At 39.4% G+C, this 1,130,315-nt stretch overlaps 2 protein-coding genes, 1 long non-coding RNA gene and 3 pseudogenes across 16 annotated transcripts in view; 3 read left to right on the forward strand and 3 right to left on the reverse strand.

The window, feature by feature from the left end:
- Positions 1–5,433: 5,433 nt before the first annotated feature.
- On the reverse strand, positions 5,434–488,931 carry CADPS (calcium dependent secretion activator). Of its 13 annotated transcripts, XM_077993267.1 has the most exons (31): positions 488,140–488,931; positions 380,501–380,614; positions 367,964–368,296; positions 276,775–276,855; positions 265,308–265,541; positions 253,293–253,414; positions 200,519–200,630; positions 192,999–193,138; positions 179,692–179,758; positions 167,952–168,060; positions 160,492–160,704; positions 147,039–147,175; positions 143,472–143,659; positions 141,261–141,419; positions 128,305–128,406; positions 126,743–126,806; positions 126,221–126,344; positions 122,918–122,935; positions 109,320–109,426; positions 103,807–103,827; positions 102,452–102,608; positions 101,534–101,675; positions 91,578–91,724; positions 88,134–88,289; positions 84,095–84,242; positions 75,498–75,572; positions 74,526–74,609; positions 53,106–53,138; positions 45,448–45,555; positions 10,180–10,284; positions 5,434–6,676 (listed from the first exon to the last, which is right to left on the reverse strand). In XM_077993267.1, the coding sequence occupies exons 1-31, from the start codon at positions 488,578–488,580 to the stop codon at positions 6,497–6,499; spliced, it is 4,221 nt and encodes a 1,406-aa protein (XP_077849393.1). In that variant the 5' UTR covers positions 488,581–488,931; the 3' UTR covers positions 5,434–6,496. The 13 variants fall into 13 exon arrangements, with proteins under 13 accessions (XP_077849393.1, XP_014985987.1, XP_077849392.1 ...); XM_015130501.3 differs by lacking the exon at positions 141,261–141,419; XM_077993266.1 differs by lacking the exons at positions 103,807–103,827; positions 122,918–122,935 and adding an exon at positions 123,806–123,874.
- On the reverse strand, positions 392,394–419,932 carry LOC106996883 (uncharacterized; annotated as a pseudogene).
- On the forward strand, positions 431,094–431,206 carry LOC114676543 (U6 spliceosomal RNA; annotated as a pseudogene).
- A 50,878-nt stretch (positions 488,932–539,809) lies between the features above and the next one.
- LOC699595 (small ribosomal subunit protein eS10 pseudogene) lies at positions 539,810–540,332 on the forward strand (annotated as a pseudogene).
- Positions 540,333–884,562: 344,230 nt separating this feature from the next.
- SYNPR (synaptoporin) overlaps positions 884,563–1,130,315 on the forward strand; it is a 331,134-nt gene continuing 85,381 nt past the window's right edge. Inside the window, exons 1-3 of one of the 2 annotated variants that reach the window (XM_028843151.2) lie at positions 884,563–884,836; positions 884,967–885,032; positions 1,085,593–1,085,717. In XM_028843151.2, the coding sequence (XP_028698984.1) occupies positions 884,819–884,836; positions 884,967–885,032; positions 1,085,593–1,085,717 (209 nt within the window). In that variant the 5' untranslated portion in view covers positions 884,563–884,818. 2 annotated transcript variants of the gene reach the window in all.
- Positions 1,024,180–1,130,315, reverse strand: part of LOC144339530 (uncharacterized) — a 133,247-nt gene continuing 27,111 nt past the window's right edge. Inside the window, exons 2-5 of the long non-coding RNA XR_013414555.1 lie at positions 1,044,614–1,044,683; positions 1,027,973–1,028,123; positions 1,027,261–1,027,354; positions 1,024,180–1,024,337 (exon numbers count right to left, since the gene is read on the reverse strand). This is a non-coding gene — a long non-coding RNA (uncharacterized LOC144339530). The remainder of the gene's footprint in view (positions 1,024,338–1,027,260; positions 1,027,355–1,027,972; positions 1,028,124–1,044,613; positions 1,044,684–1,130,315) is intronic.

The following is a 1,130,315-nucleotide window of genomic DNA, read 5'->3' on the forward strand; positions in this document are numbered from 1 at the left end:
AAATTTTATTTGTGTACTTTTTGCTTGTTGTTGCCTTTGCATTCCTCTTAATTTGTACTTGTGTGTATGTATTAATTGTAATCGTTTTATCCCGCTGTTAGCTAGTGGCTGTGATTAATTTGTTGTTCAGTGTTTTTCTTTGACCTTCAATGTACTGTCAGGGTAGAGAACTCTGCTGGCAGATTGCACCATCGTCAGCCCTTTTCTCATGTTTTGCTTAGTTACAACAAATGCGGATTTACAACTTTAGATGAAATGCATGGTTTCATAAGAAGGAAAACAGATGATAATTTTAGTATTTAGATGAAGAAGCAAAACAACCTTGAATAAAAGATGAATATTGATTTTTAAAAATTTGTTTACCAAGAATTACAGAATTGTGCCTAATTTGACTTAATTTCAGATTTGTTAATTATGTGTCTGATATAAATTAGCCACAAAGAGAACACACTTAAATTTTAAAATTTAAAGGACATGAACTTATTCAATTTCGTGCTTAAACACTAGTCATACAACTCTTGTTGTTTTGTTGATTTCCTAAAATTTTTATAGAAATTCAAATTTATGACAGTGTGGCTGTTCATATCTGCACTGAAAATTGAGGTGAGGTGGATAGATTTTCTAAAGCCATCATGATTCCCCACCTTCTTTTGTAATTCCTTCTTTAGTAATTCCTTCCTTATAGACAGAATATATTGCAATAAATTTAGTTTATGTTTTCTTGGTCATGATCATACTCAGGTGTACATTGCTGATGTGCACGCGTTCAATTCAACCAACATTTATTGAGTGCCTACTACATCCCAGGCACCAGACTGGCATACAGAAATGGATACACAGTCCCTGACCTCAACTAGTTGGCAGTAGTCTAGCAGGGAGACAGACACATAAACAGATAACTGTGATATAGTGCAGTTAGACTGGGATTGGATTTGGGGTGTTTCAGAAATTCTTTAGTCACACATTTTCAAACAGTCTTTTGGGTCACTTCCACAGATGGCTCATTTCCTCCATTATGTTTTGATCCATCCTAATTTCATCCTAGATTTTCAGTTTATCTTATTTTGCTCCTGTTTCTTCTTTGACCAGAAAATCTCCTTAAATACATTACATCCATTACCAAAGTACTGGTCTATATGTGGTCTATATGGTCTATATGGAAAGTCTATATGTGCAGAGGTACAAATGATCCTATCTATACTGATAAATGGAAAATGTGATTTGCCAAATAGTAGGCTCAGGATGATTCTCATTTATATATTGGGATCATTTATATATATATATAAAATCTCCAATATACTTGTATATGATTTGAACATATTTGGAAGAATATATGCCCATCTGTTAGCAATGGCTACTTTGGGGAAATGGGTGTTGGGGGGGGGGAGGCTTGAACGTTTTGTTTCATATAATTCTGTTCTATTTGATTTTTTTTAACTTAAAAAATTTCTTTAAATGTTTTGAAAAAATTAAAAATAGTAGTTAGTTCTTGGCTATGCAGACCAACAAACCCAAACTAAGTGGAACTAAATGTCCTCCTTTGACACTTCAATCTACTCTTCCCATGATAATCTCTCCCAACCTCTTGCCTAAGCTTTCCCATGAAGCAGGCTCTCTTAACACACTGGGCATATTCAATAATGTCTTAAGTTAACATGTATATGTTGAGTGTTTACTGTGTGCACTGGGAATCCACCAGAGAAGAGAATAGTTTCCCATTTCTATGGTGTTCCAGTCAAGTGGCACGTCCCCTGGCCTCCATCTGGTCTTGTTCTTGTCCTTCCCAGTCTTCTCTATGGGCTCTTTAAGGCCTACCTCCTCAAGGAAGGCTTCCTTTCCTTCTCCCTCCTCTGAATCTTATAATATTTAGTCTGTGTCTTTGGAAGATTCACACTACCTATACTATAAGTTCTACAAGAAGAGCAACAGATCATCTCCATCCTTGTACTTTCAGCCTTCGTTATTTGTCGTCTATTTATTGAGTACCTTGGGGACAGGGTGGAGAAGCTGGTATAGACTGTACCCTCCTGAAGTAGAGAAAAGAGATATGAAACATGTAACAATGTACATAACCCATTCATGAGTAGTGTGAATACTAAGAGAAGTAGATACTGTCATGAGGATATATACTAAGGAAATAGATGCTGAACTGAGGGTGGTGTTTGGAAAGGCTTCCTTGGGGAGATCCAGTTTAGTGGGGATTTGATGGATGAGATGAGGTCGTTTGGAGGCGGGCCCCGGGTGGGAAGAACTATGGTGCACAGTAGGAAGTTGAAGGTGGTGGGTGCGGATGAACCCTGGGAGTAAGAGGAGTAGGGTTAACAGGAGAGGCTGGAGAAGTAGGCAAGGGTTGGATTGTTCATGGCCTTGAATGCCCCCTTAAGGAGTTTGGGTTTCATTCTAAGGGGAGGGAAAGAATTGGAGGCTTTTAATTAGGGGAGGAATGGGATCATACTTGCCTTTAGAAAGGTCTCTCTGACTGATGAAGGGAATGGAATAGAAAGAGTCCAGGTGTTCCTAGCACAGTGCCTGCCTGACCAGTATGTACTCAAGTATTTGTGGACCAATTGTTCATAAAGTGAACGCCTTTCTATCAGGTTCACAATTTCCTTGATATCTCCTACATCTAACCGGCACTTTTTCCTGTGGTCTCTTCCTTATCAGCCTTCAAATAGCTCTAAATTTTTCCTCTTATTAAAAAAAAAAAAAGGAATAAAAGGGTTAAACATGCACTTCACAAAAGAGGCTATCCAAATAAAAAATGTACTTAGCTCTCCTCCAGGGCTCCTGAACATTTTCCTACTTTTGCTAACTTTTATACACTGGACAGATGCTCACTCTTTTACTTTGCATGTTTTAAAAAGACTTAAACTGGCACTTCACAAAAGAGGCTATCGAAGTTCCCAATACACAAGTTCAAAGGCAATCAACTTCATTTGGTAGAGATAAATAAACCACCACAGCACTTACCAGAATGGCAAAAATTAGAGTGACAACACTTAATGTTGTCAAAAATGTGGAACAACGGAGACTTTAATTTGCTGCTGGTGAGACAATAACTTTGTTCATCCTCTGTGGAAAACTGGCCACATCCTCTGAAAAGGAAAATACCTTTACTCCAGGACCCAGCAATTGCACCAAAACATACGTACAAGGAAATTCATGGCAGCATTATTCATAATAGCCCAAAATGTAAAACAATATTTTTATATGGCTAAATCAATTATGGTCTATTTATACCTTGGACTACTATACACCAATGAAAATAAATGAACCACAACTACACCAACTATGTAATGTAGAGCAAAAGAATCCAGACACAAAAGAATATGTACTGTGATTGCAATGACAAAAAGGTTAAACTAAGCAAGTTGATCTATTCTATGCCATTAGAAATCAGATAGTTGTTACCTTTGGGGTGTAAGGAGTGGGTAGAGTTTGGGAAAGAGCATGGACATGGGGTCCTCGGGGGTCTTCGGTATGTTCTATTTCTCTGCTAGGTAGTTGTTCCGCGAGTGTGTTCACTTTATGATAAATCATTGAGCTGTAGGCTTAGGATTCATGCACTTTTTGTATGTATAATAAAAAACTAAAAAAGAAAAAAGAAGATCACTCAAGATACCATCCCAAAGAAACCAAAAGTAATATCAAAGCTGTCTTCTTGGCTTTGCATCTGTGGTCAGAATAAACTGAGGCCAGCAGTGGTCAAGGATAACGTGGTCAGTGCTTTCTGAGGTGTTCTGATGTCATTTCCTTCCCCATACCCCCTTTCCCAGGGTTGCTGGGGGTGCTATTTAACAGGATCCTCAGTGCAAGGCAGTGGAATCTTTTTTTGAAGGAAGTTTTTAATTTAACCTTGGTTTTGGAGACCAAGTCTTTTCTGGCTTAGTTCTCCTAATGACTTTTACATCGTGCCCTTTGGTTAGTTATCTAACCCATTCACTTAGCCTTCCTGCAGGGCTCCTGAACATTTTCCTCCTTTAGCTTTCATACACTGGACAGACATTCCCTCTTTACTTTGCATGTTTTAACATTGTAGGCTGGGTGCAGTGGCTCACACCTGTAATCTCAGCACTTTGGGAGGCTGATGTGGGCTGGTCACAAGGTCAGGAGTTCGAGACCAGTCTGGCTAATATAGTGAAACCCCGTCTCTACTAAAAATACACAAATTAGCTGGGCATGGTGGCACATGCCTGTAGTTTCAGCTACTTGGGAGGCTAAAGCAAGATAATCGCTTGAACCTGGGAGGCAGAGGTTGCAGTGAGCGGAGATCGCGCCACTGTACTCTAGCCTGGCCGACAGAAAGAGACTCCATCTAAAAAAAAATGATAAAAAAATTTTAATTGTCACAAGATATATGATCTCATTTTGCAACTCAAAATATAATGAAAATATGTTTTCAAAAATCTTGGCTGTGCCATTCTGACTTAACTATGTGCCCCTGGGCAATGACAGTTTTGTCATACCTGAAAGACATATCCCCACCATTTGTATTAATAGTTTTACGCTCTTATCTCTGGATTAGTGCTTCTGCATAGAGTTAACTATTGGGCAAGTTAGCATAACCCTTTTGAACTTAATTTCCTAATCTATAATGAGGATAACAATAGTTCTCTCCTCTTATGGTTGTTGTGAGATTTAAACGAGGTAATATATGCAGAATGCCTGGCATAGCATAGTTGTTCAATAAATAGGACCTCTTTTTGTAAGCCCACAACGGCAGGAAGTACTGTTGCCTTGTACCTGCAGACCTCAAGTAAACAGAGCAAGACATGTTGTCTAAAGTGGTTATTTTGTAGAGAACACCTGGTGACCATTCTACCTGGTTCTGTTGGAAAAGTAGCTGTTTCCCTAAAGCCTCAGTCAGCTTCCAGGAAGGATCAGCCTGGTTTAGGGACAGACGCAAATAAAGCAAACAAGGCTACAAAATGTTTAATTTCTTACAAACTTAGGTGATTATATTGCTGACAGGGCCTGAGGAGTGAGTAGAGTACTCCATGTCTTAGAGAATCTTGTAAAATGCTTTAACAAATATATAAGAATCATATATAATTGGCACACACTTTGTTTGAATGCAAACACTGCTGTTAAAGTGGTGCTTAAAAACAGTTTGTTGGCCTTCTCTTCGTACAGGAGAAACATTTCTCTCGTTTACACTACTTACTTGCTTAGCAAACCCTTATTTATCCTATAATGCAAGCGTAATCTGTCCAACATGTCCAAATGCCCACGGATTCTGAATTAGTGGAGTCTGAATTAGCGGAATTTTAGGCAGTCTCTCATGGAGAACTACGAGCATTTGAAAACGACCCACTCCAACAGTTTCAAGAACACTCTATGAAAATTACCTCTTCCCTCCCTTTCCTATTTCTTCTTGTTGTGTTTCAGTTCTGGCATTCAAAGAAGACAGAGAAAAACAGACCCAAACGTATATTCTTAGGACATTTGAATATTTATTGAGAAGCCACAGTTTTCCACACTTCCATAACTGTAGGCTTTATATAAGGCAAAAGCAAGATGGATCCACTACTTTACATGGAAAGAAATAGCTCTGCAGCAAACCCCAGGGTTGTGCAGTTACAGATCAAAATGCAATGTACATGACAGATATAAAAAACAGTGTGGAACAAAATAATTTAAATTATGGTTACAATCTACTGAAGGAAATATCCACATCTTATTATAAACACATTTTTTAGTCTAGGGTTGTAATTTAAATATTCTTTTTTTTTTTTTTTTTTACATACACAGTTGAGACATAAAAGCAAAATAACATTTAAGAGGAGAAAACTTTGACAGAAGACAGTAGTTTTGAACTGTGTGCTTGATGTTAAGTCATGATAGGATTGCCCACTTGCCATGGCAATTAAGAGAATTAATCCATTGGTATGTAGCCATCCTTTTTGGGCTAATTATTTGAGTAAATGAAAGGGTGGGTTAACAAGGACACAAGGGGTTCATTTTTTAGTTTTAGGGGAACAGAAAGAATCAAAAGTTGATCGTTGGAGACTTGCCTTTTGTTTTTCAAAAAATAAAAATAAAAACACAAAGCAGATCTATGTGTTTTAATTAATTTATTTATGTACTCATTTAATTAACTGGCATCCACATACGTGAAACACAGTGAATGTACTTGGTATACTTGCCCTCACATCCATTTACCACCAATGCATACACAGTACATGAATGAAGCATCATTGATCTTTGCTGATAACAGGGACACGCCTAGTGGTAAGACTATGTATTCTCCATGAACAGTATTTAAAGAATGGTGCTCCATATTGCTTGTAAACATATAGACATGGACATCAGGAAATCAGTGGATATGAAGGTCATTTGCTAATCTTGGTACCACATAGCTAAAATGGCAGTTGTATTGATAAACATCTCATGGGCATGGTAGTTGACAGAAAATTCCCTAATGGGTTTAACTAACAGACTAAGGACATGCACTGATTACAGGACTCTGTCCCAGCGGACTCTAGGACCAAACGGTCTAATCGTCTTCTTCGTCTTCCTCATCGCTGTCCTTCATGCTAATCCCCTGCAGTCCCCCACCTTCGCTCACTGATGCTGTGGCTTCCTCCACAGTGAGACGGTTTCGGATTGTTTCATAGGTCTTGCTGTTTAAGGTGGAGTCCAGGACCCCTTGCAATCGGAAATCTCTGTAGGTTTTCTAAGGAGGGAAAAGATACAGTGATAAGAGAGATCTCATCTCCATGATGGGGATGGAGAAGGTAAAAGCAGGTGTGGGTGTGAGAACACTGACCTTCAGCTAAACATCACACTTTATGCATTGTCAAATAAAAAGCCACTGTGCTTAGATTTCACTTGTATTGAAAATTGAGATCCATTGAATGACAGAAAATGAGAAATAGTGACAGGATAAACTATATTAGATGAGACAAAGCAAAGAACATAAGCTTGTGTTTATTCAGTTCCATAAAGGGAAATGTTCCATAATTGTTTTGGTTCCTTTTGTGGACTGGTTCTTTCTCTTAGGTTAGTGTAATGTAATATGATAGACACAGGAAAGGGCTATAACATATAAATAATGGATTGAGCGATTATGGTATTTTGTGATTTCTGTTGCAGTCTGGTTTTAGTATTTTTGAGTCTTGTAACTGCATGAGCTGTACTGATATCCCTCTGTCTCATTCACAAGACAGACATATGTATGTTGGTATATGAAACCTATCACAGGCAGCAGCAATTATGAGAAAGATGGAGCGCTAATGCCTCATCAATATGTTGCAGGCATGTGACTCATTTCTTATCTCCTTGGGAAAGAACTGTATCTATTCCGTTCACAACTTTATGGTCTCAGGGAAGAAATTTGGCTCTTTTTCAAGAACAATGGCTTGGTATTACCGCATCACAAGTTCTTTCTTTGTTCCTTCAGGCGGTTTCTCTCAGATTTCCTTAGGTATCTCAAGGACTGTTTTTCTAGAAATCCTTCAGTGTTAATTGAATATGACCAGAATCATCTGGCTGTTGTCTACTTCATAATTTTTTTTTTTAAAAGGTCTCTCTCTAACTACAACTCTCCTCATCACACTGCATATCATTTCAGCTACTGATTCTGCTGTTTGTTTCTCCTATTGATATAGGAAACTTGCTAAAGGGGCAAGACAAGGAATGCTAACATACACCAACACCACTCCCATCATTATTTCTTTTTTCTTTTTCTTTTCCTTTTTTCTTTCTTTCTTTTTTTTTTTTTTGAGATGGAATCTTGCTCTGTAGCCCAGACTGGAGTGCAATGGCACCATCTTGGCTCACTGCAACCTCCGCCTCCCGGGTTCAAACAATTCTCCTGCCTCAGCCTCCTGAGTAGCTGGGATTATAGGCACCCGCCACCATGCCCAGCTAATTTTTGTGTTTTTAGTAGAGACGGGGTTTCACCATGTTGGCCAGAATGGTCTCGATCTCCTGACCTTGTGATCTGTCCACCTCAGCCTCCCAAAGTGCTGGGATTACAGGCGTGAGCCATCGCGCCCGGCCCATTATTTCTATTTTTAATAGTCCATCTAATGCAGTCATGATAGTAACAATCATAATGTCAACCCCTCTTGAAGGTCACATGTTGTAATGACTATAGAGTTAACGAGTGAACCCAGTTCAGCTTAGTGAAGTCCAATAACATAAAAGTAATCTGGTTTAGACATTAAATTACAAGGTTATCCTCAATCATGCATCAACCTGCAAGGCTTGCCGAGAAGAGGAAGCTAGACAGCTACCTGAACTGTGTTTTCACTTTGATGGGGACAGGTAAGAGACTGAGTAAATGTTAGGCATGGTGTGGACCAGATATCCAGACAATTAACTTAAATTTTTATACTTTTCAATCATTTGTTCTGTTGCCACTCAGAATAACATAATTGTTGCCAGAATATGATGGGGAAAATAAAGGTAAAAGCATTTGAGTATTCTCTTTTTTATTCAAACTCCATAGCAATGTGTATACCAACTAGACTCTCAATGCCTAAGTGCAGAGACCACATCTAGTCATTTTTGAATCCTCCATCTGGTAATATACAAGTAGAGGCTCACCTAATATTTATCCAATGTTGAATGAATAAATAAATGCTTGCTGAATAATGAATGAATGGATGAAGAAATGAAGTGGCTGTTGATGCAAGAAAGAAAACCAATTATCCTTGGAAATTTGCCCTGGAGGAGGAGGCCTCTGGGTGATGTTCTTGGTTTAAAGGTTGTGAATTCTGCTTCATAGCTCTGAGTTGTGGCATTAGTTAAGCGGAACCCACTTTTTGCTAAAGTGAAGGGGTTCCCTTGGCAGTGACATTTCTGTATCCCTTCTCTGTGGTTCATATCAAATTTTTTTTTTTTTTTTTGGCATAAGGCTAAGATTAAACCTCTCCTCTGACTTATATTTTTCCTTCGTAAAATATTGTTAATTTCCAATACCAATCTGGAAATAGAAATAATGGGAAGACAATTTTTAAGTATTAAAATTATATCTTCTTTTCACGTCTACCCAATAAGGGTCAAACAGAAAAATTTCCCAAAGTGTATTTATGCACAGAAAATGGAATTCAAGTGGTCAGGCGACCACTTGACTATTGAGCTGGTCCTAAGGAACTGAAATAAAAAAATGTGAAAAGGAGGCTGGGTCCATAGTCTGAGTGTATACATTCCTTTTTTAAGAGCTGTAATATACTGCTGTCTATAACTTTTCCCAGGCGGATGCTTTGTGAGATCAAATGCAGATAATAATAATTCTCCTTAATTACACACAACGGAACAGCAATTGGTTGTCCGTAAGCTCTGGGGTAAAGTGAAATGGTACTGATCCAAAAGAGACTAAGAAATGGGGTGGGGGTGGGGTGCCCAGGAGTGGGTGTTGCAGGGACTTTTGGTAAACTGTTAAGAAATAAGACATTCAGCTACGTTTATTGTTAAAATATTTTAAAGGACTTTGTGCTTTGAATGAGATTTTTGCATACGAATGTTTTAAAACCCTCTATGGTGAAGCATCAAATGGAAACTGAAATGATCAAAAATGTATTTACCCCCTTCTGTGATCTTATTATTTCATGTAAACCACTGAGATTTCACGCTGAAATAATTATCATTAGTCCAAGGCGCACACACAAGAACAAGGGAAAAAGCTACTTTCAGGGTATGTTATCTCACCTTTGCGATCCTTTACATTTGATTGTATACACACATTGTAAGAGGAACTACTTCAATTAACTATGAGAACAATATTGATTTGCATTCTGATAATGATCACAGGACATATTTAGAAATAGCTGGGGGTAAATATTTCTATTAAATTAATAGTGGCAAAATTTTATTTAATTAAACTATAAACGAAACTGGTAATGGATGTGATTAACATAATGGCACCAAAAGCCAGTTTTTGAAAGTCTAATGCAAAGACACGATGGCCTCCGCAGTACTTTTGCACGGCAAAAACAAAGTATTTTTCCTCTCTGGAAAATGATATCAAATTCATTTGTATTAAATTTCCCTCTGCTGTCTGAGTAACACGTTTATCATGCTTCACAAAACAATTGCATAGGTTTTTCTTGTATGAGATACTATTTTATATGTAAACTAATATTCTTTGTGTTAAGCAAGCTCTGCAGCTTGCCAATGAAATGTATTTCAGTAAGCTATTTGCAAAGAAGAAGAATTATTTTTTTCTTTTACCTTTACCATCCTAATTAGTGTTTTCAACTGATAAATGTGAAGCTGTAAGTCCATCCGGTCCGTCAACCAGGTGCAGATCACGTTCATGGAGCTGTTGTACCATTGCTGAAAAAAGAGACAATAAGTTCTCCAGCCAACACATCATGGAGCATTTATAGGGCAGAGAGAGAGCAGGCAATGTCTGAGTACCCCACTCTGTTCCAGGAGGAAACAAAATGGTTAAAGAGAATTTGAGAGCATAGAGATTAATGAACGTTAGTTTATACAAAATTACAAGGTACTGGATACTGGACCAATCTAAGAGAGACCAGTTTGGACTCTGAATCTAATTGAACTCTTCCACGACAGACATTTCTTATGTTTCAATTCGTAAAGACCATCTTTCACTCTTCTGATTTTCTTTTTTTTATTGGTCAATTTTACACCATTTAGGTTCAAGACACTAATTATTTCCTAATGTCACTGTCTTTGGTGCCAGAGAGATGAGGCTTCTCCACTGGATTAATTGATGTTGCTTGCCACTTACCATTTGAAAATTCCACATCCTGTCTGCTAAGTACAATACTGGAAATTGGGCTGACAGCCTTAGGAATTTAGGGGCAAGTTTATCTTCATTTACCTGATTGAGGAGTGCTGATAAAGACAATGAATGAAGATTTCTCTTTAAGGGCCAAACTGTACTCTGGGCAGCTTATGTGCCCTTACATTGGCTGTGCAATCTGTTTTAATCTTAACACCAAAAAATTATGGAAGATGAGAGAAAAAAAACCATCTACAAATGAGCTCATTTCAAGCTGTTGAAATCATACTTCCCCTTAAGGGGGTTAAATTTTGCTTCTTGTCTGTGAAAAATGCTTGAAGCTGTGTCACTTTAGACTGCCACCCCTGTGGTGCAGGAAGTCTCTGGTGCAGTATAATTTTGCAGTACTGCTCATATATTCATAAATCTCACTCGGAGACATATGAACAGTGTTATGAAGTGTCAGTATGAAAAAAAATCTAATCTTTTAAACTTCACCAGGTTTCATTACGCTCTGCCGCTTATACCAAACAATTTACAAATAAAATGAAAAGGTGTGGATGGACCTATATATTTATTTATAGGGGATCTATATGAACTGTGCACAGAAAAGATGCAAAAAAGAAAGATTGGTTAGAGAATTGAGATGATGCATACTCTCATGCTAACCAATACACACGCACATGCACGCGCGCACACACACACATCGCACACCAGTGGGGATTCGTAAAGCATAAATAAAAACATGTTTCTGATGGTAACTCCACCCTTTCTCACCTAAAGATCATCCAAAATCAGTTTATGCCTAACACTCACAGTTTTTCCGAAGCCTTGTTTCTGACTTAATTTCTTTTAAAAAAAATTAATTTAGGTTTTTACTTGCAAGGTAGAACTGCCAAGTTTCACCTTGCAAGAAACGACACAGTCTCAGCCATGGTGTACAGAAGCCCTCTTTGCAATCTTTCATTTCTAGGCTCCTTCCTCATCAGAGCCAATTGTGGCTCTCCTTGGAGCCCAGCCGCAGCAGAGACCACACTACCCCAATCGAGGCAGCACTGCAGCCTCACAGCCAACTTCTGCTCTTTTAAAGATCATGGAGGCGAAACTGTCAGTTTTAGGAACCTTCTGTCCCTCCCCAGGGAGCAGGAGGGGTAGGAAGTACTTTTTTTTTTTTTTTTTTTTTTTTGAGATTTGCAGTTCACTCCAGGGAGGCAGGGTGTTTGCTGGGGTCAAGCTGCTTCAGGCATGGACAGGTTTTCCCCTCTAGGGGTGAGAACATTTTACTGAAAAAAATTTTTTGGTAGTGGTTGTTGGGGGGTGTTTTTGGCACCTCCTGCCTTGGGATTCTGGAGCTTTTGCTGTTACTGCATCTGGGTTTGTTAAGAAGGGGCCCAGGGACAGGGTGATCACTGGGTCACTGGTATTCCTGCAGCCCTACCTCACTCCTGGCACCTGGGGGGCTCTCTTGTGCTAACCCAAGGCCTCAAATTCCACATTTACTAGCTGTAGCTGACATGTAATCTGGGGGGCTCAAAAGATCTATTTTGAGAACTATGATCAACCTCCCCTTACCCCCAGCCTCCTGGGACTGGAAGATGACCTTCGAGCAATCCTGGCACCCTCCTGGCCAAACCTACAATTCCAGGGCCTCATCGTGGGTACATCTCAGGGACACAAAAGAGGAGTGTGGCACTCTGGCTTCTAGGCAGAGGTGGCATTTTGCTTTGGCTGTGACAACAGGCAAACCGGCGCTGGCTTATATCACTGCCAGCAAGCCTTGTGCAACATGCCTTTTTCTCTTTGCTGAGAGACGTGCCACCTTTCAGGGAAAAAAAAAAAAAATAACACAACCCCCCGCCGCCCCTCCATTTTATGTAAGCAGTTCCCACTCTTGTAAATGGCTTCCGGATAGTAAAAAATAAAAATAAAAATAAAAAGGTAGGAGACTATCAACAATCTTGCTCGGCTGCCGAAAGGGTAGAGAGGTAGAAATTGCATACAGCAATGGCTCAGTGCATCACACGCAGCCTGCCACCCCAGGAGAACAAGAAAGCCCTGGAACATCCATGCTTTCCTTCCTGGATCTCACATCTAGCAAAAGAAGTGTAAAAAATGTATGATGCCCCATTGGCTACACATTTAAAGAGGCAAAAGGGAGTAAGTCACTCCTTTCCAAACCTTATGCTCAGGAGATGAAATTGGAGGCACTTTTGGATGCAGCACAGTGCTAACTTGGTTTTCCAGAAAGGCGCTTCAAGGCATTTGGATGTCGGAAAAAGCAGGAGGCATTGCCTTCTAGAACTTTAAAATGTTAGAGGTACAGGGGATCTTCCACATTATCTGTTGTAGAGGAGGAAACAAAGGCCCAGAGAGGTGAAGTGACTTGCCCGGTGTCACACAGTGAGTGCCTCCAGAAGCAGGAGCTCTCCACGATAGCCACTGCATTGAAAGAGCGGACTGTCTTCCATTCCTCCTCCGTAAGGGATGGAGTAGTGTGTTTGCTGGTCATGACAGCCGATCTTGCACATCTCTTCCCAACTCCGCATTTAGGGATATCACATTGATAGCTAGAAATAGGCCTTCGTGGGGATTTTATCATCATGGGAATTGGCAAATGCCACAAACCAGGGCTTTTTCCCTCCCAGAAAGCCAGTCATTAAACATTTATCAGCACAATCTTTGGTGTCTGGGTTGTTCTGCTCTTCCTCAAGGGGCTTACAGTGCTTATTAACTGGATTTGCTTTATTTGAGATGGATGGGAATGCAGCAGATTTGTTATGATTCTTCAAAAGAGGAAATTAATAAAATATTGTAAGTCCTCCCCATTTTGTTTAGTCCTTGGTTCAGATATGCCTTTTCCAGAGCTACCCTAACACCTGGGCACTAACTTTTCGGTAAAATATACTCTAAGTCTGTAGAGATAAGAACTGTGGGCTGACGACATGTACTAAGTATTTAAGTATAATTTCTACTCCTTTACTGCCTTCTCTTAATTCAAGTATATTAATTTGAAACTTGCTAAATAAAGCTACTTTAATCCTAAAAAACACCACTAAAGAAATAAAGCCCCCAACAGTGTGGGCTCCTTTAAAATATGCCCTCTGGGGAAAATTCTGTGAAGGTTTTGAACTTGTCACTCAAAAGGATGCCATCATAGACAACAAGGCTCTTGGAAAGGTGGGAACTTCTTCAATAGCTGAACTGGATCTGAAGGCTCTATTTAAAAGAAGCTGGAAGGCTGATCTAAAAATTTGCCACTTAATTCTTCTTTCTTTCTACAGTGTAGAGGTTAGGAGCACAGGCCCTAACATCCACCTGGGTTTGTGATCTTGGGCAAGTTACTTACATTCTTAAAGTCTCAGTTTCCTGATGAAAATGGGGACTAACTAGCCTTTTATAGGCTTTTTCTGATGGGTAAATGAAATCATGCTCACAAAGCACTCACAACAGCATTTGGCACATAAGGCCTCAATAAATGTTAGCTACCACTACTTCCACCACTGCAATCAACATCATCATCATCATCGTCAGCATCATCATCATCATCATTGTCTTTCTTCTCTTTTTTCTCTCCCTCTCTCAACCTAAAAGATCCCCCAAAACAAGGGAGAAAGCGGAACACATTACCAGGGAAAGTCATGTGGTGGTGAAGAAAATTATTCCCACTGGAATATTTCTGGAATTGTATGCATGCCTTATAGGACACACAAGTAGCTCCTTAACCGTGCAATTTTGTTGTAAAGTTGTTTTCTGGTAGATCATAACCCAAACTTTGGGTTCATAAAGCACATTTTAAACTATATTGACCTATATGTAAGTCTTGAATTAAAAAGATTCAGACACAGAATGAGTGATTTCTCAAACCCTGTAGAGTGAGTTACAGCTTCAGCCTACATTGGCCACTTATTAGCTGGGTAACCTCAAGGAAATTACTTAATTTTCTGACCCTCAGTCTCCTCTGGGAGTTAATACCAGTACTCTCTTCACGGGATTACTGTGAGCATTAAAAGAAATCATTTATGTGGGGTGCCTAGCAGAGTGAGTGTCACATAGCAAGGACTCAATAAAATTTACCCAGTTTGTTATTCCTCTCAGAAACATCATGGACATACTTTCTTTTTGTCTGTTTTTCTTTTTTTGAGACAGAGTCTCACTCTGTGTTCAGGCTGGAGTGCAGTGGCATGATCTTGGCTCACTGCAACCTCCGTCTCCCAGGTTCAAGTGATTCTCCTGCCTCAGCCTCCTGAGTAGCTGGGACTACAGGCACAAGCCACCAAGTCCAGCTAAGTTTTTGTATTTTTAGTAGAGATGGGGTTTTGCCACATTCACCAGGCTGGTCTCGAACCCCTGACCTCAGGTGATCTGCCCATTTTGGCCTCCCAGAGTGCTGGGATTACAGGTGTGAGCCACTGCACCCGGCCCATGGAAATACTCTCTTTTTTTTTTTTTTTTTTTGAGACAGAGTCTTGCTTAGTCGCCTAGGCTGGAGTGTAGTGGCGGGATCTTGGCTCATTGCAAGCTCCGCCTCCTGGGTTCACGCCATTCTCCTGCCTCAGCCTCCTCAGTAGCTGGGACTATAGGCACCCACCACCACACCCGGCTATTTTTGTTTTGTATTTTTAGTAGAGATGGGGTTTCACCATGTTAGCCAGGATGGTCTCGATCTCCTGACCTCATGATTCACCCAACTTGGCCTCCCAAAGTGCTGGGATTGCAGGCATAAACCACTGCGCCTAGCTGGACATATTTTCCATATGTGACAGAAAGACATTTGTTTTGATCCTCCCTTTCTAGTAGAAGCGTAGATCATTAATATACAGATACACTTGGGTCACCCATTCTGCCCTGCAAACATACTGACTTCGTGTAGAGAAATCCTTAAACATAAAATGTTTCTTCTTTAACATTCGGGTTCACTATGGCCAGCGTTAGGGTGAGGGAATAGGGCAGGGTTGTACAAGCGCAGGATCAGCTCCTGTCTTTAATTAAAATTTTGATATTTCAGTCATCATGGACTTTTTGCACTAATTTTGATTTTATAAAAATGTTGTATTAAAATGTTATTTATCTTCATTACTACATTTTTTTGGTTCTCCCTTAAATTTTGTGATCGAAAAGTTGCTCATTTACCTCTTCCTAGCCCTGCTCTTGGGTTCACTGTTCCCCTGGAAACTTTACCCCCTGGAAGGGATGTGGGCTTGAGAGACAAGATGAGTAATTAACACCTTATTGGACATTATAGGATTCACAGAAAATGGGCTTTCATTTAGCTCTGGATAATATATAGAGTGTTGCCACAATGACTGCTACTGCAGTTATGTCTTCTGTCATGATAGCCACCCTCATTTACATGAGTCTTAATTCCTGACCCCCAACATCTTGATGTTAATTTGATATCCTAAAAAGACATTACTGTTAATGGTACATTTGTTTTCAGAGCAAGCTACATATCACAGATGAGTAGCAGTGGAAACAAGGAGTAGTGGCTGCGAGGAGATGGAACCACTGACTGTATTTTCATACTCACTTGTCACAAGGGTAATTTATCCCTTTAACTTACACAAACCACTGTCAGACCAGACCATTCCATAGGACTTTAGAGTCTACTGTTTTTAGCAAAGTACTATTTTGTAAGGATTCCTAATACACACCCACATGCACTCACGTGCATGTACAATTCATAAAAATAGTTGCCTACTCATTGAACATGGAGTTCTTATAATGTTCAGGCACTGTACAAAATATACTACAAGCATTATATAGTTCAATCATTGAATTGAACTCAAGATGTTGACACTATTAACAGCCTTGCTCTGTAGATGAGAGGAAAGGGCATAGATAGGTTACATAAGCAGCCTATGGTCACACAACTAGTAAGTGGTGGGACAAGTTTTAAGTTTGTTATTTGCCACTAAATCTGTATAAGTTGTTTGCATTCAACTTGGTACTTTATAGAAGTAATGGATTGGTTACACAGAAACAGCTCTAGTCCTAGGTGTCCCTAGAGCAAATTCATTCAGCTCTGAAGTTCTCAAAGAAGTGTGTGGGTAGGACAATGCTGTTGAAAGTGTTTCTCTCAGAGCCTGAGCTTGGCATGGTGTTGAAAAGATTCTACATTTTATGAGCATAGGAAGTTGCTAAGCAGAGTGTGGGGACTCAGGGGCATCCCCATGGAAAACCACTCAACAGCCTTAAGAATTGATGGATGAGAGACAATCATTGCTGACTCTTAAGGGAAATGATTAGAAAAAGGTGAACGAGGCTGAAGGCTACTATTTCTTAACTAACATCAACACAATTTTTCTTCTCCCCTATCATTCTACCTCGTCTTCTTATTTTATTTTAGGTTGGTAACTCATCAATTGCTAGTGGGAGAAACTAGAAAAGTTGCCTTCATCACAATGATTGAATATTCCTAACAGTTTCAGAGATAGAAAAGCTATAACATTGATCAAAATTTCTGAAAAATTATATATCGTAGGCTTTAAAATTTTTAGCGAATAAGGGGAGCAAAATGGTAGAGCCTTTTCAGGTCAAGGGAAAAAATTGTCTCATGTGAAATTAAAAATGTCATCAGGAAGTACTAGAAGAGAAGAGTTTTAGGCAAAGTCACAAATCCAGTCAAAATAGTCTAATCCAAACTCAGTTCTTCCTGTGTTGCTTTTTTCTTCACAGGAAAATTTTACTGAAGTATAAAACACATACATACTGTAGTAAATCACTTTTAGCAACACACACACACATACATATACACACACACATACTCCCAACAAGATATGTTGCCCCATGCCTGTAAGCGAGGGAAATATTTAGCCCAATATCATAAAAATGAGCTCTTTAAAAAATAATAGTGTTTGGCCTAAGAACAAATAAACATACCATGCAGAAATGGTATGGTTCACACCTTCACACACCTTCTTTGATTGAAAACTTGTGACTCAGTCCAATATATCTCCATCCTGAGTGATAGTTGAAATTCACTAGGAACTGAGTTCTCTTCTTAGCTCATTTCTAAACATGTATTTCCTTTGAAAGTGGCATGTTCAAGCCATCTATATTAGGAAAGCAAAGCATTAAATGCCTGGGCAGTTCATGTCTAAATTCTAAACAGTGCTGTAGCTGAATCTTTACCATCATCCATAGTTTCACTTCACAGATGAGGAAACCGAGACCCAAAAGTAAAGTGGTCTAGCAGCTAGCAAGAGATGGAGCATCGATTTAAAATTCTGAAAGGCAGTGTAACCTGTGGCTAAGAAAATGCACTTGACTCAGACCACTTGTGTTTGGATCCTGACAAATTCCTAACACCACTGTGCTTCAGTTTTCTCATCTGGTAAGTGGAGATAATAATAAAACATACTTAGGATTAAATGAGTTATTTAGGTGCTGAGTGCTTATTACAGTGCCAGGCACATACTAAGTATTGGGTATTATTATCTGAGCCATGCTGTCCTACCCCACTTCCCAAATAAGAAATCACATCTCCTTAAGTGTGAGCTACTCAGGGTTGTACAAAACTTTCTGAGCAGCAGGCCAAACACAGTGGCTCATGCCTGTAATCCCAGCACTTTAAGAGGCTAAAAAGGGAGGATCACCTGAGGCCAGGAGTTTGAGACCAGCCTGAGCAACACAGTGAGACACCGTCTCTACAAAAAATTAAAAATTAGCCAAGTATGGTGGTGCGTGCCTGTAGTCCTAGCTACTCAGGAGGCCGAGGTGGGAGGATTGCTTGAGCCCAGGGGTTTGGGGTTCCAGTGCTATGATTGTGCCACTGTACTCCAGCCTGGGGAAAAGAGCAAAGCCCTGTCTCTGAGAAAACACACAAACAAGCAAACAAACCCCACCTTTCTGAGCAGCTTCTGTTTTTCTAAAAATGCCTGAACAAGCAGGTAATTTGGTAACTGTTTGGTAACCAACCGGTGTTTTTGAACTGAATGCTGGAGGATTTTTATATTTTCTCTGGAAAGTTTCCTTTCTCTAACCCAACACAGCCGCACCTCAGAGAGACTGGCACGGCATCTTGCCTAGAGGGGCTAATGAAATAACATTTTGTTTGTTGGCAAGGAGTCAAAAAGGAAGATAATACTTTGACCACACCCATGTGACTCAGTTCTTCATTTTGTTTTTGGTGACAAAGTGAACTATTATTTGTTAAGGGAAAAAACCCCTACAACCTATTTCAATTGCTATATTGAAATACTGTAATGAAATATTTTACGTTTGAAGCTTTCAATGTGTATTTCTTCCTTACAATTTGGGCAATTTAAGAACATGTGAAAAGCATCATTCAGGGTTTCTTTACACGTCCACCAAAGTCCCTGTAGCTTCGTTAGCCTAAGACAAAATTCCACAGCCCCCTGGGTCTCTCAGGTCTAATGATCACCAGGGATCTGGTTGTATTTGGTGTTCTAATCAAAGATTCACAGAGGGTCTGACAAAGAAACCCTGGCACGTTCAAGCCATCTATGCCAAGTGGGCAAAGCACTAAAGGACGGCACGCAGTTCATAGCAAGTTTCCAGATTTGTCAAAGCTCCCCACGGGCTGAAGAAATACTTTCTAAAAGGGCATTTCATCCACGTGCGTTCAAAAACCAGTATGCCGTTGAAAGATACAATCTTCTGCCTTACTTGCGTGTTGCTGGAATTCAGGATTTCATCCTTCAAAACAACTGCTCTTAGAAATGGGTATTTCCCAGTCACAGCTTCAGGACGCGCAGCTAACAGCACAAAGCTATAATCAGACACCAAAGCTATAATCAGACACCGAAACTCTAAACAGACACCAAAATCAGAGGGTACAGATAATCAGAATGACCTTCTCAGCTGCCCTAAGTGTCATTTTTAGTTGAGGGTAGGAATTTTTTTTTTTTTTTTTTTTTTTTTTTTTACATACGTAATTCTTTGGATACCTAAAAACGCATGCCACTGAAGTCTTTACAAAGCTATCAGTGCTGTGGCTCTTCAGGATGGCCAGGTCCTAAAGTTTGGATGGCAGCTCCCTGAGGACTCACTGATGGAGGAACCTGAGACAACGTGCTACAACCACAGCTTCAGATACTATGGCTTTCCATAACCTGCTGCCGAGAGAATTCAGCTCCTCCTTTGCCTTTAGCTTTTTCTCATTAGGAAGAGATAATGCAAAAGACATAATAATTTAAAAGATATATTTAAATTGTTAGTGCTTAAAATATTTGCTGCTTCTGTAGGAAGGTATAAGGGATTTAGCATTTGGGATCATTATTTTAACCTCCTTAGGAAGGTCCTAAGTATCTTGATTTTTTATTAAGATAAGCAGTTATCTATTCATGACCAAGTTTCAACTCTGTAAAATGTGTAATAAGTAATTCTTTAGCATCAAAATTTCAAACGAATGATTAAAGGGATGAATCTACATGTAGACTCCTGACTTAATGCATTTCAGCCTTCTAACCCAAGTCAGTCCTGTTGCATGGGGGAAATTTCAAGGGGGAGGTAAGAGTCCAGAAAGATCCTTTCTAAAAGCAAATCAAGCAGGGGAGTTTAATCCAAAGCTTAGCTTCTCTGAACTGTCTAGGGGTCTCTCTCTGGAAGACACATCTTGTGGGGAATTTTTAGCTAGCCAAAGCCAGAATACAAATACTATGTTGCTTCTGCATCACTCTGATTGTCTAAAACCCAACAAGTCACAAAATCCCCCTTTATTCTACCCAATCCCACTTTTCAATATGGCAAGTGGTCATCAGTGAGGAGGTGTGATGGTCTCAGAAAGGCTATCTTTCCTAATAATCATAAGATATTGCTGGAAATGGTGTACCACCTTCAAATGAGAAAACTAAGCCAAAGTTCAACTCACTGATACCGACTTAAAGACACAAAGGCATAAGATGGGAAAGCAGAGGCACAGATGTGAATTTTCAATTAGGAATACTGCCTCCAACCCAAAAGCAAGTAACACTCTTCCAGTTCCCACAACCTGAGTAAGTACCTTTATTCTTACTCAAAAGTGGAACTTTTGAGTATAGATGCAAAAACATTGAAAGTAGGATCTAGAAGAGATATTCCTGCATTCATGTTCGTAGCAGCTTTACTCACAATAGGCGGAAGGTAGAAGCAACCCAGGTGTCCATCAGAGGATGAGTGGGTAAACAAAATGTGGTATACGCATGCAATGGAATATTACTCCTCCTTAAAAAGGAAAGAAATCCTGTCACATGCTACGATATAGATAACCCTTGAAGACATTATGCTAAATGAAATAAGCCAGTCAAGAAAAGATAAAAACTGTATGATTTATATGAGATATCTAGAACAGTCAAGTTCATGGAAACAGAAAGTAGAACAGTGTTGTCAGGGGCTAAGGCGAGGGGGAAAGGGAGTTGTTTAATGGGTAGAGAGTTTCAGTTTTGCAAGATGAAACGACGTCTACAGATCGGTTGCGCAACACTGTGAATCTATCTAATATTATTGAACTGTACACTTAGAGATGGTTAAGACAGTATATTTTTTGTTATGTGCTTTTATGACAATTAAAAGAAAGATGGTAAATAAAAATCACTTCCCATACTTAAAATGAAACTTTGCCTAAGAAAGAACAGATATGTAGCAATGTACATAGTCTCATCTGGCACACCCAACTATACTTTAAAAAAGCAAACAAAAAAACGTCTTTGTAAGATGAGTTTGGTCATTTCATTTAATCCCAGGACCAAGGCAATTTCTCAAACTCTCAAGGCTCCACGGAATTTTGAGATTATGAAGAACAAAGAACAAATCTGGTAGCATTTGCTCAGTCATTTATTTGGTTTATTTAAAACATGCCACAGGGCCAACATTTCTAAATCTGTGAAATAGAATTAAATGAAGCCCAGAGATGAGAACTGAGAATCTTCATAGAGGATTGGGTCCAAACAACAAGAAAAGGATGCTTTTTTTTACACTGTGTACCACGTCACCTCGTATGTTTTCACAGAGACTCCCCTGCCCCTTATCGACCAGCCCCCGCTCCAATTTTTCAAGCACAGATCTGCTCAAGCAATAAGCCCTGAGACCCCAGTTGCCCAAAAGGGCAACAGCTCTCCATCCAGAATCACTCCCACCACAACAGACTTATTAAGGTTTGGAATGTGTGTTCAGGAAGCCCTTATTTTAGGAAACAATTAAGTAGAATTAGGCTAATAATGCAAGGCAGGCAAAGCTTTTGCCCTTTGCTGAAAAATAACTCCTACGTGGAACAGTTATACTAATAAAAATCATGTATTTCTTAAATGCCTCAAAATGATCTTTGCACCAAGCTCAGCAATTAACACTGTCCCACTGAGGGCATTTATTCCCCAGGCTTGGGAGGATTAATCTCCCTGTTCGCCCAACCAATGTCTTCTGTTGGTGAAAATACAGTGTGAGGCTTTGGGGTCTGGGAATAGAAATTTCTGCAAGCGGGAATTTTGCAGGAGGCTTAATTCCCTTCTCATCTCAGAGGGTGGCAAGGTGGGAAGGAAGGGCTGGGAGCCCCCCACTAGGCCCAAATAGAGGCCACACCAAAACTCTTCTCGGGCCTACCTGTTCTTGACCTCCAGGGAGGACAGGAAGGCCTTTCTTCAAGTGGTCTGGGCCTTGTCTACTGGGAGATTGTTCCCAACCCCACCATACCCACTCTCCTCTCAAAGTAGCCATTCATGGGCCTTCCTCTGGGCCAGAAGCAATAGATATCCCAGCTCCAAGTCTGGGCAGGAAGTGACCGCTGGGCAAAAGCGGGACACAGACCCTCCCGTCTGATGCTTTGTCTCCTTGACAACACCCCAGCTGGTGGCCTGAGGCACAGGCTTAATTTCTTTTCTTTCTCTACCCACCCTCCCCGCCCCATACTTCTTTCCCTCTTTCTCTACACGCAAACGTACGACATCCAACATAAAGTTGCCGAAATAGCAATCTTGTCTCTGAATATATAAATTGCAAAAATTGATATGAATAAATCTGCAAGTAGCACACTGATTGTGGCACATTTTATCAAAAAACGGCGCTCGGTTGCTCGGTGGCTGGGGAGGGGGGTGGTGTCATTACACATACAGAAAAACATCTGCAAACTCCCAGTTTCTTTACTTAGAACTGAATGGAGGCATGACCTCCTGTTCCTTGCCATGAACCCTGAGTTCACACTCATATTTTACATGTTACAGGAAGCCACAGCTCGCCCCAGGGGTGCTGCAAACAGACACGCAGAAGCCAGATGTAGCCCCCCCACTCCTTAATGCACCTGAAGAAGCCGGCAACTCCACATTCAAAAGCTGACATGCTCGTAGCTTAAGGTCACTTCAGATTTTGTAAAGAAGAGGACAAAACCAGGAATGCTTCTAGGGCTGGGCTGTCAGCGGGGAGGCAGAGGGATTACAAGAAACCTGTGACTCTGCCTCTTTCTGCCTTTGCTGGTAGTTTTTTTGTGTGTGAACAAGTGCCATACAACAGATTGAGCCTCGTATAAAGGCCTGAGACTGTGCAAGGGTTCCCCGCTGGGCCTCAGCTGTGCTTGCAATTAGCAATAGGCACGGAGTGATTATTGTTGGGGTAGCGGATGGCAATGCGAAGTGACAAGTTTTATGGGGGAAGTTGGGAGTGGGGATGCTCTGCAAGTTTCTCTTTCTTTCTTTCTTCTTTCCTTTTTTCTTGTTCTGCAAAATACCCTTCCTTGGGAGGTTGCAACCTCCTGTTTCGGTGAAAGCTATTTTTCTTTTTCCCTCATCATTCAAAAGAGTCTTAACAAAATTGTTGAAAGAATATTTTTCTCAGTGCTTCAGAATGCGGGTTTTCTAGGTCAGAGCTTCCTTGCTGCCCTATTTAATGTCAGAAATACCCATTTGCCTCAAATTAGCAGAGAGCTTGGAGTTGAGGGCAGGAGATTAAGCATACAAAATTACTCAGCAGGTGACGGTGGGGTGGATTTGGGGGTTGAGAAGTCTTTAAAACTGACTACAAGACATTATATACTTCTGACAAAAGAACATAGTAATCCTACCTGCTTGCTTTAACCACTGTTGTTTGCCTATTATTATGTGCTTTAATGCTCATGAGAGCAAAACTATTGCTGATACTACTCAATTACCATAGTAACTCACACCAGTGACCTCTTATCACAGGGCTCCCAGCCCAGCTGAACCAATCCAGAGAGTTTGTGTCTTTTTATTTATTTAAACGGTGACATATACTTGGACTGGAAAGCTCCAAGTATATGAAAATAGAGACGACTCCTTTCTTTGTCTAGGATAAGAACTTGTTTTGAAATTTTGAGTAAGGGCCTTTCGCCTTTTGAATCTGAGGTGGTTCTGAAGTTTATGGATTTGAGGCTGTGGAACGTCTTCAAAAACATGAAGACACCGAACAATACCCAATAAAAAGAAAAGAACATGTGTGCATCAGAGACCAGCAGCCTCCCAGCTGCAGGAAAAGTCATATTTCCCACCCAGATCTCCAGCTATAGTCTCTCAAAGTTTGGTAGGAGGAAAACTGGAGGTTCTTCCTGGGGGACCATTGCTATTTTATCGTATCAGTGGGCTAAACACAGACAGGACAAAATGACTACTCAGAGGGATTTAACTCTAAGTTTTAAAAAGGAATTAAAAGTGACATTAGTATACATTTTTCTTCTTTTTTTGAGACAGGGTCTTACTCTGTCATCACCCAGGCTGCTATTACCCAGGCTGGAGTAGAGTGGCACGATCACAGCTCACTGCAGCCTCAACCTCCCTGGGCTCAGGTGATCCTCCCACTTCAGCCTCCCAAGCAGCTGGGACCACAGGCGTGCACCACCATGCCCAGCTAAACATACATTTTTCTAGCTTCGAATTTTTCACTGGCCTGTGAATGTATGTGTGAATACATGTGTGCATACTGTATGCTATAGTCTGTCTGAACACTATTGGTGATTCTGATTTGTTGTGCCACATTAGCATATTAAATGCTCTGAGAAGTCCTGTAGTAGCGAAGTCCACTTAACTTTGTGTTTTTCCAAATGTATTTAACGAAATAACTATTTTTCTTTTATTCTTTTCTTTTTTTCTTTTTTTTTTTTTGAGACTGTTCTGCTCTGACGCCCAGGCTGGAGTGCAGTGGTGCGATCTTGGCTCACTGCAACCTCCGCCTCCCAGGTTCAAGCGATTCTCATGCTTCAGCCTCCTGAGTTGCTGGGATTATAGGTGTGTGCCACCCTACCCGGCTAATTTTTGTTATTTTTAGTAGAGATGGGGTTTCACTATGTTGGCCGGGCTGGTCTTGTACTCCTGGCCTCAAGTGATTCACCTGCCTTGGCCTCGCAAAGTATTGGGATTACAGGCATGAGCCACTGCACTTGGCCAGAACAGAAGAACTATTCTTCATGAGCCACCCATTAAATTCTCTCAGGATGTTTATGTCTCATTGAATTTGATTTGGAAAAAAGTTCTATAGTGACATTAAATAATATTGCAATGACTCACACCTGTGATCCCAGCACTTTGGGAGACTGAGGCAGGAGGTTCACTATAGGTCAGGAGTTCCAAGGCTGCGGTGAGCTATGATTGCACCACTGCACTCCAGCCTGGGTGACAAAGTGAAACTCTGTCTCTAAAAAAAAATAACAAACAACAATAAAAATAACTAGCAATAATAATAATAAAAGTATGCAGAGAACAATGACATGTGCCCATAGTCTCAGCTACTTGGGAGTTTGAGGTGAGAGGATCACTAAAACCCAGGAAAATTTAAGGCCAACCTGGGCAACAAGTGAGATCCTAGTATCTTAAAAAAAAAAAAAGGAAAGTATTTAGTGAGCACTTATTATGTATCAGGCACAATTCTAAGCAGTTTAAATGACTTAAACTCATTTACTTCTCCTAACAACCTTAAGGAGTAATGACTTGTTAAATCCTATTTTACATTTCTATAGTATATACTATGTATATGAATTTGTTCTCTATGAAAAAGGAAGAAAAGGAAATGTGATCTCATGTCATCAATTGGCTTTTAATTTTTATTGTATTTTTCCTACTTCTGAGCCTTCAGAGATTGTGAAGCCTGTGAGTTCCATGCTTTCTTTTTCTTTTTTTTCCTTTCCTTTTCTTTCCTTTTTTACCTTTTTTTTTTTTTTTTTTTTTGATACAGGGTCTTACTTTGTCACCCAGGCTGGAGTGCAGTGGCAATCTCAGCCCACTGCAGCCTTGACCTCCCAGGCTCAAGTGATCCTCCTGCCTCAGCACCCTAAGTAGCTGGGACTACAGGTGTGCAACACCATGCCCTAATTTTTTTTTTTTTTTTTGTGGTAGTTTTTGGTATTTTTTGTAGAGATGGGATTTCTCCATGTTGCCTGGGCTGGTCTCAAACTTCTGAGCTCAAGTGATCCACTAGCCTCAGCCTCCCAAAGTGCTGGCATTATAGGTGTGAGCACCAAGCCCGGCTGATAAATAATGTTTTCTATAACTACATGAATGCCCTATTAATATCAAGTTAAATGAAGAGCAAGGCAAAAACCTTCAAAACCCTCCCACCTTCAACTCAATGTACCCAAATCTCAAAATATACCTTCCCTCCTCTATCTCTTTTGATTATCCTCCAAGGCCCTGCTACCTTGAAAGAAAGAATCTAACTTAGATGTCACAATTATATCTGTGTTTGCCTGTACACAACATAACTTCTGAAACTGCGCAGTGTCTAAGAAATTAAATAAAAATGTAACCAATGGTCAAACCCTGAATGAGAAACGGAACATGGGCCAGATACCAGCTGCTCTAATACCCCTGACTCAACAGCAGGACCTATCACAGCAAAATCGGGAAAACTGGATTTTGTGACACGTTACATAGAAAAGTTTTGTGGCAAACATCAGAAGCTGACACCTTACTTTCTGCAAGCAAACCAGGAAACTGTGATATGTAAGAGAAAAGGAATGGCTCTCTTATGTACCTGAATTTCTCAATTCAGACCATTTCTTTCTTCAAGAGACATAAATAATGAGTCCAATGTGATTAAGCCCCAATCAGCTTCTAATCAGGCCTTGTCTGCCACCTGGGTCTCCCAGGGCAGGTGTGCAGTTTGGACATGAACAAACTGACCACTGTTAACAATATCTTTTTCTGGGGCCTATTTTTCTCTGGATATGTTGGGGGATTTATTCATAGGCCTCCCTGTGCATTGAGAAAATGGACCCCCATGCCCTTAGCCTCCATCTTCTCAAAGGAACTTACTGTTTTGAGAAAATGTATGGTTATAATCTGAATTTGCATTTTCAAGTCATCTCAATCTATTAAAGCTCAATTATGTCAAAAACAAAATTCCAGTTTTGGTGGCACATCCTACCACCCGTTATCCATGTGAGCAGTGGGAATAATTTATCTGAAAACTATTCTCTGATATGCATACAAGAACTTAAGATGTAGGAGAAGGATTCAGCGTATGAACTGAATTCAGATTGTTCACGAACAGCATCTGCCCACTCCCCTGATCGCTTCTTAGGTATGGGAACTGCATTTAGAGTGAACTGCATTAATTCGCAAGCAGATTGACGTAAGCAACTGAATAAGGAATTTGCATACCATATAGAAATGATTATAGAAATCATACTCTAAAATAAGGATCGTATCTCATGTACAGAACGGAAAGATAAAGTGGAGTGCCAACTTTGCCGTCTTAAAACAGGGTTGGTTAATCATATTAGGGCTAATTTCATAATTTGCACACATTAAACTTTCTAGAGTCATGAATCATTAGAGTTTTGTGAGCCAAAGTTGAAGTTCTTACTTAGGAAAATTCAAATTGACTTTAGGGTGTTGGTTTCCTGGGCTGAGGTGGTTTTCATCATTACTCTCAATATACGAACACATGGTGTACGTATGTACATAATTTCCAGGCTATTACATGGAAAAAATTCAGGTGACTAGCTAAATGGAATGCTTTACATCAAACCACACAGCTGGTTTCCAAGCAGATAACGAAAGGACACAAATATACCATCTAGAAGGTATTGTCTGGAATCCCAGAATTTGAGGACAATAAGGCCCAACAACTCTAACTGGGTTAAGAACACTTTCCAAAGTCCTCTAAGCAGTTTTGAAATTAGATCTATTTCAATTCAGTGAACATGAGCTCTTTGGGGAATGATTTCTCATAAGGGAAGAGCATGATCTTTTTAGGAGCTGGATATGGCATTGAGTGGTTTCCAAAAAGCAGTCAACATACAAGGACTGGGTGCAGGGACAGTATTCAGATGGTGGCACAGGAGCTGGGCGGGGTGTTTGGTTTCGGAGGAGAAGGCAGAGTGGCATGAAGGCTGGAGGAGGGAAGATGGCAGCAGATTGGGGAGAGCATGGCAGGCAGCACAGGCGGATGGAGAGGGCATCTTGATCTCTTAGGAGGAAACATTTGGGCGTCCATAGTGACTGCCCAATTAAGGGAGTCTAGAAAACAGGTTCTGATGCCTGGGGCCCAGGAATGAGGAAAATAAAGACAAAGTGCTGCTTTTTAAAAGTTAACATGTGTTTTCACGATGTACAGCTGGGTTCTGCCTCCAATGGCGCCCTTTCCTCTTGCTTTATTTTTACTCTCAGGAAACCGTATTCCCCTCTTTCTACTTCTCACTGCATATGACTCTATTTTTTTTCTCTTTATGGGAGGGAGAATGAACACACACACACACACACACACACACACACACACACTTGCCAGATCACTTACCCAAACCTTACCCTGGGGAGCCAGCCATCTCACTTCTGTAAAAGGCACAAACCTCAGACCATTGTCCTTATACAAGATACACATTCAACATGCTGGGTGCCCTCGATAGCTACAGATGGTTTGGGATCCACCAGCCAGGAGGTAAGAAGTCTGCGTCAGGTCCCCCATTGAAGTGTTCAGATGGGTCTAGGGCCTGAGCACAGAGAGTTAAACCATAAATTAGCCATGAGTTAATATGTGAGGCCTGGATCACTCTGCCTTGCCGTCAATGCTTCCCGTCCACAAGGCTCCCTCCCCCTTCCTCCCCACAACCCCCACCCTTTTGAGGTGACAGAATAAGAAATTAAACACTTGTGGGTTCATTCGAAAGAGTGAATGAAATTGAATAAGCTCTCAGTACTTGAGGCGCACAGCGAGCGCCTGAATGGGGCAAACCTCCTAAGTTGAATGGAGTGTCTTTTGGGACCAATTTGTCTCTTTTCACTCTTTATTCTTCCCTTTTTGCTGACAGATGTACAAAGGCGGAACTGCGCCGTGCAGCTTATCCGCATGCACCCACAGCAGCTGTCACTTTTGTCGAGCAAGTTAATCAAGCAAATGCCACCATATCCCACTTTCTATAAGGAACAACATGTTATAGACAGTAGTCTTGCTAGAAAGAGACTTTATTTTAACTTTGATTGGCTTGGTTCCCCCACCCCTCCCGACGCTTCCCCCTTTTCCCCCCAAAGGAGGGGGAAGGGGAGACTTTGCCCAAGCCAAGGATTTGGCTATGACAATGTCAGATTTCATAATAATATTGTGTGTGAGGCTGGAGACGCATTTGGAGTTCTTTCCTAGGGACGGAGGGATGCCCCGGGTCTGGATTTTTTTGGAGTGTGCTATTGTTTGTGCTGGACTGTTAGGCTGCTTGTCTCAAGTTATAAAAAGAAAAGCCGAGGGCAGAAAATAGTATTACGCCACGAATGTCTTGGATTAATTTTATTCTTTTTTCCTTTGTAAAGCAGGTTGTGTTATTTACATATTTCTTTTGATAAGCCTCCTTGCCCGGCCAAGCTTACAAAGACTGTGCTAAATACATAATAGCATTTCTTTGTGCATCTTGTCGTTAGTGAGTTCTTTAAGTTGAATGCCCAAATTTATTTCTAATGTGCACCAACAAATGCAAGCAGGCCTCCATTTCTCTAATTCTGTGTAAGCCAAGTGGGGAGCCTTTACAAGAATTCCCTCACGTCCACATCCACTTACCCTTCTGCCTCAGTTACCACTATTTGATGGTGTTCAGAAACCACAGGCAAGAGTGAGCTTCATTAAACGGTACGCAGTGCTGACCTCAGCCACTGCCCCTGAGCCCCCAGCCTGAATGCCAAAACCAGACGTATTTTGAATAAACAAACTCTTTAGAAACAATGCATATAGACCACTTTCCAGTGGCCAAGGGATTTGCCACTTTCGAGAGTTGGCTAACAGCTGACGATCTATCTGGTAAGCTCTTTAAAGTTTCAAGAGAAAAAAACAACTCCCTTTTTTTCTTTTCTCCTTCCTTCCTTCCTTTCTCTTTCTTCTCTTTCTTTCCTCTTTTCTCTTCCTTCCTTACTCTTTTTCTCTTTCATCACCTTGTCACATTGTTTAGTGTAAGCTTTGGTTAGAAATAAATCAAGAAAGGACTTTGGTGATACCTGATCACAAATTTTCACATTGCTGACATCTTTAGGCATTATTGGATAATGACCATGTAATGATTTAGTTGCAACTCCATTTGTATTATGCACAGATTGTATAACCATGTTATTCTACAAGTGTCGATTACTCACCTCCCCTCTCCATAAAGTACTACTAATCTGTGAAACCTCAGAGTGCCATTGAAAACTTAGCTATGTAGGTAGGTTAACAGAGTCAACAGTACCTCATTGGAAAATCTTGAGCACTGTTGTTTAATAATACCACTGTGTCAAGTTTTGCTTAAGGAACTTAAGTTGCTACCCTAAACCATTTATCAACTGTCTGGGATGTAATGGTATTATGTTACCATCATTTTACTCCCCAAAATAAACCACAAAACTTTATTCTTATGGGATAAAAGATCTTAGATAGAACACAGAGGGAGAGATAGACTGAAAGCTGAGACCCACCCCTTAGTTAGGCCTAGGTAGAACTAGATTTTGCAGCATATATGGTATGCAAGATTCCCTACTACGCTCTAGTCTCTTTCAGCTGAGGATGGGGTTTCACCCTGAAGTGGGTTACAGAAGTGCTTTCTGGGATCATTTTAGGACCAGGGTCTGATGGTATTCATAGAGCTTGAGTACAGTGACAATGTCCTCACATTCATGAAAAGACCTGCCTTAGTGGGGTTGAATTTTCATTAAGGGGTCTCTGTGATTAGCTATGCAACGCCCATCATTGTTAGTGGACAAGCTGTCACTAACAAGGCATGTTCTAGATAGAGGGTCATAGAAGCACAATTTCTGTCTTATATCCTGCAGTGGTGCCATGAGGGAAATAGTGATTATGGCAAGAACCCCAGTGGATGAATTTGGGACACATAGCACTTGGTATAGTGAGGGCTTTTAGGGGTAGGGAGAACATATTTGAATAGTGTAAAGTTTTTGCCTAGGACATTATAGTTACGTGGCTACTCTTGTGGTCAGAAAGAAAGAGGTTGGATCTAGGACTGACTACTTTCCAGGCTTCTGAATTTGGCGAAGTCTATCTGCCAGTTAGTAACCCAACTTCTTCATCTATAAAAACCTACCTCACAAGGAGATCATGAAAATTACATGCATTATTACACTTAAGTGTCTAGAACAGTACCTGGTACAGAGTGCCCAGTGAATATTGGCTCTCAATGGCCTCAATACATGTAACACGGAGATCACAAAGGTTCCTATATCCTAGGGCTGCTAAGAGGATTTAAAAGAAATAACATGTTTAACAAGATGGTGCTATTATCTCTAATGTACAGTTAGGAAAATATATATTTAAAAAACTCTAAATAAATGTTATAATTGTTATTATTAAACAGTCATTCATTAGAAACTTCAATTAATTGGAATCTTTCCTCCTGTTTTCCTCTTAGGAGAATGCTGTCTTTTTTTCTCCCCCTAAAAGCCCTCTGTGGGATTTGTATCAAAAGAGCAGCTTTCAGAATGTGACTTGGGCTGACAAACACTGTAGCCCCATCTTCTAGAGGCACAGAGTATGGCAGAAAGAGTACTGTGTTCAGAGTTGGGGAAATTATTCCTGGTGCAATTCTGGATAATTCACTTTTTTTTTTTTTTTTTTTTTTTTTTTTTTGAGGCAGAGTCTCGCTCTGTCGCCCAGGTTGGAGTGCAGTGGTGTGATCTCGGTTCAGGTGATTCTCCTGCCTCAGTCTCCCGAGTAGCTGGGACTACAGGTGCCCACCACCACACCCAGCTAATTTTTTGTATTTTTAGTAGAGATGGGGTTTTACCATGTTAGCCAGGATGGTCTCGATCTCCTGACCTCGTGACTCGCCTGCCTCGGCCTCCCAAAGTGCTGGTATTAACAGGCATGAGCCACCGCGCCTGGCCCAACAGTCCACTCTTTTAACATCTTCAAGACTGGATAGCGACACTTGGGGTTAAGTAGTGTGAAACCAGAGTCCTAAAAGGTCTTGACCCAGAGAATTAGACTCAGCTTCACATGCTCAATAAGGTGGAAAGCAGAACTAAAACATTTACAAAATTGTTTCAAAAGTTGTCGAAACAGAAAAGGTTTTCTGATGAATCTTCAGATTCACCAAAAAATCAAGTAGGCCAAAGCGATTCATTCCCCATTACATGAACCAGAATACTGTATTTTCAAGGCTTACAAAAAATCAACTGACAATTGCAAAAATCTACAGTGAGATTCTTTAAAAACTTAATTCACGTTTTTGAGTTAGAACTGGAAACCAAAAATATACTTGACAAAGTACACAAGATACTATGAGGGCTAGGAAGTCACCAATACCTATTTAACAAATGGTTATTGAAGCTTACATATGCCGGACACTAGTGGTAAATTAAGTAGACAATAACAGTGCTCTCAGAGGCGGGGATGAAAATACCATAGTTTCAGAAGAAAGGGCCCTGAGGATCTGGGCAAGTTCATTTTGGACCTCAAGTTTCCTGTCTTAAAATGAAAATAATACTATCTCTTCCCATCTCTTCGCAGTGTTGCTACAGAATAAATAAAGTTATGAAGTCTTGTAGGATACAAAGTAGGAGGGTATTAACAGAAATAAACATGTATTTCAGTATCTTTTATCCTTAAAATCAGGGTTCAGTCACCTCAGCACTATTGACATTTTTGCAGATAATTATTTGTTATGGGGGGGGCTGTCTTGTTCATGGTAGGATGTTCACCATCTACCTATTTGATGCCAGTAGCACCCTCCCGCCACCAGTCTAAGCTGTCTCCAGACATTTCCAGATGTGCTGTAGTGGACAAAATCACCCACAATGGAGAACCACTGCTCTAAATTAGAGGTTCTTGACCAGATTAAACTCTTGGAACTTATTTTAAAAATAGACATCTAATCCCTACCTTAGATCTACTGAATCTGAATATTTAATGTACAACTGGGATTAGTACATTTTTAAAATAAAAAAGTGTGTATGTAGTTCTGATGCACACCTCAGGTTAAGAAGCAAACATTAAAAGACAAAATGACACATATAATATAAAAAGAATTTAGCCCTCAAGGTTCTCGAGCAGCAAATGCCTACAAAGCAGATACCTACATGCCTAGATCGGAGTCATCATAACCGGGTTGAAGCCATCCTTTGTTTAAAAGTGAATAGTGTAATTTCTGAAGGAATATTTCCAAGGAGAAGCCCTGTTAAGGCTAATGAAGATATGGTGTTGGTAAGTCAAGGATACTCCCAAAGGAAGCGATAATGTCTCCTTGCTTAATGCCTAAGCATAGACTCCTACCTCTTTCGCCTCCCCAAGTCCTAGACATCTTTAGATCAAGCCCAGTCCTGTCTCCTGGGGCACCTTCTCTGAGGCTTCCATCTCACTGGAATCTTACTGTACTCTTCAGCAATACTGCGGTACAACTGAGCGCTCTGCTATCTGGTATCATGTTTTCTGATCATTTCATCACCAGTAAAGATCCCTGTTGGTGTGGAATGTATGTCTACTTTTCTCTCTGCTGTAAAGCCTACCTTAGTATTAGGAAAGGGTGTGGGGTGTGTGTTGTTGTTGTTTTAATTTTAATTTTTTAGATAGAGTCTAGCTTTGTCACCAGGCTGGAGTGCAGTGGAATGATCTCAGCTCACTGCAACCTCCGCCTCCCAGGTTCAAGCGATTCTCCTGCCTCAGCTTCTGGAGTAGCTGGGATTACAGGCACACGCCGCCACGCCGGCTAATTTTTGTATTTTTAGTAGAGATCCACCCACCTTGGCCTCCCAAAGTGCTGGAATTACAGGCTTAAGCCACCGCGCCTGGCCGTGTGTTGGTTTTTCACACCGCTACCACTACTGATGACAAGAAGAAGAAGAGATATTCATGGGGTCATTTCTATGTGCCATGCACTGTGGTTTGTGCTTTACAGGCATCACCTCGTTTAGTCCTCCTAATTAAAAAAGCTACCTACTGTTTTTATTCACGTTTTTTTACAGAAAAGAAAAATTGAGTTTTAGAGAGGGTAAACTAGCTTACCTGATGTCACACAGCTAGTAAGTGGCAGACCCAGGAATTAAACTTAGGAATATCTGACTGCAAAGCCTATACTCCTAACATCGGCTTGATATAAAGAAACGAGTCCCTTGAAAAGTTGACAGGGTGACCGGGCACGGTGGCTCACGCCTGTAATCCCAGCACTTTGGGAGGCCGAGGCAGGCAGATCACGAGGTCAGGAGATCGAGACCATCCTGGCTAACACGATGAAACCCCGTCTCTACTAAAAATAAAAAAAATTAAAAAATAAATTAGCCGGGCGTGGTGGTAGGCGCCTGTAGTCCCAGCTACTCCAGAGGCTGAGGCAGGAGAATGGCATGAACCCGGGAGGCGGAGCTTGCGGTGAGCAGAGATCAGGTCACTGCACTCCAGCCTGGGTGACAGAGCAAGACTCTGTCTGGGAAAAAAAAAAAAAAAAGAAAAGAAAAAGAAAAGTTGACAGGGCACCTTTCAGTAGAAGGAGGCTGTAGTGACTCATTGAACTGACAAGATCTGAGTTTTTGTTGAAGCATTAATGCTCCATGGGAACTATACATGGGTAAGCGTTAAGTTCAAGCTGACGAAATTAGGTGTTAATGATTCTTTTTACTTTTTAGCTCCTAAAAAGATGTTTTTGGAAGACGCTTGTCAAAAGGATTTCTGAGACGAGTTTCTGAGATATCTACCAGGTAGAATATCCTTTAGAGACAGTCACTGGAGTCCCACAGATCATGCTCATGATTTAAACTCAAATAATCCATTCACTAAAGACAAATGATTTGTGTAGGTGGAAGTATCATCTAGAGCGTGGTTTTTCAATCTCTCTACACTATTGATATTTTGAGCTGGATCATCCTTTACTGTAGGGCTGACCTGTGCACTACAGGAGGTTCAGCACTGGCCTCTGCTTGCTAGAAGCCAGTAACATGTCCCCAACCCCCAAGCTGTAGCAAACAAGAATGTCTCCAGACATGGTCGAAAGTCCTCTGTGGGACAAAAATTACCCCCCAGTAGAAGCACTAACTCAGAGTTCCCCAAACTAATGAAGCGCCTAATAACTGAGTCTTTTCTCTTTAACATGATGATTTCCTAGGCCAAAGACTGAATTTTCTGAACAAAAGGGAGTGATATTTCTCTTCCTTACAAGATGATTTTAAAGAATTTCACTAGAAAGCAACTCATGCATTTAACTTTGCTTACTTTACATATTATTTGTTCTTTTCTTAAAAAAAAAATCTTTTTTTTCTACACAAATAATGAGAGGGGCTTTATACCTTGGTTGGCATACAGATCTGGTAATTAATAATACTCCCATCCTGGGCAAGACCTGGAGCTTTGTTGGTATAACTGGCTTTAGTCCAGGGATGGTCAGAATGGAAAATTCTGCCAAAGGCAGTCAAGGCAACCCAATATGGCAAGTGACACTATCATTGTAAGCCTTTTGATACAGGAATATTCACACTGGAGGCAAATCACTAGACTCTATTAACTGGATTTTTAGTCAACTCAGCAGGAGTTTAACAGAAGAACAGGAGGCTGTTAACTGTTCTCTTCTGAATTGGGAATTTGGAATGAATGAAGTATTTAAGTTGAGCCTTCTTTTCAGGTTTCTGGACACACAAAAATAATTTGCAGCCACCTGGTGGAAGCAAGCTTTTTTTTTTTTTTTTTTTTTAAATCAAGGTCCGGGTGGAATTATAAAAAGGAAAGGAAAGAGAAGTAATCAAGGGAGGCCAAAGCGGGAAGCTGTATTGCTGATCTAACGTGCTGTTCCAGTTCCTGTGGCTCCAAGTGGGACTATTCTGGATACAGTGAGGGGAGAAGAGGGTCCTGGATGTCTCACAAGCTTTTCCCATCATGGCATGAAGTCCTCCAAACATAATCTCCTTCAGAGACTGGCACAGGCTCCCAAGCTAACTCCCAGATGGACACATGGACTTCTTGAGTAATCATTTTAACAATTCCTAAGCTCGACTTTGTTGTTGCTACCTCATACTCATCATGTTTTTGTGTGATAATGGGGGTAGCAGAGGGCTGTATTACATCCAGAGAGGAAGGGCTACCTGTACACATTTAGTGGTAACCCCATTTCTAGCTTGTGCAGATCAGTGGTTCTCAAATGGCGATGATTTTGCTCCCCGGGGGAAATTTGGCCATATCTGGAGACATTTTCTTCATTTTGAAAAGGACAGTGGCTGCTACTGGTATCTAGAGTAGAAAACAGGGATGCTGCTCAACATCCTTTAACACACAGACTAGCACTCTACAACAAAGAATTATCTGACTTAAACTGTCAGTGGTACCAAGGACGAAAAATTTTGCTTTAGAAGTATTTTTGAAACTGAGTATCGTAATCTTATTTGTGTGTAGTAGAATCATTTTATCTGCTACCACTGAAATTTCTGAAAGAAAAAACAGGAAATATCAGACTGCATCACATAAATATTGTTTTATAAACTTTTGTTTCGTGTGTGTGTACATACAATCTGGGTTTCGATGTAAAATTTGTTTCTTATTGTGAGTTGGGGCAAATAAGTTTGAAGTAATTGATCTTGCCCACTATTTGTCAAACTTTTACATGCATTTGAATCAAAGAGACTCTTGTTAAAATGCAGATTCTGATTCATTTGGTCTGGGGTTAGGGCAAACTTCCAGATGATGCTGATGCTGAGGGCCTGTGGATCACACTTTGAATAACAAGAACCTATGCAAAATTTAAATTCATTCATTAAAATAATTAGAGCAGTAACTATGTATCTCGGTATTGATTGTGAAATCTTTTGATACCCTATCTGGAGCCCAGCAGGGAGAGAAATAGTTACTTGTTTAATAAATGAGAAGTATTTGAGGATTTAGCACAGCTCGTCTCCTGCAATGCAATGTGATAATATTTGTTCCACAAAATGTGCTTTGGCTACTCTGTGTGTTTGTGTGTGTGTGTGTGTGTGTGTGCGCGTGCGTGTGTATGTGTGCACACGCATACTTGCACATGTGTACTGTGTTTGAGTCTGTCGCTTACTGCTTCCATGCCATAAGTCTGCCATAAGAAAAAAAAAAAAACCCTGTTCTAAGACACAGAAGTGTTGTGTGGGTCATGTTAACAAGAATACTGTGACCTTAACGTAACAGAGCAATCAGCTTGGCTTCTTAGAATGATTAATGGAACATTCTCCTCTGGAAAGGAAAACAAATTAACTGTCTTCACCAAATGTCTTCTGGAACACAGAAAGCTGTTCTGATAAAGACACTTAGCAAAACTCTTCATTGCCTACAAGCTCCAGAGAAAATTCAAGACTGGCTTTTTATAAGGTTTGCCCAAAAGTAAAAGAGATCTATTTCTATGAATGGCTTTGGAAGGAAATAGCTAGATTTGAAAACCACTTGAAGATATGCTACAGAAATGTAAATCTGTGAGGATACCAACAAAAACTCCTCAGTTTCTTTTGGATAGTAATAACCCATTTAACATGATTAATCCAAATCTGTTAATGCCCCTTATCTTTTTTGTATGCAGGATTGCTGAAAGCTCAAATTACCCAGGCATGCAGTGAAGCATTCCCAAGTCCATGTGGAATGGAAATGTGTTTCTATACCTAAGACTCCAAAAGCAAAGGAATTAATTGTTATCATTTACTTGTTATTGTGAAGCCCATGGAGAAGAGGGGATTGACATTTGAATAGTATTCACTGCAATAGCGCATCAGAAAAGCACCAAAACACTCTGTTCATCTCCTCTCATCTAATAGAAGAGGAATTATCAAATCTGTTAAAAGCAGATTTGGATGGTGGGAGGTAGAGAAAGCATGAAGACACTGGGAATTTGAGTGGCACTGGAGGGCATAAGTCATGAAAATGAACTTGGATTGTTTTATAATTTTAGCTTGGAAGTATCCTGAGGTTCACTTCCAAGAATCCAAACAGAGCTTAGATTGGGACTGAATACACGGTTTTCCTCTGCCAAGGAAACTTAACTCCCTAATAAGATATATATCTTACACAAATACATATACATACATACACACCCTATTTTAAAATATGTATCATATATACGGATACCCGTTAGGTAACAATATTTAGTAGGTAATGTTACCAATCCAGGTGAGTGATGGGCTTCTTATTTCCGCCCCACCTTGCCTCCAGTTTCCGTGTTCTTTTTGGGAAATGACACTCTGCAGCTGTAATGCATGGCCTAGGGCATGACTTAACTGCCAGAGTTCACTTCGGGGCTCAAAAATAGGTGAAAGAATCAACTGTCTCTTCTTCCTCGAACTGCCTTTCCCAGTTCATTTGGATTAGCTTTCCGGTTTCAACATACATAATCTCACAGATTCTAAGGGATGTCCTAGCAGCCTGGCAGACATGCGCTTTAGCTTCATAATTGAGGATAGAGATGAGGTCACAGTTCAATTAAAATTTGATCTAAAGAGTATGGAAAAGCTCAGCTTCAGACTGATTTGGAGGGCTTAATTTCAGATTGATAACCTGAGGGAAAATCCCAGGAGAATTAACAAAGAAACCTTCCCAATAGTATGGGTATGTGTGTGTCAAAGTCACCAGTCTAATACTTCAAAGCAGTTACAGTGACACAAGAAATGCTGGACTGTGACCCTCTGATTTACCCACCCAGCTCAGATAGCTGTGCCTTACTCCAGTAAATAAAATCTCTGTATATCTTCACATGGCCACCTTGTACTCTGGCCTCTGTGAGTTTCTTACAGTTTAGCTCCCCCCTCAATCTTTTTTTTTTTTTTAAACTAGCTTCAGAACTTTTCCTTACATACAGTGAACAGCTTAAAAAAAAAAAAAAAAACCCTGGTTGAATTCTGCTAAGTTACTAATTATGTTTAAAAGAACTACTTGGTTGAATTCAGCTTGATTTTTTTTTTTTTTTCTCAGCAAATCAGTTCTATGTTTAGATAGTAATAAACTCCTCCAGTCTGCAGAACAATTGGCACGGCAGTCCCTATAACAAGTCAAGATCATGAAAAAAGGGCCAGTGCTAGTTCAAAATAAATTTAAGGGGCATCACAACCTTACCCTGCATCAAATCCTGGTTTGCACAAACGAGCTGTAAAGAATATTTTGGGGACAAGTGGGGAATTTTGAATACAGTGTATTAGAGGAACATTTACTGGCATGGGAAATAGTGATCATCAACTTTAAAAAGCAATTTTTTTGCTTACTCATTTTAGAAAAAAAGTACACAATATATACATAATTACATAGAAAAAGATTAAAAAAAAACCCCACAGATAATAATCTGCGGGTGTTGGGAACACAACATTTTAATCTTCTTATTTTTTGGTTAGCTATATTTTCTAAATGTCTACAATATACATATACAGCATCTTAATAGTAAAAGGTATTAATTACTCCCTCCCTCCCTCTGCCCCCACCTCCCAAAACCCTGAAGTTCTGAAGGTTAATTCTGATTTATCTGGCAATGCCGTGTAGTTTTGTTGAGGGGGTAGAGCTAGGTTATTTCAAAATCACTTGAAAGAACAAGTAGTTCTATGAGATGGTAACGATGATGATGATAAAAGACTCATTGAATTTTTAACTATGCCTATGTACACTCATTATATCATTTTGTCCTCACGAAAACTCTAAGAAGCCAGTTTCTTGACAGATGGGGAAATTGAGGCTCAGGGAGGTGAAATAACTGACCCCAGGTTAGAAAGCTCGAAAGTGGCAAAACCAAGTTTCCTCCTTCTGTCTGTCTTACTTCAAAGCCCCACTCCTGACCATCACTATTTAGCCTGTTTCAGAAAGATGTTTTACCAAAAGTGAAAAAGGTACCAGGCTGCTCTACATCAAGCAATTCTAAGCAAGCTTGGGGTTAATGTCTTAAAGTGATGGGGAGACTCTTATAGCACTTTAACATGAATATGAAGCTTTGCTTAACAAGAAAAAAAAGAGGGCTGGGAAAAGCATTTCCATTTTGATGATGATGATGATAGTGATGATGATGATGGTGGTGGTGGCTAACACTTACCAATGCTTCCTCAGAGCTCGATGCTGCAGATGCATATGGCATTTCACCCGCATAATAACTCCACGATTATCATCCCTGTTATATAGATGAATCAGCTGAGGCTCTTAGAGATTAAATGCCTTGTTCAAGGTCACCCAGCTAGTAAGGATCAGGTCTGAAGGTTCCAGAGGCAGGGCCCATGATCACTGCACAGTAAGTCCCATTCAGGGCACTCAAGTCTGCTTATTGCTTAGAGAGGAGATAACTCACTGTCTCAGTGTCTAGAATGCCATATGCCTTGATTTTCTTTAATCAGCCCCTTAGAAGTGCAACTTATTATATTAGTGAATCCTATGTACCTCTCCCCACTTCATATTTTTGGAAGTGGTTTCCCTTACCTGGACAGTTGGTGATATACCTTGCAGATATAGTGTCATGCTCTTCTTGTAGCCTACTATTCGGTACTTTCATCCTCCAGCAGTATGATTCCTACTTTGATCGATATATGCTCACAGGTATAGTGCTTGAGTAATTTAACAAAGTTGTTAAAATAAGGTTATCTGTGGTTTCATATATAAATATAGCAAATATATTTTAATAGGCAAAGGTTTCATGTTTCAAATTACCCTTTTCAAGGGAAACAGTCATACTCAATTATTGTTCTGCCACATAAACTGGACAAATACACGATTTGAAAATGGAAGAGCAAATTAAAATCCGTGTGAGGCAAAGAATACCAAGCAGCAGCCCCTTCCGAAGCTGACCACACCGCCTGATTAAGTTCTTATGAGGCGGTTTGGTAAGAGGCCCTTTCCTGATCTGATAACTGCCACGGAGAAGCCAAATGCAGAGTCAATCTGCAAATACTTAATCCTCCAGAAGGCAGATTAAGTGTATAATTGACCTATATAATCCATGTATCATCTCCAGTCAAATGTTCCCTGGGCCTGGTTCACAACGACACGGGGCCTGAAGAAAGCCAGCGCGGATGCGGCATTACCACCAATGTGGATTCCATCCAAGTTCGAGATGGCTTTTTAATCACTCATCTCTGAGCCTGTGAGGTTTAAGCAGATGAATTCACCCTAAGCACATCTCTTTTAATCCCGATTTTCTTCTCAGTCTGTGTCTTCAAGAAGTACAAGGAGGAAAGAAAATTAATTTTTTTTAGACCTTGAAATCTTAGGTGCTTCTCTTGATGATCTGATCTCTAATTTCAAAAAGCATGCTTTTATTTTGGGGAAGATGTTGAATTAATCACTAGAGAAGGAGGGAAAAGCCATCTGCATGATTTATGGACACTCCAACTTTAAATCACTGTCTTCAAGTTATTTCTTGAGCTTGTGCTTTCCTCTGTAGCTGCTGCTTTAGGAATATGGATATTATTTCATATCCATGTTTTATATTTTATTTGAATGTCAGCAATAATTTTCAAGAAGGCTAAGCTTCCACTTGAGTCTCATAGCAGTCTGATCTTCTTTTAAAAATTCAGCATCTTTAATATATTTGAATTCATTGTTTTTATGTATATTGGAATATTCTCTTGCTTTAAATCTCAGAATGTTTTGTTTCAAAATGTTATAAACTGTTATTTTGTAGCAACTGAAAACCATATACAATTATACTTCTTTTTTTTATGAAAAAATTATAAAAACACAGATAAAAGATGTACAGCTGCACATCTGAAATATTATGGGAAACAGTTTGCCGATTCTTTTCTGATCAGCACTTTGTCTTGGATTGGTTAGTTTTTTTCTTAGGTGTGTTATCAAGAAAGTCATTAGTATTTTATAGAAAGACTAGGTAAACCAATCATATTAATAGACAAAGAAATCTTAACTGCAAAAGCAACCCAGTTAGGTAACATTAGGTCCAAATGTATTTCTCCAACAAACCTAAAGAATGCTTGGTTAAAAAAAAAATCGGTGAAGATGAATTTGGAAAGCCTGTTCTTAAGTTACGTAATAAAATAGATAAAAATGCAGAACATCAAATATAGAGTCCCAAATGCTATGCCGATAATCTCCCACAAGCACCCACTTCCAGCCAAAAGTACAATGACGTGGCAAAGAGAAAACTAGCTCAGAGAGCACTGGGTAGGGGCCTAGTTAAAGCAGAAAATGCACCGTTAAATGACCAGCTATTAATCCAAATATTCTCAAATACAAACACACACTAAAACCATCCAGCCTTTTCTACAACGGCACACTCAGAAGGGCAAAAACAGGAACAATACCAAATAGCAACAACTTAAAGGACTTATCAGGTAAATAAAACTGAGACTTGAAACACAGTTAAAAACACAACAGGAACTCTCAGAACATGCCTCTGAATGACAGATGCCAGCAGGAACTAAAAACCAGAGAATGACACAACAATCAGAATCAACAACCCCCAAACAGCAAACAATCTCGGAGATATATATTTTTTTCTTCATTCAAAATGTTAATTTGCTATTATTCATTTTTGCCATTTATCAAAATGCAACGATTTGGAAGAAAAATCTCACAGATCAACAAGTCTTTCTCAATAGGTTTCTGCCAATTGTTTAGAAACTTGCCCCAGGACCACTATCATTAAGGAATGGGATTTAAATAATAAGTTCATTTGCAGCAAGAAATTTAGAGTGGCAGCTTTCACAGACCCTTCTGCCTTGATATTCCTATTCCCTTGTTTAGCTTGGTGGACACACGAGTTTTGCAGAGCATATATACAAAGAAATAAACACCATGCTTGAGGAAACAGAAGCCGAAAATAATCAAACATGTTGGTAATCTGATGTTTTGCTGCTAGATTATAGAAAAACAGTAAGTACTGAATTAAATTACTGAGGCTGCATGGTAATGAAGCTTTTTGAGAAGCTCTGGGTTGTTAAAATGACAAATGTTTTAAATCCATGACAGATTCAATAACTTTTTTTGCACTACATCAGTTAGGTTGCCTAGCACCAATATTCTGTAAATTAGGAGATCAGGTTATTTAGAAAGTAAGAAAGTAAATGGCAAAGAAACTTGTTATATCTAAATAAGCTCCTGAAATTTTTTTTTTCCCCATGGGGCCAGGAGTGATATGCAGTGAATGACTGTAACAGTTAAACCTTTACAATCAAATATACTCAGGACGGTATAACTAAGACTGTGTTGGGAAAACCAAATTGGGACAACATCAGACTAAATTGTGGGGGTTTCCACAATGTTACTGATGCTATTTTATGCTGGTCAGTGGAATTCAACAAGGGAATGGAGGTACTTGTGAATTTTTGAATGTCGCTAACTATAACTTGCTTTTGGAAAAAAAAATATTCTCAGTAATATTTCTTTTCACTATTAATTTACATTAAAGGCTGGAAGGCTTGAATTTTGCCTGTGGTCTTCAACAGTCAGGCAAGTCCAGTTTTATCATCTGTACTAGCCAAGGCTGTACCTTTACTTTTTAAATGAAGATTTGGTTGCACTTTCCTTTAAGAAGAGCCACAAAAGAGATAATTTGCCTTGCTGCCTTCAGCAAGGCTACCTTGCTTGTACTTCTAATTTTTTTTAAAATGAAGTGACAAGCTAAACTGCAGATTAAACATCAAATTCAGTACTAGATTTAAGTGTTAGAGAACACAAGGTTATTGGTTATTCACACACACTCACACAGTAACACACACACACACACACGCACACACGGGCCACATAAAACTGAGAATCGGAAGATACTGATCAAAGGGAAAAAAAAGGCAACCTAGGCATTGAAAAGAACAACCCACAGGCTTCTTGAAAATTTGTGGTTTGAAATTTAATTCAATGGAGATGGGCAGAGTGTCCACACTCCTAACTGCAGACCCGAGGGTCCTGCCTGTCTCTGTTTTCAATGCCTATTGGATGGTGATTGTGCCCCAGACATTCTAGGCTCAGTACTTTCATATAAGGCATGCATGCAGAGAAGGGGGAGGACCCGCTGGTGAGCTTTATGCATGTATGAGGCATTCTCAGTGGATGTGGGTCATGCTAGAAGATGTACACAGGAAGATTATTTGATTCTAATTCATGCCACTTGATATAATGTGATAAAACATTTGACATGAGAGATAAGTTCCATTTTTATCTGAGAGAGGACGGGTGGGAATTAAAAAGTAAGAAGGGTTTTATTGAGGAAAGGTGATGCAGGGGAAAGAGAGGTATCAAGCACAGAAAGGGGATGATTGGAAAAGAAAAAAAAAAAAAAAAAAGAAAGGAGCCTTTCAACACACGAGGAAAGCAAATGAGCTGGAAGACAAAGCATATAAAAGTCAGAAGCCGCAGAATCAGAAAGCAGTGCCAACAATGAGCTCACTTAGCTGTGGAACAAAAACACACACACATACACACACACACACAAACTCAATATAAATTGCTGAACACAATCACAGAAAAAAAAAATAGAAACACGGATTCCATAGTAGACCAAAACATTAATGTTCGCATTGGCACTAAAAATATGGAAACCTGGACAGGAGGAGCTCACGTTTCACAAGACAGAAGTAGGCTGCACACTCAGAGCCACAGGGAGACAAGAACATCAGCTTCCATGCACTCTGGCCGGGTCTATACTGACAAATTCAGTGGAAACCCGAGACGAAATATCGGGCTAAATTAGGTAGCCCCATCTGCTGTGGCCTGAAAGAGACAGGCAATTTGAGACCAAAGCAGATTTCTTTTTTTTTTTTTTTTCTTTTTGCCTCAGTGGCTTGCTTTGCATGCAGATGCAGTCCCAGTGGAAATAAGATTGCTCAAAAATTATTAACCCTTGGTAATCTGCATTTTCTGAAGTTTGATCTGGGTCCACAGCCCAATGTACTCATTCTTTGTACACCTGCTTCTCGTAAATTTTCAGTTGGGTGGGTGGGCAGCGGGCACCATGGTTTAAAGCTGCAACTGACTGAGCAACTGTAATGTAAGTGTTTGCCGAAACCCAGGGTAAGGATTTCGAGTCTTCCAGGAACGAAATTATCTTTGAAGTGATAACGATGTGACATTTACTGCACATCTGCACGCCACAGCTGGTGTCAGGGAGGCGCCACCCCCAGGAGAGGGAATTGGTCTCAGCCTCCCTGATGAGAACATCTCCCTAAGGTGAGGCCAGATTGCAAGGAGGAAAACCATGACCAAGAAAGGTCTTTGGCAGTTAGAGAAAGCTGCCTCGCAAGCTTCGTGCAGGAATGAGCCTGCTTGCCGAGAGGCTGTGTGCCGTCCTACGTATCACACAGATTGGGACTGAGACACTGCCACACCAGAGTGGGTTCAGAACAGACACAAGACAGATAAGAGCCTAAGGCAGAGGGAGAGGAGAAGATTTAGTCTGAATCAGAACCAATCCATTTTCTCAAAATGTGACTTATCCTCCTGTCGCTTATTTTGTCACATTTTGGAGGGTCTCCTCCTTGGTTTTCAAGGAGGAGAAGGCATTTACTTACATCAAATAACCTTTCTATGTACATCTCCTCATTGACCTTATCACGCAGGACATCCTGAGAATGGCGGACGAAAGTCACGTAGGCGTCGGCCACGTCCATCCCAGGTTTCTGTAAAGAAACAGGAAAACATGAAAATGAATTTTCAGACAGCCACTCTTCCCTGTTTACCATTCACTTTTACCCTCTACTTGCCCTCACACACTCTGAGATGCTTCTGCTGGATCACCTTTGTAGGCATGGGATTGCTGTCCACAGCCTGGGCTGGTAGGAATTGATATTAGAACTGCTTCCTCTTTCCAGAAATCAAGCCTGGCTAAGAAGGGCATTGAGCTTGTAGGATTTTGTAAATATTTTTCTATGATTAATTCTTTCCTGGCAAATTTATCTAATGGATAAATCTTTACTGCATAACTCAGAGATGTTCTCTGACTTTGCCTTGGATTGAAACCCCCATTAAAGAATACCCAAACATACTGTTTTCCACTGTCCTTAATATATTATCAGAAGGGTGATGGAACTTCCCATTCCTTTTTCCTCTTTTAAAAACTTGAGAAAGTACTAAGTAAAAAAAAAATTGTATTTCAATCTATACCCCTTCCTACTCAAGTCTCATTTTGTGTGTGTGTGTGTGTGTATGTGTGTGTGTGTGTATAGTTTAACCTGAGTGGATATAGTATTTGCTAATTAATTAGTTCACTCAGAGGAGACACTAAACAATTTGTCTTTGCTTCCAGTGCAGCCTTAAAGTCTAAGGATTAAAAAGAAGAAGAAGAAAAGAAAAGAAAAGGCAGGGTAAGGAGGAGAGGATTTGATTTTTAAATAAATCAGATTTTCCGGAAAGGTAAGCAGGTGGTTCGTCCTGCAGTTAGGAAGTGATTTATTGTAGGGAAGTAAAAAAAAAAAAAAAAAAAAAAAAAAAAAAAAAAAAAAAGATAGAAAGAAACTCAGAAAGCACACTGCTTGAGATGTCACAATCAAAGTTATCTCCAAAGAAACCTATTAAAACACTGTAATATAGGTCATTAGGAGAGTGGCCACAAACCCCTCAAATTTCCACAGTAGATATATACGTTTGCTAATAACTAAAAAGATTAGTTTTCATTACTGTGATTTACCTTAGATCACAAAGTATCATTTCTCTACTAGACGTGACTGTCAGGCACTGTAAATTGAAGTTAGTTAACACTTCTGTGTAATTTCCAGGGTGAAAATGAGGAAGGTTTAGAAACAGTAGGACTGTATTTTTGTTTCCTGATACAAAGCAAACAATTATCAAGCAAAGGGCCAATCCTTGGCCCCTGGGATGCTAGTAACATTTCTTAACACCTGCTGAAACAATGACAAGGTATTAATTTGAAAAACAATGAGGACAACCCAAAGCCACAGTAGTCAAGTGTTACACTTTCAAGCAATTTTCAGCGAATGGATTGAGCAGGTTCCATGATGGTCCTATAATTGTTGCAGTTTTGTTATACAAAACAATAGAGGTTCTCCAATGAGAAGTAAGTGATAGCTATCAGTTCTAAGCAGGCACCTCTCTCCTTCTCTCCTTTTGGCAACTGCGCATCAAAGGCCATTCTCAGTAGGGATGGGGATCTCTACCTGGGGGACTTGAGAAATTCATTATTATTGTTTCCATTTCTCCCCTGGTGATACTTGTGGCGATATGGCCTTCTCCTGGGCACATGCAGCCGTCTTAGAGCTAAGGTGCAAAGTCAAATGCCACAGATCTATCAGTAACCCAAAATGTTAGAAGAAACAGTTATCTACAGTGATGTGTATTTGCACCATTCCTTCTCTTTTCACAAAGTTTCACTGTCTTCCAAGGGGCATTTCATTCAAGTTTTAAAAATTCTGATATTTTAAAAAATCAGTGTGGTCCATCTTACCCAGGTAGTTAAGAAATTCCATGATTTGCTCTCTTATGACTCTTTTTTTTTCTTAACAGCACTTACCAATAGCTGATATTGCATTATATACTATTTGTTTGTCTGTTGCCTGTCTTATCCCACTAAAACATAAGCTCTATGAACACAGGAACTTTGTTTGGCCTGTTTTCTATTGTATCCCCAGCACACAACATGGTACCTAACACATAGTTGGTGCCCAGTAAATATTTGCTGAATGGGCAAATTCAAGAATGAATGAGAAAATCCTTTCTCCACCTCCTTTTTCAAGCTCTTCAGTCACACTGCATGGAATTTTACTGGATCTCCCACAAACTGGAATTTGTGCATATCATTTAAACTTTTCTGTAAAATAAGAGTTAAAAAAAACTTCTCTGGGCCTTAATTATGCGATCTATAAAAATGGGATTACTAACAGCTCCCCTACTTACCTCTAAGGACTGTTATGGTCATCAGTTAGAATCGTATATGTAAAAATGTTTTGAAAGCCATATATTGTAATACAAACATGAATTACTATGATTTTTCCCCCATAGTATTATACCATTCCACAGCCTTACCTACCTTTAGAATCTACTCTAGAACCAAGAAGAAAAGGGGGCCTCAGAGGAGCTAACGTCAAAATAAAAATGATAAAAATCTCAGCACAAAATATGTGTAGTTTTCTCATAATAGAGTCCTCAAGCTCCCACTCCCATCCAATTCCAACAAGTTTGGTTTCCATTCCTTGATGGAGCAGAAATAGTGAAGAGGAGGGATTGTTTGAAAAAACTGCAGATAAGAGAGAGCTATCATTTTTCCTTATGCCTGACCGTGAAGGAGGAGGCTGCCCAACTGCAACACCAGACATGTAGACTCACCAACCGCTGGGGTTTGGGACTATCGAGGGCAGGGGCAAGCCTCCCCTATATCTCGGGAGGCCCTACAGGGAAGCAGGTCACTATGCAGCCACTGGGGAAAGACATGGTCACAATGGTGATCCTGGGTCATTGAGGAAAGATTATAGTCAGTACCCTGTTTAAAAAGGCAGGAAGGATGTATAACGCATTTTAAGTAGATTTCCAATCAAAACAATTAAAATAAAAACTGTTCACAAACAAGCTAACCCCTTCATTATAGCTGAAAAATATACTTGACCAGACAGCTGATACTATTAAATTATGCTTTTATATCATAGTGCTACCTGCACACAGTGGGACAAACTTGTAGGTGTTTTTAAATATCTCATAATGACATTGTATATTTTAAATGTGGCTTGGATAGACTGATAGAATATGACATAGATTTTAGAAAACATTTAAACAAATATCTGTATAGTTAACTGCATCCATGTGCGGAAGACATAATTTGCGAATAAGCTACTCTGTGGCTCAGGAAAAGAAGACCATTTTAATCTGAACTTGCCCCTACCAGAATACTTCTGAGCTTGAGAAAAATGAGCTCAAATTTTCAGCATCCTAAGTCAGCCCTAATTATGAATGCAAATCTCCTACATATACCAATGGGTCAAAAACTATATCTAAGACAAAGACATATGCTTTGGGGATTATGCAATGTTTTAAGTGACTGGTACTAGCACTTCCCTGCAGTAGTGTGGATAGTTAAGAGACAAATCTCAAAGGTGACTAACTGCTAGTGTCCACGTGGAACTAAACCACTAAGTGTTCTAACAAAAACCTCACAGGGAAACATAGGTGAACTCAGAGACTTCAGAGGTAGAAATGAGTTGAGAAATGATTTTATCTGAAGGTTCTTAAGCCTGACTGCAAATTTGAAGGACCTGGGGAGCTTTAAAAATACTGATGTCTGGTCCCTGACCCCCAAAGATGCCGTTTCCATTTTGTCTGGCAAGCAACCTGGGCATTAGTGCTTGCAAAAGCTCCCTAGGTGTTTCCAATATGTAGCCAAGGTCAAGAATCACTGATTTAGTCCATTAGTTTCCAAACTTGTACTACGTATCAGAATCATGTGAAGAACTTAATGGAAAGCAATATCCAGGCTCCACCCCAGAATGACCGCATCAGAATCTCTGGAGGTGAGGGCCTGGGACTCTCTATTAATAAAACAAAAACAATTATGTGCCTATTAAAAAATAATAAAATAATAATAAAAGCTAAATAAGTTAATAAAAACCAAACCAAAAAAACTTTTTTTTGCTAAGTATTACTGCTGCACATTCTGGTTCGGGGACTGCTGACTTAATAGGTAATAGTTGTATGCTGGTAAACTGGCTCTTCTTTTTTCTTTTTATTTTGAGATGGAGTTTCACTCTTGTCGCCCAGGCTGGAGTGCAATGGCACCATCTTGGCTCACTGCAACCTCCGCCTCCCAGGTTCAAGCGATTCTCCTGCCTCAGCCTCTCCAGAGGAGGTAGCTGGGATTACAGGCGCATGCCATCACATCTGGCTAATATTTTGTATTTTTAGTAGAGGCGGAGTTTCACCATGTTGACCAGGCTGGTCTCGAACTCCTGACATCAGGTGATCCACCCACCTCGGCCTCCCAAAGTGCTGGTATTTTAGGCGTGAGCCACTTTGCCCAGCAAAACCAACAACAAAACAAAACACCCTGATTTGTAGTGCTTGCCAGTTCGCATGGTGTAAATACTCCCATCAAGGCTAATTGTGAGCTACCAATGTGCTCTCATTGAAGGCAAAGTTGGAGAGAGATGCACATAATTGACTCTTGGGAGCCAGTGCTAGCTACTCTACCACACCCCTGGAAGTGCAGGCTTTATGGTCCAACTGACAGCACCTGATCTTCACACTCCGCTTACTCACCAGGTGACCTTGGATATGCTAATTAACCTCTTTGTGCCTCAGATTCCTCAGCTATAAAACAGAATGATAATATTAACCCCCTCCTAGGATTGATTTCAGAAGCAAATGATTACTATTATCTACCATATATAAACAATGTACATATAGAATATATGTGTATTATGTACTATTGTTTTCTATAAAATTATTTACTAAAAGGTTTATTGTAATATTATTAGCTATTAAAGTATATGTTAACCAACTTAAAGTTTAGCTTTGTCCTAAGTCATTAATAGCTGGTAAAAAAATACTTTTTCTAATATGCACTAAAATAATTACCACTATCCAAATCAAGGTGTTTGTTTATACACTAACTGAAATTATCTTGCAGTATGGCAGAATTTTTAAGGGCATTGGCTTAAATCTCAGCTCTTCCACTAACCCGATGTGGGGTCCTGAGCAAATTAACTTCTCTGTGCCTTAGTTTCCTCGTATTCCTCATATTTAAAGTGAGGTTATTGTGAAGATAAAATGTAAACTGTTCTAGTGAGTGCTTTATCAAGCTTGGTTGTAGGAGCAGTAATAGTAGTAATTATATTTTGTATCACCAGTGGTAAATGTACCACATTTTGGAACATGCTGCATCAACTACTTCTGCCCTCCAGAGTGTGAAAACTCTATTAATTCAATTTGCTTCTTCATAGCCTAATGGTATGGTTGGGCTGTGTCCCCACCCAAATCTCATCTTGAATTGTGGTTCCCATAATCCCCAAGTGTCGTGGGAGGGACCCAGTGGGAGGTAATTGAATCATAGGGGTGGTTACCTCCAGGCTGTTCTTGTGATAGTGAGTTCTCAGGAGATCTCTTGGTTTTATAAGTGACTTTTTCCCTTTCACTCATTCTTCTTACCTCTGCTGTCATGTGAAGAAAGACGTGTCTGCTTCCCCTTCTGCCATGATTGTAAGTTTCCTGAGGCCTCCCCAGCCATGCTGAACTGTGGGTGAATTAAACCTCTTTCCCTTATAAATTATCCAGTCTCTGGTATGTCTTCATAGTAGCATGAAAATGGACTAATACACCTAATAAGTCTTCTAATTTAGCATAATTAATCCATAAACACTTAATGAGTACAGATCAGGGCACCCTGCATTTTGATATGGAGTCCATTTACTGCCCTCCCATCTTTATAATAAATCTGAACCTAGCTTATAGGAATTATTAGATTGAACCATATGAAATGGCTGATATTTGACTTCTTTGACCTCACCAATATGCCAATTTCATGTGATTCAATCTAACATAACCTGATGTTAGTACCAATGACTGGATCAAGTTTCTTTAGGTGTTTGGGCCTTATCTATAGGACACCTGTTCAAACCTGCCTGAGGATACCCCCTCTGCTCTGGATCCTACAGAGAACAGACCACAACTACCAAATCTTTGGGTCGAAAGCCTAGAATTTCAATTTCTATCACTGTTGAAGATCAGTGGAGCCCAAGGCTGATGTCTGCAAATTCATCCCCCATCCACCTATATGCAATAGAGTGTGGACATCACACTACCACCACCACATGTGTCCTTCTCCTGGACTGAAGTTCCTAATAAGTGCCAGGTATGGTGCTGGATGTTCTGTGTATGTTGTGTCATTTAATTTGCACAGCAAACCCATGACTTAGGTATTATTGTCATCTCCATTTTAAACATGGAGAAACAGGGCCAGAAAATTTGAGTAGTTAGTTCCCTGTGAAGGGAAAGTTTATACTTTGGGGGCTTGAGAAAGTAAATTACTTAACTTCTCTCCCTGCTGCAGTTATGTGAGCTTTTGCCATTCTCCATTATAAGAACTGTCTACCTGAAGGAGTCTGAGGTTTGTTGATTGGAATATTATATAAATTCAAAGCATAATTATTGATTGTACATTCTTTCATTAAACAAACAAAATATATACTAACACTAAATTCACTCCAATTTTCTATTTTGTCTTCCTTTGAGAAATAAGCCAATAAACCATTACACACTTAGCTTCCTGGGGAAATGAATTTAAATGTTAATATAAATCCTTTTAGAAAAAAACAAATTTTAACAAATAAGTATTTGAACAAGGAGGGTACTTAACCACGTTCAGAATGAGAAATGCTTAGTACAAGACCCTTGGTGGCTGTTGAGATAAGCTCTCTAAATTTAATATTTTATAATAGACTCACACCTCTTTTGTTAGAAATGGAGAAACAAAATCATTTTCTTTTTCGCTTTATTGGAATATATTAAAATCTCTCCAATTTTATTTTGCTAATAGGCAGGACAAAGTCTGTCTATGAATGTATCCTGATTTACCACAGGTAATCCCACACTTTAGCATTCATGTGTTGTACTTAACCTCAATTTAAATGTAAATTTTGGGCAACTTCGAGTGCTTTATCTGTGAACTTTGAGAGCTCTCTTCATTAATGAGGCCTGTACTAATTATAAGCAGTTTTGTGAGGTTTCCTTAAAACAATTGCAAAATTGACCCCAAAATGAACAAATTTAGAATTTATTTGTTTTTTATTAGGTTGGTGCAAAAGAAATTGCGTTTTCCACATTTTTAAATTGCAAAACCACAATTACTTTTGCACCAACCTAACAAAAAATACTATCACCCTTGTGCAAGTTTCTAGCTTCATGGCTCTCCTCCGAAGGTGTGCACACAGGAGGGTTGGTGAACATGAGGAAAACAGAATGAAACACCAGAGAAACGGATGAAAATGAAAGTGAAAGTGAAGTGGGACCTTTCTTCCTGAGGAAAGAAACCATACCCTCTTCTTATCTGAAAAAAAAAAAAATTCTACTACAAAATAGTCTTGGCTTCTTTCTGATGATCCAAGTCAGGAACACACAGTTTAGCTAGCAGCAATTCATATGAGTAGCACTATCAAAATTCTCATGAAAACAAAAAGTAAACATGAAAAATAAACAAAAAAAACCCCGCAAGAAACAATTTTCAAATACTCACAGGTACATCCACATATTTGGAAGCTGCCTTCACCTAAAGAGGAAAGAAGAGGATGGAAGTGAGGCTGGTGTTTATGTTTAATTGTTCACTGCTCAATGCTGTATCCCCATCAGAATCAAAACAACAGGCTGGCACGTGGAGCTGACCAGGAAAAACAGAAAGGTACTAGAAAATAAAATCTGTTTGCTATTTTTTCAAGCCATAGCCACTGCTTTGCAGAAACAGAGACTGCACACTCAAATGTACTGATTCAGATTCTGTTGCTGGAGCGGGAGCTTTACATTTTCCTCCCTCCCATTGAAAAAGAGAAAAGTGACTAGCTAAACCCAAATGGATCAGTGGGGGGCTTACCAGTCTAGAGAAGCAACTAAGATTGCTGTTACTTCTCGTACCTTGGGTCTTTGTATAATTCGGCTGCAGGTTGTCCTAACTAAATAACGAAATACCTCAGTTCTCAGCTTTCGTTAACTCAGATTTTTAAGAGGAGGATGGACATCCTCAACCCAGAGGGAGATGTTGTCTGTGGGTAGGGGAATGAGAACCTTTCAAAACTGTCCAAAGCCTGCTTTTATGTCTCCTGATTTTAGGTGCTAAAAATTACAGATGGGAAGTGCAGCAAGTGGTTATAAAATTTTTAGTTTTGTGGGGAGGGAGTATGGTAGTGTGCTAGAGTGTTATGTTTGAGAGCATGGAGTTTGGAGTCAGACCTCGGTTCGAATCCCAATTCTACCACTTAGAAGCTGTGTGACCTTGGGCAAGTTACTTCATCTCTCTGAGCCTCAGTTGCCTCATCTGCAAAATGGAGTTATTATTAGTAATAGTGCCTATTTCCACAGGTTGATAAGGATGAATTCACACTTAGCCACAGGATGTAAGCACAGAACAAATGGCAGCTAAGATGATGAATTCATAAGCAAATGTGAGTGAGCTCTGAGTACTGTGAGAAGCCAATGAACAGCTGGGTTTGAGAAATAAAGCCTATAGGAGTATGTTTAATATTCTGTGTGTTTCATTTTGACTCAGGTCACACATGTTATCTAGGCACAATTAAGACCAAGGGGTCACATCTGGAGTCAGAGAGGGTTTCCTGTGTTTACTGGGAACTGCAAAGACTGCAATGCACAAAAAGCAGTTAGGATGTCTTTTCACATCTCAGCCAGGCTTCCTCCTGCAATTTGGCTGAGATCAATATTAGGAATCACAGCTTCACCCAAATGTCTCCCAGAAAAGTACCCAGGGGAGTGATTTCCTCTATTGCTCTTTTCTCAATGTTAGTTTTCAAAATGTCAGCTCTCAAGAGAAAACAGCCAATGAACCAATAGGGTGGGGTGGAAAGAGCCCAGAATTTAGAGTCAAAAGTTCTTTCAGTGCCAGAACTCATTGACCCTGGGGAAATCACGCCAAGTTCCTTAGCCTTGGTTTCCAGATTTCTAGACCAAGGTGACAATACTCTGCATTTTGCAGGGCTGAAAGCTTGATGAAATGAGAAAACACATGAGAAAGTGCTTTGTAAACTTTAAAGCAGGGAACACACATCAGTTAGGTAATTATCGAGAGGGCAATGCATTCTACCTTCTTGAATCATTGCCAGCCCCCAAGATGATTCCTGGAGTCTCCGGTTATAGATTCTCTTAGAACCTTACATTTGTTCTTTGCAGCATTGATTGCAATTCTGCCAAAAAAAATTTTTTTTTTGGCGCAGTGTCTACCTCCCATATAATGTCATGAGAGCAAAGGCTATCTTGGTCTTGCTCATGGCTCTCCTCAATGATTCACCTGGTACCGGCTTAGAAAGGGAACTCACGGAAAAATTATAGAGGGAAGGAATGAGAGAAAGCTAATGACCAGTTCTGGCTTCATGATGATTGGGAAGTAAGCAGAGGCAAGACTGGATCAAGGAGCCACTTCACTGATCAGTCCGAAAACCAACATAGTTGTATGGAAAGCTGACTGCCTGCAGAGGCTGGTGGGTAAAGGAAAATACTCTTAGTCCTTGCAGGGATTTGAGGCAGGCTCTCCAGATTTTGCACAATTATCATTTCTACTAAAAGATTCTAAAACCCAAATCTTTCCTCTTCATTCCTATGCTAGAATTTAGTTCAGGAAAGAAGGTGGCTTGCCTTTTTTTTCATGTCTCCCCCATGTATACTATTATCTAACGTTTCTGTGATATTTTTCATTTGCAAAACACTTTCACAAACAGTTTCTTCTTTAAGCTGCCCTGCAAAAAGGGGGTGATTCAATCAGATGCATTTACAATCAAGAACCTAAAATCCATAGAATTTAAGGAATTTATTTGCTCATGATCACAGACAGGAGGCAGAGAATCCAAGACTCCCACATGGTCATCTGAGCCCAACTTTCTCCCTTCGAACTCTTGATCTCCTCAATACTGGTAGAAAAGTACGAGGAATTCGAGCATCAGTAGTCAGAGCAGGTGCTAGCAAAACAATTCTTCTCAGCTAGAAATTCCTCCTGTACTCTGTGACGTTGATGCTTAGCAGTTGGTAGGGGTTTTGTTACAGCTGAAATGATCAACCTTTAAACACACCATTTACCATTTACCACTAACATGCAGTTACAATCCGGAGAATGACACCAGTATAATTCTATTCCTTTAAAGGCATTTTGGGAAGATGAGGCAAGTTTCTGTCACGAATGAAAATCATCCACTCTCCTTCATGCACCAGCCCTTGGTTTGTTAGGATTGTTCTTTTATTTAATAAATGATGACTTGCACTTAGTCTTAGTGATCCTCCTCCCATCCCATAATAACAGGAAAAAAAACCCAGGGTAAATTGTGGTCTATTATTTGTTAGAGACATGTGTGTATCATTTTTGATTCTGGATATTGAACATTTTTTTTGCGGGGGGCGGGATGGAGTCTCACTCTTTTGTCCAGGCTGAAGTGCAGTGGTGTGATCTTGGCCCACTGTAACCTCTGCCTCCCGAGTCGAAGTGATTCTACTGCCTCAGCCTCCCGAGTAGCTGGGATTACAGGCACCCACCACCACGTCCAGCTAATTTTTGTATTTTTAGTAGAGATGGGATTTCACCATGTTGACCAAGCTGGTCTCAAACTCGTGACCTCAGGTGATCTGCCTGCCTCGGCCTCCCAAAGTGCTGGGATTACAGGCAGGAGCTACATACCCAGTTGCTGGATATTGAACTTGAAGAAAGACGTTGATGATGAGGAAAAGGGGGAGTCTGGCAGTATATTCTATAAGGAAAGCGAAAGAAAAGGCATCTTGCCTAGAAAAAGATGGGCTAATTGCAAAGAAAATCATAATATTCATGTAGTTAATTAAGGAGCTTTAGTGCAGAAGAACTGAATTTGTTCACAATGGTTCCAGAGCATAGAATCAGAATGAATGTGTAAAATTACAGGGCCCTAGAAAAAGGTCTAAATAGCTATCACAGTCCAGTTAGGAACTGGCCATGTCTGGTGATAGAGACCTCCACTTCACTGGAGAAGCTCACGCAGAGGCTAGTTAGAAGGCTCTGGACCTGTTTTTCTTTTCTTTTCTTTGTATTTGTTTCTTTACCTACATGAGAGGTTATCTCAAAGACTGCTTTTCATTCTCTGATTCAAGTCCCCTTAAGAGGTAGGAAGTTGTCACCAGTTACATTCTTTACAGTAGATAAATGTAGCAGAGTGGAGAAATTGACAGAACCAGGATCAGAATCTTTTCCTGTATAATGTCAGCAGTGCTCCCTTTTTAAGGATCACCTTTTCTTAAGTTATCCATATCCATAGGAATATGTCTTTTTGCCAGCTATACTCTAGGTAGTAGGGAATGACCAGATTCTCCCGACCCACTAGAGCTTTGGAATTATTGCCAGAAAATCCAAGCATGCACCAGGCACTATCTAGATCAAATAACCAACAGCTCTCACCATCTATACAAGACTATTTTACATTATAATTGATATTGTTTTGATGAATAAAACACAAATTTCTTTAAAAGCACTATATAATATAGTAGCTTTTTGTCTTTATGTATTTTTTTCCATCAATGGTTGTTAAAAGAGTGTGTGTGTGTGTGTGTGTGTGTGTGTAATTTTCTTTTCTTTTTTAACTTAAAATCTAGCGAAGTGGCTTAGAGAATGGGTTCAGGATTAGCTAGGTTAAAACTCTAGCTTTGCCATTTTTTAGCTTGGTGAGTAGCCATTACTTAATTTCTCTGAGCCTCCTCTGTAAATGGGACAATAATAACGCTACTCAAAGGGTTCAACTAAACGTAGCTATGCTTATCTTGATTACTGGTAATATTGGTTTACCAGTGTAGACAAAGCACATGCTCCTCAGCCAGGTGGTGATAGTCAGTTTCACTCTCCACCTCTGGCCTGTGGGCAATTTCTTGCTATAAAAAGGATGCTGGAATCTCCCCAGGTTACCAACAGGTATCTGAGCTGATTCTCCGTCTGGCATACTTTCTGCCAGTTCTGTGACACCCTATGCACTGAGAACTTACCCTCCAAATGTTGAGGCTGACAGCGAAGAACTGTTCTCCTCCCTAAGTATGATTGAGTGTGGGCATAAGTGAGAGGGCAGTTCCCCAGGCCAGTGCCCTGGGTTATAATCAGCAACACAATCCGTTACTCTCTGGGATCAAGTCATAGCCATGTACCCTAGGGCACAGGAAACAAAGGGGAGGGGGTAGGGCTTGCCCCAGATACCTGGTCTGGCATCGCTCCTGAGCAGGGTCTCAACTGCCTTCAAAGGAGAAGCAAGAACTGTGACTTCAGCAGAACTTCATCTCCTGGGACTCCCTGCTTTCTGACCATCCCTTCTGGTAGGACAACCCATATCCTTTCTCTAGCAGCATTCATGAACCCTCTTGTCCCCAACTCTCCAGATAGAGCCAGTTCTGGAAAAAGCTTAGAAAAAGAGACACAAATCCAGAAAGGCTGATGGAGGCTAAAGATAAAATTAGGAGGAGATGCTGTCAGTGAGCAATTATTCATGTTTTCATGTGCCTGAAACAAAGAACACTTACTATGTACAGGTGCGACATTAGGAGCTGTAAGATGAACGTGCTCCATGATTTCTGCCTCAAAAACCTTTTGAGGGGGATCCCGTTAATATTCCCATTTTACAGTTGAAGAAACTGAGGCTTAAAGAGATAAGCAACTTGGCTTGAAGGCACACAACTAATAAGTTACAGCTTTGGACCTCCCATTCCCTAAGCTGCCTATTATCCTATTATTCAGTTTTTTAAAAAAAACTATCAAACCACTTTTATTAACCAGTTATGTTTAAGTCTTATTTTTTTCTTGTTTATGTAGATGTAACCTTAAATAGCTTCCTCCCCCAAAAAAATGTATGAGGGACTTGAATACATTTGAGTCAATGCAGAAGGTCCAAAATAGTTACTCTGGCCTGAATGTCCCAGCTAATTACCTCGACCCTCCACCTCACTTAGCCAGTGTAGACAGGCTTAATGGTTTCTCTATTGAGCTCTTCCATTATTTTTCAGGTGCCCAAGGTAATCTTTTCATTGAACACTCACCATTCTGGGATTTTCACAATGCTGATGACTAAGGGATTTTCTTCTGCCTGGCCCTAAAAAGGGGACCTGAGTTAATCATTGTGCAGCTTTGATAGGGAGCGCGGCAGGGGCTTAAACCACTTCTCTTGCTTCATTAGGGGAAAAAGCAACCCAGGTGCAGACCACGAGGACCTCGGGGTTTGATACTATTAAATCAATGCACAGACAAAAAAAAAAGTGGATTAGGCCCTTTTTGCAAACAGAAATCTGGTGGGTAAGACTCAAAGATGGAAGAAGAAAGAAGTCTGAACAGATACCACCGCATTAGTGACTGCCCGAGCGCCCCATGGTCTCTCCAAAAAAAAAAAAAAAAAAGGAAAAAAACAAGGAAATGATTTATTCTCTGCATGAGCTGACTCCACCCCTGCCTGTTTGACTTCACAAGAGCTCTGCGTTAATTTTTTTGTCCTTTGCCTAGAAACTGCAGACCACACCACCATTTCAAAGGGCTAGCAAAATTTACTTCAATGTTTGGCCTTTGACATTTCTGCTGCAAGGTTAATGATGCTACTTTGCTCCCTTTTCCATTTCCCTAACTCAAGCAATTTGGAAATGTAGATTTTTTTGCATCAAGGCAATTCAGCATGTAAAAATGTTACTCAGTACCATCCCTAAAATCATTTCATCTGTTGGTTTGATTTTTCATCTCTCACCAGCCTCATATCTAGACTGTAGGTGCTCTCTCTCCTTAGTGTCTATACTGCCTGGCATATAGTAGTGGCTCAATAAAAATATGTTGAATGAATGAACTTTAGAGAATGGCAGTCTTTACTCGTACCCAGGGTAGAGGTTAGAGGTTTCTAGCACTTTCTTACGGTGGGTATTTGAGCTGTAGCACTCTTACAGGATGACTAAGAAAGTACCACTAGGCACGATCAGTTCAAAAGGAACTGGTATTTGGTGCCTGTATAAGAAGAGCTTAAAGGGTCTCTGGTTTTGGTACACCCTAATTAGTGCAGCATACAAGGTAAGGGCTTGGGATCAGCAGACAGATGCTTGATCTGACATCTGGTTTCATCACCCACTAGCTGTGGGCCAGGTAATTAACCTTTCTAAGCATCAGCTTACTTTTTGGAAAATAGAGATAATGATAATAACAACAGTAGTTCTTCCTTATAGGGTGGTTGTGTGGATTATTAATTTTTAAAAAGATGAGTTTCTCAAGTGCTTACCACAGGTGGAATATTATTCTAAGCATTTTCCCTGTATTAATTCATTCACTTCATGTAAAAGGTTAAAGGAGCTAATACATGAAACATCTTTGCATAGAGCCTGGCACACAGTATGTGTTTAATTAGTGTTGGCTATTATTTTTATACTCCTTTTCCCTCCACCTCCCAAGGGTGGTGATTGGTCAGGTTTCAGTGCACTGACTGGGCTCTGTTCCCCTAGTGGTTGGGGTCATTAAACTTTACATATCTGAAACTTGGGTGTGCTGCTTCTGTTTCAAGGTTAGAATGCTTCAGGTAAGAGGGTGGGACTTATCCTGCAGTAAGAGGCCTGACTATTCTACTTCCTCTCCTCTTTACTGGCCATGTTCCAGGTGTGCTGTAGACCTTCTCTCTGATTCTATTTCTCACTGGCTTATCAGGCCTAACCTCATAAAAAGAGATCCCTGGAGACCACTACGGGTCTGTGGAGTTCTCTGCATGGGAATATAGACCTGTAGTCCAGTTCACATTGTCATAGTTTGTTTCCAAAAATGCTTGCCATCAATTCTTTCGCTTCCCGTAGGCGCATGCTCTTCCCTCACTGAGAAATGGAGTCTATTCCTCCATCTGCCTGGAGTCTGGGCTGGTCTGCAACTGCTTTGACCAAGAGGATATAATGGAGGTGGTGCCATGCCAACTCTGAGCCTAGTCTTGAAGAGGTCTGGCAGCTTCTGCTTCCTCAGTCTTGAAAGCCAGCTGCCATGTAAATGTAACTACCCTGAGACTACCATGCTGCAAGAAACCCAAGCCACATGGAGAAGCCCAGGAGGATGAGATCCCATTTGGAGAGAAAAAAGCCACATGGAGAGACACCAAGTTATCAGACATTCAGCCCCAGCCCAGCCTATTCATAGGGAAGTGGTTAAGAGCATAGACTCAAGCTGGACTGCACGGGGCCACATTCCATTAGGTTGCTGCAAAAGTAATCGGGGTTTTTGCCATTACTTTCAATAGCTCTGCCGCTTACTTGACAAGTTACCTAACCTTTCTATGCCTCATTTTCCTCATCTGTAAAATGAGGATAATTGTATTGTTCATAAGGTTATTGAGTTATTGACTGAGTTCTTAGAACAGTCCCCGGGCATAGTAAGAACTATGTGCCAGCAATCGTTGTCATTTCTGCTGGAAAATCAGGTTGTTCTAGTGAATTGTACGTATATATTAAGGTTGGTCTGACCCTACACGTGTGGCTCCCTAAATTTAAATAAATTAAAAGAAAATACAACTAAAATTCAACTTTTTAGTTGCACTAGTCACAGTTGAGAGTACTTGAGAGCTACATGTGGCTAGTGACAACTATTTTGGACAGCTCAGATACAGAATATTGCCACCATTTTAGACAGTTCTATTGGACAGTGCTGGTCTAGACTCAAGGAACACTCATAAATATAGGTTATTGCATTTTTAAGTGATATGAGTTAAGAATGCCTATGTTAGAAAATGAAATTGGAGGAGGAAGCAGGAGAAGAAAAAAGATATGGGTGTCATAGTCTCATTTCGTGGGTGAAACAGGAAATAAAGGTGGATGGGTACAGCTTAAAGTTATAATGGTACCAAGACAGGAAGAACAATACTGGTATAACTGTAACATGAGGAGAGTGGAGGAGAAGTGGGTGATGTAAAGTGAGCTGAAGCTCTATTACAGTAGGGAGTCAAATAATCATTAAGATTGACCAATCAGGAAATGACTACAAAGGCTGGGTGCAGTGGTTCATGCTTATAATCCTAGCACTCGGGGAGGCTGAGGCAGGAGGATTGCTTGAAACCAGGAGTTCAAGACCAGCCTGGGCAATATAGGGAGACCTCTACAAAACAAACAAACAAACAAAATTAGCCAGGCGTGGTGGTGTGCACCTTTATTCCCAGTTACTCAGGAGGCTGAGGCAGGAGGATCACTTGAGCCCAGGAGTTCGATGCTGCGGTGAGCTGTGATCATGCCACTGCACTCCAGCCTGGGAAACAGAGTGAGACCCTATCTCCAAATAATAACAATAAACAAAAATAATAACAGTACTTAGCACTCCAGGGGTTAAAAAATTGTTTAAAAGTTTCCTTTTGAAGGAAGGGATTGAGAGCAGAAAGGAGTAGGACAGAGAACCGTGTCTTTTTTTAAAAAAATTATGAATGTTTCTGTATCTTTTTTTTTAACCATGTGCCGATATGACTTTCAATAAAAATTATTGAAAAAAGGAACAAAAGTGATAGAATTTTCAATTTTCAATTCTGGTGGAGAAAGGGATTTTGCAGGAAGAATGTATCTTTCACAGGATAACTTTCTCAAGGTGTTTGGTTGATGAAATCATGGTTTAGGGATATGTCCTCTATAAAGGCAAAACCAAAACCTAACAGAAACAACCCTCAATACATAATCTGGATGCTCTAAGTGCATCTTGGGAAGATGAATAAATTTTAAGTGCCAACTGAGGGACCGACTGCTTGGGTGAGACAGAATGTGTGAGTGGGTGGATGTACTGGGACTGCGTGTGCGGGTGAGCAGTTGAGCAAACCTCAGTGGCTTCTGCCTGGGGCCAAGTGACAATTACAGTGAAAGCCCCTTCCAATACTTTCTGAGGACTGGAGAAAAACACAACCCTTGAGGTGTATCTGGAATCATAGACAGCACAATGGATTCCCAGGGCTCTGTCACCAGAGGGCCTAAAATGTCTTCTTTGCTTACCGAACGTCAATACTGTGCTGGGCCAATTGGGAGCCACTATTTCCATATGAGCACTGGGTCAAATGCTACACGGACGCACATACATCACGAGGCCATTGTCCCTTGCTTCCTTTTTTAAGAAGGCCAGAGTTTATAAATGCCATTTTTACAGAGGTGGGAACGCTGACACCAAAAATTTCTCATGGGTAGCTCACCAGACGTCCACCGCTTGAAAAATGATCACTGGCTTTCAAAATTTGATTCCCATTTGAAAGAAAAGAGTTAAAGTTTGAGGCCGGGCGCGGTGGCTCAAGCCTGTAATCCCAGCACTTTGGGAGGCCGAGGCGGGCGGATCACAAGGTCAGGAGATCGAGACCACAGTGAAACCCCGTCTCTACTAAAAATACAAAAAATTAGCCGGGCGCGGTGGCGGGCGCCTGTAGTCCTAGCTACTCAGGAGGCTGAGGCAGGAGAATGGCGTGAACCCAGGAGGCGGAGCTTGCAGTGAGCCGAGATCGTGCCACTGCACTCCAGCCTGGGCAACAGCGTGAGACTCCATCTCAAAAAAAAAAAAAAAAAAGTTAAAGTTTGAGATGTTTAAAAAATAAGGTTTCTCTAAGTTGCCTATAAATGGATCCAGTGTTAAAAACATTTCAGATAATGGAAAAGAGAATACTGACCAAGTCTTGACTCTTACTCCTACTTTCTCAGTTAGTGTCTATGTGACCTTGGGAAAAGCAATGAACTACTCAGATTTCTCATGAACAATACAGAAATATTTAATAACTGATAGTCCTATGTAAAATCATGAATGCATTTACCAATGATTGAACACCTCATTTACAGTGTCCTATTCACATCTTCTAAGAACTTGTCTCCTCCCTTTACAAATGAGGAAACTGGGCTCAGAGAGGATAAGTTGCTGTCCTCAGGGCACACAGTCAAGAAGTAGCAGAGGTAGGATTTGAACCCTAGTGGGTGGGCCTGACTTCAAAGGATTCCCTACTGTATCAGGTTGTTCCTACACTGCCTTTTCACAAGACAGTTTAACAAAGTGTGAAGGGAAAAGTCCTACCATGACTGTGGAAGTATTTTGAACAACAAAATGTATTATAATATTCACTGACCACAAAAAAGACCTCATATATATAACTGTAACCATCAAGGATAATATTCTGAAATGACCTCTGTGAACCGCTGTAGAGCTTCACAGGGGGCCATGGGAAGGTGAGAGAGAGTCCAGGCTTTCCTACAAAGCATCCTTAGGCAAGAACATGAAAACTGAGTTGCAGGGCTACTGGTGGATTGCACGGCTTCTGTGCATGTGCATAAATATTGTGATTAAACTATTATCATAGTAATGAGGGTAGTAATGCCTCCTACAGCCCATCCCACCACACTCCTCAAAGTCCCTACCTTTTATGAAACAAAGGGCTGCTGGCACTGCTGGGGAGTTGGGCAAGAGGCAAGGAAATGATCTCTATTAAGCAAACGCATTCTATTCCATGCTCCGATTAGGAGCCGCAGCCTCATTAACGATGAGAATTGTTCTCATCTCCTGTTGTTCAGGGTACTGTGCTCTGAGACTAGATCCAGGAAGTGTCTGTTCTCATCTCCCCCCACCCCCCACCCCCTGGGGCTTCCGAACAGATGCCTGATTGAAGTAGACCTATTTTTCCTTCCAGTTTTCCTTTTCCTCATTTCTGTCCCAATCCCTCATTCCCAGAGATGATTTTTCCAAGGCCCAAGGGCTCCTTCAGATCTACCCTCTTAACACTGCTGTACTTAACAATGGTTGCATGCTTACTCTTTGCCTAGCACAAGGCTAAGCAATTTATCAGGAATTCACCCTCACAATGGTGGGCATGAAATTCTCATCGCTTACAAATGAGGAAACTGAGGCTTGGAGAGGTTAACCGACCTCTTAAAAGATCCACAACTAGTGACATTATGGAGCTGGTATTTGAAACATGGTTCCCTTGGACTCCAGGGTTTGCCCTCCTAATGGCCACATTGTATGCTTTTCCATTTCGTTGATTTTTGTGACATGATCTTGTTTTAAGAGAAACTTGGAAGTGCAAATTGGAAAGTTCTAATTTTGTAAGATCTCCAAGCAGACATGTAAGCTTATTTGACTTTTCCTGCAGGCTGCTTTAGCCTGAATTTGAAGGTATAAATTATGTCACTGCTGCCAATGACAACTTATCTATCATAGCCTAGGTTTGTAACACAGTGGTTTGGTTTCTCTCTCTTTCTTTTTTTTTTTTTTTGTTTTTTTGTTTTCATTTTCTCAGGTAGAGTGAGGAAAACAAGCAATCCCAGAGAGGATTTTTGCAAGGCTCAAGGGATGAGTTAAGAGGTCTGAGTTCTACTAAACTAGCTGTGCAAGTCATTCTCCTTCTCTGGTCTCAGTTTTCACAACTGCAAAATGGAGTGGCTAGAAAGTACCAGCACTTCCCAGACTTGCAGCATCAATACACCTTCCTGATTTTGGCTACAACCCATGAACCATCTGTATTATAGTTACTTATTATTTCTCTTTAAACTAGCTCACTTTAAAAATACTTAATTATAAAGGGAAACATATTACTACTATAAATGAAAAAGCAATATCACTCTCAATACAAAAAAAGCCAGGGTGAAAATAAATACAATATAACTAAAATAATGGTAGCAAATTCTGGGTAGACATGGTTGCCTGCTAAAGGTCCTGATCCTGAAGCCTCCCCCTCCTCTGTTACAAATGAAAAATTGAGATTTTTAGAAAGGTGTGAAAGACAAACAAGCACCAGATAGAAACTTTCTTCTTGATATAAGGATAAAGATGAAAAGGGAATTAGAAAAATAATAACCCTCTCACAATGTGATTGGTCTTATTTAATGATGAATTTTTGGAGCATCTAACACCGGCAGCATCTAAGGTCCCACGTGGTACATATCCTACACTTGGGATACACTCAGTGGTATGCTAGTTTCTGAAAGGCTCACTCTCTCTCTCTTTCCTTTCTCTTTCTCTATCTCTCTCTCTCAAAAAAAAAAAACCCAATATAATAATATACTGAAATATAAGTAATAGAGTGTTTGCCAATTTCAGTAAAACACTCCTGCTGTGGTCAGTTTTAGGCTACCAATGTGACATCCCTAACTTTGAACATAGGAAGAGAAAAGGAGAAGTGGCTCTCACCAGCAGGTAGGAGCCAAGCAGACTCTAGCATATCACTGGAAACACTGAACCAGAAAGTCTAGAAAGTTCCTTCTATTGAATGCACTCTAAACAGTAACTTCCAGACAGTAGAGTAAGATTTTTGTTTTAAATCTCTCTCTACCACTCTTAGTTCAGTAATTTACATACAGTAGCAGCTGATTGAGTAACTGATGCTAACATTTGTGCTCAGTGATAGAACCACACTAATAATTACAATAATCACAATATCTAACAAGTATCAAATACTTACTCCAATCCACCATTTTCTCATTTAATTCTACCCACACCACATAATGCAGGTCTTATGGTTCCCATTTTACAGATTAGGCAACTAAGGTCAGAGATTAATCAATCTAAGATTATACTTTAGGAAGTGGCAGAACTGGAAAAACAAGAAACCTCAGTGCACACTGAAATAAACCTGATTCAAACCAAAATATGCTTGGAGAATGAGATATTCAATTCTAGTTAAGCAAACATTTTGATTAATAAAGAGGTATTTTAGAGACTATGTAAAAATGAAAATTTCTTTTTTTTTTTTTTTTTTGAGATGGAGTCTCGCTCTGTTGCCCAGGCTGGAGTGCAGTGGCACGATCTCGGCTTACTGTAAGCTCTGCCTCCTGGGTTCATGCCATTCTCCTGCCTCAGCCTCCCTAGTAGCTGGGACTACAAGCGCCCGCCACCAGGCCTGGCTAATTCTTGTGTGTGTGTGTGTGTGTGTTTTTTTTTTTTAGTAGAGAGGCGGTTTCATCATGTTAGCCAGGATGGTCTCGATCTCCTGACCTCATAAACTGCCTGCCTTGGCCTCCCAAAGTGCTGGGATTACAGGTGTGAGCCACTGCATCTGGCCAAAAAATTCTTTTAGTGTTAAAATAAAACACAAAATGCTTAAAAAAAAAAAAAAACCACTAAACATAATGGAAAAATGTCTTTGATGAATCAAATTTTTGCATGCAAGAATGTGCTAAAATATAAGTCACAAGAGTTTTGGTTGACCTTGTCATGGATAATAGTTTGGACTGCTTACAGGAGAAATGATTGGTATGCTAAGACTGAACTGGTAAGAAAATGGAACCAACCCAAATGTCCATCAGTAATAGACTGGATAAAGCAAATGTGACACATACACACAATCGAATACTACACAGCCATAAAAAAGGATGAGTCCATGTCCTTTGCAGGGACATAGATGAAGCTGGAAACCATCATTCTCAGCAAACTAACACAAGAACAGAAAACCAAACACTGCACGTTCTTACTCATAAGTGGGAGCTGAACAATGAGAACACATGGACACAGGGAGGGGAACATCACACACCAGGGCCTGTTGCAGGGTGGGGGGCTAGGGGAGGCATAGCATTAGAAGAATTACCTAATGTAGATGACGGGTCGATGGGTGCAGCAAACCACCATGGCACATGTATACCTATGCAACAAGCCTGCACGTTCTGCACATGTATCCCAGAACTTAAAGTATAATTTTAAAAACTAAAAATAAAAAAAGCACCAGGGTCATGTAAACTTTCTTACAGTTTTGAATAATTTGACAGTAAGGCTAAGAATGGCTATTTATGGAGCACCTACTTACTATATACCAGGTGTTATGAAAGGCCTACTGTTTATCTCTTATTAGCCCAGTGGCTCTCTGAAGCAGCTATCAGCATTCCCACTCTACGGATGAAGAAACCAAGGCTGAGAAACGGTCAATAGCCTGCCTATGTTTCTGTTAGTCTGGGCTTCACAGTCACACCTTTATCTTAATCACTCTCTAACTTTCTGGTGATAAGCTTCCCACTGCATGTGATTTGGAGGTCAGCATAGAATCTATAGTTAATTGCATGACATCTATTTCCTGTTTGAAGCCATGTACCTATTCATTAGGTATTTCTTCTTTCTATTTCTTTTTTGAGACGGAGTCTGGCTCTGCCGCCCAGGCTGGAGTGAAGTGGCGTGATTTTGGCTGACTACAACCTCCGCCTCCTGAGTTCAAGTGATTCTCCGGGCTCAGCCTCTCAAGCAATTGGGATTACAGGCACCTGCCACCATGCCTGGCTAATTTCTGTATTTTTAGTAGAGATGGGGTTTCACCATGTTGGTCAGGCTGGTCTCAAGTTCCTGACCTCAGGTGATCCGCCCATCTCTCCCTCCCAAAGTGCTGAGAAATACCCACATTCATTAGGTATTTCTTTTGTAGCTAGCATTTCTGTGACCTGGTCACTCAGACCACACAGCCTGGAGAAAATACTGTGTCTGTCTTACGTTTGTTTTGAATGATATCCAGCTGTTCACTACACAGTATTAAGTGAAATGGTTAACTTTGGATACTTATCTTTTCTCTTCTGTAAAGCTTCTGAAGGGTTGCTTCAGACAGCAAGTGTGTTAATTGTTAACTCCATTTTCATGGCATCAACTGGAAATAAGGATGTCCTACTAGGCAATAAAATGATCTGTCACAGACCCCAAAGGGGATGTCAAATTCTGAAACACTAGGGAGTGGCTGATGAAAGAAATTGATAGAAGATATGGCAGATCAGTGTTTTAGAGTTCTCTAAGTTTTTAAACTGCAGCGTTTTTTCGTTGGCCCATATGAACAAAATACTTTAGAAGAAATAAATGGTGACTTCCATTGGAAGGCGGCCCTTAGCTCCAACTTCAGAAGACCAATAAGCCCAGCTGGCTTATAACAGGGAGCTGGTCTCTCTGTGACCTGTCTTAATTTCTCCAGCTGAATTGATTTTGGTAAATTTCCTGCTCAAAACCCTTAAAGTCTGTACCACAGGCAAGCTCCTTCATGATCAGGCTCCTGCACTGATTGCTCTTTAACTCCATCTCTGCCATTTCTCTCCTTCTGGCCTGGCCTTTCCCTGAGTCACAAGGAACTTATAGTTCCTAAAGTGTACTAGACCTTCCCTTTTACCTCCAGGTCTTTGTATCTTGGAATACTCTTTGCTCTCTCCTTTGCCAAGCAAAACTCTACTTATTCTTTAGGTCTTGGCTCAAATGTCATTTCCTTCAATGGTCTCCCAGATGAGGTTGGGTCCCTTTGGTCCATAATTGCACTGCACTAGTTACTCTCTCTTTCTGAGTAATCACCATGCTTGTAAATTACTTATTGAGAATATGTATCTCCCTCATGCAAATGTCCAATAAACAGTATTTTATGTCTTATTCATCGCTGACCCCCCAGTGTCTAGCACATAGTAGGCACTCCATAAACAGGCATAGAATGAAGGACTAATGTCAAATGAATGATTATCTGGACAGCAGAAAGGAAGTGGGGAATTTTGAAAGTCTGTTACTTCAGTGTTACGGTAAAATAGCTGGCTGTTGACTAAAATCTTTATAAATTATTTTTGCTGGTAATATATGAAAAACAGAAGACTCTTTTTCTTAGAAGTGGTATCAGCTAGTGGATAGTTTCTGGAAAAGCCACTAACTGACTTCACCTACAGATTTCTGTGTATCTATGGGGAATAACATTTTTCTAATAATAAACGAGCAATTTAGGGTAGAGTCTTAATAGCTATGTGACTTTGACAAATCACTCAACATCACTTATCTATAAAATGGGGATGATAATTAAATCAGTTGCATAGAGTAATTGTGAGGATCAAATGAGAAAATGCATGCAAACACTTAGCACAGTGTCTGGCACATAGTATGTGTTCAATAAACGCCAGCTACTACTACCACAGTTGGTGCTTCTGTCCAAGGCAGACACCTCCACTCTGAAATGTAGAAGCCAATTGACTTAAAAATTACATGTATTTGGCAGTGAATAATCTGGTGATGTTACCCTCTGGAGGATGAACCAAAACCTCTGTCTGCATCACTCATCATCAACTCACACTGTAAAAAGCCGTCTCTCCTACCCTGGACATTCCCTGAAGCCAAAGCATAAGTGAAATGCCATCAGAGAAAATACTAACAAACTCTGAGGGATATTCACCCCATTCTAGAATTCAGATTGCCTCTTAACCAAAATGTTCTGTGAACAGAAGTGAATTTCATTGATCCAGTTCCGGCTTTAGACGCAGGTGGGATTCTCGTTCTAAGGCATGGCATCAAGAGCTCTGCACAAAAGCAGTCGATGCTACTGATTTACACAAACTCCAACTCTTCTCACAAATGCTAGTGGGGAGAAACGTATCTGTTTTGTTTCATTTCCAGGTGGCAAGACAATCAAAATGCTGGTAAAAGGAAAACAGAGCGAGTGAGGGCAACTTAAGACAAAGAAGACTGGACATACGGTAGGTTTCAGGCTCCTGACAGCCCTAAGATAGGTTTTATTCTTCCTGTTGCGAGTGGCTTCCATGTTGTGTTGTGACCACCTCAAATGGATTTGTTTGATTGGAGGAGGATGTCTGAATTCTAAGGGACTTCAGAGGACTTGATATAAAGTTCAGACAGAACTTGATAAAGGTTCTGTCTGCTTTGAGGTGGGGCCTGGGCTACTCCTACATCTTTATTCCTCTGCAGGGGCCCCAGGGTTTAGTGAAGGAAGAATTCACCTGAGCTGGGGTGGGGGGGGCTTAACCCTTCTGAGCCTTAGTTTCAACATCTGCAGAAGAGTGTTGGAATGGGATTGTTCTGAGGATTCAGCAGGAAAAATACATTTAAAGCAGGTAGCTTTGTGCCAGGCACTTAGCGAATGTTTAAGGAATAGGAGCTGTAGCTCTTATAGTTATTTTAGACTTCTGAATTCATCTAATATAACCATCACCATATTATACTGAAGGAAATTAAAAGCCAACATGTGGTCCCTTGTTCCAGGTCACACAGCTCCTTGGTAAGGGGCCGAGCTGGGTTACCATCCCAGTTCTCCCTACCCTGTGCTGTCTTTTTTACTGTACCCCATGGACTCTCAGGACCCATTAGCTCAGCTGAGCTCTTCAGTATATCATAGTTCTCAAGCTTTCCACCTTTGCCCTCTGCAGTCAAGTCTCCACCCTCAACAGTCACTTAATCCCTAAACCATGTTTATGTGACCTCTAGAATATCCTGCAAAAATGCCTCCTGCTTTCCTGCCTCCTGGCTAATGCAGCTGCTATTCTGTCCAGAAGATTCTCCCCTCTTCTGTATCCATCGCTGACTCCTTCAAGCTTGAGAGCTCAAGTCTCTCATGTCATCTGCAGAGAGAACTTGCCTGAGCATCCTAGCTGAAGTCATATCACCTCCCCACTTTCTCTTGCTCTTCAGTTTATGTCCTGTGGAAACGCTTCTCCCACTGGATAATTTTCTTTCATTTTTAATTGCCTGTCTCCTTTACTAAATGTAAGCTCCCAAAAGGGCCGAGAACACACCTTTCTGGCCTATTGCTGTGTCGCTAGCACCTAGCACAGCACATGACACATAGGTGCTCAGTAAACAGAAGTTGAGTAAATGAATGAATGAATTCCAGAACCAGCATATTTGTTAACACTTGCAGAGGACAGAGGAAAGCATTGTCATTTTCTGTGGGAGGAACATGGGTACCTTCTTGCCCCTCTTCTTGGCCTCCTAAAAGAACAGCAAGTGGCTACCCACAAGACAGGGACCCTTCCAAACAGGCATCCCACGCAAAAGCACATCTTGCAGTCAAGGGAAATGGGCAGATAGTTGCTAATTGCGTCTTCCAACTGGGCTGATCTTTCAAAAGTTCGAAAGGCGCCTGCCTCCATAAATCCCAGGCTGCTACTGCTGCTGAAGCTGGTGAGGGAGGAGAGGAGGGTGCGCTTGGGCGCCTCTCGGGCTGGCACGAAGAAGCCACATCTCATCCTCCCTCCTCCCCCCAGCTCCTCTCCAAGAGAGGAAGCAATGCAGATGGAGACGAGAAATAAATATTCCTGCCTGCTCCGTGCCACTGCAGACGTTTTCCAAAATGTCTGGCTTGGACCATGAAACAAGCCCACCCAGGAAAGGAGGCGCTCAGCGGGAGAAAGAGGGGGAAAGGGTGGCATATTTGTCGATACTCGTCAGCTTTCTGGGGGGCAGAGCACATGGCTCATCCTTGGCAGCCCTGCTGAGGTGGGGACGTGGTAAGTGCACAGTAATACTTGAAGAATTGAATCAGAAACGGGAGCGGAGTTAAGGAACTCATGCCAGAGCGTCGGCACTATCTCTGTGCCTCTGCACAGGGTCCTAGGACTCACAGCTGGTTCTTTCACAGGTTTCAAGCTCTTTGCACAATATACCTGCTGCCTCTGCTCAACCCTTTTACTTCCACTCGACTCCTGGGGAATTAGCACAATTGGGCTGATGGAAGCCTTCAAAGGCCATTTGGAATTTGGGCAGGAACTCAGAATCCATGTGTGGAGATATTCCTGCCACCTATAAATACGGTTCACTTTCTCTAATACTGGAATACTGGCAGGAGATGAGAACACGGGCTGCAAATGATAAGTGGGTGCTTTTGGTCTGGGGTGGCCAAGTGTGTGGGAGAAGTGTCACTAAGGAGGGAAGTTACAGGCCCAGCAACAGGCACCGAAGCGTTCTGCATTCCACTGCCTTTGCTAGGCATGCTGTGAGGCTGCAAAATGTCTCTGAAAAGGGAGATGAGGGGATGGGAATTTCAGTTTGAACACTTCTGCATAGGATGCTCTGGGTGTCCTGTCTCTAACCCTCCTGTGAGACTCCCTGATGCCCTGTTCTTGATATCACTGCCCCTGGACCACCTTCCCATAGTCCTCTTGGTAGGCCAGTAATTAGGGTGGGGCCCTTGGTGGATTGAATTCTGCTCAGTAAAGAGCAGAGGAGCTTTCCTGGGTTTTACAGGTTCAAGTCCAATGCAACAAAAACAGTTGCTCAAAATGAAGATGCAAAGAAAGCAATGTCTTCTGTGGGTGTCAGGGAAACATTTTTCAGAAATGTTGCATTGAATTCTGTTTCTTTTCACCATTTCCAGGACTTCACTGAGGAATGAAACGTTGTCTAATATTTCCCACTCATGTGCCCTGAATCCTTCTTTATGAATCTTCCCCTCTCATTTGCCCATCTGCCTTCCAGTGCCAGGCAATTGCCAGCTGAATCCCACTCTCTCCAGGAAGCCACTCAGTGGTGGGGGAAAGCTGGCAGGACACAATGGTTCCTGTCCCCACTCCGCCCATTGCTGTGTGACCTTAGACAAATCACTCCCCTCTCTGGGCCTTGGCTGCTTTGTTTGTCAAAAGATTGGGTTGGATAGGTTTCCTTTCAGCTGTGACATTATAGGAGGTTCTATAGAGTGAAATTGGATGGAATTCCTACTGTCGTTATCCCCTTTCCACCTCACCTTCTCCACTAAAGCTCCAGGGATGGGGGCCATCACACCTCTGGGATTGAATTCAATCCTTATACCTGGGAAGGTCAGAACTGCATAGCAGAAGAAACTGTTTTAAATGTTTTCTGTCTGTATTTCCCTGAGTTCCCAAAAATATTAATGTATGGGTTGGGGAAAGATCAAAGTAGGGTCTGTTTGGAAAGAAGTTGTGTGCATGTATGTTTGCATTTTATAATACTCATATTAGTTACTTTTAAAAAATAATAGTTGCCATTTATTGAAATCTATTATGAGCTAGGCCTATGCTAAGCTCTTTCACCTACATTACTATCTTCATGATAGCTCATTAGGGAAGATATTATCTGTCCCGCACTCCCTTACAAATGAGAAAACTGAGGTTCCGAGGGGATGAGACACTTGCTAAAGATCACACAGCTGTTAACATTGGCAATGGGATTCGAGCCTGGCTCTGTTGGATTCCAAGGACGATAATGTGCTATCCACTACCCTGTGCTGGGCCTTGTCTTGGCATTCAATCACTATCTGGGAGATTCTTCATACAGTGAGGCTGTTTTAAAGACCCATAGGCAGTGGGTCCTAAATTGATTCCCTTTCCTATGGTGGTGTCAGAGGAAAACAGCTAGTCTCAGAGCCAGCAGGAACCTGCTGTCAGAAATGGCAGGGAGCATGCAGCTGTGGTGCCAGCCTAGCATCGGGAAGAGTGGGAGAACTGGGCCCCTGAAGCAGCCCATTTATAGCAACCATCTCCACTGATCATTTATCCGTAGAAAATAAGGCTGGTTTCCGCCCAGCCTTAGCTACCTCATTTCCATGCCCTTGCCCAATTCTGGCACAGAATCAGAGCCTCTTGGAATTTGCAAATAATGAGATCATATGTCCCAGAAATTGTAAACTTAAATGGCTCCCAAGCCCAGGTAGGTATGTGAATGAGTGAAATAGCCAGGAGGGAGTTATAGCAAACTGTAAACACATGTCCAGTCAAAGACCCCCAAGACACAGCTCCAGCAGACTTGCTGTGCACCTAGCGTGCTAAGCAGGTACCCCCAGAAATACAGAATTTTCTGTGAATTCTCCTGATTTTTAAACGTAGGCAATTCAGTTAAGAAGAACGTACTTGACACAGTCAGGACCGTATAGAACATATCTGCAGGCCTGTGTGCAGGTCTTCATTTACAAACTCTAAAATTAATTTTTCTCATTTACAGATGAGGAAACGGTGGCCCACATTAAGTCATTTGCCAGAGCTAGCTAAGGTAGGCTTAGGTAGGCAACTCTTCGGATGCATACATATTGAAAAGTGTGTGTGTGTTCATAAAAATACACACCTATTGTACATTTACAAATGATATAGAAATGATGTTGGATTACCTGCTGTTATGAAATGTTTGGCTTTTCACATAGTGTTAATATTATACCATAGTTGACGGTAATTAACACACACACCCGTCCCAAAACAAAATGACACAACATAACTCCTCTCCCAAACCAAAACCAAAAATTAAAACAAAAGCCAGGAAAGAAAGAAGCTCTTTACTTACGGTAAATGACAGAAACGAAGAAAACAAAGTCCCTTCATCATATCTGGATAATTTTGCCAGCACTCCTTCCAAGATAGTAACGAACTAGAAAAACAGCAAAAAAGAAAAAAATGTTATTTCAAACTATAATTGTTCACCATAAAGTACATCATTTCCCAACCACATAAAGGCTGGGATCGAGCCCTCCGTTCATTTCTGCAGTCTATTATTTGATTCCCGCCTTCGGAGAAAGGAATAGACTGCCTTTACATAGAAATATTTGACTTATCCGGCTTTCTCTTCATTATTATGTGATTGCAAATATAGAGTGTTACAGAAGTGCAAAGTGACAAAATATTATTGAGTTGCATATAGCATGCGATAATATTAAATGCACTTTTTAAAATCCAAAACTGCGCAAAGCAGTTTCTACGTTACATATTAGCACTACATTTAATCCAATCTATTTTTATTTGTATTTTATCAGTAATTTGGGGGAAACAGAAGTTTAGCACTGGCAAATATAAATGTCTTCCCATTCAGCATTACTTAGTTAAAATTCTATAATTCATGAGGGTGACTGAAATAGCTTTATCTGACTTTTATGTTTTATTATGACTCTCACTGCATGTGAAACTAGAGGAAAAGGGGTTTTCATGATGGCAGAATTCCTTATTACCGTTTAACTTTCTGTATTTAAAAATCTAACTTTGTCAGTGCTGAAAAACAAAACAAACATTTCCTGTATAACCTAGCGCGACGTTTGGGGACAAATTCTTATTAAGTTAACATATGCCACTTCATCAATTTATCTTCACACGGCTCGAGATCATCGGAAAATCATTTAGAGCTGAGGCTGGGTGACGTACAATCTTGTTTCCTGAGAGACGCAAGTATCCAGCTCAACTTTTTAACGTGTTACATTTTAATGGAAATGGAGACATAACAAAGCAGTGTTCACAATGAAACATTTCACCTGAAGCTGGAGGTTACCTTTGCAACCAAGAGTGTTATCATTTCTTTAACAGTTTCTTCAATTAGTTCGTCTATTTTTGAATGGTATTGATGCTAAGAACACAGAAAGACAAATATTAGCATGTTTGGGAGGTGATGGCATTGCATCCGTCAGTAATTTTTAGACAACATAATTTATAAATACAGCCTGGCCTGCAGACCCAGTTTATTTCCTTAGTCCCAGAAATATCTGTAAGATCCTGACTCCAGTTCTTTGATGGAGAGAAATCCGAAGCTTTAAAAAATATTACCAAGTTCATTGTTCCTCACTTAAGGCTTTCGATGCCTCTAATGTGTGTAGACACATAAACACTTTTACAAATAGCACACATGAATAACTTAATGACCCAGCAGTGTGTTGATTTGGATCTTACAAAGCAAGATACTGTAATAATTTAACACAGGAGATTAAAAATTATCTTTGGAAAACTGCTGGGGGTTGTGGCTTAGGTAGTAGATTTCCTTTCCAAAGGGAATTTGATGAAGACACTGTGACTAATTTTGTAAAAACTATTCTGAAACCCTCAGGTTCTTTGGCTTAATACCTCAGAACTCCTCGTTTTATCTCCAAGTCTTGACTCAGTGTAAAGGCAAAGTGTCTCTTTCTGAACCCTTGTGGCAAGCCACTCGTTTTCTCCATTCATGGATAAGCAGACCCAGTATTCGAGCCTACCCTGAGACCACTGCTAAGTTTTAAAATTTCTCTAACTGTGCCTGTCAATTACATTTAAACAGTAATGTGAAAACAAACCCCCACACAAATAAAAATCCGCTGTAAATGCCAGGGAAAAAGGAAAAGTGATTTCAACACAAAATATTATATGCCAGCTCCTTGACATTTATTAGATCATTTTAGTATCCATTTGAATTATCCCATATTTCCTTGACAAAAAATAACAATGCAAAACATTGTTATTTGAAAAGGAAAATGCACTTACCCACGTTTTAGCAAACTTTCAGAAGGATGATTAATTAGGAACAGAAAAAAAAGGATCAGTGCAAATAAAAATTAGGACAAAAGGACACATGAGAAAGTAAAAATTAAATAAAATATTCAAAAGTCTATGTAAACATACGGATACAAGCCATAGTAATGTGGTTTAATATTCTGATAACTGGCAATCGGAATTATTGAGAGTGAGCAAAGGGATGCGAATTAGGTAAATCCATTTAGAATCATAGGTAAGGTTTGTTTGTAATTGGAAGACCTGGATAAAGTGTCAGTGCAAAGTTGGGAAGTCATGTTACCTATGAAAATTTAACTCAGTTTCCTTATCTGTAAAAAAACAAACAAAAGAGATAATAATACTATCATCCTGGGCCAATGAGAAGGGAGAAACCAGTATGAAACTCTGATTTTGAAACGGGAACAAAGCCAACCCTGTATAAAGATTTTTAGTGGGTCTATGCTAATATTATTATTTTAAAAACCAGTGCCCGAGCCCTTTCCTGGCAGTCATGCTTTCAGACTCATAAGTCTCTGTTTTGGAGATCAAGTGAGAGTCTAGATGTGAAAATATTTTGTCAACTGTCATTGTGATTCAAATATTATTAGTTATTCAAGTTCATCAAGTAGAAGATAAGGGTAGAGAGAGAGAGTCTTATCACTTAGTCATCTCCTCCAGTTTCATTTTAATTGATTAGAGGAAAAACAATACAGCAAATGGCTTGTATGTTGTAGTCCCATTGAATCAGAACCCATGTTGGCTATACTGCTAGATTCAAAAAGGAATTTACTCCTAAGTGGCATAAACCTGAAGCTAAATGCAAAAAAATTATCTGCAGAATTCTTTGCTAGAAACACAAAGAAAGATGTCAGAGCAAAAGAATTCAGGAAAATTGACAGGGCTCCAAATTCATTTTTAGGTCTTGAGATAAGATCCAGAATCACATGCTTACTTTTTCCTCCTCTTGTGACTGCCTCACTCGTCTAGGTTTTCTTTGCATTGCTATAAATGATTCACATTTATTAATTATGGGAATAAACTAAATCAGAAAAGCTAGCCGTGTGCAAAATAATATGAAATACAAAATGAGGGCCTTCTACCCCAAGCAAAGAAGAACATCATTGAGAAACAAAACACTCTCTTGAAAAACTGGGCTGAAGTGGCAAATAGAGACAAGAGTAATTGTTCTCCACACATCAACAAAGATTTAGGGTCTTACTCTGAGGAGTTAATGATGTCATTCTTTCTCCCAAGAGAAATAAGGTTTCTCTTCAGGAGCTAGGAACCTCAAACTCTTTCATAAGGAGACATGGTTGAGACACTGTGGCTTATGGAAATATGATGGTTTATGGAAACCTCTTCCCAGTTCAATTCTTCCATGCCAAACTTGGCCTTAATGTTTTCTCCAGGCAGTCCCACTATCTCTCCCTTTCACTCCATACAAATATTATCATCTCCATTCCTCTTCTGTTATAATGAACATTTCTTTTTTTCTGCTTATAAAACAAAGTATTTTGATATGATTATTCTGTCTCTCCCTTCCAGGGGAAACTTTAGCATGTCAATCTCTGTTGGTCTATTTCCTCATTTTTGCAGTGGGGCTAGAACTATAACTTGTGAATACAGACATCAGATTCACCTAACCAAATAATGAAACAATGCATGGAAACGTGGTATAGAAACTGAGAACTGCTATGTGGCAGTATTACTACTACTACTATTATTAATAGATTAACATGGTGGTTGCATGTGTATATACATTTCTCTAAACTCACCTAAAATCTCTATATTTTATTGTATGTAAATTATGCCTCAATTTAAATAAAATCTTCTTTGGGGAAGATAGCAGAGCAGGGTAATAATTACTCTGTTTATCATGTAGCAAAGAGGTAAATATCAAAGCAGCCCCTATTCCTATTCAAGTTATTACAGAATACGTGAATCCCTTTTGCCAGTTTTCCATGATACACGAGACTTACTGGATTAACTTGCTTTTCTGGAGCAATAGTGAGAACTCTGCTTTCACTCCTTGATCTTTCTTGGGAGATATATTATTCTGTGCAGATGTGAAGCTCCGTGAAGTGGTATATATACCACTGGGGCATCTTTCAATTACCAAACATTCCTACTAGACAATGTTGTTATAAAATCTCTTGCAGTCTGATTGAATATCCAGATATGGTACAAAGAGGGAGCTTTACCATTTTCCAGTCCTCTCTGCTGCCCACACCCCCAATTTTTTTTTTTTTTTTTTTTTTTTTTTTGAGATGGAGTCTCGCTCTGTCACCAGGCTGGAGTGCAGTGGCACTTGGCTCACTGCAACCTCCACCTCCCAGGTTCAAGCAATTCTCCTGCCTCAGCCTCCCAAGTAGCTAGGACTACAGTTGTGCACCATCACACCCAGCTAATTTTTTTGTATTTTGAGTAGAGACGGGGTTTCACCATGTTGGCCAAGATGGTCTCGATCTCTTGACCTCATGATCTGCCCACCTGGGCCTCCCAAAGTGTTAGGATTACAGGTGTGAGCCACCATGCCTGGCCTCTGCTGGCCTTCTTGGATTAACTTGCCCTATATGCCTAAATTATATCCTGAGGGAACTACTAATATTCAATGGCCTGGAAAGTTTGGTCAGTTCACTTTTGCTTCTGATGGGCTGAGTTGCAAATTCACAATTACTGTGTGAAAATCATTCCACTTGACTTCCTGTGCTACACATTTTGCCTTGTCATAAAACAGATTGTGTGTATGTTGTCTTTCTGTTAAGACCATCTGACCTTGGAAATGAGATGAAAACACACTAGACCAAGTGAGAAACTATTTAATACACATTTTCCCTTCTATTGGTACTTCACAAATTTTAATGAAAAAAATAAATATTTAAGATGGAAAACTATGCTTAACAAATGTTTCAGCAGCTGCCTTTAGATGTGATATTACCCAATGATGAAATCCAGGATGTGATCTTAAAATTGGAGATTTCATCACCTGGCCAGTATCTAATCTAAAGCAGGTTGAGGGAGTTGGGACCCAGGTGGAGGCTGGTATTAGTAGCTAGGTCTACAATATGGGCTTCATATCCCATACTCAGAAATGCAGACTACATAAAACATTGGACTTTTGTCTATTCTTATCCCAGTTCCAGGATGTTTCCAGATATTCTTGTTAAATCTCATTTTAGCAACTCAGCTTTACTTTGGAGATGAATATTCCCATTCTACAAAGTGAGAAAAATCAAGGAGGAAACATTTCCATATGACTTTCCATTGAAGTTCTGATTAAGGTTACAGCCACTGTGCTAGGCCACTTAGAAGAAGTACATATTTACAGACAATTAAGTCAAGCTAGCTTTATTCTCACCTGTTCTCAACCACTTGGCATTCAAAGAAGCAGCTCCATTTCCCACAGCTGGTCATTTAAGTGTCTCTGATTCAATTATACTAAGGAAAAATGTCACAATAGCTCTCTCGGCCGGGCGCGGTGGCTCAAGCCTGTAATCCCAGCACTTTGGGAGGCCGAGACGGGCGGATCACAAGGTCAGGAGATTGAGACCAGCCTGGTTAATACGGTGAAACCCCGTCTCTACTAAAAAATACAAAAAAAACTAGCCGGGTGAGGTGGCGGGTGCCTGTAGTCCCAGCTACTCGGGAGGCTGAGGCAGGAGAATGGCGTAGACCCGGGAGGCGGAGCTTGCAGTGAGCTGAGATGCGGCCACTGCACTCCAGCCTGGGCGACAGAGCGACACTCCGTCTCAAAAAAAAAAAAAAAAAAAAATAGCTCTCTCTAGGATGGCTTGGGAAAAAACCAACAGCCTTACAATAAGAATCACAGACTAGGATGCATTATTTAGATGGGCCCTTAATAAAGATATTTAGTCTAGATGTGTGTGTGGTGTGTGTGTGTGTGTGTGTGTGTGTACGTGCACGCGCTATTTTGGGAGAAACAAGAAATGTTTACAAGCCTCAGTTATTTGTTTTCATTAAAAAAATTATGTTGAGTCATATGGGGAGAATATGGGTAGTCTTTTCTACTTTATCAAATAGAACAATGTCTAGAAAGAAATAGACACTGCTGTTTCATGTCAAAAATGTTACTGCAAGTCCAAGACAACTTTCTGATTTTATATCCAGAATTAGGGGACTTTAATACCCAATTTTAACAAACTACATACTTCCCACAGGTTGTGTGTTGCATGCTATATTCTTCATTCAGCAAATGATGACACATTGTTTGGCAGCTAAGGTATGGAGTCCATAGGATGCCATGATTAAACCAAAAAACAACTTATTCTTCTATAAAACCAGACTCCCAGGTCAAGCTAAGGTCATTCTACCTTAGCCCAGAAGTGATTAGTGGTAAAGACAAAAGAAGGGTCCACCATTGTGATAAAGGTCAACTTGTTCCTTCTCATCCTCTGTCTCCAACTGGGGTCTATGGTTTGGTCAAGGAGGTCCCCAGGTCCTCTGAAATTGGAGAGTAATAATATGTGAAAGTATTTTTTTCCCCTGAGAAATTGCTCCATACCTTTTTTTGTATTCTCAGTGAAGTTTGTGACAGCAACTCCCCCACTCCCACTACTCTCCCTATACCCCCACCTCAAAAAGAAAAAAGCCCAGATCAAAGTGACTTGGTTTGTTTGGCAGAATTGTTTTGCCATCTGACCAGGCATGTGGGAACTTTTGAAACATGGCTATTATTGAATCAAGCTGGAGAGGGACTGCAGAAGCTGCTGAGGAGAAGGCAAGACCAGTCTTGTATCAACCTGCACCCTGGCCTATCGCCATCCTTAGAAAACTCAGTGAAAATGTTCATCTCAAGAAGACTTAAGGGGAAATAGATCAATTGGATTTCATTTAATTTAAAAGAAACCTGTTGTGTTTTAAAGGATCCCATCGAGAAGATGAAAAAGAAAACCCACAGGATGGGAGAAAATAGTTGCAAATCATATGTATGATAATGGTCTAGTATCCAGAACATATAAAGAACTCTTACAACTCAACAATAAAAAGACAAATAACCCAATTTTTCAAATTGGCAAAAGATTTTGAATAGGCATTTCTTTAAAGGAAATATGCAATGGTCAATAAATACATACAAAGATGCTAAACATCACTATGAATAAAAAACTACAAGAGATACTTCATACACATATAGCTAGGATAGCTGCAATAAAAAAAGACAGATAATGAATATTGGCTAAAATGCAGAGAAATCAGGTTTCTCATATAGTGCTGGTGGAAATGTAAAACGGTGCAGCCATTTTGAAAAACAGTTGGAAGTTCCTCAAAAAGCTAAACACGGAGTTACCATGTGACCCCACAACTCTGCTCCCAGGTATGTACCCAAGAGAGTTGAAAACACAGGTCCACATGAAAACTTGTACATGAATGTTCATAGCAGCATTAATCATAATAGAAACAACTCAAATGTCTATCAACTGACGAACGGATAAACAAAGTGTGGTATATCCATACAATGGAGTATATGACTCAGCCTTAACAAGGAGCGACCAATACAGGCTACAGCATGGATGAATCTTGAAAACATTATGCTGAATGAAAGAAGCCAGACACAAAAGGCCACATATTATATGATTTTGTTTATAAGAAATGTTCAGAACAGGTAAATCCTTAGAGACAGAAAGTATTTTGGTGATTACCTAGGGCTGTGGAGAAGCGGAGGTGAGTGAGAATTAATGGGTACTCAGTTTTTCAGGTGATAAAAATGTCCTAAAATTGACTGTGGTGATGACTGCATAACTTTGTGAATAAACTAAAACTACTAAATGGCACATGTTGAACGGATGAATTTCATGGGTATGTGAATTATATCTCAATTTTAAAAATAGTAGCTCCAAGGGGAGAAAAATTAAGGAAGAACAGGATTCTGGAAAATATGAACTCAAAGGGATCTCAATGAACTTTTGAGATCACCAAAAACAGGGCCTTTAAAGTGGGCTCTATGAAGCCTAAGAGATTGTTTAAATATTCCAGAGCAGCTCAGGTGGGTGGTGGGCAGTGAAGAAGTGCAGAGCAGAGGGCAACCTGGCAGCTTGGACTCTAGGCCCCCTCCTCCCCTCTCCATCCAGAGCAGCTGTACTTGTGTGTTACATGCTGGCCTTCTTGGTTTGGTTTGAAAAACAGATTGTGCCACTAAAAACAGCCTGAATAAAACTAGAATAGTGCTATCATTTTACAGATAAGGAAACTGAGGCCCAAAGAGGTTGAGTAATTTGTCAAACTGCAGCTTTCAGCTCAGCCAGGGGAAGAATCTAGGTTTCTGAACACCGAACCCAGGTCTTCCCCAAGGGGGCCATCTTTCCTACCTGAGTTCTTCCCCTGACGTCAGGTTTACATACTGAGTATCCAGATCAGTGGTTCTCATAGTGTGGTCTCTGGAGCAGCCAGCAGCATCAGCATCGCCAGGGAACTTGTCAGAAATGCCAATCCTTAGACCACACCCCAGACCTATCTGAAACTCCTGGGTGAGACTCACTGATCTGGGTGTTCAGATGCTCTCTGGATGAGTTTAATGTACACTGAAATATGAGGACCACTGCCCCAGATCATTCACACGAGCACATGATGCTGGGATAGAGAACCAAGTGCACCCTGAATTTGACTCCAGCGCCTAGAACATAACCCCCAGGGAAAGGTCCTCGACAAGAAAATCAGTCGGGAACAGAGTTAACCAGGGTGCGGGTGGGGGCTGAGGAAACTGACTTGTAGGGGAAACAAGGTTGAAGATGATCTTGCCAGGAAGAGAATACCACCAACCCACATTTAAAAATGGAAGGTGCCGAAAGAGAAAATAAATAACGAATAAGGAGCAAATATAATTTAGTAAAAATTCTGAACATGTAAGGCTGGTATCGAAAGATCTGATTTAGGAGCAATTTATGCCAATTGGCAACAACATAGAGTTGCCAGAAATGCTTCTGAATTAATTCTAAATTGGTATATGAATATCTAGCTGGCTTAAGGCCATCAGAGAAAAATGATCATGATAGTCTTTAATCAAGCCCAAGTTGCTGTTTCCTTCTCCTTTACATTTTAAATACTGCTTTGGAATTGCAAACTTAGCAAAGGACTAAACTTTTGGTCAGGAAAGATTCACGATCAATTCAGTCTAAGGAAAATTGAAAGTCTGCAAATTTTTTTTTGGAAATTCAAAACCTGCTGGCTGGGGATTGGGTAGCAGGGTGATCTAACATTATACATCCTGGAAGTTGTTTGATGCAAGAAAAGGCTCTCTTGCTGTCCAGATGTTTAAAGTGATAAAATGCACTTCAAATGTGAAAATGACTTTCATTCTGGCAAACACAGATCTGCTGGAGACACCAGCCTAATAAATAAGGTCGTCAAACTTCATTTAGCTTAGAGGGAACTTTATGGCCACCCCAACTCCAGCCAAGAATCACTTCCAAGTGACTGACATTCTCATCAGCACATGCCTTAGAAATCTACTTGACAAACAGATACTGAACACTCATCCATGGCTTAATCCACAAATGTTAGAGTGTATTTCTGAAACTAGCAGACTAGGGTAGATGGAAGGAATTTGTGAAGTTTTCTTCTACATGATCAATGAAGAGGGAAAAAAAAATCTGTATTTTTTTTTTTTTTTTTTACCTCTTGGCCCATTTCCATGCTGCAAAGTTTTGTTGATTGAGCTTTGGCATCAACCATAACATTAAACATGGTGCATATTGACTGTGGGACTCGAAAATCTGTTGATCGACTGGTTTTTTGCAGCTTAACTTCAAATGCAATCCTGGTTCTATTAAAACAAAGTAGGAAAAGACCAATTCAGCGTTCAGATGGCAGCAGGTGGAGGAGATATTTTCTGAGAGGTCAGTGAAAAAGAAAATTGAAGGCTGTAATCAGTTTCAGTCAACAATGACTTCACATGTGTTCCCTTTTAAATGACTTTCCCAACTAAGGAAGGCCTATTCATGGAGACAGCCATGCACACCCTTCTTTTCTCGGCAGTACACGGAACACCTGTAGCTTGGCGTATTTCTGTCTATAGTTTACATGCTATGGAGAACCTTAATTGCAGGAGAATGAATGAATTCACAAAAACTCGATTATAGCAGTATAGCATATGTAAGTTCTCTCACGTTGGCAACTGCCTACCTTGAATTACTTCATTAATAAAACAAAACAAACAAAAAACCAAAGCAGTTTTTAATTTTCAAAACCTCGTGGTGGAGAAAAAAATCTTAAATGACGTTTATTGCTGTGGGTTTTTATTTTCCCGTTTCTGGTTTTGAAAGAGACAAAAATTTAAAATCCAGCCAGTTTATTACATTGCTTTAAAGACTAAAAAATTTTTCTTCCTTGTTAAAGGACATGAAAAGGAAATACACCAAGCTGTTAAAGACGGCTACCTTTGAGGAGGGGTGTGAAATTAGGAGACGTGGTATTGGAGAACTTCCATCATGTTTTGTTTTCAATGTCAATGCATTATTTTGCAATAAAATACATTATTTTATGATTTAAAATTATGCTTAATACACATATACAAATTCAAGAATTGTGTGATGATGGAATCTGAATGTAACATAATTCTGACATTGGTCAAATTATGATCTCAGCAATGTGCTAACAACTCATAGAAAAAGCCTAGCCCTACATGGCCAGCTGGTAATACAGGTGTGAGATCTTATCCTTGACATCAGCATTGTAAAAGGGGCCTAGTTATATTTTGAAAGGTTTCAGGGAAGTGAGTGATATCATCAAATGTCTTTAAAGAAAAGCACCTGGTTAGTAAATGGCTTTATTAAAGCCCCATTTGTCTGATGCATCTTTTTAGCATTGTTCGCTGTCAAGTTCTGGAGATCATACAGCCACCAGGAAAGCATTGCTTTAAGAGGAATTTGTAGCAGTTTTCTAACAGTGCATAGGAGGACCACACAGCTAGTTAGCTCAGGAAAGTATGCCAGCTTGCTAACACACCCTGAGTGCATGCAGGGAAGCCAAGTATAATTTCTAAGGTTGGGAGCCCAGTTCTTAAGAAAAAAAAAAAAAAAAAACCTAAAAAACCCAAACCCTTAAAACACCCCTATATATTATATGATCATGTTAAAGATAAATGTATCTTGGCTTCTGAAGACTCAGTGCACTGAAGTAGCTTTCTAATCATGATGATCATTTTAAGCTACGCTGAAAATACATCATTTGCCGGTTTTGTGAAAAGGAGGCCTGATGAGGACTGAGTTGGACAGGTCCCTGTGCTGATCTTCTGAGGCTTGTGTGCCAGTTCCGGCCCAATTTGAGAAATGGAAATGCTAAATTGCTCCCTTCCAATGAAGTAACCGTCTTCAGTTTTCACAGGAGAACTGTTCATAGCCCTTGGAGTGCAGGGCTGTGAAAAGAGGAAGCTGAATGCAAAATTAATATGACTGAGAGGGCTCTATAGGACCAAAAAGCCAGAAAAGGAGAAGTCATTTAACTCAACTGACTGCTTGAGGGCAAAAGACAGCATGCCTTGTTTTGTGTTCAGCACAAGTAACCTGATATAGACCAGACTGGAGACTGCAAATGTCTGTCAAATTGATGAATTAAATTTCTGGAGCACTGAAACATGAGGAGTGCCTTATTGACTTTTTGGCATTGCATATTCATACCTACAAAATAATGTCCTTACTATGTTGGCCTAGAACAAGGGTTATAGAATCTGTTCTACTGAGGAAAACAATGGTTCTAGGCTCTTCTAATGTACATTCTATGTATTAAAACATCCAAGAATCCTCCATGCTCTGTCCTCCGAATCTGTAGTTCTGGGGATATTTCCATCCATTTTTGCCCTTGTCTGCTTTTGAGCTGATTTAAAAAGGACATTAGGAAATTTAAGTGTCCAGGCCAGCCATCCATGTGCAGTGGAGCAACTTCTGTCAGTAAAAGGTTGCTTAACAGCTACTGTGTGCCAAGCATGGTGCTGAGACCTGGGGAAGGTGAGGAATGCCAAATGAACAAGATCCACTCGCTGGCTCTGTGCAGCTCACCCTCTTTATGTGTCTGAACCATGAAGATATGATTACAGCATGGTAAGGGATAAGAGTCCCTATCCACCTGTGACATCCTCATATCTTTCCATTTTCTGTGAGCATCTTCCCATTTCTTGCTCCCTACCCAGGAGACTGGCTTCTCAGTGAAGGACACACATCTTTTTCTGTACAATTAAGTGCACAGTTTAGGAACTGATAAACCTTTACTGTAAAGCATTTCACCCCAGGACAGATCACTCAAAAAGTTTTTTATGGAATGGTTTGGCCATCGGAAAAACATTGCTTTTCCTAAAATTGATATAGACTATCTAGGAAATCATGGAATTCAAGACCCTAAGGAAATATTTTGACCTTGAGTTTGAGAAGTAAGCCTGCCTTCAGTTCTAAGAGTGAGAATAAAAGAACAATTCTAAAAAATCTGGATCACTACAACTTTAAGCTTCTGGAAGTGGCCTCAAACACCTGCCCAGATTCTCCATTAGTGCATAGTTCCTTTCTCAATTCCTGCTGAGACGCTGTTCACCTACCTGGGATTGTATTGTTCTTTTGCTTTTTTGGTTTCCAGTTCTGATGATATTACTTCACCTTTCCTCTTCCAAGATAGGACATAATAAATTCAAAGAACTTCCAGGCAAACCCAGCCCCCAACACCCACAACTGATCCATCAACGAAGCTACACAACATCTGGAGATTTGGAGTAGCCTGTGCTGCTTGCGATCTATTTTTTTTTGAATGAGGAAAAATAATGGAACAGTTATGAACTAGAAAAGGAACTTGGATGTGTATCTGGGGGTAGACAGGGTGATGATAATGATGTCACATCAGTGAAATTTTATTTCTATATTTAATATAGAGACACTCCATGAGGAAAGGGATGCAGTCTCTCATTATTCATTGTATGCCAAGAACTTAGTCCTGTGCCTGGCATATGGGAGGAGCTCAAATGATGTTTGCTGAATGGACGAATACTGTCCTCATTTTTTTTCCCTCACCTTCTCAGAACAGTCTGCCTGGGAACTTCAAGTGCAGCATTCCTACCCTAGTCCTAAAAGCCACAGTGACAGAACAGGGAATCTGTGTGCAGGCAAAATGTCATGTTCAACGTCTCATGACTCCCTGTTGAAATCCAGCTAGATTTTCAACAAGACAGCTACAAGGTGGCCCACATATATGCTCATCTTTTATATATAGAGTGAATGACGATGCTGAGGCCCTATCCACATGGTTAGAAAACCATTAGATTTCTGCTACCTATCCTGGCTATGCCAGTTCCATGGCATATTCTTCTTTCTTTCCCTTCTAATTGTCCACTCAGGCACACATTCATACATTTAACAAATACTTACTAAGTAAGTATTTTGTGCCAGACACTGCTAGATATCAGGGATACAAACAAGAATGGACAGGATCTCTTCCTCTTAAAGCCAACAACAATGAAAAAATCGGCAGCCAGATTATTTTTGGGTTTGGGACAGACGGAGGGCAGGTGAATGGAAGTTAGACGTTGACAGCCACTACTCCAGCTGACTTTGACAAGCAATCACCTTCTCCAATTAGTTTCAAATTACAGCCAATCCAAAGAGCAGCCATCTACCCTTCCCTGAGTCTGTGTATGGTGGGGAAGGCGTGCAGAACCTGTCCAGCCACCTATGCTTACCTTTTGACACAAGATTCGATCATGTCACTTGCCATCAACTTCAGCCGTTGTTCCAGGTGCTTTCCAAACTCTTCTTCAGGCCAGTGCAAGTCCCGAATGAAGGTCTGAAGGGCGTCAAGTTTCCAAAACAGATCTTCTGAGGTGCCTGACCCATTACTGGCAGGATAAAAATTAGAAAATGAGAGTCACCCAATGGCCTCAGGCTCTACACAAACGAACACAGAGACAACTGGGGGCTAGAAGGCAAACAGCAGCTTCAACATACAAAACAACGTGTGTTGGCGGTGAAGGAGGGGGCGAGTCTCCACCGGCAGATTTTGAGTTTTACCATACATGACTTAGTGCGCTTTGCTCAGCCAATTACCCCAGACCAGTGAGAAGTCTGGGGAAGGTGTTGCCCCGTAACAACCAGGAGAATGGTGTATGGTAAAAATCAGCCTTCTTTTAATAACCACATTAACACATGTGATGATTCAGATGAAGGCCACGAACCAGGGGGAGAAATAAGTCTCAACAGATAATAACTACATGGCAACATGCAGTTATTAAAATTCAGGGTTTCATGCATTTCCCCAGCTCCCCTCCAGAGTGGAGGCCTCTTGGAAATTGCACAAGACTTTTCGTTTTCAAAGGACAGTGCTAACAAAGTGGTGAGCGAGGACCTGCTTTCTCTCTTGAAGAGCTGGAAAGAAATTAGGGTGACTCAGATCAAGAGGGGTACACCTGGATACCTTGATTCCAAAATTCTAGATCAGTTTGGTTCCTGTTCCAATTTTCATAGACCAGCCCATTGCATAGGCAGGGTCCTCACCAGGATGAGGTGAGTTGGGGCAGGGGAAGTTAGTGGACAAGTGATATTGTCAATGCTTTAGGGCTCAAAACCTGAGCTCTTTTACCATTGCACCATCTTACCCAGTCCTGTGTGCAGTTGGGGATATTGGTCTTGATGCCTTTCTGTACGATGACGTCTAAGAAACTTTTACCTTGGGCATCTACAAAAAGCCTGTGTATGAGAAATGCTCCATCTCTCACCCTCCTGCCCTTCTCTGGCTGGCTGTCTCTTTTGTAACAATCCCATTTGGAGCTCTGAGGGGTGTCCTTCCCCCCACCCACTTCCTCGCATACCACTAATGCTAACACAGTAATTTATAAAATGTCCAACACACCATGCATTACCACTTGTTCTGACATCGTCTATAGAAACAGATGAGAGTGGGTGTTTCTATTGTGACAGATGCCAGCTGCATTGAATTAATGCTTCAGAGAGAAATATAGCTAGTGCATAAATGCATACACAGCTACTGCAGGGCGGGGAAGGGGCACACACCCAAACATGCTGAGAGGGAGCCTACGGCCTGGACCAACAGGGTAGTTTTCAAGGACAGACCAGTCTGAGGTCAGTACATAGATGTATCTGACACGAAGGAGCAGGTAACATATCAACACGCCCTTAAAATGAAAGGTGGCAAAGGAAGAAACTGGAATTATGAAAAGATATAGAATCAGGCATTTCCTGGTGGGTGATTGAGAATCCATGCCTTCTTTTCAGATACTGCTGTGAGCATTGTTCAAAAGTGGGGGAATGTGTTGTTTCTCTGTGAAAGTTCAGCCTTCCCCCTACCCCAACCTATGCTTGGGAAAAAGAAACCCCAACTTTGTCTAGTCTAAGCCCCGTTTTGGAACTGCATGGTTGTATGTTTTAAATCATTAAGTACATATGAATGCAATAATTGGTATTTATTACAACAACATTTTGACACCCATCTGGTTTCAGAGTTTCAAAAAATTCTTGTAGGGTTTTTTTTCTTTGAAGAGCTTATTATTAAGTTTTGACATGAGGAGAAGAATATTTTCTTTTTATTTTTAAGATAAACTGTTAATGTTAAGGCAATAGCACCAAGATTATTTTGATTGCTGAGCAGTTACCAAAATGTGTTCCCACTCATGCCTTAATTAATTGAACGGAGACCATTATCTGCTTTATTACAATGTCTTGATTCATATCTTTTCAAAAACAGTGTCACAGAGCATGCACAGAGGAAGATAAGAGAAGCTTTCTGATATTTTTAAATTTTTCACAGATACTACCTAATCTAATTTTTTCATATAGTCATCTTAGCATGAATATGATTTGTGTTCTTTTATGGATTTTTTTTTCAGATATAAATTTTTGGAGGCTTTAATTTGCCTTTAAAAGAGAATCAGACACATTGACCATAGATTTCATTGTGAACTTGTGAGCAATTGTAGGTTGTAAAAATATTAGGCAGTTTTGGAGGAGCCAGATAGAGCAGTCATTTTAATGGTCTGTCCTCCACCTGGATTACTGCAAAAATAAAAATGCTGAGGGCCGTCTTGATGAATGTGATTCTGAGATTTCAAAACATCACTGCCAGTTTCAGACCATTTTTTATTCCTTTGATAATAACACTTCCCTTTGAAAATGTGCCAATTTATTCTTTCAAGAAAAAGCTTATCTGGCCTATAATTAGCTGTGGTCTAAGAAAAGGATCAAAGAAGGGTACAGAATCGCTAACCCTTGTTTCACTTATTAAATCATGCACGTGGTTCTAATTTCCCTGAGGTAGAATTTAGGGGTGCTCGATCTTCTTGCTAACCAAAAAAGCACAGAAGATTCATTTCCGAAGCTAGAAGAAATGGCTTCTCAACCCTCACTCGCCCAAACTGCTGGCTTTCAAGAAGTTGCCCATGCAACTCTGACATTCATGTGGATAAGTATATCAGATGATATGGCTACCAAAAATTTAATTATTTGTTGTTTGAATCTTGTGTTTAGAGAATTATTGAACTTCTCATTACCTAGATCTCAAAGCACCATATTGTATTGTGACCTTGGAAAGTACATAATATATTTTTTACATAACATTTACATGACTAAGGCTTGATCCATTCAGAAATTTTCATTTAGCCCTGAACATACTGTTACTATATCCTGCCATTTGCTGACACCAGAAATATGCTTTATGGTTTAAACATTCTCTAGGAATTTTTTATTTTTATTTAAAAAAAAAAAACACCCCAGATTCTAGGTAGGTGTGCTTCCTTCTTAGATTTGGATCAGGCCACAGATGACTGGCCAGCCCATCAAAGAGGTTTCCTCTGCTATTTTTGGATGTCTAGCTCCTAAAGTCATGTCACCTGCCAAAAAGGGTAGAATCCTTTTGCAAAAGAATTCAGGAAGTGAAACATAGTCCTCCAGCATTCAGTGGGCGTAAGACAAATTGTTAGTGCTGTATATATAGCAAACATCTTACAAACATGATGTATGCCAGAAATAAACAATATTGTCTCTATATGATCAGCAAAATATGTCTAATTATCCATCTCCATCTCTGTTATATAGGATGTATAGAAATAAACAATACATATCCATGCCAAGATCACTTAAATTTAAATGAGATCTAATGTGAACTGAATACACACTCCGCATCATATATAGCAGCCATCCATGACGGTGCCGAAAAAGTAGGCATTTGTGGGATGCCTAGAGGGATGTTAACTGGTAGATTTGGTACTTTGGGAAGGTTCACATTGGGTAGGTTCACATTGGGTAGGTTACTGGTTAAACTCCTGTGGAAGAAACAGACAGAAAGAAAAAATACCATCACAGTGACAATGCAGATGTGGCAGCAGCACACGACAATTGTAAATAAATTGACCAAGTCCAGAGCAAGACAACAGCAAAAACTCAAGCGACACACTTCAGAAAGCAGCTTACAGATGGGAAGCTGTGGTGTGACTCTGTATCCAGAGAAATGACAAAAGTTAATGGAAAAAAAAATTAACCACACAGTGACTTAAAAGTGCGGACAGTTGCGGAGCACCCATACACAATGATCACATGCCTTTGGGAGGGGCCTTTGGTTTCCATATCCATTGCCATAAGAGTCTAGAACTTTTCTCATGCTAAGAACTTGAAGTTCCTGGAATTCTTGGTGTGGCTGGGGCTGGGGTTGCTGTGAAGTCACTGGGATTGATAGAAATGGTGGAGCGCTTCAATTTTCTTATTTTTAAAACAAATTATTGTTGATGGAGGCATATTTCTCAATCAGACATTAGATATCAAATAGAGTAGGAAGTTCACCCACATGGAGACACATATAATGGTGATGTACAGAAACCAAACTCTTTCCAACTGCTACTTCTAAAGACAGGTATATGGGCAATGAGGTGTCAGTTGATGGTGAAATTACAAAATTGTATCAAGAAGAAGGATCAGATTTGAATAATTTTATAGAACGTTTAAAGAAAATAGAAACTGTCTCTCCCAAACTAAGTTCAATAAAAATGCAGAAATGTTTATACACAGAAACAGAAACCAAGGAAATGAAAACAATCCCCAATTCAGCTCTTGTATTAGACTCTTTGACCAAAAGTGGATGTAAAATGTGGCTTTATATCATAACAGTTACCCTTGGAAGTGGGACAGGGACTGGGAGAAGGCATGACAGGGACTTCTGGAGAGGGTCGGCTTTTTGATCTGTGTGATAGCTTACATGGGTGTGTGTTCAATTTGTGAAAATTAATCAAGTTGTGTATTTTTCTGTAAAAAGTTAAAATAAGTTAAAAGTGACTAAAAAGTTAAAAATATTACCTCGTATCAGCCTTTTGTTTTTGGACAAAGATGGATCAACTGATGTGATGGAAGAGAGATGGATGGTTTTGTAAGTAGAGGGAGAAAATAAAACAAAACAAAACCCCCAATTTGAATCAACTGTATTTCTTTGGAAGGACTGTGTCATACACGGCTCCACAGGCTGGCACCGTGTGTCTCAGTAGTGGCATTTTAAGGGTGTTCCATCCAGCCAAAGTCACTGGCACGGTAGAGCCCAGCCTAACTCTGCATCTGAGAGGAGCCTTCCTGTTTAAGTGAAGTTGACAGCACTTTGGCAAAGGACTTGAGGTTCTCTTTTTGGATCTTGCAGGAGAAGAGCAAGTTTTGCCAAAGCAGCTCTGCCCTGGGCAAGCTGTGTTTGACTAACAGGACTCCTGCAAGAGCTGGAGCTGCCTCTGGGCTTGCTTGGGTGGGGAAGTGGGGGAGTAGGGGAGTAGGGGAGTGTGGGAGTTGGGGAATGGGGAAGTTGGGGGGTGGGGGAGTGGGGGTGGGTACATGCCTTCTGCTAAGTCAGAAATTCTGGACCTTGAAGATCACCTGAACGCCTGTCTCCCTCTAGAAACAAATTGTTCTTTCACAATGGCAATATAGCTCTGGCTCATAGACTGAAAAACCTAGAATGCGAAATTGTCTACCTGGAATTCTCTTCCGTAATCAAAACAGGTGTCTCATAGATTCGTCCTTTACACCTCACGTTTTGGGAAAGCCAATTATACATCTCTACTTGAAACTAAAGGGTGCTCTTGTGGGAATGGTCAAGAAAAGATTAACTATATGACTATTAAATAGAAGGGAAAATGGAACTTTTCCTTTTATGTGTCTCTGTTTAACTGGGGAATTTGCCTTTGGATTCAGTCCCTGGTGGCTCTCAGTCTTAAACACTGCCATGTAACAAAACCGTTGGCGATTTCCACTGAGACATGTGTAAGCCTATATAAGCAAATGTGATCATTAAATGATACACACACTGAATAATGATCAAGGAATTAGAAGATCTTAGAGATGGCAGCCTGGAAAGTTAAAATGTCAATTCTGAGCAAATTAAAAGTAGCTAGGAGTGAATAACATACAAACGTATGCAAAAGCAATTTAATTTAAACATATTAGCGGGTGGCGGGTACACAAATTAGAAGCGAGCTTCATTTTGCACATGAAAATAAAAAAAAAAACTTCTATTAATCAAAACATATTGTATTTGTAAAATATGACATTTCAGCTGGACTACTGCACTGGACTCATAGAAACATTTCCTTCATGTGACATTTTATAATGCTCTACTTTCAAAAGGATGAAACATGCTTGATATTTCTGCTCTTAGAAAAATAATGTAGTGTATTACTAGTGTTACTAATACTTCATTTGGATATTAACATAAATAATCAAGGAGGTAATTCTAAGCATAATATTTTACTAATATACATGTGAAAAGGGGGAATTTTCAAGTAGCACTTAGTTCCAATGAGGCTCCTGGAACTGCTGATGACTATAATGAATTACTACTTTAAAATTATTTTAAAGAGGGCTCTTTTAGTAGCTACCTTAAAACAAGTTAGTCATGCATCTCTGAGAGAATCATAATTGGATATCTCTGGATAGTACAAGGAGTATGAATTGCAATCCTAACAACTTATATGCATTAAAATTTACACTCTTTCATTCGTTTTGGGGACTCTTGAAAAAGAATAGCTTCCATTTAGGCCAAAGTGCCCATCCGTGGATGGTTTAGAAACATTCTCATCTACTCATTCTTACATGGATGAATGTCACAGATGTGTGCACGTCTCATCACTTCTATGGATGGAAATGAGTGGAGGTGAAGTCATTCCTGCTTCTAGAATTGATTCTAATCAAGACACTGACTCCATGCAGAAGGGATGTTGTTGTGTCTTTCTCAAAGATTTCGACTTTAGATTTATGGATTGGGTTGGGTTTAAGACACGAAATGCCTTCTACTTTTATGAATCAGTTGTTGCATGCATATATGCAGTACATCTTGTCTTTTCTTAGTGCTCTGAGGACTGAAGCCTCTGTCAGTATTTGTTCTTAGGTCCAATGCCTGCTTTGGGGCAGGAGCACTCTCTAATATCTTCCTAGAATCTAGAGCAGTATTTTACAATCTTTTACTCATTATCATCCTGCCTCACAACTTCCTTCTCCATGAAAATTTAATACCACAGATATATAGAATATCTGTTTATGTACTATATGTAGATCTGTGCTTTATGTGTAAAAAGAGTAAGATGTTTTTAAGCCCCGCCCTCTCGCCCGAGTCAATTTTCACCAATTTATGGGCTGTAAGCCCCCATTGAGAATGTATCACCTACAGAAAAAAATTTCAGACTTCATGGGACTTTAGAATCTCCCAAACATCTCTCCAACTTTATGGCTTGCCTTTGTTATAATCCATGCTGGCAAAAACTCAGCGTTTGCATGCTCTGCCTCCCTCGTATTTCTACCTTTGGACATCCTCTTTCCCAGCATTCCTACCCCTTTTGAAATCTTGCCCTCAAGCTATGTTTTCCATGACCCCTTAGTGGAAATTGATTCCCCTCTACTCTTGTGTCCTCATAACTTTTCCTTATGGTATTTGTAAATTTGTACATTGGCAAATAAAGTCATTTTTCTTTTTTCATAATTTTGACATTTCATAAAGTCATTTTTCTTGTGTGTAAGTTGTTCAGACCCAGCTAGATTGAGACCCTCATCTGGGGAAACATCCCCATAGTTTTCCCATTACATCTTTATAATTTTCAGCCTGTGTGGGTTCTTTAACAAATATGGCAATTAATCAACAAACATTTATTGAGTACCTGTTATGTTCCAGGCCTTGTTGTAGGTATTAGGGAGGCAATGATGATCAAATGTGTATATGTGTCTGAATATGGAGAGTGATATTTTCAGGAATGTTAGCTTTGGAAAAGCTTTGGTTATTCAAAGTCCTTGTTTGACAAAATAGGACACTGAACCTCAGGGAGGTGAACTGAGGGAGGATCTCAACCCAGAAAACTTGGTGGCCCAAGATCACCCAGCAAATTATTGGCAGAATCATGAGATCTGACACCAAGTACATTACTTGTCTATTTGACACCAGGCCACCTGCATATTGCTCAGGTGTCTTTGGTCTGATTGTTTATTATCAGTAAGATGATTGATATGCTAATATGTTTCACCATAGTAACAATTTTACTACATATGTCTCTTATGGCATTATGTTTTATATCTTAAATATATACAATAAAACTTATTTTCAAAAAAGATATTGATGGCCGGGTGTGGTGGCTCACGCCTGCAATCCCAGCACTTTGGTAGGTCAAGGCTGGTGGATCATGAGGTCAGGAGATCAAGACCATCCTAGCTAACATGGTGAAACCCCGTCTCCACTAAAAATACAAAAAATTAGCCAGGCATGGTGGCGGGCACCTGTAGTCCCAGCTACTCGGGAGGCTGAGGCAGGAGAATCGCTTGAACCTGGGAGGTGGAGCTTTCAGTGAGCCGAGATAGCGCCACTGCACTCCAGCCTGGGCAACAGAGTGAGACTCCGTCTCAAAAAAAAAAAAAAAAAAAAAAAAAGATATTGACATCTATGACTATTTGGAAAGTGACATTTAAAAATACTTTTTGTATGCATATCTGAGGCAGAGTGAGAAAGTGCATTTTGAGAAATGAGAATCTTGGATTTTACAGTGTGCATTTATTAAGAAGCAGTGTTTAATTCTACCATTCAGAGCTGATGCAGGGCAAGTAAGCCCCAAAGTAGTGCTTAGCCCATGAGGGTTCTTGGCTTCACCCAGGAGAGAATTCAAGGGTGAGCTGATATTATTGAAGTGGTAGTGTAAAAACTCCAGTGGTATTACAGTGCTGTGACTGCTCCTGCAGAGTAGGGCTTTCCCACAGGCAGTGCGCTTAGAGTAGCAGCTCAGGGCAGTTGTGTAGTCATATTTACACATGCTGTTAATTACATGTAGATTAAGGAGAGGTTTATGTAAGATATTTCTAGGCAAAGGGTAGTAACATCTGGGTCATCAGGTCATTGACATGGAAATGAGCGGTAACTCCATGGCAATGGTAAACTGACATGGCACACTGGTGGGCATGTCTTATGGAAAGCCACTTTTGCCCCATCCTTGTTTTACTAGTTCTCAATTTGGTCTGGTTTCTGAACCCCACGTCCAGAGTTAAGTCCTTGCTCTTACCTCAGGGCAGTCCTAACCTGAAGTGGACAACCATGTAGCCAAGGATTCCCCATGCTTGGAGGTGTTTAAGTAAAGATTGAGTGACCATCTGTCAGGGAAAAGGTAGTAGGCAAGGGTGGCGGAGGTACTAGACTCGGTAAGACTTTGAATGAGTTGCTTTCTAGGTTTTCTTTCATACTGAAGGCCACCATGGCTTATTACCAATGAGCTAACACTGAAGAGTTGATGGAAATGTCCATTTCTCGTTAGGACCAAAACCTCTTATTCACAGCTGCCAGAAGGATTGTGAGCAACCTGCCCAACTGTGAGTGGTGACCCTACTACATGTCCAGGTGGAAACCAATGAGAGGGCCATGGGCTCCAGATTTTATTGACAACTTGGGACTGTCTTTGAGAAGCTGACTATCTTCAGCTGTGGTTAGAAGCAATGAGATGACATTTTCCACCAATTCATAGAGATTCTAACCATGACTGTGTCTGGCTCAATGGAAACAGAGATGTAGCCTCCCTTTTCTCTTTTTGAAAGGTGGAAGACTGTCTTTTTAGGGAAAGGCTGCCATAGGACTCAGCCATTTTACTCTTTCCATCAAATAACTTCAATTATTTTTGTTGTTGTTGTTTTTGTTATTCATCTTAAATAACCTCAATTGTAACAAGCTTAAATGATGATATCTCTATTTTCTTTTACAGGGCCATATTTTGAAATAAGCAAATCTGAAGGATAAAGAATATTTTTAAGTCCCTTTTTAGCAAACTCAGTACATCAGTAGTATTTTCTTGTCAGATTGCTATTTTTCTTCAGTATTTTGAATGCTAGTTATTTTGAAGTAAACATCATAATGCATTTCTCATTTTACTTATAACCAGGTGCTTATAAATTTTGAAAAGTAGAAGAACAGAACTATTTGAGGATAACAATTGTTTGAAAGAAAGGCTCTGTGTGTGTATGTATGTGTGTATTGGAAGATTATGTGGCAAAAATGGAAAACACTGAGCAAACTAAATCTATTTACCTAAGTTAGTTTCTTGTTTTGGGGTGAGCTTGATGAGAAGTATGCCAAAAAGATCATTCTTCACTTGGAAAAAAAATCCAAGAAGAGAAACGAATCTGCTTCTTCATCAACCCACCAATAAGTAGTCAGATGGAAGTTCACATTTTATTTCTATTCACATCGTAGGAAGCATAGAGAGACTCACTCCTCTTAGCACACAGCATGTCTCCAAGCTCTTTTTTATGCTCCATTTTATTCCATTCTGCAAAGCTGTCCCATGGCATCCATACTCTGTTTAAAAATCGGCTGATACAATGTGTGTGGTAGCCTATATTTTAGTTAGCACTGTTTTTGTTTGTTTGTTTTTGTTTTTTTTTTTTTGTTTTTTTGTTTTTTGTTTTTGTAAAAATACAAATTGGGTCTCACTCTATCACCCCAGGCTGGAGTACAGTGGCAGGATCATGGCTCACTGCAACCTTGAACTCCTGGGCTCGAGCAATCCTCCCACCTCAACCTCCTGAGTAGCTTGGACTACATGCTGCGCCACCATGCCTGGCTACTTTTTTTTATTTTGTAGAGATGAAGTCTGGTTACGTTGCCCAGGCTGGTCTTGAACTCCTGGCCTCAAGTGATCCTCTCGCCTTGGCCCCACAAAGTGTTGGGATTACAAGTGTGAACCACCACACCCAGCCCTTAGTTGGCACTTTAAAAGATCTCCACGTACTCTGAAAGGCATATACTATTTAGCATGAATTGAACAAACCACAATCATATTCACTAACAGCACAATTTTGGATAGCAAAAAGCTACTAAAAAACACACACATATCTGCATAATTCTCAGGTTATTATTCACAACTATTATTTCTTTATTCACAATTTGCAGACCTGTAAATTGCCCATGCAAGGGTTCAAATTTTATTTTTTTAATTGGTAAAAAAATTCCCAAGAAAGCATTCCTAGACTAAGACTTGCAGGTATGAAGATGATTTTGAATCTATCTTTATTTCTGATAGTATTAAGAATATTTAATGCCCCCAAAGAAGTAGCATTCCTGTGTTTAACTTTTTTTTCTTTCTTTTTTTTTTTTTTCCTGAGATGGAGTCTCGCTCTGTCACCCAGGCTGGAGTGCAGTGGAGTGATCTTGGCTCACCGCAACCTCCGACTCCTGGGTTCACTCCATTCTCCTGCCTCAGCCTCCCGAGTAGCTGGGACTACAGGTGCCTGCCACCACACCTGGCTAATTTTTTGTATTTTTAGTAGAGACGGGGTTTCACCGTATTAGCCAGGATGATCTCCATCTCCTGGCCTTGTGATCCGCCCACCTTGGCCTCCCAAAGTGCTAGGATTACAGGCATGAGTCACTGCACCCGGCCGTGTTTGACTTTTAAGAAATTAAACAGATTATAAAATGACTTAGTGACATTATCACAAGGTTTTACGACAATTCTCAGACACCGGATAGGTACATTTTGAAAACTTCAGTTTTGCAGGGGAGCAAACAAGTTCATAGCGATTTGAACCCTTGACTTCTGGCTAGCAAATGGAAGACGGGGCACTAAACCTAGGGCTCTTGAAGGAATAGTGAAGGATACCAATCGTTCTCTTCCATGTGTTACTAGTAGTAGTCTCTGTATTTAAATGCAAGTAAGTAAATGTTATTTCAAGACCACTGTTATTTTAAAATGTAAATTTTACTCATTTTAACCTTTTCCTCTTAATAGCTATTCTCCAGCACAACTGTCTTGATTGTATTGAACATTAAAAAAAAAATAGAGTCTCTCATTAATAACTTTCCATCAAGGGACCCAGTTCTATCCTCATGAGTTGAAAGTCAGTAGGGCCATATTCAGAGACTGTTATAAACTGAAGAATAACAAACTAAAATTTAAATTTCTTGGTATTCACAAAGGAAGAGCTACTGGTTATTAACCTCCTCTCAATAGGGAAACTTCTCTTGTGGCTCAGATGTGGAAGGGGGGCAGAAAAGCCTATTTTGCATCAATTTATCAGTGAGAGCCTTATACAGTGTAACATTAGAGGAGGGTCTCAGTTCAGAAAACTGCCTTAAAATAGGCTGCAAGTCAACGCTTCCAAACTGAGGAAAGGCCTCATGAATATTTGTTCTGGAGTTCCTAAAATGTGCTTGTAACATCCCTCTACTTTACTCCATACTGTTTGCTGCATCCCAAAGATGTAAAAGACTAGCGTGAACAAAATGATTTCCTTAAAAAAAAAAAAAAAAGGAAGGAAACTAATAGGGCAAATCCAACACTAGGCTTTACTGGAGCTTTTCAAACCATCAAACCATAACCACCAAACTCTCCATATAGGAGTCTCTAGTTTTTCAGAAAGGGGAGTCTGAGACTGACCCTCTGGAGCCTCAAGTCAAGCCCTCTTCCCATCTGGGGAATGGAGATGGCACCAAGCCTGCCAAACATTTTCAAATAAGACCTAAAATTTGCCAAGCATTTGTGGAAATTGACAAACTTGCAACCCACAAGATTTCCCATAATTTATCCTGCAGGGTATATGTCCCATTTAAAAAAAAGCACACTGTGGTCAAATACTTTTAGGAAAATCTGGGTTAAACAGAGTTACACAAAATTCTAGGTCAGTGGAGTAGGTATTGTTTCCTAAACATACTTGGCCATAAAGGTTTTTTTAAAAGGTGCATCTAAAAGGCCTAGACCAGGGAATGGCAAACTACGAACCTGTTTTGTTAACAAAGTTTCATTGAAACACAGCTACCCTCATTCTTTTTTTTTTTTTTTTTTTTTTTGAGGCGGAGTCTGGCTCTGTCGCCCAGGCTGGAGTGCAGTGGCCGGATCTCAGCTCACTGCAAGCTCCGCCTCCCAGGTTTACGCCGTTCTCCTGCCTCAGCCTCCGGAGTAGCTGGGACTACAGGCACCCGCCACCTCACCCGGCTAGTTTTTTGTATTTCTTAGTAGAGATGGGGTTTCACAGTGTTAGCCAGGATGGTCTCGATCTCCTGACCTCATGATCCGCCCGTCTCGGCCTCCCAAAGTGCTGAGATTATAGGCTTGAGCCACCGCGCCCGGCCCCCTCATTCTTTTACATACTGTCTATGACTGTTTTCATGCTTTCGCACTACAATGACAGAGTTGAGTTGTGACAGAGATTATGCGGCTCCAAAAGCCTAAGTATATATTATACGGCCTTTTGTAGAAAAAGTTTGCTGACCTCCCTGCCTAGACCCCTACCGAACACACTTTGGGAAACACTGATTCCTAGAGATAACACGATTAGAGTAAGACATATCACACAAATATCACAGCCAAGTTTATATTCCTTCTTCCTTATTTATCTTGTGCAATAAGAGATTTCATTTCATAAAACATTTTTTTCAACCTCTTCCTGCACCCTGCCCACCTCCTCCATCCCCCACCCTCTTGCCATTTGGGCAAGGAAGTTATGAGCATCATAGTAGAAGAAATGTATGGTGTTTCTCTCTGTCTGTACTGACAATGAAACCCATATGACATCATTAATCCATTTCTGTATTGCTCTCTAGCCATTTGTACCCAAACTCCGATGGTATCAAAAAAGGTTTCCTTACTTGACTGGTTCCCATGACTCCCGCTCAAAGCCCCTGTGAATGGATTGTGCAATTGAGGACTCCATCAGATCCACATATCTAACAACAAGTGGGGCAAACAGGTCTTGCAGGTGTTTGTGAAATTTTCCATTGCGCAAATTATCTAGGACAGAGAAGCAAAAGCTTGTTAAGAACCCACAGCTACTTTATCAATGTACAACACACACATACAGAAGATTGATTGTCTTCTACATTAAATATACTGCTTCTAAGGAAGCCAAAAAGAGAAGAGAAGGAAAAAAGTACATAAAAACATTGAAATGGAATTCAAAAACACTTTACCCCTTGGTATTGATCTTCTAAAAGCAAAAACGATCACGCTACTTTAAGAAACAACAAAAACAACAATTCGCACCATTTTTTTTTTCTGTTTTCCTTGCACCCACTTCCCTTCCTCCCATTAAGTTACTAGGAAGAAAGAACATTCTTTATACTCTGCCCTCCTTCATCACCCTCTCTGGGGAGGAAGGTCTATTTTATGGCTGTTGTTGCTATAACATAGTTCTGAAATGCTTGACATGTTATTCAGCTGGATTTTTTTTTTTTCATCTAGAAAGCATCTTTTGATAAAAATTGCAAAATATGAAGAGGTTAATTAATTTGAGAGCCAATAAAATATACAAAAAATGGATGCCTCTTCTCACGTTACTCTCAGGTTATTCTGTCTAGTTAAGAGAGAGCTTCCGTAGAACAGGACACTTTTTGGAAGAAAGGGAATATCCTTCAGATGTATGTTTCTTTTTTGGGGTGGGGGGTTAACAATAATAAAACCATGAAGAGCTATGTCAAGCCTGTAGTCTGCTTGGGATAAAGACATCTTAGCAATTGGTTTATCTGCACACTACTTAGGAAAGTCAAACAGTCAAAGATAATACATACAGTCAGTACGGAGAAAATCATTCAGCAGCTGAAACAGTGGAAAACTGTCCCATGTATCTGGAGGTTGCACCTCTAAGGCTGCATCCATGTCTACTGCAAAGAGTGACAGGAACGTCTCTGCATGCTCCACCATTAAATCTGACCACCACGCAAAGGCCTTTGAAATTTGGCAGAAAAACAACAGACAAAGAGGTGATGAGCTTCTTTCTCGGACATAAGATGTGAACTCTAGCCCTCACTGTTCAAAATTAATGGTGCATCCAGCAGGGTTTGGTAATTTTATTGTAAAGAGAACAGAATTTTTGATACAATTTGGGCGCTAAGTGTCTAAGGCAGTGCTTTGTGTGATTCCAGGCCTGCCATAGAGAGCCTTTATTCTGACCTGTGGGTCAGAGGATGCTGCAGTAGAAATGACAGACGTGGAATATCTGTTCAATTTACAATAACTCAGTACGTTTTGAGTCATGCTCTTTGTCATTGCTGTTGGCTAGTTCTTGCTCTAAGGTATTAAAATCTGGGAGTTTCTTCACTGTGTTTATGGGTTTTCTGCTGGTCTAACTTGAAAATTTGCAATTATTGTTCACTTATATCTACATATCTGGGGCTTGTCTATGGTCTCATACAAAAACTCAAGAACTCACGTTTCCTATACATTGGAAATGTTACTCCTATTTCATACTAAGTCAAAGAAAACCATTGTTGCAATTGTCACAAAACTTTTGAGTTGAAATCTTTTTAAGCAAGGAGCCTTTGGTTTTGTATCCAGTCTGGAGGAAAGATCAGGCTTAGGCTAGAAAACACTGAGTAAGATCAGGACTTATTTTTCTGGGGGTTGGAGACATATGTACATTGAAAACCAAAAAATATCAGTGAAGTAACTCATTTTCATGCACATGGGCCCTTGGAAATCATTGTGCGGGGTCTCAGGGGGTGACATTCACATCAGACTGAGCCAGATGTGAATTCAATTCAAAGGCATGCATGCATGTTGACTAATCATTTCTGGCAGGGAGCATGCAGAATGAGTGGCAGTGTCAACAGGCCCTGTTTTGCCGATTTCAAAGAGAGCAGAAAAACAAAAACAAATTGCCAGCCCCTTCTGGTCCCCCACATCCCCATTCAATGCCGCAAAGTATTTACATTGGAAACACTTTCCGGAGCATTCACCAAAAAAAGATGGGAAGGCATTTGAAAATATGAAAGATGATTATGGAAATAATTCCATAAATGATAGGGTTTGTTCAATGACCAAGCTCTTTTGTGATCTATTAGTTATTAGAGGGATATTCTAACAGCCACTAGGAGGCAGAATAGGGGTCCACCTCTCTTCTTTCACCAGATTTCACTTTACTTACTTCTCCTTTATCAACATGTGGCTGGTTTGCAAATTAAATGAAAAAAATCAAGTCATGGACCATTCTGCAAGGTTGGTTTGGCTGGAAATAGACACCTGCTGTTTCCATTTTAATTTACAGTAAAACCTCACTGATTCAGAGTAATGTGAGAGGGGAGATGCTGGCCTGTCAGCAGAAAAAGCCTAACTTATTGGACTTTCTAAAAAGAGATATCCTTTTACTGTTTTTGAATGTAGCCTATAATTGGACACTAAAGTAAAAAGTATTCATTAAGTCTACATTAGTTATTAATGCATCATAAGTGTAAAAGTTTTTTATAGGTAAGTTGACTTATAAATTGAAGTCAAAGAAACAGTAGATTTAATTTCATAGATCCTAAGATGGAAAAAGGGTATTGGATTCCTCTAACTTGTAAGAAGAGTCATTAGAATTTCCTGAGAAAGTTGAGATCAAGTCAAATATATTACATAAGAAAAATTAAAAGAGTCACATCTGCAATTGAATTGTCACAGATTCCAGTATTTGAGTCTGAACCGATGAGGTTTTATTGTAGTTTTACCACCTGCAGATGAGAGCCCTGGGGTTTAGGGCTTACTCCACTGACTACCTAGCTAAGTCCAGTAGATAAAGTAGCCCTCCATGCCACCCCCAGAACTTTCCCAGCCACCAGTCTTTTAGGCAGAGACCATCTAAATCCTGGAACTTGCTGGATGAAGTTCCATCTCCACCCCTATGTGGAAGGCTGATTCTCATCAATCCTGATTCCAGATATTTGAAAAATTCACATAGTTACACAAAATGTTGGCTAGTACTTATTCTTTAGTTATTCAATTAACTTTACATCTTCAGGATGAGTCCAAGAAAAGTTATTGGGAAGATTGAGTTGCCTCCCCAGACATGATTTGCCCTAGAATGACAGGAAAAAACAAAACAAAACAAAAAAACGAAGCTCGAATGTTTGAAATTAAAAGTTTCTTAAGTTTCTTAACCCAATCTCGTATCTGGCTCTCATCAGCAATTTTTTTTTTTTTTTTTTTTTGAGACGGAGTTTTGCTCTTATTACCCAGGATGGAGTGCAATGGTGTGATCTTGGCTCACTGCAACCCCCGCCTCAGCCTCCTGACTAGCTGGAATTACAGGCGCCTGCCACTATACTTGGCTTTTTTTTTTTTTTTTTTTTTGTATTTTTAGTAGAGATGGGGTTTCAACATGTTGGTTAGGTTGGTCTCAAACTCCTGGCCTCAGGTGGTTTGCCTGCCTCGGCCTCCCAAAGTGCTGGGATTACAGGCATGAGCCACCGTGCAGGACCTCTTACCAAATTTTTTACTTAACAGTTGCAAACCAGAGGTCATAAGAAGTGCCACTTCTACGATCTATAGAGAACTTACTCCCTCATTGTAATTTAATATATTATTGAGCAACTATCTACCATCCTTGCATTAATAATCATTTAGATATTAATAGCCCTGCAAAGAACGATGACTACTGTTGTATGAATCATTGCTATTGGAGTCTGGTAGAACAGTTTAGGTATCTAGTGAACCAAGAGAATTTAAATTTGGGGACTGTAGAATAAGTGAGGACCAGAACTATTTTTGTACATTCAAGGAATTCTTTTCAAAACCTTGTAATCAAACCTGACTCTCCAAGAAGAATAAAATCATTCTAGCAAGGGCAGTAACAGCCAGAAAGCCAAAGTGTAATTCCAATTAAATGAACAGAATCTGTGTGACTGGGTTGGGAAAGGCCAGGCTTAAAAAATATTTATTTTATGCTTGCTTATACAGGTGAATGCTATTTTTGTACTTGAGCTAACTCACAATGTTCATGGGCATCTAAAGTCTTATAAACCTTTTCCAAAGACAATAAGGAGAATAAGGAGTTATACTTTGGCTACTAAATACTTACCCAGAGTTTTTCATTATTCAAAGACAAAGATGTGTGCTTTAGGGGTACAGTCTACATCAAACGCACTGTATATTTTGCACACAAACTAACATGTATATATGTACTCATCTAGATACCACAATACATATATACATATACATACGTATACATAGAGAGAGATTGGGAAGGTGTAGCAACCATACATGAAGGCATAATTTGTGTGTGTATGTTTGTGAATAGATTAGACTCTGGAAACAGAGTTAAGCTGCAATTAAGAGATAAATGTGACCACTGCTACCATATACTGCATATGTGTACATACAATGTATTCTTAGCTAGAGAGATTTCTTTGCTTGGGACATTTAATTACTTTATCTTGGAATTTAAAATGTCTTTAAGGATTATTTTTTATTTATTTTTTTTTAGTTGGAGGAGGCAAGCCTACTAGTTACTTTGATTTGAGTGGTACCACCAAACAGCATGGCCACACAGCCAAGATCCAAGCTTAGGATTTAGTCTTTTTTTTCTTTTTCTTTTTCTTTTTTAGTTTACTGAGCACCCAGAGAACATGGTAGTGAGTATTGATCGGTAGAAAACAATTGTCGTACTTTTTCTTCTGGGGAAGAAAAACCCCATGTTTAGTGTGCCAGAGGTAATGCTACATCTTCTACTGTACTCCAGCCAGTCTTGACCCTGGTTGTACACTGGAATCACCTGGGCAGCTTTTAAAAATTACCCATGCTCAGCACCTCCCTGGAAGATTCCAGTAAATTGAGCTGGGGCAAGACCTGGGGATCTGAATTTTCAAGAGCTGTCCATGTGATTTCAATCTGTAAGTGAAAGTTGAGAACAGGTGGTAGTGCCTTTCTGGTCCACTGCACCTTGAAATGAATCTGCTCTCAACACATTCTGTTTATTCTGTTCATTTGGTACTTTCCACACAGGTTTTGTCACTTTGATAATTAGATATTCTTATATTTTGTTTCCTTAGCAATTTGTTCCTAGCAACACAAGAGCCAGCCTTTGTGGGGTGCTCACTTTGTGCCGGGCATAACACCAGTTGCTTTACTGAACGTGGCCTTCCACTCTAACAATGACCATCTATTGTTGTCTACACTTTACAGGATGAGAGAAGTTATCCTGGAAGAGAAGAGGCAAAGCTGGGATTCAAAGTCAAACTTCTCTGGCACAGAGCCTAAGCTCCTGGACACCCTGTGTTCTGTTGTTTGAAGGACAGGCTGTCCTATGCCTAGTTGTCTTTCAAAAAGCACCAAGGTAGTTGCCTCGCTGCTCAGCAGATGGAAGATGCTCAATAGGTAGCTTTTGATTGATGGAGAAGATTTTGTGATTGGGTAAAATTATTAATTTTGGAAAGAATTCTGTACGTTTATCTAAAAGAAAATTTGGTCTCAGGCACTCCAAAGTATGCTGAAGTTTTCATTACTAAGTTTTAAAGTTGGTAATGGGAATTGAGTTGATGTCTACCCTATTTATTTGCTTGGAATGGCTTTTGAATATATAAGATTAAAACATTTTGTGATGATGGTTATTAGGGCAGTTTAGGATAAGGATTAACACAGTGAAAAAGGGCTTTTTGGAAAAGTGAAACGTGCCTTGTTTAGCATATAAGCCCTCCTTTGGTGTTTCTTTTGAGTAATTTAGAAAAATATACATCCTTTCTTAGCCCTTAGCAGCCTCCAAAAATAACGTGATTATAGATCAAGTATATCTGTCATTTTTCTTCTCCTCTGATTCACTTAAAAGCACAATTGTGACTGAGAAAACTGTCCTCTTTGTATTTATGTCTTCAAGAATGTGTGGGTTTTGTCCAGCATCATGGGAAGAGCCTCAACCACTCAGATCAGAGGAGGGCAGGCCGGAGCCCCTCCATGCCTCTGGAGATGACTTTGAAGACACCTGAGAAGAACACACTTACCATCACTGGAACCCTAGATGCCTGCAGTCTGAAAAGAACATCCTATAGGATAGCATAGGAAAAATATTCTAACCCACTTAATTGTTTACATGTTTGGAGGTTATCGATTTGCTTTTCCTTATCACTCATGGCTGTGCGTTGCGGATAGATGCTGTATGAATTAGTTCTACCTGCCTCAAGAGGTCTTACCCCCATTCTCTGAGGGTTTTCAGGGAAAAAATTCTTCAGCACTCTCTCTATATATAAATACTGTATATATGATTCACATAGAGACGGTTGTTGAGGAAGATTAGTATCACTCCAGCGAGCTACTGGTTACTTGGTTTGGTACTCATCTGCTGTAATAAAGGTAAGTACAGACAGACATAGGAAACTACACCAGGCTAAGGACAGAATCAAGGCAGGAAGGAGGCGTTGTGTTGGGATGTAACTGCAGTCGTTGTTAAGTATATCAATTGCTTCATGCACGCACAGGAGAATCACCCACATTGACCCTGATGTGGAGGGTCACCCATTTCACAAGCAGTCCACTGGAAGTTGCTGTTACATTCCTTGGGTCAGTGTTAGAAAGCAGGAGCACCAGGAAAAGTCCCATTAGAAGACATGGTACTGGAAGGGCATGCACAAAGTATGACAGCAGGTGGCTGGTTCATTCGGTTTAGTCACATACCTCTTTCCCCTGCCACGATCAGCCAAGATTGAATAAAATAGTAGAAAAACAGGGAGGAAATTTAAATATGCAATCAGGCATTAGTCGGGATGGTTGGATTTATGGTGTATTATGTATTATTTAACTATACTGGCAATTTCCATTTAGTCATGGAATGGTCATTTTAGGTACTTGAGAAATTACTTTTAGGAAATGTCATTTTTCCCCTTTGTTGTAAATCTGAGTGTAGAGATAGGGGGAGAATTATGCCATTTTCAAAAAGATTATTTTAAGAGAGATGATTTTAAATCTCAATTTTGAGATGAGCATTGATATAACCATTTAACCATCATGAAATTTTGGAATCTTTTCTTGAAAGTGTTAGATTAAGTCCTTATAGGTTTGGGATTTAGTTAGCCTTGAAATCCCTTGGTTTATAATTATTATCAAAAGGATCATTTTGATAGTGGTTTGTTAAAAAAAAGTAAGCTATATTTATTTAGATGTATGTTGGAGAATCGACAAGTTGCACAACACAGAATAATTTGCTTCTATCACTGTGTTTAACAACCCAGGCAATCGAAGATTAAAAAAAAAAAAAAAAGAAGAAGACTCTAGTACAAGCAGAGTAAGTTACAGAAATAAATTGAGAAAGAAGGTCTCTTGTTCACACACCAAATAACTACTAATAAAAACAACAGTGGTGGCAACAAAAACAATCACAAAAAACCAAAAAATATTTTGTGTTCTGGACAATGATAACCAGATGCTGCTTGAATGATTAAAAAGCACTCACCTCATTTGTTTGTTGCTAGAAACATCTGAAAACTTAGGCTGAAACATACAACATGCAACCACTTTTTGGTTGTTCAAAATAACCTTCCAAAGACTTCTTGCAAAACTTCCACTTTCATTCCCTTTGCAATCCCAGTTAAAAGAAAATGGGTGTTAAGGCATCTTATTCACAATCTAGATGGGAAAATCAGCTCTGCAAGCTCAGCTAAGGTACAGTAAGATACACTTCCCACCAAGCCTGCTCACCTCTGCATGGTGCTCCTCATTTTGCTGAAGAACTTCAATGACTAGTTCAGCAAGACGTATTGTATCTTCAAGCTTTTTGGCAGGAGTGATTAATCGGCCTACATTTTCTGTAGTACAAGAGTTTGTGTTAAAATTCAGCGAAAGTGGCAGGCTAATTTTATGGCCATTAGAACTAGTGGATAAGAAATTGAGAGTAGTTATCAGTTTTTTAAAAAACAAAATTCATGCAAATGTTAAGTGCCATGTAATTAGTGAGCAAACCATAAAGCCATTTTATTATTATCACCATCATTATAATACATATTAGGAAAAAGCAGTGCTCCAGCTTCAAATTTGCATATGAAGCTATAGTAGGTCTATGACAGCACATTTCAAATTTAGTGACATTTTGTACACATGTTCTTTAAAGACAGCATAAAGGTACTATATCACTGTCTAGATTGTATTTACGCTACCTGAAGTGGGAAGGTTAACAGGAGTTTAATATTGATTGTTGTTACATTTGTTTTTTAGATTAGTTATTAAATGCTACAGTGTAATTTTTCATTGCAGGCCCGCGTATGTTGAACGTTCATTTTGAAAATGCAGATTCAAATGTCTGCTTCAAGTTGTCCAGGGAGGAGACAGAAAAGAAAAATTGGATATGCCTGGGCCATTAGTCAGGAATAATAATTGTTAAAAGGGTGTTAGGAGTAGATTATTGAATGGGTTGTGGTAGTTTGTGCTACTGGTTGTTACAATTGAAATTTTATCAGTTAAATTGCAACAGTGTACTTAATTGTTTTCTTTGTTTTTAGTTTCTCTTAAACTGAAAGTGTTGTATTTTTACCCAGCTCAAGAAGAACCTGAACCCTGGCTTATTTTGCCCTCTTTTTAGAGCTGAGTTCATGAGTTTGACAATGTCATTATGTTCCAAAAAATTACAAACTGTTTTCCTTTGGGAAAAGAGTAATATTTAAAACATAAAAGAGGTTTTCTTTTTCTTTCTTGTGATGGAGTCTCATTCATTCTGCCTCCCAGGCTGGAGGGCAGTGGTGTGATCTCAGCTCACTGCAAATTCCGCCTCCCGGGTTCAAGTGATCCTCCTGCCTCAGCCTCCCAAGTAGCTGGGATTACAGGCACCTGCCACCATGCCTGGCTAATTTTTGTATTTTCAGTAGAGACAGAGTTTCACCTTGTTGACCGGGCTGGTATCAAACTCCTTACCTCAGGAGATTCGCCCATCTCAGCCTTCTAAAGTGCTGGGATTATAGGCATGAACCACCGTGCCTGGCCAAAACATAAAGGTTTTCTTGGCCAATGAAACTGTTTGGATTCAACCAGTTTGAATTCCAGGGGAACTTGTATTTCATGTTTAGCCCGCTTCAAACCTTAAAGCCTCAGAGTCAGAGCACATGGGATATAGTGAAATAAACATCATTTAGTAGAATTCCCCAAGTAGGCACATATATTTGCAAAAGAACTGGCAAAACTTATTTTCATCTTTTCATCTGAAGCAGGTATATTTTGGCTTCAGGATGTTTCTTGCTAGAAACAATTACCTATTACTAAATAGGAAGGTTTCTGGCAGGCAGCAGGGGTTGGGAGGAAGTAGGCAGACTTAAACAAAATCATAAGAGATTGCTAATTTACAAAAACAAAAGTTTCTTAATATTCTTTTATGCATTTCTTAGGTAGGTAATGAACATATCAGGTCATTAGTAATTTAGGATTTAATAATGAAAAATAAATTCAGTGAGACACTAAGCAAAAAGGGTGTTCTAGCAAATGGGATGTAAGAGTGATTAGTGGGACAGGGTAAGATTAGCCAGGTGCTGAAAGTCTCAGTCTAACAAGGCCTGATGGCTAGTGTGATAAATGGGCTTCCTGGATTCAAGTCAATGGAAAGCTCCATTATCTCTGCCACACCCAGATGGAATTGTGGCTGGATATGGTTAGAGCCTGAAGGTGGGGCTATGGGAAACATACACATGTGGATTAGGCAGAGAATAACCAACACTCAGAATAAGGAGATGTGGGAGCTTAGGTGCTGACATCCCATTGCCTGGTCTAGAGCAATACGTGTTTAGAGAAAGAGTGTATGACAAGATTGACTTCTGTGCTTTTGGGGGCATCTGACCTGTTAGTAATTTGATAAATAGACTATCATAATTTCATTCGTAGACTTTCAGGCATTTCTAGAAACATACTGTGTATATATTTTTGGGTAATATGTGTAGAGTGAGGTATTTGCATTTTGATAGTAAATATGCACAGGCTACTATTTTTTATTAGTTGATATTCACATTTACACATCAATTTGCAAATTCCTCATCCTATGCTTATTACCCATTCGACACATACACCCACATACACACATCACACACTTACATACATTTTCTAGTAACAGACAAGTCTGCACATTAATACAAATCTGCAGGAAATCCCACCTGGGGCACATCTTTGAAATCTCTTTCTTTAAAAATAGAGAGCTTTGTCCTTTTGGGTGAAACACTCACCAAATCTAGGGGAATTCTGGCTGTTTATGACATACGATACATAAATAATTCCTACCAATATTTTTATGCACTTAAAAAAAAGTCAATAATTTTTATGTTTGGAGAAATCCAAGATGTTGCAGTTAGGACCACCTGAAGATTTGTTTTAATAGGCAGTACTCTTAGATTGACTACAATAGATATCAATAGATACACATAAATTGTGCATGTGCATGCAGCCATTCTATGAGTGTTTGCACATGTACACAGATATGTGTATGCCTGATGTATATATACAGACAGTATGTTTAATAAAACCCTTTGCAATTTTACTTGAACATAAAACCATTAAAGTGAGCAGGTTAAGGATTCTTTAATCTACAACACTTGATCTGCCAATTAACCCATGTAGCCAGTCTTTCATTTACTATTAATTAGCCTTGATTCCATCATCTGTAGATCGAGCCACATTAGTGAGACACTGCACTATTTTCCTGTTTGTTTGCATAGCTGCTGTACTACTAGCTAAATGGCAAAATGGAACTACTAAGATGTTGTCTTTAAAGAAAACATTGTGCAAAATCCTTTAGCACTTCTTCCCTCTCCCCAACAGAAGTCAAGGAGAAATTTGTGCTTAGAAATGACTTTTTTTTTTTTTTTTTTTTTTTTTTTTTTGGCCACTTCTGCTGTCTTCAAATGAATTACAATATTCCTATCCCCCAACCTTGCACTAGCTGGAGCACTGATAAAATGGAACTAAAAATATAGTATACTTAAGAACCATTTCATACAATAGAATTAAGCTCATAACACATAAAAAATTGTCATGCAAAATGTTATGCAACAACAATGTTATTTTGTGCTGACATTGAGATTTGAAAATGTTGCATATGTCAGACATAGCTAGACAAAAAAAAATGTGGACATTTGGAAATAAATGCTCTCTTTTGAGTATCTCAAAACCTATAAAATTATACTTGAGAGCCCGAGTCTCAGCTTAGTGTTCCAAACTGAAACAAAATTTCAAGAAGAAAGGTGAACAGAAAAGCAAACTAAACTAGAAAGCTGCCAAGTAGAGGAATGATGAAAGTTTACAGTACTTGATTTTGGCCTAGGCATGCCTTTGAGCCTCTGATATAACATGCTGGTCTGCGTTTGGGTGGGTGGAGGAGGAGGCCCAGGAGGTGGCAGGGGAGCTGCTTGGGTAGGTGAAGAGAGACAGTAAAAAAGTAAAGACAAAGTGACTTTAACACAGGGTGACAAGTAAGATGACAAACTCTGAAAAGAACAACCAAATAAGCAAAAATGATAAAACACAAATGGAGAGCTGCTGCTTTCTTGGCGATACTTCAACACTACAGAGGTGTGACATTGTTCGACAAGGACTCTTACCAGTGTCACCAGCAACCCCCACCCACCACCACCACCACCGAGACACTCAGAGGCTGAATGCAAATACCAGATGCTTTATCCAGATGGATACACATGAATGATGGCAGCAGCAGCACTGACCAAAAAAAGATACACTTCGTACAATGAAGAACACCTATACGTTAATAGCTGCTTCTTCCTTACAGATGACCAGAAATAGGACTTGATATATTAATAGTTGGAAGATCTGGCTTGTCATCCCCCATATGTTACTTACTTTCTACATAACCTTGCATCTGCTACTTGAACCTCTCTGTGCTTTAGTTTCCTCATCTATAAATTGAGAGTATCTTTTCTGTATATCTTACAGGGTTGCTGATAAGAGCAAATAAAGCAATCTATGGGACAGATCTCTGTAAAGCTCGAGATGCCTACACATGTTTATTGTTACCTCCACATTGTGAGAAGGCTGCAATTAATTGCTTTGCAAAAGCAGATGAAGGGCCGTTATTAGTTCAAGTGAGCTAGGAAATATTCTTGCTCCCTTTGTGGAATTTCAACATGTCAAAATCTGTCATTTTGGGGGAAAATGTGTGGTATCTGATTGTTTCCAGCTCATTTAATTATTTTCAATTTGGAATTCTCGTGGCTTTTATATTGTGGGTTGAATCATATATAAAAACTTGCCAGCTTATCAAATATGTTACTTGCTATTCCAAATGTTAGAATACTGTAATCAGTACTTGACCCATCTGTCATGTGGTTTACAATATCAGCACAGCAAACATCTTATAACAATAGCCTCTCCTTCAATACAGGCACAGAGCACTATCAGCTTCTGCAATTCTCTCTCTTTAATGAGTGTCTCATTAACCTTGGACCTGCTCCTTTCTAATAGTTCTGGTTTATAAAGCAATCTGTATGGTGAGAGGGACATACTCCATTGCCAAGTTTGCTTTTTGGTTTGCTTGAATTTTCAACTGGGAAAATGAATTTTACTGCAGGCATATAGGAAATGGAATTCTAGTGACATTAATAAAAAAAGATGGAGAAATATGGATAAAATATAATATTCTAGTAAAAATCATCATTAAAAACAAAAGTTGGTGAGATCCTTTTCTTGCTGGACCATTTTAATGTTTAGAATACAGGACAAAAAAATTACCAGTTTCCTCTTATTCAAATTGTTTGGGAAAAAATGTGTGCAAATAGAATTTGGAAGACTCAGTTTTAAATGACAATCATTTAAAAGGAAGCAACTACTAATCCTTTTATCATAAAAAATAGTACTCCATATTTTATATTTTGTTAAAATCTGGTTTTCCACTGACAGCACAGCCTAAAGTTAAGAGCATTTCTGGTAATTCATCCTCATGGCTCTTTCAATGAATGCATGTTACCTGCATGTGCAATTCTCATGGAAATTCCTGACTCATTCTCACCCAGTTAAGTGAACCTGGGTAGAGAAAGACTTGATCTGGTGGTGAATAAAACAATAAAGCGCCCCTGGGTTGATCCATCACCCATGAGGCAGCAGATACATATTTCAGCTAAATGGGTCTTGATGAGAAATTCATAAAGGGATTTCCTCCTGCCAACTGTCTGTCCAGAATTCTGACAGTGAGGTTTGCCACCATAGAAAAACAAGCTCCCTATTTTTTTTTCCTCACAGAGCAAAACAAAAACATCATACCTTGGTTTCCAACTTCATTTACCCAATTACCATTGCTCATGTTTACACAATTAAATCTGCTTGGCTTCCAGAGAGAGAGTTAAATGTGACTGCAGAAAAACAAAAAGAGAATTCCGCTGCATGCTCATCTAAGCCAAGGAAGAGATGCATCCGGGAGCGAGAGACACTCCAATTAGCCCTTAAATAACCTGACCATCTCTGGCTCCAGCTAGTGAATTGCCAGTCTCTGAAATATCATATGAGAGATGAATATGATTGATGGAAACTCACTTGTTACCAAGTTCCAGCCTATTGATGTGTTGCTGAAGATGTTGGTGTTTGTATTATGCAATTACAGAAAATAACTAGCCTGTAGCAATTTGCTATGATTTGGGGGTGGGGGTAGATAAAAGCTCAAGTAGGAACAGAAAGCTAAGCAGATAGCCACATTATACTATCCTGAATACCCAGCTTCCCTAAAATGATGGCTACATAGGCTTAAAACATGCAAGGTTGAAATCTAATACAATTTCTTTAGTGGGATGGTCTATTATGTATACTTGATCCCCTTGATTCTCCAATATCCACTCCCTTTCAAAAGATTCCAGCTCTAGGTCAGTCTAAAGTATGTGTTAATAAAGGCTATTGGATGGATCATGGATTTTTCCTATGTTTTCATTGGAGGCATCATTGTCTCTTCCCTGTAAGGACTTAGGTGGTATAGCTTGTCTAGTCTACCTTCAAAATGTGTCTTGATTTTATCTCACACCATACTAGATCACGTGCTCATCCACACTCTTGCCGAGGGGGTGAGCATGTGACTCAGGTCTCATCATTTCCACCTCAACTGTTGCTAAAGCCTCCAAGGCAGCCTTCAGTCCCTTTTCTCTTCTGCAGTTCATTCTCTGCCATGCAGCAGTCAGAGTGATCTCTGTTAAGCACACATCTGAACTTGTCATGCTCCTGCTTAAAAACCTTTGAGAGCTTCCCTTCATGATAAGGGTTATGCCTTCATATGCCATAAAAAGAGAGTGCCATCATAGCAAAGGTTCAGCTCCTCTGTTGACTCTTCTACCTGAGCACTTCTGGCCCCTGATAACAGGAAATTATATACATTTGTCTATCTCCCCCTCTGCCAGGGAATTCTGTATTTCTAGGGCCTACAGCAGTGCTGGGGCCAGGGTAGGTCATCAAGTATCAGTGGAAGGGAATCCTCAGTGGATCCTGTCCAATGCAATGCTTTCATGAAAAATAAAATACTCTGTGTTTTCAGTATACATACAAACTACACAGGAGCTCGTATCTCTTATCCAAAGTTCCTGGTTACTTAACAAATGTACTAAGCTGAATTCTGAATAGTAAACATCATATCTTAAGCTTCCAAGCCAGAGAATAACGTCAGGTGTCTAAATTCAATTAAATACTATTTAAGACAGCTGGGCACGGTGGCTTATGCCTGCAATCCCAGCACTTTGGGATGCTGAGGCGGGAGGATCATGAGGTCAGGAGTTTGAGACCAGCCTGGCCAACATGGTGAAATCCTGTCTCTACTAAAAATACAAAAATTAGCTGGTTGTGGTGGTGTTCACCTGTATTCCCAGCTAGCTACTCAGGAGGCTGAGGAAGGAGGATTACTTGAACCCAGGAGGTGGAGGTTGCAGTGAGCCGAGATTACACCACTGCACTCCAGCCTAGGTGACAGAGCACGACTCCGTCTCAAAAAACAAAAACAAAAACTATTTAAGATAATTAAAAATAATTTTATTTAAGTTAATACAAATTAATTTAAATTAAAGAAAGAAATAACACTCTTGTGATGGTTTTTCTTCTCTAATTTGGTATCATATGCCAACTCAGGCTTCGTTCCTAGGGCTCAGCTGTTGCATATAAGAAAAGTGAGCTTAATTCTGCATGGACATTGTGTTGGAAATCTGTCCTTTTATGTGCAAGAACCTTGCTCAGGGGAGTTACCTTCTCTACTCCATGTTATTTTGGTGGGAATTCCAAGGAAAGTATCCTTCAGGGACAGTCACATGAGCTACATCTGGCCAACCATAGTACCTCATACCATCATGAGTACTATTATTGGCTCTGGGGTTAGCATGTGACCCAACCTGGGCCATTGTGGCCCTTCTCTGGAATTGTATACAGTTGCTTGGAGAGGAATGCTCTTTTTCTTCTGGAGTCATTAGCTAGGATAAAACGCTGGTGCTATCTGTGGGCATGTTGCTTCGCAAACTTCAACCATTAGCTCCAGTCACATTAAAGAAGGCTGTTAGTAGTTGGAGATATGAAAACACATGAACATTTTTCATTTCTGAGGCCAACTCCTCCATGGATTTCCTAGCTACATGAGCCAAAAAATTCTCTTTTTTTGCTTAGGCTATTTGAGTTCTTTTTTTCCCTGATTCAGTAGTACTACTAAGTACTCACTTAGTCCCCAAATAAACTTTTATGTACATTGCCACAAGCAGTCTTGGGCAGGAGCTTGGAGCATCTGGAGGGATGATGAATAGAGGCAAACACTGAAACAAGGCTAGGGAACACCCCAGTCAGTACTTCTTGGGGGTCCAGCCTTTGACCTACATCATGCCCTTCTCTGGCACTATCCCCTGCTCTGTAATCAAAGACTCTGGCCTGGGTAAAATCACCTTGTACTGCATTCCTGTGACACCTTGCTTCTTCCCTTTACTATCATCATCAGATTGTGATTGCTTGTTTCATGCCTGTGTTTTCTACCCTTTTTTTTTGGTAAGCTCAACAAGGGTAGGGAGCATGACTGCTTTTGCTCATTACACACTTCCCTGGTATCTGGTATAGCTCCTGGAACCTAGTGGGTATTTAACAAATATATATGGAGACTGCAATGTTGTGTTTGAAATTCATAATAGAAAGACAATTTAAATACCTCTTATATTCCCCTTGACCCTCAAAGTGCCATCCCTGGATCAGCAGCTTCAACATCACCTGGAAGCTTGTTAGGAATGCATATTCCCAGGCTCCACCCCAGACCTGCTGAATCAGAACCTACATTTCAACAAGATCCCCAGGGATTCAGATGGACATTAAAATTTAAGAAGCACTGTTTTATGATTCATTTCTGAAATGAAATGATATCTTTATACTATACATTTTAACTTGGAAGAACATCCTTTTAAATACTTTCAAACAAATTACATATATATAAAATGAGCACTTACTATGTGCCAGGCATTTGTGTTAAGAGATTTATTTGGAATATGTATTTTAATCTTTGCAATAATCCTCTGGGGAGGAACCATTATTAGCACCTTTTACAGAAAATAAAAGTGAGGTTACAGAGGTTAGAAAACCCAGTGGAGGCAGGAGAAAGATTTGAATTTGGGGTATAACAAATCATTGAGTGCTTAGGCTGGTTTTGAGGTAGTGTTTTCTTGGAGTTGCACATATATGATTCTAACATGTGGATGCTGGATGTCATCGAGTGTCCTACTGGACGCTCAGACCAGTTAATGGATTGTGGATGGGGCCGTTATGTCTTGACTGAAAGGTAAGGAGGCCTTGTGGGGTGGTGACGGCTCTTGAATAGCATACAGGACAAGAGACTAGAGAGTCACTGACTACTCATTTTATTTTGAACCTGGCTTCTTTTCTCCGGGCCTTGATTTTTCCACCTGTCAATGATCAAGAAACCTCTTTGTGTCATACAATTTCGTTGCTAACAAGTCACAAGCATTTTATAGTGTAGAAGTTGAAAATGTGGACTTTGGAATTAAACAGGGTCGTGTTCAAATTCTGACTCTACAACTAACCAGCTCTTTAACCTTGGGGAAGTGACTTAACATCTTTCTACTTCAGGATTTCTATGCATGAATGCGTAAGTTCTTATTTCATTGAAGTAAGAGGCACATTTTAACATTTCTGAAATCCGGATGCATCTTACGTTTGATAGCATGTCATAATATAGTATATGAATGGCGCATCTTATAATTGATGGACCTTTAGATTCAATGAAATATGGTAATAAAACACTTATCTCACAGGGTCATGGTGAGAATTAAATGAGATATGCATAACTACTTAGCACATATTCAGTTCTCAACAAACAACGTTTATCATCATCTGCAACATCACATCTTTTTTTCTGATAGAAGAGAGAGACACTGATTTCATATTTGTGGGTTCACAACACATCCTTTTTTTTTTTTTTTTTCCAAAATCTTTCTTGGTGACAGTGTTTAAAACACGTTTCTCTTTGTCCCCATCGCTTATTGTAAAGTATAGATGAGGTGCTAGTCCACAGAATAATCTGGTCTTGGAAACCCTGATTCATGCACCACTGAAACAAAAAGGGTGGAAAGGCTGGGTGTGGTGGCTCATGCCTGTAATCCCAGCACTTTAGGAGGCCGAGGTGGGTGGATCACTTGAGGCCAGGAGTTCAAGACCAACCTGGCCAACATGGTAAAACCCCGTCTCTACTAAAAATATACAAAATTAGCTGGGCGTGGTGGTGTGTGCCTGTAGTCCCAGCTACTTTGGATGCCAAGACAAAAGTATTATTTGAACCCAGGAGGCAGATGTTGCAGTGAGCCAGGATCCTATCACTGCACTCCACAGCAAGACTCTGCCTCAAAAAATTAAAAAATAAAATAAAATAAAAGAGAAACACTTAGTCCCTCATGTATAAGACATGAAGCATGAGATGGTCCTCATCTCAGAATGGCCATCTTGTGGGGATGAGATTCACTATTATTGAATTCACTATTATTATTGGTCCCTTTTGGAAGACTGTGGGGTGGTGGCTTGGCTCTATGTTTTAGTGGGTTTTACCAGCTTGGTTCTCTTTCTCTCTTTCAACAAGCCTTAGATCTGTAGGAAATTTGCCTGGAGACAGAGAAAGATGCAAAACCTCAACATCACAGAATCTTTCTGGAAGTCCTTTCGATAGATTTGACCTGATCTAGAAGGTTTCTGTCAATTGGAGAGAAAAAAAAGTCCACAGTTCTTTGACAGCCTTGGGGAAGTCTCAACTGCGCTTGGGAAGACTTTCCAATGTAAAGATTTTGTCAATGATTCAGTTCCAGAAAGGACTGCTCTGTTAATTTGTAGTCTTCCTATGTGAAAAGTGGTAGGTATTATACTTTTGACCTTATCCATTGAATGAATGGATATTGTCTAAGTGCTCACCACATCAGCTAAAAAGTCTACATGGTAGAAAGAGACAAAAATGCATGGTATTTAAATTCAGACAGACCTGAGTTCAAATCCTGCTTCAGAAAGTTACTTATCCTGTCTGAATCACAGCTCCTTCATCTGCAAAGGGTGCAAAAATAAAGCCTTCCTTATGAGTCTAAGGTTAAGATTGAATCAGAAGCCCTTAGCACAGGGCCTAGGCCCATAGATTCATAGGAGGCTGCTCTCTTCTCTCTCTCTCTCCCCACCTACCCATCATTCATCCATCCACCCACCCACCCATCTACCCGCTCTCCTCTCCTTTCCTCTCCTTTCCTCCTACCTATTTCTGTACCTATCTATCTATCTATCTATCTATCTATCTATCTATCTATCTACTATCTATCTACCTACCTATTTATTCTGTCTATATCTATCTGCTGTCTATCTACAAATCATCATCTGTCTGATTTTGCAAATCCTTGGCATATTTGAAGGAAAAAGTTGTTTTATTTCAAATTCCAGTGGAATCGTTATGATGCTCAGAAAATTATGCAAGTATTTAGCCAAGAACTGAAGCAAAACAGCAATAGTAGTGTAGACTTTCTCAGAGCTTTCTGGTTCAGAATGTGTGACGGTTTAAATGGAAATGTATTTAAAATAATAGAATTCATTTGCAGGAGTCACAGCTTTTCTTTCATAGACTAGCAGGCTTTTGCATCTTTTTTTGGAGGTACTGTAATTAAATTGAACATTTAATTTCTAATAATGCCACCAGACATAAAGCATAAGTCCACCAAAATGCCATCTGCATAGCCCTGTAGATTCTTAAAGCATAGTCTGACTAAAGGACTCAGCAGCTGTCCATATTTCAGTCCCCAGTATTCTATCCACCTCCCCACAATTTGCACGTGTAACTCCGGTGGTGCCCTACCACCTCCATACAGTTGGTTATGCAGACCTATCCATGAATTTGTGCTCTATTCTCATTAAGAAAATTGAAAGGGGAGGGAAGGGGTATGAAAGAAAAAATTTAAAGGCCAGGGAAGAAGTAATTATGATTATGATTGCAATTGAGACCTGATATACTTAGAAAAAACTTCACTATACCAAGCTTCAACCCCATCTCTGCTTTGACCTTAACTTTTAAGTCCAATTCTACCCTATTCCCTCTCTTCAGTCCTTTCTCTTAATTCCTGCTAGTGTGATTTTTCTGCAGTGTAAACCACCAACCTATCCCTTTGCATAAACAGCCTTCAGTGACTCTTCATCACCTTTGCAGTTGAGACCTGTGGAATCTTTCCTCTGAAAAAATCCATATGCATGCAAAAGTTGGCATGATTTTCAAGTTAAGAAATTTTGAACCACGAGATACAGTCTGAACTCAGCATTATTATGGCATAGAAAGACCTTTGAAGTCCTGTCCCTGCCTACCTTGCCATCATCAGCACCCACCCACTACTATCATCATTTCACTCTGTTTTGCAGCTATGTTGAATTAATTACAGAGTAGTTAAAAGGGTGGCTTCTGCCTGGGCTCAGATTCCATCTACTCCACTTACACTTCTGGATGTGTGTTTTTTAAGTTCTGTGCCTCTGTTTGCTCATCTGTACAATGGGAGTAATAATAGTTCCCTCTTATAAGGGCTTTTGAGGAGAAATAGGTTAATAATATGCTTAGAATCATACCTGGAACACGATATGCATTAAATAAGCATTCATTATTTTTTATTAGCTATCTGGTTTTACATATTTGCACATATTACTGTCTTGATGTAGGATGACTTTCCATTCCCAATCCTAGCTCCCCTTCGTTTATTCTAATTCATCTCTCAAGATGCAGTTCAATCCTTACCATCTCTTGAAGACTTCCATGGTTTTCTGACAATGCCCCATCCCTCTTACACATAACTCTACCAATAGGCTTTGCAATATACTTATTTGCATATATACACCCATTTGCACACATACTCCATGAGGCTAACAGCTATTTCCCTCTTGTTTACATAGTCTCTGGCTTTTAACACTGTACCTGCTACAGGGTAGGCTCCCACTAACCATTTGTCTAATAAATGAATGAATGAGTGAATAAATGATTGAATAAATATCTTCCTACCAGAGAGAAAGGTTCATGTGTCTTGAACATAGGTTTATGAGTCTTCAAATACTTATCGGTATCCCTATGCTTGGAATGTACTCAGGAATGCTTTCTGAATTGTTTTGAAATGTGCTCAACTGTTAATTTGGATTAACTGATAGTTATTTTTGACAACCCTTTAGACTATAAAAACGATGATCTGCATTCTAAGTTATTAAAGTTTTAAGTCAGACCTAGTCTCAAAATAGGATCAGAAGTTTTGGGACCAAACAAGAAGAAAATTTCCAAAGCCAGAACTTTCCAAGAGCTTTCCTCTAATAAAACTTCCAGCAACAGCCCCTGTTTGGTCATCCTGTCCATGCTTCCTGCTTTATCACGTGATACATACAAGAACAACATGGACACAACTTCTCTCTGTCTTGGCTGATAAACATTCATCAAAGAACACGAACTTCTCAATAGGGCAGAAAACAGAAAAAAGAAATGAAAAACAAAGAGGAAGATTCATTTGGTTAAATAACTTTTTAAAAAATGCACATGAGGCCAAATCACTGGAATCCTATAACCAAGGATGAAATGAAGCTCTGCAGCAAACCAGAATTCTATTCCTTTAAAGCTTATGCCTTTTCAGAAATTCTGCTCTATAAAGGTCAACATCAAATGGGCATGAGATGTATTTAGACAGCACAAATTAACTCCTTAAGTATTATTGCAACTCCACATGGCTCTCTGGGAGTACATACCTTAAGGAGCTATTGAAAAACAAAAACAAAAACTGAATATAACTCAACAGTCCTGATAATTTATAATGCATATACAATTGGTTCACCTGCATCCTTTTGATTCTCTATTTGAAAGAGAGAGCACAACAAGGAGAGAAGAGAGAGAAACAAGAACACATATGCAGAATTAATGAGCAAGTGGACCAAAATGCCCCCCACTTATGTGTGATACATGATATTGGAAAGAAAAAGTTGCCCTTGGGTTCCCACTGCCCCGAAGTTTGGGGGCCAGCAAAAAAAGTCTCCTTCACAGAGGTGGAAAATGCTGCACAAATAGAAAATTAGTAAAATTAAGTTTAATGTGAAATCAAGCTATGAAACATACATGAACTCTCCAAGTGACAATTAAGTCATATGTTCTAGGCAAAGTTTAGAGGACAAGGACAAGTCAAAATCTCCAGAGGGAACAAGGAAAAGCTTCCCAGCTTGATAGAGAACAGACAGGAGGCGTATAAGATCTAATTTTTACAAAGAATGGACCACCTGGTGTGATCTCATACCCATAATAATTTGGCATCTTAAACATGGAAAAGAAGGCATGATTTTGCCCCAAATGTCCTTTATCTGACACCTAACGCATTGCTCCCCAGCCTAGCTGCTACCTTTTGATTGTGTACCAGTGACAAGCACTTTACAAATTAGGGTTACACACAAGCAAAGTAAAAATGCATTCAGGTCACAGACAGAGAATAACTGAAAAACTTACAGACAAATCTGAGTTTATCACAAACAAATGGCTTAATTGTCTAACCTGTTTTAGGCTGCTAAAAAGTGACTGGACTTCTCACACTGGGTTTCACAGACAGAACCAACAGACAAGCCAATGCTAAAAAACTTGAAGCAAGGAGAGTGAGTTGGTTTGGATCTGGATTTTCTTGAAATAATGAAAACAGAAAGAGTGAAGACAGCATGGTGAGGAGGTGGTAGGTACTCACGAATGGTTAAATCCATCACTTGGGAGGCCAAGCAGAAGACAGGATGCTCATACATTTCTCTCTTTTTCCCTATAAAAGAGGATTTGGGCATGCAAGAGGCTTAGGTCAGAGGTAAAGAGGTTAAAGGTCATAGGTTAGAGGAAAACGTTACATTAGCTCAAAGGAAAATAGCCACAGAGTATTTTGGGATAAACACAGGATAAAAGAAAAAGGAGCTTCAAAATTGGAGATCTACTGGATTAACCATTCAGCATGCCGTGAGTCACGAGAGAGATTGTGACCATGATTTTACACGTCTCTTTAGAGCTGTTTGCAAGAATACAATGACCAAAACATCATGAGTAAAGGGAAACAAAATTTCATTGATTTAAGGCTCCAAGATACTAAGGATTTCAGACTTTAGTATCTAAGGCTCTTGAGGTATTTCTTCATAAACATAGTCTCCAGCAATATTACTACAACTTCTTTCCAGAATTCTCAGATAACTAAGCTGTTAATTCTCACAGAGGGGCTCAAATGTAAAAAGTGAAAGATTTCTTCTCTGCGGGTAGGATCAGAGCCTTGTAAAAGAAAGTTGTCTGTTAGTAATATCTTTCAGGCTGCAATGTCTCAGCCTATGGTGGACTATGTTCATGAAAGAAAACCTGATACATGCAGCCAGAGGATGTTGGGTTGTCTGAATTAACAATCCCAGCATGCTTTGAAATTGGTGTCTCAGACACTTTTGCAGAGGTCACATTAAAGTGGCTGAGCCAATCACGGACAAGGAAGGAGAGAAGCGGAAGAGAGCAGGTAGTGTGCAATGAGGTACTTCTCTGAAAAGAGAGTTGAAAAAAAAAGAACTGGTTTCTTCAAAGAATCCCCAGACCTAAAAGTCACAGTGCAAAAGATAATTAACACAACCAAGAAGAATTGAGGCACAAAAGGAAATTACAGACCAGCTGATCTACTTTGGAAATGAATGCATTTTTACTTACAGATCTTAAAGTTTGTTTTTGGATAGATTTATCTGAAAGAAGAGAGCAGATCTTACCAAAAGACTAGTAATAGCTAGACCAAGACCTGTGAGGCAGCAGCCATGGCAACAGAACGTTTCTTGATCCCATCCCATCTCTGGCCTTGCCTAGAATTGTTAGGTACCTGGCTGACTTTACCAAATACAACCAATCATTACATCCTGGGACAGTAAATGCTGGAACAATTGTTTGCTAATATAGCCCTTTAACAACCTCTTGTTCCTCTATTTTTGTCACTCATTACCAAGTCAAGAGTTGATAAACATCCTTTTGGTGCCCAATTCTTAAGTGTTTCTCCCTGGATGCATAACAATGAATTCATTACCACTGGTACACAATTTGCATTGTCAGACAGACAAAATTGAGAGAGGGAGGACGTGTAATGTACAGAACACTGTGAATTTGACATACTCTTAACCTAATTGTCTAAGGAAACAAGGATTTTGGCAGAGTAAGTGATGGGGTCCGGGTGGTTGGTTAGTTTCTTTTTCCCCCAGTTGTCTTGAGGCAGACAATGTGCATTTGCTAGTTTTAGTCAGGTGTCATGTTTCACGTGTGAGAGAACATCAGATTCCAGAATGCGGACACATTGAGTTTTGCACACAGAACTTCCACATTTATACACTTACACCACTGGTCAAGTTGGGTGTGGCTTTCAAATCACCCTATAGCAGCCAACAGGGTAACAATGAAAAGTGATTAATACCTTCGTGAATGAATAGGTCCCAAAGAACCATATCTTCTCAAATAGAGTTTACTCAAAGCGCCTTTGGTGATTACTGGGTCATCAGTGACCACTTCCCTAAAACTTGAGAGGGCAGTGGTAACAAGCATCTAAGGTCTGGTGTAACAACAATGAATGAGATCTAAAGCCAACCTGGAGCCATCATAGATGGCTCAGCACTAACCTGCCATTGAGTTTGAAACACTACCAAAGGACAAGGTACTTTCAGGGGCAAGAAAGAGGCAAAACCTTGATCTTGCTCTTTGCAATTCTTGTATTGCTTCCAATGGTGTCAGCAGCGGACAACAGACTGCTTTATTTTCTTCTGTTTAAAGAAGGTGGCAATTCTAGAGAATTCCTTTATAGGAAAACATCAGCCACAAAGCCGATACTTAGGGCCAACACAGACTCTCAGAAGGACCTTAGTTATGTGATAACATCCTGTTTTCAATATTGTTCCCTTACAAAGGCTGTTTTCTGAGCCCCTGTGATGTCTTTTAATTCATTTCCTTGGCCACAGCCAAGGAAACTTCCACATTTCAAGTGCTTCCAGGTTACAGCTTAATATACTCAGATGGACCACTGCTTTCGGGTGCCCTTCAGAAAAGAGAAAGACTTCCCCAGGGAGGCATAGCAAAATTTAAATTCAAAACTGGGGGCAGAAGGGAGCCTTACCTTCGATTTTGGCATACTCTGAGAGCCGAGAATAGTTGACTAACGCAGCCTGTTCCAGACATTTACGGATGACTGTTTTCACCTCCTCTTGTGGCACTGGGGTAACAATATCTTTCATCAAAACCTTCAAGTAGGAAAAAGAGGGATAACTAAGAAGGTTCAAGCAAATGTGTCACTCATCCATACTTCTTGGAAGCGTGAAAGTTTAAAATCAGTTCTTTGTGACTTAATACGGATTGAGAGCCATGCTTAAAGAGAAAGCACCAGAATTGCAAAGCATTGGCAAAGGCCGCCCATTAATCAGGGAAGGGCTAGGAACATATCTTCCGTACATCCCATTTGGGAGTTTGAAGATAAAATATCAAGAGTTTTGGCAGTTTCCTCGCTTCTATTCTGATATTTGATGAATGGTAAACAAATCCTATAAAAATTACAACTAGGTCATTCAACCAAAACATTTCGTTACAATTATGCTTATGTCTTTTTATATATATGTGATCTATCTTTTACTTTCATTCTTACCCTTTCCAAGAGTGAGAGAGTAGCTTTCAAAGCACCTTCAGGTCGACCAAATGGAAAGCAATACCTAAAAAAGACAAAATTCTTCAGGTTGCCTAAATTATTACATTTTAGCATGAAATATGCTGCAATTTGATTCCTATAGCAACTCTCTCTGAGGAATGGAAAATGCTTTTTATTTTGTCACGTTGTGTTATGTTAATCTGAATTCACACCATATATGTGTGTATATAATGTATATATGTGTATGTGTGAATAATGACTAAAGAGGGACTCTGCAAATGTCTGCAGCAGAAAAGAATATTCAGAGTGGTGACATAAGGCTCTGTTTAGATTTCTATTGTGAAGGAGAACTATTCGTTAGCTCAAATGTGACCTTATATGTTATTATCGAGACCGGCATTAAAAAAGTATTAGTTGGAACAGGCTGAAATTCAAATATACTTACTTAAGACCCTAAAAGATCCATATATGGAATAGAAAAGTAGATTTAGAGCAAATTCATGATTCTGCTAGCTGTCCTTCCCTGCTTGTGGTTTCCTATTGTTATGGACCTTCTGCTACTGGTAATGCATTTTACACATAGTGTATGGTCAATAAGGATTTATCCAGGAGGATTTTGATGCCACAGAAAAAAACTATGTCAGGTACCACTACGAGTTCCAGTGACTGGTTTCAGGTTGTCACCGGCCCTTCAGAACACTGTGCCTGGGACAGAGAGACTAGTATGGCTACTGAAACCCGGACTATCTTATATAAGCATCCCACTTCTTCCACTTGCCAGCTGGATTGCCCTGGGCAAGTTCCTTAACCTCTCTCAGCCTCATTTTATTCCTGGTTTAAATGGGGATTATGATAACTAACAAAGTTGTTATGACATGAGTTAATACTTCTCCAGCCTCCAGTTCTGTATCGGTATATAGGAAGTATTTAATAAACAGGAACCATTAGAAATGCTATTATTATTTTTCAGTTGCTATTTCAGGATCTCTGGTCCAGAACCACCAGGACAGCACTAAAAACACCTAATTTGCTCCAAGGGAGAAGTGGGCTATGTGGCGTAAGGTTCAAGCGCAGAACCTGCTGGCTCTCTTGAGTATGCAGGGGAGATTCAACCCACTCAGGCTGATCCAAGGTTCATTCTTTCCCTGTGTAGCCAGCTAGTCCTGTTTCTGAGGTAGTGGAGAAAGTGGAGACTCTCCTAGGAGTACCACTGCCTTCCTTCCTTGTTCACTATGTTCTGATTCACAAGATTTTTTATTTATTTATTTTTACTTAGGACCCTTGAAGAAGCTTCAAATTCAACTTTTTATAACAGACTGATGACCAGGGTGAGCTCAAACATGGAAGAATTTGTTCTTTAAGTGGAAATAACATGAACTTAAGAATACGAAGTTTCCTGGTTATTGCGGAACCATGTCTGATTGATTTGCTTGTTCTACTCAGTTATTTCGAAATATCCAATGCATCCTCTGGTAGATTTACAGTTTTGGAAAAACTAAGCCCTTTAGTTTTCCTTCCCACTCTCATCTCCTAATTAAAACCCTCCAGCCCCAGATCCTTACCTAAAATGTGTAATCTGATTTTCTAGCAGAACTCGGAGCCTCTCTTTGATTTCTTCAAAACGTTCCTTTTCTTCAACAGTCACAGTTCCGATTCCATCAGGCCTGAAAGAAGACATGTCATGAAATGACGGGAACCTCATATGCTGACACCATCAAATCAAATCTCTAGCAGGAGGAAACTGTCCATTTTAGAAGAAACAACTACAATGATCGATGTGACCTAAGGAGAAGCCCAGCTATTCAGGGCTGGCTTCCAAAGGGGATGGGTTGTGTTTGGGTTATCATTTTGGAAACATGTGCAGAGCTGTAGCTCATTTCGTGTGAAATGGTAAAATGTACAAACTGGTGGCTTGAAGGTTAAGTCCAGCCCCCGAACTTGTTCGGTTTGGCTTACAGCTTTTTAAGAAATTTGAACCAGTTGCCAACATTTTTTTAAATTGGGGAAGTTTGAGAATGCAATTCTGATTTCTGTTTTCTTGAAAATTTGGAACAGCTGGCATTATCAATTGGTGGCTAACAGCTTCTTCTGTACCAGGGACAGACACTCACCTGGTCCATATTGCTAAATTGTAGGTGTAAATTGTAGGTGTAGGTAATTGTATTACCATATTGCTAAAATGTAGGTGCTTGGGTTTGGGGTCCCTAAATTACGCACAAAAATTCCTACAAAAATCAGGTGACCTGTGTTTGTCTTTCCCAGTGTTAAACGTCTTAAATGGCTCTATTTCCTGCTTATAACTACAGATGTTCAGATTTATTTAAGTGCTCATGTATTCATTGAAGAACAAACCACATATTTTCCAATTGTAGCAAATTGTTACTCATTGTAATAAAAAGAACTCCAGCTTAAATAAATGATTTCAGTTTGATCATTGTATTCTCATGGTTCTGTGCCACCTTTAGGTATGTACATATATCCTCTATTTGTTATGGACCATTCAAGTTGAAAATATAAAGGGAGGATACATATTTATAGCCCAAATTTATCTGTTCCAAACTAAATGCAGGATAATCTGACCCATTCAGAGCCTTCAGCTTCCCAGATCTCATAGTGACTTGTTTTGACTACTGGCTGAGCCAGTTTGCAGATTGGTGTGTCACCATAAAACTTCTATTGGAACATTCTTCAGTTTGCAAATGCAAGTCATCTTGAGACCAAACAAATGGTCTTATTTATAGGCCTTCTCAAGGATCCAGCATAAGTTGGGAAAATCCTTTATACCAGACCAGTCTGACTGCACAAAAGACTTGGCAAATGACAGCAATGTACCTCCTGTTACGGGTTAATCGTCAGCTTTCCTTCTTTTTTGATAATAAAAACACCCTATTTGAAATATGAGAAAATTTCCTCTCCCCCACTTTATAAAAAATACCCCCAAACAGTAAAATCTTGTTCAGTCCATTTCTTCATACTCTTCCAAGGAAAGGAAGAATGATAAACAACAGGTAGGTTGTCTTCAAATTCTCTGGTAAATCTCAAATGTTAATTTACAAAGTTTATTTAAACATTTTTTTAAGAGACAGGGTCTTGTTCTGTTGTCCAGGCTGGGGTGCAGCAGTGTGATCATAGCTCACTGCAGCCTTGAACTCCTGGCCTCAAGTGATTCTCCTGCCTCAGCCTCTTGAGTAGCTGGGATTATGGGTGCAAGCTACCATGCTTAACAACAACAACAAAATTTTTTCACATGAAATGTCCATGAATCTACAGTTAGATATCAGGACGAATTTATTGGCCTCCACAAAACACATCATGCTTTTGTTTGTAACTTTTCACGTATATGCTACAATCTACAACTTCCTTAAGCTGTGGTTTTTAAATTTCTTTAACCAAAATTCAGCTTGTTAATGAACTGAACACATATTTGTTTATATAATTAGCATGTGCATGCACACACTCAACTGGGGGAAAAATGGAGCAATTTAAAGCATTTTGTTTCTTAGTGGCAAATTAACCTAGAGAAAAATGCTGTTAAATATAATTTTACAGTTCAGAAAGGGTTTACGTATCACAGCAAAAAGCATGGAGACTGTTTAACATGAAGAGCCAGGATATGTGTGGTCATTGTTAGGAGATAAATCTCTCTGTGAATAAAACCATTCATTCATTACCCTACAAGCCTTCTAAGGCAATTAGGCAATTAGAAGGCAGCTTTCTGCTTTGTGTCTGAGATGATAAAAACTGAACATTTAGTGTATGCTTGGCCTTCTCCGTCAATTCTCACTATAAAGGATATTACTACAAACCTAACATTGGATTATGTTTTTTCCTTTTGTCCTCATGATTCCCATTTGTAATTATTAAAAGTATCAGATAGCAGCTTCTGCTTCCCTGATAACCTCTCCTCGGACTACTTTCTGAACACCATTAATCTTGCTATTCCAATAAAAGTAAACAACTAAAAATTAGTGTTGTTGTCTCTTAAATTTGCTTCTTGATCACCCATGTCACAAACTCACTTGACTAAGTCTGTAAGATACAAGTACAGAGTTCACCCATAAAAGCAGGTGATAAAACAATTTGATGTCGAATGATTTTGATATAAAATGTAAATTTGTTTGTAACTGCCAGAATTGCTCTGAAATGGTATTGGTAACAGGTGATGCTGCTTTACCAAGTGAGGAAAAGACATGCAGGAATAGCAATTTGTCAAAGATCACAGGTTGTAACCAGGTCAGTTAAAAAGCAAAAAGATCCTCTTTTTTTGTTTGATTTTGCTTCATTGTTTTAGAAAATTCTGTCAAACATCAATTTCTTGTTCATTGACCCCTATAATTCAGCAGTGTTAACTATACAGGTTTGGATAGATCTCTATAGAGTTATTAATCGAAAAACTCAGGTTTCGTGCTTTGGAGAGCACTGTTTTTCCACAGAAGCAACAAGATACTTTTTCTAGAGCAGTGGTTCTCAAACTTGAGTGAGCCACAGCATCACCTGGTGACAACCTGGATTGGTGGGTCCCCTGAAGTTGTTGATTCAGTAGAGCTGGGGTGGGGTTTGAGAACCTGTATTTCTAACAAGTTTTCTGGTGCTGCTAGTGTTGCTGGTTCGAGGACCACACTCTAAGAACCACTGTTCTAGAGAAAAAAAAAATATTAGGTGGGTGGTTCTTCCAGTGGCAGAGAGGGTTTTGATTCAAGGTTCCTGATTTCTCTTAGGTTGGAGTGGATTTGGAACCCAAGATATTCTGCAAGAGATACATGATATTATTTAACTATGAATCCTTTCCAAAAGTGGCATTTGTATTGTTTACAAGGTGCCATTCCAAGTAGTGCTGGTTGCAAAATAAATAGTAGAACTATATTGGTATCTTTCAGACGCCATGCTTTTGTTTTGTCTTTCTGAAAATATTTGGGGGTGATTCTACAACTGTCATAAAACTAGCTCTGCATCTTTTTCCTTTCTCAATACTAACTCACTTAAGGAGACACAAAGAGTGAAAGAAGAGGAGGGGTGAAGCTGGATTTTAAACTGCGAACTAGAAAATTCCAGGCTGATATGTGTCTCTACATAGAACACCTATCTAGAAGCCTGACTGTCTCACCCTCTTGTGTCCTGACCGTGAATATTCTGGTCTTCTTGCTTGCAGGCTCCTTAGCATCCATTGCCACTTTCTAAGCCCTGGATTTGGAGGAGTGGCCTCAGCCACATTCTGACCACTCTCGTGTGAGGGTAAATCGAGCTGCCCTTCCCCTACTATTAATGCTGAAGGGCTTCCTAGAGGCCAGCCCCTCCCTTTCACAGCCACTCCATATCTAAGGTGGACTATGGCCTCAGTTCAGCTACCAGGACATTCTCCTCTGGAATCTTTACATTGAATAAATGATACAAGGCTTGAAGAAACAGATGGAATTTGCGTGTTCCAGCAGCTGTGCCTTGACCAGACTGTCCTTACAGGTCAGTAGTTTTTGATCTCGTCTGTTAATTAGAATTGTGAATGGTCCCATCCTCAAAGCTCTATCTATCTATCTATCTATCTATCTATCTATCTATCTATCAATCAATCAATCAATCATCTATCAAGACAGGGTCTCATTCAGTCCAAGGTGGAGTGCAGTGGCGCAGTCTCGGTTCACTGCAGCATTGACATCTCAAGCTCAAGCGATCCTCCTACTGCAGCCTCCTGAGAGGTTGGGACTGCAGGAGCATGCCACCACACCCGGCTAATTTTGTTTTTATTTTCTTCAGACACAAGGTCTCATTATGTTGCCCAGGCTGGTCTCTAACTCCTGGGCTCAAGCGATCTTCCCACCTCAGCCTTGCAAAATGCTGGCATTACAGGCATGAGCCACTGTGCCCAGCTTGACATTGGCATTTTTAAGGTTTCCCATGTTACTCTAACATACAGTAAGAACCATTGCATCAGTCCTGCTTTCTACTCTTCCATAGCTGACTTGATTCCAGCATTCCCTTCCCTGTCTTTGAGGCCCCCAGCATCATCCTAATAAATTCTCCTTTGCTTAGATTATCCAGAGTTAGTTTTTGTTACTTATATTGAACTTGATGTAAGTTCATAAAGCCCATATCCCTTCCTTCACAATGTTCCAAATTTTAATAGACGATGCCTTTGAACTTAGCTTTAGAAACCCATACACACGTGTGCACACACACGCGAACATAGCCCCTGGTCTCTGGTTCCACCTAACTGCACACTGGCTAACACCCCACTTCTTGTATATCATGGTCCCGCAAACTTGAGACAATATGCAAGTCAAGTGCAGTCATTTTTGGAGCTGTGCTGAAGACTGGAAGCTCTCCCACCTGCAGGCCATCACTGGAGCCAGAAATGGGTCTCTCCAGCCACAGTAGACTATATTGCATCTGACACGGCGGGCATCTCCGCAATCCACCTTTCAAGTTTTCGGCAAACCATTTTCTCACTGTCCTTCACAAAGTTGACATTTTCGGCAGCATGATAGGAAAGATGTCATGTCGGCTGCTCTTCAAGTTCTTGTCACAGTGGTTAGCACCAGTTCTGTCATCTTCACTCTCCTCACAGTCTCCCATCTTGAGCCATGTCACAAATAATAATACATCTAGAGTTGTATTTTTCTGTTTTTTTTTTGTTGTTGTTAAATTGAAACTACCATAACCCAGCTGCCCATCCTTTGAGTGACTGCTTATGCAAATTGTTTTCTTCTTCCCAAATGCTTCTGACCTGGAGCTTATTAATTAATATCGATTATAGGATTAATATAATTAAGTACTGAGCTTTTAATGTGAAACATTTTAATATTTGAAATTAAGTGTGAACAGTGTAGTCAAAGAATTCAAGATTCAGTGTGTTTTGTGAAATGAATTTACCTCTTTAGTGTCATTAAATTGTCACTACACACCCAGGTGAGCACACAGATTCTTTTTTTTTTTTTTTTTTTGAGACGGAGTCTCGCTCTGTCACCCGGGCTGGAGTGCAGTGGCCGGATCTCAGCTCACTGCAAGCTCCGCCTCCCGGGTTCACGCCATTCTCCTGCCTCAGCCTCCCGAGTAGCTGGGAGATTCTTAGCAGTTCATTATCTTGCTAGAATGGTTCTCCATATTATGTTAAAAGCTGGGCCACAAAACCTTCTTTTGAAAGGCAAGATGTCTCTTCAAGAGGGTCAGGATGCTAAATTAATTCAAAGCTTACAATGATCTATATGTTCTGATATTGCATCTATTTGGTGATTAAGGGCAGAATCCAGGTGTAAAAAAAAAAATGTATGAATTCAACAGAAGAGGAAAGAGTGTCTGGTCCACTGCTCTGCATACAACCAGCTTTCAGGCTCCAGTCACTACCAACAAGGGGTAAAACTCCAGCTGAAGAGGGAATATACTTTCATCTCCAAATGCAAATGTCCACATATGCTGGTGCAGGCACCGTAAACATGATATATTCTCTCTCTCCAAATGGATGCATGCCTGCAGACCGCATTATGGATCCATGAAAATGTCCTTAAACAAGCATGATAACTGAATCCTACTTGCTACGAAATTGTTCCAGCCCAGAAACACGAGAGCTTAAAGGGACAGAATATCTTAGTAGACGTTCTTTGCAGTGCTCCCTGAATAGGACACTTAGACTAAACATCCTCTTTTAATCTCTGACTTAAAAAGAAAAAGACTTCTCCTAGAAACTAACTCTTTATTACTTCTGGTTTTAGAATGATACCTTTGAATTTAATCCTTGCATGGAACGTTTTCCTTTGTCTCTTTCAAGTGATTAATAACCACAATTTCAAGATAGCACCAAAGCATTATCTTCTCAAAAGGAGATATCCCTGCTTGCTCATCTATATGGTTTGTACAATCCTATGTTAATTATAAATTATAATTAGGGCTCTCACATCCCATAGTTACTGCTTCATTATGAAAGCCAGCCTCACCCCTTCCTCTCCTTTCCTTCCAGCACATGCCCTTTTCTAATTATGCCCTGATGCCCTGGGGCTCAGACATGCTGCTAAAACAAATATATCAAAGTGTTTGTATCACAAAGAATAAGATAGGAAGCAACAATAAGCAATTTCTACAATATTACAAGTGTGCATTGTAGCTTCTTGGGGCTATTAGTTAATTTCAAAACCAGGCTTGGAAGGGGCAAAAATATACCAGTGAGGACTGTCTTGACTTATTTACAGTTCTTCTAAATATGTGGTTATAACCCAACAGTATCAGAAGGTGTCATTAACTCTATTAAAGGGTGAAAGTAGTTGAGAAGTCTCTCTCTACTGAACAATCACAAAGAATGTGGATGCTATGGGCACAAGGACATTAGTCAAAGTGGCTCAGGCTCAGTCCAGGTATTGAATGAAGCAAGAACACAACAGATGATTAGAGAAATTGTATAAAATGCAGGAAAGCATGCATTTTACCCCCAAGAGGACCAATTTAAAAAATTGGCACTACATAGATTTTTCCCGTTGAGGAATAAGAGATGTGTTTCTTTATTTCTAGACAAATATAGACAATTAATCTTTAGATTCCATTCTGAAGACATTATATACACAATTCTGAGTGGTCAGACCAGTAGTATGTGTGACTTTTTGATATCACATCCACTCTAAAAGGGGTGTGACATCTGAAAATATGTTTTTGTACCAGTTAATTCAATGACCATGGGATAAAGACACATTGTTGGAATTTTAAAAGGAAAAAACACATTATTTGATGGTTTGTTATGGGCCAGAAAGATTGTACCAATGGAAGAGGTAATTTAGCATATTTCACAAGATTTCTTGTCTCAATAGGAAAATCTGCTGTTCTCATGGGGAAAGTCAGGAAGAGAGTCACGTGGGTTAAAAGGAGACAAGTTCCAAAGAGAATTTCTCCTTGGACATCTGGGATGCCTACTTATACTTGAAATTTGTTTGAAATTTTTTCCCACTTTCTCTTCCAAGTACTTCCTATTAAGTAAAGCTGGCTCCTTAGAATTTAGAGAGCATGACTCAGCCATGTGCAAGGCCTTGCTCAGAATTGGAAGGCCAGCTAGCGACATGCGCATGTTCACAAGTGCAATAATCCTTGTGGTCAGTGTGTAACATGAGACCAAGAATGTGGGGGTGTTTGTTATACTGCATCCATGCCTGCCTGCTATATAAAGTGCTATATGCAGAGGTCAGTAAAACAGAGCTATCCCCACTACACAGTTTTTGCCCTTTATCTTTGTGGGAAGAAGAGCTGAGAAGCACCAGACATAATGTCGTTGTGTGTGTGTGTGTGTGGGTGCGCATGGGTATGAGAAAGAGAGAGGAGGGAGTTAGAGTGAAAGAAAAAAATGTGTTACTCATTTGCTACTAGGAAGGCATTCACCAAAAAGAAATAAAAGGAACCATTATGTGATATGAATTGAAAGGGCCGCCCAACATTGGAGGCAAGGGCACAGTCAATAAGGCAATCATTGTGGTCCAGGGGAGAGAATATAGAGACCTAAACCATGGTAGTGACATTGAAGACAGGAAGAAATGGATGTACTTGAGAGATACTTAAGGGCATTGTCAGGATATAGAAATTGAATTGTTGTGACATACTAGGGAGAAAGAAAAGTCAAGGATGGCTCTTGAGGTTCTATCTTGGGCAACTGGGAGGATGAAACCACTTACTTAGGAATCCTAGCAGAGTAACAGGAGAAAAGTGAGTTCCATTCGATTGTTTATTTACTCAAATCTTAACCTACAAGGGATCACGTGGTCTCGGAACATGGGCAGCACCTTGGCTCCAAATACATCTCCCAAAAGAAATCTTTAGAGCACACTTTCAGAGATTTTTAAGATTCATGCCATCTTACATCTGCTTTACTCATTAATCTATGCAGCTTACTTTGGATTGGGGCGGTTGGCATTATAGATTTGTTAATTGCTGATACAATGTACTTTCTACACAGGCCATATGTGAAGAGCAGCACTGGCATTCAAGAAATGTTAAATAATAATGTAAATGAGAAAAATTTCCAATCCCAATAATAAAGGGATCCAAGGAACATTGACGCAACTTGCAATCATCAGAGCTGTTTGATTGCCTTGTCACTGTGGGATAGTGACCAAAAGTGATGCTAATCTAAATGTCATCTAGAAAGAATACTAAAAATATTATGGTGAGAATTAAGTACTGCAACCTTAGAAGCTGATTTAAAAATTAGAAGATGTAGCAATTTACATCTGTGGATTTCATGATCGCCAAATGCAACCAGCTGAACATACTCACATTTTTCTTTTTCTTCCGTCTCTCTTTTCAGAAAATGGGTTCAGTTTTAAAGAGTTAGTTCAAACTAATGTTCTCTCAATCAGTGGGTCTTAAACTTTGCTACATATTTGAATTACTTGAGATTTTTAACTCACAATGTTTGGGCCACTTTCCAGATTAATTAATGTCTGCAGGTGGAGCCCAGACATTAGCATTTTTAGCCTCTCCAAGTGATTCTAGTGGGCAGCCTAGTTTGACAACCAAAATTCTAAATATGCGTGATCTAAAGACCAAATGCTTTAGAATCAAGGCAGAGAGGGGTTATTAAAAGTGCAGATTCCCAGGTCCATTTAAGACTTGCCAAAATAAATTATTTGAGGATGGGACCTAGTACTCTGCATTTTATCAAATCTCCTCATGATTTATGTGCACACTAAAGTGTGAGAACCACTGTACAAATTGAAAATCAGTGGTGGTACCTGTTATGCTTTTAGACATAGGGTAAGCCTTGTGTAAAAGAAACAACAAATCCATGTAACAGAAAAATTCAGCTCATCACCAGGGAGTTTGGTTTAAAACAGGGTTTCTTGACCTTGGCACTATTAACATTTTTGGCTTTGTTTTCAGGAGTCTCTCCTGCACGTTACAGGATGTTTAATAATATCCCTAGCCTCTACTTACTAGATGAAAATGGTACCACTCCTCCCCAGATGTGGCAATCAAAAATATCTCCAGATATTGCCAAATGTCCTGTGTGTGTGTGTGTGTGGGGGGGTTACCCCCAGTAATTCTAAAAAATGCCAAACATGTGGATGGTTCCATACATCCGAGAGTTTGAAATTATGAACAGCAAACATCTTCCTGATTGACCAGATGTGTCTACTCTTGACTGCAGTAACTGTGATTCATAGAACACAGTTTTTCATAGAGATGGTGCACAAGCTTCCAGAACAGATGGGAGAAACTTGGTCACTGCCACCTCAGTGGTCATTAATGATTTCCAGCTGCAGCAGGGCGAGGTTCTGCCTCTGTCTGTGGAAATGCTGAGTTAATAATAAGGAAAAAACATCTTTTTACCTAATCTGAATCTGGTTGTGAAATCTCAGTGAGAATGGGCTCTATTCCATTAAAGGCAGTTAAAGGGCCATTGCTTTCATGAGTCATGAATTCCCTTTTTTTTTTTTTTTTTTGAGATGGAGTCTTGCTCAGTCGCCCAGGCTGGAGTGCAGTGGTGCGATCTCGGCTCACTGCAAGCTCCGCCTCCCGGGTTCATGCCATTCTCCTGCCTCTGCCTCCAAAGTAGATGGGACTACAGGCACCCGCCACCATGTCTGGCTATTTTTTTTTTTTTTTGTATTTTTAGTAGAGATGGGGTTTCACCATGTTAGCCAGGATGGTCTCGATCTCCTGATCTCGTGATCCACCCGCCTTGGTCTCCCAAAGTGCTGGGATTACAGGCATGAGCCACTGCGCCCGGCCATTAATTCCTTTTAAATCTGGAACAAAGAATAGATAACATCTCCACATCCAAATGCTGGTCATGCTGGTGAAAGGTTTGGAATGTGGTTTCCCCAATCCCAAAGGCGATTAATTAGTGTTCAAAGGAGACTCTCCCCTTAGGTGGTATAAAACTCCAGATAAACTCTGGTTTTCTCCACAGAGCTAAAATCTCCAGGTAGGCCATGTTAATTCTGGCCATCTTCAGGCTTCTCTTTAATTCAGATGACTGCTGTAGCATCTCACCTGGAAATGTTGAAACAAATATCGAATGGCTGGGTTTGGCATCTCACACCATATACAAGAGCTAATCTTGGACAGGTGGGAAGGTAGAGTGGTTACAAATGCAAGCGCCAAAGTCAGAATCCATGTTTGAATCAGGCTCAGACAGCTATTTGTTATGAGCTTCAGGCAAGTGGCTGAATTTATGTGAGCCTCAAGCCCTCATCTATTGGGTGAGGGTAATAACGATACTTATCTCATATGAATGTAATAAGGATAAAATGAGATAACATATATCAACAGCACTTCACTTAGTGCCTGGAATATAGCAAGTAATTATTAAATGGTAGTGATTATCCTTATTTTAATTAAACTTTATTTATGATTGTTTAAATTGCACCTTTGAAAACACTTTTATTTATGAAACCTGACGATGGACTATTTCATTTGCTATTGTAATCCATAGAAGATAATTTTAGGCCGGGCGCGGTGGCTCAAGCCTGTAATCCCAGCACTTTGGGAGGCCGAGACGGGCGGATCACGAGGTCAGGAGATCGAGACCATCCTGGCTAATACGGTGAAACCCCGTCTCTACTAAAAATACAAAAAACTAGCCGGGCGAGGTGGCGGGCGCCTGTGGTCCCAGCTACTCGGGAGGCTGAGGCAGGAGAATGGCGGGAACCCGGGAGGCGGAGCTTGCAGTGAGCTGAGGTCCGGCCACTGCACTCCAGCCCGGCGACAGAGCGAGACTCCGTCTCAAAAAAAAAAAAAAAAAAAAAAAAAAAAAAAAAAAAAAAAAAAAAAAGAAGATAATTTTAGAGGTTAAAGGGATATTTCAGATACTATGATTCAGTCTGCTCATTTTACAGAAATGAGAAAACTGAGGCACAGAAACAGGATCTGATACTCCCAGATTTATGCAGAATAGGCTCTAACATTCAGGTCTTCAGCATATAAGTACAGTCCTGATATAGTGTGAAAGGAAAGAGCTTTGGACTTAGAACATCTAGGTTTGCCACTTATTTACAGATGTTTGACTTTATCATCATCTGCAAAATGGATATAAAAATAGCTAATCTGAACATTTTACAGCAAATGTCTGAAAGCACTTTGTAAATTGTAGAATATCACACAACTGCTACTTAATATTATGATATCTTCTTTATTAAAAAATGCAATGCAAACACAGATTCTGAAACACACACATAAGCCTCAATAGGACCGGTCAAGATCATTTTGGTTATCTTTTCGTGGCCTGAGAAATAGATCAGGTTCAAGCAAATGTGCCTTTTAACAGTGGCCATTTGTTCTCTGCTCCCCTAGGATGTTGAGCCTTCCAAAAGCAGCACCTTGGACAGCAGCCAGGAAGGCTTCCTCTCTGAAGCCTTGTCATTGTGTTAGACCTGACCTTCAGGCACCTACAACATTCTGCAAGCACTTTCTTCCTAACTGCAAGTTACTGTTGCCTTGCGATCTAACTTTTACAGTGAAACACAATCAGAAACTGCATTTCACCTCTATCCTTAAATATTGTGGTGAAGGAGATGGATGGCCCCATGGAATCAGGGTTTTCTTTGACCTTCCCTGTTGGACCCGCATATAGTGACTGACAGCCTGCCACATTCTCTAGAAAGCAAAAGTTTGCATTTTCATTTGGCCTGTCAACAAATGAACTGTATACATTTCAGGACTTAGAAATATTCAGTGAATAAATTTATAATGATGAAGCATACAGCATACACGCTTGAGAATTTTGGGTAGCTTGGCAATGCCAGGATCAGAGTCATCAGTTCTAAAACTACAACAAAAAACTTTAAATTGTCAGTGTTAATTTTGGGTGAGGGTATAAAAGGTGAAGAAGGACACAGAATAAAATTGGAAATAATTAGCAAATCTAGTTTAAAAGGGAAAAATTTTCACCAATTTGCCAATTTATAAACCCACAAAGAAAGGACATAGGAAACAGGACAGGATAAACAAAATTTTTGAACTTAAAAGTGCCTTAAAGATGATCTCAGTATTTAAGTGATTCTACTGAGAAGCATTAATTTGGTAATAGAATTTATCTTGTGCCATTATTATAAATCATTATTTGAGATGAATTTCTTTTTATGAGATGAATGTAGAACTAATGGGTATTTGCTGAAAATGATGGCACTACTATAAATGCATAGGCCTATCTTATGCCAATCCATTTTTTTTTTGCGCCTTAAACATAATTTCAAAATGATAAAGCATGGGTTGCTTATTATGAATGACTTGGTAAGGTACCAGGCCCCTAACTGGATGCCACTAAAAAAGCAATCTGACTTAGAATTCTGTTTACATATTGCTCAATTAGTCTTTTCAATATAAACATATTTTAAAAGTTGCTGAACACCTGACTCAAATTTAGTCCCAATACATGGTATTTTTGCCCATTGCTAGAATTTTTTTTTTTAATTGCACCTTTGAAAATGCTTAAAGAAAGAGAGACTTTAGGAATACTCAAAGCTTGCAAAAGTGGAAGTGATGGCATGGATGGAGGCTTGGGGAAAGGCTAAAGATATCACAAACACAAGCCAATACACACGTAACTTCTTACCTTTTCGGCTCTTGATTTGCCTGGGTTTTGGAATCTTTTCTTTTTTTGGATTCCTTTTTGGTATCTTTTTTAGCCTCTGGTTCAGGTGGGGAGGGAGTTTTGCTCCCTTCAGGGTCTGCATTTGGTGGCAGCCCACTAAGGTACACATGCATTTGTTGACTTTGGAGAGGGGGTGGTCGCATGAGGCATGCACAGAGTGTGGCCAGCCATAGGAGAATCAAGAGCACGCGCACATGCACAAACAAAAGAAAGAAAAAGAAGGGTGCATGAAAAAGCAGGCGCAAATGCATTCAAACTAAAATAATAAGAAAAAAAGATGCAAACTTGCATAAGGAAAATCAGAACCGAAAAGAAAATAAGATATCCAAAACTGTTTCCATGACAAGATGTATAAACCTAACTGTGAATCAAGTGGCAGTCTTACAATATGAAATCCAGACAATGTGTATCATAATTCATGATGATGTTTACCAGGGAGTTTACAAAAACACTTCATTATTTTATAACACTTTCTTATTCAGTAACATATGTAGAATACAGTGTGACAACCCAGAGAATATAATGCAACTTCTCTCTCTCTCTCTCTTTAAAAAATTCAGTCCAAGAGGCTGTAACAGATAGTCATCAAAGTGTACATATTTATAAAAAGCAGAATTATGCACAGATACCCCCCAGGTATCAGAGTTTTCATGAGTATCTTTTATGCAAATAAAAGGTCACGTGCTGGGCTAGCAAACCTTATAACAATGGGAGGTGATGATAACCTTGTTGCCTGTTAAATATTCAAACCTACAATGCTATTGTTATCTAGCTCTAAATGTTGAAGTTGCATTTCATAAAAATATACTAGTGCTAGAAGGAGGAAAAGCACAGAAAAAATCCTACAGAGATTTTAGTTGCATAGCTTGGAAAGATGAAGATGACTGACACAGTTCTGATTTAAAATAAATGTAGTCAATTTTGGATTCTCCCACATGTGGATTTCTCCAGAGCAGCGACTTTTGCATCTGAGACTGGGTTTCTGAAGCCACCTAGTGTTTCCTGGGTGTGGCTTCACTGGCTGTTGGTTGGGGAGCTTTGGGATAATATAGGCTTGTCTTTATACTAATGCAAGGCTACATACATTGAGATAGTAAACTGGCTGTGGCAGTGTGGAAATTTATTCCATGTCTCCAGAGCCAAATGGCAATGTTCTTAAATTATTTGCTGCTTTGCATTATTCAGAACATGGATCTTTTCCTCCAGCAGCTGGGCAAGGTCTAAAGGAAGAGAGTACTTAGTACAGAGTCAGGAGACTTGAGGTTCTGGGCTTGTATATAAAACCTACAAAATGAGGGGGTTGATTAGACTGTGATCTCAAAAGTTCTTCCAGGCTCTATGGCTAAATTAAAAGTGCTGTCATCATCTTTGCCTTCCAGCTTCACCTAGCTTGCTTCAGCTCTGGAAATGTACTTGGCTTCCTCCTTCTGCAGGACATTTGTACATGCTGTTCCTTTTGCCTGGAACCACTCAACTCCTACACATGCTTTAGTTCTCAGCTCCAGCATCACTTCCTCAGGGAGGTCCTCCTTGCCATCTTGCCATTCCATCTGAGTCATGTTTCTTTATTAAATTTTGTCATGGAATTTTATTCCCTTTCCTCAGAGTCAGAGCACCAATCTGAATGTAACTCTGCCCTTGTTTGATGTCTGGCTTTTACTCACCACACATACTAAATGTGTATCAGAGTGACTGACACTAAGGACATAATCATTAAGCAATTATGAAATAAATAACAAAAACAAAGGCAAATATTTATTGTTTTTGCCATGTTTCAGGCACTATACTGAGCCCTTTATATGTACTTGCTTTCTCTCAACAACCCCAGGGGTATACAATCATCCCATTTTACAGATGAGACAACTGTGGCACAAAGGGTTTAATTACCAACCAGGTTATTGCTAGTAAATGGAAGAACTATGATTTGAACCTAGATTGGTCTAACTTCCGAGCTTGCCCTAGAAAGCCCTGCTTGCAATTTATTTTAAGTTTCTTGAAAGGAGAAGAAAGTTAGTGCCCTTTGTGTGTGTGTGTGTGTGTGTGTGTGTGTGTACGTGTGCACATACTACTGAAGGAATGAGGACAGGCAGATCCTAAAAGCAAGACTAGCCATAAACCATTGCCAGTACCATTTCTTAAGGATCACCTCTAGACACACGAACACACACTTACCTGTTCCCATGGACATGGGATGCACAGAAGGCAAAGCTGTAGTGAAGAAGGGTGGGGTCGATCATGGCGCCATTTTCTGCCCGTTCAAGCAAGTCTCTGAGGTAGCAGAGATGTCGGTGACACCCTCGGACTCCATTTCGGGCGCAATACTCGTCTAGTACAAACACCTGGCCAGGACTGAACCAGCCCTATATAAAGAATAAAGGAGAGACTTTCTTTTAAATACAGGTTGTTTTCTGGAGAGCTGCTAGAGTTGGGAGTGGCTAGAGAAGGGGACTGAAAAATAGCCAGAGCTAACACTCCTTGATTGCCTATTATGTGCCAGCCACTATGCACAGCACATTGTGGTTTAGTCCTCATAATGGACCTATGAGGTACATTCTGTTATCCCTGTTGTAAAGATGGAAAGATCGAGTTCAGGAGGGCATAACATTTCCTAGTGAGTGATGGAGCTGGATTAGCAGACAGCTTGGTTCCAGAAACAGAGTCTCACCTACTGCTCAAACACTGAACCATACACGTTAAAGGAGTATTGGGGTGGGGATGTGGCAAAGTCGTGGTTACTGGTAAGAGGAAATCATAACATTAATGTTCTACATTGATATAGAGCTTTACACTTAACAGAGAACTTTCAGTTGAGCCCTATAGCAACTCTGTAAGGTAGACAGAGAAGGTTTATTTTACAGACAAGAAAATGGAAACCCTGGTGGTTAAGTGACTCACAAAGATAATACAAAACAGAGGCAGGACTCAAATCCAGCTCTGTCTTATTCCAAGTCTTCTTGTTTTCTCTACTCTAGAGCATGAAGAAATTTTAGGGTTGGTCTACATACATGCCAGGACTTCATAAATCCTTTCGATTTGGAAGGAGTGTTTTTAAAATTTTTAAATGAAGGTAATAACACAACTCTCCAAAGAGAACAGCATGACTTAGTTTTCAAGTTGTGAATCAGATGTAATTCCACTAAACTGAGAGGAACTTCTTGTGTCTGGTTTACAGTTTTATTTTCTCTTCTGATAATTGTTTGTATTCTTATTATTTACTGCTTGCTATGGGACCAGTCCAAACTCTGCTACACAAGAGAATGGGAATTCAGATCTCCAATTTAGAGCAGGTTTGGCGGCATGATGGTATGCAAATTGCTAGCCCCATTATGCACTTAAGAAAACAGGTGCTCAGAAAGGCCAAGTGAGTTGCCACTCAAGGTCACCCTTGAGCAGAGCCTGAAATAAAATTGTGTTTTCTGGTTTCAGTGTCTGTTCAAAGAAAGAAATAAACCAATTTAGGTGGTACTTTGTAAGCTGGAAATTTGGGGCTATTTTAAATATAAACTTAATTTTACTTGGAGGGTCTTCTCTGAGTCATCCATTGAATACTGCTCCATCTTGGGAGAGAAAAGGCAAAAACAGAAAGTGACTAGGGAGCAGGTAGAGGCCACAGAAGTACAGCGAGAGAGGCCTTTGCAACACTCTAATCTTGTATTAGGGATCTGGGAATCTTCAATTGACAACATGCAGCTCAGTGATGCATCCAACGAAAGACGGCATCTTTCCTATTTCAAATTATAAGTTACTGCAGAGGGCGGAGAGTAGTCGAGGCAGTGGGCTGCCCCTATAGGCAACTTCTTTGCCACTCCATCTGCTACCCCAAATGCTAAATCTTAGAAACAACACTGCTGTGAAAGATTAAAATATATTTTCTACGACTCAGATGACACCAAGTCTTTTGTAGATGCCAAAATAGCTGCTTTGAAAAGAGTTGAAGAAATATCAATTAGGAACTCAGTCGAAGACACAGAAAAATTTATGTATCCCTGCTGGTCGGTCTCCAAAACTAACTGAAAAAAAGATTGTAATAATGAGAAAATGGAATATATAGAGGCAGGAGATAAGGTCCTTTTTAATTTCTGTTATTTTCTGAAATTTTGGAATAATGACTAATATATACAGGTATACAAACAGGGAAGGAAGCTATTTTATGCTATTCATAATTAATTTTAGATTCTGGACCATAATTTTAAGCCTATAAGTAACTAATGGAAAGCAAGTTTTAATATTTCATTTCTGGTTTAATTTTTTAAGAAAGCATTTATAAACTCTCCTTCACAGTGAATCTCAAAGAAAATTGTTTTAAAAAATGATAATGTGAAAAAGTCTTGAAAATAATATACCTCAAAAAATTCCTTAAGGGAATAGTAATTACATATAAAAGGGAATGATTTAAGTTCAAAGGCATATTCTTACAAGTTTCATGAATGCCATTTATAATTATGTGAACAATCACGTAATTGTACAAAACACATTTGAGAAAAATTGCCTTGCAATGCAAGGTAAGCTTTTTACTTTTTTTTTTTTTTTTTTTTAAAGTCAAAATGATGTGTTCCCTTCCAATTTGGCAAAGTTCAGATTCTTTTGATGAAGGAATTCTAAACCTGAGATAATCAATGAATCTTTCATGAGATACAGATTAATAAATTATTCCACATAATTCTGTTTCTGTTTTTAAGACTATTTTATCTACATTTTTTTATATCTTGGCTTTTGGTACAAAAAATAGAGAAATTTAAAAATTAGAAAAAAGAAAGAGATTGTCATTTTACGTATTAGTATCAGTAATATGTTAACCTTAGTTATTATGTAGTATAAATATTATATAGACATATATTTCTCAACTTCAGTGTTTAGAATCAGGGATGAGAATTTTCCTCTATATAAAGACATTTCATCATTTTCCCTCATCTTTCTCATCTATAAAGTGGGATTAATAGCATTTACTTTTAAGAAATGAAATAACAATTTATGGCTTGAGAAGGAAGTAAATTGGGTCTTTTTTTAGGCTTTTGAATTTGATAGTTTAAAGCCAAAAATGTATCTTCAGAAATCCAATAAAGATATAATAGCACTCCCTTGAATTTAAATCATTTAAATCATTTAAATCTAGCTTTAAAATAGGATTTCAGGAAATATTGATACTCCTGCTGGATAGATAGCTGAATTTCCAAATAACTAAAGCACCATAAAAAATTCCCTCAAAGGGTGAAAAAATGCTGTGAATATTGTGAAGAAAAAAAAAAAAAGCCATCCAAACAAACAAACCCAAATCAATTTAGCTTATGAAAAATAAAGTTTATTTACAAATCATTTTAACCTTTAAGAAAATACACAAAGAGAATACATTCATTTAATGAGATAGAATTACCAGATCTGGGATGGGGAGGGAAGGGCATCTTAAACTCTAAGCTACTGAGGCAATTTTTACAAGTTCTCCACAAGCAGGTGCCAAACTCGATTACCCTCTTGGGAATATTTCTCATGTAGCAGCTGAAAAGGGGGAAGCTAAGATAGGGAGGCTGGGGAATTGGATCTGTTTCTACTGATAACTTCCTCCCGCTCAGTCTTGTTTCTTTGGTAAGTAAAACTATCTCAACCCAGGAAATCGGGAACACATTTATAATTGTTAAAGGGATTCTGTAATGGAGAAAAGAGCTTCTGACATAAAGGTAGATAAATATTTAAATGAAAAAAAATGTTATGTTTAAATTGCTGTAGACCAAAGAATATACTTGCCAGGCAAGAATAGGAATCATTAAGTCTGTGATCCAAAGTAAGGCGTTGTACCATCTCAAAGAGGGAAGCGTGGTCAAAGTTACAGGGGTTGGAAGAGATAAATTCATCCATGCCATGTTTTTGAGCTCTATCTGCGTCTGTTCATTTATACATGTAGAGAGAGACACAATTTAGAGAAACACATCACATTTTCTTTGACATTTCAAATACACAGGAATTCACTAGACATTATGAACGTTAGCTGTTTCCCCGTTGCCTCCCACCAACATCCCCAAGATATTCTTTTTACCTCCCATTGTCAACTTGCATCACTTACTGGTGAGTTTATTGCATTTAGGCAAAAATATATTGGCATCAACATGTTTATCAAATGATCACATTTCCAGTGCATTTATGTTGTTCTTTAAAAACTAAGCACAAGACGGTAACTTCGCCTGCATTTCACCAAACACTGAAAGCAGATCGGATCTTTGCTTAAGATAGCCTATTTAGCTTTGTTGGTTTTCAATAGATTCTGCCATTCCAGTGGTTATGTCTACAGCAATTTCTCTGCAATTATTGGGATTATCTGAAAAAAGGGTTATGCTGATTTTCAGCAAAGTGACAATATTTATATCCTCTTCTTCCAAATCCGCGTTGCCAATTTGGTTTCATAAAAGGTTTGAGTCCCCACCCTCCAAAATTAAAAATAAAAAAAAAGATTTTCATTGAAACCTGGAGATTAAGTTAAATGGGAATTTAGTTTGTGATAATCAAGGACATTGCCTTATAGTGTGCTTACTCAGTTAGCAAAGCTTAGGAAAGAGACAAACAAATTTACTCAGCAAGGGCTATGATCTGCCATTTATTGTGAATTAATAGTCTCAATGTATTCACACTTTTCCTTACGGGGTGAAGGCTGTAGGCAAAACCTCCTAAGGGCTAACTAATTAATCTCAACACGTGTAACTAAAATACACTATACTCAACTGGCAAAATAACTCAGAGAATTCAACTCGTGTGTGACCAGGCAAATCCTAAAGAGGTAGAAATGAAGGTGCTCTCCATTAAAGAAATTGGCTCACTCCACCTCATCTTTACTGACTCTTCTGATATGCAGACTATGGAGAAAAAGAATCTTGTATGAAATCGAGCGAAAGATTTTATTCATCCTTTTGCAGAAAACATTCTACTGGAATACGGGGACCTGCCAGGAACTAGTGATGCTGTCAGGACACGGGAAAAACCGATTTCTGACTTGGGAGTAGTTTGGATAATATTTTCATATGTGGCCTCGGTCCCAAGCAGCTTATTTTTTTTTTTCCTCTCCCATGCTTGGGGTATGGCTGTAAGCTTGGGTTATGGTTAGCAGTGTGACTTTCAGATGATGATTTCTCCTATTATTACTGGTATTGTATTAATAAATCACTCAAACCTAAATGCATGGTATTGTCAGATTTATACCTCCTTATTGTTTGAATTTTTTTAAAAAAAGTTGCCATTTTTCATAGAAGCAGCAAGTGGTCCGTGTTTGAACGAGCTGTGTCGTTTATGCCCAAGACTCACAGAAGCAACGGGTTCCAGAAGGCAAGTTGAAGAATGTGTATTTTAACAGCCAAATCGCTCCATTAGAATAATAAAACACAGCTTTTGGAAAGGATATCAAATGCGCAGGAATTATATTAGAGAATCTGAGAGAATCCTCCTTGCTGCATTAACTGCCTTAGATTTATCCTCAGGAAAGTGCTTTCAACTTGAGGTTGGCTGCTTCATCTAGGAGGCTTCTTTCAGTTCGGTTGTTTGGTCTCCAAACTACATTTCTTCTTTGACTTAGGATGACCAGGAAGTTGTTGCTCCCGGGAAAGCTAGCTGCTTCTAGGGCATGTGTGTGACTCCTCTGGCCCAAGGCAAGTGTCTTAAACCTGCTCCAACTGTAGTCTCCCCTGGCATAATGACACTGCTGCAATCCAGGTGACATTTCCCTATCCCCTTTGATAGACTCTGCCCTCTCACCTCCAACCTGTCAGTCCCAAATCAATTTAACTCAGGAAAAACTAAGCGTGGGGTACGCACGAATTGCTCATGCTGTTTCATCCTCATAAAAAGCCTCATCCATGCCTCGCCTCCCAATTTTAACAGATAGATCAGGCATTTTGGCTAGCAGCAGCTTCTTGCTCTCCGATTTCTCAGAAAAGGCTGCAAGCTGACAAACCGGCCGGGGCCTTACTCTGCCAGTTTGGCTTGGCTATTTTATTGCCTTCAATTATGATGGTACAACTGGTCATTTAGCTTAGAGAGAAGGGGGCTCTTTTGTAGCTGTTAAAAAAATATGGCACATGTTTCAAGTCTCTTACTCTTTGTTTGTTTGTTGAAACTCTTGAAAACTTTGCTGATGACCTATTTCGCTTTGCTGGCCACTCAGGAAATGGATCTGAAAAGGCGACTTGGCTCCTCTATGGAGACCTGGATTCAGACCCACTCCCCACCCCCCAGTCCATCACAATGGCTCAATGAATGCGGCTTTGTGGTGCTAATTCTAGGCTAAGAGTAAGTCTAACTAACAATTTCGTTTTTTACTAACATTTTAAAGCAAGCTTACAGAAAAGCCTAAAATCAGTCTGCTTTCGTTTTCAAAAAAGTAACCATGTCAAAACAAAACTTCCTTTTCCCTTCTTCCTTTCTCTCCTCTTTCTCCCCATCCACTTGTAGCATGAGCCTAGGACTGGATTTAGGAGGTCTGGATTTTAATTTGAGCTCTGTTTTTAAATAACTGTAGGATGCTGGCTGAATTGTTTATCTCTCTGAGCATCAGTTTCCTTGTGTGTAAAAGGAGCTGAATTTTCAGTTCCCTTCCTGCTGTCATAGGCTGTAACTTAATGATCCTTAGATCCCTTGCGCACTATGTGTGGAATGGAGCTTAATGCAGTGGGAATTTCCAGCAAGTAAAGCGAGCAGCCTCTGGATTTTACTTTCCCCAAATTATCGTTTACTCAAAATTGGGCTCATTATTCTAATGGTTCCAACAACTCAAGAGCGCTTACAAGGGTGGCTGGCTCCCACAAAATCTTTGAGTTTCATTGAGTTTATTATATTTACTGAGCTTATTATGTTATTAAAAAAAGGAGGAGGAGTAAGCCGGGAGTGCTGTTTCAAGGTGCTAATGAAAATAATCTGATGTTTAAGCTCATCCAAGCATGGGTTTTCATATTTTTTGTTTTTGCCACATTCCCAGCCCTAGAACAGTACCTGGCACATAGTAGGCACTAAGTACAAATTTGTTAAAATCAGAATTTATCTTATCAGAATAAATACAGAAATTCACTCTATTAACAAATATTTTTCTTTCTTGATTTTATGGAATATTTATATACTACATTGATTGGAAACAGCTTATTTAGTGGGAGCTAGCAAAGCAAGTGGTTAAGTGGCTGGGCATAGGCAGGTCACAAAGATTAGATTTGAGACTAGCTCTGCCACCACTATGTATGTGATACGAGGCAGGTTGCTTAATGCCTCCGGGCCTCCTTGGCCTCATTTGTAAATTGAAGGTAAAATTCAAGTCTACCCTCAGAGGACTGTTGAGAGGATCTGAAGAGAAGCACCTGGAAAGTACCTAGGGCCCTGGCATATATTAAGGGCTCGATAAACATTAGCGAGGAGTAAACAAGCAGGATCTTTAGTGTTTGAAAAGCCAGTTTGTTTCAAGTTGTTAGTGAGCCAAGGATATCTCTGCATTTATAGCTAACGTTCTATTCCTTCTTTGCTTCTTAAACCTTATCATTTCTAGGAAGCTGGGAGTCCTTCCCTATCTCTCTGCTTTAATTCTTTTCTGCCCCTGTATAACCAATTCCTACATACTGTCTCTGTGTTTTCACTGGGTTATTTTCCAATTTCTCTGTGGTCAAGACACATACATAAAATTGAACCCCTTGGTAGATAACATGTTCCATGAGGGCAAGTTTCTAATCTGTTATTTCCCCTGCCAGCTCTTAGAGGAGCCAGGTCCTCAGGAGGGGTTATTAACTGACTTACTCTGACACCTTCATCCCAGGAAACTTCTCATTGACTTTATTAAGGAGTCACACACATGGGGATTCAGATGGTATCTTGCAAATCCAAAAGTAGGAACATGTGCTCTTAGGGGAAAAAAATCTTATAGAAGGAAACAGAATTCTAGGTGCAGGTGTCTTTGGATACCATTCAGATTGTCTGCCTGTGTCTCCATACATGTCTAGGACCATATGCATTACATATGTTGTCTATTTTAAAATAAAACACTGCAGTGGTCCAGCTGTTCCAAATTCTGTTTCAAAGAACTTGTGGGCGCTTCCCAAGCAACACCATACAGTCATTCTTGCACTGTCCCGGTCTGTTCTTCCACAGTGTCAAACATAAAAAAAAAATGCTCTTGCAACTCCATTTTTCCCTGTACAAACAGTTGGAATTGGTTGATTAAAGCAAAAGAAAACTCCAATGTTGACATTAGCAGAGGGAAAACAGCCCAGAGCAAGAAGTATGAAAGAGTCAATTCCTGAATTCAGGACATGCTGGGATCACTTCCTTTGCCAATATTTGGCATGTGTCAAGAGAATAAAAATGAATGTGAACATCAGGTTAAGCAAAAAGGAATTAGGAGGGTAAAGTGGCTGCTTAAAACCCCAGTGATGTTTGGATGATCTCTTGCTTCGGGAGATGCATCCTAATGCTCTTTTTCGTTAGCTGTATTTTTCTAGAAATCAAAGATTGACATTTTAAGAACCAATTTCAATCATCTTTACCTTTGTCAGACCTAGCCTTAGGAAGTAGTTCCTACGTCCTGCTTGGTCTTCAAGGGCTCCAGATGTACTGATGTACTGAGAGTGAGCTATGTGATTTTATAGGCTCTGCAGCTAGGGCATAATTCAACACACCTTGCAAACATTGCTACCTGTTTCACTTCGGGGGTTTACTTGCATAAGGATTTTTTAGTCCTTTATGACATGGGCATAGGAGACTGACTTCAAACTAAGCTTGGTTGGATAACGCTGATATTGGTACCTACATTAAGAAACTTCAAGAACTGTCAATGGTATCCATGACACAGATGCAGGTGATGAACATACAGACTTATGGAGAGCAGGTGCACTTTCAAGCAGAAACTAGTCTAAACCTTGCCCCAAGTTTGCTTGGAAACAATTTTGACTTGACATTTAAGGAATGTTGGGAAAACACTGGTTCCTAAAGTGATACTATTATGTGGGTTTTATAGTCTCATCTCATTTAATCTACTTTATTAAAATTCAAGTGATATGGTCCCTAATTGACTACTCTGTCATTTATGTTGTTCTTTGATCTTGATATTTGGGTTCATTTCATGTTTGATAGACTTTTCCTTTTTTCCTCCCTTACAAATGAAAACCCATATACTATTTTTCATGATCTATTATCTCAATATCAAGCATACTTGATGTGATCTTGCTTCTAACATATATATTCTTAGATAGGCTTGCAATAATGTCTAGCAAATAACTGTAATTTTCCAGGAAGAATAATATAGTTTTCAAATTTTCATTTTATTGAAATTTTCCTATTATTCCAACAGCTTAGGGATTGAAGGTAGAAGGTCAAATCTACCTTTTTATTTTGTAATATTACATTTTGGAAATTTTTCAGGGCTAGTGAAAAATTCACTGTTGAAAATAATTATGATTATATTATTAACAAATTGTCTGAAAGAGGCTCTTCTCTCTCATGAATCCCTTTTGTAATAAGCTAGAGGTAGCTCTTTTAACATTGAAATTTAGAGCACAGTTATGGCTGTTGCTACTCCTGATGGATGCTAGAGGCAAGAGAATAGCTAATGCAACTCTAAAGTCATCTGTGAACCCAAACTGCAAATTAAAAGGTGACTTTGTATCTCTCTTATATGGAAAATGTGTGCTTGTCATATCTGCTTGACAGTACAAGAGGGAATGTATGGTTTGGACAATAACGAACAATGACAGTAGTCAGCCTCATCAGAAGACATGAAATAAAGAAATGACAATGATTGATGGCAGCTGGTTGTTTATGGATTTTTCTAGAAGAGCTTTTCTTGGAATACTCAAGTAACCAGGGGATGTTGTGCCCTGCCTGAGCTCTGCACAGCAAGCAAAAGACTGGTCCTCACGTGCCTGCTGCCCAGAGGCACAAATGGACCACTTAATTGAGAAACAACTTAATTGCTTCGTGGTCCCTTCAGCTAAACTGGGGTAATATGAATGGCCAAGAGAGGATGGTTTCTTTGGAAGCTCTCAAGGCTCACATTGCATCATGCAGAAATCTTGAATTTAAAACTACTATGGCAATACCCCCAAAAGGATAAGTGTGTGATGTTTATTTCAATGTTAATTTCTATAATTGTCAGACAATTGCTTTGAGTAAAAATCATAACAGAGATTTTGTCAGTGATCTCAAGCAAAATAAATAAATGATTTTAGTTTTTCCCTGCTGTAGTTATATTAACTTACAGAGTACTCGATGTTTTTACATTCACTCTAACAGGAGCAAAAATAAATTGTCTATACCTGATTAATAATCTTACTAGAAATCACTGTATGGCATGAAAATACTCAATTAATTAACTAGTGAATAATATGTTAAATATGTCTGAAGTAGTTAACAGTGAGGTAAACCTTCATTTAATATGGTCTGTTTAGATCAAATCATGGTGTTTGGAAAATTTTAGACCTGATTGTGGGAATCTATTCTTTTAAAAAGTGATTTACTCTTACAATGAAAAGGGACATGATTTACAGTATGGTTTTGGGTCATCCAAATTACATTAATATTGAATTAATTATTTGATATTGCATTACTGCAACATAGCAACTGCAAGTTGACAATATAAGAAGATACAGCAAATTTTATGAGATAAAACTATAGAAAGGAATTAAAGCAAACAACTGTTTAAAAATCCACTAGGATAGCAATGCGTTGTTGTGCAAAATACATGTATATTTGTTTAGAACAGAATCCATTCAGTCATCTATTCATCCATCCTTTCTTTCATTCTTTAAAAAAACTATAGCAAAATCCTAAATTCCCGCTAAGTTTACATTCTATGAGAAACCTTTTAAAATGCCTCATCAGACATTCAGGGAAAGTAAAGTTAAATTAAGTATCTGCTTGAAGTGGTGAAAAAAGTCTGTCTGCTAGCCAGGGGTACATTTATGCAAAATAAAAGAAAAAAGAAAGGGAGGAAAAAGCAAATTAAAGAAGGAAACAAAAAGAATTTGAAGAAAAGGCTATTATTAAATGGTCAGGAGAAATGATATGACCTAGTTCTTCTAAATTGGCATTCAGAATACTCAAATACATAGTTGCCTGCTCTCTTGACCAATTTTTCTAACTCCCTCTCATGCCAAGTCTTTCTTCAACACATTTTTGGTTGATAGCTTTTTCCTACGTAAATTAAGGAAGTGTGTGTTCTTTTTTATTAATAACTCAAATAGTGAAGAGAAAGATTTTTCTAAAGTTTTTAAGTTTCCTTTTTCTCTTACATGGGCATTTTTAGAAAAATTAATACAAATACAAATGATGTCAGAAAAGTTATTGTTGTCATTGTTCTTGGGGGAGTAGCAGAATGACATTTGAGACCAGAGGTTCAAACCCTCCTTGGCATTGTAAGACTGTGAATCCAAAGCATTTGTAAATGAGCGACATGGATTCAGTCATGTCCTTAATTTCCTGTTTTTGTGTGTGGTAGTTCCATGTATTGTAGCTCTCCTTTCCAAATTAATCCTCTATTGGATCTTACATTAGAGCACACCCTTAAGCCAGGTAGAATGAATTCTTTAGTGTTCAAATAATGCATTTGCTTTCTTAATTGTATTTTGCAATTTCTTCCAGTCTTGCTCAGTTAACATCTCTGGGTTTCCTACCCCACTTATTTTTTAAAGTATCCATGGTTACCACACCATTGGTACTCTGACCATTCGAATCTTTGGAATGGGAAAGGAAAAACAACAACAACAACAACAGCACATTATCAGAGTGCAAAATGATCTGTTTTCAGGCATTAAGCAGTCAGGTAGCTGTGAATTCCATGAAACAAAGGTATTATTTGCCATTTTGTTGTGATGTTAATTAATATTCTTGGAATGAACAAAAAATTAGATGTTAATGGTTGGCTTTACTCAGAGGATCATTTGATGCCAATATGAAAGCCAAGGAGAGGAGGCAATTATGCACACATCACATGCATCCTAGTTTCAGTATGGAAGCTTACATTTCAAACCTAAGGTCAGGAAAATAACATGAAAAGTTGTACTACAAAGTCTAGACATGAGGAAGATTTAAGGGGGAGGGAAGCACATTGCAGGTGTCAGATAATCTAGTCTGATTATCTGAGCTGTGCTAGCTATAGGGGAGCACTTACCCTTCAGTCCAGCTAGAAGTTAGCAGGGTAAGAAGGAACAAACCAGAATAACATAAAGACTAGCAACAAGGCTCAGGAAAGCAGACAGGAGTTCTAACCTAGCAGCCTAAGTTCTTGGGTTCGAGCAAAGATTGAACAAGAAAACTTAAACAAAACAAAACAAAAAACAAAATCAACCTCCCCCAAACCAACAGTAACCCAAATCCCCCTAACTGTTGAAGACGTTCAGGTGGTAGCAAAAAATAGAACAATTCTCAAAAATACCCAACTTTGGGGTTCTATGATGGGATTAACAGTTATTAGTTGAGAAACAGACATTAAAATGACTCATTGCAAGTGATATATTAAATAACCATTGACCAAATGTCAAAGCTTAAAATACCCTCTTCCCCCCAACCCACCCTAATCCAAATGAGAACTGAGGTACTAATTTTTACTGTTCCACTAACACATAATGGACAGGGGATAAGGTATCTCAATGAGAGGCCACGCGGCATAGTAAATCGTGGAACACTCAACTACAGATTTGGACATCATTTCCAACGTAAGAAGCATTGGCCTTAAAAATTGGAGAATTGCAAGTATTTGTTTAAAAGCATTGTATAGCTAGGTACTGACTTAATTTTGTTAAATTTTAACAAAAAAGAAAAAAATAAATCAACAATGACACACACAAAAAAACTACAAAAGAACAAAAAAGTGTTAAAGGTTGGTGAAACCCTCCCAAAAATCTCTGTAGAGTCACACACAAACTAATGAATAGCAGGATCTATTTTTTCAGTTTTTACAATTCCACATAAATACCCCACTCCACTCTTCTCGACGTGTCTTTTCATTTTAAAATTGAGCTTTTGAAATTGCAAAAAATAAAAACTGTTAAACTTAATTTAGAAAGACCCAAATAAACTCACAATTACTCCCAAGTTTTCCAAACTATAAAAATGGTCCATTCTTAAGTTTCCCTTAAACAGACAGCGACATGACAAGACTGGAGTGTTTATTTTTCTCTACCCCAAAAATATTTCTATATTGCTTCCCTTCTCTATGTAGTTTTCCATTTCTATGTAGCTTCCTTTTGTCTTGTAAATACTAATAAAGTGATTATAGAGTTAAGTCACTGAAAGACTGTTGTTCTTACAAATTATTCACTAGCAAGAATGGCAAGTACTTTGAACAAATATTCAAAAATAAGATTTAATGAGATGTGTGCAGAGTTCAGTACTTAACAATGACCCTTACCTTTTTGGCAGTCAAGGAAACCTTTTTAAAATGCAATACTTGATTTTTCTTTTTTACATTTTTTGTTAGCTAGAGAATCTGTGATTGACTTAATTTTTGTGATGTGACTCGATTAAAATAAATCAATGTATAGATTGGCAACCAAATGTAAGTGAAGAATGAAAATTTGCTCTTTACAACTATGTTATGACTGTTTTTCATCTTTCTTGCTTGGTAGTACCTGGTGACCAATCCGTCCTGCTTTGCTCAGGATTGAGGGGTTTCCTGGGACACAGGATTTTCAGTGCTAAAAGGAGAGACATCCTGAGCAAACTAGGATGAGTTGGTTACCGTAAGTATGAATCAACACTGTGGGTTTGACTGAGTTACCCATGCGTAAGGCTTGATCTATTTAGTAGTGACGGTTCGAATTTTACAAATTACAGAAGCTGTGAAGTAATTATGACCTTCTATGGCAGACTCCACTAATAATTATGATATACAGTCAGCTCTCCAGTATCCATGGGTTCTGCATCCATGGATTCAACCAGCGGTGGATTGAAAATATTCAGAAAAAAATTACATCCGTACTGAACATGTACAGACTTTTTTTTGGTCATTATTCCCTGAACAACACAGTGTAATAACTACTTATAGAGCATTTGCATTGTATCCAGTATTATAAGTAATCTAGAGATGTTTCAAATTATATGGGAGGACGTTTATAAGTTATATGAAAATACCATGCCATTTTTAAAAACGGACTTGAAAATTCATGGATTTTGGTTTCTACAGGGGATCCTGGAACCAATTTCCCATGGTTATTGAGGGAAGACTGTATTCCCTCATATTTAGCCACTTTTTTCCCTTTTGGTTGCTGTGCATAACTACCCAATGATACCATGGAATGTAAAATTCCTGGTTCCTTTCTTGATCTTTTTGCAGATGCTCAGGCATAAAGGTTGGGTTGATTAAATCCTAACTGGTTGTCTCTGCTGGCTTGTAAATTATAGGAACAGAAGCCACACTGGCTGGTACTCTGGCTGCAGTTTTTATTAAGTGCTTAAACTAGCAATAGATAGAATTTGGAGCAGTATTGAGGCTCTGTTGCAGGGATAATAAAGTAACCATGGGATGACTGGGATCCACACTATCGGACTGAAGTTCTGGGTGAGGGCTGCCATTTATTACATGGCCACTGTGTACAGTTGTGCAGATTGGGCACTGCAGAACTCAATGGGTGCATTCACATTTTTGTGTATGTGCAAGGTGTTTCCTGTATTACACAGTCTCCACAGCTGACTGTAGTGGCTTGTTCTTTTAGAACCTGGTAGATGTAGCAGGGCCTCATGCTCTCTGGAGAACTCCCATTCCTAGGCAGTAATAAAGGAGACAGTACAGAAGAAGGTAGATCTACCACCAGGTACTGATAAATCCCAGAGGCATGCATGATCTGGCTTTCTCACTCATCTCTCAGCCTACTTTACATATTCCCTAGGGATGATATCATTTACCCCCCCAAATTCTAACTCTTAGGAGTTTGCTTCGGATGCTCCATTTAGTAAAAGTTCCTTATTTCAACTAGAGTAGTGATACACATCAAGCTGTGTGTATTCCATTGAATCTTTCTGCTGATGCCTAACAACTGGCATTCTAATTTCACAACTAAATGAATCCTATCCACAGAGAGAAATCTACATCAAGAGCCCCCATGCATTTCCATGAAGAGACATCTCTTCTTCAGAACCTTCCATCACAGGTTTTCTTTTTTAATCAGTGTCTTGTCTCTAATTTTACTCCTGAATGTCCTTCGTCTTATACTGGTGAGGAAAAAGTGGGGTCAATAGCAAACTATGGAGCAGTTTCTTAATCTGGGCAGATGATAGAACAGAGACACTGAATGTAGGGTGAAATGACTTTAGAAGAAATGAAGATTATTTGGAAATAAGACCAGTATTTTCCAAATATCACCTGAGATACATGCTTTATGAGGTTGATTTGAATGGTGATTATAGTTAGAATTTTTTTCTGATACACAGGTAATTCCTTTTCAAGAGGTTATGATAGGATGTGCTGTTTCCAAATGTGTTACAAAGGAGCATGTTGGGCAAGGTGAAAGGAGGGATTTTTGTCTTACTTTTTTTTTAAAAAACACAACAATTAAACAAATACTGGGTATGATTTATCTCAACTAATAACTATTACTCTCTTTACTGCTCTCAAGTAAACCTAAATGCAGGAAGATGTTAGAGAATACAACAGTGGAGAACTTGGTGGTAGGTGTGGGCAGAAGGCTACTCCTTTTCCCTCAAGTCTTACCCCAATCTTTGTTATTCTTTCATGATTTTCTGTGTGGAAACTCACAGCAATTATATGATTATTTACACTGTTCCACAAGGGCATGCATCACCATCAGTACTGGACAGGAATTCCTGGGAGCATCCGATAAATAGAATTTGCGATCCAAAAGAAGTTGTATTTCCTGATCAACAAGGGTGTTGCAAGATGTAAGAATATAGTCTTGTTGGACAGAAATGGACATGGCAGTAGAATTCACCGAAATGCAAGTTTACCTCTATTTAGTAGTTATAGTTGCAAAATTATTCCACCCACTTTCATATTCTGTTTAAGAGCAACAGAGGAGAGATCGTGCAAGCACTGTGTTAGAGGTTAAGTCTCTGTATTTGCATTTGCTTTTCCTTCAGCTTCAATTCTCTTTCCTCAAATATTTGTGGGGCTGACTACCTATCATCTGAACTGAAACTCAGGGAAAACTTCTTTGATTGTCTAATGTCTCTCCTTCTCACTCAGTCACCACTAAATGACATTCTTCATGGTATTTACCAGTGTCTGAAGCTCTCTTATTTATCTGTTCACTTGTTTACTATCTAGGCCTCCCCATTGGGATGCAGATATTATAAGAGCTGGTACCTTGTCTGTCCCTCTCATTAACATGTCTGATTTCTAGACAGTTGCTCAATGACCTAGAATGAATGAGTGAGTTCCATACTAAAGTAATAAATCATCATGATTATTGCTAAAAATTACTTGTGCCCGTGTTATCTCTAATTGACTTGATATTCAGGGTAAAGCAAAAGACTCTATTTAGAATGAATGTTTGGAACAAAAATGAATTACTTTATATCTCCATTTTCTTTGTTTTAATAAATATTTCCAAACATGTACTGGCTTTCACCTCACCCTGTGTATCAGAAGTATTGATAGATAAAAGCCATTTTAGGTAGCAAGAAGACATGGAAAAGGGACAAGAAATTAAATGTACGCAGAGGTAAGAGGAGAAAAAACTTGAATATGAACTGGGGCTGTTTAAGGAGACAGTCTCATTTTTGGGTCTCTGGTATTTTAGCTCGGAATGGGATTTTAGGTACCATGTTTTGTGGTTTTTTTTTTTTTTTTTTTTTTCCACTGCATGTGATAATGTCATCATTTATTTTTAAATGGTTCTAAATTGCAGATTTAAGTTGATTTCAAATCAACCCTATTTTTAAATTACTTTTAATAGGAAGAAATGAAGCAAGGACATACATAATCTACTATATTTGAAGGACTCAAACAAATACATGTTTGGCTGTGAATTCTGTACTCTCACCAAAACAGAGATAAAAATTCACCTAAAATACACTTTCCTTCATTTAGTCCTTGTGGGAGAAGGTCAAGTATTGCACTTTAAAATTACTTTCATCTAACATTTGTCCCAACTTTTCCCCTGAATTCACTATATGTTTTCAGGAAACATGATTTTAGAAATTTTAAATACAAAAGCAACTAGGTTTTCTAATTCAACTTTGGAAGGTTTACTTTACTGAGCTATTTTTGTAAAATGGCATATTTACTTACAAAATTGAGAGATAGGGGCATCCAGCTGAGGCACATTTCCTCCCTTGGCGTTGAGTTTCTGGACTTGGGTCGGGGGCACAGGCTTGTGTGACTGCCCCGTGGCCCGGTACATGGCCTGGACCCACAGGATGCGGTCTTGTTCATCGTCACTGGCAAATATCACGGTGTCTCCCTCCTTGACGGCATTGAAGAAGGCTCGGCCACCCTCCAAACCTGGAAGAAAAGGGAGTAACAACTTCTACTAAGCTGAGCTGTGATGTTCTCAACTGGACTCAGTCCTTGAAAGAGCAGTTTCTGCTGCTTTTCCTTGGGACAGAAGAACGGGGGTAGCAATTAACCTAGGATGGGAAATCTGAGACTCACTTGGCCACAGAGTGGGACCGTGATGTTGAAGAAGTATTTCTGAGCCTGGATCTTACCTTTTTGTGTCCTGATGGGGATAGAACTGTCAAGCAGGCTGCCTGCTTGGGGGACACTTATAAACATACTACTTTCTCCCTTATCTTTAAACACAAACAGAACAACAACAAAAACCTCTCTTTACCCCATCTCTTCCTTCAGCTACTGCCCTATTGCTCTTCTCTTTACAATGAAGGGAAATCTCTACCAAGGCTTTTCCAATTTTAGTACCCATATGAATCCCCTGGGCATCTTGTTAAAATGCTGCTTCTGATTCAGTAGGTCTGGAACTGAGCTTGAGGTGCAGCATTTCTAAGAAGCTCCCAGATGATGCAGATGGTGCTGGTATGAGGACCCCATGTTGAGTAGCAAGGGTCTCTCCCCTCCTTTTCTGCCTTACAACGCCTCCAATCAGGCTGCTGCCTCACTGAAACTTGTCCAGGTTTCAGTGGACACATTGTTGAATGACCAGTGACCTCCACATTGCTGAATCCAATGACTCATTCAAAGTCCTCATTTTATTGGGCCCATCCACCTATCAGCAGCATTTGCACTCCCCTCTCTTCAAGATGCTTTCTTTACTTAGCTTTCTGGAACCCTTACTTTCCTTCTACCTTCCTGGCCGCTGTTCCTCAGTCTTTTCTGGTGGCTCCTCCTCTTCCTGATTTTTAAATGCTGGCATGCCCCGGCCTTCCGTCCTTGCCCTTCTTCTCTTCTTTAGCTACACCCTCTCTCATGGTGATGCCATCCAGCCTTTAAGTACCATGAGTACGCTGATGGCCGTCACATTTCTCCCTCCAACCTGAACCTCTCCCTTGGACTCCAGGCTTGAATATCTTTCTTGACTTCTCCCCATGGATATCTGATAGACATCCCAAGCTTGTGAAACCCAACACTGGTCTTTCTCCCTGACCTCCTCAGCAAAGCTGAGCCCATCTCTCTTGCTGCTCAAGCCCCCAATCTTGGGGTCAATTTTGACTCTTTACTTTCTTTCACTGCCCACTTCCAATGAATCATGAAATTCTGATGGTTCTACTGTTAGGACATTACCAGAATTTGACCATTTCTTCCATCTCCAGTTGCGGCCATCACAAATGTACCCACGATCATCCCTGGATTATTTTAATAGCCTCCTATCTGACCTGTCTGCCTCTGTCCTCACAAGGCAGCCAGAGTCCTGGATTTAGCACTAGAGTCAGGTCATGTTACTCTTCTGCTCAAAACCTGCCAGCAGTTCTGTGTTCCACTCAGAGGAAAAGCGTTGGTTCTGACAAGGCTTGAAAGGCCCCCATGAACTGTTCCTCTGCCACCTCTAACCTCCTCTCTTAATACTCTCTCTCTCCCTCCATGCACACATGTACTCACTTCATTGTAGGCACACTGGCCTCTTGCTGTTCCTTGAACACTCAGGCATGTGCTCACCTCAGGACTTTTGCAATTGCTTTTCTCTGTGCCTGGAGCACTCTTCTTTCAGGTATCTGCATGATTCACACCTTATCTCCTTTGTGTCTTTTCCTAAACATCACATTCCTGTTGAAACCTTCCTTGACCTCCACTTCTTGTGACCTATCTCTTATCTTGCTTAATTTTTCTTTATTGCTCTTATTACTTTTTAGCAAACTACATAATTTGCTTTGCTTCATAAGTGCAGGTAGTTTTTGTCTGTTTTGCTTACTGCTGTATCCCTGGTGCCTAGAATAGTGCATGGCACATAGTGGGTATACAAATAATTGTTTAATAAATGAATATGCTCTAGATCCATCTGTTTCCATGGGCAGTTCTCAAGGTTAAAATTTAGAGAGAAGTAGGTGGAAACTTCTCTTTGGGTTCGGGCCAAAGCTACGTTGTGTCCATCAACATATTCCAGAAGCCTGTGTTTTAGATCACTGGGTACTCTCTAGCTGGAAATAATACTTCATATCTTCATCAGGTTCCTCATCACCTCCTCAATTATTAAAAACTAAGAGGGGAATGAATGAGTGATAAGCATCCTCAAATTTCCAATGAGGTCCAGCCAGTAATCTGTTTGATATTTGTCATTGGAAAAGATTTCTGGTAACATTAAGACTTCTTCATTGTGCTATTTATTGAGGTGTCTATGCTGCAAGCACGGGTGTCTGTTGGTAGTTTTGCACTTGGAATGGCCAGGGATTTAGGATAATAAATAGCTACCTCTTTATATGGAGGGTCTGATAATATCACACTAATAAAGCTTTACTAAAAGATTTTTGGTGGCTTTTATTATAAGGGACTATTTTGCTTAATTTTGTATGGAAAGTTTTAAAATACGTAATTTGGTACGATGATGTGTAGCTAGCAAGCTGGGAAAACCTGATAAACCTAATGAACAGCACAATAAAAAGGAAAATTCTGGAAGGGGAAGGAGGAGGAAGAAGAGCTCTGAGAGTTGCTTTAAGCCTGAAAAGTGAGCAATAAAGAGTTAAAAGGAAGAGAGGATCAATAGACCTGTAGCCTAGTCTCGTGGTATCCTTAGGAATAAGCTATTTTGCTACAGTCAGGGAATGCCAGGACAGACATGACCAGGCATCACTTTTACTAGCCCCAAGCCTTCCCCCTCCCCCAGGGTCTGCTGCTGGGGTGGGGATACTGTATTTCTGGAGCTACTGTCAGAAAGTCAGTTCATGGAGTTATTTTGGGGAAGTGGACAGCCCTCTCCACTGTGCAGTTATTTAGATGTAGAGATGGAAAGACATGAGGAAGTTTTTATATTTTTATTCAATCCTCCCAACAGCCTTATGATGTAAGTACTGTTATTCCATTTTTATAGATGAGGAAACTAAGTCATGGGGAAGGTGGTAACTAGCCCATGGACACAAAACTGGCTTGTATGTGTCAGAGCTGGCTTTTGACCTCTGCTGTTTGACTCCAGAGCTGATGACTATAACCATTGTGCTACACTGCACCAAAGCATGAATCCAGGGCCTGGCCCTCACTAACAGCTCTCTTAAGAGTCATTATGAACAATAAAATGAAGCCTAATTTTGGAGTGAGTAAGGGCAAAGAGAAACATCTAAAGCAACAGCAGCAATGACAAGCACAGCAGCAGAAAGCAACAGGGCTTTTTCAGAAAGCACCAGAGGCTGAGGACACACCAAAGAAAGCAAGAAGGAGATAGAACAGCGACAGATGAAAGAGAGCCAAGAGAGGAGAAAGCAAAGTGAACATCCACAAAGTGAAGACCCACATGTGCTGCAAGGCCATCAGTCTTAGAAAAAGCAACAACTCCTGGGGACTGAATCTGAAGAATGTGATGTGTGACCTTGCATGGGCTCTCCTTGGAGAACGAGGGCACAGTCCCACAGGTCAAAGACAAAGACACGTCTGGGAATAGATGGAGGCAGACCAGGCAAAGGAATGCTGGCCAGCTCTCTAGGAGAAACGGATTTCACTTCCAACAACTTGCATGGCCGAGGTCCATTTATGAGGGTAAAAAAGGTCTTTATGAATCATGTAAGAATAATTTAGTTGTTTGATAAACTGTGGCATTGAATTATTCTGGATTAATATTCTTTTATTTGAAGACTTCATTATCTAATCGGATAGAAATTGAGAGATTGTCTCAAACTTTCCAAACCATACACAGGGAAAGGTAAAGTGAAGCATTTTTAGTTTTAGCTTAAAAGGAGTAGCTTGTAAGTGAAACTTACATTGCCAATTCACCAAATTAAACATCAAGGACCCAAACAGGTAGAGTTTATTTAGTGAAAATGCTTGTGTCAGGGGGAACCACCTAGACTGTAGGCTGGTACTAAGGCAACAATATTTGGTTGCGTCCCTCCCTTCCACGGCAGAGAGCAATAGGCCACAGGGGTTCTTAGCCCATAAAATCACCACCAGTGGGGTCCACTGACAACCGGGATAAAATCAAGAGAAAGAGGGAGAGAGATAGAGTCTGAAGTCCTCCCCATTTGCACACTCACCTTTCAGGGAGCAGTTGAGGAGAATCCTCAAATCTGAGGACATTGGTTAAAATGCTTGGCTCTCCAGCTGGCAAATGTTCAGGAATCCCCTGCAGTGCTTATTTAAATACAAAGATTCTGACCTCTTCCTCTTTCTGGTTCACAGGTTAGAAGTGGGGCTCAGGAACATTTATTTTTAATAATTACTTTTTTGTTGTTTGTTTAAGACAGAGCCTCTCTCTGTCGCCCAGGCTGGAGTGCAGTGGTGCAATCTTGGCTCACTGCAACCTCTGCCTCCCAGGTCCAAGCGATTCTCCTGCTTCAGCCTCCCGAGTAGCTCGGATGACAGGCATGTGCCACAACATGTGGCTAATTTTTGTATTTTTAGTAGAGATGGGGTTTCACCATGTTGGCCAGGCTGGTCTTGAACCTCTGACCTCAAGTGATCTGCCCACCTCAGCCTCCCAAAGTGCTGGGATTACAGGCGTGAGGCACCGCACCTGGCCAATAATCACTTTTTTTTTTTTTTTGAGATGGAGTCTTGCTCTGTCGCCCAGGCTGGAGTACAGTGGCGCATGGTCTCTGCTTATTGCAAGTTCCACCTCCCAGGTTCATGCCATTCTCCTGCTTCAGCCTCCCGAGTAGCTGGGACTACAGGCACCCGCCACCACACCCAGCTAATTTTTTGTATTTTTTTAGTAGAGACGGGGTTTCACCGTGTTAGCCAGGATGGTCTCCATCTCCCGATCTCATGATCTGCCCGCCTCGGCCTCCCAAAGTGTTGGGATTACAGGCGTGAGCCACCGTTCCAAGTTAGACTTTCCCATGACAACTGGGAGAATTTAAGTCTCCGTTTTCAATCAAACATTACTTGGGGAATAAATAGGACTTAGCACATGGAAAGATAGAGGAAGCTGCTTATTATTCTCAAGTACATAATTGATTTACATTTTACATCTTTCCACTTACATCTTTCGTAAGGAAATTTATAAATTATATCCTATGGGATCGATTTAAAAAGAAATAAGCTTTAAAAATATATGTGCACAGTTACTCCTTACACATGTAGATAGAATAGCTCTCTCCACTCCTGCCCTCCCCACTGAGGGAAGATAATTTTGCTTTCATCTGATAAAGTAACAACCATAGCTTTGCTATAGCTGTTCATGCAGCTATGCTTTATTGCAAATGCCAAAGCATGACATGGGTTAGACCCGGAGTTCCAGCTCAGCCACCAGGCAGTCTCAAACAATAGCCTTTGATATCTCAGAATCTCAGCTTCTTCATTTACAAAATGGGGTAATGATCCCGGTCTTATCCACTTTGTGGGATTACCATGAGGGCTAAATACAATCACGTGGGGGGAAAGGAAAATGAACTGGCTTAAAAGGAATTATTGTCATAAGATGGTATTGATTTCCCTTCTCATACTGGCCCTTTAGCTTCCCATTTTATGTTTTAAAATTTATTAATTTTTACAATTCTTTCTATTTTTTGAGTTGGAGTCTCTCTCTGTCACCCAGGATGGAGTGCAGCAGTGCAATCATAGCTCATTGCTGCCTCCAACTCCTAGGCTCAAGCAATCCTCCCACCTTAGCCTCCCTAGTAGCTTAGACTACAGGTGTGTGCCTCCATGCCCTGGTTATTTTTAAATTTTTTTGTATAGATGATGTCCGGCTCTGTTGCCCAGGCTTGTCATGAACTCTGGTCTCAAGCAATCCCCTCGCCTTGGGATTACGGATGTGAGCCACCACGCCTCACCCGAGCCTTCTACTTAAAAATAAAAGTCCTAAGGAGGACTGAATCTGTTTTTCTGAAGGAAACCCAATGACTTAAGAAGAACACAGACCATCACAGAATGCCCTAAGGAGTGGTTTCCTAAGGCAGGAGCCCCATCCTTTCCATGAGAAGTTGCATGAAATTGTTTGTTTCCAACTCATTGGTTCTACTCATTATGAAGGATTTCCAGGCAGAGCATTTAATTCATGCCTTATGTGGTCAGCTCTGTATTCTGCTCCGGCAGGATGCAAATAACATATGAAAGTCCGAAGGGGTGGGGCTGGGCCCAGTCGCTCGGTTGAGATTCTGAGGGTGCTAATTTTACTAAGTGGGCTGGGCTCAAGGTCTTCCCTGCCATACCTTTTCAGGTTAGCACCCCATCTTCTCTCAAACTCTGTTTTTCTTTTTTGTGTATTTTGTTGCATGTGGAAGAGCAATATGGGAGTAGAAAAAAAGGTTTTGGGCCAAATAATGCAGTATGGTTGGAAATGCTTTCCTTGTGCAGATTTGGCATAAAAATAAACTTCTCCGGGAGAGGGCTGTTGGTGCTTGTTGTTCATTAATATGCTGAAATGATTTCGCACCCCCCTCCCATTTTGAAGGTTCTTTGAGGCTGATTTCTATTCATTTTTTTTTTTCTGGGAAAAAGATAAAATGGGTAGGGGGAGAGGTGCGAGGGGGCAGGATGTAGAACTTATGCAGTGTAGAACTTTTAAGAAATACTACCGTTTGTGTAGTTTTCTTAGTTACATAAGGCTTAAGGGCTTCATTGTCTCTGCTTGTGGATTGGTGTCTTCACAGGAAAAAAGACATTTAGGGAGGGTTTTCAAGTGCTGCCAGCTAACCTTATGAGCTCTTGAATTGTAGTTAGGGAATATGGGTATATTGGGCAGGCTCACTTGGTCACTGAAACCTGCCAAGCTCACACATCACTGGTGAAACAACACACACACACACACACACACACACACACACACACACACACACACACACACTCTCTCTCTCTCTCTCTCTCTCTGGTGTACATGTAGGACTACTTCTTTTTCAGAATTTTTGTTTTAAGCATTGTATGGTGGAGTCCATATTTCATGTGGATACAGGTAGGTAAAAGAAAAATGCTCTTCCTTTTTGGTTTTAAATTAGAGAATCCCTTGAGTAAAACCAAAACCCTAGGTTAGGATGGCATTTAACCAACTGGGATGGAAACGGCGTAATATCAGGGATTGTGCCGTTGACAGCTGAAACCCTTAGTAAATTGACTTAGTGCCTAGCATGGAATAAGTGCCCAGCAATTATTAGGTGACCATTGATTTGGGAAGGCTGAGGGTTTGTGGGCTCGTGGCCTTGAGGGTCGGTGGGTACCTGGCTGGGGGTCGGTGTAATCCACAGTGTAGCCATCCAATTGTAGAAGTTCCTGAGGCTCCGCTTTCTTCTCCCGATAACTGCACATGGCAAATGTGTACTGACTGACCTGTTAAGGAAAAGCAGACTGTGAGATTGACCCCTAGAGCCTGTCTTCTCCAAAAAACCCTCCCCCATGTTCTCTCATCTGAGGATCTGGACTGAGTGGTTGGGTTCAAATTGAGTTTTGCTACCTCCTGGCTGTGTGACGTTGAGCATGTTACTTAACCTCTCTGGTCCTTTATAACCTCGTTTGTAGACTGGATACAACCTTAGAACCTACCTCTTTGGCTTATTGTGAAGACTGAATGAGTTCACATGTGGAATGCACTTAGAGTCTGTTCCTGGCACTTAGTAAGTGCTTGATGAAGATTAGCTATTATCATTATTGCTTTTAATATAATTGGGTTAAGCTACATGCGATTGCCATTTTTGTAGGTCAAAAGTGGTTAAATGACAGCAATTTTGTATGTTCTACCTAATGTGACTGTGGCCTTGGCTGAGACTGCTATGCTTGCAGATACAACATGGGCCTTTTGGTCAGAAGTTAGAGGCTAGACATTCATTTATTCATGCCTTTTTATTTTAGTATTTCATTTTTTGCACCATTTTGATCAGCGTCAATCTACGTGTTTCATCCTTTTCTTCTTCCTGCTGAAGGAGTACTTTGGTTGCTTTGAAGTCTTCTTTTCATCTCAGACAAGTGCAGGAGTGACACTCTGTCACAAGCAATGAGTGCTTGATCGCTAGGTGCCAGTCACAGTAGAGCAATCCTCAGCCCCCCCAGTGGCGTGGCTGTTGTCACTGGTGCCCTAATGGCAGCCCTCACTCCATCGACACAAACCATGCCAGTGCAGGGCGGGTGCTCACAGCTGCAGGCCCGCCTTCAGGACCCTGTCGCTCTAGTGCATCCAGACCCAGCACATATACTTAGCATTTCTACATCTGGCTTGTCTGCAAGGAGCCCGTGGGAAAGCAAGCATCCTCCCAGCTTTGGGCTAAAAGCTCTCAGGCATATTTACTATCCATGGATGTCAAATGTCTTGGAGAAGGAGTGCCACATCCCTCATCCCTTAGTTTCCTTTATTAAAAGAGACACTTTCTAAGTGAACTTTGATCCCAGCGGGGGACATTTTTAGCCTCTTCTACAGTGAGATTTGTTTTTGCTGTTTTAATGGTGATACGAAGTTGACGTTCTTGAGCGCTACATGCATCTCCCCCACTGTCTGAGGCGTGAGGGTCCCAGTGGAGAGATGCAGAGTGTCCGCAGGAGGATGTTTTTGGTAGTTGGTTTGTCTGTTGCTGCCCTCTGTTGGCTCCTGATGGAAACTTTACTGCCCCACTTGGGTTTCTTCATAATGTAAAGGGTTTGCAGAACTTCTTCCTTATATCGCAACGCCAGGGGAAACCTAAGGCTGGGTCACTGAGAGTATTTTCATAAAGAAACACATATAAATTATTGTAATAAAGAAAATAACCAATAACATACTCTTCTCCTAAAATGGAAGGATAAGAGTGTAGGCTGGGGGTTCCATGGGCCTGGGGTCCCATCCCAGTTCTGTTAAAGCTGTCTGTTCTCTAAGCCTCAGAGTCTTCATCTGTATTTACCGGCATCTTATTGTTGCTAGAGAATTGAGTTTTACATACCATGTGTGATACCCATAGAGCAAACACTTCATATACATATGCATTTTTACAGGCAGCTTCCTTGCATTCGACACACATTTTAATATAGCGTAGCTCAATAGGTGGATTTACCTACTGGATTATAAATTCATTGAAGGCAGGTCTAGGTAGTCATATGTCTTGATTGTATTTTCACTCCCATGAGCAAAATCTGCCATATAATGGACATTCACTAGTTGACTCTGATTGGTTCTAGAAAGTTGAGTACATACAATCCAATCAAGAGGTTTTACCCCCCAAATTTACAGGGTATTCCAAGTATAGCACCAGGCCTTTCCAACTTGTTATTATTGATTCTAGGGATAACAGATTTCCTGTGACCCTTTGCATGACAATGATCATAGATATTGCTGGAATGGTTATATGGAGATTTTTTTTTTTTTTTCTTTTTAGATGGAGTTTTGTTCTTGTTGCCCAGGCTGGGGTGTAATGGCATAATCTTGGTTCACCGCAACCTCCGCCTCCTGGGTTCAAGTGATTCTCCTGCCTCAGCCTCCTGAGTAGCTGGATTATAGGCATGCACCACCATGTCTGGCTAATTTTGTGTTTTTAGTAGAGATGGGGTTTCTCTATGTTGGTCAGGCTGGTCTCGAACTTCCGACCGAAGGTGATCCGCCCGCCTCGGCCTCCCAAAGTGCTGGGATTACAGGCGTGAGCCATCGTGCCCAGCCAGATTTTTTTTTTTTTTTTTTTAACCTGGCATTTCTCATCTGGCAACACGAGAGATGACATAGTTTGTTAATGTGATTGGCCAAACAGAGTTGCCGACACTCACTTGAGATTAAAAAAAAAATCACAACAGAAGGGTGTTATTTCAAGATTTATGCATTTACTATTACTACATGGTTTGGGCTTTTTGATTTTTTTTTTTTCCTTTTCTATTTCAGTGGCGTCCTTCTTGGAGAGCTGTATGCTGATGCCCTCTTCTGGTTATATTGCTAAAGTCACTCTTGACAAACTGAACTGGTTTGAGTTGGTAAACCAAATTGAGTTGGTTTATTGGGAGCGTCTTGATTTAGGATTTTGCAATGTACTTTAGGAAATAAAGGAGGGGAGAAAGAATGATTTCTCTTTGAATGATTCTGATTATTGGAAATTTTTTGGGGAACCTCAGTTTTTCTAGAGCGCTTGAATGGTGGGAGAATTGCAAAGATTTGGAAAGCTTTACATTTATTTTTTACACTTCCACAAGACCACACTCAGTAAAAGCCATTCCCAATGAAATGCATGTTCCTCTGTCATAGAATTCTTTTAAAACTGTATTTTGTTGACGAAAAACTAAGGAGGCAGCGAGCACTGTTGTAATAAAGGCACGGCAGAGCCTGGAATGCATGTTAGAAGTGAGAAAGTCAGCCATCCTTGTCAGAGAGCCTGGCCTACAACAGAAAGCATAAAAATCTAGTGATCTTAAACAACCAGCAGATATCTGAAAGTGCACTTTGGAGAGAAGGGCATAAAGGACTATGTTTTTCCCATCCTTGGGATTTTCAGAGGGTAGGTACCTTCTCATGGAATCATGGGACAGACAGTTGGGACTTCTGAGGGAACAGTCAGCAAGGTTTTATTTTAAAGGTGGCTGCACCTCAGATACACCTTTAAAAACCCTTAGCTCATTTCCAGTCACTTGTTTAAACTAGAGAATGCTTTGAAATAATGTTCCTTAAAGAGCGGGTGGCGGGCTGGGCGCAGTGGCTCACGCCTGTAATCCCAGCACTTTGGGAGGATGAGGCAGGCGGATCATGAGGTCAGGAGTTTGAGACCAGCCTGGCCAACATGGTGAAACCCCCTCTTTACTAAAAATACAAAAATTAGGTGGGCATGGTGGCAGGCTCCTGTAATTCCAGCTACTCTGGAGGCTGAAGCAGGAGAATCGCTGGAAATGGGAAGGCAGAGGTTGCAGTGAGCTGAGATCGCACCACTGCACTCCAGCCTGCCAGAAAGAGTGAAACTGCATCTCAAAAAAAAAAAAAAAAAAAAAAAAAAAGAGTGGATGACAGCAGCTGCCTTTATTATTAGACAGTGTGTGTGTGGGGTGAGGGGGTGGATTAGGTTGTTAATATGTAGCTACATTCTTTAAGTCAGACCAGAATCAGAAACTCAGTTCAGAGTAGGTCTTAGGATTATACATTTTTCATAATTGTCTCAGATTCTCTCTCTCTCTCTTTTTTTCTCTCTCTCTCTCAAAATAGGGTCTTGCTGTTGCTCAGGCTGAAGCGCAGTGACACAAACATGGCTCACTACATCCTTGACCTCCTGGGCTCAAGTGATCTTCTTGCTTCAGCCTCCCCAGTAGCTGGGACTAGAGGCATGTGCCACCATGCCTGGCTTTTTTTTTTTTTTTTTTTAATTTTTTTTTTTTGGTAGAGATGGCGGTGTGTAGGGGGGGGTGATATCTCACTATGTTACCTAGGCTGGTTTGAACTCCTGGGCTCAAGTGATCGTCCCATTTTGGTCTCCCAAAGTGCTGGGATTACAGGCATGAGCCACCACACCTGACCAGATATCTCTTAATACATGCTAAAGTGTGAGAACCACTGTTTTAATATATAGGAACTGTCCATAACCTCTAAGATTGACCCTGAGTTTCAATTATAGTTAGCAAGTAGATTCTAGTCATGAGATGAAAAGGTTAGACTTTTCTTGTCCCCAACTCTCCCCTCCCCTTCTTCTTATCACCTATAGGAGACTAAAATACTTGGACATAGAACAGTAGAATGTATTTTGTCTAAATCCCCTTTCCTTGCTTTTACCATCATTCTTTGAAAATTAATCAGCTGTTATTTTTACTGAACGCTGGTCACTAGCCCTTGTCCAAAATTCACATACATATTTTAGAAAAGCGTTGTTTATAATAGATGCATTCATTCATTCAACAAATACGTAGGTAGTGTGTTCGGTTTGGGGACTATAAACATGCAGAAAACCAGACATGATTCCTGTTCTCATGTCTAGTGTGAAGGTAGACATTAATCACGTTATTTCAGAAACGTGTTATCTTAATAATGGCAAATATTAAAAAGAGAGGTATATCATACTGTAAGAGCTTGGAGATTTGGTCTAGATGGGTGGTTGGGCAAGGAATTCCTGAGGAAGCATTGACGGATTGAGCCAAAATCTGAGGATGGAGAAAATTTTTATGGTGTGAATCACACAGTTCCTGGAGACTAAGGACTATTTTTAATGTGATGTAGTTGCGAATGAAGGATCACAGTGTCTAAATCCTAGATTTCTGATTGGCACTGAAGTGAAGGCCATTTGGTGGAGGAGAAGGAGAATAGATTTTAGAGTCATGCAGAACTGGATTTGGTTTTCAGATCCATTATTTTCTATGTGAACCAACACAGTTCAATTAACTTTTCTAGGACATGGTTTTGTGATCTATAAATGGGGATGATGACAACATCTGTGAGACATTTCCTTTTTTGATAATTAAAAGAGAATTTATTTCTTGTAGACATGGGGTCTCACTATGTTGCCCAGACTGGTCTCAGACTCCTGGCCTCAGGTGATCATCCCAGCTCAGTCTCCCTAAGTGCTGGGATTATAGATACAAGCCACTGCACCTGGCCTTCTGTGGGGGCATTTCTTATGTGTGCATGCAGGGCATTCATTGCCCTCCCATAACTGAATCCTGGTCTTCCTCTGGGAACCACTCTTTTTTCAATTTTCAATGCAAGTGGTTTGTGTGGGCCTAACTGTATGTCTAGCTGGAAGTACGGTGAGTAAAACACTTGTACTGGAACAATTGGAAACGAAAAGTTTTCTCTGGGGCTGGTAAACTTTTGTAAGGCTTGAGCTGCCAGAGATCATGCCTGAGAGTGAAGTCAATTCAGAGGAAATCAGAGCCAAGGGATTACATATATTGAGAGACAGAGGCTTGATAATATTGTTTGAGTCCTTGATCTAGCCATGACAGAAGACTCTCCAGTTAATTACTAGTTTAATTAGCTAACCAATACAATTCTTCCCCTTTTAAAACTTAAGGTTGTTTGGGTTGATATCTGCCATTTGCAACCAGAATATAAATATAAATGTCTTCTAGAGCAATTATGGAGTTGAGTGGCAAAAACAAACATTCAGAGCTACAAATTCTTCAACTACTCATATGTCTTACAATTCATTTTTGTGGTTAATTTATTTCAATATTGTATTCCCAGGTGACTACTACTGTATTCCAAGGCATTATGTATTATCTAACAATATTTTGTCTTGTTCTGATTTAGCTATTTTTCTGAAATCTAGAACATAATTTTTGGTAACATTCTTAGTTGGGAATCAGAAACAGAGGAGCCATGTTGGTTCTAGCTGAGTAATTCAGTTCTAGAACATTCTTTTAAAAATGTTTTATTTTAAAATGTTTTATTTCCATCGGTTTTTGGGGAACAGGTGGTATTCGGTTACACGAGTAAGTTCTTTAGTGGTGATTTGTGAGATTTTGGTGCATCCATCTCCCAATCAGTATACACTGAACCCAGTTTGTAGTCTTTTATCCCTCACCCTTTTCCCACCCTTTCCTCCTGAGTCCCCAAAGCCCATCGTATTATTCTTATACCTTTGCATCATCATAGTTTAGCCCCCACTTATGACTGAGAACATTTGATGTTTGGTTTTCCATTCCTGAGTTACTTCACTTAGAATAATAGTCTCCAATTCCATCCAAATTGCTGCGAATGCCATTAATTCATTTCTTTTTATGGATGAGTAGTATTCCAACATATATATAACATTCTGTATGCATTGATCTCTTTGGGTGCCAGTCCTGTCTAAGTGCTTGGAGTTACTGAAGGCACTTGCAATCAAAAGACCTGTGTTAGGTTTCTTTCTTTCTTTTTTTTTTTGAGAAAAATTCTCGCTTTGTTTCCCAGGCTGGAGTGCAGTGGCGCAATCTCGGCTCACTGCAAGCTCCGCCTCCTGGGTTCACATCATTCTCCTCCCTCAGCCTCCCAAGTAGCTGGGCATACAGGTGCCTGCCACCACGCCCGGCTAATTTTTTGTATTTTTGGTGGAGATGGGGTTTCACCGTGTTAGCCAGGATGGTCTCGATCTCCTGAACTCGTGACCTTGTGATCTGCCCGCCTTGGCCTCCCAAAGTGCTGGGATTACAAGCATGAACCACTGTGCCTGGCCTGTGTTAGGTTTCATATTTGGCTGCTTATAAGCCATTGACCTTGGGCAGGCCACTTAGCCACTCTGAGCCTTAGTTTCCTCTAATGTGAAGTTGAGAAAAGCCTTGTCCTCACTGTAGTACAGAAAGGTTATGAAGACCAGCTTGACGAACACTGTGTAAACTCTAAGAAACCGTATAAATACAAGTGATTATCCACATTATTAGAGGAACCACATAATATTACTGTTTGTATAGTGCTAAAATGGGGGGAAATATCTCAGAAATTATTTGAACACCCATCAAAACAGTAGATTTTAACCAGAAATCTTTTTTTTTTGAGAAAGAATCTTCCTCTGTCACCCAGGCTGGAGTGCAGTGGAGTGATCTCAGCTCACTGCAGCCTCCGCCTCCCGGGTTTAAGTGATTCTCCTGTTTCAGCCAACTGAGTAGCTGGGACTACAGGTGTGCGCCATCATGCCCAGCTAATTTTTGTATTTTTAGCAGAGATGGGGTTTCACCATGTTGCCTAGGCTGGTCTCGAACTCTTGACCTCGTGATCCACCTGACTCAGCCTCCCAAAGTGCTAGGATTACAGGCATGAGCCACCATGTTCAGCCACTGGAAATCTTTTGATCATAGAATAAAAATATTTTTAAAATAAAAAGATGATAGCGTTAAGACTTTCTAACCTGATATGGGTGATAAGTTGGTCTGTTTTCACTGCTCTCCTTACACACACAGAGTGGGCGTTCTGGCTATCCAGTGGTGCTCTATGGAATTGGCACCTTTATCATTAGTGTTGATTTGGTCACATTAGAGTTACTAACAGTAGTAATCAATGTGCTTGGTTCTCACCGTGGACCCGAGGGTTTAGAACAAGGCCCCAGTAATTTCTTGACTCAGGGTACTGAAGGCCCGTTTCCCCTTAATCTCTGGATCAGGGTTTGCAGCCAACCAAGTTTATAGGACATATATTGGAATTTCAAGGAACATGGCAAGAGGAGGCTTTATCATGCCATTTGAATATAGTCATCTATTTAGCTACTCTGATGCTTGGTTCCATAGAGAACATAAACTCAAAGAGGGTGTCCTCTGAAGGGAATAAGACCTTTCATTTAAGCAGGATAATGACCTCCAAGGCAGTGTTTCTCCAAGGGTGGCCTTTGGACCACCTGCATCAGTATCTCCTGGGGTGCTTGTTATAAGTATGGATTACTGGGCCCCACCCCAGACTTAATGTATCAGAGTCTTCTGGATGGCACCTTGGGGATCTGCATTTTAAACAACACCTGATGCAGATGGTCCAGGCCCACATTTACAGACATCATCTCATCGCACAGGAATGCTTGAATCTCTGGCACAGAAGCTCCTTGCGACTGCTTCATTCCCTTCACAGGTGGTAGGGTAGACTCTAGCCACCTCTATAATAATTTTAGCTCTGATCCTTAAGAAATGGGAATTGCTACTTTGGTCCAGCACTCCTCTGAGTATGTCCTTTATCCCTGACTAGTAGAAAGTCCCTTTATAGCTAACATTTTGTTCCCCAAGACAGTAGCACTAATAGGAAATCTCAGTCAGGGAGAGTTTTAATTGTTACGTGTTATAAGCAAAAATGTAGACTCTATGTGTACATGTAGGAGATGAATTTTGAGGAGACTAATGTTGGATGTCCTCTGTTCGTCTTTGTTTTTTTCAGACAATTTTCCTTGTTTTAAATCTAATGTATGAAATCATAATTGCATTGGAAATTGTGTGCTCCTAGCTCTCTATATAAATACGTTCCATAAGATCTAACATCTGAATTGAAAGACACAAAGATTCAGTAAGTCACTTGGGTAGATATACTTTCTGTTTGGTGGTTTCCACACTGTTTTCCAGGGAGTTCCCTCTAAGGCTGCCCAGGAGCAGGGGTGGGGTTCGGGGAATCTTCTCCCTCTCCCAGAACCCTCACCATTCTGCAAATTGAACCAGGGTGGTTCTCTGGGTTTCATGTTTGCATTTTGAGTTTCAAAGTAAGGGTTGGTGGCTAAAGAGAAACTGAAAATTGCTTGTACATATGACTGAATTCAACATTGCATGCAGCTGTTGGGGGCCAATTGTCACCACTTGGACTGACATCCTTTTCTTCAAACAACCTGGGACATTTTAGCTTCCTCTGCATTGGACCAGCACTGGCGCCTTGAACTTTCCTCCTGCAGCTCTGATGGCATTGGGGTTGTTTCAAAGGGAGTGTATTTTTTTCATTATGATATTGATAAAGTGCTTCTAAATGTGATCACTTAAATAGGGGAGAAGAAAAAAATGGAAATAATTTAAAAATAATGCAGTATTTTCTGGGTGTGCTAGCAAATTGCTTTTAGACATTGTTGTGGTGAATGGGACAAGAATTGAAAGAGAAGACCTGAGTTGTCACCCGGGCTCCCCCATTATCTTTGTGATGATGGGACTCTCATGTCACCTCTGTGTGTCACAGAGGTTGTTAAGGGAGAAATCTGATTCAGGCTGAAACAGATTTTTTTGGCGGGATGGATGTACCCAACATACCTTGACAGCTCTTTAAAGTTAATGAGAATCATATGTACATGAAAAATTTCTCAGAATTCTGAACTTATTTTCTCCTGCCTTTCTAGGAAAGATACTGAACTTTAGATGAGAAGTACCCTTTTATGATTCTCAGAAGTGAGCACAGAGCTTGCTTTTTAGCTGCTGTGTGACTTTCATCTTCTCTTGGTAGAAGGCTCAGTGTGAAGGCTTTAACACCTGTGTTCCAGTTGCCTGAAAAAATCATTCTCTCCCTTTTGGTTCTCCCTATACTTACTGTACAGACATGGCTTTACTGATGTTTTCCACACATTTCCTCTTGTTTTTCCTGAAGAGTTTCCTCTCCCGAAATAAGAGGTCATCTACTTCTCCTAAGTACTTAATCATATCAGAAGTTCTCAGAAATCTGAGAATGGTTGTCACCAGCCACTTCTCAGAGCACATGATCTCTTCTTTTTCAGCACCACCCAAGGTATTGCCTGAGCTTTTCTCCTCTCTCTTCCTTTTTCTTTTCTCTTCCATGAACATTTCCTGACTGCCTGTGCCAGACACTGGGCTAGGGACTGTGTATGAGTGTGGTGGAGGAAAGAGGGAAGGGCACAAAAAAGAATCAGAAACAAAACTGGCCCTGAAACAGTGCACAGTCTATCGGGGAGGCCAGGCATGCTCCCAAGTGATTCCAAGAGAGACTGCTGTGCCAAGTGCAATGAGAAGCACTGAGGGGCGAGAACCATGCATGACTCAGCACTGCTTTTTTTTTTTTTTTTTTTAGACAGAGTCTTACTCTGTCTCCCAGACTGGAGTGCAGTGGCGCAATCTCCACCTCCCGGGTTCAAGCAATTCTCCTGCTTCCGCGTTCCCCGCAGCTGGGATTACAGGCGCAAGCCAGCATGCCTGGCTAGTTTTTGTATTTTTAGTAGAGATGGATTTTCACCATGTTGCCCAGGCTGGTCTCAAACTCCTGAACTCAAGTGATCCACCCACCTCCGCCTCTCAAAGTGCTGGGATTACAGGCGTGAGCCAGTGCTCCTGGCCAGCACCGTCTCTTTTGATGTGTCTTGTCTTCCCATTTACATTGTATGCTCTTTAAAGTGGATACCAGTTATTTTTACCTTCCCAATATCCATTTCTCCTTTTGGTAATGGCATCCTGATTTTGCATGAAAGACAATCCAGTGGGACTATCAATCCAAGTGCCACCCCTTCTTCCTGCTAAAAGTTGGGAGTGAACAAGTTTGGACTAAACCAATTCTCCCTCTATGAAATTTGACCCTCAAGGAGAGATGCAAGGATGGAAAGTGGTCAGAGCCAGTCTGTCTCATGACCACACCAGAAGTACTGGCCATGGTTCCAGGACTTGTGATGGTTAATATAAGGTGTCCACTTGGTTGGATTGAAGGATGCCTAGATGGCTGGTGGAGTACTATGTCTGGGTGTGTCTGTGAGGGTGTTGCCAGAGAAGATTGACAGTTGAGTTGGTGGCCTAGGAGAGGAAGACCCACATCCAGTGTAGATGGACACCATCCAATCAGCTGCCAGTGCAGCTAGAACAAAACAAATCCTAACACAACTTGGATTTCTGGAACTATGCTGGCCCTGTTCTTAACATGGATGGGTAATTCAGACTTTTTCACAATTCTATGAGTTAACTCCAAAGCCTTCCATATATTCATTTTTTAAACCTTAATTAGCTTGAGTCTATTTCTGCTGTTTGCATATGTAGAACTCTAACAGATTCCTTTCTGGGAGCTAAATACCAGACCTTAGTTCTTCTCTATGTCCTCTCAATGTGCTCCACACAAAGTAGGTGCTGAATAAATATTGGCCAGTTAATAGTCTGAGGAAATGTACTGCAAGCTAAAATAGCTTCAATTGCTTAGCCATGCATTATTTTAATTATTATTATTTTTTTTGGAGACGGAGTTTTGCTCTTGTTGCCCAGGCTGGAGTGCAATGGCACAGTCTCAGCTCACTGCAACCTCCACCTCCCCGGTTCAAGTGATTCTCCTGCCTCAGCCTCCCTAGTAGCTGGGATTACAAGCATGCACCACCACGCCCGGCTAACTTTTTGTACTATTACTAGAGACAGGGTTTCACCATGTTGGTAAGGCTAGTCTTGAACTCCTTTTAAAATGATATAAAAATAGAGAATAGAGCACAAGGGAGACCTTTGGGTACTGGAAATGTTCCGTATCCTCCTCTGAATGGTGGTTACATGGATATATGTAAAAATTCATTGTGCTAAATGCATGAGCTCTGTGTATTTTATTAAAGTTATACTCAGTTAAAAAGCATTCATTCATTCTAGCAAATCTTTAATACTGATGTCTCTTAAGACTGATATTATTAGAGTTGAAGAGTTAGTTACCTGCACCAATACAAAAAACCTTTTCTTCCATCTCTTCCAGACATTCTTACCGATGGCCCATAAATACCTAAGGGAAATGAGAAAGACCAGAGCTGCATTAATGCATGAGTGAGTGAATTGTTGAACACACTTTGCCATGAGGCTTGGTACATATAAACAAGGAAATGCACATGGCTCAGGAACAGGGCACAGATTTTGGAGCCTGTGGTTGAGCATAAGCAACAGCAAGCACTGTTCACTTCCACTTACAGGAGGAATTGAGGCCTATCGTGAGACTTAGACTCCTTGACTGATTCCAGAAAGCATCTTGGAAAATGTTATGCTGCAACTTAATTTGTGTACGCGCTAAAAGTCTTTTAGGTAGGGGAACTCCTGAAAGACACTGCACACAAAAGAAAAAAGAGGGTGCTAAATCTCACAACTCTTTTGCCTCTTGTCAAGTTTCATTCAGGAAAACCTTCCCTTGTTTTCTTTTGCTGTATTGCAGGTGTATTACAAGGAGAAATGCGGGTACATTACAGGGAGGAAGTTCCAAGTCAACACAGGAAGTGCTCCCCACTTCCTTCCTCCTTCTCCAAAAGCTCTTCGGTTGAAAGAAATTAATTTTTTATACAGGAAAATAAAATAAAAAGGAGGGTTGAGAACTACAGAGGCAGAGCTCAAAGCTATCTGGATATGTTAAGATAAGTATTACTGCTTTTTTTTTTTTTTTGAGACGGAGTTTCACTCTTGTTGCCCAGGCTGTAGTGCAATCGTGTGATCTCAGCTCACCACAACCTCCTCCTCCTGGGTTCAAGTGATTTTCCTGCCTCAGCCTCCCAAGTAGCTGGGATTACAGGGATGCGCCACCATGCCTGGATAATTTTGTATTTTTAGTAGAGATGGGGTTTTACCATTTTGGTCAGGCTGGTCTCAAACTCCTGACCTCAGTTGATCCATCCGCCTCAGTCTCCCAAAGTGCTGGGATTACAGGCGTGAGCCACCGCGCCTGGCCTAAGATCAATATTACTAATCAATTCATGTATTATCCTATCTGCTTTGTGGATTGTTACACATTGAACTGGCACCAATCTAGGAATCGAGGCTGGCATTTTTCAGGCTCTATCCAACTAAGAAAGGAGAGATCTGGTCATACTGAAATACATTCAAATACTAACTGAGTTCTAAAACTGGCTTTACCTGTTTACTGTCATCAATACCCACTGGAAAACTTCCAAATCCTCACCTCACCTCAAATCAGACAGAATTTCTGCTTTGGAACATAATGAAGAATTCACCTAATTAAAACTTTTCCTGCCTGACAAATTTTGGGGGCCCTTAAGAGTGGCTGGCAGCCAAAATCTACTCAGACCTTCAAGCCAGAAACCCAGGAGTCATCCTGGGTCCTTCTGTTTCCTCATCCTTTTTCCTCAATAGCCAAGTGCAGTTGAGTTTTTACCTCCTGGGGAGTTCCTCACGGCTCCGTCTTCCCTCTTCCCACTTCCACTATTTCAGTCCCCACCCACATTTTTTGCTTCCATGGACAATTATAGAGGAACCTCTTAATTGGTTTCAGGGACACGAGAATGATTTTTATCCTATTCCTGGAAATGAGACAGAGCTTACCACCTGCAAATCTTATCATGCCTTTTCCATGCTAAAATTCCTTCAGTGCCTACCCTCTTCCCCTGCCATTTATATGAAAAGTGCCTCAAATTTTGGCCTCTTACATTTCATTTTCATGATTGGTCCCACATCTGTTCACCTATTCTATTGATTTACTTGATATTTTTCTTTAAATTAACTTACTTAACATGAATACATTTATTTTGAAAAGGAAACTATATTATAGGCTTGATATACTAATTATACATTATGTAGCACACATTAAAATACATAAATGATTACACTTGTCCCTCAGCACCTACAGGGAATTGGTTCCAGGACCCCTGCAGACACCAAAATCCACAGACGCTCAAGTCCCTTACATAAAATGGTATAGTATTTGCATATAAACTAAGCACATCCTTTTTAAAAAAATTTTTGGCCGGGCGCGGTGGCTCACGCTTGTAATCCCAGCACTTTGGGAGGCCGAGGCGGGGGGATCACGAGGTCAGGAGATCGAGACCATCCTGGCTAACACAGTGAAACCCCATCTCTACTAAAAAAAAAATACAAAAAATTAGCCGGGCGTGGTGGCAGGCGCCTGTAGTCCCAGTTACTCGGGAGGCTGAGGCAGAAGAATGGCGTGAGCCCGGGAGGCGAAGCTTGCAGTGAGCCGAGATCGCGCCATTGCACTCCAGCCTGGGCGACAGAGCCAGACTCTGTCGCAAAGAAAAAAAAAATTTTTTTTCTTTTTTTGAGATGGAGTCGCACTCTGTCACCCAGGCTGGAGTGCAATGGCATGATTTCCTCACTGCAACCTCCACCTCCTGGGTTCAAGTAATTATCCTGCCTCAGCCTCCTGAGTAGCTGGGATTACAGATGTGTACCACCATGCCTGGCTAATTTTTGTATTTTTAGTAGAGACGAGGTTTCACCATGTTGACCAGGCTGGTCTCGAACTCTTGACCTCAGTTGATCTGCCTGCCTTGGCCTCCCAAAGTGCTGGGATTACAGGTGTGAGACACCTCGCCTGGCCCCTCCCATATATATTAAATCATCTCTAGAGTACCTATAATACGTTGTACAATGTAAATACTATGTAAATGGTTGTTATACTGTATTATTTTTAATTCACATTATTTTTTATTATGGTATTTTTATTTTTCATTGTTTTTCCCCCCCAAATATTTCCCATCCATGGTTGGTTGATTTCTCAGATGTAGAACCTGTGGATAAGGAAGGCCAATTATATCTGATCCATGCTCGTCTGTATATCATTAAAACAATCTAGTGTACTATCAGTGGCATGAATGCACTTGGGAAAACCTTAGCCTATAGGGACAAAGTCCAGCATCTTGACCTAGCCTAAAAAACTTTTCATTTTCCATCTCTGCTTACACCTTTGACTTGGTTCCCGCACATTGTATTATCTACATTGTGTATCTGTAATTCCTGACCACACCATAAAAATTCACACCTCTGTAACTTGGTACAACCTATGCTGCCTGGGATGCCTTCTCCCTGTTCCTCATGGGAAAACTCATATTCTCCCTCACTTTAAACCTTTACTTTGATGTCATCATCTCCTAGGCCTTGTAGATAATTCTGCTGTTACAATTATCACACAGCTTTAATTTATTTGTGGTTATATTTATTGTTACTATTGAACTGTGAGTTTCTGGAGGGAAGGAACTCTGATCCTGCTTTCTAAATACCTAGCACAGAACCATGTTCTTCTTTCTGAATTCTTATCAGTTCCTGATATATGGTAACTGGTCAATAGACGTTTGTTATAGTTCAGTTGGTTTTAAGCGCCATGCTCTTGAGAGATCAGAGCGATCTTTCTAAAGATTTCTGATGAGATTTTAAAACACTGCATACAAAACATGTAATCCATTGCCAAGTTCTTCAAGCTTGCCTTCCCAAATGTACCCCATATCATTCCATCCCTATTGCAACTACCCAGTCAAGTCACCATCAACACCACCTAGACCATGACAGGAGTCTGATAACGGACTTTCCTACTTTCCTTCTTGTGTCTATTCTCCATTCATCCTGCAGTAGCTAGACTGACCTCTTAAATGGGTAAATCAGATCGCCAGTATGCTTATTCTAAATATGAATGGGAAACTATGGAAGGGTTTTAAAAGGTGGGGTGGGGGGGATACAATCATATTTCTATTTAAGAAGATCTCACTGGCTGCTAGATAGAGAATACACTGTAGGAGGAAGGGGGTGGCAAGAGAGAAAGCAAAGAGATCAGTGAAGAGCTGGTCACAGGGGCTCAGGCAAGAGAGGTGATGGCTGGACCAAAGCTGAGGCAGGGAGCATTGACCAGATGACTGATAAGTTTATCAGCCCTGTGCTGCGGCTGAGGCCGGCGCAAACAGCTCTGGGGTTACATAGATCATCCAGCTGTCCTGGTCAGTGCTTAAAATAATATATTAATGTATTCATGGAATAAATGGACATAAGAGGGAGGTTCAGCCAGGGCTAAGGAGAGAGATTATTGGCTTGTAACAGTTAAGAGTATAATCTTCCAGTTCTAGTTCTACCAGTTACTGTGAGATGTTGGTCAAGATGCTTAACCTCTTGGTGCTCCGTAAGACAGGTCAGTAATGGTTCCTCACTAATAGGGCTGTTGTGAGGATTAAATGAGACAGTGCTTGTGAAGTATAAGCATGAGGCACGTCAGGAAGTAGATGCACAATAAATGTCAGCTTTATTACAAAATCTCTCTATGGGCAGAGGAAAATGTATCATTTTAGCAGCAAACAATAAGTTAAATATGTGAAAGGAAATCTTGGACTTAGGTACATAGGGAAGTAGATGATGTAAAAAATCAAATTCAGGAAGTGGGCAAGAAATTTTGTAGTTTTTTTAGTAATGACTAGCAAGATTGTAACAGCCTCACACTTTTCTGGAATTGTATCTGGCAGCTACTAACGCTTTGCCTTTACTTTGCATCCATAGAAAGAGATTTGCAACAGTGAATACAGCTACAACATCTATTGTGTATATAATCATAATACATGAGAATAAAAGTAGAAGAAGAAGTTCATAGAACCTATACAGTGTAATTCATATTGAATCGTTAACTACTTCATAATAAAAACAATAACTACTACTTAGTGAAGTGTTACAAGTTTTCTGTGCTGTGCCAGGCACTTTATGGGAATTTATTACACTCATCTGGAGGAGTTAAGAGCTTAAATGTGGAGATACGTTACCCAGATTCATGTGCAATCTTGGGCAAATAAATTACTAGAGTTATCTCTACTTTGGTTTTCTCATCTATACAATGGGGATAATAATAATGGTACCTACCTCAAGGGTGTGAGGATTAAAGTAGAAACATAAAGTGCTTAGAACAATAGCTAGGTTAAAGTAAATACTTACTATTAGCTATATCATTATATACTATTATTCCTGTTTTACGGTTGAGGGAGCTGAGGCTAAGAAAGTTTAAGTAACTTTCCCAGGTTCCACAGCGGATGAAGGACACAGTCAGAAATTAAACTCAGAACAGTCTGACTCTAAAGCACCCTCTTCTTCACACTCTTCCTCCTCCTTTCTAGATGACAAACTTTGGTTTCTTTTTTTGAAGTAAGAACATGAGTCACGATTCTAATTGAACAGAGGGGATTTCTGGTTAAAGGCTTCTGAATGGGAAAGCTGGTGGGATCAGAGAAAAGGCAACAATTTTCCTTCGGAAAGTCTGCTTGAGGGAGGGGCTTTCCCTCTGAGGTTTTCCTCAGAATTTATTGCTAATTTGGCACATACCAGAAGGTGTCAAAACCAAGAAAAACTGAGGGCTGAGATGTACTGTTTCTGTCTAGTCAGCTCCGGCTCTGCATTTTCTTGGGTGGAAACATGCTCATTAAATGGGATGCACAGTACCTGGAGCAGATGGAAGTTCTGTTATTGCAGACATACAGGTGGCTTCCCTCCTAGCTCCTCACACTACAGGCAGATCTATTTGTGTGGGCATTAGTGGCCCTGAATCTCTGTCTTCAGGCTGTCCGGATATGTGGAAATCTGGATTTACCAATAGATAAAGCAGCATTCTAATGTACTGAGAGGCAGTTTAGACCAGTGGTTAGATCTCAGACTAAAGGAGAAACACCTAAGTGGCAATTTTGGCTCTGTCGTTAACTTTCCTTTGGCTTAGCTGCCCTGTGCCTCAGTTTCCTTAGCTGTAAAATGGGGATAACATAATAGTTACTTTATAGAGTTCTTGTGAGAACTCATGGGGGTGATATGTGTCAAGCACTGAGCATGCTCACTGGCACGTGGTAAGGACTGGATAAGTATTATCGTTGTTGTTATGTGTGCTACTATTTGTAGTAGTAAAAACAGCAGTCCTCACAGTGGCTCACACCTGTACTCCTAGCACTTTGGGAGGCTGAGGTGGACAGATCAGTTGAGGTTAGGAGATTGAGACCAGCCTGGTCAACATGGTGAAACCCCATCTCTACTGAAAAAAAAAAAATTAGCTGGGCATGGTGGTATGCATCTGTAGTCCTGGCTACTCAGGAGGCTGAGGTATGAGTATCAGTTGAACCTGGAAGCAGAGGTTGCAGTGAGCTGAGATCATGCCACTGCACTTCAGCCTGGGTGACAGAGCAAGACTGTCTCAAAAAAAAAAAAAAAAAAAAAAAAGAAAAAAAGAAAAAAAAAAGCAGTCCTAGTAGAAAGAGTAAATAATTACCAACTTTGTAAAGGGTTTCTCTTTGGATTCTTTACTTGAACTCACATTCAACTTTTGGGTGCACATCTGTTGAGAAGGAAAGTGAGGTACACATGTCTGGGTTTGGAGCTTCAGGCCATATTTTGCATCATGATTTGAATGTATCCTCTCTTATGACATTTTTGTAAAATTCTTGCTACTGGGTCACTGACATTCATGTTATTCACTGGGGACATTTTAGTTATATGAGAGGCCAGAGAGAGCAACCTACAAAGGATTAAAAATATAAGAGGAAGATTCATCTGTGTTCAACTTAAGTTCCAGGAATCCCCCAAAATTGCTGAATCATGGAAGACCACCGTGGCCTGAGTGTCCCTCTGCTCTGGGACTACTTGGCAGGGTAGCACCCATGGCAATGCTTGCAACTTTTCATTTGAATAAAAAAAGGGACAGTCTTCTCTCATATGATATTTGTGAATTTAATGTGAATTAGTAACATAGCTCTCTTTATTAAATATCTACTCTTGCGGCCGGGCGCGGTGGCTCACGCCTGTAATCCCAGCACTTTGGCAGGCCGAGGCGTGTGGATCACGAGGCCAGGAGATCGAGACCATCCTGGCTAACACGGTGAAACCCCGTCTCTACTACAAAATACAAAACATTTGCCGGGCGCGGTGGCGGGCGCCTGTAGTCCCAGCTACTCGGGAGGCTGAGGCAGGAGAATGGCGTGAACCCGGGAGGCGGAGCTTGCAGTGAGCCGAGATCGCGCCACTGCACTCCAGAATGGGTGACAGAGCCAGACTCCGTCTCAAAAAAAAAAAAAAAAAAAAAAAAAAAAATCTACTCTCGCAACTGTCAAGTATACAATATATTGTTATGAATCATAGTCATCATATTATACAATAGGTCTCTTGAACTTATTCCTCCTTGTCAGAAATTCTTCATCAGAATTTCTTATAAGAATAGAAGTCACAGTGAGACAAGAACCATGATTCCTACAGGGATGCTTTTGTCCTCTTCTTGGGTGTGAAGGAGTGTATGCAGAGCAGGGAGACTCCAGGTACCTCAGCTATCTTACAGCAGCCCAGCAAGAAGAAGCATGGGCTGGGGAAAAGTACAAAGAATAGATAAAAGCAAATAACAATGATGATTACAACCAACACCACTAACAACAATAACTCTTCTATAGCTGTAGCTGTTACCATGTATCAGACCTTGTTCTAAATCCTGTATATGTATTAGCTCATTTAGTCCTCACAACAACCCTACAAGACAAACACTGTTGTTATTTCTGTTTTATGTTGAGCAAAATGTAGTCCAGAGGGGTTAAGAAACTTGCCTACAGCTAGTAAGTGGTTGTGGCAAGAATTTCATTCCAGGCAATTTGACCTAATTGGCATTTAGGGATAATAAAGAAGACAAAGTAGAATCACAAAGATATTCAGCTAATTCCAAAGAAGGCAGAAAAATAGGAAAAAGGGAACAAAGATCAGATAGGACAAACAGAAAATAAAAAGCGAGGATGACAAATAACAAAATAAGTTTAAATCTATCAATAATAACATTAAATGTAATTAGGCTAAATATCTCAACTAAAAGGCAGAGATCTTCAAATCTGAGTTAAAAACTTAGACCGCATTCTATGCTGCCTATAAAAAATGCACTTTATAAAAGACACAAATAGGTTAAAAATAAAAAGATAGAAAAAAAAGATTTACCATGCTAACACTTTTTTTATTAAAAAAACTGGAGTGGCTATATCACTGTCATACAAAGTAAATTGCAGGAAAAGAATATTGCTGGGGATCAAGAAGATTATTTCATAATGATAAAGGAGTAAGTCAATCAAGAAGACATAGCAATCTTAAATGTTTATGCAGCTAACAACAAAGCTGCAAAATATATGAAGCAAAACCAGACATAACTACAAGGAGAAACAAATTTAAAATTGTAGTAAGAGATTGAGAGCTTCCTCTAAATGAATGACAGAAAATCAGTAAGGATATAGATTATTTGAACAACACTATAAACTGACTTGATCTAATTGACATTTATAGATAAGAAGTCAACAAGGGAGATAAAATGAAACACTGAAGATATTTAATTAGTCTAGTCCAGTACCCTGGTTTTAGAGTCTGTGCCAGAAAGAGTGGTGTCTTGGAGACCTATGAGGAGGAGAGAAGTGTGATGATTTTGAAGAACAAGAGGTCTAGAACAGTAGCACAGCTACAGAAATGGAAGGGGAAAAGAGATTTTAAGAGGATAGCCGAGTGTTACAAACTGTATTCCTTTTGAAGTTTTTAAAAAAATACAAGGATAATCAGAACTGCTGCAAATTACTCCTGGTTGGTGGACTGTGATTCATTGAATGAATTAAATGTGGAGCCATAAGGAGCTCTCTATTTTAGTCAAGCTTCAGGTCCTCAGTTAAGGTTGGATTGAAAGCAATAACTGTGGACCCAGCTCTAATGCTTGCTCTGACTTGGGCAAGAATTTTAACGACTTTAAGCTCCAATTTCTCTAAGTGTAAATGGGGGTTCATTTATTCACTTATTCATCTAAACAATAAATAATTCACTGGACTTTTGCTACATGTCAGTCTCTGTATGAAGGTCCTGTGAAAAAAGGGGACAAATTTCCCTTCTGACAAGGAACTCACAGTCTAGTGGGAAAGACAGACAACGAACTAACAAATAAAGAAGTATATGATATAAATGATAACAGCTCTGGTGAAAACAAAACAGAGTAAGAGAGAGAGGGAGGACACAGGTGGGCCAGGTAAGGCTTTCTGATAAGGTATAGAAATGTTGGAGATCTGGGTGAAAGAGAAGGGAAACAGCCGGGGCAAGGGCCTTCAGATGGGGGTGTACTTTGTGCCTGGGAGGAAGAGCAAGGAGGCCAATGTGGCTGGAACAGTGATCAAGACCAGGTAGGCAGGGTCTCGTAGTCATGGTAACAACATTGGCTTTTACTCTGAATGAGATGGGGAATCACTGGAGGTTTTCCTGCATTCGAGTGGCAGGATCCGACTTGCGTTTTTTAAATAAAATTCCCTTGCTTCATGGTAGGAAATAGAATACTGGGAGGCAGGGGCAGAAGCAGGGAACTGCTTATGAGGCAGGAGCAGCAAGTGAAGGGAAGCAGCAATGGAGGCTTGGAGGCCAATGGTGATATGGAGGCAGGGGTGAAGGGTTGAATTCTAGATTTATCTTGAAGACAGAGGGAAAAGAATTTGATGATGGCCAGGTTTGGTGGCTCATGCCTGTAATCCCAGCCCTTTGAGAGGCTGAGGGGGGAGGATTGCTTAAGGCTAAGAGTTTGAGAACCGCCAAGGCAATATAGTGAGATCCCATCTCTCTCTCTCTCTATATATATATATTTTTTGTAAATCTTAGCTGGGCGTGGTAGTACATGGCTATAGTCCCAGCTACTTGGCAGGCTGAGGTGGGAGGACTGCTTGAGCCCAGGAGGTCAAGGCTGCAGTAAGCTAGGATTGCACCTTTGCAGTCCAGTCTGGGTGACAGAGCAAGACCCTGTCTCAAAAAGAAATACAAAAATTGATGGTGGATGAGGAAGAAAAATGTCAATGATCACTTCAAGGTTTTTGGTCTGGGTATCTGGGTGAAGGGGGGTTCATTTACTAAGATGGGAGAATGATAATACCTACTCCTTGTGAGGCAGTTTCAGTGATAAAATAAGAGAATGGATGTGAACGTACTTCCTGAACTTGAAAACACCATACAGATAAAAAAGATGAAAATTAGAAAGGCACCTAGGAGTTGCTGATTCTCAAATATGCCCAGATACTAACATTTTGAGATCCAGAAACAGTGTTGATTTTTCCCATTGACACATTTCTATTCAATAAAGTTATTCTGAATGGCCCAGTGGCTCATTCAAAGAACCACAGTGCACACCAATATTCATAATTCCCAGTGATGCTTATGTTCCTTTTATGTTTACAAAAACCTTAATGTGGAAACAATTTATAACCTCAGCTATGCTTCTTAAAAATTCCTTTTTCGGCTGGTCATGGTGGCTCATGCCTGAAATCCCAGAACTTTGGGAAGCCAAGGCAGCAGATTGTTTGAGTCCAGGAGTTTGAGATCAGCCTGGCAAAACCTCATCTCTACCAAAAAATACAAAAATTAGCTGGGTGTGGTGGTGCACACCTGTGGTCCCAGCTACTTGGGAGGCAGAGGTGGGAGGATGGCTTGAGCCTGGGAGGCAAAGGCTGCAGTGAGCAGAGATCAGGCTGCTGCACTCCCGCCTGGGTGACAGAGCCACATCCTGTCTCAAATTTTTTTTTTTTCCTTTTTCTCTTCCATTTTCTAAGCTGTGACATTGCTCTCATATTTCTATCCTCCTTTACACAACTGGGCTCAGTAAAACTATTTTAAGTTTAAATGGAAAAAATATTGTAGTCCATAAACATTTTTATTTTCCCTGAATAGTACCTTAGGCAACTACAGTTGCTCACCCCTGATTTAGGCCACATTGGGTCTGATGGTGTTATTAAGGCATCCACCGTTCACTTTTCAGAGCTATTTTAAGCTCTCTTGGTGTATTTCCTGGCAGGGGTAATTTTAAAATGGAAGTCTAGCAATATGAAATAGCTATGAAACCTGTCAGAAGTGAGCTACGTATTTCTTCTGTCATCTGTAGGGTCAAAGTAGCCTGAAATATGTCAATAATTTTACAAACAAATCAACACAAAAATTCCCCAATCCAAATCAGTTAGTTCAGTTTCCAGCAGAGTGAATGAAGAAAATGTGGGAAATGGAAATTCATCCAATGGAGAAAATAATACCTGTGTCAAGTGGTTGTTGTGGAGAATAAGTGACAGAATAAACTTCCTAGTACAGTGTTTCAAAGGGGACTTGAATGTGGGTTGAGGCACTGATCATCTTTTTAAAGGAAGTTGAAAAAAAAGCAGTTTAGAGGACAGATACGTTCATTCATATTCTGTTCTCTATTTTCTCTCTTTGATCTGCCCTATCCCCTTTGTCTCTCTCTCTCTCTCTTTCTATGTCTGTTCTGCTCACTCATGTGCTGGTTCCTTTAGCAAATATTTACGGAGTATTTATGAGGCAGGATTTTGCTAAAGATGCAGATCTTTTCTTGTGTACTACAGAAACCTAACTGAATTATCAACCCCTTTGTCTTGAAAGTAGGATGTTCATCACAGGGGGAAGACATATTAGGAAGAAATTCCATGAATATTGTCAGAATATATACCAGGAGCATGATAAGAAGGAAGAACGGTAGACCTCAGCAATGTTTCACGGCATTCTAATTTAATTGAAGAAAATCTGGTTGTACTTTATCCTGGACACTTGACAAAGGACTGAGTGTATACTTAGGGCCCTGCATACGCTCCTATGGCGTTTTCACACCCCAGGCAGAAGAGCTTTGCCCTAATCCCATCTCAGGCTTGGAATAATTTGGCCTCAAGACAATGCAAAGCAAATTCTCTAAATCCAAACCAAACCTGGCGTTGAGTCACTGGTCTCCAGATCACAGGTGACCTTTGCTTCCTCTGGAACCCTTCATACCTGAACCTCTCTGGTGCCCTGACTGGTAGGTCTTTGTTTTTCTCTGGAACCTTGGGCTTTTTTCGCTTCCTAGAACTCCGAGGCACCGTGGCTAGGCTCCTGTTTTTACTCTCTGACTGCATGCTGCTGTGGTCTGCTCATCTACTGGGAAGTTCAATTCCTGTCCTGGACTTCATGTGAGCTTCTGTTTAATCTTGTCTTAATCACGGCTAGGCCCTGAAATTGGGTTTCCGAATTCCCCAAACCTCTAGTACATCTAACCAACCCTCTTTTTTTTTTTTTTTTTTTTTTTTGAGATGCAGTCTCACTCTGTTGCCCAGGCTGGAGTGCAATGGAGCAATCTTGGCTCACAGCAACCTCCGCCTCCCGAGTTCAAGCGATTCTCCCGCCTCAGCCTCTTGAATAGCTAGGATTACAGGCGCCCGCCACCATGCTTAGCTAATTTTTTTTTGTATTTTTAGTAGAGATGGAGTTTTATCGTGTTGGTCAGGCTGGTCTCAAATCCTGACCTCAGGTGATCCTCCTGCCTTGGCCTCCCAAAGTGCTGGGATTACAGGCATAAGACACCGTGCCCAGCTGTAACCCTCATTTTTAACGGCACTTTTAACACTTTGAGCCTTATCATCAATATATATACACCCAAAAAAGAATTAATGAGACTTCTGTAGGGCCCAGAGGGGCTGAGCAGAATGATAGCCAGTTGGCAGTGTACCTGCAGAATACCCGCCAAACACTCCATTCCCTTCTACCAGTTAAACTCTCCCTTTTCAGAGTTACACAGTTATCATGTTTTCTGAGATAATGAGATCCATGTGATTTAGTTTAATAGGTCATGGCTCACCATATACTCAGTCATCAACAAACATTTTCTAGAAATATCACTGGTTTTATTTGTAAAAAAAAAAAAAAATATGGCATCTTACCTATTCTTTTTACTTCACTTGAAATTAATTGGTCATTTTTCTCAAACCTTAAGAAAATGAAGATGATCACAGATTTTCTATTTTTCCTCATTCATTTAAATGCTGCACTAAATACTAAAATATATTAAATGCGAATTGGTTGAAGGTGGCCTGTCCCTGCTGCTCACACCTTGAAGATGTGGTTGCTGATTGAGGTGTGAGTGAGCCATATGTAGAGTCTGAATGATCTGGATGCCTCTGACAAGGTACACAGAGCCTACAGGACCTCCCCAAACTAGAATCACCTAGCATGCTGCTTAGACAGTTTTGAATTGTCCTAGAAACGCTATTAGAGAAAGAGAAGGACATTTTTCTATCTTGACAGCAAAAATGCAAATACAGTCCTCCTAAGAATTGAGGGAGATTACAGTAAATATCAAAGTAAAATATTTTAATATGGATCCTTTATATTTCCTTCTACATAGTTCTCTGAAGATCTTGTGTTTGCTTCTGTTTTTGTTTTGAGAAATGAACAGACGTGTGTCCAAAACTGCTAGTTGGGGAAGAAACACTTACCCAGAATGCTTCATGTTTTGAGGCTTATCCATTCGGACAGCAAGTTTGATTTTCAGATCTTGGTCAGGGCAGTTTTTGGAGACTGCCATTTTGTGCCACTCTGACTGTTTGGGGCTGTTCGGGGTGGGATGGAGAATAACCTGTAGGGGAAAAAGGACAAGCAGCTAGGAAAGAGAAGCACCATTATGTTTTTATAGATGAGAAACTTTGATTCTGAGTAGTGGAGTGACTTGAACAGTTCTCACTGTGGAGCAGCCATGCCTGGGGACAGAAACACATTCTTTTGCTCCTTCCTTCTCTTCCTGGCAAATTTTATAAAAAGTAAAGTTTTCTGTAATTCTGTAATGATCATTCTGTCATGAAAATCATGATTTCTGTGATTCTGCTTTGACTTTTCTAATGTTCAGACATACTAAACAAACCCAGAATGGAGAACATTGTCCACACATTATTCTCTACATCTTTGTATAAGAAGATGGATGCATAAAAAGAAGAAATATGCTTATATATGAGAGAGTCCTTTTTCTCCATTCTTTAGGATTTCTTTCACTTTTCAAGAGGAGAAATTCTTCAAGGCCCCCAGGGGAAAATGGAAGGAACCTTGTTTGATGGATGAGAAATGTGGGATTCAGGGAAGGAAAGGGACTTGCTTGGAGTCACACATTTCAACCTGATTTCACCTGGTCTGGAAATCTTATCACACAACACCCAACTTTGCCCAGGCATGGATGAAAGCACACATGACTGGAGGAAGGATGAGCTCTTAGGAAATGCCTTTCACCAGTGTGCTTCAGAGATGGCAGTTTAATTTGGGTCTTCTGCATCCATTCTTATTGTCTGGAATTCTGAGAGTGAAACAGGAAGTGAGTAACTCACTAAATCCACTTTTTCGCTTTGTGATCACAGAGTTCTCAGGAGCCACAAGGGATCTGGGGAACATGCATTTAGGGAGGAATGGAATATTTGGAAAATCCCTGAAACTAAGGGAACAAGAACTAAATATAGGCACGACAAAAGCTGGGCTTGCTAAGATTTGCTTCTGTGATGGCAGCATGCCCTGGTTTGTGGCACGTTGCTTTGGCTGTTTTCAAAGTATTTATTTTCTCCAGGTGCAGGGACAGCGGGCCCCTTTCCTGGGCTTCTTTCACCTCTGGAGGTGGCCGTGAGGGGCTCACGGTCTCATGGGGGGACACTCTGGCCTTCTAGATGCTGTATCAGCTTCACTAGTCATGCAAGCTTGGCCCATGCTTGAAGGGTAGACACGTATGGCTTCCTGTGTGATTGTGGAATAAGACTGCTGAGAGGAGGAGGAGGAGGCCATGGCAGAGAAAAAAAAAAAAAAATCAGCCCACTTAGCTGTGCTTCATTTATGCTGATTTCTTAGCCCTTCTCTTTCTGGGCCTGACCCTTTTTCTTCATTAAATTCCCTATCTCCGATGAAATATATATTCTTGCTAACCACAAATTTCAAGTCTTCCCAATGTCTTATGACATGATTGAAATACAGAAAAGCCTGATTTTTCAGAACAGAGGCTGTCAATGTTTTATGATCATGCACTATTTTAGTATAATGTTTTTGAGCAATTAGCCCAGTATCTATATGCTAACATTTTATGTTACATAAGTTTACTTTGTATTAATATATTACCTTATTGCATATGTCATAAAATATACACAAATCAAAGATGGGCTAAAGATTTAAAAACCCATATTTTGGAATAACTTGCGAATTGTGGTGGTTGTGGTATTATTAGCTATATTTAAGGTACCACATAACATTTAGGGCAAGGTACATTGTTGATGACATTGGTTATAAATCCATAGTTCGAATAGTCTTCTAAATAATTTCATCATGTCTTGACTGACATCTTGTCCCATCTGATTACATTGGCATTGTTTTTATCTCATGATATGAGTGACAGAATGTTTGCTAGTAGGTCAGGTGTTGGCCCCACCATTTTCTTGTTTGCCAGGCTTGCATTGCTAGTACTACCTGCAAATCAGAGCTTTTGTGCAGTTATCTTCTGAGGCCGCTTGTTTATTTTGTAAGGGTTCATTCAGTTCCAGTTCCAGCATAAAATGTATAAATTCACTTAACTGGCACCAGAGAACTGCAACATGTCATAGGACAGATGCTGGGAGGAAATGAGTGAGGTAGGGCACTGCTGGGTCGTGGAGACCTCTCGTTTTTCTCCAGGAACTGCCTGTTCTTACATGTCACCCTGTATCACGTGCCACATCCCGAGGCCCGACACTTTGAGGCAGCTGCTGATCTCAGTGAAGCTGACCCTCCATCCTGAGGTGGTCTGGCCTAAGAGAGGTAGTGGTGAGATGTGCTGGGAAGTCAGGAAGGGAGGTGCTGGTAAGAGACACCCCATCCAGGGCCAGAACAGCAGTAAGTAAGAAAGGCCCTGGGCTTCTGTTTGCTCCTGCCTGTTTGGCAAAATCACAGAGGGAGCAGTGCTCTGGGCACCCGGAGCTCATTAACAGGCCTTTCGCCATATGGATTCTGGGCGTGCTTCCCACTGGCAATATGGTGTCCATTCGTGATGCAATGGCCGCAGCTCATTACCGGCTGTGCCACAAAGACTTCTTTCCATGTGCAATTGCTTGCTGGGGAGACCTCTTTTCCAGGGTGGATGGAGAGATGAAGTGACCACAGCTCTCTTCTGTCTTTGCCCCCACCCTGGATGCCCCTGACAGGCTGATGACTCATTTGTATGTGTCAGTGATGCTGAATTATGAGGGTCCTTCTGGGTGCACCTGAGTCCCAAGCAGACCAGACACCTCATCTGGACATTCCAGGCTGCTAATCAAGTACTTTGTCAGTTCAGCCGCGGACCATGTGTGCTGTGCTTTGATGTGGGGATGCTGATGTGGCCGCCACGACCCACCCCCTGCAGTAGCTGCACTCCAGCCAGCCGTGGCTTCTTCTAGTTGCCTGGGCACACAGGCAGGGCCTGCTGGGGGACTGCTTTACCTTCAGCCTTTACCTGACGGATCCCCTCCTCGACTTAGCTTATATCTCTCTCGGTACCTCTTGCATACCCCAGGAAGGAATCCCTGCCCCTCAGTCTGGATGACTGGATTCTGCCTTCTTGCTAAGTGCTTCATTTCCAGTTGTTTATTTTTTTTTTTCTTTTTGGCCTAACAGAACACTTCCCATGTTGCACTATAATTTCTGGTTTTATGTCTGTGTCCCTTAAGCTTCGTGAGGTTAAGGGTTTTTACCTATCATTATTCCTATTTGCTCTGTGCATAGCACAAATGATTGGACACAGCAGGCCTACAGTCCTATAATATTGCAGGGTTGGGAAGGATGCAAGAAAACAGGCACTCTCTTCCGCCTTTTGTGGAAGGATCAATTGGTGCATGCACTTTAGGGGACAATTTGGCGGCAAATTTCAGTCAGCAAAATATATTTTGAAAACTTATTCTATAGATATCCACACATATACAAAGAAATAAATTCAAGGCTAGTCACTGAAGCATTGTTTATATAGCCAAAGATGAAATAATCTAAAAAATCATCAACAGAGGATTTGTTAAATAAAATGTATCTACATAGTGGAATATAATGCAGTTATGTAAAAAGGAGACAGGTCAGTCTAGGGTCATATGAAAACTACTCACCAAATATAATGATTTCAGGGACCATGTAGAGAAGCGTGGATATAGAAACTTGCAATTGTGCTTTTTTAAAAAGAGGGGGAATATATGCTTACATATGCTATGTTTGTACATGCAGAGACTATTTGGGGAAGGATAACCATAAGTTGAAAAGAATTTTTTTTTTTTTTTTTTTCTGGGAAGGGATACTAGGGTGAGATAGAAGAGATAATCACTTTTCACTATATATCAATTTTAACTTGTTTTCACAATGTACCTGAATTTTTTTAAATTAAAAAGGTTATTAAAAACAAAACACAACACTAAAGAAACAAACCCAAAAGTGGTTGAATGAATACATGTAACACCAGGATTCTAAACATGGATCTGCTAAATGTGGGAAGAATTAGAGCATAGAAACACTCTCTCGTGAGGTCCAAGTGTGACTTCACTGTACTCTTGGGTCACCCAGCTGCTGCCCATGAAGATGCTGCCAGCAGAGGGTATCCAGCCAGCACAAGGGCCAGGCAGGCCAGCTCCACTGCAACTGGCAGAAAGTTTCTTTGGCACAAAGGAGGAGTAAATTAGCATCTGGGGGAATGTATAAGGGGCCTGAAGAAGAGAACGAATCATTATGAAATTAGTGTGTGTGTGGCTGTGGCAAGCCCATGACCTTCACCACAGCAGAGCCCAGGGTTTTCTTTTTGTGTAGGGACAACATAGTGTAGTGCAAATAGCCCTGGAGGTGAGGCAACATTTCTGAAGGAACTGGACCCTCTGGGCCTCAGCGTGCTCTTCTGTACAAAAGAAGTGATGACTGTGGCTGCCTCAGCAGGGTTGTCTGGAGACAGCACTGAGGGGCTGTGCACAAAGTCTTTGGGATAGTGGCCTGGCCCATGCATGGGCCCCTGACTGGCTGGATGGCCCTGGAGAAGTCTCCTGCCTTCCATGGGAGCAAGTTTTCTCATCTATAAAACAAAGGATTTCAGTATGCCACTGGCATTAACTTTTCTGAGTAGAAATGGCTTTGAGAAGTCGGTGAATGCTTCGGTAGCCAGTCCAGAAAAATGCATATAGGCCCAGGCACAAACACATTTGTAAACTATTTCCAGGCTGGGTGTGGTAGCTCATGCCTGTAATCCTAGCATTTTGGGAGGCCGAGGTGGGCGGATCACTTGAGGTCAGCAGTTCCAGACCAGCCTGGCCAACATGATGAAACCCTATCTCTACTAAAAATTCAAAAATTAGCCAGGTGTGGTGGTACACGCCTGTAATCCCAGTTACTTGGGAGGCTGAGGCATAAGAATCACTTGAACCTGGGAGGTAGAGGTTGCAGCGAGCCAAGATCATGCCACTGTACTCCAGCTTGGGCAACAGAGAGAGACTCCAGCAAAAACAAAAACAGAAACAAAAATAAAAACAAAAAAACAAAAAACAAACAAACAAAAAACCAAAAAAACCCCCAAAACATCCAGGGCATTCTGGATCCTGGGTCTTCGGAGGCTCATTGTGGACCCAGGTTGAACTTCCTGGGCTGGTCAGTTACACTTGTTCCTTCTAACACTAATATTCAGGGTCTTTGAGACTCATGATTCTTAACATCTGCCTTCTTGGAAAAGGAGAAATTTGAAGAAAAATGAAAGGCAGGATAATTCCTCCACTCTCTGTGTGTCTGTCTTTCCCTATGGACAGAAATGAGTATCTATCGTTTCTCAAAGAAAACAACCAAACCTTTTCTTTCATCATCTCCTCCTCCCACTTTTCTGGGTAGGGACACTGTTTTTTGCTTTTGCTGTTAGCTTTATTTACTTTTCATTTTACCTCTATCTGTGGTCTATGCTGTAGTAATATGACTCCAGGTTGATTCCATAGATGAAAGCCAGATTGGAAAAATGGGTGAAAGAAAGGAAGAAAAAAAGGAAGCACAGGAAATGAATTATTGCTGGCATTGTTAGGCGTGTGTGCCTGTGTGCTTGTCAGGGGTGGTCTCTCATTATGCTCTAGATGTTATATCAGAGGCTCAGAGAGATTGTCTGGGCTGAGATCACTTAGCTTTCAGGAGTGATTATGCATTAAACCAGAATGAAATAAAATTTATATTTATTTATTTATTTATTTAATTATTATTATTATTTTTTGAGATGGAGTTTCACTCCTGTTGCCCAGGCTGGAGTGCAATGGTGCGATCGCGGCTCACTGCAACCTCCGCCTCCCGAGTTCAAGTGATTCTCCTGCCTCAGCCTCCTGAGTAGCTAGGATTACAGGTACCTGCCACTATGCCTGGCTAATTTTTTTGGTATTTTTAGTAGAGATGGGGTTTCGCCATGTTGGCCAGGCTGGTCTCGAACTCCTGACCTCAGGTGATCCGCCCACCTCGGCCTCCCAAAATGCTGGGATTACAGGTGTGAGCCACTGCGCCCGGCCGAAATAAAATTTATTGAAAGTCTATGTGCTGGGCTCTGGGTATAAGGTAGTAAACAAAATAGTTTAGGTTTCTATCTCCATGGAGGTTTTACAGTCCAGTGGGGCAGACAGAAGCCTGAATGTCTGTCAGTTCTGTTCCTTTCTGTCATTGGTGGTCACTTCAGTAGTGCATGTGAACAAGGAGCTGAGATAGCAAATGAAGGGGACTGAGCTGTCAGGAAAGGACTCTCCAAGGAGGTGGCATTTATGCAGAGAAGGCATTTATGCTTTTTGAAGGTTGGAAGATGGGGAGATGACAAGAGATAGAGAGAAAGTCCCCCGAGGAGGGAGAGAATTTGGTTTATATGAGGGATTGAAATTTGGCCAATGATGCTGGGGTATAGTAGGCAGGGAGGAATGTGGCAGCAGATGGGGGTGAAGAGGTGAGCAGAAGCCAAATTAAATGAGTTCGGATTTTACCATAAGCAGGTGGGGCAGGTTATTGGCAAAATCAACTTGTGAAAATATTACTGGCTTCTTGGGGCAGAGTCAATGGTTCAGATGCAAACAGAAATTTCACTATTATCTCAGTGGTTCTCAAAGCGGTTGGTACCACCTCTCAGGGGTGTCTCAGAAATTTTAATGATGTTTTGATTGACAAAACAATGGGTGCCAGTCCCTGTTGGCAGTGAGTGGGTGGGTCCAGGGATGCTAAACATCCTGCAAGGAATGAGATGACGCTCCCTAGGGAGGCATCTTCCTGCATCCCATCTGACTTTTGAATATTCCCATGGGATATTAGTGGAGGTGAAAAAATCTGTTTATAATGAACTACATGGAGATCCTAACTCTTGTCTTACATTTCACATCAAAGTCTTTTTGGCACACTTCTAAGGAAATCAAGGACACTTTACTAAGTATTGCTTAACATTTCAGTAAATCAGTTTACTGATGCTCAGGCTTAGGAGTCACCAGTACAGCACATCTCCACACCTCACAGTCGGTTTTGTAGCTGTCACCCTCACAGTGACTCTTCACACGGGAACAAGCAGAGCATTCCTCTATTAGATCTTTGAGTATTTACATTTTGAAGGTTTTTACTATTAATTTACTTCCTTTTGCTTCTCTCTTATGTCATTGTGTTGACTTTAACATTGTCAGGTGGGTAGGCAGTTACATCATCTAAGAATTCCACTTTAAGACAGTAAAAGACATTACAAATCTTAACTCTAAAGGATGTTTGGGTCTGATAGTATTGAGAACTCCTGCTCTATCTCCTGTAGGGCACACTCTTGTTATCCCAGCTTTGTAGAAGAGAATCTGAGGCTCAGAGTGGTTGAGGAACTTGTTCAAGGTCACCCAGCTAATGTAGAGTGGAGTCCAGGATTTAAAGTTCAAAACTGAGCCTCTCAGCACTTGGCAATGCTGCCTCTTGGTGACCTGTGCACTGGAGACCTAGCTGGGGAAATCCTCTCTCTGGAGTCCCCCTCGTGATGGGAAGCACTTACCCGCCCGAGCTCCTTGTCCTCCAAGGCCAGGACGCCTGTGCTCTCTGTGAACAGCTTCACCTTCACAGCTGGCAGTGCATGGGTTGTGGAGAAGTCACCCTGGGTGCCCCAGCTGCAGACAGAATCAAAGAGGTCATTGTAGACATATCTGCCTTGATGAGTCTAAACTATTCCACTGTTTCCAGGTCAGGTGAATGCAGGGTTAACCCAAGGCAGCATTAGCTGTCACATCCTTCTCTCCTCCCCTTCAAAGCTGCCAGAGTAACAAAAGTGTTAATTAACTTGTTAGGCAAATGCAAGACAGATGCTCAGAAAGTTGCCATGGTCTTCACAGAGCACTATAAGGAATGACTTGAAATTAGCATAAACTCAAGTTGGTGAGAACTTGTTCCCATGCATTTGCTGTATCTACAAACTATTCCAGGGAAATCACTAACATTTCATTGCATCCTTTGACTTCCTCATTCGTGAAAACTGCAGTTGTAGATTTTGGGATGGGGCTTCAGTTGGTTCAAGCCAACACCTGACTTTCAAATGAGACTTCAGCAGTAGTGGTGGGGAGGTGGGGAGCCCCATTTTCACTGGCATTCAAAGATGAATTGAATAAGGAGATTATGGAGCGCCACCCTGTTACGGTCAAAGAGGGATTGAAGGGAGAAGGATGACGATGTGGGAATGCCATTCCCTGCTCATAGTTTGTGGATATCTGAGTCTCAGTTTTCCCCAGATGGGAGGCTGGCTTACCCAGAATCTGGGTAGAGCACCAGGTGTGGCTCACATGAGCCACAAATGCAGCCTCTTCATTCACTCATTATTATTTTTACAGAGAATTAATCTCTCTCCATTCTGTGCCTGCAAGCAGTGTGATCTTCCAGAAGTGTTAACTGGATTGCATTGAGCCCCAGGTCCATGGCACCTGTTCCATTACTGTTCCTACCTATGGACTGTCACTCATCTGCTCCAATTTCACAAGCCTCCTGACTCTGCCATCTCAGGCCTGTTACATGTATGGTTCCTCTGTTGGCAACGTTTCTCCCCACCCCACCCATTCACTGGGCTACCTCTTTGGGGCTCAGCTTAAAACCACTGTCCCTTGATCTCCCAATTTAAACTGGGTTCTGGTATTAACCTCTCTTTAGCATACTACTTAATTTTGCATCCTAGAAATCACTGGATTTATAATTATTGATTTGTGTCGCTATTTTATAGCAGAATCCCCTAATATTCTGTAAACTCCATGAGCACAGCGACTGTGTTTTTATGTTTCATACCCAGAACTTAGCACAGTGCTGGACATATAGAAGGAACTTAACAAATATTTGCTGAATAAATGAAAGATGCCAAATATAATGTCTTTTACAGAACTAGAAAACAGCATAGGTACTTATCATTTACAGAAGTTTTTCATTTTACTTTATACAATGACTAACGTCTATACTTTAAAATGCTCATTAGAATTTTTAATGATTCTATATTACATTTTCTCTATGTACCATAATTTATTTAGCCATTCTTCTATTATTGAAATAGAATCGAACATTAATTTTGTTTTGTTTTGTTTTTTGAGATGGGGGTCTGGCTCTGTTGTCCAAGCTAGTCTTGAACTCCCGGGCTCAAGCGAGCCATCCACCTCAGTCTCCTGAGTAGCTAGGAGTTAGATATTAATTTTTTATTTCATCTCTGTTTCCTCAGGATAGAGACCTAGCTGGGAGATCATTTCTTCTTTCATCAACAAAAATTCAGAGATCTTACACTGTTGCAGGAGCTGTGCTCATCAATGCACACTTTCAAGGCTTGAGATGCCTATTCCCAGAATGCTTTTCACAAAGGCAGTGACTCTCCTGCCACCATATGGGAATGAAAGTGCAAATCACAGGGCTTCTTGCCTGAGTGTCATTATTCACTTTTTCTTCCGGCCTATTTTATCATTGTTGTTTTCATGGATATTTTGTTGACTAGTGGGCTTGAACATTTTACCCTGTTTGTATTCTTGTTTTGTAAATTATGGAAACCTGCATCCTAGTCTCAGTGTTGCCTTCAATCAAATAAATGCTATTAACTCAAAGACACAGGGAATCTAGTGAGAGTTGACAAAAGAAGACCAGAAAAATTGAGACGAGGGGAAACCAGATCCATGGGGATCTCAGTGCATGAAACCACTGAGAAAGCACAACAGTCATAGTAGAGAAAGAGAGGACATGGAGGAGGCCATGAGATACGACAAAAAGTGACAGGTTTCAAACACATCAGCAAAATGTTTGAGGTACAGATAGAAACTCCTAAGTGGTTGTCAGCAACTGCAGCAAGACCCCAAGATAGGGAAATCTTTGTCTTAGCAACAGCAAGGGTTTTGAACCAGATACCTTTAGTTCAAATCCTGGCTTAGTCACTTGCAAACTATGAAATTTGGGGTGAGGAATTAATGTCCCTGTCAATTTCCTCAGCTATAAAATAAGCTAATTTCACAGACTAGTTGTAAAGAAGAAACAGCTGCAAGTTTGGAACAGGTTGGGAACCCAACACATTTTGGCTACTTCCCCTTCCCAAGGTAAGGAGATGTATTCTAGTAATAGTGATTATTGCTTATCACTTTATATTTATTTATTTAATGATTAGGCGACATGTAATAATTGTACATATTTATAGGTATGATGGTTAATGCTGAGTGTCAACTTGATTGGATTGAAGGATACAAAGTATAAATCCTAGGTGTGTCTGTGTGGGTGTTGCCAAAAGAGATTAACATTTGAGTCAGTGGGCTGGGAAAGGTAGATCCACCCTAATCTGGTGGGCACAATCTAACCACCTTCCAGAGAATATAAAGCAGGTAGAAAAATGTGAAAAGGAGACACTGGCCTAGCCTCCCAGCCTACATCTTTCTCCTGTGCTGGATGCTTCCTGCCCTCGAACATACTCCAAGTTCTTCAGTTTTGGGACTCAGACCGTCTCTCCTTGCTCCTCAGCTTGCAGACAGCCTATTGTGGGACCTTGTGATTGTGTAAGTTAATACTTAATAAACTCCCCTTTTTACATATGTGTATACACACACACACACACACACACACACACACACACACACACACATCTCCTATTAGTTTTGTCCCTCTGCAGAACCCTAATACAATGGGGTACAGAGTGCTAATTTTTTTTTTTTTTTTTTTTTTTTTTTAGACAGAGTCTTGCTCTGTTGCCCAGGCTGTAGTGCAGTGGCATGATCTTGGCTCACTGCAACCTCTGCCTCCTGGGTACAAGTGATTCTCCTGCCTCAGCCTCCCAAGTAGCTCAAATTACCCGCCTCCATGCCCAGCTAATTTTTTTGTATTTTTAGTAGAGACGGGGTTTCACCATGTTAGCCAGGCTGGTTGCGAACTCCTGACCCCAAGTGATCCACCCACCTTGGCCTCCCAAAGTGCTAGGATTACAGGCATGAGCCACCACACCTGGCCCAGAGTGCTATTTTGCTACGTGTATACAGTGTATAATAATCAAGTCAGAGTAATCAGCATATCCATCACCTCAAATATTTATCATTTTTTTTTGTGTGTTGGGAACATTCAAAATCCTCTCTAGCTATTTGAAAGTATGCTATAAATTATTGTTAACTATAGTCACCCTGTAGTACTATAGAACACTAGAAATCAGTCTCCTTATCTTGCTATACTTTTGTATCCTTTGTGGCTTCTATACAACACATGTTTATCAAGCACTTACTAAGTAACTGACCCTGTGTAAAGGAAGCAAGATTGACACTGCCCTTTCTACTATACAGATGAATGGTAAAATAGCTATTATCATTGCCATTTCATAGATGAGAAAACTGAGGAGACACTCAAAGATCTTGCCTATTTTATTCCAGGGAATTATGACCAAGTTGGGCCAAAATCCAAAATTTCATTTTAAAGCTATTGCTGCTATTATTGTAAAAATTATCAGTAATAAGCATTATTAGTGATTAGCAACACTGGCAAAAAATGTGACCATGAATTTACTTATGATTAATTGTACTATTAATCTCTTTGCCTGGCTGGGTGTGGTGCCTTACTCCTGTAATCCTAGTGCTTTTGGAGGCCAGGAATTTGAGAGTAGCCTGGGCAACATAGAAAGACCCAGGCTTTTTATATTTTCTACAAAAAACAAAGTAAAATAATTAGCTGCATCTGGTGGGAACTTGGGAGGCTGAGGCCTAAAGATCACTTTGAGCCCAGGACTTTGAGGTTACAGTGAGCTATGATCACACCACTGTACTCCAGCTTGGGTGACAGAGCGAGACCCTGTCTCTAAAAGAAAATAAATAAAAATAACATAAAAGACACCTCTGTGGGCATTCATTATACTTGGTCATGGGTATGAGAAAGGTTTCTGCTGGAAACCAAAAGAGTTCTGAAATAAGAAGCTTTAACACTAAGCCACAAAGAGAACTTGAGCCCAGTGTCCTGGTGATACCCCACTGTGTGTTTCCATGCTACTGTCCTCAGTGTGGATGTATTTCCTGGCATGTTCAGTGGGTACCAATCCAGGATGCCTGAACCCCTGCTGCTACCAAAAGATGCGCAGCTCATAAGGCGTGTAACAAGAGTCCGACTGTGGGGCAGTCAATGCTTCCGAGAACCCATCAGCTAGACAGAATTCAGGCCGCTGGAGGCTGCCCTGACAACCCCCATTCTATTGGACACTGAGTTACTTTTCCCTTCCACCAGGCCTGCAGCTGTGCTTCCCACCATGATCCTTGGCTCACCTCAAGCTGTCAGGTCACTAATGAATCCCACTTTAACTATTTAACTATCAGATTTCAAAATGGTAACCTGGTCCAGAGAAGCAGGCCAAAAGAGAAGTTCTCTCATCTAATCAGGACTGGTTGTGTAATTTTCAGGGCCCAATGCAAATAAAAAATGCAGGTCTCCTTGTTAAAAAAAACAACAAACTCCAAAACTCCAAAACAAAACACACAGAAAAAGTGCCATTAAAGGTACTAAAATGTAAAGCATTTTCATTTTCTTGATTATTTCCTCTGCTCAAATCCACACCCCATTGTTCTATGGGATGTCACAAACACAAGCTCAAAGATAAAATTATTAAGAATTTCCATGGCAACAAAACAGCATTAAATCAAAAGGGGGCCCCTTCTGAGTGTAGGAGCTGTGCAGCTGTACAGGTCACATGCCCATCAAGCTGGCTGTGATCCAATGCCACCCCAGTCTGGCTAGCCTGGACTAAGGAGTGGGTGTTGGCTAACACTGGCTGTTGACATGAAACTTTTGGTCTTAGCCACAGTCATTGGATTCTGTGAAAATTCTGGCCTCTTTCTGTCAATGCTTCCTACTCTTAGGAGAATCAAGAAGGTTTAAATATTTGCACCATTCTTTATATTCCTTTCCCCTGTAGGAAAAAATGTCATGAAAAATATTCATTCTTTGTCCTTTTCTAGCCACGGAGAGATCTGGCTATATTTGTAATAGAAATAGCTAATATTTATTCAGATTACTATGTGCGAGACACAAATTCCTATCTCAAAAGTGTGACACAGCCATACATGCATTTGATCATTTGAAAGCCTCTTGGCCATCCTGTGAAATGCCTACAATTATCACCTCCAGAGTTATAAATGAGTCACAGAGAGGCTGGGTAATATGTTCAGGGTCACACACCAGGAGTAAATGGCAGTCAGACCTCAGAATTCAAACTCCTAATCAGGCCACCATGTTGCCTCCCTTGCTCATCCGTCATTCACTGCTTTATGTCTTGATTAAATCAACAAGAGTTACCTCTGTAACTGAAAGGGAAAGTTCTGTTTCAAGACTGGTGGGACTTTGGGCCACGCCGGCTTTTTACTTTGAATTTATTTCACGTGTTCAATATACTTCACAGAGCATTATATCCCAGATAGACAAATTAGCCAGTGGAGGAAGCATCAAAAACCTTGGCCTTTGGTGGGGCCACACACCCCAAAATGAATCTATTTCTCATTGTTACATTGTTCTCTGCCCATTTATTTGCCCTTGTTGTACAATTGATTATGGCTATTAAGATGAATACCTCTTTAAAGTGTCCCAGAACTGAAATACAATTGCATTTTGATTTGAAAAGACCAGAGGTGGATAATATTTATTGCAAGCTGAAGTTGGAAAGGTTAACTGACTAACTTCTCTCTGAAGACAAAGTAGATAATGTAAAACAGGTTAGGTGTCCCTATTCTGTGATCCCATCCTTTCTACCACTGTACTCACACTGTATGACTAGCTTACATAAACGTTAAAAACAGCCACCAATTATTGAGTACTTACGATTTGCCAGGCCCTGGGCTTACTGCTTCTAATGAATTATCTCAGTTAATCTTTCTGACAGTTCTGTGAAGTATATTCTGTTATTACCCATACTTTATAAACAGAGAAACCAGGGTTTAGGGAAGTTGAGTAACTGGACCAGCATCTCAGGTGATCACAGAATTGGGCTTCAAACTCAGAGTTTCTGACCTCAAAGCCCATGCATTAAACAAGAGTGCTTTACTGTGGTTTTTTGTATGTGTATATACGTATATATACGCACATATATACACACACACATATATACACATATATACATATGCATGTGTGTATATGTATATATATGTGTATGTATATATATACATATACATATACGTATATACACACGTATATATGTATATATACACACATATGTGTGTGTATATATGTATATATATATAGCACCCAACACAGGGCCTGGAACACAATAAATATTTCCTCAGTAACTAGGAAAGTGACAAATTCAGAATAACCATGTCACTAAATTCAGGGGATTGTAGAGGGATGAGACATGTGAAATAACCAAAGGTGTGACTGCCCCTTTCAACTGAGGAACTGAGGGCTTTATCTCTTTGAGGAGTTGATTTTTTAAAATTTTTATTTATTTTCTATTTTTTTTTTAGCAAACAAACTCTCTGAAGTGCACACAGCAGCTGGCAGCATGCAGAGGATACTCAGCATACGACAGCTCTCTAGGGAGCAATGCGTCAATCCATGAAGGCTGAGGAATGGCTCTCCAAGGGCTGGCAGCAATGTGGCTGCCAACGGTATAGTGATGGAAAGTGCCACCAAGTTATATAATAAGCTGCTATTATTACTTTTGGTCTTTTCAGCCACAAGCACATAAGCAGAGACTGTAGAAATGCCATCACCCATAGTGGCACCTCCAAATATGAAGGAATGTGTATTGGTACATGTGTGTCTATTCCAAACCAAATACTTCCTATAAGAGGGTGGCAAATAAATAGATGAACAGCGTAAGTGACTAACCTAAAAGCACCATATTGGCATCAGATGAGGCTCTAACTTTCACTGCTTAGGGATTATATCTCCAAATAGTGCTTCATTTAGGAAACACTTCCTGAATGTTCACTGTGTGGAAATCACTGTGATAGGCCCTGCTATGGATCCAAAGGTGAGTGAGATGTAAGTTCTGCCCTCATGGATATCACATTCCTTTGGGGGAGATGCCATGTGCAGAAATAACACTTATAAGGTGTGAGAATGTCTCTGCTTTCACATCTATAAATTGGGGATGATATTTAGTTTTATTATAAATATAGCCAGATGGGAATGGTGGTCTGCACCTCTAGTCCCAGCTACGCAGGAGGTTGAGGTGGGAGGATTGCTTGAGCCCAGGAGTATGAGGCCGGCCTGGGCAACATAGTGGTACCCTGTCTCTTAAAAAAATAGAACTGACCCAGAAGATGGAGTCCTTAATGGAAGGATATGTAGGACATACGCTATTGCGTATGCAGTGTTTACCTCACTACGTGGCACATAGAAAGGACTAAAAAATGTAAGTCTTCATTTTAGGATTATAGACCAGGGATTGTTAAACTATGGCCATGGGTATGGGCCTGCTTATGTATGGCTCATAAGCTAATAATGGCTTTATATTTTCAAATGGCTGAAAATAATCAAAGGAATATTTGAATATTATATGACATTCAAAATTTGATGCCCATCAATAAAGTTTTATTAGAACATAGCTAGCTTACTCATTTATGTTTTGTCTATGGCTTCTTTTGTGCAGCAATGACAGAATTGAGTAGTTATGACAGAGACCATATGGCCAACAAACTGAAAAGTTTTACTTTCTGGTCGTTTATAGAAAAAGTTTGCTGATCTCTGTTACAAACAGGTAAATTGCTGACTTGGCCTAATGGAAATACTTATATTTTCATTAGCAGATTAGCAGTATGCTCATCTGGGCATATCCACAAAGACAAACTATAAACATGCATTTACAAGGACAGCTCACTCCATGGGGATCCAATTTGCTGCTCTAAATTCTTCATGGAGCTCTTTCTAGCACTGTTAGTTTATTAGAAAATTGGGGCTTGTGTATTATAGCATTTCAGACATGTGGTGCCCAAATACTGCTTCCTGAACGACTTGAGCTGGCTGACTCATTTCGTCACACTACATCATTATTAATATCAAATAATAAACATGAGTAGCAGATAATTCATATTTGGGGGGATGGGGATGACTTTTAAAGTCACAGCACATTATTTCTCCAAACCTGTTCCACAGTGCCACCACTTTGAAAGTGAACACTTTGATCTGGGGGAGAAAATGAGGGAGAGGAATATGGTTTTGGGAGAATGGAGCTCAGAAAAATCTATGGGTAAAACAACCTTGTTCTGTGTGTTTGGGGAGCATCTGCTTGATCACAGTCACATCTCTGTTTACTATTTAAAGCCTCCTATTTGCGGAAGCCTCCTCAGACCATATGTTATCAACAAATGTTGCTAATCAAATACACACAGTAATTTTCATTAGAATTTTTCCCCCCACGAACAAAAAACAACATTTGCCACATAGGGAATAAACCTCCCAAAATGACAGTAAACATCCACTGCAAACCTTTGACAACAGAGTGATATTTACGAATGCATATGTGAGTAAGCCAAGAACACATCCACGTTAGGCAAATAAGGACCCTTGGAGAATTGGATTTTGTGCAGGTTGGTGCTGGGGTCGGGGGTGGGGGGACGTCATTAGTTGCCATGGTGATGCCCAGCATAAGGCCATAATTCATGTCTCAGAGTCTGGATTTGCATTTATTCAAGGTATATGGCTCATGTGAACTGGGTGTTAAATTGGTGCGGTTCATAAAATTAACTGCAGGCTTTAACGAGAGAGAAGTGTCATTTCAAGGAATGAAAGTGCCGTGGTCCTGTTGCTAAGAAGGAAAGTTAATAATTGCCTGGAGACAGCTGCATTAAAATCTTCTGGCCTGCCTTTGAGGCAGACTGCATGATATTCCACTCCAAGGGAATCAATTGTGCCATCACAGTGTGTCCCATGCAAACTAATTGATAGGCTGGGCTTTGGGTTCTTTAGTGTACTAGAAAAGCTAAGCTACTTCTTATCTACATAAGTGAGGCATTTGCTTTGTAGAAATTGGGCTGTCTGAGAGGCAGAGATGAAGGCTTTGGTTTGCCTCCTTGACATTTCCACTGGAATGTCTCCTCTCCAGGAGTCTGAGATCAAGTGTGTCCAAACCTCAGCTTGAACTGTTCTCCCTCACATCTGTTCCTCTAAGGCTCCCCCGGCTTAGTCAAAGGAACTGCCAGCCAGACATCATTCTTGTTTACCTCTCTTTGCCACATGTCCATCTTGTCACCAGATCTTTCATATCCCCTACATATATCACAAATCTGATTATTGCAATGAAGGAAAAGAAAGCAGAAAATGGAATTTGGAGGTACCAGGAAGCAGACAGGGGGAATATTTAAATAGGGTGGAACATTAAAACTTCTCCACAAAGCAATTGTCACCTGTATGATAGACTCCTTTATTTGTTTTGTTGGTTGGTTTGTCTCTGGCCAGAATGTAAACTCACAAAACTCACAGGGCAGGGATCTATGCCTGTTTCCCCCATCACTGTGCCCTTGGCTTCTAGCACATTGCGCAGCACATGAGCACATTCAACGGGCATTTGCTGAAAACATGATTTCACGAAATTCTGATTTCCTCCACACACACGCAAATGTGTGGAGATGAGATTCAAGCTGAAAATGAAATTTAACAATGCTTGATTATTCATGGACATTATTTGGTATGGTTAAAGAGGAAGTGAGTAAAATTCTATGCTATAAACTTCATAGGGACAGAGAGCAAGTCCATCTTACCTATTGTTATATTCTAGTTGTTTAGCTCAGTGCTCAGTACAGAGGAAACTTTCAATGAATGCCTATGGAATCAAGGCTGGAGGGAATAATGTATACCACACTTTATGCACATATAGAAGACCTGCATCTCAGTCCTTATTTTCTCACTAACTGTGTAACCTTGGCCAAGTCATTGGCAGAGTCTGTTTGCACACCTGTATAATAGAGGAGGCGGCTGATTTTTTTTCTGTCCTAAAACCAATAGCCTGGTATTTGATTTTTAGCATTTCCTTTTGGTTCTTTCTTAGAGCTTCCATCTCTTTGCTTATATTACCCACCTCTTCTTGCACTCTTTCCATTTGAACTCTAAGCATATTGATCATAGTTTTTATACATTCTTGGTCAGATAATTCCAACATCTCTGCCATGTCTGAATCTGGTTCTGATGCTTGCTGTCTGTGTGCTGTGGGTTTTTTTAAAGTATGATTTCTAATTTTTATTGAAAGCAAATTTTTGTTGATGCACTGAGCAAAAGAAACCCAGCACCAGCTTCAGTGGCAATTTCTGCTCTTGGGCTTCTGCTCCAGTAAGTGTGATTCTCTGAACCTGCCTGCCTGTCTCTCCAATTTGGGGGGCAGTGGTTTGCCCTGTAACCTCGATTCTCTGATGGATCTAAGAAGAGATGCTGATTTTCAGTTTGTTCAGCATTTTCCTTGTGGTGAGGTCAGGAACAAGGACTTCCAAGCTCTTCACATACAGGACTGGGAACTGGAAGTCCGGCTGAGCCTGTATTATTTTGAGCTCCTATTCAGCTGTGAAAGCTTCGATTGCATTATTCATTGAATGTTGACTCATAAGAAAATACAGAGCTGGGCAACAGGAAAATCTACATTTTCCAAGGTTGGAGCTAAGTAACAGGATGGCATAGGGAGGAACTGTCAAAGGCTAAATTAGAGAGATGACAGCATATCACCTGATTTAAATGTCAGTGTTGCCTTCTCTGAAATGGAGCTCATGGTGTAGCCCAAAGATCTCCCCTTTTGTTGTAAAAGGAGGTGAGATTTTTGTCCTTGGAAATATTGGCTCTGTCTTCCCAGTCTAGGGCTCTTCTGCCCCATCTCCATCATCTAGCTGCCTTCTTCTAGACATCTGTTTATTCTTAGTTCCTGAGTATCTTAAGAGAAAATGAACTGCTCACTGCATGCCAGACATAAAAAGGAGCTCCCATGAAGTTACAGGGAAAGCATTCATTTATTCCCTCCTCTCAGCGATTCTGCCAACCAACTCCTATTTAATTTCTAACACTGGGTGTTTTCCTATAATTACTTTTGTAACCTGAGCTGGTTGTTATGGTTGCAACTATGGTTCCCATAAATAACTGGGAGACTGGCTAATTGTGTCTTTTGAACTTGAATCTGCCTTAAGACACCTTACAGGCTCCAGAAGACTCAAAAGTTTACAAAACCTACACTACTGCCAGGTAGGCAAAAGCCACTGACAGGCTTGGGCTAGGGGAATTACAAAATGCATTGCAAACCCCTTTGCATTCCAACCAGCTTCTCTGAAAGTATGAGCCAAATGAGGGGGGCGTGGGTGGGGGGAAACTGGGAGAGACAAAACAACAGCCTCTGAGCTGAAAGAATTCCTGAAGACAGCTTTAGCTATGCCCCTCATTTATAAATGAGGAAGCTGGTGCAGTGGGGAGGAATTTTGGAGTAAGACTGTTCTATATGTATCATCTAACAGCTTTATGATCTCAGACATATTTATTAGCCTCTCAGGTCTCAGTCTTCATGTCTGTAAAGTGGTCACATGAATAGCATCTACCTTATAGGGTTTCTAATCTGCCTTGCCCCCAATTAAGTGGGAGAATGTAAGTTCTTAATACAAAGCAGTCAGCATTATCTGGGCAGCACAGGATTAAGAGTGCAGGCTCTGGAATCTGGCAGCCTAGCTTCTACATCCAGCTGTGCCACTTTCTACCTGAGTGATGCTCAACAGCTGACTCTCCTGCAAACTCTATTTTCTTACTTGTAAAATGGAGATGTCTATAGTGCTTCTCTCCTAGCTTTCTTTTGTAAGATGAGGAAATATGTCCTAGCCTGATTCTCAGTAAATCCTAAAAGTGTGGTGATAATTATTCAGTGACATCTCAAAGATGCACAAGTAGTCCAAGTGCCAGTACTGGAATCAAACATCATGAAATGAGCTGACCTTGCAAATGTTTTCCAAACCATCTGAGCAATGGCTTTTGTGTTTTCTCAGTCTGGGAAAAATAAAATTGGGGCTTGAATTTGGGTCTGATTTTTTTGGCAGCTATGGCAAAAGGACTTGTTCTCATTTTTCTGACTTCCAACTCTGAGTGCCTGAAACACTTCCTCTCACTTCCAATCCTCTTATCTTCCTTCACTGGCCCTTCCTGACCCCAGGGGATAGATGAGATTATTGTTCAATGGGATTCACACTCTCCTGCCTTCTCTAAGAGAGGAGTTTTCTTCCTGCCAAATTGATGTTGGATTTGTTCATGGGATTACTTCTTCTGGCCTCTGCTATGGTTTGAATATCGTCCCTTCAAAAACTCATTTTAAAACGTAATCTCCAATGTGACAGTATTGAGGAGTGGGGCCTTTAAGAAGTGACTGGGTCCTGAGGACTCTGCCCTTATGAATAGATTAATCTATTTATGGATTAATGGGTTATCAAAGGACTGAGACTTGTGGTTTTATAAAAAGAGGAAAAGAGACCTGACCTAGCATGCTCGGCCCTTTTGCCATGCGATGACTTGTGCCACCTTAGGACTCTGCAGAGAGTCTCCACGAGCAAGAGTCCCTCACCAGATTCAGCCCCTTGACCTTGGACTTCTCAGCCTCCATGACTCTAAGAAATAAATTCCTTTCCTTTATAAATTACCCAGTTTCAGGTATTCTGTTATAAACACCAGAAAATAGACCAAGACAGTCTCCTAGGCAGAGTATACATCCCTGCAGCTTGACTTTAAAATTACTCCTCTGACTTTCTTTGGCCAATGGGGCATTAGCAGACGTGATGCAAGCACAAGCTTAAAATGGTGCTTGAGTAGTTGAGCTTTTTCTCCTTGTCTTTGTCACCACTGTGAGCAAAGCCTCCTCCAGGTAGCTGCTGTCCTTTCAGCCTGGATCCCAGAATGAACCATGTGGAGTAGGTCTGGGCCCAACCCACAGTGAGAATCCAAGGCCAGCCAGACCCAGAACTTAAAGCAGAGTCATTCAGCTGAGCCTGGCATGGATCAGCCAACCTCCAACTGATTTTCAGATGACAAATGAGAGTAAATGACTGTGGCTTTCAGCCACTGAGTTTTGGGGTGGTTTGTTACACAGCAACAGTGAACCGATACAACCTCTTTATCTATCACACCATCCTGTTTCTACTCTATGTTCTGTTGGTCTGTCTGCAGTCCTTAGTTAGAATATCACATTATGCAGTGCCCAGACATATTTTATAGCCCTTGCATATCATATAAAGTCCATGGCAGTCACTCAATAAACACCTGCCTAATGACTTTAGTGGCTTGAAAATGATAGCTCTGTTTTGCCAGTGTCAAATGAAGCAGGATCTACCCACAGTGTGAGAGCTGCACTGAGGCCTGGCTATGCTGGCCAAGCCTGCCACAGGCACTGTCTAGGTTCCCGAATAAGCAAGTGTGTCAACATCTCCCAGGGCTAAGGCAGGCAGCCAATGTCTCTCAAATCACGAACGGTCAAGTGCTCCCAGGAAAAGCCCTAACCACATCAAAGGCACTCCCGATCAAGCTTCCCACATGGAAGCAATGACAACAAAGCCAACCTCAGTAGCACTTGAGTGTCCCCAACATTTGTGTCTCTGAATGGGGACCCAAATTGTGGTGGGCACACAGAAGCAGTGCTTAGGGGTACTCAGGGATAGCCATTCAGGGCTTTGGCTGCCCTCCAAGCAGCCAGCCCCATCCCGTGAGACCTCCCAGTTGCCTTTGATAGAGGGGATTATGGAAGCTGTTGTTGGTTTGCATTGGGGCGGGGGTTGGCTGCTTTCATGGGCTGGGTTCCCATCGTCCTACTGAAGGGGACCCCTGAGGACACTGTGAGCCATGCTTGTCTCTTTCCCCAGGGACTGGCTTGTGGGTTTGGTCTTTATTTTCTCTTTTCAACACTTATGAGAAACCACTGGGAGTGGCCATGAATGCCAGGAATCTCAAAAGGAAATGATGAATGAGGCCAGCTGGCTAAATGCCCTTCAGTAAGGACTGAGGTGTTGTCTTAAAGAATTGGGGAAATGGCTCTGGAGGCCAAGTGCATGACATAGGCTCAACCTGGAGCCAGAGAGTTGTTCTTGAAAAGTGATGAATCTCAGTTGTAGAGAAATAACTGGACCCTGGTATACTGACACCATCACAGCACAGTGAAAATATTACCTGAGTTCCCAGTTGCATCTGGGGCTCCTTACACTGACGACTGGGGCTATGTTAAGTTCATCACAAGGCCTAGTCACTCTTACCGTGGGACCCCACATCCACAAAATAACAAACATACTAAAAACTATCTTTAAAAACAACAACAGCAACAAAAAAACTGCATGAAAGTTGTTTGTTGCTGCTTTTTTTTTTTTTTTTTCTTGAGACAGGATCTTGCTGCGTCACCCATACTGGAGCATATTGACACGATCTTGGCTCACCTCAACCTCCACCTCCGGGGCTCAAATGATCCTCTCACCTCAATCTCCTGAGTAGCTGGGACAGTAGGCATGTGCCGCCATGCCAGGCAAATTTTTGTATTTATAGTAGAGATGGGATTTTGCCATGTTGCCCAGGCTGCAAACTCCTGGGCTCAAATGATTCACCAGCCTCGGTCTCCCAAAGTGCTGGGATTAGAGGCATGAGCCACTGCACCCAGCTGAAAATTGAATTGAGTTGTAATTGACTAGTTGATATAGGTAAAATTTAAAAGACGTATAATTAAATATTTTTTATTTTATAGTTATCTTTATATATTTTGGAGTTTATACAGTTCCTTTTAAAATTTAGCTTCCTAAGCTCTTGAAAAACATTTGGGCCCCACTGGCCAAATGTCTTAAGCGCACACATAACTAAAATTTGATGACCGATACTCAATTTTTCCTCTGAAATAATAAATTTGAAGGCTTACCAACTGATAAGAGCCAGAATTAACTTCAATTTCCTTGAATGCCAACTTGTACGCCTCCTTCCAACAAAAATTATCTTCATGTCCTTTGCCCAGGTAAAGTTAGTGAGCAGATATTTTTGCCATGCATTTTCTCCTAAAAGGTATTCATACTCTCCTTTATCTCAGTCCCAAGGAGACATAAACATAAGGGAGGGTAGGTTCAACCAAGAGTGTCTGAAATGCCCAACACAAGAACCAATCACTCACCCCTGGAACTTTTCTTTCAGTGAATTTGACAATAACGAAACTTGTTTTCTTTAACCCTTGGGATAGATAATGATTGTAAAAAACCTTTTAATGCTTCTAAGGGTTAGTTGATATTTTTTCAGTGGATGCTCTTTTTTTTTTTTGTGTGACACTTCCAGCCTGCCTGGTTTCTTCTTTCCTGCATCCTCCTCTCTCCTTTCTCGTGTTAGAGATGGATTCACAGTGTACAGTTAAATCACCTCTGCATTCCCACTGCTCTGTTTGTCAGGTACTTGGTTTTACCTTTTAAGGTTTCCACCACATTGAGTGAGGCTCAGGGCTTTGGAAAATTAAGTGGCAGAGAGTAAAGTCAGGCACAGCCAGTGGGGAAATCTAGAGAGGCTGTGGTTAGAAATGTGGACTTCGTAGGAACTGGGTGATTGTGGCCAGGAAATGTAACCTCTGTGAGCGTCAGTTTCCTCATCTGTACAATAGGAATAAGCAAAGCACCTGCCTCATGGGGTTGTTAGTAAAGATCGAATTAGATGATTCAGGGAAAGCATTAACACATGAACACATGGTATGGCTTGAGTGAAGAAATGTAGCTACTTTAATTAACAAGGTTCTAGAAGTGACAGAAGTTTAAAAGGCCCTTTAAAAACCCAAGTAGAGGGGCTGGGTCCAGTGGCTCACACCTGTAATCCTAGAACTTTGGGAGGCTGAGGCAGGTGGATCCCTTGAGCTTAGGAGTTAAGAGAACAGCTTGGGCATGGTGAAATCCCATCTCAACAAAAAATACTAAAAATTAGCCGGGAGTGGTGGTGCGTGCCCATAGTCCCAACTACTTGGGGAGCTGAGGCGGGAGAATCGCTTGAGCCAGGTGGTCAAGGCTGTAGAGAGTCAAGACTGAGCAACTGCACTTCAGCCTGGGTGACAGAGTGAGACCCTGTCTCGACAAACAAACAAAAACACTCCCAAAAAACAACCAAACAAAAACAAAAAAACCCAAGTGATTGAATTTGGAGGTTTTCTTTTCTCTTCTCTCTTCTCCTTCTCCTTTTTTTTTCTTTTTTTCTCTTTCTCTTTCTCTTTCTTGTTCTCTCTCTCTCTTTCTCTTGCTCGTTCTCTCTTTCTCTCTCTATTTCTTTCTTTCTTTTTGGAGTCTTACTCTGTCACCCTGGCTGGAGTGCTGTGGCACAATCTCGCTCACTGCAACCTTCGCTTTCCAGGTTCAAGTAATTCTCCTGCCTCAACCTTCCCAGTAACTGGGATTACAGGCACCCACCACCATGTGTGGCTAATTTTTGTATTTTTGGTAGAGATGGAGTTTCACCAGGTTGGTCAGGCTCGTGTTGAACTCCTGACCTCAAGTGATCCATCCACCTCAGCCTCCCGAAGTGTTAGGATTACAGGCGTGAGCCACCATGCCTGGCCAGAGGTTTTCTTGAGGAAGGCCATAACTAAACTTAAAAACACCTTTCTTTGGTACAGCTGGATTGTTCAGTACCAGCCATAATCAGCTTGCCATCTATGCTCCATGATGGACTTGCTTGTAGAGGTCTTTATCAAGATAACTACTTAGAATCATTTGAACAGCAAGGGGAGTGAGACTTCCTCTTCTGGCTCTCCCCTGTCTCACCAGCCAGGCCTCCTCAGTCCCCTCTGCTGATTTTCCTCATCTCCTCTCTAAACCTTAGCACACTTAGCCGACTTTAGACCTCTTCTTTTCTATCTATACCAATGGTTCTCAATTGGCAGGAAGGTGTGTGTGTGTGTGTGGGGGTGATTTTGCTCTCCAGAATACATTTGCAGTGTCTGGAGACTCATTTTTCGGCTGTGACATGGGGGTGTGGGGGAGAGAGTACGACTACTACTGGAATCTAGCGAGTGGAGGCCAGGGATACTGCTAAACATCCTACAGTGTACAGGGCAGTCCCCACAGCAAAGAATTACCCAGCCCAAAATGTCAGTAGCACTGAAGCTGAGAAATCCTGGTCAGTACTGACCACCCCACTGTCTCATAGGCACCCCACATAACACTTGGCTTCTGATCTTCCCCATCCCAAACTCACACTGGCTCTTCTGACGGCTTCCTCAGGTCAGCAGTTGGCAGCTCCATCCTTCTAGTTGCTTAGGCCCAAAGTGTAGAGTCATCCAGTACTCCGTTTTGCTGCCTACATCCCACACCCAATACCTCAGCAAACCTGTTGGTCTGATCTTCAAATTGTAGGCAGAATCTGACCACTTTCCACCACTTACACTCATTCCACCCTGGACCAAGTTTCCATCATTTCCTCCCTGAATTATTGCAATGGCCTTCTAACTTGTTTTTCTACCTTTGCCCTGTTTTCCCCAGCCCCCAGAAGCCAGAGTAATCCTTTAAAATGTAAGTCAGCTCTCACCACTCTTCTGTTCAAACCCCTCAGTGCATTCTTTTCACTCAGAAGGAATGACAGTGTTTTCACCATGGCCTACAAGGCCTTACATGAGTTGGACCTTCATTGTCTCTGACCTCATCTCCTACCCCTCTCATTCTGGTTCATTTAGCTTCACCTACATCAATCTCTTATAGCTGTTCTTTAAAAATGCCAAGCATGCTTTCCATTCAGGGTCTTCATACTTGCTGTTCCCTATGCATAATCTGGTCTTCCCTCAGCTCCCTGCATGAATCACTCAGCTTGTTCCAGGAGTGCTGGGGATATTACTGTATGCGAGGATGGTCAGGAAAGCAAAGTCTTCCCTAGCAGTCCTTATTCTCTTTCCCTGCTCTTTTTTCTCCTTATCACTTATTGCTACCGGACATATGTTTTATTTCTGTTTTTGTTTGCTTATTGCCTGTTTCCCCCAACTAGAAGCCAAACTCTGTGGAGGATAAGGACTCTTGCTTGCTTTGTTCTCTGTTCTATCTGTGTCTAGGTCAATGTCTGACACATTTCAGACACTTAACAAATTTTTTTGAGTGAATCATCAATTTTGAAATAGTTCTGCTGAAGAGTGACAATGTCAAAATGATTTTCGTTCATTACATACAGAATGCTCCAAGTGGGAATCACTTCTTTGCCACTTAAATGCTATATAACTATGAGAAGCTACTTAAATTCTTTGGGCTTCAGTTTCCTCACCTGAAAAGTTATCAGAGTTCTTACGAAGTTCAATAAAATCACATATTAAGGTGTCATAAGGTTAAATGAAATAAAACACATAAAGCATTGGGCACATACAAAGCACTGAAAAACTAGTAACTGCCACAGTGATATTAAATGGTGCTACACATAGGGATTTTCTCTAGTCTGTACAGGAGCACACTAAGAATTTCCTCTCCAGCTGCCCAACCTCAATGGACTCCACCAGAGTGTTGCCACTTGCCCCTTCCCCATTCATCCCTTGTGGGACTTTCCAGGCTAGTTCCAGTGTCCCCTAGGCTCCTGAACCCTCTAATTCCACTTATTTTAATCTAAATAAATTAATTGAGTAAGGGGCTCATTGCTGAAGGCAATAGTTAAGTCTATAATAGAGATGAGTCACCAGTTACCAACCAAATGACTTCTACTGTGGACTTGTGAGGAGCACAAGATGAGAGCTGGAGCAGTGATAGAGAATGGGAGACAACAGGGATTGATTGGACAACTGTCCTTGTATCCTCTGAGTTTTCCAGTGAATGGGGGCAACTTTACTGATTTAGCCTCATTAGTCCACATTTGTTGATGTTTATCCATTCATCCATTCACCCACCTGTCTAATCCATAGTGAGCACCCAAGGCACTGTTCTGGGTTCTGGCGAGACTCAGAATAAGACAGAAAATCCTTGCACTCAGAAAGGAGTTCACAGTGTTTGGGCAAGACAGACAATAATCAAATAAATGAACAACAATGACAGGAGCTGTGAAGATAGTAGAACAGGGTCAGGACACAGGGAATGACTGAGGCAGGGCCACATTAGGTGGGGTAGTCGGGGAACATCCTGCCTGAAGACATGGTGCTCGAGCTGAGACCAGATAGAGGAGGGGTCCCCATCAAGCTGCTCCTCCTTCTCTGTTCCCTCCTTTAGTGAAATAAGGGATAACAGGGTGTGGAAATACAGCTTCAAACTCAACAGAAGGAAGGGATCTACTTTTAAACCCCTGATCTTCACTTTGTCTCTGGAGTCCAGCATCCTAAAAATATTTGTTGAGTGACTAAGTCTATTTGATTGATGATCTCTCTCTCTGTGGCTCAGCTCCAGAGTTCCTAGGTGGTAATACCCAAGCATGGGCAGTTTAGTTAGCAGGCGATACAGGTGTTTATGAGAAAAAAGGGTCTTATGAGGAAATAAGTTCAGAAAATGCTGGCTTGAACAAAGATCAGTTCCTTCATGTAGGATTTCTCAGAGCCTTTATTACGTCAATGTGCCTTCCAGATTTTCAAGAGAGGCCACAGCATATAACATTTCCCAAATTTTTGTGACTATAAATCCCTTTTTCCAAAGAGCATCACGAATGGAGAGTGTTTGGTGGAGGACACCTTGACAAACCTGAAAGAGTTTGACCAATGTACCAAAGAATTTCTTATTAGCTAATAATCAGTTTTAGATAACCAAGATAATCTCTAAGGGATGTTGAGACCAGGGGTATCCTCTCCTAGACATATATTGGTGTCTTGGTGAAATTTGGTAAAACCGATAGCTGAAATGCAGGAGAAAATAATCAGACCACTTAAAAGGCTTGGTTAGAAGAAAGGAGGGCAGCCATTCAATTTGCTGTGGGTAGAGTCATTGGTGGGATTTATCTGGGAGATACAGAGAAAGGAAGAGGAGAGACCTCTATCTATGCATCTTTCCCTACTCCCCTCTTTGCTCCCCGAGTGACTGCCAGTCTGCATGACCCTGAGGGAGTGCTCCCACCTCCAACTCCCTGCCTGCTACAGAGGAGGGCCTGGGAAAATCTCAGATTGTTAAACTCTAGACTGAGTAAGATAATATTTTAATTATTAATCACTACCATCATTGTCAATTCAGCCTAACAGCTCCTATTTATTGAACACTTACTATGGGCCAGGCAATGTTTCAAGAGGTTTCCACATATTATTTTATTTAATCCTCACAGTGATGCTATGGGTTGGTGAGACCTGTTAGTCCTATTTTACAGATGAGGGAACTGAAGCTTAGGAACAAATAATTTGACAAAAGTCATATGTTTGCTAAGTATATGTGACCCTCCGCTTGTCCCCCATCTTATGTTCAAGTCCCACTCTTACCCACTTCACTCTGATGAATCCACTGCAGGATCTCAGGGTGGCTTACTTCAGTCAGTGATCCTTGTTGAGCATGTTAATGATGATTTTCTGAAGGCAGAGAGGCAAGGATCTGGCCACTATGTTTGAAAAGGCATCATACCTGGGCAAGCAGGAAGCTTACACACTAAAAGTATAGCTCCTATATCTTGTCCCCTGCCCCCAGCTTCAGGCATCTGTATTCTGTATTTGTTGTCTGGTCCTTGTAAACATTTACGTTTGTGATCCCTGTTGAAGGGAATAAGGTGTCTTTGGCAGGGGCGTGATATATTGATTACTGTGTAGACATGTGCATGATGTATATGCATACAATGTGTACATAATGATGTAATTATCATCATGTAACATTTTGAAGCTGTAACTCTGGAATCAGACATACCTGGGTTTCCTGTGCCAGGCATTGGTGTCTATACAGGTATGGCAAAACCAGATATATGCAGATCACTAACTAGCTATGTGATCTTGGATAAGTACCCTCACCCTTCTGAGCCTCTCTTTTCTTGTCTGTAAATGGGAACATAACATCTCTGTCTCTTAGGGAGGTGAGAATTAAATGAGAGAGTGCATGTTAAGGGCTCAGCAAAGTGTCAGATACCATTGAGAGTTCTCAATAAATGTTAGCAATATGTGATTTAGGATGAAAATTTGTCAAGGATACAGGAGCTCAGAGTAAGGAGAGGCTGGGAGCATGCAATAGCTTAGGTGGGACAAGAGAATGGTCTGAGAATAACGGTTTGCAGGGAGGATGGATGTTGTACTGAAAGAGATTTCTAGGTTCCATTCCATACCTATCATGCAAGACAGGTCTTGGTCTCCCAATCATGAAGGAAGGAAAGAGTAATTACTCAGTTTTCTTGAGATGCTGACCCCAGGCAAACCACCTTCTCTAATTTTTAGCCATTAATGGGCACATTAGAACATGTGGGAATGGCAGCTTTGAAAGGGTTACTACAAGAGTGACTCTTAGTTGGGAATTATACTAGTGACTCTCCCACTTCCCAGCAAATGATCATGACAGTAACAAAGCATCGGCTGAGTGCTTACTCTGAGCCAGCGACTGTGTTAAGTGCTTTTACATGGATCATCTTATTCAGTAAATTAGGAATTGAAGCCGAGTTGAATGAACGTTGACTATTATATGTCTCACAAGGTCAGCCACAGTCAACAAAGCTTGATTCACGAAGCACATCTGGGACCCCAATTTAGACTCAGTTTCTGAAAAACAGCTGGATGAGGAGAGAATGCTTTGGCCAACAGTGACTGTCTGTCTCACGTCATTGTGGGAATATCAAGTACCCAATGGATACAAGATCAACCACACCCCCACTACACACACACCCCCCCACACACAGAGGAATGAGAGAAGAGAACGAGAAAGTGGAAGAAAAATGCATTTGTCCTAGAGTAAAACATTATGATAAGTAAATTTGTTGAAAATCAGAATTCTGTGACTATTCATGTTTTGAACTCTCCTCTTATAGCTTTCAGATTTATAGGGATAATAAGACAACCCTGCAACCTTTTGAGTGGTGTCATATAGCTTCACCTCCCTTCCCATGACGGAGAAGAACAGATTCGATACTGCATCACTTTACAGCTAAATTCCAGTCTCCATCCCTCTCTAGAGACGTCTAAGTGTTTTTTTTCCCTTTGCCTACAAATGTTTTTCCCCTTTTCTATCAGTAGCTTAGGCTCTGACAATTCATTATGAGCGCAATAAAATCCGGTTTATTCCCTCCATCAATCATCAAATAAAATTCATAGAATTACAGTCATTAATTTCATCACTTTAAGCACAGAATGATAATTTCATTATCCATTCTGATTGCTTGTAAACTTTTATGAATTATTTGCGTCATTAAAAATTTGACATGTGTCCAACATGAAAATTCAGAGCTGTTTGGATTAGACAGACTTATTTTTTCTCCTTCTGTCTTGTGTCAGGCACGTATATTGATTATGCTTAGTGTGTTGAAACTTTCTCTTCTCTGTGGAGGGTGGCAAAAAACAAAGTTATGTTCCTGGTAAGTGAGAGAAAATGCCAAAAAAAATCAGATACATGACACAAATGAGTGACCGATATATAGTTTAGCTCTTCCTACAGCAGTGGTGTTCAGGGACTTATATTCAGATCTTACCATGTGGGGTCAGATTACAATTTGCTGGTCATGTCCAGGGACCCCGGCTTGGTCAATGTTTTATCTGTAATCACGTTACAGCACGTCTTGTTTGCAATCCCACATTTTTGTATATTAACAACAGTAGCATGCATTAAATGTTTACTGTGTCCTCAACATAATGCTCAGCACTGTATATATAGCATATGATATATGTGCAACAGTCCTGTGATCGGGATATGATTCCTTCTATTTTTACATATGAGGTGTCAAAGAGACTCGCCAAGGCTGAGGAAAGTTTCTGTCTAATGCTACAGATACTTATCATAAGATATTATCTATATATTGTTATTATGTCCCAAATTTTAAAAGTTTGCATTAACTTAGACATGTTCTTTCTTAGAAGTAATTTGTTTTAATCAGATGTTCCTTTAGTCCTGTAAAAAATATCCTGCAGACAAAAACTGACATCTTAGATTTTATAATTTTATTTTACCCCGGCATTTTGGGAAAAGATGTATGATCAATCTCTCAATAAACATTAATTGATAATCTACTCTTTGCACATCACAATGTTAAGTTTCAGAGTGCTGCAAAGATGTCTAGCTCCTGTTTTGTCTTATTTCATTTGAAGAACTGAATAATTACCTGAACAATTAGAAAGCTACACAGAGGAACTAAACAGTTTGATATAGTTCAAGAAATGTCCCAAGGCAGAACACAATGAGCCAATAAATGAAAAATAGTGCTAATGAACTCTGTGGTGCAGAGAATGAAATTGACGTGGTAGCAGGGATTTGGGAACCCATTACTGGGGGTAAGGGGCAATTACAATGGGTCTTAAGAATGGAAAAAAATGTATGGATGAACAGAGTAAGTATATTGGAGATGGGAAGTTGAAAGCAATTGTTACTGAGCATCCTTAAGTATTTTCCTTTTGCTTTCAAGATAAATTTCAAAGTCTGTGTTTATTTCTTCAATCAGTAAATATTTATCAAGTACCCTCTATGCTTAGAGTTAGTGTGGACATGGTTTCTACTTTCATGGGGCTCGTAGGCTGGTGGAGAAACCCCAAAATGAAACAAGACATGTGTGATGAGATTTATGAAGGTGAAATTTGAGGGGCTAAGGATCATATAATGTGGGAGCTTATTTAATTTGGGGATGAGAGAGGGGAAGGTTGTTCAGTATCCCTGTAAGGACACCTAACACACATGGTGTCAGTTCTTTCCTTTCACAGAGAAATGCTTGTGGTTATGGAGGTTGGCTGACTTATGTTGCTGAAGAAAGGGTAGAAACCTGTAGGTTGGGTAGGATGAATGAGCTATGAGAGGGTAGGCAGGGTTGGGAAAATTGGTGAAGTAGGCAAAGTTCATGAACATCTGTTATTTTTGCCTGCTCAACATCCTTGCCCCTGCTTTTGTTCATCCATTCTAATTCTTCTTTGGGACTACCTCTCCACGAACTTGGTACACATGGTTTGGGTGAAGGTGACCCCACCCCTGAATTGAGAGGTGGTCGTTCTTGACACTGCATTTCCTAGGCCATGGACTGGTTAATGGGTGGATATCTGACTCAGATGACTCAATAAGGGTCAGCCACAAAATTTAGGCTGAAACCACAGGGAAGGGAAAGCTATTCCTACTGGAGTTAGTCCACTGCAGAATGCAAGCCATGAGTTACTGGTAGCAACCAGCTTGCCTCCATGAGGAGAAAGGCTGCCTAAGACTAAAGACCAGCCAGAGGAAAACAGCTGAGGGAAGGAGAGAGAGAAATTCTTAAAGTCATCATTTGAGTATCTGGATCCAGTCATGCCTATAGCCCTAGACTCTTCATTTATATGGACTAATGAAATCCTGTCTCAGTTTAAGCCAATCAGAATTGGGGTTCTGCAACTGTTGGGTATGAAGTTTATGGCCTGAGTGATGGCATCACTGGGACCCCAAGCCTCAGCATCGTGCAATTTACCCATGTAGCAAATCTGCACATGTTCCCTTTATAATAAAACTTAAAATAAAGAATTGGAGTTCTGTTAATTGCACCAGAGGAAAACTAGTAAAGCAGAGCCCCACCTATCTGTATTTCTTCACCTGACTCCTGATTTTTCATTTTCTTCTTCCCATCTTCCATGTTCCATGCTTTCCTTCCTTTCAGATGCCAACTGTTTCATTCTCAGAGGCTGATATTTTGCTCTTCCCACTGGGCTGGCACTACTGCATTATTTGGAATTTTCTTAAGAACTGTTAATCAAACCTCACCTCTCTTGAGTTCCATTCCTTCAGGCTCCTGATAGAACATAGTTTGAGAAACTAAAATTTCCTTTATATATGCATTCGTTTGTTGGCACCTAGCAGGCCTAGGCATTATGCTAGACATTTCAAGTACTAGATAAAAAAGATCCCTGCTCTCACGGAGCTAACAGTCTGGATTGTTGTACAATAATCTTATCTTAATTAGGTATTGATGACTAGGGATGGTCTAATACAGGAAATGGCTAACTAAGGCCCTTGGGCCAATTCTGGCCTATTGTCTGGTTTTGTAAATAAAGTCTAATTGGAGCACATCCATGCCTATTTACTTACATAACCTCTGTGGCTAATTTCACACTACACTGGCAGAGTTCAATAGTTGCAACTAAGATCGTATGGCTTGCAAAGTTGAAGTATTTGCTATTTTGCCCTTGTAGAAAAGTCTGGTGACTACTGGTTTAATTTGTTTCCTTATAATGGTACCTGCAGCATAAATGAGATCCCAAGATATCTAGTGTCTTAGTTCAGTTCTTAATGGTGAAGGTGAATAAAAGGTAAACTTGAACCCTCAGGAGCTTGGTGGCACCATGTGAAATCCCACACAACAAACACATCTATTTGAAATATTCTGGTCTTACCAGCCCTACATGTGTTGCATTCTACCCCATAACATGATTGCTTGTTTCAATCTAAAAATGTTTCAGATTTTACCAATACATTGATATGACAAGAGGATGCTCTCCGTTGAACTCCATGACCTCAGGTTCCAGCTTGAAAAAACATGGCCTGAATTAGAAATAACATATCTCTAATGTGGGACTTTTCACACTGTGGCTTATAGGAGAGGAGGCTTTCTCTAGTCCCTGCAACCCCTCTACCTCCCATTAGAGAGACAATAGCAATCAGGAAAGACAATTTTTGGCCTCAGTATGTCCCATCCGCCTCTTTGGAATACTTGGAAATTACAAGGGACAGAGAAAAGTTTTTGTTGTACTATTTGTTTAGGTTTTTAAAGTGTTACAGTTTTCCTAATGAGAGGAGACATTCTGATATTATTCAACATACTGTGTTTTCTTTTCTTCCTCCAGTGACCGCTCTTTGAGGTGCTTTGTTGGAGACCATCAATATATTATTTGTGGACAGAGGCTGCTTCAGGACATATCTCTTGGTTTGATGTTATGATTATGGATTATTTTGTTGCTGTTTTTTGGCGTGCTTGGTGGTAGAAAGACTGCTGTGTGGTTGGAGCATTGCATTTGTTATTGATGCACAAAAGGACATTCATTATTTATTGGGTGCTATTGATTTTTTTTTAACTCTTGGGAAACTGGGATCTGTTCCTATCATTAGGTTTCATTTAACTGTATTGGAAAGATAATCACTTAATTAGAAAGAGTCAGCTTTTCCTGTTGTTGGAACAGGGATGGCAGGCAGGGCTGACAGACTGCTGTCATTTAGGAATCTCTTCCAGTTCACTCATTAAAGACATTGATTGAAAGCCTATTATGTGTTTGGTGCTGTGCTAAGTGCTTGTGCTACAGGATCTCATTGACTCAGCACCACAATCACAGCAAGGTGGAGCTTTTACTCCCATCTTACAGATGAAGACATCGAAATTTAGAATCTCTAAGTAACTTGAGCAAGGTCATTCCACCAAGCAACAATGAAAATAATGATTATAATTTAATGTTTACTGAACACTTAATATACTAGGTACTGTATGAAACACTTCAAACACAGTGTCTTGTTTAATGGCCACAACAATCTTATAGAGCAGGTACTATTATTGCTTCCATGTTTTAGAACAAGACACTGATGTCCAAAGAAGTCAGAGATCCTGCTCCAGGTCCCCAGACCAGTGAGGAGTGAAACTGACATTCAAGCCCAGTTTGACTTCAGAGTCATTTTTTAAAAAGCTGTGCTAGTATAGATGTCCTTGCTTGTTGGGAGTGGAACTGGCTTTCAGCAAATGCAGCACCTTTTGAAATCAACACCCTTGCTCTCCCGTTAGAGCTGGCCTCCACCACCTGGGAGAGCCTGGTACCTGTGGCTGAGGGCTTGGAAGGGATTCCTCACTTCAAGCAGGAATTCCACAGTGGGAGACAAACTCAGCCTCCCTTTGCCTCTCTCAGGATGCAGAGTGATGGATTAGAAGGAACACCGGACTGAGAGTTTGGAGGCCCAGGTTCTAGCCCCTCTCCAGTCGTGTGTAATGCTCTGGTAGTCATTTCATCTGTAAAGTTAGAAGGTTGGACAGGACAAACTCAACACTCTCTTCTGGATCCACCATCTTTGTTCCTGTAATTTAATCTCTGTCCAAAGTGTCATAGGTTTTCCTGTAAATCTTGTGTGAATTAAAAGTTAGACAAATCTCTGGATATGGGGGCACCACAGATTGCTCTGTGAAGTGAACTTTGATTGCTGTGTTCTTCGAACCTTGGTGCCATTCCCATGTCCAGGGGACTATTACCTGGAGGGAAGCATGGAGGATGGGGGAGAGAAGCAGAAAGAGGATGCTGGTCCGTGAAGCTGCTTAGAGGAAGTTGAGTTGTGTGTGTTCCTGTGGCAAATCAGAACGTCCACCTTCAAGGCATGGGAATGTTTAGTGGGTTGGCCAAATTCCAGTGAGCAAAACTCTCCTTTTCTCACTCCGAATGGTGACTTCATTCCACCACAAGCCCCAAAGTCCTATTGACTTCTTTTAAGAAATATATATTATTTTGTAATTTTAAAACTTAATGTGTTATATTAATGTGTGTATACATATTTATGTGATACAGTTTTTAACATCTATATACACAGTTACAATTTTCAGGTGTTCTTTTGGGTGTTTTTGTTTTTATTTTTTTAAGTTCAGGGGTACATGTGCAGGTTTGTTACATAGGTAAACATGTTTCATGGGTTTTTTTTTTGTGCAGATTATTTCATCACCCAGGTATTAAGCTTAGTATCCTTTAGTTTTTTTTTCTGATCCTCTCCTTCCTCATACCCTCTACCCTCCGATAGGCCCCAGTGTGTGTTATTCCCCTCTACACCTCCATGTGTTCTCATCATTTAGCACCGACTTACAAGTGAGAACATGCGGAATTTGGTTTTCTGTTCCTGTGTTAGTTTGCTCAAGATAATGGCAGTCCTACTCACTTCCAAACCTTTCCGGAGGCTGCCTTCTCCAGCAGTAATGGCTCTTCACTTCCTTCTTATGTAAATCCCACTCATCCCACCCATCCTCCTCCAAGTTTCACGTCCTCTGTATACCTTTCTGGATAATTCCAGTCCTTGCTCATCTCCTCTTGCATTCAAACTTCCCATGCATATTTTATTTCTCAGCTGCCTTTCATTGGTTCCCCGGGTTGGTTTGGCCTGCAGCTGGTCTGTATCTCCAGAGAATCAGCCCTGGGGTGTATGCAGAGTGAGCCCTCCTGGCATTTCAGAGGGTCTGGGGTTTAAAAGAGAGATGGGACGGAGTTCAATGTCTCTGACTTTTGGATACTTCTCACTCTCAACCACAAACGTTTATTGAATTTCTACGATGTCCAGGGTTTGGTGCTAGGGATTCCACAGGGAGCAAGACGAACATAGCATTGTTACTTGTTTCCCAGACCTTTTAGTTTTTTTCTGGGCCACTGAAACTTCTTCCCAAAGCTGAACAATCAGGCCCCTATGCATATGCACATCTGATATGTTTTCCAGACATGACCATTGTAGGCTTTCTTATTTTAGCTATGATTTTAAAGTTAGGGAGCTAACCTTGATGAAATAAGAAATATTTTAAAAAGTCTTAGAAACGGAAGGGGCCAAAGAAACATCAAGTGCTAGTATTTTTAGGGATCCTGGTTCCTTCTTTTATTATTCCATGTTGTTTATCCCTGAGCTGAGCTGCATGGGTACACTGGTCCATTTGATGATTTGCTCCCTGATAAGACACTGAGATTTAAAAGGTTGCTGAAACCCAGGAGAAAAAAAAAAGAGTCATGATATAATTTAGCCACTAGATGGCAATCCCAGGCTGTAAATGTTCCCCTAAGTTTGACAATAGCCAACTTCAAAGACCTGCGCTAAAAGTCAGCCACAGTGCATTTTTAATCCTGCGCTTCCAAGTACATTTCCATTTGCTGCAGAAATATTTCAGCTGATTTGGAAATGTTCATGAACACACTAAGTCCTTTGCATTCTCAACTACTTTTTAAATTCAACCAAGTAGAGTTAATCAACTAATACAGAGGGATTGTAATTATGGCTAATATTCAAATGTAATTTTGAAATGTACCTTTGTGGCCAGGCTCATTGGCTCACACCTGCAATCCTAGCACTTTGGGAGGCTGAGGCGGGCAGATCACGAGGTCAGGAGATTGAGACCATCCTGGCTAACACGGTGAAACCCCATCTCTACTAAAAATACAAAAAATTAGCCGGGCATGGTGGCGAGCGCCTGTAGTCCCAGCTACTCGGGAGGCTGAGGCAGTAGAATGGTATGAATCCGGAAGATGGAGCTTGCAATGAGCCGAGATCTCACCACTGCGCTCCAGCCTGGGCGACAGAGTGAGACTCTGTCTCAAACAAACAACAACAAAAAAGAAATGCACCTTTGCTATTTTTTTAAACAAACTTTGATTCTGTTTTATAACAATGATATGGATACAGTATAGCAGTGATAATGGAAGGTAAGTGTATCTCAAGAAAAGTCCATTCCCTTTTTCTGGGAGTCAGCCCCACATGTGGCGTGAAGATAGGCTCTTGGGTTTACATCTAGGCCATGTGGCTCTGCCCAGAGCTGACCCAGAAGAGAGAGTTGACCCAGAAGAGAGAGACACAAGGTCAATACAGAGTCATTCCGGGTCTTATTCTTTAGAGAGTAAGAAACTTAGATCAAGGAGACAGAGAGACGGGGAGTAGCCTTTTTGGAATGGAAAGCTCTACTAGATTATTCTTTATTGGTGGCTGATAACTCCTTCTGATTTAATTAGTACTGATACACAATCCCTCCATTTCCTCTGATTGAATCATTTAAATCAAGTCCTATCCCTGGATACCATCAGGAAATAGATGACACCGGAATGGATTTCTATTTATTTTTGGCATAGAAGAGATAATATGACCCAAGAATCAAGCCCTAAATTGATTTACAATGAATTCCTAGCCCTCCTGCTTGCTACCTGTACCTTGGTCCCTATTTGTTAACCGTGTGAGGAGTGTTAGATCCCGGAAGGATGGTTTTTTTGAGCTAACCACTAGGTAACTAGACTTTTCAGCACTGTCTTTCATGAAAATGTTGCCAACAAGGACAATGAACATAAATCGTAACTTCCCACGGTTGAACAATCATTCTCTTAAACCACTGTTTCAGTCAATAAAAATAAATTTCAATGGTTTGATATCATAAATTAAAAGAATTCTTGGCTAAAAGAGATGATTCTCAATTGGGGGTGATTTTGCCCTTCCACTCCCTGGGGACATTTGGCAATATCTGTTGACAAGTTTCTTTTTGGTTGTCACCACTAGGGATGGGGGTGCTCCTGGCATTTACTCAGTTTATATTTACAGATTTCTTTCTTCTCTAGTCTTTTTATGCCATTTGAGAGCCCTCTAGAACTTTTTAAAGTCCAGAGATGCTGCTAAGCCTCAATACAATGCCCAGGACTGCCCCCTGGAACTGCCCCCAAGAATTAACTGGCCCAAAATGTCAACAGTGCTGAGGCTGAGAAACCGTGGGCAAATCTTTCACTTTCATCCAGCGGTAGGGAAATTTTAGGTAGTTCTAAGAGTTGCACAGGTCCCTGAAGGAATGATGGGGTTGTTTGTATCTGACTGCTTTGGTGGAATACAATGTTTGGGCCCTAAATCTCTGTCCTTCTGAATCTCTTCTCCTCATTCCCGTTCCAGTGTATTTACAAACCCTTCCCAGTTCCAGCTGTTGGTGAGTTGCACCAGACCATCCATATGTTTCAGAAAAAGAAAGATGCCAAAATGCAAATGAATTGTTCTCTGTTAAGTATACAGCTTTGCAAAGAACCATTTAAACTAGGGCTGGTAATAGATATTTTTTAAAAAAAAACTATTCCAGGCCGGGCGCGGTGGCTCAAGCCTGTAATCCCAGCACTTTGGGAGGCCGAGACGGGCGGATCACGAGGTCAGGAGATCAAGACCATCCTGGCTAACACGGTGAAACCCCGTCTCTACTAAAAAATACAAAAATCTAGCCGGGCTAGGTGGCGGGCGCCTGTAGTCCCAGCTACTCGGGAGGCTGAGGCAGGAGAATGGCGTGAACCCGGGAGGCGGAGCTTGCAGTGAGCTGAGATCCGGCCACTGCACTCCAGCCTGGGCCACAGAGCGAGACTCTGCCTCAAAAAAAAAAAAAAACAAAAACAAACAAACAAAAAAAAAACTATTCCAAAATGTCTCCAGTCTCTTAACAGAGTCACTGAAAAAAAATCTCTGGTTAAGAGATTAACTTGCCCATCTTTTTTCAGATGAACTTACTTCCTGTTTTACTGAGAATTTGGAAATCCCAAGACACAGATTTGCTTATCTTCTTTGCTTTGTGCTTTCAAGTTTCTTCCCCTTCCATAGGGCAAGCTACCTGATGGTACTAAGTCTTGGTTTTCCCTATTTGTAAAGTGGAAATGATAATATCTACTTCACAGAATTGTTCTGAAGTGTGGTGTGTAGATCAGAGTTATCCTTTCTCTATGATGCCACCTCCATGCCCTGGCTTAGACCTCCAGGAGCGATGTCTGTGGTACATGATCTTGCCCTCCTGGCCACAGCTGCTTGATCCAGGTATGAGCACCTGACTCAGGTTGAGTCAATCATTGCCTCATTCTGAAATGTGAAATTTACAATGGAGAGTCTTATTTTGTCTGGTGATGAGCAGAGAGGGCGTGTGGGATCCATGGGAGACAGAGTGGTCCCCTCTTCTTGGGTTGACTAAGCTTGTTGGAGGTGTGGGTAAGGCACTTAGGGTCTTTGCTCCTTTGTTAGTCTGAGGCCCCATGCCAAGTTTCCCTATGTAACAAAACTGCACATGTAAACCTGAATTTTAAATAGAAGTTAAAAAAGTGTTTTTAAAGACTACACACACACATAAAAAAAAAAAAAACAAAAAAAAAAACAAAACAAAAAAAACTAGTCAATTCCCACACCAAGAGAAAACATGGTTTTAGAGCAGAAACAAAGAAACAGATTATTCAAGTATAATGGCTGGAAGCTTAGATGCATAAACATTGTAAAATTCAATGTCAAAATGTATGACTAACAATGTCATTTCAATTTTGTCATAAAAGTTTCACACACACACACACACACACACACACACACACTCACACACACACACTCACATAAATGGAGAGGCACAGAAACAGGACACCACTGAAGCCGGGTCACACTGGTTCAGGAGCTCTCTGTCCCCAGTGTTTATCTTATCCCTGCTAAATGTACTTGTTTCTTTAAGCTCTCTTCCTCTTAGTTTCATCTGCAAAGCTCTTTTATACCTTGACTCAGCCTATATTTATAGATTTCTTTCTTTTCTCTTCCTCCTTTTATACCTCCTTTTCAGAACCTACGTTCCCTACACGGTACAGCACTTCTGAGACTATAGGTGTTGGCGGATACTACTTCATTTTGCTGGAATGCCCTTCCTACCCTCTCTGTACTTGCAAATGCTGCCTAGCCAAATTCAAGGGCCATTTTCAAGGGCCATCTTCTCCAGGACCATTCTTTGGTTTTCTCAACAAGAAGCAATCTGCAGTTTTCCCCAGAATTGAATCTTTCCTGTTTTATATTCATTAAATTTATATTTATATTTATATTCATTATATTTATTTCCCTGTTAAGTATGCTGCATCCTGAAAACAGGGTCTTTGCTCTTTATGTTTTAATCATTGGCATCTATAGTGTTTTACACCTTGTAGATAATTGAAATTTATCAAATAAACAATTTATTCATTTTATTTATTTGTGTCCTGGGAACTTCGTCAATAATTGTCATCTCATCTTTTTCAAGGCTGTAATAAAATGCTAACGTCTATCAAAATAAAATTCAGAGAAAAGTGAGAGCTTCTGTTAAACGTTTTCTTCCCCTGAAGCTTTCATTGGTATTCCCATTAAGAATTAACACTTTCACTTGACATTTCATTCAGGTAATTGAGAAGACAAAGCCAGCTAAGGAAGAAAATGTTTTCTTTCTTTTGTCTTGAGTGTTCACATTCAACAACATTACTAATTATATCTTTCTCATTCACTTCACTTTGCAAGCTGGCATGGAAAGATTTACTGAGCAGAAAAGAAACCATAGAATGCTCTAGGAAAACCACCCAAAAGGATGAGTGTAAACCAGGGAAATTCACAGACTATAGTGAAATTATTCAGCAAACAGAGATTGAGTATTGTGACTCTCAAAGCACAGATCTTGTACCCCTGGAGATGATTTGAGGTGGCACAAAGATGGGACATCAAATGGCACCGTGAAACAGTTGTTCTCCTCCGTTTCTCCTGATTACCCCAGGAAGAAGTTCTCGGTGTGAAAGAAGAATGTCTTAAATTTGCTAAGCCTTTTTTGTTCTACAAAGAAGGCAATTTTGTTGACGTTTGGAGCTCCTTCTGCAGGGAACAGAATAAATCTAGAATTTACTAACATTGTTTTTACTGAAGTTATTTTTATGGCTACTCTATATTTACAATCAGACAGAACAAGATTCCCTTTAAAATCTAAGTTAAAAAGTGAAAATAGATTTAAAGAAAAATATAAAACAAATAATAGTATCAATGGTGTGCCAGTATGTTGTGAGGGGTAGACTGAAATGACTGAAGTTTTAGAAAAATGTAGCTAGTACTTTACCATGTATATTTAACTGCAGTGAATGTTAGACATGTGTCAGATTTGAAAAAGGGAGGGCGTCTTACAAGTAGATATATGTCATAATTATTTTCAAAGCCATATTTGGAATAGATTTTCCTATGAAACCTCATCATTAATATGTATATATGAGGATTTATTCTTAATGTTAAATTCTTAATTCCTTTGAATCATTTCCATGTTACATTTTACTTTCTAGTTGTGTGTGTGTGTGTATCCTGAGTTAACAGAAGAGCAAACATTAATTGTCATATTCTGATTCTGAGAAATTATGCAAACCTCCACCTAATCCAATTATTCAGTATAATTAAAGCAGTTAGTTTTAAATTATAACTGAGCTCAATTTTAAAGGAAAAAATAAATCTCTCTTTTTAATTTTCTAGTGCCTTAGTTTTATCCAGCTTTGCAAATTGTACTTATGGCCTGTCTATAAAAATAAACATAATGTAAATTATGATTTAAATCCCCATGGGCAAGCTGTTCTGCCTTCTTTGTTAGAAAGCAAATAAGACCTACTTTATGGCCTGTTTACGAAACTGGAAATTTCAAATGTAGGGATTTAAAAGACATCAACTATATTGGTGGTGTAAGTATAGAAATGACTACACAGAGTAATTCTTTCAGGATAATCTGAGACTCTTTAAAACAGACCATTATTTGATATTTTCCTTTTAAATTATATGGCAATACAGAATTTAAACAATGTATATATCCACATTACTTATGCTCACCTCTTAAGCTGTTAAGAATCTATATATTCAGAAGACTCTAACCTGTGAAGCTCTGGTAATTTAGTTTTGATCCTCAAGCTCACTCAAGTCTGCCTTTATTCCCCTCCCTCCCTCGTCTGGATTGTGTCACTACTGATGCTTCTAAAACCAACGGGAAGAAACAGGATTCCCCTTTCCTCAAAAAGCCATTATATTTGAGGTCTCAAATATATTCAACCTCAAACTGTCATGTGAAATTCGAATTGAGGAGCCTCATGGTAAGCAATGTGCTCATAAATCAGTCAATCCATCCCTTGGCCTCACAACATTTTAGCAGGTGAAATGTTCATAGTAATCATACCTAAATATCTAGGTCTTCTCTATTGTGGATAAAGTAGAGTGTTCCTCCTCTGTTCAGATTCATGATTTAGGAAGAAACAAAGTAGGAAGGTGTTCTGCTGTGTGACTTGCTCCCGAAAGCATAACCAGATTGGAAAGAAACACTCTCTGACACGTGCAGAGGAGTAAAACACTATACCAGTTTGTATTACTGCAACAGTGAACACTTCCTTAGCTGCAGTCACTGGCTGGGGGCCTTGACACAGATATGGAAGAATGCAGGTGAGATGAAATTCTTTGTACATGTTAGCCATCATTCAATCATTTTCTTCTGGGCTCAAAAAAAAAATAGCTTATAAAAGTACAAGAGAATTACAGAGATCTTAATATAGAGATAACTGAAATTTCTATATTTAATAAATTTTTTTGTATGTCTGCAAAATCTAGTAATATGCTTTGTATTGATAGTGACTTTTCAGGTGGGGTGACAAATTAGTAACCTGATCTTTTGCAACTGTCTGGTTGCTCAACCTCCAAACCTAGATGCTATCCTTGATTCCTGCCTTGCCCCTACTGCTTCTACTCCCTTACACACCCACCCACACACACAAACACACACACTTGCTCTCTCTCTCTCTCTTTCTCTCTTAATTCAACCATAAGACTTTTTTTTTTTTTGAGATGGAGTCTCGCTCTGTTGCCAGGCTGTAGTGCAGTAGTGCAATCTCGGCTCACTGCAACCTCTGCCTCCCAGGTTCAAGTGATTCCCCTGCCTCAGCCTCCCGAATAGCTGGGACCACAGGCATGTGCCACCATGCGTGGTCAATTTTTATATTTTTAGTAGAGATGGGGTTTCACCATGTTGGTCAGGATGGTCTTGATCTGTTGACCTCGTGATTCACCCCCTTCGGCCTACCAAAGTGCTGGGATTACAGGCATGAGCCACCGCGCCTGGCCCACCATGAGCCTTTTTGTATCATTCTGTAAAACATCTATTTGTCTTCACTGTCAATCTAGCCTAAGCCACCATTGTCTCTTGCTTGGAGGACTGCAACAGGCCCCCTACTTCGCTCCTTATGTCTACTCTCTTAAGAGAAGAACATATGTAACATGGATAAAATTTTCTCTCCTGATGATTTTTTTAAATAAAAGCTTTAGTGAGAGATCATTTACATATCATAAAATTCATGTTTTAAGTGTATAATTCAATGACTGTTTTTGTAAATTTATAGCATTGTGCAACTATTGCTGTACTCCCATTTTAGACTATAACTATCACCCCAAAAAGATCCTTTGTGTCTGTTTGTAGTCAACCACACTCCCACCCACAATCCTAGGCAACCACTAATCTACTTTCTGCCTCCATAGATTTGCATTTTGCTTATAATTGGAATCAGATAATATGTGGTCTTTTGCCTCTGGCTTCTTTTACTCCGCATAATTTTTTGGAGGCTTATCAATGTTGGAGCATGTGTGAGGACTTCAATCCTTTTAATTGCTAAATAGTACACCCATAGATGTAATTTCCGAAGCATGATAGTTAAACATCTGGGAGGCCATCACTCAACTTTGAACTAGAATATTACAAAGCCATTAAGTACCCTGTGTTTCCCTGCAATCCATTTCCCACAAAGTAACCAGCGCCATGGCCATTCTTTGTATAAGACTCTCTGAGGGCTTCCTGTTACAGTTAAAATGAAAATCAAAGTCCCTTCGTGTCCTACAAGGCCTCCACGATGTGGTCCTTGCCTATGTCTCTTATTACTTTACCTCTTGCTCACAGACTCTGGTCCACTTTTATTTTTTTTTCCTGTCCCTTGAACATTACAAGCTTTTTCCCACCTTGGGGACTTTAAACTTGCTCTTTTTCTTCCTTGACTGTTCTTCCACTTGATCTTCAGGTGAGTGGATCTTTGACAATGAAGTGTCAACTCAAATAGCTCCTCTATAAAGAGGTACTTTGAAACCAATCTCAAGGGAGATTTTCCCATCATACCAGTGATTTCCCATCATACCACTCTGTTTAATTTTTTTTCATAGCATTCATTGTTGTCTTAAATTATTTCACTTGTTTACATACTTTTTTTTTGTCTCCACCCAGTAGAATATAGGGTTGCTGAGGGTGGAGACTGTGTCTGTCTTGTTCATTGGTGTACCCCTTGTGTCTAAAGCAGTGTCTAATACATATTTTGATGTAAGCATGTACTGAATAAGGAAACAGGTAACAGGCTAAATCAGAATGCAGAGTGAATCTGGAGAGTTAAAACATATAAACAGTAAACCCACATCAAACCATAGTCTTCAATTTGGTTGAATTGATAATATATTTGAATCTGAATCTGTACCTTCCCCCCACCTCTTTTTTTTTTTTTTTTTTTTGGAAATGGAGTCTCACAGTATCACCCAAGCTGGAGTGCAGGGGTGTGATCTCTGCTCACTGCAACTCCCACTTCTCAGCTTCAAGCCATTCTTGCATTCTTGTGCCTCAGTCTCCTGAGTAGCTGGGATTACAGGTTTGCACCACCACACCGGCTTTTTTTGTGTGTGTGTGTGTGTATTTTTTATAGAGACAGGGTTTCACCATGTTGGGCAGGCTGGTCTTTGAACTCCTGGCTTCAAGCGACCTGCCCACCTTGGCCTCCCAAATTGCTAGGATTATAGTCGTGAGCCACCGTGCATTTTCTTTTTAAAGTAAGTATTCCCATGAAGAAAATATAATCACTTGTCCCTTGATTGGTTTAACTTCATGCAGATAAAGTGTGTACTTGTGATTTCTACTTTAGGCATAAAAAAAATCATGCAAATACCATGTTATAATGCTGGTTTGGAGTTTTGTATGATTTACTCCCACTTTTTAACAAGGTGTTTGATGTAAATTTTAAGAGACTTGTCGTTTCAGTCACTCTGACAATCTAGGCTTAGAATTAAGCCCTATTAACTGATTAGCTGCCTCTCTATTTTGAGTGTCCTGAAGGTCATGCAGGTTTCTCATCTTATTTCCCAAGTGCCTAAATTTTTCATTTCAAATATGGGCCAAACCTTTTTTTTTTTTTAGTTTACTTTAAAAAGGAGTCAATAAAAGCTGAAATGAAGAGACTTCTTTCCTCAAATTATAAATGCATATTTTAAAAACTATATCTGTGTGATACACACACACACGAATATACACACACACTTATTTTTTCTATATGTAACACTTTTTCCTAGAGCCTGGAAAAATTTAGGTGGTAGGTAATGAAGTTGGTAGCTAATCTGAGTTTACTGTAATTAAAACTAATTGTATTAACCTTGGTTTTAATACTTTCTTGGCAGACCCATTGTCACTTAAACTTAACATGTGCAGTATGGATTTGGTGCCCTCATCACTGATGGATATTTAAAAATTAGGAAGAAACTAATAAAAACACTCTATTTACAAAAGGACTTATACTGTTACTAGTTCTTGTGAAAGCCCTGGAAAATTTCCACAATGACTGTGTTTGTTTCATATGCATTCTTTCTCTGAATATTTTAATCCATAGCTTTGTTTTCTCCTGATGCTTCCACCCAACATCCTGCACAAATATAACTAAGACATTAATTGCCCTCACTTCCATGTACAAACACCACAGTGGAATCTGCTTGCTTAGTTACATGAAGTATCACTCTGCTGTTTATATAATAGCTCTAATTGTGCAGCTTTTTATGTATCCAGACAAATGGAGCAAATTGAGATTGCTCAGTGAGACTGGGCAGTGACCTTCATTTGAGCACAATGATTTGCTTGCTGTTTGTATACAAACAGCTGAACCACATCTTAATTCCAGGCTCAAATTTAAAAGCTGCAATGAATTGTCTGAGGCTGCAAGACAGAGACAGTTTCCTAATGGTAGAAGCTGAAGGGATAGAGGTCTCCCTAAAACAAATACAGCAAGTGACCTTCAGCCATTCACTTTCTTCCGGTATACAGGACGATATAGGTTGAGCAGATGTGATGTATTCACTAAAATAAGGTAACCAACTGTCCCAGTTTGGAATGAAAAGTCCTGGGTAAACTATAATGATTTGGTCACCCTATTCACCAACATACAGGAAGTAACTAGCTGTGAACTAATAATATCATTTCCTAGGAATTGATGCAAAAGGAATAATCATATGAGTATACAGGTTTTCATACAAGGTTATCTATCATATGCATATATCTGTGGATGGGTGTGGACATACCCACAGATACAGAAAAACAAACTGGAAAACAATGCCAAAACATATACTGTGATTATTGCTGGATATAGGGGATCATTAGTAATATTTAATTTTTCCTTACACTTTTCCTCAATATTCTGCAACAAGGATTATAACTTTTTGTTCAGAAAAACATAAAATATTATTTAAAAAATGTAGCCAATAATACCGACCACACTACTTTATATAAAATAGTTATCAAACAAATATTCGAAGTGTATGCACAAAATATGCATTTTTCCTCCAGACTTTTTAGCAGTTGTGTCTGTTGCGAGAGTCCTGGGTCCAAGATTCCACTGTAGAGTTGGAGTCAAGCCTGATTTATTTACATGTAATTAAACATTATCCTCATGAAAGACTTCAAGTACCCAACACTGACATTATCTACAGAGAACAGCTCACTCGCTCAGTGGGACTGGGCTCACTGTAGGTTATTTCTCAAAATAGTTTCCCGTTAATAATACCTCCCTACCCAGCAGCGAGCATGACCACAAGCACAGTGCAATCTGACTTATAAACCAAGCAGGAAATGAAATCTAGAAGGGGAAGGGAATGCGTTTTCTTTTTTTGGTTTGGTGTCAATGTCACCCTGATGTCAGCATGTAACATTCTGTAAAAGACACGTTTCTGCTAAAGTGGAAAAAGAACAAATTTGGTACAGCTGTAGAGTAATCATTGTGGGGAATAAATCGGCCAGCTTGAGAATTCACTGCCCCAGTTCACAGCTGTACATCCACTACCCACATGGTTGCGAGAGATGCCAGGTGACTTCAACTCACTCAAGGTCATTCACCGAGACGCTAGCACTACAACTTACAAAGTGGCAAGCAGTGTGTGCAGAGCAGCATTTGGTGGTAATAAACAATTGCAAATCCAGAGAGAAGAGCCAAGTGTTGTCCACTGCTAGAATGCAACCTCCAGAGGGCATAGTACCACCCTTGGAAAAAGAGCAGACAATGGGAATGAAAAGGAGAGAGTTTGGGCTCTACATCCCAATGTATCTTGAACCTGTCCCTCTCACTTGCTTTCCTCTGCCATCATCGACCACTATCCTCTCTTACATGATGACAGCCACAGCCTCCCAACTGGTGTCCCCACTCCCATTGCTGCTCATGCCTCATGCAGTCATTCTCCACATAGCAGCCACACTGATCTGTTAAATACATAAATCCAACCAGGTTACTTTGGGACATAAAACCCAAACCTCCTGCCTTGACCTCCAGATTCTGTGGGATCTGGCCCCGCCAGCCTTGCTGACTTGCTGTCTTCTCCTTTCCCTCTCCCTGTGCTCCACACTCAGGTCTTTTTCTTGCCCTTCACAGGCGCCTTCTTGCCATAGGGTCCTGGGACTTGGCGCTTCTCTCTGCTCACCATGCTCTTTACATAACTGGCTCCCTCTTGTTTAGGTTTAAGGGCAAATGCCACCTCTTGGGGATATTCTCTGACCCCTCTAATTAAAACAGCTTCTCCCCAACTTGGTAAATCTCCACCAAATCACCACCCTACATCTTTGCTTCACAGCAGTGGTGGAGGGGCCCTGAACCCACATTTTGTCTGAATGCTAAATAGGTTGAGGATTAAAAATGAATATTTGGCCAAAGCCAAATATGGATGTCACTGAATAAACTTCTGAGAGTACAAGAATAAACTGAAATTAACACTTTAGTTATTATTACAATGTTATTATTAAAAACTTAATTAGCTTAAATTTAAACTTTTGTTACTTCCCCCTGCTGCCTCTATACAACACATTTAGGACAGACGCCAAATGTATATCTACTTTGACTTGAGCTTGGTGGGAAGTGAAATATTTTGGGGCCAGCTCTTTCAGTATGGCCAATTTTTGACAGTGACATTGACAGTGAGTTGTTAAGCTTTTTCTCCTTCCAGAGAGGAAGGAATTAAGGTAAGCCTTATCTTATTTCATTTAATATGATGAATGCTAGTGCCTCAGACAGGTCTAGAGAGATTAACATTATGATATAACCTCATCTTTACTTTTCTGCTTTGCATCATTATTTAAATTTTTTTGAAGATTTCTTGGCTCAAAAGTGACATAACATTCTTCTTAAAGATATCAAGTTGTATTCTTTTACTATGTATCTTCTTATTCATTTGTTTATACATATAAAATAGTTTTAATGAAAATTTTTTACATGTTAAGATGCTGATATATATTTGTATATATTTTTGGAGCTCCACTAATATAGTTCAACATATAAAGCACATATGAAGATTTTTTACCCGAACGTGCATTTGGAACACTCACCTATTTTAAAAATGAATATTCAGATATTAACACTAAGTCAGAATGATATGCCTTGCTTGTGTTACAGACATTATCACATTGATTGGGTATGATGATTATCTATGTGTTTCCATGATCACTGAGCATGCACAAGCCCAGAAATTTCAGAAATGACTTTGAAGTAACACTTGACTATTTGGTCTCCCAAAGGCAAGTTGAAGACAAAGGTATATAAGAGATTTTAACTGAATAATAAGACCAAAGCCAAACTTGAAGGTATCTCCACCCAATGACTTAAATGTGCCTTGTATATTGTTTGTGCCATTAGATTGTGGGTGCCATAACAGCTACATTTCTGCTTTTGTTCACTGTTGTAGCCCCAGTGCCTCAAAGGCACAGTGTTTATAGCACACGGCAGCCACCCAGATAAGTGAGATGAAGGAAGGGCTGACTGAAAGAACCCAGGAGTCTGGCCAGTAGCATCTTACGCACTTCTCTCTGTGATTTGATTCTCCCCCTGATTTATAAGTGTTTGTGAGATCTGCGTGGGATGCTTGGTTCTGATTACAAATGACAAAAATTGCACACTGAGTTCTTCTAGAGGCTGCCATTTCTAGAGACCAGGCTGTTTTTGAGATTCATTTCATTTGAGGTCTCTTTAAAGCAGGAAGGTAAAAGAGAGAGAAACATTTTCTAGGTTCCAAGACTTGCTACATTTGGCTCAACAGAAAATCACCTAATTCTGCTCTTGGGGTAGAAATAGGTTGAGTGATTTGACACAGCAGGGAGAAAAACAAGGTGACATCACATGGCAGGGCAGAAGTGGGACATCACACCCAGAGCCTCCTGCCTCTAACAGTCCTCAATGATTGATCCCACAACTCTATTGTACTACTGCATGTATAAAGTCATGGGAGACAAGAACCCTCTTTTCATTTCTTCCCTCTCTAGTAAATTTACAGAAGAAGAACATCCAAAACAAAACCCTGCCATTATTAGATTGTATAGCATCTTACTTGCTGAAAGTCAAATTTACAGAGATTTACTTGTGTTGGATCCAGCAATTCCTTGGTGTGTATATTTGTAGGTGTGTATATGTATTTTATTCATTACTTAATAAGTGACAGTGATTTGGTGTCAAGAACTCATACAATGGATTCATTTTACTTTTCGGGCTTTCTCTGTTTTTTTTTTTTTCCCCTCCCCACATATTTTGCAGCCATCTTCTGTTCTTTTAGGTATGGAGCCTCATTTAGATGGAGAGATCTGCACTATAATTATCTTTATGGTCATCAGTACTCTAAAGAGGTTTTCAAGCCCATCACATTGGGCCCCTTCTCAGCTTTTCCATAACCCTTTACCACTTGCTGCTAAGGTTTAGCTCTGAATCAACCAACATTTATTAATCATCTTTACATGTAAGGCATTATAAGAAAACTAGCCTGATATATAGATTTTTTCCCAACTACAAGTAAGGGATCTACATATAAATGAACACATTCCAAAGGAAACTAAAAAAGGCATCTGAGAGATAAAGTGTCTTTAGCTTCTTTAGTTCACACCAACTGACTTTGATGGTCTGTGGTGTTTTCCTTTTTTACCCTGGGTCCACTGACAGCAATAATGATTAAAATAAGAATAACATCTCTTACATCTGTGCCAAGCGCTTTGCATATGTGAAATTTGAAGTGTTATTAAGCAGCCTATGGTGTAGGTATCATCAGTATTATTTTGTAAGCGAAGAAACTGAGGTTCAGAAGGATTTAGTAGCTCACCCACCATAACAATGACAGTGGCACAGGTGAGATTCAAACTAGGGGTTCTATCACCCCAAAGTTTTTGCTTTTATGCCTATGCTGAACCTTTATTTTTCGTATAATTACTGAAATGTTTCCACCCAGACTGCAGCTGTTAAAGACTGCCTGAAATAGCTGCCTCTTTCCAGACCATCTAAACTGGAAGCTACGGGCTGGCATGAGAGCTTTTGAATTCTTACCAAGGAACCCAGGTGACTCTGAAGGACTCCAGAGTTTAAATAGCAGAGCCCTAGAAATTTCCAAAACCCCTGAAAATTGGCATCATGCCAAGATGCTGTATCCTCCCCGAGGGCCCACATCCATCTGCACCCTTATAGTGAGGCGAGTTCCATATCCACAGCACAGGGGCGTTGCTGGAAGATAAATAAGTAATTGACAAACACATAGAAAGTATTACCTTAGCTGCCCTCTAGCCTCTTGAACAATGGCCCTGATCCAGAAAGAAGCCAGAACAACAGGCTTGTGGAGACCCAGGCTGTAGAGGGCTGTGCCTCTGGAGGAGGACTCATGGAGGATGCTGCCTTTTGGATTCCTCTTGCCTTTGAGAACTAGTTCTTTCATCATCAAATCAAAGGCAGTCCACCCTCAGAATATGTCCTCTGGCTCTGGAAAGCATTTTGGCAATGGTACTCACTTCTACTTTGGCAGCCTTGGCCGTTTGATTTCCAGGTGTTTGGAGTCTGGGTGTGTGGAGCTGTAGGATTTGGGGGCAGGCTTCCTAATTTCTCTGAGCTTCTCTTTTTTCCATCTATTTCTTAACAGTATCGTGTGGAATTCAGTGACATTATAGTGAGTTTTTGGCAATTAATACTATTTCCTGAGAGGTTACAATATGCTGGTCATTGAACTCAGCCCTTAACATAGATCAGATTGATTTTCAACAACAACCCCATGGGGCAGTTGTGTTCTTGTCTTTCTTTCAAATTAAGGGAAATGGAGGCTTAATGGGGAGAAGCTACTTGGTCAAGGTTACCCAGCTGGTGAGTGGTGAATCTGTGATTTAAACCCAGGTCTGTCTGACTCTTAGCCATATGGTTCCAGCTAGTTCAGTGCCTGGTACTTAGATTTCAATAAATGATAGGGGCAGTTGTTACTGATAATGATTCCCTTGAGGATGATGATCATTATCATTAGTATCTTTCTGGGATTGTGTAAATGTCTCAAGGGCAGAGATCCTCTTTTTAGACTCACATGTGTTACACCTCACAGTACTGATGTATGTGGGTCGAATTATGCCTGCTGAGTGTGTACACTGATGTGGAACACCTGTGCCGGTGTGTGCGTCAGCACATTCATCTCCATTTAAATACGGGCTAGGTTTTAATCCACAAAACAACTGAATTTATGGAAAGGAAATGCACACTTTTAGATAGTTTTGTTGAATATCCAATGCTAATTAGGTGACTCTGTTTTAGAGATCTAATTTCTTTTAGAAAGGTGGGTTGGCAGAATGGATGAAAAGTACAGGCTTTGGGTTTGTCTTTTGGCTTAGCTATTAGATCTGCAAATTGACTAAATCACTTCACCTCTCTGGATTTCAATATTTCCATTAGTAAAATGGGAATAACAATAGTACCTATCTCATAGGTTATGGCAGGGCCTTAAATAAAATGATGACTGTGAAATACCTAGTATGGCACCTGGTCTGTAGAAGATACTGAATCAACGTTAATGATTACTGTTTTAGACCCAGGCCACCTTGTTTCCCGCTATGTCCCCTTCGCCATCCAAACAAGAATAAAGCCATGATTATAATAGTCAATAGGACTACTATCTGCCCAAGCATTATTTTAAGCATTATGTATATGGTAATTAATTTTCATAAGAATGTGGAAATGGAGGCACAAAGAGTTAAGCAGCCTGCCCACAGTCACACAGCGGAAATATGAACCCAGTGCTCTGGTTCCCAATTTTGTACTCTTGTCCATGACACTATACTGCTTCTGAACACTGATGAATCTAAATCAAGTGTCTGTTGTTTTCTTATTAGTGAGGATTTAGAATTTCTAGACCTCATTCTGTCATTACAGGCAAATAACTCTATGACATTCTTTCCTATGTTCTCCCTGATCACTAAATAACAAATACAGTAGCTTTTCACACTTGGAGAGAAATGTATTAAATTGGATTTCTTCTGAACAGTGATAGAAAAACAGTCCAGTTCTTAGATTACTCCAGATATAAGTGGCAGGTAATCTTCTCAGGCAAGGTATTAGAGAAGCTGAATCAGAAAGGAAATGACCTATAGTCACTTAGTCCCTAAGGGTTTTTAAAAAGAGTACAGCCTTGTTTCATAGCTACACAAGATTAGACTACTCATGAAATCAGAACTTTCATAGATTTTTCACATTTAGATGGAGTGTCAATGTCTGATTGACAAACTCCAGCCACTACTTGATCATCCAATTCTGAAACTCCAACTAATTCCAGAAATTTCATCAACTCAGAGTTAGCTGCAATTCCTGAAAACTCTGTCTTAAGTTCTGTCATTATGGTTCTTCTGTGGGTCAGTTAGTTGGATGAAATAATTATAGAATTGTTGAGGTAGAAGGGACCTTGGATTCCACTTTTCAGGACTTGGAGAAGTTGGAAAGCTTGGTGGCTTACATAAGACAGGTTGGCAAATTTATGATGGAGCCGGGAGCAGAATTAGGAGCTTTCTCTCCAAAACTTGTTCCCTAGCACCTTGATTCCTTCCCACTGTCTATCCTACTGTCTGTTGTCCTACCAGTCTGCCCACCTTCACCCTTCAGCTCACAAACACACACAAACTGGTCTTAAATAAACATTGGGAATTCTGGACGAAGCATTCTGGTCTGAGAGGCAGGACAGTGTCTGAGCATCCCAAACTATGATTATAATTTTACTTCCTCCCATCCTACGTATCTTCTGGGAGCCTAGCAAAATTGAATTTCTGGGTCAGTGTTGACTTTTACCATTTATGATTTAATTAACTTGGAAAGAAATTAAACCTTTTTCCAGAGGGAAAAAACAGAAGAAATGGCATCTAAGCTCCACGTTCTCACTACATAATGTCTCTACATAATATCTCCTGGACTGTGAACTTGAGCATGGAGTGTCAAGACAGGCAAGGAGCTGACTCTCAGGAAGCCTCATTTCCTTTCCCATTCAGTGGCCTTTGAAGTTCTCAAAAGCTACCATGGCTCCTGGAACATAGACCATGCCCAGGCACTCAGATATTTCCAATCAACTCCCCTCCATGGGTGTACAACTTCAAAGGTCACATCTGTGTTATCCCTCAGTCTAACATTAAAGCCTGGCAAATAGTATGTGCTCAATAAATACTAGTTGACCAATATATGGTTCCAAGTTCATTCCAGTCCTTAAAGATATTTCAGGTTTCAAGATGGAAATACAATCATATTTTCCCTGGCTTAAACTCTGGCAATAGCTTCTCCAGGGTCTTGGAATAAAGTTTAAACCCTTTGCATGGCCCCTAGGACCCCTAAGTTGTCTGGCCCTGCCCTGCTCTCTGCACTGTCCCTGTAAACACTCTCCCTCAATGACTGATGTCTAGGCACCCTGTCCCCCTCTCTGGTTCAGGACACTTCAAGCCCCTCCCTACCTCAAAGCCTCGCACTTGCTGTTTCCTTTTCCCTATGCCCCCGCTACTCTCTATCACAGCTGCCTGCTCATTTCTTTCAGAACACAAATTATAATCTGTTGTTACCCTTATATATTCATTTGTTCATTTGTTCATTTGTTTATTGCCTGTGTCCCTTACTGGAATGTTTGATCCACAGGCCAAGGCTTGAGATATGTTATTCATAGCTGTAGCCCCAGCACTGGTTGGACCCAAGGAAAGCATCTTGTGCATGCAGTTGCTGAAGGAATGCAAGTATCTACCCTTTCATATCATCATAGCACATCTAAATATCAAAGAAGCCATTCAGGACAGATATTCTGCCTCCTATTTAAACCATTCCAAGGCCCAGTACACAGAAAACATTTTGGTTAAATTGAAAAAGGAAGCACCATTAAGAACATAATATGTGAGGCAAGCAACTGGAGGGAACAACTTCCTTTTCTGACTTTGTAACTGACTTAATGTGGGAACAATTTAATAGAACTCCATTTCTATGAATAATTTGGGCATGATAAGCCTGGCCCATTCTGCACTCTACCATGAGGATGAATAATATATTTCACAGAAGAAAAATGTTACAGGAAGTTGTTGTGTTTTGTGTTGTTTTTGTTTTTTGTTTGTCTCATCAGATGAGATGTCGTTGAAGAACACTAGGGCCGTGACAAGATTTCCCAGTTAGGGCATTTTATTTTCTCATTTCCTTGGAAAATACCAAGTTTCCAAGTTTGGTTGTGTTTTCTAATCCCTGGTAATAATGAAATTCATATGTCAGAAGCCCATGTCCTGTCAGGAGTAATGAACTTGTTAAATAATCAAATGCCAAGTGGCATCTTTGGTTTCAATTCAGTACAGTATAATTTCAGATACATTAGCACAATACTGGGTTGCTAATTAAACTTCCTTTCTTTTCAGCAAAATTATTTAAGTGTTCCAGTATTTAATCCTTGGGGCATGGTTATTATAGAGGGTAACTTACATTGTACAAAACTACCAATACATATAATTTTGGAATATATTTTCTACTCAGGGAATATGTCAGGTTTCTTTATATCAATTTTCTTTTCAAATTAACATAATTTGCCTACTATCTTCCCAATCTCTACCATTTCTGTATACCAATGCAAGATACTTTCATGATTACTTTTCATCGTACCCAGGTACCACCTGTGCTATTATGTACTTAATATATTTTATTTAAATTGATTCACTTTTTAAGTGTTACTGTATTTCTTTAAAAAGGAAATCTTACGTCATCGCCACAAAAGACAAAACAGCACCACCAGCCATGAATGGAAGGTAAGCGTAATGGGATCTAAACAAGGCTATGAAATCTTAACTGGATGCTGTTGTCTGCAGAAGGCTCTGAGCCTGAGACCTGTGGAGGTGTTAATGACCTACTAGCATCATATTAAAATGTTCTCCTTGATCTCCTTGATCTTATCAGAAGAATTGAAAAATAAATGGAAAAGGAGTGCCTTTCTTTTCACATAATTTCATCTCACGATGCCATGTTCTGGTATTACTTAACATAATCTCTGTTCTTAGTAAAGGTAAGAGTGCCACCCTTTGAAATACATTACCTTAGAGCAAGAACAGCCCTCTGCTCTAGTTCAAAGAAAGTGGGAAAATATATTCCAAATGCTTTGGAATCCCCAAAGCATTTCCCTTCTCCATCTCCATGCCTTCCTGAGGCTGCTGACCTAATGGCAGGATTTGAAGCACTTCTGCCTAAGTATCCCCATCGGTTTCCCATCAGAAGCAAAAACAACCTGTTGCAAATGGAGACAGTATTGTAAAATAAATACATCTCATGAAAACTTGATCATACATTCTCCTGGCTTTCTATGTTAAAAACGCAGGAGAGGAGGACAACAGAATTGAGAGGACACAGTCTGCTTGAAAATAACTCACAGGTATCAAATAGATTGATCAAGTGAAGGATGAATACAGGCCACAATTTAGCTGAGAGTATAAGAGGCTGCCCCGCCTTTACCACACACAAAGTATTAATAGATTTAACTAATGAACACAGTGTTATTATATTATACAACTGATCCAATATGACCATGCTGAGCAGGGTCCTGGCTATAAGTGAAGAGATGGCACTCTTAAAGGAGGTGAAGGATGGGAAATGTCGATTCCATACATGAGGATTCCAAGTAACATACTCTTAGACAAACTGGATTATGTTATGTATGCCTGAATTTTTGGCTATACTTGAGAAAAAAAAGACAACAGCCAAATTCCTTGTAGACATGCGCTATGGTACAATGTCAGGGTTCCAGTTATGGGGTATAGTACTTGGTAGCAGCAACCATGGAATTTGAGTAATAAACAAAACACGCTCGAATGGAGTTTTGGTTTTAGAATATATAAATAAAGCATGGGCAACAGCTGGCTGTAAAAATAGTCAAAGACAAGATTCAGAAGATGAATAGGGCAGGAAAAGGGCTAAGCTTGTCAGAGGATGAAGTGGAGTTATTAGGACAAATTAAAGATAATCCCTGAAAGGAAAATTTCTAGAATAATCAAAATCAAGTAGCAGAGATGACAGCTGGAGATTAGTAATAGGAGAAAGTGTAAGTGGGAGGGGAGAAAGTGGAGAAAAGGAGAAGAAATAAAGCTTCAAAGAAAAGAGATGATGAAGAGGCTTCTGAGTAAGTTAAAACTAGGGAGGCAGGAAGAAAATGGAACTGCACAAACAGGCTGGTTCATCCTAACAGATAAAACTGGAGGCAAGCCAGGTGAAGTGGCCCATGCCTGAATCCCAGTACTTTGGGAGGCTGAGGCGGGAGCAGGTCACTTGAGCCCAACAGTTCGAGACGACCAGCCTGGGCAACATGGTAAAACTCTGTCTCCACAAAAATATACAAAAATTAGCTGGGTGTTGTGGTGTATGCCTGTAGTCCCAGCCACTCAGGAGAGCGAGGTGGGAGGATCACCTGAGTCCAGGTTGGCCAAGGCTGCAGTGAGTTGTGATCGCACCACTGTACTCCAGCCTGGGTGACAGAGTAAGACTCTGTCTCAAAAGACAAAACAAAACAAAACCCAAACCCCAAAACAAAACAAAACAAAACAACTTGGAGGCAGAGGAAAACTACTGGAAGTGAACTGTAACAAAGAAAAATGGTTAAAAAGAGTATTGAGTACAGACTTGTGGATTTAGAAGGAAAATAAGTAAAGGATATAGGAGAGTCTACATGTAAAGGATAGACAGGAAGACACATGAGTGTTGTACATTTCAAGCTTCCGGTATATCCCTTTGGGATACTATAGAAATGGAAAATACAGGGCACTTGTACTCCTCCCTCTCCCAGGGCAGATATTACAAGTTGACCTTGGCACGATTTTCCTCTGAGTATGGATTTGGCCTCGAACGCTTCTCAGTACAGCACTTTAGGTAGCTACCACTGATTGATTTGACTTGACCCTGGTCACGAAACCTGAATCCTTAAGGTATTATAAAACAAACAAATCAACAAACTTATTGACTGAAGAGGAATCAAAAATGTATACTTCTTGCTGGAAAAGCAAAATGTTTCAATGTGAGCTGTTTCTGTTTATAGACATCATAATCCACATGTGTAGTTATGAGTAAGTATGTGTATGAAACATGAATATTTCAAGCAGGTAGGCCCAAGCATTCTGTAATTATTTGTAATCTGAAATTCTGTTTTAACCATTTACAAGCACAGGAAAATCAACTCATCATTTACCCTGGTAACTGAAACTGTTGCGTCTGATCAAATGTTACAAACTGTGTTTTGAATTATAATAGCTCATATGAAGCAACAGTCTGTTAGAATAATCAGAACTTTCTCCTTCCTTCTCAATGTTATAACGCCATATTGGGCCCAGCATCTTAAAAAGTAGGCAGAAATACCAAATAGGTTATTCTTCCCCCATATATCATACATTTTTAAAAAGCACAAATAAATAGTGCAGTATAACATAAGAGCATGGAAAATGATCAGACCATTTGAGGAATAACTAGGATTTCATCAATGGCAGTAAAAAAGAAACCACATTCATTGTCACTTTGAAACTCGATTGTAAAAAAAGGGAGGAAGGGTGGTGTGTGACAAGGTGCACTGGTTTCCATTTCCTCTTGTACACACTCATTAATTTCTCCCAGCTTCTGAGCATCTAAGGCTTTTGCCTATTCATGCAAAGAGCCACTTGAAGGCATACAATGCCCTCAGATTTTCTCTAGTCCAGGAAACATTCAGCGCTTTCTTTGAACTATTTTGTTTGAACATCCTGGTAAGTTATTCATGTTCTGCCAAACAGCTCATAATGCTCTGGGGGAGGAGACGCAGTGAGCTACTGTTCGGGGTTTCTCTTTTGATGACTCTCTTATGAATTAACACCAACACAAAAAGATGCTCATTAGTCTAGATGGGCTTACTGAGATAGAAAAGGAAGGGAGAGAAAAGTAGTGGGTAGGGAGGGAAGGGAGCAATGATCTCTCAAGAATCTTTGAGGTCTGAGAGTCTATTGACCCTAATGAACGAACCCATTATTGCTCCTGTGGACCATTGAAACAGGACCCTAACTGACCTCCTGCACAACTCTGCCCACCCACTCCCAACCCACTGCAGCGAGAGTCACCTTTTCAAAATACATCTCCAATTCATGTTTTCCTTGCCAAGGCCTAACAACTTCCCCATGGTATGGCCCTGCCTGCCTCTCTGGCAGCTTATGGCACCCCTTATTCTCCAAACTCCAGCCCCACTGGCCACCTTTTAATTTCTCCTTGCCCAGGGCCTTTGCTAACCACAAGACCTTTGCACAAGCTGTTTACTCTGCCTAGAATGCTCTCCACCCATCCCCACTCCCATTGCTCAACTTTAATAATATTAGCTCAGATACCTCATATGTCCTAAGGAAGGCCTATTCTGCATCTGTTCTCACAAACTGGTTCAGGTCCCTCCTGCTATCTCCTCTCAAAGCGTCCTTTGTCAGCATTTATAACTATCTGTAATTATATATTTGTGCCATTACTTTTCTGATGGTCCCACGAAACTGTGAGCTATGGAGCGCTACACCAGTGACTACTTTCCTTTCCACCATGCACTAATACCTTGTACACACACATAGTAAGCATTTGACACAATTATATTGACCCAATGAATTAATGTATTATGTAACATACTACCTTGCTAATACATTCAGAACTATGACATATAGGAAAAAAATTAGACAAAAACCTAAATATCATATGTTCTCACTAATAAGTGGGATCAAAGCTACAAGAATGCAAAGGCATAAGAATGATACAATGGACTTTGGGGACTCAGGGGGAAAGAGTGGGAAGGGGGTAAGGGATAACAGACTACAAATTGGGTTCACTGTATACGGCTCAGGTGATGACACCAAAATCTCCCAAATCACCACTGAAGAACTTACCAATATAACCAAATACCACCTATTCCCCAAAAATCTATGGAAATAAAAAAAAAAACTTTAAGTCTTATACTGAAAACCAAATATTTAGAAAATTTAATAAAGTAAACTTATATCAAACGTTCCTGCACATTAGACTGATGAATGGAAATTGTGACTAATCTCTCGAGGGTGAATACTTAAAACCACCAGAAAGGAGACTGCTTCTTTAATTTTCTTCAGTTCTCTGCTTTGAAGGAACTAGAATCTTTGCTATGGCTGCCAAATAAAAAGGTAGGCAAATCATCTTTTGAAAAATAACCAAGGTTTATGTCTTCTAGGATCTCCTGGGGAAACCAGATCTTTACCTCGGAGTTGGCCAAAATGGAACTAATGGCAGCAACCCTCTATAAGATGGACCCTGGAGAAACATAACTTACGTTGGTTTAGAAGCCTCGGCCTGATCAGTCTGTAGTTTCTCTCCTCCTTCCACCTCCATTGTACAATATACGATGCGATTTGGAGCCAAAGATTTCAGGCCTTGGACTTCCATGATTACCACCTGAAAAGATAATTCCACATAATTGAGGTTACTGGCAAGGCCCCTGGCAGCATCACCCAGAGGAAAATACATAAATGGGAAGCTACAGAGAATACCAACAGGTATCTGATGGCTTCTATTAGGTTTGTACCAGTCATGCTGGGACCAGTCTAGCACAAAAATGCAATTCCTCATAGTGTAGCTGATTGCCTGCCAGACAGAAAGACAAGGCTCACTAATTCAAATGCTCACAGGGGTCAGACAGGCATATAAAATGGGCTACTCTTTCTGTGTTAAGCAAATAAGATCAGTTTTTCATTTCTACCAAGAAATAGGCTCTTCTTTTCTTTTTTTTCTTTTTCTTTTTGAAATGGAGTCTCACTCTTTTTTTTTTTTTTTTTTTTTTTTTTTTTTTTTTTTAGAGTGTGGGGTGGGAAATCAGGGGTCTCACAGCCTTCAGAGCTGAGAGCCTCGAACAGATTTACCCACATATTTATTGACAGTAAGCCAGTGATAAGCATTGTTTCTATAGAGTATAGATGAACTAAAAGCATTTCTTTTTTTTTTTTAAATTATTATACTTTAAGTTCTAGGGTACATGTGCATAACGTGCAGGTTTGTTACATATGTATACTTGTGCCATGTTGGTGTGCTGCACCCATCAACTCATCAGCACCCAACAACTCATCATTTACATCAGGTATAACTCCCAATGCCATCCCTCCCCTTGCCCCCCTCCCCATAATAGGCCCCAGTGTGTGATGTTCCCCTTCCAGAGTCCAAGTGATCTCATTGTTCAATTCCCACCTATGAGTGAGAACATGCGGTGTTTGGTTTTCTGTTCTTGCGATAGTTTGCTGAGAATGATGGTTTCCAGCTGCATCCATGTCCCTACAAAGGACACGAACTCATCCTTTTTTATGGCTGCATAGTATTCCATGGTGTATATATGCCACATTTTCTTAATCCAGTCTGTCACTGATGGACATAAGCCAAACTATTTTTAAAGAAAATAAGAACCTGGCCAGGCACGTTGGCTCATGCCTGTAATCCCAGCATTTTGGGGAGGCCGAGGTGGGAGGATTGCCTGAGGTCAGGAGTTTGAGACCAGTCTAGCCAACATGGTAAAACTCTGTCTCTACTAAAAATACAAAAAAAAAAAAAAAAAAACCCAAAAATTAGCTGGGCATGGTGGCGTATGCCTGTAATCCCAGCTACTGTAAAAGTGTTCCTATTTCTCCACATCCTCTCCAGCACCTGTTGTTTCCTGACTTTTTAATGATTGCCATTCTAACTGGTGTGAGATGATATCTCATTGTGGTTTTGATTTGCATTTCTCTGATGGCCAGTGATGACGAGCATTTTTTCATGTGTCTGTTGGCTGTATGCATGTCTTCTTTTGAGAAATGTCTATTCATATCCTTTGCCCACTTTTTGATGGGGTTGTTTGTTTTTTTCTTGTAAATTTGTTTGAGTTCTTTGTAGGTTCTGGATATTAGCCCTTTGTCAGATGAGTAGATTGCAAAAATTTTCTCCCTTTCTGTAGGTTGCCTGTTCACTCTGATGGTAGTTTCTTTTGCTGGGCAGAAGCTCTTTAGTTTAATTAGATCCCATTTGTCAATTTTGGCTTTTATTGCCATTGCTTTTGGTGTTTTAGACATGAAATCCTTGCCCATGCCTATGCCCTGAATGGTATTACCTAGGTTTTCTTCTAGGATTTTTATAGTATTAGGTCTAACATTTAAGTCTCTAATCCATCTTGAATTAATTTTCGTATAAGGAGTAAGGAAAGGATCCAGTTTCAGCTTTCTACTTATGGCTAGCCAATTTTCCCAGCACCGTTTATTAAATAGGGAATCCTTTCCCCATTTCTTGTTTTTAACAGGTTTGTCAAAGATCAGATGGCTATAGATGTGTGGTATTATTTCTGAGGACTCTGTTCTGTTCCATTGGTCTATATCTCTGTTTTGGTACCAGTACCATGCTGTTTTGGTTGCTGTAGCCTTGTAGTATAGTTTGAAGTCAGGTAGCGTGATGCCTCCAGCTTTGTTCTTTTGACTTAGGATTGTCTTGGCAATGAGGGCTCTTTTTTGGTTCCATATGAACTTTAAAGCAGTTTTTTCCACTTCTGTGAAGAAACTCATTGGTAGCTTGATGGGGATGGCACTGAATCTATAAATTACCTTGGGCAGTATGGCCATTTACACGTTATTGATTCTTCCTATCCATGAGCATGGTATGTTCTTGCATTTGTTTGGGTCCTCTTTTATTTCACTGAGTAGTGGTTTGTAGTTCTCCTTGAAGAGGTCCTTTACATCCCTTGTAAGTTGGATTCCTAGGTATTTGATTCTCTTTGAAGCAATTGTGAATGGAAGTTCATTCATGATTTGGCTCTCTGTCTGTTACTGGTGTATGAGAATGCTTGTGATTTTTGCACATTGATTTTGTATCCTGAGACTTTGCTGAAGTTGCTTATCAGCTTAAGGAGATTTTGGGCTGAGATGATGGGGTTTTCTAAATATACAATCATGTCATCTGCAAACAGGGACAATTTGATTTCTTCTTTTCCTAACTGAATACCCTTGATTTATTTCTCTTGCCTGATTGCCCTAGCCAGAACTTCCAACACTATGTTGAATAGGAGTGGTGAGAGAGGGCATCCCTGTCTTGTGCCAGTTTTCAAAGGGAATGCTTCCAGTTTTTGCCCCTTCAGTATGATATTGGCTGTGGGTTTGTCATAAATAGCTCTTATTATTTTGAGATACATTCCATCAATACTGAATTTTTTGAGAGTTTTTAGCATGAAGGGCTGTTGAATTTTGTCAAAGGCTTTTTCTGCATTTATTGAGATAATCATGTGTTATTTGTCTTTGGTTCTGTTTATATGCTGGATTACGTTTATTGATTTGTATATGTTGAATCAGCCTTGCATCCCAGGGATGAAGCCCACTTGATCATGGTGGATAAGCTTTTTGATGTGCTGCTGGATTCGGTTAGCCAGTATTTTATTGAGGATTTTTGCATCGATGTTCATGAGGGATATTGGACTAAAATTCTCTTTTTTTTGTTGTGTCTCTGCCAGGCTTTGGTATCAGGATGATGCTGGCCTCATAAAATGAGTTAGGGAGGATTCCTTCTTTTTCTATCGATTGGAATAGTTTCAGAAGGAATGGTACCAGCTCCTCCTTGTACCTCTGGTAGAATTCAGCTGTGAATCCATCTGGTCCTGGACTTTTTTTGGTTGGTAGGCTATTAATTATTGCCTCAATTTCAGAGCCTGCTATTGGTCTATTCAGGGATTCAACTTCTTCCTGGTTTAGTCTTGGGAGAGTGTAAGTGTCCAGGAAATTATCCATTTCTTCTAGATTTTCTAGTTTATTTGCGTAGAGGTGTTTATAGTATTCTCTGATGGTAGTTTGTATTTCTGTGGGGTCAGTGGTGATATCCCCTTTATCATTTTTTATTGTGTCTATTTGATTCTTCTCTCTTTTCTTCTTTATTAGTCTTGCTAGCGGTCTATCAATTTTGTCGATCTTTTCAAAAAACCAACTCCTGGATTCATTGATTTTTTTGGAGGGTTTTTTGTGTCTCTATCTCCTTCAGTTCTGCTCTGATCTTAGTTATTTCTTGCCTTCTGCTAGCTGTGTTCGCTCTTGCTTCTCTAGTTCTTTTAATTGCGATGCTAGAGTGTCAATTTTAGATCTTTCCAGCTTTCTCTTGTGGGCATTTAGTGCTATAAATTTCCCTCTACACACTGCTTTAAATGTGTCCCAGAGATTCTGCTATGTTGTGTCTTTGTCCTCATTGGTTTCAAAGAACATCTTTATTTCTGCCTTCATTTCGTTATGTACCCAGTAGTCATTCAGGAGCAGGTTGTTCAGTTTCCATGTAGTTGAGTGGTTTTGATTGAGTTTCTTAGTCCTGAATTCTAGTTTGATTGCACTGTGGTCTGAGAGACAGTTTGTTATCATTTCCATTCTTGTACATTTGCTGAGGAGTGCTTTACTTCCAATTACGTGGTCAATTTTGGAGTAAGTATGATGTGGTGCTGAGGAGAATGTATATTCTGTTGATTTGGGGTGGAGAGTTCTGTATATGTCTATTAGGTCCACTTGGTACAGAGATGAGTTCAATTCCTGGATATCCTTGTCAACTTTCTGTCTCGTTGATCTGTCTAATGTTGACAGTGGGGTGTTGAAGTCTCCCATTACTATTGTATGGGAGTCTAAGTCTCTTTGTAAGTCTCTAAGGACTTGTTTTATGAATCTGGGTGCTCCTGTATTGGGTGCATATATATTTAGGATAGTTAGCTCTTCCTGTTGAATTGATCCCTTTACTATTATGTAATGGCCTTCTTTGTCTCTTTTGATCTTTGATGGTTTAAAGCCTGCTTTATCAGAGAGTAGTATTGCAACCCCTGCTTTTTTTGGTTCTCCATTTGCTTGGTAGATCTTCCTCTATCCCTTTATTTTGAGCCTATGTGTGTCTCTGCATGTGAGATGGGTCTCCTGAATACAGCACACTGATGGGTCTTGACTCTTTATCCAGTTTGCCAGTCTGTGTCTTTGCATGTGAGATGGGTCTCCTGAATACAGCACACTGATGGGTCTTGACTCTTTATCCAGTTTGCCAGTCTGTGTCTTTTAATTGGACCATTTAGTCCATTTACATTTAAGGTTAATATTGTTATGTGTGAACTTGATCCTGTCATTATGATATTAACTGGTTATTTTGCTCATTAGTTGATGCAGTTTCTTCCTAGCATCGATGGTCTTTACATTTTGGCATGTTTTTGCAATAGCTGGTACCAGTTGTTCCTTTCCATGTTTAGTGCTTCCTTCAGGGTCTCTTGTAAGGCAGGCCTGGTGGTGACAAAATCTCTAAGCATTTGCTTATCTGTAAAGGATTTTATCTCTCCTTCACTTATGAAACTTAGTTTGGCTGGATGTGAAATTCTGGTTGAAAATTATTTTCTTTAAGAATGTTGAATATTGGCCCCCACTCTCTTTTAGCTTGTAGAGTTTCTGCCGAGAGATCTGCTGTTAGTCTGATGGGCTTCCCTTTGTGGGTAACCCGACCTTTCTCTCTGGCTGCCCTTAACATTTTTTCCTTCATTTCAACTTTGGTGAATCTGACAATTATGTGTCTTGGAGTTACTCTTCTCCAGCAGTATCTTTGTGGCATTCTCTGTATTTCCTGAATTTGAATGTTGGCCTGCCCTACTAGGTTGGGGAAGTTCTCCTGCATGATATCCTGAAGAGTGTTTTCCAACTTGGTTCCATTTTCCCCCTCACTTTCAGGAACCACAATCAGACGTAGATTTGGTCTTTTCACATAATCCCATACTTCTTGAAGGCTTTGTTCATTTCTTTTTTCTCTTTTTTCTTTAGACTTCTCTTCTCACTTCATTTCATTCATTTGATCCTCAATCGCTGATACTCTTTCTTCCAGTTGATTGAGTCGGTTACTGAAGCTTGTGCATTTGTCACATATTTCTTGTGTCATGGTTTTTATCTCTGTCAGTTCGTTTATGGCCTTCTCTGCATTGATTATTCTAGTTATCCATTCTTCCATTCTTTTTTCAAGATTTTTAGTTTCTTTGTGCTGGGTACGTAATTCCTCCTTTAGCTCTGAGAAATTTGATGGACTGAGGCCTTCTTCTCTCAACTCGTCAAAGTCATTCTCCGTCCAGCTTTGATCTGTTGCTGGCGATGAGCTGCGTTCCTTTGGAGGGGGAGATGTGCTCTTATTTTTTGAATTTCCAGCTTTTCTGCCCTGCTTTTTCCCCGTCTTTGTGGTTTTATCTGCCTTTGGTCTTTGATGATGGTGACGTACTGGTGGGGTTTTGGTGTGGGTGTCCTTCCTGTTCGTTAGTTTTCCTTCTAACAGTCAGGACCCTCAGCGGTAGGTCTGTTGGAGATTGCTTGAGGTCCACTCCAGACCCTGTTTGCCTGGGTATCAGCAGCAGAGGCTGCAGAAGATAGAATATTGCTGAACAGCGAGTGTACCTGTCTGATTCTTGCTTTGGAAGCTTCATCTCAGGGGTGTACCCTGCTGTGTGAGGTGTGGGGTGTCAGTCTGCCCCTAGTGGGGGATGTCTCCCAGTTAGGCTACTCAGGGGTCAGGGACCCACTTGAGCAGGCAGTCTGTCCATTCTCAAATCTCAACCTCTGTGTTGGGAGATCCAATGCTCTCTTCAAAGCTGTCAGACAGGGTCGTTTGCATCTGCAGAGGTTTCTGCTGCTTTTTTTGTTTGTTTGTTTAGCTGTGCCCTGTCCCCAGAGGTGGAGTCTACAGAGACAGGCAGGCCTCCTTGAGCTGCTGTGGGCTCCACCTAGGTCGAGCTTCCCAGAGGCTTTGTTTACCTACTTAAGCCTCAGCAATGGCAGGCACCCCTCCCCCAGCCTTGCTGCTGCCTTGCAGTTAGATCACAGACCACTGTGGTAGCAATGAGGGAGGCTCTGCTGGTGTGGGACCCTCCTGGCCAAGTGTGGGATATAATCTCCTAGTGTGCCATTTGCAAAGACCCTTGGTAAAGTGCAGTATTGGGGTGGGAGTTACCCAATTTTCCAGGTGTTGTGTGTCTCAGTTCCCCTGGCTAGGAAAAGGGATTCCCTTCCCCCTGGTGCTTCCCAGGTGAGGTGATGCCTCGCCTTGCTTCAGCTCTTGCTGGTCAGGCTGCAGCAGCTGACTAGCACCGATTGTCCGGCACTCCCTAATGAGATAAACCCGGTACCTCAGTTGAAAATGCAGAAATCACCGTCTTCTGTGTCGCTTGTGCTGGGAGCTGGAGACTGGAGCTGTTCCTATTCGGCCATCTTGCTCCGCCCCTAGAGTCTCACTCTTTCACCCAGACTGGAGTGGTGCAGTGGCATGATCTCGGCTCACCTCAACCTCCACCTCCCTGGTTCAAGCAATTCCCCTGTCTCAGTTACCCGAGTAGCTGGGATTACAGGCACATGCCACCATGCCTAGCTAATTTTTTTTTTTTTTTGTATTTTTAGTAGAGACAGAGTTTTACCATGTTGGCTAGACTGGTCTCAAACTCCTGACCTCAGGCAATCCTCCCACCTCGGCCTCCCAAAGTGCTGGGATTGCAGGCATGAGCCAATGTGCCCCGCCAGGTTCTTGTTTTCTTTAAAAATAGTCTGGTTTATGTCCATCAGTGACAGACTGGATTAAGGAAATGTGGCACATATCCACCATGGAATACTATGCAGCTATAAAAAAGGATGAGTTCATGTCCTTTGTAGGGACATGGATGCAGCTGGAAACCATCATTCTCAGCAAACTATCGCAAGAACAGAAAACCAAACACCACATGTTCTCACTCATAGGTGGGAACTGAACAATGAGATCACTTGGACTCTGGAAGGGCAACATCACACACTGGGGCCTATTATGGGGAGGGGGAGAAGGGAGGGATGGCATTGGGAGTTATACCTGATGTAAATGACGAGTTGATGGGTGCTGACGAGTTGATGGGTGCAGTACACCAACATGGCACAAGTGTACATATGTAACAAACCTGCACGTTATGCACATGAACCCTAGAACTTAAAGTATGAAAAAAAAATAGTCTGGCTTTTGGTTCGGCACTTAAAAGAGACACAGGCTCATAAATTCACTTTTTTCTTCACAATAAGATAAGTAGCAGTGCAAATACTAAAATAAAGGGCAAGTACTATTCAGCATTAGATTCAGAGCTGCAATAGGGAGTAGTGGGGACTATGGCAAACTGGAGAGCACATGCTTCTGCTACCAGTTACAACCCATTGTTGCCTTGTCTTTTCTCAGTTTAGAGTTACCAGATACTCCAATTTTGCCTTCCAGAAAATGGAAAACTGAATCAGAGTCACAGTGAGAAAGCTGATTTTGAAATGTTGACAATAATTCAAATAGGGAAAAATAAAATACACAAACTCTGTACAGGCCAATATTATTGAGTCAAAACAAAAACATGTCTGCAGCTGCATAGTCTCTGGTCCAGATTGAGAGAAAAAGCTGGTGTCATGACGGACCAAGATGTATCATTTACAGTTTCTGGCACTTCCTACCACCTCCCCAAACTCCACGTGATCACCTACTATTCTGATATTTAGCAGTATACCTTGTCACGAGAGAATGGGGGGGGGGGAGAAGAATGAGCAAAGTAGAGAAGAAAGAGATCGATTAAAAAATCTGAAACGAATGACTCACATCAGAGATATACAATTAGTCATTATATATGAAAAAATCATTCAGTTGTACTCCAAAACAGGTAATGGCATTACAAAAGAAGAAGAACATGAGTGTGCAAAAAATGTATACTTCCTTAGTGGATCAGATTCAAGAAAGTACAACAGGGTTAGCATTGAACCAGGATTTCACAAGTCACAGTTTTGCTACTGGTTCTCAAACTTAATGTGAATCAGAATCACTTACAGGGCTTGTTAAACCAAAGACTGCGAGGCTCTATGATCCCCAGACTTTCTAATCAGTAGGCCTGGGTTGGAGCCTAGGACTTTCCATTTCTAACAATTTTCCTGGTGATGCTGATGCTGCTGACCCAGAAGCCATACTTTCAGAACCATTGTACTACTCGTGTGATGTTGGGCAAATGATTTGATGTTGAAGTCACTTCATTTTTTTTTTTTTCAAATCTCCAGGCCTTCAGTTTCCTGATCTGTAAAGTGGGGGTAATAATACGTATCCTGCGGCTGCTGTGTGAGGATCAAATGAGATGATGTACATAACTGAACGTTTTTACACTGGGAAGAACATATGAATAGAAAGAAATGGAAGGCACAATGAAAGAGCACAAATTTTGGAATTTAAAATATCTGACTTCACATCCTGATTATGCATCTTCACAAGCTGTGTCATCATGTGCAGGTTTCTCAACCTCTCTGATGCTTAATTACTACACCTGCAAATACCTGAAAAGACTATTGTGAGGATTCCCTGTGTTACCATGAAAAAGCACCTGGCCCATAGTGGCATTCTACAAACACTTGTTGCTTTCTGTTAGCGCATGCCCTTTGCCCAAGGCCCGGCTGCTGGGCACCCTGGACCTTCCTTCCCTCACTGCAAAGTTAATTACTACCTGGTGTCCCCTCCAGCCATGAAAGTGTATAATTACATAAAATATGTCTTGCACCAAGCTGCAAATTCAAATCCTAGTTTGCCCTGATGAGAGGGAGATGACAATCCTCTTTCTCCCTCTTCTTGCCTCCCCCATTGTGCCCACCAAAACATATTCACAAACAGATGTGCAATGATTTTTGGTGGCAGTTTTCTATGATGTGCAACTCAGTGTTCTCATTAAAAATTATTTGGGAATCCTAGGACATTTCTTTCTGTACTTTCAATTACAAGTCAAACCATTTGAATCATGTACACGTAGGAATACGGACTTGTCTACATCTATATGTCAGGTAATCAGCTGTGTAATATTGAGTATTGACAAAGAATTAGAAAATTACAGATTTAGCAGGGCATTGTGGTGCACGCCTACAATCCCAGCATTTTGGGAGGCTGGGGTGGATAGATAGCATGAGTCCAGGAGTTCATGAACAGCCTGAACAACATGGTAAAACCCCACCTCTACAAAAAATACAAAGATTAGCTGGGTTTGGTGGTGTGCACCTGTAGTCCCAGCTACTTGGGAGGCTGGCTGAGGTGGGAAGATCACTTGAGCCCAGGAAGTTGAAGCTGCAGTGAGCCAAGATTGCACCTGCACCACTGTACTCCTGCCTGGGCAACAGAGTGAGACCTTGTGTTGAAAAAAAAAAAGAGGAAAGAAAATTACAGATTTAAAATATTCATGAAAATCAACAAACCACTTTCCCCCCCTTTCTGTAGGAGGACAAGAGGCAGTAGGGAATAAATTGATGCCTTTAATTGGCAATAATCAAATTCAGACACCTAAGAAAATACACTCAGTATCTCAGGTGGCAGTATTGCTTTTTAAAAAAGAAAGTTTCTGTGAAATTACACTGATGATTTTTTCACACACTAAGTGCTCTATATTTAATTGAATGCTGCCTCTTCCAACTGCACAATACATGTTGAAAACACTAATGTGAGTATCTCCATCCAAACTTAGCACAGAAAAACAAATTACCTGCAGTTAATTCACAGCAGGCTTTAATGATGTTCTAGAAAATTGATTTAGTCTTTACACATTCTAATTAATTCCACAGAAATTTGATCTCTTCTTTTGGTCTCCCCATATCTAGGGTTATCATAAAACCCTTGTGGGGTTTTGAACTTTAGTAAGTTGCAAGTGGTTCTCAAATTTTGGAGTGGATAAGAAGTATGTAGGGGCTTGTTAAAGTATACAGTCCAGGGCTGAACCCTGTCTAGAATTTTTTTTTCTGATGACTTTATTGAGGCATGTTTTATATATCATATAATAGACCCATTTTAGATGCACAATTCAGTGATGTTGGTACATTTACTAAGTTGTGTAACCATCATCATAAATTAGTTTTAGAATATTTTTAGTTCTCCTAACAAGATTTCTTAAGCCCATTTCCACCCCCTGCCCCAGGGAACAATAATCCACTTCCTATTTCTGTAGATTTGCCTTTAGGACATTTTATATCAAGGGAATCATACAATATGCCATCTTTTGTGTCTGACTTTTTTTTTTTAGACAGGGTCTGTCTTTGTCACCCAGGCTGGAGTACAGTGGCATGATCATGGCTCACTGCAGCCTCAATCTCCCCAGCTAAACTGATCCTCCCACCTCAACCTCCCAAGGAGCTGGGACTACAGGTGTACACCATCACACTCAGCTAATTAAAACATTTTTTTTTTTTTTTGGTAGAGATGATGTCTCATTATATTGCCTAGGCTGGTCTTAAACTCCTGAGCTCACGCAATCCTCCCACCTCAGCCTCCCAAAGTGCTGGGATTACAGACATGAGCCACCATGGCTTTTTTCACCAGGCATATTTTTGAGGTTCATCCATGTCATGGCATATATCAGTGGGTTGTTCCTTTTAATTGCTGAGTCATATTCCATTGTATGGGTATACCACATTTTGCTAACCATTCATCAGTTGATTGACATTTAGGTTGTTTCCATTTTGGGCTATTATAAATAATGCTGCCATAAATACTTGCAGTCAAATCTTTGTGCAGACATGTGTTCTCATTTTTATTGGGTATCTGACAGTGGGGTTGCTAGATCATATGGTAGTTTTATGTTTAACTTTTTCAGAAAATGCTAACTTATTTTCCAAAGTGGCTGCACTATTTTATATTCCCATCCCCTCGAGATCCTGGCTTAGTCGGTCTGGGTGGTACCCAGCAATCTGCATAGTGAACTACCTTCCCAGGTAATTCTGACATAGGTAGATCAAAACTACTCCTTAGATTATATACATATGAAAAGAAAATGTGTGAAGAGAAATGATAGAGAAACTTATTGACATGTTCAGCATTTTGCCACAATACTAGCCTGAATGGGTACTTACTTTGGGAGCTGAGATAAACTTAAAAAGCCTCCACCACAGGGGACTCTCTACCTTGTAGCCAACAGGAAGGATGATGGGAAAGAAAACTTACAACTCGCCACAATATTATGGTAGCTTGCCTCTCTTATACCTGTAAAACTGGTTGCCAAAATTTTTAACTTTCTAAATTATACCAGGTCTTTATAAAATCCTTGAGCACTGTTTTAAGACAGAAAGTAATGCAAGATTAAATTTAGTAGGTGGCTTTCAGATTGCATTTCCTTAAGAAAAATGTGGGCTCCTGGAGATGGGGAAATCACTTGCTGATTAGCTGACCTAAGCTTAGCATGCTGTTATTATAATAACTGCTCCTGGGGTGCAAAAGAAAAAACAAGCTGATTGTGATGCATCTAATCACCCATGTCCTACTCGCTGTGCCAAGAAACTTTCAAGGGCTCAGGGCTTTTTACCTCCAATGAGAAAGACAGCACGACGTCTGACTTGGAGAGTTGGTTCTCACTCTCCTCGCCCATGTCGATGATGGAAGCATTGTGGCTGCGTTTGAGTTTCTGGAGCTTGAACTCCCCGCCTTTGGATACTGGCATGCTCTCCAAGTTGGCCATGAGCAGGTTGACAGATGACTTCAGCTCCTCAATGTACATGTTTTCCATTTCTTTGGATACAAACTTGGGAAATTTGCGTTCCTTGGGAAGAAAAAGAGAAGTATGAGCAGAGGAGTAAATAGGGAGCTGATTTATATAGAAGGTCTTTGTCTCATGGCTCAGAGTTAGGATCACATCTACTACTAGTGAAATTCACCCAGATTTCATGGCCTTGTGCTAGAAAAATGTTCAGCCTAGTTGAGTAGACAGCTGCCTGCCTGCTTGTTATTTATACATCCTAATAGGTAAGAAACACGTACGTATAGTAAGAAACATTGAAATGCTTTATTATAGTTCTATTTTTCCCCCAGTTTTCTTCAGCAAATTTGATTTGTAGGAAGAAAAATGGGGTGTTATTTTTCAAATCTGGTTTCAGTTCAGGTTTTCTTTTTAGTAAAATGCAGTCATTTGTTTTTAAGTGAGGGAAACAGAAAGAGACCCTATTTCTGGATATCTACAGAGATTTTCTCACATGAATAATTCAAAAGAAGCTCATTTGAGATGTTTCAAACATAGTCTGTATCTATTTCTAAGAATAATAGTTACTGTTTTCAAGAAAAATTGAACCAAATTAATGAAGTGATGAAAGATGTGATTAAAATTATTTAGAAGATAGAGCAATTTGGTATCATAACTGACCTCTATGTTTTCCTTTCTTGCTTATAAATTTAGATGTAATTGCAACATTGCTAACCATGCTATTTGTTTCTTCATACTTCTAAGTTCCCTGGAATATGCTTGGGATCAATCACCTTCCCAAACAGTCATTTACCACTTGAAACATAAACTTGCCCTCCCAAGCCCTATTCCATAATTGATGGAGCGAGAAGCAAGCCAAGTCAGACTGACTTTTTTTTTTTTTTTTGAAGTGACAGAAAAATCCAATTCAAACTGGCTTAAAACAACAAAAGAAGAATATCCTAGGGGTAGACCCAGCTTTAGGAAAGGCTGGACACAGGGCTCAGGTGATATCACCCAACTGAGATTTTTGTTAAAATCTTGAGTTTGGTTCCTCTGGGGTGGCTTCACGCTCAGTTTGGCTCCCTTATTGTCACAGAAATGTTGCTAAAGATGTGAACTGTACAACATCACATCATGCTGTCTAATGGAAGAGTGAATATTTCCTCTTGTAATATGCAAGGAAGATGGAGGCAGTCTTTCATCCCCAAATTCTCACCCAAAGTCTAACTCATGTACATGTTCAATTGGCCATATTACTGGCCAATTTGTATGGCTGTGCTGATTTGCATAGGCATAGGTTATGCCCTCTGTCCTTGTGGCTGGGAGTAGAACTAAACCTAGATCCCATGGAACATGAATTGGTATGCCAAGTTTGTGTGGCAAAAAAATAAGCTGCTAATACATGGGCATCTGAGTCAAGATGAACCAATTAATTCTATCAAGTGCCCAGTCATCAATCAGATTTACTCTGTCAAGCAGTTGAACTAGCCTGAGAGACATTGAGACTACAGTTGCCTGGTAGAACTGAAACAGCAACATCTTACAGACTCAGGGTTGGCTGCCACACTGGATCAGGTCAAAGCAGAAGAAGACATTTAAAAAGAAGAGAGAGAAAGAAGTAGAGACAAAGAGAGAGAAGAAGTAATGGAGGTAGGGACTGAAGGAGGGAGGAAAAGGGAGAGAAAAGAAAAGAAAAGAAAAGAAGATGCTGTCTAGAGTTACAGAAAGGAACTCTGACTTTTATCATTTTCTAATTTCCACAGGCCTAGTTATTTCTCCTGTACGTTGGTTCCTTAAGAATTTATTTTTCTTTCAGTAATTCCCCCACCCACCAGTTAGTTAAAAGGGTTTTTTTTCCTTGCCACCTCACAGCTTCAGTCAAATACAGAGAGTGGTTCTTCTCCATAGAGCTTAGAGATGTCGTTGTGCTGGTCCAGTGCCAGTCTTCTTCCTACATGAAGGCTGTCATAAGTCTTGTTCCTCTCTCTCCCTACCTCCCTGCATAACTAACAGCCTTCTTGTCATCTTCCATATTTCAGCTTCAAAATTTCACTTCCCTGGGTTAGGTCCTCCTGTTGTACTTGCTAACTCACCTTCTTGGTAGCAGTTATTGAAATGGATTGAATGTTTGTGTCCTTGCATAATTTATATGTTGAAATCCAATCCTCAATGTGATGGCATTTGAAGATGGGCCTTGGGAAAGTGATTAGGTCATGAGGGCTCTCGTGATGGAATTAGTGCCTTTACAAAAGAGGCCTCAGAGAGCTGCTCATTTGTTCCTGCCAGCATGTGAAGACCTGGTAAAAAGACAGCTGTCTATGAATCAGGAAGTGGGCCCTCATCAGACACTGAATCTGATGGTGCCTTGATTTTGAACTTCCCAGCCTCCAGAACTGTGAGAAACAAATTTCTCTTGTTTATGCCAACTATGGTATTCTGTTATAGCAGCCTGAATAGACTAAGACACTTGCTATAATTATAATTAATGAATCAATTGTGAAATTTGTTTAATGTCTGTCTTTCCTGCTGGGCAATGATTCAGGACCATATCTATCTTAATACTCCTGTTGAATTTTCTGTATCTAGCATAAAGTTTGACACATAATAAGTATTCAATACATATGAATTGAGTGAATGGATCAATGGCTTGTCAAAAATGTCCATATTAAATATCAATGTAGCTAAAATTCAGTTGTGAGGAGGAGGTGGAGAGATGATAAATTAAGTTCTGGAAGAACACCGAGATTCTGCTTTTCTATGTGAATAAATACAGGGGTCTGAAATCCACTCCACAACCTCACAGTACCAGTTCCTTCTGGAACTTCTTAGTATAATCACATCCTGCTTTTAAGACTGGGCTCAGCCCACTGTGTGGTGCTTTCTGAACACGCTGTGGGTGAATGTGAGAGAAGGAGCAGGATGGATGCTTCTGAAATGAGATGATAGGCTGATGATCTTAACAAGAGCTACTAATGATTCATCACAAAAGAATCTCAAAATTCATATTTCTCTAAAACTTCCTGCGCAGTGGCCTTGAAGTTTTGTCATTCCTGGTCTTGATCAGGGACAAGTGTGAACCTCAGAACTTGGATATCTTTTATGCAAATCCATCAAGATGCCAGGACTTGGTTGCTGGGTCCCCATCACTTGGAAAACATTTACTGCCACATACACTGTGTATGGTACAGAGTTAGGCATTAGGGGGATCATGTTGAGAGGATGTAAATTATCTTCCTTGTGCTTACAGCTACTGGGGAGAAAGATCTATAACGGAACATCAAAGTAGGCACTGTAATGGAAGTATAACATGATGCAAATCCTTTCTGAGAGAATCAAGGGTGGCTTCCCAGAGATAGTGACCTTTGGGATGAGGGTCTGATGGATAAAGAAGAGTTTGCCACCAGGTTGAGTTGGCTGATATAGGGTCACAGCTCTTTTTTCCTTCCCATGGAAAATACTATAGGCAACTATGAATCCAAGAAGGTCTATACAACTGTATATAGTTACACAATATTTCCTCATATTTTTTGGAGAGAGAAGGGAAGAGTGAGGTAGGTTAACTCTCTGGAGAGAGAAGGGAAGAGTGAGGTAGGTTAACTCATGGTCTGAGAGTAGTCCTTAGGCCCCATTAAAGGCTGTCATGGAGCAAAGTTTACATCCCAAGAGCTTGAAGCTCATTACACTGACCTGTATCTTGCCTCATGATACTGGGGCCAAAACCTCAGTGAACTTCATGGTATTTGGTGCGGGTGGGGGAACTTCGTAAGTGGGGAATTTCTGATTTTAATGCCAGTTGCTGGCTTGGTAGTTGCCAGGAGGATGAAGAAAAGAACTAGTATTTGTGAAGTGGGTTCTTCTTGCTAATCAACTTTGAGAGACTGTCTTGTCAAGTGCAGTTCTTTCTATCACAACTTGTCTTAGGGACTCACTCAGTGCCTTTTAACTCCACAGTCCTGAGATTTCTGAGGAGACCCAGTGGTTACAGATACCACCATGCTGACTGAGAGTTAGCTCCAGCAAATTCTATCTAGCAAAATATTGGAAAAATCCAAAGAATGATCACTTGTCCCAGAACTTGGACAGTTCCTAATGACACCATAAAAAGAGGCTCATAAAAACTGAAGTCTGCAAGGAAAACAAGGAGATTTTTCTGGTCCAAGTACTTAAGCCTTGGGAAGAAATAGCATTCTATCAATCCAGGCTGAGGTTCTTGAGTGGAGCTTTTCAGTGGCAGACCCATTACAAACACATTTCAAAGCTGAAGTTGTGCCAAAATAAGGAAAATACAGTCGTCCATCTCTATTGCTACTTTTTCAAGCACAAAAATAGATTAGCCTTGACAGAAGAATTGTTTATTCATATTGCTTTATGAGAAACATAGCGTATGGGTGGGCAAATTCCTCCAAAAAAAAAATCTCTGCTGGCCATTTATTTTTGTTTTGGCCTGATAAGATTCCTCAATGGAGATAGCCTCCCAAGGACAATTCCCACTAGGGTTATTTATGCTCTGAGAGATTTTGGTACATCTTGAAAAATAGCATTTGAAAGTTCTAATGCTTCCCTTAGCTATTGGCTTTTCTTTTTTGGTTTTGGATTTTTACCCAGAAAGGATGAATGGGGTATGTGTAAATGATGACAAGCCTGCCCCCACTCAGACTGAGGTTCCCTATAGACCCCAAAGGCTCAAATGACAAAAGCTGGTGGGTGATCAGAAGGAAGAATGTGACAGAAGGGCCCACGCTAGACACTGGAGCTCACTGACAGTGCTGCAGCTATTTAATCCAATATCTCAGACACTTCCTGGGCTTCTGTCATGTGTCAGGTGGTATGGCTGTCACTGGAGATGGAAAAGCCAGCCGAGAGGTGATGGTATGAGGGGGCATGCCAGAAAATGACCAGTTAGTGATACATGAAGTAACAGAGGCGTGCAGAGTACAAGGAGGGCACCAAGGAACTCATCCAGTCCATGACAGTGAAACAGACTCGACCCTGAATGCTGGGTCTGCTGCTTACTAGCTTTGTAAGTTTGGACACATTTCTTCACCCATCTGAATTTTGGTTCCCACATTTGAAATGAGGACAATAAATCTCATAGAATGATTGTGAAAAGTGAGAGATCATAACATGAATACGTTTTGATCACTGACACACACAGCCTCTCTTTATACACACACACATACACACACACCCCTTGCAAGCACTATGCTACTTACCATCACCACTACAAACAACAATACTACTAATAATGATGGTGCCTACAGTAAAGATAATAATGGTAGTTGGCACTTACTGAGTGCTAACTATGTGCTGGACACTAGGTGAAACACTTTACATGCTTTATTTTACCTCGTCTAACCCTTCCAACAACCCACTGATGCCCATGCTGCTATTTATCCCTATTTTTTGGAAGAAAATGAGGCAGAAATGTTAAGCAATAATTAGTAGAGTTAACCTTGAAACCCAGCAGAGTTTTTGTTCTTAGCCATGATAGGATAAGGCAGAACTATCTGGCTCCAAATGTCTATAGAGCTAAGGCAACTCTAGAGGTTCTCTCTGCATGGTGCACCGTGTATGCATTGCCTCATTTCATAGTGGTCAGCAGAAGGCTGGTGACAGCTGAGTTCTCCACAGCAATGGCCGTTCCACCATTGCCCAGCCAATGTGCACTGTGTAGGGTTAAGCACAGGGAGTAATGAGGACGGGGCCAGCAGACTAAATGAGAGAAAGAGGTCTTGGTATTATTTTGTCAAAGTCAGCATCACAGACATTAAAAGGCACTTTGGGCTCAGGCATTATAGTTTTCTAGGCTAGCTTATTTACCCAAGTGGTCTTACTTCCTCAGCTTTTATAAACTGGATGGACTTCTTTTCACTTGAACAAGCTTCAGAGGACCTCCCTGGCATTTATATTTTTCTATGAGCTCAGGTTTCCCTGGATTTTTAGCTACTGACAAAGGCCAGAGTCAAAGAGGGGCTCCCTGCACACATGTTTTTTTTAAACTTTTCAGGCAACAAAGTGAAATAAGTTCCTACTGTGTACTGGACATTTACATTACTTCATAACACAGCACGAATGTCACGTCCAACATTATAAGTTGGGGGTTAGTATCTTTCTCTGGTAGGAGAGGATTCCATTTGCATCTGATTTCTGGCAATGTGTGGAACAGAACTTTTCCATCAGAGAAATATTTGGATATTATTTCTTATTGATATTTGCAATAGGGCCAGGATAGGAGCTACTAATTGTGCTCTGCATGGAATAGGGGTCTAAGTGGCATTTCCATATTTAAAACAATGGCTTGAAGAACCAATGGTGTTTTACATCTAGACCTCTGCCACTGACACTACAAAAACTGTATGATTTGTCTTAAATAATTAGCTCAAGAATTTTGGAATTTTACACTAAAATTCGGCCAAAAGAACTGGCAAATATCACAGCAGCACTAATGCCACAATCTGTCTGCTTAAGCTCAAATGTCAACTTTTGATCACACAATTTAAATAACTTAGACTTAATTCCTGGGTGAAATTTGGGAACACTTTAATATCAACATGAGAGGATTTGGGAAAATGTTTGAGCAGGGATTACTAAGTCTTTTCTACCAGCTTTTAAAAAATGCATTCATATCTCTTTCTGGAACTTTTAAGGCAGCATGACTGATGTTCACAGTGAGACAGTCTCAGTCTGATGTTCTTGTGCAGCCGTCTCTGTCTGATGATTCGTGAGATGCTGGTGTGATTGAATTGAAAGATTACAGTGCAAGGTCGTGGGTAAGGGAAAGTCAGCTTGCTCTTGCCTCCTTTCCCTCCTAGGAAGAGAGGACAAACATGTCTTTCAGTGGGAATATGTGATGAAGAGGATGCTACTGGCAAAATAACCAGGGTCCCTACAATATCTTTCCCAGATTCTAAAAAAGAATCAAAGTAGAGAGGATTCTGAGTTCTAGGAGCCAAATCTGCCTAACGCTGCTGCTTCATTTGGGCTTCTGGATAAGCTGCAGGGAACACACAACAACTTCTAGTGGAGAAAAGAAAGCAGTTTCCAGGAGGGGGAACCAGCAGGGAGTGAAGAATGGTGGGGAGCCCTGTCCTGGAGTAAATTCCTGCCTCTCTTCTGAGGATTCTAAGAAATAGCATGAAACGTGGAATTAGACAACTCAGTTTTCTGCGTACTAGCTGTGTGAACTTGAACATATGTAAACTTCTTGATTTGCCTGTACTTGGGAGAATTAATGCAATGCCAAAGATTGTTCATCACGGGTCTAAATGAGATTTTATGTGAATTGCACAGCCAGTGTCTGACTGACACATTTAATAAAGGACTGATTAGCAGAGAGAGAGGTCAGGATGAGGCAAGGTAAAAGCCTGGGTAAAGGGCATAATGGATCCTTGGATTGGTATGAGGAGGAAAGTGAGGGCCTATATTTGTGAAGATATTTTGTAATGATAGTATGCATACTGGTTAAGAGTGCAGACTCTGGCCATTGAGTGACCCTGGTCAGATTCTCTAATGTCTCTGCCTTAGCCTCCTCATCTGTGAAATGGGGATAATAACAGCATCTTTCTCATTAAGTTGTTGGAGGGTTAGATTCTCAAATGTAAAATGCTTAAAGAAGTATCCAGCACATAGGAAAACACTAGGTAAGTGACAGTTATTACTTATTGGGTACACCTGGAGTGTTTCCGCATTCATAATGTCCACTCCACCTACAGTCCCACTTCTTCCCACCCTCGCCCTAAATGATATATCCCCAGCATCCATGTATTCAACAAGACCTTCACCCCGTTTCCACAGTGGATTGGTTAACTGCACCAGGGGTTGGCCCTTGAACCAAGTTGGGCCAGTGAGAGTTCTGATTCTTAGCATTGTGAATTTGCAGTGGATAAGAAAGAAATGATAATGAATGTGACACATGGAGATGGGAGATGCAGAGAGAGTCCTGATCACTCTGCGTGCCCTGGTTGTTCTTTCCTGGGCTCTGGCTGTAGTTTCTCCGCAGGCTCTGTGAAGTACTCCTCCATCTTTGATCTCCTCTTTTACATAAGCTTTCTTGAGTTGGTGCCTCTTATTTGCAATCAAAAGTGCTCTACCCATCTTTTAATTCAGAGAACAGAGTGAATTACATATGATGGATGACATCTATATCTAGGAATTTCTGGTTATGATATTTACAGGAGCTGACGTTCAGCCATATGGGTTGAATTGCACATCCTCACGAAAATTCACTGATGCTGGAAATAGAAAAATCGGGGCATGCTGAAAAGAAGCAGAGGTGCTTTGTCTCAATATCTCTTCATGAACTAGCCAATATCTGAGATCTTGATATTTTATTTAACATTTAGTGGAGGAGATATTTCACAATTTTCATTAGTATTAGCCAGGCTGGTTTAGGCAAGGGGAGAATTTATTTTTCTTGGGATCTGACTAAACTGAGGGAAAAGCAGGTACACGGCTGAAGCTTAAGAATAATTAGAATCAGGGACTTAAACGGATGTCCTCAGGATTGAGGGCTCCTTGACATCTCAGTGTAGACTCTGTCTCTGTTTCTATGTGTTGGTTTTATTCTCTCATCATCTTTTCCCTATATGGAAGAATTGAATATTGCTACAGGTATCTTTCTACCACTGGAAGACAACAGCCTTACTGACTCACAGTCCACAGGCCCTACGGAGGGATTCATTGGTTTAGTTTGCATCAAGTTTCCATTTCTGGACCAATCACGTGTGGCCAGGGCAGGCTGGAAACTGTGACTGGTCCCACTTGGGTGAAGAAGAGCTCACTCCAGGACCAGTTAGCTATAGCAAGGGGGCCACTGGCATGAATGAACATTGCAGAAGAGAGTCAATTTCTGAAAGAACAGGAGACAGTAGAGGGCACTCTATCTCATAGAAACCCTCAATACCCTATACAAGGACCCTCTGAATATACTGAAATCATTTTCCATGCTCTGTAAATAATAATCAAGATCCACTTTAATTGCCTACTTCATTGTCTAAGAATGCTTAGTTCTAAATTGTTAAAAATATCTCATTTAGCTTCAGAATACTTAGCGGTGGGAGTTAGGGGAGAGAGTTCTTTGATTTACCATTCAGAGATGAGCATCTTGGCTCATCTATGGTCTATTAAAAATTAAAATTACCCTAACACCAGTTTCTTAAATTAACACGTTAAGCCTTAAAGTAAACAAAGCAACTAAATGAAAGGCGCCATGAGCTTGTTTTTGAGGTGTGTGTGATTTTTGTTTAGATGGGATGAATACTTATTAGTTGGAAATATACTCGTTCTCTAAAAGGCAGATTAATAGACCAAATGACCTCCATTTTCTGGATAATCCACCAGTAGAAAACATTTTTACAGGAGAAGTAAATTCTAAAGCTTTATTAATGTTTACCCTCACATTAAGTGGGATTTTAAAACATAACCTTTTATAATACTTTTAGCCAAATCCATAAGCGCATACTATTTTTAGCCACCAGGCTGACTGGATTATAAACTTTAAAGATGTCCAAAAACAAGATGCAAAACATTTCAGTAAAACTGCTTAAGCACAGGGGGATTTCGATGCTTCTTGGACTCTCTCTGGCTTCTCCTCCAGTAGGATCTTTTCCTATACCTCCAAGTCCAGAGAGACCTCTTTCCATAAAGAGAAAAGCTCTACCCTGTGCCCACCCTCCCTGCTGTTTCTAATAACCCCCACCCTCATAGGCACACGGGGCCTGTGAATACAGTAGGAATCAGCAGGAGCCTGTTGCTATTTACAATTTTTATATTTTATTATTCATGGATTTTTTGGGTATTAATTATAGTTTAAAGATACTTTACTAAAATATTGCTTATTTTGATTACCGGAGGTCTGCTTAAATTTTGCACCTAAGAGAAGCCTGGTGCCAGCCCTGATATTCAGACAGACTTGAGCTTAGGGTGTGGCACAACCTCTTTGCTGGTGCCCAGCAGGTTCAACCTGGACTTCCCCATCTCTAAACCAAGAATGATAACTGAAATATCCTCGGAGGGCTGTTTTGAGGATTGACTGAGTTGGTACATGTGAAGCATTTAGCATGCTAGACACAGAATCAGCACTCAACTAATATGACTGGCATGACTACTATTAATAATATCACAGATGGCAGGGATAGCAATAATGGTAGATAACATTTAGCTGTAGTCATCAACAGTAAGACATAACCTCAACCCTTGAGGAGTTCAATATACTGGGAGACTCAGACATGTAAACGAATGATCACCATTCAATGAGCTGCTATAATAAAGGTTGATATGCAGTCTGACGAGAGCACAAAGGTGGAAAGGACTAACTGCTAAGCTCTTAGAGAAGGTGTTTTAAGTCAGGTACTGAAGGCTGAGTAGGTGAGTTTGCTAAGTGGAAGGGAAAAAAATGGTTACTCCAGGTTGAGACACCAGTGGGTATAAAGACACCAAGCCTGGAAAGGGTCTGATATATTCGGAGGGAAACATTCTCTGTGGTTGGACCGGTGAGTTCTGGTGGGAAAGTTGTGCAAGGTGAGGCTAAATGAAAGGGTAGAGTCTGTTGGTTAAGAGTCTTGAATATCATTCTAAAGAGGTTAGATTTTGTCCTGGGAGCAATGAGGGAATCTATTGAAGGATTTTGAGGTTCTGTTTTGAGATGTTTATATATGTGTTTTAGCATGGCAACTGTGTGCAGGATGGATAGAAAATGGGGGAATTGGAGCCAGGGATACCCATTAGGAGGCTATTGTAACATCCAGGTGCTGAAGATGAGGGCCTGGATCAAAGCACCAGTAGTAGGGCTGGAAAACAGTCAAGAGATCTGACCCACATTTAAGAGGCAGTCACTGGAGGCAGGGTGGCTGATTGAGTGTGGAACATTGCAGGGAGGAAGGAGAAATTGACAATGGCTAGGAGGTTTCATCCACAGCGATTGGGTAAAGAACACGAGAAGAGGAGTAAATATAGTTATGTGTGTGGGGTGGGAGGAAGAAGACAAGGAGCTGGCTTTTGAACACATTCAACCTGAAATGCCAGGAAATGTTTAAGTGGAAATGTTCAGTAGACTGTTGGAACTATGAGTCTGGAACTCAGAAGGAAGGTTGGAGGTTTGAGCTTGGGTATTCACTGGAGCATAGGAAATGCATGAGGTATCTCTGGGAGAGCTTGCCTTGAGAAAGGAGGGTTGAAGGCCCAGTGAGGGTGATTGTCCTCATCTTTCCTCCTCTCTGCTTCTCAGCTTTATCCTTTAGAGGCTGTCAATAATCAGTGTGCTTCCTGAATGGGACTTTGGCCTGGACCCCAGCAAACAACCCCGATGTCTCCTTACCCTGGCTATTTGGTCTGCCATTTGTAGACGTCCATCCAGCTCTCGTCTGATCTGGGCTGCTTGCTCGTCTGGATTGTCCAGCTGCACAAAAGCACAGACATTGAGACTTTCAGTTTGGGTCACAAATGCCAATAAACTCAGGACATTCCATTTTACACCCCCTGCACTGTGCTCCATGGATATATTTCAGTTACAAAAAAATTCTTGTAACCGACAAATCCAGTCTGAGTGAAATCCCAAGTTAATTCTTCTAGGCAGAGCATGATGTGGTAGGCACATGATTTGCTAAGACAGGCATTTGAATGACCTTGAAAAAGAATCATGAATCTCTTCTGAACTGTTAGGGAGCAGTGTTTCTAATGAGGACCCAATGCACACTTCTTTTTGGCCCAATGAAGAAAGTGCTTACACGGCAGATGTACAAGGAAGGAGATGGGAATATAACTATTAGAAATGTCAGGAGCAGACATAGTGCATATCCCCAGTGCACACATGACACGGGTCCAGCCGTTCTCCACCTCTGGACCATGGAAGATTAATAAGTCATTGCATTCCTTCTCTTTGAACTCTGAGACCTCAACCAGCCCTCCAGATGGCTACTTCCAATCAGCTGGTGTTGATATCTAAGTTGAAATCTATTCCTGTCCTCCCTGATGATGAGAGCTATTGGGATATAAAGATCAGAACACCCGGGCACAAGTAGGCCTGGACAATTCCCTAACTTCTCTGTTTTCAGTTTTTTCTATCTAAAGAAAAAGGGGTCAGTTATGTAGTCCTCATCCCTTTTACATATTTCTATGACTCTTAGAAAGGACTAGCAGACATTTCTGTAAAGGGCCCTATATTCAAAACTTTAGGCTTTGAGGGTCATAAGATCTCTGTTGCAATAAATTGACTCCTCCCTTGCAGATGAAAACAGCACTAGACAATATGTAAGTATAGATAATATATAAGTGAATGTAAGGGCTGTAAGTGAATGAGACCCACTGTATTCTAATAAAATTTTATTTACAACAGGTAGCAGGCCATAGTTGCTCATTTCCATTTTATGAGTTGAAACTATTATTTTCAAGCAAAACTAGCATCATCTTTCAAGTTGTATTGAGTCTGCTTATTCAGCAAATTATATTTTATTCACAGAAAAGTTTACTAAGGAGCAGTGGCATTCAAATAAATTGGTTTTCATTCCTCTTTTTAGTATATATTAATTCAAAACAAAAAGTAGCATAAGAAATATGTGAGTTTTCTAAGTCCCTGTCTTCTAAAATCAATTTTAGAAGAATGTTTTAAGCTCCCTGCCTACAAAAAAAAAAAAAAAAAAAAAAAAAAGATTCTCACCTATGCTGTGAAATGATATAGCAAATAAGTTATTTGGAATATGATATAAACAATAACACTAGAAAATGTACGGTCATACTTTTGAAGCATCATGATTAATCTTCTTTGGTTTATTTTATGAAACATATTGAAAATCCATCTGGCTTTACGCTCTACATTTTAATCACCCTGTTCAATTCAGGAACCGCATCACTTTATCTTCCCCTTTCCACAGTTTGGGAGAAGGACTATTCCTCAGATCATGAAAACTAGATTGCAGCATTTGGCTAAGTATTCTAAGGCAGCATTTTCCAAAGGGTGTTCTGTTACAAAGTCTTTGAGAAACTCTGCAGTAAGAAAATTTGTTAGACTTTGACCAACTCAACTATTTATTTTTTTTCCCCCAAGATTGAGTCTTGCTTTCTTGCCCAGGCCGGAGTGCAGTGGTGCGATCTCAGCTCACTGCAACCTCTGCCCCCTGGATTTAAGCAATTCCCCTGCCTCAGCCTCCTGAGTAGCTGGGATTACAGGTGTACACCATCGCACCCAGCTAATTTTTGTATTTTTAGTAGAGACGGGGTTTCACCAGGTTGGCCCGGCTGGCCTGTGAACTCCTGACCTCGCGATATGCCTGCCTTGGCCTCCCAAAGTACTGGGATTACAGGCGTGAGCCACTGTGCCTGGCCCCAGTGCAACCATTTTTAAACTGAAGCTAGAATTTTCTTTTTTTTTGCATAATGCTCATAGAACCCGAGTTGGAAATTCTATTCTAAACAAACGTAAAGCACACCACCCAAAAGCAGTCACATGACTGACCAGTGGTCCATCCCAATAACCACTTGTTGACAGATACACACATGTGGGAAATACAGTGTCCTCAGTGCTGTTTTTAGGCTCCAATGAGCTGCATTTCTTTTTTTTCCCTTGGGAAGCCCAAGAGTTCTTCAGCTCTAAGTGCAAATCCACTGGGAACACTCAGAAATGTCTTGTTCAAAACACATACGCAAATGAAACATTCAACTGTTTCACTGGGAAGCAGCAAAATGATTTGGTTATTGGCTAAAGTTGGTTAACAGCTAAATGATTTGATTAGGAGAATTTCATCAGAAGATACGGTGCTCATACAGGTTAAAACAGAAGTGGTAAAATACAGCCCAACAGAACCAGTTCCACTACTAAATTTTCCAGAGGCATTTGGGTTCTCCTACTGGCTTCATAGAAGGCAACTGGAAACAGCAGAAAATGCTGGTAATGAAGATGAGTAGGCAAGGTCTACATTAAGCTTAATTTATTCTTTTATTCATTAGTTCACTAATTTACTCGTTCATTCATTAAATTTTTATGGAATATCTTGATATGTCAAGATATTGGAATAAGAAAGGAACAAGTCCCTGACTCCATGGAGCTTAAATCCAGCAAGAACAGACAAGATTTGGGCATAAAGAAGAAGGGATTAGCATTTATTGATGCCTGTACCAAACACCAAATACCCTATGACCTGTTTACAGCCTTTTCTAACGGGTACCAAGAAACAGAGGCTAATGTGCATTCACACACGAAAAAGGATTCTGGGGTGAGGAAATGAAGATTCCTCTTGAAAATTAGTAATATGTCAGCATAATCAAGACTTTGAGAAATTCTAGAGTAAATAATTGTTTTTAACTGCATTTAACCTTGTCTTTTACACAGTTATTCCACCAAAAATCAAACATTCCACAGAGCAGTTTGGAAAATTCCACATGTGAAACAACAACTTTGTAAGGTTGGTGTCATTATCCCGATTTGACAGATGAGGAAACTGAGTCTTGGTAAGGTAGAGGAACATGCCCCAAATCACACATCTGGTTAAGTGGTACTAGTCACCTGAAACCAAGTCTGCTCTGCCTCAAACTGGAACTCTTGCTCTGCATTATGCTGGCTTCATACTTAAGTGCCTTGTTTGGTTTTTCTAATTGATCCTGACAGTTAACTAGCTTAGCAAGCTCGCTTTGTTCCTTGTAGACACGTGCCAGTTTTACCCATAGAGCCACCACTGGGGGCAGAGAAATGTCAACCCTCTGTCATTTCTTTTGGAGAGGCTGTAGCAGTGCTGGATTCCTTCCTAAGAAATAATAGCAATGGGTGTGTCCTTATCCTGGTTGTGCCACTTAGTAGCTGTGTGACCTTGGGCAAGTTACTTAACCTCTCTGTGCTCCAGCTCTTCTCATCTGAATAATCAGGTTAATGAGACCCGAGGTTGTCATGAGAATCAACGGAGACAATGGATATAAAGTGCTCAGTCCATGGCTTGTCATGCAGCAAACCCTCATGAATGGTGGCTGCTGCTCCTTGTGTTGTTATTTTAGAGCAGTCCATGTTGGCTGCATTTCTGACATGGGCCACAATGGGGCGTCAAAGGTTCAGAAGAGAAGGCACCAGATGGGACAGTGTCCCTCACTGGCGTGAATGTGGGGTCTCGGTCTGACAGTCTGTGCAGCAGAAATTATGTGATCAGAGGCTCCCATTTCTTGACAAATTTCCCTGGCTTTTCTGTCGCCTACTTTCTCTGGGGTCAAGTCCCCTTGCTCTATTAGACTTTAATTAGAAGGAGTGACCAGAAGGCGGCCACTGCTGCCTGACAGCTAATGATCTGAAGAGAGGATGAAAAGGGAAATGCAACTGAAGCTCCCTAAAATAGCTTGGCATGATAGAGAAGGCCATCCTTGCGTGAGGAGCTTGACAGCTCCACTGTATGAAATCCCAAAATATAAAGAGAAATCAAGTAATTACCTTTTCAAGGACTGGAAAGAAAAAGTTAGAGAGTGAGCTTCCATGGAAACGAGGTTCTGTTTATTGCGCTGGTCTTTTCCACTGAGGAAAGGAAAGATCAGCTGGAGAACCGAGCCAAGGGCAAGCCTTTCACGTTGACAGCTCATTAGGGTTCAAAAATGTACATGTGCATAAAGGCTCTTTAACTAATTAGACAAATAATCTTCCTACTAGAAGAGGTCAAGCAGAGGCTGTGTGGTTGTTTTGACTTGTCAGTCAAGCAAAGGGAAATATTTCCTTGGGCTTTTCCTTTAAAGTGATGGAGAACTAAGCCCAGCACTGCATAAGTATAGACAGGTATTGCCTGAGCCATCAGTTCAAGCCTACCAGAGGCAACTGTCTCTAGCTCACGGGTGGTACTCTTTCATCAACACAGAGATGAAAACTCTGTCCTGTCATTGTAGGGCCAATTTAAACACAGACTTGAGATATAGCAGAGTGGAGTTGCACCCTTGCAACCTTGTCAAGTTTCTTAACCTCACCACGTCTCAGTTTCCTCATCTGCAGAGTGGACATCATTTTATCTTGCATAGCTATCTGAAAGGACAAAAAGACAAAATGTGCTGCATTGTCCAAGGGAAGTTAGACCGACTTGGTTCCAATCTTGGCTTTTTTTTTTTTTTTTTTTGCAATTTCCTTACTGACAGGATTGAACAAGCAATTGAACCTTTCTGAGCCTCAGTTTCCTTATCTGTAAAACTGGGAAAAGATACCTACCCTGGCATGTTATGAGGATTAAGTCAGATGATACACATTCAAAGCACCCAGTGAGGTAGGTGTTGGCACATAGAGGTCCTACAGTTTAGAAAAGTTTATAGAGTTATCCCCTATTTTAGAACGGGGAGTCACCAGATGTTAATTCTCCTCCCTGCCTTTATGGTTTTTGAAAGAAATCAGACCAGGGTGGGGAACCCTGGAACCCTGGAATGAATGTTAGGAACCTGTGTTCTGATCCTTAGTCTGCCTTTAGCTGTGGGATCTAGAGCCAAAGTCGTGACCTCTCTATGTGCAGTCCCTTCATCTGAGAGAAACGACAAGGTTTCAGCTATTATGTTTCAGGATTATCTGAAAAGCCTAGACTGGTATTTCCCAAAGTTATATTCTAGGAAATATCAGTGCTGCAGGTTCTCTAGATCCTTGATGAGAAAGGATTCTGTGGTCAAATAAAGTCTGGAAACTCACTCTATCCCATTCCTGGAGACACACAACACACACGAGTAAGAAATCCTACACCAAGGCAACTTCATGCAGCCCCACATTCCCAAAAGGATCTGATCATGTGTTCCAAGGAACACATTCTGGAATGTGCTCGCCGAGGCAATTTTCCTGCGTGCTTCACTTTTCTCATGTCTGAAGACAGATTTTGGGGGTGGGGGGAGACAGGGAGGAAGCAATCCCACTATGCAAATAGGTCTATGTATCAGCAAAAAAGAATTCACACCGGGGAATGCCCTGTCTGACCTCTAGGGTGATGAAGAAATTGTCACAGGTCCTGGGCCTGGAGTCTCCTCATTAGCTTCAGAGGCCTTGGAGAATTGGCCTTGACAGCGCACCTGGGAGATATCCTTGGGTACCAGCTACCTCCGGGGATGCCTGAATTTTCTAGTGCTCCTGTGCTAATAATGATAAGGAGGCAACTTCAACACTAGACTCTTCCAAAGTCATCAGTGTCGCTGCCAAGAGGCAGCCTTCGGTCAACCAAAGAGAGGATGTGATTCAAATACATAGAAAATGTAAACAGAAACAGGCAGATTACTTTATGCATTATTTGAATAATGGTTCTGTTTTCTGGAAAAATCTATCGTTCTCAGCCTCGGAGTAAATGAACCAACTTCAGTCTCAGGACTAAAGTGATTAGTGATCCAGACTGGCTGGAAGGATTTTCAGGGATAATGTAGTAACCTCAGACTGGGGGTGTGGCCCCCTGCTGAGCTCTGCAGCCTTGTCGGGTACTACATCCTCCCTCAGTATGTTCCACTGGATACTTCGCTCAGGCTTTTGGGAGGGCTAGCTTTCTCCTGCTGCCAGGTTTTTGCACAGGCTGTTCCTGATGCTTGGAGCACTCTTCCTTACCTCTTCCTTGACTGGCAACCCTTTCTTATCCTTCATCCTTCAGCTTTGCAGCAACTCTGCTCTGCTCTCCAGATTTGTGAATTTCTCCTGTCTTTCCTTATAATTAAGCACCTTTTCCTTTCCCTTACTAACATATATCACCACATAATTTACATGTACTTATGTGATTTGATGTTTGCCTACTAGGCTGTAAGCTCCATAAGGGCAGGGATGGGTGTTATTTTGCTTACCTCTGGATCCCTGGTACCTCCTTATGTAGGTGCTACTTCTACATTACAGTGGCAAATACATGGGCTCTGGGTAAATGCCTGGCAGATGAATAAAATGACTGCAGGACTGGCTACAGGACTGAGTTAATCAGCTGTGACCCAAAAAGGAAGAATGACCTACCCACAGTCGCGCAATGATCAGTGAGGGCTGGGACCAAATTCCCAATCAACTCACTTCTACCTTGCTCTGTATTGCTGCCTCTGGGCTGCGTTCCAGCAAGTGCCATTGTCTGCAGAAACCGGTGAAGACTGAACTTTGCTGGTCTATAACCAGTCTCTTTCCTGATTAAATCTTTCCTTATTCTGGGCTTTGGGGGTGGAGACAGGGGTCTCTACAAGCAGCTGCAGTGCAAGCCACCTGCTGACCTGGGTTTAGCTCAATCTGTTCACTTTGTTTTCTCTCTACTTCCCAGTGTGCCCCTTGGGTTCCCAGGGATTAGTGTCTGAGATGGAGGCTGCCAAGAGCCACTGCAGAGGAGGGTGGAGGCACCTCCCCACAAAGCACTCCCATCAGCTGGCAGGGCCCTCCTTTCCTCCACAGCCCCATGTTTTTTTATCCTCCTTCAGAGACAAGCTGCTCCAGCAAATGCTGCCTTCCTGGTGCACTGCAGTCTGGAAAGTTACAGCTGGGACAGTGTCAGTTCCCAACCAGGAGATGGGGGTGCCCAAGCTCCTGCCACAAGACTGCGCTGGGGTTTGAACTGTGGCTGTTTTGCAGCATTCAAGGCCTGGCTGCTGCCTCCAAATTCCTTCCTCTTATCTCCTAAAGCCTGTCTCTTGTGTGTCCACCTTTAATGTAGAGCCTGTAAAATACGGTCAGCAGGTGCCCCCACTACACTGTCCAGGTTCAAATCTTTGCCTTTCCACTTTAAAGCTGAGCAATCCTAGGAAAGTGATTGGACCTCTCTGAGCCCTAGCTTTTATTTATTTTTTTTTCAACTCTTTTAACTCTAAAATGGGAATAATAATGATAATACCTACCTCACAGGATCGATAAGAGATTAAATAAAATGGATGCGTATGACAATTAGCAGAGTTCTTGGCATGCAGTCACATTCAGTAAATCTTAGCAGCCATTAGTCCTTGGCATTCCACAGCCTACATATATTCTCCCTTACACAAATTCTGATTCTGTAGCACTTAAAGTAGTATAACAGATTTCCTCCCCTTTTGGGTAAGAAACCAAGCTTTAAAAGGTTAAGTAGTTTGCCTGTGGTTTCAGAGATAATTAACTTGAGATAGAGGGAATAATCCTTAGAAAAAAAATCATAGATTTCAGAATCAGAAAACCTTGAGATCTAATGTTGCCTGTGACACATACTCACTGTGTGATCAGGGCCAGATGCTTAACCTCTTGGAGCATCTATAGCTGCAGCACTAAAATAATAACCTCAAAGGACTATTGTAATGATGACAATAAATATTCTCAGACAGCAGATGTTCAATACATTGTAGGTGTATACAACTCTATTATTATTACTGGAAGAGAATCTGATGAAATCTGCAGCCTTGCCATCCATCCGAGTCTTCACTAAGGGCTCTGTTTCAGGGTTATTTGTAGAAAGAACATGGAGTTTGGTCTCCCGTGCAGTCAATTACATTCTGTTTTTACAAAAAATCATCCAAGGAGATGATACTACCTAATTTGTGGAAGAGCTAAAATAAGATCATTTGTGTCTTTCTTTATCATGCCTTATTTCCTCTCCAAGAGAAGACCTTGGGTAGGTCAAAGTTTCCATTTTGAACAATGTACTTCTCCTTGATTACAAAATGCAGGGTTTAGCTCCCAAGTTTTGCCAGCCAATGACAACCCTGCCTGCATTTGAGTCACCAGTTTTATGTCTTTGCTGGCTTCTGGCAATGCAGTAAATATAACCCAAGAGCCCCAAATGCAGCAATTTTCTGAGCAAGCAGCAAATAAATACATTAAAAAAAAAAAAAAACCCAAACAGAAAACCAATCCAGTTCTTTATGATCCTGTAGTGCTCAACCAGTCTTCCCCATCTTCCCCGCAGTCCTGAAATGACCTCCCCTCTTCTTTCTACTATTTCAAGTCTGATGTGTCATTCAGAATTTGGCTTCAGGCCTTTCTTCAAGAAGCCCTCCTTGATTACTTTAGACAGGCATCAACCCACTTTTATAGGAATTGCTAGCAAGCTTTCTATGTGTCCTATGCCTTAGTTCTCTCTTCCACTCCAGAGCAGCCATAGCAGATGGTAGTCAGAGACCCAGGAGCTGGAAACAGATCTGGCTTCAAATCCTTGCTCTGCCACTTTCTAGCTCTGTGACATTGGACAATCTACTAAGCTCTCTCTGTCTGTGGCCTTATTTGCAAAGTGGGAGTCCTAACAGTAACAATGCCAACAGCAGAGGCTAGTTATGAAAATGAAAGAAGAGAGTACTCATAAAGTACTTAGCATAATGCCCCGAATATGATGGGTTACAAGGTTAAGGCTATAATTTAGTACCATTGAGGCCAGAGACTATGTTTTTTATCCAGCATAGAGGACGCAGCTGTGTTTTTTTTAAATGGATTATCTTAATGATCTTTATATCTGGGGCTGGGAGACTGTCCAATTCACCTGCACTATCCTGAAGACATAGGGAACTGAAGCCATTCAAAGAAGAGAGTGGGTGTTGTCTTTCTGTGTGAATGTGGCAGCCGAACCCCAGGGTATAGAGGAAGCAGGTGGTTTCGTGAAGAAAAATGCAGGGGACTATGCCTGGCCTATCCCTTCCTAGCTGTGCAGTCACCTCCTAAATATCTCTTGAATCCATCTATGCTGTGTATCCACTTCCCTAAGCCAGGCTGCCATCATCTCCATCCTCAATCACCAATTCCACATTCATCCTCTCTTGCTTCCCTATGATACACAGCAGTTCTCCCTCCTGGCTGCATATTTGAATCCCCAGAGAGAAATAAAAGGCAATCCTAATGTTGAGGCTGCACCCAGACCAACTAAATGTGATATTCTGGGTTGGGGCCCAGGCAGCAGTATTTTTTGTTTGTTTGTTTTGAGATAGAGTCTCACTCTGTCACCAGGCTGGAGTGCCAGTGGCGTGATCTCAGCTCACTGCAACCTCCGCCTCCCGAGTTAAAGTGATTTTCCTGCCTCAGCCTCCAAAGAAGCTGGGACTACAGGTGCATGCCACCATGCCTGGCTAATTTTTTTTTAAATTTTTTTATTTTTAGTAAAGACGGGATTTCACCATGATGGCCAGGATGGTCTCGATCTCTTGACCTCGTGATCCACCCACCTCAGCCTCTCAAAGTGCTGGGATTACAGGTGTGAGTCACCACACCCAGCCAATTTTTAAAAAGCCCTCCAAGTGATTCCAATGTGCAGCCAAGGTTGAAAACCTCTATCAAAATCCAGTGGTTCTCAACTTTGATGCCCATAAAAATCAACCAGAGAACTTGTTAAAACACAGAGTCCTGGGCCTCACCCTGGGAGAGTTTTGATTCAGTAGGCTTGAGGTGACAACCAAAAATTCATCCTTGTAAACATCTCCTGGGTGGTGCTGATGCTGCGAACCACATGCCATGAAGCAAGAATTTAACTCATGCTCTGCAAGGCAGGCTGCTCATCTTTTTGGAACGTGCATTTGCTCATGTTATTCTCCTGCTTAAGACCTGTCAATAACGTTCCATTTCCCTTGGTAGTAGGAGCCTGAGATCCTTATCAAAGCTTTGAGAGTTGTTGCCATCTGTCTCCTGCACAGCTTTCCAGACTCATCTCCCACTACTCCATCTTGTTCTCTAGGTTCAGACCATTCTGTACTTCTAGGTTCGCAAACATGACATACTCTTGCTTGGCCCCTGGTCAATGTGAATTCTCTTTCCTCTTCTGTCATCATTTCCCCCCCGTTCCACCCCAAGACAGGGTCTTTCTTTGTTGCCTAGGCTGGAATGCAATGTTGAGATCATAGCTCACTGCAGCCTTGATCTTCTGGGCTGAAGTGATTCTTCCACGACAGCCTCCTGACTAGCTGGGACTACAAGCATCATCATGCCCAGCTGATTTTTGTATTTTTTGTAGAGACGGGGACATGCTACGTTGCCCAGGCTGGTCTTGAACCCCTAGCCTCAGACTCCCACATGGGCCTCCTAGAATGCTGGGATTACAGATGTGAGCCACTGCACCTGGCCCTCTGTCGTCTTTGTCTGGTTAACACTAAATCATTAACCCAAAGTCTAGTCTCAATATTACTACCTTAGGGGCCTTCTTGGTCTCAGCCAAGGTCACCTCTTCTAGGCCACCCTAACATCCTGAATCTCCTGTTTTATCACTCCCATCACATTTGTGTGATTTGCTTCTTGGCATGTTCTGTGCAAGACTGTAAGTGCCTTTGGCAAAGACCTCGTCTGTCTTGTTCATTATAAAAATAGCCAATAACTGATGTATGGTAAGGGAGTAAGAAATATTTGCATAGTTAAATTTGAGATAGAGACAATAACATCTATGTAGCAGGGATGTTTTGAGGAGTTAATGAGATGTTTTTCCAGGCACTTAGTGTGGTGTCTGACACTTAATAGGTGCTCAAATCATGACCTAAACAGAAATCTGAACGCAAATGGTTTAAACCTATTAAATTCTGTTGAATGAGTAAATGAAAGTGAGTATTTAAGTGCAGAAAGGACAGAGAATAGCTGACTAAAGTGGTGTGAATAATAGAGGTGTGAACTAGTTAAACTCTGGGAGTCTCTGCTTCCTCACCTGGAAATTGGAAATATTAGTATTCAACTAACCATTTAAAAATATTCACTAAACACTTGCCTTGTTTCAGGCATTATGTTATTAACTGTGAAAGCAGGATAAACACAGAACTTGATAACTTTCAGAATTCTTTCAACAAAAAGAAGAGTTATTTTTTTCAAACTAGTAAAACATTACATATATTTAAATAATTATTTTCATTGCCATTCATTTTTGAATTTAGTTTTTACTAATTTCTGAAATTTAGTTTGGGTAGTTGATTTGATGGGTAATGTTCACTTTTTCAAAACAAGCCAGAGGGGATTATATTCTCTGGACATTTTGACATAAACATTACAGGAAATAAAATGCCTTTTTGTACTGTTAAATAATTTTGCTCTTTAAGCAGCATCAAGTCATAGTAAAAAGCATTTTATAAATGGCAAAATAATGTGCTCAACAGGAAGTCCAGGAAAACATCAGTGATGTTTAAAATACCTCTAATCAAATCGAATGCTTTTGCTAAAAAAAAACCCTGCTCTTTATTTTAAGGAGAAGTGAACCTCATTTTCAAGCACTGATAGCACAGTATAAAATTACTCACAAGGTCAAAATGAAATTGAGTTTTCCAGCTTCTGCAATTATGGCTTTAGTGAATGTGTATGTGCATGCAGGTGAGTGGTGTATGTGTGTGCAGGTGTGTAAGAAAGCTCTCAAATAGTAAAAAACATTCAGATCTGTAAATCACAGAGCTGCCCATGTCAATTAAAACTGAGGTGAATTAATTAAATTAAAACATTTCCGGGGTACTTGAGAACTGTCACATGCACCACTGTTTCCTTTGAGCAACATGTCACAGATATAAGATGTGCTTAATTTCTAGTCCCAGGCTGATCATTAAACAGTAGCTGATGGAAACTGGGTCTATTCATAAGTCTACCCACATATATCATTATCTCATTTTGCCTGCTCTGAAGAGTATGTCTACTGTGGGGTTGCCATTGTTCAAAGTCAAAAATATTTAAAAAGGGTGAGTTTCACCTTGATTAAGACCTGTCAAAGGAACAGTTTGTTCCCAGTATCAAATCCATAACCAAGTAGATTTTTTTTATTAGTTCTTTTAAAAGTATCCGTGATTAAGAAGAGGAGGTGGTATTAAAAAGAGTAAGCGGCCAAATTCTCCAACAGATGGGAGAAAAAGAATGAACTAAAAAACCCAAAATTACATTATTGGCATTTATCAAGTATGTCCTGCTTATAATATACTGCATTGTGTGCAAATGCACAAAGGTATCAGGGTATCATCTACTCTAACACATGAGACAGTTCTTACTTGTTGGACTATATAGATGCCTACTCTCACTATATTCAAGAAGTTGGAAGTAGATTTTATATGTTTGACGAAGCTGAGGTCCATAACACCATGTCAATCATAAGCAAGGATAATCATGTATTATACTGAAAACAAAATAAATATTGAAAAATAAATTTATAAGGGAAAATCAATTAATTATGATAGGTTAATTTATTCCATGGTAACAAGTTAACCCTGAAATCTCAGTTGCTTAACACAATAACCATTTATTTCTTGCTTACTCTACTTACCCAGTGCCAATTATGGGGAACTCTCTTCCACAGAATCATTCAGGGATTGAAGCACATGGAAGCACCATCATTGTGTGACTCTGCTACCTCAACATGTGGCTTTTGGGCTCAATGTGACAGGGAAAACACAACACGGAGGAGTCAAAGCCAGTTTGCTGAAACTAATCATATGGCCCTAACCTAACTGCAAAGAAAGTTAGAAAATGAAAACAAAAAGACATAAAATATTTTATAAGCATTAGTGTGTCTGCCTCAAAAAGATTGTAGATTCTGGTTAAAGTGTTTAAAATATAGAATCTATTTGAAAATCTAGAAATTGCTTGATTCTGTAGTTTACCTGGCCTATGTGGACACGTCTACATCTAACTTAAACTTAGCTTGAGTTTAAATTACCTCAAGTGAACGTGGTGTAATATAATTTAATTTGCATTGTGAAAGGCAAATATGACCTTGGCTTAGAGGAGGGAAATAGAAGAAAGTAGTAATCTCCTCGGAGAGAGAAACCTGCAAATAAGCAGTATTTTAACCAGTATAAATTAAAACAATATTGGTTGCAATACACACATTCAGCACTGGGGAAGTTCCAATTAAGGTGGCCCTAGGGTCTCGTAATCTAATTTACTTCTAATGTATCTACAAGTTCCCAGCCTGAGAAACACTTTAAATGGTAAACCACCATCAAGACAGATGACTTCTCATGTCTTGAAATTGTATTTGTAATCCAGACACCAGGCTAATCCTCTGTGAAACTGTTTTTAAGATTAGGTAGTTCACCTGATTATGTAGCCCTTTCATATTTCAAAAGCTAAGAACATGCTTTTTAGGGTCTTCGGAGAAAACATTCTGTAGTGATTATAGCAAATCTCTCCTCTCCTCCTACCCCAATTACTGTAAAATCTCAGAAGGAACAAAAACGTATCCAGGAACCTTAAGTAACCACCTTTACAAAAGGAACTTGTTTTCACAAGAAAGTAAATGTACGATGATGGCAATTGTGTTTTTAAAAAGCAATACCAAATATATATATATCAGATCAATACACTGCCCTTTTATGCTAACATTCCTAGACACAGAATTGATTTGTAAAATGATGCCTTTCCACAAGAATGCTTTTTGCAATGTAAGGTAAGAGAGTGGAAAAATACATTTTTGAGAAATGGCTTTAAGATGAAGTGAAACCCAAATGATTTTCAGGTTAATATCTCAGCAAGTACCTGACACAAAAGAGGTGTTCAATATATATATGTTGAGTGATTGCCTATAAATATTTTATCCTCCATGTAACAGGGAATTCTCAATATCCTAAGATGATCTATGTGATTTTTTAAAATTGAAAAATTATCTATGCTTTTATCATTCAACCCATAATGGTCATCATTATCAACTCAATTGATTAAGGAAGATAGGATCAGATACCTATTCATTTTATTTCATAAAAATAAGTGGGTGATCTAAAAGTATAGGGTTTGGGGAAAATCAGATACTTAAATAGCTGTGAAAATTCTTCCAGAAGTTGAAAGGACTGTTCAGAGATTATTATTGCTGTTGTTGATGGTGTTTCACCTCCTTTAAAGTCTTGTGGGCATGTTGCTGACATTTCAGCAAACTGTGTACTCCTGTGAATTTTTTATTGTGAAATTCTGCCATAGAGATATCAAATCATGATGCCACAAGGCCCCTGCTGGTTTCTGACGGTGCTTAATAGATTCTGTCTCTACAGCCTGACATGTGCAGTTGAGTTGGAAAATGGCTGATTAAAAAATTTAGAGTCAACATATGCAGCCAGCCTGCATGGAACAAGATAACGCCCTGGGTGACAGGCTGGGGCTTTGATGCAGGAGGGTTGGAAGGGATCTTATACTCCTGATAGGAAGTCAGACAGGCACCCCAAGGGGAGAAAATTCTGAAAAATTCATAAGCTTCCTTATCATTAATAATTAATCTCTAAACCAACAGGCACTGGCAATTTATACTGGCCAATACTGGAGAACAGCCAAGGGTTGGAGCTATACCTCCCTCTGCAAACCCCTCTAGAGTGATTAATTTCATGGCAACCTTCAGTTTCTTATCAGAGAAGCAGAGTTGCAGAAATTCAGGAAACAGTCTTCATAAACTGTGACGTTAGCCATCACAATTTATAAGACAAAGGGGTCAAGTCTCCATTAACCAGTCTCTTCACCTTCCTCCTCACCACTAGCACCAAAAACAAAAAACCAAAACAACAACAACAACAACAAAAAACCCCCCAAAAACAAAAAAAATCCCACAAAGGTTTAGATTTGAAACTAGCTCAGATTGGGATTTTTCTTACAAAATTCTATGATCTCTATGAGTTCTCATTAGTTGTCATTTGGATAGGGAAGGGGGAGCAATTTTGTCCCTAGGAGACATTTGGTAAAGTCTAGAGACATTTTGGGTTGTCACAATGGAGGGAGAGAGGTGCCACTGCCAATAGTGGGTAGACCAGGGGTGCTGTTCAACACCATGCAATGCACAAGACAGTCCCTGCAACAAGGAATTATCCAGCTTAAAATGTCATTGGTGCTGAGGCTGAGAAACCCTGCTGTAGATGCTGACCTCAGGAAAGTAAGATATTTGCCCTGACAACATTTGATTATGGGGGCAAAGAGAACATTACTACACTGACATGGAGGCTTAACTTCATAATGTTAATCCTCTAGCTGTTAAACCCTTCCCAGTATTACCAGCTGGGCTGAGATCTAAAATAATTTGAGGAAGAAAAGAGATAAGAATGAGAATTTTGACAGTTCATATGTGGTGAAAAAATTTGTTCAAGAAGGCACCACATTTGCAAGAACAATCCAGACAGGTATTTTTGGAATTCTGCTTTGGAGTGCTTTGGAGTTTTTTTTCACTGAGGTATATAATGTCTTACACAGGGGTTAAACTACTGGGGTCTTGCTGACCCCTGTGTTGTATGCATGTTTATGTCGCAAGTCTCCTAATTCCAGGAGACAGCTGCAGTAGAGTGACTGGAAGCATTCACTGTCTTCTAACATTCTGTCACACGGATGCTGATCCCGACACACTCACAAATCACACCCTCACAAACCACACCCTCAACCTGTTGCTTGCAGGGAAAGGGTCATGCCAACACATAATCCCCTCTCCTTGATTTAAAAGCCTGAGCTGCTGCACAGAACAGAATCAGAACAAGAGAGGCAGAAAATCTGGGGATGGGGTAGAAGTAGGGGCAATGAGGAGGTTTCCAGAAGGCAATCATACTATTTCGTTATTTACTTCACTTTAAGATAAAAGTAGAAAATCCCCACTCTTTTTCCAGTAAGGCAAAATATATATTGCCCTCCTTTCTCACTAAATTCCATTTTTAGTTAACTTTTTAGGTTTGCTAATGTCACTATTTCATAAGGAAGAAAAAAAATTAATGCTTGAATCTAACATCTGTGTTTCTCAGGAATTTTTTCTTTTCACTGGAATGAGAAACCACACTTATCTTGTATAGAAGAAAGAAATTGCAACGAATTCATTTTACAGAAGAACGTCTTAAACCAGTTTCTCTTCCCTGATAAGTGGGGGAGAAGTTGAGATTTCTGGGCCCCAGGTTTATAGCATTCTTTCCCTGCTAAAAAATGTTTTAAGCCTAAATGCACGCATATTATTACACGCAATTTTTACATGAACAAAATTGCAAAAAAGAAACCGTGTTGACCTCAGGAAACTTCTGCAGCAGGGTGTTGAATGGAATTCTTCCTGGTGTTCAGGAATTGGAGACATACATTTTGGAGGAAAATTCATACCCTCCAGGGCTTGTTAAAAGGTGTCCAGCCTGGCCCTACTATCCCCAGTCATCATTCCAGTGACTTTCCTCACCAGTTGTATATGAGAAGGAAACTGTGAAAGGAGAGGAGAGGGACCGGTTAGAAAGAAAAAGAAATCCCTCAGGGTTCCCAAGGCGTTAGCCTGAGAAAGGAGATTGCTGTGGCTTTTCTTTACCCCACCTGTGGTGCTTCCTGTTGCTTCCCTTCAAGAAAATAACCTTTAGAGATTGGGATTCCGGAAAAAAAAGGGAGCATCTTGTTTTCATGGTTCTGTTGGAAGTCTGCTTTGCAGCCAGCTGGTTGACCTGCCCTTGTGTCTAGTTGAACAGATCTAAAACACAAAGAATTGGAGGGAGACAGCCAGCTGGAGTGAGGTACTTGTGGCTCCATTTCTACTGCCACTATTTGGTGTGTCAAAGTTGTGTGGGTTTCTTATGGGTCAAATGCACACTGAGGAAGGTATTGTAGCTGAACTAGGGCCATCTTACTGGAGCTTCATCCTAGAGGTGGATGCTGGCCCACGGAGTCCCAGCTATAGGAAGCTCTAAAAAGAAGTCACAGAGATGGGAGCTCACGTGTGGCTGGAAGACAGGAAGCTGATGAATATCTCCCTAAGAGTAGGGGCTCCCACTGATGGGCTCCCAAGTAACTCATCCATGTCTCTCATGAGAGCGCTAGCACTTAGCTGCCACCACACAGTGAGACCAATGGAGAGGTAGTGAAATAACTGGAGAGGAGATCACAGTCACCAGCCCAGTTAAGTCAAATGAACTTTGCCTTTTCCCCTCAGCACTGCCCACGACTTTTCAACTCCCTGCATTGACCCTGGAAAAGCTAGTCACAGAAGAGGCAGGGAGGTGATGAGCTTTAAGTTGGATGTAAAATTGACATTGTAAATGAGACTGTGTTTTTGAAAGTGACTGGAAAGCTAAGAAGTCTATGCAAGGAGTCATTAGGAGATGGAAGAGGGAGTTCCCGCACAGCAATGCTGAAGGTAAAAACTGGAAAAAAATAAGGCTGTCTCATATTGTCCTCCACTGGGTACAGAATCATTGATAAATTAATTATAATTTATATCAAGATCCTTCCATAAACTTTCCTTTTAAAAAAAACTGTTATATACCTCTAAAAATAGAAAACTACCTCTACAGGCAATGGGGAGCCATTAAAGGTTACTGAGGAAAGCAGCACCATAATCAGGTTTGTGTTCTGGATTACTCTGGGGGCAGTGGAAGACAGAGAGTAGGCAAGGAAAAAAAAGTTGAGCAGCTGCAGAAATTGTCCAGGTGAGATATAATGCACAGTGGCTAAGAGCCAAGTTGTGTCAGCCATTTGGAAATTCTGTGCTTGAAAAAGTGGCTTCATGTCTATAAGCCTAATTTCCTTTTCTGAAAAATGGGGGTAAGCACAGCGCCTTCCTCTTTGGGCTGGTATGAGGATTCAGTGAAATCATACAGATGAAGTGAACACATCGGCCCACCCTACCCCAAGCTGGCCCTCAGGCAGAATTATCTATTGTTATAAACGGCTTTGGCTCTTCCAGGCACTTATGCCTGAAACCTCAGCATCTCCTCGACTTTCTTCTCTCATTGTCACACACATCTAATCATTTGCCAAATGCTCTCCTGTCCTCCTCTGTCTGGCAGCTCCTCATACATTTGTGTCTTTCTCTTTATTACCTACTTCTTCCTTACTTCAGCCCTTTAACATGGCTCCCCTGGACTACTGTGATAGTGGCTCAACTTGTCCCCCTGCCTCCTATCTTCCACTGCCACAGATTGATCTAAAGCACACATCTGATCCTGTCTCCCACTGTCCAGGAAGATGATTTTCAATTTTTAAAAAAGCAGTGTAGCTCTTTTAAAAATGGAAGTACCATCCAGATGCTCATAATACAAAATTAGGAGAGCAAGAATTTCTCTGTGTGAAATAGTGACAATATTGGTGGGGTGGTGGTGCGAGTTTAGAGGCTCATTCCTATACTACAGCCCTGAGAGGTTCTGAAAACATGTAGATTCCACGAGACAATCTTTAAAAATGATGAGGACGTATTCTGGTTCTTTATGGTCTAGGCTCAGCACCCACCTTTCCAGCCTCCACTCCCGCCATGTTCCCTGTGATCCTGCTGAATTGACCATTTGATGTTTCCCCCACCCTGCTCTGTGCTTTCCCCTTCCTTATCTTTGCTGACACAGTTTTCTTGGCTGGGAACTCATCTCCGCATGATTAGGATCTCCTGGCTTCAGAACCCACCTCCGATGTGCTGTTGCCCTGTCTAACAGGCTCCTCCCCTACTCTTCCCTAAGTTGGCACCTGCCATCCTTCTGCCCTAGGGAAGGCTTTTCACCAAAGCTTGTCTCTCTCAGATGCTTCTCAAAGACTTTCAAAAAAACCATGCCCTCTCCATCACAGAACCCAGGTTAGTTTGTAATTGTACATCTGTTGGTGTGGTCACCTGACTGACGTCTATTTCTCCATTAGGGTATGCATTCCATGGCTTTTGCTCAACATCATAACCTTAGAGACTGGCACAGGGCCTGGCCTGTGTTAAATTTCAATAAATAGTAGTAGTGGAAAGGAAGAAGAAAATGGATCTTCTTTCTATTGCCCTTCCACTAGCCCTCACTTTGTTCTATCTTGATGTTATTATTATTTGCATACACATCTAATCCTCCTACAAGACTAGAAACTTCTGAGGGCAGAAACTATAACTGGCTTCTCTCTTGATCTTCATAGGGCCTAGAAGAAAGAAACAAATGGTGGGCAAGATTTTTGTTGTTTGACATGTCTACATGAACAAAACCTACACTGGATTCCCATGTAGTGCAGTCCCTCAGGGGCCTTGTTACAGAGTGTCATTTTGAAGAGCTCAGGTTCTCCAGTCACTGACTCGATGACTATAACATGTCTGCATCATCCCCAAGATTCCTCCACTTTATTCTACATTTTATTTCAGACTGACTCCTGTAACAGGTAGGGGAAAATAAAGGGTGCTGGGTGTGGATGAAAACTGAGGGAGAAAATGGCACTTCAGGCCTTTTGTTCTTCAGAGGACCTCATTTGGGGGAAAAGCATGACAAAAGAGACACATAGTGTTTGTATCTGTTGATGCATTATGAAGTATTTATTGTCAGGCTGCCTTATTAACTAACAAATTCAAAGGCACTAAGAAAATAATCAGAGGAAATACTAGTGAGCAATTTTTGGCAGCACAAGGGACAGACACAATTTGGAAAGGTGGAGCCTTCCTTCTTAAGTAATTGGAATCCTATTTCACAGTCCACAGATTCTGTGACTGTACCACAATACAAATATTTCTGGAATCAAAGAAAGAACTCTACTTTTTTTGGAAATTAAGGATAAGTGCAAGAGCTATTTATTTCACTGTTTATTCTACTTTAGCACAGGGAATCTACACCCCTAGGAAGCAGTGAATCACTAAATGACCAGAAAATGCCAGAATGGACTGGAGCTTAATTGGGAATTCTTGCAAGGAAGCCCAAAAAGCACTAGAGATGCTAACTACTCATGACTGCCTTGTGTACATCTTCTGCAAGCACTTTCTTCCCACTCTAAATTTTAGTGCTTCAAAAGTCATCTGTGAAATCTCTAGTGTTCAGTGAGTGACAGGATTTTCAAACTAGTCCATTTTAATATTCTCCCTCACTTTGCTACTGAAGAGAATTGGAAGCTGAGAGGTCAGGAAACTAGTTTAACATTTCAAAATCCTTATTTAAGAGATCTGGATCTCTAGAAAATAACCAGTTTCTAAAAACGATGGTACCAGAGGCAGTTTCTTCTTTCCTTCCTTCTCCTTTCCCTTTTTTCTCCAAATGTTTATTAAGCACAGACTGTTCCAGACAAGGTACAGGTCCTGAGAATACAATGAAGAGCATAGAGAGCCAGAAACTATTTTTTCCTCATGGAATTGATAATCTAGTGAGGAATGCAAACATTAATCAAATAACCATGTACATTAATTTAAACTTATTAAGAGATAATTGCTGCAAAGGATGAAAACAAGATTCTGTGAAAGACTTCTGGCCTAGCAGCTCTTGAATTGGGAACTAAAGATAAATAGAGGTTAACCAGGCAAAGAGTAGTGAAGAGCAATTCAGACAGGAATAGCATGTCTTAAGGGCCTATGGCCAGAGGAAATGTTGGAAGCAGGTCAGTGTGGCTGGAGTAGGGGTGAGGAGGAGAGTGAAATGGGGATGGTTTGGGAAGGCAGGCAGGGCCAAGTTGTGTGTGGAGTCTTGTAGGTCATGGGCAAGCTAAGCGTCGCTATGAATATGCTAGAAGCAATAAGACGTCATTGAAAAATGTAAAGCTAGAGAGTAGGGTGAGACATGTTGGGAGGATGGATGAGAAGTTCAGATGAGCATTACATAAACATCATTCTGGTTCATGCAGAGGATGGATTGGAAGGGTTAAGGGTGAATACAGCTATTGCCAATGGTGGCTGAACCGACTAAATATAAAAAGTGCCTACCATGCATAGGCTAGGCACTTTATAGCATACAAGGCTCATTTGTGGTTACAATTCTGTAAGAAAGGTACTTTTTAAAAAAATTAAATCAGCTGTTTTAGAATCATTTTAGATTTACAGAAAAGTAGCAAAGATAGTACAGAAAGTTCCTGTCTATCCCACGCCCAGTAGCCCTTCTTGTTAACATCTCACATTACCACGGTACATTTGTCAAAACATATGAACAAACACTGATACTTCATTATTAACTAAAGTCTTTAGTTTATTTGGACCTCATTAGATTTTTTTCCAGCATACTTTCTCTGTTCCAGGATCCCATTAAGGACACCACATTACATTTTGCTATCATGTCTCAGACTCCTTGGGCTGTGATATTTTCTCAGACTTTCTTTGCATTTGATGACCTTGACAGTTTTGAGTACTGGTCAGGTATTTTGTTGAATGTCTCTTGATTTGAGTTTGTCTAGAGTTTTTCTCGTGGTTAGGTTTATTTATGGGTTTGGGGGATGAAGACTACAGAAGTGAAGAGCCATTCTCAATACATCAAATCAAAGGTATATGTCGTCAACATGACTTCTCACCGATAGCAAACCTGATCACCTGGCTAAGGCAAAGGTTTCCAGATTTCTTTACTGTACAGTTACTTTTTCTCTCCTCTCACTCTATACTGCTTTCTTTGAAGTAAGTCACTACAGAGAGTCCAAACTTATGGGGCAAGTTTTGCTCCACGTCTTTGGGGTATATCTACTTATTTGGAATTCTTTCGGATGGGAACTTTGTTTTCCATTTCTGTCTCCTTTCTAATTTATTAGTTCAACCAATTATTTATTACAGTATGGACTTAGGAAAGTTTATTTTATATTTTGAGTTATAACTCAGTATATTATTCAATTTCTTGCTCAAGTTTGGGCATTGAGAATTCTTTCTGTTGGCTCCCAGATCCCCTTGACACATGCCCATCATTTGGGGAGATTTTTTGGAGCACTTTTCAACTTTTTGGCTGTAATGATGATCCAGGCTCAGCTTGTGTATTGAGTACCCCAGCCCTAGAATCAGCCATTTCAAACAAGGAGCCCTGGCTCTTTTTATGGGAGAAGGATTTTGCAAACTAAGATGTGGACACTGAATGTACTCACTGTTACTGGGGAAAGAAAGATTTTTTATCCTCAATTCAGATGAGAACATTAATGGTTAGGGGGTTTAAGAGACTTGCCCAAGTAAAGGGCACACCCAAGATTCAATTAAATATCCTTTTCTCCATTTTCCTTTGTAAAAATATCCTAAATTTCAATCCATATCCACCATTTCTCATGTGGCCTATGCACTTTGGGGAAAGCTGAACTCATCCTCAGTTCTAGGTGAGTGTCTTCCCCAGTTTAAACCATTCAGCAGATTCTGTGCACCTGGTCACAGTAATGGAATTAGGGACAGGATACTTTAGTAAAGTACATGCACCAATCAGATGCAAGATAACATTTACTAGAGGGTTTCTGGGAAAGGGGCTTTCAGACTCATCTGAGAAAAATGCTGGAGGAGAATTCTCTCTTCCTGATAGAAGTGAAAGGAACTGTAAGAAAATCCCATGGCTGGTTAAGACTATGCAGCTCACTGTGAGGAAAACTCTGTCCCCGAACTTAATAGTTCACAATCAAAGTAGATTGATTTTACTACTTTGATTTCATAGAGTTGAAAATTCTGCTATCAATGAAAGACAGTAAGGGATTCATTCATTTGATAACTATTGAAATTCACAGCACACCTACTTTGCTTCCACAAAAGCAAACAAGGCACAGTGCAACAGAGACCTCTGAATTAGATGAAAACTGGGAGTGGTGATTCACTCAAAAACTTCGACTAAGGAAACTTACTGAAATTGAGCAAAAACAAAATTTTGAGTTCCTAACTTGGCCTGGCAATACACACTCAGGCACACATACAGATAGACATTCCTGACACAAGTGATCAAGATTAAGGAATCTATAATCAAAGAAACATTGCATAGAGTTTATATGGAAGTGTTTGGTGAAGTATAAACGTACCATATAAATCAAAAAAGTGGTGATAATAATGTTAATGTTTGGAAGAGAGGGGGACCTTAAAAACAGACTAATCCTAACGTTTCAGTTGGAGGGTTAATCAACTGAAGTCCAGAATGTGAAGTGACTTATCTATATAGCTAGAAAGTGGTGGAGTCAAGAAAAAAAAGCATACAAAATTACAGCTAGATAGGAGAAATAACTTCTGGTGTTTTATAGCAGCAGTCCCCACCCTTTTTGGCACCAGGGACCAAACTTCGTGGAAGATAATTTTCTCATCCAGGGGGTGGGGGGATTGGTTGGGGGGATGAAACTCTTCCACCTCACATCATCAGGCATTAGATTCTCATAAGGAACACACAACCTAGCTCCCTCACATGTGTGGTTCACAGTAGGGTTTGCGCTTCTATGAGAATCTAATGCTGCCGCGGATCTGACAGGAGGCAGAGCTTAGGCAGTAATGCCTAATACCTGACTGTGGCCTGGGGGTTAGGGACCCCTGTTTTATAGCACTATAGGATGACTATAATGAACAATATGTTATATAGTTTCAAATAGCTAGGAGGAGGATATTGAATGTTTCTCAACACAAAGAAATAAAATCTGAGACGGACATACTAATTACCTTGATCTGATCACTATACATTGCATATAGCAAAACATCACTATGTAACCCATAAATATGTACAGTTATTATGTGTCAATTAAACAAATTTTTAAACAAGACAACTACAAAGAATGAGTCTAAGAAAATAAGTTAACTCTATTCCAGTGAACAAACAAAAAAACCCTGCATGTTTTGGCAAACAGAACATTTTTGTTTTCTCTGTGTATTATAACACTTCAGAGGCATAAAACATCTATGTCTTCCTGCAGAGGGAAAACAATAATTTAAAAAGCCCATCCATTTAAAGTTCTTTCAGAAAGTCAGGTAGGGGAGGAAGTCAATGGGTCAGCTGACATCAGTGGGCAGAAAGGTGTCTTTGGCCCCCAAATAATATAAATACATTTAAATGTTAAATGTGAACTTGAAAGTTATTTCCCTTGAACTTCTGAAGTTTTTCTCTTTTTTTTCTGTGACTAGAGGGGAGAAATGGAGCTAATGTACATTATAAGTGATGATATAAGATAAAAATATTGTCAATCTGCAGATCTGCAGACAAGCAAAGGCTAACATAATCCCCAGATTTCATAATAGCGTGTACTTAAGGATGTGCCATTCCCATTCTTTCTGATTTTGCCTTTTTGAATGTCCTGTTTATGGAATATATTTCATAATGTACCTTGTCTTGTATTGGTGACTCATAATAGAGCCCAACTCATTTGTATTTTAGGATTTTAAAATGACCTTTTATTTAATATTATGCATTTTGATAGCATCTTTCACTTAGACAGCCTTCCCAGAATGCATTGGGTAGTTAGGCAGAAATGTATTTTAAGCCATCAGGGACTAGAGAATTTGTCATTATTACATGTATCCTTTGCTCCTCCCCACACAGTAATGCTCAAAAGGTGCTGGGCTCATGCTAGTTCTTAATAAAATGATTGCAATGATGGTGATAGCTGTGCGCTGCCACCAAGTAGCACATCTTCAGCAGCTGTAGCAACAGCCTGGGAACAGCCACAAGCATGGCTTGCTTCCTTTATGACCAAGGGCAAAACACCAAAAGGAGATTTGTTATGGAAGAGAAGAAGGATCAACAGTGTTGTTTGCTTAGATCAGGGTTGAGGGGGCCCAACGCGGGGGTGGCAAATCCCTCCCATCTGTTCTTGTTTTTCTGGAGGGCTGATGTCACTGAGCAATTTAAAATGGCTAAATTCACTGCTTGAATCAAGGACAGAAAACTGCCTTCAACATCAGATCATAGGTTTGTAAGTTCACAAATTTGTAAATTCCTCAGGGAATTTGTGAAATAGTCCCAAATGGGGCAAGAAATACTGCAAAATGCCATTTGATTCAAGTGGAAATAATTTCTATCAACAGCCAGGGGCATTTTATTGAGTGACTGTTAATAAGATATAAGAAAAAGCACTTAACTGTTGCCAATGAAAGGACTTTCTTGTTTTTAATTAAATGACTAGGAAGTAAATAATCAGAAAGGGAAGGCTGTGAGACCCCAGGGTACCAGGGACTTAGGGCCAGGATGAATTGGTTTGAAGATTTTCAATTTTCAGGGGTGATTATCATGAGTACTTTTTCTTTCTGCTAATATTATCTATTGTGTATACTGAAATCTTATCCTTACATTTCAACATTATGTGTTGAGTTTTCATTGCTACTTCCTGGGTTCCCTTCACACATACATATATATTGGCTTCTATCTTAACACTTGCTTCTATGGTAAAAAGCTCTTATTATGTATTCTTTTTCTACAATTAATAAAGAACTTTCAAATACATTAGTCCACCTAAACTGCATAATAACACTGTGAAGTAGGCGCAAGTGAAGGAAGTCACTAACCCATTTTACAGCTGAGGAAATTGAGACCCAGAAAGGTAAAGAAAAATTCCTAAAGTAAAACAATTCATCAAATTCTTTTCATCATTTATTCAACAAGTATTTATTGAGCATGTGCTATGCTAGGTGCCCAATTATATTATACTGGTCAGGTGGTAAAGCACTGTGGTTAGAAGAAAATGCTTGGAGGCAGAGATTAGGATTTAATAAAAAGTTTCCATCAGTTAATTAAGAATCAAGGTTTTACCACTGCAGCACTACTAACATTTTGGAATGAATAGTTCTGTGTTGCAGGGCCTGTCTTATTCATTGTAGGATGTTTAGCAGCATAGTTGGCCACTACCCAATGTAAACCAGTAGCTTTCCTTCCCCCATCGTGCTAACCAAAAATATTCCTAGACATTGGCAAATGTACCCTGGGGGGGCAAAATATTCTCAATTGAGAACCACGGAGCTGAGTGAGTTTTGTGAGTCTCTGTTTCTCATCTCTAAAATGGGAATAATGGTCTCTAATAGCATTGCTATAGCTATGAATTGTCTGGAAGTGGTCAATATGTGGAAGAGGTTGTTACTGTATTGCTATTACTATCTAGGTCATCAGATATTTTTAAGGTGCCTACTATGTGCCACTGCAAACAGGAAGGTGGAGACAGACTCAGGCTTCAAAGTCAGGTCTTAACTTCCACACAGAGTGTTCCATCTGCTCTGACAGTTGCCAACTCTTCTAAGGCACCTAGCTAGTTAACAGCCTCCTTTTATTCTTGCTCTTGCCATCTTTACATACCTTCCTGTCCTAGTCTGTCATCATCTCTTGTTGCCAAAGTTGTAAGGAAATGTTCAAGTTTTGAAAAGATTTTTCTTGGGCTGACCTCTAAGAACTTGCCATCCTCAGACACTCAGTGTCACCTTGCTCTCCCTTCTCACTAATAACCCTCACAATGGATCATAAAGCCCTCAGAGTGTCTGGGTGGCAGAAGGGATTCAGGAGACTGTAACCCACTTTCCACAGGGCATCTATGGTACAGCGATGGGTGATGTGGGAAGAGAGGAAGAGGACAAATCAAGTTGACATTGACAGCAATTTTCTCCAGATGAGTCCCAAAAAAAAATCTTTCCAGCATGTGAATAGGAATAATAAATAGTGTCACAAACGATGCTTCTTTTGACTTCCTTTGTTACTAGGCTGTGATTTGACAGCTTTCAAGAGTTTTGGTGATATTTATTTGTAGAAAAATTTCTTAGTTCTAACAATGAACACACATTGAATAAGGGATGGCTGACATTTGATTTCCTTCAAGCATTAAAGTGTTTTTCTCTAGGCAGAACAGCGCAATCAATTTTTCCATGCTGCACTTGAGCTGGAAAAAAAAAAAAGAATTCCTCCATTCCATTTATTTTCCTGTTACGACCTTAGGTGGCCTATAAACATTTTCCTTATAAGAGGAAATGTTAATCTAAAGAGATCATACACAATGAACTTTAAAATTATAATGTAAACATAATCAAGAGATAATGCCAAGAGAATAGGATGACATCTTGAGGTTATGACCTCCAACTGCTGAAAAAGTGTGCAAGGAGAAGCAAACCGACGTCTAAAAATACAGGATGGGTGTTAGCCAAGACTTTCACTTGAATGCCGTGTCCTGGGGCTCCCTGAATGATAACTGAATCACTGCTTTATGAAATGTAGTGTTTTTATATACCATTCTCTGGAGAGGGGTTGTAGGGCATAAAAAGTTAGTTTGTATTTGGATGACACGTTTGTATAACACTTTGGACACAAATGTACTTGACATCATAGAATTTCTTCCTGCCAAGTCACCGAAATTTATCAGACCCTTGTCCTAATCTTTTAAAGCCTTAGGTTTTGCTTCTGGTTGTCAAATCAATTCACACAAATGTGTTAATAGCTCCTTGAGTCATCTTTCCCAGGAGATAGGTTTCCCTTTTAATCACTGGAAAAGCTTCTAGAAAGAAGTAGCTCCTGAGATGGGAGGATGGATAAGATTTCAAAACGTGACAATGAGAGATGAGGGGAGGCAGCCGTTCTAGCAGGAGAAAACAGGATAAGCAAAGTATGTTTGAGGAAATCCCATGGCAAGTTCAGCAGAACAATGACTAGTCTGGTTTGGACACAGGGCAAAGCTGGAAAGGAGTAATAAGCATTTTAGCTGGAGAGGTACTGATTCTTCTCTGGACTAGAGTCCCAAGCAGCTACCATGTCAACCATGTTTAGAGTAAAGGTGTGTTTGACCGTACTGGGCAATCTACATTTTTTTTTAAATGGAAATTTTTGGCTTCTCTTGCCTTTCTGGAAGATCTGTCAGCAATGCTGGAGCTGGAGCTGATTGGCAGCTGCCCCTGTGAAGTGGGATACTAACTGTCCAGTTGGCCACAGTTCCCACCATTCCAAGGTGTCCTCCCAATACACTGAGAGGGGAAAAAAAGGTATGGTTTATTGTCAGGTTTTTCTTACGACAGATTATCGTAAGAAAAGGCACATACATCATCTTGTTTTGTTCTTACGTTGTAGGTCATGGAAAATAAAGTTGACTTTTATTACATCAAGTTCACTTCACTTGTTTATGTGAACTTTTTCAGCATTAGAGATCATGAGCCCTGCTCTAGATAGGGAAAGGCTAAGTAACTTTCCAAGGCCACAGGGAAGTCAGTGCTTGACTTGGCAATAAAACGCAGCAGCTCCATTCTCATCTCTGCTAAGTTAAAAAGAGCACCTGGGCTATCGCTCTGTTCATGCGGCATCGTAGGAAGCACACTCCTGCCCACCAAATTCTGCTTGGTACCCACCAACCTTGCTGGGTCCTGGATCTTAAGATTGCCGTCCAGAAACCTAAATTAATGCTTAAGCTGGATTACTGCATGAGTCTAATAGAGTGGTGATGGGGAGAACCTACCTGCCTACTCACAGAATTTCTTAAAGGTCCATCCACCTGTACACAGAGGAAAACACACGTCAACAATGATTCCTCCTACTCCTTGGTATTTACCCCAAGGTGTCAAAGCTCATGTCCACACACAAACCTGTACACAGACATTCATAGCAGCTTTATTTGTAATTGCTAAAACTTAGAAGCAAACAAGACATTCCTTAGTAGGTAAATGGATAAACTGTGGTACATTTAGACAATGGAATGTTATTCAGCACGAAAAAGAAGTGAGCTATCAAATTTTGAAAATATGTGGAGGAAGCTTAGACGCATGTTACTGAGTGAGGAAAGCCAATCTCAAAAGGCTACCAACTGTATAATTTCAACTATATGACACTCTGGAAAGTGCACCTATGGAGCACTTTACTTAAAGTATGGAGCACTAAACTTAAAACTAACGTTTACTTAAAAGAATACTCTTTCAACGGCAGTCAGTAATGGTGCTTCCTTTCCTGGAGGTCCCTGGGTTAAGACAGTGAATAAAGAGATAGCAGGCAGCCATAAAAAGGAACTAGATCATGTCCTTTGCAGGGACATGGATGGAGTTGGAAGCCATTAGCCTCAGCAAACTAATGCAGGAACAGAAAACCAAACACCTCATGTTCTCACTCATAAGCAGGAACTGAATGAGAACACATGGACACATGGTGGGGCAACACACATTGGGGTCTGTTGGGGTATGGTCGGGGGAGGAAGAGTACCAGAAAGAACAGCTAATAGATGCTGGGCTTAATACCTAGGTGATGGGTTGATCTGGAGCAAATCACCATGGCACACATTTATCTATGGAACAAGCCTGCACATCCTGCACACGTACTAAACTAAAACTGAACTAAAAATAAAAGTTGAAGAAAAAAAGATAGGATTTTTTTATAATAATATGGTCTTATCTTATGAAATAAATTTATAACTCCAGAGGCATGTGATTTTCTTATAGAAACATTGTCACTTAGTATCTATCATCTGAAATTTTCAACACCACCATCTACAAAAACTCTTGAAATATGGACGATGGTATTTTAGATCAGGTCCTCAAACTGGTCAACATCAGAATTGCCTTGGAGTTTGTTAAAAAATTTATATACAGCTACCCAGAACTCGCCCCAAAGCTTTCGATTAAAGTTTCAAAAGGATGAGGTGCCAGTTCCTGCATTTTAACCCCACTTCCAAGATAATTCTGCTCAACAAAGGATAAGAATCACTGAGGTGAAAAGAACCATTGAATCCAGAGAAGGCAAATGCCTGGCACAATTAAGAGTACATTTTTTCCTGCATAGCAGCAGACATCACTAACTCATCGGCATTCTTTCCCATGAGCCTCAGAATTGCTCACCACAACTACCATTTGAAGAGAGAGTTGGCTTAGGAGATAAACCTATTTGTTGGCCCAGGAGCTAAAACTTATGCATATATTATTCCAATCTTTTGGAAATCCATAAGCCTACTTCTCACTGGCCTCTCACAAACATAAATCTGACCCTATAGCCATATTTTAGAAAGATGCCATTCCTTTCAACTCTCACTGCCATCAACCTAGTCCAAACTACCATAATTACCTACTAGTATGGTTACAATACCATCTACCTGGTCTCCCTGTTTTGATGCTTGACTCCTGTAATACACACACGGTCCAAATTAGGTTTTTAAAACAATAAAATAGAATCTGCTGTTGCTTTTAAATTAGGATGACTTTGAATTTTAGATTAATTTAGGGAGAGCTGACATCTTTGTTATGTAAAGAAGGTCATGTCATGCCCATACTTCAAAACCATCCAGGTCTCTTCTCATCTGTATCTAGAATGATCATGGACTCTTACTAGATGATGTGACCTCTACTAAGCTTGCTAATATCCTCTCTCATCTCGAGGCACTCTCTCTTTCACTGGTTGTTTTTTCTTCAACCTTTTACCAATTTTTTGGCCATCAAGTTTTCCCCCATCCCAGAGCCCTGCCGATAATTTCTCATCCCCCTCTCAGGAATGCTCGGTCCCTCCCAATTTCCACCCTAGTTCCTGCCCCTCCCTTCAAGCCTCTGCTTTAGTCCACTTTGTTAGAGGGGGTCCTCCCTGACCATTTCATCCCCAAGAGTGCTCATCACCCCCACCTCATTGTCCTTTGTAACTTCCTCTGTTCCTTTCCTTCACAGTCCTTCTGATGAGCCACGATTATTTTGTGTATTCACTTGCTCACTTGTAAATGGTCTGCTTCTCACCCTGGGTTGTAAGCTACACATGACGAGGACAGGGACAGTATCTGTCATGCTTATCAATTGTATATACAGAAGCCAGCCTCATGCCAGGCACAGAGCACGTTCTTGATGCATATTTGATGAATAAATTGATGGGAACATATTTTAAATTCTATTTTTGCTGGGTGCAGTGGCTCACACCTGTAATCCCAGCACTTTGGGAGGCTGAGCAGGGGAACACCTGAGGTCGGGAGTTTGAGACAAGACCAGCCTGGACAGTATGGTGAAACCAAAAAAAAAAAAAAAAAGAAAAATGGCCAGGCGTGCTGCTGCACGCCTGTAGTCCCAGCTACTTAGGAGGCTGAGGCAGGAGGATCACTTGAACCCAGGAGGCAGAGGTTGCAGTGAGTCAAGATTGCATCACTGCACTCCAGCCTGGGTGACAGAGTGGGACTCCATCTCAAAAAAAAAAAAAAAAAAAAAAAAATTCTGTTTTCCTTCATTTCTACCACCAGGATGAGCTAAAGATAAACCCCGTCTCTACTAAAAAAATACAAAAAACTAGCCGGGCAAGGTGGCGGGCGCCGGTAGTCCCAGCTACTCGGGAGGCTGAGGCAGGAGAATGGCGTAAACCTGGGAGGCGGTGCTTGCAGTGAGCTGAGATCCGGCCACTGCACTCCAGCCCGGGCGACAGAGCCAGACTCCGTCTCAAAAACAAAAAAACAAAAAAACAAAAAAAACAAAAAAAAACCACACACACACAAAAACTCTGAGTTTCTTCACTTGCTATTTTGTGACCCTATCTGCTAAGTTTATGTTCATCAGTTCTAACACATTTCATTTGTGTTCTGCATGAAGGCTCACCAAAGGACAACCACAGTCACAAAGGATATCACAAGACAGGAGGACAAAGTTACATGTTCTGTTGATGTCACTAAGCCTCTTTACCTGGTCACCCCAGTGCTCGCTCAATGGACCCAGGTACTCAGTGGTCACGGTGGCAGGGATAGAAGGTACACATAGACTTAACCCAGACTTCTCCTCACTAAGGCTGGCCTAGCTAAGGCCACAAGAGATTGCCTAGAAAATCTCTTTGGCAATAATATTAAGATATCAATAATCATGTGAAAATAATATTATTTTGATTATCAAATTCCATTGGATCAGGTCATAGATAAAACTATGTTTAACTGAATTCTGTGCCATAATTGGTTTGATCATGCTCTAAGGTATTTATCTTATTGGTGCATTTATTTAATGGTGTCCTAACTAATTCTATCACTGTCAATGTTGTTTACTTTAAACTTTTTAATTGTCTTTGTACTTCAGTTAGCACAGTTAGGCAAACCCACAGCCCAACACTGAGTCCTTAATGTGGCACTATATCCTGGAGGAGCAGCCAGTCAGTCACCTGGGGGCAGATCGATTACATTAGACCCCTTCCATCATGGAAGGGACAGAAATCAGTCCTCATTGTAATATTCTGGATATGAATTTGCCTTCTTGGTGTACAATGCTTCTGCCAGCACTACCCTGTGGACTCACAGAATGCCTGATCTACTGAAAAGCATTTTGACAGCATTATGTCTGATCCAGGAACTTATTTCACAGCAAAGTAAGTGCAGCAACAAGCTTCTGCCCATAGAATTAACAGGTCCTTACCCATACCCCAGTATCTGAAAGGAAATGACTTAACTTAAAGGTAGAATGGTTTACTGAAGACTCAGTTATATTGCTGGTTAGGAGATACTACCCTAAAAAAATGGGGCTCTGTCTTACAGATGAAGTAGAAGCTATCAATCAGATAATTACATGGTGCTGTTTTCTCCAGCACCACAGAATTCACGGGTCCAGGAATCAAGGGTGCAAGTGGGAATGTCTCCTCTCACTGTTAAGCCATTCACAGAATATTGTCTTCCCATCCTGTAACTTTGAGATCTGCTGGTTTCCACGTCTTAGCTTTTCCTTCCACTCATTATATTATATGAGTTTTACTGGAGATTAAATTTACAGTTTAGTCTTTAGATAACACAAAATTCAGCTTTTAAGGAATTCACAGAACCCAAAGATAGTTGTGATGATTCCTGAGATTTTTTTACCCCTTGATTTTGGGGTTAGGGAAAGAATATTTTCAATTGTACAAAGGATAGTTGCATCTTATAAGGAGAAGACAGTTGTTTTGCTGTTGTCTGGAAATTCAAATATACATATGAAGGAAATAAAAATATTCTACCCCCCAGTATATTTATTTGACATATTTTGAGATTGCAGCCAGAGAGCCAGAAAACAGAAGTGGCCCTGCAAAGCTGTCTTTTATAAAGGAAATTTTGCCTCTCTAGAGAATCTGCATTAATGCAGCCAGGCCTTTATCCATATTTAGGAAAGATAAACTGAGTCTGACACCTTAAAGATCTGAAAGAAACATTTACCTGACTATCCTCTCTAAGGGTTGGTAGCTGTGAAATTTCAGCTATGATACATAACAAGATCACCTTTGCTAGCCAAAGCCTCCTCCTTTCTCCTTCCTATAAGTTGTCTTGTCACTAAAACCTAATTTGCCATCATAACTTTTTTGGTTGCTTTTTGCTTTGTTTTGTTTTTGAGACAGGGTCTCACTCTATCACCCAGGCTGGAATGCAGTGGCATGATCATGGGTCCCTACATCCTTGACCTCCTGGGCTCCAGTGATCCTGCCTCAGCCTCTCCAATAGCTGGGACTATTGGCATGAGCCACCAGCCGGGTCTTCAAACTTGTTTTTGGCCATGCTCTGAACCCATATTATTTCTGCAACTTCAAGTTGGTATATAAGCTTCTGAACCTCTTTTGGAGGGTTGGGTCTTTATCCTGAAGGCTCCCACGTATACATGTTAAATAAATTTGTATGCCTTTTCTTCGATTAATCTGCCTTTTGCCAGTTGATTTCTCAGGGAAACTTCAGGGGGCCAAGGGCCTTGGTCCTTACATGTAAAATAGTGGGTCTTGATGTCCAGTAGTCAAGGAGGTGACCTGGGCCAGTAATTGAGTTACTCTCCCTCAGCTACAAACCCTGTATTTAGCTCTGTGACACTGGGGCCAGGACTCTGCAAGCCAGACTTCTGCTCTGCCAGCTGCTCCTTGCTGGGCTCTGTCAATAAGTGATGCTATGGGGAAAGCTGCAGGGTGGAAGAGGGAACAGGTACTTGCTCCTGCCTGGTTTCTTCTTTTATATTCCAGCAAACCCCCTGCCACTGGCAGCAGCAGTGCCTTCCCCAGCAACAGTGGACTCCAGTTTGCCACATTTTCAACACTTGCAGATGCATCCTCTTTACACCTCATTGCATCCCTACCTCAGAAGTCTGGGTATTAGAACCATAAGGTCCTGCCTCTGAGGTCAGAGGCACCAGCATCAGTGCCCAGCATCTCTCCTCAGAGGGCTGGTTTTCCTCTTTGTGTGCCTCTACCCTCCCTTAAACTAAGTTTAAATAATTCCAACCTATTCCCTTTGTTTACTCAACTCTAGGGGAGCTGCCTGTCATTGCGGCCTATACGATATCTTAAAGTTATCCTTTTACCTTTGTAGTTACCCAGTTAACTACTTTATATATTGCTAACAATTCTTGATGTTAGATCCTCTCTGTTCACATAACAGACTGGCTTCTCTCTCTCGACTGGCCCTTACTGACCCAATAAGGCGTCCTCATCAATTAGGGGACACGGGATTGGCTGACCAGAATAGGATCATTTGCACATGAGGATGTTCTTATCAATAACATTTCTAGAGCACCCCTCCTTGAAATCCTGGAAAGTGAAAATTGACCTTCTGTGACAAAGCCTGACATATGTACAGTACCCTAGTATTTATAACACATATTCACAAATTATCTGATTCAACCCTTGGAAGAACCCTGAGAGAGGTAGCAAGGCAGTCAAGTATACTGACTTTGGAGACACAAAGGCTTGAGTGCAAACCTTGCCTCAATCACCTCCCAGTCATGGGATCTTGGGCAAGTTACTTAAATATATTTTTTATATTTTTTATTTCCATAGGTTTTGGGGAACAGGTGGTGGTTGGTTACATGAGTAAGTTACTTAGTGGTGATTTGTAAGATTTTGGTGCACCGTTCAGCTGATTATTATACACTGAATCCAATTCATAATCTTTTTTCTCTTACCCCCTCCCCATCCTTTCCCACGAGTCCCCAAAGTCTACTGTGTCCTTCTTATGCCTTTGCATCCTCATAGCTTAGCGCCCACTTATGAGTGAGAACATACGATGTTTGCTTTTCCATTCCTAAGTTACTTCACTTAGAATATTAGTCTCCGGTTCCATCAAGGTTGCTGAAATGCCATTAATTCATTCTTTTTTATGGCTGAGTAGCATTCTACTGTATATATACCATAATTTCTTTATCCACTTGTTGATTGATGGACATTTGGGCTTGTTCCATATTTTTGCAATTGTGAATTGTGCTGCTATAAACATATGTGTGCAAGCATCTTTTTCGTATGATGGCTTCTTTTCCTCTGGGTAGATATCCAGGAATGGGATTTCTGGATCAAACACTAGATCTACTTTTAGATCTTTAAGAAATCTGCACACTGGTTTCCATAGTGGTTGTACTAGTTTACACTCCTGCCAGTAGTGTAGAAGTCTTCCCTTTTCACTGCATCGACACCAACATCTATTTTTTTTTTTAAATTTTTAAATTATGGCCATTCTTTCAGGAATAAGGTGGTATCACATTATGGTTTTGATTTGCATTTCCCTCATCATTAGTGATGTTGAGCATTTTTTCATGTTTGTTGGCCATTTTCGTATCTTCTTTTGAGAGCTGTCTATTCATATCCTTAGCCCACTTTTTGATGGGATTGTTTTTTTCTTGCTAATCTGAGTTCCTTGTAGATTCTGGATATTAGTCCTTTGTCAGATGTATAGATGGTGAAGACTTTCTCTCACTCTGTGGGCTGTCTGTTTGCTGACTGTTCCTTTTACTTAAATATTTTGATCCTTAGTTCCTTCATCTTTAAAATGGACGCTGCAGCATCATCCACCTTAGGTCTGTTGTAATGGTTGAGAGACAGAAAGTATCATTCAGAGAGAGAACATAAAGCACTTAGCATATTGCTTCATACAATAAATGCTCTAAAATGTTTGCTATTGTTTCGTGAATGAGAAAAGAAGGAGCTGAAGAGCTGAATATACTTGCCCAAAGTTACTACATGAGGCATCCAGGACTTGCACTTGTCTCTTTGCACTCAAGTTACTTCCCACTGTTTGATCTGTGACGCAGTTCTTCTGGAAGCCCCTCTACGAGGGGTGCAGGACCCTGGCCTACCCATGTACGGTGTTCTGCATAGGCAACACTTTACATTTAATTTCTGTCTGTAAATATCTGCTCAGGTGCATCTTTCTGGTAAACATCAGCTGGTCCAGGCACAGCAATGTGGGTGTGACTCAGGCCTCGTCTTTTGTCCTGTGGGATCTCAATTTCCTTAAGTAGAGTCATTATCTCCCACATTAGTGGTCGTTCTTGCTCCTGTTCTTGCTCTCCTCCTCCTCCTCCTCCTCCTTTTCCTTCTTCCCTTCTTCCCTTCCCTTCCTTTTTATTTCCTTCCTCCCCACTTTTCTTTCCTTCCTTCCTTCCTTCCTTCCTTCCTTCCTTCCTTCCTTTTTCTTTCTGTTTTCCTTTTTCTTTCTTTCTTTTTTTTTTTGAGACAGCGTCTTGCTTTGTCACCCAGGCTGGAGTGCAGTAGTATGATCACTGCTCACTGCAGCCTTGACCTTCTAGGCTCAAGCAATTCTCCTGCCTCAGCCTCCCATGTAGCTGGGACTACAGTCACATACCACCATGCCCAGCTATTTTTTTTTTTTTTATTTCTGACAGATAATAATTTTGTTTTTTTGTCATTATGGCACAAACACTTTATTTTTACTTCAATAGGTTTTTGGGGGAACTGGTGGTGTTTGGTTACATGAATAAGTTCTTTCATGGGGATTTCTGAAATTTTGGCACACTCATCACCCAAGCATTGTACACTGTACCGGATGTGTAGTCTTTTATCCCTCACCCGCCTCCCATCCTATCCCCCGAGTCCCCAAAGTCCATTGTATCATCCTTATGCCTTTGTATCCTCATAGCTTAGCTTCCCCAGCTAACTTTTTAAGAATGTGTTTTGTAGAGCCAGGGTCTCATTATGTTGCTCAGGCTGATCTTGAGCTCCTGGGCTCAAATGATCCTCCTGCCTCAGTCTCCCAAAGTGCTGAGATTACCAGCGTGAGCCACTGTGCCTGGTATCAGTGGTTCTTCTTAGCTCTGGCTGCACTTTAGTATCACCAAGGAACTTTCTTTAAAACAAATATTGATATTTGGGTTCTCACCCCCAGAGATTCTAATCTAATTGAACTGAGGTGTGACCTAGACTTGGTCATTAAGAAAAAAACCTTTGAGTCTACTGTAAAGTCAGAATTAATAAACATTGTTCATCAATGTGCCCCTGGGTCAAATCTGGCTGATGACCGGTTTTTGTAAAGTTGTTTTGTTTTGTTCTGAGACTGAGATTTGCTTTGCTGCCCAGGCTGGAGTGCAGTGGCGCCATCTCGGCTCACTGCAGCCTCTGCCTTCCAGATTCAAGTGATTTTCCTGCCTCAGTTTCCTGAGTAGCTGGGATTACAGGCATGCGCCACCATACCCGGCTAATTTTTGTGTTTTTAGTAGAAATGGGGTTTTACTATGTTGACCAGGCTGGTCTCAAACTCCTGGCCTCAAGCGATTTGCCCACATCGGCCTCCCAAAGTGCTGAGATTACACCGTGCCTGGCCTGTTTTTGTAAAGTTGTATTGGAACACAGACACACCTATTTGTTTACATGCTGTCTATGGCTGCTTTTGTGCTGTAACAGCAGAATTGAGTAGTTGCAACACAGACCATGTGGCTTGCAAAGCGTAAAATATTCATTAATTGTTCCTTTACAGAAAATGTTTGCCAACCCCTATTCTACAAGTCTGTGTACACTCTATGGGTCCTCTATCTCTACCACGATCTATGATTCCTATGTGATAAGTTAAATAATATAAACCACCCAGAGGAGAGGCTTTCAAACTTTTTAGGCTACAACCTACGGTAAGAAATATATCTTACATCTGTAGTGGTTTAAAACACATGTCTACAAAGTCTTTGATGGTCTTCCCTTCAAGAGGTGGAGCTTAATTCTTCTTAGTATGGGCTGGACCTGGCGATATGCTTCTAAGGATTGTAATTCTTCAGCAGAAGTGATGGTTTGTGACACCGAAAACTTGGTCATAAAGAGGCATTTTGGTTTTCATCTTGGTAACTATCTCTAGGATTAATCAGGTTATTAAGTTAGATAATGCAGGTCGGACGTTTAGTATTGTGTTTGGTAATAGTAAGTGTTCCTTAAGTAAAATCTTAGTTCTCATTACTATAATGGCCTTAACGAAATCCCTAATAGTGAGTCATCCTGCTAGAGATGATATGTACATTTTATAGGGAGGAATTGGGGACCTAATCTTATGACTCATTGGTGACATTAAAGTGAGAACTCTAGAACTGACACCCTAATCTCTATTTACCTCTTGCCATGCCTCAAGAAATACACTTGCACTTCACGTGCTTTGTTTCCCTTAATTGTCACAGTGACTCTATGAAAGGTACACCATTCTTATCCTTAGTTTAGGGTTGGGAAAACTGAGCACAGGATTTTTAATTAAAGTCCTCAAGGCTACACAGTTAGTAGTAGAGGCAGCATGGGAACTGTCTCAGTCAGTTTGGGCTGCTATCACAAAATACCATAGCCTGCGTGGCTTATAAACAACAGAAATTTATTTCTCACAGTTGTGGAGGCTGGAAGTCTCAGGCCAGGCTGCCAGCATGGTCAGGATCTGGTGAGTGCCCCCTTCAGACTTGCGATGGCCAAGTTCTTGTATCTTCACAAGATGGTGGAAAGAGCAAGAGAGCTCTCTGGTCTCTGGGGTCTTTGAGAAGGGCACTAATCCCATTCATGAGGGCTCTCTTCTTATGACCTAATTATCTCCCAAAGGCCCCACCTCATAATACCATCACCCTGGCGGGTTAAGATTTCAACATATGAATTTGCGAGGAGGGACACAAACATTCAGTCTAAAATAGAAACCCTTAGTTGGATCCCAGAAACTGCCATTTCACGCACATTACTCTTTTAGGACAAGAAAGAGAAGCTATTTTGGGGAACCGTCATTAATGCTAATGTCAGTGGTCGTGGGGAGTGGGGCTGCAGGACTAGAAGATCCCAATACATGGGCGGAAAGCCACCCCACTTAAGGTACAGGTATGAATGGAATGTGGGTAACAGCACTGCTTCTGGACTATGACAGGGAACTCTGCGACCACTGAGGAGTCTCTTTCCAAAGCCCAAGGGCAAAGTGATGCTTAGAAAAGATGCTCTGTAGTCCCAGCTACTCAGGAGGCTGAGACAGGAAGAATCGCTTGAACCCGAGAGGTAGAGGTTGCAGTGAGCCGAGATTACACCACTGCACTCCAGCCAGGTGACAGAATAAGACTCCGTCTAAAAATAAAAAAAATAAATAAAATGCAAAGAAAAGAAAAGAAGAGATGCCCTGCTTGTCCTCTGATTTCAAAGCACCTGCAGGCTCACACCTGTAGGCACTGCCTCAGGGCATAGATGTGGTTTAGCGAAAGATGCCTTGTAGAATGAATATGAACCAGATAGAGCCTCCTATTCCCTGGCAGAGCATGATTTGCTCATTTATCCATAGATCTGTGAAAGGAAAACAAAAACTCGGACCCCAACTCACTATGTCAAAAGAAAAGGTTAAGCTGAAAGTTGAGTCATGCAAAAGACTGCTTTTCCTTTTATTCCTAAGCAGATAGCTATAGATAAAAGTTAAATATCTCCATGGGTACTCTATGTTCACCCTACCTTATGTAAAATGCTTATTTACCAAGTGCCAGATGTATACCTAACTGACTATTCCCCTACCTGCTTCTTTTATCTTGCAACATGTGGATTCAGTAATGCTACCATACCCTCACTTTTTCCCCTCCAGCCTGCTTTTCCCTTTTAAATACTGAAGCCCTCAAAATTACCTTTGGAGAAAGTCACAAACCTCTTTCCAGGGCATGTCCTTAACCTTGGCCAAATAAACTTCTAAATAAATTGAGGTCTGTCTCAGACACTCTTGCTTTACAGATTCATTCATTCATGCAAACATTTGAATGCTTACTATAAGCCAAAGATTGTGGGAGATACAGATATAAATAAAATGTGGCCTCTGCCTTCAAGGAGCATGAAGACCAAGGCTTAAGTTGCCACTTCCAATTCCAGGAACTGAGCCTGTCAGGGGAGGAATGATAGTGGGGTTCAGGCCTGGGAGACTCTGGAGGGTGCCACAGAGGAGGAGAGACGTCAGAAGACCAGTAAAGCAGTATCATCAAGGAATAAATGAGTTGGTGATGATGGGAACACAGAGAAGGGAACAGACATGAAATGTAAAGACTCAATAGTACCTGGTGACTGACTGCATGGGAACAAAGGAAATGTTGGAGTTGTTGGGGTGGTTTTAAGTCTGTTCTGGCAATCTCTGTCCAACAGAACTTTCCGCAATGGTGGACATGTTTTATCTGCCTTGTTCATTATGGCAGCTACTAGTCACACATGTCTGTGGAACACTTGAAATGTGGCTAGTGCAACTGAGGAATTAAACTTGCATATAATTTTAATTAATTTAAGTTTAAATCAGTTCTGTATGGGTAGGGGCTACCATGTTGGACAGCATAGTTCTACAGTTAAGCACTTTACATGAATTACTTCATTTAATCCTCACAATGATCCCATCCAGTTAGGTATCACCATTAGCCCCATTTCATGGAAGAGGAAGCTGAGGCACAGAGAGGTGAAGTCTCTTGCCCAGGATGACATAGCCAGTAAGTGGGATTTTAGCTGAAATATCTTGGTGCCAGAGCCTATGTCTTCGATTGCTTCATAATTATGTCAGAATTCTGTTCATACACATTTTTTTACAGATAGAAGCACCATTGTATAACAAATATTAAAAACTTGTGAGATTTTGACATTAGAATTATTTATAAGGTATTAAAGCAGCTTACTCTTTAAATAAATTCATTGTGTACTCCCTTCAACTCTTTGGGAAATCTATGAACATTTACTTGAGACAGTTCACATCTCTAGCTGAATGACCCTATGAATGAATAAATTCTGGGAACTCCAGATGCTTTTCTACCAGAAGTCACTTAATCTAGGGAGGAAGCTCTTGATAGGAATGGAGAATGGTCCTTAGTTAATTTAAGGAAAATCAATGGGTGTTTTTTGACTTCTAGTGTAGGGAATTGGCATTAGAGCTCACAGCCAGGGACTCTGTTGTGTGGATTTGAGAAAGCTTCTGGGAACATCTTTCTACAGTCCTCAAAGATTGCTGACATTTGGTCTGTCCTAGCAGGAAGCTAAAATTGAATTCTAATGCCAGTTTTTTCTTCAGTGGGATTAGTGGCAAGTTGAAGAGAAAAATCTTAGAGGTGACATACCCTGGGGAGGGAGTTAGAATGAATCACAAGCTCTAAAATAGATTTGAACCAGTGGCTCCTAGGGTAATGTGGCACAGCTACAGGAGACCAGCAAAGGTCATATAATGTGTTACTTCAGGATGAAAAGCAGGAAAATTGTGCTGAGATGAAATGCCTGGTCATATTTTCCCTTAGTTGCAAAAGGTGTAATTTTGAAAGAAGAGTAAATATCCCCAATGCAGCAGTCGGTACTCATAAAAAACAATGTTCAGTCCAGTTGACCCATCTTCATAGCAAAGCATGTTCCTCTGAAAGTTCCCTCATCTATAATAGGGTGTACACAAATGAATTCCTGGGAACATAGGGAATTTTTAGTCAAGCAATGTCAACTCATCATGCCGCAGGACTTAACTCTGACTTCATTCCTTCCTACCACAAGGGATATTAAGTGCGATTTTAGGTACTGGGGACTTGGCAATGAATGAGTCAAACAAGGTCTCTGCTTACTTGGAGCTTACATCCTAGCAGGGGAAAAAAGGCGATAAACAAGAACATTAAACCAAGAAGAAAATTTCAGATAATTATACCTGTGCTGCAGAAAATAAAATCGGATTTGAGACAGTAGTTGAATTGTATAGAGGCATTTCTCCTGGTCTGAGTGACAGAAAGTAACTTCATTCTTATTTACCCTCAGAGAATATTCCTTCCTTGCTCTCTGAATCTGTTCCACCAATCACTCCTGGTAAATTATAGCTGTGAGATGCTTGTGTGTGCTATAATCATGTGAGTATAAATTTGACTTTCATTTGATTCACCCTGTTGCTCAGATATGATTTAATGATATCTAAGGAAATGTGGTGGTATCCATTGGGGTTCTATTTACTTCAACTACCATTTTATTTATTTACTTTTTGTGCCCCCAACTAGAATATCTAATTTGGTCTACCTTTTACCTGGCAGGCTTCCTTTCTTCTGCTTACTCTGCATTGGATTTGGTCATGATGATGGATTTGCTATATGGAAGTTAAAGTTATCATCATTGACAAATGCTGGGGATTATTTGGAATGGTTTATTCCTCTTGTACAAAGTAAATAACATCAACCAGCCATAGCACCACTGGATGTGTAAAAAGTTGCCATCAAATTTTATCAGGTATGGAAGGATCCAGTGTCAAATAGCACCTGATAATTTCTGCCTTTTCAGAATTTGTGGGTATTCTGTAGACTATTTTCTGACAATTGTCCAAATCAATTAACAAATCACAGCATGGAAATATCTCTTTCCCTCTCTTTGTTGTATCACTCCTGGAAAGCACCATATGGGAGAATGCCCCAGTGGAGTCAACAAAGTGGAAAGATCAAGCACATAGGAACGCCTCTTATCAGTGAACCAAGCCCACCGTACCTGCACCTTGATGATGTTTGGGATTCCAGCTTAGCCTTAAAAGTAACCTGTGATGAAAGTAAGATTCCTTCAAGTAAGACACAGGAGGGGCTCTGGGAGACACTGACGGAACTGGTTTCCTTTGCTGTGCCCTCACTTGATGATAGACTTTGAGTAACTAACTCTCTCACCATTTGTGTCCTGTGCTCTAATTGAGGAAAACAAACAGTGTCTGGGGTGAGGTAGTTTGAGATTCTTCTCTCCCCTTTGAGGCGGTGAGTGTCCTTATCCTATAGGTAGCTCCCACAAAAGACAAACTGAGGAATCCTCCTTTGCCCACAGATATCCATCTCTTCCAGCATCTTTCCTCAGTTGCTCCTCATTTCCTACCAGACAGGTAGAACAAGGGATATCCCAGGTGTGATGGTTAAAATTGAGTGTCAACTTGATTGGACTGAAGGATGCAAAGTATTGTTCCTGGGTGTGTCTGTGAGGGTGTTGCCAAAGGAGATTAACATTTGAGGCTGGGAAAGGCAGACCCATACTCAATCTGGGTGGTCACAATTGAATCAGCTGCCAGTGCGGCCAGAATAAAAACAGGCGGAAGAAAATGGAAAGACTAGACTGGCTTAATCTCCGAGCCTACATCTTTCTCCTGTGCTGGATGCTTCCTGGCCTCAAACTTCAGACTCCAAGTTCTTCAGCTTTGGGACTTGGACTGGCTTCCTTGTTCCTCAGCTTGCAGATGGCCTATTGTGGGACCTCACCTTTGTGATCGTGTGAGTCAATACTCCTTAATAAACTCCCTTTTATATATACATCTATCCTATTAATTCTGTCCCTCTAGAGAATGCTGACTAATACACTGGGATTCTCCTCCATTCCTTTCTGCTTTCAGCAGCCAGGGTGGTCTTTTGAAAACATATCACATTATGTCTTTTGCCTCCTTAAAAGCTGTTCTGCTGCACTTAGAATAAAACCCACATGGTTAGTGATGGCGTCCAAGGCCCTGCTGTGTGGCTCCTGGCTTCTCACCCACCCTCAAGTCATGTTGTCACTATCTGGGCTGCCACCCTCGGGATTACATGGCTTCTGACAGCTTCTAGAGTGTGGCAGCTGCTTTTCCACTTTAGGGGCTTTGGTAGGCATTCCTTTTGCTTGGGATTCCCCAGATGATTGCTTCCTTTAGATAAAGACTTGAATGGCACCTCTCCAATGAAGCCTACCATGATGTCCTCATCACAGTAAATTTTCTGCCACCCCTCATATTATTCTCAGTTGCTATACCTTATTAACATAATTTGTGATTGTATATTTGTTTATTTACATATGCATTGCCTTTGTCCCTATTCACTTGCAATTACCTTTACTTTCCTCATTAATTTGATCACGGACTTTGCAGTAGAGCCCTTCACCACTTGTGAAGGTGGAGGCCTCTCTATTTTGAAATAGGAGAGAAAAGAACTATATGGGTTTGCTGAAACTGCTGTCACAAGTACAACTGACTGGGTGGCTTAAATAACAGAAATGTATTGTCTCTCAGTACTGGAGGCTGGAAGTCCAAGATCAAGGCATTGGCAGGGTTGCTTCTGAGGTCACAAGGAAGAGTCTCTTCCATGCCTCTCCCTGGCTTCTGATGCTTTGGCAGCCACCCTTGGTGTTACTTGGCTTGCAGAACTAACACCCTCCTCTTTGCCTCTGTCTTCATATGGTGTTTTCTCTGTGTATCTGTATCCAGATTTCCCCTTTGTATAAGAATATCATCATAATGGATTAGGGCTGACCCTAATGGTCTCATTTAACTTGTTTATCTCTGAAAAGACGACATCCAAGTGTGTGGAATAATCACTGGGGACTTGGAAAGGTGGAAGTGGGGTGAGGGATGAGAAATTACTTAATGGGTAGAATGTACACCATTCAGGCAATGGCTACACTAAAAGCCCAGACTTCCTCACTATGTAATATATCCATGTAACAAAACTGCATTTCTACCCCTTACATTTATACAAAAAAGGATTCTATCTCCAAGTAAAGTTATATTCTATTACTGGAAGTTAGGACTTCAACATATGAATTTTAGAGCAGGGGTACCCAACCCTCTGACCACGGAGCCACTACCAGTCCTTAGCCTGTTAGAAACTGGGCTGCAGCAGAGACTGAGCATTACCTTCTGAGCTCCACCTCCCGTCAGATCAGTGGTGACACTAGATTCTCATAGGAATGCGAACCCTACTGTTAACTGCACATGTGAGGGATCTCCGTTGTGTACTCCTTATGAGAATCTAACTAATGCCTGATGATCTCGGGTGAAACAGTTTCATCCCGAAACCATCCCCTGCAACCCCGGGTCTGTGAAAACATTGTCTTTCATGAAACCAGTCCATGATCCCAAAAAAGTTGGGGAGCACTGTTTTAGGGGGACAAAATTCATAGGACTACATCACCATTACATCCATAACACTCAACACGATGCCTAACACAGAGTAAGTACTGAATAAACCCTTTCTGAATGAATGAATCAAAAGCTGATAGTGGGACCTGAAGGGAAAATACTGGGTTGGAAAGTTTTTATGAAGTTGGGTGACAGAATAAGGTTGTGTTGTCCATTATGTTGTCAGTGGTTCAGTGTAGCTACTGAGCACTTGTAATATGGCTAGTCTAAGTTGAGTTGTTATTGCAAAATATATACCAGAGTTCAGACTTTAAAAAACGTCAACATAAGACAATATAAAATTTCTTAATTTTCCTACTGACCATTGGAAGTAATATTTTAGATATGTTAAATATGTTACTAAAACTAATTTTACCTGCTTATTTTTATTTTCTCTAATGGAGCTACTAGGAAATTTAAAATGACATGTATGGCTTGCATTATATTTGTATTGAACAGTGTTGGTATAAGGAGAGTTTGGAGCACAGACACAGTGTTGTTTTTGTTCGGAGACAGAGCCTCTACTCTATTGTCCAGACTGGAGTGCAGTGCCATGATCTTGGCCCACTTCAACCTCTGCCCCCTGGGTTCAAGTAATCCTCCCACCTCAGCCTTCCGAGTATCTGGGACCACAGGCACACACACCACGGCCAGCTAATTTTTAAATTGTCTGTAGAGGCAAGGTCTCACCATGTTGCCCAGGCTGATCTTGAACTCCTGGGCTCAAGTGATCTGCCTGCCTCAGCCTCCCAAAGTCCTGGGATGACAGGCATGGGCCACTATGCCTGGCCTAGCAGAAGGAAGTGTTAAAGTGGAGAGAAAGAAAAAAAGTAGCCAGGAAATAACAATGATGATATTTGTGTATGTATTATATGCGTTTGTGTGTGCAATGGTATGCAAGTGGATATAGTATTGTTGATGTATATATTATATATGTGTGAATATATATTTTAGTACATATCCAACATTGTGCTAAGTATATGCAAACTGTTAATTTTTATGATCTGATGTGTTATTATTATTATCCTGATTTCACAGATGAGAAAAGTGAAGCACCAAGAAGTTGGGTAACTTGCCCAAGATTACTATATGTAGAGATGAAAACCCAGGCATCCTGTCCTCTGAGCCCTCTCCTACCGGCCCTGCTTCCTTTTCATGAGAGAGCTATCTCTGTGGAGAGGGTAAAACACGAAGAGGGGCTGAGTTGGGGAATGTAGAACCCTGTAGGAGAATCCTGTCTCCTTCTCAGTCTTTATTAGGAGAGAGCCAAATCAGACATAATGAAGAAGCTGAGCCAAGTCGCTTGTGACCCTGCTATAATTGCCTCCACTGTGGGATCAATGAGGAAGCCAAATGCTGAGCAGCTGTGGCATCTACAGTAGCTGAACAGGATAAAGAAAGGGGTAGGGGCGAAGTAAGAGCATTTCGACTTTCAGGGAAGCCTTGGGACTGCAAGTGAAGCAGAAAGCAAGTGCAGTCACAGAACACAATTAGCTATTGGAGCCTCTCTCTTTGCAAGGGCTCCACCCTGGGAGGAGGCTCCCAATGTATAATGTGAAGAAATGCGCTCCAATGCTGAAACACCTTCCCTTTCACTGCAAAGGCATTTGAAGGTACTTATAAGAGCTAATTCTAACCACAGCTTCTAGATTCCCTATCCCAACATCTGACAGTTAATACTGGCTTCATTTAGGGTACCTCCAGCTCTGGCTCAAACAAAGGGTGTGTCAAGCAATAATCTAACAAATTGGGTCACTTCCTCTTCTCTTCCCCTAATGCTAACTTTCCTCAGGGGGAAGCCAAACAAAACCACATTTCTTCATGCATGATCAGACTTTGAAAATTTATGTAGACTTTTAGAATTGTAGAAAATGTTTGGCAAAGCTCTGGTTCAGGGTGCAGGGCTTTGCTTTTGGAGAATTAAAGAGACATGTGCTTAAATCTCCACTCCCTGATTTTATTAACTGTTGGATCTTGGACAATTTTTTTGTTTGTTTAATGTCTCCAATCTACAGTTTCCTCCTGTGAGTTTTCTTTAGTACATACCCTTATTGGGTTGTTGTTTATCATTCACTTAGATACTGTATAGAAAGCATTTGGCCCAGCAACTCCTATATTCAGTAGATATTTGTTGCTCTCCTGCTATGCATTAGGTATATGCCAGACCTAACTTATTTACTGTTCCCTTAAGCAGATTCCTGAGGCCTCAGTCCAGACCTATTGAATCAGAATCTCTGGGTGGAGCCTGGAAGCCATAATTTCAACATGTTTCCCAGGTGATTCTGAGGATGGCCACTGAAGATGGAGGACCACTGGGTTTTATTTTTATTTTATTTTGTTTATTTAGTTATTTTTTTGAGACAGAGTCTCATTCTGTCACCCAGGCTGGAGTGCAGTGGTGTGATTTCGGCTTACTGCAACCTCCACCTCCTGGGTTCAAGCAATTCTCGTGCTTCAGCCTCCCAAGTGGCTGGGACTACAGGTGCCTGCCACCACACCTGGTTAATTTTTTTGTATTTTAGTAGAGACAGCGTTTCACCATGTTGGCCACCTGGTCTCCAACTCCTGAACTCAAGTGATCCGCCCACTTGGCCTCCCAAATTGCTGGGATTACAGGCATGAGTCACCACACCCGGCCAGGCTCTATGTTAATATCTCAATAGTGGTAATTATTACTTTATTCTCTTAATTAAAAATCTTGAGAACAGAGATTATCTTTCTCTCTGCCCTTACTACTTAGCACTGAAATCTCTGTGAACTTGTTGACTGAATGAATGATTCTATCTCATGAAGCGTGTGAGTGGTTCTCAATCCTAGATGCACACTAGCCTCAACTGGTGGGGGGAGGGGGCAGATGTTTTTAAACAAATACTGATTCCTCTGCCCTGCTCCAGACAATTAAATTAGACTCTTCAGGGGTGGGGCCAGAAAATTGCTATTTTTTAAAAAGTTGAGATAGAATTTTAAAAAATTGAGATAAACCTTGGGAAAGTTACCCAATGTCTCCATGCGTCACTTTCTTCACAAGCTCAAATCTTAAATATACAGGTCAATGAATTTTTATATATGGATCCACACATTTAACCACCAGTCAGATCAAGATATGAAATATTTTCAGCCTTCCTGAAGGCCCCCTCATGCCTCTCTCAGTCGGTAATACACATTACCCCTATTCCCTCCCACTGAGAGAGTTTTAAAACTCCCCAGGTGATTCTGATGCAAAACTAGGGCTCTGAGTCAGCAATTTAGATTGTAGAACAGTCGACTTCCCACCTCTGCCACCTCCCACCACATTTGTGAACTTGTCTCTGGGCAATTTCTTCATGAGGTGATAAAGAATAGGAAATAGTGAGATTAATCTTAACTAAATTGATTATCAGAGCAAAGAGGAAATTAAACACTCAGGCTAACCTGAGCTTATTATCGCTGCCTCCTCCCTGTGCTTATCGCTTCTTTTAATGCCTGACTTATGACTTCCTCTGTGCCTATTCCTTCAGGATCCCCCAGTGAATTGCTACCTTTGCAAGGTTTGTGTCGCTCCCCCAGAAGCCAGTCACTGTTGCTTCTGCAACAGGAAAACAAACAATAAAAAGCAAAACATTGGGATTTTTAATTTCTTTGGGGCCAAGAATTCCTCAGCACAGTCCTATTTAGCTTATAGAACTCTTTTCAGTATAAGGTTTTAAAATGCATAAAATATATGATATTATAAAGGCAACCAATTCTATTGATATACATATATCAGAATAATTTTAAACATCGTTTTAAATAATAGGTATCTGTTCATTAAATTACAAGATCTAGCAACAAACCTCATATCTATGGTAATCTGGTATAGTGATAAGTGTAAACAATATTTCAAGGTATCAGCAGCAATTGTTAACACGATATAGATGTATCTGCTAGTATTATTTTGGTTTGTTGCCTACATTCACAATTGAATGAAATGTGACATTTCAGGTAAAGGTTAGTAAAAATAAAGATGCAATTTGATTTTCAGTTGAATTCATGGACCTCCTAAACATAATTCATAGACTCCCCCAAAACATCTCTGAATTCTCTGTGTAAGAGAGTTTCAAGTTCCTGTCTAATTATGATTTTCTGGATTATGCGCCTTAGCTATTGAGGGTGATTAGCTTGGCCAGCTTGGTGATTTTCCCTGCAAGGAAGCTGAGATAGGAAGGCTGAAGTGATTATCCACTGGTAGCTGAAACTAGTAGGTGAAACCAAATCCCAAGTCTCCCCTCACGTCAACTCTCCTAGCAGCTTGGTTACGATCTGATCTTTTGGTTTGTAGCAGGTTTGCTCATTTCATTTGTTTGTTTATTGATTCATTTATCTATAGTATTGCTTTATATTCTAACAGCTACATGCATGACTGAGGAATTTAGTTTTCTTCTGTTACCTCACTAATCCCATCATGGCCACTCCATAGCAACTAAAAAAACCAACACAATCCGGAGTGAAAGCTTTTCAGTCCTTCTAAAACATCTAGAAACACATATTTGTAATACTGGATCATACTGCCAATATATTTTTGACATTTTTCTATTTCAGGAGATACATACACTTCTTTAATGATGACTACACAAAATTTCAATTGTATTGTTGTATCAAAATTTTAAACAACTTAATTGATGGCATTTTAATTGTTTTAATTTTTTTGCTATTAAAAACAATGCATATTGTGTATATATTTCTTTGATCACATATATGAATATTTCTTTAAAGAAGACTACTAGAAGTGAAATTCTTGGGTCAAATGGTATTTTATAATTTAATTTTGATAGATACCATCTTATTTTTTCTCCAGAAAGACTGTGCCTATTTATATTCCCCCCCAGCAAGGTGTGAGGGTACAAGTCCCCTGCACCCTTGCTAACACAGACATTGGTAGTCTTTATTTTAAATCCTTGCCAATAAGGTGAAAAATCTGATACTGCTGTCAAATATGCATTTCTTTGTGTACTCACAATGTTGAAACTTTTTTCATATGCTTGTTGCATGTTTATACTTATTCAATGTTTATGCCCTTTGCTCACTTTCTATTTAGGTTATAGATATGTTTCTTAAATGATGAACTAAAAATGAAGCCTTGCTGTTCACCTCTTAACGTCATTTCTCCAGCTTGCATCCTTAATTTGATTAGTTAAGAGTTGAAACATTTGCTACTTATATAAAATATGAGCAGCCAAAAATTCTTTTGGAAAGAGGTAGGGTTATAAATAAAATGCACTTTTAAAAATATGTGAAACATGGTTGTGTGTAACTTGCCTCAGTTCTTCCCTTTGATTCCACTGGAGATGTTTGGCACTAAAATCCATGGATTTCCCTGAGACTTCGACAACTGGTCATAAATCGTGCTCTACAGCAGTCCTCTGACTTAGCTTGGTATTATTACCACCTTTTGTGAGAGGAGAAACAGGCCAGAAAGGTTAAGACTGAAGGTCCTACAGTTAATGGATGCAAATGAGCCAGCCTCAAACCTGGCCAATTCTGAGAATTCTAGAGTAAGCACATCAGGACCTTCTCATAGTGAAGGAACTGCTAATGATTATATAGCCTTGCAGCATGGCTGAATTGTTGCTCATTTTCTCTTTTATGCTGTAATAGTAATACTGACTACAATTTGCTGAGCTTTTACCAAATGCCACATACTGTGAACATTATGTATTAACTTCTTTAATCCTCATTAAAACTCCGTGAGATAATGTGATGGGAGTTTGTTTTGTTTTGTTTTTTTGTTGCCCACACCATTTCTCCTTCTCCTGGTAAAGGACTACCATTTCTTTTAGGGGGATGATCTCTTCTTCACTGTATTTATTTGTGGTGGTGAGGTAGGAGGCGGAGCTCAGGCTCCGGATCAGATTGAAGCCTGGCTGAAACTAGGAAGAGACAAAAGCACCTCTCCATAAGACATGCCCATCAGGGCCTTGTCAGTTTACCATTGCCATGACAATACCTGGAAGTTATCACTCCTTTTCAGGGCAATAACCTGGAAGTGACCAATTTTTTCTAGAAATCTCTGCATGATCCACCCCTTAGTTTGCATGTAATTAAAAGTAGGTGTAAATATGACTGCAGAACTGCCCCATGGCTGCTATTCTGGGCATGCTGCCTGTGCGTTAGCCCTGCTCTGCTGCTGCTGTACCCTGCTGCTTCCATTAAAGTTGCTGTCTAATACCACTGGCTTGTCGTTGAATTATTTTATGGGTGAAGCCAAGACCCCTCCTGGGCTAAGCCTCAGTTTTGGGGCTCGCCTGCTCTGCATCACTGGGACCTGTCCATTAAGGAGCTTTGTCAAGGAGAGATACTGTAACCCAGCCCTGGTCAGTGTCACTCTCCAGGGACTTGGAATCTTTCCTGTTGGAGCTGATGCTTCTCAGGGATTGTGCCCTGAGATCATTCATTCCTGCTACTTATAGCCTTATAGCCACCTGAATTTCTGCCTTTTCTGAACCTCATTTGCAGCTTAAAAAATTTTTTCTCTATATTCTTTATATTATTTCAATACCTCCACCTTTGGTTAATCAACCTGAGTATTTATATAGTATTATTAGCCCCATCTTACAGCTGAGGCCATTGAGACTCATCCAGCTTATAAATTAAGGAGCTGGGAACTACAAAACATCTATTCAATACCAAGAAACTCTTAAATGCAGTAATGTAACCAAGGTCACAGCTAGCTGATACAAAAGAAAAGCAAGCAAGCAAGCAGACAAGCAAGCAAAAAATCTTGGAAGTTTCTATTAATTTCTTTGTTACAAAGCAGTTGAATTAAAAAGTCATTTTCATAATAAAGGAATTATATATACATTAAATAACTTTGCATCATGGTCAATTCATTGCTCATTTTCCTCATTTTTGTGACTGGGTACTGTACGTGTTTCTAATGTGGAGAGATCATTTGGGGAGCCAGAATCTCCATGAGGTCAATTCGGGGGTCCTAATAAGGGAATACTCTTCCCTTCCACTTACTGTTTTGGAACTGCTGTTCAGCTTTGGTAAATGGAGGCCAGAAAGATCATAGGGAAACCAATTACTGCAGGGCTGTGATTCCAAAGGCAAAGGGAAGAAATGAGGGTGGGGAGCAGTGTGGGGGAAGGGAGGAAGGTCATTTTGTGTAAAGTAAGACATAGAATGAAGCCTGCCTGCAAAGTATCAGGTGGTTCAAAACATAAGGTACCCACTTAGAAGGGCAGAAAAAATTAGCTAAAAAAGAAACACTATTTGGCAAAACTCACAGATATAAATGAGATATGATTGGGTTAGACTCCTAAAGAAAAGATGCTTAGGAGCAAAATATTATTGTCATTTTAATATTATTGATGATGATCTCTCACCATGTATGACACAAATTTTTTCTGGGGTCAGTAAATGTTTTATTAAAAAAAATTAAGTTTCTACCTGTAGACTGAAAGAGCTCGAGAGAGATAGTACCCAATTCACCATGTATGAACCTCATTCAGAGAACAATTTAAACAAAGTTTCAAAAAATTTCCAGATATACACAAAAACATGGAAATGTGACCATATCTGATAGCAAATGATAAGAAATGTTTGTAAATTTGTTATAGGCATCATAATGGTTTCCTGCCTATGACTATGGGTGGTTGTTCTTGTAAAAATCCTATCTTTTCACGATACATGCTGAAAAAAAATACAGATGACATGATGTTTGAAATCTGCTTCAAAATCATCTGAGGATGGAAGAATGGGGGGCGCCAAGATGAAACAAGAATGACCATGACTTGTTAGGTGATAAAAGCCGAATGATACCTACATGGGGTTTATTATACTATTCTCTTTATTTTAGCATATGTGAGGCATTTATCTGGGACTACAAGTGTCTGCCACCACTCCCAGATAATTTTGTATTTCTGGTAGAGATGAGGTTTTGCTATGTTGGCCAGGCCTGCCTATCTATCTATCTATCTATCTATCTATCTATCTATCTATCTATCTATCTATCTATCCATCCATCCATCCATCCATCTATCTTATATATAAATATATATTTATATATATATAATATATATATATTGCTGTGGAATTAAACATTATGTTACATTTGCTTGAGTCACAAAAGATACCATATTTTAGTAAAAAATGGTTTATATGAACTTTAGAAAACATTGCCGCATATTAACACATGCATATTAAATATCATAAATGCTATAATACTTGTGGATAAAGTCTTTAAATAATATTTAAGACATTTCCCTTAGTTATTTAAAATACAGTGTATGACATTTGGAATACCATCAGACTATGCTAACTCACATTTATCTCTTGCTTGTGGATGACAAGAAAATAAAAGATTGTAATATGTGTTACCACATTTCAATTTATAATGATTATGAATATATTTTTTTAAAAAACTTCTTTTTTTGAGACAGAGTCTTGTTTGGTCATCCAGGCTGAAATGTAGTGGCATGATCTTGGCTCATTGCAACCTTCGCCTCTTGGGTTCAAGTGATTCTCATGCGTCAGCCTCAAGTAGCTGGGACTACAGGCACCTGCCACCAGCTAATTTTTGTATTTTTGGTAGAGACAAGGTTTCGCCATGTTGGTCTCAAACCCCTGGCCTCAAGTGATCTGTCCACCTCAGCCTCCCAAAGTGCTGAGATTATATGTGTGAGCCATTGTGCCTGGCCTCTGATAATAAGCCTAGATTTAGTAGAGAATGGTAGAAAAGTTTCTGGAAAAATCTAGAAAGCTTAGGGTTCAGACCTAATGATAGTTTTGGTTTGGTTTTGTTTTTAAAAATGTGAAGCCAGACCTTTATGCAAACTCAGAATGTTCCATATCATTTGCTTGCTACATGGTCTGACAGATCAAAGCACTTTGCCCTTTTCTAAAGGTGCCATTACATTAGATACTGTCACCCAAACAAGATGACTTTACTGTAATTTTCTACCACTGTCTATATCAAAACCAAATCTTTAAAAAATGACAGAATTGGGACAGAGCAATGACATGATCTTTATCTTTTACATCAGATTTATGGGGTATCAGACCAATTAACCAAAGAGTATAATTGGTCCTTCATCATCTGCTTATTTTGACTAACACCTATCATGTAGTTTGATTTTTTTTTTTTTTTTGGTTGAATTAGTAGATACTTTGAAGACAGTCAAGGCATCACAAGATCTTGAAAAGCTAGTGTTCTTATCCCAAATGGAACAATTTTTCTACTTTCCTGGTGGTACACATACAGATTCACCAAATATTAATGGTTCATAAGATCAACTTTAGGAAAGCAGAGATAATTAAAAGACTAGTGAAGCTCATGATGTAGACCATCCAAGCCACCCTTTTAATTTTTGGTTATTTCATAACTTCTTGGTGGCAGGGCAGTTTTCTCTGTCAGCAACAGCCACAGAAAATCTACATACTGGAACAGATTGATTTTGTATTTTTCCTCTATATGCAAATATCTCCATATCATTCACCTGTCACTCAGTACGCCCACTACATTGAAGACTAGACAGATAAAACAACCAACGAAGAGTTGGATTACTAGCTCATCACCAGCCAAGATGAAATCAGATCTGCTAGGGTTCAGTACAGAATCATATGCCATTGTATTAAACACATCTTTGTTGAATGAAAGATAAATGCCAAATGGTCTGGTAACAATGCAAATGATCACAGGTGATGTTTAGCATTTATTACACAACCCAATAACCCAATCATATTTCTGGCCCTGAGCTTCATGTATATTTAGATGTCCACTTAGATATCTAACCAAAATATCAAAGATAACTTGCACAAAAGAGAAATTTTGACTCTGCCCTCCTCCAAACCTGTTCCTTTCTCATCTTCGAAAGTAACACCTACATTCAACCCATTGCTTATATTTAAAAACCTGGGAATCATGCTTATTTCCTCTTTCCCCTTGCATTCCATATCTAGTTCAGCATTCTTATTGGCCCTGTTTCCATATAGTTCTGCTGAATTTGACAACTTCTCGATATCGCAAGACACCATCATCTCTCGCTACATTAGATTCCTACCTGGTCTCCCTACATCCACATTTCAGACCACTTTCCCTAAAATAGCCAGGGTGATCTTCTCAAGGCATAAATGAAATGCTATTACCATTCTGTCTAAAATTCACCAATGGTGTCCTGTTGCATCCAAACTCATCATCATTAACTACCTGATTGACCCCATTAGATCCTACTCACCTTTCGGACTTCATCATTTACTACCATCCTCCCTGTCGCATGTGTTCCCATAACACATCACACTCAGTTTCTTCTTGCTCTTCCCTCTACCTGCAAACTTATTTCCCATCTAGCTCACGGCTGCCTCCTTCTCAGTGTTTATTTCTTGGGCCATATGTCACATTTTAGAGTGATTTTTTTTTTCTCTTGACCACTCTAGCTAAAGAAATAATTCCTCCCTTTTCTTGACATGCTATCTATTGTCTTCTTTTACTTATTTCATAGCACTTACTACCATCTGCAATCTTATTTCATTAGTCACATGTTTATTGTCTGTGCTTTCTTAGCAGAATGAAAGCTCCCTAGAGCCAAGAACCCATTTATCACCTTTCCAGCACCATGTCTGACTCATTGTAGGTGCTCAATACATGGTGTCTTGGTGAATGAATGAATGAATGAATACATTTTTTTAAAAAAATCTACTCATCTAAATGTTTGAGAGACCACTATGAACCAGGAACATTTTTTCCGAAGCTACGTAGGTCAAACAATTTCTACCTGTAAAGCCTTTCTAGACTGTTATCTTTGAACCCAAAGAGAAATGACCAGAGAACTTGCTGTTTTTCTGTACAGGTCCAAAGGGCAAAATCTAAGCTTCTTGTCTTCTCTAGAACAGCCAGGTGGTATTCCTAGAATGCCAGTTGGAGAATCCTAGATGTTTCCTAGTTGAGTAACTATGGCTCAGTTATTCTCATTCATGTGTAGACATGAGACTGGGGTGGGCTCAGTAGGTTGAGTCAGCTTGGCAGCAGATCTACAACCTCCAATCCTCCAAGGTTAAGGAGATGACACATTCCAATCCTACATTTCTGAAAGACAGAGTGCAACCCACATTCCCAGGAGGGAACAACATATTGTCAGCCACATTAGGAGAATTTTGCTCTCTGCAGGCAGTGGCACTGCTGTGCGTGGATATCACATTTCCTTCCCAGAGTCCGTGGGAGGCCTCCTTGAATGTGAGAAGTGCAAACAGAGAGGGACACATTTGTTGTACAGATGCTGGCTCTGGGCTTTGGGTTTGGAGAGAGGCTCAGGATATTTGCTTTAAAATGTCACAGGTAAAGCACGGACCTGTGATTGCAGAATGGTTTTGGTGAGGGAAAGGAATCAGAAGGCCTTCCAAACACAGGGACTCCTTTGTACATTCAGAGGTCCTGGTGAAGCCGTCTGGGTTTATATATCAATCCCTTACATGAGCTGAGTCCCTCAAAGGCTTCAGATCAGTAGAGATAATGACTCAGATCCTGAAGAGACCTCAGCTGGGATCCGCATGGCTTAGCCCCTGTCTGCCTTTCTGGCACTGTCTTTTATCATACCCCTCCTGGGCCCTGTTCTAGCCATACAGACCTTCTTTCCACCCCTGTGACATCTAGACACTCTCCTGGCACAGGGCCTTGGCACATGCTGTTCCTTCCATCCTAAATGTTTCTCCTGCCCTTCCTACTTCACTTAGTGAAAGCCTACTCATCCTTTACGTACCAAACTCAAGCACCAGTTAGGAGAAACTACCCCTGACCCCACAGACTATATCAGATTCCGTCACAGAGCTCTCTGTTTCTTTCCTCAGCATTTTAATCTCAATTTATAACTATAAACTCCCTGGTGTGGTATTTAAATTAACTTGTGTCTCCCTCAATGATCTGTACGGTATGCAGTGCAGGGACTTTACTTGTGTTTGCTTACCATTAGATCCTCAGGGCCAAACACAGTGCCCACCTTTAGCAAGGATTTGTTACATATAAATAATTGGGTAATCTGCAAATAAGGGTGCATTCCTGGAAAGTACATATCCTGAAAAATGTAGCCATTGTCTAAGGAAAGGTTCACCCTACCATTACACTAACTAAATGGCTGTGATGGTCATTCATCATTCAGTTGTTAGGAAAGCATTTCCAGCTCTCCACCTTCTGGGAGCACGGTAGGATTTGACTACGTTTAACCTTGGGATTTGGTGGGGTTACATGACTACTTCAGGCCTATGAGTTGTGAGCAGAAGTGCTCTGTGTCCCTTTTAGGCTGAAACCTGTATTTTCTGATGAAAGACCCTCCAGAGCTTTTTTTTTCTCTGGCACAGTGGGAGCATCATTTGAAACAGGGGCTGCACCATCAGCCTGAGAGACATAGGCTAACAGAGCCTCTGTCAACTGACGGTGGACACAAAACACAACAAAGAAATAAATGCTTCTCTTTTAAGGTGCTGAGAGTTTGAGTTGTAACTGATGGAAGAGCTGAATCTAAACTTCCTTAATCAAAAAGTAACTACAGCAACAACAATAACAATCATAAAAACTTGTTGAAAAGTTATCACATGTCAGATATAGGCTTTATAGGAATTATCTATTTCATTTCAACCTCACAAGAATGCAGGAATGGTACCAGGGGGTATTTTTGCTTTTTTTTGAAACATGGTCTCGCTCTATTGCCCAGACTGGAGTGCAGTGGCAAGATCATAACATTGAATTCCTGGGACTTCTGGGCTCAAGCAATCCTCCCACTTTAGCCTCGTGAGTAGCTAGGACCACAGACATGCATGTACCACACTCAGCTAATTTTTAGAAAATTATTATTTTTTTTGTAGAAATGGTGTCTTGCTATGTTGTCCAGTCTCGTCTCAAACACCTGGCCTCAAGTGACCCTCCTGCCTCAGCCTCCCAAAGTGCTGGGATTACAGGCATGAGCCACTGACCTGGCCCCAGGGAAAAACATTTTTAATTTCAGTATAAGATAGAGAAATTAGGCTCAAGGAAGCCAAGCAAATTATGCAAAATCAGCTTGTTTGTAAGAGATGGGGCCCGATTCTGCTTTACTTCAAAGCCCACATATTGTGAATTACCATTCTATCCATAGTGTCCATCATATTGTTAGGTGTTTTTTTTTTTTTTAAAGGTAGAAGAAAAAAGAAAGAAAGAAAGAAAAAAATAGATATCCAGGTCTCTGTGTGAAGGAAGAAGGCATAAAGTGCTTTTGCTCATCAGAGCGGCCAGTATCTCAGGATAGTGGGACCATTCTCCCACAAGAGATTTTTGTTGGTGAGAAAACCACCAGGACCCCTAACTGCGTATGTCTAACAATACTGTTCACCGGGGGCATTTTAGCCAGGGTTTACTCCGGAGCAGATTTTATGGAGGAAATTACTTTACTGTGGAGGAGAATTTGTCCTTGTACCCAAACAACAGTAGGAAAGTTGGAAAATTGAAGTTCAGTGCTCCAAGCTGTGGGTAGGTGAGCATATAGATTCGGAGACCACCATATCACTGCCTCCTAAGGAATTCAGAAAACACTTTAACTGGACTGCTGTGAAGCTTCCTGAAACAGACAACTTCCAGACTGTTCTGCTGCTTTACAACATTGTCAATATCTAGTTTGACAGATCTTTCCAACTTAGATTTAACAAAAAAGCCAAACAAAGCATTACTTACTTTTAGTGAATAATTATTTAAATAATTTATATGACAGTAATTGTTATTACTATTGCCAGGCACTATGCTAAAGGCTTTACGCACATGATTCTATTTAATTTATTTAATGTTCACATCAACCTTATGAAGTAGGTACTATTTTAAATCCCCATTTTGCAAATGAGGAAACAGAGGCAGGGGAAGTTTAAGTAATTGCCCAAGTCATGCAGCCAATAGTGCCAGATCCTGGTTGTGAATCCCCGTCTGGCTTTAAAACATGATGCTAATGACAACCACATAAGAACAACACCACAGTAATAGAAAGCACTCAACAAATATTAGCTGTGAGGTGCTAGAAACTCCACTACGGATGCATGCATCTCCTCATTCAGTGCTCATAACCACCTGATGGGGTTGGCACTGTCATTATAGTTACGGAAATGCAGGCTTGAAAGGGTTAAGTATCTTGTCCAAAGTCACAAAACCGGTAAGTGGCAGCCTCTGAATTTTTACTTAGCTCGTCTGGCTCTAGAATGTTCACTGTGGCCTGTGTTGAGCAAAGATTTCACACGGAATTAGGGAGAGGGGCTTCTTCCTACCTCTCTGTGGAAGATGGCCATGCCGACTTGGTAAGGCGAAGGCTGCAGGGCACCTCAAGGCTCTGCAGCTTTGGAGGTCCCTGCAGACAGGATCCTGGAAGGGAGCCAGAACCTTTATGGAGGACAGTGGCCACAGTGGTGTGGTGAAGACCACCCTCAAGTGGCTTCACAAACAAGGACATAAGCCCAAATGAACATCTCATGAACGTCTCAGAAGTAGCTGAGGGAGATTCAGGGGCTGGCTGAGATCCTGTGCCACGCAGGTGGAGACTGGAGCCAGAAAGTGAGTTGTTGCAATGCTTTCACAGGCTCATTTGCCTTTGAGTAAATCAACTTCTGTCTTTGCTCCATTGAGGAAAATCTAAGATAAACAGCTTCTTTTCTGGCGAAGGTGATTGTCTCTCCAACTATGACCAAAAAATGATTACCCAATAGTTCCCATAATTGAAAGAGAAAACCTGCCCTACTTAGGCATAACCACACACGAACAGATTGATCCAGCATATAGTTTCTCGACCTCATCATGACTGACATTTGAGGCTGGGTAATTGTTTTTTTGTGGGGGTGTGTCTGTGTGTGTGGTGGGGGCTGTGAGGGTCTTGTGCCCTGTGAGACGTTTTGCAGCATGCTGGCCTTTGGCCTCTACTAGATGCCAGTAGAAAAACCCCCTTACCCCCAGTTGATAAAAAACTGACACATGTCTGGGAGAGGAAGATGATGGTGTCAAAATTGCCCCCAGCTCAGAACCACTGATGTAGCAGCTACTTTTATTCATTTGTTGAGGACTTAATGTAGTACTAGGCTTTGAGGATGGTAATGGATGCAAGCTGGGGCCATCGGAAAGCTCCCATGTTTGAGAAAAAGGAGCAGATGTTAACCACGCAATTATGGGAATAATTTCTTGTAGAAAGTGATACAAAGGAAAAGTACAGTGCCTTTAGCTAGGATGAAAAACATTCTTAAACCCAGCTGCAAGGAGGCAATTCATATCCACTAGATTTTTATCAAGAGAAGATGTTATAGGTCTCCGATGAATGCCAGTAGATTCTGCTGAACCCGAGTGTGACCAGGCTCTATATCATCTTAAACTCCAAAGCTTTTCCAGTTCAGGGGACCCTGATGCCAGCCTTAAGGTTGCAGATGGGTGGAGGAAAATGGACACAGTGTAGACAGCCTTCCTTTCACACAAGAGGGCATGTGGGGCTCACCTCTGCTATCTGAATATACATGAGCTAGACTCTACTATGCATTTGATCTATCCAGTAGCTGTCAGAGACTCCACAGGTCTGGGGATAATGTACTCGGATGTTTATCAGGCCAAATAGCAAAAAAAAAAAAAAAAAAAAAAAAAATCCAAAGGAAAAAAACAAACAAACATCCACTGAGACCAAGGCAAGGGGAAATATATCCCTCTAAAAATAAACCTGATTTTAATTTCAAACTGGGTCAGTTTGGCTTGGGAATTATTGGGGAGTGTGTCTGAGCGGCTCAGGAGATGAAGTGGAACCCTTGCTAATTTAATTTGCATATGCTGCTTAAAATGCGAGAAGCCTGCTGCTCTGAGCCTGGCAGCTCCCTGCACACTGACACTTCGCTGGCTTCCTCTCCTGCCTCTGCAGGCTCTGTCTGGAGAGGCACTGAGGTAGCCACAGTCTCAGAGAGGTCATAATTCAGTGGGAGGCCTTGGAAAGCCTTTGCCTAGGGCCACATGCCCGAGGCAGGGTGGAGGAAGAGCACTGGGTGGAGGCTGTCACAGTTCAGATGGCCTCATGTGGGCACTGCTGTGTCCAAGGAAGCTGTGCCTGTGGCTTGCTGGTGCAGTGAGATGGGCGCCAGCTGTTTCCCTGCAAGCACTTAACCTTGATGTATCTGTGCTCAGGAAGAATGCTCAGGAGCTCCTCTGAAACAGGGGCAAAATAGAAACAGGGATGACTCTGCAGCAGGGTTCAAGGTCCTCACTCACTGTCTCTGCTGCACTTTCATTCACCATGGGCTCTTTGGAGACCACCGCCTTTCCTGTATTCCCTCCTCCTCGATTTTTTCCTCATCCACATGTCTACGAGCTTTTATCTCAGTCACTCTCAAACCTGCCTCCCTTTTACCTATGAACTCATCAGCTCTCACTGGGTACCACTGCGATGGCATGCAGCTCAGAAATTCCCAGGTTTGGGGATTTCATGAACTAAGAAACAGTAACAGTTTAAAAACAAACGAATCAAGGCACAGACATACATTTAATTCTGTCTGGTGATGACATAAAAAATTCCTACTATTTACTATTCTACTGTGAACATTGTTTCAAAACAAAAGGAATTTTAGTGCCAAAAAAAGTAGAAAAGCAGTAGTTTCCAAATAAAAAAGCATTCTCAAGAAAGTACAATTGGGACTGTTGGTATTCTCATGTATGTGGTGTCACGCATCACACACACACAGCCTTTACCTTCCTCATTTAGCAATGCATCAGTGAAAACTCTGCCAAGAACTGTCATCAGCCCAAGGGCCCACACATGAGAACCAGCATCCTCATTTCCCCAACTCATATTTGTCTCTTCCTCTCCACGAAACCTTCAAAAGATAGCTTCCGAAAAGACACATCTGATCATACCTCTCCACTGCTGAAAACCCTCCAAGGACCCCTCAGCTATCCTCAGGATAAGCTGAAACACACTTGGGGAAATAGATGCACAATGATCTGCTTGAATTTCACAGCTAATTCTTGGCAGAGCCTGGGTTTGAACCCCAGGCATGTCTGTAGTGAGAGTGCTCTGTGCCAGTGAGCCCCAGGCTCCCCAGGTGGCCTGGCCAGCCTGTCTGCCTGCTGGAAGACTTCCAGTTGTCTGCCTTTGTTCCTTTCCCATCCTTCTGGACTACCAGCCTTGGAATTCCCAATCTTCTTCTCAAAACCCAACCTGAACTTCTCTCTCTTGCATCCTTTATTAAAAATCTAAAATCTAGTAGAACTGTCTGCAGTGATGGAAACAGTCCACACCCGCACTCTCCAAGATGGTAGTTAACAGCCCTAAGTGGCTAGTGAGCATCTGAAATGTGTACAGTGTGATAGAGGAATTACTTTCTATTTTGAGTAAATTTTAATTGAAGTTGGATTAGTGACATATGACTAATGACTATGGTACTGGACAGTGCAGGTTTAGACATTTCTCTGTACATTTAATTCCTAACAATAATCTTCAGCCTGGATCAATTATTCCATAAATGTTCAAAGGAAAAGTTAGTATAGCAGGGCTAGACCCTCCAGGTTTGAACCCTGGCTCTTGCACTAATTAGCTCTATGATCGTGAACAGTTTATTTAACAACTCAGTTTCCTCAACCATTCAAGCAAGAATGATAATAGCACCCACCTCACGGGGTTGTATGATGACAAAATGAGTTAATATGTGCAAAATGTTTAGACATTGCTGGCATATAGGAAACACTGGTACCTTTGCTATTATTATTATTTACTTAGTTCATACTATGTAGGAAGCTCACAAGCAAGTCTGTACTAACTGCTGAAGAAAAATACACTAGGTCTTGCTCCTAAATCAATGCTTTAGAGCAGTCACCTAACTCATGGTAGCAGTGGCCAAGGAAAACATGTATCATGGCATTCTATAGGATCTCACTTGACACTCAGTGCCTTACTAGCAGGCATTCTCACCACTCTCCATTTCAAAGACAGGGTAACTGAGGCATTGAGTCATAAGCAGTTTGCCCAAGGTCATGTTGCTAGAACCTGCCAGAGTCTGGCTTTGGACACTAGGCTCACCACATGGTGTCAAGTCGCCTGCTCCCTGACCACTGAGAAGGGAGGAGGCTGATGGCCTATGGTGAAGAATGCTACTCTGACCAAAGGCAGAGCATAGAACGAAAAGACGAGGGGAATCAACAGGGTGAAGGAGGAACACAGATATTTTTGAAGCTCCATCCTTGGGTAATTGAAGCCTTTGGGCAGTCACTGTCTGCAGCTATTGTTGGTAACTCTGGCCTGGCATAAATCCACCTTGGGAAGGACAACAGGGACAGAGATGTCCACTTTAGGTCCGTGGAAGGGCTTTTGAATCCATTTGGTTGGAAGAATTTCCTTCATTTCTCCTCATAGCGTAAGTAATGGATTTGTTCCTCCTTGACTCTCCTATATTCAAATTTGTAATAAAATGTTGGTTCCAGACTAAAGGGTTATACCCCTTGGACTGAATGAAAACAACCCTGAGTTTCTCAGTAGACCAGGCCTTAGCCACAAATATCAGGTGGATTGAGTATTTACCTCCTTCTGTCAGGGGCCATGGACTCAGCCCTCACTAGAGGAGACATGGAATTATCTTTACTAGGAAAGCTAATTTGCTTTATCTTTAATTACAGGAACCCAAGATTGCTCAGTGTCTGGTTATACAGGCGATGTGCAATAGCTTTGAGTGACCCATTAAGTGTATTGATCAATTGCTATTAATAAAGGATCTGGCCAAAGGAAGCAAAAACACTATTTACCAAAAGTAATTAACCCTTCTGCTTCCTACCAACCAACAAACCCTCACACAAAAGTTCTTCTTTCTTAACGGCACAGTAAGATTAGTAAAACTTTCCACAACAGAGTCAAGTTCTTGCTCTATTCAAGTTTCTATCTGGCTTTGGTAGGCATCTGGGAGTTACATGGACTTATACAGGTTTTTGCATGCAACTCTTTAAAAAGAAGTCATTGCTTTAAGATCACACAGGTAAGGCCTATTTTGGAAGTGAAAACAGAAAGCACCTAGACTGTCTTAGATTGCTGGTAGCTGTGCTTATTAGTAAAAGCACCTTGGAAAACTTCCTGGCACTATTTACTAAAGCTGAGTATCTATTTACAGATATCTAGATGTCTGTCTCCAGAATTCCATTCCTGTGCTTCTATCCAAAAGAAATAAGAATTGAGTGCTAGCATACACTGAAGAGCATGTATAGGAGTATTTCAGAACAATTTTATTAATAGTAGCTTCAAACTAGAAGCACCCACATGTTCATCAACAGTAGAATGAATAAATACATTGTGATATAGTCACACAAACCAGAATACTGCATAGCAGTGAAGGAGAACAAACTACTGTTACCTGCAACAATATCAATAAATCTCATAGATGTGAAGTCGATCAAGAGAAGGCAGACACAAGAGGATATTTTACAATTTCATTTATATGAAGTTCAAAACAGGCAAAACTAATTTGTAAGAACAGGTTTAGTTGGTGAGGAATCTGTGGAGCATTGTTGATTTTACAGGCCCAATACCCAGCTTTTCTCTGATTTTGCAGTTGTCTCCATAGCAATAGTCACAGACTCTAAAATGGGTAGCCTCTTCAACAAAAGAAACTGTCATTCTCAACAGCTGTCTGTGAAAGTGTGCAATGCCCTGTTAAGGAGGCACCTGCAGAGATGTGGGGCTTCCTACTTTTCCTCATTTAGAGGAATTATTTTGCAAACAATACTACTAATACAACACTGGATGAGAAAACCATGGAGGCCTTTTATAACCATTGTCTAGAGGGACAGAACTAACATTCACTTAGAAGCTAACATTTCCATTCTGGGAGTTGTGATTCATCTGATGGGAACTGGATACAGGAAATGGAAATTCTGATGAAGCTTCTCCTCAAATACTTAGCTCACTTATACCCAGAGTGACACTAAAATGAAATGTTCTGGCTGATAATCTTGTTCTTTTTCTGTAAGTTCAGGAGCAAGAGTAGGTTTTGAGAAATGACACAAACTCAATTTAGGTTCCGCTTGTGTTTGTTTAGCTCTTATCAGATTAGAAATGGCCATATATACATTGCATCCTTTGATTGTGTTTATAACTTTACAGGGCCAATAGAGCATATGGTACTGTTATTTTTCAGGTGGGGAAATTGAGGCTTATCAACATGAAGTTGCTGTCCAAGGTCAAACAGCTAATATTTAGGCTGCCACAAAAGAAATTGCAGTTTATGCAATTATTTTTAAGGGCAAAACAGCAATTACTTTTGCACCAATCTAATAAACGACAGAGCTGAAATTCAAATCCAAAAGGGTCTGTTTGCAAAGTCCATGTTCTTTCTACCATCTGGGCTGTTTCCCCCAGCAAAGATTGTCCTCTTCTGGGACATCTGCAGGGAGGTGGATGTTATATGTTCCTTACTACCTTTAACAATCTGTTTACAACCTAATTAGGAAAGTTTTTCATACATCTAACACTCATCTCACTTTTTCCTTAAATAAATTCATTTAATTTTTCTGGAAGATGCTGAGCCAAATCTCAGTTTTCCTTTTTCTGACTATTTCTTCATTTCCTTAACTTTCTCCTTTACAAATAATTGTTACCAAAGGTCTTCCGCACCCACCTCAAATATGGCATTGAAAACTAGAGCTGGAGTTTGAGGGAGATTTTGGACTCATTGTTGTTTCATTTCCAAATGTAAATGTTCTTTTAGTGATAATAACATAAGTGACTGAGTTATCTCATTCTGGAGGCTTCTTGGCAAAGCCTGACTGCTTGTGTTTAATATTCTCAGATAACCCCTTTAACCAAAGGAGGAAGAAAGTGAAACATAACTGTGTTTTATTCTCTGTTATCTTTAAAATAAATATTGTGAGCTTGACTTGGGGGCAGAGGGAAATCTAGAAAGAGATGACAGGGTATGTTTAAAACTTTAAGCAGCTTCTTGTGCCCAGTAGGGTGGACAACTGCTTGCAATTTGGAATGAAATCTGGAATCCCTCCAAAAACCTGCTGGGTGACCTTGGTTAGTTCACTTTTCACAACTTTTCTCATCTATAAAATGGTGGTATTAACACAAAGATAATGCAAGATAATGCACACTTATACTAAGACCTAGCATAAATTCTAATCCTTTCTATCATTGCTTTTGTATTTAACCCCTTGGCCTTAGCATCTGGATCTACTTCAAGTAGGGTGGTCATAGCATCCAAAAGATTCACATTCCTGACTCCACTATCTGATTCAGTGTGTCAGTTTTCTTAGTACCCAAATTGATGTGGAGCTCATTGCTCTCTCTCAATGTTTGGAAACAGATTTTACTTGTTTCTCTGAGCATGATCACCCTCATGATGGAGTGACTAAGGGCTTCCTCCAAATGTTCTAGGAATGGTGGAATCCACTAAGAAAAATTGTCAGGGAGTGGACAGATAGAAGGCATTTGCAAATGCCCTTAACTGAAACCACAAAGGTGCAGAGTAGGTTACAGGGGAGATAACTTGCTCATTTAACCCCAGAATGAGAGAAGGTGGTTTGCACACCAGCCAAACTGATTTATAAAGTGGGGTCTAAGAGCTCAGTCTTTAATATCAGACAGACCTTGGATGAAATCTCAGGTCTGCTACTCACTAGTGTGGTTTTAGGCAAGTTACTTAAGCATTTTGCATCTCAATTTCACAATCTTTAAAATGAAAAGAATAAAAGTATTTACCTTATTGGGTTGTTGTGTGAGAATTGAGTTGTCTGATACATGATAAGCATAATCCAAATTGTAGTCACTATCACCTCAATGTTATTATTGTTGTTTTCTGCCAAGTGCTGGGTAGCCTTGTATATCCTGCCTTTAACACTTTCTCATTCTACATCAACAAGGAAGGGAGACCTTCTTTGCATCTCTGGTGGCCATTAGTGTTGCCTGCCAGGTATTTCTGGTTCTCCTTTCTGCTGGGCGTGTGGTAAGACTATACTCTCTGCTCTCCTTATATTGAGTGAGTCTAGTTCTGGCCAGTGGGTTGAGAGCGCAAGCAATATAAAACTTTTGGCATAAAGCATTTAATTTCTGGTTTGAGACCCTTCAGAGCACTCTCTTCCCTCTGGCATGGCAATTCATGATATTGGATACACTGGCTGCTCCATCAGCCAGAGTCTCTGAAGTAGACTGTGAATCTGTGAAGTATCTGTGAAGCAGAGTCCTTCTGTCACTTCATGATGGTCTTCTTTTTAGCCATTGAGATGATGGGGTTGTAGTTATGGCATATCTGGCCTATCCTGACTGACGTCACATCCCTACCCGTGGTCCAGTGCTTCCCAACTGGTGGTGATTTAGCCCCTCCCACATCTCCTAGGGATGCGTGACAATGCCTGGGGATATTTTGGTTGTCACAAATAGAAGGCTGTGTTACTGGTATCTAGGGAGTAGAAGTTAGGGATGCCGCCAAACATCCTACAATGCACAGCACAGCCCCTAAAACATCGAATTATCCAGCTGAAAGATGTACGTAGTATTCTAGTCAAATACTGAGCGCCTCTCAGCCCCTCATACTCCTCACCCTATCTCACTTCCTATGATTGGATAATATAGCTGGAGTGGCAGGTACACCGCAGGGACATGCTCATTTCTTACTAAGCTTCTAAACTTGGTGACCTGGGTCACTGAGAGCTAAGATGGGGCCAATAAACATTCTGCCATGAATATTCTGCAGGCCACTGCTTCAAAGTGTACCTTCAGAGTTGCACCAGACTGGGAGACCAGACACTGCAAGAGAAACAAAACTGCTTTCTGCTGCAGAGGTCTCTTTCTGTTCTTCCATTGCAAAGCTGTTACTTTTGCCACTGAGTTGTATACTTTCCTGATGTCTTCTGACAAAATTGCACAAAAACCATGTTCTAAATCATGACACATTTTAGTTTGAAGGCTTGGAATGGAAGAAGAATTTGGCATAGGTATGAGATGGCCATTTGGGCCCAGGCTTCTGACAGTCCAATAACTGTTAGCAGTTTGAGTTGAAATTCTAATAGACCTCTTTCAAAGACATTGACCAGCAGAGGTTTAAAAATGACATGTCCAAAGCGACATGATTAGAGATATAACCATGACCAGAAACATGACCTGCTCATTCCCTCATCTTTAGTCTTTCTAAATCTATGTTGGAGAGGAGAGAGGGCTTGGTGAGTGGGCGTTGAATACAGTGCATAGAGTAATTAGTTTGGCCTTCCAATTCTGATGACTCTGAAGTTTTGATTTTACTTTATCTGTATTTCAGTCTCCTGTATAAAAGTTGTGATGAGAATTGGGAAGGACATGTGTAAAATCTTTAGTCAATGCCTGGCATGTGGCCATCACTCACTAAATGGTGGCTATTACAGCATTGGGAAATTTAGCCCTTACTTCTGGAGTAGAGGGTGGAGCTGAGAGGGATAGCACAGAGGTGTAAGGCTGCTGCCTACTTTGGAGGTATAAAGAAGTCTGGAGAAGGCAAGGTAAGGAGATGGCAAAAATCTCAAATTCAGTATCATGTGTGATGGTGTCTCAATATTGTCTCATCTTCCAAACTGAGGTAGTCCACATTTGTCACTGTAGTTTATTAACAATTTGTAGCCCAAATTAGTTTGCTTTGTTGGCATGTATACTCTCTAATCCCAGAAAAAAAAGAGTCCCCTACACTGGTGCAGTTCTGGGTCTAAACTTCTGAAAAGCCATCACAAGTGCTATCTCTCCAACTGGCAATAATTTTACAAAGCAAATAAATTGCAATGTGAGATAGGAATACAATTTGCCAACACATATTTCCTGAGGCATATTATACGTAAGACACTGGTGAACGAGGAGTGAATCAGACAGGCCAGCTCCTGCCTTCATGGAGCTGACTTCCTGGTGAAAGAAACTGGCCATATGCAAAAAAAAAAAAAAAAAAAAAAAAAAAAAAAAAAGAAAGAAAGAAAGAGGGAAGGAAAGAGAAAGAAAGAAAGGATATAAAGGGTTATTGGTGCTTTAAAGAAAATAAAAGGGTGCTGGGCTAAAAGCATGGCTCAGGGATCATGCCTTCATATTCAGTGACGGCCCCTTAGAGGTGGATCCATGTAAGCTGAAACATAACAGATGAGGAGGGTATAGGGGCAGTGCATTCAAGGGGGAAAGAACAATCTAGAAAGAGCAAATGGCAGACCTATCAGAACTTTCATAAACATTGTCTCATTTTGAACTTCCTCATAGGCTTGTGAAATAGGCATTCGTGGTAGTTAGCTTCTAACAGGCCCCTAATTGTCTCTACCTTGGTATTATGCCCTTGTGTAACCTCTTCTTGAGTGAGGTCTGGACCTAGTGACTTGCTCCTCACAAATCAAATACAGTAAAAGCCATGGAATGTCACTTCTGTGATTAGGTTAGAAAAGACTGTGACTGCTGTATTGCAAGCAGACTCTCTCTTGCTGGTGCAAGCTGTCAAGTTGGAAAGTGTCACATGGCAAGAAAGTGAAGACCTCAGTCCAACAGCCCACAAGGAACTGAATCCTTCCAACAACCACTGAGTGAGCTTGGATATAGATCCAGCCCTAGTTGGGAGGATAGTGACTCCAGCCAACACCTTCCTTGCAGCCTGTGAGAGACCCAGAAGAAGTGGACTCAGCTGAGCTGTGCCCAGATTCCTTACCCTCAGAAATTGTAAGATAAGGAAAGTGTGTTGTTTCAAACCACTATGTTTCAAGAGAATGTGTTACACGGCAAGAGATAACATAGCATTCATGCACTTATTCACTGATTTACTTATTCAACAAACCCCTTTTGAGATTTTCTGCAGGCCAGGCAATGGCCTAAGGAAATAAACATGCATCTTGCAGTCTCATAAGCTCATAGAGGGAATGGTACGCCTGGTACTAAATGACAGGACAAGTGTACTCTGTACTTTACCAGTGGTTGCAATGTCTTATGGTGGAAACAAATATAAGGGAGATAATAACTCTGTCAGGCAGAGTCAGAGAAGGCAGGAAGTGAGGAGATTGAAGCTCAGAGAGGGTAACAAGTTGCCCAGGGTCACAGAGCTCTTCTGACACATTCTGCTCTGTTCAGTTGTGATGGAGGGTGTGTGTTTATTTCCAGTGCAAGACTATTTTGACCTACAATAGTCGATGGCTTTTCTCTTATACTCCTTGATAATCTAGAAAGTATATGCTGAAATGCATTATTTCTTGCAAATGTAAACTAGGCAATGGGTTAATCAGGGTTCTGTGACAAAGATTAAGTATACTTCCAATTAACTTTCATAAACCAGAAATCAGGCTGCTCTAATCTAACTCATTACTCTGTATGCATTTGATCAGAGTTGGGGTCACCCGTCTCTACATAGGCAAATATGCTGGTGTCAGATAGAAAATGATTGAAACCATACTTCATGATGGAATCAAATTAGTAACAGAAATTAGTTACATAGAAATGTAATGAAGGCAAAGATGCCAGAAGAGCATCTATGGATGCTTCAGAATTTGAAGAAACTTGCCTGAGAGATGAGCCTAATGTTTTTATTTTGTTTTGATAATTTGCCAAATCTGCAAACCTAGAAGGAGTCTAATTAAAGTTAATGAGAAAAAATCTCCATTTTAAAAGTCTTAATAATTTGTTACTTTTGTACAGAGTTCTTTTTTCTCCTGAGGTCATGACATGTATTACATTCAAAATTCAAACTTAAAAGGCACTGAAATATTTTGTTTTATTTCTTTCCTTTTTTTCTCTTTCTTTTCTTAGTTTCCTTCCCATTTTATGAGGCATATTTATTTTGAAGCATATTTTGTTTATGAGGCATACATACGAGGCAAAAGTTTTTTAATTTTTAAATTTTAATTTGGGTATTTTTTGAGGAAAAGGTGGTTTTTGGTTACATGGATAAGTTCTTTAGTGGTGATTTCTGAGATGTTGGTGCACCTGTCACCCGAGCAGTATACACTGTACCCAATATGCAATCTTTTGTCCCTCACCCCAATCCTACCCTTCCTCCCAAGTCCCCAAAGCTCATTATATCATTTTTATGCTTTTGTATCCTCACAGCTTAACTCTCACATAAAAGTGAAAACATGTAATAGTTAGTTTTCCATTCCTGAGTTACTTCTTTCATTCCGTTTTATGGTCAATAGTATTCCATGGTGTATGTGTACAACATTTTCTTTATCTACTTGTTGGTTGATGGACATTTAGGTTGGTTCCATAATTTTTGCAATTGTGAATTGTGCTGCTATAAACATGCATATGCATTGTTTTTCATATAATGACTGTTTAGTTCTTACTAACTTCTTACCCTCTCTGAGCCTCAGTCTCCTCACTTCCTGCCTTCTGTGACTCTGTCTGACAGAGTTATTATCTCCCTTATATTTGTTTCCACCATAAGACATTGCAACCACTGGAAAAGTACAGAGTACACTTGTCCTGTCATTTCGTACCAGGCACACCATTCCCTCTACGAGTTTATGAGACTGCAAGATGTATGTTTTTCATATAATTTTCATATTTCAAAAACAATATTCATTATTTTTCATATAATGACTCCTAAAAGGGTGAGTTTTAAGGGCACAGTTTGATGAATTTTTACATATGTACCCATTCATAAATACCACCCAACTCCAGATACAGACCAATGCTGCACAAAAGAGCTTTCTGTGACAGTGGAAATGTTCTATGTCTGTGCTGTCCATTTTAGCAGCCACAAGTCACATGTGGCTACTGAGTAGTAGATATGTGGCTAGTGTGATTGAAAAACTGAATTTGAAATTTATTTAATGAGGTGGTGGCTACCATTTTGGACATTACAGACATAGAACATTGCCATCATCTCAGAAGCTCCCTGGTATACTTTTAAATCATTACTTATCCAGTGCCCCCTCATTTTCCCTCTCAAGTAGGCACTATTCTTATTTCAATTGCCATAGATTAGCTTTTCCTGATCTTGAATTTCATATAAATGAAATAATAGAAATGTCCAACTCCTTGGGTTTGGACATTTACTCTCAATACAATGTCTATGAGATTCATCTTTTCTGTTGAACGTGGCAGCAGCTGTCCTTCTTTTTAAAATTTATTGTTACTGTATTCTATTGTATGACCATGCCATAGTTTGTCCATTCTACTACTGATGGATAGTTTTTTTCTAACTTTAGAAATAAAACTGCCACAAATATTCTTGTGCATATCTTTTGGTGGACAAATATGCTCATTTCTCTTGGGTATTTACCAAAGGATGGAGCTACTGAGCTTTATCCTCCCCATAGCAATGTAGAAAACATCCAGTTGATTCATTAAAATAAAATTTTACATTTAGAACATGGCTATTGGTAAAAAGTAAAATAGTTACTTATATTCTATTCAAGGGAATGTACAACTAACTGAAACATTATGGATACAAATAACTAACATGCAGATACCTTATGTCCCAGTAATTATACTTCTAGGTATGTTCCCTGGAGAAATTCTTATATATGTGCACAAGAAGTATTTATAACACATTTTTTTGTAATAGCAAAAAAAAAACCCCTTATTTCATTAAGTAAATGACAGTATATCCATAGTAAGATATCATCCAGAAAAATAGAGCTACATGTATCAATGTAAATTAATCTCTCCAATATAATGGTGAGTGAAAAAGGCAGTGGCAGAAAATTACAGTTCAATATAATGTATGTAAAGATTCAAAATAGTCAAAACACTACTACAGATCTGTTAAGGGTATGTATATTGGTAATGAAAGTATTAAGAAATGTAAGAAAGGGATTAACAGCAAAGCAATAAATGGTTACTCTGTGCTTGGGGCAGAGGGGAGGAAGGAGACTTCAACTGCACCACTACATTTATTCGTTAACCTGTGTAATGGGTACACAGGTGTTGATACTACGTTAGGTATCATTTTGCATATCTTAAATATTATATCATAATAAAGAATCCAGAAAGTGATGGAGACTGCTAAGCCTGTGCTAGTATCCATTTTAACTCCCTTCTTTTCAATGCTTGAAGCCCTCAACCCGTACAAGAGTTCAACCCAGTACATAGTTGTCCAGCTAGAACTACACTTCTCAGGTTTGCTGTAAAGAAATGCGGTCATGTGACTGAGCTCTTTCCAATGGGATCTGAGCAGAGGTGAGTACAGCTTCTGGGTTATATCCTTAAAGGGAAGCATCTTGCCTATCCCTGCCTCTTTTTCTTTTCTTTGAGCTGAATATGAACGTGTTGGTGATGAGACAGCTTTGGTCGCATGCACACAGATGATACTGTAGGAGATGATAGTGTAATGAAATTGAAGAACTGCTAGCTCAGACTTTTACATCACAGAAGAATAAAGCTCTCTGGGTCTCTTAGGTTATTGCAGCTTATACTATACCCAGCTATTATAATACAGTCAGCTCGACCAGTGGGATCTAACTGATATAACTTATCTCCCTGATTACCATAAGGGGGAGTCAGTTTTAGGGATGAGGCATGGGAAGCACTGCAAGACTGCAAGGATTCACATGTGGAGGCTGACATGTTGGGTTCAAGTTCCAAGGACCTGTGTTACCTTGAGCCAGTCCTTCAACTGTCCAGGTATCATTTTCTTCATCTTTAAGGGGAAATAGGAAGATGTTCTCCTTGCCTTGCTGTGGAGCTGTGAAGACCAAATAAAATAATGCCAACTGCCTAACTTGGTATAAAAGCTAAATGAGCACGAAGAGAAAGATACTGCAGGACCTGATACCATTTCCCCAAAACATTATTTTTTAAACAAATTAAAAACACAGTTCATTCCAATAGGTTCATAAAGAATTAACAACATGAACATATTATTTAAAAGATGATTTACAGGTAAGACATCCACAGAGCAAATCTTGGACACTTGAAACAATCATCTGGGGCAGTTTGCAGGCAATTCTCCTAGTAAGCAAATGTTTGAGTAAGCATTTTTTTTATAATTTCTTGCATAAACATTCTTGATCCATAAATTCTACAACTTTCTATCTTACTCCATGAAAGAAACAAATACTTAGAATAAACCTAAGGAAAGTGTTGAGTCATTATACAGGAAAAATTAAATTTCCCCCTTTATGTTGCTTGTTTCTTTAAAAGAAGTTAGACTCAATTAGATAGAAAGACTGGGGAAACAATGTCAGAATATGGAAAGAAGTCCTTATTTCTTTCTAGTGGATTTCTTACTAGATCCTGCATACCTGTACAACTTGCAGAAATCCAGAAACCATGGCAAACAATTCTATTTCCGAACTACAGATTTATTAAACTTAAAAAATCTACGTAGCTGGGCGCAGTGTCTCATGCCTGTAATCCCAGCGCTTTGGGAGGCCAAGTCAGGTTGCTCGCGAGGTTAGGAGATCGAGAGCAGCGTGACCAATATGATGAAACCCCATCTCTACTAAAAATACAAAAAAATTAGCTGGGCATGGTGGCACGCACTTGTAGTCCCAACTATTCAGGAGGCTGAGGCAGAAGAATCACTTGAACCCTGGAGGCAGAGGTTGCAGTGAGCCAAGATCGTGCCACTGCACTCCAGCCTGGGCAACAGAGAGAGACTCCATCTAAAAAAATAAACACAGACACATACACACACACACACAAAACCCCAGAATCTAAGTAAATAAGTCAGTCTTATAGGAAGCCAAGGTGGGAAGATCACTTGAGGCCAGGAGTTCAAGACCAGCCTGGGTAACATAGTGCCACCATCTCTCTACAAAAATTAAAAAACAAAAAACAAAAACATAGTAGCCAGGTGTGGTGGCACATGCCTGTAGTCCCAGCTACTCAGGAGGCTGAGGCAGGAGGATTGCTGAGCCCACGAGGTAGAGGCTCCAGTGAGCTGAGATTGCACCACTGCAGTCTAGCCTGGGCAAGAGAGTGAGACCCTGTCTTTTACAGCAAAAAAAAAAAAAAAAAAAAAAAAAGTAAATGAAAAAGTCATATCAAGATTCTATAGACGTTGATGGTGTTCTCATCTTTCCTTCTACTGGGCAAATCAGATCTGTCAGTCTCTCACTCATAAACACCTAAGAGCTTCTTATAATCCTTGGAGTAAATCCAAGCTCTGAGCTATGGCCTAAGATGCTCTGTGTGATCTGTCCCCAGGGCAGCCTTCCAAATGCACTTCATTTCTGTTTCTGTTTGGTCTCTGTGCTCCATCCACACTGATCTTATGTCTTGGTATCTTTTGAACCAAGCTTATTGCTTTGTTTCATCAAAAGCACTTCCTTTTCCAGGTATGGTCTTCCCCAGACTGTTCCTTCATTTCCATCAGACCTCTGCTGAAGGGTCACAAACCTTACAGAGACTGCTCTATCTACATAATCTCAAATACCACCATTATCCTCTGTCCCCTCATTCTGATTTGTTTTTCTGTTTTTCTTTATAGCCCATATCTCTCTTTATATGACATGGTATACTTTTTTTTTTCTTGTTTTCCCCATTAAACATCAGTTTTTTGAGAGGAGAAATCTCATCTGTTACATTTGCTACTACGTCCTCAGTTCCTGGAACAGTGTCTGGTGTATGATAGACACTCAATTCACATTGAATAAGTGCACAGTTGAATGTTGTTTTATCATTAATAACGCATCTGGTCTTACACACCTATTTTCACTCTCACCTCACGTTTTTATGAGGTTTTGCTGATTTTATTGTAATCAAGACAGTATTTTAAGATGGAAAAGCAATGCCTGCCCATTTCAGAGTGACATAATGAAGTAGCTAGTACTTCTTGATGACAAAAGGATCAGAGAGAAAATATGTTATTTTCTCTTAAAGGTATTTGAAATAACAAACTAATGACTCTCAAAACTGCCAATTAAAAACACGATTAGACTATCTTTCTACATTTGCTAATAATCTCTGAAAAACAAAAATACTTACACATTAAAAAAAAAAAATTGATGCCTGGCGTGGTGGTTCACGCCTGTAATCCCAGCACTTTGGGAGGCCGAGGCGGGGGGATTACCTGAGGTCAGGAGATCGAGACCAGCCTGGCCAACATGGTGAAACCCCGTCTCTACTAAAAGTACAAGAAAATTAACTTAGTGTGGTGGCAGGTGCCTGTAATCCCAGCTACTCGGGAGCCTGAGGCAGGAGAATCACTTGAACCTGGGAGGCAGAGGTTGCAGTGAGCCGAGATTGTAGCATTGCACTCTAGCCTGGGCAACAAGAGTGAAACTACGTCTCAAAAAATAAAATTAAATTGAATTTTAAAAAATGATTGCTTTTTCATTAGGAGTGGCCAATTACCTTCAGGTCTTAATTTCATGTTATATGTAGTGGTTTTATTTACTGTAGCAATAGAAAACATTATTTTATAATAAAACATTGCCTGTTTACTAAAATAAATTGGTAAAATAAGTTGGGTATATATTGGCTTTAAACAATTTTATGCCAGGGCATGTCAACAATAATCATAGTTTGAGGAATTATGGTAGATTCAAAAGTGGCCAAAATCTTTCTCTCTGATTATAACCACACATTTGCAATGTGAATTTATAGCTTCTCCCATCAAGAGATGGAGTCTGCTTCTCCTCCCGTGAATTTTGGCTGGCCTTGTAACTTCCTTTGCCAATAGAAAACAGTGGAAGCAACAGTATGACAGTTCTGAACCAAGACTTCCAGAGTCCTTGTACACTTTTACTTAGAACCCTGTCCAACGGCCATATGAAAAAGTCCAGGGTGTGGAATCATTCCCACTGAGGTTATCCTAGATCAATCCACAGTCATCTGGCCTTCTAATAGAACAAAGCTTCCTACCAAACCCCACAGCTGACAACAAACACAACAAACTCAATAAGTGAGCCCAGCCAAGACCATAAGAACTACCCAGCTCATTTGTAGGCTTGTGAGCAATAACACATGTTTCTTGTTTTAAGCAATTGAATTTAAGGATTGTTTGTTATGCAGCAACAGCTAACCCATACAGGTATTATCACAACAGTAAAAGAAACACATCCCTTGTAAAGGCAAGGGCTTTGCAGCTTTCTAATGATTTTTGTTAAATATTTTTGGCTTCCCTATACATAAGGATTTCAGACTTCTTATCTCTTGTCCAGTTCCAGAATCTACTCAGATTTCACCCTTACTCTTGAATAATGAGGAACTCTATCTAGCTTGGGTTCCTTTACCTCAGCCAACCTATCATCTCCTCCCTTCCAATTTCAAAGAAGCAGTCTTTTAAAGCTAGCATATCAGCATTGATGCCAGGAAGCAAGCACACCAGTATAGTTCAGAAAAGTGGACAATTTAGGTTGAAGACAGAGAATGAAAGAGACAAAGGAAGAGAATCCAGATTAGGACAATTGCCACAGGAAAGAGAGGTTGGTGGTTAACACTAGAACCCCACTGTAGTTATGCCTGTATCTTACTAGTCATCTACTACTCATAATGCTTACTCATTTTAAATGCTGTCTGTGTTCATAAGCTATTTACACAATAATACTGGATAACAAACAACCCTTGAAACCGGTTACTTACACTAACATATGTTGATTGCCATGTTTATGGGTCTGTGAGCTGATTGGGGTTCTGTTGACCTAGACTGAGCATGGCTGTAGGTTTTAGACTATGGGTTGCTTTAGAGTTGGCTTATCTGGGCTTGGCTCCAGGCTGTGGGTCCAGTTAGATTTGTTTCATTTGTATCATGCAGAGGCCCATGCTACAGGGGTAACAACTGTCTAGGTCATGGTCTTCTCTTGGAAGATCCCCAAAGTGCAATGGCAGCAAAACCATATGCACAGGCACATCTCAAGACCTCTGCTCATTTAGTCTGCTGACAGCCCACTCACAAAACAAGCATGATGGCTGGGGCCAAAGTTAAGGGGTGGAGAAGCTCACTTAATGCCCAATGAGCCATGGTAGGGTGTTTAATTTTAATACACAGCAGCAAAGAATTGAGGTAATTATTTCATTCAACCACATTACACTTATGATACAATTTTGTCTCTACTCTGGTCTATCACTGGGTAAAAGAAGATACCAGACATCTCAGATCATCTCTCTTTATTCAGTCTAAACAATTTCTTCATTATTCAAACCCAGCTCACCTAGTACCTTCTCTGTGAAGCGGCAGCTGACCAATCAAACCCTATTGTCATCTGATAGCTATAAAGTGCTCCAGCTGTTGAAACTTATACCACTCTGCTATGTCCCCTACTGCCCCCATCACCATGCCACTAACTACCATCACCAACCCAGGCTATCATTTACTGAGTTCCTATCGTGTGACGGGTTCCTTACATACCTTATTTCTATCTGATAGTTAGTAATATCTCTTTGGAGAAAAGTTAATTAACTTGCTAAAGGTCACATAGATAATAAATAGCTAAACCTGGATTTACACTGCCACTATATATTACAATTGTCTACTGTTTTACATATTGACTTTTAACAGTTAGAATGTATTGTGGATGGATTTTATTCCTTCAAATTGCATTGTATACTTATTGAAGGCACTTCTTCAGATTGTTTCCTGGCACAATTTGATTAATTGTTTCAATAACTGATTCCAGAGAACCAGCCCACCCTATACTTCATTATTCATTAGAAAGGAACTTTCTTAAGATGTGAGAATTGGATTAATTAATGGTAGCTAATAAAGCTAGCATGAACCACCTTATTAAACAGGTACTATCGTAGTATCCCAGCTGTACAAGGAAGAGCTGGTACCATTCCTACTGAAACTATTCCAAAAAATTGAGGTGGAGGGACTCCTGCCTAACTGATTTTATAAGGCCAGCATCATCTTGACACCAAAACCTAGCAGAGACATAGCAAAAAAGGAAAACTTCAGGCCGATTTTCTTGATGAACATTCATGCAAAATCCTCAGCAAAATACTGGCAAACTGAGTCCAGCAGCACATCAAAAAGCTAATCCATCATGATCAAGTAGGACTTATACCTGGGATGCAAGTTTGGTTCAACATATACAAATCAATAAATGTGATTCATCACATAAGCAGCATTCAAGGCAAAAACCACATGATTATCTCAACAGATGCAGAAAAGGCTTTCAATAAAATCCAACATCCATTCATGTTAACAACTCTCAATAAACTAGGTATTGAAGGAACATACCTCAAAATAATAAGAGCCATCTATGTCAAACCCACAGCCAACATCATACTGAATAGGCAAAAGCTGGAAGCATTCCCCTTGAAAACTGGTACAAGACAAGGATGCCCTTTCTCACCACTTCTATTCAACACTGTATCGGAAGTCTTGGTCAGGGCGATGAAGCAAGAGAAAGAAAAAAAGAGCATCCAAATAGGAAAAGAGGAAGTCAGACTATCCCTGTTTGCAGATGACATGATCCTATGTCTATAAATCCCCCATAGTCTCAGCCCAGAAGTTTCTTAAGCTGATAAACAACTTCAGCAGTCTCAGGATACAAAAATTAATGTGCAAAGATCACTAGCATTTCTTACAACAACAGTGAAGGTGACAGCCAAATCAGGAAAGAATTCCCATTCACAACTGCCACAAAAAGAATAAAATACCCAGGAATACAGCTAACTAGGGAGTGAAAGATCTCTACAAGGACAACCACAAATCACTGCCCAAAGAAATCAGAGATGACACAAACAAATGGAAAAACATCCAATGCTCATGGATAGAAAGAATCAATACTGTTAAAATGGTCATACTGCCCAAAGCAATTTATAGATTCAGTGCAATTCCTATTAAACTATCATTGAGATTTTTCACAGAACTAGAAAAAAATATTTAAAAATTCATACGGAATCAAAAAAGAGCCTGGATAGCCAAGGAAATCCTACCAAAAAAAGAACAAAGCTGGAGGCATCATTCTACCTGACTTCAAACTATACTACAGGGCTACAGTAACCAAAACAGCATGGTATTTGTAGAAAAACACATGCAAAGACGAATGGAACAGAATAGAGAACCCCAAAATAAGACCTTACACCTTCAAATATGTGATCTTCCACAAACCTGACAAAAAGAAGCAATGGGGAAAGGATTCTCTATTCAACAAATGGTGCTGGGATAACTGGCTAGCTATATGCAGAAGATTGAAACTGGACACCTTCCTTATACCATACACAAAAATTAAGACAGATTAAAGACTTAAATATAAAACTCAAAACTATAAAAACCCTGGAAGACAACCTAGGCAATACCATTCAGGACATAGGCACGGCAAAGATTTCATGATGAAGACACCAAAAGCAATTGCAACAAAAGCAAAAACTGACAAATGGGATCTAATTAAACTAAAAAGCTTCTGCATAGAAAAATAAACTATCAACAGAGTAAACAGACTACTGACAGAATGGAGAGAATTTTTGCAAACTATGCATCTGACAAACTCTAATATCATGCATCTATAAGGAACTTAAACAAATTTATAAGAAACAAACCACCCAATGAAAAAGTAGGCAAAGGACATGAACACTTCTCAAAAGGAGATATACATGCAGCCAACAATCATATGAAGAAAAGCTCAACATCACTGATCATTATAGAAATGCAAATCAAAACCACAATGAGATACCATCCCACACGAGTCAGAATGGCTATTATTAAAAAGTCAAAAAATAACAGATGGGCTGGGCGTGGTGGCTCACGCCTGTAATCCCAGCACTTTGGGAGGCCGAGGCGGGCGGATCACAAGGTCAGGAAATCGAGACCATTCTGGTGAACACGGTCTCTACTGAAAATACAAAAAAATTAGCCCAGCGTGGTTGCGGGCGCCTGTAGTCCCAGCTTCTAGGGAGGCTGAGGCAGGAGAATGGCGTTAACCCGGGAGGCGGCGGAGCTTGCAGTGAGCAGAGATCGCACCACTGCACTCCAGCCTGGGGGACAGAGCGAGATTCCGTCTCAAAAATAAATAAAAAAATAAATAAAATAAAATAACAGATGTTGGAAGAGTTGTGGAGAAAAAGAGTGCTTTTGGGTGGAAAAGGTAAGATCTAATGTCCATGGAATAATTTTTTGAAAGTAAATAATTATTGTTGCTATGATGTGATAATTATTTAATTTAGAGGTTAACAAACTGCAGCCCTTGAGTCAAATATGCCAGCTGCCTGTTTTTGTAAATAAAGTTTAACTAGAACACAGCCATGCCCATATACCTTACATATTATACGTGGCTGCTTTCACCACAATGAGAATTAAGTAGTTGTTACAAAGACCATGGGGTTCACAAAGCCTAAAATATTTACCAACTCCTAGTTTACTTATTAACTGAAAAGCTTTGCAATTTGGAATTTTATGTGTGATGTTGTATGTTCTTCCTCCAAAGAACAACTGTTTAAAAATTTGGCCCAGCTAGGAAACAACATGAAATAGCTACAGTTTTCAGGTCATCCAATTGGCCAGATCACATATAAGCATGACAAGATAAGAAAAACAAGCATTCCCTATCCTTCAACCATCCTCTGAAGACTGCAGGGCTTTGTTACCTACGTTTTTAAAAATTAAATCAGGAAACACTTGGATTGCTACGATAGAACATAAATGAGCAAAGCAAAGAAACCTAAGGAGTCTTCATTGAATAGATGTGTCCATTAAAATAATTCTTAGCCAATATACAGAATTGAGTCTTCAACTAAGCTTTCTTTTCTTCCAACAAATTTTAGGGGAAAAAAGAGACAAATAGAAGAGATTCATAAAAGACTTAGCAAAATATACACATACCTACCACCTTCCTAGAGTCTAGACAGGATCAATAAACTTTCTACTTAATCTCCAAAATCTTCTCTATGGAAAAGATGACTACTTAGGAGCTTGCTTTGAAGTCTTGAAATGTTGAGTTCAAATCCAAGCTTTGTTGCTGACTGACTGTTTGACCTTGGAAAAAATTGTCCAACCCCCCGTTTAGCTTGTTTATTAAAATGTAGGTACAAATGTCTGCTTTAAAGACTTGTTATGAGGATCAAATATGATGATGCATATAAAGTATTAGCCTTACTGTCTGGCACATAGTAAGTGCTTAATACTTGGTAGGTAAAATTGATGTCCAAACTGGAGATCAGAACATAAATTATGAAGCCTCCACTAAGAGTTCACCCTAAAAGAATGATGTAGAATCATTCACTAGCCACCAAGGAAAGGGAATTAATGTATTTTATTCATATTGTCAAAAAAAAAAAAAAGGATTGAAACACAAAGGGTTAACAACAAAATTTAATCAATACACTATACTCCATTACCCAAGCTTCTGCTAATTCTGCATCAGTCTGAATCACTGAGGAAACCAAAAGGCTGCATGTTGGAAGAAGAAAAATTCAAATTACTAGCATAGGGAATCTGGACTGGTGAAACGTGTTCAAAGGCTAGCAAAATATCTCTATTTGCAAGGCTATGCTAGATGGCTTATAGACTTTGTCATTTGGCAAAAGGTAGAAAAAAGCAGAAAATATTATTTTTTATGTATTTTTCTGAAAGTACACCTCTTTTACATCTCTGATTACAATTTTGTGGCTTAATGCATATGAAAAGACTGAATAAACGAGCATACTTATGAATCCATTTTGGCAACAAAGGAAAGAGATTGCTGAAATGTCTATAGCAGTTTTGAAGGCTGCATAGAAAATGCCCAATTCCCCGCTCCTTAGATGCAGGATACTCACTGTCTCTCAATTTCTACTTTCCATTGCTGTTAGCTTCTTGCTAACAGCAGGTGCAATCAGATAGAAATATCTGGCCATGTGTTCTAGAAACAAGTGATAGAGAAGTAAGAAAAACCATGATGGGGTCTTCAGAAAATTGTTGCTATGGGAAATTAAATATTGCCCTCTGGCCCTGTACCAACCACATCGTTAATGCCTCTAAATTTGTCGCTAGTAACTGAGTATATGCATCTTTTTGTTTTCTCTTTTTTTTTTTTTTTTTTTTTGTGAGACAGGGTCTTGCTCTGTCACCCAGGCTGGAGTGCAGTGGCACAATTACAGCTCACTGCAGCCTCGGCTTCCCAGACTCAAGTAATTCTCCCATCCCAGCCTCCCAAGTGTGAGCCACCACGCCCAGCTAAATTATTTCGTATTATTTTTTGTAGAGATGGCATTTTGCCATGTTGCTCAGCCTGGTCTTGAACTCCTAGTCTCAAGTGATCCATACTCCTCAGGCTCCCAAAGTGCTGGCATTACAGATGTGAGCCACTACACCTGGCCAGTATATACGTATTGATCTATTTTCAATTGGAAGATTGCTGAAATTAAAGTACATCTGGCAAGCAAAGTCATTTAAAACTGGCAGTCCCTTGAATAGCTAATGACTTTTAGGGGCAGTGTATGACTTTGAAAAGACAAGGTTAATTTCTGTCCTCCTTTGGTCAACCATGTCTTGGAAGAGACAGATTGAGTGTGGTCAGAAGGAAAGTTTATGCCTGAAAGATTACTGTGTCCCTCAGGTAATATCCACATTATAAAACAGGAGTACTGGCAGGTAAATTCAAGCTGAATACTGAAGACCTGTGACACTGCTGCACTTTGTTGAACCAGAAAAAAATGACCAAATGTGCACCTTGTGTAATGTGGGCATTTAAGCCCCTTGAGGCCATAACTGCCTTGGACTCTGCATTTACTGATTTAGTCAATATTTAATTGTGCATCTATTTTGTGCTGGGCACTGTGCTAAGTGTTGGCTGTACAGTGGTGAACACAACAGACATCACTCTTCCTCATAACGAAATCTAGAAGAAGAGATAGACAATAACAAAGAAAATAAGTGTGCAAAGCAATTTCAGATTGCATTAAGTGCTATATAAGCAGGGTATTTTTTCAGGAAGGAAAAGAGCAAACACTGAGGAGCCCATTTTAGGCAGAATGGTAAGGGAAAACTTCTCTACAAAGGTTACATTTAAAATGATACCTGAAGGAGCCAGCCTTATGAAAGCCTGTGGGATGGGGGAGGGACAATGTGGCAAACAATGTTTGGATGCCTCACACAGTAAGTTCTGCCCTACTACGGTCCCACCCTTGAGTGTGGGAGGAACCTAATCAATAGTATATAACTTCTTTCAAGAGGATATGCTTCTAATCAATAGTATATGCCAAGAATGAAGAGATTTTACATCCAGTTGACTCTAAACTAATCTAAAGGGAAACTAATGTCAGACTTAATCAAACAATTGATTGATTGATTGATTGAGATAGAGTCTCGATCTGTCAGCCAGGCTGGAGTGCAGTAGTAGGTGTTATCATGGCTCACTTCAGCCTTCACCTCCTGGTCTCAAGCGATTCTCCCACCTCAGCCCCTCAAGTGGCTGGGACCACAGGTACATGCCACCATGCCTGCCTAATTTTTTAAAATTTTGTAGAGACAGAGTCTCCCTATGTTTCTCAGGCTGTTCTCGAACTTCTGGCCTCAAGCAATCCTCGCTCCGCAGTTTCCCAAAGTGTTGGGATTTCAGATGTGAGCCACTGTGCCCAGCCAGGTGATCCTTTTAATAGTGCATCTAGAAATAAAAAAATTTGATGCACCAGAGACTCTCTCTCTCCCTGTTGCTGAATCTGGAGATTCTACAGCTGCAAGGAAAGGAGTTTTGCCAACAACATGAAGGAGCCTAGAAGTGGATCCTTTCCTGTTGAGCCTCCAGATGAGAACACAGCCTGGCCAGCACCTTAATTCCAGCTTTGTGAGACCCTTAATAGAGGACCTGGCTAAGTCATGCCTGGACTTCTGACCTAGAAAAACTGTGAGATAATAAATGGGCATTCTTTTAAGCTGCTAAATTTGTGGCAATTTGTTACATGGCCAAGACAACACAAACAATAATCTAAGCAGGACAACTATGAAGTCATTGAGAGACGTGTAGTGAACAAGGAGGACAATTAGTCAGGAGCCACATCGTGGGCCATTGTAAGACAAAGTAAGAAAGTTTAGGCTCTATCCTCAGCATACAACACATGATGCCTAGTGCACAGTAGATGCTAAAATCTGTTGAATGAATGACGAAAGTATGTTTCTAAATAAAAGGGTTTAATATTAGCCTTCCATCAACCACTTCCTATCTCCAGATTTTAAAATATTTCTTCTGTAGATATTCAGTGAAAGACCATTCATGCAAAAAACTATATTGTTGTTTTAGGATCAATAAAAGAGGTGAAGAAATAGAGTCTGGCCCCTAAAGCATATGTTCAGTCAACAGACCTACCAGAAACTTCTGGATCAGGAAAAAGCTATGTAGTTATATGGAGATTAAGGGCTCTGTAATGAGGTATGGATACAACCCAGCAATCTGGGTCACAGCTGAAAGCCTGATAATTTGAGGTTTCTCTTCAGAGTCTAATAAACTATCTGAAAAGCTGCCAAGTGCTCATCAAGTTCAAGGAAGATAGTACTGTAATAAGATAACCACATCATCAAAGGCCATGCTGATGATGGTTTGGAGGAAAGGAAATTAAATGTTAAGAAAATTAGCAGTTCAATAATCATAGAGAATCCAATATTGAAAATGCAAAGGTGTTTATAAATTGAGAAATCAAGTTTCTTGATTTCTTTCTTCTTCCTTCCAGACTTATCTGAAAAGCCTCTAGAAATTCAGAGAGAATAAATGAAGAGATTATTGTCATATCCTATTAGTTGGAGTGTGGATGTTATCCCTGCTGCCAGTTGGGCACATGTAATGGCCAAGGAGAAAGTTGGAGTCATGCTGCACTTAGTTTAGAAGGGAAGAGTGTGATCAGTAACAGAAAAACTAGAAATGTCATTTCAAAGAGCAGAATGGAAACATCGAGATACAACTGACATCCTTAGCTCATATAGACCACATCTCTTCAAAATTAGCTGGATTGCTTCACTAAGAAGTCTATTTGCATTTAAAAATACATGAAGATGTAGACCCTATTCCTTCTAAAATGCACCTCTGAGGTATTTTTCAGGGGAAAATATCCACACAGTTTTGAACGAGGTAGTTAAGGATAACTCACAAACTTACAAAGAGGAGTAGAAAGTAGCAGACAGCTGGTACCACTGAGAATCAAATTTACACCAAATTTGAAGGTCACTAAAGGGAAAGAGGAGAGATGGTGCATCTTGAAAATGTTTTTAAATATCATATTATCATCATCATTGCTGTCAGCTTTGCATTTCATGAAGATGGAAAGCAGGTCTGTCTTAGCTTCATTTCTCAGATAATACAACCTATTCTGAAATTATCTCACTTAAAAATTTTTTTTGGCCAGGCGCGGTGGCTCATGCCTGTAATCCCAGCACTTTGGGAGGCCGAGGCAGGTAGATCACGCGGTCAGGAGTTCGAGACCATCCTGGCTAACACGGTGAAAACCCGTCTCTGCTAAAAATACAAAAAATTAGCCAGGTGTGGTTGTGGACGCCTGTAGTCCCAGCTACTCGGGAGGCTGAGATAGGAGAATGGCATGAACCAGGGAAGCAGAGCTTGCAGTGAGCCGAGATTGCGCCACTGCACTCCAGCCTGGGTGACAGAGTGAGACTCCATCTTAAAAAAATAAAAATAATTTTTTTTGAGACAGGGTCTCACTCTGTTACCCAGGCTAGGGTGCAGTGGTGAGATCATGGCTCACTGTAGCCCTGACCTCCCAGGCTCAAGTGATCCTCCCACCTCAGCCTCCTAAGTAGCTGGCACTATGGGTACATGCCACCACACCCAGCTAGTTTTTAAATTATTTGTAGAGGTGGAACCTAGGCTGGTCTCAGACTCTTGTACTTGTGTAACCCTCCCACCTTGGTGTCCTAAAGTGCTGGAATGGAGCTGTGTGCTCAGCCTACCTTACATTTTTTGAGTTACCTTTAGAATTCAACTCAAATAGCTACATAATTGACTGCACCTTCCCAAGGGTCTATGAAAAATAAAAACAACACTGATTCATAATAAAATTTGCCATTTTACTTTGGATATTATGTTGAGTATGAACTTCTTCTACGAGATTTATCCACTAATTCTCAAAGAAACAGAATAGACGCTAAGAAACTCCGTGTGCAAATTCAGAGACACTTGTTAAACTCTCTTGCTTTTCTCTTATGTTTTGATAGACATCGTTCATGTTACAACAGACAACTGATATGCAACTGATATAATCACCCTTTGATAAATGTCATTTCTCATTTGAGAAAAAATGGCAGTTACTGGCAGAACCTTATAAAGAGAGAGCATGGGAACTTTCACAAAGCAGCAGCAGAAATCCGATTACAGCTTCCCCTAGGATATGATACGCATAAGAGGAAAACATTAAGCACATTTTGGGTTTGGGAAGCACCTAGAAATTGCTTTGTTTGGTAAGGAGAAGAAGGTCTGGAAAATAAAAAATTAAACAAGAAACAATTTCAGCAGAGTGAGAATGAAAGTGATATAATATAATTTCTGTATTCTTGCTCCTGTGAGTTGATATGAGTTGGGCAGAACTGAGAGTGTAGTCTGCGAGAAAGTGAGTAAATCTATAATTTCAGACACCTGATGGTAAGGCATGACAGGTACACTATCTTTGCTGCCTGTCTACATACAGCCTGCCAGCAAGGAAAGAGGAGGGAGGTAAATTAAATCTCTGCTTTGCTGCCTGCCTATGCAGACTTCAGATGAATGCCGTTGTGCTCAGTCTGGGGCTATCTTCAGGGATGGAGTCAGAGAGCTCTGTCCCACCAGCCTCAGTGCATCAGGGCACTGGCTACTATCACCATGCCTTCTGCCTCACTGTGGTGTGAGATGATCTAAGAGGGCCAGCCAATGAAAAGTTTCTATTTTAATAGTTAGGTTTCACTTTAATGCATATTATTTTTTGTAAAAAGAATACATCAAAGCTGTGATTTTATGTACATTACCTAAAATAATGACAGGTTTAAAAAGTGAACTTGGGGCCAGGCACAGTGGCTCACACATGTAATCCCAGCACTTTGGGAGGCCAAGGTGGGTGGATCACCTGAGGTCAGGAGTTCGAGACCAGCCTGGTCAACATGGAAAAACCCATCTCTACTAAAAATACAAAAATTAGCCAGGCATGGTGGTGCGCCTGTAATCCAAGCTATTCAGGAGGCTGAGGCATGAGAATCACTTGAACCTGGGAGGTGGAGGTTGCAGTGAGCCGAGCTTGTGCCACTGCACTCCAGCCTGGGTGACAGAGTGAGACTCTTCATCTCCCAAAAAAACAAAAACCAAAAAAGGTGAATTTGGGAGTTGGTTTAATAAGAAATATTAAATAATCATACAGGTAGTTAGTACTCAGAAATGGCAAAAATCATGAAGGTGGTATGTCTAGAAGTCTAGAAAACAATTCAGAAGATAATTTTCTTCATATCTCATTGTTCTGATGGTTTCTTTGTTGAGACTTTTGGTATTTGTTTTCATTTACAGAATAACTGTGTTTAAGGTAGAAATTTGGAGTCAGAAAAAAGTATAAATGAAAATCATAAAAATCAACCATAATCCTATCCTTTAAACATAAGCACAGTTAACATTTTGTTATTTGCCTGTCTAGTACCTTTTTCCATCATTTTTTCCCCATAGAAATGGGACTGTGTCTGCATACTGTGCTTCACAGCCAGATTCTCTACTCAGCAATATCTAAGGAACATTTTCCCACATGGCAAGCTTTCTTCTTTAACAATTCTTTTATTGCTGTTCTATTGGATAATGAATATTCCCTTGTATGGTTAAATCAAAATCTAATTAATTAATCCTATACTGTTGGGAATTAAGCATGTTTCCATTTTTTCACTGTCATATAAAAGGCTGCAATGAACATCTTTGGACTTCACACTCTTGCACACACTTCTGAGTACCTACTTGTAATGAATTCCTAAAGGCGGAGCTCCTAGGTCAAAAAGTTTTCCCATTATAAAGGTGTTCTGCTGCAAACTGACAGATTACAGAAAGGCTGCATTAAGAATTTATTGCCACAGTAAGTTTGGAGAATAGCCATTTCTATATTGTCATAGAAATGGGTATTACATGTTGTGAAATATTATCATGACCAATGTTTTCTTTCTTTTAAAATACTTTCATTTGCCAATATACTCCTTAAACTTAGATTACTAAAGACATACAAATCAAAACCATATATTTAGAATTCATGTGTATTTTTGTATGTATAAATTACATATCTTCTTTTGCCCTAATTCCTATTGATATGAAACCCTGAAACAATAATCAGATTTAGATATGAATAGAGAGTAAAATACTAAACAATAGAGAGTAAAATACAGTAGCTCTGTCCCAAGAAGAAGTACTTTCCTTTATCTTGTAATTTTTTTGTTGGAGACAGAGTCTCGCTCTGTTGCCCAGGGTGGAATGCAATGGCATGATCTCAGGTTCAAGCAATTCTCCTGCCTCAGCCTCCCTAGTAGCTGGGATTACAGGCATCCACCATCATGCCTGGCTGATTTTTATATTTTTAGTAGGGTTTCACCATGTCGGCCAGGCTGATCTTGAACTCCTGACCTCAGGTAATCCACTTAGCCTCCCAAAGTGCTGAGATTACAGGTCTGAGCCACTGTGCCTGTCCTATCTTGTAATTCTTTTTGGCTAAGAGTACAATCTTTATTCTGGGGAGAGAAGGTATTATTCTTTAATATTATTGTACTTTTTTCTATTTCACAAAAAAGATGTTGAGGGTAAAATGAGTTGGATTAATTTATTTTAAGAGTACAATCTTTATTCTGGGGAGAGAAGACAATATTCTTTAATATTATTGCACTTTTTTCTATTTCACAAAAAAGACGTTGAGGGTAAAATGAGTTGGATTAATTCATTTTTTAGGAGAAAAGAGTAAAATATGATCCTGCCACTGAGATAAGACAAGAAATGGCATAGCAATGGATTCATTCCAATGATGCTGAGGTTTGGGCAAGCACAGAAAATATGCATGATAAGCTGTTGCAGTAAGAAGAAAAATTAATCCCTAGAATAATTTTGTACCTAGAAGGTTTAGGAACACTTGACTCTCTCTGTAATTCGGAATCTTGCTTATAATTCAGGTGGATGACTTTTCAATATGGAAGCTATGACACCTTCTTGTGGTGGACATGCTGGTGGAGGTGATAGTGGTGGTGGAGGCTGACGCCACCTGCTTATCCCATTCTAAAACTGCTACATGGTGGGATGTAGTTACATTTTAAATAAAAATGATTAAATGTAATTTTATATTGATATTTGAAATTTCAAAATACTTTTTGACCCGTCACAGAAATCTTTCATCTCCAGATTTGTAATCAATGTTTTCAATTAAAGTTGGATGACATGAAAGTAGATACCACCAATATCTTTGAATGTGATGCATGTGTTGTATTATGAAATGCTAAACAGACTCTTACTAAAGCATCCAGAAAATTCTAGGTGATATATCATAGTTGATAAGACCCTACCTACTAGTTAAAATAATTTTCCATTATCCATTTATTAATTCAATAAACATTTACTGAGCATTCACTATGTGTCAAGATTTTATACACTGGGAATATTAGCAAACAAGGCAAAGATGAATCTCTCTGATAATTCTTTGAAGGCGAAGGGCAACATAATTACCAGGAAGGAAGGCCCTTGTTTAAAATGCAGATTCCTGGGCCATGCTCTGAGGCTGCAGAATGAGAATCTCTAGGGCTAGGGGCTGGGAATGTGCTCCTAAGAGACACCCAGTAAGAATTCCAGACTGCAAAATAGGCACATAATAAATATTTATTGAATAAATGAATATAATGCTAAGATTAGGTAGGATATCAAGATACGAGATACCTCGCTTTCCCGGTCCTCTATCTAGAGGAAATACAGGCCCATTTTGGGGTGGACCCAAGCAGAGCCTCAGCTCTCACTATCAGAACCACTCAGAAATTCATGATGTGACTAATATACAGGTATTAGGCCTTGTGCAAATTTCCCATTTTAAAAAATTTCTCTTGACAGGCAGGTGCTAAGTTCAGTTGTCTTCCCACCTGAGGAAGCACAAGCCCTTCCACTGGCAAACACCAAAGGCAAAACCATATTTTTTTTTAAATTGATTTTTAGCACTTTTGACACATGGAAACCAGACCTTACTCATAGGGCCAACTTACCCATTAGACACAATGAGCTCAGTGCCTAGGGCCCCTGAGACTTTTAGGAGCTCACAGAATTTTTTTTTTTTTTTTTTTTTTTTAAGAAGAAGAAAAGCATGAATATAATGTAGCCTAAATAGTATTCAACTTTTTACCAGTAGAGTAATAACTTTTAATCCAGTAAAAAAAAAATCAAGAAGCATCTCATAGAAGTCGGAATGCAGCTCTGCTTACCCACAGCTCTGGGCCCAGGTGAGAAACGCCTTACCTGGCAGGCATTGTACAGGAGCTGATGTTCGAACTTCTTGATCCCAAGAATGTTCTGGAACATCTCATAGAGTTGCTCCTTGCTCAGAATCAGCTCGGAGGCTGCGCTGGCTGTCATCCGGGCCTGCTGCTTCCGGGGGTCCTCTTCTCCACGGTAGATGGCATCAAATTTGGCCATCCAGGAGCTCAGCACAGTCTCCTTGCTGAGGCCATCAATCTCGGGCAGGCTGCGCACCCTCTTCTCAATGTGCTTCTTGAAGACCTCCCGGGAGTCGTTGGCAGAACAGCCTCCACTCTGCACCATGCGGGCCACACGGTCGCTCTTCAGGAACACCTAAGCAAGAACAGGGACAGGAAAGACAGTAAGAGAGTTGGCCACAGAGGGACCAGTTTCCTGGGGCTGGACACTGGGCCAGCCCACCTCACGTGCATCCCAGGAGGAACCACTGTGGGTCTCGTCTTGCCCTACCACCTCCTGGCTGTGCAAACTCAAACTAGTTACTTACACATTCTGCTTCTGTGTCCACATCTGTAAGATAAGAATAACACTTGTACCTACCAGGTTGTTGCAAGGGTTAACGAGATGATACTATCATGAGAGGCAGCACATAGCATAGAGACCTCTGCCCAGGCTGCATAGGTCTTGCCCCTTAGTGGCTGTGTGACTTTGGGCAAGTTAACCTCTTTGTACCTCAGTGTTCTCATTTATAAAATGGGGATAATAGTATTTATTTAATGTTCAATTTCCTTTTGAGACAGTCTTGCTCTGTCACCTAGGCTGGAGTACAGTGACATAATCACAGCTCACTGCAACCTCCTCCTCCCAGGCTTAAGTGACCTCCAGCCTCAGCCTTATGATCAGCTGGGACTACAGGTGCATGCCAGCACATCTGGCTAATTTTATTTTATTTTATTTTTGTATTTTTGGTAGAGTCAGGGTTTCACCATGTTGCCCAGGTTGGTCTCAAACTTCTGGGCTCAAGCAACCCATCCACCTCGGCCTCCAAAAGTGCTGGGATTACAGGCGTGAATCAATGCACCCAGCATTTAATTTTTTTTTTTTAAATAGAGGCAGGACTTTGCTCTGTTATCTAAGTCAGACTTCAGTGGTGATCATGATGCACTGCAACCTCAAACTCCTGGGCTCAAGCCATCCTCCTGCTTCAGCCTCCAAGTAGCTGGGACTATAAGTGTGTGCCAGTATGCCTTGACAATTTTTAAAACTTTTTGTAGAAACAGGGTCTTGCTGTGTTGCCCAGGCCAGTATGTATTTTTAAATGAGGATTAAATGTGTTAACATGTAAAACACACACAAAATAGTGCCTGGCCCATATTACACTTGTTGCTGTTATTATTATTATATGTAAATGCCTGGCATGATATCCGGCACATAGCGTTAAACATTAACCACTATTTGTATCTCCTTTTATCCCTTCAATGACACTTTTAATTGGAAGTATACAAGTATCAGGTAAACATATATTTAATTATCTATCTTCCTTCCTTAAATGTAAACTCTACTTGGGCAAGGAATGTGTCCTTGTTCCTTGCAATGTCTTCAGGTCCTAGAATGTCTTCAGCAGTTGACACTTTAAAAGTGAATTAAGGGTGAACATAGGTATTATGTTAAGTTTATTTTGTAGATGAAAAACCGAGACTTCAGAGAGGGGAAGGGACTTTCTTTTGGTAACTCAAATTGTCTAACTACCAATAGATAGTCTTTTTACTTCACCGTGGTTACCTTCCTTCCCGCAGAGTTCTCCTGCTTAATGAAAACCTCTTCCGCCTGGTGGAAAATCCCTGGTTGGTCTGCTGGTGCTGCCTGGTTGAGTCCTGGGACCAAGCTTTCTATTAAGAATGTCTTACTTTCGCTCCACTGCCCACCATTCGGAAGCTTACATGAGCTACACGGTTCTGGGGTGTAATACAAGGCAGTGAAGCCGCCATTTCATATTCACGGAGAGGAAGCATCTGACAGGTTTGAGCTGTGTCCTGGTCACACTTCAGAAGGTGCATAAATATCCTTCAAGAGGCAGAGCAAACGTTCATTCCCCTGTCAGATTTCAGGAAATGCACTTGTTGGCCATGAGACAGCACTGCCTGGGGGCGTCTCATTGCCTCATGCTTCATTGCAAAGCCTTTCTGGGGTGGAGAAATGTTTTTTTAAAAAAGGCTCCAGTTTATTGTTGACTTTAATGAACTAATTTAGAAAGGAGGGCTGAGGGTTTGCCTCACAGGGTAGAGGCCATGGCCTGCCCCCCTGTGAGTGGGAACTGGTACTCAGATGAGACCTTAGAGTTAATTTGAAAATTAATTATAGACAAAAAAGTTTCAAATGAATCCTCAGGCCTTATGAGTCTTAATGAGCTAAATAATTCACCTGAAAACCTGTAACACTTAATGGGGATGGTTTCTCCATCTAACCAACACATTACGGATCTCAAACAACAGCACTTTTAGGCTAGTGGAGGAAGTCTCTGGAGAGGCAATGGAACATTGTGGCAGAAGCTGTAAATCATCTCAGGCCAGCTCTGCCTTTAACTTGCTGTGTGACCTTGAGTAAATCATCTCCCCTCTCTGATTCTCTAATTTCTTTCTTTCTTTTTCTTTTTTTTTTTTAGACAGAGTCTCACTTTGTTGCCCAGGCTGAAGTACAGTGGTGCGATCTTGGCTCACACACAGCAACATCCGCCTCCTGGGTTCAAGCAATTCTTCTGCCTCAGCCTCCCAAGTAGATGGGATTACAGGTATCCGCCACCATCCCCAGCTAATTTTTGCATTATTATTATTATTTTTAGTAGTAGAGATGGGGTTTCTCTATGTAGGCCAGGCTGGTCTCAAACTCCCAACCTCAAGTGATCCACCCGCCTTAGCTTCCCAAAGTGCTGAGATTACAGGTGTGAGCCACCATGCCTGGCCTGATTCCCCAATTTTTTGTCCATACATCAAAGGAGTTGAACTATAACATTTGGGGCTATCCTTTTAACTATAATGATTATAAACTTCTCCATGAAGCCATTCATCCTTTCTTTGGTTACTCCCTAGGTAGAAGACACTGGACCAGGTATCAGGAATACAATGGTGAGGAAGACACAGATTTAGCTCTCATGGAGTCCAACTGACATAATCCTAATAATACCATGCAAATATGATTATGATCTGGAAAAAGTGCTCTCAAGACAAGGGTCCACAGGAACCTATAGCTAGGAATCTATTCTAATATGTGGTCAAGAAAGCCTTTCTGAAAGAAAACACCTTTGAGATGATGTGTGAAAGATGGATAGGTGAATGGAGAACTGTAAGTTATTTTAGAGAGAAGGAAAAATACATGTGAAGACCCCAAGTGCCTGAGGAAATAAGGTGGAGTCAGTGTGGTTGTGGCAATGAGGGCTGGGGGTGATAGGTGTGAGATGGGCAGGGAGGGGCCAGAGAGCCCAGGGAGGCATTGAGGAAGAGGAGGTATTCAGGAGGAGGAGGGGATTAGGGTTGTTGGTCTTCATTTTAAGGGCACTGGAAAGCCATTGAAAGTTTTAAGCTGGGACACAGCACAAACCAGTTCACATTCTTTGGCTTTAATGTGGAAAACAGACTGAAGGGAGCCAAGAAAATAGGCAAGGAGGCCAATTGAGAGGTGCTTGTAGGAGAAGAGGTGAGTGTGATGGCAGTGGGGACACTATGGGGTTAAGCCTTTGTCGTCAGCACTAATAAACACAAGGGGTGACATGAAAACATTCAATCACCAATGAAGCTATACTCTCCTCTACATCTATGCACAGCAGTATCCCACAAACCCGAAATGCGCCTCAGTTATAAGCTCTCAGCCCCAGATTCTTTTTTCCCAAAGCCCTTCCAGAGCTGCCATCTGCCACTGTTTTTGTGACTGTTTGGTAAATATCTGATCTCCAGCTAGACTATAAGTTCCCGGGAGGCAGGGTTGTCATTGTTTGTTTCTATTACTTCTTAGTGCCTGAGACAGTGCCTGGCATGTAGCTGGTGCTCAGTAAATACTTGCGGAATGAGTGAATGAACTATAAGAGCAAAGCAGACTCCTCTAGCTGGAAAAATATGGAGTGAGACTATGCCTGGATTGGGGTGAGAAGGTCAAATGGAAACCAGCACACAGTATATTGGTCTCTTAAAACAAGAGACTTAAGCTAGATTTTCCATGGGACCTGATAACAAGGGGTAAGAAATAAAGATGTTGGCACTTGGGTCCCAGCTGGTGTAACTGGTTGAGTGATGTATTAGTCTGTTCTCACGTTGCTAATAAAGACATATCCAAGACTGAGTAATTTGCGAAGGAAAGAGATTTAATGGATTCACAGTTCCACATGGCTGGGGAGGCCTCACAATCATGGTGGAAGTCAAGAGAGAAGCAAAGGTACGTCTTACATGGCATGGCAGCAGGCAAGAGAGCATGTGCATGGGAACTCCCCTTTATAAAACCATCAGATCTCTTCAGACTTATTCACTCTCATGAGAACAGCATGGGAAAGACCTGCTCCAATGATTCAGTTACCTCTCACTGGTGACACATGGGAGACACGTCTCCTCCATGACACGTGGGAATTATGGGAGCTACAATTCAAGATGAGATTTGGGTGGGGACAAAGCTGGGGACAGCTGAACCATATCAAGCGAACCCTGAATCCTGGACATAGCATCTGCTTCACATAGCCCCTTCCTTTGTACGTAGTAGCTTCTCAGTAATATTTCTGAATTACCAGTGGAAGACAAGTCACCTAACCTCCACCAATCTCACTCTCCTTCATGGTAAACAATACAGGAATCCAGCCTTTCTTCTTTGATGAGGATCAAACTGAGAAGACTTTGAAAAGTGGAGGGATCTATCTGTCCTGTGTTAAGATACAACTGCCAGATCCTAGAAAGAGGAGAGATGACTGGAATGACAAGAACATGGAGGAAGGAGGCCAAAGACTGGGGAGACAGTGAAGATGAATTGCCCAAGGGAGATAAGACAGCCATGAGGAGAGAAGGTGGAAGCAGGAAAGTATTTTTCCAGGCACATTATCTGTCTTGGCTTCTCAGTCTGTCAAAGAGGAAGTGGGGCCTGGGCCAGCCTCACCCTATAATGAATACAAACACTAAATACTGATGTGCCTGTGTGTCTCTAAAACAACTGTTCAGACTCAATTGTGCTGGGAGCTCTGTCTGTATTTTGTATCTGTGTTTGTTTCTGTTTTTGCTTTTTAGTGGCTGCCACAAGAGACTTTAACCCCAAGCCCAGTTCTATTTGGGCACATCCATAAATCCTCCCCGCTTTTCTGCCAACTTCCAGACAGGTCATAATGAGAGATGGAAGATAAACAAATAAATATGGAATTGTGAAGGACAGTCCATTCAGCAACTCGACCTCATCCTTCAGTCCTTCCCTCCATCACTAGAGCCAAACAACCTCAAGGTCATTTTAGAAACACACAAACACATCAGTACTTAGTGACTGTTCACATTACGGATGAGGTTGGCCTAGCTCCCATTTGCTTGCTGATAGGCTGAGAAGCCAGGGCAGATTCATTCCTGCTCTGAAAAAGCATATCCTTTCAACATAAATAAGAAAAACACCTAGATGTTGGAGTAAATAATATTTACAAGAAACACAAACCTCATTGCTATTAACAAATGGACACATAAATAATGAAAGGGGTAGACATCATGGTTAGGAGGATGGGCCCCGGAATTAGAACACCTGGGTTCAAATCCTGGCTCTGTGGCTTGCTAGCTTTGCCACCTGAGCAAGTTACTTAATCTCCCTGGGCTTTAATTTCCTCACCTTTAAAATGGGGGTTATAAAAACCTTCCTTTGTAGGATTTTGGTGAGCCCTGAATCCTGATTCAGTGATATTATGCCTGCAAGTTGGTTAGCCTGTTGCCTACTACAGGCTAAATGTAATACAAGTTAGCTGTTATTTTTAAATGGAATATCATGCAGCCATGAAAAAAGATACATATTTTTTCATTAGCATTCAAAGATGTCCGTGATATATGGTTATCATGGACCAGAGCCTTCCAGGGTGAGGTGGGATTGGAGGATAGGAGCATGGATCTGGATTTCGAATACCATAGGAAATAAGACAGTTTACTGATGAGAGTATGTCATTTGTGTGACCTTTGTAAAGGTAGGAAGGAGACTGAAAACAACTGTGTTAAATAAAAGAAGTGGGTTCTTAATAGTTTGTGGTAATTTCCCACCTTAATATGCAAGCCAAATGGTTATCTTGACATGCATAGATACATTAAAAGTACCTGGAAAGATGTAAACCAAAGTTTAATTGTGGTTATGTAGGATGATGGGATTGTAAGTATTTTTTAACCATGTAAATGCAGAGATTTTTCTACATTGTCTGTTTTATTTTTATAGTGGGCATGTTTTACTTTCACGGTCATTTGAAACACACCTTTTCTACCTGGAAAAATACAAATTTTACCTTCTTTGAGGCAAGGTGCATTTTCATTTCTAAAATAAAATGTATTTTCAAGTCTTCAAAATATTCTTCACCAAAAAGTAAAGGATTCTGGGCACAGTTTCAGAAGCAGATCTAGGACCATGACCTTGTAGTAGGTGGTGCTAGGTTAGGAGCAAAAGTACTTTCCTTTCTCTTTTCTATATCCTTCTTCCCTGCTCCATCTTGCACCTCCCTTCCTCCATGCCCAGGGAGTGAACTGATTCTATCAACTTTCAACTATCTTCTTCTATTTCTATGCAGCATATGGACACCATACCACTATGCTCGTTTCTAACCTTAATATATTAATATATTCTAACCTCAATATATTAATAATGGAACTGTCCAGGTATATATATTTAGTCTTGAGAGCAATTAGGCAAGGAAGGCCCTATTACAGATGAAGCAACTAAGGCTCAGACTTGGCTGAGGTACCACAGTCAGAGTGTAACAGGACTAGAACTCAACCCACCTCTGTCGGGCACAATTTTTATTTTTAATTTATTTAGAGAGGATCTCATTCTGTCACCCATGCTGGAGTAGCTCACTGCAGCCTTGAACCTCTGGCCCCAAGTGATCCTCCCACCTCAGCCTCGCAAAGTACTGGGATTACAGATGTGAACGGCACCTGGCCTTGGACACTAAACTCATCCTTTTAATCACTCTGCCTTCCGCCTCCTGCCTCCTCCTTGCTGGGCTTTCCCTACAAGAATCAATGCTTTAGAGTGGGTAGTGACTTTGTCTAGGGATGTACCTGTTTATCATGGTATCTCAGGTACCGTGGAGTAGTTGTAGCCATTCTACTTATTAGAAAATATATTGCTTCATTTTAGAAAAATAGCCAGTGTGACCTGATTTATACTCCTCTTAAATAAAAACGTTCGACCATAAGAACTAAACAGAATGTCTTCTTGCATAGAAGAAACCTGCAGTTTTTGCCTGCCAACTGTTCTTCCTCTTCTGATAATAGTACCTCAGTCTTTCTTCCAAGAACCCCTTTCCCGTTGCACATAGTTGCAGTGGAATTGTCAATTGTAGGACTTTGTCCTTCTTTAGCCAAGTGATGGGTTGGAATTTGAGCTTGGTCAATAAGACCGCTACTTCTTGAGTTCACATTCTGAGTGGGTTGGCATGAGAATGGATTGGGCTGGAGTAGATTTATCCCAATGATGAAGTGTCTGTTATATCTTACTGTCTGGCTTCCTGAAGTTAAACTGCTCTGGTTTCCTTCTTTTCTGAAGCTTAGCTGTTTCTTCTGATAACAACAATACCAGCAACAACAGCAAACTATTGTTTTTGTTGTTGTTGCTTCTGATGTTGTTAGGATGATGATGATGATTAGGGCTGAATTTAACCACAGTTGGTTTCTGTTGCTAGCAACTAAAGAATTCGGTCTGTTGCAACGTTCAAAGCTAGTTTGACAAAAATGAACTGGCATTTATTAAAAAACAAAAACAAAAAACAAAAAACTAACAACCAAACAAAACAACACTCACACACCCCAAAGCTCAATCATAGCAGCTTCACTGGCTGAAGTTCAGACATCAGATGCAGTGTCCTGAAATGAATTTTTATGTCTTCTGCCACATTTGACACTCCCACTTTCTTGCAAATACCCCCATGTTCACTTCCAGGAAGAATCTGAGTTTTTTAAAGCTTTTTCATCCACCTATCTTCTCTGATGCCAGGACCAGCATGTGAAGAAATTAAAATCAAGCAGGGAGGTGAGGAGGTGAGCATGAGGAGGTGAGTGTGAGGAGGGAGGGAGGGAGAGAGGGAGGGCTTATATTTTGGACATTTGTCTTAAAAATAGTTAGAAAAGGTGTGGGGAACACAGAGAAATGGCTCTCTGATGCCGTATCTCAGGAAGAGGGGTGTGAGACAGAATTGCTGGGCCAGATCTCAGAGCACCCACCCCAGCCCCCAGCCCTTGGCCCTGAAAGCCAGAATTGAAGAGATTAATGGATTAATCTGCTGCCCTGCTTGATCTGCTCTGACAATCAGGGCCATCAGGAAAGGACAAAAATAAACCTGTGTGCTCCTGAGAGCCACAGGGACCTTGGTCTCCTTTCTCCCATCCCCACTCATGGCCCAGGCCTCACCAACTTGCTCTTAAGGGTGACTAGCTTTGCTCAGACTGGGCTGGATGGGCACAGATGGAAAAGGAATAGCACCTCCTCTCTCCTTTCATTTATTAAAAGATGATATTTACTACTATAGCATGCTGAGAGATCATTGCAGCACTTGGCCCTCTGTATCTGCAGATTCCACGTTCATGCATTCAACCAACTACAGATCCAAAATATAAAAAATAAGAAATAACAATAAAAAGGAATACAAGTAAAACCAACATAGTATGACAATAATTTACATAGTATTTACATTGTATTAGGTTTTATGAGCTATCTAGAGATGATTTAATGTATAAGGGAGAAGGCCAGGTATGGTGGCTTATGCCTGTAATCCCAGCATTTTGGGAGGCCAACGCAGGTGGATTACTTGAGCCCAGGAGTTCAAAACCAGCCTGATTAACATAGTGAAACCCTCTCTCTACAAAAAAAAAATATAAAAATTAGTCTGGCATGATGGCATGCACCTATAGTCCTGACTACTTGGGAGGCTGAGGTGGGAGAATTACTTGAGCCCAAGAGGTGAAGACCATCATGGGCAACATAGCAAAACCCTCTCTCTACAAAAAATACAAAAATTAGTCTGGCGTGGTGGCATGCACCTGTAGTCCAACTATATGGGAGGCTGAGGAGGGAGGATCACTTTAGCCCAGGAGGTTGAGGCTGCAGTGAGCTGTGATTATATGACTGCACTCCAGCCTGGGTGACAGAAGGAACCCTGACTCAAAAAAAAAAAAAAAAAAAGAAAAAAAGTATATGAAAGGATGTGCATAGGTTATACACAAATACTATGCTATTTTATATCAGGGACTTGAGCATCTGAGGATTTTGTATTTGAGAAGTCCCGGAACTAATGCTCTGTGAATACCAAGTAATGAATATACTGCCTTAGCAAAACAAGACCAATATCAAAAACTGACTTTTTAAAGTACAGAAATCCTAGAACATTTTGAGATTACTGCTGTTACACTATTTTTTAATGTCATTGCTGTTGGTAAACTGGAATGTGAAGTTGTGGCATTGTAGGGTGGAGTGTGTGTGTATGTGAAAGAGAGAGAATTTGGAAGGAGGATATCTGTTGGTTTTGTCTGCTGAGCATATATTCCCCCCGTTTTGGTAAAAAGCAGCCTAATGTTTCATTAAGAAACCATTACATTCTTCCTGAAAATGGTTCCATTGAGGCTGAGACTGTACTCAGGTGCCAGAGATGGTGGCTGTCCTAAGCTTTATCCCCCAAGTCTATTTCACCCCCATCCACCGTGATTGATTTAAGAAGGGACAAATGATCCATGTCAGTCCAACTAAGTCACCCCAGGTCTTTGCTAGGGAGCTCCGTAGGGGTGTTCTCTTTGCTACTGGAGTTGCTGAACTGGTAGGATGTGCCCTGGGGCTGCTAAGGTCTTCCACATGGAGAGAAGCTGACCAAGAAGGAAGTCAACACAGGGATGAGCACAGTGGAGAGGTGCGGGGCAGATACCCATCCCGCTGGTAACTTTGGAGCCTCTGGATCCAGCCATGGCTGAATCCAGGCCTACTTGTGGACTTTTAAGTTACTTCAGGAAATAAATGTCTTTTTAGGGTTATCCAGTATGACCTAGGTATCAGTCACTTATAATCCAAAGAGTCCTGACTAAGACAGGGGCCAACGGAGAAGCAATTGGAACCCAGAATTGGGTAGAGGAAGAGACACCAGCTTCTCCGTAGCCCAAGAATGAAGGGGAAAGGAGAAAGGAAGGTGTAATCAACTTGGACAGCTCCCAAGTAAAGTGTTAACCCTTATCTCCTGATAGAGAACCTTCACTTCAGAGGATTAGACTTCCCTGGAAAAGTGAATCTAAGGCTCTGCAAAGTATTTCCTAATGAAGACAGCAGTTAGATCATTAATACCCCACATCCTTTCTTATGTTACTCAAATGCTAACATTAAATATTCAGTCATTTCTCAACGCCTGTATTCTTACCAGACAAAACCAGAAACTGTTTCAAATAAACTAGCCACTATAGAGGAAAACATTGGGATCACTATAGATGTAATGGTAATTTCCAGAGACTCATTAGCACGTTGATGACTATTAATTTTCACATTTAATTAATAGATGGAAATGACACTTTCTTTTAATTTATGCCATTAGTCAAATGAGCTTTCTAATTAAGATTTGCAATCTATAAATTTATAAACTCTGGTGAATGACTCTAAATATGGAGAACTATTGATAGGGGTCTGCTTGGCCTGACAAGGCTTCTGCCATTACTCTCCCACTGGCTTTGAGAACTTGAACAAAGAGGGAAAATTAATTTCATCCCTGGGCAGTTTCTAAACAAAACCTTTGTTAAATATATTCAAGTTATTCACTATCATATATCACTGTGATTCCAAATCTCATTTCTACTCCCCGTGAAATTCAACCAAAAAATTGTACCACATCAGATAAAGCAGCAAGTTTGACACTCATTGGCGATAATGAATGATACTTGTAAAATTTTTAAAGATTTAAATTTGGACAACTGTAAAAACAAATTTGACTTCTAAAATAGATCCAAATAAAAATTTCATGAAGAAAGTGGCGTGTAAAAGGAGTCTGTGGTTGGTCCCAGGAAACATCACGAAGATTATTTACTATTAAATGCTAATTAGCAAACCAATCAATAATATTTTCACAAGATCTAATTGCAGTCCTACTCTCTCCATGAAGGAAGGAGTCAAGTGCTTTAGCAAGTGGGAAGAAGAGTTTTGCCAAATCAGGATTTTGCCTCTACTGAGGCTTCAATCAATTAACATATTGAAAGCATCTGTTGTGGGCTGACTCAGATGGGGAGACTAAGTACGTACTTAGAGCACCAGCAAAGTAGGCACACCAACGTTTGTGTTTTGAGATAATTTTCTATCTAATAAATAAAGGAAAGAAGGAAGGAAGGAAATCAGTGAAACAATCCTGGGGGAAAATCAGATTTTGTTAGGTTTTCCTTATACCTAGCTTAAGGTTTATCATTATTACTGTGAATTGTATATAGCAGGATATCATAACCTTTCAGTGCTTAGGAGCTGGGCTCTAATGGTTGTCATCTAGGCTTTACAACACATCAGACATTTGGGGCATGGATTCCAAACACAGAGAGAATTTACCTGGTTCACATTAAAATCGATTAATATAAAATAAAATGTCACTCAGTGACCAAATAATCATATTTGAAAATATGTATATGAGGAAAGCATTGCCAATATGAAGGTTTGGCATGTCCATTTCATAATCATGTACAAATAATAGCCAATATACACACTAAGAAAGAACAATTATAAAATTTAAAAATATTTGCAGAAATACAAATCCACTTTACTGATAAACTTCTGAGGTCTAGTGGTGACAATTTACCTGTAATACATATTCAGAACATGTTCTCTCTTTTGTAGATTTTCTCTAGAGAATGGCACTGCATTTTGGACAGTGGTCCCAGCTCCAGATACGCAAGCAGCATTTTAGAAAAAAGAATAAGGAAGTTCATGAAGCCACCATCCTTGGGAGGTGCTAACATCCTTTAAAAATAGTATAAGTGGTGAGAAAAATACTCCTGACTCAAAGTCATAGGTTGTGATTTTTCATAGCTGGTGACCTTGAGTAATTAATTTAACGTCTCTGAGCCTCAGTCTCTTCATCAGTAAAATGAAAATACAATCAGACCTAATTCATAAGACTGTTATATCTTGTATGAAATACAATCAGTATATTGTCGGGTATAAAACTCCGTTGTTAAATAGTAGCTTACATTTAGTTTTCCCCAAAACAAAATACTGTTATTTCTTAACATTGTAACCAATCACCAACCCCTTTGCCTTAGGAGGGATGATCTTGTAGTAAACCAAAGCGATTGTCCCCATTGCCCTGCAGCTCAGACTCCCCAAGCCTGGGGCTTGAGTAGTTTTGGTGTTCTTCCGCACAGCGATTCTCACCTCATAGTAACTCTGCACAGCGTTCATGAAGGCTTCGTCAGCCATGATCTGGGTTTCCCCATTGAGGAAAGCCTGAAACCTGTCCTTGACTGTCTGCAGCTGCTGTTTGCTGATCTGTAAGAAACATAAAAAGAGGGGAATGTGAGCACTTGTTCCAGACAAGGATCATGGATGTTTTATGCTGAAGATGCCAGGCCCTTTGGTGTACTGGAGCTGGCTTGTACAAGTGTGTGAAAGCTGATTAGGGAATCTGCGGAAACTTCTGTGAGCCAGTGTTAAACACAGCCATTATTTTAAAATAATATAAATACATTATATTAAAAACAAAGTTAATACACTTTCAATACTTAAAATTCATTGCCTCCTAGTTATTTTACCACATTTCACTTTTCTCAGCGCTTCTGAGGTTACTTACACCTATGGCATTTGCATGAGGGAAACTCTATATAAGGGAGTGCTACCACCCATCTCTTCCCAGCTCCACATTCAGTGTTGTCTTATTGGCAGCTTCATATCAGCCAAGGTGGGAGTATTTATACCATGGAAATTGGCAAATACTACAAAACAGTTTTTGTTTTTTTTTTCTCCTGAGAGATGGTTGTTAAACATGTAATAGCAAGCACAGCACTGCACATGCCCCTCTGGTGGTCTGAAATACCTTGATAAATGAAGTATGACCATATGCAGTGGTTTTCAAACCTTATTGTTGTTGGTACATCCATGGTCACATGACAGACGATGTTTGGGTACAGGATACACCTCTGGGTTGTGGCATAGAGAATTTGGGTACTAGGTTATGTGCAATTCCTTGCTTATCAATCCCACGTTTCTTTGCTAGGAAAACATTCCTAAAAGATTCATACTCATTCCTCCTCCTCACCCCTTATCTGGTTCTATATCACCATCCATCAGGTATCATTGCAGGCAGCACTAATTTATTAAGCCCTTCCCAGCCCCTAGGCTAGGGGCAGATCTTCCTGCTTTGTGATTCCACAGCACACTGTTTATTTAACTGCTTGATGATGATTAAATTTGTTACATGATGTGTCTTTTCTTGCTATCTTATTCATCGATGTTTTCCCAGGGCATAGCTAACTGTGCCAGTTACATGTGCCAGACACTCAGGGTTGATTGCATGAATGAATGAATGGAGTGTACGCAAGACATGTTATTTTCAGGTATCTTTTCATTGGTTCTAATTTATATAAAATATGTATATTAAAAAGTCAGCCAAAATTTTGCTGTTTTAAAAGTTAAAAACTTTTAACTCTGAAAAAGTTAAACTTTTTATAAAAAGTTATGCTTTATAATTGATCATGAGAAATTACATCTGAGAACCACTGTTAGAGTGGAAAAAGTAAGAAGATCAGTCCAGTACCAGTTCTGTTGGCCACTATGTCATCTGGGAAAAGCTACTTATATTCTGCATTGACCTGTGAAGAGCCAGCCTTTCTGGATCAGGGCTGGGTTTAAATAAATTTTATCTCATCCTTAGTTTTCTCACTTGGAAAATAGTGGTGATTCTAATTACCCACTGTCCTGGGATAGTTGTAGTTATTCAATAACATAATGAGTTCTTTTAAAATATTAAAACTTTTTATATAAATCCAAGTGATTTTACCATTAGAGTCAATATAATTAGAAAATAAAGTTTAACACTTTAGGAGACTCAAAGCCAGCATGAGTTTTGACTCAGTCAATAAACAAAACTAAAACAGAATTTTGTTTGTGACAGAGATGGAAGCTGGGTGCTTTCATTAATTTTTGTATCTTTGGAAGAAGTTGGGGAAGAGTGAACTCAAGGGTAGATTAAAAGGGGTTAGAAAGTTATCAGACTCATATTTGTTACATTCGAGGGCACCACTATTTAATGTTAGCCACATGTATAATTTTAAGTTTTATAGTAGCCACATTAAAAAACAGAAACAGGTGAAATGAATTTTGATATACTTTATTTAACTCAGTATAGCCAAAATAATGTTTCGACATGTAATAAGTATATAAATTATTAATGAGACAGTTTATGTTAAAAAAAAATGCTACGCCTTTGGAATCTGGTGTAGTTTACCCTTACAACATATCTCAATTCAGAGTAACCAAATTGCAAGTGTTCAATAGCCACAGTGGCTAGTGGCTATTGCACTGGACCAGTTCAGACCTAAAGCATGGAATAAACTCACTTCTAAGTTGCTTAAGCTTTCCTGCTCTGACCCATGGATACTGATATGTGAAATTGAAGAGAAAATCATAGTTATTTTTTATGTGCTTGAAACCATTTGAACTGAAATATTAGGTAGCAGTTGGTTTGCTCATAAAAATGATACCTATAACATAAATTTATTTTAAGCAGACCAGCCTTAATCTAGTTCACAAATCCTAACAGTATAGGACCAACCAAGGCATCTTACAGGATTTCTTGCTCAGAATTCCTTCTAAAACAGTGTCAATACCAGCTTTGTGTGATTTTGGGAGTAGGGTGGGATGACAGGGCAGGAGAGGAATGGAGGCCTATAGACCTCGCTTTTGTCTTAAATGATTAAGTAATTGAAATAAAATTATGCACACACCATATGAATGTTCAAGATTGATTGTTGACCCAGGCCTAATCTATTATCTCTCTTACCTTTCCTTAAATAAGCATAGTACTCATTTAGTTAAGAAATATTTGGCCGGGTGCGGTGGCTCATGCCTGTAATCCCAGCACTTTGGGAGGCCAAGGCGGGTGGATCATGAAGCCAGGAGATCAAGACCATCCTGGTCAACACGATGAAACCCTGTCTCTACTGAAAATATTTAAAAAAAATTAGCCGGGCATGGTGGCGGATGCCTGTAGTCCCAGCTACTCGGGAGGCTGAGGCAGGAGAATGGTGTGAACCTGGGAGGCGGAGCTTGCAGTAAGTGGGAGATCACACCACTGCACTCCAGCCAGGGCAACAGAGCGAGACTCCATCTCAAAAAAAAAAAAAAAAAAAATTTATAGAGCACCCACCCTCTGCCCAGCCCTGCACCAGACACTAAGCGTTCAGTGGTCAACACACACAACCCCTGATCTCACCCATTATTTCTTAGGGCTGGGCACTAAGGAATCAAAAGAAATAAGGGCTTTTCTTCAGGGATCTTATAGTCTAAGTGGAGAGGAAAAGGCAAACAAAAAAGCACATAAAATTATGATTCAGGATTTCAGAGAAAAGAAATTACAGAATATAAAACTCTCAATGGAGAAAGGAACTAAGGAACTTCAGGAACATTAATTTTAGTCAAGTTCAGAGAACACACATCACAAAGCCACACAAAGCATCCCTTGCTTCCCTAGTCACATTAAGCTGTCAGCAGGAGAGTTGGGGGCATGGACTTCAGTGGCAGAACTTTATGTCTAGGTTTTGCCACCTACTGGTTTATAATTCACTACTTTTCTCACCGCTAATTCAACAAGCCTAGTGTTTATTTACTCAACTCACTAGCCGTGTCTCCCTGGGCAAATGACTAACCTCTCTAAAGCTCAGTTTTCTCATTGGTAAAATGGGGCCAATATTGACCTCACAGGGTTGTTGTGAAGATCAAGATAAGCAAAATACTCACTGCAGAACTTAGTACAGAATGAATGCTCAATACATCTTTGCTACTGTGATGATTCATTCTCATCTTTATTTTTAAAAAAACAAACAAACAAACAAACAAAAACAGAGTCTCACTGTTGCCCAGGCTGGAGTGCAGTGGTGTAATCTCGGCTCACTGTAACCTCTGCCTCCTGGGTTCAAGTGATTCTCACGCCTCAGCCTCCCAAATAGCTGGGACTATGGGTGCGCGCCTCTACTAAAAATTTTTGTATTTTTAGTAAAGATGAGGTTTCACCATGTTGGCTAGGCTGGTCTCGAACTCCTGACCTCAGGTGATCCACCCGCCTCGGCCTCCCAAAGTGCTAGAATTATAGGCATGAACCACTGTGCCCACCCTAATTCTCATCTTTGAGTGTTTGCACATACTGTTCCCTTGAGAATGCCTGCCTCTGGGGACATTTCACATGTACATGTCTTTAAATTTAGTGCATGCACTCCCTTCCAGACTCCTCAGGTGGAGGTCGCTGTTTTCTCAGCATTTTGTTCACAGTCCTATGGGTGCATGTTTTATGTGGTGAAGTAGTTATTTATTTAAACTCAAGTGCTCAGAGGCAGAATCATGAGTCAGGAGTTGAGAGCACAGGCTTGGCGTCCAAGAGACGCAGGTTCAAGTCCTGGTGATACCACTCACTTCCAAGCTGGATGACCTTAGGCAAGCTACTTTCTCTAAGCCTTGGTTCCTCCTTAAAAAATTTGGATGATAAAACCGACCTCCTAAAGTTACTAAAAAGATGAAAAGGAAATGAGGTAACATATCTCAAGATCTCAGCACATGGCCTGCAAAAAACAAGAGCCAAATGATAAGGGGCAGATGATAAACTCAATGGCCTCCAAGGCCCTGCATGGCGTACCCTGACTTTGACTCGCTCCACTCTGCTCTTTACTCACTCTGGTAGCCAGCACACTGTTGTCTTTTTTACTTCTTAGCTGTGCCCCGACTTTTCTTGCCTGAGAGCCTTTGCCCTTGCTGTTCTCTTCGCCAGGGATGTTCTTCTGGTTTTCCCCATGGCTGGCCCCTTAGGATTCAGCCGAGCCAGCATATCCTGGGAAGCGCTTCCCTGACCATCCAGTCTACAGTAATGTTCCCCTAGCTAATCTCTGTCATAGTGCCCTGAAACCTGAGCATTTCCTGCACAGTCATTATCACAGTTAGCACTTATCTTCTCTAAGGTAAAATTATTTAATTATAACATGTACATAGAAAAATATACATTATCAGCACAGAGTATGAAGAATTCTTTCTTCTTCTTCTTCTTCTTCTTCTTTTTTTTTTTTTATTTTTAAGACAGAGTCTTGTTCTGTTGCCCAGGCTGGAGTGCAGTGGCGCCATCTCAGCCCACTGCAAACTTCGCCTCCTGGATTCGAGTGATTCTCCTGCCTCAGTCTCCTGAGTAACTGGGATTACAGGCAAGCACCACCACGGCCAGCTAATTTTTAGTAGAGATGGGGTTTTGCCATGTCGGTCAGGCTGGTCTTGAACTCCTGGCCTCAAGTGATCCACCTGCCTTGGCCTCCCAAAGTGCTGGGATTATAAGCATGAGCCGTTATGCCCAATCAGTATAAGAAATTCTCATAAAGTAAACTTTTCCAGATAACAAACTTTCATATCAAGATAAACGTTACCCAGACCCCAGAAGCTCCTGCATACTCCCAAAGTCATTCCTTCCTCCAAAAGTGACCACTAGCCTGACTTCTATTATCATAGATGAGTGTTGCCTGTTTTTGAACTTGATATCAATACGATCATACATGATGAGATTCATCCATGTGGTTAGGAGTAGCAATAGCTGGTCCCTTCTCATTGCTGGGTAGTATTCCATTTTACAGGTATACCACAATTTATCCATTTTCCTATGATGCATTTTAGGGCCTTCTTTATTTTAAAATTATACCTACTTTTCATTATCTCTCTCTTCACAAGAATGTATGTTTCACAAATACAAGGACCCTATCTGTCTTGTTCACTATTGTGCTTCTTGTTTATAGCTGTACACATCTGTCTCGTTTACTGCTATGCACACAGTGGGCTCTCAACAAATGTTTGCTGAATCAATACATGAGCTTATTAAGGGCTTAATGTATACCAGGCACAGTGTTAGGCTCTGGTGATATGACAGTATCAAGGCACAATCTTAGCTCTAGAGTTTCTCACAACTGAGTCAGAAATCACATACTCATCTTCGACTTCTTAATACCCTTTGCCAATTGCATGAGTGAATAAAAATCTTACTTAGAAGCTTGCAAAAGCCAGTCTAAGAATCAACTGTGGGACAGAGTTTGTCTCTGGTTAAAAGTTAACTGACTTAGATAGGATTGAACCCAAAAGGTGACCTTGCATGAATAAACTGAAATAATTGGCCCAGAGTACCTGACAGTACAACTTTAAATAAACAAATGAGCTTCGATGAGCTGCTTACAGAGAGAATCCTCCTGAAATAGAAATCCACCTAAAAGGATTGAATATGTATAGAAACCACTTGTGCATCAAGGTCAGAATTCGGAATTGCAGTAATGAATTCCAAGCAGAAAACCTGAAAAGATGGAAGGTGATTATTGTAGAAGAAAGTGCTGTAGCAGCGTTTGCTAGAACTATTCAAGCATTCTTGGTTCCATCTACCTCGTTAACCAAGGCCTGAAAATCCCCACTGCATTTCAGGCAGTTTGTAATTTACTGAAGCATTCTGGAGAAGTGAAATGTGATCTACAGTGAGGAGAAAACCACATGTTCTAAGTGTTGGTCTCAGGAGGGGCGATGTTGAAGTCAGAGCAAGCTCAGGTCAGATCCTAGCTCTGCTATGAGACCTTGGTCAAGTAGTTGGCTTTGGGTTTTTCCTCTGTAAATAGGGGAAAACAATATCTACTTTACAGAGTCTTTGTGAAAACTAGGTGGGATTATATATGTATAATATATATATATATAAAACATATAATAATATATAGTATCTGGCATAGAGTAAGGACTCAATAATAAAAACAATATAAGAAGTATTTTTTTCCCTATCATTTTTCTTTTATCTTCTTTCAATGCTTTTTTTATTCACTCAGCCTTTTGAAGGTATCACTGATGTGGTATTCCTTACCTCAGTCTTTCTTGGCCCTTCTATTTTAGAGGCTGGAAAGCCAGTCACCACCTTCCCAGTTTCTCTTGCAATTATAGGTGGCCATGTAATAGAGGCAGAAAACTACTGGGGGCATCTTCTGGAGAAATATTTGAAATCCTCATGAAAATGAGCATACTCGGTGGTATAACCCTTTTCTTTCCTGCTGCCCCTTCTTCTGCTGAGAATACAAATCTATTTCTACAGCCATGGTATCTATCTCATGACCATCCAGGAAAGGCCAAGAGCATCACAGAAATGTGGTCCTTACATTTTTGGGTGGCTGAACAAATGTTCGTAAACACCCATCTCTGGCTTTTTCATTAAGTGAGAAAAAAACGAATTTCTACTTGCTCAAGTCACTGTATGTTTTCTCTTACTGGCAGCCAAATGCATTCCTAATGGATACACGCGGTTTACAATAATCATGGAAGAATGCATACTTACTAAGATGCTTATTGGCTAATACGTCTCCTATTGCAACAACAACTGTACCCGAAAGAAGGGGGAAGCAATGCTTACTGTAAAAGAAGGAATCTCAAATACCTGCATTCTAAGCATAGGCAGCAGTGAGTAGAAAAATATCTTTGGGCGTACGGAGATGTTCCAGTTATATACGTAAATTAGGTCCTTTTCTACTTAAAGTATAATGTCAGCATTGTACATTATAATTTTTTTTTTTTTTTTGAGACGGAGTCTCGCTCTGGTGCCCAGGCTGGAGTGCAGTGGCACGATCTCGGCTCACTGCAAGCTCCGCCTCCCGGGTTCATGCCATTCTCCTGCCTCAGCCTCCGGAGTAGCTGGGATTACAGGCGCCCGCCACCATGCCCAGCTAATTTTTTGTAATTTTAGTAGAGATGGGGTTTCACCGTGTTAGTCAGGATGGTCTCGATCTCCTGACCTCGTGATCCACCTGCCTCGGCCTCCCAAAGTGCTGGGATTACAGGCGTGAGCCACCGTGCCTGGCCTACAATTTTTAATATAAGCCATGCTTTTTCTTTTTTTAAAAAGGAAATCATTATCTGGGAAAAAAGGAGACAGGTTTTAAAAGCTTTTCTTTATTATAGGTAATTGGAAAAATGTCAACTCAACAAGTGCTTAAAATAATCAGCTAATCTAGAGATATTACGGCAATGTTTATTTAATTTCTTTTTCTTGAAGACTTCAAAAATTTATATTAGGCCATGAATTTTATTAAGAAATAAAATACTCCCTTTCTACAACCAGACCAAATATTTTCTACTCTAAATGAAGTCCTGCTTTTAGAAAATTTAGAAATCGCCTCATCTTAACCAAATATTTACTTATTTACATAAAGTTCTTCTCAGCTTTTATATTATATATATATTTACATAACATACTCTGAAAAAGGCATTTTAAGTGAGTTTTATTTAGCTTGAAGAAAAAATCTGAAAGACTTTATCATGGCAAAATATAAATGAGTAATTCTGAAATGCAAGTTGAAGGGGAAAAAACATATTGAAGGTGGGAAGAATTACGATGAGGCTGTCACCGTGGACTTCCCTTTGGAACATGGCTTCCCAAAATTCAGCAATTCAAATAATAATTCAATTATTTAAGTAATACTCCCATGAGTATGTCCTCCCCATGTACTAACTGTACTATTTACTTTTTGTTTTTGCATTAAACATATATCAAATCACTTTCTTTTTCTTAACTAAAACTTGTTCTAAGCAGTAATATCTGAAACCATAAGCTTTATGTAGTTTTATGTAGTAACTATAGTTAAAATAAATATGTTCCATCCTCTTGCATCTATACCACATTTTACAAAGTGCTTCTTTAGAAAAAATGTCAAAGTCTGCTATATATAACAGTTCTTGTTAATTTTTTAAAAATTTAGGGTAGCAGCTGAATATAAGTTAATTATTACTTTTAAAAATTAGCTCAATTTTAGAATTATTTAATAATAGAAAGACCAATCAGCTTGCTATTCCTAAAGATCTATTTTGGGGCAGAAGAGAAAGAATAAAGACCTATAAGTTGGCCACATGATAATCTAACAAAGAGTTCTATGACCTATAGGGAAAGGAACTCGGAGACATAATTTGAACATTGATTAAGATGGGATTCTCCCAACCAACAATTATCTAGCAGAAGAGGAAAAAAAATAGGAAAAATGCATCTAGAAGGTGAGTTGGGGCTAAAGATTGGATTGAAGATCAAAAGAGAAGAGGAAAAGGATCAAAGGGGAAGAAGAGGAGAATGAGGTCTATTTTTCACCCTTCCACCCACAAAGCTCTTAAAAGTTGTTCTTTAGTAGGACAAATGTTCTACCCTTGAACCCAATAACATTTAAAAAAAAAAGAACATATTTTTCCAAGTTGGAGGTACTCAGGCAGTACTCACAAGGATTCTTCTGGTATGTGGTCAGATAAGGAGTTCTAGAGCCAAAGATCTCATTAAGAGTTAGTTGGCAAGTTGCCATCATTCTCAAACATTGTGATTTCAAGTCTCTTTCCCCTGCTAAAAATCACTGAGGACTGCAAAGAGGTTTTGTTTATGTAAGTTGTTTTATAGCTGTTAACAAATACTATAGTGATATTAAAACTGAGGAGTTTAAAATACTAACTTGTTAAAAAAAACAATAAACTCATCATATATTAAACTGAAATAATACCCTTTTATGAAAATAATATTTTCCAAAACAAAATAATAGTGAAGACTGGCAACATTTTATAGCATTGCAAATATCTTTTAGAGATTGGTAGAGGACAGTTAGATCCTAATTTCTTTCTCTGCATTCAGTCTGTTGTGAAATGCTGTTTTGGTTGAAGTATATGAAGAAAATCTGGCCTCCCACAGATAGGTTGTTGGAAAACTGAGAGATACTGTAAGAGCCTTTTCAGATAAATGGGATAGTGTTCCTGATACTATACCAAAGCCCAAGTGGTGGTATTTTCTTGAAAGTTAGATGCAATGTAAAAATCAGACACTATATCAATGAACTTTCTATACTCAATTAAAACCCATTGATCTGTCTTGCTATTTGAATGAATCTTTTACCCATAAGTGGTTTTTTAATTTTATTTTTGTTTTGTATTGTTTTTGAGACAGAGTCTCTCACTCTGTCACTCAGGCTGGAGTGTAGTGGTGTGATCTCGGCTCATTGCAATGTCTGCCTCCCAGGTTCAAGTGGTTCTCATGCTTCAGCCTCCCAAGTAGCTAGAATTACAGGCGTGCACCACCACACCCAGCCAATTTTTGTATTTTTTTTTTTTTAGTAGAGATAGGTTTTCACCACGTTGGCCAGGCTGGTCTCAAACTCCTGGCCTCAAACAATCTGCCCACCTTGGCCCCCCAAAGTGCTGGGATTACAGGCATGAGCCACTGCTCCTGGCCCATAAGTGGTTTTATTTTTAAAAAATCATACATTGGTCATATAAAAAATGAATTGTGTGAGTTATGTTAATTTTCCAAATGTTCACACATTTCATCACACAATACATAAAAAAATCTTATGACTTAATATTGCCACTGATATCAAAAAAATCTTTAGGTATTAAGAAACTGTCCAGATTATGATGGTGATTGAAATCTCAAATTTTATTATTGGCAAAAAATATTGTCAGTTGTTTTTCTTGAAATAACAGGCTCTCTCCATTTACTTTATAGAAAACATCTACGAAATACCTACATTTGTGTGTTGTTTTTCCAAGTAAAAATGATATTCGATTTTTTAAAAAGGCTTGTTTAGTTGGAAACTCAGTCAGACAAGTCCCTTCCCATGAGACAACCATTGTCCTTCCTCATGCTACCTAAGTGCTTTATGTAGTTACCATTTCATTGTATAGAATATTAAAAAGGTATGTGCCCAAGAATCAACATTTAATAAAATTAACACTTTCTATGGTTTCATCAAGGAAAGTATTCTGTGAAGTTGGCCATTTTTAAGCAGGAAGTACATGGCCACGAGAGATATAATGATTACTAGTACAGTTTGGCACCACTACCTTGGTTTGTGCGAAAGTACCAGCAGTCTTCCTCATCATTGCTTTTTCATCATTATTGATAATGTTAACATAGTGAGAAAAAAAAGCATATAATGTCTTGGCATTACTAGGAAAATCACCTTGCAGACTTCCAGGGGCATGTGGACTACGCTTTGAGAACCACTGCTCTAGTGAATCCATGATTCTGCTAGTAGTGAATCTACTACCAGCAAGGTAGTAGTCAGGAGGAGAGTGCTAGGGTATAGTCTTGGAGAAAATAGCATGAGAATATAATAAGCAGAGAACAGAACACGGTATAGGGGCTTGCATGCCAAACTGAGGGGTTGGGCTTTAATTCAAAGAATGGTGGGAAAGCATTGAAGTGTTTTACAAAGGAGAGTGACATGGTTTAAGAACACGTAGAATTGGCCGGGCGCAGTGACTCACGCCTGTAATCCCAGCACTTTGGGAGGCCGAGGCAGGTGGATCACGAGGTCAGGAGTTCGAGACCACCCTGGCTAACACAGCAAAACCCCATCTCTACTAAAACTACAAAAAATTAGCCAGGCGTGGTGGTGGGAGCATGTAGTCCCAACTACTCAGGAGGCTGAGACAGGAGAATGGCGTGAACCCGGGAGGCGGAGCTTGCAGTGAGCAGAGATTGTGCCACTGCACTCCAGCCTGGGTGACAGAGCGAGACTCCCTAAAAAAAAAAAAAAAAAAAAAAAAAAGAACATGCAGAATCAGGGAATAAGAATGAGTTCTGGGGGTTAGCATAGAATCAGGAGGATGTTTCAGGCTTGCTGTGATATTTGAAGAGAGGAGGGTCCTGAATAGTATCTAGAATCTCAGTTTGCAGAGACAGGGATAGCTAGGAAAAGAGGAAGGCCATAGGGAGAAAAGGTGAGAGACAGATGAGGAGGGCATTCCAGGTTGAGGGTACAAAATGGGTGAGGAAAGACAAAGATGAGAAACTGTGGGTCCTTCTTGGAGGACACAGCAAGTATCTCTTTTGTCAATTACAATCTATACCCTGCCAACTCCAAAAACAAGGATTAGAGGCGGCTGTCTGAGTATGCACAACAGAGGAGTCCAAAAATAAAGTCACAGCTATTAGAAACGAAACTGCAGATTGTTCCATTTGGCTGGAGCTCAGATTAAAATACTAGCACAGCAACATATGAAATCACTAAATCTCCACACACCATCTTGGGTCTTATAAGGTTTAATAGTGAACTTTATCAGTAGCAATTATTTCCAGAGAAAAAGTTGAAAAAATCTGAATGCAGTCTGTGTACAGGTTATACGTGGCACTAATGTAACATTCACAAACTGTGACCATGAGCTTCACTGAAATTGATTTAGATAAGAACCTTATCGTGCCAGCATGAACAGGGAGAAGAGGTACAAGTGATTGGCAGTCACTTTTCAGGCTGCTGGGGGATGTGGAGGAATGTGGAGACTTTGACTGGTTGTTCTAACAATCACCATTCAGGATCCAGAATAGCAGAGAGTAAAAACAGGACAAAGAGTCAAGGTGATCTAAAACTGGGAAATACAAAAAACACAAGTGCACACCCTAATGTAAACTAGGATCTTTAGTTAATAATAATGTATCTGTATTGGCTCATCAACTGTAACAAATAGAGCACACTAATGCAAGATGTTAATGATGGGGGAAACTGTTGGAGGTAGGGGGATAGGGAGTATATGGGGACTCTGTACTTTCTGCTCAGTTTTTCTATAAACCTAAAACTGCTCTAAAAAATAAAGTGTATTAGTTAAAGAGACACACACATGTGCACATGGAGACCTTCTATAAAGGGATCCAAATACAGCAGCACATGATGCAGGCCTAAGCATGCCCAGGGAAGAACAGAAAATTCTATCACTCAAGCCTGTCCTGATATTCAGAAGCAGGAAAGAGTAAAAAGCCATCAGCATTTCTGAGTTTCATCATCTCATGTCTTATGGCAATATGAGCTGACTGAATTGTACTGAGGTTTCAGACTTTTCTGCACCCGCAGATGAGTTCTGGCTTATTAAAATGATATTTATCATTGGCTCACTTCTCCCGCTGTTATATTATTGATAATTTAAAGGCATCAGTGATTTAATGACTCTCGTTCCATTTGACAGAGAGATAGCTTTGGTTCCTTTTGGAAGCAGTGGAGAGGTTGAACTTCCCTCAGGTTGACTGACACCGCTGGTCCTATCAATGGACAAACAGTGTATATTTCATGTATTGGTAAACACGTGGGGATGCTTCATGGAATATTACTGCAATCACTTTGGAGATAGCTCCTTTTCCCCCTTATAATATTTGGTTGCAAGAAATGTCGAGATCATTGCCCCTGTGGTTAGTTAACAATTGTTCAAATTTCATTTTTTAGTAAGTCGATTTTTTTTAGTAACTCCGCTGATGCATTTTAAAGCTATTAATGCCATTTAAAAGCCTTTCTGCATTTTCCCTTCACTTTCTTTACTTGGCAAAATCTTGTTTGTCTATCAAAATACTACTTCAGATCACTTCTCTCTGATGGCTCCTTCCAGCCCCTGAATGATACCTCTTTAGTCTGAACTCCCTCATCCCTGACTCTTGGTATTTATTATATGATTGATACATGGCATGAACTTTAATGTCTATCTTGCATCAGCATTACCCATGAAGCTTGCAGAAAATATTGATACCTGTACACCCACCACAGACCCACTCACTCAGAATGGCTGGGAATAGAAACCCAGGTATGTATAAGTTTAGAAACTTCACGAGCATTTCTGACATATGCCAAAGTTAAGAGCCATTGCAAGAAACACCTGCTGAATGAACTGAACTATGGTATATTTTTATAAAGGATTAAAGGTATTTCCTATTCTCTTTAGTATGAGTTAAATATTCTGCAACTTCATGTGAAATAGAAACTAGATTTTTCTTTCTCAGAAAGAACATTTACTTTTTTTTTTTTTTTTTTTTGAGACGGAATCTTGCTCTGTCACCCAATGGCGTGATCTCAGCTCACTGCAACCTCCACCTGCCGGGTTCAAGCAATTCTGTCTCAGCCTCTCAAGTAGCTGGGATTACAGGCACATGCCACCATGCCTGGCTAATGTTTGTATTTTTAGTAGAGATGGGGTTTTGCCATATTGGCCAGTCTGGTCTCGGACTCCTGACCTCAGGTGATCCACCCACCTTGGCCTCCCAAAGTGCTGGGATTATAATAACCTCTTTTGCTTTCTTGCCAAATGTCTTTGGAGCTGGTGCTTTTGGGGCTGGAGTGTTTTGACCCTTCTGAGAGTCCAAAGGAAGCACTGCCTTCTGGCCTTTTGGTTTTCTGGGCAGGAACCTTCTGGGTTGCAGCCTTCTTGCGCTCAGCGGTCATCTTTTTTTTCTGTAACTTTAGCAGCAGCACTCTTAATAGCAGGTGCTTTTTTGGGAGATGTTTTCAGGAGAGCTGCCTTTGAAGCTTCTTAATTTCATTCTTGATTATTCTGTTCCCCATTTTGCCTTCATGACTTTAAAATGATCAAAATCTGCCATCTTGGCTTTCCCTTCTCTGGCTTCAATCTTCTTTGCCCGTCATATGGCTGCCCATTTTGTGTTGTCTGCCTTCTGTCAGGCTTGTGGGACATAATTCTGGTGGGTACTGTGTGGAAACTTGAGGATGAAATCAGTGAGCTGCACGCATTTGAAAGGCATAGCCTGTCTCCTTACTTGAGTGCAAGGTCTTTCGACCAAAGCCCCATTCTGATCAATAACATCTACAGTTGTGACCAGTTTTCCAACATAAAGTCCAAATAAGATGTAGGTTACCTGACCAACCTCCACGAAGCTCCTCAATACAATGTCAGTGGCATTCAGTGAGAAGGAAACTAGATTTTTCAATGCAGTTTTAGAAGACTAAACTAGGGGACAGTAGATGGTACAGTAAAGCAGATTCAGGGGTAACATAAAGATAAAATTCTGTTATTTTGAACACTTTAAAAATGAGTTAGGTTGCCATTTGATGCAGTTTCTTGTCATTGAGAGTATTTGCTTGTTTGGAAAGGATTCATCACTGAACTCAGGGCTAGTGGCTACCACAGCCCCTTGCACATAGAATTTATGGTACTTTATTTCATAGGGTTTTTTTTTTTTTTTTTTTCCAGGCTGGTCTCAAACTCCTGGGCTCGGGCAATGCTCCCGCCTTGGCCTCCCAAAATGCTGGGATTACAGGTGTGAGCCACTGTGCCTGGCCCCAGAGGTACTTTCCAAATAGAAAAATGATCCAAAACTTGAAAATACAGACTGGGCAACATAGCGAAATCCCGTACCTCAAAACTTTTTCAAAAAATTAGCCAGGCATAGTGGTGCATGACTGTGGTCCCAGCTACTTTGGAGGCTGAGATGGGAGGATTGCTTGAGCCCTGCAGCTTGAGGTTGCAGTGACCTATGATGGCACCACTGCACTCCAGCCTGGGTAACAGGCCCATCTCAAAAAAAATTAAAATTATAAATTAAACTTGAAAATAAAAATAAAAGATGAACGTGTCACCTAGTTTGTGATGAAGGACATTGTGTAAAAAGTTTGGAGAATGAGGTCCTCTCATTCTCCAGAAAAACTCTAAGTTTGTTTGACTTACTTTTTTTCTACTGATTAGGTCCAGACTCTATGAAGCTAGAAGTTAACTTGTAGAATACTGATAAGTTGCAACTGATTTCTGTCTAGTGGAAAAAAGATGAGCCCCCAAATTATAGTATTACTGATCTAATAAACATTAACCAATTTTGAATATAACTCAGCAAACTTATTTTTGCATTCCTTTGCTAATTGCCTATATAAATCTCTCATCATTTATTGCTCTTTGAACCAGCTTTTCCATCTTGCTAGTTCCTTCATTAACGAGTTAAATAAATCTTTGATAATGGCTCATTAGATATTTATATGAGTTATGTTTTTAACTTTGTGAAAAATATACTTTGACAATATATAAAGGACTTATCATAGGGCTTGGCAATCAAGTGCTATCCAATAAGTGTTAGTCATTACCTATATCTTAGGACTCGTACATTTATATTTTAAAAAGATACTATTAGGGCTGATGCTATTAGGATATAATTTGCTTCATTATCTGTGATTCTCGCTGCTAATATGAATGAGATCTACTGAGATAAGCAACCAAACTTGTGTTGCAGGAATTGTATGTTTCTGGGGTAAGAGGACAAGTACCACTATATTCACATAAAACATAACTGGGAGGCTCGTCCTAGGGCAGACTCCACAATCTCTCTCAGGAATGTTTGCTCTCCTGAAGGCTTACAGCAGAGAAAGCCACCAGCCCTTTTGCAGCTAAGTTGGCTGCTGCCAAATATAAGAGCAATGAATCTACTAGCAGGAACAACTTGAGGCCCTGTCAGAATGCATACTCCATGGATACACTCCCATTTAGAAATACAAAAGTCACTCTTACACAAACCTCCTTTCAAAGAATAAGTGGATTTGAAGTTGGGTGCAAAGCCCAGAGAAGAGTAGATATGCTGAATCAGTCTCTTGGGCCTCTGACACATCAGCAGAGAAGGGACAATGACACACGTGACTCCCAGCATGGGCAGCCAAGAATCCATGAGCAGAAATGGACAGAGGAGCAATGTGGGACAAGTCTTCTGAAAAGAGCAAGTTGAGTTTTGTCGGGAGGCACCGAAGGGCTAGAGAGAAAACTAATCCTGGGAGTGAGAACACACCCATGATTGTGAGTGGGGGGCAGATGGCAACTGAGGTGATCTGAGATGCCCCATGGAAGCCAGTACTCAAAGCCAAGCAGACGGCAAGATGGTAGGGGAGACACAAAAGCTGCACATTCCAAGTCTTTGCACCTCAAAGACTATCTTTTGGAAGCTTGTCTCTTTGATTATGAAAAAAAATAAAATAAATAAAGGACCAGAGCAGACCTTACAGCCTTCACTTCACTAAAATTCTTCATTTGTATTTGGTCCCCAGAGCCCTCACAATTTGACTGAGACTTCTGAGTTCTAAGAAGCTTCTAGAAAAAGCTAAACATCAATTTCTAGTCACTTATTTCCTAATGTCTCCCTTTACCCATACTCAGTTGACATCTGCACTACTGAGAGATCTGGATTTTTGGTGAAGGTTTAGAAGGACAGAGTCATCATTCTGGAATGCTGGTTAAAAATATATGGGGAAAGGAGAAGATATCCAAAGGTGGGAGACAGGAAAGAAATACCATAGGGGGAAAAAAAGACATTTCCCCCTCCTGGTAATTTTTGTACAAGGTGGTCATTAATGAAGCCTCTCTAAAGTTTAACATCAGGACTTACTGTTCAAATTTCAGAAGCCCTAATCCATCCATCCATCCATCCATCCATCCATCCATCCATCCATCCATCCATCCATCCATCCATCTATCCATCCATCCACTCATGCATCCATCCACCCACCTGTTCAACCACTTATTAAGCATCACTATGTGCCAAGCACTGTTCTAAGCATTGAAAAGTCAGTGATAATTTAAAAAGCAAACAATCTTGCCCTTTTGGAGCTACCATTCTAATTGATAATAATGAGGGCCAATGGATGATATGGGTTCATGCCCAGCACGTTACTTAACGTGTCATTAAAAGAGGTAAATTTGGACTCACAGTTTTTCATGAAGACACCAAAGGGCAAAATGGCTTCAAAAAAGAATGCAAGCAGGAAAAAATAGGGAGAGAGAAATTCTATACATTAAAATTTGGCCATGAAGGATGGTCACATTTCTTTCTCTAAGAGGATGTACAGCATTTAAAGAGCAGAAATATTAGATTACATGGGGGCTAAACCTTGGATCAGAGGAAAGTGGCCTTGAAAATTATCTTTGGTGCATAAGCATGGGATTTTAGGAGTTTTGCATATAGTCTAGTTTTGTTTTTTGTTTTTTTTTGTTGTTGTTGTTTTTTGTTTTTGTTTTTGTTTTTTTTTGAGATGGAGTCTTGCTCTGTTGCATAGGCTGGAGTGAAGTGGCCCCATCTCATCTCACTGCAACCTCTGCCTCCTGGGTTCAAGCAATTCTCCTGCCTTAGCCTCTCAAGTAGCTGGGATTACAGGTGCCTGCCGCCATGCCTGGCTAATTTTTGTATTTTTAGTAGAGATGGGGTTTTGCCATGCTGGCTAGGCTGGTGTCAAATTCCTGACCTCAGGTTATCCACCTGCCTCAGCCTCACGAAGTGCTGGGATTACAGGCTTGAGCCATTGCATCTGGCCTAGTCTAGCACTTTTTAATATAGCATCTTACATTCCTCCAGAAGATTGCTATGGTTCCAGAAAGAAAACAAACACTAAAAATGTGTGGCTTTCCTTGCCCAAAGGTGACCTAAGTGATCGGTCTGAGACCTGGGCAAGCAATGTCAGTGATGTGTGTTCTCTCTGTTTCCCAGGAAAAGGCAAACTCTAGTTTCAAGCATAGGTGGGAATGGTGTACCTCAACTTTTTTTTTTGAACCACTAAGAACTACTATTGTTTCCTTCTACAGACCCAAGTTCTGAAAGACAACTTCCTAAAACTCTGTATTTATCAAGTAATGGTAAACCAAGACTATTTCTTATTTTTATTACTCTGAGCCTCAGGTTAGCAGTACCTCTACACTGAACTGATATAATTCCAGGTTTGATGTGTTAGCGGTCCTGGGAAAATTGAAAGACAGCAAATATATATCGGGGCTCCTGGGGTCTGGAGCAAGACAACCATGTGGCACTTGAATTCCGGCTCAGCACTTATTGGTTGTGAGAGCTTAGGCAATTTTCTTAACCTATTAGACACGATTATAAAGTTAGAGGAGGCAAGTTAAGAAAGATATATGTGCAAGGCTATTTGTTAAAGTATTACTTATAATAGCAAATGTCTATTGCTGGGGACTGGTTAAGTAACAATTGTGTCTCCACACAATCAAGTACTATACAAGTATAAAAGGAGTGGAGAATAGCTTTAGATACTGATATGGAATGAACTCCATTGGATATTGTTAATTTAAAAATATGAGGTGGAGAAATACATGTATAGCATAGTACTATTTATCTAAGAGAGAAGAAGAGAAATACACACAAGTGCATACATGTGTGAATGCACACATGCACACTTACATTATAAAACATTACAAACCAAAGCTGAAAATGAAATGATGTCTAGACCTCTGAATACCATTTCCTGTGAAACTTAACCAGGGTTCCTTGGAGCAATGGCTGATTTCCTGTCTTAAGCATGAAATGTACATGATGACCCTTATCTTACCAGAAATTAAGGAAGCTCTCAAAGACTGCTGGGATTCTATTTAAAAAGGACATAGGAACCAATTAAAGGAGGCTCTGTCTGGCCATAGATGGTTTGAGAATGTATAAAAATAATGGCTACATAGTATGTGATGTCAAATTATTTAAATCATAACATTACTCATAAAACCAAATATATAAATGATCACCTTCCAAGGATGTTAAGGTACCAACCCATTGTTTTGATAACGTAAGTGTCAAGCTTTTTGTGTGTGTTTGTGCATGCCATATGAATTGCATCTCAGACTAACTAAATAATTCATGAGAAAAACTTTCTCTTTATAGGCTTTTTCCAGCTAATACATGAAAAATAGAATGATACTCTTCACCCTGTTGCAACTGCCAATGAAATAATGGATGTAGACAATTGTCACTGATGGATATTAAAAGAAAGAGAACTAGTTATTATGTGTCTACTGATGGAGGTACAAATACTGCCTCTGAAGTATTCCTGTAGAAGAATCAAATATTAATGTGATAATCACTGGATCCTATTACCAATTTATGGGGGAACAGAGAGAACTATGTTAAATAATATCAAGGGGTGTAACCAGCAAAATCCAGACTGTGGGAAACTCTCCAAGAAAAATGATCTAGTGTTTTCAAGAAAAGAATGCAAGCAGAAAAAAATAGGGAGAGAGAAATTCTATACATTAAAAGATACACAAGGGCCATATCAATCTATTACAATGTATGCACCTCATTTGGAACCTGATTTGAATGAGTGAACTAGAAAATATTTGTGAGATCTTTAAGGAAGTTGGAAACTGACTGAATATTTGAGGATATTAAAGGGTTACTGTTAGGCTTTCAGGTGTAATAATGGTACAGTGGGTTATGTTTGAAAAACAGATCTTTATATTTTGGAGATTTATATTATAATATCTATAATGTTATGCCTGGAATATGCTTTAAAATAATTCATTTCAGGAGTATGGAGAGCACAAATGAAAGAGATTAACCATGAAGTGATCAATTATAAGCTGGATGATGGGTATAAGAGAGTTAAACTAACCTCTCTACCTGTTTATATGTATATATGCTTGATATTTTCATAATTTAGAGTGTTTTTAAAAGCTAGTGAGTGATATAACTCTGGTGGGAGTGGTGGCAGGGTCAAAGGCAGGGAATGCCGGTGACCAGGTCTATTTATAGCAACGTAACTTTCCCACCATGATCATGCTTCATCTCAACATCCTAGCACTGTGAGAGTTTCATTTGTTTGTGCCACACTGCAAACATTTTGAAAAGCTGATTTTTGAATGTCATACACTTTGAGCCTTGCTTTGCCATCCAGCATTTTTGTTGTTGTTGATACCAAAGTAACCTTCTTACAGGACTGCATTACTCACTCAGTACATAATGGTGAGATTTCTGGTCATTCCCAAGACTGAAAGAATGTAATATGATACTATTAAAGACCCATCAGCTTCCCTGCTCCCATATCTGCTCAAGGTGATTAAGTTGGTGATAAGAAGGTAAGCGCAGTGAGTAGGAAAATGGCAGAGTCAAACACTGTTCCTATTTCTCATTGGCCATATTATGAGGTTAAAACAGACGAGTTATTCAAATCTCTCAAGACCAGACTTTCCCAGTGCAAACATGAAAAATATTTTATATATGGATCATCATCAACACTGAACCATGCCCTGTGCATACTGTGTCTTGAGACGTCAGCTAATGATAGCTTGAAACTATCACAATTAGTAAGTCATAAAAAACCAAGCATCTAGGACACAAAGAAAAACTCTTTTCAAAAAGAGAAAAAAAGGGCCAGGAGTGGTGGCTCTAGCCTGTAATTCCAGCACTTTGGGAGGCTGAGGCAGGCGGATCATTTGAGTCCAGGAGTTCAAAACCAGACTGGCCATCATGGTGAAACCCCGTCTCTACTAAACGTACAAAAATTAGCCAGGCATGGTGGTGCATGCCTGTATTCCCAGCTACTTAGGAGGCTGAGGCACGAGAATCGCTTGAATGTGGGAGGCAGAGACTGCAGTGAGCCGAGATCGTGTCACTGCACTCCAGCTTGGGGCATAGAGCAAGACCCGCTTACAATAAAATAAAATAAAATAAAATATGAAATAAAATAAAATAAAAATAAAGTTAGTTATTTTCTTGTTAACCATTGAAAAAAAGGATGTTATGCAGAAAGCAATGTGAAAGTAGAAACTCTTTTTGGAAATGACTCTTCTAATGTGTGATGTGAGGATGTACCCATATATTTGATGTGCCTATAAAAATCTCTAATGGTAATTCCAGCATTTGGGGAGGCTGAGGTGGGGGAATTGCTTAAGGTCAGGAGTTCAAGAGCAGCCAGGGCAACATAGCAAGACCCTATCTCTAAAAAATTAAACACAATGGCTAGGTATGGTGTCACATGCCTGTAGTCCCAGCTACTGAAGTAGGAGGCTGAAGTAGGATAATAGCTTGAACTCAGGAGTTTGAGGTTAAAGTGAGCTATGATCGTGCCACTGCACTTCAGCCTGGGTGACAGTGTGAGAACTTGTCCCTACAACACACACACACAGACACACAGACACACACACAGACACACAGACACACAGACACACACACACACACACACACAATCTTCCTAAAATATTATAAATGATCTTATAAACTTGATTAATCTGTTCTCAGAGGTTTTGAACTAAGTTTTAAAGAAATTTTCAAAAAAATATAAAGACAAAACTTTTATTGAATAATAACAATAGATTGATACTAGAAAAGACAGCAATTTGCTAGCAGATGTTTTAAAAATCCTGGAGTAATTGGTGGGTAGAATTGAAACACAGATATCTTGGTATCAAAAGCACAGCCAGCAATGCCTATCTTTCATTTCAATCTAAGGATCTTTCTGAGGCATCTTTTTCAGTTATGATCAAGTAATGTTTTAAAAACCTCAAGCTGGGCATAGTGGCTCATGCCTGTAATCTCAGCACTTTGGAGGCTGAGGCAGGAGGATCACTTGAGCTCAGGAGTTAGAGACAAGTTTGAGCAATATGGCGAAACCCTGTCTCTACTAAAAATATAAAAAATTAGTGGGGCATGGTTGCATGCACCTGTGGTCCCAGCTACTTGGGAGGCTGAGGCGGGAGGATCACTTGAGTCCAGGAGGAGGAGGTTGCAGTAAGCCAAGATCGTACCACTGCACTCCAGCCCGGGTGACAGAGCACGATCCTGTCTCACAAACACACGCAAAAAACCAAAAGCCTCATAACTGTGCCTTTGAGTTACTAATTCAGAAAGCCTGAAACAAAAATTTTCAAAAATACTAAAGCATATTCAAGCATATTTTTTATTATTATTTCATTTTCATGAGAGTGAAAACACTTTCATACCATTGATAAATATAATACAACCAAAACATTATTTTTTCTATGGCTCACCCTTTTAAATGTATACTTTTATCTATATTTTTCCTTGCATAGTATATTAGCATAAGCCTAGTTATTAATAAATGAGTGCAAAGAAGAGGGTATCCTCAAAATGTTTTACTGACAGGATGTGTGTTCAAAATAGCTTGGAAACCATGGATACAGCGATTAAGGGTCTTCGTTTTGGAACTGGACTGCTTACGTTTGAATTTTGAATCTATTGTAGACTTTGGACAATAGCTCGGCTTGTCTAAGCCTCAGTTTGTCTACAAGACAGGTATATTAATAGTATCTGCATTGTGACTGTTCAAAAGATTAAATGGGATAATATGTGAAGTTGTAGCTATGTCTTTGGCACATGGTAAGTATACCACAATGTTAAGTACTATCACCATAATCATTATCATTGTCCTCATCCTTGTCATCGTCATCATCATCATGAAATCAAGCTGTCTGGTCACAATCATTTATGTTCTAAATATAATAATAAAATATAAGTAATCTTCAATGTGTCTTTAATGTGTTTCTCACAGTTGCGTAAAAAACGTCATACTTATTTTGGCAGTTTTATTAAAGGTACAGCTGCTCAACTAGGTCAGATGTCCCTCAAGGCCCGCTTGAATGATGTGATATGAACACACCACACAGTCAAATCTGAAATAACTGAAGGGCAGACAGTGAATGCAATACCTTTTCTGATTAGATACCTCCCTTAATTATTTACAAAATGCATAAATGAAAACTAAGAGGGTCTTGGAAGAAATCGGGCAGGACATAGGCCAAGTACTTCTCGCCATATGTATCCTCCCTTCAGTTTCCTCTAGGGTTCTGCTTATGTGGCTGAATCCCTAGTTTTTCCTCAAGTTTTCTCAGATAAAAACAAACTGAGTTAAGAAGAGGTTGAGAAAAGCATGCACTTGACCAGGAAGTCAGTGACCCATGGAAAGTTACACACTTCTCAATGTCTAGATCTTAAATAAGATCGTAAATAAGGTATTAAGTGATCTTAAATAAGATCCATGCCTTCAATCCACGTGTTTTAAAGACGTATCAGAATGACCTTGGGACCCCACACAGCTGTATTTGTAAAATTTGCAAAGCTATTGTATGTGTACTTTAGTCCCTGTTTTAGCTTTTGATGTGATATTAGTTGTTGGTAGGGATTTCCTGTAGACAGGGTCTTTCTTAAATAATGGGATTATTAGTGTATTTTCAATCAGATGACTTCTCTGTTTGAATGAACTGCTGTCTTGTCCCTCTTTTTGTACTCTACCAGAGAGCTAACAAATATGGGCAAAAAAAAAATTTCTCCTTATAAAGGAAAGCAGGATTTTGCCCATATATTTTTTCCAAGAGGATTTTAAAAATAAACTCCACTGAACTTTAAATTTGAAAGACTAAGGGCTTAGGGTATGTTTCACTCATCTTAAATAGGACTGCAAATAGGAAACAGAGTTCCAATATTAATCTGGTTCCATATTCAATGCTGGTGATTTCAAAGACATTCTTTCAATGATCACAAAAATATGTACTCCCTGATTTTTTGCTGAGAGCAGGTATTAGTTTCTGAATGATTGATTTTATTGGCCAGATTGTGGTGGTTCAAAGCATAGATTTTGGCATCAGATGGAACTGGTTTCTGGTCACATGTCTGCAGTTCCCAGCTGTATGATCCTAGACAAATAAATTCAATTTCTAGGAAAAACATCACCTATATTCATGGTTGGATTAAATGAGTTAATGTGTATAAATGTATATGGCCTGGTCAAAAAAAGCACTCATTGTATGTAAACTTCCATCAGCATCATGATGAGCATTATTATCACCAGCACCATTTGCATGATTACTATGAAGTAGTCTGACACTTTAAAGCGGAAATGGAGATGCCTTGGTTAAAGTTTCAGTTCCAACATTTTTCTGAATCTCTAGCACACCAGAAGCATTTACTGTGCAATTTGGGGTCTCATTTTCTCCAAGCAGAAAATGGGCTCAATAAAACCTGCTGAAAGATTTCCCCAAGTGGTAAGCCCAGCAAAATCAAATTTACGAATATATTAGAATTTGGAAGCAAATGTCAAGTCTGTAAAACAGAACTGTGGCAACATAAAACTGACACATATTCATTCTCAATCACTGGTGTTTATGAAGTTCTAGTATCAATGGCGACTATCTGAGCTAGAGTTGCTGCCAAGAGCTTTATAAGCACTATCCTAGGCATTCTTCTTGTCAAACCTGAGAAATACGCACCGCTGTTACAAGTGAGGAAACCAAGACTTAAGGAGACTGAGGAACATGTCCAAAGTCACACAGCCAGAATGGAAGAAGACTCCAAGTTCCAACCTAAAGCCAATGTTCTTAACCCATTATATAGTCACCCCAAAAAGGGAGTAGGAGTATGTGAGTCTAACCAGCACACTTAAAGCATTTTATTGAAAAGCAGGCCTGTTAGCATTTTCCTTGTTTTTCATAAATTTAATAGTATTTTGCTCAGGCTACTTTGCCCCAGTATGTTGTTCTTCGAGACTCAGTAAAAATCAATTGACAACAAGGAAGAAGTTTTACAAACATGCTGGCAAAAAAGCAGGGAGGGGTACAGACGCCATCTTCACACTGAACATGTTCCAGAGATATTCAACAACAGAAGTAATCCATATGAGAAAACAAAGGAAGTAGCTGGAGTCTTTCAAAAGTTTTATGTTTATTCTTAGATATAGTTTCAAATAAACCTATCAAAATATTGTGGTGCAGTGTGAATGTGAATAATAATAACGTCAAAGAAAGTAATAATTGTAATTAACATGTATCAAGCCTCATTATGTGCTAGGCTCTTGGCCAAGCCCTTAACATATGTTTTCCTGCTCTCACTCCCTTCAACAAACTTTTATTGAGGGTCCACTATGTGTTTGGTCCTATTCTAAACTCTGTGGAATAGAACCTTGGAAAAATAGCCACAGTCCATGTTCTCAGGGAGTTTACTTTTATATATTGTCTTTTAGATACATGAGTACAAGCTTTTTGGAAGAAAGTTTGAAACTTTGCATCAGAAGGCTTAAAATCCTTTAAAATATTTGATTTTTGATATCATCATACAATGAAACAATATTTCAGACACTAGAAATGATTTAGAATTTTATGAAATGATGCAGGAAAATGTTCATAAAGAATATCCAACATATATTTTTATTAATTATGGACACAGAAAAAATAAGAAGGCTACATAATCACCAACTTTATAGTAGTATCTCTGAATAACTGAATTGTGGGTGATTTATATTTTATACATTTTATTCATTTTTTCTAAATTCCTATGATGAATAAATACTACTGATACAAGAGAAATTACTTTATAAATATTGTAGCCTTATTCATTTCTATTCCAGACAATTTGTTCTGAATCTTATGTCTCCATGTATATTTGTTTCTGAATCTAATGTCTCCATATATATTTTGAAAGAGTACAAGGAAATGGAAGTAAGCAGTGCTCTATTTCAGTGATCACTGTGTCATTTAGAGGCAAAGAGTACAGTGAGGAGTCACAGAATTAGATTCATACTAGTTCAGCAAATATCATTTTGCACCTAGGACCAGCTCTAACTACCAAGAACTTCAGATTACATCTCCTGTTCGAGCCTTCCTTTACCCATCTATAAAATGAAAAGATTGGAAAAAGTGATTTTTAAGGATATTGTCAATGATCAAAAGTCATTTTCCTTGCTCTGTTGACAATGACTATGGCTTCTAGACCTTCGGACATTCATGGAAGTTCAGTCCTTAACAAAGCTACATATGGAGAAAATTCACATTGTGATTCAAAGGGACCAGAGAGTGTCTATTTGCAGATACACCCTCAGATGTTTTCTGAGTCTAATTAGAACATTTTCAATAAAGTTCTGGTGCTTTTGTCACTGTCGTGATAATTTTGTGTTATTTTAAAAATGGCGACTTTTTTTTTTTTTCCCTCAAGCCTGGCTCCTAAGTAAAAAAAATATATATATATATATGTATTTATCAGTATTCTTTGTGCAGTATTTCTGTTTCCCATCAAATGTTCAGGCGACTTATATATGAATAGGACAAAACAAGAGGGGAGACAAAATTCCAGGTCAATTAAATGAGATATGAATGTAATTGGGAATCTTAAAGCAGATTCTTTTTCTATACTCACTGAATATTCTATAACAGTGTAGTCCAATGGGACGTTTGGGAATGGAAAAAGTGCTTTATATCTGCACTGTATAATATGGTAGACAATAGCTACATGTGGTTAGTGAGTGCTTGCAGTATGACTAGTGTGAATGAAGAAGTGAATTTAATTTCAATTAATTGAAATAGCTACCTGTGGCTAGTGACTACCACATTGGGCAGCTCAGGTTACAGCCTTGTTATACAGAATAGTGCTCATGGGCCAGCAGCATCAGCATTATCTGGGAATGACTAGAAATGCAGAATTGTTAGAAATGCAGAATCTTATTCCCTATTGTAACCTACTAAAACAGAATCTGCATTTTAACAAGATCCCCAGGTGATTCATATGAACACTCATGTATGAGAAACATTGCTCCAGAGAAAATCACTCAACTTTCCATTTCAATCGAGCAACCAGTTGATCTTTCAGTAAGTCAGCAGGTACCAGTATCTGCTCATGGCACCAGGCACTGGATAAGTCACAGCAGGAAAACAGAAAAGATTTAGGAATGTGCACTATGCAGTACAACTGGCAGATAAGGCAATTACCTTGGGGTCAAACTGTTCTGGCAATGCCTTTCCTAAATGTGTTACCTTAAGCAAGATAGTTTACCTCTCTGTTTCCCCATCCTTTAAACAGAAACAATTTGTGAAGATTAAATTAGATAATGTATTTTAAGTGCTTAGCACATGCCTGGCATATAGCATGCACCCAATAAATCCTCATTTTGCTGTTGTTTTACTTATCAAGGCTCTTATAATGAAGCTGCAGGAGATTCATATCCTTAAACCAGCTGGACCTTTGCAGAAGATGAGGGTATTAACTACAGCCCATGCTGAAAAGATGCTGAATCTTATGTGGCTTCATTCTCCAGGAATGCTCCACTCTAATCAATATCAGCATGTAGGAAGATAAAGCACCTCAGTGTGGATATATTGTTCATTAAAAGAAAGGTCACAGGTGCTGGAGAGGATGTGGAGAAATAGGAACACTTTTACACTGTTGGTGGGACTGTAAACTAGTTCAACCATTGTGGAAAACAGTATAGCGATTCCTCAAGGATCTAGAACTAGAAATACCATATGACCCAGCCACCCCATTACTGGGGATATACCCAAAAGATTATAAGTCATGCTGCTATAAAGACACATGCACACGTATGTTTATTGCGGCACTATTCACAATAACAAAGACTTGGAATCAACCCAAATGTCCATCAGTGACAGATTGGATTAAGAAAATGTGGCACATATACACCATGGAATACTATGCGGCCATAAAAAAGGATGAGTTTGTGTCCTTTGTAGGGACATGGATGTAGCTGGAAACCATCATTCTCAGCAAACTATCGCAAGAACAGAAAACCAAATACCACGTTCTCACTTATAGATGGGAATTGAACAATGAGATCACTTGGACACAGGAAGGGGAACATCACACACCGGGTCCTACTGTGGGGAGCGGGGAGTGGGGAGGGATAGCATTAGGACATATACCTAATGTAAATGACAAGTTAATGGGTGCAGCACACCAACATGGCACATGTATACATATGTAACAAACCTGCACGTTGTGCACATGTACCCTAGAACTTAAAGTATAAAAAAAAAAAAAAGGTCAAAAGAGAATCAATTCATGCGACTAATGAGTGTGTTTAACTTTTTTTTTATTGAGTTAGGGTCTTGCTCTGTTGCCCAGGCTGGAGTGCAATTGTGTGATCACAACTCACTGCAGCCTTGACCTCTCAGGCTCAAGCGATCCTCCCACCTTAGCCTCCCGAGTAGCTTGGACTACAGGCATGCACCCCCGTGCCTGGGTAATTTTTAAATTATTTTGTAGAGACAGGGTCTTACTAAGTTGCCAGGCTAGTTTCAAACTACTGGGCTCAAGTAACGCTCCCGCCTCAGCCTCCCACAGTATTGGGATTACAGACATGAGCCATTGTGCTCAGCCTTGTTTAACTTCTAAATGTCATGTCCTCTGCCACAGGACCTTGGTATGTTCTCCGAATTAAATCTCGCATTATAATTAATTTACTTAAAAAACTTATTTTTTATTTTTTAGAGACAAAGTCACACTCTGTCACCTAGGCTGGAGTGCAGTGGCAAAATCATAGCTCACTCTAACCTTGAACTCCTAGGCTCAAACAATCCTCCTTCATTAGCTTCCCGAGTAGCTAGGACTACAAATCCATGCCACCATGCTTGGCAATATGTTTTTTATTTTTTGTAGGGACAGGGTCTCGCTGTATTTCTTAGGCTGGTCTCCAACTCCTGGCCTCAGGTGATCCTCCTACCTTAACTTCCCAAAGTGCTGGGATTACAGGCGTAAGTCACGGCACACAGCTTACAAATATTTATTGATAACCTAGTTTGGGGAGAAGGTTTAAGGATGGATTCTGTAATCAGACTTCCTGGATTGGAAGCCCAGTTCTGCCACCTAGTAGCACATTTTAAATCTTTTCTGTACCTGAGTCTCTTCATCTGTGAAACGGGAAAACCAAGTCATGAATGACCTTTTAAAACACTGCCTAAAGGTTGTTAGCATAAGAAGTGTCTGGAAGTACTTTTCTTTACAAATTAGTATTACCCCTACTTTTTGCTCAGCTTTCAGACCAAATGCTGCAAGAACTTACGAATGCCAAGTGACAACAAGTATTCATAATGCTTGTGAAACATTAACAAACACAATTTAATATGGTGTAGAATGTGGCATCACTATTTATTTAAAATAGGGCCCTTTTGGTATTCTCTGTAACTGGATCTTCTTCAAAGGAATCCAAAACAGACCTGAATTATACACAGTTTCAGCCGTGCTGTTGACCAAATTTATCCACGAACTGAACTAAAACAAACAAACAAACAAAAAAACAGAAGAGTTTGGAGGAAGACATTCAGCATTTGAGCTAATATGTGCAGCAGATCACTCCATTAAGCATCATTTCTCATTTTGCAGCATCACAGTTAAACCAGAATGTGGACTTTTGATATAAACCATTGCTGGAAAATGACTGTATCAAGTAACTGGGTTCTTTCCTCTGACTCATCCTGACCCCAGCTACAGAAAACCAGTTATCTCATATTGATTAGGGATGGGGTTATTTTTGGAGGGTAATTAATCTGCTTTTAAAGAGAAGTAATAGTTACATTCATGGACTTTCAGGTACAATTTTTTAAAAATTGAAACCATCCTGAGCATATGGTATGTGTGTGTGTGCACGTGTGTGTGTGTGCATGCACGTGTGTGCATGCATACTTATTTGTTTGATGATTTTGTTCCTCAAAATCATTGTTATAAATTGCAGATAACACTGTGGAAAATCCCTAGAAAAGAAAGAGTTCCAATTAACATCCAATTTGTTGTTGGGACCTGTGGAACTCCCTGGGGTGTCCTACAGACAAGAAGTCCAAGCAAAACTAAAGACCCTTGGGCTTCCAACTCAATTATCCCTCACCCTCTCAAATGAACAAGCAAATAAAATATACAATCAAAATCTGCCAAGATACACATGTGAATAAATGGTCTAGTGGAATCCAGTGATAACTCTAATTTAAATAAAAAATATGATGGAATGATGAGTAACAGCTTGGGCTCTAAAATCAGTCTGGGTTCAATTCCAAGCTTTGCCAGTGACTACTAACCATGAAACTTTGGCGCATGATATAAAGCCTCTGAAGTTTTCCTATGTGTAGAATGCGAATAACAATTGTGTCAACTAGATACGTTTGTTATAATAATTAAATAAGTAGTGATGGAAGCTTGCATTTACATCAGCATGTATGAAGTGCTCCTTTAAGCACTTTTTGTGTATTCCCTAGTTACTCCTCACAGTGGTCTACAGGATACGCAGTTTTCTCCCCGCTGTCTCCACTATACAGATGAAGATATAAATGCACATATATTTAGTAACTTGCAGAAAAACAACAGAGCTGGTAAGTGGAACAGGTAGTATTTGAACTCAGTAGGCCGGACTCTAGAGCTCACATGTAAACCATTCTGCATGAGATGTTTGATATAGTCACAGGTATTTAGTAAATAATCATAATCAGTAAATATTAGCTATTCTTGTTATCGTATTTATGGTAGATGGTAACGAAAAATATGACAAAAACTATTGCTAATGTCCCTCATTCCATCATCTTTTTTCCCTAAGGATGGGAGGGCCCTGCGGATACATTTTTGTGGGCTAGAGAATCTGTTGTTCATGTTTGCAAGACAGAGGCAAGGTGGTAAAAAAAAACAATGCAAGAGCTCTTCCTGATGAGTATTCTGGTTTCAGTAGTTTAGGTAAAGAATTTTCAAACATCTAATTTTTCCCTTCTCTTGCGCATCAGTTTGGAGAACGTGGATGCCAGTAATTATCCTGTGGTAGGCTCTCATTCAGATCACCATCTCTGCCAGAGCACTATGGGTTCTCAGGGGACCTTTCCCTGCAGGCTGCTGAGCCCTTTTGGTCTCAGAGCTACCCACAAGCCACTCATGTTTACTGACATCTTCCTAAGCACTCAGACTCTCCATCTCTCTTGATGGAAAACGGCCATGTAATTAAAGATTTCTATATACTAATAGATCTCTTCTTCCTCAGAATCTTGAACTCTGTCTCACTGCAGGGCCTTTGCGCACACTAGGATATTCTCCCACCAGCTCTTGGCAAAAGCTTCTCACCCTTCTGTTATTTTTGAAATCATCATCTCTAAGAGGCTTGCTCTTCCTAATCTAAACCTTTTCCATTACAAGCCTTTCATCACCCTCACTTTTTCTATTTCCTCAGGATACTTACTATTAAAAAATACTCTTGTTAGCATATGCCCCAGATGTAAGCTCCATAAGATAGGGCCCTTCTTTTTCTTGTTTGTCACTGCACATTCTATCTTAGCATGTGATGCTCAGTAAACATTAAATCAACAAATACATAAATTTGCTTCTCCTTACATTAGCTGGATTCTTCAGACTGTTCTTGCTTACTAAGGCTTGTATTTTTAAGGTCCATCCTACTTTACCAACTTTCTGTTTCAGGTTCTTCTTCATAGGCCCTCATTCATTCAGTCATTCAACAAATATTGAGTGCCCACAAAGTGCCAGACATTAGGGGTCAAAGAGGAATAAAACACATTCTGGCCCCTGAGGAACTTTGAGTCTCTTGGGCAAGGCACATGTGGACAGATGATTTCCACAGAACCTTCTGTCTACCATGCATATTATGGAGCACAGACGGGCTCCTAACCAGACTTGGATAGTAGGGAAAGGCCTCCTGCAGGACATGAAAAAGGAACTGATTGCAAAAGGATCAATGGGAGGTAACTGAGAAAACTGGGACCATATTGCAGGTGGAGGGAACAACCTCAGCAGGGGTGCAGAAATCATGATGGCGGGGTCACTCTAAATGATTAAATGTTAGATGGTTAAGTGTGAGAAGGGATGGCATGGGCCAGGTCATGGAAAGTCTTGAATCATGTGCTAAAAAGCTTCAATTTGATCCTATAAGCACTGGGAGCTATGAAGGCTTTATTCAGGAAAATAAAGGCATTATGTAATTGGATTTTTTTTTTTTAAGAGACAGAGTCTCACTACATTGCTCAGGCTGGAGTGCAGTGGCTATTCACAGGTGCAATCCCACTACTGAACAGCACAAGAGTTTGACCTGCTCTGTTTCTGATCTGATCAATTCGTCCCCGCTTAGGCAACCTGGCGGTCCCTGCTACCAGGAGATAACCACATTGATGCTGGATTCAGCATAGACAGCAATTGGCATAGTGCACTATAGCCCAGAGATCTTGGGCTCAAGTGACCCTACTGCCTCAGTCTCTGGAGTAGTTTGGAACACAGGCACAAGCTACCATGCTGGGGCTTATTTGAATTTTTAAGAAGCATGCTTACAACTTCCTTTTCTTGAGCTCATGAATGGCAGCAATTTGCACCTGGTCAAGTTAAGAAAAAAGATGATGAAATCCATGAAGGAGTTACATAAGAAGACAAATGATGTGTTAAAAAGACATTAAAAAATTTTCCGGAGAAGGCATATAGCAGAGAGAGTCTAGGCATGGGCATAATTGCAACTCTTATTTATATGGGCATCATTTGCTTAAATTAAGAGATGATTTCACTGATTGGAAACCATTTCTGATTCAACTTAAATGACCTGCATAGATATTTTATAACCATTCAGGATCAGCATATTTGCAGATAAGCCAGACTACTTAATAAAATGTGTGTTTTAGTGCTGCAGAGAGAAAAAAATTGAATAATTGTAGGAAATGTTGGAATAAAAAATGTGAGACAGAAATTCCTTGGGTAAACAAACCATTGCTATGAAAACACTGCTTCCCATAATTTAGTATTTAGTAATCACCTACTAATTAAATAAATGCTAGAATATTTCTAAGCTTAAGTCATCATCTTAAAACTGTAAGCATGCTCATATTTACAATGTCACCAACTGCATATTTTTTCCTTTATTCTAAGAGAAAGAGAGAAGTGAGATGGCTCTGAGACAGCCTGGAGAAATTAATGCACAGAGCTAACCTGTATTATCCAACCCAAAAGTTTTTCTCCCAGAAAATCAGTTTGAGATATTGTATGGGTTTTTTTTCCCTCAGGAAATGTCCATGAAACAGCCCTTTAACTCCATTCTTTTCTTGAGGGATGACAGTTACGTTTCTTTGTTCTGTTCTTTCTTATATAGGGGGCCCACAAATTGTGTCCTGTGACTATGTTTGGTTTCCTCATGGGTGGAGACCAAGTCTTGCCTTCTGTGTGACTGCTCCTCTCCCAGCACTTTGCACACAGTAGATGCTCATAAAATATTTAATGAATAATGAACGAAGTATCCAATCAACTCTTACTCCACTTTGTCTCCTGTTTGATAGAGAGAATAGATATTTCCAGAAAGGCAAATTTAAAAGATTTCCTGATCACGTCCTTTGCAGGGACATGGATGGAGCTGGAGGCCGTTATGCTTAGCAAATGAATGCAGGAGCAGAAAACCAAATACTACATGTCCTCACTTATAAGTGGGAGCTAAATGATGAGAACACATGGACACATAGAGAAGAAGAGCACACAATGGGACCTGTTGGAGGGTGGAAGGTGGGAGGAAAGAGAGGATCAGGAAAAATAACTAATGGGTACTAGGTTTAATACCTAGGTGATAAAATAATCTGTGCAACAGACTCCCATGACACAAGCTTACCTATGTAACAAACCTGCACTTGTACCCCTGAACTTAAGTTAAAAAAAGAAAAAAATAAAAACAAAAGGTTTCTTGAAAGTAATCTATAACAAAATAATCTTTTGAGACTGAAAAATGTAACACATCTATTTTTTAGAAACCACCATGAAGAAGAATAAATGCAAAACTTAATGTTTGACATTCATTCATTCATGCATTCATTCATTCAACAAACACTGAGCATCTACTATGTTCTAGGCACTATACTTGGAGCTGTGGATACACAAGTGAGTATGACAGACATGGCAGATAGACGATATACAAGTAAGCATGAAATAAACATTCCAGGTTGAGATAAATGCAATGAAGCACATAAACAGTGTGATGGCTAATATTGAGTGTCAACTTGATTGGATTGAAGGATGCCAAGTATTGTTTCTGGGTGTGTCTGTGAGGGTGTTGCCAAAGAAGATTAACACTGGAGTCAGTGGACTGGGAAAGACAGACCCATCTTTAATCTGGGTGGGCACCATCTAATCAGCTGCCAGTATGACTAGGATAAAGCAGGCAGAAGAACATGGAAGGACTGATTTGCTGAATCTTCCAGCCTTCATCTTTCTCCTGTGCTGTATGCTTCCTGCCCTTGAATATCAGACTCTAAATTATTCAACTTTTGGACTCTTGGACTTACACCAGTGAAGGCTGCACTGTCAGCTTCCCTACTTTTGAGGTTTTTGGGACTTGGACTGGCTTCCTTGCTCCTCAACTTGCAGATGGCCTATTGTAGGACTTCACCTTGTGATCGTGTGAGTCAATACTCCTTAATAAACTCCCCTTCAGATACACATCTATCCTATTAGTTCTGTCCCTCTAGAGAACACTCATACAAACAGGGAGATGAAATTGCTACTCATCATTTAAAGTTCAGCCCAAATGTTACCCCTATGAAGCTTCCTTCAATATCCCTAGGATGTGTCAGGTACTTTTTCCTGCTTCCTCTCATTACTCTTTCTACACGGCTTCTTTACACAATGTTTCACTTTGTATCCCAGTAACAGGTTTGTCAGTATTTATACCAGATTATGAACAAGGATGTCACATATAGTAGACATTCATTAAGCAATTGTTGAGTAAAGAATGAATGACCTATAATGGCTCTTACAGCAACAGAAGCTCCCAAGTACTGATGGAGAATCCACTACCATGAGTCTCTCTAGACATCAGCAGATATTTTGGCATGAACTTCAGCAGCCATTCCTAGTGTTACCCTATAGAGCTGCTTGTCCAAGCTTTACCTGATGGTCATCTTCCAGCACTCTGCTGTGATGACCCTCCTCTAGATCACATATGTGCATCATGTGTGCCTAACTTGCCTATGTTCTCTAGGAGAAGAGCAGTGCTTCACAGATTGTCCACCACTGTTGACAGCACTTTACTTGGGTGCTCTGAGGAACTGTGCATTTCTTAAACAAAAAGGTTAAGACCCAAATGAGGGGGTTACTGGTCCAGAGCTAACTCTAGATTCTGGCTTTTGTAGCCGAGGGTGCCTCTGTCCAGTGTTAGTCATAGAGCCTGTTGGCGTGCTCTAACTCTGGAGGCAGAATACCTAGATTCACATCGGCTCTGTCACCCACTTTCTCAACAAGTTCACCTATGAAACACTCTTCCTTGATATCTTGGTAAGAAAAATTATACTTTCACAGACCAATTCTAAATTTATCTCTATTTTTAAATAACATGTTTCCTCTATGGAATATATTCAGATCCAAATACATTTTGTCAAGCAGCAAGATAATGTTACAATTTTACAGGCACAAATTCTAGAGTCAAATCAACCTGCACTCCAGTGTTGGCTCTTCCAGTTTCTGTGTATGTGGCCCTGGGGCAGTTGCTTAACCTCTCTGAGCCTCAGCTTTTTTTTTATGTATAAATGTAGATAATACTATATAATTTGGGGTTTATAATGGGGTTGAATGAGATTAGGTATGTAAAGGGCTTGATCATGCCTGGGAAATGGGAGCTCAATAAATGTTAGCTACTGCTACCACCACCACCACCACCACCATCACAGTTGGGAAGTGATTATCCATGATATTTCTACATTTCTTGGGACCGCTTTCATTCTTGACTGTCCTTTCAAGGATATTTACACGTCAAACAGTCTTGGAAAATAGAGATAGAGCTTCTCTGCAGGGCAGAGGGAGGATGTGTTTCCTGACTAGGATAATAAGGATAATGTTTCTCTCCAGACTGAGCAGGTTTGCTAGCAGTACCTTATAAGACTGGGCTTTCCTAAGCTCAGGGTTCCTTAGCTGTCACACAGACCCACACTGTTTGTGGTATCTCCCTGGGCTCCTCCAAGTTACCCCCCAGGACTTGGGGAACAGGGAAAATGGGTGCCAACAGAAAGCACACGCCTTCTGCTGTGCTGTGACTAGGACAGTCCTTTATCACTTTCACAGGAGTTTTGTGTCATCTGCCAGGATTTAGGAAGGTCAGTGGTGTAAAATTGTAGACTCTTCTCAGTTCCTTAAAATGATAGTCATCATCATTATTACCATCATCACCATCATCATCATCCTTTTGAGTGACAAAAATGTTGAAAGCAGATATTAAAGTTACCATCCTAAGTGAAACTCATTGTATGGTTCAGGGGTACCACTCCCTTCGAAGGTACTAATCATTTGACTTTAATATATAGACTATGACTAATTTATTATATGCTCTTCCAGAATCATGTAGAAAAAATGAAAACTAAATTTACTGGGAAGATATTTTAAATGTGAGTTTACTGTGTGTTTACTGAATGTGAGTGAACATGACTTATTAAATATAGAAATATGTTTAAGTTATAGATTACAGATTTGCATTATCCTTGTTAATATAAACATGTTCATTTATTTCTGCTGGTTTTGAAGGAACAGAATTCAAAATCAGAGCCACCCATGCAATTTGGTATGTATATTGTTGTGCCATGATTTCATTAAATGTGTTTCTTAATATGCTTCTTATCTATGTCATTTCAGTTAAATGGTTTGGAATAAACCAAAACAACAACAAAAAGATTAAAACATCTCTCCCAGAAAACTCATTTGCAAAACATTCTTTCTCGATGTCTTAGTAATAAAACAATTTTATACCTAGAGCCCCCAATTTAATTTTCCTTCTTTCTATTTTTATAGAAAACCCTTATTTTCTCTTCAGGGGAAAACAGAGCTTAGCTATATCTGTTAAGGTGGTAGGCTGGGGTAGATGGTAAGGGTAGAGTCAAGTCAGTCAAATGGATCTTGATTTAAGCCCTGTTTTCCCCACTTCCTAGTGCGGTGACTAACCTTGGACTATGAATCCGTTTCTTCATCTGTAAAGTGAGCATTATACCACAAACCTTGAAGAGTTACTGAGAGGCTTAGCAGGTAGTGCTTCAAGAACACTAGTTAAATACGAGCTTATAAAATAAGAAAAGAAAGAACAGATGATCTACTCCATAAATGCCACCGATGCAATAATTTTTTGGCAGATTTAAAGTTGAATTAGAAATAATCCCTGCCCCACAACTGTTCTTTGGTTTTATGCCTTTGGCTTACTCTGAAAGATTAAAAAAGAAATAAGCACATAGAATTTATATTTATTTGCCACAGGGATGATGTTAAAGATATTGTCTCCTATATTTCTCAGTAAGACCTCAATGAAAACCCAGGAAAAACATGATTTCATGCATAAGGTCCCAGATAATCTTGTCTTTCCTTGAGGAATTTTTATGCTTTTATTCATGAAAAATAGAATATGACTTTCCTGTTGTGCTGTGGCTATCAGGAAGCCATAAATTAAATCTGTGGTTCCATGTTTAAAATCCAGCAAATTAGATATTGTTTGATTTTAATTTGATATTAATAACCATAATAGTAGCTACCACTTATTTAACACCAATAATGTGCCAGGTGTTGTTCACAAATCATCTGTAGTCCTAAACTGACCTGTGAAGCAGGTGTCATTACCCCGGTTTACAGATAAAAAAAAAAAACAGGCTCAGCTGAGTGAAGCTACTTTGTTCAAGGTCACACATAAGGTGAAGCTGAGATTTAAATCCAGGTAATTCTGACCTCAAAATGTATGTTCTTTCCACAGTTTTAATCATCGAGCCTGTTTAGATTTCCCTGAATCTCAGTTTTTTTCTTTATAGTTATTTTGTTGGACACAATCGTGCAGACATCACTCCTTGTTTTAACACACTTTGCTTGTGTTAAAACATTGTTTTGTGGCTTCTATCCAGTGAAGTCTTTGCAAGGAGAAAGATTCAATTGGCAACTTTGCCTCCCAAAGTTGACCTACGCAGCAAAAGTCTGTTCTGTGTAAGCAAATAACATGTATCAGTGGAACATGATTAAGCCACAGGACACATAAGGCCAAGCCAAATTTTGACTATAACCTAGTATTATGGGGTGTGGACAGTGCATCATGATGCCAAATTAAGACACACATGCAGACATGTGCACACACACAAACCCAGATACCTGTAAAACATACTATCATGAGTTTCTTGAAATATTGCCCAAAAATTCTGCACCTACAAAACCAGCTTGTCTGCTGGCTCTTTGTACATGCTGTACTCTTTGCCCGGAATGTTTTCCTTCTTACCACTTTCTTTACCTAATTCACTTCTACTCATCCTTCAAATCTCTGAACAGCCTTCACATTCACTGAGCCACCCCTGACTCACCCCTCTTCAAGGTTAGGTCAACCTCTCCTAATCTCTGTAACAGGTGCCCAGCATCTTCAAAGTGATAGACACCTAAAACATTTTAATTGAATGAATCAGTGAATCTCTGGCTGATGGATTTTTGATGGGGGTCAATTTAGAGACCCTGGATGAAGGCAGTGGTTTCAAAGTGAAAAGAGCTCAAAATATACCTTTAAAATCCCAGGTATGAATGAATTGAATGAATAAACAAACACTGATGGGTTACTTATCCAGTGGACATTCATAATGCTTGACAACTTCACAGTTTTTCAAATCAAGAATCTGAAGTTAGTTCACTATGGTGTACAATCTTTTCCAAGGGTCACTAAGCAATTCCCAGCCATCCTTCTCTTTCCTACTATTCCCTGGTCTAGTTCAGAATGTTGATCCAGAGAAAAGAGGCACTCTTCTGTGTTCCCAGATAGGTCATCGCCAGCAATACGTCCGCACTGCTAAGAGGCACTAGTTCTCAGACTCAGATGGCAGTCACCTAGTAGTGCTGAGTGGGCTTTTGAGATGAGCAAGAACACTTAGGAAAGGACAGGACTCAGGCAGAGAACACTGGCCTCTTCTATGCTTTGCCTCCTCTTAGCAACCTCCACTCTTCTGCCTTCCAGATGTGTTTTAATGCGTAGGAGAACTGAACCATGCAACTCCACATTGCTACACCTGCTGGGTGATTTATTGAGTGGGTAGACCCGTAAGATCAAGTATCTACTAGCTGGGGAAGGAGAGAAGCCTTGCTCTGAGATGACTGATCCTTGAAAACACAGAGAAAGTTTATTAAAGAGCCTGTAAGACATTAAGGTAGGGTCATTACTGAATAATGACATTTGAGATGCTTTCCTTTTATTTTTTTTATTTTAATTTTTTTCTATATAGCAGGGATTCTCAACCAGAGAGGATTTTGCTCACCTCTTCCCCAGGGCTATTTGGCAAAGTCTGGACACGTTTTTTAGCTGTCACAACTGGAGGTGAGGGGGAGACTGCTACTGGCATCTAGTGGGTAGAAGGTTGTGTTGCTGCTAAACATCTCAAAATGAACATGATGGCTTTGCCCCACATGTCAACAGTGGTGAGATAAGAAACCCTATATATAACTATACGATCCTGGGTTTCTTACCCTCCTTATGCCTCCATTTTTCATCTGTAAAAGTGGGTATAACCATCATTCTTATCTCACAAGGTGAATGTGAGTGTTAGCATTGCCATCTGTAAAGTGTTTTTGGCTCATAGAAGAAGCACTCTAAATGTTAACAGACAGTAAGTCGCCGTGTAGCTTAAAAATCCTCTCATTTTCCCAGGACACGAGAGGATAACTTTCAGGATAACTTCAAGTTCTTCTCCTGCTGATCTTGTCCTACATCCTCTCACCAGTGAAGCCTCATTTGCCAATTTCTAATCCCTGAACAGATCCAACTTTTCCCTGCCTTGGGGCCTTTGCCCAGGCTGCTCCTTCTCCCTAGGTTCCCTTTTCCCACCTTTCTTTTGGAAGGTCTTCTAATGTCACTGGAAATGTCATTACCTCAAAAAGACTTTTCCTGAGTATTTTTGCCTCAGTAGGACTCTGATTGTATTTTCTCTGGTGCCTCCCTGCTCCTTGAACAGCCCCGGTCACAATCAGGACATCTTAATTTGTTTGCTTACTTGATGAAGGTCTCCATCCCCCTACATGTGGACAGGGACCATTATGTCTGTACTGCTTAAGTCAAGGACCACAATAAATACTTGATGGATGAATGAATGGACAGATAAATGAATAAACTGGGGAGCTGGGAAAACAACTCCGCCTTTGAGGTTGGAGGAGATGAAACACATAGTGAAGACTCAGAGCCATCTTGAGGCCAAGGGTATTCTGTTTTAATAGCGTTCTGAAGAGGAAAGGCCACTGTTTCCAGGGGCAATTCTGGGTAGAATAGGGCTGAGTTGGGTGATAGGGGTGAGCGACTGAGAGAGAAGAAATACATTCACATTATGTTGAAGGACAGCCCTTATTTATATTAATGTTTAATTCCACCGACCTAGTTTAGACTCACTAGCTTTATGAGTTTATTTTTGGCTTTTTTTATTTTGGGAAGAGGCTCATCAGAGATTAAAGCTGCAGTAACAACATGTTTCAATATGTTGCTCCCTGGTGATTTGAAACACCCCTAGAAATCGCTCTGTATTGTGTATTGTTGTTGCCTTGCAAATCTATAACATGTATTTGACATAAGTGCTTTAATAGTGGGTGGCTGTAGTTCCGATTACAACATATCACAGTGATTTATATTTTACATTTATTTATATATTTGTTCATTTACTTGAAATTGTGAAAAGACAAAATCACATAGTGTTGAAATGCCATATACACAGTATGTCCTGACCTTTCAATGGGAAGAGGAGAACAAAAATCTCAAACTGACTGAGAGTGAATAAAGTATAAATAATCATGAATTTTAAGAACCAGTATCAAGAAATATAGAGGCCCAAGGATGGAAATACAGAGATGAAATCAGTACAGGGAAGGATTTCTCACCTCAGAGCTATTGACATTTTGGGCCACATAATTCTTTGCTGTGGGTGGCAGTCCTAGGCATGGTGAGATATTGAAGTAGGATTCATGGCTTGTAACCACTACATGCCTGCAGCACTCCCCAGCTGTTACAACCCAGAATACCTCCTGACACTGCAGAATGTTCCCTAGAATGGGGTTAGGGGTCAAAATTCCCCCAGTCGAGAACCGCTCACTGTTATTGAGAATTCATTTGCTAACATTTCTGAAGCACTGCTTTCTGTGCCCAGTGTACTGTATCCATCCTCTCAGTTGCTCCTCAAAGGCAACCTGTGAAGTAGGTATTAACCTTATCTCCCTTTGTCTGAGGAAGAAAGTGAGGCTAAGTCATTTAGTAACTGCCTTTGATCACTCCATTAGGAAGCACTAAGGGGTTGGTCTGATTTCACACTGGGGTTGGTCTGCTTTCAAATCTTACCTCTAAACTACTATGCTATTACGTAGTGTTTTTCTCAATCTTCATTTAAAGATGAATCATCTATAGTTTATGAACTGCCTTCAATCAGTTTTCCTTTCCCTTCCTTCCACAAACGTATCAGCACTAACTATACGTAAAGCAGCTGTACTAACTGAAGGCTGAAGAGGCTCTGCTGCCTACGCTCATTTTACTTCCCTAGATCCATTCTCTTCCCTTTTCCCCTCTGCTCTGCTCAGGGATGCTGATTTCTATAGACTGCTGTAACCAGCTTTCTTGCCTGATGCTTTTCTGTTGAGCTCAGCTAATGAGAGGCACCAGCAGGAGATCAGGGTGGGAAGAGAGAGAGGTTGAAGTATTTAATCTACTGACTCCTTCCTGCCAGATAGACTTTGGCACTTCTCTGTCTAAAACCACAGCTCTTGTTGAGTGGCCTGTCTTTTGTGTTCCAAGCTCTCACTGGTAACCTCCTCCCCGCCTCTACAAGCTATGGGCTCCCTGCTGTTGCTAGCCCCAGGGTGTTTCTCCATCCCTTATAGCTTTTCCTTGCTCTGTCCAACCTTTTCTAAATAATCCCTTCATTATGTACCCCTCAATTACCCAGTCTGGATGAGGCAGCTGTGTTCTGCCAGCTGTGTTCTGCTATGACTGATACAGAGGAATGAAAGACACTAATAAAGCACAAGAGCCTAACCCTTGCCTGGGAAAATTTGCAAACTATTTGGGAGACAAATTGTTCAGACCAAATAGCTAAAGTAATTACATTCTGTACATAGAAAATGTACAGCATACTAACAATAGTAGCAATAGTAAAGACTTTCATTGAGCATCTACTTTAAACCAGGGCATTCAGCCTGGGCAACATAGCAAGACCTCGTCTTCAGTTAAAAAAAAGAAAACGAAAAAAATGAGCCAGGTGTTGTGGCACGCAACTGTAATCCTAGTTACTCAGAAGGCTGAGGCAGGAAGATTGCTTGAGTATGGGAGATCAAGGCTGCAGAGAGCTGTGATTTCCACTGCACTCCAGTCTGGACAACAGAGCAAAATCCTATCTCCAAATAAATAAAAAGAAACAGGGCATTAAAGTCTTCCTCTCACTTAGTCGTGACAATAACCCTGTGGGGTGTGTGTTACTGGTCCCCTTTATGGTTGAGGAAAAAGGATTAGAGAAATTGGGTAACGTATTTAAGGACATACAGCTAGTAACTGGCAGAGTATGTTACTGAATTTAATGATCAAAGCAGAATTTAACTAATATTAACCTCAATTGCAACCCAATGTGATTTTTTTAAAAAAGGAAACAAGCAAGCATTTTTGAGAGAACTGTTTGCAGTTGAAAAGGCACTAATTCAAATGACACTAATTTAGAAATTGTCCTTGCTCAGGCAAGGAATCAGGAACTCTTCCTGAATAAGATTCTGGAATAATTATTTCCTCTCTAATATTTATAGTCTCGGGACAGTGAAGGCTACAGTCCAAAAGGGATCACTTTTTCAAATCAAGGGCTTTGAAATTAAAGATGACTTCAACGAGTCTTTAATTCCCATATTTTAAAGATAGTTTGTGTTCCTCATATATTATTGCACAAAATGGGTCTATCAGGGAATAAGACATTTTGACCCAAGCATTTGACCCTGCCATTTCAATGCTACTAATGTCTAAATGTCTTGATTACAAACATTAATCAGACTTAAATCAACACCGGAGAATCTTCATCAAGGCAGTTGTTTCTTGGACACATATCAGTAAGCCAATTTAATTATTTAATCAAATTTCCTTTTTTTCTGTCTCCCAAGCTGGAGAGCAGTGGCACTATCTCAGCTCACTGCAACCTCCGCCTCCTGGGTACAAGTGATTCTCCTGCCTCAGCTTCCCAAGTAGCTGGGATTACAGGTGCCCACAATTACACCCAGTTAATTTTTGTATTTTTAGTAGAGATGAGGTTTCACCACGTTGGCCAAGCTGGTCTCAAACTCAGGAGTTCAAGTAATCCACCTACCTCGGTCTCCCAAAGTGCTGGGATTACAGATGTGAACCACCGAGCCTGGTCATTATTCTTTAAGCAAGTTTCATTTCCAATTTCTCAATCTTTATTTTTATCAATTATTTTCATAGGGCTGAGCTTATTTCTTTTGAAAATCTTTTTTTTTTTTTTTTTTTTGAGACAGAGTCTCGCTCTGTCCCCCAGGCTGGAGTGCAGTGGCCTGATCTTGGCTCACTGCAAGCTCCGCCTCCCGAGTTCACGCCATTCTCCTGCCTCAGCCTCCTGAGTAGCTGGGACTACAGGCGCCCGCCACCACGCCTGGCTAATTTTTTTTTGTATTTTTAGTAGAGACGGGGTTTCACCGTGGTCTCGATCTCCCGACCTTGTGATCCGCCCACCTCGGCCTCCCAAAGTGCTGGGATTACAGGCGTGAGCCACTGCACCCGGCCTGAAAATCTTTAATACATATTTACTTCATCTACCAGTTTTTATTCACAAAGATTTCAAATATATATTGCCACAGTGATTTTTTCATTGGCCATTATTTCTACTGAAGTTCATTTTTCTGGGTCAACCGTTATACATCTAGATTTTGTCAAGAGGGTGCTATTTCCCATCAATTTTTAGGTACTACCAACTTGATATTTCTTTTTTCCTTTTTTTTTTCTTTTTGAGACAGAGTCTTGCACTGTTGCGCAGGCTGGAATGAAATGGCGCGATTTCGGCTCATTGCAACCTCCACCTGCTGGGTTCATGTGATTCTCCTGCCTCAGCCTCCCGAGTAGCTGGGACTACGGGCACACATCACCAAATTCAGCTAATTTTTTGTATTTTTAGTACAGTTGGGGTTTCACTATGTTGGCCAGACTGATCTCAAACTCCTGACCTCATGATCTGCCCGCCTCAGCCTCCCAAAGTGCTGGGATTACAGGTATGAGCCACTGTGCCCTCCCCCAACTTGGAATTTCTACATGTTGAACATTTCTAAATGGAATAAAATGCTGAATATATCTAAATGGAATAAAAATAATAAATGAGATAAAAAATTGCTAGCCTTATGAGAAAACGGGGGTACAAGATTTTGAGTCTGACTCTCCAGGAAAATGAGACTTAGAGAGGTCAAGAGGCAGAGAATGAGAGAGAAAAAGTAAAAGTGGAGAAAGAGAGACAGGCTGAAGCTCTCCTGGTGGTCTGGTTACCTATTCTTAAAAGTCTTCAGGGTCAAAGGGTAGGGTCAAAAAGTCCCGCTTCAGGCCCAGGTTGATTGCTATTTGTCATCATCATTCTTTATTTTCCTTAGTGGCATCCAGCTATGTCTTATTTGTATAACTTCTCTTAGGTTCCAGGGTACCATTCTCATGGTTTTCCTTCAGTCTCCCCGACCTTCCTTCCCAGCATCCATGATTTATTCCGCCTCCTTTGTTTGACGTCAAACGTTGGGGAGCGCCAGGGCCTTGTCCTGGGTATCCTTTCCTCAGTGTCCTTTCTCTTTAGATATTATCATCCAATAGGGGGCCTTAAGTGCCACCTCTTATGCAAATGACACTCAAAACTGTATCTCTAGCCTTGACCTTCCACTAAGCACTAGACTCTTAGATCCAATGCTTAATGGGTGCCTCCACCTGCATGGTGGAGTACAATATGCATCTCAAACCTAACACAGCCCAAACAAAATTCTGGACTTTTCCATCCTAAACCTCTTCCTCCTGCAGCTCAGTAAACAATACCACCATGTACTCAACTGCACAAACAAAAAATGTAGACACTATTCTTGATTTAGCTTTTTCTTTCTTTTTCCTTCACTTAATCCATCGTCAAGTTCTGTTGGGTCTATTGCCAAATATAGCTCAGATCCTACTACCTCTGTACATCTGCATTGCTGCCACTTGAGTCCTTGCCACAGTCCTTTGCTGATCAATTGTCATGTTTCCTCATTGAAATCCCAGCTCCTACTGTTGCTTTTCATACTTCCCAGATGTTAGCGATCTTTTAAAAAAATATGTTGAATCATGTCTCTCCTCCTGCCTGAAACATCCAATGGCTTCTCATTGCACTTAGAATAACGTTCAAACTGTTTCCTCTGGCTCAGAAATATCCACAAGAGCAAACCCCTGGGCACCTCTGTGATGTTATTACCTTTGCCCTCTTTTACTGGATGCCAGTGCCACAGGCCTTCTTTTTCTCAAGCAAGCCAATCTCAGGGTTTGTCCTATTTCAGAGCTTTTCCACAGCAATCATGGTTACATTTGCCGGGAACACTCATTCCTCTTATCTCATGTGACTGTTTCCTTTTGTTGTTCAGGTTTCAGCCTAATTGTCATCTCCCCAGACTGCCCAATCTAAAGTAGCTCCCAAGAGGTCTCTATTGCACCACCCAGCTTTAACATTATACAAAGCACTTATCACTATCCGGTATTTTTAATTACTTGAACAGTCTTCTGTCTTATTCCACTAGAATGTCAGGTCCACAACAGGAGGGATGAGGTTTGTCTTGCCTATTGCTGTATTTCCATCCTCTGGCACAGTGCCTGTCATATCGTAGATGATGCATAATATCCGTGAAACAAATACGTGTATGGTAATACCATACACATCAGAATATAAAACTGATGGATGTTTCTTTGATAGACTCTCACCCCCACCATTCTGAACACATACAATTACATCTTAACATAAAACATTGCTTTTTAATTTTGCTGCAATTGCCACAATATAGCCATATCACTCACAAATAATCTTTGAATACCAGGATTATTTTCGAGTGGTCCACATTGGCCTGCATATTTTTTGAATCTACTTACAGCCACAGACCAGGATGCAATTCTAACTCTGCTGCTAAGGACCTGTGTGATGCTGGTCAAGCCACTACCATTTGGGGCCCCTAATATGGGAAATGACCTTCCCTGAGATCCCTTTCAGCTCTAAACAAGCAATGGAGAGTAGCAGTCAAAAGCATGGTTTTGGTATCAGATGGACCTGAACTAAAAACCATTTTCCATGTAAGGGAACATGGGCCTCAGTTTTTCCTCTAAAAGGTAAGGACGATGATGTTATCTATGGCCAAATAATTGAGCAATTTTATTCACACAAGCACCCAATATAACTACCAGTTTATAATGAGCACTCAAAGCATATTAGTAGTAGTGGTCATATGATATTATTATTATTAATATCATCATCATTAATGAGTATCAATTTCTAAGAAGCAGCTTTTCAAGTACATGCCAACTAAATATTAAAATCATTGGGGGAAATTCTCATGAAAGTATCTTATTAACTTTTTTATTACTTGGATTGGTTTTTACAAACGGTCTGTTGTCTGTTCTTTCCCAGAGTATGAATTTCTGATAATCATGGAGAGAACAAAATGACTTCCATTATCCAGCTAAAATACAGTTCTGTAGCAGAATTAATCCATGTCTTTGCATGCTAAGTCATAGAAAACTGAATAGCTGTATCCTAAAACCATAGCTTCACTCTTGAGGGTCTTTGTTCCCTGTAAGCCTCCTTTGCTGAATATCCCACTGTCATTTCCTGGGTTTTCCACTCCCGGTCCACAAGTAGAAATGCTGCCCATTTGTGATTGTGATGGTGATTGTGAGGACGCAGGGCTCTTATGTGTGTTTGGTGCCTAGCACAGAGCTGCTCACAAAGCACAAAGGAGGCTGCCAGTTAAGCTGAGCTTTCTTCTCCCCTTCCAATTCAAAGGAACCTGGTACAAAATCCAAAGGAACTGGTACTGGTGGTGGGGAAACAAACCCAGAATAGAGGAATAGTAGTTTATATAACCAGATTCTGTTTATAAACCAGCCCTTCTTAAACTGGGACCCGTGGTTCTTAGCTTTCATCAAGCTTTCTTAGAGGTTGATGCCCCAACAAAAGCTGAGTCAGTGATGTAAATTGCAAAAGGAGTTGGAGGGAAAGCACATTTGAATAAATCAAGTCAAATGCTCCACAATATTGTTAATATTTAACTAAGAGAGTAGCCTAACATTTTTACCTAATTGCTCTTTCCTCTTTTTTCCACATATTCTACCCACTCATCCTACCAGCCAATCTTATTTAAAAAAAAAAAAAAAAAAAAAAAAATCTGTAAGCCAACATTCTCCTGCACTCCTCCAGAACTGCTCATTGCATAATCACCTCTAGAGTTATCTGCTTGTCATTTCCATCTCTCAGAAGTACACACCATCCACACTGGAAGCCTCAAGAAAATGCATGCATTTGGCACTATGGATTTATATTTGTTGTTTAGAAATAATTGCAAGCCCACCATTTGTAGATTAAGGAATATGGCATATGACTGCTAAAAGCCTTGCATTATAAAGTCTTATTTCAATCCTACCCCATCCTTCAAAGCCCAGTTTAAGGCTTCCTAAGACCTTCTCCAGCAGTCACTTCTCTTCCTTCTCTGACAGGTGTGCCACCTCATGTTTTGCTCAGGCAGCTGAACAATGGCATCGATGCTGTAACTGGTAATTCACAATTCTTTCATACGGGGCAAGGGCTGGTGCTTATTAAATCCTCATCGGCTGATTTTTGTTAGAAAGCATCTTTCTCCCCAAAATGAGGACATCCGTTGTCTCTAAATTTCATAATTTAAGCAAATTAATTTATAAACTTAAAACAAAAGAAAGGACATTATGTGAGAGTATGAAACTTTACAGATACTAGTATTTATTTGTCTTTAATATTTTAAGACAGCTTTTATCTACCTCAGTGTTTTTTAATGGCTTAAATGTCTTTTACCAACTTATATTTCCTCCTAAGACTAAATAATATGTTTATCTTATCTAATGGTATATATAAAAGCAAATTACATTAAAAAGATTTTCATTATGAGGCAAAGTATTTACACAGTAACGCCAAGTAAAAGAGGCAAAATACATAATTATATAGATATAGTTTGGCTTCCACTGTTAAAAAATATTCAAAAACAACTGGAAGGAGGTACACAGAAAAGTTAACACATGATATTTATTTTTGGTGGTGGAAAGACAGGTGATTGTTAAGTTACTTTTGTATACTTTCCTGCATGCGTACATTGTATACAATGTGCATTATTTTACTATATAATCAAGTAAATGCCACTTTTTAAAAAGTCCTTTTGCCTTAATACATAAGGTGGCCTTCAAGTGAGGTGATGCTGCTCAAGCTGTCTGGCTAATACGTCCAAGTTTCATCAGTGAGTGAGGACTAGAGCTGAAATCTGAACACAGAAACTGTCACTCCTTAGAAATGATCCCTTCCTGCTAGAAAATGAGTTAATTAAAAAAGCCATCTTTTCTATTTAGAATCGGGGTAAAGGTATAATCACACATCAGGAGCCATTCAGCTTCAGATGCACATGCAATTTCATTTTAAAGGCAGCAAAGAAAATAACTGGCATGTGCTGTTTCAGGCAACATGTGCTGTCTAGATGGTTATATAGGCATTATGCAAGTCACTCATAGGAGCAATTAAATGGTTCAAAATGCATCCTCTCTATCTTCTAAAAGAAAGCTCTTTTAGGAAATTGACGTTGGACCCCTTTCTGAATTATAAGTGAGTGGATTATGCATCTCTCCATATGAGAGAGCATTTGAAAGCATCAGACCGAGGGCATGGCTCTCCAGGCAAATGATTTATGTATGTATGTGTAAGACCCTTTTAGTTAGTGACCCTCCTGAATCTCTGACTTTCTGGTAGAAATTAAATGAGCTGCTTTCTGAGGCTGTGGATGGCGGTTGATGGAGAAAGCACAGGATTAGAAGGGCACAGGACAAAAACATTTAAACACAAACAAATGGAAAAATATTCCATACTCATGGATTAGAAGAATTAATATCATTAAAATGGTCATATTGCCTATACCAATCTACAGACTCAATGCTATTTCTATCAAATTACCAATGTCATTTTTTACAGAATTAAAAAACTATTCTAAAACCTATTTGGAACCAAAAAAAGAGCCCAAATAGCCAAAGCAATACTAAGAAAAAAGAATAAAGTTGGATGAATCACATTACCCGACCTCAAACTATACTACAAGGCCACAGTAACCTAAACAGCATGGTACTGGTACAAAAACAGGCACATAAGCCAGTAGAACAGAATAGAGGACCCAGAAATAAAGCCACACACCTACAAGCATCTGATCTTCAACAAAGTTGACAAAAATAAGCAATGGGGAAAGGACTCCTTATTCAATAAATGGTGCTGGGATAGCTGGCTAACCATATGCAGAAGAACAAAACTAGACCCCTACATTTAACCATATATAAAAATAAACTCGAGATGTATTAAAGACTTGACTATAAGTCCTAAAATTATTAAAATCATAGGAGAAAACCTAGGAAATACCATTCTTAACATCAGCCTTGGGAAATAATTTATGATTAAGTCCTCAAAAGCACTTGCTACAAGAAAAAAAAATTGGCAATGGGACCTAATTAAACTAAAGAGCTTCTGCACAGTGAAGGAAACTATCAACAAACAACCTACAGAATAAGATAAGGTATTTGTGAACTACGTATTTGACAAAGGTCTAATATCCAGAATCTACAAGGAACTTAAGCAATTGAACAAGCAAAAAACAAATAACCCCATTGAAAAGTGGGCAAAGGACATGAACAGACACTTCTCAAAAGAAAACACACAAGTGGCCAACAAACAGTAGAGGCTGTGCTTTGTTTACTACCAAATCTCATATGCTTTGCCTTGTTGCCAACACAGAGTAGAAGCTCAATAAATTTTTATTGAATGAACAAATGAATGAATGAATGAAATGTGTGGAACTTTTCAATGAGAAACAGTGGCCATATATCTCTCTTATCTCTGCACACAGTTAGCACTTACTAAATTTATATTAATCTTACTATTGAAGCTTTGAAATAACAAGGTAAAAGATAGTTGCAACTGCACTAAATCTATATAGGCCCTGAAATCCACTGGTAGATGCCAAAAGTAAGCACTTGTAATATATCACCTGAGAAATTCATTTCCCCAATCCTGTCAAACTCATTGCTTTCTGGGCCAAACCACCAGTCTTTGAAAGGTGATGTGAAGATCTAAAAACACAGTAAAAATGTAACAAAAGTCACATATGTAACTTTAAATTTTTATAGCTCCCTTAATAAAGTAAAAAGAAATAGATGAACTTTTCATAATATGTTTAACTTAATATATTCACAATATTATCATTTAAAAACATAATCAGTACAAACGCTCGCTCACTTGGGCAGCACGTATACTAAAATTGGAATGATTACAAAGAAGATTAACATAGCCCCTAGGCAAGGATGACATAAATTCGTGAAGCAGTTCATATAAAAATTTCTTTTACCTATTCAGGTGATAATTTACTTTTTTAATATATAATTTCTTCTAAATCTGTGTGTTTCACATGTATGGTTCATCTTGGTATGGGCTTATAACTTTCCACACGTCTAATTCAATCCTGGGAAGAAGTTACACTATGAGAGAACCTGGATTATGGTGGTTCTCAAACTTACAATTCCTTCAAAACTGTCAAGCGATATTCTGAAAATACAACACAAATTTGTTGCTGCAAGACCATGTTTCAAATGAAGCTGGGGTATACTTTATCCTCTGTCATCCTTAGGAATTATCTCCATGAAACTTAATTGCTAAGCACAGGGAGTACCCACTCTTTTCCTCTTTCAACTGTTTTCATTACTTTAAAGATCAAAGCAATTAGTCAATGAAATGAATCACTAAACAAATTGTAACATTTTAAAAGTTAACTCCATTTTGATACAAACTTCACAAGACAGGTTTTGTGGGACTTCCATCTTCTTTTTGGTGTCTCTCTTAGCAGAGCTAGTCAATTCCTTTGAAATTGTACTGTACTTTTTACATGTATGTAGTTTCGTAAGACAAATTAAATTTCAATTTCTTAGTATTATGGGAGACTGCTGTTCTTAAAATAAATGAAGATAAAATATGTAGGTAAATATTCACTAACGAGGTACATACAAGATTAATCATGGCAACACAGATTATAATAGCCCTATACTGGAAACAAGCAAAATGCCAATGAGCAGTAGAATGGGTGAAATATTGTGTGATAGTCAATGGAATTCTACACATACTGAAAATCAACTACTGTTACATAAAAAATTTAACTCACAAATTAGTGAGTGAAGAGGCCAGTCACCGAGACATCACACTATGATTTCATTTACATAAAGTTCAAAAATAGGAAAAATTAATCTATGGTCTGAGAAATCAGGATAATGGTGACCAGGGGTTGGGGAGAAGTGATTGGTACGGGGGCAGGATGGGTCTCCTGGGGGACAGATAACATTCTGTTCCTTGATCTGGGTGCAGACTACATGGGTGTGTGCATGTAGGATTTATACAATTCTCTGACATTCATTATGCTTCAATACCACTTCCATAAAAATAATCAGACCATGAGAAACTTAGAAGCTTGCTATCATACACTCCTGCCCCATGTGTTTCTGTTAAAAATTGGGCCTATTGTGCTGCTTCCTGTTTCTACCTTTTTGAGTTTCTAACTAAATCAAGGCAAAACAACTGATAGGGCTTTTAAGTAAAAGGCATGTTTTTCTCTGAGTTTGTGTCTTTCCTTCTCTCTGAGTCTCCCTTCTCTTTCCCGTGCCTTCCTGCACTCCCTAGGTCCAGGTCTTTCTCTTCTTCAAGCACATTTACTTAAAAGAAGGAAAGATAAGTAATAACTATATTTTCCTGATTGGATGAGAACAGCTTTGGGATGTGTCTGCAATCTTCAAATTGATCTTTTTATGATGATATGAAGAACTTGAATGGTTAAAATATTTATTGTTGATTTCTCATTTCATTCTCTGATTTGGGCTGTAAGAGAGATCAATTTTTCTCTACCCACTTAACTCCTGTAGAGTGTGGCTGTGGGGGATGCATATATTTTAATAAAGCTTTAAATTAACAATTGCATGATACTCTGACCTGCTCTTACTATGAAACTTAGCATACTTATAAGAAATATTGTTATGGCCAGAAGGAAGACAAAATGTGTTATGCATACCAAAGCCTATATGTAGTGGGAAAAAATCCTTTCCTATTTTAACTATTTCTGAACTGGTGTCTCTTTAGGAAAAGGTTGAGCTAACTGAAGGCTTTGGAGGCAGTCCCCAAGGAATTGACTACTTGTGGGCTTAGAGGTTGTCTCTCACTCACCACCCCCACTGATCCTCAAATAAATTTGCTTACAAAAGTGGGTATGTTATTATTCTTCCCCACCCAGGGAAGTAAGTTGGGTTAAAACAACCTTATTTCCAAACATCATATAGAAATTACAGGAGATGACTTAACAACAACAAAAAATTCAATGTGCAGCTTAGGACAGCCATTTAGAGCAAACACATTACTCTGGGGTGAGGAAAAGGAAGAAAACTTCCCCTTGATGATAACTTTAAATATCTATGTATATATTTAAAGCAGCCATGGCTAAATGAAGCCTTCCTAGCACTGCTAGATAAACACGACCTCACTCCCTTTGCAGGAACCTACCTTAGTGCAGAATTGTAAGAAGTTGTGCATTCAGAAAGCCTCACATTTTTCACAGGAGAGCTTTAAAAATGCAATTTCTCTTGGAGCAAACCAAACAGAGCTGACACATAGTAATCACTCTTTTCACATTTCAGTAACTTGTGCTAACCCTCCTAGTTTTCAAATCTCTTTAGTCCACAGTAACAACGATCTGCTAGTGACCCAGATGCTAAGCTGAAGCCCAGGTTTTCCTCCTCCTTCTTATCAAAATATTCTAACCAGAGTTGTGAATGAAGTTAAGGATCTAGTAAAACTTTTTTGGCCTTTCTCCACCTCAACCTAGGAGGAATCACATAAAATAATCCAAGGCCAGGAAGTGAAAGCAAAGGCATATGAAGTCCCTAGAGCAGAGGTTACCTGGAGTCTCTAAGGATTTGAACATCTTACATCACTAGGATTTAAAATATCTCCTCTCTCTTATGTAGAGAATCAAAACTTGACTGAAGAGCCTTTGTAAACATCATGATAACAGAATATTTGATGGACACTGCACCATTTGTTTGCGTTTGCTCTCTGGCTAACTTCAGAACCTCATATCTTGAAAGGTCAGGTACACAGCATTGAGAAAGGTATATTTTTGCTGAATGATGGTGAGCATCGCAAATCAATTTCAATACACTTTCCTGAGGAACAGGGAAGGGTCTCTGCATTATCTTTCAGGAAGTCACACCATTCAACATTATCATATGAGATACAATCTACACGCCATCTTTGTATTGCCTTAATTAAGGCAGCAGGGCTCCCTGGAAAAGGAAAAAATCTACTGCACAGTTTGGATGTTTAAGTTTGTGGAAACTTTTTGATTCTTTGAATACTCTGATTTTTTTTTATTACACTTTAAGTTCTAGGGTACATGTGCACAACGTGCAGGTTTGTTACATATGTATACATGTGCCATGTTGATGTGCTGCACCCATTAACTCATCATTTACGTTAGGTATATCTCCTAATGCTATCCCTCCCCCATCTCCCACCCCATGACAAGCTCCGGTGTGTGATGTTCCCCTTCCTGTGTCCAAGTGTTCTCATTGTTCAATTCCCAACTATGAGTGAGAACATGTGGTGTTTGGTTTTTTGTCCTTGTGATACTTTGCTGAGAATGATGGTTTCCAGCGTCATCCTTGTCCCTACAAAGGACATGAACTCATCCTCTTTTATGGCTGCATAATATTCCATGGTATATATGTGCCACATTTTCTTAATCCAGTCTATCATCAGTGGACATTTGGGTTGGTTCTAAGTCTTTGTGATTGTGAATAGTGCTGCAATAAACATATGTGTGCATGTGTCTTTATGGCAGCATGATTTATAATCCTTTGGGTATATGCCCAGTAATGGGATGGCTGGGTCAAATGGTATTTCTAGTTCTAGATCCTTGAGGAATCACCACACTGTCTTCCACAATGGTTGAACTAGTTTACAATCCCACCAACAGTGTAAAAACATTCCTATTTCTCCACATCCTCTCCAGTACCTGTTGTTTCCTGACTTTTTAATGATTGCCATTCTAATTGGTGTGAGATGGTATCTCATTGTGGTTTCGATTTGCATTTCTCTGATGGCCAGTGATGATGAGCATTTTTTCATGTGTCTGTTGGTTGCATAAATGTCTTCTTTTGAGAAGTGTCTGTTACTCTGATTTTTAGTCCTTTAATCCCTTAGAACCATTAACTATGAGTCAAAACAACTTCCAAATCTGGAGTTTCCTTTAAAGAGAAAATGTCTGTGGTTTATTAAATAACTGCATAAAATTATTTGTTTAATCTCTTATCCCTGTCTTTAAGCAGGTAGCTTGTTTGGTATACTGTGTAAATCAGTATGAAAATTCAAGAAATTACCTAGTAGAAAGAAGCCAACATTTTGGGTCAGGGAGGTCGTTTGCTAGGTAAATTGGCACAATGTGAACATTAACACAAAGTTCAAGTAGTTTCCAAATCAATTTGATTTAGAAAAGAATGCAGATTGCATGTGGGCTTCCAAGTTCAAATGTCTACATTACCACATTTCCCTTGGAGGGAAGAAAAACAGGATGTGGTTTAGGATGCTGCTATAAATCAACTCAAGGACCCTTTAATAATTTCAGTAATACCTGTGTGCAGCCCACATTTGGTTTAAGTGACTTTGTCCAATCCTAGGAATTTTCTAGCTTTAGGTTGATGTTAAAACTCAGCGCCAAGTCCGGAGCGAGAAAGAAACCACCTACTGAGAATTGTTTTTCTAATGTTTTCCTTAACAATTTATAATAACCACCAAGCAAGTCTTTGGATGGGGAAATTTCAAGTTAGGGCTGCCAAGTACAGTTGAAGTCTTAGCAAACTGACATTGGACCCATGATTCCACTGGTACTTAAACTTATCTGCACGTCAGAGGCCTTCAGGGACCCGCACTCGATCTACTGTATCAAAATCTCAGGGGAGGCTAAGTCAGGGACAGCATTCCTACAACTCAATAGCAAAAAGTCAAATCACCGAATTTGTAAAATAGACAGAAGACTTGACAACACACCTCAGAAAGGTAGGTGCATGAATGGCTAATAAGCACACGAAAAAGTGCTCCACATCAATAGTTATCAGGAAAATGCAAATGAAACTACCATAAGATACCACTCCACACCTGTTTGAACAGTTAAAATTAAAAAGACAGACTAATGTTGGAAAGGACGTGAAGCAACCATAACTCTCATACATTGCTGGGAGAAGGGTAAATAGCCCAACTACTGTACTTTGCATAATGGTTTGGCAGATGAGATAAACATATACCTACCTTACAAGATAGCAACTTCTCTGCTAGCTATTTACCGGAGACATGAAAACATATGTGCACGGAAAAACTTGTATGAGCATGAGCATAGCAACTTTATTCCTAATAGTTAAAAACTGGAGACAGTCAAAATGTCCATCAAAAGGAGAATAGATACATAAATTGTGTTAGAGCCAAACAATGTAAAAGTACCCAGCAGTTAAAAGGGACAATCTACTGATACAACGTAGTTGAACTTCAATAGTATTATTCTGAGTGGGGGAAAAAAAACCCAAACACAGAAGATCATATTGTATGTTTTCATTTTTATGAAATTTTATAATAGGAAAACTAATGTTTAGTAAGAGATAAGAACAGTTACTGGCGCCAGGGAATGGTGGTAGAGGTGGGTGGGCAGGGATTGACTGTGGGGGACATGAGGGAACTTTCTAGAGTGGTAGAAATGGTCAATATTTTAAAAGAAGTGTGGGTTATGTGTGTATTTGTCAAAACTCAGTGAACTGTACACTGAAGATCTGTTTGAACAGATGTAAATTATTCTTCAATAAAGTAAAATTAAATGGAAAAAAGTAAGTCTCCAAGTATATTTACATATTTACAATGTGAATCTATGTTTGTAAACCACTACATCAAGGAATATTAAGAAAAAACACTGCAAAATGATTTTTATTTTTTGCTACAATCCGAAGGTTTTAGTGATGATGCTCACAACATGTTGGAAGATCAAAGTTTGGGGTGAGGGTTAAAGCAATGACAATCTGTGTGTGTGTGTGTGTGTGTGTGTGTGTGTGTGTGTGTGTGTGTGTGTGTGTGTTACAGTAAAGGGTGGATTCAGCAGGTCTATGATGTTCAAATTCTACACATTCCAAAGAAAGGCATGCCCCACCCCCTTCATCAGTTTATGAGAGATAACTTCTAAACCCTTAGAATATCCTGCCTGATAACAGTGTCTTTGTATACCTGTGGCATTGCGCCATGGCAGATGGTTTATGCTAATGATGTGATTAACAGTGAGGTGCTTGGGCTGGAGACTATGTAACTAAGGTCAGTCATATGGGCACTCCATCCCTATGTAACCAATTCCTAATTTTAAAAATCCTGGACATCAAGGCTTGAGTGAGCTTCCCTGGTTGGTAGCATTCTGTACACGTTGTCACACATTGCTCCTGGGAACAGTAAGTACTGTCCTATGACCTCACTTGGAGAGGAAAACTGGAAGTTTGTGCCCGGTCTCCCGTGAACTCTGCCCTATGCACCTTTTCCTTTGCTGATTTTAATCTGTATCTTTTCTGAAATAAACTGTAACCATGAGTATAACAGCTTTTCTGGTATCTTTGAGTCTTTCTAGTGGATCATTGAACTGAGGATAGTTGAGGACCTCACACATATGCATGCATGCACACACACATACACATGCACACACATGATACAAATAAATCGAAATTAAAGAAACAATAAAAAGATGCAATGAAAATGGGTGCATTGAGTTTTCATAAAAGTCCAATGATCCTGAACAGGCCATACAACCCCAGGAGCATAATCCTGTGTTGGATTAGGGGAATGGTCTAGAATTTGGTACATTGGCCTCAATCTGAAAGGGTACAGGTGTATACCACACAAGGTGCTGAGATGATCACCGCAGTATAGCTACTGTGAATTTTCAGTAAGGGAGACAGCATTTTTCTGAAATATTCCACAAATAGAGAAACAGACAATCACAGCACCCTCCTTGATCCGGCATTGCCTACCCCTCCAGATTCATGGTACATGACTCTCCCTCTCATTTTCAGTATTTTATCCACTACTCTGGGGTTTTCTGCCTCTGTCCTATATTTTATCCTTCAGAGCCTACTGTATACAGTGGAATTATTATTTCTTAGCCTGGTTATATATTTTTAACCTCTCTTACTAAAATATGAGCTCAGTAAGGACAAGGAAGAGGTCTACAGGTCCTTACTTTGTCTCTAACACCTAGTTTAGGCCTGACATTAATAACAATACTATCTGAAGGGTGAAAGCCTGAACAGCTGAGTTCCTTGAATGCAGCTGGTGCTTTTCAGTTTCAGGGCCTTTGCATATACCATTCCCCCTTTTCGGACCAATCTTCCCTTTCTCCTCTTTACTAGACAATTCCTACTTACTCTTTCTTCCTCATCTTTTTTTTTTTTTTTTTTTTTTTTTTTTTTGAGACAGAGTCTCACTCTGTTGCCGGTCTGGAGTGCAGTGGTGCGATCTCGGCTCACTGCAACCTTCGCCTCCCAGGTTCAAGCCATTCTCCTGCCTCAGCCTCCTGAGTATCTGGGACTACAGGCACGCACCACCATGCCCAGCTAATTTTTGTATCTTAGTAGAGATGGGGTTTCACCACTTCGGCCAGGCTAATCTCGATCTCTTGACCTTGTGATCCACCTGCCTCAGCCTCCCAAAGTGCTGGGATTACAGGTATGAGCCACCATGCCCGGCCTTCTTCCTCATCTTAAGCATCCCTCTTGGAAAACCACCCTCAGATTAGCTAGATAAGACACTCTTTTCATACTAGTCTGTATTTGTTTGCTATTGTTATATAACAAATCACTTCAAATTTAGGAGCTTCAAACACCACTTATTATACTCATAGTTCTGTAGGTCAAAAGTTTGGGCAGGCTTACCTGGGTTCTCTGCTTTAGAGTCTCTGTATTGGTTTTCTAGGCTGCCTTAACAAAATATCATAAACTAGGTGGCTTAAAACAATAGAAATATATTATTTTGCAATTCTGGAGTCTAGAAATCCAGACTCAGGGTCTTGGCAGGGCCAAGCATCCTCCAAAGGCTCTAGGGAAGAGTGTTCTTTGCCTCTTTCAGCTTTTGGTAACTCCAAGAATTTCTTGCCTTGCAGTACCATATCTCCAGTCTCTGCCTCCATCTTCACATGGCTGTCTTCCCTCTATGTCTGTGTCTTTACATGGCATTCTTCCTGTGTTTCTGTGTCTGCGTCAAAATTTACCTCATCTGATAAAGACACCACTCAGAGTCATGCTGGATTAAGGGCCACCCTACTGATCTCATCTTAACTTGATTAACTCTACAAAGATCCTGTCTCCAAACGATGACACAGGCATAGGCACCAGGGGTTAGGGTTTCAACATACACATGGGGGGACACCATTCAATTTTTGCTGGACACAACTCAACCCATAACAGTCTCACAAGGCTGAACTCAAGGTGTCATAGGACCTGCACTCTTATGTGGAAGCTGTGGTGAAGAATTCATTCCCAAGCTCAGTTTGTTAGCAGAGTTTAGTTCTTTGTGGTTCTAGGAATGAGGTCTCTGCCTCCTTGCTGGCTGTCAGCTAGCGGCTGCCCTAAGCTTCTAAAGACCATCAACATGCTTTATCACAGGACCATCCATCCTCAAGCCAGTGTTTGTGCATCAAATCCTTCTCATGCTTGGAGTCTCTCTGACTTGAGAGAGACTGCTAAAGGCTGGAGAAAATGCTCTTCTTTGAAAGGGATCCTGTAATTAGATTAGGACCACTGAGATAATTTCCCTTTTGCCATATAACTTAACCTTATCAAGGGAGTGCTATCATATTAACAGGGTCTACTCACACACAAAGCAGAGGGGATTATTTAAGGGCAAGTGTCACTGGGGGCATTCTTGTAATTCTGCCCACCACATCGCCCTTGCCAGGCTCTTTTTCACCTTTTCTCAAATGCCTAATTACTTATTAAACATTTGCTTTCCATGTTAGATTATACACTCCATGAGGGTAGAGAATAAATTCATGTTATTCACAGCTGGTGTCTTGAGCACCAGGTATGAGGCAGAGTAGGCACCTGAATAAATGAATCAATGGATGGATGGATGAATAGATGGGAAAATGGGTGGATTTCTCCTAAATATTCTAACAGACCTGTTAGCTTGCTCATTTGATATAGAAATATTAAGAGACAAGGTTGGCCAGGCACAGTGGCTCACGTCTGTAATCCCAACACTTTGGGAGGCCAAGACGGGTGGATCACTTGAGGTCAAGAGTTTGAGACCAGCCTGACCAACATGGTGAAACCCAGTCTCTACTGAAAATACAAAAAGTAGCTGGGTGTGGTGGTGCATGCCTGTAATCCCTGCTACTCGGGAGGCTGAAGTAGGAGAATGGCTTGAACCTGGGAGACAGAGGTTGCAGTGAACCCAGATCACACCACTGCACTCTAGCCTGGGTGACAGAGCGAGACTCTGTCTCAAAAAAAATAAATAAAAATTAAAATTAAATTAAATTAAAAAAATAAAAGAAACAGGTCTTGACTGATTGGACATTTCAGGCAGGAAAATGGTGGAAAGAAATTGAGTTTGCAGATTAGGAACACAGATGTCAAGGTCGAGATAATGAACCCAGAATCTTGACTGACAATAGTCAGAAACTTGCAAATGCTTAAGTTCTGCCACAACATGAGAAATGACCTGCCATTTATTCTGCCACTTTGTCTTGGTTTCTCCAAGAATATCTATTATCTTTTCAAAAATTAATAGGTGCAGACTATTGTGTGACAGCTAATGAGAAAACAGAATGTGTGTGTTGTGGCAGCACTAACTCAGGTGGTACGATTTAAACCAACAGACATACTTGTGCTGCTAAGATTAAAAACCTATATTAGGCCCTCATCTAAATTGCTAAATAGATAAACAGCCTCCTCATAAGTACGAAATTCCAAACCTGCTGGAAAAATATATTTTTAGACATACAGTGCTGAAATTTCTGATGAAACAATCAGACTTGTATATTCCAAAGTTAAGCACACTTCCAAAGTTTTTTCTCATTGAGGGCAATACAAATGGCTACTTTAATTATATTTTCCCTTTGGGTGATTCAATGCAGTATGATTTTTAAATGAGTTTTTAAAATATGCTTTTTAAAAAATATATAAGAAAAGTGGTTGGGGCCAGAGAGCCTGTAGCTAATAGCAGACTTCAAAGAGGGGGAAAGATCAATGTGTATCTTCAGGATTAAAATACACAGCTGTAGTTTGCAAATTCAAATACATTTTAAGTCCACCTCCTCTTTCTACCCCCCAAAGGCTTAATCCTTTGATTGACAGTTACAGTCCTATCAGAAAAGCAGACTACATTTATTCTGGTGCACTGAAGGAGGTAAGCCTTAATCTCTTTAATCGTCTCAACCATGATGTCTTTGAATAAAGGAAAGCAATTACTATTTCAATTCCTGCTGGTTGCCTTTCCTGGGAATAAACTGATTGGGGATCAGAAGTCCTGTCGGTTGCATCTTGCTGGACCTTAGGGGGCTGCAGGTTTACAAGTTGCATGACAGCCTAAGTTAACACTGCCCATGTTTTTCTGCCACAGCTCCTGCTCTGATCCTCCATCTGACTTCTCCTCTTTGCAGGCATTACATAATGTGCAAGGGGAAAAACAGCCTGAAATAATCTCACATCAGGAGGATTTGGACAAAAAACCAAATTCAAACTGATAATCCAAGGCTGAGATTGTCACTGTCATTCAACTATCCTTCTGAAATACTTCTCAGCTTGTGTTTTGGTACCTGTTGCAATAACTTTAAACAAAAAAAAAAAAAAAAAAAGGAAAGAAAGATAGAAAAAGAATGTCTTCATAGATAGATTTCAAAGCACAGCCTAGATATTTGATAGAAAATTAGAGCTAGTGATGTTTGTTTGATGTATGAATATTCAACAGTTATCATCTGCTAAAAATGGAGTCAACTATACTGTTTATGGCAGGAACAGATTTAATAGCACCTTGAATCTGGAAGTCACGTTTGAGGCTAAGAGAATAAACGTAAGCTTTATCATGGGTTGTGAGAGTGTTCCCTCCAATGTTAGAGGTCAGAGAATGTAAGGAGACTGCAGGGGAGCGAGCTAATAAAAAGAAATCAAGGGTTGCATGCAATGTCAGGAAATTTAGGGCACCGGAGATTATCAAAATAATTCTTCAGGTTTATCCCTGGGGATCCACCCTTGCCAAAAACAAATGAATGAACAAACAAACAAACAAACCAAAAACCCAAAAACAACAACAAAAAAACCCATCCACAGTGGCAAAGAAAATACTTCGAGTAATTTTCTTTATATTGCTCACAGCACAAGTGAAGTATACCACCACTGTTTTTAAAAAAAGATAATTCTATAAAGTCTGCAGTTTATTCTTCCATTACAAACTGATGTAATTTGGTGTATTTAAAAAGAATAGCCCAGGGACTGAAATATTTTAATTTGCTTCTCTAATGAGAGGTTCTTTGCAGTTCTTCTAAGAACGCTTGTTTTCCCAAGCTTCCTTCTCCCACATTCTCTCCCACATACACATGCTACAAAACTGTGTGTTATAGTCCTGCTTGGTTAAAATATTACGTGTCAGGGATGAAGTCGGCTTTATGTACCAGCACACACATACACAGTCACATATATCCAGGGCAAAGCCCCTAACCCTAAATTTGTTTTATTTTGTAAAAGAAAATCACTCTCACACTGGGAAATAAGAAAATTGGCTATGGACACTTGTCATATATGCTTGATAATTTCACAGCCTTTTGTTCTACATTGCTTGTTATAGACATGGCTTTCTGTCAACCAGGAAGTTCCATCAGTTTCTAGAAAGTCAGAGAACTCAGTTTACTTTATGGGTAGGAGAGGCACCTTTTCCTTATTAGCTTGGAAGGGAACTAGCTTCTCTTGGGTAAATACCCAAAGTCGGATATGTTATTAGGCACTCATTTTAGGGGTTCCCAAAGTGTGATCATAAATGGGATCACAAAGGCTCTCAAAGTGTGATATGCAAACCAGCAGCAGCAATGCAGCACCTGGGAGCTTGTTAGAAATGCAAATGATCAGGCCTCAACCCAGACCTACTAACCCTGAAACTCTGGGCATGGATGTACAGCGAGCCCCTCAAGTGATTCCAATGCATGCTCAAGTTTGAGAACCACCGTCTTCTATCATGTAAACCTCAGAATGCCTTATTAAGTAGGCACTGTTATCTCCATCTCCAATCCCTTATTGGTGAGGAAAGTGAGGCTCAAAAAGTAAGGCCATTTGTCACATAGATGGGAAATAATGGGGCTGGGATTTAAACTTCAATTGTTCTAGCTTCTAGCCTTAAGCCTTTTCCATGCAACCTTTCATATCATCACTGCTGGCCTTAGAAAATAACTTTAAACTTTGCTAAGAATAGGGGGAGGGGGGAGGGGTGAGGGATTGCATTGGGAGTTATACCTGATGTAAATGACGAGTTGATGGGTGCTGACGAGTTGATGGGTGCAGCACAGCAACATGGCACAAGTATACATATGTAACAAACCTGCACGTTATGCACATGTACCCTAGAACTTAAAGTATAATAATAATAAAAAAAAAAGAAAGAAAAAAAGAAAAAAAAAAAAGAAAATAACTTTAAACTTTGAAAACAGCTCTTTGCAGCCTTGCCCTGAAGCAAAGCAGCTTCCTATGCATGGAGGTACAATAGCGCTTCCTATGACTACACCTCCAAGTCAAGCTTTCTCTCCTACTCTCAGGCGTCATTCTGACAGAGATACAGAATTATACACTTGAGCTGGGAGGTTTTAGCAGCGCTTAAGGCATCAGGGGAGAAGCCAGGGTGACAATAAGATCTTCAAATTCCTTGACCTCAAAGAATGTAGACTTTGCCAGTCTGTCTATGCACAGGCCATGGACTTATAAATAACTGAAAAATGGGCTGCTGTGCTTGATCCTGAATCCTAATGTGACCTTGGGACATAGCTTTTGCCTTATCCCAACAATTCTGAGGCAGATGGTAGAAGATGCAGTGGAGGCAGAAGAGAGTCAGTTTCTTGTGGAACTATGGAGAATTTCTGAGAGATAAGGACTTTTGCTTTGGTCCTGTATTCAGTTGATCAGACTTATCAAAAAGAGAAAGGAGATCCTCCTAGAAGTTAAGAGAGGGGTTTGTTTCAATAGGAGATCAGTAGGAGATTACGTTTTCCTGAAAATTGGTGTCATGGTACACATAAAACTGGTACACTCTGAGTCAGGTTGATGGACCGTATCAATGTCCATTTCCTGGTTGCGATATTGTATGGTAGCTATGCAAGATGTTATTGTTGGGGAAAAATGAGGAAAGGGGATCTAGGATTTCTGTCTTATGTCTTACAACTGCATGTAAATGTACATATATTTCAAAATAAAAGTTTTAAAAGTTGGTGTGATGGTAAGAAGGGCAGAAAGTGGTCTGGGAAAAGTAACTTGTAACTGTGCTATTTCATATCTTTAAATATCATCCTTGATGGGTCTTCAAGTCTCTATAGCTCTTGAGCAACTGAAAGGAAACTCATGACAGAGGGGGCTTTCACATCATTCTTAACCTTTCACGGAAGTCACTGGAACATAATACTCTTACAGTTTAAGTGACACTCCGAGGGAGGGTCTCCTTGCACTGGTAACATGTCTAACACCCACCCTTAAGTTTGGTTGCTAGGTAACATGGTCACTCTGCTATTTAGGTACAGCATCTCTAACCTATTCCTTCCTTGAAAGGGGTGGACAGGTTGTAGGGAAAGGATCTTTGTTGGAAGAAAATCTGCTGGTTGCTGCCTTTTTAGTATTTTTTCCCCTTCTGAGCTGCCAGACGGAATATTTAAAAATACACCTAAGCTGCTGCTGGGAGCCAAGAATTTCACATCAACTGTTAACTGCCTGTTAATGGTTTTGATGGAAGGCTTGATATGAAACACCACATCCCAGTAGATAATTTGATTGCAGACAAGATCAGACAATGTACTGCAGAGGGTGTGGGGGTGCTATTTCTTGATTCCCCCCACCCAGGTGTGTAAAGAAATCTATCCCATAGCTGGAAATACAATATAATCCCTAACTATATCTTTCCAAGAAGTCTGAAAATGAGATCTTTCCATTGGTAGTGAGGTGTGAAAAACAATTCAGGATGGCCACTTTTCAAGCAAATGTTGCAAAGATGGTTGGGTACTGGGGGACACCTAATACCTTATGGGGGATGAACAAGATAAAAGTGTATTTTCATTGAGAACACTCACTGTGCCAAAGACTATCATTTAACCCTCCTATGAGGCACGTACTTTAATACCCATTTCATAGATAAGTGGGGATTTGAAAAGTGAATTAATTTGCCCAAGGTCCCAAAGCCAGTGAGGAAGGGGTGAAGTCAGGTTTCAAATTAGATACCTTTGGTCTCTAAATTCATACTCCTAGCAGTTATGCTGTGTGTGTTCTGCAGACTTTTCCAAGCCTAGATTTCTAAGACTCTATGAATAATCAGGAAACCGATCTTTCAAATAGCTTTGATATACAATCACATACACTGAGGGGTTTCCAGAGTAGGGAGAACCAGAAGCCCTTAATGAATCAAAACAACCATTTTGTTACAGATGGTGCAGATTAAGCCATATTTTTTTTAAAAGAGGAAGATTACAGAGCTGTACAGTTCACAATTTGTTGTAAAGAGCTTTGCCTCTCTTTGCCACTTAGTGTAATCATTGTAATACCTCCCATGCATACAGTGCTTTAGGACTTACAAAGCACTTTCACATATATCATTTGATCTTCATAATGATCCTGTAAATTCAGTAGAACATTTTACAAATAAGGAAAATGTGGTTCACAGAAGGTAAATAAATTGCCTCAGCAATGTGTCTCAAAAAGAGAACTTCTATATTTTGGCTAGGACACTGCTTCACTGTGTGGGGCTATCCTATGCCTTGTGGGGTCTGTAGCAATGGTGGGTTCCCAACCATTAAATGCCAGGAGCTCTGCCCAGTCACTGTTATTCAACATTTTTAATAATTGTGCCCTCTGGGAGTTAAACCCTCCATTCCCCATGGAGATCTACTGACACACGGTGCAGGTAAGAGGTTTGGGTGTTTGGGTGTCACGCTTCTTCTAAGTCGTGGAGCCGGGGCTCCAGATGGCAATTCCAGCACTCTTCCTACCATGGCACTATTTTAAACTATCAAATGTGCAGTAGCCTAACCCGGGTTGGGGTGGTCTTCACAAAACTGTTCCCATTGTTTCAATCATCAGATAAATTCTTTTAAAGTAACTGGGCAAAAACGTGGAACTACTGACAAGGAACTGGGCAAATGGCCAATTAGTAACTGAGATAATAGTTTTTGCCATAATGGCTTTAAAAAGAAAAAAACACGTTACCAGAATCTGCACCAAAGGGCAAACGAACACAGAAGAGCCTTGTGTAACACAAGGGTGGTTACGCCTAGGTTTATCTTGCACATCAGAACATTTTAATATTCTATTTAATTATATATTCACAGTTGAGGGCCAAATTTGATGTTATAAAAAGCATACTTAATTTTAAAAAGCACATTTATTTAAATATGCTTTTAATAACATGTAAATATATACCAGCAGATTTTTAAAAATTATCTTCTACTTATTCTGTTTACGACTTATTTTAAATTTCAGCTTTGCTGATGAAGTTGAAAATTGGCTGCTTATGGACCCAGTTCTATCATTAAATGGGATGCTTACTTTGGTCTACCTGTATTCTCACTTTAATAATTTGATTTTGATTTTCTTTAGTGGACATAAGCACACTCCATTTCATTACCACTTCCAACTGTATTACATTCAGTTTACCTTACTCTTACCTTACATGTGTAGTCCCTGTACTGGATTTGATGGCCTTGTGGACATGCTTAGTCTAGGGCTAATTATCTAAGAAAAGAAGTTTGAGGATTAATAAAAATGGTAGCATATCAACATCTCAGGGACCTGATGACTAATGGTTTAAAAGTGTGCCAACTTTTCACCTTCTGAGACCTTGGTTTCCCAGCATAAAAAATGAGGCCCATAGAGTTGGGCCTTTGTATTGGTAGAATGTGCATCTGCAGATTCAACCAACTGTGGATTAAAAATATTTTTAAAAATAAAATGTAATAATCAAAAATACAAAATTTTAAAATAGAGTGTAACAACTATACAGCATTGACATTGTATTAGGTATTATAAGTAATCTAGAAACAATTTAAATCATATGAGAGGATATGTATAGGATACATGCAAATACTATGCCATTTTATATAAAAGACTTGAGCATTTATAGATTTTAGAATCTGTGGAGGGTCCTGGAAGCTATATCCTCCATGGATACCAAGGGACGACTATATTATAATTTCATCTATGTCACAGGTTATTGTGAATATTGTACAAATACATAAAGGTAAAAACTTCTTGATGAAGCTCCACGTGCAGCATTTGTCTACCTATTCATGGTCCCTACCATTTACTAGACACTCTTACAGGTGTAGTATCAAAGTGCAGCATTCACCGTACTCACCGATGGTCTCCTATTTACTAGACACTCTCTGGGTTCTGGGCCAAGAATAATAAACAGGTAAAGCTTTTGTTGGGCTATTATTGACTCTCTGGCTTTAAATTCAATGTTAATGAATGCTCATTTCTGACAGTCATCGCTTTGATACAGAGCCAAAAAATAGTTCCTACTGAGAAGAATGCAAAATGGAGACAAGAGAAGTCAGAGGATATGCTGCATTTCCACCTCCTACCTGACTGTAACATTCAGGACCTATCCCCGCCCAACAGCCAACTTGTTGTCAATTAACAGGGGCATATCCTCTGCTGAGATTTCTTACCTTTCTTCTGTCTACCACCACCAGGTGGGTAAGTGGGTGGGTAGGTAGGTGGGTGGCTGAGTGGGTGGTTGGGTTCCACCCCCACCACCCATACCATCCTGTGCTTAGCTCTATGAAGACTCCTATCACCTCATTTTGAAATTGTTCCATTACAGGAGAACACAAGCATCTTCACGTAATATATGTCTCAGATGGAGGTCTGGCACCTAGTGGATCTCCACGTTTGAAATCTGTTGGAAGATCCAACTAGTGCTCATCTTTGAAAATAATTCTCCCCCTCCTCTAGCCCATGGCAAAGCACATAATCAAAGTTGCTTTTCCGGGTTTGGACATTTTTACAAATCAGGATCTTCTTCAACATTAAAGAGAACATTTACCCCCATCTGAGTTAAAAGCTTTCTCCTAGTCCACTTTAATAGCAATCATCTGCTGACAATCTTTTTCCCTCTTGGATATACTTATCAGCCAAATTGGTACACCAAGTGAGAAAAATACTTGTGCTGTGTCTTGGTTCTCCTTGTTTTTCCTTAGAAGAATAAATACAAGAAAAGCAAGTTGAGGGGATAATGGCTACAGGTGCTAGAAGCTAAAGTAATTAGAAACCCCACAATACCACTCAGTCATAAACAAAGTCTCCCTACAGAAAATTGGAGCTTTATAGCTAGCTGCACAGACCTGACTTAAGAAATCTTTCGATATGTGGCCTTGTCAATGATGTTAAAACTATCACACTGACTGATGGGGTGTGCTGGGCCCAGATATTTCTAAGACCCCATATGTTTTGTGGAGACTTGATTAGATTATTCTTACCTTAGGAAAACACATGGACACAAGAGATCTTCTCAACAAATTCTGGGCTACAGACGCTGTGGGATATTTCTATTATCCAGTCAGTCTTTTTACAAGTGGATATGTAACATCCTCACATATCCTCATGCAAATTGTGGACTTTGCCAACTGTCAGCCATGGAACAATTCCAATTTGCTGGGGAGGATTTATTCCATCATACTCACAAATGTCAAAATTATTCCATTTGCTAGACATAGAGTTATAGACATATATGTACATTTCAAAGATTATAACCCAGGAAATGTGCTTGATAACAAATCACCACCATTTTAAGGGGAGGAGTGTATGGACCTCTTAAAGTCCTGGGAAGTCTTAAAACAGACTACTCACTTCTAATCACAGATGAGTATTATAATAGCTAACATCTCTTGTGTGCTGTATGCCAGTTGCTGTGCAAAACTTTACATATACTTAAATCTCATGAAAACTCTTCAAAGTAAATATTATCTTCATTTTCCAGATGAGGAAACTAACAAAGAGAGAGGTTAAATAACTTTTCCAAAGCCACACAGCTAGTAAGTGGCAGAGACACTGTCATACCTAGGCAGACTAACTTCAGAAACCATGCTCTTATCCCCTGCATCAGGCTGCTTCTGTAACAACAGTTCCATTGTCACAGTCACTGATTAGGGAATCAGGATAATGGGTTTGTCCTCTGGAATGAGCGTTGAAATCTGGACTGCTGGCATGGTTCTATTACCGAATTACTGTGAGGTCTTGGCTAAATCACTTAATCTCTCTTAACCTTCAGGATCTCATTTGATTCAGTATAAGGAAACACATGTATCTCTAAAAATTAAATAGAGTCACAGATGTAGTATTTTAGAATGTAAATTCCATCAGTATATTCTCTACAGTATCCTAAATACCTAAAACTATAGTAGGAAGTGCTAAAAAATATTTGCTGAATAAACGAGTGATCCAACAAAGGAAAAATCACTACATAAAAAGCAGTAAGTTCAGCAAAACTATTGCACAGCTGATCTGAATTGAGCACTTACAGGGTGCTATAAGCCTAACTAAATCTTTTTATTAAACTGTAGTACCACACCCCGCAATGTATTTGAATTCTTGTTCATTTGGAACAGGTGAGAAAACAGGGATACAGACTAGTTAAGAGTCTTGACCAGATCTCATGGCCAACAAGTATCAAAGCTAATCTTTGAATCCAGGTTCCCTCTGGGCAAGATGCTAAACAGACAAAGATAAATTATGCATCTGTCTCTTTCCTTAAGAAGCTTACATTTCATTGTTGATAGGTAAGCATGCATGGAAACAACAAATTGGGACCTGTTGGGTTAAGAGTTATAGAAGAAAAACAGAACCAACACAGGAGAGTGAGAGTAATTCTGAATGGGTTTGTCAGGGTTAGTGTTTCTAAATCTTGGCTGCATTTTAGAATCATTGGGGCTTGGTACTACCAGTTTTAAAAATACTCCAGGTGATCCTATTGTACAGTTAAGGTTGACAGCCACCAATCCACACAAATCTCCTTGAGAAGTGTTTATGTTAAGCTTTAAGGGATAAGTAAAATGGCATTATGATCTCAGAGGAATAGAGAGCTTAAAGGACTTGTCCAAGGCCACACGGTATAATAATGTCAAAGTTAAAACAGAATCCAGAAACCTTATGCCGATCTTAGGGAACATTTGTGAGATAAAGACACTACCATTGCATTAGACAGCATAAAATGTGACCAGGAAGGTAGTTTCATTCCACCAGAGGACATTGTAGAGAATGAATGTGACCTGCAGGGCAGAGTTTTCCCCTAGCACCATAAATTTCAGCTCGACGCACACTTGTTACCAGTAGGACTAAGACACAGAGAGTGGAGAAGAATCTATTTAGCGCTGCCTCTCCTCACATCGCTCATCATCAGCTTCTGATGTGAAAACACAAAGCTTTGCTTAGTCCATATCTATAGATCCTAAATGTAAGAAGACAAGCTGCTGCCGCTGAGGCGTTGCCTCGCGTGATGGATGAAGCCAACTATTGCAACTGCTGAAAAATCTCCCAGTCTCGCAGTCATAAAACTAAAAGGCAGAGAAGAAGGGGGCCATCTGCTTCATGCTGGCTACAGATTTAGCTCCGCTTGGATGGAATGAAGAACCCCTCCACTCCTTTAGAAAAACAACAACAACCAACAACTTCTTGTTCATTTTTGGAGGAATTGCCTCCTCTAGGTATGGAGTGTTTTAAACATAGATGTATGTCTGAAATTAGGAAAGGGTAAGAAAGCCACAAGGTGCCTTCTTTTTGGCCCCAGTTCTCTTTTAATGTCTGGTTTTAGGGAAAGTCCAGTCTACTTTTCTAGATTGGGAGAAGGTACGGCACATAATTTTCTACTATTCTTTGATTGATTGATTTGAGACAAGATTTTGCTCTATTGCCCAGGCTGGATTACAGTGGCATGATCACAGCTTACTGCAGCCTCAACCTCCCCGGGATCCTCCCACCTTAGCCTCTTGAATAGTTGGGACAACAGGCACACAACACCATGCCTGGCTAACTTATTTAAAAAGTTTTTAGTAGAGATGAGATCTGACTGTGTTGCCCAGGCTGGTCTTGAATTCCTGGCCTCGAATTCCTGGCCTCAAGCGATCCTTCTGCCTCAGCCTCCCAAAGGGCTAGGATTACTGTAATCCTAGCCCTTTGGGAGGCTGAGGTGGGAGGAGGCTGAGGCTGAGGCACGGACAGCTTATTGTTAGATTTTTAACAAATGATAGTTTCAACTCTTATAGCTACTGGTACCTTTTAATACTATTTTTATTCTGGAGGAGATATTCATTATCAATGTCCTGGGATTTACACTGGTATAATATATAATGGGATCTTAACTGATTATTAAAGAAGAAGAGTTTTCAAAATGGGTTTCTGCAGAGCCCTGTAGTGCTTTCAAATTCCCCATAGGGGGCATAAGGGAGACAAAGAGAAGCTGGTGCTGAACCTGGGCTCACCACTCTCCCTCCACACCCCTTGCCCCAAAAGGGAGTGTCTCCATCTTTATCTGTTTATCTATTGAGGTTCTGTATAAGATTGTTTTTGAGAAAACTATTTTGGTTACTAAAAATGCTAATTGGGAAAAAATCAAATTATAAACCATGTGTATAGTACAATCTCATTTTTCAAAATAGGTACATATGTATGTGCATTTATAACACACAGAAAAAGCGGCACTAGAAATATGCACAGCAAATGATCTCTTCCTGATGTGATTATAATGATTCATATTTGCTGTTTTGCTTATTTGTATTTTGTAAGTTCTCTGTCATGGGTTTTCCTAAGAAAAAGAAAATCACGTGTATCAGTAAAAGTCATGTTTTCAACAAATGTGGACCTTTGAGAACTCCCCAGTGAAGTAAAGGTGTGGTGCTGTCAGACCCCATACAACATGAAGAGGTGCTCTTCCAGACATGTCAGTTGAGGATAATACCCTACTTCAGGCCTGGAAGTACCTGCTTTGGGGCACCTCCAAGCTTACATTTCCATAAGGGGGACAAGCTGGTGGTTTTCAATTGGCCCCATCTACCATCCCTAGAAAGACTGACCATCATTTCCAACTAGACGGGGAACTCCTCACTGCTTATAGAAAATTAGAACTAGATCCTTGGTCCTCTGAGTTGCTCTAAATCAAGTGGGTACTAGCCCTTCATCAGTGACAAACCGAGGCAAGAACAAGTGGTAAGGGCTTCAACTTTGGATTTAGACATTTGTCAGACAGAGCCTTACCCTAATCAGCTGTAACCATGGGTAAGTCACTTACTCTCTCCACACCTCACTTTCCTCATCAGAAACATCAAGGTCATAATATTACTATACAGAGTTTCTGTGAGGCTTAGATCCAATATTTCTACATATGTCTGCTAACATGTGATGGACCTAGTCCAGGCTCACCAAGTATTCAGTAGTACAAGTATTATTATCAAATTTTATTTGCTCCTCCTTTCTGTCTGCTTTCCCTAGAAGCATCAAAATTGTATTTAATGCTAGGCCCAGCCAAGTAAAGAGGATGATCTAATGGTATAGTAAAGGGCTTACATGGCATTTGGGAAAACTAAGGCAAGAAACTGTAATGTTCTCCCAATTACAATTCTTACATGAATATGCACTGGTAACAGTGAGTAGTATCATAATCTGGCCTGTTATCAGAGTTCAAATAGGGAATTTTACTTCCATTTTCCATGGGTTTGCAAGAGGGGATAATATTTAAAGGAACAGATTCATTGTTTGGAATATAAAGTATAAGAAATCAGACTTTAATAAAATTTAAATGGAAACTTTTCTAAATCTTCACAAAATATATATTCACTTTATGAAGAAATAATGTCCTAGTAATAGCTTTTGAATTGGAAATAATGTAAATTAGATCACTTTTTTTAGTTTCATGCAAATAAATGAAGATGTATAAGATAAAGTTACCTTTTCCCATTAAGTACTATCTTGGAATAAAAAAATAAAGAATGGATATTGCAGGCTACCTTGCAGCAAATTAAAACAATCAGGGAACGATAGGGAGATTGGTGGGTTAAATCTAGAAAATTATTGTAAAATGCCACACTTCAGTCAAATTATCAAAAAACCTATTTTCATCCAGGTGTTCATACAATCTTCAAATTCAATTCTCTTTCACAATGTGTCTGCAAAATGGTACTCAAACACATTCATCTTATTTTTCATAATTGAGTCTGTGATTGGGTATGCTTAGCTCTTTTATGAGAAAACATTGGGCCTTGTAAATTAAACATTAGTTCCCTTTATCATCATGTGTATACACCTTGTAATCATGAATTATGCAGGCCAGTACTGGCTGTCCTATTATGAGAGAGAGCAGCTACATGAACCTCAAAGAAGGGACGTGGCAAATCATAGAAGGGGCAAAAAATTAAGCTGCATAGTATTGCCAGAAGAAAGTGTCAGACATTCTCCTGTTTACTGTGATGTTTCTCAAGATACACTCACAACATTTCAGGGAAACACAGCTTCCCTATTCTGAGCCTAGACTTGACAATGCCCAGCAGAATTGAAAGAGAAAGCAGAAACTGAAACGGTTTACATTATTTTTGAAAAATATTTTTGTTACTGGGGGAGTCAAACTCATTAGATGACTTCATCTAAAGCTAATGCAGCTCCCTTCTCTCTCTCTCATTTTTTCTCTTTGTGCTTCTCCTTTCCTTATTTATCTGCAACTGCATGTGTTTAGGCGTATTGCCCAAGTGAGATGTATTGATCAAATGACTGAATCACTACAGTTTTGTTGAGCACCCTCTGGTTAATCCAGTGTTTTCTAACCTTGGATGTGCACATTGAAATCATCTGGGAAAATGTTAAACCTTACTGATATGTGGGCTTCTGGATCTTTTAGAGCCCCTGAGTGAATCCGACATGCTGCCAAGGTTGAGACTCACTGGTCTAACACGAGCTTTGAAGAGAAATAAGGCATTTCTCTTGTTCTCAAGGAACTTATTAAATTATCAAGCTAATCTAGATCCAAATAAACAAAAACCTAAGCTAAAATATTCCTGGAACCATTTCTGCCTTCATTCTATTCTATTCTAAGCCAGAAAAAGAGGCAACCAAGACAGTGTCCCTGTCCTCCAGTAGCACTTGGTCTGGTGAGGACACAGGCAATAAAACTAAAATAGGGAGAAGAATACACACTGGATTCAAAAGGACCACAAAAGGAAGGCTCCTTGGCCAGCCAGGATGTAAGCTAAGGGAAAAGTGTCCCCTAAGGAGGTAATGTGAGATGGAAATTTTCAAGGTTGAGTTGAAGTTAACCTGTGTGTGTGTGTCTCCATACAAAAGCATAAAGGTGAGAAAGCATGTGCATCTCTTGAGCCACAGGTTAATCAATGGGGCTGTAGTAAAAGGTGTTTTTGGAAGCTAAGCTGGAGAAATTAGATTCAGGTTATTTTAAAAGTATCCTGTACCATGCCTGGGAGGTGAAGCTTCCTCCTGAAGGCTGTGGAGAAGCTTCTGAAGAATTTTAAACCAATAAGGTCTGGGCTTTGAGACCAATCCTGGAACTTTCCTTCCCTCCATCCCCCATTGTCATTAGAAAAGTGACTGGAATCTTCTTTTGATAAACGAAAGAATCAGGAACACTTTCCTCCATGCCAGGATGTCTATAGTAATTAATTTTTCTGGAAGCTAGCTCCCTCTGCCCATCTTTCTACCAGTATAGATGCCTTGCTTGCTCAGCCTGAATTTATTAAATATTTTTGTAGGTAACTGTTCACAGTGAAGGGAGAGGCTTCACACCTTTTCTTAGTAACTGAAAGACATTAAAGCTCCTCTTGCAGGTAACTATAGTAATAATAGGTTTATATTGATAACTTCTATTATATTCTATGTTTCAAGGAATTAACATACACTTAATCCTTACAGTAACTTTCATTAAGGTGATGTTTTTATTCCCATCTTACATGAGGAAATTGAAGCTCAGTGAAGTTAAGTAACTTCCCCTAAAATCGCACAGCTTGTATATGACTGAGCTGTGACGAAAGCTCCTATCTGACTGCAAAGTTAGGGCTTTTTCATCTTACACTGCTCAGTTCCCCAACCCACATGGAGAACACCCTTTTTTCCCGCTGACCTCACAGGATGGGTTAAGTTGAGAGAACTACAGCATCAGCAATGTGCCAGGGCATTTAACAGCCCTGCGAAAGTCAGTCCAAAAAAGAAAGATGAGGAAAGCGTAGCTGTGGACTGGGCACCTCTTCCAGAAGCAATGGTGAATGGCCCCTGATTCATGGCTGGGGCTACTCAGTGTTCCTCCTTCTTTCTACAGCTGTTTCCTTTTGATACAGTGCTGCCCTGTGTCATGTTTCACAATGAATTATTTGGTGACCCTGTGACAGGATATGAAGATATTGCCAAGCAATAGATATCAACATGAGAAGGTCACAGCACAGGCTACCATAGAGCAAAGAGTATGAACTTTAAGTCAAATACAGATTTAAATCCCTGTTGCACCACTTACTAGCTGAGTTGACTTGGGGTAAAAGATTTACCCCATTCTGATTGTTTCTTCTTCTGTAAAAATGAAGGAAAATTGTAACTATGAGACATAATGCATGAAAGTCCAAGTGCTGCCATACAGTAAGCCCTCAACAAATACAGAATTTCCTTCTTCTAGGCCGGGCGCGGTGGCTCAAGCCTGTAATCCCAGCACTTTGGGAGGCCGAGACGGGTGGATCACGAGGTCAGGAGTTCGAGACCATCCTGGCTAACACGGTGAAACCCCGTCTCTACTAAAAAATACAAAAAACTAGCCGGGCAAGGTGGCGGGCGCCTGTAGTCCCGGCTACTCGGGAGGCTGAGGCAGGACAATGGCGTAAAAACCTGGGAGGCAGAGCTTGCAGCGAGCTGAGATCCGGCCACTGCACTCCAGCCTGGGCGACACAGCGAGACTCCGTCTCAAAAAAAAAAAAAAAAAAAAAAAAAAAAAAGAATTTCCTTCTTCTAATGTGATTAAAGATGGATTAATTAAGCATTAGTGAAACAGCCTTCAAAATGCACATGCTGACAGAGGGAACTGGCTTTATATGAATGGGTTAGTTTTTAGGAAAACGAATGTCATTCTGTTATGGGCAAGAAATCCATCCATATGCTCTTCAAGTATGCCATCAGGAGTGAACTATGAGATCTCTGCATGAGGTCTCTACATGTGTCCATACTGGAAAAGATGTGGCAACTTGTGGGGCACCCCCAAGATCAGCCTAGGGACTGGTTTCTTTCAGTGTATATATCACTGACCTCACTAATGAATGGGTAATGCCATCATGAGGCTTGGAGATAGCTCAGAAATGCATGTGTCTCCTGATTTGACAGGTGAGCAATACAACTGAAGGTGTTATGGAGAGACAACACTTGATTTATAGAAGGTAACTTTAGAAGTCAAAGTCAGGAGGCAGGAGGGAATGAGTATAAGCCGTATGATACTCTCAAGGTCCAAGAACTCTAAGACGGAGGTAGGAAAATCTAGTGTTGAGGTCATTTAGCTGGAGTTCTCAAAGGATTCTTATGTAGTTTTTAGGGAATCTGTGAAATCCCTAAAACTGTGTGAAAGGGTATGTGGGTATGTGTGGTTTTGGGGCAGAAACTCTACTTCTCTAGATTTTCAAAAGGGTTAAGAATATAGACTCCAAATTCAAATCCTGACTTTGCTAATTTCTAACTGTGTAATTGTTACTTTGTAACCTCTCTGGAAAAAATAATAAAAAGTATTTCATATGACTGTGATGATAAATGAGTTAATATTTCTAAGGCACTTAGAATAGTACCTGGGATATAGTCAGTGTTCATTAATAATCATTATAATATTGAAATATAGAAGGAATTGCTTACGTCCTAGATTACTGGGTGCTGGAAGAATCTTGTCCTAAAATTAATGAGCAAGTCATTTGAGGAATCTGGGCATCAGATGTCCAATATATAAAATGAAAACCTCCCAGCTCGAATACATTTGAACACTGCTTTGCTCCGGGCTCTGGGGCAGTCCTTCTAAAGATAAAGGTGAATAAGAGAATGTTCTTTCCCTGAAAGAACTCATGACCTAGGTTAGGAAGATAAGTATAAAATAAACACAGATAATTATAATTAACTGGCAAGTCCAATGACAGATTTATTCAGAGGATTATGGGGATACAGATGAAGATGCTTATTCAGTTGACCTTCAACATTTGTCCAGAAAAGTTTTAAGTTGTATTTCTGGGGGAGGAAATCGTCAGGGACTTTTTTGTTGTTTTTTTGAGACAGAGTCTTGCTCTGTCACCCAGGTTGGAGTGCAGTGGCACCATCTCAGCTCACTGCAACCTCTGCCTCCCAGGTTCAAGCGATTCTCCTGCCTCAGGAGAGTAGCTGGGACTACAGATGCAAGCCACCATGCCCGGCTATTTTTTGTATTTTTAGTAGAAATGGGGTTTCACCATGTTGGCCAGGCTGGTCTTGAACTCTATGGTCAGGGACTTTCAAGCAGAAAGTATATGCAAAGGCCAAGAGACGTGAAACACCACTGTAAGGGTGAAGGGCTATAGTGGATCCTTGTCACTGGAGTTCAGAATATGGGATAAGGAGTGGTAAGAAGGGCCTGAATGCCTTGGTGAGGAGCTAAGACTCACCTGTAGGGTTTATGTAGAGGAATGAATCTGGCAGGGAGTGTGAAGAATGGGTTGGCAAAAGCCAGCATGGGAGGGAAGGAAACTAATTAAGTGAGATCTGTGAAGTAGACAAATAAAGAAAGGAAAATGGCAAGAACTAGGGCCAAAGCATTAACTGGATTCATGGCTCAGGGGTTCGTTCCAAGAAGGAAGGCAGATGCATCAAACAGTTAAGAGATAAACATGGAATGACTTGGTGATTGATTACACATGAGATGAGAAGGAGACACATTCAAATAAAATTGCTGAGATTTCTAGCTTCGGTGACCAGATGCATGGTGATTTCACCATCTGGGAGGGAGAGCTGAAGTGTGTGTTTAGGGGATGGGCAAGGAATGATGAGCTCAGTAGGGGACATACTGAGTTGAATTAAATTGAGTAAGACATATTGAGTGAATCCAGAATAGGTCTCTAACAAAGATTAAATTTGATAATGTTCATGGACTGCTTCATAAACTACAAAAAAGCTAATTATCTTCATTATTATTGCCATTAGCTTACAGTATGGGCCTCACAAGTTCTTATTTAACCTCTCTCACCCTTAAATTTTCCATCCACTTCAATGGGGATAAAAATCACTTTCCAATTCTAATTCATAAGGATGCATGGGTATAAAATGAAATTGTCTATGAAACATCACATTCTTTCTGGGAAAGATATACAAATCCAACATAATACTATTAAATGACATTAAATTCAAAGAGATGAGACAGTTTACAACAATGATTTACACAATGTTTAATAATGAGAAGACAAGTATATCTCTGAAATACACGGTTTAATACAAGAACCAGATCACTATGATGCTTTTAATCATATAAATGAAAACTTAGTTTTTTGAATTGATATATGTCTATTTCTGAGGAGTCTCCCAGAAGACAAAATGTTTTGTATGTTTTTGTATGTGTACACTTTTTTATATATGTATATATGTGTATTTATATATGTGTACACATATATGTGTGTGTATATATATGTGTGTGTGTATATATATGTATATATGTATGTGTACACTTTTTTATATACATATATATAAAAAAGTGTGTGTGTTTGTGCTTAAAATTGTGCAATCTTCCATATGTACAGATGGGAAATAAACAATTTAGTCAAAAGCCTGAGTCCCTGGAGTTGGTTGCTATAATAAAGCTGAGGCAGTAATACTTTTTATAAAATGTTTTCACACTTCAATATAAACCCTTGATATCCTGGAGCAGCAGAACTGTCTCATAGGAAATAATCAAAAATCATAATTAAGCACTGACAATTATTCAAAGTATTTGGAGAAATCCATTTGGGTCCCAAATGATACAGATTCTTGTTCGCATATCTAATTTTTTGAATTACAGTTAATCCCTTGTGATATACCGACGAGGAAATCACAACAGAAACAGTGAGTTGGAATCCTGTTTTGTAGTACTAATAATCTTGGTGCCTCCAAAAATCAGACAGTTCTTGTATTCATTCATCTAAAAGTCCATTTTTGTTAGAGCAAATGGGACCTCATTTACTCCATTCCCCATTTCCAGGCAGAGATTCCTATATTTGTAATACGTTTTACTATTTAACAGTCCTCATCATTGCCAAATATGTCCTCTGAGTCTCATCTAAATCCATTGTTAGGCACCAACCAGAGCTAGAAATGGTGAGAAAAAAAATATTGACTAGTAAGTAAGACAAGAAAACTCTTTAGTCTAAAACAAACAAAAAAAGTTCACTAGGCCAGATTTTCACTGTATATTCCTCACAGCCATATGTGCAGAGGGCATGTGCACCTTCACACAGTGCGTGGGCATTTTCCCCTTAGAGAGGGAAAAATTCTTTACTATCAGGTACTTATTTTGGCACTTGGGTCTTCAAAATACAAAGTATTTCATATCAAGGCTGGGCATGATGGCTTATGCCTGTAATCCCAGCACTTTGGGAGGCTAAGGTGGGTGGATCATTTGAGGCCAGGAGTTCAAGACCAGTCTAGGCAACATGGCAAAACCTTGTCTCTACAAAAAAATACAAAAATTAGCTGGGTGTGGTGGCACATGCCTGTAGTCCCAGCCACTCAGGAGGGTGAGGCAGGAAGAGGTCGAGGCTGCAGCGAGCCCTGATGGCACCAATGCACTTCAGCCTTGGCGACAAAGTGAGATCCTGTCTCAAAAATATTTCATATCAAGAGGGAATAAGATGGAAAATCCTATGGCCACATGACATCCCCTTGTAATATTGGTATCTCCCTAAGAAGGCACCTTGGAACTATGTCTGCCAACTATAATTCTCTTTGCCAAATTTGCCAATATATTATTTCCCTCTGGCTTAGGGTTCTCTCTCGCTAAAAATGAAGGTTAAAAGGAAGATTTTCTTCAAGTGAAAGCTATTGTTCACTTACTGAAAATGTTTCCATGACAGTTCTATTTGTGGATCTTAGACACGAATGTAGATTTAGCAACATACATCCTCAAACTAAACATTAAAAATTATTGAAACCACATCTAAGCAGCAAATAACTCTATTTGAAATAAACCAAGATATTTGGGAAGTTTTATACAGAAGGCAAATCTACATGGACCTCATTCATTATGGGTTAAGAGGGTAGAGTGCTCATGTATCCATTTGGCAAGAACAAGAACACTAACAATAGTCACTAGTGCCAACGCTTTACATATATTATCTCATCTAATTTTCAGAAGAACTCAGTGAGGTGGATACTATCATCCCTGTTTTTCAGATGAGGAAATTTAGGTAAAGGGAAGTTAAGTAACTCATCCAAAGTCACATAGATGATAAATGGTAGGGATAGGATTGGAACCCAAGTTGTCAAGTTCCAGAATCTGTACCCCTAACCACTATGGAGTGAGGATTTTCTTCAGTAATCTGTCCAATATGCAGCCAATCAAGATAATCTTTTTAATTTCACAGCAAGACTGTGTGTTTAATTTTCTGCATGATTGCCTCAATTATCCATTTAATCATCATATTAACAATAACGATAATCAAAGTGTTTTTATTGCATGTCAGTGATGTGCCTTGCACTATAATAGGCACGTTGCCTAGATCATCTCTTTTAGTTGAATCCTTAAAAAAGTCAATGAAAGCAGAAATTTGCAGAGAGAAGAACTGAGGCAGAGAGGAGGTTTTATCTTCTTTCATAAAGTCAAATACAAGGTGATAGCCAGAATCCGAGCTTTATGACCCATGCCCTCTGATTAGAATGCACTGCCCCGATCTCACTCTCTAGACATCTGGAATGATGCTAAAGTTTTATACTTATTTTCATGATGTGCATGATTAATGGTACCTTTGCAAACACATCTGTACTGCATAACCAAGGTTTTCTCTGAAGGTTCACAGACCTAAACCTGAACATAATTGAGTTCATTTTCTTCCCAGTCTCTGGAAAGCATGGTATTTTGTAAAGCACGTAACAAATGTGTTTAAAATAAAAATGATGATTCATTATCAAATTTAGTGACACTATCAAGCTCTGGTATAATATTTTTTTCATCTATGTTTCACTGGATAATTAATTTCCAATTTTTTTCCTGACCTGTGAAAACATTAACAGGTAATTTTATGAAGAATGATCTTCCCTGTGACAGAAATGATGCAGTTTAAAGTCAAAATGAATTAATCTTCTAAAATACTATAGGCAAATATTCAACCATTTCAGTGATGGTTAATAATATTAAACAGAAAACAAGATTCAATGATATTTTCTTATTCTTTGTTTATAACTAAAGCCACAAGTATTTCTGCGTTATTAGTGAAGTTACTAAATATTGAAGATTCAAGGCTATGAAGCTGAAATATCTGAGATTTCTACGTTAAAGACAATTATTTCATGTGTTTTTGTAATAGAAATATAACTGAATTACATAAACCCCCAAATAATCGTGATATACACAAGATGGCAGTTGATATGTGTGTGTGTGTGTTTGTGTGTGTGTATACACACATGAAAACTAAAGCTGGAGGAAAGCAGCATAATGTTGGACTCAACCTCATCTGGGTGCCAAGTTACTTCCATTATGTTGCTCCATTTTCAAAACAAAACTCATGCCTTATAGTACAAGACAGCCACTCAAGCTCCAGCCAGTCAGTCCTGCTTTCTAGCCAGCTAGAAGGAGGAAGGAGGGGGAGGTCACTTCCTTAAATGATATTTCCTGGAAGTCACTCCGATAATTCTGCTTTATCCCGTTGACCAGAATCTAGTCCCAATGCAATATCTAATTACAAGAGCAGGACTGGGAAGTTTTGCCAGCTTAAAAAAAAATCAGTGAAAAGAAGAAGAAAATGAATCATTAGAAAGCAAGTAAAAGACTACCAGGGCTTAAAAATGTAAAAAGATCAATACTTTCCCTTTAAAATGAGACATTATCCTAAGGCTCTGTAGGTATCCTTACCCAAAAATCTAGTCCCTTGGCAAGTATATAAAATCTAAAACCTTGATTCAAATTGCATAATCCAGAACTAAAGATAGACTTTTGTATATGGGAGTTATTATTATTTTTATGCTGTTTAAAAATGCTCTTTTGTTGAGCCTCTACCACCAATGTCTAGGATAGGATGCGGGGAAAAGTAGAGACAAATCACAGTTGTAAGGTAAGACCTCTTCTGGTGAAGTTTACCGGCATCAACATCACCCATCAGCACAAACTAGTTCATTTAGTTTACAACATCGAATGGACAAACAGCAGAAATCTTAGACTTGACTAAACTCTAAGGGAAGGGGCAATATGAAACAGTAAAACCATCTGGTTGAGAACAAGAACTCAGGCTGGAATAAACAACCAAAGGAAAATCTGAGGTTGACACACCTACTTTTTGACATAATTGCCTGTTCCCATGGCTTAGTTCACATTTTTTCATGTTCAACTCACATGTACATTCTCCTGTTCTTTCTTCCTTTCCTTTTATACTTTACTGAGGAGCAAGTCACCACTCCCCCAACCCCCATGAATGCCTGTGAAAGCCAAGGACATACAACATCCAAGTTTGGTGAGGAACAACAAATAATCTAAGCGTGAATGCAAATTTAAGCATAGGTATCAGGGTCCATAGTTACCATGACCAGTGAACTATTTGAAGACCAAAACTAGAGACTTAAAGATCTCAGTGGACTAGATTATTCAACACACTAATGCAAGTGGGAAAATAGATTCTTAGTATAATGTGTAAACTAGAGAAAGCAGTCACTACTGTTTTAATGATGAGACAAAGTGACAGGCCCATTTTCAGACAAAGTTGTGGTCAAACTCCGGCTAAGCTAATTAGGATTCTTGGTTCCAAATAAGAGAAACTAATTCTGGTTAACTAAACTGGAAAAGGAGCTTGTTGAAAAAATATTGGCTAGACCACAGGGTCTTCAAGAAGGCAGAAAGGTTTGGAAAGCAGCCAGGAACCAAAGCTGGGCTGCTGAGAAAAGAGCCATATTATAACTAGAAACAGTCATGGAAACTCGTCATCATGGGGTGGTACTTTTAGCTCTGCTACCTTTAGCTCCACTGGACACAGGATGCTATCACTGTGGGTGGAGTAAGTTCTAAGTGGCTCCTGCTCCTTTGTTTCAACTGTTCCACACTTTTCATCTCAGAAGGAAATGTCTGTCAGGTTGGCCAATCTTAGGTCAGATTTTCAGGCTCTGTCAGAGTCTGAGAGAACAAGTACTTGCCTTCTTGAGCTTCTGTATTAGAAGACCGAGCTGCATATCCCAAGGCTCACATCATCGCGATTTTCCCCAGATAGAAGCGTTAAGGTGTTGAACAGCCAAAAATGGAGCCCTTCACATAGAATCTATGACTTATCAGATGTGTGATTTGAATAAGTTACTTTAAATCTGTGTCTCGGTTCCACCACCTCTAAAAAGGGGATAATACATCTCTCATTAGGTCATTTTGAAGATGAAATAAGATTATATAAGTAAATGTAAGTTATGAGGCCCACAGCAAGTATTCAATACATTGGCCTAAAGTGCAGTTGTGAAGAAACAGCCTTTATCATAATTATAGAGGGGATTTGGAGGATTTGGATTACATGCCAAATTCCATTTATTCTCTGTTGCCCTGAAGGTTTTGGCATGTGATTTGTTTATGCCCCTTAAATTTCTTTTAATCTATCAATTTATCTTTCTGTTCCCTTCCCACCTCCCACTATCACCTATCTCTTCCTATGATATTGTTATTGTTGAAGAAACTTGGTATTTTATTTTGAACAATTTCTGATAGCCCAAATTTTATTGATTTCTTCCCCATTTGGCATGTGGCATGCTTCTCTCCCTGTATTACCTGTGCTTTGATAGTTATATCTAGATGAGTGATATGGTTTCACTCTGTGTCCCCACCTAAATCTGATGTTGAATTGCAATCCCTAATGTTGAAGGAGGGACCTGGTGGGAGGTGATTGGATTATGGGGGTGGATTTCCCCCTTCCTGTTCTTGTAATAGTGAGTTCTCACAAGATCTGGTTGTTTGAAAGTGTGTATCATTTCTCCCTTTGCGCGCTCTCTCCTGCCACCAAGTGAACACATTTTTGCTTCCCATTCTCCCTTCTACGGTGACTATAAGTTTCCTGCAGCCTCCCAGCCTTGCATCCTATACAACCTGTGGAACTGTGAGTCAATTCAGCCTCTTTTTAAAATAAATTACCCAGTCTCAGGTAGTTCTTTATAGCAGTGTGAGAACGGACTAATACAATAAGTGATCAGATTCAGGTTCAATTTTCTGGAAAGACTACTCCATATGCAATGTGTTATACTTCCATGTGTAATGTATACATGTATAATGTTTAGTTATTTCTCTTTTTATGATGTCACTGATCATAATCATTGCCTAGACCTATTTGTTCTTTAGGACTTGCAAATGCTAATATTCCAATTCTATCATTCCTTCTTCATGTGTTACTTGAAGCGCTCTTACAAGGAGAAACTTCTCCTTATCTGGTTGGTCTGAAGTACAGTCATGAGGAAATACATGATAAATGCTTGATTCTTTCCTGTGGTTCATCAGTTTGCAAAATATGTTAGCTTTCTGTCATCCTTCAAAAGTGACCAAAGAGATGGGTCTTTTTTTTTTTTTTTTTTTTTTGAGATGGAGTCTCACTCTGTCGCCTAGTAGTACAGTGGCACGATCTCAGCTCATTGCAACCTCCACCTCCTGAGTTCAAGTGATTCTTTTGCCTCAGCCTCCAGAGTAGCTGTAATACACAGGTGCTTGCCACCAGGCCTGGCAAATTTTTGTATGTTTAGTAGAGATGGGGTTTTGCCATGTTGGTCAGGCTGGTCTCAAACTCCTGACCTCAGGTGATCCACCTGCCTCGGCCTCCCGAAGTGCTGGGATTACAGGCATGAGCCACCGCACCCAGCTGGAGGTAGCTCTTTTAGTTAGTTTTAAAAACATTTGAATACATTTGATGTGTTTTAAACCACTTTAGTTATTTTCCTTACTAATGCTCAAACTGTCTGTCCCCTCTTTGACAGTGAGGGCCTATTCTAGTAGCCTCCTAAGTTCTTTTGATAGGACGTTAGTAGCTTTTGATAACTTTGTTAATTTTTTGACTTTTTTCTTATCAACCTGAGAGAATAAACTTTGCTTTTTGACATGCCAAAATGTTCCTCCCCACCACCTCCAGTTACAAAATCCCATCAGCATTTCCTTTGAGATTACTTTTGCATCTGTCTCTTTCATTTTCCTTTGCCTGGAGTCAAGTTCAATTCATAATGGCCCAATCATGAGGTTGTTAACAGTTCCTCCTTTAGTTGGTCCCCTTTTAAAAATCTTTTCTTCTTACCTGCACCAGAGAGACTTACCCAAAAAAGAAAAGAAAAAAAAAAATCTGGCCCAGCTGGCCCCCAGTTTACTCTGAATTTCCTGACACCTGTCTCCATCTTCATGACGTTGTTGAAGACAATCCATAATTTCCACTTTGAAAATTTCAGGAACATTATCAGGCCTCAGTTCAAAAGCCACCTCCCTCCAGGAGTTCTACAGGCCATGAACCACCTTTATTTGCCTTTTTCTTCTGACATTTTTCCCTCAACACTTCATATCTGAGTTACTTATTTACATGTCTATCTAGCATTGAATGAATAACTACAAACATAAAATAACTCAGATCAGAGATATGTTACTGTTATTTCCAATATTCAATTACTCCTTTATTTTAAAAAATGTTTAAAAGATACTCAACTAATAACATTTTCTGGCACCCGTTTCCCAATTCTCCAGTGAGATATAAATGAGCTACAGCTCCTAGAAAGTCCATCTGAGCAGTGGCTCAAATGCTTTATCTTGCACTTGACATATTAATTTTGCACAAAGGAAATGAGCTGAATTCCTAAATGAACAGTAGGACAAACGGGAAAATATCACTGTGATCAGTGCCACTTTTATCATATCTTTCTGGAAGCAGAAGAAAAGAAAAAGAAAGAACTTCCAGAAAATAATTCTACCAGGTCAATCAGAATGAGTTCTATCATACTTAATAACATTGTTTTCAGTCTTTGTGGCCTATGGTCAAGAATATAGTGATATTCTTGTGAGAAAGCATCTAGGGCCAGGTGTGGTGGCTCACACCTAAAATCCCAGCACTTTGGGAGGCTGAGGTGGACTGGTCACCTGAGGTCAGGAGTTCAAGACCAACCTGGCCAACATGGTGAAACCCCTCTCTACTAAAAATACAAAGAAGTAGGTGGCACGGTGGCAGGTGCCTGTAATCCCAGCTACTCGGGAGGCTGAGGCAGGGTTATCACTTGAACCTGGGAGGCGGAGGTTCCAGTGAGCCAAGATCGCGCCATTGCACTCCAGCCTGAGCAACCAGAGCAAAACTCTGTCAAGAAGAAGAAAAGAAAGGAAAAGAAAAGAAAAGGAAAGGAGAGAAAAGAAAACAAAGCATCTAATACATACATGACAGCCAGATCCGGTAGCTCATGCCTATAATCCCAGCCCTTTGGGAGCCTGAGGCAGGCAGATCACTTGAACCCAGGAGTTTGAGACCAGCCTGGGCAACATGGCAAAACCCTGTCTTTACAAAAAATACGAAACTTAGCCAGGTGTGGTGGTGCGTGCCTGTAGTCCCAGTTACTCAGGGGGCTGAGGTGAGAGGATCGCTTCAGCCTGGGAGGTTGAGGCTCCAGTGAGCTGCGATCTTTCCACAGCACTCCAGCCTGGGTGACAGACAGTGAGCCTGTCTCATTAAAATAAATAAATAAATAAAACATACATGACAAAATAAGTAAAAAGAAAGATTGAATTATCTCATATTGGTGTCATTTCATGCTCAACCTACTGCCGTGCCATTCTCTGCATCTGAGCATTTTCAAAGCCATCAAAAAAATATATTTGGAATGAACTAAAATGCAGAAATGTCACTTCAAAAAGTTTTTATAGTTATTTGCTTGTCATCAACTCCAACTCACAAGCTTAACACTTCCTAAATTATATAAGTTGAGAGAGAATTTGTGCAGTTGGAATTGATAGAGTGAAATTACGAACCTCCCTGTTAAAACAGTAACTTTCTCTCTATGCATTCCTTTTGTAGTTTTGCCTTGTGAAGGTCAGGGCAAGCAATCAATGTATCTGGTGGCAGGAACATTCATCTTTTTGGTGCGTGAATTTTGCTCTATAGTTTCAAATATAAACAGTGTAATTTTAAGCTTCAAATCACTTCTCTGAAGGAAGACACTCTTATTAAAGACAATACAATGTTGGGATATGACTATAGGATTGGGTACTCTTTATAGTTGCTTTCCTATGTGATGTGGGTGAGAACTATCACTGGGTGGAGAAAAATCTAGGTTGCAAAAGATTGCATATTATCTTTTGGTTTGCTGGGATTGTGTAGTTATGAGTAACAAGAAGTTCCATTTTTCTGATCTTCTTCCCAATATAAAGCCTTTACATTGAGCCTGAAAATTATTTCCTGTTTGTGCATGATAAATTGTTTGTTTAAAAAGGCAAAGAGTAAAATTAAAATAGAGATGGAGTGCTAGTTTTCTAAACTTTTTTTAAAAGTTGACTGTCCTTTATATTTCATATGTTTTTATTTCAAAGATTCAAACATGGAAATATTTATTCAATACAATATATTTTAGTCTGAGATGTGTTTTCATTTATTTTTGGAAACAGTCTCACTCTGTCACCCAGGCTGGAGTACAGTGGCGTGATGTCGGCTCACTGCAACCTCCACCTCCTGGGTTCAAGCGGTTCCTGTGCCTCAGCCTCCCTAGTAACTGGGACTACAGGCACATGCCATCATGCCTGGCTAATTTTTTTTTTTTTTTTTTTTGGTCTTTTAGTAGAGATGAGGTTTCACCATTTCACCATGTTGCCCATGCTGGTCTGGAACTCCTGACCTCAGGCAATCTGCCCACTTTGGCCTCCCAAAGTGCTGGGATTACAGGCATAAGCCACTGTGCTTGGCCTAAAATGGGTTCTTTAGAATGAACCCTATTCAAAACAAAATATATATCTCAGCATGGAAGTTGGATTCCTCTCTCTTAAGACATCCTTGATTTTCACTAAATGCAAGTTCTGATTATTTTTCAAAACACCTATAATAAAATTATCCTGATTTTAAATTTTTTAAAGATTTATGTACTGTGTTATCATGCCATGATTAGTAATAATACAGAAGTAAATATTAGCCAATGGAATTAGAAGAAAAGGTAAAAATATATTAAAAACCAAGCAGTTATTATTTTCATTTACTATAAATGATTGTCAGGAAGCACCAAGAATAGCTTAAAACTATTTGGAATGCCAAGCAATAAATATTTTTTAAAAATTATGGTTAACTTAAAAACATTTAACTGAAGTAGTGAATCACAAAACATAAGGTGTTAAATGTCTAGTTTTGCTTATAATTTATAATTATTTGCCAATTTTGGGGGTATAGGATTTCAAGTTTGCCTTTATGCATGAGTTCACTGATTGAAGTTTCATACCCTCCTTAACACACAGCATATCTGGCTATGATTTCCAGTTTTTGCTTCTTTAAAGAAGAGAAAAAAATTAAGATGCTTGTAGGGCAATATTATCAAAAAATCCTTTAGATTTTTATACCTTTTCCCTAAAAATTTTACTGTAGTTTTGCCCAACTGCAGTTGAATATTTTTAGACAGAATTGAATCTTCCCAAAGGTAATCAACTTGTTAAATATAAACAAAGACTATTCCTTTTTTTCACAATAATATGCCATTAAGTTATACAATATTTAATTACGGAATTTCAGTAACAACTGAAACAGAAGCTAGTGGAAACAGGCTTGGAAAGTATAATTATTCTTGGTGCGCATACAACTCATCTGATAGGGACAAAAGTGCTCCGGTGTATTAGAGAATAGCCCATTAGCCCTGAGCTCCTATGTTTTGCAGAGGGAATAAAGAGCTTTGGTTAATGCAAGAAGTTAGTGAAAGAAGATCAAGTAGTAAATGTTACAATTTACTTAGGAATAAATTTAACAATAAATGTACAGGCCATGTACACTGAAAACCACAAAAGTAAATTGAGGTACATCAAAAATTTTGAATCAATGCAGAGATATTCCTAGTTCCTGGGTGGGGTTTCAATGTCATAAAGATATCAGCTTTCCTTACATTAATCTACAGATACCATGGAATTTAGGTGAAAATCCAGGCAATTTTTTATTTTAAAACTGGTAAAATCATTAAAAATTATTTTTCCAAAGAATAAAAAAATGCAAGAAGAGTCATGGATATTCTGAAAAGTATAATCAAAGGAACTTTATAAATGTAGCCAAACTATCATAAACTTAAAATGATGGAATCACCATAGTTATGATACAGGAAGAGAAAATTAGATCAATGGCTTTCTACCGAGAGCTCAAAACTAAATTCAAATATTAATAATATTGATAATAAGAATTGAGTGCATTTGACATTTGCATTATGCACTTAACACAACTAGAGAGCAAATAGATTTAATCTATGATGTTGAACAACTGGCTAGTCATTTGAAAAGTCATTCATACATCATTCATTACACCAATATAAATTTCAAATGAGTAAAAAATTTAAAGGTAAAAAAATAAAACACTGTAAGTAGTAGAAGAAGGTATGTATGAGCAGTTTTATAATCTTTGGATAGAGAAGGTCTTTCATTGCATGAAACCCAGAAATTATTAAGAGGAAAAGTAGATTTTACTGCATTCAAAAATTCTGTTCAGCTGAACAAAAATATGTCAAACAACATAACAAACATAAAAACGGTCCACCACAAATGACAAAACTTAAATTGCACAAATATGACAATGTTAATACCACTAAAATAGAAATAGCTCTTAAAAACTAATAAGCAAAACAATGGATGGAAGGTAACAGAATTTGTGAAACAAAAAATATAAAGGGGCAATAAATATGTAAAAAGGAAATGCAAATACAGAATTTTAAAAATAATGCATCGAGTTGGCAAATTAGAAAATAATGTCTAGTTTTAACATGGGAAATGAGACTCATGCTCCACTAGTGGGAGTGTAAATTTCTACAGATACTTTGGAAATCGGTAACAGCATTTTAAATGTGTATATTTTTTACATTAAAGACACATATATTTGGAGAAGTATAGAAAGATAAGTACACAAAGATGCTTACTGCAGAATGTATATAGTAGTAACCAAAAAAGAGAAATCAGTACAACTGGTTAAATAATCTTACATCCATAAAATGGATTGCTACAAAGTCATTTAGAAGGATGACATGGTTTTATATTTACTGACATGGAAACATTTCCTATATATAATGTTGTGCAAAAAAGTAGGTTGCAAAGTAATATATGTAGAATTATTACTTTTATATAAAATTATATATATTAATCTCTATATATCCATGCAGATGTATATATATTATGTACATAATGGATGTATTTGTGTGGTAAGGTTGGGTGATTATTTCAAATTTCTATTTTATGTATTTCCATATACTTTTCTATAAAATGTTTATTTTTGTTTATAGAAACTGTAAAATTTAACAATATTTTAATGAATTCATTTTGCTTATCTTTTTAGTTATAATAAAAGTTATTGTGTGCTAAAACATGATTTACATCTACAATGAAGTTTTTGCTTTTTGGTTTTAACTAAATTAAATCTAGAGTTAGGAAGAAAAAAGAAGTTGCTTCCTACAAATAGAATTCTATTTCCACTTTTGTCTAAACATAAATATTCAAAATAAAGAGTTAAACTAATAAATCCCAGAATTCCTGTTTTAAAGAGAAATACAGCAGGAGGTCAACAAGTTTTTACTGTAAATAAGAAAAACTACAGTTCAAACTGACTTACAACAAGAAAATTTACTATTTTATTGGAAGTCCAGATGAAAGGTGGGCTCCAGATCTGGCTTGATGGTGTATGTAGCCCATTATTGTCATCAGGAACTCAAGTTATTTCCATAGCTCAGCAACTTCACTATCTTCAGCCTTGGCTTCAGCCTAAATTGAGTCTCCTCATGGTTCTAAGAAGGCTGCCAGTACGAATTATGGTACATGCTTCCTTCCATTGAATGCATCAGGAGAGGAGGAGCAAAACCTCTCCCTTAAGCATGGAATACAAGTCCTCCACTTTGGTCTGATTGGATCAACTTAGGTCACCTGGGCACCTGACCTGTGAGTCAATTGTATTCCAGTATAGTGCTGTGTGTGGATGAGTCTGAACTCAGCTGTATCTACTTCTAAAGCTGGGAATGGGGTAAAATTTTTCATACCTGAAAAAGTTACAAGTCTGTTTGGAACTGGGGAGTGAATAACAATTAGGTAACCAATTGTGTCTACTAAAAATGGGATATATAGATATATTTTAAATGTACAATAAAAAGCTTCATTTGAATTTCAATTGGCTGTTCATAATGATTAAACACACTGGGTAAATTTGTAGTTTATCCACTTTAATGATATGTGTTGAGTTCAAGGTTATGAAACAAGTGTAGATTCTTATCCAATGTAAATGTCTTATATCATTATTTTCCTCAAAAATCTGCTTTATGATAGGCCAGCTAATTTGCAAATAAAACAGAAATTACTGTGTTCTAGATACCTTTGTTGCTATCATATTTATAGAAAATGTTTGGATTTTTAAAAAAATCTTAGGAATGAATTGTTATTGTTCTGTTATCTTTGTTAGTGACAAAGGTAGTATTGAGTAATAGATTGTGCTGGAAACAAAAGACTATGCCAAAGGATAGTGATTAGAGAAAGCTTTATATAAAAGCGTTTGGATGAGTACACAAGACAGAAAGGTACAGAGTTCTTGCTGCAGTTAGGGAAAGGGGAAATGTTCTGGATCACAAATCTCCCTAAATTTGGGCGTATACAATAAGTCTAATGTTGAATTTGGTTTTTCCTTTCCAGCAATCCTTACACTATATTTATTGCCAGATCATAAGGAAGTAAACACATGCTATTAACTTGGTTTAATATTTAACTTATGCTGCAACAGACCTAGCTTTCTTTAGTGAAAAGTAATGGATTGTTTTCCACACACAAGCAAATGGAGGCGGGAACAAGTGACACATTACGCCCCTCTTTAAGAGCTCAGCATAGCCTTCCGACTCAAATGCTAATTGAATATTGACTGAAAGATAGCTTTGGGCTCTCCACATAGAAAGAAAACTATGAAAAGCTCTTTGGACTAAATGGCAAATCTACAATTGTTTAGAACTGCTGCTTCAGGGGGAGACATGCTTCTGATTAATTGAAACAAGTGCACATCTTAACCAGTGTCTGTTCACTTTGAAGGTCTATAGTGCTGAATCATAATACACAGCTGTACATAGGCTGCCTGTGGAAAGAAGATAGTAGAAAGAAATCCTTTTCTTTGCTCCACTGCTAGGCAAACAGGAAGGCTGACAAATTATATGGGGCTTTTGTCAAAACTCACAGGGAGTTGTCTCCAATCTGGCCATGGAAAAATGCTGGAGCAAATCATGTACTTTGCAAATGAGACATTGGTTTTTGTTGACAATATTCTTCACAAAATATAAAGCCTCAAGTTGTCTTATGGGAAAACACATCACTTCAAGACAAGGTCAAGGCCAATCACTCTCTATTTGCCAGTCACCCAGAAGTCTACATTATCTTTGATGGACCCTCTGCCTTGGTTTAGTGTTATTTCCATTGGAGCTACTCAGGGGTACAGATCATTTTCAAAGGCTCCCCACTGCCTACCAAATAAAGGACAACTGACAGTCTAGTAGCATTCAGTGTTTACCACTACCTGGTCCTAAGCTACCTTTCTGATCATGCCTTTTGTGTGCTCTTTACTGTAGTTTTGCTTGGCTTTTGTCTTTGCTCATGCTGTGCCTAGCATACCTGTTCTCCTTCCTACCCATGTTCAAATCCTACCTATTTCTCAGCTGCAAATGCAGCCTCCTCTAGGAAGCAGGCCCTTTGGTAAACAGTGTAGTGTTTGGAAGCCTTTCCGATGATGTAATGACCTGGTGACCCAGGAATATCTGAATCTTACTGTAAACCAAAATCTCCTGTTCTCTTAAGAGAGCTATACTGATAGATGATGATGACAAATGGAAAATACCATCATCTCTCAGTATCTGCAGGAGATTGGTTCCAGGACCGCCCCATTCTGGCATATACTACAATCCCCAAATCTGCACATCCTCAAGTCTCACCATTGGCCCTGTGGAACCTGCGTAGGAAAAGTCAGCCCTCACTATGCATGGGTTTCACATCCTGCTAATATATTTTCAGTCCTCGGACTTGCACAGTTCAAACCCATGTTGTTCAAGGGCCAGCCATAAAAATCACTATATTAGAACTTTCGAAGACTGGGCTGGAGCCTTTCTCTACTCCCATGCCCAGATCCAAATCTTACCACCTCTATTAACACATAAAAGATAGAAAAGATGGTACCAAAGAATGTACAAAAAGAGACAATTGATTGAGAATCTTATGCTTCCTATTTATGCAAATAACTCTAACCATTAAATGTGGTCCATCCAATAACTTTTCTGTAATCTTACCACTAAGATAAGACTCTTTCCACTTGGGGAGGAGTGAGAAAGGGCAGGGAGTTTGAAAGTACCCTATTCTCTGGGTGCCTATGCAAACTTAGGTTGGTTTGGGGGATGAAATCATATGGGAGAAAGGACAAATCCAATATTCTATTTTAGTGTGGTTGGGCACACTGAAAGTTTTCTCCCCAGATTCCAAACTGACACCACAAGTCAGGCTTCCTCCTCTCTCCTTCTATGGGCTTGACATAAACCTGGGTTTATTGTGGGGCTCATGCTTTCTTGGGGCTGGATTAAACTCCATCTGGATCCTTTAGGTCAGCTGGAAGCCAGATGGAATCACATGTTCATTCTCTGAAATGATGCCAGGTTCAACCCTATGAGCTTTGTCCAAGTGTCATTATGTGCTTCACAATGTTATGCAGAAGAGTTTTTGCACCTGCAGGGGCGTATCAGAATATCGGTCACTGAAATTAAATATAACTTAAAGGACAGGCACTTTGCTTTACATTTTTAGAATTTGTGAAAAAAAAAAAAAAAGGAACATTCATAGCCCACACATTGTGACAAGTACATAAAAGTTACTATAAGAAAATGAAGACAAAGGTCAACAATTGCTGTAGGGAAATGCCTTTGAACTATTGATTCAAGACGCTTCTACATATAGGCATTGATTTTCTGAGATTTTTCTACAAATCTCCCCACAAAATTATAAAACTGATCTGTGCTGGATAAAACATTCAAGCCTAATTCATGACCTTTTCTTACAGTGTGAAGAAATTTATATCTTCTTTTCTCTCTTTTCCCCATACCTTCCAGACATTTCACTTAATCTTCTTAAAATGCTACGTTGGTCATGTCATTGTCCTGCTCAGAATTCTTCAGCAGTTCTCTATTGCCTGCAATGTGAAGCCCCCCACTCCTTAATCCCCTTACCTTGGTGAAGGGCATCTACCATCATGAACCAACCTTTGTTCTTATTTTCTGTCCAATATTGGAATCTTACACAATTGTATTCGTCTGTTCATTTGTCCTCAAACTTGCTGTGCATTATCTCATCTCCGAAGAGAGTTGAAAGTATCCTTCCCTTCTCTCAAAATGTATCACACTGCTATCACTTGATCTTCTCAGTCAGCTTGAGGCTTAGTTCAAATACCACTTCTTCCACCAAGCCCAGCCAAAGGCTATTTCATTCATTAGGCAATAGAGGCATGGGGACTGGAGCCTTGAAACTCTCCAAGGCACTAAAAAAAAATCCAAGATCCTAAATATTGTCTTCAAAATGTAGGAATAAACATGAAAAATCTAAATTAATATTCAATTAAGTGACTTCCAAACACATATTGACTCCATTAATTGTTAAATTTAGTCCTCATAAAAATACTGATACCATTGAAAACAACGGTGGTTTTTTGTTGTTGTTGTTGTTTGTTTTTAGACTGAGTCTTGCTCTGTCACCAGGCTGGAGTTCAGTGATGCTATCTCAGCTCACTGCAACCTCTGCCTCCCGGGTTCAAGTGATTCTCCTGCCTCAACTTCCTGAGTAGCTGGGATTACAGGCTCGCACCACCACGCCCAGCTAATTTTTGTATTTTTAGTAGAGATGCGGTTTCACCACGTTGGCCAGGATGGTCTCAATCTCTTGACCTTGTGATCCACTCGCCTGGGCCTCCCAAAGTGCTGGGTTTACAGGTGTGAGCCACCATGCCCTGCCAAGGATTTTTTTTTTTTTTTTTTTTTTTTTTTTTTTTTTAAGTTTTCACGGATTCCTCTGAATGCACCATGATTCCTGATAAATCATAGTCATTTATTATATAGACAAACAGCTTCGAAAGCAAGATTGAAAAATATACATTCCAGTCTTTTCAATAACCAAGTAGATGTGCAATGTGACATACATTTAAATTTTTTATGAGGTGAGGTGGACCCTCTAAAAGTGTGAATCACTATGACTTTCACAATTCTGCAATAAAATAAAGATTAAATAAAATGAAGCAATTTTTTAAAAAGTCTAAAATGGCCCAGGCCATTCTTATTGTAAATCCAAGACTGACAGTGCAATGGGAAGAAGCCCTAGGTGCAGTTAAGTGGTCCAGGTTGGTGCTCTGTAGCCCATTCCAACCAGTGGGACTTCTCCAGACCTCACTTTTACTTATTATAAAACAGGAATTTATAACTGTCTCACATATACTCAGAGGGTTGTTTTAATGAAGCAATGAGATAATCTCAGTGGATAGGCTACAAATTGTAGAGAATATGTATTACTATTCTGAATAGTTATGAACCAACAATCATGAACTCATGTATCACCTATTTATTGAACACCTATTATACATACATACAATCTGTCAGACACTGGGGGAGACTAAATGATCTCTGCAGAGTCAGGAGAAAGAAAAAGAAACAGTTATACATTGAAGTAAGGTGTGCTGAATGCCTCAACGTACTTAACATAGCACATGGTTAAGTGTGAAGGCTGGAGTCAGACTGCCTTGGCCCCAACCCATGTACTATATCTGTGACCTAAGACAAGTTTCTTATCTGCTTTTCCTCTTGGTTTCCTCTTCTGTAGGATTGGGTGATTGATTAGTACCTATCTTATAGCGTTGCTATAAAGATTAAATGAGATAAGGCTTGTAAATATATAGAAGTGACTACACAGGGTAAAGGGCCAATGAATGCTATTTATTCCTGTACTTTATAACTGAGTGTTACCTTCTACCTAGGAAAGTAATGGAAGGCAAGGTAGAGAGGGCTTTTCAAGCAGGAGTGCAATGATACTGAGGCTCACAGAGAGCAATGAACACCACAGGGATGTTAAGTGGCTTAATGGGCTGAAGCGAAGGGTGTGTGCAGGAAAACTGCAGTAATTAAGCCTGAATGGGGAGTGAAGATCTACTTTTGTCATGCAAGTAAGTTTCTATTTTATCCTGTGTAGGCAACAGAAAGCTACAGAAGAATTCTCAGCCATTGTTTGAAACAATGGTATCAAATACAAGCCATGACTGTATTTGTGTTTCAAAAGTATCACTCTAGTAGTGGGTAAAGTATGGGCAAGAAAAGGGGCAGAGAGAACAGTGAGAACTTACTGCAAAAGTCCATGCAAGCAATCATGTGGGCCCAAGGCAGGACATTAGTGATGAAGATGAAGTGAAGGAGAAAAACAACGATTTCCTCAGGAGAAACATGGAGAGAACACATGCATTCTTTGGTGGTGAGGATGAACAATCAAAGATTTTTTTTTTTTTTTTTTTTTTGAGACGAAGTCTTGCTCTGTCGCCCAAGCTGGAGTGCAGTGGCGTGGTCTCGGCTCACTGCAAGCTCTGCCTCCCGGGTTCACGCCATTCTCCTGCCTCAGCCTCCTGAGTAGCTGGGACTACAGCCTCCCTCCACAGCGCCTGGCTAATTTTTTTGTATTTTTAGTAGAGATGAGGTTTCACTGTGTTAGCCAAGATGATCTCACTCTCCTGACCTCATGATCCGCCCACCTCAGCCTCCCAAGTGCTGGGGTTACAGGCGTGAGCCACCACGCCCGGCCTGAACAATCAAAGATTTTAAGATGAATTGCACATTTGTGCCTTGGCCAGCTCAGTTATATGGTAGCGCCACTGGGTGGCCATTCACTGAGTTAGAAAATACAAGGGGAAAGAATTTGGATGAGAAGAAAAATTGTATCATTGAATGGTGTGAGGACATTGAAAGGAGATGCCATGGAGGTCAATGCTCCTTCAAGTGTGCTCTGTAGGCCTGTGTCATCTGTGAACTACTTCTTATTGGCCGTCACTGAGATAAAGTGCTTATACCAGAGATTACATCAATTTAATCACCATGCATACTGCTCAATACAGCTGACAACTTTTATAGCAAGACTTTCCTTGCAGAAGAAAGTAATGAGTTGATTTACATTCTAGTCCAAGTTCTTTACAAAGCATTTACTGACCTGCACCTGTCTGTGGCCACACCTTTAGCAGCACTGATGCAAATGGCTAGATGTATGGGTCTGGCAGTCTGGCAGTCTGGCAAGAGGCCTATGCTAAAGACAAAAGATTCGCAAATTTTAAGTGTAGAGATGTTAGTAAAGTCATGTTAGCAATGGAGTTGCTGAGAAAGATGGTATGGACAGAAGAGGGCTGTGTTTTTTAGGACTGCCATAACCAAGTATCACCAACTGGGTAGCTCGAGCAACAGACATTGTCAGAGGCTAGGCGATGATCAAGGTGTCATCAGAGTAGGTTCCTTCTAAGATGGAAGAATCTGTTCCATGCCTCTCCACTAGTCTCTGGTAATTTGTGGACTATCTTTGGTGTTCTTTGCTTGTAGAAGCATCACCCCAATCTGTCTTCCGTTTCATGTGGCATTCTGTGTGTGTGCATATCTCTGGGTCCAAATTTCCCCATTTTATAAGGACATCAGTCATAATGGATTATAGCCCACCCTAATGATCTCATCTTAATCTTTCAAATAAAGTCACATTCTGAGGCAGTAGGGGTTAGGAATTTGACATATAAATTTGAGGGGAACATAACAAACCCATAACAAGAGCCAAGAATGGAAATCTAGGAAACACCAATATTTACGATTCAGACACTCACCCTGTCCTGACTTAGTCTACGTCAGTGTATCTCAACTTCTCAACCAGATTGCTAGGTTCCTAGAGGTCAGGAAGGCCATCTAACATGACTTTACATACTTTTTCTACAGGATCTAGTGAGTTTCTTGTACATAGAAGTGGTTCAAACAACATTGTCTGATGATGTATAACAAACAAAACTTGAATATGGAAGAACCCCCAAGAAATGTTTTGAACACAGTATGTTATGACACACTGCCTTATAGACAACAGTTGCTATACTTGTCAGAAAAATCGCCAATGTACATGTTCAGGATGTATTTCAACTCATTTGCTTAAACAACTCCATGCCTACCATTCACACCAAAAGGCTGTTTTTCTACATGGGCAACAGAAGGCATAATTATTTGCAAGAATTTTCAATGTTTTCCCTTTGCTTTCCTAAGAGGCATAGTAGATTCTTCTCTGGACCACTCAGCATGTTTGCCAAAATCCCATTATCTTTTTAAAAGCATTACCACTCCCAGAGGATTTGCAACTTAGCATGTGCTCCTGGAACACTTAGGGATTAAAAAAAGAAGAAAAAAAAGTTAACTTCAAAGTATCTCAGAACTTTTTTACTGCACAGAAGTAATTCTGAGAAGCACATGATGAGTTGATATTTTCCTCCCATAGGCTGCTGAAAAGACATCAATACATTATCAATTTATTTCATATCTCTTGATTTTAGAATGGTAGACAGCAGATTGGAACACTTGAGGGCTTGATAATTCAATTTATTTTCAAACCTTTTTCCCACTTGTTAAAATAAAAGGAATAACACAGCAAAACTAATTTTCTTTGACTAGTGAAACGTATCAGGAAAGTCCATATATAAGAAGCAGTTTTACTTTTCATTGACGTTTTATACATAGCATATTCTTATTACCATATCCAATATGCAGTAGCTCTATAGTTATTATTTATTTATACCTTAACTATACCCAGAAAGGACTTTAGGCAGCTTACAATAAAATAACAGAAAATAATGCCAAAATCCTGTAAGAGAATAAAAGTAGAGAAAATAAGCACATTTATTTATGCCTAAATATGTAGAACTTACAGGTTCTGTGATATAATTTTGGCAACACTGTGGCTGATGGTAAATTAAACAGCTTAACTTTCACTAAATCAAATGAAATGTCCTAAAAAATGCATACCCAGTATGAAAACTTATTTCTTTGGCTTCTGCTGATTTTAATGTTTCATCACTTAAACACACACTACGGTCATTCAACTAGGATTCACCCATTGCAAGAGATTCATAAAGAAGACTTCTCTCTATAATGGATCTAGAAATTTGTCACTTTTTGGTATTAACAAACAAAGTTAAGAGGTAATAGATGGAAGGTTTCTGCAACATAACTTATTTTGAAGCCATTTGATAATTGGTTAACTCTGAGAAGCTTTTACAAAAGTAAAAATTATAGAGACAACGTCTCTGTAATAAAGGTGACTGCATTTAAGACTTTTATTTTCTCTCTTTGGAAGCTCTCTGGGAAATAAAGCATCAGTGTGAAGTCTCAACAGTTGAACACTTACTGAACACCTACTACATGTCAGGTACTGTTTTGGGAGATGGGAATCTTACAGTCTAGTGAGTGATAGGCATGTGTAAAAAGGGTAATTTAAATATAAAGTAAAGGAGGTAAAAGGAATGATTGACTAAGGAGTTACAGTAGTACTTAGCCCACTAAAAAGCTTTGAGTAAGGTTTCCTAAAGGAGATAACACTTGAGTTATAATAATTAAAGGCTGAACAAGAGTAAATCGCGTGAAGAAAGGTGAGAAAGACATTTTGCAATAAGAAACAGTATGAGCAAAGATACTGTAGTCTGAAATACTGTGGAGGAGTTTGGGGAACTAAAATGCAAGAACACTATTTTTACTGTTACTGATAATATTTGCCCATACACCCCATATTAAAAATTTTAGATAAAGATTTTAAGCAACTAACATGTTTTTTCTCTTACAATGCTTACTATTTTTTCCCCATTTTACAGATCAGGAAACTAGGAAGTAAAGACATGGATAATGTTCCCAGGGTCACAAAGTCAACATGTCAGAGAGCCGACCAGGAATTTGAACCAGGGACTGATAGTCTACAGAGTTAGAAGTCTTAGTCTCTGTACTCTATTGCATATTACCTACTTATGCAAGTCTTACTCTATCTAGAGATATGAAGTTTTGAACATATATGCTTAGAATTTACTCTCTACACAAACATAAAAGTATTTTATGAGTTCATTTTTAATGGTCATGGTAATAGTCAATATCAATATCAATAGTCAATATGGTAATAGTCAATATCATTAGTATAAACCAACATTTTTAAAAGAGCTATTTGGATCGAGGACAAAAATATTAGGACTTGAAAAAGGCAGGTGACCTATTCCACGATAACAAACATAGTGTCTTTCCTCATAGTGGTTATGAAGAAAATAAGGAACTCTGAGGATCCCATCATTTACCAGTTGAGTGATCCAGCACCCCGTTATCTGAGTCCTCTGATAAGCTTGTGGCAAATCTTCCCGTGTACATGTGCTTGACATTAGCCATTTAAAATATCTCCTATGAGTTCTATCCACGTTGCTTTTGTCAAAGTGAGGTTTTGAAGCCAGACAAATGGGTCCCTGTTTTTTGTTCAAAGAAATACAAGTGAAATGTCTCAACAAAAGTGGAAGAACAGAGATGTATTATACCCTGGACCCCATCTGATTTATAGGTGATACTCTAATCATAACTACCTGCCTTCTGGTATTCTTGCATTTTAGTTCACCAGACTCCTCCATACTGTTTCATGATGATCATCATGATAATAGCAATAATGAATATAAGACTTGTGATACCTAGTACTTCATATATATTAACTTGGCCAGTCCTTTCAGATAAAAACATTGCACATATCAACTTAGCAATAACAAGAGCTAACACTTGTATTGCACTTACACATTCCGGACATTGTTCTAACTGCTTTACTATATTATCTCAGTTAATTTTCACAAGAACCCAATGATCAAGGCACCACTGCAATTTCCATTTCATTCATGAGTAAACTGAGCCTCAGAGAGGTTAATTGTCTAAGATCACAGAGCGAGTTAGGGGTACAGCAAGAAAGCAAACCGAGGCATTCTAATTTCAGAGTCTATGTCCTTAACCACTGTCCTTCACTGTCCATCTTGCTATATCAATAGCAAGAGATAGACTCAATGCATTGGCTTAATTCATCCCCCTTTCTTCATCTATTAAAAACAGAAAAGTAATCATATCACATGCCTAGACTGACAAATGAAAAAGTAATAATTCTGATAATCGGCCCTCCAATTTGGCAAAAAGTATAAATCTAATACCAACAAGAAAACTACTATAGTTGCCAGAGACAAGGAACACAGAGTTCTAAATTTCAGCTACTCCTCTTGGATGCTTTACAGGGGCCAGGGTCAGATCACTGATATTTGTTAAGCAATTGTAAAAGGAGATGGTGTTGGCAAGAACCAGATAGCTGGTATCCCACCATCCAGATTTATGTGGTGGATGGGTATCTTGGGCCAATTTAGTTAAAAGTGATTAACATTATATTATTTAAATGATGGTTGGGTAGTCTTATTTCCATTGCTTTTTGCAAATCCATAAAAACTCAGGCCCAGTGTTGTCATATCTTCCACTTGTAAGAGAAGCCAGAAATCCAGATTTTTTTATGTGAAATATTTTGATAGTTTTAAATGTTGAGAACTAATTCAAAATTTGAAAAGTGCTTTGTGGACAAAATACATTTGTGGATCAGTTTCAGCCCATAGGCCACAGTTTACAATCTCTCATGTAGTCTGCAGTCTTATAACCTTTTGAAATTTCACCTTATGTGAAGATTTAGACAGTTGGACTAAGGAAATCTACCTTCATCTCTAACCATCTTGGATTCTTTAAGACACTGACTTGTTTTGTAATGTAAAATCGTACCAAACACAAGTTTGAATGAATTTATAAGTCTTGGTAAAAAGTAATCTCATTGTTCAGAAAGAACCATCAACTCCTATATCTGGAGAGGACATTAGAAATTATCTGAAGCTTGTCCATCCCCCTCTCCACATGAAAGATTAAGAAATTATCCCAGAGACTTGCCTACAATCAGTGGTTCATTAGTGGCAGGGTGTGAGCTAAAACACAGGCTTCAAAATACAGGTTGAGTATCCCTTATCCTCAATGCTTGGAGCAGACGTGTTTTGGATTTTTACAGGATTTTAGAATATTTGCGTTATACTGGTTGAGCATCCCTAATCCAAAAATCTGAAATCCAAAGTGCTTCAATGAGCATTTCCATTGAGCATCATGTCATGATCAAAAAGACTGATTTTGGAGCATTTCAGATATTATATTTTTGAATTAGGGATGCCAAATCTGTATATCCTTTCCCTTCATCATCTAGCTTTTTTCATTCTGTTATGGAGGTCATTTAGGCTCCTAGATCCTGCCATTCCTGCAGTCACTTCTGTACCAGTCTCTTCACTTACATGCACCAGTAAGTCACTCATCCTCTTTTTTTATTTAGCCTGGGTTTCTGTCACTTAGAACCAACAGAATCTGACTGACATTGTCTAACAGTGACTCTTTTCCACATTTCTGCTACCTAGTGTTCTTCTCCAGACTGGAACACCTGTTTTTCCTACGCTTACTCAAATGAAACTAATTTTTAAAGACCTAACCCCAGTCTACTTTCTTTATGAAGACTTTTTTCTACTGTTGTATCCAACTGTGTGTGCATGACTCTTACTTCTTCCTTCCCCCACTTTAGTACTTCTAATCAGCGTCTTACAACTAAAACTTTCTTATTCAGCTTATTTAACATATACGTATGTTATCTTCCAAACTAGAAATAAGCTCTCCCGATTCAGGAACCATATCTCACAGGTACCAATTGCTTCTGTCATCGAGCCTGGGTGAGCACTTGGTGCAATGAGCAACTGGTTAGTTATTTAGAACATATTTCTAAGTTAGAACTGTCATCATTCCAGCTCAAGTTTTATAGACACCTGTCCCCAGATCACAAATACTGGTTATATTTCAATATGATAGCTTACGATTGTTTATTAAATTTGCTTTTACAGTGGGAAGATCCCTAAATCATTTGACTTTTATCATTTTACTCAGTACAATTCTTCAGGGATGAAACATTTCCTTTGTTCTTCAGTCTAGTTTTAGTGAATCACAAGCCTATTCCAGGTGTGTAATGAAGCAAAAACCTCTCATAGTATTCTGCATCTTCAGAAAGTCTCTGCTATCAGTACATAACAGCGGCTTCCCAATGCACCAAGGAAAATGGGGAGTTGGGGAATGCCAAAAAGCCCATTTAAATAATTTGGTTCTTCCCCTGATGAAGAGAAAGAATTCTTTTGAAGAAAACTTGGTTTAACAGTCTCTTTGTTCTCTCAAAAGGTAGAATTTTTTTAGAATGCAAATCATATGTTGCACTAACAAAGCAAACCTTAAGAATTTTGACTGGTCGAACCAAGTGCCTCAAAATATATCTGAATAGACACTTTATTATTGATTCAAAACACACACATACTTGCACTCTCTCTCACACACATATATAGTTAGCTAGTACTAGGTCTTGATTTTTATGAAAGGTATGGCTTTTGAGTCTTGTCCAAATAAAGCCAAGTAAATGAATAAGGAAAGAATTTCTATGATTATGACTCAACATTAGCCATAATTTCATGGGCAGATATAAGCTGAATCATATGGAAATGAGTAGCTTGAACTTACAAGACATTTGTCCTCTTGAATGAAATAGGAATTGCTGTGTAATAGACAGTTTTAAGGATTACCCTTTTCCCCCATCATACACAGACACACATGTATACTATACCTATGTATGTAGACACAATACTCATTTTAGGTTATTTGAATAACTCCTACCTCATTTAAAAAATGGTCATGTCAATCTAAATATTACATGAGTTGCTAACACTGCCTGCTTTTACATTCCCTAACTATACGTAGCTAGTTCACACAAGGTAGCCACCCATCACCGTTACTACATAATTTAGAAACATATGGTATAGCTTTGCCATGCCAACTTCTAGGTATTCACTCTACCATTCTGACAAAAGAAGAAAAAACAAAGAACTGCTTTCCAAATTGTCATTTCTGAGCTACTGAAACATACATTGTTACATTCTGGTGGGGAGATTTTTGTTTTGGTCATAAATTATTATTGCCACCATGTTATATTTAGATTCACAGTAATGTAACATAATATACCAGTAAATGATAAAATGCTTTTTTCAAATAGTCTGTTTAAAGTCCCATCTTTAATTGGGAAGATTGTTGGACTGCTCTTTTTCTCAGTAAAAGTGAAACCAAAGTAATTACCAAAATTATCCAAGTGATGGTAGTCTCCCTCTGTTCCTTCTGAAGAGTTCTTCTGAGCTAAAATCTTTTTCCTTTCAGCTTAAATGACATAGTAAAGTTGGTATAGTCTAGTGTTCAAATTTACCCACTAACAGCCCATCCCTCTCCTTCATATTCTTTAAGAAGTTAAACCTAAGCATCCACTTTGCCCATAGTGACTATATTTGATGGGTGTCCAGAGGAAGAAAGGAGGACCTCTCTCAATTCAAAGAGAAATAACTCTGGGTAAAGAAGTACACCTGACCTGTTGTCAGGATTCTAGGGCTCTTTTTATCCTAGACTATTTCTAGCCAGTATCTCATGGGATCAGAATGCCTCACACTTCAATTGCCATCTTTTACCCATCTACATGGTACTTTAGGCAAATAAAATTTGAGTCTCAGTTTTTTAAAAAACAAGGATGGCAATCTGTACATTGTTAGAGTTAGGAGATTTAAAAAATGATTTAAGAACAGAAAAAATAACTTCGGCTGAAAACTAAGCAAATCTGAATAAACTACAGACTTTAGTTAATAATAATGTATCAATATTAGTTTATTGTAACCCATGTCCCATACTACTGTAAGATACTAAGAAGGGAAATTAGATATGTAGTATATAGGAACTCTCTGTACCATTCATCAATTTTTCAGTGAATTGAAAGCTGTTCAAAAAGAGCCTATTCAAAAAATGATCTATGTGCCTTTCACATAGTAGGCACTTGAAAAAGTGGTAGTCAGTATTGTGATATAGATTATTTGGTTTCACACGGTGCATTATACTCTGTACAATATGCTCTTTTCTCCATAATTCAGCAATTCCTTTTCATAGATTCTGTCTCTCTGACATCCATGTCACCTTATCCCTTTCTCTACATTTTTTCTTCTTTTTCTAGTTCATCCTTTTCTATTCTACTGCAAACTCACGTTTAGTTTACAACTAGTTTATCTTTCTTCAAGACTAACTTTAGCTCATCAACTCTATTTGTTGGCTTTAAACTTTACCACAGTGATTATGCAAACCTTTTAATTACTCTCAATGATTGCTTATTTTTTAAAAATCAGAGTTCCAAGCTTTCTACTTGAAGGAGCAAAACACACTTTTCTAGAAAGGCATTAAAAACTTACAAATATAGCAGTGAAAAATCTTTTTGTAATAAGGAGAGATATATATATATAATTTTTGTAAAAATTTAGTTTCCCAGTATAGCCAACAGCCCTGGGATAGCTTCAGTGGGATATGTATTTAGCAACAGTTTGTTGTGATAACTAAAAATAGTTTGACCAAATGCCAGTGTTATCAATCTGTCCTGGAGTCTCTCTGATGTTAAGGTCACGCGTAAAAATAGAACCAGCATGCCCCTCAAAACCACAGCTTTGCGTGGATTCAGGTAAAACATACAATCAGATCAGAAAAATCTGGCCTCATAATGATCTCTAAGGTGGCTGAAGGTTCTGTTTAGAAGAATGTGTCTCTGTGGGATTTCTTTCTCCATGCTAGCTCTGGACTTAAGCATCTATTTAAAGGACAGCGCTCTAGAGACTTTGATAAATGTGTCTAGACACCCCCACCCCCCACCCCTTTCAACCTAACACTTAAAGTCACAGTTTTCATTGTCAAAGGAATGGGATATTTTTGGCTGGTGCTGTTATTACTGGGATAGATTTTGGAAGCTGAAGTTCCCATGCTATAAAGACACAATTACAACAGGAATTCCAAACTGAAATGTGAAACATTAGGCCCCGTGAACTCAACATCCAACCTTAAAATAATGTCCCAAAAACTTTTACTGCTCTGAGGATACTTTTGCTCTACTGCAGTCCAAAATACGAACTGAAAAAACAAGGGGCCACAGATAGAGATGGAGAGCCGTGTGTGTAACCCACCTCCTGTCTCTCACCCTGGAAATGAGTTTTATCTTTTAATGAAACGATATCCAAGCTCATGATGGCTGAAATAAATTATCAGTGCTGGGTGGTGTGTGTACACATGTAAGCAAAACAAACAGAAATCTGTGCTAACTCAAGGTAAGGGTGGAGAAATGTGGAAAACCTAATGCTACTACAGCAACATGTTATTTGGTCATAAATGGCAGCAACCGAAAAATTCACTATTTTAAGACACTAGTCTCACAATCTTAATGGGATTACGACTGGCCTCTCACACTGCCTCTCTGACTGGCTTTTCTGATAGCTCAAGTGCTGCAAATTTATTTAAGAGAGAGAATAGAACGCTGACTTTCTTCACTAACTCACTTCAACGGGGTGCCTGACTGCTTCTCTTCTGCCGCCACCCTCCGCCACTGCCCCTCATTTTTCAGTACCCCTCATCCCTTCCTCCAGCTAAAGAACAGCTGATAGAAGTAGGCGCCTTAAAAAAAAAAAAAAAAAAAAAAAATCAAAGGCAGCCCAGAGCTGCTTCAGCCTTGCCCCAACCTCAGACAGAAAAAGCTTTTGATGCCTCTGATTGCGAGGCTTTTTGCAGCTGTACTTTATCAAGGCAGCAGTGGCAGGGTTTGGAGGACCCAGGCGAGCCAGAAGGTGGCGGCGAAGTCACCTTGAGAAGAGGAGAAGAGGGTCAAAGAGAGGAAGGCGGAGGGGCTGACCCGGACGGAAGGACCAGAAGGCGTGCCCCTGCACTGGGGTCAGTGAGGAAGGGTCAGGGGGACTGGAGAGAACTCCAGCCATAAGGAAGCAGTGCCCCAGGACCCTTTGGCGACGCTAGTCGGTGATCGGCTGACCCGGGCAGGGAGAGGAGAGTGCCCTTCGCAGAGTCACGGGAAGCTTCGCCTTCCGGGCTTGCTTTCTCCCGCCTGCCCCTGCGCTTGCTCTCCGCCCCAGCGAGCGGAGCGCTGCTCCAAGACGCTCTTCTCCCTCCACCTCGGCGCCCCCGCCTGCCGTTTCCCCCGCCCGCCGATCGCACGCCCAGGAGGGCGGGCCCGGAGTTGAGCGCAGCCGCCCGCCGCTGGAGAGCGCTGGGAGCCCTGCAAGCGAGCAAGGCCTCTCTGGGCGCCGCGGGCTGCAAGTCACTCCCCCAGCCTTTCGGGCCACAAAGCGGGACCTGCCTGCCTCGCTCTCCCCAACGCTCCCGGGCTGGGGAGCTCGGGCACGCGGCGCTGCGCTCCGCGGCCCTAGCCGGTCCCAGGCAGCTCCAGGAGCGCTCCAGGCTGGGTTGGGCCGGGCCTCGGCGAGCCCGGCCGCTGGGAAGGGGCCTCGTAGCCCTTTCCCCAGGGCGCGGTCTCCACCTTTCCTGCTCCTCCTCGCCAGCTGCGCCTCCAGCTCCCATTGTTCGCCCCGCCCGCCTGGCGACGTCCGGGTGCTGCTCCCTGGGCCTCCCAGGCGCACCTACCTTCTGCTGCCGGCGAGCCATGTCGGTGGGCTGCTTGGCATTAAAGGGGTAGGCGATGCAGCGCATCACGAACACATACAGCTGCAGCCTCTTCTTCCTCTCCTCCTCCTCTTTCTGCAGCCGCTCCAACTCTTCCTTCTCCTTCTCGCTCACCACCGACGGGCTGGGGCTGGAGGGCCGGCCGCCGCCAGCGCGGCTGCTGGGTTGCAGCCCCCCGGCCCCGCCGCCGCTGCTCGCGCCGCTGCCCCCGCCGCCGCCTGCGCCCACCCCGGCTCCGGCGCCGGCGCCGGCGCCCCCTAGCCCGGCGCTGGCGGCGGAGCCCTCGCTGGTACGGCTGGGAGACAGGCGCGCGCCGGACGCGGCCGAGCCGAGCACCTCCTTGCCGCTTTCCTCCTCCACGATCTCATCCGATTCTTCTTCGCTGGACGAAGGGTCCAGCATAGTGGCGCCTGGGGAGCGGGGTCTCTGGAGCCCCCGGTTTGGAGTGCAAAAGGTGGGGGGCGCTGGAGGCAGCCGGGGATCAGATCTCCCGGGTGGGCGCTTCTCCCCAGGTCAGGGAGCGAGAGGGCTGCTGCTCAGCCTCGGCCGCCGCGACTGATCCTCTGCCCGGCGGTCGCGAGCTGGGCTCAGACCCAGGAGCGCAAAGGGAGGAGGGGAAGGGAGAGGTGCGTCCGTGGACTCGAGGTGGGCAAGTGGGAGAATCAATTGCAAGCCCTGAGCCCGCAGCCGGATGCCATCTGCGGCCGCTGAAGGAGGCGCCTCCAGAAAAGATGCCGAGTGTTGCAAGCTGTCGATGCAGCCAAGAGCCGAAGAGGCATCTTGCCGATTGGGGAGGGAGCGGCGCTTACGTGTTTATTGGCTTAACTCTCCCGTGTCCGCGGCGTAAAGGGCTGGTGCAGAGGGCTGGAGCGGGGAGAGCGCGGAACGTCCTCAGAGCCTCAGTACTTCTGACCCCAATACCTTGCCACCCTCCTCCCCTGCCCGCTTCGTGGATATTTTTTTTCTTGATCTCTGGCTCTCATTGCCTCAACCCCATTTCCCCTCCCGCGGACAAAAAGTTCTTGGGGGAGGGAGAAATCCGGAAACCAGCCGAGCGGGCTGTTTGGAGACGCTAAATCGAGAGGTCTTACTTAGGAGGAGGAAGTCCGTGAGATCTTATGCGGGAAAGAAAGGGTCCATCTCCTTTCCCCAGGCTTCTTTACACCTGGGGCGTGGGGGGAGGGGGGCTGGGCAGCGTATTTGTCCCACCTGTGAAAACTCTGATTCCAGCGACTTATTCCGCATGCGCCCAGTCTAAACTATAAGTTAATCAAATTTTGAATGGATTGGTGTTTCGACCGGGCAACTCAACCATTTGTGTAGCGCCCCCGCCCTTGCCTACTCCCCACCCCCAAAATCTAGGATGAATCTTCTTCAGTTCCTAAGACCTGGGAATGCTTTCTGCTGAGGTGAGCCTACTAGAGAAATAGAAGGGTTTCTGGTTGCTTAACCCTCTCTCCATTCTGACTCGGTGGAGGCTTGGGGACCCTGCGATCAGACAAAGACACCCTAAGAACTCAGCGGCGTCAACATCTAATGCGTCGACTGTCGCACTCTCTTCACCCCTGCCTCTTGGGTAAACTATTAATACAAAGCAGCAGATGGTGCCTGCCTTCCCCCTGCTCCTTTCACTTAGGCCAATAAACCCAGTAAACGAGGGAGCTGGCCAGCGTGCTGAATGTAACCTGCGACCCGCAGATGGATGAAAACAAACCACCAGCCACCTTCAGAACTTAGGCTATCTAGAGACCTCCCCACTTCATCGCCTATATTTATGTATTTTCTAGTTCCCTGATTATCTGTGGACACTCGTGGGAGTGACTTTAATAGTGTAGAATGAGTTTAAAGTTTAAATCACGTTTGTCTTTACGTATTTTATAATTTACCATGAGTTTCACAGTAAGCTTTGAGAGTAAACTGACCTGTTTGAGACCTGCAGAGGAACTCAAAACAACTCGTTTCACATTAACCCCAACAATTCTGTTTGATCTTTTGAGTTAAGTACTTGGATGGCTTATATTTGACTTCACCACCATACCTCAAGGACACAACTTTTGTGACAATCACACATTTGGTAACAATATAAAATTTTTTTAAAAATTGAGCAGTGTGGGGATTGTGACAGTTTTGCAGCCTCATTTTTTAATTCTTCTAAAGAGGTAAAGGATGTTCAAATCATGTGGTATTGATTTTCTGGAACAGAAAATATAGTAAGCCAATCAATTGATCAACAACCTTTATCCAGCACCTTTTAATGAAGTAATACATTGTTCTAGGTGCTTGGGATAGATAGAATTTTTAGAAGGCATTCTCTTAAAGAGTCTATAGTCTCCTTTGGGAGTTACAACATAAACATGTGAAAAAGATTGACAGCACTTATTTTGAGGCAACATATCAACAAATCCAGGTCAGTAAACTACAAAAAGCTTGCATGAATGAAGCAACTTGAAATGAAGAGAATCATAATTCTCAAAGAAGAGAATAAAATCTTAAGGGAAGAAACCATATACATGGGTGGTGAAAAGAGAAGGTATTGCAAGTGGAAAAAGTGGTTTGCAATGCCATAGTAATAGGGCAAGGGATCAGGTAAGGTTAAAGAGTGTTATGGAAATCAGGTATGGGTAGGTGACAGGAGGAGGAAAGAAAGAGCTGAAATTATCCATTTGGCAAAACAAAGGGACCATGTTTAGGACACAAATTAAGGAGTATGTGATTATTTGGGGAGGAGATGCTGTTGAAGGCCAGAAACAGGTCATTTACTGATTAAATATTTCTTCTGAAGTCTCTTTAGGCATTTAAATACTATCACATCAGACATTGGTGGCAAAGTGACCATGAATTCCATCTACAAAAACACTTGGAATTTCGCGATTGCTATAATAAAGTTTTGTTTGGTATTTTTACAAATTCCTTTGGGATTATGTGGGGTTTTTCCAGGTATAGTCATTAATATAGAAACTTAATATCCACCTTTGGTGAATTACATAAACCTATTATTTGGGTATTAAACATAACATTGCTTACATAAATCTAACAATCTTCTCAATCCCCCCCAAGAGTATTCAATCAAAGAGACTTAAATAGATTTTACCAGAAATACTTCCATATTTTTTTTCAAATGGTGAGCATTGCTGTCTTTCAAAATATACACCCTTTCAAAGACATCTCTTACCTTAGCTGAAAGTCAACTCAGTGTCCTTGGAGATATTCTAACTATTTTGTTAGTGTTGAAGATAAGATATGCCAACCAGAACTTTTGAGGCATCTGAAGTAGGAATTGTGACTTATCTAAATGTACATTTTGATAACCAAGGGAAAAAATGACCATAGAACACATGCAAAGGCTCTTAACTTTTGTCTACCTCTTGTAAATATTTGTGTTCTTATTTTTAAAAATACAATTCCACCATAGATTATGATACACCTAAGAATTTATGTCCTTAAGCTATTTTACGTGCTTGCATGTTTGCCCCATATCCAGTTCTGCTTTGTAGAAAACTTGGATAACCTCAAGATGATGGAATAAGTTTTAATCTACTATCTGGAGACCATATCATGAAAGTAGAAGTTATAACACTGAATTTTGTAATCCTACCCCCAAAATCAAAGTCTGCAGAAAATGGAAATGACTGAGACACTAAGCCAGGATTTCCTAATCTAAACCTAGATGATCTCCATCCTTCTATGAAGTGTTTGCCTTGATGTGTCAAAGGCCACAAGTATGGGGAAATATCTGACTTGCTTGCAACTGATAGTTCAGTAAAAACCAACCTCTTCTTTATGTCACACATAAAACACATTTCAATCAAATATAACTGAATTTAATGCCCATTTTGATGTTTTTGTGGGTTTGTTACTAAAAAATAGTATACCTAAGTTAAATCTTTAAAAAATCTCAGTAGACTTCATATTATCTAGATGTAATCAATCTCATCTAATCAATATTTAATTTTGTTTAAATTATAAGACTAGCTTGCAAGCTCCAAAAATGGGTTGATTTGATCTTATAGTGTGCCTGTGCCTTAGGTCAAATTACATGCTTGGCCTCTCAACCCAAACAGTTCAGCCTCTACCAATTAACAGCAGAGCTATCCTGAACAAACTAATGGCTCACATTCAGTATCCTCATCTGTAAAATGGGGGTTGCGGTGGGGTAATAGTACTCACTTCCCCTGGAATGACCAAAAAAAAAAAAAAAAGATGATATATAAAAAGTAATTTTCAACCGATTTTAGCTTTACATTTTTTTCCCAGTGATCAGAGAGGGATGTGCCATAAATGAGATGACAAGAAATTGGACATGAATAATTAGAAGGAAAAGAACATAAAAAATCAAAATTCAGAAGTAGATCCTGAAAAATAGAAGGGTTGCTTATTTATTTACTTGATGCCTGTCTGGTTTTAGATAGTATTGTCAGGGACTTAGAAATGGTCTATTTTGTTTGAGAAACCTACTTTTCATCATTACTCTTTATATCATGTGATGATTCTTACTAAAGTAAAATGAAGTGGGTTAGGATGAAATTAAAGGATCATCATAAGGCTAAAAATATAAAAATCGAGCCACACTAAAATATCTTTCACTCTATGCAACAAAACATGTTTTGGAACGATAAATAATATTACTTGCAAGAATTGGTCTTGGAAAGCCACTCTCATTACTTAAGAAGATGAAAAAGAAAAGTGGGACAACACATTTTACAATAAATATTTAAGTCAAATTCTGAAAGCCAACTATTCACAAGAGTAATCCTGTTTCTTGTGTACACAATTTCTTTTGATAGAAGTGAGAAATAGATGTGGTATGGATTGAAATGCAGTTTACACTGGTATTTACATGGACAAGATGGAGGGTTTTGTCATTTTGCATTGACTCTGAAATACAGTGACATACCAGCAAATAAAAGGGATAAAAAGTACCCAAGTAGCTGTTTCCACATCATAAAATATTGGGTAGATAATTTGCCTAAGTGGCCTAACTCTCCAATTAGGTTTGCCTTGATAAATGCTAACATTACATCTTCACCTTCTCAAAAGAATTTTCTGAGTTGATTGTCTGGTTTATGGTTATTTATTTTCACAAACTACAGTGGCTTTAGACTGGAGACTTTCTTCAGATTGTAAATAGGAATAACTGAAATCAGGGTATTTTCATAATAATCAGTTTGTTTTCAGTTTTAAATAACTGAAATGGAGAGTTCCTTTGTTTAGGCTGCCCTGAAACAGAGGGGTCTTACCCAATTTTTTGAAGGAAGAAAGTAAATAAGAAAAGGAGATTGAGAGAGGCTTCATGAGTAAAGGAAAACTAAGAAAATGTAAGGATGAGTCCTGATCAAAGAGTAGATACTGTCATCTGGGTTAGGGGACATTAAGGGCAAATACATTGGGGGAAATTCTCTAAACCAGCCCTGGTCACCTAGGTGCCAAACCAAACTAACAAAAAAGAATTTCATCTATTAAGGCCTGGGCCCTGCTCTTGGGAATGTACTTCTTCCTCTTCCTCTTCTTCTTTTTAGAGTGACACTGACCTTCCATTTTAGAGTCCACTATTCCAGCCCATTGTCATAAGAACTCCATCAGTCTTCTAGTTTCTTTCATCAATAAGAGCCTTCTGTCCCAGTCTTTTCCAAAATAGTATTTGTGGAGATACTGACATGCTGTTATTTTTCACTCAGAAGTTGTACCTAATGATTTACCATGAGAATCAAGGGACTTCTAAAAGAACTTGGAGTCGCATTATGATAGTTTCATATATTCCAACCAGGCATTTATGAGTGTACCAATCCTATTCTTTTATTGTCTCTTATCCCATGTGGGTCTTGAGAGAGATATACAAAGAACAATCGCATATAAAAATGATAATGGCATTATGATAACTGGGACGGGGCTCAAAACTCCCCCAACACAGAACTCTGATAATTCTAAAATGAGTCATGTATTTTTGGCTTTATATCTAAGCAGAATCTCTACCTTCATCAGCCAGAATTCATATCTTCATGTTTTATCATCCTCTGCTTAGTGACAAGGTACAGGAAATGGAAATAACAGTTCAGTAAGGCAATGCCTGCAAAAAGAGAGAGATTGAAGGTCTTGAATCCACTTACCCCAGTCACATGGGGTGACAAACATTGATGACACACCTCCTTAATGCACAGAGTCCTACCCACCAGCAAACATGCCTCAACTGGCACATGTCACCTAATAAATCTAATTTATATTCCCTCTTCTTGAGGAGGAGATAGAAGAGGGTAGAAAAACAGGCTGACAGAGAATCAAGAGTTTCCTTTTTGTACGGGAGGAAAATATTTCTTTTTTCCTTACCTATTACTAGGTTCATGGCTGAGGCTCCTCTAATAAAAGACAGATTAACAAGAGAAAAGCACACAAATTTATTTAATACAAATTTTACATGACACAGGAGCCTTCAGAAATAAGGACCCAGGCCGGGCGCAGTGGCTCATGCCTGTAATTCCAGCACTTTTGGAGGCCAAGGGGGGCGGATCACCCAAGGCGAGGAGTTCAAGACCAACCTGGCCAACATGGCGAAACCCTGTCTCCACCACAAATGCAAAGATTAGCGAGGCATGTTGGTACATGTCTGTAATCCCAGCTACTTGGGAGTCTGAGGCAAGAGAATCACTTGAACCTGGGAGGCAGAGGTTGCAGTGAGCTGAGATCACACCACTGCACTCCAGCCTGGGCAACAGAGTAAGACTCTGTCTCAAATAAATAAATAAATAAATAAATAAGGAAAAGAAATGAGGGCCCAAAGAAACAGGGAAACCTGTACATTTTTATGCTTAGTTTTGATGAAGAGTGGATAGTCATAGAGAAGTATAACTGGACAAAGGGAGTATGATCCAATGGTATTAAACTGAGAGAGACTTAGGAAGTCCTGTTGGTTCATATTCTTCTCTATTTCACTGCATTTTCAAAGATAAGGCCATCCATTTCCTATGAATATATGATGGGTCCTTTCACAGGAGGATCTTATGACCTGCTTTAAAGGAAGTTCAAAGTATTCTTTCCAGGTTTTATGGCTTGCTTTAGGGAAAAAGGGTGTGGGAAGGTGAAACTGACCTTCCTGCTTCTGCTGTTTTCTCAAAAGCTGAGGTGCCATATTCTGGGGTAACGTGTTCTGAACTCTATTGTGGGAAATGGTGGTGTGTGCCTGTAGTCCCAGCTACTTGGGAGGCTAAGGCGGGAGGATCACTTGAGCCCAGGAGGTGGAGGCTGCAGTGAACCTCCAGCCTGGGTGACAGAGTGACTCAATCTTAAAAAAAATCATAACCAAAGCTGCTACTTTTCACTAATTGGGTTAGCCTCTTGGACTTCTGATTATTCTGCAAACAAGAAAGAATGGGTTTCTCATTAGTTGTATTTATTTGGAATTTTGGCCCTATGCTTGACAATATCTTTGAAGGAGATAATAAGCTAATGTATGCATGTGCTTAGAACAATGTGTAGCATATAGTAAATTTCTCATAAATGCCAGTGGAGATGGTGATACTGTTGAATACAATCTTTTGTTTCAGACAACAGGTCTGACCCTTATTTTCTGGAAAGGAGAGGGGCTGAATTTACTAAGGTCAGTGAGAAACCTTTTGCCCCTTAAAAGGGAGGCCACATAGGACTTACAACATGCAGTAGGCTATGAGGGTCAACACCAGGGCTGCAACACAGATTTTAGAGGGAGTGGGCGATGTGCTCTTTCAGGACAGATTTAATATCTTCTTCTTTACCCATTCTGATATCCTAGACTACTTTTACATTTTTGGAAGGTACCAGCATAAGGAAGAGATTTAAGTGAATGAAAATGACAACTAGTTAGGCTGGAAGACTTGAACAGGACACTAAGGGGAAGCCATTGGAGTGTGTTTGAGGAGGTACATCAACTGCCATGGGGATACTTTTCCACCTTTTGCGGGCAGGGCATTATTTCATGCCATATAAAGACCAGTATCCAGACTTTCCTTGGACTGGTGAAAATCAATATCCATTTAAATCAACTTATCATAGGAAAGGCAACAAATGTTTAAAGAATATCCTGCACCCAAAGTCAACTCAGTGAAGAGGCTGCAAAAAGTCAGTTCTAAACCATATGGTCTTATCTTTCCTTGCATTATTATTTATACTGCCCAACAAAATGAGAGCGCTCTGAGTCACCAGGTCACTTGTATTGCCAAGCATGTAAGCAGCACATTTACCACGCAGTAGCTTTAATCCATTTGATTACTTCAGAAAATGTGTGGAAAGGGAAAAGTTTATGTGTGCGATGATGACTTCAGACAGTAGATTCAGTAATCACATAAAATGAAGTAATCACTTTCTTTCCCACCCATGCATATGCATAACCTCTGGTGACTTCATTGGCAGTGGAAACAACCTCATCATGGAGTAACTTCATCCTGCGGTTCAATTACATATTCAGGGTTATTGCAGGTAACTGTCTTCGGTTCCTTGCTGACATTTTACTGGTTGGGTGATAAAAACTGATGAATGTTCAGACTGTACCCAAATTCATGATACAAAGTATGTGACTTTAAAAATAATTTCCCTTAGGAGTGACTAGTTCAAAAATACAAGAGAAATTGTAGCCTGATAAGGGTTTTTCCCCCCTAAATATTTCCAGGTTGAGTGTCATCTAAATGATAAAGACAAACATCTGACATCCCCTTGATCATCTTTATATTCCACAATAATCACTATAGTCCCAACGTCAACTATCTGGTCTCTTTGTCCCCATAATTACCCTCGTTATTATCGTGCTTTGTTTATTGATTTTTAATTCTTGCAGACAAAGCTCCATGGATAAAACGTGTCCATGTACCTTCATTTTATTCACTTAGTTGTCTCTAGAAAGGAAAAGGTCACTTGCCCCAAGACTCGAAAACAGTCAATATTGCAAAAAGAGTACAAATTGTGCCACTGTAATCGGGCCAACCTGAGTTCAAATCCTGGCTTTATTAGCTGTGTGACCTTGGAAAAAAGAGTTGATTCTTTGATTCTCAGTTCTTCAATCTTGAAATTGGCAATAAAATATCAACAATGCATAGGGTTTTTGTGAAGATGAATCAAGTTAATGCATCTAAAATGCTTAGCACATCAAAGCTCTTTGCACACTAGAAAAGAGAAAAAAAAAAACAAATAAAATGCTAAACACAATGTCTGGTGCATGTTCAGGAAATACAGGCCATTATCAGTATTATGCATGAACTTGTGTCTCACTGACTAGGATAACTACAAGAAGAGATATGACCAGCATTTGCCTTCTGCAGACAGGTCAAGTGCTGTTGGAAAGGCCTCTGCAAAAATTCTACTTTGTTATCAAGAACTTAACCTTCTATCCCTGAACAAAGAGCTACATTTGAGATAGCTTATAAAAATACATGAAGTTATCATTATATATTTCATCAAAATTCATCTCAGGAAGAACTTATTTGCCAAATGGCCATGAAATAAGATGTTATAAACAGACTTGTAATGAGGTTGACATTCCTGAAAGAAAAAAGAAAGAAAAGGCCATTCAAACATTGCTTTTTGAGGGTTCAGCTAAATAGCTTTCAGAAAGAGCTTCCACTAGCTTGTATTTGCATAACAAAAAGATTCCTCCACCTTCCTATAGTCTTATTTGCAGATCCCCAGTAGAATATTTATTAAAGTCTAGATGCAATTAAACCTTTTGTGAAATTTGTGTTTGATCATGAATAGGGGTGAGTCAGAAAGTCTGAACGAGACTGAAACATAAAGGGAAGTATACAAGAAAGCACTCTCATCTTATATTTAGCAATGACATTCAAATGACAAAAAAAAAAGAGAGACAATTTTGGAGTAAGATGAAGTTTTCCATTGAGTGTGTTCATTGCTAATCTTGGTTTCTTTGTTTATTGCTCTCATTAATTCAACTAACTAACATATGCTGGATGTTGGAAGATTTGTTTATAAAGTGGTGATGGGAAAGGTAGTCTTGGTCTAAACTAATCTGTCTGGATTTCAAAAGTGCTTTATTATAAAAGGAAAATATAGTGAGTCGTCAAATAGTAGTGTATGTTTCATTAACATAACAAAAAATGGGTTCAGATTGCTATAGAAATATGCCATAAAACCTAAGATTTTTAAATTTCACTCCAGAAATTTAAAAGTCTGCTCTCACCTCTATTATTGTTCTGAATTAGAAATTCTTTTTAAACTGTTGATATTTTACTATGAATATTTCAAAGACGTGGTTACTAAAGAGTTTACCTAACCTGGAGAGGTATTTGGAGGGTCAAACAGGGTGATTTTTTTTTTTTTTTAACAGAAAGGAAGGCCTGAATTAGTCAAATAATTTTTTTCATAATTTCAAGAAAACCAGAGGAGAGCTGTGCATTTGAATGATTTGCTTGAGTAAAAGAGAACAAATTTTATTTTGCTATGATTTTGTAGGTTTAAATTTCTCAATGTAATTTTCCTGCCACCTGACCTTATTTTCTTTTGCAAAGGCAAAACAAATAAACTTGAGAGGAAGAGAGAAGGAAAACAATAACCTATGTTTTCATGTTCTGGGATTATTTGATTTTCTGGTAGGCTTGTCTTGCTTACTTATAATCATACCAAAATATTCATAATTTTAAAATTGGCAGGAAATGAAGCTGCAATCCTTCTGTCCCTGTTGGAACATATAGGGGAATCAGGATTTTCTCCTACCCCAGAGATTCCTTTCAGCATGCGCCAATTTTCATGCCTGAGGATGCTAAGTGACAAGAATTCTATGTGAAATCATACAGTGAGCCAAGAGTTCTGGTGTATATACCCTGAAAGTGCATTCCAGGACCTCAAAGGCATTTCGATTCTACTAATTGAAAATGTAGATGTGTTTTTAGCAACTGGAAGTAGCATCGCCGTCATTTAAGTTAGATTTTGTGAGCAGAGGCTCTGATAATCCTTATTTATGGCAGGTATATGGGGACTTGTTAAGTGACTCTTGACTTTAGAGTTCAATTATTTTTCCATTGACTTAATACACATTGGGCCCCTATTCTGTATCAGCTTCTGTGCTAGATCCCAAGAATACAAAGTGAAACAGGTCAAGTTTTCTGCTTCCAAGGAGCTCACAGTATAGTTGTGAATACAGACAATAAAAGGAAAAATGATAGTGTTCTCCGGAATGTCCAAGGATAAAGCTATGTCTTGGGGGTTTCCTGATCACTGAGGAGGAGTACCTGGAGTTGGTATGTGAAACATCATGAGGAAATAGGGAAGAGGTGTTGACAATGGCCAATATCTGTGAAATATGTATGAAACACAGAAATTGGACCAAAGAACGTGATCTGGGGAGAATCTCTGTCCAGTTGAAACATGTCTCTATGATAGTGCCAGAAACATTTTAAGGTGATATATTTCCTGAAGAAGGACAGAGGGGGTTTTCTAGGCAGGGAGAACCCTGGGAACAGAGGCTCAGGAGCAAAGAACAGTATGTACATAAAAGGGTAGGCTCAGATACTGAAACCAGAGAGGTTTGGGTTCAAATCCTGACTGTCACTCTTTAGCTACCATCAAATCATGTAGAAATTTTCCAGAGCAGGTGAATCTACTTAACAGTCTGCTTTGCTATGATTCTACTTTTAATGTAGATTTTTATCATTAGCTTTAGCAAACTCCGAGATTAAGTAACCTTTAAGATTTGCCATTATTTGGAGAATAATTATAGTCATAATAATGAAAAATATTGAGGATAATAAAAAAGAGGATGATACACACAATGTTCCTGTATGGAGTATTTGCTTAATCTATGCAGACACTAAGAACTTGTGATGGTTAATTTTATGTATCAACTTGACTAGGCCATGGGGTGCCCAGACATTTGGTTAAACATTATTCCGGGTGTATCTGTGAGGCTGTTTTTGGATGAGATTAATATTAGAACTGATAGAATGTGCAAAGCAGACTGTCCTCCCTAATGTGGGTGGCCTTCATCCTATCTATTGAAGACCTGAGTAGAACAAAAGGGCTGAGTAGAGGGAACTGCACCTGCCTGACTGCTTAAGCTGAGACATTGGTCTTCTCCTGCCCTCCAACTAGAACTTATAACTTTGGCTCTACTGGGTCTGCAGGTTGTCAGTTGCAGATCTTGGGACTTCTCAGCCTTCATAATCACATGAGCCAACTCCTAACAATAAATGTCTTTCTTTTGTATGGATATAAACATAGATATAGATAGTTAAATATACAATCTCCTATTGGTTCTTTTCCTCTGGCGATCCCTGACTAATATTGTGCTTTAAATGTTTTCTCTAACAAGTTTCCCATAGTCTTGATTTGTTTTTTTTTTTTTTATAGATAGCATCTTGCTATGTTGCCCAGGCTGACCTCAAACTCCTGGTCAAGGGACCCTCCCACCTCAACCTTCCAAGTAGCTGGGACTACTGACACCACTGCACTTGGCTCAATCATGGTCTTGATTCGAATCTGTGCTCTTAGCCACCTCAGCATACTGTAGAACAAATGAGATCTAAGGTACTTCTAGCTTGAAATTTGAATTCCTTTCATTATAAAGGTCATAATTAAAGGCATTATTCCATGGGCATTATTTACTTTCAGAGCTCAAAAGGCATAGCTTCAAAGTAACCATTGTTCCCATCACCTAAAATGTAGATGATGGGCCCATAGGAAAATAATTTTCACAACACATTACCACCCCTGGTGGCCTGAGGGAGAGCCGAAACTCCCAAGCCCATAAAACAACATAAACAAAAGATTCCATGAAACTGAGGGAGTTGAGTTTAGAAAGGAGCTCGGAGCCTCAAAGATTTTCAAGGGAAGTCCCTCTCCATGAACTAGGGGAACCAGGACCTATTGCTTGGACAAAAAAGTGGGAGAGAAAATGTAGGATTCCAGCTACTTCTGTCCTTTCTTATTTCCCACCTCAATCAAGTTTGAACAGCACACCTGTTTATGTGGAGCCTTCCCTTGGAGATCACAGGGCATATGTTGGCTGGAGGTTCTACTTTGCCATCTGCCCATGGCAACTCAAGACATTATCTGAAGTAACTACTGGACTATGGTTTTCAAATTTTAGTGTGCATAAAGGATGCCTGAGTACAATCTTTAACATGGCATTTCTGATCTCTGTTCCCTAAGATTTTGATGCAGTAGGTCTGAGATAGTTTTCTGGAATATGCATTTTTACCTTAGGGGAAATTGATGCCTATGGCTATGTCCCCAGTTTAAGAAATGTTCCTTAGGGAATCTTCATTCCCATGACACATGATGGAGGAGATGGGACATAGACTTCAAATTATTCCTGGTGCAGCAAGTGCTGAACAGAACCTGGAAGAGAGAAAGATATTTTCCTCTACATAAGTAGGAAAAGAAAATCCATGGAGAAGAAAAAAAAAAAAGGAATCTTAATGACAGTGGCATTCTGAGGAACTTAAAATGAGGAAATATCCAAGCCCAAGAAAATGACAGTGTCCACCCATGTCAAATCACATCCAATCCTGAAGGGTTTCCCTTTTTCTGAAGAATTGGTTTCCTCCCTCTCTTTTCTCTGCTCAGCTATGGAATAACCTAAGCACTACTCCTCCCAGAGGAATTCCCTGCTCTGCTCCAAGTTCTCATTATCAGCACTCCTGATCCTGCTTCTTATTCTAAGGTTCTGGGTTTCAGTTTGATGGAAACGGAATGTGAACACCAAAAGCAAAATGATGTCTGGGAGCCTCTGTAACCTTGCTCTCTTTCCCCACCTGAGGAAGGAGAAGCTGTTCAACAAGGACAGCTGGCAAACCTGGACTGGAATGTTAGCTCAGGAGTGGGAACTCCTAGGCACAACATTCAGGGGAATAGCGCCTACTACACCAAAGCTTCAGTCTCACTCTTGTTTTAATCCATAGAAAAATGAGGCAGGGCCCACATAAAAATTGTCTTCTGGTTGCTGCTCAATGGGAAATATATTTTAAGAGCAGAAAGCTATTTTTAAGAATTACTTTTATTAGTCTATTGATTCCATACTTAAAAATGGGTCAGCTTTCCTCCTGCGCAGCTGAAGGTATTTTTGAGAAGTCATTAAATAAATGCAGTCACTAATTTGCTGCTTGGAGTCATGACCCACTCTTAACTTCTGCTGAGGATAAGAGATGGTTTTGTTCTTAGCCTATTTTTCATTTACTGAGAATCTCTGACCTCTCCATCCCAGGTTAGGCAGTCATGAGCCCCTGTGGGATTCTCAGACTCAATCTGTAGTTATTTTAAGAATTTAAATTACATAAGCAAGGCTCTTTTTAGAATCCCTTCTTAGGGTCAGTCCCACACAGGACATCCTTAAAATTGCTGCCATGAGCATGTGAGAAGCTTTTACCATTTAGTCTTTTGTGATTAGGGCTCCAGAAGCTGCTACTTTGAGAAGGAGAGTGCAGGTCATCTGGCCTCTCTACTCTTCCTAGAGAGTTGCTGGGCACAGCCCTAGTAGCACCAAGGAAATGGCAGAGGGAACATCCTGCTTTGGTTGTGAAAAACAGAATCTCAACTCAAACTGGCCAAAGCAAGTAAAGCAATGTTTTGGCTCCTGTAAGCAAAGTGCAGCAATAGAGCTTCAGGCACGGTCTGGTCCAAGGCTCAAGACATGTCCCCAAGTCACCCTTTTCCTTTCAGTTATGCTTTGTTTCATGCAGATCTTATTCCAGGACAAGATTTCTTCATGTAACCTGGCAACTCCAGACAATGTTCTTTCAGTTTAAGTGCTTTGCAAAGAAATATTATTTCTTCTCAAGATCTCCCAAAATTTTGATTTGAAACTCATTGGACTTATTTGGGCCAAGTGCCACTTTTGCTCGATCACCTTGACGAATGGCATGCAGTGCTCTGATTAGTCCATTCAAAATCTCGTGTCAATCTTAGAGTCACAGTCACCTCCCTGAAGAACATGAACTGGGATGGGGAATGAATTGTTTTTCAAGGAAAATATGGGTTTCATCCTCACAAAAAATATCACTGGATGTTGGGGGAAAGACAAAAAACTTATTATGTATTACTTGATTAGATAGGACAAATAATAATTATGAGTGCCTTGCTGGATTTGAGGGGAAGCCACTATCCCCAGGACCCTTACACCCTCAAATCTCAGGAAGCCTCTGAAATCCGACCAGAGGAAGTAGAAAAGCTAACCCTATCATGATACTACCTGCTTGTCCTGCCCAAGAGTTCAGTGTGCAGGAGACTGAGAACACAGCAAAAGTTCAGTCCATTCTGGCTTTGCAACTCATATAATTTCATTCAAGAGAAAAAAATGCAATTATTTAGTGCATGCCTACCATGTACAGGTGCTATGCTTCGTGCTGCTGCCTCCCCACTGACAGATATTGCCGGCCTATGCATACCATTTAGAGTCATCAGGATTAGAGGAAGTGGAAGAAGTAAAAATGCTAAAGGCGATGCAGTGATTTTAAAAAAAGCTTTTGAGAGAAGGAAATATATCTTGTTAATTTCTGTATCCATATTATTTAACTGAGCACAGGGTCTGGCCAGTAAGAGAGTCTCAAATGTTAACTGAATTAATACATGCCTGACTAACATCCATTTGGTTTTTTGCTATATTCTGGACACTATGTAAAGTATTTTTTAACCCTTAATTCATTTCATCCTTACCACAACCCAATGAACTGGTTGCAGTTTTTAATCTCTGTTTTACAAACAAGGAAACTGAGGTACAGAGAGTTTACACAGGCAGGAAAGAGAAGAGCCAGCACTCAAGCCCAGGCAGTGTGAATATACTGATATACTCCTAGAGAATATACTAATTCTCATCCATGTAAATGCGGAAGTAGGGATCTAGCTCTGTCACAGTTTTGCCAAAACCACACTGGGCAGAAGGATGGTCCATACCTACACTGCCCAATACGTCACTGGCCACATGTGGTTATTTAAAATAAAATTAATTACAATGAAATAAAACTGAAGCTGGGTGTGGTGGCTCACGCCTATAATCCCAGCACTTTGGGAGGCCGAGGCAGGTAGAGCACCTGAGATCAGGAGTTCTAGATCAGCCTGGTCAACCTGGCAAAACCCCATCATATTAGTCTGTTTTCACGCTGCTGATAAAGACATACCAAGACTAGGTGATTTACATAGAAAGAAGTTTAATTGGACTTAAGTTCCATGTGACTGGGGAAGCCTCACAATCATGGCAGAAGTCAAGGAGGAGCAAGTCCTGTCTTACATGGATGACAGCAGGCAAAAAGAGAATGAGGAAGATGCAAAAGCGGAAACCCCTGATAAACCCATCAGATCTCATGAGACTTATTCAGTACCATGAGAATAGCACGGAGGAAACTGCCCCCATGATTCAATTATCTCCCACCAGATCCCTGCCACAACATGTGGGAATTATGGGAGTACAATTCAAGATAAGATTTGGGTGGGGACACAGAGCCAAACCATATCACCCATCTCTACTAAAAATACAAAAATAGCCAGGTGTAGTGGCAGCCACCTGTAATCCCAGCTACTCGGGAGGCTGAGGTTGAACTCAGGAGGCAGAGGTTGCAGTGAGTTGAGATGGTGCCACTGCATTCCAGCCTGGGCAACAGAGCAAGACTTGGTCTCAAAAAAAGAAAAAAGAAAGAAAGAAAATTGAAAGGTCATTCGTCAATTACACTAGTCACATTTCAAGTGCTCAATAAACACATGTGGCTTGCAGATATAGAACAAGTCTATTCTCACAGAAAATTCTTTTGGATAGCAGTGGGAGCTGAATTCCAAATGTCATTTTCAATCTTGATATGGGGAGTAGGAATTACTGTTTTCTATGGGGGCATCCCCAGTCAAACCCACCGTGCCGAGCATGCTGGCTGCCCTTGCCTATGTGCACCCTATTCCATCATCACAACACTCTACCCGTGCCCTTCTGTGCTCCCGCCTTTACACACTTCTGCTCGGGGCACCTCTCTAGTCATGCCAGGTGGGAATTAAGAGGTCATAACTGTCACCCCCTCCCCAAGTCCTACTTGAAGTTTTTTTGTTTTGTTTTGTTTTGTTTTTTGAGACGGAGTTTTGCTCTTGTCACCCAGGCTGAAGTGCAATGGCGAGTTATCCGCTCACTGCAAACTCCGCCTCCCAGAAGTGATTCTCCTGCCTCAGCCTCCTGACTAGCCGTGATTACAGGCATGCACCACACCCCGCTAATTTTTTTGTAGTTTTAGTAGAGATGGGGTTTCACCATGTTGGCCAGGCTGGTCTTGAACTCCTGGTCTCAAGTGATCCACTCCCCTTGGCCTCTCAAAATGCTGGGATTACAAGTGTGAGCCACTACGCCCAGCCCCTACTAGAAGTTTTAAGGCAGAAAATCTGGCTGCATAATTGGTGGGAAATCCTGGCAACAGAGGAGCTGGAAACACAACTCTGGGTTTGATATCCTACAAGATACTATCTGTGTGGTAAGCAGCCCAGTCTTTGGAAATATATAGACCTGGGGTCTGAATTCCAGATCACCACATACTAATGACACGACAGGCTCAAGACTCTGAGCCTCACCTGAAAATGGGGTCAACTCCACCTACCTCATATCAGCATATGTCCTTGCATAGCTGACCAAGAATTGGCAGCTGCTGAGGTCACTATTATGAGGATGACATAACTCAAATGGCTTGTAGTTCTCCAGCTTTTGGGGGTCACCCTTATATTTAAAACTGTCAGGACAATACCCTGAGCAAACTCCCAGTATACCATTGTCTTCTCCCTATAGGTGATTTCTGGGACACACTGAAATCTATTTTGGAGTTTTCATGGTACCCCCAAAATTTCACTTTACTCTGGACTACAACTTCATAACAACGTGGATCAATTTTGTTATCTTGCAATATTTATTCATTACTAATGTTTTCTTCCTTTCAAGCATGACCATAAACCCTTCCCTTAGTGCTTCAAAGCACAATGACAGCCAGGCTGTGGTATTTAACAGAATTAACTGGAGGCTTGGAGTTAAGGGGATTACAAAGCAGAAAAGAAAATGTCATATTAGATAATAACTATTACTAAATGTAGAGCCCGTACATGAAGCATCTCTAGAGGGGTCTCCCAGTTTTCTGGTCTATCACCATGTTACATGGGCCATCCCACCTCTCTCATATGAAAATTATTTTGACCATGATCTTCTTATGCATGATCTAAAGTCAGAGCTGTCTCTTACTCCAGAACCAGTGTAGAATGATCCTGTTCCGACCCAGCTAAATACAAACCAGCCCCCATTCTTGCACTGGGATGACTGATTTGGACAAATAACTTCTACTTCTGAGTCTTAAGGGCAATGGGTAGAAAGCAAGACAGCATGTAGCTGATGAAAGGCCAAGGCAAGGGAGTATATTTTGCTGATTCTTTAACCTCCCTAAACTCACACACTTTATCTCAAAGCGAATTGAAGAAATTTCTCTACCGGCACCCAGCCCTATATACTGCTCTTTGACCTCTCCGTCTGTCCTGGGATGCAGTGCAATTAGAAGTTAATGCATTCATGCTGTGACCTGCAAAGGTGGAAGGTGCCTGGGGGCTCCTGAGTACTTGGCTTCCAATCAAACCACAAGCTGGATCTCCTATTATCAACACATTTCTGCATCCTTGATTCTAGTACTGAGGCCCCTATTTATCTCTCAGAGAAAGGACAAATGGGCCTTAGCAAAAACATAGGGCTCTGGAGAGGGAAAAAGTACAGCCACCCAGTGGAAGGAAAAGCTTAAGTGACCTTTTAGTGAGAAAAGCTAGAACTTTCTGAAGAAATTATCATATTCGAGTGGCACTTTACAAACAATAGTTCTCATTTATTAGGTCTCACAACGTGCTATGCACTATGCTAGCACATTTGAAGGCATGATCCCATCTCATTCTTAAATCAGTCACAAAAGTAGGTATAGTGGTCCCCCTTATCCATGGAGGATATATTATATTTACAAGACCCTCAGTGCGTGCCCAAAACTTTGAATAGTACCAAACCCTGCATATGTTTTTTTCTGTGCTTACATATCTATGATAATGATTAATTTATAAGTTAGGCCAGGCATGTGGCTCATGCCTGTAATTTCAGTACATTGATGGGATCACTTGAGCTTAGGAGTTCAAGACCAGCCTGGGCAACAAAGCGAGGCCCCATCTCTACAAAAACTAGAAAAAAAATTAGCCAGGTGTGGTGGTGTGAATGGGTAGTCCTAGCTACTCAGGAAGCTGAGGCGGGAAGATTGTTTGAGCCTGGGTGGCTGAGGATGGGTGACAGAGTGAGACCCTTTCTCAAAAAATAAAATTAAATAATAAAATAAAATAGGCACAGTAAGTGATGAACAATAATAACTAATAATAAAATAAAATTATAACAATACATCACATCATGACTCTGTGGTTTGAGGTTGTTATTAAGTAAGATAAGGGTTTCCTGAACACAAGCATTGCAGTCCCACGACAGTGATCTGATAACAGAGCTGATTGCTAAGTGACCAATGGGAGGGTAGTATAGACAGTGTGGATCCACTGGACAAAGGGGTAATTCACACCTTGGGTGGGAAGAAGCAGGACTATTTGAGACTTCATCCTGCTACTCAAAATGGCATGTAATTAAAAACTTATGAATTATTTCTGAAATTTTTTATTTTATATTTTTGTTACTGACATGCCAGGGATTAAGTCTAGGTCCTGTTACTCATTGCACAGAAAGACAATTACTGAGACAATGGGCATTGCCAGGGAAGAAGGCTTTCATTGGGTGCGGCAGCTAAGGACAATGGAAGATAAAGTCTCAAATCCATTTCCTTGACCAACTGAAATTGGGGGGTTATAGAACAGGGAAGGCAGGAAAATAGGATTTGGGGAAGAGTATGGAAGGAATCATGATTGATGAGAGGTCTGGCATCTCATTGTCTGGATGCGGTGATCTAATGAGTTTCAATTCCTTGCCTGAGGGATGATTTCCTGAGGAAGGAACTCAGATGAGACAAATGTAAGTTTCAAGTTTTATGAACAGAGAGGGTCAATTTCTTTTTTTCTTTTTTCTTTTTTTGAGACAGAGTCTTGCTCTGTCACCCAGGCTGGAGTGCAATGGTGTGATCTTGGCTCACTGCAAGCTCCACCTCCCGGGTTCAAGCAATTCTCCTGCCTCAGCCTACCAAACAGCTAGGATTACAGGTGCCTGCCACCAAGGCCGACTAATTTTTTTGTGTCTTTAGTAGAGTTGGGGTTTTGCCATGTTAGCCAGGCTAGTCTCGAACTCCTGACCTCAGGGGATCCACTGCCTCCACCTCCCAAAGTGCTGCTGGTATTACAGGCATGAGCCGCCACGCCCAGTGAAAGGGTCAATTTTTATGTTTATTCAAAAAACCCTAACTATTGGTTACATGAGACAGTTGGGTTGATTTCATTTTCTGATTTCGGTTGACAGTGGGTAACAAACTTTGGAAAGTGAAACCTCAGATAAGAGGGCTGGGGAGTGGTTATTACTGTATATTATCCCCTTTTGGGAAGCTGAAGTTTAGAGGGTAAGTAACATGATCAAGATTATCCAGGTAGTAACCAGTAAAACCATGGTCTGAGTGTGGTTTGACTCAGAGTCTGAGTTCTCAACCTGTATCCTTGTGTTGGCTTCAGTTCTTCCAGGCATGTTATTTCACTGGTCAATGTGAGAGAGAGAGAGCAGGAGGAAGTATTAGTCCTATTTGGAAGACAAGGAAATGGAAGCTCAGAGAGTTTACATAGCTGGCTCAATGTTACCTAGGTGTCCTGGGTTCTAGTCCAAAGTGGTTTCCATTGAGCAGCAAGGGGCTGAGTTGGGATTCCAACTAGAGCTTCCATAATACAAATTCCTCTCCACTGGGCATTTGGAAAGCCTTTAGAGGGCTGATCTGTTTTCATAGCCATCTCTGTGCCAAGGCTTCTGTTGAAGTGTAACATTAATAATCATATAGAAATTGACATTTATTATTAGAAATCTCTGTTGAGCTCAAATTTAAGAGAATAATCTCCCCTTTCCCTAGCAAGTTTTCTGGAAGTTAAAGACTACTACATAGCTGTGCAGATAAATTGTATTATCATAAATTTTATTATTTGTATTGCCTCCAACTAATTGTTTAGAAAATTACTAGTTCTAAAAGCTATCCCTATCCCTAAAAAAGGAAAGGTTTAGCCTTATGTCTTTTTTTAAAAAAAAATATAGGTAGTTTGATTCTTCAAGATAAGTATCATTAGTGATGGCAAATCTTAGCATTTCAAAGGAGGAGATATGCACCCTGGTTAAGATACTGATGCGGGACACTTGAGCCCCATAATTGGGTCTTATCCCAGGAGGGTTTTTGGCTTCACCCAGGAACAAATTCACAAGCAAGCTGGTGGTGTTAGGCAACAACTTTTATTGAGGCAGCAGTGTACAGCAGCAGCAGAGGTACAGCTCCTTGTGGAGCAGGGCTACCTCACAGGCAGCGTGCTCAGAGTAGTGGCTCAGAAGCAGTCCTGCAGTCATGTTCATACCCACCTTTAATTATATGCAAATGAAGGGGTGGATTATGCAGACATTTCCAGAAATAGGGTGGGAGCTTCCAACTGTTCTAGGTTATTGGACCTTTGTCAGAGAGAAGGGTGGTAACTTCTGGTTGTTGCTATGGCAATGGTAGACTGACATGGCACACTGGTAGGTATGTCTTCAAGGGCAGTGCTTTCACCTCATCCCTGTTTTATCTATCCTCAGTTTGGTCCAGGGTCCAAGTTCTGCCTCCAGAGTTGAGTCCTGCTTGCCTCCTACCTCAATACAATCAGAAACCTTTTTACCTACCCCCTTTTACTAAGAAGTTGTCATGGTGATGAGAGTGGGCCATGAAAGGGCCTAGTGGAGTTACCATCACACTTTGGTTATGAAATCCTGTGAAAAGCTCATCAAGTTTAGGTGGGGACTTTCATCCTGTGACATGGGTACTGTTTTCTGCCAATAAAATTACTTTGGATTTCATCAGTCTTTGTGTGACTGTATGACTCTTATTGGGGATTCTCAAATATGAAAAGAAGAAAAAATAGATGCTTTTAGTTGTAATAGTTCTAAGTGCCTGCACATCTGGATTGCAAATTGGGTTTTCTCCTCAAGCTAGTTCTCTCACTTTGGGGTATCTCTCCTAGAAATAATGCATCTATGCATATCTATGTATATAAAAATGTAGACTTTTCATATATAAATATACATAGATGGATATAGATATTTCTTGTAATGTTGTTGTGAAAAACAATACTAGAAAAAAGCCCACCAATAGAGGGATAGTTGATTAAATTATGACATATTTATACCATGATGTATTATAGCACTGTGCACATATGAAAAACATAAGTTAGATCTGTATGTATTGGCCTGGAGGGATATTTATGATATAATTGTCAAATAAAAAAGCAAGTTGCAGGGTAGAGTGATGGATATAATCCCATTTTTGTAAAATATTGTGTCAAAACATGTTTATGAGACTTTATGTTTTTATATGCTTGAATGAGCATAGATAACCGTGTGGAACAATATCCACTAACCTATTAACATTGCATTGATGATCTGGAGGATGTGGGGAAGGATGCTTGGAGGAAAGAGAATATTATTAACTTTTGTTTGGCTTGTTGTGGTAAATACATATAATATTTATACTTAAGAAAAATCCACCCCCCCATACAAACACAATGACAAGGGCAGTGGCAGGGGAGGGCTTTTAAGGCAAAGATAGTACCTGTATGTTGCTCCCAGACAGAATTATCTGGTAGGCTATCACAGGTACTGTTGAGATTCTTCTTATCTTTAGAACCAACATCTTATCACTAAAAATAATAACAAACCCCAAGAAAAGGGAGGGGATGAGATGTTTTCTTCTAAATCTCTCCTTTATGATGGCATTTTCATTAAGGAGCATGTAGAATGGTTACTGTTTAATAAAGACCAAATAGACAAATCTATTATTTTTCTTTCCTCTTAGAAGGCATCATTTAACTGTGGGAGTGTTTCCTAAACTCAGTATTTCTGGAAAAGGAACACTGTCTGAAGCATTTTGAGCGAGAGAAAAAATGCTGGCATATTAAACCAAGCCCCTGGCACTATCTGTTTTTAACAGACCTGTTCTTCCCTCTCTTCATCCTTCCTTCTCTCCTCCCTTCCTCCCTTGCCTTACTCCTCCTTCTCTGTTTCTGTCTCTCTTTTCTGTTTTCTTCTTTCTTTAAGGAAAATGATTTTCTTTACTTGATGTTTCAAACCGAGACAATGTTAAACTAATGGACTTCATTCTCTGGCTTTCAGGTGAAGAATTAAGTGGTTTAGTCTTTTAAATTATCTTCTTCATTGATTTGTAGTAAGAATGATAATGTATATATATTCACATAATGATGAAGAGTGAGTATACACCCTCTCTATCCCAGACATACTCCAAAGGGAGTCACAGAATATTCTGTATCATACCTTTAAAATCAAAAGTCCTTTTACATTTCTATCATATGCTAGAATTTACTTTCCTCAGTTTGTGCTGAATTCAGCTTGCATTATAATTTTTTTGTTTCAGCTCATGTTTGGGGGAATTACATACATTTCAGCAATTTTGGTGTCTTTGTTGGGCAGTTTATTATAGACACTGTTACAAAAGTGTTAATCACTCTTTAGGTGAAGGAATGATGTATCTACACAACTCCAATTAGCACATGGTAGAGATTTAGTAAGTAACTGATTGATACTAAATAATAAAAATTTCAGAAAACATCCAATGTTCTAAATTTTTTAAAAATTTTTCCCAGTTGTGAGAGATTTTTGTGTCTTTTTTCCTCTCTCCTAAACAGAGTTAGAATTTGGACAGTCATTTAATTTTCTCTTTCATCTCTAAGTTAGTGCCATAACAGCTTTCTACCTTCTGAAATCTCCATGTCTGTGGTTAGGGCCTTTCCATAGTAGCTTTTTCTTAGAAACGTCAACTGAGAAATCACAAGGTTCATAAGTTTAGAAAGGAGAGCTTTATTTCTCATAAAGAATTGCAGTCTGCAGAATAGCCATTCTGTAGGCTGGAAAGCATAGCCTCCTGCCAGAAGTCTGCGACAGGCACTTCGAGGGTAGGCAAGATAAGATATGAATGTATTCTGAACACGTTAACTAAGTATACATATTCAATAAGCTATAGAAGGAGTCATGAATAATTATGACAGGAGAAACATGCATATGTACAATTGAGTATCATGCCTCCTCATGGGTTGCCTGTTCAAAAAATGGCGGCATTATGCTAAGGGTGGTGGCTCATGCCTGTAATCCTCATACTTTGGAAGGCTGAGGCAGGAGTATCCTTTGAGCCCAGGAGCTTGAGACCTGTCTGGGTAATATAGTGATACGCTATTCCTACCAAAAAAAAAAAAAATTAAAAAAAAAAATAGTCTGGCATGGTGGTGCTTACCTGTGGTCCCAGCTACCTGGGAGATTAAGGTGGGAGAATCACTTGAGCCCAGGAGGTCAAGGGGAACTGAGATCTTCCCAGTGTACTCTCTAGCCTGGGAAACAGAGAGAGAGAGAGAAAAAAAAAAGGTAGTGTCGGCATGATCTGAGGGTGGAGTTTTCCGCTCTCTGATATCAAAAGATAAAACAGAGCACATGAAAGCCTTCTCTGCACATCCTCACGTCCTCATAGACTGTCCAGAAGGGCTTCAGGGTTGTCAATCTCTTATCGGGGGTGCATTGTGAAACTGGTAAGCTGTCACTGGAAACTGCAAAGAAAGCAGTCGGGGGGAGTTTGACTGCAGCTTCAGATGGTTGGCTAAATGTTATTAAAGGAATGAATTGTTCATTTCTTGTTTTCTAGAGCTGGTTTCTGGCTACTCCTTAGGAAAGAATTCTGGACAAAGGTTAATAAAGAAGGGGCATACTGAAGCGTGTCTGACCTCATGGCTGGGAATTCTGTTTTCAAGGTTTTTCTGGCGTCTCCTTGCCCAAGAGGAGTCCATTCAATCAGTTGGGTGCTTAGTATGTTATTTTTATTTTTCAGAAAGTTTGGCCTTCTTCCTCCCTATAGGAGGAATGTTCATTATGTATTATGAATATTTTTATGATTGTAGATTCTTGAAATCAGGCACAATGCTTATGGACTAAGAAATATCCTTAAATGCCAAGAAAATCAGGAACACTAACTGGAATATTTCCCATGTTCATGGGTGGGTGTTACATATCCCCCAAGGTGACAAGTACTGACAATACAAAGACAAAGTTGCCAGAGGAGCCCTTTATGGACAATGTCTCCTGATTGTGAATCAAGGTCACATTTGCCTCTTCCTCCTCTCTTGGAACCCCACCACATGTTATAGGATGCAGGTTACTATGGTGATAAGGGAAGAAAACACTGAATTAGATGAACATTGCAAAAATATTGTAGTGGGCTATAAAGGGTATTTTACAGTGACTTTTTATTTTTACAATAATTTAACATTTACGGAAAAGTTGCAAAGATAGTACAGAGTTCCTGTACATTCCTCACCCAGTTTCTTGCATGGTACATTTGTCAAAACTAAGGAACTGACATTGGTACATTACTGAACCAACTAAGGACTAAGCTCTGGCTTTATTTGAATTTCACCAGTTTTTCCATTAATGTCTTCTTTCTGTTCCAGGCTCCTATTTAGGGAACTATGTTGTGTTTAATTATGCTTCCTAAGTCTCTAGTTATATTCTCAAATCTTCTGCATCTGGTGACAGTTTCTGATTCTTCCTTCGTTTTAGAAAGGTCTTAACCCACACACAAAGGTCTACTCCTTTCAACTGGGCTTAGATTGTTGCCCGACTACCTTCCTTCGTATTTTTAATGGCTCTTATGAAGACAAAATTTCTCTTAGAACTCTTATAACTCCACAAATAGTGTTTTGGTTTTTGTCCTCTTCATATTAATTCTTTAACCCTAGGAGGACATGACCACTAGGAAGGGAATGTTTCTAGTGGATAACGTTTTCCTTCTGCTAAATGTATAATCTCAGTTCTGACTTAATAAGTTTTACAAATAACTTAAATTTCCAATTCCAAAATATTCAAACAGTTTTGCACCACCATGACATATTGTATAAAATAGTTTTTCCCTTCTCTCCACCTTTTGGCACTCTAAAAATAGATAGTAGTTTCTTTTAACAAGGTTCTTTAAACAATCTGTTCCGTGCCCCACCACAAACCCCACACCCCAATCTGTTGTTTTAGTTCCCTGCTGTTTGAGAGCCCAAGCCTTTGCTGAAGCAGAATGTCCGTAGTCAATCTTGCTGCTTGATTTTTGTTACCATGTCTCCATAAGATTTGTTCTGAATTCTAAATTGAACACTTATTTTGGAAAGCTTTCAGTTTTATCCTCTTCATTTTGAGTACGGGCGCATGCTTTGGAGGCAGAGCGATCTGAGCTCAAATTCCAGACCTGCCACCCACCATAGGACCTCAGGCAAATTATTTATCTTCTCCCAGCCTCCGTTTCCTAGTAAACGAAAGGGAAGAGACAGTTTCTCTCCTGGATCTGATTTTCAAAGCCCTGAATGTTTTCTGGAGTTTTTCCCTTTCTAGCCTTTTGCTATTACCCCGAGGCTAGCAGAAAAGAAGCAATCTAAAAGTAGAGATTGATGTTTCTGGCTTTCTATCTCCTCCCACAACCCTCCAAAACACCAGAAGCAAGAGGGATGTGAGACTGTTAGCCAAGTGTTTGCAAAGGATGGCTTTGAACGGATATCTGGAAAGGTATTGGAGCTGCTGGTAGGCAGATGTGAGGGGCATTCGACAGTAAATTTTAAGGGAAATGTTAGCAGATCTGCTCCATCTGGCAGAGCCGTGCTTTAAGTTTTTATCCATGATAAGTCTGGCCTCTGTTTGGATTCTCTCCCTTTATCACTTTGCGTCCACGGGACTACTCCAACCATCTTCTGTGTACTTTGGGACCCCTATCTTGATAAATAATCTCTAAAATTTGACTCAAGACCCTGTCTCAGATCCCACTTATGTATAATATTTTAACTAACACATTCTTGGCCATTATTTCTGGTGGTTTATAGAAGTAAACTTCAGCTACATCTAGTCTGAAAAATATGTTCACGTTTTTACATTATTGTCTTTTTATTGAAAAATTCATGTTCATGAATCCATTTTCACAGCTCTCCTGATTGGGAGGTTGAGTCATTACAAATTTTGCAAAAAGTGGGCCCTTTGGGTACCCGCCTATGATGGTTAATGTTAAGTGTCAACTCGATTGGATCGAGGGATGCAAATTCTTACTTCTGGGTGTATCTGGGTGTTGCCAGAAGAGATGAGCATTTGAGTCAGTGGACTAGGAGAGGATGACCCATCCTCAGGAAGATCCACCCACAATGTGGGTGGGCACCATCTAATCGACTGCCAGCGCAGCTAGAAAAGGCAGGCAGAAGAAGGTGAAGGGAACTGACTTACTGAGTCTTCCGGCCTTCATGTTATTCCGTGCTTCCTGCCCTGGAACATCAGGCTCCATGTTCTTCAGCTTTTGGACTCTTGGACTTAACAACAGTGGTTTGCCAGGGGCTCTCAGCCCTTGGCCACAGACTGAAGGCTGCACTGTCGTCTGCCTTACTTTTGAGGTTTTGGGACTTGGACTGAGCCACTACTGGCTTCTTTGTTCCTCAGCTTGCAGAGAGCCTATCCTGCGACTTCACCTTGTGATCGTGAGAGTCAATTCTCCTTAATAAACTCCCAGTTCTGTCCCTCAAGAGAACCCCGACTAATACATCCCTAGATCTGTCACCTCATGCTCCCTACTTTGCAGTAGGAGTTTGACTGTTTGATTCAACATATATTTATGGGGGTACTGTGAAAATAAGAAACTAAAAATCCAAGCTGTTGGAACTTTAAAATATTTTGAGCCTTAAGGGAATGTGATTATGAGATCCCAGTCACATAACAGGCAATTGTAACCCAGGCAGATGTAAACTTTTTTTCTGTGATTAGATTGGCCTTCTTCCTTACACACATTGTTTTGTAAAATGCTGTAAGTGACTAAAGAAAGCCAAGGAAGACCTCTTCCCTCTTCATTGTTGATCTTCATTATAGAAAAAGTTCTTTCTTACCTTTCTCACACAAAATCTTCATGACTATCATGTTGTCTAAGATGGGACATGAAGTACACTCTTTTCAATTGGAAAGGAAATGAAAACAAGCTGTAAAGAAAAGAAAACAAGAGGTATGAAAAAGAAAACAAACCGTAACTAATTAAATTTGTGTAACTCATAAATCAACCTTGTATAGAAAATGTGATCATCCTACTAGATTTCTTTGTTTTCTGCTTATATAAGCCAGACCGTAACTTTTAACTTTGGAGCACTGACTCCATTTCTCTAAAGTTTGTGTTTCCCAGAGGGCCAAGCCCAGTTTTTCTCTTGAACCCTTTGAAACTAGATTCTGATCCTTTCAATTATTTCAGATTGACAGTACTTACTCCGTGGGAGGCACTCTGTCAGGGGTGGTGCTGGTGTGTTGATTCAAAGAAATAATTATGGAAAGCATGTACTATAGCACTTGTTACATGTTGAATGCTATTTTTTTTTTGCTTTCACTCCCCTTCTCCAACGTTGTCAACATTCATTAATCTATCAATCAGAGTTCTTAACAGTGTCCAGTGCAGAGACTTGCAATATGTATAGAATGAATCAAAGAAGAAATACTGAAAGACTCGTGCTAAGCAAACAGAAAACACACACACACACACACACACACACACACACACACACACACACACCACATTTCTTTCCACCCTTCTGCCATTTAGAGAAAACATATAGGGTGAGTATAACCAGGGATTAAAAGAGCAGGTGGTCGTTTCAGACGGCTGCTTGAATCACAGTCTGCTTTTTACTATGTGGGTGACCTTGGGCAAGTTACTTAACATTTCTAAATTTCAGGTTACTCATCTATGAAATAGGGATTACAACAGTAAATACTTTATAGAGATGTGAAGAGTAAATAAATAGATCATGTACAACCTTTAACATTGTGGCTCACATCCAAAAAAGTACTGTACAAATAGTAGGTATATTATTATTATTATAAATGTTATATTCTAGAAAATGGTTACTAATTTCATAAGGTCTTAAGAGTAGAGCAAGCTTCTCTAAGAGCGTTGTGTAAAAGTTTAGCTCTCCAAGGTAGTTATTTTAGTCTAAATGTTCTTTTTTCAAAATAGCTGCACATATCCATTTTGTTGCCACATGCCAGAGAAGGATCTCAACAGGCTGAATGATGCTATTTGCTCCTGGGATCCCCATTCTCCTCCTGATTGTTTAAATAATTTGAAATGAAAACAGAGTGAAATATATATGGCTTGAGAGGGACGTTTGTCTTTCTAGCGAAACAGCACATTTCTGAGACATTTCTACCTTAGACAGAGAAATCACAAGTTACCTACACCCATTGAAATGGAAATATTAGACTTTAAAAGAATGTTATTATTGTCTAATTAAAATACTTGATGAATGACTCTAAGAAGTGAGAGGAAAAGATATGATAGGTGATGCTAGGAATAAATTAATAAAAGATTAAATTTCAAGAGGATTAATTTGGAGTCGATTTGTAGTATATAGAGAAAAGTAATCCCCAGAGGAAAATCGTTAAGGTAATTATTTGTAATCTAATCTGATTTCCTTTTCTTGAGAGAACCACTAGACTGGTAAACTGGGGATTTTAGTAAATGAATTAATATCCTGCTTTGATCCTTAACAAATTCAAACTGGCTTAAGACCTGCAATATTTTTTTCACTAGAAAATTTGGAATTCATTTTATTCTACTGCATTCATTCATTCATCCCACACATATTTATGGATGGCCTACTGTGTGCCAGGCACTGTGATGTAGTGTAAATATTTGTTAATGATGTGATCATGGTCCTGGCGCCTTTGGAGCATACAATCCAATCCAGTTCTTTCAGTTCTAGCTGAAGAGAAATTTTGTGTACCATTTTGTAATTTCCTGGGTTTAAGCTAAACCTGTTGCACATTGTAAAGTTCTTAACCACCTTTTTTGATTCAGAACACTAATGAGCTTCTAAGCATCTGAAGCTGGCAATATTTTGGAGAGAAACAAATTATCCCAGGAAAGTATTACTCAGGTTAGGAGATAAATGGAAGATTCAGCTCCCAGGAAGTGGGCAGCCGTCGTGGCTCAGATTTCCAAATAGCTAAGGTTAGACTGGAGATGAGAGCCAAGTTAAATATGATTAAGTGAGCCAAGAAGACTAAATATAATACTCATTACAAAAACACATTTGATCTATCCATTTCTAAGTAGTAAATCTTGATATTTTGGATAACACTTTAATCACATAAGCAAAGGGTTCTTTCTAGTGCAACTCACCAGTGTAAAAAGCCGAAGAATGAATTGGTGAATTTGACTTACTTCATTCAGCCAGAGACACTGGGGAGAGGAGGGAAGAAGGAATAAATTACTATTATCATAGAACATGATTCCTAGGGGCAGCTATAGCTGTAGCTAACATTTACTGAATACTACGTGCTAGGCACTGTACTGCATGCCTTATGTACATTATTGTATTTAATCCCCAAGAAAACTCTATGAGATAGTATTTTACTTAACAGATTATACATTTTAGGTTCAGAGGGTTCAAGTGACTTGTCCAGTCACAGAGCTTGTGAATGGGTGAGTTCGTCTAACTGCCAGGACTTTGCCTAAATATACTATACTACTTCCCTCTGTGGTCTTTCCTCTCTGCAGTCTTCTCCTAGGGTTGGCTAATGAAAGACAATTCCTAATACCTTCTAACTTTCATGTAATCCTAGATTTAGAAACATACTTAACCTGAATTACTTGCATTTATTAGCCAGTGTTAATAAGTGTTTCAGAAGACTCAGGAGAAGTCTGGGATGGCTACAGGAAGGAGGTAAGACTTGAGCCAAGATTGGAAGGATCAGTAGGGCTTGAATGGTGAGAGAGAGACTGCACTGCTCTTGAGAGCTAAGATGCTGAGGCCACAGAGGCAAAGGCTGGAGCCTGAGCTAGCCAAGATAGAAGGCACGTGTTGGGGAATAAAGGCAAATGGCATCAGATCAGCAAGATGAAGACAGAATAGCAAAGGCTTTGCATGGCAGGAAGAGGGGGTATGAAGAAGGAAAAATACATGTATTTGTAGTAGGTTGATTTCATTTTGACTCTGATTAATGGCTTTCTTGTATCCACTGCCTTGTGATGTGACTATGCAGCATCTCTCATCAAGAGATGAAGTCAGGTATGTGCACTCCCTTGACTATTGGCGATCTTTTAGCTTGCTTTGGCCAATGTATATGGCAGAACTGATGGTATGCTATTTCCGAGTCTGGGCCTCTCAAGACACTTTACATGTTTCTGCTGTCTCTCTTGTGCTCCTAGCGTGCCATGAGAACCAGCTCAGGCTAGGCTGCTAAAGGAGAAGAGATCATATGAAGGAGAGACCAGCTGGTCCAGAGGAGGCCATCCTAGACCAATAAGCCCCCAGTGAATTCACCAGGTGACCTCAGATATGTGAGGGAGCCAAATTAGACCAGCCGCACAGTCTGGAGCCACAGAATCACCCAGGTGACCCACAGACTTATGAGCACAAGTGAATGTTAATAGTTATAAACCATTGAAGTTTGGGGGTTGTTTCGTATTCACTATGATTGTGGCAGCAGAAAACTGAGATAGTATTGATCCTTATGGACAAAGATGCAAAACTATAGTTTTTAATCTTTTTTTAATGAGAAAAGTGTAATAAATGGCTACAATTTATTGCCTTTTTTTTTTTTTTTTTTTGGCGATGGAGTCTCGTTCTGTCACCCAGGCTGGAGCGCAGTGGCGCAATCTCGGCTCACTGCAAGCTCCGCCTCCCAGGTTCAAGTTATTGACCCCTTTTTTGGGTACTTAACACTTACTCATAATATTTTTATTAGATAGTCTATTTCCCCCATTTTATGAACACACAAATCCCCCAAAACAACAACAATAACAAGATCAACAAAACACTTGAAATTTAATGTGTTTTGCCCCAGGTAACATGCGAGATGTGATGAATCAAGGATTTGAACTAAGTGTTCTGACTCCAAAGCATTCCTTCCATGAAGCTCTAGGCAATTCAGGAGAATGCCACAGATATACCATGCCTGGATTATATTAAACGAATGTACAGATTCTTCCATGAAATCCCAAAAGGGAAAAAAAAATAATCCACACAGGGTAATAGCAAAGCCAGTTGGAACTGATTAAGCACACATTTCCAGGAGTAACTGTGCCAATCTAGAAATTTATCAGTAGACATGTCTTTAGTATGATTCTGTGGGTGACTTGTTACTGACTAGATTCATGGGTTACACAAAACTGGGAGGAATTCTCTAAACACCCTTATAGATGCTGAGTACCCGAGAAGAGGAAATCAAATACATTTTAAAGAAAGGTAATAGAGAATCCTCCAATTGGTTTGAGTAAATATTCAATAGAATAAATGTGAATTGAGAGTTATTTAGGCTACAACCTAAAGGTGCATGGTGTGTTTCAGTGAGTGGCAGCAGGCCAGACTTGGTGAGAATAGAGGCTGAGTGTTTGGCCCCTGGCATGGGGTTTGGTACTCAGCAAACACACCTGTAGGGAGGAAAAAATGTGGAAGATACAGGGGTGGCGGTGGGAGTGGGAGAAACATAGCAAAAAATAGAAAACAATCAAGTTCCAAACTGATTCCTGAAACGAGTTAAGCAGAGAGGACACTGTCTGTGCCCCACCCAGCTCCCATAGACTCTCCTTTACTGCGCCCCTCAAGATCATCTTCCTGTGCTGCTGCTCCTAATGGCCAGCACCTGCAGCTCTCTTTGGCCTGGGGCTTCCAGAGCTACTTCAGGTACAGAAGTGGAAGTGCCTGGGGGTTTATTTCACTTCCAGGGCGGTGCTTAGCTCAGGACTGACTGGGCTAGGGATAGGAAAGCCCAGCTCCTTGGCCTGTAGGCAGGACACATTCGGAGAGGTAAGTTAGACTCCAGACCTCCCTGACAGGATCAGTTCCAGGCTGAGATTTTGCCCAAAATAGCATCTTTGATTGACTTTGTTCCACCCACTGTCCTGATTTTCCAAATCCTTTACTGGTTTTCTTCCAGGAGGGCTGAAGAAATCACTAGCAAATGAACCCAGGACTGGGCATCTTCTTCAAAGACCATGATCTTTAAGAGGTCAAAGATGGTACATTTTTCATCATTTCATTGCCAGAAACTGGTAGAGTGCCAGGCTTGTAGTAGGTGGCTCATCACGTCTTGGAAGGAAGGAAGGAAATCTTAAAGATTGTGAAGAAAAATGCTGAATGTAAATATAATATTGTCAAATTCTAAATAAATACTGAGAGATATTGGAAAGATTTTTGTGAAACATGATTCAGGCATGTGAAAACCTACAAATGTAAGAATAGAGAAGAAAGAAAGGTCAGCTGGGCTTGGTGGCTAACACCTATAACCTCAGCATTTTGAGAGGTTGTGACTGGAAGATCCCTTGAGCTCTGGAGTTTGAGACCAGCCTGGGCAACATTGTGAGACCCTGTCTCTCCAAAAGAAAAAATAAACAAATAAAAAATAAAGGAAAAAAAAAGAAAAAAATTAGCTGGACTTGGTGTGTGTCTGTATTCCCAGCTACTCGGGAGGCTGAGGTAGGAGGATGGCTTGAGCCAGGCAGAGGTTGTAGTGAACCAAGATCATGAAAAAAAAAAAAAAAAGAAAGAAAAAAGAAAAAGATGAAAGGAAGACAGTGTGGCGATACCTCAAGGATCTAGAACTGGAAATACCATTTGACCAAGCAATCCCATTACTGGGTATATACCCAAGGATTATAAATCATGCTACTCTAAAGACACATGCCCCTGTATGTTTACTGCGGCACTATTCACAATAGCGAATACTTGGAACCAACTCAAATGTCCATCAGTGATAGACTGGATGCAGAAAATGTGGCACATATACACCATGGAACACTATGCAGTCATAAAAAAGGACGAGTTCATGTCCTTTGTAGCGACATGGATGAAGCTGGAAACCATTATTCTGAGCAAACTATTGCAAGGACAGAAAACCAAACACTGCATGTTGTCACTCATAGATGGGAATTGAACAATGAGAACACTTGGACACAGGGTGGGGAACATCACACACTGGGGCCTGTTGTGTGGGGGGATGGAAGAGGGATAGCATTAGGAGAAATACCTAATGTAAAGGACGAGTTAATGGATGCAGCAAACCAACACAGCACCTATATACATATGTAACATGTATAACATATACACATTGGGCACATGTATCCTAGAACTTAAAATATAATAATAAATAAATAAGTAAATAAATAGTCAACCTGGTTGAAGAGATTAGGGTGAGTGGAGGAGGGGAGGCAGTTTGTAGTACTGAAGAGGTCAGAATATGTTTCATTGAAGAGGTGAGATGGTGCAGCCATAAAAAAGAATGAGATCATATCTTTTGCAGGAACATGGGTGGAGCTGAAGGCTATTATCCTTAGCAACTTAATGCAGGCACAGAAAACTAAATGCTGCATGTTCTCACTTATACGTGGGAGCTAAATGATGAGAACACAGGGACACAAAGAGGAAACAACAGACAGTGGGGCCTACTTGAGGGTGGAGGGTGGGAGGAGGGTGAGGATCAGAAAAAATAACTATTGGGTCCTAGGCTTAGTACCTGGGTGATGAATTCATCAGTACATCAAACTCCCATGACATGAGTTTACCTATATTACAAACATGCACATGTTCCCCTGAACCTAAAATAAAAGTTTTTTTTTTTAAAAAAAAGGAAATAGAATTTTAAAATATATATAAAATCAAGCCCCCCTTTTACAAATTTTTTAGATTCAACAGTAATACAATTATCTGATCCATTGCTATTTTAAAAAACAGTAAAAGGTGAAATGTGAGCAAAATCTTGAAGTAAGAGAGCGATTCGAGGGATATTTTTGGCTGAAATATTCCATGTTTAGAAAACGTCTAGAGAAATGGCCTAAGGCAAGGCCATGCCTGGCATCTTTAAGGAATGTTAAGGAGGCCAGTGTGGTTGAAATGGCATGAGGGAGGGAGAGAGAAGGGTTCAGAGAGGAAACCAGAGGACCAAACACCCAGGGCTCTGCAGGCAGCCACAAGGATTCTGGAGTATGGACCCAGTTTCCCACAGATCTTGATAGCATAGGTTTTAAAGCCAGGTAAGTCTTAGTCTGAATCTCAACTTTGATCTTCCTATGCTACCTTGGGTAAGTTATTTAATTTCTCTGAGCCATTGTTTTCTCATCTAGGAAACAGGTACAGTAATAGCATCTACTTCATAGAGTTGTTGTGAGGATTTGACAGAGCGCTTAGCAGGTAGGGGAGCTCAGTAACATTTTGTTTAAAGCAGCAGGGGTCCACCAACCCAGATTTCTGCTCAGACAATGTCAAGGCTTGATGTCCCCCTAATGTCACCCACATCTGGAAGTGGTTCTGTGGGAAGAGACAAGGGATTTCACTTAGCTTTCTATAGCTACCCTATATAAAAAGATTTAACAGAGAAGTCAGGGAAAAAGGGCCTCTGTCTCTCTAGATGAAGATTATGGGGCAAACACAGAGGAAATCATCAAGCCAGCCATGACGAGGGATGGGAGCAGGAATAATGAGCCTTCTCCTTTCTTAAAGAGAGGCAGGATAGTTCATGCTTTTTGCCAAGCTTTACTTTTTCCAAATCTGGACATCCTTTGGGCTGCTTCCTGTCATCCCTCTCCCTACAGCCTCATTGCAGGGAAACTACCCAGCTCAGTACACTTTAGACCATGGTTCTTATAATGTAAGTTCAACTTTTCCCTCTCCCCATCCTCTAGTGTCTGGAGGAAAATGGTTTGTCAAAGCAGATTCTGGGTGGCTCTTTCAGCTAAAGATAACTGCAAATGCAGTGCTTACAAAAGGGGGAAAAAAAGAGCCTTCATGATGGAGATGTCATGGCAAAGAGATTGGGTATACGGCTTTGGAGTTTGTGTTTCTACTCTACAAGCAGAGGTTCATGGATATTGATGCAAATAATTCTTTGTTCAGCGATGCACCAGTATTTAGTGGATGAATCTCTTGCATGATAATAACCACAGCTAATATGTATATAGCATTGTTATGTCCAAAACACAGTTCTAAATGCTTTATATTTGGGAATTTTCATGAGCTTCAGACAAAGCCATGAGTATATGATTATCCCCATTTTGGAGACTGGGACAGGAAGCTTGAATTATTTGCAAAGTCTCAACAGGTAGTAGATGATGGAGGGGCTGTCTGAATCAGAGAAACTGGGGGCAAAGTTAATGTTTCTAACCACTTGGATCTATTGTTGCTCACAAGCTTTGTCTTGTCTCAATATTCTAACTGAGAAATGTTGCAGACTTTGCTCTGACCTTTGATTTATTCTCTGTCTGCTCTAGATGATATTTAACAGTATCATCTAATACTAACTTGATAACAAATTGGTTTAATTAGATGACATAAGCACTGTGCAATGTTCTGAAACCAGGACACTAACACATCGCAACCAGCCTCGCAGTTACTTTCTAAACATACATTGCAAAGGAGCTGCACAAAATTCTATCAGGAGTCCCATGCAGAAGTTCTTTTGGCTTAAATTGCTTGAAATCCTATTTAGAGGTCAATGAATGGTCCTTCCAAAATATTACAGCACTGGGTTCATTGCCACCTCATAACACAGGACAATCCAAATCTCACTGGATTGAGTCATAGGCAATCAATTCTGTAATAATTGTTCTCTAGGCCTCTGCTATTTCTATGACTATGGTGCACTCCTACAAGTTTCTTAACAACTAGCAATTTATAGTACTGATATTTTGATGGTAGAAGGGTTGTTACTTGTAGGAGCTCTCTGGGAGCTTCAAAACAAATCAAAATGTAGTTTTTACTCTTGACTTTTCCCAGTAACTTCATCCAAGAGACTCAAAATTTGGGGTGTGGAAAGAATGTGAGATTGGAAACAGGAATTCCAGGTTTAGTCTTGGCTCTGTCTTCAGGCAGTCCATTTTCTTCAGGAGGCCAAGGTATTTGATGAGTTACAGGTCTGGCAAACTGGCATTCTTTCATTCATCCAACAAAAATGAACTGTGTATACTGGGGGTTAGTTCTGCCCTAGACAAGGGAACCAACTAGGAAACCAAACAGGCAGAATTTCTTGCCCTGATGGCACTTATATTCTGTGGCATGCTGTATTTCCCCCAAATAGTTACAGCAATATTTCTGGTCTCACATGTTCTTTTACTGCCTTGTCACTCCCCCATCCAGAGTGGAGTCTGATGCCCCTCCTCTTGTTCCTGGGTGAGCTTGTGACTGCTGCAACCAATAGAGCATAGTGGAAGTGATGCCATGTAATTTCCAGGTGAGGGCACAGGGCCTGGTGCTCTAATTCTGCCAAGATACTTGCCCTTGGGACTCTACCACCATTCAGTGAGAAAGCCCAAACTCACACATGTGCAGTGACCACACAAAGAGGCCCATATAGCTGGGAACGGGGTAAGTGCTTACTAACTATTGGCTATTATTACCTTACCATAAAGTAGACAAAAATGACAATATTTTTAGCATGAAAGCAGAAATACACATTATAAGTTAAATAACAAGCTAAGGAAATATACATCAGTTATCCAAATGACTGGCTAAAATTATAAGTAGTCTGGCAATTCAGAGGAGAAAGTGATGGCTGTGGGTGGGACTGGTCAAGGTAAACTTTACTGAAGAGAGACTTGTAATAGACCTGCTGGATGTGGAAAATTTAAGCATCCAGGAGGGTTTTCCAAGCATAGCATAGCATAAGCAAAGATGTGGAGGGCGGGATGAAGAATAACAATAGCTACCATTTTTGGAATCAGACATAATATAGTTCTTCTTGTCAAATACCACCCTTGCATCCCTGAAAGAGATGAGCAACCAGGCTCAGAGGGGTTAATTAACTTGTCAAGGCCACACAGCTGACAAGAACAGAGTTTTGATGCAAATCCCAATCTTGGTTCTAAAGGCCCTTTCCACTATACCATGGAGCTTAATGACTATGAGAAGCCCAGTACTTTATCTTACAGATGTATAATTTCTATGCCTTTGTTTGTAAATTTAAATTTTCTTTAAATCCTAAGAATTGACTTAAAGTAATATTTTAATTATGTGACTGGAAATGTAGCCATGGACTAAATCCATCAGTGGTGTTAGTAAATAGGAAAGTTGAGCAGCATGTTACTCAGTAACTGATGAGGAATAAATATTTAATATTCCTCAACTCAAATATGGCATGGAAATGATATAAATGCATAGTGTTCCATGCACTTAAACGAAAACAAGGATTTCAGAGACACTGCCAACCTTTCATGAGAATCTGTCTCTAATTAAAGACATTTTCTGTAGGTGTATCCCTCTGCAGCTTGCAAGCGGGCACCCAGTCTGTCGGGACTGAGTAATTGGCATTTTACTTCCCTTCTCCTTCTCGGCTTACTTGGATTTCATTTACCATCATTTCTTATGATTGGCAATAGATGATATGGGCAGGCTAGGAATGGGAGGGTGTGAGGCAGGAGAAAGAGCTCTGGAGTGGCAGGGAAGAGAGCTTATTTCTAGATCTAGGTCTGTCTGACTCACTGTGTGACCTTAGACTGGTTACTCAAGCTCTCCAAGCCTCAATTTTCTCAATTGTAAAATGAGTCAAGGTAGTTTAACTGTGAGAGACAAAATACATTTACATTATGTGCCAATTCCAGTTACAGTAGTTTCTCCTTATCTTCAGGGGAACCGATTCAAGACGCCCCCAGTGGATTTTTGAAACTGTCGATAGGACCGAATCTTATGTATACTGTGTTTTTTCCTATGCATACATATCTATGATAAAATTTAATTTATAAATTAGGCACAGTAAGTGATTAACAATAACTAATCATAAAATAAAACAATTATAATACACCATAACAAGGGTAAAATAAGGATTCCCTGAACACAAGCACTTTTAACACTTTGAGAGTCAATTTGATAACCATTAGGTGACTATGGGTGGGTAGCAGAGACAGCCTAGAGCTGCTGGACCAGGGGATGATTCACACCCTGGGTGGACAAAGTGGGATGGCGTTAGATTTCAGCACATTACTCAGAAAGGGGCACAGTTTAAAACTTAAACTTTTTTTATTTCTGGAATTTTTTATTTAATGTTTTTGAACTAAGGTTGACTGTGGGTTACTGAAACCAAGGAAAACGAAACCATGGAGAAAGGGGGGCTTCTGTGATTAATAGCAGCTGCCTTGAGGATAGTGCTGAGAAGGATTCTGAGATAAGCATTCTGAGAAGGGTTCTAAGGTGCATATGTGCTAATGTAGCAATGTGGTTAGACAAACTAGATAGGTTGGAAGTGGACCCCAGTCAAGGGAGATCTGTGAGCAAAGGCAAAGAGTAGAAATTTGCTACTGGTGCTTGGGGGATAACAAGCGATATGATGAGATTGACCCTTTTTTTCGTACTTTCATTATAATACTCTCCATTTGCATTTAATTGTGTTTACACATCTATTTCTACTTCTAGACAATGAGCTGCTTGTGGACAGGAGCTATGTAGGTCTCATTCTAGAGATGCAGTGGGAACAACAAGGAAGGTAAACACCCTATTTATGCCTTGGTTTCATCAAATGTAAAATGGATGACAATGTTACTCATGTCCTATATTTATGATGAACTTAACATTGTTTAGTGCAGATAAATCACTTAGCCTAGAACTTGGCCTATGTCTGGCACATGATAAATGTTTGTTGCATTATTATTAAATTTTTGAGTGTCCAATAAGCTAAAACGGGTCTGGAACATAGTAGAAACACAAACGTTCTTTGTACAAATACATGCATGAATAAATGCATGCATGAATGTAAGAATGACCTGTGGAATGTAAGTTGGGAATTCTTATATTTCAAGTCAGGTCCAGGTTCTGGAGGGTCCTGAATATCATAATGTGAATTGTTTCCTGAAGGAAGTACAGCCATTAATGGTTTAGAGCAGGAAGATAGTACACAGCAGACTTGGGTCCCCCTCAATCCACATGGGAGGAAGGAAGAAAGGTGGGCACATTACTAAATGGACCAAGGGAATAGGTGAGGACTGAAGGGTCCTGCCATTCTGCACCTGCACCTGTTGATGGCCTCCCCGGGGTCTTGTTGGACTTACACATGCAGCCAGTACTGAACTGAAACCAGCAATCAGGGAAGACAAATCATTTCTAAAGAAGGTTTTTTGTTTATTTGTTTGTTTGTTTTTGTTTTTATTATAGCTTAAGTTCTAGGATACATGTGCACAATGTGCAGGTTTGTTACATATGTATACATGTGCCATGTTGGTTTGCTGCACCCATTAACTCGTCATTTACATTAGATATTTCTCCTAATGCTATCCCTCCCCTCTCCCCCTACCTCATGACAGGCCCCAGTGTCCAAGTGTTCTCATTGTTCAATTCCCACCTATGAGTGAGAACATGTGGTGTTCGGTTTTCTGTCCTTGAGATAGTTTGCTCAGAATGATGGATTCCAGCTTCATCCATGTCCCTACAAAGAACATGAACTCATCCTTTTTTATGGCTGCAGAGTATTCCATGGTGTATATGTGCCACATTTTCTGAATCCAGTCTATCATTGATGGACATTTGGGTTGGTTCCAAGTCTTTGCTATTGTGAATAGTACTACAGTAAACATAACGTGTGCATGTGTCTTTATAGCAGCATGATTTATAATCCTTTGGGTATATACCCAGTAATGGGATGGCTGGGTCAAATGGTATTTCTAGTTCTAGATCCTTGAGGAATCTCGACACCATCTTCCACGATGGTTGAACTAGTTTACAGTCCCACCAACAGTGTAAAAGCCTTCCTATTTCTCCACATCCTCTCCAACACTTGTTGTTTCCTGACTTTTTAATGATCGCCATTCTGACTGGTGTGAGATGATATCTCATTGTGGTTTTGATTTGCATTTCTCTGATGACCAGTGATGATGAGTGCTTTTTTATGTGCCTATTGGCTGCATAAATGTCTTCCTTTGAAGTGTCTGTTCATATCCTTTGCACACTTTTTGATGGGGTTGTTTGGTTTTTTTTCTTGTACATTTGCTTAAGTTCTTTGTAGATTCTGGATATTAGCCCTTTGTCAGATGGGTAGATTGCAAAAATTTTCTCCCATTCTGTAGGTTGCTTGTTCACTCTGCTTGTTTTTCTTTTGCTGTGCAGAAGCTCTTTAGTTTAATTAGATCCTATTTGTCTATTTTGGCTTTTGCTGCCATTGCTTTTGGTGTTTTAGTCATGAAGTCCTTGCCCATGCCTATGGCCTGAGTGGTATTGCCTAGGGTTTTTATGGTTTTTCTTCTAGGGTGTTTATGGTTTTAGGTTTAACATTTAAGTCTTTAATCCATCTTGAATTAATTTTTGTATGAGGTGTAAGGAAGGGATCCAGTTTCAGCTTTCTACATATGGCTAGCCAGTTTTTCCAGCACCATTTATTAAATAGGGAATCCTTTCCCCATTTCTTGTTTTTGTCAGGTTTGTCAAAGATCAGGTGGTTGTACATGTGTGGTATTATTTCTGAGGCTTCTATTCTGTTACATTGGTCTATGTATCTGTTTTGGTACCAGTATCATGCTGTTTTGGTTACTGTAGCCTTGTAGTATAGTTTGAAGTCAGGTAGCGTGATGCCTCTAGCTTTGTTCTTTTTGCTTAGGATTGTCTTGGAAATCTGGGCTCTTTTTTGGTTCCATATGAACTTCAAAGTAGTTTTTTCCAATTCTGTGAAGAAAGTCATTGGTAGCTTGATGGTGATGGCATTTAATTTATAAATTACCTTGGGCAGTATGGCCATTTTCACGATATTGATTCTTCCTATCCATGAGCATGGAATGTTCTTTCATTTGTTTGTGTCCTCTTTCATTTCGTTGAGCAGTGGTTCGTAGTTCTCCTTGAAGAGGTCCTTCACATCCTTTGTAAGTTGTATTCCTAGGTATTTTATTCTCTTAGTAGAAATTGTGAAAGGGAGTTCACTCACGATATGGCTCTCTGTCTGTTATTGGTGTATAAGAATACTTGTGATTTGTGCACATTGATTTTGTATCCCAAGACTTTGCTGAAGTTGCTTATCAGCTTAAGGAGATTTTGGGCTGTTTGTTTGTTTTTTAAATCTGAATTACTGTATGGTTTGACTGTTGATCAAATTATCTGTATTATAGTCATTTCCACTTCATTTGGGATTTTATGGAAACAGTCTTATGCTGCAAGATCAATTGACTGCTATCAGAATATAAAATTAAAAGGGAAAGAATAACATGACTTGAGTTTAAACAACTTTCATAGTCATGGGGCTGGGATCTTGTCATCTTGGCCTTGTCTTTGCTCTTTACTCACCACATCAAGTGATATGGTGGCAAAAGTACTGATTGTGGAGGATGACAAGCCTAGGCAAGTCCCTGCTGTCACTTAGTAGTCAGGTGATCCAGGGCTATTTGCTTAATCTCTTAGTGACTTAGTGGTTGTATTTGTAAAGGTATAGAACCTATAGGATATTCGAAGGATTCACATTTATGGTGGCCACGACCAGTGAATTGTCTAGCCTATGGTTTCTGGGCACAAAGAGGCACCAAATAGTTATTATTATATATTTACACAATAAATATTTACTTGTTGATATTTTCACTGTCCAAGAGTCTGCCTTGGTGAGAGAGCAGTTGGTAACAAGGAACTGGACCTGCTCCAGCATGCTTAAGAAAAGAGGAAATTTATTGCAAATAAAAACACAGACACTGTAGGCAATCTCTCACATATCCATAGGTCAGCAATAAAAGCCTGGCCACATAAGGACTAGAGCTGGAAATTTGGAACTCAAAATCACTCTCTTTTTCCATAAACAGCTTCACTGGGTCTCTCTCCATCTCTTGGGGACTGGCTAGTGCTTCTTTCGTTCTTACAGCTGCAGCCCACAATTCCATGTAACCTCAGGTGATGTCTTTTGGATGTCTCCTCAGGTTGGGATGATTGGCTCAGGTTGTCCATAGATTCCTTTCTCTTGGGTTAGATATTCACCCTCATCTAGGTGTCTTTGGTTGAGCTGGAATCATATAGCACATTGAACTGTCACTGCCAAAATCAGTGAGAGAGAACTGATTCCTTGAGAAGGTAGCATGGACAAGGCAAAGAAATCAACTGACCCATCCACAGCATAGACCAATGGCTTTCAAATATTTTGGACCCCAACTCCATTAGAAGCACATTTTATATCACAACCCATCACTTACCACTCACTCCTTCATGAAACAAACAAGGGTTTTTTAAAGCAACACTGAACTGTGATGATTGCTGATATACACTATTTTTTTAATGTTTTATTATGTGTGCATTTTTTAAATGCTGGCCATAACCAATTAATTTGATTTTACAACTTGCTAACTAAGCTGCAACCCATATTTGGAAAAACACTGACATAGACCAAGAAATAGCCATCTAATTAATCTTCTCCTTCTAGACCATTTTATAAACTCTTGCTAGATTAACCTTCCTTGAAGCCCAGATTCAATGAAACCATCAGAGTTTCCCCAGTCCCTGTGGAACTGATTAACCCTAAGTGCCTTATCTCACTGTGACCTCTGTACCCTGGCTTCATCACCCCTTGAGGCAAAATCTATACTCCCGTGAACTAAATCTACTATATATTTTCCTGTCTTTGTACCTTTGCTTTCAAGACAGGAACACTCTCCTAGATCTTGCTTCTTCTAAATCTTGCTTCCTTTTCAAGACTCAACTTTGATTATACCTCCTGAATCATCTTCTTTTAGTTTCTCAACCAGATGTGACTTTTGCCTCTTCTGAAACCACTTCCTTTGTAATTCCCTTGAAGTAATTATCATTGTCCAACCAGTATCAGAAATGCATTATAACTACATAGATACTCGCTTACTGCCCCACTTAGGCTTGTTGGATATAGGTGGAGAGAAAACAGGATGCCTAGTTAAATTTGAATTTCAGATAAACAATAAGTAACTTTTTAGTATAGGTATAATCCCAAGTGTTGCATGGGATATTCCTACCTGATATTCAAATTTAACTAGGCATTCTGTAGTTTATCTGGCAAGCCTAGCCCCACAGGATTGTAATTTCCTGAAATTAGGTATGAATGATATCTGAGTCACCTTTTAATCTGCCATTCAGGAATAACATTGACCTTCATACCCCTGAAAAAAAGTAGATTATCCTTTGATGTTCTTACTGTTTCCCTGACTGATATTAGAACCTTCTCATGTATTGATTCAAACAAGCTTTTAAACTTGTCACCAAATTACCCCAACAGCAGAAAAGATACTGTAATACTTCTGGTTGGGGTTGTGTGATGGTGGGGAATGATTCATTTATCTCAAGCATGAGGCTCACCTGAAGTCTGTATTTTACCTTAAACACACCACACACACATAAACACACCACACACACATATACACACACACACACACACACACACTCTCTCTCTCTCTCTCTCTCTCTCACACACACACACACAGTCTATAATGGCCCTGTTTTTAATTAAAAAGTGTCTTAAATTGCTCACTAAGGAATAAAACTTGATGTTCAAAAAAAAAAAAAAAAAAAAAGGAAAACAATAAAAAGGAAAAAGAACCCTTTTTACTCTGTAACTTTGCATAACTGCAGCACACTATTGCTCATCTCTGGAGAGATCCCAGTAGAAATACCAGGTAAGTTGGTTTGTGTCATAGTTCAGTGATGGAACAGCCTCGGGGTAGCTCAGGCAAAAGATGGGGCCAGGGGTAGTCCCAGTCACAGCGTTGTGTCTCTGGGTAAGTAAAGCCAGTGCATTGTTTTTCAAACCCAGTTCATCAGGAGACTTGCCTGTACAATTAACAAATACCTTCAGCAATTCTTTCCATTTGGCGAGTTAGAAGCACAGCTAAAGGGTAATCAGGCTTTGTAATCAGGGCTGGATCTCTTTCTTGACTCTGCTGCTTACCGGATAGCTGGATGGTTATGCTTCTTCAATTCTGATTTACCTTTCTGAACCTCAATTTTTGTAAAAGTGTTATTACAATAGTTAGAATAATTCTTTTTTTTTCTTTTGCAAAAAAGCTACTACTGAAAGATGCTCAGACCCCAATAGGCTTTCTGTGGTTCTGCTTATTCTAGGACAGAGTTTCTCAAAATGTGGCACCCCAACCAGAATTATCAGCATCACCTGGGAACCTAATAGAGATGCAAATTATTGAGCCACATCCCAGGCCTACTTATAGAAACTCTGGAGGTGGGCTTACCCTAGTCCTATAAGCACTCCTGGTGATTTCAATGACTCAGCTTTGAGAAGCACTGTTCTGGGGTGTTCTGATATAGCTGATTTTAATCCAAATTATCACTTGTAAATTACTGATATTTCTACATCTTTGAGGGATCGATTGAACGGACAAAGCTAAGTCAAGATTTTAAAATAAAAGAACATCTTGTTGATTGTAAGCAGCTATCCAAATTCAAATGTCTTTACCTACTGGAACAAGGGAGTAGCATATTTAAAATAGTCTGCTAGGAAACAGCCCTTTGAGTCATTTGTTCGTATATTCATTTATTCAAATACTTGTATCCAGGGTGATCCAGGAACTGTGTTGGATGCTGGGCAACAGTTGGGAAAAATGAGAATCGAAGAGCAAAATAAAGCTGGTCCTGGTCCCTGTCCTCAAGAAACAGACGGCTTAGTGGGGAAGAGAGACACTTATCAAAAATCCACAGACATATACAAAGTTTCAACCAAAATAAGAGCTAAGGAGAGAAGAGTGGCTGTAATAGAGAGTACAACCCATACAGGGAGGATCTCACTGTCATTTCCCTGAGGATTTGTTACTTGAGTGAGCTGTGAAGGATAAACAGGAACTAGGTTCCTGCAAGAAGGGACAAGAAGGTCATAACATAGAGAGGCACCAACTGCTGCTAAACCCCATGAGAGAAGTGAGTGTGGATGGAGAGAAAGAAGCAGGGGATGGATGGATTGAAATCTAAATTATCTGGCAAACTGTGGCCAGACCACATTAGTGATAAAGGCCAAGATTAGATGCTGTGCCTTATTCTCAAGAGCAGTGGGAAACACTTTTGTTTGTTCACACTTAAACCCACATATTGAGTATTTACTGTGTGAGAGCCCTGTCTCTTCTCTATGTCTCAACTGGGGTTGCTTTGCCCCACTCCCCCCAGCGGACATTTGGCAACCTTTGGGGATACTTTTTGGTTGTTATATATTGGGGTGGGAGGGAATTGACATCTACTGGGTAGAATCCCAAATGCTGTTAAATATCCTGCAATGAAGGCTGGGTGTGATGGCTCATGCCTGTAATCCCAGCATTTTGGGAGGCTAAGGCGGGAGGATTGCTTGAGGCTGGTCAACATAATGAGACCTTGTCTCTACAAAAATTAAAAAATTAGCCTGGTGTGGTGGCACATGCCTGTAGTATTAGCTACTCAGGAGGCTTAGGTGGTAGGATCACTTGAGCATAGGAGGGTCAAGGCTGCAGTGAGCTGTGATCATGCCACTGTACTCTAGCCTTGGTGACAGAGTGAGACTCTGTCTTAAAAAAACTTATGTATATTTATATGCAATGCATAAGACAGTCATTCACAACAAAAAATTATCCAGCCTTGATATGTTTTGGCTCTGTCTCCCTAGCCAAATCTCATCTCTAATTGTACTCCCCACTTGTCGAAGGAGGAACCTGGTGAGAGGTGATTGGATCATGGAGGCGGTGCTCTCATGCTGTTCTTGTGATAGTGAGGGAGTTCTCATGAAATCTGATGGTTTAAATGTGGCAGCTTCCCCTGCACTCTATCCCTCTCCTGTGCCATGTAAGATGTGCCTTGCTTCCCCTTTGCCTTCTGCCATGATTGTAAGTTTCCTGGGCCTCTCCAGCCATATGGAACTGTGAGTCAATTAAACCTCTTTTGTCTATAAATTACACAGTCTCAGGTAGTATCTTTATAGCAGTGTGAAAACAGACTAATGTAGACCCAAAATGTCACTATGCTGAGGCTGAGAAACCCTGGGCTAGGTGAAGAAAATATATGTGTGTCTATTTTTTGAGGCCCCCAGTCCAAGAAAAAATTCCCCCAAAGAGAAAACCACTGTGCTATTAAAAAAGCAAAACTTACTGAATCAGTGTTGTTTTTCTTTTTCTAAAAGACAGGCAAACTCTGGCTAACAAAGAATTTGGCCTTAATAAACACACACACACACACACACACACACACACACACACACACACGCATACACACAGAGTGGTTCTAACATTCAAGTCTACATTTTCCAATTCTATAACTGATAGGGGAGAATTCAACATAGATCTGATACAGTATGTATGATGGTTAATATTAAGTGTCAACTTGATTGGATTGAAGGATGCAAAGTATTGTTCCTGGGTATGTCTGTGAGGGTGTTGCCAAAGGAGATTAACATTTGTGTCAGCGGGCTAGGAGAGGCAGAGCCACGCTCAATCTGGATGGGCACCATCTGATCAGCTGCCAGCATGGCTAGGGTAAAAGCAGGCAGATGAATGTGGAAGAACTAGACTGGCCAAGTCTTCTGGCCTTCATCATTCTCCCATGCTGGATGCTTCCTGTCCTTGAACGTCAGATTCCAAGTTCTTCAGCTTTTGGATTCTTGGACTTACACCAGTGATTTGCCAGGGGCTCTCAGGCCTTTGGACACAGATGAAGGCTGCACTAATGCCTTCCCTAATTTTGAGGTTTTGGGACTAGGACTGGCTTCCTGGCTCCTCAGCTTGCAGATGGCCTATTGTAGGACTTCACCTAGTGATTTCTCCTAAAAAAACTCCTCCTCAAATGTACATCTATCCTATTAGTTCTATCCTTCGAGAGAACCCTGACTAATACAGTGTGTGACCCTGCTTCTGCAGGGAATTTGTTCCCTGAAAACCTATGCATGCAAATATAAAAGGAATATGCTGGAGTTTGAGAGAAAGAAAGAAAAAGCCCCTATGCATTTCCCTTATAGAAGAATTGCAGTTAGAAATAGTGATAGAAATAGTGTAGTAACTATTTTCTGGTAGGGAAAGACAGGAGGATGGGGGTTGGATTTGGAACATATTTGCACACTTCTTCTTATCAAGGCAGAGAGCAGGAGACAGCACCATGTGCCACAGGAGGGCTTTGCTGAGGGTGAGAGGCAGACAGTCACCTTGAACTCTTCAGTTTGTGTTTAGGTGGAGATATTCAAATGCATAGTGACCAAGGAGGTCTCTATGCCATTCTGTTTTGTTTTAGTTCACTTGGCAGCTTGTTTCGTTGCTGTGTTTACCCTTCCTTCCCTCCGATCACTGAGTGGACTCACCCAGACATAATGGCCTTTGACTAGGTCACAAAGATACACCAGCTTCCTCAGAACCTGGGGCCAAACCCTCCAGAAAAAAGAGATTAGAGCACTGAAGGAAAAGGTCATAGCAATCACGCACAGCAAGGATTTTTAAAGGCCCCCAGATGCATGTCTGCTTTTAGATTTTAGCATCTGCACAAATTGCTCATGCTAATATCTTGGCAGCTGCTGTTGCCTCTGCTGCTTGCACATTTGAAGCTACAAGAAAGTGGCTCAGACATTGGATCACAATTATTTATTCTTCTTTTTTCTTTCCTTCTTTCTCCTTCCTTCCTTCTTTCCTTCCTTCCTTCCTTCCTTCCTTCCTTCCTTCCTTCCTTCCTTCCTTCCTTCCTTCCTTCCCTCTCCCTCTCCTTCTACCGCTCCCCCTCCCCTTCCTCCTCCCCTCCCCTCCATCTCCCTCTCCTTCTGCCTCTCCTTCCTTCCTTCCTTCCTTTTTCCTTTTGCAGACAGCTTTCTGATGTGAGCAATAAATGCAATGGGAGTTCAAGAGTTCTTGGGTAACAGAGATCCTGAAATGACCAAGGACATCTTCTTGGAGGTGGGGAATTTTTCACATCGTAATATCAGATGAAATCTGGATTGGCCTTTGCTGTTCCTCTTTGACAATCAAGGACCCAGACTGCAAGAGAGAGACTGAATTGTTTTTGTCAGTGTACTCCTTCACTGCTTTGTGGAGAGTTTATTTTCCCAACCGCCATGGAAAGAAGACTCTAAAGAAGAGTTCTTTAGAGTATCCCCAGGGACAGACACTTTAATTGCATCTTGAATATTGTGCTGCCACTTAGTTTTAATGGGGAACACGCTCCATCCTTGGCTGTTTGTTTAGGAGCTTGAAAAATATTTGGTTTATCAGGGATCAGAAATTCCAAAGAGAAACAATAACTTCTCCCAGTTCCTTTTTCTGAATGATATCTTTCCTTCTTCCTTTAACAAACTCCACAACCCCAACCCTTATCAACTTCTAATGTATGTCATGGTTAAGAGTGAAGATTGGCTGTGCCTCAGTGTCTTCATCTCCAAAAAGGAAATAGTACTCCATAATGGGAGCCTACTTCATAAAGCACTTCAAAATGTGGGCCCATGTGATAAAGGTAGTATGTAGCAGTGTGCAGAACCATGTATGTAAAGCCTTTAGAATAGTACTAAGTGCATAGTAGGGGGCTGGCACATGATAGCTATTGTTTTTATTAATACACAGAGACTTAAGGCAAAACCTGACCTAAACATGCCCATCCTGGTGGCTACCACAGCTTTTCCTAAGGTAAACCAGCCCACCTCTGCCCCGATGGCTGTGGTGAGTTATACAATGCATGTTCTGTCTCTACCACTCCCCCTACAAGCCCCCCAATACACACACACACACAATACCTAGAAGTGGATGGATCAGGGATGAGCATCTGACCCAGAGGCAGCTGGTCCCCTGGACAGCTCTGACTGTGAGGGCCTGGCCAACAAACCCACAAACAAATAAACAAGCCTCTGTCCAAGTAAAGATGAGCTCAGGAAGTCAGACTGTAGCTCCAGGGCTTTGAATTGGACAGTGTGAAGCCAGCCAGGCTGCTAAGAGTCCCGGGTGAAGTGGAAAGGTACTATTAAGAGGAGCTGGAGACATGGGGCCCATAACTATGTAGGAGAAGGTATGAGCACTGTATGCAGAAGTTGTGAGAAGCAGAAACCATGAGCAACAAGCTATGAGGTAGAGAAAAGCATAGATTTCGTGGGCAGGGAAGCTGGTTGGCGGTGAGAGGAGAAGCACAAATATGCAAAGAAGGAACAAAGAGTACCCAGGTCCCATTTTGGGTGGAGCATTGGTGGGAATAACTGCCAAGCCCACTGCTGAGGTCTCTTGAGTCATTTTGGCTTCTGCTCTTGACTTTCCAATGCCCATTTATACTTAGGTTTCTGTTCTGAGATCCCTGTTTCCCTGAATAACTAAACTTTCCTGTCTTAATCTGAGTCTCTTCCTCGTGGACAAAAAGCTAAAGTAAAGCAAGCACCAAATATAAACGTAGTTTTGCATGCACTGTTCTTTCCTTTATTCTTCGTTCATTTCTTCTTTGTTGCCTCTATTTTCCAAATGATGGAACTTGTAAGAACAATGAGCCTTATAAGAAAAATGTCATAACTTGCACAAAGAACTTGCTTTGTGCAAGGTATGGCAGTAACTGTATAGGTTCTTAGAATCCTGAACGCAGGGTCTTAAAAAAATAGGCACTTATTATTCAATGTTTTAGAGGAGGCAGAGGTATATTTCAGAAGCAAGCCACTGTCATATTTTGTTTGTACCTTTATAATTTACAGATGTCAAAGTTTAGCTTTTGAGCAATATTTCTGAGTTTCTGACAATTGACGGTTTCTTTTTCTTGATTTTTAGGTAAGAGAGAGAGCTTGGGCTCTAGAGTTCACGAGGCCAGAGCTGAAATCCTGACTTCCCCAAATCACTGAAACACTTTCAACTTGATACTTCCAGGGAAGAATATCATGAGAATTAAATTAAGAAAATTAAATATCCTACCAGGTAGTTATCATTTAATATATACAAAATCTGTCCCCTCTTTCTTATAGAATTAGAACATTTTGGGTTGCAAGCAATAGAAAGCAACTCCAGGCTGGCAAGGCAGGAGGATTGCTTGAGCCCAAGAGTTTGAGACCACTCTAGGCAACGTGGTGAGACCCCATCTCTACAAAAAATATGAAAATTAGCCAGGCGTGGTAGTGTGCACCTATGGTCTCAGCTACTCAGGAGGCTGAGGCAGGAGAATCGCTTGAGCTTGGGATGTCAAGTCTGCAGTGAACTGTGGTCACACCAATGCGCTCCAGCCTGGGCAACAGAGTGAGACCCTGTCTCAAAAATATAAAAATACTAAAGAAAGAAAGAAAGAAGAAAGAGAGAAGAAGAGAGAAAGAAAGAAAGAAAGAAAGAAGAAAGAAAGAAAGAAAGAAAAGAAAGAAAGAAAGAAAGAAAGAAAGAAAGAAAGAAAGAAAGAAAGAAAGAAAGAAAGAAAGAAAAGAAAGAAAGAAAAACAAGCAATTCCTGTGATCTTAAACACAGTGGGAAATACATTGTACAGGTATAGAGACAAATCCTAGGACTCAAAGGAAGTAATGCAACCAGGTTTATGAGGGATTTCAACTACTGAAAAGCCAACAAGAGCATGGGTAGTATTTTCTTAACTTAATGTTTATAATACTTAAACATAATTATAAAAATCCCAGCCCTGGACCCTACAGCCGCCGAGATGTTGATGCCTAAGAAGAACCGCATGGTCGTTTATGAACTCCTTTTTAAGGAAGGAGTCGTGGTGGTCAAGAAGGATGTCCACATGCCTAAGCACCTGAAGCTGGCAGACAAGAATGTGCCTAACCTTCAAGTCATGAAGGTCATGCAGTCTCTCAAGTCCCGAGGCTACAAGAAGGAACATTTTGCCTGGAGACATTTCTACTGGTACCTTACCAATGAGGGTATCCACTATCTCCGTGATTACCTTCATGTGTCCCCGGAGACTGTGCCTGTCACTCTATGCCGCAGCGATCCAGAGACTGGCAGGCCTCAGCCTAAAGGTCTGGAGAGTGAGCGACCTGTAAGACTCACAAGAGTGGAAGCTGAGAGCTTCCTGTGCCACAGTACTCCTACAGATGGAGTGCCCTGCCTCCTGGTCCCGACGAAAAAGCCGAGGCTGGGGCTGGGTCAGCAACCAAATTCCAGTTTAGAGGCAGATTTGGTCATGGACGTGTTTAGCCACCTCAGTAAAATCAGAAAGGATTCTTTTGCATTGAATAAACTTACAGTCAAAAAAACTTAAAAAAAATTGGAAGCCACTGACAAAGTTCTATCATATAGAAAAATGCACCTTATTTTAAAAGGACACCCTTAAAAATAATGAATTAAGTACCAGTACTTTATTCAGAAAAATAACCTACAAGTAAGATACTTCTGGGGCTGCTAATATGAATTAAGTAAAGTGCTTAAAAATGTCAATTAGAAGCACAATAGCAAAGCAAATAACAGGTACATGTTCTGGCAGTATTGTCTAATTTATGAGATTCTACAGATTTTCTTGTGTACTGAAATAGTTGTAGCTATGAAAATCTGGGATGGGATGTCTCTAATAGTGCTATTACCATTGAGGTTGCCATTAAATCCTTGTTTTGCCAACTGCTAATTAAACAAATTAAAAAATGGTGTAAGAAATATGCAAAGCTCCTCTTGGCATGTCTTGTTAATTATTTTGCTGTCTGCCATTCAGATTTTCCTATTACTCAGCCCCATATCATGTGGAGACTGTGTCTACCCAAACACTTCTCAGATTTGGAGACTATGTCTACCCAAACACTTCTCAGATTATATCTCATCCATGTTTTGAAGATAACACAGACTAAACAGCAATCTGTTAATCTCAATTCCAGATTTCCAGTAGAACTACCCCAGTTGGTCCTTGGATGAGGCATCCAACCTTGATAATATTAATCAAGATAATGAGGACAAATATACCAGTCATGGCTGCCAACGAACCATCTCTGTTAAAGAGAGACAGAAAAATGGATCTGCAAGGCTGTATAGTGGTTGAGCATACATTCTAGACTGGGACTACTGGCTTTGATTTCCTGTATCATCATTTACATGTGTGAAGTTAGGTAAGTAGCTTATGTTGCAGGTCTCAATTTTCCCATGTATAAAATGGAAAAGAAAAAAAAGCCTATGTCATAGGTGTTGTGAGGACTGAATGAACTGATTTATGTAAATATCTTAGTATGGTGCCTTGCACCCCTTACAACAGTAAGGGGTGGGAGGTAGATGCAAGAGTGTGTCTGTTACAACTGCATTATAGCACATTTTGGTGACTGAATTATGATTCCTGAAAAACATGACATTAAAATGCCAAAACTATGAACTCCTTTAAAATACAGAATCTTTTTTGGGGGCTGTCATAATAGGGGATCCCAAGGGCTAATTTGGAATTTTACTGAAGTATAATGTGATTTAAGAAAAAAATTTGAGTCAGTTCTCATACGGAAATTACAAATTAAATGAGGTTATTAGTTCCAGAAGAAAGACTTAAACTCTGCTCAAAGTGTTAAATACGGCTCAGGTAGAACAGGAGCTTAGTAGCAATGGCAACTCATTTGGTTCTGTAAAGAGAATTTTAAGCAGAATTTGTACACACTGTTTGCATTTTGTATAAATTTTTAATCTGAATTTGAGAGTGACATTCTTGCTTTAGATGCAGTAGATTTGAGATTTGACCAAAGCCATTTTGTCCTGTTATCATAACAAACATCTTGCTTTATAAAACGTAAGATCCCATTCACCCTGGGGCTGGAGTCAACTCCTTTGTATTATGTTAGGCATTTAGGCAGGGGCTCTAATTCTTTCAAGTCAATTCTTTTCAGGCTGCAATATTTTTTTTATCTACTGCTCAGGGAGACATAAGCCTTGGGGAGAATTAGGTCCATAAAAGCTGTCTCTGAAAGTCTCATTTTTTATGGGTGCTTGGATATAAAGAACTTGATTGAAATCTGGTGATGTGTGTTTACTGGCAAATATGTATGTATGTCTGTGTGAGTGGAAGGATGAATGGATGAATAGATGGATGGGGGGATAGGTGGATGGATGGGGAGATGGATCATATAATGAATAGTTATTATTATTATTATTATTTTGGTTATCCAGTATCCAATCATGGTAAGGTACCATGACAAACTTCTTCTCCTGTTAGAAATGTGCCATTGTGTGCATTCCTGGGACCTGGGAAGCAAGTGGAACCAAATTCATTTTCTCTAGCTCAGGGGCAGGCAATCGACTTCAGCTTGGCTAACGAGACACTCTCTTGTTGGAATTTGAATAAGTGTTCCAGGGTGTGGTAGCAATTGGAGGAATGCAGCAGCGGAAGTGACCTGTGAATCTATAAATGGATCTGGTCTGCCGGGAGAATTGCTCTGGTTCCTCAGGTTGGCCCTCTAGACGTTGCTCGCTTTTTGCTTGTTTTCTAAGCCTATTTCTGCAGACCTCCTGGTCCCCTTCATAAACTCCTTTTTGCTTAAGTCAACAAAATTGTTTCTGTTGCAACGCAGAATTCTGAATGATACAGATATTGAGAAGTAACTAAGTTCCAGGCATATTCTAAGTTCCTTATGGGCATTCATTTATTTGCTATTCACAAAAATGCTATGAGAAGGTACTTGTATTATTCCTGTTTTACAGAGAAGCATATACAGAAAGCTCACACGGTTGCCTGAGATCGCATAGCTACCAAGAGCAGATCCTGAATTTGAATTCTGGCAGTCTGATGCTAGAGCATACTTCACTCTGCATCTTAACGTTTCTGCAATATTGCTTCTGTAAGGATAATAGAAGGAGAGAAAGAGAGAGAGAGGCAGTGAAGCAGAGTCTATATAACATGTTAATCAATGCCTGTTCCTTTTCCTCCTGGCACACAGACTATATATATTTCCCTGCCTCCTTTGCATCTCAATGTAGACATATGACTGACTTCTGTCTGGTAAAATGTGAGAAGTGGATTTGTGTCATTTCCAGGCCAAAGAAGTTAAGTCATGGGTGTGGCTTCCCTGTGGCTCTATTCTGCTCAGCTGAATGGAGAGGAATCTGAGGATCTAAAAGAAAAAACAGCACCAAATGGACAATAGAAGGCTGCCTGGCCAGGAGTACTCTTATTGGACTGTGATGGAAGTGAGAAATAACCTTGATTTTGTTACACCACTGCAATGTTAGGGTTATCCGTTAATGCCTCTAACTACGCCTAAGAGGCTATATTAAGTTGATGGTGAGTAGAGAGAGATGACAGAGCAAAGCAAACTTGGATTCCAATTTAGGAAACTGGAAAAAAAAATGTTTTTAAATAAAAATGGAGTCTCCCTATGTTACCCAGGCCAATCTTGAACTGCTGGGCTCAAACAATCCTCCCACCTCAGCTTCCCAAAGTGCTGGGGTTACAGACATGAGCCACTGTGCCCCACCCCATGGGTAGAATTTTTAAAGGGACCCAATTTCAGTTGACAAAATAAATAGCACTGAACATCTTTGCTCTCTTTATAGATAACAAAAAGTGAATCCTAATTTAGTCATAATTGAAGGGGTATTGAGAGGTTATCTAATCGTCTTGCCGAGTCTCTGACCCTAAACAAAAAATTTACAAAGATTGTTTTATATATAGCATCCTCATTTTTATGGAACTCAAGGGCAAATGTTCGTGTTAACTTAATCAAAGATGTTACTGGCAACCTATATCATGACCCTAAGTATTCTTGCCCTTATTTGATGAATTACTCTGGCAGTTATCTACTTCAGTTTCCCATGTATTTGATGAAATTCTACTTGTACAATTTAGTAAATGCAAAGGAAAAGCTCTTTTGTGTAATCCTTCATACTTTAATAATCCTTTGATAGACAGCATCCATATCCCTTGCTAATTATTTTCCCCATGAGGCAGGGTATTATATTTCCCAGAATATGTTTCACAGGTAGGAAAGCTTTCAAAATATATAATATTTTGACCTTTAAAGATAAAAGATTTGTTGTGAAACTAGTCCTTTTCATTACTAGGGTGTCATTCAAAATAAAATAATACGTTTAGACATGTTGCAGCAATTTACTTGCTATTACTCAAATCTTACCCTCTAATTAGAAGAAGAAATATGAAGCCTCATCAGTGCATAATTTAACAAACTCAATGTCAGGAAATTACCATATTTTATTCTTGTCTAGCACCAAAATTTGTGGGCATGGAGGGAAAATATTCACTTCTAAAAGTGCAAGATATGACTTATAACAAAAGAGAGCTTGAGAGGTGATAGTATGGGTTCAGGCTAATCAAAGATTTTGGACAAGTTCCAACAGCCAGATTTTAAAAATATGACTCGATTTCCAAGTTCCTTCTGCTTTAGGATGAAGTGGAAAAAGAAATGAAGTCATTTGGGGAGAAAGAAAACTGTGAAAACCAGGACTTTTTAAAACTCTGATGGAAATTATTATGGAGCAATAGGAATTCCAGGAAGATGGAATAAGTCAAGGGAATATGAATTTCACCTGCAGGTTGAGAAACACATATCCATGTAGGTGGCAGAGAGCTCCCTAAATTGGAATCCAAGTTTACTTTGCTCTATCATCTCTCTCTAACCACCATCAACTTATATAGCATCTTAGGTTGAGTTAGAGGCATTAACGGGTAACCCTAACATTACGGTGGTAAAACAGAATCAAGGCTACTTCTCACTCCCATCACAGTCCAGTAAGAGTACCCCTGGCCAGCATCCTTACTTTCCATTTTGTGGCTCCTTCTTCCTCTAAATGCTCAATGTCCTCTCCATTCAGCTGGGCAGAATGGAGCCACAGGCAAGGCACACTCATGACTTAACTACTTTGGTCTGAAAATGACACAAATCCACTTCTCACATTTCACCAGAGAGAAGTCAGTCATATGTCTACATCTAGATGCAAAAGAGGCAGGGAAATATATATCGTCTGTGTGCCAGGAGGCAAAGGAATAGGCACTGATGAACATAAACATGGAGCCACTAATGAATGGTCAATTGCAATATCAAGAATGTGAGATTTGAAACAGGTCTTAGGCAGTCATCTTATCTCATGCCTTCATTTTATAGATGAGGATGTAAGAGTTGTCAGAATCAAAATAGTCATTAATGTTAAAAAATACTCTTGACATATAAAGCCAGGGAAAGCCATGAAAAGAGGGTTCTCACGCTTGTATGCCTGATAATAAAAACGTTGTACAAAACCCACAACCTTGCACAAAGGCCATTGCAACCTAATACAAAATAATACTCCTGCAAGGACATTTGCTTACCAACTGCCTGTCCAACCTCAGACTGGCATTACCCTTATTATTGACGTTTGTAGTGAAGTGTAATTATTTCAAAACAATTATGTCATCCTCTTCATTATTTTTTCCTTTAAAAAGCTCTGTCTTCCTCTGAATACGCAAATCATTTACTATGGAATGAGTATTCCCATTGCAATGCTCTATTCCAAGTAAACATCTTTTTCTTTCAGAGAGCTTCTCTCTATTTGTTACTTTGGCTGATGAGAGTATTGAAATTCAGAGAAAATCATTTACTCAAAGTCATCTATCAAGTTATTGCTTGACATAATTGAGAATTCCAGCAGTGAAATCCAACAGAGTTCAGTAGCAGCTAGATCCAGGTGCTCAAACATGTCATCAGTAATCTGTATCTATCCATCACCTGGCTCTGGTTTTCTCTGTGTTGCTTTCTTCTAGGGCAACTCTTCTTATGCAGTGCGAAGGTAAATCCAGCTTATATCTTTCCATGTTGGTGGCTCCAGCCAAAAGTGAGCTTCTTTATTCTACTGGTTGCAGTAAAAGTCATGAGCTCAGTGTAGGTCATGGTCTAGTTCTGAACCAACCATTGAGGTCAGGGCATTCCATGTCCAGATTTTCTTGGTCTGGGTCAGGGTGCCCCATCAATAAGGCAGAGTCAGTCCAGCTTCACTTAAGCCATATGGGACTTTAATTGGGAGAGGGTAGTAAACAGAGGAAACTCCAGCCAGTGCAGCCAGAAAGAGAGAAAACAATGCTGATGAATAATGAACAAAAACAACAAACTTCTATTACATAGAGAAATGTATCACAAATCCTTCATCAGGTTAATAAATAACTTCATTATTTCCTCATGGCATATCATAAAAAGTGATTTTATTTTTTAAAAGACTTAGATATATTGTATATAATAAAATAATTTCAAAGTGATCAGTAGTAATCACATTATAAGTAAAAAAGAAATACCATTTTTTCTCCTTTAGAAAAGGGCAGAAACACTACTTAGTTGACTTTGAATGAATTTTGTAGCAAACTACATTGTAAAAGGATATCAGATCTTATTTTGTTTGAGGATTGTATGGTTGTTGAAACAGAGATTAGAATTTAACAGGTGTTCCAGCATCAAAATAGATTTTCTAAGATGGTTTCATGACTCGATTGTTTGGAATGCTTGAAGTTTTTCACTTTAAATAAAGCTAGTGGTTTTGTTTTTAATGTTTTTGTGTTTCTTTCCAAATGACAAGTTAATAAAAGAATTCAGGGCTTCTATTTGCAACATATTTCTGCAAATAACTCATTTTATGGATAGTTCTTATTATCTGTAATAAATCAAAAGCCAAATTAACTAAATCAACACAGAATTTCCTTTATCGAGCAGTGGGAGTGGACGTGATAGAGACACCCCAATGAGTTCTTTAAAAATTATGATCAGATAGATCAATGCATGAATCTAGAAGATATGAATTTGATCAAGTAGATCAATATATGAATCTAGAAGATATCAATCTTTTAGGCTCTAAGAGGCTTATCCTTTTCATGGTCATTAATTTCTTGCTTTTCTCATGCTTCCTATCTTTATCCTGTTTTGTTAAAGTATAACTTATGCAATATGTGAATAAAAAATAAGTCAAGTCAAAATGGTGTAATTGTTGGTCAACACCATTTAGCTCAGTGAAAAACAACTACATACCTTAAAATTACCAATGATAAGAGCTGCAAATGTTCAAACTGTTCTTTTTTCTTTTCTTTTTTTAAACATAAAAAGCTTTACCTAATTATTTTATCTTTTAAAAACATCAAAATGAGGCCGAGCGCGATGGCTCATGCCTGTAATCCCAGCACTTTGGGAAGCCGAGGCGGGTGGATCAGGTCAGGATCTCGAGACCAGCCTGGCCAACATAGTGAAACCCTGTCTTTACTAAAAATACAAAAAATTAGCCGGGCATGGTGGCTCATGCCTGTAATTCCAGCTACTCAGGAGGCTGAGGCAGGAGAATCACTTGAACCCAGGAGGCGGAGGTTGCAGTGAACCGAGATCGCACCATTGCACTCCAGCCTGGGCAATAAGAGTGAGACTCCGTCTCAAAAAAATAAAATAAATAAAATAAAATAAAATAAAAAATGAAAGCAAAACTTCAACATCCATAACAACATAAACCCTCAGAATATCTCTAGGTACCCCTGGGTGGTTATAAAATGCAGGTTAGCAAACACTAGTCTACTCCTTGCTATTTTCTGTGCCACTATGATGATTTTCCATAATTTCTAAAAATGTCTGCTCCCCCACCTCAGGTGATAACCAGTTGAGTACTTCAATTAGTACTGTTGGGATCGTCATTTCTATACTTTGTTATTATGAGGAAAAATCTCAAGTGTTTGCTTTTCATGGATTCCTATGTCATGGGAGCTCATACGGCAGAACTGGGAAATGCTAGTCCTTTCTTTTGGGATTGGTCCAGCTTTTTACCTGATTAAGACTTAGTCTCAGCTGGGAGTGGTGGCTCACACCTGTAATCCCAGCACTTTGGGAGGCTGAGGTGGTGGATCACTTGAGGTCAGGAGTTTGTGTCCAGCCTGGTCAACATGGTGAAACCCCATCTCTACTAAGAAATACAAAAATTAGCTGGGCGTGGTGGCACACTCCTGTAATCCCAGCTACTTGGGAGGCTGAGGCAGGAGAAATGCCTGAACCTGGGAGGTGAAGGTTGCAGTGAGCTCAGATGGCACCACTGCGCCACTCCAGCCTGGGCAATAGAGTGAGACTCCATCTCCAAAAAAAAAAAAAAAAAAAAAGACTTAGTTTCTTTACCTATGGGAGAGGTGTCATCTTTACATTTGAAGTGAACCCCATAGCTTATGACTGGGACTGTCTAGACTCAGAGCCCATGACAATTAGCATAACAATTGTAAGCTTCAGTTTCCTCCTCTGAAAATGGGAGAAGAGTTCTACACATCCCCTAGAATTGCGGCAAAGATTATGTAATCAGTTATGTGTGCAAGATAGAACCGCTCCCTCTCAGACCCTCTCTTCGCCCTTTTCAACCTGCAAGGCTGACTTATACAGACTATCTCAACGGGCTCCCTCACCCTCTGAATTCTGCTTGTCCAGTAGAAGCACCAGCAGATCTGAGGGTGAGAGGAGCATGAGGTCAGGGTGTTTGTTTCTCTAGCTCCCTCCCTTCTGGCCACCTCTAAGAAGGCCACATCTCCTCTTAGTTCACACTGTCTACTTTCCAGGTTCTGACGACCATTTCCTTCTTCTTGTTACTCTGGGCTTACTTTACCTTTGTTAATGATATCTTTCTTAATTTCTCCTCAAATTTGAACGTGCCCTCTCTTTCCTGTATACAAACAACATGTTTCCTAGTACACACAGCACGAAGGCTGCTTAGCCTGTTATATGACAAGCACTTGGAGAGCTGTTGGGTGGATTAAATAAAACTATGTATGTAGAATGATTGATGTCAAATGGAGTCACTTCATGATAATAATTACATCATTAATAATAAATAAAATACTATGAATAGATTCTCAGTTATTATTTGTAAGTCCTCACTATAGCCTAGGCACTAGGCTTGTACTCTGCATTCATAATGTCATTCTCCTCCCTACTCTTACCTACACTGAAATCTACAAGTAATTACTATTTTTCCCAGTTTACTGACAAGAAAACAGAGACAGAGTTTAAGTCACTGGCCCCAGGACACAAAGCAAGTTTGTTTTTACTCCAAAGCTCATTCTCCTTATCACTTTACTATCCTCCTGAGAGTTTCTGCTTCTGCTTCCTGATACAGACTTTTCAAACAGTAAGTGATGTTAATAAAAGATTAAAACAAGAGGACAAAATTATCATGAAAACATGATTATTTGACAAACACTTGCTCCAAGTGTTTAGAGAATCTTCAGAGATCTTGTGATTTTACATTGTGAATTTTCTGGACCATATTATAGGGTTTCACCGACATAACTTCTCTTATCAGACTTGAATTAAGTATTGATGTATATGTAATGATACCTCCATAGTACATGCTCCTACATTTGCACAAATTTGTGTGTGCACAGATGTTCATTGCAGCATTATGTGCTGTTGCAAAAAGAGAAAAGAATTAAATTCCCTTAATAGGTGAAATATTAACTACATTTTGGTATATAGTAGGCATGTTGGTATATTCATTCTATGAAATATTAAAAAATAAAATACATGCATATGCACTACATGAAAAGTCCTGAAGATATCAGAGAAGGGGAAAATTAAGTTGTATGATGATGGGAATAATGGAATTCTACTTGTTTTTAAAAAAACTATGCATGTGTGTTAGCAGCGTTGAATCCATGTAAGTCTGCAGCAACCTCAATTCTTCACCCCTCAGAAGAAAGAATTCGACTGAGAGGCATAAGGCAGAGTGAGAGACTGAGGCAAGTTTTGGAACAGGAGTGAAAGTTTATTAAAAAGCTTTAGAGCAGGAATGAAAGGAAGTACACTTGGAAGAGGGCCAAGCAGGTGACTTGAGAGATCAAGTGTGCCTTTTGACCTTTGACTTGAGGCTTTATAGGCTGGCATGCTTCTGGTGGTTGCAACCCATCTCCCCTGATTCTTCTCTTGGGGTGGGCTGTATACATGCGCAGTGGCCTACCAGCACATGGCCACATGTGCAGTGTGTTTACTGAAGTTGTATGCATACTAATTTGAGGTGTTTTTCCCTTACTACCCAAGTGTTCCTAGAGGAAGGCCACACACCACTTACATATACAATTTTGCCTCTTAGTGCGCACGCTCAAGCCCACTTGCCCGACTCCTGAGATCTTACTGGGAAACTGCTGATCACCAACTTCGGGGGTTTCTATCTACTGGGAGACAGCCTTTTCCTGGTGCTAACTGCAGCTAATTATTATTTTAGAGAGACAGTTTAAGAGCCGCCTGACCATCACCTGATGGTTGCCTGACATTCCTAGTTGGGCGGGGGGGCGGGGGAGCATTCTCCTGCCTTGCTCATGTTTTACTAGCTACCTACTGTAACATGTGTTTAGATAAGTATATAAAGGGATAAAAATCTGAAAGAACATGCCAAATTATTTGTAGTTGATACTGCCTGGGAGAGAAGTTAGAATAAGGAATATGAAAAGAGACATTCAAGTTGTATTCTATATACTTAACACATGGCTTGAATTTTAAAAATAGTAAGAATGCATGTGTTACTTGGATAATAAAGAAATAAATAAAATTTAAAACAATTACAAGATTAAGGGGCATATTACCTTGTCCCATGAGATACTTTTGACAAAACTTGTATGTTTAACGTGAAGATGAGAGGCACAAATGGATAGGTGGCATTAGCTTCTAGACACATCTATTACAGAGCTATGATGTGGAGGAGCGTTTGGGATAGTTCTGTGTAACCTTAGCAGGCAGTAGGAGGAGCAGTCAGGGAACCAAAGGCCACATAGTGTCTTATAGGATATGTTAAGAAACTTAGATGTCATTCTAAGTCCTTTAGAAGTCACTGCAGGATTTTAAGCATGGGTGTGATAACCTCCATAGTAATTTTTAATTTTTTAAAAATTACTTAAGTAGTATCTTGAGTCAGCTTAGGTTGCTGTAACACAATACAACAGACTAGGTGACTTAACAGGAATTAATTTTTGCACAATTCTAGAGGCTGGAAGTCTGAGATCAAGGTGCCAGCGTGGTTGGTTCTGGTGAACTCCTTTTCTGGCTTGCAGATAGCTGCTTTCTTGCTGGTTCTTATTCTCTTTCTTACTGGGCGGGGGAGGAGGGGAGAAGGCGATGGGGGAGGGGGGCTTGGAGAGAGAGAGACAGAGAGAGAAACAGCCAAATTCTGGTCTCTTACAATAGCACTAATCTCATCATGAGGGTCACACGTCCAAATACCGTCACACTGAGGATCAGGGCTGTAGGAAGTGAACGGGGAGAGGGGTGCAAACATTCAGTCCACAGCAAGTATCTTGCTGGAGAATTATCTGTTCAGGATGAACGGGGGTTGCAGAATCGTGGCAGGGCGCTAAGTTAGAAAGCTCCTTCAGTGGCCTAGAAATGAATCGTAGCTTTCACTAGAGAGGTAGCAGCAAAAATGGTGAGACATCATCAGATTTGAATATACATGGTGGCAGAACCAAAAGGACTTGTTGAAGGATTGAAAGCCACTGCAAGACAAACAGAAGAATTAAGAAAATCTCCTAGGTTTGGGACTTAAATAATTGAGTAGATGATGAATCATTGACCAAAGGGGGGATGGGACAATAAAATAGATGCATAGATCTGATAATGGATTAGTATTCAAAATACATACAGAATTCCTATAAGAAGAAATAAAGATATGCCTTTCTAGTTTTTTCCAAAATGTTTAAAAAATTGTTTTTCATTTTAAAGTCATTAAGAACATTTGTTGACATTTCTCTTTATGGCTTGTGACTTTAGGATATTGTTTGAATATAGCCTTGTATTCATTCCCTAGGGCTGCCATAGCAAGGGATCATAAAGTGGGTGCCTTAAAACAATAGGACTTTATTCTCTCGAAGTTCTGGAGTCCAGAAGTCTGAAATCACAGTGTCAGCAGGGCAATATTTCCTCTGAGGGATCTGAGAAAGAATCTTTCCTTGCTTCCTTCCTTCTGGCAGTTGCTGGCAAGCCTTGACTTCCTTGGTTTGTATCAGCATAATTCCATCTCTGCCTTCTCCCTTGCTTCTCTCTCTCTCTCTCTCTCTGTGATTAGTCTAGTGTCCACCCTAATCTCATATGAACTCATTTTAGCTTGATTACATCTATAAAGACCCTATTTCTAAAACAAGGTTACAGTCATGGGTATCAGGGGTTTGGATTTGAACATATCTTTCTAAAATAAGGTATGTTTATTTTCCCAACAATTCCCAAGTGTTTCTAGTTTTGCTATTCTGTTATGTTTTTTGTCTATAACTAAGAGAAACCACACTGTCATAGTGACTATAGATTTATACTATGTCTTGATATCTAGATGGCATCTCACTCCCAACTCTGGTTTCTTTGAAAGTGTCATGGCTTATTTTTGTCCTCTTCTATATAAATTTTAGAATCAGCTTTTAAAACACTTTTTAAAAAAGCCTACAGGAGCTTAGATTGGAATTGTACTTATCAGTCATTTTAGAGAGAATTGATGACTTTATGATGTAGAATCTTCCTATCCATTAACATGGTAGTGTTAGAGTAGGTAACTAGGCAGACATAAACGGGGCAGAGAGGCTCCCCTCTACCCCAAGATTGTCAGATGACCATCGGGTGATGCTAAGGTGGTTGTTAAACTGTCTCTGTAAAATAATAACTGGTCACAGCTGGCACCAGGAAAGGCCGTTGCCCAATAGATAGAAAACACCTGAAACAGGTGATAAGCAGCTTCCCGATAAATTCTCAGGAGTTGGGCGAGTGGGCCCAAGCATGTGCACTAAGAGGCAAAGTGGCAGAATTTAACTGATATGTGACCTTCCTCTAGGAACACTGGACCAGTAAGGGAAAAAACGCCTCCAGTGAGCATGCGCTCAACTTCAGTAAACACATTGCACATGTAGCCTGAGTGCTGGCAGGCCACTGCACATGCAGACAGCCCACCCCAAGGGAGAAGAGATGCAAACCCCAGAACTATGCCAACCTATAAAACCCAAGTCAAAGGCCCAACACTGTACTTGGATCTCTCAAGTTGCCAGCTTGGTCCTCTTCCAAGTGTAGTTTACTTCCTTTTGTTCCTGCTGTAAAGCTTTTAAATCAACTTTCACTCCTGCTCAAAAACTTGCCTCAGTCTCTCACTTTGCCTTATGCCCCTCGGGTGAATGCTTTCCTTCATGAAGGCAAGAAATGAGCTGCTGCAGACCTATCCAGCTTCCCTGCTGCTAACAGTGGCAATTCTCAGTTTTATTCCCCAGTACCATAAAAATGTTATAGGTGGAGACTTTTAAAATAAATTTGCTAAATGTTTGATGCTGGTGTATAGATTTATTTTTAACGTTTTCATTTGATTTGATATCTTACAACCTTTCTTAAACTCTCATTATTTCTAATTATTTGAAGACTATTTTGAGCTTTTTTGTATTTTTGAATGAAAATTTCATTCTTTCTTTTCTAATCCTTATACTTTTGCTTTCTTTTTCTTATCTTGCTGTAATCACTGACACCTCCAGGGTAATAGAAACAATAAGAGTGAATTACCTAGTGTTTCTCTCGATTTTAAGAGGAATGCTTCACCATTAAGTTTGAACTTTCTCTAGGTTTTTGGTAGGTGTCCTTTACCAAGTTAAGTTGTTCCTTCTATTCCAAGTCTCCATTCATTTTCTATTGTTGTCCTTTGGAGAAACTTTTCCTTTTTCTTTGTTTACCAGTATTATCAGAGACTTTAAAAATACTTTTACTTCATTTTAAAGTGTTTAGGATAAAAGAACTAGGTAGATTTGTACCCTCAGACACATAAATACTCTTAGCATTTAGCTTTTGAACTAAGCAAAAATAAGTACATTATTTATATGTCAAGAACTCTCCCCACCGCATGAAAAAAGGGCAGCAGAGTTAAACTGAAAAATGTTATAGACTTACTTTGAATATGAAATTGAATATTGAGGCTCAGTATTCTCTTCTTGAGACGCTGACACAGACTCTTCCAAAGACCTCTTTGCGAGTCACCTATTTTCACTTCGGTTGCATCACCCTTTGGGGATTTGTTTGAATTATTCAGAAAGCTAGTTTTTCCCAGCGACGTGATTGCACAGAATATCCTGGACCCTCAGCTGCCAGGAGATCTTTTTTCCCTCCTCTCTCCTGGCACATAAAAGCAAACTAAAGCCCTAACTGGATTCAGGAGGAAGAGACAGTTCTGAGGGGGAGGGCTCCCCTCGGTCTGAGAGGAAGCACAGTTCCCAAAATGTCAGGCTTTCCTTCTGGGGGAGAGGCAATCCCACACGGCACTGCTAAGTGTACTGGGATCAATCTATTGTGAGCAGGAAAGAGATGTTTCCTTCCGAGGTCTTAGGACCTCTGAAGCAAGTAGCTGGAGGGAACACAATGACACTTGATATTAGCTGAGGTGTGATTCTGAAAAAAGACTGACTCAGCCCTTTTCCAAAGAAAAGAGGCTGTGAGCACACAAAAATAATGTCTGAAAGAGGGGATTTAACACTTGTGCTCCTAAGGCAAGGCTACTGTATTTAGGAGTGAGTTAACAGGCACTGCTTGTTCCCTGCTCTTTCAGTGTCTGCTGACACCACTAATTGCAAGTCATGTCGTGTCTCTTACTATATAATGCTTAGCCACCGAAGTCCACAGAAAGCGGAGAAGTTGCTTAAATCCAGCCAGCATTTTGGAATGGAGCATTTCATTTCTTCTTCAGATATTTTTGGGGGTAAACACAGCTCATTTTTATGATTATTATGTTTTTGCAATCAGAAAAGCTTTTCCCCCTCTCACTTTAAAAGCACCCATGTGTTTGTTCATTCACCTATGTATCTAGACGTTTATTCACTCACCATCACTGAGTCGACATTTATTATTATTATTACTAAAAGTTAACATTCATTGAACTCTAAAAAATTTCACTAATTTCCAGGTACAACTAATCTTATTGTACTCTCTCATTCATTTTTCATGTAACCAGTGAGACACTATTATTCCTTATATAGGTAAGGAAAATGAGGCACAAGGTGAAGTAGATTTGCTCAGTCTCAAAGCTAGTAGTTGGAGAAGACACGACTCAAATCCAAATCTTTCTGACTCTATATCCCTTTCTAGTAGCAACTGAAGTCATGTCATACTGGCTCACAGGAAACCAATTGTTAAATGTTCAGGAATTTTGAGTATTGGTTTGTTAAATACAGCCATTATCATAAATTAAATTATACAAATTTTGATTAAATAAACTACATTAAAAACAAAATAATAAATACTTAAAATTATCACTTTGGAGTTATTTTATACCATTCTACTTCATATCTTGAGGTTATTTCTGTCTTCTGAATCTTAATGACAGGATCACTATAGAATGGCAGGCTATGACACATCTCTTTACAACTCTGCATTCAGTGACACCATGCTAAAGTTTGAAATTGACCATGGTTGACTATTTTCACCATGGAAATTGGCAAGTACTACAAATAGGGACTTTCTTTCCACTAAAGAGTCACTTGTTAAACACTTACCAGCACACCAGTGACCCTGTGTCTTGACTACCAAAGCAGATAAATTCCACAGAATGCTGTGATGTTATATACAGGCATGATGCTGAATGCAGAAGATGCAAAGCTGAATCAGTCACAGTGGAAATAAGGAAGAGGAAAGCTCACCCATTGGAAATGGAAAGATTGTGGAGGCTGAATAATTCCAATGTAAAACATCACTTCAAGTAAATTATCCAGGTACAATTGTATGTACGGCAAAAGAAGACCTTAGATACCCCCCCAAAATATATAATCTAGAAGGTTTCAGTATGATAATCTCCTCAGTCTCTTCTCTACTTTTATTATAGAGAACACAATAGGAAACAACTGTGCTATGAAGTACACCATTCCAGGTCCAGTGTTTCATGAACTTGAAAGTTCAGGAGTTGGTGGATTTTGATCTTCTGAATATTGTTCTTTGACTAAGAGAAACACTGTTCCTTATCTGGGATGCTTTTGTTTGAGAACCAACTGACTATGCATTAAACCAAACAGAAGCTTTGTATGGCCAGAAAAAAAACGAATTCTCTAAGGAACAGTTAAAGCCCATTGATATGGTAATTTGACAACCACACATGTTTCTAATAGAGTTTCATACCAGTTTTGATTATCTGTCAGCCAGATTCATTCTCAATAACCCTACAGAAATGGGCACACAGAAAGGTGGAAAGCAAAAGAAGAGGTAAGAAAGTCTAACAATTAGTATGGTTTTAAATGTAAATTTAATCCCAGTTCTGCCATTTATTGGCAAATGATTTCCCTCTTCTATGCTTCAACAGCCCTGTTTATAAAATAAGGGGGTTGGATCATCCACCTTTTTCAAGTTTAGTCTGCAAAAGCATTACCACCTGAGCTAATTCATAGATGGGTTTTTTTTTTTCAAATCCCACCTGCAGGTCATTAGATCATTAGATCCAGGTTATGGCCAGCAATTTGCATTTTAAGCCAGCCTCTAATTTGGCTCTATTGATAATGATCTGGTCAATCACATATCCACATGACTAGACTAGGTGATCTTTATTTCAGTCTGCATCTCCTGTAATATTGACATTAAAAAGAATATATTTTCAGTGTTAGTCAATATAGTGAATATATATATTCACTTTTAATGTCAATTAAAAAGAATATATTTTCAATGTTAGTCAATACAGTTAGTGAATATATATGTATGCATATGTTGCTTGGAATTTTCATCTTAAGGAAGAGATGTTTTGCCTTGCATAACCTATTGGTTTACATCTTCTATTTGAGTCTTACCTCTTATTTCTCTAATTTGATGGAAGTCATCTGATAGGGCTTAGGATACATGTTATCTGGGTGATGGGAAAATTTAGCTGCTAGTTTTAGCAGCTAACAGTATCTACATTCCAGTAATGGGCTTTCTGAAAGGGTGAAAAATATAAAGCTATCACCATGTGTTTGCTGGGAATGGTTTTGAAAAGCAATTGGAAAAAGACCAAAATCTAAATTATTGTACTATTGAATTCAAGTCAGTATTGTAGAAAGCAAGAACATTGAACTGGCTTTTAGGCAGATAACTTAAACACCATGTCTGACTGAGGTTTATCCTGTAATAAGAAATAAGATTTGAAAATAAACAACTATGTGTTGTTATAGAGGACATAGTTTCCCCAATCTTAGGCATAACTAGTTTCCACTGTACAGGAAGAGATAATGACTCCCATCTTTCTCTTAATTAGATGAATGCAGTGAACTTCTGTGGTTCCCATCTGCCTGTAATTTATCCTTCTTCTGATAATAGCACCCCAATTTTCCTCTGGGTGATACAACTTCCCTCCCTGTTTGACCACACACTTTGGGAGTTGGGGGGGTGGGGAGGAGAATATTCCTCTTGGCACAGTGATTGGTTTTTGGATGGGAATGAGACAAGTGAAAGAGTAAGAATTAATTTTCAGACTTTTGTTAAATAGCTGGAGAAGAGGAGTCCTTTTTCATTTTGCTGGATTTGAAACTAGGAGGAAGGTGGGGCTAGACCTGACAACTATTTTGTCATTCTGCAACCTCAAGCTGAGTTTGAAGCTATCAGATCTATGCCCTAGAGATTTTCCCATGAGCATATAGAGGATTAAAACAGTTTTTTTTTTTAAAGTCACCTAAAACCAAACTAATCCTAATTGAGTCACTGAACAACTGCACAAATCATGTAAATTCTCTAGGCTGCAACGTTTTCTTTTTCAAAAGGTATATGCAAAACGAGGGTAAAAATCTAAAAAAATCTTTAGTACTCCCAAGCTGTATACAATTATAAGAGTGTATAAGCACATACGAGAAAAGAAAGAATATATAAGAAAGTGGTTATATATTTCATCTGAGGAATGAGGACTTAGAATTGGGAGAGAGACTCAGTTTTCACTGTGTATTGTTTTGTACTATTTGAGTTTTGAGTTTTAAATTTTTATGTGTGTGTTTCACCTATTAAAAATCCCAATTGTATGTTTCTAGGAAGACACTTCGTTTGTTTGTTTTCAGAGACAGAGTCTTGCTATGTTGCCAAGCGTCTGGTCTTAAACTCCTGGCCTCAAACAATTCTCTTGCCTCGGCCTCCCAGACGGCTGGAATTACAGGCATGAGCCACCATACCTGGCCAAAGACAACATCAACATGTTTATATTCATAAAACAAGTTCATCTTTTGAGTTTAATATTTGGTAGCACATAAATGCTATAGTATATCTTTCCATTTGTTAAGATTCTTTTCCTTCAACATGTGCTAAAATAATGGTGATGACACAAATATTAAAATTAATGTTCAGATACTTCAAAATATATTAATAGTATACACCTGATCCTACTTTTACTTTCTGATTTTTATATACAATTTCTCTTCCCTCATTTTCAGAGTATTAATTCCATTTTTCAAGGTGCCATCTGTTCAATTCCTCTAATCCTCAGCTCACCCATTTTGAAGATGAGACATCTCAAAGTAAATGAATCATTCAAACTGAGGACTTAGAGGCAGCTTATGTAATTCTATTTCATTGCCTCTTCTAGCCTCGGGAATGGGCCATTCCATTTCATTTTATTTCCCATTATCTTCGCATTGTCTTATTTGTTTTTTTTTGGTGAACAGAACTTATTGAAATTATTTAAGTGAATCTTCTACTCAAAGGCACAGAAATACAAGACCTAGAAATGAGATATATGGAGACGAATATTAATTGGGTACATTTTGATCCTCCTGTATTTTCTTTATCCTCAGGGAATTATGTATCAGGGTCAGAATGAGGTTATCTTTGGAGGCTTGTTCTACTGCCCTGCTATTAATATTTCACCCCCTTCTCCTTTAGGTCTCGGTTGCAATATCATTAATATTTTGAATCTAAGAAATGGACTTGAAAGGACCTGGTTAGGATGTAAAGATCTGTATGTTTTTTCTTTTCAGTCTAGACCCTATGTTATAAAGTTACTTTAAGATGGTATAAAGTCATCTAAATAAAATTAAAGATAATAAAACTATAATTGCAAGTAGCTAATTTACAATACTCTGTGTCCAATGTTTTATGTTTTTAACGCTCACCTAATTCTCTCAATATGCCTTTTAAGAAAGTGCAATTATTGCTTCCATTACACAGATGAGAAAATGGAGGCACATAGAGTCTAAGATGAATAACTTGTTGAAGGTTACACATGCAGTAAATGGCAGACCTGGGATTTGGACATCGGCAACTGATTCCAAAACCTATGCTCTTTACTCCTATCAGTGTGTTCAGACTCTGGAGAAGCAGGTCCTAGCCTAAAAAAAAAAAAAAAAAACCAGAGAAGAGTGAAAGCAGAATTAGGTATACGGCACAGAGGTAAATCAGAGACGAGCGTGATTAATTTTATCTGGAGAGACCGAAGAGGCTTCCTGGAAAAGGTGACATAATAGATGGAACTTGAAAGATGGATTTTATTCAGTTTTATTCACTGATCTCTGAAGTTTAACTTCAAACTATGATAGCATATATGTACAAATTAGGGGACAAGATACTAGAAATAAAATTAAATTTCAGCATGGAGACAACTCAGCTGTCCTAGTGAAAGAATTAACTTTCTTCAGTCCTTAGGGATGTATTTAGACATATGAAGATGTATGACAATTCTTTTCAAATGACACAACATCACAGAGAAATATTAGTTCTTATTATTTAAGTTTATAAGGCATAGTATTTGCTTTAATGGTCTCAATTCTTTATCCTTTCTTGTAACTCCAATTTTTGCTGTGTAATCTTGAAGTCCCTTTCACTAAACAGGCAGAGTCTAATTCCTCATCATGAATCTGGGCTGCTTTAATTACTTGCTTTGGCCAACAGGATGTTAGCAGATAGGGCACAAACAGAAGTTTAACAAGGTCCTCAGAAAAAAAAAAAAGAAGGGAAAATGTAAGACGCATTTTGAACAAAATATGAGGAAACAAAAAAGCACTTGGGCATTTTGCTTGTACTTGCTCTTCTCCCATCAGGAAACTATATCTAGGACAGCCTGCTGCAGGGTGAGAAACATGAAAAGCAGAGCAGAGCCAAGCCCCTGGCCCCTTTATTTCAGCCAATACCACTACTGAAGGAACCACAGCCAGTAACCCCCTGGACTTGTGAGCAAGAGTTAGTCCAAACCTGATCAGCCAAGTCCAGCCTAATCAACTGCACCCTGCAGACTCATAAACTAAACCAATGCTTATTAATGTAGGCAGACTCATAAACTAAACCAATGCTATTATTGTAGTTTTCCATGAGGATTTCCTCTACCCACAGATAGCTTGAGGGTTGCAGTAACTGACCTTGCAGTAGCTCCAGGGAAAAACAAAACATATTTTACTATTTCAAGGAATAGTAAACAAGGAATCTATGTTGCTATGTCCATTTTGCCCAGTTACGTAGCATCGCTGTGGCAATTAATCACTGATACAGTAGATGTGACCATTCCATAGCAGCATCAACATCAAACACTCCTGGGGGTCAATGGCTTCTATTTATTTTATGTTCCTAATAAAAGGAGAGGCAACGGGCACATGATACATACTTTTTAGGCAAATAAATAAATAAATAAAAATTTAAAAAACCCAGCAATCTAGATTCTTTGACAGTAGTAGAATATTTCATGTTTATCCCTGAGGAAACTGCAGGGTAAATTACTGTAACCCATCACTTGTCAAATAAAATCACAAACTAACTTTACACAGGAATGGCCAGCAGCTAATTTAAACACTGTTGGAACCAACAGGTAGAAGAGATCAGTATATTGTAATTTGGCTTGTTTTCTTTTTAATTGCTCTTCAAGGGAACATCAAACCAAAGATAATATTCCAAAAACTTCAGGCTGGGAGGAATTAAAGTTTAATCATTAGGAATGTTTTTAAATCTTTTTGAGGTCCAAGTTTTTCAGACTCCTCCACGTATGGGTGAAAGTGAGCCAACATTAATTTCAATAAAGATTTCAAATGTAGATTATTTTATTTGTTCCAAATTATAAATGATATACATGCTCCATATAGAAAATGAGAAAAACAGAGTTAAAAGAAAACAAGTACAAATAATTCCACCATTCAAATACAATTATTGTTAATATGTTGGCATTTTAAATGTATTTTTATCTTAGTAACAGTAGCACGCTTTTGGGCACAGGGCTTCCTTTAATTGTCACAATCCAGTGAGTTGGTATTATCTCTATTTTTTAGAATAGGGGAACTGAGAATATAGTAACAGGAATTTTGCTGACATTTTAGCCTCTCCCTGCTGATACAGAAATTTAGCAATCCTTCTTAAGAGGCTCCTACTAATTTCTACTTTAGTTAACTTTTTATTATGGAAAATTCAAACTTACTCACCAGTAGAGGAAAAAGCACCATGAACCTCTATGCACCCATCACTCAGCTTCGATAATTAGTAACGCACATCAATTCTGCTTCGTTGATAACCCCATCCATTTTTTTCTCACGTCCACTTGCTCTGATTTTCCATGTGGACTTCTCTATCTATAGACCATTTGAGGACAGCTCACCCTGCAGATCCTCAGGGATAAAGATGAAATATTCCAGTACTTTCAAGGAGGCTCAGAATCTGTGTTAATTTGGTCTGAAAAAAAATATGCCTTGTGCATGTTGGAGTGGGCTAAACTCTGTTTACCCTAAAGCACAAGGTTAATAGAAGGAACTTTCAAGGAGATGAAAATGTAGACATTACCATGAAATCTACTTATACACCCACAAAGTAAGAATGAACAGGGTGCTTTATGGTTTACAAGCCACAGTCATGTCTTTCATCAAACATGATTGAATGTCCCCGTTTGAGAAAACTGCTTTGCTCAGAACATCATATTTCTAGCCCCCAGAGAAAGTCTTTGCGGTGCCAAACTCGACTGCCCTCCTTTCAGTGCTCCTCGTACCACCTGCACTGTCCCCCGCATCCCTTGCCCCAGCGCCAGGCTCTTCTCCAGGAGTCAGGCTGGCATGCTAGGTTGTGCCACTGTTATTCACCCTGAAATGTATGATTAGTTAATATTCATGAGGGCTTCTACCCAGTGGAGTTTGTTGGGGCATATGGAAACCACAGCCTCTGTTCTCAGCAAGTTTGCACCAAAGCGTCTGAGTCTATTTACTCACAATTTGCCGATGTTTTGACATTTCCTTGCTGATTTGCCTCATGAATGAGTGCCTGGTGATAGTTTCCTGATCGGAAGTAATACCCCAATGAGCCAAAGATTGGCTTCTCCTGTTGCCATGGGGCATCCTGTCTCATTTTTCTCACAGAATAAATGTTGCACTTGAGGCAAAATAAAAAAAAAAAAGGTGGCAGCCCTAAATGTCTCCAGTTTCTGTATCTTATGCATCGTCTCTGTAGCTAAAAAAAGTAAGTAGATTTGCCACCCAGTTCTATAGCACTTACATGTGGATGATAACATTTTTTCACCTCAATCTTGTGAGATTAGGGATAAAGACATAATTATTTTTTTAGTTTGAAATTTAAAACATATTTTCTGCCACTACTATGCAAAAAGTGTAAAAAGTATAAAACCTAAAAACCAAAACTACTCTTCCTATTTCACTCTCCAATCCTATTTACTTAATTTTTCTCTTTGGAACTGATTATCATTTATTTGGTATGCACATTCCTAGATATTTCTCAATGCTCTCATATGTACACTTATACATGTGTGTATGTTTCTAAGTATAGACATACACAGTGTAAAGAAACATTTGAACACATCTATTCACATATATATGTGGTTCTTTTTGCACAAATGTATTAAATCTAAGATACCACCGATTGTACAATGTGACATTATTTTATGTACGGCATCAAGACTACTGCCTGGCCAGTAAAAATTATAAGACAACAGCAATTATAAAACTCATAATAATGTGAAAATGTGCAAAATAAGCATCTTGAAATCAATGAAATATGGCAGCTTTGTGTTTGTTTGTTTGTTTTTTGAGACAGGGTTTCTCTCTATCATCCAGGGTGGAGTTGGCTCGTTTTCACCCATACGTGGAGGAGTCTGAAAAACTTGGACCTCAAAAAGATTTAAAAACATTCCTAATGATTGAACTTTAATTCCTCCCAGCCTGAAGTTAAAGGTTTTTGGAATATTATCTTTGGTTTGATGTTCCCTTGAAGAGCAATTAAATCACAGCTCACTGCAGCCTAGAACACCTGGGCTCAAGTGATCCTTGAGTAGCTGGGACTACAGGTGTGTGCCACCATGCCATCTTTGGTTTTTAATAGTACAGCACAGATGTATTTTCACTTCAGTGCAAATAGTTCCATCTCTTTTTAAACTACTGGCTATTATAGTCGGCTGTCTTATAATTTATTTAGCCATTCTCATACTGTTGAACATTTAGTTTGCTTCCAGATTTACTATTAAAGAAGCATTGAATGCACATATGTCAGTATAACTCTTTGCATACATATGTGAAAATTATAGAAAACATATTCTTAAAAGCATAACTAAGGGTTTAAGACTATAAGTGATATGGTTTGACTGTGTCCCCACCTGAATCTCATCTTGAATTGTAGCTCCCACAATTCCCATGTGTTGTAGGAGGGACCAAGTGGGAGGTAATTGAATCATGGGGGTTGGGTCTTTCTCCTGCTGTTCTCACGATAGTGAATAAGTCTCATGAGATCTGAAGGTTTTATAAAGAGAAGTTCCCCTACGCCAGTTCTCTCTTTGTCTGCTGCCATCCATGTGACTTGCTGCTCCTTGCCTTCTGTCATAATTGTGAGGCCTCCCCAGCCACAAGGAACTGTGAGTCCATTAAAAGCTCTTTATCTTCCCAGTCGTGGGTATGTCTTTATTAGCAGTGTGAAAAAGGACTAATTGAGTAAATTGGTACTGGTAGAGTGGGGCACTGCTGTAGATACCCAAAAATGTGGAAGCAACTTTGGAACTGGGTAGCAGGCAGGGGTTGGAACAGTTTGGAGGCCTCAGAAGACAGGAAAATGTGGGAAAGTTTGGAACTTCCTAGAGACTTGTTGAATGACTTTGACCAAAATGCTGATAATGACATGGACAATGAAATCCAGGCTGAGGTGATCTCAGATGGAGATGAGGAACTTGTTGGGAACTCAAGTAAAGGTGATGCTTGCTGTGTTTTAGAGACTGGTAGTATTTTGCCCTGGCCCTAGAGATTTGTGGAACTTTAAACTTGAGGGAGATGATTTCGGGTATTTGGCAGAAGAAATTTCTAAGCAGCAAAGCATTCAAGAGGTGACTTGGGTGCTGCTTAAAGCATTCAGTTTTAAAAGGGAAACAATATAAAAGTTTGGAAAATTTGCAGCCTGACGATGTGGTAGAAAAGAAAAACCCATTTTCTGAGGAGAAATTCAAGCTGGCTGCAGAAATTTGCATAAGTAACAAGGAGCCAAATGTTAATCAACAAGACAATGGGGAAAATGTCTCTAGGGCATGTTAGAGACCTTTGAGGCAGCCCCTCCCATCACAGGTCCAGAGGCCTAGGAGGAAAAAAATGGGTTTGTGGGCCAGGCTCCGGGCCAACCTGCTGTGTGTAGCCCAGGGACTTGGTGCCCTGTATCCCAGCTGCTCCAGCCATGGCTAAAAGGGGCCAAGGTACAGCTTGGGCGGTGGCTTTACGGGGTGCAAGCCCCAAGCCATGGCAGCTTCTCTGTGGTGTTGAGCCTGCCAGTGCACAGAAGTAAAGAACTGAGGTTTGGGAACCCCTTCCTAGATTTCAGAGGATGTATGGAAATGCCTGTGTGTTCAGGAAGAAGTTTGCTGCAGGGGCAGGATCCTCATGGAAAACCTCTATTTGGGCATTATGGAAGGGAAATGTGGAGTAGGAGTCCCAACACAGGTCCCCACTGGGGTGCTGTCTAGTGGAGCTGTGAGAAGAGGGCCATTGTCCATCCTCCAGACCCCAGAATGGTAGATCCACCAACAGCTTGCCCGTGTGCTGGGAAAAGCTGCAGACACTCAACACCAGTTTGTGAAAGCAGCCAGGAAGGAGGCTGTACTCTGCAAAGCCACAGGGGCAGAGCTGCCCAAAGCCATGGGAATCTACCTCTTGCATCAGTGTGACCTGGATGTGAGACATGGAGTCAAAGGAGATCATTTTGGAGCTTTAAGATTTGACTGCCCTGCTGGATTTTGGACTTGCATGGGGTCTCTAACCCCTTTGTTGTGGCCAATTTTTTCCATTTGGAATGGCTGTATTTACCCAATGTTTGTACCCCCATTGTATCTAGGAAGTAACTAACTTGCTTTTGATTTTACAGGCTCATAGGCAGAAGAGACTTGCCTTGTCTCAGATGAGACTTTGGACTGTGGACTTTTGAGTTAATGCTGAAATTAGATAAGACTTTGGGGAGTGTTGGGAAGGCATGCTTGGTTTTGAAATATGAGGACATGAGATTTGGGAGGGGCCAGGGGTGGAATGATATGGCTTGTCTGTGTCCCCACCCAAATCTCATCTTGAATTGTAGCTCCCACAATTTCCATGTGTTGTGGTTGTGGGAGGGACCCTGTGGGAGGTAATCGAATTATGGGGATAGGTCTTTCCTGTGCTGTCCTCATGATAGCGAATAAGCCTCACGAGATCTGATGGTTTTTTTTTTTTTTTTTTTTGAGACGGAGTCTCACGCTGTTGCCCAGGCTGGAGTGCAGTGGCGCGATCTCGGCTCACTGCAAGCTCCGCCTCCCGGGTTCCCGCCATTCTCCTGCCTCAGCCTCCTGAGTAGCTGGGACTACAGGCGCCCGCCACCGCGCCCGGCTAATTTTTTGTATTTTTAGTAGAGACGGGGTTTCACTGTGGTCTCGATCTCCTGACCTTGTGATCCGCCCGCCTCGGCCTCCCAAAGTGCTGGGATTACAGGCTTGAGCCACCGCGCCCGGCCGATCTGATGGTTTTATAAAGAGGAGTTCCCCTGCACAATTTCTCTCTCTTTGCCTGCCACCATCCACATAAGATGTGACTTGCTCCTCTTTGCCTTCTGCCATGATTGTGAGGCCTCCCCAAGCACATGGAACTGTGAGTCTATTAAAACCTCTTTATCTTCCCAGTTTTAGTATGTCTTTATCAGCCGTGTGAAAATGGACTAATACAATCAGCCAGTAAAATTTTGATAGGTGCTAAAAAATTAGGAGCCAATGTTTTGTTGTTGTTGTTGTTGTTTGTTTGTTTGTGACAGGGAGTTTTGCTCTTGTCACCCAGGCTGGAATACAATGGCGCCATCTCGGCTCTGCCTCCCAAGTTCAAGTGATTCCCCTGCCTCAGCCTCCTGAGTAGCTGGGATTAGTGGTGCCCACCACCACACCTGGCTAAGTTTTGTATTTTCAGTAGAGACAAGATTTTACCATATTGGCCAGGCTGGTCTCAAACTCCTGACCTCGGGTAATCTGCCCACCATGGCCTCCCAAATTGCTGGGAGGAGCCAATGTTTTTAATCCCCATATTCTGGATGATAGTACTGTGGTTTTGTGGACTCAACTGACTTGCTCAGAGTCTTGTGGTTAATAAGAGGCAGAGCGAGTTGGCAACTGCTCTCACTCTAGGGCAGTACTCTCAACCCCACACTCTCTCCTCTTGGTTCTTTCTGCTTCAGATTCATCTTTGATAAAACACAAAGTGATCAGTGAGTTTAATAATCAGATATTTCAGTCTTTAGAGACAGGCATTTATTTTTTTTCAAGACTTTGTGCCGGATGTTTATGGAAACAGTCCTGTATTTTTTGGGTATTTAATGACCTGTGATGGCAAAGACATCTAAATTATTTGTACACACGTCTGACCAATCAGATTCAGGGTTGATTGGTTTGGGTTTTGTTCAGTAGAAGCTATTTCTACTGAGTTAGAAAAGGAAAGGAAGACCTGGGGGCTTCTTGTTTCTCTGGCATGGTGTGATTACCTGTAAGTTGTTCTAAATTGCACTGTTCAGATTTGGTGGTCTGTTCTAATTTTGTAGGCTTTAAATGAATCCTCCTCAGCTTTTCCTATTCTTTTCTTCACCATTGAGGAACAATAACCAGTGCAGACCTGAATAATCACATGAAACCCAGCAAATTTTGCCATCACACACCTGATATTTGAATGGAAATATATAACAGTTTATTTAAAAACTCATATAGTGATTCTAATTGACAGTCAACACTATTCAAGTCTCCTTGAACTGTGCTTGCCTGATATTATTGGGAATATAAATCCCTGGGTCTCTTACAAAAAGGTAGATTTAAATTTAACTGGTCAGGGATGGGGTTGAGAGGCTGCATTTTCACCGCAGGTGATGCTGATGCTGTTGGCTCCCAGACACCACTTTGGGTAGCAAGCTCCTACATTAGAGGTCAACAAACTATGATCAGGGAGCCAAAGCCTGCTCTCTGCCAGTTTTATAAATAAAAAGTTTTATTGGGACAATAGCCATGTCTATTTGCTTATGTATTGCCTATGACTGCTTTCCCCTGCAATGGTAGAGCCAAGTAATTGTAACAAAGACCTTATGGCGTGCAAAGCCCAAAATATGTACTATCTGGTCCTTTATAGAAAATGTTTGCTGCAGCTGCCCTAGATGATTCCTCTGATTTTGAATACTTGCTACTCAAGATAGACTTTCAACATTCATCCAACATTGAGAAAACATTTATCTGGCTGGACGCAGTGGCTCACTCCTGCAATCCCAGCACTTTGGGAGGCCGAGGCAGGCAGCTTATTTGAGGTCAGGAGTTAGAGACCAGTCTGACCAACATGGTGATACCTCATCTCTACTAAAAGTACAAACAAAAAAAAATTAGCCTGGCATGGTGGCACATACCTGTAATCTCAGCTACTCCCGGAGGCTGAGGCAGGAGAATTGCTTGAACCCAGGAGGCAGAGGTTGCAGTGAGCCAAGGTTGCACCACTGCACTCCAGACTGAGTGACAGATTGAGAGTCTGTCACAAAAAATAAGAAAGAAAAAGATAAAAACATTTATCTAACACTTATTTTGCACTGAACATTGTACTAAGAGAATACAGCTGTGAACAAGATATAATTTCTACTCTCGTGGAGTTTATATTTGTTTGCTTTGTCAGTATCTGGGCAACTGCATTTTGTAAGCCTCCATTTACTCATCCATAAAATGGGGCTAAAAAATACCTAACTCTTAGGGTTTGTTAAAGAAAAACTTAAGACAAATTTAACAGACTTTAATTGAGCAAAGAATGATTCTTGAATCAGAATAGGTTCAAAGCAACTCTGGAGCTGCTGATCATGGTTAGAGAAGATTTGTGGACAGAAATCAGAAGTGAGGTACAGAAACGACCAGATGGGTTACAGCTCAGTGGTTTGCCTTATTTGAACTTGCTTTGAATAGTTGGCTGCCTATGAGTGGTTGAAGTATGGCTGCTGTGATTGGCTGAGACTGGACTACTTGTTTCAAGACTAGGTTGCTGTCTGTTTACACATCCAGTTAGGTTACAGTTCAATATGTACAGAGAAACCTTTGGGTTATTCTTAAATGTAAGGAGGCAGCTTTGGGCTAAACTTAACAGATTTGCGAGCAGAGTGCTAGGTACCCAGAAAATACTCAAGAAAAGTTAGCTGTTAGTATATTATCTTTATTATTTTCTTACTCTCAAGATTTCTGGACAATGAACACTTTTTTTTACACTTGTTAGCTTTCTATGTGTTGTGTATGTGTGTATTTCCTCCCTGGCTATTCAGAGAGAACTAGAGCTGAAAGTGACTTTTCCTTCAACGTTAAAGCTTTAGTAATTTAATCAAAGCTTCTGACATTGAAACCTCTCTTTGATTCTGAAACCAAAGCAGAACAGTGTTCTCGGTTCCCCAAACGAGCCTTTCTGTGTTTCTCTAGTTGTTTAATCTGCAGTCAGAGAGGTGCTAATGGTGATCTGGCCCCTGGTGGGGAAGGGTGTAGAGGATGGGAGGGGTGGTTACTCTTTCAGCAACAGCCTTTGATGGGATTAACAAACAACTCTCTATGGTAACCACAGACAGCCATTATGCTAAACAACTGAGGTAAAATTTTAATTCATTATTTACTCAATTTCAAAGAAAGACCAAAAGAAATAGAACATTCTGTTTGGATCACTGAAGCTTGCATGTGTCTTTTTGTGTCTATATGAATGTTTAATAGTTTATACAGTCTTCATAGTCAGGAATGACATATGCCTTAATTTTGATCCCTAAAAAAGCAGATCGTGAAGCAAAGGTTCAGGTGTACATAGTTTGTTTGAGAGGTGAAGTAACTAGCAGGGCAGTGGAAAAAACAAGATAGGGAAGGGAAAGTAGTGAAATTCACGTGTGTTATCCTTAGGTAGGTAACATCTAGTTACCCCTAGAGTGCTCTTGGAGGTATTCCTGCCATTGGACTGGGGAATGGTGTGGACAACAAACCTCAGAATTATCCTGCTGAGGGCTGAGGGTGTGAGAGTTTTTATGTACCAACTCCTATCCCTCATTGGATGATTAAAGGTACATGGTACAGTGTGTATTGGTTTGCTGGTATTTCTGACTAAAGGGAAGCAGCTATTATCCATTAGAGGAAGCCAGACGACACTGAATTGGTAAGGCAAGAGGTACACATACACAGGGCACTGAGAATGTCCGGACTGTTTAGCTATTTCTACTTCCAATGCCTGACATTTGTACAAACAAGGTGGTTATTAAGTGTTGTCATATTCTGGATGAATCTAAACATGGAAATCAATTACAGGGAGAGAGGGATGTGTGTGTGTGACAGGGTTGCAGTTGTTTAAGTAAATCTAATGATCAGTGGAAAAATGAATGACAGAGAATGTTTCATTATACAGAGATTTTGAAGAGAAAGAATAATTTACTCTGATGCTCCAGGTAGAAGAGGAAGAAACTGACACCCTAATGAAACAAATAAATTGAAGTTCTAATTCCTCACAGTTCCCCAGGTCAAGTATGTATTTTTTCCTAAGTAAAATGTCATACCTGACGTTATATTTGACATTAGAGATAATAGCCAACAGATAATATAGGAGGACGTGGTGCAAAATGGATCAGGGCTTGTATAGCAAAGACAGGAATTTTGAATATCTGTGTGTCAAGTGCTGAGTTCTCTAGGAAGTATTTGCTGAGATAGAGTTTATCATTCGAGGATTATCTAAGGAGTGCCCTTGGGATCAACACTTGTGGAAGGTAGGAAAATGAAGCAGGATTGAACAGATAGAGAAACTGAGTCACAATACAGGCCTGACAACAGTTCCGGCCAACTCTACAAGGAGCTCAGAAACTAGAAAGGCACTACTTATCTGCCCAAAGTGGGGCTAAGGGGCTAAGATGGCCAGGCATTTTTTATTTTTATTTTTTAGACATGGCTTCATTCTGTCACCCAGGCTGGATTGCAGTGGTGTGATCATAGCTCACTGCAGCTTTGACCCACCGGGCTCAGGTGGTGACCCTCCCATCTCAGCCTCCTGAATAGCTGGGACCACAGACATGCACCACCATGCCCAGCTAGTTTTTTGTGTTTTTTGCAGAAATAGTGTTTCACCATGTTGCCCAGGCTGGTCTCAAACTCCTGTGGTCAAGCCATCCACCTGCCTCAGCCTTCCACAGTGCTGGGGCTACAGGCGTGAGCCACTGTGCCTCTGGTTTAAGACAGCCAGGTATTTGGTACTCCTGGCCATTAGATAAAAGTTTCCCCAGGAAGGTAAGGTGATGTTCCTATAGCTGAGGCCATCTTGAAGGAGCTAATAGCTGAAGGCCAACTTCTGACAGCACTCCTAGCAGCTGGGGCTGGTGTGCCCTAGCAGCTCGGACAATGAGTCCTCCACTGAAGAGGGATCCTGGTGGTGCATTAGTGTTCACTGTATTGTATCTTCTCAGCTTTCCCACTCTCCCAGTACTTTGCCTCTACCATAGGCTTCTAAGATTCTCTGCCCTGGGCCACCAGGCATGCATGATCTAAATTTGGATGTGATTGTCATACTTCACAGTCATTTAGTTTCATGGCTTTTCACTTTTCATTTCTTTTGGAATCTGCTCTGCTCTCACCAATATTTGGTGTTGTAGGATTCTACTGTGGATCTGTTGGAGGCTTGATTTATTATGCTTCAATGTAGATTACCTGTGATGAACACGGTCAGATAGAAACCTAAATCTGCCACTCTTCCCATCCAAATCCTGATATTAAGATTTCTTCAGTCTTAGTTACATCCTTTTGGACAGTCATGAGTTGTCTGAGTGGGTGGTCTGTGTTTAGAAACCACATTTTCTGTAATCCAGATCATAAAATCTCACCACTGTTTTCATTTTCCTGGAGCTTGAACTAGCTTGAAGGCTGTGTGAATGAGTAGTTTGGATTCTATGCAATCGAGGATACAGCATACAGGAATGGCGATCGTGTGTGTGTGCGCGGGTGTGCGTGTATGTCTGTGTGTTGAGGGTAGGACACTTAGCCTAGCAGAAGTGCAAGGGTCCCAAGAAGAGCTGGGGCTAAAACTTGAGCAGTACCAGGTGGAACAGAGGCTGAGATACATCAACATGGACCATGCTTGAAGAAGGAAAATATTTATAGTCTTGCTTTACCACGTGCAACCATGAAGAGTTTTATATTCAATAAGGCTTTATCTAGCCCAAGGTCACAAAGATTTACTCTTATATCTTCTCTAAAAGTCTTATGGTTTTAGCTCCTATATTTACATCTATGACCCACTTTGAGCTAAGTATTGTGTGTGGCATGAGAAGCTGATCCAACTTTACTCTTGTGTGTGTGGACGTCCGGTACTCCCAGCACCATTTGTTGAAAAGATAACTCTTTTCTGTCATAACTGTATCAGCATTTTTGTCAAAAATTAATAAACTGTAAACGTAAGGATTTATTTCTAGACTCTCAATTCTATTCCATCTGTGTTTCTCCTATGTCAGTACTACACTGTTTTATTATTGTGGCCTTGTACTAAACGTTGAAATTGGGAATCATGAGTCTTGAACTTTGTTCTTCTTTTTTAAGAGTGTTTTTTCTATTTGGGTTCCTTAAATTTTTATGAATTTTAAAATCAGCTTGTCAATTCCACAAACAAAAGACAGCTGAGATTTTTATTGGGATTATGTGGAATTACAGATCAATTTGGAGAATATTGCCATCTTAACTATGTTGTTTCCTGATTCATGACCATGGATGTCTTTCCATTTATTTTGTTTTCTTTAGTTTCTTTCAACAACGTTTTATAGTTTCAGAGCATATGTTTTTCCCTGCTTTTGTTAAATCTATTGCTAAGTACTTTATTCATTTGAATGCTATTTTAAAATAAGTTGCTTTCTTAATTTCATTTTGGGTTGTTCATTGCTAGTTATCTTAGTTTAGTATAACAAATTAAGACCAGGGGGTTTAAATAACAATCATTTATTTCTCACAGTTCTGGAAGGTGGGAAGTCAGATCATGGTGCCAACATGGTAGGGTTCTAGTGAGGGCCCATTTTCTGGCTTGCAGACAACTGCCTTCTTGCTGTAGCCTCACATGACAGAGAAAGAAAGTGAGCACATGCTTTCTGGTCTCTTTTTATAAGGGCACTAATCCTATCATGAGGATCCCACCCTCATGACCTCATCTAAAACTAACTACCTCTCAAAAGTCCCACCTCCAAACATGATCATATTGCAGGTTAGGGTGTTCACATGTGAATTTTGAGGGGACACAAACACTTAGTCCATAACACTAGTGTATAGAAATACAATTAGTTTGTGTATAGAAATACAATTAGTTTTTGTATATTTATCTTGTACACTGCAACCTCGATGAGTTTTTCTTTTTTGTCTAATCATTTTTTAGTGAATTTCTTAGGATAGTCTATATATAAAATGATGCTAATCTGCAAATAGAAATAGTCTTACTTATTCCTTTACAACCTGGACGTGTTTTTGTTTCATCCTTTTGCCTAATTAGCCTGGCTAGAACCTCCAATACAATGTTGAATAGAAGTAGTGAAAATGGATATCTTTGTCTCATTCCTGATCTTGGGGGACACATTCAGCTTCCATCATTAAGTATAATGTTAGCCATGACTTTTTCATAGATACACTCTATCGGACTGAGGAAGTGTCCTTTCATTCCTAGATTGTTGTGTATTTTTATTATGAAAGGGGATTGGAGTCATGCTTTTTGTGTATTTATGGAGATAATTTTTTTTGTTTTTTCTTTTTACTGTACTGCTATATTACATTGATTTTTGAATGCTAAATCAGTTTTTGCACAATTGGGATAAATCCCACTTGGTCATGGTCAATCAACATTTAAAACAAATTTGACTGGATTCAGTTTGCTAGTATTTTGTTAAGGATTTTTGTCTCTATAGGTGTAAGAATGTTGGCCTGTAATTTTCTTTTCCTTTGGGTATTTACTCTCAGTACCTGGGTGATGGAATCAATCATACCCCAAACTTCAGCATCACAGGACATACCCCAGGTACAAACCTGAACCTGTACCCCTAGAATCTAAAGTAAAGACTGAAATTATTTTTACAAAAGAATTTTCTTCTCTTGTGCAGCCTCTGTCTGGATTTAGTATCAGGGTAGAATTTGCCTCATAGAATGAGTTGCACACTGCTCCATTCTTTTTATTCTTGAATTTTATGGAGAATTGTTATTAATTCTTCTTTAACTATTTAGGAACATTCACCAGTGAAGCCATCTTGGCTTGGGCTTCCTTCTGTGTGAAGTTGTAAAATTAGTAACTCAATCTCTTTGTTATAGGTCTATTTAAAATTTTAATTTCTTTTTGAGTGAGTCAATTCCACCAGTTTGTGGCTTTCCAGGAATTTGTCTATTTCATCTAAGTTATGAAATTTGTTGGAGGAAAATTTTTTATAGCTCTATTTTGCAATCCTTTTTATTTCTGTAAGATGCATAGAGATGTTCCTCTTTCATTCCTGACTTTCATAATTTGTCTTCTCTGTTTCTCTCTTTTTTTTGGTCAGTTCCCAGGATTAAGGTTAGAAAAAGTATGGTCTTTGGCACTAAGCTGATCTAGGTCCAAGTTCTATCCCTTCCACTATGTAATTGCCTTCTCAAACCTTAGTTTTTAATTTGGAAAATGAAGATAATTCAATTGACTCATTACTTAAAAAAAAATTCTGAAGACATTTTATTCTGATCATTTTTTCATTCCTTCTTTTAAAAAGCACACATAATTGTTATAAAGTCATCTTCAAACCATACATTTATTTAAAAGTTAAAATTATCTTTTACTGCAACTCAGTATCAAATATCATTTGTGAGTATGATTAAATTCTTGGAAGATAGTTATGTTAAACACCTGAGTATGGAACATTATTTTCTTTTATAGAGATAAGGTTTGTGTTACAGAGCTGGAAATTAGAAACCAGAGTACTAGTTCTAGGCCTTCATTCAAGATACTCCCTGAAAATAGGGGTAGATAATTAATTATGTTCAGAAATTGTTATACTCTATACTGTTGGCCCTCCATATGCCTGGGTTCTGCATTGGCAGAGTCAACCAACCACATATTGAAACTATTCAAAAAATAAAAAATAACAATAAAAAATAATACAAATAAAAAAGGCTGTATAGTTATACTGATAACTATTCACATAGCATTTACATTGAGTTAGGTATTATAAGTAATCTAGAGATGATTTAAAGTATATGGGAGGATGTGCATATGTTATATGCAATTACTGCCCCATTTATATACAGGACCTGAGCTTCTGTGGATTTTGGTATCCTTAGGTGGGGGAGACGGTCCTGAAACCCATGCGTCAGGGACGACTGTATTCCATTTTTGGAAATGGGTAGTACACATTAGCATAGTAAGAGCTCTCAGGTTAAGGAATCTAAAAAATACAATTCCCATATTCCTTGCCACGATGACATCCTTTTCCGCCAACATATTCATTTTTTAGACAAATATGTATAGAGCACCTGCAGTGTGCCAGGAACTGTTCATGGCTATGGGATGCAGCAGTGAAAGAAACAAAATCTCTTCCCTTGAATAGCTCACATTCCACCTTTTTGTGAAGTTTAAATATCATATAATAAAGTTACTGGCACGTAGTAAATGCCCCATGAATGGCAGCTACTCAGTTTCTTTGTTTTTCCTGCGCTGTTTGATGCCAATGCAGGCTCTCTTGAAAGGCTTGGTGGCCTGTAATACTTCTTGCAGCCTTGTCTTTCTCACATCTCATCGTAATAAATTCTGCCCAAATACGACCATTGCAGCAGCAATATCCTTTTATGTCTAACTTCTAATTATCTATAAACATATGCTTTTATGAAATGGAGCTCACCGTTTGATATATGATATCAGACGTTTAGCTAGTCGAAGCCCTTCTTGACTACTAGCTTACTGCATTTGAAACTCAAGTAGCCCAGAACTGTGGTGCAATCACTTATAGACGTGTTTATTTGCATGTTTTTTTTTCCTCAAGTATTTTTCTTTTCCCTTCCCTCATTCAAGCAGGCAGCAAGGATTGCTCTCTTGCCTCAGGGCAGGTTAGCAGCAAACTAGAAAGCAAAGGGGAGAGTTCCGTTTTGGGTTTTGGATTTAGTAGATGATGTTGGACTTTTGGCAGAGAGAGAGAAGAGAAGGGGAGGGGGACAAAAGAACAAGAGTAGAAAGCGCAAAAAAATATTTTGAAGGATAAAGGGACTTTTGGAGGCTGAAGAGAGATAGATGGGGGTGTGTGTGTGCACGCACCCTAAGCAGCAGAGATTCCATCTGTCCTCCATGGAAGAGCCCTGGAGAGACGTCCAGACCTCCAAGGGGAATGAATGTGTGTATTCCCTGGAGACTGTAGAGGTTCCAGCCTTTCCAAGGGTTGCAGGTCCCACGCATGGCCCTGAAGCAGCATTGCCACCAGAAATGGGGGTCTATGTAGACTGGAGGCACTGTGGGCTCTTGATGGTAACCAGGGCAAGATTAAAGTCAATGACCAGAGAGGCTTCTCTGAGGATGTGATGATCCACAACCTCCAGCATGTTGGTTGTCTCAAAGAATTCCAAATAACCAATCCTACTACCAGTCAGTCAGAAGGTGTGGACTCTGAGTTGGAACCAAGTTGACTTTAAAGCACATAAAGAAATATAGATTTTTATTTTATTTATTTTTTGTACGTCTAAGTTCATGAACTGAGAGTCATACTTGCTGCCTTAGCCACAGGACAGGAACTAGTTAAAACTTGGGATTTCTGGCTTTGTCTTCTTAGCCTATATTCTTCTTCTGAGAGTCCACAGCCTAGAAGTGTGGGAAATTTTCTGCCTATTTGATTCTGTGTTCCAGCACTTTACTGAATCACTTGGCTTTGATAAATGCAGATTGATCCAAAATGACAAAGGGACAGAGAAACTCAGCACAGACCATGATTCACATATTATCCTAAACAAAGCTGTGGCTAAGTGATTTTCCTGGAACTCGTAGGAGAGTGAGGAGGCAATGAGGGTCACTGTAACCCATGGCCAGGGGACAGTCAGAACTCAAGAGCATTTCAAATCTACTCTTTGATTTATAAACCCATCTCTCCCACTGGCTGGGGCTCTTTGAGTCCAGGCACTATCTTTTATTGGGTCCCTCCCTGCCTTATTGCTTGTACAGTGGCTGACATAGAGCAGGCACTTAGCACAGTCTCCAACTTACAATAGTGCAACTGAACACTTTTGCCTTTATGATGATGCAAAAGCTATGTGAATTCAGTAGAAACTGTACTTTGAGTATCCATTACAACCATTCTGTTTTTTACTTTCAATACAGTATTTAGTAAATTACATGAGATATTCAGCATCTTATTATAAAATAGGTTTTGTGCTAGATGATTTTGCCCAACTGCAGGCTAATTGTAAGTGTTCTGAGCATGTCTAAGAACAGGCTAGGCTAACCTGTGATGTTTGGTAGATTAGGTGTATTAAACGCATTTTCGGCTTATGGTGTTTCCAATGTACAATGGATTTATTGGGAAGTAGCCCCATCATAAGTTGAGAAACATCTGTGTATATGTTAGTTAATTAATAAAACAACTCTTTATTGAAAGCGTATGTTTCCGAAATTGTCCCTGGTACTGAAAAAAATATTTTTTTATTTGATCCTCTAAATAACCCTGTGAGGTGAGACGTTCAAGTTCTCAAGGTTAATAAGTGGCAAGATTCCAGTCCTTGGTCTGACTTCAAACCCACCATTTCTTTACTCTACTTGAGTCTCTTTGGTAAATAGTGGTGGTTGTCATCAGTTAGTCATTTTGGTTTTAATTAGCATTATTAGGGAATCAATAAAGAAGAAATTCCATTTTCTCCTCACTCATCCTTTCAGTTATTCATCCATTCAGTAAAAAAAAAAGAAATATTGAGTTATTTATGCCATGTACTTATTCCTCTAAATTACTTTGCAAATTACTTTGCAAAATTTCCTACTTTACAGTAGGAAATTTATAGAACTCAATAAAGTAAGAGAAAGACTATTTAGGTTTCTAAAATATCTGTTTCATGGGCTGCTTACAAGGGTGCTTGGGCTGGTGAAAATGTTTTTGGTTTTGTTTTGTTGTGTTTTGTTTTTGAGACAGTGTCTTGCTCTGTTGCCCAGGCTCTATCATAGCTCACTGTAGTCTCAAACTCCTGGGCTCAAATGATCCTCCCACCTCAGTCTCCCCAAGTGCTAGGGTTACAGACATAAGCCACTGCACCAGGCCCTTGAAAAGGTTTTAAGAATTGGAATTACGAGATCTGCGTTTAAATATTGGATTAATCACATCCTAGCTTAATAGCTAGTTTCACTTCGGGCAAGTTACTTATCCTCTCTAAGCCTCAATTTTCTCATTTGTACAATGGGAATAGTATCCACCTGTGAGAACCCTGTGAGGTAATGTATGATATTGGAAACAAAACTTAAACATATGTACCCTTTATTATAATCATTGTCGTTGTGTATAACAGGTTTACGCAAATGTTCCCACTACGATGGAGAAAACAGACTTTTGGGGGATAGGTTGCTTTAGGATTTGACACGTTTGGTAAACCTTAGAAATGTTTTTGTTACATTAGAAAGACACTTTCTGTGCCTAGGGGCTAGGGCAGAAAGGCCATGTACTTCTGGGCTGCACAGAATCACCTGGGCTAGAAGGCAGGCGACATGGGCTGAGTGAATACAGGTTATGCTTGTGGAGGGCTTATGGCAGTACAAAGAAAGAAGTGCCTGTTTTCTTTGACTTTCCCACCAGAGAGGGTTCCTCTCTGCATTCACACATCTCAGAGGATCTTTGGGTAATTTGCTCAAAGGTACCTCTGAAAGCAAATCCTGAGATAAGGGCTTGGGTGCAGGAAGGAGTTACCGGAAAGCAAAGTGAAAAAGAAGACAGAGAGGGGGGAAAAGCCAATAAAGTTTACATTGTTAAGTGGATTCCCACTGTGAGTAACTAGACCTCAGTCTTGCTGGGGCCCCTCTGAGGAAAGTTTGGATAAATTGCCAATCAAAGAATGGGGGATTGGGGCACTTAGTCACTGACTTCTGTCCTCCACTGGCTGGGGTTTGCCCCTGGAACTTTAGTTACTCCACATTTTAGGGCCGAGTTGCCTTCTGAGGCAGAAAAGTGGGTAAACTTCCCCAGGGTTGCTCTTGAGGTGGGACATTGGCAATGTCCATAGAAGTGTCCGTCTCTGCAGTTCTGAAACTAGGTGGGCCTAGGTCACAGATTTGGGTTGAGAGTTTTGCCAAGAATGCTCCAGCAGAATTGGGATTGGGGAAGGAGCATGATGTGGAGGCCCCCTGAATTTATGCAGGCCTGGCCAAGGACTGGTCTCTTATTCAGCACTCATTTTCATTCCACTTCCTCTCCCCCGGTCTCCTTGTGCCCATGAATCACAGAACCTGAAATCAACTTCTTCTGTTCCCTTAAATAGCTGTCTGGGTAGCCATGCATGTGACTGGATCCAGAGGACATTTAAAATGATAAGTTGGCTCTTCACAGATGAATGCAGACCTGCTGACTCATCAAATTGCTTAGGTGCCAGCAAAACAAAGCTACCCGTGATCATGCCTTCCAAGAGCTCTAAAGTGCCTTTCTTTTTCTCTTCATTTCTCTCTATCCCTGCTTCATCTCATTAATACACTTAATGGGAGTGAGATTATGATCTAAATAATCATAATCATTTCTAATTAATTGAGGCATTCTTTCATTCAAAAAATTCAAATGTTTATTGACAGCCTGCCTATGTCAAACTCTAGGCTGGGTACTGAAAATATAGGAGTGAACCAAGTTCAAGGTTTCTGCCCTCATGGAATTTATATTCTAGTGGGGAATAAATACAGAATGAGAAGAGTATCATGTAGTAAATAGGGTGATGGGATAAAGAGTTCCTGGGAGTGCCTACTTTAGATAAGGTGGGCAGAGGAGGCCGTTTAAGGGGTGTTAATTGGCCTGAGACACGAATGATATGAAGAGCCTTTTTTGGCAAAGGGACATCCAAGTTAAAATGCTCTGAGTGGGAAAGGGCCTGTTGTGTTAGAGGATCTGAAAGGAGACATGTGATCTTAGGGATTATAATACATTAGCTAATTGTGTGTGCTTTAGAGGCAGAATCTATCACTTAATAGTTCTATAATCTTGGGTGCATCATTTAACCCTTCAAAGCCTCAGTTTCTTCACCTGTAACATGGGATAATATAATTACTATCTCACATGGATGGGGTAAAAATTAAAGAAAATCTTGTGTGTTAAGTGCTTATCACCATACTTGCACATGGTAGAAGCCCTACATAGGTGACTTAGTTTGTCATGACTCTTTTTCTCCAAAAATCCCAACTCAGACAATAAAGAAAATGTGCTGTTTCATGTGTCAGAACATTCTAGGGTGAGTTAAACTTTTTGGGGTGTCTTGATCCAGGCATTTACGGCTCTGGCTCTCATTCCCTTCTTCTCTCAGTTCCATCCTCTAGGTGAATCTGTATTTCATCTGACTGACTTCACACATAAGGATAAATATGGCTTCAGCTGCCACAGGCCTTATTCTGTCTGCCCTGCAGGTGTTCCAGGCCTCACACCACACTCCATTCTGTCCAGAGAAAGAAAGCATATATAAGAGCAGTTCTTGTTGTATTAGTCCATTCTGACACCGCTATAAAGAACTACCTGAGACTGGATAATTTATAAAGGAAAAAGTCTTAACTGGCTCACAGTTCTGCAGAAGGAAGAGAGCAAAGGTGGAGGTGCTACACCCTTTTAAGCAACAAGATCTCGTGAGAACTCACTATCACGAGAACAGCAAGGGGAAATCTGCCCCCACGATCCAGTCACCACTTATCCAGCCCCTCCTCCAACACTGGGGATTACATTTCCACATGAGATTTGAGTGGGTTGGGGACACAAATCTAAACCGTATCACTTATAGAGGTTTTGAGGGTCAATCACATTGCATTAGCTTAGGACACCTACCTACCCTGCACCAACCACTGCAACCAGAAGGTAGAATGCAATTATTGACATAACTTAGGCCATGTGCCCCTGGAGTTGAGCATGGTGTCAACATTTTTAAAATTCTGTGGATATCCAATGAAAACTAGGAGCTGATGGGATAGCTGAGAGGAAATGATGCTGGAGATGGAAGCAATATGTCTAGGGATGTTATCCTTGATTATTCTCATTCTAATTAAATAATAGAACATTGGGTAAGGGTAAATCAGAAGATCCATGCTATAATTTTGATCTGCTCATAGCTTTAAGACTTGCATACTCACTTGACCCTTAGAACATCAGATTTCTCACCCTAAATTTATTTGTTCAACTAATTTCTTAAACTCCTATGTGGGAGAGACATAGATACAATGGAAATAAGCAGAACCACCCCGTCCTCATTGAGTTAATGTTCTAGCATAGAGGGATTTAAATATGAATTATATAGGCTCATCAAGCAGATGTTCTTAATATTAAGGTGAAAGAAGATATGGTGCATTCTGTTAATTTTACCCTTATAGACATAAGCAAGTGAAAGAATGAAGGCAGAGAGAAGAAAGAAGGCAGAGTAGCCTACAAGAAGTTTTACTTTGCATAAGCACAGAGACTAAAATATAAGGTCAAAACTGTGAAAAGGTGTATTTTTAAACTTTATGTTTTAATTTTAAATTTCTCAATCCAATGAAATTTGGATCCTACTAGAAACTGTTCTTTCATTGTTTCTTTTTAATCTGTTTTATTAACTACCAGTTTCTAAAAGCATTTGCTATAAAAAAAATTAGGAACTAAAAGTAAAAGCAATACCACAAGGAAATACAATTTATTTGTTGAGAAAGATAAAAAGGCACAGTAAAGATTTATGGTATTGCTTGGGGGAAATGTTTCATTTAATAAGGACTCATAGGACTCATTCTAAATAGCAAAAATCAATAATAGAAAATAAAAGATGTAATTCATAGCCTGAAATTCAAATTTTAATTTCTCTGTTTTGTTTTGTTTTGTTTAGAGCTAACTTCCCTAATTGGAGATGTTTGCTGGTTTTGTTTCACAGAAATAACCTTATTTTTTTTCCTGTTGAAATTTATTTCTATTTATAAGAGCAGAGAATGGCAGTTCATTTTGCTGTAAGTTCCCAACACAGAGATTTTTACTGTCAGTATAGAAAAGGGCCAACCAATTATGGGGATGGAAAATGATGGAATGTCTCCTTTGACCATGGCTACAATTTTGAGGGAAGATTAATGAATTTCTTCTTCTGACTAGTATCTATGATGAATTGCAACCAGCGTAATTCTCCCTTTGTTTTCTACCACTCACGCCTTTCCTCTGCCCTTTATTTAGCCATTGACTCATCAACCACAGTATCATGTGGAATACTTACTACATCTGAAAAATTCTCCTTTTAAGTTACATTAAAACTTAAAGCTTTGGTATGTGGTATCTGAGGCAAAGACACACTCCTAGCCTGGTATTGTCTGGGAGTATAGAGTAACTAACCTCTTTAGATTTCTTTAAGAGAAAAATGTCTCATTAGGCCAGGAGTCTCAATTTTCTTTGAGACTCCTCTCCAATCTCAGTTGAGTGCTTCATGGTGAAGTTGACTTTACCCCCAGCTCTAGGCATTGATCTTGTAATTCAGGTCTAAGTCAGTTAATAGACTGCATTTCTCTGGCCTATAAGTTCGAAAATGGATGTATTATCAAACGAAGGCAGAGGTTAGGCCTTTCTTATATGCTTCCAGAGAAGCAAGCGCTCTCTTTTCCACTGGACATAAACAAAGAATCATGTATTCTCAAAACTGCTGACACTTACCTTGGGAGTATGTAGAGAAAACCTGCAGAAAACAGATCCAGTAGTGAGGAATGGAAAGAGAAACTGAATTCTGATAACACTTTTTGAGCGCCTGTGTCAAAGCCTACCTGTAGCATGCTGGACTTTTCATTACATGAGCCAACACATACTCATTCATGTCTGCAGTTGAATTTGGTTTTCTTTTTTTTCCAAAAATTAATTCTTAATATACTATAAGGCACCAATAACATTATGTCAGTCTCCTGTTCAAATGTCCCCTAATAACTTTACATTTTTCTCAGGATAAACTTAAAGTTTTTGCTTAAGTAAGCACAAGATATGACCTTTACTTCTTATTTTCAGCTTCTGCCACATGTTCATATATACTTTCCTTCTGGGAATGCCCCATTTCTTTGGATTCCTCCAATGCATTGTGCTGTGCTTTTTTCTTACCTATGTGCTTTGTAAGGGGAAAAGTACTACATATGTTTTGTGTGCATCTGCGTAGCATATCTTCAGATCTAGAGAAATACCACCACAGTTTTATCATTTATAAATTGGGATTAGTAAGTATAAGTTCCCCGTAGGGTTATTATAATGATGCTCACGAGATAGTGAGTGTAAAGTATTTAACACATAGTAGCTTCTCAGTAAATGTTTATTGAATAAGAAAAAACAGAGTAATTGAATAAATTAATTAAAGAAGGAATTATCTAAAGTTTTGGACCATTTGTGTGATGAGTTAAATGCTCTATGGGTAACATCTGTGTTTCCATTTGCCCCCATCCCTACTTCATTTTGGCATTTTTACACTGGAATGGTCAGAACATGAATTTTCTAACTAAACATTCTCTTGACTTGAAAGGTGAGAGGTGACCCATCGTTTTCCTTAACTCTAGAGAAAATTGTGGCCCCTCTTTGGTCTAGTAAGTTCTGTTATCTGCTTCAGAAGTCCCAGATATTAGTATCTTTGCAAAATAATTCATTTCAGTAGCACATCTTGTTTGTTTCTACTGAGGTTCTATCCTTAACTGACTTCACTGACTTCTCCATATAAACCCTTTCCAAATGGGTCCCCTGAGCTTCATGGGAATACCCCAAGGCTCAGTTAGCTCAGTTAGGGAGAACCCAGGATTCATGAAGTGGTCCTGGGTGAACCATATCATAGACTCCAGTTCTTATTTTCCTAGATTCTATAGACTTGACTTTGCAGCACCGTGCTTATGTTAGTGTAATATTAAAAGAGGCAAAGTGGCTAGGACCTCGGCTCAAGAGCTATGCTCTCTGATGGGCTAGCTACAAGTCACATGCAATTACTGAAAACATGAAATGTGGCTGCAGAGACTGAGAAACTGAATTTTAAATTTCATTTTATTTAGTATTAAAAGTAAAATTAAAATATGGATACTCAGTTCAGGAATTGCAAGGCTTTTAGATATGCTTAGAATAACTTAAATCTTTTCCAACTGTAAATTTTATAAAATCTATATATTAAGTATTGCTATTAAATATTTAGCATTCAAATGGATGTGTGCTGCAAGTGTAAAATGTACACTTAATATGATAAAAGAAATGTTAAATACTTTATTAATAATCTTTACCTTGATTATATGTTAAAATGATAATATTTTAGATATTGGGTTAAATAACAAATATTGTTAAAATTAATTTCACCTATTTTTACTTTTTAAATGTGGCTACTGAAAAATTAAAAATTGCATTTGTGGTTCTAATTACATTTCTATTGGACAGAACTGCTCTAGAATAGGACTATCAAGTTCAAATCTTACGTCTTATAAGCTATGTAGCCTTTGGCAAGTCACTTAAATGCTCTAGGCTGTGTGAGACTTATTTATAACAGTAATGTTCATCCTTGGCTCTCTATTTTTTAAGAGCTAATGTGAGATAATATATACTATGTGCTTCACACAATGCCTAATATAACATAATATGCATTAAATATTAGCTCTGAATGTATTTAGTTTGTATAAACATTATTGCATTGCATATTTTTAAAAATCTATGCCACAGCTTTCATTTGAGGATATACAAAGATGCTGTTACCATACTTTTTATTCCATTGTTGGGCCACATGCCTCTGGTTTTCTTCAAAAATGAAGAGCAATACGATATTAATTCAAGCAATTAAGAAATAGAGTGGTGTGTTTGAAAGAATACTGTTCTTGGAATCAAGGCATGTGCCTATTGTTTTCTTTTTTCTTTTTTTTTTTTTGGAGACAGTGTCTCACTTTGTTGCCTAGGCTGGAGTGCAGTGGCATGATCTTGGCTCACTGCAACCCCCGCCTCCTGGGTTCAAGCAATTCTCCTGCCTCAGTCTTCTGAGTAGCTGGGATGACAGGCACGCGCCACCACGCCCAGCTAATTTTTGTATTTTTAGTAGTGACAGGGTTTTACCACATTGGTCAGGCTGGTCTCAAACTCCTGACCTTGCGATCCACCCACCTCAGCCTCCTAAAGTACTGGGATTACAGGCGTGAGCCATCATGCCTGGCCAGGAGTGTGCCTCTTAAGGAAGAAGTCCCTAGTACTCTCCATCATCCCTAATCTTCTTTAGTCTCACAGTGCCAACTTGTTTCACTCACCCTTTGTCTCTGCACCTCAGTTTCTTTATATATAAGTCACTAATGTTGTGCTGAATAATTATTAAATTTATTTTCAGATATAAAGTCCTGAAATTTCTTTGAAATTGATGAGCATGGAGCTATATATAGTTGGAGAGGAACCAATTGGTAAAGTGGAAAAAGGAAAATCAGAGTTCGGTGTTTAATAGTGCAAGTTTCTTCAAACAGGCTCTCAATCTAGGCCTTTTTCTGATGAGTCCTGCTAAGGTTCATGGACCTACTCCAAGGCTCAGTTAACTCAATTAAGAAGGACTCCGGATGCATGAAGGGGCTTTGTGGGAACAATGTCATAAAATTTTGTTCTCATTTTCCTGGATTCTATAGAGAAGGCCTCACGGCACTAAGATATTATTAAAGGAGACAAGGTAGAATAGTAGTAGTTGTTGAATCCCTAAATAATCATGATAGTTAATGCATAAATCTCTTGCCATGAATTAAACACTGTTCCTTTTGGTTTATAAACATTAACTTATTTGACACTCAGAACCCTGAGATAAGTTTTGTCACAGTGTCTACTTTCTGATGCGACATGTAGGCAAGAGGGTTTAGACAACCTGGCTGAGGTCACACCACTAGCACTGCATTCAAACACACACAGTCCAACTCCAGTGCCTTCACACTTAACACTGTACTACGGTGGCCTACTGAGGACAAGCACCATGTCCAGTCCTGGGATTACTGGGTAAAATGTGACATATGGTCCCTGCTTTCATAGCATGAAGACTGTTTTGTAGAGACAGATTTAAAACAAGTGAAAATGATTATACACCTTACATGCATTAAGAGCTAATGTGTATTGCATACTTATGTGCAAGGCATTGTGTGAAGCCCATGGTTTACATCATCTGAATGGTGTCTTTACCAAAAGGAGACACATCTACAAATGCAATGAAGAAGAAGTGAGGAATAATATAATAGCATATAATGGAGGGCCTTGATCTACTTTTGATGCATGGAGAATATCTAGGGACCTCTTCCTTAAGAAAAATAAATTTCAGCTGACATCTGAAGGTTGCATAATAGCTATACAGCAAAGTACACGTGTGTGTGTATGTGTGTATATGTGTGGTGGATAATAGTGTAAATAGTGGAGAATATTATAGACAATGGAACCCTGAGGTGTTACACTCAGTTTGTGTATATGTAGTTTGTAATATTTTAAGGTCGTTTTTAATCTCACCATCATTCACTTGTCATCTTGCTTTTAGTTATGGGCTCTACCATCACTTCCTTGGGGAGACCCTCTCTAACTCTTCCAAGCAAGTTCTCCTCTTGGTATGCTCTCAGTAGGAATGTACCTGCCTCTGCTCAGCCCTTAGCATTAAATTTAAATTTATTTGCATTATTCTTTGATTAGTGTCTATCTCGCACCAGACTGTAAGATCTATTCGGGCAGAGACTGAATTTGGCATTGCTCAACATTACGTTCCTAGAACTCAAAATTTGTTGAATAAATGAATCACAAAGCATTTTAGATTAATGTTATTAGCCTAAAATTATCATTGTGAGTTCACATTTAGCCTTTAAACCATACACCCCCAGTTGAAATAAAAATGAATTTTAGATTTTGGACTATGTAATTCACTAGTAAGGCACATAGAGTTCGCCTGGCCTGCCTTTGCAATAATGCCTTTCCAAATAATATATATTCATGTTGTTTTCTAAGAAATATGCATTATGCAAAAGCACACTGACAGGTGTATGAATGAGTTGGTAAAATAGGTAATCTAAAAGTTTCTCTATTCTTTAAAGAAAAATGGATAACTATCTTTAAAAAAATAAATTACAGAAACTTTTACTTTTTTTCTGACTTTCCTATGTAGTGAATCAAATCTATTATTTATAATTAGTGCCTTTGGCTTCTTTTCTGCACGGCTTTTCTTTTAATGCTTTTTAAAAATATAAATAATAAAAGTAAGGTATATTGTATTATGTCAAATAAAGTAGCCAGATGAAAAATCATATATTCTAGCATTTTATTTATGTAAAGTTGAAAAGCAGGCAAAATTAACCTATCAAATTAGATGTCAAGTGAGTCGTTACCTTTGTGGAGGGCAAAGAGTGTAAAAGTCTGAGAGAGGCTTCTGGGGGGCTGGTGATGTTCTGTTTCTTGATATAAGTGCTTGTTACATGGGTGTGCTTGGTTTGTAAAAATTCATCCTGCAGCTCAATTATGATTTGTGCATTCTTCTGTACATATATTGCACTTTAATGAAGTTTTACAAATTAAGACAAATTAATGAAGCAAGGAATTACCATTTATTTGGACATCGTCAAAGACAAATGAAAGGTTATATTAAAGTAACTAAGAGTTAAATATATTTCAGAACAAAAATGCCCAAGTTAGATTAGGCTAATTGAAGAGGTAGCATTGTGTCTGATCAATATTTTGGGACAGATATTGATTGAAGAGGTAGCATTGTGTCTGAGAAGAACTTCTGTGCTATTCATCCTGGGTGGCTGAGTCTGGTGTCTGGGGAACACTAGAGACTATAGATTTGGAAACAGGATTCAGATTCCAGCAGGCTTGTGAGGCTGATTCAAGACTACTACTTTCTGTCATGGGTAATATCTGCTGGTTCTCAAACCCGGCTGCCCATTGGAAGAACTTGGGAGCTTTAAAGAAACAATGTTGGCGTCCCATCCCCAGAGATTTTCCAATGAAATTCTTATGGGGCCTGGACAACTGGAATTTTTTAAAGCTCCCCTGGTGATTCAGATATGCATCAAAGTTTGAGAATCACTGTTCTCTACTATACGATTAAACTATACTATCATACTATACTATGCAATGCTGTGCTATAGTAAAGTGTACAACTATTTCAGTGTTACATATTGCTTGGGAATACATATGTTTGTAATATAAAGAAATACATGGAAATGATAAGCACCAAATTCAGGATAGTGAGTACTTCTGGGAGACAGGGAGGGTACTGAATACAGGAAGGATACATGGGTCACTTCAGGACACACACATACATAATTTTGTATGATCTTTTATTTATTTTAGATATGTTTTTGTATTTTTCCTAACCTGGATGGTGAACACAGAAAAGGTTGAACTCATTCATTCATTACAGTTATTGATTAAGCCCCTGCCCTGTCACAGACTATTTTCTAGGTTCTAGGACTATAACAAGGAAAAAAAACAAACAGAATTCCTGACTTCATGTAACTAACATTTTAGTCAGGGCGACCAGATAATAAACACACAACAAAATATACTCTATAAAGTTGTGGTTCTATGGAGAAAAACAAAGACAGATAAGGGGAGATGAAAGCTGAGACCGGAGTGGGAGGCAGATAACTATTTCACTCAGGGTTGCCAGGAAAACGGTCTTTCTGATATGAAGACATTTCAGAGAGACCCAAAGAAATTGGGGGAAGGAGTCAAACAGATATTTAGGAGCAGAGTATTGAAGGCAAAGAGAGCATCAAGTACCAATGCTGTGGGACTGACACAGGGACACAGGTGTGCCTGGGTGGAGAGAGAGGAGGAGAGTGGTGGGCAGGTAGGGACAGCATTTCATATAAGACTGCAAGGCCAGTGTCAGGAATTTGAATTTTATTCTCTATGAGATAGGAAGTCTTCTGAGGATATTGTAGAAACATCTTTTTCTTTGTGTCATTTGTATATACCTTCAACATCCCATAGTAAGTTAAAAAATAGAAAAGTGATATCAGACACTAATATTGCAATGTACATTGATTTATTACATTTATTTTCTATAATAAGAGAGGCTCATGGCACCTTGAGGGCACTATGAAGGTAAGTTTGTTAAGTATGGGTCTAAAGAACCCAAAAAGGAAGAGAGTGTGTGTGTGTGTGTGTAGGTTAGGGAACAGTCACTGAAGACAAGTTGTGCCTCCTCAACTTGATATCAGATAACATTATCCAAATGATGTACAAATGTGCAAGGAGACCTGATCTCCATGAGGTAGGTTGGTACAATTCTTAGGAGACTAGAAAGCATGATCAATGAAGGCAGAGAGCAATAACAACTCAGGTCAGCACACAAACAGGAGGGCAAATTTCTGTTTCTACCTTTTAAAACCTTCCATTGTAAATGCCTCCTATTTCTTCTGTTTCAGTTCAGGTATGGTTGTAGAAGGATCGAAATGTTGCATTAGAATTTAAAATAACTCGATGGTTCTTAGAAGAGACTGCAGTAAATTAACTTTTTACAGCCTGGCACCATCTTCAGTCCATTTGCTCTGGGGCCAGCATGCTGCTCTGAAAAATTTCGACAGTTTGAACTTTCTACTTGAAACTCATAAAGAATGCATTGCTTTTCCTATGCTCCCAGCTTTCTATCCAAGGGAGATGGAGAATTCTTAAAGCCAAATGCTGAACTACTTATTTCTCTTAGAGGTTTTCAGACAACACACACAAGTGTTTGATGCAGGGAGAGAAAAATTCATGAGGAAAGCATTGTTGTCCCCCACTGAACATACTCTATCTCCAATCTGTTAAAATAGGCTCAAAGGAACTAGAAATGATGCCCTCTTACATTTTTACCCTTTATTCTTTATGTTTCATCTTTTGCTGTCAATTTTGGGTGTGGAAAGCAGTGACTAAGCTTCCAGAGTGTGAAGAATCCATTTAAAGCCAATATATGCTATTCAGGGCTGTGGGAAGAGAAAAAGGTCAATTAGTAATTTCATTTTAACACCAGCCTGCCCATTTTGATAAACCTGTAAGTTTGTAGTCCACAAAGCAATCTAGCCTGCATTTTAGGTGATGAATGTCTACTATTGAACCCCAGTTTTGCAAATGACCATCAAAGCTAAGAAAGCAGGTGTTCATGTTGAATGCTGCATACTAAAGGGTCATTGATCATTGCAATGGTGAAGGAATTCTAAGATAAAAGACGTGTATAATATGAGAAGGAAATGCACCTGACTATCCCCTTGGAGAGAATAAAACCACATTGTAATTATATATATATATAAAATTTTTTTTTCCTTTCTTTCTTTTTTTTTTTTTTTTGAGACGGAGTCTGGCTCTGTCACCCAGGCTGGAGTGCAGTGGCCGGATCTCAGCTCACTGCAAGCTCCGCCTCCCGGGTTTACGCCATTCTCCTGCCTCAGCCTCAGCCTCCGGAGTAGCTGGGACTACAGACGGCCGCCACCTCGCCCGTCTAGTTTTTTGTATTTTTTAGTAGAGACGGGGTTTCACCATGTTAGCCAGGATGGTCTCGATCTCCTGACCTCGTGATCTGCCGGTCTCAGCCTCCCAAAGTGCTTGGATTACAGGCTTGAACCACCGCGCCTGGCCGTAATTATATTTTTAACATTTTTTTTCATGGAGCAACTATAACTAATAGTTACTCAAGCCTTTACTGTGTGCCTGGCATTTGTAATAGCTTAAGGTCTACATTTCACAAACTGTAAGATGCATGAGAGTAACCTGGAGATCTTGATAAAATGGAGTTTATGGTTCAGTAGGTCTGGGATAGAGCTTAAAATTCTGTAGTCTAAGCTTTCAGATAGTGATGATGTGCTGGACTGCCAACCACAATTTGTCTGGCAAGACACTATAATATATAATGTAATCAGAGTGCAATTCAGTAAGTTTATGAGTATTACCAACTCTTTATAACTAAGAAACTAAGGCTCAGAGAGGTTGGGTGGATTACCAAAGGTCTCAGGTAGGAAATGTCAGACTTAATTCCATCTGACTCCAGAAACTGAAAGCTCAATAACTATCTTTTAAGTGCCTCCCATCAAAATGGAATCACTTTTGATGGCTTTATCCTGTAATTAATGAATACATTTTAAAAGGCAATAATATGTCTAAGTATTTTAGTGAAGTCAGTCTCCCTTCATTTTAATAGGTTTCTGCAGCCTGTACAAAGCTTGGTTTATTAAAGGGAGCTTGTTTTCTTCGCTTAGACCAGCTCGTAATCGCAAACCACACTGACATTTCCCAGACTGCTTCTGGCATACTAACTGTTTTAAATGCTGGTCTGGTTTCATGGGAGACATTAAGGAGAACATCAATCTCTGCTCAGAAATGTGCCCTGCATAAAAATGCAGGCTGGGTAAGGGTTTCACTTAACAGCTCCCAACTGCACATTGTAAACATTCATATTTGGTATTAAAGCAATTTATCTATATTCACTTCAATTTTGGGAATATTTACTGAGCACCTACTAGCTTCTAAGTGTTGTGACCCAGGCTACAGTGAAGGCAGAGATAAATAAACCCAAGCCAAGTTTTCCTAGAAAGTGACAGTAGTAGTATCCTTAGCTCTTCATGCATCTGAGTTTTTGGTATTAATTAACATTAGTGCTAAGACTAATATCCAGCCATGGACATGTTTACAATTGGGGCAATGTCTGCTCATTAGACACATTTGATTTTAAAGGATCCTGAGAATACACTGGTTTAGTGCTCTTGATGATTTCTTGCCCCTGTCCCAAATAAATTATTTGCCTTCCATGTAAATATTTACTCACTGCTGTCTCCTGTCGGCTCATATTGATGCCTACTCTAAATTTTTTTAAAATCACATAAATATTGTGGGAAGGGACACTGAAGATAGAACAACAGGTATTATCTATGAACGTCAGAATTCATCCAATCAGCTAATGTGTATTAAATGCCTACTACATGCCATATATTTCAAAACTGGGACTAAGCTTTGGAAAGTACAATAAACGTATGTGGCATAAAAGCCACTAAAGCTATAGTCATACAATGAAATTCTGCTTAGAAATAATAAGGAATGCACTATTAATACATGCAACAACATAGATGCATCTCAAGAACATGCTGAGAACAAAGTCAGACACAAAAGAGTATACACCGGTTATTCATTTTTATGTAATTAATTGCTGTGAATAAACCAGACAACTATCAAATAGTCTCAGAATTTTTAAGCTGGTTTGTGGGAAATTACCCTTGACCATACAATCTAAAGGAGACCCTCTCTATTTTTTTTATAACACTGTAATTTGTAATTATCTATTAATTTATTGATTTGCATGCTGATCAACTCTCTCTCTACTTGATGGTAAGTCCCAAAGGGCAAGACTTACGTGTTCATTGTTTGCCACTATATACCCAATGGTTTATATGGTGCCCAGCATTAACAAAATGCTCAATAGATATTTGTTGCAATAATAATTGCAAGCTTCTTGAGGAGAACAGTGGCTCATTTTTCTTTATATCTCTGATAACTAACAATAAGTACACAAAGGGAGGCTCTCAAAAATACTATTTGAAGGAAAAAAGGAAATCACTAGAAAAAAAATCCATGGCTCATCGTCTAGAAACAAGTTAAGTGATGTAGGGTCCTTCATTAAAATTTGGATGGATGGCTTTCTAAGAAAGGAACTGGAGTTTATTGAGTACATGATGCAAATGAGTTTTCATTTAAGCTACTTTCAACTAATTCACGGACTAGATAACGTGAAAGGTGAATTAGCCTTTAAGTTAACCTTTATTTTAGACATTTCTGAGAGAGAGCACGGTCTAGATGAGTGTTCTCAGCCCTGACTGGAATGCTTTACAAATTACAGGTGCCTGGGCCTGCCTCCATCCCTAGACATTATGATTCAGTTGTTTTGAACGGGTTGTGGGTACTGATAGCTTAAAAAGCTTTCCATGTATTTCTAATGTTCTGTCAGGGCTGAGAACCATAGTCAATGGAAGAAATGACATATAAGATGGACTTTGGTCAGAAAGCAGGATTCAAAACCCATCTCAGTCACTTTCTAGCTGTGTAACCTGATGTAGATTACTTAATCTTCCAGAGCCTTTGGCTTCACATTTATGAAACAGGATAATAATGTTCTTTTAAGGTGGTGAACATTAGAAATTACATGAAGTACCAACACACAGTAGGTTAATCATAATTGATCACTTTACCCATTTTTATATTTAAGGCTATATAGGTAAATTTTTTTAGTTTGTTTTATTCAGTTTTATCTCAAGCAAATTGAGTACATTTATATTGAGAGTATAGTAATAGCATCTTATCCAGGTTGTGGAAATAGAACTTGCATCTTTAAGAGATCAAATTGGCAAATAAGGTGATAGCTTTATTACCAAAGGGTATTACTATCCTTTGAATGGTAGACCCTCCTTAACTCACATTATTCCAACTGAGATTTAAAGACATGGATAAATTTGAAATAAAAATTAATAATATCTAACCTTTCTTAAGTATTTACCATGAGCCAGGCACTGTTTTGTATGCTCTATATGTACCATTTCATTCAGTCTTTAGAGCATCCCTCTGGTTCTTCAGATTTCTTATTTTCATCTCCATTTTACATTTAAGGAAAATAAGGCACAAAAATACAAAATAATTTGCCTGAGTCACACAGTTGTTAAATGACAAAGCAAAGATTTGGACTCAGGCAGTCTGATTTTTGTTGCTTCATTCTTTCTTTGCCTTCTCTTTTCTTTTCCTTTCTTTCCTTTCTTTCCCCCCCTTTTTTTTCTCTTTTCTTTTTTCTTTCCAGGGTCTCTTGCTCTGTCGCCCAGGCTGAAGTGCAGTAGTGTGATCACAGCTCACTGCAGACTCTACCTCCCTGAGTTCAGGTGCTCCTCCCACCCCAGCCTCCCAAGTAGCTAGGCTACGGGCAGGTGCCACCACACCCAGCTAATTTTTTTTTCTTTTTCTTCTTTTCTTTTTTTTTAGAGTTGGGGTTTCCTCATGTTGCCCAGGCTGGTCTCGAACTCCTGGGCTCAAGTGATCCATCCACTCAGCCCCCAAAAATGTTGGGATTACTGGCCTCAGCCACTTTGCACAAATTTCTCTTGTTATTTTAGTAAGTACCTTCAGTTGCAGCTCTCCTTTTCATCCCTCAGCTGGATTATGTCTAAGACAAAGGCTGAGAAGCTGTTATTAGTGGGCTGGAATCTCAATTAGGTTCAAGTGTTTTGTCAAGGACAACCTTATAATGACCTTGAACTCCTTCTGTCCACTTGCTGACTGATGTACATGTTAGGATGGGTGAAACATGAAGATTTGGAATAACTCTTCCTTTTAAGTGAATGCATGGATATTTTTGGAAGCCAAATTGTCCTGGGAACTTCTGATATATCTAGACATTGGTAGCATTGTGTTGTTTACCTGAAACTTGAAAACTGTCTATGGGAACATGACTTTGAGTCAAATTCATTCATTCCCTTATCCAGTAAACATCAATTGATCAATAACCTAAGGCCTGAATGTAGTCGGTGTTGGGTGTACAATAGGAAGAAACATGGTGTCTTACCTAAGATACTCATCATCTTGGAAGGGGCTGAAAGGTACTTATGTTCTTTTCCCGTGTCTCTGTCAGCCAACATTCTGTATGAGGATAACTAAAGGAAGTTTGAAAAACTGGGTCTTCATTCTGGCCCCACCTGCACTGTGGTCCAGCCTTGTGGCTGGAGGGCAGGGTCTGTAGTCCAGTAGAACTTGGTTTTAATCCCTGCTCCACTTCTCAGTGGTGTCATCCTGGACAGGTTACCTAGTCTCTCTGGGTTTCCCATATCTAAAATGATGCTAATAAAAGGCCTTTTCTCATAGAGTTGTGAGAATTCAAGAGTTGTCATTTGAAGCTTTTATCATAGTGTCTCACACATATTGAATGCTTGGTAAATGCTCAGGATGATGATAATGATGATTTATCTTTAGAATGTTTTGTTTTATGTTGATCTCCTCTACCAAGGAGAACTCTAAGATTTCTTCCATTTATCGCATCCTTGGATTCTAAAACATAGAACAAGTGGAAGCAAACTAGGAAAGAACTTTTTAGCTCCTACAGGGGTCATGTGCATGAAAACCTTGAATTTTGTCTAGCTGGAAACAGCATTGACCTACTACCAGGAAATAAGGATAATTATTTTAACATTTTAAGAAAATAAGCAAATGTATCTGCTAATAGGTTAATAGTACAGAAGCACCTCCCTGCTCATCAGGGCTTTATTTATTTATTTGAGACATTTTCCGGTTTTTCTTCCCACACAGTATAATGTGTTAAACAGGTTGGTGAAGCTTTGTTTTGCCCAATTGAAAACAGACTTTCCTGAGGTTTTGGCCAACAGCCGAACTTGGTGTTTTTATTTATGGCATTCTCTGCTGCATTCCTGCTGCCAAACACACATACTGGAGGCCCGATTAATTTTGTGCTTGCCTTGCAGAGTGATTTAGAATAATTAAGGCTCTTCAGATTCTCAGGAATCGTTTCCTTTGGAAATGAGTACAGTTTGGGTCTGGGCAGAGTAGAGCAATTTGAAATTAATGGAGTGCCTTAAGTTTTTAAAGAGGGCTACATTTTGCAAACCTTTGAAGTTTGGGAACTGGTGAGCATCAATAACTGCCAAGGATCCGGGCCACCATAATAGTGAGATTGCCACGCTTAACAGCTGGGATCTTGAGAAGGGTAGCCCCTGTGCTCCCACCCTCATTTTTCAATGTTTTTGGTTGGACACATAACAGTTTGCTGAAGAATAAAGTGCAGTGATGTAGTATATAAATCTACTGCTAAAAATTCAACTCATCAGCTCATTTTTTTTCCCTCCCTGATATTATTCCAAATGGTGCTTAAAAGGCCCATGCTTGCAAACTATGGTGCTTTGTCCCATTTGCCTGGCCCTCAGATGGTCTGGATTCTGAAGAGAGAGAAGGCTCTGCCCCCTTGCCTTCAAATTGGCAATCCCCAGGGATGATTTATCTCCTGAGACTGACAGCACAACTCTGCAGCTCTGCTCTAGTCTTGGAATTTGCTGATTAGGTACAGTTACTGGTGGAGAAGATACAAAAGCAGGAAAAATTCAAAACCATGGAAACATGATCAAGTTTCTAAACATAAGCTCAACATACCCTTTCACACACCTTTTATTCATGCAAAGAATCATATTCCTCTATCAAAGACCCACAATCTGACCTTCTTTAAGTAAACTTCTGCTCATTCTTCAAGATTCAATGCAAATGTCACCTGTGCCTAAAGACTTCTTTGAGAGCCGAGTGGAGAACTTTAATATGTTCAAAGCAGTTATTCATGTACTGTCTCTCCCCCTCACCAGCAGGTAGTCCTTTTCAGGGCAGGGACACATTTTGTTCAACTTTCTATCTCCAAACCATTTACTGAAGAGAGAACAAAATCTGACACTCAGCAGGTCTCTGCTTGCTGCTGCCATGCCTGGAGATGCAGGCTCTTGCTTCCTCTCTCAGGGCAGGAAAATTGGGCAGCTCAGGGGCCGAGCATGAAGGATTTTTAACCCATCTCTGTTATTTTCCTTGTCACTGATAGGTATCCTTTGGATTCACTTTTCTTCATATCAGAGTGGTCAGCTCTGACTCGTGTGGGAAGGGGATCTGGACAAACAGACACCTCTCACCTCTTGTTTAATTCCATGTATTTAGGTGTTTTAAAATCTAGCTGGGATTTGTTTTAATCAAGCATGGAGAGACATGCAGACGTGGAAATGGCATGGAGACCTTACGTATTCAGATACCTAGAAACAGTAAGCCCAGCATTCCACATAGGGCCACATGAGGAAGCCATAGGGTCAGGAGGAGGCAGAGAGAGTAAGGAGGGAACACGGCAAGACAAGCACCCTTATTGTGGTTTCTGTGGGAAGAAATGTGAGAGGTGGGGTAAACAGGGTTAGAACTGGCTAGTTTGGGTACTTTGAGTGGGCTTTGGGCCTGGGTGCTGTTCCTAGTTGTCTGGTACCTGGCCCTGGGGTGATTAGATAAGGTGAATATTAGCCCAGAATGTAAGAGCTCCATAAAGAAGACTGGGAAGTATGAGCTTTGGATTGGTTGGTTTGCATAGGAAAGGTGTCCTCTCTGGGGCCAGCTGTCTGCTGTCTCTAGGAATTAGCTAGCTCTGGGAGGGGCAGTCCCTTCCAGTGTCAGAAAGGCCCCAAGATGTGAAGACATCAGAATAAAAAACTTTGCTTAATATATTAGGCCCAACTAACTCAGTAGATGACACCTTTGCTTGGTCCTTTCTAACTGCTAAGAGTTCTGCATTGAGGTTTGTAGCTAGCATCATAATATTACTTTAGATTGAAAAGTAAAATTTAAAGGAAGATGAAGGAATGAAGGAAGAAAATGAAAAGCAAAGAAAGAATATTTTTAAAAGGATAAAAGGTAGTGGAAAGAAAGGAACAAAGCTCAGGTAAGTGCTCAGAATATATTTGATGAATGGAGGAATAAATAAACAGGCCAGGCACAGTGGCTCACAACTAAACCTAGCACTTTGGGAGGCCAAGGCAGGAGAATTGCTGAAGGTTAAGAGTTTGAGACAAGCCTGGGGAACTTAGTGAAACCCACTCCCCACAAAAAAAAAAAAGTAAAAGAAAAAATTAGTCTTAGCTACTGGGAAGCTGAGATGGGAGGATTTCTTGAGCCCAGGAGTTCGAGGCTGCAGTGAACTATGATTGCACCACTGCATTCCAGACTGGGTGATAGAGGGAGGCCCCGTCTCCAAAAAATGAATGAATGAACGAATGAAACAATAAATGATCAAATCTCTATCTTCCTGTCTAATCATGTCATTCATATGAATGCAAATCCTTGTGTTAAAGCCAACAGAAATATTTGCAATTTTACCCTTAATTTTAATTATGTAATAAGACACTTCGCACACTGTCAATTTCAGCTATCACTGAGCAGATGGATAGATGTGTTTTCCACAGCCCTAAAATTACAGCTTGTAAGAAGACTGCCTAGTTAGTCGACTTGGAAGGTGGTTTCTGCACAATCACTTAAGGAACTGTTCAATCAGTTGCTCAATCACTGAGCAATAGTTTGTTGATTTAAGGGTGGTGTTTTTTATTATACTAGCTGAAAACCTCAGTGGAAACACTGTTCAAACTGTTATTCTGATTTCCATCTCCAACAGTGACTGTGCCCATGGGTCCCTCCATTTTTTAAAAATCTAATTTTCCAATGTAGACAAGAGACTTAAGCAAGGATTGGTCACTGAATTGCCTTACAAATAAGCACTGCCAATAAATGGAAGTATTTGTTTACAAATCATTACAAATCAGCTTGTCAGAGAGGCTGGGATCAGAGAAATTTGGGAGCTAAGGGTCAGAGGATAGCAGACTCACAGATCTTGCCAAGATCAATCAAAAATGATGAGAACAAAAATAATAAGTCTCTGGGGAAATAGAATTGGTTTACAAATCTGCATAAAATTTTTCCAGATTGCTTCTGCAAAGTGGGGATCTCTGATATTGTGGTGAAGGTTAGACAGGGACCCTGCATCCAAAAAGCTGAAAACTCAATTTTTCAGTCATGAGAGGGGATGCAAATAATTGATGATGGACATTCACTCTGTCATAAATTTGTAGCAGGGAGATTCATCTGAGAACAAGAGGAGACTGGGGTTATGGGCCGATACCCTTTCCTCCCTGTGCAATCTTCAACTTCCCTAACTTGATGTGTGTGGTACATTGATTGCAAAAATATGCTCAGTTCTCATCTCCCTTTTCCCTGTAGCGACACCTATTGCGTGGCCAATTGTCAGTAACTTGCTCTGGCCAATAGAACATGGTAGAAGGGAGCGTGTGTCAGCCCCAAATCTGGCCTTAAGAGGCTTAGGCTTATCTGCTTCTGCTTTTTCTCTCAGGACTCTGCTTACCCTTTGTGAATAAGCCCAGTGAATCTGCTGAGTGATGAGAGAGATAGTGGCCCAGTGACTTCATTGTTCCAGGCAACATGCAGTTATCTTCCCCCAGGTAGGTCGTAGAAGACCTGCCAATTGACTGGACATGCGTAAGTGAACCCAGCTGGGTTAGCTGAGTCTGGCTCAGGTCAGCAGTGCTAGCCAATGGACAAACAACGTCATGGGCAAAAATTAATGTATTATATGCCACTGAGGTTTTTTGGCTGTTTGTTGTGGTGCATTATTATAGCATTAGATAACTGATGCAAAGTGCAGAACAGCTTTATTTGGCAGGAAGAGTAGGGGATATGTGTGCTCACTTTCCATTTCTAGTCAATCACCAGGTCTTACTCATCCTATATCCTGGATGAATATCTCTAATTCATCCCCTTCTCATCACTGTCCCTGCCACTCACTTAACCTAGTTAACTTCACCACTTGAAACTTCTCATGCTGTCGTACACCACTGTGTACTTCCCTCCCAAGTATCATTATCATTTGCTCCAGGTTTGAAAGATTCTGAAGCCAGTTTTGTTGAGAGAGGAGGGCAAGAGATGAACAATTATTGGGCATCTACTTTATTCTGTGCACTTAATTACGCTTATTAATAAGGTTCATCATGGATCTAACCAGAATCATAATAAATTGGCAAACAATGTTTATTGAGCAATTCTTATGTGCCAGGTCCTTAGTTCAAGGATTTACTTGCTTTATTTCAGTCTTCATATTCATTCTCCAGTCACTCTAAGAGATTGGTGTTATCAATGTCCCCATGATACACATAAGGAAAGAAGATTTTCCAGGTTCGGTAAATTGGCCTAGGTCACACAGTAGGTACTTGGGAGGGTATGCGTGCGCGCACACACACACACACACACACACACACCCTCATGTAATGATCTGTGTGAAAGTACCCGGCCCCAAATTGGATCACTCCTTTGAGTTGTGGTGGGTACTAATGATCCACTTGGATATGTAGCCACATGCTCATGCATACAGAAACCCAGGATTCCCCTTAAGGAGAAAATGTATGCATTTTGGTAGAGAGGGAGAGGGAGAGATTAGGAGGAGGAAATGGCTTTTTCCCAGACATAGAAGAAAAACTAGGCTGAGTGGGTAAGCTTTTATATTTTCTGCAGCTTAAAAAATGTAGAGTAATTAAAGCAAAACTGGTAGCAAAACTCCCAAGATAGATATTCCACGTTCTATCAGTGGCTCCCACTTCCCTCTCAGACTGAACAGCTTTGCATGTGTCTAGGAGCCTGAAAAAAGTCTATTGTTCTATTTGGGCCAATACAGCAGCAGAAATTCCCTACTGTCAGTGCTGGCATTCTACACTGGTACTCCTGTATTCCTTTGCTCCTTATTTCTACTGTCCCCAGGTTCTTACTGCAAATGTGAGAGTGCTAGAAGAGAAGTTTTCCCTCTCTTGATGTAGTAAGCTGGTCAGTGGGGAAGAAAACAATGAACGGAGTACCACAGTGCTATCTTGTTATGGAGGTCACCAAAATCCCTTGGCCTCATTATCAACTCTACTTTCTTCTCTTATCCCATATTTAATTTATCAGAAAACCCTATTAGTCCCACCTTCAACATACATCCAGAGTATAGCCACCATTTAAGTCATCTTTGTTTTGCCTGGGTGGCAGCAGTAGCCTGCAAACGGGTCCCCCATCCTCAAAAGCACAAGAAGAGGGATGTTGTTATAATATAAGATCATGTCATTCTTTTGTTCAAAACCTACCCATGGCTCTCCGCTCACTCTTAGAGAGGCCAAAGCCCTTACTGGGCACATTATACAAGGTGTAAGGCGTGGCCTTTATGACTTCCCTGCTCTCACGCTTGGCCCCTCTCCTCCTAGCCCACTCTGTTGCAGCCACAATGACCACCTTGCTGCTTCCACAACAGATCCCACCTGCTCCCACCTCAGGGTCCTTTCATTTGCAGTTCTTCCCTCCAGGAAGCTCTTACCCCAGATATCCTCACAGGTCTCTCCCTCGCTTCCTTCAAGTCTTCATCCTATGTTGCTTTTTCTATGCAACCTTCCGTGATGGCCATATTTAAACACGGTAACACCCTTCTATGCTCTCCACCGTCTGTTCCAGCATTGTTTTTGCACCATAGTACTCATCATCTTTCAAATTATTATATACAAGTTACTTATTTGTTTGTTTATTGACCTTCTTCCTGTACAGAATGTAAGGTTTATGGGGCCAGAGATATTTTTCCTCTTTGATTTACTGACAGTGCCTAGTACATCCCATGTGTTCAATAAATTTGTGTCAAATAAATGTATGAATTTCATCCATTTATCCAGGGCATAATTTAGTATAGTGTTTAAGAACCTGGGCCATGGAATCAGCCTGCCTCTCTCAACATTTCTGCTCTACCACTAGATAGTTTTGGGACATTTACTTCACCTCCATAAGCCTCAGTTTCCTCATCTGCAAAATGGATATAATCAAAGAACATGATTCATGGAGAAGATGCATACAGAATACTTAAGCCTGGTGTCCGGCATGTATTGAACATTCAGTAGGTGTTAACAGTTATTATAAGTTAAAAAATTGGTATTCAAATTCGTCTTTTGTTTTCTTTGGAGGTACAATGTTTTCAGAAGAATAATACGATGTGGGAGAAGGGTATTAGCGTTAAATGAACACCTCAGCTCGTTTAATCCTCACAACTATCTTATGAGATAGCACTGTCTTCCTATTCAAAAATGAGGCCACTGAGTCTTAGCAAGATTGAATGACATGCTCAAGGTCACATGGGGGCAGAGTTGGGATTCACATCTAGATTTGTGTCATCCTATTATTGGTCTTAGTCTTGCCACTGTAACACCCCCCCATCTCCTTACTTTAGCAGTCATGACCTTGAGCATTTTCATTTTGACTGAATATGTCTGCTCTTTCATGGCTCTCAGTTTGCTTATGTTTACTCTGTTTGGGTCCTCCTTTACCTTCATTTATGCTCCTTGACATTCTACCTATCTTTTCAATTCCTGCTCAAAGCCATCTCCTCCCTCAGCCCGCCGATTTAACCCCTTCCACTGCTATGCTGCAGACACACACTGCCTTCTCCCCACGCATTAGTTATTCTGTACCATGTTTCTTCCACAGAAGATGGGGATCTCCTTGAGTGTATGAACTGCACAAAGCTCCTTTTTGTGTCTCTGTGGTACATGGCACAGCATGGTGCAGTCACGACATGGGCAAACTTGACTTCCAGGATCTTAACTGCCAGCTTGCAATGCCACCATCACATTTCCTGCTTTAAACAGTCAGTGGATGCAAGTAAGCCTGCCACAGTCAATGCATTTGTCAAAACAGGCTAAGGTGTTCTACCCAGTGGCCAGAGGTAAAGCATATTGGTCAAGTGGCCATGTGAATAGGTGGTGATCCTATGTCAATATCTTCAAGGAAAGACATTCAGGTATTACTTGTGAGTCATAGAGTAATGCTGGTCAAGAAAGAGATAAACTGATACGGGGCTCTAAACACAAAAGTCATACATACATTATGGCACACAATGGTATGTTAGGAGCATTTTAAAGGTAATTTTACTGTATGCAATTTATGTCTGACGCTGGTACAGAATAGGCATTTGATAAATGTTTACTAAGTTGTGGAGTTGATTTGAATTAAAATAAGCCAATACTGTATGACTTTGAAATTGAGGGGATATAACATATCAGAAAAAGAAAATTCCTTTATTGCCCTTACATAGTTTCCTACAATTTGGTATATATTTAGAACTGTATCTTGAATGCTAAAGATAGCACAAGTAATTGAAGGTGGACTGAAGGGTGACAAGTGACTTGATGGGAAAGGAAATTTCATCTTGTCACTTATTACCTGAAATCCAAATTTATGCAAGACCAGCCAGAAGGCAATTTTCATTTTATCCAGGATAAACCAGAGCTTAACCTCCCAAAGCCTGTCATCTTGAATGTCTCCAATAGTCACTCAAATGGTTGGTGCACTCTTGTTTAGCATGTTTATTACAATTGTCAGGCTGTCTTGATTTTTCTAAAATATTACACAGTACAATCTCATTGTTACGGGATTTTCTATTGAATGACACTTCAGGAGAGAGACTTTGATTGCTGAGTTACAAAGACAACTGTATCTTCTTGTAAAGCATACAGTCTTGGTGGTCCTACCCCATGAACTGCCTGTCCCAGGACGGTTTTACGGTGAGGCATTAGTTGTGTATTGATTTCCTTCAATCTTCAGTTGAATATTTGTAGTAATTGCTGTTTCAGCAATGGTGAACCACACAGCATTGTCAGAACCTGACTCATTCTATTTCATGATAATTAGTCTCTGTTGACCCTCCATATACATCTCTACCCTCACTATTTACCTTTGTGCCCTGGGAGGCTGATCTCTGTGAACTCAAACATCTAAGATCCCTTGGTGCTCGGTTTCTGGTTGGGTTTCACTAATTAAGGGGCACTGAGGGAGGATGAAAAACAAGAGGAGAGTGAGTTTGGGGGTCTTTGTTACGCTGGCTCATACTTTGCTAGAACATGATCCAGTTGTGGTTTCTTGTTAAAGCCACAGGTCCTGTTGAGCATCTCTCTTACAACTATAGAAACCCTCTCCAAGTTCCAGAAACTCCTCCCTCTTTGTGTGCCTTCATGACTAGATGTGGTAAAGGAATAATCACGAACTTTTTGGTTTGAATCACAAATCATTCGAATCACAAATTCTACTCACAACTTTGTAGTCCCTCATTATACTCTCCCCAATACCCTCACCTAAGTGTTTCCTAGTAATTCTGTTTCACAAATGTTCCAAGATCTGACTATGACAATAAAATAACAATAAAACACCTCCTGTTTATACAGCTTATGCCATTCCTTTTCTCCTCAAAGCAACCCCTGCTCTCCTCTGGCTACTTTATCCATAATAGGGGCCCTGCCATGATCTTCCATTATTTCATCCTGTTTATTTTCCTTATAACACTTATTAAAGTCCAGAGGTATATTGTTCATTTGTTGTTTATCTGTTTACAGTATTTTTCTTTCTCCAAAATGCAAGCCCTATTTGAGTAGGGATCTTGTTTGTTAATCACTCTCTAGTAATTGATACATGGTAGAACTCAAATGAAGGAATGAATTTCTATCTGGGGAAAGAATGGGTATAGTAGAACTAGTCATCAATTCAGGCCTGCTTAGGAAACCTGGAGCCAACGTACCCAAGATTTAAGCTTTGGTAGCCATGCAGGTCCTGGGCTCAAGCTCAGCTTTGGGCAGAATAAGACAGCAATATAGTGGGGCCCTCTGAATTCTAGATTTATCTTCAAGTATGTACCAGTCTATTCATTGTTAGATGTTACATGTAAGTAGCAGTTCTTCTAGGCTGGAATGGCTGCAACTGGCTCTGGCATTTGGAGATAACAGTGAAGCTAGTGACCTTTAAACTCCAGGGGCTTAGAAAAGAGGTTTAAGAGATGTCTTACTATTAGAAACTTGAAACATCATAGATACATGAAGTTTCAAAGAGGGAATCAGTTATAGCATCTGTAACCAGCATGGGAGCCCAGGGAACTCACTATCATGTCATTCCTCGATGATTGAGTTAAATGATTATAATGAACTGTATGCTTCGAGGATGTTGAGGCTGAGTGGTACGTGATAGTTTTACACAGGAGGTAAATGGTGTTCATATTCCTGCCTGACATGGGATAATCTTTCAACTGTGACAATTGCAGATTTTTCTTTCTTAGCAAACAAAGAAACAACAACAACAAAGAAAACAATGTGAAGGTGACAGACCAAAAACCCTAGAAAGAGGGTGCAGGGAGGGCTCAGAGACATCCTGAAAACTGTCACGTCATGCACATTGAAAGGGAAACCATTACTAGGTAATGGGAAAAAAGCAACTTGCAGAATGCATGAGAGGGAAGCAACCTCACTTTTAATTTAGTTGATCAAGACGTTATTGTAGTTCAAGTAAACTTACAACACAGAGATTCATAATATCAATAGAAAAGCATATTGTGAAGCTCAGAAGAAAGGAAATGAGGACTTCAGTCCCCAGAGTTTCTCAGAAACAAGATAATTTAAGTTCTTCCCTTAGTGTTCCCTTGAGAATCTGCCTAATCAGACTAAAGGCTTTAGAAATGTGGCCCATTGTGTTTAGGCTCCTTTATGTAGGACTCTTACAGCTGAACCGTGTCTCTCAGTAAAAATGAGAAGCACTTAGCAGCATCTAATAGGGAGCCCTTTGTCTCTTCTGCATGACCTTCATCACCACCATGGATGAGATGTTTACTGAGCCTTTCAGAGAAATGCCAGGTAAACTCTGAACCTAGTACATTAGAGACACTGAAAGCTTAGCAGGGCCCCAGAGAAGAGGTGAGGGTGCAGAGATAAAACTGAAAGTTATGGATGAAGATAGACATTGGGATGAGACTACTAAGGGGATTCACTTTCCTAATAGGTTTTTATTTAAGAGCCTTTTTTTTTTTTTTTTTTTTAGATCATAGACTCTGTTATTTTAACTTCTACTTCAAGATACATTCTTGCAAGTATTGGCTTGCATTTTCAGCTTGAAATAGCTTTCCAATTTCTCATCTAACTGCAATGGGTGGCACTGGTTAAATTATGGCAAGGTACAGCAGCTTTCGAAATTGTTAGGAAGAATGCATTCTCCATCATTGGGTCTGTTTCAAAAACGTCTCACCTACCACCTCTTTTTCTTTCATGGGTTAGAGAATAGAACATCTTAGGAATCTTCTGAAAATGAAGATGAATTGGCATTCTGTCCATCACACATCATCTTGTGCTTTCCTAGGAATGGAGACCATTTAAATTCTTATTCCCTTTGGTTTGTGGAAGTTTATCAATTGCCTTGCTCAGCATGCAATTTCATCATTTCCAATCTCAGAAAAGTGTCATACAAAGGAAATATTCAAAGACTGAGAATTCATTACAGTTCCCACTCATCCCAAAACTCCCTCAAGTTAAATGGTTTAACTTTTATACTATCAACCAACTTGGCTGTGAGCACATCAGCAGCAAGGACCCTTTCTATTCATCTCCAGTGTTGCTGCTTAGATTCTGTAAGTGCGTTGAATAAATGAAATACAAATCTCTATTTGATACAATTAATCTGAACTATCATCTTATTAACACTGGATTCATACTACACAATTTCCCCATTATTTTTCTTGTTATTGAGGCTGATCTTAAACAGCATGAAGTGAGATAAAATGTAACAATTATCTGATAAATTGAGTAAGAGAAGATGGCTAAAGCTGATGAATATATTATACTCAAGAGATTGATATATATATGAAATGTTTTCTATATAATAAAGTCAAAATCAATTATGTTCATGCAAAGATTGTACAAGAATATTCATAGAAACTTTACTAAGTATAGTTCCAAACTGGAAACAGTACAATTGCCTATCAACGGGAGAGTGAATAAGCACATCGTGTATATACACACAATAGAATAGCACTAACTAATAAAAAAAGAGCTAACTGTTGATATCTACAACTAGTTGGATAAATCTCAAAAATGTTTTGTTACAGAAAGGAAGGCAGCTACAAAAGGATACATACTGCATGGTTTCATAGAGCAGAGGTACAAGAACAGGTGAAACTAGTCCCTGGTGATAGTAATCAGAATCAAGCTTCCCGGGTCGGCCTGAAGACACCACCTTGCCAAAGATTTGAGTGCTTCCTGCTTCCGTTGGGCCAGCTGAGGGATGGAAATTCAGCTTTTCATGTGGCCCCACTGCCACCACTGGGTGGGAGAAACAGAGGTTGACTTGTTTGCTTGGAGTATAAGCACAGCTCCCTGGTTGACCCCACTAAACCCTGGGGTGGAGGTGAGGTTAGGCTTGGGGAAGGTGCAGTAGTTCTGTTGGTGTTTGGCTAGTGTAGGCTGTGCATTACCAAAAAGGTTTTCTGTTGTTAGTTTCCTCTTTTCCTGGTCCTTTGGTTAGGGAAAATGGGCTTTTGTTGGAGCTTCTTTGTCTATGCTAGTTGGTGGTTCAGAGCTGAGGCTTCTGCAGTACCCTGTCCTAGATATACGAGAAGTAACCAAGAAGGCCAGGGAACTCACCACTGTGTCATTCCTTAATGCCCAAAGTTCCTAGGCTGTATTCCTTCTTCTCTGCATTTTTCAGAGCATTCCATTGCTGTTTATTATGTTATGTCCAGGAATTTTTAGTTGTATGAGGGAAAGCCTGAACAGAGTGGGACTACTCCATCTTTTCCACAACCAGAAGTATTCTGCTCCATTCTGTTTTCATATCAACATTGAATAACATAACCCAACTGAGAGCTGGCACATAGTAGGTGCTCAGTAAATGCTGGTTGATCTGGAATCTAAGTCTTGGTCAATTAGACCCATCTACACGTCGTTGAAGGGTTGGAACTTGGTTATCTGCTTTCAATTTGCCAATTTCCATTGACACTCTTCTCTACTGTATAATATTGTTCTCACAATTTTGATTAGAAGTCTGTAGGCTATTGAATTCTAGTACCCAAATAAGCATGGCACCTCAGTTATTCTAGGGTTGGCCGAGTTTCTGGATTTCTGATCCTGGAATTTGTTTCTACCTTTTCTGACCTTTTACAATAATCATTTATTTTAACTTATTGCTGTTTTTTGTTGTTGTTTTTTGAGTTTTCATTAACTTCATGCTTTGTTGCAACCAAGGAATAATAGAATTTGGATTTTTAAAACCCTTTGAGGTGTCTGAGTCAGGGGTCCTATAAAACTGTAAATTGTCATAATTATTACTATTATTTAGCTGCTAACCAAATAAAAGCAACAGTCTGGGTTTTCAAAAATTGTTTTTGTAATTTTTTTTCTTCCACAGAATGTTCACTTTCAATAGGTCCTTTACAATTTTCCAGAGGCTTCTGCTTTTAACATTAGTAATATTTTTTCACGCGTGTGAAAGGGATAACTTGTAAGGTAAAGCACATTCTGCCTCATTTTTACGTGTAGTGAAAAGAATAAATTCTTCAGGGAAACCCCAAATGAGGGCTCTTGAGACTAACAAACCTCTGTTACCCTATGTTGAAAGCAGCGGTATACTCAGGGAAAAACAATAACCAATTTGTTTATGGATTCATTTTGAATTGTACTTCACTCGTTTCATTGTATTTTATTTGAAAAGGCTTTTGTGAAATTGTAGAAAGCTATGTCTATTATAGAATCCCTACCTATAGGTGTTATTAGGCACAACAGATTCAATGAGAAAGTTTAAAAATATTTAAATAAGTAAGGACTACCCACCTGGTCTAGTGACCCTCCCATGGCTTTGATATATTCATGACTGTCACTGAAGAGAGAACTCCTGCTCCATGGGCTCCTTGTTTATTCCTACCTCCCAGGCTCACCATAATAATCTGACTTAGGACCACCAAAGCCATTCCTGTGATACTCTACATCAGAGGTTTGCAAACAACAGTCCACAGGCCAGATTTGTCCCATGGCCCATATTTGTAAGTAAAGTTTGATTGAAACATAGCCACATTCATTCATTTACATATTGTCTAAGGCTGCCTTCATGCCACAACAGCACAGTTCAGTAGTGGCAGCAGAGTCCATATGGTCCACAAAGCCAAAATCTTTACTCTCTGTCCCTTTATAAATAAAGATTTCAGACCACTGCTCTACGTCTCACTTATGTTAGTCACTGTCTCCTTTGCTGATTCTGCCCCATCTTCTTCATTTGTGAACACTACCATCTACCAGAGTTTAGTTCTTAGACATTCATCATCTCTTCATTGACTCCTTAGGTCAGTGGTTCTCAACCCCAGCTGCTCTGAAGAATCAGTTGGGATGCTTTTTTAAAATATCGCTGCCTTGGTGTCACCCCCTAGAAGTTTCAATTTAGTTGGTCTGGCATAGGGTTCAGTCCTCAGTACTTTCTAAAAGTTCCCCAGGTGATTACAATGTACTTCCAGGGTTCAGAACTATTACTGTAGGTGATTTTTGTCTACTCTCAAGGCTTTCTACTAACTGTATCTTAACAGCTTCCAAATTATATCTCTAGTCCCCATATCTCCCCTGAATTTCATATTTGGGTCTCCAACCCCTTATTTGGCATTTCCACTTGAATTTGTCATTGGTATCTGAAACTTGATGTGTTTAAATCAGAACTCTCACACTGCTCCTCCCATGTCTCAATAAACTGCATTCCATTCTTTCAGTTGCTCAGGACAAAATTCTTAGTCATTCTGGACTCCTCCCTTTCTCTCATGTTCCATCTCTAATCCATTAGCAAATCCTGCTGTGCCTTCTAAATATATAAGCATCTCTTCTGCTATCACCTGGTCCCAGCTAGGGTCGGTCATCTGTCACCCAAATTATTGCAATGGTCTCCTATTGTCATAGTGTCCTTGTTTCTTCCTTGGCCCTCTGCAGTCTATTGTTAAAACGGAAGCTAGAATGATTCTGACAGAACAGGAGTCAGATAAAGTCACAAAATATTACCCTATCAGGGACATTTACTCTGACCGCAAAATCTGAAGTTGTTCTCCTAACTCTTCTTTCTTTCATTTTGCTTTATTTTTCCTCAAAACACTTCCATGAGATACTGTCTTCCCTTCACTGGAATGCATGCTGCAGTTAGAGCAGAGCTACTGTACTGTACAGCCCTAGAGCGTGCACATCATAGTTTATCTGAATGTGCTCCTGAAAATTATTGTGCAGTGCACAGCCTGAGCAGCCATATGAGGTAAGCCTGGAATCAAGCAAAGGGCTTGGTTCTGTTCACTGCTGTGTTTCCAAAGCCTTGATCTGTGCCCAACACAAAGGAAGCTCTTAAAAATGATTATTGGAACATATACCACTCATATAATAATTTTGCCTGCATCTATAATCATGAAAAAGATGCTTTGAGGTACTTTCAAGTATACTGTTGATACTATAACATTCTCATTCATCTGACCTTTTCATATAACTGACAAGTTTTTGTCCCTTCCTTTTTTTATTTTTAATTTTTGTGGGTACATAGTACCCCTCATTTAAAAAATGCTCCTCGTATCAATCCCTATTTTTCTTTTTCTTTTTTTCCCCTTGGGACAACAGTATATTTTCTGCAACTTATTAGATGCATAGCCCCTACCATTCTTTATCACCAAACTCTGCTTTAAAAACAAACACACACACACTTTTAACCTAGCACGATATAAGTATTTTTTGTATCTTTCTCTTATGGGACTGTGAACTCCATAGATACAAGGATTTTTTTTTGTTCATATCTTGGCCCATAGAAGATGCTTGGTAAGTATTGGTTGCAAGGAAGGAAAGAAGCAAGGGAGGAAGGGAGGAAGGAAGGCAGGCAGAGGGACATAGTACAACTCAAAGGGACAATAAAATCAGAAAAATTGGCACTGAATGTGCTGAAGCATTGCTTATTTGTCAGCATGTCTGATCCACACAGAGAGCCAGAGCAGGTTCTCAGTAATATGGATTGATAGTCTTCATCAATTAAAATCCAAAGATTGTTTCCAAATGCTCATTTCTGGACAAACAAAAATCCGTATAAAATATGTACTCATTAAAATCAAACATTTTCTGGTTTTAGAAATAAAATCAATAGGGATAGTAGAATTTAATGAATAATTTTAATATTCACATGTGTAATTAACTTGAATAATACAGGAAAAAAGTGAATACCATTAAATAAGTAGAAACAATACTACATAAAAATCATTTTAAAATTTCACAAAAGAATGGAACATAGGTCCTTTACGGCAAATAAAAGTCTAGAATCCTAGTTTTGGAAATCACATTTATTTTATTTATTTATTTTTGTTAAGCATTGTATTTATATCAACTTACTATCATTATCTTTTTATTAATATGCTCCCTTTTTTCCTTCTACCTTGAAAATAAATATTCCTTGAATTAAAATACAAGAATGAACAGAAATGAATACTGTTCCAAAATCTGAAAATACATTTTTCCCCATTACCAGTAGATCTTGATCTGCTCCAGAAATTCTTTGTGATGATGGAGGGAAGAGCAAACAAATTGATAGGTAGGGACAGAAACATTGACTACAGTTGAATAGAAACAGTCGTACTTTCTAAAATTCTTTCCAATGTCCTTATATTTCTTGAATTATGCATCATGTACCTCTTCATAAAATATCACCAGTGTTTCCTCCAGTCAGTCTGTAACTGCTATATCTGTGAAATTATTTGTCTTGAGCCACATAATTGCATATTGTGAGCAACTCATCTTTTAGAAGCTAGAGGAAAGAAACTCAATCTCAAAATTACACCTTTCTTATCTATAGATGAGCGGGAAAAGTCTTATATGTACTGTCACTTTTTCTCAGCAAAACTGCCATATCTTTGAAAAACATGGTTTGAAAGCAGTAAATGATGCAGAACAACAAGCTGTCAGAGGAAAGAGAGGGGACATTTAAGACCTTGCATAACATTTGTAAAAATTCTCAGCATCAAAGCAGAAAGCATCATCTTGAGAAAGATTGCACTGAATTCAAATGACTGACTTTCACATAGCTAGAAGAGTATCTTTATTTTAAAGAAAAATTTTTCTTGGATAGAAAATTATTCTGCTCAAGTTATGCCCTTTCTAGTTTCTTTGCTTCAAAGAACTTGTTAATAAAAAGCCTGGTAAACTGATGATATTTTTAATTTCTTTTGATCTTAACTCCTTTAGTCATCTGAAGCACAGCAAAGACTAAACACCATTGGGAAATTGAGAGTAGTGGATGTAGTTTTCCTTGGAAGAGGAAAAATATATATATATATTTCCTGGAAGAGGAAAAAAATATATATATATGGAAGAATAAGCTGCTATTAATGGTTGCTTTTTCATTTGAACAATGAAGAAAAATGAGTAGAATGGAGTGAATTCAAATGAGAAGAAAGTTGTTTCTTCTCTTAAATACATTTTCAACCTTTCATAGAAACACATAATTAACTATTTTATCTTCCACTAAGCAAAAGAATAGTTAAAAATGAAGGAAAGTAAATATTAAATCACGCTGAAATCATCCAGGAGTAAAATACTAAATAAATCTATAAAGAAAATGACTTGCACTTAAAAATAAAAGAATTACAGAACTAAAACAAGATAAAGAATTTTCCTTTTCTTCTTCAATTAACCAACCTCAGCTGGCAGCAAGATAAGCTGAGTTCAAATATTTAAAAAGATTGAAAATGATTCAGTTTAGCTGTGTGATCTTTTTTACATGGTCAGGCATTAAAGAAAATAATATCATTTCTCATGACCAAGCTTTCTACCCTTGTGGTATGTGTTTCATCTGAAAGTCTCTATACATATTGTTATCAAATTGGACTAAACAAAGGAAGAAAAATATCTGCAAAGCTAATGTTGATGAGTAATTTAAATGATAACTAAGTTCTGAATGGTATTTCAATTTCTGTTTTGCCCATTCAATGACATAAGTGGAGATTAAGTCCAAAAATTTAATTACTTATTAATTGGCAATAAAACATATCAGTGGTTTTTGCCCAGTTCTTTTCTTATTTTAGATACAGTTGTAAATTTTATATAAAAAATGTATTCTCTTCCTCTCCACTCCTACACCCTCCTGCACACACACAAACTCATCTAAGTACTTATGGTTTAGTATAGGGTTTGCAAACTCATTGCCTTGAAGGACAAAGCAAGTAATAAAAAGGAAGAGAGAAAGCTCTGTATAAGACAATAGGGAGTAGTGAGGACTGTGGCAAACTTGACTAAGTAGCTCACTGGAAAAGGTAGCCCCTAATGATTTCCAACCAATTATTGACACATGAGAATGTAACACTATATTACCTTCTCAAAATAGATGTTCTTATTTTGTAAGAGGAGTTATAAATCCACATGTATTACGAGATCTCCGTTTGTTGGAATATTGTCAACTAATTCAACTAAATGAACTAACATGCAAACAATGACTTCCTCGCTAAAAGTTCTTGTCTGTGGGCTCTCTTTAATCAGCTGCCTAGTAGGATGTTGCTTCTGGCTTGGCAACCAGTGGCAGAAGGCTTAGGTTTCAATTTCTACTTTGCTTTTGCTAGCTGGGGAGGACTTTGACGACTCCTCATCTATAAGAAAAGTGGCTTGCATCAGAGACACAAACTGATTTGAAGTTTAAGAGTGAGAGATAATTTAGAGACCATCTTGTCCCACCTCCTTATTTTAGAGATAAAGATGCTGAAGCCTACATAGCATCAAGTATTTGTCCAAGGTCCTAGGAGAAGGTGATATCAGAGCTGGTACTTGAAACAAGGTTTAGACTCCCAGTTCTCATGGTTACCCAGTGCCACTCTAAGTGCTTCAATTGTAACTTTGGGCTAAAGCAATTAGAATAACTTTCAGCAGGTCAGGTCATGAGGATGAAATTATGACCGCAGTTTTCAATATACTAAAAATTTACTTTCTAGAACTCCTGGAGGGCATAGCCTATTCCATACCTGTCCAGCATACAGCATAGCCCTCATCATAATCATATTCTTAAGTATATTGAATAAATAAATGAACAAATAAATAATTCTATTTTGGATAAAGAGGTCATCATTCAGAAGGTGGTAGCCCAAATAACATGGAGGAAAACTGTATTTCAGGAATAAATAAGCTGAACTCAGGTAAACTGCCTTGTCATCCACTAGAAACCACCTTAAAAACAAAACAAAGCTAAACTACTTCCTGCTAGCTCTCTGACTTAGAACTGAACAGAGATATAGTCTTTCTTGGATCTGATTTCTGATTGTTCCTTATTAATGCTGAAAATTCAATTCATTGGCTCCATCAAAGTGCCCTGCAGAGAGGAGCAGAAGCCCTGGCAGAATGTAGGAGATAAAAAAATAAGCTTGATAGTAAATATGGTTTACTTGATAGTCCACAGAAAAAGATAGCCAAGTCAAGCATGCCCTTACTTGTGGCTTATTAAAGACAATTTTTTTTTTCAGGAAAACATATGTACTTTGTGAAACTCTGGCCTAAGATTTAAAGCATGTTGTTTTTATCTCCCCTGTGAATGTCTGCTGCTCCCAAGCTCACAAAGCTTGTCTACTGACTTCCTCTCTCGTTGCTCTACTGATTATTTTTTCTCTTTTATGAAAAATTAAAATATAAGATGAATAAGAAAAGTGTTTAATTCTTATAAAGTTAAGGATTTGTTTGACATACTTTATAGAGTATCAAGCAGAATATACAAACCATACACATGACAGTAAATAAATATAAAGTATGGCATCAATATTCTGGTTTTGATGTAACGGGGTATATGTCCCCTCTATAAAATATTCCTTGTTGCATAACATTTTTAACAACCACCTTTTCATTTTTTTCTAACATACTCATAAAATGAGGTCTCAGCAGAACATGTAGGGGAAGACCGTGAATTTTATTTATGATTATTTGGTTCTAGATTTCTAGGTAACTGGTTAAAAGGTCAGGTAGTCAGTGTGTGAAAATAGATGGAGTGTGACCAGAGACTTGCTCAATGCTGTGGTCCAACATCCACGTTGATTATGGCTACACCCAGTTTAACTGTTTATGTAGCTTCCGCAGATTTTAGTAGAATCCCAGAAACAGAGATTTGGAATAGAAAGAGGTTTCAGTCAGTGAAACCATCAGAACACACACAACATTTAGCTATTAAGTTGCCCTTTTATAAGATAATGGTTTGTAGTGCTCCACAACAAATAGTAACACCAAAGGTCACAGATCACGGATTATCATAACAGACACAATAATAATGACAAAGTTTTAAATATTGAAAGAATTACTAAAATATGACACAGGCACATTAAGTGAGCATGTGTTATTGAAAAAAATGGTGCCAATAGACTTGCTCCACACAGGGCTGCCACAAACCTTCAGTTTGTAAAAAAAAAAACACAGTATCTGAGCAGAACAATAAAGTGAAGTATAATGAAATTGAGTATGCTTGTACTTACAAAAAAAAATCCTGTTTGTGCTAAAAATAGAAGAATACAACTAAAAACCCAACAGTCCCAGGTTGCTTCTCTTATCCTCTGCTGGTATCACCATGGAGTGAATTCTCATCTCAAGGCTGAACCAGTGCAATAGCCTCTGCCCGGCTCTGGCTCCATGATCTCACCTTGTCTGGCTCTATGCTCTCACCTGGCCTCCTGCAGCCCGCTGGGTTACCACTTAGAGCTGCAAGTCAGATTAGCCCTTTCCAGTGGACAAAGCCCTTCAATGGCTTCCCATCACATTAACACTCAATCCTCAACCTCTCAGTTGATTGCCTCTATTTTCAAGTCCCATATCCCCGTGTTCCTCCCACCCCCAAACTCCAGTCATGCCCTTCCTGCTTCTCCTCAACGACACCAAGCTTTGTCCTACTTCTGAACATTTCTACTTTTAGGATTGCTAGATTTAAAAAGCTGTTTGTTACCTGGGGTATAAAAAACTGTTTGTTGTTTATCTGAAATTCAGATTAAACTGGGCATCCTGTATTTTTGTTCCCCACACCTGGAGTCCTCTATTTGTTGTTCCTTGGTCTGACAGCAAACTGAAGACGGAACCCCAAATTACAAAATTTTCCAAGTTTAACCTTTCTCCTTTCCTTTTTTACTTTTTACTTTTAGTTTAATTTATCTAGAATTTAAAAAACAATCTACAGAGAGAAGTAATAGTACTGAACTTCTATAAAAGTCACAATGAAGTTACCCAGCAGCTATGATTATTTCATTAGGAAATAATTGACTCCCAGGAAGCCCCGTGCACTGTAGTCTCTTCTCTCCCCAATGAGGGCAGGATAATAGACCATTTTCCAAATCTAATTTGGTTTGTATTTTCCATCTGAAAGGCAGGCTGGACACAATGAAGACTTGGCTTATTGTTTTCCTGTTTCTGTTTGAACAATGAATGGATTTGTAAAGAATCTTCATTGTTCCTTTCACTTCTCTGACTCCCTCAATGTTCCTTGTGTTACCTCCAGTATGACAATGGGACCCATGGGCCACATGAGCTTATCACTTAGAGAGGCATCGATTTCTCCCTTTTTTAGAATAGCTTCATAAGAGCCATCAACATTTTAATAGAGTCAGGTATCTATTAGGAGGTTTATAAACCTGGGCAAATGAGTTCGTGTTCCACAATGTAGACATGGATATTTTTATTAATTTAGAGAGCCGATTCCCCCAGGAAAATGAGATTCTGCTTGAGTGTTCAGCTTGTCTTTCAATAGTTCTAAAGACTTGTGCTTGGATTTGTTGAATAGGCCTATGGGGCCCACAGAAAGATGCAGCGTTTTTATAATTTAGGGAAGCTTGGAGCCAAACATAAGGTGAAATTGAAAATACACAGCACTATGACAAGAATCGTTGACAGAACCAAGAGATGGAGAGAAAGAGAGTGAGAAAGGAGGAGACAGGAAGAGACAGAGAGCAACAAAAGATTTACTTATCCTGTGACTGATAAGTCCAGAGGTGGGTCTGGCTCAGGTATGGTTTGATATAGGGGTTCAAATGATGTCATCTCACTTTCTCTGTCACTAAGCTTCATTTCCCTCTTGGTTTTATTTTCAATGAAGTTGCTTCTAAAATGGTGGCATGATGACTGCCAAACATTCAAAATTTCTACTCCACACAGCAATGGCCTCAGTAGAAATGAAAACCTCTCTTTGCTAATTTCATCAACAAATGACCCAGAATTGATACTCCTTGGCCTGACTGTGCTCAAGTGCCCATTCCTGAACCAATCTTTGTCACCGTGGAATAAAAAGTGCTCATTGGTTAGCCCTGGGTCTATTCCTACCTCTCAAACAGGGAAGAAGTGATAAGTAATGTCAGCTTTACTTAAACCATATTGACGGCCAGTGGGGAAGGAGATAATTTACTGAACAAATTTGGGATGCTATTTCTAAATAAAGAGGGAAAGATTGTATTACTTTATTTGGAAGTTCCTTTTCCCTTTTCTCCGTCTTTCCTTGTGATGTCGTACTGCTCTCACACTACAAATGAATTCCTAATAACTCAGTGTGTTGGGGGAACCCAGCGGCTGCCATCACTTCATTGTACCATCAAGGGAGACATTGCAAACATGTTAACATAAGCCAGACAAGACATAGACTTGGCTTTCATGACTGCTAACACCAATAGGCAGAGCATATATTTGAAACTATTTTCCTTCAGGCAACAAAGCAGAGAGCAGATGAAAGATCCACCTTTGAAAGGTCTTCATACACCATGTTTCTCCTTGTGTTCTCTCTTTCAATTCTGTTATCTTCAGGTGCTTTTGGAAAAAGCTGCACATCATGAGGTATCAATAGGGGATGCCTATACTGCAGATCTAAGTTTGAATTATATATGAAATAATGATGGAACTCCATTTCTAAACATATACATCCTTCATAGTGCACGGGATGGTGATGGTAGTCCATATTACTATGTGCTTCCTCCTATTCCACAGTCACTGAGTGTATAATGCTATCAACAGCCTTGTGCCGTAGATACTGTTATTATCATTTTTTTCTTTTTGAGACGGAGTCTTGCTCTGTTGCCCAGGCTGGAGTGCAGTGGCACAATCTCGGCTCATTGCAACCTCCACCTCCTGGGTTCAAGCGATTCTCCTGCCTCAACCTCCCATGTACCTGGGATTACAGATGCATGCCACCATTGTTTTTATTTTTTCAACTGAGTTATTCATAAGCAACATCATCCTTATTGAAGCTGTTTAATCAGGCATCATCAGCCATACCTTACAATGAAGAAATTAAGGCTTAGAGAAGGAAAGGAGGGCAGGTCCCAGATTTTCTGAGCTCCACATCAGCATACTCAGGAAGTCGTGGCTCACCTCTAAGCTTCACTACCCATATTGTGCTCTTCCATCTCCCTACAGGTCCTTTAGGGCAAGCCTAGAATGGAAAAACAAACATCAGACCAACACGCGTAGCTGTTTAGAGCTAAGTCATTGGAGCCAGACTGCATTTGTTCTAATACCAACTCCAGCTCTTATTTACAGGTTATATTAAATTCTCTGGGGCTTAGTACCTGCCCCAAGGAGCTGCTACTGTGTAGATGAAATTAATCACTTTTAAGCACTTCTAAAAGTGCTCAGAACAGTGCCTGACACATAATATATATTCAAAGACCCCATTTATACAGCGTTCTTTGCTACTACTTGCCAGGGCTTCATAGCATACAATACAGAAAGGTCCCCAGGGAACATCTGGTAGTGAATGCCCTTTGTCTCATATGGATGTCCCTCTTTCATCACTTACATCTACGCTGAGTTTATTTTACTAGTTTGTTCCTACACCAATAGACAGTTTACTTCAGATGACTTTGGACACTTCCTATAGAGTTAATCAGCTGGCTTACAATAATGAGCATAAGGGTAGTATTAAAAAAAAAAAAAAAAAAGCCTGAATGTGGTATAGTCAGTAGAGGTGAGATTGAATCCAGACCCAGTGTGCTCAGGACCTGTGTGACTTTAAGCAAGTTACTTGACTTCTCCGAACTCCATTTTCTTATCTGAAAGATACCAGTAGAAACCTTTTCCTAACTGAGATGATGTGAGGATGCCTACTGTGGGCAGTAAATGTGTGGCACGTAGGAGAAAGAGGTAGCCTTCTTAATCATAATTTAACAAACCTCAGATCTTTGTTTCGTCATTGTTTCCTCATTATTTGCTTTTGCCTGTGAGAACAGCATCTGCTGAAGGCCTTTCAGAAGATTTTGCCTGCTTTGTGATGGTCCCTGTGAGCAGACTGTTCACAACATGACTCCTTACTAGCCAACTCCTCAGTCTCCAGACATAAACATTTATATGTTTACTTTTTAAGAACAGTGCGGATATATGTGATGATTCAAAACAGTCAGAATGCCAAATTTTGCCCAGTGATAACTGCTTAGCCGGTACATCTCCCTTTTATTGAATCACTACGTGGCAGATATTTTATTCCTGTGTCTACACTGAGCTGAGGAAACTGGTGATCAAACCAGAAATGTAACTTGCTCAAGGTCAGAGTTCCAAGTGCATTGAACCAGCCAAGCTCATGCTTTTGTATCCTAACAGCTCCTTTCCCTCCCTCCCTCCCTTCTGTCCTCTCTCATCCTTTCCTTCCTCCTTTCTTTCTCTCCTTTACTTTTCTCCTCCTTTCATCCCTGCTTCTTTCCCTCACTTTCTACCTTTTCTCCCTTTTCATTCAACAAGGATTTTCTAAGAACCTACACAATGCCAGTATCTTGTAGATCCTGGGAACGGAAGAGTGAAAAGATGAAGGAAACATTTCCAGATGCAGATGACTTACCAGTCTCAAAAAGAACTGGCTGGATGAACCCTGATCTTGAGCAATCCATTGGGTGTCCATCCCAATTGATTTCAAGTAAAGTTCTTTGGTTTCTTTGGAAACTTCAACATAGAGGGTCTTGCCAGGGAATTTGAAATTGGGGTATGGATTTTTTTTCAATGCAAGAAACAATGCAAATATAAAAATATGGAAAAAACTGAAAGCTAGAATTAGGTTATGAAACTGTCAATATTATTGTTGCTTAAAAAGCTAGTACAGTCGGCCGGGCATGGTGGCTCACGCCTGTAATCCCAGCACTTTGGAAGGCCGAGGGGGGCGGATCACAAGGTTAGGAGATCGAGACCATCCTGGCTAACATGGTGAAACCCTGTCTCTATTAAAAATACAAAAAATTAGCCGGGCGTGGCGGCGGGCGCCTGTAGTCCCAGCTACTGGGGAGGCTGAGGCAGGAGAATGGCGTGAACCCAGGAGGCAGAGCTTGCAGTGAGCCGAGATCGCACCACTGCACTCCAGCCTGGGCTACAGAGCGAAACTTGGTCTCAAAAAAAATAAAAAAATAAAAAGATAGTGCAGTCATATCATATACTGTGTTAACTTACCTAAATTCTTACCTAAATTTATCTGCATATGTTTGGCAAAGAGAGAGAAAAGTGGAGTGGGTGGGAGGGAAACCATAGAGAGAGTGAGCAGTTTAAATAATATAGGAAATTCAGGCCGTGTTCCATCAGAGTGCCTGCTTGAGGGTGACCTTGAGATATAATGGGTATCTACTGTTTTCATGTTTATTTCATACTGTGGGCACATTACCATGCATAATGTAATTCTGGTGTTTAAAAGTCATTATTTTTAATTTATCATGCCCCAAAACGCTAAGGATCTGGTACTCAATTGAAGAAAGGGTCATCTGGAAAACTGTGCAGGGCTAACGGACTTCAATGTGTCAGTCTCTAATGCAATGTCATTTAAGGACTTGTCAAGGGGCTAATTTTGACAATGCACATTTTTCATCTTATGCACTTACTTTGGAAGCACAGTCTCTCAGGGTAAGGGACACCCCTGCGTTATGTTTAAATTTAGTGTCTACTAAGCCCCCTACATAATAAATAATGGCTTTGTATCTGTGAATTGTAATAATATCTAGAAGGAGATAATTTGCAAGGACATTAACTTGATAGGCAAGCTACTATTAATTAGAAATCTTAACATGTTGGCTTCTTAATGGCTAATTAAGCCTTTACTGAGATCCGTTGCAGGTAAGAGGAAATGAAGAACAATCCAGGAATATGAAATGCTGTTCGCCTTTGAGTTTGATTCTGTTCAAAAAAGCATAGAAAGTCTAGAAATAATTATAGGTAAGACAAAAACAAGCCTCCAGCAAATTAAAAAGGAAATCACTGGAAAAAGTAAGAGCCATCAAAATTAAAAATAGAATTCATTACCTGTTCAAACAGTTGTATTACCACACAATCTGAAAATACTCTCAAGATTGCTTTGTATTTTTATTTTATTTTATTTTATTTTATTTTACTTTAAGTTTTGGGATACATGTACAAAACATGCAGCTTTGTTTCACAGGTTTACATGTGCCACGGTGGTGTGCTGCACCTATTGACCTGTCATTTAGGTTCCCTCCCCTCCCCCTACCCTGCAACAGGCTCTGGTGTATGTTGTTCTTCTTTGTGTCCATGTGTTCTCATTGTTCAACTCCCACTTATAAGTGAGAACATGCATTGTTTGGTTTTCTGTTTCTGTGTTAGTTTGCTGAGGATGATGACTTCCAGCTTCATCTATGTCCCTGCAAAGGGACAAACGCTCATTCCTTTTTATGACTGCATAGTATTCCATGGTGTATATGTACCAAATTTTCTTTATCAAGTCTATCATTGATGGGCATTTGGATTGGTTACATGTCTTTGCTATTGTAAATAGTGCTGCAATAAACATACCTGTGTATGTGTCTTTATACTAGAATGATTTATATTCCTTTGGGTAATGGGATTCCCTAGTAATGGAATTGCTGGGTCAAATGGTACCTCTGGTTCTAGATCCTTGAGGAATCACCATACTGTCTTCCACAATGGTGGAACTAATTTATATTCCCACCAACAGTGCAAAAGCATTCCTATTTCTCCACAGCCTCGTCAGCATCTGTTGTTTCTTCACTTTTTAACAATCACCATTCTGACTGGATTGAGATGGTATCTCATTGTGATTTTGATTTGTATTTCTCTAATGATCAGTGATGTTGAGCTTTTTAAAATATGTTTGTTGGCCACATAAATGACTTCTTTTGAGAAGTGTCTGTTCATATCCTTTGCCCACTTTTTGATGGGGTTGTCTTTTTCTTGTAAATTTGTTTAAGTTCCTTGTAGAGTCTGGATATTACACCTTTGTCAGGTGGATAGATTATAAAAATTTTCTCCCATTCTGTAGGTTGCCTGTTTGCTCTGATGATAGTTACTTTTGCTGTGCAAAAGCTCTTTAGTTTAATTAGATAAGATTTGTCAATTTTGGCTTTTGTTGCTATTGCTTTTGGTGTTTTAGTCATGAAGTCTTTGCCCATGCCTATGTCCTGAATGGTATTGCCTAGGTTTTCTTCTAGGGTTTTTATGGTTTTGAGTTTTACACAAGTATTTAATCCATCTTGAGTTAATTTTTGTATAAGGTGTAAGGAAGGGGTCCAGTTTCAGTTTTCTGCATGTGGTTAGTCAGTTTTCCCAGCACCATTTGTTGAATAGGAAATCCTTTCCCCATTGCTTATTTTTGTCAGGTTTGTTGAAGATCAGATGGTTGTAGATGTGTGGTGTTATTTCTGAGGTCTCTGTTCTGTTCCATTGGTCTACATGTCTGTTTCGGTACCAGTATTATGCTGTTTTGGTTACTGTAGCTTTGTAGTATAGTTTAAAGTCAGGTAGTGTGATGCCTCGAGCTTTTTTTTTTTTTTGCTTAGAATTGTCTTGGCTATATGGGCTCTTCTTTCATTTCATATGAAATTTAAAGTAGTTTTTTCTAGTTCTGTGAAGAATGTCAATGGTAGTTTGATGGGAATAGCATTGAATCTATAAATTACTTTGGGCACTATGGGCATTTTCATTATATTGATTCTTCCTATTCATGAGGATGGAATGTTTTTCCATTTGTTTGTGTCCTCTCTTATTTCCTTGAGCAGCGGTTTGTAGTTCTCCAAGGTCCTTCACATCCCTTGTTAGCTATATTACTAGGTATTTTATTCTTCTTGTAGCAATTGTGAATGGGAGTTCATTCATGATTTGGCTCTCTGCTTACCTATTGTTGGTGTATAGGAATGCTTGTGATTTTTGCACAATGATTTCGTATCCTGAGACTTTGCTGAATTTGCTTATGAGCTTAAGGAGTGTTTGGGCTGAGATGATGGGGTTTTCTAAATATACAATCATGTCATCTGCAAACAGACAATTTGACCTCCTCTCTTCCTATTTAAATACCCTTTATTTCTTTGTCTTGCCTAATTGCCCTGGCCAAAACTTCCAATACTATGTTGAATAGGAGTGGTGAGAGAGGGCATCCTTGTCTAGTGCTGGTTTTCAAAGGGAATCTTTCCAGCTATTGCCCATTCAATATGATATTGGCTGTGTGTTTGTCATAGGTAGCTCTTATTATTTTGAGATATGTTCCATCAATACCTAGTTTACTGAGAGTTTTTAATATGAAGGGATGTTTAATTTTATTGAAGGCTTTTTCTGGATCTGTTGAGATAATTGTGTGGTTTTTGTCTTTGGTTCTGTTTATGTGATGGATTACATTTATTGATTTGTGTATGTTGAACCAGCCTTGCATCCCAGGAATGAAGCCAACTTGAACATGGTGAATAAGCTTTTTGATGTGCTGCTGTATTCGGTTTGCCAGTATTTCATTGAGGATTTTTGTACCAATGTTCATCAGTAATATTAGCCTGAAGTTTTTTTGTTTTTTCTCTGCCAAGTTTTGGTATCAGGATGATGCTAGCCTCATAAAATGAATTAAGGAGGAGTTCTTCCTTTTCAATTGTTTGGAATAATTTTGGAAGGAATGATACCAGCTCTTCTTTGTAACTCTAGTAAATTTTGGCTGTGAATCTGTCTGGTCCTGGGCTTTTTTTGGGTGGTAGGCTATTAATTATTGCCTCAATTTCAGAACTTGTTCTGGTCTATTCAGGGATTCAACTTCTTCCTGGTTTAGTCTTGGGAGGGTGTATTTGTCCAGGAATTTATCCATTTCTTCTAGATTTTCTAGTTTATTTGCACAGAGGTGTTTATATATACTCTGGTAGTTTGTATTTCCATGGGCTCAGGGGTAATATCCCCTTTAAAATTTTTTTATTGTGTTTATTTGATTCTTCTCTCTTCTCTTGTTTATTAGTCTAGCTAGCAGTCTATTTTGTTAATTTTTTCAAAATACCAGCTCCTGGGTTCATGGATTTTTTGGAGAGTATTATATGTCTCTATCTCCTTCAATTCAGCTCTGTTCTTAGTTACTTACTTCTTGTCTTCTGCTAGCTTTCGGATTTGTTTGCTTTTACTTCTATAGCTCTTTTAATTTTGATATTAGGGTGTTGATTTGAGATCCTTCTAGGTTTGTGATGTGGGCATTTAATGCTATAATTTTCCCTCTTAACACTGCTTTAGCTGTGTCCCAGAGATTCTGGTACATTGCCTGTTTGTTCTCATTGGTTTCAAAGAACTTCTTGATTTCTTCCTTAATTCCATTATTTACCCAGGAGTCATTCAGGAGCAGGTTGTTCAATGTCCATGTAATTATGTGGTTGTGAGAGAGTTTCTTAATCCTGAGTTCCAATTTGAACTGTGGTCTGAGAGACTGTTTGTTATGTTTTTAGTTCTTTTGCATTTGCTCAGGAGTGTTTTACTTCCAATTACGTGGTCAATTTTAGAATAAGTGCCATGAGACACTGAAAAGAATGTATATGCTTTTGATTTGTAGTAGATGTCTATTAGGTCCATTCGATCCAGAACTGAGTTCAAGTCCTGAATATCCTTGTTTTCTGTGTCATTGATCTATCTAATATTGACAGTGGGGTGTTAAACTATCCCACTATTATTGTGTGGGAGTCTAATTCTCTTTGTAGTTCTCTCTGAACTTGTTTTATGAATCTGGGTGCTCCTGTATTGCATGCATATATATTTATGATAGTTAGCTCTTCTCATTAAATTGATGCCTTTACTATTATGTAATGCCTTTCTTTGTCTTTTTTGATCTTTGTTGGTTTAAAGTCTGTTTTATCAGAGACTAGAACTGCAACCACTGCTTTTTTATTGCTTTCCACTTGCTTGGTAAATTTTGCTCCATCCCTTTATTTTGAGCCTGTGTGTGTTTTTGCATGTGAGATGGGTCTCCTGAATACAGCACACCAATGGGTCTTGACTCTGTATCCTCTGTATCCAATTTGCCAGTCTGTGTCTTATAATTGGGCACAGTTAGTCCATTTACATTTAAGGTTAATATTGTTATACGTGAATTCGATCCTGTCATCATGATGCTATCTGATTATTTTGCACACTAGTTGATGCAGTTTCCTCATAGTGTCATTGGTCTTTATATTTTGGTTTGTTTTTGCAGTGGGTGGTACTGGTTTTTCCTTTCCATATTTAATGCTTCCTTCAGGAGTTCTTGCAAGGCAGGCCTGGTGGTGACGAAATCCCTCAGCATTTGCTTATCTGGAAAAGATTTTATTTCTCCTTTGCTTATGAAGGAGTTTGGCTGGATGTAAAATTCTGGGTTGAAAATTCTTTTAAGAATGTTGAATATTGGCTCCCACTCTCTTCTGGCTTGTAGGGTTTCTGCTGAGAGGTCCGCTGTTAGTCTGATGGGCTCCCCTTCATAGGTGACCTGGCCTTTCTCTCTGGCTGCTCTTAACCTTTTTTCCTTCATTTTGACCTTGGAGAACCTGATGATTATGTCTTGGGGTTGAACTTCTTGTGGAGTATATTAGTGGTGTTCTCTGTATTTCCTGAATTTGGATGTTGGCCTCTTTAGCCAGGTTGGGGAAGTTCTTTTTTATAGTATCCTGAATTGTGTTTTCCAGCTTGTTTCCATTCTCCCTATCTCCTTCAGGTACTCCAATTAATCACAGGTTTGGTCTTTTTACATAGTCCCATGTTTCTCAGGTGTTCTGTTCATTTCCAGCTCCATCAGTTCATTTATGTTCCTCTCTAAACTGGTTATTCTAGTTAGCAGCTCCTTTAACCTTTTATCAAGGTTCTTAGCTTCTTTGCATTGGTTTAGAACATGCTTCTTTAGCTCAGCAAAATTTGTTATTACCCATCTTCTGAAGCCAACTACTGTCAATTCATCCATCTCATCCTCCATCCAGTTCTACGCCCTTGCTAGGGAGGTCTTGCGATCACTTGAAGGAGAAGAAGCACTCTGGTCTTTTTGGTTTTTAGCATGTTTTTGTTGATTCTTTCTCATCTTCAAGAGTTTGTCTATTTTTTATCTTTGAGGCTGCTGACACTTGGACGGGATTTTTGTGGGGCCTTTTTGATGCTGATGCTGTTGTTATTGCTTTTTGTTTGTTTGTTTCTTTTTCAATGGTCAGGTCCCTCTTCTGTAGGGCTGCTATGGTTTGCAGGGGGTTCACTTCAAGCCCTATTCATCTGGTTTGTTCCTGTGCCTGGAATTGTCACTTAAGGAGGCTGGAGAACAGCCAAGATGGGTGCCTGCTCTTTCCTCTGAAATCTCTGACCTCGAGGGCATCAACCTGATGTGTAGGATTGCCCCTGTATAGGGTGTCTGATAAACCCTGTTAGAGGGTCTCACCCAGTCAGGTGGCACGGGGAGCAGGACCCACTTAATGAAGCACTTTGACTGTCCCTTGGTGGAGGGGGTGTTCTTTGCCAGGGGAAAACGGACTTGTCTGGGCTGCCTGGATTCTTCAGAACTAGCAGGAGGAAAGGCTAAGTCTGCTGGTCCACAGAGATTGTGGCCATCCCTCCCTCTGGGAGCTCAGGCCCAGGGAGACCAGAGTTCTGTCCTTGAGCCCCTGGCTGGAGCTGGAGTTCCTGCAGGGAGGCCCTGCGCACTGAGGAAGGACGGGTCAGGGTGAGGCCTAAAGAGGCAGTCTGGCTGCAGTCCGTTGCCACAGCCAGTGTGTTGGGCTGTGGGGGACACCTCTTGGGACCAAGCCGTCCAGCCTCCCTGGCTCCAGCAGGGGAAAAGAGCAACCTAGAGCTATAGAGATGGCTGCCACGCTTCCCCCACCCATGCAGCTTAGCGTGTTAGGGAGCTATTAGTCCCAGTGATGGCTGCTGCCCCTCCCCCAAGGAGCTCAAATGGCTTAGACAATAGGCAGTCACAGCTGGTCGGTCACCCTTCCCCCAAGGAACCCGGCAGCCTTAAGTGCATTCTAGCTGACAGGCTGTTGAGAATCTGTGTGGCTCTGGGGTTGGGACCTTAGGCCCCGGTGGTGTGAGTTCATGACTGGAATCTTCCAATTTGTGGGCTGCACAGTTCCATGGGAAAAGCAGTTTCCCCTGCTGCATAGCACGCTCACTTACCACCTCCCTTGGCTGGGGGGTAGGGGCTACCCTCCCCTGTGTGGCTCTCAGGTGGGTCTCCACACCACACTGCTCTTCCTTCCTCTCTTTGGGTCACACCAGCTGCCTAGTCACTTCTGATGAGAGAACCTGGACACCTCGGTTGCCGGTGCAGGATTCACACATTATTTTGGTAACTTTTCAACGGGCACCTGAGATCGCCACTGCTTCTAGTCAGCCCAGGATTGTTTTATAAAGATAAGTGTGTAAAAATGTCCTTAAATACCCCAGAGACACACTAGCTATCTTACCAGAATTAAATATTTCTTATGTAATTTGACATTATGTTTTTTCCAGACATAACAAGAGTGTAAAATGACACCATTTTAACTGTCAAGAAACACAGAAGCATCATACTTATATTTCAGTCCTACCATTTTGTCACTTCTCCCTTTTTCTGAGAATTTGATGGGCAAAATTAGGAAGCTCCATTCCTTAGTTTTCAACCTATCCACCATAACTCGGATTTAGGCTTTTCTGAATAAATGGCTTTGAGCAGTAAGTTTTGATCTCTTTAAACAATAATCATTTGCTTCAGTGTCCTGAAAGCAGGAGGGACTGGAAGAGACAGGTGTACCAGCAATCCCAAACAAGGAGAATGGTGGTTGGGTGACATCCTAAAGTTTTCTTATCTCTTTCAATGACCACTCTCCAGAATAACACTTGTCAGTAAAGACATAAGACCCCTTTTTCTCCTGACTCACCCAACCCTATGTAAAAATAAATAAATAAATGAATAAATCCCTCCAAAACATGATAGGGAAGCCCACAAACAAAAAAGGATCCTTTATTTTAGTCATCTCATTATTTGGCTTCCAGAGAATCCAATGGATCTCAGTAAAGGCTTAAATGGCTTCCAAATGATGGGATGTCCGAAAGAAGGTGATGTATTGGAGGGCCATCAGCGGTTCATGAAAACTCTGCAAGTTTGCAGAACTGATCCGGGGCTTGAGGAGGCTCTAAGGCAGGAATGTCCAATCTTTTTGCTTCCCTGGGCAACACTGGAAGAAAGAAGAGTTGTCTTGGGCTACACATAAAAGAAACTAACACTAATGATAGCTGATGAGCTTAAAAAAAAAAAAAAAGTATCATAAAAAATTGTTGTAATGTTTTAAGAAAGCTTATGAATTTGTGTTGGACCACATTCAAAGCTGTCCTGGGCCATATGTGGCCTGTAGGCCGTGGGTTGGACAAGCTTGCTCTAAGGCAACTCTGGAGAGCCAGGGCTCAGGGTGCCTCATTATAAGGCAGGGACGGTCTGTCACAGAACCTTTCCTGGACTGGGTCACCATCATTCATTCCTTCTGCTTTTTTGTCACTTGCTCAAGCTTTAAACTCTTGGACAGAAAGCCCGAATACCTGAGTTTAAGTAATATAACTGTTCAGCCTAGTCCAGCTTTCTAATTGATTCTTTTGGTTATAAGGACTCTATTAAGTTCTTCTTTTTAAAGGCAAAAGCTAAAGTTTTGTACTTTTGTTTCAGTTGCCTTTTATTTCAGTGTTTTGTTTGCCATCAGTATGCTTAAACATTTATTTTGTTGGATCAATAAGCTTGCAGATAATGAATTGGAAAGGTGTGTGTTCAATGATAATAAATAATCCATTACTAATTAATTCTCCTGAATTAGAATTCATTTATTGATGTTAGAAGTAAGAGTTTTTGCCAGTCACTAAAGATAAAGTAGTTCTCTAAAAGAATAGGAATAAAAATATGTCACTCTTTATAGTTTTTTAACCACTTTTTTCAAATGATTATGGATAGCAAAAAATAGTATTTCACTGGTTCGCATAATCTTCTATTAAAAGAGCTGATTTGAAAATACCAAAAAAAAAAAAAAAAAAAAAAAAGTGGTGGGAGGATTACTTAAAGCCAGGAGTTTGAGACCAGTCTAAGCAGCAAAGCAAGACATCATCTCTTCAAAAAAATAAAAATAAAAAAGCATTAGCCAGACACAGCTACTTGGGAGGCTAAGGTGGGAAGATCACTTGAGCCCAGAAGTTTAAGGTTGCAGTAAGCTATGATTGCATGACTGCACTTCAGTCTGGGCAACAGAGCAAAACAAAAAGAAAAAAGAAAGAAAAAGAGAAAAAGGAAGAGAGAGAAAGAGAGAAAGAAAGGAAGGAGGGAAAGAAAAGGAAAAAGAAGAAAGGGAAAGAAAGAGAAGAACAGGGAGGAGAGAGGGAAAGAGAGAAAGAAGGAAAGAAAAAAAGAAAAGAAAAGAAAGAAAGAAAAAATATTATAGCATGACATCTTCAAGCTTCTGTCTAGCACCACTCATGCGATTTTTGGCAACATGAGGCTGGAGACATGTTTTAGCTTCAAGCACAACACTCCTTGCTGTACAACAAATAGTAAATTGTCCTAAATTGAATTGACCCTAAAATGCTGAACCAAGAGAAAATACTGTTTTTCTGTGGTTCCTCAATGCAGTTCTGAAAGAAGCATTCGTTTGGGATCAAGTATAACTTCCCACTTGTTCCTTCCAACACCGGGCTCTCAGAGTTAAAGTAAAAATGCCCGGATTATTCCTTCTGATTCCCCTTCATCAGCACTAGACTTAATTATTTACAAGTAATTTGTTGGAATGTCAGTGTTTAAGTTTTAAAGCTAGTGATTATCAGTGATTTAATATATAATAATGTCTAATACCAACAAAGGAGTAAAATGTATAAGCTATTTGACCCCCTGTTTTTCTTTTTCGCTTCCTTTTTTTTTTTTTTTTTTTTTTTTTGAGACGGAGTCTCGCTCTGTGGTCCAGGCTGGAGTGCAGTGGTGCGATCTTGGCTCACTGCAACCTCTGCCTCCCCGGTTCAAGTGATTCTCCTGCCTCAGCCTCCCAAGTAGTTGGGACTACAGGTGTGTGCCACCACACGTGGCTAATTTTTTTGTATTTTTAGTAGAGACGTGGTTTCACAGTGTTAGCCAGGATGGTCTTGATCTCCTGACCTCGCGATCTGCCTACCTCGGCCTCCAAAATAAAATGTCAAAAATGTCATGTATTGTCCATGATCTCATTACAATTCACTCTCTTACTTTCTCTTTACTGTTAGTATTAAAATTGGCATGAAGCTGGTAGGATCCACTATTCAGTGTGTTTTGTAGAGAAGGCCATAGAAGGAGTCCTACAATTGTTATGTCTGAAGAACTTGTCCTCCGGATCTCTCCCACCTCTCCTTGGCCAGGCAAGAGTGGGGAGCCTGCCACAGTAGCATTTCTAGCTAACCACACAATATTGCAATCTGATAAATAGAAACTCCACTGCCTTTTACCCATCGTCCTCTATGACTTTCAGTACTTTCCAAATGGTATGGACTATGAAAAAAAAATAATAACAACAAAAATGTGGTCACATCTGACACAGGTGGAATGGGAGGGAGCTTTATTTATTAAATAAGAATATATTAAAATGTGTTAAATATCTTTTAATTTGAACATTAAATTTTGTCAGCCTGTAGCATGTCAATTCAACATATCTGTTAAAAATGAGATTTTTAGGAGCTTGCCTGATGTGTAATTCTAAGAAAGAGGTTGCGAACAGTGTTCCTTCTCAGAAGCATGTCCTCTGTAATCATATTGTTATCTGGACTAAAGACAGAGGCCTAGTGCTGGGACTTCACATTTTTATTTTGGCATTTTAAAGGCTGCATATGTCTTCTCCCTGTCAGACTCTTCTCCATTTCCTTTTACTCTGCCTCCTGGTTTTCTTTCTTCTGTCACATCTCCTTAGACAAAGTTCCACTTCTCATTTCCATGAATCCTTGGTCTAACATCAGTTAAACATTCTCTACAGTGCCTGGGGCTCTTTGGAAAAGAGCTGTTATAGAAATCTAATGAATAAATAAAAGACTAGCTCATACCTCAGGTCCTTGTGTTGCCTAGTGCTGATGAAGTTAGCAATTTTCTAGGATTTGAATAAGTATATTACTGAAATGTAGACTATGAAACAGAGTAAACTTCATTTAAATGAGGAGAGGCTACTTTGGGGTAATTTCATCCACAGTAAGGGCCTAATCACATCTTCTGTTTATTTTTTCTTCTTAGTAAGGTATATGTGCCCAATTCTAGGTCTAATATTGTTGTTCTTAAGACATTAAAATGTATTTTATAGACCTTCATTCACTCTTTCTGCGTTGCACAGAAAATATATTTTTCTGTTGGCAAAACACACACATAGTTAGGAAGCCTGTGTGTTTATGTAATTATATTTGGGTTTCTGGTGAAATCCTCTAAGGACACTTGATTGATTTAAAATAAATGGAAGATCATTTGTAAGCTTAAGGGAGGCTTAGAGAGTTAGATTCAGTGGTGTACTGAGCACTGACTCTAGTATTATTACAAAAAGAACATAGTCATTGCAATATTTCAACTTTGTTGATCCCTTAATATCAGAAATTCTCCACTTAAACATATATTCTGATGTCAAAAGATTAGAAAGAACCCATTTCCACCACCCCCCCCCAATTTTGTCCCAACACACAAGGCCTTTTAATCACCTTAGCACAGGACAGTGATCTCTTTGGAAAATGACAATTTAGTTCATGCCTGCTTCTTTCCGCTGGTGCTGGAGCAATAGGGAGAATGGTGCAAATTGCACTCTGTGAAATAATGAAGCAAGTAATGTCTCTTCAAATGGGAGTGAGCATATTTACATCTGGAAATATGTTCTATATGAATGCTTTTATTGTGCAAAAATAATTCACTGACATGGAGATAATGCAGAGTAGAGAGTGGAGGAATAGGGAGGATTTTATAAACATTCCCATTGAGACAGTTTTCCTGAAATGAATCAGGCTTGGTCTTCTAGGCTATATGGATGATGTATTTTATTGGCTTCACTGTCATTCTAATAAGATGATTTTGGTCTCAGATGTATCTTTTATTATTTATTTATTTATTTATTTTGGGTAAAGACAGTGTCTCACTCTATCACCCAGGCTGAAGTGCAGTGTGCAGTGGCATGATCATAGCTCAGTACATCCTGGAACTCCTGGCCTCAAGTGATTCTCCTGCTTTCCTCCCTTTTGCCAATGGTATACCAATTTTTTAGCACCAACAGCTCATTACCATATTGGCTATGGACATTTCCAAGAAAGCATCAGAAGCCATTGGTCAATATATTTTTTAAAAACAGATAAAGCTAAGCCATATGTGGGGGCTCATGCCTGTAATCCGAGCACTTTGGGAGGCCAAGGCAGGAGGATTGCTTGAAGTCAGGAGTTTAAGACTAGCCTGGGCGAAAAAAAAGAAACCCTGTCAACAACAATAGCAACAATGACAACACAATTAGCCAGGCATGGTGGTGCACACCTGTAGTTGCAGCTACTAGGGAAGCTAAGGTGAGAGGATCCCTTGAGCCCAGGAGTTGAGGCTAAAATGAGGTATGATCGTGCCACTTACTCCACCTTGGGTGACACAGCAATACCCTATCTCTAAAAAAAAAAAAAAGAAAAAGTGGGGGCAGGGGAGGCGGCAAAATTTAAAACATTTAAAAAACTTTTTTTTTTTTTTAAATCTCTTGGGAGTTTAAACTGGGAAACAGAAGCGAAGGAGGCAATTAGTTGGAGTCAGGGTGAAAGGTTGAATATAGAAGTCCTAATATGGTTAGAACATAGTAAGCTATAGCTGGGAGGGATTGATCTAAAACCACGCTAAGCACGAGATATAAGATAGATAATATCAACAAGACAGAGAGTTAGGAAGTTGCAGTTGAACCAGGAATGTAGTTCAGTCACAAGTATCTGATATACTATGATTCCTTCCTTCCTTCCTTCCTTCCTTCCTTCCTTCCTTCCTTCCTTCCTCTCTTCTTCTGACGCATAGTTACTCCCCACTTACCGTATCCCAGCAGGCAGACATACAATGACAGACACAGTTGCAGCCATCATTATGAAAGTTTCAGTCAAATGAAGGCGATAGAATAGCACCATAGCCTAGTTCTAACCTTGGCCTTGTTCTAACCTAGTTCTAGTCGTGGGATAAAATTAAGAGAGGATCATAGGTTATACAATATAGACAGTGACACAGAACAAATGTGAAACACCAGAGACAACTGAAAAGCTTCAGAACAACAACTTCCTCCATTGCACTCTCAGCAATCCCAATCCACTCTTAATGCAACATTGTAAACATATAATTTTCCAGAAAGAGGTGGATCATTGCTGTCACATTTTCCCTGTACCCTGAGAGTTCATAATTTACTCTTTAATATCATAAAGAGGCCAAGGTCAGGCTCCTTGGGATCCTGTGCCAGAATTAAACAATTCCTACATTTAGTATAAACCTGATGAATTACTGGAAGTGCACTTAATATCTAAAATAATGTGTGGCACATCGTAGATGATCCTTGTTGCTTCAGCATATTTATGGAATGAATGCATGAATAATGAGGCTCAAAAAGCAAGCAGAAACCAGATCATGCATCTTAGAAGAAGACTGCAGTGTTTCAGCAGAGTGGAAAGCCTCAGGTCATTTCAATAAGCGTATGCGTTCTTTGAGGTACATAAGCCATGGAAACTTAAGGGCAAAAATCTCTGCAAATTGTGTTCTTGTTTCTAATTCAAGATTTCAAGAAGTAAAAATGATCCTTTTAAGTGTAATAGGCTTCTTACACCAAGAAATCTACTGTATTAGCCACCTTTCCAAGAGTGCAGGTTGAACCTGAAATTGCCCATTAGAAAGTAAAAATATATTGAATAAACCTTAAATCCAGCTTTTGTCTATTTAGATCCCATTAAGATGGCAACTGAACATTTATCTGGTTAATGCCATCAATGCAGAGTTAGTTTTGGTACTTCAGGCCCACGATTTTTGTCTCTGTCTCCCTCTTTTTTAGAAAGAGGGTCTTGCTCTGTCTGTGTTCCCCAGGCTGGAGTATAGTGGTATCATCACCACTCATTGCAGCCTTAAACTTTTGGCCTCAAGTGATCCACCTGCCATGGTCTCCCAAACACTGGAATTACAGGTGTGAGCAACAGGCCTGGCCCTAAAGCACATGTTTTCTATGGTATGTTTTTTAGGTTTTAATTTTCCAGTTAACTATCTCTACTCTCCCCTGTAGTGATTTGGTATGGACATAAATTTGTTTTATTGATGGACAGACAATTCCATCATTGGAAATACGTTGCTAAAGAGAACAATAGTTAGAATAAGCATAACATTTATTAGACACTGGCTGTATTAATCTGTTTTCACAGTCTTTTATATAAATACCTACCTGAGACTGGGTAATTTATAAAGAAAAGAAGTTTAATTGACTCATAGTTCTGCACGGCTGGGGAGGCCTCAGGAAACTTACAATCAAGACAGAAGGTGAAGGGGAAGCAAGGCACGTCTTACAGGTTAGCAGGAGAGAGAGCACATAGGGGAAGCTGCCACTTTGAAACCATCAGACCTCTTGAGAACTCACTATCATGACAACAGCATGGGGGAAACCGCCCCAATGACCCAATCACCTCTCACCAGGTCCCTCCCTTTACACATGGAGATTACAATTCAAGATGAGATTTGGGTGGGGACACAGAGCCAAACCATATCATTCTGCCCCTGGTCCCTCCTAAATCTCATATTCTTCCAACATTTCAAAACACAGTGATGCCTTTCCAACAGTCCCCTAAAGTCTTAACTCATCCAGCATTAATCCAAAAGTTTAAGTTCAAAGTCTCATTTGAGACAAGGCAATTCCCTTCCACCTATGAGCCTGTAAAATGCAAATTAGTTACTTCCAAGATACAATGGGGGTACAGGCACTGGGTAAATGCCCCCATTGCAAAAGGGAAAAATTGGCCAAAAAAGGGGCTACAGGCCTTGTGCAAGTCCAAAACCCAGCAGGAAAGCCACTAAATCTTAATGCTTAAAATCTCCTTTAACTCCATATTTCACATCAAGGGCACACTGATGTGGATGGGCTCCCACAGCCTTGGGCAGCTCTGCCCCTGTGGCTCTGCAGGGTACAGCCCCTGTGGCTGCTTTCACAGGCTGGCATTGAGTGCCTGCAGCTTTTCCAGGTGCACAGTGCAAACTTTTGGTGGATCTACCATTCTGAGATCTGGAGGACAGTGGCTCTCTTCTCACAACTCCAATACGCAGTGCCCCAGTGGGGACTCTGTGTGGGGGCTCCAGCCCTACACTTCCTCTCTGTACTGCTGTAGTAGAGGCTCTCCATGAGGGCCCTGCACCTGCAGCAGACCCTCTGCTTGGACATTCAGGCTTTTTCATAAATTCTCTGAAATATAGGTGGAGGTTCCCAAACCTCAATTCTTGCCTTCTGTACACTTGCAAGTGCAACACCACGTGGAAGCCACCAAGGCTTGGGGCTTGCACCCTCTGAAGCAATGGCCCAAACTGTACCTTGGCCCCTTCTAGCCACTGCTGGGGCTGGAGCAGCTGGCACAAAGGGCACCAAGTCCTGAAGCTGCACAGGGCAGCAGTAGGGCCCTGGGCCCAGCCCCCGAAAGCATTGTTCCTCCTAGGCCTCTGGGCCTGTGATGGGAAGGGCTGCTGTGAACATCTCTGACATGACCTGGAGACATTTTCCCAATTGTCTTGATGATTAACATTTGGCTCCTCATTACTTATGCAAATTTCTGCAGCTGGCTTTGAATTTCTCTCCAGAAAATGTGTTTTTCGTTTCTACTGCTGGTCAGGCTGCAAATTTTCCACACTTTTATGCTCTGCTTCCCTTTTAAATGTAAGTTCCAATTTCAGACCATCTCTTTCTTCACACATGAGTGTACACTTTTAGAAAAAGTCAGGTGACATTTTAAATGCTCTGCTGCTTAGAAATTTCTTCTGCCAGATACCCTAAATCATCTCTCTCAAGTTCAAAGTTTCACAGATCTCTAGGGCAGGGGTAAAATGCTACCAGTCTCTTTGCTAAAGCATAGCAAGAATGCCTTTACACCATTCTTACTAAGTTGATCATCTCCATCTGAGACCACTTCAGCCTGGACTTCATTGTCCATATCACTATTAGCATTTTGGTCAAAATCATTCAATAAGTCTCTAGGAAGTTCCAAACTTTCACTCATCTTCCTGTCTTCTAGGCCCTCCAACCTACTCCAACCTCTGCCTATTACCAGTTCCAAAGTCACTTCCACATTTTCAGGTATCTTTGTAGAAGTGCCCTACTCTCCTAGTACCAATTTTTTGTATTAATCCATTTTCATACTACTATAAAGAATACTGGCCAGGTGTGGTGGCTCATGCCTGTAATCCCGGCACTTTGGGAAGCTGAGGCGTTGTGGATCACCTGAGGTTGGGAGTTCAAGACCAGCCTTGCCAAGATGGTGAAACCCTGTCTCTACAAAAAAATACAAAAATTAGCCAAGTGTGGAGGCATGCACCTGTAGTCCCAACTACTCAGGAGGCTGAGGCAGAAGAATCAGTTGAACCTGGGAGGCGGAAGTTGCAGTGAGCCGACATTGCGCCACTGCACTCTAGCCTGGGCAACAAGAGTGAGACTCTTTTTTGGTTCTGTGTGACTTTTAGGATGGTTTTTTCCAAGTTCTGTGAAGAATGATGGTGGTATTTTGATGGGAATTGCATTGAATTTGTAGATTGCTTTGGGCAGTATGGTAATTTTCACAATATTGATTCTACACATCCATGAGCATGGGATGTGTTTCTATTTGTCTGTATCATGTGCTTTCTTCCAGCAGTGTTTTGTAGTTTTCTTTGTAGAGGTTTTTCACCTCCTTGGTTACGTATTGTCCTAAGTATTTTATTATTATTATTTTTGCAGCTATTGCCAAAGGGGTTGAGTTCTTGATTTGATTCTCAGCACTGTTGGGTTATAACAGAGTTACTGATTTGTGTACATTAATTTCATATCCTGAAACTTTTCTGAATTTATCCGTTCTAGGAGCTTTTTGGACAAGTCTTCAGGGTTTTCTAGGTATACAGTCATATCATTAGCAAACAGCAACAGTTTGACTTCCTCTTTACCGATTTGGATGCCCTTTCTTTTTTTCTTTTGTCTGATTGCTCTGGCTGTGGCTTCCAGTACTACGTTGAATAGAAGTGGTGAGGGTGAGTGTCCTTGTCTTGTTCCAGTTCTCAGGGGGAATGCTTTTAACTTTTCCCTGTTCAGTATTAGGTTGGCTGTGGGTTTGCCAGAGATACCTTTTATTGCATTAAGGTGTATCCCTTCTATGCCCATTTGCTGAAGGTTTTAATCAAAAATGGTTGCTGGATTTTGTCAAATGCTTTTTGTGTGTCTATTAAGATGATCATGCAATTTTTGTTTTTAATTCTATTTATGTGGTGTATCACATTTATTGACTTGTGTATGGTAAGCCATCCCTGCATCCCTGGTATGAAACCCACTTGAACATGTTATATTTTTGCTTTGCTGTTGGATTTGTTTAGCTAGTATTTTGTTAAGGATTTTTGCATCTATATTCTTCAGGGATATCGGTCTGTAGTTTTATTCTTTTGTTATGTCCTTTCATGATTTTGGTATTAGGGTGATACTGGAAGCTACATGCTTTTAAACCATCAGATTGTGTGAGAACTCACAAGAGAACAGCATGAGGAAAACTGCTCCCATGATTTAATCACCTCCCACTATGTCCCTCTCTTGACATGGTGGGATTACAATTCGAGATGAAATTTGAGTGGGGACACAGACCCAAACCATATCACTGTCTGTGTGCCAGTCATATGCCAGGGTGCCATATATGTTTTTATTTAATCCTCTGGACAATCCTAGATGATTACCTTTTGTACATTGTTCAAGGTCAACATCGAGGAAGTGGTGGAAGTGGATTTTGAGTCAAGGCTTTTTGATTTAGGGCCTGAACTCTTTACAGCTCACTGTAGTGGGTTGTATTGAGGCCACCCCAAAAGATGTACATTCAAGTCCTAAACTCCAGTACCTATGACTGGGAGCTTGTTTGGAAATAGGGCCTTTGCAGATGTAATTAAAAACAGATCTTAAGATGAAATCATCCTGGACTTAGAGTGGATTCTAAATCCAATGAATGGTATTTTTATAAAAAGAGAAACACACAGAGAAAAAGGCCTGTGAAGACAGAGCCAGAGATTAGAGTTATGCTACCACAAGCCAAGGAATGCCTGGGGCTATCAGAAGCTGGAAGAGGCATGGAAAAATTCTTCCCCTTTACAGCCTTTGAAGAAAGTGTGTCCCTGTCAACAGCCTGATTTCAGACTTTTGGCCTCCAGTACTGTGAGATAATAAATTCCTGCTTTTTTTTTTTTTTTTTTTTTAACTTTTACTTTAGGTTTGGGGGTTCATGTGAACATGTGAAGGTTTGTTATACAGGTAAACTTGTGTCATGGGGGTTTGTTGTACAGATTATTTCATCACCCAAGTATTAAGCCCAGTACCCAGTGGTTATCGTTTTTGCTCCTCTCCCTCCTCCTACTCTCCCTCCTTAATTAGACTCCAGTGTCTCTTGTTTCCTTCTTTGTGTTCATAAGTTCTTATCATTTAGCTCCCATTTATAAGTGAGAACATGTAGTATTTGGTTTTCTGTTCCTGCATTAGTTTGCTAAGGATAATAGCCTCCAGCTCCATCCATGTTCTTACAAATGACATAATCCCATATTCTTTTTTATGGATGCATCCTGTTGTTTTTAAGCCACCCATTTTTGGCACATTAAACAGACAACCAATAAATACTGCATGACTGAACAATTGAGTGGATTGCTTGAGGACTCAATGAGTGACAATCAATTCTCTGGGTCAAACCACAGAATTCTAGAAATGTAGTGTTGTGGTTAGATCTTACCAGGTGGGTAAACTGAGCTGTAAAAGAATTGAAAACTGGCCAGGCATGGTGGCTTATGCCTGTAATCCCAGTACTTGGGGAGGCTGAAGCAAAAGGATAGCTTGAAGCCAGGAGTTTGATACCAACCTGGACAGCATAGTGAGAGCTTGTCTCAAAAATAAATAAATAAATAAATAAATAAATTAATTAAATTAAATAAAAAATTAGCCAGGAGGTTAATGCTGCTGCAGTGAGCTCTGATCATGCCACTGAACAACAGAGAGAGAGAAACACTGTCAGAAGAAGAAGAAGGAGGAGGAAGAGGAGGAGGAGAGGGGGAGGGGGAGAAGGAGGGGGGGAAGGGGGAGGTGGGAGGAGGAAGGGAGGGAAATAAAAATGGCCTCCCAAGCACTTGGATTACAGGCCCAAGGTCCCAAGGTGAGTTAAGAGTCTAACCTCCTGATCCCCACTCCTTCCCACCCACCACCAGGCACTACTGTAGCTGTTTTCTTAGAGTATAAGTCAGATAAAAGTAATTAAATTTGAGCTGTGTGAGAACTTCATAATGCAGGCAGAGTAGAATAGGCTAGGCATTGCAGCAGCTGAGCTAAAAAATAAAAAAGGTACAATTAAGAATCTTTTAACTCTAGTGTCAGTTGCAAAAACTCTCCCACAGTCTTGAAGGCTGCAGAGTGGGAAGCTGATGTGTCAACCCTTTTCTCTTCTTTGCTTATCTCTGCCAATTTGATATTTTGTTCGTGTAGGGGAGCATGCCTGCCCTGAATGTCTCCACCTATCTGCCTTTGCCCACGCTGTACCCTGCTTTGATTGCCCTCATCTTCGTGTCTGCATCCCACCCTTTTTTTTTTTTTTTTTTTTTTTGAGACGGAGTCTTGCTCTGTCGCCCAGGCTGGAGTGCAGTGGCCGGATCTCAGCTCACTGCAAGCTCCGCCTCCCAGGTTTATGCCATTCTCCTGCCTCAGCCTCCCGAGTAGCTGGGACTACAGGCGCCCGCCACCTCGCCCGGCTAGTTTTTTGTATTTTTTAGTAGAGATGGGGTTTCACCATGCTAGCCAGGATGGTCTCGATCTCCTGACCTCGTGATCCGCCCGTCTCGGCCTCCCAAAGTGCTGGGATTACAGGCGTGAGCCACCGCGCCCGGCCTGCATCCCACCCTTTTTAAGACTTAGCTCAAATACCAGCTCTCCTTTGACTCCTTGAGCTCTACTCATCTGTGTTCCCCAGCACTTAGAGATTTCAGCACTTCCTGGTTCTTGCTTACTGATGCTGACTTCATGTTGAACTAGCCACAGAAGCCACAGATAAAGTTCTATATAATTTCTCTGAGCCTTACTTTGTGCAATCTTTATTCATTCAATCATACAATCATCAATATTTTGTGAGTAAACTAATACGCTCCAGGTCATGTTCATAATGCTGGGAAATGAAGGAAAAAGACAGCTAGAAATTATATTTGAGATAGGGAGAGGCAGATAATAAGTAAGTAATAGATGTTAGACTATCAAATAGTGACAAGTTTTGTGAAGAACAAGACCAGGGTGGCTAGGGGGATGGGGTCAATGTGATTAAGGGTTCAAAGAAGGGTTCATGGAAGAAAATATGTTTTAAGTGGAACCTGGGTAAAAAAAGCAGAGACTATGTTGAGAAGACCTGAATGAAAAGCACTACCAGCAGGGGGCAGAGCAATGACCCCAGGATGGAGAAATTCTTGGGTTATTCAAGGAAGAGAAGGGCTAGTATAATCAAATGAAAGTGTGATGGGATAACAGCTACTGCAGATGGGCGGGGCACAGTGGTTCACACCTTAATCCCAGCTCTTTGGGAGGCCGAGGTGGGCGGATTGCTTGAGCTCAGGAGTTCGAGATCAACCTGGGCAACATGATGAAACCCCATCTTTCCAAAAAAACACAAAAACATTTAGCTGGGTGTGGTCGTATGTGCCTATAGTCCCAGCTACTTGGTAGGCTGCAGTGAGAGGATCATCTGAGCCCAGGAGGTCGAGGCCACAGTGAGCTGAGCCATGATCCTGCCATTGCACTCCATCCTGGGTGACAGAACAGGATGCTGTCTCAAAAAAGAAAATTATTGCAGATGATTTTAAAGAGGTAGACAGAGCAGATGCTGAAGGACCTGGTAGGCTGTGGAAAGGATATTGGATTTTATTCTAAAAGTGATGGGAAGCTCTTAGAAAGTTCTAAATAGAGTAGTATCATAATCAGATCTACTTTAAAAAATTGTCACTCTGGCTGCTAAGTGGAGAATGAGTAAGAGGTCAAGAGTGAAAGCAAGGAGACCATCTAGAGACTATTGCAATAGTCTAGGTAAGAGATGATGGCTTCTTGGAGCCAGGGCAAAGCAGTGGAGCTGGAGAATGGGTATCAGATTTGGGATACACTTTGTGGGTAGAACTGACAAGATGGACTGGAGGCTTAGGATACATGGTAAGAAAGGGTCACTTAGGGATTACTCCTAGGGTTTTGTCTCTAGCCAATTGAACTGCTATTTACTGAATGAAGACTAACTCCACACACCTGTGCTGTCATGATCCAAGCAGTCTCAACCCTCAGATTTGTGAAATCTGTTTTTGTGAGGGACTAGAATGTAACTCTAAGTTCATTTAATGACTCTGCCATTTCCCAGCTTTATGTGTCTTTGGGAAAGTCGACTTCTCTATGGCTCAGTTTTTTCAACTAAAACCTGAGGAGCAGTACAGAAGGGTTATTATGGTGAGGATTTAGTGAACTAATCTATGTAAAGTGCTTAGTGTGTTTCCTGGGACATTATGCATTCACAAATGGTAGTATAGTCATTTGCCGTATAACAATGTTTTCATCAAAGGCAGACCACATATACAGCAATGGTGCCATAAGACTATAAATTCAGTGTACCTAAGTGTGCAGTGTTTATAAAGTCTACAGTTGTGTACAGTAATGTCCTAGGCCTTCACCTTCATGCACACACTCACTCACTGACTCGCCCAGAGTAACTCGCAGTTGTGTAAGCTCCAGTCACATTACGTGCCCTATGCAAGTATAACATTTTTTATCTTTTATACTGTATTTTTACTGTACCTTTTCAATGTTTTGATACGTTTAGATACACAAATACTACTCATTGTGTTACAATTACTTGTAGTATTCAGTATAGGTTTGTAGCCTAAGAGCAAGAGGCTGCACAATATAGCCTAGGTATGTAGCAGACTATACACTCTAGGTTAGTGTAAGTACAGCCTACAATGTTTGCACAATGACAAAATTGCCTAATGATGCATTCCTCAGAATGTATCCCCATCATTAAATAACACATGACTGTAGTACCAGTCATTGCTGTCATCATTTTTTTCTCTCCTTTTCTCGAAGGAGTCTCCCAGCTCTTTAGGATCCCAGTGCCCCCACATTGCTGCTTCTGGTGATAGCTCCGTACTCCCTATTACAGTGCTTCATGTAAACCCCTTCCCTCTCACAGACCTCTGTTGCCCCTTATCAAAGTTTGTTTATCTCATGGCTAGCTCTGTGTCATAGTGTTGACCTTATCAATTCCACTTGTATAACTTTAGAAGAGGCTATCATCTCATTCACCAGCGCAGAAGCTGGAACTTCAGATTTTGATAAGACAAAAATAAATAAATAAATAGCAAATTCTTATGAATTTGGAAACCTGAAGTTTCAAGAATTTAAGAGAGTTGTGTTGGGATAAAGGAATGACTCTCATTTATTATTTTCACTATTTTAAAAAATGGACTATGAATACAACCTTGAATTCCAATGACACCAAAATGGCCCTGTGAACTAGCAAGGCTGTGTGTATAGTAAGCACTGAATGAATACCTAATGAACTGGTTTGAAATAAATTTTAATAAAGTTTTCAGTATCTCTTTGCACTGCATAATTGAACAATGATCAAAGGATAGGTATGACTACAAATATTCAAACAAGAAGGGAGACTTCATTTGTATTAAGTACTAGGGCAAACTTTATCCTCTTGCTTTACAATTTTAATTTTCTTGAAGCCTTGAGTCAACGTTATTTAATATCATAGACGTAGTTTTTTTGGCATATTCCCCTTGATGAATTACTTATCTGCATAATTTATAATAATTTCTACTCTCATGAAGAATAAATGGTAATTAAATGAGGTTATATCATTTATCATGCCTTTGAGATTTGGTCAGTGTGAGTGACAGTTAAATCTCGTCACTGTAGCTAAAGCTCTGCTTACTGAAATTCCAGCTCAGTTAGCACAGTGGTTTAGTGATTGTACCCCATCTAAGATAATTAGATCATTTCTTGGAAGTCAAATGGGGCTTGGAGCAAAATTGGAAACTCTGAAAATGTTGAGCTCAAAATGTAAATGACTTTTTAGTGATAACTACCAAAAGTGAAGAATGACAGATAAGTGCCTTACCTAATTAGGAAAATTTTTTTTACTGCTATAAAGTCCTCTAGATTTAAAATTAGACTGCTTGTCAGCCTATGGGAATTGGTTGAGTCATGTGGAATTCTAATACAATAGAATCTGGATTTGGGCTTCTATATTTAGCTTCACTCAAATTCAGTCCTTTTTTATTTTTACATACATACGACCCAACTTAGCAACTGGTAATGACTGGGTAGAATGAGAGATATCTAGGGTTTTTCTTAGATTGCAAGAAGGGCCTACAGAATTATCTTTCTCAGCTAATAAATTCTAATGTGGTTGAAACTTGAATTTGACATTTTTAATGGTTAGTAAGATCCACGTGGACAAAGACTAAGCCTGCATGACCCCTCACGACCTCCATAACCTCGGCTTGCCATCTTGAAAACCAAACAATTGTCATGGCAGTTCAAGTCCTTGTCAGAAAGTTTAAACTAATTTAATAACACTTTAAATACATTTTTGTTATCTATCACTACTAATGAAAAAACATTCAATGCACATATATTGGTTACGATAATGGGTCTTTAGCTTTGTCTTTATTTAGGAAAGACCATCTACTTTAGATGAGGTTGCGATGGTCCTGCATTCTATCACAGAGCTGTGGTGTCAGATCAAATGAATCGTAAATGGAATCATATATGGACATGTACAGTATGACCTTTTGGAGTCAAGCATTCCCTGCTACATTAATGGCATAATTTAGAATTATTTGGGTTGTTTTATAAAATGCCTCCTTATTTATTAGTCATTTATACTTCACAGTAAGGTAAGCTAGGATTTCAAGATGACAATATGATTATGATAATCAAATAAATACACAGGGTATGATACTATTGTCAGCATATAATATGGTCTTTGTGAAAGCTCTGAATGGACAACATGCAATATTTATTTGATTTGTAATCCCAATTTTTTTTTCAAATGAACAAATCTTGACCACATGGGAATGCCACATAAAGTTTATAAAGACTCTTTTTAAATTTTGGTAACAGAGCTAGTTGTTTTCCATTTTATTCTAATCTAATTATTTTACCTGATATTGGTGATCATTTCCCACCATAAAGAGAAGCTCACATGTCTGAAACAAAAATCTTAGATTTGGTGGCATCATGCAGATGGAAGATGGAAATACTTCTAAAATTGAGGGGCATGGACAGGAATTCCACAAGATGATCTCAGCTTCAGATTGCCAAATGGAGAACACACAAGCCTCAGTTTGAGAGACCAAATTTTATTCTTGAATCAAAGGAATATGCTGTTTGCTCCTTGAACATATTTTATGTTACCTATTCATTTAAAAGATTGGACTAGTATTATTGGATACCCTTAAACTTGGGTACAAAAGTAGTTTTCCTGTACATTAATAATTACTAAACCCTCTCACCTGAGGCATGGATGAACCAGGATGAATAGCAAGAAACTTTTTTTATTTTTTTGAGATGGAGTTTCACTCTTGTTGCCCAGGCTGGAGTGCAGTAGTATAATTTCAGCTCACTGCAACCTCCACCTCCCAGGTTCAAGCAATTCTCTGCCTCAGGCTCCCAAGTAGCTGGGATTACAGGCATGCACCACCATACCTGGTTAATTTTGTATTTTTAGTAGAGACAGGGTTTCTCCATGTTGGTCAGGCTCGTCTCGAATTCCCGACCTCAGGTGATCCACCCACATTGGCCTCCCAAAATGCTGAGATTACAGGTGTGAGCCACTGCACCTGGCCAGAAACAGTTTTAAGAAATAAAGACATGGAAAATATTTATTAGAAATGAACAAAATAAATTTTACATTAAATCATTGGATAATTTCTTCAATTGAAACACAGTCTGTTTTGTTTTTGGTTTTGTTTTTGTTTTTCTTGGCTGGGTAGCCTTATAGATCTTAGTTTCTAAGATTTAGTTTCACCCTGTAATACTTTCATCTAAAGATCTCCAACATCTCATTGACAAAGACACTTTATGCTTCCACTAACACCCTCTTCTTTCCCTGCAGATGTGTATGTATGTGTCTTCTAAATTCTCAATCCTTAATAACTTTGTCAGGCTACTCAACTAGCCAGAAAGGATATCTATTTCCAATTATCTTCTTTATCTCCAACCCTAAATTCCTGGTAGCTTCCCGTTACCTTTGCCACCTGGGGCTTCTCAATAAATTCCAACGATTTCAGGCAAATCAGCAAGGCTCTTGGGCATGCTGCCTTACAGATCAGATTAACCTGGCTCCAAACACTGGCACTGCTACATTTTAGTTTGGGGGCTTTGAACAAGTCACTTTAATCTCCATGTGATATGGTTAGGCTTTGTGTCCCCACCCAAATCTCGTCTTGAATTGTAATCTCCAGGTGTTTAGGAAGAGACCTGGTGGGAAGTGGTTAGATTATTGGGGCAGTTTCCCCCATTGCTGTTCTCCTGATAGTGAGTGAATTCTCATGAGATCTGATGGTTTTATAAATGGTAATTTTTCCTGCACTGACACATACTCATTCTGGCCTGCCTCCATGTAAGATCTGCTTCTCCTGTGCCTTCCAACATAATTGTAAGTTTTCTGAGGCCTTCCCAGCAATGCAGAACTGTGAGTCAATTAAACTTCTTTCTTTTAGAAATTACCCAGTCACAGGTATTTCTTTATAGCAGTGTGAGAATGGACTAATACACCATGCTTCAATGTCTTCGTCAGTTTAAAATAAAAAAAAAAGGAAATAATAATAATCCCTACTTTATTGTAAAACATCTAAAACACTGAGTATCTGCCTGATAAATTTTAGCTCTTCGTCTAAAAGTGTTTTTATTATTTTTAAGCATTTCCCTGGCCCACCCCAAACTTCACAGTATAGTGGAGCATGTAACAATAATAATGGTAATAATGCCTAACATTTATTGAGGCTTTACAATGTATTAGGCTATTCTAAGCATATTAAAAGTACTGACTTAATTTTTACGATTCTTTTAAGTAGTTCTATTACTATTCATATTTATAGATCAGGAAACTGAGCCTCAAAAAAGTTAAAAACTCATCCACGTTCACATCGTTAGTAAGTGGTGAAGCCAAGAATTAAATCCAGGCAGTCATCTGCTAAGCTGCCCAAGTATACAGTTGTGAAATTCCAGACTAGAAGTCAGCACTCTTGGGTTCAGGCCCCAGATTGGTCACTTGCAAATTACCTTCAGTAATTCACTGGATCTCTCTGCATTTCAGATTCTTCATCTCTAAAATGAGATAAGTGTTCTTTATCTACAGAATGTGATAAAGATCAAATTAGAGAAATCATGAGTACTTGACTAGCATTTGCAAGTAATTACTATTATTATTAACTTCAAATAGTGTTTATGAATGTGTTTCATAAATTCTGGAAGACCTACTTAAACGTAGAGATGCCACTGCTGCTGATCATGATGCTTCCCAAAGGGTTTTGTTCACCACAAAAGATTGAGAAATGAATTAATGCTAAAGTGTTCTTAGGTCTTGGAGGCTTAGGATGCCATACCTATTTTTCTATTTGTATAAATTGAAGGGGTGCAAGTGCAGTTTTGTTACATGGATATATTGCATAGTGGTAAGTCTGGGCTTTTTGAATATCCATCACCTAAATAATGTAACCATTAAGTAATTTTTCATCTCCCACTTCCCTCCCACCCTACCACCCTTTGGAGTCTCCAGTGTCTGTCATTCCACACTCTATGTCCATGTGTGCACATTATTTAGCTCCCACTTTAAGGGAGAACATGAGGCACTTTATTTTTTGTTTCTGAGTTGTTTCACTTAAGATAATGGCCTCCAGTTCCATCCATGTTGCTGCAAAAGACATAATTTCATTCTTTTTTATGGCTAAAGAGTATTCCATTGTGTTTCTATATTTTCTTTATCCAATCGTCTGTTGATGGGCACTTAGGTTGATTCCATGTTTTTGCTATTGTGAATAGGGCTGCAATAAACATATGAGAGCAGATATCTTTTTCATATAATGATTTATTTTCCTTTGGGTAAATACACAATAGGGGGATTGCTGGATCAAATGTTAGTTTTGTTTTTAGTTCTTTGAGAAATATTAATTCTGTTTTTCCATAGATGTTGTACTAATTTACATTCCCACCAACATTGTACAAATGTTTTCTTCACATCCTCACCAACTTCTGTTATTTTTTGACTTTTTAATAATAGTCACTCTGACCGGTGTAAGATGGTATCTCATTGTGGTTTTAATTTGCATTTCTCTGATAATTAGTGATGTTGAGCATTTTTTTCATATGCTTGATGGCCATTTATACATCCTCTTTTGAAAAATGTGTATTAATATCCTTTGCCCACTTTTTAATGGGGTTATTGGGTTTTTTTGTCGCTATTGTGTTGTTTGAGTTATTTGTAGATTCTAGATATTAGTCCTCTGTTGGTCGTATAATTTGTAAATATTTTCTCCCATTCATAGGTTGTCTGTTCACTGTCTTCTTTGTTAATGACATAGTATTTGGGGAGATTCCTTCACTGCACAATTCAATGGCAAGGGCTAGGTTTCCTGAAATCATGCCACTGAAGCCAACATCTTCTCCACCTACTGGAAAAAATTTGTTTGAGTCTTGCTGAGTAGTGTCAAAAGCCAAGATGATGAACAAAGTCTTTCCATGGGGATTTTTTTTTTAATAAATCATTACCACTGCCATGATCCTTTCCCAACCCTAATCTTTGTGGCCTATATTCTTGATCCATATCGTTCAATGTGTGCATTGTTTTGGAGATAAAATCCAAAATCCACATCCTGGTCTGGATGGTCAGGCATGGCCCAGTCCCTGTCTCCTGCTTTAGTCATGGCATACTCCTCGTTTTCTGCCCTAGCCATATGTCTTCTTATAAATCCTCCCCATAGGGCCATTGCATATGCTGATCTCACCACCCAGTACATTCTTGACCCTATCCTCTCCCCCTTCTTCTAGTTAAATTAGCTCAAGTGTCCCTTTCTCAGAAAAGCTCCCTTGACCTTTATGATTCATCAGAGCTTATGAGCTTTTTACTGAACCCTAAAAATCTCCTCCCCACAACTCTCAATGCAAGTATACATTCATTGACATGATTACCTGACTAATGTCTCTCCTCCACTAGACTGAATGCTTCAATAAACCTGTCAAAGGGCCAAGACCTTTGTGATCAATGCATATGTGTTTAATGCATGAATGAATGGGAATATTCTTCTACCTTCAGTGATATCTTCTCCAGTCTCATTTAAAAGACAAATAATTGAAGCCAAACTCCCCTGCTTTTCTTCCTCTTGAATATGCTACTTTTTTTTTTTTTTTTTTTCTGGAAAAGGTGGAATTTGAAAAAGTAAAGACAAATCATATAAAACTTTCTAAGGCTTCCTGAAATAGAAACATACAGTAAAAGAAAAGTGATATTTTTCTTCCTTTGTATAGAAAAGTTGAGAGAGGAAAAATATAAAATGATTAAAGAGAAGATAAGTAAATTGAATTACAGTGACTTCCAAGAAGCTGGTAATTGAAACTTCTGTTTATGAAGGAACTGGAACAAGAGGAGCAATAAGTATAATGGGATTGTGAGTTTTGATGAAAAAATGTAAGGAGAAAGAATCAATGTTTCTTTTTCTTCTCTCTTTTTTTTTTTTTTGCATGGTTTTAAATTTGATTTAACACTGTCATAGTTGCTGTTTCTTAGAAGAATGTCTTTCTGGAACTTGCTTATCTTTCCTTTGTGTTAATAATGCCTCGCCAAGAGGTTATTATAGCACACTAGTGTGGGGTGGGGAATTTGGAGTCTGATCTACGTGTACCCTGAATGGTTTTGACACTCACTAGCTATGTGATCCCTGACAAGTTACTTAACGCCTCTAGAACCTACTTTCTTCATCCATTAAATGTATTAAGTGGGGATAATATTAGTGCTCATCTCATGGGGTTATTATGATGTGTCAGTGAGATAATGCAGGAACACCTTGACACATTGCCTGACACATAGTAGGCACTTAATAAGTAATAGTTGTCATCATTACTATTGGTGATCCATGGTTATCTTTCAATATTTTAATCTAGGACCTTTGGTTTGCAGGTGACTATATGGATATATTGTTTTAATAATGCTGCAAAGTCTTTCAGAACAGGATCCATGGCTTATGCCCCAGGAAATATACCAGTTAAATTACCTTTCCCTGAATCTGGAATCCTTCACCTTGCTCCTTTATTTACTCTGAATGCCTAAGAGAATCTTCTTTTTCTGGCTTACTTATTGCATACTAATAGGAGAATTTAAAGAGAGAATCCTAGGTTACTCTAAGTGCTGTGGGTGATTCATCTGAAGATTCACATGCATGTTCACATGGAATTATTTACAGATAGAACATGTTGTCATTATTCAATTAAACAAAAGACTAAGGACAATGCTTCACTCAAAATAATCATGGGATACAGTTGGAAATCACCTCAGAAATCACTCAGTCTACTGTTTCCAAACCTGTCTCAACATAAGAGTCACCTGGAAAGCTTTCAACCAGTACAGATTTCTAGGCTGATCCAAATTTACTGAATGTGATTTTCAAGAACCAGGCAAAATGAAGTTCTACACCTCTCCCTGGGTGATTTTAATAATTAGTCAGGGTTGGGAACTGCTAGTTTAAAACAGTTGGCAAATGGGTGTCATCCCACTTCCAACACTATGGATGAAGGGTAGCCCCCAGTGTGTTGGAATGAGAAGCATTCTATCAGGTTTCTGGGTTCAATGAGAAAGTGTACTGTAATCTGTTATTAATGTTTCATATGGTCTTTGTTAGGAGGATGATGGTACCTGTGTCCTGTACTTACCAGTACAGATCTAGTTCAATACCTACATTTTCAAGATGTAGGAAGAGAATCAGAGGGGGAAAAACCTGACTTACTCTCTTAGTTGGCTTTAGCAACTGAACAAACTATTCCAACATTATTGAGTTAAAACAACAACCTTCTATTTACCTATAATTTTATGGGTTGCCTGGGTAAATTTTGTGACCTAGGTTGGCTTGACTTGGGCTGGGTCACCTAGAATAGCCTCATTCACATTCTTGGCAGTTGGAAGAATGGATGGTCCATTGGGCATCATTCACTCAGTCTGGCTATAGGTTTAAATTCAGCATCATCCAGCAGGCTAGCCTGAATTGCTCATACATGACAGAATGGGTCTCAGCAGCCAGACGGAGCAGAGTCCAATGGGCAAGCACTTTTCAAGCCTCTATTTGCATTGTTTTGCTAATGTCCCATTGATTGAACCATGACATGACACTTAGGAGAAATAGATTTACACCTCTTGATGGTGACAACATCACATTACAAATGAGTATGCAAACAGAAGTGAGAGGACTTTGATTATTTTGCCATCTATAGCACTTGTACAAAATCATACATTTTATTTGTAGAAGATCTAGGACTAGAACTCAAGTTGCCTACTTCCCAACTCAAAGAAGAAACAGAAACCAAAAGAAGTGTCATGCACATATAGCCTCTGGTGCACATTTGGATCTTAAAAGTAGGACAGGCTTGGCAGAGCTGAGGCTAGATGGCAGGCATTCAGATTGTAGGATGTAGGACTTGTCATTCCCAGAGATAATTTCAAGGAAGATGTTCAATGGGTCATAACAAACTCAGGATAATTTAAACTGAGGTCATATCTAAGGAGGTTAAGCCTGGTGAGTAGGGTATGGCAACAGGAGAATTTCAGGCTGTGGCTTCTTGGAGCCATAGGGTGACATGATTCCTGGTGGTCCCAAATCCTGCCAGTAACTGGGAGTTTAGAATGGTTTCAGCCTGGAAAATAAGACAGAGACTTTTGAGGTCTATGTAAGTTATTGAGTTGAGGGTAAGTTCCTCTTAGTTGCTTTCAAGGGAGGTGCTTTCTATAGACTACGATGTAAATTGCATATTCTGAAATGCTGATGTGTAACATAGTAGCTCTGGTTTCCTCTTCCAACAAGAGAATTGTAGTGCAATCAAAAACACAAAGCATTGTCTGAGTCAGAGGAATTGAATAAAATCTCGCACAACGATGAAAATAGCCCACAGCCCATTTTCTTCAAGTAGTTTGAATGTAACACAATATGCACTGGTTTGGAAGCTAATACAAATAATAAGAGCTGTCATTTATCAAGCACATACTATGTGCTAGACACCATCCCTAGCACTCACCTCTAAGATTTACAGAGGATTGATTTTTTTTTTGTTGCTGTTTAAACACATTTTCTAGACGAGAGGAGTAAGGCTCAGAGAAGATAATGCAGCTAACTAGTTCATGAAGGCAGTTGGCTGCTAACTCAAGTCTGTCTGATGCCAAATCCTGAGCTCTTTCTTCCAGGGCATCTTTCTTAACTTCAAATGTGTTTTCATGTGGCTCTCTGTGCCTGAATTGGACCATCACCCATGACCATTAATAACCTCTGTAGGGTAAAGTCAACCATTTTCTCTTCAAATATAGACACCTAAGTAGCTTGAAATATATTACTTTGGCTTTCATTTAGGAGGGCAAATGCACAATATTTTATTAAAATCATGAGTCTTTAAAAAAGTGAAAAGAAAAAGCTAAATAGCATTTTTGCCCAGTTACTTGGAAATCAGGCAATTATCACATGATTACTCAGGCTGGTAATGAAATTAAGATAAAGTTTCATGAAAATAGCATATGCAATTTTACAGCCACAACAGAATTTGTGTAAATAAGAGCAGATGTGTCTGAATCTCTTGGATTTATAAATACAGAAACATTGTTCCTGTGGGGGTAAAACATCATTCTTTACTCTGGATGTGGGAAGAGTATGACTCAGGGCCCTGGTGGTGACAGAGAAGGTGGGGAGTCATAGCTAGGAGGCCCCTGCATTCCTGTAGCTTCCAACGCAGATGCTCTCACCTGAGAGAATATGTATCTTTCCAACAGCAATTATATACACTGGGGAGCTGAGACAAAATGGTGAAATATGTTTCGGGCTCAGCACAGGGATTTTTAAATCTGGATAGCACACTGGTTTTTCTCTCCTAAGAAAAGAAGCAAATTCATACTAACCATGGGTTGAGTTCAAAATACAAGCAAGTTTGCAGCTCCCAACTCTGTATCAAAGGTAGGTTTATAAAGGGCAAACAATTTGTCTAAAAGTGTCCTTTGCCCTTTGCCCACTTGAACTTGTCTCCTTAGAAAAGAGTGGGCAGCTGAGCCATTACCCTTATTCCCTGAAAGGGTCTAAGGAGGAAGAAAGGCAGAGAGAGAGAGAGAATGAGAGAGTGAGTGAGAGAGAGAGAGCGCCTTGAGTTTTTGATGTAAAGACCTTCTTTCTTGGAGGCACCAGGAAGAATCTGTTTCCGCTCAGAAAGGCCAAAGTTGTAGCAACTTGTAGTGGTCAAGAGCACAAGTTCAGAACCACCTTGAATGCATTACCTGACAGCTCTATGACTTCTTTTCTCAGCTATGAGATGGCACTTTATATAGGTGGTGCACCATGCTTGCTGGAGTAAGATGAGCCATTATTATGTAGGTGAACCGGGGAAAAAAAAAACTGCTAAAGGTAGAAGTCCTGACCACAGAATCTTCCTGTGCAGGTGCTCTGTCCTCACTGTCTGGAGCCTCCTTCAACTCCCTCTTGAACAGGAGCTTGGCAGAAGACCAGAGAAGCTGAGTCATCCTCAAGGAGGAGTTTTTATCACTGCATCCACTATGAGCAGTTCTCTAGTGGAAAAAAACAGGGCTTTAGCATAAGTCCTGAGTACAGGAGTGGGAGAATGGGCACTTGGGTGACTGGTGCTGCTTTCTTTATGTCCCCTACCCCTAAATAAACAAGTCATTTCCCCTTCATTGTGCCTGAAGTTAAGGGGCACTAAGTCAGTGGCAGCTTGGACTTGAGCTGCAGAAAACTAACATAGGTGTCTGCTATTTTGCCTCTGCCTTGCCCAAGAACCATTCTTCAAGAGCCAAGATTTCCATCTGGGCCTTTCCTCAACCCTACAGAGAAACCGTTCAGGAGAGAACACACTTTGGGGAGAATACAAAGTCTAAGATCGCTGTAGATCATAAAGAAGACACAAGTGAGGCTGTTAGTGCTGGTTCCTTCTCATTTCGCCATTAACAGTGAAAGCCCCAGAGCTCAAGCCCTGCTCCTCACATTTAAATCTCTTGTCTGGCCCACAGCCCTAAAATTCAGACTCCTATACAACTGCCTCTTTGAAACCACACTTGGTTGTCTAATAAGAATTTCAAATTTAATATGTCTGAAAACTCCTAACTTCCCATCACTGGTATAATAGTGTGTTCTCACGCTGCTAATAAAGACATACCTAAGACTGGATAATTTATGAAAGAGGTTTAACAGACTCACAGTTTTACATGGCTGGGGAGGCCTCACAATAATGGTGGAAGGCAAATGAGGTGCAAAGGCACATCCTATATGGATGTGCTATATGAGGCAAGCAAGAGAGCTTGTGCAGGGGAATTGCCCTTTATAAAACCATCAGTTCTTGTGAGACTTATTCACTATCATGAGAACAGCATGGGAAAGACCTGTCCCCATGATTCAATTACCTCCCACTGAGTCCCTCCCATGACACATGGGAATTATGGGCACTACCATTCAAGATGAGATTTGGGTGGGGACACAGTCAAACCATATTACCTGGCTCATGCAAATCTGCCCCTCACATAGTACTTACATGTGTTGCTCCCTCCTTCTAGTTGCTCCAGCCAAAAACTTGGAGTCACCCTCAACTCTTCCTTTTCTTTTAATCCCCTCATCTGATCATGTCTTGTTGGTTCTACCTTCAAAATATTTTCCATAATTCTCACTAGCTCCACTATTACCACTGTGGGACAAGCCAATGTTATCTCTCACTCGGATTCTGCAGTAGCTCTCCACCTGGTTCTCCCTTTTTCTATCCCACATCCCCTCATCTATTCTCAACCCAGCAACCAGAATGACAGAATGATCTTTTAACACATACATCAGACCATACCACTTCTCTTTTCTAACTTTCCCATCTCACTTGGAGTAGGAGCCAATGCCTTCACCATTGCCTGCAAATCCCTCACAATCTGCACCTTCCATACATTGGCCTCTTCTATTACTCTCTTCTGCTAACATCCCTTGGCCACGTTGACCTCTTTGTTCTTCCTGGGTCATAACATCACAGCTTTGCTTCTGGTCCTGGGCCTCTGCACTTACAGTAGCCTATGCCTGGAACACCTTGATATCTTAACTCTTTCAGGTTTTTCCTTAAATGTCACTTTCTCAGAGAATTCTTCTTAAATCTCCATATTTTAAATTGCACCCCCCTTCAGCAATCCTTATCTTCTTTCCCTGCTTTTTAATCACAACACTTACTATCCACCATCTGTGTTTTAATATAATTTATTTTCTCATTTATTATAGCATCTCTCCCTGTCCCCTGAGATTTAAGCTGAGTGAAGGTAGGGCATTTTGTCTTTTTGTTTGTTTATGCTATATTCTTGGCACCTAGAATAGTGCCTGGCACATAGTAGGCATAGTAGACATGTGGCAATTATTTGTTAAATGAATTTTTAAAATTCTATAAAGGATTTGAATTTTTTTAATTCTATAGAGTGTCAGTGTTACTGGTGAAAATTTACTGATTTCCAATTCCTGATATATTGCTAGTATGTTTTTCTAATTATATATCTCTATCTGTGATTTTGTAGGTACTAAAACATTCCCAAAGGTTTTATTTGTAGCATGGTTGCCCTGAAATGAGAAACTATGTACATCATGAATTTGGAGTCACGCACATCTAGCCACCAAATTATGGCTCAACTATGTTGATCTTGGGCATTTTACTGTTTCTAATTTTACCTCAATAAAAGTAAAAAATACAGAAAAAAGTTTTAAAAAAAAGTAAAAAATAAAAATTAAAAATATATATATTCACACTTACATGTGAAGAAACTGAGGCTCAGAGACTTCAAATCACTTGCTCTGTGTGTCACTCTTGGTGGATAGGAGAGCTGAGATTAGAATTCAGATTAAATTTACTCCAACATTGACACCTTGTTTTTCTCAGCACGTTGTAGCACGTTGCCAAGTGTTCTAGGGAATAGAATCTTTTTGAAACCACTAATCAGCCATGGGATCTTTGAACAATACTTTCCCCTTCTGGGTTTCTGTTTCCTTGGCTATATGATCAAGGTGTCCTTTATCCCAACTGAGAATGTCTCCTTTCTTGGAGCAATATTGTATGTGATAGTTTATTTATCTTACTCAAAAGCATTAAGAAGGGACAGAGACTTGCCAAAAGGGATTTGCTATACCTTTATTCCCTATCAAATCCAGTGCTCAGCAATATCTAGAAATTTTCTAAAGCTGTTTTTTTTTTTCTAAATTCTTCATGTTCTCAATTGGTCTTGGGCACTAGGGCAGGCAAAGTGGTGTCCATGTGGGAAGTGGGAAACATAGGGTTGCCTTTGACTCTGCAGTTGTGACTGTGAACAGGTAAATGCAGAGGAGCTATCCCAACCCCCTTACTGGTTCCTTCAGGGCAGAAATTGTGGGCCTGCATTCACTGAAACTGCAATTTTTACTATCATTTACAACCTTGAGGGATGACTATGTGACTTTGACTTTCCTCTGTAAAGTCATAAAAACTGAGCAAGTGGATTTTCTAAACCAGGAAGGACTTTGAGCATGGAATTTGTAAAAGCAATGTGTGTATCCTTTTGTAGATATTTGACCTATCTTCAAGTAAAGGGTGTGTAGATTTTATTATGGCTTACTTAAATATAACGGCTTATAGGGTCTGTCTATCCCATTGGTGTCTCAAGAAGAACAGAGACTCCTGGGTCCTTGGAGTGGAAATTTCCCAAGGATATTACAAGGCAAGGCCTAAAATTAACATTATGTGCTCTCTTGACATCTGATAAAATCAGGAAGGCCTCAAATGGCCTCAATGCAAGTTATTCTCCCCACTCTTCTCTTGCAGGTAAAATCCCTTGGCTAAACAATCCTTGTTAAATGGACCAAATGCAGTTCCTGCTTATCACTGAGTAACAGGTTTCAGTTCCCTGTAGTGCATGGAAATCTTCAAACAAGCTAACCACACCTTCCCACCCTCCCACAGAAACCAAGGGTCACCCCACCCTCTTGAAACTACAAAGCCTGCCTCCCACAGCCCCTGGTTCACTCTGTTCTCAAGTGCAGCCCATGTGGCCCTGTGTGGCCTATGGTGTCCCCCTCCCCTAGGCTGTGAGTATATACCACTAGTAAACTGCTGTCAATCTTACCTGTCCAGTGTCAAGTGATGTGTGTTTGACCATCCCCATAACCCTACGATGGGAATCCCTCCCTCAGTAACAAAGTGAAGAGAAGGCAATCAAAGTAGGTACATTCCATAATACTGGCTTACTAAATATGCCTTTTTAGCACAAGGTAGAATGTTCAAGCTTGACATATGGGTGACTCTGTGCCTCATTAAGAAACAAATCTCTCTGACTTCAAACTTATAACTTCTCAAACTGTATCTCAATACTGTAAACATCCAGACTTCATGTCATTTAATGACTGTTTTCCTAGCTTTAATTATTTCAGAAATAAAAGTAGCAGGACTAAAGGTTTTACTCAATAGCTTTGAAAAGCACATACTAAACATTAAAAGGCAAGAATCAATTGTGTAAAGTTAATTGATTCTCATTTGTCTGTAACACATTTTAGTTCAAATATTTTTGTTCAGGTTATAATTTCAGTTACTGTGACTGATACACAAGTCATTGTTCTAGATGGTAAGGTAGGCCCAATTCAATCAATAAAAAATACAGAAATTTGAGCAAGTTCACCACTGACTTGCTTAAATTTCTTCTCTGAAAGTCTTACAGGCAGGGCATGGTGGCTCATGCATTGTAATTCCAGCACTTTGGGAGGCTGAGGTAGGTGGATTGCTTGATCCCAGGAGTTCAAGACCAGTCTGGGCAACAAGGCAAAACCCTGTCTCTACAAAAAATACAAAAATAAGCCAGGCATGGTGGTGCATGTCTGTAGTTCCAGCTACTCAGGAGGCTGAGGTGGGAGGATCACTTGAGCCCAGGGACGTCAAGCCCAGTGAGTCGAGGTCGCACCACTGCACTCCAGCCTGAGTGGTAGAGTGAAATGCTGCCTCAAACACAAAACAAAACAAAATGAAAAAAAAAATCTTACAAAAACTATAAACAGTGTGCCTCAATAATATAGACAAGCCAAGACTTCTTCTGAAGCTCTTACTTTGTCATCAGAAAATGATCAAAGTTTTGATCATTTTCAAATATATACTAATATAGCTGCACTATGCAGCTATATTAGTAATACACTGCTGTGTATCAAATTACCCTCAAACTTAGCAGCCTGAGCCAACAAGTATTTATGATTTCATAGTTTCTGGAGGTCAGGAAACTGGTACTTTTGCATGGTGCCCCTGGCTCAGAATACTTCACAGGCTGCCACCAAGCTGTTAGTCTGGGCTTCAATCATCTTGAGACTATCCTGATGCTGTCAGCATTCACTTTCAAGCTCACTTGAATGGTGGTTGACAGGCTTTAGTCTCTCCAGGCTACTGGTCTGAGAGCCTTGGTTTTTCACCATGTCACATGGTCCTCTCCACAGGGCAGCTCATAACAAAGCAGCTAGCTTTTCCAGCCTGGGAGAGTGATCAAGAGTGAGCAATACAGTCTTCTTATAGCCTAATCCCAGAAGTGACATCCCATCACTTTGCCATATTCTATTCCTTAGAAGCAGGTCACTCAGTTTAACCCACAGTCAAGGTGAGAAGATCATCCAAGAGGGTGAACAGCAGGAGATGGGGACTATTGGGGTCATTTTGGAAGCTATAGCAAACATGCTTACATTCTGGTACAAATGATGGCATCCTATCCCAGGAACGCGCAACTGCCAGGGCTTTCTCTGGCCACAGGAGTGTGCCTGGCTCACACATAGGACAGACTGGAAGTGCTGGAAAGTTCATGCCACACCTCTAGGAACAGGTCTCAAACAAGGAAGGATGGGAGGAGATGAATGTCTAAGGTCTGCACTGCTCCTCAGTGTTCCTGAGGGCACCTAACTTCAGTTGCCCACAGTGGTCACCTGTGCACAAAAGCACCATTTGTTAGCTTTCTGCCTGCCATATTTTACTTCCTCTCTGTTTTTATTTGGCGCTTCCTGAAATTGCTGTTCCAGCTACTTAATTCTAATCCTTGTCTCATGAACTGCTTATGAGGAAACTAAGAAATTAAACATTACTTACACACTACAGCAATGTTAGAAGAAATTGCCTAACTCTAAGGAATTGAATAGCTGTATAAGTTGTTCTTTCTCTCACTGAACAATTATTTATTGAGCAGATGCTATATGTGTACATACTACTATGCACTGGACACCAAACATTTTACAAAGCCAATTTCTGCACTTCATGGACTGCTTTAAAATGAGGAAAGAATGGGAGTTTTTATTCATTGTTACTTCTTGTGTTGGTTGTAGGCTTGAGAGAAAACTCTGTAGGCTGAAGATATCATGTTTGCTATTAGTTCTACTTTTGCAGTCTAGCTAGCGAGCTAGCTGATATACTCTCTCTGTGTGTGTATGTGTGTGTGTGTGTGTGTGTCTTTATGCCACCTCACACACATCAGACAGGCTCTTTGTGAATGGACAATGTCTGCTTTCTCACACTTGCTTGACTCAAGGTGGCAGAATTTTCCTCAGCTGTTTTAAAAGCACCCAGGCTTGAGCTGAGATGGAGAGGGAGACATTCCAATTCCAAGAGGGTGGTTGCTTGTTGAAAGTGGCAGAGCCTCAGCAATTGTGAAATTGCTTTTTCACCTGTACTTGGTGTCATTACAAAAGATTCCATGTGTGGAGACTCAGATTCATTCGGGACCATTCTACCTCCTTTACAAAGCACTTCAAATATGGGAAAAGGAAGAAAAAAGGGAGAAAACTATTCATGACTCTTGCTGAGAAACGTGATGGCCAACTGTTGTAGGAAAAGTATAAATTTTGGAGTCAGACAGGTTTGGATTAGAAACACAGTGGACCACATTCACACTTCCATGGCTTTAGTAATTCACTTAAATTTGCCAAGCCTGTTTCCTCATCTGTAAAATAGTGATACAGGTTGAGCATGCTCATCGGAGCATTTCAGATTTCAGATTTTCAGATTAGAGATGCTCAACTGGTAAGTATAATGCAAATATTCCAAAATCTGGAAAAATCTGGGATCTGAAACACTTCTGGTCCCAAGTATTTTATAAGACATACTCAGCCTGTAATAATACCTACTTTTCGGGGTTGAGAATTAAATAAAGAATGTGCACAGAGATGTAGGCTGTAACCTTTCCACAGGGGAACTGTCTCTTCAGACTTTTATACATTTAGAAGTGAGTTTAACTGAACTGTGAAATGCCATCCTGTATGTGGCCAGTCATATTACAGCAGCAGCCTTGAAAATAATTTAAAATAGTCTAAAGATGATTTACTTGACTCAGTGTATTACGAATGAATTCAGAATGGAGAGTGGCTTTTAGAAAAAGGAGACACTTCCTGTCATCTTTAAAGTTTTCTGATTTCTGCATGATGAATCACTTATCTGTCTTACACTTTACATCTCGAGCCAGTTTTGACTCCTGGGGACTTGAGTGAACATCTGCTAACTTTGCATTTCTGTCCCCCACTTCTTCTTCTGGTAGTGGCATCTTAATTTTATTTTGGGGATGCATTTTTCTCCTACTCTCAGACCATAGAATTCAAGTGGAGTTTGTTCTATCCCACTGTCTCTAGGCTGTGAGATTACCCAGGCCTGGTCAGTAAGAGCCACAACAATTAGTAGAGGATAGTTAGGTAAGACTTTTAGCCCAGGATGTCATAGGCCTTACTGAAACTGTTAGAACATGACAATTCTCTTTCCGAGGATAAATGTGAGCTGCTCATGAGTACTCAGATTTTGATGATATAGGTTGAGCTTCTGACTCCAGCTGTCATTGAACCTGATAATTTTCTAGACCTGTAAATCAATGTCACCAAATTCTATTTTATTATTTTTATTTTTTGGTAATTCTGTTTATCTGGATTCTCTTGTTTACAACAAAGAGATTATTGTCATATACCTGGATGATCACAAGGATAATACATAACATTTGTTGAGCACTCATTATGTGCCAGATGTTGTTCTAAGCACTTAACACACTATGTATCTCATTTTATCTTAAAACATCCTATGAAGTACGAACTAATATTAGTCCCACTTTGTATGTGAGATGTTTTGAAGAAAATTCTGTGTCTACACAGCTAGTAAATGGTAGAGCCAGAACTTGAACCCAAGTCGGTCTGATTTTAGTATTTGTGTTCTTAACCTCTACATTATAATTAATAAAATGGAGCAAAACTCTTCATGTAATGAATAATAAATATTTGGAATTTCATGTATTTTTCCAGGATGTAAGAATTACTCCAAACCACATTCTTTTCCATTCTAGAGGTGATTTCTAATTTTAATTTTCTGAGATCTTCACCTGGAGTAGACTTATGAAAAAGACTGTGGCTAACAGAGTGAGAATATTGGCAACTATAGGCGTCAGTTCACCTATTAGTAGGAAGATGATCCCAGTCAAAGGCTATCCTTGGACCTCAGCAATTTCCTGTGTCTGTGAAAAGGCAAAGAGGGCTGGGGTGGGGCATTTATGGGAAGACGTGGGCAGCTTGTTGAATTTTAGTGGTTTAAAAGCATTTGCTTTACAATATTTGGACTAATTGAAATAAAAGGTTTGAGGCTCCTGAGAGTTGACTCATTCCCATCATCCGAATGTAGATGAATCAAGTTCCATTTGGTTGATGGTCTGTACCAAATTTCTCAGTATTGGCTGACAGCCTCGGAAAGATCTGTTCATTTTTTTTTTTTTTTTTTTTTGAGACGGAGTCTCGCTCTGTCGCCCAGGCTGGAGTGCAGTGGCGCGATCTCCGCTCACTGCAAGCTCCGCCTCCCGGGTTCACGCCATTCTCCTGCCTCAGCCTCCCGAGTAGCTGGGACTACAGGCGCCCACAACCGCGCCCGGCTAATTTTTTGTATTTTTAGTAGAGACGGGGTTTCACCGTGGTCTCGATCTCCTGACCTTGTGATCCGCCCGCCTCGGCCTCCCAAAGTGCTGGGATTACAGGCGTGAGCCACCGCGCCCGGCGATCTGTTCATTTTTACAACATTTCAGTGAGTCATTCCACACACATTGCTGGCATTGGTTACCGTTTCACCGTGAGAGTGAAGGGCTTGGAAGTTCACTGGGGAACAGGAAGCAGGTCAGCAGCACTTTTATCCAGAACAAACTTGGGGCTCAGGGTTCTGGTTTTCACTCCTGAGCTCCGTGTTAATTAGCATAGACATTGTACTCTTGGAAGAATGATACAAATCATCATATGGTCTCCAGCAGTCAAAGAAAATAGGGTTCTTTTTGATAAATTCAGCTGAATAGTTTTAACAAACTACATATACACACACATGCATGTGTATACATATGTATCTACTGAAAAAATAAAGCTACTATGTATAAATAGACATATAATCTACTAAAAAAAGTGCTATGGAATCAGACTGCTCCAGGTTTAAATCACAGCTGAACTATGTTTTGTCTGGCTTTAGGCCACTTAACCTCTTGGAGACTCAATTTCCTCCTTTTTAAAATGTGCATAATTTTTACTTTTTGTGTACTTTTGTGAAAGTTAAAAATCATGTATTCTAAGTGCCAGTACATAGTGGGCACTCAATAAAGCAAAAACTTGTGGTATTTAGATTCTGAAGCTATTTCTGACTCTGCCATTTACTAGTAGTTTGGATTTGGGCAAGTTACTTAGCCTGTCTCACTCTCAGTTTCCTAGTCTATAAAATGGGATCATAATGCTCTGTAGGATTGTTGTGGGATTGCGTGCCATTATTTGTTATTGTAATTATTACCAACAATTATTAATCTGTTCAATTTTGCTGAACACTTTCATATAATGCATGTCAAGCATTTGATAATTCCTAACACATAGTAAATAATGAATAAACATTAGTAGTTATTCATAGGTTATATAACAGAAATTACTATTGAATATTATTGTTCCTAGAGGGTTGATTTAGTGTCATCAAAATTCTGTGTCTAGTAACCTAGTAGCCTAGATGCTTTTCTTTTGTTCGAGCAGTAGAAACCTGAGATTGATTGCTGCCTTTCCTTTCAGGGCTTTCAGCAGTGATTGATTGAACTTCACAAGAGTCTAATTAATTCACCACATTCCCCTGAACTTCTCATGAGCTTAAGAAGCCTGGTCTCCCTCCTGGTGTTGCAGAAGTAGGAAAATAACATCAGAAAGAATGGCTAAGGTTGGAAGAATATGTGACCTGGTGCCATGTGATGTCAGCCCATGCTTTTCTATCATGACATTCAGATTTCTGATTCTCAAGAAATTTTCCTGCATTAAGAAAATTCATGACATAGTGCTTTGACTTTTCTAGCTTGCAGCAAATTTTCCTTGGTTGAATATAATCTTGAAGATGCACAATAAAAAAAAAAAACAGTCATGATGTTGGAGGTCAGTCCTGTTGATATCAGAAACAACTCATGATAACCACTTTTGGCCAGCTCTGAACTCAGTAATAGACTCGTTGAGACTTTAGGAGACCAAGTAAGAAGTTATGGTGGCTTGAACTAGGATAATGACATTGGCAGTAAGAAAAGAATATGGGGTACATAATATATTTAGGAAAAGTGCTGATGACTTGAATGGTTATGGGAAATGAATAGAGGAGAAAATACGTTGGACACGGGATAGACATTGGTGCCATTTTCTCACATGGGGAAGACCAAGGAAATAATGGGCTCAAGGATGTGGAGAAAATCGAGAGTTCTATTTCTTTTGTGTTAAATTTGATGTGCACAGTGGACATGTAAGTGTAAATTTGAAAGTAGCAGCTGGAGGTACAATTTGGGAGCTCAAGGCATAAGTCTTGGAAGCGGATTTCGTGAACACTACTCCAGCAAGCATGTGTTCTCCAGCATGCTATAATATATTATGGGAGGCTGGGAGTGGTGGCTCATGCCTGGAATCCCAGTAATTTGGGAGGCCGAGGAGGGCGGATCACTTGAGGTCAGGAGTTTGAGAACAGCCTGGCCAGCATGACGAAACCCCGTCTCTACTAAAAATACAAAAAGATTATCTGGACATGGTATCAGGCACCTGTAATCCAAGCTACTCAGGAGGCTGAGGCAGGAGAATTGCTTGACCCCAGGAAGTGGAGGCTGCGGCACCACTGCACTCCAGCTCAGGTGACAGAGAAAGACTTTAAAATAAATAAATAAAAATTTAAAAATTAAAAAAAAAAACATGATATGGAACACAAATAAGGTGAGAGAAAACTTTGATAAAGGAAGAAATAACAAGAAAAGCTAACCAAGAGATTAAGAAATAACCTGAGAACAAGAAGGAGATAATGGAGGAAAGGGGACTAAGTGCTGAACACCTCTTGACTGAGCTTATAACAATACGCGTGGCATCGTGCTGCACACTTTTACACACAGTACCTTGTGGAATGCTCACCAGAACATGTATTACTTCTGAGAAAACTGAGGATCTTGGGGTTTTAAGTAACTTATCTGAGTATTATAGCTAGTTCTGTACATACCTAGTTATGTACAGAGCCGAACAAAATCTACCTGATCCTAAAGCCTCCTTTTTAAAATGTTCATAATTTTTACTTTTTGTGTACTTTTGTGAAAGTTAAAAATCATGTATTCTAAGTGTTCAGAATCTGTGTTCAGAATGGATAAAATGTTTGTTCCTCCTTGCCAGTGAAATAATCTAATTTGTTAACAATGAACAAGAAACAAGACTTAAGAAAGAGTCAAGGTTTTTCTGGCTTGTAAGATGCCTGTTCATGGAGCTCACCCACTGGAGGTCATACCCTTGTGTCTGCAAAATACACATCTTACTTGGAGGTAGAGGGGGGAAAGAAGAGTGAAAAGAAGACAGACAGTTCAAGATAGGGACACTTGTTAAAAATATGAAGCAGGGATATTTGAGTTTCTTTAATTATCATGTATCGTCTCTATATACTGCATTACTTATTTCTTTTGGTTGTAGCTCCTAAAAACACTCCTTGTCCTTTCCTTGACTATTTTCTAGCAGGCATATAGATTAAAATGGCTTTTCTACAATTCTCTGCCATTAATTATGGTTTACATTCAGTTGCTTAATCGTAACCTTTTGTTACCATTCTCTAGCAGTATTTCTCCAGCAATTCATTGGCTTACTTAATTGAAACATCCAAGGGGTAAGCTTCTTTCAGACACAGTTAGATCCAGGAATTTAAGTGCTGTCATCTGGGCTTTGGCTCTGTCCCCAACTCTAGGCTACACACAAATCACTTGACTTTTCTTTTTTTAAGACACGTGTTATGCATGTGATGGTTATGTGGTGTCTGGTATTGCACAGCACTCTTCTTCACGTTTAAGGTGATGGAGGAGGCAAGAGACTATTCTTCTCTGTATATACAGTGATGCTCATAAAAGGGACTCTGATTTTCCCATGTGCCCATCTCTTTGACCATGCCCATGTTCCTACATGCGCATCTCTCCAACCAATCACACAGGAAGATAATTGGCCAGACCTGGGTCGTGTGCTTTCCCCTGCGTGTATGAGGTAGGCAAGTTCCTGGGATTTACAGTTTCATCAGTACCAAATGGAGCAGGAGAGGGCAGTCTCCCAATATAAAAACAACAGAGATACATTTCAATGCTTTGATTGGATGGAGGCCATTGTTGTTATTATTTGCTGTTGCTATCATTGCTGCTATTTTTATTCCACTCAGGGGCAGTATCTGAAGCCACACAATAAACCTGGCAGTAGCAGGAGGTCTCTGTTTTGGTTATTGACATATAAAGAGCCTTCTATTCTTCCTGTTTTGATGAGAGTTGCATGAACCCTGAGTTCCAAGTAGCTCTGTAATCAGTTTCTGAGATAATATCAAAAGAATGACAAATCAGTTTGGAAAAAAGACCCATTGAAATGTCTGAACAGATTCAATCTTCTCTGACTGAATCATTCAACTTTCTTTTTAAATCCCAGCTTAGTTTTATGGAGAAATCATTCCTTTTCTTCTTGAATCTAGGAAGGCAAATCTGGATTATTATATCTGCAGGATTCAGAGCTCATAATAATTGCTTTCTGATTGTATTTTTTTGTGTGTGAGGTTTCTGTACGACCAACCCACAAACAGGGTGATTAAGTTAAGGCAGAGTTTACAAACTTGATATGCACACCCCTCAAGAATTATAGCTCTTTGCCCTGATGGTATCATTTGTGGGGTATGGACAATATTTTAATAATTTGATTTAGTTGCCAGTATTTTTAAAACAGGTGATTTTACATGTTAGAAATCCAGATTTTTAGCTTGTTAGAAAATGTGGCAACTCTGGGCTTGTGTTCCCACATTCGATAGTCGGAGAGGCCTATTTTTGTTGGGAAACAGAGCAATTAGGAATATATTCTGCTGCAAGTAATAGAGGTTTAAACCACAGGGATATTCATTGCTTGCTCAACAATGAGTCTGGAGATAGGGTTTGTCTGTTTTCCATTCAAGAGATTAACAGTGGCATCTTCTATCAATCATTTGCTGCCATCCCCAATGTATTAGGGGGTTTTTTGCTTATTGGTTTGGTTTGGTTTGTTTTGGTTTTGTTTTGTTTTGTTTTGTTTCTTATCACATCAGTAAGAAGGAAAAGAGGTCATCCACGGGAGTGCTGCAGGAGTGCTCTGGCCAAGCCCAGTGGCTCATGCTTTATAGGGAGACCCCCAGAAACTATTGCTACAGAATAAAAGATGAAATGCTCCTGATTATTGTAAATACAAAATTGCATGCAGGATTGTGTAAAGACAATGCCAAGTTGGACTGCCAGAATGAACCAACAGCACGTGATGTGCTTCCCCTGCAGAGAGCCTATCAATGGACGTTCAGTTAGGGAGGTTTCACATCACAAGATTCCTGTCCCAGAAAAGCAGATGTTCATAGCTCTGGGAATGGAATGTGACCCTCGTGGAGAGCCTATAAGCAGATGCAAGGGGGGGCACCTGTCCATATGGATAAGATAGGGCTATAAACACCCTCGTCTTGCCACGGCTCTTCTAGGCCTCTTTAGGGTTAAGGCATACTCCCTTCTAGGAAATTCTGATCTAACCGGTTGTCTAACTTCACATCCTGTTTCTATGAATTGTTTGTAAACAGCTTTTGCTGCAACTGTTACTGCTGATTAATATCTTGCTAATCACAGGTTATGGAAAGACTGTGTTCCTGTTTTAAGGCTCTGTTGGAAATTACTGATGCACACACTATATTGTAAATTCTTACCTCTGTATACTGTACTTCTGCATACAGATGTTATGTTAAAGACTTACTTCATCCCCATGTGACCATCTCACCTCATAATCAAATGACCCTAAATCCCTCACTAACCTACCCCTGCCCTCACTAAACTTAATAATAAATGCTGGCATATCCAGCGCATTGTTGGCACCGTGGGACCAGAAGGCAGTGACCCCCCCCCCGGACTCAGATTTCACTATCTTGTGTGTGTCTATTATTTCTCGACCTGCCGATCTGCCTGGGAACAAACAGAGCCCCATTGCATTGCGGGCGGCTAGTCAGATCCCGCAATATCTGGCACCCAACGTGGCACCCGCAATGCAATGGGGCTCTCTTTGTTCCCAGGCAGATCGGCAGGTCGAGAAATAATAGACACACACAAGATAGTGAAATCTGAGTCCGTGGGGGGGGTCACTGCCTTCTGGTCCCACGGTGCCAACAATGCGCTGGATATGCCAGCATTTATTATTAAGTTTAGTGAGGGCAGAGGTAGGTTAGTGAGGGATTTAGGGTCATTTGATTATGAGGTGAGATGGTCACATGGGGATGAAGTAAGTCTTTAACATAACATCTGTATGCAGAAGTACAGTATACAGAGGTAAGAATTTACAATATACTGTGTGCATCAGTAATTTCTAACAGAGCCTTAAAACAGGAACACAGTCTTTCCATAACCTGTGATTAGCAAGATATTAATCAGCAGTAACAGTTGCAGCAAAAGCTGGTTACAAACAATTCATAGAAACAGGACGTAAAGTTAGACAACCGGTTAGACCAGAATTTCCTAGAAGGGGGAGTATGCCTTAACCCTAAAGAGGCCTAGAAGAGCCGTGGCAAGATGAGGACGTTTATAGCCCTATCTTATCCATATGGACAGGCGCCCCCCTTGCATCCGTTTATAGGCTCTCCACGAGGGTTGCATTCCATTCCCAGAGCTATGAACATCTGCTTTTCTGGGATAGGAATCTTGGTGATGTGAAACCTCCCTGACTGCACGTCCATTGATAGGCTCTCTGCAGGGGAAGCACATCACGTGCTGTTGGTTCATTCTGGCAGTCCAACCTGGCATTGCCTTTACACAATCCTGCATGCAATTTTGTATTTATAATAATCAGGAGCATTTCATCTTTTATTCCATAGCAAGTTTCAGGGGGTCTCCCTGCATCTCCCCCTTTTCTCTGATTTAAATGAACCATAGCAATCATAGCTTGGTGCTGATTATGATTGGATTGAAGAATATTTTTTCCAATTTTACACATGAACAATAAACCAACAGCACAAATTATACATAGAACAAGGGTCCCGCAATAATGCCTGTAATCCTAGCACTTTGGGAGGCTGAAGCAGGGGTGGATGGCTTGAGCTCGGGAGTTCAAGACCAGCCTGGGCAACATGGTGAAATCTTGTCTTGACCAAAAATATACCAAAAAAGCCTCAAAAACCTTTAGTTGGGCTAAAGTTTAGTGTGCACCTGTAGTCCCAGCTACTTGGGAAGCTGAGGTGGGAGAATTGCTTGAGCCTGGGAAATAAAGGGTGTAGTGAGCTGTGATCGCGCCACTGCACTCTTGACTGGGTGACAGAGTAAGACCTTGTCAAAAAAAAAAAAAAAAAGAAGAAGACAAAAAACAAACAAAAAAACGTGGGGGTGCTTCTTGTCCATCTATTCTTTTATTTTTCAGGAAGAGAAATTTTCCCTAGAAGTAACGTCTGGTCTTTCGTTTGTTCTCACTGGCCAGAGCTACGACAGATGGACATCCCTAGCTGTCAGCAAAAGATAATGGAATTACCCATGATTTGTTTACACTAGTGCTGATCTATCCCCTGGGGTTGGGAACACTATCACCTGAATAAAATCAGGACTGTGTTAGCAAGTCAGGAATAACTTGTGGATGGGCAGGCAACAGTGCCTGCCACAGCAATTGCCTTTCCATTTCCCCATGGTCCTCTCCACTCCCTGTGGTCTGACCCCAGCCACCTCCACTCATTTACCTCACCTGAATGACTCTTGTAGGTGTTTGTGTTTATGACTGTAGGCCCAGAATAACCTTGATCACTTTCCTAATTCTGACCTGATGCTGGCAAAACAAGATGCCCAATTTGTTGAGTCAGGAGAACCTTGATTCTAAGACTCCATTGAACATTACTAACTATGTAACCAGGGACATTGCAAACACTTACTGTGATTTACTTAAATGTGTGATGTTAAGATTCCTAGAATTGGGCAATTAGTGCTTGGTATCTAGATACTTTGTCCCTTTTTACTGTTAAAACCTTCAAAATTATTTATGAAAAAGAACGTTTTCCTTGTATACTCTAGAATATTATTTTAGCATATAGGAATTTTTTCTCTATCCAAAAGCTTGCTTTCTGCTCTCCATTTAATTTCTCAGGTTAGAAGGATCAGAAGCAAAGAAAACAAGAGAGAAAGAGAAAATTATATGTTATGTTTGGGGGGGGGGGTTTGGTTTTGTTTTTAAAACAAGTTTAGGATTCAATAGATAATTTGGAATATAAAAGATGTCAGTGAGAAAGGTGGTAAAATGTTTACTAGGTTTTAAATTAATTTCCTTGCTCTGAAAATAAAATTAAACCTCAGATTTTATTTGTTGGCAATCAATTATGTAACATGAACAGTTATGGGTAGTGTCTTTCTTTAGTTACATAAGATATATTATTCGTAGGACCACATGATTTTTCTCCCATTTTTGTTTTAATATCTCATTGTCTGTTTAAAATTTTTTCACATATCCACATAGTAAAACTCATAATAGTAGCTAACTGACATTTAAGCAATGAGTGTTTACTGTATGTCAGATTCAATGCATGCTATGTAGTAAGTACTCAATAAATAGTTATTAATGTAATACAAAAGAAATCAAGATGAGTAAAAGAATGGGATCTAACCCTTCCACATTGACATAAATGAGAACTCAGAAAGGCAGTGTAGTATGTTGGAAAATGGGTATTAGAATCAGATTGCCCTGGATTTAAATCTCAATTTCGCCACCTGCTAATTGTGTGACTTCAGGTCAGTCGTCTAACTTTTTAAATAGGAAAACAGAACCCACCCCCCGAAACTGTGTAAGAATTGAAACAAATCATGAATCTCAAGTCCTTAGTCTAGTGCCTTGCACAAGGTCAGGGCTCAACTGGCATAGGCTGTTGTTGTTCATCTGTCAATTTATGTTTAATTATTAACAATTATTGTTCGATAAGGCTGCATAACAAGTCACCCCACAACTCAGTGGCTTGCAATAATAAATATTTAGTTTACTTTTCCAGGGGCTGAAGGTAAGCAGAGATAGCTCTGCATCCTGCTGTGCACGGACTGGGCTTGGTTCACTCAAGGTTGTGGGTTTGGTTCAGTTCTGCTCACCGTCTTTGGGTCAGTCCTACCTGGGAATGTTCCTCTCTTGATGAATGGCAGGAGACCAAGACAGCAAGCCAACACATGAAAACATCAGGGAGGCCTCTACTTCTGTCACCACCACATTTTATTGGAGAAGTGAGTTACATGGTCAGGTCCAAAGTCGTTGGGGCAGGGAAGTGTTCCACTTAAAGTAGGGTAAGAGGAAGGATGTAATTATTTGCTGAAAATACTCTCATTTATCATAATTTGAAAATTTGCCATCCAAGTGGAACAATATTTTGTGTCCACTCAACTATCTCAATTACATTTCTTTTTGCTTTACAGTGTCACCACCCCTCCCCTCAATACTACAGATATATGTATTTCTATATATTTTCCCCATGTGTTAATGGCTTTCAGTTGCCTTGAATTAACTCATAAGGCAATGGTAATAATGTGTTTCATCTTCCCAGGGGTATTTGTATTTTAAATAAAGATCTAATGCAAGGAGAATGGGTAACTTCAAGGACTGAATGAGTAATGCTGCTATGTTTTGGTGCTATGACACCTGAGTGTAGAGGTGGAGAGAACTTTTGATCATCATTCTAATTAATAAAACCCAAGGCTGTGTGGAAGGGCTCAGTAATAGATCAAGTACATCTCCACAGATAAAAAGATACTCTTCTATAGTGTTGCCAAAGAGGTAAAATGCTTACTAGTAAATTTCCCTCTTGCTAAATCTGCAGGGCCTCTCGGGCTGAGAAGAGTCCTTGAGAGGAATATTTATTTGATGTCTTTTGGTTCCTTATTTAACTGGAGTCACATATCTTCCCTGAGGCCACTTATAAACTGTATCACATTCCTATTGAATGCACATTCTGTATATAGACAGGCTCTGAGTTTGAGTTAGCATTTGTAACTTCTCATTATGAACTTGGGAGAGTATTTCCCATGAAAATGAATGGGAAATCCTGCCACCAAATAGCTGTTATCAGTTAGTGTTTTTACGATACTATTGTGTTAATTTATTAGCAGTAATATAGACTTTACCATGAATGTGTTTTCCATACTTTAAAGCCAACCGTCTGATGAGAACAAGCAATCGTGAGACTATTATTTATTTTTTACACACTACCTCCATTTCTGCAGCTTCAATGTGTTTCCTAGGAAACTCTACATTATCATTGTGGAATGATTGCTTCAGTGAATTGAACTAATTGGTCTTGTATTTACCCTGAAGTTTTAAGTCACTCAGAGGATTATATCATTTCATGTACAGCATTCTGTAGCTCGGTTATGTTTGAATTACTTTGTTGCAAACGTTAATATGGTTTTTTTTTTGTTTGTCACAAAGCAAGGTTCTGTTTCATGAACATTCCTTCTAAAAGTTTACTATCTGAGTCTCCAAGTTTTTGTCAAGTCTGTGTTAGATCCTTGGTGCATATGGATTTAGCATTTCAGTTGTTTATTTGTAAATGACTGGGAAGGCTGATGCCATAAAGAAATTTTTAATTTTGTTAAGACACAAACATGCATTGTGTTGGGGAAGGAGCCACCTACTTAGTAAGGGAGGCTCGCTGAACACCCAGTACTGTGTATATATTTCAAGGTACTTTGCTGTTCTCTACACACCTTTGAGAAAAAATAGTTCCCTAATGTAATTATTTTCAAGAGTTTTTTTGAAAAAAGTAATATGTAATATGTATTAAGCATTTATGAAATACCAGTTTATTAAGTGTTTTAAATGAATTAGCACATAAAAATATTGTCATTACCCCATTTTACAGATGAGGGAAGTCATACAAACAAGGCTTATGAAAGTGAGATCTTCTCAAGTTCACGCAGTACTAAGTGTCAGAGCCAGGATTTGAATCTGGGAAATCTGACTCCAGAGCCCAGCTCATTATCTACTCCTCTCCCCATATACCCTCCAGCACTGGCGGGGGACATGAAAAGGTTTGCAAAATTGGGAGTTATTTTCTGGACATGACATGTATTGGAGACATCAAAGAAGGGAAGGTTATATTCAGCAGTGAGTTAGATCTCTACTTTCTCTATTATGAAAACAAGAAAAAGTGATCTGTGAAATTGCTTCAGTGAGTGTTCCAGCAAATATTAATTCTAATGGCTTTATAAATTACTTTTAGTCCCATATTTATAGAATCATTAAAGACTGAGGGGATTATTTATAGTTTACCAGTTATTGTTTTTTTCATTTTGTGGGGAAGATATAATTTGAAGAGATATATTTGATAGTTTGGTGGTTTACAAAGGCCTTGGAATATATCCAGCTGGACACCAAGGACTGTTATATTGCCATTATTATTTTTAGTCTTAAACTGTTGGGTTTACCTGCACAGAGGTGACTAGAGATGTAAAATAGCTAACATGGAGAATATAACATCAAGTTCTTAGCATATAACAATTGGTCTTGTATTAGAACTCAGAGAGTCACAATTTGATCTTCAAACCCAAGTCTTTAACCACCATATGCACCAGTAGAGGCAGAGCAGGTTGGCAGGGCAGCTCCTGTGTTTAGAGTTTGGAGGGATAAACAGGAAAGGAAAGCAGAGCTTCAGGTTTGGGGGTGCACAAATCAGTTAGTAGTGACAGGGGGATGAGGAATCATAGTCTCCCAAAATGATGCCCTTCTGCAAGTATTTTAATGTTGGCATGATGGCTATGATGGCATTAAAGAAAATATTTTAGGCAAGACAGCAAAGCAGCAAGACCATGAGATAGTGACATGAAGTGATCGAGTGCTGGTACCCTTTTAAAAAACCTGTTACTCAGTAATCATTAATCATTTTTCAATACCTCTAGCCTGGTCCTGAGACTCTGCTGTATGGTTCCCGTTGATCTGGCTCCTGTACCTAATTTTCTTCTGGAGAATTTATCCGCCATTGCATACCATCTTGGTAACTCACATTCCAGATATCCTGCTGTTCCTTTGCCAAAGAGGTGGTTTGTGACCCAAGCTGAATGGGTGATTGTTTCCTGGTATTCCTCATCTTTAATGAGGTGACATGAGGGAGGGCAGCAAAAGCAGTGGAACCGGTTCATCCCAGCAGTGGTGGCTGATGAGTTTGTCAATCTGTTCCTGTTTTCAGCCTTCCCAGAGCATCACTGGCCTCTGGTAGCCTTCTGTACAGTTCTTCAGTTTTTCTCTTAATTCTGAGTTTCCCCCAGTCCTGCCAATGAATTACTTTGTGCTTAAATTAGCCAGACTCATCAATATTTATGTTGTTTGAAAACTAAGAATCCTAATGGAAACAGTTGGTTTTGTTACAATGAGATGTCAAAGAATGGATTTAATGATTTTTTTTTAAATATTGAATAAATGATTTCAGAAGAGTACCATCTATCTGAAATTCTCAGGAAAAAAAAAAAAAAACAGTAAAGTTGTTTTTACAAACTTTTCAACTATGTGTTTTCTTCTCCAACCCAACTGAGGTCTGTATTGTTGAACTGAAAACAAATTTCTAAACTGATCTCTCCCTGGAGGTTATAGCAGGAAGCAAAAACAAATTTTGAGTGTTTGTCTGAAAGAGCTCTCCTACACACACACACACACACACACACACACACACACACACACACACATTTATCCTCCAATCTCCTTCTCTGAATACTTATTTTGTCTTCTTCCTTATGTATTCATTCAAGAAGTATTTTTATTTTCTTTTTCTCTTCATATCAGGGGACAAAGCATTGAAGTTACTATTTATTCTGAGTTCTTCTGAAAACCCATTAATCATTTTGGAAGGTAATCAATAGAATGCAAAATGGGATGATCTCCATGGCGATCAGATTGCCATAAATAGACATATTCTGCAATTATCATCAGAATGATTTGTTATCATTTGAAAGTAGGTAAAGAAGGGAGACGCAGTTCTGCCTCAACATCTAAATCCCAAGAAGCAGTTTTCTATCTATTCTTTAAGTAAATCTTTGCGTCTGGCTGTTCTTTGCTGGGCTTTTTCCACTTTTTTCTTCTTTCTATTCTGCCAAACAGCTAATCATGCTTGAATGCATTCTGCATAATAAACCCACTCTTTGCACTTTCTATGACTATTTTAGTACAATAACATTTTAATATTAGTTTGTTTCTTCTCCACTTCCTTTTTGGAATAATTGTTTAACATGATTTGGGCTGAGAACTTTTTCCAGAGTTAATGGTAATAATAATAATTGCAATGGTAATAAGGCCTTCAGCTTCTGCTTGATAGCTGAGGGCATGTGTGCTTCTTTGTGTGTTAGAGATATTGAGGAATCTATTCTAATGTAAGCCTTGGCTTGATTCTTTAGATACTTGACTGGAAGGAATTCTTTGGTTATGTAATCTGAGGGCAATTGTCAGCACTTAATCTTTCTAAGAACTATGTTAAACACAGCACATAACCACATGACTTTTACAATTAAACATAGAAGGGTGTTCACTTTGGTCTTCTCAAGATGACCCTAATACAAGCATTAAGGTGCTAGTCAGTTACAGAGGAAGTGATGACAAGAAACACTAGGAGAAGAGTGGAATGTGAGATGAGATAGGGAAGAAAGCCAATGAAGGGAACCTCACAAGCCAGTTACCACTGTGGGCAGCTGAAGCTTAATACCTTTGGGTAACTCAGAGACCATGGAGAACATTTCTCACATCTCTCAATGGAAAGGAAAATAGTAGGCATTGGTTGAAGGCTATCTTAGGGGCATTCACTGTCCAGTCTTTCACCTGGACCTGCATGGGCCAAATGTGCTCCCATGGCCAGGAAAAAAACCCCAGGCAGAGAGGCACATGTGTTCACAGTAACACTCTCCATTATGAAGAGATTGATACTACAGGGATGTGGGCAGGGCACCAAGAGCATCTGTTATAATATGTCATATGCCCATAAGGAATCATCCATCCACATTGCAAATCCCAACTTGGAGGAAGTGGGTGCTTTATGAAAAGGCAGGATTCAATGCTGCTTATGTAGTATGTTTTGAAGGGTAAGGTATTGCTCCAAGATTTCTCTATTTTAGGAAAGACTCAGTGGTTCCAGAAATGTAGCCTCTAGAGAATAATCCTTTTGGGTTAAGCCAGAGGAACTCAAAGTAAGATCCTCTGACCATCTTCATCAAAATCACCTAGGAAAGCTTTATAAAATTCAGGTTCCTGGATCTTTCTTCAGACCTGTTGAGTTAGATCTCTGGATTTGGAGTTGGGTGACAGAAATCAGCTCCAAGCAATTTTAATGAACAACTTCTTAAGTGTGAAAATACTGGCATATTTTCCCTCTCCCTGATGACCTTAACATTTTAAAAATGAAAATACAGTTTGTTTTTTCTATTACAATATTAATACATTTATAAAATATGCCTTTTAAGGCATTGCTTTATTTTTGTATTTATATTTTTATAGATGTATAATGGTTGTACACATTTTGGGGGTGATATTTTGATACCTGTATACAATATGTGATAATCAAATCAGAGTAAATGAGATATCCAGTGCTCCAAATATTTGTCTTTTCTTTGCATTGGGAATATTACAATTCTTTTATTCTAGCAATTTTGTAATATACAACAAACTGTTTTTACTATAATTTCTCTACTGTACTATCAAATACTAGAACTTATTTCTTCTACCTATCTGTATGTTGGTACTCCTTAAATGCCTGTCTTATTTCACCTCTGTATCTTCTGTGGTTCCCTAGCACAAGCCTGCCAAATAGTGCATGCTTAATAGATATGAGTCAAATGAGTGAATTCTCATTATAGAAACTAGAATGCAAGGATTCTTGGTGATTGAGTGACTCACACTTTAGTGTGAATAAATTTGTCAACTCTTTTCCTCTAAGGAAAGAGGAACAGATGCAATAATAGAACACTGGGAGCCAGAGGGAAGGAACAGATAAAAATGGAATAAGAATCAGTCTTGCCAGCTACAAGCTTATCCATCTGCAAAATGAGGATGTAGTCAGCTCCTGATGTTTTTGCCTGCCTAGTGTCCATTACTTTGCCATTGGACACTTCACTCTGATATTCTTTTGGGAAACTCCTCCTCTATGCAGTCTGCATTTCTTTTGAAGGCCTGACTCAGGCCTGGCCAACCACTTTATTTCATCTCCTACCTCACATGGAATTGGCGTGAATGAAATGGGCTGTAAGCCAACTGAGAACAATTAGAGTTTAATTCAGATAAGGCATAAAAGAGATTCTTCCTCAAATTCATAGGGAAAGGAAGATGAATGTATGTTGATTTTGCTTAAGTGGTAGGATATAAGCCTGTAGCTGGTTGTGGCCATCTCTATCATGTGAGGAGTGCCTGTTTAAAACCAAAAAAAGAAGCAGCAGCGATGGAGAAAAATGTATGATGTTATCGTTGGAGCTTCTGGATCTATCCATGCCTGAAGCTCCTATAACTGGCATGACTTGCTACTTATATGAACCAACTTTGGTTGTTTATTTTGTCACCTGGAGCCAAGAGTCCTGACTGATGAAATGAGTTTGAAACTAACTGATCTCCAAGGAAGACTATCACTGAATGGCTATGGTTGTCTGAAAGAGTTGGACCAGAATCCTTGCTCTACCACTTTTTATCTGGGTGAAACTTGACCTGCTACCTAGGGTCTCTAATCCTTAATTTTCTCGTTATTATAAAGAACTTGGAATATAATTGACTCCATTGGCTTGTGAGAATTCTATACATGTCAAGAGTAGCCTAATAGGTACTCATATGTGGTAGAGTTATTCAGTAAGACTCTTTTAGATGTCAGGACTTCCTTGATTTTATTTAAGAAAGACCCCTTAGAAATTCCAAAAATCTCTATTAAATACTATGGGACATGTCATGAAGGCAAGCTACATAGGAAAGTGTATTTTTTTTCCAGGGGGTGTTCAATACATTAGGTAAGTTCTTTTTCTCCTCATTTCTAGAAATTTGAGGCTGGCAGGAAAGTCTACTGTAAGACATTTGATGTTCAAGATGATGACGTATGATGAAACAGGGAAAGTGTAGAGTTGAAGGTTAAAGCAAATTATATATTTCAAAGATTTCCATGAAAATACCTCTGATCACACAATCAGTACCAGCCATTGCAAAAACATGCCAAAATGTAAAGACCATCAATGCTAGGAAGAAACTGCATCAACTAACGAGCAAAATAACCAGCTAACATCACAATGACAGGATCAAGTTCACACATAACAATATTAACCTTAAATGTAAATGGACTAAATGATCCAATTGAAAGACACAGACTGGCAAATTGGATAAAGAGTCAAGACCCATCAGTTTGCTGTATTCAGGAGACCCATCTCACATGCAGAGACACACAGAGGCTCAAAATAAAGGGATGGAGGAAGATCTACCAAGCAAATGGAGAACAAAAAAAAAAGCAGGGGTTGCAATCCTAGTCTCTGATAAAACAGACTTTAAACCATCAAAGATCAAAAGAGACAAAGAAGGCCATTACATAATGGTAAAGGGATCAATTCAACAGGAAGAGCTAACTATCCTAAATATATATGCACCCAATACAGGAGCACCCAGATTCATAAAGCAAGTCCTTAGAGACCTACAAAGAGGCTTAGACTCCCATACAATAATAATGGGAGACTTCAACACCCCACTGTCAACATTAGACAGAACAACAAGACAGAAAGTCAACAAGGATATCCAGGAATTGAACTCAACTCTGCACCAAGTGGACCTAATAGACATCTACAGAACTCTCCACCCCAAATCAACAGAATATACATTCTTCTCAGCATCACATCGCACTTATTCCAAAATTGACCACAGAGTTGGAAGTAAAGCACTCCTCAGCAAATGTAAAAGAACAGAAATTATAACAAACTGTCTCTCAGACCACAGTGCAATCAAACTAGAACTCAGGACTAAGAAAATCAATCAAAACCGCTCAACTACATGGAAATTGAACAACCTGCTCCTGAATGACTACTGGGTACATAACAAAATGAAGGCAGAAATAAAGATGTTCGTTGAAACCAATGAGAACAAAGATACAACATACCAGAATCTCTGGGACACATTTAAAGCAGTGTGTAGAGGGAAATTTATAGCACTAAATGCCCACAAGAGAAAGCAGGAAAGATCTAAAATTGACACCCTAACATTACCATTAAAAGAAGTAGAGAAGCAAGAGCAAACACATTCAAAAGCTAGCAGAAGGCAAGAAATAACTAAGATCAGAGCAGAACTGAAGGAGATAGAGACACAAAAAACCCTCCAAAAAAATCAATGAATCCAGGAGCTGGTTTTTTGAAAAGATCAACAAAATTGATAGACTGCTAGCAAGACTAATAAAGAAGAAAAGAGAGAAAAATAAAATAGATGCAATAAAAAATGATAAAGGGAATATCACCACTGACCCCACAGAAATACAAACTACCATCAGAGAATACTATAAAAACCTCTACACAAATAAACTAGAAAACCTAGAAGAAATGGATAATTTCCTGGACACTTACACTCTCCCAAGACTAAGCCAGGAAGAAGTTGAATCCCTGAATAGACCAATAGTAGGCTCTGAAATTGAGGCAATAATTAATAGCCTACCAACCAAAAAAAGTCCAGGACCAGATGGATTCACAGATGAATTCTACCAGAGGTACAAGGAGGAGCTGGTACCATTCCTTCTGAAACTATTCCAATCGATAGAAAAAGAAGGAATCCTCCCTAACTCATTTTATGAGGCTAGCATCATCCTGATACCAAAGCCTGGCAGAGACACAACAAAAAAAAGAGAATTTTAGTCCAATACCCCTCATGAACATCGATGCAAAAATCCTCAATTAAATACTGGCTAACCGAATCCAGCAGCACATCAAAAAGCTTATCCACCGTGATCAAGTGGGCTTCATCCCTGGGATGCAAGGCTGGTTCAACATACACAAATCAATAAATGTAATCCAGCATATAAACAGAACCAAAGACAAAAACCACATGATTATCTCAATAAATGCAGAAAAGGCCTTTGACAAAATTCAACAGCCCTTCATGATAAAAACTCTCAATAAATTTGGTATTGATGGAATGTATCTCAAAATAATAAGAGCTATTTATGACAAACCCACAGCCAATATCATACTGAATGGGCAAAAACTGGAAGCATTCCCTTTGAAAACTGGCACAAGACAGGGATGCCCTCTCTCACCACTCTTATTCAACATAGTGTTGGAAGTTCTGGCTAGGGCAATCAGGCAAGAGAAAGAAATAAAGGGTATTCAGTCAGGGAAAGAAGAAGTCAAATTGTCACTGTTTGCAGATGACATGATTGTATATTTAGAAAACCCCATTGTCTCAGCCCAAATCTCCTTAAGCTGATAAGCAACTTCAGCAAAGTCTCAGGATACAAAATCAATGTGCAAAAATCACAAGCATTCTTATACACCAGTAACAGACAGAGAGCCAAATCATGAATGAACTTCCATTCACAATTGCTTCAAAGAGAATAAAATACCTAGGAATCCAACTTACAAGGAATGTGAAGGACCTCTTCAAGGAGAACTACAAACCACTGCTCAGTGAAATAAAAGAGGACACAAACAAATGGAAGAACATTCCATACTCATGGATAGGAAGAATCAATATTGTGAAAATGGCCATACTGCCCAAGGTAATCTATAGATTCAATGCCATTCCCATCAAGCTACCAATGAGTTTCTTCACAGAATTGGAAAAAACTGCTTTAAAGTTCATATGGAACCAAAAAAAAGCCTGCATTGCCAAGACAATCCTAAGCCAAAAGAACAAAGCTGGAGGCATCACGCTACCTGACTTCAAACTATACTACAAGGCTACAGTAACCAAAACAGCATGGTAGTGTTACCAAAACAGAGATATAGACCAATGGAACAGAACAGAGCCCTCAGAAATAACACCACACATCTACAGCCATCTGATCTTTGACAAACCTGACAAAAACAAGAAATGGGGAAAGGATTCCCTAATTAATAAATGGTGCTGGGAAAATTGGCTAGCCATAAGTAGAAAGCTGAAACTGGATCCTTTCCTTACTCCTTATATGAAGATTAATTCAAGATGGATTAGAGACTTAAATGTTAGACCTAATACCATAAAAATCCTAGAAGAAAACCTAGGTAATACCATTCAGGACATAGGCATGGGCAAGGACTTCATGTCTAAAACACCAAAAGCAACGGCAGCAAAAGCCAAAATTGACAAATGGGATCTCATTAAACTAAAGAGCTTCTGCACAGCAAAAGAAACTACCATCAGAGTGAATAGGCAACCTACAGAATGGGAGAAAATTTTTGCAAACTACTCATCTGACAAAGGGCTAATATCCAGAACCTACAAAGAACTCAAACAAATTTACAAGAAAAAAACAAACAACCCCATCAAAAAGTGGGCAAAGGATATGAACAGATATTTCTCAAAAGAAGACATGCGTACAGCCAACAGACACATGAAAAAATGCTCATCATCACTGGCCATCAGAGAAATGCAAATCAAAACCACAATGAGATACCATCTCACACCAGTTAGAATGGCGATCATTAAAAAGTTAGGAATCAACAAGTGCTGGAGAGGATGTGGAGAAATAGGAACACTTTTACACTGTTGGTGGGATTGTAAACTGGTTCAACCATTGTGGAAAACAGTATGGCGATTCCTCAAGGATCTAGAACTAGAAATACAATATGACCCGGCCATCCCATTACTGGGTATATACCCAAAGGATTATAAATCATGCTGCTATAAAGACACATACACACGTATGCTTATTGTGGCACTATTCACAATAGCAAAGACTTGGAATTACCCAAATGTCCATCAGTGACAGATTGGATTAAGAAAATGTGGCATATATACACCATGGAATACTATGCAGCCATAAAAAAGGATGAGTTTGTGTCCTTTGTAGGGACATGGATGCAGCTGGAAACCATCATTCTCAGCAAACTTTCACAAGAACAGAAAACCAAACACCGCATGTTCTCACTCATAGGTGGGAATTGAACAATGAGATCAGTTGGACAATGGAAGGGGAACATCACACAGCAGGGCCTATTATGGGGAGGTGGGAGGGATGGCATTAGGAGTTATACCTGATGTAAATGATGAGTTGATGGGTGCTGGCAAGTTGATGGGTGCAGCACACCAACATGGCACAAGTATACATTTGTAACAAACCTGCACCTTGTGCACATGTACCCTAGGACTTAAAGTATAATAATAATAAAAAAAAAAAAACAGGAAATACCTCCGATCACACATGCTCTTCAAAACTGTGATCTTACTTCCCCCATCAAGAGATAGTGTCTAATTCTCTTTTCTTGAATCTAGCCATTTCTTATTGATTTACTTGTATCACAAAATACAAAACAAAAGTGACACTATATGATTGCCAAGTCTGAGAATGCTTGTTCTTCAGCTCCTCCCACTTGTGATATCACCTTTCCGAACCCAGCTGCCATTCTCTGAGGAGCCCAAGCCACATGGAAATCCTGCATGTATGTGCTCTGGTCCTTGCTCCTAGCTCAGTTTAGCTTTTGATTCATCCTAGTTCATGTGCCAGGCATGAGTGGAGATGCTGCTAAACCATTGCAGCTCCTAGATGTTAGAGTTGTCCCTTAGTCCCAAGTATTTTTAACTGGGGTCCTAGATGTTGTAGGAAGAAAAGAGCTGTGCCTACTTTGCCTTTTCAGAATTCCTGACACACAGAATCTACTGTCGTCGTTTTACACCACTAAATTTTGGAATGGTTGATAGTTGTCAACAGAAAACTGGAATGTAAGAGACAACATGGCCATCAAGAAGTGTCCTTGGGAATGGAAGTCATGATGTTCATGGGACCAAAGTGCTATCAAACAGGACTTTTTAAAAATAAAGACAAGAGTTAAACAAACAAATGGAAAACTAACAAAAACCACCAGAATAGAACTGAGAATCTGGTTGCCAGACCTGGAAGTATGTTTAATGGCCATTGGTCAGAACTCTCTCTCTAACAGGAGAGAAAGCCACCCAAAGAGTTGGTGTTGTGAGGGAAATATATCCTGTTTCAGAGTGAGGACATTTAAATCTATACTGATATGTATGAAATAACAAGCAAGGTAGTATGGCATAGTGGTTAAGAACTGGAGCCTGAAGATCAGCCAAACCTGGGCTCAGGTCTTTAACCATATTAGCTGAATGATCTTTAAAAACTCTCTCCACCATCCTAAACCTCAGTTTACCCATCTGCAAAATTTGGACACCAATATTCACTTTATAGATTTAATTTCAGGATTAGATGAGACAAATTAACACTTAATATATTGCCTGATGCACAGTAAGCATTCTATATTTTAATTATTATGTTAAAATAATTGTGTTAGTCATATTCAAAGCCACATTGCAAACTCTAGAATGTGAGATAACTTTCAATAAACAAGACAACAATATTCTATGATGGAGCAGAATAAGAATTCCAGCTAATATTCATTAATATGTACATTTGCCATGCACTAGGCCATGTTCTTTAGAGGGATTACCTCCCTTAATCATCACAACAACCTTCAGTGTCAGGTTTCATTATTATCCCGTTTAAAAGGGAGAAACTGAAGCATTACAATTGTAGGTAGTATGGTGAAGGTCACACAAAGATTGAGTGGTAATCAGACTCCAGAGCAATAGCTCTTAATTACTCTGCCATATTGTGTTTCCCTGTTGGATACATTCCCTTTCAGTTGTGAGGTACGGAGTCCTCTTTCAGGTCATCAGCACCATATAACACTAGCAGTACGGTTGGTGGCCCTGCAGAAACATGAGGTCTTTCAGAGTTATCACATTGAGGTGTAGAGTAGGTAACTCTCCTAATATATGCAATAGAATGGTTGAAAGACAGACATGACTGAACACGGAATGAAGACAGATTCATTTTGGTTCCCCATGAGTGATTCAGCATTTTCAAGGTGAATTTAATATGGAGAATGTTGCCAATTCCCTTTCATTGAAGACCTGGTGCCTGAGGCCAAAACCACTTAAGTGACTCAGGAAAATTTGTCCTTGTCATTTTGCATTGGATGTGCCTTTTAAGGATGGAATTGGTCTCTCACTTTGATCTTCGGCTCAGGCTGCCACAGATGGCTTTTGAAGGATCCTCAGTCTACATTCCACTTTCTGTCCTGGAGGTGAGTACATTTTTCTGGCAGTCAAAAGCATTCGCTAGACCTTCACTGCTCAAAGTGTAGTCCATGGGCCAGCAACATCAGCATCTCTGGAGAGCTTGTAAGACATGCAGAGTTTCAAGGTCCTGCCCCAGACCTACTGACTCAGAATTTGCATTTAAACAGTATCTTTAGGTGAATTTGATACACACTAAGGTTTGGAAAGCACTGTTCTAGACAAATATTTATTGAAAACCTTCTATGTGTCATATCCTTTTCCAGATTTTGAGGAGGCTGAGAAACTCTCTGGAATCATAGGGGAGGATGTACAAGAATCAGGTAAAAGAAAAAATTCTAGTTCTTAATAAATGTTATGGAGAAAATAGAGAGACTGAGGCTTCTGGGAAGGTTTGTTTAGGATTATCAGGAAGGGCTGGTTTAAAGAGGTATCATTTGATCTGAGATCTGAATGAAAGGAGATCCTCCTCCCTAAATATAAGGGAAGAGGATGCCTCAAGAATAGAGCAAAGGCAGATGCAAAGTTTAAGAGGCAAGAATGAGCCTGAAGTGTCTTGAGAACTGAAAGGAGCTCTGGGTAGTGAATGAGAGCAGAAGTAATCGAAATTGAGGTCATTCAGTTCAACACTTGCCAAACAGACATTATGCACTAGGAACTGTCCTAGGTGCTGAATACATTGCAGTCAACAAAACGAAGATCCTGTCCTCATGAAGGCTACATTCTAGTAGCTGAACCAGGTAAGTAACAAATGTGAAAATATTCTACAGCAACTAAAGCAGGATATGAGGATACAGTGTGATGGGAGGAGTCTTATCTTAGGGAAGGATTTGGCAAATTACGGTTCACAGGCCAATTCCAGTTGGTTTCCTGTTTTTGTAAATAAAATTGTATTAGAACATAGCCAATTGGAAATCATGTATTTACACATTGTCTGTAACTGCTTTCATACAACAATGGCAGAGCTGAGTGTTGTAGCAGAGACAGTATGGCCCCCAAAGCCTAACATATTGACTATCTGGCTCTTCACAGAAAAAGTTTGCAGATCTCTGTCCTAAGGGATAAAGAGTGTCCACTGGGGATGGGAAAGTGAAAGGGGATGGCTCTTTGAGAAAACAATAGCTGAGTAGAAAGATAGTCAGGACTCAGATCAAAGGGGACCTTTTCAGTTATGGTGAGGAGTTTGGATTTTATTTTAAGTGTCACAGAATATCATTGGGTAGTTTTAAACAGGGAGTAAAATGATCTAATTTATTTTTAAGGGCTCACTAAGCAGTTCTAAACGACTTGAGTTGCTGCCAATTTTCAGCCAACAAAGGCACCTGGAGATGAGTGCCTAGGTGTTTCCCCTTTGATCTTGGCTCTGTCTAGATGACGTGGAGTTTTGGCCAGAGTAAGAACCAAAAGACACTCAATGCAGAGGCGACAGTCTGCTTTCCCACCCTTGTGTTTTCTAATAGCATTATGATAAATAGGGCTTTATACAATTCCTTATGAGTGACTGATTTGGAACAATTCTTTGAAAGGGTTGTAGTAATTGAGTCCCAACTCATGTCTACAGAGGAACAAAGCTGCCTTGTTTTTAGCTTAATACTAAGATTACTTTTGCATGTCTTGACTGCATTTATTCATTCATCTTTTCAACAAATATTTATTGAGTGCCTATTATGGACAAGGCCCCGTACTTGGCAATGTAGATGAAAGGGCTATCTTAAAAAGGTCTTATTAAGTGTTGCTAGAAAGATTGAAGAAGCAGCTGTAGGAGAAGTTGCCAGGTGACTACAACATTTTGAGGGATGAAAGAAATGTAGACTTTCTAGGATTATGGGTTTTATTATTTGTTTAAAAATAAATAGAGGTCAAAAGGAAATATAATTGAAACCTTTCCAAACCTAAAGGGCATGGGTTCCTTTAACAAATCTAGGAATATTATAATGAGTGTCACAGAATAGGATAAGATGCTAAGAGTTCAAATGGCTGACATGCAGCACTTAGCATTTTTCAGATACTGGAAAATGAATTGACTGATTAAATCTTCACAATAATTCCATTAGTAATTATTATAAGAATGATTAAACAGAAACATAAATAATTTAAGTGACTTTTCCAAGATCACACAGCTTATAATGGTAACTTCAGGACTGGAAACCAGGTGTGTCGGACCCCTGAGCTGATATAAAACATTCCTCATTCAGCTTTCATATCCATTCAAAAAAAAAAAAAAAAAAAAAGATTTGGAGCCTGGGGAGGGGAGGAACTGGAAGTATTATACTAAATTTTTAAAGCTGATTTTTAAGAAGACAACTGTCTTCCTCTACAGCTCTCCTCTGGGTACCTTTAACAGGGAATGAATTTTGGCATGATGTGCAAATCTTTATACTGTGTGGCAAAGGGAAGTTAGCTGCGTGTGAATCACTACATTCTCTGGCTCAGAATTAAAAATCCAAGCAGTAAAATTCCTCTCTACTGACCCAGCTAAAGGTAACTGGTGGGTACATGCCAACTCTAGGTATATTATTTACAAAAAATAATGAACAAAACATTAATAAATGTGATGAAAAAAGTTTGAGAAGCTAATGAATAACAAAGCTAGCTAAAATGTGTTGACTGGTTAATATGTCAGCATTATACTAAATGCACTATGTGCAATATGTGCAACAATTCTAAGAATTATTTACTACTGTAGTGCCTGTTTTCAAGATGAAAGAACTGAGGATTAGAGGCACTGATCATGTAACTCAGAGTCAGGTGACAGAATCAGGGCTTACCCCCACCTCTGCTGAATGCAAACAAAGCTAATGCATTTAAGCATTCTCTATTGGGCTGGTATTGTAATTCTCTGTGCTGCTGACTGCCAATTTAACCCACAGACATATGCCAAAGTGTTTTCAACCTTTACTCCAACTGACCTGCCAAATCCTTGGCAAGGGGGTCAAGAAAACCCAGACGAAGTGGGTTAATCTCTCTGATGTGCAACTCCTGATCAATAGCTCCTGATATGCCTTCAGTGGTGAATTGGAACCAAGCTGACCTTTCTGTCAGTGGATTGGAAAATGAGTCAGCCTGAATTACACTCCAGAGGAGGCAATGCCCATTGCAACTCCAGATAGAGCAAGACATAAATAGGGAAAAGCAGCTTGATTAATTTTAGCTGTACCATTTTTGTTAATGATGAGTCATGTTAGTGACCACAGAGAAAGAAGAGGTAGAATTTTTTATAGCTAAGCAATAAATAAACCTTTGTAAAATCCATCTTTATGGCCTCCTTTTATAAGGGTTTTATACGATTGATGTAATGATAAATTTATACTAATTGACTGATTGATCCATTCTTTTATACATCCAACCAATATTTATTAAGCTCTATGAACTATGTTCTTGTTTAATATTCTACTTCATCCAGGTCAGTGGTTTTCCAAGTATGGTCCTTAGATCAGTAGCACCAACATGACCTGAGAACTTGTTAAAAATGCAGAAACTGAGACTCACTCAAGACTATCAGAATCTAGAGGTGAGGTTTAGCAATCTGTGCTTTAACAAACCCTGCAATTGATTATGATGCATATTAAATCACTGATCTAGGCAACTCTTATGCCAGAAAGAATCCTCTAACCATCCTCTTCTCTCCAATTCTAATTGAATCTCTTGAAGGCAAGACCTTTTTCTCCAGATCATCAGTGAGTCTCCAGTGCCTAGCACAAGACTGGGTTCAATCTATGCTCTCAAAACTATTTATGCTGAATGAATGAAGAAAGAAAGATACGGAGTTACAGATATGTTGAGTATTCTCTGATCCATCTAGTTTCATGATTTGTAGAGAGGAGACAGAAGAGCAGAGAGTTGGAAGGACTTGGTTAAGATATCAACACAATCATCAAACACATCAGGGTCCCCAGTACTAGTCTAATGCCAATGAACAGAGGATGTAGACGACTTTATTTCTTACCCCTCCTTGCTTTTGGAGTTTGACACTGTGACCTAAGCCTTTTTAGAGAAATTCAGCAAGATTTTCAAAATAAGCATTTTGGTCACGATTTATGATTATATAAAGGGCTCTGACATTGAAGCTGCTAGCCATCTGTTTGTCATACATTTCTACTGAGGACAAAGTAAGTGGTGAAGTGCTTTATGTACCATAAGAGAAAACTTATTAGAGAAGAAAAAAAAATATCTTCCAACAATGAAAAAAGTAACAGGCTGTTTATGAGGCTCACCTATTCATTCATTCATTTATTCTTTTATTTACATGTTAATTTAACAATATTTAGTGAGCATCCACTGTGTTCCAAGCATTGTGCCAGGTGATGGAGATACATTGGTGAAAAAGACAAATAATCACAAAAAATGATTAGTTGTAATTAGATAAAATCCTATAAAGGAATATTATATGGTTCTGTGAAATTTTGTAATATGGGGACCTAAGCTATTCTGGAAGGGTTAGAGAGGCTACCCTGGGGAATATTTAGTCTGGGACCTGAAAGATGAGTTGGAGTCAGTGAACTAATCAATGTCCTTTTATTTGAAATATTATAAGTGTTCTCATCAGAATGGCTTATCTGGGTTAGAAGGAAGGTATAGGCAGAAAGGAATGTGAGGCAAAGGCAAAGTTTGCCATCTGAGCTTTTAGATTTTCTGGTCACAGCAGTCAGAGGGAGTGAGAACTAAAGGCAGGATGTGGGCCAAGGTTAGTGCATCTTTTGTTTGTTTATAAAGGCAAACTTTGGCATAATGACCATGGTCAAATAATCAATAACCACATTTTTAAGAGACAGAGTGTGCTGTGAAAGATAAAGATGATTTGCTTTGACTTTCTATGTCAGCTGGTGTCTTGGTTATCGAAGGTGCCTGGGGACAAAGATATGAGCATACAGACCTGTTCTGGAAATACACAAAGTCTAGATTCTGCAGAGGTCTTGCTTTGTTTATTTACTTCAGAGCAAGAGTGTTAAGAGAGGCACAGGAAATAATAAAGGGGAGGGAAGAAAGCCTAATTTTCTCATACTTCTGGCAAAAGATAGACTAGAAAAAAGATTATAATACTTATGCTCAGGAAATCATGTGGTGTTGACTGAGAATAGGACTGGAAGTGGAATGGTACTTATGTCAGATTCAATTGAAGCATTGTGCAGGTTCTAGAATCCTGGTGCCAGTAACTCAGCTTATTATTGTACATACTCTGTTATTCCTGGGGTCAAATGGAATCCAATATAATCCTAGGCAATTAATATATGTTAAAATAGAATTTGACCATAATATGGTCATGTCCTGTGCACCAGTACTACAATTATTCAAGAAGGTTATGTGAGTATTTGTTTGCACTTATAATTAGTGATAACTTCATAATTAGGGATAATCTTGTAACCACCGCATTGTAGACAGGTGGGTGTTATGGTCAGGAGACAGGCTGAAGTTAATTGACAAGAAAGTCTTTAGCTTCTTGAAGGCAAGGATGATAGCTTTTTCTTTTCTGTGTCTTTTGCACCCAGAACACTGCTTGGCACTTTGGAGGCAGAGAATTTCGAAGAGGACAGCATGGTGGGCAGGGTGAAGAAAGGAGGAAGAAAATGAAAGAAGGAAGAAAGGGAGGAAAGAAAGCTGATCTGAGCTCTGGACCAGTGGTTCTCAATTCTGGCTATGTATTAGAATCACCAAGGGACTTTTCTGTTTTAGTTTTTAGAGTATAACACACACAACAGAAGTACCCACATTGTCAGTGTGCAGCTTGATTGACACACCACAAAAAACAGAACACCAATGGCCTCTCAGAAGCTCTTCGTTTGTCCTTTTCCAGTCACTACCCCAGTAAAGGATAACTACTCTCTGTAATTCCAACACTACATCTGAGTTTTCGCTGTTTTTGAAATTTATGTCATTGCTGTAATCAGAATATGTTCTTTGGTGTCTGGCTTCTTTCACTCAACATTATGTTTGAGATTTGTTCATTTTGTTGTGTGTAATATTAGTATGTTTATTCTCACTGTTTATAGTGTTCCTATAAACAGTGTGAGTATAAAACATACCATTCTACTCTTGATAGGCAGGCAATTGGTTCCTTTTCCAGTTTTGACTGTTTTGAATAGTACTGTGGTGAATATTTTTGGGCATGTCTTTTGGTGTACAATAGGGACATTTGTATTGGGGATGTATTTCTGTTGGGAGTGGAATTTCTAGAACACAGGGCATGTATATGTTCGGCTTTAATAGATATTGGCAGTTACTTTTCTAAAGTGGTTGTACCATAGTACATGTGTACCTCTGGTATGTAAGAGTTTCACTTGCTCCACATCTCATTCGTACTTGGTTTTGCATGTCTGTCATTTTTACCATGTTGATAGGCGTGTTATTAGTATTGCTTGGTAGTTTTAAGGTGCATTTGCCTGATGATTAATGAAGTTGAGTACCTTTTCCTGTGCCTATTGATCATTTGTTTAACCACTGTTTTAAAATAATTACTCTAGTCTTTTGTCCAATATTCCTTTGAGATTTTTGTCTTTTACTTCTTGATTTGTAGGAGTTCTTAATACATTGTGAATATAAGCCTTTGTTAGATATATGCATTGTAAATCTCCTCTCTAAGACTTGTTTTTTCACTTAATGCTATATTATGATGAAAGGGTCTTCTTAATTTTAAATAAAATCTTCATCAGATTCCTTTCTGGTAGGGCTTTTAGTGTATATTCATGAAATTTTTACCTATTCTAAGGTCATAGATATATGATCTTACCTTTTTTTCTAAAAGCTTTATTATTCTACCTTCTTTATTTAGACATACAATCCATTTGGGACCAGTATTTGTATATAGTATGAAGCTGGGGTCAAGATACAATCACATTTTCCATTTGGATGTCCAGTTGACTTAGCTTCATTTACCTTTCCAAACTGTACTGTAGTATTTCTTCATCAAAAATCAGGTGACTAATTATGTGTGGGTTTGTTTCTGGACTCTCTATTCTGTTCCATGCTTCATTTTGTGTATCCTTGTACCAATACCAACCACACTGACTTAACTATTATAGATCGATAATAGGTTTTGTTATATAAGTAAGTGTAAGTCCTACAGATTTGTTCTTCTTCAAGACTGTCTTGGTTATGCTTAGATCTTTGCATTTCATTCTGATTCTATCATCATCTTGTCAGTTTATACCAAAAACAACATACTGAGATTTTGAGATTACATTGAATATATAGATCAGTTTGGGAGAACTGACAACTTGGAATATTGTCTTCTTTGTATTCATGTGCATGGCATATTTACTTAGGTTTTCTTGTGTAATGTTTTATAGTTTTTAGTGGTAAACAGTCTTGTGTAGCTTTTGTTTGATTTATTCTTTGGTATTTGATACACTTGATGCTACTAAATGGTACCTGAGTTGCTTTTTAAAAATGCCAATGCATATGCCATGTGCTCTAGAGATTCTTATATAGTTAGCTTTAGTATTGTAATATGCAGCCAAGTTTTGAGTACTTCTGTTGTAGATCTATCTTTTTGCCTGCTTTAGGCAAATCAGTTGACCCTTGGAGCTATCATTTTATTATTTAAAAATATGCAATAAGATTATCTGCCTCACCAGTTCAAGAATATTCTGCTTTTAATTTGATGCTGAATGTAAAACTCAGAAGCATAATAATTTGACCTAGATGCTTTATTTTTAAAGGTAGATGACAAAATTAACTTTATTTATAAAATACGGTAAAACTGAACTAATTTGAAGTTGATTTGATCACATTAGCCTGAGGCCTCAAAACTCTGAAGAGTAAAAACAGCAGTCATCAAGATGATGTGACTTTTTCCCTTACTCATAAGCAACCCCTCCTATGTTTCATTTAGGCCCTGTTTATGCTTATGTCCTAAACAATTCTAACTAGCTTGATTATCAGAATTTCCAGACTTCAACATAATAGAAGAGGCAAGAAGAATAGTGTAAAAGCCAAGACCACCAGAGATAAACCCATAAACATCAGGAAAGCAACTGTGACAGAAACAGCAAAGACAGAAGGGCTTAAAAAATAGAAGGCTGGGCCCTTTAGTGTAAGTATAGGAACAAAATGCATCAGGAGCATAACATTGGAGAGGATTATTTTATTACACACAGTTTTGTATCTAGTTATCAGTATTTAAGCCCCCAATTAGCATAAAAAAAATGCTGTGTGCTTTTTTCAAAGATGGCAGGAAAATGAGTAACATATTTCAAAGAATTCTCAAAAAGAATAATTAAGGTAGAATTTTGGCTTTTCTTCTATCTGAAAATACACTCAAATGGTATTGCTCAACTCCTGGAAATATTAGACAAATGGTATTTTCATTTACCACCTCTCATTGGGTAAAGAGGTAAGCCCTTTCAAACCTGTCTCATTCTATTACACTTTATGAGAAAATGCTATTAAATACCACCTGCACAGCTCTATGTGTATGTGTGTGGGGAGGGGAGGAGGTGGAGGGAGGACATCTGAAGTCATCTCTTGAAGAGTGAGTGTCCCAGATTTAACCCTTTTCTTTATAGCCTTATTTGTCATTTAGATGGTTTAGACCTAATGGTTACGATCTTGCCTGACTCCTTCATTTGATTTCCCTATGTTGTCTTCAGAAGCAAATTTGGAAGCAGAATATTTCCATGGGAAACTGAATTATTTTTCCCTGGAGCTGCATTTCACCAATTTCTGCTCCAATACCTCTATACCAAATTCTAAAATAGAATGATCGATATTGCTTTTTATTTGTAAAGTTAGACTCCATGAAGCCATTATTTACCATATAAGAAGCCAGAGCACATATTTGCTCACATTGAGATAAACTAACGCTAGACAAAAGTCCCCCAAAATATCTGGGAAAATCCCGGGGATCTGGCTGACAGATGTTGCTTTGTGCCTACAAATAAGCAAACACATCTGCAAGAGCCAGACCTTTGAGCATTTCTGTGCTTGAAATCAGCAAACACTAATTCAGTCAACAAATATTTATTCAGCTATCTGCTCTGTGTCTGAGGCTGGAGATAGCTATCTGGTCAACCGAATCATGGCCCTGACCTATAGGCCTATGAGACTGGGTTGCCAATTACCACATTGTAAAAGTTTCCCAGTGTTAGCATTACAAAGAAATCTACTCAACATTGGAGTTGCTCTGTTTACTGATTGAAAGAAGCCTAGTGCCTTAAAAGAATTGAGATATGGTTCCTCAAAAGGTTTTCTCAGCTGTAATTTGGGATGGCAAGTGGCATATTACGGAAAGCCATCTGGCTTCGTGGCTATGATGGACAGAATCTGGAGCATGACTCCTCAATTCTGGTCTCAGCACTACCACCTATTAGCTGTGTGATTGTATGGCCGTTTATAAACTTCTTTGGTTCTCAGTTTTCTCATCTATCAAATGGGAGTAACATTAATACCTTCCTCATAGTTTGTTGCTAAAATGAGTAAGTGAGTTAATACATGTAAAGCATTTACGCAAGTGCCTGGTTCTTAACAAGCTATCACACACAGTGGCATAGGGGTGGGAGAGGCTGTGGCTGTGATATGGCCTAGGGGTGGGGAGAAGTGTTTGATTGATAACACTGTTTAGAATTTCTGATGCTTGATGATAACAAGCAGCAGGCTGATTGTAGTCCAGTTTATTACTGTTTTTAAATTGCTCACAGGCAATGCACCCTCTTCCTGCCGGCACCTGGGCAGTCTGCATCTGTTTCCCCCCAGCCCCCAACACTAGGTCCATCAGGACCACTTATCCATTTAAGGAAGTTGTTTTCTCCATATTTAATCATCAAAATCTTTGGCCTTTAAATTATAGGTTGGTGACTATGCATAAAAAATTGCTTCAATAACTAACACTCGCTAAACATTTTCTATGTGCCAGGCATGGTGTCAATTTCTTTAAATGCTATATTTCATTTAATCCTTACATACATTTTATGAGGCACATAACTTATAATCCCCATTTTACAGATGAGGAAACTGAAGCTATAAGGCAAGATTTTTCCAGCCTTGGCAATATTGACATTTTCGACTGGATGATTATTCGCTGTGGAGGCTGCTTTGTGGATTGTAGGATGTTTAGCAGAATCTCTGGCCTCTACCCACAAGAGGCTAGATTGTGACAGGCTGTCAGTTGTGAAAACAAAAAAAATGTCTCCAGATATTACCAAATGTTCCCCGACAGTAGGGAAAGGGGGATAGTAAACCCCATTTCCTCACTCCATTAGAGAACCACTGTTATAAAGGATAAGTAGCTTCTCCATCTTCTCTCAGCTAGAAAACGAAAGAATTAGGATTTTAATTCAGGCAGTTTTAACCATATGTACTATTACATTCTCATCCAGTGCAGTGGGGTCTCAAATTGTTGTCCTGAGACCAGTAGCATCAGCATCTCCTGGTATTGGAACTGCAAATTCTTGAGTCTTGCCTCAAACATATTGAATTAGAAATTCTGAGGGCAGGATCCAGCTCCGAGTGATTCTGAAATATGCTAAAGTTTGAGAACCACTGGTGTAGTTCAATGTTTCTCAATGTCGGCTTTACATTAGAATCACCTGAGGTAGCTTTTAAAAAACACTGATCTTCAGACCTTATTCCAGACCAGCTGATCAGAATCCCTGGTGTTGGACCAAGACAATCGATGTATTTTATGCTTTTTTTTTTTTTTTTAATTTTTAAGCTCCCCCTGGTAATTTTAATGTGTAGCCATAGTTGAGAGTCGTTGGTCTTGTGGGAAAAGTAGTGGCTGTTCAGGACCAGGGCTTCCAGTCTCCATCCAAATCAATCTTGGACAATATTCTTACTCTTTCTGGGCTGCAGTTTCCTCGTCTTCCATATAAAGGCGCTGGATTAGATGCTTCTTTCACTTTCTGGCTTACATTCCCAGATGCTAAACTCCTGTATTTTAAATGATTAATCACCTCCATCTGATAGTGACCCTGGATAAATTGCTTATTCTTTTTGTACTTTGATATTTTCATCTGTAACTGGAAAGAAATACTGGTGTTGGTTTTTTAAAAAAAGTGTATGACTAAGACAGAAAGAATTCTGACCAAGAAAGCACAAAAGAGATGAGCCTTCTTGTTCTGTGGTTTGGTGCTCTGCAACTGACTGAATTACAAAGCAAGTGGTCTGGTTCTTTTAGCTCTGCCTGCATGGCCTTGATGTGGGCACCATGACAGTTGGTACTGTGCCACCCAAGAGATTCAGAGGAGATTTTATAAAAACAAACACAAAACCTCTTCCGAAGGCAGTCTGGGTAGACTATGCTATTCTGGGTGGGGCAATACCTATTATTCTGGATAAATATTCCTGTAGGAATCTTGTTAGGAGCAGATGACAGAGATCCACACCCCAATCCCTAAAATACTGAGCTGTTGTCCTAGCAACCTGGTTAAGATTTCTTCCTTTTATCATTTGTCCGATGCCCTCTATTTTTCCTTCTCAAGATGTTCATGTAGTGGAGAAATCAGGCTGTATGGATGCAATGCCAAAAGAAAGAGATGAATGGAAGCCATTTTCACTGTATTCTTGAGAAAGAGATGAAATAAAAACGGAAAAAATGGAGGAAGGAAAGGCCCATGTAGGTTGACATTGACTTTTTCATTTCTTCCTTTAAATAAAAACATAACCAGAGCTAATATTCCCATATATTGCTAAAGGAAATTCATTTCCGGCAACGGAATAGCAGTAGAAACTCTCCAGAGGCAGTGCCCAAACTTACGTGCATGAGAATCTCCTAAAAAGCTTGATGAAAGTCTCAGCTTTCCCCAGAAATTCCATTTTAACAAGTGCCTAAAGGTTTCTGAGGCTTGGGTCTGAGGAACACTTCTCTAAAACCACTTTTCTATGACAATGTTATCGTGGCAAATATTATATTGCATTGGTAATTTAAGTGACCTATAATTTCCATCTATGCGACCCTGGATGAATAGCTTCCCTTCTTTGTGACTTGGTTTTCTCCTCTGTAAACTAGAGAGAAATATTGGTGTTGGCAAAGAGCGTATGGCTTGGTGAGAGAATTGAAACTGTTTTAGTCTTTCTCCTTTATTAGCTCCTTAGCTACTTGGTGGCAAGAACTAGATCATACGCTGGTAAACAGCTCGCACTTTAGACTTGTTTGCCAAATGAATGAATGGACAAATTCTTGTATGAATGAATGAATAAAAATGATGGGATGGCAGAAGCCTTAAAGAACATTTTTTCCCCCTTGGCTAAAGCATGTCATCAAGATTTCCAAATTGTATTAAAGTTACTAGCCCGCATACTTTACCAGATCACCTTCCTAGAGAATCAAGATAATGAACATTATCCTTTTACTTTCTTTGGAAAATCTGTTTTTGTTTTCCAGATCACAGGGTTGAACAATTCTTAGTCACAGTGACCTGATCATATATTAACAGACATCAAATTATTAGACTCCGGAGCTACGTAAAGTTCTTCTCAGTTCACACATTCCCAGGCAACCAATGACACATTTTTTTTCTTGCTTTAAAATAGGTGATTTAAAAAGCAAGTGTGGTTTCACTGGTATATATACTCTTTCACTGGTATATCTCACTGTTTTAACTCTACCCTCTGATGCAACTATCACATTTTCCTTTTTTATAACAGTACTTTTAAAAGTATGTGTATGGAATACTACTTGGCAATAAAAAAGGAATTGACTGCTAATGCACACAGCTTGGATGGATCCCAAGGAAATAATGCTGAGTTTTAAAAGTCAGTCTGAAAAAGTTACATATTGTATGATTTCATGTATTTAGCATTCTTAAAATGGCAAAATTATAGAGATGGAGAATATATTAGTGGTTGCCAGGTGTTAGGAAGATGGGAAGGGAGGGAGGTGGCTACGGCTATGTGAGAGGTAGCGTGAAGGATCTTTCTAATAAAACTCTTCTGTATCTTGACTGTGGCAGAAGTTATATGAATCAACACAGATGATAAAATTGCATAGAAGAAAATATACATCCACATACATAAATGAGTATATGTAAAACTGATGAAATCAGAATCAGATGTATTGATTATATCAATATCAATTTCCTGGTTGTGTTATTGTACTACATAGAAACATAAGATGTTACCACTGGAGGAAAATTGGGGAAGGATATGTAGGATCTCTCTGGATGACTTTTTACAACTGCATATGAATTATTTTGAATTATCTCAAAATAAAAGTATATATGTGTTATGTACGTGTCTATGTATATCTGTATGTATACACACAATACACACATATAAAGTAAACCCCATTTACACAGTTGCCTTAAGAAAGCAGAACATCATTACACCACTGTTGGGTCTGCATCCTTCTCCCTGATGCCAGTTTCCCTTCCTCACCTCCAAGAGAAAACACTCTTCTGAATTTTGTGGTTTTCATTCTCTTGTTTAAAAATAAAAATAGTTTTAACACATATATGTACAGGAAAGATTTTACCAGTATAGTTTGAAATAATAAAAAGCTGGACATAATACAAATGTTCACCAAAAAGAAAATAACTAATAAGTTGCAGTCAATTCATACAAAGGAAAACTAGGCATGAATGAAATAAACTACAATTATATGAATCAACAAGGGCAAATCTCAAAAATATAATTTTGGGTAAGAAAACTAGTAGCAGAAATATATCCATATGATTCCATTTATATAAAATATAAAACCTGTGTGCAGCCAAAAATATTGTTTAGGATAATCCATATTGCAATTTTACTTTAGAAACTGAATTATCAAAACCCTGCGGCTTTGGAGGAATGTGGGAGAATTGGATCAATTATCTTTAGGATCATGGAAGTGTCATATATATGGCTTTTAGAATTTTTCTCCTAGTGACCCTGGTTTTATTTTTAGAATTGGCTTCACATCACTAGAGAATGATTTGAAGTGGAAATGGTGTAATTTCTTCCATTTCTGAGAAGTCATTTGAAAGATAGTGCTGGTTGCCACTTGAAATTTTCTTTACTAGTTCCAGAGTGATAAAAAATCACTCAAAGTTCATCTCACTGGATGGCTTGAAGAGTACCTTGTTATTTTGGAGAGGAACTGAGAACCTAGGTAACACATCATGTGGACTATGTAAATGCTAAATATCAGTCACTATTATGCGAGCAAGGTCTAGCTAGTACAGATGCTGATATGCATTGGTACAATTTAAAGAAATCAGTTGGTTTGTCTTTTTCAATATCAACCTTTTTCTTTCCTCTGAGGATGTGCATTTATCGGGCTATGACTACCTTGAGGATTAATGATATAACAGAAACACTATTGGGGAACTCATTACTATTCTAAAGACTTTACATGTATTGACTTACTTAATCCTCACAACAACCCTGTGGGGAACCTGAGGCATGAACGGTTAGAGAACTTGCTCAAGATCTACACAGCCGGCTAGGGGCAGAGCTAGGATTTAACCCCGGGCAGTCTGTGCTCACAACAATTATAGTCAACTATCTATACAAAGCTAAAGACATATTTGTGTGTTTAATGTGTAGACATTTTGGAAGAGATAATGGAAAAAGTCAGTCTAAATGGTGAACAATCTGAAACATATATTTAACACACATGACTTTATAATTATTCAGTTCATTAAGATCACTCTCTTTTAAAAATATTTTTAATTTTTGTGGGTACATAGTAGGTGTACATGTTTATGGGGTACATGAGATGTTTAGATACAGGCATGCAATGTTTGATAATCACATCATGGAAGATGGGGTATCTATCCCCTCAAGTGTTTACCCTTTGTATTATGAACAATCAAATTTTACTTCTAGTTACTTTAAAATGTACAAATAAATTGTTATTGACTATAGTCATCCTGTTGTGCAATCAAATAGTATGGCTTACTCATTCTTCCTATTTTTTGTACCCATTAACTATCCCCGCCTCCTCACATCCCTAGTACCCTCTCCAGCCTATAGTAATCATCTTTCTACTCTATATCTCCATGAGTTCCATTGTTTTGATTTTTAAATCCCACAAATAAGTGAGAACATGCAATGTTTGTCTTTCTGTGCCTGGCTTATTTCACTTAGAATAATGACCTCCAGTTCTATCTATGTTGTTGCAAATGACTGAATCTCATTTTTTTGTGGCTGAATAATGCTCTACTGTGCATAAGTACCAAATTTTCTTTATCCATTCATCTGTTGATCAACACTTAGGTTGCTTCCAATTTTCGGCTGTTGTAAACAGAGCTGCAATAAATATGGAAGTACAGGTATCTCTTCGATATACTGAGTTCCTTTCTTTTGGGTATATACCCAGCATTGGAATTGCTGGATCATATAGTAGCTCTATTTCTAGTTTTTTTGACGAGCCTCCAAACTGTTCTTCATAGTAGTTTGTACTAATTTACATTCCCACAAACAGTGTACAAGGGTTCCCTTTTCTCCACATCCTCGACAACATTTGTGATTGACTGTCTTTTGGATATAAACCATTTTAACTGGGGTGAGATGATATCACATTGTAGTTTTGATTTGCATTTCTGTGACAATCAATGATATTCAGCACTTTTTCTTATGTCTGTTTGTCATTTGTATGTCTTCTTTTGAGAAATGTCCATTCAAATCTTTTGCCCATTTTTTGATTGATTAGAATTTTTTCCCTGTAGAGTTGTTTGAGCTCCTTATATAGTCTGGTTGTTCGTCCCTGCCAGATGGATAATTTGCAAATATTTTCTCCCATTCTGTGGGTTGTCTCTTCAGTATTTTTATTGTATCCTTTGTTGTGCAGAAGCTTTTTAATTTAATATGATCCCACTTGTCCATTTTTGCTTTGGTTGCCTGTGCTTGTGGGGTTTTGCTCAAGAATCTTTGCCCAGACCAATGTCCTGGAAATTTTCCCCAATATTTTCTTGTAGTAGTTTCATAGTTTAAGATATTAGATGTAAGTCTTTAGTGCATTTTGATTTTATTTTTGTATATCGTGATAGATAGGGGTCTAGTTTTGTTCTTCTGCCTAAGGACATTCAGTTTTCCCAGAACCATTTATTGAAGAGACCGTCCTTTCCCCAGTTTATATTATTGGCACCTTTGTAAAAAATATGTTCACTGTAAGTGTGTGAATTTGTTTCTAGGTTCTCTATTCTGTTCCCTTGGTCTATGTATCTGTACCATGCTGTTTTGGTTATTATAGCTCTCTAGTATAATTCAAAGTCAGTTAATGTGATTCCTCCAGTTTTGTTCTTCTTGCTCAGAATAGCTTTTGCTATTCTGGGTCTTTTATGATTCCATATAAATTTTAGGATTGTTCTTTTCTAATTCTATGAAGAATGGCATTGGTATTTTGATAGGGATTTCACTGAATCTGTAGGTTGCTTTGGTAGTATGTACATTTTAACAATATTGATTTTTCCAATCCATGAACATAAATATTTTTCCATTTCTTAGTGTGCTCTTCCATGTCTTTCATCAGTGTTCTATAGTTTTCATTACACAAATCTTTCACTTCTTTGGTTAATTCCTAGGTAGTTAATTTTATTTGCAGTATGTAAGCGGTATTTGTATTTGTGAAGATGAAGCAGGAAGATTTGCTAACTAAAGCTGTTTTCTTACAATCTCACTAGATTTTAGGCTTCCCTAGGCAGAAAAAAAAATCATTATAAAATGGATCCTTAAAAAGTTCATGGGAAAAAAATTTTTTAATGAGCACCTATGACAAGAAGCAACAGTAGTCAGGAATCTCTGTTTTTAACAAGTACCTCTCCTCTGACCCTGCCCAATTAATATGTTTAGTTATAGTTAAAAGCAATATATCAGTTAATTGTGCTTCCCAAAGAGAGACCCTTGAATGGCCAGAGCCAGAGTCATCTAAGGTGCTTGTTAAAAAAATACTTTCCTGGGCCTCCTGAGTCAGATTCTCTTAATAACTCTCACATGGGAGGATCACTCTTTTAGAACAAGCTCCATCTTCAGATGGGCAGATGTGCTGAGAAATAGTCCCCATCTATGAGCAGAGTAGGGACAGGGTGTACAGTACTAGTAGTACAGACATTTTCTTCATTCCAGATGAGATTGATTACCTTTTTATTGGCCTCACAAATTTTTTCACCTGTGAAATGCCAGTTATTTCCTTAGACCAGGTTCTATTAGCTTATTTGCAATTGGCAGATGTTATGTATTTTGTATTCACATCTGGTAAATATTTATTGAGCATGTACTATGGTGCCAGAGGCAGTTCCAGGCACTGGAAATACAACAGTAAAAAATGGCAAGTTTTCCACTGTCTTGAATGTCTATTCTATTGGTGTATGGGGAACAGACAATAAAGTACAAAATAAATGCTATAACGTTTGACTTTTATAAGTACTATAATGAAAATTACCTCAACATAATGAGAAAAAAGTAACTAGTGCAAAGGGAATAGTTTGTTTGCTGAAACCAATCATAGCAGGTGCCTTTGGAGACAAACTTTGGTTGAACAAGCCTGCAACTAGATAAATAGATAGAGAGTAGATAGATAGATATAGATACAGATATTTCAAATCGCTTTGCCCAGGACTGTGCTACAAAATGAGAAATAATTAAAAACATGAAAAACCAAGGTGTCTACTTTCTGAGTTATTCAGATTGAGTTGAGACATGCTATGTTTGTGTATAAGTTTAAGGTGGTTTGAATGGCAGGATTGAACAGTGTGTACGAGAACTTTGGTTCAGAAAATAATAGTGTCGCTATGAACTAAAACAATCAGGTATAGTCTAAGTAACGATTTGACTAAAATCAGAGTTTTAATCAGGATTTTCCTCCATTAACAGGATGAAAATGCATATAAAGAATATTCTAGAAAGAGAGAAAAGACAACATGAGCAGAGAGACCATGAGCATGGAGTGCCATCGTGCAGCACTGCACACGGGGGAAAGGTGTGGGAAAAGGGAAACAGGATCGATTCATGCTCTGTTTACTTTTTGTTTGACTCCCCATCCTGTCTTTAGTTCTCTCTTTTTTCCTTAAGTTTTTTTTCTTTCTTCTTCTTTCCCCTTTTTTTTTTTTTTTTCCAGAGGCAGAGTCTCACTCTGTCACCTAGGTTGGAGTACGGTGGTGTGATCATGGCTTACTGCAGCCTCAAACTCCTGGACTCAAGTGATCTTCCTCCCTCAGCCTTCCAAGTAACTGGAACTACAGGCTACTCCCAGCAACTGCTCATTGCTAATATTTAACGTTTTTTTGTTGTTGTTGTTGTTGTAGAGATGGAGCCTCACAATGCTGCCCATGCTGGTCTCAAACTCCTAGCCTCAAGCAATCCTCTGCCTCAACCTCCCAAACTGCTGGGATTAAAGGTGTAAGCCACTGTGTATGGTCCTTTATTTCTTATCTTGCTTTTCTGCTTACTCAAGGCATCAAATGGGACATTAGTAATAAAATACACCTTTCTGAAGTGATGAAAAGAAAACAAATTTTCCTAAAGTGTGAAGGTAATTCTCTTTCATTTCATCTCACCTGTAGTGCAAACAGCCTAGGATTTGGGGATAGATTCTAACCTAGGCCTTTCTGCTTATGGGATGTGTGGCCTTCTGAGTGGTTTTTTTTTTTTTTTTACCTCTTGGAATCTCACTTAATTCATCTGTAAATGGGGATTAATATTTTCCTTGAATCACTGGAAGGATTGAACACATTCATATTTTGACTATGTTCAAAATTTGCCACAAACACCAACTTTTCTACTTGTGAGATTCATTCATTTATAAATTTATTGCTGGAGGCCATTCTTCTCCTACAACCTCTCTGTTCAGTTTTGTTCTTCCAAGTTTTACTTATCTCTGTTTCTTTGGCAGAGAATCTGCTACATACATGATAGATGGCCATGTGATGCTTAATGGATAAATGAATGAATGGAGTAGGACCACCCCGAACTCTTGTTTCTATGGAGAAGATCTGAGAGAAGACTATGAGTTGCTGTACTTCTTCATGGGTCCCAGTTACCCATTAGTCTTTTTTTTTTTTTCTAATTCACAAGATTACATTAGGCCTCTGATTACCATTCCTGCTATAATGTTGCGAAATGGCTTCCAGGATGTTGGCTAGGAGAAAATAATAGAACTTGGCTTTGAGTCCTATGAACAAAAAGCTCTGAACGGATTCTAACAGTGTTTTATGACATTGTTTCTTCCATTGTATGCTGTTTTCTGTATCCTTGCTAATATGTATTGGTTAAAAGTGTCTCAAAAGAGTAGTGAGAAGAGAAAAATGAAATCATCCTAGAGTATGTCTCTTACAGAACAAGAGACAGAGCAGTGGGAGGGGAGTAAGATAATCAGTTATGAAATAAAGCAATTTGGACAAGGGACAGTAAGGGCGAATAAAAAAGAAAAAGAAAGAATATTACAGTAGTGGGGATAAAGGAGAAATTTGTGGAAAATGTTCCTTTGTCAGTTCTAAGACTCCCAGGCCCCTGAGGGAGATTCTGAATTCTTTTTGCCTGAATGTTAAGATGAGAAGACCTAGTTTTATTCCTGGCTGGAAGGCTAGATAGGATTCTTAGGGTTGTACAGCACTGTATGTTCAAATGATGCAACCACCAGCAGTGACATGGTCTCCTCTGAATCACCGCCTGCTAGGTACCTAAGCTGTGCTTGCTTGCCTCTAATGGTGTGGACTTTGCTATGCACAGCGGAGACCCATTTCATACTCATTCTTCCCTATACAGAGCTGCAATCTGTTTCTCTGTCATTTCTATTTGCCAGGATCCTATGCAAATGCCAATGCTTACTGTTGGGTGACCTTGGAAATGTGATATAATCAAAGTCAGTTTTCTCACGTCTAAGATTGGGATAATGGTATCTAGTTCATGAAATTTGGGTAAGAAATAAATGAAAACAGTCCATGTCAAACAATGAGCATCCCCAGGTCCTTATCTGTTTTTCCTTCTGTAGATTACCATTTTCTCACCAATCTGAAAGTCTTTTTGTTAATCTACCATCTTCCAAAATTCTTCTCAATTTTCAGATTTTATCAAAATTATTTGGTGACCATCCCCCCATACCTCCAATCTAATTTTGCATGACCTACACAGGGAACTCACAGAGTTTCATGAATGCCAAAGGATGTAGTTCACCTGATGTGCTGGTTCAGGTTCCCTGCTAATAAGTTAAAAGTCTAAGTGCTGCTTGTCCCTTGCCATCCAGGTCCACAAATCCACGGAAGCCCTAAGATCATTTGGATAAGTTACCAGTGATTTCAGGGAAGCATATAGAGTGAGATCTAGCTGCTCAATAGCCTAAGTTCATATTTTATCTGGTTATTTTATTTACATACTTTTAATCTTCTTTTGTTAGAAAAGCAATACACAATCACTGAAGAAAAATGAGAAAATAAATGTGAACAAAACATCCAACTTAAATAAAATACCCATATATAGCTGTTTTAGAACTATTGCTTATTTTCCTCCAGAATTTATTTCCATTTGATATACAAATAGAAAATAAGTTTTATAACTTGAGATTATGTTAAACAAACAGATGAATAAATCTTCTTTTTGACTCAACCACTTATTTTGAAAGTTTTTGAAGTTCGATGTCACCATTGTCTATTGTTGGGCAACTAGGATTACAATTTTTTGATTTTATACACAATATCCTAGTGAACATTCTTGTACCTATATCTCTCTGCACCTGGATGACTATTACCTTAGAGCAAATTTCTTTATGTGGGACTGGTGGGTCTAAATGTATATATGTATGTGGGGGGTTTTGTCTGTTAATTCATACTGACAAATTGACACCAAGAAAGGACACGCCTACACAGTTTACAAATGTGCTTACTTTCTCATATATTCTATGATTGTGTATTACTAAATAAAAATAACTTAAAACCATGCCTCACTCAATAAATGTTAGCTACTGTGCTTACTGTCATTATTATTCTATTACTGTTGTTTTCTTGATGTTGTCATTATTTTCCATTTCTTCCCAGTGAATATCCTGTGATTTAATTAAAATGGATTATTTGCTTTTTCTTGGAAGTATCCCACATGTCAAATCTCTGCATCTTGCTCATGGTGTTTGCTCTGATTAGAATGTCTGTCTCTTCCTCATCTGTCAATATTTTATCCATCCTTCAAAGTCTATGTTACATAAAGCTCCTTCATTAAGCTTTTTAAATTTTCCCCTGAAGCCATCAACTGCATGATCTATCTCTTCATCTTTTGAACCCCGAATCGCATTTGGGACATCCCTTTTTGAATTACAGGCATTTGTATTCTTGGTTTAGGATGTAACTATTAGAGTATAACTTGTTTCTTTGACTGAGAAATGTGTGCTTCATAGGTGCATTGCCTGTAGTGCCTAGTATCATGATAGGGACATAGTAGGTGTTAAACAAATGACAAACTGAAGGGGCCAGATGTTAATGAAGTGTGATAGTCTTAAGCATCTTTACAAAGAACCAGTTGTTTACTAAAAAGAAACGAATTCATAGGCAAATCATCACAACAGGAGTTTACTATTTCTTTTTGCGATATATACTGCTCTTAGATACTTTCAGCAAGGCACAGGCACACTTAATAATTGTACTTGAGGTGGCCTTTCTGGAAACTTATATCCCAGGAGACACATTTTTGCTTCATTGGCTTCCGCAGGGGTCACAAATCTGACCACTCTCCTACTTTTTGTTGGCCACAGGATGTTTGCATAGAATGATCAGAGATGATTTGTTACACAGAAGTCAACAAAAATTGCTGTTGATAACGGAAAATCCCTTGCATTAGCATAGATATATTGAGTCCATAAAGTGATTTCACAGATGTTATTGCACAATTTCCAAGGCCAACTGAAGAGGCTTAAAACTCTGTGGCTAGAAATTTTAAAAAAAAGATTAACAAAATTCTCCATTTCTTTTGGTATATCAGATACCACTGAGTATCGTGTTCTTAGTGGGTTCTCAGTAAATAAGGTGTCCACCCACCAGGACCTAGAAACCCAGAGTGGCATCTCAAAAAAAAAAAAAAATATATATATATACAATCGTTACATTGATTTAAACACTTACCCTGAACCCTAGGTTTGTACTCATTTCTCATTCTCCAGCTGAGACAAAAGCTTAAGAGTATGACTAAGGACTTGTCAGGCAACTTCAATATCTAATGACTTATAGTCATTCCTGATAGCCAGAGATGGGGATCATGACGAATCCAGCCCGAAGATACGCTTTTTCAGGTTAATCTCCCAGGCTAAAGTTGTTGTTGTAATAGTGGCTGACACACTGGGATTTCTGAAAAACCTGAAAGGAACTTAAAGGATTTATGGATAGAAGCTTGGATCTAGATGGCACCTAAACTCTAGTTCCAGTCCTATTATTTGATGATTTGCCATTTTCAGGCAGTCCCACCAGGATCTGTCTCAGCTTGAGAGATGATTGCCATAGGATCAATACTTAGTACTGCAGTGTTTCAGGCTGCATTCTCTAGAGTGGGGGTGGAAGGCAGCTCCGGGTGTTTACTCAGCCCCAGGCAAAAGAGGGAGATCAGGAGAAGAGGAGTGTGATTTGCAGAGCCAGGAAGCCTTACGGCCCCAGCAGTATTAGACAAAAGCTTTATCTCTCTTCATATGGAGATGTTTTCTCTGTGGATTAAATAATTTTGAGGGAATGAGTGAAATGCCCACTATACTATGCCTTCTGTTTCTCCACAACTCGGGTAGACCCACTTTAAGAAAATGTAATGAAAGGAAGCTTCAAGTATATTCATGATGTTTTATTTCTTATGCCAAAGGATAAGTATGCAGTTTTCTTTGTATTTTATTTCATACCTTTTGCTCTATTTTGAATGTTACATAACACAACAGTTTTTAAAGGAACAAAAGAGAAAAATATAGGGCTTTGCATATTTGGTTAATAAACAGTTAATTTGTGATGCTACAATATTTTTCCTTTACACAAAAATTACGTTTCTGGTGATATGGAACTAGCATGGGGTGGGTAAGGGAAGTAAAGATCGGGGAAAAGCCACGGTACCTGGGGTTCACATTCATGAAGGATCTGAAACTTGGTCATTTGAGATTATGTGGTACTAAGGTTGTCTTATAGTCACAGACGTAGAGTTTCAAGATCAAAAAGGAGGCTCATTTATCAATTTTATGCTAGTGTCCCAGCACTGAACCACATAGCCTGAAGTACATTGTGAATTGTTAATGTAAAAATTATGCATATTCATATACACATCATTACTTAAAATTATACGTTGGCATTTCTTATATTTTTACATATGAAAATATTGGAGGAGTCTGTACTTTCTCTGACTGTAAAGGAGTCCTGTTGAGGAGCTGCTACAGCACAGAGACAGATGATAAACTCTGAGTTCAGAGAGGAAGGTTCCAGTCTCAGATTCACAGCAAATGGACCATCGAAGTCAGGGCTTAGAGCCTTCTTTTCTAAATAATCAAATGTGATCAAATGTGTGACTGTGATGAAGTGAGACTCCTTAAAGGCTGTAAGCATAGATTACATGTCTTATGAGACTGATGCACTGCTGGCTACACTAAGAGGGCAGCCTCTTGTATATTTTAATGTTGGTTAAAGTTTCATTGAGTCCTTCCTTTGTTCCTAAGCTCTTTACCTATATTTTCTCATTTAATGTTCCCAACATCCCATGTGATAGCCCCTATGATTATAACTATTTTACTGATGAGGACATTGAGGCTTAAGAGGGTTAAGTAACTTGTCCAGGTTCCACTAGTATTAGTTTTGTGAGCAGGTATTTGAGCTAAGGACTGTCTAACCTCAAAGTCTATGTGTTTAAACCATATGTCATGCTACAGTCATTATGGGCAGTCAGAAAGCTCTCACTGATCAATTTTTTGACTGGCATAGAGATAGAGGGCTCCAGCCAGGCCCAAGTAGAGGCAGAGACTTCTACAACCCCCTAGGTATTTCAGCACTACCTGCTTTTATGAAAATCCATCCACATTAAAGTAGAAGTGAACGGTCATTTACTAATATGATTCTTAAACTGTTTGCCAAAAATCTAGCCTTTTGTAAATGTTTGGCCTGAAGTGCAAGAGGAGAAGAGAAGTTCTGGCTGTAGTACAATTTAGAAAACCATTTTATGTTTCTCTTAAGATTGTTCAAACATATTTTGATTTAGCAATAAACAAGAAGAGAGAAAAGGAAGACATTTCAATCATCTGACAAATATTGTTAAGAGAATGCATTGGGATATTTAATTCCTAACTAAATGTCATCTTTTAAATTTCAAATGTCCTTGGGTGGGATGACTAATGAAGTTGGTTTATGGGAAGGCAAGTTTAACAGAATGGTTACATATCCGGGCTGTAGAATTATACCACTCTGGGTATGAATTCTGCTATTTCATAAATGGTGATGATATAGAAAGGAGATCAATAAAACAATTCAAGCTATCCAGTAATCCAAAGCATTTGCCCTAATCATGATTAGATATGTGCCATACATAGCTATCAAATTTTTCACAAATGTATGTAACAGAAGATCCAATTCAAACTCATTTGAAAAAAAAAATTGGTTCAGCTTTAAGCATCATGAGCTAGCTTCAAGCTAAAAATTTATTTCATCAGGATCCAGCAACCTGCCTTTATCTCTTGACTGCCTTTTGTTCTTTGTTAGCTCCATTCTTAGATGATTGTCCTAATGGGGTGTCAGGATGGCTGCAAATGAGTTCAGTCTTAGATTCAGTTTTAAGTTCAGAATTGGAATACCTTATTTCTTAGTTTTTCAAGGTACAGTACTAGAGTTAACTTTGTTGAATCAGTTGTCTTGGTCTCTGTTATATCCCTATAACAATTAATGGAGTGAAGAGGATGGGGTGTTCCAGAAGCCAGTACTGTGCCCCATTTCTTGCAAAATCACATCATGCTAGTATGAGGAAAGTGATTTCCTAGAGACAGTTGGAGTACTTTTACTAAAGATGGGGTTGATAAATTGTAGGTAGGCAAAAACAACAGAATTCTATATGTACATCTTTTAAAAAAGATCTATGCACTACTGGATACAAACAAGGTGCATTTCCTCACTGGGGGAATATGCATTCTTCCAAAAGGGAGGCTTGCCAGCCACCTGACAATGGGTTGCTGCTTTCCAGGCTGTTCTGAGCTCTGGTTTAGCTGCTGATTTGAAAAGTCCCCTCTTGCATAACAATTACACCTGGCACACCCACTTGGGAGCATGCGGGAGAATTTTCTTCATCCTTTCTTAAAGATGCAATTGTTTCTGACAGCCAGTGTCATCTGCAGTGACAGATGTCACTTCTGACTCTCATTCCCTGCAGACTACTGAGCTCAAGGAGACCGCTAGGCTCTGACAATAGGTTTAACTCTTACCTAGAAAAGCCAAAGCACTGAAATGTTTAGGTTCGTGGGATTCTCATGGTAATATAAATAGGAGGGTGAGGGTTCTTTGTGCAATAGCACACGACTCATGTACTTCCTGGTCACCACTTATCATGTGGTCTTCAAATTATTTGTTCAAATATTCTACAATGTAGACTCTAAGAGAAGCAGACATTGAGTCTTGTGCTTTGCTTTGCCCTTGGTGACTAGCACAGTGCTGGGCACATAGTAGAAGATAACTGTGTAGTAGAAGATAGAGAAATATTTGTTGAACGGCTTATTGAATGACTGAATATGGCAATTTTAAATGAAATTTAGCACTAATTTGGTTATCGTGTGTGTGTGTGTGTATCTGTGTGTAATAATATAACCAGGGCCTGTCATTTGTACCTGTTGTTCATATGGGAAATCGAGGCACAGAAGTTAGGGAATTTGTATCAATCCCAATAGGTAATTAATACCATGACTGAAACATAGATGTTTTAGCTCTATTTGTGAAAACTCTTATTGAAATTTCAGCTCTCTTGAATATTTCTTTTTAATAGTATTTCCCTTCATGTACAGCCTAGTTCATTCAACATACATTCATCACATAATTACTGTTTTTCAGACATGTTTACATTCTCATTTTGATTTTGAACCTCACAACAAGGAAGATATTATCCCTACCTTCACCCTATATGAAAAGGTGGAGGCCCAGTGAGTGATCTGAATTGTATATAATCAGGAAAAGAAAGGTTAGCACCAAGAATCAAACTGAGTTCTTCTAATCCCAAGTCTGATGTTTGTCTCCACTGGGAAATGATGCCTTGTAGTCTATAGAGTGTGTGGGCATTGGGGGCTCCCTTTAAGTCTCAGAGGCTCTTCTGTCTAGTGAACTTAATGACTGACATGCTTATTTACTGAGCTTTGTTGATGTATGGTTATAAAACAGGAACAGTTTGGTCCAGTATTTTTCACAATTATGACTGCTGTTGGAACTCAGTCTAGACTTTGCTGTTGATTTCTCATTCATTTTTTTTTTCCAGAAATAAATTAATGAAATGGAATAGAAGGCTGAAAGATCACCATATGCACAATTATCTTTGGATCTTAAGATCTCTGAGTCACAATTTTTCAATGACTGAAAAATGGCAGAGACACAACCTTTTATTTTGATCAGCTCATCAAAAATAAGAACAAGAGGAAAATAAATTTTGAGTACATGGAACATCAGATTTCTTTGTCTAAATACCTAACTTGGAATATTTTCTGCTGATGGCTCAATGCCTGGGGCTGTCTGACTTCTTAACTGAGGTTATTAGTAAAAGTAATATTTTTGAATTCTCAGCTCTACCACTATGGTATACATATTTTCTTAAATATGAATGCTTTAGAATTTTTAATCATAGATGATAGAAATAATGGTCACAGTGTTATGAACAAATAAATATAATGCTTTGATGACTCCATTTAGTATTTTTCTTCTAATGATCTCAAAAAAGATTTCCATAATCTATGTTATTTTTCATGTACTTATTTCCCAGATGAGCAAACTGGGGCATGGAAAGTTTGAGAAATGTTTCAAAAGAAGATATTTAATTAATTTATTTAATTTTTATGTTCAGTTCAGGGGGTACAAGTTCATGTTTGTTATATAGGTAATCTCATGTCATTGGAGTTTGTTGTACAGATTCTTTTGTCACCCAGCTATCAAGCCTAGTACCCATTAGTTCGTTTTCCTGATCCTCTCCCTCCTTTCACCTTCCACCCTCCAGTAGGCCCCATTGTGTGCTGTTACCACCCCCAATGTGTCCATGTGCTCTCATCATTTAGCTCCCACTTATGAGTGAGACCATGCTATATTTGCTTTTCTGTTTCTGCGTTAGTTTGCTAAGAACAAAAGCCTCCAGCTTCACCCATATTCCCACAAAAGACATGATCTTATTCTTTGGCATGGCTGTGCAATATTCCATGGCTATCTTTACCACATTTTCTTCATTCAGTCTACCATTGATGGGCATTTAGATTGATTTCGTGTCTTTGCTATTGTGAATAGTGTGGTCATGAACATATGTATACATCTGTATTTTTGATAGAATGATTTATATTCCTTTGGGTATACACCCAGTAATGGAATTGCTGAGTCAAATGGTATTTCTGTTTTTAGGTCTTTGAGAAATCACCACACTGTTTTCCAGAAGGGTTGAACTAATTTACACTCCCACTAACAGTGTATAAGCATTCCTCTTTGCCTGCAACCTCGCCTGCATCTCTTATTTTTCGACTTTTTAATAATAGCCATTTTGACTTGTGTGAGATAGTATCTCATTGTGGTTTTGATTTGCATTTCCCTAATGATCAGTGATGCGAGCTTTTTTTTTTTTTCATATACTTATTGGCTGCATGTATGTCAAAAGAAGACATTTTAGATTCAAAGGCATGACTCTGAATTCTTTATCTTCTTCACTCTGCCAGGCTGCTGGCTTTGGCTATGCATTTTTGGATATGAGAAATAGAGTCTTAATTACGACAATTCAAATAAAGTGAATAGCAAGCTGTCATAAGGATTTTTGTGAAGGTAATAAATGCGATAGGAAAGGTTACATGTAACCTCCATGGATAAGATGCTTTGTTTTGCTTCCATGAAGCAGAGGTTTTATTTTCACTCATCATCGTGAATGAAAATGTTAACATATATTTAAATGAATAATTATAAAAACAATAGTATGAATAAAAATAGCTACCATTTATTGAGTGCACACCATGTGCCAATCATGATGCCAAGACCCTTACATAGATCAGTTTATCCTCTTAATAGTCCAGTGAAGCTAGTATATTGATATCCCATTTTTACAGGTGAGAAAAACGGCAATTTTAGTAAATTAAATGTCCAGCTCAAGATTATAAAGCTAGTAGGTAAAGGAACTGAGATGGGATTATAGAACTACAGAGATAAAAGCCAGTGCCCTTAGCCACTACCAGAATCCAAAAACATGAGCTGCTGGAGACAAGCTAAATCTAGTGAGATGCTTAGTATTATCTCAGACCTTATTTCTTTTTCAGTCTTTCTTTCTCTCTCGTGGACCACACACGTGGTCTTCTATTGCTTTCACTAATTTTCTTCTCTTCTCGCACTCTTGACTTGCCTATTCCTTCCTTCTTCCCTGAATGTTTTCTATTCAGACTATGACGTCTTCTTCCTTATGGACTCTGCTTCTTCATAACTTGGGATTGCCATGACCTCTTGCATCTTAATTCTATCTCAGAGGATTAAATCTATCTTATACTCTCATATTTTAAAAAAATATATTAAATACTTTAAGCTTCAGCTCCTGTTGCCAATCACCTCATTTCTTATGAGTTTTAAAATTCAAATTATCAAGAACAAGAATCCAGTTCGTCCAGTTCCTTTTCGGGGGCCAGCCTGTGTTACTGGGAAGCCTGCATATGCATTGACTGCCTCTACATCCAGTGCCTAACCCTGGTCCACTCCACTGGGATTTGGGTAGGATTAGAGCTGGTTCAACACCTCTCTGGAGTTTGGGTTTTGTCTATAATTTTTAAAATTAATTTCCCATAACATTTACATGACTGTAACATCATCCTTATCCACTGGGACTTTTTTAATTTTTATTTTTATCTCAATAGTTTTTAGGGAACAGGTGGTCTTTGGTTACATGGATAAATTCTTTAGTGGTTGTTTCGGAGATTTTAGTGCACCCATCACCCTAGCAGTGTACACTGTATCCAATATGTAGTGTTTTTGTTGTTTTGTTTTGTTTTTCTGGCAGAGCTAGCTGAGCTTTTATTCTGGGGGAAAAAAAGAACAATTGAATTATTTTGTACCTGGAGGCATGGGCAAGGGGGGTACCCCAGGTAGTAAACTCCCCTGAGGGTGGGCTGAGGGCTAGGGCTGAGCCTCAGGTGGGTCTTCTTTTCCCTATGCTTCCCTGCACAGCAGCCTCCCTCATAGGCTCTGGGGCAGCCGCAGGAGGGGCAGGCTGAGAGGGGCTGCTGCAGCTGTTCACTTGGGCCAGACTCCAGCTTCCCATTGCGGGCCTCAATCATCTTCACAACTACGGCCCTGGCGGAGCTGGTGCGGCTTAAGAAGCGGGAGCCCGCGCCAGAGCCAAAGCTGGAGCGCAGGCCATAGCTGAGGCCGAGCTTGTGAGGCCCCCATAGGCCGAGCTCAGCACACCTCCATAGCCACTCTGTCTTCCTATGGATACTCCTGTTCTCATCCCAGACTCCAGCCGGCTCTCCTCGCCCTCCAGCAGCTTCCTGTAGGTGGCGATCTCTATGTCCAGGGCCAGCTTGACCTTCATCAGCTCCTGGTACTCAGGCAGCTGCCGCGCCACGTCCTGCTTGGTCCGCTGAGGGGCGGCCTCCAGCTCGGACAGCTTGGAGTTGGCATCCTTAACCGCCAACTCCCCTCGCAGCTCGGCATCTGCGATGGCGGACTCCAGGGAAGCCCTCTGGTCTTTGAGGCCCTCAATATCAGCCTGGAGCTAGTTGATGTTCCAGTACATCTAGGAGATCTTACTCTTTGTGCGCCGCAGGTCATCCCGTGCTTTGCAGCCAGTGTCTGCAGCTCCTCATACTTGATCTGGTACATGCTCTCGGCCTCAGCCTGGCTGCAGTTGGTGATCTCCTCCTACTGCGCCTTGACCTCAGCCATGATGCTGTCCATGTCCAGGGAGCGGCTGTTGTCCATGGACAGAACCACAGACGTGTCCAAGATCTGGGACTGTAGCTCTCAGATCTCCTCTTCATACAGCTGCCTGAGGAAGTTGATCTCCTCAGTCAGCCCTTCCAGGTGAGACTCAGTTGTACCTTGCTCATGTAAGCTTCATCTGCATTCTTCTTGATGAGGACAAATTCATTATCCATCTCTGTACGCTTATTGATCTCATCCTCATACTTGTTCTTGAAGTCCTCCACCAGCCGCTGCATGTTGCCATGCTCCGCCTCCAGCTTCTGCTTCTCCTGGACCAGTCTCCAGTTGCCACCTAAGGTTGTTGATGTAGCTCTCAAACATGTTGTCCCTGTTGCTCTGAGTCGTCTTCTGCTGCTGCAGGAGGCTCCACTTGGTCTCCAGCATCTTGTTCTGTTGCTCCAGGAACCTAACCTTGTCGATGAAGGAGGAAAACTTGTTAAGGGTCTTGATCTGCTCCTCCTGGGTGCACACGGCCTGGATGTTGGGGTTCACCTCCAGGTTAAGGGGGTTCAGCAGGCTTTGGTTGACTGGGATGGTGGTGATGTCTCCCATACCGCTGGTCCTGCCATAGCCTCCACCCAGGTCACCCTGCCCACTTCGGAGAAGCTCGAGGAACTAAGCGGGCTGAACTAGGCGGAGATTCCAGAAGGAGTGGAGAAGCTGCTTCTTGGTCCAATATGTAGTCTTTTATCCCTCACCTACCTCCCACCCTTCCCCCTTATGTCCTCAAAGTCCATTATAACATTCTTATGCCTTTGCATCCTTATAGCTTACCTCCCACGTAGAACATATGGTATTTAGTGTTTTATTCCTGAGTTACTTCACTTAGAATAATGGCCTCCAGCACCATCCAAGTTGCTGCAAAAGACATTATTCCATTTCTTTTCATGGCTGAGTAGTATTCCATGGTTATATATACACATTTTCTTTATGCACTTGGTTGATGGGAACTTAGATTGGTTCCACATTTTTGCAATTGCAAATTGTGCCATTATAAACATTGTGTGCATGTGTCTTTTTCATATAATGACTTTTCCTTTGGGTAGACATCCAGTAGTGGGATTGCTGGATTGAATGGTAGTTCTACTTTTAGTTCTTTAAGGAATCTCCATACTGTTTTCCATAGAGCATTTTTTCATATGTTTTTTGGTTGTTTATATATCTTATTTTCAAAATTGTCTATTCATTCCTTTGCCCACTTTTTTGATAGAATTATTTGTTTTTTTCTCTCTGAATTGTTTGAGTTACCTGCAGACTCTGGATATTAGTTCTTTTTCAGATGCGTAGTTTGGGAATATTTTCTCCCACTCTGGGGTTCTCTGTTTACTCTGCTGATTATTTCTTTCGCTGTGCAGAAGCTTTTTAGTTTAATTACATCCCCTCTATTTATTTTTGTTTTTGTTGCATTTGCTTTTGCATGCTTAATCATGAATTCTTTGCCTGAGTCAATACCTAAAAGAGTTTTTCCAATGTTATCTTCTAGAATTTTTATGGTTTCAGGTCTTAGATTTAAGTCTTTTATCCATCTTGAGTTGATTTTTGTATAAAGGGAGAGATAGGGACCCAATTTCATTCTTCTACATGTGGCTTGCTTAGCTGGGACTTTTAAAACTGTATATAATATACATTTTATGTAAAAAATAATATGTAACATATAGTTTAATGTTTTATATATATAATATTTATATAGAGAGAGTTTGAAAATAAAAGGAAATGTCTATGCTTGATTCAGCAATGCTACCAAGTAACAGGGTCTTTCTTTTTCCCTCCAGCCTTATCTTCCCTTTCTGTTAGTATCACTGTCAAGTAAAATTCTTCTACATACAGCTCATGGAAACTGAGACCTTATATTTCTACATGTCCGGGTTTAGCAAAAAGAGGAACTATACCTCTATTTTACAACAAAATACACAAGTCCTAGTAATAAAACCCAGATTGTGTCTTAAAGGCTCATATTAGCTATGGACCCATTCTTGATCCCACCATAGTAGTTGGGTGAGTAAGGAGGCAATGAAATGCTCACATAAGCCAAATAAATAACTTGTCCCCCATAGAAGCTGGAGTTGAGATGAAACCAATACTACATAAACATTTTGGACTCTAAGTAGGGTAAGGGAGATTTTTCAGAGGAAAACTGGGGGCTCCCTCTGAAGAGCAAATGAGTCATGAGCCTACAGATTTTTCCATCACAGCTCGGACCTGCTATGCTGGGTTTTGAGCCTGGAAAGGGAGTAAAGACTCATGCTTTCTATTCTAGGTCACCAGTAGCCTTATCATTAATAAAATTAGTAGAGAGAAAGGAAATTAAACTTTTCATAGGTAAACCTTGGTTTCAGACCTACAGTAAGATTTCCATTTCAGAACTTAGCAGTGTGACCGCTCCTCAGCTGAAATGAACAGGTATGCTAGGTCAGACAGCTTCAGGAAAGCCCAGTTTCCTCATCTCTCCAAAAGATGATTGGATGGGTTCTGCTCCCCATTACAGGAAGAAACAAGGTCTTTAAAGAAAATACAGATGGAAAAACAGGAGGCTGAGGTGTGATAGGAGGCAGATCATCTGGGAAAAATGAGTTTTTTAAAGTTTTGGTCATACTTCTGATTAGTTATGTGACCTCAGGCAAATTACTTAATAACTTTGGGCATCTTCATTTGAAAGATGATGAAATTGAATTTGTTTTTTTTATTGTTTCTATTACTTTGCTGAAATTCCCCATCTGTTCACACATCTTGTCCACCATTTATTCTAGATTTTTAACCTACATTTTATCATTCTTTAAGTTATCTGTGTTATACTGCTAACATTTGGCTTATCTCTGAGTATGTCTCTATTGATTCTTATATTGACCATGGGTCACATGTTCTTCCTTCTTCAGTGTCTCTGTCTCTCTCTCTTTTTTTTTTCTGTGTGTTACATACTACATGCAAAAGAGCAAGAGAGACATAAATAAGCAATATTTGCCTCCAGAAAATGACATGTTCCTTATTCTGTGAGGCTAATGGTGTTGGGAGCTAAGTCAATCTAATCTAGTTTTAGCTTTGATGAAGCATTAGTTTGATTCAGTTCACCTGAACAATTTCAACTTCACAAGGACTTGAGATGTGAGTACTGGTGAGACTTCTGGGGTCTCTTTTTGTCTCAGAGCCTCTCCTAGCATTTTGAATTTGGGTGCTGTTTAGAAATTTATTTATTTCCTACAATATTTACATGTCTTAAAAACATCATCCTTATCAGCTGGGACTTTTTAAGTTGTATATGATAATACATATGTTATGTAAAATATAATATGCAATATGTAGTTTAGTGTTTTACATATATACGTAATAGAGAGAGAGAGAGTTGAAAAATAAAAGGAAATGTTTATGCTTGATTAAAGCATAAACTTTGTGGAATTTCTTTTAGTCCTCCTGCCCAACATTCAGCCTTTGGAGCACCATTGAAAGTTGGAGAACCAACTTGTTGAAAACTTGAGATCACCTGGATAACTTTCTCTTAGCTCTCCTGCACTGCTCCTATTCATCAGAATAACACCCTCAAGCACCCAGAAAAAGCCTCTTGGAAAGAACTGGAGAATGGATGCAAAGTTTCTCTGTGTTTGAGCTTTCTTAGGATTATAATCTTTCATGCTGCTTGCATACAGTCATTAAAAATTCATTGAAAGTTAGGCTAGTTTATCTTCATTAGCATTTTACTAGATTTTTCTTCCTCCCCCAATTCTACCAGGGTTAAAGTAATTGTTTTCCTCTCTTAGGAAGGTCTTACCACTTTCTGGAGTTTAGCTTTTTGGGTTTCCTTACCCCCTCAGCCTTCTGTAGCTTATCCAGTGTACCCTTATTAGGGATACATTGGAAATGATGGTCTTCTAGGCCTTAATCCTAGGTCATTTTGAATGATACCTTCTAAATCTAAAGTCATTGGCAATCTGAATAAACTGTCAGAGACAATGTGGATATTACATATTTGTGTAATCAGAAACTGCCTCATAACTTCTCTTTTTGGCTTTTTGATAGTTGAATAAAAGACTCAGCAACACAGCAACTAATAGGAAACAGGGGATGATGTAAGGTGATACACCAACACTTGCTTAAGGCAATCCTAGTCAGGACCCAGCATGGCTAGAGCACATAGTGGTTTTGTTCTTGTTGGGTTTTGGCTGCTTTATTTTTGTTATAATTTTGTTTTCTAAGTATTATTTTGTTTGAGGACAATAAAATGTCTTCTTTATATGACAGGTATTAAGGTGGTTACTTTTGCTTTTAGCAAATGCATAGGAGGAAAATCTATGCTACATTCTATGAAAAAGGGGTAATTTTGGCCAAATATCAAGCAGTTAGGTCATGAGTGGAGTTAGCATCGCTGATGGGTCTCTACACTAGGGATCGAGTTATTTTGGATCTGCTGCTCCATTGTTGCACAGGGAAAAGAGAAAAAAAACACTTTATACCCCAGAAAAGTGGAGGACAGCGCTTTGACGGGTATCTCAACCTTGAGGCACTGACTCTCTTGCTGACTCAAGAATTCATATCCCTGGGGATTCTAGGTCTAACTTAAGCTCCCAATATTCCTGTTCTATTAATTAAATCATCCACTTCACACAGGCATAAGGAGATTCTACTTAATTTTGAAAAGTCTAACCTTTCTAGCACTTTCTCACATTTCTTAATGTTGGTCTTTTATAGGATGGATAGTTCAGTCCCCAGAAAGTCTATTAAATCATCTACAAGGGCAAATGAATGACATTATGTGCAAGGTGAGTTTGCAGAAGAATTGATTATTTTCTCAGCTGATATCAGTGGAAATCTACTGAGTCTCTACTGTGTTCGTGAAAAACAGATCATGTTTGACAAATGTGGCTGGATATTTTTATACATTTCCTCTATTGCCTGATAAGTGGGAGTGAGGGAGGTGGAATTTATCTGAATATTTGTAAAGTGCATGACACTGAGCACATAGGTGGAATGATTTATGAAACTAGTAATGCTTCCTTTCTTGCAAGAGTAGAAGTCATCTAGATCAGTGCTTAGAAATATAGGCTTTGGAGTCACTTACCTGGGTTTAAGTCCTGATTGCACCATTTGTTTGGGCTAATTTCTATGTCCTAATTTTCTCATGGTAATAGAGATATCTATTATTTATCTCTTGTTGTTCTTTTGAATATGTGCAATGGTATTTGTATAGAATTTTGCACAGTGCCTGGCACACAGTTGGTTCTTACTAAGTGGTAATGACTGTAATAGGAGGAAATTAGAAGGCTTCAAGAAAACCCAATAGTTAGTATAGTAATAACTCTCATGGACTTTCCTCAGTTGTATACTCATTTTATTCTAGCCTGGAGGTGTGATTGGATATTTTCTGCCAGTACAATTGACTAGCAGAGAATTAGTTGCTCAAAATATGTTCAACTTTCTAATGCATGATAAGATTTAGCCTGAGTATCCGGTTTGATATTCTATTTAGGTCCTGCACAGTTCAATATTAAATGGAGTTTCTACCCTAGCATGAAAGGAGGAAGAGAGAAAATTGGCTCCAAGAGGAATTCGGCTCCAAAATTCCCCGAATGTTAGAGTGAGACCATCTGGAATTCAAAATGTTACTGTAGGTAACTGACAGTTGAATATCGGAAGACATAGGAAATAGAAGGCTAAGGTGAACATTATTTCTATTCCTATACTCAGGTAAGAATGTTATCAGGGTCATGAGTTACAGATCCTGCATAATAATGCCAAACAGAGAACAAAAGAACAGTTATTAATATTATATCTGATTATTTAGCTATTTCCTTACCCACTTCCCATTACCAAGAAGAGAGGCAAGAGGCAGAGTGTATAGTGGTTAAGATAAGCCAAGAGGCTGGAATCAGGGAGTCTGGATTTGAATCTTTGTATTGCCTCTTTGTAGATCCTCAGCCTCAGTTTCCGCAAATGAAACACTGTAGTAACAATGCTTACATTACTGGGTTCTTGTGAGTTAAAAGAAGATAAGGTATGTAAAATATGATGCTCAATATAGCTTAACTTTTCTTTTTAATTCAGAACAAAAGCTCAGTCTTATATATTCCCCCTCTTAAGGCTGACGGTGCATGAAGAATTGGATGTCAGGTGAGGTGATTCTGGGCCATAAACCACATTTTCAACTATACACTCACAGTGGTTATTATCTGGGGTCTGCATAGAAGAATAGAAAAGGTGACGAGGTGGTATTTCTTACTTTATTTTCTGAATTCAGGCTAAGTATCTAGCTGTGTGTAAGAGCTTTGAAATCTTCAAGGTATCATTGGTGTCAGTGCCAAGAATAAAACTGTGCCAAACCACCAATGACTGCCGTGGCTTAGCCAAGCATTGATCAGTCAAGGCTCAAGGCTTTGAGATATGTGCTAGGAGCTGTTCTGGGGAAAAAGAATCACTGGCTATAGAGTCAGCAAGCCAGCAATAATGTGCTCATCCTTTCATCAGGGGAGTCAGAAGTGCTTATAGGTGTCAAGGGGCTTGCTTGCAGCAAATACTCACACTCAAGACATCTCCCTTTATGAGCCCTTTTGTGGTCCCCCACCATTTCTGTCCAACTGTAGAGTAAAATTTCTTATTTCAACAGAGAAAGTTTTCAATTACTGGCTGCTATCCTAATTATATAAAAAGTTAGATGCCCAGAACAACAGAGTGGAATCTTAACACACTGTCTAATTTATCTTTGTGGTTCCCTGGGCTTAGCACAAAGCTTAACATACTGATTCTTTTAAAAAAGTTTGTTGACCATCTCATTTATACTGTCACATCTATTCATGTACAGAGACATCCAACCTAATTTATCATGCCCGTTGTGTAGATAAGAATATTGATCTTCAAAGAGGGGAAGGAACTTGCTCAGAATCACATCCCTACTCAGTAGTTGAGCAACACTAGAGTTCTTTGATTGCAAGCAACAGCAATCCATTGCAGTAACTTAAGCAATAGGCAGATAAATCGACAGACAAGTAAGAAGATACTAGTCAACTTGTGGAATTGAAGGGAGAGCTGAAGGTTTAGGTTTTGGAAAAGACATGGATAAGCATCCTGAGGGGTCCTGATGGCAGGAACTCACAAGTAGTCTCTCCATGATTCTGCCATCAGGTCTTCCATCCTCAACCACCTCATGTATGTGACTCCCAAGATTCAACATTCTGGAGGGAGATTCTGATTGCCATCAAGTCAAATCTTCAGTCCTCCACCTAAGCTGTGGTCAGGGACTCTGGACTCCGTGATTGACATCCCTCTGGAACACATAGGGTCAGAGTCAGGGTCAAATTCTCAAAGGATGCTGAGAAACCAGAAAGACAAACAAAAACATGTATGAAAAGAGTATACACTGCCTGTTTAAAACAGGACAAACTCTTTCCCAAGGGCAAAAATTTAACTTTAAAACATATGCAATTTAACTTTCTAAAAAGTTTAGAAATAGGCACCCGCTTGATATAAATGATTCCTTTAATGAATGTAGCTTCAGACTGATCAAGGCCCTTGGGGCTACCTCCAGCTTTTCTTCCTGATGCATGGCCCTGTTTCTGTGTTGGAAGTAAGGAAACTTGCTGTTCCAGAGCTTAACCTATATCTAGAGAATGATTCAGACATAATGAAGAAAGCACCTGGTGTATAATATCTTAGCCCTTGCTGTGCATTTCAATGCCTTAAAAAATCCTATTTGCAGGATTGTTAAAAATTGTATTACTCATATCTTGGACAAAACCAGGGTTATTCTGAAGTAAAACTTTGACCCAGGGAGAAAGCACATTAGCCCGAGGATGAAGCGGACTGGGTTTGGGTCTGTCATTTGCTAGTTTGGACAAGGCTGCTTTACCTTCCTTGACTTTAATTTGTTAATATATATTATTAATGAAGATGTTGAACTACACACTTTTTATTGAAATAGTATGACAAGTGAATGTGAAGATAAACAAATGCCTTAAAACTTAATAAAACTAAATTTCACTTTACGGATGGGCCTGACTTTCATCCTTTTAAACACAATTTTGAGACATATGCAAACAGACAAGATAGACACCAATCAAACTTCAAAAAAATTATTTAAATTGCGTATCTATCCTGGCTCCCAGACAATGCAAATCATCATTGATATATTATGGCCAGTACCTCTGCCCTCTGTTGAACTGGGTATTCTGAACGCCTGAGGACTCTCAAAAGCCCCCTCTCCTCACTACTACTTCCCCAAGTTATGAGTAACTTGGATAAACTGGTGGGCACAGAGGGTTAACGGCCCACCCACCCTCTTTTTAATGACTTTCTCAGAAACAGAAATGTGAGGCAATGATGGTATTCAATCATAACTCTTGGATCTCATTTGAGGCACTTGGGCAAGTTCCTCTCTGAATATAAACATTAAACAGCAAATAAGCATAAACAAAGAGAACATTATTAGAGAGATTCTGCAAATATCTTATACATTCTTTCTTTTTATATGTATAATTAAACTTCTTTGGTGGTGCCTATAGAGTTTAATACTCATATTTTATTTCCACCACTGCAAGGAGATAGGAAGTAACATTGGATATCAGCAGGTCTTCTTGAATAACCCAGACACTCTTCTGAATTCTAAGGATAGAGCCTTAAGCCTTGTTCTCAAGGAACCCATAGGTGGTGGGGTGTGGAGAGGGAGTACTCTCCATTATCCCTTCAATGCATAATAAATAGTTGTAATCAATATCTACCTGTACGTTTGGCTAAAAACCAGCTTCTGCAAAGCCCAGTCAGGAGCTCAAGTGTTCTGTTCCCCCAGCTGTGAATCAGAGGAGGGAGGGCATGAAGGAGACATAGAAGACAGATTCATGAAGAATACTTGTTACTTTTATATGTGATCTGCAACTTTAAGAATTTTTTTTTCCTGATACTACCAAAATGAATTCATCAAAAGATAGCCTAATGATGACACTTCTCTGCCACTTTGCTGTTATTAGACTCCAGGGAGTAAATGTCTCTCATTATTATAAAGAGAGAATTATGGGCTTTTTCTCCATGAGCTATAAGACAATCTTATCTTCATTTTCATTCTTCCAGGTGGTTATGCTGAACATGTAAATATTCTCCCTGCTGTGCAGATTAGTGCAGCTGGCCAAAGATGCTTTATTTTAAATATGTGGATGCAGGAAGAGAAAAGTATCAGAAACACTGCATGGGGTAAGACTGTCCTGGCTGCCAGGGTCTTGGTTCAGATGGTGGTAGCAATGGGACTTTTGCTGGGACCACGTTGAATCTGTACTTTGTCTTAGTCAAGGTTTGTTTTTTGTTACAATTATCATGTGCCTCCTCAAATGAGCTGAAATATTAAGGGGCTATAGTGTAAGGATACAGGAGCATTTTATGGGGTATTAATTATAATCTGACCTCTGAAGAGTCTGGGTTGAAAAATTGAGTATCTATTCTCTGTCTCTCCTTCTCTCTCTCTCCTCTCTCTCTCTCTCTCTCTCTCTCTCTTTCTCTGAGGCCATATGGTATCTCATTTTCATTTATTTTTGCACCTCCGCTTCATTCTTCTCTTTTTTCGACACTCCTGCTGAATCTCCATCTCTGCCCATATGGCAGAAGACAGCTGCCCCTGGCTTCCTTATTCACATGCCCTTGACATTCACTTGTCAAGTGAGGAGTGAAGACTAAAACTCTCATATCTTTTTCTTTAAGCTCCTAGGAAAGAGTCTCTGATCAGCCCACTTGGGCCCATTTTATCTACCTATGGTTTAATCAGGAATTTCATGGAAATCCTAAAGGCCAAATATGGACCCCTAAGAAAAAAAGAACTCCTTAGTTAGCACTGTGGTGAGCCCTTCATGGGCATTGTCTTTGTCTAAAGTTTACAGAAATCCTATGAGGTTGCTATTACAATCTAATTTTATATGTAACAAAGCAGAGTCTCAAAACGGTTAAGTAATTTGCTCAGGATCATACACTGATTTTTAGTTTATTTAGAGACAGGGTCTCACTCTGTTGCTCAGGCTGGAGTGCAGTAGTACAATCATAGCTTGCTGCAATCTCAAATTCCTATGCTCAAATGATCCTCTAGCCTCAACCTCCTGAGTAGCTAGGGCTATAGGCGTTTGTCACCACAACAAGATAAATTTTTGTTTCAATATTTAATCTTTTTGTAGAGATGGGTTCTTGCTCTGTTGCCTAGGCTGGTCTTGAACTCTTGGCCTCAAGTGATCCTCCTGCCTAAGCCTCCCAAAGCACTGGGATTACTGCTGTGAGCCACTGCTCTCTGCTCCCTCACCTTCCCCCGCAAGCTTTTTACCACTACCATCTCTTGCTCCTAAATAAAGTTTCTCAAATTTTAGTCAGCATCAGAATCACTTGCAGGGCTCATTGAAACCAATATATCTGGGCCCTATATTCAGAAATATTGATTCTGCAGGCCCAGGGATGAGGCTGGAGAATGTGCATTTCTAACAAGCTCTTTTGTGAAGCTGATGCTGTCAGTTCAAGGTCCAAAGCTACTTGGTCCTTGCTACTTCGAGTAGTACTGCTCTAAATGATCAAGAAGTTAATGTTCTCATGAATTAAGAAATCCCTTTGAATTGTAGCTGAATCCCATAAATAATCAGAATTAAAGAAGTTCCTGTGAGCTCATTTATTTGCTTTGTCTATTCCTGATATTTTGCTCATTCTGTTTTTAACTCATCTTCCTAAGAAAGAAAACCCTTTCTGACTTGGGACACTTGCATTTAGAGGGAATCTCAGTAGTCCTGGATACATACATAATTTTGGAGGCTATTATAGAAGCCACTTACATAATTTTCCCCTTAACCCTCCAGTGAGATTTTTAAAAATCACTGCAGTGCTCATCAGAGAAGTAATTCTGAATAACATTGCCTCACTAGGAGATGGCAGAGATCGGTTTCCTGAACTAGGGTATATATGAACTTCACTCTTCTAATCCCATATAGTTTCAAACAGTTTTGCAGTCAGCAAGGAAAATGAAGAAACTAGTACTACGCATAGTGATGAATCTCACATGCCAGGTGTTGCATGAGAAAAACGAAGCATACTTCATGCCTGCATTTATATAAAGTTTTAAACAATCAAGATCTATGGGGATGGATGTTAAGACCAGACCGTGGTTGCTGTTGGAGCAGGATAGAGACTGCGGGGCACGGGGTAGGGGTTGGGGAGGTGCATTCCCAGGAGTTGGTGATGTTCTGTTTCTGATCTGGAGGCTGGTTACATGGGCATGTTCAGTTTGTGGAAATTCATGAGCTTGTATACTTATGAGCTGAGCACTTTTCTGTGTCTATTGTTATAGCCAGTATAAAAGATTCAGAGGTGTTTAAAAAACGAGTCATTTGTAGAAAAGCAGTGTATGAACTGTATTGACAAACCTATTGCCAATGTGCTATACTTTGACATCCAGAAAGAATAAGCCTGAAAGGAAACATTCCAAACCATGACTGCCTCTGGGTGGTGGAAATGTGACTGGATTGACTTTTTGGGCTTTTCTGTACTGTCTACATTTTCTGCAATGTGCGTACATTACATTTATTAATATATCTTAACATATTTAGTTTTTATTTAAAACATTGATTTTGTTAAAGTAGGAGTAAATAAGAGGACCCTATCCCACCAAATTCAGAAACAGACACATTCTGCAAATGTCTATTTAATACAAATGTCAGAATAAAAAAGTGGCCCTGGTAATTGTGGGGCCTTGACAATTACTTTATCCCATGTAAATGGTATTTCCCAAGGGCCTCTTTCAGGTTCTATTGGTATTTATAAAGCAGGATTCATGAGGAAAAGTTACTTAGGAAGCAAGGAAATGATCATTTTGTGAGGTTTGCAAAACAGGATACAAACATTCAAGGGACAAGTGATAATGATAAATTAGATTTTTGACCAAAGCTCAGAGATGCTAAAAACTCCAGAAGATTCATCAAGTGTTCTCCAATACTTTTAGTATTTGTGACAGTGACAAAACTGAATAAAAATATAGATGTGTTTGTGGCCAGAATTTATAATGCATCCTTTCATTATTTCCCCTTGAAACTCTAGTAGGATAAAGCTTTTCAGAGAGGTTATACATTTTATGTTAAGCATCTCAATGTTTTTGATGAAAGAAACAATTAAATTTTCTTGAGTATTAAAGAGGAAAAAAGAATGATGATGTGATCTTCAATTCTGGTCTGTAACTATTTCCTGAAATTTCACTATCCCTGACTATATCAAACACCTAAGGAAAGGAGAGGAGCCATGGATAACAGAGCCCGGTGCTAATCTGGTTGGCTGAGTGTAGACTGCACTTGCTATATTTTGGAATTAGTTTCCTCAGGTTTGAATCCTGGCTCTCCCAATCACTGTGTATGGAACTTAGGGAAAATCATTTAGACTATCTGAATCTCAGCTTCCTCAGCTATAAAATGTGAGTAACTTTTATTCCTTCATCATAGGGTCATTATAAGGATTATACAAAATTACATGTGTACCATTTATCATTTTTTTGCTTTTCGTCTCCAAATTTACCCTTCGATACCTGCTCTGTAATAATGGTGGACTTCCTTGAAGCATTTATCCTTTACTATAAGCACAATGTTAAGCTTTCTTAGTAGCAGGCACTGGAGGCACATCAGAGGAGAAAAGGGGCTCTCTTGTGTGTTCCAAGAGCTGCACTGACAGTCATTGGTGTGGAAGGGAAGACATGTGGTGGGGTTCTGCCCTTATCATGAAGCCAGAGCATGAGTCCCTCCATGACTCAGCAACCCCGGTTAGTCTTACCTGTCCATGGTCTTTTCAACAGAGCACTACACATTCAAGCTTTCTGCCCACACCTCTCCAACACCCTCTGCAAGCCTGCATGTCCAGTTACCAGCCATACCACATCTATGCCCCAAGGTTTACTTCCTGCTTGTCCAGCAACTGTGGACCAGCTCTGACCTAGCAAAACAGCAAATTTCTCTACCACCTAGTGAGTTGCAAACCTTCTCCAATTAGGTCTGAATCCCAGCCTTGGGAAGGTGGCCCCCTTCCAAGTTTGTCCTCTTTTGGGTACTCTCCCTCAGCTCTGCTACCATTTGGAGTTCTCTTACAATTATTTGCTTTTACTTGGATTCTGCAAACTTTTCTTGTAAACAATACAGTGAGTTAAACAGGGGAAGCTCAGAGTCAACAAAAATACAGCCTAGGGACAAATTCAGCCAGTGACTTGTTTTTGTGCAGCCTATGTTTTAAGAATGTGTTTTTACATTTTTAAAGGCTTGCTTAAAGAATGAGGAGGAGGAGGAGGAAGAGAAGAAGGAGAAAGAGGAGGAGGGGGCCACAAATGAGAAGAAAAGAAGGAGGAAGACTAGAAGGAAAAACAGACCTTACCTGGCTTGCAATGCCTAAAATCATACCATGTGGTCCTTCATAGAAAAAACATCTGAGACCTACTGAAGTATACCCTAGCAGTCTGTATTTTAACAAACCCCCCTGGTGATTCCGATGAGAGCTAAAGTTGAGAACCACTGGATTCAGAGAGTAGCTGAACCACTGACCACAGTGTTGGTCCTTAACCTATTGTACAAATTGACCAAAAGTAATTGAGGATTTGTGTGGGAGCTGGCAGAAAATAATTCTCTTCTCTTGAGTAGCGTGGTGTGAAGATGGAAGTTCTGCAGCTGTTTTGATACCACAGGGGGTGTCTGGAGCTGGCAGGTGACAGGCAAGATCCTGAGGACTAAGCCAACGCCACAGTAAGCAAGACAAAAAGGCAGGCAGAACTCGTGACCTGGTGGCTTCCCTGGAGCTGCTAGATCAAGCTCACCTGACTCAGGACTTGTCAGATACACATGTCCCAACAAATTCACTCTAGAGAGGTGTTTTTCAACTTCAGCACTGTTGATATTTGGGGTCAGATAATTTTTTATTGTAGAGGGTTGTCCTCTGTCTTGTAGGCTTCAACCACATCCTGGGACTCTACTTTCTAGATATCAATCAGCCCAGCTCCTTAGTTGTGGCAACCAAAAGTGCCTTCGATATTGCCAAATGTCCCCTGGGAGCAAAAATCACTCATAGTTAGCAAACACTGCTCTAGAGTTTAAACTGGTTTGACCAGTTGAAACTGGTCTTGCTTTGAAGAATATTATAACATAAATGTCATCTCAAAACCCACATTCCATATTATCCCCAGAATTTCTGGGCATTGTTTCTAGTGGGCTTGTGCTCAAGGTTCCTATTCGCAGTGGATGTTTAACTTTGATGTGTGTCTTTCTCTCTGTTCTGTGTAACCCACATGACACTCTGTTCTCATTTTCTGATTTCCATGAAGTCACTTTTGTGGGCACAATGGGCATGGAGAGCAACCCTACAGGGGTAGTCAATAAAGGATAGACATTTGATCTTAGCCAACGAGAATTGATTAATGAAGGATAGAAACAAGGTATGTGTGCTTACATGTATTCTATCACTGTTGGGTATGAATCTTGGAAGGGAGAGTAAAATGTAGACTGGTCAGATTGGATAATTACCAGGTTTACTTGGGGATGCCCTAGTTTTGCTACTTAATAAGATTCATCTTTTCTTTTCTCTTCTCTTCCCTTCCCTTCCCTTCCCTTCCCTTCTCTTCCCTTCTTCCCTTCCCTTCCCTTCCTTCCTTCTTTTCTTTTTTCTTTCTTCTTTCTTCTTTCTTTCCTTCCTTCCTTCCTCCCTCCCTCCCTCCCTCCCTCCCTCCCTCTCTTTCTTTCTTTCTTTCTTTCTTTCTTTCTTTCTTTCTTTCTTTCTTTCTTTCTTTCTTTCTTTCTTTCTTTCTTTCTTTCTCTCTTTCTTTCTTTCTCTCTCTCTCTCTCTCTTTCTTTCTTTCTTTCTTTCCCTGTTTATTTCTGTTTCTGTTCCCCGCCCCCCCCCCCCAGAGACAGGGTCTTGCTCTGCTACCCAGACTGGAGTGCAGCGGCATGAACACAGCTCACTACAGCTTCAAACTCTTGGGCCCAAGCAATCCTCCCACCTCAGCCCTAGAAGTAGCTGGGATTACAGGCACTTTGCCACCATGCCTGGCTAATTTTTTTTTTTTTTTTTTTTTTGGTAGAGACAAGGTTTTGCCATGTTTCCCAGTCTGGTCTCCACCTTGACCTCCTAAAGTGCTAGGATTACAGGTGTGAGCCCCCGTACCCGGACCATTTCATTTTCTTATATCCATAGACTTGTAAGCTCCTCTAAGTTTGTTGAGTAGTTTTTCCATATTTCTGGTTAAGTCTGTGTTCCACATTCTTAATACTAAGTGCATTGGTATTTGCTTAAGCTAACATGTGTAGAGCTTGACTTTAAAAATGTACTCCAGTGGACAACATAGAAACATGTATATATGAAGCATATATTTAGTAAAGGTACAGAGTAATAGGCACCAGAGGTGGGAAGTGATGCTGTAGGTTTATAAGCAGATAAATTAAATATTTGTCTCTCAGGGCTTAAAAAATCTTATAATGCGTGGTAATTTAGGCCTCAGGCATAAGTCTTTAGCTCAATTTCTTGGCCCTCACCACTGTCCTCCAGCAAATTAAAAACAAACAAAAGAACCTCTCCTATTGTATTATGAAGGCAGTTCATCTCTCTCGATCACCTTTAAACTCAGTTTGAGGTCTCTTTGCACATTCAGATATTCATCACTGTGCTCAGCCAGCAGAGAACCTTCTTCTCCAGGTCTTACCCTTTGTCTCATCTCTACCAGGGAGCAAAGTAATATAATTCCACAAAATGCACCACCCTCTAACCCCTTCAAGGAAGGACATACTGCTCAGCTGTGTGAGAACAAGGTCAGCAGACAGCCTCTAGGTGTCAGCTCCTTCAAAGTTGCCATCAGCTGCAGAGCCTCCCTGCCCGAAGTCATGCCTTTCCTGAAACAGCCTGTATCCATTGGATTGTATTGAGCAAAGTGGAGACATAAAAGGACAACTAGTTTGGTTTAATAAAACATTTTGAAAGCCTAAACTTGCTCCAAAGATTTCCCGGCAGGTTGGCCAAGGCTGTGTAGGGTCTGCACCTCAAATCTTACTCAGCATCTGCGTCTGGGGCACATAATCTGTAACAGAGACTTATATTCCCATAACATAAAAGAATCCATGCTTATTCATTACATTTTTGAGTGCCTACTCTATGCCAGACACTGTACTAGGTAGTGGGGTTACAACAGTAAAGTGATACACCTGTGGTTTTGGCCCTGTGGAGCTTACAGTCTTTTGGAGGAAACTGACAAATCACACCCAAACAAATGAAGATGGATGGGTGAATGAACTGGAAGCTCTCTAGTTTATGGGTGGACCAGTTGGTATTTTGACCAGTTGGTATTTTTTATACCTTCAGTAAATTGACCCAAGCAATTTTACTCTGGATCTTTTGACAGAATTTGCTTATAGAATATTGGACAGCCAGTTGTCATTGGGATTTCTTTCAGTTCAATGAATTTTCTCTTTTGCCTCCTCATTCTTTATTAAGAAAATCGTTCAGACTGTAGCTTCCTGGTTTTAGACATCCCCACTGGCAATTGGGACATCTATTTTGGAGATGTAATTGAAAAGACTGAAGAATGCACTGAGGACCTTCTGGCTGATAGATGCTGAAAAAGAAGCTAAGATAGTTTGGTCAAGATTTCTTCAATACCTGAGTTTCTAATCACAACAACAACAAAAAATGGCATTTACTTCCTATTGACCCAAACAGTGACAATGTTTTAGTCAAGGTGATTTAGAGGAGGTTAGAAAGAGAGGTGGATGTTTGGGCCATATCGAAGGCAGAAAATGGGTTATTCTGCCATTAACTTTTACTCGGTAATTTTTTATCTCTCCAAACACTTTGAGTTGAGCTTTTTGTCCCCTGGGAATTGGACAGGCTGTAGAAATAACCTACATGGATTTGTGGTACATTTTCTCATTGACCATTATCTTTCTAAGCTCCCTAATGGCGAATTAGCTAGGTCTAAGAAGTTATTATGGCATCCAAGCCATCGTGTATGTTTTGGAATTATGATGTAATCTAGAAATATTAACTCCCTCATGTGGGTGCCTAGTGTCTTGGCAAAGTCCCCCTAAGCTAGCTAGACAGTGCTTGAAATAAATCCATAAATAATAATAATAGTTAACAATTACTGAGTGCTCACTATGTGCTAAGCAGTGTGCCAAATGTTTGATATACATTTTCCCACTTAAGCCATGCAAGTATTCTATAAGGTAGACGTTATCATCATTTCCCTTTTACCAACATAGAAAATTAGGTTTGGGTGGATTAAATAATTTACCTTAGAGACATGTAGTTCTGTAACACCATTACCTTCATCATAAATTAAGATTCCATTCATCTGGAAGCCACTAAAATTTTATAATATAATTGTTGCATCTTCAGCAACTCACAACATCTTGTTTATACATTACTTCTGACACTGTTCTAATCAGCCTCTGTGCCTGGAATTAAAAATGGTCCAGTCCATTTTAATTCAATCCACTAGAAGATTCACATGGCCCATGAAATGTTTTAGTTTCTGGGAAGGGGAAAGAAGACAAAAATAAAAAGAAGCACTTTTTTCCCTCAATGAAGTCACAGTCTATTAGGCGATGCTAGCCCTTATTTTCTTTGCATGTATGACTCTATTCTTCATTTTCTCACTATAGTTTATGGAAGTTGGACCAGGAAAGTAATGGAAAGCAAGTCTTACCCAAAGAATTATTGACATAACTATTTAGAATGCAGTTTCTTTGCTATTTGGCAAAATATCAAGCAAAAAGTTTTCCTGACCAACATAGAGATAGAACCTATGGCCTCTATCTCATTAGTACTGTTAGTATTAAGTAGGCAAAGCCAGCCTGGTACCTAATTAAAGTATAATGATCCCCATTTATCTAAGGTATGGCTCCAGTCACCAGCTGATAAACCCTGTCTTTTGGGGGATACTCTTGTCTTCATATGCACAGAAATATGTCCCTGGAAGTCATGTTTGAATTGCATAGCGCTATGGGCCATGGCTGGTTAGTCAGTAGGTTAAGACTATGCAAGCAAAGCCAACCAGATTGTTTTCCCTGGGATTCTCAGATGTTCTACCTCTGTTCTTGCAAGTGGTTAAACCAGTAATACCTAAACTTGAGGGCAATGGGATAGCCGTTAATGTGTATGTGTCAAGGAGCAAAGAAAGCCTGTCTGTATCTAGTAAGACAAATACTGATGTGCAAAGGGAAACAGCCATAAGAAATGAAGAGAAAGTCATGAAAATGTTTGGATTTCTGGTTCTAGTCTGGTTTCATAAATTCTGGTTACAAGCCATTCCCCAAGTCATTCCTTTATTCTTATAATAAATTCCCATTCTTGCCATAAGCTATCCTGAGTTGGTTTTTGTTACTTGTCATCACTGACACTTAAGTGATACATAAACTGAACAATCTTTACCACAGTTGTCATGTCCAGTTGTATACTGCATAACACTGGGGAGTGCCAGTCACACTGGCATTATATAACCATATGCATTGTTCTGACTTTTATGGTCATTGAGTTTTTGAGCAATATATTTCCTGAGTGCTTAACTCAATTCATCAAATATTGATTGAGTACCTATTCTACTTAATCAATTCTATTCTAGAGATTGTACTAGTTATAGGATGCAAAGATTAAAAATAAAAACAGGCCCTACTCTACACATGGTCACAGTCTAGGAAAGCAGACCAATGAAAAGCAATCACAACATAATGTGATATAGATGTCAAAGAAGCATTTCAGAGGGGAACAAAAATACGATAACTTTCTCAGGAAGTATCAGGGGAGGCTTCACAGGGAAGCAATACCTAAGCAAATTCCAGGTAGCAGGAACAGCATGTATAAATGTATGAGTAAGTGTGGGAGGCTGAGGCAGGTGGAGCACCTGAGGTCAGGAGTTCAAGACCAGTCTGGCCAACCTAGTGAATGAAACCCCATCTCTACTAAATATACAAAGAAATTAGCCAGGTGTGGTGGTGCAAGCCTGTAGTCCCAGCTACTTGGGAGGCTGAGGCAGGATAATCACTTGAACCTGGGAGGCAGAGGTTGCAATGAGCCGAGATCATGCCATTGCACTCCAACCTGGGTGACAGAGTGAGACTCCATCTCAAAAAAAAAAAAATTAGTATAAGTGGAATAGCATAGTATGTTTGCAGAACTGTGGATGGTTTTCAGTTGAAGAAGGTGGAAAGAGAGTAATAAATAAAAGAGCAGGGGCCAAATCACAAGAAGCTTTGCATACCAGGCTAAAGAACTTGTACATTATGCAGTAAACTAAAGCTTTTCACATTCTGATAACTGAGTAATAAAAACAAAATCCTAAGCTCCACATCTGACTGAGCAAGCCCCTTTTTGGTCAAGGGGACCTCAGAGAAACCTTAAACATTGAGTTCCCAGTAATGATTGGATAGGAGGTAGGATACACCTTAATATGTTCCTTGTATTAGTCTGTTTTCACACTGCTGATAAAGACATACCCAAAACTGGGAAGAAAAATAAGTTTCATGGACTTACAGTTCCACATGGCTGGGGAGACCTCACAATGGCGCAAGGCAAGGAGGAGCAAGTCATGTGTTACAAGGAAGGTGGTAGGCATAAGCAAGAAGAGAACTTGTGCAGGGAAACTCCCATTTTTAAAACCATCAGATCACTTGAGGCTTATTCACTACCGTGAGAACAGCATGGAAAAGATCTGCCCCCATGATTCAATCCCTCCCACAATACATGGGAATTATGGGAACTACAAGATAAAATTTGGGTGGGGATACAGAATCAAACCATATCACTCCTCCTTATGAACCTTTAACTAGAATTCTTTCTTAAGGAGTACACAGGAACCAGCTCTAGAAAACAAGAAACAGATGCTTTATTCCTTTGTCACCTTTAGCCAATCATCTGAGGCTGTGACCAGATTCTCCCTCCCTCTTTATAGTTTCCAGGTGACAGCTTACCAGCTTCACAATGCATCCCTTCCTAAAGACTGACCTCCATCTCTGGGCCAGTTTTGGCCAACTCTTGAAGGATGTGCAGTGACGGTTTTCATGTCCTCTGCTTCACCTTTTGATGTCAGAGGGTCAAGAACTCCACCTTCGGATCATGTTAATGTCCTTTTGGAACACACTACCCAGGAAGAGGCATGAAGCTCAATTGCACATGTGCATGCTTCTCCTTTCATAAATATTCATGACTCGTATAGCTTATTAAATATGTATACCTGGCCAGCCGATTTGGCATAAATTCCTATATTATTTTTCCCTTCCTAGAAATGCTTGCTCTCGGCTTTTGCTCAAGAGTTCAAGAGTACACGTCCCAGCCTGTGGGATGACCAGCCTGCACGCTGCAACCTTTTAGGAGAAATAAAGCTCTCCTTTCCAAATTTATGAATCTGGTGATTCTTCAGTCGATATAATATATGAAGCATCTTGGGAACTTGCTAACACACTGATTCTGATTCAGTATGTCCAGGATAGAACTTGCATTTTGCATTTCTAACAAGCTCTGTGATAGTGCCAAAGCTACTGGTCCATAGATCACCACACTTTGAGTAAGAAGCCTTTAAGCAGTGCGGCATTGTAGGCTATTAAGCAGGGAATAATATGGTATGGCAGAATGATCCCCCAATGTAGTGGGATGGTCATATTAGGCATAGGATGTAAGGAAGCATTAAGGCAGAAGGCCACTTAGAAAGCCATTCCAAGATTCACATGAGAACTGAGGAAGGCATGAATTAGACTCACTATGTCAACTTGAGTGTGTAGTGCTAGGGAACAGTAAGAAGTATTCCTCCTTTCCTGCTTCTGTCTGGATTTGTGCTGCAGAATAATGGAGAACTTTAAAATTATCTTCTCTATTATCACAATATGTTTGCTGAGTGTTTACTTTTGTATCTACTGCATTCTTAAAGCCCATTTAAAATTCTTTTCATTTTGATCTGCAAAATCTACTCTTGATCAAATAATTTGCAATCAAGTGGTAGTTTCAAGTGGGCTGGATTCAGTGCTAAGACAGGTTTATGATGAAAGAAAGTCTTCACAGGGAAATGGAGCATTGTATTTTTAACTGGGGACAAATTGTAGCTCCAAACTGTGCTCAGAGACAAACTGTACTCTGTGTAGCACACCAGAGATGAGGAGGCACCTTGGTTTGCATAAGAATTGTCTGGAATAGTTATTAAAAATGCAGACACTTTACCTATCCTTCACATATCTCATCCTTACTGGGCTTACTTGGGGCTAAGACAACTGCATTTTTAACCAGCACCTCCAAGAGATTGTGATGCAGTTGAAAGATCCATGAGAACTGAGAAATACCAGTCTAGCTCATTTTGGCAAAAATGAATTGCCTTCTTATAATGTAAGTCATTGCCTGTTACTAATCAATAGCACCAAACACACAGACAAGGTAAGATGGTCCCTGCCTTCTAAGAGGTTATAGTCTCAATGATGTAAGTGACCAGGAAGTTTTATAGATCTCTACTAAAGATCCTTACTTCCACATCATACTTGTAAAGACTTCTGTATCTGGCAAGGTCCACATTGTGTAACCATTGTTAATAACCTAAAAGCAATCTCAAATAGTTTCAAACAGGTCATGAAACCTCTATTTTCCAGACCTGGATAGAAAACCTTGGAGACAGTACTTGATGGGCATCATGTAGCTGGTTGCTGGCAGAAACACTGAAGCAGAACTTGTAATATCTTCAAAACAAGTGAAGGCCAGGAATCAGAAATTCTTCCAAAGGTCAGCTGCCTCTGCAGCCATCCATGAAGAACTATGGTTCTGAATCCTGGCTAATATCAGAATCATCCAGGGAGCTTTTGAAAATCCTGATGCTCAAGTCACACTCCATACTCAGGTGGAAGCAATCATCAGTAAATCTCCCCATGTGCATCCAAGGGTGGGAATCCGTAGATGTAGAGCTTCTGCTACATGTGGATTTACTGTGATGCTAATGAAGCTTCAGTCTCAGGGATCTTCATATTGCATGGGTTATGTACAAGGACCAATATTTAAATCTGTAGCCAGAATTGTGATTTATTTTTCTCAAACCAGGCCCCTTGTGTCAGTTTGGGTTTTCTGAGAAGTAGACACCAAGATGAAATTAGGTATATAACATGTTATTGAAGGAAGGATAGAGAGAGACTGCAAGAGTAGGTGGGGAGAGCATTTAGATTGCGGTGCCAGTCTGGCTTCTGTGAAAGGAGAGAAAGAAGGAATGGGGGTCAGTGTTGGGTAGGAAGAGCCTCAGACTCCAGAGAAGTTTTTAGAAGGTCTTAGCTTGGCCAAAGGGGAGTCTATGAACAAGGGTAGTCACCATAGGAGTGCTGTATCAAGGATAAATGATAAGCAATATGTTATGGCTCACACCTGTAATCCCAGCATTTTGGGAGGCCAAGGTAGGAGGATTGCTTGAGCCCCGGAGTTCAAGATCAGCCTGGACAATATGGTAAAACCTTGTTTCTACAAAAAATTCTAAAAAATTAGCCAGGCATGATGGCATGCACCTGTGGTCCTAACTACTCTGGAGGCTGAGGTGGGAGGATAGCTTGAGGCCAGGGAGGTCGAGGCCACAGTGAGCTAAGATCATGCTACTGAACTCCAGTCTGGTTGACAAAGTGATACCCTTTCTCAAAAAAAAAAAAAAAAAAAAGGAAGGAAGGAAGGAAGGAAGAAAGAAAGAAAGAAAGAAAGAAAGAAAGAAAGAAAGAAAGAGAGAGAGAAAGAAAATCAAATGATAGAGATTTGAAACCTTTCCTATTCTCAGTCAGTTGCTGAAATAACCAGAGGAAGCATTACTACTCAGTGGATGTCACTGGGGAGGCAGGTGGGTAGGGTGCGAAGGTCCTGCGGCTGGAGGCTGTTAATCTACCCTGGATCCCATGCCAGTTTCTCTCAAGAAGAGATCTGAGTGGCACACCTGTCACCACACCCCTCATTCATATATTAAGTTCATACCCCAAACCTGGATCCATCCCTTCCTCTGAATTCATGGCTGAGTTGGGGAGAGAGGGAATTAATCTGACAGCCACCAGGGTTAACTTTGAGAATCTTCAGTAACAATTCATGGGCTACATGCACAGCATTTTCTTTCCTTTTAAAATTCACTGGGAAAGCTTGGCTGTGATGCAGAAGTGTTTTCTCGCAAGTGAATAAACACTGAGTGAATAAACACCACCCAGGCTGTCATCAATCTGCCAGCCTGTTGTCTTTAGGGACCTACCATTTAGGAAAACAGGTGAAATTTGGGTTTATTCATTTTGTCAGTTGTACAACGATTTTCCTTAAGTGCTTTTCTATGTGCCAAGCATTATGCAATGCCCAGTTTTCAGGATACAAGACCTGGTTCTTGTTCTCATGGAGCTTGAATTTTAATAAGGTGTGATATACCAAAGGCCAGTGAATGTATAAATAAATACAATCGTTACAACTTGTTATAAATATTTAAGGACACGAAGTACTATGACAGAGAGTAATGGGATTGGGAACTATTTTAGCTAGGGTTGTCAGGGAAAGCCTCATTAAAGTGGGGGGTATTTAAATAGCTGAATTTTGGGGATCGAGGTAGGATAGGCAGGAGAGAAAGGAGTATCCCAGGTGGAGGGAAGTCCTCAGTTTTTTCTAACTCTTTTCTAGGCATCTTCAGTTTTTTCTAAGTACCCAAGCACACAGAGTGAGAGGAACCCAAGCATAGAATAATTTTGGAGAGGTGGAAAGGTCATGGAGATCCTGTGGGCCATGGCAAGGAGCCTGAATTCTATTTTAAATGAAAGGAAAAGGCATGGCGGGATCATAAGCAATATGGTGACACTGGTGAGGGTGGAGGTGACATAAGCTAACCTATGCTTTAATGGTATCACTTTGGCTACTGTGTACGGAATAGATTGTAGGGGGGAAAGAAGAGGAGAAGTGGAGAGAGACTAGTTAGCAGGCTCAATCTTGAGATCTGGTGTTGGGTAGATGGCCCAGAGAGAAGGAGAGGACATGAAATATTTCTAATAACATTTTTCAGTAGAGGTCAGTGGCTTCAAGAGCAACAGTGAGGGTTGCTCTAGGGTTAAAATCTAACAAGCATCTTTTTCAGAGTGCATTTGAGAGCAGCTTTAATAAACAATACTCATGAGTTCATATTACAGATTTAAAATGCTTCACATTGTTTTATTTTTGTTAATTTTTAAAATTTCAATTATTTGAGTATCACTTAATATTTCAATATTTGTAACTGCTGGTTAAATTTTCTTAACTCTATGCCTCAAATACACCAAAAACACTGTAATTTATTGAGCTTCTACAATATGCCAGGTACTACATTATATGTTAGATAGGCATTCAGCTATTTAAATACCCGCCACTTTAATGAGGCTTTCCCTGACAACCCTACCTAAAATAGTTCCCAATCCCATTACTCTCTGTCATAGTACTTTGTGTCCTTCTTAAATATTTGTAACAAGTTGTAATGATTGTATTTACAAATACTACACCTTTACAGATACTAATAGAGTAACAGAGAGAGAGAGAGAGAGAGAGATCCTTTTTGGGTAAGAAAAATTAGGCTTAAACAGTTGAGAACATGCTCAAGATCCTTCCACTTTTATGATACAAATCTAGAATTCAAACCCTTGTTTACTTGTTTTCAAAGCTTGTTTGTTTTGAAACACTAAGATATGTTGCCCAAAGATCATTTTTCACCTTTGTTTCTTCTCGAACTACAGAAAAGAGAGCTTCTCATGTCAACATGTACAAAGTATAACCTTTAAAAGCATTCCTCTGCCCAAATCTTATTCTGGATGCATTGGGAAAAGCCATACTTCCAGTATAAACGCCTGCCTCCGTAAAATGGAATTCACCATCCACAGGCATTTGTTGCTGATCTTACCACAGGTGGCCCGCCTCCTGAAAATGAACCATAGACTCCTTTTTTATGACAAGAAAATGAATCTCAATATCCCTTGAGATATCTCTTAATATCCTATTGGTAAAATGTGACCTGCTTGGAGTTTACAATAAACTCATCCCAGAGATATATTTCATGGTTCATTTAAAACACACTCCATCTTATTCCCTAAGTAAAGTCATCTCTCTAAACACACCTTATATTTGTATAGTGCTTCACAGCTTACAAAGCACTTTTGTTACATATAATTTGATTCTGAGGGGCAAGTAAGGCAGGTGTTATCATCCTCTTTTTAATAAACAAGAAGCTGAGTCTCAGAGAGAGAAAATGACTCATTCAAGCAAGGTTTGAGACCTAAGAAAGGTAGGGCAGGGCATTAGGATGTTAACACTTTTACAAATACTAATAGTAAAGAAGATGAAAATGGCTCTAAGCCACTTATTTTTTTTTTTTTTTTTTTGAGAGTAAGTTAGCCTTACATATAGATTCACCACCATATCAGGATGAAGTTTGGCCCTCTTGGGAAATGGGCTGGCTGGTAACATGTCAACAGGTATTTGCAAGAATGGTACAAATAACATAAATGTGGGTCTCTTCTATATTTAGCTGCTTCTGGCAATATTACTGCATTGATTTCTTGTCTTTGTTTTCATTCACAGCTCCTTTCATTCACAGCTGGCCTCTATCAGGGGTTCTCTTCCTTCTATGCATTAATTTCTATTCCATTCAGAATCAACTTGAATCAAATATAACTATAGGAGGTGCCTTTTGGACAATACAGAGGCCATGCTTATGGAACACAAAAGGAACTGAGGTTGTGTGAATTACAAGAGAGTTCGATGTGTTATAAATTCATTATGCAGACAATGAATGGGATCTCATGAAAAGTAGAACTAAGCATGTTTGGTAAAGCCTGCAAAGTGAAATCAAAAGCAATGAGTAGAAATCATTTTACCCATGCCATCCACCTACCTATCTACCCATCCAGACACCCAACAAATTCTAAAAGTAGAAAATCAGGATTATCAGTAGTTTAATATGATTTGGGGGTTCATTGAAGGCTTTCCTTTGGAAATGACATTTAAACTGAGACCTGAAGGATGGCTTCTGTCGTTAGCCAGATTAAAAAAAGGAGATAAGCATTCCAAGCGGAGGGAACAGGAAAGGTGGAAACAAACTGGGCACATTCCAGGACCTGAAAGGAAACAGTAGGTAGCTTAAATAGCATGAGGAATACTTGCAGAAGAGTTTAGAATGAAGCAGGAGCCGGGCGCGGTGGCTCAAGCCTGTAATCCCAGCACTTTGGGAGGCCGAGGCGGGCGGATCACGAGGTCAGGAGATCGAGACCATCCTGGCTAACATGGTGAAACCCCATCTCTACTAAAAGTACAAAAAACTAGCCGGGCGAGGTGGTGGACGCCTGTAGTCCCAGCTACTTGGGAGGCTGAGGCAGGAGAATGGCGTAAACCCAGGAGGCGGAGCTTGCAGTGAGCCGAGATCGCGCCACTGCACTCCAGCCTGGGTGACAGAGCAAGATTCCGTCTCAAAAAATAAAAAAATAAAAATAAAAAATAAAAAATAAAAAATAGAATGAAGCAGGAGCCAGACCATGGAGGTAGAACATGCTAGAGCAAATAAATTTTAGTTGAGTGTGAATAATACAATTCTATCATACAGATCTGCCCCAAAACTGATTCGGTTTCTGTTGACCAAGGTTGTGTAAGCAGAAGCTGGAAGACCCTTGAAAAGAGCATTCATTCAAGAAATGAAGCATGAAATAGGGTGGAAGGAGGGAAGAAAGAGAAGCACATGGCATGTCAGCTCTCTTCCAATGCTAAGGTCTATAATTCCATTATTCCAACAAATATCCAATGAAGTCATTTTAATTTCTTGGAAATTTTAAAGTTGCCTATCTTCCTACACTGAATTTTACATCCATTAAATCTTCAGGCTTTAAATGTTATAAACAATAAAAAATAAATACAATGGTGAGAGGACAGGGGATATATGATGGGAGGTAGGGAGGGATAGATGGTGTGGTATGGTGGTTAAGGTTACAGACTTTAGGTGAATGCTCTTAACTTGGGGTCCAAACTCCAATTGCTAGACATATGACCAATGATATTGTAGTCTGGCAACTGAGAATAGGGGCTCTTGTTTCTTTACTGTTGTACCCCCCAGGCCAAGAACAGCACCTGGCACTATAACAAATATTTGGTGCATGAATGAATGAATGTTACTGCTATGGGTATACCCAAATCTGCCTGTTGGTTGTTGTGAAATGACTATAGCTCCAACTCTATCCATACATTCCTAGCAATGCCTGAGAAAGGCAGAGAAAATAGAGAAATAATGAGTTTATAAACATCATCAGCCCATAAACTCTTCATTCCCAGGGAAAGTAAATCAAGCTGTTCTTTCTCCCTTTGTGTGTCCCTGAGGCTCAGCTCTGATCATTTCTCTTTTTCTTCAAGGCTGCCTGTGATACTCATCTGACCTGATTTCTCCTGCACAGTGTTGCAACTGACGAGTAGCACACTTGCCCTTGCCTGCATTTGGAGGGATGGCTGAGACTTTCCTTATAGAAAGCCCTATTTTCAGCATGAACATTAACCCAGTTTATTGGCTCAGCATGTAGAGAGTTGCCTTGTCACTGGCAAAGTCAGATGCAGCCAGTACAAGAGCTCTGCACTAGCTGTGAACACTAAGGAAGAACAGCTGAGTGAGGAAGCAGAGTGCCAGGCAGCACATCCTTCTTCAGGTGCTTCCTGCCCTGGGCCAGATCCCAGGCACTGCAGCAATATCTCTGCATGATCTAGAGCTCCTGGAAATAGCCCATTAAGGGCAAAACTCACTGCCCAGAAAACATTAGAACATTAAAAGAGCAGGGTCTCATCTGATTGTCTTGGTTTCCTGAAGCTCATTCAGTCTGTGTCCACTGGTTTCAGTCTGAGTTCTCTGCACTTTGAGGACGTAGACAGTGAAGTTCTCTCATGATTACAGGGGGAGAGATCATAGGAATGTTGTGGAAAGAGGCCTGAAGTCAGAGCCAGCTAGTGGTTAGTATTTATTAATTGCCTGTGAGGTGCCAGGCGCACATATTAGACCATATGTGATTGCAGTAAGCCACCCGGATCCCCTTCAAGCTGTTGCTGCAGCTGCTGGAAGTCCTACTGGCAGACAGCCTTCTCCCATCAGCCCCTTCAGGACTTTCCTCAGTTGCAGAGAGCTGCCTTCCCCAAGACCACACCCTTCCCTGGGGACTCACAACCAATGGCTGATCCAGGAGAATCTATAAAGGCCATATCATTTCAGCCCAATTTAGGACAGCTTTGTTGAGCCATTGGACCTACATGCAACTCAACTTCTCCTTCTACCCAGTTATTCTTTCTTCCCTTTCCTTCCATGGTGTCTGTTCCAAGCACTTGCCTTAATAAACATGTTACAGGTTAAACTCTGTCTCAATGTCTGCTTCAAGGAGAACCCAACCTGTGACAGTGATAACAGATAAAAACAAAGGACGTCACTTTTCCCTGCCTTACTTTCCACCTACCACTAAAAAGGGTCTTGGGCTTGCCCACTCAGTTTCTTCTCTTTCTTCACTCTTTGGAGATGGTCCCACTACTACCACAGACACAAAAAAGAAGAGTTGGGAAGAGAGAGGGGTGAAAACATTTGGGGTACTGCAGACCCAGTGCTAGGTGATTGAAGACTACCTGGAGGGTACAGGAAGTGACTGTTTTTCCATCATGTATTGTACTGCTATAGTGACTTAAAAAACAAGTAGGTAACTTGTTTTAAAATTACTTTTCAATTGCTGGACTGTGTTCTTGGACCATGACACTATTCTTAACCCAGTCTATATGGGCCATGGTTTCAACAGGATTAACAACCTTAGGATTCAACAATTATAACAACCTTCACATCATGTGTTATTATTCTCATTTTATAGGTAAAGAAACTGAGGCTCAGAGAGGCTGCATTTTAGGATCCACTTTGCTTCTGTGTGACCTTGAGATATTCATTTAAATTTTTGGACCTTGTGACCAAAAGATGCCAAACAAGCAAGGAAATGAACGAAATGTTGAAGTGCCTTCCAATTTTAAGATTACAAATCTTTTATAGAATTAAAAATGTTTAAAGTATTTTTCCATATTAATTGTGACATCATGATATGACATTAATAAGGTAATTGCAAGATTAGTTTTATTACCTTAAGGTACACCTAGATTGCATAGTTGGATTATCTTTAGTCCCCTGTGAAATATGCAAGGATGTACTGTTTCCCCAATTTACATTTGGATAAACCAAGGCTCAGAGAAATCAAGTCATTAATGTGAAAATATTGCCACTTAATGTGAGATCCAGGACCCAGACTCAGACTTACTCACATCTCTTCTAGTGCTTTTCCTATACTACTACACGGATTCCTTTTGGCCTGAGGTTCTTGTATTGTTATCTATCACTACATAATAAATTACCTTAAAACCGAGTTCCTTACAATAACCAACATTTACAATTTCACAACAGCTTCTAGGGGGTCAAGGAGAGGCTTACCTGGGTGGTTCTGACTCCAGGTGTCTCATGAGGTTATAAGCAGATGTTGTCTAGGGCTGCATCTGTGAAGGTTTGCCTGGAACTGAAGGATCCTCTTTCAAGATGGCACACTCTCTTGGTTGTTGTCTGAAGGCCTTTATTTCTCACTGTCCAGAGGAATCTCCATAGGACTGCTCAAGTGTGCTCTCAACATGGCAATTGATCTCTACAAAAATGAGCAATTGAAGAGGAAGAGTGAGAAGAAAGCTGCAGTGCCCTTTATGACCTGGCTCAGAATCACACATCAGCACTTTCTCCATATTCTATTCATTAGTAATGATTTGCTAAGTCCAACACATATTCAAGAGGAGTAGAATAAAGCTCCAAATCTCGAAAGGAATAATATCAAAAAATTTCTGAACTGTGTTAAAAAGACCACAGCTCTGCTCTTTGGGTGGCTTAAAATTTCTATATTAAGGGTGGGAAGTGCTTTTTTCCCCCAGGAAATTCAAGCCAGAAGAGTGAACCAGGCTAGAAAAACTTTATTACATAAGAAGTTTATGCAGGTGTCACATTAGATAGCAGTCTACAGGTCTCTTTATTTCTTGGTTTCTTAAAAAATTCAGACAATACCGTAAAAATAATGCAATAGTAGATGACATCTGCAGTTTTTGCCTTCTTGGGATCCATTCCTCTTTCTTCTAATTTTACCTTGGGGAACCTCCATTCACTCCTCTTAGTCCATACAGAACTGATTATTTTAATCCACTTCATTCAGTTCCTAAGATCGACATGTGAGCCAGGCCTGACCAATGAGCATATTCCATTACCCTGGACATAGTGGTTAATACTGGGATAGGCATAGAAACTACATAGGTTCAATTAAAGTTAAATTTTTGTTGGAACTATTGGGAGCAGTTTTCTTTCTGTAGGGTTTCTTATGTTCCTTCTATGGTATCAGGAGGGTTTGCCTGAGACTGAAGTCAGCACAGAGGAGAAATGGCACCAAGAAATGGGGAAAGGGAGAGAGACAGACAGACAGAAAAAGACAGAGTGAGAGTGACAGAGAAACAGTGTGTGTGCCTTGGTGGTATCATTAATCACATCTAGAAAATCTAACATGACTCAGGCCTGCTCTATTGCTGGAGTTTTTAAGCCACAAGCCAATATAATTCGTAATTTGATTATTTGGCAATCAAAAAATTCTAATATACTATTACAAGTAATAATATCTATCTCTTATTATTTATTACATATTAGGACATGTGCTAAGAACTTAATACCATCTTATTTATTTCTTAAAACAATAATATTTTGAGAGAGATACTATTATTCTTTTTTAAAGATGAGGTTCACTGAGAGTGAGAAACTTATCATCAATCATCCTTCTAAGGAATAGATAAGTTGGAATTAGAACCAAGTCTTGTGTGACTAGGAAGCTACTCTCATCACCGTGCTGCCTGGCCCATATTTATTGGGGAATTTTCAAAAACCTACTGATCCAATTATTTAGTTAAGAGTAGTGATTACTACCAATTACTCAGGCCCCGGTCTTCTGCTAAACTTACATGCATTATCGCATTCAATCCTCACGTTGACTTTAGGATGGAAATATTACCATGCTCATTTCACAGATGAGGAAACTGAGAGTCAGAATAGTTAGGCAGCTGATCCAAAGTTACAGTTAGTAAGTGACAAACTTGGGTTTTGACCCAGATATATCTGACAAGAGTCCACAAATATTTCCTTGAATTCCAGTCATGATTCAACTAATAGTCTGTGGCTATTTTAGAAAGAACATCGGGATCCAGTTCAAAATGAGTTTTCAAAATATTTCCTTTCTGTCAGGATAGCCAACTTATCTCGGTTTTCCCTGGACTTCCCCAGTTTTAAAACTGAAAGGTAAGTTGTTCACCCGACCTCCCACAGGCAGTGGCAAATGGAAGGACTAGGACATTTGTCCGTTGTTGGCAGATATTTTAAAAAGAGAATTAGGGCCCAGAGACTGCTTCCCACCCAATCAAGAGAGAGAACAGACCTCCTTTTAGGATTTGGGAAAGGCAAGAAACCAGGAGAAGCCTGGCTTCCTTAATAGCTCATCTACAGGATGAGCTTAAAAGGTTGAACCTGGGGGTGTTCCAGTGATGAAGATGCCCTGCACATCTGTTCCCAAATTTCCTGCGCCTAGAAGACATGCTCTAGTTAATCAGCACTTTCAGTCCCAGCAGGTGGTGGCCTTTGTCAATACATGAAACTTGTGAAGTGGGAACCTTTCTTTAGAGTAGCTGTAGGTGATAGACAGGGTGCAGATCACGGAGCCAGAAGTCTTAGGTTTGCACCCAGCTCTGTCACTAACTCTTGTGTCACCTCTCGGCCTTGGTTCCTCTCATCCTTAAAGTAAGTTGGGTAGTGAGCACCTTAGAGTTTTGTAGTGTAGATTAATGAGTTAACATGCAATGATACTTTGAATGCTGACAGATTTTTGAATACAATGGTTTCTGCTAATGATCACTTTTTAAAAGCCTACCTCTTTGAAATCAATACCTCTATAGCTTAGGTTTTCATTTATGTTTTTTTAATTATGCACACTTCTGAAGGATTCCATCCATAGACTGCAAATTTACAAAACACTCTGTATGGCGGGAAAAATATTATCCCTCACAAATGACCATGTCGTAATCCCTAAAACCTGTGATTATGTTATGTTACTTGGCAAAGGAGAATTAACGTTGCAGATGGAATTAAAGTTGGTAATCAGCTGACATTAACAAGGGTCCTTAAACGTGGAAGAGGGAGGTGGAAGAGTCAGTGTCAGAGTGATGTGGCATGAGAGAGATGTGACTGACCATGGCTGGCTTTGATGGTGAAGGAAGGGGTCACAGCCAAGAAACGCAGGCAATCTCTAGAACTGGAAATGGCAAAGAAGTGGAATCTCCTCTACAGCCTACAGAAGAAACATAGCTCTGGCGACACCTTAATTTTAGCTCACTGAAACCCAATGCAGACTTCTGAACTCCAGAAATGTAAGATAATAAATTTGAGTCATTTTTAGTCACCAACTTTGTAATGATTTGTGATAGCAGCAACAGAAAACTAATACACTCTCTAATCAAAATAATCCACAAGAAATATATGTGGGATTGTCATGGGAAGTGAAGCAATCACTCATTGGGAGATGGAGTATTTACTCATGCTTCTCTGGGCAGCCTGGGAGTGAGCTGTTTAAGAACTGAAAGCATGCTTGATGGATGCCTCCCCTGCATCTCTTCTAGACTACTGTGATCCACAGGAAGTCAGGAAAATCTCTTTGAAGATAAAGGGTGATAAAATCTGGCTGAGTGTGGTGGCTCATCCCTGTAATCCCAGCACTTTGGGAGGCCAAGGTGGGCAGATCACCTGAGGTCAGGAGTTCGAGACTAGCCTGGCCAACATGGTGAAACCCCGTCTCTACTAAAAATACAAAATTAGCCGGGCATGGTGGCACGCACCTGTAGTCCCAGCTTCTCAGGAGGCTGAGGCAGAAGAATCGCTTAAACCCAGGAGGCGGAGGCTGCAGTGAGCCTAGGCGGAGGCTTCAGTGAGCCTAGATCATGCCACTGCATTCCTGCCTGAGTGACAGAGTAAGACTCCATCTCAAAAATAAATAAGGCTGGGTGAGATGGCTCACGCCTGTAATCCCAGCACTTTGGGAGGCTGAGGCAGACGGTTCACAAGGTCAGGAGATTGAGACCATTCTGGCTAACACGGTGAAAACCCGTCTCTATTAAAAATACAAAAACTTGGTCGGATGTGGTGGCACATGCCTGTAGTCCCAGCTACTCAGGAGGCTGAGGCAGGAGAATTGCTTGAATCCGGGAGGCAGACATTGCAGTAAGCCAAGATTGTGCCACTGCACTCCAGCCTGGGTGATAGAGTGAGACTCCACCTCAAAAAATGATAATAATGATAATAAAATAAATAAATGAATAAAGTTGGTAAAATCTTCACCCATTTCACTTCTAATGTATACTCCCAAAGCCATCTCAACCACTCTTGGCTCCCCCTCTCTAGGTTAACTGGGATTAATGTTTGAGAATAAATGACAAGGCAGCTGGTGTTTCTTGTGAGGTAGTTTGAAATGTGGCATTTTCCCCATGTTCTCTAAGGGAGAGGCAGTGTAGCAAAATAGCAAAAGGGGGGCAATTTGAAATTCAACTGACCAGGGTGAAATTGTGCCCCCAACACTTACAAGCTGTGTGACCTTGTGCAAGTTACATAGCATCCCCAATAATGTTTTCCCATTGATAAAACTGGGCTGCTTAGAAAACCTCTATGAAGATGGAGGGAACTTAAACAAAATAATGAAAGTAAAGGGTTTTTCCTGATGCCTGCCCCATAGTAAATTCTCCAGAAATATTAACTATTTTGCTATTGCCCATTTCTAATATGAAGGATTAGAAAAGGAAATTAAGAAGGAAAGAATGAAAGCACCCCAGCATGCCAAATTTCCTGTGAGAGAATGGGCACAGCAGGATAGTAAGAGGCTGAGAGTGAAACCCAGAAAATGAAGGGGAGTAGACAAATACCGCTTCGGTGCTGGCAAATCTTTGCAATGTGGCTGACTCAATCTTTAAGAAAGGGTTGCTCCCTCTGCCATTCTTTCCAGGCATATCAAAACCTGTGTTTAAAAAAAGGCCAACTAGGCGTTTGTGTGTAGTAAGTAATCATTAAAATTCATTTGCAGCCCCTGGGTGCTAGTTTCTTACTAAATGTCTTTATGCCGTTAAGAGGATTGAAGGGTTCTATCAGGGTTTGTGTAATTTAGTGGGCAGGGCAGGGGCTTTGGAGTCACACAGACCTCAGTTCCTATCCTCACTCTGCTACTTTCCAACTGCCCTGCCTCTTGTCTATGAAAAGGAGATAATGTTACCCACCTTCCAGAGATCTTTTCAGGATTAAATGAGATACACAGATGAGGGGCTTGCACAGTACCAGGAGTGCCTGTCATGGTAGTAGTTATGTATTATTGATATGTATTATTTGGGATAAAAAGGCTTGATTCTAGTACCATCTGTATTACTTAATATGACCTGGGGGAAATCCTAAACCAATTCTGAGGTTGTTCCTCCTTCTGTACAAATAGGACAATGAAAAGTGGTACTTTATGAGGCTGTTGTGTGTCAGATGAGGCAATGCTTGGATATAAAAGTCTTATGTTTTGAGTCAATTGGAATATAATTGTCCTACTCGTGCCAGAAAGCCCTGTTGTCCCCATTTCTGTCTCCTATTACCCTACCTCAGTGGCTGGCACATCCACCACTGACTTGTGTTAAGGTGGGGAAATTCTAGCACTTTACGTCTCATTGATAATGCTTCATGTGGTTGAGCTCCATAGACACAGGTGAGGAAGTGATAGAAGTGTAGGGAGAGGGTAAAGTGAACAATTGATGTCCTCCTCTGTAACAGGCAGGACTAAATTTCTGCATTCTGGCAGTAGAGCAGGGGCCATTAGCACAAGTAACATAAAGGCCTGAATACACCAGGAACTTCCAGGAATAACTGCATATGCATCTGGTACTACCTCATTTACTTTCCCCAAATGTAACCCCACTTAATCTTCCCAACTATCTTTTAAACTAGAAATCATTTCCCTCACTTTCTAGCAGAGAAAACTGAGGCCCAGAGAGGTTGAGTAAACTATCTACGATCACACAGGGAGCAAAGAGTAGACCTAGAATGCGTTCTGGCTCCAAAGTTGATGCTCTTTCCACTCATCTATATTGTATCCCTGAAGTTCCAGTTTGATTATATCATGACTCTTCTGAGACCCAGGTTAGCTCAGACACTAATAGGATTAAATTCTATAAATAGCATGATTAAACCATTAAAATAGATAAGTTTAGGGAACATATTAAAACTTTTGATGTACTGTAAGTCTTGTAATAATCTTAGAATTTCCCACTTGCCAGGCTTCATTGGTTGTAGTGTGCAACCACTGAATTTTCACATAGCATTTTCTAAGGTATATCCCATAAAATACTATATTGTTATTATTAATAACAACAAAAACTACAACTACCACAATTAAACTACAATTAAGCTACCACAATCCAAATTTACAGAGGGTTTATCATAAGCTAGGCACTGGTTAAATGATTTAAATGAACTATCTCATTAAATACTTAAAATGCTCTTTTGAAGTAGATGCTTTTATCTTCATTTTATAAAAGAAAAAACGAGTCTTGGAGTAATTAGTTATTCATCTGAGAAAAGTAAGTTACATTCTCAGATATGTTATGGACCAATTTAATGAAAGCAAGTTGAGACTTGGATGTCAGCATGACGATAGAATAGTTTGTCTCTTGCTCACATCTCCCACACAGACAAGAATCTGGCAGCCATTCACCATTCACAAGCAAGACTGCCCTTGTGGGAGCTTTTGGATCTAGGGTAGAGGTTGTGAAACCCTGATGAAGCCCCAAACTGAGAAGAGCTGATTTGAGAATGGGGACCCGAAACCCTGGTATCAGGCTTGCCAAACATGGTCCTGACAACAGACTGAAAGCAGCCTCATCCCCTTCATTTGACTGTAGTCCTAAAACCAGTCCCATCTACCAAAGGGCTCTGGAAAAACCATACCTGTCCATTCCCTGTTACAGGCCCACTCGTGGCAGACCTAACCACAGATACAGAAGTAGCCCTGTGAGCAGCTCTAGCCCTGCTCTTTGTCCTGCCCACCCAGGGACCTAAAGAAACGCATCTCTGCCTCTAGTTGCAGACTTACTGACTTCAGTTCCAACTGTGGATGCTGAATGCAGCCTTAGCTGTGAACCCTGAAGTGGCCCAAAGACTTGGTTCCTGCCTTGCTCTACCCAGGTCCCAGGGTCCAGTCCTGTCCACATGGGGATTCAGCAGAAACCATGCCCATTTGTGACTCCAGTAACAGGCCTACCAACTCAGACCTGGCAACAGCCCCATGCCCTGGCTCTAGCACCACTTAAGTGTGATCCCAGAAGCAGTTCCATTACTCTGGGGACTTGGTGTAAGAATGTTTTTACCGGCCGGGCGCGGTGGCTCAAGCCTGTAATCCCAGCACTTTGGGAGGCCGAGACGGGCGGATCACAAGGTCAGGAGATCGAGACCATCCTGGCTAACACGGCGAAACCCCGTCTCTACTAAAAACACAAAAAATTAGCCGGGCGAGGTGGCGGCGCCTGTGGTCCCAGCTACTCGGGAGGCTGAGGCAGGAGAATGGCGGGAACCCGGGAGGCGGAGCTTGCAGTGAGCTGAGATCTGGCCACTGCACTCCAGCCTGGGCGACAGAGCGAGACTCCGTCTCAAAAAAAAAAAAAAAAAAAGAATGTTTTTACCTATCTGTAAAAACCATCTGTAAAGACAGGAAGAGATGTTTGCTCCTTGAGATGCATAGACATCAACATAAGGCCACACAGATCATGAAGAATCAGGCAAACATGATGACACTGAAGGAAACTAATAATGCTTCAGTAACTGACACCAAAGAAATGGAGATCTACAAACGACTGCAAATAATTCCAAATAATTGTTTTAAATGTGTTCGGCTAGCTGTATTACTTACTATGACCTGGGGGAAATCCTAAACCAATTCTGAGGTTGTTCCTCCTTCTGTACAAAGAGGATAATGAAAAGTGGTACAAGAGAGCACAGATAAGACTCCACCAAGAAACTGTTGTAACTAATAAGTAAATTCAGTAAAGTTACAGGATATAAAATCAATATTAAAAAATCCGCTGTTTCTTTATACTAACAATTCACTATTCAAAAAAATAAATAAAAACAACCCCACTTACAATACTATCAAAAACAAAATACTTAGGAATAAATTTGAGGAGGTAAAAGATTTGTATACTGAATACTGTAAAACACTGATGAAAGAAATTGAAGAAGACAAAAATAAATGGAGCGATAGCCCATATTCATGGTTTAGAATAATTAATATAATCAAAATGTCCACACTACAGAGAGCAATCTACAGGTTTAATGCAATCTCTATCAGAATTACAATGGCATTTTTTCACAAAAATAGATAAAATAATTCAAACACAGAAAGAAAAATATTGCATAATCTCACTTACATGCGGAATTTTAAAAAGCTAATGTCAAAGGCACAGAGAGTGGAAGAGTGATTACCAGGGTCTGGGGTAAAAGGGGACATGGGGAGATGTCAGTCAAAGGGCATAAACATTCAATTATAAGATGAATAAATTCTGGAAATCTAATGCTTAGTATGGGTACTATCATTAATAATATTTGAAATTTGCTAAGAGAGTAGATCTTAAATGTTACCACACACACACACACACACACACAAATGGTAACTATGTGAGGTGACGAATATGTTAATTATTTAATAGCTTCATTATGGTAATATCTTCACAATGTATATGTATAACAAAAAAATCAGATCGTATACCTATCGTATAGAAAATTTTTATTTGTTAATCATACCTCAGTAAAGCTAGGAGCAAAAATAAGTTGAGCTGGTTGCAGTACTTTTCAGAGCCTTCAATATGATAGATAGTAGACTCTATGAATCTCCAAGAAGGGGACACTTACTCAGTGACTGCCACATGTATCTGACATGGGATGCTTTCTCTTCTGGCCATGTCTTTGGGAAATTCTGCCCTTCTCTGCCTGCTAACTTGTCTATTCTTTCTGATGAAGCAGAGCTCTTGTATTCTGCTTATGTGTTACCTGCCTGATCATCTTTTAACAGGCCATGAAGTTTTTTCTCTTTCCCCAGAAGCTCTTCATGTTTGTGGACTCTAAGAGGGGTAGAAGAAAGTGTGAATTGCTTTTTATAGAGGACTGAGTCACTAATAGTTTGTACTTAACATATGAGGCAGTGGTTGTCTGTTTCCTTAGGAGACATAGAGCTTAGGTCTGAAAAAGGAGATCAATTATGCTCTCCCTCTTGCAAACCACAGACGAAAGAATGGGAGAAATGAGTTTGCAAAGGTTGTGAATGTAAATGATGGTCTGGGAATATTTAATCTTAAGGAAAATTGTGGGCAGGTATGATTTTTAAAAATCCATTCTCAATTAACTTTAGACGATACTTATCAAACATTTCTTATGCCCAGCATTATGCTAAAGATAGTGTGGAAAATAATAAGGAGTGTTTTTTTTTCCCTGCCCTCAAAGACCTTATGATTGTAAGAGTAAATGCAAAAAGTAATGAGGGGAATACAATTATTTAAATCTTCCTATTTTTAGTTTAGACATATTTATAATAAATGTAAAAATTAAGAATTACCTGCTTGGAAATCAATTGCCTTTGCCACTTAAAAATCTATTTTCTGAACTTCTAGCCTTAAGGTAATTATGTAAAATCAAACTCCTCCTTTTGAAAATCACTCCCAGAACATCACAAAATACAGCAATGCAAATTCCATCTTGCATCAGATCATCTTCCATTAAATTAAATCTATAACTCCCCAAGTATAATGTATGAAGACAGAAGGCAGATGTAGGAATGGTAAAGGACTAAGCAGAGTACAGTAGTCATTTACTCAGGTGTCAGATTGCCCTGAAGAACCTCATAAAGGCTTAGGAATTGAAGGAACCTGTTTGTTCAGATGGTGGTAGTCAAGTGGTGGCTAAAAATAGGGAGATATTTTAAATGTCAGTGGGAGGAGCAATTGTGCCTGTAGTTCTCTAGACTCCTACCTCCATGATCCCTCACAAGACGGACAGAATGGCCCCTGATAGAATTAAACCACAGAGGCTTTAGACTTGGAATCCCAGGGACAAAGAAGGGTAGAGGAGAGGTGTAAATGGAAAATAGAGAGCTAAGTGAAAGCCTGCCTTTTACAACAAGCTTCACAGCCCCATACCTCTGTCTAATTCAAAGCTATTACAAGTAGACTTATAGCCTTAGCCCCACACATAAGACTGAGGATTCCTTATCTGGAGAAACTGAATGACCCCCTAGAAAGATCTTCTTGGGGAATCCCAAATAAAATATTCAGTTGGGCATGAAATCTAAAATTAGCCCACCAGATAAGCCTCAACCATGCACACAACATTTCCCTTCACTTTTTCAGCACTTAACTAAAAAAAAAAAAAAAAAGAAAAAGAAAGTGAAGGATCCCCACATATTCAAGAGAAACCATTAATTTATGAAAGAGAGGGAAAGATAAACTAACAAATATTAGAATAAACAAACACAATGCAAAGAAAGAGAACTTAGAAACTTTTAAAAAATCTTCAAAAAGATAAGACAGTGCATCTATGAAACAAGAAGAAATACCTATAAAAAAAGAACATTTCTCAGAAATAAAAACTATGATGGTGAAAAAAAATAGTTAAAGGGTTAGAATATATAGAGAGGAAATCTCTCCCTCTAAAAACAATAACAATCGCAACAAACAACAGAAGGTGGACATCTGGGGGTAAACAATAAGAAAATTAGAAACCCTATTCAGTAGCCCAATTAGTTGATTAATTAAAATTCTAGAAGAAGAGAATTAAAGATATAGTAGAAAGACACTTGGTTTGGGTTCCCTTGGAAACTGACTCTTAATTATGGATTTGAGTTCAAGTCTTTTTTGGGACATGATCCCAGGAACCATAGTAGGATTGTAAGACAGTGAGACACGAAGGAAAGAAAGCTAATAAAGCCAATTGGGAAGGAAAGAAATCTTTCAAGCCAATTATTATGATAGGCAACTGGAGCTCAATCCAGTTAGGAGAGTGTGGAATACACATGAGAGTTATCAAAACAAAAGATAAGGAAGCTGTAGCATTAATCTACCACTTCTCTTATGCCACTGTTTGAGGGAAGCTCACAGGGATATTTGGCTCATTCTTAGGCAGGCAGAATATGCTCCCCATGGCCGGTAGGGGAAAAAATCCCTTGTGCATGCAGAGTTACAGGAGTCCAAAATCAGCAAATAGATAAGTTTCTTAGGTCTTCTGTAACAAATTACCACACACTGGGTGACTTAAAACAACTGAGATTTATTTTCTCACAGTTCAGGAGGCCAGAAGTCTAAAATCAGTATGTCAGCATGGTTGGTTCCATCTAAAAGCTCTGAGGGAGAAATCATTCCATGTCTCTGTCCTTGCTTCTAGTGGTTCTTGGCACTCTTAGGCATTCCTTGGCTTTGTAGATACATCACTTTAATCTCTGCCTCCAGTGTCACATTGCCTTCTCTGTGTGTCTCTGCATCTCTGTGTGCCCTCTCCTTTTCTTATAAGGACAGCAGTCATTGGATTTAGGGCCCATCCTAATTCAATATGATCTCATCTTGATCCTTCACTAATTGCATCTGCAAAGACTATTTCCAAATAAGGTCACCTTCTGAGGTTTCAGGTGAACATGTATTTTGAGAGAATACTATTAAACTCACTATAGTAGCCTTCTGCATGGAGGTGATGATAAACAGGGAAATACTACCTGCTACAAAAAATTTTCAAAGAATAATGTAAGGAAATTTTCAAGGTCTTGTGAAAACATGATTTAAAGAACTCACTAAATACACATCACAATAGAGGTAAATAGACCTACGCTGAGATACACCATGGTGACAGATGTCAGAATCCAAATGGAGTCACTAATGTTAAGAAAACTCTAACAGAGCCAGGGAAGGCTACAGAGAGAGCATTCCCATGCTTATTTGACTGATAACACAAACTATCATGAAAGACTGCAAAAAGCACAACCTTGCACAAAGGCCATTGCAACCTTACATCAAAAATACTTTCGACGTAAGGACTTTCGATGTGGTTTGGCAAGGACATCTACCCAGCCTGTTCAACCTCGGACTGGCATCACCATTTTTATAGCCAAGGATAATTATTTCAAAACAATTGTGTAGTCCTCCTAGGTTTTTCCTTTAAAAACCTTTGTTTTCCTTTACCTCTCTAGTAAGTTTACTATGACATGTGTATTCCCATTGCAGTGTTCTTATCCTAAATATACATATATAACAAGTAGAGACTACAATTATATATAGTATATATAATACATATATATAACAAATATACATATGTATTATATATAATATATAATATGTATATAACAAATACATATATTTATATATCATATATAATACATATATGTAACAAATGCATATAAATAACAGAGAGAAGCTCTCTAAATATGTATATATATTTAATTCTATTTAATTTCTAAGGATTAGAATTAAAATTCCATTACAATTAAATATATATATATTTAGAGAGCCTTAGAATTAAATTTATTAAATAAATTAAGTAGATTAAATTAAATTTATTCCATAAATTAAATAGATTGTAATGGAATTAAAATTCCATTACAAAATAAACAGAGCCTCTCTCTGTTTATTATTTAGGTTGTCACCATCATAACATTTCAGGAGACCAGAGATAAAAAGAAGAGAATGGAGTTCTCCAGAGTGAATGCAGAGACATTTCACACACACACACACACACACACACACGTATAAAATATGTATGTATTTATTTGGGATCAGAACGACATTGGATTCTCAATGATGACATTGAAAGCTGAGACAATGAAATGAGGTTCAAAATTCTGGGGAAAATATTTTCAACCTAGAATTTTATGCCTTCCAAACTATCAATCAAGCACAAGGATAAGAAAAAAAAAAGACTTTTTTAGACTTTCATATTTCAAAATAAGTACCTTTGAGTCAGCCTTTTTCTTTGTTCTAGTAAAAAGTAAGAATGGACTAAAACAGAGGAAGACAATCCAGTAAAGAAGGGCTCCAATCCAGATTACAGGAATTTCCAAAATGGTGGCTGAGAGAAAACCTGGGGTTCGAGCCATGTTACGAGACAGTGTTCCAGATTAGAGAGGAATAGTGGGCTCAAGAAGAGATGCCTTCAAGAAAAGATTAAAACCAGACACTACAAGTTTGACACTGGAAAAGCTGAATTGAAAAGTATTTGGAAGAGTTGTTGGAAGGTATGGGAAGAGTTTATTGATTTACATAAAACTGAGCAATAAAAATTGAGGCATCAGTTTTAACTCCAGGTGAAATAAAAGTGGTATAGGAAATTAAATGTAATGATGGTACACCATTTGACTGAGCATTGAGAAATATTTATAGAGTCGTAATAATAAAAACACTGATGTGTAATAAAAAATTGTGATAGAATATGATTGAAACAGTAAAGACAAGGAAAATGGAATGTAAAAGAACTAAAATCTTCATCTCCCTAAAAAGAAGTCAGTAGACAATGTCTAAATTTGAAGATTGAAGAAAAAGTAGTGTCAGAATTTTTTAAAAAAGAAATATAGGGTAATGACCAGAAGAAACAGCTAAAGGGTTTAAAGTCATTGCCCCTACGAGATCAAGAGATAATAAGTAAATGTGTCTTGGAAGTGTTGAGTATGTCTTGGTGATTTGGGATTTCTGGTTCTCTTCTTTGAGTCCCAGGTTTCTGGAGCTCTTCTCCTAATGCTGTGAGCTGCCTCTGTTTCTTCCCTCATGATTCCCAAAATATTCTTTTTCACTTAATCCACTTTGAATTAAAATTCCATTATAATTAAGAGTCCAAGCTATTGCAATGACAGATGTGGAGCCCATTGATGTATCTATCCTGACAATTCTATTTAAAACGTTAGTCCTGATCCATGCCCAATGTGCAGTCTGTTCTATATACTGTGTAGACCAAGATCCTTATTATGGCATGAGGTTAGCCATATTCTGGCGTCCTCCCATGGCTTACCTCCCATCATTCCTAATCTCATGTCACACTGCAGTCAAAATGAAATTCTTTCAGTTCCCTGACCCTGCTCCCATTCCTGCTCTTATCCCCATCATATCCTCCACCACCCTCACCATCACCACGCTTTTTATAACCACGGTTCTTTTTCACACATGGATAATTCTTACTTATTTTTGCAGACTAAGCTGAATTTTCCCCTCCCTCAGCCTTACTAGATTTACGATTTAGTAAATTTGTCTTAATAATTCTCAGAGTTAGCACTTAAAACATTGCATTACAATTTTGCAATTCTACTTTTGTATTTTCCTTTAGAGAAAAAAAACTTCTTAAAGACTAGAACTGTGAAACAATCATCTTTGTACCCCGAGCACTTGTAGTTGTTGTTCAATAAGTGTGTATTAAACTGAACAACTTAACTTGTGTATATACAGCAAAGATGAATGTGATTATGTTGGTATTTCAGTTATCTTGCTGCGGAAAAACCACCCCTAAATATAGTAGCTTAAAACAGTGTGATGGTTAATTTTAGGTATCAGCTTGACTGGATTCAGGAATATCCAGATAACTGATAAAGCATTATTTGTGGGTATGTCTGTGAGGGTGTCTCTGGAAGATATTTGAATCAGTGGACTGAATAAGGAAGACCTGCCCTCAGTGTCACTGGGCAACATCTAATCGACTGAAAGCTTGGATCGAATGAAAAGGCAGAGGAAAGGTGAATTTTATTTTTCTCCTGGAGCTGGATACTCTATTTATCCTGCCTGTGGACATCAGAATTCTAGGCTCTGTGTCTTTTCAACTGTAAAACTTACACTAGTAGCCATCTGGTTTCTCAAGCCGTTGGCTTCAAAACTGAGAAGTACAGCATTCTCTTCCCAGGTTCTGAAGACCTCAAATGGACTGAGCCACACTACCAGCATCCATGGTTCTCTAGCTTACAGATGGCCTATTTTAGGACTTTTCAGTCTTCATAATTATGTAAGCCTATTTCCTTAATCTTCTCTCATCTATCTACCTCTGTATATCTCCTATTGGTTCTGTCTCTCCAGAGAACCTAAACTAGTACAAGCAGTAACCAGTCATTTTCTTATGATTCTGAAATTTGGGCATGGCAAGTGGGTACAGTTTATTACTGCTTTATGTGGTGTTGACTGGGGCCACACATGTGGATTCATTGAGTTGAGAATTCAGTGAGAGCTGGAACATCTGAAATAGTTTCACACATGTGTCTGGCACCTCAGCTGGGATGGCAGGAATGGCACAGGCTGGTTGGCCCTATATCCCTGTCCATAAGGGTTCATGCAGTCCCCCATCAGTTAGTTATATTACCTGAGTTCCTTTAGATGGGATCCCAAGAGAACAACAACAACAACAAAAAGCTGCTAAGATTCTTAAGACCTCATTTCAGAAGGTATAGTGTCATTTCTGTTACACTCTGTTGATCCAAGCAACTCATAAGGCCAGCCCAGATTCAAGGGAGAGAGCATAATAGTTTTCACCTCCTGGTGGAGGAGAGACATGTGCATTCAAGGATGACAGCTATTGTTGCAACCATCCTGACAAACAATCTAATTTTGATAATTCAATTGTGTAGCTTAACCAGATAATTTCAATCTTAAATTTTTGAACTAAAATATTTATTTGTTTGTGGATTAGATTATCATTATGTAAGTCAAGCAGTGTGACTGGGGAGGAGGCACCTTGTTTTGTAGGAATTGTTATTGTATTTTAACTTCAAAGATAAAAATCAATCAATCAATGAAGCATGATATTTTATGGCTGATGCTCAGCCATGGTGCTGATGCACTTTTCTGCAAATTATAAGATGATTTGCTCCTGTAGAAAGCTAATGGAGAAAGAAGCAACTAATGTGGCTCTAGGATAGCAGAAACTTTTCATTGAAAATTACCTAAATGAGATTTCTGAAAATATTAACTGTCTTCAGCCAAAATTTAAAATAATGCATATGTTTAAAATAATCTGTAATATTCAGTCAGTCTGTCCTGGGACATACTTTTGCACACTAACGTTTTAGAAAATATGGAGCTGTAACAGAATGATGAATGGCTATACCTGCATTTTAGAGATGTCCATTACACTAACTAAAATCTAGTATGGGCTGAGTACGGTGGCTCACGCCCATAATCCCAGCGCTCTGGGAGGCCAAGGCAGGTGGATCACCTGAGGTCAGGAGTTTGAGACCAGCCTGGCCAACATGGTGAAACCCTGTCTCTATTAAAAATACAAAAGTTAGCTGTGCATGGTGGCGCGCACCTGTAATCCCAGCTACTGAGGAGGCTGAGGCACAAGAATTGCTTGAACCCAGGAGGTGGAGGTGGCAGTGAGCTGAGATCACACCACTGTACCCCAGCCTGGGCAACAAGAATGAAACTCCATCGCAAAATAAAATAAAATAAAATAAAATCTAGTATGGATACAGCTTTTTAATTACTTTCCATCATTGCTGCAGTCAATGAAGCCAGCTTCATTACCCACTGTAATGCCTTGCTTGTAATAAATCTTTTTAAAACCTAAAAAGAGTTTCCAATTCTAAAATTCTAGCAACAGGCCTTTCTGCCTAGCTTTGCCTGGAGCTGAATGCATAAATGAGCGTTACTGGCTTGTTACCTGATAAGACAAATGATGCAAATAAAATAAGTAAATAGAACTTACGCTTTTTCCTATTTTTATTTGAATATGCTTTTTTGCATTTCAATGTATTTTAAATTATTTGTTAATAAAAACCACTTGTACAGAAGAGTCAAGGCATTGATGTGGTTTAAGAGAACTAGAGAAAATGTTTGAAATCTTGGGTTCTTAGTTTGTTTCTGCTACTTTCTAGCTGTTCTTCAGCCTTAGGCAGGTCTCTTAAACTCCCTGAACCTTATTTTCTTCAGTTGTGTAAAAGGGATGAGCTCAGATTCTCTGCTTTCTTCACAGATGAGAGAAAGACAATGAAAAGAATTTGCAAACTGTAAATCTCTAAGCAGATGGGAGGAAAGGAATTGATGAAACAATAAATGAGACAACAGAAACCACAGAGACCCAAAGGTAGTTCTGGACATTCATTAATTTACTCTTGTAATATTTATCGAGTAGCTTATACGTGGTAGGTACCATACTCAGGGCTGGGGATTAGTGATGAGCAAGACAGATGAGCTCCCACACCTCGCCACATCTTGCTGCCAGACAGGAGAGACATAAGTTACACATGTAAGCAAACAGTTAATATCCCTATAAAAAGTGCTATAGAGAAAAGGAGCAGGACACGAAGAGAGAAAGAAACAAGGAGAACCAACGCAGTAAATTTTTCTGGCTGAGGAAACTAAGCCTGGAGGGTGGGATGGAGTCAGACCAGCAAATAAAGGGGTATGCAGGAATGTCCAAAGCAAAAACAACTCAAGGATGACAAGTGTGGCAAGAGCACTGGGAGGAAGAGGGAGAAAACAGGCACCTATGACAACAGACATGTAAGCTATGAAAGGGGTTTGACTTTGATTCTAAGTACAAGGAAAGCCACTGAAGGCTTTTAAGCAGGAGAGTGATGGGATTTAGAACTATGCTTTAGAAAATTCATTTTCACTCTTTGATTGTGAGGGTCAAGAATGGAAAGAGGAGGCTACTGCAGAGGACCGGGAGAGTGATGATGATGGCTCAGATTAAGGGACAGGCTTTTCTGTCTAGTTTTACTTGGAGCAGAATGCATTAATGAGCCTTCTTGCTTGTTCCCTAATAAGACAAGCAATGCAAATAAATTAATTCTAAATAGAAAGTATGCCTTTCCCATTTTTACTTGAATATTATTTTCTTGCATTTCAGTGTATTTTAACGTCTTTGTTAATAGCAATTAACCACTTGTACAGAAGAGTCGAGGCATTGAAGTGTAAGAGAACTAGAAATAATTATCTCATAAGCAGTAGAAATAGCAGGAATTAGACAGGTTCAAGATACATGTTGTAGATGGAATTAACAGGATTTGTTGATAGAATAGTAATAATTGGGAAGGAGAAAAAGGAAATGCTAAGGTTTCTGGCTTGAACAACTAGGAGGGTGGTTCTGCTATTTACAGAAATGGGGAAGCTGAAACATGTTTCTAAGGGAAATAAAAATATACCATTATGGCATGTTAACTTTTGACATCCAAATGAAACTATCAACAAGGCAGTTGGCTAGGCAATCAAAGAATGAACTAAAGAAATATGAGTCATGATAGTACAGATTCATTCTTCCAACTGCCCACTGGCATAGACTGGGTGAAAAGTCGTCAACCCATGTCATTTTAGGCTGCCAAGCTTAGACATGCCATGCATGATTGGCTGAGTAAGTGATTTTCTTTTCAGGCCAGGATCAAGTCTTTTTCATTTCCTTTCAAATGTCCCTATCCAAGTTGCCACCTCTATTCATATGCCATTAATATCAGGGTAGGGCATAGGTTTTAGATAAGCGTAGTGTTGCTCTGTTTGTGGAACAGGGAACCCAAAAGCACTGGGTTAAGAAGTAATAAAAATGGTGGCTGGTTATAAAGGCCAAGGGTAAGCTCTATTGGACACTGAGTGTAAAGGCAGAGGCATGCCATACAAATTTCAAACATGTTTTACCCATTTTCTGAGTTTATATGTTGGTGCAGAAAATAATTATAGCCTTCTGTACTTGTCTATGCATAGGTGCCACTTGGTGATGGTCTCTATTTCTTTTGCTAATCTTATTTTATGATTGAGTTAAAGAAAATTGATTTGAATGGGAACACTTGATTGATTCCCATATTTGTTTTTTTCCTGATCCAGTTAACATTCTTTATATGATACTGCTTTCTTTATATGATACTGCTGAGGACTTAAATGACAAAGCTTTGTCCTTGAGAAAACTCCTATGTGAGTCACTCTTTGTCTGGATCAAGGCTCAACACTTATAAACTTGGTGCCCTTGAGCTTGTTGTGTAGTATGTCTGGGCCTTAGTTTTCCCATTTGTGAAATGGTGCTAAGTACCTTGCACCACAGAAATGAAATATACATGGTCTTAGCATGATGCTTAGCACAGTGTTAGTAGTTTATGATTATTATCATTAGATGGAACCTAAGACAGTGATTAGTTTTGGGGCTGCGTATTTCAGGATATTAGAAACTCTGGTAAGGAGCACAAAATAATCAGGTTAACAGCTATCAGTGAATAATGTGAAATAGGTTGCTATGGTAATGGGAATGAGGCTGACTTGGGAGGGCATAGTGAAAGAGTTGTGATAATCAGAAAAAGTCTAATCTGTACAGTTTTCGAGAACTTTCTTCAATGAACTAAAGCATTGCCTACTCCCAAGAAGGCAGTTGGCATCTTGAAGCTAGTCTGTTTCCGGGGCTCCTCCAAATCGGATTGGTGTGCAGGTTTACCATGTTACCCTGGTAACCACAGGGAGGAAGAAAGAAGAGCCATAAACACTAGTAAGCTATGGAAAGAAATGACAGACAAGCAAAGAGTTCCTTATGTTCTATAGCATATTGAAGTTAGAAATGGTCATAATCTGCTATAAAAAACAATTTGGACATTTAAAATGTTATTAATTGACAAATAATAATTGTGTATATTTATGAGCTACAGTGTGATATTTCAACCCACGTATACATTGTGGAATTATCAAATCAGGGTAATTAGCATATCTGTCACCTCAAAGATTTATCATTTCTTTGTGGTGAGAACATCTAAAATCCTCTCTTTTAGCTATTTTGGAATATATCATACATTGTTATTCATTACAGTCACCTTGCTGTGCAGTAGAACAACAGAACTTATTCCTCCTGTCTAGCTGAAACTTCATACCGATGGAACAACATCTTCCCACTCCCTGTTCACTATTTAAAGTTTTCATCACCGCTTCCTTTTGTTTAAGGATTTTCCCTTCATAATGCCTTTTTATTCACATGAAATCCTTAATTATCTTACAAACATTTAATGAGCACCTATTCAATACCTAAATCTGCACCTCACCACAGCTTTGTTAGTAGGCAGGGCAGGTTGGGGAAATTGAGTCTCAGGGAAATGACATGATTTGCTTGTCAGTGTCGTGTCTGTTCAGTACTATCGTTTTGTTTTCACTCTCAGTGCTATTTCTAATACCTTTGGGACTAGCAGGAATGGAATATAGTACACTCTTGGGATTCAAAGTTATCATTTAAGTTTTTGACTACTTATGAACAACTTGAAGCTCCCTGACTTTGTGTGTGTGTGTGTGTGTGTGTGTGTGTGTGTGTTTAATTTTGCTGAAGCACACATCTGAATTGCTGCAAGGCTGCCATGTGGGAGTGTGTGTATGGCACAGCTGTTGTTTTTCCCTGCGTGGCACCTATTCTCCATTCTTCAGTAAGAGCTCCTTGGGTTTGCTTTGGGGAACTGTTTCTCACCCATTGGACACTACCTCAGCCTTGGAAGTGTCAGTTAAGGGACCTGGCCCTCCCCTGAGAAGAGTCTGGCTATGTGACCCAAGTTTAGTCTGCCAGACTGTCTCTCCAAAGAATGAGAAACTTGAAAATAGAGACACGTGGGTTGAAAACTGATTTGGGAAGATCTAGTCCTGTCATGATACCGTGAAAGTGCTGTCTATACATTCTCATTATATAGAACACTGACTGCCAAGGCTTTTCTGTAAAAGGCCACAAAGTAAATATTTTAGACGTTGTGTTCATAAGGTCCCTGCCTCAATTACTTGGCTCTGCTATTGTATAGGGAGAGCAGCCATAGACAACATGCAAACAAGTGGGTAAGCCTATGCTCCCTGGAAATTTTATTTATGAAAACAGATGGCAGGCTAGATGTGCCCTTGGGTCATAGTTTGGAAACCTAGAGCCTCAGAGCTGTATCAATTCCTGCTCTTTCCTGTGTCTAGTTTTTCAACTCTTCCTTTTTTGTTCTGTGTGCTCCCCATTTATTTTTTAAGCAAATTTCTTTTGCTATTCAATGTTGTCAGAATTAATTTCTGCTGCTTGCCACCAACGAACTCTGGCTGATACAGAGTGAGCCTCTTGGCTGATGAGTGAATCTAGCTGAGTGCCTAACATCCGCATTCCAGTGAAGCTTATCTTTTTGCTGTCCACCAGCATTTGGGATAACATTTGGGAAGCAGTTGATAAAACAGTGTCTTAGGAAAAATAAATAGGCTTAGTGATGTAAGTAAAGATGATATGAAGAGTCTACAGTAAAGAAGATGGTCCTTAGATGTTTAGGCTAAATTAAAAAATAAAAAATTGAATTTGGCAGTGGCTCAATTCTATGATATGAATTAGCCCTTTAAAAGGAAATAAAAAATGGTGAGCTTGTAACACTGTTTTAATTAGTTTTTCAAAGAGATTTTTAAATGATCAAGAGAGAGATTTAAAATGTTTTCTTTAAACAAGCTTAAAAAAATGTTAAAATGAGGTTTATTTGTGGTCTAGTTTAATCCTAGGAAACTTGAGCTTTTCATGCTAGAAGATGTGAAGCCTGTGCCCACCATTTCTTGTGAACCTGGGGTTATGTGAAGGTCTCAGAGTCTATTCTTCTATAGTGAAAAGATTTTACCTCTGTCAATGAGGCTCATTCATTCTGTCCCCCACTGTTCCAACAGGAAGTAAATACTGTTGAGCATCCTATTTAGATCAAGAAGATAAAATCATCAAGTCTTTTCATAGCCTGGGACTGGAGGATATATAAAATGAACACTGTCCCTGCCCTTATATAACTGTCCACCTAGCTGAGATGAAAACATTACCCAATTAGGAAATCTTGAGTAGTCCAAAGTGGTCAGTTCAATTCCACAAAGAATGAATGGGTCACTCAGGGATTCTGTGATGGTGCTAAACAGAGACACAATAAAATACTGTATCTCAAGCAGCATGAGAATCCTTGCATTCCAGAGATAAAAGGGATCTTTAAAGCCCAGTTTCTTCATTTCACACAGGAAACACCGAGGTCCAGGGAAGCTAACTCACTTTGTCTAATGGCCAATCTCTAATTAATAGTGTCCGTGTGGCCAGAGCCTGGTGTTCCTAACTCCATTTCTCCAGTGCTCTCCTCTAGATGCAGAAGAGCTGCTTTCAGGAAGTACATAGACCTAAGACTGAATCACAAACTGAAAGCATTGTTCTGATTCTATGAAGAAAGTCTCCATCTAGTTCTAGATCTCTTTGAACCTTTCTTGGGTACTTGAAAAATTCTCTTCAACACATACACACATATGTCTATTGCACCACTATTCACAATAGCAAAGACATGGAACCAACCCAAATGCCCATCAATGATAGACTGGATAAAGAAAACATGGTACATATGCACCATGGAATACTATGCAGCCATAGAAAGGAATAAGATCATGTCCTTGGCAGGGACATGGATGAAGCTGGAAGCCATTATCCTCAGCAAACTAACACAGGAACAGAAAATCAAACTCTACAAGTTCTTTCATAAGTCAGAGTTGAACAATGAGAACACATGGACACAGGGAAGGGAACAACACACATGGAGGCCAGTTAGGGGGCTGAGGGGAGAGAGGAGGGAGAACATTAGGACAAATAACTAATGCATGAGGGGCTTAAAACCTAGATGATGTGTTGATGGGTGCAGCAAACCACCATGGCACATGTATACCTATGTAACAAACCTACACGTTCTGCACTTGTATCCCAGAACTTGAAGTAAAATAAATAATTTTTAAAAAAGAATTTTAAGAGCCAGAACTCAAACTTACATTTACATAATGATTTTTAAAGGCTGGCAAATATAAAAATTAAAGAATAGGCTTATTTCTTAAAAAAAGAAAAAAAGAAAAAATTCCCTTTGAACAAAAGATAAGGCAGGTCTCAGGCTCATTGTCTTCAGCATGCAGTCACATTTAGCTGAATTTTATAACATTGCTTTGATTTTGTTGTGTTTATTTTTAACAATTATGGTTTTTCATTTATAGACATGGTATGAAGTCTCCTTTTCAAATGAATGTATCTAAGCTTTTTTAAAAAAAGGTCAATTTAATTTAAAGGAAAGTATTAAGCAAAAAACAACAAACATTATACCCAAAACAAACCTTAGTAAATTGGATATATTAACTCAATTAACCTGACAGTAATACTGTGAAATAAGCACTATTTCCATTTTGCAGATCAGACAGGCACTGCGAATTTAAATAACTAGAAGAGGTTAAGCAGGTTTCAGACTCAGGCTATCTGGTCCCAAATTTTGCTCTTGAACACAAATCTCTACTTTGATGCAAAGTGTAGGGAATAGTGAATTATATCACATTGCGTCCATACAGTTTTGAAATAACTGATCTAGAGGGAAAGTCTATTGAATATAAATTTCCTTCTAACAATATAGACAATTTTGATCAAAGAAGGTCTTAAGAATTTATCTGGTAAATGCCTGCTATGCATGAGCTCCTCTGCTAGGTGTTTTGCAGACAATGTATTTGATTGTTGCAGCAACATTGCAAAGTAGGTATTATTTTATTTATTTTCAGAGGAGAAACTTGGGATTGATTTGTTCTAGAACACCTTAATAATAAATAGCAGAACAGAAATTCAAACCAATCTCAAGCTGGTTCCAATGTCTGTGTTCTTCGCTGCCTTCCAAATTCAAGACCCTGTTTTTTTCAATGCAATGCTCCCACTTACTGGGCATTTTCTATACCTCTACCCTCCTGCCTGTAACCAGAAATGAGTTGAATATACTTGCTCAACAAAATGCATCCTATTCCAGCCAAGTAGCTCAGTCCCCCAAGATTCCTCATAACCAAATTAACCAGTATTTGGAATGGAAGTCAGACAACAAACCCCAGTGCACTGGATTAAAAATTACAACCTCGCTGGGCTGGTGTGGCTGGAAAAATAATGTGAGACACACAGATAATAAACAGCAGATTTTGGACAGAAAAGCATGGCATTAAATAATTGAAGCCAGTGAAAGTGGAATGTGAGGCCAAGTCCACACAGCTATTTATGAAACTGAGAAATGGAATATTGATGTTTTGTACCAGAACTGAGAGCTTTCTGGTTAATTACATTCCTGAGTGAATTCAGAGAAAAATATGATACTTACATTTTTCAGGGAACAAAATAATTTTCAGTCATTCACTGGGAAATCAGTTAACTCTATTTCACCTGCTTTCTGTAAAATCTGGAAGAGCATTCTGTTGGCTGTGAAATACTGAAACCTGTGGTTCTTATATGTTCTACTTTTATTATCAATTTATTGGTTACTTGCTATGTGCCAGACAAAGATGTTTCTCAGAGCTCATAGTTTGGTGAACATAGAGATTATTAGATCTAGCATATAAAAACTACTAGAATAAGGTCCCATTCCCTTCCCCATCAATTGCTATCTTATAAAAAATATTTTTTTTACATAGGACTCATCAGTACTGAAAATCGTATATGTGTATGTGTATGTGTATGTGTGTGTGTGTGTGTGTGTGTGTGCGCGCTTATTTGCCTACCATCTGTCTCCCAAAGTAGAACGAAAAGGCCAATGAAGCAAAGATTTTTGCTTATTGTTTCCAGTACCTAGAATGGTCCTAGAATACATAACAATGTATTGGAGGCCAAATGCAATGGAGGCCACAGGGGAAGAAGTGAGCAGATTTGTCCAGGGTGGGCTGGAGAAGGAACCAGAGGAAACAATGTTTCAAGTAGGGACTTGGAAGAGGCACAGCAGTTTGTGGAGGAGTAAGGCAAGAGCATTGCAGGCAAAGGGAAAGGTAGAAACAGAGGCAGGGATGCACGAAAGTGCATGATGTGTTTAGGCAGTGATGAAGCCAGGAGTGAGTTGAGGAGAGTGACTGTGAACAATATGTAGCGTGGCAAGGTGATGCCAACACATACAATCTACAGCTATGATACAATGTGTCAGTTCCCGTTCATCTGCTTCCACCTGACAAGGCCCACCCACCTTCCCCAATGCCACCTCGTTTTCCAAAGACACCTTCTCAAGAAAGTCTCAGCACCATTGGCTGGGTTTCAGTGTGTTGACTAAGCCTGCAGTTCTCCATGGCAATCTTTGTTCTATTTCCTTCAAACCTGGATGTATTAATTATTTGCGCTACCCATCATATGGTTATAACAAAATAATTTTTAGTTGACTCTCTCAGTTGCAGAGCTGAGTTAAATTGCTTTCAGTTGTGAAGGTTTTATTAACCTAAGATAATTAGCCAATGTTTGAATGGACATGGGGAAGTATAGGCAGTATCTAAATATGTCAAAATCTATCATGTGTCATTTTTTGGCTTATAGTCTTTTTCTTTTGGCTTTTTAATTAACATTGCTTTTTGAATGAGTATCAAGCTGTTTATAGTTAAAACTCTTACTTGTAGTTAATAGAATACAATGAGAGCTCAAATTATAAGAGGGAGAATTACCGGAAGAACACTGTGTTATGCTTGGAACCCCAAAGCAGCTGGGCCTCTCAATGACTTGAAACAGAAATTTGAAACTCAGGCAGTATTCAGTCTCTCAGTCTTGCTCCTCCCTGCCCCTACCTCTCCCTTAATCTTGGCCTCAGGTTCTGTCTGTTACTTCTCTCTGTTTCTTCCTCTATTCCTCTCCTTCCTCCCCATTTGCCAGTTTTTCCCTCTGTTGGTCACTCTGTCTCTCTCTTATCTCTCCCATTCTCTCCTTTTTTTCCTTTTTTTTTCTTTTTTCTTTTTTTTTTTTTTGAGACAGAGTCTCGCTCTGTCGCCCAAGCGGGAGTGCAATGGTGTGATCTCAGCTCACTGCAAGCTCTGCCTCCCAGGTTCACGCCATTCTCCTGCCTCAGCCTCCCGAGTAGCTGGGACTACAGGTGCCCACCACCTCACCTGGCTCATTTTTTGTATTTTTAGTAGAGACGGGGTTTCACTGTGTTAGCCAGGATGGTCTCGATCTCCTGACCTCATGATCCGCCCGCCTCGGCCTCCCAAAGGGCTGGGATTACAGGCGTGAGCCACTGCGCCTGGCTCTCCTTTTTTTTTTCATTATTATCCTTTCCACTGGCTTTACTTGCTTTTTCGTATTCACAGTAAGGCCTTCCTGACAATTCTCCAGATTATATTTCCTCCATTCAAGAGACCAGCTCAGATAATTGGCTAGTTCCCTAAGTCCCTAAGTCTCTCAGATTTCAAAATCCATAGAAGAGGATCTGATTGTTCCAGTTTGAGCTAGGTATCATCCCTGGTCCAGTCAAATGTGAGCAGGGGCTTAGCGTGGTGGCTCTCACCTGTAATCCTAGCACTTTGGGAGCCTGAGATGGGTGGATTGCCTTACCCCAGGAATTTGAGACCAGCCTGGGCAACATGGCAAAACCCGCCTCTACAAAAAATACGAACAAATTTAGCCAGGCATGGTGGCATGTGCCTGTAGTCCTAGCTACTTGGGAGGCTATGGTGGCAGGATCAGCTAACCCTAGGAGGCTGTGGCTGTGGTGAGCCATGATCTCACCATTGTACTCCAGCCTGGGTGACAGAATGAGACCCTGTCCAAACAGAAAAAAAAAAAGTGGGATCAGGAAAACAGTCACAGGATACAAATGTGCCTGGAGAGTAGGGGTATGGCAGCCCTGTGGGGTGTGGGGAGGACTATTTCTCAGAGAAAGGATATCTCTGTAACTTTAATACTTAAGGTAAAAGATGCGCAGTCCCTCTAATCACAGTGTCTGAGTGAATATTAATGGATGAATTAATATTCTTAAACTAATGTTGGTTGATCAAGATTTCTTGATGAGTGATACCATACAGAAATTTAGCACTTCATGTGGAATGATTCTTCCTTGGGAAAGTTGATCAGACTTTTTGAAAGTTGGGCTATTTTATAGATTTGTAGTGTTCAGGTTCCTATGTCAGCAGCGTTGTGGCCTCACCGAAAGCCAGAGAAGAAGAATTGTACAACCCAATGCCGCTTTAGGGAAAACAAAGGTAGCCATTAGCTGTCAGGCAGATGTTCTTGTCTGGTAATGGATCTTGCTGCATCTTCTTTGTAAAGTGGTTTCTTTCCTGTCCTTCGCTTGCTCATCTGTAAAATAAGGGGGTTAGATGTGACGATCTGAGTTCCCATTAGTTCTGATGCGCTGTGATTCCCAGTGGAAGCAAGAGAGGCCCCTCAAGTTCTGGGCTAGACTGGGAAGGAGCTGCCTGACTGGTCACAGCTCCCATAAACACTTGTGCTTGCCAGGCCCTCTGAATCCTCCTCACAACTGTTCCAGCTGAACTCAGGATCCTATTTTTATTTTCTAGGTAGTTCTGAAATTAGATCTGCCGACTTTGCAGCTCCTGTCAAATGTCTGCTCCTCTAAGGAATGGTTTTTCAGACTTTTAGCAAAAGATTTTCATCTCTGAAGGACTGTGGTTACCTTTTCTCATCTCTCAGGGCAGATCTTTGAAAGCACTTGGCCCTCTGAGTAGGGGCTCTTGGCACTTCTTTCCCGGCTGTTAACTGCACCAGAGATGCTGCACCAAAGTATGGAATGGTATACAGCTTTCTCCTTTAAGAGGCTGTCAGCAGGAGAACCCAATGTGATGAAGGGGAGACTGTAAATGGTTTTACCTGGAAATGGCCAAATTGTCTAAGTGTTCTTGTGATTACACTCAGATTCATCTGGGCATTTGGTGGAGGGCATAAAAATAAAGAGGGAAAAAGAATGGAGACGCTGGCAGTGTGAAGGCATCGTTAATTCCTGTCCCTCCCTTGAAATGGTTTCTTTATTCATTATACAAGCATCCATTGAGTACCTTGTATATTCTAGGTACTCCTCTAGATGCTGGAGAAGCAGGAATGTAGGCAAAGAAAATATAGGCTGGCAAACACATGAACATTAGTCTGGGGTTGGGACGGGGATGTCTGTCTTCTCTCTTGATCTCCTTCCTTCACTTTTCATTTCCATTAATCCTGTTCCTGAAGCCCAGATGGGACCTTTATGGCCTTGGTGGTGGTAGTGGTGATAGAGTGCTGATGAGCATTTTTGGATTTGGGATTTAGGAGAGCATCTAAGCTTCTAGACTAAGAAGGTGATAGGAGATATATATATATCTTTAAATTCTGGGATACATGTGCAGAACATGCAGGTTTGTTACATAGGTATACATGTGCCATGATGGCTTGGTGCACCCATCAACCCATCATCTAGGTTTTAAGCCCCACATGCATTAGATATTTGTCCTAATGCTCTCCCTCCCCTTTCCCCTGCCCCTCAACAGACCCTGGTGTGTGATATTCCCCTCCCTGTGCCCATGTGTTCTCATTGTTCAACTCCCGCTTATGAGTGAGAATATGCAGTGTTTGGTTTTCTGTTCCTGTGTTAGTTTGCTGAGAATGATAGTTTCCAGCTTCATCTGTGTCACTGCAAAGGACATTCTTTTTTAGGTCTGCATAGTATTCCATAGTGTATATATGCCACATTATCTTTATCCAGTCTATCATTGATGGGCATTTGGGTTGGTTCCAAGTATGTGCTATTGTGATTAGTGCTGCAATAAACATATATGTGCATGTGTCTTTATAGAATGATTTATAATCCTTTGGGTATATACCCAGTAATGGGATTGCTGGGTCAAATGATATTTCTAGTCCTAGATCCTTGAGGAATCACCATACTGTCTTTCACAATGGTTGAACTAATTTACACTCCACAACAGTGTAAAAGCATTCCTATTTCTCCACATCCTCTCCAGCCTCTGTTGTTTCCTGACTTTTTAATGATCACCATTCTAACTGGTGTGAGATGATATCTCATTGTGGTTTTGATTTACATTTCTGTAATGACCAGTGATGATGAGCTTTTTTTCATATGTTTGTTGGCAGCATAAATGTCTTCTTTTGAAAAGGGTCTGTTCATATCCTAAGAAGGTAATAGGATTTTTATAGATTAAAGGAAGAAAAGGCATTCCAGCTACAGGAACTGGCATAAGCAAAAGTGTGGGGCACCAAGACATGTGGAGAGATCCTGGAGGATGAGAAGCCATGTGGAGAGAGAGAGCAAGGAACCCCAAGACATCAGACACGTAAGTAAAGAAGTCATCTTGGAAATGAATCCTCCCTGCCCCAGCCACTCAACTGATACATAGCAGAGTCTTCCACTGTAAGCAAAATAAAATGGTTATTTAGGGTAGGATATGTTTGAGGGAGCAAAAGTGTGAGAACAATTCACTGCAAGATTATACTCCATATCTCTTTCTCTTGATTACTATCTACTTGTATACTAAATGTTTGAGCACTTGTCTGTTTAGTTAATATAAATTGATGTTAAAATGTAAACACAACAGTATATACATAAAAATATACCAACCCAATCTCATTGTGTCAGTCAGGGTCCCCATTTTATGCAGTGTAAAGCAGTTCTGGCTAACTTCAGCAAAATTAGAATTTGTTAAATGATACTGAAAAGCTCAGATCATCATCAAGAGAACCAGGCTTGGATATGCTCAGGAGTAATGCTCAAAATCAACAAGCAACAAACAAGCAAGCACATTAACAAATGGGCAAATGACATGAACAGATACTTCTCAAAAGACATAGATTCAGCCAAAAAGCATATGAAAAAATGCTCAACATCACTAATCATTATGGAAGTGCATATCAAAACCACGATGAAATATCATCTCATACCTGTCAGAATGACTGTTATTAAAAAGTCAAAATATAATAGATCCTGGCAAGGTTGCGGAGAAAAGGGAATGCTTTTACACAGCTGATGGGAATGTAAATTAGTTCAGCCATTGTGGAAGCCATTTGGAGATTTCTCAAAGCTCTAAATACAGAAATACCATTTGACTCATCAATCTCATTACTGGGTATATACCCAAAGGAATATAAATTATTCTACCATGAAGATGCATGCATGCATATGTTCATTGCAGCACTTATCACAATAGCAAAGACAGGGAATCAACCTAGATGCCCATCAATGGTGGACTGAGTAAAGAAAATGTGGTTCATATACACCATGAAATACTATGCAACCATAAAAAGGAATGAAACCATGTCCTTTGCAGTAATATGGATGCAGCTGGAGGCCATTATCCTCAGTGAATTAACACAGGAACAGGAAACCAAATACTGCATGTTCTCACTTATAAGTGTAAGCTAAACATTGAGTATACATGAACACAAAGAGGGGAACAATAGACCTTGGGGTCTATTTGAGGGTAGAGGGTAGAAGGAGGATGAGGATTGGAAAACTACCTATCGGGTAACATGCTCACTACCTGGGTGATGAAATCATTTTTATACAAAATCTCAGAGATATGCAACTTACCCATGTAACAAACCTGCACATGTACCCCTGAACATAAAATAAAAGTTGGAAGAAAACTAATCAGGAATTGAAATAGGAATTGATCCCACAAGGTGTTGCAGTTGCCCCTACTAGACAAAAACACAACCTCATCTCATGGACACCCCAGAACTTGTACCATTAGACATTGCCTCTACCTTTGTCATTGAGGCCTCCAGCAAATGGTAATGGCTACCACAACTACAATACCTTCCTGGGAATGTGTCAGAGCTGTTCTTCCACATAGTACCAATATTCTGAGTCTGGGGTGGCTCATCTGATTGGTGGGATCTAAGTCATGTGCCTATGTCCCAGCTCTGAGGAAGGCTAGGAAAGCCAGTAACTGGCATTTTGAGATAACTCTGGGAAAGACTCTGCCCTGGGGAAGGGGGATGATTTTTCCCAATCACAATAATAGATCATAGGTGCTGGGCAACTAAAAAGAAAAAATAAATTAAAAAGAAGAAGATGAAGAAGAAGAAAGGCAAGTGTTCAAAACATCCATGTTTCAGCGGCAATGGATGCTATCTGTTTATTCACCCAGATTTACTTTCTTATGTACAGTTAACGTTTGTACAACGTGGGTTTGAACTGTGTGGGCCCACTTATATGCAGATTTTTTTTCAATAAAAATTAAACTAAGTGTGCCTGCCTCTCCTGCCACATAGTCCATCTCTTCTGCCTCTGCTACCCCGAGACAGGAGGACCCACCCTTCCTCTTCCTCCTCCTCCTCAGCCTACTCAATGTGAAGACAAGGACAAAGACTTTTATGATGGTCCACTTCCACTTTATGAATAGTAAATATATTTTCTCTTTCTTATGATTTTCTTAATAACATTTCTTTTATCTAGCTTACTTTATTATAAGAATACAGAGTACAATCCATATAACATACAAAATATGTGTTAACTGGCTATTTATGTTATTGGTAAGGCCCCAGTTAACAGAAGGTAATAATTAAGGTTCAGAGGATTCAAAAGTTATACATGGATTTTCAACTGCGTGATGGGTCAGCACCCCTAACTTGTGTGTTGTTCAAGGGTCAACTGTATATATATTTTTTTAATAATACAAATTAAATTATACCTGAGCAGTTACAAACTGTTTACACATAGAGCTTACAAATCGATTTACCCCCACAAATATGTACCTGGCTTACATGGTTCTTTGGGATTTTTTTTGTTGTTGTTGTTCATTTTAAAGAATTTGGTGCGAGTATTTTATAAATTACGGTATTATTACGTAAAGACCCAAGTTTCCCTGTGGCAACACAGCTTGCATTCTGATGTAGCAACAATTAACTAGAAGTAAGTAACTGCTGCCACTTGAGTTTTTCATACTTCTCACCCCACTCTATTGTAATCCATTCATGCCGCTTCACCCATTCACATTGACTGTCTTTGAGTGCAACGCTGGAATTACTCAGATGATTTTGCTATGTCAGTACATATTTAAGTTACTTAACTATATCTGGTGGCTGCATATTAGTCTGTCGTTCATTAAACTCAGTTTTTTTTATTATACTTTAAGTTCTAGGGTACATGTGCACAATGTGCAGGTTTGTTACATATGTATACATGTGCCATGTTGGTGTGCTGCACCCATTAACTCATCATTTACATTAAGTATTTTTTCTAATGCTATCCCTCCCCCCTACCCCTACCCCATGACAGGCCCCACTGTGTGATGTTCCCCTTCCTGTGTTCAAGTGTTCTCATTGTTCATTTCCCACCTATGAGTGAGAACATGCGGTGTTTGGTTTTTGTCCTTGTGATAGTTTGCTGAGAATGATGGTTTCCAGCTTCATCCATGTCCCTACAAAGGACATGAACGCATCCTTTTTTAGGGCTACATTGTATTCCATGGTGTATATGTGCCACATTTTCTTAATCCAGTCTATCATCGATGGACATTTGGGTTGGTTCCAAGTCTTTGCTATTGTAAATAGTGCCACAATAAACATACGTGTGCATGTGTCTTTTTAGCAGCATGACTTATAATCCTTTGGGTACATACCCAGTAATGGGATGGCTGGGTCAAATGGTATTTCTAGTTCTAGATTCTTGAGGAATCACCACACTATCTTCCACAATGGTTGAATTAGTTTACAGTCCCACCAACAGTGTAAAAGTGTTCCTATTTCTCTGCATGCTCTCCAGCACCTGTTGTTTCCTGACTTTTTAATGATTGCCATTCTAACTGATGTGAGATGGTATCTCATTGTGGTTTTGATTTTCATTTCTCTGATGGCCAGTGATGATGAGAATTTTTTCATGTGTCTGTTGGCTGCATAAATGTCTTCTTTTGAGAAGTGTCTGTTCATATCCTTTGATCACTTTTTGATAGGGTTGTTTGTTTTTTTCTTGTAAGTTTGTTTGAGTTCTTTGTAGATACTGGATATTAGCCCTTTGTTAGAGGGATAGATTGTAAAAATTTTCTCCCATTCTGTAGGTTGCCTGTTGACTCTGATGGTAGTTTTTGTGCTGTGCAGAAGCTCTTCAGTTTAATTAGATCCAGTTTGTCAATTTCGGTTTTTGTTGCCATTGCTCTTGGTGTTTTACACATGAAGTCCTTGCCCATGCCTATGTCCTGAATGGTATTACCTAGGTTTTCTTCTAGGGTTTTTATGGTTTTAGATCTAACATTTAAGTCTTTAATCCATCTTGAATTAATTTTTGTATAAGGTGTAAGGAAGGGATTCGGTTGCAGCTTTCTACTTAAGGCTAGCCAGTTTTCCCAGCACGATTTATTAAATAGGGAATCCTTTCCCCATTTCTTGTTTTTGTCAGGTTTGTCAAAGATCAGATGGTTGTAGAATTGTGGTATTATTTCTGAGGGCTCTGTTCTGTTCCATTGGTCTGTATCTCTGTTTTGGTAGCAGTACCATGCTGTTTTGGTTACTGTAGTCTTGTAAAGTTTGAAGTCAGGTAGTGTGATGCCTCCAGCTTTGTTCTTTTGGCTTAGGATTGTCTTGGCAATGTGGGCTCTTTTATGATTCCATATGAACTTTAAAGTAGTTTTTTCCAATTCTGTGAAGAAAGTCATTGGTAGCTTAGTGGGGATGGCAGTGAATCTATAAATTACCTTGGGCAGTATGGCCATTTTCACGATACTGATTCTTCCTGTCCATGAGCATGGAATGTTCTTCCATTTGTTTTTGTCCTCTTTTATTTCATTGAGCAGTGGTTTGTAGTTCTCCTTGAAGAGGTCCTTCGCATCCCCTGTAAGTTGGATTCCTAGGTATTTTATTCTCTTTGCAGCAGTTGTGAATGGGAGTGCACTCATGATTTGGCTCTCTGTTTCTCTATTATTGGTGTATAAGAATGCTTGTGATTTTTGCACACTGATTTTGTATCCTGAGACTTTGCTGAAGTTGCTTATCAGCTTAAGGAGATTTTGGGCTGAGAAGATGGTGTTTTCTAAATATACAATCATGTCATCTGCAAACAGGGACAATTGGACTTCCTCTTTTCCTGACTGAATACCCTTTATTTCTTTCTCCTGCCTGATTGCCCTAGCCAGAACTTCCAACACTGTGTTGAGTAGGAGTGGTGAGAGAGGGCACCCCTGTCTTGTGCCACTTTTCAAAGGGAATGCTTCCAGTTTTTGCCCATTCAGTATGATATTGGCTGTGGGTTTGTCATAAATAGCTCTCATTATATTGAGATACGTCCCATCAATATCCAACTTACCGAGAGTTTTTAGCATGAAGGGCTGTTGAATTTTGTCAAAGGCCTTTTCTGCATCTACTGAAATAATCATGTGGTTTTTGTCTTTGGTTCTGTTTATATGATGGATTACGTTTATTGATTTGCATATGTTGAACCAGCCTTGCATCCCAGGGATGAAGCCTACTTGATCATGATGGATAAGCTTTGTGATGTGCTGCTGGATTCAGTTTGCCAGTATTTTATTGAGAATTTTTACATCGATGTTCATTGGAGATATTGGTCTAAAATTCTCTTGTTTTGTTGTGTCTCTGCCAGGCTTTGGTATTAGGATGATGCTGGCCTCATAAAATGAGTTAGGGAGGATTCCCTCTTTTTCTATTGATTGGAATAGTTTCAGAAGGAATGGTACCAGCTCCTCTTTGTACCTCTGGTAGAGTTCGGTTGTGAATCTGTCTGGTCCTGGACTTTTTTTGGTTGGTAGGCTATCAATTATTGCCTCAATTTCAGAGCCTGTTATTGGTCTATTCAGGGATTCAACTTCTTCCTGGTTTAGTCTTGGGAGGGTGTGTCCGTCCAGGAATTTATCCATTTCTTCTAGATTTTCTAGTTTATTTGCATGAAGGTGTTTATAGTATTCTCTGATGGTAGTTTGTATTTCGGTGGAATTGGTGGTGATATCCCCTTTATCATTTTTTATTGTGTCTATTTGATTCTTCTCTCTTTTCTTCTTTATTACTCTTGCTAGCAGTCTATCAATTTTGTTGATCTTTTCAAAAAACCAGCTCCTGGATTCATTGATTTTTTGGAGGGTTTTTTGTGTCTCTATCTCCTTCAGCTCTGTTCTGATCTTAGTTATTTCTTGCCTTCTGCTAGCTTTTGAATGTCTTTGCTCTTGCTTCTCTAGTTCTTTTAATTGTGATATCAGGGTGTCAATTTTAGATGTTTCCTGCTTTCTCTTGTGGGCATTTAGTGCTATAAATTTCCCTCTACACACTGCTTTAAATGTGTCCCAGAGATTCTGCTATGTTGTGTCTTTGTTCTCATTGGTTTCAAAGAATATCTTTATTTCTGCCTTCATTTTGTTATGTACCCAGTAGTCATTCAGGAGCAGGTTTTTCAGTTTGCATGTAGTTGAGCGGTTTTGAGTGGGTTTCTTAATCCTGAGTTCTAGTTTGATGGCACTGTGGTCTGAGAGACAGTTTGTTATCATTTCTGTTCTTTTCCATTTGCTGAGGAGTACTTTACTTCCAACTATGTGGTCAGTTTTGGAATAAGTGCCATGTGGTGCTGAGAAGAATGTATATTCTGTTGATTTGGGGTGGAGAGTTCTGTAGATGTCTATTAGGTCTGCTTGGTGCAGAGCTGAGCCCAATACCTGGATATCCTTTTTAACTTTCTGTCTTGTTGATTTGTCTAATGTTGACAGTGGGGTGCTAAAGTCTCCCATTATTATTGTGTGGGAGTCTAAGTCTCTTTGTAGGTCTGTAAGGACTTCCTTTATGAATCTGGGTGCTCCTGTCTTGGGTGCATATATATTTAGGATAGTTCGTTCTTCTTGTTGAATTGATCCCTTTAATGTATAATGGCCTTCTTTGTCTATTTTGATCTTTGTTGGTTTAATGTTTTTTTTAATCAGAGACTAGGATTGCAACCCCTGCCTTTTTTTGTTTTCCATTGGCTTGGTAGATCTTCCTCCATCCCTTTATTTTGAGCCTATGTGTGTCTCTGCACCTGAGATGGGTCTCCTGAATGCAGCACACTGATGGGTCTTGACTCTTTATCCAATTTGCCAGTCTGTGTCTTTTAATTGGAGCATTTAGTCCATTTACATTTAAGGTTAATATTGTTATGTGTGAACTTGATCCTGTCATTATGATGTTAACTGGTTATTTTGTTCGTTAGTTGATGCAGTTTCTTCCTAGCATCAATGGTCTTTACATTTTGGTATGTTTTTGCAGCGGCTGGTACCAGTTGTTCCTTTCCATGTTTAGTACTTCCTTCAGGAACTCTTGTAGGGTTGGCCTGGTGGTGACAAAATCTCTCAGCATTTGCTTTTCTGTAAAGGATTTTATTTCTCCTTCACTTATGAAACTTAGTTTGGCTGGATATGAAATTCTGGGTTTAAAATTCTTTTCTTTAAGAATGTTGAATATTGGCCTCCACTCTCTTCTGGCTTGTAGAGTTTCTGCTGAGAGATCTGCTGTTAGTCTGATGGGCTTCCCTTTGTGGGTAACCCGACCTTTCTCTCTGACTGTCCTTAACATTTTTTCCTTCATTTCAACTTTGGTGAATGTGACAGTTATGTGTCTTGGAGTTGCTCCTCTTGAGGAGTATCTTTGTGGCATTCTCTGTATTTCCTGAATTTAAATGTTGGCCTGCCTTGCTAGGTTGGGGAAGTTCCCCTGGATAATATCCTGCAGAGTGTTTTCCAACTTGGTTCCATTCTCCCCATCACTGGCAGGTACACCAATCAGATGTAGATTTGGTCTTTTCACATAGTCCCATATTTCTTGGAGGCTTTGTTCATTTCTTTTTACTCTTTTTTCTCTAAACTTCTCTTCTCACTTCATTTCATTCATTTGATCTTCAATCACTGATACCCTTTCTTCCAGTTGATCGAATCGGCTACTGAAGCTTGTTCATTCATCATGTAGTTCTCATACCATGGTTTTCAGCTCCATCAGGTCATTTAAGGACTTCTCTACACTCTTTATTCTAGTTAGCCATTCGTTTAATCTTTTTTCAAGGGTTTTAGCTTCTTTGCGATGGGTTCGAACTTCCTCCTTTAGCTTGGAGAAGTTTGATCATCTGAAGTCTTCTTCTCTCAACTCAGCAAAGTCATTCTCTGTCCCACTTTGTTCCACTGCTGGCGAGGAACTATGTTCCTTTGGTGGGGGAGAGGCACTCTCAATTTTAGAGTTTTCAGCTTTTCTGCTCTGTTTTTTCCCTGTCTTTGTGGTTTTATCTACTTTTGGTCTTTGATGATAGTGTCCTACAGATGGGGTTTTGGTGTGGATGTCCTTTCTGTTTGTTAGTCTTCCTTCTAATAGTCAGGACTCTCAGCTGCAGGTCGGTTGGAGTTTGCTATTGGTCCACTCCAGACCCTGTTTGCCTGGGTATCAGCAGCGGAGTCTGCAGAACAACGAATATTGCTGAACAGCAAATGTTGCTGCCTGATTTTTCCCCTGGAATCTTCGTGTCAGAGGGGTACCTGGCCGTGTAGGGTGTCAGTCTGCCCCTACTGCGGGGGTGCCTCCCAGTTAGGCTACTCAGGGGTCAGGGACCCACTTGAGGAGGCAGTCTGTCCATTCTCAGATCTCGAATTCTGTGCTGGGAGAACCACTACTCTCTTCAAAGCTGTCAGACAGGGACATTTAAGTCTGCAGAGGTTTCTGCTGCCTTTTGTTTGGCTATGCCCTGCCCCCAGAGGTGGAGTCTACAGAGGCAGTCAGGCCTCCTTGAGCTGCCGTGGGATCCCCCCAGTTCAAGCTTCCTGGCTGCTTTGTTTACCTTCTCAAGCCTCAGCAATGGTGGTGCCCCTCCCCTAGCCTCGCTGCCACCTTGCAGTTCAATCTCAGACTGCTGTGCTAGCAATGAGTGAGGCTCTGTGGGCGTGGGACTCTCTGAGCCAGGCATGAGATATAATCTCCCGGTGTGCCTTTGCTAAGACCATTGGAAAAGCGCAGTATTAGGGTGGGAGTGATCCAATTTTCTAGGTGCCATCTGTCACAGCTTCCCTTGGCTAGTAAAGGGAATTCCCTGACCCCTTGCACTTCCTGGGTAAGGCGATGCCTTGCCCTGCTTTGGCTCAAGCTCGGTGGGCTGCAGCCACTGTCCTGCACCTACTGTCTGACAAGCCCCAGTGAGATGAACCCGGTACCTCAGTTGGAAATGCAGGAATCACCCGTCTTCTGTGTCAATCACAATGGCAGCTGTAGACTGGAGCTGTTCCTATTTGGCCATCTTGGAACCGCCCCTCTTAACTAACTTTTTGTCCTCTTCAGAGGTGGTACACTAAGGCCTGAGTGTCTGGAGGCCAAGGATATAGGCTACACTTTCTCATTTACTGCCTCTCTGATCTCAAACCAAGTACTTTGCCTATCTGGGCCTTAATTTTCCCTTCTATAAAATGAGGTATCAGAATTAGATGATTAATAAGATCTTTTCTGATTTTATAAATTCATAATTTAGATTAATGTCTGCAACAAGTAGCTTTTCTGGTCCCTAAGAGCAGAATTTATTAGAGAATTGGTTAACTCAATCAGGATATATCCATGGAGTTTAAAATTAGATAGCTATTGAAAATGATATTGTATAGCAATGTTGATAAGGAAGGATGTCATATGTTTCAAGTTATTTTCAAGCTTTTAATTTTGAGATAATTTAGATTCACATGTAGTTGTAAGAAACAATATAGAGGGGTCCAGTTTACTCTTTTTCCAGTTTTCCCTAATGGTAACATCTTGCATATAGTGCAATATTACAGAAATTGACATTGATATAGTCCACCAACCTTATTCGGGTTTCACCATTGTTACATGCACTCATTTGTGTGTGTGTGTGTGTGTGTGTCTGTGTGTGTGTTGAGTTCTAAGCAACTTTGTCACATGTGTAGATTTGTGTGACCACCATCTCAGTCAAAATACAGAACAGCTCTATCACAAGGCATTCAGAATATTCTAAGGAAAAAAAAAATCAACTAAGAAAATAGTATTATATGTATTTTTAAAAACAAATGGGACATGTAAGCACCAAGAAATTAAGCCTGGCTTGCTCTGAGTGCTGGGATGGTAGCTGACTTAAATCTTCCTCTGTGCTGGTGTGTACATCCTCAGTGTTTTCCAGCGACTGTGTAGGTAAGACATTTTTAATCAGAAAACTGCAACTATTTTTCTAAGATATGGAGGTATTGCAGTGGGAACATTACATTTCAGAATGTACACGTCAACACATGTTTTGTTATCGCATTATGAGTTTATTTAAATCCATTTTTCCCCAGAGAAATGGGGAAAAAAAAGGATTAATTATGACTTTCTACCACTCTAAGGAATTCTCAAAAGCCATAGGCCTCATAGTATTGCAAATACTATTCTTCCAAGAAATGCAGGTATTCCTCAGGGAGGCACAGGGCCTGCTATTCTGTAGAAGAAATGTATCTTTCTGGATAGTCTAGGTTTTCAAAGGCCTATGAAGAAACACAGAAGAGTTGGGTTGAGTCTCCTGAGAGCCTTGCTAGTCATCTTTGAAGAAGGCCAGTGGCCCTTACTCTCCGGCCTGGCTGTCATGAGGGGCAGCTGTGCCCTCCAGCGATCCTCCCCTGTGGTCTGAGTGCTGGGCAGATGCTCCCTGGGTCTGCTCCAGCTATGATCCCCAGTGAGTGTCTTGAGGAAATGCCCAGGCTGCCTCAAAGGCCTTTTCAGGAGCTGCCACTAGCACTGCTTTGCTCCATCCCTCTTTTAGTGTGTCTTGGATACAAACTGTTTCTTCGTGCAGGGAGAGGCAGTCACCTAGAACAGAAGAAGCCCCTGGAGTCAGGAGACTTGGACTTGGGGCCCTGCACTGGCAGTGTAACCCTCGCACATCACATAGCCAATCCTGGCTTCAGTTACTTCCCACCTGAAGACACAGGATCGGCCCCTCTTCTGGACTGGGCTGTGCTTTGGCATCATTGAGCTTCAACTTTAAACAGATCAGAATTTCAATCTTTGCTGTAACACCCACGTGACTTTGGGCTGACTCCTCAACCTGTTCATGTTTCACTTTTTAAAATATGTATCATAAAATTCATAATGCTAAGTCACAGCATTGTTGTAAGGGAAAAATCTTATATAAACAAAATTGTTTGTCTCCTTGCTATTTCAAGTTGTAACAGTTGCATGGATTTTCCACCCAGTTTGGATCGTCTGTTAGTTAGATGGTCTGATTTAAAATGTAAGCTATATGGCATATGCAGGATTCATTTTGGGAAGTACTAAGGAGCAACTGGGAGAGAAAAGTCATCATCTGCCCAACCATCTGATATTGAGGAATAAAAGGTGCGTGTGCCTGCTGAGCTGAGGGGCATACCTTGTGAGTTTGCATAATGCAAAAATAGAAAATGACAGCGGCAAACCCCAATTGTGTAGTAACAAACATGAACCCCACTTCTACCCCACAACCTAAAATTCTCCAGGGCAAACTCTCCTAAAAGCAGACATTGATTTGTGATTATATTGCCGGGCATATGGGCACCTCTTCGTGGCATGTTCCAAGGGTGAGAAGTGACTATAAGGGCAAACACACACTGAGCATTTACTGTGCTCCAAACACTGTACTAAGTACTTTACGTGTTATATCTTTTTTACTCTTTACCATGCCAGAAGGTGGTTATTGTCATTACTCATCCTATGCAGAGAAGGAAGTAGCAGCCAGGATTTATTTGCCTATCCCTGGGGTGAACAGGTAGTAGGTTAAATAAGTCTCTAAGCAGGTTAAATAAGTCTCTAAGCACAGTTAGTTATACAAGTCATTTAGCTGAGTGCTCAGAAACTAGCAGTAATTATTAATGAAGCTAGTTGGAAAGCAACTTATTCTAATGCCACATGAGAAACAGTCCTCTGTGCAAAATGTTAGTCTTTTGATTTTGTAGAGATTCAGAGAACACATCATAGAAGAAAGGACATCTGAGCTGAGCACTGAAAAATAATTAGGATTTTCCTATGAAGACAAGAGGGTCAAGGTTTGTGTAGGGTGAAGGTGTAGAGGCAGCAAGAATGGCAGAAGCAAAGGCATAAAGGCAAAAGAGTGCAGGATGTGTTTGGAGAACTGCATGTGGTCCCAGGTTGCTAGAGCAGAGCACACTAGAGAGGAACTGCAGGAGGCCAGCCTGGGCTATCTGCAGATCTCCTGAGGCTAGGTTGGAAAAAAACCTGAAATTTATCTTGTGGGTCGCAGGCCTCAAATTGGTGAGCCTCTGATCACATCTGGCCAACATATATCTTTTATTTGTGCTATCCAGAGTTCTTTTATAAAAAATTTTGAATTATCAACATTTTAAAATATGATGTTTTTATCTACCCAATTTCTGACGTTTCTTTAAAAAATGGAACTATTCGGCCATATTGATACTCTCTTCAATATGGCAATATCATCTGGGGCTGAAAAGCCACTGCCCCTTTAGATAGCGTACTGCAGTTCCCACCCTTCCCTATTGTTGTGCTCAGGAAACTTGCCTCATTTATATTACCTGTCCATTTCCTGTAGGCATATGAATTACCAATGACTGCTGTGGGCAATATGGAGTCATTAAAGGCCATCTAAGAATGAATTATTATGTAGTTAGTGCCTACCCCTCTACTAGAGGCAAAGAACTTTACTCATCATTGTTTTCTTTAATAAACTAAAATTCTGGCCGGGTGGGGTGGCTCACACCTGTATATTCCAGCACTTTGAGAAGCCAAGGTCAGGAGATAGAGACCATCCTGGCCAACATGGTGAAACCCCTTCTCTATTAAAAATACAAAAATTAGCCGGGTATGGCAGCTTGCATCTGTAGTCCCAGCTACTCCAGAGGCTGAGGCAGGAGAATCACTTGAACCCAGGAGGCGGAGATTGCAGTGAGCCGAGATCGTGCCATCCAGCTTGGCGACAGGGCAAGACTCCGTCAAAAAAAAAAAAAAAAAAAAGAAATCTGAAATTCTAGTGCTGTGTTTACCAACATTGTAGCTACTTGCCACATGTGTTAATTAAAATGAAATTAAATAGAATTAAAATTCCAGTTCCTCAGTTACACAAGCCACATTTCAAGGGCTCAGTGGCTACATGTGGCTAGTGATGACCATGTTGGAAACAGATATAGAAATTCTCTTCACTAATTAATGGGTGCAACACACCAATATGGCATATGTGTACCTGTGTAACGAACCCGCACGTTGTGCACATGTACCCTAGAACTTAAAGTATAATAATATTTTAAAAAGTAAAACGAAATAAAAATAAATAAAAAATAAAAGGTACTGGGACAACTGGGTATCCTTATGATAAAAAGTAATATTAGACATTTACCTCATGCCATTAAAAAAACAAGTCTAGGATTATGGGTTTGAGTATTAGAGGCAAAATAATAAAGCCTTTAGAAGATGAAAGAAAAAAAAAAAAGAAAAGAAATTCTCTTCACTACAGAAAGTTCTACTGGACAATGTCATTCTAGAGAGCAACCAGGGCTGAGAAATATTAAACAGTTGGAAGAATACACAACATAATGTAGCAACCGATTGGACTGGATGCATGCTGGAGGGGCTAGCTGCAGCAGTGAAGGAAGCTTCATGAAGGAGTTAAACTAGGATGGATAGGATTAGATTAGAGGAGAGAAAGTGGATAGGGTATGAGTAAGGACTAAAGGGAGATTCTGTTAGAACTGCTCTGGCTGCAAATTATAGAACAAATAACTAACAGTAGCTTAAACAAATAGAGAACTGATGCTGACTCTCACTATATTAATCTGAGAGTAAACTGTATTAGCTTTCCATTGTCACCATAATAAATTACCACAAACTCAGTGGCTTAAAACAACACAAATTTATCATCTTACGGTTCTGTCGTTTAGAAGTCTGACATAGATCTCACTAGGCTAAAGTCAAGATGTCAGCAAGACTGTGTTCCTTTCTGGAAGTACTAGGGGAGAATTCATTTCTTTGCCCTTCCCAGCTTCTATAGGCTGCCCACCTTTGTTGGTTCACAGCGCTTTCTGGCATCTTTTTTTTTTTTTTTTTTTTTTTTGAGACGGAGTCTCACGCTGTTGCCCAGGCTGGAGTGCAGTGGCGCGATCTCGGCTCACTGCAAGCTCCGCCTCCTGGGTTCACGCCATTCTCCTGCCTCAGCCTCCTGAGTAGCTAGGACTACAGGCGCCCGCCACCGCGCCCGGCTAATTTTTTGTATTTTTAGTAGAGACGGGGTTTCACTGTGGTCTCGATCTCCTGACCTTGTGATCCACCCGCCTTGGCCTTCTGGCATCTTTAAGCCAACATCCTCACATATCTCTGTGCCTTTCTTCTATAGTTACTTCTTCCACTGATTCTCTTTTTCCTCTCTAGTCTACTTTTAAAACCCATGAGATTGCACTGGGCCCATCCAGATAATCCAAGATATTCTCACTCTTTTTAATTTATCTGATTTAGCAACCTTAATTTCTCTTTGCCATGTAACCTAATATTTTCTAAAGTTCTAGGAATTAGGACCTGAACATCTTTGCACATTTTTCTGCATACTACATGGATGTTGGAACAAACTAATTGGAGAGCAATCCTGAAATTCCACTTTTGGGAATTATCCAAGAAAATAATGAGTATTATACATTAGAATTAATTGCACAGATATTTATAACAGCAAAAAGTTAAAAGGAAAATCAATGCCCATGAAAAGGCTGGTAGTCAAACAAATTGTTGTTCATCCATATGATAGAAAGTGCCCAAGCCATATCTATGTATTGATAAGAATGATGTCAATAATATTTAAGTGAAAAACACAGAATATATTGAAAGTATTTGACACATATGTCAAACTATTAATAGTGGTTATTTCTGAGAGTGGTAGATTTGGAATGTGAGAGATTTTTCACTAGGTTATTGACACTTTTTATAATAATCATGTATTATCACAGAAAAAATTATGCCATGTCCTTTTAGGAATAAAAACTTCAAAGTTGTAAAGAACCATTTGATCATGGCTGAATTATTTACCAGTAAGTACTTCTATTAACAGAAGTTGTTTTCTTTTTTTCCCAAATGTATCCGAACAATTGGGTCTAAAAGAAAAACAGGGCGCACTGCCACGAGGCATCGTATGTGTGTCTGAATTAAAAAATCATATACAATCTTTGTTTGCCACTTTAATTATCTGACTCTTCTGGGTTTTAATAATCTTCCAAATGCTGTTCCCATTTATTAGGCCAATGCATCATATTTCATTTCACTTAGAGTCTTGGGGTTCACTTGCTTGTCTCACTTATGAAATAGATTGCAGTTCTGAAACCTTAGGCAGCTTGACACATTCAACTTCAGGTCTTTAGACAGATGCATTCATGGTCTCAATGACAGACAATGAGAAAGGGCCTACTATGTGCTAGTCATGATGCACAGCAGGTACTGTCCTGGGAGGTGACATGTTAAGGGAGATACAAAATGAGTTAATTGCTGGATGTCAAAGAAGGCAGACTAGAGATTATCATACATGAAGGAGGCCTGTCAGGCCTGCTAAAGTCTGACTGTCATTTCTGTGCTTGATTCATGGGAGATATTCATGTATTTTTCCCTTAAACTTCTTTTTTGCATTAGTTGGCTTGAATATATTTCCATTTGTAATAGTATATATCCTAATTAAGACAGTCAGCATTTCCCAGTTGTGTTTCTCAGAACTAGTGCTCTCTGTACTGATGCTGGATGTTTTGTTGAAAGATCACAATATTAGAAATATTCAGCAAAGGGCAGTGGCTAATTGTGCCACACCCAGGAGTTAAAGCAGTGCTCAGCCTGGACTCAAAGTCCACCCCAAATCCTCTCATATGCAAGGAGACACACCTCAGCTGTGCATTTCCACTGTACAAAGCAGCTGGTTCTGTTTATCCCAATCAACAGCTCCACCTAATTTCAGGGAACCTCCTACAACCCAGACCAACTGCTGAACTCACATAGTAATACTACCTGGCCAAGGAATATACCCTGTGGTTTGGCCCAATCTGAGGTAATTGCAGTGCCTATCCAGAAGCTCAGCCTGATTGCAGGTTTCAGTCAGTTGTCTCACTTGATAGCAGAGCCTAGGTAGCTTCTCCATATGAACTCAGAGCAAAGGCAGCAGTCCAGCCATCCAGAGAAACTGAAAGCAAGTTCTACCCCCTCAGGGCTGTCACCAACTGGCCCACTTCGAATCATAGACTAGACTAAATAATGCAAGTCTATCCCTGCCAGAGCACATCTATAAAAGCTGGGAAAGGTGGCTGTTTCCTTAAATGCACAGATACCAATACAAAGATGCAAGAATTGCAAAGACTCAGGAAACCATTACACCTTCAAAAGAAACTAACAAAGCTCCAACAATAGGACCTAGGAAATGACAGGTGAAGAAGTTAGAATAACCTTCTGAAGGAAGTTCACTGAACTACAGAATATATGGACAAAAAATAAAATGAAATTTTGAACGAAACATGAACACAACAAAGAGTTTGACAAAGAAGTAGATACAATTTTAAAAAAGAAATCCTCGGGAGCCTGAGGCAGGAGAATCACTTGAACCAGGGAGACGGAAGTTGCAGTGAGCCAAGATCATGCCACTGCACTCAAGCCTCATGACAGAGCGAGACTCCGTCTAAAAAATAAATAAATAAATAACGAAAAGAAATCCTAGAGATTAATAATACAATGACTAGGCTGGGCGCGGTGGCTCATGCCTGTAATCCCAGCACTTTGGAAGGCCGAGGTGGACGGATCACCTGAGGTCAGGAGTTCGAGACCAGCCTCGCCAACGTGGTGAAACCCCATCTCTACTAATACTACAAAAATTAGGCAGGCATGGTTGCGCATGCCTGTAATCCCAGCTACTTGGGAGGCTGAGGCAGGAGAATCACTTGAACCTGGGAGACAGAGGTTGCAGTGAGCTGAGATTGTGCCATTGCACTCCAGCCTGGGCAACAAGAGTGAAACTCTGTCAAAAACAAACAAAACAAAACAAAACAGGAATACAATGACTAAAAATGCAATAGAAAACTTCAAAAGCAGGCATGATCAAGCTGAAGACAAAAATTAGTAAGCTTGAAGATAGAACATTTGAAATTACATTAACAGAGGAACAAGAAAAAAGAATGAAAAAGCAATGATAGTTAAAAATAATTTGTTGTATATTTCAAAATAGGTTGAAGAGAACAATTGTAATTTTCCAACACAATGAAAAAATAAATGATTTGATCATTACACATTGTATACATGTATCAAAATATCTATGTATCCACAAAATATGTACAGCTATATCAATTTTTTTAAATACAGAAAAAAAAAAAGAAAGCCTATGGGAATTATGGAATGCTATCAAGAGATTTAATCTACATATACTGGGAATTAAAGAAGAAAAGATAAAGGGCCAGAAAGAATATTTTAAAAAATAACAGCTCAAAACTTCCCTAATCTGAAGAAAGATGCCAACATCCAGCCACAGAAAGTTCCTACCAAGACTGAATCATGAAGAAATAGAAAATCTGAACAGACCAACAATGAGATTGAATCAGTCACACTCAACCCAAAACGTTCACAAAGACATATAATGATCAAACTGTTAAAATTAAAGACAACGAAAAAATTATTAGTGCAGCAAAATGTAAGAAACACATCACATACAAAAGGATTCCAATATAAGTATCAGTGAATTTTTCAGTAGAAGTCTTAAAGCCAGAAGAGAATGGAATGCAATATTCAGAGTGCTGAAAGAAAAAGTACACCTACCAACTGAGAATACTCTACCCAGTCAATTAATCTTTCTGAAATGAGGGAAAAATAAAAACTTTCCCAGATAAATAAAAGCCAAAGGAGTTTGTTATTACTAGGACTGCCTTGCAGAAATTGCTAAAAGGAGTCCTGTAAGCTGAAATAAAAGGCTGTTGGTTCATAAAATAAAAGTGATGAAGACACAAAATTCATAATAGCAGTGTATGAAGCAATGTTATCCCTAGTACAAAGGTTAAAAGACAGAACTACTAACAACAGCTATAGCTAAAATAAATTGTCAAGGGATACATATTATAAAATGGTGTAAATTCTAATATTCAAAATATAACATGGAGGAGGGGAATAAAAGTATAGAGTTATATGCAATCGAAGTTAAGTTGTTATCTGGTTGATATTAAGTAGTATCAGTATAGGATGTTTTATGTAAGCCTCACAGTAACCACAAAGCAAAAATGCATAATAGATGCACAAAATGAAAATAGAAATGATTCAAAGCATATAATTATAGAAAGCCCTCAAACCACTTTGGAAGACAGCAAGAGAGGAAGACAGAAACAAAGTATATGCAAAAAAAAAAAAAAGAAAAAAAAATCTCAAATAATATTATGCCTCACTGAAATAGAAAAAGAGGAACAAAGTTAGCTCAATGTCAGCAGCAGAAAAAAGATAACCCAGTTCAGAGCAGAAATAAATGAAATAGAGATTAGAGAAACAATACAAAATATCAATAAATTTAAATTTAAATTTTTTCTGAAAAGATAAACAAAATTGACAAATCTTTAGCTAGACTGAGAAAAAAAAGAGAAATGATTCAAATGTATAAAATCAGAAATGCTCTATCAAAAAATACAAAAAATTAGCTGGACCTTGGTGGTGCACATCTGTGGTCCCAGTTATTCAGGAGGCTTGTAAGGTAGGAGGATCACTTGAGCCTGGACGGCGGAGGTTGCAGTAAACTGAGATCATACCACTGCACTCCAGGCTGAGTGACAGAGTAAGTCTCCATCTTAAAAAAAAAAGAAGCAGAAATGAAAGAGAATACAATACAACTGATACCACAGAAGTACAAAGAATCATTAGAGACTATTATAAACAATTATATACCAACACATTGGATAATCTAGAAAATATGGATAAATTTCTAGATACACACAACCTACCAAGACTGAATCATGAAGAAATAGAAAATCTGAACAGACCAACAATGGGTAATGAGATTGAATCAGTAATACAAAGACTTTCATCAAAGAAAAGCCCAGGACTTAATGACTTCACGGCTGAATTCTACCAAACATTGAAAGAACTATACAAATCCTTCACAGACTTTTCCAAAATATCAAGGAGGAGAGAACACTTCTAAACTCTAAGACCAGCATTATCCTGATATCAAAGCCAAACAATGATATAACAGGAAAGAAAACTACTGCTCAGTATCCCTTAGGAATACAGACACTAAAATCCTAAGCAAAATACTAGGAAACAGAATTCAACAACACATTAAAAGGATCATTCACCATGATTATGTGGGATTTATCCCTGAAAGGCAAGGATGGTTCAACATACACAAATCAAGAAATGTGGTACATCACACTAACAAAAGGAAGAACAAAAACATATGATCATCTCATTAGATGCAGAGAAAGCGTTTGGTAAAATTCAACATCTTTTCATGAGAAAAACACCCAACAAATTAGGTATAGAAGAACTGTACATCAACACAATAAAAGTCATATATAATAAGCTCAACGCTAACATTATACTTAATGGTGAAAAATTGAAATCCTTTCTTCCATAATCCATAACAAGACAAGGACACTCACTTGCACCATTTCTATTCGACATTGTATTGGAAGGCTTTGCCAGACTAACTGGGCAAAAGAAAAAAAATAAAATGCATGCAAACAGGAAAAAAAAGAAGGGAAACTGTCACTGTTTGCTGACAGTATAATCTTATACATTAAAAACCCTAAATATTCTACCAAGAAACTGCTAGAATTAAGAAATGAATATAGTAAAGTTGAAGATTTAAAAAATAAACACACAAAAATCAGTAGTTTCCATATACCATCAATGAACTATCTGAAAAGGAAATCAAAAGAACAATCCAATTGATAATAGCTATAAAAATAAATTATTTAGGAATAAATTTAAATAAGGAAGTGAAAGACCTATGCCTTAAAAACTATAAAATGTTAATAAAAGAACTGAAGAAAATACAATTAAGTAGAAAGATTATCTTGTGTTCTTGGGTTAGAAAAAGTAATATTTTAAAATGTCCATATTACATAAAGCTAACTACAGATTCAATGTAATTTCTATCAAAATATCAAAGTTAATTTTTTGACAGAAATAGAAAAAACAATTCCAAATTTCAGATGGAACCACAAAGACCCCAAAGAGCCAATGCAATTATGAGCAAAAATAACAAAACTGGAGGCATCACACTGCCTGATTTCAAACTATACTACAAAGCAGTAGTAATTAAAAGACCATGGCACTAGCATAAAAATAGACTCATCAACCAATGGAACAGAATAGAAGTGGAAAGGTGATGGTCAAAGGGTACAAAATCTCAGTTAGACAGGAGGAATAATTTTTTTTCTTCAATATTGTACAGTGTAGTGAATATAATAAAGAATAATGTATTGTTCATTTCAAAATTGGTAGGAGAATAAATTTTAGATGTTCTCACCATAAAAATGATAAATATTTGAGATGAATATATTAGTTATCTTGATTTAATTTTTTCATGTTGTATTCATAAATTATAACATTACTTTGCATTCTACAGGTATGTACAACCATAATTTGTCAACTTACAATTAAAAAAATTTTTTTAATTAGAGGCCGAGGCGGGCGGATCACAAGGTCAGGAGATCAAGACCACGGTGAAACCCCGTCTCTACTAAAAATACAAAAAATTAGCCGGGCGCGGTTGTGGGCGCCTGTAGTCCCAGCTACTCGGGAGGCTGAGGCAGGAGAATGGCGTGAACCCGGGAGGCAGAGCTTGCAGTGAGCCGAGATCGCGCCACTGCACTCCAGCCTGGGTGACAGAGCAAGACTCTGTCTCAAAAAAAAAAAAAAAAAAAAAGCTATAGAATTATTTTGTTCAAAGCTTTTCTAATATGCATGCATGCACACATATCAGCATATATATTTCATAATAAATAGAGGAAACGGAAACTGACATGCAAAATGTTAGGCTATTTCCAAGAACATCAAAAAAAAAAAAAAAAAAAAAAGATAATGAGAGGCTGCACCCAATTCACCAGTGCATGATATCAATCTGTAAACTGATGCTTGAGACGTACTTCCTAACTCATTCTAGACTGGTATCCCATCCTACTGATCTCTGTTATGTTATGTTGCTTTACATTTTAACATATTTGTGATGTCGCTTAACATTTATTATATATTAACAGAATGAGCAAATGATAATAGTTTCTTGCCACCATTATTTTATCTGCAAGAACATTTTAATATTGTGAATTATGTTTTATAAGCATTTGGTGCTACATCAATTCATTTTCAATTTAGGAGTTCTATGGTCAAATCTTGAATTGTTGGCTACAAATAAGAGATGTAAAGTTTAAGAAAGATGCTGATATGTGTGTACATGAGAGTCATAAAGACAGTCTCATAATTACACATTACAGTTGTACCCAGGCCTGACCACAGACTGGACTCATCTGGGCAACCTCTGCTAAAATACAGATTCTCAGACTCTAGATCAAATCTAATGAATGTGAGTCTCCTATGGAAGGAATACAGAAACCTGTCTTGCTCAGATGATTCTTCTGCAGTATGTCCACAGACCTGGTTTATAATGTACAAGTATATTCTAGCTTGTTATAGTTGTAAAGAAAATTACACAAGATGAAAACAAATTAAGGCTTTTACAGACTTGAAGGGTAGAGTGACATAATAAAAATGCAGCTCTTGTTGGAATATACAATAAATAATAATTATTATTACAGCATGTTTGATACTTGTTATTGAAAGTTACAGCCTGCAACATAGGCCTTAATCGAAGTCTGTTTATGCCAGAAAATTGAAATGCACCCATCACAGCAACTTAGAGATAATTAACTATATTATCCAAGTTGGTTTCATAATCCGTTTAGTTGCTGTGAAAAGTGGCTTGGCCATATGTGCCAAGGGCCTGAAAAATATTTATCTTTGCACCAATAATTTTCACTGCGAGGTAGGTCCTCTAAAGAAATAATCAGAGAAGTGGACACATATTAATATTTAAATGTAGTTATTTCAATGACAATATCACAAAATGGAAAATAACCAAAATGTATAACTGTAAGGATCTGTTAAATGATAATGTATACACATGGTCACATATTACAGTCATTACAATTACATTTATGACAAATATTTAGTGGCAAGGGAGAAAATGTTGCACAGTCTAATGCTGAGGCAAAAGCTTTAACACTCAAGGGATGCCTAAAGCTGTTGAATTTGCTACATATAATCGAAAGCTCTAAAAAGGAAGCCAGATTTTATTTATCTATGTAGGATGAGGGGACATGAACCAAAAAGAAAATGTAAAAGAGTCAAAGAAAACACATTGGGAAACAAGAGGAAAAAAGGAATTATGGGATAGATGGAGCATTTACAGAGACCTCCCCCACCCCACCCCCATTCTATCATACACACACATTTAAAGATCTAGGCTAGTTGTTCTCAATCTTATCTGCACCTTGAAATCATCTTAAACATTCTGATGCTGCATCTCTATCAAGCCCATTAAATCAGAATCTCTGGGAGTTAAAACCCAGGCATCAGGTACATTTTTTAAAGTTCCCTAGATGACTCCAATATGCAGCCAAGTTTGGGAACTTGATTAAAGACAGTTAACAGTGAGAACTCACCCCTTGTGCAGTACAAGGAAGGGGTGTAATTAGGTCACAGCACTGAGTATTTCTTTTCTCATTCCATTCTCCTGTCCTATCAGTAGAGCTTTGAAACAGTATCTGGAGCACTTCAGTGAATAACTGCTTAAATTTTCATCAAACTCATGTCCTGGGAAAGAGGAGTGGAGTTTTACCAAAGTCCTCCCTCTTTAGAAGACCCCCTTATCATGGATAAGAGCTAGAAAATGAGTTAGGCTTATCCTCTTAATAGTCCTCTCCCCAAAGGTAGCTAAAGACATGTCCTGGGGGGTTCAATTAAGTTTCAGGCCTTAGCCTGCCATTAGAGTTACAGCCACATTGATTTACAAATTCTCTATTATGTTAGATTTACAGGAGTCAGTTCATAGTCCCCAAACTGGTCCCAAGTGCACAAACAAGCTTGGAATTCAACATTTCAAACTCCAGGATAACATATCCACTTTGTCCTTTGCTTCAGTAGAAGAATTGGATCTTTGTCATAAGGAACAATTGCACTCATGTTAGTACAAAGAAATATTGGAAAGATGGCTCAACAGCAATATGAATGAATGAAATAAACTGAAAATAGTTGTAAAGTGGAGATTCACTGCTCCCCTAAATAAGGACTTGCAAACTGGCATCCCTATGCTACATCAAGCCCAAAGCGTATTATGGTAAGCACACACAATATTTACAAAAAAAAATTGAATTTAAATCCTTTCAAAGGAGGTGTGCAGTCTCCAGCCCATCCCATCACAGTCCTCACTACTACCCCCAGGCCACTTGAAGCATTTGTGTGACATGCTTAGCCTCAACAGTCATTGAGTGTCTGATTGATGACCACCAAACTCTCTGTTTCTTGGTATTTTTCAAACTTGTGGGGGTGATTTTTGTCTTCTTTTTCCCTTTTTGTGGAGAACAGGGTCTCACTATGTTGCCCAGACTGGTCTTGAACTCCTAGGCTCAAACTATCCTCCCTCCTCTGCCTCTCTAAGTGCTGGGATGATAGGTATGAGCCACTGCACCAGGCCATGGTATTTTTAATTCTGGCTTCTCTACAAGGGTTGACATGTAACACTAATCAGTGTTGCAGAGATTCCAGCTAAGAGCCAACTTGTCTATCCTTGAAGAAGTGTGGACATAGGCTTGGACCAGCTTGTGAATTATTGGCCAATGTGACTCTGAGAAATAGCTTTCCAATTTTATAGAAACTAACCCAAACAAATTTTGAGACTCACCAGGGACAGGGCCTGTAGCTCCATTTGACATCACCTCATCAGAGTACCAGCTGCCTGGTTCTTTTTTTAGCCACACAGAGGCTGAGCAGCAGATCATCAACAATTGCACAGCAGAAGTAAGACAAGAGGGAGGCAGAGAGAATCATCCAGAGTGCTAGTCCCCTGAAAGGGGAGCCATCATCTCCCATGTGAAACCTGCTCCTTTTGCACAGAGGTCTACGTGGAAAGTAATACATCTCCTGTTGTTTAAGTAACATAAAACTTTGTAATTTTGGCTTTCACTTTTGGAGAGTCCATAGAAAGGAAATGTAAATCTTCATTTTCTTGTTTGTTCCTTGTTCAATAAATAGAATTCAATATAAACACGGTTTACAGTGGCAACGTTGTCTCCCCACTGATCCCAGAACATTAATTCATACCTAAAAAATCTCAACAAATATTAGCTGAATGAATGAATGGGAACTATATAGAATCTTTCCTGTCTAGCCTATGTACTCGAGCAGCTATTCCTCAAGGCTGCTTATCTGAAATGTTTCATAGTTGCTACAAACAAAATCTGCCATGTCTTTGGAGGAAAAATATTCCTTTTCACTAGAGAAGGTTGAGAAAAATTTTTGCAGGAAGTGGTATTTGAGCTGCACCTGGAAGGATAAGGAGAGTCACAAAGGAAGTGTGCAAATCAGCAGGAATAGAGTAGTACAGAATATTTTGAGATATAAACAAGGACCAAAGGAAACTGCTATCTCATTAAAGGGAATCCACTTAAAGCAAGGACCAAAATTTCATAGTAGGTAATGCAGAAAAATCTGGTTGGAAATTTATCTCATAAATAAAACAAAAACCTGTTTTTAAAGTTTACTGTTTTATAACTTTAAGTTTAAACTTAAACTTTAAAGTTTACTGTTTTACAACTTAAACTTTAAAATTTAATGTTTTACAGCTTTTCAATTATAATCACAGGTATATTCTAAATATTAAAACACATGAATCAAGGATGGGGTGCGTGTGCGTGTGCATGTGAGACAGATAAACTCTTTTGATACAATTTTATGGTAACATGAGGTGACCTCTTGCACTTTATACTTGACTTTCACAGGTTGGTCATGAAGAGGTTTATCTTAGTCTCTTCAGGCTGCTATACCAGAATACTACAGACTGGGTGGCTTATAAACAACAGAAATTTATTTCTTACGCTTCTAGATGCGGGAAAGTCCAAGATTAAAGCACTGACAGATTTGGTGTCTGGTGAGAGCTTGCCTCCTGGTTCATAAACGACACCTTTTTGCTGCATCTTCCTATGGCAGAAGTGGTGAGGAAGCTCACTGGGGTCCCTTTCATGAAGGCACTAATCCCATTCGTAAGGGCTTCACCCTCATGACCCAATCACCTCCCAAAGGCCCCACTTCCAAATACCATTATCTTTGGATTTGGTTTCAACCTATAAATTTTGAGGAGAAGGAAACATTATTCCCTTTTTGTTAAAGAAGGTGATGAAAAATTTTTAGAAGAAGTGGAATTTGAACTGCACCTGGAAGGATAAGGAGAATCACAACAGGATGATGTGCAAATCAGCAGAAAAGTACAGAATATATTGAGGCATAAACAAGGACCAAAGAAAAGTGCTATCTCATTAAAGAGAATTCACTTAAAATGGGGACTAAAATTTCATAGTAAGTAAGGAAATGAAATTTAATTGAAAATGTATCTCAAAATAAAACAAAAACTAAACTAAGTTTAAATTATATTTTACTACTTGTCAGTTATAATCATTACTATATGCTATTAGGTTGGGGCAAAAGTAATTGCAGTTTTGCCATTAAAAGTAATGGTAAAAATGCAATTACTTTTGCATCAACCTATTAAATCTTAAACAATGAATCAACGGTGGGGTGTGTGTGTGTTCGCGCACCCATGTGAGTGAAATACTTTTGATACAATTGTGCAGTAACATGAGATGACCTCTTTCACTTCTTGCTTTACTTTAATGGATCACCTTGAAGTGATCACACTTACAAAAATATTTTGAAAGCTGCAATAATTTCTTCTACACCACTTTTATCAACCCCATAAAATGTCACATCTTTTGCAATGTTGACAATTCCATTTGCAATCAGTTCATGTTTTATGGACCCTGTATTGTGAAAAGCTGAAGGAACTGATAATCATGGAGAAACCAAGAGATTGGCTCAATGGGCAGAGATGTTAGGGGAGGACCTAAGTTATAAATGTTTTCTTCATTGGTAAATCTTTATCTACAGTTATAGCTTCGACTTCTTCTTGCAGTATCATCACTTTTATTATTATCAGAAAGGACTCATTATTATCAGACAATCTCTGATAATAAATACTCAGTAATAAGAATCCCTTGTAGTTGACCTTGCCTGGATGTAAGAAATAGGTTGAGAAGTTCTGGGAAATAAGGTTGGCAACATCGATTGGGGCCTTGAACTCTGAGGTGAAGAGAGAGGGCTTTATCATTTACTTAATAGAAAGTCATTGAAGGTATTTGAGTTTAGAAGTGAAGTGAACAATGCTTAGAAGGAATATTTGTCTGGCAGTGCTGGGGAGGATAGGTTGCAGTGAAGGCTACAGGTGTGCGTACAGTCAGGAGGCCAATGTAATCCATCAATACTTGTGTTTCCTTACAGGATGTTTGTCAATGAGGAAAGGCAAAGTTTGCTCGTTTATCAATGCTTTCTGTCTTCCTTTGACTTCCATTGCAATTGATGGTGATGTGCACCTTCATTTATCTTTGTAGAATGAGAGACATTTTTTTCAGAACCATTTGCATGTTTTAAGAAGCCCACACAGAGACTAATGTGACTGGCAATTTGAAACCTACTGTCTCTATTTAGCTCCAGCATCATGCCTAAGGGAAGAAGGGTTAAGTAAGAAGGAAAACAGATTCTCCCCATCTTTTCCTATCTCTATGAAAACTTGAAATTAATTTTTTCTTGTAATGTTTACTTTAGAAGTTAAAACAAATGAAATGGCTAGACTTTTTTTTTTTTTTAAGACTAAAGGCTTGGTTAAGTTTCTGAGATTAAGATCTGTGAAGAAAGTCAATGGTAGCTTAATGTGAATAGCATTGAATCTATAAATTACTTTGGGCAGTATGGCCATTTTCATGATATTGATTCTTCCTATTCATAAGCATGGAATGTTTTTCCATTTGTTTGTGTTCTCTCTTATTTCCTTGAGCAGTGGTTTGTAGTTCTCCTTGAAGAGGTCCTCCACATCCCGTGTAAGCTGTATTCCTAGGTATTTTATTCTCTTTGTAGCAATTGTGAATGGGAGTTTGCTTATGATTTGGCTGTTTGTCTATTATTGGTGTATAGGAGCGCTTGTGATTTTTGCACATTGATTTTATATTCTGAGACTTTGCTGAAGTTGCTTATCAGCCTAAGGAGTTTTTTGGCTGAGATGATGGGGTTTTCTAAATATACAATCATATCATCTGCAAACAGATAATTTGACTTCCTCTCTTCCTATTAGAAAAAAAGTACTTTAAATTTCACATGGAACCAACACAGAGCCCATATAGCCAAGACAATCCTAAGCAAAAAGAACAAAGCTGAAGGCATCACGCTACCTGACTTCAAACTATACTATAAGGCTACAGTAACCAAAACAACATGGTACGTGTACCAAAACAGATATATAGACCAATGGAACAGAACAGAGGCCTCAGAAATAAGACCAACAAAAGCAAGCAATGGGAAAAGGATTCCGTATTTAATAAATGGTGTTAGGAAAACTAGCTAGCCATATGCAGAAAACTGAAACTGGACCCCTTCCTTACACCTTATACAAAAATCAACTCAAGATGGATTAAAGATTTAGACATAAGACCTAAAACCATAAAAACACTAGAAGAAAACCTAGGCAACACCATTCAGGGCATAGGCATGGGCAAAGACTTTATGACTAAAACACCCAAAGCAATAGCAACAAAAGCCAAAATTGACAAATGGGATCTAATTAAACCAAAGAGCTTCTGCACAGTGAAAGAAACTATCATCAGAGTGAACAAGCAACCTACAGAATGGGAGAAAATTTTTGCAATCTATCCCTCTAACAAAGAGCTAATATTCAGAATCTACAAGGAACTTAAACAGATTTACAAGAAAAAAAACAAACAACCCCATCAAAAAGTAGACAAAGGATATGAACAGACACTTCTCAAAAGAAGGCATTTATGCGGCCAACAAACACGTGAAAAAAAGCTCATCATCAATGGTCATTAGAGAAATGCAAATCAAAATCACAATGAGATACCATCTCATGCCAGTTAGAATGGCCATCATTAAAAAGTCAGGAAACAATGGAGGCTGGAGAGAATGTGCAGAATTAGGAATGCTTTTACACTGTTGGTGGGAGTGTAAATTAGTTCAACCATTGTGGAAGACAATGTGGTGATTCCTCAAGGAACTAGAACCAGAAATACCATTTAACCCAGCAATCCCATTACTGGGTATATACCCAAAGGATTATAAATCATTCTACTATAAAGACCCATGCACACATATGTTTATTGCAGCACTATTCACATTAGCAAAGACTTGGAACCAACCCAAATGTCCATCAGTGTTAGACTGGATAAAGGAAATGTGGCAAATATACACCACGGAATACTATGCAGCCATAAGAAAGAATGAGTTCATGTTTTCTGCAGGGACATGGATGAAGCTGGAAACCATCATTCTCAGCAAACTAACACAGGAACAGAAAACCAAACACCACATATTCTCACTCATAAGTGGAAGTTGAACAATGAGAACATATGGGCACAGGAAGGGGAACATCACACACCAGGCCCTGTCTGGGAGCGGCGGGGCAAGGGGAAGGATAGGATTAGGAGAAATACCTAATGTAGATGATGGGTTGATGGGTGCAGCAAACCACCATGGCACATGTATACCTAGGTAACAAACCTGCACGTTCTGCACATGTATCCCATAACTTAAAGTATAATAAAAAAGGTATGTAGTATACATTACTTTTTTAATTAAAGAAGGAATATATATGTATATATATAAAAAGAAGATCTGAGTTTATTTTTTAAACTATCTTTCTAAAGCAATTTAATGTGACTATATGTTATCCTTTCAGAGCTGCAAATGAAGTGAAATAAGTGCTGCACTTTTCCCAGAATGGTACATGAAAATACGTTTTAACTATGGCGTGTGGTACTTAAATTTAAAAAGTGTGAATACATGCACATTTCCTTTCATTCTTCTACAGTTTCTGAACCTATACACACACACACACACACACACACACACACACACACACACACACACACACATTCTAGTAGGAGGAGAATAAATGGAAATTTAGTAGAAGGCAATTAATGTTGTCCAAATAATTTCAGAACTTAGGCTCTTGCTCTCTCAGTAGGAGGTTTTGAAAGTTTGTATTTAGTCACCCATGAGCCAGTAATGGGTCTATTTCCTAAGTGAATAATAACAATGACAGGGAGAACAAGGTAATCGCCCCTTTGAAATGTGAATGTTTCAAAGGGTGTTGCTAGCTTACTTCATCTCTCATTTTCTTTCTTTCTTTCTTTTTTTTTTTTTTTTTTTTTTTGAGATGAAGTTTAGCTCTTGTTGCCCAGGCTAGAGTGCAGCGACGCGATCTCGGCTCACCACAACCTCCGCCTTCCAGGTTCAAGCGATTCTCCTGCCCCAGCCTCCTGAGTAGCTGGGATTACAGATATGTGCCACCACACCCAGCTAATTTTTTATACTTTTAGTAGAGATTGGGTTTCTCCATGTTGGTCAGGCTGGTCTCGAACTCCTGACCTCAGGTGATCTGCCCTCCTCAGCCTCCCAAACTGCTGGAATTATAGGTGTGAACCACCGTGTCTGGCCTCATCTCTCACTTTCTAAAGCTTCTGGGGCTAGAGATTTTGCAATGATTTCTACAATTATTTATTGCCTCCTATCCAGTGCCATTCTACCATAAACAATCTGAACTCCACGAAAACTAGAAAAATCTTAACCTGAATATGAAGATGATGTCTTCATTTTATTTTTATTTACTTTTAGTTGACACATAATAATTAACACTTATGAGATGCAGACAGATATTTTGATACATATACAATGTGTAAAGATCAGGGTAATGGCATATTATCACCATAAATATTTAACATTTCTTTCTGTTAGAAACATTCAAAATCTTCTTCTAGCTATTTGAAAATATAAAATAAATTATTAACCATAGTCACCCTACAGTACTATAGAATCCAGAACATATTCCTTGTATCTAGCTATAATTTTAAACCGATTAACCAACCTGTCTCTATCCTCCCTCCCTACTACGTTTCTTAGCCACTAATAGACATAATTCTACTCTCTACCCCTATCCACTCAACTTTTTGGCAACCACATATAAATGACAATGTGGTATTTATCTATCTGTGCCTGACTTATGTCACTTAACATAATGTCCTCCAGGCTCATTTACGTTGTTGTGAATGACAGGATTTCATTCTTTTTTAATGGCTGAATAGTATTCCATTCTGTATGTATACCATATATTCTTGATTAATTCATGTACTGGTAGACACTTAGGTCGATTTCATATCTTGGCTGTTGTGAATTGTGCTACAATAAGCATGAGAGTACAAACACTGCTTCAATGTACTGATTCATTTCCTTTGTATAAATAGTCGTGGGATTGCAGGATCATGTGGTAATTCTATTTTTAGTTTTTTGAGGAAGCTCCATGCTATTTTCCATAGTGGTTATACTAATTGACATTCCCACCAATGTTGTATAAGGGTTCCCTTTATTCAACTTTCTAAATAGCATTGTTTTTTCTTTCTTTTTGATAATAGCCATTCTAATGGGGGTGAGATGATATCAAATTATGGTTTTTATGTGCATTTCAACTTTCTAACTAGCATTGTTTTTTCTTTCTTTTTGATAATAGCCATTCTAATGGGGGTGAGATGATATCAAATTATGGTTTTTATGTGCATTTCAACTTTCTAACTAGCATTGTTTTTTCTTTCTTTTTGATAATAGCCATTCTAATGGGGGTGAGATGATATCAAATTATGGTTTTTATGTGCATTTCCATGATGATTAGTGATGCTGAACATTTTTTTCATATGCTTGTTGGTCATTTGTATGTATTCTTTTGAGAAATATCTATTCAGGTTATTTGTCCATTTTAAAATCAAATTATTTGTTATATTTGTTTTGCTGTTGAGTTGAGTTCCTTGTATATATTCTGGATATTAATGCTTTCATGAAATGATTAGTTTGCAAATATTTTCTCCCATTCTTCCACAGGTTATCTCCTCATGCTGTTCATTGTTTCCTTTGCTAACTAGAACTTGTTTTCCCTTGTTATAGTCCCATTTGTCCAGTTTTGTTTTTGTTGCCTGTGCTTTTGAAGTCTTTTCCATAAAATCCTGCCTAGACCAGTATCCTGAAACATTTCCTCTAGGTTTTCTACCAGTATTTTTATAGTTTTGTGTGTTACATTTAAGTCTTTAATCCATTATGGGTAGACTTTTGTCTATAGCAAGAAATAATAGTCTAGTTCCATTCTTCTTCATATAGATATCCAGTTCTACCAGAACCATTTACTGAAGGGGTGATCCTTTCCTCAGTGTATAATCTTGGCACCTTTTTCAAAATTCAGTTGACTAAAAATGAGTGGATTTATTGATAGATTCTCCATTCTGTTTCAGTGGAACATGTGTCTATTTTTATACCAATACCACATTGTTTTGGTTATTATTTCTTGGTAGTATATTTTGAAATCAGGTAGTGTGATGCCTTCAGCTTTGTTCCTTTTGTTCAGTAGTGCTTTGGCTATTCAGGATCTTTTTTGGTTCCATACAGATTTTAGAATTGTATTTTTATTTCTGTAAAGAATGTAATTGGTATTTTGATAGTGATTTCACTGAGTCTGTAGACTGCTATGGGTAGTACAGTCATTTTAACAATATTAATTCTTCCGGTCTATAAAAATGAGATGCCTTTCCATTTTTTGTGTCTTAGTCAATTTCTTTATTCAGTTTTTTATAGTTTTCATTGTGGAAGTTTTTCCATTCATTGGTTAAATTTATTCTTATGTATTTAATTTTCTGCAACTATTGTAAATTGGATTGCTTTCTTAATGTCTATTTCATCTAGTTCTTTATTGAAATATAGAAATGCTACTGATTTTGTATTTTGATTTTGTGTCTTGCAACTTTACTGAATGCATTTATCAGTTCTAATAACTAATAAAAGGTTGAGTCTTTAGGTTTTTTTAGATCTTATCTGTATATAAGATCATATTGTCTGCAAAGATGGATAATTTGACTTCCTCTTTTTCAGTTTGGATGCCTTTTATTTTTTTCTCTTGCCTTATTGCTCTGGCTAGGACTTCCAGTACTATGTATTAAGACTATGTAATAAGAATGGGGCATCTTGTTCTGGATCTTAGAGGGAAAGCTTTTATTTTTTCCTTGTTCAGTATGATGTCAGCTGTGGACTTGTCATTTTAGACCTTCAATGTGCTGAAAATGTTCTTTGTATACCTAATTTGTTAAGAATTTTTATCACAAAGGCTGTTGAATTTTATCAAATGCTTTCTCTGCATCTATTGAAATTATCATTTGGTTTTTATCCTTTTATTCAGTTGATGTGATATATCAAGTTTTTTGACTTGCATGCAATGAACCATCCTTGCATCCCTGGGATAAATGCCACTCGAGTATGGGGTATTATCTTTTTGATGTGTTAGATTTGGTTTGCTAATATTTTATTAATAATTTTTACAGCATCTATATTCATAAGGGATATTGACCTGTAGTTTTCTTTCTTTTTTTTTTTTTCTGTGTCTTTACCTTGTTTTGGAATCAGGATAATGCTAATGCTGGCCTCATAGAATGAGTTGGGAAGAATGCCCTCCTCTCTATTTTCTTTTAAGAAAGGCTAGAAGAATAATTTGTAGAATAATTTGAGAATAATTGGTTTCAGTTCTTCTTTAAAAGTTTGAATGAATTCAGCAGCCATCCTGTCCTGGGCTTTTCTTTTTTGGGAAATTTTATTATTGATTCAATCTTATTACTCATTATTAGTTTGTTCAGATTTTCTATTTTTACTTGTTTCAGTCTTGATTGGTTTTATGTGTCCAGGAATTTATTCGTTTCCTTTATATTTCCCAATTCTTTGGCATATTGTTATTCATAGAAATCTCTGAATATCCTTTGTATTTTTGTGGCACCAGTTGTAATGTCTCCTTTTTTCCTTTCTGATTTTATTTGGTTTTTCTCACTTTTTTCTTAGTCAACCTAATAGTTTCTTGGTTTTGTTTCTCTTTAAAAAAATACTAACTTTCATTTTGTTGATTTTGTGTGTGTGTGTGTGTGTGTGTGTGTGTGTTTTGTCTCTATTTCATTTACTTCTGCTCTAATCTTTATTATTGCTTTTCTTCTACTAATTTCCGGTTTGTTGTATTCTTGCTTTTCTAGTTCTTCCTTTTCTAGTTCCTTGAGGTGCACCATTAGGTTGTTTGTTTGAAATCTACTTTTTTGATTTATGTGTTTATTGCTATAAAATTTCCCATTAGCACTGCTTTTAGATTTTGGTATATTGTGTTTTTTTATTTGTTTCTATAGATTTTTAAACATTTTCTTCTTAATTTCTTCATTGACCATTGATTGTTGAGGAGCATGTTGTTTAATTTCCATGTATTTGTTCAGTTTTCAAAGCTCCTCTTCTTAATGACTTCTACTTTTATTCTATTTTGGTCTGAGAAGGTACTTGATATGATTTCAATATTTTAAAATTTGTGGAGACTTGTTTGGTAGCCTACCACATGGTCTATCATGGAGAATGTTCCATGTGCCACTGAGAAGAACATGTGTTCTGTAGCTGTTGGATGAAATGTTCTGTAAATGTCTGTTATGTCCATTTGGTCTCTCGTGTGCTTTGTCTGATGCTTCTTGTTTATTTTCTGTCTAGATGATCTGTCCAATGCTGTACGTAGGGTTTTGAAGTCCCCAACAATTACTGTATTACAATCTCTTTAGCTCTAATAATATTCGCTTTGTATATATATATAGGTGCTCCATCGGGTTCACAGAATTAGCAATTGTTCTATCCTTTTGCTGAATTGATCTCTTTATCATTGTATAATAATCTTCTTTGTCTCCTTTTACCCTTTTTTTTAACTTAAAATCCATTTTGTCTGATATACTATAGCTACTCTTGCTTACTTTTGGTTTCTGTTTACGTGGAATATCATTTTCCATCCTTTCACTTTTAGTCTATATGTGTCTTTACAGGCGAAGTGGGTTTCTTGCAGGCAACATGTAGTTAGGTCTTAAAAAAAAAAATCCATTCAGCCAGTCTATATCTTTTAATTGGAGAATTTAAATAGTTTATATTAGAGATTATTGATAGGCAAGGATTTACTTCTGTCATTTTAATTATTTTCTGGTTGTTTGACTTTTCCCAGTTTAGTGACTGGGGAAGGGTCTACTTCCACAATCTCACTCATTGTTGGTAGTCTTCAGTCTTATGGGCTTTTGGCCAGAGATACCAGTTTCTTGCCATGTGAACTTCTCCACAGAGCCGCTCAAGGACATGGCAACTTAGTTTCCTAAGAGCAAGGACTCTAAGAACTAAAAAGAGAGAAGGAGAAAGAGGGAGGCAGGGAGGGAGGGAGGAAGGCAGGGAGGGAGAAAGAGAGACAGAGACAGGGAGAGAGAGGGAGAGGGAGAGAGAAAGAGAGAGAGAGAGAGAGAGAGAGAACACACGTACAAGAAGTAAACCAGAATTTTTTGATAATCTAATCATGGAAGTGACATCACAATGCTTTTGCCATATTCTATTTAGATCTGAGTCATTGAGTCTAACCTATATCCAAGGAAAAGGGATTATACAAAGGCACGAGTACAAGGAGGGGTGACTGGTAACAATTTTAGAGTCTGCCTAAAAAAAATGTTTTTAAACAAGTATGTGAGTCAAAATAAGTTTTTTATCAGACAACTATTTAAAAAATTTAATATTATATTTTGGAGTTCATGATTCAATTGAATGGTTCATCAAAAAGTGATTAGAGTTAAAAATAACTTCATTATTAAAATATAAAAAACAGCAGAATTAATAATAATGCTAATCTGAAATTGAAAGATTCAACCTGACAAGTGAAACTTAAAACATGCAAATATCTTTCTATTACCTTTCAGAGCAGGTTCTGATTGGTCTCATTCTACAACTGAGGGCACCGAGGATGAGTAGGTAAGGCAACTTGCCCAAGGTCAACAGCAAGTAAATAGAAAAATTGGAACTGTAACATGGAAAATATAACTCCAGAAGCAACACTCTTAACAATTTTGCTGAAATCTTAAGATCATTAGCAGAATAAACTTTTCAGTTAATCATAGGTTGCCAGCTCACCTGTGAAGAGATCTCCCTATACCTACTATTGAGGTCACTAGTTGAGAACCAGACAGGATCATTTCTACTTCCATTTTCCTTCAACCCAATGGCACCCAGTTTGCCCTAGCAAATAATTAACCTAAGGGTATATCTCACATGGACACTCCTGATTTATGACACATTTCACCATTGTCCAACCATCCATTTATTCAACCATCCATTCATATATTCATCCATCTATTCAATACTTTCAATTCATCTACACACCTGCCAATACATTCGTCTACCCATTCCCTCATTACTTCAACACTCCTAATTTATCTACACACTCACTCAACCAACCATTAATCTACTCATCCATTCACCCATTATTTTTTATCAAGCATGATTACTCATCTTAACTGTGCTATATCCTAAATCATAATTTCTCAAACTTCAACCATTCATACTCTAGCCTCAATATTTATAGTCATCTCTGCATGCTTTTGTCTTTTTATAATTTTCACATATCTATTTTACTTTAAAAAATATAAATGTATCCTTTGGCTTCTTTCTAATATTTGCAAAATTGAAGGCTTTATATGCAAGTTAATTTTTCTCCAAATATACTTTAAAAGAAATTCATGAGTTCATTAAAAAAAATATTTTATCTACCATGGTTAGCAAACATTGGGATTAAATTTATTCGTGTTCTGAAGTGTTTAGATAGCAGGGAAACAGATGCCCTCACACCTCAACCCACCTTGTCTTTATTTCAAGACCTGCCCCACCTAGTAGGGGGTAGAATCTAGATCCAAAAATCTACTTAAGTCTGAGGCTCCGGTTGGAAGTAAAGGAAGGGATAAAGGGCCATCTGCCTCCCCACCCACCCACCCTCTCGTCTGTCTCTGTGCAATTGACAGGTTTGAAATGAGATTGCTTTCCTAACTACCTGTGGGGCCACCCGTGAGTCAATGTTTCATATTCATTAACTAATGTACAGCTGGAGACAGTAAAACCTTTCAGTGAAGGCTGATTTCAGAGCTTGCTAAGTCAATATCCCTCCTTTGATTGTTCTCCTATCTCATAGCAGCATTTGCTTCCCTCCTAAATATTCACTCCTAGAAGTGGATATTGTAGCCTATGTTGACATTGTCTGATGCCACTTTGCAGCTTCTGAAATATGTATATTTGGACTGTTGGAGAGTATAAAAATAGAGAAAAGGTTGGTCACTCAGATTCATGAAGGGTTTTTTAAAGGCAGCTCAGGAGAAGCTTTTATTTTATTTTTTTCCAATCCTACTCCTCTGCTTCCGATCCCTTTCTCTTGGATGCTCTGCTCTGTCTCCTCATTCTTCTCCATTCCTCCCTTCCCCCCCTTGCATTAGTCTGTTCTCACACTGCTAAGAAATACATACCTGAGACTGGGTAGTTTATGAAGGAAAGAGGTTTAACGGACTCACAGTTCAACATGGTTGGGGAGGCCTCACAGTCATGGCGGAAGACTAAGGAAAAGCAAAGGGACATCTTACATGGAGGCAGGCAAAACGGTTTGTGCAGGGGAACTCCTATTTATGAAACTATCAGATCTTGTGAGACTTATTCACTACCATGAGAATAGTATGGGGAAATTGTCCCCATGATTCAGTTATCTTCACCTAGCCTTGCCCTTGACACGTGGTGGTTATTACAATTCAAGATGAGATTTGGGTGGGTAGACAGCCAAACCATATCACCCCTCCTTCCTCCATTTCTTCTATGCCTCCCCATATTATTCCTTATTTTACCATCATCTTTCCTGCCTCCTTTTCTATTCCATCTGTTTAATTTAATAATGATTTCTTAAATGATTTTCCTGTTTATTTCAGGTCTATTAATACTGAGTTAATCCAGTTAAATCTGGATTAACTGCTAGTTAAAAATGACTGGGGGAGAGAATTGCTTAGTTACTGGAGGTTTGAGGAAAATTTTGAGTACCTACTTTTTAGGTTGTTATAGAACATAAAATCATGTTCATAAAGCATGTATTTGGCATATAGAAATTATTTCATAAAAGTTTGTTTTATTTTTCCTTCTCTGACTCTCTTTTCATATTCAGTTAATAGAAGCAATAGTTTCTGATCACTCTTTTTTTCTGAACCATTGCGACAATCAAATTAGGTTATGTTTGGAGGAATATCTTGTTTCTATCTGTCATGTTTGACAGATAGGAAGCTTCATTTTAATCTTTGCTTTTTTCTCAGAGATTGACTTAGGCACTCTTAATCTTTATCCCTTAGTCATGTGGCTCCATAGAATAATTTTAGTTGGAAAATTGACCATGCTTTGTTTTCCTATGCTTGAGAGAAAGCATTCATTGTATTTAAAGATGTTAGAGCTACTGTTTGCAACTACTAAATATTCTTAGGGTGCCCCCTTCTGTTTCCTGACAGTAACAGTGTAGTTTATTTTTATTTTAGTCTGGGAAGTCTAATGCCGTTATTCTTTGTAGGAGATGTATTAAGGTGGGATAGCGTAGCATCAACTCCGGATGGCCAGGGAGCCTAAGAACAGGGGATGACCTAAATGGTCTACACAGGGTTGTCAGACCATCACAACAATCATACTGCTCATTATCTCTGGCAAATACCTTAATAGCCTTAGGTTTTTTTCTACAAATTCATAATATCAGCAGGGAAGAATAGTATTAGAACCCTTATTATATGTGAGAAAGCTGAGACAATTTTTTTCCATTTATAGACCCTCCCAAATGAGAATTCCTTGATTACTGAAACCATGGGTAGGTGGACATATTACCCACATTTTTAAGGATCTTTTGATTATAAGCAACTGAAAACAATTAGACTTCACTTGAGCAAAATAAAGGATATTATTACAAACCACAGGGGTTCCTCACAGAACCCAAAGACTGTGGGCCTTGGGCAAACAATGGAAGTTGGCACCATTGTGCCATAAAGACTAATATTCCAATCCCTGCTACTTCTCACTCAGCTTCCCTCTGCCTGGCTGCTTTCTTCTTTTTCTGCTTTAAGTTTTCTCTGGTGCCTCTAATTCTAAGTCTGCATGTCTGAAACCACTGGGGCCCACTCTTTTCATTTCAATGACAAATTCCTGGTAGACAAAATCAGTTTGCCTTCCTTTGAGTTAGGTGTCAGGTCCTGAGCAGATATGGCCAGAGGTACAGGGTGATATGGCAAAAACATGGAGCTTACTCCTCAGATAGTTCCTGGAAAGACTTTCTGGACAGATGAGCCAACAATTGACACCTGAGCTACCTGAACAACTGCCTGTGAAAGCATATTTCTTCTGTGCTTTGAGGAAGAGCTTGTGAAGCTGACAGCCCTGCTGCTCCATTCCAGGCTAGCTCTTGAAAAGGTAATGCTTTGATGGGTGGGGCCACTTAGGAGGGGACCAGAAACAGGGGCAATTTTCATAGGCAGCAGCTACTGACTCATCTGTAGTTCCAGTATACCTGGACACATAGTCCTAGAACCATCAGGAGAATAACAAACAGGCTCTTATTCAAGTCTGGGAGGTTGTCGAAGGATTACTGACAACTTAAATAGAAAGAGCTATTTCTGTGGGTTTATTGTTTTTCCCTAATGGTAACATATTATTATTTTATTACAAAAGCAATGCATATTTTCACTTTTCTCAAATCCTATGAAAAAGCTACACAAGTAATTGAAGCCCTTCCTAATTTCTATCCCATTGCAAGAGACAGCAACCAAATACTTACAGGTATATCATTCCAAAATAATTTCCCTTGAGTATACCAAATTATAAGTTGGAATTTACCATGAATTTGTGGTATAAAACCTAAGGTGCATGAAATATCACATTCCTTTATTTTTCTAACCAAATTTGGCCACTTGTCAGGGTTGATACAAGATCTGGTCTTGGGCATTTTGATGTCATTCCTTGGAGGAGATGGGGGGTAGGTGGGAAGGTGATAAGTTGGAGAAGTTTTATTTTTTCTTTTTTTTAAAAAAACAAAAAACAAAAAACAAAAAACAGGGTATCATTCTGTTACCAAGGTTGGAATGCGGTGGTGTGATTAGAGCTCACTGCAGTCTCCATCTCCCGGGCTCAAGTGATTCTCCTGCCTCAGCCTCCTGAGTATCTGGGACTATGGGCACATGCCACCATGTGTAGTTAATATATTATTATTATTATTATTATTATTATTATTATTATTATTTAGTGTTTTGTAGAGAAGAGGACTCACTTTGTTGCCCAAGCAGGTCTTGAACTCCTGGCCTCAAGTGTCCCTCCCCTCTTGGCCTCCGAAAGTGTTGGGATTACAGGTGCGAACCACTACACCCAGCCGAGACTTTCTTTTTCTACCCTGAAATCATACAAAAATGTTTGGATTTATTTTGTCCAGGAGAAAGGAGAAGCATGTCTGTTTCCATCAGTGTACCTCTCTTTGTCGTGTCATCTTGAGCTCCGCCTTTTATACCAAGCTTTGGGATGAGGCTCCTGAGGACTTCAAGTTCCATGATCCAGAACCAGTCTCCTTGGGACATAAATTCCTGCAGCTTTCCTCTTTCAGGATTTCGTAACACGTGGATGGTTCAGAGGAGTGGGCTGCAGGTCCCTACCATTCAACACCCAATTCTCCCAAACTCTGGAGAACTGACTTTCTTCCTCAAATAAAGTCATTCCATATATCCATGCAAACCATTGTGACCACTATGCTCTTTGGATGATAACTCACACTTGCCCATAAGGCCTCTTGAAGGAATAAGCTTTTTAATGAATTATAAAACCAGGTAATTGAACTACATAATCTAGCTCTACTCTAAGTAAACTCACTTCTCTATATTATGGGCATTTAATAATTTGTCATTTTTTGAATGCCCTGAGCAGCATATAAACAATTACTTAAATGTATAGTTTTGTGTTAATTATATTTATCTTAACCGTTTCTGAAACTCCCCTATGATCCAGACACTATATTAAGTTCTTAACTTTCATTTACTAATGAAGAACACTGAACTTTGGTAATTGGCCAAGGTTATAGAGCTGTGCTGCCCGACATAAATACAATGTGAGTCACACAGGTAATTTTAAATTTATTTTATTTTTATCTTTTTGAGACAGGGTTTCACTCTGTCACCCAGGCTGGAGTGCATTGGTACAATCTTGGCTCACTGAAATTTCTGTTTCCCAGGCTCAAGTGATCTTCCCACCTCAGCCCCCAAAGTAGCTGGGAACACAGGTGCATGCCACTACGCCCGTCTCACTTTTTAATTTTTTGTAAAGATGAGTTTCTCCACGTTGCCCCAGGCTGGTCTCAAACTCCTGAGCTCACAAATTTCCCCAACTTCTGCCTCCCAAAGTACTGGGATTATAGGCATGAACCACCGTGCCTGGACATTTTTTAATTTTTTTTTTTTTTTTTTTTTGAGACTGAGTTTTTCTCTTGTTGCCTAGGCTTGAGCACAGTGGCACAATCTCAACTCACTTCAACCTCTGCCTCCCAGGTTCAAGCAATTCTCCTGCCTCAGGAAGAGAAATACTCTTCCTGAGTAGCTGGGATTACAGGCATGTGCCACCACGCCCGGCTAATCTTTTATTTTTAATAGAGATGGGGTTTCTCCATGTTGGTCAGGCTGGTCTTGAACTCTCGACCTCAGATGATCCACCTGCCTCAGCCTCCCAAAGTGTTGGGATTACAGGCATGAGCCACCATGCCCAGCCAATTTTAAATCTTTTAGAGCCACATTAAAAAGCATTTTTAAGAGGGCGGTTACAAGATGGCCGAATAGGAACAGCTCCAGCCTTCAGCTCCCAGCGTAAGCAACACAGAAGATGGGTGATTTCTGCATTTCCAACTGAGTTACTGGGTTAATCTCACTGGGGCGTGTCGGACAGTGGGTGCAAGAGAGTGGCTGCAGCCCACTGAGCGAGAGTCAAAGCAGGGCAAGGCATCGCCTCACCCGGGAAGAGCAAGGGGGAAGGGAAATCCCTTTCCTAGCCAGGGGAAACAGTGACACACAACACCTGGAAAATTGGGTCACTCCCACCCTAATACTGCACTTTACAAAGAGTCTTAGCAAACAGCACACCAGGAGATTATATCCCGTGCCTGGCTCAGAGGGTCCCATGCCCACCAAGCCTCCCTCATTGCTGGCACAGCAGTCTGAGATCTAATTGCAAGGCAGCTGGGGGAGGGGCGCCCGCCATTGCTGAGGCTTGAGTAGGTAAACAAAGCAGCCAGGAAGCTCAGACTGGGTGGAGCCCACCACAGCTCAAGGAGGCCTGCCTGCCTCTGTAGACTCCACCTCTGGGGACAGGGCATAGCCAAACAAAAGGCAGCAGAAACCTCTGCAGACTTAAATGTCCCTATCTGACAGCTTTGAAGAGAGTAGCGGTTCTCCCAGCACAGAGTTTGAGATCTGAGAATGGATAGACAGCCTCCTCAAGTGGGTCCCTGACCCCCAAGTAGCATAACTGGGAGGCACCCATGCAGTAGGGGCAGACTGACACCCCACATGGCGAGGTACCCCTCTGAGACGAAGCTTCCAGGGGAAAAATCAGGCAGCAACATTTGCTGTTCAGCAATATTCGCTGTTCTGCAGACTGCGCTGGTGATACCCAGGCAAACAGGGTCTGGAGTGGACCAACAGCAAACTCCAACTGACCTGCAGCTGAGAGTCCTGACTATTAGAAGGAAGACTAACAAACAGAAAGGACACCCACACCAAAACCACATCTGTAGGACACTATCATCAAAGACCAAAAGTAGATAAAACCACAAAGATGGGGAAAAAACAGAGCAGAAAAGCTGAAAACTCTAAAAATGAGAGCGCCTCTCCCCCTCCAAAGGAACATAGTTCCTCACCAGCAATGGAACAAAGTGGAACAGAGAATTACTTTGACGAGTTGAGAGAAGAAGGCTTCAGATGATCAAAATTCTCCGAGCTAAAGGAGGAAGTTCGAACCCATTGCAAGGAAGCTAAAACCCTTGAAAAAAGATTAGACGAATGGCTAACTAGAATAAAGAGTGTAGAGAAGTCCTTAAATGACCTGATGGAGCTGAAAACCATGGTACGAGAACTACGTGATGAATGAACAAGCTTCAGTAGCCGATTCGATCAACTGGAAGAAAGGGTATCAGTGATTGAAGATCAAATGAATGAAATGAAGTGAGAAGAGAAGTTTAAGAAAAAAAGAGTAAAAAGAAATGAACAAGGCCTACAAGAAATATGGGACTATGTGAAAAGACCAAATCTACATCTGATTGGTGTACCTGACAGTGACGGGGAGAATGGAACCAAGTTGGAAAACACTCTGCAGGATATTATCCAGGAGAACTTCCCCAACCTAGCAAGGCAGGCCAACATTCGAATTCAGGAAATACAGAAAATGCCACAAAGATACTCTTCGAGAAGAGCAACTCCAAGACACATAATTGCCAGATTCACCAAAGTTGAAATGAAGGAAAAAATCTTAAGGGCAGCCAGAGAGAAAGGTCGGGTTACCCACAAAGGGAAGCCCATCAGACTAACAGCAGACTTCTCAGCAGAAACTCTACAAGCCAGAAGAGAGTGGAGGCCAATATTCAACATTCTTAAAGAAAAGAATTTTCAACCCAGAATTTCATATCCAGCCAAACTGAGTTTCATAAGTGAAGGAGAAATAAAATCCTTTACAGAAAAGCAAATGCTGAGAGATTTTGTCACCCCAGGCCTGCCCTACAAGAGCTCCTGAAGGAAGCCCTAAAGATGCAAAGGAACAACCAGTACCAGCCACTACAAAAACATGCCAAAATGTAAAGACCATCGATACTAGGAAGAAACCGCATCAACTAACAAGCAAAATAACCAGCTAACATCATAATGACAGGATCAAGTTCACACATAACAATATTAACCTTAAATGTAAATGGACTAAATGATCCAATTAAAAGACACAGACTGACAAATTGGATAAAGAGTCAAGACCCATCAGTGTGCTGTATTCAGGAGACCCATCTCAGGTGCAGAGATATACATAGGCTCAAAATAAAGGGATGGAGGAAGATCTACTAAGCAAATGGAAAACAAAAAAAGGCAGGGGTTGCAATCCTAGTCTCTGATAAAACAGACTTTAAACCAACAAAGATCAAAAGAGACAAAGAAGACCATTACATAATGTTAAAGGGGTCAATTCAACAAGAAAAGCTGACTATCCTAAATATGTATGTACCCAATACAGGAGCACCCAGATTCATAAATCAAGTCCTTAGAGACTTACAAAGAGACTTACATTCCCACACGAGAATAATGGGAGACTTTAACACCCCACTGTCAACATCAGACAGATCAACGAGACAGAAAGTTAACAAGGATACCCAGGAATTGAACTCAACTCTGCACCAAGCAGACCTAATAGACATCTACAGAACTCTCCACCCCAAATCAATAGAATATACATTCTTCTCAGCACCACATCGCACTTATTCCAAAACTGACCACATAGTTGGAAGTAAAGCACTCCTCAGCAAATGTACAAGAACAGAAATTATAACCAACTGTCTCTCAGACCACAGTGCAATCAAACTAGGACTCAGGATTAAGAAACCCACTCAAAACCACTCAACCACATGGAAACTGAACAACCTGCTCCTGAATGACTACGGGGTACATAATGAAATGAAGGCAGAAATAACGATGTTCTTTGAAACCAATAAGAACAAAGACACAACATAGCAGAATCTCTGGGACACATTTAAAGCAGTGTGTAGAGGGAAATTTATAGCACTAAATGCCCACAAGAGAAAGCAGGAAACATCTAAAATTGACACCCTAATATCACAATTAAAAGAACTAGAGAAGCAAGAGTAAACACATTCAAAAGCCAGTGGAAGGCAAGAATAACTAAGATCAAAGCAGAACTGAAGGAGATAGAGACACAAAAATCCCTTCAATTAATCAATGAATCCAGGAGCTGTTGTTTTGAAAAGATCAACAAAATTGATAGACTGCTAGCAAGACTAATAAAGAAGAAAAGAGAGAAGAATCAAATAGACACAATAAAAAATGATAAAGGGGATATTACCACTGACCCCACCGAAATACAAACTACCATCAGAGAATACTATAAACACCTCTATGCAAATAATCTAGAAAACCTAGAAGAAATGGATAAATTCCTGGACACATACACTCTCCCAAGATTAAACCAGGAAGAAGTTGAATCCCTGAATAGACCAATAGCAGGCTCTGAAATGGAGGCAGTAATTAATAGCCCACCAACCAAAAAAAGTCCAGGACCAGACGGATTCACAGCCAAATTCTACCAGAGGTACAAGGAGAAGCTGGTACCATTCCTTCTGAAACTATTCCAATCAATAGAAAAAGAGGGAATCCTCCCTAACTCATTTTATGAGGCCAGTATCATCCTGATATCAAAGCCTGGCAGATACACAACAAAAAAAGAGAATTTTAGACCAATATCCCTGATGAACATCAATGCAAAAATCCTCAATAAAATACTGGCAAATCGAATCCAGCAGGACATCAAAAAGCTTATCCGTCATGATCAAGTAGGCTTCATCCGTGGGATGCAAGGCTGGTTCAATACACACAAATCAATAAACACAAGAAACAATATTCACAAATCCAGCTTATAAACAGAACCAAAGACAAAAACCACATGATTATCTCAGTAGATGCAGAAAAGGCCTTTGACAAAATTCAACAGCCCTTCATGATAAAAACTCTCAATAAATTTGGTATTGATGGAACGTATCTCAAAATAATAAGAGCTATTTATGACAAACCCACAGCCAATATCATACTGAATGGGCAAAACTGGAAGCATTTCCCTTGAAAACTGGCACAAGACAGGGGTGCCCTCTCTTACCACTCTGAATCAACATAGTGTTGGAAGTTCTGGCCAGGGCAATCAGGCAAGAGAAAGAAATAAAGGGTATTCGATTAGGAAAAGAGGAAGTCAAATTGTCCCTGTTTGCAGATGACATGATTGTATATTTAGAAAACCCCATCGTCTCAGCCCAAAATCTCCTTAAGCTGATAAGCAACTTCAGCAAAGTCTCAAAATACAAAATCAGTGTGCAAAAATCACAAGCATTCTTGTACATCAATAACAGACAGAGAGCCAAATCATGAGTGAACTCCCATTCACAACTGCTTCAAAGAGAATAAAATACCTAGGAATCCAACTTACAGGGGATGTGAAGGACCTCTTCAAGGAGAACTACAAACCACTGCTCAATGAAATAAAAGAGAACACGAACAAATGGAAGAATATTCCATGCTCATGGATAGGAAGAATCAATATCGTGAAAATGGCCATACTTCCCAAGGTAATTTATAAATTCACTGCCATCCCCATTAAGCTACCAATGACTTTCTTCACAGAATTGGAAAAAACTACTTTAAAGTTCATATGGAACCAAAATAGAGTCCTCATTGCCAAGGCAATCCTAAGTCAAAAGAACAAAGCTGGAGGCATCATGCTACCTGACTTCAAACTATACTACAAGACTACAGTAACCAAAACAGCATGGTACTGGTACCAAAACAGAGATATAGACCAATGGAACAGAACAGAGCCCTCAGAAATAATACCACGCATCTACAATCATCTAATCTTTGACAAATCTGACAGAAACAAGAAATGGGGAAAGGATTCCCTATTTAATAAATGGTGCTGGGAAAACTGGCTAGCCATAAGTAGAAAGCTGCAACTGAATCCCTTCCTTACACCTTATACAAAAATTAATTCAAGATGGATTAAAGGATTAATGGATTAAATGTTAGACCTAAAACCATAAAAACCCTAGAAGAAAACCTAGGCAATACCATTCAGGGCATAGGCATGGGCAAGGACTTCATGTCTAAAACACCAAAAGCAATGGCAACAAATGTCAAAATTGACAAATGGGATATAATTAAACTAAAAAGCTTCTGCACAGCAAAAGAAACTACCATCAGAGAGAACAGGCAACCTACAGAATGGGAGAAAATTTTTGCAATCTACTCATCTGACAAACGGCTAATATTCAGAACCTACAAAGAACTCAAACAAAATTTACAAGAAAAAAACAAACAACCCCATCAAAAAGTGGGCAAAGTATATGAACAGATACTTCTCAAAAGAAGACATTTATGCAGCCAACAGACACATGAAAAAATGCTCATCATCACTTGCCATCAGAGAAATGCAAATCAAAACCACAATGAGATACCATCTCACACCAGTTAGAATGGCAATCATTAAAAAGTCAGGAAGCAACAGGTGCTGGAGAGGATGTGGAGAAATAAAACACTTTTACACGGTTGGTGGGACTGTAAACTAGTTCAACCATTGTGGAAGACAGTGTGGTGATTCCTCAAGGATCTAGAACTAGAAATACCATTTGACCCAGCCATGCCATGGGGATATACCCAAAGGATTATAAGTCATGCTGCTATAAAGACACATGCACACGTATGTTTATTGTGGCACTATTCACAATAGGAAAGACTGGAACCAACCCAATTGTCCATCAATGATAGACTGGATGAAGAAAATGTGGCCCATATACACCATGGAATACTATGCAGCCATAAAAAAGATGAGTTCATGTCCTTTGTGGGGACTTGGATGCAGCTGGAAACCATCATTCTCAGCAAACTATCGCAGGAACAGAAAACCAACCACCACATGTTCTCACTCATTGGGGGAATTGAGCAATGAGAACACTTGGACACAGGAAGGGGAACATCACACACTGGGGCCTGTTGTGGGGTGGGGGCAGGGAGAGGGATAGCATTAGGAGATATACCTAATGTAAATGATGAGTTATTGGGTGCAGCACACCAACTGGCACATGTATACATATGTAACAAACCTGCATGTTGTGCACATGTACCCTAGAACATAAAGTATAATAATAAAAAAAAATAGTAGTGATGGCTCTACAACCCTGTGAATATACTAAAAACCACTGAATTAGATGCTTTTGTAAAAAGGTGAACATTATGGTAGGTAAATTACATCTCAATAAAGTTTTTTTAAAGTATTTTTAAAAGGTGAAATTAATTTTTAAAATATTTTAACTCTATATAACCAAAAGATTAGCATTTCAATATGAAAATCAATATAAAATTGAGATGTTTTACATTGTTTGTGCCACGTCTTCAAAGTACAGTTTGTATTTTTTCCAGTTACAGCACCTCTCAATTTAGGCTAGCCACTGTTGAGGGTGAAAACATGCCTTCAAATAGTTCTGCCTCATGGCTAGGCCAGGGGCATTTTTCAATCTTTTATTTTGCTTCTGTATGGAGTAGGAGAAAGAAGACGATTGCCTGGGAATTCCTGAAGGAGAATGGAATATATAAACATCACGGATTAAGGTGCTGAGATATAATATTACCTCTCCACCTCAAGTTAATGTCTGGTACTTAACACTAAGCCTTAATTAGTACATTTTTCATGGAGTGGCCTTGGGAATTCATCTTTCTCGTACACCTCATCCTTAACTCTGCTCTTATTTTCTTCCTATGATTTATTCCGGCAAAGAAGCTGATCTTTTGCAACAATTGCAGAGTCTAAGGCCTGGCAGGGTCCTAGAAATGTTTGCAGTTGTGGAGCATTGGTTTCTCCTGCCAGTGCTTTTGAAATAGAAAGACTAAGAGAAGTCTCGAGGAGGAAAGTGCCCAGAAACCAGGGCAGCATCTGAACTGCATCACTCACTTTTTGAGGCTGGGAAGAAGCTGTGACATGGAGACAAGAAGTGCTCAGTTGGGCCTAGGTGGGTAAGAGGGGAACTCAACGTGGAAGATAAGAGAAAGTTGATGTTTCAGGAGGGTATTGTTGTTGCTTTCACAGATGTTCGTGGCTGTATGTTGAGGCCACATGGAGGCAATTAAGGCCTGGTAGGCCAGCAACTCAATAAGCCTCACTTAGCCAATGAGGTTGCCTCAGATAGGGGCCTCAGCTATTTAAAGGTGCATTCCTTCAAGGAATTGTGTTGAGCCCAGAGGCATTATTTTATTTTTATTGAGATATAATTTATATACAGTGAAGTTCATTTTAGTATATAGTTCTATGGTGTTCTATATATAGCACCTCCTCCCAAATTATCACGTCCCTTTGTGGACAATCTCCTACTCCCACTCCTGATCCTTGGAAATCACCGATCAATGTTATATTCCAGGAGATTTGCCTATTCCAGAAAGTTCTATGAATGGATTCATAGAGTGTGCAGCCTTTTGACTCAAGGCATTTTTCACACAACCTAATGCTTTTGAGATTTATTCATGTCGCTGTGGGTATTACTAATTTGTTCTTTTTATTGCTGCCTAGTATTTCACTGTATGGATTTCCCACTTTTCTTTATCAGTAGCTGAAAGATGTTTGGATTGCTTCCAGTTTTTGACAATCACAAAGCTGCAGTAAACATTTGTGTACAAAACACAGAGGCATTCTAATTTTAATTTAATCAATTCCATATTTCCACACTACTTCAATTACATGTTATACTGGCCTCCCCAATGTGTCAAATTATATATATATAAAATGAAATATTATATATATAAAATGTATTAATACACATACACAAACACATATGTAAATAACATACATACCCATATACACCTTCTAAAAAAATATAAAAAGATTAAAATCTTTTTCATCATTGATTCTATAACATGTAGTCCAGGATCAGCAACAGCTAACTATTTGGGGTTTTTAGCTCATTCATTAGCTTTTTTTTCCTCAAATATTCCTTTCCCAACTGATATTCACACAAACCAGTAATATCATAAATGCTTCCCTTTGGTTTCATTCCATATAACATTCATCTTATTTGCTAACCCCTGTGCTGCTCTAGACTGAGGGCTGGGATGTTCAATATTGATGATTTACAGCTTCCTGTTGATGTTCCTGTGGAGTAAAGAAAAACTAGAGGACCCTCTGAAAAAAGTACTTCATTTTTACCCAGGAAGCTATTGGTACATCTGGTAGGTTTCACTTTAAGTACTTTTCACTGAACACAAATCCAGGATTCCTATCTTTTCTAGATATCAAAAAAGAATGACATTGAAAAGTGCTATTATTGTCAGGCCAGCCAATTGGCTCGGATGAAGACAAAAGCTTTCCCACTGGTCATAAGACTAAGTATCTTTAGCTTTGCTCTAGAAGAAAAAGACAATTGAGCTGAAATAAGCATACTTTACAACATTCACATCTCATGTGTGAAGACCACAGGGCATAGACTGTGGATGTCTTGACAGCTGGAAATTTTTCCTTGGCTTTGTCCCACCCTACCAGTACCCAGCGCATTATTTCCTGACTGCTTAATGGAGGGGGAGGATTCATCAGAGATGAATATTTTTTTCTTCTTTTGTTTGTTTCTGTACCCAATCATTGGGTTCCTGTTATGCATTTTTGAGTGTCGGAGAGCAGAAACTCTGATTAGAAGTGATTCACACTTGACCTTAAGTGTTTAGAAAAAAAAGAAAAAAGAAGAACAATGATAATTGATTCCATCTATTCAACATTTGCTCCTTGCCTGATATTGTGCAGAGCACTATGTATTAATTACAATATTTATTACTCACAACACCAACCCCATAAATTAGATACTATTACCTTCCTTACACAGATGAGAAAATTGAAGCTCACAGAAATACAATGACTTACTTAAGATGGTGCAGCTAGTATATTTCAGAGCCAGAACTGGAAATAATTGTATTTGACTTCCTGTTAACCATCACATTTTATTGCCTGTCAGGTCTGTCCAATATCCCCATGACTTTCTTGTCTGTAGGTAACAGTGGAATTGATGTGACCTACATGCTAGACTGAATATTTTGATTTTATCTTACGTTCTTGCGCATGGACATAGCCCCTACTATGACATTCTAGGGAGTGCATTCCTTTTCTCTTCTGTATTTTCCCCTCAATGCTTTGCTTTAAAGGCATTTCATTGAACCCTAGATATTAAATAGATTCTGGATGAGAGATTCTTTTAGGTTAAATCATCACAAAGAACTTTCTTTTAGACACACAGCTGGCATTTGATTTCTGAAGCTGCCATGGATTGAATGCTGAATTCAAAAGGAGCCAGAAAAGTGAAGGTAAAGTCTGAGAGCTTTGATATACCAGAAACCATGAAGGATATTTTGTAAAACTTCAGTTGCTCTTCTTAACATTTTCAGTACATTTTATCAATCCTATTTTACAGGTGAGGAAATGGAAACTCATGAAGATAAAGAAACTCATCCAAGGTTTCTCTGCAAATACATGGTGAGATCATGATATAGACTGTTGTTTCTCTTTTTAATTTCTCAATCTTTCCCTACATCAAGCTGTTTCCTGAATTAAAGAAAGGATATTGACTCTAACTTCTTTGTGATACTATCATCAAAGGAGTGGCAGCATTTTGAAGCCAGCTCCCTAAGCATTCTAAAAGATTTATCTGTTTTCTGAAATGAGAGAACACTGGGAGCTGGATGTGTTTTTAGTTTAGCCCAAGTGTAATGATATCAATGGGCTGTCTCAACAAAAGAAGCAAAATGGGCAGATAAGAGTTGGGTGGGGAGAGGTAAATCTAGATGTACCCAGGCAGTGTCACTCCTGTTTAATCTGGAAATTACACCTGGAAATGTATTTTGTGTGGATTAGGTTCTAAAATTAGCTAGTAAGTAGAAATACAGCATAGAGCCAAAATTATCCTCTAAACTTCCCTAAAAAGGAGAAATAAGGACTGAACAACTGTCTCAAGATTCTCCTTGGCCTGTTTATGCTTCAATATTGTAACAGATCGCTTTTTCTTGAGTTGATTATAAGATAAAAAATATGTCTTGAGGGAAGGAGCCATGTTGCATGAACATTACCTTTCTTGAAGTGTCTGCAAGATGTGTTCACCAGCAAAGGCATCATATTTAGGTCTCCTAGCTCAAAGTCACTCTGGGCAAAGTCATCTGTACTGGTGCCATCTTTCTTTCTGCCTTTGCCTATCACATTGTCTGAAAGGCTGCTGCTTAGGTACAGAATCATGTCTGCAAAATATGTGTCTCTGTGGGACAGACAGCAATGACAGGGCAAACTGAAATCTACTTCCATAAATGCATTAATAAAGATCACTAGTAGGATAACACTATAAAGAGTGGAGACAGTAAAACATGATTTTCCTGCCTTAAATGTGTGGTGCCAATTGGGAGGTATCTTTCTACCTGCTTTATATTTACAGATACTTGATGGAAGGGAAGGAGACAGAATAAAAAAGAAAAGCCAAAGGAGGTATTTTTCTGAGTCATTTAAAAAATCTTATTGTTTGAAACATTTTAAAATATTTTGTTGTTTAAAAGAAAAAAATTACACCAAGAATAAAGAATTTACAATAAATACATGAACGTGTCAAGAGGAATTTTTAAAATAATTTCAAGAAAATTATGTATGTGGAACAGAGATAATCAGAACATAAAACTTGAATTATAGGCTATTATTTTTACTATTTACAAATTTACCCTTCCCCCTTTTTTTTCCCACTGAATTGGTTACTTTCACTCACCAAAAGAGGTATACACTGGTTGAGATTCTTAAATTAGTTAGAATGCCTTTTTGGTAATCTTTATATTAACTATTAATATCTAGATTCAAATGCTGCCAGGAGTTCAGTAAGTTTTTAAAAAGCCCCAGAATATATATTCAAAAGAAAGTGGGCCTGGGATTGAATACCTCTGATCTCCTTACACCTGTGTGATAGGATCAGCTGTGTGGTTTTGGCCTGTTCTCTTTGGCTTTCTGAACCTTAGTTTATTTATGAGCAAAGTGAGCATTTTAAACCAAATGACTCCTAGATTCCTTTCCAGGTATAACATTCTCTGTATTGGTGATAATGACCAACATTTTGAAGTTTGGGATATATGTTTCACATCACATTTGAATATGCCATGTTTTTTAAAGTGGTGTTTTAAAAATGGTTCATAAATATTTTCTCCACACCCTGCTTGCAGAATTGCTTCAGGGCAGATCTCTCAAATGACGCCCAGATGGGAGAAGAGAAGGAGAAGGGAGATTTGAGCTTCAAAATAACCATCACTTCACAGATTGTCAGCAGTTATCCCTCAGTGGGCTGTGAACACAGGCAAGAGAAAAATTGCAGAGCAAAATTTAAACTAAATATTGGGTAGAATTTCCTGGCTCCAAAAGTGGGGTGAGGAAATGAAAAGATTATTTTTAAAAACCTCTCTGCCCTGCATTTTCAAAAGTGAATTTCTTAGAATGTTAACAGGTAATCCCAACCATGTTTGGTTTGGGTTTGGCCCAAGGATATTTCATAATCAAACACATTTGAGAATTGGAGCTATACTCTTTCTTTATCGCAGGACTTCCTAGAGATTTTAATATGTTAATGCACGTTTTGACTCTCCAAGAAAGAAGAAAGCTCCCAAGGGACTTAGAACTTCCAAAATTTATTTGGCCATGGAATGTTTTCCAAAACAGACTTCCTAGAACTTGGGTTTCTTGGAACACAGTTTGAGAAAGTTTGTTTCAGCTGTCCAATATTAATGAATACAGAAAGTTTGATTTCTTTAATCTGTGGTAGTTGGAAAGAAAAATGGGATCTAATTGGATAGCTATTTTGTTGTTTCTTTGTTTTTTCAATTTTTAAATATGTATATATATACACACATATTATATGTATATATACATATAATATGTATATGTACATATAGGTACATATGTACATATATATTTGCCACATCTAAGTCTTGGGTGAGTTTTTAAAAACAAGCATCTATACCAGTGTTGGGGGTGAGGATGTGAGGATGAGAGTGGACAGTGGAGCAGCAGAAATATTAGGATTCTAATCCATTGAGAATAAAGCTCCAGGTTCATCCCATCATGGATTTCATGATCCCCCAGACTCGTGTGGTCCTTAAAAATCATGTACCACTTCTTCAGGATAATCTTTTTACAATGGGTGACCCCTTGGGCTGCAATCAGCTTCTTAAGGTCTCTTAAGGTCTCCAATGGTGTCATCCGTGTTACATTTAAGACGGACCTGAAGCCCAGACAGTTGTTGCAAACAACCTCCATCATCCTAGCTAAAGCTCAAATCGCCTTGAATCTGCCGATGCCATAAGCTTCTCACCCGAGCACTGAACCCCGGTCGCAGTCGATGCTGGGAACCGGGAGCTGGGTGACTATTTTGAGACATCAATGATTTGGAACGTTGGTGGCCTGTCATTCTTGCCTCCTTCCAATTCATTCACTAAAGAAGTCCAGGTGACCTTTTCTAAAGGTGAATCTGATCCCCTCACACGCTACCTAGACATCACCACCTCATTGCTTAAAAATGTTCTTTGGGCTGGGTGCTGTGGCTCATGCCTGTAATCGCAGCACTTTGGGAGGCCAAGGTGGGTGGATCACCTGAGGTCAGGAGTTTGAGACCAGCCAGGCCAACCTGGTGAAACCCTGTCTCTACTAAATAATACAAAAAATTAGCCAGACATGCTGGTGGATGCCTGTAATCCCAGCTACTCTGGAAGCTGAGGCAGGATAATTGCTTGAACCTGGGAGGCGGAGGTTGCAGTGAGCTGAGATGGTGCCATTGCATTCCATCCTGGGGCAACAAGAGCAAAACTCCGTCTCAAAAATGAAACAAAAACAAAGAAACAAAAAAAAAGTTTTCTGGCTGGCTATTGTTCTTAAGAGAAACATCTTTAATAAGATCATCAAGGCCTTGTGGGGCCTGGCCTGCTCTACTCTCCAACCTGGTTTAACATTAGCCTACTTCACCCCCATGTTAGTTTCCTATGGCTACTATAACAAATTGCCACAAACCAGGTGGATAAAAACAACACAAATGTATTTCCTCACAATTGTAAAGACTACAAATCCAAAATCAAGATATTGGGAGGGCCATGTTCTCTCTGAAGACTCTAGAGGGGGGGTCCTTCTTTGCCTCTTCCAGCAACCCCGGGTGTTCCTTGCTTGTGGAAGCACAACTCAGACCTCTCCCTACATCTTCACGTGGCCATCTTTCCTGTGTGTCTCTACCTCCTTTTCTCATAAAGGCCCTGGTCATAGTGGATTAAGGGCCCACCCTACTCCAGCACAATCTCATCTTAATCAGTTATATCCATAAGGACTCTATTTCCACATAAGGTCACATTTTGAGGTACTGGGGGTTAGGACTTCATCTTTTTAGAGGGATACAGTTCAACTCGTAACAACACGTTTGCTCTCTCCTCTAGGAAGAAGTCTTCATCAACTTCTTGAATTACCTAGATTCTCCACTACCACAGCCCCACCTAAGACTTTTGCAAAGACTCCTCGAGTGACTTTTTTTTTTTTTTTTTTTGAGACAGTCTTGCTCTGTCACCCAGTCTGGAGTGCAATGGCACAATCTAGACTCACTGCAACCTCCACCTCCCAGGTTCAACTGATTCTCCTGCCTCAGCCTCCTGAGTAGCTGGGACTACAGGCATGTGTCACCATGCCCAGCTAATTTTTGTATTTTTAGTAGAGGTGGGGTTTCGCCATTATGGCCAGGCTGGTCTCAAACTCCTGACCTCAGAGGATCTGCCTACTTCAGCCTCCCAAAGTGCTGAGATTACAGGCATGAGCCACCGTGCCCAGCCAGAGTGATTCTTTCTCTGCTGACTCTGACTGTTCTCTCACCTCTGTTTCACCATCCTTTTCTGACCTCTATAATGGGGTCATTTCCCTACTTTATATATTTTGTAGCATCCCCCAAATTTTATTCCACAGCCCTTGCCTGACTTGTCATTTTATACTATGTGTGCTATTATTGTCTTTGTATTTGTCTTTCTCACCTTCCTTTTTCACAGACAGGGGCCATATCAGTTTTTGCATTCTATTGTATCCCTAACACTTAGCAGACAGTACCTGGGAAAGCTTAATGAAAATGATCCCTTAATATTTTTTGCAGTAACATTTTTGAATATGCAAATGAGTCAATAAATTTCAGAGCTTTTCCAAGCAGGTGTCTCCACCTGTCCAAAATATTCTCTTCTACCATTTTCATGTAACACTAATTCTATCTTTTCACGTAATACTTAGCCTAGTGCCTAAAGTGAAGCAAACAAAAACTCCCTTTGTATGATACGTTCCCCATCACTTACAGGGAGAAGGGTGCCTCTGAAATTTTGGAGTTGCCGTCAAACCCGTCTCTGTTAAGGTTGGCTCTTGCCAAACAGAATGAAATCCTCATCACACTCTCTGCTACTGAGTGAAAGCTCATTGACATAGCCCTTTGTTAAATGTCTATATTCTTCCCTTGACAGGTGCTTGGAAAGAAAATATGTACTATTCAGCTGATCTCTGAGAATAACTGAGCTCTGTTTGGGAAGCTGGCTTCATATTTTCATAACCTGTATGCGCGATAGCTATCTCTATTTTGTTACCTGCTGACAGAGGATGCAACGTGTTACTTTCCTCAGTTAGAAAATGCACTTATCTGAAATATGATGCTGCGCATCTTTTTATGGAAATAACTGGACATTTCTGGCCATGAATCCCCATAGTATGTTAAATACAGTGGTGAAAATCTACTGAAGAAGTTCGTTTTCAGGATGAAGTTTTGACAGTTCTCCTGTTGGTTCAGGAAGTTTATAGCAAGGAAAGGAGTCCTCAGAAACGATACTGGTTTTCTTCTGTTTTCCCCTCTATAGAAGACCCTTCTGTCAAATTTGTAGCCCCTGCTCCTTTTTTGCTTGTATGCAATCTAGTCCTGTGTTTCTCAAACTGTGACCCACTTACAACTGAATCACCTGGACAGCATGTAAAAATCTTTATTTCTGAAGTTCTCCCCAGACTTACTTAGGCTTTCTGAGATAGGGGAGAATTCTCATTTTTAGTAAGATCTATGGGGGATTGTTAGGTGCCCTAAAATTTAAGAACAACTTGCTTAGAATTACCAGTTTAGGGGGAAAAAAGCTCTGAAAAGATTTATCCAGGGGACATTTGTGAACATATCCCAATAGAAAAATCACACAATATAGGCTGGGCACAGTGACTTACACCTGTAATCCCAGCACTTTGGGAGGCCAAAGTGGGCAGCTCACTTGAGGTCAGGAGTTACAGACCATTCTGTCCAATATAGGGCCTGTAGTCCCAGCTACTTGGGAGGCTGAGGAGAATGGCTTAGCCCAGTAGGCAAAGGTTGCAGTGAGCTGAGATCGCACCACTGCTCTCCAGCCTGAGTGACAGAGTGAGACTCTGTCTCAAAAAGAAAAAAGAAAAAAAAAAAGAAAAATCACACGATATTTAGGTTTTATGTGATTCATTCTATTAATTTTAATTTTGCATTATATGAGATAAAACTTTTTGAATGTGACATAGAGATGTATTCAAATTTAGATGTGAAAAAGCACGAAAATATAATGGACATGTCACTTAGCATTCCTGGCCTCTCCTTGTGTGGACAGAATAACACACGGGCCATTGATCCTAGGCATAGCTAATGGTACTAGAAGTAGACATCTGAGCTGGACCAATCAGTTTCTCTATTCTAGAAGATTGAAATTAGGTCAAGATCAGAAATTAGGGTTATGCGAATCTGGGGCTGTGCCTGGAGTTGTTGTTATGGCTATTATCTTGCTCTAATTGCCTAAAGTAGAAAAAATGGTTCTGCAGAAACAGGACAGAATGAAGTTGACATGCGTGCATAAAGGGAAGCACCAGGCTTTCAGGGAGAAGGAGAGAGGAAGTTTGGTTCCTGATGTTTCAGATCCTATTGGCAATGTGCAGTATTTTCTGGTAAAGGAATGACACTTAGTTCTTGTATTCTTGTCATTCTTGTAACCCAAGTTATTGCTCGTAAAAATGCAGAATTTAATGGGTGATGAATGAGGTGGGAGGACTGGAGGATCAACAAATTTCATTGAGTGTTTACATTCAGTGACGTGTGCTGGGACCCACGTCAGCTTGACACATATTCAGATGTTCTGACTCAATATTAATTTTCCTCTACAAAGCATTCTGGTATGATTTCTCCTGTCATTTATCTGATAATACTAATTGTCTTACAAATGGATTTGAAATCAGGAACCAGAGCAGGTGGATTTAATCCTTGGTTTGACTAGCTCATGAAGGCATTGTCACCAAAGGGAAAATGACTCATAGGAAACATTTGTCACTAACATGATTGAACAATTTGATAAGTATTCATGAGTACCTTTTATGTACTAAGAATAACTTCTTTATATGGACTTATCTAAAATAAGTCATCTTCTGTATCCTTCTAAACAAAATCACAACACAATAGCCATAACTCAATATAATATGAATCATGAGGCTCTACAAGGAACAGAACTCTTGAAAGTCAAATAATTCATTAGAAAGGGAAACTCTGAGATACTAGAATGAAAAGGAAATTCATCTTCTCGTCTTTTTAACCCCAATAACAGAAAATCTCCTGTCTACTTACCATCTGCTGCATTTAAAAAAAAATGAAAGAAAATAATTTGATGTAAATTTCAGAATCAAGCATGTTGCACTTTAATGAACCTAAAATAATATAAAGCCCAAGAGGCTTCTTTACTGCTTAGCTCCAGTAAGATATCCATTCTCTCCAGTTATTTGAGAAAAGCCAATTTGGTATCATCCTCCTAGAAGAGTACTTCAGAGAAGATCTTGGTTTTGAGATGGTCAGAAATAAATAAATAAATAAATACTAAATTTTTCATTAGTTCTACATGCAAACACACACACACACTCATAGTCAATAACTTCCAGAATATACTTCTGAAAGTCAGTAACTTCCAGAATATACATCTCTTCCATAGTGAAGAGATGGTTGTGTTAATTAGCCTCACACCTAGAATGATGCCCTTCTTTGAATTAAAACTTCATCAGCATAGATACTACTACAAGACCCAATTATTGTGTGATTGGCGTGAGGTTTAACTTGTTTGAGAAAGATAAACTGCTCTGCCTCCCGAATTGGGGTATGAGGAAAGATATGGGCTTCTGATGCTCCTCCTGAGAACTCCCTGATGCTGCTGTCAAATCCAGCACAGAATGAGTGAGCATTTCTCACTCCAGGGCACATATGGTCTTCTAATGTTGCTGATGCTTCATTTATTTTAAAAGGCCATCCTACCACAGTCATCTGATTTGTCCTCTAGGAAACAAAGCTGTGTCTGTCATTTTTAAAAGTACTTTCCTGCAGAACTCAATCTAAATGTTTTGGAGATGTCTGGTACTGATTCTTCTAGATAGGACTAGCAAGTGTTTCTCAAATACTGTTCCGTGAGATGCTCTACTGAAAGAGTATTCCGTACTCAAATAGGTTTGGGAAGGCCTGCAAACTGTTTCTTTCTTGGGGGATCACAACCCCTGTTGCATAGACTGTAAGCTCTGTGAAGTCAGAGACCATGTCTTTCAAAGTCATCCTATGTTCCTGGGCTTGGCACAAGATTGGCATAGCTGGTTAGTAAGAAACATTGATTTGGTAGAATACTAAAGGCTCTGAGAAATCCCTCAATAAAGAAATCTATTTACCTTTTACAATGTACTATTTCCATCAAAGGTTTGACTATATAAATCTTTTGTTTTTTAAGGTAACATTTTTATTATATCCACAGGATACAATTCCTAGGTCATTGTCACTCCATTCTCCTCTAAGGTTTACCTTATTCCTCGATAAAATAATGAAAAAAATGTATACACTCATCATCATTAAAAACATATCACTCATCTGGAAATGTAGGCATCCTTTTGTGTTTTAAAGGTCGGGAAAGAGTAAACAATGAGTGAAAGAATTAAAATGAACAAGTCCTTATATCCCAGAATCAGTCATGTCACAAATTCAAGTCTTTGGTGATTTTCATATACAGTCCAGAGCTTACTAAAGATTTTCTGAATAGTCTGAGGGGGGGCGGGTGTTAATTTAAACCACAAAGTGAAACCATTAGCAGCCTTCAAAAACCTATAGGTCTGTGCCATCCTTTAAGTTAATCCTCATGATTAGGGTTTAGCCACATTGCCTTTCTTTAGTTTTACCAGCATGTTCTGCTCCTTCTCACTTTAAGGTCTTTAAATAAGCTGCTTGAAAAACTATTCTTCCTCTCCCTATTTACCTCGTTAATTTTTCCTTAACCCTCACATATGGGTTCAAGCATAATTTCTTTTTCAAAGAAGAGTCCCCAGGTCTCTAACTTACACACGCTCATAGCATCCTAAACGTCGACATATTGGCATTCATCACAATTTTAATCAAATAGCTAATTAGGCAATTAGTTCCTTAGCATCTGTCTCCTCTAAAGATTGGAAGCTCCATGAAACATGGAAGGTGTTGGTCTTGCTCAGTGCTCCCTATAATTGTATGCTGGATGGGTGCTTGAGAAATATGTGTTGGATGAATTTAGATTGTATTTTATAATTAAATGAGGTTTAGAAAACCTCACAGAGTATTAGCTAACATATTTTTTCCAAACAGGACATTGGTCTTACTACGAGAACAGTCAAATGAATATAACTGTGGAAACTATTGGAGTATTTAACTGAATTAAGAGTGTTAGTTTTGTGTAATTAGAGAGATTCAATTCACTATGTAGCTCTAATTCATTAATGAGAATAATTATTTACTTATATATCTTGGCCAGTATTAGTTGTTAACTACATTTATGTAATTCAGATGCAGGGCCTACTATATGCTGGGTGCTGAGAATGGTGGAAAAGCTAATTTTAGTGGTTTCTTTCCTCAAGGAGTAGGTAATATAGCAGAAAGCTAGCAGAGTCATCATGGAAGTTAGAACAATCAGAGCCTAAAAGAAATTTGATTCCATCTAACTGAAATAGATTGTGGACAAAAGTGATTTTACACAGACCTTTCCTTTTAGTTTCCTTTTCCTCTTTATCTGAGGATTATTAGTTGCTCTAAATAATGTTTGCTGCAAGCAAAGTTGATTTGGTTGGTTGGTCTGGTTTCCTACAAATCTTACTTGTTTTCCATTTTCTTTTCCTTCCCTTCTTAGTTATTCTCACAATCACCACTCCTAACTTTTGATGCTCCTGTCCAGAAAACTGAGCAAAAGAGTGGCTGAAGAATAGGAATGATGAAAAGAAGAAGTAAAAACACCTGGTAACTGTTAGATAAACAAAAGTTATGCCATCCATATTTATCTTCTATAAGTTGTTTCAAACTATCTTTCCCTTTCTTTCCTTAATCTCTCTCCCTCCCATCTTCCTATCTTCCTTCCTTCCTTCTTTCCTTCCTTCCTTCCTTCCCTCTCCTCTTCCTTTCCTTCCTTCTTCCTTTCCTTTCCTTTCCTTCATCTCTTGCTCTCCTCACTTCCTTTTTAAAAACTACTAACTTAATTGCATACTAATTGTAGTTGAATATCACTTTGGGCAATTCACCTTCATACCTGACAACTTCACAGATCCTTTACTGGTTCTTCAAACTTAATATGCAACAAATAAACTCTTGCTGCCACTATCAGCTTCTTCTCCAGATCCTGCTAATCTAACTAGATTTGTTTATATAAATTAGGCTGTTGGGAAAGGTACCATAAGACCTTCTCTTTTTTTTGTTTTGTTTTGTTTTGTTTTGTTTTGAGATGGAGTCTCACTCTGTCGCCCAGGCTGGAGTGTAGTGGCATGATCTTGGCTCACTGCAACCTCTACCTCCTGTGTTCCAACAGTTCCCTGCCTCAGCCTCCTGAGTAGCTGGGATTACAGGCACCCACCACAACGCCCGGCGAATTTTTATATTTTTAGTAGCAACGGGTTTCACCATGTTGTCCAGGCTGGTCTTGAACTCATGACCTCAAATGATCCACCCACCTCGGTCTTCCAAAGTGCTGGGATTACAGGTGTGCACCACCATGCCCAGCCAAGACCTTCTTTTACTTCAACTTTTTCTTCATGCTTTAGAATGTTGCCATGGCACAAGAGCAAGGAGAGTCAAGGTTACAGTTTTTTTGCAGAAATAGTATTCTGTTGAATCTTTGCAAGTGCTCACTGTCTCTCTATAGGCTAATCCTGCTATTATTTTGTTATAAAGTTGTTCTCTTCTCTAGTTTCCATCTGCCTCGATAGATGACAAGGACTTTAGAGAGCTCAAGCTGTTTTCAATTTTAAGGAAGGAGAAAAATTAGCCTGCCATTTCAGCTTCCCAGGGTCTGTAATGAAGCACTCTGCTGAGAAGTCAGGTTTTAAGAAGAAGCTTGAATCTTTCTTTAGTTGGGGATTTATGAGGACAGAGTCCTTAAAATGTGTTGTGGTCTTAGAAGGGCACATTGTTAAATGAGAAGTTCATTAAATTTTGGATAGAGTTCTCCAACTCCACCCAAAAGCACTTGGTTAACTATTTAGTATTTGGGGCCACTTAAGAGGAATTGCATATCCATGCTCTCCAGTATCCTTAATAAGAGAAACCTTAGATACTTCACTCCTTATATCTATAAGGATTTCTTACAACTCTTGTTGATTATTGTTATTTACTTCTCTCTAGCTATTTCTTTGGGGTTGATTGTTCTTCCACAGCTAAGTTTTAAAATTCTCAAGGGCAACAGGAGGTGGGTGTTGCAGTGAGCCAAGATCATGCCATTGCACACCAGCCTGGAAACAGAGCAAGACCCTGTCCCAAAAATACATAAATAAATAATAAAATAAAATAAAATTCTCAAGGGCAAGGCCATGTCTAATATTTACAGGAGGGTGGAGCAAATACTAGAAATGAAAAATCATAAATGATACATTAGTTGGTAACCCTGTTCACTGGCAGTCAGTATAATCCACACTAGGGTTTTGCTTTCTATGTTTCTCCATCGTTCTCTAAAACTTGCTAGAAATGTATTTCTCCAATAGAGGGATGAAGGGAGTAGTTAAGGTGTGGGAGGAACATTTATTGAGAATCCACTATGTGCCTCACATTGCACCCAGTGCTCTGTATGTTCTGTTTATTTGTGTCCTTCAAACATTACTGAAATGTTGGAATTATAATCTTTATTTTATAGAAGAGAGTTAGAATTGAAATCCGATCTCTTTATAATTCTAAAATCCCACCTTTGCCTCTTAACCTAGGATGCCTCTCAGGCTATAAAGTGAAATACCTGTAAACCGTTTGCTTTTTGCCTCTTAAGAAAGTAAAGCTTCAATCTCCTGACTTCGTGATCCGCCCGCCTCGGTCTCCCAAAGTCCTGGGATTACAGGTGTGTGCTTTCTGCCTGAAAGGTGTTTTTTCGTAAAGCGATACGAAGGGCCAGAGAGAATGTCAACTGAAAGTCTGTGTTCCTCAAATTATATTAACAGGACATGAGCTCTTCGGGAGGGTTGAAAGATATTATGTTAAGATCGGTTCTGCGGCTAAATAAGTGTGAATATTGCTGGATTAAACAACACTAACCTGACTTCTTGGAGCTTTTAATTGGTTAATTCATTTTGCAAATATTTATGGAGCACTAGGCATGATGCTATATGCAGGAATATAGACATGATCCCTGCTCTTACAGCAGTTCTTGCTTACAGTCTAGTGAGAGATACATCCGCTTACCAAGAAAATAACCAAATAAGATATTTGCCTAAAATTTTAAGTCACGATAAGTTCTGTGAAGGAATTGAAGAGAAAGAAGTCACAGAGACTAATGAGGGAGAGGACTTCCTGTACATATATATAGCAGTCAGAAATGGGTATTGACATTTTAGCCTAAACCTGAGTAGTGGGATGGAGATGTGCCAAGCATGAGTTGAAGATCTTTCTAGCCAGAGGAAAAACAATGTTGTAAGTCTGCGAGCAGTAAAAGATTTTGGCATGTCCAAGAAACGAAAAGTTGGCCAGTGTGTCCAGAGTACAGAGAAGGAGGAGGACACTACTATGTAGCAAGGTGGGCAGCTGTCATCAGGTTATGCTGTGCTTTATACATCATGGAGAGTTTGACTTTTCTTTTATTTGGTATGGGAAACCTTTGAAGATGTTAAGTACAAATAGAAATATACAGTTGACCTTTGAACAAAATGGAGTTAGGAGTGCTAACCTCCCACACCCAAAAATCCGAGTATAGATTTTGACTCCCCCAAAACTTAACTAATAATAGCCTACTGCTGACCAAATGTCTTACCAATAACATAAACTTTATTAATGCATTTTGTGTATGTTATATGGATTATATACGCTGTATTATCACAATAAAGTAAGCTAGAGAAAAGAAAATATTTCAAATTCCTAAGGAAGAGAAAACATATTTGCTATTTATTAAGTGAAAGTAGATCATCATGAAGGTCTTCATTCTCATTGTCTTCACATTGAATAGACTGAGAAGGAGGAAGGGTAGGGGTTGGTCTTTCTTTTTCGGGGGTGCCAGAGGTGGAGGTGAAGGATGTGGAAGGGGAGGCAAGGGAGGTAGGCACACTTGGTATAAACTGTATTGCAAAACATCTGCATATAAGTGGATCCATGCAGTTCAGAACTGTGTTGTACAAGGGTCAATTGTATTTTTTAAAAAGCAATCATTCTGCTTTGTGTCAATGGGAGTGGCTACAATTGAAACTCTTCAAGCTTCAACATAGCACTTCGTCCATTTTGTTCACTGTTGTAACCCAAGTGCCTGGATCAGTGCCTGGCACAGAGCAAGCATTCAATAAACATTTATTGTATACATGTATAAGTGGAGGTGAGCAAGGGTGAAATTAAGAAGTCTAGTGACACAGAGACTGCTGTAATCCAGGTTAGAAGTGACAAAATGTAGGACTCAAGTTTATGGTCAGAAAGAAAGAAAAACAGTCAACAAAATTAAAAACTATTTTGGAGATAGTGATATCAGAACTTTCTGATGGATCTGATGTTGGAACTCAGCAAGGAGAAATGACTAAGGATAATTCAGTTATGAGGTGGTTAATAACTGATAGGCTGGTTACTAGGTTCCTGGGGCTGTCCTTGAAGTCTTCCCTCCTGCACTCTGCTATGTGATGCTGGGGCTGGGGGTTTGAAAATCACATTTTTGCTTTGCCAGCTGCTCCGTTAGGCTCTGTCAGTGTGGGGGTGTGTAAAAGAGACTGAACAGCAGAAACAAGGAGAGAACACTTGCTCTTTCCTGGTCAGTTTCTGTGGGATTTCTGGTCCCATGAAAGTCACCCCAGCCTCCCTCCTCTTCACTCCAGCAGATGCACTTCTTTCCCATGGCAGAATAAATCCAGTTTTCGGCTTTCCAGTACTCATAGAACCAGCCTCTTTGCATTCCTGTCAGAGACACCAGCACCAGCTATACACCCTCTTCAGATACCTGAATTTCAGCTCTGCAGGTCCCACCCCTTTAAGCTTTATGTTTTAATAAACTATGCCCTTTTCCCTTTGTTCTCCAGGCCTAGAACTGGTTGTGCTATTCCTTCAATTGCTACTTCTGTCATAACTTAGTGTTATTTGGTCTTTTCTGTTAATTTAGTTAACCATTTTATAATTAATGTATAATTCTTTATATTAACTAATCTAGATTCAAGTAACTGATATGTCTTCTCTTTCCCAATTGGACCCTGATCAATGCACTAGGGTTCTGATTTGATTGATAGGAGCATGGGAAAGACAGAGAGATGCAGATCAAGTACAGGGGAAGAAATGAAGAATTTGGATATGAACATCTTACATTTGAGATGCCTGTGATAACAAGTAGAGATGTCAAACAGGCACTTGGGTAAATGACTTTAGTGTTCTAAGTGGAGGGTTGAACTTGAAATATAATAAATAATATTATATTCAAGAATTTGGATGGTATGTAAAGTCACAGGGTGGATTGGTTTCACCTAGGGAAAGAATATAAAGAGATTAAAAGGGATTTCATCTAGAGAGGGAAGAAAAGGGGGCTCTAGGGTTGAGTATTCCATATGCTAATATGCATTATATATGATTCAGTATATAGCAATAATTGTTATGGAAATACATGTTTCCTAATACATGTTAGGAAATACTGATGTAATCTTTGAGGATAAAATGCAAGAGTGTGCACCTCAGGTCACTGGCATAGAGAACAAGCAGGGAGTGGGAGTAGAACTCCCAGGAAAGAATAGAAAGCATATATTTGGCCCAGGAATCTCCTATGCTGTACCTTCTATGACCTTAAGAAAAGTAGTACACAGCCAGGAAATATGAAGACCTGGCTGAGAGAAAGAATATTTCAGCACTGTGCCTGTGACTTTCACAGGTTCACAACTGGAAGCCAGCAGAGTTCTGTGCCTAAATGCATGGACTGTTTAGTCAGCAAAACCAGGTTTGAATCCTGGTATTAACACTGTCTAGCTGTATGACTTCAAGAAAGTTTACCTTTTCTGAGCCTCAGTTTCCTTGCTTGTAAAAATAGGTACAAAAATTTATACCACAAGGAGCTATAGGGATAACGAAATTAAATATCTCTAAAGCATTTAGCATAGAACCAAAAACACTGTTGATAATCCATAAATGGTAGCTGATGATAGTAGTTGTAGCAATCAAAGCAGTAGTAGAAGTGTAGTTGTAGCAATCAAAGCAGTAGTAGAAGATCATCTTACATGTCTCTGTGCAAGAGGCCATGCTCATTTTTATTTTTATTTTTACTTTTTGTGAAATGCTGAGTAGAGAGTGGTTTAACATAACCTTCAGATTTAATGGCAAGTGATATGTCAGGCCCCCAACAGTTTAGATAAGACCCTTTAAGCAACACATTCTCCCTGATGGAATAGAATTGAGCAACTATAAGCCTAACCTTGGACAAAAGAGGCCAGCTCATGATACAGTGTACTGCAAAGCATCCAAATGATTCATGGCTCAGCCAAACCCTGATATAAAGGTGATAAATGACAGAACCTAAGAATAGGACCATATGAAAATTTAGATAAACTGATCCAGAGGTAGTAAGAATTGGCATTATGCCTTGAGTTTGAGTAAAAGAGTCTATTTCAAATTTTAAAATGATTTTTATCTTTTAAAAAATGCCTACTTCCTTGATTTCTCACTCTAAGTGTAATGGGGAATATATGGGTGGCTTAAGAGAGGATAGTACCATTATTTTTCCCTTGACGAGACAACCCCTTTTTTTTTTTTTTTTTTTTTTTTTTTTTTTTTTTTTTTTGAGACAGCGTCTTGCTATCACCCAGGGTAGAGTGTAGTGGTATGATCTCAGCTCACTGCAACTTTTGCCTCTCAGGTTCAAATGATTCTCCTGCCTCAGTCTCCTGACTAGCTGGGATTACAGGTGTGTGCCACCACGCCCAACTAATTTTTATATTCTTAGTAGAGATGGGATTTCCCTATGTTGGCCAGGCTGGTCTCAAACTCCTGATCTCAGTCAATCCACCTGCCTCAGCCTCCCAAAGTGCTGGGGTTACAAGCATCAGCCACCATGCCCTGTCTGAGAAAAACATATTTAAAAATAAGTGCCAGCAAGTATTTGTTGTATTTGTGTGGCCAGAACCTTGTATTTGGCAAGTTAGGCTAGATTTAGGAATTGGTAACACCCCCCAAATCTCAATGCTTTAACATGTAAAAATGTATCTCAATTCCTCAAAATCTGCTGTAGATCAGGCACTCTCCCAGGCTGCTGTGTTCCATGTGGTCACCTAAGCGATCTTGTGAAACTACCATCTCAGCACATGGGCTCCAGGCTACTCACAGAGGAGGAAGAGAGAGTGAAGAATTGTGCAAGGAGGTTTTACTGCTTGGGCCTGGAAGGGATTCTCATCCTGTCCACTCCATTTCATTGGCAGAATCAGTCACATTGCCCTGTTTAACTACCCAGTGATTACAAGATTTACTCTTCTCTGGCCCAAACAGGAAAAGAGCACAGTGACAGGAGCAAGCCCTCATAATGTCTACCAAAGACCCTGAGATTTTTGGACATCAGTTTCCAGTACAGAAATCCTATTCTTTGTTGATGTATGTGACGTTCATTGTGAAGTTCCTCCATGTTTTTCCCTGGTAGTGGTAAGACTTTGGTTGCTCGGCCTCTTGAATGCTTTCCCATGTTTTTGAGTTTACCACCTGATGAGACCTGGTGGGAGACGGGCTTGGTACCACCTGTAACATCTCATGATTTGTGGCAGCCACAGTGGTATTCTCACCAGACTATCGCCATGGTTTTGGCTGACGTTCTGCCCCCCATTTTTTCCTGTCCATTTTGTCAGCCAGCCACGATCCTTTCAAGAAATTCCTTTTTAAAACTTAAATCATTTACAGCTGGTTTCTGGTTTCTGCTTGCTTACACCCAGGAACCTGACTAGCATTGCCATGTTATAGGTGCTATGCAGATAGAGACTACCTAGTTAAAAGGACTACCCCTTCCTCTATATTCCCATAGCATTGTATTTCCTCTCACTGTGTCATTTAACTTTTTCTACTTTCTATTGTGGTGTTTTGTGTATACAATGGTTTTCCTCCACTAGACTGTAGGTTTAGTTCCTTGAGAGCAGAATTTGTGTCTGAATTTGTTATTTATTTATTTTTTTGCCCACCTCATGATGCATGCATCATAGTGCTTTGCCTGTGGTAGGGGCTCCATATATCTTCTTGTTGAGTAAATAAAATTTATTTACTTCAAAAAATGAATAAGATAGAGTCCTTGCCCTCAAAAAGTTTACAGTCTATTAGTGAAGTTAGACTTCAAATGCAAATTCATTATGGTTCAAAATGGAAACAAATGAGAATTTTCTGTTGAAGGAGTGTGACAGAATGGACCAGTACTGTTCCATGGCCTGTTAGGAACTGGGCCACACAGCAGGAGGTGAGTGGCGGGCAAGCCAGCATTACTGCCTGAGCTTTGCCTTCTGTCAGATCAGCGGCAGCATTAGATTCTCATAGGAGCGCGGACCCTATTGTGAGCTATGCATGCGAGGGATCTAGGTTGCGTGCTCCTTATGAGAACCTAACGAATGCCTGATGATCTGAGGTGGAGCAGTTTTATTCCAAAGCCATCCACCCCCTCATCCCTGTCCATGGAAAAATTGTCTTCCATGAAGTCAGTCCCTGACGCCAAATTGTTGGGGACCACTGTGATAGAAGATTGACTAATTTTTACCAGGAGAGGGAAGTAAGGAAAAATAAAGTTTAATACAGCACAGTTGAACTAATGAACATTTTCTTAGGCAGAAAAAGGTAAAATAAAGGAACAACCTAAAATTTTTAAAGGAAGCATGAAACCTCTTGGAAATTTTAATACATTTCAGTTTGTCCAGAGTGGCCATAGCAGAGTCTGTGCCCTGGGACCTAATCAGGAACAAGACTATGGGTTTCCTTGGAAATTACGTAGAGGAGTTTGGTCTTTACTCTCTACACAGTGAAGAATGCTGGAGAAATTGAGGAGGGAAGGATAATAGGGTGGCATGACCCAGGTGTCTGAGACCCTAGCTGTCATACCCTCCTCAGGCTGTGCCTACTACAATTGTTCTTGACAGCATTTTGAGGAACAGAGTCCCAAGAGGCCCTCAAGATAGATTGCCTGGATGGCACAGCATATTCCCTCTCTTGCTCATTGTGTAACAGCCCCAGATCTCCCTGATGAACAGGGTGGATTGTCCTGCCAGGACAGTGATATCCTGTCTTACTATGTTCTTGCTATTGATCCCTTGGCATGAGGATTCTGAAGTTCCCAGATTGCAGCCATAACTTTTGCTTAAGGAGACTTTCGCTATGTCCCCTAGCAGAAATTTCACCTGTGGGAACCAGGACCTCTGAGCCCACAAAACCCACAGTTGCAGGGATGTGAAATATAATTTCCCCAAGTGCGTCACAGGGAGTGACGGGAGCAGGGACTTAATGCATTCTATGTGTTATTGACACGGCATCAATAAGTGTCATTGGTTTAGTGTATACACTGTGACCTGGAGGATGGTCTCTGAGCTGCCATTTCTCCTGTGCCTCTTAAAGGCCATTCATTCTATCACTCTGTGGAGCTACCAGCTTCTGGGTGGCACATCATGTGATATGACCAATGGGCAATCTGTGCTTCATTTACCAACAGTGATGAGATTCTCACTGCTATCTGGCTGGCAGGGAATCCAATTACAGAATCTCATTTTAGCATCTATTTTCTAAATCACCCTGGAATCAACTCTTGAAAGCTAAAGTCCCCCAGAAGAAGGCCTGAGATAGAGATTGGAAAGCAGGAAGCTTATTAGGGAGCGCTTTTAGGATTAAAATCTTTGAAAGGAAAGGGAGCAGAAGGGAAGGGAAGAGAAAGAAGTAGGATTGTAAACTAGAACCCATCTCCCATCATATACAAAAACCGACTCAAGATGGATTAAAGACTGAATGTGAGGCCTGAATCTATAAAACTACTAGAAGAAAACAGAGAGAAAACAATCCCTATTGGACATTGGTCTAGGCAAATATTTTATAGCAAAGACCTCAAAAGCATAGACGATTAAAACACACATAGACAAGTGGGACTATATTAAACTAAAAAGCTTCTGCGCAGCAAAGGAAACAGTCGACAGAGTGAAGAGACAACTTATGAATGGCAGAAAATATTTGTAAACTATTAATATGATAAGGGACTAACATCCAGAATATACCAGGTACCGGAAAACTCAAGAGGAAAAAAAAATCCCAGTAAAAAGTAGGCAAAATAACTTGATCACTTCTGTAAGGGAAAACATAAAAAATTAAAAGTAGGCAAAGGACAAGAATAAAGATTTTTCAAAAGAACACATACAAATGACCAACGGATAAATGTTCAACATCCCTGATAATTAGGGAAATGCAAATCAAAATCACGATGAAATGGGGTTAGCCAATCTAACCCCAGTTAGAATGGCTACCATTAAAAAGACAAAAAGTAACAGATACTGGAAAAGATGTGGAAGAAAGGGAACTCTTATACATTGTTAGTGGGAATGTAAATTAGTGCTACAATATGGAAAAACAGTATAGTGATTTATCAGTAAACTAAAAATAGAACTATCATACAATCCAGCAATACCACTACTAGTTATTTATCCAAAGGAAAAGAAATCAGTATAAAAAAGGAATACCTGCACTTGCATGTTTATTGCAGCACTATTCACAATAGCAAAGATATGGAATCAACATAAGGGTCCAGCAGCAGATGAATGAACAAAGAAAATGTAGTATATATACACAATGGAATACTATTCAGCCATAAAAAATGAAATCATGTCATTTGCAGAAACATGGATGGAATTGGAGGTCATTATATTAAGTGAAATAAGCTGGGTACAGAGAGACACATACCTCATGTTCTCACTCATACGTGGGAGATTAAAAAAAAAACTTCATCTCATGGAGATGGAGAATAGAATGATAGACACCAGAGATGGGGAATGCTGGGAGAGTAGGAGGGGGAAATGAAGAGAGATTGGTGAATGGATACAAATGTACAGTTAGGTAGAAGAAATAAGCTCTAATGTTCAATAGCAGACAAGGGTAACTATAGTTAACAAAAAAATACTGTATACTTCAGAACAGCTAGAAGAGAGTACTTGGAATGTTACCAACATATAGAAATGATAAATACTCAAGATAATGTATTCCCTGAATACCCTGATCTGACTTGATCATTACACGTCCTATGCATGTAAAAAATACTCACATGTACTTCATAAATATGTAAAATATTATGTATTAATAAAATAAAAAATCAAAATAAAATAAAATACATTTTTTTAAAAAAGTAGGATTGGGAAAAGAGAACAGTTGAACTATAATACATCTCAACAAAGACCTCATTCAACCCCACAGGGACTTCAAAACTGGGATAGTCCTTCATAATTATCCACTTTTGGGAGGGGCTAGGGCTGGGCACATATATCCCAGAGTCTGTTAGTGATTCCATATGGATTGCTCTAGACAGAGAGTGCTCCTTTGAACAAGATGGCTGTCTTCGTGTGAGGCAATGCCCCAAAAAGTCTAAGAGCTAAGATCTGTCAGTTGAAAATCTTCCCAGAATCTGGGAAAATAGATCTTTCTGTTTTAAATAGAGGATCTGGAATACACAACGCAGCCCATCTACAACAAGTAGGATGAGTAAGGGGAAAATGTAGGAGATAAAATCAGAGAGATAGTATATTACATAAGATTACTGTTGGCAATTTGAAACAGAAACCAAACTATGGTCACTTAATCTAAAATAGGTATATTTTTCTCACATTGGAAAAAAATCTAGAGGGCAGGCAGTCCAAGCTGGTATCACATTCCATGTTATCAGGGTCTCAAGATCCTTTCATCTTTCTGCTTCTCTATATTTGGCATGTAGGCTTTGTCCTCATTGTTATGAAATAACTGCTCTACCTACAGGTATTTCATTACTATTTGAGGAAGAGAGAGGAAAGATAAAGAGTAAAATGCCCATGCAAGCTGAGTCTGTCCTATTCTAAAATGATTTCTTTTTTTAATAGCATTTCCAGGATTCCAGCAGTAGCCTTCCACTTATATTCCATTAGCTAGAAATAGGTCACATGGCTGCTTCTAACTCCAAGAGTTAGAAGAGCTGAATTTGTAACTGAGCTCGTGCTGTCACACACAATTGGAATTCTGTTCCTAAGGAGTAAGGAAAATTGATATGATATTGGATAGTCAACCAGCAGTGTCTGCCACAGGCCAGGAAGAAGTTTGGATTTTATTTTAAATGCAATGAAGGGTCATTGAAGGGTTTGGAGGAGGGTGACTTGATTTCATTTATTCAGGCAGCTGGAAGCAGAATGGATTATAGAGAAGAAAGGAGGCCAGGTAGGAGGCCAAGAAAGAAAAATTGCCTTGGATGACTGGGATAGCAGTGTCTGTGGGGTTTATGAAGACTACCTGAGCTTTAACATGTGACTGCCAGCTTGGCTAGATAAACCCATGCTGCTTAAGAATCTATCTACCACATGGGAGGAGAGGATACTGACAGGTAAATGTAGTATCAGTTTGATCAGTCCTTAAACAGACTTAGTGGGCTTGGAGCAGGAAGCTAGTCTAAATGATCACGTCATTTTTACTCAGGGAGGTAAGGAATTATCTTCATTTTACATAGCAAACAGTTGAAGCTGCAAGCAGCCATGCCACTCCTTTAACTCATAAGTAAAGACAATTAATTGAGTTTGCTTCTGAATCTGATTATAGCACAGCTTCACATTTTTGAAACTTTTCTGGGTATTGTATTTGTTTCTCTCTATTCAGATAGTTTCTACCTTTCTCCTTAGTTGTATTTCTTCTTCATTTATTTTCTCTTCAGTTTACCACACTCTCAAGATTTCTAGACCCACCCCCTTTTTCATGGGTTAAACCTACGCTGAAAATAATTTTAAAGAACAAAGAAAGAGAGAATTTCCTGGTAGCCTTATGTAGAGAAAAATACTTATTTATGGGATTTTTACTGTGTGTCAACAAAAATACAGTTAACCATCTGGCACCACCAAGTGGCTACTTCAGAAATTGCATGGGAAAAAGAGTCAAACTTCTAGTTTTGCTTTCTGGTCATCTGAGACCCGGGCAGAAAAGCAGAAACTATTGATGGCCGCCATCTTGAAATGATGCTATTTCATGAGCTTCTCCAAAACAAACAAACAAACAAACAAAAAACACACATATAGATGTTCTCTAAAGAACATTCTGCAGAACTTGCTACTTACAATGCTTACTCCTATGCCTCTGTCTGTTTAGAATACTCAATTTTTATTATATCAAAAAGCAAAGTAGCATAGTAGAAATAGGTTGGCATTTTACTGGATTTGAATCCTGATATGACCACTGATAGATTATAGCCTTGGGCAAAAAACTTGACTTCCCTAACCTTCAGTTTCATGAACTGCAAATTAGAGATATTCATACTTAACTTTTGGAAGCATTGAAAGATAAGAGATATTTGAAATACTGAGCACAGCAGCTGATGTACACACACATCCTGTGTGTTAAATAAATGAGAGTAATTCACATTATTATCATTGTTACTATTAATATAATTTTCATCAAAAACTATTGTCCAAAAATTTACTTTTTTGGGTGCATGCAACTGTTAGGATGATTGTAGCTCTTCTGGGTGCAGATATTCTAGGTCAGGAAAATAGATCAGATGAGAATGTTTTACCCCACATCACTGTCATGTAACAAGGGAGCTAATTATCTTCTATTCATGATCCTTTAGGACACCCTTTTGCAATGTACACAGTTTTGTTTTTTTTTTTAAATGGTTTGGAAGTGTAAACTGTGTTAATAGCTGACTAGTCCATTCAGAACCAGAAATTGGACTCAAATGTCTTATGCCTTTATCATTTACTGATTCTGCCATACTGAAGTTTACAAGACTCCAATCTTTTGTGTATAATATCTCCAAATTTTTGTCCATATTTGTTTATCAGTATTATTATTCACTCAATACTTTTGTTCAAATTAAATTTAAGTTTGCTCACTTCTTAACACTTAGCCTTGTCCTAAGAACTATTATGTTAATTCAAAAGTAATGTTTTGGCCATTACTTTTAATGGTGAACACTGCAATTACTTTTGCACCAACCTAATAATATCCACGAAATCACTAGTTTTAAAGTCTTGATTTTTTGCTTTCATACCAATTAAATTAATTTACAACTATTAAATTTTCTTTATAAAAATGTATTCATGTACTACCTAGAATCAACTCAGATACCACCAATAGTATATGGACCACGCATTACACAACCCAGCCCTGTATCTCCTTGCTCCCTCCGCAGAGCAGAAATTTCAGTGTTTTTCTTTCCTTCTAGTGGTTTTGTTTTCCCTCTTGCATGTTTCAATGGGTGCTCAGGATAATTTTGTAAAGTTGGAGCTTTAAACTATTGTGAATTGAGGCATAGGTTTTTATGTCCCAGAAATGTTATTTAACATATATCTGAAATAACACTTTTGTCTCTAATGTGAATAGGCACAGCATGTCTAGGTCCTGGTCCTTTTTAGATATTTGCTATTTATTCTTGCTGTTTACAGAGATTGTGAAGGAAGGATTCTGATCTGCTACAGTAAATAGAGCATGAAAATCAGGTCTGGCTTGAATTTTGTCCTAGACACTAACCCTACCTCAGATTTAAAGGCTTAGTTTCACTAGTTAAGGTGTGGCTAATAATTGATCCTTTTTCCCTTCTCACAGCACCTTAACCTTAAAGAGAAGATAGATGCACATTATGTGAATATCCAAGACTAAATGAGGTTAGCCACATAGCATTTGCTGAATACATTTCCTTCTGAGTTGCCTTGGCAGGGGCTGTATGTAAATTAAGCATGATGGAGCAGAGTGGTTAAGAGCCAGCACTTGTACTTTGCCTTCCTGAATTTGAGTAAAGACTTCTACCTCTAGTTTGCAATATTAACTCATGACCTCACCTGAGCCTCAGTTTCATCATCTATAAAATGGGGATAATAACAGCAACTACCTCATAGGGTTGCTATGAAGGATAAATAAGATTTTATGGATAAGTTTCTTATCTCAGTGCCTGACACTTATTGGGAGATTGGCAAATTTAGTGACTAGTATAACTATAAGGCTGGCTTGTACCTTGGAAATTTGGAATTTAATAACCTATATTATATATAAGGGGGATGCAAGAGAATCCATTTTAAAAGGCATGGAATGACTTATAGTTTCCCCTTAAAAAGAGAGAAATGCACTACTGGGTACCTACCCAAAGGAAACGAAGTCATCATATGAAAAAGACATATGCACGTGTTTATAGCAGTACAATTTGCAATTACAAAGACATGGAGCCAAACTAAGTGCCCATTGACCAACAAGTGGTTAAAGGAAATGTGGTATATGTACACCATGAAATAGTACTCAGCCATAAAAAGGAACAAAATAATGTCTTTTGCAGCAACTTGGATGGAGCTGGAAGCCATTATTCTAAGTGAAGTAACTCAGGAGTGTAAAACCACTTATAAATGGGAGCTAAACTATGAGAATGGAAAGGCATAAGTGATATAATGGACTTTGGGGACTGGTGGGAGGAGGTTGGGAGGGGAATGAGGGCTAAAAGACTACAGAGTGGGTACAATGTATGCTGCTTAGGTGATAGGTGCACCAAAATCTCAGAATTCACCACTAAAGAACTTATCCATAAACCAAAAACCAACTATACCCCAAAAACCATTGAAATAAAAGTTTTAAAAGGGGGAAATGTTCAATTACTGCTTAATGACTGCCTCTTCTACCTCATTTAAATTCTTAAGTCTTCCACCTCAAGAATTTACTTCCACAATGATAAATAAATAATGTTATTGCTTCTTCTCATAGGGCTAGCACCATTGTTGGGCCTGCCAACTTCTAGGCCCCAGGTCAAAAGCAGTCAGCATCCTTCTAAGAAAAGGCCATTTTTAAAATTTTAGCAGCACTTGAGGGAGAGAAGCTGCCAAAAAAGCACATGGTTCACCAGAAGCTAAACCATTCAGTGAAACAAATGGCACATGTCAGGAACAAAAGAAGAAAAAGTTCAACCCTTTTGCACAGATTTTTTTTATCAAAGCCAAGATCACTTAAAATATAAACTGGCTGTTTGCCTTATTTTAACAAGATCTGTGAACCCCACTGTTGTTCTTTTTAACCCTGATTTGTTTTGTCCTAACTTGGGAAGCTATATTTCTACCATTAAAAACAAACCTGTGATCAAGATGAAAAGGCAGAAATCAAAGGGTTATAACTCAGAGCTGGTCTAATACAGTGGAAAAAAGCAAAGGAGATATGAGGTACTTCACCTGCAGAAGGATATATGGGATTTAGAAAGATATTAAATAGAGTTACTTCACAAATTCTCAAGGGCTGTCTCAAATGAATATTTCAGAGTCTGACTTTTTTTGATTTTTTGAGACAGAGTCTTGCTCTGTTGTCCAGGCTGAAGTGCAATGGTGTAATCTCGGCTCACAGCAACCTCCCCCTCCCGGGTTCAAATGATTCTCGTGCCTCAGCTTCCCAGGTAGCTGGGATTACAGGTATGCACCATCACGCCTAGCTACTTTTTGTACTTTTAGTAGAGACGGGTTTTCACCATGTTGGCCAGGCTGTTCTCGAACTCCTGACCTCAAGCGATCCACCCACCTTGGCCTCCCAAAGTGCTGGGATTACTAGCGTGAGCCACACTGCACCCTGCCCCAGATTCTGACTGTATTAAAAGAACTAAAATGTGATAATGCAGAATTCTTTTCTCCATCTTCAGCACCTCCAAAATTATCTAATGTTCTTAGGATGGCTTATAGGAAATACTATTGAATTGATAGGGCACCTGGAATCTAGGCCCAACTGTGCTGTGAAGTGTAGAGTCCTCGAGCTAGCTACCTCCCAGAGCTTATGTCCCTAGTCTGTAAAATGAGAATGGGCTCAATTATCTTTAACGTCCTATAATTGCTGTCATCACCCAGAATGAGGTTGTGTTAACAACTGAAGAAATATTTTAATTTGATATGGTCATTTGATTAAACTAGAAAAAAAAACCAAAGATGTGGAAAGACAGTTTTCCAAAGAATGCTTTTTGTTTGAATATTTCCATGTTTTAAAAAATCATATTAAAAATGTTTTAAACTGATTCTTAAAAGAAAAAATTGTTCAAAACTAAAATTTTTGATATGCTACCCTCTAGTGGTGACTAGAACTTACTTTACTAATTTCATCTGAAAGTGCATTCAGACCTTTTGTTCACAGAACAGAAGTAATGAGAGTTCTGTTTAATTTTTAATCATCTCAAAGTGTGGTTCAAAGACTTAGGGACTTGGAACTAAGTGGTTAAACACACAGCCTCCCAGAGTCCCCTGAAGATCAAATCAACCATGCTGTTCAAGAGTGGGGCCCAAATATCTGTAAGGTTAACAGACAGCCCAGCAGATTCTTAAGCCGAATGGAATTTGAAACCACTGTTCTAGCTCCCTGGAAGACATAGTACAGATGGGGGCATTATTATAAATCTAGTAAATTCAAATTCTCTTTTCTTCACCTCAAGGTTTAAAACAGGTGGACAGTAAATTTTCTGTTTCTTGTTAACTTCAAGATAAGGATCATGTTCCTTAGCATGGCACACAAGGCCGTCCATGGCCCAGACCCTCCATCTCCAGCCAACAGGCCCTGATACTCCTATTACTCTTTGACTTCACCACATATGGATAGCATTGTCACTTCTAAATTCCATGTGGAACTCTAGATTTCCTAAAAGTATCTGTACAATTGATTCTGCATTCTTGAAGGGGCTTTTTACTCTGCATGGGATATGTCTGCACTCAACCTAAGTTTGATTAGAAACATCACATTATTTTTCATAATTATCGATAAAACTGAAAAGAATACTACTATATAAACTTGAGATAGATGACAGAGCCAAGAGTTGTCTTCCAGGCTGTGTTTAGCCTCTTCCATCTCCACAAGCCACTTTTCTCAAGTCATCCTGTATAGATATGCAATCCAAATAAAACAGTATGTGTCTTATGAGATAGCCTTAGGAAATGTTGCCATTGGCCGTTTCCCCTTCCAATTATATGGCTGACCCAAAGTCCCTTCCTTCTTTACCTAAGTTTAGAAATGACTGAGGAAACAGACACAAGAGAAAGATAAACAAAGATTAAAATGCCAACTTTCTTTCTGACAAGAGCCTGTTCTGGAACACGTACATTAGGTGTGTGGTGAAATGGGTGTATTATTCCATTTTCACACTGCTGATAAAAGACATACTCGAGACAGAAATTTATAAAAGAAAGAGGTTTAATGGACTTACAGTTCCACATGGCTTGGGAGGCCTCACAATCACGGCAGAAGGGAAGGAAGAGCAACTCACATCTTACATGGATGGCAGCAGGCAAAGAGAGAGTGTTTGTGCAGGGGAACTCCTCTTTATAAAAACATCATATCTCATGAGACTTATTTTATCGCAAGAGCAGCATGGGAAAGACTTGCCCACATGATTAAATTACCTCCCACCAGGTCTCTGCCACAACACATGGGAATTCAAGATGAGATTTGGGTGCAGGAGGACACAGCCAAACCATATCAATGGGATTGCATTCTTCCACAATCCCCAGATCTTTGGGTTTCCACTGGAGGAAAGGTTTAGAACTATATAGCAGGCACACCAACCCAGAAATGCTGCCTTCATTGTTTTGAGGTCAAGATGGAAGAAAATGAATCATATTCTAATGCTGTATACCCTTTCAGAAGCTTCATTCTCCCCAGTTTAGGAAGTGAACAAGAGTTGTCTGTAGCAAATCTCAGCCATATAGAAATTCTGGTGCTGCCCCTGTGTGGAAATGAAAAATGAAAGAAGTAGACTTTCTAAGCTCCAAAATGTATTTTTCAATATCTATTCAAATGAAGGCTTGTCTGTAGTCAGAGTTTTTGTTACTAGAATGTAGCATGTTCTGCTTGGGGCCAGTGGGCCTGTGCCCATCTGCTGTTTCTCATAAAAGATGCTGTTTTGTATTTGTTAACAGGAGATGACATAGTTTAACGCAGTGGTAAAAACATGTTAATGAAATAATGAGAGGCTCTGTCATTTTTTAAATGACATTTTTATTGGGATAAGTATAGATTCATGTACAACTGTCATCAATAATACACAAAATCCTTTTACAATTTGCTACAATCTCCCCCGATGGAGGATGTTTGTAAAACTATAGCATAACATCACATTCAGCACACTGATATTGATACCATCTACTTATCTTATCAAGATTTTCCCAGTTTTTACTTGTACTCATCTGTGTGTGTGTGTATGTGTGTGTACTAAGTTTTTTACAATGTTACCACCTGTGTAGATGCTGTTTATCAAAGTAAAACAACATTTAGAATCACCATAGTTGAGATACTGAACAGCACCAACACAGCAAGGATCTTTCATATTTCCTGTTTTTAATATAACAGGAAACAGGCCTGTTGGCTGGAGAGGCAGGGTCTGGGCCATGGAGGGCCTTGTGTGCTATGCTAAGGAACATAATCCTTATCCTGAAGTTGATACAGAACAATTAGAGAATTTACTGTCCTCCTAGTTTAAACCTTGAGCTGAAGAAAAGAGAATTTGAATTTGCTAGATTTATAATACCCACATCCATACTATATCTTCCAGGGAGCTAGAACAGTGGTTTTAAATTACACTGGGCTTAAGAATCTGCTGGGCTGTCTGTTAACCATACAGATTTTTGGGCCCTATTCTTGAATAGCATGGTTGATTTGGTCTTGAGGGGACTCTGGGAGGCTGTGTATTTAACCACTTAGTTCCAAGACCCTAAGTCTTTGAACCACACCTTGAGAGATGATTTAAATTGAAACAAAATTTTAATAACACCTACCTCTCTCCTTCCCCCATGGACTCCCTTCTGTACCTAACCTTTAACGACCACTCATTTGCTCTCATTTCTAAAATCTTATTTTGAGAGGTCTTTATATTTTAAATATTAGCCCTTTGTTGGATATGAGGTTTACAAATATTTTCTCATAGTAACCTTTCTTTTCGTTCTCATCACATGGGCTTTTTTGTTTGTTTGTTTTGTTTTTTAACAGATCAAACGTTTTTCGTCTTTATGAAATCCAATATATCAATTTTTCTTTTATTAATCATGCTTTTTGTTTTAAGTCTAGGAACATTTTGCTTAGCCCTGGATCCTGAAGATTTTCTTATATTTTTTCCTAAAAGTTTTATAGTTTGTGTTTTACATGTAACTCCAAGATCCATTTTCAGTTAATTTTTGTACAAGACATATTAAGCTGGGTTTTTTTTTCCTTTTTGTTTATAGATGTCCAATTATTTTGGCACCATTTGTTCCATTTGTTGAAAAGTCTGTTCTTCCTCCAATGCATTGCTTTTTTGCCTCTGTCAAAAATTAGTTGGGTCTTTTGTACAGATATAGATCTGGGTTCTCTATTCTTTTCCATAGATCTATACATCAATCTCTCTGCCAATATCACACAGTTCAGATTACTGTAGCTACATAGTAATCTTTAATATTGGAAAGAGTAATTGCTCCCACTTTATTTTTGTGATCCAGATACTTTCAACCATTTTAGGGCCTATGTTTTCCTACATACATATTAACATAAGTTTGTCTATATCTACAAAAACCTTGCTGGGGTTGTGACAGAGACTATGTTAAGCCTATAGTTCAATTTGGGGAGAATTGATGTATTTATTATGTTCAATCTTTTATTACACAAATATGGTATGCCTCTCCATTTAATTAGGTCTTCTTTGATTTCCCAAGTTAACATTTTTTAATATTCAGCATACACATCCTGTACATGTTAAGTATACACCTAAGTATTTCATTGTATTTGATTTTAGAGGTATTGGTTTAAATTCTGATTTTCCTGTGTTCACTGTTAATATATAAAAATGTCTGTGATTTTTGTGTGTTAAACTTATATACTGCAAGCCTGTTATATTCACTTACCAGTTCTAGGAGTATTTGTGTAGGTTATTTGGGAGTTTTATGTAGATAATTCTATCATCCACTAATATGAACAGTTTTAATTCTTCCTTTCCACTCTGTATGCCTTTCATTTCTTTTTCTTGCCTCATTTCAGAGGCTAGAATTTCCAATACTATGTTGAAGAGGAGGAACATATTCAGTGCTTCACCATAAGTACGATGTTAGCTGTAGATTTTTCACGGATGCCCTTTATCAAGGCAATTCCCCTTAACTCCCAACTTGATAACAGTGTTTATCATAAAAATGGGTCAGATTTTATCAAATGCTTTTTCTATGGCAATTCATACGATCATGATTTGACTTGTTGATATGGCAATGTTGTATATACTGGGTATTTTGTTCTTGTCTTACAGGTCCCTGATACTCTCTTTATACTTTTCAGCCTATTTTCTTTCTCATTCAAATTGAGTGAAATTCTATTTCTGTGTCCTCAAGTTTACTGATTCTATCCTCTGTCATCTCCACTCTACCACTGAGGCCAACCAGTGAGTGTTGTTCATGTTTTTGTGTTTTCAAGTTCTGTGATTTCCATTTTGTTCTTTTTAATTGACAATTTTATTTCTTTGCTGAAATTTTCATGTGCTTCAAAATAAGGTATAATTTGTTGTTGTAACATTCTTATGATGACTGCTTTAAAATCCTTGTCAGATAATTCTAACACCTGATTTATCTCGGTGGACTTGGCATCGGCTGGTTGTCTTCTCTCTTTCAAGTTGCGATGTTCTTGGTTCTTAGTATGATGGATGACTTTCAATCCTACTGTGGACATTTTGTCTATTACCTTAGGAGACTCAGGGTCCTATTTAAATCTTCGTTTTATCAGGTTTATGTTTAATACAGAGATCTTTGCCTGGTTTTGTTGGCTGTCATGTCAATGGCAGCTTAATTTTCAGAGTTTTTGAGGTGCTGTTTTGGTCTGCTTCATTTAAATGGTGCCTGTGAAGCTCCCATTGGTTCTGGTTGGTGCTTCCTGAGGACCTGGAAGGGATTTCTCCAGGCCTGGCCTCAGGTGCCTCTGGGAGGGTTGGGGCATCTAAGTCTTGGCAGAGAAGGAGTGTGCTGCTTCCAGATGCTAATATTTGGTAGAATTCTCAATTGCTCCTCCCCACCAGTGCCATTGGACTTGCTTGATGTTGTTGGTGGGACTCCTTTTTGGTCCAGGGGAAAAATCAGCCAACTTGAGATGCTTTCTCTTGTTAGGTCAGGGGTTGGGACATGATGTGTGGGTCAGCTTCCTAAGTTGGGTGAGGGGCATGACACCCTGGTACTATGTTGTTCCTTGAGTCCTGAGGTCTGAAGCTGTCTTGCCTTCTTCTTACCATCTCTCAGCATTCACCTTTGGTTGTCCCTTATGCTATTTCCAGGGTTTATAGTCATGCACAGTGGAGAGGAGCAGGGAGAAACTCTTCTATGCCATTTTATCCTGACCAGAAATGAACCTATTTCATTTTAATGAAAGAAAGAAACTCAGTTTGAACAAATCATTCAGTTTTTTTCTGTGATTAGTTTCTACCTGCCAGAGAGAAGAGGGTCTAATTGGTTCAGGCTTTCTTTTCTCCTCAGCAGTTCGTTTCTTTTCCCCTCCACCCTCTACTTTCCCCGTCCCCCTTCCCCCTCCCATCTGCTGAGATATAATTTTGGAATGACTTTTAGACATGAAATACTAGTGGTAGGGAATGCAGAAACACAGAACAGGAGAACCTTCTTGTTAGGTTAAACACAAATGGAGCTGTAAATAGGAAGCAAATTTTCACGGTTTTCTTAGTGCTATTAAATTAATTCTGTGATATAAAATAAGAAGAGATCTGACATTCATTCACTTAATTTTAATGACTAATGGAGCTTATATGTTTTGACATTCTTGTGGTTATTTGTATTTAATAAGGATCAAAGTGAAACAAAATAGAGCCCTGAAGGCATAATTTCAGAGAGCTAGTAAGTGAGGATGTTATTTCATAGCAGTGATTTTGATGTGTGGTAGTAGGGTAATTCGGTATAACTGTATCTTGGAGGAGGCTGTGTTATCTTTAAAGAATGGATTCTAAAATTATTATTGCTGTGTTGTGCTTTAAGTCGTAATATTGCATTGTTTAATTTTTTAAAAAAGGAATTAGTAAGATTTTTAGGTTTTAACAAAACCAAGATTGAGCAATATTATTTTGGATAATGAAATGACACAAACTTCATCTTTCTATGGAGCTGACCATTAATTAGGTTGTTTGCGCACAGGCTTCTCTCAATTGAGACTGAGCTGTGATATCTGTTTTAACACTCTCATTATAGATGTGGATTCAACATATGTCTTTGCTGACATTTTCATCTAACACTCTGGCACAGTTTCTTCAAAATTTACATTTCTTGACCCTTGACTAGTAAAGTGTGACATATGTCACACACACATCCTACCATTGTCAAGTGTATCATGCACCCATACTAACACCGTCACTCATCCTACCATTGTCACACATCCTACCATTGTCAGGTGTGTCATACACCCGTCCTACCATTTTCACACATCCTACCACTGTCAAGTGTGTCATGCCCCCATGCTACCACTGTCACCCATCCTATCATTGTCAATTGTGTTATGCACCCACCCTACCATTGTCACCCATCCTACCATTGCCCAGTGTGTCACACACACACACCTTACCATGAGTGTATGGTAGGATGGGTGTATGACACACCTGACAATGGTAGAATGGGTAACAATGGTAGGATATCAGGTGTGTCAGGCACCCATCCTACCATTGTCACCCATCCTACCACTGTCAAGTGTGTCATGCCTCCATCCTACCATTGTCACCCATCCTACCATTGTCAGGTGTGTCATGTGCCCATCCTACCATTGTCATCCATCCTACCATTGTCACCTCTACTATCATTGTCAAGTGTATCACACACCCATCCTACCATTGTCGTGTGTCACACACCCACCTTACCATTGTCATCTATCTCACCATTGTCAAATGTGTCATGCCCCCAACCTACCATTGTCACCCGCTCTTTTTATTGTCGTGTTATACCCTCATCCTACCATTGTCAAGTGTGTCACACACCCATCCTACCATTGTCAAATGTGTCACACACCCACCTTAACATTGTCATCTATCCCACAATTCTCAAGTGTGTTCTGCACCCATCTTACCATTGTCAAGTGACTGTTTAACAATGAAAAGATTTATAAGATGGAAATAGATTATCAGATAGATTTAGGGCCTTGATAATCTTATTTATCTCTTCCTATCTCTATAAGGCTAAGTAATTCAGCTTAATTCGGCTGGGATTATATGTGAGACAGGGGAGGTTATTTGATCTACTCCATCCATTTCTTCCCTTTGTGTCTTATCTCCTTACTCCTCATGAGTTTTGTTAGTTTTTGAAAATGTAAAACACATTAGAGACATAACATGCAAAGCAGTACAAACTGACAAGAGACAGAAACAGAAACAGTTCTAACTGACAATAAATTGGCTTATTTAACAGTATAAAAATATTCAATCTACTTTAACTTAAAAAGTTACTTTTATTATTATACGTTTTACTTTTTTCCTGCATCAGAAGCACCCATCCCATTTTAGCAGGGCACTTGCCTTCATAGATGGCATTCTAGGAAAAAAAGGAAATGTTTTCTCTCACCATCTGGAAAATGTTACAGTATTCCCTGCACTCATGAGAAGGGAGGGGCTTTTTCCTGTGGCTAATGATCTATGCTCTTGCTATGGGGGCCTCTGAAGTCTAGAAGGAAACGAAAGAGGAGACAGGTCTTTTGTGTGGAGGAATAAATAAGGTGTGGCAATATGTCTGGAGGTGGGGGAATAAGTGAGAGGATTGATAAATGACAATTACCTCACCCAAGGGGACTTATCCAAGAAGCTATTGTCCTGTAACTCATAACATGAACTGTGAGTGAAGGGAGATATTGATCATTGCAAAGGACATTATTGCAAGGTCCATGACCTGCAATGTGCTGGAGTCATTGCCAGTTACACACATACTGTTTGTGTGAGTGAGAACATCCCATTTTTCGTAATACAAGTCATGCAGCCTGTCCCAGCTGGGACTCAAGTCTATACAAGGAGGAAACCCTGCTCCATTCATGCCAGCACATCACCAGCTAATTGCCCTGTGGTAGAATCCCACTGTGCCATGAGACTTTGTATTCTCCCCATTAACCACATCCATGCATGCATCTCTTGACAGTGCCATGGAACATCAGAAAGACCAAGTTCTAAAGCAGGATAGTAATATGACCCTTATTTATCTTATAGATAATTCAGTCTGAAGACACTAGAAAAATCCAGGCTTTGCACAGGCTGTAAGAAGGTACCAACTATCAGGATCCACCTTCACCCTTACAGGACAGAGACAGAAACAACTGTAGTATCCCAGCTTGCTCAAGAGCATTAGCAGGGGCTTGGGTTGGAAAGATCAAAGGAGGAAAAAGAGATGGCAAATTGAGAGATCAAGGAGACCAGAGAATGGACCTCCATATTCTCCCCTAACACTGGCTCTGAGTATGGTAAAAGGTGAAAATGGCAAATATTATTGGCTCTTTACCCAATAGCTATTTCCTCTTTTCCACGGTAACAGGTTCCTGATATTGTTCAGTCGTTGGGCAGCCTTGTGCTTCAGGGAAGCCCGGACTTCTTACCAACCCCAGAATGAGACTAATTTGATCTTTGCCATTTATGGTAATTCTATTTCTCTTGCCAGTGATTGGTTTGAGAATGGGTATATGATGCACTTTTAATCAATGAGATTTAAGAGTAAGACCACCAGGAATTCTGGAAATTCTTCCTTGCACTTAAAAAAAAAAAGGAGGCCTAAAGAATAAATAAAGTATTTTCCTTCCTTTCCTATATCTTGATATACATTAAAGTTGTTATGCCTGGAACTGCTACAATCATCTCATAAGTGTAAGAGGAAAGCTAAGAGATTTATGAGGAATTTAAACTCAGGCAATAATGAGCCACTCAGTTAACCAATCCTGAAATGATCCTATTTTTATCTTTTGGTTAGATAAGAAAATATATCTTTCTTATTTTTAAGCCAATTTAAGTTGGGTTTTTTGTTATATCCAGCCAGAAGCATACCAAGTGAATCAATAATCTGATGGAAATTTTAAAAAATTTTGGATCATGTCACAGACTCCTTGTGAATTCATGATCAGCTAAAAGTTATATTATTTTCTTCCTGGTAATGGACTATACTTACATCCACTTTCAGATGTTTCAGAAATTACAGAAACTACATATTGTGGAAGAATCTTTCTATAATTATAAGTATATTTTTTTCTTTCAACATAATTAATATGAGGAATAAAACCAAGGAAAGAACCCCTTCTAATTAGAATCTGAATTCATAAAATAGATAAGAAAATAAAAGATAATGTGAATTCAAATTCAAAACCAAGAGACGGAAATACCCATTTCCAGAAATGGAAAGCAAGCTCAAAATCAAAGACATGAGCAGAGCTTTGGTTAAATATATCAGAGTGTTATGAGAAGCAGATATAGGCCCTAATGGCTGGATATGGGAGTTAGCATGCCTGTACCGAGAGGGTAGCCCAGGACACAGGTCCTATTTATACAGGCAACTAGAGCTGAGATACTTGCAACAAACCAGGGTTCCTAGGAACAGGGAAAACTCTGCCCCTACCAGCTAGGGGAAGCAGCAAGCAAACTTGCTACATATCCAGGGTTGAGGATAGAAAAATTAACCTTGGAAATTTGAACCCATCACTATGTGAATGAACAGGTGCTAATTCACATCACTAGTATGGAACAGAAACTCCTAGTGGAAAAATCAACCGACTTCAAATGAGTGAAACTCACAGACCCTCAGAAGAGACAGAGTCACCCAATAGAGATATTTCATATCTCCAAAACCCAGACCACACATAGAAATCAGTCTCAGCTGAAGATAAGTCCGTGGTTGGAGATTCAAAACATGAAAGGAAGTGAATGCTGGATGAAGAGTGAGATGATGCAACAAAAAGGAAGAATTTGCACACTAATAAGAACGAATAGAATTATCTGAAAAAGACTTATTTTAAATATGTTTAAATAGGTAAAAAGGAAATAGAAAAGATAAAACAAGCACAGAACAGTATGAATAGTACAGGTTTGAAAAATGAGAAAGAATGAACTGGAAATCTGAAAATAAAAATTACAACTCACTGAAAGAAAAGATCAGCCAACTGGTTGAACAATAACACATATATCTATGAGTAAAAATGTACATATTAGAATATAGATCCAAGGTAATGATCTAGAATATGGAAGAGAAGAAAAAGCAAGGAAAGTTAAGACGGAAATAGGAAGACAGCATCTAATATATGTCTGATGGAAATTCTAGGGGGAGAGAGTAGAGTGAATATATGATATCTAATGTTAGAAGAGAAAATAATCAAGGATTGTCCAGAATTGACAAAAGTAATCAATTCTAAGATTCGAGGAGCACCCTAAAATCTAAATGGCACAAAGAAAAACAAGCTCACATCTAGAAGAATCATCATAGTAAAACTGCAGAATATCAGAAACAAGTAAAAAATTTTAAGGCTACCAAAAATTAAGACGTATTTCTACAAAAGAATGATGGTTAAACTGACAAAAGACATAGTCAACAATAATAGCTATTATTTATTGAGTAATTGCTGTGGACCAGACATTATTTTAAGTATGTCTTATTTAGTGTTCTCAACAATCTAATGAGGAAGATACTTCTGCTATTCCTATTTCAGATAGACATAGAACAATGGGAAAAAGACAATGGAATAATGTATTGAAAGTGGTAAGGCATGAATAATTCTTCCTATAATGCTAACTCCTGCCAAACTTTAATCAAGCATGTAGCTTGGAGGTTGTTTCTTTCTTTCCTGACTGATACATTTGATAGTCCATTTAAAGAGTTTTAAATAATAATGCAAAATATGCATTCAGTGTAACCATGTAAGGATTATTATATTGTCATAACTTCCTCAGAGTTACATATATGGTCATTTTGTGTGTGCAATGAAAAGGATGGAAAGTGCTGAAGAAGCTATGTTTTTAACCAATTTTTGTTTTGTTTTTTTACTGCCCACCCAGATTGAGTTAAAGGAGCTGTGGAATAAAATAAACAGGCTAAGCTAGGAAGGTGAGTCCTTTAAAAATAGTCTTATAACACAAACTATGGATTCTTATATCAGGGAAAAGAGCCCTTTAACCATTTCAAACCAAAGGAATCTAATATAGGGGCTTGCTTACAAAGGTAATAGAATAGCTAAGGAACCATGCAGCATTATGAGGCAACCCTGAATTTAGTGAAAGCAAAGAAGCCACCACCAACCTAGGAATGGAGTGAGAAAAACATCAGAGCTCAGGGGGCAAGGTCACCTGATGGGCTTGCGTGGTGGGAACTGAGGCCATAGAGGTAGGGGCCAACCTGCAGGAACTGGAGCCACACAGATAATGTGTCTAATATGGATTGGGGTGGGGTAGATATCCTGGATCTTATCCTTCCCCTGCTCTCCACACTTCCATTAGAGTCTTCCCTTAGCTAAACCCATCTGGAATCAGAAAACAACAGAGGCTGAGGAAAATGTAGTTTCCTGCAATACACAACCAGGTAGAGAAGGACAGAGAATGGATCTGAGAACAGTCAAGTGACGACAACTCACTCCAATCTGTGAATTGAGTAGAGAGGCTGTAATGGCTCTTAGCCTAAGGACAGACTTGTTTGGTGTCACAGTCCTGTTCAATCCCTGCTCTATTCTCTAACTCATCCAACTGCCTGTGTTCCTCCACTTTAGCTTGGTAGTCAGTGTTGGCTTGAAAATGGCACACACATTTTGTGTGTGAATGACTAAGCTGACTCTTTTCATGCAAAGGCACTGCTTCTTTCCAATGATAGCCCTGTTCCACAAGCTCTGCAAGATGGCAACTTCATTTAAGACTATCAATCTATTGAGCTTTTTGGAATACAGATGTCCTCTTAAATCTGCTATGCCTAGAAGCTAATAGTGGAATGTAAAAATAGCTTTCGCTGTCTGCACTGCTTTTCTTATTTGTATTCTAAGTAAAATCACTTAGGCAGACACAGAAAGCTCTTCTTATTTGCATTCATTTTGCCTACAGAAAATGTACAGTTCACATGACTGGTCTGCTTCAAAGAAATAATCAAAATACAAATTGCTTGAACTATAAAAACAGGAGCTCAGAAAACCTAGCATAAGGAAAAGAAATTAGGACACATTTTAAACATGAAAGAAAGATGTTTTCTGCCATGGCTATCTTCAACTTACATCTCGAAAGCATAAGGAAAAGGGATTTTGAGAATTACTTGGTTTCAGAAGCTTTATTCTTTGCAAAATTTTATTTTTGACGATGTGAACTAGAAAAGATGCCAATGTCAAATCTCTGTTTTCATTTGGAGTACATAACCAGAATGTAGAATATGATTTTTCCTGAATCAAAATTAAGCAATATTTGGTAATCATCTTTATTTACCCTGAAAATAAAAGTCTTTGAATAAAGAATATTGAATTAATCAAATGAAATGTTATTTTTATTTAAAATCTGTCATTGACTATAATATTAAATGCTAGCCAAAATGTTTATATTTGGTTCATCTCTCAGCTTTCATAAAGGTTTGTATTTTAATGAAATATTATAACATTAACTCTGGTGGGCATTTTTGGTGATAGAATATATATTATTTGCAGTGGTGATATTGTTAATTGTTAACTAATCTGTCCAGAATTGGGGTACATTTTATAAACTGCCCCAGTTTTTAAGAACTTCAGTGCTATCAATGGGCAATGATTTTGACTTTCTGAATTGTTTGTGTTTATATTTTCTACTTAATGCTCAGTACATACAGTTAGTGTCAATTGCTCAGTTACATAAGAAAGCTTGGTCGAGTGTGTGTGTGTGTGTGTGTGTGTGTGTGTGTGTGTGTGTGTGTGTTATATTTTATAAAGAACATTAGCACCCTCTTCTGGGTGACTTTTGATTCTGTAATGGGAATATTCTGACAACCTTTTCCCATTTTCTAACAATGAACAGTCTGAATATTCATTAAATTTGCTCCTGATTAAAGCACGACCTCTGAGTAATTTAATTATCCTGTATATTTCAGAAACACTGATAAGTGCTGGAGTCAAAAACACTTCATTGCTAAATGTTACCCACTGGGAATAAGTGTTTGGCTTATGAAAAGGAAAAAAGTGCTTTTTCTACATTTCTTAGGATAAGTGTCTCCAATGACTCTTAAATATACAGAGCTATGCAAGAAAGAAGGAACACAAGGACAGACAAGGAGAGTAGACTGGTGCATTCTTCTGCCAGCTGTCTAGGCTCAAAGAAAAAATGTATCCGCTTGCATGCTTTAGTATCAGGCACTGACATAATTAAATACTCTTTTATTAAATTAGGTGTCTTTACAAAATCAGATACCTTTAAATCAAACTCCCTGGAGTCCCCCACATAATCCTTTGATTGACATCTTATGGGGCTGATGTTGGAGATGTGATTGTACTTTTTTGATCCATTTATTTACTCATTCATTCCTATATGCATTCTAGAAATATTTAGTGAGCACCTACTGTGTAGCAGGCACTCTTCTGGTACTGGAAATGCAGTGAACAGGTTCAAGTTCCTGACCTCATGGAGATTTTATTTCTAATGATATGATAATAAATTCTACATAGAAATATGAGACTGAGTGAAGGAGATAAGAATCTCCTAATCTGTGGAGTAGATGCAGGCATAGGTATTTTATACCAAGTGGTCAGAAAAATTCTCATTGATAAGGTGACATTTGAGCAGAGACCTGAAGTGAGAATTTAAACCTTGTAGATATTTGGAGGAAGAGCATTCTAGGTGGAAGGAATAGCATGTGCAAACCCTCGGAAGCAGGGCCCTTTATTTGCTGTAAATACTTCAAATGCCGTATGGGGCCTCAGGATGTCATAGTAGTTGAGAACTTGCTTGAGCTTTGGAATTCAAAACTTGGATAAGATTTTATGTATTACCAATTTACAAATGATTTGTAATCTCTGAGCCTTCATCACCTATACAATATTGATTTATACAATTTTCTTCTTCCCAGCATTATTGTAAAGATTAAATGACATAGTATAGGCAAAAAGTTTAGCATATGGGCTTCATACTTGGGTGATGGGATGATCTGTGCAGCAAATCACCATGGCACACGTTTACGCCTGTAGCAAAACTGCACATCCTGCACATGTACCCCTGAACTTAAAAGTTGGAGAAAAAAAGTTTAGTATAATACCTGACATTGTGCTGAGTTCAATAAATGTTAGCTATTTTTAGGGGAAAATGCTTCTCTAAGAAACAAATTTTCTGCAACATTTAGACATAAAATAGATCATGAGTGGTAAACTGGATCCAAATTCAGTCTTCTAAATACTATTTGAAAATTATTACATGAGAAGACATGTTTTTTGTTTTTTGTTTTTTCTGTCTGGTCTTGGACAACTTGCTTTTCCTTTATGAACCTTAGGTTTTGAAAATTAGGAAATCAAATAAAATCAGGGATGTTCAATCTAAAGCCTCCAAGTAGGATGAGAGCTACTCTCCCTGTTTTAAAATCCCTGGGTGAAATTTTAGACTTACTTCTGGTAAGGAGAAGGAAGAACTCAATTATCAGGCTTACTTAGAGCTGAATTATGAAGCATAGAGTTCAGTGGTTAGGGCCTCTCTGCCTATGGAGTGTGCTGATCTGGGCAAGGCACTATCCCAAAAGGTCGCCCAGTGGATGTATACCTGAGAGTGTTGCTTTCCCCAAATTGTTGGCTTGAGATATTTACAAAGGGCTCCATCATCCAGCTGTAATACTTGGACGACCACTGGTCTGTTTCCACTGGATTAATTCTCCTTCCAATTCTTCCTTCCTAAATCCCATTTCTTCCCTTTCTGCCTCTTAAGGGAAAGGCATTTTCCATGCTCTCTCGGTGAGTCAGCCTAAATATCGTGAGGTGAAGGGTCAGAACACTGTGAAGTGCAGTTTCTGACCAGCAAGGAGCAGCTGCAGAGAAAGGAGTCCATCTAGGACCATTTCCATCATGAGGAGAACGTGGCCAAAAGATGCGGCAGAGAATCAGGAACCCAGCTGATGCCTCATGTGGTCTCTTCCTTCATGTTTGAATTATTTAACACAGGCTGCCTCACCCACCTTAAAATCTAAGTAGGATTAAACAGAACTGGCCAGAGCACTGAAGGGATACTTAACTGCCCAGGGGAAAGGCGATGCACAGAGGAGCCTTGGGATTGAAAGCTATCAAGTAGCAGTTCCAGAAAGGTCTCTTCCAAGAAATGCCACAGCTTGTATTAAAAACTCCCTCCTTGTTCCTTGCAAAATTCATCAGACCCCCAAAACCTGTTAATGCTGACTCTGCAACTTACCAAATGCTGACTTGGGGCATGTTTTTTTAACCTCTCTGAACATGAGGCTCCATTTATAAAATAGGACTTGCAATAAATACCTGGCAGAGTTGCCTGGCACATGGTATGGCTTCAGGACATGGTAGCAATTGTGATGAACATAAGGGCGAAGTGTGGTGGTTGCAAGGAACCTAAGTGTTTTTCAGATTTTAAGGTGCTTTCTAGCTGGAAGACAGTATGCTAATTTGGGTAAGATATGCATAAGTATGAATTACAAAATATAATAAATGGACACAGAGAAGGTTTAAAGAGTGAGAAATCAGATATTTTAGATGTTACAGAATTGAGGTGTTGAGAAAAAATTAATCATACAGTTGGTAATCAGTCTTTATTTGTGCATTCTGAAGTTCGTATGTGTGTTCTCTTAGATTCTCTTTGTGGAGTTTATCAACTGTTGTGGAAACTGAGACAGTGACAACATAGGATACGTGAAATAGATGTTCTGCAACATTTGAATTGAAACCAAAATCCATTGTGCTAATTAGTTATTGGACTCTTAGCATAATTACACATGCTCAAGGGACATTCACTGATTACGTTAGCTGTCTCTCATGGCTGCTATCGTGTGAGTATTAGAACAAATTCCATTTTAATGAGAATTAGCTCTGCATTTGCAGTGTGAAGATATGATAACATTGTCAAAGCATAATTGTTAGCTCTGTGTTAGTGACTCAGTTTTTCATCCTCAGTTTTGTTTTTTTACCTATCCCTATATAATATTCAGTTGCTGTCAAATGAAGGAGAAACTGGGAAGTAGTTGCCTTAAATTCTATGTATTTTGTCTTCCCAAACAACAGTAAATAAATATATGATTTTAAAAATTCTATTTAATGCACTTTAAGATTATATAACACAACTTTTGCACATCAATAAGGAGTTCAGGGAATGTAAGATGCAAAAGGCCAGAACATCTGTGAGAATATGTTCAATCACTCATATAACTAAAGACATGGAAAATCAGAAAACCAAGAGATAATATTTTCAGCTGTCAGAGTGAAAGAAGTTTAAATATGTGATAAACCCTAGAAAATGAAGCTATGGAGAGACAGGTACTTCTATACAAGATTGCGATAGTGTACTCTTTTTGAAGGGGAGATGTGGTGATATTCATCAATATTTAAACAACACTTACCCTTTGTCCCAGGAATTCCAATGCTAGGATTTTTATTGTCTATATTCTTACATAAATTCTTAAGCTATATGGGCAAGGATGTTAATTGGAGCTAAACTATAAGGATGCAAAGGTATAAGAATATTACAATGGACTTTGGGGACTTAGAGGAAAGAGAGGGGGTGAGGGATAAAAGACTGCAGATGTGTACAGTGTACACTGCTTGGGTGATGGGTACAACAAAATCTCACAGGTCACCACTGAAGAATTTACTCATGTAACCAAATACCACCTGCACCCCAACAACTTACGGAAAAAAAATTGCAACAAAAATGGAAACAACATAAGAGACTACCTATAGGGAATCATAAATAGGACATATATACATGTAATGAGGTAAGATTTTGTAATGTCAGCTTTTTTATTTTTTGCTTGAATTTTTTTTTTGGCTGGTATATTGATTGCATGCCTTGCTTCGGGAGATGAATGACACAGTAGAATGCAAATAACACATCAATAGAGAATATCTGGCTTTTGAGTTCCAAAAGCCTAGACTCTGACATCAAGAAAATATTTGGAAGCTTGAACAGTGAATAAGAGAAACTTACCTACCTGCAACCACGGATTAAAAATTCGCTGGCCCAGAAGGGTAAGCAAGAGGGGAAAATAGGGAGAAGTTGGTTAACAGATACAAAATTACATCTAGCTGGGAGGGATAGGTTTTAGGGTTCTATAGCATTGTAGGATAAATATGGTTAAACATAAATCATTGTATATTTTCAAAAAGCTAAAAGAGAGAATTATGAATGTTCACACTACAAAGAAATTGTAAATGTTTGAGGTAATGATATGCTAATTGCTCTGGTTTGATATACATGTATCAAAATATCAGTCAGTATCCCATGCATATGTACAATTATTACATGTCAACTAACAATATAAGAAAAATAAATAAAATAAAATAAAATAAAATAAAATAAAAAGAAAATTATCCAAGATCTCCATGCCTGGGGCAATCATTCATTCCTAACAGGACTGAAAAAGAGAAACTAGCCTTTCTGAAATGCCTGCTATATACCAGGCAGTTTTACATATCCATATTTCATTAAGGGAATCCTCACACAAATTTTTGGGAGAGAGCTCTTAAGACTCCCAGTTTTAATGATGTCTGAGAACAAGTCCAAGGTGACATTGTCAACATGTGGTTAGTAGGTGCCATAAGTGGATTCCAAATTTTGATGTATTTTACACCAAAGACCATTTTCTTTAATTCAGGAAAATTTTACAAGCTAGGTATGATTTTAGTTTGATTTTAAAGATGAGGAAAATGAGTCTCACAGAGACCAAGATTGCACAGTCAGAAAGTGACAGAGCCAGAATTACAACTCAGACTGCCTGTAGAGTTCATGTTAACCATGATGTCAACCTGCCTACTCAGACTTTTGGTTCAAGATGATGTGCTGAGCATGTGTTTAAGCTTCTGATCCATCCTATGGACCCATTAAAATAATGCTACTCATTATAAGTTTTTTTTTTTTTTTTTTTTTGCTGTTTTCTTTTTAGCTACGGAAACTAATGTTTTGATAAAGACTTAAAAATAAATAGAACAATAACACTTAAAATTACAATAGAAACCACTACAGGAAAAAAAAATAAGAAACTGTTAAAAGTTGTGGTCTCTGGGGAGTGGCAAAGAAAGGTAAAATTTACTTTTTATTTTACATAGTTTGAACTTTGTATTACTGTGTACATTTTCTGTATCTATATTGTTTCATTCAGAGAAAAAAATTAAAGGAAGGAAAAATAAAACAAGGGAATTGAAGGATGAAAGAAGAAATAAATATGCATGAAATTCCACACAATAGAATGTTAAGCAGCTGCCCAAAAGATGGGGACAGATTTATTGTCCTGCCACGAAAAAGTCTCTAAGACATATTGCTAAAAAAAAAAAAAAAAAAACAAAAAACTGGTATTAAAAAATAAATATAATAATACCTGGGTTGGGAGAAGAGGAGTTAGAAGGAAAGCATATATGTGCCCCAGAAAGGAGCCTTCCATTTAAGACTGAATTCAGGGGTTCAAGAGTGGGAGGTAACGAAGTCTGAGAGAAAAGAAAACTTGCTTTTTGTTAAATGCCTGCAAAATGACAAGATCCACAATTTTGGCAGTATCCTGACATAATGCTGAAAGAATAGAGTAGGAAGATCTGTGTGGTGTAACTAAAATATGAGAGAGCTTGCAAGATTTTCCCCAAATCCAGCATGGCAGAGTAATTCCCTGTGTCTGAGAGCAATGTAGACATAGCAAAGAGATCCGCAGGTTCTGAAGGGACTGAAATGTGATCCAGGGATGATCAGCAAAGATCTACGTGAATCAGTGACCGAGGACCAGTTGGGACAGTATACTCCTCTGCATCTGTCTGCTTGGAAAGACAGCAACCAAGGAGATGATGCCATACTCATGCCCTACACCCTTTGTTCTATATAAACCTCAGGTAACTCAGACAAATGTCATGCAGGAAAACCCTGAACTCACACAGATCACGTTTTGACTACTCAGGAGAATAGAATCCTAAGATGAAATTAGGTTGAGTAAAAGAAAAATAAAGGCAATTAAATGTCTTCCATACTTGAGTTAGTGAAATGAGATAGTCTCTATGAGGTACCATGGACTATTATGTATCTATTAAATATAATGAAGCAAGTAAATATACAGTGATATAAAAGATCTGCAAGATAAATTTTAAATTAAAAAAGACAAGATGAAGAACAATTTGAATAATGTATATTCTATTTGCAGAAAAATGCTATATGTTCTAAATATTGCAAGGATATGAATGACACAATCAACTGTGAATTTCTCTAGCGACTGAGATGTTCTATTTTATATTATTTTATAAAGGTTCCTTTTAAACTAAAATCATGTATTCCTTTTATAATAAATAATAAAATATCCTTTTTGTCTTTACATCATGTTTAATGATCCATTACATTGAATTCAAATTCCATTTTTGAAGCATTTATTTCTATAATTTCAGAATAAAGGATGAAAACATTGTATCTTAAATATTTTTTGGCTGTAGCATAAATCTGCCAAAGAGAATTAATTTCGTTTTCTTCTTCTTTAGTTACAAAGAGTGTTACACTGTACCTTTGAGGAAAACTTTCCTTCATCATTCCTGTAAACGTGGACATGCAACTTTTCTCACCACAGAGCTACAGAAAACATTTCTAAAAATGTGCTGATAACAGCACAAGGAGGTATGATTTGAAGAGCTGAAGAGCTGCACAAAATCATGCATTTTCATACCCCCTAGCATATGGTCATGCATGCAGTTAATGGACACCTAGCAAATCATCAGAATTTACATATGCAGATAAGAATGGTTCCATTCAGGCTGGGCACAGGGACTCACGCCTGTAATCTTAGCACTTTGGGAGGCTGAGGCGGGTAGATCACCTGAGGTCAGGAGTTAGAGACCAGCCTGGCCAACATGGTGAAACTCTGTCTCTGCTAAAAATGCAAAAATTAGCCAGGCATGGTAGCACACGCCTGTAGTCCCAGCTATTTGGGAGACTGAGGTGGGAGGATTGTTTGAACTGGGGAGGTGGATGTTGCAGTGAGCTGAGATTAGGTGACTGCACTCCAGCCTGGGCGACAGAGTGAGACTCTGTCTCAAAAACAAAAACAAAAACAAAAACAAAAACCAGAATGGTTCCGTTTTAATTTTTCAGTTATTCTAAACCACTGATAATATTTGGCAAGTCCATTTATAGAACTGTTTTTAGAGTTTATGGGACATTCTTTTGAATGTTTAGATGCCAAATAATCACCATTTGAGGGTGGATTTAAATTTTAATAGCAGCCAAAGGCCATTTAAAGTATGGTAAATAAGAAAGTCACTCAATTTGGATAATAAATTCACAGAAAAAAAAACATATATAGTAACTAGAAAACATGATTGTTCTCCAAGCTCTGAAGGAAACAATGTCATATCCTCCAAAATAAACTATTAAATGTTTTAAACAACTGTAGCATCATTTGGACAACTGCATTGCCTTCCTAAAGACTACCTTAAAATAATAATTTTGATGAATAAATCCTAGTCCCTGTTAAAAATAAGCCTAACTGACTTATAGCAGCATTCTATATATTGTATTTGTTTAAAAATATTGATCTATAAGATTTTCAAAGCTGGTCAATACTTTAGATCAGCACTTTTTAAACTGTAGGAAAAGATCTACTAGTGGGTCATGAGATCAATTTAGTAGTTGCAACCAATATTACAAAATTAGAAGAGTAAATAACAGAGTACATCAGAAGTTGCTGCACCATTATTTTATCAAACTTTTGTTTCAGTTAAATATTTTTATGATATATTACGTATTTAGTGAAAATTTATTGAGCACTGAGTATGTGTTCGACCAGGGTTTTAGACAAGGGTCTTGCCATTGTTGTAATTTGAAACCAGATAATTTTTTATTGTGTATATGATTGGTGGGGAGGCGGGTCTGTCATAGGCATTATAGGATGTTTAGCAGCATCCTTGGTATTATGAGCTGAATTATGTTTCTCCAAAATCCTAATCCCTAGTACCTTGGAATGTATTTGGAGATAGAGTCTTTAAAGAGGTAATTAAGTTATATATAATTTATATGTAATTAAGTTATAATGAAATCATTAGGGTGGGCCATAATCCAATATAAATGGTCTTTTTATAAGAATGGCCCATACAGCAACAGAGGAAAGATCATGTGAAGACACAGGGAGAAGATGGCCATCCATGGAAGAGGCCAAGGAGAGAGGCCTCAAAAGAAACCTGCCTTTAGACACCTTGATCTTGGACTTGCAGCCTCCACAACAAAGAGAAAATACATTTCTGTTCAAGCTCTCCAGTCCAAAGTACTTTGTTATGGCAGCCCTTGTTGGTTTTTACCCACTGGGTGATAGTAGCACACCTTTGTTTGTCACCTGTCGTGACAAACAAATATCTCTCCAGACAATGCCAAAAATTCTCTGGGGGGGTCAAATAACCTCCAGTTTGAGAACCATCGCCTAGACATATCTGGTTGTACTGCTAATAATATCAAAGCGAATTTCTCATTGTGTGTTGCTGTCAAAAAACTTGAAAATCTCCAGCTTTGAACCCTGCCGCGGCACTCTGGTACCTAATGATTGGGTGGCAGATGTATTAAGATACTGATGATCATTTAGCCTGAATAGCCTAGACAGACAGAATCCCTGGGCCTGCCATGGCTGGCCTTGAACCAGTTATGCCAAGGTACTATACAAATACAAATTTTGTGTATGCTGTGATATAAAAAAGGCTCAGTAATACTGATTTATGATACTCCCTTTCACTTTTTAGATGGGCAAAATGCGAAGTAACTTAGTTAAATAATCATTTGCTATGATTCATTGCCTTAGTGGCAGAGGTGAGATTAAGAACTCATGACTTCTATCAGGGATTTACCATTACAGTGGTCATTTTTAAAGAATTGTTTCTTGAGGGCAAAAAAAATCATTTTACAAGGATGGTGCCTCAACCTAAGTTTTCTGGAATGCAAAGCCTGAGGCAAAATTTACATGCCAATGCTGAATTGGGGTATGCAGTTTTAGGACTGGAACAGTGGGAAAAGGGAAGTGAGGAAGAAACAGGTGGAAAAGCAAATACAAAGTGATACATGACCATGCTGGCCACAGCTTGCCAGAAAGCACAGCTGGTTGGTTGGTCATGCAAGACTTTTCTTGAGAGACAAAAAGAATCATTGCTCTGAGGCCCAGTGTGCTTAGGAGTGGTAGGGAGAGAAACCATAAGGAAGTTATCTAGTGTCTTCTTCCTTTGTCTTTTTTCCCAGACAGATTTTGCTACATAGGGCATTAACTCCCCTGTACTTCTAGGTTGTGATACTGGATCCTTCCAGGACACTGATGGTGAAAATAGATCCTACTTTCCACAGGGCAGGGTGTTACCTGGGCCCAATAGTGGTGGAAATGTGAGTCCACTCAGGTGAACCGACTGCTGTGATTTTCCCTGTGGCAAAAGTGATGGGAACCATGCCAAAACCTAGCCCTAGTCCCACAGAAGACAGAGGCAGCCACCAATGTATGGAGACAGTGGCCAAGCAGCCAAAGTCCAGAGCCAAGTAGGTCCAAGTATATCCAGGGAAGCACAGACACAAGGTTCACTACAAATGATATGCATTGCCTAGCTGAGTTAGAGACCACCATAACTCCAATGGTAACACTTATGTTGGGCTCACAGTCAGAAAATCTGACCCAAGGCAGATTTGCCTGCAATACGCCTTCTCATTTCTCTGGGTCTCCATTTGTTTATTTGCATACTACTAAAATTGGATAAGAGAAGAGATTGAAAAGTCAAATGCTAGTGGCCAGACAATAAATACAAGTTGAAGGATTGGCTACCTCTGAATGTGTTAGTCTGGAGATGGAGTAAACTTGAGTGAATGTGTTTTGCATGAAGAGGGCAGCCTTACATAGCTGCAGCTCCTGATGGGAACATGGACTAAGTATTGCCAAATATGCAGTCCTTTTTAAGGGGAGAAGCTGGAAGTCTGAATTTTCATGAGATGTATCCATATTTATAAATGTTTGTTCAATTTTTTTGGAAAACACTGTATGAGCCAAGCAAAATACATCTGTCAGCCACTTGGACCACCAGTTGGTCATCTCTCACCTAGATGATCTCGAAGATTCTTTCAGCCTTCACATTCTCCAAAGTGTAATGTCCTTTTCATGGTTTTCCCTGCCAGATGATACTTTTTTAAGTGCTTACTGTGTACTGGAATTGTGTGAGCACTTTACATAGGTTATCTCATTTAATCTTTATGCCAATTAAAATTGCTGCATAATGAACAGCTCTAAAACTTAGTGACTGAACAAAACAACAGTCATTTATTTAGCTCATGAATTTTGGGCAGCAATCAACAGAGGAGGTTCACGTCTGTTCCACATGGTGTCAGTTGGGGCAGCTTTACCAAGGATAGAGGATCCATTTCCAAGATGTCACACTTCCAAGGTTGGTGAGTTGGTGCTGACTGCCAGCCAGGAGCTTGGCCGCAGCTGAGGGCAAGGGCCCCAGATACTTTTCCTGTGGGTTTCACCATGAGCATCTAGGACTTTTTCTTACCATGGCTGTGTAGTGGGGTTCCTAGAAAAAGCATCTTTTGATATAGCAAATGGGAGCTGCCATTTCTCAAGAGCTCAGAAACTGATGCAAAACATTCCATTGGTGAAGTAGTCACAGAGCCCAGATTAAACAGTGAGATAAATCAGCTCCACTTCCTGATGGGAAGTGTCATATAATTTGGGGGCTATGTTTCAAAACTGCCACATCTTTAAACAACCACAAGAGATATACTGGCTATTAATACATCCCAATGTTACAAACAAGGGAACTGACACAAAGAGGGACTAAGTAATTTACCCAAAGTCACACAGCTCTTATATGTCATCTAAGGCCTAAGTCCAGGCCTTTCTGTCTCCACAAACCCCAAGCTCCAGTGACTCTGCTGTTCTATGTCTTCTTGTGATTAGTATGTATAAAACTCCCCATAGTTCAGAATGTATAGCATGGATTTGTTGCTTGAGGGTAAAGAGCCCAAGGGTTCCATACATTGAGAAAAATATAGGTAGGGACTTTATCTGGTATTGGGTAGACAAAAAAAGTGAAGGAGCTCAGTAATCTGCCAAAGAAATAGTGGAAAGATTAGCCGACCAGTGATCAATAAGATGCCTGAATTTAAGCGAAACAATAATATACCTGAAAGCCACTCTTACAAGCCTGTTTGTAAAAAATCATTTCAAATAGAGATGCACATATCCATTAAGCATGCAGAGAAACTCCTTGAGCTTTTAAGAGAGAAAGTGCTCTATAAGAAGGGCAATTTTATTATAAACGGAAACAACAACTACCAGCGCATAGCAGGCATAAGTGTGTATTTTTAAAATTGTGTCTCCAGAACTAAATGTTAAATAGGGCCTAATATTTTTGTTTTTCATGATGTAAGTGGTAGTCTGACATTCAACAGAAGTTCAGTATATTAGTTAGTTCTCACACTGCTATGAAGAAATACCCGAGACTGGGTATTTATAAAGCAAAGAGGTTCAATTGACTCACAGTTCTGCATGGCTGTGAAGGCCTCAGGAAACTTACAATCATAGCGGAAGGCAAAGGAGAAGCAGGCACCTTCTTCATAGGGTGGAAGGACGGAGTGAGTGCAAGCAGGGGAAATTCCAGAAGCTTATAAGACAGTCAGATCTCCTGAGACTCACTATCACAAGAACAGCATGGGGGAAACTGCCACCACAATTCAATTACTTCCATCTGGTCCCGCCCTTGACACGTGGGGATTATGGGGATTAAGATGAGATTTAGGTGGAGACACAGCCAAACCACATCACTCAGTTCTACCCTATCAGAATAGCCCTTGCTCTCTAAAAGAAACTATAAAACGGTTTAAAATTCTGTAGCTTGCAGGCACATTACTGGCTTGTTGATTGAACAAATTTCTTCCAAGAAGGAAGATATATGAGTCTTTCAAAACTATAGAAATAATTTAAATGTGTTTTTAAGTATACAGTATTAGTGGCAATTTGGTTTCTAATGACATTCTTTTTTTTTTTTTTTCCCCCTGAGATGGAGTCTCAATCTGTGGCCCAGGCTGGAGGTAGTGGTGCAATCTTGGCTCACTGCAACCTCCACCTCCCAGGTTCAAGTGATTCTTCTGCCTCAGCCTCCTGAGTGGCTATCACAGGCACCTGCCACCATGCCTGGCTAATTTTTGTATTTTTAGTAGAGACGGGGTTTCACCATGTTGGCCAGGTTGGTCTCGAACTCCTGACCTCAAGTGATCCACCTGCCTCAGCTTCCCAAAGTGTTGGGATCACAGGCGTGAGCCACTGACCCCAGCCAATGGCATTCTTTAAGTTTGAAATGTATGACCTTTAACAAAAGATATACATTAACAAAACCAAACAAAACCTTTCCTCCTTCCTTAGCTTTAAGAAACAATGTAAGGACAAGTTTTATTTTCTAGTAATAAAAATATATGCTTTCATAATGTTCCATACACTAAAATGTGGGAAGCAGGAAAATTTATTAATCACTAGACTTTCACATTCCATGTAGGCTGTGAACATCACAACTGTTATCCTAATACCTAGTGAAGTGTTTATGTTGAGTAGACATTCAATAAACCATTATTGAATGAATGAGATTTTTCATTTAAGAAATGATATTTAGGCATATAGTCCACGTCCACTTAATGGATTTAAAGTGGATGCATCAATATTTAATATTGCATTTTACCTCACTTCCCTTATTTGCTATAGAGCAGGAAGAGTATTAAACATCATCTCTCCTAACTTTTTCTACAAGTGAAAAAATTGATTCTAGAAACACAGACTCTAGCAAACCTGGCCAAAGTTCACAGATGCTGCAAAGATCCAAACCAGGTAACTCCCAATCCAAGTGAACAAAGTAATACTCATTGCTGATGTGAAAGGGAAAACATGGCTATCCCTTACCAAACCGAGTGTGCCCATGTTCCCTAACTAGAAGTTGGCCCGGGAAAGAGAAGTTATAAACTAGTTTAATTATTTCTGATTTCTTTTTCTATTTTTTTTAGCACCATTGCCCTGTTACTATTTTCACCACTGTTACATTGCCTATTTGACTTAGAACATTCAAATGTTGAAAACTCAGGTGTTTGTTGTATTTAGTATTATAGTGTCTAGTATCTTGTAGATGCTCAATACATTATTAACGGAATAAAACAAAAATAAAGAAGTGTTGTTGTAGCATCCGCATGTGTCTCACTTGTCAACATACTGGTTATATTTATGGAGGCTCACTCAGTGCTGGCTTCCCCACTAGACCCAGTAGCCACGGTGCCTAGAGTCCATGGTACTCTTAGGGAATTGTGAAGATATTTTTATTTTGTAAGTCTAAAGGAAAAAAAAAATGAATGTAATCAGCTTAGGTTATATTCATCTTTATACCAATACAGTCAAAAAATGCAACTGTTAATATAATTTTGTGGAGATAGGCCTTATGAAAGTCATAATGTGGCCCTGGGCTTTTCTTGGATGCTGTAAGAACTGATGTGCAAAGTTATAGAAGTGCACTGGGCTCGTTGAGAACTTATAGGCATGAAAGTGGAGCTCAATGTGTGTCCTCAAAAGTTGGAAAAAGTGAGCTGATACTTGAAAATATATCAGGTTAACTAATGGTGGACTAATCAAAGGAGAGTTGGAAAGTCTGAGTGACTTGCTGTCTCAGTTTGTTGGGGAAAAGGATACATGAGTTTTTCCCACCAACCACCATGGGCCACATGTCAAAGAACCATCTTGGATCCTCTTAGGTTCTGCCTTAAAGGGTTTTCCTAGAGTGTCAATAGGACCTCAAAAGAGGGGAACCTGAGGGGACTTCCAGCTGCAGAAGGAGTAAGTGACCCGTGAAGCAGAGTCACCTTTGCTGAAGTCAAAGAGGGGCAGGTAAGTGGTCCCCAATAGTGGAAGTTGAGAGAATCTTTCTGAATAAGAGAAAATCTTTTAGGATGGGAAAGAATGGAGCCAATTTACAACAGTGTCAATCAACTAAGGGCCCTCCTGCTCCACCACCCCTTCTTTATTCCTATCAGAAAGCTGTTAGTTAAGAGAGAGAGGAAGAGAAACCAGGAGAGGAAGAAGCAAATCCCAGCATCTTCTACTATGTGCAGGCTTCTCACCTCCATTAGGCCCCGGCTGCAGGATAGGGGAAGATTTAACTTTCAATCAGTTTTGCAATTGTTATTATTATATAGGACTGGGAATTACAAATTTTAGATTCACGATCATTTTAAATGACCGTACACCTTTTTATTAAGACAGTAATCAAGAGTCATGCCTGAGGTTTCTTTCAGGAGCCTGAGGAAACTTCCCTCCACCAGCCACCTACTAAATAAATTTTAAAAGAATTATGGAGGTCTGAAACAAAAAAGCAACTTGTTCAGTATCACTAATTTCAGCAAAAATAAAAAATATTATAAAACAGTTCATAACTTCAGACATGGTTTCACAAATTCAGATTTCCTGTCACTTGAATATGCATTGTTTCACGCTGTGGAATAAGCACTCTTAATGGAAAAAAGCAAGCAAAATGAGCACAGAATTTAACTTATGATTCTATGTGCCAAGGCATAAGTGAGAGGGGAAGTCCCCAAAGACAGCCTTTATTAAAGATTCATTGATAACATGCCATCTAGACAGCAAAAGGAAAGGCCTGGGTGACACTGAAGAAATCATTATGTTAAGTTGTGGATAGATGATCAAATCACTTGATCCATTGTTGACACGTACAGCATATGTGTTTAATTGTGATAACTTCTGTTTCTATTTAAATATTTATAGAAAATATGGAAAACAATTGACCCTTGAATAACATGTGGGTTAGTAGCGCTGACCCCCCACAAAAACTCATGTATGACTTTTGACTCCCAGAAACACAACTACTAATAGCCTGCTGTTGACTGGAAGCCTTATCGACAGCATAAACAATCCGTTAACACAAATTTGTATGTTAAATATATAACACGCTCTATTCTTACAACGAAGTAAGCTAGAGACAGGAAAATATTATTAAGAAAATCACAAAGAAGCAAAATATATTTACTATACTTTAAGAAGTGGATCATCATAAAGGTCTTCATCCTTGTCTTCATGTTGAGTAAGCTGAAGGAGGAGGAGGAAGAGGAGGGGTTGATCTTGCTGTCTCAGGGGTGGTGGAGATGGAAGAAAATCCACATATACATTAACTCACATAGTTCAAACCCATGTTTCTCAAGGATCAACTTTAGTTTGAAAATTTAGAAAACTTAATATCAGACATTTTATTACAAGGGAGTTTATGGAATTATTTGGCACTGAAAGTGAATTTTCCAATTGTACTACCTTTTGAAATTTTTGCACTGTGTCAATGCTAGAAATTTATTTCAATTTTTAGGTAATTTTACTCACATGAAATACTTGTGAAGAGACTTTTGTTATAATTTTAATACTAAGACCACTGAGAAACCATTATATATTTAAATATCCCTCATATTTATTCCCTCAATTATGATATAGGCATAAATTCTATTTTCCTAATAATATAAGTATATAATTTGCTTATGAATAAAAAATTATTCTCACAAATACTTGACCATGGAAAGGTGGGTGTGGGAGTTCAAGTTGAAACACATATGTGCACAACTGCTTTTGAGAAATGAAGACCAGGCTGAGTGCAGCAGCTCACGCTTGTAATTTCAGCACTTTGGGAGGCCGACGTGGGTGGATCACTAGAGGTCAGGAGTTCAAGATCAACCTGGCCAACATGGTGAAACCCTATCTCTACTAAAAATACAAAAATTAGCTTGGCATGGTGGCGGGCGCCTATAATCCCAGCTACTTGGGAGCTGAGGCAGGAGAATCACTTGAACCCAGGAGGTGGAGGTTGCAGTGAGCCACTGCACTCCACCCTGGGTGACAGAGTGAGACTCCATCTCAAAAAAAAAAAAAAAAAAAAAAGAAATGAAGACCAATCCTAGAATTTATGTAACAACCACTCCTCTTTGGTTCTTTTAATGTGATTATTGTTATTACCAACAATTGTGTCTCAGATGAAAAGGAATTTAAAAATATTTGCTCATAGAAACACTGCTAGATAAGCCTTTGTAAGGACATTCTGTACCACAGATATCTACCTACTTGCTCTACACAGAACTGATATTCTAAGCACTCCATATTGCATTTCATCCAATGTCATCTTATTCAAACTGAGTTTGTTGCATTCTACTTTTATCGGTCACCTAATATGTGCCAGACACTGAGCTTAGCAACTAATGGGCTACAAATATGAGTAATCCATATTTTCTGGAGATCATATATTCATTCAAGAAACATTTTCTCTGTGCCTATTATGTGCCAGATTTCTTAAGGGAGTTGGAGGTACCTAATTTAGTCTAGAGCATTAGGTAAGACTTCTAAGGTTAGAAAAGGACACTAAATTAAGATAACCATAGTAAAACCAGAGGATTATAAATGCTAAAATAATATTTTCAAATACAAAGAGCATAGGATAAAAATGACTAAAAGAGGTAGAAATCTGGATGCCTTTACAAAGCAGATGCCATTTGAACTGAGCATTGAGGGGCTTTGTATTAGGGGACAGTCTAAAGTACTCTCAGAACCAAAAAACCAATCCCAAAACATAATAGCATGAACAAAGTACTACCTTATTACAAATACAGTGTCAGATAAACCTATGAACCTCCAGACATGACTTTCATCTTTGGCTCCAAGGTGGCTGCTCTTTCTCCCCAGCTATCAGGAAGAGAGAATAGCACTAAGATAAAACAATAACTCCTTAAGATATTTTGAAAATTTTTCTTAAGATCAAATGATTTTGCAAAAATCATCAGTCATAAGATTAAAATAAATCAAACCAAGGGACATAACGCTGATTGAGAATGTGGGTGAACCAGTTCTCTAATATTTAATTAGGCAGTTGGGACTGACTGGTAGCTAAATGAAAGTCTCATCAATATCTTCAGATTCCAGTTGTGATCTGAGAGATGTATATTTCATACCTTATACAATTAGAAGGTATAAAATTTGTTCAAATTCTTGAGAAATACTGACTTCAAACTTGCCTTGGTTTTTAGTTGTATGAATGTGGGCCAGTAATTTAACTTATCTATGCTTCAGTTCCATTATGTATAAGATGTAGATAATAATAACTACTTCATAGTGTTATAAAGAGATTATCACAGTGCCTGGCATGTAGTAAATTGTGAATAAAAGTAACTTACAATGAGACTGTTGATAATATCTGTTGACCACGATTTAGAGATAAAAATTCTCTTTTCCTTCCCTTCCTTCCTTCCTTCCTTCCTTCCTTCCTTCCTTCCTTCCTTCCTTCCTTCCTTCCTTCCTTCCTTCCTTTCTTCCTTCCTTCCTTCCTTCCTTCTTTCCTTCCTTCCTTCTTTTTAAGTGTTTATCATTTTAATCTGTTTTCTATTTCTGGCAAAGAAACTATGTAATTTTACCTTTCTTCTGGGTACTATTTGCCAAGCAGGTGTAAAACTGCAGTGCAATATAATTTAGTAAAAACCTAATTTTAGGTATTGGATTCATGCTGCTTCTCTTTGTGTGAGTGGATTGGCCAGTATCCTCACATGTTAGCCCAGCTATGTGAAAGAACTTAGGCAGGCAGAGATTATAACCTTGAGTGCCAAAGGAGTCCATTTTCTATTATCTTAATATTTAAATTAATGTGCATTTTACTTTTCTTAAAGGTTTAGTTTAGGAAGGAACAAGGAAATTATCCTTTTAATTGCTGAGCAGGGTAAGGTTTTCTTTTACCACATTCAGAGCAGATGCAAAAGCTATTTTGTCATATTGAAGTGCAAGGTCTAAAGACTGGAGAATATAATAAAGTGAATGCATGCAGTACACTTTGTATTACATACTTTTATTAAGTATATGGTAGAATCCATTGATCTTTCCTATCTTCATCATCTATATGTTTTACCTATATAAATATCTCTTCCCTAAAACAGAAGTAAAACTATTAGAGATTGTACATGTTGCTAAGCAAAACTCATTTTAAGAAAAATGAGTTTTTAAAAAACTCTGCCAAAGCTCAACTTATAGCCATCAGGGAAATAAAAAATCTGCTGTATTATATAATCTTAGGATTATATGTATTTCATTTATATAGCATCTACATATATTAATATATTTAATCTATAGTTTTAGGATTCTCCAATAATGTACGTGTATGTGTATCTATACATCCCCCAAAAGAATGTTTTGAATGACCAAATATTCTTGCTAACCTCCAAGGAAAATTCCCACATCAACTGACAGCCTAGGGGTTCAAAGAGAAAGGAAGAAAAGAGAATTGGGGGAAAAGGAAGAAATGAGAATTTTGAAAGAAGGAAAGAAAAGACAATAAATGACTTCTTAAATGTATATGTTGTGAGCAGTGGTGTGTGATAACCACACAGGGTGTTAATATCATAGACCATCTCCTTTCCATTGCTGTTGGTCATATTTCTTAGACTTTTAGTAGATGTCTACATTAACTCATCCGCTGCCAGATATTCTTCTGGGTGTCTTACTGTATTAATTCATTTATTCCTTCTTGCTAAGTGATGGGGGTGATAAAAATTATTACCTCCATTTTACAGATAAGGAAACTGAACGACAAGAGGGTGGTGACTTCCCAAGGTCATACAACTAGGAAATGATAGAGCCAGGATATGATGAACTCAGTTGAACTGACTCGAACTTGTGTCAATACCTTTATGGAGACTCTTTCCTTGGGATGAAGACTAGGCAAGAATGGAGGCCCATTCTTTGGGCTTTGTTTACATCACTCAAAAATTGCAGTGTGTGGTGTTAAAACTGACCCAATCGTTCCATAGGCATTTTTTTGGGATAAACATAGAAATTGTCCCTTGTGGTCTTAAAACTTGAAAGTAACATTTGTTTTATCTAGGTTCCTTCCTCAGGAAATCACCTCAGGCCTCTCAAAAAAAGTACCAAAGAATTGAAACTCACCAGATCACTGCATCCAGACAATGAAATGCCATACCCTTCATTCCTCAGTCCTTATCCCTCCCTAGTTCCTGTTTTCCCACACGTAGCTTTGTTTCTTCCCTGCTATATAAATGGTCAGGGAGATGGATTTGAGACTAATCTCACATCTCTTTGGCTGCAGCACCAGATTAAAGCCTTCTTCCTTGGCATACTCATTCTCTCAGTGACGGGCTTTTGGTGTGGCAAGCAGCAGGACCTGGACCAAACCTCTGGTGTTTTGGTAACAATGTGAAACGAACTCAAAGATGTTGTGCTTCATGAATCTGTGAAAATATGGGAGTGATCCCAGGAGAATGTCAAAAATGATGAGCATTTTGGAAATACACAGTTAATGATGAAAGATAAAAATTACAATGATTGAGCCTTTGAGAAGGGGGAAGAGATTTTTTTCTAATTGTGTTCTAGTACGTCCCTGGAATACTAGCAGTAGTCATAGAAAATGGTGCCCATCTTTACTTCAGTTCTCCAGAGAAATTTTGTTTATGTTTCAGCAAGAAAAATATTTTTGCCTAAAGCTTGTGACATTTTCAAAATTGCAATGAAAACTGCAAATCATCTTTTTCTTGGAAAGTTATGAGAGTAGAAGGAAAATCCTGACTCTGCTGTTTACTCTCTATAAGACCTTAGTTGAGATTTTTAATCTCTTTGAACTCTTTTCTTATCTGCATAATGGAAGCAACAGTAGTAGATACTTATAAGGTTGATGAGGAAAGAAAGAATTTATGCCTATAGTGGCACATAGCATTCTGTCCAGCATCTACTTAATATTAATACTTAATGTATTATTAGAACCCTTATTAGCATCTACTTAATATTAATACTTAATGTATTATTAGAGCCCTTATTATAATTACTGTTGCTATTATTATTCTCTGGGGTCAATGGATTCAATCCTTTTGTGTTAGTTTTGGTCCTCTAATTTGCATGTATTCAAGCCTAACATAATTAACAAAAATCTATTTCATTTGGAACAAATATGAAAATAGAAATAGTAAAAGCATTTAATAATTTAAGTTCACATTGACCATCCATATATGAATTTTTTTTTTTTTTTTTTTGAGACAGATTCTTGCTCAGTCGCCCAGGCTGGAGTGCAGTGGCGCGATCTCGGCTCACTGCAAGCTCTGCCTCCCAGGTTCACACCATTCTCCTGCCTCAGCCTCCTGAGTAGCTGGGACTACAGGCGCCCGCCACCATGCCCGGCTAATTTTTTGTATTTTTAGTAGAGATGGGGTTTCACCGTGTTAGCCAGGATGGTCTCGATCTCCTGACCTTGTGATCCACCCACCTCGGCCTCCCAAAGTGTTGGGATTACAGGCGTGAGCCACCGCGCCTGGCTCCATATATGAATTTTTATATCAGTTATATTTGTTAATTAAGAATGATCCTATTTGAATACTAAGATTTTCATAAGAAGCCTATGAAATCTTATGATGTGATGAAGTTTTAAACCAAACGAACATGTATACATATTCTTGCATTTTTTTTTGCATCCATTTAAGACACAGGAGCATAAGAAAGTAAAAATGTTTTATTTCATCTTTGGATTGAGAGATAATACTATACTTACTCTAAAATTAGAGTTTTTTAAAATATTTCCACATGATCTCCTGTCCTGTGTACCAGTGGCCCTATGCAAAATCAAACACACAAACAAATAAATGCACAGGCATGCTATTGGCCTTTGCTTTCATATTTACTTACTTAAGGAAAGATTTGGACATTTCAGGTTAGCAGCGTGAGCAGAGAGTTAGATATACAACATTTTGACAGACTTCCACTCTTTTCCATTATTTTAGATTTCAAAACATATGGGTAGTGTTTCCTCTTGTATTAAGTTGCTGCAGATAAAGTTTTAAATTAGTTTTTTCTCTTTGTCACAAGAGACATAGGAATATGAAACCCTGGTATATTTTCCTATGAGAACAAGATTTAATTTGCCTGAATAATGCAAGTTCTTCTATTATAGCGTGGTACTTTGGTTTGTATAGTTTGACTCAAGATTAACCCTCTTTGAGATTCAAAATGGTTGGTTTTGTAACTTGATTTTCATTTGCTGATTTAGCAAATGTTGAGCTTTACTAAATTGGGCTGAATGTATTTCTTACTATAGTGTAAGCTTTGTGAAGGCAGGAACCTTGGCAAGCTGTTTACAGTACCTAGAACAGTACCAGGGCACGATAGGCATTCAGCCCTTACTTGCTGAAGTTTCTCAACCTTTCGCCATTGACATTTTCCAGATAATTCTTTGTTTTGAATAACTGTTCTCTGAATTGTAGGATATTGAGCAGCATCTCTTGCTTCTGCCCTCTGGAAGCCAGTAGTGTCATCCGCTGCCCCCTCCCCCACTTCGTTGTGACAATCAAAACGTCTCCAAACATTGTTACATGTTTTCCAGTGGAGGGAAGGGTCGAAATCACCCTCTATTGAGAACCAGACGACTGCAGTAAATAAATGGATTGCCTTGCATATCAAAGGAAGTATTCATAGCTATGGTTGCCTGGCCCAAAACAAAAGATAATTTGGAAATTATTTGATTTACGTAATCAATACAGGCCATCAAAATGGATCATTTATGCCCACCAAAGTTAACTTTATCCTTCATCTATTGTGATAGATTCATTATAGGAAGAGGGAAATTACTTTTCATCACCTTGGGGCAAAAGAGAATGGGTCACTCTTAGCCACTAATAGTAATATTGTGGCAGTGTTTATATCATCTGTCCTATCTCCCCCAACCTAGTTCTTTAGGGAACCCAATGTTATTTCCAGGTCTGAATACAGAGGTTCTAACCCAAAGTCTACAAAATATTTAACATTGCAAATGTGATACGAAACTCTGGGTTATTTTGGTGATGCAGCTGTTGGAAGCTCATACATTTCTGGAATGGGAAAAGCATCCTCTGACAATGTGCAATTGTTGCCTAGCTATTACACTGCCATTTGCCACAATTTTGACTTCCTTCACATGGTGTTTGGAGAAATGGAAAAAAATATGCCACCATATTAGGCAGAAGGAACACTGGGTGGGAAGAGAGACCTGAGGGAATAGGCTCAGTAATCTCACTTCCTCTGTGCCAAGTTTTCAACTCAAATGATCTGCAAGTAAGCAATATTTTAAATAAGTCTCTCTCGCTGTATAAAGAGATATAAATATGTAGATGACCTTAGGCAAGTTACGTAGCCATTCTAAGGCTGGAAAAGAGGAAATTATTATTATACTTAAATGATGTATGTAAAGCACTTAGCACAATGCCTGGCAGGTAGCAGGAACTCAACCAGTAATAGCTATTACAATAATAATTACCATTATTAAATACATGGAGGAGATCTTGTACCCTGTAAGCCAGTTGACTACCATGCAAAGAGGATGAATACAAGGACCATGAGATCATAGGAACCTAGGGTGGAATTTTGGTTCAGCTACTTTACTAGCTGTGTTGTCAGTCAGCTTAGGTTATGTTGTGCCACAGTAACAAAAGACCTAAATTTTTCAGTTGTTTACACCCCAAAATGCATTTTTTTTTTTTTTGCTCAGTTTCATGTCCATCAAGGTCTGGTTGCAGCACTGCCTATGTCATCCTTACACTAGGACCCAAGTTGTCAGAGTAACCTCTATGTAGAAATCATATTCATCATGGTAGAAGGAAATAAGTTGGCAAATCACTTGGTGGTTCTTAAAACTTCTGCCCAGAAATGCACACATTACCAACAAAATGCCCATATTTTATTGGTCAAAACAATTCACATGGCTACCACTGGGTTCAAAAGGCAAGGATATGTAGATGGGGAGGGGCATTGCAAAGGGCGGCAGGACATTGCTACAATCTACCCTGCCTCTAATAGGACCTCTGAGTCTTCACCTTTGCTTCTGTAGAAGTGATCTGTAACTTACACATGCTGAGGGATTGTGAAATGCAGACTGCCCTAGATATGCTATCTGCAAAATCTCACTGGGTTCTCATAAAAAACAGTTAAGATAGGTATTTTGGCTCCATTTTACAGATTAAAACAAAGAAACAAACTGAGGTCTTGAAGAGGTTAAGTAACTTCCCCCATAAGATCATATACATACATGGTATGGTACACACTAAGTAATTGATAGTGTTAGTTCTCCCCCCACCCTTCCCCCATAGTTGCATAATGGCTTATTTTTGAAACAACTGTTTCTAATTGTTTCAGGCTCTATCTGCATGTAGGAAGAGCAGTAGGAACAAAACTGCCTGACTGCAGATGGTGCAAACAGTCCATTGGAGTTCCTACTAACTACATTTCTAGTTTTTCTGTAGCAAAATTCACTAGCAGGGGGCATTTACACTAGAAGCTGCCTCCCCCTCCCCAACAGCAAATTACTGATTTCTGTATTTCTCATCTACTTCTACATATCAAATACCTGTCCCCCAACACACACACACACACACACACACACACACACACACACACGAACTCCAAACCTTTTTGGCAAATCTTTGTAGTAAACAGATGGACTATCTGTGTTGCTGGGAGACCACTCATAAATGGAATCCAGTCCAAAGGGAGTGAGAAGGAAGAAGACATATCACTACTTGAGGTAGTAGCTAAGAACTCTCCTCTCTCTCCTCCTTCTCTTCTTCTTCCTCCTCTTCCTCTTCCTTTTTCCCCTTCTTCTTCTTTTCTTTTTCTGATTTAAAAAAAATCAATTCTGACTTCACTACCTGCTCGCTGGGCAACCTTGGGCAGGCCACTTTCCTTCCATGGGCCTCAATTTCCTCATCTCTAAAATGGGAATAATAGTATTATTAACTTATGGGGGTTTGTAAATATTTAATGAAGTAATGTTTGTAAAGCCCTTAGCACAGTTTTCAGCTCATAGAAAGAACTCAGTTGTTCGGTTGTTGTTGTTTTTATTATAATCAGCAAGATTAGCCCACTAAGAGGAAACAACATGAACCACCTTTCACTAAGTTTCAAGAAAAGAGTCTAACTTTGGAGGAGAGACCCACAGTTAAAAGTCTGGTGGGGAAGTTCATTTGGGGGTCAGATCTCAGGCAAAAGATCTCAGCAGAAATAAAATGAGTTTGAAAGGTACCTAAATTTCATTCCCTGTTTAGACTTTCATGAGATGTTTCACCTTGGCCAGTTCATCCTTGCTAAATCTGTTTTCCACTGGCACATGGTCCCACATTCAAGATTAATTTGTTTCCATCTCTTCTCTCTAGGCAGTTTCCTCTGTCCTGGTCCTCTGCCCTGGCATCCACAGGCCAAGATGGATCCCCTGCCCTGTGCCCATGGCCCCTGTGCTCTGCTCTGCATCACTGTCCAGACCACATTGCAAGTTTTGCTTCCCCTTCTGATTCCCCTGGGGGAAGTGGCAATGCTTATCCTGTTTTTTTGATGTACTCCAGCACCTAAGCACTGCCTGCCCACAGGAAGGATGCTCTATAAAGGCTCGAAGGAATGAAAGAGTCAACAAATAGTTATTTTTTATTTTTAGGTATTTATCATTATTATTATTTTCCTGTTCGGAAGTCATCAGAACTCACACAGACGTCCCATGTAAGGTGTGGGTGTCTTCCTCCTACCTGGAACCCCTTCTTCAGGTGGACAGCTGTTTTGCTGATCGTGCCAAGCCCGCTTTCCCAAACCAACAGACCTAAAGTTTCCCCGGAGCCAGAGGGCACCGGGCGCACGGCTGAGCCTGCACCAATGCCTGTGGGCCCTGCCTCGCCCACCTCCTCGCCCTCCCCTCTGGCGCGCCGCTGGCCAATGACAGCCTTCTCCTGGCTGCATGGGTTTCCCCCTCCCCTGTTGTCTCTACCCTGCCCCAGCTCTTCCCTGCCCACCCCTCGCTGACTCGCCTCGCCTCGCCTCCCCGACGCTCTGGGTTCCCGGAGCGCAGAGCCCAGCGTTAGCGAGTGGGCTCCCCGAGGCCCCCTGCCCTCGCCGGGCTGCTCCAAGGTGTCGCTCCTCTGGCTGCTCCCGAAGGGGCTTCTGGCCCTGAGGACGGTGGTGCCAAGCGAACTTCCTTTTTAAAAAGAACTGGTGGATGAGAAGAGCGAGCGAGGGCGAGCTATGGACCCTGTGAGTCAGGTGAGACAGAACTGGGCAGGGCGGCTGGCTGGGAGCGGGGCGGGGGGCGGGGGGTGCCGCGGCTTGGGAGAGGCACCCCCAGCCCCTTCCTCACGCTTTGCTTTCTCTCTCTCGCCTCGTTCCCCCAAAGCTGGCCTCTGCGGGCACCTTCCGGGTGCTGAAGGAGCCCCTTGCCTTCCTGCGAGCCCTGGAATTGGTGAGTAGCAGTGTGTGCGTACAGGGAGGGGCGCCAGGCAGCGAGCCATCAGGTGAGGAGAGGTCGCATGGGGTGCTCCCTGTTCCGTTCTGCTCCAAGCCGGAGAGTCAACCCTCAAGCCGGAGATTTCTATCCTGCCCCTTCCTAAGGTGCCGTTCCAAGGTGGTGGGGACAAGATTGAGGCACTCTGCTTGGAGGCGGGAGTGTGGACGCATTTTTGCAGGCGCTTAGACAAGTGTCGTCTCACCTCACCGCTTGCAGACGAGCAGGGACTGTGGAAAGAAACCTCCCCCTTGGGAGATGGGGGAGGGGGACGCTTGGAGGAGCTGCCGCTGGGCTCTGGCCCCTCACCTGGACCTTCGCGGGGATGAGGGGATGGGTGGAGAGACCCATAGCTGAGCGGAGGAGCCGGGAAGACTTGGCCAAGCTCAGAAAGTTGGTCAGAACTGGGACAGCTCCTCGGCGGGACTGGGATGCTGGAAGCGCGTGTTCAATTGCTCCGCGGGAGCTCCAGGGAGGGAAAGATGCTGCGAAGCTGTTACAGACTGTTACAGACGGCGGCGGGTAGAGAGCAGAACTCCTTTCTTCCCTACTATAGTTTCTTTTCTCTGGCCACTCCCTTAGGGCTTTTCTGATTACACCCAGAAGAGCCCACCAGCCTGTTTGCCATGGCTTTCTTCAGCGACTGGGCTTCAGGAAGTTGTATTCCACTTCTGTGAAACCACCCTGACGCTCCTATTGCAATTTGTGTATGGGCAGAGGAGTGAGGCACAGCAACGGTTACCCACAGGGCCACAGAGCCATGTCAGTGTTGTTGGCTGGATGATGCTTATTCAGAGTGAAATCTGCAGGTCACACGTTTCGTCTTGCTAGGAGCTCCAAAAGGCAAGCAAACCTATCTGAATAGAAAGTTCAAAGCCTGTCATGTAGCATTAATCACAGGCCCTAACACTGACTAGCCGGGAAATTATGTAAGAGCCTGTTCTGTGTTCCCAGATCTTAGCTCTAAGGGCTTGTATCTGGCAGTGGCTACATAACTGTGATGATTGTTTACAAGGATGATCTACAAGATAATTACATTTACCTTGTTTGTAGACTTGAATGAAAATGCATGCGTATATCAATTTTACATACACAAAGACAGCTTTTGGAAGGCTTGAATTAGTGGTTCAGAGCTGGCTATTCTCAAACTGTTTGCCTTACAGTCAAGTTAGATGAGCAAGCAATCCTCACAGTTCTGGAAACTTTCAGTTTGCTTTCTCAGAATTCTGCCCACATTCATTTATTCAGTCATTCAATAAATATTTCCTGTGAAGTAGTGGCTTTTAGGGAAGAAAATAATAGCTTCATTGTCAAGTTATTATCTCTCAAAACCCAGTTCAAAGACCTGACATCATTTTCTGACATAATCTCTTATTGTCTCACACTCTCACTTATCTGAAATACTAGTTTGTGTTCACTCCAATACTGTGGCAACATGATTTTGTGCCATTGCTCCTCACACAGTCTCTACTGGCATATAAAAAGGTGTTTGTTACCTGGATGAACTTGTTCAAATTACAGATTTCTGGACACCAAATCAAAATATTGGGAAGATGGGTGCCCATGAATCTGCATTTTAAATGAGCTCCGTGTATAACTCTTATCCACATTATAATTGGCGAACCACCACTCTAAGCTATACCAGATCCCTCCAAAACTCAAAAGCCTCTTTTACCTCAGTGCCCTGGCTATTTCTATTCACACTGTATGGAATGTCCTCACCTTCCAAGCCTAAAAAAATGTTTGTCTTTTACCTCAACTAAATGTTACCTCCTCAGTGAAGCCTTTTCTCCTCTTTCCTCTATCCCAAACTGAATGATTCACCTCATTCTTTGAACTTCCACTAGATTTTTATTCATTCATAAGAATTTATCACACTGCGAAATACTGTTTTATAGTTCCCCCCTCCTGAGGAGGTGTGTGTGTCTGTGCAGGAGATGTGTATGAGAGAGAAAGAGTGAAATAGAATAAAGGTTTCTAAGGTACTACATTTAAATTATTTGCAGTCCTTCCCCTCTATCTTCTAGGATGCTAAGGCTCCAAGGAGGAAGTGCTTTTTGCTTGTACCTCAGTAATTAGACTCTCATTTGTGGAAGAGAACATGAATAATGGACAAAGCAAATTTTAAAAGTCAGATAAGTTAGTTGGTTGAGCTACGTTTTAAAAGAGCTGAGCCAGAGACATGAGGAGAGAGAGAGTACTAGTTGCTGAAAAAGCTAGTAGTGAACAGAGAGAAAGAACATACATTCTGTGTGCACAGAATGGCTTGAGGAGTCACTCTGAGATATCTTTTTCTGTGGGAGATATTGACAATGAGAGGAAATGTGATTTCTTATAGATGGCGGAACATTTCTTCTGTTTGTCTCTGTTTCCCTCACTGGTTCCTTTCATAGTGCTTGGTTAAACTGCAAGTAATCAGCAAAAATTGTAAACCGGTAATGACGGAGCACTTAAAATATCCCAGTTTATCCTGTTTCTGTGAAAGTTTTACAAAGCAATAGACAGCAGCTTTAAACTCGACAGTGTATTTAAGCTGCAATTTCCCCATGCTGTAGAAATAAACATGCATGTAAAGATATATGTGTCTTAGTTTTGGGGGTTGCTATAACAAAACACCATAAACTGGATAGCTTATACACAACAGAAATTTATTTCTTATAGTTCTGAATACTGGAAAGTCTAAGATCAAGGTGCCATCAGATTCATTGTTTAGTGAGGGCCTACTTTCTGGTTCACAGATGGAGCCTTCTTGCTGTATCTTCTCATAGCAGAAGGGAAGAACTCTGATCTCATCCGTCCCTTGTAAGAACACTAATCCCATTCATGAGGGCTCCACATTTATGAGCTAATCATCTCCCAAAGACCCCACCTCCTAAGACCATCACTTTGGGAACTATATTTCAACATGTGAACTTGGGGGGAGGCATAAATATTCAGATAATAGCAATATTCTCAAGAATATTTATTGCAACATCATCTGTAGTGAAAAGAACTGGAAATTACTAGTAAGTCCATTATAAGAAAATAATTAAAGTACGATTCATCATGTTATGAAATATTATATTGCCATTAAAAAGAATGAATTAGCCAGGCGTGGTGGCTCATGCCTATAATCTCAGCTCTTTGGGAGGCTGAGATGGGAAGATTGCTTGAGCCCAGGAGTTCAAGACCAGCTTAGTCAACATAGGGAAACTGTGCAATTCTAGAGCATATTAATTAAAATATGCCTTAACATATATTGCATTTCTAATTCTACTATTTAGTGCAACAGAAGACATTTCTTTTGACAGGAATATCAGCTTAGTCAGCAGATATTTGATTCTTCAGTGTTTGATTTTTTTCATTAGTTGAAGTGACTTTTAGTTTTGTTAAAATTATAACCAAACTATTTTCACATCATCCTGTAAGTTAAGTGATATCAAACATAAAAGACATGTTCTCATGTTTCTTTTTCTGACTAAATGTCTGATGCATATCATTTTTCTATAAGCAATCATTGCTTTTAAAATCAGAAGGCTATATTATTCTAATGAACGTACTGGATCTAAATGGGTATGAGATTCTATATCAAAAAGATATGCTATGTGTTATTTGACGGAAACTGCAAACAAATTCTGTAAAACTGTTAGTATCAAAAAGAATAGGAATACATTTTTCTTGTCCACATTATGATCAAATAAATGTAATGTGAGATTGTAAAAAAGGAAAAGAAATTTAAAACATTAGGCACTGTGGTGCATGCCTATAGTCCCAGCTACTTTTGAAACTGAGGTGGGAGGATCGCTTGAGCCCATGAGGTCAAGGCTACAGTGAACTGTGGTCACTTCACTGCACGTCATCCTGGACGACAAAGTGAGACATTGTCTCAAAAAAAAAAAAAAAAAGAATTCAATTAATATGCATTGACCTGCAGGTAAATATACCACTGCATTTGATAAAATTCTTAAGTGAGAAAACGTAAGTTTTATTATTTGTATTTGATAAAATTGCTAAATGGAAAAACCAATATTTATCCTTTTAATAAACATATAGATAATTTATTCAATCATATTTCAAATAATATATAGAGTCCCATATTTGCACAAATAAAAAGTACAGTTTTGTATGTGAGTGCGCATGTGTGTAATTTGTATGAACACAGAGGGAAGTGTAGATATAAAGCACTGAATAAAATTGATTTTTTCAGAAGGGTGTAATTTGAGATGCAGTAGGTAGAGAATGGGAGAGGCTGATGGTAAACTGTGGTATTCAGGAAGAATTGTGGGCATATCACCTGTCTGCAGTTGGGCACACACACCAGAAATTCTTTAAAATTTCTCATATTTTACATTATTTTCTATGGATTACCCACATGAACTGGTATTACCTTTAAAGTCATCTTCTACTTTTGGATTTTACAGCCTGGGGAAAAAATCCACTTTATTTACGTGTTCTTTCCTTAGGAAGGGTTCATGGATACACTAGATTTAAAGTCTTAATAACACATAAAAGTCAAACCTTGAGGGGAAAGCTTTAGCCACTTTCAAAGACTTGCAGGCAAAACTCCCATATCCTTAATCTCTACTTAAACGAGGTCAGGGTACTTTTCACTATCTTTTAGGTCAAAACGGAAAAGTTAGGACATAGCCCTGACTCTGGTGGTCTTTTTCATTTATTCCCTGATGATAAAATAGGTCCAGAAAATCTCTTAAGCCATCATTTGGAAATGACAAAATATATATTAAACTTACCCCATTTTCAGACCACTCTGAAAAACTAAGTTGGTATAGTCCTGTCTTGCACAGATAATTCTTTTTTTTTTTTTTTTTTTTTGAGACGGAGCCTCACTCTGTCACCCAGGCTAGAGCGCAGTGATAAAACAGGTCCCACAAACTTCTTAAACTATCATTTGGAAATGGCAAAATATATATATTAAACTTACCCCATTTTCAGACTACTCTGAAAAACTAAGTTGGTATAGTCTTTCCACAGATAATTCTTTTTTTTTTTTTTTGAGATGGAGTCTCACTCTGTCGCCCAGGCTGGAGTGCAGTGGTGCGATCTCGGCTCACTGCAAGCTCCGCCTCCCGGGTTCACGCCATTCTCCTGCCTCAGCCTCCCGAGTAGCTGGGACTACAGGCGCCCGCCACCACGCCCGGCTAATTTTTTGTATTTTTAGTAGAGACGGTTTCACCGTGTTAGCCAGGATGGTCTTGATCTCCTGACCTCGTGATCCGCCCACCTTGGCCTCCCAAAGTGCTGGGATTACAGGCGTGAGCCACCGCGCCCGGCCTACAGGTAATTCTTATTTTGCTACTTCAGTATTTTGCCAGTTGACCTTTGGTCTCCTTTTTCCCTTTCCTTTTAAAAAATTATGTTAGTACATTCTTTCTTTACTATATACAGTGCACTGAATTTGTACCTGTGGATTTATGTAAAATGAAAAGTGGAGGAATCCACACATCCATATTGTTTAGGACCACATTGGTGCAGACTTAAGGTCATCAAAAGGACTGAAACTCGTCAAAACAATATTTGTGTGGCTTGCATAGTTCTCCAACACAATGCTGCAGCCCTAGATTCTGTGCCTATGGAATAAACTGCTGACTCAATTTGCCTAATTCTTCTAATCGTTATTTTTGACATTTATCCCTAATTTTGCAATACCATTTCTGTTGTAACCCTGGGTTTCACATCACCGTTCGCCCTTTCCAGTCTACCTCCCTGCCTAACCAAGGAGGCTAGTGAATCCAAGGATGCAGCATGTCTGATATGTGAGGTATAGGTCTACTTGATTTAAATGGAGGCGCTAGCTTTTATATAGTCATCATTCCTGAATTTAATTCTAAGCCATGTTTTTCAAGTAAATATCATACTGCTTTCTTAATATTAATAACATTTATAAATTATGCTATGGATAACAACAAAGTGAAATGTGTCGTCATAACATATAATAAATACAATTTTATAATAGCCACCATTTTAAACGCCTAATGAGAGAAGTAATAATAGCTACCTTCGTCATGCATGCAGGCATCATATGGGGGACTACATTACTGTGTTTTTCTTACATCATTGTGTTGAAGCTGTGTAACTTTAACATTCCCGTTCCACCAGGAGGCTCAAAGATGTTAACCAACTCATCAGGGACAAAAATTGTAGGAAATGGCAAAGTCAAGATTTGAGCAGCCTCACTCCCAACTTCATTCTCTTAAATGCTACATTCTTCTGCTTCTTCCAATGTGGCAAGCACTTGACGTATCTTACCCCTGATCCTCAAAGAAGCTTTAAGAAACAGATGTTATCCTATTTTACAGTGTTTATCTCAGTCATCAACTTATATATTTGAGGTCTTTTCTGAAAATGCCAAGGAACATTTGTATTTAGAGATGAATGGTCTTTTATATTTGGCTTTATTTTCTGTTAGTTATTAACTAACCAAGGTAGAGTAGATTCCAATTAAAAACCAGTACTTTTCATTTTAAATATGTAGAAAAAGACTTTGATTATAAAGCCAATAATTTAATCTCATTTTTATCTTCTTTTTCTCTTTTGTTAAAAAAAAAATGCGTGCGTAAGTCAGAGAACTCATTTTCTTCTTATGTATAAACAAGACAGGGAATTCTTACATAAAAGTTATTTAAATTGTGAGCAGCAATCCACCATTGACGGTTTGATGTAATTTAAAGCTATATTAATGTGGGTTTAATTACAACCTTCTAGCCTCTCAATAGGTGACAAAAATCATGTGCAATTGGAGTACGAATCAATAAGTGCACAACAAACAAGCAGCTCCCCAGTGTGCTGATGGATTCATCTCTTAATGCTTTCCTGAGTGTATTAAGACAATTGGTATTTGGCCTCACAAGTATAGAAAAAAAGAGAAAAGGGTTAGGAATGCTTCTTGTGGATTTGAATTCAGATTTTATTTTTTACTAGCTTCATTACCTTGGGCAAGTTAAATATACTAGGCTTCATTTTCCTCATCTATAAGACAGGGCTAATAATAGTTCCTACTTCAAAGTGTTGCTATCATGATTAAATGATCTATCCAAGTAAGGTGCCTTGCATAGTACCTACACTGTGATAAGTGCTCAGTAAATGATTATGAAGGTGATGATGATAACGATGCTAGCCGTTATGACGGTGATAAAAAGGGAGAAAGTAGAAATTCGTCAAAGGAGAATTTAGGACATTACAGATAACTTTTTGCAAGTTAAAGTCTTGGCAAAACTCTGAGGTAGAAATTTGAATTCGAACTTGCTCATACCTCTTTTTAGCCCCTCTATCTCTATCCTTCACTGTGGAGGGCCCTCACACTGGCAAGACTATTTTTACCATAGCATGAATGTCTCTTCAGGCACTTGCTCCTTGGAATATTCACATTTCAAAGAAAATTCCAGCGAGGTCAGTGTTGAACCTAAAGGAGAAAGTCTAATGGAAGAATTGAAGCACTTGGCCTTCAGGGGTTTATCCTTGAGGTGTGGAGAGATACTTTTCCTGGTCTTTCTCAAATAACAATCCATAGACAATTTCCTACATTTGAAAGAGACACAGTGGACCCAACTGAATTCTCCAGGATGTAGCTAAGGGTCCTTATAGGGTCAGATAAAGGCACTTACTAACCACATTGTAATGCGCAGGTGCTCCAGGCCCTTGGGAGTTCCCCCATAGAAACATGGAGAAAACCCTAGAGTTATGCTGAAGTAGAAACACGATCCTTAGTTCTCTGTTCCCCGGAGGACCCACATCTCTCACTGACTGAGGTATGGGGACAGAAGAAAAACAGTCATGTGCTAGTAGAAGATAAGGAGAAAATCTCTAAGGAGTATGTGCACAGAACCATGGTCTTCCTTTGAGTCTTCATCTTCTGTGGGGATGTATTTGACTTTTGTTGTATTTGTTATTATTCCTGTTCAATGTATTAGCTTAGGCTCCTTTAAAGACCTCAGTTTCCTAACCTGAAAACTGGGGACAATATCTCCTGCCTATAGTGTTGAAAATTTTAAGTGAGATCAAGCACGAAAAAGTGTTTAGCAAACTATTAAGTATCCTTCTAAAGTAAATGATAATTGTGACCATGATGATGGTGATGATAAAGAAATACCTTCTTCCAACCTAAATGACTCTGGGCAGCATAATATAGTTACTGGATAGAGCACAGGGTGAGATGTGAGGTGTAAGAACTTGATCTCTGTTCCCTGAGGTACTAAGTCTTTCCAACCACTTACCACACTCTATCTTCCATGCCAGTCTCTTTGGTCTCTTTGAAGCCTACAAGAAAGAATTATGCTGCCAGTTGAATGTGGTGAATCATCCAAACTTTACTGGGGAAAGTTCCTTAGGATAGGGGAATGTGGTCCATCCTCACCCTTTTAACTCTCATACCAAGAGACAATTTTCTTGCTCTGTACACATTTCACATTTCTTGATGTTTTGGGGGCCTGATGATGGTTTCTTGCTGTTCTCATGAACTTTCGTGCATGCCACTTCCACTGCCCAGAATGCTCCCTCTCCTTTTTGCTCAATGCTTTTTAGTTGATGAATTCCTCTTCTCCCTTCAGTGTCAATGTGGATATCACTGTCTAGGGAGGTCTTCTTAGATAAGGTCAGCCTTCTGATGGCTCCCAGACCACACTTTTTAATGACTTTTCATTCTAGCTACTCAACCAGAGTAAATGCAATGTGAGAGCAGAGATCTTGTTTGTCCTGCCCATCAGCATTTTATGTTTCTAACACAGTGCTTAACACACAGTAAGACCAACTTCAGGGACATTCTCAAACTCCACCAAAACATCTAGGCAGTAGGTGCTTAGTAAGTATTGGTTAAGAAAATGAGAGAAGGAGGAGGGAAGGAAGGGAACAAAGAATAAGTAAATGAATTGTTGGTAACACATTGGATAAGATGTAAATTCCCCTTAATCATCTTCATTATAAAGTGGAATTGTGAAGCTTTCCCTGGAAACAATTGTTTAGCTTGGTTATGGAGGAGAGTAAGTCCCATAGGCACTACTGTCAAGGAAACAGGGCTATTATAGGGATACCCACTGCATGAAAATGGTGGAGAACTTTTATAGAAATAAAAGTTCAAGGACTGAAACAGGCTCAGGTCTCATATTTTGGATTCAAGTCAATGAGCAGCAAGAATGCCTTAGCAAAGGTGCCACTATTATTATGTCTTTGTCACTATCCTCCCTGCCCTCTCTCTGTGTTCCCTTTCTGTTTCCTATTTATTCTCTTCATTATTCTTAGCTAATGTCCTAACAGAAAGAATATGATTGGCTCAACTAACAAAAAAATTGTTTTAGTTCGGACACAACTGTCAACCCCAGGCAATATCACAAGTCAATAGCCAGTCTACAAATTGGTTGCCATAGGTCAAATGCCCACTGCTATCCTGTCACTTATGGCCTGAATAAAAAGGGTCATGATATTCAAAACATTGCCTTTTGCCTGTTCTTTCAGCTGAAGCAGTGATCGTGATGATCCTTTAAGTCATAACAGGACAGACCCAGTGAGAAGTGTACATGTCTGGTTTAAAAGTAAATGATTTTTAAACCAGTACTTCTTTTATTGAAGTAGCACTGGTAATTTTCTCAAGATGTTATACCTTCGAGATGTTGGCATCAGTATTCTTGGAATGCTGTCTGATTAGGGGATAGCTGAGTGGATCCACACTGATAATATTATCCAAAGAGGTACACCTTTGGCTCTTCAGCACATGGGCCTCCACTAGCTTGTGCGATCTTGTCCATTTGTTGAAAACCTCCTTTTAAAGAAATGATTAGGTTTTGCCTAAGACGATTTGTGAATAAAAATGTAAATCCTCAAACCCATGTATACTTCATTTTTATTCACATATTTGTTGGTAAATTCAGCTCTGGCCCTTGATGTTAGAAGACTACATTAATTATTACATTCATTTCTTATGTGTATGTGTTTACTAATGTAGCAGAAAACTACTCCCGGAAGAGTCACTGGATTGCCTTGTGTGGTAGGTGCTGTTTCTTTGAGGTGGGGAGAAGTAGGAATTTGTTGATGAGCAAATACCACTGGAAAAATGTAGAAGGGGTGTGGAGGTTGAAAAAGCATGAATTTTGGGGTCAGTTTGATGCCGAAATTTTTGCTCTTCTTTTCAGCCATGGAACATGGAGCAGATTGCATAATTATGCTCACCCTCAGGTCCACAACTATCAAATGAGGACCATAACAGTCATGTCTTTTTGGTGTTATGATGGTTAAGTAAGATAATATTAGTAAAACCTCCAGCAGTGTCTGGTCTATACCAAGATTCTTTAACCGTAACTGAGGAAGAGGTTGTTGAAGTTGATGATGTATCTACAAACACAATGAAGCATTCCTACACTTTCTAGCACTGTAATAAACATAAAGGGTTTCACTATATCATTGTTATAATGTTTTTGGTTCTCATTATTTCTCCATTGGAAGAATGTTGATTGTGAGATGTCTTAGTCTGCTTTGTGTTGCTGTAGAGGAATACATGAGGCTGAATAATTTACAAAGAAACTGGGTTTATTTGGTTCATGGCTCTGCAGGCTGTACAAGAAAGCTGGTATCACTATCCACTTCTGGTGAAGGCCTCAGGCTGCTTCCACTCATGGCAGAAGGTAGAGAGGAGCTGGTGTGTGCAGAGATCACATGGTGAGAAAGGAAGCAAAAGGTGGGGAGAAGGTGCCCATTTCTTTTTAATAGCCAGCTCTCACAGGAACTAATAGAGAATTCACTCACACACCCCTCCCCTAGGGAGGGCATTAATCTATTCTGGAGGGTTCTGTTCCCAGGACTCAAATACCTCCTATTGGGCCCCACCTCAAAAATTGGGGATCAAATTTCAACTTGAGATTTGGAGGATACAAACATCCAAACTATAGCATGAGATGATCATAAAGTAAACAAAATAATGTTTAAAATAATATGTAGAGACAAGTGTTTTATTAACTGCTATGCACATGTTTTTCATATATCATGTTACTTTACAAAAGACTAATAAAAAACTCCTTTTTGCATATGAGAAAATTAAGGCCTGGAGAGATCCCACTACTTGCCTAAAGTCATACAGCTAGTATGTAAGAGAGCCAGGATTTGAACCCAGGCAATTGGATGCCAGACTCCATGCTCTTAACCATTTTTCTGCATTATCTTCCATTAATAGTAATCACTCATTACTCCCAGGTCTTGGAGCTAAATGATTTCCCACTGAAAACAGCAGGGACGATATACATGATTTCTTCTTAAAGTCATGTCGTCTAATTCTTAACTCAGTTCCCTTTATGCTATCTCATGCTACCAACAGACAAAGCAAAGCTTAAATGCCCTCATGACTAAGGACATTCATACCTTCTCAGTGATCTTTTTATTTCTCGAAAACATTCCCACTCCTTGAGGAAATTTTACTGACCTTGTGTATCTTTTTTTTTTTTTTTTTTTTAACAATCTTTATTCACTGATCCATTGTAGAAAAAACTCAAATTCAGAAATATGTTGTTGAAACATGCAGATACAAAGAAAAGTATCTGTAGAATTCAGGAAGGATATGGATATTTAGTAAGATTATGAACACTTAAATTCCTTTTGGATGTATGGTAAATTATTCAAGTCAGGCAGCTTCCATCATGGATGATGGAAAAGTAAATGAACTTTGTCCATTGTGTGTGTGTGTGAGTCGTCATTCTTTGGATCTGTTATTTGGAAGCATTTGTGTGCTTTAACAGGAAGTTCTCACACATCCATCTGGTCTACTCTGAGATTTTCTGGCTGGCCTTTTATGCACTGGCTTCACCTTACACCTGATGGACAGTTGGCACACTTTTCAGGATCTTTCCAGTTGAGACTTCAGAAGATTGGAGAGTTAGATTGGCAGGGAGATATTAGAAAATTACTGAGCACAAACCCATGATCTGAGTGAAGAATAGAGATCCTGAGAGACATTTCAATGTGAAAAGGGGGTAGCTGGATGAATAGAGATTATGATTGTGATTCAGAATGCACTGGATTTGAAGCCATGCAAGCTAAGTCTCATCCACAAACTTTGTGTATGTCCATGGGCAGGTCAACATCATTGAACCTCAAGTTGCTCAGGGATTTTACCTACATCAAAGGTGTTTTTTAATGATACAAATAAATTAATGGCTGAGAAACCTTGGGTAAATGTCTTTATCTTTCTGTCTCTCAATTTCTTGAACTATACAATGGGAATAAACAACTGTAACACAGAGCTGTGAAATCAAATGAGCTTAAATGTTTGAAAGTTCCCCTCCACTTTATTGGAGAGGGCTCAATACAGGTTGACTGTCCTCAAACCCAGAAAATGAAAGCTCAGATATCTGGGAAATCTTTCCCATATGAGAAATATCTGATGGGCTACCTTTAATGTCCATCTACAGCTGGAGGTTTGTGAGGATAGGGGAGAGGTATGTTTTCTGTGTCATAATCATCAACTAGAGTTTAGGTAAGAACTTTTGTTGTCAGATTCACAGATTCTATTTATGAAGCAGTTCAAAGCATGATTATTATGTGATCACAATTCACCCAGGAGATGAATTTGAAATTTATTTTTAAAGACATGTGCTTCATTGGTGAAAAAAAAAAAGAATGCGTGTGAAACTGATAGTGGCATTACACTCCAGCTATTCTGTGGGAAAAGGCTATGTTTACCAGCAACTGTAGGTAAATTTAAAGTGTAAACATTGTAGTTTCTCTCTCTCTCTCTCTGTCATGCGTATACAAACACATGTTGCTTAATGACAGGAATAGGTTAAGAGAAAAATGTGTCATTAGGTGATTTCATCATTGTGCATACATCATAGAGTGCGCTTACACAAACCTAAGTGGGATAGCCTACTACACACCTAGGCTACATGGACATCCTATTGCTCCTAGGCTAAAAACCTGTACAACATGTGACTGTACTGAATACTGTAGGCAGCTGTAACACAATGGTATTCATGTATCTAAACATCTAAACATAGAAAGAGTATACTAAAAATTTAGTATTATAATCTTATGGGACCATCACCATATATGTGGTTGGTCATTGACCAAAACATCATTATGCAAAGCATGATTTTAAATTGCTAGTGCTTTAAAATTTTTTAATTGACAAATAATAATTGTACATACTTTGGGGATATAATGTGATATTTCAACACATGTATACAGTGTGTAATGCTCAGATCATGATAATTAGCATATCCATCACCTCAAACATTTGTCATTCTTTTGTGTTGGGAACATTCAAAATCTGTTCCAGCTATTTGAAAATACACAATAAATTGTCATTTACTATAGTCGTCCTGTAGTGCTAGCTTTTAAAAAAGTGCCTGCTTTTATTCACTATATTCTCATTTAGTAACAGAAAAAATACTTGGATTTGACTGTCGGCTGCATTAGTTACAAGCTATGTGACCTTGGACACATTACTTAACCTGTTTGGGCCTTTCATATTTATAAGAGTAGAAATAATGATAACCAGCAGGCATAATTATTGTGTTCATTAAATAACATTTGCATAGATTAGTAGCACATAGGAAATATTTAAGACAAGCTATTTTCCTTCTTTTCCTCCAAATATCCTTTGACTGCAAGAGTTTGGAAAGAAAGCATTGGAAAATTCACAAGAGTCTTCTGCTTCGCTAGATGTTATCTCTTAAACGTGCACCTGCACACACACACACACGCACATGCACACATATGTTCTTTGTACTGAAGGTCATAAAGAGCAGTTCTGGCTAACTGGAATGACTTTGAGTAGGACAGTAAAATTAGTCAGGTGTGGTTGGCAAGGAAAGAATGATTAGACCGGAGTGTCAAGTTCTACATCAGCATCCCAGACACACTGTAGCCTCAGGCTGCCTGTGGGCTTTGGCAAGGGGATCATGAATTTGTGAAGCTGTTTTCTGAAGGGAATAACATAATTGTTTATTTTAGAGAAAAAAGAAGGCCCCCCAATAGTAGAAATTCACTATAATGGCTATACATTAATCAGTTCTTGCTACATGCCAGGCTGTACCACGTTTGTGCTACCTGCATTATATACTTTCATTCAGATCTTGTAGTGACCTTGACTCAAGTCACACAGGTGGTAAGTGACCAAGGCAGGGTTTCAAACCATATCTGTCTGACTTCTTGACTCTCCCATGTCTGCTTTGCTGCCAAACATAATAAGAATATTTGTCTTTGGGGTAGAGGGTTTTTTCGGACATGCTATGTAGAGCCATTTTATGCATAAGTGAAATGTTTATTAACAATCTCAAAATAAGCAAAAATTAGTAAATTAAAATTACCCAGTGTTCCTCCACTGAGAGATAACCTTAATATTTTGAAATTTACTTTTAGATATCTTTTATGTTCATGGACGTTTTTGTCTACAAAAATGATGTATTAGTTTGCTAGGGCAAACCACATAATGTATTAATTTGCTGCAGACTTACAAAGTAAGTAGCTTAAACAACACAAATGTATTATCTCACAGTTCTGGACACTAGAAGTCTGAGATTAAAGTGCCAGCAAGGTTGGTTCCTTTTGAGGGTCCTGAGGGAGAATTTGTTTCATGCCTCTCTGTAGCTTCTGGAGGTTTGCTGGCAATATTTGGTGTTCCTTGGCGAATAGAACTATTCCTTGGCTAATAGAACTATTGTCCTGATTTCTGCTTTCTTCTTCACATGGTTATACTGTGTGTGTGTGTGTGTGTGTGACTGTGCCTGAAGTTTCCCTTTTTCTATGACACCAGTCATATTGAACTAGGGGCCCACTCTACTCTAATATGACCTCATCTTAACTAATCATATCTGCAATGGCCCTCTTTCACAGTAAGGCCACCAGTGAGGACTTCAACATATGAATCTTGGGAGTACCCAATTCAGCCCATAACAAATGGGTTCCTAGAAGAGGCACTGTTTTGTCACCTGCTTTGTTCTCCTTAATATATTGTGAATTGTTTTTCTATGCCACTAGATAAAATACTTTTTCCCATAATTTTAATGCCTATATATGACTACACTGTATGCCTCTCCTGGAGATTATTTAACTAATTCCTAACTTAGGTAGTTTTCAAATGTATATTATATTGTTTTCAAAACCTGCAAGGAATTCCTCTTTAAAGATAAATAATTACTATGCCTTTATTGTTATTAACTTAAATGTAAAATTGCTGGCTCAGAAGATTATACATTTTTAATATATTTAGAAGAATTACCAAATTACCCTCCAATGAGGTGTTATCAGTTGGGTATCACCAGTTAAATGTTTTTACAATTTGATAGTTGAAGTGAAATGTTGATTGACTTTGTACTCTAATTTTGCAATGAGATTGTACATTTTTGGATAAAATTATTTATATTCTTATTTTTATTTGGAAATATTTTCATGAACAGAACGGATTCATAAAGCAATAGCCAAGGCTGCCAAACTCACGATGCTGTTCACGTGGACTTTTCTATAAGCTGTTGCCTTAATCTTTCCAGGTCATTGTACTACTCCACCGTTTGGAAATTATTTAGATTGTCGTTCTCTGACTTGGGCAGAGAGGCAAATACTGAGACTTTCTTTCTCTGAATTCATTATATAAAAATAGATGTAATTTTTAGAATGTCAAAAGTAATTACTGTTGTTATAAATCTTTTATAAGCTAAACAATGTTATAAGTTTGCCATTTTTGTGTCTTATTTATATTATTTATTAAATTAATGTATCCTAAGAAACATTATTATTTTACTTTAAGTGATACTCATAAATATTAGTGCATATTCAGTCCGTACTTTTCTGAAATTGCACTTCATGTGTATACGTGGCTGAGACACATATATGCAAATTTATACCATGCCTACTTTGGAAATGGATTTGAGGCACATGGAACTTTAATAATTCTTTTGATAGAAAGGCAGAATAGATAGAGTGTTTTCACACCGTCTGCGGAATTTGAGGCATATCTGACTTTTAGACTGTAGAATACCATATTAATAAAATAAAATAAATCCAGAAGCTGCCTAATGTCAAGGGTATTTCTTCTCTTTCTCGGATCATATTCCTGACCACACTTGCAATTAACTGAGATAGCATTATGGATTCACTTAGCCTCTGCCTCACATATTGCTATTTTGGGCTATGCTGGCCTCCCTGTGAATGATAAAGCAGTCGTTAACATTCATTGTATATTTAATGAGCTCCAGGCCCTGTGCTAAGTATTTTCTACATGTTATGCCATTTATTTCTAACAATTCTATTAAAGTGTATACATCATTATTTTCCCTCTTTTCAGGCAAGAAATCTGAGGCTTAGAAAAACAAGTAATGGTTAGGTGTATATGGTTTATAATAGCAGAGCGGAGAGTTAATCCTGGGTCTGCTGAGCTTCAAAAGAAGACCATCTGTGGTTAACCTAGCAGTAACACAGGAAGAAAGCTTCTGAACCGCTCCCAGAGATTCAGTTCCTGTATCAAGAGCCAGTAGTTGGCAGGGCAAAATAAACCAAGGTGGTGGTTTCACAGAAACTGCTTATTACCTGTCTCAATCAGGTGGTGAATTCTGTCATGAGCAGGCAGAGAGAAATTTCTCTGAAGTTCAAAGCAAGTACTTTTAAAACTTCTTTTTTAATAAATATACTTGATAAAACAACAAATGAAAGAATGATCTTGATTTGATCTGAATTCATCTTACTTTATTTAGATAAATGGAAACCATAGTTGTCTAGGCAAATGATGGGAAATACTTAGAGCCATGAGATTAGATGTTTCCCACAGTTTTTATCCATCAGTAATTTCCCTGCCTTCCTTAACCCTGCCCCCATCTACTTATGAAAGTACAAAGCACCTTGAGCTTGTAAATCTTTTGTTTTATTGATTTGTTTTGGGAGAGATTCAGTTTCCTCTCCCAGGCTGGTTAGCCTGCCTTTGAAGAATCTGGGTAGCATGCACAAGGCCATCTGGCCAGTAAATGTTGGGGCCAGAATGCAAACCAGGCCTGTTGGGAGCCAGGCAGGTAATGCTGGAGGAAACCTGCATGGGGCCATCATGTGAGGCAACACAAATGATAAGAAGTGTGGCGTACAGCACGGGGGTTTTTGCCTATAGGAGTAGCTGCTTCCACCCTGGCCAGCTGTTGGTCAGCGGTAATATAAGCCCAGTGCATCCAGATATTTCCACTTTTCTTGAGAAAAAAGAAACAAGGATTTTAGTGCTAATAGTGTGAGGTTTTAATATTAGAAATGTTTTCTATTTTTCAAACATTGTGAGGCCCATCCTTTCCAGAATAAACAAAATGTGGCTGAATTCTGGACGTGGCCTGCTGTCTCCAGTTTGTTCCTTCTGCACCACAGCATCTTGCCTCCCCCAGGGACTGTGTTTGCATTTTCAAGGACCTGGCCCCATTCTTACACAGGAGGTTCTCAGGAGCCTGATCTGGTGGATGAATGAGAAATTTGGTGTTTGGAAATTAACCTTAGCTTGGTTTTTGAGATGATGGAATTAGTGACTCCAAAGGTCTCCTTTGCCTGACTTCAGATAAACATCTAGGAAGCATAAAAACATTGGGAGAATATCTTAGGCCCAAACCTTAATGGAAATGGGGGCAGTGGCTCATATTAGCAACAAAAGGTAAGTTAGTAATACAGCTTCAGATACCATATAATGTACTGAGAAGAACTGAGTTTCTCAGTCAACCAGTGGAATCTCAAATAATTAATTCTACTCTTTAAAAGTACAGTTTAGTTGTTTGTAATTTAAATAATCAATAAATAAATGAATCCTAATGAGGAATGACTCTAAATATCTATAAAGAGGGTTGTCTAATAGAACATTGTGCAATCATAGAAATATTCTGTATCTCACTGTTCAAAACCATAGTCACTCACTACGTATGGCTATACTTTACTTAAAATGAGACTAGTGTAACTAAGCAAGCAAGGGAACAAGCAAGCGGAATGAGTTTTTAACTTCATTTGTTTTTAATAATAAGATTAAATAGCTAGTGGTTACCATATTGGACAGCGAAAGTATAGAGAATTGCCCCATTCATCTGGTTTTTAAGGGGAATGTGCTAAACTTAAGCAAATAATTTAGATTAGGGACTAGCTATTATGCGCTAGAAAATGTTCACTGTGAAGTAGCCCTGTTATTTAAAACATTCATTTTTACATTTATTGTTCAGCACATCACACAACATTGGTGGCAGTGAGTTTTTCAAGGCAACTTCTAAAAATTTATAAGACCCTGTATTTTCCAGATTTTACCAGTTCTTTATGTTTTCATGCATTCTATGCATTTCCTTATGTTTATGAATTTTATGCATTTATAGATCAATTGTAAACATCAAAATAAAAACATAAAACAAATGACCTTTTTTATTTATCTCTGATAGGAAGCAAAATGACAGTTGTCAAAATTTGTGCTAATTTGTTAGCAGAAGTATATCCCATAACAATAGTTATGTTTTAATGATGATATGCTTTTATTTGGGAAGCAGACTAAAAGTCACAAAGATTGTGCAATGTTATGTGATACAAAGAAATTAAACAGTTTCATCAAGGTTTAGCTGTCAGAAAAGCACATTGAGACATTTATTTATTCTATAATCAGCAAGATAGTCTGGTAATACTTGAACAGTAACCTTTAAGTAGTACCTCCTCAAGCACTCAAAGGCTAGGATTTTTATGAATAATTTGACGGGCAGGGGGCTAGGGAATGGGTGCTGCTGATTGGCTGGAGATGCAATCATGGGGCGAATGGTCCTTATGTGCTGAATCTGTGTCTGGCTGGGGGCCACAGGACTGGTTGAGTCATGAGTCATGGATACAGATGGAGTCAGTTGGTTGCCAGAATGCAAAAGTCTGAAAAACATCTCAAAAGACCAATCTTAGGTTATGTTATCTATAGGAGCAATTTGGTAATGTTAGGAAAGTGACAGACCTTGTGATCTCTGACTGTATGACTCCTAACCAGCAAGGAATTATAGGAAAGCAGGCTAGGAAACTATGGCTGGTTATCATTTAATGACACCTACATTTTAGCAGAATTCAGGCCCCTCCCATAATTCTGATCTTGTGGCCTATCATTAGTTTTAGGAAGGAGTTTGTTCTTTGTTTTAAAGTTAAACTACAAACTAAATTCCTCCAATTGTTAGTTTGGCCTACACTCAGGAATGAGCAAGGGCAACTTGGAGGTTAGAAGCAAGATGAGGTCAGTTAGGTTAGATTTATCTCACTGTTATAATTCTTGTGAAGGTGGTTTCATCTTCATCTCTCCTTCCAAAATGAAATTTTCTAGATTGCCAAGTGATCTAGTTATCCATCACCTTATTTTGAATTTCCCTGAGAGCAAAACCTAAGTTAAAAGTATCTATGAGTGTAATTTGTTAGGAAATGATTCCAGGGAATAGAAATGAATAACCAGAGAAATGTCATAAGGAAGGAGACATAAGCAATACAAGAACCCAGATGGAGTAGGTTGTTCCCTGTGGGCTGAAACTCACAGGGCCTCCTGAGCAGCCTTGGGCAATGGATCTCAGAATTCTCTGCCTTAGGGACAAAAGGGTACACAGTAAGCTTTCCACTTCCATTCCCTATCGGTCAAGAGTGATCTGGTGGAAGTTAACACCTGTTTTAGTTTGGATTCCCCAAAAGCGGACTCTGAGATAAGGATTCAAGTACCTTATTTGGGAGGTAATCCCAGGAAACACTGGTAAGGTAGTGGAGAAGTGAGACAGGGAATGGAAGTAAAGCAGTAGTGAGTACTTGATCTAAAATGTTGGCAACTGGCTCTTAATCCCGTTGGGGATTCTGGGACCAGTGTAGAACATACCTTAGCTACAGTTGTATCACCTGGCTGCCCCTGTTTGCAAAAGAAGCAGGGAATTGTAATTTTTAGATGGCATATTAAGACCTCCAACAAAACTTGTTAAGAAAGAGGTAGAGAATAAATCTTTGGGAAGGAACTCCCTCACTATCTCTGACATACATAGACAACAGATATTCCTCAAATAGTTGCTGCATTCTCCACCTTGCTTTGTCTGAGCTTATATTAAAAAAACAGAAAAAATCTATTTTGACCCTTCAATATGTCGGGGATTGCAAGAAGCAATAATCAGCTCAAAACGACTCAGGAAAAGAAAGCATATATTGGAAAGAATTGGAGTTATCAAAAGGCAGGGAGTTAAGTTAGGCTTCATAAGGGTAGGGAGAGGGAGAGAAGATCTGGGAGCTGAAAAATTAGTGAGTTTTTTTTAGCATCATTATTCCAGGCCCTTTTTATATCTGTTCTTTGCTACTCTTTGTGTCTCTGCTCAGTTTCTCTGACTCTTACTGTGAAGGTCTTACACAATTTTTGTTTTTTATTTTCTATTTTTGTTTCATTTTGTTTTGTGTATTCAAGGAAGACAGTATCTGTCTCAAGCCTGATTCTAAGCTCACGGCTTGAGTGCCCAACGCTGTTTCTCTTGACTCAGATTCTCAAGAGGAAAAATGGCTGCCTCAGCTTCACCTATGATGTGGTTCAGCTAGGATCCTACAGCCCGATACAGGGAGAGAGGCAGTAAAACAGCTCACAGAGGTTAGCCAATGTTGTGGGGAAGGCAGATTCTTCAAGAAGGGACCATAGGTAGAAAGAAAATGGTAGCTGTCTCATTGATATTTTTAACCCAATATCATGGATACTAAGTTTTTTCAAGTGTGAGAAAATGCAAATTTTGTAAGGAAATGTGGTCCTAGGGCAGTTTGTAATCAATGCTGAATCACAAACTCACAGGAGAGTGATGATAGTAGTTTCACAATAATTGAAAACCTAGCACAAATGAGGTGTCTCTGTGGGTGGTGACAGTCATTTGTATGTTGGGGATACTAATCTTTAGACTATCTCCTGTGCAGCAGGATGAAGCATTTCCATGTTTTTAACTTAGCATTGTTGAATTCATTAATCATTAGAGGTACTTGGTATTAAAATTAGCAGCAAATGATGAGTGTCCTTGATTACAGAATTGGGATGTGTTTTTCACTATGGTACTCAAGAGTGATTTGGATATGTTTTTGATAATGATTCCAAGCTTCCCTGTCAGTTTCAAAAGAGCTCTTCACGGAGGAGTTGGTGAGGGTGCAAAGATAGGGAAGGAGGGAGTATGACCTGCCTCCAGATCTACCTTGCAAATTATACTTTGGCAATTGACTTTTTATGAAATTTATTACTCAGGGTCCCCTTTTCAAATACTGCTTGTATTCTGAGTTCTGAGTGTGAATTCTAGAAGATACTTTGCTTCTGTCTGTCTGTCTGTCTATCTCTCTATCTATCTATCTATCATCTTCATCCTAGGGTAGTGCCACATACTTTGTTTAAAAGAATATAGCATAGTGTTGATATTCACCAACCTGGTGCCAACATTCAGATATGCTTTAAGGATAAAATAATTGTGAGGGACTTTGTTGGTCCCCTGCTCAGATCCTTTTAGTAGGCTACTGCATAGCCTTTTCTCCCTCCCACAGCTGTTGTGAATGTTGACTACCAAAAGGTAGTCCCTGCTTTAGAGAATTGCCTTTGGCTGAATGAAGCCACCTCATCCCAAGCTTATATCCTGCCCCAGGGGTAGCCCATAGCCAGTAACAGTCTAATACTGGGATACAAAAGCCTAGCTTCCTTGCCTCAGGGTGGGACCAACTCTGGTATAATTTACACTCTGGGATAAGTGGTGAAATCAGGATGAAGCTAGCCTGTATCTGAAACAATATCCTTGCTTAGCTCCTTCCCCTGCTCTATCCTTCTTCCCTCTCCATTATTTCCTGGAAAGCACTCCCCCAATAAATCAAGAGCACTAGAGTCTGTCTCAGGATTTGCCTCTAGAGAATCTGATCAAGGATAGGATAAATGTTACTGTATTTTTAAAAAATGAACCCTATTTTCTAAAAAAGCATATTGGGAAAGGAAGATGTAGAGTGTTGGAAATAGTTCTACTAGGTGCAATGAAGTATGATTTGGAAAAGAGAACTGGATTTGAAAATTCAGGCTTGCATCTTTCTTCCCCTACTTTTGAGTTGTGTGATCTTACATCACTTTCTGAGCTTCAGCTCCCTCACTGGAAAAATGAGAATACTAATCTTTCCTTCATCATCTTTTACTTATCTGATATTTTGTAAACATAGTTTTTATTTTCAGTAGTATTACTGTTATAAGTTGGAAAAATGACTTTGGATATTCCGATAATATTTTGGGTGACATATTTTGTTCAGCACAGTACCTAATATAGGGTGGACCCTCAGTAAGTGTCGTGAATGTTGAGAAGCTACTTTTAAAATATTTATACCTAAAAAGACAGATATTTATAACTATTGGCTAACTTAAAAGACAGTCCAAACTATAGAACAAAATTTATAAAAGACTCCATTATAAGGTTTTAGCTATTTTTGTAAGTTGGATTGGTATGGAAAAAATGGGTAGAAGGCATTCTTTACAATCTCATACTGAGTTGATGTGTATGTCAGCATTCACTGTTTTGAAAAATCTATTTTGGACTGAAATTTATGAACAATTAAAATTTCCTATAGTATTCCTCCACCAAAGTAAAAGTATGAATCTTCTGAAAATGACATATTATAATTTATACAATTCTTCCAAATCTATTGCAGCAAGCTTGTGCTTAAATACATATGATTTAATGAGTAGAGTTGAACCATTTTAGGGAATTTTCTGTAGAAGCTTAACAGTAACTAGCAGCTGGATGCTTATGACACTAATTTGTGTCACTTCTTGACACTTACGGATTTTGTAAAGTTCCCATGTTGTCTTCTCCAGCCAAAAAGATTCAAGAGTTCACCTGTTGTATAAATGAATTAATTTCACTCTTACTATTGAATCTTACTACAAGCCTCACTGAATATATGACAATGAGGACTTTCTCTGTTAACTTCACCTCGGCAATTCCATTACCTAAAACTATGCCTGCTTCATGGTAGGCACCCAAATATTTCCTAAATAAATGGATGTATGAATAAATGAATGAATTCATTTCTCACTTTGAATACCATTCCTCATCAGCATCTGTTGTTTCATCGTTTTCCACCCAGTTGAAATTTTTCCCCATCTTTTAGGATTATTTCAAATTCTCCAAATATTCCTCTGTTTATTTGAACTTTTAATTAAAAAAATGTTTCCCCGCTTTAGGAGAGTCGCAGTTGCCCTACTTGTGTGAGTTGTGCCATTGTTTCCCGATATAAACTAGGCTTTATAGCAGGGATCCATTCCCATTATCCTTCAGACAGAGAAGTAGGAAGAAAACTCAACTTTTTAGAGTTTTCCTTATGCCAGGTAATATGTGGAGCTCTCTAAGTCTCCTACTCACCCTGGTGAGGTTGCTATTATTTTATAGCTTAGGAACCTGAGTTTGGAAATACCATTAAGTCTAAAGCCACGTGGATTATAAGTTGCAGAAACAGGATTCAAATCTTAGTCGTCCTGACTCCAAGTTCAGTATGCCTTCTTCTATCTCACTTTAATTCAATGGTCTTCAAATTATCCAGGCATATGATATATCACAGTCCTCTGTAAAACATAAATTTTTATTAAAATTTTTGCATATTTATTTTCATTAATGAAATAAGGCACCAATAATATTTAGTGGCCACATTTAATAAATATGTGTAATTTAACATGTCTTTAAATGTTTGTTTCTCTAAAAATAATCATTGTTTTTTCCTAAATATAAACCTAATGGATAATAATAATAATAAACTTAGAAAAATTGATTAATTATACAAATATGTGATTTGATAGAAGAAATAAGACCTAGTGTTCAATAAATCAGTAGGGTGACAATAGTTTACAATAATCTATTGTACATTTAAAAATAGCTAGAAGAGAATAATTTGAATGTTTCTAGCATAAAGAAAAGACACAAATTTAAGGTGATGGATATCCCAAATATACAGATTCAATCTTTACGAATCATATGAATGTATTAAATTATCAAGTGTACTCCAAAACAATTAAATAAAAACAAAAGCAAGTACAGTAAAGAATTCATTTTTCTAAACATAAGAGGTGAAGACTGTTGGTTATAAAAATTTGCAGAGCATTTGTATTGAAATACTGGCTTTGGATATATTCTATCCTGTAATTCTGAACTCAGGATAAAAAAAAAAAAGAGAATAAAATGCTCTTATATGACCTTATCACTTCTAAATATCACTGCTATTTTCATAGTGCCCTATTTGTTAATGTTTCTTTCAAGTAGGGTGGTGTAGAGGGAGGGAGCCTGAGTTTGTTTGTCAGAATACCCTGATCTAGGTCCTGACTCTGCCATTTACTAACTGTTGAGATACTGGGCAAACCACTACCATGTCTGAGCTTCAGTGTATTTATCACTAAAATGAACACATCAATACCTGCTCAGCCTACTTTCCAGGTTTTGAAAATCAAATAGAATGTGAACCATGTGTATGAATATGTTTACAAAACAATAACTCATTATATGCACAAAGAGTACTTTATCCTATGAGGTCAGACAGACTCACATTCAAGTTTGAGCTCAAACTGTGATCAAGTGACTGAATCTGTAAGTACTTATACCTAAAAGACAGATGTTTGTAACTATTGTAATCTGTAAAGTTGTGATAGAAATGCTTATCTCATAGATGTATCGTGACTCTGACATTTAAACATGCATGTAAAATACTAGAAGAAGGCTGTTTCTTCTATTCCCCCCTTTTTTAAAAAAAAATTATTATCACTTTATAAACATGATCTTTTAGACTCTGCCAGCAATTTTTGGTGAGATTTTCTTAAAAGCTACATCATTGGTATTGCCAGTTCTTCTCCCATAAAGCAGAATGGTCCTTTTGAGTTCTACCAAGATAATGTAGTTAATGAAACCCTCCAAGTGGATAATTCTGGGCAGTTGAGGGCTAAAATCATACTATTGCCAAGGGCTGTAGAACGGATCTATTATAAAAACCTGCTCCAAATTTACCTTGAGATGTCACATGAATTCTCCTATGAGTGCTTTCGGCTTGCCTTTGCTCCTTTTCTTATTCTAGGACTGTTTTAAAAAGCTGTTTATTCTGCAGCAGTGATACATTTAAATGGCAAATTTTCTTGAAAAAAGCAACAGCTGGGTTAATTTTATGTTGTGTTGTAAATGACTGCTAGAAGATCCATTTCTGCAAGTGGGTTCTCTTATAGGGAAAGCATTTGGAAACTAGGGGGAGAAAGAAAGACATCACTGATTCTAGTCCAGCTCCCCAAACAGTAAGACCTTCGATCACCTTGAGAGCCAAGTAAGCAAGAAAAAGAAAGTGTGTGTGTGTGTGTGTGTGTGTGTGTGTGTAAGAAATTTTAAATCACTGGTCGTTTTTATGTATTTTTCCTCTTTTAACAATGTCTGAATTGCTATGAGCAAAATCAAGACCAGGCCAAAGAAATGGCATAACCTACAAGGGAATTGATTCTCTAAATTGCAGGGCATGCTACAACCTTTCATTTCTTGTGAAAAGATTTTTGTCTTTCTCCTGGCGCCTCCCATTAAGAATTCTATGATTTAAAAATATCACAAGTGAGAATCATATGAATGACTCATGCAGAATACTCAAGTTTTCTTTCTCTTGGGACTATAAGTACCACAATATTTTTTTAAAGTAAAAACATCAGTCTCAGTGGAAGGAAAGTAAAGGATTTGTCATGAACAGTTGGCCTTTTTAGAAGCTAAATTTCTGTTCTTTTATTTAATTAATTTTATTTAATATTAATCTTAAACTTAATATCAAATCTATAATTACATTACACAACAATGGGACAAAGCAGTATCTCTGCAAACCTAAAAGATTTTGTAAAGTTCAAACAGATCTTGATTTCAGTCCTGGCTTGCCATGTTACTTATAGAACAGTGGAGAAAGTTATATTCTGTCAGAGCCTCAGTTTCCAGATCTATATAATGTGTGAAGTTTGGGAATGATATGTATTAGCTACCCTCCAAGATGATCCCCAGTGCCCTTCTGGTATTCAAATATTTATGCAGTCCCCTCCCACATTGCACTGATTTTGGTGGCCTGCCTGATGGAGAGGCTTATGAGGCAAGAGACTAAAGCCTCCAGGCAATAGCCAGGGAGGGAATGAGCCTGTGTGCAATCGCATGAGTGACCTTGAAAGTGTATTCTCCAGCCTGGAGAATCTGAGCCTGGAGATGACTGTAGCCCAAGCTGACAGCTTGACTGCAATGTCATGAGATACCCTGAGCTAGAACTGTCCAGCTAAACTAGTACTTAATCCCTGACCTTCAGAAATTAGGTGAATAGCAATGTTTGCTGTTTTAAGTGGTTAATTTTTGGACAAATTCATTACACAGCAGTTGACAACCAATAAGCATTATGACAGGATAAAAAGTTTATTCCTTATACTCCAAACAATTGAAAGCTTGTTGAATATTTAAGCAGTGCCTATATGAGATTTTTGTTTTAGACTCTTTTCCTTACAAAAATTTTATGTTTTCTACCAGTTTTCAAACTACGTTGTGATAAATAACACCTGGAGAAATTGTTTAATACATACACACTTCGGTCTCACCACCAGAAATTCTGATTTAGTACATTAGGGGTGGGGCCCAGGCATTTTTATTTGTAACAAGCGCCCCAGGTATTTGAGATGCAGGTGTCCTACCTACATACTACCTATCAGAAACTCTGCCCTTGTCAAACCAAGTTGTTAGATACTCTCAGAACCCCTTCCAGTCCTTCTTGCATATCCTAGGATGATAAGTCATCCTGGATTGTCATGGACTTTCTTGGTTCTAAAATGGAAAGTCCTGAGTCTCAAGAAATCCCTCAGTCCTGGCAAAATGGCTAAAGATGTTAAAACCATCTTTGGTCATTCAGTGTCCTCCCATGCCAGCCTCTGCAACAGAAATGCCCCATCCACCACAATCTCTGCATTTTCACCTGCCAATGTCTAACCTATCCTTCAAGGCCCAGTTTAGGTACCACTTCTCCATCCCCAACAATTTTTCATCTTCTCTTCCATTAACCCAAGAACCTTTTGATTCTCAAAGCACCTTTTCTTTTACAGCATCTTACAAGAGTAACATTTGTGCCTTTTGTAAGTCCCTGGAGGCAAGGACTGCTGTCTTATGCATCTCATGAATGTATGTCAGGCTCCTTGATTTGAGGTGTCACTTCAGGTTCAGGTACCAGCTGACTGCAGCCCACAGGAACAAGCCTTTGGGGAAAGGAAGAAAGCATCACTCTTTGGAGAGGGATCTCCATATGCTCCCTTTCAGTTATGTTTGAATTTAAAGCAATCCTATGGTCTTCTTGAAAGATTAAAGAGGCTGTCATTATAAATAGGATGACTGTGCCAAGGCAGGTAACTTCTTTTCTGACAGCTCTTTCACCAGCAGAGCCCACTGAGAGATCCCTAGGGATTTTTACTGATACATACCCTGCCTCTTTCAATCAGATTTACCAGTGATTAAAAAAACAATATAAAATTAGTTTGTAGATGATCCATTAAAATTTACCAAGGAGTTCATTATAATGATAAAGATCAAAGTAGCAGAGAACTCAATATGCTTAATTATGACTTCAAACTGCAAAGGAATCAATCAAAGCTCTCTCTCCCTTATCCTTGAAAAGGATTAAGTTTCTTTGCCCAATTTTAGATGGGATTCATACAAATGAAAGGTTTTGCACTTGGGAGGCAGGTGATGTTAATCATCAGTTTGACATCAACCTGGCTTAGACTTCAGGAGGGCACATCCGTTGGTCGAGGGAAGGGATAGAGGTGTTTGGGCTTTGCTTTTTTTTTTTTTTTTCCAACTGACATCTTTGTATTGTGCTTGTTTTCCTAAATTATAAAATTTACATTCTCCTTGGTAAAGAGACTAACTGGAAGAAGTTTCTGAGACAATAAGAATAATAATTGTCATATACTGAACACTTGGTCTGTACTCGCAACTGTGCTGAGTGAAAGCATCTCTCTTTAGTGAGTTTTCTCAATATACTCATGTAACTGTGTTTGAAAGTAAAGCAGTCTTGCACTTTACTCACTGTTGGATATTACAGTGTCCAAATTAGTTTTCACAGTAATCCAGAGGAGGAGATAGAATTATCATCTGCATTTTACAGATGAAGAAATAGAGACCCAGAGGGTAAGTTATTCACCTGGAGTCACACACAAGTTACACGAATGAGCCAGGACTCAAACTCAGGCAGTCTGACCTCCCATCCCAAGTTCTTATGTTATGGGGTTCCTATATTATGTTCCCTATCACCCTTACCACCGTCCTAAATGAGAAGTTTCTATTCAAACCAAGTGTCTTCCTGAAAAATCACTCTTAAAATGGTCACTACTATTATTAACCAAATGTTGAGTTTACTTTAATTCCTTCATTCCTTAATGTTTCCCAGAAGCTGTGTAATAATAATACATTCATATTTTAGCATTGACTGACATTGTAATTTCAGCAATGTTTCCTTCTCCTCTTGGTTTGCTTTTTAATTAGCAGCTTTGTCAGCCTGTAGCAGGCAGTTTCACCATCCTTCCTTTCCCTGCCATCCCCTCACCTCAGCCTTTCTGTCAGATAATCTATTTTTTCATTAAAGTTGAAGGAAATCTTCATAAGAGTCTTTTCTAATTCAGATAATCATCCTTCAATTTACAAGTTCTGTAAATTTTGATTTTCATATATTAAGTTTTCATGAAAGAGGTCACACATTGAGATGAAGTGAGAATTTCTGTATTGATAAGATTCCTAGGGGGAAGCCTATTTAGAAAGCTGCTTTAGAGAAAAAAAACATGGACTCTCATCTAATTGCAGTTGGTACTAAGGGACTAATAGAGATCTGATATCAGACTTGAGAAGAACATAGTTCATGGCTTTTAATCTTGCTCACATTAGAGGAAAATAATGAATAAGGATTTTTATCCAAGTAAAGGACTTTGAAGGACAAAGAGAAAAGGAAGATAGTCTTCAGTAACATTAGAAAAAAAGGAATAGGAAGAAGAGGGTCTGGGTATGAATTAAATAAAGAAATACTTGAATAAATCCCTAATTTTACTTTGGCATTTAAGTTGAGAGATAAAAAGAAACTTACTATTTTTTGTTTGTTTGCTTTCTAATTGTTGGAACTTGTTATTGCAGGTGGTCTGTAAGATATTCTAGGACAAGAAATATATCTAGTTAACGTTGATGTCATCAACACAAAATATCAAACATGTAGCAGACATTCAATGGATGTTCCCTTAAGCAAATTTTATTGACTTAGACATATTTTATTTTTTAACAACTCAATTGAGATATAATTGACATAATAAATTATTTAATTACCATTTTCAGTCTTCTTCATTTCTATGTACAGATCCACATTTCATCTGAAATAATTTGTCTTCTGTTTGAGACTTTCTATAACATCTTTTATAGTGTATGTCTGTTGGTGGTATATGTTTTCAGCCTTATTATGTCTGAAGAAGTCTTTATGTCATCTTTGTTTTCTAAATAAATTTTTGCTGGGTATCAAATTCTAGATTGCAAGGGGATTTGCTTTAAGTATTTTAAAGACGTAGCTCCACTGTCTTGCTACTTGCACTGCTTCTAACAAGAAATTTTCTGTAATTCTTATCTTTATTCCTCTGTACATAGTGCGTCTTTTCTCCCTAGGTGCATTTAAGATTTTTTTAATCATAAGCTTTGAACAATTTAACTATGATGTACTTTGGTATGGTTTTCTTCATGTTTATTGTTCCTGGAAATTCATTAGACCTCCTTGATCCATGGAATTATAGTTTTATAGTTTTCATTGAATTATACATTTTCATTAAATTATAAATTTTATAGTTTTCATCAGGTTTCGGTCATTATTTTCCAAATTTCCTTTTTGCCCTCCCCTTCTATAGACTTCAGTTTCTCATAGTTAGTCCTCTTGAGTTGGTCCCACAGATCACTGATGCTCTATTCATTTTTTAAATTCTTTATTCTATCTGTGTTTCATTTTGGATAGTTTCCTTTGCTCTGTCTTCAAACTCACAAATCTTTTCTTCTGCAATTCTAATCTGTCATTAATCCTACCATATGTATTTTCAACTTCAGAAATTACAGTTTTTAGCCCTAGAAGTTCAATTTGGGTTTTGGTTGGTTGGTTGTTTTTATCTTCAAATGTCTCTACTCACATTCTTGAACATCTGTAATACAGTTACAGCTATTTTCATGTCCTTGTCTGCTAATGTTAACATCTATTTTGCTTCTGGATCAATTTCAATTGATTTTTCTCCTCATTGTGGGTTGTATTTTCCTGTGTGTTTGCATGTTTGCTCATCCTTGATTGGATGCCAGATATTTTGAATTTTACCTTGTTTGATTCCGGATTTTAAAAAATTTCTATGAATATTATTAAGCTTTATTCTGAGAATAAGTTAAATTATTTGGAAATTGTTTGATTTGTTCAAGTCTTACTTTTAATATTTGTTAGGTAGGACCAGAGAGGTATTTAGTCTAGTGCTAATTGCTCCCTGCTTCCAAGGCAAGGCCCTTCTGGGTTTTCTACATAATGCCTGTGAGTGACAGGTTTTCCATTCTGGCTGGCGTGTGAGCATCAGATGTTCCCTGTGTGAGCCCTGTGTGAGTGTCAGATATTCCCCCATCTAATCTGTTGGGTGGTCCTCTCCTAGACATGGGCAGCTTTCTCACATGCATGTGCTCACCACTTCTCTGCTGAATACTCAAGAAACACCCTCTACACTGCTTACTCCAGAGTTCTCTCTGTGCTACACACTTCATCCTAGTTTTTGTTCTATCCTACAAACTACAGGGGTTCTAGTTTCCCAGACATGCATATGCATTGTGCATATAACACAAATAAGTAAAGTGGCCATCATCTGCCTGCTTTGTGGCTGTCTGAGATGGTATTTGCATGACAACAGACTGTATTTAAAGCCCTCTTCTGTGTACCCACTCTTCAGCCCTCAGGCCCACTCTGCTGAGTAAATATTTTCTCAAGTAGAAACCCCATACCCAGTTCAGTTTAGGGAAGAACTGCCCCCTACCAAGCCCTGCAAGCTTCCCACCCCCAACTCCCCACCCCAGAATCCCTCCCAATTGCCTCGTATACTTTTCTTTTTCCCTTTGGTATAATTGAGACAAAGTCATTCTCATCTCTCTCACCTTTGGTCTCTTTGTTTTGTTTTCTTCTCAGAAGACAGCTTTGAGGAGAAAAGTAGACTCTTATTGTTTTTATGCAATTAAAAAAGTGAAGGAGGTAAACCTCCCTACATAAGAGGGAATTTTTTGGCTTACGTGATTGAGAAGTCCAAGGATATAACCGGCTTTAGGTTGGAAGTTCAAATCATAGTCATTAGAGTTGACTGAGTTGAACCATATGTACTTAAAATTATTTGGCAATTTTGATCTCTAAAAATTGGAAATCTCATGCTTTTAACCTCATCATTTTTTTTCTCAGTCTTTCAGCTTTGCTTTCACCTATGTAGTTTCCTATTTCACATAGATTCTTGCTGATGTTGTCAAGATGACTATGGTAGCCTCAGCCTATGTCCTCTCAGATCCAAGGCCAGTGGGAAGAATATATTTCCTTGCTCCAAAACCTCAGAAAAGTATTCATGCTGTCCCAATGGATCTGATGGCCTCTCATGTCCAACACAGAACTAATCCTGAGGTTACTGTGGGGGCACTAGCTGGCTGAGACCTGGGTCTGAGTTCCAGCCCTAGAACAAGGGGTGGACCCCTATATGAACCACATGGCTTGAAAGTCAGGAGGGCTGGCTTCCCAGAAAGAAATCAGAAAGGAGACTCCTGATGCATGCTCAGACCCTAAGAGTGTCTTGCTTTGGATGCTTGGCTTAAAAACACTTATACCAGTGTGTTAGAGGGAATAATAATGAGCTGTTCCCTGTACTCTCAATGTGTCCTGTTAACTTAAAACCACTCAGAAACACACAGATGTCATTTAATACAAGTGTCCTTCCTACATTTTTCAAAAAATCAGATATGTCAAGTTGAATGTGTACTAGTGAATGAATAGATGCCAAGAGAAGGTGATGGCATTTTTTGTTGTTGTTTTGGTTAATAATCTATTTGCTTTCTTGGTGTTTTTAATTAGCTATGATTTTCTCCTTAATATCTCAATATAAAAACAAATGAGATGTAATATATTTTGTGAATCTCAATTGTCAGTTAGGGAAATTTTATCTGTTACCCTGACAACCACTGACTGATAATGGGCGTAATGGTGGTAAGGGAGTAACCAGATCAACTTCTCCATGGAAATTCTAGATGTAGAATCTAGAGAGAGTTTTAGCCAGCTTTTATCTCTAAAAGTAGATAACGTAGAGCAGGTGTCCCCAACCCCCGGTCCACAGACCACCATGAGCGTTACTGCCTGAGCTCTGCCTCCTGTCAGATCAGCAGCGGGATTCACCCTATTGTGAACTGTGCATGTGAGGGATCTAGGTTGCATGCTTTTTATGAGATTCTAAGGCCTGATGATCTGAGGTGGAACAGTCCCATCTCAAAACCATCCATCTCCCTGTCACCACCCCGTCCGTGGAAAAATTGTCTTCCATGAAACTGGTCCCAGGTGCCAAAAAGGTTGGGGACCACTGCTGTAGAGAATGCAATCTGGATTTAAAGTTGTGTGTGTATGTATATATCTGTACATACGTGTATATATAAAACATATATGAGTACTTTGAAGTATTGTCATCAAACAGGTTATATCATTAAGTAAAAAGTGTTTCAGTATCTATGTTAAACATAGTCTTATATGTATTATTTTAAATTTAATACGCTATTGAACTCAGCAAAACATAGAGAAGAGAACCTTGAGTAGGAATTAGGAAACCTGAGACATACCCATCTTTGTAGTTAATTCTGTATAAAACTTTAAAAAAGAAACTTTTGCTTTCTGAGCCTCACTTTCTTAATCTTTAAAGGAGAGGGTAATACAAGATGGTCCCTTTTAGAACCTAGAAATCTGTGATGCTGTAATCACCCTCCATTGGCAATATGACAAATTCTAACGTTGTGCAAAAATGAAATAAATCCAGCAATGAAATGAATCATAATAAATAATTCTAACAACAAAGAATAATGTATACATTTAAAAATCACTCAACTCTTAAGTAGCTACTGTTTGACATGTTGGTGAATTTTCTTCTAAACATCCCTCTTTGCCTATGTCCTCCAAGATATATGCATATGGTTTTACATAAATAAGACAGACCATACTTGCAGTTCTATAACCTGCAGGCCAAAGACTTAAATTTCTGTTATTAAAACTATAAATTCACAGCCTCCTACCAGCTGGGACCTAGATGCTGCTCAGCAATCTCTATTTCCTTAGTCAGCTCTTTCTCTTGCTTATGTTCCCCCTCTTTCTCTTTCCCTAGTTCTTCAGTGGGCCTATTTCAAACACTGTCACATCTCTTTAAACTTCAGCTACATCCTATCTTTCCCTTCCCTGTCAGCAGATGCACTCATTTTCTACTTTCAGAGAAAAAAGAGAAAGTCATTTCTTTTAACTTCCTGCAGCCAGACCTACTTACATGACTTACCTGTGTTTACCCGCATGCTTTCCTCTTTCCTTCCTGACGTGATGGAAGAAGCTCCTTATCCTACTTATGATGACCTGTCCCTTGTGTTCTTGGATCCCTGCCTCTTCCACAGTGGCACAGCCCCACCCAACTCCTTTGCATTGAGCTCCCTAAAGCTTGCGCCACACAGGGTCACTGGCCTCATCTCAGTTTTTTGAACAGCCCAACCTCTCTCCTGCCTTAGGACTCTTGCTCTTGCTCTTGCTCTTGCTCTGGAATATTCTTTCCTCCACTCTCCCCAGGGCAGGAGGAGTCTCCTTTTCCAAACCTGCATTTAGATGTTCTCCCTTTACAACTGCTTCTGTGACCATCTCAGTGGATATCTCTGCAACATGCTTGTTCCTTTCATAGCACTGACCACAACAGAAACTACTGGATTCTGGTTTGTTCCTTTGCTATTGCCTGGTTCCTTCACAAACAGCAACTTCATAAGGGCAGAAACTATTTCAATCACTCATCTAAAAATACACTCAAGGTCTCACAGAGTCCCAGATACTGATACCATTTATTGAAATAATGAATAAATAAATGAGTAGCTTCCTAAGTGGCTGCTTCAGTTGAAGAAAGATTGATCTGATTTTTTAAATCTTATTATTTTTTATTTATCCATAAGTTATTGGGGTACAGGTGGTATTTGGTTATATGGGTAAGTTCTCTAGTGGTGATTTTTGAGATTTTGGTACACCCTTCACTCGAGCAGTATACACTGCACTGTTGCAGTCTTTTATCCCTCACCCCCCTCCCACTCTTTCCCCCAAGTCCCCAGAGTCCATTGTGTTATTCTTATACCTTTGCGTCCTTACACCTTAGCTCCCACATACCAGTTAGAACATACGATGTGTGGTTTTCCATTCCTGAGTTACTTCACTTAGAATAAGTCTCCAGTCTCATCCAGGTCACTGCAAATGCTATTAATTCATTCCTTTTTGTGGCTGCATAATATTCCATTGTGTTTCTTTATCCACTCATTTCTTTTTCCACTCGTTGATTGATGGGCATTTGGGTTGGTCCCACGATTTTGCTATTGTGAATTGTGCCACTATAAACATGCATGTGCAAGTATTTTTTCAAATAATGACTGATTTTCCTCTGGGTAGATACCCAGTAGTTGGATTGCTGGACCAAATGGTAGTTCTACTTTTAGTTCTTTAGGGAATCTCCACACTGTTTTCCATAGTGGCTGTACTAGTTTACACTCCCACCAGCAGTGTAGAAGTGTTCCCTGTTCACTGCATCCATGCCAACATCTACTGTTTTTTTATTTTTTGGTTATGGCCATTCTTGCATGAGTAAGGTGGTATTACATTGTGGTTTTGATTTGTGTTTCCTTGATCATTAGTGATATTTAGCATTTTTTCGTATATTTGTTGGCTGTTTGTATATCTTTTATTGAGAATTGTCTATATATGTCCTTAGCCCACTTTTTGATGGGATTGTTTATTTTTTTTCTTACTGATTTATTTGAGTTCGTTGTAGATTCCGGATATTAGTCTTTTGTCTTTGTCAGATGAATAGATTGTGAAGATTTTCTCCCACTCTGTGGGTTGTCTGTTTACTCTACTGCCTGCTCCTTTTGCCATGCAAAAGCTGTTTAGTTTAATTAGGTCCCAGCTATTTATCTTTGTTTTCATTGCATTTGCTTTTGGTTCTTGGTCATGAAATCCTTGCCTAAGCCAATGTGTAGAAGGGTTTTTCCAATCTTATCTTCTAGAACTTTTACAGTTTCAGGTCTTAGGTTTAAGTCCTAAATCCATCTTGAGTTGATTTTTTATACGGTGAGAGATGAAGGTCCAGTTTCATTTCCCTACATGTGCCTAGCCAATTATCCCAGCACCATTTGTTGAAAAGGGTGTCCTTTCCCCCACTTTATGTTTTTGTTTGCTTTGTCAAAGTTCAGTTGGCTGTAAGTATTTGGGTTCATTTCTGGGTTGTCTATTCTGTGTCATTGGTCTATGTGCCCGGTTTTATACCAGTACCATGCAGTTTTGGTGACTATGGCCTTGTAGTATAGTTTGAAATCAGGTAGTGTGATGCTTCCAGATTTTTTTTTTTTTTTTTTTTTTTTGCTTCGTCTTGCTTTGGCTATGTGAGCTCTTTTTTGGTTCCATATGAATTTTAGAATTTTATTTTTCTAATTCTGTGAAGAATGATACTGGTATTTTGATGGGGATTGCATTGAATTTGTAGATTGCTTTTGACAGTATGGTCATTTTCACAATATTGATTCTACCCATCCATGAGCATGGGTTCTGTTTCCATTTGTTTGTGTTGTCTGTGATTTCTTTCAGCAGTGCTTTGTAGTCTTCCTTGTAGAGGACTTTCAACTCCTTGGTTGCATATAATTCTAAGTATTTTGCTTTATTTTTTGCAGTTATTGTAAAAGGGGTTGAGTTCTTGATTTGATTTTCTGCTTGGTCGCTGTTGTTGTATAAAAGAGCTACTGATTTGTGTACATTAATCTTGTATCTGGAAACTTTGCTGAATTCTTTTTTTTTTTTTTGAGACGGAGTCTCGCTCTGTCACCCAGGCTGGAGTGCGGTGGCCGGATCTCAGCTCACTGCAAGCTCCGACTCCCGGGTTCACGCCATTCTCCTGCCTCAGCCTCCCGAGTAGCTGGGACTATAGGCGCCCGCCACCTCGCCCGGCTAGTTTTTTGTATTTTTTAGTAGAGACGGGGTTTCACCGTGTTAGCCAGGATGGTCTCGATCTCCTGACCTCGTGATCCGCCCGTCTCGGCCTCCCAAAGTGCTGGGATTACAGGCGTGAGCCACCACGCCCGGCCAACTTTGCTGAATTCTTTTATCAGTTTTAGGAGCTTTCTGGAGGAGTCCTTAGGGTTTTCAAGGTAAGCAATCATATTGTCAGCAAATAGTGACCGTCTGACTTCCTCTTTACAGCTTTGAATGCTCTTTATTTCTTTCTCTTGTCTGATTGCTCTGGCTAGGACTTGCAGTATTATATTGAAGAGTAGTGAGAGTGGGCATCGTTGTCTTGTTCCAGTTCTCAGAGGGAATGCTTTCAACTTTTCCAAATTCAGTATTATGTTGGCTGTGGGTTTGTCATAAATGGCTTTTATTACCTTAAGGTATGTCCCTTGTATGCCAATTTTAATTGGCTGAGAATTTTAATTATAAAAAGATGCTGGATTTTGTTGAATGCTTTTTCTGCATCTATTGAGATGATTGTGTGATTTTTGTTTTTAAGTCTCTTTATGTGGTGTATCACATTTATTGACTTCCATATGTTAAACCATCCCTGCATCCCTGCTATGAAACCCACTTGATCATGGTGGATTATCCTTTTGATAGGTTGTTGGATTCAGTTAGCTAATATTTTGTTAAGGAGCATTAATGTTCACCAAGGGTATCAATCTGTAGTTTTCTTTTTTGGTTATGTCCTTTCCTAGTTTGGGTGTTAGGGTGACGCTGGCTTCATAAAATGAATTCGGGAGGGTTCCTTCTTTCTCTATCTTGTGGAATAATGTCAAGAGGATTGGTACCAATTCTTCCTTGAATGTCTTTGTTTGTAATTTTTTCATTATCATTTCAATTTCGATGCTTATTATTGGTCTGTTCAGGATATCTAATTCTTCCTGATTTAAGCTAGGAGGGTTGTATTTTTCCAGGAATTTATCCATCTCTTCCAGGTTTTCTAGTTTATGTGTATAAAGGTGTTCATAGTAGCCTTGAATGATCCTTTGTATTTCAGTGGTGTCAATTGTAATATTTCCTGTTTCATTTCTTAGTGAAGTTATTTGGATTTTCTCTCTTCTTTTCCTGGTTAATCTTGGTAGTGGTCTATCAATTTTATTTATCTTTTCAAAAAAAGCTTTTTTTTCATTTATCTTTTTATATTTTTTTCTTTCACTTTATTTAGTTCTGTTCTGATCTTGGTAATTTCCTTTATTCTGCTGGGTTTGGGCTTGGTTTGTTCTTGTTTCTCTACTTCCTTGAGGTGTCACCTTAGAATGTCATTTTGTGCTCTTTCAGTCTTTTTTGTATAGGTGCTTAGGGCTATGAACTTTCCTCTTAGCATCGCCTTTGCTGTATCTCAGAGGTTTTGATACATTGTGTCATTATTGTCATTCAATTCAAATAATTTTAAAATTTCCATCTTGATTTTGTTTTTGACTCTATGCTAATTCAGGAACAGGTTGTTTAATTTCCATGTATTTGCATGGTTCTGAAGCTTCCTTTGGAGTTGATTTCCAGTTTTATTTCACTGTGGTCTGAAAGAGTGCTTGATACAATTTTAATTTTCTTAAATGGATTGAGGCGCATTTTATGGCCTATCATATGGTCTGTCTTGGAGAAAGTTCCATGTGCTGTTGAATAGAATGTGTATTCTGCAGTTGTTGGATGAAATGTTCTGTATATATCTGTTAAGTACATTTGTTCCAAGATGCAGTGTAAATTCATTGTTTCTTTGTTGACTTTCTGTTTTGTTGACCTGTCTAGTGCTGTCAGTGGAGTATTGAAGTACCCCACTATTGTTGCGTTGCTGTCTATCTCATTTCTTGGGTCTATTAGTAATTGCTTTATAAATTTGGGAGCTCCAGTGTTAGGTGCATATATGTTTAAGATTGTGGTATTTTCCTGTTGGACAAGGCCTTTTACAATTATATAATGTCCCTCTTTGTTTTAACGGCTGTTTCTTTAAAATTTGTTTCTTTCTGAAAAAAGAATAGCTACCCTGCTAGCTTTTGGTGTCCATTTGCACAAAATGCCTTTTTCCAACCCTTTAAGTTTATTTGAGTCCTTATGTGTTAGGTGAATCTCCTGAAGGCAGCAAATTGGTTGGTGAGTTCTCATCCATTCTGTAGTTCTGTATCTTTTAAGTAGAGCATTTGGGCCATTTATTTTCAACAGTAGAATTGAAACGTGAGGTACCATTGAATTCATTGTGCTTTTTGTTACTTGTATACTTTGTGGGGTTTTTTTTGTTTTGTTTTTTATTTTTGCTTTTAACATGTATTTTTGTTTTACAAGTCCTGTGTGATTTATAAAGAGTTCTGTTTTGATTTGTTTCCAGGAGGATTTTTTTTTCAAGATTTAGAGCTCCTTTTAGCAGTTCTTGTAGTGGTGGCTTGGTAATGGTGAATTCTCTCAGCATTTGTTTGTCTGAAAACCACTATATCTTTCCTTCATATATGATGCTTAGTTTTGCTGGATATAAAATTCTTGGCTGAAAATTATTTTGTTTGAGGAAGCTGAAGATAGGGCCCCAGTTCTTTCTAGCTTGTAGAGTTTCTGCTGAGAAATCTGCTATTAATCTGATAGATTTTCCTTCATAGGTTACCTGGTGCTTCTGTCTCACAGCTCTTAAGAATCTTTCCTTCATTTTAACTTTGCATAACCTGATGGCAATGTGCCTAGGCAAAGATCTTTTTGTGATGAATTTTCCAAGGATTCTTTGTGCTTCTTATATTTGGGTGTCTAGGTTGCTAGCAAGGCCAGGGAAGTTTTCCTCAATTATTCCCCCGAATATGTCTTCCAAGCTTTTAGAATTCTATTCTTCCTCAGGAACACTGGTAATTCTTAGGTTTGGTCATTTAACATAATCCGAGACTTCTTGGAGACTTTGCTCATATTTTCTTATTCTTTTTTCTTTGTCTTTGTTGGATTGAGTTATTTCAAAGACCTTGTCTTTGAGCTGTGAATTTCTCTTGTGTTTGTTCAGTTCCATTGCTGAGACTTTGCAGAGCATTTTATATTTCTAAAAGTGTGCCCAAAGTTTCCTGAATTTTTGATTGTTTTTCCTTTAAGCTACCTATTTCCTTGAATATTTCTCTGTTCACTTCTTCTATCATTTTTTGGATATCCTTGCATTGGACTTTGCCTTTCTCTGGTCCCTCCCTGATTAGCTTAATAACTAACCTCTTGAATTCTTTTTCAGGTAAATCAGGGATTTTTTCTTGGTTTGAATCCATTGCTGGTGAGCTAGTATGATTTTTGAGGGGTTTGAATAGCCTTGTTTTGTCATATTACCAGGGTTGGTTTTCTGGTTCCTTCTCATTTGGGTAGCCTCTGTCAGAGGGAAGGTCTAGGGCTGAAGGCTGTTGTTCAGATTATTTTGTCCTACAGGGTATTCCCTTGATGTAGTACTCTCCCCCTTTTCCTATGGATGTGGCTTCCCATGAGCCAAACTGCAGTGATTTTTGTCTCTCTTCTGGGACTAGCCACCCAGCGAGTCTGCCTGACTCTGGGCTGGTGCTGGGAGGTACCTGCACAGAGTCATATGTGAACTGTCTATGGGTCTCTCAGCTGTGGATGCCAGTGCCTGTTCCAGTGGAGGTGGCACCATTTTTTGAAGAGACTGTCCTTTCTCTAATGTATGTTTTTGGTACCTTGTCAAAAATGAGTTGTCTGTAAATGCATGAATTTATTTCTGGGTTCTATATTCTGTTCCAATGGTCTACGTGTCTGTTTTTATGACAATATCAGACTATTTTGGTTATTATAGCTTTGTATTATAATTTGAAGTCAGGTACTGTGATATCTCCAGCTTTGTTTTCTTGCTTAGGACTGCTTTGGCTATTCTGTGTCTTCAGTAAATTGCAGGACACAAAATCAACTTACAAAAATCAGTAGCATTTCTACATGCTAACAACCTGAAAAAGAGACCAAGAAAGTAATCCCATTCACAATAGCTACAAATATTAATAAGATAAATTACCTAGGAACAAACTTAACTCAAAAAGTTAAAGATATCTGCAATGAAAACTATACGACACTGATGAAAGAAATTGAAGAGGACACACAAGAAAATGGAAAAATATTCCAGGTTCATGCACTGAAAAATAATTGTTAAAATTCCCATACTACCTGAAAAAATCTACAGAGTCAGTGCAATTCCTATCAAAATACCAATGACATTCTTCACAGAGATAGGAAAAATAATCCTAAAATTTAAAAAGAAATTGTCTAAAAGATTATTTTTAGCAATTAGAGAGTACTATATCACATTGTTGTATTGTTCTTTATTTAGTCATTCCCTAATGATGAAGAGTGGAGGTTGTTTTTTCTTTTGCTATCTTATACATGAGGCTATAGTGAAAACCTTTAGATATGCATCTATTTATTTATTCATTTATTGAGACAGGGTCTTGCTCTGTCACCCAGGCTGGAGTGCAGTGGTGTGATCATGGTTCACTGCAGCCTCAAACTCCTGAGCTCAAGCAGTTCTCCGGCTTCAGCCTCCAGAGTACATGGGATTATAGATGTGCAGCACCATACCTGGTTACTTTTTTCTATTTTTAGTAAAGACAGGGTTTCACTCTATTGTCCAGGATGGTCTAGAATTCCTGGCCTCAAGTGATCCTCCTGCCTTGACATCCCCAGGTGCTAGGATTATAGGTATGAGCCACCATGCCTGGCCTGCTTTTTTTTTTTTTTTTTTTTTTTTTTTTTTACTATTTCCTTATTATAATTTCTTAAAATGAAGTTGATACATCAATGGGAAGTCAGCATAACTAGGCTTAGTCCTTTAAAAAGGTAAAACAGAAAGAACAGAATCCTTTTATGGCCACCATATCTTTTGAAAATATTCCTATTACTTCTTATAGATACTTGCAGACCAAGCTGAAGAAAGCTATATTCAGTTTTTTAGTGGAACATTGTAATAAAGGCGCACCTTGTAAAAAATTAAAAAGCCTGATTTTGAGATCTAAGTACTTATTCTGCAGTGTGCCACTAGACCAGGAAGGCAGGGACCAGTTCTAGTTCCCCCACTTATGTCCACGGAGATTAGATAATTGCCTGGCATATAGCAATAAGTTTGAAAATATTTAATGAATGATTGTGTGAATGAATAAACTTTTATCAACTGATTGGGGTAATAGAACTTTCAGAACCTAACAGTTCATGTGTACATTTCAGAAACTGTGACTCCTAATTTGTTTAGTGACTTTATTCGTGGAAATGGCACCACTTTGAGGGGCAGACACAAATGTTAATCTTAGTTTTGTGATTTACTATGTGGCCTTCATGTTCTCAGTTGATTTCTCTGTGAGATGAAGTTACACTACTCAGTTTTTCAGAAACACTGCCATTTATAAGAAATTACCATCGAAAACGTGTTCTCTTTTCTCTGCCTTTGATTATGTCAATCTATTAATTTTTGAGCGCCAGAAGCCTTAACAGTGTTAGAAAACATGTATTCCAGAAAAATCAAGGACAACAAAGAGCATTCATCTGGATAAGCATGCTGGACGTGGATGGGATTCTTAACCTAGGACAGCCTAAGTATTTAGACTACAATTTTAGTTAATACCCCCAAGATATTTCTTTCAGATAAAGAGAGGACCTTACATACTTTTAAACTTATTTTTAGAAAATATCAATATTTTATTGTAGCATTTTCATTTTGCCAAAATATGACTTCAAGGGCCTTAGTCCATTTCTGACCTTTAACTACAATAGCACTTTTTATTTATCATCCTAGTAGAAGAGTAAACATTTTTTATAGTAGAACATGTGGATACTGGAGAAAAGTCTGAAGAAGAAAGTATGTTTTATTCTCTCTCTAATCTTGCTCTGTTGAGAATTGTGGGGGTCAACTATTCCTATAAAAACAGATCTGTATTTCTGGAATAATGTGATTACTGTTATGCGGGTTATGAAAGTCAAGTTATATGTAGGCACAGAAGAAAGAGCAATTAATTTTGAGCCCCTGACAAATGAATAGGATGTGTGTCAATATCCCCTGTAAATTGGCCAGTTCCTTAAAAATGGAACCTGCACTTTATTCTTTCTATAGTGTGAATACCCAGTTCATTGCTTAGTACATAGCAGGTTCTTCAATATCACATAGAGGCGGAGATAATGCCCTCTGTTCCTCCTTTAGGGAGTAAAGTCTGAAATTTATAGCCTCATGTCTTTGCACAGAAGTTCTCTGTGTGTGCAGACACCTCTCCACATGAGTAGTCAATATAAACACAAATAAAATTCCCCTTGAACAAAATCAGCTCAGGGCCTCTATGCACCGTACATTATAAAGCTCCCAATGGGCTTTCTGAAGTTTCCCTTGAAGAGGTCAACTAAAAAGCAGCCATGCCAGGCTTGCTGGCAGGAAAATAGCAGTTCTCAGCTCTTATAAGTTTGAAATTGTAACTGTTCCTCTTGGGTGTTTGCCACTCTTCTGTCACCAAGGGAGTCCACTGTTGTTACCAGCCCAGTTAGGTCTGGTGCAACAGTAAGTGAGGAGAAACAGCCTCTTGAAATGTCCCTGGTTGGCCAGAATATTAGGAAAAGCTTCCTGATGGAGGAATAGGATGAGACCCAACACTGATGGAGGGTGTGCAGCAATGTTCTGCATTAGTGCCTACAGGAATATAGAGTTTTCATTTGCAACTTTTGTGATGAGCATACAATTTGTAAAGCACAATGTAGACACTGGAGAGATAATACATATAAACAGAGGAGGAAGACATACACATTTGAGTGCCACATGTGGACTAGGTACTGTGCTAGACACTCTACTTTCTCAAACTCATTAATCTCCCACAGATGTTCGTGGAGTGGTGTTATTTCCACTTTACAGATCAGGAAACAAAGGCACAAAGGTGAATTCCTCTCCTGAAGTCAGACAGTTTAATGTGAGTAAGTCAGGGCTTAAATCCAGGTTGGCCTGCTACCAAAAATGTTTATGCTTGACCACTAGTGTATACTGCCTTCACAAATGTAAATTAATTAGAAGTATTTCTGATTATATGGAGGCTTTTATGTAGAGGTCTCAGGTCTTTAATGCTCACAACGATTCTGTGAGTTAGGTGGTCCTGTCCCCATTCTACAAACAAACTAAAGCACAAAGACACAAAGCCACTTGTTCACAATCACTCGACCTTCCAGCTTTGGAGCTTAGGTCTGTGTGGGGCCAAAGACATTCAATCCCCTGCTTTTGAGAACCTCATCATTGAGGCAAATATAAACATATACAAAGGAATTTGTAAGTCCTCATGTAAGACCGACTCACTCATTGAGAGTAAAATTTTTTGGAAGAGACTACAAAATCAAGGATACAGCAGCCTCTAAGGGCTCTCTGTGCTATAGGGCATTTCTCCCACTTAGACATTTTCTTAAGGGAAAGGGAGAGGCTTTTTATTGAGGATTGCCCGGTGAGAGCTTCTTCCAGGAGGCACAGCAATGATAAGAGTAGAAGATAAGACTTTAAGCTCCCAAGAGGCCTCTTTTTCAAGATTCAGAAAAGGCACAAAACAGGACTAGTTTAAGCACATCAGTAAAATTGAAAATAGCAGGGCTCAAGCTGCAGATTGACTGTGGAGTTTTCCGGGGAAGAGCTTTTGATATTTGTTTTTTGCCCAACTGAGCACTTTTGAGTCAACAATCCTTTCTCATAAGGGCATAATACTCAAAATTGGCCCCAGAGAAAATAAGAAAGAGCCAAAGGTAATGCTATGGATTGATCCACTTTCCAATGGAAAGCCAACCTTCTCTCTTTTCACTTCACAGCTTTAATTCCTAAATTTCTGGGCCTTATGGCAAAAAGGCAGGGGGAAAACTGGATGAAATTTATTCAGTTCTACAGGCATTTATTGAGCTTCTACTATGGAGGTAATATGAAGATTAAATCCTTGAACTTCATTAATTAGTTGATGAGATAAAACATACACAGGCCAGAAGAATCTCAGGTGTGTTGGAAAGGTACTTCTTTATACTCCCAAAATAATTTTTTTTGCATTGTTTTTTGCTGAGACATGGTGGAAGACTTTTGGAGAAGGAAACATTCGAGTATTTGACCAGAGTTCAAAGACTGCAGGACCTAGAGAATTACAAATAAAAGAGTAAGGTTTATAGGGTGGTTCTATAATAGAAAAAGAAAAGAAAAACAAGAGCAAAAATGCAAATAAAATTTAAAATGTACATTCAAAGAGAATATATTAAAATAAGGTGAAAATAGGACAGGAAATTATATTTACTTTTCCTTAGCACTTTGTTCCAAGAATTGTTAAGTTTTTCACATGCATTCTCTCATTTAATACTCACAACATTCCCATGAGGCAGTTATTATTATCTCCATTTTACTGAGAAGGACAGTGAAGCCCAGAATGATGAATAACTTGCCCAAGCTGCACAATAAGTGGCATTTAAACTCAGTCTTATTGCAAAGTCCTAATGTTTAGCCACCTATACTATAGTGCTTCAATAAGCATTGCAGCTGGAATATTGGCCAATAATGGGAAAAAGTGCTGAAAAGTTAATTGCAATTATTGTAACTGTCACTTGTGTCTAAGGAGTATTTTCAGTTCAAAAGCATTAGGCAAATTATTTTTATTTAACTCAATGCCTACGACAGTTGTGTAAGTATTATTAATCTCATTTTAAGATGAGTGAACTGAAAGAGTGGCCATCTTGATAAAAAGATATTCAGAAAGCAGTGAACCTGAGCTTTGAAGTAGTATTGGTGACCTCAACCTGAACTCTTAACCATTACATTGTATGGCTTCTCAAGACTGGGATCAGACAATAAAGAGCCTTGAAGGCTAATCCTGGAAATTTGCATTTATCCTGCAGCCAACAGGGAAACATTAAAAGTTTGTGAGCTGAGAGGTGGCGTGGCTTGATTTGGGCTTTTGCATGATTAATCTGGAATCAGCATTAGATAGATTAGAGAATGGAAGATCAGAACAGAGGGACCAATTATGGGTCTACTGCACCAGTCCATGTAAGACTTATCCAGTGAGATGTGTGGTCCAGGTGAGTGGTCTTGAAAGCCCAATATAGACTACTAAGAGGAGAGAAAGGAAATATATAGTATTGGGTTTATAAATTACAAGAGTGCTCTTTGGTGCTTTGAAATCTGGATCTCCTACTAGAAAGGGAAGCTGCCTGTAGTGGAATCTGCTCACCAGGCAGCAAGTTGAGCTAGCTATTTAGTATGGAGAGGACCTGGAGCTGTGATTACCAGACACTGGGTTGCAGCTGCAGCCACCCAGAATTAGCCTGGCCAGATGGTGACGGGTAACTGACTGTTCTCCATGGACCTCAGGAGAGAGCACAACAAATACCACAAGCAAGAGGCACATATTTTCCTATGAACATATCAGAAAATTTTATTTGAGAGTTTCTGATTCTCTCAAGGCATGTTTCCCTCATCATGCCTCAGTTACATTAACTCAGGTTGATAATGGTGAAGCATGCTTTATAAAAATCAGACTTGTTTTTTAATGAGGCCATCTGGTGAGCCTTCTGCATTTGTATCCTCTTCTCCCAACAGGTTAGAAGCTGAAAAATTCTCTGCTAGTATAGTATTAGTAGAAATTATTTATAGCATGGCAGAACAGCCACTGTAATTACAACTTAATTCTTAGGTGACAAGAGACAGAACGTTAATTAGATCTTGCAGATAATAGTAATGACCACTCACATGTACCAAGCATTTGTCCACATGTAATAGGTATGAATTCTCAGCATCACTCACTTGGGGTATACAAGAAACATAATTTTAATTAGTTTCTTTAATAAAATAATTTGAACCTACAACCTATCTAGTGGTCAGAATATCACCTACACCCTCTCAGGAAAGGTCCGATGCAGCATGTGTTAGTCACTCACGTACAAAACGTAATCATATTCGCCTTCTCCAATTTATTCCCTCTTTCCACTCAGGAAAGATCCTAAGCCCAGGATCTTACTGAGGTGCCAACCTGGTGACAGTAGGGAGTGGCTAGCTGGTTCTCCATCTGGACCTGGCAGGCCCCCTGCTAGTCTCCTACACTCAGTATAAATTCATTTAGTCAGATTTCAACACACTCCAAATGGACACTGAGCAAATTCCCAGTTTGAATTTGTCCCCATTTGACTCCTGGCTTAGGTATCCTTAGAAGGTGATGTCTGTCCTCCCATCATTCTCAGTGGAAACTGTCCATTCACACAGCTGACATCTGACACAGAGTTTCTTGTCCCCACAATTGGACCCTGTGCAAACTCATGCATCTTCCCTTCTCAACTAGCTTTCACTTCCTGCTGAAGATAGGGAAGCTTTGGGTACCTCATCTCTACAACACTCTGGGGCTCTAGGAGACTTGGGCTATAAAAGGGGATTCATTCTGTCTCCATATCCCTGTATGTTCAAGATAGAACCAGAAGCTGAGAAATTGTCATTTTTATTCTTTGGTCCATTTCTGAAGAACCCCAGTCCCAGAGCAAATGGTGACCCCGTGTCTCTCTACTTGAATGAGGATGAGGTGGGAGAATGAAAGAAGAAATTGGTTAACTATTCAAGTTTGCCTTACCCACACACATGATCTTATTTGATCTTCACAGCACCTCTTGGTAGCAGGAATGATGACTTTATTGATGAGAAAAATGAGGCTTAGAAAAGTTAAGGGACATGTCAAAAGTCCCATTGAAGTCAACGGCAGTGTAGGAGTGTGGACGTATCTGCCTGATTGTGGAGGCTGAGCTCTTAAACAACACCCAACAGGCAGCAGAGGCTGAAGATGGCTTACAGGACCTCACTTAGTATTATCAGGGTACATATAAGGTATTGTGTGTGAATCAAAATACCTTACAATGGATCTACTTTATTCTTCCATCACCAGCTATTAGGGACAATAATGAAGCCATGTCTGCATTGGAAAGGTCTTCTTCATAAAAAATAGGATTATACTGAGATTGCAATGGGCATCACCATTCCTTATAGATGAAAAGAACTCCAGAGGGCCACTGGTTGGCATCATACTTTGTTTATTCCAGATCACTGAGTGGCCAGTCTTATCTAGAAGCCCAGAAGCCAGATACTGGTCCTTGGCCTTCTGTCTTCTCATAGTGATGGCCTGAAATCCATGTCTTCTCCATTATTTGTCAGTTTCTCTCTCTGTTACATAGCAGCACCAAAAAAGGGAGTTGTGGTTGCTGCTAACTTTGAAATCTTCAAAAGAAAGCCAAGTTCCTGGTAAGAATCAGACTTAGTAACTCATGGAAGTAATTGAAGGGTTGTGCTTGTTGTACTTTTTCTAATTAAGTTTACATTGGGCTAATTTTAAGAAGTGTAATTTGGAAATATCCTTAATATCAATGACCATCAGATTCATTTCCATGTTCCTAAATTTTACGAAAGCCAATAATAATATTTTCTCAATCCATTAAAAGACTACTTTCCTCATAGAAAAAAAATGAACCACTGACACTTTACTTTTAGATTTTTTTGTTTCATTTTGTTAGTGACTAGATACATATTAATTACTAGCTATGTTAAAATTGCAATCATTAGTGCAAATTGGGAGGGGAAATAGTTATTGGCAATGAAGGAAGTGTAATGTAGAATGGAGATAAATATACACACTATAAAAGAAGATGTGATCCCACCAAATAACCCAAATGAAAGGACAATACCAAGTGACAGTAAGGATATAGAACAACTAGAACTTTTTTACACTGTTTGTGGGAGTGTAAATTGATAAAACTTTGGATAACTTCAGTAGTACCTACTAAAGTGGATATATGTATATGTTGAAATGAAATGTACATATATGTTATCATATATATGTGGTACATGTAATACATATTTATGTATTGTGTATGTGTGTTTATATCTAGCTATCTGTATTATAAATGTATTATGTCCAAGCAATTCCATCCATAGGTGTGTTTCCCAAAAGACACACATAATAGTATTTAAGTGTGTTCATAATAGTATTTATAAAGCCACAAAAGCTTATCAGTAGTATAATGAACAAATACATTGTGGTGTATTTATGCATTTGACTTATAGCAATGAGAATGGACAAACTATGAGTTTATACAACATGAATGAATTTCACCAAAAAACCTGAGCAAAAGAAACTAGATACAAAAGAGAGTACTATATATATTCAATTTATATTCAAAAATATTTTTTAAAAATGCATCATGGTATTAGAAGTTAGGACAGTAGCTAAGTTTTGGTGGTTAGAGGTTAAGGAAGGGGCTTCTGGGGTTCCAATAATGTATTATTTCTTGATCTAGGGATTGAGTAATAGGTGTGTTCACCCTCTGAAAATTCATTGCGCTGTTTTACACTTTTCTGCACCTATGTAATATATCAAGAAATTCACCTTGCAAAAGGCAATGTGTGAAAAGGATCAGGAGAGGCACAGATGGAAAAAGCAGGACAAAGTAAATATAGTTAGCAAATTAATTGGGCATAAATTGCAAAATGTTATTCCAATGAGGAATGCCACATATGCTGAATTTAAAATACATTTTAGTGTCTCCATGATTAGGTTTTAACGTGACTTTTAAGAAATTCTACAAATCTCACATCTGCTACAAGACCAGTTATATCATTCAAGATGCTCAATACTAAGCCATTTAAAAAAAAAAATACAGCACACCTTCAGAAAAACTGTGATATTCACAAAATGAGAGTGTCTTCTCAGGTTTCCCTTTATCCTCAGGTTGTAAAAGCTCAGAGCCTCATCTCCCTTTCTGGGACCGTCCAGAATCTTGTATTCAGGCTGCACATTTCCCCACAATTAGGTGACCTGTTTAGCATTGCTAGCCTGAGTCAGCCCATTTCATATCAAATGAGACTGGTCTATATTTAAAAGAAGGAATTCATAATGTACCAGTGTGATCTAGGAGTTTAATCACTGGGTTGAGTGCTCCAGGCCCCAGTTCCCCTAACATGCCTGTCTCCCTGGCTTTGACTCACAATCATGTGTTTTGTAAATGCACAAGGGAATGAACATAAAAGCAAAATTGCCGGTGACTAAGAATAGTAGCCAGCAGCCCTGGGAAGAATGCAGTGCTCTGGGGCTTAGCAGGAGAGCTGTGGATGCCTGGACACTGTGGACATGAAAAATAAGCATCCAATTGGAGAGTTGATGTGACCTCAGAGGAACCTGGGGGCCACAGCTCTGAATTCCCCAGAGCTGGTACTTGAACCTACTATGTCTAAATAAACTTGCCACATTTATTGGTGGCTTCTGTTTAAACAAGAGTATTATGGTGATGGCTTTATTTTCTTCTACCTTTTATTGATTATAATGTCCATGAGAGGTCAGGACCTGTTTTCTCAAATTTACCACCACATCTACAGCAGTTATTGAAAAAGCTGTACAATAGTAACTGCACAATATGTTCATTTGAATTATTTGAATACAATCTGTAAGTCAAATCTAGCCTGAGAGTTATCTCAGCTATCACAGTTCTGAAAATAGGAGCAGTCTCCTAGTTCTTAGATGGTATAAAAGTAATAACTATTATCAATGAGCCTAGAAAAACACACTTCCTCTTCATATAAACAAATGAAAGAATTTGACTGTTCAGCAAACTGGCTCTCAAATGACAATATGGCGTTATTTAAATATTAAAAATAGTATTTATTTTTAATACATTATTATTTTATTATGAGAGTTTATTATGTATCAGCCACAAAGCTGGTCACTGAACCTATATTATAGTTTAATTATCACAGCAATTTAATGAGGTAGCTACTCTTCTTAGCCCTATTTTGCAGGTGGGAAAACTGAGATACAGAGAGGTAACTACCCCAAAGTGGCACAGCTGTTTAGTTGTTGAGCCAGGATTTGAACCCAGAATCTAAATCTAGTCCTTTAACCAACCTGCAGTGCAAACCCTCACCCAAGACATCACAACACAGCAATTAAAATTGGAGAAAATGGAATGAGTTAGTTCCTAATCCAGTTAATTTCCCTGAATTAGAGAAAATCTCAAAATGTAATGTAATACATTTATTGAGGTGAGGGCTATGCTCTCTGATGACTAGTAATGTGTGGCCACACATCTTAAGACTATTTTTACACCTGCGTCCTGGGGCAATTGAAAGAGTCCCCTTCAACTCACAAATGTGTGTCTGGGTGATAAATCATATGACTACCATATGAACACGTTTGCCTTTTCCAGAAATGTCCAAACTTTCTCAAGTAAAGCTACAATAGAGGCTAATTCAAGGATGAGATCAATTTTGTCATCTAACCCAGGACTCAAGACTAGAAATTAGCTGTCCAGGTACCTCTGAGTTTTACCCACAAAGGGATCCTTTGCTTGGCCTAGCAGCTGCCTCTCTTATCTGCCCCTCATTAAAAGCAGGGAAGTAAATGTCACAGCACAGTGTTCTGAAATCAGGTGGTGTACAGGAGAACATGTAACCCCTTGTTCCCAGGGTCTGAACATCCCTGCAGATATTTTAGCATGAACTCGGGCTGGCTGGGCTGAGAGCATCTTGTTTTCTGGCTTATGTAGGCTCAGCTATGCCTGGTGTCGAGAAGGTCAGTGACCCTTTCTGGGCTTAGAAGTGCCTCTTAGCCCTCAGGAGCCTTTTCTCCAGTAAATGTACCCTATGGAAAAGTAGTCCTTGATCCAATCAGTTCTTTGTTGACTGGACCGGTCAGTTTCCTCTAGGTTCTATCGGTGCATTCTTCTGGAATACATGATTTCAAGGACAGACTCTGTGTGTGAGTTTTTTAATTGTAAGTGTCAAAAGCTTTACTCACACTGGCTTAGGGAAAATAACACCACCACCAAGGGAACTTTAAAATCTATGTTCAAATTCCTGCTCAATCTGTGGCTGGATCAAATATTTTAAATGATGTAATTGGGAATCCGCCTTTCTGTCTCCCTTTTTTTTTTTTTTGGCTCTTCTTCCCTATTTATAGAAAGAGTCTCACCTCATGCAGCCACAGGTTCAAGTTTAAGTGATTCTTCATGTTTGAGACCCCAGAAAGAGAGAGACTATTTGTCTCTCAGTGTACATCTCAGTCCTTAAATAAAAGCTCTGACCAAAGTAGGGATAAAAAGAGGAGATAGTAAACACTTATAAAATATTCTTATATGCTGGTCACAATTTAATACTTTATATGTTTCAATTCCTTTATGTATGAGCCATATGAAAGAGGAAGTATTATTATTATTGTTATTATTATTATTTCTGTTTTACAGATAAGAAAGTTGAGGTCCAGAGAGATTAAGTGACTTGTCCAAGGTTGTATAGCTCGCAATTGAAGAGCTAGCTATGGGAGTCTAGCAATGGAATAGATGCTCTCGATGCTCCACCTCATTATAGAATCATGTAATGAATAGCCCCATTAGATAAGGAAGAAAATTTTCTATGATGAAACTGTCTGTTCAGACAAAAAAATTAGCAGTAAGAGAGATCTACTAATCGTATCCTCTAGACTTAGTTTACACATTGTAAAGAGGGTATTGGCCTAGATGAGGGTCAGAAAATACACAGCACGCATATCACTACCACCACTATGCCCACATTGTGCCTAGGGCAGACATTACTAATTGATCGTTGCATTATGTGTCCCTTAAATCTAGATGAAGTCTCAGGATTCTTCTCAACACACTGATCCAGGCAACCTTAAAACTGAATGGTTTACAGGTGAAATGAAACCTTTTGCCATTTTAGGATTAAAGGATCTCTCAACATGCTTCTGGGACTATCATTTCAGAATTCTAAGGCAGCCACAAATAAATGACTTTTAGATAACAAAGCATAACCACAGGAGTTTATTAGATGCTCATGAGCAAGTGCAGTCTTTAGAATTCTTCAAGAATCCACTTGTCTGTGTCCCAGTTCATTCTGCTAAACTGTTGGGTTTGTTCTCTTCCTTTTCCTCTAATAATAACAAAAGGAAGAGTAGTAATATACCGTAAACCTCTCTTCTTAAATGCTCACATACCTTTATACCAACCCTTTGAAGCACATTCCACCAAGACCACTCTGAAAGGCCAGTAGTCTAGAAGGGGCTTGGGCTTAAATATAAATCCATGTTAACACTTTTACTTGAGGAACTTAAAAAAATTATTTATAGGATGTGAACCTGTTATTAGCAGCCCAGTAGTAAGAACCTGCTCTTAGTGCACTCTCTCACTTTCTTTATGAGGAAATCGAAACTGAGAGAAGTTCAGAAACTTTTCTAAAGTCACACAGAATTGGACTGTGGACCTCAGACTTCTCACAACAAATCAACAAATATCTACTGAGTTTTAACGTGCCAGACTATGCCAGGAACTGGGGTTTGGAAGAGGCATAAGCTGATATGCCTCTTCTGGCATTTACTTTCTAGTAGACTAGATGGGAAAAATTGAAAATGATGGGATTAAAAACAGTTGCTTTATGAATCCCAAAGTTGTCTTCGACTGGCAGACTGTTCTTGAGGGGCATGCTTCCATCTTTTCTGAGGCGCGTTCCTTTCAAAACATGCTGAGCACATAGATCTGGAACAAACATTTCAAAACAAGACCTGTAGTGTGGAGGAAGCCTGAGTTTTCTAATTGGACTTTATGAAGTCACATGCTCCTTTCTGCATCAGAAACTTCAGGCTATAGTTCCCTGGGCTTGGCTTTCTCTTCTTCACCCCTTTCTACTTCCTACCCTGCCAACCTCCCTTGCACAGAAAAGTGTTCCCTGACTGCGCTCTGCCACCCTACATCCTTAGGTTTGGTTCCTTTACCCTTGCATGGCTTTGTACAGCTCACTTGTTTATACTCATGAAGTAACTGATCAATTAATGACTGCCTCTCACATCAGAATGTAAGTTCCATGAGGGCCAAAATATGTCTGCCCTATCTGCCCTTTCTCTTACTGCATCATTAGGCTTTAGGTCAGTACTTTGCACAGACTACTTACTCAATATATTTATGGAAGAGAGGAAAGAGGGAAGAGAAGAAGAGAAGAGAGAAGGTATGGGTGGATAGGTTTTAACCTTAATAAGAATGAAACATTTATTGAACACTTTTGACGTCTCAGGCTTCTTCGATCATTTGGTCTTAACCACAACCCTGGAATATAGGTTCCATCATCTCTATTTTATAAACGGTGAATTGAAGCTCAGAGAGGTTTAGTGACTTTCTCAAAGTCACCCAGCTATTAGGTGATGCATCAAGGATCTGAATTCAGTCTGTGTGACTGCAAGGTTCTTTCTAGTCTATATTATCCAAGAGCATGGTTAATCAATGTTGGCATAGTTGACATTTTGGGCTGCCTGAACCCTTGGTTTGGAGGCTACCCTGAGTTTGTGGGATGGCAGTGGCATCCTAGGCCTCTGCTCATAGATATCAGTAATACCTCCGCCTGCCCCACCTCCGCCACCAGTTGGACAACCAAAAATGTCTCCAGATATTGTCTCCTAGGAGACAAAATCATCACTGGCTGAGAACCACTGCCTTAGAATAATAATAAGTCATATCCTAAAAACAGCATATTAAAATGCAGACTTTCTCAAAAACAGGTTTTTTTTTTCTTAAACTTTGAGTTCATTTTAGCTTTCCTTTTCTGAATTCAAATTAAGAAAGCTTTTGAATCTGATAAACTCTTCATTGGTTGCCCTCTATCTCTTTTAGAACCTTAATAAACAGTGAGTTCCTACTGCTCACTCCCTTCCACACCCCCTCGTGCTCCCTCTCTCAGGTCATCGCCCAATGATCCTATAACTTTGAATCTTTAAAAAAAAACAAAGAGAAGAGCCCCAATTTCAAGGGAAGGAAAGGATAAAAATGATGGCTCAGATTTGAACATGGGGAATTTCTTTTTGTTTTGAAACAGATTCTTGTTCTGTAACCTAGGCTGGAGTGCAGTGAAGTGATCACAGTTCACTGCAGCCTCAACCTCCTGAGCTCAAGTGATTCTCCCATCTCAACCTCTCAAGTAGCTGGGACTATAGGCACACACCACACTCAGCTTATTTTTTATTTTTTGTAGAGATGGGAGTTTCCTTATGTTGCCCAGGCTGGTCTCAAACTCCTGGCTTCAAGCCATCCTCCTACCTTGGCTTCCCAAAGTGCTTGGATTATAGGCGTGAGCCACCATTCCTGGCCCAGGAATTTCTTATTTGCTACCAGGTTTTCCCTTTTTCATTCATAGCAGTCACCAGTCCAAAGAGTTTTAAAATTAAATCTGCAACTAAATTCTTTCCTTTCCATCTAATTTATTTTTGTATTAAAATAGGAAGCAGCTTCTATGTCTATTCTCATTCATTGCAAAGGAAGATGTATTAAAAGCCGAAATGTCTTACTAAGAGAGTTTCTAAACAAACTGTATTAAGAATGAAAAGATGGTCTATAGTAATAGAGAAATTAGTGACACCTGGTGGTGGACCATGTAATACTTATTAGAGTTAAAACAAGGTTATTAATATTTTTTAGAAGAATCTGTGCTATTTCAGTCAAGTACCATAAAGTATTTTTGGCTCACAGCTGTTTTAATGAGCAGGGCAGGACTATATAATTGCAAATGGTTTCGCTCTAGAATTCAGAATAGCTCTTACATTTTTTCTTTTTTTCTGCATGTAAAAGCCTAGCGCAGGCAGGAACTAGGGAGCAGAGGCAAATCCATGTGCTTATAAGACCTCTCAAGGATTGGCTTTGGCTCGAGACTTAAAATCAGAAAGTCAACTTCAGTGACTTTGGCAAGTGGCCCACCTGGAGAGGTATGACTTGGGTGTGGTTGCAATAAAGGAGAGTCCTGTGAGACAAGAGGTGAATGTTGCTTGCCTTGGGATTTAGTCAAGAGAGATCAGGTACACATAATAGCCATTGTCATCATTGTCTTTTATCAGCCCCTCTGTTGAAATTCAGCCTAAAATTTCCAGGCAGTTGTCTCAAGGAAGCGTGTGTGTGTGTGTGTGTGTGGACATACGTGGACAGGCAGATGATGGTGATTAGAGATCACTTCACTAGTCACAAGCACTTGGAATGCAAGCTGGCTGCCTCAAAGGGAAATGCTTCTCCTACATCTGGAAACTTATTGGGTATCTTTTGAATCTTGGGTACATTGGCGATTGATATTTCCCTGCAGCCTCTCCTGACTCAACTTACGGCTAATGAGCATTTTCTTTCATTTTTTTGTAGCTACTGAAATTATTAGGTTGGTGCAAAGGTAATTGCGGTTTGTGCCATCACTCTCAATAGCAAAAACTGCAATAACCTTTGCACCAACCTAATAGTTCCACTAGCAGATACTTTTAAAACCTGATACTGGAAGAAGGCTTAAGTACAGAATAGGAATGAGGCCCTTCACATGCACCCTGCACTGTGTGGTCTCTGGGCTACAGGTCTGTACTCTGGGGTACAGAGCCCAGGGAGAGTATTAGGTCGATGCAAAAGTAATTGTGGTTTTTGCCATTAAAAGAAATGGCAAAAACTGCAATTCTTTTGGGCCAATAATATAAATGTTGGATTTGGTGCACTGGAACATGAAGAAAGTCAGGGCCAATTGAAGCCACTGTACCTGAAAGTCCAGGAGATTTCCATTTTCCTTGAATTTGGTTTAACCAAATTAATGCACGTTAAAGCCATGACCTAGGAATGAATGGTCATGCCTTTGAGAAACTGTTAACCTGAGAGCTTCCTCTGATCTTGGTAGCCTTAACCAAGGTATTCGCTTGGCATACAATACTCCCTTGTTCCTCTTGACCTTGTACTTCTGTCTGGCCACTGTCCTTTACACAGTCTCCCTTTTGCTTGCCTATCTCCTAGTCTTTAAAGGCCACTTTTTTTAACACATTCAAGTCCACATTCGCTTCCTTTTTTTTTTTTTTTTTTTTGAGACAGAGTTTCGCTCTTTTTGCCCAGGCTGGAGTGCAATGGTGCAATCTTGGCTCACCACTACCTCTCCCTCAGCCTCCCTAGCAGCTGGGATTACAGGCATGTGCCTGTAATTTTGTTTTTTTAAAGAGACGGAGTTACTCCATGTTGGTCAGGATGGTCTTGAACTCCTGATCTCAGGTGATCTGCCCGCCTTGGCCTCCCGTTAGCTTCCTTTTTTATGTCTCATTTAGCACAAAATAGAAATATTAAAAACAACCTAAATATCTGACCATTCAAATGTGATTAAATATATCATGGAATAATATTATTTAATTAGGTTAAATAATTATAAAAGTAAGTATAATATTTTCTAGAGGACACAACTATGAATTTCTGCTTGAGGATGAAACTATAAACTGTATCAGGATAGTACAGGAAGGAGATTATGCAATGCATAAAAGGATCTCAAATATACAACACACACACACACACACACACACACACACACACACACACAAATAAAAGGCCAGTTTAATATTCATCAAAATGTTAACAATGATGAACTTCATAGTTACAAACGTGCATTATTTTATAATTTAAAAAGTTGATGTTTAAAATTTAGCCTCAATGCTATCCAATGGAGAGAAGATAATCTTTTTAATAAATACTACTAGAGCAAGTGGACATTCCCATGCCAAAAAAAAAAAAAAAAAAAAAAAGAATCTACACAATGGCTTACCCTTTTCACAAAATTTAACTCAAAATGGATGGAGGCCTGAAGGTAAAATGCAAAATTATAAAACTTCTCAAAGACAACATAGAAAAAAATCTAAGTGATCTTGGATTCAATAATGATTATTAGATACCTTACCAAAAGCACAATCTATGAAAGAAAAAAATTGTTAAGTTAGATTTCATTAAAATTAAAAACTTCTGCTCTGTGAAAGACACTATTAAGCTGCAGATTGGGAGAAAATATTTGTAAAACATATATGTGATAAAGCACTTGTATCCAGGATACATAAAAAATTATTAAAACTCAACAATTAAAAACTGTATAGACACCTAGAGCCAAAGAAGATATGTCCATGAAAGGTCAGGCACAGTGGCTCACACCTGTAATCCCAGCACTTTGGAAGGCCCAGGTGGGCGGATCACTTGAGGTCAGGAGTTCAAGACCAGCCTGGCCAATATGGTGAAATCCTGTCTCTACTAAAAATCCAAAAATTCGCTGGGGATGGTGGTACATACTTGTAATCCCATCTACTCAGGAGGCTGAGGCAGCAGAATAGATTGAACAAGGAGGCGGAGGTTGCAGTGAGCAGAGATTGTGCCACTGTACTCCAGCCTGGGTGACAGAGTGAGACTCTGTCTCAAAAAAAAAAAAAAAAAAAAAAAAAAAAAAAAAAGGTGCTCAACATAAAATGTCATTAGAGAATTGCAAATTAAAACAACAATAAGAACTACATAGCTATTTACCGTTTAGAACGGTTAAAGTGCAAAACACTGACAATGCCAAATGCTGGTGAGGATGTGGAGGAACGGGGACTCTCATTCACTGATGGTGGGAACGCAAAATGGTACAGTCACTCTAGAAGATAGTTTCACAGTTTCATACAAAGTTCAACCTTGTCTACCATATAATAGAGCAATACATCTAGATATTTACCCAAATGCATTGAAAACTATGTCCACACAAAGAAACTGTCTACCAATGTTTACAGCAGCTTTATTCATAATTGCCCCAAATTCTAGTTTGCTTCTAGCAACCAAGATGTCCTTCAATAGTTGAGTGGATAAACAAACTGTGGTACATCCATACAATGGAATATGTTATAACAACAAAAAATAAATGATCTATTAAGCCACAGAAGACATGGAATAATCTTAAGTGCATGTTACTGAGTGAAAGAAACCAACCTGAAAAGCCTGCATTCTGTATGATTCCAAATAAATGATGTTCTGGAAAAGGCAAAACTATAGAAACCAAAAAATGATCAGTGGTTGCCAGAGGTTAATGGAAAGGAAGGGAAGGATGAATCGGTGGAGTACAGGGGAGTTTTAGGATGGAACTATGCTGTATGATACTGTAATGGTGGATGCATGACGTTACACATTTGACAAATGAACCATGCAGCACAAACAGGAAACTCTAATGTAAACCAAGGACTTCAGTCAATAATAATGTACCAATATTGGTTCATCACTTGTAGCAAATATACCAAACCAATGGAAGATGTTAATCCTAGGAGAAACTGTGTGTTTGGGATGGGAGTGGAGTAGTATATGGGAACTCTCTCTACTTTCTGTTAAAATTTTCTGTAAGTCTAAAACTACTCTAATAAATAAAGTTTATTTGTTTAAAGGAATCTAGCCTCCAATAAATTCTTGGCAGAATTTCTTCTGACATTTGACCACAATGGCTAAGTAGTTCTGCTTCTCATCTAGTTACTACCCCATGAGAAGGTTCATGAGAAGATGAATTATAAGTAGTGGGAAGTCCAGGTGTCTAGTTTCCTTAAAATAACAATAAAAGTCCTAGGGAGGAGTGTCTAGCTTTCTTGAAAATCTTCTCTTCCCTTTTGGACATCTTCAAATAAACAGTCAACTTGGTAGCAATAGAGTTAAGTCTCAAAGCAAGAAATCTAGCTGCTTTTGGATTCAAATCCCTTCTGAATATTTTTCAGAAGCTTCAGATCCAAGTGGATCCCTGTCAACAGCATGAAATATAGGAGCCAATAGAGAACTGTGGACCAGATTCTAATAGAATGATTATATACTATATTATATTAGGTCATGTTATTCATTTCATTGTATAACCAAGAAAACTTGCAGCTCAAGAGATGGAAAGCATGTCCAAGGACACACAGCTAGTGACCCGGGATCTGAACACGTACTCTGGAGACTAATACCACACTGTCCCCAGTGAGCACTGTCACTATGCCGTTCACAGGTTTCTCAGAAGCAGGGACGGGTTCAGAATCCAGCAATCCCACCACATGCCCACTCATTTTCTGTTTTACCTTGTCTCCTCCAACTCTTCTTACTCAACGTTGTAGCTCCTTCATGGGCCAAAGTGAGAGGACCATGTCAGCGAATATTGGACTATCCTGTTCTCTTCCCTAAAAGAGACACTACTGATGCTTTTCGGTGAGGCAGACATTTCCTCCTCAGGAATCTTTGCCTGCTACATTAGTTCTGAATTCCTTGAAGATGGTGACTTTTCTTAGATTCATCTCTATTACCTGATACACTGGTGCTTTGATATTGCTTGGTAAAGCTCTGTTTAATAAATGAATGCATGAAATAACATCTCTAATCATATCAGTTATTTTGACATGTTGACATGTCATAGTTGTCATTTATTAAACACATTTTTAGTGAGTACCTACTATGTCCCAGGCACTATGATAAGGATACAAGTAGTAAACCAAGAGAGGCAATGTCTCTGCTCACATGGTACTTGCATTCTACTGGGAAGAGACAGACAGGAAGCAAAGTAACAAATTTTGTAGTGTGTTTTCATTTTTAATTGAATTTTTATTAAGATAATTATAGATTCATAAGCAGTTGTAAGAAATAATACATTAAGATCCTGTGTGCCTTTTAACTCAGTTTTTCCTGATGTTAATGTCTTGGGAAAGTATAGTACAATATTACAACCAAGATAATGACCTTGACACAATCCACCTATCTTTTTCAGATTTCTTCAATTTTACTTGTATTAATTTGTGCACACAAAATAAAGTTCTGTACTCTAATCAATGTGTAGGTTCATGTATTCACCACTATAATCAAAATAAAGAATAGCTTCACAGAAATTCCTTGTGTTCCCCTTTTATTTTATTTTATTTTTTTGAGGTGGAGTCTCACTCTGTCACCCAGGCTTGAGTGCAGTGGCGAGATCTCAGCTCACTTCAACCTCCACCTCACGGGCTCAGAGGATTCTCCTGCCTCAGCCCTCTGAGTAGCTGTGATTACAGGCATGCACTACCATGCCCAGCTAATTTTTGTATTTTTAGTAGAGACAGGGTTTCACTATGTTGGCCAGGCTGGTCTTGAACTCCTGACCTCAGGTGATCTGCCCGCCTCGGCCTCCCAAAGTGCTGGAATTAGAGGTGTGAGCCACCGTGCCCAGCCTACCTTTTTATAACCACGCTCGTCTCCCTTCCCTAACTTGTCCTTAACTCCTGGAAACCAGTAATCACTCCTCCTTTTCTATAATTTTGCCATTGCAAGAATCTTATATAAATATATAAATACACAATGTAACCCTTGGAGACTGGAGGTTTTCACTCAGCATAATTTCCTTCAGATCTATCCAAGTTATGTTTTTAATATTGCTGAGTAATATTCCATGGCATGAATGGTGTATAGTTTGTTAACCATTCACCCATTGAAGAATATCTCTGCTGTTTTCATTTTATGACTAGTATGAGTGAAGCTGCTATCAATGCACATATACAGGTTTTGTGTGGCCGTAAGTTTTTTTTTTTTCCTCAACATTTTGCTTTAAAATGTTTTAAACATAAAGCAATGTTGAAATTTTTTCAGTGAACAGTCACACATCCACCACCTAGATTTTACCATTAATTTTAAAAAACTAATGTACTTTATTTATTTTTTAAAGTAATTTTAGGTTTATAGAAAAGTTAATAGTACAGTGAATTCTCATATCCCCCCTTCCTTCTGTACACAATTTCCCTATTACTAACATCTTGCATTAGTGTGGTACATTTAATATAATTGATAAGCAATATCAATACATTATTATTGGCTGAAGTTCACAGTTTATATTAGGGTTTACTCTTTGTGTTGTACAGTTCTATGGGTTTTGTCAAATGCATGGGGTCGTGTATCCACATTTACAGTGTCATACAGAATAGTTTAATCACCCTAAAAATCCTCTACGCTCTATCTAGTCATCTCTCCCTTCTTTCTTCCCTCACTAACTCCTGGCAACCACTGACCTTTTATGGTCTCTATAGTTTTGCCTTTTCCAGAATGTCATATATTTGAAATCATACGGTATGCAGCATTTACAGATTGGCTTCTTTCATTTGGCAATATGCGCTTAAGTTTACTCCATGTCTTCTGTGACTTGATAGCTCATTTATTTTTTATCGCTATAACATATTCCATTGTATGGAGGTACCACAGTTTGTTTATCCACTCAACTATTGAAGGACATCTTGGTTGCTTCCAGTTTGGGGCAATTATGAATAAAGCTGATTATAAATGAATAAGTTTATTCAATTATGAATAAACATTGGTGGACAGTGTCTCACGTGTCCATGTGAAGAGACCCCCAAACAGACTTTGTGTGAGCAACATGGCTGTTTATTTCACCTGGGTGCAGGCAGGCTGAGTCAGAAAAGAGAGTCAGCAACGGGTGCTGGGATTATCATTAGTTCTTATAGGTTTTGGGATAGGCGTTGGAGTTAAGAGCAATGTTTTGGGGGCAGGGGTGGATCTCACAAAGTATATTCTCAAGGGTGTGGAGAATTACAAAGAACTTTCTTAAGGGTGGGGGAGATGATAAAGAACCTTCTTAAGGGTGGGGAGATTACAAAGAACCTTCTTAAGGGTGGGGGAGATTACAAAGAACCTTCTTAAGGGTGGGGGAGATTACAAAGTACATTGATCAGTTAGGGTGGGGCAGAAACAAATCACAATGGTGAAATGTCATCAGTTAAGGCTATTTTCACTTTTGTGGATCTTCAGTTGCTTTAGGCCATCTGAATGTATATGTGCAGGTCACTGGGGATATGATGGTTTAGTTTGGGCTCAGAGGCCTGACAGTTTTCTGTGTGGACATAGTTTTCAACTCATTTAGGTAAATACACAGGGGTACAATTGCGAGATCCTATAGTGGACTAAGCTTGGCTTTGTAAGAAACTACCAGACTGTGTTTCAGAGTGACTGTACCATGTTATGTCCCCACCATCAATGAAAGACAGTTCCTGTCACTCCACATTCTCATCAGCATTTGATATTGTCAATGTTTTGGATTTTAACCACTCTAATAGCTATGTAGTGGTATCCCATTGCTCTTTTAGTTTGTAATTTTCTAATGACATTTCATGTTGAGCATCTTTTCATATGCTTATTTGCCATCTGTATAATTTCTTTAGTGAAATGAATGTTCATATCTTTTGCTTAATTTTTCACTTATTTATTTTTATTGAGTTTTAAGAGTGCTTTATGTATCTTGAATACAAGTCATTTATCAGGTATGTGTTTTGCAAATATTTTCTTCCACTTCGTGGCTTATCTTTCATTCTCTTAACAGTATCTTTCATGAAGCAGATGTTTTTTAATGTTAACAAAGTCCAAATTACCTATTTTGTTTTGTCATGGATTGTGTTTTTGGTGTTGCATCTAAAAAGCCATCACCCAATCCAAGGTTACTTAGATTTTCTCTTGTATTATCTTCTAGAGGCATTATAAGTTTGCATTTTACTTTTAGGTATATGATCCATTTTAATTTTTGTGGAATTTAGGAAGTTTGTGTCTAGATGCATTTTTAAAAATATTTCATATAAATGTTCAGTTGTTCTAGCACCATTTGTTGAAAACACTATCTTTGCTCCATTGAATTGTCTTTGCTCCCTCTTCAAAGATCAAGGCTACACTGATGTGAATCTATTTCTTACCTGTCTATATTCTGTCCCATTTATCTGTTTGCCTAGTCTTTCTCCATGCTACACTGTCTTGATTCTTGTAGATATTGTTTGTCAAGTTGAAGAAGTTCCTCTTTAATTCTTGTTTGCTTAGTGTTTTAAACTATAATCGTTACTGGATTTTGTCTAATATTTTTTCTGGACCAATGGATATGCTCATATGATTTTCTTTCTGTAGTCTGTTGATATGATGGGTTATACTGATTGCATTTTGAATGTTGAATCCCATTTTCATACTAGAATACATCCTACTTGGTCATGGTGTGTAATTATTTTCTTACATCATCGGATTTACTTTGCTAATATTTTGTTGATGATTTTATGTCTTAGTTCATGAGAGATATTGGTCTTTAATTTTTGTTCTTGTAGTGGATTTCATCAGGGTAATGCTGGCCTCATAAAATAAGTTGGAAAGTGTTCCCTCCTCTTCTATTTTCTGGAAGAGATTATGTAAAATTGATGTTAATTATTTTTTAAATGTTTGGTAGAATTTCTGATGAAACCATCTGGGATTGGAGATTTCTTTATTAAGAGCTCTTTAATTATAAATTCAATTTCTTTAATGGTTATAAGGCTATCAAGATTGTCTATTTCATGTTGATTGATTTTGGGTAGTTTGTTGTTTTAAATGAATTGATCCACTTCTTCTAAGTTGTAGAATTTATGAGTTGAAAGTTATTTCTAGTATTCCCTTATTCTTTTGTATGTGTTTTTAAGTAATAAATTATGTTGATAAAATAAAAATGGGTATGATCAGAAGAGGCCTGCCAGAGGAGGTAATGTGTGAGCTAAGGCCTGAAGGGATCAATCATGGAAAACATTAGAGAGAGAGCTTTTCAGGCACAGGGAGAAGTTAGTACAAAGGCCCAGAGAAGGGGACAAGTTTGGCATATTTGATGATGAAGAAAAACTAGCTGGAGTGGAAAGAACAACAAGGAGATTGGTGGGTGTTGAATCTGGAGAGGAGGACAGAGGCCACGGGATGCAGTAGCTTTGGATCATAGGAAGGCACTTAGATACTGTAGGTGTGCTGCAACAGCCTTTCTTGGTTTTAAGCAGGAAAAATCATACACAGATTTATATTTATAAAAGATCACTGTGACTGCTGTATGGACAATGGATTCTAGGAGAGTCAAGGATCATATTATGAAGATAACATTATGAAGACATGAAGTTTTTGCATTGTTCTCTGTAAGACAGTGGTGGTGTGCATCCCAGGGGCATGGCACTGGTGGAGAGAAGGAGGCAGAGTCAGGATGGGGTTTGGAGGTCCTGCCTCTATCCATGTTTGCCCTGCTGGACTGAACTCCTGTTTAAGACTAAGTACAACCCTCCTTTTTTTGTTGAGCTTCCAACACAGCTACTTCTTTTTCAGACCGTCTAAGTCCATGAAGTTTAAACAACATTCAGACTATCAAAAACCATCTCTGCTCTGTTGTGGCTTTTCTTCGACAGTATAAATTGCCCTAGAAGTTGTTTTCTGCCAGCTCATGATTCCCTGACTAACTTTAAAGGGTTTCTTGAGAAGGCTTTGGCCATTTGTTTTGTCAGAGGTTTGGGCGATTGTTCAAAGTGCTGAGAGATAACAAGGGTACAGTTTAATGTGCTACAGATGTCTGGGACGGTGACTCAGGCTCCTGGCAGAAATCCAAGGCAGGAAACCTGCTGTTGCAATTCGTATTCTCTGTGTCTATGCCGGAAACGGCTTGAGCTGTAATTGCAGAGTTTATAGTGATGTAAATGCAGCCAAACCCCCAGTGAAGCCTCACAGATGTACATCATTAGGAGAGCTCTCAGCCTCGCTCATATGCTGTTCAGAGGCGATTCATTTGCAATCAGTTTCAAAGACTGTGGATGGGAAGAATGTTCTTTCATATTGTCTAGCTCAGTTTAAAATCTGCCCTCCCGACATTTTGATAAAAGGTAATAACCGAACCTCTGTGTTCAGCAGAATGTGCTTATAATAATAAGCCTGGCATTAAAAAAAGAAGACCCAAAGTATCAATAGCCCTTTACAAACAGAATACACAGTTTTTCATTTTACCCAATTGTCTGCTGCACTTCTCTCCTACCTACCTTATGATTAGGAAGGAGGCAGCCCTGGAGCTCCCAAGTCAGAAAGCTCTGGATACAAATTTCAGAAATGCTGCTTTTATTCTTTATTAATATAAAGGTCCAGGAACAAAGAGGTTTTCTATTTATAAACTTTTACAAATAGAGGAGAAATTGTAAAGTGTCTACTTATAATATTTAATTAAATTCAATTTCTTATTTAATGTATTAAGATCCCAGTGAGAAACAGGTGCATATTAAAAAAAGATTTTTTTTTCTTTTCTTTTTTTTTTTTTTTTTTTTTACAAATTAATAAGAGTAGCTTGGGTATAAGGGAACAACAACAAGAGGTAGTGGAAGAACCTGGATTTGTGTAATTGCCTGGTGGGTTGTTTTTGCCCACTTCACAGAGAGTCGATTCACTGAGACAGCAGTATTGTGGTGAAGAGAGTTTACTAAATACAGAACCGGCCAAATGGAAAGAAGGGAGTTTATTGCACAAATCAGCCACCCCACAAAGCTCTGAGGCTAGGGCTTCTCAAGGATGGTTTGGTGGGCAGGGGGCTAGTGAATGGGGAATGGTGATTGGTTGGGCTGCGCATGAAATGATAGGGGATCAAATTCTTGAGCTAAGTCCCTGCCTAGGTAGGGGCCACCAGACCAGATAAGCCAGTTTCTTGGTATGTGTAATGGGTCTGGGTGGAGTCAGTTGGGTTTCCAGAATGCAAAAGTCTGAAAAGTATCTCAAATACTAGTCTTAGGTCTTAGAATGCAATGTCATTGAAAGGGGCAATTAGGCAAGTTACAAATCTTGTGACACCCCTGTGTAACTCTTGAGCAGTAAACAATGACTTGTTATCATTTAACTATGCCTAGGTTTTAGCAGAATTCATGCTCCTCCCATAATTTTAATCTCGTGACCTTTCATTAGTTTTACAAATGTGGTTTTAGTCTCAGAACAAGGAGAGGGTAGTTTTGGGAAGGGGCTAGTATCACCCTTGCTTTGAGATTAAATCATAAATAGCATTCCTTCCATAGTTAGCTTGACCTATGGCCAGGAAGGAGCAAAGATAGCTTGTGAGGTTAGAAGCAATATGGAGTCAGCTCTGTCAGATTTCTCTGTCATAATTTTGCAAAGTCAGTTTCCTTAGCAGCAGCAGGACTGTTTCCACCCCTGGGCCTATCAGGCTGCGGAAGAGAAGAAGCCCTCACAGGAACCTGGAAGGAAGGAAGGAAGAAAATTGTCATGACAAGAAGGGTGACCTCCTGTGAGGGGCAGAACCTGGCTGAGGTGACCTTGCAGGGAAAGAAGCTAGGACCTCACTTTCTCCCTCTTCCCTAGCCTCTCTTCTCCTGCTGGGCTCGCATTGGCTGACTCGCATTGGCCAGAGCCATGCCAAAGCCAGGCAGCTTCCTGAGGAGAGGGGAAGGGAGAGAAAGGTGAGAAGTGGATCTTTAGGGACAAACTCATATATATTTAAAGATGCATATCCTAAAATAATAATTTTGAAATGCTGCTTTTGTCTAACATTGGATTTTCTGGAACTGTTTTTTTTTTTTTTTTTGAGATGGACTCTTGTTCTGTTGCCCAGACTGGAGTGCAGTGGTGTGATCTCAGCTCACTGCAACCTCCATCTCCCGAGTTCAAGCGATTGTCCTGCCTCAGCTTCTCAAGTAGCTGGGATTTCAGGCGTGCACCACTGTGTCTGGCTTTTTGTATTTTTAGTGCAGTTGTGGTTTCACTATGTTGGCCAGGCTGTTCTCAAACTCCTGACCTCAAACGATCCTTCTGTCTCAGCCTCCCAAAGTGCTAGGATTACAGGTGTGAGCCACCGTGCCCAACCGTGGAACTATTTTATCCAAACTCTTCATACATCAATTTTGTTTTTATCATTAAAGCCATTTTGGAGTCATCTAACACAGTTTTAAAAGCTCTTCACTTTTTAAATGCAGAACTTCTAAATCTTTTTGTGATCCTGTTACTGGAATTTTTGCCCAAGTTACAAATACACATTCATATACTATTATGAAAATATTTTTTCATTTTTTTGGTAGATTTATGTTTATATAAACCACTGTTGAAGTATGTGCTGTTTTACTTTCTGAAAATAATTTTTAAAGATTATTTATAATTGTATTTGTTCCTTCCAATTGAGAGGTTGTTCTAATGAAAAGTATGATGAAAGGCATACTCATGCATACTCAATTTTTTTTGTTTTTTTTGAGATGGAGTCTCGCTCTGTGGTCCAGGCTGGAGTGCAGTGGCACGGTCTCGGCTCACTGCAACCTCCACCTCCTGGGTTCAAGTAATTCTCCTGCATCAGCCTCCCAAGTAGCTGGGACTACAGGTGCCCACCACCACGCCCAGCTAAGTTTTTGTATTTTTAGTAGAGATGGGGTTTCACCATGTTAGCCAAGACAGTCTCGATCTCTTGACCTCGTGATCCACCTGCCTCGGCCTCCCAAAGTGCTGGGATTACAGGCATGAGCCACCGCATCCGGCTAATTTCTTTGCCTCTCTTTTTACCAACTCTGTCAGCTTACTTTAATAAACATTTAAGTAGGATTAATGGAGGTCATTTCAGAAATATTGTGTCTTCCCCAAATGGCACTTGGTGATGGAGTAACCTATAATTTGACAGACATTCTATTGATAGGAGTATAAGATTATTTCCTTTTATTTAAGGAACAATTTTATGGAGGGAAACATTCTTTTGTGCAGCCATATACTGTGCTAAATCTATCTAGACCTTAGTTTCCTCATGTGCAGAATAAAAATAATACTAGGGCTTACCTCACAAAATTGAGAAAAATTAACTGAGATAATGTAACTAGTGCAATGTTTGGGACACAGTATGTACTTCACCTAGTTTATATCAATTATTTTAAAAGTTTCTAAATGACCATAAGTAATCCATTTTCTTAAAGAACTATTTTCTTAACTGATGATTACTCTTTTCATATTCAGACTTGTAAGTAATAGATTAATGGTGTGATTTGGCAATAATAAATGCAAACATTGTGCTTGAAAAACATTTTCATATGGTTGCTATGGATAAATTCTAGAATTTTCTATGTGATTTTTGGTAGGAGGTAGGCTACTTTTGAACCATTAGAGAGGGTTTGTAAACACCTGTTTATTCTTTGTCTGAATTCAACACTCATCCTTTTCTTTTTCATATACCATTGCTAAATATATGCCAATCTTTGATCTTTTCTTTTAAAAACATTTGTATAAATTTCAGGTGTACAAGTGCAGTTTTGTTACATGGATACATTATGTAGTGGTGAAATCTGGGGCCGGGCGTGGTGGCTCAAGCCTGTAATCCCAGCACTTTGGGAGGCCGAGATGGGCGGATCACGAGGTCAGGAGATCGAGACCATCCTGGCTAACACAGTGAAACCCCGTCTCTACTAAAAAATACAAAACACTAGCCGGGAGAGGTGGCGGGTGCCTGTAGTCCCAGCTACTCGGGAGGCTGAGGCAGGAGAATGGCGTAAACCCGGGAGACGGAGCTTGCAGTGAGCTGAGATCCGGCCACTGCACTCCAGCCTGGGCGACAGAGCGAGACTCCGTCTCAAAAAAATAAATAAATAAATAAATAAAAATCTGGGCTTTCAGGGTAAACATTACCTGCATAGTGTACATTGTACCTATTAAATAATTTCTCATCCCTCACCCGCCACCCTTCCAGCTTTCCAAGTCTCCAAAGTCTGTTATTCCACATTCTATGTCCCGGTGTATACATTATATAGTTTCCAATTACAAGTAAAAACGTGGTATTTGACTTTCTGTTTGAGTTGTTTCATTTAAGATAATGGCCTCCAGTTCCACCCATGTTGCTGCAAAAGACATGATTTTATTCTTTTAATATGGCTGAATAGTATTCCACTGTGTGTGTGTGTGTGTGTGTGTGTGTGTGTGTGTGTGTATGGCTGAATAGTATTCCATTGTGTGTGTGTATACATATATATCACATTTTCTTAATCCAAGCATCTGTTGCTGGACACTTAAGTCGAATCCATATCTTTGCTATTGTGAATACTGCTGGTACATGATACAGGTATCTGAGTACAGGTATCTTTTTGATGTAATGATTTCAATTGCTGGGTTGAATGGTGGTTCTATTTTTAGTTCTTTGAGAAATACCATTCTGTTTTCCATAGAGGTTGTACTAATTTACTTCCCACCAACATTGTATGTGGTCCCTTTTTTCCACATCCTAACCAACAAGTTATTTTATTGAGCTTTTAATAGCCATCCTGACTGGTGTAAGATGATATCGCACCATGGTTTTAATTTGCATTTCTCTGATGATTAGTGATGTTGAACATTTTTTCATAGGCTTGTTGACCATTTACATGTCTTCTTTTGAAAAATGTCTAGTCATATCCTTTGTTCACTTTTTAATAGGGTTGTTTGTTGTTGTTGTTGTTGAGTTGTTTGGGTTCCTTGTAAATTCTGGATATCAATTACCTGTTGGTTGCATAGTTTGCAAATATTTTCTCCCATTTTGCAATTTGTTTGTTCACTCTGTTGCTTATTTCTTTTGCTGTACAGCAGCTTTTTAGTTTAAATTAACTCCCATTTATTTTTTGTTTTTGTTGCTTGTACTTATGACATCTTAGTTTATTAATTCTTTGCCTAGACCAATGTCCAGAAGAGCTTTCTCTAGGTTTTCTTCCTGTACTTTTATAGTTTCAAGTTTTACATTTAAGTATTTGATCCATCTTTGATTCATTTTTTATAGGGTGAGAGATAGATATCCAGTTTCATTCTTCTGCCTGTGGTAATCCAATTTTTCTCAGCACCATTTACTGAAAAGGGCATTCTTTCTCCAGTGTGTCTTTTTGGTGACTTTGTCAAAGATCAGATGACTGTAGATATGTAGTTTCTTCTCTGGGTTCTCTATTCTGTTCCATTGATCTATGCGTCTATGCTGTTTTTGTTACTGTAACATTGCAGTATAATTTGAGGTCAGCTAATGTGATGCCTCTAGCTTTGTTAATTTTGCTTAGGATTGCTTTGACTTTTGTTCTCTTTTTAGTTCCATATGAATAAACCTGTGAAAAATGACATTGAGTAGTTTGATAAGAATTGCATTAAATCTGTAGATTGCTTTGGGCAGTATGGTAATTTTAACAACATTAATACTTTTTTTTTTTTTTTTTTTTGAGACAGAGTCTCTCTCTGTCACCCAAGGTGGAGTGCAGTGGCATGATCTTGGCTGACTGCAATCTCCACCTCCCGGGTTCAAGCAATTTTCCTTCCTGAGCCTCCTGAATAGCTGGGATTACAGGCACATGCCACCACACCCAGCTAATTTTTGTATTTTTAGTATAGACGGGGTTTCACCATGTTGGTCAGGCTGGTGTCTAACTCCTGACCTCATGACCCGCCCACCTCAGCCTCCCAAAGTCTTAGAATTACAGGCGTGAGCCTCGGCGCCCAGCCAAAAATGTTAATTATTTCAATCCATAATCATGAGATGTTTTTCCATTTGTTTGTGACATCTACAATTTCTTTCGTCAGTCTTTTATAATTTTCCTTGTAGGGATCTTTCACCTCCTTGATTAAATATATTCCCAGATACTTTATTGTTTTTGTAGCTGTTGTAAATAGGACTGCCTTCTTGATTTTTGTTCTCAGCTTTATTGTTATTGGTGCATCGAAATGCCACTGATTTTTGTATGTTGATTTTGCATCCTGAAACTTTACTGAATTTATAAAATTTGTTTTTTGGAGGAGTCTTTAGGGTTTTCTGTCTTCTGGAGAATCCAAGGTCCTTCTACTCATTATGAGCATCAACTGCCTTTGCCCAGTAGGTGGCGAAGGCGTAGAAGGTTCAGCTATACCTATTCTGAGTACCAGACTGCCGTTTTGACTTAATTTTGATTCTTGTCTTTTGGTTTCATTTGCTTTCTTTTATTTTTGTCTTTTTAATAAAGCCAAATGCAAAAATAAGGTAATCCACTGAGTTGTCCATGTAGATTTAAGGTAATCAAAATTTAAATATAACTTTTCTTGATATCCTGGCATTATATTTCTAAAATGCAGGTCTTTTGCAGTCTCTTTAAACTAAAACTGATAAGAAGAGCTAACATATCATGATCTTACATTATACTGTCTCATCTACGGAATTTTAGGAAAGGAATCTTAGTAATAGGAACACATTTTCACACTTATACCTAGTATTTTCAAATATTAAGGGGAAGGGAAAACAGGTAGAGATTAATGTTATTCTACACAAACACACACACACAATTATTAACTCTGTAGGGGAGACTATTCCCTATATATACAGCCTTTATAGAAAAGATGACTCATAGAGACCCAGGCAGCTGCCGGACACCAGCATCTCACTCTCGTTGGACCTGCTACAAGCCCTGTGCTGGGGATTGAGATGAAGTGATGGACAGCTCTGTCTTCTTCATATTTTTTTTTTGCAAATGGGACTTCAGACTATATCATGATAGAAGGAGAAAGAAAAGCCATATTGCTAAAGTTGTGTGTGTATTCTGTGTGTGTGTGGGTGTGTGGTGTGTGCGCACACATATGCACACATGCACTTCACAGTGAAGAGAAGAGACACTGCACTGTTATGCAAAACAGCCAGAGGGACTAGGCAAAAGTGTAAAGTCAGATGCCTGCAGGGACCAGGTAAATAAAATGAGTGCATAAAGCAGGCTGGCTGTTAGAAAATCACCAGTGTGCTAAATGGAAATGACACTTGCACTTGCTATTAACACCACAATCAGAAATGTACATGTATGTGCAGGGGAGACAGACAAACATACCATAGCAAACTGGAGAACCCTTGTCCCTCCTAATTAATAGTTGGGCCAAATCATGTCTATAGCTTGAATCGGCCCCAGAGCCCATCAATTAGTGACTTCTTAACTTCTGTTCAAGGTGCACCTCCTTTATGGTTACTTATTCTAAATCCTTTCCTTGTTTTACCAATGAGGAATTTGAACCTCAGTTGGGTTCCATTTAGGTCATATCCTCACTCCCTTGACTGTGTGCCCCTTATCAGACATTACGCTTCCTTCTTGCATTTTTTTTCTCTAATTAGTCCTATTTACGTATTAGGCTGTGATAAAGTGAACAGTTGTCCCTGATCTTTGTTGGGGTTTACAAGAGGAAATGCACTGAACATCTCAAAAGCCAGAATTCTGAGTGATCCGCCCAATGGATCTTGGCCAATTTAACCCTAAGAACAGATAAGCACCATGAGTACTGCTCATTTATTTATTGTTGATGTTGCTCTTTTCCTCTGCTCACTTCAACCCGTTTCAGGGGTAACAGGACACTTGACATTCCCTGCCTAATGTGTTTGACAGTTTGAGTTCAAGTTGCAATATTGCATACTTCCAGTAGAGGGTACGTGTGCTTTTCAAATCATGTGTGAGTGCACACTAGGGAATCATTTTAGCTCGCCTTCCTCTGCTTCCAAGAAGCAAAGATTCTTGGTTCTTTGTTACTTTAAGAAAATTTAGGCCAGGTTTTCCTTAGACAAGGAAATTGAAATTAAAACAGTAGCTCTTTTTACTTTTTCAGGCAATAGAGATCAAATTTGGGAGCAGTGGGTGTTAACACTGAGCAATGTTATCTGAGATGACAAATTCCTGAAGGTAAACGTGACGTTTGGTTTTATTATGCTCAGACTGCTTTTACAGTAATAGCATATGTAGGATAGCATTCAAAGATTATCTAAGATTTATAGATTTCATTTACTGAATAATATTCGCGAAGAACCTGCTATGTGACAAGTAAAGTTCCAGGCATTGGGGATGGCATGGTGACAAGACAAAGCTCATTCTTCCTATCCTGGAACTTAATAAGTTCTAAGTGGGGGAGAGATCAAAGAAGTAGCGAAATAATGAATGCTAATCAACTCATATAGTGAGAACTGCTAAGATGCTAGGATCGGCAACATGGGTGCTGTGGGGCAATGTGGGACAGAAAATGTGAAACCTGCTCTCTGGGGAGCCGACCTGAAGGAAAGGAATAAGCCAGCCCTGTGAAGACCTTGGAGGGAGTGCCAGGCAGAGAGGACAGCAAGTCCAAAGGTCCTGGGGTGGAAACAGAAAGAATGCCAGTAAAGCTGGGGTGTGGTGTGCACTGAGGGGAGAGGGATAGGAAATGTGGTCAAAGAGGCGAGCAGGAGTTGATCATGGAGACTTGAAGGCTTGTAAGGAGCTGTTCTTTTTTTCCCCATACAGTTTTAGAATTTTAATGTGGGAAGGATTCTTGAAAATCCTCTCACCCAGTTGTTCTCCAAATGAATGAAAGAATCTCCTGAGGAGCTTTTCAAATAGGCAGATTCAGATGGAATGTCTGATTTAGAGGCCTATAGTGAGGACTATGGATCAATATCGTAAAGCTCGATGGTTCAGATGCAAGTAGTCCACAGATCACCTCTTGGGAAAACACTAATTTATCTGTTAAGGTTCTGTATCTACAAGCAACAGAATTCAGTTCCAGCTAACTGATGTAAACAGATAATTTATTAAAAGGTAGCCGGGCGCGGTGGCTCAAGCCTGTAATCCCAGCACTTTGGGAGGCTGAGAAGGGCGGATCACGAGGTCAGGAGATCGAGACCATCCTGGCTAACACGGTGAAACCCCGTCTCTACTAAAAAATACAAAAAACTAGCCGGGCGAGGTGGCGGGCGCTTGTAGTCCCAGCTACTCGGGAGGCTGAGGCAGGAGAATGGCGTAAACCCGGGAGGCGGAGCTTGCAGTGAGCTGAGGTCCGGCCACTGCACTCCAGCCTGGGTGACAGAGCGAGACTCCGTCTCAAAAAAAAAAAAAAAAAAAAAAAGACAACTGGGGAGCAAATAGAAAAAAGGGGACATTGACGAACAAGACCCAAAGATACTTCAGGCATCTAGGTTTGCAGAAGCAATGGAGAATCTTTTATGTATTAGTCTGTTTTCACACTACTAACAAATAAATACCTGAGACTGGGTAATCTATAAAGGAAAGAGGTTTAATTGACTCACAGTTCCACATGACTGAAGAAGCCTCACAATCATGGGGGAAGACAAAAGAAGAACAAAGGGATGTCTTGCATGGTGGCAGACAAAAGAGCATGTGCAGGGGAGCTCCCCTTTACAAAACCATCAGATCTCCTAAGACTTATTCACAATCATGAGAACAGCACCGGAAAGACCCACCCCCATGATTCAATTACCTGCCACCGGGTCTCTCCCACAACATGTGGGAATTATGGGAGCCACAATTCAAGATGAGATTTGGGTGGGGACAGAGCTAAACCATATCACTTTGTCTTTTAATTTAATTTAATTTTAATTGACAAATAATAATTGTATATATTCATGGTGGAGAATCTTTCCAAGACACTGCAATCTGGAGAGCAACTCCATCTCAGTTTCTTTGTCTTTCGGTGCAGACTATTTGCTCATTCATCAACACAGAGTTGTTTGGCATCTGCCAAGTGCCAGGCAGTGTGCAAGGCACTGGTGATACACTGATGAACAAGAGAGGATAATCTCATAAGAAAAGCACAAATAGAATGTTATGGGAATTCGGAGGAGTAAGGGGTTGCTATCAACCACAGTAATTGAACTGTCTTTCCCAGAAAATGGGCTGGATCTTCCTTATTTATCTTCTTCCACAGGGAGGGGGACCAAGTGAAGCTGCCTAGAATTAGTGATGCTACAGGCCACCTGCTAAATTGGAACCTCAGACTTTGGCTTGACACCTACTATGTTTTAAGCAGCACATTCTGGGCTTTTTGGACATTCATGATGAATTAAAAAGGCTTTGCCCACACAGCCCTAAAGTGGAGATTTGGGAATTAGCCAGTAGTTGAATCACGATGTGGACAGATCAATCAGATGATTCAGGTTCTAGGCAGTCACAGTCCTGCCTGACTCACTGATGACTCCGATCCTCCTCTTGCAGGTGCCACTTTAAGCAGACTGTCCCCTCCACTTATAAAACTTAAGTTTTACATCATTTTTGGCTGTTAACACCTCCAGCTAGGCAAATGAAGCAGGCTTCTTAATGTTAGGAGTGGTGATGTGATAAGATTCCATGCACAGACATTTTCTTTGTGAGATGATATCCAATTTTTGTGTGAATTTTAATGCACAAAAATATAGTGCTGTCAGATTCTTGTTTTTCATTTATTTGCACTTCAAGCTTTGTGTTGCTTTTGGATCAACTGATGCTTTAAATGTGAAGGACTTGGTTTCCTTATGAGGCTGTATGTATGAAAGGTAGAAACACAGATTCTGAAATCTGGCTATCTGGGTTCAAATCCCAGCTCTGACACATATGAAGTTGCCAGAGACCTTAAACAGGTCGCCGAAGAACCTCGCTGTGCTTGAGTTTCCTCACAAATATCATGAGCATCAATAATAATAACCATCTTGTAGAGTGCATTCATTAGTAATTACCACAAAATGCTGCATAACAAGTCACCTTGACATTTAGAACATTAAAACAATGATCATTTGCTATTGCTTCCATAAATAATGGGCAATTGGGATTTCAGTGGGCCACTCTGAGCTTTGCTGGGCTGACTCTGCAAAGCAAACCCTAACTGCAGGGTAAGGGTTTGCTTTCCTGAATCATCTAGTGGATCTGTCCACATCATGATCCAACTGCTGGCTAATTTCCAAACCTCCACTTTAGGGCTGTGTGGGCAAAGCTTTTTTAATTCTTCATGAATGTCAAACCTAACTGCAAGTTAGAGTTTGCTTTGCAAGTCCCTTGTCCCCTTTGAACCAACAGACTAGTAAAGATACTCTTCTCATGGTGATGGCAAGGGCATCACAAGGGCAAGTAGAAGCACATGAGCAGTGTACTTTGATCGCTTAGTAGGAAGAACTTCAGACTCACATGGTAAAGGGAGTAGATAAAGGGAGAAGTGAAGTGTACACATAACACAGAGGGTTATTGTGAGAATTAAATATATTAATATATGTTGTGTGCATACAAAGATGCCTGACATAGTAAATACTACAACTCTTGCTTTTCATCATTATTCTTTTTCAAATGTCTTCTGAGTATAGAAAATATTGCAGAAATGATCATTTGCATCTTTAGACAGAATGGAGCCTGCTTTATAAGCTACTGACATGCATCTTTATAGTAACCACTATCAGAATTTGTTGAGCACTTTCACATGCATTATCTAATTTGATCTTTGTAGCAAAGCTGGGGAGTATGTATGCTTTGCCTTTTGCAAATAAAGAAATAGAAGCTCAACAAATGAAGAGTATCTTACCCAAAGTCCCAGGGTAGGCCAGGCATGGTGGCTCACACCTATAACCTCAGCACTTTGGGAGGCCAAGACAGGTGGATCATTTGAGATCAGGAATTCAAGACCAGCCTGGCCAAGATGGTGAAACTCCGTCTCTACTAAAAATACAAAAATTAGCCAGGCGTGGTGGCACACACCCATAATCACAGCTACTCGGGAGGCTGAGGCCAGAGAATGGCTTGAGCCTGGCAGGTGGAGGTTGTGGTGAGCCAAGATCATACCACTGCACTCCAGCCTGGGCGACAGAGTGAGACTCTGTCAATAAATAAATAAATAAATAAATAAATAAAAATAAAAAATAAAATAAAATAAAAAGTCCCAGGGCAATTGATTCTAGGATTTCACCCAATGTTTTTCTGACATTGAAGCCTGCTGCAGTGATATCAAGACCAGCATCTACTGAAGGACCCAACACCCCAACTCCCAGGTCATTCAGATTTCCAGAGCTAGGGTAAGTTTCACTGGTAATGGCTTTCCCACTGATTGTTCCACATCCTCATGGTCCTACTTCACCTTTCACACTCACCAGCCAGTTATCCTTTGAAAATGCAATTTAGGACATACTATTCACCTGCATGAAATCCCAAATAACTCCTACCACTTTCAGAAATCTTAAAGGTTCTGAATCTTCCCTATAACTTCTGATGCACCAGTCCCTGCTTTCGTTTTCATCCTCCATGCCCTCCCATTCTCCATCACCTCCCAGTGCCTCAGTACTCTGGCCTCCCAAGCTGGTGCTCAGCCCCCTTCTCTGCCACACAAGCCTTGTAAGTGCCTGGGCCTCCCTCTCCCTCTCCCCTTTGTTCTCCATCTAGTTAACTTTGACTCATCCACCATGTCTAAGCTGGAAAATAACTTATCAGTTTCTCATTGCATAAGTTCTCTTAATAGCACTTGTTACAGCTGTAACCCTATGTTGGTATTGTATGATTATGAGTATCTTGGAAACTCACATCTGCTTCAGAGTCTTTAGTGCAGATATGATGTGGTTTCTCTGCCTGTGATTTTCTCTGCCCATTTTCAGTCTTTGGAATTCCACATTCCCTCTCACTCATCCTTGGTCTTAGCTCAAGCCCATCTCCTCAGGGAATAAGACATCATGTTGCTCATCCTAAGATGGCTCGTTCTTCTCCTCTTACTACTTATACTTCAAATTGTTTTTCACTGTCTGTCCTTTGTGGAAGTCCAGAAGCTCCATCAACTTGGCAATGAAGGCCATGTTCGCTGTATTTTCCAGCAGTTAGGACAGTACCTGGGGTAAGGAAGCTTGATTGGAGCTTGTCTTACCAAATAATCCTGGGATCAGAAGGCATCAAGAATGTGTTAACTGCCACAGTCCACTTGGACAACTTCTGTGGTGTTCTTTGGGCCTTTATTCAAGGTGTCCACCAATATTTATTAAACACTCATTATGTGTTAGACAGTAGGGTAAGTGCTTTACAAATGCTACCTTAGTTAATCCTCACAATAACCCTGTTAAGATTCTGTTGTCATTCATTACGTTTGTTACAAATGAGGGAATAAAACAGAGAGACAGATTAAACAGTTTGCTCAAGGTCAGTCAGCAGTGGTGTCTTGCCTGAATCCCAGACTGTGTCAGTGCCCTCTTCAGTTCTCTGTGCCCTCAAAGAACTCATTGCATTTATTATTGCCATCATTGCTCTTTTCCCATGAGACTAAGAAAGTCAACTGGTCACACTCACCTTTCCAGTCCCCATGTCTATATGTTCCTGGCACATACTAGGTACTCAGCTAATGTTTATTGAATGTGAAACATATTTCCCTGACACAAACTTATAGGCAGCTTTAGAAATGGAAAAAGAAGAATTTTTCTCAATGATGAAGGCAAATAAAACAAAGCAATAAAATCGATATATGTGAGCAAATCTCCATTCGTGCCCTGGAGCCTGGCCTTTCTCTCTCTCTGTCTCTTTTTTTCTTCTCTTTTGAAGAATAATCAATGTCCTGACATAGGATTGGTTTTTACCCTTCCGTGATGCTACTTTTCCTCCATCTCAGCTAGCCATGAGTCTTTGGTTTCTCTTAGTAGCTAGGGACATTACATTTTTGTGTAGCTTGTATCCATCAGGTCTTTTGGACAACTAGATAAAGCATTTCCCCACTGAGTTCCTTCTTTTAACTCATCTACTAGGCCACAACAATCCCCATTCCCTGCCTGCTGGACTCTCATTTGTAGAGCATAGGTGTCTATATGTCTGTTTGGGGGAGAGGGAGGTAGGAGTTTTCTGGGTTCTGAGACTCAGGAGATTTAATTATTAAGTGTGTACATGAGTCACCTGTGGGCTTTATAAAATGCATATTCTTGGGCCTCACTTCTGAAATTCAGATTCAGTTCATCTATTTGAGGCCCAGGAATCTGCATTTTGATTAGCAGCTGAGGAGATTATGCTTACATTAATTAACACTTCCCTATACTTCAGGATGACTAAATGTATTGGCAGCCTGACATCTCCATTCACTTTGTGACACAGCCACATTTCTCCGGGGAAGGAGTAGTATTTAATTGTCATCTTATAGTGTAGGAAAAAGTTTTACTAAAGAAACAGGAATATCTTTTATTGCAAATAAACAGAATTGAGTGTTGAGGAGTGATTCATTCGTGTAAAATCTGTGCTATGACACCTTTATGCAGTATGGGGTGCCACATTCAATGGTACGCTTCTTGAGATTGGGCACTGGGTGTTACACATCTTGTTACACCTAGGAAGCAATCAACAAATGGTTATTGAATGATGAATTCATTTCCTGTGTGTGCTGTAACAAATTACCACAAACTCAGTGGCTTAAAACAACACAAATTAATTATTTTACAGTTCTGGAGGCCAGAGTCCTAAAATGCAGGTATTCACAGGGCTGTGATCCTTTTGGAGACTCTAAGGGAGAATCTGTTTCTTTGCATTTTCCAGCTTCTAGAGGCTGCCTGCACTCCTTGGCTCATGGCCCCTTCTTTGCATGACTCCAGTCTCTGCTTTTGTCATCACATTCCCTTCTCTAGCTCTTACTTCCTGCTCCTTCTAATAGGGACAGGATAAGCCAGAATAATCTCCTATCTCACGATCCTTTGCTTAATCATATCTGCAAAGTCAATTTTGCCATGTAAGGTAACAGGTTCACAGGTTTCAGGGATTAGAACATGAACATCTCTAGGGAGCTATTATTCTATATATCCTGATAATACATGAAAAAAAAAACACGTAAGAATGAGGACATTGTTCAGTTGCATGGATGGACTGCAACATTAATTAGAACTAAAGTTTAATTAACACATACTATGTTCTATGCACTCATCTAGATATTTCACATGTGCTACCTTAATCCTCAAAACAGAACTCTAAGGTAGGTTCTACTATTGTCCTCATTTTACAGATAAGGAAACTAATCCTAGCTAAGATTCTCTCCTGAACTGTCATAGCTAGTTTGTGGCTGAGCTAGGATAGTTATCCAGGCAGTCTGACATTAGACCTGTTGAACATAAGCATTTTAAAATCTGCCTCTTCCACTTTAAAATCCTCTTCTTCCCTGAGTCTCTAGAGTAAAATTCTTAGAATACCAATTAATAGCCTTCTGTTATTTTTAATGATACTAAGAGTTGTTGAAACATTTTACTTTTTATTAAGAAATTTAAATATTTTCCATGTATTTTTTCAAAATATATGTATTAATCTTCTACTGAGTACCAGAAACTGTGCTGGGCTCTGGGAAGCACGGGAGTGAGCAAGAGAAGCACCTTCCTCTTTCTGGGTAATGACCTAAGGGGAGGCTGACCTTAAATAAGGAATTCACAGGACCATGTTTTTGATATCGTGTAGATACATCTGATCAGATTCTCCAAACAGGAGACTTTACCTGCAGAGGAGAATTTGAATGTGAGTTAAATTTCTGTACCACTCACAGAATAACAGCTTCCCCTCTCCTTATCAACCCAACCGCACTACCATTAGGAGAACTTAACCAAGAGTTGAGTTGTTTGCACATTGCAACAGAGGCTCAGCGTGAAATCACAGTGTGCTACCAGAAAATAAAAAGCAAATTCTCTGTTACTTTGAGATGCCTCCTGAAATTTAAGGTTGGCAACTGCTAGCACTCCCAGAGAGATGCCCTTTTCCATTTGAAGTCTGTGCCTCTGTCTCCTGCCTTTTCTTGCCACTGTGAGGTCACTTTGAACAGCACTCCATGGCCCCAGACTTTTGAAGCTTTCTTGTTAAGGAGACAATGCAGGCAGCAGCTCTGTAGTATTCTCACTTTAAATATGGGGTATCTTACAAACAGATCTGGCCTCAAGTTCCAGCTCTACCCCTTATTATCTTTGTGATTTTAGTCAAGTTTTCTAACATCTCTGAACCTCAGTCTCCATATTGATATGGTGGAAATAATAATAACATTCATTAGTGTTTTTGGCTATAAACAACATAAAATAACTTTGGTAAATGTAAGAATTTATTTGAAATTATGGGTAGCTTGCAGGTTCAATAAAAATCTAAAGAAACAGACTCAGAAAGAATCAGAATCAAGCAGCCCTGGTGATTTATCAAGCAGCAATTTATAGCCAGTCTCCTCTGATTCTCAAATATATATCGCAGGCACTACTTTTCTTCTGAAAATCTAGACTTACGCAACAAACTTCTGTGTGACATCTCCACCAAAATGGATAATAGGTGTCTCAGATTAATATTTACAAAATAAAATATGTAATTATCTCTCCAAACTCCAGCAGCCCCTGTTCTTGTAAACATGCACCCTTTTACCCAGTTATTCTAGTCCCAAATCTCAGAGACATCTTTGCTCTCTTTTTCTCACACCCCATGTTCTGTCCATCAGCAAATTCTTCCCATCATCCCTTCAACCTATACCCTGATTCTGACCACTGCTCACCTCCCACAATGGCCCGCTGACCAAGAGCCCCCCTATCTTAACTGGACCATTGTGAGGACTTATTTTCTTTTCTCCCCGTTTCAACCATTGTTCCTGTCTCAAAGCTATTCTACACATGACAGCCAGAGAACTTATTTCAAAAACAAAATTAAAACATGTCTATCCTTCTTGCTCCCTCTAAAGACTTTCTGTTACTTTAAAACTAAAATTCAATGTCTTGATCTTGGCCTGTAAGACACAATATCATCTGGACACTGGCTATATCTCCAAACTCCTTACGTAGCATTCCACCCCTTGCTTGGCACATTAACCTCTTTGATGTTCCTTGAACATACTAGTTCATTTCCATCTTAGGGTCTTGGTATTTTCCAACTCCACTTGGCCTAGAACACTGTTCTGGCCACTGATATTCACATAGCTGAATTCCTCACTTCATTCAGACCCAGAGTGCCCCCTTAAGGAGCATTACTGATTGCACCAAGTAACATATTCCCCCTATATATCTTTTCACTGTATCTTCTAACTCCTTAAATTCTTGTCCATAACACTTATTGCTATCCAAGACCACCCATGATATGTGTGTGTGTTTGCATTTATTGTCTATTTAATCACTAGAATGTAAACTCCATGAAGGCAGGAGATACATGTATTTGGTACACTGCTGAAATACCGGATGGCTTGCTGCACATAATGGACAATTGATAAATATAGGAATAAATTAATGAATATATTAGAATGTCACAGTTCCAACTGTTTTTTACATTTCATTTCTTGGTGACTTGGAAATATCCAGGAGATTTGGAATCTGGAAAATCTCCAAGAGTCTCAATGGCCTATGCTGGGTTATATGCCCATCTTGGTCAGGGCAAAGTAAGTTTCTGTTAAAATAACACCTGCAGGATGGTTTGCAATGAAGGAATTATGGTTCCCTCAAGGTAGCTTAGAGTGGTCTTATAAGGAGAAGGAAAAATGGATATAAAAGCCAAAGCAACAGATGTTCAGTTTATATTACCTCCTCATAAGATTATTGTGAGAGTGATGTGGGCCACATGGTACATACAGATGATAGCTATGATTGCAGTTACAGTTATTATAGGGTGCTAATTAACTTAAGACTTCAGTCAAATATTTCTACATATGTATATAAATATTTCTACATATATATGCATTAGTATATACAAACATTGTATTGTTCTGTAAAATAAGAAATTGGTGGCATTTTGGGGCAACTCCTGAAAATGTAGCTAATATTGTTAGAATATTTTTGAGGGTAGATTAGATATTTTTAATGTTTGCCCATATGCAATTCTTTAATTAATTACAGAAGGAATTCCATTCTCTAACCCTTTGGTTTTAGGTGTAGGCAGTTGGCCAGTTGTGGCCAATAAAATGTGAGAGTGATACATGCTCCTTCATACAGGACCATTTAAGGACTGATGCATTATCTCCCTGCCATCTTCCCCCTCCTACCATAACCAGAGATGTTCAGATGGTGAAGCCATGCTCACTCTGTGTCTCTGAATGTGTGCATGAAGAAGAACTAGCCTAGCATGTGATGGACATGCAACATGAGTGAGAAATAAACCTTTGTTATTTTAAAACTAATCAGATTTGGGGTGTTTTTTTGTTGTTGTTTGTTTGTGTTGTTTTTTTGTTTTGTTTTTGTTTTTGCTTTTGCTTTTGTTTTGCTACTGCAGTATATTCAAGCCTATCCTGAACCAAACAGGAAGTTTTAACTTTCTTTTTCTCATATTAGCAACCACTAAGTGAAAGGCACCATGTTAGGAAACAGGTTTCCTAAGATAAATAGTACAATAATCTCTCTATTCTAGCTTCATGGATGGGTTTATTAAGAAAAAATAATGGAGCCTACCATGTTGCCAAGCCCAACACTACGCCCTAGGAAAAGAAAAGTGAGCAAGTAAAGTAACCTTTATCTTCAAGGATCTTGAGAGTCTGATGGACTAACACTGAATAATTACATAGCAATGACTGTATAATCACAGTTGTGATGAATGCTATAGGGAGAAAGTACTGCATGCTGAGAGGGAGGCCTAACCTAACTTCATTAAGGTGGGTATTAGGAAAGGCTTCCATGAGAAGGGGACTTTCATGCCGAGACCCAAGTAATGAGCAGAGATCTCAGCCTCTATCCAAAGATGCCAGTATGTTGATCCCACTTTCCAAAATCTGCTCCTTTTAGTACCTTGATTCTAAATTGCTCTATACCTTCAGTCTTTTACTAGACATATAATAAAAAATTTCATGGAGAGCAAAAACCATTATCTGAATGATTCTTGAGGAAAGAGACTGCCACCACCACTAGAATTATCCAAACAATTCCAGGAATATGGAGACCTAACTGTAGTAAGTAGAATGTCTATAATATTCTTATACAAATTATCTACATGGGAGCAAATACAACTTTTGGGTTTTGTACCATTTAGAATAATGTTCTTGTTTACCTTACTATAGGAAGCCAGCATTATTTCCACTTACCTTATTGTTATCTGGTGCTGCCATTTTGAAATTTTTTACTTTAAGCGGCATATTTTTCAGTAGAAAATATCAGCCTCTTAATGTTATCAGCCTTTTAAATTAATTGTTTTCTTCTAGGGAAGATTTGAGAGAAAATAATAATAATTCCTCAGGTTTGACTGTACTTCACAATTTATGCATTTTCTCTCTTGCATGTTAAAACCACCTTTCAGGATAAGCGAGGCTGGTAACATATATTTCTTCCTTTTAAGTAAGAAGACTGGTCTCTGAGAGCTTCTGAGACTTTCTCAAGGTCTACAGCTGGTAGGTGGCTGAACAACGAAGCCAACTGAATACCAGTGATAACTCAGTTTAGAATGAGAGGAAATGCATTCATAATCTGGCAGCTGAAACATGTAGGTTTGGATTGTTGCTCTGACATTGACTCTGTGTGAACTTGGGAAAGTCACTAAACATCTCTGATCCTGATTTTCTTCTCTGTCACATAAAGAGTGATAACTAATTCTTGGGGTAATAACTTGGATTAAATGAGATGAGTTGTTCTTTACTCATGTGATAATTTATTTGGTTAGTCATTAAAATATTATTCAAATCTCACTAGTGCCAGGTACTGTCTAGATACTAAGAACACAACCCTGGAATGTCCATACTTTCAGGTTACCGTGAAAGTGCTATAAGGCTCATATAATACTATTTCCTTCTGCCCAGACTCTTTTTATAACCTCCCAAAAGGATTCATTGCCTGCATCAATTATAAAATTGTCCATGATAATGAGGAAGAATATTAAGTATGAAAAGGAAATTTATCACCACGACCTTATTGCTTCTATTGTCACTACTACCCCTGAAGATGCAGATCCCTGATGTAGAAAGGTGAGAAAATAATAAATAGTACTGACTAACAATAATACTGGAGTTAATATCTGCAAAAGCTTTCCTACACCAAACTCATGTTCTTTTTCTATTTATCCTGTCAAAGAGAGTGACCGCTGGTCTAGAAATGTAAAACATACCACTTCTAAAAATATTGAAGTTTCATAAAGATGGAAAGGCAGAAATCTAAATTAGTTCACTTATCTTATTCTGAATAAATTTCACTTTTGTGCAAGGTATTAAGAGAACTTTTCAATTTGCTCAGATATTGGTGATGGTTTTAAAAAGGTAGGGGTAATGAGATAAGTGTATACAACCACTTATAGGTTCAGGAGCTTCATGTCAATTCACAGCCAAATAGTAGGACAAATAATCAAATAGATAAAGGGTCTATGAGCTCATGGAGAAAGAAGAAGTCATACTAGAAATATCAATTTTGTGATTTCTTTTTTAAAAATGTGGCTTCGAATAGACAAAAACATTGTAAACAGTTATATCTGGATGCAAGTAAGGTTTTAGAGGAAGTTACTCGAGAGTAAAAGTAAGTTAGAAGAGGATAGAGTCAGTGAATTCTTAATTGGCTGAATTATCCAGTATAAATTATGGATTAAAATCAATTGGAGCTCTGATGGTCTCTGTCCTTGGTCCTGACCTATTCACTGCCACCAACTACTTGTATTATTAAGACCTCTAGAAGTGGTTTGCATTTAGGAGTGGATCTGAGTCCTCTGAGAAGAATGTAGACAAATAGTTGTTTGGATGTGCCATTGGAGATTTTGATTCAGTAGGCGTGAGATGGGACGTGCGATGTGCTCTATGTTAAAGAATTTAACTTCATCAATCTTGTAAATGAAATTAGGTTACAGGATAAATGAATATACTCGGTGACTGAAATATGGTCTCAAGTGAACTGAATAAATTGAAATAGAGGCCAGGTTTATTGAAATGACATTAAAATAGAGATAAATGAAAAGGTTGACTTTGGAGAGTCTAAAAACAATCTGCACACGTACACGAAAAGGGAGTGATCACTTCAGATCAGTAATTACAGAAACTATTTAGGGAGGATTGGCCGGCTGCAAGGTACACACATACCAGCAGAGGGCTGTGGCTTGCCAACACAGCAAATGTCAGCTAAAGTGCAGGATATTGGCAAAGGGATGAAGTTCAACTGTATAATTTGTAATTTACCTCTCAGATTCTCCCAAATGACATCATAACTTTGAAGGTTGTGTTCAACAACCAGAAAAATATAGTTTTAAACTCGAAGGTATTTAAGTGGGATTCCATGGGTCCCCAGGGTTCCATAGGGATTCTTCTTGACTAGACATGGAAGTGGGTTGTGGTCGGGGAGAGTAGCGACAGTTCAGCACTCTCACCCCAAAGGAAGCTTTGATTTGAGCACCATTGCTATTATCTGTTTTACACTGTAGGTGTCTACGTAGAGGTTCACATACAAAATTTAAATTTGGTTAATTAAAAGTTAACATGGGGAAATAAACTGAAGAATTACTGACAAGAATTTCAGCTTTACGATTTGTTGACAAAAATATCATAAGGATATATTTCTTTGAAAGATACTGAAAGAGGAAAGAAATAAATTCAGTTCCCTTTTAAAGAAATATATTCAGTTCTCTTTTCATTAATTTGAGGAAAAAATGTTATCCAGGGCAGAAAGGACCTGTATTTATTCAAAAGATATGTATTTTTTCTAAGGCGATACTTATGTATGTGCATGTGTGTGTGTAAAATGGGATAGACAAAAACATTCTTTGATTACATTTTCTGTTCAGCTGAAAAGCAATGCGAACATGTTGACCTTGGTACCACTTCAGAGTGATGAGTCCATTAATAGGGGCACACCTCATATTCTGATTATTTCTCACATAAACATGGTGAGCAGATGATCTGTGGGAAGCTTTTGATGTTCCATTCCCTTCTTTCCTTTGTTGCAGCAATAGCTCTTTGCTATTTTAAATAATACTGAACATTGCCTATGTAATTCATAAATATTTGCATTTAGTAATTATATCAATAAAAGATTTGGAAGACTGAATTATACTGAATCCATTTTACTTTCTGCAAAAGAGACAGAATCTTAATTAGCTTTAATTCTGGTACTCATTAACCCATATGTAATCTCTGGTTATGTATTGAATTCAAGTAGAATCAAAATCTTTACAAGACATTCTCAGAACAAACCTGAGGGTTTTTTTCCCTTTAGGTTTATTTTTCTCCTAAAATGCTAATTTTCTCTTGGAAGGGGTGATAAGAGAAATATTTATGGTTTTAAATAAATTTAGATGATCTTTATCACTACAATAATAGGACTAGAAGTAAATAACTTCACTATGTTATGTAAGGAAAAAGGCCAAGTGTAATATAAACCAGAGAAGAAAGGCCACTCTAGGAAACTTTCTGGAGCATAATTTCAAATAAAGTGTGTGCACTTTTATAGATAACAGTTTTACCTCGTGATTCATCCTTTGTCATTTATTGAGTCATGGTTTTCTATGTTGTTTGCTCCTGTTAGGAAAATAAACAAAGATAAGATACAGTTCCTTCTTGCTGGCAGGTCACCAATCCAGCTTAGAAAGTAGGAGATGGCTACACTTGTGGGACCCTTATATTTATAGTTTCTATCAAAAAGTTACAATGAGTGGTCCTGAGTAAGAGTCATAGTGCCATTTCTGAGAACTGATTCTGTGCCAGGCACCGTCATTTTTGCATAAATCACATTGATTCTTTATAACACCTCGTTTTGAAAATAAAAACACCTGAGCCATTGAATGGTTAAGAAACTTGCCCCAAGGTCACACAGTTAGTGTACAGACTGAAGACTAAAGGAGCAACAATAATCACAGTACTTGGCATATTGGGTGCTTAATAAACATTAGCTGGTAGACCAGGTGGTGGTGGTGGCAGCAGCAATAGTGTGTGCCAGTATCCTTCATAACAACCCTGTGAGCTATGCACACTATGTGTTTAAAATGGACAAATACCGTTTTGCCTTTTGTCTATAATTTGTGTGCATACCTGGAAATTCTAGGCCAGATGCAAAACTTCAAGATGGATCTCCTAGCACTTTTTGGGTTACAAAATCCCCAGCAACTTTGAGATTATTTAGATATTATCCAGGCCCACTGGGGAAAGTAAGGAGTAATTTTATGTTTTCTATTTTATAATACCAGGTTGAGCTTTGAATTTATAAGTGAGAATCTTGTAAAAATTTAGAGTGTTGAGTTAGAGAAAGACTCCTATATAAATACAGTACATTCAGAAGTTCAGAAAATATCCTCTAAGCATCACTGTTGAATTATTTATTTATTTATTTATTATTTTTTTGAGACAATATCTGGCTCTATCTCCCAGGCTGGAGTGCAGTCCTGCCTTCTTGGGTTACTGCACCCTCTACCTCCCAGGCTCAAATCCTCCCACCTCAACCTCCAAAGTAGCTGAGACTACAGGAACATGCATCATGCCCAGCTAATTTTTAGATTTTTGGTGGACATGGGGTTTTGCCATGTTGCCCAGCCTGGTCTCAAATTTGTGAGCTCAAGTGATCTGCCTACCTCAGCTTCCTAAAGTGAGTGCTAGGATTACAGGTGTGAGCTATTGCACCCGGCCTTGAATTATAATTTAAATAATTCATGAGCTGGTTACCAATTTTAGCCCTAATATTTCAACTAGCGAAACAGAACCAGAGATGGCAAGTGACTTTCCTGGGAACATAAAGCTTTTAAGTAACAAAATAATAATTCAGACCTACGTGTTTCTTCCCATTTCCCCGGATCTGAAGTTTGGATTTTATTTTTAAGAGGGCAAGCACACTCACTGACAATTTTCTGCAGGAAGTGACAGTGGTAATACTAGTAGTTAAAGGCTAGTATTGCCGTGATATTCTAGAGAGATTGGGTGGTGAGGATTAAGTAAAATGGAGATTAGAGGCATAGGATCAATTTGGAGGTTATTACAGCAATCTCAGTGTAATAAAAACTGATGTAATAAGAAACGAGACGTTGATTTTGGCAGCAAGAAATTTTTAAAAAGTAGAGATGATCCTAGATGATGTTTAGAAGCAGGATTTACAGAGTTTAGTGATAAGCTATGGAGCATCAAAGAGAAAGGTGTTTGCCTGGACCAAGAGCAACTGCAAAGCTGAGGACTGTGCCTGTTTCATTCACAGGTATCTGCCTTGGTTAGCATTGTCTGCTTCCCAGCAGAGGCTCAGTAAATACTTGGGTAATACATTAATGATGACCAGTGGTAATGCCAGGCATTGAGCTGAGTTTCCTACAAGGAAGCAGAGAAAGAGTGCAGGAAAGGGTGCTAGTCTGAGTGAAAGAGGAATGTGATGTTGTATTTGCTGAGTTCCAGTTGAGAAAATCAAAGATGAAGAGCTTCAAGTAAAAGACCCAAGTTCTGAGGCAATTCAAGTCTGGAGATGTCACTGCAGGGCCATTTGTGAAAAAGGCGATGATTGAGTTACTTAAAAGGACAGGATTTTCTTAAGATTAATGGGGAACGAACAGGCCAGAAGAATGAATCTGGACCTCAGAGAAGCAAAATTAGGAGAAGGGATAACAAATAGTTCTATGGAGTATAAAGCCATGGTCATTAAGGAAGGATCATATTTTCAATCAGAGATGGCAGTGATGGTGTGCAATGCTACAGAATGAACCAGGAAAAATAGCATGAAAAAAAATGGCCTTTGATTTTGGCTGAAGAAGTTTATTGATAGCTTTGGCAAGAGGTATTTTATTTATACAGTGTTGCTTCAAGTCAGATTGCGAAGATTTGACAAGTGATTGTGGTGAGATAATTAAGACCACTTGTTGATAGATATTCAAACAAAGCTTCAACCAGGACATTTCTTAGAGTTGAGAAGGACACCTTACATGAAGACGCTGTTGTTGTCAAGATAGGGAAAAATAAATCCTCTGTACTCATGGTCTGTGTTATGAGCTAAATCATGTACCTGCAGAATTCACAATTTGATGTCTTAACCCCCAATATCTCAGAATGTCACTGTATTTAATGGTAAGGTCTTTAAAGATGAATTTAAGTTAAAATGAGGCCCTTAGAGTGGGAACTTAATCCAATATGACTGGTGTCCTTTTAGGAAGTGAAAGAGGCACCAAGAGCATGCATGCACAAAGGGCGACCATGTGAAGCGGCAACAAGAGGGTGGCCGTCTGCAAGCCAAGGAGAGGGACCTCAGGAGAATCCAACTCTCTTGACACTTTGATCCTGGACTCCAGCCTCCAGAACTCTGAGAAAATAAATTTCTGTTGTTAAAATCATTTTGCTGCAGCAGCCTGAGCAAACTGATACAGTCTGCAAAATGGAGGAGGGGGTTAAGTGTGGAAAGATGAGCAACCAGTATAGGGAAAGTAGATCTCAGAGAATAAATGTACCTGAAAAAAAAAAAAAAAAAAAAAAAAAAAAAAGCTATGTGGTATTTCTTTGTTTTTACTTTCCTAAAACATTTTAATAATTGTGTTTTCCCACTGGATATACAAATCCAATCCCTTCAAGTTTGGAACCTGGTGTTTAAGCTTCCTAAGATGGAATCGATTTTCCATTCTGCTGTCTTTGTATTGTTGTTGTCTCATAACAAATCACTACCCACTGGTGTGAAGGTGAAGCAGAGAGGGGTACATTGCTCACAAAGCCTTCCATGTCATTATTTTTTATTTAATTGTAATTGGGACAACAATCAATCAGCTAATACCATATTTTGCTTATCTTTCTAGAACATTTTTAGTCTCCCTTTCTGTTTCTTTACCACTGTATGGAATTCTGACATTGATTTGAGTTCAGGAAGACTAAGAAGAATTTTCTTCCTCACCTAAGGAATCCAAAGATTCTTGGAGCTTCTTCAGGTTCTCTTCTTATCTCATGACCATTTTGAAAAGAAGGTCATGAATGAACCATTTTGAGTTACTTCATTTGAATCTTACTATCTAAAGAAGGGAATAAAATTTAAAAGCTGTTGGTGAGGCTCTGTCCTTGTAGATAATCCACTTTCTTTCTGATTTTTGATAGTGCAAATAATCAGCAAGCAGCTAGACAGCTGGAGGAGATACGTAAATGAGTGATAAATTTGTAGATGTCTACATGAAGTGGACATGTTAATCCCCCTTTATCCTCTAAAAGCTTCCCTAGGGGAGGCAGTTCTCTGCCCTATGGAAGATGTTTTTTTCCAAAGCTAGCCCAAGATGGGAACAATGATACTTTAAAATACTTGGCAAGATTTCATTTAGAAAATCAGGCCCTTGAGAGTGCTCTGAAAGGATTGACTCTACCCCCTATCTGGGATTTATTTAATCCTTTCGTTGTTTCTTAGATGAGTTTTCAAAAAACACATTGACAAGCTGTCTAGTGTGCCAATAAAGAATCTATTGGATACTTCCTCTTAATAGAACTTCATAATCTCACTTCTGTAGATGTCTGAAAAATGGAATTTGTACTTGCCCAGAAAATTGTACTGAAGCTTAGCTGTGGTAATTGTATACTGTGGTGTTTAAAATGGACAAATACCACATGGCCTTTTGTCTATGATTTGTGGGCATAGCTGGAAATTTTTAGGCTGGGGGCATAATTTCTAGATGGATCTCTAAGCACTTTGTGGGTTACAAAATAAGAATATCTTCTACTCTCCTGCAGTTTTGAGATTGTTTAGATATCCAGACCCGCTGGGGACAGTAAGGAGTAATTGTATATTTTATGCTATCAGGTTAAACTTTGAATTCATAAGTGAGAACCTTGTAAAAATTTAGAGTATTGAGTTAGAGAAAGACTCCTATATAAATATAGTGCATTCATAAACCCAGAAAATATCATCTAATCCCTGTTGTTGAATTAGAATTTAAATATGGGGGAGAGCCAAGATGGCTGACTAGAAGCAGCTAGCGTGCACTGCTCTCACGGACAGAAGAAAGAGTGGTGATAAACATTAGACCTTTAACTGGAACATTCAGGTGGACACATTGGGGTTCATCAAGGAAACAACCCATGAAGGACAGAGAGGAATGAGACAAGACGACCACCCACCTGGGATGGCATAGAGCCAGAGGAGGCCCCTGTACCTCGGAAAAATGGTGAGTGAGAGTACCGAGGAACCCACACTTCTACCATGGACTTTTGCAACCCTGGGCTCAGGAGATCCCCTGGTGAGCCCACCCCACAGAGGCCTCCAGACTGACACTGAGAGCTGTGTGGAGTCTGGGCAGAGAAGCCACTCATGCACACATGGAGTCCCAGGAGCCTTGAATCCCCAGGCATCCTGGCATTAGCCGCTGCAGCTCTGGCAGTGGGGGAGGTCAGGCTCCCTTGCACATCTCCAGCAAAGAAGTAAATTTCCTGAGGCTGAGCAGTGATCAACTTCAGGTTTCACCTTGCAGGATAAGACCCACTTGCCTGGGACTCGAGCCACCTACTGTCTGAGCTTTCAGGCCAGCTCTGACTTCCCTGGGAGGGAGCTCCCAGAGGGAGATGCAAGTCACTATTTTTGCTGCCCTGCAGCCTTCATTGCTGCTGCCCTCAGGTTCTAGAAGGTGTGTGGCGATTCGAGACTGGCACAGCTCCCCAGCACAGCACAGCTGCCCCACAGAGAAGTGGCCATACTCTTTTCCACCTGAATCCTCATTCCAGCTTCTCACTGAGTGGGACCCCGGACCTGGGACTCTAGCATAACCACTCTGGCTCCACCTCAGCACTTTGGTTGGAGGTGGTTCTACATTTTGCTGAGGAGGAAATCACAGAGACAACCCACAGCCCCTCCGCCATTGGAGCTGCAGTAGTACCACCCTAACCACCCTAAGGATGGGGAAGGAACAAACGGCCTGGTTGCTATGCTGGCATTTCCCACACACCATGGCCACCATGCAGAGAGAATCCCAGTCTGTCTTCCCTGCAAGCCCCCAATCCCCACTCTTCAACAGACTGAGCCCCCAGCTTGGGACCGCAGAACAGCCATCCCATGCATGGCTGAGTATATCCAAAGGTAGGGGCTCTATGTTTCCCTGGGAAAGGGCTCTCAGAGGCAACCAACAGCCCCTCTGCCACTGCCACGACAGTGGTTCTGCCACTGCTGCCCTCAATCTGGGGAAAAACAAAAACATATAAAAACAGAGACTATGTCCGGCATGACTCAGTCACCATATAGACAAGAGTCCAGTCACTCCTCCCTGTAAACCTTCCACCTCCTGCTCCTCACCAAGTGAAGGCCCCAGCTTGAGCCAGCAACACAGGCACCCCATCCCTGGCTGAACATTTCCAGTAGCAGTGGCTCTGTGTTTCTCTGAGATGGAACTCCCAGAGGCAACTGAAAGCCCCTCTGCCACTGCCACTGCAGTGATACCGCCTTTGCTGCCCTTGGATTGGGGAAGTAGCAAAGACCCTGGGTGCTTTAACCATGACTCCAGCAAGCTGCAGTTGTCCTAAGGAGAGAGGCCGGTCTGTTTCCCCCATCCGCCTTTCCCCCACAACCCTCGCTCATCACAAGGCACAGCTGCCCCTGGTTTGGGCCCACACCACAGCAGTTCCACCCCAGGCAGATCACACTGATTAATAGCAGCTCTGAATCTCTCTGGGATAGAGCCCCATGAGATAGGTGAAAAGTCCTCTGCCACAACTACTGCCAAGATCCCTTCCCCTGCTGCCTCCAAGCTGGGGTGAAAACATGAAGCCTGAGCTTGCCTCAGGACTGCAAAGTGCAGCCCAGAAGAATCAAGCAAAGATCTGCAGCTAGCACTTGAGTGGGGAGGAGCCCACACTCTCAGAGCACTGAGAAAAAGCACAGCTGCATTCATGAGGAAATATAGAGGAGCCATGTGGCTGAACAAGAGCCTACCAACTGGCTATTATGCTTATCTACTGGATCACAGCCCAAACTTCAACACCAAAAATCCTTTGATAATATACCCCACTGTGAAACCAAGGGTGAGAACTCAGCTACAAACCCCCTGCAAAAACCCCCAGCCCTCTAAAAACACCCAGAAAAGAAGTCTACTGGCTACTCAAATTACACCATTGTTAAAGGAAATCATGCCACCATAGATGAGAAAGAATCAGTGCAATAACTCTGGCAGCTCAAAAAGCCACAGTGTCTTCTAATCCCAAAAGACCACACTAGTTCCCCAGCAAGGGTACTTAGCCAGGCTGAAATGGCTGAAATGACAGAAATAGAATTCAGAATATGGACAGAAACAAAGATTGTTGATATTCAGAAGAAAGTTAAAACCTAATTCAAGGAATTAGGCTTCCCCTTACTTAGGATAAAATACTATTTATCCCGGCCTATAACATCCTGTATGATAAGACTGCTTTCCTATCCCTCTACTCCATTATAGGCGTCTCTCTACATTAGTCACTATTCTTTCACCACCTTGAGCTTCTTTCTGTTTCTGTAAAGGGGCAAAAGTTTCTACCCCAGTGCCTTTGCACATGCTGAACTCGCAGACCTGTTCATCACCCACCTCTCCCAAGATACTCACATGATTGGCTCTTTCTTCTGATTCAGGCTTTAGTTAATGTGCTAATTTATTAGAGTAATAATTATTGATTGCCTCCTCCAGAGTAGCCACTGTCTCTATCATTTTCTTTTTGTTTGATTCATGGCAGTAGTTACTGTCTGATATTTTTTCTTTATTTATTTGATTATTGACTCTTTCCCCCACTAAAATGTGTGCTTTACAAGAACGATACCTATTTTATTCTCTATTGTATTCCTAGAGCATAAAATGGCTCCCGGTGCATAACAAACCCTTAAAGAGTCATGCCAACATTGTCTTTTTTTTTTTTTTTTTTTTTTTTTTTTGAGATGGAGTCTCGCTCTGTCGCCCAGGCTGGAGTGCAGTGGCGCGATCTTGGCTCACTGCGAGCTCCGCCTCCCGGGTTCCCGCCATTCTCCTGCCTCAGCCTCCCCAGTAGCTGGGACTACAGGCGCGCCACCACGCCCCGCTAATTTTTTTGTATTTTTTTAGTAGAGACGGAGTTTCACCATGTTAGCCAGGATGGTCTCGATCTCCTGAACTCGTGATCGGCCCGCCTCGGCCTCCCAAAGTGCTGGGATTACAAGCATGAGCCACCGCACCCTTCCCCAACATTGTGTTTTTATTGCAGTGAGTTTCATGCCTTACACTAATTTCTCTCCTTAACATTCTCTCCTCGACATCCCATTTTTCCCAAGTGCAACTGATTTAGCTATGTATAAGTTGAGGAAATGATTTCATTTTTAAGGTTTTATCAAAAAGGTTAAAATAAAATCCAGGACTAAGGTAATGTTAATAGATTCTGAAACACATCTGCTGTTAAATGAGTTAAACGTTTAAGAAAGACCACATAAGAAATAAATCTCAATTTACTTAAAAGCAGCAGAAATAATAAGTTTTCTTCCAAAATTTCTTAACAGGATGTGGCATTTTATTACTGGATTTTTAGCCAGTGGTTCTCCAGGCTCTTGAGGCTTAAATAAATGAAATGTACAGTTCTAGGTTTAAGAGGTACTTACTCCTATGTTAGAAGTCACTTTAAGATAAGAAAAGAAGCCTTATTTTATAATTATCAGGTTTAAGCAGATCTGACAGCCTGGAAAGGTACAGTAAAATAGCTTCAGGACAATAGCAAATTTCAGTAAGGCATGCCAACCTATCATGTTTTATGAAATCACATACTTTGAGTTAAGATCTTTCTTTCAGTGTACTACCAAATAAAAGGTTAAAAAAATTAGAATCAACCAGCAAGGATAGAACAAACCAAGTGAGATACATCTTAGATTTTTTTTTAAACCCTGCTTCATGAAGACACAATTCTCTAGAAAATTGGGATCTATGTTATTAAACAAAAACATTAATTACATGGTTTTATATTTAGCAGAGCACTGTGATTATTCAGAATGTTCTATGTTTCATGATTTTTCCTCTTACTGCCAAGTAGAATCTTTAATAAAACAAGTATAATGGAAATTAGGAGAGTATAGGAAATTTAGCATATAAGAATAAATGAGCATAAGATTTTTTTTATCCCCAGGACATTAAAAATTAAATATTAATAGATCAACTTCAATAAGAAGTTGTATTGGTTCAGAAAGTAAAGAATAAAATTCAGATTATGCATTTTTAGTGTTGACCTATAAATTCATATTGCATTTATTATAAGAACATAAAACCCTTAGAAAGAAAATTGTATAATACAGTGAAATATTTTCAACAAAGGATAATTCCATATGTATTTTTGTGTATAAATTATAGATATTTAGTATACTAATGCTATAAACTACACAAATGCTTATAATTTATCTAGTATAATATTTTGTAGTGTAGCTTTGAGTGTTCAGAATTATAGCATTAAATAACATTCAATTATACAGTGGGAAAGGTATTTACCTTCAAATTCTTTCTCTCTTTAAACTCTTATGGAACTTTGTAAACACACACAAAAATAGATTGAGTAGAATTATAAACCAACACGTATTAGTCATTCAGTTTATATTTAGATTGGGGTTCATTTTTTGTCTGTAGATGTCCAGTTGCTCTGCCACCATTCGTCAAAAAGGCTATTCTTTGTCTTTTGAATTCCTTTTGCAACTTTGTCAAATATCATTTGAACATATTTGCTTTGGTCTATTTCTGGGTTCTCTACTGTATTCTATTTATATGTCTTCCCCTCTGCCAATATTGGAGTTTTGATAATTATAAGTAAGCAATAAGTCTTGAAATTGGGTAAACTGATTTCTCTCACTTTATTCTGTTCTGTTCCAACATTGTTTTAGTTACTCTCATTCCTTTGCCTTTCTACGTAAAATCTTGCTGGAGATACGCCAGTATTATCTTATCCTCTTGACATCTGCAGCGTCTGTAGTGATATATACCCTGTCTCATTCTTAATATTAGTAATATATACCACCTCTCCTTTTTTTTCCACTGTTATTTATTTATATTGTTATTTTAATTATTTGCTTCCTTTTCCTTATCTTGGGTTTATTTTGCTCCCCCCCCCCCTTTTTTTTTAAAGAGTCAGTCTTGCAGTGTCAAAGTTTAGATTACTGATTTAGGATTTTAAAAATCTTTTCTAATGTTTAAGTAGTTTGTACTATAAATATGTTTCTTAGCACTGTGTGCTAAGAATACACAAAATGTGTATTACACATTGTGATAATGTGTTTTTATTTTCATTCAATTCAATGTATTTTAAAAACTTTCTTTTGAGACTTTTTGAAAATCATAAATGTACTATGCTGAGTGTGTTTTTTAGTTTCCAAGTGTTTGGGGGAATTTTTATGTAACATTTCTGTTATTGAATTTCTAGTTGGGTTTCATTGAGTATTCTGTATAATTTTAATTCTTTTAAATTCGTTGAGTTTTGTTTTATGGCCTTGGATATGGCCTGTCTTTGTATGTGTTCATAGGAGCTTGAAAAGTATGTGTATTCTGCTGTTGAAAAGTGTATGTATTTTGCTTTCATTTGGTGAAAAGTTCCATAATGCTGATTAGATTCTGTTGGTTGGTGATATTCTTGAGTTATTCTATATCCTTGCCCTTTTTCTTTCTAGTTGTTTCATCAGTTATTGGAAGGAGGTGTTAATGTCCCTAACAACAGTTGTGGATTTGCCTTTCTCTCTTTTCAGTTCTACCGGTTTTTGCTTCAACTGGAAGTTTGTAGCTCTGTTTTTTGGTACATACACATTTAGAACTGCTATGTCTCCTTGGATTAAACTTTTTGGCCTTGCATGATGTCTCTTTCTGTCTTTGTTAATTTTCTTTGCTCTGAAGTTTACTTTATCTCATTTTAATATTGCTACTCTTGCTTTCTTTTGATTACTGTTTGTATAGCTTTTTCAATTCTTTTACTTTCAACATGTCTACATTTTTATAGCTGTAGTGAATTTCTTTTAGATAGCATATTGTTGGGTAATGTATTTTAATTTGTTCTTCCAATCTCTTTCTTGTAACTGGTGTATTTAGACCATTTACATTTAATGTTACTATCTATATGTTAAAGCCTGCCATTTTATTTCTTGTTTTCTGTTCATTCTCTGTATTGTTTGTCTGACTCCCTCTGTTTATTGTTTCTCTTCTTCCTTTTTCCTGCCTTCCTGTGGATTACTGAAACATCTTTTTAAATTTCATTTTGATTTACTCTAATGCTTTTAAGTGTACATCTTTGTATAGCTTTTTTAGGGGTTCCTTCAGGCATTTATATACGCACAACTTACCAAATCTACAAGTATCAACATTTTACCATTTCAAGTAAAGTACAGAAAACTTACCTCCTTCTGCTTTCCTTTTCTGTCCCCAGCAGTTTATAATAGTATTTTAAATATTTCTTTTAAATACACTTACAACTACATCAGACAATGTTATTATTTTCACCATCTTGATGATCTAATGTGAAAATAAACTGTGACTTCCTTTTAATTGATTTTGTCTGGTTTGTCTGGTTAACTCCTTTGTTTATTGAAACTGTTACCACCTTCTCACGTATCAGTTGGCACAAATATGATTTACTCTGGGATCTGTTAGCCTCAGTTAGAAGATGCCACACTGTGTGTCTTCCTCAAATCCGGAACCTAGCTCCATGGAGGTTAACTAACCTTATATTGTGACCCTCACACCAGTATCCACAAGCTATACATCATAACCTGTGAATAAGTATCATGGAAGTAAGGGCCACACCCAGTTTCCCTTAGAGAATTGAATATATAAAGTAGTAGGAAGTTCCTACACCTTTCCTAATCTGGTTTTCAGTCTGCTAAGCAGCTGTCTTTCAAATCTAGAGGGAGACAATCAGGTTATCAGCATTCTCACATATTAAAAAAAAATGAAACTGAATTCCCTTATTTAAAAAATGTTTATGGCCCCTATGTATTCATATCAAAATAACCACAAGGAAAATAAAAACTTTCACTTGAAAAAAATATATTTTCACCATCAAAAATAATTTAGAAAACTCAAGAAGGGAAGGAAACTGTGTTCTATTTGCCCATAACCTGACTCTACTAGGTTTCCCCTGATATAACGGTAGCAGGAGGGGTGCCTCATTACTGCTGAGTGGCGATGGAAATCCATGCTCCCAAGGTGATCTTCCGTATTCTCCCAGGGCCATTGTTACTGCCCAAAGGCATGGAAGTCCTGGCTCCCTACTCAACCTTCCCTGACACCACCCAGGTTGGGTTTGGAGGTGAGAGTGAGGGAGTAGTTAGGGTTCATTACAGCCTGGTAAATTTGGAAGTCTAGGTTTCCCACTTGACCTTTGCTGGCACGGATGGAAGTAGGGCCACATTTGTTTTCAGTGGTGTTTGACTGGCATAGACTAGCTGTATTCTTAAAGTTTTCTTGCCAGGTTGTTGTTTTCTTGGTCCTTTGTCTAGAAAGAGAAGACTTTTGTTGGAACTTACTCTGTCTGCCATCATTGGTATATCCAGATTGCTGGCTTTTCCATCTCCACGCCTGAGATGTATGAGGCCAAAAGAAAACTCAGGGAACACACCACTGTGTCTATTCAGCAGAGCCAAGGTCCCTGGCCAATCTGCCTTTTTCTTCTCCTTTCGGAGTCCTCTTATGTGTGTGTTATGTATAATTTCTAGGGTTTTTAGTTGTACTTAGCAGGAGAAACAATGAAAAGTATATCTACTCCATCTTCCCTCTGTGCTGTTTTTTACTTTCCCACCTCTTGCCTTTTTCTTATTTACTTACCGAAGAGAGGAGGGGTTTTGGTTTTTGTTGTTTTGAAGAATTTCCAACATTCTGGATTGGATGGTTGTATTCTTTTGTATCACTTAATTCATTATTCTATCACCTATGTTACTACTATCTGCTCATTAGAACTAGAGACTTGATTTACTTCAGGTTTAATTCTTTAGACTATTTTATGGAAAGTGTTGTAGAGATCTTCACAGTAGGAGGTGCCAAACATTTAGTCATTTCACTCCTAGTGAGTTTAAGGTTTACAAGAGTTAGCACACCCTTTTCCCAACCACATTCTGAATGGATAATAAAATGAAGTAGTAGCACTGGAGATCAAGGGTTAAATTGGAAAACAGCATAAAATAAGATGCAGTACCTCCCAAGAGAAAAGAATAGAGCTGAACCGAGAGTGTCCTTTATCTTTTCCATATTTATTAAGCAGACAAGTCACTCCACCTCTCCTGGAGCGGCATAGCTAACGAATAAAAGAGGCCAAGACCGGGTACAGTGGCTCATGCCTGTGATCCTACCACTTTGGGAGCCGAGATGGGCAAATAGCCTGAGCGCAGGAGTTCAAGACCAACTTGGGCAACACAGTGAAACCCCATCTCTTCTAAAATACAAAAAAATATCCAGGCATGGTTGCAGTGAGCCGAGATAGCACCACTGCACTCCAGCCTAGGCAACAGAGCGAGACTCTGTATCCAAATAAATAAATGAAAATAAAAGAGGCCAGGAGCTACACTAATAGAACTCCTATTGTATGAAGCAAAGAACAGGAATGGGAAATAGCACTCCTCCTTGCAATGACACCAAGAAGAACATCTTTGCTTCATAAAAATCTCCTCTATAATAGTTTAATAAATGGATGGCAGTGGTGACTTTAGTTATTAATACTGTAGTGCTTACTTGAAATTTGCTAAGTACTAGATCTTAAATGTCCTCACCATATGCACATACATACACAAAAGGGTAACTATGTGTGGTGATGAATGTGTTGCTTAATTCAATTGTGGTAATTGTTAAACAATGGCTATATATATTAAGTATTCACATTGTGTATAATTTTTATTTTTCAATTATACCTCAATAAAGCTATAAGAAATTAATCATTGTTTTTTACAGATGACTTCCATTTATGTCACATGACACCAATTTTTGATTATAATGGGAATTCAGAATTGCCTTTAAGAAATTAATTTACTGCAGTAAAATATAAATAATTTGGTGGAATATAGATATGGCAATAATTGTAAGTATATTTAAAGGCTTGGTATTTCAGAAACCTTGATCAAACATCTAATGACATCTCTGTATCAACATGAATACTCAGAGAAGCAAAATGCCTTCTTCAAAGTATCACATCAATTTGAGGGCAGTCAGTGCTGGATCTGAAATTCAGTCATCTAATGCCTACTTCATTTGCTCCTTTCCAGCTATGCTTTTCCCTGAACAAGTGCAGAGAGGATTGTGTGCCCTTAGGCTAGAGTCCTAAACATTTTATTGCAACACTGTGAAGGCAGGACTTAAATATCTTATTTATTGCTGTATATTCAGCATCTAGTGGAGTGAGTGCTCAATAAACATTCTTAGAGGTTTTTTACATATTAACATATATCTTCCACAAATATCATTTTTTACTTCTACACAGAGCATCCTTTATTGAGATTCAATTAAGAACAATTTATCAGCTCTCTCCCTTCCCCAAAGTCTAGCTATTTATGATAATGTCTTTCTTTGACTACAATGTGTAATTTTATGTTTCTTTTATCTCAACCAGTCAGTGTCAGGAACAAGCCTCATAATTCCCTAACCATGGTTAGGTTTTATCCTAGAAAAGGAAAGAACAATATGTCCTGACTAAGATAAATCAGTTCATGATAGTTAAAAGACCTTCCATTGAAATGATAGAATATACAAACATTTGGCAGAGTTCTTATTTTAAGCCTTTCCATTAATATTTTTAGCAGACGTTTATGGAACCCCTACTATGTGTGTGGGACTGTGTTAAATGCTTTACATTGTTTTTTCTCATCAAAACACCATAACAATCCTATGAGTTCGTTGTTTTTATTTCCCCCTCTTTTGAAAAATAAAAACTGGGATGTAGAGATGTAACATAACTTGTCCAAGGAAGCATGGCCATGGTGTTGACGCTGGATTCAATTTTAGATTTTTCTAACTAGAGAGAAGAGCTCTTACGCTCTATTCAGACCTGTATTTGAATTTAATAGTTTAGGAGGCATGCTTGAGGTGGAAAAAGCATGTGATTCCAATGGCCTCAGCTCTTACAACTACAGCTTTAACAACTACAGCTTTATGACCTAATACAAACTACGCATACAAACTTCAGTCATCTACCCTACTTCTTCAATTTTTTCATTGTATTGCTACCTCCTGTACTATTATTTACTTAAAATTCACTAAATACCCTCCTTTAAGAAGATAGCTCTGAAAATAAGTATAATGAAGATAATAGCATTAAATTCTTCCCAAATACTCCACAATGCTTTGAACAGGACTACTATTTTCCCCTCCTCCTTCCTCCCCTGTTTCCTTCCTTTTCTTTCGGAGGTTAGCAAGTGTTATGGAGGTGTTAAGGACATGGTGGCACCAAACTGAGACTTACTTCTTGATGTAATAGAAAACATTTAAAAAATAATTGATAAGGGAGTAATTTTCTGATGGTGTGATTTAATATTGTACATCACCTAATATCACCTCTCATTTTAAGTATGTGCTCCACAGTTTGAGATGCACTTGCTTGAACTCTGAGCATTTTCGTGAAAATCTAATGAAACAATGGATTTGAACTCACTCAGCAAACGGGAAAGTTCTTTTGCAGCTCTTCCCTTTGGACTAAAGAAACATCAATCTGTAACCTGGCTGTAACATTAATAGCACCTCTGGCTGATCTCCCTCCTACAGCTAATTTAGATTTTTTCCAATACTAACTAGAAACTGTTTAGTAGCTGAGAACTGAAGGTACATAAACTTCATGTGAGGTCAGGTGGAAGAGAAATCACTGGTTACACATGTGAGGAAACACATATAATACGCTGTTTACGCTTCTGATGATGGGAGCTGTCAACAGCTCTTTATGCAACACATACCTATGTGCTGTGGACTTCATTGAGACAAAACAAATGGGGGTTCTAACCTCGGAGAACTCCAAGTTTTGCATAGACTATCAAAACTGGGACTCAAGGCCACGTGTTAGTCTTGTCAAGACCTTGCTAGAGAAGTGTTGAATTATATATGGGAAATCCTGAATAGCTAGATGCTTATTCATCTTTATTTTACCTCCTGCAACACAAACTGGGCCCCAGTAATGCATCAAGTACTACGGTCAGTGCTAATTATTTTGGTAGCACTCAGCTGACATATACAGAGTGCTGACTACAAGTGAGGCTCCATGGGCATCAGCGTCACACCCTCCTCACAACTGTCTGTAATTAATCCTTATTCTATAGAAAGGAAATGGAGGCATAGAGAACGCACATGCTAAATGGTCAAGTGAGATTTGAACCCTGCTTCAATTGACCCCACAATCTTAGCTGTAGCTATTGAGCCTTATTGTCTTACCCCAAAAACAAAGAAATAAATTTATTTTACTCTGTAGGAGTTCCCGAGTCCCATTGCCGCCTGCCATCTTAGAAGGCATGGGCAGTGCCAAGTTCTGGAGTAATGACAAGGTGTCTGCCTTCTTCTTTAACAAGCTTTGTTGGAATCGTTCAGATGGCATTCTTAATGTTCCCTAAACCTGCTTTGTGTTTGTTTAATTATAATATAGTCTGGCACTTTTACATTTAATTTTCTTGTTTGGTTGTAATTATCTTCCATGAGAGTAAGAGCAGAGTTGGATTATATTTGTTTCCTTTCTTCCTTCCTTCCTTTCTTTCTTTATTTTCCCTCTTGAGCACACAAATCTGATCATGACTCACTAGGTTTTGATGAGCCTCAATTCTGGGTGAATGACCTCAGATCAGCCTTCAGAGGAGGAGCTGTGCCTCCAGCCAGGGTCAGCCTGGTGGGAGCTAGGGAGGCTGCTCAGGCACCTCGCGGAGCAAAGAGCAGCATGGCACTGCTGTAGGTCAGCACAGAAAGCACACTGCCTCCCTCAGCAGCTGATGGTGTGGCTCAAGTCAGAGGAAAGCCTCACCAAGACAGTGGGGACTCTGCTGAGTGGTCTCTGCTCTTCTTTTCAGATAATTAGAATATTTCAAAACAATGGCAGTGATCTCTCAAGAATCTCATTTCTCTGGGATCAGTTTATATTTGGCTTCCTAGTCCTATTAGGAAAATTGCCTTTTCTTGAATCAGGACTATCCTTTAATAGATGATACAGTGTTTCAAAGAGCAGAAATGTCTTCTACTGACATACAATGTTTATGCTCACATAATGATCTGACTTGATGGCCACAACAGCCCCACAAGGGTTTTCTGTAATTTAGTTATTTGCATATGACCACTGCAATTTTCACCATATCCATTCTTATATCCAAATATGTAACTCAATATTTTTCATTCAGTCACTCTATTTTATTTAAATAAAGGTAAATGTTTTACCATACAGTTATGTTAGAATTCCACAATGTTTACAAGGGAGGGTAAAAATCTGTGAGGTCCGTAAATGGACCTCATATCTCTTATCCTTTAGAATTTCCCACTGGCATGTCTGTCTTAATGACCTCAAAATGTCACTAGTTTCTGTAGCCCCCACTTCTTTCGATACTTTAGTTTACTGCTATCTAAAGAGATCCTTAGCATCATTATGATCCTATGTGATTGAAACAACTTTAAATGTACTTTTCTACGTCTTTTACATTTCTTTAGCAGCCAAAACAAAAAATCCTTTCAGAATTTGGAAAATGGGAGGTGAAAGGCAGAGTGGGAAAGAAAATAGGAACACACAGTCATAGCCACAGAGGTCAAGTTGAACCACTTAACCACTGGTGGTTCATCCTTCTAGGCCAAAAGAATGAGTGAGGGAAATAGGAAGAAAGGCATTATATGGTGGAGGCTATTGAGGGTATTTGGGATTTGAGATAAGAGGTTACAAAGCAGCCTTGGAGTGTGGGAGAATTGGGTGGCAGAGGGACAAAGCTACTGAGGCCGACTGCTATGTGTCACAGATTGGGTTAGCTAGGAAGTAAACCCTCAGTTAGAGACTAGATTGAAGAAATGGATCAGAGAATACTTGGATCACTGGATCAACACCTGGGGAGAGCAAAGGGTGGGAGCAGGCTGGGGCAGAGGAAGGAGGTGAGCTACATTATAGTCACAGGACATATAGCAGCTGAGCTGACTCTGCTGGGAGCTCTAAAGGCAGGATGACCCTCAGAGCTCTTTCCAGCTGGGATGAGGGGCCTGGACTTGGGTACCCATGATGAGTTATTGAATGTGGGTTGTCTGAGGAAGAGTGAGCAACTTTGAATGAGGCAGCCCTGCTCAACTAAGGTGATTCCCGGAGGAGCTGATGGCAGAGCATTCCCAGCAAGCGGTGTGACCAGAAACTAAGATCATATGTGCTTTATTCCTGAATTCCTGAGGGATATCTGGAAGGCATATCACAGCATCACCTATCCTGTGAGTTATAAACTGGACTTCATTTAATATTTTTCAAAAGCCCAAGTAAAGTTTGGAGCTCCTTTTTTTTTTTTTTGGAGACAGAGTCTCACTCTGTCACCCAGGCTGGAGTGCCGTGATGCAATCTCGGCTCACTGCAACCTCCACCTCCTGGGTTCAAGCGATTCTCCTGCCTCAGCCTCCTGAGCACCTGGGATTACAGGCAAGCACCACCACACCTGGCTAATGTGTGTGTGTGTGTGTGTGTGTGTGTGTGTGTGTGTGTGTATTTTTAGTAGAGATGGGGTTTCACCATGTTGGCTAGGGTGGTCTCAATCTTCTGACTTCATGATCCACCCACCTCAGCCTCCCAAAGTGCTCATGCCTGGGATTACAGGCGTGAGTCACCACGCCCAGCCTGGAGTTCCTTTTGGAACGATGCATTTAAAGTAAGAGTGTGCAGAGACTGAGCCACATGAGGCCCCAGAAATTATTAGATTTATACTCAGAAATTTAATATTAGGCTTCCAAAGCCATTAATTGATACTGCTCACACAAAACAAATTCCCATAAATAGGAAAAAACTGAGATGGGGGAAAGTGGCTTTTGTTATATTTTCATAAAACAGTCATGCTGACTTCCAAAATTAGATCTTTTTGGACTCTGCATAAGGAGATTTAGAGTTTTGGCCACATCTGGCCAAAATTTTTACCAAATTTTGATCAGCAAGAGTAAAAGCGGTGATCTCTTTGGAGTTGTTGTCAGATAAATTAGGAATAGAAGAATGTGTTTTAATGAGCCTATTCTTGTGCATAATGCATTATGTGACAGTATACTGTAACAAACTTGCACATCTTGTACATGTACCCCAGAACCTAAAAGTTGACAAAAAAAAAAAGTATATCGAGTGGATGGAATGAATCAAGTAACCAAAATCTACCTTAAGCATAAAAAATACCAAAACCTACCTTAAGTGTAAAAAAGGGGGAAAAGAAGGAATTGTTAGGGTCAATACATCTGCAGCACAGTCTACAATGATGTTATAACTTTAGCTTCATTCTCAGGTAGGCTCTCCCAATGATGGAAATTGGCAAACTTATCATCCCAGATTCAGTTCTGAGCAGAAAGGTATCTCTCCTACCAATCATTCCAGCCAACTCAGTAAGACTGATACTGTTTGGTTTTGATTGGCTCACTTGAGTCATATGCCCATCCCTGAACCAATCACTGAGGTTGGCAGGTAAGGTATCTGCATTGACCAGGTGGGTATTATGTGCCCACCCTGACGCTGAGGCATCCCATCAGCCCCTTTGTAACCACGAAGATTGAATATCCGGTAGGGGTGATTCCTAAGGGAAAATCAACATGCTGTCATCATAAAATGGATAAATGAATGTCAAGAACACCTGGCATGTACCATCTTTTCAGACCAAGGTGAAAATTCTGCCTCTGCCACTTTTATCTGGCAAGTTACTTCTATTCTGTTTCCTTCACTGTTCTCACATATAAAGTGGAGCAGATGATTCTGACTTTGCAGGATTGTTGTAAGTATAGTTGTTAATGTGTAAATAAAAGCTCTTTGGACTATAGAAGGTGCTCATTAACTAAGAACTATCATTGTAGTTAATAGCAAGCCCACTCTGGGCTCTGTGCTGGTGTTTCCACAAGTATTAACTCACTTCAATTAGAAACCTATGGAAGCCTTTAAATTGGACCAAGCATCTAATGACTTCCCCCTTTTCACAGGATGTTTAATATTATCCTAGCACCATGAAGAGAAAACCATGTGATAGCTCAGCATTTTTACCCTGCACACAAATTAGGAACAAGAAAATCATTCTGTCTCTAAAGATCATGATAAACAAATGTGTTTTTGTTGCCTAATTTTGAATTTTAATCAAAAGATAGAACAGAAATAGATAGAATTCTTCAGGGTACATTTAGCAAAGCCCAAATAGCAAGAACACACCCTCCAAATGGTACCCAGGTGGCTGTTAAGTACATGAAAGGCAGGAAACCCAGGAAAGGACGAATGAATGTGAAATTCAAGTGTGATGCCTTTTGATGTGAGCCACTGAAAGGTTAGAGATAAATGAAAGTGTACACCTAAAAGAAAGGGATCTGAGCTGACCCCTAAAAGAAGGTAGGGTGTCATCACCGACTGCTTACTGAGGACACACATCTCATCTGCTATTGTGGGGATGCAATGCCAATAGCACCATGTGAGACAAAATAGAGCCTGTTGTGCGTCTTGTGGTCAGACGGACCTGGATATGCATCCTGTTATGTGAACTCGGGAAAAATGTTTAATTCCCAGGACTTCGGGTTTCCCATTCCTTCACACATTCCCAGTAATGCTCTGGCTCCAGGCTAACGGATTTTTTTTTTAACTCTCTTAAAAATGCACCCCTCCTCGGGGCCTTCCCCCACATTGTTCCTTTGGCCTGGAATGCTCATCTCTAACTTCGCTGGCTACTCAGCCAAGACTTCCTCCTTCCTGGAAGCTGTCTTTGCTTTCCTGTATTCATTGTGCCTTCATAGCCCACTCAACTCCTCCAGAGCCCCCTGCGCTCTTCTTTGCATCTGTTGTTAGACCATCAGCCCCATGCAGCTGGAAATCACTCTATGATCCCAGTTGGAAACTCAATGCCAAGAATAGTGCAGGGCCATAGTAAGTCCTTGATATTTGTTTAATGAATTAGTCATCATCAAAATAAGGTATACTGCATTTCATCATGACTCAATTCCTTCTTCATAATAACCTTTGGCCTGTTTACACAGGAAGACATTTAGGGATAGCTCTTCCTGGAAACCTCTCTATCTTTATTCAGAGCCTTAGCCAGGCTTGAGAATGGAGCTATCTACCACTCATCCTTCCTGGTCCCTCCCTGGGGGCCCACTCACCCTGGACCACTGCTGAATCTGCCTCACTGTAACGTAGGAAGTCCATAAAATTTGCACCAATGTGTGTCTGTGACTCTAAGTTTCATATAGCCATTTATTTTGGCTTCCAAAGGATGCTCATATCTTAGTCAAGTAATGGGCATCCACTGAGCCTCAACTTTGTGCCTTTCCGTGGTTGAAGGAATCTGTACTTACCATTGTCTGAATTTGAAAAGTTCTCTTTCCGAATGTCATTTGTGTCAATAGCACCATAAGCATCCACTACCATATAATGAGCACTTATTGTGTGTGCTGCATATCAATCCTTGCTAACACCTATGAGAATTATGTGCCCCACACACAAAATATATACATGTATGATACATACCTATTGACTCAATTGTCATAGGTATGATACATACTATACTCAGTATCCATAGATATGATACATACCTATTGAAGACAACCCTATAAGACTGGCAGAATTATTACCTCTCATAAAATGAGAAAATTGAGACAAAGGAAGATTTTGCTGGCTATGATCATATAGGAAGATAGTGGCAGAGCTGAGAGATGAACCCAGATGACTGGGTTTGGAGTCTGCTCACTTAACTCCTGTGCTAACCCCATTCTATAGAAGAGGATACTGAGCTTATGAAAGCAATTGTATGTACCCATGTCTCGTGGCTAGTAAACAGCAGAAGCAAAATAATAATTCAGATGTGCTTTACTCTAGTGATTTGGTTCTTAATGGCCAGATCCCACTGCCCCTTCCTAAGCTGTGCAACCTCTTCTCAGATGTGAGCAGTGAGCCAGCCTTCTAAGTGTGAGCTTGTATATAAGTAATCTTCAACTCTGTTAGGACTAGCAACTCCACCACCTAACTAAAATGCATTATCAATAATTAATATTTGTGTAATGATACATTTATTATGGAAAAGAGAAAACGTGAGAATTAGTCCCAGAAATGCCACCACACATCCTTCCTTCTTTAAGGTCGTGCATTAATATACTCAAAGTGGAATATTAGGTTGCCTAATTCCAGGTAGTAAGAGTGAGATTTTCAGAAATGATACTTCTCTCTGGTTTCAGAGGCAAAAGTCAAATAGATTCTCAGGTTATGCCATTGTACACAAACTCTTCAAATTATCATTTTCTGCCCCACATTTGGAACAAGAGGAATGACCATACACACAAAAGAACCTCTAAAATAAGACTACTCACAATCCTTGACATCTAGTGTGTATGTGCTTTGTTTATGGAATTGTGTTATTTTTCTCACCCATGTGAGTATCACCTGGGAAATAGAGCTGTATCCTCATTAGGCTGCTGTGAGAATCCAGGGAGATAATGTATGGGGAAGGTACTTTGAAAACTGCCAAGTGCTGAACACATAGAAAGCAGTACTGTCATTATTGTCTCTGGAATTCAGTTATACTCCAGATGCCTGACGGTTAAGCCTTAATATCCAGCTCAAAGGGAAACTGTCATTTTTTTTCCGGAAGGAGGTAATGAGCTAGGCCTCCATTTTCTTACTGGAGAATGCTCTCACCCAGTAACACACACTTTCTTTATTATTATTATTATTATTATTATTATTATTGTTAACTTTTATTTACACAAGTGATTTTTGGATAAATTATTTTTGGAAAAAAACTGCGCTGAAAGATCAAAGGCAAATCTCTAGTGTTCTCGATTTGTGCCCTGATTCCCACCTGCCTGCCTTTCTCGGGGCAAAGAATATACTCTCTCCAGTAGTGTATTATGATTCTTCTATATATTTTTTTCCCATTTCCGTGCATACATATGGCCCTGGAAAACTAAATGGTATGGATGGGAGTCTCAAGCATACATGATAGCATCCCTTACCAATTGTTCTACAACTTGGAGTCAACCATAAGTCACTGAAAAATATGTTTGCTTTATGTGCTTGTTACTTACACACCTAAAGCACTCACTGGGAAAGTTGCATGGTATTGCACAGGATCAAACACACCAAAACTTATTTTCTCTCTTCCCCCACTGATGAATATCTGAGTTATTTTACTTTTTTCCTGTATTACAAATAAGGCTAAAATAAACAGTCTTATACATGTCTCCTTGTGCATGTATGTGAGGGTTATTTTAGGGTAAATACTAAAAAGTACAATTAGTGAGTCACAGAGTACGTAGGTCTCCAAAGTAGCTGCTTATTTTATATGTATTCTTTTCATTAGTGTTGGAGTGTTGGAGAATGACTATTTCATTTTCCTTCTCTTTTTTCCCTTCCTTCCTTCCTTCCTTCCTCCCTCCTTCCCTCCCTCCCTCCCTCCCTCCCTTCCTTCCTTTCTTTCTTTTTCGTTCTTTTTTCTTTGTCTCTTCACCACTCTCTGCCAATGTTTTTTGTTTGTTTGTTGTTTTGTTTTGAAGATGGGGGGTCTCGCTATGTTGCTCAGGGTGGTCTTGAACTCCTGGCCTCAAGCAATCCTCCCACCTCAGCCTCTCAAAGTACTGGGATTACAGGTGTGAGCCGCAGTGGCTTGTTTCTCAATATTGTCATGGAACTTTAGTCAAACTTCATGTTTGTTAATCTAGTGAATAGTAAATGGTATTCTCTTGCTGCCTCATTGTTGGAGAGACATTTCTGTTCATATCTTTTGTTTGTCTACTGAACATTTTCTTTTTATTGTTGACTTGTAGTATTTACATACTGTAGTTATTCACTTTTATTACAAATATTTTATAAGCAGATATGTTTTAAATCTATTTTCCCTGTCAGAATGTAATCTCCCGAAGTCAGGATTGTATTTATTTTAGCCAATACTTACCCCCCAAGGTCATAGCACTAATATATAGTAGATACAGAATAAATGTTTGCTCAACTTCCAAATGAGCTTTGAAATAGGAAAGACCTGCATTCAAATCTTAGCTCTTCTCCTTTCTTACCTATGTGACTTTGAACAAGTCTCTTAACCTCTTTTAATCTAACTTTCCTTGACTATAATACATTTTATAATTCTATTTTCTGCTCGTTCTTCCTTTTTAAGATGATATCAGAGCCTAACTTCAATCTTACTCACTCTAATCCAGAAATTGTTGTATTTTAAGTCTGATTTTGGCTCTTCCAAGGGATATTACTAGAAAAATCAGAAAGATCTGCTCACGATGCGGTTGTCCTGGTTTGGTCCCTGAGCACAGACATTAAATGAAACTCTAAATGTACTTAACATTTTGTATTTGCTTTCTTAAGAATCTGGCAATTGCATCTGCATTTTTTCCTTCAAAATGGCAAAATCTGTTACCTTTTCAACAAATAGCTCTCAACTTTTCTAGATCAGAGGCGTCATTCAGCTTTCTTCCAAAGAAGAAATGCTCCCCAGATATCCCTAAGCAGTAAGTATGCTAAATTGCTGTAGGCCACACTGCCAAGATATAACCAGACAAAGCTAAAACACTGAGTCGCATTTGATTCAGAATCATTTCTCCAGAATTTTAGCTCTGAGAGAATACAAATATGTTCAGACAAGCAAAAATACCTTAATTATTCTTTTAGAAAATGTTCTTACTAAAAGCAAATATTAACTACTAAAGAAATACTGAGTATTAGTATCAGATAAAGTTTGCAATTATCTCATATTTATAGGGCATAATTTATCTAATGAAATCTTCAGTATAAACAGATACATCCATCAAAATATACTTATTATGCATCTACTAATCTGTACCACCATATGAAAAGCAGTGTGCTCCCCTAACTCACACGTGGTAGATAGTAATAGGTTTAAAAGCCCTAAAACAGACTTGCTTCAGGGCCTGACTACTGATTATTAAACAATTCCAGTGTTTTAGGGAAAAAAAAATACCAGTTGCTAGTTTCTGGCTCCAGTTTCCATGTTTTTCAGGGAGAAAGCTGTTGGATAGCTATTCTTCTCTGCCTAAACCAAAATGTTATTGGAAATAATATAACCAAATGCAGTTTACACATTGATTCTTGCCTCTATTGAATTATTCCTTATAAGAAATCTTGAGAAGTGGACATAAATCTTTTTAATGACTTTTTATGTGAATTTATCTTACTGATTTTAGTGTGGCTGGCAAAATATGTGTAGTAATAATAACAGTAACAAAAATGCTAGCTCTGTTGATTTGGTAATTGCTGTGTGCCAAGCACTGTGCTAAGCACTTTATACACAGTATCCTACCTGAAACTCATAACAATCCTGTGAGGAAAATACTATAATTATGTATATTTTCAAATAGACATGATGAAGTTCAGAGAATCAGAGAGGCTAAGTAAGATACCTAAGGTCACACAGCTCACCTTATGTGTGCTAGTGCTGTCTTCCCATTACATGTGAGGTAATAGTAATAACTAGCTATGATAGATAACAAACCTTGAATGTTTAATATATGCCAAGTATTATATGTATATACATATTATATGTATGTTAGCTATTTCACTGTACATAGCTTTATCACTATAACTTTATCTACGTTGGGTGTCATACTTAAATGTTCTTTTTTTTCTCATCTGGTGGGTACAAAGTCATTCCTTGGGATTTTACATTTTTCCTTTTTTGAGGGATTTAAAAGTTCTAAAACATTGCATTTTACTTAAGCTCTTTACCTCAAATTCTTCATTTCTTTTGAAGATTAAATGAATAAGAACATGGAAAGGATTCAAAGCAATGGCTAGCCCATAGAAAGCAGCCTAATCATGTTAGCTGTTACCTAATAATAACCACACAGGCACAACCAACATCCATGGTTGAACTCTTGATCAGACAGAAAACAGCTATGACGTGTTATAAACTTACTTCCTTGGAGTGATTTCCCCTGCACATTGCATAGTCTTTTGCATGATATCTGCTCCACAATTAATTCTGGAGTTGGTATGCCCTCACTATAAAAGGACTCTCTAATTGCCCTTCAAATCAGTGATTCATCCATATCACAAGGTTCCTCAAGATCTTGCTTTTTGGAAAAGCTATTAGCCTAAAAATGAAACTTCAAGAGCTCCCTTTCTGACAAAACGAGTTTTGTAGAAGTGAAACCTGAGGAAGAAGATTATAAAATCAACTCTGTGAGCAAGTCAATATCCCATGTCTAGGGGGAGGAAGGAGGGGAGATATTTTCAGTCACTCTTTCCCAAGGCATCCTAAATCAGTATCCCTGTCAGAAATAATATTAGTTCAGGTATCACCTCTCTTTTAGCCAACATCTTCAGCTGCTAGATTGACAACATCCTTTTTCTTAACATGTCAAGAGCACGCCTGGATAAATCTCTGGGCTATCAGGTCTTTAGTTGGAAAAGATGTATGATGGAGGCCTGAGGTCTTCCTTCAGCTCAGGGACCATCAATACTTAAAATCTGATGTAGACACAAACTGTAGCATTTAAATATTTCATACCTGCATTTTCTTTTGTTTCATTTCTTGTGAGAACTCTCTGCCTATAACTTCAGGCTTCTTGAGTACTAGACAGAATAAGAGGGAACAGCCTAAAACTTTAAAAACATTAACATTAAAAATATGGGGATGGGGGAAGGGAGGAGTTAATTCAAGAAGGCTTTAGGGAGGGAGAGAAGAGAAAGTGCTGTATTGGGATGCAAAGTATCTTGGGACTATTATTAACTGAGATCTGGAACCAACCACCTAACTTGTCTTCAGAATCATAGATCGGGAAAATGAAAGAGTTGATTTAAACTGGTAGTTTTTAAACTTTGTTTAATGCAGCGGAACCCTTAAAAAATCTTACTTGGAACTCTGGTATATAAAACAGAAATTGAGTTAATCTGATGAAAACAAAACTGAAGGGTCTAGAGTTCTACCTACTTTGCCTCCCTTTCACGTATTCCCTTACTTCCATTTTTCTCCCTAATTCCTACCGCATTCTCCTTTTTCTGGCAGCTTCTAAGGCACTTTTGAGAAACTCTTGGACCCAGAGAATGATAGTTATAAAACCACTACATTCAGCAATTCCTGAGGTCTTACTCGCTGTGAAGTTCTATGATATCAGAAGCCAAGTCAATACTAGACCATCTAATATGGTGCAGAAGAAAGACTACCAACTTTGGCATTAGGCAGATTCAGTTTCAACCTATACCCTGCCACTGACTAGCTGTATGACTTTGAACAAATCAGTTACTTTCTCTATAAAAACCTTCATCTCATCTGAAAAATGAAGATGATAGCTTCCTCAAAAAATATGATAATGGCTCATAAAAGCATTCAAGAGACATTAATTCTCTTATCTATTGGGGCCTAAGGATTGCCTTTAAAGAAAATAAAAAGTGACATTGAGGCAAGTATACAAATAGCTTTAGCAAAGAAATCATTTTAAGATATGTAAAATATTCATGATATTATGAGAAATGGAATCTCCAGTTACTCTTGGGGATGGACAGAGGATGGAAAAGCGGTCACTGTTGTAGGGTGGTGTGGTGGAGAAAAGAGGGTGAACCTTTTAGAAGAGCCTGGGCTACAAAATGATCAAGTGAATACTTTGTTTCTGGGGACATGGCTCATCCCAAGTTTGATTGTCCTTCTTGGTCTTCTGTAAGTGAAGTCAACTCCTAAATTTAGAAGGGGTTTCCAATTCAAAAGATGACAAAGTGACTGCATAGATAGAGCATAAGAGCTGGCACTTGGCAGCAGTGCCTTCAAAAAGGTTAAGTTTTCAGATTTTGAATTGGAAGTAAAAGCAGATGGAATCTTAGTCTCCAATATTAAAAGCATGTTATCTAGAATGAAGAGATACGCCCTTTTTATTCTCTGCAATGTCAAATATACATAGAGACCTGTATTTGAATCTGCCACTTAAGAGTGTACTTTCAGAGAAATATATTCAGATAGCAGTAACTAAATGATGGAGGAATCTAAACCACAGTCCCTGAGGAATATCTGAGGGGATCACAGATGGTAAACTGGGAAGAAGGTAAGGCCTGGGATGTAGCTGGCTTCAGATATCTGAAGAGAAGTTGCAGTTTTTAAGGATTCTTTTGGTGCCAGCTACAGAACTGACTCCAACTGACTTAAGCAGAAGGACAGTTACTGAAAAAGTATCTGAAGCTCATGGCATTGACATGAAGGATAGAGACTCAGGCTTAAAAATAGGCAGAAACTAAGACATTTATTGGGCTAGGAAGCAGGAATACATCACTGTTCTCGTGGTAGGAAAAGCTTCATCAGGACCTGTGGCTAGGATGAAGGAGATGCAAATTGTTGGACTTTGCACCATTTAAGATTCAAATTCCTGCAAGAGGCCATCTGATTAGATCAGTTTTAGTCCCAGTGCCTGCTGCGTTGAGGGTTTCTTAGTCCCTTCTGGCTGCTACAACGAAATACCATAAACTGAGTAGCTTGTAAACAACAGAAATGTATTTCTAAAGGTGGTCTGGAAGTCCAAAATTAAGGTGCTGGCAGATTTGGTGTCTGGTGAGTGCCCATTCCTCATAGATGGCACCTTCTTGCTGTGTCTTTCCATGGTGGAAGGGAGCTTCGGGCCTCTTGTACAAGGGTAGTAATCACACTCATGAGGGTTTTGCTCTCATGACCCAATCACCTCCCAAAAGGGAGGCTAGGTTTCAATGTATGAATCTGGGGGCTACAAGCATTCAGACCGTAGCAGGTGGACCTTGCCTGTGGTAGACTAGATTATTGTGCCAATAGTTTACTCACTCCCAAGCAACAAAATTTTACACCCACATTCTGCCATATAACTTTATAGTTCCTCCCACTGAAGCATATTTTCTTGCATCTTGTCCTTGTATTGAACCATGTAACTTTCTCTGGCTGATTGTCAGTTCCTAGTCTGGACCTTAAAAGGCTTCCCCTATTTTTGCTCATTATTTTGTGCTTATGCTATTTCCATGAAAAGAAAAATGCCTATGACAGCCTGTTGTTCAATGGAAATGAGAGTCAAATGAAGCAGAGCCCCATAAGTGAACCAATCCCCAACCCATTCTGTAGAGGATGAGCCAGCTCAGCCAAGGTTAACAGAGCTATCCTCATGACCTATAGAAGCACAAAGAAAAGAATGCTGATATTTGTGTGAAAATAAGATTTTGTGGCTCTTACACAGCTATAGCTAACTGATACATGGGCTTTTCTACTTCTTGTCTTCTTAGTGAGGTACAATGTGTTCATTATCTGTTGGTGCATGGCAAAATACCCCAAAACGTAAAGACATAAAACAACTATAGACATGGTTATCCCACAGAGATTCTGCAGGTTGGGAGTCCAGAAGCAGCTTAGCTGGGAGGGTCTAATATAAGTTTTTGCATGAAACATCTGAGTTTTTGCTTGACATCTGAAGTCAAGATATCAGTCACAGTTGCAGTAACTTGAAGGACTAAGTGATTTGCTTCCAACATGGGTTACTCACACCAATGGCACATTAGAGCTGCCTGTTGGCAGAATGCCTTATTTCATTGTCGCATGGCTTTCTCTACCAGCCTGCTTGTATGTCCTCAAAACATGGCAGCTGATATTCTACACAGCAGGAAACTTCCCAAGAGAGAGATCAAGGAGGAAGCCACAGTGCCTTTTTCAAGATAACCTGGAAAGTCATACATCGTTGCTGTCATGACATTCTATTCATTGATGAGTCACTGAGCTGAGCCCACACTTAAAGGGAGGGGAATTAGGCTCCACCACTCAAAGACAGGAGTGTCAAAGAATTTGTGGACATATGTCAAACCTACCACAGGCAAGTACTAGGTTAACTCATCATCACATTGAACAAAATGGGGAAGAGGTAATTTCCCGAAGTAAAACAAGGATTCTGTAGTGAGGGGAAGCAGAGCAATCTAAATTAATTAAATTAGCAGTAGGGCCACTGTGTGAAGAGGTACAGCAACACAGAATGGCTTGATACATATGATGGAAAATCCTCTGAGGGTGTCCAGAAGGAAAGCAAAATTGGCACAAAAGCAACAAACAGCAGAGGCAACGTGGGGGTATAGGAATTAGATGTAAAACCCCAAAAAAGGGGTTTTTTTTAAATGATGATAACAAGAGGACCCAGCTTGAGAGGGAGGTGGTTTACAAAAATGTCTTTGAGGCCTATAATGCAGGTGGGAAAAGGAAAAGAGGTAGAGATGGCATTCATGTACTCATAAAGGTATTAGAAGGAAGTCTGCAGGCAGGTTGGCGAGACGGGTAAGGGAAACAACAAAGCAAGTACCCAAGAGGATAGCTGAATTTGCTGATGAGTGGCCTGCAGGTGTGTATGCACTCAGACCATCCACGAATCAAATAAATGCCTGATGAGAGCCATTCAGTTAAGAGCATGCGATCACTATGGTCAATTAGAAGTAAGAAGAAAAGGACAGTGATGATCATTATGTCTACTGCCAAGTAGAACGGTATAAGGCGTGGCTAGGAAGTGCCACTCCAATCACAGGACGTCAGTGGTCATGTCTCCCTCCCTCCCATGCTGTTCCTAAGGACAAAGAATGAGAAAGTAGGGAGAAAACACAGAAAAGCATCACTTTCTGCACACTAGCTTCCCCAGGTGGTCTGTGCAGTTTTGAACGGCATTAACTGTGAACTTTTTAGAGTCGCGTGTCTAGCCCAGAGCATAAAATGAACTATGGAATCAGGTTCATGACAGAAAAAAAAGAGCTATTCTCTCATGAAGAGATGGCATATACCTGGTACTGTGCTTGTATTCTTGATGGACATCACTAATTGATTGCGCTTTTTTGCAGAGCCTGAATGTGGCCTTGGGAATCCTTGTGGGAATAAAAATTGTGCTCCAAACAGCTGCTACCCATCTAATGAAGTGGTAGTGCAGGATGAACCCAATTTGTCATCCCTGGGCTCAGTCTCTCTGAAAGTTGAGAAACATGAGGCCAGTAGGAGATAAAGAAAGCAATGTCTTCTGCCAGACAGATATCTAGAGAACAAAGTCTTCTCCAGTTTGCTGATCCTAAGAGAGATGCATTTCTCTCTTGAGACAAATAGGCCCCTGCTGTTCATCCTTAATTTCATATATTCAAGCCTACGTGCTCATAAATGAAGAGCAATGTTGCAGAGGAAGGAACCCCTGCAGCCAGAAGGAGGAAGGAGGGGTTTGAAGAAGACACTTTCTAGATCAGCCATTATTGACATTTTGGACTGGATAATTCTTCGGTGTGCGGCTGTTCTGTGCACTCTGGCATGTTTAGCCTCTAAACATCCTGGCCTCTAAACATCCCTGGCCTCTAAACATGAGGAGCACTCCCTGCAAAGTGGTGACAATCAGAAATGTCTCCAGGCATTGTCAGATGTCCCTGGTGCCTGGGACTAAGGGTAGAAGGGGGAGAGGCCAAATATCCCCCAGTTGAGAACCACTGCTCTAAATGATAAAAATCAGAGGATAGAAATTCAATATGAATCCTAGTTCTCATCCCAAAAGCGAGTTAGTATTTTATAATCCAGCGTCTGTGATGACAAGAACCATAAAGGATTCTGGAAACTCTGTCCTTTTGCTATTTTATCTGGATTGACCCCTCTTTATGACAAAACCTTAAGAGGAAAAACGGCCAGCCTATTTGTGACTGTGGGGATAGCTAGGATGACTCCAAGATGGAGGAAGCAGTGGGAGTATGCTTTGTGGCCATTCACTGAAGGAGAGGAAAAGAGGTGAAGCCAGAGGCCTGGGCAAAGCCTGTCTTGCAAACCTTTGCTTTAGCCGTTCCCTCTGCCTGGAACTCTTTTCATTTACTGCTATATCCCCAGTTCCTGGCATAGAGTGGCAGCTGGAGGAATATTTGTTGCACAAATAATAAAGCACAGCACACTTGACATAATCATTGCAAGTGCGATGGTGATGCAAATGTGGAAGTACCAGGTGCTGTGGGGGCACACAGGATAGAAAACTAAACTTTTCTGGAACATGAAGAAAGAATCTCTGGAGAAAATGTCCTGGAACACTAAGAAATTCTAGAGATAATGACCTCAAATATGAGACCAAGGGTCTCTGGACAAGAGAAGAGACCATACAGTAAATATTAACTGAGAGAGAATGTTTATATATATTATTGTGTCTATAGTTTACTCCTTCGCAAGTAACATAATTATACATCCACATTCTGCCATATAACTCTGTGGTTCCTCCCACTGAAGCATATCTTCTTGTATCTTGTCTTTGTGTTCAACCATATAACATGCTCTGGCTGATTGAAGGAGGTAGAAGTGAAAGTGTTGTCAGTTCCTAGTCTGGACTATGGATTTGCCTAAATGAATTGCCTAAATGTTGCATAAATGGATTTGAAAAGAACATTAAATAATAGAGTCCACAAACCCTTGGTTGAATGCTGTGTTACTGCATTACCGAGTTACTGTTATATATATATATATACACACACACACGCACACACACACATGCACACACATTCTCATACATATGTATACACACACACACACACACACACACACACAGAGGATGAGACAGAGGCATATTTAATCCTCACAATAAACCCATGAAGTGGGTACATTTGTTGGATACCATCCTCATTTAACAAATGAGACAGCACAGGAACTCAGAAGCTAAGCTAACGTGCTCCAGGTCATACTTGTAGTATGGAGAGCTGAGACACGAAATTCGAGGTTCTAGCCTCAGGGCCTACACTCCTCAACTATCACAATAGTGAAAGAAGACAGAGGGGTAGCATAGTCAAAGCCACAGAGGTGAGAGAGAACACGCTGTTGGGGAACTGGAAGGAGACCAGGATGTAGCCTGAGAGAGAACAAGGAAGACGGTGGCAAATGATGAAGTAAGCCAGAGAGAAAGGAGCCGGATCAAGGGAAGCCTCGTCAAAAGACTGTGCACTGAGAGACTCTGGGAGCCATCCTTGATCAACCACAACACCTACCTTGGATATAAACATCAGCATTCCTGTCACATGTAGGGTGGATTTAATTTCATATGACTGGGTTCAATTTATCAGTTGATAATATTCAGAAAGGTGTCCACGTTAGCTGCCCTACCTCCAACCACCATTTACTGGAGAACAAAAACACTGAGCCCAGGTGTTTAGGATCCTGGTTTGTTTTATGTTTTCAAGAGAAGGCAACAGAGCATTCTTTTTATCCTGGAATAGATGGTTTGTCCAGCTGTAGATGCTGTAGAAAGGAAGCTGAATGTTAATTAGATGTCAACAATAATTATGGTGATTACGTTTTTTGAATAGCTATTGGGAATAGCTGGATCCACATCTAGAATGTGATGTGAATGACATTTTAATAGTTTTTAAAAGAAAAAGAGAGCAGCCTGTTACTAAGGAAATTACAGTGAATAGAATTATAGTAAAATAGATTTCTTAACAAAGAACTACAACAATGATAATAGTCTCACATGAATTATGTAGTACATGTTAAGGAAAATCATAAAAAAAGTTTTTGAGACAGGATCCCTTGTTTAAAAGAAAATCAGTTATCAATTATCTTAAAGCTTTGCCTCAAGGTTTCACTGGAACGTTTTAAGCTGTAAGTATCTTTCTGATTTTCCTTAGAACTGGGTCAGACTGTCATTTTTATAAACTATCATTTCAATGAAATTTTAATTACATGCTTTTTATTCACTACAGAGACCCTGTGCTTCACATAACCTGTATGATCATGATCGTTCTACTTTATATTTTAATTATATTTATTTTCAAATAAAAATCATAATTCACAGTATTAATATTTGTTAGATATTTATCCTGTTTTTTTATTTTGAAAGTACTCTCCTTTTAATACAAGCAATTGCCACCTGATTATTTAAATAGAATATCTGCTTCATTTATTTAACACATTTCACATAAATCTCAGGGGTTAGGCAAAATTAACCTCCCCTCTCAAGCTGGAATTTAAAAGTCTGCAAAAGGGAGTGGCATTGCACTAACTCTATGTAGTCAGAAATTACCAGCCAGCAGTGTAGGTGAACATATGATCATTTATTTGGTCACTTATTCAACAAACATTTGTTGAGTACTTACTGTGTGTCATATATGATGAGAACCAAGCAGGTGCAATAATCCATACCATTATTTGGTGACATTCCTAAGGAACAGGACATCAGTTTTACTGGCTCCCTACCTCCAGCTACTCCAGTCTAGGCAATCTCTGTCCTTCCCTTCTCTGAGGGTGGGTTTAGAAAGCAGCTTTTTAAAAAAACCCACCAATGCCCTGTGTACTTGTCAGGACCAACATCCCTGTATTTTCAGTGAGGTTTGTTCTTTCTGTTGTAGAAGAAAACACTGGCTTGGGGTAAGAAACATAAAAAAGAAAGAAGAAATCAAATAATGAACACTTAAGCATGGGCTAGGTATTCAGTACATGCTTTATTTTTATTCATTCAATTGAGAAGCATGGCTGCATGCAGTGATGAGCAAGGTAGACTCAGTTTCTCTCTGTAGCTGTCTATGGAAAGGGGCTTCAGAATTCAATGGGAAAACAGTAAACCATGTGATGAGTGGTCTAACAGAAGAAATACATGAGGCTATAAAACCGCAAGGAAAACACACAACACAGGTTAAGGAAACCTTCTCCAAAGAAATGTTCTACAAACTGATAGGAAACTTGTACCAAATGCTGAGGTAAGGCAAGAGTGAACAGAAAAGCACAGAAGGCTGTGTGCTTTCCACTCCTTCAAGGAAGCGTAAATTGCTCTGTATGGCTAGATCACAAAGGATGGAGGAGGCCCTGTTTTGTGTTGAGGCTACAGACATAGATGAGACCCAGTCAGCACAGGACCCATGGACTGTGTTAAAGAAAGAACTTAATCTTAAGAGCAGTAGGAAGCAGGTGAAAGGTGTTGACCAAGAGGGTGAGATGATCATATTAATGCCTGAAACAGATCCTTCAGGCTGCCATGTGGACAGTGGTGTGGAGGAAGCAAGGCTGGGAGAGCAGTTAGAAGACTATTGTAAGATTCTGAGTCAGAGATGGGGTGGCACATGCCAGAGGAGAGAAGAGCATAAATGGATTTGTAAAGAACATTAAATAATAGAATCCACAAAGTCTTGCTTGAATGCTGTGTTACTGGAAAACATGTCAACGTGCTGATTCCAATAAAAATAACAACATAGTAACAATGGTGCAAATAACAGCACTGGTTGGACATTTTCTCTATGATAGGCACTCAATCATTGCTTCTCATTTAACCTTCACAACACTACCTGGAGATGGGTATATTCAATTTATTCTTACTGTCCTGTAGAGAGGACATCAAGGATCAGAAAAGTTGAATTTCTTGCCCAGGATCACATTACCAGAAGGTGGCAGAGCTGGGATTTGGGCACTGGCAGTCTGACTCCAAAGCCTGTGTTCTCGCTGGAAATCAATGTCAGAGAACAATATTAAGATGAGTATAACATTCAAGTCTTGAGGTGCGTGGGTTTAGAAAGCAGCTTAAAAAAAAAAAGAAACCCACCAATGCCCTGTGTACTTGTCAGGACCAACATCCCTATATTTTCAGTGAGATTTGTTCTTTTTGTTGTAGAAAAAAAACATTGGCTTGGGGTAAGAAACGTAAAAAGAAGGAAGAAATCAAATAATGAACACTTAAGCATGGGCTAGGTATTCAGTACATGCTTTATTTTTATTCATCACTGTGCCAGCTTTAGGGAATGTATTATTTTTAATCTTCCAAGAACCCTAGAAAGTAGGTGATATGATTCCATTTTTTAAAAAATTAAGAACCTAGACTGAGAAAGATTTTGCTTTATGTCCAAGGTCATTCAGTTAGGACAGGCGAGAGCCGAACCTGACTCTGATTCTCTCTCCGTGGCACATTACTGCCTGTCAAAGAGGAAAAGAAGACAGAGACACACAAGGCAGGTAGGCATTTGGTCAGAAAGAAACAAAAATTCCCAAAGTGGAAAAGACAAAGGAAAGCTTTATTGGATGTAGAATTGGGAGCTGAGCAATCTTACAAAGAGGTCTCATTAGAGTAACAGAAGAAGTCTCTCGTCTTAACAATGTTGCCTAGTTCCTTGATGGCAGGAATGTGTTCTGTTAACTTCAGAGGCCCACACTGAATGAGAAGTCATGACCAGAACATAAGTTCCAGTCTAGAAATTTTTACTGCTGATAGAAGAGATGTGGTGCCCTTTGGATGGCCACAGATTGGCCCATGTTGACTAATTGAGAATCTAAAGACTATTAACTTGCCTCTGAACTTTCTTGGACTTTATAATACCTTGAGCTTATGCTCTACCTGTCCTAGTCCCAGGACCTTATAATTGGAGGACTGAAAATATCTAACAGGTAACAAAGCCCAGACAGTTTAAATGATTTATTTACTTCCCTGGATCACACATGTACCTGGTGGTCAAACTTGCACAAAGGTATTTCCATTGCATCTTTTCCCTGGAGAAATCCCATGAGCAGCTTAGGACAGCAGTAATAATGAACCATTACAGCATAGACCAGGATTGGCTCCAGAGCGGTAACACGGTGTCCAACTGACTTCTTCATCCCTGTTGTCAACATAGTGCTTAATTTACAGCAAGCTCAAAAAATGCTTGAACAGGTCAAGGATTACATGAGTTATGAACAACTTATCTTTGTATAATAAGGGAGAAATGTAGTATAACGGTCAAATCTCAGGATGCGGAAATCAGCCAATCTGGATTGAAATCATCCTAGCTTCCTGTTTGACATTTCTCTCTTGACTTTGATTTTCTTATTTATAAAATGGAGATAATGCTATTGTAAGATATTCCATTTAAAGTGTTTAATAGGACCTGACAAGGAGTAAATGCTCAATATGTCTTAGCTGTTACTTATTTGTCAGCATTAATATCATACAATTTAAATGCCTTCTTTGTAATCATGTATGTTTTTTCAACAATATCTTTGCTCAAGGAAAAAAATATACCATGTCAAAATTATCCCCTTGAGAGGTGGATCCAGGAGTGCAATTTTATCTTGTTGGAAAGCAAGACAAATGGTGGGGTAAGTAGAAAGAGTACTCAGAAGTTAGACTGTAACCCAGAATGGGTATCTCTGTTTTCCCACCCAAGTACAGATGCTAGGGCTCTCACTTCAACGCTATCATGCTGATATCAACTGCCTTTCTGAAGATTACAGTACCTCGAGACATTTGAAAGGAATTTGAATGTCCAGTTGTGTTGGGGCTTGGCAGAGATACTGGACACACTAGGGCCATCTTACTATTGGATGATTCACAGGCATCTTTAGAAAACTAGCTAGCATGGTTCCTCAATATGGTGATATGTAGTGCTTTCCCTACTGGCAGTGGAAATCTGCAGACTTTGGCTTGGCTTTTCCGGCTGCTATATTAGTCAGGATTCTCCAGATGAACAGAACCAATAGGAGATAGATAGATAGATAGATAGATAGATAGATAGATAGATAGATAGATAGATAGACAGATAGATAGACAGATGAAAGGAGACTTGTTATGGAGATCAGCACATGTGATCATGGAGACCGATGAGTTCCACAGCATGCCGTCTGCAAGCTGGAGAATAAGGGAAGCTGGTGGTGTGTCTCAATTTAAGTCTGAAGGCCTGAGAACCAGGAGAGCTGATAGTATAATTCTCAGTTCACGGCAGAAGGCCTGAGAAACTGGGGGCCTGCTGGTGCAAGTCTTGGAGTACAGAAGTTGGAGAACCTGGAATTCTGATACCCAAGGACAGGAGAAGAAGGGTGTCCCAGCTCTAGGAGAGAGAGTGCACATTCATCTTTCCTTTGCCTTTTTGTTTTATCTGAGCCCTCAATGGATTGGATGGTGCCTGCCCACATGGAGCGAGGAAAGATCTTCCTTACTCTGTCCACTGATTCAAATGCCAATCTTTTTTAGAAACCCTGTCAGAGATATATCAAGAAATAATGCTTTACTGGCTATCTGGGAATCCCTTAATCCACTCAAGTTGACACCTAAAGTTAACAGTTGCCCACAGAGTGTTTTCACAGTCTCCAAACCGACTCTGCCCTCCACTCCTCTTCATGGGGTCTCTCCCCTCTAACCCCACCAACCTCTGTAGGATCTTAAGTTCTTCTACCCTCTTCCTCTCTTTTCTACCCCACCAAGCCAGGTGAACCTTGTCCTGCCTCCCTAAAGATCAATCCATCTGCAGCTTTCTTTATTCTTATTCCAATGTGGTCTATGGCATAAACCCTATATCCCTTGTTCATTCCTCAGGGCCTTCTATTTTCATTCTCAAAAGCCCTTTTCTTCTCCTAAGTCTCCTTATATATCAAAGCTGTAGCTTTCAAAGCTTTTGTTTCTCCTGTGGGCTTTAAGAACATATTTTAGGATTCAGAAAAACTAAACATCGATTTTTTTTTGTTCTTTTTACATTTCTACTGTAACTACATCAGTTCTCCTTGAGGCAAAGTGATGCCTCTGACTGACAGGAGGCAGGGTCATAAATAAGGATGGGAAGAAAAGCACAAAGACTGATGTTTCCAGATCACATCTTGCTGTACTGCATCCATTCACTGTGAGTCTTACTTTCAGGTTTCAGCAGGTTAATTCCCACATTTGACTCTTGGCTGGCATTAATCCTGGACTCTGCTGTCTTGCCCCCATGAAGATGTACAGTGAGGACCATGGTGGTCAAATTCTCCTAAAATTCACACTCCTTATATCATAATGCTCCTTATGAATTTCACAAAGCTTATATATTGTTCTTTAGATATGTATTGAATGTTTACTATGTGTGATTCATTGTCTTCACAACCCTATGAGGTAGATGCTATTATTGTCCTTACTTTACAGATGGGTAAACTGAGATTCAGAAAAGTTAAGGCCATCCTTTCTGCTGTCCATTATATATTTCAAACTCTCTTTTTGAGCACTGCTCTACCCACTTGGAATTAGGTGTGCCTATATAATTTGCTTTGGTTAATAAAGTATGAGTAGAAGTGATAGACGTCACATCAGTGTGGGAGCTCTCGGAGCCAATGCACAATTCACGGTGTTCTCCTTCCATGTAACCCAACAGTGTTCCAAAGAGTAGAAACTCCATTCACTAGCACCCTGGGAAGAGGTGTCATGGAGCAGAGCCCCATCCATTCTTTAGTGGACAAGAAAGAAAAAAACAATTTGTTGTCTCAAGCCACTGACTTGCACATTGTTTGTTAACACAGCTTCACCTTGCTTGTTGTGATGAATACAGAAGTCACTCATTCATGCAATTATTTATCCATTTATTCATTCACAGACAATTATGAACTGTCTACTGTGTGCCAGATGTGGGCTACATACTGCAAAAGCAAGACATGACACTTGTCTTTATCATCTCTGGTAACTTGTCCACCAAAATCATGAACTTAATTAAATGATGGAGTTGAGTTTCAGACTCAGGTCATTAGATTCCAGAGTTTATGCACTGAAATGATGCTTTCTATGATCTCAAATACAGATTTTTGAACACAGTTTATGATTGATTTTTTAAATCTTTCAGGGTCTGGGTCTGCTGTATGTTAGGCAGATAGCAGGCTAAATTCCTAATGCACTATCAGTCCAGGTGTAATGTGTAAAGCAAATTGCCAAAGGCTCATTACCAAAAGGAAGTTGAGCAAGATACCAACATTTTGATCATGATTTATGGAGTAGGCATTGGTCATGTTTTCCATCATGTCTGTGTCTGCCTTGCATCTTTTAAATACCCTATTATGTTTTTGCAGAATTTTTCCAATTGATGGGTTTCCAAAGTGGGAGCCTAAAAACTCACTTCCAGCCTCCTTTGCAGCTAGAACACATGCATGTGACCATCCTCCACCAATCAGGGTCACCCCCACTAGACTTCAGTTCAGAAATGAGTAATCTGAGGAAAAATGCTTACACTGGGATCTACTTAGCTGGTGAGGGGCAGCAGAAGCCCCTGACTTTGAGGAGGACAGTGATGGTTGGGTTGAGTGCCTGGCTCATGAGGCTGCAGTGTGAACAGGAACTTGTTCAATAGTACCAATGGTAGGGCAGCAGCATTCATCTTGTTAGGCTAGTTTTGGAGCATAATTTGGGGCGTTATTCCTAGAAATTTGGCATTAAGCACAATTCTCTAAACTTCCCAATATCTTTTAACTACTCACTATTCTTTAATGAACTTGTTTTCTGCTTAATGAACTGCAGTCAACTTCTGCTTCTTTAAGTAAAAACTCGAACCAATGCAATGTGGAAACTGAATCAGAAAAGTTTCAAGCCAGATCCTGGGTAAAGAGAACAACAAATGACTAACCTAAGTGTGTGTGAGTGGGTAGGGAATTAAAGTCTGAGGAGTCTGAGGTCAAAGGTGGTAAGGCTTGAAAAGGAGGTGAGCTTCAGTTCTACCATGAACATATTGGTGTGGGCAGCATGTTTCTGCTGGCCTGTGTCCTCTTAGATCTGTTCGTGCAGTCATTCAACGAATATTTATATAGCACATACTGCATGCCTGGCTCCATGCTAGGCAGTGGTGGATATAATAATGGATCAGTCAGGCATAATCTCAGCTCTCATACTAGCTAATAGTTTTATATAATGGGAAGGCTAATCATACCAATGGACAAATATATAACTACAAACTGATAATAAAGGAAAGTCATATACACAGAACAACCAAGTGTGGGAGGTCAGAGATGCCTTCCTGAGGAAGTGATTTTGCAGTTGAGATTTGAAGGCCAAGAGACAATCAGGGGTGAAAGAGAACGGAAGAGTATTCCAGGAGACATAAACAGCATGTTCATTGACCCTAGAGACAGAGTAAACATGGCACATTTGAAGAACTGCAAAGTTGATTAACTTGAAGTGAAGAGAAGCGGGAAGAATGGAATAAGATCTGACTTTGGTGGTACTGGGGAGTCAGGGAAGAACATGCAGAGTCTTGAAGACCTATTAAGGATTTTGATCTTTTTCCTAAAATCTATAGGAGGCTATCAAAGAGTTTTAAGCCCTGTGGTAACACTTGCAGATGTGCATTCTAAAATGCCATTTTGACCAAAGTAGGAACAGTGGATGGGATAGGGGAATGGAATGAATTCAAAAAAGTTACTAAGGAGGCGACTGTGATAGTGTAGGCCAAGAGTGGATTACTAGATCAGGATACAGAACTGGCAAGAGAGATGAAGAGGAGTAGAGTAGATTGGAGATAGAGTTAGGAGGCAAATCAATGGAACTTCTCAATAAGTTAGATATAGAATGGGTGTTGACTGGCTTTTCTGATAGGCGACTGATGCAAGGACCACTGGAAGAGTATCAGATTTGGCACCAAAAGAGTGAGAATAGTGTCTTCAGTTCTGGCACATACTGAGACTGGGGTGTCTTTGAAGCATTCAAGAGAAGACAAAAGTAGACAGATATGAGGGTCTGAAGTTTCAGGAAGAGTATTGCACTCAAAATGTTTCTTTATTGATCTTAAGAGCAGGATTCTGCTGAAGCTAGAATCTGACCAACTCCAAACTGATAAGCTCAAGTTTGGAACATTCATCTATTTATTCCATGCAGTTTTATCAAGCATCTGCCTTGCACCAAGCACTGGAGATAGAGAATCAAGAGAAGGACACGGACATAGAGGAGTTTACAGTAGAGCTGAGAAATGTAAAAGTCAATACACAAACAACAAACTGTAAGTAATGAAGGTGTGTAGAGGGTTCTTTTAAAAGGCAAATATTGTAGGGTAGATTTTAGGGTTGAGGTGCAGGGATGAGTTGTATTCTAGGAAGGGAAGACAATAATGCAAAGACTTAGTGTCATGGAAGCGTGCACTGTTCTTGAGGAATCATCAATATTAAATTTGGCTGAAGGAAGAGAGTTAGAAACTGAGAAGTTTTAAAAGATAAGGCCAGAGATGTAGGCAGAAGGCTGGAATCAGCAATCCTATAAACCTTTTGAACTTGAACCTGAAGATTGCCAGGTGCCACTGAAGCATTTCATGCAAGGGGAGAATAGGATCAGATAGGATCAGATTTGTGTTTTAGGTAGATAACTCTGCTGGAGTCATGGTGGATGGATTTAATAAGACATCTGAGAAATATCACTCAAATTCCAAACTTGTTATCTGCATCTTTTTAGTAGGTGGATTTTATGTTTATTAGTGCCTTTAGAGTTCCAAGTGTTCATGTCATTATCTTATCTCATTTGAAGCACGACAACTGAAAAATACACAAATCAGTGTACCATTATACTTTATTCTTTTTATGGTTAAATTAGATAATGATCAAAAAATGGCGTTAGCTTGCTCACTTGTTAGAAACCATAAAATAACCTTCCTCATTAAAAAAACATTTTTCCATCACAAAGCAAATTTGGAACAAGGTACAATGTGTCTTTAATCTCTCTTTAATTGATGCATATTGCTTTTTATCATATTCCATGACTCACCATGTTTCGACTATAGCTGACTTGAACTGTAACAGTCTCTTACCTTTTTGCCACAGTTTGCGACAGGCTAACAGGCCAGTGAGACTATTAATGTAAAAGTTAAGATTTGTTTGGTCTTAAGTTAAATAATGAGTAGATAATTGAGAAAGAATTCTAAAAAGGAGCCCCTGAAGGCTTATGTAAGGCTTATTTGATCCACATAGAAAGCGAGATAGGAAATCAAGTTTCTCTTAGTTAGACAAAAGCTATGTTATTTTCCTTCATTAACATGAGGGATGAGAACAAAAATCAAGAAAAGACCCTTAGAACAAATAAAGCCTCAAATACCACTTTGGCAGAGAGCAGTTATGCTAAGCTAGAACTTTAAATAACAACACTCTGGATACTTTTGGCTTACCCTATTGACATCACTATGAGCTATTGTTTTATTGTCTGCTGTTACATGTAAGTTGCTGGCAGCTGCTGATGGTGATTGCTGCTTGGGGAAGAGGAAGGGGAAAGAAAGATCCCTTACCAACTGTGTTTTCCGTGCTGCCCAGATGTGAAAGGCTCCACTGCCCTAGAAGGATAATGGAGGAGTTGAACATTAACAAAAGAAATTATGTTTTAGAACCCAAGAGCTGAAGTATACTCAAATTAGGAGCCTTTCTCCGTTTATTTTCTTAGTAACAGTTGGGTGCGAGTATAAGAAACCCCAAGAGGAGAAAAAATACATATATATATATATATATAGAGAGAGAGAGAGAGAGAGACAGAGAGAGAGAGGGAGAGAGAGAGAGATCTGAAATTAAAACAAAGGCCCTAGGTTGTTCTTTCTCAGGCAGTAGCTTGGGTATCTTGATTGACAACCTCTGTTTTGAAGCCAATATTGTGAATAAAATAATGATTCTTATGTGGGAAGAAAGGCAAAAAAGACTTACAGTGATTTAATAACAGCTTTCTGCTGGCTAGATATCTGAAAACTTAAAATGTAGTTGACAGTAATTAGTTTCGTGGGTTTTTTTCTTAAAAACATAAAACATTAAATATCTTTTGAAAAAAACCTCACACACAATAGGGGCCCATCGGATGGATTTCTGACTTTTTGGAGTTTTATTAGGTTGCAAATATGTCACTTCAGCCTTGGTTCCAAGTCTATTGAATTTGTAGAAATGTAAAAAAGGACTTCCTGCCACAAATGGGCTAAGTGTCTTCTTCAGCATGAAAACAGTGACAGTGAGATGTCAACAGTGCTGCAACAAACCTATCTTTGTCTTTTCATTATTGCAATTCAGAAATATTGTGAATATTCAGATTGATTGCAAATACTTTCAGAAACAACCTTCACTAACAAAAAGATAGGAAAAATTTTCCACTAAATATTTTGAATCGATCAAAATCAAATCCACCTGCTACTGACTGTTTTTCTTAAAGCTAAAAGAAAATTTATTTGGAGGAGGAGAATATGTAAGTCTCATTACCAACTGTCTATATAAACTGAAGCTTTTCAGCCTATATAGATCCCAATTACAATGAATGTCATTTGCACATATAATGAAGTTAATTAGCCAATATGTTTATGCTCAAGTCTTCTTATATGCATATGCATATTTTGAAACTTACCACTTTCTAAGTTACAGTATGGTCATTTGTGTGCTTTCCTTTTATCTCTAAACAGAGCAAAATTTTCTAAACTCAGGAATGTGCTACTGCAGGCTTTTACTGGCTCACCAGAGCCCACTGTTAATTTTCAAGGCTTTTATGAGCGAGTTGTTAAATATGTTCACTATTAAAAATTAAATTACATAAGCTTAAAATTGAATGAGTTATAACAAAAAAAGAATCATAAATGCTGAAAATATATTATTTATGAGTTCTTTTACTACTTTTTACTGTTATCTATGCTCTTGCAGTTCTTTATACATATTGTATCTTCATGGTTAAAATATTATAAAATGGTGTGCTCTTATACATCCCCTCACAACACTGCATTCAACAACAGAGTGCTGGTAGCTCAAAATCAGTCAGGGTGAGAGTATTTACACCATGGAAATAGGCAAATGCCATAAATTAAAATTTGCTTTATTGTTTTAATTATCTAGACCAGAGATTGGCAAATCTGGACCAAAATTTGGCCCAAAAGCCAAATCCTGTCTCAGAATTAAGAATTTTTTTTTTTTTTTTTTTTTTTTTACATTTTTAAAGGTTATTTTAAAAAGAAAAGACAAATATGTGACAGAGCATATGTGGCAATTTTTTTCTTTAAAGGGCTGTTAGTAAATGTATTAGGCTTCGTGGGCCCTATAGAACCTGTCACAACTGCTCCGCTCAGCCATTGTAGCACAAAAGCAGTCATATACAATATGTAAACAAATCAACATGGCTGTTTTGCAATAAAAATTCAAGAAAAACAGGGCCTTACTTGGCCCACAGGCCATAGTTTTCCAACCAGTGGTGTAAGTTGCAAACAAAAATAATTAAGTCTATGTTTTGGTAAGCGTCCTTCTAACCAATAAGTTATAACTATAGTAAATATTTAGATCTAGGTATTACCCTTAAAGAATTAAAAGTATCAATGACTTTTCCCTGCAGCAAATTGCAGCATAGCTAATTTGAATCACTTTGCAGTTATATTAAATGGAAAATTCCATGTCTGAAGACTCTTTGGTCAATCATGTAATGGCAGTTGTGAAATGAAGCTGTGTGGTTTTAAAGCACTTTAAAGTTGCCTGATTCACTTAGCCACACAGCCACTTTCAGAAAGCAATAGATGATTACAAGCAAGGCATCTACTTATTCATCAGCCCACTGATGATCTTTTAAATACGCTGAAGCCAATTGGTTGGAGTAATATACACTTAATTTTACTGAGACTCTTTTCTGTTGGATCATTGAACTTTACATTTCAGTTCACAAGACTGTTTATAGTAAGAAGGCCGGCATTTTATTGTATTTCATTCTATTTATATGAGTGTGTTTATGTGCAGTCACATGTAAACACCCATACACAGAATCTGTATCAAAAATGCCTTTGGCTGGGTTCTGTGGCTCACACCTATAATCCCAGCACTTTGGGAGGCCAAGGTGGGTGGATCACCTGAGGTTCGGAGCTTGAGACCAGGCTGGGCAACATGGTGAAACCCTGCCTCTACCAAGAAATAGAAAAATTAGCCAGGTGTAGTGGTGCGTGCCTGTAGTCCTAGCTATTCTGGGGGCTAAGGTGGGCAAATTGCTTGAACCCAGGAGGTGGAGGTTGCAGTGAGATGAGATTGTGCCAATGTACTCCAGCCTGGGTGACAGAGTGAGACTCTGTCTCAAAAAAAAAAAAAGGCCTTAAGCACAGAAGTTATTGCTATGCTCAGTGTATTAGTCCATTTTCATGCTGCTAATAAAGACACACCCAAGACTGTGTAATTTATAAAGAAAAAGGTTTAATGGATTCACATTTCCACATGGCTGGGGAGGCCTCACGATTATGGTGGAAGGCAAGGAGGAGCAAGTGACGTCTTACGTGGATGGCAGCAGGCAAAGACAGAGCTTGTGCAGGAAAATTCCCCCTTATAAAACCGTCAGATCTCATGAGACTTATTCACTATCACAAGAACAGCACAGGAAAAACCTGCCCCAATGATTCAATTACCTCCCACCACGTCCCTCCCATGACACATGGGAATTCAAGATGAGATTTAGGTGGGGACACAGCCAAACCATCTCATTCCACTCCTGGCCCCTCTCAAATCTCATGTCCTCACATTTCAAAACCAGTCATGCCTTTCCAACAGTCTCCCAAAGTCGTAACTCATTTCAGCATTAACTCGAAAGTCCACAGTCCAAAGTCTCATCTGAGACAAGGCAAGTCCCTTCCACTTATGAGCTTGTAAATTGGTTACTTCCTAGATACAGTGGGGGTACAGGCACTGGGTAAATACAGCCATTCCGAATGGGATAAATTGGCGCAAAGAAAGGGGCTACAGGCCCCATGCAAGTCTAAAATGCAGCGAAGCAGTCAAATCTTAAAGCTCCAAAATGATCTCTTTTGTCTCCATGATCCAGGTCACACTGATGCAAGAGGTGGATTCCTATGGTCTTGGGAAGCTCCGGCCCTGTGGCTTTGCAGGGTACCGCCTCTGTCCTGGCTGCTTTCATGGGCTGGTGATGAGTGTCTGCAGCTTTTCCAGGCACACAGTGCAAGCCATCATTGGATCCACCATCGGGGGGACTGGAGGGCAGTGGCCCTCTTCTCACAGCTCCACTAGGCAGTGGCCTAGTAGGGACTCTGTGTGGGGGCTCCCACCCTACATTTCCCTTCTGCACTGACCTAGCAGAGTTCTCCATGAGGGTCCTGCCCCTGCAGCAAGCGTCTTCCTGGACATCCAGGCATTTCCATACATCCTCTGAAATCTAGGTGGAGATTTCCAAACCCCAATTCTTGACTTCTGTGCACTGGCAGGCTCAACACTGTGTGGAAGCTGCAAAGGCTTGGGGCTTGCACCCTCTGAAGGCACAGCCTGAGCTCTACCTTGGCCCATTTTAGTCATGGCTGGAGTGGCTGGCATGCAGGGCACCAAGTTCCTAGACTGCACATAGCAGAGGGACCCAGGGCCCAGCCTATGAAACCACTTTTTCCTCCTAGGCCTCTGGGCCTGTGATGGGAGGGGTTGCTGTGAAGACCTATGACATGCCCTGGAGACATTTTCCCCATTGTCTTGGTGATTAACATTCAGCTCCTTGTTACTTATGCAAATGTCTGCAGCTGGCTTGAATTTCTACTCAGAAAATGGGATTTTTCTTTCTATCACATTGTCAGGCTGCAAATTTTCCAAACTTTTATGCTCTGCTTCCCTTATGAAACTGACTGGCTTTAACAGCATCCAAGTCACCTCTTGAATGCTTTGACACTTAGAAATTTCTTCCTAAATCATCTTTCTCAAGTTCAAAGTTCCACAAATCTCTGGGGTGGGGACAAAATGCCACCAGTCTCTTTGGAAAAGCATAACGAGAGTCACCTTTGTTCCAGTTCCTAACAAGTTCCTCATCTTCCTCTGAGACCACCTCAGCCTAGATTTCATTGTCCCTGTCATTATCAGCAACTTGCTCAAAGCCATTCAACAAGTCTCTAGGAAGTTCCAAACTGTCCCACATTTTCCTGTGTTCTTCTGAGCCCTCCAAACTGTTCCAACCTCTGCCTGTTAGCCAGTTCCAAAGTTGCTTCCACATTTTTGGGTATTTTTACAGCAGTGCCCCACTCTGCCAGTACCAATTTACTGTATTATTCTGTTTTCACACTGCTGATAAAAGACATACCCAAGACTGGGTAATTTATGAAGAAAAAGAGGTTTAATGGATTCACAGTTCCATATGACTGGGGATGCCACACAACTATGGTGGAAGACAAAGAGGAGCAAGTCACATCTTACATAATGTGGCAGCAGGCAGAGAGCTTTTGCAGGGAAGCTCTCCCTTCTAAAACCAATAGATCTCGTGAGACTTACTCACTGTCACAACAGCATGGGAAAGACCTCCTCCCATGATTCAATTACCTCCCACCAGGTCCCTCCCACTTTTGTGGGAATTCAAGATGAGATTTGGATGGGGACCCAGCCAAACAATATCACTCAGTCTTTCCACCCATTCATCTGGAAAGTCTGGTCACAGCTGCTCAGAATTTAGGCCCAGGGGCTACTAAGAATTAGTAGAATATTTGGTTTAATAGAGTCTTAATAGTTTTCATGAATTTTTAACTTCCTCTTAGAGGGCAACATTTATGTGACTGTACATTCTCTCCACTTTTTCTAGAGTTCCTCCATAGGCATCCTCAAACAGAATGGTATCTTAATAGTGTTTCACTTGTCAAACAAACTCTTATTTATTTGAGACATCATGGGAAGGGTCACAGCGTGTCCCTTGAAAACTTTGCAAAGTAATCAGGCAGTGTAAGTGATGGCAAACCCCCTGGATGTGTACTCAGCCCACCTGAGTTCTAGGCCTGGCCTTGCCTTTAGGTCACTGTGTGAAGCCAGACTAGTTGCTTCCCTGCCCCAGCCTCAAAACTGCTATAGCCATCAAAACTGACCTAGGACCAGACAAACTCTAATATCCCTTATGGCTCACACTCTGTGACACCAAATACTTAGAGTTGGAAAGCATGTCCCTCTTGGGCAAAGGGTTGTGGTCTAAAGGAAAGAAGCTGAACTGGAAGTTGTCGGTGGCAGAGCTACCCCAAAGATTGAACACAGGCTGCCCTCATGTCCTATCAGGTCTAAGGCCTGCTTAGTTTGTCCCACATAATATAAAGTGTCTTATTTTTTAAAAATTACTAATATTTAAAGGTAAGAAGATTTTATATAAAAATCTGGATTGTCAGCTTTTCTTAAAGAACTGAAAAGTCTAGCAACCATCATCCCCCACATTTCCTAATTGCAGGATGATCAGGAGCTGAGTAACAGTTGCCCCATCAAGTGGGCCAGGGAAGTTAGAGACTATTGATACCTTAAGCACAGACTGCAGAAGGTGATTTTCCATGAAAGGCACGTGAAGCTCTCAGGTGAAGGATCAAAAAAGGCTCTTCTTTCATAACACAGAACAGAGAACATATCATTTTAGACATCAGCTCATAAGCAATACTAGGACTATATTCATTTTCTTTGTTGAAAGTAGTCTATTTGGTGAAGATTCCAATTTTTTTCACATTATAACTTTCATAGGGAAATAGCTATGACGGTTTGCATAAAATGTTCAGACCATATCTACCTAGTAGTAAATCTAACAAAGGAAGTACAAGATCTTGAAAAATATGTAAAATGTTGTTTATGCATTGAAAAAGAAGACAAGAAAAATAGCATGATATAACACGATCATGGATGAGAAGATTTGATATTGTAAAGATGCAAATTTCCCCCAATTAGTCTATAAATTCAAAGACATTTTAATTTAAAATGTACCAAATATTTCAGGTATCCTGGTAAATTTATTTTCAACTTAATCTAAAGGCATAAAATACAGGAAAGGCCAAGATTATTCTTAGAGAGAAGACAAAAGAGAGGGAAATGTTATAATAGATATAAGGCTTATAGCAAGGATATTATAATTAAAACAGCATGGTATTGGAATAGCAGTAATCAAACACACCAGTGCATCAGAACAAAAAGCTGGAAAATAGATATATGTATATATGGAAATTGCTGTATCTGAAACTGCAAATCAGTGGAGAAGTGATTAACTACTTGATATGTAGACTTGAGAAATTATCTTTCTTTATGGAAAACAATTGTATTCCTACCTTCCTCTATAAAAAAATAAACTCCAAAGAATTGAAGACCTAAATGTGAAAAACAAAACTTTGAAGCTATGATTTAAAAATGGAATATACCTTTATAATTTCCGGGCTAGGAGGAATTTCTTAAAACAAGTAATAAAAGCAAATGGTTTTTTTAAAGATAAAGTTAGGCTTTATTAAAATTTAAATATTTATATGATGAAAGACATCAAAGAAAGACAATTGTCAACTGGGAAAAGATACTTTCAACATTTATAATGGGCAAAGGAGTTGTATTCAGAATGTTTAAAGAACTTATAAATCAGGGAGAAAACATACAAATAGAAAAATGGGCAGAAGATACTAAGAAGCAATTTTTTAATTAATTAATTTTTTGATTCAGAGTCTTGCTGCCTCCCAGGCTGGAGTGCAGTGGTGTGATCATGGTTCACTACAGCCTCAACCTCCCAGGCTCAAGCAATCTTTCCACCTCAGTCTCCCAACTAGCTGTAACTACAGGCACATACCACCATGCCCAGCTAATTTTTAAATTTTCTTGTAGAGATGGAGTCTCCCTATGTTACCCAGGAATGGTCTCAAACTCCTGGGCTCAAGCGATTCTCCCGTACCGGCCTCCAAAAATGCTGGGATTACAGGCATGAGCCACTGTGCCCAGCTTCTAAGAGGCAATTCACAGGAGAGGATGCTCAGGTAGGTAACACAATATGAAAAGATAATTAACTTTACTCGTAATCAGGAAACGTCAAATTAAAATAAGAGAAATTTAAAAAAAGACTTGCAATTTTATTTGTAATAGCCAAAAAACTGGAAACCACCAACTGTTAATTAACAGATAAATATATATGCAAAATATAGTATATCCATACACTGAAAAAAATCACTAAGCTCTGATAAACAATAAGATGGATGAATCTCAAAAATCATTATGCTGAGTGAGAAAATTCAGACTAAAAAATATGTATATATATAATATGATTTCATTTGTTTAAAGAATCTAGAAAATGCAAACTACTCTTTATTAAAAGAAAACAGATCAGTTGTTGCCTTGTGTATTCATTTTCAATCGTTGCATGTTAAATTACCTTGAGCTTAGAGACTTAAAACAACACACATTTATTTTCTCCCAGTTTCCATGGGGCAAGAGTTACCCAGGCGCTCTGCCCAGACTGAAATCAGTGCTGCAATCTCATCTGAGGCTTTAGGTCCTCTTGCAAGCTCTTTGGTTGTTGGCAGAATTCAGTTCTTTACACCTGGAGGATTGCGGCTCCAAACTCCTACAGGCCCTTGCCCTTCTCTGCCACAGGGCCCTCTTCACACATGGCAGTTTGGTTCTTCCAGGCTACCAGGACAGCTTGCCTGCTTTTTCAAATCTTTGTGGCTTCTGTTCCTGACTTTTAGAACCTCTTTTAAAGAGCTCATGTATTATATCAGGCCCATCTGGGATAGCCTCTCTTTTGATTAGCTTAAAGTCAGCTGATTAGGGATATTAATTACATATTGCAAGAACCCTTCCCCTTTGCCACATAAGGTAGGCTAATCAGTGAGTGTTGTATCATTATTTTTACAGGTTCCATTCACATTCAGGTGAGGAAATTTCATAGGGTTTGTACACCAAGGAGTGGGAAACTTGAGGCCATCTCCTGTTTACCACACCCAGGGTCAGAAGTTGAGGGAAAGATATAAATAAATCAGTCTCGTTTTATCAGTGTTCTTAACTAGTTTCTATGTTGCAGTGTGTTCTCCCTTCTTTTTAAAGTGGGACCTTTTCCCTAACACAATGAAATGTCAATTGCTTTTCCTTTTTAACTGTTCCGTCACGTAGATACATGAAAAAAAATACTATTTTAAGAACAAGATGATTAACGTCTACAGTGCATTGAGTGAAAAAAAAAATAATTGAGAAAGAAATGAATTGCAAAGAGACACAAGGAAACTTTTAGAATTGACAGAAATATTCAATATCTCAATTTTGATGCTGGTTTCATAGGTATATACATTTCTCAAAATTCATCAAATTGTACCCTTTAAGTATATGCAGTTTATTATATATCAGTTGTGCCTCAATAAAGTCATAAGTTAAATAAAAACATTTTCACCCATCAGATTGGCAAAATATTGAAAGTCTAAAAGTACCAAGTATAAGCAATGATGGGACATAATGGAAATACATACAGTGCTGGGGCAGGAGTGTGTAAACTACAGATAGTTTGGGTCATACCTAGAATAAAAGATGAATATGGCTATATTTTTAATACCCCCAAAATCTCACTGCTATGTAGATATTGAAGAGAAACTCACCCAATCCACCAAGAATAAACACAAGGATACTCACTGTATATTGTTGGAATAACAAAAATTGAAAACAACTTAAATGTCCATCATTAGACAAATGGATAAACAATGACATATTCATAAATGGGAACACCATTCAGGAGTTAAAAATGAATACATGGATCTGTATATATCAACATAGATCTTAAAAGTCTAATGTCTAAAAAAACACATTGCAGATCCACTGTTCATTATGATAACATCTATGGAATAAAAGTGCAAAATATTGCTGCATGCTATTTATTGAAAAATATATGTAACACATGTACATAACAACATGGATGAAAAAAATACAAATTCATGACTTTGGGAGAAAAGGGAATAAATGTGGAGACAAACCTAAAAGGGAGCTCAGTTTCATCATCTATTTTTTTCATTTAAGAGATTCAGAAGCAAGTATGGAAAACATTAGTGTTTGCTCATGCTGGTGGTGGATATTGAGTGACTGTTATACAGCAAATGGACTTCCTGCCTACCACACATAGAAGCTAATACTATGGCACCAGCTTTTGAGAAAAGAAAGGCTTTATTACAAGGCTGGCCAGCGAGGAGACAGGAGACAGACTCAAATCAGTCTCTCACACTTGTGGCCTGGGGCAAGTATTAAGGGGTTGGATGACAAGAGAAAGGATTTACAAATGTTGGCTTGGCAGGGTCCAGTTGGAGGTCTTCAAATTTGACCACTTACAGTAAGGCATGTTGAGGCAGATTTTAGTCCCAGATCTTCCTGGCCAACAGACCACTTGCTTTGAAAGAGTTCCGGTGGTCATGTTCCAGCAGGTTCTGGTCATGTCCCATCTTCTTGGTTCCATAAGGAGGAATCATTGGTTCTAGAGGTCAAAGCTGTTTCTGCTACACATGCCTGGGCTGTATGACTTGCAGCCTTGGCTCTGTTAATGCCTATAAGCTAATGCAACATTCTGTTACCAGCAGAGTAGGGCCAGTTTGGGCTGGTTTGGCCGTTACATAAAGTTTCACTTTATTTTGTTTTTAAATTATCACCTATAAATAACCCTTGTCTAAATATGAGAACAGCATCAGAAAAATCCAAAGTGAGAGACGTTCTATAAAATACTTTACCAGTTCTCTTCAAAATGTCAAGGTCATCAAAAACAAGGAAAATCTGAGAAATTTACAGTCTAAGGAGACATCACGAATAAATGTAATGTGGTATCTTGAGTGAGATTCTAAAACAGAAAAAGCACATGAGGTTAAAAACTAAGAAACTCAGAATAAATTATGAGCTTTAGTTGGTAATAACATATCAATGTTAGTTCATTAGTTGTGGCAAATGTATCCTAGTAATGTCAAAAATAAAGGAAACTGGGTGCAAGGTATATGGAAACTCTGTTATATTCTTGCAACTTTTCTGTAAATCTGAAACTATTTTAAAATAAAAGGTTTTTTTTAAAAAAAAATCACCTATAGTTCAAAGAAAACATCTTGGTGGGGTGTCATGTAGGAAAATACTATTTTGAAGGTAAGTCAGTCTGTGTTGAAATCCTGGCTCCTCCACCCATGCCCACGACACCTTTGGAACTACTTCAGCTTCCATTTCCTCTTTTGCAAAATGAGAACAATCTTTACCTTGGAGAATGATTGAGACATTAAATAAGTATGCATAAAGCATTTAGCACATAGTAAAGACTCAATAACAATTACTTATTATTTCCATTTTATTGTAATTATTATATTATTATATATATCAAATGTGTTTGTTTTGATTCTTAGGTAAGAAAACCATAGTGTCTTTAACCCTTGCTAATTAAAAAAATAAACAAGCTTAGGTTTGCAATCACTCTGTTAGCACACACCAAAATGTACACAATATCAACAATCCCTTTGACAATATGGGGCACTTTGGAGGGAGGGGAGCTATTAGTAAGTTGTACTGGACTTTATTCTCCTTATTCTTAGGAGAATTTTCCTTACCACTCTTCCTAAGTTCAGACCAAAATATCTTGCTTACACCACTCTATTCAGTGAGAGGGAGGGACACAAAGGAAAAGCTTCATACAAAGGCAGTAATCTTTCCGCAACTAAGGAAGAGAAAGTACCCTTGTGTGTGAATTTCTTAGCACAATGATCCTTCCTAGCATATGTGCCCAATCCCAATCACATTAGATCCACCCTGTTAGCGGGGAGGAGGGGAAAGGGTCGTCTTCCTGCTCCCCTTACCTCTCTCCATTTTATCTTTAAAATGAAATATTGTGTCATCACAAAAATTCTATTTTCACAGAATAGTGCATGAGATGGAAAAATGCTCATGATATAAACATCAGGGAGGAAAAACAGGATTAAATCCTATTTATAGAATAATCCCCATTTTGGGGGGAAATGGGCAAATACTCATGTGTAAAGAAAACACTGGAAGGATAAACTCTCCACCCAAAGAGTAGTCAACTGTTTGATGGTATACGGTAAACTTTATTCTGTGTAGTTTTCGTGTTTTTCAGACGGTAATAGACATTATTTAAAGAGACTGAAAAGAGATAGGGGAGGTATAGGTTAATTTGTTATTATGGGTATACATGCTACAAATGATTAAAGGTAGATAATGATATGAAGGTGGTTTACAGTCCCAGGAGAGAACTCCTCATGTAGGAATAAGCTTCAAGGTGCTCTTCTCTGATAACAATATTAAGGTACCATTTTTGAGCTCTCATTATAAGCACACTTCCAAGCTCTTGGCAGGGACTATTTTTATTGAATTGTTAGGCTCTGGGATCTGCCTGCCTAGGTTCAAATTCAGGCTTCATCCATTACTATCTGTGTGACCTTAGGCAGGTTACTTAATCTCTCTGAACCACAGCATTCAGATATGTAAAACAGGGATAAAAATAACACTAACTCATGGGATTATTGTAAGTGTTAAATGAACTCATGGAAATAGACTTCTTTTTTTTTTTTTTTTAAAGTGAGACAAAGTCTCACTCTGTCACCCAGGCTGGAGTGCAGTAGTGCAATCTCGGCTCACTGCAACCTCCGCCTCCCGGATTCAAGTAATTCTCCTGCCTCAGCCTCCTGAGTAGCTGGGATTACAGGCATGTACCTCCACGCCCAGCTAATTGTTTTGTATTTTTAATAGAAATGGGGTTTCACTATTGGCCAGGCTGGTCTTGAACCCCTGACCTTGTGATCCACCCGCCTCGGCCTCCCAAAGTTCTGGAATTACAGGCATGAGCCACCATGCCTGGCCAGAAATAGACTTTTTAAAATGTCCTAGTGTATAATGTGTTCAACAAAAGTTTGCTGTAAGTATGCCCATTACATGGATGAAGATGATAAGGCTTAGAGAAGCTGAGTCATTTTCCAAGGTTATGTGCCTGTAAGTGGGGAAGCATTCAAGCCCTTGTCTTCTCAAACATTATTCTTTCAATCATTGTACCACAAATTACTTTCACTGATTAGGCACATGAAGCTTGACTCTGCAGACAGTTGACTTGGGCTGGAACTGTCACCAGTAACCTGCATTCTTTCCCTATTTTATGTCAACCACAAAGAAAGAATGTCACATTAGAAAGGCAATCAGGTTTTATTCAGTGGCCAAAGAAGAGGAGGTCATGATCTAAAGGCACTTCTTCCCAGGCGATGGGAGGTATGGGAGTTTCAAGGAGTTGAATGTAGGGGGAGGTATGCAGGCATGTATAGGGTGGAGTTCCAAGTGGTGGGTGCAATTCATGAACATGCTTCTCCGTATATTGCATATACACAAAATGGTGGTGATCTTCACTTAGCAGAGGGGATTTTAGTACAAGAATGATATGTTAATGATTCAAAGGTAACTAGAGGTCACCGTCTCTGGTCTGCACTGATTTCTCACTGGTCTTCACTTCCTCTGATAGGGGGTCAAGAAATTGCTTTTGGCATCCAGGCCATTTGGTTTCTTCAAGCTGTTGTGCCTACCAATAAGGAGACTAAAAGAAAAAAAAAAAACTGCTAAACTTTTTCCACTGCAGGGCAGTCCTGGTGACAGAATTTCTTTTTTTTGTCTCAGCAAATAATTTAAGTTGCTTTGCATTTGAATTCAACTTCAAAATTAATTTAAAATAATTTTAAATAAAACTGTGTCGAGCCTTCTAGTTCTACCAGAATAAATATGCTTCTTGGGTATATCCATACTGACGGCTGCATTTCTTCAAGAAATGACATGACAGAAGAGTGTCCTCCTAAAATTCAAACTTGGAAGGCAAACAGGTCTCAAGCTACTTGTTTGAAAGGATGAGTTATATAAAATGGCAAGTTCTTTATCTTTAAAAAAAAAGTATTACAAAGCCCCAAGGAGACAATAAAATGTAAAAGAATCTGTTACCTTGATTTTATTTACTGTTTTTTTTTTTTTGAAAGCCAACACTGAGCTATATATTGATATACAAGACAAACCATTTCTTGGCATATTTCAACTTGTCTGAAAGTCAGTTACTTTGGTTACAGCTCAAAGGACAAGTTCTCAGTAAAGAATAAATAATGTATTCACATTAATCATTTCCCCAGTGTATAAAGTATGTATCAACTAGGATGAGAGAGAGACTGGCCTTGGGAAGAAAAGTACATACTTAGAACAAGGGTCTCAGCAGATTTCTGTCCTTTGATGAACTCAGGATAGTTCTTGTAAGCCACATGGAACCACTGCTCAGAAAGCTGAAGGACTGGGCCCTTTCGCCCCATCTCAGCCACCGGTTGTCTCTGAGGAGATGGAAGCTTCTTATTTAACCCTTCTTGGCCTTTGATCTCCCACAACTGAGGAGTGGGTGGAAATAAGGCAGTTGTTCCCCAAACTGGTAGATTCTGATTAATCCCCTGGGAGAGAGCTCAGAGCATACAGAGATTCTTGGGCTCAAACCCAGATCTACTGGATCAGAATCTCTGGATGTGTGGCTTGAGAACCTGCATGTTAAACAAGATCATTAGCTCTTTCTCATACAGCTCTTGCCACACACTCTTGTTTAATAACCACCAGAGTGATGATTTCTGATTTCCAAGGTCCAAGCCAAGTATACCGTGGCAGAATAATGATTCCTTCAGTGCCTCTCAACTCCAGAAATGGAAATTGAAGTCAGTAATTACCTCTAAGCACTAGTTTTTAAAAAAATGTATTGTCTGTCTGCTCATTTAATTTCCTTCTCTTTTTTATTGCCCTTATCTTTGAACCAACAATTTCATATTTGGGAATTAAATGAATTGCAGCATTGTTTATATGATATCTTCCATTTATTGATTAACTACACTGCATTCAGACACTAGACCGTAATATATCATCTTGAGTATTAAAAATGAAATCTCGAAGAATCATTCTTCCCATTTCACAGATTTTAAAAAGCAGGTGTATTGAGGTTAAGTAGGCCAAAGCCACAGAATTCATCATCAGAAAATTCAGGATTTGAAATCATTGTTAGAAGATCAATAACATGTGCTGTTTATGTCACATTGTTGCCTCTATTTAGTAACTGCAGACTAACTAAATATCCCCCAATTGGGGAAATATTAAAATAAATTATTGTATGTTCACTATATGAAACCTAACATAGCTATTAGAAGCATGATTTACAATATGAATATGACTAGGTCAACTCTAGTTATGCGTGTTTTATCAACTATTGCTGCATAATAAATCATGTAAAACTCAATGCTTAAAACAATAGGCATTTATTATTGTTTATTTGTCTATGGGAAAAAAGTGGTTCTGCTGATCAGCTGGGCTTGTTTGGATGTCAGCATTTGGGTCAGGCAGATACTGACTGGTCTAGGCTAGGATGGCCTTCCTGACAAGTCTATTGGTCAGCTGGCTGTTGGCTAGAGCAACGGGGATGATAGATCATGTGTCTCTTCAGTGTCATGCAACAGGCTAGCCTAGGCTTATTCACATGATGACTTGGAAAAGTTCCAAGAGAGTGGGGACTGCAAGGCAGCTTGAGACCTAGGCTCAGATTGTGCACGATTTCACTTCTGCCATATTCTGTTGACCAGAAAAAGATATGAGGTGACTCTAGATTCAAGGAGTGAGAAAATCAACTCTATTTCTTGCATAAGAAAAGCCACAAAGTAACATAGAATGAATGTGGACACAGGAAAAGGAATAATAGGGTCATTTTGTTCAATCAATCTGCTACACACATGAATGAGAACTGGAAGGCATATGGAAAATGCAGAGAACTGATGTATTGGCAATTAGGGCTGTGAAAGATTTTTCTTTTTTCTTTGTACCTTTATTATTTCATATAGATGGTTATAATCCTGTCGGTGTCACAAACAATGTTTGAAAGCAAAAAACAGTAAGAGGAGCCATAACAAGCGTAAATTAACAACTACATTATTCACTATGCTGAAAGGATTGTGTCAATAATGTGCATACCATAAACCAATATAGTCTTCTTCTCTGTAGAGCATGTAGGTGGGTAACAATGGAAAGAGCCTCAAACTACTAAAGTTAAATAGATCTCCCAAATATATCTAGTGGCTGTGGATCTCAAGTGGAATTTAGCCATGAGACCCCCAATTATTCTTAGTACTTCTACTCACTCTGTATAGTACCAGGACTGGCACCATCTCAGCACTGCAACATTTTAGCAATCTTTGGAATCCCTAGGGAAAAAATTCTTCCTTAATAGATGTGATTTCTGATAGTCAAAGTTTTGTCACTTAAGAACCAAATTCTCAGGTTGTTTTAAAAAAGATCGTAACTATTTTAAATAGAAATTATTAGTTAAATATATAACTTGTTGACATCCTTGTGTTTTAAAATAGAGTTGATGGAAAACACTTCAACAGTTTTTTGACAACATTGTTCTTTGCCAGAATGCAACGACATCCTCAGAACCTGTGAAGCAGAGCAGGGTTTCTTTGCCCTTACATAAAATATTCTGAGAATGTCATGCTTTCAAGTTCTTCTTTATGCCCCTTCATTGTTTTTGTGCTCTCTCTTGTTCCCATGGGGCTCTAAGTGTGCCTTCTTCTGACAGTTTGTTCCGTTTTACTTGGCTTCTTCTAATATGCTGTCAACTTAGAAAAAACCAACCTTATTAGGACTATTTGTCAAAGAAGAGGAATTAGGCTCTGGGTAAGGACTAGGGAGCCTCTCATCTGAGCAAGGTACATGGTCATTAGTGTATGAAAGGCTTGGTGACATATCCTTTGTCTGATTTTTTTTTCTTGGTTCTTGCCTACATCAAAACATAGAAAAGAGCCAGGTTGTTGGGAATCTGAAACTTTGGCACGTTGCCAGATGTGAGGGAGGTACAGATATGCATGACCTGAGTGAATAAATGAAATGGATCCAATGTGGGCTAATTGTACTTAGGACATTAAATATTCCATAACCTTATTTTATCAAAGGTCAGTTTTTCAAATAGATTAAAGACTTTTTCAAAGCATTAACATATATTTACATTTTATTTTAGGGTATAAGTGAGTTTATTCATTTCACAGTTTCATTCATTCACCCCTACACTGAGAATACACACACCACACACACACACACACACACACACACCCTTATCCTCATGGAAATTGTGTTCTTGTTTGGAAGATAGAAATAGATGTACATAATTGTGAAGTCTTAAGACAAATAGTATAACTGAAACGGATCAGCCAGTGTGGAAGGACAGAAGACAGAGGAAGAAAAAAGCACTTCCTAGACCTTTGCATCCCTGTGAAATGTGGTTGATAATATCCAACTAACAGATATTTTGCTGAGGATTTATTATGACACAGGATGAGGCCATATGTATTCAAAAAAGTTTATTATATAAACGATGTGGAAGGCAATCTAAGCTAACAGAAAGTATAACACTGTGCTATCTGAGAGACCCAGCTTCGAAGCTTATTTTCATCACTTATTTGTTGGATTTTTCTTCGTGCCATTTTTTTTTTCTTTCTGAAGAATGGGGCTAACGTCTACCTTGCAGTGCTGTTGGGAGAATAAAATAAAATGACACAAGTAAAGTGCCACACGCAGTAGCTGGAAGAGTAAGTGTTCCACGAATGTCAGCTTCTTTCCTCTTTTCCTCTTCACAGAGGGGGTGACAACTGAGCTGGGTTTTGAAGGATGAGTAGGAGTTCACAAACCTAATCATGAATCCTCTACAGGGAAAGTGGCCTTTCAGCAGAGTGAGATATGGACATTTGTTTCTAAAACTGGAAGTTGATTTGTGAAGCTGTTGCTTCCTGGGCAGCAGAGCCAACAACACTTCTCTATTTCTTTACCCGTATTTAATAATATTGGCTCATTAACCTAGTGGACTTATGCACTCACTGGTGCCACCTCAATATTAAGACATATTTGAGCTGTGATTTCAATCTACTAGTGATGTGGAACTTACCCTGATAGGAAGGACAGAAAAGAAAACACTAGAAATCAACAACATTGAATGACCTAACAATTTTGAAAATGGGCAAGGGGAAGTGAAATATTTCTTCCACAATCATGTGCCCAGGATCCGAAGTTAAATCAGGTGTTACGAATAAGAAGCTTGAGATCTCATTGTTTAGATTAGGTCTGTCCATTCAGTCCGTGGGTATTTGTTTATCACCTCTCACTCGCAAAATATTGGGTTAAGAGAAGAGACAAACATGAAGATGGCTAACTATGACACAGGATGAAATAAGGGTTATACATGAGAAAAAAGTAAAAAGGATGGAAGTGGTCATTTATCTGGTCTTTTGAAGGAAAAGTAGAGTCATGGTTGGCCGAGGAGAGAAGCAAAGCACTCTGTGTGGAGAGAACAGCATAAACCAAGGGCAGAGGTTTAAAAGCACATGGCTGCAAAGAAAAGAAGAAGAAAGCGTGAACCGTTACACAAATCATCAAGTCCATTAAAAACAAAACCAACAAGCAAAAAGAAAAAAAAATCACCAAGAAGTACAGCTAGAACCAACATAATCTTTCCTTGGAGCCCTCATTAAAAAAAGTCATAGTTTCCCTTTTCTTTTCTTTTTTTTTCTTCCCTGTTTGTGACTTAGACCTTTCCAAAGCACCTGTATGCATTGCAGCAGGCACTGTTAAGGCCATGCACTTAAATCTGCAGCACTCACCACACAGGCCCTGAGCATTCTGTCTGGAGGCCAGTTCTCTCTAACTGAGGGCTTCAGGCTGTGAAGAGGGATAGGCCAGAAATGCAGGGAATTTGATGCTTGCAGGAGCCAGTAAGAGAAGGGAGTTGGAGGATAAATGTACCTGCTTCCTGCGCCTCCTATAATACCTCTGAAGTGTGTGCACACTGTCTTCCAGAGCACCCCAGTGAGGTAATCCCAGTTGCCTAGCACAGGCACCTGCTCATGAATGCATTCTTTATCAGCTCCCTTCCTTTCCCTGTCTCAATTCCCCACTCTCTTTTCTGGAATCATCTCCCAAATAAACTACTTGCATTTATGTCCTTGTCTCTCAGGAGGACATTCTCGGGGAGGGGCAACCCCAAGACAGCATTGCTCAAGCCTCCTGGTGGAAGCAGTGTTGATGAACTGACATGGAAAAGATTAGGGATGGTTTGAGGTAAGACAGCAGAATCCAAGCTGATTCTAAGAAATGGTTCCAGGAGTATTTCCATGTGCTTTTGACCTTTAATTTTTTTTTAATTTAATTGTATCTTAAGGAGGATTAAATGAATTAATTCCTATGAATTGCTTAGGAAAGGGCCTGGCACATACATTTCAACCTTGTCATTGCTCTTATTGTTTTTTGAGTAGCCCCTCCTCTTGTTTTGGTGTGTAGCAGCATGCTCCCTGAAAGAGGCAGACCCAGACAAGAAAGAGGTAGGAGAAGGAGAGGTGGGCTTGAGGCCTCACTGATATGTTTCCACACCGTAGAGCTGATGCCTGCTGCCAGCTTCTCTCACCTTTGATGAGACTCCCCTTCCCACAACACTTCTTACTTGTGTTGAACATGGAACTCACCTTGTCTGACAAGTTACGGTGGCCTTGTTGAGGATCATTCGGTACAATCCCTGGCTTCATGTGCTTTGCAAAGATTCCTTGTCAAGTTCCCTGTGGGAAAGGGGCGCCGGGAAAGTTGATCATTCCAGATTTCTAAGTACTCTACTGTCCTGGCTTCTGGTTCAGGAGGTCCGGGTTTGGAACTGAGAATCCATGTTCTTTTATAAGCTGCCCGGGTGATTCTGATGGGCAGCCAAGTCTGAGAACCACGTTGCTATGTGGCTTTGTTCCCCAGGATCCATATCACAGAGCATTGTGTGTTGTAACAGAAAGGGTGGAAGTTTTTTCTGAACAGTCTAAGGCTGACTTTCCTTGTATTATAACTAATGTCAGAACAAGTGGCGCTACAGCCCCTTACAGGGAGTTTTTGTCTCCACACTTTCAGCAAAATGAGAGGAGAAGTGTTGCTCCTAGAGTTGAGATAAGTGACATTCTGGAAATATCAGAATGTCCTGTTCTTCAGACTGACTCTCTTAATTTGTATCATTTAAAGACTTGGGGATGGTGTAAGAAAGAACTAACATTTTAAGGAAGACATTGGTAAGACATTCTATTTTAAAAATAGAGGCACAGCTGAAGAAAGAAAACTGGTTTTTCTCTGTGCGAGAATGAACAGTTCACATGGCATTTTGGACTGTTCTACACATGCCTGCAGTAATACATAATCAACTATTGGGGGAAAGATAGTTTTGTCTTATATTCATGGAGGGTCACTGAACACAGAAACTAAGAATAACTGTACTTAGTACTGCACGTTTTACTTCTCAAAGTACTTTCGCATGAGCTGCTTCATGGTGGCTTCACCACTGCCCCGTGGGATACCAGAGCTGCAGCGCCTCCCCTTGCAGCCCTGAATCCGAGGGTTTGGGAAGATGTAAATCAGAAATATAAGAAGCCTCACCCAGATAGGAGGGATTTTGCGGTTAATAAAATTGTAGAAATTTTACCAGCTAAATGGATTACCCTCATACCATAGGGATGCAGAAACACCTCTGGCGTAAGACATACTCATCAAAAGAGAGAGGTTTTTACAAGTATTTCATAAGCACTCCAATTAGAATAATGCCCCAGATCCCTTTGGACCAGCTCCATTCCTTTGCTGCAGGGCATCATCACCACACATATCCCTGAGACTGGGGTGGGGCAGGAGCTGGGAGCAGAGTGGGGAGAATGCTTTCAGATGGAATCCTAATCAAGCAGATCATGACGAGGCTCTTTGGAGCTCCATGAGAACACTCAAATGTTATACACTCTACATTTCATAAACTACATGGGGAGAAACAGACTTTCATCCTCTTTCCTACCCACGCCTTATTTTATTAAGAGCTGTAATTTGGTCTGGGTTCTGGAGGCATATTGGTTTAACAGGGTTTTTTTTTAACTCAATTTGTTGAAAAGGAAAGAAAAACCAGAAAGCCATTTTGTAAGCATTTGATTCTGAAATCTATCTTGCCTGTAGCTTTAGCAGAGAGAATACAATTTCACTTGTGTCGTTGTACTTTCCACCAGCCTCAGCTGCATATTATTTATATAACTCAGCATTGTTATTCCCATTTTACAGGTGAAGAAATGGAAGTTTAGAAAGGCTAAGAGAGTCTCATCAATACATGCAGTTGGCTATGACGCCCTCCCTTCATGCGGAAATGATCAGCGAAAAAGTCACGTACCTCTTGATGGAATTTACTATTCCTATCTCAGTGTACTGGGCAAGATTATTGAAAATGGTTTCCATGTTTTTCTTCTTTCACTCTTATTACAGTACTAACAAGATTCTTGTAAAAACGGGACCTCAGGGACCTCTGATATAAAGTCTTAATCCTTAATCATAGCAACAACTATTCATCTTCTGGTTCCACACCAGGCTTTAAGAAATGTGTGTTAGGACCAGCCAAACTCCTAAGCCATCAATTTGCTGATAGAGCTCTCCCTGTTATAAAAAATAATAGAAGGAAAACAAACAGATGTATCTCTGCTATTTTTGACTAGAATTATGAAAATAGGCCTAAGAAAAGTCATTTATTTTCTCTTCTTTAATAATAAGCAAAGGCTTGTTTAGTGCCTACTATGAACAATGTAATATTGTGTGCTATGCAAGACTGCAGGGAGAATGAGTCTACTGTTCAGCAGTTTATGGTGGGACCACTTTTAATCCCCTGCACCGGAAGAGTAGATATAATCACCAGAAATTATGCAACTGAAATACAACATTGTTTTAAGTTCTAAACAACTGTCAGAGAGGAAATGCCCATCTCCCACCTTGTACGTGCTAAACTTGCCCACATTCGCAAGACTGGGTAATCTAGAGATTTATAACCTGGCCTTTGGAAACAGACAACCCAGGTTCAAGCCTTTATTCAAATACTTACTCTCTAGGCGGACTTTGGCAACTTACTGAACCACACTAAACCTTGTCATCTTTGTTTGTAAAATGATGATAACAGTAGATTCTGGTAGATCGGGATAAATGATAATCAAATGACATAATCCATGCACAGCACTTAGGCTAATACCCAGAAATAAATATTAGCACCATTATTGGAATCAGAAAGGTCCATGATAGGAAATCACAATTGCCAAATTTCTCCATTACATGAGTGGTTCTCCACAGTTTTTCTTTTAAGATCCAAAACATTTTGTTCAAATGCAATCATGTTCAGAAACCTGGGATATCGAGAAAACAGTGGAGTGGCCTGGTTGAAGCAGAGAAGGGATGTGGAACCCTGGTTCCTTTGGCTGCCCCTAGCACACCCTCCCACCTCCATGGTGTGCCCTGGAGCATCTCCGTGGAATTCCTGGCATTCAGCTTAAAAATTGAGCTGTTAAATATTATGCCTATAATTACATTGTAAGCTGAGATGATTTGGTTATTTGAATGTACCACCTATATTCTCACATATTCACAAATTTTACCAAAATATTTGATGGTTGTATTTTACATTTTGAACATTGCAAGTCTAGGCCAATATGTTCATATACTTAACCTTTAAAATTAAGAAATATGTCGGAGTAATTCAGCATTATGTACTCAATCATATAACAATATGTATTGAGCATTATTTATATACCAGGCCCATAAGGTCCTGACTTGCACAGTTACTCAGAAAGATTCTAAGTTCCTTTCAGCAGGGACCATGTTTACCCGTTTCACCACTGTATCCACAGAGTTTAGCATGTGCCTGGCATATAACACATATGCCATAAACAATTGCAGAATTGAAATGTTTAGGCGAATGAATGGTTGCCCTTTTACTTTAGAATATTAACAAAGTTCTCATGGATTTGAGAATTGTTGTTTCCTATTGAGGACGTGAGCCCCCAGGTGGGTTTTAGACATGATATGCGATATCTGAGCCACCTTGTCTCCTGAGTCAAAGTCTTTTTGGGACATTTAGGGAGCTTCTAAAGGGACTCAGCCCCTCCAGTGGCTTGAAGTATTTAATTAGGACAGAAATGAAAGCAGAGGGGGTAATTAGCACTTAATAGATTTGGAATTATTGCCTGAGATCCAGGGCCTGTGGATGAACATCCAGGAATCCATGGACAGCCCTCCAGCAAGCGTCAAAAAGAAGCAACTCTTCATGCACCTGATTGATAGGCTGACTGGATTGACCCATGTACTCTGAATACTCAGAAATGCCAATAGTCAAAACCATTTTCAACAAATCTTTCTTTGCTTCAAGACATGTGCCTCAATGTCATTTCCATACTCCCTGATATTCCAGCGGGGAAAGACTGTTACATCTTTCTCAACACAGTATGGATTTTCCTTTTCCTCTCCCTTTCCTTTCTTTCTTTTTGAGACTGAGTCTTGCTCTGTTGCCAGGGCTGAAGTGCAGTGGCACGATTTCGGCTTACTGCAACCTCCGCCTCCCAGATTCAAGCAACTCTCCTGCCTCAGCGTCCTGAGTAGCTGGGATTATAGGCAACCGCCACCACACCCAGCTAATTTTTATATTTTTAGTAGAGATGGGATTTCACCATGTTAGCCAGGCTGGTCTCAAACTCCTGACCTCAAGTGATCTGCCCACCTCGGCCTCCCAGAGTGCTGGGATTACAGGCATGAGCCACTGTACCTGGCCCCTTTTCTTTCTAAAACATGAACAGCTCTTTCCTTTAGAGACAAAATAAAAGAGCATGTGCATTATCTCTATCAAACAAACATGCTGGCAAAGGGTATCACTGTCATTCTTATTGTTGTTAGATGTTAAATGCTTGGTATGCACTTAATACTTTGTATGCATTAGTTTACAAGCACCCAATTTGATCGGTTAGGGCAAGTGACAAGACCACACAGGTAGTAATATACAGAGCTGGAACTAGAATCCGCCTGTTTGTGTTAGTCAGGTTTCAGACAGGAAATAGCTAGCACACTCAAACAGAGTGATTGAGGGGAGTTTTTTGAAGGGGCAAATTGAAAAGAGGTAAACAAAGTTTAAGTAAAAAAGAAAAGAGAAGGAAGGAGAGACAAAGAAAGAAGAGTAAGAGAGAGAAAAAGAAAGAAGAAAGGGAAAAGCAAGAAAGGAAGGAAGGAAGGGAGGGAAGGAAGGAAAGAAGGAAGGGAAGGAGGGAGGGAGGGAGGGGAGGGGAGGGGAGGAATGGAGACAAAGAAAGAAAAAGAAGGAAAGAAAGAGAAAGAAGCTGTATGGATGGAAAGGGCCACTTCACAGCACCTGTGGCCTTCGCTAGAGGAACATAGCCAACTTAAGGACCCATCGGGGTTGCTAAGGGAATAAATACCCTGACCTCAGTCTCCTCTCACCCTCTAATTTCCTGGCAGTACTTCTTATTATTAGCACCTCCCATTAGGATGCCTCAGAGAAAGGGAGCTCATTGATGGAGTCCATTAGTTCAGCCTGCTGGGACACAGAGTAGACAGGAGAGTGACTCTAGAGGGACAAACAAAAGCTCTCCAGCACAATGTCTGCCTAAAGGGGAGCATGCTTAACCATATATATTTTATCTCCAAATAATTCTATTTATCGCTCATTCAGCAAATAGTCATTGCTTGGCTGCTCTGTGCTGGGCACTTTGCTTTGGGCTGAGGATACAGGGATAAGTGAGATATTGCGTCCTTGAAGAGCTTAGACTCATGGTCTTCAGAAAATATGTCTTGAACACTTTTTACCTGTTATTTTAACTACCATTTTCTCTCCTTTTATCTCCCAAGCGTGACTACATTTCCACCCAAATATCCTAATTTTCTCAATCTTGTTCCACTATATTCCTTAGCTTTTCTTGCATCCACAAATTTTTCCTTCTCCTTTCAGCTTCAGTGTAGAAATTTTTAAATAAAATTATGTTTTACTGTCATATAGATGAGTGCTTGCTATGTTGCCCAGGCTGGTCTCGAACTCTTAGCCTCTGCTACCTTATGCTCCAGGACCACAGGCCTGAGCTATTGTGCCTCCCAGCTTCACTGTAGAATTCTTTCAGACAGACTTGAACCCTACTGAGGAAAGCTAATGATCTAATAAATGTTCAAGTGATATTAATATTATTTTATCTCATTAGTATTTGAGAAAGAAAAGAGACAGTGTTGGAGAAAACAACTTTCTCTTACAAGAAAAATAAAAGATAAGAGGCCTAGAAAGTTCTGCCCTGATTCTATATACCTGTTCACATCACAATAAATTGCATTTTACCCATGCTAGGAGCTGTGCTCAGTCAGAGAAAGGAAGGCACCATTAAAGATTTCAAGGTTGTTCCATAAGTGAATTGGATGTAAGTGCTCTCACTGCTATAGCTTGAAAGAGCTGAAATTGTTCCTGAAGCAAAATGGAAGAGGCTTGGCTAACTCTCTTGGTCATTTATTAGTACGGTCAAAGTAGCCTTATCTTTGATTACCTCCTTTCTCCTACTGCAGTGAAGAAATCCTCTGGCTCTGGAATTTTCCTCTCAGTGTTTGCTAAATGCTTAGCAAGCTAGGCCTCCCACTGGCCAGCAGACAGGCCTGAAAGGACCCCTTTTGAGAGGCCAGATGTTTAGAAATAGAGGCTTTAAGGGAAAGGAACTGTTGCATTTACCAGAAGGTGTGTCCACCAAAGGGGAGAGAAGCTTTTCCATTCAGAGGAAAAATAAAATTCTTTTGAAGTTGTCTGAAGGCCATTGCTCAACTGAAAGATCACAGTTGAAGCTCTGACCATATTAGAAATTAGCATTGCTAATGAGGTTTTCAGAGAATCACAGATTATTTTAATCTACTTAACCTTCTCTGTAAATACTTGACTTAGAAAACATTGTACTTCTATTTTTAATAATCTAATAATGGATAAATGTTATTTTAAAGGCAGTAGCAACAATGTGAATATCATTTTTCAAACAAGAACTATCAAATATTGGCATATTGCTTTATTTTTGTCAGTTCCAATTCTATGATAGAGAGTGGTAGCCGACTGTCTGAGCTGTCTGATAAATTGGAAGGTTAGGACAGTCTAAGTGGCTAGCTGACAAGATTATTTCTCTAATGACAAATATATGGGCAAGTATCCAAAAATCAGCTGCTTTATGTGGGCCTAGGTGAACAAAACCCTGGGAACCCAAGCTTCTAAAAAAACAACTGATCAGTATAGTTTACAAAAGGAGCTTTCCACCATCTTTGACATGGTTTCCCATTAAATCAATATGACACCGAAATTTGCAATCCTTCCAGAATGTTCTTTGAATGAAGAGGTAAAAACAGTCTGTATCTGCTAGTATGAATGAATCAGTTGCCCTTATTCATCTGTTCTGCATTTCAAGGCTAAACTCCTTTGAAAAAATTAGGTTTCTTTACCACCATCTCAAACCTAAATTGTTCTCATGTTGATTCACTGATTTCATCATTCATTCATTTTTCCACCAAACATGTATTGAACACCTGCTATGTGGCAGGTACTCTCTGAAACACCAAGGATATGGTATTAAGCAAAACAAACAAGTTTCCTGCTTTTGTGGACGTCTTAGTAAATGGAGATAGTCAATAATAAATGAATCAATAAATAAGCAAGAAGGTGTCAGGCAATAAAAGTGCAAAAATAAAAAAAGGAGTTACTGGAGAAAGTGAAAGATGTTTTTAAGTTAGGTGGTTGGGGAATAAAGACCCTCTACGAAACAGAAAGTAGAACTAACAATTGAATGGCAAAGGAAGAGAGGGCAGGAAAAGATCTGAGGAAAGAATGTTCCAAGCAGACAGAATAGCTAGTACAAAGGCATAGAAGGTGGGTGTGGCTGAAGAGTAGGAAAGGAGAGGGTTGGAATTAAATAAAAAAAAAAAATAGATGAAAGGTAGATTGCATAACACTTTAAAGGCATGAGAAAGGGTTTGGGTTTTACTTACTGTAAACCTACTGGACAGCTATTGAAGAACTTTTCTCAGATGATTGATATGATCTAATTTATGCTTTAAATGGCTCAACATGGGTAATAGAGATTTCTAGGGGTAAGAGTGAAAGCAGTGAGACCTAAAGGGAGCCTGTTGCAGTGGTCCACAGAGAGGTGACCAAAGGGTGGTAGCAGGGCAGACTTAGAGAATGTTAATGCTCTATCTGGAAAAAATATATGAGGCAGGAAGTGCTAACCCAACCAGCAGGTTAGAATCTGCCTATTAGCCTTAGAATCTTATCTAGTGAAAGTTGACCCAGAAAGCCCTTTAGAGATAATTCAGTGGAAATCCTTCAATTTAAACATGAGAAAAACAGAGACGTGGACAAATTCCGGGACACACCCAGGGTCACAGAGCAAACCGCTAGCAAACCCAAGACCGAGCCTCACACCTCCTATCTTCCCAAGTGTTAGATAAAGTGCCCAAGTCCATACAGAACCCAGCAGGGCCTGAGTGTGGATCTCATGGGCTCCTTCTACACCAGCAAGTTCTAATCTCTGGTGCAAATCTGCATAATGGGGACAACTGAGAAGTTACTGTGGGGTCCATGCATCCAAATGTGGATTTGTCATACCCTGTACACTGAATAAATAAAAGTATAAGTACCATCATGTGGTGTCCAAAACAGAGTGGTTAATAGCTTAGGCAATGGCATACAATTAGGCTCGAATTTTAGCTTTACCAGGTATTGACTGTGTACTTTCAGATAAGTTACTTAACTCTTTGGGTCTTGTTTTTTTCAGCTATACCCTGGAATAAAAATTGTAACCTGAAGTTTTGTAAGGCTCAAATAAGATGATATACCAAAAACACCCACTTAGAATAGTACCTGGCACAGAGTTAATATTCAAGAAATGTTCACTATTATTATGTAGAAGACAGAACTTTTTTACTTTTACTTGCAACAGGGCTCTTAATATTCAAAGCCAGTGAGAATTACTCACTGGCCTCCCTGAAGAAACAATTAAGTATGGTTCTACCCTACAGGTGCATTGCTGGAAACTGCCACCTCTTCGACCCTACTCTAACTCTGCCCCTTATCAGCCACCTGGAGGAACTGTGGCCTTCAGCACAGGGACACTATTCTTTCAGTCAATCCTTCATTTATTTATTCTGTAAATGCCTACTGAGTGCTCACTTAAATGCCTGGTGATCGTAAGCCTTTTTTTTCCTGCTTCAGATATGTTCACTTGCTTAATTTACTCCCCTGAGTAACCTCTCACTGACGTGCAGAGATTTGTCAATAAGCAGGTGAGTGGTGGCCATAGGGAAGTGGGGAGGAAAAGGTTCCTATCAGAATTTCAAAGGGGCCATGGGGCATATACAGTTTGAAGAGTTGGTAAGCATCCCAAAAGCTCAGGCGTAGGGAACAAGCCAATCAAAGGAGACGGAGGAGAAAGGGATCTGGACTCCCTGAGCCCGGTTTGCAGGTGTGTAGTGTAGGTGAAAGCACTGCCTTGCCCAGTGCTCATTTCTTCCCCACACCTTCCCACTCATAGCTTTATGAGTGCAGCTCTATGAGGCATAAGTGTAGCCATTTTACAGAGGGGAAACTAAGGCTCATGCGCAGGTCACATGACTAGTAAGTGGGAGACCAGGACTAGAACCCAAGTTGCCTGACTCCTCATTATGGTTTTTTGGTTGTTTTGTTTGGTCCCCCAACCTCCCCCTATCCACCAAGTTGTTACTATGTGTATAAGAAAAGGAAGAAAGGGAGTAAGAGAGAGATGATGGTGGTGGCTGTGATATGGTAGTGATAGTGTGTGTGTGTGTGCGCACACGCGCATGCATGAGAGAGAAGGAGAGAGAGTGATACAAAGAGATAGAGATAGGAAGGAAAGCGAGACACAGAGAGAGGGACCTCAATAAAAGACTTCGAGTGACTCCAAATTAACAACAAATTAATCCCTATAAAAAATGTGACCAGCCTCTGTGCATTTCAGTTGAGTCATCACCAGCTGCACAAAAGATAAAGCAGAGACCTCTCAGCCAACCTGACAACATTCCTGCACTGAGTGGGGACCCAAAGACAGACGTCCTTTCCCTGTGCTGTGGTATCCACCTTGGGGAAAAATTGTCCTCAGGATGCCAGGGTGAGAACATGTCACCGGTGGCAGCCTCTCCAAGAATTTGGTACAAACGCCCCCAACACACATTGCCTCAAGGTGCTATGTTTTGGGCCCTTCGAAGTAGTCGAGCTCAACTCTTTCCTACAGAGGTTTATTTGAAGAAAACAGCAGATCCAGATTGCACTTAAGCATCTGAAACCTTTTTAATTTTGAGATTTTGCAGGAGACGTCTTTAAGTAACACTCCTGTGATGAGTGAGCAACCAAGTTGTAATCTGTCCCTTCTACAGTTGCCAGAGTCTTAAAAGCCTGTCTTCCAGTACATCACCTTAATGATTATTTATGGGCAGTGTATGAATTTCCCAAATGGGGATTATGCATAACATCTCTGCATTTACATTAAAACAAGGGCAATTTTTTTTAACAAACATATCAACGTTTACTTAATCTATGCAAATCTATTCATAAGATTTTATAAAACCATCATTTTTCCCCATACCCTTAAAACACAAAATTCTGGCTTTAAAAAAAAAATCTAGTTTGTTTTTAAGCACTGTGCTTGCAGGAGGAGGGGGCTGGCAGAGTAAAGAGGAGATGGTGCCTCTGTTGGTGATGCAGCCTGCTTGTGCAAAGCAGTCCTGCACTTCCAGTTGTGAGCCAAGAGCCAAGTGTGGGAGCTCACCATGGTGGCAGCCACCTCCCCACCAAGCAGGCGGCGTTCACCAGAGGGGAGTATCAGGTTCCCGTACTCAGCTGTGGGTTGTCACCATCTAATAATATGACCGTTTTGCCATCTCTCTGCAAATGAGGCTGAAGCTGCTATCTGATTGGTATAACATCTCACTTTCCCTCTGCATTGATTTTCTTCTTCTCCTTCTTTGCTTCATAAAAAGAGGGACAAGTGGCTGGTGCTGTGGACAGAGAAGCTTTATTTTTAGTATGAGACAACCTCTATTTTCTTTCAGGAGAGGGAAGTTGGATTATCAATTCTTTTGTAAATGTGTATGGTGATATTTGCTCCGGTAAGTTTGCAGCTATCTTGATTTACAGCTGGCTGTGGGGATATGTGTGTGCATGTGTGTGTCTCCATAGGCACATTCGGATTGTACACTTTTCTTTCCAAATATCAGTTTTTAAGTCTTTAGTGGTAATATCTCTTTTTCTTGACTTTGCTTTCTTATGATTTGTATGTTTAAAAACCAAAGAGGCTGTGTTGATAGTGAAATGCTTACTTTAGCTGTTTAAGTATGTGCTGGGTTTCTTGGAACATAGTAAGGAAACTATTTAAGCAAACTTATATTTGCTTTATAAAAATGTAATGTCATTCTACCCTACCCCCCATCTTTGGAGTGTTTAATATCCTAAATACATTCATTGTGCTGCAACCTGCTTACCATTTTAATTAAAGTTTCTTCGTCAGTGTCAGAGTGAGAATTACTTAAACTCCATCCACAGCTACCAAATATTATATGTTGTGCTGAAAGGTGCTAGCTTCATAAGGTCTTATCGCTGTATGTAGAATGAATGAGTTTCCCCTACGATTGGATGCACACACTAAAAGAATTGAATTTAGAAAAAGTATTCAGATCACTAAATGAAGTCCTAGCATGCCATGAAAAGCTGTAATCACAAGTGGCTGTTGCTTCTCTTTCGTCTTTCTTTGCACTGTGTATTTCTGCCACCATCTGTCAGATGCCCAGTCCGGGCTCCTGTGTTTCTATATGTGAAGCTAATCAGGAGAAAAGTTGCTGTTATTAAATTTAACTACTGCAAAATGACTGTCCGGTCACCATTGCTAGAAATGATTTTTAAATGCATTACCTGGTTAGCTGCGTTCTTTTTGTTCAGAGAGTAAGAGATGGTCTGAATTCTTCATTGTTAATTCAGAAGTCTGGGGAAAAGTCTTTTAATATAATTATTCTTGACAGGGATGATAAGATGATTAAATAATTGCTTTAATGGAAACAAACATGCTTTAATCTTCTCTTTTTGTTACACAATCAACAAATCTGCATAGTATTTTTCTCGGTGAAATGAGCTGGAGAATAGATTTATGATGAAAGTTAAAGGCACTGTGGCATGTGAAGCAAGAGGAGGTCTGACTGTACATTTTTCAGAGATTTTGAGAGTAAAGTTGGGAATATCATGCAGGCCTAGGGCTTGTAGGCATAGGTTTTTTTCAGAATAGCAATTTTTCAGATTGTGAAGTAGTCTTATGACAGCTCAGAATGCCTGTCTGGGAGTGCACTAACCTTCATATCTACTCCCTTTTGGATGTGCCACGACTCACACACCCTGTGCACACTCCAGTGAAGCTACTCATTTTGACAAATAGACTGAATTTTGATCAATCTAACTCAGCCTCAAAAATAGACTAATCCCCCAAACCCACCCAAGTTATTATATTGCCTTATTACAGGTCCCAATAAGCATGTGCCTAATATCAGCCTCAGATAACATGAACCTTAGCTGGAGCCAAGTGTATCTTAGCAGATAATTTGTTGAAAAAAAAAAAAAAAACTTTTATCCCTGGGCTGTTGCCAATTACTGCTAACTAAACTCACCAGCACGGAACATCACCTGTTCCCCTCCCCAGCACATCCAGTCCCTCAACGTCCCTTAATATTCTATATAATATATTTTATATAATCATTCTCCTTTCATGGCTGTAACAGGTTGTATATAAAGTCATTTGCTATAGACAGCGCTTATCATCCTCTGAAGCTATTCAGTAATATAAATTAATGAAACTTGAGGTGGCAGCATGCATTCTGCATGTGAAAGTTATGCCTTTTCCTCCAGTCTCCTGGTTTACAGAAGTGTTAGGGCTCCAAGCATACTTAGGCCCAGACAGGAGGAACAACAAGGCATCTGTATCTTTAAAAGGTCAGGATCCTTAGAGTTAGAGCCAATGTGCACAGTTTTTACAAGTATCACTTCTGAAAGGTCCATAATGCCATAACTAGAAAATCTGTCATAATCTCTTCCAAGGATTAAAGACTTGTGTCATTTGGGGGAAACAATAAAGAGATTTTTAAAATTTCACAATGAGCTCCTCTCTTCTTTTTAGCATAATGAAGAATGCAAAAGTCATTTCCATTTAGTAAATACATCCTATATGCCTGGCACTGTGCTAAGCATTTTACATGGCTTATCTCCTGTAATCTTGACAAGCACTCTATGAGGGCCATAACATTACCTCCCCATTTTACAGATGAGAAAATGGAGACATAGGACAAGTATGTAACTTACTTGAAGAAACACAGTGATGGGGATGAGTCTCGGAACCAGGCAGGCTCATTCCAGAGTCCTGTTCTTCCTCCCTCCCATCTGTCATTGGTACAATCTACAACGAATGCCTAGACTGAAATGATTTCCAGGGACCTACAGTTAAACATCCTATTTTTCCCTGTTTTGATACAAGGTAGTCTCCTTCTTCTCAGTCTATGCCGTTATGACTCCGAGCTAAGCATGTCTTTGAAACTGAAGAATATGTGTTTTATTTCCACTCAATTTGAGCAGATACAAAGATGTGAGTGTGACTAAATGAGCCCACCTAGGGTAAAATTTATGCAGAAGTGGCTAAATCAAGGTAGATCTTTTAATTGATCAAAGTAAATCAATTCCTTTGACCTTCAGTTTTTGGACATAAAGTCAAAATAAAGATGTGACGATAGCTTAGAAATATCAATATCTCAAGGCAGCTGGTTCGTCATTGGTGCAAAATATAAAAAGCATTACAACTGAATCATTTTTGGAGAGCTTTATAAAATTCTCACCTTCCCTTTACTCACTCCCACCATGATTTTTTTATTATTATTATTATTTCTATTCTTTGGCTAGCTGGAAAGGGCTGAGGTAGCACTTCAGGTTGAATACTGTGAAGTGTCTATCTCCCCTGGGTAATTTAAAAAGGAACACAGCTGCCAATAAGCATGCTGAGAAGCGTGACAAAGTCGAAATTCAGAGTCCCCAAATGCATTCCTTTGCACCTGAGCACTGAGCTCCCCATTTTAAATCCACTTGAGCCAATAAAATTCAGATGGATCTTATAGGGGGAAAATGCAACTGACATATAATCAATAACTTTAAATGTCTCCTCAAGTGGCAGCTTCTGGACTAGAAGCAGGGCATTCCAGTCATAAAGTGAGCCTGTAAAATGCTGCATTATGAGAAAGGATTATGAGTGATGAAAATGTTGCTAGAAGATAGAACCTAGCTCACAACACCTTTGCTAAATTTACCAAAACTCAGAGGGATCTTAAAAACAAACAAACAAACAAAAACCACCCACCACAAATTGGAAGAACTGAGTCAATTTCTGAAGTGGTTAACACAATATTGAGTTATTGGTGTGATCTGCTGTGTCTAATAAGCAACAGCTTTTGAGCTACTCTTGGTGTAAGCACCCAGTTAGTTAAAGAGTTCAGACTGCAGTACACAATAAAATACATTTCCACAATGGTAGTCATTTTTGTCAGAGGCAAGCTTGGGTAACTCCTCAATTCTAGATTATGTCTTTTTCTTGTTCTTAAAAAAAAGTCATAATTGAGTGGTTTAGTCAGAAAGTGTGGTATTAGAGCCAATACTGAAAAATAAATTCAAATCAATTTGCTTTTTCCAACAGCATTTATGAGAGTTCTAAATATACTAACAGCCATCAAATGAAAACTTTACTTTAAAAAAATATGTTGTGCTCAACCACAGAGTTCATCAAATATAGGCTATCCCTAAAAACTAATCTTATAGACAAGTTTATAAAGTATATCATATTTCAGTCCCTAGATAGAAGATACTGCTTTCTTCAGAGGGGTGACTAAATTCCAAATCAATAGTACTGAGGATTGTACTCCATCTTGCCTGTGTTTCATCCTGCCCTTTCTTTGGCTACAGATGTGTGTACTTAAACATGTTGATCGTTAAGCACTTAAAAATTATCTGTTAAGTATGGAGAAAGCATCTAGTGTTAACACATAATTAGTCTTGGACTAATCTTGCATTTTTCATTAAACATTCTAGACTGGTGTACAAATAGAGTTTGTGGTCCTGTTACATTCTTGTGTAAGAAAATAAGTCAGTGAATATTTTGAGCCTGAAATCAGCACATGAAGCACTAAATCTTCTAGAAGAGGCTCTTGGTCATCAATGTGTCTTTAAATGTTTAAAGATTCAGTGTTTGAAAATGGAAACACCTCAGTCTCTCCACTCTGTAGACTAATGGATTTGCATAATTAATATATTTTCTGTGATTTTTTTTTTTTTTTAAACACAAATTCTATCCAAAAGTACTAATGGAAAATTGTTCAGGAGCAACTCCAAACATGTTTCATTATAGTTTCTAGAAAGCTTATTCACAACACAGGTAATCAGTTTACCATGGAGCTTTGAGTTGGCCAATCTAAGTGGATGATCATGTCATTATTGCCTTTTGGGGGAAATGATGTGTTGGGCATAAAAGTTTGCTACTGGTATACTTATTTAGCCTTGCTTACAGAACATTTATTTATTTATTTATTTATTTATTTATTTATTTATTTATTTTTGAGATGGAACCTCATTCTGTCCCCCAGGCCGGAGTGCAGTGGTGCAATCTCAGGCTACTGCAACCTCCGCCTCCTGGGTTCAAGTGATTGTCCTGCCTCAGTCTTCTGAGTAGCTAGGACTACAGGAATGTGTGACCATGCTCAGCTAATTTTTGTATTATTAGTAGAGGCGGGAGTTCACTGTGTTGGCCAGGCTGGTCTCGAACTCATGACCTCAGGTGATCCTCCCACCTCGGCTTCCGAAAGTGCCGGGATTACAAGCCTGAGCCATCGTTCCGGCCTTACAGAATCTTTAAATCCTCCCTAATTACCACACATTGTCTCAATGTAGACTTACTGGCAAAGATACAACAAAGATTTTGGGCTCATTTTATTTCTGGTAAAATATGGCTTTCAGAATGTATGTGTCAAATATGAATTATTATTTCAAGGACTTCTTAAGTCACCATATTGACACTCAATTCTCAATGTTGAACCCACACATCTTTATCTGGCTTTAGATCTCCATGAGGGAGGAAAATGGATAAGATTTTGCAGAACCTATGACATTCAAACTACCTTCATAAGAAATTGAATGGCAGAGGAAAAACATTTTTTTTTAATTGGGGGAAGATTTTAGAAAAAGTCTGGAATGTGGACGTCATCTATTTTTATTTTATTTTATTTTATTTTATTTTATTTTATTTTTTAGATGGAGTCTTGCTCTGTCGCCTAGGCTGGAGTGCAGTGGCACGATCTCGGCTCACTGCAAGCTCCATGTCCCGGGTTCACGCCATTCTCCTGCCTCAGCCTCCCAAGTAGCTGGGACTACAGGCGCCCGCCACCACACCTGGCTAATTTTTCGTATTTTTTTTAGTAGAGACGGGGTTTCACCATGTTAGCCAGGATGGTTTTGATCTCCTGACCTCGTGATCCACCCACCTCGGCCTCCCAAAGTGCTGGGATTACAGGCGTGAGCCACTGCACCCCATCTATTTTTTTATTTAATAAATATTTAAGGATGCCTACCATGTGCCAGGCACCATGCTAGGCATGGGAGATACAGTGATGAACAAATAGATATAATTTCTGCATTCCCAGAACTAAATGCCTCCATTTTTCCATTTTCTCACCTCAACTTCATTTCTATTTCATGGCCCAGGATGTGTTTTCTTAAATGCATAATTGAAGTGTTCTAGTAAGGCATTTGCAGGAAATATGTGCTTTTGGTCCTATATGTTCATACTCAGTGAGGGAACAAGAGTGAATCCACTTATTTACTGATGTGATTACTGTCTGCTGAAATGGAGTGGTAGGAAGCAGGGAGCTAGAAAAGGTTTTGCAGTGTGTGTGTCTTATAAGCATTCTTTATTGCTTCTAGGCATTCTCAGATTTGATAGGGCCATTCTCATTCTTGGACAGTATTGGGAGAGGAAAGAAGGGGAAAAAAGATTTGACAGGAAAGAAAAGTAAAGAAGATAGAGAATAAACAGAGTAGGTGACTAAAGAAACTACGATTTTCCCTGGCAATCTGAAATAGATCTAACTTGCATTATCTGGTTTTCTGTGGGTATTCACTCACTCATCTATCTATTCAATAAATATATTTATATATTGGGTGCCCTCTTTAAGCCAAGTACACTGCTAGATGCTACGGCACAGAAATAAACAAGATATACTAGTTCCTGGATTCACGGAACTTCTAATAGACCAGGATTTCTCACACTTGGTACTATTAACATTCTGGTGCAGATACTTCATTGTTGTTAAGGAGCTGTTTTATGTATTATAAGATGTTAAGCAGCATCCCTGGCTTCTACCCACTATGTGTCAGTAGCAATCCCCCCACCAAACCCTCAGGTTGTGACAGCCAAAATTACCACCAGACATTGCCAAATTGCCCCTGGCTGAGAACCATGACAGGAAACGCAGGATTTACCATCACCTTTGACCAAATCCTCCCATCACGTTTCTACTTTTCTTTCTTTCAGATATTCTGCTGCATGGTTTACCCTAGGGTTTTTAAGTTGCTTTCCCTGAATATATAACATTTGCCAACAAAGATAAGTAAGGCATCTCTAAGTCCTTTTACTATTACTATCCCTTACCTCTGCATAACACTTTACCACATTCGTGTAGCTTACATTATCTTATTTGATTCTAGCAGCCAACTAGTAAGACAATATTAAAATATTATCACCTTCAACAGGTGAGTAAATGGACATTTAGATGGTTACAAACCCAAAGTCTTGCAGCTAATAAAGGATAAAACCTGGATTCGCACTCACATGTCCTGGCTTAAAACAAGTGTTTTACCTTTTTTTTTTGAGACCGAGTCTCCCTCTGTCGCCCAGGCTGGAGTGCAGTGGTGCGATCTCGGCTCACTGCAAGCTCCGCCTCTCGGGTTTTCGCCATTCTCCTGCCTCAACCTCCCGAGTAGCTGGGACTACAGGAGCCCGCCACCATGCCCAGCTAATTTTTTGTATTTTTAGTAGAGACGGGGTTTCACCTTATTAGCCAGATGGTCTCAATCGCCTGACCTCGTGATCCACCCTGCTTGGCCTCCCAAAGTGCTGGGATTACAGGCATGAGCCACTGCGCCCAGCCAAAACCAGTGTTTTTCTACACAATTATTCTATTTAATGGGGAAAAAGGTAAGTAGGGTTAAAATACACTTTTTCTCTTTGAAGCATCTCAATAAGGGCAGCCCAGCAGTAGTTAGGGAATTTGAGGTCTACAGGCTTGGCTTTCTTACTCAGTGTTTATTAGCTGAGTGGTTTTGGACTGCCCACATACATTCTTAGAGTCTCCCCAGTAGTTTAGGGAATGTGGAGTGATTATTGCAAAAGCTGCAAGAAGCCCTAGAGATCAGCCTACCACAGTAGAGAGAGTGTGGGTTTTGAGGTCTGATGGATCAGGTGTGTGAGTCAGCATCCAAGCAGGAAGCAGATAACATCTTCAAACTATCTGACCTCTTGCTGGTGACTGTACACCATTAAAACTTAATTTATTTAAGTCAGAATACTGAAGCCCCAAAAGATGGGTTGAATTGCCCAAGCCCTGTGGTGAATTTGATGCAAAAGGAAGACAACAGAAGAGCTCAATCTCCTTCCAGCCCAGTGAGCTGAAGAACCATTTTAAACAGAGGAAGGCCAGCATATGGATCTGGCTCAAATCAGAAATGTATGTGTTTTGGGTTATAAGCAGATGTCTAGGTACCTGAGGCAGGTTCCTGGTTTTTCAACTGGACATACCCAAACATCTTTGGGGGTTACTTTAGCCAAATTTCAGCCTCACTAAAAGATACAGAGCGTGTCCTCCTAGATGGCTCTTAGAAGACCGGTAGACATGCAAAACACGTAAAAGGCAGGTGGTGGTTTGCAGTGGGTTTGTCACACACGCTCCTGAGCTTGAATAGATGCAGGAGTTTGCCAGGAGACGGGGCTCACACTGTATGTGGGCCCATATCCTTGATCTTTTGATGAGCTGTTAAAAGGTATCTGTAATTATCGAGACCCTTGGCACATTTGCAAAGATAAAAGGCCTTTCAAGTATATTGCTCTGGCAGCATTCCCAAAAAGAAAACTATCTTCTACTTGCATTGCCTCAGAGCACTCAAACTTGCAAAGAGAAGAAATAGGTCCAAATTCCGGCTCTGCGACACAGGGGTATGCATGGCCTTAGACAATTCATCTGCCATCTTGGGACCTTGGTATCTTCATCTGTAAAATGGAAATAATGAGTACCATTATGAGTAATAACGAGTACCTTCCCAGAGTGATGAAGAGGACTGCTGTCATAGATGAAATGGGAAAGTACTGTTGAAACTGCAGGCCTGGACAATAGCATTGTTATTTTCTTCCTCTGTAAGTCAAAGTCCATTTTGCTATCAGTTTTCATTTCATGCCCTCAATGAATGCTTGAGGTTAGGGGAACCATTTCCCCAGTCTACCAGGAAAATCACTGCAGTTATGGGATGGGTCTAAAGTAGTCTGGAAACGCTTTGCTGGGTCATTCCATCTCAAGGGGAGATTTATGCCATATTATAAATTGCAGGGACAGAGAATCATCACTGAAGGATAACTATAATAAAACCACATGCAATATGTATAAAGCCATTCCCTATGATTAGCTCATCTTAGTAATGCCCCTGAATTTTCCTTTCCACTTTCTTAGGACCCCTTTACACCCATCAGTCCTGCCATTACCCATTTGTTGTGGAGTCAGGGCAGAGGGGGCAGGGATTGACAGGACCTGGACCTTGCCCATCAGTTTCTAACACTGTGACTTTAACCCTCTCCCCTCTCAACACGATCCTGGAAACTCCTCAGTGGAATTGACAAATCATAATTTTCTCCCCAAGTACAGATGCTTAGAGAAAGCTTCTCTTTGCCTGCTCTGGGTTTCTCATTAGCCCCCACTATAGGATATTCAAGGGTTTCTCATTTCTCATGTTTTATTTACCTCAAAGCATCTCCTAACACATTTGATTAGAAAACTCGGTTAGCTCAAATTTTTTTCAAAGACCATTATCTGCTGGCATTCCTCTCCCAGACTCCTTCCCTCAGCTCACCTCTTCACTCTGAGTGGTATTTATAAACTCCTCATCTTCTGAGGCATTTGGAAGACACCCTCCTTCCTTCCTCCCCCAGACCAGTTCTCTGATATAATTTTTTTCTCTTTCTCCCACTGCCTTCACACTCAAATAAAGTGTTTCTCAAACATTTTTTCTCTGAATCTCTTCAAAAAGGCAAGAATGTCTTCTTATTTGCTCACTCATTCATTTGTTCATATGTTCATTCAGTTGTGCATTCTATGTAATACTGAGCAGCCACTGGGTACTGGGTATTATGTTAAGATTTGGGGTACAGAGGTAACTAAAACAAACATGGTCTCATGTAAGATTTGCAATCCAGTCGGGGGGAGAGGCAATTTAAAATCCCTCAAAAGTGATTTAATTATCATTATAGTAAGTGCTAAAAATAAAAGCTAAGTCATCTTGGGTACTAATTCTGTGACAGGCACGGATCCAAGTGTTTTATGCATATTAATTCATTTAAGCCTTGTAACGAGGCTTTGAGGGAGTTAAAAGAGGAGAGGATTAGTGCCTATAAAACCTGAAGGGCATAGACTCCATTAGCAAATTCAGGAATGTTGGAATGAGGATGATACACCAGGACAAGATGCTAAAAGTTTGCATAGCTGCCATTTATGTAACACTTTATTTACCAGGCACCGTGCTCTATACCTCATACATAGGACTTGAACCTTCACAACAGCACCATGAAAGATCACTATCATTATTTTAAGAATGGGGAAAATGAGATATGGAGAGCCTGAGCCACTAGTCCAAAGCCACACATTGTGTATGTGGTGACTCTGAGAGTATAGCCTAGGTGTGTTTGACCCCAAGTCTAGGCTCTTACCCACCATGTTAACCTGTGAAAAGTTGATATTAAATATTCCTCATACAGTTTCTGTCCTGGTAAATACTGGTAAAATGGAGGGAAAAAAGTGGATCATTTTTGTGTGTATCTGAATTAGAGCCACAATAATCGTTCTTGAAATAAAATGGGGCCGGGCGCGGTGGCTCAAGCCTGTAATCCCAGCACTTTGGGAGGCCGAGACGGGCGGATCACGAGGTCAGGAGATCGAGACCATCCTGGCTAACACAGTGAAACCCCGTCTCTACTAAAAATACAAGAAAATTAGCCGGGCGAGGTAGCGGGCGCCTATAGTCCCAGCTACTCGGGAGGCTGAGGCAGGAGAATGGCGTGAACCCGTGGGGGCGGAGCTTGCAGTGAGCCGAGATCGTGCCACTGCACTCCAGCCTGGGGCACAGAGCAAGACTCCGTCTCAAAAAAAAAAAAAAAAAAAGAAATAAAATGGAACTTTGTTTTTACTGGGAGTGTTGAATCCTTAACCTTTAAGCTTATTTCCATGTAACAGCTTCCTGTTCAAAGGGTGAGCTGAAGAGCAGCAGCGTGGGCATCACCTGGGAGCTTGTTAAAAATGCAGAGTCTCAGGTTCCACCTCAACCTACTGAGTATTGGAATCTACATTTTTATGATCTCCAGATGATTTGCATGCACACTTATGTTTGATGAGCTCAGATCTAGCACAAGTTAAAAGAAAGGGCTTCCAGCCCTGGTTGTGATGCTAACCGACCAGTTGTTTGACCTGCCCAGATTTTCTTTGCCTTTTCAATGGAAATGACCTCAGCTCTCTTCACAGAAGAGTCAGGAACCCCCCAGCAGAAGAGCCTGGGGAGGAAGATTCCACAGAAACTCAGAGACTCTTTTTTACCTCTGGAATCAGTTTCTCACTATGTAGTTCAAGGACCACCTACATGAAAATCACCTGGGGAGTTTATTAAAAATGATATTCAGATTAAAAGTAGACTAGTCAGAATGGCAATAAATGCCAAAAATAGGGTGTCATAATGTCTTCAAACACCAAGAGAAAATGGTTGTTAGATGAGAATTGAATATCTCTCCCAAGGTGTTTATCTGGATAAGGATGCAATAAAGTCATTATCAGACAAAGGTTAAATGACATTTAAACTTCACATTTGATTAATCTCCTTTTGGGAAGAACTGACAATGTGGAATGGGTACTTTGGATCCACCCAAACTTGGAGTTCAAATCCTTGCTCCCATTACCCACTACCTGTGTGACTTTTGAGTGACTTACATTTTTGAACCTCAGTTTTCTCGTCTGTGAAAAGAGGAGCAAATTCTCACCATTCAGGAAAGAGAGGAGCTCTTTTGAGGTTCTTTATAATGTAAATAAGTATGTGGCACACAGTACTGCTATAAATAAATCATAACTATTATTATTGGTTATTAAACATAATGAGATTTCACAAAAACTTATTTTTAAATTATCTGTATTATGATATAATCATTATTGCTGTAAATAGAAACCTACGTAGAATAACTTTTGAAGTAATGTTTAATTTAACTTAGCATATAGTTCTTGTTACTTCATTCATTAATGTATTCATTCAATAAATGTTCATTAATAGTCTACTAAGTGCCACGAGCTTGCCCAAACACTGGGAATGCAGTAGTGTTATATGCTATATGGAGGGGTGAAATGAGGGACAGAAAATAGAATAAGAGCTATGGAAAAATACAAATCAGGTAAAGGGGATGGACTGTTCTTTCAAATACATATTTTAATACATTGAATTAAACAGTACATTTATCAGAAGAAACTTACAGAAAAGTTTTGGAAATAACTATTTTCATCTTTGTGAGTTTTCAAATTTTCTTTCTAGGTTTTCTTTTAAATGAGTATTTGAAAATTTTAAATTGATTCAAAGCCTGTTGACCACTTCACTTCAGAAAAGTGAAGAAATACCACTTCTTCTGCTTCCCACAGAATGTGTAACTATTGCAGGTTTGTGACCTTTAATACTTAACAAAATCATTCATTATTTTATGTAATACTGACAATGGCCCCGTGAAACAAACAGGTGAATTGCATATTGAGTTTTCCATTAAGGGAGAGAAACTATGGCTAAGGAAGGCCATTTCCAATTGATCAGCATTTTATCACTAGTTAATAGGGATGTGGGAGACACAGACACAGGTCCTCATTCTCCTATTTCAACTTGGACTCTACCACAGGATCTCTACTTATTTGTCAATCCCTTGAAAGCCTCCCATAAAACAAAGGTGAGGCCTCTAAGGTGGTAGAGAGCTCTGTGTGATGTGATGTGATGTGATGTGATGTGATGTGATGTGATGTGATGTGATGTGATGTGATGTGATGTGATGTGATGTGATGTGATGATGTGACGATGTGATTATTCTGCATGGCAGGGAATGGTTGAGGTTATTGTAGGTTTAAACTATTACCATTGCCTAAATACAAAGGTGTTGAGGATAAAAACAAAATAAATGATACAAAGGCAAATGGAATTTATGAACCATGGAGCATCAGCTTCAAGAAAATGTTAGATTGATATATGCAAAATCTACTAGGATATAATGGAATTTTCCAAACTCAACTTTACTTAAGTTATAGAATGGAAAGTTTAAGCATTCACTCCAAATAAGATCCTTTTTTATACTTTCGGATTTTAATTTAGGAACAATTTTTTTCTTACTGGCCCTAATTTGACATTATAGTTTAGTGAATTCTAGCAGCTAAGTGTCCAATAGGTACCTTGAAAATGTTACCTCTCTCCTTATTCTCTCTGGTCCACAAACAATGCTATGATCTAATAAGTAAAATATTTGAGCCAATATGTTAAAGGAGACAAAAATATCATTTATAATTATTATAACTCTTATAGGACAATCAGAATACCACTGGGCTTCAAGAGAGCATTGTCCATCCCTGGACTCTAGAATGGCCTCATTAATTTTCCAGTCTTCTTAGATTGAGGTTAAAATTCACATTACACTATTCAAACTCTACTTGCAATTATTTCTATAGTGAAATAATGACATTTTACACTATCATAATTGGTCATGCCTTTGGCTTCTTTCACACACACGCTACTACATTTTTCCCCCAACTATGTTTGGAGTATGAAATTTGGGAAAGAATAAGAAACATCCTAGGATGTTCAGCCATCCTTGATAGTGATACAAATAGCTAAAGTGGTAGTACAAATCATTTCCTAATGTATGTGGCCCCAAAGTTCTGATAGGGCAGATGCTTATCCAGAAATGTGTCAACTTAGTTGACAACTATAGTTGAAGGTTATCGGTTAAAAAGAAATTAGTTCATAAATAATAATAGGATAATTGAAGGACAGATTTCCCTGTAATCATAACTTTTAAGATGGTAACATTCTGAAAGCATCTTTCTTCAGCCTCATTCTTCCAGGTTCTGAAAGCTAAAACTGATATAAGTTTATCATGGGAAACCCTACTGTCTGCCATGTGCAGTTGGTTTGGAGCTAGACATAAGAGTATATCAAGATTCCAGGGATCTGGAGCTAGAAAATAATAACATTTTATAATTTGCAAGCACAATAGAAGCTCTTTAAAAATTCCACTCATTCACTTGTTGGATTAACCACTGTTCTTTAGTTTCTCTGTTAAAAGAAAAACTTCCTAATATCCACAACATGCTGAATAGTCATGGAAACTTGGTGCATCCAAGTCCTACTGAAGCCACCAGTTGAGTTATATGTTTACTCATACAGTAAGGTAATTGTATTAAGCCTTAAAAGTGTCCCCAATTTTCCTCCTCTCTGATTTTGCTTCTGCACACAGTCATGTTTGTGTGTGTGTGTGTGTGTGTGTGCATGTATCTTCAAATATTCTCAAAGTCAAATGTCAACTGCTTTATCCTGTTCCCATTAAGTTTATTCCAAAGCAGACCTCTAGTATTAAGGCCCTTCTTTTCTTCCTGTATTAGTCCATTTTCACACTGCTGATAAAGGCCTTCCACGAGACTGGGCAATTTGCAAAAGAAAGAGGTTTAATGGACTTACAGTTCCACATGGCTGGGGAGGCCTCACAATCATGGCAGAAGGCAAGGGGGAGCAAGTCACATCTTAGATGGATGGCGGCAGGCAAAGAGAGAGAGAGAGCTTATGCAGGGGAATTCCTCTTTTTAAAACCATCAGATCTCATGAGATTTATTCACTATCATGAGAACAGCAGGGGAAAGACTTGTCTACATGATTCAGTTACCTCCCACTGGGTCCTTCTCACAACATGTGGGAATTCAGGATGAGATTTGGGTGGGGACACAGCCAAATCATATTCCTCCCTAATGTCTAATATACGGTATTTGGCATGGTGTAGGCCCTTAAGTAAATATTTGTTGAGTAACTGACAATCATTTAGAATTCACACTCCAAGCAAGGAGCATTCTGTTGCATCAGTACCTTTAAGCCTCTCCAGGCCAACGTGCTGGGTGAAGAGTAAATAATTTGATGAAATTGGTCAGAAGGATATGGGAATGGGATGGGAGGGGTAAGAATTACAGTTTCCATTTTTTTGAGCCCTTCAGGCACAAGGTAGACTACCTTAAATACATTTAATCATTGAATTCTCACAACAGCCCCGTGAGACAGGGATCACCCCCTCATTTTACAAAGAAGAAAACAGACGGCTTGATGGGTTTAGAAATTTAAGAATGTGGAACTAGGAAGTGATGGTGTAAACTTTACTCCTAGGTGAGCTTGAACCCACCATCCATACTCTTAACCACTGCACAAACTGTTTGGAAAGGAGCAGATCTGATGCGTGATCACACCTCTTTCCCTGAGGTCTTGCCACTTGTTCCATCCTCCTGGTGAACCCACTCTTCATCCTGGCTAGTTTCTTGTCATTTTTTGTTTTCTCCCCACCCCCATGCCTTTAAGTCCTCATCCTCAAATCCATCCTGGGATGACTGAAGTGTTCACTTCAAATGAGGACCAAACACGAATACACCAACAAAAACTGCCTTTTATTTTCTGTCAGAGTTGGTGGGTCCAGGGAAGCTCTCCTCTTTGCAGAGGGGCCTCTGAACTGGGCTGTCTTGCGGGGGGCCTAACTGAGTGGTAAGAAGGAGTTGTTTATAGTCATAAGCTTTGCCTGTTTCTCCCCAAATGGGGCTATCATCTTCCAAGCTAAGAATCCCTTTTGTAGCTTGCCTTGAAGTACCTCTTGGGAAGTTATCTGGCGCTGTGATACATACTTAAAACCCTCTTGTTTTCCTTCTCCCAAGATAAGAATTAACTTCCTGATGAACTCCTCAGTACTTTCTCTTTGAGTAAACTCTGACTCCCCCTCTCACAAGGATAGTTTTCAATTCCAGTCAACCGATATTTTTTATTCTAGTCATTCCATTCTATTGAATTTAGATTTCCACTTATAATGATCTTTTTTATTTTTTATTTTTTATTCCTTACAGTCTTAAGATGTCACTGTTTTTCCCCTAGAACTTTCTAGGATATTTATGTCTCACCAATAAGCATTAGCACTGAGAAGTACAGAAAGTTCATTTTAATGAGCTCTTCAGGATTTGTCTTGCATCTGCTGAAATAAATTAGGTCAAAATAAGATTGAAGAGATCTTCAAGTGCTGCAACACCTAACAAACTGATTTTGTTATTTAGAAAACAGGAAAAAGTGAAAAGAACTGCAGTTTAAGAAAATTAAATTTGTGTACTTAGAGAAAGATCAGAAGTCTCAGTGGAGAAAAATTCTAATTTGTATTACCTACAAAAGAGGGAGAAGGTCACCTGAAAAATTATACAGACGCACAGAGCTCAGACCATATTATAGACACATGGAATCTTTAGCAAACTTTGGTCCAGGAAGGAAGAAGACCTGACTGCTTTGTCTGAGCTCATGCCTTAAAAGTGTAAGACTACGTGATTACCTTAATCTTGGGTGATGCTTTGGATATTACTGATAACTCAGACATGATAAATTTGATATTGATTTACTCTTTTTGCCTTTGTTTACTTGAAACGATAGAATTTTCTAACCCTCTTCTTTTGAATTAATCTCTTTCCCAGATTCTTAATTAATTTTATTCTTACCTTGTCTTCCTAATCCTAGTTATTCATTCACCTATTATGAAAATCTGGGTATCTGGGGCACTAAACTTTGCTTTTGATATATGATAAGGTAATTAAATTGTTGCATTTAATAAAGTCTCAGAAATCTGCTAGCAAAATTAATTCCTCCTTGAATTTATGTAGTGTACTTTGATGGCACTATTCTCTGCTTCACTATCTTGACACCCTCTCTTGGAGTTTACGTATCAGTTAGTTTTTGCTGCATAACAAAACAACCCAAAATTTAATGGCTTAAAACTACATTATTTATCTAACTCATGATTCTGTGGATCTGCAATTTGGCCTGAGTTTAGCTGGGTAGCATGCCTGCTGATCTTGACTGGGCCCACTCATGTATCTATGGTCATTCTCTGATTAATAAGGTGGTTGTTCTTTCTAAGGATTAACTATGTGATGATTAGAAAAATGAGGATAATTGGGCCCCTTACCTGTCATCAAGTGAACTAGCCTGGACGTGTTCTCATGGCAATCACCAGGTTCTAAGCAAGCAAGCATACTGCAAGATCTCTTATGGCTTAGGCTTGCAACTCAGAGAATGCCACTTTCATCACATTCTGTTGGTCAAAGCAAGGCAGAAGCCCATCCCAGATTCAAGAGTTGAGGAAATAGATTCCACTTCTTGGCAGCAGTTGCTCCAAAGTATTACAATTATATTTAAAATCTATCTAGCACTCAATCATCTCAGAGTTCAATCTTCTTACCTTACTGCCAGAGCACACTCACCTGATTATCTCAATATTACCTGAGTTTCGACCTCTTCAAAACAGGCCTAACTATTGTCTCTCTCTCCTTGTAACCTATTTCTGTCAGTAAAAAGTGTCATTTTCCCAGGCTCTTTTTTTTTCTTTTTTTTTTTTTTTTTGAGACGGAGTCTCACGCTGTTGCCCAGGCTGGAGTGCAGTGGCGCGATCTCGGCTCACTGCAAGCTCCGCCTCCCGGGTTCCCGCCATTCTCCTGCCTCAGCCTCCTTAGTAGCTGGGACTACAGGCGCCCGCCACCGCGCCCGGCTAATTTTTTGTATTTTTAGTAGAGACGGGGTTTCACTGTGGTCTCGATCTCCTGACCTTGTGATCCGCCCGCCTCGGCCTCCCAAAGTGCTGGGATTACAGGCGTGAGCCACCGCGCCCGGCTTTCCCAGGCTCTTAATTGAAAGCCCTGTATTCATGTTACACTCTCCTCTCCCCACTTTCTTTATAACCGAAACCACCAAATGCTATGAGAATCCTTATGAGGTATCTATCTCTCCTCTCCCATCACTTAAGTTTCTCCTTGAACTCTTTGTCTCTCATTGTTCTTTCATTCAAGACTTCCAGCACACCGCCTCCCAATTAATCTCACCTGTCTCTTCTCTTTCCTGCTCCAAAACTTTCCACTGATTCACTATGACAAGTTCAGCCTTCTCTGCCAGATACACTTCCTGATTTGGCCCATGTTACCTGTCCAGATTTACTCCCACTATTCACCAATTTGGATTTTCACACCTCAATGAAATGAGACATTTCACTGGCCTCAGACACTCTATAATTGCTTCTGTGCCTTTATTCACACTATGTTTTTCTCCATACTTTTTGACTTTTAAACTCTGACCACCTCCATAACTCAGACCAAGTTTCCTTCTGCACAGAGCCAAAGGCAATAGTCACAGCGATTTCTCTCCTTCCTATTCTGTTAAGTATATAACCAGCACTACATATTTTGCCATGTGATTATGTTTCATCCTAAATTATCCCAAAATTTATGGGCACTGGTGTTGGCTCCTGCAGCAAAGTTTGGCCTCCTTGAGAATAAACACATCACATCTTCATTTTAGATTATCCAGGTCTCATTAGACAGGGTATGGGCAAAATAGATATTCAACAAAAACATATTTCATTGAATCAAATCTCTAATTTCGTTTAATCGTCCCCTTTGTGAAGATAATTTTTCCTATCATTTTAAGAAGCAGAAAAGTTATGTGATTTATCAAGTTCAATATTTAGGGAAAGGGATATGGGTTCCTAAACAGAGGAAAATGCTGCCATCCCTCATTCAGCAAAGTCATCTTTGACACCTCCCTCACCCACTATCATCCAGTTCAGCACTAAATCCTATCCATTTTCCCTCCACAATTTCCCTCAATCTGTCTACTTCTCTTCATCTCCACTCTCACTTCTCTCTCTGTCTCAGATGACTGCAACATCCCATAAAAGTTCTCACTATTTTCTACTCTTCTGCCCACTCACATCTTCCTCCAAGCTATTCTCCACATAGCAACCAGAGAGGTCATTTCTGAATTCAAGTCTGCTTATCCTGCTTAACATATTTGAGTAATTGCATTGCTGTTAGATTAAAGGTCATATCCTTAGCAGATCCATAAAACCCTGCAGCATCTAGCCATTGACTGCCTCTCCAGATTATATCTTCCTGTAATGCCCCTTACATCACTGCTTTATTCAGCCCAGTTCCTCAAGTACACCATGATCCATCGCCCACAGAGTCTTTACATATACCATTCTTTCTGCCAGAGCACTCTTCTCACCCTGACTGCCCTTCATTCATTTCTATACATCCTTTGGGCAACTCAAATTATTTTGCTGGTTACTTAATCAATGTCTGTCTCCTCCATCAAACTATAACCTCCTTGAAGCCAGAAGGCCTCTTTGGTTTTTAGCACTTGAACTGAGTCTTAAAACCCAAAGATGGAGAACGTACTCCAGGCAAAGGCAACAGCATAGGTGAGGGTTGGTAGACCAAAAAAAAAAAGAAAAAGCCAAGATTGGTTCGGAAGGCAATGTTGTAATTAATTTGCTATTTGCGAAGACAATGAGAGATGAGGCTAGAGAGGGAAGCAAGGACTTGAAGACCGAAAGCCTTGACCGCCATGCTAAGGAACTTAGAATCTATCTGGCAGGCAATGGAGAACCAATGACTGGTGACAAGTGGGGAAAAGGAGGCGACACAGTCAGACTTGCATCCTGGAAAGACAACCTTTGTGGCAGCATGGATGTAGATGTTTGGGGACAAGGCTGGAGGCAGGTACAGCTGACAAGACCACCACTCTGAGCAAGTGATGATAGTGGCCAGAACTAAGGCATTAGCAGGCAAATACAGAGATTACACAGATAAAATCAATATTATGAATGCGGAACTAACAAAGCTAGGTAACTTACTGAATGAGATGATGGAAAGAGGAATGCAGGATGCCTCTCAGGTTTGTCTTTTTACTTTGGTGATGGAACAGAGGGAGGTAACATGGGCTGAGATTGGGCACATCTCAAATAAGACTATTCCCATGGTTTCTAGGAAATACCCTAAAAGGAATATCGCCTTTAGATGTTTTTAAAACCTTATGTCCTAATGCCATACCTAGGCAGAAATTCTCATAATTCTTGGTAAATGGGTTTGTTGTTTCATTTCTAATGTTTCACTGGACTTGCAGCATTAAGAAATGAGAACATTATAATAATCATCATCATTAAGGAGATCCACTTCCTATGAAGCACGTTCTACATTATCCAGCTCCTCCTACTCCCTCTGGCATTTGTCTACCAGTTCTTTCCAGGAAACATAAACACATAAATGAATCAAAGTCAAGCAGCAGTTTCCTCCTTTTACTCGAGCAAGTCTGACATCTTACATCTTTGTCTTGGGATTTTTCTGAATTTGTGTCAAAACATTTCTTCTAATTCTATCCCCACAAACCACTGGTTCGGTTAGGGATTTGTATCCCATTCCAGCATCTGGGAAATACAGTGGTGAGACTAAGTGGCATCCAGAGAAATCCAGGTCCCTCCAAGTTCTCACCCTATGCCAGGCTCTGCTTATCTTTACTTCAATATATGGATGAAGTTCAAGATAAGAAGGGTGTCTCTGGATTTGGCTAAGAACTCAAGAGAGGTGGTCCTGGGCTTAACTCCTTGCTTTATCACTTATTCTGCGTGTGATGTTACAGAAGTTACCATGCTATGAACCTCAGTTTCCCCAACTGTAGAACAGGGATAATACCCATCTTGCAGGTATGTTGGGAAGATCATTTGAGGTTATGGATGTAAAGCACTTTCTTCAGGACCTGTAATGTAGTAAATGCTCCCCAAACATTAGTTATTCTTTTGATTATAGGTATTTTATTATTAATAATTACCGCAGAGTGACTTATAAAGAAATAACAAATATCCAGAATCCTTAGGAAAACCCGCCTGGTCTTGCCTCAAGCCTCATCTAATGCTATGCTTCCTCTTGCCCACTGCAGCCACAGTAGCTTCCTTTCCTTTCCCCAAGCATGTCAAGTTCTTGCCCTTCACAGAATTTTCTGTCCGAGACTCTGCGTTCGTCCATGTCTAACTCTTTTCAAGACTAGCTCCTTCTCAGTCTTTTGGGCAAGAGAGTCCCTTCCTCAAAGAAGCTTTCCTTGTTCACTTTATCTGAGAAGATCCCACTGTTATTCTCTACTATTGTACCTGCTTGTACCTTAATTTCCTTTATCACAATTTTATTTTTATTTGCCTATTCATTTCTTGCTATATACATAAATAAGTACACATACACCCAGTACCTACACAAGGCCTCCTGTTTTGTGTGCAGTCAATAAATATTAACACTGAAAAGGTGTTCATTTTTTATTTTAAGAAAAATGTCTGCATACCTCTGATAAAACAAATTGGATACAGACTGTCCCAAAAACAGTCATAGATCAAATAAAACCTTGAATTCAGTGGTGTGAATTTATATTCATTAACCTCTAATTTAGGTTGCTGAGTTATACTTTATTCCCAGGACACGAGTACTAGCTTCCTAGAGTCATTGATAACAGAGGTCCTGGGAAGATGCCCTTTCTAAATTGTACCCTAATATAAAATGGACTGAGATTTATCTCTTTGGAATGATGATATCCTTTTCATCTATTATGACTGGGAAGAGATGAAAACATTAGACTGGAAAATTATTATTTGCATACTTCAGTGTGCATCCATTATAATATGCAGTTACAGCAAATCTCTGTTAGGGAAGTCAAAACACCATAACATTTTGATGCCCTCAACCAGTGTCTTGAGCATTGCTTTCAGTTTCTTGAAAGGGGAGGGTGCTTGTGTGAACATCCAGGCCCTGGCCACCAGGGAAATGAGTGGTGAATGGAGGCTGGGTTCCACCGTTCCTGTCAGGCTCCTTTGCTCTGCGGACGCATATTTCAGCTGCCATTGATACGATGTTTTGGCCACTACACATCACAGTCCTCAGAGACTGGGTTATTCCATTAGAAATAAATTCTATGCCCCATAGTTATCGAGGTCTTATGTGTGCCAGTGGGTTTCTCAGAAGGATTCTGCCACTTTCTTTTACAGTCGACGGAAAAAGGTACAGCTATGTCACTTTACTGTGGAACATTTTATTTTACCATTGCAGTGAAGTGATTTTCATTCAGGGTAGCTCCCTTCTAAGAAGTAGACTGGCTCAAAAAATCCAGATCCTGGATTTTCTTAACAGATAGAGCTCTGGTGCACATGGAAATAACAAAAATGGAACTGGTGACGTGATTCTAAAGGGCCTGATTTATGGTAAATATCCAAGAAAAGCGGAAGATTTGGAATCAGAAACCTAAGTGGACAGTAGACCTGGAAAGTGCCTTGGAAATAGTAGCTGCTCCAAAAGTAGCTGTGAATGAATGTGAGGGACAGGTTTTCAAAAGAGACATCCATAGTCCATCACCAGTTGTGGCACCTTGTAAGTTGTGCTTGTCTGTCAGAGCAGACATGCTTAGGCTGAGGTCCTTGAATCTCTGGGTTGGTCTGTTAGAGATTCCTGAGAAGTATCTTAATCCACCACATCTGCAGGACAATTTTTCAGTATATGTGCAGATGAAAAATTTTCTATGGAGTAAGTCCATAGCTTTCAGGAGGTTTCCAAAGGGGAAATTAAGCTTAAACACCAGCCCACAGATACTCCTCATCTCCTCTCATCAGGACTTTCCTAGATGACGACTATCAAATTTTCTCCCAAACAAGTTCATCTTATTCCAACTTTCAAGATAATCTCATGCCTTGGAGTCTTGTCATTCAGTTTTTGTAACTTTTATTTATCTATTTTTTTGTAATGTTTATTCTGCCTCCCTTCCCTTATATGTCTTCACATTTTATGTAGATGCCTTTTTTCCTAACACTTAGTTCTACTTTTGTCTCTTACTTAACCACTTCTGGTAGACCAAAGTACCACTAAGGCACTTTGATATACACTTGCGAGTTTCACCCTGTTTAGAGTGAGAGAAGGGATGCATTTCCAATTCAACAAATTAATATTAAATGCTTGCTATGAGTTATGGTTTGTGTTTGCTCTGATGCTAGTTCTGTCATGTTGATTTTTATTTACCTTCTGCAAACACTTTTTCTCTAATTTTTTTGCCTACTTTTTAACTTACCTCTACTGCCTATTTGACTGGAGTTTTGCTCTGAGCTTACTGGCCTTCATTGAAGACATTAATTTACAGACACTCCCACAGTATGAGGGTTGCAGAGATGTCCAAAGGATGGTCCCTGCCTCAAAGGGCTTTCAACCAGGCAAGGAAAATTATGTAATGGCATCCTACATTCTATGTAATTCTTAATTGTTTCATTTTTACTTAATTTATTTTCATCTCCTCAGAAGGTATTCCACTTTTTTTTTCTAGTTCCTCAAATACCTAATCTTCACATCTTCCTTTACTAAGAATAAGACCCTTTTGTATAAGACCCTCAATTTCCCTTTTTTTCTAACTCAGCGTAACTCCCCGGAGCCCCATCCAATACCTCCTTCTTATCTCTTAGAGAAAGAAATATCTCTCATGTTCATCAGACACATACTTATTGGGCAAATACTACTTGCAAGGCACTTCCCACTTACATTTCTTTTCCCACATCTTTCAGTTTTCTCCAGCTCATGTAAATCATATCTTTTAGAATTGCATCACTAATTTTTGCATCATTGTCTTCGGTTCCCATCAACAAATAGGATGTCTCTGATAGTGTTTTAACCTTGCTAGATGTGTTAAAAAGCAGTATGCATTTAATTTGGGAATCCAAAGTTAATTTTTTTAAAAAAGGTCACTCTGTCTTTTAGTTACAGAATCCCTAGATGGCTCCATCCCTGCAGTCTCTTCCACAGTGCTGGAGATGATGGGATAATACTTACGTCTATGCTCATTAGTATGTTCCATGTGAACTCCACTTATCACTGGTACTCAGAAACTAAAACCAATATATTAAACATTAAGTAATTTGATACATTTTATTGCCTCTTAGATTTAATCAATAGAAAGACATTATTGAAAGATGGGGAGGATCTTTATCTTATTGCCTAAAAAATAATGTCTTTTACATGGAATGTAAAGCCCTTTAGGCGATGGTGATCCTTCATTTCATTAAAATATAATGAGAAAAGCTACTCTCCCATAATAAGGCAGAACTAAATGGGTCCTTAGCACAATCAATAAAAGATTATTAACAAGGAAACTTTTGGCCGGGCGCGGTGGCTCAAGCCTGTAATCCCAGCACTTTGGGAGGCCGAGACGGGCGGATCACAAGGTCAGGAAATCGAGACCATCCTGGCTAACACGGCGAAACCCCGTCTCTACTAAAAACACAAAAAATTAGCCGGGCGAGGTGGCGGTGCCTGTGGTCCCAGCTACTCGGGAGGCTGAGGCAGGAGAATGGCGGGAACCCGGGAGGCGGAGCTTGCAGTGAGCTGAGATCTGGCCACTGCACTCCAGCCTGGGCGACAGAGCGAGACTCCGTCTCAAAAAAAAAAAAAAAAAGGAAACTTTTGTTAAAGAAAAGAGAATATATTTTCTTCTACGTCCTACAGTAGTATAATAATAGAAGCAAGTGAAGTGTCCTTACTTTAAAGAATGTTCCTCTAGGGAATTTTGATTAATATTATTTTTGAATATTCTTTAAAAAGCATGAAAACTATATATATTGAACGAAAAACTATATTGGATTTTGTCTATACATATATATTCACATACAGATTGCTTAATAATCCGATCTTAATTTTTTAAAAGTTTTAATGAAAAATTTCAAACATATATAAAGAAACACAAAATAATATTATGAGCCTCTGCCTCTTTGTTGTCTAGCCAAAAATAATTACCTCATAGCCAATGTTGTTCCTTTTATACTTTCATCCTTACATTCTCCCCGGCATATATCTTTCCTCCCATAAACAAATTGCTATGTATCTCTCAAAGGTATTTAAAACAAAAATACCACAATATATCACATATAAAAATTGGCAATAATTCAATGTCATCAAATATCTACACATTTCCAAATGTTTCACTTAATCTCATGATATTTTACAGTTTTATTGAATCTAAATTTTTTTTTAAATTCACACATTGTAATTGGTTGATACGTCCCTCAAGACCTTTTTGGCTTTTAACTCTTTATTTTAAACTCAGGGTTATGTGTGCAGGTTTGTTACATAGGTAAATTTGTGTCACAGGGGTTTGTTGTAAAGATTATTTCATTACCCAGGTGTTAACCTTAGTACCCATTAGTTACTCTTCCTGATCCTCTCTCTCCTCCTACTCTCCACCCTCTGAGAGGCCCCAGTGTGGTGTTCTCCTCTATGTGACCATGTATTCTCATCATTTAGCTCCTACTTATAAGTAAGAACATGCAGTATTTCGTTTTCTGTTCCTGTGTTAGTTTGCTCGGGACGATAGCCTCCAACTCCTTTCAATCTAGATGTTCCTCTCTCTCTCTCTCACTTCCTTTCTCTTTTTCTTTCTTCTCCTGTAGTTTGCTGTTGTGGTTAAATAAACAAGGTGTTCTCCCCAGAGAACTTCTCAGGGCCTGAGTTTTGCTGATTTCATTCTTGTGGTGTCATTTCTCATCTTCTTCTCTCCTGTATTCTCTATAAATTTACAGTTGGACATAGAGGCTTACACAAATTTGGGATTTGATTTTTTTTTCCTTTTTTCTAAGAATACTTCATAATTGGTGCGGTCATCTTCCTTTGGCGGTATATAACATCCGGTTGCCTCTCTTTTTGTGACATTAGACATCAGTGCTTAGATTTATTAATTCATGAAGGGTTGTGTGTTAGTCAGCTCAGGCTGCTATAACGAAATACTACAGACTGGGTGGCTTAAATAACAGAAATTTATTTCTTGCAGTTCTGAACACTAGGAATCCAAGCTGAAGGTGCTGTCAAGCTAAAGGTGCTAAGGCCTCTTCTCTCAGCCTGTGGGTAGCTGCCTTCTCACTGTACGCTCACGTGGCTTTTCCTCAATGCATGCATTTGGAGAGAGAGAGAGACAGAGTGTCAGCTCTCCAGTGTCTCTTCTTATAAGGGCACTCATCCTATCAAATCAGGCCTCACCCTTATGACTTCATTTATCTTTAATTACTCCCTTAGTGGCCCCATCTCAAAATGCAGACACACTAGGAGTTGGGACCTTGACATGAAAATTTGGGCAAACAAGTTGCAAAACTGTGATATTCTATTATTTCTTCTTCATTATTAGCGGAATACTTTTATTTATTTGTTTATTTATTTATTATTTTGTTTATTTATTTATTCTTTTGTTTATTTATTTATTTATTTGAGATGGGGACTCACTCTGCTGCCTAGGCCAGAGTGTGGTGGTGCAATCACAGCTCACTACAGCCTTAAACCCTCAGGCTCACATCATCCTCCCACCTGAGCCTCCCAAGTAGTTGGAACTACAGGTGCATGCCACCCAACTGAGCTAATTTATTTTATTTTATTTATTTATTTTTTTGGTAGAGATGGGGGTCTCACTATGTTGCTCAGGCTGAGCTGAAGACTTACACAGAGAATGTTTTCTCTTCAACTCTTTGGTTACCTGCCAGTAGTGTTCTTAAAGAATGAGCAAGATACAGGATTAATTCCTTAATCTACCAGTTTTTAAACTAATGAATTTGTTCCCTAGTATTTTCTAACAGTGACCAATTCGATTTTTATGGTTACTTGCTCCTTTTGGTATAGTTATAAACTCATGAATTTAAACTATCTTTATCTGTGTGGCCTTGGATAAATCACTTAATCCCTCTAAGCCATGGTTTACATAGCTCTAAAATGGTGATAATGAAGGTACCCACCTCACAGAGCTATGAGATTTCAATGAGACGACGTCTGTAAAGCACTTGGCATGTTGTCAGATACAAATAGAAGCTTACTAAGTAGCAGCAGCAGTTGTTGTGGTTATTGTGATTATAATTATAGTCAGAAAATGCCACATTACAATATACTTAAACTTACTCATCTAGAATGTCTGCTCTTGTATTTTGAAAATTTTTCAATATGAACTCTTCCTTTTAACTATTTTAGGTTTGTTTCTTCTCCAATACACCATCAAAATGCATTGTAGCAAGTTCCTGTTATTGGAGAGAGATGATTTGATGACCATGCATCATGTCTGAGAGGTTCAAACATCAATTTTCAGGTTAAGAATCAGAATAATCATGCTGGGCATGGTGGCTCACGCCTGTAATCCCAGCACTTTGGGAGGCTAAGGTGGGCAGATCACCTGAGGTTGGGAGTTCGAGACCACCCTGACCAATGTGGAGAAACCCTGTCTCTACTAAAAATACAAAATTAGCCAGGCGTGGTGGCACATGCCTGTAATCCCAACTACTCAGGAGGCTGAGGCAGGAGAATTGCTTGAACCCAAGAGGTGGAGGTTTTGGTGAGCCAAGATGGCGTCATTGCACTCCAGCCTGGGCAACAAGAACAAAGCTCCGTCTAAAAAAAAAAAAAATCAGAATAATCAAAACGAGTCCATGAATGTCTCAAAGTAGAAGCAGTAGAGAGATGCAACTTGCCAGTATGGTGTTCAAAGGAGGTAGAATATAGAAAGGTTTTTAAATCTCTATACACATTTGTTTTCATGTTTCAAAATTCTTCTGATAATAAATGGTCCTATGAATGATTCTGGGTTGCTACCTCTTAGCTCATGAGCTTAAGTGTGATGCTATTTATACTTGTGGCCTGTAGCTGGTAAACCCTGGATTCTATTTAATACAGCTGCAAAACACACACACAGAGTCACACACAGATGCTTAAGGGCCAGGCGGTGGTTCACGCCTATAATCCCAACACTTTGGGAGGCCAGCACGGGCAGATCACTTGGATCAGGAGTTTGAGATCAGCCTGGCTAACATGGTGAAACCCCATCTCTACTAAAAATACAAAGATTAACCAGGTGTGGTGGTGCATGCTTGTAATCCCAGCTTCTTGGGAGGCTGAGGTGGGAGCATGACTTGAACCCAGGAGGTGGAGTTTACAGTGAGCCAAGAACATGCCGCTGCCCTCCAGGCTGGGTGACAGAGGGAGATTCCGTCTCAAAAACATACATACAAACAAACAAACAAACAAATGAAAACCTCCTACTACTCTGTTAATGGATGCTGTGCTTGTCTTTCATTAAGGTAAAGCTGAATAAAAATTTTTTTAAAAAGGAAGAAGGATAAGAGACACTTCCTCGCTTAATGACTCTTATTGTCTAGTGAAAAGGCATTAATTGAATACAACCAATTGACTACGGATCAATATTTTTTTTTTCCAGAATAACCCTATGTTATTCTAAATTGCTTTATGGGTATAAATACAACTCTGACTGCTAAAATATTTAAATTTTTAAAAAGACATACCAAATGTATTGAATTCAGCCAGAACTGAATCCTGATGGGAATTTATTTCCTATTCAGAGAACACTGCACATGTCAATCTGAAGCCTATTCTAAAATATAAGGGAAGGAGGAAGTTGAGGGTTGTGACTTATCTTCAGTTTTTAAAAAATTCAATCATTCTGTATTATCATGAAAGCACAGCTTCTGGCAAGGAGTAGTTCATTTCAGCATATCCGATGCATGCTATTTAACTATGGAACAGTAGCTGTGTGCATGAGCTCATCGTGCTCTAATTTTTCTATAAAGCAGAAGTATACAGTTAAGGTATCTATCAGCACTGATTTTCTTCAATGCACTAAGATATGGTTATGGTAGGTTAGAAACTTCCAGAAGTCCATATCACAAATTTACCCAAGAAAAATAGCAAGTTCAAAAACACGACCATAGGCAAGAAATTAATTCACAAGACTCTCTCTAATCAGGTGTCAGAGAAGTGGTGTCAGCTCTGTTGAATTTTTATTTTATCTTATTATTCCATTCTGACAAATGTGAGAGAATTGGAGTTGATTCCTTTAAAGGTAATTATTTCTATTCAACCTGATGGACGTTGTCCTTTTTAATCAACTAATGATTGATGCTATACTTTAGCCATATATTCTGCTGGTGTATTCTGAAATATTTTTACCCTGATTCTAAAGAGAGATGTTGCCAAAATATCTTATTGAATAAGCCGGTCTAAAATGTTCTTCCACTTTATAGTCTCTGTAAATATAAAAAATTTGAAAGTACTATTGAAGATAAACTCCAAAGGGAGTGGGTTTATTTAACTTTACATTTTTCATCCAAATGAAAGTGAAAAACAGCACACCCATCTAATGACAGTTCTGAATTTACTTTGCTCAAGTTACCCAGATGTTGTCTACATTTACAATTTTAAGAAAATCAGTTTTTAGTTACAAAAGTTACAATGCTTATTGGAAGACATTGCAATAATACAAAAATAATTAAAACTGATATTCTGACTCTAACTTCTACTCCTTAGTGGTTACAACTAATAATACTTCAGTGTTATATTTCTAGACCTTTTAAATTTCTGTGAAAAAAGTATATACTGTATGTATATGTAGAAATATTTTCTTTTACAACAATGCAATACATGTATTTACTCTTTTGCTTTAAAAAGATTATAAACAACTTTCAACTTTCTGTACTGCTATTCATTCTTTTTAATCCTTGCATAATATTGATTGGATACCTCATAATTTAATTACTCTGTTTTTTATAAGAATGAAAATTGCTTCCAAATTGTTTTTACCATTTCAACCATGTGTTGTTTTATTTTAAAGATTTGTATCAGGCTTCGTGTGGAAAAATATAACTCAAGCAGAGATTTAAATTTCAATTCATGGGCAAGAGTTCAATTTAGCTCATTGCATAAAAGCACAGGGCTGTCTAGGAAGTATCTAGTGAAAAAGAAATGACTGGATCTTGAATGGGCTTGACAATGCTGTGTTTCCTTTATAATATGACTTGGACGCTTGTTTTATTTCTGCCAGGTTTCTCTCATCAGTTTCTGTGGCAGAGTGGAGGCTGACAATCATCCCAACTCTCTTCCTCTTGCCCACCTCCCCTGTAAGACTCAGGAAAGCCGAATATTCACTTCCTAGTCTCCTATGCAGTGAAAGGTGCTCAGGAACACAGCAGCCATTCTGTGATAATGAGGCAAAGACTAAGAATCAAAGAAATGACCCAGACATCATCAATACCGTAGTCACCTAGCTCTAGACTTCCTGATATGTGTGAAAAACAAACCCCTATTTGTTTAAGCTCCCGTAGGTCAGGCTTTCTGTTATCTACAGCCAAATATTCTGCTATGTGGTGCAGTCCCCAGACTAGTCATTTCAGAAAATGAAAACAGAAACTTCTTTTGCTGTGTAAGTAACTTGGAGTTTTCCTTCTGTAGGGCCTAGTCAGAATTCCCCAGTTGATGGCATGAAGTACCAATTCTGTAAGGCTGCTTTTGCCTGGAAAAATTTCACACAAATCACAAAGCAGTCAGAAGGGCACAGTATTCAATTTTTGACAGGTAGCATGAAATGGAATGCAGGATGGACCATATTGGGGCCATTTAAGAGCACAGATAGTTATATATTATAGACAGGAAAACACACATAGCTCTACGGGGGAAAGCCTTTTAACAATACTTTTCAGTGCCTCCAAATAAAATACAACTGCATGTCTTCCAGGGACAGCTTGTAGTTTTTATCTTCACACGAAGGTCCCATCTGAGGTTTTACAAGGTTATTCACAAAAGCCTTCTGGGTCAGAGTATTATACGCCCATAGCAGTAACCATAAATTGATGGCTGAGAAAACGATTGGTCAATTTCCTTAGAAAAATACGTTTATCAGTAGGAGAAGAAAACTAAAAGAAAGAATTAGACAAAGATCAGTAGGAATGGAACATCAAGCTTTAGAGGCATTCATCTGTCTACTGGGGGCCTCCTGTATAGGGCATGGAGTGTGAGGGAGGCCGCAGTTAATAAAAGCTCTTTCTGCACTGGAAAATATCCTGACAGGACATATTCCTCACTTTTTTTAGGGCTACTATCGAGGTAATCAGCTTTGTTCCCAGAAATGCTCTTCGGGGGTGCTGAGGACTAATCATCAGTTCAAGACAAATCATAAAACGAGATGGGAAAAGAAGGGGACATCAAAGCACGGAGGAGGGGGAGACTCTGGGCCTCTTTAACCTACGAGCTGTTGAATTGTGAAGCTGCATGAAAGTGAGGAACCTGGCATCCTTAGCTGTGGGTGGTTGACAATTAGGAGGAGGAACTTGTCAAGTGTAATTGGCATAACCTACTCACATCAGGCTTTTCAAATATTCCTATCATGCCAGACTAACTCCCTTCCCACGGCAGCCTGCGACGCTGTGGAGTGGAGGCTTGGGTGTTGCTGAGACACAATACATGAGCTACCACCTGCAGCAATGTGGACGATCACGGCTTTGTCTTACAGATGCTTCATGTAGCCCTCATGTGATTTTCTGAACATTGACGCGACAGAGAAGGCCTTAGTTAGAAAGCCCAACTTCAATATTTCTGTATGAGTCTTTCCACAGTATGCTCCATTGGAGAGAGACCCTGTACACACTCCTGGGAGAGCTGGGAAGAAGGAAGACACTTTAGAGAAAGGCCGACCTGAGTTCAACCCATGACTGCTTCACTTACGAGTAGATCATGTGACCTTGGTCTTGCTGTTTAGCCTCAGTTTCCTCATCTGAAAAATGAGGGGTTATATTTCTACTTCAGGGTGTTGTTGAGAGGATTAAATAAGCCAATGTAAATGATGACTTACTGAGGAGACTGACACAGAAAACTAAATATAATTATTGTATCATTATTATCATCATCATTATAATGTTACTATTCAGTTATTCAGTGCTAAAATGTCCCTTTTCAAGCACTTCATCCTTCTATTACTCATTCATTCATATATTTGCTTATTCAATAAAATTTGTGAGCCACCAACAACATTTTGGCCCAAAAGGGAAATACAAACATGCCTGAAGCATGGTCCTGTTGGCAAAGGATTTGCCCATTGTCTGGGGAAGTAAGACACTTCCTTATCTTCCACCTTCTGCCAATCCACTTACCAGTGTAATTAGCGTGGTCTTTCTAAACTGCACTTTTTTTAATGCCTCTCCCCTGCTGAAAACCTATTCCTCTTGCAAGACCCAAGTTTCTTCACGTTGACAAACTATTTCTATAAGAGTCAGATAGTAAATACGTTTGGCTTTGTAGACCACAGGCTGTCTGTTAGAAGTGCTCAACTTTATCATCAGAGCATGAAAGCATCCATATATAGCTGAAGAGTTGAGGCTGGATATGGCCATGGGCTGTCGATTTTGGATCCCTGGTAGCCCATACCTGACACATTTCTGCCTGCCTCTTCAACTGAGTAACTCTCTTCTTTTTACCTTACAACATATGCAGGCTTACCAAATGCACAGCCCAAATGTGCCTCGCTTGCTCGTTTGTGTGTCTTTGACTTGCTCCTCTCTGCCTAAAACACTCTTCTCTCTCTTACCTGGATAACTCAGGCATGTTTTCCTGGTTTCTGCTTAGCCATGCATTCCTCCAGACAGCTATGTCCTCCTCCCCTCCCTTGCAATTGTGTACCGTATATTCCCCTAACATGCTCCAATTTCTGCCACCACAGTAAAGCACCATTGCAGTGCCTGTTCATTAGCTTGTCTGTGTCTTCAAATAGACAGCAAGTTCCCTGGAGGTAGGGGAAGGATATTACCTATTTATTGTATTTCTTTTTCTTTTTAGTTCAAGCATTTAGGGAGCACCTACTTCATGCTAAGCACTGCGCAAGGTTGTAGAGATTCAGCAATAAAACACATGTATTGCCTTTCCTTAGGGAAGTGGTAAAACAAAGCATAAGCAATGGGTTAAATAATATCAAACACATGCCGATTTTTAAAAGGCTGCTTATGTTAAAAAATGGAATAATGGGAGCCGGGGTTGGTGTGTACTAAAATGAGGAAGGCTAGTTAGTGTAGTCAAAGAAGATTTCCTCCTTAAAAAAGAAAAGAAAGGATGAGAAGAAGCCCTTTGTGCAAAGCATGCGAGGACAGAAGTTTCAACTGAAGGAGACAGACAGCATGAAGGTCCTACAGCTGGAGGGAGCTCAGTTTATTTGGAGAGAGTCAGAGAGACTAAAATGCAGTAAGTTAGAAGCTGAGATCAGGTGGTTAGGGAAATATGATTCCTTTATTATCACAGTCCTGGGTACTTGTAGTGCCGGCAAAGTAAAAGGTGCCCACTCAGTTAGCGTTTGATAACTGTCTTAGTCATGTTTCCCAAAAGGAGATCCTGAGACAAGAATTTTGGTTCAATAAGTTTATTTGGGGAGCAATGGTGGGAAGTACAATGACAAGTGGATGATGGGATGGGGAAGGAAGGAAAGCCAGCCAATGATGTGTGGTGAGCAGGTTGCTTCTGTGGGAAACTGGGGCTCAGTCTTAATGGGCACCCTCTGAGAAATGGTCTTGAACACACCTCAAAATTGTCCCTCAGAAGGGCAAGAACATTGGAGATTTTACCCACCAATTTCCTTCTCCCACTGTTGGAAAGCTGCCAGGGAATTAGCTCCTGGGGATGTCTACTTGCTCCAGCCTCAGGCCAAGTACACTCGTGCTAGCTGTGAATGCCCTCAGCAGAGAAATTCAGGTTTATGAGGAAGAAAGCCTTTGGTGTCTACCAGGATTGACCCGCTGAAGCTGCAGCTATCAGCAGGGCATTAACAGCCTCTGCTATGATAACTAACTAAATAAGTGAGTAAGTAATTGAGTGGATGAATGAATGAATGAATGATTATACCTAGTGGAAAAGGAGTGAATCAATGAAACAAGCTCAAAGTGAATGAAGGTCCCTGACCCCGGTGAGTACCTTGGTGGCAGTGGAGTTGTGCAGATCTCCTCCAGGTCCAATTTTAGAGGCAGTGTGTTCGTAGCTTGGAATTGGCCATGGTGGAAATGCTTGCACTATGGGAACTGGCAAATGCTATAAAACACAGCTTTATTTCTGGGAGATTTGTTTGTTAGCATGCTCAACTTAGTGGTACCAACTGCTTGGTCTCAATCTCCCAATCCCTTACCTACCAGTCTCCTGACTCTTGTTTCTTCCAGGATTGGTACATGAAGGTTGTATACCAGGCCTTGGGAGATGTCCCCTCCCTGACTTCACTGCAGAGCAAGCATCCCTACAAGTGCCATTAATCAGCCTGATTTTCTGTCCTCCTCCAACCTATTGCATTTAACTATGACTTACAAATTAACCAGAAGGATTAATATCATCTTTCATTGATATTCCTTGTGTGGTTCTATTAGCACCAAGAAGTGAGCTGCTTGCCCTCTTTCCAGGGGGAAAACATTTGATGTCACTAACTGCAAAGATATCATTCCTGCTATGGGTGATTTTGGTTTATGGATGACTATTAAGCTAGAAAACACAGGACAATTTTGTTCTGTTCCACCTAAATGTATTTCTAATCAGGCTGCATAGAAAGGGATTCTTTGTTGGCTAATTTTGTCAATTTTGAGAGTAATTTTTTCTAAGGAACAGAGCCGTAGATCATCTAAGACAGTAGTGAAATGAGAATTCATTGCAGGTGATTTATTTTGGTCTCCTGAACTCAAGAGAGGTGAATGATTGGGCCAGTGGTTATGATATTGATTATATTAGAATGTGCTGGAGGGTGAGGTATCTGCTTTGTTTGAGGAGTATCAGGAGCTTAAGAAAAGATAGGAATACAGAGGTTTTATAATTCTACTTGAACGGGTAAATGGCCTTTGCCCCTGGGTTACACCTTCAATGTCTGGCAAGGTGAGCTAGTGTACCACATTACCAGAAAGAAGGCGCTGTGCTGGCTGAAGATAGATGTGTGGAGCCTAGAATTTGGAGAGTATAACACACACATGTGCGCGTGCACACACACCCCACCATGTCTTTACATCTCTCATCAACTTGCTTATAGTCATTGCAGAGTCAGCTTCAAATGGAGATCTTTCACTCTAGTTCCTCTATCTCACTTATTTCTAAACCAACCCCCTCACACTGTCCCCTCAGGCTTTTCTCACTCCTTAGCCTTCCAGGTCTCACCCCCAGTTTTCATTCCATCCTGGCTATATAACAGAAAGTTATTCTATCTTTTTTGTCTCTCCAAAGGGGAAATTGTCTACATTAGGAGTTGGACTTAGTTTTGCAGAACCGAGCATCTGCAAGGCAAGCCTTCTCAGCTGCTAGCATTAATGGCCTCTCGAGCATCAGTGGTCAAGCAAGGAATGCCTTGTCTCTTTGTAATGTCTCCCAAGATCCTCTTTCTAAATTCTTCCACCCCACCAAGGGTAAAAAGTGGAAGAAAGGTAGGAAGAAAGAAAGAGAGGGAGAGAGAGAGGAAGGAAGCAAGAATAGAGGAAGGGAGGGAAGAAGGAAGGAAGGAAGGAAGGAAGGAAAGAAGGAAGGAAAGGAGGGAGAGAAAAAGGAAGGAAAGAGAAAGAAAGGACAAATCACCTGCTTTGCTATGGTAATGAGCTTCCAGGTATGTGTTTATGAGACACTCAGGAGAAACGTGGAGAACCTCAGGTCACCAAAGCACCCATGGTACATTTCTGGGTGAAGAAGACTGGATCATTTGAGAATCAACTCTTACCAATGTAGCAAAAACAAACAAACAAACAAACAAACATCATTCTTCTCACAACCATAGAGCTAATTAGAATACTAACTGGGGAAGTCTAGAGACCGGGATCCTACTTCCAACTGTCAGTTTTTGCAGGGCTTCCTCTCACTCATCTTCCAGGTCTTAGCTTAAATGTAATACTCGCCAGGTGTAACCTCCTGTCCAGAATAACTCCCCTCAAAACGTGTAACAGAATTTGAGATTATTTTATTTGTATGTGCTTTTTGGTTCTGTCTCCCACATGTAGCATTAAGCCCCATGGTGGGTGGGAAACTCCTTATCTTGTCTTTTCTGTGACTGTTTAATTTTTTTGTTCTCCAACAGCTGGCACATAGCAAATCTGTCATTAAACATCCAATGAATGAGGCATGTTAGTCTTGATTTGGTAGATGTGAGAACTGAGGTTTAGAGAAGTGAAGTGATTTGCCCAGTGTCACACATCTAGGAAATGGGCTCAAGCTTAGGTCTGCCTCACCCCAAAACTGCTCTGCTCCCCCATGTAAGGAGGAATGATTGGGTGAGTAACTGGGAGGGGAATCAGTAGGAAGATTTCTGAAGTCCCCTCCCACTCTTTCAAGGCAACACCTAGAGAATCTCAGACCCCTGGAGATCCTCCAGTCCCCTCTCCTCACTGTGTCTTGATGTATTCCAATTATAGGACCAGGCCACTGGCTGATTTTCCCTGGAGGAGTTGATTTCACACTCCAAAATACAAAATCAAACATTCTTGTAATAAGTTATTCACTCAGAAGGAACTGACTCTTCCAGTGTTATACAGACATCGTATGTTCAATCCTCACCAAACCCATGTTAATTTATTATCAATCATATAGTATGGTTTCCCTTTAAGCAGTTGTCATGCTCAGGGTCAGGTTCCTGCCCCAGCTGAGGGCAGAGGGGAGTGCGTGGACATGAGGCAGGGAGCTAGAAGAACACTTGAGAGACAGCATGTAAATGAGACATGGCTTTATTCAGCAGCTCTCTCATCAGCGGCTTACTCACACCTTTATCTCAGCTGTCTGCTCTGGCTCTTCAACTTCTCTCAGGAGCTGGCTCCCATGCACAGCTACATGACCAGCCTGCAAGGCCAGCTGTAGGGTTAGCAGCTTAACTTTTCCTCCCTCTGGGCACCAGCAAGCTGAGCCGTGTCCTGGCTCCCCCTGGTCTGTCTGCCAGACGGTCATTCTCCCTTACATGGGTCAGTAGCTTCACTGTCTGTGGGCACCAGCACCTGCACAAGAGCCATGTTGAGCCCAAGAGCACAGTGTCAGCAGGGCAGTTATGCCTTTTCCAGGCAATAGTGGCTTTGAACCAAGTACGAGTTTACACAAACAGGTTATATAACAAGTGAAGTATGCACCTGTGCCTTAAACTCGCTGAGTCATGCAGGACTGGATGTCTGTTTCGGCCTGTTCCTTGACCAAAGCACATCCATGTACCTTACACTCCACCCCCTAGGCTGAAGGAGACATAGGCCTTGGACGCACAGGTTATACATATAAGCTGTGGGCACACAGGCCCGATATCTACACAGAGACTTGACACATGAGCCTGACATATAAGCATCAATGAGTTGTCCAGCTATTGGCATGGATTACCATAGGTGTCACCTCCTTGGTGATGACCATTCACACTGCCCTGAGTTCAGCTCAATAGCTACTTTGCCTACGCCTGGATTCAAACCGTATGGTGTCAGTACTAGGCTGGACTGCAACAACAGTCCAGGCAGCAGTAGCACCTTGGATAGACCCATCTGTATACCATGCCCTATTAGGAATGGAAGGACACCCTTCCTAACAGTGAAGGTGCAGGGTCTAGAGATGCCTTTGGCCTTATCTTGCATTAGGACTACAGATCCTAAGGCTTCTTGTAATTCTGCTGCTAAGGGACTTGTACTCAGTGTACTCCACTGTTCCAAGTAGGCACCCCACTTCACTAAACTGGATGTCTGTGCCATCCCAGTCTGGGAGGTTGTTACCCATGAATGCACCCAACCCGCTATAGGGTAAATCATCCACACGACGACTGTAACCCACCCTGCCATGCTCTCACAAGGCTGAAGGGCAGCATATGCAGTTACTAACTGTGTTTTCTGTCTGGGGAAGGTGGGGGTCATTACCCATGAATGCACCCATCCTGCTATTACTAATTACTTCTCTCTTAAGGAATACTGGAGCTCAACTCTCTTCCACAGCTGTGACCAAAAGCCTATTGGCATTCCGAGGCACTCCATGCACTGCTAAAAGCCCTAACTGAAACTGTCTGTGGTCACATGTATATTAAGTTTAAATGGGCACCCCTGGCCAGAAAGGTTGCCTCAGTCTTATCATCCCAATCCCAGGCAAGTGAGGCATTGCCACTTCTAAATCTGCAAGAGAATCAGAGGTTAACATAACATCATCAATAAGATCATGACACATGGTGGGGCTATACATATAGCCCTGCAGCAACACTGTGATTCGCCCTCCCATGAAGGCAAACTGTTCCTGGCTCTCTGGAGCAATATCAATGGAGAGAAATGCATTGGTCAAGACCACCACACAGTTGTACCATCCTAGTTCCATTGTCATGCGGTCCATCAAGTCTGTGATAGACGGCACAGCTGCCAAGCCATGTAAAACATCCACCCCCGGAACGTTTTCAGGTATGGGAGAGACATACACAGTGCACAAATGGGGAGTCAAGCAGCTGATGCCAAGGTGCAAGGACACAGGTTTTGCTTTCACTGACCAGCTTTCATAGCTGTCTATGCAGCCTTGCCTGGAAACTTATCCAGGTGCAGGGACCAGTAGATTGCCAAGTTCACATGTGGCTCTGGTCATCCAGTGCCCCCCAAGCTGGGCATCTCAGCCAGTCTCTTATCAAATAGAAAAGGCTTTACAATTCCACCTGACTGCAGCAGGCAACATGTGAACTGGAATGCTCAAGCAGGACCAGGTTGCGCAGCAATGTCCTTCTCTCAAATGACTTTCACTAAGTCTGTACATGACTGCCGACGTTACTTGCTTAACCCCCACAACTCAGCAGAGACACAGGCACCATAAGAAATGTGTTTCACTGTGGTAGGGAATCCCTGGGCTGATCCTTGGACTTGAACACCCAACAGCTGTTCAAGCTCGATTTTCTAGTGGATCACAGGGTACGCCCACAACGGAGGTTCCTCCTCCTCCCTGCACTTGTCCTTCAGGGACTGGACGTGCACTTCCTACAGAACAGCCACGAATGCCCATCTGACTCTACTGGCAAAGGCACACTCTTTTTCTCGGTGCCGTGCACTTCCAGGTGCTTCAGTGCCTTCTCCACACTCACAGGAGACCTGTCCACTGCCTCCCATGTTTTCACTGGGGCTCATCCTCACAGCATGGCAGCCACAAGGTATCACAGCTCATGCTGTGGCCACAAAGTCAATTCAAGAGCCCTCAGGGACTGAAGACTCACTCACCTCATCTCATCCTCGTTGCCAATTGTTAGGTCCATGACTACGCCAAGTGTCATGCTCAGGGTCAGGTTCCAGCCCCAGCTGAGGGCAGAGGGGAGTGGGTAGACATAGGGCAGGGAGCTGGAAGATCACTTGAGAGACAGCAGGTAAATGAGACATGGCTTTATTCAGCAGCTCTCTCATCAGCAGCTTACTTACACCTTTACCTTGATTGTCTGTTCTGGCTCTGTGGCTTCTCCCAGCAGCCAGCTTCCATGCACAGCTGCATGGCCAGCCTGCAAGACCAGCTGTAGGGTTAGTAGCTTAACTCTTTCTTTCTCTGGGCACGAGCAAGCCGACCATCTGCCAGATGGTCATTCTCCCTTACAGGGATCAGTAGCTTCACTTTTTCTCTGGGTGCCTGCACCTGCACAAGAGCAATGTTGGGCCCAAGAGCATGTCAGCAGGGCAGTTATATCTTTTCCAGACAATAGTGGATTTGAGCCAAGTATGAGCTTACACAAACAGGGTATATAACTAGTGGAGTATGTGCCTGCACTGTAAACTTGCTGAGTCATGCAGGCCTGGATGTCTGCCTCAGCCTACTTGTTGACCAAAGTACATCCATGTACCTTACAGCAGTGAGGACTATGGGAAAGAGAGAAATGTAACCCAAAAGCCCATAGGTATCATATTTAACTTGATTACAATGCCTTATGTTTTCAGAGCTCAAGAGAAGTGACAAGAAAAAATTGTGGTGTATGTGGTTTCAATAGTCATGACACCTCCTTTCCATGTATCTAACATTTTGAACTAGTTAAATACATAATTATCATTCCTTCTTAAGTTTATTATATGATGGTATTAATAATACCTTACTGTATATAAAGCGGTTAATATAAGATGAAAGGCCAAGGTAGTTTCTTTATAGCTATTAAGCACTGAAATGGACATTTGTTTTTATATCCTTCAATTCCAATCTGCTACATTTTAATGTCTCAAGGATTTTTTGAACGAAGCATTTTGAAACAATTTTGCTATTCTACCATATCTTTCCTATAGGAGTATTAAGCTTCATGCACACATGCCTCACAACATTGTTGCCACTAGGAAATACAACCATGTATGTTAAGTGGTGGACACAATACTTGGCCCATAGTAGGCACTTTAAAATGGCCACAATGTACAATCCCTTCTTACTTTTACCTGCACAATTGCCTATCACACACTTAGGACTCCTGGCCCCAGAGAAATGTAAATGTCATACAAATCTCTGTATGAATTGGAAGAGGGTAGCATGTAAATACATATTCCATCTCACTTAGTTTTCTCAGCAATTCAGAGAGACATAGGGGATATCCCTGTTTTATGGATAAGGAAACTTGGAGACAGAAAGGGCTATCTCCGTTGCCACAGCATGGGGCTTTGGACTCCATCGTTCCATTCTTTCTTACCAAAGACGCTATCTTGATGTGGCACAAAGGGTTGCGACATCCAGTGTTGGCTGATGAAAACTAGAATTAAGCATTGAACCATTAAAATAACTTTCTCTTTATTTCTACTAATACGACTAATACTAATTGGTTACAGGAAGAGAGCATTTGGTCATGAGGAGAAAGCAAGTCCACATCAGGGGCCTAAAGATGGGATTCCCTTCAGCTTCAGCATTCTGTGTCTCAACCCTAGATTGTGGAGCGAGCTGGAATAGCTTCTGAATGCTTCATCAAATCCTGTGCAACAAAAGCTAACAAAGTTAAAAAGATCAGTTTTTCTGGACTGCTTGAATGTTGATTCACTGGGGCAGACAGCCAGACAGATTTAGCTAGGGATTAAGTGTAAATTTCCTATTTTATGGCCCGGAACATCTTATTAAGGAGCATCTGCTATTTACAGTAATATTTGTTAACATTTATTGAGAGCTTATGCAATGCCAGGACCTGTTCTAAATGCTTTCCACATGTTAACACATTTCACTCTTACTACAATCCTTATATCTTTTGGTCAAGTTCTTTCCATTTTTAAAATACAGATTTTAAAAACTAGTCACTTAAAACTGCCACACACATGCGCGCGCGCACACACACACACACACACACACACACGTGACTCACAAAATACTGCTTTGCCTGTGAAGGTTTCACAATGCCCTGTTATCATCAGTCAGTCTTTTCCTACTAAAGTTAAGTGGCCAATTAAGACAAAAAAAAAATTCAGAGGCTTTTTTTCTACCCCGATTAAGATTGAGGTGGCAGGTGTTATAGATAATAGTCATTTCACCTTCTGAACTTTCTGGAAAGCCCTGGTGACTTTGCCACCTCCAGCAGCCTTCTTGGCCACAGCAACTGTCTGTGTCACACCACAAATAGCAAAATGACCCAGAAGAGTTACCGTCAATGCTATTTTTCAATGAGGAAATCAAGGCATGAGGAAATTAAGCAGCTTTCCCAAGGTCACATTCCAGAGCCCTTGACCCCAGTTGACTTCTGTGCAATAACTCCTCTCACTGTGCAAAATGATCTAGTGTTTCCAATAATGACCCCAAACTATTGTAAGAAGCTGAATTTCAAAGCTAAGATAAATTGGAATATTGCAGCATGTTAGTGTTAGGTGCATTTCATCGACTTCCTTTAGAAACGAGCAAGAAATTCTTTTGAGCTTAGCCAAATTATGAAATGAACCTAGTTTAGTATTTGCTTATGTCCCCTCTTAGGCCATCCTGTCTTCCAAGTGTCTCTTCTTCCTGGGAGACTTCTCAGAGTCCCTGCTCCTAATTATTGGTGCCTGGTTCCCCACAGATTCACATTCTACACCAGGACAGACCATGACATTAACTGTTGAAACTTTTAATGTTGACTTAGAAGCAGCAACCAACACAGAGATGTAACCACCAGTGAAAGTTGGAAGCTGAAATATACTGAGATCTTGTGCTCTAAAATAGCACCTCTTAGAAACTCACCTACTCTTCCTCAAACTCTTAGCTCCAGAATTCTCTGACCATGACTTTGAAATACTGATATATATTATTCCAAAAGACAAATCATATTTATGGTAGAAAATACAGACAAACAAAGAGAGCAGGATACATCCACACATCTTCCTACCTGGAGACATCCATTATTAACCAGTTGGTGCAGTGCTTTCCAGGCCTTTAACTATGGGATTATGCCTGTGCCCTCTGAGGCATGACAGCTATTTACACACTCAAACACAGCTATTTTGGATTGTCTTTATTTATTCTCCAAGCCACATTTCTCTCACTTGCCAGACAATTATTTTAGACACCACGTCCCCAGTCTTCACTCCATTCTACCTTCATCTTCCAGCTGAACCAAGCGCAATGCTCTTCTTCAGAAGGACCATAACTTCCCTCAATCCAGACAATTAAGCTGCTTTTGATATATCTCATTAGAGCAACATCATCCTAATAACTGCCTTCTGTTCGTTTATTTGTTCTCCACAGCTTTTTGCAATCTTTGCATTTGCAACATGTGGTGGCTATTCTGGAGGCCTGCGGCTGAGTGTGGACTGCGTCAACAAGACAGAAAGTAACCTCAGCATCGACATAGCGTTTGCCTACCCATTCAGGTAGGGAATGGTGGTTCATGCTTGCTAGCCTCACAGAGGGGTCTTTCTTTCTTCTGTGCTTTGTCTCAGAAAAATGCAGTCTCCCAGGGACTTCTGGGTAAACAGAAAGGATTCTGCCTGCACCCACGGAATGCCCAAACACTGTTCCCACTCACCACCTAGTGTGGGCACTGGGAGGATTTATGAGTTGACTCTCCTCCAAAAACAAAAAAAAAAAAGAAAGAAAAAAGAAAAAAAAAACTTGCTACAAAGAGAAAGAGGGAGAGAAAAAGAAAGGGAAACTGGAGAAGTAATTTTAAAGTACGATCAAATAAATTCAAGAAATATTTTTAGCACTTTGCCTTTCTAATGCACATTTTGAATCAACAAGAATGACAGATTATTTCCCAAATACATTTGACTGCAGAAACTTTTTTTTCACAGAGTATCCCAGAGTATCTGTATACTATGGAACACATCCTTAATATTTATATATTAAGTGTATATATATGTGTGTGTGTGTATATATATATTATATTATATATCATATATATAAAGTGTATATATGTGTATATGTATACTTAATATATATTAAGTGAAGTGTTCCTAGTCTAAGACAAAGATGACTCCATTCATAGGTGATGAATCATCATAGAGAGGTAGCATTGATACCAATATTCTTACTGGTTTTTAAGAGTAGAGCTGACAAAAGTTGCAAATACCTTGCTCAAGTAGATACTCCCCTAACTAGCTAATAAAAGAGTAAAAGAATAGAAAGCTCAGAAGTATTAAGCACATAATCCCTGGAAATTTAGTAATAAGAGCTGTGCTGTGCTGGTGGAAGTAGACATGCAAGCACTTGACTTCTGAAAGTTCTGGACCAACCTGTTGGCGTCTGGAGGAGAGTGACCAAGACAACGCATGCTTTCAGATTAACATGCAGGATCTAGGACAAGAGATGAGAACTGCCAATGGCCAGACAGCAGGGCTGGGATGCTTGGTAACATTGTACATGAAAACATAAGCTCCGCATGGCTTCTGCAGTGATTTCCCACTAAGAGATGTGGCAGGAGCAGGTAACTTAAAAGTCAATCTCTCAAGATTTAAAAGGCAGCAAGTCCCTAAACATTGAACTACCAGAGCCTAGAACTCTCAGTCTTTTCCTCAAACTGGAGGAGAGTAATCAAGAGACCTATCTGAACTAGAAACGACTGCCTGAGCTGGTGTGGCAGTGGAGAGCAGGGTAATATCTAATTTCATAAAATCCCTGCTTAAGGATACAATGTGGGAAGACACTTCAATCACAGTTTCCAGCACTGGGCTTCTTTAATTTCTTCCCAAGACTACAAATTCAAATGACTGGCCCAGTGAAAGGCAACTAGAGAAATTAGATCAAAATGTATTGCCATCTATAGCAGCCCCCTCATTTAAAATATTTTTACTTGGATTCTGAAACAAATATGGTTAATCATTATATTTTTTAGTAGCATAGCTTTTCTTTCAAACATTATCTGACTCAGAAGCTCCATGTATAAAATAGACATGAGTTACTGAGAAAGTCGGAGCAGGAGAAGAAGGGAACTTAAAGCCCCCAGCCAGTCCTCCTCGGCCTTCTCCCTGCCACACACCTTGCCCACTCCCCACCATACAGACCCTGTAAGATCTCCTGGGAACCCTAGGTCTCCTAGAAACAATTCTAAAACCACTGTTGTAGGATAAAGCAAGAAATTGTTTGCCACTCTGCTTACCACACCTTACATTTACTGTCTACTGTTAAGGAAGAAGGATTACCAATCTCCTTTTATAGAATTTATTGTAATTTGCCCCCATTAATGTTCATCTAGGAGATATACACACCATTCCAAAACAGCTTAATTTACTAGGGTTGCAATTTCAATTTTACATTTGCATATTTTAACATGTACCATTCATTATCCATGTACCTATTCATAACCTGTACCATTATGGGGAAAATCTCAGTAATAAGCCAGGATTTATACAGATTATTATGAAGACATTTGTTTCAGAAGAAGTACGGTTAGCAAGGTGTTGGTAATATAAATAATTAAAAAGTAAAAAGTAATGATATCCAACATTATAAAGCATGGAGAGAAATGTAGATTCTCACGTGTGGTTGGAAATAGTGAATATTGATAAAGCCTTTTTGGAGGACAATTGGAAGTAGGTATCAAAATTTAAATGTACATTCTATTTAATCCAGCAATACCATTTCTAGATATCTATCTTCAAAAATGTTCATATAAATACACAAATACATGCATGTAATATGCATGTAATGATGTGCACTTCAGTGTTGTTAATAATAAAAGACTGAAACAAACTTGAATGTCCATCAGCAGGAAGCAGACTCAATGAATTATTTATGTATGTCCTATGCAGAAGTTTTAAAAGTGAATGTACAGATATAGAAAGATGTTTAAAATGTATTACTAAAGAGAAAGTAAGTAGCAGCATGTTAAGAAAAAAACATAATAGTAAATGCACAATATAATTTTAAACTTATGCACCTATATGTTTATATATATTTGTAAAATGTAAAGTCTGGAAGGATACAGACAAACAGTTAATAGGGATTACTTCTGGGGAGGGATGTGTGATTGGTATGCAGAGGTCATACATTTACTTTTAACTCTACATACTTGAGTATTATTTGAATTTATTAAAATACGCATATTATAACTTGGTAATTTTAAAAGCACTCTTTAAAAATGAGTCATCCTATGGCTTCCAGTGAGATGAAATGATAAGACACAGCTTCTGGAGAGAAATAACTTATAGGAACCCCATCTGGAATTCTAAAGGGATTGAAGTAGATGAAAAAACTCTATTTTCAAGGTGAATGGCAAGAAGCAGCTGTTGAGACAACTCAGCGATTTGAAGTAGCAGATTATGAAAGCATTGCTTATGCTTAAAAAAGTTATTTTCTTCTAAAATGTCACAAGCCAATGCCAATGATTTGATGATAATCTCAGAAATAAGATAAGAACATTCAGTAGCTTTTAACTATTCAGTGTATTGCAAAGACCAAAAGGGCAATAAACTCAAGTCATTTGAAGACAAACAATTAGTTTGTAAATGATACATCAAAGGAAGCTACTTAACCAGTTATCAAACACATGTTTTAGGATGTAAGATGTCAGTGTTGAAAATTCTAGATAACTCACAAAATATTAATGTGCTGCTTCTAATAAATATGCCAAAGTGCATATCTTCTTTACAGCACCATATGTGTGTGTTCCTGATTCCTATCAGAAATAATTGACATCCAGCAATGTATCATTTTGTCATAGAAATAAAACATTTGTCACCTTATCTTCCTTATTATTTGTGATTAAAATGAACAACTATTACTTAACTGTTTTCTATCTGCAATAATATACTAAATTTGGTATGAAATTTACTTGATAACTAGCAGGAGAGTAGTTCTAGATTCCATATTTTCGGTACTTCCTTTATGCACAGAAGTGGAAAGTAGGGTGTCTTATTTTAAGGTACTTAATATATTTGTAGAAAGCCTACTCTAGGAATGCCAAGTAACATTTTAAACTTATACATGAATAAAAGATAGAGAAGGACAGAGTTGAGAGGTTAAGGGGCTATGGGAAAATTTTCATGGCAGAGGTACTGGAGAAGGGTCAGAATGATGAATGAATGAACAGACATGTGAACATTTATTGCAAAGGCACAATGTGCCAAACACTGTGCTAGATACTTTGACATATATTAGATTATGTAGTCATTACACAGACTCTGTGAAGAAGGCTACTATTGTACTGTTTGAGAAGACTGGGCTGAGAAACATTTTGTTGACATCACACAGAAAATTAAATTTAAACTTTTGGATTTTTTAAATTGTATGATTTAAATAAAAACAAGAAGAAAGCAAAGTTCAGACTGTTTGGAGCATGGTGAACAGAACAAAAATTTATGATGGACAAAAGTGATAAAGTTAGAAAGGCCATTTTTTCCCCTGATTATAGAACACCTTGAATTCCTTATAAGTTGAATAGGAAGAAGGAGTTAAAGCTGACAAAAGGAAAATAACAAGGAAATCTATTTTGAAGTAGAGAGTACAAGTTAGGATTTGATCATGCAGAGTTTGAGATGCTTGTTAGAAGCACAGGGGAATTTTCTATCAGGAAGTTTCACACTAAACCCTATGTAAGATGAGAGAGGTGAATACTGAAAATGAAGCTTTAAGAGTCATCATCATGAAGTCACATCTAGATGAAGAGAGGTCACCAAGAGAGACAGAATGGGAACTATGGAGGATGCCAGTGCTTGTAAAAAATGAATGAAACGGGTCACTGAAAGAGACCAATAGGAGAAGACCAAATGGAAAAGAAGTTGGATGAACCAGAAAGTTCAGGTTTTTCAGAAGGTAAGAAAACTTTCTGCACATGTATCCCAGAACTTAAAGTAAAATAAATAAAAACAGAAATAAAATAAAATATAAAAAAAGAAAACTTTATGGATGCTACCATTCAGCAGCATTGAGTACCTCAAAGAAAGAAAGGAGTGAAAAACCAAGAAAAAGCCATCAAATATAGATAATGGTGGTTATTAAAAACTTTCATGGGACATTTCAGTTGGAGAGAAAGCATGCCGAGCTGTTGGGGAATGGAAAATAGAATTCAGTATAGTTTCTCTCAGACCAATACAATGACAATTTTGAAGGACCCTAATTTGCTTATCTTAAGCCTTCAAGATATGATATTTGTGGAGAAAGAGACTAAGTTTTTTAATGACCTTCTAGTAGAGAAGGTGCTCACCTCTTGTTTCTTGGAAGTAACCAGCTCATTGAATGCCATGATGATAAATTTATGACCTTGGTTGAACAAATAACTAATAAAAAAGATTTTCAGTTTGTAAAAATCTTCCTTCATTTGAGAACAACTAAATAAAGGAAATAACAGAAGATTTATAATAAAAAATAAAGTAGTTGTTATGTCACTTCCATGTCTTGAGACCTCATCAAGATAAAAATATTGTTTGCTGTCAATTTTAAGCATTATTTTAGATATGAGATTAGTAATCAGTGTTCCAGATAATTAGCAAAATTGTCCTTCATCATGCCTCAGCTTTCTGAGTAGCTGGGATTACAGATGTGCACCATCATGCCTGGCTAATTTTTGTATTTTTGGTAGAGACAGGGTTTCACCATGTTAGCCAGGCTGATCTCAAACTCCTGAGCTCAAGTGATCCAACTACCTTGGCCTCCCAAAGTGCTGAGATTACAGGTGTGGGCCACCACGCTAAGCCACAAGTCCCTGTGACTGTTAAAAGGCTTTCTCTCACCACTGGAACCTGCTTGGTCTATAGGCAGGGCAGGCAAGAAATACTGGAGAGTAATGTCTCTTGGAGCAGCCTTTACCCAATGACAAATGTGAGTTGGAGGATAACAATCCCACCTTCCTCACCCCTCATGTGGCATAACACTAAGTCATGTACCGTACCATTTCCCAGAGGCACCAACAGGACCGATCCACCCACAGTGCAAACCTGATCATTAACACACCTTTCAATACCTTTTTTACATTTTCTGTCTCACTTCTCCACTGCCTTATTGGTGTTTTCAGAGCTGAATCCTCTAAGGAGTTGCACTCAGATCTTGATCTCAGGGGCTGCTTCTTAGAAGTCCAACCTAAGACATTGGCATTGCGTGAGAACATTACCATCTTTAAACAAGATAGATAGATGAGTAGATAGATTGATCATTTGCTTGATTGATCAATAGATAGAGTAAATCCCTACTTCTCACTCTAAATCATATTATACAGTAATACTCATTCAAAAACAAACAAACAAACAAATAGCTTGGCTGGAAATCAGTCACTTCAGTTCACAACACTTCCCCTTGTCGTTTTCAGTTCAGGTCTCATACGAAGTACGAAACCATGGTTGGTTTTCTCCATCCATAGAATCTTAGTATATGTGGTAGGTTTCTCCCAATTGTCAGTCATGGTAGGGTGTCCTTCAATGTTAGCTTCAGATTTTCTGAAAATCAGATGATGGCTGAGATTTTGGAGGTGCTGCATGGGGCCTCTGAAATGAAACCTGGTTAGACATAGTTTGTATTTTAGATCCCAAGTATATTCTCCAAATATGGTGATAAACCTTACAACCTTCCTCCTCAAAGGTTTGGGTAAACTACAAAAACTAGTTATATTTATAAAGATTATGTCATAACCACTGCATCAAAATGTTAACATATTTATTTTTAGGTGGCAAGATTATGAGTGAATCAAATACTCTTTTCACACTTGTGCCAACTGTTTTACACTGTTAAAGCCGAAGCAATGTAATGTAGCTTGGACTCTAGAGACAGACTACATAGGTTCAAATCCTCCACTCAGCTACTTATTAGCTGTATGATATTGAGAAAATTGCTTATCACTTCTGTTCCTTATCTGTGAAACAGAAACAATGTTACCTATTTCATAGTATTGTTATAAGTATTAAATAAGACATATATATATAAAATGCTTAAAACAAGACCTGGCATTCAATACATTGTCGTTTAGCATATTATTTTTATTTCATTATCGAGTAAGGGCAATTAAAAATCAACTAGAGTGCTAGAAAAGATATTTATTCTGGTTAATTAGCAAAATTACCCTTGAGACAACAAATGGCCAGTTTATTATATTTTACTCAGAATGGGATCTTCCCCAACCCTCCCTCTGCCTATATAAAAACATTAAAGGGTGTACATATTTAACTGTCTCTTGATTAACTTGCTTTTTAAATATTTAATGTTTATTTGGGTTGCCCTAGGATGTATTACTATTAGGCCTTTTTTTAAAATTTAACTAATGGGGGAATGAAAACTCCCCCTCAAAGTGACAGAATGGAGAACTCTTAGTGGCACTAGCATAATCCTTGGGAGGTTGGCATCGGTGGAGTAGGATACTGAGGCTTAGTCTCATCTTTGCGATCTGTGAAATTCAGTTCAACGAGAGGTTCCACATTGAGGGAGAGGAAAGCCGGTGCTACTCAGCTGGGTGCTGGCTGAATAAGCACCATTCCTCTGCTCATGACTCTAGCCACTTGCTCTATCGTTCCCTCACCCCTGTTGGGAACACGGGGGCAGGTGCAAGTAGATGCCAGGAAAGCTGTAGAGTTTGGGCCATTATCTAGTAATGCTAGCTCTGCCAGGAAGAAAGCATTTTATCCCTAAGATGCATAACCAAGAGCAGTGATGAGAAACATTTCTTTTTGTTTTTTTTTTTTACCATAATAGCCAATTTGGGGAAAATAAAAGTGTGAAGGGCTGCAATTTTTTATATCTTGTGTTCAGGAAATGCTGCACTTGCAATTACATTTAAGTATTCATTTATTGTTTCTCATTACCAAAGGGTTTCACTCTTTTTGCCTACAATTTCAGAAACTTTATAGCTATAGTATCTCATTCTAATGTTTTGCCTTAAAATAAATTTTGTGTATGATGAGACCTGGTGGTGCTACAGGGCAGAGACTTTGGGAGACGTAGAGGTGGTGTGGCCAAAGGGCTAATGGTGAATTTCTAGCCAAATCCAAACTCTATTGCCTAGTGGTTGGGCAAGACATAGCCCCCTAAATGGTAGTGAATTATGCAGTGGAAGCATCCTGAGCCCATAACCTTATTGGGCCTCAGTTTCATTATTATAAAAAGGCAATAATACTAGTGCCTTCCTTAAAGTGTGGTTGCAACCATTCAATTAGATAATGTGAGTTAGTTGTGTAGTACAGAGTCTGGCACACATTGAATGTTCCCTAAGTTGCTATCATTGTTGTGGCTGTTATTATTAAGGGAGCCTAGTGAAAGAAATTGGCACCAGAATTCAGCTGTAGACCAAGTATGACAGTCCTGTTTGGAAGTTTCTGTAGTAAAGAGAGGAGCTATCATTTGTAGGGAACGTCTTGGGGATCACAGAAAATGATCCAAATATGCGCCATGGCTGTTGGCATGAAAGAGGTTAAATGAAAAAAGTTAGTGAATGACAAATTAGTCTACCCCATCTCCACTCCACTGTTCCCCTCTCAATCTGTATAATTGCAAGATTGGAACACTTTTGTTGCAACACTTCCCCAAAAGGAGAGTGGTGGTGGGGAATTGGGTAGAATGGATATTTTAGTTTGAGTTTCTGCAAAAGCACATATTGAGACCAGGATTTGAGTGCAAGTAGTTTTCTTGGAAGGTGATCCTGGAAGCACCAGTGAGGAATGGGGACATGAGACCGGGAAGGGAAGAAAGCTAGATTAATTGACAAGATACTACCTTTGGCAACCAGGGCATCTAAGATTTTTAGGAAACTGTGGGCAACATGCCCCAACAGTAAATCCATCTGGCAGGTGATGAGGCTGGGTAATTATACCCCCACTCCTATTGGTCACTGGCCAAAAGCTGCTCCTGTGGGTGTTAATTCCCTGGGACTGCATGCAGACCTAGCATGTGCCTACAGCTGAAGAAAGTCTTCTTGCAAATTCATGGATGCTGACATTAGAAAGCCATCATTGTATACAGAAATGGTGAGAACAAGAGAGATACGGGTGGGCAACCAACAGCTTCTAATACGATAAGGAGATCCTTCAATCACTTTTCCTATATCTGTGAATGACCCTATCCTGTATAATTTAATTGTTCTCATTAATTCTTTATTAAGCACCTACAATGTGTAAGGCCGTGAATTATATAGGCACTTGGTATGCATTTGTTGGTGAAGTAGACATGACTGCTTCCCTCACAAAATTTACAATTAGTTGGAGATGGGAGAAAGACAAAGAAGTGAGAAATATAAATAAATACATATATATGCATATATGCATGTACATAATTTTACAATTGTAATTTCTATGAAGAAAATGAACATTGTGCAGAGAAGTAAAATAAGTATTGGTGGGAGTGGAGAGGACCAAATAATACATACTCAGAGGGAACATCACTTAGAATGTTCTAAGCAAAGAGAAAAGCATGGGCGTGGCCTTTAGAGAGAAAAGACTGGAATCTGGGGGAATAAAGAGAGACTCCTAAGTGGAGAGGGGAGTGACATGAGACACCAATGAGACAGGGATGCAATCCCAGTAGATATCAGGTAATGGTAAAAGTCTTGAGAGGAAATTAGGAAGATTAAGGAATAAAGAGAGAAGCTGTACTATTTTAGATTAGCTGGTTGGAGGAAAACCTTGCTGGTGAAATGAAATTCGAGTGCAGACCTGAAAGAATTAGGAGAGGGAGAGCCTCAAAGATGTCTAAGGGGTATATTCCAGGGAGAGCAAAGGACAAGAGCAGAGGCCTGAAACCTGAGTTTCGGGAGAGTTTGAGAACCAGCAAAGAAACCAGTTTTGCTGGATTGGAATGAGGAAGAGGAGAGGTGCAGGAGATGAAGTTGAAAAAGGAGGCAGAGACTGGATCCTGTAGGGTGTTGTGGGTTCATAGGAGGAAACTGGATTTGATGTTGAGTGAAATGGGAAGGCATTGGAAAGGAGACATACTTTGTAAAAGACCTTGCTTATGGCTAATAAAAGTAAATTCACTTAAGAGGTCATGGAGCAGAGGTGAAGTCAAGAAGGCCAGTAAGGAGGTGGCTGCAGCCATCCAAGAAAGAGATGGTGGTGGCTTGACCCAGCGTGGAGGCAGCAGAGAGGGAAGGCATGGTATGTAGCATGCCATGCATGGTCTTCCATGCCCCACTTCCAACGGTAATACATCTACAGCCCAGTCCTGTTCGTCAGTTTTTCCATCACTTTTCTCAGTGATGTTGAGTAGTGTGTCAGTCTAGTGACCAACTTTAATATTTTGTTTCTTGTTCCTGATTTTGGTTCATGGGCACCCCTTAGACCCACTAGGTTTTTTGTTTTTTGGGTTGTTTTGTTTTGTTTGAGATGGAGTCTCACTTTGTCACCCAGGCTGGAGTGCAGTGGGGCCATCTCAGCTCACTGCAACCTCTGCCTTCCTGGTTAAAGTGATTCTCCATGCCTCAGCCTCCCAAGTAGCTGAGATTACAGGCAGCCATCACCACACTCAGCTAATTTTTGTATTTTTAGTAGAGATGGGGTTTCACCATGTTGGGAGGCTGGTCTTGAACTCCTGACCTCAGGTGATCCACCCACCTCAGCCTCCCAAAGTGCAGGGATTGCAGGTGGAGCCACTAGTTTTTCATCACTGTGTGAGTAGTCAAAATACAAGAAGACAACCCGCGGATTTGACTTAAATGATGAATCTGCACAATTCCATTGAGATGTGTTTGTGAACATATTTCTGAAGACCAGAAAGCAATAAGAAATGTATGAAGTAGATAATAATCCCACTTCATGCAATGTGATTTTAAACAAGTCATTGCCCAAATCGGTCAGGGTCCATTCAGGAAAAGAGAGCTCATGCCAGGTGGTTCAATTACAAAAAGTTAATGTAGAGAATTAGGTATACAGGGTTTGGATGATTTGGAAAGGGTCCTTGAGACAATCTGAAGATGAGCAACAGAGGGAAGCCACCCCTACAGGTAGAGCAAGGATTGACAGAGAAAAGCTGGTGAGTAGAACTGGCTGGCCCCCCACCTGTTTGTATATGGCCCACAGGTGAAGAATGGCTTTTACACTTTTAAAGGCTTATGTGTATATGCTTATATATAATTTTTTTTTTGAGACAGTCTTGCTCTGTCACCCAGGCTGGAGGGCAGTGGTGCGATCTGGGCTCACTGCAACCTTCACCTCCTGGGTTCAAGTGATTCTCGTGCCTCAGCCTCTCGAGTAGTTGGGACTACAGGCACACACCACCATGCCGGCTAATTTTTGTATTTTTAGTAGAGACATGGTTTCACCATGTTGGCCATGCTGTTCTCAAATTCCTGATCTCAAGTGATTCGCCTGCCTCGGCCTCCTAAAGTACTGGGATTACAGGCATGAGCCACCACACCCGGCCTAAATGTTTATGCTTTAAATGCTACATAAGTACCTACAAAATACTATCCTCAGTTTTGCCTTTTGACTCATAAAGCCTGAATTGTTTACTCTTGCCCCCCCCCCCCATCTTTTCTTTTTTTCAAAAATGTATTGACTCCTAGGCAAGAGGCACAATGAGAGGAAGTGGTCTTGTTAGAGCCCAGGGTGGAGCCCGTCTAGCAGAAGCTGAGAACATGATGAGAGAAGGCGTCCAGTGGGTTCAGGAACGAAGGAAGGGATGCAGCTACTATGAGAGATGCTCACCAAAGCAACAAGAGAAAGGGGTGAAATCCCCTAGTTTTTCCCTTGCTCTAACCCTCCAGTCTCCCACCAGAGCTTCCCAATGGCTGAATGTAACTGGAAGCCCGTTGGACAGGATCAGGCCCCAGACTGAGATCCAGAGCACGGGAGGAGTAGGGCGTGGGATCAGAACAACCAGATGATGACAACCACAGAACCCCTTGCTGAACCTCAGTTTCCTACAAAATGACAAAGCTGGATTTAAGACTTCCTAAGAGAGAGTTAGACTTCTAATCTATGAAAATACAGAGGAACAGTAGAACTTGACTTTGGCTGGGAACCCTGATAGTGCCCCAGCCACTGCTGCTCCGGCGAGAACAGAGGGAAATGTAAAGACTCAAAGCGTTAATTTACATAAGACTCTTTCAACCTCATATGGCTTGCTCTGAAGCTTGTTCTATTTAGGTAAGATCTGAACAGGCTTTTAAAGACCAGGATTGGGACACTTACTGAAAATGATTGTAGGTTATGTAATCAAGGCTGTTGTTTCTGTTGAGCTCCCATAGGGAGGTGACAAGCGGCAGAGATTAAATCACTGTATGCTGAGTGGGCCTTTTATGTAGTTCTCAGTCTCACTGTGTGTAATTTTATAGAGCAGGCATGGGGGAGTGTGGTGGGAAGAACCTCATTACCAGGGAGAAGCTTTACACCCTAGAAGAACACAAACATTGCTGTTTTCAAAGTTATAAAAATAAGTTCTAGTTTTTCCTTACATCTGTTTTCTTTCCTAGAATAGGAAAGAGAAACAGAGAGAGACTGACTTTGAGTTGCCTAGAAAAGGACAAAAAAATCCAGCTGTAGTGACAGCCTCGGAATGGCAGAAGGAAACAGCCCACTCTTATCTGTATGTTATATCATGTGCCTTGAAAATGTAAGGTGCCTGCACCGTGGTCCCATTAACCTCCCTCTGTGCTTCCTTCTCTTCTGGAAAGAAATGTTAGGACATTCTTTGCGTCCCCTCAAGCAGGTGGCTGGAAGTCCCACAGTATACCTTATGGGGTCAAGCTGGTGTCAACTGAGTGGTGGAGACCTGTGTTCCCTCTCCTTCCCCAACCCCAGCCCATCCCCGATAGAATGGCATTTTGTGAGCCATGAGAGGACTTAGATTCTCCAGGGCTGAGAGGTTCAAACAGAGAGGACTGGCAAGTATTCAAACTGACTCGCTAGTCAGATGCTCTGGCAGCCAGAGCGGAGACATGAAAGCATCAGGACTTGGGGTGTCATGAAGTGACAACTGGAAAACCAGGAGTCACATTCTTATTTCCCCTTCCAGGATCCCACTGTGGGAATTCAGAAGCCCTGGATGTGATCAGAACTTTAGACTCTCTCGATGATAGGTTGAAAACTCTCCTACCTACATGGTAACATGTAGAAGGCTCATTTAAAATGGAGATTCCAGCCAGGCACGGTAGCTCACACCTGTAATACAAGCACTTTGGGAGGCCGTGACAGGTGGATCACTTGAGGTCAGGAGTTCAAGACTAGCCTGGCCAACATGGTGAAACCTCGTCTCTATTGAAAATACAAAAATTAGCCAGGCATGGTGAAGCACACCTGTAGTCCCAGCTACTTGGGAGGCTGAGGCAGGAGAATCACTTGAACCTGGGAGGCGGAGGTTGCAGTGACCTGAGATCGCGCCACTGCACTTCAGCCTAGGCAATAGTGCAAGACTCTGTCTCAAAAACAAAAAAAAAAAAAAAGAAAGAAAGAAAGAAAGAAAGAAAAATTGAGATTCCAAGACCCTACCCTAGAGACATATTTAATTAGTATCTGGGTGAAGCCCAAGGATTGGCATCTTAAATAATCCCCAAGTGAGCCTTAGACCTGTGGAAATTGGAGAATTGCTGACCTAAAAGTAATGAGACAGAGCTTTGATTTGCAATAGCCTGATATTTTGTGTTTTAACATTGATTGATTTTTTTATATTTGAGATTACACTTTGATTTCAGTAAACAATTAGCTTATTTATTATACTTAACACAATAAAAAAAATTTAAGTACCATAAAAAAGCAAATAGATGTTTCTATTTTTTCTTATTTTCAAATTTTCTTTTCTGACATATATTACTCTTAGAAAGAAAAACAATGAACTTGAAAAGAAAGCAAATGGTAATTTAAATGTGGTAGTGATAGGTGAACAGTAGCAATATCACCACCCCCACAACAATGTGCTTTTGAGCATGTCCCCTTAAAAAAGGCTGAAGTGCTAGTTGCCTTCTCTACCTCAGCTAAGTACAAATGAAAGTAGAGATCAAAAAGTAGGGTGGATATGTTAATCCTTTATATATATATAAAAGGCAAAGATCATCATCATCGTTGTCATTGATATCATTATTATAATAAAAAAAGGCCACTATTGATAATTTTACCATATACCAGTGGAAATCACATAACACACATTATACCAGTCGGTGCTAACAACACCTCTATGAGATAGCTACTCTAAACTCTACTTGACAGGTCAGTAAACTGTGGCTCACTGGGGTTGAATGCCTTGCCCTAGGTTACATAGCTAGTAAGTGGCAAGGCCATACTTAGAATGTCTGGATCTGACTCACGTCAAAGACCATGCCCTTCACCACCACACTGTAAAGAGCAGCAATGATGCCCTGGAGCTGACAAGTCCCCACAATTGCAGAGACTTCCTCCTCATTCCTACATTTATAGCCTATTCCTCATACCAGGCAAGCCAGAAAGGTCAGAGGAATTCAGCGAATGGTTCTCAGAGACATTGTTTTCTTTGGGACTCAGAATTACTGGTATTAATTTTCCAGTTGATTTCCTGAGACCAGGAATAAACTGTGAAGGAAGAACGACTCTAGGCTGGAACTGAAATGATTGTTCTTTTTCCTTTTTGCAGCTGGCTAGAATTTGAAATAAATAAGTTGTTGCTGATACAGTTTGTAGAATTTCTTATTTTTCATTTTGAAATATTCTATGCCAAACTAGCAGCTGTCACTTAGAGACTGTTAAGGAGTCACACAAATGACAGGGTTTTCTAGGAATAAAGTTATTCCAAAGGGTTTAGTGCTGTAGCTGATTCTCATTTCCCTGACAAGGGGTGGGTTGTGGAGGGAAGAAGGAGATGAGCTGAGAGGTCCCAGATACTAATCAAAAAACTTGAACATCTTTGATTGCAATGAAGGATCTTTAGTTATCATCTCTTTAGGCTTAGTGCTATGATATAAGAAGTAAGTGTAAAGTGCAGAGAATCACTTTTCCTAAGTACAGAGCTGGGGCTTCTTCCAAGGTATGCTTGATTACCTTTTGGCATCTTTAGAAATTAGCTATGAATTATGCTCAACAATCTCTGCACACGTGTTTTATTTTAGTACATGCACCAGGGGGTTCACTTTCCACTATTCTTCCACCATCTTGCATTCCATTGTCTAAAACAGTTAAATTATCTGTTGTTTATAACCACATTTTAAAATATCCTTTTTTATCAGAAAAAGTAGCACTTTTTTGTTTTTGTTCTGTTCTAAAAATCATTTTAGCAGAACTATGGAGATAGTAAAAAGATCGGTGGTTGCCAAAGGTTGGGGGAGATGTGGGGTGTGGAAGGAATGAATAGTTGGAGCACAGAGGATTTTTTAAGGCAGTGAAAGTACTCTGTATAATACTATAATGATGGATACATGTCATTATAAATTTCTCCAAGCTCACAGAACATACAACATCAAGAGTAAGTCCAAATGTGAACTATGGATTTTGGATGATAACAGTATGTCACTATATGTTCATTAATTGCAACAAATGTACCTCCCTTGTGCAGAATGTCAATAACGGGGGAGACTGTGCCTGGGCAGGGGAGGGTTATATGGGAACTCTTTGTATCTTCCTCCTGATGTTTCTGTGAGCCTAAAACTGCTATTTTAAAAAAGTATTTATGTTTTAAAAATCCTATTATATAGAAATGAATTAGAATATTAAAAACCTTCTTAAGGTAACTTCTCAGAGACAATCTCTACAGAAGTTTTGATGTATATTATTTCAGAACTTTTAATGCATTCATTTTTATAATGTTGATGTAAATCTTATTTTACAAGTCATTTTTATTAAAAATAATAATTATAAATATATTTTCATGTCAACCCTTATGGATCTACCACCTGTTTTTTGGACCTCACAGCTGTACTATAATTTCTTGCATGACTATATCATAATTTATGAAGCCAGTTACCTATGGGGACAGTTAGGTTATTTTGGTTTTCCACTATCACAAACAATGGTACAATTAAAATAATTTTTAAACTCATCTGTCAGGTAAATACCTGGGCCAAAAGGAATACACACCTTAAACGTTTATAGATTTTGCCAAATTCCTCTCCAAAAGGCAATTTATATGCCTATCAGGAGGATATGAAAGTGCCTGTTTCTCCATTCTTCCTAATATGGAATACTATAAATGCATTTACTTAATTACTTTAGTGAGACTGAATACTTTTTAATATAATTATTAGGCATTTTTATTCCTGGCAAAAAAACTATTTAAGAAGAATACGCTCACATTTCTTTATATCTAATTGCTGGCGTACCCACCTTATCTCTTGTCCGCCTGTCCCCGGTTGTTTTATTGTCAGTATTCCTCAATGCATACCTTTGATTTACTAATTGATGCAACTCACTTTCAGTATGGTCCCAGGCACTATGCTTGGCAATGAAGGGAATTTAAAAATGAAAAGGGAATGGGCTTTCTTTTTATGGAGCTTCATTGTTTTTAAGAATAGATTGATATTGATCAAGTTAAGGCTCAGAGACATTCCATGGCTCATCCATCACCCACTGCAAGTCTTTGGTTGTACAGGAGTTTGCATAAATATTCCTGAAATCCTTACCCAATATGACCATCACACAAAGTCACACTGCAGATAATTAGAATTAAGGTCTGTTAATCTTTACTAGTGACAAAGAAGTCTATGACAAATCGCCCAGATTAACAAATTAATATTTACACAGTGTGAGCAAACATTTTGAAAATTTGTATATTGAATTAATTTACATCATGGTGCTCATCTTAACAACCCTCATTAAATGTTGGCATTGAAAATAGTTTGTTTCATAGTACTTACAAAGAAAACTCATTTTCTAGTCCCTGTTTCCTCACAGATACAACTTATGGTGAAAGAGTTTGTCTTTAGGTTTAATTTTAAACAGTTTATTCTTATTTATCTCTAGATTTAGTTTATGTCTTGCTAAAATGAGAAGGGACTGGTTCCTTCAATATTCTTCTAAGTCATCACAATTGTCAAGAGAGAGTAAATGCCATGGATAATACGCCATTATATATGTTGTGGGGTTTTTTTTTTTTTTTTTCTTTTTTCTTGTCAGTGTGAGCCACCATCTTTGACTCAAACTTTGCCATTTCCAAATCTGAAATTACTACTCTGATTACCATGGTCTTTAGAGATGGAATTCAGTCTCTCTTCAGAGTGAATATTCTTTAAAGACTGATAAAGCTTAGTGTTTCCTTTATACAGATTTTTAAAAAGTAAAGCATAAATATTCCGTATGGGAACAAACAGTGGCACAGAAGAAAATGAATGTAAATTCCTTATGTTGTGCAAGACTAAATGAAAATGTAATGTGAATTCCTCCCTAACTCAGGCTCATCACTGGGTGCCAGATGACTATGTGTTTCTGTAGTTTTAAAAATCACTTCAATTTTCAACCAAATGCCGCTAGCCAGATAAACAGTGTGTCTCTGGTGCTTTTTATAATGCTTTTTAGAAGAGAAATACAGGGAGTAAGAAAAAAGAGTATACTCAGCTCTTCTTTCAAAGTCTCACTGTACATCAGCAGAAATACTCAGAGATATGTTGAACTTTTGAGCCCTCGTTCGTTCACTCATTTGGTCAGTACATCTGTGTCAAGTGTGTAACCAGATGAGGATAGGGTGCTTGCCCTCAGCAACAGAACTAGTCCATCTTTAGCCATGTTTGGGTTCTAAGGGCACCACCATCTTAGCTAATTGGATGGTAGGTGGACACTAATTTATCAGCCAGTCAATAATTTATGAATGGTTGCTGACAAAAAGAGACTCGTTCATTCATTGAGCACATTTTTTGAATGCCTACACTGTGCCGGGAGCTGTTCTTGGTGCTGGGCATCCAGTGGAGAGCAACATTGATTGGTTCCTTCTCATGGAGCTTCATGTTGTAGTAGGAGGAAGGAAGGGAGAAAATAAACAAGCAAACGAGCAAGAGACCAAGATTGTGTCCGATTAAAATAGGTGCCATGACAAAAATTAAACAGAGCGATGTGATGAATAATTGGGGAAACCTAGGCAAAGAGATCCCTTTTATGAAGGAGACATCGAGCGGAGACCTGAATAGCAAGAAAGATGAACAATGCAAAGATCTGGAGAAGAAATTCTTACAGTTGGAATAGAAGGAGCAAAGGCAGGAAGAGTGGTGTGAAAAACCACTGTGGTGTGGTAAAGGAATAGAAGGAAGACTAGTGTGGCAAGAACACAGTATGTAAGTGCAGACTGTGGTGCAGTGAGGCAGGGAGGGGCCAGTATCAGACATGGCCTCATGGGCCCCATAAGGCGTGTGAATTTTTTTCTAGATGAAATGGGCATCTTTTGCTTACAACTACAGAAGTAGGCCAGCCGTGGTGGCTCACAGCTGTAAGCTGAGCACTTTGGGAGGCTGAAGCAGGAGGATCGCTTACACCCAGGAGTTCAAGACCAGCCTGGGCAACATAGTGGGACCTCATCTTAAAAAAAAAAAAAAAAGAATAAAAAATTAAAAAAATAAAACTACAGAAGTGCCATGACCAGATTTACTTATTTTAATAATTATTTTAGCTGCAATGTGAAAAAAAATGTTTTTTTTTGGTGGAATGAGGAGACCAGTTAAATGGTGGTTACAGATACTCTAGGCAACAGTTGATGGTGGCTTAATTCAGGTTTTAGTGGTTCAGAGAGAGAAAACTGGAATAATTTAGGATATATTTAAAGGTATGATCCATAGAACTAGCTAACAGAACAGATATATGGGTGAGAAGGTTAGGCAAAGAAGGAATGAAGTTTTGGGGTCCAAGAACTGGGAAGATGATGATGAGAGGTTGGTGGGACATTAGTTGGTTGTTTTATTTTGGACATGTAAATTTGCGATATTTATTAGATGCAATAGTTTTCTTTCTTAATAAATGAGGAAATGAACTGCTGTAGAAAGCTGCACCAGACCAACTCGATTTCTTATTTGGGGAATTTGCACCAAGAAGCTAGAGAGAGTAGGAACAAAGGAGAGATAGAGTTTCATGTCATTGATGAAGTACAGTCAAGACCAAAGAGGCAATGAAGAACTCTATATAAGCCAAAATTATAAGGAAGCAGAAAACTCTGAATCAAGAAGGAGGCCGCTTCCTTCAGAGGTGAAGGAAAGTATCAGAGGAACAAAGACACCTTGAGAAACCAGCAGGATGCATGTCCTGTGACAGAGGCGGGAGGTGAGTTAATCCTAGAGCTGCCTCTGTATTTCTTACTTTCTAGCTCTGTTCATATGTATCCTTCCAAAACTACCGTCTTTTCTTGATGTAACCTAAATGAGTCTCTGTTTCTTTCTAATACACTAACCTGTTTGAAATAAATACATAGGCACACTGAGGACCACCAAGATTAGTATGACAAAGTCATTGTCCTCAAGGAATTCACAGTTCGGTGAAGAAGAAAAGATAATCATACAAAAAAAAACTGTTTTGTAAAGTCAAAATGGAAGGCTAAAGGTGTTAAAAGACTATTTGTTTGCCATTGGGATTAAATTTTTAAAAAATTAAACAGAAACATACAACTTGCTCACTGGAATCTGCATTAAGTAATAGAAAGTGTAAGTGACAATTTCTAGCAGGAAATAGATGGTATATAAGATAGAGTTTCCCAATTTGGAGCATGGTTTTTACCATATCTGCATACCACCTGGACTATTTACTTAATATTTTCATTTGACTAAAAACTCACTTTTGTAATTGAAATGCATACTTTACCCCATCCTAAACAATGATACCCTTGAAACAATGTGAAAATAAAGGGCAGTCCTCCATGCCTCCGCAGTCATCTCAATCATCAAGAGTACATGTACTAGATTCTTGGAAACACTGACCTAGAGAAAAAAAGAGCTGAACTCAGGGTTACGAGATCTTACTTTGGACTTGCCTCCCTCACCGAGCAATTGTGGGATTCTGGGTGAGTCAGTCTCATTTTACCTCCGCAACAAAATGAGTACAATATCAGCCCTGCTCACCTTACAGGGTGATTACAGATTAAACAAACCAAAGTATGTCAAAATGGTTGAAAAAAGAAAAAGTGTTCAATAAATGACAGTGCTTATTATGGATGCAGATGTGGACTATACTGATCATATACTGGCTTCCTAAAATGAGTGTCCCTTGGGAAAATGCTGGCATTTTTTAAAACCAAAAAGAATGATTTCTCCTATAAGCTGTGTTCCCAGAATGGTCCAGCTCTTATCTTCTCAAAACTTGTTTTCACTCACACCATTTGATCACTGTTCATTCACACAATTTGATCACTGCTCATTCACTGCTTTTGTGGTATTTCCAATTATTTCTAGCAAGCAAGCCTCATCTTCCCAAGTATATTAAAAAGTCCCCAGAGAACTCATTCAAATGAGTTAACAATTATAAAATAAACTATACATTATAGTACATAGTGCTATTTATGGACTGAGTCTTCATACAAGTTATTAATCTCTCTGAATCTATTTTCTAATTTGGAAAATGAAACTAATAATCCCTGTTTCGCAAGTTTTTTGTGACATTCAATGAAATAATGATAGTTAATTGCTTAATACAGTGCCTGGCCCATGGCAAGTTGTTAAAAAAAAATTAGCCATTATTACTCCAAGAGTGATGAGCATCACTATTCGCACTGGTGACATATCAGTATTAGGGGTCTAGAATGCTAAATATCATTGCACTCACCTCATAGGGCTATTGTGAGAATTAAATGAAGCTGGGAGTGGTGGCTCATGCCTGCTATCTCAGCACTTTTGGAGGCTGAGGTGGGCAGATTGCTTGATCTCAGAAGTTCGAGACCTGCCTGGGAAACATGGTGAAACCTCGTCTTTACAAAAATTATGAGAATTATCTGAGAGTGGTGGCATGCCCCTGTAGTTCTAGCTACTTGCGGGGCTGAGATGGGAGGATTGCTTGCATCTGGGAGGTTGAGGCTGCAGTAAGCTGAGTTTATGTTACTGCTCTCCTACCTGGGTGACAAAGAGCTACTCTTTCTCAAAAAAAAGAAAAGAAAAGAAAAGAAAAGAAAAAAGGAAAAAAAAATAGAAAAGAAAAGAAAAAAAAGAATAGAAAAGAAAAGAAAATGAAAGTTATCACATGTAAACACTGTCTGGCACTTGAATGATAAGTGCTTGATAAATATGATGAGCCTTTGCTATCATCATCAGCTTTTGTTATCTCAGTGTCTACTATTGTAAATCTTACTTTGGATAAAGTAGGGTATGATGAATGTAAGAATTTTGAGTTGTAGCCGGGCGCGGTGGCTCACGCCTGTAATCCCAGCACTTTGGGAGGCCGAGGCGGGCGGATCACAAGGTCAGGAGATCGAGACCACGGTGAAACCCCGTCTCTACTAAAAATACAAAAAATTAGCCGGGCGCGGTTGTGGGCGCCTGTAGTCCCAGCTACTCGGGAGGCTGAGGCAGGAAAATGGCGTGAACCCGGGAGGCGGAGCTTGCAGTGAGCCGAGATCGCGCCACTGCACTCCAGCCTGGGCGACAGAGCGAGACTCCGTCTCAAAAAAAAAAAAAAAAAAAAAAAAAAAAAAGAATTTTGAGTTGTAGAAAATTCTGTATCTAATCATAATTGACTATGTTGTTATCTAGTTTTTGAAATACTGTAAGAATTTAACATAATGTTAGAAAGTAATAGATACCTAAAAGATACTACATGATGAAAAGGAGAGATTAGCATATGGTTTGATTTGAACAAGTAAAGCTTCTTATTGATAAAGAGCTAGACCTGTGCTATTATGCACTAGCTATATGCACTTGAAATGTGGCTGGTCTGAATGGAGGTATGCTGTAAGTATAAAATACACATTACATTTCAAAGACTTAGTAAGAAGAAAATAATATTTAAAATCTCAGTAATTATTCATGTTGATCACACATAGACACAAGTGATATTTTGGATATATTGGTATATACAGACATGTTATCAAAATTTATTTCACATGTTGCTTTTTATTTTTTAATATTGCTACCAGAAAATTTAAAATTGCACATGTAGTTCCCATTAGTGGCTTGTATTCTAGTTCTGTTGGGCAGTGCTGATCTAGGACTGTTTTAAGACTTCATTTTTTTAGAGCAATTTTAGACTCACAGCAAAATGGAGAGGAAAGTACAGAGATTTCTCATAACCTCCCCTTCCCCGCTACATGCATACCTTCCCCCTTTATCAGTGTCCCCCACCAGAGTAGTGCATTTGTTAAAATTGATCAACCTACACTGACACATCATTATCATCCAAAGTCTACAGTTTAGCTTAGGGTTCACTCTTGTTGCATGTTCTACGGGTTTGAGTAAATGCATAATGACATATAATCACCACTATAGTACTATATGGAGTATTTTCACTGCCCTCAAAATCCACTGTGATCTGCTTATTCACCACCCTCACCATCTCCAACCTCTGACAACCATTGATCCTTTTTCTGTCTCCATAGTTTTGCTTTTTCCAGAATGGCATATAGTTGAAATCATGCAGTATGTAGCTCTTTCAGATTGGCTTATTTCCCTTAGTAATATGCACTTAAGTTTTCTCCATGTCTTTTCTTAGTTTGGTAGCTCTTTTCTTTTTAGCACTTAATAATATTCCATTGGTTGTACTGCCGTTTATCCCCTCACCTACAAAAGGACATTTAAGTTGCCTCTGAGTCTCTAGGATTATGAATGAAGCTACTATAAGCAGCTCTATACAGGTTTTCATGTGGACGTAAGGTTTTAATTCCTTTGAGTAGATACTAAGGAGTGGAATGACTGGGTCACATGGTAAGAGTATGTTTAGTTTGTATAAGAAACCACCAAATTGCTTTCCAAAGTAGCTGAGCCATTTTGCATTCCCACCAGAAATAAACATTTGGTGTTATCAGTGTTCTGGATTTTTGCCATTATAATATTAACAGGTGTGTAATGGTATCTCTCATTCTTTTGATTTGCATTTTTTCTGATGACATATGAACATCTTTTCATATATTTATTTGCCCTCTGTATATCTTCTTTGGTGAGGTCTCTGTTAAGGTCTTTGGCCCATTTTTTAATCAGAAAGTTTGTTTCCTTATTGTTGAGGTTTAAAAGTTTTTTGTGTATCCTGGATAACAGTCCTTTATGAAATGTATCTTTTGCAAATATTTTCTCCCAGTCTGTGGCTTGTCTTCTTCATTCTCTTTATAATCTAGGCCATTTAGGAGTTCAAATGTTGACAAAATATTGTGGCACATCTTATAATTGTACAATATCAAAATGGCCTTTTTGAACTGAAAACAGTAGCAAAATTCTTCTCAGACTTTTAATCTCAACTCTTTTTTACTGTTTTTTTGGTCAGTTAAAGCTATTTTCTTCATTTATTGTTTTGTAGAAAATCACAGTTTTAAGGAGGTAGGGTTTAGTCTTCTATTCTAGTTTTGTTATTTGTTTACATCTCGTTTTATTTAAAATGTATTATTTTCTTAAAAAAACATTTAAGGTTTGTTTCTACTGGATTAAAAAGTATAGAAGAGTAACAGTACCTCCAGAAACAAACTAACAAAATACTAAACACACAAACAAATAATGTTGGAATTATATATATAATCTCAAGGGACAGTCAGTGGCTAAGGTGATGAGTCTGAAAAAATGAATTATTTAGATATCATAATACTTTAATTTATATGAATAGGATATTGCCTTTAGTAATGCCATTATACCCAGCACTAACAGATTATAGAAGATTACCATTTCCTACTTAGTATTCCATATTAATTTGTGAATCTAGTGGATTTTTATTGAAAACCGTATGTTATTTTCATAGGCACATTTCTAAATCTTTAGCAAGTACTATATATAACAGGATAACCCTTTAATGAGTTATTTTATGCTCATTGTTGAAATTAAAATATTTTGGCAAATAATATGTTGATAATGTTTTAAATTATCATATGCATCTATGCATCCATGTGTAGGTCTGACTGTTCAGACTTTTGGGAATATTATAAAATTAGGAGACCTGGTAAGCTAAGAGTCAATACAAACTGCTTTACTTCATGAAGATCTTGCAAACAAAATTTCAATAACTGTCTGAAGCATGCAAAATAATTTTTTATAAAGAGATATTAAGTACGAACTTGTTTTAGCTTAGAACTGGTAATTCACAGAATAGAACAAATAAAACATCTTTTCTGTAATCTACTCACCTCCATCTTCCTTCTTCACTCTGCAAGTTTGTAATAATCCACCCTCCTCCAAATTTACAAACCATTTGCTTTTCCAAAGTTTATCTACAAGTCAGTCATTGCCCCTTTGAGTGCAATGTGTATTACGTTCCAAGACTAGCCCACCAAACCTCCATATATTGCTAAAATGCTATGCATGTACACTGAACAACCCAGATGCAACATAATTAATGAAAAGAGACTGCCACAAAATTAAATATTATTTTATTTTTTTTGTTTTGTTTTTTTAAATTTTTTTTTAATTTATTTTTTATTATTATTATACTTTAAGTTCTAGGGTACATGTGCATAACGTGCAGGTTTGTTACATATGTATACTTGTGCCATGTTGCTGTGTTGCACCCATCAACTCGTCAGCACCCATCAACTCGTCATTTACATCAGGTGTAACTCCCAATGCAATCCCTCCCCCCTCCCCCCTCCCCATGATAGGCCCCGGTGTGTGATGTTCCCCTTCCCGAGTCCAAGTGATCTCATTGTTCAGTTCCCACCTATAAGTGAGAACATGCGATGTTTGGTTTTCTGTTCTTGTGATAGTTTGCTAAGAATGATGGTTTCCACCTGCATCCATGTCCCTACAAAGGACATAAACTCATCCTTTTTTATGGCTGCATAGTATTCCATGGTGTATATGTGCCACATTTTCTTAATCCAGTCTGTCACTGATGGACATTTGGGTTGATTCCAAGTCTTTGCTATTGTGAATAGTGCCACAATAAACATACGTGTGCATGTGTCTTTATAGCAGCATGATTTATAATCCTTTGGGTATATACCCAGTAATGGGATGGCTGGGTCATATGGTACATCTAGTTCTAGATCCTTGAGGAATCGCCATACTGTTTTCCATAATGGTTGAACTAGTTTACAATCCCACCAACAGTGTAAAAGTGTTCCTATTTCTCCACATCCTCTCCAGCACCTGTTGTTTCCTGACTTTTTAATGATTGCCATTCTAACTGGTGTGAGATGGTATCTCATTGTGGTTTTGATTTGCATTTCTCTGATGGCCAGTGATGATGAGCATTTTTTCATGTGTCTGTTGGCAGTATGAATGTCTTCTTTTGAGAAATGTCTGTTCATATCCTTTGCCCACTTTTTGATGGGGTTGTTTGTTTTTTTCTTGTAAATTTGTTTGAGTTCTTTGTAGGTTCTGGATATTAGCCCTTTGTCAGATGAGTAGATTGCAAAAATTTTCTCCCATTCTGTAGGTTGCCTGTTCACTCTGATGGTAGTTTCTTTTGCTGTGCAGAAGCTCTTTAGTTTAATTAGATCCCATTTGTCAATTTTGGCTTTTGCTGCCATTGCTTTTGGTGTTTTAGACATGAAGTCTTTGCCCATGCCTATGTCCTGAATGGTACTACCTAGGTTTTCCTCTAGGGTTTTTATGGTATTAGGTCTAACATTTAAGTCTCTAATCCATCTTGAATTAATTTTTGTATAAGGAGTAAGGAAAGGATCCAGTTTCAGCTTTCTACTTATGGCTAGCCAGTTTTCCCAGCACCATTTATTAAATAGGGAATCCTTTCCCCATTGCTTGTTTCTCTCAGGTTTGTCAAAGATCAGATGGCTGTAGATGTGTGGTATTATTTCTGAGGACTCTGTTCTGTTCCATTGGTCTATATCTCTGTTTTGGTACCAGTATCATGCTGTTTTGGTTACTGTAGCCTTGTAGTATAGTTTGAAGTCAGGTAGCGGGATGCCTCCAGCTTTGTTCTTTTGACTTAGGATTGTCTTGGAGATGCGGGCTCTTTTTTGGTTCCATATGAACTTTAAAGCAGTTTTTTCCAATTCTGTGAAGAAAGTCATTGGTAGCTTGATGGGGATGGCATTGAATCTATAAATAACCTTGGGCAGTATGGCCATTTTCACGATATTGGGATGCAAGGCTGGTTCAACATTCGCAAATCAATAAACATAATCCAGCATATAAACAGAACCAAAGACAAGAACCACATGATTATCTCAATAGATGCAGAAAAGGCTTTTGACAAAATTCAACAGCCCTTCATGCTAAAAACGCTCAATAAATTCGGTATTGATGGAACGTACCTCAAAATAAAAAGAGCTATTTATGACAAACCCACAGCCAATATCATACTGAATGGGCAAAAACTGGAAAAATTCCCTTTGAAAACTGGCACAAGACAGGGATGCCCTCTCTCACCACTCCTATTCAACATAGTGTTGGAAGTTCTGGCTAGGGCAATCAGGCAAGAGAAAGAAATCAAGGGTATTCAGTTAGGAAAAGAAGAAGTCAAATTGTCCCTCTTTGCAGATGACACGATTGTATATTTAGAAAACCCCATTGTCTCAGCCCAAAATCTCCTTAAGCTGATAAGCAACTTTAGCAAAGTCTCAGGATACAAAATTAATGTGCAAAAATCACAAGCATTCCTATACACCAGTAACAGACAAACAGAGAGCCAAATCATGAATGAACTTCCATTCACAATTGCTTCAAAGAGAATCAAATACCTAGGAATCCAACTTACAAGGGATGTAAAGGACCTCTTCAAGGAGAACTACAAACCACTGCTCAGTGAAATAAAAGAGGACACAAACAAATGGAAGAACATACCATGCTCATGGATAGGAAATATTATTTTAAAATATGTCTTGATCTATGCTCGAAAAAAAAGGCAGTTTTTAATTAGCAAATGAAAAGAAAACAGGAGAGACTTCTGTGGCCATTCTGAAAGTTGGTTTGGGAACTTTCAAAGACTATCGAGGTTAATGGCAAATGTTCTGTATAGCATCTAGTAGAATTTTCAAACGTCAGACTTATTACCCTTAAATGCATTAGCCATGATAGAGTCCTGTGTGACTCACGTGGACAGAGGGGTGTAGAGGAAGTGACAAAAAGAGAACAAATCAGAGTAGAGAGATTTCTGAGATGACTGAGAAAGAGGTGAAAGTCAGAAAAGGAAGGTGAATGAAGAGAGTGCATGTCTGTGAGTGAAAGATGGTAAGTGAACTGGAAACAGAAGGAAAAAAAAAGAATGTATGGAACATACTCTCAGTGATCAGTGATAACAGCTCTCATTTACTGAGCTTCCAGCTCAGTGGCCAGCACTGTGCCAAGTGCTTTAGATGCATGTAATTGTCACAATGAAAGACAATATTAGTCTCACTTATAAATGACAAAACCAAAGCCCAGAAGGTTAAATGTTAGGTTGAAGCATATGAAATTGGCACATTTATAGATCAAAACCAGGTGAATATTGACAATTTTATGTGATTCAACTTAACACCTTACCCAAGGACACAGGGCTAGTAAATTTTGGAATGAAGTTTTAAATGCCTCGAATACCTGGCTCCAAAACACTAATTATTTCCCCTACTTTTCACACTTCCACACAACACTACTGGTGAGAAGTAAAAATATCTTACAGGAGAAGCTTGAATCAGACAGGACCTCATTCTGGCCATGAAAATGGTCCCATCAAAGAAGGAATGCTTTTTAGAGCCAAGTGGAGGGTAGGGAACAAAGTAGAACTAATTATTTGAATGCATGGGTTGTTTATGGGTCTGCTTTTGCAGCTTGAAGGTTGTCTACAGTAAATAGTTTATATGTATTAAAAAGTTAATTGATAAACTGAAGACCATTTCTGCAATAGCATGCTTACATTGTAATGTGTTTATATCCAAGATAGATATTTTATTCCTTTCACCCTAAGAAAGCAGGGTTTTATTGGTTATCAATAGCTAGCATCTTTATGCAAATTATTCCATTGCAGTTGGCTGTGATTTTCATTATTTCATTCCAATTGGCTGCATGTTTTAGTCAACAGTATTCTAACAGCTAGATGAGTTCAATCAACGACATTAATGCCTTATGAAGGGCCTTCTTTGATAACCCTTTTATTGATTTTTGTATTTTTATGTCCTCTAAGATTTCATCATTGAGCTGAAACCTCTACCCATTGATAAATAGCTCTGTCTGTTGTTCTGGACTTATTTCATTTTTTCTGGATATTAAGGCAGCACAGAGATTACTCTTCTATACTTTGTTATCACTCAAACTTAGATGCTCCTCCCTTTCTTCCTTCCTTCCTTTTCTCCTTCCTTCCTCTCTTTTTAGCTTCTCTCTCTCCCTCCCCACCCTGCCTTTCCCTCCTCTCTCTTCTTCCTTCCTTTCTTTCCTTCTCCTGACTTAGCCTTACAGAGCAAATCTGCGAGATGAACCATTGATTGAACACGGGCCCCAAAACGTGGAGTGGACAGTGGGAAAGGCCTAAGGTGACTGACCGAGGACATGCGCTTCTTTCCAAATCTGCACTTTCTACTTCTCAGCTAATGACACCCAAAAAACTAATAGTTATTAATTGTATGCCACAAAATTTTCCTAACGGACTTTCTCATCTATTTTGAGAAAAGTTGTTTTGTCTCCTCCAGGTGAATGAGTTAGGCCAGTGATCCCCAAAGTGATTTTTCAGAGCTATGAATCCTGTGAAATGCTCTTCAAAGAAAGGATTTAAATGCTGTTGAGAAACAACATTTACTGGTCCCCTTTATAATGTACATTGAAATAGTAAATGCTCTGAGAAGTTCTACAGTAGAAAAATCTGTTTATTTTTGTTCATCTGGCATTTCTCAAACTTATTTGATCATAGAAACTTTTCTTAAAGTATTAAGATCTATTAACATCACACAATTAGTTTTTCATATAGCATACTTTGGGAAATATTGAGTTAGACATTAGCAAACTTTCTCATTTTAACTTCAAAAGAGGAGATATAATCTTAAAAGGATTATTTTAAATTAAAATTTAGAAACCTCCATGCTGCCTCAGAAATATATGACAGCCCCTGAGCACTGGGGTACGAGAACCTTGGTTTTATGTGTGATGAGTTGATCCCAAAGAGACTGCAGACTCAAACACCAATAGTGCCATGCAGGTAACATAAATGATGAAGAAGACAGGATATAAGACACCACAGTGCAAGAGGAATGAATAGACAGACCCACTGCTACTCAGCCCTATGAAGAACTAGCCTCAGAAATGATGGGCTCTTAGCTATTTGGAAGGCTGAGGTGAGAGAATTACTTGAATCCAGGAGGCGGAGATTGCAGTCAGCCGACATCGCACCACTGCACTCCAACCTGGGTGACAGAGCGAGACTCTGTCTCAAAAAAAATAAAAAAAAAAAAAAGAAAAGCAAAAGAAATTGGGCTGTTTGCCAACAGATGCTCTAAGCAGTGCTTAAAAAGTTTAAGGAGAAACTGCATATTTGCATAATTTTAACCATATCTGCTCCAAATGTTTATAAATTACAAAGGGAAAAATAATAAGTAATTGATATGATGCACTGAGGTCGCAAATATTGCTTCTGTAGTCTTTTTATCACAAGTGCATAACCTCAATCTAATAATGGGAAAAAAATTCAGACAAACTCAAATTGAGAGATGTTCTGTGAAGAAACAGACAACCTGTGAAGTATTCATACATTCCGAGAAGTAACGTGTAAGTAACATTCTGTGAAGTGTTTATCAGAAATGCCACAGTCACAAAAGACTGGGGGAAATTAGGGACTGTCACAGATTGATGGAAACTAAGGAAACATCACAACTATGCAACTGCATATTATTTTATAAATACAGTGTAGGATCCTGGATCAGATTCTGGAATGGAGAAAGGACGTTACTAGGAAATGCAGTGAAACTTGAATAAAGTCTGTAGTTCAGTTAGTTGAGTTAGAAGCATTGTGGGACATTTAATTAGGGGAAACTAGAGGAAGAGTATATATGACCTCTGTTATTTTTGCAAAATTTTGTTTAAGATTAGTTCAAAATAAAAAGTTAAAAAAAATGATAGCAGAAAAGCAAAGAAAAGAGAAATAAATGATGGGATTCAGAAACTCCAACACAACACTGACCTATAGAAATATAGTACAAGCCATGGATATGAGTCACAGGTGTAATTTTAAGTTATCTAGTAGCTAACTTACAGGAAATGAAAATGGCAAAATTAGTTTTACTAATATATTTTGTTTAACCTGATATATCCAAGTATTAACATGTTAACTTTGTAATCAATATAAAAATTGTTAATGGTGTCTTCAACGTTATTTTGTACTAAGTCTTCAAAATTCAGATTCAATTCAGACTTTTCAAATTCTCAATAGCCACATGTAGCAGTAGCTACCCTATTGGACAGCATAGCTCCACCACCATCAATTCTATACATCTTTTATTTCTGCTTCTTTCTGTGAGGATTTTGTTTTTTCTTGCTATAGACTCCCTCTTCCTTCCTTCATTCATTCACCTACAAGAATTTATATATTCCAGGTATTGCTCTACGCACACAACTGACAATAATTCCTAACTTTCTGGAGCTCTCATTCTCAAGAGGGAGTGATGGACATAAACAGTGGCCATAGTAAATAAATAAATTATAATAAGAAGTAATAAGTGCTATGGGAGAAAAAAACATAGCTGACTCAGATGTCAGGTGACTCAGGTGATGTAAAGTGACTCAGATATGCTGGGGGTGGGATTGCAACCTCAAATAATGTGATGTCATTGAGAAGCTGACATTGGAGCAAAGACAAAGGTGGAAAGATGAAACTCCCTAACTCAACCACCAGAGCAGAAAATGACTTCCTCCTGGCTTCAGTTAGAAAAATCGCAGGCAAGTAATATGACTGGCCTGGTTAGGGTCATGTTACCTCTTTGTGACCAATCACATGGTCTGAAGGGTGGAACATAACCATTCTGGTTGGTCTAACTTGAATCCCTAATCAACAAATTACAAATTAAAAGATGGCAGCTACCAGTTACAGAAACAATCCCACCCACCCTCTTCATCCTTAGAAAGGGAATGCTATTCCCAGAAGACAAGAAGGTACTAGGCAGGAAGAAAAATATTCATTCACTAATTTTTTGGAATTTCAAAAGAACCTTGTCTCTAGTCTTCTGTGACTTCCTAGACAAAGTCCATGTTTACCCTGCCAATTCGCTTCATAACTTTATAGACTTTTAACAAATAGGAAAGTAAATGGAAAGAACATAAAACTTCTGGCTATGTGGTCCAAGTTAAAGTCCCAGTTCTTCCAAGATCAGCTGTATTTCCTTAAAACTCATGTACCTTTCAGCATATATATCTATATACACATACACACACACACATACACACACACATATATGTATGTATGTTTGCATATGTGTACATCTATATACACACAAAATTAAGACTGAAAGGTATATATGTATGTGTGCGTATGTATACACATATATATAACTAAAAGAATATACATATTCTTATAGCCTGAAAAGCATCTCATATCTGTAAGTGATCTTTTCCAAGGAAGTTCTTCTATCTCTTAAATAAATGTGGCTCCCCTTTTCTTGTTCTTTCTACCAGTTTCTTTGCACATTCCTTGCTTTTGTCCATAAAGATATACAGGGTACACACATTGATTTGGAGATGCTAACTAAGGCTATTTTCTTCTGGGGAGTTAAAAACAGAATATACTCTCAGAAGAATCTCAACATCTTTAGTTATACTAAAGAAAAATTATGAGTTTATTCAGAAATGCTAATAAAAGCTAATACTAATTGTTAAGTTCCAACTGAATTGATAGTCCCCAGAAAGATAATTATTTTCGACAGACAATAAAGGTTATTATATTTTGAAAACTATACAACATAATCTGAAGCAAAAAAAGTTAGCATGGTATCTTGAAATCATCTTTTCTGGAAAGTTTTTAGTTAAAATTAAGCATTTTAAAAATGACACATACATTATAAAGCAGTTTTCGCAATGACTATCTCATACAATTGTTATTACTAAAATGCAAGATAGAATTCTTTCTTCTCTCCTTCCCCTCTTTTCTTTCTCCTTTTCTTCCTTTTTTCCTTTCTTCCCTCTCTTCTTTCCTTCCTCCTTCCTTTCTCAAGACTACTATCTGGAAAATATCATTCTAGCCATTATAGACACAGCAGTACAATTTGGAGGCTTATATTTAAGAGTGGGGTTGATGGTGAGTATATGGCAGTAGAAGGCAAGGAACAAAAATAAATAAGGGGGGGAAACAAAAATCAACTTAATTTGAAAGGATTATGTGATAGAGTGGCTGAGCTTGGAGGCTTCCAACTAGCAAAGCAGAGGTTGTTAAAAGAGGCAGGACATTCAAACCCAGTTCACCCTATCACTGTATTATGATTCTTTCCACCCTTTAGTTTCAACAGATGGTTTTGAATGGAGAGAACAATGGAAAATTTGAAACAATGCTGTGTTTTTACTTATTTAGTACTTAAAAGGCTCAAGTCCAGCTCAGTCATAGATGACTGAACTTGACTGCCATTTTCAATGTGTGGTTTAAAGGAGGTGATAGCATTCTGAACCAACAGCCCTTCAGATAAATAAGCAGAAATATGAATGTGCCAATTGTGAGAACAAGGACATCTCAGTAGAAAACAGAGGGTTCCTAAATCATGCAACCACTGCAATTTTTTTGACATGAGTCCATAAAGGTTAAATCAATAAAGTTTGATTCTTACTTTCCCTGAAATTTGAATAATTATTTATACCCTGATGAATTTAACATATTAAAAAATTGATTACCTCTCTCTCTAGGCTTGTGAATTTTGTTTACTCTCCTTGTAATAGAGTATGAGGTTCTTTGTGTGTTTTTTAAACCTGTGATCAATAACAGTTACTCATTTAAATACCTCCCAGTCTCAGTTCTTTATGCTCTGGGATACAAGAAAAGAATGGAAACTGGAAATATGTAAGTATCCAAGACTTCTGCTTTTCAGAGCCTGAGATACTTTAAATAATTGAAAAGGCAAAAGGTACAACTGTGTGTGTGTGTGTGTGTGTGTGTGTGTGTGTGTGTTTCGTTTGTTCTCCAATGTGGTCTACTGCATCTGATTATGTGGGATGCTTGTTGAAATGCAAATTGCTGGACTCAGCCCCAGGCCTCCTGATTCTGAATTTTTGGTAGGTGAAGCCTAAAAATCTGAGTAGTTAATAAGGTTCCTGAGTGGTCCTTATGCTTTTTGGGTATTGGGAATCATGGACCCTGAGTACTGGGAATCATGGGCCTAGAAAGGCCTGAATGTAAATCCTGATGCTCCTGCTCATGGGCTGGGGTGCTCAGAGGGTCTCATCTAAGAAAGTGACCCTGAGATGCTCCCTCCAAGTTGGTGGTTTCTCTGTTTAGCACTCCTTGAAAGAAAGGGGGGGAATTCATATCCAGCATAGTGCACCCCACTGTGCCAAGTCCAACAGAATTCTTCACAGCTCTGCATTGTGACATTTTAACAAACAATTCTGTTCCCATGTTTTAATACAGTTGGAGTTGAGGCTGCTTTTATGTCTTTGTTTTGCAAAAGGGAACACAGGTACTTGTTTCTGCTTCTTTTCTTTTAACTTGGATCCCTATAATGCACGTATTTATAATCCAAGAAGGCAAGAAAGAGAACTAGGACAAGCTTGTGCTTTTAAGGCTTGCCATGTGGACCTGGACCGGAAGATGTCAGGCCTACAAAAGCGAGCCAGTAGACTCTTTGTCTCTCTGAGCATGGGCCTTTTATCATCTGTGGCCCCATCTAAATAGCTTTTCTTAACGGATAAATTAGGTTATCAGGGCCTAAGAAGAAACTTATAATTATTGGCTCTCAAGTGGACTCGTGCACTATTTAAAAGCACCAAAAGAAAGAGAATCTTAGGAGGTTTCTGCTGCTTTACCTAGACCTTGGAGCCCCGAAGGAGTTTTTTTATGCTGTAGTCTCTTCTCTTTTCTTCATTTTAAAAATTCTAAAAGTAACCCATGCCTATTGTAAAATATTCAGAGAATACAGATGTATTTACTCAAAAATGAAGTTACCCCATACCAGCCACCCTAATTTTATTCCTGCTATTCTTTCTAGATTTTTCTAGACATATATGAACATATATGATTACTGACACAGACACACATACACAAGTGAGTAATTAGGACTCTTTGAATTGTAAATGAGATAAACACAATTCAAAATTTTATAAACAAATGGGAAGAATCTCTTTGCTTACATAATAATTCTGAAGTGAGATATACTACCTTCAAGAATGGCCGGATACACAGGTCCCAACAGGGTAGTTTCTCTCGTCATCTCTCATATTATCTTTTGGCACTGCCTCTTTCTGTGTGTCTGCCTCATTTTTCCAACCTCAGTGGGCTTTCTCAATGGATTATGCTATTTGCAGCCCTGGGTTTACTCTAGATTTAGAACAGAATATATAATATCCTCTTGACAACAACAACAACAACAACAAAAATACACATCCTAATCCCTAAAATCTATAAATACGTTACCTGACATGGCAAAAGAGAATTAAAGTTGCAGATGGAATTAAATTAAATGCAGCTGACCTTTAAATAGAGCTGTTATCCTGCATTATCTGGGTGAGCTCAAAGTAATCACAACGGTCCTTAAAAGTGAAAGAGGGAAGGTAGAAGAGTTAGAGTCAGAGAAAGATGTGGTGATGGAAACAAGGTCATAGAGATGTGACAGGAGAGGATTCAAGTGGATGTGGCTGAATTCGAAGATGGAGGAAGGGGCCAAAGGCCATGACACGTGGGTGGCCTCTGGAAGCTGCAAAAGGCAAGAAAATGGATTCTTGCCAGAGGCTCAAGAAGAAAACACAGCCCTGCTTGACACCTGTGTCCTATTTCTGACCTGTGAAAATATTACATAGTAAATGTATGCTTTTTTAAGCCATTAAGTTTGTGCTAATTTGCTCCAGCAGCCACAGAAAACTAATACAGGGTTCAAAAGGCAAAGAATTGTTCTAGTCAAAATCTAAATTTTAAAAGTCCTTGGAAAGCTTCTTGGTTGGTTTTCAACCCACCCTCTATTTCAGTCCTATGGTTAGCACAATAGGATACCACAAATGTCTAGATCTGAATACTGCTTGCTACAGGAAAGGGGGATTAAGAGACTGAGTGCCAGCCTTCCTCCCCAGAATCGTATAACTGGCCTGGGAAAGGAGAAATACTCCATAGAAAAAGATTATGAGGGGGCAGATAAAAATTCTCCACATACACACACACACACACACACACACACACACAAACACACACATACACATAAGGAGAGTTTGTTGTCCATTTGTTTCTGTTTGTTGTTGTTGTTGTTGTTGTTGTTTTTATTAAGGTGAAATCTCACTGTGTTGCCCAGGCTGGCCTTGAACTAGGCTGAGAGATCCTCCCACCTCAGCCTTCTGAGTAGCTAGGATTACAGACATGTGCCATTGCTCCCTGTTTGTTTGTTTTAAAATGAATTTGTAACTTTTATTTTCTTCTGTGACTTGCTTAATCCTCTTTAAAACATATGTTAAAGATATTTACATATCAATTCATGTAGATTCCACTTTGTCCTTTTTGATAGCTGCATGGTATTGTAGGATAGATGAACCAAATGTATTTAGCCAAGTCTCCTGTTGATGGAAGTTTAAGTTGTCTCCAATATTTGCTTACAAAGAAGGCCATATCCTTCAATATATCACTTCACATGCTGTAGGCTTTATTATTTATTGCTCGGCATAGGTAATGTGAGGGAAAATGTAGCCAAAACCGGTATAGTGGGTTGAATTGCGCCACCCAAAAGATATATTCACCTACAGTGATCACAGCATCAAAGAACTTGAGTGGTTTTGCATAAGATAACTGAGTAAATAAACAAATGAATGAATGAATAATGGAAGGAATGAAGAGAGGAAGATAGGAGGAAAGAAAGGGGAAAAAAAGAAAGGGAGAGAGAAAAGAAAAAGTAGACTATGATTGTAACAACTGAGGAGCCTTTGAAATCCCAGCAGGGCATCTTGCTAAAATTAAGCCCTTTATATTTAATTCATAAACCTGCTGAAAGTGCTCATAATTTGCCTGGATTGACTGCAGTGACACAAGCTGGACTTCTTCCCATGCTCACCACCCCCACCACTGCTGCTTCAAGTCAAATATTAGAAATGCAGTGAGCAGTATCCAAAGTAGAGAACTAGGAGTCTGATTCTTTGATTCTTTTAGATCAGTGAAGCACTAAAAAATTCAATGAGGCATGCAGGTATTATCAAAGCACACAAGTGTGTTTGGTGCATTAGACTTTTTCTCATATGGCCTTTTACATGTGCAAGTCACCATTGGGCCAGGTAGTTCATATTTGGTCGTTGGCAGCTATATTTACATTGCAGGCATGAATGCTTTTGGGGAAAAAAAAGGCAGGTGTTGAGATGCTTGTCTTCAGGGTGGGTAATGTACCATTGTACATCTTTAAACCTGCTGAAGAAGACAGAGCAAGTCATGGAACACCATGGAAGATGGAACAATTCTTTGAAATCTCTGCCTTTTGTCCCTGCTGGATCATAGTACAGATCCCATCTCTGGCTTTCGGCTCTTCAGCAGTTGGCTTCCACCATTCACTTTCCTGGGTTTCTCTCCCCTCATCTAGGCAGATAAACAGCTTGTCTCTTCATCCTTCAGGGCCTTCTCTCTTTCTACCCTAGGAAGAACATCAAGGGAAACTGTTTCTGATTTATTAAATTAGAATCACTAATATATATTGTAGAATGAGGCCATTTGGAGCAAGTAATAAAGTGAAGAAACAGACCAATGTTAACAAGAATCGGATCAACCAAGAACTGCAGGTTCTCAAATTAGCATTTTGCATTTTAGCTTTTCTCCAAGCTCCTAATGAATAACCTTCCTCTCTTAGGATGCCTGAGACTTGCTCTTTTGATAGCCTTTGAGGTAGTTGTTTTCTGGGTGCATTTAAATTGGATCATGGGGCAGGAGCTTGGCAGTCCTCTAAGGCTTCCCACAAAAACATCTGTGATGTATGTTTAATGCTTTCCTTCCGTTACAGAGATAAATGTTGTCAGTAATCCTGAGTGGCAGGCTCAATGTTTAAGGCTTTTGGAATTATGTGAGTCCCAGGGTCATGGGAATTATAATACATTGAAATATTTACAAAGCAATGTTCAATGGATTCATGATGTGGGGTTCTAGAAACAATACGGTTTTGTTAAATTTTCCATCAGCTTCCTTTTCTGCATTTCCATGAGTTTTATCATTCTGCTCCCCCCATCTTTTCATTTTATGCTTTTTGCTTTCAGCCTTCAAAACATCTGCGAGCTTATGATATATCAGACTTTGCATTACATTTCTGTGTGGCTACTCTTCTTACTCCCCCTCTGTTGTTCTCATCTCCTCAGTATCTAAAGGCCCCCTCATGCTTCTTAGATTAAATATCCCACTCCTGTAATTATCTTCCTTCTTTTGCTTAATTAGATAATATCTGAGACAGCTTTGAAGACACTAGGTGCTAACCCAGTGCTAAGCGGAATTGTCATAATTATTATCCTGAAGCCTCACATCACTCTAATCAGCTACTTCTCTCTTATTCTTTTTCTCCCTCCTAGTCAGCTCAGTATGAATAAAGAAAACAGTCTTTTCTTAAATGGAAAATTCAAAATATCACAGAGTTATTTTCCCTATGTTGCCTGCTAATGGAAATTGGGATATATTCATGTGTTTTGGCCTGGGAAAAAAGAACAGGGAAGGTTAAGACATGTATATTGTAAATGATCTGGATCTTTTTAAATGACTCTTTTTATTACTCAACCAACACAAAATTATTATAGAGAGTTTGGATAATTCAGAAAGCAACTGAATGAAGAGGCATGTTGTGTGTTTCTACCTTCCAAATTTGTTTGCATGTGTATATATACTATAGTCATATTACTGTTTTTTCACACAAAAAAAGTAGCTTAATCCACTGAGCATTAAATCACATTAAACTATTTTTTTTACATTATCACAATCACGAAGATCCCTCCTACGCATATAGAGCATAACTTATTTAACCAGTGCCCTATAGATGAAGGGGACTGGTTATTGATTTCCAACATTGAATTTGGCTACTATAAACTATGGTACAGTCAACATTCCTTATGCATAGTCATTATAATTTTCAAAAAACAATTATATTTTCAAGGCAAATTTCTCATTAGTTTTTCTGGTTCAAAGCATATGAGCATATCCAACTCATGAGCATTGGCTATTTAGAAAAATACCCAGAACATTGTGCTCACCATCCTGCTGCCCATCATGGTTTTTGTTAGAAAAGGACATTCCATCTTGGAGAATCTCTTGCCCCATCTTTGCTCATCTTGGGCAACTCATACTGGATCAATTGACTTTCTGGTTTGATATACTTTGAAAATGCCAAAGTTGGATTCTTAGAGTGGTTCCAAAGAATACTCAGGAGCTTCTTGTAAACAAAGTCCTGTACCTCCTGGAAATCAGTTGTTTCAGGATCAAGTTCTTCATGTTTAAAGAACTGACCACTAGAAAACAATCACTCTGGTGTTATGCAAAATTACAAGGAAAATTCTAAAGGAAGTAAGAATAGTAATGCTCCTTGACCATTATACAGTGCAGACATCGTATCCTCTCAACAACCTTGTAAGACAAGTGAAGTCTCACCTTTATTTTGTAGTTTATCAAATTAAGCTATCAAGTAGCCGAGGCATAGGAGAGCCTAGATCCAAAGACTTGTCTATTTGACACCAAAGACTATGGTCTTTCTTCTCCTCTAATACTCAGTTATATATAACTCTTCAGAGCACAGTTGCAAAAGCAGAGGAAAATCTGCATCTATTTATCTTCAGTTTTTTCTTCTTGTTAAATATCAGTTTAATATGCATTTGCCTATCCAAGTGTTAGGAAGCAAATTTCTCTTGCTTTACATGTAGTTCATGTTTTCATTAGAATCCTTGATGTATTATTCTTCTTTCTCTTTAACTAAAAATTTAATATATATTCATGAAGCCTCTGAATAATGTTGTATGTTATGTTATTTAACCTGTCTTACAAAATTTGTTTATAAAAACGATACCTACTTTTGTGGGAAGTAAACATTCTGATTCAAAATGAACGTAACCTGTGGGCCTCAGGGTGATCTATATCCATGTGATATTGGCTGAATTCTTAAGGAGAATTCTGAAATTCCTAGACCTAGATGTTTTGTAAACCAAGCAGTGGACAGAAGCACTTAAAATCACAAACTGAGGACTCTGGCAACAACAAGGACAATATAGCAGAGGGGTTATAAGCACAGGCAGGCAGCTTTAGAACCAGTCTTAACTCTGTCTCAGTTTCCTTCTCTGTATAATGGGGAGATACTAATGCTTGAGATTCATTGTGATGGCTAAATGAGCTACTGTGTTTTCAAGTGCTTAGTAGAGTGCTTGGCATGTCAGTCTGATCTCGGTGGATGATCACAGAGGAAAATATACTTGAAAAAGTAGAGAATAGTATCATTAAGTGAATTTGTACTGAAAAGCACAAAAAAGATAGAAAAACAGACTCTTCTAGTATAGACATCAATGATAGTATCCCTTTTTTATTACAAAAAGTGCCACGCAGAACCCAGAATTACTTCATAAGCTTACTTTTAACGAACTACAGGAACAATGTTTTACTCCTTTTAGAATCATATTCTTGCCCTTTCGCTCATTTAAAAATCTGAGAAAAGCTTTGCATTCTCCAAAGAAATATGCACATTCATATCACATTTCTCAATTTTAGGGAAACGCATCTATTCTAGATTAATACTACCCAAAAACATAGAGGTTATAGGTCACACTTCACTTATCTGAATGAGGTCAGAAGGGAGAAGCTATAGCCAACTCAGGGCTCCAGTTTAGTATACCTGACCACAAAGCCAGAATCCTAGTCATTGCCATTTACTGGATACATGCTCTGTCCCTAAGAATTCATACTGTAGAAAGGAAGACAAATAGGGAAATAAAATTACAGCATAGTGTGGCAAGGGCAATAATACGTGCATGTATGGAAGGAATGATTTCATAATGCAGGTTGGCAAGAAGGCCACAAACATCACGAAAACAACTCCCACTTAGGCTGACCTCACAAGTACAGCAGTGGCCCCAGGATGTGTCAGAATTTTGGGAGATTTTATGGATTATATGACCACACACAATATCAAAATCAAAGTCCCAGATCAGAAGTAACTCAAACAATCACCTACATCCTTGCACACCAAGTCTATCCTCCTTGTCTTTATGAGATGAAGAAGAGGCAGAGGGGGAGGGGGGCTGAATGGAAACTTATCAGGAGACATACCTTCACCCTTTGTTTGATAGGTTTTATTCATCTGTAATATTCTCTAAAGACTATGTTACCCACACCAAGCCTTGAGAGTCCTAAATTGTTGATTGCAAATATCCAGAGAAGGAAACAGACATGCTTGACCCCTCACACCCATAACCTTGTTTATGGGCTCTAACTGTGTCCCAAACCTGGAAACAAGCAAGAAAGAGAAGGTACTATGGAAATACGCTGCCCATTCAATGATGCTTGAGTGAGTATGGGAGGCAAAATTAGAGTAATTTCTCCCTTCAAGTGCATTGCTAACTCCACCAGCATTAGACCTTTACTGCTTAATATTTTCCTTTTGACACACCTAAATTCCAATTACAGCCCTATACCTGCCAGCTGTGGGCAAGTTACCTAACCTCACTGAACACTCAGTGAACAAATACTGACTGCTGATTTTATACCTGGCACGGTTTGAGTGTTTTCCATGTGGACTCAGCCCACCTTCACAACACCCTTCTGGAGAAGGAATTATTATTATTATGACCATCGGAGAGCGAAATTCAGGGGGACAAGCAACCTGCTCAGAAATCCCATTACTGTGTATATACCCAAGGAATATAAATTATTCTAACCATTAAGACACATGCACACATACGTTCATCACAGCACTATTCAAAATTGCAAAGATATGGAGCCAACCTAAATGTCTTTCAATACCTAGTTTGTTGAGAGTTTTTAACATCAAGGGATGATGAATTTTATCAAAAGTCTTTTCTGTGTCTATTGAAATAATCATGCAGTTTTTGTTTTTAGTTCTGTTTATGTGGTGTATCACATTTATTGATTTGCACACGTCGAACTAACCTTGCATCCCAGGAATAAAGCCTACATGACCGTGGTGGATTAGCTTTTTGATGTGCTGCTGGATTCAGCCTGCTGTATTTGTTGAGGATTTTTGCATCAATGTTCATCAGGGATATTGGCCCAAGTTTTCTTTTTTCATTGGGTACACAGGTTTTTAAGCTCTGAAATCAGATCCTCCCTTTAATTCTGGCACCATATAATTGTGAAACCATGAGAGAGTCATTCATCCTTTCTTAATCTCATCTCCTCATCCCTAAATATGATATGATAATAATAGTGACCTTATAGGTTGTTGAAAGGATTAATAGGGATAAAGTCTTTTATCAAGTGCTCAGGAAATGTGAATACTTCTTTTGTTCCCTGAGTTCCCTTCTTTGCGAGCAGAGTAGAGCTTGCCAGTAGCTATGCTCCTTGTTGCCTCAGCTCACCTAATCTATAACCAACTTTCAAGCCCTCCTTGACCCTCAACCAAGCATCAGTGACTCCTCTTCTCTGACATCCTCAAGGTTGGCAGAGTTCACATTGCCGCTGAATCACACTTGACAGATTATTTCCCAGCTGCATCATGGGGGTTTTTGGTTTGTACAACCACATTGCAAGGGCAGTATTTTACATCTGTTCCCCAAACCTGATGCTAAACAGTAACATGCTCAATTAATATGTATAATAAGTTGAATGCATTGTATTTATCCCCTGAAAAAGTGTGCTCTTTTATGGCACCTTTACTACAAAAAGTGAAATATGAGATTTATTTTAAAAATTAGGAAAACTCTGATAACCAAAAAAGAAAGTATAAATTATCATAATTCACATCACCCTGAGATAACCACTTCTAACATTTTGTTTTAGACAATATATATGTGTGTGTGTAAGAAGCATATATAAACACATATGTGTCTCCAAATTTATATATCTAAACATATAAATCTCCAAATTTGGAGTCAGATGGTATGTTCTATTTTAACCCGCTTTTTTCACAGAATATCTTACAAACATCTTTCCAGGTCATTAAATATTCCTTATGCACAATTTTAATATGTGACCCGGCATGTCCCACACATAAGTCATGAATACTTTAAACCCTTTCTTCTCTCATTAGCAATTAGGTAGCTTTTGTATTTTAACATTATAAACAATGCTGCAATGATACATCAGGAAGGAAACTAAATGGAATTCTGGGGTGCAGTTGGCTTCAGTCCAGGTTGTCTAACCACCTTCCAGGACAGCTGTATAACTTACACCCCAGCAGCCTGTTTCTCCACCACCACACACCATTATCAGGGTGATCGTCATCACCATCACCATCAATTTAACAGGCAGAAAGGGAGTACCCAGCTAGTGGGAGGTGAGGCCACAATTTGAATCCAAGTCATGTCTGACAGCAAAGCCATGATTTGGCCGTGTCTACCCTGCAGGGTCTGCCTGCCCATGACTTTGCTGATGAATGGCTAAAATTCACAGGCCCTAGGGAGTGAGAGTCTAGCTTGACTAGAGATGCCCATTGTGCCTCTTTGGGGCCCAGTTTTTGGTAAAGGCCAAATGTTTGCACATTTGTGTCCATTTGTGTGGAAATCTCTAAACATTGTTAGTTAAAGGAGAAAGAAACAAGCAAGAGAGGTGCTGGAAGGAAAGGGATATATAGAGTGTTCTGCCTGAAAAGAGGGTGATACACAGCAGAACTTCCCCAGCTACTGCTGTGTCCATGCGCTCCATAACCCAGCTTTCTAGGGCGCTAGACCCCTTGAAGACAATGCTTCTTCCAGTGGGTTTAGGTGCCACCTCTCTCAGAATCACTTGGAAGTCCCCAGTTCTTAAAAATACAGATTCTTGGAACTACTTTTTACCTATAAAACTGGAATCTGGGATGGATTCTTGGTAAATATAATAGGCGACCTCATCAAGTGATCAAAAAATTTGAGAACCACTGTTTAAAATCTCATCTCTAGGAAACTGCCTGAGTATCTTTGTAGAATCCAACTCTATGCTATTAATAATGGGGCCTGTTAACATTTACTGAGTGCATGCTGAGTACCAGGCACTGCTCTAAGCACTTTTACAAATATTAAGTCAAGGAGTGTACTTGGCAATCCAGTGACATTGGTGCTAATATTATCTCCATTTTACAGATAAGAAAACAAAAGCACAAATTACACCAGTAGGGAAGGCTACATCCACCAGGCCAGGCTCCCAGTCACTATGTTGGAGTATTTTCTTGGATCCCTCACAAAGTGCTCCTGCAGCCAATATGCTGAAGGCAATATGCAAAGTGGTTCAGGAAACCCACATTGTATCAGGCAAACCTGGATCTAAGTTCCTAACTCATAATGGTCATGATGGTATTAGTCAGGGCCCTTGCAGGAAACACTTGGCACATTCAATTGGGCAATTTGAGGATAAGTAATGAAGAGATTCTCTGCAAATGTGTGGGCAGAGTGCAGGGAAACCTCAAGAGGCATGCCTGAGGGCTGGTGTTGGCCACAGCTCCTTGACCACCCCAAGGCCTCCTGCCAGTGCTTCTGACTGGCCAAAGGCAACCAGAAACCAGAGGACAAAAGAGCAGGTTGAGGCGGTCCAAACCAGGCAACCTCCCCAGGCACAATGCAGAGGAGAAGGGGGCAAGTAGACCTGGAGGGACAAAGGACATGTTTCTTAATCTCCGAGTTTCAAGGCTGTCACATTTAATTTAAGAATAACAATTGTACCTAAACTCATGGACTTACTGAGTTAAGTAAATAACCTAATGCTTGTAAAGTGCTGGGCACAGAGCGGGACATGTGATGAGCACAGCAGAAATGTTTGCTGCGGTTGTTATCAATTGCTCTCAAAAAAAGGGTTAACGTGAAAATGGAGGACCGTACTCTATTGTTCCAGTTTTGTTGCTTCCTATGTCTCACTTTATCCAAGGAATTCCCTTTTCTTTGACCCTCAGTTTCCTAGTCTGTGAGAATAACAACAACAGTAACTACTACCACTGTTACTGCTACTACGTATTCACCATTTTTATGTAACTTGATGTTGGACACTTTTGGACCTCTTATATTTGGGCATCTCACCAAACTTCCTTCAGGGGATTATTGAAAGCAAAGCCAGTGAAACTACATCATATAATGATTGTTACTAATCACCATTCTTTCAACATTGTGGTGCTCCTCCAAATATGTGCATTGGCTTTATGAACAAACCCAGGCTCCTGTCTCTGAGGTTGCAATAGATTTCAGTTATTTTTGTTGAGGTTTCCCAGGTGATTCGGACCTACCCTGCTGGAGAAGGACTGTCTTAATGGAAGACAGATAAGCTCAAGGATGTGTGGAATGGGAGGCAAGGGCAGTAAGTGACAGTCCTGAAAGTCAACCAAGCGTTCTCCAGCACAAAACGGCAGAGGGAGCATAGTGGATGAAACATGGAAAGGGAGGCAAGGTGTCCTGGGGAGGTCTGAGTGGAGGCAGAGGAGATCATGCAGGGCCTGTGTGCCATGAAAACGAGTTCAGATTTTACCCTAAGAGCACAGGATGCTCTTGGAGGGCTCTAGAAGGGAAGTGACAGATTCTGCTTTGTGTTTTAAAAGACTATTCTAGCTGCAGTGAGGAAAGTGGATTATGGGGGAGCATGAGGAGGCTGACGTGAGTCCAGAAAGAAATAGCTTTGGTTTGGAGTCAGGTTGTAACAGAGAAATAGAAGTGGGCCCCTTCCGCATATATTTTGGAGGTTGGAAGACGGTGGGAATTAGGGGAATCATAGTAACCTGGGGCCCCTGCACACATGATGGTGGGGCGGTGCTGCCCTCTGAAAATGCCATCTCACCAACCATGCTGGAAGCTTGGGGGCAGAGTAACTGGAACAGAAAAGGAGAAGGGTGCTAGATGCTTCCCTTTGCCCTTCCAAGTCCACTCTCCATCTTTTCCACCTTGCACTATGGTGCGGGAGGAGTTTATG

The sequence above is a fragment of the Macaca mulatta genome, chromosome 2 (genome assembly GCF_049350105.2).
Source record: "Macaca mulatta isolate MMU2019108-1 chromosome 2, T2T-MMU8v2.0, whole genome shotgun sequence".
Taxonomy (NCBI): Eukaryota; Metazoa; Chordata; class Mammalia; order Primates; family Cercopithecidae; genus Macaca; species Macaca mulatta.

Bases quoted from the DNA above. Each gene is read 5' to 3' on its own strand.
- CADPS (XM_077993266.1), bottom strand. From the start codon at position 488,580: ATGCTGGACCCTTCGTCCAGCGAAGAAGAATCGGATGAGATCGTGGAG. The intron at 141,420-143,471 runs GTAAGTGTGTGT...CCCTCTCCAAAG, and splicing joins TCCCATGTCCATGGGAACAG to TCAACAAATGCATGTGTACC. The intron at 128,407-141,260 runs GTAAGAAGTTAC...GTCTTCTTTCAG, and splicing joins GCAAATCAAGAGCCGAAAAG to GCCTGATGGAATCGGAACTG.